The 1,126,915-nt window shown below is 44.5% G+C and overlaps 3 protein-coding genes and 1 long non-coding RNA gene across 6 annotated transcripts; 2 read left to right on the top strand and 2 right to left on the bottom strand.

Annotated features, from left to right (window-relative positions):
• Window positions 1-362,386: 362,386 nt before the first annotated feature.
• On the top strand, window positions 362,387-778,231 carry PLPPR5 (phospholipid phosphatase related 5). Its single transcript, XM_068239767.1, has 6 exons — window positions 362,387-363,510; window positions 533,597-533,729; window positions 552,214-552,464; window positions 670,489-670,665; window positions 670,751-670,870; window positions 777,337-778,231. Exons 1-6 carry the CDS (start codon window positions 363,280-363,282, stop codon window positions 777,367-777,369), a joined length of 945 nt encoding a protein of 314 aa, XP_068095868.1. The 5' UTR covers window positions 362,387-363,279; the 3' UTR covers window positions 777,370-778,231.
• Window positions 777,861-909,446, bottom strand: LOC137521038 (uncharacterized). Its single transcript, XM_068239766.1, has 6 exons — window positions 909,367-909,446; window positions 852,404-852,462; window positions 841,643-842,559; window positions 823,796-823,891; window positions 813,041-813,222; window positions 777,861-778,062 (listed from the first exon to the last, which is right to left on the bottom strand). The coding sequence occupies exons 1-6, from the start codon at window positions 909,408-909,410 to the stop codon at window positions 778,047-778,049; spliced, it is 1,314 nt and encodes a 437-aa protein (XP_068095867.1). The 5' UTR covers window positions 909,411-909,446; the 3' UTR covers window positions 777,861-778,046.
• Window positions 909,447-943,606: 34,160 nt separating this feature from the next.
• On the bottom strand, window positions 943,607-1,110,677 carry SNX7 (sorting nexin 7). 3 transcript variants are annotated; one of them, XM_068239763.1, is made up of 9 exons: window positions 1,110,454-1,110,677; window positions 1,050,553-1,050,735; window positions 1,047,850-1,047,960; window positions 1,041,304-1,041,468; window positions 1,027,910-1,028,108; window positions 1,024,674-1,024,873; window positions 1,009,167-1,009,253; window positions 997,770-997,922; window positions 943,607-944,055 (listed from the first exon to the last, which is right to left on the bottom strand). In XM_068239763.1, exons 1-9 carry the CDS (start codon window positions 1,110,607-1,110,609, stop codon window positions 943,975-943,977), a joined length of 1,335 nt encoding a protein of 444 aa, XP_068095864.1. In that variant the 5' UTR covers window positions 1,110,610-1,110,677; the 3' UTR covers window positions 943,607-943,974. The 3 variants fall into 3 exon arrangements, with proteins under 3 accessions (XP_068095864.1, XP_068095865.1, XP_068095866.1); XM_068239764.1 differs by lacking the exon at window positions 1,110,454-1,110,677 and adding an exon at window positions 1,110,266-1,110,387; XM_068239765.1 differs by lacking the exon at window positions 1,110,454-1,110,677 and adding an exon at window positions 1,110,248-1,110,355.
• Window positions 1,026,052-1,075,511, top strand: LOC137521036 (uncharacterized). The gene is made up of 5 exons (XR_011021998.1): window positions 1,026,052-1,026,156; window positions 1,032,561-1,032,644; window positions 1,040,453-1,040,575; window positions 1,072,698-1,072,845; window positions 1,075,412-1,075,511. It is a non-coding gene; the product is annotated as an uncharacterized lncRNA (long non-coding RNA).
• Window positions 1,110,678-1,126,915: the final 16,238 nt, after the last annotated feature.

The following is a 1,126,915-nucleotide window of genomic DNA, read 5'->3' as shown; positions in this document are numbered from 1 at the left end:
TAATTCTTCCGCATGCATGCGACAATCCGGCACCCAAGTTCTTTCCTCCACACCATAACCTTTCCAGAGGATCAGATACTGCACAGAATTTTGCACTAAGCGAGAGTCCAGAATCTTTTCGATCTCATATTCAGGTTGGTTATCAACGACCACGGGGGGGGGGGAGGAATCCATGTGCACTGCCGGCTTCAACAGAGACACATGGAATGATCTCACAACTCTCATACTGGCTGGGAGATCAATCGCATAAGTGACATTATTGATTTTTCTGGTCACTGGCAATGGTCCTATGAATCTAGGTCCCAGTTTGGGTGACGGTTGCTTCAAGGCCTGTTAGCTCAATTTCAGCGGAGGCAGCTACAAGATGACTTAGCAGAATAATCTGCAACCCAGGTTAAAGTTCTCCCCCAATCCAAGTGAATACCCTCTCTTCCAGCTGGGAGATACAGAACCACAAACACTTAAATTGGTGGAACAGCATCTGAAATCTTTATTTACAGGTCAATCTTATATACACCCTGATGTTAGGGAAAAAAACAGATTAGACCGGAGTGCACATAGAAAATATTTGAAACAATAGCATAGACATGGTACAGACAGCAGAGACAATAGGATTTGTTATTCTGTAAACAACTGGCAGAGGTAGACTTTGTTACATGTGTTAATTTCTCAATAGACCAGGTTTTTTAACAACAATGCATGAATAGGTCTGAGTCTTCAGATCTCTGTCACAGTGGCTTGTATGGTAATATACCAACTGGGTATTGAAATACAGGTTTTGTATTCAGGTGCCTGGAACTTCTAGAGTGTTAATTATTAATGTATCTGTAAAGCACTGTCTGGAGGAATGTGCTGCTGAAGCAATGATGTCATTTTTAAGAAATTGTGATGTGCTGTATATATTTTAATATCGGGGTGATTTAAGCAGCACATTATTACAACCTTTCAACCCAACCTTTGATCCCAACCTTTTCTAAAGGAAAGGGCGGGATCACTTAGATACTATGCACAGCTCTATGTATGTTAGAGATCAATGAGTTAGTGTTGTCATTGGTACACAAATACAATATACAGTTTAAAGGGTTACACAACTACACGATGAATTAACAGTAGTTAGCTTTGCTAGTATATCATCCTAATCTAGCCCTGCATAACTTAATGGAAAACTGAATGTGGTAAACTGTAACAGGTTGCCTAAAGCCACACCTCACCCATAAGGTTAGAACTCCTTAATGCATTTTGGAAAAAAAAAATGATCCTCGAGTGGGTCCAGGAAATGTCAGTTCATTATTGCAGAGTAGAATATTGTTCATTTGAAGGGTGAAGGAGGACGGTGAATTCATCACCACAAGCCCTCATGATGAATGCAGATGTTTTTCTGCCAAGCTCTCACTGTCTCGGGGCAAACAGACAGTGGCGGCTGAGAGCTGGCCGTGTAATCACCGTGGCTACACCCAGTGCCTTTTTGTTAGCAGTTTCATTGTATGGCATTGGGCACCCACAAAAGAAATGGAAACAGATTTATAACAAGGATGTAGCAATTGCAGCCAGGTTGTAGGAGGCAGGGAAGGGCAGACTCAACTTCTCATCCCAGTTGAGAAACCTCACAGTTGCAACAGCAGAGGCGGAGTTCTTCCCAAAGGATGACACAAAAGAAAGGCTTGAAGCAGCCATCACCAACACAGGAGGAGGGCAGGTGCAGGAAGGGCTCATCCTTACAGCAGAGGGTCATCCTTCTAGGGCTGCATCAGTGCAGGAGAATCATATCAGATGATCTCCAAAGTATTCCATAATCAGGTGATATCACAGGCAGGTCTCCAAGTGAACAGGTAATAAAGAACACTTGTGCAGGCAAATTAGTAAAGATGAATCAGACAAGAGTTCAAGGTTTGTCAAACTGCATGAGCCAAGTAATTGATAGCTCAGTCTCAATCAAAGCAGTTATGTAGAGGTCCTCAATGGTAATAAGAAGTTAAACAGCTTAGTGGGTGTGTGCAACCTATTTACCACATGCGTAGCTATGTAACAATATTTTGACAAAGGTTACTCTCTCTATTCAAATTTCTTTTACTAACATCATACTGTCTGTAAATCCTAGTACTATAGAGTTCTGACACTTAAACACATTTCTCTGACCTTGCTTTATACAGCACAGTATCAATACAAACAGACATATGGAGACAATTACAATCAAATCAACCAATAAGTATTTTACATGACATATTTGTCTCCACCCTCTCCAGGCATGTTAGAACACTGATGTGGGCCCGGTTATGAGGCTGTGTGATTCAGCCACTTGCAGGTTTAGTTGGCCCCCCATCTCACCCCGTGCACAGTAGGTGGTACAGGGGGTCAACGTCTGCTGTTCAAAACCCTCCCCAAATGCACAACACCAGGGTTTGTTTCCCACACCCCTCAGATTGTAACCAGAGACAGACCAGAAACCAACAAAGAAATTGCTGTAAAAGCATTTGTTAGAATTTTACACAATTACAAGTGAAAAAATATAAGTATGTCACTTTGCTTAAGGGACTCATCACCATTAATATTATACACGTACCCAAACATTCACACAATTGTTTGCATTATTCTTGGCAATATGAACAGAAAACCTGGCATGAGCATAACTTCTAGTAATTTGAGCAAGATGATTTTGGACACAATCTCTACATTACATTCATATCGGCATGAGTGCAAGCTCAAGTTAAAATGATTACATTTCATTCACAGCAACTTAATTCCTACTGGAAGATTTACAAACCTAATTCACCCATTGACAGCAAAACTGTTGTGTGCTTTGAATTCTCAGGTATATGCAAAAATACCTGACAAAAAAAAAAAAAAAAACCCACATAAAAAAACAAAAAACTTCAGATGGAACATGCCTTTCCGTATGTTAATTTTTTATAACCAACTTTAAATTACAAATTTTAACACATGTTACATCTGGTTCACCCGAAATAAATTGTTTCCTATGCAAAACACTAAATTCAAAACATCACAATGGCCAGCAACTTTGTGCATGGGTCATTCATTATATGAGGTGAAAACCAATTACACATTCAATCTCACCTGCCTTGCCTCAAGACAATTTACAAACCCTCTCCTATAGTAGACAAAGAAAGACAACACATGCACATTTACATAACCACAGTCCGCATACCTTAGACTCCAACAATAATTTAGCTTTTGACTTTTCTGACTGTAGAAAAAAACGATCAATTAAATTAAGAGGTTTATTCCTAACGGTTTATTCCTAACTCTAAAAAAAATATTTGGATACTCTCTGTGCACAGACACATACACAAACAGACAAACAACATATAGCTGGGATCTTCTTTTGTTTCTGTTTCCTGACACTCTCCTCATTGCCCCCAGTCTTTTCAGGGAAGAGGAAAGAGAAAAAACAAAAGCATTAACACAAGTCTCTCCTAATACATTGAGGGAAGGGGTAGAAACCTGCAACAACTCTGAGCAGATGTCCAGAGATGCATATTTAAAGTACAACCTAGCTGAAAAAGTGCAACCAGTCATACACAAGCAATTTAAATCACAGTTCCACAGAAACTACAGTGAGAGGAGATAGACAAACACATTTATAGTAATTAGAAGAAAAGGCTCAGAAACATCTAGTAGCCAGGCCAGAACATTTTGGAGGGACTGATAAAAAAAGTTATCCTGCGGCCGCAATGCCCATTCAAAATGTCCTGGTCCAGAGAGACACCTGCAACTGCTGAGTGTCTCCGAGAAAAAAAAATGAAACTCCTAAATAGAGTTAGTCAGAAATAAGATTCAAAGCAAATTGTGGAACATGATTTTTTCTAAAACTTACAAATCTATATATCCGCATTAAACAGCATCACAGAATATGATACATCATAAATCAAAAATAACCCGTGGGAGTCCCCTTACCTTGAGACTTTCCCATTATGCCAAGCTAAAAAAAAATAGAGTGAGATTAGCTGAGTTTGAAGGTTTATCTAGGGATGGTGACGTCAGTATTAGACTTTACTGGCAAACCTGGTCTCCAGCTTATGTGATTCTTCTATAGTTTCTAATCAGGTTTAAATACACCCGATTTATGGTTTGAATTTTAACTATCCTCTGTGGACAAGTTTATACCTTCAATCTCAGCTTAACCTCACATACAATCTACACAAATCTATACAGTAACATGCAATCTTATATAACTAAAATTCACTTAAGCGACTATACAACAATATACAAGGTTTAGAGAGAATATTCACTTAGACACACAGTACTGCTTTCTTAATTGGGGCATCAGACCCGCTATTTACTTTAGGAATATCAGATTCCTGGGAGAGGCGCTACAGAAGCACTTTCCCTCCGGGTTCTATTAATCCGCTCTGACAGTATAGGGTGGTAATCAAAAAATAGAATTACTCACCCGATACTGTATATGGCGGATCCAACTTCTCGACACCAAACTGTTAGCTCAATTTCAGCGGAGGCAGCTACAAGATGACTTAGCAGAATAATCTGCAACCCAGGTTAAAGTTCTCCCCCAATCCAAGTGAATACCCTCTCTTCCAGCTGGGAGATACAGAACCACAAACACTTAAATTGGTGGAACAGCATCTGAAATCTTTATTTACAGGTCAATCTTATATACACCCTGATGTTAGGGAAAAAAACAGATTAGACCGGAGTGCACATAGAAAATATTTGAAACAATAGCATAGACATGGTACAGACAGCAGAGACAATAGGATTTGTTATTCTGTAAACAACTGGCAGAGGTAGACTTTGTTACATGTGTTAATTTCTCAATAGACCAGGTTTTTTAACAACAATGCATGAATAGGTCTGAGTCTTCAGATCTCTGTCACAGTGGCTTGTATGGTAATATACCAACTGGGTATTGAAATACAGGTTTTGTATTCAGGTGCCTGGAACTTCTAGAGTGTTAATTATTAATGTATCTGTAAAGCACTGTCTGGAGGAATGTGCTGCTGAAGCAATGATGTCATTTTTAAGAAATTGTGATGTGCTGTATATATTTTAATATCGGGGTGATTTAAGCAGCACATTATTACAACCTTTCAAGGCCAAATGCCGAGTGGATACCCATACCATGTCCCCTGGGTAAAACTTACACTTTACAGACCGTCTCTCATCTGCCTGTTTTTTCTGAGGTAGGATGGTCTTAGGCTCAAAACCCCTAGATAGAGCGTCTGCTTTGGAATTTTTACTACCTGGTATATGCGTAACAGGTGACCGTGAGGGACAGAACCCGTCAGAAAAATCCGCACACTGCACTGCCACTCCTCCAACCTGTATCTTGATAGCACAAACATCAACTCTCCCCAAACAATGCCGATGACAATGGGCTGACCATCTCTGTAGTTGACCTGAAGCCCAGTCAATCTGAGGGGAGTGGAGTTGCAACCAGGGCATATCGAGAACAATGGTAGAGGTTACCATTGGCAGAACCAGGAACTGTAATTTCTCTTTATGTAATACCCCCAAAGTACACAACAATAATGGGGTCTGGAAAAGAGGTTGACTACTCAATAACGGAGAGTAATCCACTGCAGTGACCAGAATCTGCTGGTCTAGTGGGAACAAGGGTATCCCCAATTTCTTTACGAAATCATAATCTATGAAGTTCACTGCAGAACCGGAGTCTACAAAGGCTTCTGCGGAACTAGTCCGACCCTCCCATGTAATAGAGCAGGGAAGGAGCAGACGATTATTGTTTAGAGATAAAGACCGCTCGCCTATGGTATTGACTAACCCCAGGTGGCAGCATTCTCCTGGCCCTTTAGCACAATTCTGGGTAACCTGGCCCTTTTCAGTACCATATAGACCTCGTTTTCTTGACCTTCTGCGACTCTTTTTCGCTTGTCTCAACCCTGAATATCCGATTTGCATCAGCTCATCTGGGGGTGACGAAGGTAGAGAAGAGTCGTATGAGAAAGGCCTTACAGCATTCCTACCACGAATCTGTTTCTGGTAACGCAAACCGGGATCTATCTGCATGGCCAAAGAAATTGCCTCGTCTACAGATTTGGGTTCAGGATGTCCTATCATCACATCATGGATTGCATCCGACAATCCTGCCAAAAAACAGTCTAATAAAGCATATGCTCCCCATCTAGCCAAGACAGCCCACTATCTAAATTCAGTGGCGTAAGCCTCAAACAATTTACGACCCTGCCTGAGCATCTTGAGCTTCTTTTCAGCAGTGGAAGCAATATCCGGGTCATTGTATATAATGGCCATGGCCTTAAAAAATTCCTGAACTGATGATAACGCCTCATGCTCTGCAGGTAGGCTATATGCCCATGTCTGGGAATCACCCGATAGCAGGGTCTTTATAAATGTTACCCTTTGAGACTCCGTTCCTGACAAGGTAGGCCTCAACTCAAAATAAGACAGTACCCGATTTCTGAAATTCCTAATTGATTGATCTGAGTCTGTTGGTTCATAATCACCCCGGAAAGATTGTTCACCGCGGTGATCAGGACTTCAACATGACTATGCAGTGCGTCCATCATATTTTTGGTCTGCCGTTCTGTAACGATTGGTGTCAGCACACAGAGAGAATCTGATTATTGGTGATCTGCAGTATCACCAACAATACAGATGTATACCTGATTATTGATGATCTGCAGAATCACCAGTAATAAAAGTATGACTAACCTCTGGACACCTAATAGAGTGTAAGTGTTTGGTGCATCTGTAGGCTATCTCCCGCGGGGAGGGAGACACAGATAACGTCGACCAGAGACCACCTGAGGAGCAGGTGGCCCTTGGCTGTGCAGGAACTATCTCCTAAGAGAGGAGATAGAGATAATCTGGCAGCCAGTGATTCCCTGGTCGACTGGGAATCAGACTGTACTGCAGCCAGAGGACTCCTATGGGATAAAGGCCCCTGGCTGTACTGCAGGAAAGACTCTCTGATGAGCAGGAGGTCCTTGCAGCAAACTGACATTTGGTGGAATAGTGTCATGGGTAGTACAGACAGACTAAACACTCAAGGGATGAGTGACAGCCAGAAGGGTCGTGCAGGCCAGGTCGGCAACACACGAGCAGATAAGGTACAAAGACAGAAGGCTGATTCGGTAACCGGGTACAGGCAAGGTTGGCAACTGGTAGGCAGATAGGCAGAGGTACCAAATCAGATAACAAGAGAAAGGTCGACAGAGCAAATGGTCATAACAGATATAAAGCACAATCCTAGTCTGAGGTGTGAGGTCCTTGGTCTCGACACCCAGGGACTAGTCTAAAGAATAACACAGTATCCTAAGCTTGGGTGTGAGGTCCTTGGTCTCAACACCCTGGAACTGGTCTAAGATATAACACAGCAATGACACAGTACTCCTAAGCTTGGGTGTGAGGTCCTTGGTCTCAACACCCTGGAACTGGTCTAAGGTATAACACAGTAATGACACAGTAATCCTAAACTTGGGTGTGAGGTCCTTGGTCTCAACACCCTGGAACTGGTCTAAGATATAACACAGCAATAACACAGTAATCCTAAGCTTGGGTGTGAGGTCCTTGGTCTCAACACCCCGGAACTGGTCTAAGGTATAACACAGTAATGACACAGTAATCCTAAACTTGGGTGTGAGGTCCTTGGTCTCAACACCCTGGAACTGGTCTAAGATATAACACAGCATATAACAATAGCGTAATTTGGATAAGTGTGAGTTCCCAGGTCCACCTGGTTCTAACACACTGTAGGATCTGACTGAGGTCTGAGTGCTCACACGTAAGTATTCGCAACAGCAGACAACCAGCAACTGACAAGCAAGATCTATATATACTTGCAGTGCTGTGCAGCTCCGCCCGAGCCACTCAGCCAATCCAGAGTCCAGCTGGGATTAGCTGATCGGCCTGATCAGCTGATTCCCGTTCTGCTGGTATAAATGTCCTGCCGCCTGTCGCGCGTAGCTCTCCATCTGTGTGCACTAGAAGGTCCAGACAAACCAGACACATGTTGCTGTGCGGAAACTGCCGGTCTGAATGCGGAGACAGCCGCCCCGCCGCCAGACCGCGCGGCGGCATCTCCGCTATTCATTACAACGTTGTCTTGCCACTAACTCTGTCTCGAGGAAGCTCACAATTTAAACCCCACCGCAGTCATACAGTTGTGGCCAAAATGATTAACCCCCAGTAATTATGGAACATTTTCCTAAACTTCTTCCCAATGTTTGCAGCATTGATGAAATCTGTTATAATCAAACATTCATCTTTCTTCCCACTCTTCTTCTGCTGCTCCTCTCTGTCAAGCTCTTTATTGGCTACCAATAAATCAATCCAGTTCAAACTCTTAACTCTAACTTACAAAGGTCGCACTAATCTGTCTCCTGTGTACATCTCCTAACTAATTCCAGATACCAACCCAATCGCAATCTCAGATCTGCACATGACCATCTATTGTCCTCCTCTAGAATTACCTCCTCACATTTACATATACAAGATTTCGCACGTGCTTCACCCCTCCTCTGGAATCTTCTGCCACAACACATCCCCAACCCTTGATATTTTTAAATATGCCCTTAAAACTCACTTTTTTCTGTCATTAATACAATCTATTTTATGCTGGGCATACACGGCTCATTTTTGCTGTTCAATTCTCCCGTTCAATTGTTTCACCGCTCGATTCTGTAGTCGATTATCTTATCTTCCGCTCGTTTTTCTTATCTTGTTCCATATACAGCTATCACAAATCGAGCGGCGAAACGATCGAGCGGGAGATCGGACATGTCGGAAATTATCTATCGAGCCATCTAAATGGCTCAGAAACGAACCGTGCATTCCCAGCACTAGGAAAGTTCACCTTTTGACCTCTGGCCAAGTTGTACTTCCTACCAGGTAACCTAAAACACACTATCTCTAGGTGTGAATATTGTATACTATGTTACCTCTTGCCCCCCCCCCCCCCCCCCAATCCCTTTAGATTGTAAGCTTGCAAGGGAAGGTTCTCTCACCCTTTTGAAATTGTGTTACTCATTAATAATACAGACAATGGTATACACCAGTGTACAAAGTACAAAGTTGGTATAAAATACAGAATCTGTATAAAATACAGAGTTGGTTATTACCAATTCTGTACTTTGTACCGAGTCTGTATTTTATACCAACTCTGTATTTTGTTCACTGGTGTATACCATTGTCTGTATTATTTTGTGCCCCGTGCGCGTTTCTTAATTTGTAAAGTGCCACAGAATATTGGCACTTTATAAATCAATAATAATAATACAAATAATTGGCTTCCTAACAACTTTCAATCAGCACAAAAAGACTCCAAGGAACAGGGCACCTGAACACATGAGAAGGACTACTGTTACTCACCATGCCAAAGTCAAAATCAGCATGGAGCTCAGAAAAAAAAAGATACTAGAGATTCATGATGATAAGGGGGAGGCTACACTGCCATTTCCCAACGATTTACAGAGTCAAGAACTGCTGTACATTGTATCATTGTCAAATACAAGGAGGCAAATTCTGTAAGAAACAAACCTGGCCGTGGCCGTAATTGCAAGATTTCTAGAACTCTGGAGAAGAGAATAGTCAGAGCTGTCAGCAAGGAGCTCCAGACATCATCAAGTTGATTGCTGCTGACCTGGCATCTTCTAAGAGTTGATATTTCAAGGAACAGAGTTGTGAGGGCTCTTCATTGTGGTGGGCTTCACTGTCTTCGTTCCAGAATAACCCTTTTACTCAAAGAGTAGCACATTCCAGACCAACTGAGGTTTGTCTGTGAACAATTAAAAGGTAAAGGTACGTTTTGGAAGTCGGTGCTTTGGTCTGAAGAGAATAAACTGGAACTGTTTGGGCACATGGATGTTGCTTATGTTTGACAAAGAAAGGGAGAGGTCTTCAACCCTAGGAACACAATTCCCACAGTTAAACATGGTGGAGGGAGCATCATGCTGTTTTGAAGCCTCAGGCAAAGGGAGCCTTTTTGGGTGCATAGCATCATGAAAAAAAAAATGTTGACATTTTGAGGGAGTATATGGAGACATCTGTTCATAGTCTAGGCTTAGGTCGTTGCTGGGTCTTCCAGCAAAACAATGACCCAAAGCATACACCACAAATAGTCCAAGAAGTCCTCAAAGATCCCAAAACCAAGATCCTAGTGTGTCCTGCACAGAGCCCAGACCTCAATCCTATTGAGAATCTGTGCTGGGTGCTCAAAGTGAATGTTTATGCTTGGAAACCATGCAATTTGAGGCAGTGAAAACAGTTTGCAATGGAAGAATGGGCTCAAATCCCTCAGGGGACCTGTACCAACCTAGTAAAGAGAAGAGTGTTGTCTAATTTCATGAGGAGCGGGGGGAGCTAATCATTTTGGCCACCGTATGTCCATCATAATCTAAGGCTAGTTATAGACAGAAATCACTTAACTTACAGTATCTGTATGTTTTTGGGATGTGAGTGGAGTCCAGAATGCATAGAGTAAACCCACTAAAACTTGGGGATAACATACAAACTTCATGTGTATAATGGCCTGATCCTATGCCACATTTCCTCAATCCTCATCACTGCTGGCACCTGTGGACTACACCCCTCTGCACAATTTTGGAGTAGGTGGCATTATTACCAATTCTTTATTTAAATACTGTAATTTGCTTTTTAACTGACTGGTGTTACTTGTCTCCATAATGCTTATATACAGTAAGTGTGTTGGCTGCTTTATAATGAATCTTATGTCTTGGCGCATTTAATGTAAATGTATTTTTTTTTATCAATCATTTTTTTATTGAAATAAGAAACACAAATACAGTAGCGAATTATATAAAACATAGATACTATTAGCGAGCAGGATGAATACAATTATCTTCACAATGAACGCGAGTTATACAGGGGACAGGTTCTCAAGCCATAGTAGCATAGTTCACCCTGTAGATCCAATAGGCTCGCTAATCCATGTATGATGACGAACATGAAATAAGACGTATAATATGGCAGGACTTCCATATTAGGAAGAAACGGACAAAAACAAAGAACACAAACTTATAACCGACCAAATAGTTAGATTACTAACACAAGCCAACAGATACTAAAATATCATAGTGAACACTTCCCAAACCGTCCAAGCTGATCAAAAGGTATTCCATAAACAGAAAATTATGGGGGCTTACGATTACGTGACTGGAAATGTAAATGTATTTTAATATAATTAGGGTAAGTTATTGTTGTTCCCCATTACTGAGCCTTTGAGGAAGCATCCTGGAGCTAAAAGACACATCAGGCAGTTATTATTGCTCCACCTCAGCTGTGAAATATGTGTCATTATTTGATTTTATATGTATTATTTGCATCTCCTGTGTGATACTCAATATCGGAAGCCGGAAAAAAGGGCGCCAGTGGCTAGTGGTTGCCACCATAGTGAAAAAAACTGAAAAAAATAATGTTAATAACATTAGAACATTCAAGTTTTTGAACTTTGTTATTGTTTTAGAAGCTTGCAATGTTATCGTTTTTGTCATATTATTTTGTTTGTATATAAAGATTTTACATTATCAAAGATATTATCGTTATTATTTCTAAAAGGGTGTTTCTGTAGGGGGAGTGGTTAGGGTTAGGCACCACCAGGGGGAGTGGTTAGGGTTAGGCACCACCCAGGGGTGTTTAGGGTTAGGCACCACTCGGGGTTTAGGGCTAGGCACCCCTGGGGGGGGGAGGGGGGTTAGTCTCCACCGCGAGGTGGTTAGGGTTAGGCACCACCAGGGGAGTGGTTAGTTTTAAGCACTACCAGGGGAGGGTTCTGTGTGAGAGTAAGGCTGGGTTAAGCTGTATTGTTAAATTATGTAAAGATTTTAACGTTAATATGTTTTCGTTATCAACTCCCAACTGTTTTAAAATGATAAACCATTAACCAATTTCATTAACAATGTGTAACGATCGGTGAAGCACAGAGAGGTCTGATTACTGGTGACCTGCAGCGTCACGGGGAATACAGACGTATACCAGATTATATGTGATCTGCAGTATCACCGATAATCCAATATACTGGCTAACCTCTGTTCACCTGAGTAGAGTGTAGTGTTTGGTGTAACAGTAACACAAAAATGCCGAGGCCTGGGTGCAGCAAGGAGAACTGCACGGATTCCTTCCGCAGACCTGAGCTCTCCAAGACGGGAGGGGTCAGACTGACAGTAGGAAGGAAAGTCCGAGAGTGACACTCAGGAAGAAGTGGCACTAACAGGACTGGGAACCGCCTCCAATCGTGAGGTCGGTTCTCGAGGTCGGACAAGCCAGGTCGTACACACACGGACAGATAAAGTACAAATACAGTAGGCAAAGGCGGAGTCAAAGTACAGGCAGGGTTCGGCAACGGGGTATCAGATATATCGGGGTACAAAATCAGGAGGCAGAAACAGAGTCTAGGAACGAGCCGAGGTTCGGCAACAGAGTATCAGAAATATCGAGGTACAAGGTCAGAGTTCAGGCGGATAGTCGAGGCAGGCAAAAGTCATAACAAATAATCACAATCAAACTAGTACTTTAGCTATCAAAATCTATCTAAGTGTAGGATTACAGCTCCTGCTGGTCCCGGCACACTTGAGGATCTGACTACGGATCTGGGTGCTCCCACATGTGTGATCGCAACGCCAGACGAAGCAAGAGTGAACAGCCGGCAGTATATATGCACCTAAGCATCCCCTGCACCTCCCAGATTGCTGGACCAATGGGGAGCGGAGTAAAGAGTCAGCTGACCTGCCTGATCAGCTGACTCTCTCCCGGGTGTCATAAGGCCTGCTTGAGTGCGCGCGCGCGCGCGTCACTCTAAACTCTGTGGGACTACGGGTCCCAGCCACCGCAGCCCCGCTCAGCGGTGTCTCTGCTGCGGGGACATGTGCGCGAACCGCCGCGTCCAACGCGGCGGTTTCGCCGCGTTGCCCCACCTGCTGCATGGAGGCAGCCGCCTCATGATGTGAAGAGGCGGCTGCCTCTCCGTGTGATGCGGAAAGAGCCGCCCGCCGCTGGCTCATGGCGGCGGCTCTTCCGCGATTCCTCACAGTACCCCCCCCCCCCCGAGGAGTGGACTCCGGACAGCTCCTTCTAGGCTTCTCTGGATGTGAAGCGTGAAATTCCCTTACTAACTCATCCGCATGCATGCGGTTCCCAGGTACCCATTGCCTCTCCTCAATGCCGTACCCCTTCCAATGTACGAGATACTGTACCGAGTTCTGTACAGTACGTGAGTCTATGATCTTCTCCACCTCATACTCGGGTTGGGCATTGACTAACACCGGAGGAGGAGGAGTGGGACCCACCTGGGCTGCGGGTTTGAGAAGTGATACGTGGAAAGACCTCACTCCACGCATGCTGGCGGGAAGATCCACGGTATACGTGACATCGTTGATCTTCCTAGTAACTGGGAATGGACCCACGAACCTGGGACCAAGTTTGTCAGAGGGTTGTTTCAGGGTCAGGTGACGAGATGACACCCAAACCAAATCTCCTGGTTGAAATCTCCACTCTACCGAGCGTCTCTTATCAGCCTGACCTTTCTGACTCTGAAATGCTTTAACGAGATTATTCTTAATGGTCCACCACCTGTCTCTAAATGACCTTTGCCAGGCCTCCAAAGCTGGGAACGGAGTGGATGCAACTGGCAAAGGAGAGAATTTAGGCAATTTACCTGTCACAATCTGAAATGGACAGAAACCTGAGGAAGAGCTCTTCAAGTTATTGTGGGCAAACTCTGCATAAGGAATATATTTAACCCAATCGCTCTGTGTCTCGGCAACATAGCACCTCAAAAATTGCTCTAAGGATTGGTTGACCCTCTCCGTCTGGCCGTTTGTCTGCGGGTGGTACCCCGAGGAAAATGACAATTTCATGCCCATTAGGTGACAAAATGCCTTCCAAAACTTCGAAACAAACTGGACTCCCCGATCGGATACTATGTTTTCTGGAATGCCATGCAGTCTGAAAACATGGATGATAAATAAATCGGCCAGTTCCTGGGCCGAGGGGAGTCCTTTCAGAGGCACGAAGTGAGCCATCTTACTAAAACGGTCAACCACCACCCAAATAACTGACATGCCCTCAGATCTCGGAAGCTCTCCCACAAAGTCCATGGACAAATGGGTCCATGGCTCACTCGGGGTGGGCAAAGGCTGTAAAGTACCTACAGGTGCCAGGCGGGAGGGCTTGCTTTTTGCGCACACCGCACATTCCCTGACAAACTCCTTACAGTCGGCGGCCAGCGAAGGCCACCATACACATCTGGCCACGAGATCTTGCGTTCTAGACGCTCCCGGATGTCCCGCATTCTTATGGGAATGAACCATCTCCAAGATCTGAAAACGGAGTGGTAACGGAACAAATAACACCCCGTCTGGTTTCCCTTCTGGGATATCCTGCTGAAAAGGACTCAAAGTCTCTTTCCAGTCCTCCCAAGTCTCGGTGGCGGCTAACACCATACTTCGTGGGACAATGGTCTCGGAAACAGAGGGCTGTGCTGTCTCCGGCTCAAAACACCTAGAAAGTGCGTCCGCCTTGGTATTCTTACTACCTGGCGTGTATGTGATCAAAAATGTAAATCTCGAAAAAAATAGCGACCACCGAGCCTGTCTCGGGCTTAACCTTTTAGCCCCCTCGATGTATTCTAGGTTTTTGTGGTCGGTATAAACCGTGATCGTGTGCTCGGCTCCCTCTAGCCAATGACGCCATTCTTCAAAGGCCAATTTGATGGCTAGGAGCTCCCTGTTGCCTATGTCGTAGTTTCTCTCTGCCGGAGAGAACCTTCGAGAAAAATAGGCACACGGGTGTAGTCTACCCTGAAGACCAGAACGCTGGGACAGCACAGCCCCCACCCCGATCTCCGAGGCGTCTACCTCAACAATAAACGGAAAGGAAGTGTCCACATGTCTGAGTATGGGGGCTGAGCAGAACAACCCCTTTAACTTAGAAAAAGCCTGTAAGGCATCGGGAGACCAATGAGTGGTGTCTGCCCCTTTTTTAGTAAGGCTAGTGAGAGGGGCGACAACTGTGGAGTACCCCTTTATAAACCTTCTATAATAATTCGCAAACCCCAAGAACCGTTGCAATGATTTTAACCCCACCGGCTGTGGCCATTCTAGGACCGCGGAAACCTTGGCAGGGTCCATAGACAGACCTGAGGTGGAGATTATATACCCCAAAAAAGCCACCGACGTGACCTCAAAAATACATTTCTCGAGTTTGGCGTATAACCGATTCTGCCTCAGTTTGTCTAACACCATCCTGACATGGGTTCTGTGTTCCGGGAGGTTGTTAGAAAAAATGAGAATGTCGTCAAGATAGACTAGGACGAACTTTCCCAAAACCTCCCGAAAAACCTCATTGATGAGTTCCTGGAAGACGGCCGGGGCATTGCACAAGCCGAAAGGCATCACCCTATACTCGTAGTGCCCATCAGGGGTATTGAAGGCCGTCTTCCATTCATCGCCCCTCCTTATACGCACCAGGTTGTATGCCCCCCGTAAATCCAATTTTGAAAATATCCTAGCCTCAGTGACTTGTGTGAATAAATCGTCTATAAGTGGTAGCGGGTAACGATTCTTCACCGTGATTTTATTGAGGCCACGATAATCAATGCAAGGCCGTAAACCCCCGTCTTTCTTTTTAACAAAAAAGAAGCCTGCCCCAGCGGGTGACCGGGATGGCCTAATAAAGCCCTTTGCTAAGTTCTCACGGATGTACTCCTGCATGGCAAGTTTCTCGGGACCAGATAAATTATATAAATGGCCTCGAGGAGGCATACAACCAGAACGAAGGTCAATGGGACAGTCAAATGGGCGATGCGGGGGTAATTTATCCGCGGCCTTGGGACAAAACACATCGGCATAATCCGAATACTGTTCCGGTATACCCTCCACCTGTACCTTAGTTAAACCCAATGTTAGTCTCCCCAAACACTGCTGGAAACAATGAGGTGACCAGGCTGTCAACTGTCCTGTGGCCCAGTCTATCTGCGGGGAGTGGACTTGCAACCAAGGCATGCCTAGGATTATAGTGGAGGTGGACATGTGTAAAACAAAAAATTGTAACTGCTCCTCGTGCAATACCCCTATGGTGAGCTTCACAACCGGAGTCTGTGACAGAGGACAATTCCGCTGCAAAGGGGAATCGTCAACAGCCGTAACCTGAATGGGGGGTCTCACGGGAGTGAGTAGTAGACCCAACTCCTGAGCAAACTCAAAATTCATAAAGTTAGCCGCTGAGCCGGAGTCAATGAAAGCTTCAGTGGCAACAGACCTATCATCCCATGTGACAGTACAAGGGAGAAGCAATTTTTTCTCTTTAAGGGGTGAAGTTTGTGTGCCTAGGGTGTCACCCCCCACTACTCCTAGGCAGACCCGTTTCCCGCCCTGTTGGGGCAATTTCGCACCCTATGCCCTGCCTCTGCACAGTATAGGCACAGTTGTTCCGTCATTCTCCTCCTCCGCTCCACCTGGGTCAGTTTTGATCGACCAATTTGCATTGGCTCTGGTGGAGGCAAGGCCGGAGAGGACGAGACAGACGGAGTTGCGGTTACTGGGGATGCTACAGCTGGTACAGCGTACGAAGTCACCCTGACCCGGTGACTACTCCTAGCCTGCCTCTGACGGCGTAGCCTGCGATCTACGCGAATGGCTGATGAAATGGCCTCGTCAACTGTCTTGGGCTCGGGTACGGTCAACATAAGATCGGAAACCTCTTCCGACAACCCAGACAAGAAATAGTCCATGAGGGCAAAATTATCAAATCTCGAGGTGACTGACCACCTACGGAACTCTGCCGCATAATCCTCGACTGACCCTCTGCCTTGCCGTAAGAGTTTGATCTTCCGCTCTGAGGATGCCGCAAGATCAGGGTCATCGTAGATTATAGCCATGGCCTTAAAAAAATCCTCTACTGAGGTCAAGGCAGTATCGGTAGCGGGCAGGTTGTATGCCCAAGACTGGGAATCTCCAGTCAATAAAGTTTTAATGAAAATGACCCGTTGGGTCTCAGTCCCCGAGGATCGGGGTCTTAACTCGAAATATGACAACACTCTACTCCTGAAATTCCGGAAGTCAGACTTGTGGCCGGAAAACTTATCAGGGACAGGCATACGTATGTCCTCACTGTGAGGGGATCGCACTGAATCAACTGATGTCTGGAGGGTTCTCACAGAGCCTGTTAAGGCATCAATTAAGGCTTTGTGCTGGCCTAGTGACTGATGAATGCTATCCACCGAAGTGGCAAGCACAGTCAGAGGATCAGTGCGTTCCATCGGTATTTTGGTCTGGCGTTCTGTAACGATCGGTGAAGCACAGAGAGGTCTGATTACCGGTGACCTGCAGCGTCACGGGGAATACAGACGTATACCAGATTATATGTGATCTGCAGTATCACCGATAATCCAATATACTGGCTAACCTCTGTTCACCTGAGTAGAGTGTAGTGTTTGGTGTAACAGTAACACAAAAATGCCGAGGCCTGGGTGCAGCAAGGAGAACTGCACGGATTCCTTCCGCAGACCTGAGCTCTCCAAGACGGGAGGGGTCAGACTGACAGTAGGAAGGAAAGTCCGAGAGTGACACTCAGGAAGAAGTGTCACTAACAGGACTGGGAACCGCCTCCAATCGTGAGGTCGGTTCTCGAGGTCGGACAAGCCAGGTCGTACACACACGGACAGATAAAGTACAAATACAGTAGGCAAAGGCGGAGTCAAAGTACAGGCAGGGTTCGGCAACGGGGTATCAGATATATCGGGGTACAAAATCAGGAGGCAGAAACAGAGTCTAGGAACGAGCCGAGGTTCGGCAACAGAGTATCAGAAATATCGAGGTACAAGGTCAGAGTTCAGGCGGATAGTCGAGGCAGGCAAAAGTCATAACAAATAATCACAATCAAACTAGTACTTTAGCTATCAAAATCTATCTAAGTGTAGGATTACAGCTCCTGCTGGTCCCGGCACACTTGAGGATCTGACTACGGATCTGGGTGCTCCCACATGTGTGATCGCAACGCCAGACGAAGCAAGAGTGAACAGCCGGCAGTATATATGCACCTAAGCATCCCCTGCACCTCCCAGATTGCTGGACCAATGGGGAGCGGAGTAAAGAGTCAGCTGACCTGCCTGATCAGCTGACTCTCTCCCGGGTGTCATAAGGCCTGCTTGAGTGCGCGCGCGCGCGCGTCACTCTAAACTCTGTGGGACTACGGGTCCCAGCCACCGCAGCCCCGCTCAGCGGTGTCTCTGCTGCGGGGACATGTGCGCGAACCGCCGCGTCCAACGCGGCGGTTTCGCCGCGTTGCCCCACCTGCTGCATGGAGGCAGCCGCCTCATGATGTGAAGAGGCGGCTGCCTCTCCGTGTGATGCGGAAAGAGCCGCCCGCCGCTGGCTCATGGCGGCGGCTCTTCCGCGATTCCTCACACAATGTTTATCATTATTGAGATTTCGTTATCCATTGCCGCCAATTTGTTATCCAGCTGGGCCCTTTTTTTTCTTGGCGCCCTTTTTTCATGCATGCCAATAAACTTTTTCCATTTTATGCTTTCACTCTTTATTACTTTTCTTTTTCTTCAGGGCAGCCTTTGGGGTCTAACACTCCTCAATTGTAAGCTAAACAGTTCAATAATTGAAGGGCTCAGATAAGGAATGAATAATGAAGCTCTGACCCCTTCCATGGTCCACAATGACCATGCTTTCTTATTTAGATTCTGACTAAACCCAAATGTGTTAGAGGCATCTTGTGTTAGAAGCTGCAGTGCAGCTTGCTTTCCCTCCTTGCTACAGCTGAGAGAAGAGGTGTGATCATGTGACATAAACAAAGAAGGAAAAGCTATTGATGCCAGATAATTTTTCTGCAATTAATTCAGCAATTAATGGGGTGACTTAAATTCAGGTAATAGTTTAGCAGTGATGAGTGAAAATGCCAATATTTTTTGTAAACTTCAAGATTCAAGCGAAATGGCTTCCAAAACCATTGTGTAATACGTTTATGATCGTTTGCGTTTTTAGCAAATTTATGATAAAGGTGTTATTTTTCATGGCTTTTGCTATTTTTAGCTTTAGAAGGTAATTTGCTCTTAACTCATATATGGTAATTTAGGTGAAAATTCAGTCAATTTTAGTGAAAATATTGGCAAAAAATATCATAGCGAAAATACAATGTATTTTTGCGAATATAATTTCGAAGTCGAATATAGCATTTTCGATGTGAAATTGACTTTGGCAAAAATTCGCAAGCAACACTGCAGATTAGTAAGGGCTTTGAGCATGTATAAATATCTTCACAAGTTCAGGAAACACAGCCAGGGCCGTGCAGAGGGTCCTTAAGTGGGGGGTGCTTAAATTTAAAAAAGGGTCCTTGCAACGCGCTCCTCCCCCCCCCCCCTTTTCTGCACACCCACCTCTCCTCATTTCTGGCTAGGGGGTATTGGTTGTCATGTGGGTGCTGAATGCAGATGCTGGGTGCCATGCGGGTTTTGGGTGTGAGTACCGAGTGTCATGTGGGTTCTGGCTATGGGTGGGTATCGAGTGTCATGTGGGTGTTGATTGCAAGTACTTAGTGTCATGTGAGATCTGGGTGCATGTACTGGATGTCATGTGGGTGCGTAGTGCAGGTACTGGATGTGACATGGGTGTGAATACTGTACCGGGTGCTATGGGTGGCCTTGGGCATCACATTGGTTTTGAATGCAGATACTTTGGGTGTGGGTACAGGTTAAGTGGTTGTTTGGTGCAGCCAATGGGTGACATGCAGAGGCTGTGTGCAGGTGTGAGTACTGGCCTGGGTGCAATGTCAGGCCTGGGTGCAGGTACTTGAGGTCATGTGAGTGTGAGTACTAGGTGTCAGTTATGGGGGGAAGGGGTGGATGTTGGGAGAAGTAGAAGTAAGTGTGGGTGTTGCAGGAAGGGGAAGTCATTGGGGGTGCTGGGGAGGGAGAGGTCAGTTTAGGTGCTTTAGGAGGTCACTGTGGGTGCTGCTGGAGACAGGAAGGGTACTGCTGGGGACAGGAAGGGTGCTGCTGGAGAGAGGGAAAAGTCAATGTAGGTGCTGGAGGAGGGAGGGGTCAGTGTGGGTGCTGGCGGAGGGAGAGGTCACTGTGAATGCTGGGGAGGGAGAGGTCACTGCTGTCAGAGAGACACTATCTTACATGCTCCCACTCAGCTGTAGGGCTGGTTACACTAGGATTCCTGTATGGCACCTCTTTACTCCAAACGGGATATTGGTGGGATTGCTGTGGGTGCAGGTGGTGGGAGGTCACTGTGGTTGCTGCTATGAATGGCATAGTTGCTGCTAGGGGAGGTAGAGGTCAGTGTGGTTGCTGGGCAAGGTAGAGGTCAGTGTGGGTGCTGGGGAAAGGGTAGGTCACTGTGGGTACTGGGGTGAGGGGGGGAAGTAACTGTGGGTTCTGTGGAAGGTAGAGGTCAGTATGAGCGCTGGAGGAAAGGGAGGTCACTGTGAGTGCTTGGGGGAGGCCACTGTGGGTCTTGGGGGAGGTAGAGGTCATTGTGGGTGCAGCTGATGGAATAGCCACACTTCATTTCAAAGTGGCCCAGGGGGGAGGTGGGGCTTATCACAGTTGGGGGTGGGGCTTCTTTTGCATGGCCAGAGGGGCCTCTTTTGAAGATTTTGAAAAGGGGGGGTGCCTGGGTACCCAGAGCACCCCCCCCCCCCCCCCTCTGCACGTGCCTGAACACAGCTATACAAAGGATATTTCAATTAAGAATTTTATTCATAAAGGTTAAACTTATCATTTAAAATAATCAACATGTATGCATTCAGAGTCTGCCCTGTTCAGTTTTGGGTACATGACATGCAAAGAAAATCCTACCTGTTACTCGGCAGTACTTCTTGCTAATCAGAAATGTTTAGAAAATTGTTGGATTATTTTATGCAGCCCAGATTGGCCAGAAGTATTAACCAGTCAACAATGGGATTTTCCTTGCATGTCGCCAAATGTTTATAGGACATTTTGGGAATGCCAATATTGCAGCACATCATGAATCAGGCAAAACAGACACACTTTTTAGTAGACAAGATGCTATTTGAGGACACTTCTTTTGATCTCAAGGACTGTTATTAGTTCAGTAAGGTTAACTTTAAAAGTTGGTAGCTTGGGAACATTTAATTTAAAGAGAATTTGTATTGTTAAAATCGCACAAAAGTAAACATACCAGTGCGTTAGGGGACATCTCCTATTCCCCTCTGTCAAAATTTCGCCGATCCCCGCCACATTAAAAGTAGTCAAAAACAGTTTTTAAAAGTTTGTTTATAAACAAGCAAAATGGCCACCAAAACCGGAAGTAGGATGATGTACAATATGTCCACACACAAAAAATCCATGCATGCACAAGCAGGCTGTATACAGCCTTCCTTTTGCATCTCAAAAGATCATTTGTGTGTTTACCTTCTACCCCCTGCAGCTATCATCCACTGAAGAGTGACAGGCTGATTGTTTCTTCCTGCAGACAGCTCTGCAAGTGTCTGTAATTCCTCAGTATGTGACAGCCCCAACTCCTTTCACAGCCTAACAGAGGACGATTTATACAGCTTGTAAAAGGCAGCTCTCTTCACTCACTGACAAGAGAGCAGAGAGTCTGCCTAATGTAAATAACACACATGGGAGTGTGCATAGAGGGATCAACAACACTGAAGAGTTGGCAACCTTCCAGACACATGGCGACAAATCCGACAGGGGAAAGATAAGTTGATCTATTACAGAGACGGTGATTGTAGAAAGTGCTGCAGTAAGCCAGAGCACATTAGAATAGGTTTAGGAACTTGTGGGATAGTAGAAAAAGGATGACATTTTTGTTACAGAGTCTCTTTAAAGTACATTTCTGCTGTACACTGATGACCCTGATATTGTCTTTTGAGAAATTTTCTTTACAGTTACGGATATCTCAATACTATGCTACTAAACATGTGAAAAATATGTTTCATACCATGGTCTGCAGGCATGTATAATCCTGTAGCAATCATGTACTATATATACATATCTAGTTATAGCAAGCAAATGTCACTTATAACTTCCAGCCTGTGTTACTGAATGAAATATGCCTTGAGAACAATCTGCCTAGACCAGAGGTATCTATACAAGGGACTCTAGGCAATGAATGTATGCATATCAATGCAAATTTCTTACAGTTTCGTCTAATCTTCTACTGCCTAAAGCCTCACCTGATAGTACTATGCAAATCTCGGCTTCTTAGACATTTCCAAATTTAACCTTCACAATCCTCTCAGCTTTATTACCAATAATCCTTTCTTTCTTTCTTTCTTTCTTTCTTTCTTTCTTTCTTTCTTTCTTTCTTTCTTTCTTTCTTTCTTTCTTTCTTTCTTTCTTTCTTTCTTTCCCTCTCTGTCTTGTTTGGGATTTTAGTTAGTGTGGTTTGGTGCCTATGCAGTATAGGTCCATTTTATAAGGGAAGGTTCCAGCAGGGTAATGCATTTCTATGTACACACAAGGTTTTTTTTTTTCGGTGGTTGGGGGATAGGAAGGTCACTGCACCTTTAAATATTCACTTTGTCCCATTCCACACTGCTCCGCTTTTGGAATTTGCATAAGAAGTGTGCATTCAGGCTTTTATGGAAGAAGACACTTGATCAATGCAGTACAAGCAAGACAGTCTGTGCACCACTTCTGTTATTGCATTTATTACCTTGGCAGACAAATTGCATCAGCATCATAACCAAAACATAGCGTAACATGTGAGTAGATCTGACCTTATCCAGAATCGTGTTGGGACACATGAGGAAGGTTGACCAAGGGGAGAGAGGATGGCGCAACAGCAGTTGCACACCGGTGTGGCACTGGTTCACGTGCAGTAATCCCTGGACTACTGCATGTGAACAAGCGCCACACTGCCGCGAAACGGTTGTTGCACCATCCACTCTCCCCCTGATCACCCTCCCTCATCTGTCCCAACACGATTCTGGATAAGGTCAGATCTACTACTTGTACTGCATTGATCTAATGCATTTTTATAACTAGTCAATATAGATAGAGTGATAAGAACAGCCTAAAGGAAGCCACTTCTCCCACTGCCCACCAGAGTGAGAGAAAATAGACAGAAAAGTCTAAAACATGTTAAAGAGACCTGAAAGGGAAAAAAAAGTGCCCCTAGGGAGTACTTATCCCAGGAGGGGAATCCTCTGGATCCTAAAGAGGCTTTCCTTGTCCTCCTGTTTGGCCTTGTTCGAGCGGAGGGATCCTCAAATTTTTGCTGTCAGAACTGTGCAAATGTGCAGTAGCGGCTTTCTACAATGGCTTCGGCGGAAATAACTAAGCCCGGTCAGGTCCGCTCTACTGCACAGTAGAGTGGACCTGATTAAGCTCAGCTAGCTATTTCCAGACTGTGAGCTTGCAAGGACCAAGTATTCAAGAAGGGCATCCTGGCATTTGCATTACCAGTATTGATTTCTTTCAAGGCCAGGAATAACTTTTAATGTTTTGGACTTTCAAAATTAGAAAAGAAATGAAAACCTACATCAGCAGCCAAAGAAGATTATATGATAATGGATAATGTTTCCCACTTAAAATGCTTAGTTTTTATGTAGTGGATTAACATCTGAGGTTTGGAGATACCATTTAAAGTTGACAAATTGCAACCCGATATTGCACCGTATTACCACCACACACCCCATGGAGGACGTCAGTCCAAGATTTACCAGCATATCTGATCAATACATGTGACCTATTTCAGTCCGATATTGGTCAATGGATCGGGCATGCTCTTGACGACGTCAATTTTCATCTAATTCAATGCTAAATATCGAATCAGATGGTCAATGCCGCCAAGTTGAGTTATGTATGGGCACCTTTAGGATTGTCAGCTTCATTATTCTGCTAACAGAACAAATTCTCAATTTTATGTTATGCACCTTTAAAAGAAACCTGAAGATAGTTTTTTTTTGTTCAATAATCTGCTAATTGAGGTATGTGCCTTTAAGACTGCCTTATCTCTGCACTGTGGTTCCTGTCTCCTCTGCCAGTCCCCGAATTCACCGGTTAAAATCATTGACTTAGAAATCGATGGCTAGCAGACAGGAAGAGGCTGTGCTCTTCTGTCTGTTTCTTCTCTTTGCCCTGCGTCTCTCCCCTTTCCCTGGCTCTCCATGGCCCCTCCGTGCGCATTCTTGTCCCTAAGGCTCTGGGTGCCCGGACAGTGCCTGGATGCAGGAGCTGGCAGAGCAGCCTGGAAACGCGGAATGCATGAGAGGAAAACTGAGTATGCTCAGTGCTGGTGTCTTCTTGTGCACAGCTTCAGAGGAAAGTGCCTGAGTTCTGTTCACGCCACAATGCCCCAGAAGTACTGGCCATCTAGCTTGGAGGCTGGGAGCAGGAGTACGTTTTTAAGAAACTGCTAATAGCGGCAAAAATGATATTAATGATGTCAGGGAGAATTGATTACTCAGGTAATGTGTTATATATATATATATATATATATATATATATATATATATATAATTTTAAATATTTCAGGTTTCCTTTAACCTATTGGGGACTGCGTAATGTAAATCCTACGCCACACTTGTGGCTGTTTAAGCCTGTTGCAGCGTAGGATTACGCCACCTGGCGTTTCCGCTCCCAACGCAATCATGCGCACCCGATAGGGGAGATTAAGCTGTTATATGACAGCTGACATCTCCCCTCAGTGATCAGGAGCCATCGCGATTGGCTCCTGATCATGTGATCACTACGATCGCCGGCAGATCATAGTGATCACTATTACAGCAGCAGCGGTAGGAGGGAAAGAAGAGCATCCACTCACCTTCCTGATGATCCCCCATCGATTGGCGCTCCCCTCTGCTCTGGCCAGCATCCCCGCTCACTCTGACATAAGCTGCGACCCGTAACTTAATGGCAGTGTGAGCGAGGATGCCGGCAATAGCAGAGGGGGCTAGAGCTGCTCATTGCTGGAGCCTGGGAGGTGAGTAAAGGCTGTTGCTAATACGGGAGACACCGGGCTACACAGGGAACCCCATGCCCACCTATCAATACTGGGGATCTGGTTCCCTGACTACCCCAAATGAGCCCCCCCCTCCATGTAAAATTGCCTGTACCTTAGGGGTTGGCCAGCCGGTACCCAAAGGGTTAAACAAAAACAGATAACAAGTTTATAGATATATAAATGCCAGCCTTTATTACTACAGAGAAGGGAATTTCAGCAGGGACGTAATGTAATCGTGTTTTACATTTTATAGAATGCATCATGCTGCCTTATTTTTGGTTTGCAATTTTCTGGTTTTGCTTCTTTAGCTTCACTGAAAACTATTTTCAGCCTCTTCTTGGGTTAGATGTGAAAGCTCCGAGGTCTATGGGGAAATCAGGCCTTCCAAAATAGTGTATCTCTTAGCAGATAATGTAATTATCTTGCTATACAAATGCATGCACCATTGCAAGGCTGTACATTCATTATATGAGTAGCTTATATGGAATATTAAAACTGAACCTCTTAAATAAGATGCTTAATAGGTAGAATATGGAACTCAAGTTTCTGGATTAATGGCAGTTACTCTGAAGCAATAAGTAACTATTTTAGCTTGAGTCAACATATTTGATCTCATCCTAAGGGCTCCCAATCCATTCAGTGCAAAAGTTAAATGAGAAAGACTACGCGCTTGTTAAATGCTGTATGGGCAAATTTATGGGCAAATTTATGGGCAAATAAGAGCAAATTCATGGGCAAATTGACCAGGTACAGGGCTTTCCTGTGAAATTAACCTGAGACCAGGGATGCTCGGATGTGCCTCATCCACGAATTCGGCAATCCGCGTGGTTGCAAAAAAAAATCCGCATTCGGCCCCGCCGCATGCGGATTTTCATCCGCGTCCACGCAACCACGCGGATTTTCTGCCGTGAATGGCGTAATCACGCGTGGATTCCCGCCCGGAGGCGGATTTTCTTTTAACGTTAATAACAAAGCCCCCATACATGCTACAATCCCCCAAATTGCATGGATTATCGAGGTGATAAGGGGCAACATAACTTCAACATAAAAAATTCCCAAAATTTTTTTTTTCTAGAGAAAATGGATTTTAAAGTGAAATCAACACTTTAAATGGGGCTATTAATTGGTAATAAGTGGTTTTAAAAAGGGATATACGCGTTAAGCAGTCAAAGAGGTGAAGGCGAGTTCCAATGGCACTTGGCGGCGAAGGTACCGCTGGAGGAGGATGAGTGGCTGACGCCAAAAAGGCCCCAGAGAGGTTTTTGTAATTTTTTTGTTTTGTTTTTTTTGCAGCAATTAGCAATGACATCGCAGCAGAGTTGTCAGTGGACACGGGCAGTGTGAACGCAGAGTGCAGTGGTGGTAGCGACTGAGTCAGGAGAAGGACTATGCGGGCGGTCAGTTCAGCAGCACAGAAAGACCACGGCAACATACTGGTAGTAGTAGTAGCAGCACAGCGTCATAGTGCTGGCCAAAAAATTAAATGCACCCGGTGACCCGGGCAGTGTGAACGCAGACAGAGTACATTGGTGGAAGCGAGTAAGTCAGGAGGAGGAGGACAATGCCGGCGGTCAATTCAGCAGCACAGAAGGACCATGGCAACATACTGGTGGTAGTAGTAGCAGCACAGCGTCATAGTGCTGGCCAAAAAATTAAATGCACCCGGTGACCCGGGCAGTGTGAACGCAGACAGAGTACATTGGTGGAAGCGACTGAGTCAGGAGGAGGAGGACAATGCGGGCGGTCAGTTCAGCAGCAGCAGCACAGAAGGACCATGGCAACATACTGGTGGTAGTAGTAGTAGCACAGTGTCATAGTGCTGGCCAAAAAATTAAATGCACCCGGTGACCCGGGCCGTGATAACGCAGACAGAGTGCATTGGTGGTACCGTGGTAGCGACTGAGTCAGGAGGAGGAGGAGGACAAAGCGGGCGTTCAGTTCAGCAGCAGCAGCAGCAGCACAGAAGGACCATGGCAACATACTGGTGGTAGTAGTAGCAGCACAGCGTCATAGTGCTGGCCAAAAAATTAAATGCACCCGGTGACCCGGGCAGTGATAACGCAGAGTACATTGGTGGAAGCGACTGAGTCAGGAGGAGGAGGAGGACAAAGCGGGCGTTCAGTTCAGCAGCAGCAGCAGCAGCAGCACAGAAGGACCATGGCAACATACTGGTGGTAGTAGTAGCAGCACAGCGTCATAGTGCTGGCCAAAAAATTAAATGCACCCGGTGACCCGGGCAGTGATAACGCAGAGTACATTGGTGGAAGCGACTGAGTCAGGAGGAGGAGGAGGACAAAGCGGGCGTTCAGTTCAGCAGCAGCAGCAGCAGCACGGAAGGACCATGGCAACATACTGGTGGTAGTAGTAGCAGCACAGCGTCATAGTGCTGGCCAAAAAATTAAATGCACCCGGTGACCCGGGCAGTGATAACGCAGACAGAGTGCATTGGTGGTACCGTGGTAGCGACTGAGTCAGGAGGAGGAGGAGGACAAAGCGGGCGTTCAGTTCAGCAGCAGCAGCACAGAAGGACCATGGCAACATACTGGTGGTAGTAGTAGCAGCACAGCGTCATAGTGCTGGCCAAAAAATTAAATGCACCCGGTGACCCGGGCAGTGATAACGCAGACAGAGTACATTGGTGGAAGCGACTGAGTCAGGAGGAGGAGGACAATGCGGGCGGTCAGTTCAGCAGCACAGAAGGACCATGGCAACATACTGGTGGTTGTAGTAGTAGCACAGCATCATAGTGCTGGCCAAAAAATTAAATGCACCCAGTGACCCGGGCAGTGTGAACGCAGAGTGTAGTAGCGACTGAGTCAGGAGGACAAAGCGGGCGGTCAGTTCAGCAGCTCAGAAGGAGGACCATGGCAACTTACTGGTAGTAGTACCATAACAACAAAAAATTAACCAAGGTAGGCACTAGGCAGGTAGTAACTGTCTTTATAAAGGCAGGCATAGTTAACAACAGCACATGCAGCAGCCACTTCATGTCCCCCTGTGTCCGACAATAGGGGCCAGGAACTCACCTTCCACCCAAGCCTGGTTGATTTTCAGGAAGGTGAGTTTGTCCACAGAGGCGTGGGAGAGCCGAGAGCGCTTCTCTGTGACCACGCCACCGGCCGCACTAAAGCATCTCTCTGAGAGGACACTGGAAGGAGGGCAGGATAGGAGTTCCAGGGCGTACTGGGAAAGCTCGCTCCAGATGTCCAGTCTCTTGACCCAGTACTCCAAGGAGTCCACGGGGCTGTCGGTGTCATTGAGCCCGCTGGATGACCCCATATAGTCAGACACCATGGTGGTCAGTCGTTGCTTGTGCTGGTTGGTGGTGGATGCTGTGGCGGGCACCTCTGTTCTGGGCTGCTGCACTGCATACAGGCTCTTGCTTAGGCTCTTCAGGCAGTGCTGGTCGTAATGGAAAAATCTACGCTTACGGATCATTACGCGTAATTTTACGCTATTACGCATTACGCAATTACGGTTACGGCGTAGGAAATTATCTACGGTACATCACTGTAATTACGCGTAAACTTACGCAGTTACGCGTAAGGATACCGTAATGTAGGCGCTTACACTATGATGTTACGCGTAGTGCCGTAATACCCATTAATGCGTATTTTTTTACGCATACGGACGATATGTACGCAATAGCAGTCAATGTGACAGTTATTGCGTACATATCATTCGTATGCGTCAAAACGTACGCTTATACTGAAGGGCGGGAGAAGATACTATCGGTTGCTTAGGATGTTAGTACGTTAGTAATTACGCGTAAAATTACGCGTAAGTGTTCGTAAAATTACGCATACCTAGCAATTACGGTAGACAGTGTAATTACGATACCACTTTACTGCTTACGCGTAAATAATTACGCGTAAGACCGTAATTTACGCATAGCGCTTACGCGTAAATTTATATTGAATTACGATGCGTAATTACGCTCATGCGTAATTTCGGCCCAGCACTGTCTTCAGGTCTCCGGGGCGCCAGTTGCTGCTGCTGCTGCTGGTGCTGGTGGTTGTTGTTGTGCTGCTAGTGGCAATGGCAGGCACCTCTTGCTGGCTTGGCAGAGCAGTTACAGTGGGGGTGGAAGGCTGGGGGAATGCTTCCAGTAGTATGCGCACAAGGGCCTCCTTCAACTCCCTTGTGCGTTGCTCGGTGGTGGATGGCGTCATAAAGTCTCCCAGCTTCCCCTTCAGACGGGGATCAAGCATCAAGGTAATCCAGATGTCCTCCCTTGAACGCATCTGGATCACCCGGGGGTCCCTGCGAAGGCAGCGCAACATGTGCGCAGCCATGGGAAACAAGTGGGCCCTGCCAGCAAGATCTTCCTCGTCCTCGTCATTGTCCCATAACGCATGCCTGTCCTCTTCCTGTGCCATGTCGTTGTCCTCCTCAAACCGCCATCCACGTACAATGCCTGCTGCACTCTGCTCCTCCTCCTCCTCCTCATTCAGGTTAGGGACCTCCAACTCTTCCACTACCTGCTGTGAGCCCTCCTCTGAGCTGGACTGTGCTGCCATCTGCTCCTGTTCTTCCAACTGCCTCAGGGCTTCATCCCCACGCTCAATTAAATTGTCCATTGCCTGCTCCAGTAGACAAACCAAGGGCACCCACTGGCACACAGAGGCCCGCTCCTCACTGACCATCTTGGTTGCCTCCAGGAAGGGACTCAGCACCAGGCATACTTGCTGCATCAGTGTCCACTGAGTGGCAGTAATCATGGGGACTTGCTGGTTGCTGGGGACACTTGGGTCTAGCATGTAGGCCCTAAGAGCCAGCCTGTGCTGACACAGCCGCTCCAACATGGCCAGAGTCGAATTCCAGCGAACTGGCATGTCGATGATCATCCGGTGTTGTGGCCTTCCATACTGCTGCTGTAAGGTGGACAAGAGTGCAGAGGCAGTGGCTGACAGGCGGAAAAAGCGTACCACCGCCCGGGCATCCTGCAGCAGCTCGCTCATCCCCTGGTAGGTGCGCAAGAAGCGCTGCACCACAAGATTGAGCACGTGGGCCAAGCAGGGGATGTGCTGGAGGTTTCCCTGCTGCACTGCTGCCACCAGGTTGGCCCCGTTATCGGCTGCCACATACCCCACTTCCAGGCCTCTGGGGGTCAGCCACCTCCGCTCCTGCTTCCTGAGGGCGGCCAGGACGTTGGTGGCCGTAAGCCTCTCCTTCCCCAGGGTCACCAATTTTAAAAGGGCTTGGCAGTGCCGAGGCTTGGCGCTGCTGCTGCCGAGGCGGGCTTGCTTTCCGGGTGCAGAGGGAGTGTCGTGACAGGACCCTTCTGCATCCCCCCTGATCCCACGTGGTGGCACCACTAGCTGGGCTGATGCGCTCTTGTCCTCCCTCCCTTCCATCAGTGTCACCCAGTGGGCCGTAAAGGACAGGTAGCGACCTGTCCCAAATCTGCTACTCCACGAGTCCATGGTCACGTGGACCCGCTTGCCCACAGAGTAGTCCAGGGAACGGGCCACGTTTTCCACCGCAAACTTGTGGAGTGCTGGGATCGCGCTCCTGCTGAAATAGTGGCGACTGGGGACTTGCCACTCGGGGATGCCAAATTGGAGCAGCGTCCGCATGGCGCTCCCCTCCTGCACCAGGGAGTAGGGAAGCAGCTGTGATGCCATGGCCCGGGCCAGCAAGCCATTTAGTTTGCGGATCCGCCTGTGGCTTGGAGGCAGAGGCTTGGTCAGACCCTGAAAGGTGTCGCTCAGCAGGGTCTGACGACGCTGGGATGCAGGGGAGACAGAGGAGAGAGACGAACACTGGCTGCCAGCCTCAATGTCTGTGTCCTGAGTAGCCGAGGTGGAAGAGCGCTTGCGTGCTACTACTGCTGCTGCTGTGGGGGATTCACGACCCCGAGGAAGGGATGATGCTGCTGCGCTGGTGGGCCTTCTGCTCTCAGGAACCCCTGCCAGCAGTGCCTGCTTCCTCTTAAAGTCCGCATACTCGCGGCAGTGGCGGCTTCTCAGGTGGCCCTGGAGGGATGAGGTACCCATCTTGCTCAGACTTTTCCCACGGCTCAATCTTTTGCTGCATAACCTGCACACCGCATACCTTTTGTCATCAGTACATTCCTCAAAGCAATCCCACACTGGTGACTTTAATTTACTGCGGCCCCCACTAGCAGAGGGTGCAGCGGAACAATGTGTGGTAGTAGTTGCCGGGGGTTGCATGGTGGTGGTGCCGGCTGAAGCAGTGTCCTGTCTACTTCCTCCACGCCCACTGCTGCCGATGCCCCTGCCCCTGCCTGACATATGGCGATATCCTTGCCTAGGCCGAGGTGACTCATCATCCTGCTCTGCCTCTGACCATTCTTCCACGGACTCAGCAGGCTGCACATAGTTAGGGTCCACAACGTCGTCATCATCAGCAGCATCATCATAATCCAGCTCTTCCTCTGACTCCCCCGCCTGCTCTTCTGTCCCTACATCCCCAGACACAGACCCCTCTTCTTCATCACCAGAATTCAACAACGCTTGTGATTGTGGCCCAATCTCAATCTCTGCCACATCAGTCCCCAGTAGGTCCTGAGCTTCTTGCATCAGCAGGTTCCCAGATGCCGGACTGAGGGACAGAACGCTGTCATCCTGGGAGGGTTGCTGACCAGTGGGTGCTGGGGTGGATGTCACAACAAGCGTGGGACGTTGGCTTCTGCTGCTGCTGCTGCTTGGAGTGGTGCTCACAGTAGAGGTCTGGGAGGAAGTCATGATGTCCATGAGTATGTCAGGTTCCATTTGCTCAACCACCACACGGGGACCACGCGTCCGCTGACTCGGCCCAGGCTTTGCTGCCCCCCTTTCTGCTGCATCACGACCACGTACAGCTGGGCGTCCTCTCCCTGGACGTGGAGCAGTCCCAGAAGTGGCTGAGGCAATTGAACTCCCTTTCCTCTCACCCCGCGAAACCCTGCCAGACATGTTGCTAGTAATGAATCACTGGATGCAGTGGGCACAGTACAAGGTCACTGAAGGATGCACCAGGCACAGTACAACGGCACTGAAGGATGCAGTGGGCACAGTACAAGGTCACTGAAGGATGCAGTGGGCACAGCAGTGGGCACTGGATATACAACTAGGTCACTGAAGGATGCAGTGGGCACAGTACAAGGTAACTGAAGGATGCAGTGGGCACAGCAGTGGGCACTGGATATACAACTAGGTCACTGAAGGATGCAGTGGGCACAGTACAAGGTCACTGAAGGATGCAGTGGGCACAGCAGTGGGCACTGGATATACAACTAGGTCACTGAAGGATGCAGTGGGCACAGTACAAGGTCACTGAAGGATGCAGTGGGCACAGCAGTGGGCACTGGATATACAACTAGGTCACTGAAGGATGCAGTGGGCACAGTACAAGGTCACTGAAGGATGCAGTGGGCACAGCAGTGGGCACTGGATATACAACTAGGTCACTGAAGGATGCAGTGGGCACAGTACAAGGTCACTGAAGGATGCAGTGGGCACAGCAGTGGGCACTGGATATACAACTAGGTCACTGAAGGATGCAGTGGGCACAGTACAAGGTCACTGAAGGATGCAGTGGGCACAGCAGTGGGCACTGGATATACAACTAGGTCACTGAAGGATGCAGTGGGCACAGTACAAGGTCACTGAAGGATGCAGTGGGCACAGCAGTGGGCACTGGATATACAACTAGGTCACTGAAGGATGCAGTGGGCACAGTACAAGGTCACTGAAGGATGCAGTGGGCACAGCAGTGGGCACTGGATATACAACTAGGTCACTGAAGGATGCAGTGGGCACACAAGGATGTCACACTGTGTAATGAGATGCTCATATGCCAGCGAGTGAGCAGTGGGCACTGGGCACGGCACAAGGTCACTGACAGAATGAATGAACAGCGCTGGCAGAGAGTGGCGGCGCCGGCGGTGTGACTGGCTGGCTGCCTGCAAATAGTACAAGTGTATAACTGTCACTAGAATATGCAAGTAAACACTGCAGCTGCACTAACCTGCCTGCCTGCACTACACACAGATAATCCCCACTCCCACTACACTGACTACACTGCAGCACTGAACCTGCCTGCACTACACACAGTTAAATAATCACTAGACTCCCACACTCCCACTACACTACACTGACTACAACTAACTACAGCAATCACTCACTGACTAGCTAACTGTGTACAGTATAAGAGCAGTGTTAGCAAAAAAACGCTTTGTTTTTAACACAATAAATGCACTTGCTCAAACAACAATGGCCTGGAGATAATCCTCTCAGCACCACAGTTTAGCAAGGACAGAGCTTTTCCATCATGGCCGCCGCTTTATATTCAGGAGGGGAGGGCATAGCTCCCCTCCTGTGATTGGTTGCTAGGGCCTGGCTGGGGCACTCTGAATGGCCTGCAATGTGTCACTTCCGCATAGTTTGACGCATTTCCGCAAACCACGACTTCAGCACCGGGTTTCACGAGCGTGAATGCGGATTTCTGTCCGCATTCACGCGAAGCCAAAGTCGATTTTCGTGGTTGAAAATCTATTCACGGCTTAGCGTGTCTGAGGCGGAATGCGTCAAAATGGTCGTGAATCCACGCGTAAGCGTGATCACGACCTGGCGGTGAGCACCACTGCCTGAGACCACCTAAGAGCCTCAACCTCACCCCCCCCTCCTTTCTCACACACACACACTGCAAGCCAGTAGAATGGACACATACACCAACGCAGGGTCGGATTATCAACCAGGCACATAAAGCACCTGATTAGGGCCTCATTCAGGGTCCAAGGGCCCCATCAGCATGCAATCCTTCTTGTAGGTTTTTTATTTGTCTGCCGCTGCACTGTTATCGGTTCAGTTTCCAAAAAGGAGCTGACCGTCTTCTGTTGCCAAGGTGAGGAGACACTCTCCAGCTCGAGAGTCAGCGTGGGTCGCATCAGCGTGCTGCTCACTGTGGTTGGCTGACGCTGGCTGCTGACCTCATTCTCACTGGCCCTCTCTCTCTGAACAAGCATGTCCTGAGGCTCAGCGTGACATACGGATGGAGTGGTGCTCCTGTGAAAGCAGCCTCGGACCTCAGCAACTTCCAACAATCAGTCACAGCCAGCCTGACATCTAATGTGCCTGCACATTCCAGGCATTCTTCCTCCTGCGGCTATGGTGTGTGGTTGTCGGGGTAACCACAGCCAGCTTCTTCCCTTGCTGTAAGAATAGACCGGAAGCACTGCTATCTTCCTAGCCGCAGAAAGAAGCCTGGTCTGGTCACGCTGTGGGAGGATGTGTCCCCTCAGTGAGTACACACCATTCACACTATGCTGAGACTTTCCAGGTGACAGACTCTAGACACCCTAGCATGCATTGCAGCTAGCTAGAGCAACCTATACCTTATTTATTTTATGTTTTGATCTTTGCCAGCGTCAGCTAATTCTATGCTATAGTAGCATTTGCACATTTTATTATTATTATTTAGTATTTATATAGCGCCGACATATTACACAGCGCTGTACAGAGAATATTGTCTTGTCACTAACTGTCCCTCAGAGGAGCTCACAATCTAATCCCTACCATTGTTCTATGTCTATGCATATATCGTGTAGTGTATGTATCGCAGTCTAGGGCCAATTTTAAGGGGAAGCCAATTAACCTATCTGTATGTTTTTGGTATGTGGGAGGAAACCGAAGTGCCCGGAGGAAACCCACACAGACATGGGGAGAACATACATACTCCTTGCAGATGTTGACCTGGCTGGGATTCGAACCAGGGACCCAGCGCTGCAAGGCCAGAGCGCTAACCACTATGCCACCGTGCTGGCATTTTAGTCTCTGGTGTGAGTGTATATAATATATATATATATATTGGTGGGGAGCAGGAGGGGTTAAGGGAGAGGGGCCCAAGTTTGCTACTTTGCTTAGGGCCCCATTTGGCCTTAATCAGGCTCTGCACTAACTACAGGCCCAGACCTTGGGTGGCTGCAGGCCGACGGGCATCTAGACATGAAGGTGGGGTTGCTTCATATGAAAGAAGAGTATGAAAATGTGGAGCAACACATGGAAAAGGAAACTGATGCTCAAGGGAGCTGTTCATGAAAGGAAGGGGCTGCTGTACATGGATGAAACACAAAGAAGAGGGGGCTGCACATGGAATGGGAGTGGCACTGTGGCACAAGAAAGGGAAGTGAAAACATACTTGGCCTAGGGGCACAGAAAGCATAAATTCGACCTTGACACCCTTCTTCCTTTTAGCCATAGCCCTGACTTATATAACAGCACAAGGCAATACAGGGCATACCATATTCAGCACAACCGGCTTCCAGACAGGTATAAAAAGAAAATCACCATTTAGTTCAACAAAGTTTTTGATAAGCAATGTCTTAGGATGTTTTAAATATAGCCTGTAAAAGTAGTTATTTGCTTATATAATCCTCAGGTCTGGGTTTACAGCTCAGGACAGGAGCCTATAGGCACAGAAGTTCTGGCACCCTAAATTCCACCCCTCAGCACAGGCCAACCCCCACAAAACATCCCCTTTCTTAGGAAATAGGGATGATCGGAAAGAGCAAATTCCATTACGCCGGAATTTGCGGATTCCGCCAGTGCTGAATTCCGTCGCTATGAAAATTGCGCCTGATTTTTGCGAAATTCAAATGGTAGTCCATACAACCTATTGACTGTTTCCTTAGTCCTTTTTCCTCTTCCTCCCCTCCTCCCGGAGGGGAAGAGGGTATTGCCTTCCAGGGAAGTGTAGGATTTCAAAAGCCAGCTTACATACCTTGGCCGGGAATCAAACCCAGGTCTAGTGCTTGGTAGACAGCTCTCTTCTCCACTATACCACCACCAACACTACATGCTGAAACCAGCCTAGCATGTACCATTATGATATATCCAAGAAAAAAATGAGCTTGCTTAGGGAATTGTAGGATTTCAAAAGCCAACTCACATACATTGGCTAAGAATCGAACCCAGACCTACCACTCTGTAGGCTGCTATCCTAACCATTATACCACCAACAGAACACACTACAATGCTACATGCTGAAGCCAGCCTAGCATGTACCATTGTGATATACCCAAGAAAAAAATGAGCTTGCTTAGGGAATTGAAGGATTTTAAAATCCATCTCCCATACATTGGCTAGGAATCGAACCCAGGCCTACCGCTCTGTAGGCTGCTATCCTAACCATTATACCACCAACAGAACACACTACAATGTTACATGCTGAAGCCAGCCTAGCATGTACCATTGTGATATACCCAAGAAAAAAATGAGCTTGCTTAGGGAATTGAAGGATTTTAAAATCCATCTCCCATACATTGGCTAGGAATCGAACCCAGGCCTACCGCTCTGTAGGCTGCTATCCTAACCATTACACCACCAACACAACACACTACAATGCCACATGCTAAAGCCAGCCTAGCATGTACCATTGTGATATACCCAAGAGAAAAATGAGCTTGCTTAGGGAATTGTAGGATTTAAAAAGCCAGCTTACATACATTGGCTGGGAATAAAACCCAGGTCTAGTGCTCGGTAGGCTGCTATCCTAACCATTAGAAGAATCAGAATCAGAATCAGAATCAGAATCAATTTATTTCGCCAAGTACAACGGAGTTGTACCCGGAATTATTTTTGGCACATACAGGGTCGGTGATGGTACGGTACAGTATCAGACATGCAGTAGATTGAGAGACATACACATGCAGCATAGTATACAAGAGTAGGCATATACAAGGCAGCACGGCATATACAAAGCATATACAAGCATATACAGCATATACAAGCGTATACAAAGCAGCAAAAACTGGAGGGGACTTAATGCTCTGTGAGCGGAGCTGCCTGCCTCCTTGGCGGCGCTCACCAACTCCATAGCAGCTAGGATGCTCCCGTAATGTCCGACAGTACATAGAGAAGGAGAGAACAGAAGGAAGAAAGAGAGAGAGAAGGAATAGAGAGAGAGAGAGAGAGAGAGAGAGAGAGAGAGAGAGAGAGAGGAGGAGAAGAAGGAGAAGAAGAAGGATTATTAGGCTAGAGAGAGGCACAGAGTTCAAAAAGTCCTGCTATCCAGCTGGTAGATGGTGTGGTTGGAGGATCTCATGGCTGCACAAATCTATCCCCCAGCTACAGCTTAGTGGCATTTTGAGCAGGGGGGGACCCGGTGGTGGAGGGCAGGAGGTTCCTTGGGAGACCCCTAAGGATTGCAGTGTCCCCAGTTAGTGTCCCTGCGTGTGCTTGAGTTGGCTGGCTCCCTAACTACCCTGGTAGCGGCGGCGGTGTTTTACCAGATGCGGAGGTCTGGGCCACGTGGGTGGCGGCCTCAGCTGATGCAGCTCCGGAGGTGGCTTGCCGATGGGGTGCCTTCCCTAGTCGTGGCGGTGGCTGGAGGGGGCTGGCTCAGGGCAGCAGTCGTGCAGCGATGAGAGCACGGGCGCTCAAACAGCTGTTCAGCTCTGTGTAAATTATACCACCAACACAACACATTACAATGCTACATGCTTAAAGAGAATCTGTATTGTTAAAATTGCACAAAAGTAAACATACCAGTGCGTTAGGGGACATCTCCTATTACCCTCTGTCACAATTTCGCCGCTCCCCACCGCATTAAAAGTGGTTAAAAACAGTTTTAAAAAGTGTGTTTATAAACAAACAAAATGGCCACCAAAACAGGAAGTAGGGTGATGTACAGTATGTCCACACATAGAAAATACATCCATACACAAGCAGGCTGTATACACCCTTCCTTTTGAATCTCAAGAGATCATTTGTGTGTTTCTTTCCCCCTGCAGTTCTCATGCACTGAAGTTTCAGGCTGCTCTTTTCTTCTTGCAAACAGCTTTGCCCTTGTCTGAATTTCCTCAGTATGTGAAAGCCCAGCCAGCTCAGAGGACGATTTATCCAGCTTGTAAAAGATAAGAGAGCAGAGAGAAGCTGCACTAATCTAAATATCACACAGGCAGTGTGCAGAGAGGGGCCTGAAAGGGGTAGTTCATAGCAGAACCACAACACTGAGGAACTTGGCAGCCTTCCAGACACAGGCCGACAAGTCTGACAGGGGAAAGATACACTGATTTATTACAGAGACTGTGATAGCAGAAAGTGCTGTAGTAAGCCAGAACACATTAGAATAGCTTTTGGAACTTGTAGGATGATAAAAAACAGGATGCAATTTTTGTTACGGAGTCTCTTTAAGCCAGCCTAGCATGTACCATTGTGATATACCCAAGAGAAATATGAGCTTGCTGAGGGAATTGTAGAATTTCAAAAGCCAACTTACATACATTGGCCGGATATCAAACCCTGGTCTAGTGCTCGGTAGGCTGCTATCCTAACCATTATACCACCAACACTACATGCTGAAACTTCTTGGAGCAGACTTTTTTCCTCCCTCCAAAAGACACACATTCATCCCCATAAAAGCATTCAACAGCAACTGTGTGCACAGTCTTTGTGGTACACAGTCTCTGTGGCACAATTGGTTAGCGTGTTTGGCTGTTAACTGTAAGGTTGGTGGTTCAAGCCCACCCAGGCATGGCCTTGCCTTTTGTGTTCAACAGTTGTCCGAAGAGAACCCCAGATAGCCATGTAGATTAATCTCTCTCTCTCTCTCTCTCTCTAGTAGGGATGGTCACCGCTTTCCGCGGAATTGTATTTTTCGCAATTTTGGGGGAGGAAATTGGTCATTCCGTTCCGTTTGGTCAGAACCGTGTGGTACATGCTAGGCTGGCTTCAGCATGTAACATTGTAGTGTGTTGTGTTGGTGGTATAATGGTTAGGATAGCAGCCTACTGAGCACTAGACCTGGGTTCGATTCCTGGCCAATGTATGTAAGCTGGATTTTGAAATCCTACAATTCCCTAAGCAAGCTCATTTTTCTCTTGGGTATATCACAATGGTACATGCTAGGCTGGCTTCAGCATGTAGCATTGTAGTGTGTTGTGTTGGTGGTATAATGGTTAGGATAGCAGCCTACTGAGCACTAGACCTGGGTTCGATTCCTGACCAATGTATGTAAGCTGGGTTTTGAAATCCTACAACTCCATAAGCAAGCTCATTTTTCTCTTGGGTATATCACAATGGTACATGCTAGGCTGGCTTCAACATGTGGCATTGTAGTGTGTTGTGTTGGTGGTATAATGGTTAGGATATCAGCCTACAGAGAATTAGGCCTGGGTTCGATTCCTAGTCAATGTATGTGAGTTGGCTTTTGAAATCCTACAATTCCCTAAGCAAGCTCATTTTCTCTTGGATATATCATAATGGTACATGCTAGGCTGGCTTCAGCATGTAGTGTTGGTGGTGGTATAGTGGTGAAGAGAGCTGTCTACCAAGCACTAGACCTGAGTTTGATTCCCAGCCAAGGTATGTAAGCTGGCTTTTGAAATCCTACAGTTCCCTGGAAGACAAGACCAAGGAGGAGGGAGGAGAAAGGAAGTCTGTCAAGCAGAAATTCTTCTTATAAGGCCGAAATCAGTTTGGTAGGAAAAAATTTGAATTCAGTAAAATTCTGCGGAATTTAATATTTTCCCGCAGAAATTCCGCCAGAGTGATATAGCAATTCCGTTCCGTCACAACGGAACAGAATCATCAGATTCCGACCGGAATCACGGAATTCTTAATTCCGCAGAATCCAGCGACCATTCCTATTAGGAAATAAAAATATGCCAGGTAATGAAGATATTACCAAAGACAAGTAGAGAATGTTAACAATGTGCAGATATTACCAGTGACATGCAGAATTGACTAAATATAGGACAATATTACCAACAACAAGCGGATAGTACAAATCAGGAAATTATACTAATAACACAATAAATGTGATAGTTTCTAATCACAGGCAGTTTATAATAGATTTAAGTGACAAGTAGATTCTAGTGGTAGGAAGGTGGTGGTAGGCTTTTCCCTCTTGAATTACAATGAATCACAAAGCTGAAAGACAGCTCTTACCCCAAGTTGTGGGCAATATTTAGCATAGGAAATTTGTTGCTATGTGCTGAGATGTCACACAGACACACACATTGAATTTAAAGTGAACCTCCGGACTAAAAATGTACGCAGCAGAAATGAAAAGGCTTGGTGTTTCTTTAACAGTTTCACAGCATCAGAACTTTGCTTTTCTTACCAAAGCATAATTTTTAGCTGCATTTTTAGCTAAGCTCCACCCATCAAAAAAACTGCCCGGGCTTTTTTCCCCTGATGCAAAGCATGATGGGATTTCCTATGTTGTTATTCACTTTGCCTAGCAACTGGGAGGGGTGATCAGCACACAGGACAGTTGGAACTGTGTCTCATGCTCCCTGTCACCTCCTTTCAACCAAAAAAGATGGCTGCCATCATGAAATCAAACATTTGCCTGTTCTTTTAAAACAGGGTGGGTAAGATATTATATTACCTATCTATTTTAATTAACTAATAACTCATTAACTAATGTAACTTAATGACAGTATGTTTGTTTAGGCTGAAGTTCCTCTTTAACTAAATGGAGCCACATGTACAATTACAGCAAAACACTGATTGAATCTTTAGTGTGAACAGGCAGCAGGAAATCTATGGAAAAGTCCTGGAGGCAGCATTTCCAGTGCATTTCCAAATCATGCTACTTACTTGGTAATGCACCCGCTGTGCAGGTTTTATAGAACAGCAAGTCGACAGCAGTCAGTGCTACTGTAAACATCTCTACTTGTGCTAGGACAAGTAACTGCTATAGCTGAAGTCTGGTATGAATTAAAGCAGATATCCAGCCTAAGAAAGTAAATAGCTTTAACTATAACTGTAACCGTAATTAACTATTAATTATAACTATAAGTTATAATTGCCACTGGTGTCTCATCACTAGTGATGCTCGTAATGGCCGATTCCAACTACAAGTAACTTTGCCGTCATTTTTCAGTAATTATGTTTCCATTTGAGTCAGAGCAGACTTACTACTTACTTAAAGTGGATCCGAGATGAACTTTTACTCCTTGCATAATTGTGTTCCTTACATATAGTTTATAGGGCATTCCTCAAGCCAAATACTTGTTTTGTTTTGTTTTAATACTATAATTCCCTATAAACTAAACGAGCCACACCCACATCTTCTCCAGAGTGCCTTGGCACTTGCAAGGGATTGTGGGATTTCAGTCTGGGCAGGTGAAAAAGGTGTTACTAGCTATAGATTTCAGAGGCAGAGTTTTCACAATCTGAGAGCTGCAGTGCAGATACAGATCAGTTGCCTGTGTAATGGAGGAGATAAGAGTGGAGTTTTCACAGAATATGCAGATTAGCATGCCTAGATACAGATAAGCTTGCTTGTGTGTGTAATTGTGTAATAGTGACAAGCAGAAAACATGTCTGCTCCCATTGTATCACAGGAAAAAATATTAATACACTGTTGAAGCGGTTTGAAGATAGATTTGCTGTGTAAACTATCTAAACTTTAGATAAGATGTATAGACAAGTCACTTGTTATATTTAGTTTTTCATCTCGGATCCGCTTTAAAAAATAAATAAATATACAGTGGGGTGCGAAAGTTTGGGCAACCTTGTTAATCGTCATGATTTTCCTGTATAAATTGTTGGTTGTTACGATAGAAAATGTCAGTTAAATATATCAAATAGGAGACACACACAGTGATATTTGAGAAGTGAAATGAAGTTTATTGGATTTACAGAAAGTGCGCAATAATTATTTAAAATAAAATTAGGCAGGTGCATAAATTTGTCATTTTATTGATTTCAAAACCTTCAGAACTAATTATTGGATCTCAACTGGCATTTTTTATCGTAACAACCAACGATTTATACAGGAATGAACATGATGATTAATAAGGTTGCCCAAACTTTCGCACCCCACTGTGTGTGTATATATATATATATATATATATATATATATATATATATATATATCCTCGAACATAGGCTGACCTCGTGTATAAGTCAACTCTAATATTTGAGCCCTCTTTAGCTGGAATTTTTTATTGACTCATGTATTAGTCTACTCAGCAAAGTTAATGGCTGCACTTGGGGACCAGGAGGAATTAACAGCTGCACTTGGGGATCAGGAGGGGTTAATTACTGCATTGCATAAAGCATTGTAGCCATTAATCCCTCCTTACCCTTAAGTACAGCTATTATCCATGCCACCTCCATAGTAAGCACTGCAGTCCTGTAACTTTCCCCCTGCCCTTTCTTTGTTAATTGTGGTGGCCAGGATTTTCTTGGCATTTCCTTTATCAAGGAATTGTCACTTACCACTAGATGAATTGGTGCAAATGGGAATGTTGCTAATAGTGCAAATATAACTCAGTGTGCTCAGTGTTGCAGCCATTGTCTGGTAACAATGGCAGTGTCTCATAGGCAATGGATGCCGCTAAAACCTCCTCATATCAGTAAGCTATACAAAGTAGTGATTTTCCAAGCAAAAGGTGATGGAGAGAAGGGGTTATAAAGCACACTGCCCACTAGTGTTGGGCGAACAGTGTTCGCCACTGTTCGGGTTCTGCAGAACATCACCCTGTTCGGGTGATGTTCGAGTTCGGCCGAACACCTGATGGTGTTCGGCCTTTTAAGTTCAGGTTCGCCCCGAACTACTGAATGGCCGCCGAACAGGGCCGAACAGGGCCCTGTTCGCCCGAACATGCCGCAATACGGCCCCCCTATGGGGTCGCAGGCATAAGGGGGGAGCATGCCCCGATCGCGGGGGGGGGTCGGAAATTCCCCCCACCCCCTCCGCTAGCGCTCCCCCCTCTGCCCGCTTCCCCATAAAAAAAGTTTAAGGCACGTTAAATAGTACTTGGTGGCTGGCCTGGCACTGGCAGTGGAGTGAGGAGGAGGAGGAGTCCGAGTAGCAGAGTGACGCGTTGAGGCTGGGCAGCGGGCGGTTCAGCCGTAGTACCCTTGTGGTACTTCCGCCCTTTCTCTGACCTCACGTCCTCTACGTGATGACGCATACGAGGGTACGCATGACGCGTACCCTCGTATGCAGAGGACGTGAGGTCAGAGAAAGGGCGGAAGTACCACAAGGGTACTACCGCTGAACCGCCCGCTGCCCGGCCTCAACGCGTCACTCTGCTACTCGGACTCCTCCTCCTCCCTTATGCCTGTGACCCCATAGGGCCCCCAAAATGGGCATGTTCGGGGGTCCCATTGACTTCCATTGAGTTCGGCGTTCGGGCCGAACATGCCGAACATCTGGCCCATGTTCGGCCCGTTCGGCCCGAACCCGAACATCCAGGTGTTCGCCCAACACTACTGCCCACTGCGGCTCACACTGAACGGGCTGAGAAAGAGGTGGGCCTGCTCAGCTAAGGGTCAGAAATTAAGGTCTGACTTGAGTACAAGTCGAACCCTATTCTTTTATTTAGTGAGTCAGACCTACATTTCTAGACCTATAGTCGAGTATATGCGGTATATATACACACACATACATACATACATACATGTATTTTAAAAAAAAATGTTCAGAGTATGGGAAAAAAATGAAATAGGGTCCCCCTTCCAGAGCCTTTTTAACCCCTTGTCCGCATGCAGGCGAGTCCCCTTCTCCAGGGGAAATGCATATAGGAGTACATTGTACCCTTTGCCCATTTACAGAAACAGTTAAATATAAATAAAATTTTAACTATGAATAAAGTCCTTTAATGTTTTATTTAAAAATGAATACTTACCTTTAATTAATGTCCCCACACCAATATCTTTCAATACATCTATATGTAGTATAGCTGAGAGCTCTGTCCCCGGCGCTACCACTGCCGACTCCCGCTGTCTTCCCCACCTCCCACACCTATTGCACCCACCCATGCTGGCACCTAGAGCACCCACACCCCCTCGGGCTGTTGTCTATGGAATGGACAAGGGCTCTGGGGGAGAGGGGGTGGCTTGTCTTCTCCAGAGCCCCCCCCCCATACCATGGACCATGCGGGCTGGTATAGCTCAGGGTGTGAAGCCCCACACGTCCGGGGCTCCGCATTCTGGCTATGCCAGCCTGCATGGGGACAAGGGGTTAAAGAGGCTTGGGAGGGGGGACCCCTCGTCTTTTTTTTAATTTCCCACACTCTGAACATATATTTTTTATTGGTCCAAAAAATAGGTAAAGTAGCCAGAGATCATTATACAGCCATATTGTAAAGCAATCCCTGGCCGAACGAACGGCCATTGAAATTTCTTTATAAATTAACATTACTTGAAGTACTCTTAAATCGCCAACTCATAATCAAAATTTCAAGTACTCACAAGTCCAATTTTGGCGTTCATAATTTCATCCGATTACGAACGTCCGATTACAAGCTTGTTACATGCCAATTACAAACTCAGTAATTACATAGTCCTTACAAGCACCACTACTTGTGACCCTGAAGTCGTCACCCCCATGAAAAAAAAAACTGTTTTCACTGTATTGAGATAAAGAAAGCAGATAGCGTGTTTTTGTTTTGTTTTTTGTTTTTCGAGGAGGACAGGGCCACACATTGGAAGATGGCTGATATGAGGGCTCAGGACAATTAAGAACAAATGAGAATTATAATACCTTTCTGTTGGTATTAATGACCTATAGGGGATATTTTTATTCAGGGGAATAGGTCAACAACCCAATAAACAAAATAATATGTAGTGAAAGAGGCAGAATCCCCAATATAAAGGGATTAGAAGGTCCCAATTAATACACCAGATGTAGTTCTAATCAACTGAAATCTTTATTGACATAATGGCTACAAAAAGTTCAGTAAAAACATCTAAAACCAAGGCAAGGCCCAGGGATCCTCTTCAACCATTTGGTGTAGCTGGGGTATATATAAAGAGTATAATCGAGAATACACCACATTAACCATGGAACGTGAACACAAGTCTGATCATCAACCAATGTCAGAAAAATTGTGGTGTATGGTCACAGGAAAATTATCAATAAGATCATATCCATCCTATCATCTACTTACAGTATATTACATGATTATAGTATCCATGATCTGATGATAAAGTGCTAGTGCATAATTTATAAGCCAGTATGAAAAATATTTATATTATAATATTTACAATGTATTTATTCTTAAAAACGCAAATACAATCACTGCAGAAAGCAATTTTGTGAGCGTTTTGAGTTTTTTCCTATACCTTCCAATTGAGGCAAAATCGCCTCAAAAATGGTACAGGCACCGCTTTGCTGAGCAGATCGGAAATTAACCGCTCAGATGTGAACTCTCTCAGGAAATCATTGCACAAGCATTTTGGGGGTGATTTTTATAAATCGCCTGTGCTTGATAAAAGGGCAAAAAGCCCTTAGGCCTCATTTACATCTAAAATCATAATCGCAAACGCAAGTGTTTTGCAATTTTGTGCTGCGTTTTTTGTTCCCCCTCCCAGTGCTCCACTGCTCGCTGCGTTTTTGGTAAAAGCGCTTTTCTAAGCGCTTTTCCAGTGTGGATTTTAAATTCACTCCCTGACGCAAGTCAAGAAGTGAACTCTTTGACCTGGAAAAGAATAAATACAATGTATTTTTTTATAAACGCAAACGCAATCGCTGCACAAAGCGATTTTGTGAGCATTTGCGTTTTTCCTAGATCTATAAAAATGGTACAGGCACCGCTTTGCTGAGCGGATCGTAAATGAACAGCTCAGATGTGAACTCTCTCATAGGGAGTCAAAGCACAAGCATTTTTACGGTGATTTTGAAAATCGCCTGGGCTTGAAAAAAGGGCAAAAACGTCCTTAGTGTGAACAAGCCCTTATGGTGGCCACTAATGATCCAATCTTTTTCATCCAATCTTACCATTTCTATGTAATATAAGGGAACTGCCTAAATTACCCATTCAATATATTCACTCAATTTACCCTTCTACTACATAGATTTGGTAAGATTGGATGAAAAAAATTGGATCATTAGTGGCCACCTTTAGAGTTCTTATGCTTAATTGTGGTTAGAATGTCTTAACCACTTGAGGACCCACCCTTTACCCCCCCTTAAGGACCAGCGCTGTTTTAGGTGATCTGTGCTGGGTGGGCTGTGCAGCCCCCAGCACAGATCAGGGTGCAGGCAGAGCGACCAGATCGCCCCCCTTTTTTCCCCACTAGGGGGATGATGTGCTGTGGGGGGTCTGATCGCTCCTGCCTGATGGGTGTTGCGGGGGGGGCACCTCAAAGCCCCCCTCCGCGGCGACATTCTTCCCCTCCCTCTCCTATCTGTCTCCTCTGGGGATCGGGGCTGCACAGGACGCTATCCGTCCTGTGCAGCCAGTGACAGGCTGTCCCCTGTCACATGGCGGCGATCCCCGGCCGCGGATTATTTCCGCTTGTGTTTACATTTAGCCTGCGAGCCACCATCGGCGGCCCGCAGGCTATTCACGGAGCCCCCCGCCGTGAATTGACAGGAAGCAGCCGCTCGCGCGAGCGGCTGCTTCCTGATTAATCAGCCTGCAGTACTGCGTCGCTGGTCCTGCAGCTGCCACTTTGCCGACGCGCGGTATGAGTGCGCGGTCGGCAAGTGGTTAAAGTGTACCTGAGACATACTTATTCGCAGCATTTATACTTACCTGTGCAGTGTGGCTCAACTGGGCCTGAATACCAGGTGTCAGGATCGGTGTCAGCACGCAGAGAGAATCTGATTATTGGCGATCTGCAGTATCACCAAAAATGCAGATATATACCCGATTATTGATAATCTGCAGTATCACCGATAATCCGATATATTGCTAACCTCTGGACACCAGCAAAAGAACACAATAACGACAGTATTATAACGGAAGTGTGGAAATATCCACCACACGGCAATTCCTCAGAGGTGTGGTTACCTCTGAATGGGAACCCCGTGAGTGAGATCCAGGCTGAGTGAGGAATCTCGACCCCCAGCAGTAATCGTCTGCTTGGGGAAGGCGTCTCGGAGAGGCAAGCCTCAGAGATAACCCTCCAGTGGGAGACGTTCCACTGAAGGGAGAAAGGTCAGACAGGCAAGGGTTCGGCAACAGAGATGGCGGCGGCAGTACAGGAGCGGAAGGCAGAGAGTAATCGTTAGACAGGCAGAGGTCGGCAACAAGAATCAGATAGGTAAAGGTACAAGATCAGCAAGAGATAGAGTAGTCAGGGATAGCAATGGTCAAAACACAGATGAATATACAACAATAATCCTGAGCTAAGGTGTGAAATCCTTAGTATCAACACCAGGGAACTGCACTAAGGTCTGAGCGCTAACACAGAGTGTGTATTCACGACAGCAGACAACTTGATACTGACAGGCAAGTTGTATTTGTAGCTAGAGAGCTACTCAGCTCCACCCCAGAGCCCAACCAATCAGGGACTCTCCTGATGTCAGCTGACCGGAGAATCAGCTGACCCTCCTACGTAGGAGGTAAGAGTCCTGTCTCCTTGCGCGTGCGCGTGTGACCCTCTGCCTCAGAACATCCGAGAGGCCAGGCCCCGAGTCCACGCGTGCCCGCGTTCCAAACTCCGCTGGCCGGACTGTGGGACCCGCCGCCGTGTCGCTAGTGGCGGCGGCGCCCGCCCTGCTCTGTGCCGGCGGTTCCGTGAGCTGAACCGAAACCGCCGGCTGGGATGCGGATACGGAGGCCGCCGCCACGCTGCCCTGCAGGGCGGCGGCTCTGCTATTGTTTACACCAGGGAAGATTGTAGAAGAACTAAGTCATCCAGGAGGACAGCGATGGAGCCCACAGAATACATGGGGCTGGAGGAAGCCCCATGTATTCTGTTCTGTGGTATGCCTCAGGTTTCTTTTAAAGGGAACTCCAGATGAGATTGATATGGAAGTTTTCCTTTTAAACAGTGCAAGTTGCTTGGCTGTCCCTCTGATCCTGTTACTCTAGAACTTTTAGCCATACACGTTTTTGATGTTAAGTTAGGAGCCTGTGTACAAGTCTGTGCCATTTAAACAATGGAGCCAGGAATTTTTAAACAAAGGAAAAATTAATAAGTGGAATACTACAAAGAAAAAGACATTTAGTTACGAAAGTATGCGACTTTTATGTAAGCAATGTCCTCTTCAATATCAGGCCTATTTCTGAAGACATATAAGCATTCAACACATTAAAGTTCACTTTAAAATGCATAGAAAATAACAGACAATGTATAGATCATTTAGGTGTGATAAGTACTGATAAAGTTATTGGTGAATGAATGGGAGGAGCACTGAAGTGTGAAAATTGCTCTGGTCCATAAGGGGAAAAGAGCCGTAATGGTCAAGTGGTTAACGTATACTTTTTCAGAGCTCAGTATACTCATTTTACACATTTGCAAAAAACAGACAATGTGGCGATCCCCTCTCCCAAGCCTCTTTAAAGGAAACCGGGCACATAAATATCAGCATCATTTATACTTACCTGGGGCTTCCTCCAGCCCCATGTCAGCCATGGGCTCCATTGCCATCCTCCTGGGTCACTCCATTGTCCCCGGTGAGCTCCAATAATTTAGCCATTCACCATCAGTCCTGCAGTACTGCACATGTGTGGCCCAGCCACGCACACACCCCTATTGCGCTACCATGCACCGCACAGTAGCGCAGGACTGATGGCGATTGGCTAAATTATTGGAGCTCACCAGGGGACAACAGAGCAACCCAGGAGGAGTGCAATAGAACCCATGGTTGACGTGTCTGGAGGTAGCCACAGGTAAGCATAAATGATACTGCTAATTATGTTGCAGGTACACTTTAACCCCTTGTCATGCATGCTGGCTGGTATAGCCAGAATGCAGAGCCCAGACCGCATGGGGCTCCACAGCCTGAGCTATACCAGATTGCATGGTGCATGGTATGGAGGGGATTATCCCCACCTCTTGTGCCCAGGAGGAGAGTGGGGGTAGCTACCCTCACACCTTTTGGTGTTGCCCCTGGGGGAGGGTTCATGGTGGCATCTAGCATGTATGGGGTCCATGACATTAACCAAAGATTTTGGAGCCACTGACTTGCAATTTAAGTTCAAGTAATTCGACTGACCCGAAAATCTTTTCCTGTTCGATTGAATAGCCATCAAATCGAACAATGAGCTTATCGACCAATACTAATCATAATAATGCATACAGGTATTTTCACATGTGCCATTTACACATTTATTGTAAATTTCATTTAATTTTGTTCTGCATTATAAACAGGAATATTTATTCTAACTATAAAAAAAGACTGTGTTTCTCCAAAAGCAATACAACATTATCTTTGTAACGGTGAAAGAAAAGAAAATACTTTGTATAATCAACATATTGTATATGGCATCATGGTTCAAATATAAATAGAACTCTGCTTGAACCTTTTCTTGTAACGAAACAAGGAGCAACTACAGCTGCTAAAAATAAATAACATAATACAATAAATATGTAGCAAGACTGTATAGTTAGCTTGTATGTTCAACAAAACGTTCAACAAAACAAATGTTTTTTTTTAAAACTACTGTATATGTGCATAGATTGTTTTTATTTTTATGCTTACACAGATGAGGCTTTCTTTTACAGCCCTTCACAGAAAAATCTAAACCATCCACTTCAGTTCTGGCCGCCAAAGGTTTGTGCAATTTTGTGCCCTACAGTCACAGTGTTAAAAAGGCATAAGGGCCAGTTCACACAGGCATTAAAAACGGTTAGGGCCTGAGCCCACTAATGCAGTTGTGCACAGTTGTGTCCTCTTTTCAGCAACACATCAATGTTAAAGATGCTGAAAAGAGGACAGAACCGGACACAACTGCGCACAACTGCGACAGTGGGCTAGGGCCCTTAGCGGAACTAAATGGACCAGATCCTAACGGATGTGAACAGATCCTATGTTAACCAATATAACAATGGAAGGTCAGCTATCAGGCAGCAACAAGATGTTTGGGCTTCTCATCAGACAAGCAAGTACACTATAATCAAAAAGGAAAAATTGTGCCTGTTTGTTGTGCCTGCCACCAGCACAGAGCAATTAGCCCCACCATACTCGGGGGTCTTGGGGGGGGATGTGGGGACACTTCACTGGGGATGGGGGTCTGGGTAGTGATGATTATAATCAGCTAATTATGATTATGCAATATTTTGCATACATTTTCCCAATTACACCTATACATAATTACGATTTGTAAATTCAATTGATTTCGTATAGTCATTCGTAATTTTGCGTAAAATTTTGCTTAATTTCATGCCGGCTTTAACTGTAAATAGCAAAGCCCCCATACATGCTATTGACAGAAAAATTGCTACATATTTAACATTATTCATGTTAAGAAGAATAGTGGGTACAAGTCAAAACTTTTTTCCAAAAAGACCTTGTAGTTTTTGAGAAAATCATGCAAATAAAAAATGGTTCTTAAACTCATAAAAATGACCGTTTAGAATATTTGCATTTTTAAAATAGTTTTTCTCAAAAACTACAAGTTCTTTTTGAAAAATTATTTTTTTGACTTGTACCCACTTTTCTCCTTAACAATAGCTTTTATGGGGGCTTGGCTATTAACGTCCAAAGTCGGCACAAAATTACATGAAAACTATGCAACAAATTACGCGGTGATTAAATATTACTAATTGTAACGATTGTGTAATTCTTTCCGTGGTCAGCGCACAGGATGTGCGCTGACACTGCGGAAATCCTCCACAAGCGTATAATCTGAGAGAACCCAGCAATGGTGCTATGCACCTGTAGAGAGGAATTCCTGCCGACATATGGAGCTGTGGAGTGCAGAGGAACAGATCCTCTGCACAGCCACAGATGCCAGTAGGAATTGTACAAGGGGAAGCAATGCAGGGCAAGATAGCAATGAGAAGATAAGGTAAATAACAAACGCTAGCTAAACGCGAACACCGCACTCATTCGCAACAGCGAACACGTTTACGGCGCGGTCTCCGCACGTTAAGCGCAACAGAGACTAGCACACCACCCTGACTAACGAATGAACACAAATGGACAAATAACAGGAACGCTTGCTAAACGGCTGTTTTACTGTAACGATCGGTGTAACACAGAGAGGGTCTGATTACCGGTGATCTGCAGTATCACCGAGAATACAGATATATACCCGATTATTGATGATCTGCAGTATCACCGATAATCAGATATATCTCTAACCTCTGGACACCTGGGTAATAAGAGTGTTTGGTGCAACAGAAATACTTTGAGGACTGCACCTGAGGAGCAGGTGCCCAGCAGTAAGGAGTACTGCACAGTAACACGTTCCTTCCGCAAGCCTGAGACTCTCCCGAGGGAGGGGTCAGGCTAGGAATAGGAAGGACAGAGTGTGAGTGACACCAAGGAAGGGTGTCACCCCCAGGTCTGTGAGCTATCTCTTGACTGAGGAGATAGCTCTTGAGGTCGGACAAGCCGGGTCGGCAACAGACAGACAGATCAGGGACAGAGACAGGAGACAGATGCGGAATCCTAAGACAAGCAGAGATCGGTAACAGAGTATCATATATAGCGAAGTACCTAATCAGAGATCAGAAGAGTAGTCAGGAAAGCAGAAGGTCATAACAAATAATCAACAATGCCTAGTCTTGGGTGTGAGCTCCTTGATCATCAACACCCCGGAACTGGTCTGAGTATAACTAGATGGTAAAGCTAATTCCTAGTCTGAGGTGTGAGGTCCCTGGTAATCAACACCTAGGAACTGGTCTAGATAATAACACAGATAATATACAGTTTTCCCTAGACTGAGGTGTGAGGTCCTTGATCATCAACACCCAGGAACTGGTCTAGATAATAACACAGATAATATCACAGATACTGACAAGGTCTGAGTGCTACCACGTAGTGATCGCAACGCCAGACACCAGAGAAATGACCAGCACCCAGTATATACAGTGGTGTGAAAAACTATTTGCCCCCTTCCTGATTTCTTATTCTTTTGCATGTTTGTCACACTTAAATGTTTCTGCTCATCAAAAACCGTTAACTATTAGTCAAAGATAACATAATTGAACACAAAATTCAGTTTTAAAAGATGTTTTTTATTATTTAGTGGGAAAAAAACCTCAAAACCTACATGGCCCTGTGTGAAAAAGAAATTGCCCCCTGAACCTAATAACTGGTTGGGCCACCCTTAGCAGCAATAACTGCAATCAAGCATTTGCGATAACTTGCAACGAGTCTTTTACAGCGCTCTGGAGGAATTTTGGCCCACTCATCTTTGCAGAATTGTTGTAATTCAGCTTTATTTGAGGGTTTTCTAGCATGAACCGCCTTGTTAAGGTCATGCCACAACATCTCAATAGGATTCAGGTCAGGACTTTGACTACGCCTCTCCAAAGTCTTCATTTTGTTTTTCTACAGCCATTCAGAGGTGAATTTGCTGGTGTGTTTTGGGTCATTGTCCTGCTGCAGCACCCAAGATTGCTTCAGCTTGAGTTGAAGAACAGATGGCCGGACATTCTCCTTCAGGATTTGTTGGCAGACAGTAGAATTCATGGTTCCATCTATCATAGCATGCCTTCCAGGTCCTGAAGCAGCAAACCAACCCCAGACCATCACACTACCACCACCATATTTTACTGTTGGTATGATGTTCTTCTGCTGAAATGCTGTGTTACTTCTACGCCAGATGTAACAGGACACGCACCTTCCAAAAAGTTCAACTTTTGTCTCGTCGATCCACAAGGTATTTTCCCAAAAGTCTTGGCAATCATTGAAATGTTTTTTAAGCAAAATTGAGACGAGCCTTAATGTTCTTTTTGCTTAAAAGTGGTTTGCGCCTTGGATATCTTCCATGCAGGCCGTTTTTGCCCAGTCTCTTTCTTATGGTGGAGTCGTGAACACTGACCTTAATTGAGGCAAGTGAGGCCTGCAGTTCTTTAGATGTTGTCCTGGGGTCTTTTGTGGCCTCTCGGATGAGTTTTCTCTGCGCTCTTGGGGTAATTTTGGTCGGCCGGCCACTCCTGGGAAGGTTCATCACTGTTCCATGTTTTTGCCATTTGCAGATAATGGCTCTCACTGTGGTTTGCTGGAGTCCCAAAGCTTTAGAAATGGCTTTATAATCTTTACCAGACTGATAGATTTCAATTACAGTACTTCTGTTCTCATTTGTTCCTGAATTTCTTTGGATCTTGGCACGAGGTCTAGCTTTTGAGGTGTTTTTGGTCTACTTCTCTGTGGGGGTGACTACAGAAATTGAACTCAGGTGTAATAAACCACCTTTAAGTTATTTTTTAACAAGGGGGGGCAATCAATTTTTCACACAGGGCCATGTAGATTTGGAGTTTTTTTTTCTCACTAAATAATAAAAACCATCATTTAAAACTGCATTTTGTGTTCAATTAGGTTATCTTCGACTAATAGTTAATGTTTTTTGATGAGCAGAAACATTTAAGTGTGACAAACATGCAAAAGAATAAGAAATCAGGAAGGGGGCAAATAGTTTTTCACACCACTGTATACACCAGCGCTCTCCAGCGCCTCCCCTAAGTGCTGGACCAATTAAACCTGATAGAATTGTCAGCTGATCGGCTGGATCAGCTGACACCCTTCTGACTGCCATAAAGGCTCTGCCTCTCAGCGCGCGCGCGTCCTTCTGAACCTGTGTGGACTATCAGTCCCAGCCACACCAGACATGTGTTGTAATGCATCTGTTGGTTTGAATGCGGGGCCAGCCGCACCGCTGTCAGAGCATGCGGCGGTTTCCCCGCGTTCAGCCATACTGCTAGTGGTAAGCCCATGCGTGTAAACCGCTGCGTCGGACGCGGAATCCGCCGCCTTGTTCACTGGGCATGCAACGGTTTCTCCGCGCTCCATCAGGCTAGTGGATGCAGGCCCATGCGCGCAAGCTGCCATGTTGAACGCGGAATCAGCCGCCTTACTCTGAATACTCGTGGCGGCTTTTCCACGTTTTCTCACACTTACCACAGACAACCGCAAGCGTTTGCTCCAGACAGACAGACGAACGGAAAACAGGAATAGGTCAGATAAGATCCACCGCTCTTCCGCCAGAGCGAGTGTGATCCGGGTTCTGGGATAGGACAGGAAGGATCCACTGCTCTTTCCGCCAGAGCAAGTGTGATCCAAGTACAGAAAAAGAGCTTAGCAGGATCCACTGCTCTTTCCGCCAGAGCAAGTGTGATCCAAGTACAGAAACAGAGCTAGCAGGATCCACTGCTCTTTTCCACCAGAGCAAGTGTGATCCAAGTACAGAAACAGAGCTTAGCAGGATCCACTGTTCTTTACGCCAGAGCAAGTGTGATCCAAGTACAGAAACAGAGCTTAGCAGGATCCACTGCTCTTTCCGCCAGAGCAAGTGCGATCCACATGACAAAACAGGCAGAAGGATCTGCCGGCAGATGGAGCTTTGGAACAGACAGAAGGAGTAACCAGTAGCAACCGTCGCTACTGTAAAACTCCAAGACATAGACTAGAGAGATCCACTGCCGCTCACGCTAGGGCAAGTGCGATCCAGGTTCTGGACCAAACAATTCACCATCGCCAACCGCTGGCGACAGTGCAATCGCAAGGACAACAGAAGACAGAACAGGCAATACAATAATACAACCTGACTGTACTAGAGGGATGCCTAATGCAGTCCCCAGGAATACTCTAAGATATCTTTACCAAACAATAGCAAGGCTGACACTCCAGGAGTGTTTTAGCAGTAACAAACCATGATGACCAGCAAAGGATTGTGGAATCACATGGTATTTATGCTGCAAGCCTTCAAGGGAGGCGACTAAGCAATTTGCAAAATCAGTATATGCAAATTCCTCAGCAGCAGAACAGGTCTGAAGCTTGCAAAGCAAAGACAGGTCTATTATCCAGAGACCTGCATCCAACAGACTTAAGGAATGGTCAAACAGCTGTCTGCCTGTGCAGCCAGCTGAGCGGATCATTACACTAATACATGCAAAATTAATTAGGATTTTCACTGCAATGTTGCATTATGATTACGATGCGTAATTGCAATTTTCTATGCCTAATTACGTATAGGCATAATTTCTGCTCATCACTAGCTAGGTGATGCTCCATTGGGGGTGTTGGTCTGGGGGGATGTGGGAACGCTCCACTGGGGATGGCAGTGTGCAGGACGCAAGTGTGAGTGGCGGGTGAGGGAGGGTTTCTTACCCAGGCTTCCTTCTTCCTGTTGCTTCTCACGTTGTGTCAAGTGTTGGAGGAGGAAGCATGGTATTCACGTGACGCGACCTGGAATGCAATTGCAGGAAGACGGAAGCCTGGGTAAGTGAACCCTCCCTCACCTGCCCACTCATTGGAAGACCAGAGTGGCAATGGAGTGAAAACCAATCCGATCAACCGGTGATCAGATCTGTTTTCATGGATCTGTTTGCCAGTGTGAACAAGCCTTACGGATTTGGTGAAGTCAAGACCAGATCCTCTTTACTGGATCCATTTGGCTTGAAAATGTCAGTGTGAAATGGCCCTTAGTCTATCAAAATCAACCTCTAAATACACAAAAGACACAAACAAACATGCTCTTTAATCCTAGATAATTGGAGATAAAAAAAACTCCCAAAGCCTGATTCATTTTACTTAAAAGGAGAAACCCCCTTTCTAACACCATATAGCTCAGTGTTTCCCAACCCTTTCCTCAAGGCCCACCAACAGCTTCAGCTTTGTCACTGATTCCTGGACATTGGTCTCCAGAATCTGCTGATACTGAGTGGAATCCATGCATCCCTCAACTTTGACAAGATTCTCTCTCCCTGCAATGGCCACACAGGCCCACAGCATGATTGAACCACCAACATATTTATCTGTAGGTAGCAGGTGTTTTTCTTGAAATGCTGTGTTGTTTTTCCTCCATGCATAACGCCCCTTTGCTATGCCCAAATAACTCAATTTTAGTTTCATCCACAGCACCTTATTCCAAAATGAAGCTGGCTTGTCCAAATGTGCTTTAGCATACCTCAAGTGGCTCTTTTTGTGATGTGGGCGGAGAAAAGGCTTCCTTTGCATACAGCATCTCCTTGTGTAGTGCGTCAAATGGTTGAATGATGCACAGTGACTCCATCTGCATCAAGATGATGATGTAGGTCTTTGGTGCTGCTCTGTGGATTGACTCTGACTGTTCTCACCATTCGTCACTTCTGTTTATCTGAGATTTTTCTTGGTCTGCCACTTTGACCGTTAACTTGAACTGAGCCTTTGGTCTTCCATTTACTCAATATGTTCCTAACTGTGGAAACAGACAGCTGAAATCTCTGAGAAAACTTTCTGTATCCTTTCCCTAAACCATGATGATAAACAATCTTTGTCTTCATGTCATTTGAGAGTTGTTTTGAGACCCACATGTTGCTACTCTTCAGAGAAAATTAAAAGAAGAGGGAAACTTACAACTGGCCCCCTTAAATACTCTTTCTTGTAATTGGATTCACCTGTGTATGTAGGTCAGAGGTCACTGAGGTTACCAAGCTAATTTGAGTTCCAATAATTAGTTCTAAAGGTTTTGGAATCAATAAAATGATTGCAAATTTATGCAGCTGCCTAATTTCATTTTAACAATTATTGCACACTTTCTGTAAATGCAAAAACTTTATTACACTTCTCAGATCTCACTGTGTGTGTCTCCTATATGATATATTTAACTGACATTTTTTATCGTAACAACCAACGATGTATGCAGGAAAATCATGGCGATTAACAACGTTGCCCAAACTTTCGCATCCCACTGTACATCTGCAGCCAAAGAGATCAGCAGGACTGCCAGGCAACTGGTATCATATAAAAGCAAATAAATATGGCAGCCTCCATATACCTCTCACTTCAGTTGCCCTTTAAGGGCCCTGGATTTAAAGGGGAAAAAAGGTGCTGAGGGGAGTCGCTAATTTACAATTAACCCTCTGCACTCAAATACTCACAACAGGTTAAAACTCTAGTAATCATAAAAACAACTAGATGGCAATTTTGTATTTTTGTGCAAAAAATACTTCTAAAATGTATTGTGTGCAGAAGCATTCTTTACTAAGCCCTACTATGAAAAGTGAAAACATGGAACAATATTTCACCAAAACAAGTTGGTTCCAATTAATCCATTAGAACTAGTGGTGCTCAGCAGAGCTCGAATATTCGAGTAGCTCGAATATTCGAGCTCTTTTTCAGCTATTCGAGCTCGGTATTCGAGCTCCGAATAGCTGGAGCTATTCGAATGGGCTATCCGAGTACACTCGAATAGCCCATTCACTATTCGAGCTATTCGAGCAACCCGGCGCTATTCGAGCTCGGTACCGAGCTCGAATAGCGTCATAGCCCAGATTGATGTCCTTAGAGCCAATCAGAGGGCTCCCAGGCCCTCTGACGGCAGCCAATCACAGAGGGGGACCCTGGCCAGCCCCTACCCTATAAATAGCGGCCGCCATGTTCCGTTTCTCCATGCCTGCCTGAGACTTGTACAGAGAGAGAGTTGCTCCTTTGTGCTTTGGCTTAGCAAGTGCTCTATTGTGATCATTTACCTAGCGTTTTTGCTCACCTACACCTGCCATATACACCTATATTGTTGTTAGTTAGATAGACATTGTATTTTAGTTAGTAGCTTGTGTGTTACATTAGAGACAGGCAGCTGCTGCAAGCTTACAGGTTTAGGCCTCAGGGGGGCCTTGCCTCTGTGGGCAGCTGTCCTCTGTTTATTTCTCTCATCTATACCAGTATTTCTGCTGTCCTTTACTAATAGTATTGTAGTTATACTGTACTAGGAGTAGGACACTCACTGACTGTCACTGTTTATAGGCTACTAGCTAGCTCCTGCGTGTGTGCACTCACTCACTGTCTGTGTGTACACACACTCTATTTCCTTCTGATTACTGATAGATTATTGTTAGTTAGTTGTACTTACTTACTACTTACTCTTACTGTACCCGTAGGGACACTCACTGTCACTGTTCATATAGGCTACTAGCTCCTGCGTGTGCGCACTGCACTCACTGTCTGAGTGTACACACACAACACACACTCTATTTCCTTCTGATCGCTGATTGATTATCGTAATTAGTTAGTTGTACTTACTGTTACTACTTACTCTTACTGTACTAGGAGTCTAGGACACTCAGTCACTGTCCATAGGCTACTAGCTCCTGCGTGCGTGCACTCACTGTCTGAGTGTACACACACCCACACTCCATTTCCTTCTGATCGCTGATTGATTATCGTAATTAGTTAGTTCTACTTACTGTTACTACTTACTCTTACTGTACTAGGAGTCTAGGACACTCAGTCACTGTGTTCATAGGCTACTAGCTCCTGCGTGCGTGCACTCACTGTCTGAGTGTACACACACCCACACTCCATTTCCTTCTGATCGCTGATTGATTATCGTAATTAGTTAGTTGTACTTACTGTTACTACTTACTCTTACTGTACTAGGAGTCTAGGACACTCAGTCACTGTCCATAGGCTACTAGCTCCTGCGTGCGTGCACTCACTATCTGAGTGTACACACACCCACACTCCATTTCCTTCTGATCGCTGATTGATTATCGTAATTAGTTAGTTCTACTTACTGTTACTACTTACTCTTACTGTACTAGGAGTCTAGGACACTCAGTCACTGTGTTCATAGGCTACTAGCTCCTGCGTGCGTGCACTCACTGTCTGAGTGTACACACACCCACACTCCATTTCCTTCTGATCGCTGATTGATTATCGTAATTAGTTAGTTGTACTTACTGTTACTACTTACTCTTACTGTACTAGGAGTCTAGGACACTCAGTCACTGTCCATAGGCTACTAGCTCCTGCGTGCGGTCACTCACTGTCTGAGTGTACACACACCACCCACACTCTATTTCCTTCTGATCGCTGATTGATTATTGTAATTAGTTAGTTCTACTTACTGTTACTACTTACTCTTACTGTACTAGGAGTCTAGGACACTCAGTCACTGTGTTCATAGGCTTCTAGCTCCTGCGTGCGTGCACTCACTGTCTGAGTGTACACACACCCACACTCCATTTCCTTCTGATCGCTGATTGATTATTGTAATTAGTTAGTTCTACTTACTGTTACTACTTACTCTTACTGTACTAGGAGTCTAGGACACTCAGTCACTGTGTTCATAGGCTACTAGCTCCTGCGTGCGTGCACTCACTGTCTGAGTGTACACACACCCACACTCCATTTCCTTCTGATCGCTGATTGATTATTGTAATTAGTTAGTTCTACTTACTGTTACTACTTACTCTTACTGTACTAGGAGTCTAGGACACTCAGTCACTGTGTTCATAGGCTACTAGCTCCTGCGTGCGTGCACTCACTGTCTGAGTGTACACACACCCACACTCCATTTCCTTCTGATCGCTGATTGATTATCGTAATTAGTTAGTTGTACTTACTGTTACTACTTACTCTTACTGTACTAGGAGTCTAGGACACTCAGTCACTGTCCATAGGCTACTAGCTCCTGCGTGCGGTCACTCACTGTCTGAGTGTACACACACCACCCACACTCTATTTCCTTCTGATCGCTGATTGATTATTGTAATTAGTTAGTTCTACTTACTGTTACTACTTACTCTTACTGTACTAGGAGTCTAGGACACTCAGTCACTGTGTTCATAGGCTTCTAGCTCCTGCGTGCGTGCACTCACTGTCTGAGTGTACACACACCCACACTCCATTTCCTTCTGATCGCTGATTGATTATTGTAATTAGTTAGTTCTACTTACTGTTACTACTTACTCTTACTGTACTAGGAGTCTAGGACACTCAGTCACTGTGTTCATAGGCTTCTAGCTCCTGCGTGCGTGCACTCACTGTCTGAGTGTACACACACCCACACTCCATTTCCTTCTGATCGCTGATTGATTATTGTAATTAGTTAGTTCTACTTACTGTTACTACTTACTCTTACTGTACTAGGAGTCTAGGACACTCAGTCACTGTGTTCATAGGCTACTAGCTCCTGCGTGCGTGCACTCACTGTCTGAGTGTACACACACTAAATTTACTTGTGATTACTACTGATTATTGTAACTGCTAGTTGTACTTCCTGACTGTTACTACTTACTTACTGTACTAGGGGACACTCACTCAGTCACCTCACCAACCAACCCACTCCATTAAAGTACCCCACTTTTCACCCGCCCTTTTAAAAAACTTTTGTCTATACGCCCAAAACATTGAAGATGTCTGGAAGTGGCAGCCAGCGCGGTTTGGGCAAGGGGAAGGGCAGCAAGGGAATCAGGAGGAGAGGGAGCAGCATTGTGGTAAGCCGCGGCCGCGGGCGCGCCACCATGCACAGTTCCGCAGCAGCAGCAGCAGCAGCGTCAGTGGCTAACATTCCTCCCATAGCCACTGGCCGTGGACGCCTTGGGCGCCGCCCAGCAGGAGCATCTGCAACTCACGCTGCAGAGACACAGCAGCAGCAGCGTGTAGCACCTGCTCCCATTTTCCTCCAGCCGGGTCGGAAACGTCCCATTGAGGAAAAGCATGCAGACACTGTGGTGCAACTCATGACGGAGGATGAGCAGCCCGCCATCAGCTCTGCATCTGAGGCCTCCACCCTCACCACCACCACCACCACCCCTGTTCGCAGCAGCCGCCCAGCAGGGTCTGGGGAGGAGGCCAGTTCACCGTCACTCGCCGACCTGTCATTCAGCAGTCTTTTGACCCCAGGCATCATGAGTAAATTGTCTGCTGTTGTTGGCGATCTTGAGGAGGAGATGCTGATGGGCACTTTGGGGGATGAGGGATTGGACAGCAAGACTGTGGCGACAGTCAAGCAGCCCATCCATGCATCAGGAGAGGAGTTTGGGGGGTCCTCATCCCAGCAGGACATGTTTCAGGAGGGGGAGGATGTTGATGACCCGGTGACAGACAGAGACTGGGTGCCACCACCTCCAGGGGATGTCGTCCTCAGCAGCTCTGAGGAGGAGGAGGAGGATGCTCTTGTGGGCCTTGCAAGGAGGCGCATCATTGCAAGCATTGGCAGCAGCAGTAGGCAGGTCCCACAGCCTGCTGGTGTCTCAGGCTCAGCAGCAGCAGCAGCAGCATCTGCCAGTACCACCACCAGCCGCACCCAAGCCCCCCAAGCCCCACCCCCAACCACCACAGGGAGACAGGCAGCAGCGCTTCCATGCCGTAGGGGGATGTTTCTGTCTCCAATCTGGCGCTTTTTCACCATGCCCACAGTGTACAGCAAGTACGCCACTTGCAACCACTGTCAGCGGAAGTTGAGCAGAGGTGCAGACCCCTTAAAGTTCTGCACCAGCTCGCTCATCAACCACCTTGCTGCGAAACATTTCCACCAGCATCAGGAGTTCCAGAGGCTGAAGGCATCTGGTGCTGGCAGTGGCACCACACCCATCACTGCACAGCCTTCAGCAGCAGCAGCAACAGCAGCCACCCGCCCTCCTGCTCCTCCAGCAGCACCAGCAGGAGTGCGGAAACGCACTGCTCCTCCCCCCTCTGCAACTCCTGCCGCCGACACTGAGGCCTGTTCTGGCAGCCAGTCCTCAGTGGCCTCCTCCGCTGTGTCTGCTGATTCCCGTGCCAGCAAAAGGCCACGCCAGAGCCTTTTGAGCGAGTCCTTCCAGGGGGTGGTTAGGGCTCTGCCTCCCAGCAGCCATCGCCTGCGGCAGCTGAACGGCTTGCTGGCACGGGCCATGTGCTCCCAACTCCTGCCGTACACGCTCGTGCAGGAGGGGAGTGACATTCGTGCGCTGCTTGCTTGCGCAGCCCCAGACTGGCAGCTCCCCAGCAGACACTTTTTCTCCCGCAAGGCCATTCCTGCACTGCACCGCTTTGTGATGGCCAATGTGGAGCGAGGGCTGGAGCACGCGGTTGGTGAAAGGGTCCACGTCACCATGGACTCCTGGAGCAGCCGCTTCGGGACAGGCCACTACCTGTCCTTCACTGTCCACTGGGTCAGCTTGGTGGAAGGGGGTGAGGATGGGAGAGCAGCAGCGGGCACAGCAGCAGCAGCAACACAGTGGGTGGTGCCACCCCGCAGGGTCAGGGGAACTGCAGCAGGTTCCTCCGATCCTCTGCCATCCTCCGGCACACCTGGCCAAACCCCCCGCCTCAGCAGCAGCGTGAAGGCCCGCCACTGCCAAGCGCTGCTGCACTTGGTCAGCCTTGGGAAGACCAAGCTGACGGCAACCCATGTGTTGGCCAAACTCCAGGAGCAGGAGAGGATTTGGCTGACCCCCAGAGGCCTCAGAGTCGGAGAGGTGGTGGCCGACAATGGGGCCAATCTGGTTGCCGCAATAGACAGGGGAAACCTGACCCACATCCCCTGTCTTGCCCACGTGCTGAACCTGGTGGTGCAGAAGTTCCTGCGCACCTACCAGGGGATGGGCGAACTGCTGGAAACGGCAAGGAATGTTGTGCGTCACTTCCGGCGCTCGGCTGCAGCCTGTGCGAGCCTGGAAGACGTGCAAAAGGAGCTGGATCTGCCACGCCATCGGCTGATCCTTGACGTTCCGACTCGCTGGAACTCCACCCTGGCGATGTTGGAGCGTCTGGTTGAACAGAGGCACGCTGTCAAACAGTACCTTGCCCTGGCCACTGTTTCCGCAGCTCAGAGAAGGGACAAGACCAGCAACATCCCGTCCATCGTCCCCGATGATGACTGGAGGCACATGCAGCAGGTGTGCTTTGTGCTGGCTCCCTTCCTGCAGGCCACAAACATGGTGAGCAGGGACCATGCTATGGTCTGCGAGTGGGTGCCCCTGGTTTCTCTGCTGAACAGGGCCCTCGATGCTTTGCTGGAACAGGGAGCGGCAGCCTTGGACCAGCAGGAGTGGCAACCAGCTGCGCAGTCCACCTCTGAGGGGGAGGAGGAGGAGGACTTGGTGGAGGTCCCTGACCTGGCTGCTGATGAGGGGGATCAGCACAGCGCAGCTGAGTTGGTGCGGGGGTGAAGAGAGGATGAGGCGGCAGAGGAGGAGGATGAGGACAGCACTGACGTCGATGTGCCAGCAGACGTGGCCCGCCTCTTCCCAATGGCAGCGCACATGCTGACGTGCCTGCGCAGGGACCCCAGGGTGATCCAGATGAAGCAGAGGGAGGACATCTGGATCAGCATGATGTTGGACCCACGCCTCAAGGGGAAGTTGAGCCAGTTCCTGCCGCCTGCAGGAGGAGACCCAGCGCAACAAATAAGGAGCTTGCAGCAGGCCCTTGTTGAGCGCTTGGAGGAAGCCTTCCCCCAGCCTTCCACCCCCACTGTCCAGCAGCCAGCACAGAGGCAGCAGCAGGTGCCTGCATCCAGCAGCAGCAAGCGCCCCACAGACCTGCTGTCTCTCAGCCACGAGCTCTACAGGACTGTAGAGGCTCCGGCAGCAGTGACTAGAGAGGAGATGCATGCAGCAGCATCCTCCTCCGGTCACAGCCAGCGCCTGACCCGCATGGTGGCTGACTACATGGGGTCGTACAGCGGGCTTGACAGCGATGCCCCTGTTGATCCCATGGAGTATTGGGTCAAGCGCATGGAGATCTGGAGCGAGCTGGCGCAGTACGCCCTGGAAGTGCTGTCCTGCCCCCCTTCCAGCGTGCTGTCCGAGCGCTGCTTCAGTGCAGCTGGTGGCGTGGTCACCGAGAAACGCTCACGTCTGTCTCACAAGTCTGTGGACAGACTGACGTTTCTCAAGATGAACCAGGCGTGGGTGGAAGGCGAGTTCCTGGCCCCTGTTGTCGGCGAGAGGGGGACATGAACTGGCTGCCGGAACCATCGTTAATGTGCCTTACCACCCTTTACCACCTCCTGGCTCCTGCTCACTAAGCCAGCCTGGTTCACTTTGACTATTACGTCGCCTGCAGCCACACATTTTACACCTACAGTGGGCTGCTGTGTACTGCCCTTCTGCTGTCTGTCTGTGTTTCCCACTGCCAGGGTACACAGAATTACCTTCTTCTGCTGCCACTCTGCCACCAGCTATTACGTCAAACAATAGCTATATTGGTTGTAAAACCAAAAACCAAAAAACCATTAAAAAAAAAAAAAGGTTTAATTTTTCTGAGGTGCCCGGGTTGAAAACTGTGTTGTCCCAGTTGTGTATTGGACACAATGTGGGCTGCACGACCGCTGTCTGGGACCTCCTGTTGTGTTTATTTACAGCCCTGGTATCACCGCTAGGTACCAGGGCTATTATGTCACGCTGCCTACCTGCTGCCACACTCACACTACTCCTCCATACCTCCTCCTGCTGCTGCTGTCTGTCTGTGTTTCCCACTGCCAGGGTACACTACACAGATGATTTACCTTCTGCTGCCACTCTGCCACCAGCTATTACGTCAAACAATAGCTATATTGGTTGCATAACCAAAACCAAACAAACCATTAAAAAAAAAAAAAAGGTTTAATTTTTCTGAGGTGCCCGGGTTGAAAACTGTGTTGTCCCAGTTGTGTATTGGACACAATGTGGGCTGCACGACCGCTGTCTGGGACCTCCTGTTGTGTTTATTTACAGCCCTGGTATCACCGCTAGGTACCAGGGCTATTATGTCACGCTGCCTACCTGCTGCCACACTAACACTACTCCTCCACACCTCCTCCTGCTGCTGCTGCTGCTGTCTGTCTGTGTTTCCCACTGCCAGGGTACACTACACAGATGATTTACCTTCTTCTGCCACTCTGCCACCAGCTATTACGTCAAACAATAGCTGCTCACATTACTCCTCCATTCCTCCTGCTGCTGTTGCTGTCTGTCTGTGTTTCCCACTGCCAGGGTACACAGAATTACCTTCTGCTGCCACTCTGCCACCAGCTATTACGTCAAACAATAGCTATATTGGTTGCAAAACCAAAACCAAACAAACCATTAAAAAAAAAAAAAAAGGTTTAATTTTTCTGAGGTGCCCGGGTTGAAAACTGTGTTGTCCCAGTTGTGTATTGGACACAATGTGGGCTGCACGACCGCTGTCTGGGACCTCCTGTTGTGTTTATTTACAGCCCTGGTATCACCGCTAGGTACCAGGGCTATTATGTCACGCTGCCTACCTGCTGCCACACTCACACTACTCCTCCATACCTCCTCCTGCTGCTGCTGCTGCTGTCTGTCTGTGTTTCCCACTGCCAGGGTACACTACACAGATGATTTACCTTCTGCTGCCACTCTGCCACCAGCTATTACGTCAAACAATAGCTATATTGGTTGCAAAACCAAAACCAAACAAACCATTCAAAAAAAAAAAAAAGGTTTAATTTTTCTGAGGTGCCCGGGTTGAAAACTGTGTTGTCCCAGTTGTGTATTGGACACAATGTGGGCTGCACGACCGCTGTCTGGGACCTCCTGTTGTGTTTATTTACAGCCCTGGTATCACCGCTAGGTACCAGGGCTATTATGTCACGCTGCCTACCTGCTGCCACACTCACACTACTCCTCCACACCTCCTCCTGCTGCTGCTGCTGCTGTCTGTCTGTGTTTCCCACTGCCAGGGTACACTACACAGATGATTTACCTTCTGCTGCCACTCTGCCACCAGCTATTACGTCAAACAATAGCTGCTCACATTACTCCTCCATTCCTCCTGCTGCTGTTGCTGTCTGTCTGTGTTTCCCACTGCCAGGGTACACAGAATTACCTTCTGCTGCCACTCTGCCACCAGCTATTACGTCAAACAATAGCTATATTGGTTGCAAAACCAAAACCAAACAAACCATTAAAAAAAAAAAAAAGGTTTAATTTTTCTGAGGTGCCCGGGTTGAAAACTGTGTTGTCCCAGTTGTGTATTGGACACAATGTGGGCTGCACGACCGCTGTCTGGGACCTCCTGTTGTGTTTATTTACAGCCCTGGTATCACCGCTAGGTACCAGGGCTATTATGTCACGGCGAGCTGCCTGCCTCATTGACTGCCTGCTGCCACACACTCATCCTCCTCCTCCTGCTGCTGAATTTACCTCCTGCTGTCTTTGTGTTTCCACTGCCAGGGAGCACATACAATGGCGCTTCCAACATGCGTGCGCCCACCAGCTATTTGTTACGCTCAAAAATAGCTGCATTTCTGTAAAAAAAAAATTGAAAAGAGAAATACGTGAAGAAGAAGAAGATGATATTGAAAAAGAAGGAGAAGGAGAAGATGAAGATGAAGAAGAAGATGAAGAAGAAGATGAAGGAGATGATGAAGAAGAAGATGAAAAAGAAGAAGAAGATGAAGAAGATGAAGAAGATGAAGAAGAAGAAGATGAAGAAGAAGAAGATGAAGAAGAAGAAGAAGAAGATGAAGAAGATGATGAAGAAGATGAAGAAGAAGAAGAAGAAGAAGAAGAAGAAGAAGAAGAAGAAGAAGAAGATGAAGAAGAAGAAGATGAAGAAGAAGAAGATGAAGAAGAAGAAGAAGAAGATGAAGAAGAAGAAGAAGAAGATGAAGAAGAAGAAGAAGATGAAGAAGAAGAAGATGAAGATGAAGAAGAAGAAGAAGATGAAGATGAAGAAGAAGAAGAAGATGAAGAAGATGAAGAAGAAGATGATGAAGAAGAAGAAGAAGATGATGAAGAAGAAGAAGAAGAAGATGATGAAGAAGAAGAAGAAGATGATGAAGAAGAAGAAGAAGAAGATGATGAAGAAGAAGAAGAAGAAGATGAAGAAGAAGAAGAAGAAGAAAAAGAAGACAATATAGAAGAAGAAGAAGAAGATATAGAAGAAGAAGATCTAGAAGAAGAAGAAGAAAGATAAAGAAGAAGAAGAACAAGTATATACAGTAACACTACTGAACAAAATTAAGGACACAACTTCTCTTTCCACATTTTTTTTTAAAGGAACATCCCCACATAATCACTTGCTGTTGTTACTTGGAAAAAAAGATGTTTCTTGCATCATTCACCCTCAAAACAAGTGTTGGAAGCTATTTAAGGCCAATTCGAATAGTCAGCTCGAATAGTGAGCTCGAATACCGACTCGAATAGTGAGCTCGAAGTCCGAGGTCGAATCGAATAGTAAAAATTATTCGACTCGAATATTCGACTGACCTCGAATAATTTACTATTCGAATTCGACCAAACTCGAATTTTAAAAAGGGGTATTTGAGCATCACTAATTAGAACATATGCTATATCAGAGTTCCCCAACCCTGTCCTCAGGGCCCAACAACAGTACATGTTTTGCTGGAAACTACTAACATTCACAGGTGGAGCAATTCGTGTCTCAGTAGAGCTGATTAATTACCTCTGTGGATTTATACAAAACATGCACTGTTGGTGGGCCTTGAGGACAGGGTTGGGAAACACTGAGCTATAGGGGCTGGATCTTTTAACAAGACAACGACCCTAAACACTACTCAAACCAATCCACTAAGGCATTCATGCAGAGAAACAAGTACCATGTTCTGGAATGGCCTCAGACCTGAATATAACTCAATCTGTGGTGTGAGTTAAAGAGAGCTGAATGAACTAGAGATGTTTTGTAAAGAGGAATGGTCCAAAATACCTTCAACCAGAATCCAGACTCTCATTGGAACCTACAGGTAGCATTTAGAGGCTGACATTTCTGCAGAAGGAGGATCTACTAAATGTTGATCTCATTTCTTTCTTGCTGTGTCCAAATGTATGCACCCGCCTTATTTTGTTTAAACAATTATTTATTGGGCACTTTCTGTAAATCTGAAAAAACGTCATTTCACTTCTCAAATATCACTGTGTGTGTCTCCTATATGATATATTTAACTGACATTTTTATCATAACAACCAACGATTTATACAGGAAAATCATGACGATTAACAACGTTGCCCAAACTTTTGCATCCCACTGTATCTGGATCACACACCTGAAACAAGCATGCAGCCAATATAGTCAGAATTCAGTCAGAAACACCTGATCTGCATGCTTGTTCATGGTCTGTGGCTAAAAGTATTAGAGGCAGACGATATTAGAGGCATGATCAAGACAGCCAGACAGCTGGTATTATTTAAAAGGAAACAAATATGGCAGCATCCATATCACTCTCACTTCAGGTGTCCTTTAAAAGGACTAGCATAGCTTCCATTAATTGTGTGTTTGTTTCAGCATCCATTGTGGTCTGGCTGTAGACTGTAGCTCTCCTGCTCCTATGTCAGCACAACCTATTTATATAATCACATGAGTAGTACAGTTTGTTACTTCCTGGAGCTTTTAGACATACTTATATGCATGCATATGTTCCCTGTAAAGGTAGAAACTTACAGGGCTCACTGTGAATCTCTGGTTCAAAAGAATGAAATGTTTGCTCACTTGCTGACTGGTTTGGGTAGAGTAGAGGGGTACAGTTAAAAAATGGCGCAGGGTCAAAAATGGTCCACCGTTCCGCCGATAAATGTATCATAAAATGCTATTTACCGTTTTAATGTAAATACATTGTTTAAAATGCAGGGGGGGCTAGTATTAGGCAGCGGGGGTCGCGGGGAGAGGCAGCGGGTGTCGCGGGGGAGAGGCAGCAGTATCTTTTCCTTCAAGTTCAAAAGGTGTCCTTGAGCCTTTAATGCTAACCTTAACCACTTGCCCTCCCTTGAGGCAAGTATCTATGCCCCTAAAAACTTTACTTTAGCTCCCTGGGGCATAGATACTTGTCTGTATATATTTACAAGTCTCACGTCATGCAGCAGTGCACAGAATGGGAACAAGTGTTCCCAAAGCCAATTAAAGCGCCTTATGAATGAATGACCCCTGCTGTAACCAGTAACAGTGATCATTCCTTGTAAACAAAACAAACTATCACTTCCTGCTCGATTGCACTAACATTTCTGCTTCCATTTACTATCATTTTACAGTACTTCTATTTATGATCATTTTTACAGAAAATCCTTGTTCTTGCCTAACCTAGCTTCACAGCAAAATTGGCTACTAATCTCACAAGAATCTCAGTAGGTGAGATTAGGATCAATCCACTGACCAAACTTGAAAAATCTACACTATCAAAAAGCTCCTCCAACATTTTATATATTTATTGTGAATGCTGTTAAAATATTTAAAATAACCAAACCTCAGTTTACCTTTATTGTTTTTTAATGTATAGGTGAAAATGAACATTCCCACACTGATGATTAGCATTCCCGCTTCCTATACTGAGTTTAAAAGTATTTTAAGCGATCTGTAAACCTTACTGACTCCAGCAGATTTTCTATTTAATTCCCCCTTTGTGATGGTGGAAACTGGCATACAGAATAATAATAAACAGTAATACCTGTGCATATCTGAATAGATGGCAAAGAGCCAGACACAGTTAAATAAGAGAACATGGACCCAGGACATCTGATCTGCCCATTGTATACCCTGGCCTGCTGTCAGCCAGTTCATACACAATTAGCTGATGGCCAGTAAGACGAGACCTGGTTAACTATTGCACTGTAATTTTGCAATGAAGATAATTTCTCTACAATGCTCTTCTGAGTCCTGTTAAGATCTGGAGTTGTCAAACGTTAATGTAAATTTATTCAACACCATTAAGAAAACTGAAGCTAGTGGAGCTGTCCAAGGTAAGAACTGTCATTTTTCCCTCCTACACTTTATTTTCCTCATTGCCTTGCAATTCTGGGTCTGGAATTACACCCACACGAAAAAAAAAAAAAATGTCTGATGGCTCAAACCATCACAATGAACAGAAAATGTACGGTAAGCCTTCTTCACGGCTGCAGCTCTGGCATGGTTACCTGGTGAAATAGTGTGGTATTTACACTGCATTCGATACAAGGGGGTGCCTTGTGGGATAAACATCTAGGTCACTGTGAAATTTCCCTGCAATGTCAGGTCTTTGTAAGGGAAGATGAGGGTGGCAATTTTCCAGGGAGTCTTTTCACCTTGAGTGGATACAATACACCAGTGTGCAGTATTCATTTGTTACAGGGTCACTCCTAAATATTCTAAACTCTGGTGTGAGCCTTCTTGAATGTTATCTGAAGCTTGAGCTGAAGTTTAAAAGTAACTAAAGATCTGTTCAACCTCCTGTTGATGTCACAATTCCATTTGTAACTTAATGTTGGATGTTGAGTGAACTACAACAACTGAGACATATTCACTAGCTTATGCCAGTTGTGGTTGTCAAAGAAAATGTATATTTTTCCTGTAGCATATATCTTACAGAAAGGGTTTACCTTTATTAGTTATATGCTCTAAAGGAAAACTGTAAGGAAAAACAGGTATCCTGTGATGCATGGATTTCTAAAAACCTACCAATATTTTGTCTCAGACACTCTTGATACATGTCCCCCATTGTTCCAACTGTCCTGTGTCCTGATCACCCCTCCCAGCTGCGCGCGCTAGTCTTCAAATCTAAAATTCAAAATTGCCTCTGACACAGGAGACCTGGGTTCAAATCTTGGCTCCTCCTGTTCAGTAAGCCAGCACCTATTCAGTAGGAGACCTTGGGCAAAACTCCCTAACACTACTACTGCCTATAGAGCGTGTCCTAATGGCTGCAGCTCTGGTGCTTTGAGTCCGCCAGGAGAAAAGCGCAATATAAATGTTCTGAGTTTGTTTTTGCCTGTGTGTTTGATTTATCTGACGAGTCACGGACGCTTAGCAGTAAACGCCGCCAAGCGTCCATGTGAACCGGCCCTTAAGTGTAGGAAAATTAAACCCATGTACAACACCCTCCCTGTGCTTGAGGCATGTGCTGAGGAACTCTAGAGCATGTTATGTCTTTTTTTTTCTTCTATTTTTTTGTATCAATAGCTTGGTGCTATGTGACCTTAGTGTGAGATATCAACTTATTCACATATCGCTCAATTCCCCCCCAGTCTTGTTCCCCTAACATAGAAATTCATCTGAATGTAGCCCTAACACTGACATAGCTTAGCCTAAAACTTGATACGTATGCCTAACCTTAGAGGCAATTTCCATCTTTGCGATGAAAATCACAATAAATTTAGTTCTGTATTTTGTATTTTATAGCAATGTCAAACAGTATATCAGCTAGTTTCCTTATTTTTTGCACTTATAAAACACAAGTGTTCCTGGTATTTTGTCTGTAGCAGATAGGATTGCCTGGTGTGCTGACAGTCAATGGAATCTAGGTGTAAAAAGGAGTAACAATGATTTCTGGTGTATGCAGCTCAGTAGCGTCCCTACCATAGGGCGGCAGGGGGCGCCCTGCACCGGGTGTCGGGCGCCCCAGGGGGTGTCATCAGGCCTCCCACAGAGGCCTGTGCAATGTGCAGGACAGGAGGGGGAAGCAGCACGGAAAGGAGGGGTGGCGGGGAAAGCGGCGGGGAGGGGGGCCGGACCCCCCACCTCCCTCACCTGGGTCCCCTCCTTCTGGCGCTTCCCCCTCCTAAGTGGCAGCAGCGGGCAGCAGCGGGCAAGAGGACTTACTCACCTCCTTCCTGCGTTCCAGGTGATGGCAAATAGCGTCATCGTCACGTGACGCTGGTCTCCGCCTTCTCCACCGCTCACTATGCTTCCTGATTGGCGGAAGCACAGTGAGCAATAGAGAAGTCGGAGACCAGCGTCGCGTGAGAATGACGCTATGCGCCGCTGGTATCGCCAGGAGCAGGTGAGTGAGTCTTCTTCGTCGCTGCTGCCCGCTGCTGCTAATTAGGAGGGGGAAGCGCCAGAAGGAGGGGGACCCAGGTGAGGGAGGTGGGGGGTCCTGCCCCCCTCCCCGCCACCCCTCCTTCCGGGCTTTCCTCACACTGGGGGCAATTATATGAGCTATACTGGGGGCAATTATACGCGCTATTCTGGGGGCAATTATACTAGCTATTCTGGGGGCAACTGTACTGGCTATACTGGGGGCAACTAAACTAGCTATACTGGGGGGCAGCTATACTGGGGGCAGCTATACTAGCCAGTAGCGTCCCTACCATAGGGCGGCAGGGGGCGCCCCGCACCGGGTGTCGGGCGCCCCAGGGGGTGTCATCAGGCCTCCCACAGAGGCCTGTGCAATGTGCAGGACAGGAGGGGGAAGCAGCACGGAAAGGAGGGGTGGCGGGGAAAGCGGCGGGGAGGGGGGCCGGACCCCCCACCTCCCTCACCTGGGTCCCCTCCTTCTGGCGCTTCCCCCTCCTAATTGGCAGCAGCGGGCAGCAGCGGGCAAGAGGACTTACTCACCTCCTTCCTGCGTTCCAGGCGATGGCAAATAGCATCATTGTCACGTGACACTGGTCTCCGCCTTCTCCACCGCTCACTATGCTTCCTGATTGGCGGAAGCACAGTGAGCAATAGAGAAGTCGGAGACCAGCGTCGCGTGAGGATGACGCTATGCGCCGCCAGGTATCGCCAGGAGCAGGTGAGTGAGTCTTCTTCGCCGCTGCTGCCCGCTGCTGCTAATTAGGAGGGGGAAGCGCCAGAAGAAGGGGGACCCAGGTGAGGGAGGTGGGGGGTCCTGCCCCCCTCCCCGCCACCCCTCCTTCCAGGCTTTCCTCACACTGGGGATAATTATACGAGCTATACTGGGGGCAATTATACGAGCTATTCTGGGGGCAATTATACTAGCTATTCTGGGGGCAACTGTACTGGCTATACTGGGGGCAACTAAACTAGCTATACTGGGGGCAACTAAACTAGCTATACTGGGGGGCAGCTATACTGGGGGCAGCTATACTAGCTATACTGGGGGCAACTAAACTAGCTATACTGGGGGCAGCTATACTGGGGCAGCTATACTAGCTACTGTATACTGGGGGCAGCTATACTAGCTATACTGGGGGCAGCTATACTGGGGGCAACTATACTAGCTATACTGGGGGCAGCTATACTAGCTATACTGGGGGCAGCTATACTAGCTATACTGGGGGCAGCTATACTGGGGGCAGCTATACTAGCTATACTGGGGGCAGCTATACTAGCTATACTGGGGGCAGCTATACAGGGGGCAAATATACTAGCTATACAGGGGGCAAATATACTAGCTATACAGGGGGCAAATGTACTAGCTATACTGGGGGCAACTATACTAGCTATACTGGAGGGCAGCTGTACGGGTGCCACTATACTAGCTACACTGGGGGCAGCAACACTACCTACATTGGGGAATGCAGCTATGCTGCCTATCCTGGGGGCAACTATACTAGCTATATTGGGGCAACTATACTACCTTCACTGGGGGCAACTAGCTACCTATACAGGGGGCAACTGCTAGCTACCTATACTGGGGGCAGTGGCAGCACCAGGGGGGGGGGGTGCTTTGGGTGCTGAAGCACCCCTTAAAACTCTCCAAGCACCCACCAGCGTGAACTGACTTTCGGCATATAATAGATGCCGTATCAGTTCACCGCAGCGGCAGAGCAGGGCTATAGTAAAATGTCCGAAGCCCTGCTCTGGAGACTTTGGGAGTTGCTGGCTGCAGAGGATCGTGGGAGCTGCGCACTGGACGGAGGCCGGAACAGGAGCTCTGCTGCAGGTGAGTAAATGTTGTTGTTTTTTTAATTTATATTAGCAGCCAGGGGTAGCGTTTATGTTCTGGCCAGGTCTGCTACACGATTGAAGTGTTTTGTGGACAGGTCCGCCACACGATTGCATGTATTTTCTGGTCAAATCTGCTACATGATTGCATGTATTTTCTGGGCAAATCTGCCGACATGATTGCATGTATTTTCTGGGCAAATCTGCCGACATGATTGCATGTATTTTCTGGGCAAATCTGCCGACATGATTGAACGTATTCTCTGGGCAAATCTGCAGACATGATTGCATGTATTTTCTGGGCAAATCTGCCGACATGATTGCATGTATTTTCTGGGCAAATGTGCTGACATGATTGCATGTATTTTCTGGGCAAATCTGCCGACATGATTGAACGTATTCTCTGGGCAAATCTGCAGACATGATTGCATGTATTTTCTGGGCAAATCTGCCGACATGATTGAACGTATTCTCTGGGCAAATCTGCAGACATGATTGCATGTATTTTCTGGGCAAATCTGCCGACATGATTGAACGTATTCTCTGGGCAAATCTGCACACATTGCGTGTATTTTCTTCAGAAAACCTGCACAATTATGTGAATTTTCTGGGGAAAGGGTCACCAAAACTTGGGTCCACTGTCTTTGCATTGCACTTTTAAAGGGAACCCGAGGTGAGAATAATATTGAGGCTGCCATATTTATCTCCTTTTAAGCAATACCAGTTGCCTGGCTGCCGTGCTGGTCCTCTGCCTCTAATTCTTTCAACCACAGACCCTGAACAAGCATGCTTGTTTCTGGTGTGATTCAGTTCACTACTGCAGCCAAATAGATTAGCAGGGCAACTAGTATTGTTTAAAAGGAAATAAATATGGCAGCCTCCATATCACTCTCACCCGGGTTCACGTCAAATTACAGTTAGCTCCGCCCCCTTCCGGTCATGGCCACGCCCATTTTTTGCCGCGGCGCATGTTATACCGTCACCAATCTTTTGCCCCTTTACTTTTTTTTTGGGGGGGGGGGGGGGGGGGGGTGTCTTATAATACCCAGCACCGGGTGTCAAATGCCCTAGGTACGCCAATTACGCTAATTACTCATGCAGCAGGGTATGATATTACATGCAAGCTTTACTTTCAGCAAAGAAGTAACAATTTGAGCAGTGATGAGCTAAAATGCCAATATTCTTTTTACTTTAATTTTTGCAAAAATAATGTTGAATTCGACTTTCGAGCAAAAATGTAATTGAAAATCATTTTGTAATAAGTTTGTGATTTTTCGCATTTTTTGTGCTAAAAACGCATTTTCGCAGTAAAATAACAATGTTTTGCCTTTTTTGTGAATTTTGGCATCGACCATATTGAGAAGATACAATATATTTTCGTGAATATTTTCTCGAAATCGAAAATAGCATTTTCAATGTGAAAATGGCTTTGGAATAATTTGCAAGCGACACTCAATTAGAGGTTCTCAGCAGTTTTGGAAATGGTTAGCTGGCTGCAAATTGAAAAGGAAAGAACATTTGTAACAGTGTAGTTTCACTTTTAACTAGCCTGAACATAAACATTTCACCTAAACCTAGCATTAGGCTTAACCCAAGCCTTTTCAGTGCTGCTGAGCAGATTATTAGTCTGGAGGTTCACTTTATGGACTGAATTTACAATCAAACAGCCTGGCTTGCAGCAAGGTTGCAATAATAAAAATAAGTCAATTATTTTAAAATATAAACTCTTATTAGTAGAAATGTTATATGGTATGGTTTTTTGGTCTTCTGCTCCTGGATCATTTTTGGCTCTAAACATGTTTGGCTCTATGATCATAATTTCCCTAACTTTCACTTTAACACTTGTAACATTAAAGTGTACCCAACCCTTAGACATATAAAATACTGGTATATATGTGAGACACACTAACAGTGCAGGTATCACTGAAGTCAATGAAAAGTGAAGAGCAGCGAAGTTTCACTGTCATAACATTAAACTTGCTGTTATGTGCAGTGAATATATTACATGTATTTTCAGCATCTGATTGATTATTTGAAATCAGTGTAGTGAACTTTCTTTTCATATTTGTTTCAATAGCCTATCTGCGGTTTTTAGGAAATAACAATTCCATGTTGCACCCATGAGTGGTCCAGTGTTCTGGGATGTCTCAGGATTTTGGCTATCTGCCAGCAGACAGGTCCATGTTATTGCCCACAACTTCCTGTTTCACTAGCTGCTGGCTTGTGCTTAGATTGCCTTGTGCTTTAGCTTCCCACTAGCAGAATGAAGTTCATTTTGGCGACCGGCATCGAGCACTGAGTGCCAAAACTAGGTGACGGGATACTAGGTGGCGTGCTGCGCGCCCTGCGTAACGGTAATTCGGAGTTCTGGCAGTTGCTTTCCCTACGCCGAATTGCCCGGCACCGAAATGACATGCCGCCCTGGCAAAAGGCCCCTTACCATCTCTACAAATATGCAAAAGCTGCGGGCCTTCTATTTAAAGCACACCTGAAGTGAGAGGAATATGGAGATTGCCATATTTATTTCTTCTCAACCAATGCAAATTGCCTGGCTGTCCTATCCTCACCCTCTATTTCTTTTAGCCATAGACCATGAATGAGAATGCCAATTAGATTTTTCTGACTGAAGTTTGAATGAATAACATGCCTGTTTCAGGTGCGTGATTCAGACACTATGGATGCCAAAGAGATCTGAAGGATGGCAGGCAACTGGTGTTGTTTAAAAGGAAAGAAATGTGGCAGCCTCCATATCCTACTCACTTCAGGTGTCCTCTAAAAACAACATCTCCCCTAAGAGATATATACAGGAGTTCCAGGGGCATAACTATGCCCCACCGGGCCCCCCTGCAGAATTTCAGAGCAGCCCCCCCCCGGGGCCCGCTCGGGGCCATTTTGGGGGTCTGGAGGGGTCACAGCATGAGGGGAAAGCTGTGGCCACAGTCGGCGGCTCTCCCCTCTGTGCTCCCCTACAGCTTAAAGAAGTGTACGTGGGCAGCGCGAACCGCGGCGAGCAGCGGAGGGCAGCAAATAGATACATACCTTCCGTGCGCTCCACCAGCCTGCGTTCCTCTCGCTAGCCTCTGACGCGACTTCCGGTATAAAAGGAAGTCGCATCAGAGGCTAGCGAGAGGAATGCAGGCTGGAGCGCATGGACGGTATGTATCTGTTTGCTGCCCGCCACTGTTCACCGCTGCCCACGGACACTTCTTTAAGCTGGAGGGGAGAGCAGAGGGGAGAGCCCCGAGGTGAGGGCGGGGGGGGGAACATCCTCCCTCCCCGCCGACTGTGGCCACGGCTTTCCCCTCATGCTGCGACCCCTCCAGCCCCCAAAACGGCCCCGAGCGGGCTCCAGGGGGGGGGGCCGGGCCCCCCCACAGGAGCAGGGGCTGCAGGCCCTATTGTTACGCCAGTGAGGAGGTCCCCTACATACAAGCAGGTTACGTTTCGGGAGATTGTTTGTAGGTTGAGTTTGTTGGTAAGTAGAGTCCTGTGTTACATACGGTGAAAAGAAGATAACTGATTTTACTTTCAGACAACTCCGATTTTGGCCATATTGTATAAAGTATGATTTTTGGTTGTTTTGAATGTGCTTTTAAAGTGTTTTGAACTACAGTAAAATCTTGGATTGAGAGTAACTTGGTTTAAGAACAGTTTGCAATACAAGCAAAAATCTTTGTGAAATTTTGGCTTGATATACAAGCAACGTCTTGATATACAAACAAACAAAAAGTATACATGCGTCACGTCATCACAACTGAGCCTAAAGTTCTTCTCCCTCTGGCGCTGCAGGTTTGTACTTAATTGTTCTTAATCTTAATGTAGAGACTGTGCAAAGTCACATTTTTATGAAATCCTCAAATGTAAGTTCCTTGTTAAAGCCACACACACTAAAAAAAGGTTGGGTAGAGCCAACAGGTGACAATGGTTCTGTTAGTTATAGTGAAAGTCTTATTTACATTTTTATTTTATACCATTTTACTATAACTGTTTTTGGGTTGTGGAACAAATCAATTGGGTTTCCATTAAGGGCCCATTTCCACTGCAGTCACATGCGTCTGCGAGACGCGCAGTGGCACTTCCTGGTCTGCGGCTATGCTTACGAATCCCATGAACCGTGCCATGCATGGCTATGGGATTCACACAGATTCGGATGGAAATGCCGGCCGAATTGCTAACGCAAGCAATTCGGCCGGCGGTGCCATTGTTCTCTATGGCAGAGTTTCCCAGCGTAATTTGCCTGCGGGGAAACTCTGCGGATTCGGCCCGGTTTCCGCGAAAGTGTAGACGGGCCCTAAGTCTTATGGAGAAAGTCGCCTTATTATAAGAGTGCTTTGGATTACAAGTATGTTACTGGAACGAATTATGTAACGTAACATTTAACAACCAAAATATGTAATATAAAAAAGTATTGTATATTTTGTACATGAAGATAAATTTGTAACTAGAGTCATTTGTAAGTAGGGGACATATAAACTTGGATTTGTGTATTTGCCGCAATTGACCGATTTCAATGAAACTTGGTATACAGCTCCCTTACTACCTGGGATGATATGTTCTGGGGGTCTTTCATCCTCCTTGCACACCTTGGCGAAACCATTAACAGCCAATCAGATTTCGCCCATTCACGTCAATGGAAAAAATTTAAAAAGCTGCCATTCTCACAGTAATAAAGCCAAACATGGCACAGTTGGTCACTTGGTGACCGAGGTGAAAAATTCAGGGAAAGTGGGCAGAGCATAAAACAGCCAATCAAATTTGACCAATTCATCTTCAATAAGAAAATGTAAACTCCAGCCATTCTGTTAATTGCAGTGTTTTCAATTTTGGCTTACGTGGTCACTGGGTGACCAGGATTAATATTTAGGAAAGTGGGTGGAACCTAAAACAACCAATCAAAATGTACCTATTGATTTTCAAGGGGAATATTTAAACTGCTGCAATTCTTATGCTGTTAATGACAGAGGCATAAAACCTGGTACATTCACTCATTGGATGACTTAAGTTCAGATTCACTAAATGGGGTGGAGCCACAAACAGCCAATACACACTTTTAATGACAGGGTTCTTAAATTTCACACAGTTGGTCATTGGTTGCCTGGGATTAATATTCAGGGGAAGTACGTAGAGCCTACAACAGCCAATCAAAAATCAACTATTGATTTTCAAGGGGAATATTTAAACTGTTGCCATTCTGTTAATAGAAGAGGCCTCAAACATGGTCATTAGGTGACTGGGGTTCAAATTCTGAAAAGAGGCAGAGTCTCAAACAGCCAATCACATTTGTTTTATTTTTGTTGGAAAATGTAAATTAGTGTATTAATTAGTGTATTAATTTACATTTAAATCATTGATACAGAGGAACCTGAAAACTTTGTTATTAAGTGTCTGTGTGTTGAGGTTAGAAAAAGTGGGCAGAGGCAACACCAGCCAAATATATACATGAGCAATGCCGGGTCCTCCACAAGTATATATATATCAGGACTAGTGTTGGGCGAACAGTGTTCGCCACTGTTCGGGTTCTGCAGAACATCACCCTGTTCGGGTGATGTTCGAGTTCGGCCGAACACCTGATGGTGTTCGGCCAAACCGTTCGGCCCCATGGCCGAACTAAGAGCGCATGGCCGAACGTTCCCCGAACGTTCGGCTAGCGCTGTGATTGGCCGAACTGTCACGTGGTTCGGGTAAATAAATACCCGAACCACGTCATATCTCCGCCATTTGTCTGTGGGTTTAGCTTTGGGTAGGCAGGCAGGGTAGTTTGCGCTCCAGCCACGCTAGCCAGGGTCCCCCCAGTCATTGTGTGTCGCTGCTGGGAACAGTAGTACACCGCTCGCTCAGCCACACTATATAGCATTGTGTTTACTGCCACTCTGTGTACCTCGCTCAGCCACACTATATAGCATTGTGTTTACTGCCACTCTGTGTCTGCTGGGAACAGTAGTACACTGCTCGCTCAGCCACACTATATAGCATTGTGTTTTCTGCCACTCTGTGTACCTCGCTCAGCAACACTATATAGCATTGTGTTTACTGCCACTCTGTGTCTGCTGGGAACAGTAGTACACTGCTCGCTCAGCCACACTATATAGCATTGAGTTTACTGCCACTCTGTGTACCTCGCTCAGCCACACTATATAGCATTGTGTTTACTGCCACTCTGTGTCTGCTGGGAACAGTAGTACACTGCTCGCTCAGCCACACTATATAGCATTGTGTTTACTGCCACTCTGTGTACCTCGCTCAGCCACACTACATAGCATTGTGTTTACTGCCACTCTGTGTCTGCTGGAAACAGTAGTACACCGCTCGCTCAGCCGCACTATATAGCATTGTGTTTACTGCCACTCTGTGTACCTCGCTCAGCCACACTATATAGCATTGTGTTTACTGCCACTTTGTGTCTGCTGGGAACAGTAGTACACCGCTCGCTCAGCCACACTATATAGCATTGTGTTTACTGCCACTCTGTGTACCTCGCTCAGCCACACTATATGACATTGTGTTTACTGCCACTCTGTGTCTGCTGGGAACAGTAGTACACCGCTCGCTCAGCCACACTATATAGCATTGTGTTTACTGCCACTCTGTGTACCTCGCTCAGCCACACTATATAGCATTGTGTTTACTGCCACTCTGTGTCTGCTGGGAACAGTAGTACACTGCTCGCTCAGCCACACTATATAGCATTGTGTTTACTGCCACTCTGTGTACCTCGCTCAGCCACACTATATAGCATTGTGTTTACTGCCACTTTGTGTCTGCTGGGAACAGTAGTACACCGCTCGCTCAGCCACACTATATAGCATTGTGTTTACTGCCACTCTGTGTACCTCGCTCAGCCACACTATATAGCATTGTGTTTACTGCCACTCTGTGTCTGCTGGGAACAGTAGTACACTGCTCGCTCAGCCACACTATATAGCATTGTGTTTACTGCCACTCTGTGTACCTCGCTCAGCCACACTATATAGCATTGTGTTTACTGCCACTCTGTGTCTGCTGGGAACAGTAGTACACCGCTCGCTCAGCCACACTATATAGCATTGTGTTTACTGCCACTCTGTGTACCTCGCTTAGCCACACTATATAGCATTGTGTTTACTGCCACTTTGTGTCTGCTGGGAACAGTAGTACACCGCTCGCTCAGCCACACTATATAGCATTGTGTTTACTGCCACTCTGTGTCTGCTGGGAACAGTAGTACACTGCTCGCTCAGCCACACTATATAGCATTGTGTTTACTGCCACTCTGTGTACCTCGCTCAGCCACACTATATAGCATTGTGTTTACTGCCAATCTGTGTCTGCTGGGAACAGTAGTACACCGCTCGCTCAGCCACACTATATAGCATTGTGTTTACTGCCACTCTGTGTACCTCGCTCAGCCACACTATATAGCATTGTGTTTACTGCCACTCTGTGTCTGCTGGGAACAGTAGTACACTGCTCGCTCAGCCACACTATATAGCATTGTGTTTACTGCCACTCTGTGTACCTCGCTCAGCCACACTATATAGCATTGTGTTTACTGCCACTCTGTGTCTGCTGGGAACAGTAGTACACCGCTCGCTCAGCCACACTATATAGCATTGTGTTTACTGCCACTCTGTGTACCTCGCTCAGCCACACTATATAGCATTGTGTTTACTGCCACTCTGTGACTGCTGGGAACAGTAATACACCGCTCGCTCAGCCACACTATATAGCATTGTGTTTACTGCCACTCTGTGTACCTCGCTCAGCCACACTATATAGCATTGTGTTTACTGCCACGCTGTGTCTGCTGGGAACAGTAGTACACTGCTCGCTCAGCCACACTATATAGCATTGTGTTTACTGCCACTCTGTGTACCTCGCTCAGCCACACTATATAGCATTGTGTTTACTGCCACTCTGTGTCTGCTGGGAACAGTAGTACACCGCTCGCTCAGCCACACTATACAGCATTGTGTTTACTGCCACTCTGTGTACCTCGCTCAGCCACACTATATAGCATTGTGTTTACTGCCACTCTGTGTCTGCTGGGAACAGTAGTACACTGCTCGCTCAGCCACACTATATAGCATTGTGTTTACTGCCACTCTGTGTACACCGCTCACCCAGCACTATATAGCATTATTGTGTTTACTGCCACTCTGTGTCTGCTGGGAACAGTAGTACACCGCTCACCCGCCACTGTATAGCATTGTGCTTTGTGTCGCTGCTGGGAATAGTGGTACACCGCTCACCCGCCACTGTATAGCATTGTGCTCTGTGTCGGTGCTGGGAATAGTGGTACACCGCTCACCCACCACTGTATAGCATTTCTGTACTGCCACTGTACTGCTGCCAGTCAGCGTGTACTTTAAGGATAAGTGAAATGAGGAAGAAATCCGGTGAAAGAGGGAGGGGCAAGGGAAGAGGTGTTTCCCCTGACGGTTCACGTACAGGCCACAGGGGAGCACCCAAGAAAACCCACTCAATAGCGCCCATGTTGTCCAGGACAACAACCCTCACAAATCCAAAAGAACAGGACCAGATAATTACTTGGATGACCTCTCAAGCGTCCAGCAGTGGGTTAAGCAGCACCAGCACATCACGCACGAGGTCCGAGTCCTCAGCCAGTTACAAGGAGCCAGTGGGCACAAAGCTGACACAACCGGCAGCGACACCACGCACACAACTGCCAGATAACCAGTCCGATGAATTACCTCAGGACACAATTGGGTTTTCGCAGGAGCTATTCCCAGCCCAACAAACTTCCACCTTTGAAAGGTCAATGGAGGAACAGCCAGAAATGTTGTGCCCGGATTCACAACCATTAACTGTGGGAAATGCACCGCGCACTGAAATACAAGGCGAGTCCGAGGACTTTGAAACCCAAATCCCAGAGCAAGTTGGGCAGGAGGGGTTGCAATTGCAGAAGGTCGGCCGAGAAGATCTGGAAGACGACGTTGGAGTGAGCTGCGCAGAGGTTGTTCTGGGGAGCTCTACTCCACGGCGGCGGCCCCCCACAATGACATATGACGAGTTTCAGGAGATGGAACAGGAGGGTATGGACAATGTGGACATAGACCCAGATTTTGTTTGTGAACGAGAACATCGCCGTCGTAGCAGCAGCACAGATGAGTCTGTTGAAGAACCCACTGCTGCACGAGTTTGCCTTGTGCCACAAGGTAGGCGGCGCGCAATTTCAGGCACCACAAGCGTGGAAGTTCAAGTGAGAGGCAAAAGAGGCGCAAACAGAAATCGCCAGCAAGGCAGGTGCTCCAAAGTCTGGGCTTTCTTTGAAGACTGCACTGAGGATGGTACTATGAGGATTTGCAAGGTGTGCAAGACCCGCCTGAGCAGGGGGAAAAGTATTAACAACCTCTCCACCACCAGCATGAGCCGCCACATGCTATCCAAACATCCCACTCTGTGGGCAAATGCAGCAGGATAGGGTACCAGCAACACTGCCTCCCTTGGGGTCACCAGACTCACCACCAGACCCGCCTCAGCAGCAGCAGTAGCCCACCCATTGCGTGGTTCACAACATTCACAAACATCAGACGACGCTGACACTGTCACTTTCCGGAGTAGTGCTCTTGAGGTCTCCCAGTGTTCATCAAACACAACAACCAACAGCCCTTCAGTGTGCAGCCCTACGGTTCAGTTGTCTGTCTCGGAGATGTTTGAGCGCAAGAGGAAATTGCCAGCAAATGACCCCCGGGCCGTGGCAGTAACAGCCAGCATAGCCAAGCTTCTGGCCTGCGAAATGCTGCCATATCGAGTGGTGGAGACAAACAGCTTCAAGGGCATGATGTCAGTGGCCATCCCACGTTACGTGGTTCCCAGCCGCTACCACTTTGCGCGCTCTGCAGTGCCTGAGTTGCATGAGCACGTGGTCAGCAAAATAACCCGAAGCTTAAAGAATGCTGTTGCCTGCAAGTTTCACCTCACCACTGACACCTGGACGAGTGCGTTCGGCCAGGGTCGATACATCTCCCTTACCGCGCACTGGGTGAACCTTGTGGAGCCTGGCAGCGATTCCTCACCTGCTACGGCGTGGGTGTTGCCCACGCCGCAAACAGCTGCACCGCCGTCCCTCCCACTGGATAACAACAGCAGCACCTACCTCTCTGACTCCTTCTCCTCCAACGCATCTCAAAGCTGTACCTCATCCGGAAACGCTAACCCAGCAGCAGTAGGATCGTGGAAGCAGTGCAGCACAGCTGTTGGCATGCGTCAGCAAGCGTTGCTGAAGCTGATCTTCCTTGGGGATAAGCAGCACACAGGGGAGGAAATTTGGAGGGGAATAAAGGAACAGACGGATTTGTGGCTGGCACCGCTGGACCTGAAACCGGGCATGGTTGTGTGTGATAATGGGAGTAATCTCATTCGCGCTTTAAGGTTGGCTAAGCTGACACACATCTCTTGCCTGGCGCACGTGATGAACCTAGTAGTTCAGCGGTTCCTGAGGACATACCCAGGCGTGGCCGATCTTCTGTTGAAGGTGCGACGAGTGGCCAAACATTGTAGAAATTTCAGTACTGCTTCGGGGGCACTCGCCAAGATGCAGGAGCGCTTCAATCTCCCCCACCATCGCTTGCTGTGTGATGTCCCTACGCGCTGGAATTCTACGCTGCACATGCTAGCCCGCTTTTGCGAGCAGAAGAGTGCAGTGGTCCAGTACATGACGGCGCAGTACCGAGGCGCATCCGGACAGCTGCCAAGCTTCTGTGGATCCGATTGGGCCAACATGTTGGACCCCTGCCAAGTCCTCCAAATTTTTGAGCAATCCACGTTGCTTGTGAGCAGTGACAACTCTTCAGTCAGCATTACAATACCACTGCTGTGTTTACTGAAGAGGTCAATGTTGAAAATCAAGGAAACAGCTGTCATGATGCAACTGGGGGAATCTGAAGGAGAAAACGATCAGCGTGACGGTACCAACATCAGGCCATCCGCCTCAGGAAACGCTGGCCCCAGCAGCTATGACGAAGAAGAGGAGGAGGAACAGCTGGAGTTGGAGCAGGAATTTCATGCCACCACTGACGAGGGCCAGAGCGGTGCACGTTGGACTTCCACAATTCAGCGCGAATGGTCAGCAGAAGCAGACCAGGAAGAAGGTGACAACTATGATGCATCACAACAACTATCACAACGCTCACAAGAGGATGATGAGGATTCTGGCAGGACTCTGGCACACATGGCTCAATTCATGCTAGACTGCATTGAACGTGACCCACGCATTGTGCGCATTCTGGACAACACCAATTACTGGGTTTATACCCTTCTGGATCCACGGTACAAACACAATGTTCCAAAACTGCTTGAAGAAAGAGTCAGACAGGTCAAAATGGCAGAATACCAGCAGGCCCTTGTGGAGACTTTAGAGAGGAGATTGACATCCTCCCCCTCCTCTAGCCAGTTGTACGCCGACAGACTGACTTCCGCAAACCCAGGATGACCAGGAGGGCAGCAAACAACACAAGCCGCAGCTAGTGCCCAAAAGGGAATGGTATCGGCAGTGTCCTTGGAGTGGGAACATTTTCTGACACCCATGCAGCAGCAGCCCACAGAACAGCAAGCGTGCAGATCCACCTCCAACACCGATCGCCCGGAGAAGATGGTCAAGGACTACATGTCAGATGGCGTAGCTGTGTCGAACAATCCATCTGCACCCTTCAACTATTGGGTATCGAAGCTAGACACCTGGCACGAACTGGCAATGTACGCAATAGAGGTGCTGGCTTGCCCGGCAGCCAGCGTTATGTCGGAACGCTGTTTCAGTGCTGCCGGAGGCATCGTCACAGATCGGCGTATCCGCCTCTCCACAGAAAATGCAGACCGTCTGACTCAAATTAAAATGAACCAATCCTGGATTGGAAACGACTATGCAACACTCCTAGACCCAAACCAAGTAACAGGAACAATGACCATCTGTGATGGGTTAGCGTTGCCGGTCCCTGTTTATTGAACCTCTCATCTTTATTACATTTATGACTGCATGGCGGCAAAAAGCATTGCTATATCCGCACGCTATTTGTCCTCATGCAAGGCCTGGGATGTTGTGTCTCAAAAAGCGTGGCCTTCTCCTCCTGCGCCTCCTCCTGTTCCATCACGTGTGCTGCTGCTGGGTTAGCGTTTCCAGTCCCTGTTTATTGAACCTCTCATCTTTATTACATTTATGACTGCATGGCGGCAAAAAGCATTGCTATATCCGCACGCTTTTTGTCCTCATGCAAGGCCTGGGTTGCGTCTCAAAAAGCGTGGCCTTCTCCTCCTGCGCCTCCTCCTGTTCCATCACGTGTGCTGCTGCTGCTGGGTTAGCGTTGCCGGTCCCTGTTTATTGAACCTCTCATCTTTATTACATTCATGACTGCATGGCGGCAAAAAGCATTGCTATATCCGCACGCTATTTGTCCTCATGCAAGGCCTGGGTTGCGTCTCAAAAAGCGTGGCCTACTCCTCCTGCGCCTCCTCCTGTTCCATCACGTGTGCTGCTGCTGCTGCTGCTGCTGGGTTAGCGTTGCCGGTCCCTGTTTATTGAACCTCTCATCTTTATTACGTTTATGACTGCATGGCGGCAAAAAGCATTGCTATATCCGCACGCTATTTGTCCTCATGCAAGGCCTGAGATGTTGTGTCTCAAAAAGCGTGGCCTTCTCCTCCTGCGCCTCCTCCTGTTCCATCACGTGTGCTGCTGCTGCTGCTGCTGGCCTGGGTTAGCGTTTCCGGTCCCTGTTTATTGAACCTCTCATCTTTATTACATTTATGACTGCATGGCGGCAAAAAGCATTGCTATATCCGCACGCTTTTTGTCCTCAGGCAAGGCCTGGGTTGCGTCTCAAAAAGCGTGGCCTTCTCCTCCTGCGCCTCCTCCTGTTCCATCACGTGTGCTGCTGCTGGGTTAGCGTTGCCGGTCCCTGTTTATTGAACCTCTCATCTTTATTACATTTATGACTGCATGGCGGCAAAAAGCATTGCTATATCCGCACGCTATTTGTCCTCATGCAAGGCCTGGGATGTTGTGTGGCCTTCTCCTCCTGCGCCTCCTCCTGTTCCATCACGTGTTCTGCTGCTTGTGCTGGGTTAGCGTTACCGGTCCCTTTTCCTGGAACCTCTTCTCTTGTATTACATTTATGACTGCATGGCGACAAAAAGCATGTTACCTGTGCAAAGAAACATGACATTTTCCACATTTAAAAGACAGTTTTTCCTTTGAAACTTTACAATCAATTTTCTCAAAAACTATAAGCTCTTTTTCAAATATTTTTCTTTCCTCTTGTACCCACTCCCAAGGTGCACATACCCTGCAAATTTGGGGTATGCAGCATGTAAGGAAGCTTTACAAAGCACGAAAGTTCGGGTCCCCATTGACTTCCATTATGTTCGGAGTTCGGCGCGAACACCCGAACATTGCGGCGATGTTCGGCGAACGTTCGTGAACCCGAACATCTAGGTGTTCGCCCAACACTAATCAGGACCAGGGCCACACATCTAGATGGCAGAGGGGCACTGCAGGTGACTGGAACATTGCAGAATCATGTCACGGGCACAGGACGGCTGCAGGGGGCTGAAAGAGGCCCCAAGTAAGTTGAACCCTTTTTTTTTACAATTTAGGTTCCCTGTAAGGGGTAAAACCCCAGGAATGCAAGGTGGTTAATCATCCCCAACCTCAACATGACCTTTTTACTGCTTTAAGGGGAATATAAAAAAAAAAGAAAAATCAGTAGACATTTTCTAATGCTAATCTACTATTTCAACTATACAGCTAGCGAGTCAGAGAAGCTCAGTTTTCAGCTCACTGCTGATGGTGATGTCATATTTTATTAAGCTTCTAAGCTAAATAAACCATACAGCATGTTTCAGCCCATACTGAAGCAGGTGCCTGATAATGTAGAGATAGTGCCTGATTTTGGCACAGCAAGTGGCCCTCATGCTTGGTACCTTCGTACTGTAGGGGTACTGACCCATGTGCCTGATGTGTAAAACCGAAGAGAGACAAACAGGGTTATTTTTAAATCTGTGAAAACCGTAGTGAAAGAGAGGAAAAACATGGCAGATCAGGTCTTGCAAAGCAGCAATTAGTCACAGAACACTGCCTGGAGTGAATCATCCCACTCCATCATGAATCTGGAATCCACTCATCCATGGTACCAAGCCAGATACAGCCAGATTTTGCTTGTTTACAAATTATTACTATATATGTATATGCATCATGTTTGCATTAATATATCATGCAAATGAAACATATCTTTCTATTCTACTGTTAAAGGGAAGCCATGGTGAGAGTGATATGGAGGCTGTCATATTTATTTCCTTATTAACAGAGTACCTGATTCAGAGTACCTGATCTGCTGCATGCTTGTTCAGGGTCTATGGCTAAAATTATTAGAGACACAGGATCAGGAGCACTGCCAAGCATCCAAGAGTCTGGTATTTCCATGAACATGCTATGGTGGAGAAGGAGCTGTCCAGCAATAGGCTGTGCAGTTTTACAAGCATACAGTGTGAATTAATTTTCAAGCGTTCAAGTATGAATTAATCTTATGAAATGAATCGTGAGCATAAACATAATAAATAATCTTCACAATCTAGGTAGAGAGCAGTATAGAGAATACCCAACTCATCACAGCTTTCTGCCTACAAAGAGAACTAGCGTATGTACACAGGTTAAATACCAAGGTGGAAATAAACGGATGAGATTGAGGCTGTCCTCTCACTCCTAAAAATGACTTTTTGAGATATCCCACAGTTTTGATTGATTGATTGATTGATTGCCTATGCCCAATGACACAGTCTTTGAAGTATGCCAGAGCTAAAATATATGCATTTTTGGCCTCATTTATTTCCTCCCTGCTCCTTTCTGTGATCCCATTAAAACCAGTAAGAAACCACTCAGCAGCATCTGAGTAGGAGATCTATGGTCTGCTGGGGGAGGTTTTTTAACAGTAGTTAATCATTACATTGAGAAACAATTTATTTTAGATTTGTTTTCCACAATTAATGCTATGTCCAATGACTATGCTCATCCATTTAGAAATATGACACCAGAGGGGAAGCATACATCCTCAGCAGTTTACAAGATATCATAATATGTTTTGGTATCTTTCATACATGATGCCTTTTTGTTTTGTTTAGTATAACTTTTGTGGTGTCTTTAGACGGCTTTCAGCCTTCTGATGTTTTTGGCTAAATAGAGATTGCTACTTGCTAGCATCCATAAATGTAGAGTAAAAAAAATATGGTGCAAGGCATTTATATTAACTGGGACCCTGTGTAAATTGTAAGTATATCCTAATATATTTAGTTTAGCCTATTATGTAAAGCATGTGTTCTGTTCAGGAACATATTCTATTTAATGATTCATTATCTGTGAATTGTAACCTTTAGAGGTTTAAGCAGTTCCTGGCAATTAGTGTGAAGAGTTTTCTTGTTACAGTATTAGTTAAACAGTAGAAGCACTAGTATCTTCTTCTTAGAATGTCTTTAATTCCATTGTTGAGGACCTTTAATAAGAACGGCTATTATATTTTAATTAAAGAAAATCCCAGGTGAGGCTTTCTGGAATGCTGCCAAGAGCCCAGAATCCATTGCTACTTTATTTCTGATCAAGGCTTGTGGTTAAACTACTCATATCCTGGTCAATGAGATGACATGAAATTATTTGCATCTTGTTGACCATCCCTAGTATTCAGTTCTCTTATAGGTTTCTATATGTGTGCATATGTAAAATTGGTTTTGATAGAGCATTTTCATTTAATAATTAAAGTGACCCTGCAGCCAACTGATATACAGGAAACTGGTGGTAAGGTTGCCTACTATGCAGCCTTGCCCACTCTGCAGCACTGCCCTCTGTTGTTAACAGTGCTGTTCTGAGCCCCAACTGATTCCCAAAGTTAGGTGCAAAACTGATGCCAGCATCATTCTCTAGCTTTGCCCCTAACATTCCATGAGGTTAATTCACGAAACCCCGGTAAAATTGCAATGCTCACGCAGCACACAACAATTTTACTGGTGTTTGTGTCAGCAACATAATGTGTGTACAGTGCTATTGCATAGGTAGTGCAACTTATGTTATGTACACAACCTATGCGTTGCTAGTGTACTGCACATTATGGATATAGTAACACGCATTATACTAGCAACACACACGGTATACATAACACAATTTGCACTATGTGTGCAACACATGTTATGTGTAATAGACAGCGGAGAGGCCGCCGCGGCAGTGAGCGGCATGAGCCCAATAGTGCAATATTGTCTGGTAAGCTCAATATATAATGTAATGTCAAAGGTTCTTATACTCACAAAAGTGGGTTACCATCAGGTAACCACTTGACAGGCAGGTGGGGAGTATTAGTACCTGACCCCACTCAGGTATAAAAGTCGCTCTCTGTAGATAGGAAAATGAGGAAAGAACCCCTCCACCAGGGGTGGACTTAATCGTGATGTAATATGTACGAACAGAGGCGCCAAGCAAAGTAAAACAATGTTCTAAAAATGATAAAAAGAGGGAAGTCGAGGTGGACTTACCTCCCTCTGGTAGTGGACATATACTCAAATGCAGAGTAAAAAATATACAATTTATTCACAGCTCCATAAAATCGCAACGCGTTTCACGGTCAACAATCCCGCTTCATCAGGCAGTACAGGAGCATATAAAACTGGTTCAGGTCCATAAAGTGTGTGAGGCACTCACACGCTTTATGGACCTGAACCAGTTTTATATGCTCCTGTACTGCCTGATGAAGCGGGATTGTTGACCGTGAAACGCGTTGCGATTTTATGGAGCTGTGAATAAATTGTATATTTTTTACTCTGCATTTGAGTATATGTCCACTACCAGAGGGAGGTAAGTCCACCTCGACTTCCCTCTTTTTATCATTTTTAGAACATTGTTTTACTCTGCTTGGCGCCTCTATTCGTACATACTACAGCATCTGGGTGGTAGTTGATAGGTTCAGTAAAATGGCTCATTTCGTCCCGTTGAAAGGACTCCCCTCGGCCCAGGAGTTGGCTGATCTCTTCATTCAGCACATTGCATGGCATTCCGGAGAATGTGGTGTCAGATAGGGGAGTCCGGTTTGTGTCTAAATTCTGGAGAGCTTTTTGCCACCACCTCGGTATGGACCTGTCATTTTCATCAGGCTACCACCCACAGACCAACGGACAGACCGAATGGGTTAACCAGTCCCTGGAGCAATTTCTTACGTGTTATGTGGCAGATGCACAGTCAGATTGGGTAAAGTTCCTGCCATTTGCAGAATTTGCACATAATAACCTAAAGAGTTCCTCTTCAGGTTTTTCTCCTTTCCAGGTGGTTTCGGGAAAATCTCCCAAATTTTCTCCAATACCAGTGGCATCTTCTCCTTTTCTGGCTCTAGAGGATTGACAAAGGGCATTAAAGGAGATTTGGGTGCTAGTTAAAAGGAATCTGGGGAAAGCCTTCCAGACTCAGAAAAAACAGGCAGATAAGAGGCGGTCTGTAGAGTGGAGGTTTTCCCCAGGAGACATGGTGTGGGTGTCTATTCGTCATCTGGCCTTAAAGCAACCATCACCTAAGTTAGGACCCAGATTTGTAGGCCCATATGCTGTGTCCAGAAAGATTAATAATGTGACATATGTGATTGATCTCCCAGCTAGCATGAGAGGTGTGAGATCATTTCATGTTTCTTTGCTGAAGCCTGCCGTGCATGTGTATTCCTCTCCTGCCCCCCCTGTGATAATTGATGGCCAACCTGAGTATGAGATTGAGAAGATTTTAGATTCTTGGTTGGTGCAGAATTCTGTACAGTACCTGGTCCATTGGAAGGGGTATGGCCTGGAAGAGAGAACTTGGGTGCCAGATTGCCACATGCATGCTGAGGAGCTAAAAAAAGAGTTTCAGGAGTTACACCGAGAAGCCGTGTAAGAAGTGTCTGGGGTCCACTCCTCAGGGGGGGGGGGGGGTACTGTAATAGATAGCGGAGAGGACGCCGCAGCGGTGAGCAGCATGGCAGCCGTATCCACATCTCAGCCGGCAGCCTCCGCCGCGCAGTTACAATTTGGAGTTTTGCCTGGTCCCTCAGTTGCACATAGACTGAGGGCTACGCGCGCGCGCACCAGGCGACAGGACCTTTATGCAAGTAGAAGGGGAGTCAGCTGATCAGCCGGTCAGCTGACTCCAGTAGTGCTTCGGATTGGCTGAGTGACTGGGGTGGCACTGTGGAGCGCTCTGAGTATATATAGGACCTGCCTGTCAGTTGCTCTTCGTCTGCTGTTGCAAATGCTATGTGTTAGCACTCAGACCTTAGTCAGATCCGAAAGTGTGCTAGAACCAGCAGGAGCTGGGGATCCACACTTAGCCAGATTCTGTTGATAGCTTAAAATTAAATTGTATTATTTGTTATGACCCTCTGCTAGCCTTGACTACTCTTCTGTCTTTTGATTCTGTGCCTATGCCTATCTGATCTTGTTGCCGACTCAGCTTATACCTCACTCTGATTCAGTCTTCTGTCTTAGTACCGTATCTGTCCATGTGTTGCCGATGCTGCTTGTCTGACTCTTCTACCCTCACCAGTGAGCTTAGTTCTGGTGAGGGATTCTCAGTTTAGTAATCACCTGCTCCTCAGGTTGATAGCTGCAGTACAGTCTTAATCACCTGCTCCTCAGGTTGATAGCTGCAGTACAGTCTTAATCACCTGCTCCTCAGGTTGATAGCTGCAGTACAGTCTTAATCACCTGCTCCTCAGGTTGATAGCTGCAGTACAGTCTTAATCACCTGCTCCTCAGGTTGATAGCTGCAGTACAGTCTTAATCACCTGCTCCTCAGGTGACTAGTTACTACGGTTCTGTCCTCATCACCTGCTCCTCAGGTGATCAGAAGCTGCAGTACAGTCTTGATCTCCTGCCCCTCAGGTGATCACCTGCTGCAGTACAGTCTGAATCACCCACTCCATGAGTGATCAGTATACGTTGTCTTACTGTGCATCACCCGCTCCCCGGGTGAACCGATCACTAATTCATCTGTGTCTCCAGCCTGCTGGAGTACTGATTCCAGTGTTCTATAGAGATATCTCCCTCTACCAGCTCCTCTGGGATAGTGGGTATCTCTATCTATATTTACTGTTGCACCAAACACTTATCTTAAACCTGGTTGCCCTGTGTCTTGCTATACTTGCATTATTGATGATTCTGCAGATCACCACATAATCAGGTATAACATCTGTATTATTGGTGATACTGCAGATCACCAATAATCAGAAAATCTGTTCTTGCTGACACTGATCGTTACACTATGTTTCTTGCCTAAATACTGTTAAAATTGTAGTGTTGTCTGTGCATGCAAATTAACTAGGTTTAGTGAATCAAACCCAATGTGACTATGGTGTGATTTCTATATTGCTGCAGAGGCAGACCTATGAGACAGCTGCAGGAATGGGTGTTGGGTAGTGATGGGCTCACGGGTAGAAAAGTATCCGGATCCATGATTCTAATGAGGCTTAATTGCCACAGGTGTGTGCATGGGGAACAGGGGGTTAATTACCCAGATATCCGGGAGCTTCTATGCGTATCAAATGCTCGCACGCGTCCAATGGGACACATTCCATGACTCAATACTGCATGCTTCCTCCTTCCGGCCGAAGGAGGAAGTCCTCTGTCCCTTCTGTGTCCCCCTCTGTCCCCTGTGTGTCTTCCTCTATCCCTTTTTCCTCTTCTGTCAGTTCGGTGTCCTCTTCTGTCCTTTTTGTGTCCTCTTCTATCCCTCCTGTTTACTCTTCTGTCCCTCCTGTGTCCTCTTCTGTCCCTCCTGTGTCCCCCTCTGTCCCCTTGTCCTCTTCCGTCTCCATGTCCTCTTCTATCCCTGCAGTGTCCTTAACCGCTCTTAATACTACCGGCAATCATCCTTCAGTCATACGCTCGGCTGCTGCTCCAAGCAGTGTACACACATTGCAGCTCCATCTTCAGCCTCCAGTCAGGAGATGGGGACGCTGTGACTAGACCCACCAATCAACGCCGCTCTGCTTGTTAACTGGAACTCTGAGGTGGGACCATAGCTCTGTCATCGAGGCCAATCAGCCAATGGTGAATAGCACTTGTGGGGGGGACCTTCACACCAGTCCAAATGGTCCTTTGGACCATAAAACGCACTGACTTCCACCCACACACACTTTTGGTGGAGAAAAAGTGCATCTTATGACCCGAAAAATACGGTACATAATGATGATGTGTCTTAAGAATGTGCTTGAGAAATAAGATGTTGTTGGAGTGGGGAGCAGAGCAATATGTTTCTGTTCAGCAAAACTCATTGTATGCTTGCAAACATGGCAGATGCAGAGAAACAGGGCATAGACAGACACATAATGAGTGAAGCATGGAAAACAAACATGGGGATTGTATCACTATGAGGAGGCATTAGCACTATGTTGTGGCTCTGTGTTGCACCCTCTGATGATGCCATGTGGTTTTCCTCCTTTTTTATATCATTTGTTTGTTATTACTTAGTATTTGTCTAGTATAGTTGTATAGATGCTTACATCTTGAGTGCTATGAGCATCAACAGCAGTCATGGGGTTTGGGCTTGGTATACTTAAGTATAGCAAGCCTCGGTAAAGCATCTTTAAAGTGCCACCAGGGATCCTCATTTGTTTAGTGGTGGGAGGTCTGCATCTGGGGGTCCGACCATGAACCCCCTGTCAGGCATGGACTCACCCCCACCGCTGCCAGCGGCGCAAACGCCGCTCTCGGGGCCGACGTCACCGGGACTCTGAACTTCCGGTCCGCCTCGGCTGCTGCCACCTCCGGTCAGCGTTCCAGTGGCAGGTTGTCTCAGCAGGGCAGGGCAGCACGCTCACGGACGGAGCATCATGCCCTTTATGCCCTGAGAAGGAGGCTCTCATGAGCGGCTTGCTGGGACACTTCCCGCCACTTTTCTGACGTCACCTGGGGGGTGGGGTTGCTGGGTTGACAGCCTGCATTTAAGCAGCAGACTGTCAGTACTCTGTGTCCGCTGTAGCGATCACACCCCTGTGCTAGCTCTCGGATCCACAGTATACCTATATATTGGTTCTGCCAATATATAGGTACTGGAAGACCATACCATTGTGATTTATCTGTGCCTTTGACCTTTTGCCTGTTCTTGACCTCGTTTTCTCTTGATCCTTTTGTACGGCTGCCTATCTGATTTCCTGTTGCCGACCTTGCTAACTCTCTCGTTTAATCTCTTGCCCTTGTGTCTATGTGCCTCGATATCTCTGATACTCTGTTGCCGAACCTTGCTTGTACGACCATTCTCCACCAGCGGGCCCGTGCCGCTGGACGGAAGTTGCGGCGCTCAGTGGGCCCTCGCCACTGAGTAGTGCGCTAATTACTGTTGCACCAATCACCACATTCTTTGTTATTTTTATTACCTGTCTGTGGGTCCCTTTCCACAGCCAGAGAATTGTATCCCAGTTTTGTCGCTGTTGCTGTGCAGTTACTAGCAGAACGTGACAGTACAGCGGACCTAATAAAATGGATGCTCTGGTTCAGCAGGTTAACACTCTGACGACAGTCGTCACTCAATTAAGCCAGACCGTTAAAGATCAACAGGTCCAGCTTAATCGACTAGCAGAGGTTGTGCAAAATCTGCAGGCGCCAGTTATTCCCGCTCCTATATTGCCTGTCGAACCTAAAATGCCGTTACCCAAACTGTTTTCAGGAGAACGTTCTGATTTCCGCAATTTCCGGGATCGATGTCAGTCATATTTTCAGATGCGTCCTACTTCCTCTGGTTCTGAATTACAAAGGGTCACGCTCATAAAGACCCTTCTACAGGGCGATTCCCAGACCTGGGCCTACAGTCTACCCTTGGGTCACGAGGCTCTTACCTCTGTCGAAAAATTTTTCGAAGCCATGGCGGTCGTATATGACGATCCAGATATTTCCGCCACAGCTGAGAGGAAACTGAAAAGACTCAGACAGGGTCAGAACTCAGTGGAGACTTATGCTGCGGAATTTCGCAAATGGTCATTCTCTACCAGGTGGGAGGCACAGTCTCTTCTGGATAGGTTCCTAACCGGGTTGTCTGATTCCGTGTCGGAATTAATGTTAAGTCACCCTAAACCCAGAACCTTGGATGAGGCCATAAGTCTTGCTATTAAGATAGACCGCAGGGTACGCTTTCACAGGTCGGCCAGGCAGCGACCCATCATGCGTTCACAGCCTTCCTCGAGTTTCTCTAATTCCCCTTCCACTGACGAGCCCATGCAGCTGGGTCACTCTAAGTTATCTGAGACAGAAAAATTGAGAAGGAGAAAGGAGGGTCTGTGCCTATATTGCGGGGATAAGGGTCATATCGCGTCCGTTTGTACCAAGAAGGCGGAAAACTTCTCCGCCTAGGGTTAGTCGGGGGTACTATCCTAGGCGAGAATTCTGTACCTCCTAAAGATAAAGTCTTATTTCCCATTTCCATTTCTTGGGACAAACAAGACATTGCACTGCAGGCTTTTGTTGATACGGGCGCTGCAGCCAATTTCATGGATTTTAATTTGGCACTTAAGTTAGGCATACCGGTTGTCCCTTTAGAAAAACGTATTATAGTCACTGCTATCGATGATTCACCATTACAGGATAGTCAACCTGTCTCTCTCACACCTGAGTTAATTTGTACCGTTGGGGTCTTACACTGTGAAAAATTACGATTTTATCTTATTAGAATGCCGTCATGTTCTATTATTCTGGGTCTACCCTGGTTACGTTTGCATTCTCCACATATTGATTGGTCCTCAGGACAGTTGCTGTCTTGGTCATCCTACTGTCAGAAGCACTGTTTATCTAAGTGTCCCCTTCGTTCTGTTGACTTAGCCCCTCAAGGCCTACCTCAGCATTATATCTCTTATGCCGATGTTTTTTGTCCACGGTCTGCTGATTCACTACCACCTCACAGACCTTATGACTGCCCTATCGAGCTCAGACCTGGAACCATGCCCCCCAGGGGTCATCTTTATAATCTCACTGGTCCCGAAAAAGTGGCTATGAGGGAGTACATCCGGGAGAATTTAGATAAGGGGTTCATTCGGCCCTCCAGATCACCAGCTGGGGCAGGATTCTTCTTTGTGAAGAAAAAAGACGGGGGTCTGCGTCCCTGCATCGACTACAGAGCTCTTAATGCCATAACGATTAAAAACCGTTACCCGCTTCCCTTGATTGATGATCTCTTTACTCAGGTCACAGGTGCTCAGATATTTACTAAATTGGATCTCAGGGGAGCCTACAACCTGATCAGGATTAGACAGGGTGACGAATGGAAGACAGCATTCAACACTCAGGATGGGCATTACGAATACCTGGTCATGCCTTTTGGTCTGTGTAATGCCCCCGCTGTCTTCCAAGAGCTAGTTAATGACATTTTCAGGGAGGTAGTGGGGAAATTTGTGGTCGTCTATTTGGACGACATCCTGATCTTTTCTCACAACATCAGAGAACATAGGTCTCAGGTTCAGTATGTTTTACACAAGTTGCGTGAAAATTCATTATATGCCAAGTTGGAAAAATGTTTGTTCGAGGTCACTGAGGTTCCATTTCTCGGCTATATGATCTCCAGATCTGGGTTATCAATGGATAACAGTAAAGTCGCGGCAGTTTTGAACTGGCCTCAACCGGTTGGTCTGAAAGCTTTACAACGGTTTCTGGGTTTTTCTAATTATTACAGAAAATTCATAAAGGGGTATTCTTCTCTGGTGGCTCCTCTTACTGACATGACAAAAAAAGGGGCTAATACTAGCAATTGGTCTCCCGAAGCCATTTCTGCTTTTTTGAGTCTAAAATCAGCCTTCTGTTCTGCTCCTATTCTGCACCATGTCGATTCTTCCAGGCCATTTATCGTGGAGGTAGACGCATCTGAGATTGGTGTGGGAGCAGTCTTGTCACAGTATTCCGGGTCACAGGGGAGACTCCATCCCTGCGCTTTTTTCTCAAAGAAATTTTCTGAGGCGGAGAGGAATTATGATATCGGGAACAGGGAATTATTGGCCGTAAAGTTGGCTTTTGAGGAGTGGCGACACTGGCTGGAGGGGGCGGAGCATGTAATCACGGTTTATACGGATCATAAGAACCTGGAGTATCTGAAGGGGGCTAAGAGATTAAACCCCAGGCAGGCACGGTGGTCCTTGTTCTTTTCTAGGTTTGACTTCATCATCACGTTCAAACCCGGAAGCAAAAATATCAAAGCAGATGCTCTTTCCCGATGCTTTGACATAGAGTCAGTACTGCCCTCCGAACCAGATCCAATTTTATCTGAGAAGGTTGTCTTAGCCAGTATAGACTCTATTGGTGATCTTGCTTCTGTCCTTCTCCCTTACCAACAGGACAGTCCGGCAGGAAAACCTTCCGAGCTCATGTTTGTGCCTTTACAGTTCAGATTACAGATACTACAACTCTTTCATTCCCATAAGCTAGCTGGTCATCCTGGAGTGGCTCGAACCAGAGAATTGTTATCCAGAAGTGTCTGGTGGCCCACTTGGAGGAGTGACACCGAAGACTTTGTGGTCTCTTGTGCAGTGTGCTCACGGAGTAAACCCTCACGAGTATCTCCGGTGGGTACCCTCCAGCCTCTGCACATACCCTCTGAGCCTTGGACTCATGTATCCATGGATTTCGTGGGAGAATTGCCTCCTTCGGATGGTAATACGGTGATTTGGGTCATTGTTGATCGATTCTCTAAGATGGCTCATTTTGTGCCTTTGAGGAAATTTCCCTCCGCTAAAGAACTGGCAGATCTCTTTGTGATCCACGTTCTTCGCCTTCATGGGGTTCCTGAGAACATAGTATCTGACAGAGGAGTGCAGTTCGTCTCAGAATTCTGGAGGGAATTTTGCAAGGTACTAGGGATCACCCTCTCTTTTTCGTCTGGTTTTCATCCCCAGACCAATGGTCAAACAGAGAGGATGAACCAGTCATTGGAACAGTATCTTCGGTGTTATGTGGCAGACAATCAAACAGAATGGGTTCAGTACTTACCATATTCCGAATTTGCCCATAACAATCTTCGGAGTTCTTCCTCAGGGTTTTCACCATTTCAGATCGTCAATGGAAGATCACCAAGGTTTTCTCCACTTCCTGTCAGTGCTTCACCCTTCCCTGCCCTGGAAGTCTGGCAGGAGACGCTAAGATCTCTTTGGAAGGAAGTAAACGCTAATTTGAAAAAGACAGTTTCTCTCCAGAAACGACAGGCTGACCGAAGGCGTTCACCCGAGTGGGAGTTCTCTCCCGGAGATCTTGTCTGGATCTCTACTCGGCATATCGCCTTACGACAGCCATCAGCGAAACTTGGACCTAAATTTATTGGTCCATATTCTATAGCCAAGAAGATCAATAAGGTATCTTATCAGGTGACATTACCTCAGTCTATGCGTGGAGTGAGAACATTTCATGTGTCTTTGCTGAAGCCCGCAGTACATGTGGACTCTTACCCTCCTCCCGTTCTTGTAGACGGTGAACCTGAGTATGAGGTCGAGAGAATTCTGGACTCTCGTTTTGTTCGGAGGTCTCTCCAGTATTTGGTTCATTGGAGAGGATATGGTCCTGAGGAGAGATCCTGGGTACCAGCACATCAATTCCACGCACAGGAGCTCATACAGGAATTTCATGACTCTCATCCCGATAGACCTTCATTGGCGCGTTCGGAGACCACGCCTCAGGGGAGGGGTAATGTCAGGCATGGACTCACCCCCACCGCTGCCAGCGGCGCAAACGCCGCTCTCGGGGCCGACGTCACCGGGACTCTGAACTTCCGGTCCGCCTCGGCTGCTGCCACCTCCGGTCAGCGTTCCAGTGGCAGGTTGTCTCAGCAGGGCAGGGCAGCACGCTCACGGATGGAGCGTCATGCCCTTTATGCCCTGAGAAGGAGGCTCTCATGAGCGGCTTGCTGGGACACTTCCCGCCCCTTTTCTGACGTCACCTGGGGGTCGGGGTTGCTGGGTTGACAGCCTGCATTTAAGCAGCAGACTGTCAGTACTCTGTGTCCGCTGTAGCGATCACACCCCTGTGCTAGCTCTCGGATCCACAGTATACCTATATATTGGTTCTGCCAATATATAGGTACTGGAAGACCATACCATTGTGATTTATCTGTGCCTTTGACCTTTTGCCTGTTCTTGACCTCGTTTTCTCTTGATCCTTTTGTACCGCTGCCTATCTGATTTCCTGTTGCCGACCTTGCTAACTCTCTCGTTTAATCTATTGCCCTTGTGTCTATGTGCCTCGATATCTCTGATACTCTGTTGCCGAACCTTGCTTGTACGACCATTCTCCACCAGCGGGCCCGTGCCGCTGGACGGAAGTTGCGGCGCTCAGTGGGCCCTCGCCACTGAGTAGTGCGCTAATTACTGTTGCACCAATCACCACATTCTTTGTTATTTTTATTACCTGTCTGTGGGTCCCTTTCCACAGCCAGAGAATTGTATCCCAGTTTTGTCGCTGTTGCTGTGCAGTTACTAGCAGAACGTGACAGTACAGCGGACCTAATAAAATGGATGCTCTGGTTCAGCAGGTTAACACTCTGACGACAGTCGTCACTCAATTAAGCCAGACCGTTAAAGATCAACAGGTCCAGCTCAATCGACTAGCAGAGGTTGTGCAAAATCTGCAGGCGCCAGTTATTCCCGCTCCTACATTGCCTGTCGAACCTAAAATGCCGTTACCCAAACTGTTTTCAGGAGAACGTTCTGATTTCCGCAATTTCCGGGATCGATGTCAGTCATATTTTCAGATGCGTCCTACTTCCTCTGGTTCTGAATTACAAAGGGTCACGCTCATAAAGACCCTTCTACAGGGCGATTCGCAGACCTGGGCCTACAGTCTACCCTTGGGTCACGAGGCTCTTACCTCTGTCGAAAATTTTTTCGAAGCCATGGCGGTCGTATATGACGATCCAGATATTTCCGCCACAGCTGAGAGGAAACTGAAAAGACTCAGACAGGGTCAGAACTCAGTGGAGACTTATGCTGCGGAATTTCGCAAATGGTCATTCTCTACCAGGTGGGAGGCACAGTCTCTTCTGGATAGGTTCCTAACCGGGTTGTCTGGGCCCGTGCCGCTGGACGGAAGTTGCGGCGCTCAGTGGGCCCTCGCCACTGAGTAGTGCGCTAATTACTGTTGCACCAATCACCACATTCTTTGTTATTTTTATTACCTGTCTGTGGGTCCCTTTCCACAGCCAGAGAATTGTATCCCAGTTTTGTCGCTGTTGCTGTGCAGTTACTAGCAGAACGTGACACCCCCCAAGCATACGTATCAAGATGTTGGAGTAGTTACTGCCACCCTCTTCAAACAGTGTATGGACATCTTAAACTCTTCCTGAATACATTTCGAAAAGATTGCTTATGGGGTGCAGTGATGGACATGTTTTTTTTTTTTTTTTTTTAAATCTCCTTAGAGACTGTATTCTGCACAATATGTTATTCATCATATGTAGCTCTGTAATGTGTGTGGTGTTTATTACCAAAGCTGATAGTGACAGTACGTGTGTAGGGTGTGAAGCATGCACATGGCTATGGATGATTTCTGTTAACTTTTTAGTTACCAAACAGATCACTGAGCATTGATCTGTGCCATATGGATGGGTCGGGAATAGCAGGCACGGGTGGGTGGGATCTGGCTCAGAGATAACTACTTGTGGATCCGGCATGCCATGTGTCCCTTACATAATCATTTCATGAGTGGGAACACATTTAAACACAATGTACCCATTCAAAGCAGTCTGCTGCCTGCTGATGTCTCCCTCAAGCTGTACTGAAAGACATGCTCCTGGGTGAAATCCATTAACCATTACAGGTATAAAATGTTCTGTATACTGTTGTTCATCATTTCTGTTCTGTTTTTACCAGTAAAGAAAAATGTGTATTATGAATGTTCTGTAAGTAAAATGCCCATCAGTGGCGGAGATAGAGATCATGGGGCCCCAAAACAGATATTTCATGGGGCCTTCAGATGGAGGTGCTGTTAAGCAATGCCACTTGCCTGTACCCTATATGGATATGAGTTAAAGGACAACTGAAGTGAGAGGAATATGGAGGCCAGCATATTTATTTCCTTTTAAGCAATACCAGTTGCCTGGTACAAGTTGTCCTTTAACTGGGCAATATACATTCCCATGCAATCAACATTGTACATAGTTCATGGGTACTGAGACAAAGGCAGAGGGAGGAGAAACACAAGAAAGTTAATGGTGAATACATTAACCACTTAAGCCCAACTGGACAAACATTTTCGTCCAGTTGGGCTGCGCGCACTACGCGTGTGCTCCCTCCACCGGCAGTTAGCCCAGTGATCAATGAAAGGGATTATAGATCCCTTTCATTGATTGCAGCCCCCCGCAGAAAAGGCAACAGCGTCTCATTGTGGCCAAATAGTAAAACTACACACGCATCCATTTTTTTTTATAAATAAATACATGTTTTTACATTTATAATTAGCTGTCTACCTTCCACACCAAAAATTACCCACATACAATTTTTAACACACACAAAAAAAATTACAATTAAAAAAAAACAAAAAAACTACAACATAAAGAGTTACCTAAGGGTCTGAACTTTTTAAATATGCATGTCGAAGGAGTATATTAATATATTTTTTTTAATTATGGGCTTGTAAATAGTGATGGGCGCAAATTGAAAAAATGCACCTTTATTTCCAAATAAAATATCAGCGCCATACATTGTGATAGGGACATAATTTAAATGGTGTGATAAGCGGGACAAATGGGCCAATAAAATACATGGGTTTTAATTATGGTAGCATGTATTAATTTCAAACTATAATGGCCAAAAACTAAGAAATAATGATTTTTTTTCCATTTCTTTCTTAATATTCCTGTTAAAATGGATTTAGAATAAATTAATTCTTAGCAAAATGTATCACCCAAAGAAAGCTTAATTGGTGGCGGAAAAAACAAGATATAGACCAATTCATTGTGATGAGTAGTGATAAAGTTATTGGCAAATGAATGGGAGGTGAAAGTTGCTCAGATGCAAAAAATAAACAACCCTTCGGGCTTAAGTGGTTAAGTACCACCTGTGCCCCCTCTGCTCCAGGGCACCATAGTAGCTGCTATGGCTGCTATGGCTATTGGTATGTCACTGATGCCAAAACACAAAATACTGTATAATAATTTGTAGCTGCTAGTAAAACCATAAATAATAGGGCGGTATGAGAGTGTAGCTGTGGATAGTACTATTGCCTTGCAGTGCTAGATTTCCAGTATCAGATCTTGGGTAGGACACTATCTGCATGGAGGTTGTATGATCTCAATATTTTTGCATGGGTTTTCTTTAGGCATTCTTTAGGCTTTCTGGCAAGCTCCCACACCACAGAACCATCCGGATAAGCTAAGTGTATTACCCTCAAAGTCAGCAGCTCCATTCAGCAGAATGGAGCTGCTGACTTTAGGAAAAAGTCGCCCTGTGTAATACAATGTAACTATGGAAAGATGGATATCATTTTAAAGCTTTCTTTCTCCTCTTTCTGACGACCCCTAAATCTTCGCCCTTTTAGTTATCTCTATTTTCGCGATCGAAATCACAGCCGTGGCTATTTCAATTGCGAAAATAGCGAAAACTAAAAGGCGTAGGGCGGCGGTTTATATATCATTGGAAAGAGGAGAAAGAGAGCTTTAAAATGATATGCATCTTCTCATAGTTTCTGCACTGCTCGGAGTCCCTTTAACCTATTGGGGACCACCCGTAGTAAAACCTACACCACACTTTTGACTGTTCTAGCCTGATGCGGCATTGGATTTATGCCTCCCACCGATGATGCCATCAAGTCCAACCCGGAACTTAGCAGCAGTACGAGTGGGGATGCTGGAGAGCTGTCCACAGCGGCTCATCGCTGGAGCCTGGGAGGTGAATAAAGGCTGCTGGCTACAGGGGGGAAATCTGGCTACAGGGGGGACACACAGCCCAGCAAGCCACACTGGGGATCCGGCTGACCCCCCCCCAAATGCACCCCCACATGTAAAATAGCTTGGTCCTTAAAGGGGGTTAGGCAGCCGGTCCCCAAAGGGTTGATCTGTTATAGGGACATCAGAATTAGAACATGAAAGACTGCGATAGGGATTAGATTTTGAGCAGAGGGACAGTTTGTAACATGACTGTAAAACACTGCAGGAGATGTCAATGCTATATAAATACAAAGTAATAAGTCCCTGTTAACTGGAACTTAGGCAACCGGAAGTCTCAACTTAACGGCATGCCTGAGGTATTATAGGAGTAATGTAGACTGTTTTTTTAATGTAGACACGTACGCAATGCAGCCCGCTGATCCCGAGGTCAGCAAAAACGAAACTAGCTGGTGGATGGGGACTGAAACAGCAGTGAGTGACTACGAGGGCACAGGATGGCTGCATGGGGCTGGTAGAAGCCCCAGGTAAGGGAAACTCATTTTTTTTGCCTGACGATTCCTTTAACCACTTTACCCCTGGCGGTACGAATTTCTCCGTCCCTTTTTCCCCCCTAAAAAACCAGGGACGGAGAAATCCGTACCTTCCGCGCTACCGCCGCTGTCCGCGCTCCCGCCGCTCATGCGCGCGCACCCGCCGCTCGTGCACGCCGCCGCCCACTCGCCCGGAGATCAATGAACGGGAAAATCCATTCCCGTTCGTTGATCTAGCCCCCGCAATGATCTGCTGCTTCTTTCAGAAACAGCGAGATCATTGTGAGTCTCCCAGCCTCCTACTGCTTCCTGTAAGCGTCCTTCCGGACGCTTACAGGTCACATGTAAACAAACACTCTGTGGCCATCTTGTGGCCAAATAGTAAACTACACCCTAAAAGCATTTTACATATACAAACATTACATTTACACAATAAATTAACTCATTACCTCCCACACTCCCCAATTTTTATTTTTTTTTTGTAATTAAAAAAAAAAATACAATAAAAAAAAACTTAAATAGTTACCTTAGGGACTGAACTTTTTAAATATTTATGTCAAGAGGGTATAACACTGTTACTTTATAAACTGCGGGCTTGTAATTAGGGATGGATGCAAAACTGAAAAAAATGCACCTTTATTTCCAAATAAAATATTGTCGCCAAACATTGTGATAGGGACATAATTTAAATGGTTTTATAACCGGGACAAATGGGTTAATACATTTCATGAGTTTTAATTACAGTAGCATGCTTTATTTAAAAACTATAATGGCCGAAAACTGAAAAATAATATTTTTTTCCCACATTTTTTCCTATTTTCCCATTAAAACACATTTAGAATAAAATAATTCTTGGCATAATGTCCCACCTAAAGAAAGCCTAATTGGTGGCGAAAAAAACAAGATATAGTTCATTTCATTGGGATAAGTAGTAATAAAGTTATAGACTAATGAATGGAAGGAACGCTGAAAGGTGAAAATTGCTCTGGTGGTCAGGGGGTAAAACCCCTCAGTGGTGAAGTGGTTAATATTGAGGGTTCTTCTTGCTGCCTAATACTAAGTGGCACCTATGATGGGCAAAGGAAGTGAGGGAGAAGTGATAGCGGGCACAGCCAGCACACTTGCGGTGCAGTTTGGTGGGGGTTTGTAGGTTCATGGAGAACAAAGTCTAAGGTGCCAGGACATCTGTGCCTACAGACTCCTGTGATGTAAATCCGGGCCTGACTGAGATTCTCCACCTTCCACATTTTGCAGCTCCCAGCGGTATCTTGCACTCCTGAACGCCACATGCTGGGAGATATAGTCCAATGATGTGAGTACATCTCCAGGCCAGGAAATGTACTCACGTCAACAGACTACATCTGCCGTAAAGCACTATGGTGGTTGGACACCTCCAGGAACTTGAATCTGCAGCACCTGTTGCTCTACCTGGGGAATATGGCAAATATCATATGGATACTAGGGGCGAGAGGAGCAACACCCCCCTATATGTAAGTAATGAGTATACCCCCATTCATTGGGCAGCACAGTGGCATAGTGGTTAGCATTCTCACTTTGCACGCTGGGTCCCTGGATTTATTACCAGCCAGGTCAACATCTGCAAGGAGTTTGTATGTTCTCCCCGTGTCTGCGTGGGTTTCCTCTGGGCACTCCAGTTTCCCAGGTTCCTCCTACATCCCAAAAACATACCAATAAGTTAATTGCCCCCCCCCCCAAAAATGGCCCTAGACTACGATACATACATTATACGATACATACATAGACATATGACTATGGTATGGATTAGATTGTGAGCTCCTCTGAGGGACAGTTAGTGACGAGCCTATATATATTCTGTAAAGTGCTGCGGGCTGTCGGCGCTATATAAATACTAAATAATAATAATACCCCGCCAATGGCACACTCTATCCATGTGTTGAGATTCACTGCAAAATCCCAAAGTGTAGTTGCAGACAACAATACACAAATGCAGCGTGATTCCATTCATTACAAACGAATGAGCGTGTGTAATGAGCGCAGCCGCGGCGGGCTGCGTTGCCACCGCGGCTGCCTCGGGGCCTCTGTCCGTCCCTCCAGCATCTAAGACGCCGGGGACGGAACTACCTGTTGTCTGTAAGGTCGCTGTCTTGCGGGACCTCGCGCATAGACAGGACCTTTATTCTGGGAGAGAGCTCGTCAGCTGCATAGACAGAACCTTTATTCTGGGAGAGAGCTCGTCAACTGACCGGCTGGTCAGCTGACAGCGGAGGAGACTCACGGCGCCCCAGATTGGCTGCTGCTGGGGGCGTGCCAGTAAGGTCTCCTCTGCTTTTTAAGCCTTCGGGCTTCAGTCTGGCACTGTCTGTTGTCGTGAACGCTTGTGTGTCAGCGCTCAGACCCAAGATTAGGATTCTGTTCCATTGCTGTGTTATACTTTAGACTAGTTCCAGGGGGTTGAGACCAAGGACCTCACCCCCAAGATTAGGATTCTGTATCATTACTGTGTTATACTTTAGACCAGTTCCAGGGTGTCGAGACCAGGGACCTCACACCCAAGATTCGGATTCTGTATCATTGCTGTGTTATACTTTAGACTAGTTCCGGGGGGTTGAGACCAAGGATCTCACCCCCAAGATTAGGATTCTGTATCATTACTGTGTTATACTTTAGACCAGTTCCAGGGTGTCGAGACCAGGGACCTCACACCCAAGATTAGGATTCTGTATCATTGCTGTGTTATACTTTAGACTAGTTCCGGGGGGTTGAGACCAAGGACCTCACCCCCAAGATTAGGATTCTGTGTCATTACTGTGTTATACTTTAGACCAGTTCCAGGGTGTCGAAACCAGGGACCTCACACCAAGGATTAGGATTCTGTATCATTACTGTGTTATATTTTAGTCCAGTTCCAGGGTGTCGAGACCAGGGACCTCACACCCAAGATTAGGATTCTGTATCATTGTTGTGTTATACTTTAGACCAGTTCCAGGGTGTTGAGACCAGGGACCTCACACCCAAGATGAGGATTCTGTGTCATTGCCGTGTTGTGCTTTAGACCGCTTCCGGTGTGTTGATGCCAAGGAGTTCACACCCAGATTAGGATATTGTTTACTGTAGTGATCTCCTGTGTATGACTCTTAGCTATTTCCTCTGACTCTGATCCTGCCTTCTGATCCTGTACTTTCGCCAATCTGCCTACCTGTTGCTGAACCTCTGCCTGCCTGACCATTCTACTCACCTGTGGGCCCTCGCCACTGGTGAGGTATAGCTACACCAGCTCCTCTGGTCTTATAATTCTGCTAGGCTGTATGCAGCCGCAATTACCTGCTCTGTGGGGTATCTGTTATTGTAATATTGTTGTCTCTTGCCTGCATTAGATTCTGAATCACCCGCTCCTCGGAGATTCAGTCTCACCAGTATTGTTCTCCAGCTTGCTGGAGCTTGTACGCTAGTGCACGCTTTGTGTACTGATAGTACCTCACCAGCCCCTCTGGTGAGGTCTTCCCAAACTGAAAGGTTTGACCAAAGCGGTCTAATTCCCTTGTGTCACCTTTCCTGTTTGACTGGAAAGGCCTGGGGTAGCTTCTTGCTGCCAGTTAAGCTAGCTCCTCTGATAGGATTAGTTTGCTATCTGGTGAATATCTGTGATTATCTGTCTGATTGGTTCTTGTCTCTCGCCGGCATCCCTGGCAGAGACTAGCTATACTATCTCCGTATTTTCTGTCCACGTTCTTCCCAGCCCCACTGGGGAGCCTTATGTCTTATCTGTGTTGTTTGTGTCCAGATTGTACCTTACCAACTCCTATGGTAAGGTCCTGTAAAAACTATTAAAGTTACGGTTGCACCAAATACTACATACTCTGCTCTTGACCATGCTATACTGGTATTATTGGTGATTCTGCGGATCACACATAATCGGGTATAGCGTCTGCATCATTGGTGATTCCACAGATCACCAATGATCAGGCATCTGAGTTGTCACCAGGGACCGTCACAGCGTGCAACCGCATTGAGGAGAATAGCAAAGGAACACAGTGTTGTGCATTGTGACGGCCATTGCTCGCAGTGCAGGCTTGCTGGTAAACTGGGCACCACATAGACCACAATGTTAATTTTAGCTATGCTGATGCCCAGGAGATAATTTGGGTGCAGGCAGCACCTGATAATTCTCATAACTAGGCAGTGTGCATATTGGCACATAGAGTTTTTAGGGGTGACAGTGCTGATGCTGGTGATTGCTGCGCAGGGGGTAGGTTGGGCTTAGGCATCATTGGAGGGAGGGTTCAAGTGAGTATAGGGTCAGGTTAGGCAATATTAAAACGTTGGTAAACTTTACCGACCAGCAGCTATCCCCGGCACCCAAATTATTGCAGCATTTTCTTCAAATTACCTTTGTGAAAAAAGACAGATTTCTGATACTGATGCTAATATCTCATGTGTACAACCTTTTGATCTCATTATTAGCGGTACCTGCAATCTTCATGTTATGTCAGCCCTTGAATCAATCTTAATTAACTTGGAATTAGGGGCTACATTAAAGTATTGCACCTGACATCTTAAGGGTGCCCACAAAAGACCCCCCCCCACAACTGGTTAAATTTAATTAAACAATGTGGCCATAACTAAGACCATGCTTCAGATTTTGGCCACATATGGGATTGAGTTTAACACCCCCTACAGAGACCTTTATATTTCTGTCATCTAAAATTATAATAGTGGTATTTTTTTGTGACAATGTGGAAATATAACAAAGGATCGGCGTAAAAAAGAGTAATTATAGCTCTTTAGGTTTTATCTGCATACTACAGTGTAACAATAATGACAGCAACTTGATGCTCATTTGATGCGTGACACCTGTGGTACCGGGTTTGAGTCTGGACACACACTATTGTTGGGCCTTATTATGTGCTCCTTCAAAAAAGTTTCCATGCAGTGGCGTGTTTAAGGGGGAGGTAACTGGTGCCCAGTATCCCCCTCAGGGAGCAGGGCCAATGGTCTGATGGGGGCTACCTCTCCTTTCATTATATGATCGATATGTTAATTTGCAGCAATAGTGGAAACTCCCTGACTATTTTATTGAAACCTAGCGTCTGCCTTGCATGCAGTTAGAACCATTCATTACTCGCCAAAATGCCTCTCATCTATGCCAAACTCACCTACCACTCACCCAAACTCTGCCTCCACTTAACCAAGCACAATCATAAATTCCTCTTGGAACACACCAGATCAGATTTTATTAAAGGAAGTCTTCAGTGGGGAAAAAAGTTGAGATTTACTTAGCTGGTGCTTCTTCCCTCCTCCCACAGTCTATTACATCTCTTGCTGTCCTCACGATCTGCACTGCTGTGCCACTATCCGCCCAACTAATGACCGGGCTGCTGTACATATGGCCGTGCACCTCCACTATCATGCGTCTGTGCCTTGAGCAGTCTGCACATGTGCAATTACAAGCTTTACAAACTGCATGCACAGAATGCTGCCAGCCATGGAAGAACCATCAAGGAGGCATGCATGATCCTGGCAACTCATTCAATGAAAGTGGCACAAAGCAGCAGACCAGGAGGACAGTGAGGTACCTGATGGACCACAGGGTGCTGGAGGAAGCCCCAGACCTGTACACATGTTCAGTGGATGTTGGAATGCGATCCCTCAGGCAGCATTACAGGGCTGAGGCTGAGCAGGCTCATCGCTTGCTTGCAAATGAGTGACATGTTTTGTTCTATTCAGGGATGGCGGTGGATCACTGGCCATGTAGTTGAGAGGGGTCGGGGCTGGATCTGACGCATAGGCCAATTTTCATGTGGTGTATGTATGGAGCTTATGTAAATCTTAAATTAAAGGGATACCTAAAGTGAATTCAATCTTGCCAGTATAACTTACCTGGGGCTTCTTCCAGTCCCCTGAAGTCCTCCTGGTCCCTCGCTGTCATTCTGTACTACACCATTAAGTTGCTGCCTCCTCCGAAAGACTGACTTAGGCAACTGCATATGCAAGACCCTGGAAATGCAACTCCTCAATCACGCTCCCATGGCTTGGAGCATTCTGTTCATGCACAGTAGCAATTTTTACGTACTGCGCAAGAGCAGAATGCTCCAGACCATGGAATTGCAATGGAGGAGGCGTGCATCACCAACCCACGTGTGCAAATTATGGAGGGGCAGAGCGATAGAGCAGTGTTGAATGATAGTGAGGGACCAGAATAACTACAGGGGGCTGGTCACACATGATCAAAGTCGTCTGAGGCCTCCGATAGTAACTGCCTCAGCCAATATTCATGCATGTGTACAGCCACCCCTGACCGTTGCTCCACAAGCGAACTGCCTCCCTGGGCTATCAACTTGGGAGAGCAACAGCCTACTCCCATGTGCATGCCACTCCTAAGCCCACTTTGTGACGTCCTGTACACGCCGCTTCATCATCCCTCTGCCCCCCCACATAGCAAAAAAGCACTTTGTCAGCTACATAGCTTACTTCATGTCTGTCAGTGTTGGCCCATTGATGATGCCCGAGGGATGGAGTCCCAATATTTGATGGGCGACATCAGTCAGTAGTGTGTTGAAGGATAAATGGACAACACTGGATTGTTTTCTTTGTATCTGCAAGATACATAATAAGCTACAAGCAAACATTAATTCCACACTGTAGGCAGGCACCTGTCACTGAAAAAAAATAATTTAAGCCCTCTGGTTTAAGTAGTATAGAAGTATAATGTGCCAGTAAATTTCTATGGTATGACATCACACGAAGAGCTCATAGAAGATATTTTATTTACCACTTTCTGCAAAATGGACGTTTGTAAACAGCCTGTTTGTGCACCATTTCAGTGTTGCTTGCGAATTTTCGCCCAAGTCATTTTGGCATTGAAAATCCCGTTTTCGAATTTGGCGAATTTTCGCGAAAATCTTCGGAAATATTCACGTTTTCGACCAGCAGCAAAAATCAAAGAAACTTTGCTGTATGCGGACGCTTATGCCCTTATGCGGAAAAATGTTCACAATAATCCGCTGTATGCGGACGCTTATGCCCTTATGCAGAAAAATGTCCGCAATAATCCGCTAAATATGTGCATGGGTGAACTAATACATGTGTACATTCCACCTTCCAATGCGGAATTGTATACGTATAGAAGGGCAATAATATTTCTGCGCAATGATCCGTATAGACGCAGTTACTGCACGCGTAGTTGAGTAGTTTCAGACTGTCACTTAACAATATACGATATAAATGACCACTGCTAAATAACTAGAATAAATTAGAAATAAGAAAGACATCAGAAAAAAGTAAAATTTCAAAAAAAAAAAGAGTCCATGCAAAAAGTGTGGTAATTAGGTTAATTTAAAAAAACTAAAAAATACCAAAATTATAACCAAAAACTGAAAATCAAGAAAGCAAGAAACAGTTCATAAAAAAGTTCATAAGAAAGAACTAATCAGTTAATCTGAGCATAATATGTTAAATACATGTGAGAAAATATCAATTACTGTATAAATATGAGCCCCAGATATATATTCATAGTCGGAGTCGGAAATGCCAATTTCCGATTTTGAGGAAATTCCGATTTCCACCAATGCTGATTACCAATTCCACGGATTTCCGATTCCAATTTCTGAGGAGGCTTTTTTGTTGATAATTTTCTGCATTCTCTGATTGGCCAACTACTTCTGAGTACTTCCTAGAGGGGCTGGGGGTGGTAGCATTTTGTGAAGGAATTGATTCGTCCTGCTGTGGAAAATTTATTTTACAGAATTTTCAGGATATTAATAAATCACTATCAACAACATGTTAGCCCTAAAATACCCCATTACTACTCACTTCATGGAAAGGCTGGCCCTGTTACTATATCAACACCACAGGGTGCTCTCACTAGTAAGGCTCTGATGAGCTCTGATAAATCCCAGGAAACTGTCTGGACTTTCTGGTTTACTAGCACAGTCATGCCCTCTCCAAATTGTGCCACTCTCCCTCTAACGTATGCCTACCAATTACACATGCCATGCCCTCTCCTAATCTCCTGCAACACTGAGAGTCTGAGACAAGGCAGATGTCAGGGTATCGTAGGAACAGAAAACAACAGTGCAGCCATTGGGCTTGATTCACAAAAGCATGCTAAGTGTTGGCATGCCAGTGGAAAGCCATTTAGCACGTGCAAACTGGCTTTGCACGCGCTAATGTGTGAGCAAAAGTTTGCATGCGCAAAGTTTCAGTTTTGCACGCAACGCTTCACGTGTAAAATCTGCTGCTTCATATGCTAAGTAGCGCGATAAGCATACTTTGCACGCGAAGCGGCTGAATTTGCACACAAAACGGTGCGCAAAACTTTATGCGCACAAACTTTTTACACGCGTAAAATAGCACACGAACAATAACAGCTTTGCGTGCAAACTACTTAGCACCCTAGTTTGCTTGTGCAAAGCTTTTAGGCGTGCTAACTGTGTTAGCACCCTTTAGTCTGATTCTGATCTGACTATGGTGGCTCACTAGAAATCAGTAGAGCCTTGTTTGTGATAGAAGCCACTGCCGTTGCTGAGATATTAAAGGCTATAAACTATGAAGCCTTTCTACATCTCACTACTTGAGTCATGCATAATAAGCAGCTGAAATGCTGTAATAACAGTAATAATGAATGAAGTATTACTCATGGGTGATTAATGCCTATGACTCATAACACAAACTGAACCAAGAAAAAACTGTTGAATAAGGCAGGCATTATAGGCTCTACAGAGAGTAGAGAGTAACAAACATACTGTATGGCTCTTCCTATATAAATGTATCATAATCAACCCCCCCCCCCCCTTTCCCATATACATATGCTATTATCAATAGAAAGCTAAGTTTGTCTTGGCTAGGTTGACCATAAACCTATGGTACAGTTATCAGATAGTATAGTATTTCTGAAGCTTGAAATTAATCAGGTTCTACACATATACTTTTAAAAGTTATTAAGTAAGATACATTAACCACTAAAGCCCAACTATGTTGAGCATCCTAATGGATTAAGATGAAATGGGGCCCTAAGCAGGGTTGTGGCTTTGGATCATTCTTATCATTCTTTTGGTGATCTGAAGTTTAAAGGAATTATCAGGCAAAAAATAAAAAATCAGCATTACTCAACTGGGGCTTTCTCCAGCCCCTTGCAGCCGACTGTCCCACGCCGACCGCTCCGCTCTCCGCCGCCGTCCCTGGCTCCCCGCACGGTGCAGATGATGACCTCGAGGTCGTCCTTACTGCACCTGCGTGAAGCGCCACTGTCAATCATGGCCACGTTGTCCTTGGCCCATGCAGGCGCAGAACTACTGCGCCTGCGCAGTGCGCGGCAGACAACGTGGCCATGATTGACAGAGGACATCATCTGCACCGTGCGGGGAGCCCGGGACGGCAGCAGAGAGCAGAGCGGACGGTGTGGGAAAGTCAGCTGCAAGAGGCTGGAGAAAGCCCCAGGTGAGTAATGCTGATATTTTATATTTTTGCCTGACGGTTCCTTTAAGGAAGTTTAGAGAAGGTGACAGCTGGGCCCCTTGACTAGGTTCCCTTGTGGGTGGTCCTGTTGAAATCAACAAACATGGGTGTCTTTACTTAATCCCTTACTTAATCCCCTACAGATTCTTCTGCATTATGGCTTTAGGTAAGGCCAGCTTCACACTGCAGATTGGCAGCAGTGGTGTGGTGAGGCCAGGGGGAACCGACAAAAACAGGCCTTCGGGTATTACTGCGTTGGTACGCAGTTATCCCCGCCTGGCATCCGGCCAAGCAGGAAGTAACACTCACCTTCTGTTGGGCAATTGATGGTATTGCTAAAATACGCTTCCGCGCATGTGCAACACTAAAAACTGCAGGGGGGGGGGGGTTAAATACGTGCGTGTTACCATAGACTTGCACAATTTTCGGTCCACCGCAGGAGCTGCGTGGTAACGTAGGTATGTTCGCACGTTAGATAGGGAACTTCCGGTGCAGCGTACCGCAACATGGGGAGTGTGAACTACCCCATAGAATTTCATTAGACTGCGGTGGGGTGAAATAAATTGACCGCACCGCCCCAGTGTGAAAGGGCCTTAAAGGTCCTCTTTACATGGAATCTAACCCCAAAAAAATTCTCCTGAGCAACATATACTGCAATGGTCTCAGCAAATATTTATACTCTCCCCTAGTTATGAGCTTGAATTGCAAAAATGTTTTTTCTAAAGCTCATAGGCTTCAATGCATTGGGCAGAAAAAAAGAGGAGATCCGCAGACTACAGTGGAGTGAAAGATCCGGTAATCTTCGTTAATCGGTAATCCGATAATCCACGGATTTTTTACTCCACTGTAGCCTGCGGATCTCCTCTTTTTCTGCATACTCATGGCTTGGCTGACCTGATCCTGCGCCAGTGGGTATGAGTATTTGGGGGTTTAAGAGCATTTGGACTTTTCTATTGTATTGGGCAAAAATGTGACATTTTTGGCAAAAGCACGGCAAAACGAAAATGGCTATGTTTGCTCATCACTATTTAGAAAACATGTGGCATGCTTACAACAGAGTGCTTTCACACGTACAATACAAATATTTTAATGGATTTCATAAATGTAATTTCATGCAATTTGCAAAAATCACATAAAAATTATGCAACATTAAAATTACTTATGAAAAATTCATGATCATAATTCTGAATATTACATGAAAATTCGCAAAAGCGAAATGATCTGATATGATCGACACTACTCTTTACTTCCTGTTATCAGTGATACAAGCATAACATAGCTCAGCTATGCTGTGAGAACTGTCCACTGCTAAATAAGAAGGTGTAGCTAGGGCACAGGGGAAAGCCATTAACCCCTGCAAAAAAAGGATCATCTGCTGTGTAAAGCAGGGTAGCTAACTGAGCAGATAAACTTGATTTTGGTAATATATATATATATATATATATATATATATATATATATATATATATATATATATATATATATATATATATATATATATATATATATATATATATATTGTAGTGGTGGCTGGATGGTGTAAGTGGTGGCTGGATGGTGTAATGGTTAAGGGCTCTGCCTCTGACGCAGGAGACCAGGGTTCGAATCTCGGCTCTGCCTGTTCAGTAAGCCAGCACCTATTCAGTAGGAGACCTTTGGCAAGTCTCCCTAACACTGCTACTGCCTATAGAGCGCGCCCTAGTGGCTGCAGCTCTGACGCTTTGAGTCCGCCAGGAGAAAAGCGCGATATAAATGTTATTTGTCTTGTCTACATTAAAGTGTACCACAGCAAAATGTAATATTATCGAGTTTAAAAAACATTTTTGTTTGAATTTTTTTAATTGTTTTTCTCAAAAACTAAAAGGTCTTTTTTTCTACTTGTTCCCACTATTCCCCCTAGTTATTTCAGTTTGCGCAGATGTTTTTTTCACAATATGAGCACAAATGTGTTTACTACTGCTGCATTCATCATTTTTCGTAACATGCAAAATGTACAAATGCTGTACGATCATCGCTAGTGATGGGACTTTTTCTCACCATTGCATTGTCATTCTGTTTTTGTATGATGCCCAATGCAAGATGTACCCTAGGCAGTAGCATAACAAAGCACAAATAAAATGTCCATATAAAATCTCATCCATTGACATGGGCGCAAATGCAGGGACCAGATCATCAAATTAATGCAGTGCATCTCCCATACTGAAGGGAGAGGTGTAACGATTGTGGAATCGTCTCCGTGGTCAGCGCACCAGACGTGCGCTGACGTGGCGGATTTCCTCCACAAGCGTATTATTGCGGACACCCAGGCTAGGTGCTATGCACCCGCAGAGGGCAATTCCCACCGGCAGATGGCGCTGTGGAGTGCAGGCGAACACAGCCGCTGCACAGCCACAGATGCCAAATGGGAATTGTACAGATCCGGGACAAGGTACAATCAGGCAGGGCTGGATAGCCCACAGGGAACAGAGCAAAAGGACAGAACCAATGTGTGCCCACCAAATTAGTCGCCACCCAGCGACGGCGAACACACAACGGCGGAAACGAAGTAGGAAACGCAATCGCAAGAATGGCGATTGCCAATAGCGACACAAGACTGAGCAGGACAGAGCACAAGGGTAGCAAAGGCACAGCAAATCATACAAAGAGAAAGATAAAGAAAATAACAAATGCTAGCTGAACGCGAACACCGCACTCATTCGCAACAGTGCACGCGTTCGTGCGCGGTCTCCGCGTGTTACGCACAACAGAGACAAGCACGCCTAACTAACCAAAGACAGACAAACACGAAACAGAGAACGCTTGCTTAACGGTTACCTCACCGAGCCTACAGCAAGCGTTTCGAATCAGACAAGACAGACACACGAAAACAGGGACAAGCGAGAGATAGGATCCACAGCACTAGCGAAAAGTGGCTAGCGCGATCCAGGTACAGAGTAGCAGAACAGAAGGATCCCCAGCGCTAGCGAAAAGTGGCTAGCGCGATCCCAGAAGACAGAACAGAAGGATCCCCAGCGCTAGCGAAAAGTAGCTAGCGCGATCCCAGGAGACAGAGTAGCAGAACAGAAGGATCCCCAGCGCTAGCGAAAAGTGGCTAGCGCGATCCCAGAAGACAGAACAGAAGGATTCCCAGCACTAGCGCTAGGGCGAGTGCGATCCAAACACACGGCAGACAGAACAGATGAGGTAGGCAGAAACAACCGCTGTTTCAACCTACACTCCAGACTCAATCAGAAGGATCCACAGCCGCTAACGCTAGGGCTTGTACGATCCAAACACAAGACAGACGGAACAGGCAAAACAGATAATACAACCTGACTGGACTAGAAGGGGAGCCTAAAGCAACCCCCAGGAATTAACTATACTAGATAGCAATGGCTGACACTCCAGCAGTGTCCATCAGGAACAGACCATGGAAGGGAAATGTCCAGCAAAGCATTCTGGGAGCAGAATGCTTTTATAGTGCTAGTCATCAAAAGAAGGCAGGTAACGGATTTGCATGACTAATGTATGCAAATTCCTCAGCAACACAAGCTGCAGAACTGACAGAAAGTCTCTCTTAAAGAGACCTGCAGAATGCAGACGTGAACAGTGGTCCAAACGCTGCCTGTCTGCACAGGCAGCTGAGCAGATTCTCACAGTACCCCCCCTTCTAGGGTCGAATTCCAGACGACCCTCAAAACCGATATCTCCAAACCATTCTAACAGAAGACTCATGAAGGTCGGGGCAGCCCGACAAGGTCCAATTCCAGAGTCAGTCCACCCGAAACCGACCTCATCGGAAACAGAAGCCACCGAAACATGCCCATCAGTACTACCAGTCTCAGTATAACACCCATCAGGACTGTGAACGCCAGAGAAGAAGCCATCGACACCCTCCAGACAATACCCACCACCTTCCAAGGAGCGTCCGAAAATACCAAACCTGCCACAATACCTGTTCGAAGTGTCCCTTACAACACAAAAGCCACCGTTGATCTTATCCAGGGTACCAAGCAAAATCTCTCCCGGAATCTCCCAGAACCTTTTGAAGCTCCACAGAGATCCCAAGAGGGTAGAACAATCACCAGGCTCACATGGAGAATTACCAAGAACCCCCATGGAACCAATGACAATTCCGGATTCAGAATTACGAGGACACCCATCAAGATCAAGACTTTCAGGGACCACTTCTGGGCATGCAAGCAGGCAGGCCATATCAGAGCATGTCTCCACCGAGGAAGCATCTGAGTACGCTGGTAACCGAGGCACACTTGGGCTTTCTGGGTCACAGAGCACACTGGGGTACACCAGCACAGGAGAAACCTCAGGACATGTCGGGGAACTGCCAACCTCAGAGTCCGGCACGTCAAGACCAAAACCAGTACCGGGCAAAGAATCATCATGAGTGGAGGTCACAGGCACTGGACTTTCAAAAGAAGACTCGGATACAAATTCAGAAATTTCTGTGACAATAATATCATCATTGGCTACACAGGCGTGAAGCTCCATCAGAGCTGAAAAGGTAGCCAGCAAGGCAGCAATGCCTACTGAAGTGGGCAACACCTCAGAAGGACTTGGGGGGCAGGAGACGTCTCCTACAAGTTCTGCACCCTTTGGGAGGAACTCAGAGATCTCCAGGAGGTCAGACAGGACCTCAGGAACATCCTTTTTCAAGTTTCCTAAGAAGGATTCTGAACAATCCATGTTACAGGGCAAGGCTTGAACTTTATTTTGTGAACCAGGCAGATGTCCCAGGGAAGGTTCCACCATAAACTGAGACTGAATTTCATCATCAGGACAGGGATACACAGAAATATCTAGTGAAACTAACTCTGGCTTTCTGAGTTTCGTTTCACTGCAGGGAAATTCCTCCATAGCAGTCAAACCAGACTGCAATTCCAAAATAGCAGAGAAACAGGTAACAATGGTTGCAATACCTAGACGAGCCTCTAGGGACACTGCAGGACATTTTAAACAAGGTAATATTGACTCATCCAGATTACTGGGTGGAGAGTCAGTACTTACTTCAGAATCAGACTCGCAAATGTCAATGCGAGTGGACATAATGTCTTTATTCATGATACAGGGCAGGCTCAGAGACACCTTCTCTGGACATAGCAAAGGTGCTTCAGTATCAGGTTTACAAAACCAAAGTGCTGTCTCACTCTTAGACTCGGCTAACGATGTCGAATCCGAGGAGACAGAACGCAAAATTTGCGAATCCACAATCGCTTTAGGTTGCGAAACCGAACACTCCAAAGACAGGGATTCTGAGGTCTCCAGGCTGGATTGCTGGATCTCAGAAACGCCAGCTGACAATGTATCTTTACAAACGTCACCTGAATGACGTACACGTAATTCATTCAGAATCATTTTCCACATACAAATCAGCGGACTCACAAAGTCAAATTCACACCCCTTTTTTTCTCTTAAGGCGGAAGCATAACTTATACATGCTCTCAAGACAGATTCACTTCTGGCAATGTAGTACTCGCAAAACGACTCTGAATCGTTCTCCAATTCATACACCAACGCTTCGAGCTGTTTTTTCTGGAACGGGGGCTCCCATTCACACCTGACTAGGTCTGAGCATTCATACTGAACAATGTTAGGGGAAGTTGTGACAACAACATGAGGAATCATATTAATTTTACTCTTGAAACTGCATCGTTTGGGAACTTTCCCCATAGCGAGATCATAGATGGAGGATCTTAAAGTAGTACTGAGAGAAGATCTGTTTTTACATGACAAGGGATCCCACAAATCATTGACAAAGCTGACACACTCACGCCGATCACAATCGACAGCAACATCTGAGAAACCGGCATCAGATCGCACAGATTTAACCTCTAAACAAACGGGAGAAACTCCATCAGAATTCACGCAGGTGTCCACAGTCAAGGCACACCCATTCATTTCAGGTCGCACAGTGTCCAAACTCACTTGCTTTACCCCAGAAAGACAGGAATAATCATGTGACAATGGTGTCTCTTTATTGGAAATAATTGGTTGGTGTGTGTGCAATTCGTCCAAAATAGTCTGCCACACATAAATCACCAGATCCACATCACACTCATCACATTCATCAGAATCGATCAAAAGGTACATAGAGTCGAGACAATCATTCAGGTCATCCACGCTCTTTGCGATATAAAAATCGCAAAAGGCTTTCCAATCGAAATCAAACTCTTCCAACAAGGCCCCAATCTCCCATGAGGCAAATGGCGGTTCAAACAACCCAGTATCTAGGTAATCTCCATATGGGTTGGGGTCAGGAATGAGGACAGACTTTTTAACTGCTTTAATGTAGTGTGCGATCCTACCTATAATAGGATCCACATATGCCTTTGCCTCAGGCATTGACATCTGAACAAAATCGAAGGTTCCCTCTGCCCTGGGAATTTTGGTTTGGCTGGACATTCTGTAACGATTGTGGAATCGTCTCCGTGGTCAGCGCACCAGACGTGCGCTGACGTGGCGGATTTCCTCCACAAGCGTATTATTGCGGACACCCAGGCTAGGTGCTATGCACCCGCAGAGGGCAATTCCCACCGGCAGATGGCGCTGTGGAGTGCAGGCGAACACAGCCGCTGCACAGCCACAGATGCCAAATGGGAATTGTACAGATCCGGGACAAGGTACAATCAGGCAGGGCTGGATAGCCCACAGGGAACAGAGCAAAAGGACAGAACCAATGTGTGCCCACCAAATTAGTCGCCACCCAGCGACGGCGAACACACAACGGCGGAAACGAAGTAGGAAACGCAATCGCAAGAATGGCGATTGCCAATAGCGACACAAGACTGAGCAGGACAGAGCACAAGGGTAGCAAAGGCACAGCAAATCATACAAAGAGAAAGATAAAGAAAATAACAAATGCTAGCTGAACGCGAACACCGCACTCATTCGCAACAGTGCACGCGTTCGTGCGCGGTCTCCGCGTGTTACGCACAACAGAGACAAGCACGCCTAACTAACCAAAGACAGACAAACACGAAACAGAGAACGCTTGCTTAACGGTTACCTCACCGAGCCTACAGCAAGCGTTTCGAATCAGACAAGACAGACACACGAAAACAGGGACAAGCGAGAGATAGGATCCACAGCACTAGCGAAAAGTGGCTAGCGCGATCCAGGTACAGAGTAGCAGAACAGAAGGATCCCCAGCGCTAGCGAAAAGTGGCTAGCGCGATCCCAGAAGACAGAACAGAAGGATCCCCAGCGCTAGCGAAAAGTAGCTAGCGCGATCCCAGGAGACAGAGTAGCAGAACAGAAGGATCCCCAGCGCTAGCGAAAAGTGGCTAGCGCGATCCCAGAAGACAGAACAGAAGGATTCCCAGCACTAGCGCTAGGGCGAGTGCGATCCAAACACACGGCAGACAGAACAGATGAGGTAGGCAGAAACAACCGCTGTTTCAACCTACACTCCAGACTCAATCAGAAGGATCCACAGCCGCTAACGCTAGGGCTTGTACGATCCAAACACAAGACAGACGGAACAGGCAAAACAGATAATACAACCTGACTGGACTAGAAGGGGAGCCTAAAGCAACCCCCAGGAATTAACTATACTAGATAGCAATGGCTGACACTCCAGCAGTGTCCATCAGGAACAGACCATGGAAGGGAAATGTCCAGCAAAGCATTCTGGGAGCAGAATGCTTTTATAGTGCTAGTCATCAAAAGAAGGCAGGTAACGGATTTGCATGACTAATGTATGCAAATTCCTCAGCAACACAAGCTGCAGAACTGACAGAAAGTCTCTCTTAAAGAGACCTGCAGAATGCAGACGTGAACAGTGGTCCAAACGCTGCCTGTCTGCACAGGCAGCTGAGCAGATTCTCACAAGAGGCCAAGAAGACCAGACAGAGTCATATGACTACAGCCTTTACTGCTCTGGATCTTTTGCTAAGGTTTTTGGCGCTTTTTAATGTTCACTGCTATAGCTGCTGTACAGGGAGGGGTGTGGGGGTGGTTGTAATGTATTTATAATAAATCCCGGAGATCTGCTTTAAGAAATTAATCCAGAGAATTACCATGCCAGGGCCATTGTGTAGCACACAGTTTTGACATTTCAAAAGCTTTATTAAGCACAATTATACTGCTTTATAGTTGGCATCATGCATTTAGTGATTAAATTGCAGGGAATAGTACGGCAACGTTTAGCTGTTCATAAGCTGCAGGAAAATCTATTGACTGCACGGAGCCTGAAAGAATTCCGTTCATATAAGCTGGTCCACAGAGTACCAGTACAAATATGTGGGTGGCATATAATTGGCAGGATTCTGCTGCTGTAGAGAAAAATGCTTCTATATTAAACATGTAACAACTGTAACTGAATCTTATCTTGCAATTGTCCACATGTAATAAAGTTGCTCCAAATATGATATCCATTAAAGCAATTGGGGTTACTACTCTGATGTTACTTCTAATGTCCACAGACACCTGTCACATTCCTCCTGAGTCATCCAAACTGGGTATATGATGAAAAAATACATAATTAGAGGTTATCTGTCATTTAAAGGGTACCTGAAGTGAGTGACATGTGACATGATGACATAAATGTATACAATCCTAATGCTAATTAAAACTAGGCTATGTTTTTTCTTTCATTCTACTCACTGTAATAGGTATACAGGGCTGTAAATGACCATTTCTCTGCAGATGGACTGCAGTCAAAACAGAATACCCAGATACTCAGATAACAGTACTGCCGAATACCCAGATATCCAGATAACAGTACTGCAGAATACCCATAACAACTAGGAAGTATAAGGGGCTTAAAGCGTAATTGTCAAGCATAAAATCAATTCTTTATTTTTATATGGTAAACAAGTAATAAGGATGCTAACCAGCCAATCCAAAAGTTAAAAATCACTCTTACTTTTTTTTACGGATAAAAGATCATTCCCCAGTTTACCTAGCTCTTATTTGGTACATTGCTGCACAAAGGAATTTGCAGGGCATGCTGGGTTGTCTTTTTTTGCTTCTTTACCTTCCCTTCAGACTTAACTAATGTGGCCTGATTGGCTGAAGCCTCTTTCCCTCCTGTTTTCCCCACCAACACCTCTGTTCCTCTCTGATTGGCCAATATTTCTCATGCTGAGATGCTGCAGAGTCACACAATGACAAAGCACTTTCTATTGCAGAGCTGGGTGGGAGTGTCTGAAGACTGTCTGTGTTTGCATTGGCCACCCCCGTGCCAGAGAAGGGAGGAAATTACATCAGGATTGGCTTCAGACACAGGGATTCCAAAACTGCAAATGCCTGAAATAGTTTTCTATTTATTTACTATATAAAACTCATTGAAATCAAATTGTGGACAGTGCAATACATATGTTATGTTAGAGCAAGTATTTATCTACTTATATATATAATTGTCATGTCTCTTCCTGCTTCGTGGTCATCTGACCACGTAACGCCACCGGCCGTGACGGGCCAATGTGCTCGTCCCCCTTGCCTGCTGGGAGTGGGGGCGTGCTCAGATGGTGGCGTCCATCGCGGCGAGCAGGCGAATCCGTTCCCTGCTGACATGTATACACAGGTGGGCTTCTCATTGTACTATTTGCTCCCCAGGATATACTTGTTGTCTATCAGGTCCACCTTGTATCCTGATACTCCTGATTGGTTGAGATTGTATTCAGCTTAGGATTGGTTAGTTTGAATCTGGGTGGGGGTATATATTGTGTACACTAGTTCAATGCAGTTAGGCTGTCACCAACTTGAGAAAGGGGCTGCGCCCCGAAACGTCGTTTTTGTGATTGCTGTGTACCTATAATAAAAGAGCATGATACTACTGGATGGTGCCGGCTCCACATCTTTATATTCTACTTATATATATGGTTTCTTTTTTCTTTGTTTTGGAAATTAGAATGTTATAGTTTTTTTAAAGATTTTTTATGGTTTTTAGAAAATTGGAATAGTATAGTTTCTGAAATTTGTATCGTTTGTAACGTTTTGAAAATTAGAATGTTATTGTTTATGAAATTTTTTTGTCTTTTGTATTTACAATTTTTTGTTTTTGAAGATTATCGTTTTGAAAATGTTAAGGTTAGGTGTCAGGAACGGAAGTTTTTGGGTTAGGTGTCAGGAAGGGGAGTTCTTCGGGTTAGGCTTCAGGAAGGGGGTTTAGGGTTGGAGTCAGGAAGGGGTGTTTTAAGGTTAGGCATCAGGAAGGAAGGTTTTAGGGTTAGGCATCAGGAAGGGGAGTTCTTAGGGTTAGGTTTCAGGAAGGGGGTTTTAGGGTTAGGTGTCAAGAAGGAAGGTTTTAGGGTTAGGCATTAGGAAGGGGAGTTCTTAGGGTTAGGCTTCAGGAAAGGTGGTTTTAGTGTTAGGTGTCTGGAAGGGGGGTTTTAAGGTTAGGCATTGGAGAGGAGAGGGTTCTGTGTGAGAGTAGGGTTAGGTTTAGTTATAGTAAAATATTGGTAACATTTACCAATGTTTTACTATTGTCATTACCACAGTAAAAAAAAAAATTATTTTCATTTGGCGCCCAATTCACAACAGTATTTATCATTAACAGTTTTAACGGCTTCATCCAGCACCCACTCGCGCCTCTATTTCATGCATGCTTAAATTTCATGTGTGAATGAGAAAACAACATTTGAGAGAGGGGAACAGTTACAAAGTTTGATTGTATATAGCTGGGTGCACACAAGATTACTGTTGCCCAACAGGGATCGGGACACGATACCTCAGGTGACAGTTCATGGCCAAGGATGTACAGATATGTCGCTAGCTGACACGTTCTCTCACTATGGTGCGAAGGGGCAATGTGTGATGCATGATGGAGAGGGAGAGGTAAAGGGGAGAACAACAGTGTCAGGCAGCGTTCAGTCTGGATTATCCAGCAGGCCAGCTCTTTCTGTTGTACGCACTCTAGATTCTTGGCTGAGGCGGTCTTTACAGCGGAATATAACCCAGAATTTCTTCTTTGCTCTAAGAGATTATTTACAGTAAATAATATACTAACACAATGTGTTTTTTTTTTTAGTAAAACAGCATTCAAAGGGTTACATCACAGGGTTGACTTTTTCTTCTGCAGGGGCTGCTGCATCCGAACTGCTTGTAATCTTATCTTGTGTACGAATTTTTTACTTGATACATTTATGTAAACATTCTCTGGCTGGTGCAGGACTTCAGCTGATGAGTGCTGAAGTGAAAAACATGTCAGAAATAACTGTGGCAGCATTCACAACAGAATGACAACAGTTATGAATAAAGTGCACCAGCAGCTTTAAAAATAAATTAACTGAACTTTTGGAAGTTATAATGTCTAAATGAATAATAATACTTGTGCACAAAAGCAAATATGATAATTGTATGGGTTATAAAAAGTAGGAAACACATTTTTGTTGAACATTTTGTCGGAGTTTTAAACCGCTTTAAAGGTGATCATGGATGAGTTAAATCTAGTGTGTATACAAACCCTAAGATGTTAATAAATATTTTAAAAAACTAAGTTAAATGTTTTCACTTTCTGAGGCAAACGAGGGAAGTTTTTTTTTTTTAATCTTTAACACCCAAATAAAACCATTGGACTTTAGAAAAGTCCAATTTAAGGTTAGCACTATAGATGCAGTTATTTGTCTTATCAGTTTATTTGCGCTCCAGGTTTTGTTTAAACTACATGTAAAAATTTAAAGAGTACAATAATTTGCAAATTGCATATTTCTTCTCATAAAGATCAACTATTTCCACCTTAATACCATCTATTTGTCCTTAGCTTAGTGGCCCCCATTATGAGGAAATTCGCTTCAGGTTTGATACTTACTGAAGAAGATGGAAAGCTTTGGACACCATAGAGCCCTCTGTTCTCTATGCTGCGTCATTCCTGTGTCATGCCCACCTGCTTAAACTTTCTCGATTTGTTAGTACTTCAGTGGTCTTCAGGAAGCTTTCAGATGTATTGTATAGAAACATGGTCTTACTTGACACAAGTCTTATTAAAAGCATAAGTACTCAATAACACTATTGATAGCTGACAGTTACGTATAAATACTTTGCATGCACATTGTGAATATACATAAAAGGATTGACTCTTGGGTGCATGCGAAAAAGTAAAAAATCTTTAATATAAGAATCTAAACATTACAAAATAGTTACAATTCGTATTCATGAACCACATACACTTGTTATGTTAATGCCCAAAAAGTATGCCAGACTGACAAACTGGAGAACTGTGAAGGGGCTGCAGTCCCTGACACTTGACTCCTAAAAAGGATGGGGAAGACCCTCAGTCTCATGTCAAGCCACTGGGTTAGTTCAATAAAGATGAGAAGAAGCTGGATGATTTTAAAAACAGAGATGTTCTAGACCACAATAGAGTTTCAAAAGATCCTGTCCCCAAGTACTTCTGAAGATGAGTGCATCCATACTGCACATGCACAAGTCCAAGCTCCTGAATGCACAGTACAAATGCACTCATCTTTGGAAGTCCTCATGGAATGTCAGAACTTCTTAAGACTACCAAAGCACTATTTGGCCTAGGAGTCTGACATACCTCTTCTACAGTATCCGGAGCCTTTTCTTGGGTAAGTATCAATCTTGAAGTGAATCTTAATTCATATAACTTTTTTGGCAGTTTTTAGCAGTGTTTTGGACCTGTACACACTTTGGTCTTTTGCTACCTGAAACAATCATATCTAGTGTGTAAGCAGGTGTTTTTTGGATATACAGAGACCGGTTGCTGGCAACAGTACTTGCAGGAAAGTTACAGACCTCTATTGTTATTTCTTGCTGTGACTTGCTCTTAAAGTGCACCAGAGGTGACATGTGACATAATACACATGTGTAGGTACACTGCCAACCATATTAATCACTAGGCTGTGTTTCTTTTTAGCTTTTCCTCTTCGAAGAGTTAACTTTCAGGTATGCAAGTGACACTTGTTGGATCCTTTTCGGATTATTGCGCAACCCTCACTGATAAGCAATTACAGCCATAAAACACTCTTCAGAGAAGAGTTTCTGACGGCAGGGGCTAATTAAAAAAGTAAATAGTTGACAGGCGCATGCGCGAGTTTCCTAAGATGGCCGCATAGGAAGAGAGCTCCGTCCGCCGCCGCTACTCACCGCTACATTGCTCGCTACTACAGCCACACAAACGAGCGGTTCCGGAGCAGATCACCTCCGCACACACCCCAGCGCCATATGACCGGCAAAGGAGCCCAGAAAAACGTCTCCACAGCGGGCGCAATGGACAGATACCTGCGTCCTCCCCTCAGCCAAGATGGCGCCGACCACGCAGTACAGCCAGACCTATCTTCAGTGGATCAGGCGAGTACAGGGGGAATTACACAGCCCCTCACGGCTGCACTTTTAGAACAGACACTGGAGAAACATTACCACACCCTGCATAACTCTCTGCAGAACATTATCTTAGCTGCAGTACAGGAACTTCGCTCTGACATATCAGGGCTGGGGGAGCGAACACAGGCCTTAGAAGACAAGGTGGAAGCTATAGCCATTAAGCAAGCTGACTTAGCTGAAGAACAACAGCTTATGCAAACCGATATAAAGGCAATGCGCACAGCACAAGAAGATATGGAAACAGGGAAAGGAGGCAGAATGTGCGTATCAAGGGGGTATCCATGTCACTAAAGAACGAGCACATAGAAGCCCATCTTAAGGAACTGTTTCACACAATACTCCCTGACATGACAGAGGAAATGTGGAGGCTTGATAGGGCTCACAGATCCTTAGGGGAGCAGCGACCTGGTTCTCAGAGGCCAAAGGACATTATTGCAAGATTGCATTATTATGAAGCCAAAGAAGCATTACTCAAAGCCCTCAGGAATAAATCCTCTATCTCATTTAAAGGAGACGACATTGCAATATATAATGACTTATCCCTGATAACATTAGCAAAACGCAGGGCTCTCAGACCTGTCACACAACTGCTTAGAGAGGCTGGCATCCTCTATAAGTGGGGCTTCCCGTTCCGGCTGATAGTGAACAAACAAGGCCTAACTTTCTCTCTTTCTGACTTTGATGATGCCCCCCTATTCCTCAAGCAGATGGGCCTTAAGCTTCCTGACAACTCCATCCCCTTGTCTCGTTCATCACCTGTATCCTCCCCACCAAGAAAGGTGCGTCACATATCAGAATGGACCAAAAAACGCTCTATTCGTAGCATCACCTACCCAGACAAACCAGATGACATGGAGGACCAACCGTCTGGGGTATGATCTGGGGCTCACGATACTTTATATCAGCATCAAGATTTCCCTTGGAATTACCTGAACTTTATGTGGGGACACTCAACTACAACCAGTGGACTCACTGTACTCATCTTAGTGGCCGCCCTTTAATTACACACCTACACTATTCTGTTTCTAAACGGAAATTATAAATAATGGCAACATGTACTTTTATCCGGAACTCTCTCTTCATGTTGACAATAAGCCTCTGAAGAAGGCGGCGGATCTTAGTTCTCTTCAATATATTTAGATATCATCACCCATGTGGACTGTTAAGTGGTTAATCTCGGGACTCCTCATGTACCTCAGGGGGCTCTTCCCTCAACTTTTCTGTCTGGCTCGACAGACAGTTAACCTGAGGCGATCCCCACATAGGCAGCAGTTTTATGCTGCCCCTACATTCAACCACCGGCTTACTGGTGGCTTAATATCTCGAAACTTCGAGTATGCTATAGTTTATGAATCGTATGTTTATGTTTTTCTTAGTTTATATCTCTATGTTCTATCTGATTTCTCTAGGTATGATGGGTCTGTCCTCTCTTTATATATGCATAACCAACCAATATTAGATCATGGTTAATTTTATGACTTTAAACACTAAAGGCTTAAACACACCTCAGAAACGATTTTCCCTCTTCAGAGATTTAAAACGATTAAACATCGATCTGGCCTTCTTACAGGAGACTCATTTTTGTAAAAAAGATCAATCTCGACTATATGATAGACTCTTCTCAGAGGTGTGTTTAGCCTCAGGCCCCAAGAAAAAAGCAGGGGTAGCTATAGTCTATAGAAAGACTCTCCCTTTACAAATTTCTAAAACCATCTCTGACCCTAAAGGTCATTACCTGATCATTATAGGTACCCTTTTAAATAGGCCTATCACTCTGGCCAATGTTTATGTTCCTAATCAAGACCAAATCTCGTTCTTAACAGCCTTCCTCAAAAAGCTATCCAAAGTATCCATAGGCACCCTGATAATAGGAGGAGATTTTAATGTGTCATTTTCAGATATTAAAGATAGATACACCCCCCCTAGTAGGGCTAAGAAATCCCCCCATAGCCGCAACTCCCGTAAATTTAGAATCCTTCTAAGAAAACACAGATTATTAGATCTATGGAGAATCTCAAACCCCACCTCCACAGAGTACACTTTTTTCTCCCCTCCTCATGCATCCCACTCCCGCCTTGACTATCTACTGGCTACAGCCTCTACCCTATCTCAATTGAGAGGAGCTGAAATACACCCAATCGCATGGTCAGACCACCAAGCAGTAGTAGCAGAAATTGACATATTTTTCTGCCCACATAAGCCACACTTCTGGAGACTAAACGAAAGCTTGTTACAGGACAAAGACCTCTTATCTAAACTTACAGAAGAACTGCAGTTCTATTTTAATACTAATCAAGGCTCTGTCACATCCTTTGGAACTATTTGGGAGGCTCACAAAGCGTTCATTAGAGGGTTTTTAATCTCAGAAGCCACTAAACGTAAAAAAAGAACGTCATCTAAACTTTTAACTCTTCACTTTAAAACTTAAACATGCGCAAACCGTATATAGAAATGACCCCTCCCAATCGCATTACTTAACTATACAGACCATTAAACATGAAATACAAAAGATCCATTCCATACAGTTAGAGAAAAACCTGAGATGGACCAGACAACTCTTTTTTGAACAGGGCAATAAACCACACACCATCCTCGCACGTAAACTAAACCCAAATTCATCCCAACAACATATATATTCTATTAAAGACCCTCAGGGGACCACACACTACCATCCTCAAAAAATTGCCCAAATCTTTACAAATTTTTACCAACAACTTTATAATCTCCCTCAGACCCTCTCTCCATCCGCACACCTATCTAAGATAGATGAGTTCCTAGACCAACTAACTTTACCGAAATTAACGGAAGACAACATTAAACTACTGAACTCTCCGATAACAGAGGAAGAAATTCTAGAAGTGATTAAACTCTTACCCCACTCCAAAGCTCCTGGACCAGATGGTCTCTCATATTCCTACTATAAGAAACTCAGATTTATCCTCTCTCCCTACCTCACTCTTCTTGCCAACGCCTTAATGAATAACGAACAAGCTCCAAATTCATTTTTAAACTCCTTTATCACAATGATACCCAAAGAAGGAAAGGACCCGCAACTCCCACAAAGTTTTCGCCCAATCTCTCTCCTAAATGCAGATCTCAAAATCATCACAAAAGTCCTAGCCAATCGCTTGAACCCTATTCTAACATCTCTGATTAACAACGACCAGGTAGGCTTCATAATGGGTCGCCAAGCTGGTGATAACACTAGAAAAGCGATCAACCTCATAGAACTGATGAATAGATCTAATCAACCTTCTCTGCTCCTGAGTTTGGACGCAGAGAAGGCTTTTGATAGACTCTCTTGGCCATTTCTGTTTAGAGTCCTCGAACACCAGGGATTTGCGGGCCCTTTCCTATCCATCCTACATTTTCTCTACTCCTCCCCATCCACCTCAGTTAAACTTCCGTTCGCATCTCCAACTCCCATCCCAATTCTTAATGGCACGCGTCAGGGGTGTCCTCTTTCTCCTCTTCTATTTGCCCTTAGTATTGAACCCCTGGCGTGTGCCATTAGACAAAACCCAGACATAGTAGGAATTAAACAAAGATCTCAAGAATACAAAATCTCGCTTTTTGCGGACGACATCCTCCTCACCCTGACCCAGCCCCTCACCTCGCTCCCCATACTACACTCACTATTAAAAGAATTTGAATCCATCTCAGGTTTTAAACTCAACCAAGAAAAGACGGAAGCCCTCCCCATTAAAATCCCGCAAACTCTACTCATTACTCTTCAACAATCTTTTCACTACAATTGGAAAAAAACTTCTATTAAATACTTAGGTATTCACCTAACTCATACCTATTCCACCTTATATAAAGCAAATTTCCCATCCTTAATTCAATCCATATTGCAGGATCTCCACAAATGGACAGCCTATAAAATATCCTGGATAGGACGGATCTACTCTCTCAAGATGAATATACTACCTCGCATATTATATTTATTTGAGACTTTGCCAATCCGAGTACCACCCATACAATTTAAAATACTACAGCGTGCTTTTCTAAAATTTATCTGGAATAACTCTCGTCCCAGAGTCAGTGCCTCAATCTTAATGACATCCCGGGAACAAGGAGGACTGGGACTACCTAACATAAAATTATACTACCAGGCAGCCCATCTCAGACAACTACCAGAATGGTCTGACTTAAAAATACGTACTAAATGGGGTCTCATCGAAGCAATGAGTATATATCCTATTTCTCTGCCAGCTCTGATCTGGCCTCGGACCCCCCCTAGTATCCCCGCGACTCAACTTCTTCCCACCATGAAATTTACCTTGCAAATTTGGAGGTCCGCAGTACAATCAGCTAACCTCAGATCCCAGATCTCTCCATTATACCCCATCCTGGGTAACCCGACTTTCGTCCCCGGGATGTCAGAGGAATTTATGGGCAGGTGGTATAGTCTCAAATACACTAATATTAGTGAGTGGATAGATCTGTCCTCGGGAAAAATCCTTACTAAAGAATCCTTAAGAGATAAGATCTAGTTCACCCCTAAATCCCTCATGGAATACAATCAAATCTATCACCTCTTAAGGACTCTACTGGCAAGAACAAAACCCCCATACACATACACTCCCTTTGAACGCTTATGTGACATCAGAGGACACCAAAAGGGTCTTATTTCCTCAATTTACCTACTACTTCTCGACAAATCTGGCTCCACTAAACCTAATCATGCATATATGACCAAATGGGAACGAGCCTTGAGCCAAACCATAAATCTAGAAGATTGGAGCTCTATATGGGAAAATGCTAAACACACGTCCATGTGTACACACGTAAAGGAGAATATTTACAAAATACTTTTCCGATGGTATAGAACTCCTGACATACTATCTAAAATTTATCCTGAAGTCACTGATAGATGCTGGAGGGGATGCAACCAAATAGGTACTCTAGAACATATCTTTTGGTATTGCGCTAAAGTACAACCCCTATGGGCTAACATCCAAACGATGATTTTGAACATAACAGGAACATTGGTTCCCATGGACCCCATATATATGTTACTGGGCAAACCTATCCCCAAAACTAAAAAAACGTCTATGAGACTAATCACGCACATATTGACAGCCACTAGACTCTCCCTAGCCTCTTGTTGGCGCAACCCATCTGCCCCCAAGATTTCTGAAATTTGTGCGAAAATTAATTGGACCAAACTGATGGAATCTTTAACGGCTGTTCTCAGAGATACAGAACCCAGACACAGTAAAATATGGGATCCATGGGAAACCTATTTCCTGAACTATGACCCCCCTTGAACAAATAGAATATCTTGTCAGCTATAGGCTCACCATCTGCGTTTCAAGAAGGCGACAACATTTCTGATACAATCCTAACCATTCAGAAGAACCTGAGCTATACTTTACTTCTTGGGACCTGTTGCTGTTGCTCTTACTCTTGCTTACTACAGCACACTGGGCTATTTGAGGACAGACCTGATTTATTATTGTTTTTCTTTCTCTATGTTTCATACCTTCTTCTTTTCCTTTATCCAGCAACTCTTCTTATCCCACAGTCCAGTTTTCTCACCTTCACCGTTATAATATAAGTGGTTAATTGAACAGTTTGCCAATAACCTGAAAATAAGATGTTAGCCACACCATATGTTATGCTGTGTAACCTATTATCATATCTGTCGAGATTAGTATATAAGTATACACAGATTGTTCAAATATGGATGCTTTTTCAGATGCTATTGGTATGCAACTTTATTTTCAAAAATCAATAAAATTTGTGTTGAAAAAAAAAAAAAAAAGTAAATAGTTCATGTATTTCAGCTCTGGGACACTAACCACCGTATTTTTCACCATATAAGACGCTCCGGCATATAAGACGCACCCAGATTTAGAGGGCAAAAATCAGGAAAAAAAGAAAAAACTAAACCTAGGTGTGTCTATGATGCAATGGTGTCTTAAGGACTTTTTACCCCCCCCCCCCCTACCCTTTCCAGTTACATTGCATACTATTACACCACATAAGGGGACAGTGTTATGATTGGTTGTTCCCATGTTGCCTGCCTATGCTCCTCTATGTGGTCAGTGTAGTGATTGGCTGTTCCTGTGTCCCCCTGTGCTGTGTCCCCCTGTGCTGTGTCTCCCTGTGCCCCCCTGTTCTGCCTGCCATGTCCCCCTGTTGTGCCTGTGGCCCCCTGTGTCAGTGTCCCCCTATTGTGCCAGTGTCCCCCTGTTGTGCCAGTGTCCCCCTGTGCCTGTGGCCCCCTGTGCCTGCCATGTCCCCCTGTTGTGCCAGTGTCCCCCTATTGTGCCAGTGTCCCCCTGTGCCTGCTATGTCCCCCTGTTGTGCCAGTGTCCCCTGTACCTGTGGCCCCCTGTGCCTGCCATGTCCGCCTGTTGTGCCTGTGCCCCCCTGTTGTGCCAGTGTCCCTTGTGCCTGTGGCCCCCTGTTATGCCAGTTCCCCCTGTGCCTGCCATGTCCCCCTGTTGTGCCAGTGTCCCTGTGGCAGCGTCCCTTGTGCCTGTGGCCCCCTGTTATGCCAGTTCCCCCTGTGCCTGCCATTTCCCCCTGTTGTCCCAGTGTCCCCCTGTTGTGCCCGTGCCCCCCTGTTCCATCCAGTGTCCTCCTTGTGCAGGCAGCGCGAGTACATTTAATACATTACCTGCTCCTGCCGCCGCGCTCCTGGCTCCAATCCTGCTTCGCGATCCTCTTCTTCCATCTACCGCTGCCCGCTGCTGCCCCCGCCGAACATCGCTGGCCGTTCCTAACTGATACGCTATCAGCACACCACGTGCGCCGGGGTCACGCATGCCGCCGAACAACGCTGGCTGGTCCTAATTAGCCGCGCAGGGATACGCTATCAGCACACCATGTGCGCCGGGGTCACGAATACGTGAGCCGGCGCACGCTGATAGCATATCCCTGCGCGGCTAATTAGGACCGGCCAGCGTTGTTCGACGGCATGCTTGACCCCGGCGCACGTGGTGTGCTGATAGCGTATCCCTGGGGCTAGTTAGGAACGGCCAGCGATGTTCGGTGGGCAGCAGTGGGCAGCGGTATCCCAGTGGCTAATTAGGACCGGCCAGCGATGTTCGGCAGGGGCAGCAGCGGGCAGCGGTAGATGGAAGAAGAGGATCGGGAAGCAGTATTGGAGCCAGGAGTGCGGCGGCAGGAGCAGGTAATGTATATACTACTTCCCTGTGCACCTCTGCATCCCGAAATCCGTACCTTCGCCGCATAAGACGCACCCACTTTTCCCCCAACATTTTGGGGAAGAAAAAGTGCGTCTTATACAGCGAAAAATACGGTAGATATATACAAATAAAAAGTCATTTTGTAGTAGTAGGAGGATAAACACAATTATCTCCTCGGTTTATTTTCACTTTGGTCCTTGGGTTCACTTTGAAGCCCCCTCCTGTTTTTCCCTGGATGCTATCAAAACAAAAAGAAAAAAGCAGCATGCACTACCGATTCAAAATCATAAATTGGAATTGCATGTAAAATAAAATTGCGTCAGAATCACAAATCGGAAATGAAATTGCATGTAGTGTGCAAGAGGCCTAAAGGGAATCTGTAAAAAAAAAAAAAAAAAAAAAAAAGCCCCTGGGGGTACTTACCTCGGCAGGGGGAAGCATCCTATATCCTAATGAGGCTTTCCCAATTCTCTTCAGTTTCCAGCGCTAGCAGTCCCTGAAGAATCTGATGACTAGCTTGCCTGTTGCATTTACCATCTGCACAGTAGTGTGGACCTGATCGCCTCGGCTATATCCACCTGCGCCGATTTGGAAAGCTGCTACTGTGTTTGCGCAGGAGCACAGATGGTAAATATTGACATGTGTGCTGTTGAGAGGCAACTGATGCTGGATTGGCAAGGCTTAAAGGGGAACTTCAGCCTAAACAAACATACTGTCATTAAGTTACATTAGTTATGTTAATAAGGATAGATAGGTAATATAATTTTTTACCCACCCTGTTTTAAAAGAACAGGCAAATGTTTGTGATTCATGGGGGCTGCCATCTTTGTCATGGGGGCAGCCATCTTTTTGGTTGAAAGGAGGTGACAAGTAGCAGGAGACACAGTTCCAACTGTCCTGTGTCCTGATAACCCCTCCCAGCTGCACACGCTAGACTTCAAATGTCAAATTCAAAATGTAAAAAAAAAAAAAAATTGCACCAAAACAGCAGAACGAGAGCAACAACATCAGAAATCCCATCATGCTTTGCACAGCATCAGGGGAAAAAAGCCCGGGCAGTTTTCTTCTGTGCAGCTAAAAATGAGGCTTGGATAAGAGAAACAAAGTTCTGATGCTGTGCAACTGTTAAAGAAACACCAGGCCTTTTCAGTGCTGCTGAGTCGATTTTTAGTCCGGAGGTTCACTTAAAGAGGACAGGGTGAAGCCTCATTAAGATCCAGAGGCTTCCCCCTCCCATGGTAAGTACCCTACTGGGACGTTTTCTTTATTACAGATTCCTTTTAAACATCCTACCCCTTTCCCTTTCCATAGGGCTGAACAGGCTGTATCTTTACCAGGATATGTTATGTGACCATTAGCATTTTTGAGGCTAGGCTCTCAGTGGTCAGTTGCATAATGCACCCGTTATAATGCATGATACTAACTGTGAACTGCAATGGAGATTCTTTGTGCAGATGATTTCCCAAAGTGCTGTAGGGCAGAAGGCTGTGTGACATCATGGCCTAGGCAAAGCATCACTCAAAGGGCTTGATTCACTAAACCGTGATAACTCATATCATGGCTGTGCTCGCGTGTTCACGTTTCCGTGTGCAATCGCGTTCCCGTGCGCAATCGCAAATTTTTGCATGCAATCGTTCATGAATGTGCTCAAAAATTTGCGATTGCACACGAAAATTTGGGATTGCGCTAAAACGCTAGCGCGGCCGTGATATGAGTTATCACGGTTTAGTGAATCAAGCCCAAAGGGTGGGATTACATACCAATGTACAGCAATATACTGTATAGATATAATGATTTTTTGATGCTAGAACCAGGATAATTGCACAAAAATGTATATTCTGAATATGCTTTTATGTTCTGCTATGCGTCGTCATGAGTTCTCTTTAACTTTTTCTGTAAAAGTTTGGTGCTGCTCATTGCGGTTTTAATTTTGAGCTTTTTTTTTGCTGGATAATTTACTTATTGGCTGCACAATAAATAATGTGAACACAGTTTCCTTTCTGCATTCATAAATATGTTGTTCTGTTTCTCTGTGCTGCAAATATAAACAGCCGTTGTTCTATAATGGTAGCACCTGGGTGCATTCACAAGTAATACAACACTGGCTTTGCATGTCAAATCCATTTCATGGCACACGTGCAGCCTGCTGTCCCTTTAAGCTGTCGTCGTTGCTCGAGTTGTTGCTATGGTGATGTTGATCTGTAATAGCTGTGTTCTACTTTGTCTGTGTATCACTGCAGATCCTAAAGCCGTCATTGTGAGCCCGAAGAAGTTTCACCACAATCAGTGTCATTATTAATTCTCTGTTTGCCTATCACTGTCTTTCCTTCAGAGGCCAATGTATTTTAGGCAATTTATTTGGAGTCTATGCTGATGTTAATATTTCAGGCAATGGCAGATTTGTGTGTTTTTTCCCCCTTCCAACTGATATCAGCAGGAGCATACAAGATAGATTAATTCTCAATGGTCTTTTGCCACCTGGTGGTGCAGTTGAGGAATAACAAGTAAGGAATTAAAAAGAAAGGAACTATCTTTTTCTTATGATTCATTGCCACAGAACTTATATCATTTATGATACTTAAAGAGGAACTGTTGTAAAAATAATGTAATGAATATTTTTTTTTATTTTTCACAGTTTTCATTTATAAATTATTTAGCCAGTGTTTGCCTATTGTAAAACCTTTCATCACCCGATGGCAGTGCAGGGGTTGCCAGGGGTGTCAGGGCGGGGTGCTGTGGGAGTCCTGGGTGCTGATGAGGGTGGGTGCTATGTGTTTTGATGGTGGAGGCAGAGGAATATATGTATTGTTTGTGCTGATAAAAGTAAAATGTAAAAAAAAAGAAAACAAAAAAACACGATGTGGGTCCCCTCTCTAAAGACTTTGTTAGCCCTTGTCACCCATGAAGCTGGTATAGGAAGAATGCGGAGCCCAGACTGCATGGGGCTCCAGAATCAGAATCATTTTATTTCACCAAATACAGCAGGGCTATATTCGGAATTATTTGTGGTACACATGGCATAGACATAGTACAGGAAGACCAGACGCACAGCATAAACAATTTAGAACTACAGTAATGGTATACAGTGGTGCTCACCACCAGGTCGTGATCACGCTTACGCGTGGATTCACGACCATTTTGACGCATTCCGCCTCGGACACGCTAAGCCGTGAATAGATTTTCAACCACGAAAATCTACTTCGGCTTCGCGTGAATGCGGACAGAAATCCGCATTCACGCTCGTGAAACCCGGTGCTGAAGTCGTGGTTTGCGGAAATGCGTCAAACTATGCGGAAGTGACACATTGCAGGCCAATCAGAGTGCCCCAGCCAGGCCCTAGCAACCAATCACAGGAGGGGAGCTATGCCCTCCCCTCCTGAATATAAAGCGGCGGCCATGATGGAAAAGCTCTGTCCTTGCTAGACTGTGGTGCTGAGAGGATTATCTCCGGGCCATTGTTGTTTGAGCAAGTGCATTTATTGTGTTAAAAACAAAGCGTTTTTTTTGCTAACACTGCTCTTATACTGTACACAGTTAGCTAGTCAGTGAGTGATTGCTGTAGTTAGTTGTTGTAGTCAGTGTAGTGTAGTGGGAGTGTGGGAGTCTAGTGATTATTTAACTGTGTGTAGTGGGAGTGTGGGAGTCTAGTGATTATTTAACTGTGTGTAGTGCTGTGCAGGCAGGTTCAGTGCTGCAGTGTAGTGGGAGTGGGCATTATCTGTGTGTAGAGTGCAGGCAGGCAGGTTAGTGCAGCTGCAGTGTTCACTTGTATATTCCAGTGACAGTTATACACTTGTACTATTTGCAGGCAGCCAGTCACACCGCCGGCGCCGCCACTCTCTGCCAGCGCTGTTCATTCATTCTGTCAGTGACCTTGTGCCGTGCCCAGTAGCCACTGCTCGCTCGCTCGCTGGTATCAGGGATGCTCGGAAAATTCCGCGGAATTATAAATTCCGTGATTCCGGCCGGAATTAGGTTAATTCCGATTGTCAATCGGAATTCCTATACCTCTCAAACGGAATTCCGCGGAAATTTTATAATTCCGACGGAATTTTCCGGAATAGCACAAAAATCTCTCCCTCCTCCTCCCTCCCTCCATCCATATCATGCAGTAGGGAATTGCAGATTTTCAAAACAGCTTATATACCATAGCTGGGATTTGAACCCAGAACCTAGTGTGTAGTATGTATGTGTCTTAACCTCTAGACCATGACCCACACTACATGTTAAAGCTGGCGGTAGCATAAACCATTAAACCATACTTCCATTATGATCAATTCGATAGAAAAAGTAGCATGATTAAGGATTTGTACTTTTTGAAAAGCATGCCTATATACCATAGCTGGGATTTGAACCAAGGACCTAGTGTATAGTAGGTATCTGTCTTAACCTCTAGACCATGACCCACACTACATGCTAAAGCTGGCGGTAGCATAAACCATTAAACCATACTTCCATTATGATCAATTCGATTGAAAAAGTAGCATGATTAGGGATTTGTACTTTTTGAAAAGCATGCCTATATACCATAGCTGGGATTTGAACCAAGGACCTAGTGTATAGTAGGTGTCTGTCTTAACCTCTAGACCATGACCCACACTACATGCTAAAGCTGGCGGTAGCATAAACCATTAAACCATACTTCCATTATGATCAATTCGATAGAAAAAGTAGCATGATTAAGGATTTGTACTTTTTGAAAAGCATGCCTATATACCATAGCTGGGATTTGAACCAAGGACCTAGTGTATAGTAGGTATCTGTCTTAACCTCTAGACCATGACCCACACTACATGCTAAAGCTGGCGGTAGCATAAACCATTAAACCATACTTCCATTATGATCAATTCGATAGAAAAAGTAGCATGATTAAGGATTTGTACTTTTTGAAAAGCATGCCTATATACCATAGCTGGGATTTGAACCAAGGACCTAGTGTATAGTAGGTATCTGTCTTAACCTCTAGACCATGACCCACACTACATGCTAAAGCTGGCGGTAGCATAAACCATTAAACCATACTTCCATTATGATCAATTCGATAGAAAAAGTAGCATGATTAAGGATTTGTACTTTTTGAAAAGCATGCCTATATACCATAGCTGGGATTTGAACCAAGGACCTAGTGTATAGTAGGTATCTGTCTTAACCTCTAGACCATGACCCACAATACATGCTAAAGCTGGCGGTAGCATAAACCATTAAACCATACTTCCATTATGATCAATTCGATAGAAAAAGTAGCATGATTAAGGATTTGTACTTTTTGAAAAGCATGCCTATATACCATAGCTGGGATTTGAACCAAGGACCTAGTGTATAGTAGGTATCTGTCTTAACCTCTAGACCATGACCCACACTACATGCTAAAGCTGGCGGTAGCATAAACCATTAAACCATACTTCCATTATGATCAATTCGATAGAAAAAGTAGCATGATTAAGGATTTGTACTTTTTGAAAAGCATGCCTATATACCATAGCTGGGATTTGAACCCAGGACCTAGTGTGTAGTAGGTATCTGTCTTAACCTCTAGACCATGACCCACACTGCATAGTAGAAGGTACCTGTCTTACCCACTAGTAAGGGAGAGGCTGCAGCCTCAGGGCGCAGTGTAGGAGGGGGTGCACAATTCATTCAGCTGTCATTCCCAATTGTGTTTGAAGCAGAAAGAAATAAGAAAAGGTGATACATGGCAGCGACTGCAAGCCAGATAAGTAGAGATTAAGGTGTTGGGGGTGGGGGGGGGGGGGGGCCTGGGGCACCTCTTAGTGTAATAGCAATCAGTGTGTGACAGCTGGGGTGGGAGGGATGGGGGGGCGCACTTTGCTGTCTCAGCCTTGGGTGCTGAAGGACCTTGTCCCACCTCTGACCACACTACATGCTAAAGCCTGGCCCTGAGTGTGGTTGATGGTCTAGAGCAGTGGTCCTCAAACTAAGGCCCGCAGGCCGAATGTGGCCCCCTAAGGCTTTCTTACCGGCCCCCCACACAGAAAATGTATTGCTTATAAATGCAGTCAGCTACATCTTTAAATATTGGTGGTCCACATATGGAATAGCAGTGCAGCACCCCCCATCCACATGGAAGCCAGAAAGTACAAATCCTTAATCATGCTACTTTTTCTATCGAATTGATCATAATGGAAGTATGGTTTATGCTACCGCCAGCTTTAGCATGTAGTGTGGGTCATGGTCTAGAGGTTAAGACAGATACCTACTATACACAAGGTCCTTGGTTCAAATCCCAGCTATGGTATATAGGCATGCTTTTCAAAAAGTACAAATCCTTAATCATGCTACTTTTTCTATCGAATTGATCATAATGGAAGTATGGTTTATGCTACCGCCAGCTTTAACATGTAGTGTGGGTCATGGTCTAGAGGTTAAGACCCATACCTACTACACACTAGGTTCTGGGTTCAAATCCCAGCTATGGTATATAAGCTGTTTTGAAAATCTGCAATTCCCTGATGGATGGATGGATGGAGGGAGGGAGGGAGGGAGAATTTTTCCGGCGGAATTCCGACTTAAACGGAATTCCGCGGAATTACCCCGGTATACCGTCGGAATGGAACGGTAACGGAATTTCTATATGACGGAATGCGGAATTGTGACGGAAATGGAAATGGGCTATTCCGACCATGCCTGCCTGGTATATGAGCATCTCATTACACAGTGTGACATCCTTGTGTGCCCACTGCATCCTTCTGTGACCTAGTTGTATATCCAGTGGCCTCTGCTGTGCCCACTGCATCCTTCAGTGACCTTGTACTGTGCCCACTGCATCCTTCAGTGACCTTGTACTGTGCCCACTGCATCCTTCAGTGACCTAGTTGTATATCCAGTGCCCACTGCTGTGCCCACTGCATCCTTCAGTGACCTTGTACTGTGGCCACTGCATCCTTCAGTGACCTAGTTGTATATCCAGTGGCCACTGCTGTGCCCACTGCATCCTTCAGTGACCTTGTACTGTGCCCACTGCATACTTCAGTGACCTTGTACTGTGGCCACTGCATCCTTCAGTGACCTAGTTGTATATCCAGTGCCCACTGCTGTGCCCACTGCATCCTTCAGTGACCTTGTACTGTGGCCACTGCATCCTTCAGTGACCTAGTTGTATATCCAGTGGCCACTGCTGTGCCCACTGCATCCTTCAGTGACCTTGTACTGTGCCCACTGCATCCTTCAGTGACCTTGTACTGTGCCCACTGCATCCAGTGATTCATTACTAGCAACATGTCTGGCAGGGTTTCGCGGGGTGAGAGGAAAGGGAGTTCAATTGCCTCAGCCACTTCTGGGACTGCTCCACATCCAGGGAGAGGACGCCCAGCTGTACGTGGTCGTGATGCAGCAGAAAGGGGGGCAGCAAAGCCTGGGCCGAGTCAGCGGACGCCATTGTCCAAATATTTTAAAGTTTCTGGTCCCCGTGTAGTGGTCGAGCAAATGGAACCTGACGTACTCATGGACATCATGACTTCCTCCCAGACCTCTACTGTGAGCACCACTCCAAGCAGCAGCAGCAGCCAACGTCCCACGCTTGTTGTGACATCCACCCCAGCACCCACTGGTCAGCAGCCCTCCCAGGATGACAGCGTTCTGTCCCTCAGTCCGGCTTCTGGGAACCTGCTGATGCAAGAAGCTCAGGACTTACTGGGGACTGATGTGGCAGAGATTGAGATCGGGCCACAATCACAAGCGTTGTTGAGTTCTGATGATGAAGAAGAGGGGTCTGTGTCTGGGGATGTAGAGACAGAAGAGGAGGCAGGGGAGTCAGAGGAAGAGCTGGATTATGAGGATGCTGCTGATGATGACGACGTTGTGGACCCTAACTATGTGCAGCCTGCTGAGTCCGTGGAAGAATGGTCAGAGGCAGAGCAGGATGACGAGTCACCTCGGCCTAGGCAAGGATATCGCCATATGTCAGGCAGGGGCAGGGGCATCGGCAGCAGTGGGCGTGGAGGAAGTAGACAGGACACTGCTTCAGCCGGCACCACCACCATGCAACCCCCGGCAACTACTACCACACATTGTTCCGCTGCACCCTCTGCTAGTGGGGGCCGCAGTAAATTAAAGTCACCAGTGTGGGATTGCTTTGAGGAATGTACTGATGACAAAAGGTATGCTGTGTGCAGGTTATGCAGCAAAAGATTGAGCCGTGGGAAAAGTCTGAGCAAGATGGGTACCTCATCCCTCCAGGGCCACCTGAGAAGCCACCACTGCCGCGAGTATGCGGACTTTAAGAGGAAGCAGGCACTGCTGGCAGGGGTTCCTGAGAGCAGAAGGCCCACCAGCGCAGCAGCATCATCCCTCCCTCAGGGTCGTGAATCCCCCACAGCAGCAGCAGTAGTAGCACGCAAGCGCTCTTCCACCTCGGCTACTCAGGACACAGACATTGAGGCTGGCAGCCAGTGTTCGTCTCTCTCCTCTGTCTCCCCTGCATCCCAGCGTCGTCAGACCCTGCTGAGCGACACCTTTCAGGGTCTGACCAAGCCTCTGCCTCCAAGCCACAGGCGGATCCGCAAACTAAATGGCTTGCTGGCCCGGGCCATGGCATCACAGCTGCTTCCCTACTCCCTGGTGCAGGAGGGGAGCGCCATGCGGACGCTGCTCCAATTTGGCATCCCCGAGTGGCAAGTCCCCAGTCGCCACTATTTCAGCAGGAGCGCGATCCCAGCACTCCACAAGTTTGCGGTGGAAAACGTGGCCCGTTCCCTGGACTACTCTGTGGGCAAGCGGGTCCACGTGACCATGGACTCGTGGAGTAGCAGATTTGGGACAGGTCGCTACCTGTCCTTTACGGCCCACTGGGTGACACTGATGGAAGGGAGGGAGGACAAGAGCGCATCAGCCCAGCTAGTGGTGCCACCATGCGGGATCAGGGGGGATGCAGAAGGGTCCTGTCACGACACTCCCTCAGCACCCGGAAAGCAAGCCCGCCTCGGCAGCAGCAGCGCCAAGCCTCGGCACTGCCAAGCCCTTTTAAAATTGGTGACCCTGGGGAAGGAGAGGCTTACGGCCACCAACGTCCTGGCCGCCCTCAGGAAGCAGGAGCGGAGGTGGCTGACCCCCAGAGGCCTGGAAGTGGGGTATGTGGCAGCCGATAACGGGGCCAACCTGGTGGCAGCAGTGCAGCAGGGAAACCTCCAGCACATCCCCTGCTTGGCCCATGTGCTCAATCTTGTAGTGCAGCACTTCTTGCGCACCTACCAGGGGATGAGCGAGCTGCTGCAGGATGCCCGGACGGTGGTACGCTTTTTCCGCCTGTCAGCCACTGCCTCTGCACTCTTGTCCACCTTACAGCAGCAGTATGGAAGGCCACAACACCGGCTGATCATCGACATGCCAGTTCGCTGGAATTCGACTCTGGCCATGTTGGAGCGGCTGTGTCAGCACAGGCTGGCTCTTAGGGCCTACATGCTAGACCCAAGTGTCCCCAGCAACCAGCAAGTCCCCATGATTACTGCCACTCAGTGGACACTGATGCAGCAAGTATGCCTGGTGCTGAGTCCCTTCCTGGAGGCAACCAAGATGGTCAGTGAGGAGCGGGCCTCTGTGTGCCAGTGGGTGCCCTTGGTTTGTCTACCGGAGCAGGCAATGGACAATTTAATTGAGCGTGGGGATGAAGCCCTGAGGCAGTTGGAAGAACAGGAGCAGATGGCAGCACAGTCCAGCTCAGAGGAGGGCTCACAGCAGGTAGTGGAAGAGTTGGAGGTCCCTAACCTGAATGAGGAGGAGGAGGAGGAGCAGAGTGCAGCAGGCGTTGTACGTGGATGGCGGTTTGAGGAGGACAACGACATGGCACAGGAAGAGGACAGGCATGCGTTATGGGACAATGGCGAGGACGAGGAAGATCTTGCTGGCAGGGCCCACTTGTTTCCCATGGCTGTGCACATGTTGCGCTGCCTTTGCAGGGACCCCCGGGTGATCCAGATGCGTTCAAGGGAGGACATCTGGATTACCTTGATGCTTGATCCCCATCTGAAGGGGAAGCTGGGAGACTTAATGACGCCATCCACCACCGAGCAACGCACAAGGGAGTTGAAGGAGGCCTTTGTGCGCAGACTACTGGAAGCATTCCCCCAGCCTTCCACCCCCACTGTAACTGCTCTGCCAAGCCAGCAAGAGGTGCCTGCCATTGCCACTAGCAGCACAACAACAACCACCAGCAGCAGCAGCAGCAGCAACTGGCGCCCCGGAGACCTGAAGAGCCTAAGCAAGAGCCTGTATGCAGTGCAGCAGCCCAGAACAGAGGTGCCCGCCACAGCATCCACCACCAACCAGCACAAGCAACGACTGACCACCATGGTGTCTGACTATATGGGGTCATCCAGCGGGCTCAATGACACCGACAGCCCCGTGGACCCCTTGGAGTACTGGGTCAAGAGACTGGACATCTGGAGCAAGCTTTCCCAGTACGCCCTGGAACTCCTATCCTGCCCTCCTTCCAGTGTCCTCTCAGAGAGAGGCATTAGTGCGGCCGGTGGCGTGGTCACAGAGAAGCGCTCTCGGCTCTCCCACGCCTCTGTGGACAAACTCACCTTCCTGAAAATCAACCAGGCTTGGGTGGAAGGTGAGTTCCTGGCCCCTATTGTCGGACACAGGGGGACATGAAGTGGCTGCTGCATGTGCTGTTGTTAACTATGCCTGCCTTTATAAAGACATTTACTACCTGCCTAGTGCCTACCTTGGTTAATTTTGTGGTGTTATGGTACTACTACCAGTAAGTTGCCATGGTCCTCCTTCTGAGCTGCTGAACTGACCGCCCGCTTTGTCCTCCTGACTCAGTCGCTACTACACTCTGCGTTCACACTGCCCGGGTCACCGGGTGCATTTAATTTTTTGGCCAGCACTATGACGCTGTGCTACTACTACTGTGCTGCTGCTGCTGAACTGACCGCCCGCTTTGTCCTCCTGACTCAGTCGCTACTACACTCTGCGTTCACACTGCCCGGGTCACTGGGTGCATTTAATTTTTTGGCCAGCACTATGACGCTGTGCTACTACTACTGTGCTGCTGCTGCTGCTGAACTGACCGCCCGCTTTGTCCTCCTGACTCAGTCGCTACTACACTCTGCGTTCACACTGCCCGGGTCGCCGGATGCATTTAATTTTTTGGCCAGCACTATGACGCTGTGCTACTACTACTGTGCTGCTGCTGCTGAACTGACCGCCCGCTTTGTCCTCCTGACTCAGTCGCTACTACACTCTGCGTTCACACTGCCCGGGTCACCGTGTGCATTTAATTTTTTGGCCAGCACTATGACGCTGTGCTACTACTACTGTGCTGCTGCTGAACTGACCGCCCGCTTTGTCCTCCTGACTCAGTCGCTACTACACTCTGCGTTCCCACTGCCCGGGTCACCGGGTGCATTTAATTTTTTGGCCAGCACTATGACGCTGTGCTACTACTACTGTGCTGCTGCTGCTGAACTGACCGCCCGCTTTGTCCTCCTGACTCAGTCGCTACTACACTCTGCGTTCACACTGCCCGGGTCGCCGGGTGCATTTAATTTTTTGGCCAGCACTATGACGCTGTGCTACTACTACTGTGCTGCTGCTGCTGAACTGACCGCCCGCTTTGTCCTCCTGACTCAGTCGCTACTACACTCTGCGTTCACACTGCCCGGGTCACCGTGTGCATTTAATTTTTTGGCCAGCACTATGACGCTGTGCTACTACTACTGTGCTGCTGCTGAACTGACCGCCCGCTTTGTCCTCCTGACTCAGTCGCTACTACACTCTGCGTTCCCACTGCCCGGGTCACCGGGTGCATTTAATTTTTTGGCCAGCACTATGACGCTGTGCTACTACTACTGTGCTGCTGCTGCTGAACTGACCGCCCGCTTTGTCCTCCTGACTCAGTCGCTACTACACTCTGCGTTCACACTGCCCGGGTCGCCGGGTGCATTTAATTTTTTGGCCAGCACTATGACGCTGTGCTACTACTACTGTGCTGCTGCTGCTGAACTGACCGCCCGCTTTGTCCTCCTGACTCAGCCGCTACTACACTCTGCGTTCACACTGCCCGGGTCACCGGGTGCATTTAATTTTTTGGCCAGCACTATGACGCTGTGCTGCTACTACTACCACCAGTATGTTGCCGTGGTCCTTCTGTGCTGCTGAACTGACCGCCCGCATAGTCCTTCTCCTGACTCAGTCGCTACCACCACTGCACTCTGCGTTCACACTGCCTGTGTCCACTGACAACTCTGCTGCGATGTCATTGCTAATTGCTGCAAAAAAAGCAAAAAAAAAAATTACAAAAACCTCTCTGGAGCCTTTTTGCCGTCAGCCACTCATCCTCCTCCAGCGGTACCTTCGCCGCCAAGTGCCATTGGAACTCGCCTTCACCTCTTTGACTGCTTAACGCGTATATCCCTTTTTAAAACCACTTATTGCCAATTAATAGCCCCATTGAAAGTGTTGATTTCACTTTAAAATCCATTTTTTCTAGAAAAAAAAAATTTGGGGGGAATTTTTTATGTTGAAGTTATGTTGCCCCTTATCACCTCGATAATCCATGCTATTTGGGGGACTGTAGCATGTATGGGGGCTTTGTTATTAACGTTAAAAGAAAATCCGCCTCCGGGCGTGAATCCACGCGTGATTACGCCATTCACGGCAGAAAATCCGCGTGGTTGCGTGGACGCGACCGCAAATCCGCATGCGGCGGGGCCGAATGCGGATTTTTTTTTTCAACCACGCGGATTTCCGAATTCGTGGATGAGGCACATCCGAGCATCACTAATGGTATAGGTCTGACCCTTACTAGTAACAGTCCCGAGTCATCAGTTAGTGTTTTCTTCCTGCCGGGCAGGAGCAGTCCAGTAATAATAATAATAATAGTAATAATGATGATGATGGCCCTCATACAGACCCTGGGCAGAGAGAACCAGGGCGGGCAGCGGCGAGAACTGGCTGAACGGCCCCGCTAGGGCATGCCAGGAGGCGGGCCTGACAGAGGGTGGTTGGAGTTCAGCAGCCGAACCGCTTGGGGGAAGAAGGTGTTCTTCCGTCTGGTGGTTTTGCATGGTATGGTCCTGTAGCAGCGGCCCAATGGGAGGAGCTTGAAGTAGCGACTGCCTGGGTGGGAGGTGTCACGGGAGATGACAGTGGCCCTCTTCATTATCCTAGCGGAGTGGAGGAGATCAAGAGGTGGAAGAGGAGACCCGATGATTCTCTCTGCGTCAGTTATGACTCTCTGCAGTGTTTGATTGCGACCTGTAAACAAGAAGAAGAAGTTAAAGGTTTGGATGAAATGCCATACCCTGCTGAAGCAGATCCTGCCTATCTGGAAGGGTAATTGGCTGACATACTGTCAATTTCTGTAACAACATGAACCAGGGTCACATGGTCCATGATATGGTCTGGGAGAGAGGTGTGGCAAAGGCCCCCCTCCCCCCAGGGCCTTTGTCTATACCATTGTCAACATTTCAAATATTTCAACTGAACGTGCCATGTTGCCAACGACTTCACTCTACAGCCACACCATCCTTCCTGCCAATGACAAGGAATGCCAGTAGTCAGAAAGGAATGAAATATGTGTCATTCCAAACAAATGCATTACATTTTTAAAAATTGTATGACATCAAAATGTGAAATATGTCAAATTAACTGGTGTACAACATTGGCATTGAATACACTGTACGAGAGGCACAAACAATTCTACTCTAGAGACACACCATCCTTCCTAACCAATAGAAAAGAACGGCCACTCCTCAGAGAGGCCTGAAATATGTAGTATTGCAAATGTATCTATGACATTTTTAAACATTTTATGTCATTAAAATGTTTACACTCTCGTTTTTGGCTATGGCAAAACTGGCTTCATGGCTTTTGCTGTGTTTTCTTTCTGTTTTATTTTTCTATTAACCTCCTTGCCGTTCTAAAAAATCCGGCAAGGTGGCAGCGCCGCACTTTTTAAATTTTTTTTTTTAAATCATGTAGCGAGCCCAGGGCTCACTACATGATAGCTGCTGAGCGGCGGCATCCCCCCACCCACTCCGATCGCCTTCGTCGATCAGAGTATGCAGGAAATCCCGTTGAGAACGCCATGGCGACCGGGCGGGATGACGTCACCGACGTCATGGACGTCGTGACGTCAGAGGGAATCCCAATCCGCCCCTTAGCGCTGCCTGGCACTGATTGGCCAGGCTGCGCAGGGGTCTGGGGGGGGGGGGGGGGCGGCTCGGCACGGCAGGTAGCGGCGAATCGGCGGTGAGCGGCTGCGATCGCGTACTACACGCAGCTAGCAAAGTGCTAGCTGTGTGTAGGAAAAAACAATTATGCAAATCGGCCCAGCGGGGCCTGAGAAATCCTCCTGCGCAGGTTACCCCGAACTGTGTTCGGGATAACTGGCAAGGAGGTTAATTTCTGTTTATTTGTATTTCCTTTTGATTTCTGCATTGTTTCAGTGAACTGGAAACATTCTAAACCCCCTCGCAGATGGCTGTTGTTCTTCCAGTTATAATGGATATAATGTCATGGACTCTGCAATAAATGGAGGAGGAGGGGTAAGAGGAGAAGAAGAGGCTGGCCTAGATGCAAGCCAAGGCAGTGCCACCAACTCCACTTTACAGTCAAACAGTCTTTCTTTCCCCACCATCACCACCATGTTTACCTAGGGGGCAGTGAAGGTTTTGTACTTTTTCTGACCATGTTTTGAAGACCAAGTTTTTTTCGGTAAGATGGACCTTAGCCCAAACACTGTGTGCCAGAGACTGATTGACCTGCTGCTGCACATGCAGGTACAGGTCCGGGGTACCTGTCTGGGAAAAGTATCTTCCTTGTAGTTACTTTCCACTGTGGTATTGCAATGTGTACATTGCAATACCAGATTCAACCAGCTGGTATGATAGAAGCTGGCAGGCTAGCATTTCTGACAAGGCATTTGTGAGACGTTGGGAAAGGGGGTTACCTGGTGACAATATTTTTTCCCCTCAAACATCTGAGGGATAGGGATGCATTGATTTTTGCAAAATTGAAATTCACGCATTTCCGATCAGAAATAAGCACTTCCGACTGAAAATCAGTAAACCAAAACTGGATTACTGTGGAAATAGCGCATTACTGCAACTTGGTTATTTTAGCCCAATCACAGAACTCATAAGCATTTGACCAATCAAATAATGCTGAGTCAACTCAGAAATATTTGGTCAATCAGAGGATGCAAAAAAATTACTAATAAAAGGACTCCTCAAAACTTGTTAATTTTATCCTAATCACAGAACTCGGAAGCACTGGACCAATCAGAGAATGCAGTGTCAACTTGGAAGTATTTGGCCAACCAGTGAATGAAAAAAATGACCAAAAAAAGACTCCTCATCAATCAGAAACAAAAATACGAAACGGAAATCAGAAATCCGCACAATCGGTAATCAGCATTGGCAGAAATCGGGATTTCCGCGGGATCAGAAATCAGCATTTCCAACCATCCCTACTGACGGATGGACCGTTGACTCAGTGGTACTGGTGATGACCATAAAGCAGGCTGGAAGGAGGAGTGGAGGGCAACTGGGAATGAGGGAGGAGGTGACAAGTGCGCTTTGACATCTCCTATCTTTAAAGCGGAATATAACCCAGCATTTCAACTTTGCTCTAAAACATTATTTACAGCATATTATATGCAACCAGCATTTTTTTTTACTAGACCAGCATTGGAAGGGTTACACACAGAGCTTTAAAGTTCCGTGGAGAGAAATGCAGACGCATCCGAAGTTTAGATAGATGCATTTAAGTAAACACAATGTAACAAGTGAGGAATGTTACACACTCTCTGGCTGTCCTCCAGCTCCTGCACAGTCAGAGAGTGTGTGTCACATTCACCACTTGTTACATTGTGTTTACTTAAATGTATCTATCTAAACTTTGGATGCATCTGCATTTCTCTCCACAGAACTTTAAAGCTCTGTGTGTAACCCTTCCAATGCTGGTCTAGTAAAAAAAAATGCTGGTTGCATATAATATGCTGTAAATAATGTTTTAGAGCAAAGTTGAAATGCTGGGTTATATTCCGCTTTAAGGACTTCCTTCCACAGGGTTTTGTGATGAGACTCCAGGGGCCATATGCAATTCACTTTGAATTGCATATGGCCCCAGGTGTCTTCTCAGCTAAGTTGTTCCTATGTAGGTGCTGGTCTTCGCTAGTGGCTTTTGGACTGTCAGCAGCACACACAGAAGTATTTCCATAGTAATGAGTATTATTGAGCCAGTCTGGGTGAAGTTACCGGGCATAGTGTCTCACTGCCCCCAGGTGATGGCACACGGTGCTGTTTGCCTCCTGTCTCCTGTGACTTCTCCTTGCTTCCTACAAACAAATGCAAAATTGTAATTCAAAATTTTGGGCAATTTCCTAGTATATTTTGCTTGTAACCATAATTTTTCGTAATTATGCATAATTTATAATATCATACTTATCGTTGAAGTCAATACTGTCAACTTAAGCTGTTAAATGCAGAGCCCCCATAAATGCTATCTTCTCCAAATATTTTAAATATGTTAAGGGGAATAGTGGAAACAGGTTAAATTTTTTTTTTCAAAAAGACCTTTTAATACACATTTAGGCCTCTTTCACATCATATATGGGTTGAGCTCTGATCGCACGGCCATCTGTGCTAAATTATGTGAATGAGGCCTTTCACATTTTAAGAATATGGAAAGTGTAGGATGCCCCCTTCCAAAGCCTTTGAACCCCTTGTTGCCCAAGCAAGCTGGTATAGCCAGAATGTGGAGCATGGACCCAATGAGGCTGCAGACCCTGAGCTTTATCAGCCCACATGATTCATGGTATGGGGAGAGGGGGGTTCTAAAAGAGATGTGTGGCAAAGCCTTCCCCTCTCCCCCAGAGCCTTGACCAATAATATCCGTGTACCAAACACTAGAAAATAGGGCAACAATAAATAAATCATTGTCATGGAGATAATGCCTACTAAATCCCACAAAAAAAGATAACCATGACTGTAAACAACACTGCACACCAATCATTGAGTAATAAAATATCAAAATTTATTAAGGACGTATCCAAAAATTATTAAAAACAATCCACACTGCCAATAACGGCTGATAAATAAAGTGCAAATGACAAAGTATAAAGTGACTACAGAGGTCAGTAGTAGAGCATGATTATAAACCATACAACAGCCGCTTGTACTAACAAAAGACCAATCTCCACATAGTAAATAGTCTATGGTCAATTGCAAAATATGTTGCTTCAAACAGCATGTAAATCAATAGTCTTAACTACAAGAGAGCTGCTTACCACTGTTCACCACTGTCACTATTCAGCCCGTCTGGCAGGGGATCGACTCACATGTATCACACCTCCACGGTGCTTCTTCGGAGAAGCACGCTCGCTCACAGGAACTACAAGGAGGACGTGATTTTTTTTTCAGAAAGACCACGGCCTCTGAAAAGAAGCCATTGGTTTTTCTACCGGGGACTTAGTTCGATGAATGGGAACAATGTTCCCATTAATTGATCTCCAGGCTACCAGGGGGGCAGCACGAGAGCACGTGCGATCACGCACTGGAGATCGAGAACGTGCACAGCAGCCTTTTTATACGTAAAAGTCACGTCCAAAAGGTGAAAATAGTTAAGCAAAATAAAAAAATTGAAGCATTATTGAAATGAGCACATTACAATTGTTCTACGGCCGCTGTTTAGAATTCATTCTTAAAAAATCAGATTTTAAACTAAAAATAAAAAATTCTCTACATTATTATTATTATTATTATTATTGTTAATGAAACACACACAAGTACTTTAGTTTAGTTTATTTTCATTTTGTTTTTCTTTAAAGGGCCTTTTTATTCAATTCCTCAATAATATCATTTTTTCTCATGAAAATATTGATATTTATTTCTCTACTTTTTAACTAAAATCCACACAACATAGTAATGAAAATGTGACATTCCACAAAATGTATGTTGCTATTTATTTTCTGAATTATTCGAGCAGCACTAAAATATTTCATATTCTCTGAATCTCATATTTCTTCTTTAGCATGCACAGAAAGATTCTGAATTTTAGGTTTATCGCTCACGATGACTCATTGTTAGAAAATGACTTCACTGAGAGTAGGCTAGATGTGCTTAAAAACTGCTCTGAGCTCTTAGCATTTCAGTAAGTTATTTAGTTAGAGAAGATTTGCCTTGACATGGCCTAGATTTACAAAGAAATCCCTATATGATGCTAAAATAACAGTGCCTCTCACTTTTCAAAGTACTTAGCAAAACTCTAGCAACTAGTCAGATTTCATTATTCCAACAATTAGGCTATGTTCACATTATAAATCGCTAGCACTATTGCAAGCACTGAGCGACTTTTTTTAATCGCCTTTCTAAATGCTTTTGCTGAGCGATTTTTTTTTCACTTCCTGACGTCAGTCGGGAAGTTAACTCTTTCACCTGGAAATGAATAAATACAATGTATTTATTCATCGCTATACAGCCGCCATATTGCGGCTGTATAGCGATTCCTGGCCAAAGCATTGCAACTTTGGATGGGGTTTCCAGGGGGTCCGTACGCACTGCGTCATGAAATTCCAGGGGGTCCGTACGCACTGTGTCATGAAATGTATTGCTCTTTCTTTTGATATATGTAAATTTACACTACCGTAAGATTTGCTACATAATCTGTCATTAACCGCATTTAAATGTATTCTTTTTTCCAATGAAACTTTTAAAATCGATTTTCTCAAAAACTATAAGGTCTTCTCTCCCAGCCATCCCATCAGCACCCACTGTTTTTCCCACCTTCCCCACCAGAACCCTTTGTCCCACCCACCCCACCAGCACCCACCCCACCAGCACCTAGATTCTTTCCCACCCCACCAGCACCCAGAGTCTCTCCCACCCCATCAACACCCAAACGTCTTCCCCACCCCACCAGCACTAATATTCTCTTCCACCCCATCAGCACCAGAATCTTTCCCACCCTACCAGCGCCCAGAGTCTCTCCCACCAACTCCACCAGAATCCAAAGTCTCTCCCACCCACTCCACCAGCACCCAGTCTCTTTCCCCATCCCATCAGCACAGAACCCAGTGTTTCGCCCACCCCATCAGCACCCATTGTTTTTTCCTCTCACCCAAATTATTATAATAAATTATGTGATGAAATGTGTTTGTGGCATGGTGGGAGTTATTCAATATATGAGGTGGGGAGAGGGAATACGTGGTGGATTGTGGAAGGATGGGAGAGAGTACTTTTCGTGATGTCTGACAAGCTTTGCTTTGCCTCTTTAACTGACCTATTGAGAAAAATAGGCAATAACTGCTTAGTCTGATGTTACAAAAGTATTGTGCAGTCCTGCTCATGTATATCTCTGAAATCTATCCAGAAGGGTGTGAGGAATAACGGAGCCGCCGCCGCCGCCGCCGCCGCCGCGCAGGGCAACATGGCGGCGGCCTCCGCTTCCCAGCCGGCGGTTTCCGACTCTCATACGGAGCCGCCGGCGCAAAGCAGGGCGGTCACCGCCGCGGCTGACGGTATGGCGGCGGGTCCCGCAATCCAGCTGGCGAACTTCGGTGCGCGGGCGTGCGCTGACCGGGGACCTGGCCTCTCTGATGTTCAGAGGCAGAGGGTCAGGCGCACGCACGCAAGGCGGCAGGACATTTATCTCTTAAGAAGACTGGTCAGCTGATCCGGCGATCAGCTGACCTCAGCCAGCCAATCACATGCTGACTTCAGTTCCAGCCCCCTGGGCGGGCTGGTGGAACAGGGCTTCTGCATTTAAGCCCACAGATGTCATTTGCTCACTGTCTGCTGTCGTGAATACACTCTGTGTTAGCGCTCAGACCTTAGCTCAGTTTCCCAGGTGTTGTCACCAAGGACATCACACCTTAGATTAGGATTGTATTGTATATTTACCTGTGTTTTGGCTCTGGCTATCCCTGACTACTCTTTACTCTAAACGCTCTTGTACTTCTGCCTATCTGATTCAAGTTGCCGACCCTGCCTGTTTAAACGACTCTGAATCAGCCTTCTGTTTCTGTACTGTTGCCGCCTTCTCTGTTGCCGAACCTTTGCTCGCCTGACCTTTCTCCCTTCAGTGGAATGTCTCCCACTGTAGGGCTATCTCTGAGGCTTGCCTCTCCGAGACGCCTGCCCTAGCAGACGATTACTGCTAGAGGTCGAGATTTCTCTCTTTGCCTGGACTGAGGATCTCACACACGGGGTTCCCATTCAGAGGTAACCACACCTCTGAGGAATCGCCGTGTGGTGGACATTTCCACGATCTTGCGATATTATTGCTATTGCTATTGTTTATTCACTGTGTTAGGTGTCCGGAGGTTAGTCGCACTTGTATTATTGGTGATTCTGCAGATCATCAATAATCAGGCGACATCTGTATTATTGGTGATACTGCAGATCCCCAATAATCAGATTCTCTCTGTGTGCTGACACCCATTCGTTACAAAGGGCAGATGAAGCGGAGCAACATCCTTGTTTAAAGCAGACCTGAACTCTTGCACTGGAGAGAAGGAAACCACAGAGAAATCAACCCTGTGTCCACCCTATGTGTGTTTAGAGAGAACAGGCTGTCTAATTATCCCTTATCTGCAATGAATGAGCCAGTGTAATTTGAGCTGTCAGCTCTCTGCTAAATCTGCCAGTTGTGAGCTAATATGTAAACACAGGAGGTTAACACTTTCTGTGCTCCCAGGATATTAGGAAGTAACCACACTACAGCATCACTGTAGGAACTCTAAGCTGTAACAAGGAAATATTTTTGTTTAAAAGGTCAATATGCTGTTACTTATTTTTTAGAGCAGAGAGGAAGTTCTAAGTTCAGGTCCACTTTAAGAGCATTGCCTGTGTATTTACAAGATTGTCTGCTTATCAAGAGGATTGCAAAGCAGTAAACAATGTTTAGCTATTTAGAAGAAAAGATTAAATGGAACCACCTCTATGTTTTATCAAGGGGATTGCCCGTTTACTAAATGAATTAGCTGCTTATCAAGAGGAATAAAGAGTGATGTTCAGTAAAAACACACTTTCACCCAATTACATTGGCACTCATTTGGGCTCATCACTAGTGATTAGTAATGAACAAACTAGTTGAAACTATTTTATTTACCTTTGAATGTATCATGACCTGGATAAATGAGAACCTGCAACAAACTTCCCTATCTGGCATTCTGGTGATGCAGTCGGCTGTTCCAGGATTAAACCCAAACAGCTGGCTTCCTCCTTGGGCCAACCCTATATCTCCAGTGGCTGTAAATGCATGCACAAGCCTACATTCCTCTGGACAGGTGCACAGCCCCACGCCCATATGATTTCCTTCCGGTGGTGCTGCTGGAGGTGAACTGTTAATTATTAGGTGAGCAACCAACTGGAAGCCTGAGGGCTTGTAGTCCCCCCTGATTGGTTCCTATTCAACAAAGTTCTGCCCCCGTCTAGTGCATCTCATTAGTGAGAGTGTTTTGTTACTTGTGTGCTACTCTGGGGATACAATTCTTTGATTGCCATGTTTATGGCCTTAACTTGACCTTTGACCTTGTATTGATCTTCACCTGAACCGATATCTGCTTGTTTACACTGATCTGCCTTAGTTTAGCTCTTGGATACCGTGAACCTCTGAAACTCATATGCGCCTCTGGTCTGAATTGAACTGTCTGCTGCTTTATGTTTCATACCATGCTATGTTCGGATATCACACTTTTTGACTTGGACTTTGCCTGTGCCCTGTCTAGTGGGGTTCTTGTGGTACTTCTGCCTTCCTTCTCAGTCCCTGTGTTTTGCACATTTAAGGCCTGGGTGTAGCTGAGTGCTGGGGTGACACACTAAGCCATCCCATGACTTAGCAGGAACATGGCACAAAGGGTTGTAGTAGATTAGAACATGTAGATTGGGACACAGGGACTAAAGCAGGCCAGGATATCTTGTAGGCTTACATAACCTTAACAAACATTGTTGGGGAGAGACATTACATTATCTGGGGTTGGTAGCACTGTTCCCCGCTTGAAAAAAAAAAAGGTTGTATGGTTTTTGCTTCATCTCGATGCAGAGGATCCCAGTGCTACATAGCACACAGGTGATTTAACTCTCCAACATTATGCTCCACATGAGAAACAGTAAAAGGAAGGCTTGCCAGTCCTTTAGCTGGCGACTAACGGTCCAATTTCTAGCGAAAAATCGTTTGAGCGATCAGAAATTCTGATCGGAAGTGAAATATTGTAATACATCATTCACTACACCATCAACGAACCAATCTTTGCTTCCTATCTATCTCAACCAACAAGAAAATCCACATTTTGGTTCAACAAAAATTCATTCGGATGACATTTTTTTCAGTCATTCATAATTGATTGTGTCCACCAATGGAGATTATTTACAACCAATCCGATCAGAATTTCTGATCGCTCAAACGATTTTTCACTAGAAATTGGACTGTTAGTGGCCACCTTTACAGTAATCACAGGGTCCTTCAACTGAGCTAGACTTTAGATGTTCACCTCCAGATCTAGTGCCTAACCAAGGTAAAGGCCCACAGGGATGCTTGTTTACAATCTTATACCCTTATGATCTGGGTTGTTAACGGCTGGTGAGGCTCCTTGTTTGTGTTTCCTGAACTGTAAGTACTGGGATATTGTATTGACTGTGCACATTTAGTATGTGTGGATTTTGGCTGCTAACTCTTTGAAGTGAGAATTTGCCGCTAGTGTTTTCTTAGATTTACTACATTACAATAACTATATCACCTGGACGCTCTGCATCAAGATTTATGAGTGCTGGTATAAACTGAACTAAGGCAGCACAAATCCATTGCATAATGTTAGTTTTGTGGGTCTGTGCCTCAACCTGCTGCAACTGCACTCCAGGATAACCGCTGCATTAGGTGAATATAATTTATGGGGTGTTGTGGGATAGTGAGGGGTGATATGAGGATGGGTTTGTGTTAGTCACCAGTAAAGGGTTAGGTTAAAGTTAGCAATTTAATAGTTAATGGTTAGTGTAAAGGATACATTTGGGGATTTAGGAAGGGTTAATGTAAGAATTAAACTGACATGCGCCATTATGAGTTAAACTTAAAGGGCCTCTGTCGCAAAAATCTTAAAATTTAAAATAAATGTAAACATATACAATTAAGAAGTACGTTTCTTCCATAGTAAAATAAGCCATATATTACTTTACATCTATGTTGCTGTCAATTACAGTAGGTAGTAGAAATCTGACAGAACCGACAGGTCTTGGACTAGCCCATCTCCTCATGGGGGGTTCACAGGGTTTTCTTTATTTTCAAAATGCAATTAGTGAATGGTGGTTGCTCCGTCCAACTGCCCAAAAATTGTGCAGTGAGCAGAGGGGCTGGCCAGCATCTTTGTATAAATTAAATCTTTTTCAGGAAGTGTATTTATAAAGAATTAAGGCCATGCTGAGAATCCCCTATGGAGAGATAGACTAACCCAAAACCTGTTGGTAATGTCAGATTTCTACTACCTACTGTAAGTGACAACAACATGGGAAAAAAGTAATTTATGGCTCATTTTACTCAGAAAGAAACATACTTCTTATTTGTTTGTGTTTGAACTTTTAAGAGTTTTGTGACGGTTGTTCTTTAAGCACATGTAGTTCTAACCTTATTAAGACATGATTTGATGTCCATTTCTGTTCACCAGAACAGCTAGAGTAAAAAAAAATAAAAAATTAGCGTTAATCATGTAAATGAGCTTGACTGAATTTAGTCAGATTCTTGAAAAGGAAATAGAAGGCAGCTGAGAATGAGTGAGAAAATAATTCTGATAAAGTTTTAGTTCTAGAAAGTTCAAAGGGTCTTCTATTTGTATTTTCAGAAAGACAATATTGTCATGGCTGCTGTTTAGAACCGAGTCTTAAAATCAAGCACTTAAACTGAACATAAACTATGAGACCTGGTTTTATATTTTATTTTATTTACCTTTGCAATTAATGATCTTGTACGTTTATTTTCACTTCAGATTTGCTATAAGAGTGGGAACAGGTTGGAAGTCAAGTACTATTAAGCATATTTAGAGGATGGGGTTTCTATTGAGAATAGATCAGTGTTGCTTGCGAATTTTGCATCAAAAATGGCGTTTTTTATTCCAAAAAACGTTTTGCAGAAATACATTGTGCTTTTGCAATATGGTGAAAATTCATAAAAACGCAATACATTGATATTTTTACCACAAAAATGTGAAAAATGAAATTCGCAAAAATGCAATGTATGAATGTATGAATTGTTACAAAATTATTTTCGATGGCATTTTCGCTCGAATGACAAATTTAACAGTATTTTTGCGAAAATGAATGCAAAAAGAATAATAGCATTTTTGCTCATCACTGGCATAGATTAAAGGGTAAATTAGTGTTAGGCATGTTTTTATAGTTAATGTTAGGGTATGGGCACATGAGATGCTTGATAAAAATTACACTATTAGCTTTTTTTTTTACTTTCTGTCAACTCTGTGCTGAGCCAGCTCAACAGCATTATCAACAAGAGCTCAGCTGTCATTGTTAAAATTATTTCATTTGCTTTCTCCAACACGCTTGTCCTCATTCCTTGCCCTGTGTCTGCCACACCTGTTCTTGGCACAGGAGGCATCAAATTGGTCTCAGAAGTAGAGATGGCTCGAACCTCTGATTTTCGTGCACCTCGAACGCAAACTTGCAAAAAAGTTCACGAACCGGGGAACATCTCGAACCGCAATGGACTTCAAAGGGCAGGCAAACTTTCAAAACTACAAACACTAATTATAGCCACAAAAGTGATGGAAAAGATGTTTCAAGAGGTCTAACACCTGGAGGGGAGCATGGTGGAGTGGGATACAGGCCAAAAGTCCTGGGGAAAATTACGGATTTGACGCACAGCAGGGTTTTAAGGGCAGAAATCACATTGCATTGCTAAATTGGAGGCCTAAAGTGCTTTAGTACATCTTGTGTGTGTATACATCAATCAGGTAGTGTAATTAGTGTACTGCTTCACACTAACAGACCAAACTCACTGTGTAACGCACTGCAAACAGCTGTTTGTGTAGTGATGGCCATGCTGGACTGGTGCGTACCATGCAGCTAATGGTGGTTTTCAAGCCCATATGGTCGGGCTGAGGTAGCTCAATGACAGAACAACAGTGACTGTCCAGCTGATCGAATTTGACCTGCCCAGAATGAAGCAACAACCTTATTATCTTGGGTCAGGTGTGCCCCCCAACACACTCATATAGCTGGTCATTGCTTCATTGTGATACGCAAGCCCCTTCACCGCAGCAAGGTAACGATCATAAAGGGCAATTGACACTTGTACATGCCTTTTGGTTTGTTGTTGCAGCCGTAGTGCAGGCAAAAAAATGAGGCACCAGAAAAATTATAGCGGCCGCTGCTAGCAGCGGCCTTACAAATTCAGGAATTCACCTGGAGTCCTGGTGGACCCTGTTGGTGGTGGAGGAGAAGGCAGTCAAGCAGCCTGCAGGCGGAGGTGTGTGGGGACCGACTTAGTCTTGGGGCAGGCAGTCACACAGCGTGCAGGCAGAGATGCTGTGCAGGCAGAGATGCTGTGTGTGGGGACTGACTTAGTCTTCGTGCAGGCCTGACTGTGCTTTGCAGACCAGGCATCCGTGGTCAGATGAACCCTTGACCTAACGCTGTGTGCCAGAGATGACACCACTTGCCTTTCAACAACAATTTGGTTATCGCATTTTTTGAGAAATAATTGCGGCCTGGTGTCTTCAACTGCGGTGTGTGGCTTTACTTTTGTGTGCTGCTTTTCCTCAGGTGGTCATCCCATTGCATTTTTTGCTTTTTCATCATGTGCCTTCGTAAGGCAGTTGTCCCTACGCAGGTCTTGGTCTTTCCACGGCTCAATTTTTGGTGGCAGAGAGTACAGATGGCATCGCTCTCATCTGAGGCAGACACACAAAAAAATGTCCACACCGCTGATCCCTGGGATGATGGCACTTTGGTGATGGCTGCCGACTGAGTGTTAGGTGGGGTGCCAGAATAAGAGCAGGAGGAGGAAGATGTGTCCCGCTTCCATGCGGAAGCTGAGGAAGATGAGGTGTTCTGTGTTAAATAGTCAACTATGTCCTGACGATATTGGGGGTTGATGGCATGTGCCTTCTTCTGAACACTGTACTTTGGTCGAGGGCCGCACGAAATCACCACAGCATGACCTCGAACAGACCTGCCGGGTGGCCTGCCTCTGCCTCTGCCTGTTGTTTTGTCCATATTGAGGGGGATGAAGTGAAAGGTATGCACTGACTTGACTAATACAATGTGCAGTCATACAGATGCAGTGAAAGGTATACACTGACTGCTGGTACAATACAATGAGCAGTCACACAGATGCAGTGAAAGGTACTGACTGCTGGTATAATACAATGTGCAGTCACACAGATGCAGTGAAAGGTATACACTGACTGTTGTATAATGATGAGACGAATACACTTCAAATCCTATAATGAGAATCTGTTATGGAGGGCAAGTCTATCATCCATTCAAGTGAAAGGTATGTACTGACTGGTATAATGCAATGTGCATTCACACAGGTGCAGTGAAAAGGTATGTACTTACTGCTGGTATATAAAACAGCGTGCTGTCACACAGATGCAGTGAAAGGTATGCAGTGACTGCTGGTGGTATAATGCAATGTGCAGTCACACAGGTGCAGTGAAAAGGTATGCAGCGACTGGTATATAAAACAGCGTGTGGTCACACAGATGCAGTGAAAGGTATGCAATGACTGCTGGTATAACAATGTGCAGTCACACAGGTGCAGTGAAAAGGTATGCAGTGACTGCTCGTATAACAATGTGCAGTCACAGAGGTGCAGTGAAAATGGATGCACTGACTGCTGGTATAACAATGTGCAATCACACAAGGGCAGTGAAAATGGATGCACTGACTGCTGGTATACGAAACAGCATGTGGTCACACAGATGCAGTGAAAGGTATGCTGTGACCGGTATATAAAACAGCATGCGGTCACACAGATGCAGTGAAAGGTGTGCAGTGACTGGTATATAAAACAGCATGCGGTCACACAGATGCAGTGAAAGGTATGCAATGACTGGTATATAAAACAGGGTGCAGTCAAACAGGTGCAGTGAAAGGTATGCAGTGACTGGTATATGCAGCAGTCACACTAGGCACTGAATGTGCTGGGCCTGACACAGTATAGCAATTAGCAAGGGCCAGCTGTGACAGACAGGGCTGTATATGCAGTGTCAGTGGGCCACACAAAAAAAAAACACATCACAAGAACATTAGCTCTCAAAAGAGCTGTTTTGGGGTGCTTTTCGTCAACAAATATCAGCAAGGAGCAATCTAACAGACCTCCTAACTATCGCTTTCCCTATCTCTCCAATGTCTCTCTCTTCTCTCACTAATACAGAAGCACACAGAGTGAGAAAATGGCTGATGCTGCTGCCTTATATAAGGGCCCAATGATGTAGTATAGGGGGTGGTCACATAAAGTTCGCGTTTCAACGTGAACGCGAACCCGCTTTGTTCGCGTGAACAAGTTAACATGTGAACCATTCGGGTCATCTCTACTCAGCAGTAACCTTAGAAAATAATTCCCCATCCCCTGTGCCATTCCTGCCTCAGCATTGCTACTGTAACCCGCAGTAAATTACATTTACTACATAATTACAGCAATAGATGTTTATAAATCAGGTTTAAAAATAAGGTCCATAAAAAAGTGATTAGCTGTACATTACAAAAAAAGGTACATAACAAAGCAAAGCAAACCCATGTCTCATTTGCTTTGTTCAGTGAGGTTCAAACTACTGGCTGTGAGCTATATTTTTCTGCTAAAGACCCTTTCAGACAACTTGCTATCATAGAACTAAATTGTTTTAGGCTATTTCTGCCACAAAATATTATATGATTGTATTTAGAAAATCCACATGAACTCCCAAAGTGCCCTCTTGTGGATTTTCATTCTGTATATTAAAGCTTGCAGTATGCTTCATTTGGGGGCCATATCTATTGTTCCAGTAAACTGTTTCTCATGTTTCATTTCAGCAAATTTCTCATGGGATCTATGTAAAACAACTGCTTCATTTCACTCATTTCATTTCATTTAATTTTCCTATATGTAAGAAATTGCTGTATTAGAGGAACACTCTTAATATTAAAGGCAATATACTGTATTGCTTATGTGCCAGACATGGGTGATATGAAAGCCCACCCACTTTTCACAAGAGATGGAATCCTCTTCCACACTTCCATGATGAAGCGGGTGGATGCAAGAAACTTTGCGCTCCTCCACCTTCTGTTTGAGAATGACCCACAGATGCTCATTTGTATCAAAGTCTAAATGCAGAAAAGACCAGGACTCATCCATGTGGTTCTTATAGCAAATACATTTTGTAACAGAATATACAGTAAAACACCGTCACAATGTTTCGGGGCCACTTGGGCACTTGAGAAAGGATGGTCTATCTTGAAACACCATCCCAGTGTTTTACCACATGGTCCTTTCTGCAGTTTGTTGGCTCCCAGCTGATCTGTGGAAAGCTTGAAGGCTTGCAGTGGGATATTGATATTGGCAATATTTTTAAGTGCCATATCTTCCATGTTGTCCCATGAAGAGCTATAGTAAAATACTTTTGGTGTGATTCTGTATAAATATATATTCCCCTCCCACACAAACTCCACACACACAGACTTTTAAAGGAAGTACCAAAATATAGAGACACTTTCCAGCTGCCAGAAATCGATGTTTAGATGTTGCAGTTCTCAGCAGGGAATTTGAAAAAGGTTTGGGAATTGCCTGATACTGCCTGATATGTACATCTGTTGATGTTCATTATGATAGCACAAAACCTAATGTTGTACATATTTTCTGGTCAAATGTTAGTGTTTTCTATTTAGAAGATTTCAGGCTTGCCCTTTTTCCAACCATTACGGTGTTCTCAGGAATACAAATAGAAAAAGGGCATCCATTGGCAACGTCACTATGCAAACACATTTACTCTGCAGGAGAATGATGCTGTTATTCAGAATTCTGTGCAGAGAATATCCCAAACCAGCAGAAACATTGTCCTTCCCCATGTTCACACCACGAAATCCGATTTCCCATACAAAAGAGCCCATAATTACAAGAAATCAAGTGCACAAAATAGCAGGTGGGACTCTGACAGCAGACAGGAAAATAACGGCATCTAGGTATGAGCCATTCACCAAATTCACAGCTGCACACCTAAAACACACTATATTTACATTTTCCAGATTTTGCACAGTAGTTTCTTACAATTCCACCATGTGTTTGGCATTTGGTATATTATTGTTATGTCCCTCATTATCAGTTAACAGTGGTGTGTACTTATTTTCAATCATTCAGTATTATTAAAAGCTCCAATCTAGACAGGAGCTCAACAATAGACCCTGCAAGGGATGCAGCCGCGGGTGGGACAGAAGCCGCAGGGTGCCCCATGGGGGAGAAGGAACAGAAAGAAAAAACTTTCTGCTCTCTGCACAGTTGTTCTAACGACTGCATCTGCTCAGCCACTGACAAGGAATCATACAAAGTTTTGCAGACAAAGATTCACCTGAAGTCCCAGGGTCGCGAAAGCGCGCTACTGTTACTGCCAGTTAGCGGGATAAATCTAAGTCCCCGAATCAATGAACGCTGGCATCTATTAGATAGGGTTGTAATGTAGATACAGGCGCTTCTCCAAACTTTCTCTCCTGATGGTAACTCCGCCAGCAGCTTAAAGCGGATCCGAGATGAAAAACTTAATATATAAAGTGACTTGTCTATATATCTTAACTAAAGTTTAGATAGTTTACACAGCAAATCTATCTTCAAACAGCTTCAACAGTATATTAATATTTTTTCCTGTGACACAATGGGAGCAGACATGTTTTCTGCTTGTCACTATTACACAATTACACACACAGGCAAGCTTATCTGTATCTAGGCATGCTAATCTGCATATTCTGTGAAAACTCCACTCTTATCTCCTCCATTACACAGGCAACTGATCTGTATCTGCACTGCAGCTCTCAGATTGTGAAAACTCTGCCTCTGAAATCTATAGCTAGTAACACCTTTTTCACCTGCCCAGACTGAAATCCCACAATCCTTTGCAAGCGCCAAGGCACTCTGGAGAAGCTGTGGGTGTGGTTTGTTTAGTTTATAGGAAATTAGGGTATTAAAACAAAACAAATTTTGGCTTGAGGAATGCCCTATAAACTTTATGTAAGGAACACAATTATGCAAGGAGTAAAAGTTCATCTCGGATCCACTTTAAGCAACCAATTCCATCTATGGTCTGTCACACATGTAGCAGTAATCCTCAACGATTGGCAACCACAGGAAAAAGTTCTGCAATTCACACCACAGTGCTCCACAAAGTATGACAAGTGACCGTCACCAAAAAAATGGACAAACTTCTTGGTGACTTGTACTCTTTTAAAACCACAATTTATTGCTTAAAATAAAAAGGTATACGCAAACTTACATGGCGGGCCCTTATAACAGGGACCCTTGAAGTTAGAAATCGCATATACTTTATTCCATACACATATAGAATTGATGTAGCAGATCTAGTAAATGCCCAATCTGCTCTGGTCACACATTATGAAAATATATCACACCTTATCAAAGTTAACATGCCTTATCAGAGTAGCAGAGCGCTACGAACCAGCAGGGGCTCAGGACAGGACGAGTGCCATTGCCAATTAGCAGGCATAAGTTTGTAGGATTTGCAATGCTACTCTGATAAGGTGTGTTAACTTCGATAACATGTGATAGCTTTTCATAAGGTGTGATAGTTTTTCATAAGGTGTGATAGCTTTTCATAAGGTGTGATATCTTTTTTATAAGGTGTGATATTTGAGTTATCACGGTTTAGTGAAGCAAGCCCATAGAGTTAATGACTCAGCAACTGTATGTTTTTCCTTGTTTGCTGTGCAAGAGTTTAGGTCTATTTTAAATGCGATTAGTTGAAGTCTGCTTAAACTAATAAACACACCATGTAAACATTCAAAGTGCAGGTGGAAAAAGTATGTGAACCCTTGGATTTAATAACTGTTTGAGCCTCCTTTGGGAGCAATAACTTCAACTAAACGTTTCCTGTAGTTGCAGATCAGACGTGCACAACTGTCAGAAGTAATTCTTGACCATTCTTCTTTACAGAACTGTTTCAGTTTAGCAATATTCTTGGGATGTCTCGTGTAAATCGCTTTCTTGAGGTCATGCAACAGCATCTCAATCAGGTTGATGTCAGGACTCTGACTGGGCCACTCCAGAAGGCGTATTTTCTTCTGTTTAAGCCATTCTGTTGTTGATTTACTTCTATGCTTTGGGTCATAATCCTGTTGCAACATCCATTTTCTGCTGAGCTTCAGCTGGTGGACAGATGGCCTTAAGTTCTCCTGCAAAATGTCTTGATAAATTTTGGAATTCATGTTTCCTTCAATGATAGCAATCCGTCCAGGCCCTGATGCAGCAAGCAACCCCAAACCATGATGTTCCCACCACCACTTCACAGCCGAAAACGAAAGCACTACGTGGACGGGAAACGAAAGCACTACGTGGACGGGATTTATGAATGGCAGAACCGTCTGAATAGACGGCTGCGGCCATTCAAAGGGAGACTTAGATCAATGAATGGGATTTGTTTTCCCATTCATTGATCTAGTGGCTAACGATCAACGGTAATGAGTAGCGGTACTGAGCGCGGTAGGGGGCGAGCAGGGGGGTGCGGCAGGAGGGACGTAGTGCCTATGCCCCTGCACAGAGTTGTGGCAGTTTGCAGGGGCGTAGTTACTCGTCCTGGCAGAGGGAAGTGGTTAAACATGCAGCATTTTTTGGGGGACAGAAGTGTCTGTGGTATCCTCCCTTGAACTCCATTCTTGTTTAGTGTTTTATGTATCATAGATTCACTAACATGGATGTTAGCAAATGCCAGAGACTTTTGTAAGTCTTTAGCTGACTGTCACGGACGGTTGCGGGGCCGCAGGCGCGTCCTGGAACCGCCCGTGAAGAAAAAAACGATCGCACTCGATTCCCTGCATCGATTGCGATTCAAATCGATACAATCTGGGTTGAGTGTGTAGGGGCAGCTGAAGTCCTTTTCTTAGCAGAGAGAGAGCACCATCCTAAAGGCTGGATGGCTCTTTTGATATGCTAATGAGCCTGAGCCTAATCTGCCCCGGAGAGTCCCTGGCTTCAAGCTGTGCTGATGGCCCATCCATCAGGTATAAGGTGACAAGCACCATGGCAGAAACAATCTAGTTGGGCTAAAAGCCAGACCCGCTGGCTCCCTCCCAGCAGGGGAGGTGACACCTAGCTGGCTGCCCCAAACTTCAAAGAGCCTTTGCCTGGGAATAACCTGAGTCTCATAGCATATCCATAACTTCCCAGATCTGTCATATTTCTGGGGTTCCTGAGATGGCAGCTTTGCCAAACGTGGGGGAAGTGTAGCATGAGCCCCGGTGCTGGTTCTGAGGAAGTTTCAGAACATTCTGAGGTAAGGACTGCCAGTGAGGCAGTTTGAAAGTGCCCTGATGATGCCACAGGGGTCCCACCCCTCATGTCTGGTATCAGGGCGCTGGGTAAATCGAGACAGACCTGAAAATGTTAATAAATCTGCCCTGACCTGTACGGTTCTGTGAGATAGAGCCCATATATGGGTAGATATGATTTCTAGTCCCCAGGACAAGGGGAGGGCTCATCTCATCTTCTAAGGGGGTGTGTGGCTCCCCGCCCTCACTCCCTCCTACTGAATCAGGGGCATAAGAATGGCAGAGGACCCAAACTCAGGGTCCTCCACCCTGGAACATCTTGAACTCATCAGGTGCCAGCTTGAGGATATGCTGGCATCCACCTGGTCTGAACTCTGATTGAAACCCAGAACTCTGATTTTTCCCACAAAAAGGACATCTTTCCAGGAACTAAGTATTTTTCTCCATTCTTTTATTTTTATACTGGCTATTACTGTCTTAATAATTGTGATTTTAATAATTGTCTGTATATATTAATTATTTATATTGCGTGAATAAACGACTTTCTCCAAGTCATTCACTGTCCGCTACCCTGCTTATCAGCACACACAGAACTGATCCCGGGTCTCTGAAGATACGCTACTGTTTGTTGTTGGCTAGACAGAATACCGTGTGTTTAACCGTTTTATTCGCAGGACTAGTCAGTTAGTGGGCTCCACGGTCCCATGGTAACCGCGGTGGTGGCAGTTTACTCTGAACCAGTGGGTGAAGTTGTAATCACCCGTGTCTCACAGGCTCCCTTCTGAGTTGTCTGCGGCTAATTCTTAACGGTTCCTGCGCATTGACTGCGACCAGAGTTCGCACGATCTGTGCGCTGGCACCGTTTAGAAGGCTAAGTGCGGTCAGCCACTAGGGCTCCTGTGACAGTGTTAGGCAGCGGTTGGGACCTGTGTTGTGCTGAAAGTATCTACGATAGCGCTAGCGCTATCGAGAAACGAACTAATTCGTTGGTGTAGCTGGAAGGCAATATATTTTTTATATATACAGAGAGACTGTGTAGCCAGTACCCCTCTCCAAAAGTTTTATTTTATTTGGCATGGAAATGTCCGGGAACTACAAGAAAATGTGCCTGGCGGACCTGCAAAATCTTTGCCAAGAGAGAGGCATTGATGTCGGCCGCAAGACACAACGGGACCTGGTAACGGAATTGTTTCAATGGGATACCCAGCAACTGCGGGAGCCGGGGGTGTCTGCTGAAGTGGATACCAGCCCATCTGACCCAAGTCAAGGGGAACCAGATACTGAAGATTCTGCGCATACGGAGGTTGAGCATCCTGCGGGCCCTGTTGCAACAGTTACGCCAGAGACTGTCAGTATGGACCCCAATCCCAGAGTTTCTGAAAGTACTCGCCTGGAACCGGCCAGTACTGGACTGTCCGTTTGTACTGATCCGCTAATGCAGCAGGCATTACAAAAGCTGATGGACACTGACCTGGACAAGTACCTGCAGTACATGCGTGAGGAGCGCCAATCTGCAGAAGCGCGGACAGAGCGCCAAATGCGGGAGGAACGGGAGCGGCAAGCTGCTGCTGCTGCTGAACGCCACGCGGAGAGGGATGCCGCTGAGCGGGAACGCCAACGACAACATGAGCTCAACATGGCAAAGGTTCAACAGGCCAGCCGGAGTTCACCGCCCAGCCTCCCTGCTGAAGGAGCTGCACCACCCGTAAGTGCAAAATTTAAATTTGCTAATATTGAAAAAGACACAGACATTGACTTGTTTTTGCGGTCTTTTGAAAAAGCATGCCGTCAGTATCGTCTGTCCCAAGACCAGTGGGCCAGACATCTGACACCTTTGCTGCGCTACAAAGCGATTGATGCCTTCGCAGAATTGCCTGCGGAGAAGGATAATGATTATGCTGCTATAAAAGACGCTATCATTACTAAGTACCAGCTGACGCCAGAAGCCTATCGGAAAAAGTTCAGGGCCTGGCAGAAAAAGTCGTCTGATTCGTACCGAGATGTGGTCAGCAGCTTGCTCACCACACTACGCCAGTGGACTCTAGGCCTCACCAAAGGGTCTTATGGCATCCTGGAGGACTTGATAGTCCTCGAACAATTTCTGAACATTTGCCCTGCTGATGTACGACAGTTTGTGTTAGAACGCAGGCCGGCTTCAGCCACTGTCGCTGCAGACCTTGCTGAGACTTTTGCAACTACCCGGGTGGCTGATACCCGCAGAACGGTCCCATCCAGCTGGAGAGGAGGTCAGCCCAATACCTCGGCAGACTCTCCTGCCCCTGTGAGCCGTCAGCCACAGAGGCCACCCAGCACAGCTGCTGCACCCAGGTCTGCAGCCCCTGGAGAGGTCACCTGTCACTACTGCCACAAGACGGGACACATGAAGTTCACCTGTCCGGAGCGGAGGCAGACCACCCCAGCACCTGGACCTCGCCCGCGGCAGACACCCCCCGCCAGTGTACCCCAACCAGGGGCCGCATCCAACCTGATGTTTGCCAAGGGGGCAGGGAACTCCCCCATCACAAGCAATCACCAGCTGGTTACTGTGAATGACCAGCTTGTCACTGGTTTCCGTGACACCGGAGCAGATGTCACTCTGGTGCGTGCACACCTTGTCCCCGCAGAGGCCATCATTCCTGACCAGTACCTCACCCTCACTGGAGTGGGGGGCACTCTTTCTCACATTCCCCAAGCCCGGGTGTCCATCGACTGGGGGGTGGGGGTCCACGAGAAGGTTGTTGGGATCCTGGACCAACTGCTGGTCCCTGTTTTGCTGGGGACCGACTTGGGCTCGCTGGTGTCGTACTATGAACCTGCACCAAGCCCTGTGGAATGCCAGGACGGAGACGGACTCTCTGCCCACACCCAGGTACTTTGCACCCAGGGGCAAGAACAGGGGGGAGGTGGGTTGAACGTGCCCAGTTCAACGGAACCTGTGTTTGATGTACAAACTGTCTGTGATGAAAATGTTCCTGTTACTGTTCTTAATGCTTGTAACAATGATGTAGGTGATGCCAATATGTACCATTCTGAAGGTATACCCGTGCTAGCGGTAACACGCAGCCATACTGCTCAGAACCTGAGCTCAGATCAGGTGGAGGAGGTTCCGGCCTCCTCCCACTCCTCTGACCACAGGGATGGTACCCTTCAGCCACTAACCTCATATGCCACGGGCCAGCTGGCTGAGAGTGAGAGTGCTGCATTTCTGCAAGCACTCCAGACTGACCCTAGCCTCGAGGCCCTCAGAAAACAGGCTTCTGAGCCCCTCACAGACGAGGCTACGTTCAAGGTATACTGGGAAGGTGGGAAGTTGTACAGTGAGCCTGTACACCCCACCGAAGGTGAAATGGGGATGGGTACCAAGTTGCTTGTGGTACCTAGTGCCTTCCGGGGGCATGTGCTGAAGTCCGCACATGACATTCCCCTGGCCGGGCACTTGGGGATCCACAGGACCCTTGATCGTATCCGGGGACATTTCTACTGGCCTCAAATGCGGATAGATGTGACGAACTACTGCCGCTCATGTACCATTTGCCAAAAGGTAAAAAGGGCTGGGAATCCCCGCAAGGCTCCCTTGTGTCCACTGCCAATCATAGATGAGCCCTTTCACAGAGTGGCAGTCGACATAATTGGACCGTTGCCCACTCCTAGCAGCAGTGGCAAAAGGTACATCCTGACGGTGGTGGATTACGCCACCCGCTATCCTGAGGCCATGGCACTTTCCTCCCTGAGGGCGGACAAGGTAGCCGACGCGCTACTGAACATTTTCTCCCGAGTCAGGTTCCCTGCGGAGATGCTCTCCGATCAGGGAACCCAGTTTATGTCCGGACTCATGGAGGCCCTGTGCAAAAAGATACAGATGACGCACATTGTCTCCAGTCCCTACCACCCGCAGACCAATGGACTGTGTGAAAGGTTCAACGGGTCGCTGAAGCAAATGCTGACCACGTTTGTTGAGTCGCAAGGTGGGGACTGGGAACGATACCTGACTCATCTGTTGTTTGCATACAGGGAGGTGCCGCAGGAATCTACCGGGTTCTCCCCGTTCGAGCTCCTGTATGGTAGGAATGTCCGAGGACCCCTACAATTGATGCGGGAGACGTGGGAGGGCAAGGGGGACCCCACAGATGTCTCTGTGGTTGATTATGTCCTCAAGTTCAGGGACAAGATGGAGTCCCTCACAGAAATGGTAACGGAAAACATGGCCCAGGCTCAGGCCAAACAAAAACTCTGGTATGACCGCACTGCTGGAGAGAGGTCATTTGAAGTAGGTGACAAAGTGTATGCCCTTCTTCCAGTGAGGCAGAACAAGCTGCAAGCGGCCTGGGAGGGACCCTACACTATAGTGCAACGGTTAAACCCTCTGACATACCTGGTGAACATGGGAGGCAGGAAACAGAAAAGCTTTCATGTCAACATGCTGAAGGCCCACCATGACAGGACCAAGTATGTGCTGCCAGTGTGCAGCCGGTTAGAGCAAGGAGAGGCAGACCCCCTGTTAGACCTGCTGGCTGACATACGAGATGTGGACAGCGACCTAAGCGTCAATCCACAACTCTCCTCGTCCCAGCAAGAGCAGTTGCAGGAGGTGCTGGGTCCGTACCAGCACACCTTCTCCTGTGCCCCGGGGCGGACCAGTCTGGCAGTGCATAGGGTAGATACGGGCACCCATCCCCCCATCAGGCAATCCGCTTACCGCGTCTCCCCAGAGGTGCAAGCGGACATGAAGAAAGAGGTGAGGGAGATGCTGGAGCTAGGGGTGGTTCAAAAGTCCTGTAGTGCCTGGGCAGCCCCTGTTGTCCTGGTCCCCAAGAAGGACCAGACAACTCGGTTCTGCGTGGACTACAGGAAGTTGAACGCCATCACCACTACAGACGCCTACCCCATGCCTCGCATCGATGAGTTGTTGGATACGCTGGCGTCCGCCAGGTACCTATCAATCATGGATCTGAGCCGGGGGTACTGGCAGATACCACTTGCACCTGACGCGAGGCAGAAGTCGGCCTTCATCACCCCTTTTGGCCTCTTCGAGGTCACGATGATGCCCTTTGGGATGAAGAACGCTCCTGCCACATTTCAGCGGGCCGTAAACGACCTGCTGGAGGGACTGCAAGGGTTCGCTGTAGCGTACTTGGATGACATTGCGGTGTTCAGCCCCACCTGGGAGGAACACCTCAAACACCTGTCCCAGGTACTAGAGAGGCTGGCCGCAGCCAATCTGACAGTTAAGCCGAGTAAGTGTCAGATTGGTATGACCGAGGTGCAGTACTTAGGTCACCGGGTGGGGGGTAACACCCTGAAACCTGACACGGGAAAGGTTGACGCCATCCTGGCATGGCCTCGGCCTATCACGAAAAAGCAGGTCCTGGCGTTCCTGGGGACCGCCGGCTACTATAGGAAATTTGTTCCAGCCTATAGTACCTTAGCGAAACCCCTGACCGATGCCACTAGCAAGAAACACCCCAAGGTTGTTAGCTGGACCCCCGCTTGCGAGAACGCCTTCCAAGCCTTGAAGCAGGCACTCGCAAGCGCCCCGGTGCTTCAAGCCCCAGACTTCAGTCGTCGGTTTGTTGTGCAAACCGATGCCTCTGACTACGGTCTTGGCGCAGTCCTCAGCCAGGTGGATGGAAAAGGAGATGAACACCCTATCCTCTACCTGAACCGGAAGCTCCTGCCCCGAGAGGTAGCCTACTCCACAACTGAAAAGGAGTGCCTAGCGATCGTGTGGGCCCTACAGAAACTACAATCGTATCTGTACGGCCGCTCCTTCACGATCATTACCGACCATAATCCCCTGAGTTGGCTGAACCGCACTGCTGGGACCAATGGCAAGCTCTTACGTTGGAGCCTGTCATTACAGCAGTATGACTTCACGATTCAACACAAGGCAGGCAGCCGACACCAGAACGCCGACGGGCTATCCTGTTGCAACGGGGAACTAGATCAGATATCGCAGGTTAGCGGCAACGACACACATCTTGCTGATGCATGTCTATCTGCCTTCTCCCCAGGGAGGGCTGTCACCGACGGTTGCGGGGCCGCAGGCGCGTCCTGGAACCGCCCGTGAAGAAAAAAACGATCGCACTCGATTCCCTGCATCGATTGCGCTTCAAATCGATACAATCTGGGTTGAGTGTGTAGGGGCAGCTGAAGTCCTTTTCTTAGCAGAGAGAGAGCACCATCCTAAAGGCTGGATGGCTCTTTTGATATGTTAATGAGCCTGAGCCTAATCTGCCCCGGAGAGTCCCTGGCTTCAAGCTGTGCTGATGGCCCATCCATCAGGTATAAGGTGACAAGCACCATGGCAGAAGCAATCTAGTTGGGCTAAAAGCCAGACCCGCTGGCTCCCTCCCAGCAGGGGAGGTGACACCTAGCTGGCTGCCCCAAACTTCAAAGAGCCTTTGCCTGGGAATAACCTGAGTCTCATAGCATATCCATAACTTCCCAGATCTGTCATATTTCTGGGGTTCCTGAGATGGCAGCTTCGCCAAACGTGGGGGAAGTGTAGCATGAGCCCCGGTGCTGGTTCTGAGGAAGTTTCAGAACATTCTGAGGTAAGGACTGCCAGTGAGGCAGTTTGAAAGTGCCCTGATGATACCACAGGGTCCCACCCCTCATGTCTGGTATCAGGGCGCTGGGTAAATCGAGACAGACCTGAAAATGTTAATAAATCTGCCCTGACCTGTACGGTTCTGTGAGATAGAGCCCATATATGGGTAGATATGATTTCTAGTCCCCAGGACAAGGGGAGGGCTCATCTCAGCTTCTAAGGGGGTGTGTGGCTCCCCGCCCTCACTCCCTCCTACTGAATCAGGGGCATAAGAATGGCAGAGGACCCAAACTCAGGGTCCGCCACCCTGGAACATCTTGAACTCATCAGGTGCCAGCTTGAGGATATGCTGGCATCCACCTGGTCTGAACTCTGAACTCTGATTGAAACCCAGAACTCTGATTTTTCCCACAAAAAGGACATCTTTCCAGGAACTAAGTATTTTTCTCCATTCTTTTATTTTTATACTGGCTATTACTGTCTTAATAATTGTGATTTTAATAATTGTCTGTATATATTAATTATTTATATTGCGTGAATAAACGACTTTCTCCAAGTCATTCACTGTCCGCTACCCTGCTTATCAGCACACACAGAACTGATCCCGGGTCTCTGAAGATACGCTACTGTTTGTTGTTGGCTAGACAGAATACCGTGTGTTTAACCGTTTTATTCGCAGGACTAGTCAGTTAGTGGGCTCCACGGTCCCATGGTAACCGCGGTGGTGGCAGTTTACTCTGAACCAGTGGGTGAAGTTGTAATCACCCGTGTCTCACAGGCTCCCTTCTGAGTTGTCTGCGGCTAATTCTTAACGGTTCCTGCGCATTGACTGCGACCAGAGTTCGCACGATCTGTGCGCTGGCACCGTTTAGAAGGCTAAGTGCGGTCAGCCACTAGGGCTCCTGTGACAGTGTTAGGCAGCGGTTGGGACCTGTGTTGTGCTGAAAGTATCTACGATAGCGCTAGCGCTATCGAGAAACGAACTAATTCGTTGGTGTAGCTGGAAGGCAATATATTTTTTATATATACAGAGAGACTGTGTAGCCAGTACCCCTCTCCAAAAGTTTTATTTTATTTGGCATGGAAATGTCCGGGAACTACAAGAAAATGTGCCTGGCGGACCTGCAAAATCTTTGCCAAGAGAGAGGCATTGATGTCGGCCGCAAGACACAACGGGACCTGGTAACGGAATTGTTTCAATGGGATACCCAGCAACTGCGGGAGCCGGGGGTGTCTGCTGAAGTGGATACCAGCCCATCTGACCCAAGTCAAGGGGAACCAGATACTGAAGATTCTGCGCATACGGAGGTTGAGCATCCTGCGGGCCCTGTTGCAACAGTTACGCCAGAGACTGTCAGTATGGACCCCAATCCCAGAGTTTCTGAAAGTACTCGCCTGGAACCGGCCAGTACTGGACTGTCCGTTTGTACTGATCCGCTAATGCAGCAGGCATTACAAAAGCTGATGGACACTGACCTGGACAAGTACCTGCAGTACATGCGTGAGGAGCGCCAATCTGCAGAAGCGCGGACAGAGCGCCAAATGCGGGAGGAACGGGAGCGGCAAGCTGCTGCTGCTGCTGAACGCCACGCGGAGAGGGATGCCGCTGAGCGGGAACGCCAACGACAACATGAGCTCAACATGGCAAAGGTTCAACAGGCCAGCCGGAGTTCACCGCCCAGCCTCCCTGCTGAAGGAGCTGCACCACCCGTAAGTGCAAAATTTAAATTTGCTAATATTGAAAAAGACACAGACATTGACTTGTTTTTGCGGTCTTTTGAAAAAGCATGCCGTCAGTATCGTCTGTCCCAAGACCAGTGGGCCAGACATCTGACACCTTTGCTGCGCTACAAAGCGCTTGATGCCTTCGCAGAATTGCCTGCGGAGAAGGATAATGATTATGCTGCTATAAAAGACGCTATCATTACTAAGTACCAGCTGACGCCAGAAGCCTATCGGAAAAAGTTCAGGGCCTGGCAGAAAAAGTCGTCTGATTCGTACCGAGATGTGGTCAGCAGCTTGCTCACCACACTACGCCAGTGGACTCTAGGCCTCACCAAAGGGTCTTATGGCATCCTGGAGGACTTGATAGTCCTCGAACAATTTCTGAACATTTGCCCTGCTGATGTACGACAGTTTGTGTTAGAACGCAGGCCGGCTTCAGCCACTGTCGCTGCAGACCTTGCTGAGACTTTTGCAACTACCCGGGTGGCTGATACCCGCAGAACGGTCCCATCCAGCTGGAGAGGAGGTCAGCCCAATACCTCGGCAGACTCTCCTGCCCCTGTGAGCCGTCAGCCACAGAGGCCACCCAGCACAGCTGCTGCACCCAGGTCTGCAGCCCCTGGAGAGGTCACCTGTCACTACTGCCACAAGACGGGACACATGAAGTTCACCTGTCCGGAGCGGAGGCAGACCACCCCAGCACCTGGACCTCGCCCGCGGCAGACACCCCCCGCCAGTGTACCCCAACCAGGGGCCGCATCCAACCTGATGTTTGCCAAGGGGGCAGGGAACTCCCCCATCACAAGCAATCACCAGCTGGTTACTGTGAATGACCAGCTTGTCACTGGTTTCCGTGACACCGGAGCAGATGTCACTCTGGTGCGTGCACACCTTGTCCCCGCAGAGGCCATCATTCCTGACCAGTACCTCACCCTCACTGGAGTGGGGGGCACTCTTTCTCACATTCCCCAAGCCCGGGTGTCCATCGACTGGGGGGTGGGGGTCCACGAGAAGGTTGTTGGGATCCTGGACCAACTGCTGGTCCCTGTTTTGCTGGGGACCGACTTGGGCTCGCTGGTGTCGTACTATGAACCTGCACCAAGCCCTGTGGAATGCCAGGACGGAGACGGACTCTCTGCCCACACCCAGGTACTTTGCACCCAGGGGCAAGAACAGGGGGGAGGTGGGTTGAACGTGCCCAGTTCAACGGAACCTGTGTTTGATGTACAAACTGTCTGTGATGAAAATGTTCCTGTTACTGTTCTTAATGCTTGTAACAATGATGTAGGTGATGCCAATATGTACCATTCTGAAGGTATACCCGTGCTAGCGGTAACACGCAGCCATACTGCTCAGAACCTGAGCTCAGATCAGGTGGAGGAGGTTCCGGCCTCCTCCCACTCCTCTGACCACAGGGATGGTACCCTTCAGCCACTAACCTCATATGCCACGGGCCAGCTGGCTGAGAGTGAGAGTGCTGCATTTCTGCAAGCACTCCAGACTGACCCTAGCCTCGAGGCCCTCAGAAAACAGGCTTCTGAGCCCCTCACAGACGAGGCTACGTTCAAGGTATACTGGGAAGGTGGGAAGTTGTACAGTGAGCCTGTACACCCCACCGAAGGTGAAATGGGGATGGGTACCAAGTTGCTTGTGGTACCTAGTGCCTTCCGGGGGCATGTGCTGAAGTCCGCACATGACATTCCCCTGGCCGGGCACTTGGGGATCCACAGGACCCTTGATCGTATCCGGGGACATTTCTACTGGCCTCAAATGCGGATAGATGTGACGAACTACTGCCGCTCATGTACCATTTGCCAAAAGGTAAAAAGGGCTGGGAATCCCCGCAAGGCTCCCTTGTGTCCACTGCCAATCATAGATGAGCCCTTTCACAGAGTGGCAGTCGACATAATTGGACCGTTGCCCACTCCTAGCAGCAGTGGCAAAAGGTACATCCTGACGGTGGTGGATTACGCCACCCGCTATCCTGAGGCCATGGCACTTTCCTCCCTGAGGGCGGACAAGGTAGCCGACGCGCTACTGAACATTTTCTCCCGAGTCAGGTTCCCTGCGGAGATGCTCTCCGATCAGGGAACCCAGTTTATGTCCGGACTCATGGAGGCCCTGTGCAAAAAGATACAGATGACGCACATTGTCTCCAGTCCCTACCACCCGCAGACCAATGGACTGTGTGAAAGGTTCAACGGGTCGCTGAAGCAAATGCTGACCACGTTTGTTGAGTCGCAAGGTGGGGACTGGGAACGATACCTGACTCATCTGTTGTTTGCATACAGGGAGGTGCCGCAGGAATCTACCGGGTTCTCCCCGTTCGAGCTCCTGTATGGTAGGAATGTCCGAGGACCCCTACAATTGATGCGGGAGACGTGGGAGGGCAAGGGGGACCCCACAGATGTCTCTGTGGTTGATTATGTCCTCAAGTTCAGGGACAAGATGGAGTCCCTCACAGAAATGGTAACGGAAAACATGGCCCAGGCTCAGGCCAAACAAAAACTCTGGTATGACCGCACTGCTGGAGAGAGGTCATTTGAAGTAGGTGACAAAGTGTATGCCCTTCTTCCAGTGAGGCAGAACAAGCTGCAAGCGGCCTGGGAGGGACCCTACACTATAGTGCAACGGTTAAACCCTCTGACATACCTGGTGAACATGGGAGGCAGGAAACAGAAAAGCTTTCATGTCAACATGCTGAAGGCCCACCATGACAGGACCAAGTATGTGCTGCCAGTGTGCAGCCGGTTAGAGCAAGGAGAGGCAGACCCCCTGTTAGACCTGCTGGCTGACATACGAGATGTGGACAGCGACCTAAGCGTCAATCCACAACTCTCCTCGTCCCAGCAAGAGCAGTTGCAGGAGGTGCTGGGTCCGTACCAGCACACCTTCTCCTGTGCCCCGGGGCGGACCAGTCTGGCAGTGCATAGGGTAGATACGGGCACCCATCCCCCCATCAGGCAATCCGCTTACCGCGTCTCCCCAGAGGTGCAAGCGGACATGAAGAAAGAGGTGAGGGAGATGCTGGAGCTAGGGGTGGTTCAAAAGTCCTGTAGTGCCTGGGCAGCCCCTGTTGTCCTGGTCCCCAAGAAGGACCAGACAACTCGGTTCTGCGTGGACTACAGGAAGTTGAACGCCATCACCACTACAGACGCCTACCCCATGCCTCGCATCGATGAGTTGTTGGATACGCTGGCGTCCGCCAGGTACCTATCAATCATGGATCTGAGCCGGGGGTACTGGCAGATACCACTTGCACCTGACGCGAGGCAGAAGTCGGCCTTCATCACCCCTTTTGGCCTCTTCGAGGTCACGATGATGCCCTTTGGGATGAAGAACGCTCCTGCCACGTTTCAGCGGGCCGTAAACGACCTGCTGGAGGGACTGCAAGGGTTCGCTGTAGCGTACTTGGATGACATTGCGGTGTTCAGCCCCACCTGGGAGGAACACCTCAAACACCTGTCCCAGGTACTAGAGAGGCTGGCCGCAGCCAATCTGACAGTTAAGCCGAGTAAGTGTCAGATTGGTATGACCGAGGTGCAGTACTTAGGTCACCGGGTGGGGGGTAACACCCTGAAACCTGACACGGGAAAGGTTGACGCCATCCTGGCATGGCCTCGGCCTATCACGAAAAAGCAGGTCCTGGCGTTCCTGGGGACCGCCGGCTACTATAGGAAATTTGTTCCAGCCTATAGTACCTTAGCGAAACCCCTGACCGATGCCACTAGCAAGAAACACCCCAAGGTTGTTAGCTGGACCCCCGCTTGCGAGAACGCCTTCCAAGCCTTGAAGCAGGCACTCGCAAGCGCCCCGGTGCTTCAAGCCCCAGACTTCAGTCGTCGGTTTGTTGTGCAAACCGATGCCTCTGACTACGGTCTTGGCGCAGTCCTCAGCCAGGTGGATGGAAAAGGAGATGAACACCCTATCCTCTGCCTGAACCGGAAGCTCCTGCCCCGAGAGGTAGCCTACTCCACAACTGAAAAGGAGTGCCTAGCGATCGTGTGGGCCCTACAGAAACTACAATCGTATCTGTACGGCCGCTCCTTCACGATCATTACCGACCATAATCCCCTGAGTTGGCTGAACCGCACTGCTGGGACCAATGGCAAGCTCTTACGTTGGAGCCTGTCATTACAGCAGTATGACTTCACGATTCAACACAAGGCAGGCAGCCGACACCAGAACGCCGACGGGCTATCCTGTTGCAACGGGGAACTAGATCAGATATCGCAGGTTAGCGGCAACGACACACATCTTGCTGATGCATGTCTATCTGCCTTCTCCCCAGGGAGGGCTGTCACCGACGGTTGCGGGGCCGCAGGCGCGTCCTGGAACCGCCCGTGAAGAAAAAAACGATCGCACTCGATTCCCTGCATCGATTGCGCTTCAAATCGATACAATCTGGGTTGAGTGTGTAGGGGCAGCTGAAGTCCTTTTCTTAGCAGAGAGAGAGCACCATCCTAAAGGCTGGATGGCTCTTTTGATATGTTAATGAGCCTGAGCCTAATCTGCCCCGGAGAGTCCCTGGCTTCAAGCTGTGCTGATGGCCCATCCATCAGGTATAAGGTGACAAGCACCATGGCAGAAGCAATCTAGTTGGGCTAAAAGCCAGACCCGCTGGCTCCCTCCCAGCAGGGGAGGTGACACCTAGCTGGCTGCCCCAAACTTCAAAGAGCCTTTGCCTGGGAATAACCTGAGTCTCATAGCATATCCATAACTTCCCAGATCTGTCATATTTCTGGGGTTCCTGAGATGGCAGCTTCGCCAAACGTGGGGGAAGTGTAGCATGAGCCCCGGTGCTGGTTCTGAGGAAGTTTCAGAACATTCTGAGGTAAGGACTGCCAGTGAGGCAGTTTGAAAGTGCCCTGATGATACCACAGGGTCCCACCCCTCATGTCTGGTATCAGGGCGCTGGGTAAATCGAGACAGACCTGAAAATGTTAATAAATCTGCCCTGACCTGTACGGTTCTGTGAGATAGAGCCCATATATGGGTAGATATGATTTCTAGTCCCCAGGACAAGGGGAGGGCTCATCTCAGCTTCTAAGGGGGTGTGTGGCTCCCCGCCCTCACTCCCTCCTACTGAATCAGGGGCATAAGAATGGCAGAGGACCCAAACTCAGGGTCCGCCACCCTGGAACATCTTGAACTCATCAGGTGCCAGCTTGAGGATATGCTGGCATCCACCTGGTCTGAACTCTGAACTCTGATTGAAACCCAGAACTCTGATTTTTCCCACAAAAAGGACATCTTTCCAGGAACTAAGTATTTTTCTCCATTCTTTTATTTTTATACTGGCTATTACTGTCTTAATAATTGTGATTTTAATAATTGTCTGTATATATTAATTATTTATATTGCGTGAATAAACGACTTTCTCCAAGTCATTCACTGTCCGCTACCCTGCTTATCAGCACACACAGAACTGATCCCGGGTCTCTGAAGATACGCTACTGTTTGTTGTTGGCTAGACAGAATACCGTGTGTTTAACCGTTTTATTCGCAGGACTAGTCAGTTAGTGGGCTCCACGGTCCCATGGTAACCGCGGTGGTGGCAGTTTACTCTGAACCAGTGGGTGAAGTTGTAATCACCCGTGTCTCACAGGCTCCCTTCTGAGTTGTCTGCGGCTAATTCTTAACGGTTCCTGCGCATTGACTGCGACCAGAGTTCGCACGATCTGTGCGCTGGCACCGTTTAGAAGGCTAAGTGCGGTCAGCCACTAGGGCTCCTGTGACACTGACACTCTAGGATTCTTCTTCACCTCATTGAGCATTCTGCACTGTTCTCTTGCAGTCATCTTTACAGCCACTCTTAGGAAGAATAGCAGCAGTGCTGAACTTTCTCAGTTTATAGACAATTTGTCTTACTCTGGACTGATGAACTGCAAGGCTTTTGGAGAAACTTTTATAACCCTTTCCAGCTCTATGCGAGTCAACAATACTTAATTGTAGGTCTTCACACACACACACACACACACACACACACACACACACACACACACACACACACACACACACACACACACACACACACACACACACACACACGCACACACACACACACACGCACACGCACACGCACACAAAATAAATGTACTTCTGAACAAAACATATACAAAATTCAGTGCTAATACATACAGTTTCATCATAAAAAAAACTAATAGAAAAAGTTCTGCAAAATAATTCAAAAATGGGAATCGGATTCCCATCTTTGTCCGAAATTGCTGTGACAGCACATATCCTTTTATTGCTCTCATTAGCCCTTTATCAAGCAGGGGGAAACAAGTCATAGGGGTAAACAGCTTATAAATAAAGTCTAAATTTGCACAGAGTGTTCCTGGTCACGGGAGCACAACCACAAGCAGCACGCCAGCCATGTATGGGAGAACAACCACAAGCAGCATGCCAGCCATGCACGGGAGCACAACCACGTGCTGCACAACTGCCATGCACGTCTGTCATGCACAGGAGCACAACCACGAGCAGCACACCTGCCATGCATGGGAGCACAACCACAAGCAGCACACCTGCCATGCACGGGTGCACAACCACAAGCAGCACATTTGCCATGCACGGGAGCAAAACCACAAACAGCACTTCTGCCATGCTCGGGAGCACAACCACGAGCAGCACTTCTGCTAAGCACAGAAGCTGGCGACCTGTTTGGGCCAGTGGCCGCTACAGGGGGGACCCCAGGAGACTGGTTAAAAGAGGTGCTCCAGCGAGGGACACATAGGCTTCTATGGGCTGGAGGAAGACCCAGGTAAGTAAATCTGATTTTATTTTATTTGCCTCATTTATCCTTTAAATACTACAGGCACATTTCAGTGATTCACTCCACAATGTTGAAAACTAGAAAAACATCCTGCGAATCAGCAAAATAAAATGACATAGTGAAATAAAGCAACACACTTCCTTTGTGGCAAAGTAAACACTTTTAGATCGTACTTAATAAAAATAACTGTTTGTTTTTAACAACTACCAAGCTCCTTGTGCCATAAAGAGGTTAATGTCCTCTCTGCCACGAAAACATCAAAGAGCGTTACAATATCGATGTGAACTTTAAAAGTGATGTTGGCATCAGTTGTAGTCTTTCCCTTGTGAACACTTTATACAGATTTAATAGTTCTGCCTGCCTTTTCAGAATTAAGTCTGGATGTCATATTCACTATACACAGCTGTTGTCAGTGCTCATACTGGCATATCCAACAATTTGGATGTTGGAAAAAAAATCAATATATTTCACTTAGGCAGGAATACATTTTGACTGGTGTGTTATACATAAGAGTTTCAACCCCTTTAAAAAATGAAAACACTGATTTTAAATTACGAGCTTTTAAATATTGTTGGACATTATTGGTTAATAATGGTCACATTGGCAAGTGTACAGTAACATGCAAGGTCATTATCCAGCAATATATGTTAATACTAATGCTCAGCAGGTACTTAGAAGAGGCTGGACAAAAATTCAAAGCACACTTGTTGTATATTAAAAAAAAAAACTGTATTTAAAAGTATATGCAGCAGGGATGGATTTACCATAAGGCACTGTAGGCATGTGCCTACAAGCGCCTGATGATGGAAAGGCAACTCACTCCCCTCCCAGAGCACCTCCCTTCTGCCCTATGCAGAGTCCAGAGCAGAGCATAAGTTAGAGGTTACTCGCCCAGCTCTCAACATTTCACTGACAAGAGCTCACTTCAGTTGGGGGCACCACTAGTTACTCAATACTGAGGGTATCTCTAGCTACCTAATACTTGGGGCACCTGTAGCTACCTATGACAGGCAAGGGAGAAGTGACAGTTGGGCCAGCTAGCACACTTGAAAGCAGGGGTGTACCTGGGTAATATAGAGCCTATGGCAAACATTGAAATTGGGCCCCCCTCCCCCCCACCCCATATCAAAACTTCTGTCCCTTTAAGAACAGCATTCTTTCCCATGTACATGTGTTATGGTTTCCTGTGTTGTTTCGCCCGGCATATTGCTGAATTTACTTTTTTGAAAATATCTATCATTATTCCCTCTTTGTCCTCTTTTCTAGCACTGAGCCAAGTGTGCCCTACATACATAAATTGAGTAGCCATGTTCTCCAGATAACCAAATTAATCTGTTCTGAGGTCTGAGTGACAGGGGCAGGCATTGGGGGAGAAGCAGGGGCAAGCATGACAGGGCAGCACAGGAACAGGCATGACATCACAGCATGGGAGCAGGCAAGGGTGCCCATGGATGCTGTGGCACCCATGGCATGAGCTATGCCTGCACCCCTCTAGATAAGCCTCTGCTTTAAAGGAGATCCAAGGTCTGGGACTAATTCAGTTCCAACAATAACGAATATTCAATCCCCTGCTTCATTGGTCCATTGATGGCTCCATTAAGAATACTCCCAGGGAGATTCCAATAGGTTAGATTAAGGATGGTCTATGCCAGGTCTTTCTATACCCTTCTGTAGCTAAATCACAGAAAATCCTTACAAAAAATTTGCCACTTGGGGTTTTCTTTAGGTGTAGTGACCAATTGGATTCCTTAGCATCCTGGCAATGCAAAGCAGCATGGGGAGAAGAAGTTGAAGATACTTGGGAGGAGGGGCTATGGTTTTGGTCTTTTTTGTTTGCTTTTTTTTTTTTTACTAAAAATCCTTTAAAAATAGAAGTCATTTGTGATGCTGAACCCAACACCACAAAATCTATAGAAATTTGAAGAACTCAAATCTTACTGAGAATCACTCAACATGTCGCTTGTGGTTCCCTTATAACACTCATGGAAATTAGCTGAAAATTCTAGTGAAGGTTAAAATCACACATGCATTGGGAGTATTAAAGCGAGACCTGAATAAACCATTAACTTTGCACAATAAGGGAAAGAGGCGCCAAATAAAAATCTTTTGTAAGTTTACAGAGATTTAGTCATTGAGGTAAGATACCTCATTTTTCTTTTTCGTTTTTAAACTGGTTTTAAAAGCTTTTATTCAAATCAGGGCGCCTCTTTCCCTTATTGTACATAGTTATACCCCCGTACATGTTTGTCCGAGGTGTGGTGACAGAACACCTGTTGTTGTACCACGGTTAATGTTTTGTGCATCCTTTTTCATCTAAGAGAGCGACCGCAACCAGGTCCGTCCAGGACCACCCCCGAGTGGAGTCGGGTTTATGGTCTCCACCTGCTTCCTGTGGTCGGTTGCCCCTTGCAACCCTCCTTTGTGAGTAGCCCTTTCAATCAATTGATTTCTCCACACACCTACTATTGACATACTGCACTATCGGGCTCCCTTTTTTGTCTCCTGTATCTTTATTTTCCCATAGGGTGCCAAGACACCCCAACCACGATTAAAACCATTACCTTGTATGCGATGGCAAGGAGGTGGTAGACTTGCATCCACATTTTTCATCTCCTGGAATTGCATTTGCCCACTGTGTGCCAGTTAAGGTCTGCTGAATTACATGGTGTAAAAACCTAAAGAGCTGGCTGTCCTTCAATGCAGATCACAGTATAATATCCCAATGAAATGATGTATGGCAAGTTTTGGTGAAACCAATTCACCTACAAGTAAAGACAATAAAATACATTTTATAGATTATAGAGGTATAGAAAAATAATCTGAATCTGCACTAACAGGTTTTTTAGTAGGCCACCACTACTAAGAGTGAACAATGCCCAAAGTCCACAAAAATTATACATATAAATCAGCGCAGGTCTCATCAGTCATGGGATGACTCAACGTGATAATGTTCCACCATGTAATATCCTCAGTATCCTCAGGTACATCAAACACATGCTTACCATCACCTAATAAAGGAATTTAAGCTTATCAGATAGGGAAGGAGATGGGCAGAACCTTTTAACCTTATCCTGTGTTTTGGCCAACACACATGCACCATTTACTACCAGGGTACCCATTGCTTGGGCCCTGTTAGTGTTTGTTTTTATGCTTCTTTTAAAGGAAATCTGTAATAAGAAAAACCTGCCCCTTGAGAGTACTTACCTCAGGAGAGGGAAGCCTCTGGATCCTAATGAGGGTTCCCCATCCTCTCCACCTTCTAGGATCCAGCGGTGGCAGCCCTGTAACACCACGTGCAGCAATATTTACAGGATGCGCTTCTGCACAGGAGCAGTATCAGCTTTCCAATCGGGCTCAGATGGATATAGCCAAGCCCGATTGGGTCTGTTCTACTGAGCAGAGGCAGGTGTCTCGTGTTTGCGCAGTAGAGCGGACCCGATCAGGCTTGGCTATTTCCACCTGAGCCAATCAGAAAGCTGATACTGCACCTGCGCAGGAGCGCAAATTGTAAGTATTGTCGCATGCTACTGCACCTGCGCACAGCTTGTCGGGGGATTTTCAGGGGAGCCAGCGCTGGTTCCCCAAAGCTCAAGAGGATGGGGGAAGCCTCATTCAGATCCTGTGGCTCCTCCCTGCCCCCCATAGGGGCACTTTTTTTCTTACAGATCCACTTTAAACAATTGTTATACTATAGTTTATTGAATAAAAACAGCCTACACTGAGAGCTGCCTTTTGCTTGTATGCTCATATCCTGAGACTCCGCTTGCTGAATCCGTATTGGAAGATTGGTACATAGCTCAAAGCCTTGGAGGATCGCTCTGGAATTTTTCAAGCTGTATACACAACCTTCTAACGTGGGTAGTTTCTGGCCAGTGAGCCTTAATTCCTTTATTTGATGATGGTGAGAAAGTGTTTGAAATATCTGAAGATATTACACGGTGGAACATTATCACGTTGAGTCACCCATGACTGATGAGTCCTGTGCTTATTTATATGTATCAAATGAGTATTCAATGTACAGTTAAAAATATGTAATAGCTCTATTTCTAATGTATAACAATATACCCAAAGGCAACAGAAACACAAAGCAAAGAAAGTACCAGTGGGCATAAAGCATATGGAAAGTGCAGTCAACTGTACTGTTTTCCATTGTGCACTAAAAAGAACTTATAATTTAATTTGACAGTTACTAAAAATCAATATGCCTCTTAATTTAAAACAGAAGGGTACTGAGGAGGAAAGTGGCCAGCAGCAACTTTCCCAGACCCAAGCTTATCAAGGGAAACCAACAGAATTCAGCAATAAAAAACTAGGTTGACCACATACAGTTTCTACAGAGACCATGGTACAGAAAGAGATTGATTCATGGTTTTTTTAAGCATTCTCTCTCCAGCCTGTTGGGTGACTCAATTATTTAAAGTCAGGTGATATATGGCAGATAAGCAGGCAAATTGTTTTACATCTGAAAGTACATAGTTACATAGTTACATAGTTATTTTGGTTGAAAAAAGACATACGTCCATCGAGTTCAACCAGAAAACAAAGTACAACACCAGCCTGCTCCCTCACATATCCCTGTTGATCCAGAGGAAGGCGAAAAAACCCTTCCAAGGCGTGGTCCAATTAGCCCCAAAAGGGAAAAAAATCCTTCCCGACTCCAGATGGCAATCAGATAAAATCCCTGGATCAACATCATTAAGCATTACCTAGTAAGTGTAGCCATGGATATCTTTCAACACAAGGAAAGCATCGAAGCCCCCTTTAAATGCAGGTATAGAGTTTGCCATAATGACTTCCTGTGGCAATGCATTCCACATATTAATCACTCTTACTGTAAAGAACCCTTTCCTAAATAAATGGCTAAAACGGTTTTCCTCCATGCGCAGATCATGTCCTCTAGTCCTTTGAGAAGGCCTAGGGACAAAAAGCTCATCCACCAAGCTATTATATTGCCCTCTGATGTATTTATACATGTTAATTAGATCCCCTCTAAGGCGTCTTTTCTCTAGGCTAAATAAACCCAGTTTATCTAACCTTTCTTGGTAAGTGAGACCTTCCATCCCACCTATCAATTTTGTTGCTCGTCTCTGCACCTGCTCTAAAACTGCAATATCTTTTTTGATAGTTACATCAATGCAAAAAAAACAATGCAATGCTTGTGTTCTAGCTGGGGTTAACTACCACTATTAGTACAGCAGTGCATATCATTTCTGAGTTTGATGCAACCATTCCAGAGTACAGCAGTGCCAGTGCATATCATTTCTGAATTTGATGCAACCATCCCAGATATTTTTCAGTCATGTAACCCGGATCAGTACACAGGCTATTTCTGCTGCCAGGAAATTGAGTGTTTCCTATCTAGATTGCAGCTCTTACTTCTTAGCACAAAACTGCCCCACCACCTACTTCCCTTGCAGCTCAAAGATTAACTCCTTGTGGTCAGTGCCGCAGCTACAGCAGCTTCTAATCATTAGGAGACCTTGCTGAGCTGCAGTGTTGGCCATACAGGGTTAATCTCTGACCAGAAAAGGGAGGCAGGAAAGAGAATCTGAAGTGCAAATAAAAATAAAAATTATATACTCACCTAAGGAGAGTGAAGGCTCTGGGTCCTATAGAGCCTTCCCAGTCTCCCCATTGTCCTCTGCAGGCTCCCCCGTTAGCAGTCTACGACCCATGTGTCGTAGTCTGCTCTCTTCTGTTTCTGGTCGGCTTCGGGAGTTTTCGGAAGACGGTGCATGCCCTCTTTTGTTCACTCATGCGTGCGCACTACAGAGCTGCCCGTCTTCAGGAGCCCGAGTGCTCCAAAAACTTCTAAAGGCTCCGGCGGCAGAAGATTTGAATCAGGGAACCAGCACTAGAATATGGGGACCTTGAGGGGCCCGGGAAGGCTCTATAGGATCCAGAGCTTTCCCTCTCCTTAGGTGAGTATCTGTTTTTTATTTTTACTACAGATTCTCTTTAAATCACATTGTCGGTATGGGCCTTTAGACTCCTAAAAACACTATGTGTGTAGAGGGGGTGGGGAGTACCAAAAGACCACCAAAGGAAAAAAGCAAAGGAAAAAAGCAAAGGAATGCAATATTGATTGTCCAGGCAAAATGTAGCCCAGCTAATCATCACTTTTCCTCTCCCAGGAACAAACCACAAAAGAAGTCTGGGGGCGGAGCAGTGCTTTTCAGCGCAGGAAGATTTGGGCACAGCCGGCGCCACCATAGACTGTAATAGGAATTACAGCTATAGCGGCGCTCAGTGAGCAACGTCGGCGCCGTCAGAAGACGGAGCTGAAGTTGTTTTTAAAACACAATAATTCGGCCTCCAGCAATAGCTGGAAGCTGAATTTTATAATTCCCCACCATCCATGGCGGCCTGGAGGGAGAATAGTAATTAACACGGCCGGGACTTGTGCAGAAGCAGGATCAGCCATATGCCGGCTGTATCCTGCGCCCAAGTCTCCTGGCGCAGATTTCAAATGTATGCTCTGGGGGAAGTTAGGTGCTGCACATGCAAGTTTTTAGCTGTCACCTGATCTGACCGTAAAAAGCTGGATTGACCAACAGCCATTGAGGGCAGCTTTAGAGTTCAGATTTTAAACAGCATTCAGTTATGTTTTTAAATCCAAACCACTGAACTCATTGTTTAGGCTTAAGTCATACCTTATGCTCTGTTAGCTTAATCCACTCAATCTTCTTCATCAGCAAGCAGTGCCTTTCAGTCATTCAGTCCTATTTTGCAGATTAACTGTTCATGCTCAAATTAATCTCTTGATGATGATCCCATTTTATTGTTGCTTACTGGGATTTTTCCTGCTTTTATACTGCCTTATATTATAATAAAACTCCTTCCATCCCAGAAATGTGTATAAACAATACTTGGGGAATCTATATTCCATGGCCCAAGGCAGTGTCCCCTATGTGACTGTCAGCCTGGCATGTTGCCTGGATCCCAGTCAGGGAAGAGTCATTAGTCTGAATGGATGGCTTATATTGTCAGTGTGATAGCATTCTAGCCACGCTTTATATTCTACAAATCTACTGCCAGTGCCAATGGGAATAACACAGTACATATACTGGATCCTCTTTTTGATATTATAGTATAGTTTATCTGCATATGATACAAAAATGATAGCTAGAAGAGGAATTTAAAGCACCCTTGTTATTAGCGAATTAAGGGATATGCCATTGCCAGCCTCCTTCTAATAGAGGCTTTGATGCAGTGCTGACCCTCTGGCTATGATGCTTACTGAGTCACTTAATAGGAAAAAGTATGCAGATTGTGATTGTTGAAAAAGCGTTAGCAGACCTGACCTGAACCCAGCGGAGTGACGAGTCTCATAGCAGCGGCACTTCTTCAGCTGTGCAAAGCCTTATGAATGCAATGAGTGGTGCACTTATATAGAGGCTGTCATATTGTCTATATGGTAGCAGGAAAAAAAGGCGCTGGCGGCCAGTGGACGAAAAGGGCGCCGCCATAGCCTGAATGCATTTATCATTAATAGGGCGCCCAAGGCAGAGAAAAGGGCGCGGGATTAATATTGTTATCAACATTAAAACATTAAAGTTTTTGAAGTATGTTATAGTTTTAGAAACTTGCAATTTTATAGTTTTTGTCATATTATGTCGTTTGTATGTACACATTTTATGTAATCAAACTTTATCGTTTCTATGTGTATAATGGTGTTTGTGCAAGGAGGGTGGTTAGGGTTAAGCACCACCGGGGGAAGGGGGATGGATAGGGCTAGGCACCCCCAGGAGGTAGTTAGGGTTAGGCAACACCAGGGGGGTGGTTAGAGTTAGGCACCGCCAGGGGGGTCTTAGGGTTAGGCACCACCAGGGGGATGGTGTTTAGGGTTAGGCACCACCAGTTGGGGGGGTTACGGTTAGGCACCACCAGGGGAGGGTTCTGTGTGAGAGTAGGGTTCGATTAAGCTGTATTGTTGAATTATGTAACAATTTTTAAAGTTAATATCTTTTCGTTTTCATCTTCCGTCTGTTTTAAAATGGTATTTATCGTTAACTAATTTCGTTAATAATGTTTATTGTTAGATTTCGTTATCCACCTGCGCCAATTTGTTATCCAGCCGGGCCCTTTTATCCTGGCGCCCTTTTTTCATGCACCCGTCTATATTATTTCTTTGTCAATTATGCTCTCTTTTGATTCATTTCAAATCTACTTGTTTGTAACATGCAAATAAGATGAATTGGGTTATTCCTAGCATCCACTGAAAAAAACATGTGGTGCTCGGGCCGTTTCCTATGCAGCCCCTACTCTATGGAACTTACCTCCACCATGAGTGTGAGAAGTTCCTTCTCTGGATAGCTTTAAGAAAAGGCTAAAAATGCACCTCTGCAGAATGCAGGGTCACAGCGATGTGGGTCCCCAGGGAGAAAAGCGGCATAAAAATAAGAATAATACTGTATTACCGCAGCAATTTTGTACCAATCAAGATTCCATTTTTCCTATTCCCTGTTTTCCAATTTTTTGGGGGGTTATTTTTTGCATTCTCTGATACAAAATAATGACAAATAATATACTCCTCGGAAATTGGAAAATTGGAAATCGAAAAAACTGGAAATGGAAAAAAAGACACCGGAAAAACAGAAGAAATTAAAAAAAAAGGGAAAATATTCAGAATTTCCATGGAATCGGAAGTTGGCATTTCCGACCATCCCTATATAAAAAAAAACTACTTTATTCTCTATAATTATTTAAAATTCCTAGTAAAATTTTGAAAAGAAAAGTATCATACAGCTGAACAGATATCAGACTGTTATCGAGTAACTGGACTGCAAAGGGGGAAAACCTACAAATCATTTTACTTTTATTTCTGGAGTTCATGAGTTTTCATACCTATCTGATGTCATTTTGACATCCATGTGACATCTCACAATAGTTGTGAATAGCAAACCACTCTCAGGTAACAGACAGGAGTCAAACTGATGTCACCGACAACTGTATCTTCTTCCCCATTCTATGTGTGTATACTGTATGTGTAGTGTGTGTGTGTGTGTGTGTGTGTGTGTGTGTGTGTGTATGTGTAGTGTGTGTGTGTGTGTGTGTGTGTGTGTGTGTGTGTGTGTGTGTGTGTGTGTGTGTGTGTGTGTGTGTGTGTGTGTGTGTGTGTGTGTGTGTGTGTGTGTGTGTGTGTGTGTGTGTGTGTGTGTGTGTGTGTGTGTGTGTGTGTGTGTGTGTGTGTGTGTGTGTGTGTGTGTGTGTGTGTGTGTGTGTGTGTGTGTGTGTGCATGTGCAGATGGGAAAGAAAGAAAGAGGGGGGGAGTAAGGAAGGAAGTTAAACAAAACAAAGTAAAATGTACGTGTGGACAACCTGAAAAGGGAATGTATATTTATATAGCTCTGACCTCTTCCATAGCTTTTTACAGAATACATAGTCATGCCACAAACTATCCTTCAGAGGAACTTACAATCCAATCCTACCGTAGTCCCATATGCTTACTTTGTCTCCTGAGTTTTCTCCTAGGCAATATTTGAATACCTCGTCAATAAAATGCCTTTTAAAACATGAGCAAGCAGGAGAATACTTTAAATAATCATTAGTACATTTTCAACTACTTTTTGGTAAATTTTTAGTTGCAAAGAGCTTAAAAGTTATTCTAAAGAAATGATGAAAAATGATCTCCTAGCAGAAAATTCGGGAGAAAAAGTTAATTGCAAATGGGCCCAAGTCTTATGTTCCTGTCACAGACTAAGGGCAATATTTGAGGGAACCAAATAGCTTATCTGAAACCATAATTCACACAAACACGGGAAAACCATACAAACTCCATGGAGATAGTGTCTTGGTACAAATTTGAACCCAGATCCTAGCTGCTATTCACTATGCAGATAGTGTCTTGGCCTAGATTTGAACCAGGGACCCCAGCTGCTATTCATTATGCCACCGTGCTGCCCACACACATCTAGAAAAATAACACAAATCAACTGCAGATGAGAGTAAAAATCTCTGTGGCCACATATTGACTTTACACTTAAAGTGAATTACAAGATGTACTCCTACAGCTTAGAAATACTCCTACAGTTTGGAAATGGTGCCCTCTCCTCTAATATAAGCATAATATATATTTTACCATCTAAAGCAGCAGTGCAGTAGGATGCTACAATTTAATATGACATAAATTTCAGTCTAACATAAAAAAGACAGATTTTCCTGGTACTAAAAGATATCTCTACTTAAAGTCCATTTTAATCTATCATTGCTGAAAACAAGGTAATAGCTTTGATTCACAGTTTGTGGACAGTCTCACTGGACTTGAAACAGTGTGTTTTTGTCATCCTATGTGTCTTTGGGTTATTATGAAGTTTAACAGGGTTATATCGAGTCACAGCGAATGTGAAACTCTGCTGTTGTTATAAGCTCCGTCTTACAGCTGGAATAAGGTTTATGTCTCGGAGTCCAAACAAGGACACTTGCAAAGCAGCTTGTGTGCACCATCTGTGTTAGGGAAGGCACAAAATAAGCCAAGAGAACACATCAAGGGGGGTGTCACCGACTCATTTTATTTGGATTTGCAAAATTCTGAATCGACAGCTTCCCAAGAAAAGACTAAGCTTACTTATGAATGCAGTTTATACATCTTGCAGAGGTGACAGTCTCACACCGTTCATGTGATCTCATACTTGTCGTGAAACCTCATCTTTTGGTTCGCAGGTGGTTCTTCACCTATATAGCACAAAGACTCTGGGGGCTACAGATACCATGCTTCAATTTATATAAGACAGACACACAGGAGTGTGTTTAAAACAAACCTGAACTGGAAAAAAAACTGATGAGATAAACAATTAAACTGAACTGAAAATTAAAAGTCAAAATAAGAATACACAAGTCATACTTACCTCCTGTGTAGTCTACTCCTCAATCTCTTTCTCCTCTCCCGCGTCCTGTTTGTCCACTGTGATCAAGGGAATTCTCTGTCCTCCATTTTGAAAATGGCCATTACCCCATAACAGCTTTCTGGTCAGCACACTGTTAACTGTAACATCGTCCACTTGAGCCATAGGGAAACATGGACATTACCGGGCACATCAGTTGTCCACTCAGCTATAACTGACAGCAACTGATATATAACTGACAGCAACTGATATATTTCAGTTCTGACAAAATGTTGTCAGAACTGGAAGGGATCATTGTTACAAGAAAATGGTGAGCTTCTGAGAGGAACTGATGGCAAGGTGTTCATGTTCATTTGAAGTTACCTCATGTGTTTATTTTAAAAAATTTTACTCAATACAGGTTCCCTTTAAGCACTTAAATACCCGCAGTCTCTGGCCCCTTAAGAACCAGAGACTTTCTGGTACAAAAAAGGGGCTCACCAACGTGTCGCTGTTCACACCACTCTCCTGTCACTGATTGGCTGATTGTGATAGGCTCACAGTGATCACAGGATCCTGACTAGGTCAGGGAGCTCTGCTGTCATAGCAATTACAGGGTGAGTGGGCTGCAGCAGTGGGAAAGCAGCATGATGAGCGGGAGCATGTGGCATGGTAATTAAAATTTGAAAATTGAAATTGAAATTGAAACTTCCGGAAGCGGTTAAAAATGACTTTGTTTGATTAAATCCCACACATATTTTATTTAATTTTGTCCTGTAGCCTCCCTGGTGATAAGGACGAGCCTGACTCGTTGCTACACAACTTTCTACAGGTGGTATTGACGAGCTGGGTTCGTCTACAGCTACGCTGAAAACAGGCCTTGAAAGAGTTATAATGGTGTATGTGCACCACCTACTGGCAGTAGGCCCATATTACAGAATTACCACAAGATTTAAACTTACAGAATTACAGCATATTACATATTCTTATTACATATTATATTACATAATAAATATTACAGCATTACAGAAAATTCAAACGATGGAATCTAATACCATATTGTATATTGTATAGAGAATGACACTTATTGCCACATTGGTCTGAACTCGGCCATGACGGACTATAACAACCACCATCTTCGCCCCCCGCGCATCACAGCAGAGGTGTCATCATCAGCCAAAGGCGACAGTGCACTAACAACACTGTACAGAAGTGTCATCAGTCTTTGCAGACAATGCGTCTTTAACTATGCAGGGGAAGAAACAATGGACGTGTGTAATGGAGAAGTTTCTGGTGGTGGGAGCAGCGAGAACAATGCTATTGTGCTGTGCTCGGCATTGCTAGAAATCTAACACGCCGGATCTTCATGCAATCGTTGTGCGCCTGATGTAGTCACGCAGGTCTGACCATAATGACCACCCCCCATGGCAGTCGTTATGGTGCACCACTCAGAGTTCAGACCAGCGTGTGTGTGGACCTTTAGGGCTGGTTCAGGCGGATGTCTCAATCACTGGCCCAGATTCTCGCCCAAATACTTTTCTGCAAGCGCGCAGAAAACCGTTTGTCGATTTTCAGGGGCGATTCCCAGCGATCGTCATTTTTCTCCCGCAGGGGGACACAGGAATGCGGCGCTAATGGACCCCAGAACGACCAGACCATGCTGCTTCCAGACAGAGGAAATAAATTTTCCATAGACGGTGGTAAATGACATGCAAGTGTGCGTGTGAACTGGCCCTTAGTTGTTGTACCACACAAGGGAGATGTTTTAGGTAAACACTGTACGGTATTTATTTCTGCATTTGTAGATTTATTTCTTCATCCATATTTGAGGAGGATTTTCTATTTGTGATTAAAAAGTTTATTTTAGAAATTTTAATTTGATTTTTTTTTAAACTTTTATTATACTCAAAATGGATACTAGACCCTTGCTTGATGGATTTTAACAAATTGCAAGCAAAATTTTCACGAAAATTAATTGAACCACTATTTTCACAGAAATCCTGCAGAAACTGAACGCTAGGGAGGTTAAACCATGTGTCTTTTTGAGTTTATTGGCTTACGAAGCAACTTTTTAAAAATGTAAAACTTACATGAGTTGGACAATTGTATAAACGTTAGGTTTAAAGGACTACTGTAGGGAGGTAGGGGGAAAAAGAGTTGAACTTACCTGGGGCTTCTAATGGTCTCCTGCAGACATCCTGTGCCTGCGCAACCACTCACCAATGCTCTGGTCTTCACCTCCGGTTCACTTTTTTTTTTAAACTGAACCTCCACATATGGGCTGTTGTGGAAGTCACTTACTTACCAATACACCAAGATTTCAAAAATAATTTAGGAGATGAAAAGAAAAACAACTTATGGCTTTATTCAAAAATGGCACATGTATACATGAGGGAAACCCAGATAAGCCTAGCAAAAGGGTCAAGGCAGTTTAAGGTTTCTGAAACAACTTCCGCTGTGCACCAGTTCTTATACTCCAAATTACGTGGTCATGATGTAATTTACTTGTCCAATAATAATGTGTGTCTCCGAGGGTCTTCTTCTTTCACTCCAAGAGGGTGGAGAATTCCCACAGCCTTGCACCTGGTCTGGACTACAGCACACAATCTCTCCGACATCCTGTTCTCATAGTTATTTTCAAGGCCTTTACTAGTGTGTCTTGAACCATTTTCCGATGGGAGGTTGCAGTGCCAGGCACGCCATATCAGTTTAGAAATTCCTGAGAAGACAAAAAACTCACACAGTACCAGGTCTTGGCTAGAGCATGTCTGTAATGAAAGAATCTAAGACTAACTTTAAAGGGTAACTCTATTCATCTGAATCATCTGTGTTACATTAGCCTTATTAAACATTGGTGTCACCTTATATCTATTAAGTATATCTATATATCTATATATGAAACTTGGATTAACATACAGCTATGACATTAACATACCCCCCTGTTGCACATATATATGTATAAGGTGGCAAAGGGTTCAACTACATAGACTTGAAACGCTTCTTAAATAATGGAAGCTAGCAGTTGCTTTCATCGTAGCCTTGTAGCATTGCAAAATATATATGTTTAACGCCTACTGCTTCTAGTGTACTATCTTATCAGATATCAAACAATCTACACAACTGAGAAGTCAATTTTTGGGAATTTGTGCTTCCCCATAAAGCTGTCCTCCTCCTCACTGTCATTGTATTCCTCATGTTGGAGTGAAAACATGGCTGCATCAGTTTTCTGCTTTATGAAACTGCCCAAGTATTTCCTGGCCAGGGGTATGACACAACAAGCCAAAAAACTGAACATGAGTATCCAGGGTAACAACAGCATATCCCACTCTGTTCACTCCTAAGGCATCTTTGGAGGCAGAGCCATCGACAAAGACGAGTGTACTTCCGGGTATTGGTTCGGACTTCAGGTCTTCTCTGGGCAGAAAGACCTTTTGTGACTCTGTGACACAATCATTCTGGGGCTCAACACCCTCTGCAGCGGGGGTCAGGAGTAAAGTTGCTGGGTTGAATGTGGTACAGCGTTTCACTGTAAGGTGAGGCTGACCCAGCAAAGTGGCAGTGCAATACAAGTGACGGGCAGGAGTAACTAACGTCATTTTATCCTGCAACAAAAGAGCATGCACTGCGTGGGGAACAAGAACCTCTAGTGGATGGTAGAGGACCAGGGTGGCCGTTATGTCAACAGCCATCGCAGCAGCAATAACAGCTTGTACACAAGACGGCAAGGCACATGCAACCTGATCCAAAAGCTTAGAATAAAAACCTAGCGGCCTCTGTTTGTCTCTCCAAGTTTGTGTCATCACAGCTGTCATGCATTTATCTTTGCAATCAACATACAGTTTAAAAACCTTCGTGTAATCAGGGAAGGCTAAAACCAGGGGATCTTGCAGCGCAGACTTACACCTCTCAAATGCCATAGTCAAGTCATCTGTCCAGGTGACTTTGTCAGTCATTGCCATTGGGTCAGTGTGGATGGCATTGAACAAAGGCTTAATCAGTGCTGAGCAATGGATAATCCAGGCCCTGCAGTAGTTAAGGGTCCCAAGGAACGTCATCATGTCTTTCTTTGTCACAGGTTTTGGTATATCTTGGATAGCTCGTATCCGCGTATCCTCAATAGTACGTCCTGCACCTGAAATGAGTTGTCCTAAATATTTAACAGTGGGCTGACAGAACTGTAGTTTTTTTACGTGAGGCCTTGTGGCCCTGTTCTGCTAAGAAACAGAGCAATTGCACTGTGAGTTGCAGACACCTCTTCTCATCTGGAGCACCTATACACAAATCATCGACATAAATGAGGAGTCTGCAATCATCAGGGACAGGGAAAGATTCTAGAGACCTATTTATCTCTTGTGAAAAGATTGCCGGACTTTCACAGTACCCTTGCGGGAGTCTCGAGTACGTGTACCTTTTCCCTTTAAAGGTAAATGCAAACCAAAATCTGCTGTCAGGATGGAGTTTTATCGAAAAAAAAAGTGTTTTTTTCTAAGGCCGGTACGCACCTTTAGCAACTACAATGACCTCCTCTGAATTTTGTATCAGGCCCACGTCAGTGTCAGATTGTGCCCACAGCTTGTCTGGGACACTGGACAACTCATGTCAGGACGCATCTGCAAAGTCAACATTGTCAGCTTCTTCAGGTCGTTTAGTCAGGTGTATCAGCATTCCCGTGGTCTGAAGGTGGCGTGGGCCGTAAATGCCCTCACCACTTCCTTCTTTCCATTTGTTCAATAGAATCCCGGCCGTGTCCCAACGTCCCCACTGCGGTTTGTACAGTGAAGCATGAGGGGCGGAGTTTGGGACAGCAAACAGCTCATCCTGCAGGATGCCGTCTGTCTCAACACTGTCCCAGCCTGGGATTGAAACCTAATACAAAACATAACCTTCTGCATTTTCCCATAGTCCGGTAATCTCTACACAGACTTTTCTCCTCATCGGGTACTTTTGCTCATAGTCCAAATCCCTGCATCCATTTGCTATGTAATGTGTGGTGACGTGTGCCACACATACTACCTCCTGAAATGTATCAGCCGGACCGGCATCCTGCTGCATCCAGTTCAGGAGTGAATTTGGCAGAATAATACCGTACCTATGCACGTCAGGTGCTTCTGCCACAGGAGCACGATGGATCTGCAGTGACTCTGGACCGGGAGCAATAGTCAACTCAAATCACCAATCAAGTCTCTGCCACACAGATTAATTGGGCACCTTGCAGAGATTATGAAACTGCAAAACACAGTTCTGCCTGACTTTTCATCTAAAACCTGCAACGGTTTAGTGGTTGGGGACACTTCAAACCCACCACCGGCATTGTGTGTAACAACTGTACCCAACTTTTCCCACGGGATATTTAAACCAGTCCCAAGGACAGACCTACATGCACCAGTGTCAACCAAAAACTTGATTCTAACACTCGATACAGACAAGAGGATTTCAGGCTTTTTTGTGTCAGCATAATCAATCTCAATCACAATAGTGTCACGGCTCAACTCTTCCCTGCCTAGTCATGCAGACTGGGTTTGTTGCTTGGTTTGATTGGCCGTATTCTCTGGGCAGTCTCGTGCAATGTGATCCCGCTTTTCACAAATGAAACATTCCCCTCTTTCTCGTTTTCCAGCATAGTCACGCACAAATCTACGTGGACGGGGACGGGGACGTGAGACATCTCCGCTGTATGCACCCTCCTCACCCGCGCCCTGGTTGCAGGTGGACAAGGAATAGGAGGCTGCCGCAGCAGGATGTCTCTTCTGTCCCCGATTTTTTTTTTCTATCAGAATTTTCTCCGCACGGCATGCCTGGCATACTCCAAAAACTCTGTCACACTGCATGTACGCCATGTAATCAAATGTTTATGGATTGTCCACTGTAATTCTTCCTTTAAAGCCCTATCAGCTTTGAGCTGTTGTTCCCATGGTGTAGTGCCATCAAGCACTGCAGGTTTCTGCAACCCACTGTATTTTTCAAAAGCATCCATGACCCGTGCTACCAGATCATCCACGCTTTCGTTTGCTTTCTGGGAAATCGTAGAAAGCTTGGTAAAATCTGGGGTGATCTTATAAAATGTTATCATTCGTTGGATCAATGCATCCCACCTGGTGGTTAAGGTTGTGCTATCCCAATCCAACTCCACTGGCGGGTCAGTCGCAAGTCATCCAGGCCCCCATGCACTCCAATTACCCTTCGACATTCACCCATCCAGTTCCACAGACTCTTCTCACAACTCTCTCACATTCAGTGGCAGTCAGCTTAAAACTCCGTCAGTTGTTTAACACATTCAACCACATCCTCTCTCGGGCTTGGTATAGTCTTAATTGCATTCAACATGTCGTCCTCTGTCCAGGGTCTGTAAACATGTATGGTTTGCCCTGCTCCGTTTGGGAGCTCTATCATAGGCATTTGCATTGCGGGTTCAGGGTTGCACTTTTCAGTAGGCATTGAAATGGCCACCGCCGGCTGTCGCAATGTGGTGGAAGATGGATATGGTAACATGGCGGAACCCGGGAGCTGTGACATGGCTGCCATCGGGTGCATAAAGATGGCGCCTGGATTATAGGAAGGAAGTTAAGGGTGTGGAAGCGGTGGGTAAATGTTGGTATATTTCGGCGGGGTCTGAGATGGCTGTTTTTCACTATTTGCACTTACTCTCAGATCTCCCGTTGTCACAGCTAACTGATCAACCTCCTGTTTGATGCCCGAGGCTGAGGGTGCTCTGCCTCGGGTTCCTGAGGTTCTTCGCCCCCGCAACTGTCTATCAGACATTGTCACCTCAGTTTGTCTATTAACAGGTTTGGACTTAGTGGGCTCACTGATGTTTCCTGTACTTGAGGAGCGGGCTGGATGTCCTGACTTATGGTCTGGACCCCGCTAAGGGAATTGGGATCTCTGCCTCAACCTTTGTGCTTCTCCAGCCTCAGCTCCAGGCACATCTCCACTTTCACATTCACTCTCGCTCTCAACATCCTGCGCAGTCACACTGTGACCATATTCACCCTCCAAATCACTCGCTTTCTTCCCAAAATAAAAGAAGCACAGTTCCCTCTTACGCTTGTCAGCTTCATCTCGCCATTCTCTCGCCAATTGCAAACCATATTTATTCTGCAAAATCAATTTCCCTTTACTTCTCTCCTCTATAGCCTTTATCAATGCCCTGCATTGTCTCGGGTGCAAATTGCCCGGGAATTTGAACATCTCATGCCAAACCTCGCATTTCTCCGTCAAGCGGGGGTCTTTACGGTGCATGAGAAGTTCATCATCCGTTGCACGGAGAAGTTGAGCTTTAGTTGCATTCTGCCCCATCCTGTCTGACAACTCTACTTCGGGGTACCTGTGACCTGTTTCCTATGATGTGACTGCTCAGCCGCCGCTGCCCCCCGTGGACCGATACTGTGCTGGGGCCGACTTGCTGAATAGTACACTTCACTGAATGCCGCTGTAACTCGGGCGCGCTTTGCGAGAATTACTACCCAGCCTAGCAAATCAGTGATGATAACCACGGCTATTATCCGGCTTGCACTTGAGCCCTGAATTCAACCCGGCTGTTTTAGCCCTGGATTAGATCCGGCTTGCACTTTCGCCCTGGATTCAACCCGGCTGTTGTAGCCCTGGATTAGATCCGGCTTGCACTTTCGCCCTGGATTACTTTTGCCCTGTGGCTATTGCGTGGTATCCACTGTTTCTCCTCATCCGGTCAATGAGGATCTATTCCACCTCGCAGATACCACGACTGACAATTTGGTAAAATTGCCAGCTTTTTTAAAGATCACAGGTATACCCCGGCTAACTCAATTGTCATGCAGTACTCGAATAAAATCAAATATCTACTTACTTTTTTGATGCAGCTTGATAGCTCTCAGCGTTGACAATCAATTTAATCCGCTCAATCCGTGGCCGGCCACACATTCACACACAAACACACCAAAAAAAGGTAAAGCCCGCCGCTCTTCAAAGCATCTCCTGAAATCCTGGTTCTTGGATTCGAGCTCCGTCCCGTTTGGGTATACCACTCAGAGAATTTGCCCCTTTTTACAGGGAATTTTCACCCTGGAGGACTTATTTTGTTGGGATGACTGGGATTATCACCCCCATATTTCAGAGATGTACCCCAGGCGAAACAGAATCGATTCCGGCTTCGAAGGACCAAAATGTGGAAGTCACTTACTTACTAATACACCAAGATTTCAAAAATAAGTCAGGAGAACAACTTATAGCTTTATTCAAAAATGGCACATGTATACATGAGGGAAACCCAGATAAGCCTAGCAAAAGGGTCAAGGCAGTTTAAGGTTTCTGAAACAACTTCCGCTGTGCACCAGTTCTTATACTCCAAATTACGTGGTCATGATGTAATTTACTTGTCCAATAATAATGTGTGTCTCCGAGGGTCTTCTTCTTTCACTCCGAGAGGGTGGAGAATTCCCACAGCCTTGCACCTGGTCTGGACTACAGCACACAATCTCTCCGACATCCTGTTCTCATAGTTATTTTCAAGGCCTTTACTAGTGTGTCTTGAACCATTTTCCGATGGGAGGTTGCAGTGCCAGGCACGCCATATCAGTTTAGAAATTCCTGAGAAGACAAAAAACTCACACAGTACCAGGTCTTGGCTAGAGCATGTCTGTAATGAAAGAATCTAAGACCAACTTTAAAGGGTAACTCTATTCATCTGAATCATCTGTGTTACATTAGCCTTATTAAACATTGGTGTCACCTTATATCTATTAAGTGCATATATATGAAACTTGGATTAACATACAGCTATGACATTAACACTGTGCACCCATGGACTACATTTCCCGGCATGCATAGCGGCGCACACGTCGGGTAAATAAGATGGTGCATATCATATGGGCCAGGTACATAAGGAGAAGAACCCCACAGGTAAGTATTACTGTCGCCCCTAACACCCAGCCCCCCCCCCCCCCCCCCAGGCACACACTATTACATACCTCCCTTATGGGAAGGTTCGTTTAAAAAAAAGTGACTTGATTTCTTGCTGTTTCCCATAAGTGAAATTGGATCTGGAATGACAGCCTTTTAAAATCAATAGGCTATTTCCTAATCGTGAGCTGGGGGAGAAAATTGTGCCTCCATCAGTTATGCAGATCACACCCAAATCCACATTTTTGTGCATTGGCTCAGCAGGGGGGGTTCAAATGTGAATCCATATTAGCACGAATGGTGCATCTGTTTTAGAGACGGACACGGCACATGAAGCGTGTCATGTGGAAACAGGGCCTATTGCTTTCAGGGAGAAAAAAAATAACACAGCCTAGTTCTATGCAGGAATGGCACTATACATACATCACATCATGTCACATGTCAGTTTAGGTACACTTTAAAATTAGGATTGTACATGGATGAAGGGGTAGCTTTATGTAGAAATAAAGGGGGGCTCTAGATACAGTAGGGTAGTTGCTGAACATAGATTGGGGAAGCTGAGATGCACATATGAAAGCAGCTGCTGTAAAAAGGAATGAAAGTGGCACCAGACAAGTGGCCCAACACTGGGGCTGGATGGGAAAAGGGAATCATTCCAGCTCTGATTATACAGAGGCACCTAGTTGTGTTACATATTTGCTTACAAATGTGTGCAGCGAAAACCTGTTTAATATAAATTAAATAGATTTTAAATGTTAACTTGTTATATTTTAAACTTGGCACATCACCCTTCCCCGCTTGTTATAAATTAACTTATAAATTAACTGCATAGCTACCATTTTGGTAAGGAATATACTGTTGCATCTGCTATGTAGTGATTACATTTAAATACTCTCTACCAATGTAAACTATTTTTTTATCTTTAATTTGTATGCAAATGCATTACTATGCATCCGTATTTTTACAGGTGCAATAATTTAATGTACCACTATAAAAGAGATAAAAGAGACAGGATTCACAAAAGAGACAGGATTCATAATTTTGTTTTTATAAAGAGGTCATGGCTGAAATATTTCCAGAGAAGCATAAAACTCAAAACAAAGCTGTAATAAGAGGAATATGGAAATAAGTAACCTTTCCAAAAATGCTAATTGCCTGGTGGCTATAATAATGTTTTGTTTTAGCAGAGTCTGAGTAAGACACCTGAAACAAGCATACGGCTAGTGAAAATCTGTCTGGAGTCATAAAACCTCATCTGCATGTTTGCTCTGTTTGATTCAGATAGTGCCATGAACTGGTAACTCCATGGCTAAAATGTAAGAAGTTTACAGTAATTACCCTGTCTGCTTGATAGAGCATTATCAACTTGCCAAACTATCCTTTTGGATTAATTAACTGTTTTAAAGTGTAGCCAAGGTGAACCTCGTGTCAAAAGTAAAATACTTACCTAAGAAAAGTAAAAACACCATTCTCTGGTCCACCATTGCTGAGCTTAAACACCCCCGAAGGAATCCAAAAGGCTCTTGTGGGATTCTAAGCTCGTGATTGCTCTCCTCTTCAGCAACACGTGTGGTTGCACTCCGCCTACATTAGCATGGTTGTGCCTGTGCACTAAGCTGGAGACGCTCATGCATCCCGGCCCAACCTGTGCACGAAGAGGAGTGCGGTCATGATGTGAAGGAGGCAGTGGCAGAGGCTTGGAGGGCAACGTGGGAAGTCTCTAGAGGACTTGGAGGCTTCCCACTCCTTGGACATTTGATTTTTCACCCGAGGTTTACCTAGGGTTCTCTTTAAATTTATAGAAGGATCTGGCATGTTAAATGCCACATATCAGATTTATTTGGATACAGGGACATTCAGCTAGTTTTGGCTATGAGTTACAGGATACTTCATTTGAGTGTTGAGTGCTTGGGAGCAGGAGCTTGGCTTGGTCCACAGGCCTCAACTATTAGGTTTGGGTTATAGCGTGCTTAATTTGGGCACAAGTGCACAGCTAATATATAAGCAAGCATAGGCATATTGTATAGTCGGTGCTTGGCTCTTGTATAGTCAATGCCAGCTATCAGGTATTGTGCCAGTGGTTGTCTATTTTATAGCTGAGTATCATGTATAAGTTATCAAGTACAATGAGGCCAGCATTCGAATATTGCATCTTGGGTCTACATTGTGCCGGCACCAGAACCACCAGTTACCTTGGAAGTATCAACTAGGGTCATAGGTTAGGTTTAAGTGTAGGTTTAGGAGAACTCGTCTAAGGGAATAGGGTAGAGGAAGGTAAGTGTTAATAGATAGAGTAAGGAAGTTAGGGTTAGGCATTAAAGGGGGGTTTAAGTTGGGGGTGGAAAAAGTTGTCACAGTATCATCACAAAGTGATTAGTACAAAATTTGTAACAGCATAGCTTCACATTGGCACCCAAATTAAACAATAACTGTATTGTACTATACATACTCATTAACCTCCTTGGCGGTAACCCCGTGTGTGACACGGGGTAAGCCGCCAGAGGGTGCCGTTCAGGCCCTGCTGGGCCGATTTACATAATTTTTTTTTCCAAACACGCAGCTAGCACTTTGCTAGCTGCGTGTTTGGTCTGATCGCCGCCGCTACCCGCCGCGATACAGACCCCCCCGCATACCGCTTGCGCAGCCTGGCCAATCGCCGCCAGGCTGCGCTATGGGGGAGATCAGGATTCCCTGTGACGTCACGACGTCGGCTACGTCGATGACGTCACTCTGTTCATCGCCATGGCGACGGGGGAAGCCCTCAAGGAAATCCCGTTCAGTACGGGATTTCCTTATGGCCAGCGGCGCCAGCGGCGATCGGCGAGTACCGGGGGACGCCGCAGGGAGGGGGGAAGCATGTAGCTAGGGCTAGGCTAGCTACATGCTAAACATTTTTTGAAAAAAAACCTTCCGCGGCCACGCAGCCGCACATATCATACCGCCAGGGAGGTTAAAGATCCCCAGCAGATTTGACTACAGGGATTGCATTGAGCTAGTACTTGATAGTCATCATCCATAAAAATGTAATAACAAATTCACTCAGTATGCACAACACTAATATTTTTTGCAAGGTACTGATTTCTGTCAGTTAAGGCTTATACACACCATGTAATTTTCCTGTCAGATTAATGGATCGATAATTTCCAGCAAGTCCAATTTGCTTCTGATTGAGAAAGGGATCGATTTTGTGCAGTACTGATCTCAAAATGGATCCCTTTCTTTATCAGAAGCAGAGCAGACATGATGGAAATTATGGATCCACCGATCTGACCGGAAAATTGCACGGTGTGTATTAGCCATAAATCTTGCTGCCTGATCGCTTAAATAGCCTGGTCATATAAAGAGTCTTATCTCCTACTGTCAGAGATAAATCAACAATCCTTGCCAGTAGATAGTAGCAGCCTTGTGGCAAACTGATAGATCTCCCAGGAAAAAGGAAGTAAACCAATTAAGACTTTCATTCGCTTTTTTAATGTGTTTATAGAACTTTAAGGCCCAATTAACACTTAACGCAATGTGTTGAGATGCATCACACTTAGTCGCGTTCCATTGCACCCATTTGCCAAAATGGGATGAAACTTAACGCAACTCAATGCAACGCATTAAGGGCCATATCCTCTTTCGAGGTGAAAAGTAGCTTGCAAATGTGAGCTACTTATCACTTTGCCACCGCACAAGGATTACTGGCAAATCCTGTGCCGTGGCCGATTGTTAGGGAGCATTTCTCAGGTGCAACTGGGTAATGGTGAGCAAACTTTTGCGCTCTGATGCTGTCCTTAAAGGGGTTCTTTCGCGAAAAAAGTAGGCAGTTAAAAAATGTGACAGATGACAGGTTTTGGGCCAGTCCATCTTTTTAAGGGGGATTCTCAGGGCTTTCTTTGTTTTCAACAGCATTTCCTGAACAGCAGTTGCAAAATCTAACTGACATAATAGTGTGCAAGTGATTAGGGAGGCCGGCTGGTATCTTGCTATGTTGGCAGTTAAACTGCTGTTCAGGAAATGCTGTTGAAAACAAAGAAAGCCCTGAGAATCCCCCTTAAAAAGATGGACTGGCTCAAAACCTGTCATCTGTCACATTTTTTAACTGCCTACTTTTTTCGCGAAAGAACCCCTTTAAAAACCACAGCACTGCTGCGTCGCTCTCCTAGGAAATGTGCATGCATTTGTCGTGAGAGCCTGCACTCGATGAACATCTGTCGCCCCTCACGAGGCTCTCCATTAGTCCATTGTCTGGATCAATGAGGATTTTAATTGTTTTTTAAAGCATCACTTCCAAGAAGCATGAAAAGTGTAATAGGATAGGGTGTAAAGAACTCTCTGTGCGATAAGTTTGCCCAGGTGAGTCTTTTAACACCCTGCCTAGTGCTAAATGCAATTAACCACTTGAGGACCACAGTGTTAAACCCCCCTAAAGACCAGGCCTTTTTTTGTAAAATAGGCCACTGCAGCTTTAAGGCCAAGGTGCAAGGCCGCACAACACAGCACACAAGTGATCCCCTCCCCCTTTTCTCCCCACCAACAGAGCTCTCTGTTGGTGGGGTCTTATCGCCCCCAGGTTTGTTTGTTTTCTTTTAATAAATATTCATTGTATTTTTTTTTATAAATATATGTTTTGTTTTGTTTTCTAACCCTTCCTCCCTCCCGTGGCCAGCCTATCACAATGATCGGCTGTGATAAGCTTCAGCCTATCACAGCGGATCGCTCCTGTGGGACACAGGGGGACAACTATGTCACACGGCTGTCCCCAGTACAGCGCTGCTGTAGATTGCAGCGCTGTATGGGTAAATAGACGGCAGTTTTGCCGTCTTACAGTCTCCCGAGCGGTGATTGCTGCTTGGAGACTGAAAGCAGAGCTTTGCTCCGCCCACCAAGCAGGAGATGCGCGCGCAACCTGCGCACGATCTCCTGCAAAACAGAGCCCCAGGACTTTATGCCGATTGGCATTAGGCGGTCCTGGGGCTGCTGTCGTGGCCACGCCCATATGTGTGGCGCAGTCGGCTAGTAGTTAAGGCCCTATTTACACTTAGGCCTTAAGTAATTGTCAGACTTGCCAGCATTAAACGCTAGTGAGTCGGATAATCAGGCAATGATAAAATCGCTGGATGTAACCCCTTCACCACACACAAAGCCTTGCTTCCTGCTTGTCGGCGTTTACTTGCCATGTCCCAGTAGCTGGGAATTAATGGCAGTGTGGAGGCGGCTGAGGAACAAACCAGACAGGTCATCGCAGGGCTCTTCAATCTACAAAGAAGACTGGCAGATGAAGATGTTGGGAAGACATTGATGGATTACTACAACAACTAGGATACACATTAGATTAGATTACAATGATTGTGACATTCATTTTGACTAGAAACACAGCATGGGATATAAAACCAAAACTCTTCAAAGCATTTATGTGTTTTTCTTTTAACTGTTTGTGAGAATGGATAAGGGGTGCTCAAGTGGACATCTGGTATTCCCCTTATTATTGAGGGGACTACCAGATCCTGATATATTTTTCCTACCCACATACTATTACCCCCATCTCCTTTGGGGCAAAGCTGGGTAAAATGTCTTTTTATCCCAAACATTGCATTGGTGAGTGACTAGGGTACAGGAGTGTTTTTTAACACCAGTGTTGAATGGCATGTGTCCTGGTATGGAGGGGTTGAGCTTCAATCTACTGTGCGCCTGTTCCTGGCCACAAAGGGTAACTGTCAGGACAATGATTTGGTTAAAATTTTAAAGGAATTACACACATTTTTCTATTTCTATCACTTGTTTTAGTTTTGATTACCATAGTTGTGGCGATTTCCCTTACTATTTTGATGGCAAAGAGAAGTCCACGTGAGAATCTCAGTTTGATACATAAACTCTTCAAATAGATATATAGACAGACAGGCAGACAGACAGACAGACAGACAGACAGACAGACAGACAGCCAGAGATAGATAGATAGATAGATAGATAGATAGATAGATAGATAGATAGATAGATAGATAGAATATGGTGTTTCTGTGCTTCCCACACTTTTACTGAATAAGATCGCCTGGGCTTAGGATGCGAGGCAGGGGCATTGGTAGGATCAGAAAATATCTGGGGCACCCTTGGGCAACAAGGATATAGGCAGAGAGTGGGGAGTGACCATGTTGTTATGTGGGTGGGGCCAACTGTAATGCCACACATGTAATTCAGAAAACACCTCCCCATACATAATGGGCAGAAACCAAAACCCCACACATATGAAATGCAGAAAACATTACCCCACACACAAAATGCAAAAAAGGCTACCCCACACACGTAATGCAAAAAATGCTGCCCCACTCATGATAGGCAGAAACCATAACCCCATACAAATGAAATGCAAAAAATGCTACCCCCACACATGAAATTCAGAAAACACTACATCTCACATGTAATGCAGGTAGAAAAAAACAAAGTCTTGTAAAAGTAATAACTTTTAATGGCTAACTGATAAAGTTAAATTATGTAAGCTTTCTGGGATCTAGTCCCCTTCTTCAGGCATATTTCCAGATGTTAGCTAAAGTAAAACACTGATGCAGGTAAACAGTAAACACGTAGATGGCAGTTGTAATGCAGAAACTGTTACCCCACACAAATGAAATGCACAAAAAGTTCCCCCACACACATGTAATGCAGAAAACATTACCCCGCACATAAGACATGCAGTAAATTTTACCCAACACTCATAAAATGCAGAAAATGTTACTCCACACACATGAGATGCAGAAAATGTTATCCCACATGTGAAATGCAGAAAACACTATCCCACATATGACCCACAGAACACTTTGCCTCTGGCCAAACCATGTCTTTATCTGTCTTTCTCACTGATTCTGAAATTGCCCATACACTATGAGACATTGTTTGGCAGATTCGACCAACGTAACAGAATCTGCCCCAAAATACTGCCTGATCATAATTCTGATAGCTTTCTAGTCAAAATCAACCACATTAACAAACAGGAAAGATTGTTCTTGTCTGGTCAATTGGGGCGGAAACACTGTGGGAAGGGCAGCACTATCAACACTTAGATGATGTGTGCCACCACTGTCCTGATCCGTTCGTTCCTCTCCAGCCACTTTAAACTTGGCCAAGAGTTTTCATAAAAACAAGGGATTCTGGGAAACTGTTTTAACACTACTGAAAAACAATATTTTCTTTATCCTTTTAGCAGTTTAGCTCTCAAGACTTTAGTTATTCTTAGAGTTGTCACGAACCTCTGATTTTAGTTCGCGAACCTCGAACTCGAACACGCGAAAAAAGTTTGCAAACATCCGAATTTTCGAACGCCATAGACTTCAATGGTCAGGCGAACCTTCAAAACTACAAACATTAATTGTGGCCACTAAAGTGATGAAAAAGATGTTTCAAGGGGTCTAAAACCTGTAGGGGGGCATGGCGGAGTGGGATGCACAGTCCTGGGGACAAATCTGGATTTTACGCACAGCAGGGTATAAGGGCATAAATCACATTTTATTGCTAAATTGGAAGCCTAAAGTGCTTTAAAACATCTTGCATGTGTATACCTCAATCAGGGAGTGTAATTAGTGTACTGCTTCACACTGAAAGACTAAACTCACTGTGTAATGCACCGCAAACAGCTGTTTGTGTAGTGACGGCTGTGCTGGACTGGTGCGCACCATGGCAAGAGTGCAGGCGATGGCAGTTTTCAAGCCCATATGGTCGGGCTGAGGTAGCTGAATGACAGAACAACAGTGACTGAGTGTCCAGCTGATCGAATTTGGTCTGTCCACAATGAAGCAACTACCTTATTATCTATCCTCTTGAGTCAGGTGTGCCCCCAACCCCAACACACTCATATAGCCGGCAGTCATTGCTTCATTGTGATACGCAAGCCCCTTCACCGGTCAAGGTAACAATCACAAAGGGGAATTGACACATGTACATGCCTTTTGTTTTTGCAGCCGCAGTGCAGCCAGAAAAATTAGGCAGGCATGTACACGCACCAGAAAGATATTATAGCGGACGCTGCTAGCAGCGGCATTCAAAATTCAGGAATCCACCTGGAGTCCTGGACCCTGTTGGTGGTGGCAGAGAAGGTAGTCACACGGCGTGCAGGCAGAGATGCCATGTGTGGGGACTGACTTAGTCTTCGGGCGTGCAGTAGCCCTCCAGGATCCATGCCTCATTCATTTTGATAAAGGTGAGGTACTGAACACTTTTGTGACCTAGGCAACCTCTCTTCTCACTGACAATGCCTCCTCAAAAAAACCCACCTTCCTCTTCTGACTCTTCTTCCCCAGACGACTCCTCCTCCTCCCCCTCCTCTATGATGCCGCAGATGTTGATGATGCTGCAGGTGATGTTTCCAAAAACTCTTCCTCCTCCTGTTCCCGGTCACGCTCCTCTACAGCTTGATTCACCACTCTACACATGCACGGCACGCTCCAGGAAGAAAGCATATGGGATCAAGTCACTCATGGCGCCTTCACTGCGACTCACCAGGTTTGTCAACTCCTCAAACAGACGCATGAGCCTGCAGGCACTACACATGAGTGTCCAGTACTTCGGCCATAACATCCCCAGCTCCCCAGAGCATGTCCTCCCCGGAGCGGTCTTCCCATTGCCGTTTGTGCTTTTTCACCATGTGCCTTTGTAAGGCAGTTGTCCCTACGCGGGTCTTGGTCTTTCCACGACTCAGTCTTTGATCACAGATAGTACAGAAGGCATTGCTCTCATCTGAGGAAGGCACACACAAAAAACTCCACACCGCTGAGCCCTGGAATGATGGCACTTTGGTGGTAGCGTCGGCAGCTGACCTTGAAGAGCATGTTGGCTGGCTGTCTATAGGGGGTGATACATGCCGCCGGACACTCCCACGAGCTGTTTCGGATGTCGAGCTCCCCCTTCTTCTTTCAGCAACTCGTCTTCTCCTACTACTCTCTGACTCCCCCTCTGAACTGTCCCCCTGGTCATCTTATCTATTAGGATCCCGCGTGGCATCCATGGCAGTATCATCATATCAACATCATAATCATCCTCCAAAGCTTCACTTGTATCAGACACCTCCAAAACTGCACCAAAAACAGGTACTTCATCATCCTCACACATTAGGTCCATACTGGCGCCTAACTCAGACATATGAGGTGGTGGTGTAACATGCTTAGCGCCGTCATCTTGTAACAAGAATGGCTGTGAATCAGTTAATTCCCCACCAAATAACTCCTGCAAAGTGTCAAATGGGCAGGATGTGGTGCTAGTATTAGCAGTGGCGGCGCTACACTGGGGCTTACCCAGGCTTAAGCCCCAGCTGACAAGCTGTAAGCCCCCCCCCCCCAGCAGGGTTGCCAAGCAGCAGGTGGGGTGGCAGTAGAGAGAGAAGAGAGAGCTGTGGGCACAGTGGGGAAGGAAGACGTCTCCCCTCCTTCCCTCACCTTGGGACTCCCCCTCTCTCCCTCGCTCCCACCTCTGAAATTAGTGGCGGGCCAGTGGCAGAAGACTTCCTTTCTTCCAGCGCAGCTGATCTGTGCGCTGCTACTCTGGTCTAGTCTAGACCAGAGTAGTGGCGCACAGATCAATCTCTCTCTCCCGCACAGGGAAGAAAGGAAGTCTTCTGCCTCCGCTGCCAGCTGCTCATTCTGGTGGGGGGAGCGAGAGAGGGGGAGCCCCAAGGTGAGAGAAGAGGGAGAGACGTCCCCCCTTCCCCACCGGCCACCATTGTCCCCACGGCTCCCTACTTCTACCCCTCCTGGGGACATCAATACACCTGGCTATACTGGGGACACGGTAAGTCCTCCTACCTACCTATACTGGGGACTACTATACACCTGGCTACATGAAACACTGTATGTCATTACATGCATTTACAGGTGAAAGGCTGTCTCTCATTATGAGCATTTACTCTTGAAACGCTGTCTCTCATTACGTGCATTTACTGAGGAAACGCTGTCTGTCATTACCTGCATTTACAGGTGAAAGGCTGTCTGTCATTACGTGCATTTACTGGGAAAACGCTGTATCTTATGTGCATTTAGTGGTGAAACGCTGTCTCTCATTACGGGCATTTACTGGTGAAATACCGTCTCTCATTACGTGCATTTACTGGGGAAACGCTGTTTGTTATTACGTGCATTTGCAAGTGAAAGGCTGTCTGTCATTATTACGTGCATTTACTAGGGAAACACTGTCTGTCATTACGTGCATTTACTGGGGAAACTCTGTCATTATGTGCATTTACTGGGGAAACACTGTCGCTCATTACGTGCATTTACTGAGGAAACACTGTCTCTCATTATGTGCATTTACTGCGGAAATGCTGTCTGTCATTACGTGCATTTACTGAGTAAATGCTGTCTCTCATTACGTGCATTTACTAGGGAAATTCTGTCTGTCATTATGTGCATTTACTTCATATTTTTTTTAATGTAACTACATTAGCTGGTACAACTACATTACAGTTAGCCCCGCCCACACGAAGTCATGCCCACGCCCATTTTTGGCCGCAAATTTCCCCCATGAGCCCCGCCAGCCATTGTGCCCCTTTTGAGCCCCCCAAAAATCTGAAGCTGGAGCTGCCGCTGAGTGGTGGCTGCAGAGGAAGATATGTCACGGTTCCGTGCGGAAGCTGAGGAAGATAAGGTGTTCTGTGTTAAATAGTCAAGTACATCCTGGCAATCTTGGGAGTTGATGGCACATGCCTTCTGAACACTGTACTTTGGTCCAGGGCAGGGCTGCACGAAATCACGCCACCTCGACCTCGAACAGACCTGCCGGGTGGCCTGCCTCTGGCTCTGGCTCTGCCTCTGCCTGTTGTTTTGTCCATATTGGGGGGGATTTAGTGAAAGGTATGCACTGACTTGACTAATACAATGTGCGGTTACACAGGTGCAGTGAAAAGGTGACTGCTGGTACAACAATGTGTGGTTACACAGGTGCAGTGAAAAGGTTGCAGTGACTGCTGGTACAACAATATGTGGTTACACAGGTGCAGTGAACGTGTTGCAGTGACTGCTAGTACAACAATGTGCGGTTACACAGGTGCAGTGAAAAGGTAGCAGTGACTGCTGGTACAACAATGTGCAATCACACAGGTGCAGTAAAAGGTATGCAGTGACTGCTGGTATATAATTAGAGATGGCCCGAATCTCCGATTTTAGATTCGCGAACCGGGTTCGCGAACTTCTGCAAAAGTTCGGTTTGCGCAAACTTTCGCAAACCGCAATAGACTTCAAGGGGGAGGCGAACTTTGAAAACTAGAAACACTTATGCTGGCCAGAAAAGTGATGGAAAAGATGTTTCAAGGGGTCTAACATCTGAGTTTTTGGATGGATGAGTGGGAGAGACGCCAAAAGTCCCCCGGGCAAAAATTGGATTTGACGCAAAGCACCGTTTTAAGGTCAGAAATCACATTGCATGCTAAATTGGAGGCCTAAAGTGCATTAAAACATCTTGCATGTGTATACATCAATCAGGGAGTGTAATTAGAGTACTGCTTCACACTGACACACCAAACTCACGAACAGCTGTTTGTGTTGTGACGGCCGTGCTGGACTGGTGCGTACCCTGGCAAGACTGCAGGTGATAGTGGTTTTCAAGCCCATATGGTTGCCGGGCTGAGGTAGCTCAATGACAGAACAACAGTGATTGTCCAGCTGATCGAATTTGGCCTGTCCACAATGAAGCAACGACCTTATTATCTTTGGTGTGCCACCCCTCGAGACACTGATATAGCCGGCGGTTATTGCTTCATTGTGATACGCAAACCCCTTCACCACAGCAAGGTAACGATCACAAAGGGGAATTGACACATGTAAATGCCTTTTGTTTTGTTGTTGCAGCCAGAAAAATTAGGCAGGCATGTACACGCACCAGAAAAATTATTATAGCAGCTGCTAGCATGCCGCTGCTAGCAGCGGCCTTAAAAATTTAGGAATCCGCCTGGAGTCCTGGTGGACCATGTTGGTGGTGGCAGAGAAGGCAGTCAAGTGGCCTGCAGGCAGAGATGCTGTGTGGGGACCGACTTAGTCTTGGGGCAAGCAGTCACACGGTGTGCAGGCAGAGATGCTGTGTGTGGGGACTGACTTAGTCTTCGGGCAGGCCTGAGCATGCTTTGCAGACCAGGCATCCATGGTCAGATGGACCCTTGACCCAACGCTGTGTGCCAGAGATGTCACCACTTGCCTTTCAACATCACGGTACAGTTTAGGTATCACCTTTTTAGAGAAAAAATTGCGGCCTGGTATCTTCCACTGCGGTGTGTGGCTTTGCTTTTGTGTGCTGCTTTTCCTCAGATGGTCATCCCATTGCAGTTTGTGCTTTGTAATCATGTGCCTTCGTAAGGTAGTTGTCCCTACGCAGGTCTTGGTCTTTCCACAGCTCAATTTTCAGTGGCAGAGAGTACAGATGGCATTGCTCTCATCTGAGGCAGACACACGAAAAAAATTCCATACCACTGAGCCCTGGGGTAATGGCACTTTGGTGGTAGCGGCCGACTGAGTGCTAAGTGGGGTGCCAGGATCAGAGCAGGAGGAGGAAGATATGTCACGCTTCTGTGCGGAAGCTGAGAAAGATGAGGTGTTCTGTGTTAAATAGTCAACTACATCCTGACAATCAAATACAAAGCAGCGCTCAAATGCAAAATATCAGGCTCTGTACGCTAGTAGTCACAAAAAGTCCAAAGATATAAACTGTTAACACCCACTCCACGGGCAGATCGCTCTTACAAGATGCGTGCGTATCTTCAAATAATGTAAGGTAAAGTTTCCAGATAGCGCTCATCAATAGTTCATTTCATAAATACATCACAAGGTCCCCCCCCCCCCTTTCATAGAGCAACTCACCAGAGGATGCGGCCCAAGCCGGCCCGATATTGCCTCTGGGGTATATGGCCACCCCACTGCCTCCACCTGGCAACCTCCAGCTGTTCACAGTTGTCTAGAAGTACAAAAAGGGACCTTCCATAGCATAAAAGTGTCTTTTTATTATTAAAAAATATATAGGCTTACACCTTTAAAAATGCCGACCAGTCTGGCAACTCGATGGCAAACATAAAATTACACTGTACAAAACCCTTATGTATTGTTATAGGGTTCGTGGCATGTGGCCAGGCTATTATTGGGTACTGGAGTGTATGCTATACACTACCGCCTCTCACCGTACGTTCAGCATAAAAATAAACGGCACTCCGCTTGAGATTGTTGCAGCACAGGGCACGTCCAGCCGGCGCTGCGTGTGACGTCGTCGCTCCGTAGCTCCACCGTAGCTCTGCCCTACACGTTACGTTGTAAAACAACTCATCAGGGTCCCCTTGGCTACATGTATATCGCATAGCAAAATTAAAACATGAACCCACATGAATAAAAACATCAGTACCTGGCCAGGATATGCGCGCTTTATCTAAGAGGGACCTGATCCAGTCAAACGCAAGGTGTGATCGCCCAGCCGTAGCCTGCTGCTAAAAACACCCAGCAAACTAGGATCAATATGGTCCTCAGCCACCACCTGAACACCAAACACACTGTGATAAATTGCCAAACAACTCCTTATGGATCAAGTGACTTATTGCTGCAGCAGTTGTTAACCATTAGCTTTCTTTGGGCAATGAAGGAGCTACTGCAGGCATGTAGTTCATGGACAGACAGTTGCGGACAGGGGGTCACTGAATAGCACAATCAGGCTTCACAAACTTGTTGTATCTTGCGGTTAAGCAACCAATAATACTTGCACACTTCAGTTGGTGAGCTCCGGCTCACAGGGCCCTGGGTTATAACACTGCATGCTGTCACGCAGGTGCAGTGAACATGAACAGGTATGCATGGTCGGACTGGTATTACAAATGTGCAGCTGTCACACACAGGTGCAGTGAACAGTTATGCAGTGACTGGTATTATATAACACTGCGTGCTGTCACGCAGGTTCAGTGAACATGAACAGGTATGCACGGTCGGACTGGTATTATGAATGTGCAGCTGTTACACACAGGTGCAGTGAAAAGGTAGGCACTGAATGTGCTGGGTCTTGCACGGTATAGCAATTAGCAAGGGCCAGCTGCGATACACAGGGCTGTATAATGCAGTGGCAGTGGCACACACACACACACACACAAAAATAACTTCACAAGAACATTAGCTCTGAAAAGAGCACTTTTTGTGGTGCTTATCAACAACAAATATCAGCTCGGAGCAAGCTACAAGAGCATAACTAAGCTTTCTCTATCTCTGCTGCAGGTTCCTCTCCCTTCTCTCACTACAGCAGCAGACAGAGTGAGATCATGGCCAATGCTGCTGCCTTATATAAGGGGGGGGGGGGGCTCCAGGAGGGAGTGCAGCCTGATTGGCTGTCATGTGTCTGCTGACTGTGATGTGTAGAGGGTCAAAGTTTAGCCCAATGATGTAGTATAGGGGTGGGTCGAACTCGCCATAAAGTTCGCGTTTCGACGTGAACCACCGATGTTCACGCAAATATGTTCGCGGCCGAACCGTTTGGGACAACTCTAGTTATTCTCTGTGAAAAAAAAGTTATTCTTCAAAAAATGCCTGCTCATAAGTGAGCTCATATATTAAATCCATACATAATTGAATAGATGATTTTTAACATGTCAATTTTTTATATTTGCCTTATTATATGTCTAGCAATATTATCAGCTTTGTTTTGAAAACACTCAATTTTGAAACAAATATGTGTTACTTACTGATAATGTGTTTTCCAAATATACAGATAATAATGATACCACAGATTCGAGGGGAGTCAAGAAGGAATGAAACTGTTGCCCAATGCTTCTTTGTGGAGGTGAGTACCTAAATATTCTGGAAACCTTGTGACATGAATAGAGATGGGCCGAACCTTCGATTTTAGGTTCGCGAACCGGGTTCGCGAACTTTCGCGGAGCGTTCGGTTCGCGTTAACGTTCGCGAACCGCAATAGACTTCAATGGGGATGCGAACTTTGAAAAAAAAAATTAATTATGCTGGCCACAAAAGTGATGGAAAAGAGGTTTCAAGGGGTCTAACACCTGGAGGGGGCATGGCGGAGTGGGATACACGCCAAAAGTCCCCAGGAAAAATCTGGATTTGACGCAAAGCAGCGTTTTAAGGGCAGAAATCACATTGAATGCTAAATGACAGGCCTAAAGTGCTTTAAAACATCTTGCATGTGTATACATCAATCAGGTAGTGTAATTAAGGTACTGCTTCACACTGACACACCAAACTCACCGTGTAACGCACCGCAAACAGCTGTTTGTGTAGTGACGGCCGTGCTGGACTGGTGCGCACCATGGCGAGAGTGCAGGTTTTGGTGGCGGGTTCACTGAACAGAACAGGTATACAGTGGCGGGTTCACTGAACAGAACAGGTATGCAGTGGTGGGTTCACAGAACAGGTATACAGTGGCGGGTTCACTGAACAGAACAGGTATACAGTGGCGGGTTCACAGAACAGGTATGCAGTGGCAGGTTCACTGAACACAACAGGTATGCAGTGGCGGGTCCACTGAACAGAACAGGTATGCAGTGGTGGGTTCACAGAACAGGTATGCAGTGGTGGGTTCACAGAACAGGTATGCAGTGGTGGGTTCACAGAACAGGTATGCAGTGGCAGGATCACTGAACAGGTATGCAGTGGTGGGTTCACAGAACAGGTATGCAGTGGTGGGTGGGTTCACAGAACAGGTATGCAGTGGCAGGATCACTGAACAGGTATGCAGTGGTGGGTGGGTTCACAGAACAGGTATGCAGTGGCAGGATCACTGAACAGGTATGCAGTGGTGGGTGGGTTCACAGAACAGGTATGCAGTGGCAGGATCACTGAACAGGTATGCAGTGGTGGGTTCACAGAACAGGTATGCAGTGGTGGGTTCAATGAACAGGTATGCAGTGGTGGGTTCACAGAACAGGTATGCAGTGGTGGGTTCACAGAACAGGTATGCAGCCAGGGACAAGCTAAGCCTAACTAATCTTTCCCTATGAGAGAGTGTGCAGCAGCTCGCCCTACTCTAACTAATGCAGGCACACGAGTGACCGTAATGGTCGCCGCTGTCTGCCTTTTAGTAGGGGGAGGGGGGAGTGGCTCCAGGGGCTAGTGTAGCCTAATTGGCTACACTGGGCCTGCTGACTGTGATGTAGAGGGTCAAAGTTGACCCTCATAGTGCATTGTGGGGCGAACCGAACTTCCGGAAACGTTCGCCTCCCGAAGGCGAACGCGAACCACCGAAGTTCGCCGGGAACCGTTCGCCGGCGAACCGTTCGGCCCATCTCTAGACATGAATACAATACAAATATCATATAATATAAAAATGTGCATAGGACATGCTTTTCATTCAGCATATGCCTATATTGTATTTGTTAAAGTGCACCTGAACTTTTGCACAGGACAGAAGAAAATGCACCCTGTATGTATTTAGAGATTTTAGCCTGTCTTATTCCCCCTCATCTGTGTCTAATCACAAGTGGTTATCCGATCCCTCCCCTGGGTCGCATGACTGCCTATGGCAGAGATGGCAGATAAGCCCATTTGAAAGCACTGGATGTTAACAATATGTCTGCTTCCATGCATCAGGAAGTAGAAACAGTGCAGATTTATTAACGAGAACCCGAGGTGGGATTTAATTATGTTAGTGGGGCACAGAGGCTGGTTGTGCACACTAACACCAGCCTCTGTTGCCCCATGGTGTGCCTCCAGGACCCCCCTGCGCGCCGCTATACCCCCCGCAGTGCTAGCGACACACAGCGTGTCGCCAGCACAATGTTTACCTATGCCTGTCTGTTAGCGCCGCTCCCCCGCCTCCTCCGTATCGGCGCTACCCGCCCGTGTCCCTTCCCTCCCGCTGATTGGAGGGAAGTGACGCGGGCGGGTAGCGCTGACACGGAGGAGGCGGGTGAGCGGCGCTAACAGACAGGCATAGGTAAACATTGTGCTGGCGACACGCTGTGTGTCGCTAGCACTGCGGGGGGTATAACGGCGCGCAGGGGGTTCCTGGAGGCACACCATGGGGCAACAGAGGCTGGTGTTAGTGTGCACAACCAGCCTCTGTGCCCCACTAACATAATTAAATCCCACCTCGGGTTCTCTTTAAAGGATTTGTTTCAGCTGTAACAAAGACATGTTTTTTATTATGCTGTTGCGTATCTTTTAGAGCAGAGACGACGTTCTGAGTTCAGGTCCACTTTAATGGGTCGTAAATGGAAAATGAAGCAGAGGAGTACAGAGAATGCCACTTGCTTTCCCTTATAAACAATGCCAGTTGCCTGGCATGCTGCTTTTTAAGCTTTAGTTGTTCTTGAGTCAGGCACCTGCAGCAAGCAGGCAGCCAGTATGGTCAAACCAGAGCTACAGCTGATCTGCATACTCATTCTGGGCCAGAAATTTAAAATATTTGAGGCAAAGGCCAGGGGCAACCCCAGGATTTTCAGGGGGGGGGGGATTCCAGAAAGGTCTCCCTCAGCCACACACAGTACAGTATAATAATAAGGTAGGACATCATGCTGGGTACACATAATGCAATTTCCCATCTGAATGACAGGATCTAACAATTATTTCCTAAATGTCCGATCTGCTCCTGATAGACAACGTGATCGATCTGGAGCAGTTTGGATACAGATAATAATGAGGACAGCCGACACTGCTAATGAAGGGAAAAGTGAAGCATTTACACAGCAGGGCACAGGGCTGTGCTCATACCTGACTCTTAAGTTCCTCAGAGCTGCTCCATGCTCTGTACACGCTGCTGCTCCATACTCTGTACACACGCTGCTGCTCCATGCTCTGTACACACACTGCTGCTCCATCCAAAGTCAACTGTAGCAGGGAAAGAAAGGGGGCAGTGCTGTGAGCTGCAGGATGCCTGCAGATTTTCTGGTGCCTCAACTTGTGCTTGTCCCCCCGACACTGCACCAGCCCTGGTCTGAGGGGGGATTCTGGGCAGCTGTAATCCCCCCTGCGTTTGCCTATGGAGGTGACTAGCATTGTTTATTAGAGAATAAAGATGGCAACCTCCATATTCCTCTCACGTCAAGTTCCTTTTAAAGCGAACCTGAGCCGAAGCTCATAGACCAATACTCACCTAAGCGGAGTAAAGCCTAATGAGGCTTACCATGGCGTCCTCTGTTTCCCTGCTGCCGCACGCAGACCCACCAGCTGTCTGGTACTGCGATCTTCTGGCTTGAGCATGGCCATGCGAGCACGGCCGCACCTGCGCATCAGCATGAGCTTACTGTGCAGGTGCTGCCGTACTCCCACTGGCACAGTGCTTGTGTTGGAAGGGTGTGGCCCAGATTAGATTACCAACAGGCCCTTGGCAGCAGGGGACTGCAGGATGCCCTGGGAAACCTTACTAGGAAGCAGAGGCTTCCCTCTTCTTAGGTAAGTATGTGATATGGTACCAAAGCTTAGACAGTCGGGTACACTTTAAAGCTGAACTACAGAAAAAGACATTTAAAGTATCATATGTGTTGTCATTTGCCCTGTCTTTTCTTTTTTTTGTTTTTTAATATATAAGTGAATATGGCATGTTTGCTGGAACTTTTTCTGGCTGCAGAAAGTCTGCCTTTTTCTTTTTTTTTTCAAATGTGTTGCAGAGTACACTTTAACGTCACTAATGAAATGATAAAGTGGACCCAAATTAAATAGCAGCCTTTTTTTCAGTGGCATGATGACAAATATAAAATATTTTACATTTATTGGAGGAACCCCTTCCTTCCTTTCAAATTGCCGGAACAGAATCCGGCAAACTGGTGGAGTAGGTGGTGTCTGGCAAAGGAGGAACTGCTAATGGCTGCCCCCAGTATAACCTAGTTATGAAAAGAGAAGGGTGAAAAGCATTCACTGAAATGCTCATAGGTTTGAAGGAGTGTTTATTTTTCTTTGTATGTGTCAGAGTGGTGCAACTAAATATTTTTAATTAAAAAAAAATGTTTGGTTTGGGTCCGCTTTAATGGTTCTAGTAGTATGTGCATTCTTCTTATATATTTCCTTTGATGAAACATCGCCCAGCCTGCCTGCAGGCTGCAGCCTCATCCAGCCTGTTCATCTATCTCTCTATGCTCTGGGGCAGTGACAACAGCTCAGCATTAGGATAGGAAGGCAGATGGAAGGAAAAAGAGGCGACTGCAGGGCTGGTCAGGCAATGCCAGCATTCACATTCAGAATACTTGTGTACAGTTCAGCAGGTGAACCTGCAACTCCATGTTCATGTCAGGATTTGCAAGTTTGTGATCATGAACCCCGAACCCTTGAATGCTAGCTTGTTTGTTTGCCAGTCTGCCAGCAAACCTCAGTGCAAGCAGTTCACCCATCAGTTTCCCCCAGTGAACCACACCAACACTATTAGGAAGAACTTGTGGCACCATAGTGGGATTGCTGAGTACACAGAAAAAAATGAAGTTACTTTATAATAGCAGCACAACAGTATCGTAACAGGCTACTGGCTGACCAATGTAGTGGTGGATTTAGGACTTAGGTTTTCAAAATCTTTTCCTAGCAGTCTTCTTTTGATTGTCAGATAAGTATTGTTTTTTTTTACCATATAATAAACTTTCTATGTAAATTATATCTCTTGCTAGATCTGGGCATTCTGTTATTGTAGTTCTGAATCACGGGAGTCATTTTTGTTAAAGTGGACCTGAACTCATGCACAGGACAGAGGGAAAAATAGAGAAATGCACCCTGTATGTATTTAGAGAGTTTAGCCTGTCTAAATCCCCCTCATCTGTGACTAATCACAACTGTAATTTGATCTCTCAGCGGTATCAGCTGACTGCCTCAGCAGAGCAGCTAATTTTTAAACACATGATGTTAACCTTATGTCTGCTTCCATGAAAGCAGGAAGTAGACACACTGCAGATGTATTGCAAGATTTGTATCAGCTGCAGCAAAGAAAAGATTTTCATTAAAGCCTATTCAGCTATTGCTTTTCTTCTAGACCAGGGATGAAGTTCTGAGTACAGGTCCACTTTATAGGGACAGATTTTTCAACAATTATATACTGTATTTTAAAGAAAAAAGTTCTAGTCATTATTACACGTAGTGACATACACACAATATGCGTAAACTACAAAATTCAGACATGCAACTGTAAGTTATAATCAGATGACCATTCTGAAATAAGGCCTAATACATACAGTGCGTTGGAATGAAGGTACATTTATATATTCTATGTAACTCTACCTTTACCATCCGGCTATTAAAGGCTGTTGACAGGGAAATTATTTATGAGAAAGAACATAACACAATGTTTTTCTGTGTTTTTTTATTTTCTTTCCCTCTTTCATGTAGCGATCAGTCATTTGTACATCCAAGGGCAGTATAAAAGCTTAATATATAAATTTTTATCCCAAGGACTGTACAAAGAAAAAAAGGGCACAAACTACTCATGGAGGCAATTTTGCCATTTGTTTACAAAGAGTAGGAAGACGTCTGGTGAAGTCCAAGGATCCTTTCCAAAAAAACTGAAAAAAACACAGAGCCCCCAGGAGCTCCGTATAGTGTAGTATTGTAGTGTAGTGTAGTACTTGGATATACCTGGTACTGAAAAGTGTGTAGGAGTAGTACTCACAAGTGTAGGTTGCAGAATTAGCAACCACAGTATAAAGGCAAGTGAGGAAGACTCATCCTTACTCAGGTTCTTTGGTCTTCCTCAGATCTGGAAGTTTGTGCTGAGGCCCCTCAGTGTCTGCAGGTCAGCTCCCTTGTGCCGCTGTCCCCCTCAGAAAATATCTGACCCTGCTTGGATGAGGGCTACTGTGCTTGCTTGGTCCCATCCATGCACCTCCATCAGTCCTGCTCCTGTCACCGAAAGAATTCTGCATATAAATGGTGCATTGTTTTGCAAACTGCACTTGAGCAGAATTTTCCTAGGAGCAGAAACGCATTTGACAGAGGTGCGTGGATGGAACCGTGCATGTGTAGTAGCCAACAGCGAACCTAAATTAGAGGGGGACAGCGGCTAAACTCAGGGGACTCCAAAGACACTGAGGGGGGGGGGGGGGGGGGGGAGTATGGGACTCTAGAAGTCCCCGGTAAGTAAAAGTAATTTATTTTGTCCAAGTTCAGGTTTGCTTTAAAGTAAGAGAATGTTTAATTTTAAATCCTCAGTTCAGTTGCAGTCTTTCTTGTAATATAACATTTTTTCTATATGAGTTATGCATTAAAAAAAAAAAAAAAAAAAAAAGGAAAATCCCTGGAGTGTGAATTCACAGCATCTACCCCCCCCCCCCTTCCCCCTCCCAGTGAGTCTGAAGTTACACATAGGCAGCCAGCAGGGAGGAGTGACTTTAGCTGACTCTCTCCCTTTATGCCCATGTAGCTAAAGTGGGAGTGGCTCAAGCAGAAAGGGCCTGAGCCAGCAGCAATCAGCCCATGAGAATCTCTAAGCTGGTGAAGCAAGTGTTTGTGTGGCTGTGGTGTTCATACTTCTGGCCTGTAGATGGCACTGTGATATACTGCTGTTATACTGCAAGATTGCATGAAATCCATCTATGCTGTTCTAGACTTGTTCATTCCTGTTCCTGCCTGTCAGTCTGTGTGCACTGGATACAAAGCAAAGCACCGCTTGATGTACAACTGCTGTAACTTGTAAATAAACCTAGCTCTGGTTTATTCGCCATCAGTGATTACTGAACATAACAGTGGGTTTTGTTTTTCAAAAATGAAATTTTTTTAACAAATCATTTTTTTTATAAAATGTATAATTAACGCGAACTAATGATGAATTAAGTGCAGATAAAAACAATGTCTGAATTGGAGCTCTAAACATACTGGTCAATATCTAGGCCCCTTTCACACCAGGATGTTTACATTGAATTGTGTTACCCATTTTTTTTTTGCAGTGTAACGCTAAAGCAATGAAAGTCTATGGGATTTCATACCTGATATGGAGCTTGATTCACTAAGACAAATAGCACGCCTTATCAGAGTTAACACATCTTATCAGAGTAGCATAGCGAGCGCTACAAACGTATGCCTACTAATTGGCAATGATGAGAGCTTCACTTGTCCTGTCCTGAGCCCCTGCGGGTCCAATCACTTTAAAGGACATTATCCCCGCACTTTGTTTGGCCCAATAGGCTGCCTGTCAAGTCTCCTATTGGGCCAATCAAAGTGCGGAGATAATGTCCTTTAAAGTGATTGGACCTGTAGGGGCTCAGGGCAGGAAGAGTGGAGCTCTAGTCATTGGCAATTAGCAGGCATAAGTTCATTATGCTCGCTATGCTACTCTGATAAGGTGCGTTAGCTCTGATAAGGCCTGTTAACTCTGATAAGGCATGCTATTTGTCTTAGTGAATCAAGCCCATGGTGTGATGAGATGCGCCGGAAGCATTGCATCTGGCGCGAACGCATCAGCACATTATAGGTCAACATCTGTGACAGGCATTGACAGGAAATCATGTTAGTCAGTCAATGGCACAGCAGGTATTTTAAAATGTTTCACATTGCGGTGCACATGTATGGAAGCGTGTTTTTTCAATGAACTTCCTTGCAATTTGTAGTTCCACCACAGGAAGTGAGAGCCTCACTTATAGTGTGGCTTGCTGCCAAAAGTTACTTTACTGCGCATTTCCGTCGGTATGTTCAAAGCCTGTTTTTAGAGTTGCGGTGAGAACAATCATTACAATCATTCAATCACACCACAACTAAAACATAGGCTGCAAATGTGAAACCGGCCTTAGGCCTGGGTTTACATTAGCGTTGTTGTGCGAATTGGTACCGGAACGTATACTGTACAAACGGAACAGATGTGATAGGATCCAATGTTAACCTATGGATACATTCACATGCATCTGTTGGTACGGATACATTCCATACGTTCCGGTCCCCGGATCTAAAAATTGTTGCAGGCCCTAATTTTCCGGACCATTATGCCCAGCAATGGAATGGGGCAATGGAAAACTGAATGTTTCTTCACTCTAGTGAAGAAACGGACCGTTCCACTGGGGACGGGGGGCATGTGCCGACACTAACCTGAGCGACGGGAGGGTGAGGGAGGCTGCAGCAGCCGGGCGGGTGGGTGAGGGAGGGTTTATACATATCTAATCTTCTGTAGCAGCCGGCGGTAGAGGCTTCCGTTTTCTTCCGTGTCATGTGACTACATGCCGTGTCATGTGACTACAGCCTCTAGTGCCGGCTGCTGCAGAAGATTAGGTATGTATTTGTTGGGGAAATTGAGTGAAAACTAATCTGATCAATCATTGATCACATCCCTTTTCACTTTCCATTTTTAATGTGAACCGGTGGTGTGAGGGAGTGTGAAGGTTGGCACTGCAACAGATGATAGAAATCTTGAGTGGGGAGCTGGCAGGACCCACTGTGCTTCAAACAGTATGGTTGCAATTGCGTGCTCTGGTATATGATGTAGTATTGCTGTGTAGGAAAAGGAGAGAGAGGAGAGGAGACCGGTCTCCTCTCCTCACTCTCCTTTTCCTGCACCTTAATGTGAACCGGGCCACGGACAGAGCCATCCGAATCCGGTGAAGCAGAGACTGGATCCGCTCACCAGATCCTTTTTGCTCTAAAACGCTAATGTGAACCGGGCCTTAGGCTTTAATGCTAGGCCTCTATTGATATATGTAATTATGAATTGATTACAGGCTAATGACATGTCTCAGCATGGTTCATTGAAACACTGAACTTTCATTAACCACGTCCATATACAGTGGCTTGCAAAAGTATTTTGTCACATTACTACCACAAACATGAATCAATTTCATTGTTATTCCACGTGACAGACCAATACAAAGTGGTGCACATGTGAGAAGTGGAACGAAAATCATACATTAGTCCAAACATTTTTTACAAATCAATAACTGCAAAGTGGGGTGTGCGTAATTATTCAGCCCCCTCAGTCAATACTTTGTAGAACCACCTTTTGCTGCAATTACAGCTGCCAGTCTTTTAGGGTATGTCTCTACCACTACCAGCTTTGCACATCTAGAGACTGAAATCCTTGCCCATTCTTCTTTGCAAAACAGCTCCAGCTCAGTCAGATTAAATGGACAGCGTTTGTGAACAGCAGTTTTCATATCTTGCCACAGATTCTCGATTGGATTTAGATCTGGACTTTGACTGGCCCATTCTAACACATGGATATGTTTTGTTTTAAACCATTCCATTGTTGCCCTGGCTTTATGTTTAGGGTCATTGTCCTGCTGGAAGTTAAACCTCTGTCCCAGTCTCAAGTCTTTTGCAGACTCCAAGAGGTTTCCAAGATTGCCCTGTATTTGGCTCCACCCATCTTCCCATCAACTCTGACCTGCTTCCCTGTCCCTGCTGAAGAGAAGCACCCCCAGAGCATGATGCTGCCACCACCATATTTGACAGTCGGGATGGTGTGTTCTGAGTGATGTGCTGTGTTAGTTTTCTGCCACACATAGCGTTTTGCATTTTGGCCAAAAAGTTCCATTTTGGTCTCATCCGACCAGAGCACCTTCTTCCACATGTTTGCTGTGTCCTCCACATGGCTTGTGAAAAAGTGCAAACGGGACTTCTTATGCTTTTCTGTTAACAATGGCTTTCTTCTTGCCACTCTTCCATAAAGGCCAACTTTGTGCAGTGAACGACTAATAGTTGTCCTATGGACAGATTCCCCCACCTGAGCTGTAGATCTCTGCAGCTCGTCCAGAGTCACCATGGGCCTCTTGACTGCATTTCTGATCAGCGCTCTCCTTGTTCGGCCTGTGAGTTTAGGTGGACGGCCTTGTCTTAGTAGGTTTACAGTTGTGCCATACTCCTTCCATTTCTGAATGATCGCTTGAACAGTGCTCTGTGGGATATTCAAGGCTTTGGAAATCTTTTTGTAGCCTAAGACTGCTTTAAATTTCTCAATAACTTTATCCCTGACCTGTCTGGTGTGTTCTTTGGACTTCATGGTGTTGTTGCTCCCAAGATTCTCTTAGACAACCTCTGAGGCCCTCACAGAGCAGCTGTATTTGTACTGACATTAGATTACACACAGGTGCACTCTATTTAGTCATTAGCACTCATCAGGCAATGTCTATGAGCAACTGACTGCACTTATACCAAAGGGGGCTGAATAATTACGCACACCCCACTTTGCAGTTATTGATTTGTAAAAAATGTTTGGAATCATGTATGATTTTTGTTCCACTTCTCACGTGTACACCACTTTGTATTGGTCTTTCATGTGAAATTCCAATAAAATTGATTCATTTTTGTGGCAGTAATGTGACAAAATGTGGAAAACTTCAAGGGGGCCGAATACTTTTGCAAGCCACTGTATTTCCAGTATATATTCCTTGTTTGTTACTAACAGATTATTCACTGCTTGCAAGTGCTACTCTGTTGTGAATGTATCATCCGTTCTTGGGCCCTGAGTCCTTCTACAGCTAACAAAGTGCAAGCCTCACTTAATCATGGTAGTTTACATTACTCTCAGTCAATTAAGGGGAAAGGTGTCAAAGGTGCTTCTCCAGGGAAACAAGATAAATCAATCTTGTTCTTTCTGAATCACATCTTTCCCCGTGATGGAGAGTTTCCCAGCTGCGGCAAGTCCTCCATACTCTCTGTCTTTCACTGGTAATTATTCAGGTCTGTCTGCATTAGCTACCAGCAATCATGATTTATTGAGAGGTGCAGCAGCGAGTCCTGGAAATTACTGCAATCAGCTCTAACTTAGACTTAAGTAATTAGTTGCAGCAAAATATTTATTTGAACGCAAGACCAAGGAATAAGTCACAGTTAGCGCCAATAAAATTGGCAGACGTATTCTTAATCTTTATACTCCTGTACGAAATGGAAATTTGAAGTACGGATGTAGACCATTCACATTATAGTTTGGTAGTCTTTATTTTGTTGACTTTGCGTACCTTTACTTACCTGTTTGCTCCAGCTGGAAATTTTGCATACTGATCACATGACTACCAGGAACATCCTGTTACTGAGACAGTCAGTTTGCCTACCAATTATTATACTTTAATCAAACTTTTATCAATTTAAACATAAGGGAAACCCATACGGCATATACTAATTATTTTAGTTCAATAGCTTTTTTTTTTTTTTTTTTTTAATAACATTGCATCATTCTTTCATATTTGTAATTAAAAACCACACTCTGTATTTTAAACTATGAAGCAGAGCAGAGCTAATGACCCTTCAAACTCCTATGCAGTAAAACGTTATCTGAAGCTGCCTCTCACTGTATCTTTGAAGTATAAGTGCATCAGGAAATAGGACTGTTTCTGACCCAAGAGAAGCTCTTTTGTATAGTTAACAACTGAAGTTTCTTAACTCTTCCTGTTCTGGAAATGATACAAGACTTGTTTCTTTGCTACTAATGCTTTATATCTTAGCTGTGCTACACATAGAATGCATTATTTCATAAGTTTATTTTCACTTCAGATTCTCTAAAAGTTGCAACTTTTTGGTGGGGATAATTGGCGGAAGTATCAATATACAATGGCAACCTTGCCTACCGGCTTGTTCACACTAACAGTGATTTTGCTCTTTTTTAAGCACTGGCGATTTTAAAAATCACCTTTAGTGCAATGATGCTCAATGTGAGTGTTCTCACATGGCGATGCTCTTTCTATTGAATCGCAAATGCGGCTCCTGCTCCATTTTCTGAGCATTTGTGGTTTAACCTCCTTGGCGGTAATCCCGAGCTGAGCTCAGGCTATGCCACGCAGGAGGAATGCTCAGGCCCTGCTGGGCCGATTTCCATAATTTTTTGTTGTTGCACGCAGCTAGCGCTTTGCTAGCTGCATGAACTCACCGATCGGCACTGCTCGCCGCCAATTCGCCGCCGCTCGCCGTGTTAGAGGGTCCCCCCCCCCTGAGACCCCTGCGCAGCCTGGCCAATCAGTGCCAGGCAGAGCTGAGGGATGGATCTGGAATCCCTCTGACGTCACAACATGCATGTCGGTGACATCATCGCGCCTGTCGCCATGGCGACGGGGGAAGTCCTAATGGAAATCCCGTTCAGAACGGGATTTCCTGATGGGCCTGATCGCCGGAGGCGATCGGAAGGGGAGGGGGGATGCCGCTGCGCAGCGGCTATCATGTAGCTAGCGCTAGGCTAGCTACATGATTAAAAAAAAAAAACTGCTGCACTGCCTCCCTGGTGGTTTCATTTGACAGCCAGGGAGGTTAATAGAAAGTATAGGAAAATCACAAAGTGCTTGAAAAAGTGATTTGAGTTGCAATTTCCTGAGTGCATTTATGAATAAATACAATGGGCTTGTTTCACTAAACCATGATAACTCAAATATCACACCTTATGAAAGATATCACACCTTATCAAAATTAACACGCCTTATCAGAGTAGCATAGCGAGCGCCACGAACCCGCAGGGGCTCAGGGCAGGATGAGTGCCATTGCCAATTAGCAGGCATAAGTTCATAGCACTCGCTATGCTACTCTAATAAGGCATGTTAACTTTGATAAGGTGTGATATCTTTCATAAGGTGTGATATCGTTCATAAGGTGTGATATTTGAGTTATCACGGTTTAGTGAATCAAGCCCATGGTACTTATTAATTTCCAGATCAAAGAGTTCACTTCCTGAATAGAGATGGCCTGAACGGTTCGCTGGCAAACTTCCGGGGGTTCGCAATCGCGGAGAACAGTGAACTTTACCGGAAGTTCGGTTCGCCCCACATAATGCACCATTAGGGTCAACTTTGACCCTCTACATCATAGTCAGCAGGCACATTGTAGCCAATAAGGCTACACTCACTCCTGGAGCCACTCCCCCCCTTATAAAAGGCAGGCATTGCCAGCCATTTTACTCACTCGTGTGTCTGCAGTAAATAGGGAAGGGACAGCTGCTGCTGCTGCAGACTCTCATAGGGAAAGATTAGTTAGGCTCTTGTAGGTTTCTTAGCTTGCTCCTTGCTGATTCTTATTGCTAAAATAGCACCCCACAACAGATCTTTTGAGAGCTAATCTAAGTACCTGTACAATTACAGTAAAAGGACACAATCTGGGGAGATGGGGATGTTCTGGCCCAACAATTGGACTGATGCAAAATGCATGCAGGCTCATGCGGCCGTTTGAGGAGGTGACCAACCTGGTGAGTCGCAGTGAAGGCACCATCAGCGACTTGTTCCTGTACACTTACTTCCTGGAGCGTGCCGTGCGTAGAGTGGTGGATCAAGCTGTGGAGGAGTGTGAACAGGAACAGTTACGGCAGGAACAGTTGTGGGAGCAATGTTCATCAGAATAAGATATTTCCTCAACACCTGCGGCAGCACAGAGGGGGAGGAGGAGGAAGAGTCGTGTGGGGAAGAGAAGTCAGACTCGGATGATGAGGAAGGTGTTTCTTTGGAGGAGGAGGAGTCGGTGGCAGAAGAACAACTGCAGCAGGCGTCGCAGGGGGCTTGTGCTGCTCGACGTTCCTGTGGTATTGTTCGTGAATGGGGGGAGGAGGAGGACTTACCTGACATCACTGAGGAAGTGCAAGAGGAGATGGATAGTACGTCTGGATCCAACTTTGTGCAGATGGCGTCTTTCATGCTGTCCAGCCTGTTGTGACTGGCTGCCTGCCCCGAGTCTAAGTCGCTCCCCACACAGCATCTCTGCCTGCAGGCCACTTGACTGCCTTCTCTGCTACCACCAACAGGATCCTGGACCAGGGATGCTCATCTGGATCCGGGTACCCGGGTAAACCCGGGTACCCGACCATTTTTACACTATCCGGGTCGGATCCAGATCCAGATACCTGGGCCAATATCTGGATAGCTCTATGCGGGTATCTGGCCGCATAATCCGGATATCCGGATCCGGGTACTGCAACAAGGGAGATGATGTCATTGAGCCAATCAGAGGGCTCCCAGCCAATCAGAGGGCTCCCAGCAGAAGCCCTAGCAACCAATCACAGAGGGGAACTCTGGCCAGCCCTACTTGACCTCATTGAGCCAATCAGAGGCCTCCCAGCCTAAGCCCTGGCACCCAATCACAGAAGGGAACCCTGGCCAGCCCCCCCCCCCCCCCCCCCCCTGTGTAATAAGGAGGGCTGGCATGATGAGACAGATCGTCCTTGCTTGTGTGGCTGGATGGCTGGTCACTGACAGACTTGCTCCAGTGCTGTTGGCTTAGCAAGTGCTACCTGTATACAGTGATAAACCTAAAGCTTTGAGTGCTAAACACCTTCACTACACTATTGTTCTATTGTTTTTTTTAGCTAGCTAGTGTAATTGTTTGATTTCATTCACTCAGTTAGGTCCTGTCTGTGTCTGTGTGTGCTGTGCAGGCCAATAGGACAGTATAGGTTAGGGAACAGGATTACTGTGTTATTGTATTGTATTATATAGTTAGTAAGTACTGCAGTTAGTTGTTAGAGAGAGTAGTGCTGTGTTGGCTTACTACAGATTACTGCAGTGCTGCTGTGCTGAGCATTGTCAGTGTGACAGTTAGACAGATACTGTGCACTGTCTGTCCTCTACTCTGTGGTCTGTCACTCCGTGCTGATTTGATTTAAAGTCCAACCCCGATTTAATTAAAGTAAAGTATAATAATAATAAAAGTACCCCACATCATCTGGTGACATTATCACATATAAGTTGTACTATGTCTGCTGGCACCGGCAGCTGAGGGAGGGGCAGCAAGGGCAAGAGGACAGGGAGCAACATTACAGCCACCCTCAGAAGGTCTACCGTGTCAGTGTCAACCCCAGCGGGCAGCCTACCCTCAGTCACCGAGCTTTTCGCTCTAGGTGCCACAATTGAACTCAGGGCTGTTAGCCGCAAGGAGTTTGAGGAGGATGTTCTGGATTTTGAGGAGGGGATGATGTTGATGATGGGATGAAGGACCGTGACTACCATCCACAATCGGGATGTCAGCTCTGAGGAGAAGGATGCATCGGTGGGTTTGGCACGGAGGATCAGCATTGCAGACAGTGGCCGTGGAATGCGGGACCCACCACATCCTTCTGCCGCTACCACCAGCTGCACCACTCAACCCCCAACCGCCACAGGGAGAAAAGCCGCAGCTCCCCAATCTGGCGGTTTTTCACTCTGCCCTCATTGGACAGCAAGTTTGCCATATGCAATGTGTGCAAACTACAGATGAGCAGAGGTTGTGACCCCTACAAGTATGGCACCTCCAGCTTCATCACCCATCTGGCCAAAAAAACATGTTGTTGAGCATGAGGAGTTCAAGAGGCTGAAGCAAGCTGGCGCTGGTTCCCACCACCACGGTGCCACAGGCCACTGCTGCTGATACCACCACCTATATTCAACCCAAAACACAATTGCAGTGTAATTTTTTGGAGATGTCTGGGCTGAAAACTGTCATGTCCCAGTTGTGCATTTGGACTTTGGACACAATATGGGCTGCACAACCGCTGTCTGAAACCTAGTCCTGATGTTAATTGACAGCTTTTTTTTTTTCTTTTTTTCTTTTATGTGTACCAAATAATAAATTAGTGTTTCCCTTTAAAAAAAACATGATGCTACATACATCATTTACCCTAAAAACCCTTTTTAAAGCTATATATAGGTTGGGTACCCGCGGGTAATTTGATCAGATACCCAAATTCACTCGGGTATCCGCAAGGTCGGATCCGGGTACCCGAATCGGATCCAGATATCTGGGTACCCGGATCCGGATCCGGATCCGGGCGGGTATTAAAAAGTACTATCCGAGCAACCCTGTCCAGGACTCCAGGCGGATTCCTGAATTTTTAAGGCCGCTGCTAGCAGCGCCCGCTATACTAATTTTTCTGGTGCGCGTACATGCCTGCCTAATTTTTCTGCCTGCAGTGCAGCTGCAACAACAAAACAAAAGGCATGTACATGTGTCTGTTCCCCTTCGTGATCATTACCTTGCCGCGGTGAAGGGGCTTGCATATCACAATGAAGCAATGACCGCCGGCTATATGAGTATCTCGGGGGGTGGCACACCAAAGATAATAAGGTCGTTGCTTCATTTTTGACAGGGCCGGATTTAGGCCTAGGCCATGGCCTAGGGCACCACAGGAGCAAGGGCACCAAAGCAGCAGACTAAACTGGTGCAGCATTTGCAAGCTTGAAAATGCTGCAATGCAGGGAGGGATTAATGGAGTAATCTGGCTATCTACACTGAATGGGCAGAAGGGGTGATCAGGCTACCTATACTTAAAGGAAGGGGGGAGCGGTCATCTGGCTACCTATACTGGAGGGAAAGGGGGGGGGTCATTTTGCTACCGATACTGAAGGGGGCGGCTGGTGACATTGGCCTTGGGCGGCAAAGAGTACAAATCTGGCCCTGATTGTGGACAGACCAAATTTGATCAGCTGGACAGTCACTGTTGTTCTATCATTCAGCTACCACAGCCTGGCGACCATATGGGCTGGAAAACTGCTACGGCCTGCACTCTCGCCATGGTGCGCACCAGTCCAGCACGGCCGTCACTACACAAACAGCTGTTTGCGGTGCGTTACACAGTGAGGTTGGTGTGTCAGTGTGAAGCAGTACTCTAATTACACTCCCTGATTGATGTATACACATGCAAGATGTTTTAAAGCACTTTAGGCCTGCAATTTAGCATTCAATGTGATTTCTGCCCTTAAAACGTTGCTTTGCGTCAAATGCAGATTTGTCCCCGGGACTTTTGGCGTGTATCCCACTCCGCCATGCCCCCCTCCAGGTGTTAGACCCCTTGAAACATCTTTTCCATCACTTTTGTGGCCAGCATAAATGTTTCTAGTTTTCAAAGTTAGCCTCCCCATTGAAGTCTATTGCGGTTCGCGAAAGTTCGCGCGAACCGAACTTTCACGGAAGTTCGCGAACCCGGTTCGCAAACTAAAAATCGGAGGTTTGGGCCATCTCTATTCCTGAATAATGTCAGGGAGTGTAAAAAATCATCACTCCACAAAAGCGCTTAGAAAAGCATTTTTCTAAGCAAAAAGCACAGGGAAAATCACTGTTAAAAGCGTTAACAAAATTGCTCAACGCTTGCGAGTGCGCTATCGATTTGTAATGTGAACAAGGCCTACCTGTCCTCCAAAGTGCTTTAGTACGATTGCACTGCTGACAGGTTTGGTGTAACCTTTTCCTTTAAAAGATATCAGTTCACATTAGCTGACATTTAGCTCTATTTAGATGATACAGTGGTGTCATCCATTTTCTTCAGCAGTATGTGTGCGCTGGATTTGCCTGCTGCTAACTGAGACAGAGCAGATGACTTGCTGTCAGAAAAGCTAAATGTTAATAAATATATCTCACGCTGTATAGCAAATGAAGTGTCATACCTGTCACAAGACATAAAAAATCACATAACTCTTTACAAAACCGCACATCTTGCGAGGCAATGATACAACAAGCCTTCGCAAACAAGATACTTTTAAATAATTGGCTGCAAGGTATTCCAGGTTCAAGTGAAACAAACAATTTTCTTTCTCATTAAAACACCTGCATGTGAAATATGACCATAAAATGTCTGTTAGAGAAACATTTTGCAAACTTAGTCATAACTTTTGCATTGTACTTACCTCATTGTATTACTCTCTAGTATATACACTATCCATAGACAATGCTACATCAATGCTTTATCATGATAGAGTGCCATTGCATTGTCTGCATTGTGAAAGAAAAAAAAAAGCTTACTCGCAAAGTGTACATATAATAAAGGCTCCGGTTAAAAAGGGCGCAAGATATAAACAATATTGAAGTTATCGTTTAGTAAATCAATCATTTAGTAAAATGGGTGCCAGGATATGCCATAAAATATTGTTTATAATGTTGATATTCTACTATTTCCCACTGTAACCTCTGGACCAATAAAAGTGATAAAATATTTTTAACCACTTCCCCTCCCCCAGGATGTGTACGTCCCTGCATTTTCCCATATCTTCTTGCAGGGACATAGCTACTGTGTTCCTCTCCGCCGTGCACTCCCGCTCGCCGCCCGCCCCAGCGCTTGTTAACGCCACTGACAGTTAGCTGGGAGATGAATGAATGAAAACACAGTTCCCATTCATTGAACTAAGTCCCCATGTGAATGACCACAGCTGTCTATGAGACGGCACCGTCATTCACAAAAAATGATACGTACACGTCCACGCATTGCTTCCATATGAGACGGCACCGTCATTTACAAAAACGATACTTACACGTCCACGCATGTGTGGGTTTTATTACGGTAGCATGTATTATTTAAAAACTATGATGCCCAAAAACTGAGAAATAATGATTTTTTTCAATTTTTTCTTATTTTTTCTGTTAAAATGCAGTTATAATAAATAATTCGTAGCAAAAAGTACCCCCAAAGAAAGCCTAATTGGTAGTGAAAAAAAATAAAGGTATAGATTGTTTCATTGTGATAAGTAGTAATAAAGTTATAGGCGAGTAAATGGAAGGAGAACTGAGGGGTTAAATTGCTCTGTTTTTTTAAAGGGAACCAGAGACGGCCATAGAGGGAAAATGAAACAAGATTTTATACATACCCGGGGCTTCTTCCAGCCCCATAAGCCTGGATCGCTCCCACGCTGCCGTCCTCAGCTTCCTCTATCGTCGGTACCGGGTCCCGTTACTTCCGGCGGACGCGGCCAAATGTCCGCATGCATAGGGGCTCCCTCCATACCCTTACGCATGCAGCTGCGCAGTATGGCGCCATACGGGTATGGAGGGAGCCCCTGTGATGCGGACAATTGGCCGCGTGCTGCCGCCGACTGGCCGAAACTACGGGACCCGGTACCGGCGGAAACAGGAAGCGGTGGACGGCGGCGTGGGAGCGATCTATGCGTATGGGGCTGGAGGAAGCCCCAGGTATGTATAATAGCTTTACTTACGTCCTCTCTGGTTCTCTTTAAGGGGGAAAACCCTTGGAGGTGAAGTGGTTAATTTACCGATATTGTACAACTTTATTCATATAGTAAAATATATTTAATACTTATCAATATTTTGCTATAATCTAAGCTCTCCCTACTCTCACACAGAACCCTCCCCTGTGGGTGCCTAACCCTAAGACCCCCTACGGGGTGCCTAACCCTAAGACCCCCTACGGGGTGCCTAACCCTAAGACCCCCTTGGGGGTGCCTAACCCTAAGACCTTCCTGGTGGGGCCTAACCTTATGACCCCCCCTGGTAGTGCCTAAACTAAACCACCGCCCGGTAGTGCCTAACCTTAACCCTCCCCTCCGGCTGTGCCTAACCTTAATCCCCTGTTTTGTTTATGTAATATACATGAGTATATGATTGTTTATGGTTTTATTTTACATAGATTAAAAAAAATATATAAATGAGTCAAAACGTAAAAATAAACATATATACATATATATATTTAAGGAAACTTGTTCAAAAACAATAATTTGTAAGCTAAGTGAGAATCCTGAAAGCTGCTCGTTGTGGTGGAAAAAGTTGAAATATAAAAAAAAATTTCTGAGACAGCATAGGGGACAGTTTTAGAAACAATTATACAGGTTTAGAAGTTTTACAGTTAGTTAGAAGTTAGAACAGTTTTTATTATTTGTTAAATAATGGGTTATTGTAATCAATATGGTATGATAAATTTGGTAAGATAACAATCAATATAGTTTATATTTACGCATTGCCCTTTTACAAATGATATAAATATATTTACGCAGCTTCTTATGAGAAGCCTCTGTCTTTCTGAACAAAAAAAAAAAATCACGTCCTCCTTATACTTCCTGTAAGCGAGAGTGCTCGCTTACAGGTTGGAATTTTTAAAGGAGTGTGGCCACCTTGTGGCAAAATAGTAAAACTATATGTACATACATTTTTTTTTCACACAAAACACAATAAATTACATTTAAAATTAACCACTGTTTACCTCCCACACCCAAAAAATACCCAAATAAATTGTTTTACTAAAAAATAAAATAAAATTACAATTTATAAAAAAACCTAAATAGTTACCTAAGGGTCTGAACTTTTTTAATATGCATGTCAAGAGGGTATATTACTAATATGTTTTAAATTATAAGCTTGTAAATAGGGATGGACGCAAAACTGAAAAAATGCACCTTTATTTCCAAATCAAATCTGGCACCATACATTGTTATAGGGACATAATTTAAATGGTGTAATAACCGGGACAAATAAGCAAAAAAAAATGTGTGGCTTTTAATTATGGTACCATGTATTATTTTAAAGCTATAATGTCCGAAACTGAGAAATAATATTTTTTTTCCATTTTTTTTATATTTCTGTTGAAATGCATTTAGAAAAAAATAATTCTTAGCAATATGTACCACTCAAAGAAAGCCTAATTGGTGGCGGAAAAACAAGATATAGATCAATTCATTGTGATAAGTAGTGATAAAGTTATTGGTGAATGAATGGGGGGGTTAAAATTGCTCGGATGCATAAGGTGAAAAACAACTGAAGGCTGAAGTGGTTAATTGGCGGCATTATTATGTTATACCCTTCCTAAGGTTCTTACATAAATCCCTTTCATTTAAAGAAAAAAAAACCTGTTCAGAGAATTTTTATTTTGCAGTTGATTTGTTTTTTTAAAGCATTTCAGACCAATTTTTAAAAGCAGAATTTTGAAAGAGAATATACATTTTGTTCACATCAAAAAAAAAATGGTTTCAGGCAAGAATCTTATTGTCCCACAATGTCCTTGGCACAATGCCATTGCTCAATGCCATGATTTAACAACAACCAGTAAACGAGAACAATTTTTTTAAATTGTCCATCATCCTTGCTCCCCTTTCCACAGAACACTACACAGTGCTCAGCTGTAGTCAAACAGTGTGTCAGCTCTGATGCCCCATAACAACCAAACAATATTCATTAACATCTGTGTTAAAAATAAACAGAGGTCCAGAAGCCCTGTACCCGTGGGTATACCTAGACAAAGGGAAGGAAGTCTGCCTCAGCTTGACTGCACTTAAAGCAATGTGAAGTACCACTAGGGCCCATTTAACCAGGCTGTTTTACTTGTTTTATTTTGCTGCCTGAAAGAGTTAATTTCTAGGCATGAAAGTGACAGCTACCTTGTTGGGAAATAGAGTAAACATCACTTATAAGCTAATTACAGCCATAAAAAATTTCCTGGCAGAATGCAACTTCTTAGGGCAGGGAGATATAAAACTTTGAACTATTTACCTTTTTCTAACTCTAGGATACTTAATAGGCTGCCACTGATTAGAGACAGTAAAACATTTAACCTACTTTGTAAATGTTTAAATATAAAAGAAAACCAAGGGATACTTAAAAAATATTTATTTTTTTTTGGTGTAGGAGGATAAATATAATTGTTTATAATCATAATAATAATCAGTTTATTTTCACCTCGGGTATACGTTAAATAAAACATTTCAAAAATATTTGGGTAGCACTGATATATACGTATAGCAGATTTTTAGCTGAAGTGAACCTCCGGACTAAAAATCGACTCAGCAGCACTGAAAAGGCCTGGTGTTTCTTTAACAGTTTCACAGCATCAGAACTTTTTTTCTCTTATCCAAGCCTTATTTTTATCTGCACAGAAGAAAACTGCCCAAGCTTTTTTCCCCTGATGCTGTGCAAAGCATGATGGGATTTCTGATGTTGTTGCTCTCGTTCTGCTGTTTTGGTGCAAATTTTTTTATTTTTACATTTTGAATTTGACATGTGAAGCCTAGCGTGTGCAGCTGGGAGGGGTTATCAGGACACAGGACAGTTGGAACTGTGTCTCCTGCTCCTTGTCACATCCTTTCAACCAAAAAGATGGCTGCCCCCATGACAAAGATGGCAGCCCCCATGAATCGCAAACATTTGCCTGTTCTTTTAAAACAGGGTGGGTAAAAAAATATATTACCTATCTATTCTAATTAACATAACTAATGTAACTTAAAGAGAACCCGAGGTGTGTTTGAAGAATGTTATCTGTATACAGAGGCTGGATCTGCCTATACAGCCCAGCCTCTGTTGCTATCCCAAACCCCACTAAGGTCCCCCTGCACTCTGCAATCCCTCATAAATCACAGCCATACTGTGAGGCTGTGTTTACATCTGTAGTGTCAGTCTCAGCTGCTCCCCCGCCTCCTGCAGAGCTCTGGTCCCTGCCCCCGTCCCTTCCCTCCAATCAGCAGGGAGGGAAGGGATGCAGGCGGGGACTGGAGTTCTGCAGGAGGCGGGGAGAGCAGCAGACTGACACTATAGAGATAAACACAGCCAGCTCTGACAAGCTGTTTGTCAGCAGCGTGGCTGTGATTTATGAGGGATTGCAGAGTGCAGGGGTACCTTAGGGGGGTTTGGGATAGCAACAGAGGCTGGGCTGTATAGGCAGATCCAGCCTCTGTATGCAGATAATATTCTTCAAACCCACCTCGGGTTCTCTTTAATGACAGTATGTTTGTTTAGGCTGAAGTTCCCCTTTAAGTCAAGTTTCACTGTAATTTCATTGTATATATCAGGTCTATAAAAGCCTTTTTTCAAAATTGCTTTTCCATTTCAGTTTCCAACAAGCTATTATTTTCTAGCTATCTAAAAACTGAAGAGTAATTTAATGTGCAAAGTGCTTTAACATACATAATCTACTGACGTGTTATTTCTTATTGGCTACCAAATTCAACATTGTACAGTCAACATTAGCAATTATTTAGCTCCTATTACTGAAATCACTGTTTAATTAAATTAAGTGATACAGTGGGCTTGATTCACAAAGCCGTGATAACACTTATCACGGTCGCGCTAGCGTTATAGTGCGTAATGTTTTTCTTCGTGCGCAAATGCGAATTTGCTCACAAAACCGCGCCCATGTTTGCACGCTAACTTTTGCGCTCAAATGCTAATTTTCACACAAAAACAGCTGCGATTTCATGCACAAATTTGTGTTTCCGCACGGAAAATGTTACATGCGTTATAGCGTGCGCAAAATGCTAGCGCGATCGTGATAAGCGTTATCACAGCTTTGTGAATCAAGCCCAGTATGTGTCTGCTTCTTTTATTCCCTAGTCATATTGTAGATCTAATGTATAACTTTTATATACCTTATTTTTCAATGATATTGGAAGGGATCTATGAAATTTTTACTTATATTAATAAAGCTCTGTCCCTGAATTTATATTGTTTTTCCTAGAGCTAATATTATTCCTGGCAATGTGTTAGTTGTTATAATTAAATTTTTCAAATGACGTTTTTGTGTGTATTTATTTTTTTTTAATTCAGCATTACCCATAATCTCTAAAGCTGTAATGAATTTGTGATCTGCATCCAAAAATAAAATAAAAAATAAAAGACTTTTCCCTGGTTACTTGTGTAGAAATGTGTTCAGCAATCCGTTCCTCACTACTTAAAAAAGCAGCCTGGAACAACAAACAAAGAAAAAAAAATGGCACACTGAAGTTACAATATGTATGTTCAAAGGGGATCTGGAAGAAAAAATCATATTTACAAAGGTTGACAGAAACTAGAAGGATACAATGAAATAAACAAGCTTTTGTGGTACCCAAATGGAACATGTCATCTTTTACTTGTTTGCCAACTTTACAAGCTCAGGCACAGGGGAAAAATTATCTGAACAAATTGTTCTGAAAGTTATGTTTTGTTGATGTAAAAGGTGGAGTTCATCATGCAGCTTAGAAATACATTAACAACCAAGCAAATAAAAAAGTGATAGGTGATTTATGTTAGACTAGCACCATTTACAGATTCATCCTTTATTGGAGCATCAGTGGCTGCAGCCATAAAAAAAACAATTCAGGATTTTAATTACTGCACTCTGGTATACTGTGTCCAAAGGTGTAACCATAAGACTTGACAATGCCTCTTTACAAATGCACACGATGATGAGTGAGAGCGATTATACATTGTGCAGAAATGGTTTATAGTGTGTGACTGAAAACAGGTGTTTAGCCTGAGTTCATTGCATCATAGGAGGTTCATTTTTAGGACCAGACAAGCTAGGCAGATGTAGCGGTCAGGTCAGCAAAAGACCGAGTGAGAGGGGAACTGCAACAAAGGAAACAGAGACTTCCAGGGGCTGGAAGAAGCCCCAAGTAAGTAACGTTTCATACATTTTTGTGGTCTCATGTATCCTTTAACTAGTTCCTGAATGGAGTACAGTATATCTACACCTCTTGAGACTTCATCTTAGCTTCAGGGGTATAGATATATGTACTCCGTCACAATCACATCACCGCACGCACATTCCAACTTGCATTCCTATTGCTGCCCATTAGGACACTGATTGGTGAATGGGAACAGGTGTTCTCAAAGCCAATCAGTGTGCCTGTAATGAATGAGCACCGGCGTCAGCAAGATGCTGGTGGCCATTCTGAAAGTGAAAGTAAAAACACATACACAACATTTCTTGTGTACTGTTCACAGTACACAGGAATAAAGTGTTGGGACATCTAGTGAACAAATGTAAAATTACACCTACGTTCATTTAAATACATAAATGGGGGGCGTGGCCAAGCAGCAGAGCTGAATGGAAGCCTGATCCTACAGCTCCTGCTGTAATCACCCTGGAAAGCGACCCAAAGCACCCTAAGGAGCCCTTGTTTTTGCATCAGGAGATGGGTGAACAATCAGAGCACGACTGGGACTGGAGACAGGTGAAATCCAGCAGAAGAAACATCACTCCTGTCCCCAGAAAGCTTGCTGACAGATATGGAGAAGAGAGGCAAGATGGCCGCCGTCATCCCCAGCACAGTGAGGCCTCCTACTACACTCCTTTACAGCTGCCACAGAGGAATCGTTTCAACCCTCTACTTACATCATTCCCCAAAGGGAGGCTGACCTATGATGCAGAGGATAGTGAGGAAGAACAAGATCGCCTATCTAAGGTACAGAGAGAACGCAGCCCGCTGAAGCCGCCGGGAGTAAAGTACGCATCGAGCGGCGCTCATGCGGATTTTCATGCGGATTTTCATGCGGACATTCATGCTATTGATGCGTACACTCATGCTGGGAACGCGGATTTTCATGCGGAAAATTCAGGCGTGCATGCGGATCGCAATGCGGAAAATCTTAGCGTACATACCCCTAGCCATGCGGACAGCAATGCGGAAAATAGCTCCCAGTTACAGGTAGAGCATAGGAAACAAATCCTACCACAACCATCTACTAAGAAACCCTCTACAAGCAACTCCTCTGATCCATTGATGTCCTTCCCTGCTACAGATGAGCCAATCTCTCAGAAATTTTTTAAGGACTTCATGCTGTCCTTTAGATCAGTCATGGAGGATAATAATGCAGAAGTAAGAAGAGACATGAGAATGCTGTCTGGCCAGATGTCACAGTTCGCGGGAGAAACAGATATGAGGATCTCTAAGCTAGAGAACTGTATTGCAGAAATGAGAGTAGCCCACAATGATCTTGTTGACGCACACAAAAAGCTTATCAATGAAAATCGGTGGATGAAGGAAAAGATTGTGGACAGTGAGGATAGAAACCGTAGGAACAATGTCAAGATAAGAGGTGTCCCAGAAACAGTTTCTAATGACGACCTAAAAGAGTACGTGAAGGACTTGGTCAAAACCACCTTTCCTACACTGTCCGAAACTGATTTGGTGATTGACAGAGCCCACAGACTACCCAAGCCAAGCCACATTGCCAAGCACCTACCACGGGATGTCATCACCCGCATCCACTTTTTTCACGTTAAAGAATCGTTGCTCTCAGCCACTAGAGGTGGAAAGAAGCTCCCAAAACCTTATCAAGACTTAGCCCTGTATCAGGATCTCTCACAACTTACCTTACAGGCAAGAAGAGGATTCTCCCAAGTCACTACAACACTAAGACATCAGAAGATTGATTATTCCTGGGGCTTCCCAACAAAACTTTTAATCAAAGATGGCGGAGTGACTCATGTTGCTAGGGATCCCAAAGAAGCACTAGGTCTACTAGCTAAATGGGACATCCCTATTTTCACCCCAAGAGACCCAAAGAAAGACAAACCTATCTACCAAGTCTCACTCTCTAAACAGCTTTCATCACCTAGACAAACTCCCAGAAGTAACATCCAACAACCCATGGATACCACCCAACCACCTGTCCAAGATGAGGTAAGGGAAACTGCAGTGGCTCCCTCTGGTTCCTGAGCAGTTGGGTGTCCAGCCACAAACTTGTTTTTTTTCCCCCACACGAGACCTTTCCCCTCAAGGTCATCAGTAATTTGTTCCTTGCAGGAGAACTGTTCTGGACTGTGTCCACATTAATGGTCCTTTGACATCTAGGTCATACCCTAGGTGGACTACCTGTTGGCTCTGCCTACATTCCTTTTTCCTCTTCCCCCTTAAGGGGAAAGTTTCACAGAAACAGCACTTTGTGTGCTATGTGTTCTAGTACTGTTAATATTGTAGCTGTAACTTTTGTTTTTTCAGCAGCATTGAACTTATTGGTTATCTTTGACCCATACGGTCCAGGTTATAGTTTCGATGTTGATATAGTTTTTAAGTATGCCCTAACGTCCAACATTTACTCCGATTCTATCCAGGTTCCTTCTTGCTCCTTTAACAGCTGTTTAAAAGGACGACATCTAATCAAATACACAGGAAATTGTGTAAGTGCATGTCATAACATCCATAAGGTTAACTCATATGATGTAACAAACTCAAAGCAATTTTTACTGCTCTACTATGTCACAGGAAATTAAGATACTTTCCCTAAATGTACGAGGTTTAAATTCTCACAGGAAACGTTATCTGCTACAGAAGTTAGCTAAAGATGACTCAATTGATGTACTATGCATTCAGGAGACCCACTTAAATGAACTAGGTGCCAAAAAATTCAAACTATACCAATATTCACAAATTTACCACTCATCTCTCCCAAAAAAGAAAAAGGCTGGTGTTCTTATTGCGATTAAAGATTCAGTAGGTTTGGTAATGGAGAAAGCTCATACTTTCAAAGATGGCAGATTAGTGGTCATTAATGGTAAAATAAATTCTCAGGACATAACAATTGCAAATATCTATGCACCAAACACACATCAAGTGAGTTATTTGAACAAAAAACTTACAAAAATTAATAATCTAGCAAAAGGCTCCCTGTTTATCACAGGCGACTTAAATGCAGTAGCTGATCTGAATATAGATCGTACATTTAGCCGTAAAAGACCTCCAGCAACAATTCAATCCACCCTTATTAACTCAGAACTCTTTGATGTGTGGAGGTGCCTTCACCCTACAGAAAAACATTACACCTTTTATTCCCCCATACACAAATCCTTTTCTAGGATAGACTACTGTTTGGCAAACAGGTTTTCTCTCCCACAAATTTCTAAAATAGAGATTGGTTCTAGGATCTGGTCTGATCACTCCCCCCTTGTAATCAAACTCCAACTTCAAAATTCTTCCCAACCATACAGAAACTGGAAAATGAATAAATACATCCTTAATTCGGAACATTCATTCCCCCATATTAAATCAGAACTTAAGGACTATTTTAAATTCAACGACAATAAACAGGTCTCTGAAACAACTCTCTGGAATGCCCATAAGGCCTTCATGAGGGGTGTTTTCATTAAGTATAGTGCCATACAAAAAAGGAAATATAAGGAAAAAACAGACCTATTGCTCAAAAAAATCCAATCCCTTGAATTAGAAATCTATGCCAAAAACAAAACAGAGTTAATCCCAAAATTAGAAGAAAATCGTCAAAACTTAGCAGATTGTTTATACCAGCAATATGACAAATGGCAAACGGCTTTAAAAGAGACATGGTACTATGAAAAGAATAAGGCTGGTAAGGCCATGGCGAGGAAGATCAAGGGGAGAAGGATATACCAGCGAATAATAAAAATTAAAAACCCAAGAACTAAAGATATAGTACACCACCCACAGGATATTGTGGATGCTTTGGCTTCCTATTACGAATCCCTCTATAATCTTGAGTCTGACCCTACCACACATGTCCCCTCATCAACTGAAATAGACAAGTACCTAGAATCTGTAAAACTCCCATCACTCACTGACTTCGAACAAAAACAAACTGGAATACCCTTTTGCCAACAGGAAGTCGAATCCGCCATAAGATCCTTAAAAAAGGATAAGGCACCTGGGGTAGATGGTTTTATAAATGACTATTATCAGATCTTTACTGATATCCTTTCAAAACCTCTCACTAATATGTTTAACGAGGTAGCTACCCTAGGCGCCTTTCCCAAAGAAAACCTCTCAGCTATAATCTCTACCATTCCCAAACCTGATAAGGATCCAACTGACCCTGGCAGTTACAGACCTATTTCGCTATTAAATACGGATATTAAAATCTATGCCAGGATCATTGCGAACAGACTTACCCCCCTCATACCACAACTGATCCACCCGGACCAGGTTGGGTTTGTCAAAGGGAGAACAACTAGCGATGGCACCAGAAAGGTTCTTGCTTTACTGCACAAACTCAGACTCTGTCAGACGCCTACTCTCTTTGTCTCACTGGACGCGGAGAAGGCGTTTGACAGAGTCAATTGGTTATATTTATCTAAAACCCTGACCAAATTTGGTCTGACAGGCTTTCTTCATAGAGCCATTTTAGCTCTATATGGACAACCCTCGGCTAGAGTATCCTCGTCTGGTTCAACATCATCATCTTTCAACATAAACAATGGTACTCGCCAGGGCTGCCCTCTATCCCCGTTAATCTTTGTTTTGTCCATCGAACCCTTAGCTCAAAAAATCAGGGATAACCCAGCAATACACGGCATCCCACTTACAAAAACTAAAACCAACACTAAACTAGGCCTGTATGCTGATGACATACTTTTATATCTACAAAACCCCTTAATATCCCTCCCAAATTTAACAACCGAATTAGATCACTTCTCCAAAATATCATACTACAAATTAAATAAAAGTAAAACAGTAATCCTCCCTTGCCATGTGTCTCAAACTAATATAGACAAGTTGAAGAACTCTTGCCAGTATTCTTGGACTAACAAATCTATAAAATACCTAGGTGTCAACATTACCCCCACAATTGCCCAACTTTATAAAGAAAATTATGACCCATGGATAACAAAATTAAAATCTCGTCTAGATGCCCTAGCAAAGTTAGAATTTTCATGGTTAGGTAGATCCAATGCTTTTAAAATGATGATACTCCCACAACTTTTTTAGAAACCTCCCAATTAGAATCCCCCAAAAATTCTTTATTAGCCTTCAGAGAACACTCAATAAATTTATTTTAATGAATAGACACTCTAGATTCTCGAATAAAATTTTATCACTTCCTACTCCCGACTTAGGCCTTGGTATCTCAGATCTTAAAAAAATATTATCAGTCAACAATAATTGAACAGTCCAGAACAGTTTGGATGAGTGACACTACTAAACAATGGCACAATATAGAGGAAGAACAACTGCCTTATGGTTCATATAAATCATTTTTAGAATCCAGACTGGTCTGGAAGGTCCAACCAAATATTAAAAACCCAATATCAGCCAATATGTTAAGAATTTTAAAAGAAACCATGAAAGTTTTTAAGAAAGACCCACTGGCTATTGAGAGCTCTACTCCATTAACCTCACTTAACGCTGTCATAAAAGACATAGAACTAACTTTAGAACACTGGTCCTCATGTGGCATTAGCACTATAGAGGACTTATTGATAGATACTAACATTAGGTCATTTGAAGATCTGACTACAATGTATGGCATACCTATAACTGACAAACCTATATATTTTAAAATTCATAGATTCCTAGCAAGACATCCCCTTACCCCATTAGCTCTTCCACCTAAAATTAAGAAATTAATCTCACCAGAAAAATCAAACCTGAAAGGTATCCCTACCTTATATAAATCAATAATAGAACTAAAAGATGAAATACCCAGATGGCAACTGAGCAAATGGGAAGAACTTCTTCAACTTGATATTGGTCAAGAAGATTGGGAAATGGCATACAAATCATTGAGGAAATCCTCACACTGTATCAGTCACCAAGAAAGTTTTCTCAAGTGTGTATGGCTTTGGTACATGACCCCAGAGAAGGTTGCTAAATTCGATCCTAAATCATCCCCTCTCTGTTGGAGAGGATGCAATCATACAGGTTCCCTTATGCACATATTCTGGAGTTGTCCTAAGCTCCAGAAGATGTGGACAGACGTTGTCGACACTTTTAAACAACTCCCAGTATCCTTCGACACAATCCCCCCTGGCATGGCTCTACTCCACTTAGGCACAATGGACCTGCCCCCTCGGGAACGGCTAATAATGAATCATATCTTTATTACAATCAGAAATCTGATTGCATGTAATTGGAAATCCTCAACTGTTCCTAAAATAGATAATATACTCAGACAAGTAGAATCTAATTTACTAGCTGAAAAATCCTGGGCCATTAAATGTGGCACCCTGCAGCCGTTCCTGAGAAGGGCAAATCTATGGCCTGTCATATATACTAATTCCAAATTATTGGAGTTCTAGATATACGGAGGATAGGTAATAGCAGATTTAGAACAACATATACTTAAGCTTAGAGAATGGAATCCTCTCATTTAGGGAAACTTAGGAAGATCTATTGCACGGTAACCTGTTGGATGTTGTCTTCAATCAACAAATGTGGAGAAAACCTACGGAAAACCCTGGATATATTGGATATATTAGATGTTGTATTCGGCAGATTATTCAGATCAGAATAATCTCAGTTTAGTTTTAGTTTAGTCTAGTTCTAAAATAGTTGAGTTTAATAGATAAGCTCTAAAAGCTTTAATGGGCTTATTAAAGGATAATTCTCAAGTTATGCTTGACTGTCATTACACCCTCTGGCATATATCATGTTAGATGATTTCATGAGGATCTACTCCCTGGAATCTATGTAGGGAGGCTTTGACCCCCATTTTCCAGGTTGAGCGGAACCTTTATTACCACTTGAAACAGTAAACATGATGCAATAAAGCAACAACCATAATAAAAGAGGGCTAAGAGAGGTACTCATATACAACATGGGTCATATGGTTATAAGAGATAGTTTGGGAACATGGATAAAATATCTAGTTGTGGAGCTGGACACCACACCCTTCTGTCCTGATAATCAGAGTCTTAAGATGTCTGGAATCTCTGTAGGGCGGTTTAATCCCCCATTTTCCAGACATCTCGGCTCAACTCACTTGTTAGCTTTTACAAACACCGGGTGTGCAGTTCCACATCTATAATAGAAGGTTAATTCAACACCAGTTTCTGCAATGACGTGACCCATATATTGTGCATCTGACTTACTCATTCAATATCTGGAAAAGGAAATGCTTATGTAATACATAGACTTTTATTCGAATACCTACTATTGCTAGGTACTAGGGAAATTATCAAGCAACCACTGAGGAATTATACCATTTGAATAAAGTTTTTATGCTGTCATTGGTTGCAGATAAGCGACTCACAACTTTGTTTTTGTTTTGTTTTTTAACCCTGATTATAACCTTGATTATAACACCTTGATCAAGCATTGTTGATGGTATGACTTATACTTCCATGCAAACTGTTCTTTTTCTTCATATTGTTATTTTATATGCTGTATACTTATGCATACCTATATATACTCATGTATGTTCAGTTAACAACTCAGCACAAATGTCATTGTTAATATGACTGTAAAAAAAAAAAAAATTTGAAAATCCTTTAATAAAAATTATTGAAACCTAAATACATAAATGAATCCCCCATTAGTTATTAACCCCTTACCATTCCCCCTTCCCATAGTTACCAAAACTTAAAAGAAAAAAAAAAAACATAAATAGTTACCTCAGGGACTAAACTTTTCTAATATGTATGTTATGACGATGTATAACTGCTATTTTTCAAATAAGAGCTTATAATTAGTGACATAGTGTAAAGAAACACAAAGTTCCAAGTAAAATAATGTTGCCATACATTGTACTAGGGACATAAAGTGCTGTAATAACTGGCATGAATGGCCAAATAAAATGTTTATTTTTATCAACAGTAGCAGGTTCTATTTTAAAATTATAATGGCTGAAACTGAAAAATACTTATTATTTAAAATAGGTTCCTATTATTCCCATTAAAATGCACATGGAATAAAATAATTCTTAGCAAAAAGTACGACCCAAAGAAAGCCCAATTTGTGGCGAAAAAAAAAAACACACCAATGTATAGATCTTTTAGGTGTGATGAGTAGTGATAAAGTTATTAGTAAATGAATGGGAGGAACACTGAAATGTGAAAATTGCTCTGGTCCATAAGGGATTAAAAAAAAACGAAGTGGTTAAGGTACAACCTGGTGAAAAGGGTGCCTGGATCTATAACATGCACTACCTATACATTTAAAATCAGTGGTATGTAAAGTGCTTCAAGGTATTATCATATCATGCAAATCCCTCCACTGGCTCCTGATCCGAAGGTGAGTCTTTCCTCACCTTCATCTCTGACCTGGTCAGTAGAAACATACCTGGTCGCCAACTCTGCTCCTTCAACAACCTCCTCCCCGAGTCCCCAAGTATTTTGGACTCCCATGCATGACTACAGGACTTCACTAAAGCTGCCTCTCCATCCTGTTGAAGTCTCTTCCACTGCTGCTCATCAAGCGTGCCCCCTCCTTCAGGACCTTCAAATAGGTCCTAAACACTTGCCTCTTCAAGAAGGCCTATCCCACCTCAGTGATGTCCTAACTTTCCCGAGAACCTCTTAATGTAATCCCCCTACTATCATGTCACCACCCCCTTTCTTTAGATTGTAAGCCCTTGGCAGAGGCCTCTCTACTTGTGTATCCTACCTGATTAGGCATCCTGTTCACAGAACAACGTGAACTTGAATTACTTGGACTACTACTCCAGTATATTATGATCTGGCATTGTGTCTCTTGCTGATTATTACCTGTATTGTGTTGTCTGTCACCCTATTATCAATGTAGCTGTAACCTTACATATTGTCCAGCGCTGTGTAATATTTTGGCACTACATAAATCCAATAAATTATAATAATATACAGTAGACATCCTCTGAAGTGCTTAAGAGAGTCCATAGTTATGTTGATAACTATCCCTCAGAGAAACTTACGATCTAATCTCTACCTTAATCCTACAGCATAGTGTCCTTATTTAAACACAAATTAATAAATTTGCTCAATAAAACAACTAATGCAATTGGTCTCTGATAACACCACAGTTCATGGGTGGTTCGCATCACTATAGATAACATGTTATGTCTTGATTTGCTTGTAAAGAGGATTAGTGTCAGCACTCAATGTCTGTCCATAAGTCAGCAACTTCAGGTTATAATGGGGTTCCCCCCCCCCCATAAATTGCCCCAGCCAAGCCCGGCCCGTCAGCGCCTCTGGGGTATCTGGCCACCCCACAGCCCTTTCTGGCAATATCACCATCCTTATAGCACCTCTGTAATCATAAAGGGGAGTCCTCCATCACGTAAAAATATCAAAGAACGTTATTTAAAATACTCGGTATATACACCTTTAACCTCCCTGGCAGTTAATTTTTTTTTTCCTAATTGAAAAAATCCTTTTTTTTAAATTTTTTTTTTTGTTTCATGTAAAGCTACCAGAGTGGTAGCTACATGAAACACCACTAGAGGGTGCATGTGGCCCTCTAGTCCGATCGTCGCCGGCATCTATAGCAAACAGGGGAACGCGTATATAACGCGTTCCCCTGTTTGGCTTCTCCTGTCGCCATGGCGACGATCGGGATGACGTCATGGACACATACACAACATTTCTTGTGTACTGTTCACAGTACACAGGAATAAAGTGTTGGGACATCTAGTGAACAAATGTAAAATTACACCTACGTTCATTTAAATACATAAATGGGGGGCGTGGCCAAGCAGCAGAGCTGAATGGAAGCCTGATCCTACAGCTCCTGCTGTAATCACCCTGGAAAGCGACCCAAAGCACCCTAAGGAGCCCTTGTTTTTGCATCAGGAGATGGGTGAACAATCAGAGCACGACTGGGACTGGAGACAGGTGAAATCCAGCAAAAGAAACATCACTCCTGTCCCCAGAAAGCTTGCTGACAGATATGGAGAAGAGAGGCAAGATGGCCGCCGTCATCCCCAGCACAGTGAGGCCTCCTACTACACTCCTTTACAGCTGCCACAGAGGAATCGTTTCAACCCTCTACTTACATCATTCCCCAAAGGGAGGCTGACCTATGATGCAGAGGATAGTGAGGAAGAACAAGATCGCCTATCTAAGGTACAGAGAGAACGCAGCCCGCTGAAGCCGCCGGGAGTAAAGTACGCATCGAGCGGCGCTCATGCGGATTTTCATGCGGATTTTCATGCGGACATTCATGCTATTGATGCGTACACTCATGCTGGGAACGCGGATTTTCATGCGGAAAATTCAGGCGTGCATGCGGATCGCAATGCGGAAAATCTTAGCGTACATACCCCTAGCCATGCGGACAGCAATGCGGAAAATAGCTCCCAGTTACAGGTAGAGCATAGGAAACAAATCCTACCACAACCATCTACTAAGAAACCCTCTACAAGCAACTCCTCTGATCCATTGATGTCCTTCCCTGCTACAGATGAGCCAATCTCTCAGAAATTTTTTAAGGACTTCATGCTGTCCTTTAGATCAGTCATGGAGGATAATAATGCAGAAGTAAGAAGAGACATGAGAATGCTGTCTGGCCAGATGTCACAGTTCGCGGGAGAAACAGATATGAGGATCTCTAAGCTAGAGAACTGTATTGCAGAAATGAGAGTAGCCCACAATGATCTTGTTGACGCACACAAAAAGCTTATCAATGAAAATCGGTGGATGAAGGAAAAGATTGTGGACAGTGAGGATAGAAACCGTAGGAACAATGTCAAGATAAGAGGTGTCCCAGAAACAGTTTCTAATGACGACCTAAAAGAGTACGTGAAGGACTTGGTCAAAACCACCTTTCCTACACTGTCCGAAACTGATTTGGTGATTGACAGAGCCCACAGACTACCCAAGCCAAGCCACATTGCCAAGCACCTACCACGGGATGTCATCACCCGCATCCACTTTTTTCACGTTAAAGAATCGTTGCTCTCAGCCACTAGAGGTGGAAAGAAGCTCCCAAAACCTTATCAAGACTTAGCCCTGTATCAGGATCTCTCACAACTTACCTTACAGGCAAGAAGAGGATTCTCCCAAGTCACTACAACACTAAGACATCAGAAGATTGATTATTCCTTGGGCTTCCCAACAAAACTTTTAATCAAAGATGGCGGAGTGACTCATGTTGCTAGGGATCCCAAAGAAGCACTAGGTCTACTAGCTAAATGGGACATCCCTATTTTCACCCCAAGAGACCCAAAGAAAGACAAACCTATCTACCAAGTCTCACTCTCTAAACAGCTTTCATCACCTAGACAAACTCCCAGAAGTAACATCCAACAACCCATGGATACCACCCAACCACCTGTCCAAGATGAGGTAAGGGAAACTGCAGTGGCTCCCTCTGGTTCCTGAGCAGTTGGGTGTCCAGCCACAAACTTGTTTTTTTTCCCCCACACGAGACCTTTCCCCTCAAGGTCATCAGTAATTTGTTCCTTGCAGGAGAACTGTTCTGGACTGTGTCCACATTAATGGTCCTTTGACATCTAGGTCATACCCTAGGTGGACTACCTGTTGGCTCTGCCTACATTCCTTTTTCCTCTTCCCCCTTAAGGGGAAAGTTTCACAGAAACAGCACTTTGTGTGCTATGTGTTCTAGTACTGTTAATATTGTAGCTGTAACTTTTGTTTTTTCAGCAGCATTGAACTTATTGGTTATCTTTGACCCATACGGTCCAGGTTATAGTTTCGATGTTGATATAGTTTTTAAGTATGCCCTAACGTCCAACATTTACTCCGATTCTATCCAGGTTCCTTCTTGCTCCTTTAACAGCTGTTTAAAAGGACGACATCTAATCAAATACACAGGAAATTGTGTAAGTGCATGTCATAACATCCATAAGGTTAACTCATATGATGTAACAAACTCAAAGCAATTTTTACTGCTCTACTATGTCACAGGAAATTAAGATACTTTCCCTAAATGTACGAGGTTTAAATTCTCACAGGAAACGTTATCTGCTACAGAAGTTAGCTAAAGATGACTCAATTGATGTACTATGCATTCAGGAGACCCACTTAAATGAACTAGGTGCCAAAAAATTCAAACTATACCAATATTCACAAATTTACCACTCATCTCTCCCAAAAAAGAAAAAGGCTGGTGTTCTTATTGCGATTAAAGATTCAGTAGGTTTGGTAATGGAGAAAGCTCATACTTTCAAAGATGGCAGATTAGTGGTCATTAATGGTAAAATAAATTCTCAGGACATAACAATTGCAAATATCTATGCACCAAACACACATCAAGTGAGTTATTTGAACAAAAAACTTACAAAAATTAATAATCTAGCAAAAGGCTCCCTGTTTATCACAGGCGACTTAAATGCAGTAGCTGATCTGAATATAGATCGTACATTTAGCCGTAAAAGACCTCCAGCAACAATTCAATCCACCCTTATTAACTCAGAACTCTTTGATGTGTGGAGGTGCCTTCACCCTACAGAAAAACATTACACCTTTTATTCCCCCATACACAAATCCTTTTCTAGGATAGACTACTGTTTGGCAAACAGGTTTTCTCTCCCACAAATTTCTAAAATAGAGATTGGTTCTAGGATCTGGTCTGATCACTCCCCCTTTGTAATCAAACTCCAACTTCAAAATTCTTCCCAACCATACAGAAACTGGAAAATGAATAAATACATCCTTAATTCGGAACATTCATTCCCCCATATTAAATCAGAACTTAAGGACTATTTTAAATTCAACGACAATAAACAGGTCTCTGAAACAACTCTCTGGAATGCCCATAAGGCCTTCATGAGGGGTGTTTTCATTAAGTATAGTGCCATACAAAAAAGGAAATATAAGGAAAAAACAGACCTATTGCTCAAAAAAATCCAATCCCTTGAATTAGAAATCTATGCCAAAAACAAAACAGAGTTAATCCCAAAATTAGAAGAAAATCGTCAAAACTTAGCAGATTGTTTATACCAGCAATATGACAAATGGCAAACGGCTTTAAAAGAGACATGGTACTATGAAAAGAATAAGGCTGGTAAGGCCATGGCGAGGAAGATCAAGGGGAGAAGGATATACCAGCGAATAATAAAAATTAAAAACCCAAGAACTAAAGATATAGTACACCACCCACAGGATATTGTGGATGCTTTGGCTTCCTATTACGAATCCCTCTATAATCTTGAGTCTGACCCTACCACACATGTCCCCTCATCAACTGAAATAGACAAGTACCTAGAATCTGTAAAACTCCCATCACTCACTGACTTCGAACAAAAACAAACTGGAATACCCTTTTGCCAACAGGAAGTCGAATCCGCCATAAGATCCTTAAAAAAGGATAAGGCACCTGGGGTAGATGGTTTTATAAATGACTATTATCAGATCTTTACTGATATCCTTTCAAAACCTCTCACTAATATGTTTAACGAGGTAGCTACCCTAGGCGCCTTTCCCAAAGAAAACCTCTCAGCTATAATCTCTACCATTCCCAAACCTGATAAGGATCCAACTGACCCTGGCAGTTACAGACCTATTTCGCTATTAAATACGGATATTAAAATCTATGCCAGGATCATTGCGAACAGACTTACCCCCCTCATACCACAACTGATCCACCCGGACCAGGTTGGGTTTGTCAAAGGGAGAACAACTAGCGATGGCACCAGAAAGGTTCTTGCTTTACTGCACAAACTCAGACTCTGTCAGACGCCTACTCTCTTTGTCTCACTGGACGCGGAGAAGGCGTTTGACAGAGTCAATTGGTTATATTTATCTAAAACCCTGACCAAATTTGGTCTGACAGGCTTTCTTCATAGAGCCATTTTAGCTCTATATGGACAACCCTCGGCTAGAGTATCCTCGTCTGGTTCAACATCATCATCTTTCAACATAAACAATGGTACTCGCCAGGGCTGCCCTCTATCCCCGTTAATCTTTGTTTTGTCCATCGAACCCTTAGCTCAAAAAATCAGGGATAACCCAGCAATACACGGCATCCCACTTACAAAAACTAAAACCAACACTAAACTAGGCCTGTATGCTGATGACATACTTTTATATCTACAAAACCCCTTAATATCCCTCCCAAATTTAACAACCGAATTAGATCACTTCTCCAAAATATCATACTACAAATTAAATAAAAGTAAAACAGTAATCCTCCCTTGCCATGTGTCTCAAACTAATATAGACAAGTTGAAGAACTCTTGCCAGTATTCTTGGACTAACAAATCTATAAAATACCTAGGTGTCAACATTACCCCCACAATTGCCCAACTTTATAAAGAAAATTATGACCCATGGATAACAAAATTAAAATCTCGTCTAGATGCCCTAGCAAAGTTAGAATTTTCATGGTTAGGTAGATCCAATGCTTTTAAAATGATGATACTCCCACAACTTCTCTACCTTTTTAGAAACCTCCCAATTAGAATCCCCCAAAAATTCTTTATTAGCCTTCAGAGAACACTCAATAAATTTATTTTAATGAATAGACACTCTAGATTCTCGAATAAAATTTTATCACTTCCTACTCCCGACTTAGGCCTTGGTATCTCAGATCTTAAAAAAATATTATCAGTCAACAATAATTGAACAGTCCAGAACAGTTTGGATGAGTGACACTACTAAACAATGGCACAATATAGAGGAAGAACAACTGCCTTATGGTTCATATAAATCATTTTTAGAATCCAGACTGGTCTGGAAGGTCCAACCAAATATTAAAAACCCAATATCAGCCAATATGTTAAGAATTTTAAAAGAAACCATGAAAGTTTTTAAGAAAGACCCACTGGCTATTGAGAGCTCTACTCCATTAACCTCACTTAACGCTGTCATAAAAGACATAGAACTAACTTTAGAACACTGGTCCTCCTCATGTGGCATTAGCACTATAGAGGACTTATTGATAGATACTAACATTAGGTCATTTGAAGATCTGACTACAATGTATGGCATACCTATAACTGACAAACCTATATATTTTAAAATTCATAGATTCCTAGCAAGACATCCCCTTACCCCATTAGCTCTTCCACCTAAAATTAAGAAATTAATCTCACCAGAAAAATCAAACCTGAAAGGTATCCCTACCTTATATAAATCAATAATAGAACTAAAAGATGAAATACCCAGATGGCAACTGAGCAAATGGGAAGAACTTCTTCAACTTGATATTGGTCAAGAAGATTGGGAAATGGCATACAAATCATTGAGGAAATCCACACACTGTATCAGTCACCAAGAAAGTTTTCTCAAGTGTGTATGGCTTTGGTACATGACCCCAGAGAAGGTTGCTAAATTCGATCCTAAATCATCCCCTCTCTGTTGGAGAGGATGCAATCATACAGGTTCCCTTATGCACATATTCTGGAGTTGTCCTAAGCTCCAGAAGATGTGGACAGACGTTGTCGACACTTTTAAACAACTCCCAGTATCCTTCGACACAATCCCCCCTGGCATGGCTCTACTCCACTTAGGCACAATGGACCTGCCCCCTCGGGAACGGCTAATAATGAATCATATCTTTATTACAATCAGAAATCTGATTGCATGTAATTGGAAATCCTCAACTGTTCCTAAAATAGATAATATACTCAGACAAGTAGAATCTAATTTACTAGCTGAAAAATCCTGGGCCATTAAATGTGGCACCCTGCAGCCGTTCCTGAGAAGGGCAAATCTATGGCCTGTCATATATACTAATTCCAAATTATTGGAGTTCTAGATATACGGAGGATAGGTAATAGCAGATTTAGAACAACATATACTTAAGCTTAGAGAATGGAATCCTCTCATTTAGGGAAACTTAGGAAGATCTATTGCACGGTAACCTGTTGGATGTTGTCTTCAATCAACAAATGTGGAGAAAACCTACGGAAAACCCTGGATATATTGGATATATTAGATGTTGTATTCGGCAGATTATTCAGATCAGAATAATCTCAGTTTAGTTTTAGTTTAGTCTAGTTCTAAAATAGTTGAGTTTAATAGATAAGCTCTAAAAGCTTTAATGGGCTTATTAAAGGATAATTCTCAAGTTATGCTTGACTGTCATTACACCCTCTGGCATATATCATGTTAGATGATTTCATGAGGATCTACTCCCTGGAATCTATGTAGGGAGGCTTTGACCCCCATTTTCCAGGTTGAGCGGAACCTTTATTACCACTTGAAACAGTAAACGTGATGCAATAAAGCAACAACCATAATAAAAGAGGGCTAAGAGAGGTACTCATATACAACATGGGTCATATGGTTATAAGAGATAGTTTGGGAACATGGATAAAATATCTAGTTGTGGAGCTGGACACCACACCCTTCTGTCCTGATAATCAGAGTCTTAAGATGTCTGGAATCTCTGTAGGGCGGTTTAATCCCCCATTTTCCAGACATCTCGGCTCAACTCACTTGTTAGCTTTTACAAACACCGGGTGTGCAGTTCCACATCTATAATAGAAGGTTAATTCAACACCAGTTTCTGCAATGACGTGACCCATATATTGTGCATCTGACTTACTCATTCAATATCTGGAAAAGGAAATGCTTATGTAATACATAGACTTTTATTCGAATACCTACTATTGCTAGGTACTAGGGAAATTATCAAGCAACCACTGAGGAATTATACCATTTGAATAAAGTTTTTATGCTGTCATTGGTTGCAGATAAGCGACTCACAACTTTGTTTTTGTTTTGTTTTTTAACCCTGATTATAACCTTGATTATAACACCTTGATCAAGCATTGTTGATGGTATGACTTATACTTCCATGCAAACTGTTCTTTTTCTTCATATTGTTATTTTATATGCTGTATACTTATGCATACCTATATATACTCATGTATGTTCAGTTAACAACTCAGCACAAATGTCATTGTTAATATGACTGTAAAAAAAAAAAAATTGAAAATCCTTTAATAAAAATTATTGAAACCTAAATACATAAATGAATCCCCCATTAGTTATTAACCCCTTACCATTCCCCCTTCCCATAGTTACCAAAACTTAAAAGAAAAAAAAAAAAACATAAATAGTTACCTCAGGGACTAAACTTTTCTAATATGTATGTTATGACGATGTATAACTGCTATTTTTCAAATAAGAGCTTATAATTAGTGACATAGTGTAAAGAAACACAAAGTTCCAAGTAAAATAATGTTGCCATACATTGTACTAGGGACATAAAGTGCTGTAATAACTGGCATGAATGGCCAAATAAAATGTTTATTTTTATCAACAGTAGCAGGTTCTATTTTAAAATTATAATGGCTGAAACTGAAAAATACTTATTATTTAAAATAGGTTCCTATTATTCCCATTAAAATGCACATGGAATAAAATAATTCTTAGCAAAAAGTACGACCCAAAGAAAGCCCAATTTGTGGCGAAAAAAAAAAACACACCAATGTATAGATCTTTTAGGTGTGATGAGTAGTGATAAAGTTATTAGTAAATGAATGGGAGGAACACTGAAATGTGAAAATTGCTCTGGTCCATAAGGGATTAAAAAAAAACGAAGTGGTTAAGGTACAACCTGGTGAAAAGGGTGCCTGGATCTATAACATGCACTACCTATACATTTAAAATCAGTGGTATGTAAAGTGCTTCAAGGTATTATCATATCATGCAAATCCCTCCACTGGCTCCTGATCCGAAGGTGAGTCTTTCCTCACCTTCATCTCTGACCTGGTCAGTAGAAACATACCTGGTCGCCAACTCTGCTCCTTCAACAACCTCCTCCCCGAGTCCCCAAGTATTTTGGACTCCCATGCATGACTACAGGACTTCACTAAAGCTGCCTCTCCATCCTGTTGAAGTCTCTTCCACTGCTGCTCATCAAGCGTGCCCCCTCCTTCAGGACCTTCAAATAGGTCCTAAACACTTGCCTCTTCAAGAAGGCCTATCCCACCTCAGTGATGTCCTAACTTTCCCGAGAACCTCTTAATGTAATCCCCCTACTATCATGTCACCACCCCCTTTCTTTAGATTGTAAGCCCTTGGCAGAGGCCTCTCTACTTGTGTATCCTACCTGATTAGGCATCCTGTTCACAGAACAACGTGAACTTGAATTACTTGGACTACTACTCCAGTATATTATGATCTGGCATTGTGTCTCTTGCTGATTAATACCTGTATTGTGTTGTCTGTCACCCTATTATCAATGTAGCTGTAACCTTACATATTGTCCAGCGCTGTGTAATATTTTGGCACTACATAAATCCAATAAATTATAATAATATACAGTAGACATCCTCTGAAGTGCTTAAGAGAGTCCATAGTTATGTTGATAACTATCCCTCAGAGAAACTTACGATCTAATCTCTACCTTAATCCTACAGCATAGTGTCCTTATTTAAACACAAATTAATAAATTTGCTCAATAAAACAACTAATGCAATTGGTCTCTGATAACACCACAGTTCATGGGTGGTTCGCATCACTATAGATAACATGTTATGTCTTGATTTGCTTGTAAAGAGGATTAGTGTCAGCACTCAATGTCTGTCCATAAGTCAGCAACTTCAGGTTATAATGGGGTTCCCCCCCCCCATAAATTGCCCCAGCCAAGCCCGGCCCGTCAGCGCCTCTGGGGTATCTGGCCACCCCACAGCCCTTTCTGGCAATATCACCATCCTTATAGCACCTCTGTAATCATAAAGGGGAGTCCTCCATCACGTAAAAATATCAAAGAACGTTATTTAAAATACTCGGTATATACACCTTTAACCTCCCTGGCGGTTAATTTTTTTTTTCCTAATTGAAAAAATCCTTTTTTTTTAATTTTTTTTTTGTTTCATGTAAAGCTACCAGAGTGGTAGCTACATGAAACACCACTAGAGGGTGCATGTGGCCCTCTAGTCCGATCGTCGCCGGCATCTATAGCAAACAGGGGAACGCGTATATAACGCGTTCCCCTGTTTGGCTTCTCCTGTCGCCATGGCGACGATCGGGATGACGTCATGGACGTCAGCCGACGTCCTGACGTCAGGCACACCCGATCCAGCCCATAGCGCTGCCTGGAACTCATTGATCCGGGCAGCGCAGGACTCTGGCGGGGGGGGCCCTCTTCAGCCGCTGCGTGCGGCCGATCGCCGCAGAGCGGCGGCGATCAAGCTGTGCGCGCGGCTAGCAAAGTGCTGGCTGTGCGCACAGCAATTTACAGCACACAAATCGCCCCACCAGGGGCTGAGATCTCCCCCTGCGCGGCATAGCCCGAGCTCAGCTCGGGCTTACCGCCAGGGAGGTTAAAAGCAATGTCTTAGCTGCAACATATAAAAAAGTCCATTAGGCAATATAAAGATCACAGAAGTAGCGTGGTTAGGCGTAGGTAGGTAACGGAAAAAAGTGATGCGGAAAACCACCGCTCTCTATTCAACCTAATCTCCCCACCACAGTAGAAAGTGGCGTAATTATGCGTGGGAAGAGGGCAAAAAATCCGGAAAACAGCCGCTCTCTATTCAGCTTAAAGAGAAACTCCAACCAAGAATTGAACTTTATCCCAATCAGTAGCTGATACCCCCTTTTACATGAGAAATATATTGCTTTTCACAAACAGACCATCAGGGGGCGCTGTATGACTGATATTGTGCTGAAACCCCTCCTACAAGAAGCTCTGGGACCACGGTACTTTTGGCAGTTTGTTACAATGTAACAAGGTTCACAGACAAGAATTAGCTGTTTACAGCTGTCTCTAACAGCAAAAACAGCTAGGAGCAACTACATAACCTGCCCACAGTAAAAATGTCACCATGTAATAAATGTCAGAATGTAAATCGGGGAGAGGAAAGATTTTACAATGAGCAAACACTGACTAAATCATTTATATATAATTATTGTAAAAATGAAGCACTTTTTTTATTACATTATTTTCACTGGAGTTCCTCTTTAATCCCCGCAGCCACACATATAATTCCGGTGTGAAACACTAACTGCATCCAGCTAGCTCCACGTGATCAGAACGTCGCTCCGTAGCTCTGCCCTATGCGTTACGTTTCCTTGGCAACTCATCAGGGGCTACGGAGCCTCAGATGCGATGTATATTTATTTACTTGCTGCATGCAGATTAACTTCCCCCTAGCCAATGGGCATGCTCTATAGCCACAACTCGGCTCCAATTGTGATCCTTTTACCAAAGTTCATATTTGAATTCATAATTAAAACATTATATATATAATATAAAACCATAGATATTGTGGGTTTAATCATGTTAGAAACATATCCTGACTGATGCCAGTCAAAAAGTCCTGCACAATTTTCCGTATGGGATCACTTCATACAAAAATATGCAAATAGGATCAATTCGCCAAAATGCTAAGTGAACACTATTTAAAAGGTTATTTTTGTACATAAAATTCTTAACAATGCGTGAATGTACATCTAGAAGGCAATTTAAAGCGACAGTAACCCAGGCAGACCATGAGCTGAATAGTGAGGGACATATTATACCGATGCCCCTCCCTCTACCCCCAAGGGGGCAAATATGGAAAGGAACTCATCTGCTGGGGTCACCATATGCCTCACAATAAGAATACCCATCATAAATATACAAAAGAAGACAATCAATAATCAATAAGTGGTTCATCTAAATCTATACACCCCCCTCTCACCCCACCCCCTACTATTCCCCCCCCCCCCCCCCCCAATAAAAAAAAATCTGAATTAGGACAAATAATTTAGCTGATGTTAATGAAGCAATTAAGATCTATTTTGACATTCAAACCTTTGGGGGTTAATGTTTCCATATTAATTATCCATTGTGTCTCAAGTTTAGGGACAGCCCTTTCTTTGTTGCAGCCCCTCCAACTAGGCACCACATTTTCCACCCCACATATTTTCAGTCCTCTACAACTGGATCTGTGATGGTCTAAGAAATGTTTAGAGTCACTATGTTGTCTAAACCCTTTTCCAATATTATAAATATGTTCCCCCCATCTTTTGTAAAGGGCCCTCGTGATACGACCTAAATACTGCTTAACGCAGTCGCATACATCAAATAAACTGCAAATGTTGTATTGGATGTAATAAAGCCTTTCATCTTGAAGTGTCTGTTATTAGCAAATGATTTAACCACCTTGGTTTTAATTGTATGTCCTTCCCTGCAGGCCCAACAGCTTAAAGGTTGGGGGTTGACACAACTGGGTGCTAGATATTGTTTTAAATTTGGGGCCTTCCTGTACAAAAATTTGGGTATATCTGGTATAGCCTTCCCCAAAATGGGATCCTACTTCAATATACCCCAGTGCCGTTTTACAATGGCTTCAAGTTGTCGGTATTGCTTATTATACTCTGTAAGGAAACCAAAATCCATACCCTGTCCGGATTTTACTTTGTTCTTAAAGTTACTTTCTCGAGCTACCTGTAACGATCGGTGTCAGCACACAGAGAGAATCTGATTGTTGACGATCTGCAGAATCGTCAACAATACAGACGTATACTCGATTATTAGTGATCTGCAGTATCACCAATAATACGAGTATGACTAACCTCTAGACACCTAAAACAGTGATTACAATAATGACAATGAGTAATCATGAGATCATGGAAAAATCCACCACACAGCGATTCCTCAGAGGTGTGGCTACCTCTGAATGGGAACCCTGTGTGTGAGATCCTCTAACAGACTAAAAGAGGAATCTCAGCCACAGGCAGTAACAATCTGCAAGGGCAGACGTCTCAGAGAGGCAAGCCTCAGAGATAGCCCACCAGTGGGAGACATTCCACTGGAGGGAGAAAGGTCAGACAAGCAGAGGTTCGGCAACAGAGAGGCGGCAGCAGTACAGGAACAGAAGGCTGATTCAGAGTTGGTAAACAGGCAGGGTCAGCAACTTGAATCAGATAAGCAGAGGTACAAGATCTATTAGAATAAAGAGTAGTCAGGGATAGCCAGAGTCAAAACACAGATAATAATACAATACAATCCTAAGCTAAGGTGTGACGTCCTTGGTATCAACACCTAGGGACTAGACTAAGGTCTGAGCGTTAACACCAAAGTATTCACGACAGCAGAAAAAGATCAACTGACAGGCAGGGTCTAAATACACTTGGAACACTCCCAGCTCCACCCCATTCATCAACCAATCAGAAGGGCGGCTGGAGGCCGGTCAGCTGACTGCCCTTCTACAAGCATAAAGGTCCTGTCGCCTCTCGCGCGCGCGTGACCCTCAGCCTCTGTTTACTGGAGAGGCCAGGCCCCAGGTCCACACACGAATGCGCACCAAAATCCGTCGGCTGAATCGCGGGACCCGCCACCATGCTGCCGGCCGCGGCGGCGGTGTCCCCACTGCTCCGTGACACCAGCGCCACGCTGGAAAAAGGCTGCGCGGCAGAAACCGCCGGCTGCGATGTGGAGACCGCCGCCATGTTGCCAGCGCGGCGGTCTCCAACTCTTACACTACCCCTGCCACCATCCTCTAGCCCTTTGGGCTAACTTCATCGACTGTTCATGGCAGTCTTCAATGTTAGAACAGTTCCTTCTTATATGAAGGAATTGTCCCTTGGGGGAGGTGACAGCTGGTTATGGGAATGTAACTATTAGAGATGGCCCAAACCTCCGATTTTAGGTTCGCGAACTTTCGTGAACTGCAATAGACTTCAATGGGGAGGCGAACTTTGAAAACTAGAAAAATTTATGCTGGCCACAACAGTGATGGAAAAGCTGTTTCAAGGGGTCTAACACCTTTAGGGGGGGCATGGCGGAGTGGGTTACACTCCAAAAGTCCCGGGAAAAATCTGGATTGGACGCAAAGCAGTGTTTTAAGGGCAGAAATCACATTGAATGCTAAATTGTAGGCCTTAAGTGCTTTAAAATATCTTGTATGTGTATACATCAATCAGGGAGTGTAATTAGAGTACTGCTTCACACTGACACACCAAACTCACTGTGTAACGCACCGCAAACAGCTGTTTGCACAACGATGGCTGTGCTGGACTGGTGCGCACCATGGCGAGCATTTTTGTTGCTTGCTGGTTATTGAAGGGGTGAAAATAAATATCCCCAGAAGCAAACTCCGGGGAAAAAATTAATTGCATATGGGCCATTGTCTTTTTTTCTTTTGAGCTAATAATTGTAACGATTGTGGAATTCTCTCCGTGATCAGCGCACAGGATGTGCGCTGACACTGCGGAAATCCTCCACAAGCGTATAATTTGCGGGAACCCAGCAGAAGGTGCAATGCACCTGCAGAGGGAAATTCCTGTCGGCAGGTGGAGCTGTGGAGTGCAGAGGAACAGCTCCTCTGCCCTACCACACACGCCAGACTGGAATTGTATGAAGGGAAGAAACACAATCGCAAGAGAAGCGATTGAGAGTGAGCACAGAGACAGATTGTGTGTGTGTGCACCAAACTAGTCGCCAACCCGCGACGGTGCACACACCACAGCAGATATGAAGTAGGAACGCGATCGCGAGAGGTGCGATCGCCAGACGTGACACAAGGCTACAGCAAGGCGGAGCACGAGAGTAGCAAAGGCACAGCAAATCATACAATGAGGAGATAAGGAAAATAACAAACGCTAACTGAACGCGAACACCGCACTTATTCGCAACAGTGCACGCGTTCATGCGCGCTCTCCACGTGATAAGCACAATAGAGACAAGCACGCCTAACTAACCACCGACAGACACACATGAAACAGAGGACGCGAGCGCTTGCTTACCGGTTACCTCACCGAGCCTCCAGCAAGCGTTCGTAGCAGACAAGACAGACACATGAAAACAGGGACAAGCGAGAGATAGGATCCACAGCACTAGCGAAAAGAGGCCAGTGTGATCCAGGGAGACAGAGAGAGGAGATAGCTGGTGGCAACCGCTGCTCCAGCTATACTTAGTGTTGGGCGAACAGTGTTCGCCACTGTTCGGGTTCTGCAGAACATCACCCTGTTCGGGTGATGTTCGAGTTCGGCCGAACACCTGACGGTGCTCGGCCAAACCGTTCGGCCATATGGCCGAACTAAGAGCGCATGGCCGAACGTTCCCCGAACGTTCGGCTAGCGCTGTGATTGGCCGAACGGGTCACGTGGTTCGGACCCGAACGCGCTCTGATTGGCCGAACTGTCACGTGGTTCGGGTAAATAAATACCCGAACCACGTCATATCTCCGCCATTTGTCTGTGGGTTTAGCTTTGGGTAGGCAGGCAGGGTAGTTCGCGCTCCAGCCACGCTAGCCAGGGTCCCCCCTGTCATTGTGTCACTGCTGGGAACAGTAGTACACCGCTTGCTCAGCCACACTATATAGCATTCTGTTTACTGCCACTCTGTGTACCTCGCTCAGCCACACTATATAGCATTCTGTTTACTGCCACTCTGTGTCTGCTGGGAATAGTAGTACACCGCTTGCTCAGCCACACTATATAGCATTCTGTTTACTGCCACTCTGTGTACCTCGCTCAGCCACACTATATAGCATTCTGTTTACTGCCACTCTGTGTCTGCTGGGAATAGTGGTACACCGCTCGCTCAGCCACACTATATAGCATTCTGTTCACTGTTCTGTGTCTGCTGGGAATAGTGGTACACCGCTCGCTCAGCCACACTATATAGCATTCTGTTTACTGTTCTGTGTCTGCTGGGAATAGTGGTACACCGCTCGCTCATCCACACTATATAGCATTCTGTTCACTGTTCTGTGTCTGCTGGGAATAGTGGTACACCGCTCGCTCAGCCACACTATATAGCATTCTGTTCACTGTTCTGTGTCTGCTGGGAATAGTGGTACACCGCTCGCTCAGCCACACTATATAGCATTCTGTTCACTGTTCTGTGTCTGCTGGGAATAGTGGTACACCGCTCGCTCAGCCACACTATATAGCATTCTGTTTACTGTTCTGTGTCTGCTGGGAATAGTGGTACACCGCTCGCTCAGCCACACTATATAGCATTCTGTTTACTGTTCTGTGTCTGCTGGGAATAGTGGTACACCGCTCGCTCAGCCACACTATATAGCATTCTGTTTACTGTTCTGTGTCTGCTGGGAACAGTAGTACACCGCTCGCTCAGCCAGAGTATATAGCATTGTGTTTACTGCCACTCTGTGTACACCGCTCAGCCAGACTATATACCATTGTTTACTGACACTCTGTGTACACCGCTCAGCCAGACTATATACCATTGTTTACTGACACTCTGTGTACACCGCTCAGCCAGACTATATACCATTGTTTACTGCCACTCTGATTCTGCTGGGAACAGTAGTACACCGCTCGCTCAGCCAGACTATATACCATTGTTTACTGACACTCTGTGTACACCGCTCAGCCAGACTATATACCATTGTTTACTGCCACTCTGATTCTGCTGGGAACAGTAGTACACCGCTCGCTCAGCCAGACTATATAGCATTGTGTTTACTGCCACTCTGTGTACACCGCTCAGCCACACTATATAGCATTGCGTACTCTGCCAGTCAGTGTGTATATTGCTGGGATCAGTAATACTCCACTCACCGTCAACCACTATATGAGCTCAACATGAGTTCCCCAGAGACCTCCGCTGTGAGCAGCACTCCCAACAACAGCAACAGCCAACGCCCCACGCAAGCTATAACATCCACCCCAGCAGCCAGTGGTCAGCAGCAGCCCTCCCCGGAGGAGAACGTTGTGTCCATCAGTCCGTCGCCAGAGCGATTAATGAGGGCTGCCATTGAGGAGATGATGGGGCCTGATGTGGAGGAGGAGGTCTGGCTCAGGCCAGCATCCCAAGTTAATGTTGAGGACGATGAGGGGTCTGTGTCTGGGGATGTTGGGGTGGCAGAGGTGGTGGGTGGGTCAGACTCAGGAGAAGAGTTGTATGATGAGGATGATGATCGGGACCATCTGTATGTGCCTCAGAGTCCGACCCCGGAAAACATGTTGTATCGTGTGTTTAGGTACTAAAATCTGCGTTCCCTCCCAGTAGTGTTGGGCGAACAGTGTTTGCCACTGTTCGGGTTCTGCAGAACATCACCCTGTTCGGGGTGACTATATAGCAGACTATATAGCATTGTGTTTAATGCCACTCTGTGTACACGGCTCAGCCACACTATATAGCATTGTGTTTACTTCCACTCTGTGTCTGCTGGGAACAGTAGTACACCGCTCACCCGCCACTGTATAGCATTGTGCTCTGTGTCACTGCTGACAATAGTGGTACACCGCTCACCCACCACTGTATAGCATTTCTGTACTGCCATTGTACTGCTGTCAGTCAGCGTGTACTTTAAGGATAAGTGAAATGAGGAAGAAATCCGGTGAAAGAGGGAGGGGCAAGGGAAGAGGTGTTTCCCCTGACGGTTCACGTACAGGCCACAGGGGAGCACCCAAGAAAACCCACTCAATACTGCCCATGTTGTCCAGGACAACAACCCTCACAGATCCAAAAGAACAGGACCAGATAATTACTTGGATGACCTCTCAAGCGTCCAGCAGTGGGTTAAGCAGCACCAGCACATCACGCACGAGGTCCGAGTCCTCAGCCAGTTAAAGTCTGGGCTTTCTTTGAAGACTGCACTGAGGATGTTACCATGGCGATTTGCAAGGTGTGCAAGACCCGCCTGAGCAGGGGGAAAAGTATTAACAACCTCTCCACCACCAGCATGAGCCGCCACATTCTATCCAAACATCCCACTCTGTGGGCAAACGCGGCAGGACAGGGTACCACCAGCAACACTGCCTCCCTTGGGTTCACCAGACTCACCACCAGACCCGCCTCAGCAGCAGCAGTAGCCCAGCCATTGCGTGGTTCACAACATTCACAAACATCAGACGATGCTGACACTGTCACTTTCCGGACTAGTGCTCTTGAGGTCTCCCAGTGTTCATCAAACACAACAACCAACAGCCCTTCGGTGTGCAGCGCTACGGTTGAGTTGTCTGTCTCTGAGATGTTTGAGCACAAGAGGAAATTGCCAGCAAATGACCCCCGGGCCGTGGCAGTAACAGCCAGCCAGCATAGCCAAGCTTCTGGCCTGCGAAATGCTGCCATATCGAGTGGTGGAGACAAACAGCTTCAAGGGCATGATGTCAGTGGCCATCCCACGTTACGTGGTTCCCAGCCGCTACCACTTTGCGCGCTCTGCAGTGCCTGAGTTGCATGAGCACGTGGTCAGCTAAATAACCCGAAGCTTGAAGAATGCCGTTGCCTGCAAGGTTCACCTCACCACTGACACCTGGACGAGTGCGTTCGGCCAGGGTCGATACATCTCCCTTACCGCGCACTGGGTGAACCTTGTGGAGCCTGGCAGCGATTCCTCACCTGCTACGGCGCGGGTGTTGCCCACGCCGCAAACAGCTGGATAACAACAGCAGCACCTACCTCTCTGACTCCTTCTCCTCCAACGCATCTCAAAGCTGTACCTCATCCGGAAATGCTAACCCAGCACCAGCAGCAGTAGGATCGTGGAAGCAGTGCAGCACAGCTGTTGGCATGCGTCAGCAAGCGTTGCTGAAGCTGATCTGCCTTGGGGATAAGCAGCACACAGGGGAGGAAATTTGGAGGGGAATAAAGGAACAGACGGATTTGTGGCTGGCACCGCTGGACCTGAAACCGGGCATGAAGCTAGACACCTGGCACGAACTGGCAATGTACGCAATAGAGGTGCTGGCTTGCCCGGCAGCCAGCGTTATGTCGGAACGCTGTTTCAGTGCTGCCGGAGGCATCATCACAGATCGGCGTATCCGCCTCTCCACAGAAAATGCAGACCGTCTGACTCAAATTAAAATGAATCAATCCTGGATTGGAAACGACTACGCAACACTCCTGGACCCCAACCAAGTAACATGACCGATGAACATCTGGGATGGTTTAGCGTTTCCGGTCCCTGTTTATTGAACCTCTCATCTGTATTACATTTATGACTGCATGGCGGCAAAAAGCATTGCTGCTATATCCGCACGCTTTTTGTCCTCATGCAAGGCCTGGGTTGTTGTGTCTCACAAAGCGTGGCCTTCTCCTCCTGCGCCTCCTCCTGTTCCATCACGTGTGCTGCTGCTGCTGCTGGGTTAGCGTTGCCGCGTGGTCCCTGTTTATTGAACCTCTTATCTTTATTACATTTATGACTACATGGCGGTACAAAGCATGCTATCCGCACGCTTTTTGTCCTCATGCAAGGCCTGGGTTGTTGTGTCTCACAAAGCGTGGCCTTCTCCTCCTGCGCCTCCTCCTGTTCCATCACGTGTGCTGCTGCTGCTGCTGCTGCTGGGTTAGCGTTGCCGCGTGGTCCCTGTTTATTGAACCTCTTATCTTTATTACATTTATGACTACATGGCGGTACAAAGCATGCTATCCGCACGCTTTTTGTCCTCATGCAAGGCCTGGGTTGTTGTGTCTCACAAAGCGTGGCCTTCTCCTCCTGCGCCTCCTCCTGTTCCATCACGTGTGCTGCTGCTGGGTTAGCGTTGCCGCGTGGTCCCTGTTTATTGAACCACTTATCTTTATTACATTTATGACTGCATGGTGGTACAAAGCATGCTATCCGCACACTTCTTGTCCTCATGCAAGGCCTGGGTTGTTGTGTCTCAAAGCGTGGCCTTCTCCTCCTGCGCCACCCTCCTCCTGTTCCATCACGTGTGCTGCTGCTGGATTAGCATTACCGGTCCCTTTTCCTGGAACCTCTTATATGTATTACATTTATGACTGCATGCCGACAAAAAGCATGTTACCTGTGCAAAGAAAACAGACATTTCCCGCATTTAAAAGACAGTTTTCCCTTTGAAACTTTAAAATCGATTTTCTCAAAAACTATAAGCTCTTTTTGCTAAATTTTTTTTTCCTCTTGTACCCACTCCCAAGGTGCACATACCCTGTAAATTTGGGGTATGTAGCATGTAAGGAGGCTTTACAAACCACAAAAGTTCGGGTCCCCATTGACTTCCATTATGTTCGGAGTTCGGGTCGAACACCCGAACATCGCGGCCATGTTCGGCCTGTTCGGCCCGAACCCGAACATCTAGATGTTCGCCCAACACTAGCTATACTCCAAGAACAAAGATCAGCACGACTTCCTGTCAGCCACCGCAGGGACAGGACAATCACAACAGACAAGCAAAACAGATATGCAATCCTAACTGTACTAAGGAAACCTGCCTAAGTGCAGTCCCAGGAATGACTCTAAGCTGAACTTCAAACAATGAGCAAGGCTGACACTCTCCAGAGTGTTTCACAGGAACTAATCCATATGACCAGCGAAGTACTGTGGAATCACATGGTATATATAGGGCAAGCAGGGCCGGATTTACCATTAGGCACTGTAGGCACGTGCCTACAGGCGCCTAGTACTTACATAGGCGGCCCTGCGCATACTTAATGTCATCATGAGTCAGTCACCCATGACAGCGCTGCCGCTGATGTAGCTGACTGCCGCCTGCGGAGCGTCCCGCCCCCCCACCGCTTCTTCACTGCAGGCTCATACATGCATAAGTTATACTTCATGTCATGAGTCACTGACCACGAACAGCGCTGCCGCTGATTTTGGTGACTGCCACCTGCAGAGCGTCAAAGTTTTCAGCGCTGCGGGTGGCCACTTTAATTTGAAGTCCCGCCCCCGTTCCCCGTCACTGCCCGCGACGCTGGCATTGTGGGCAGAGTGCACGGCATGCTGAACTTTATGCAGCCAGATGCTTCCCTACTGATTGGCTGCGTGCCCACTGCCCACTCCCGACCTGAGACTGCAGCAGTGACATCTAACGCAGGAGAGGGACAGACCACGCTGCACTGAAATGACGGATGCCCACTGTCCAGCCCCAGAGATGGAGTCACCGCTAAGGTTGGATCTGGCTACGGAGAGAGAGGGTGGCCGATAAGTGTGTGTGCCTGTGTTGGTTGTATATATGTGTGAACTGTATGCAGTGTGTGTGTGTGTGTTGTACTGTATGTAGTTTGTGTGTGTGTTGCTTGTATGTATGTACTGTATGTAGTGCGTGTGTGTCTGTGTGTGTGTTGCTTGTATGTATGTGTGTACTGTATGTAGTGTGTGTATGTGTTGCTTGTATGTGTGTACTGTATGTAGTGCGTGTGTGTCTGTGTGTTGCTTGTATGTACTGTATGTGTGTACTGTATGTAGTGTGTGTATATCGTGTTTGTGTTGCTTGTAGTGTGTGTGTCTCTTTGTGTTGGTTGAATGCATGTAGTGTATGTGTGTGTTGGTTGAATGTATGTGTGTGTGTGTGTGTGTGTGTGTGTGTGTGTGTGTGTGTGTGTGTGTGTGTGTGTGTGTGTGTGTGTGTGTGTGTGTGTGTGTGTGTGTGTGTGTGTGTGTGTGTGTGTGTGTGTGTGTGTGTGTGTGTTGGTTGGTTGGTTGTATATATGTATGTGTGTTGGTTGTATGTATGTAGTGTATGTGTGTGTTGGTTGTATGTAGTTTATGTGTGTTTTAAAAGAAAATTTAACTCTCGACATATTCTTGATTAAAGTTGGTTGAGGCGGCCGGAGAACATCCGCCTCAGCCAATAAACAAGCGTGTGTAGTGAGGCTCACAACCCACACTGCGCCAGTGATCCGCCCTGTGGTTCACCTCACCCCCAGCAACGGGCAATCCTATTGTCCACGCCGCTCCTCTGGCTACCACCTGATGTGACGCACACGCTGCTCCTCCGTCCCTTCACGTAGAAGTAGAACATGTTGTCAGCTGCACAGCTGACTCGCGTCTGTGCAGGCCAGCCCAGCGATGTCACCCAAGGGGATCGGGTCCCGATCCCCGACGGGCGACACTCATCAAAGGTGTGTATAAATGTGATTTTATTAGCATATGTGTTATTAGAATTAAAACAGGTGGTGTGGCCTGGGGGTGTGGTCTGTGCTGAGGGGCGGAGTTTAGGGCGCCACAGCTTCTGTGCCTATAGGCTCCTGAGCTGTAAATCCGGCCCTGAGGGCAAGCCCACAATGGATGTGGCTAGGCAATTTGCATGATAAACGTATGCAAATTCCTCAGCAGCAGCAAGCTGCAGAACTGACAAAAGGTCTCTCTTAAAGAGACCTGCAGAATGCAGACCTGAACAATGGTCAAAAAGCTGCCTGCCTGCAGCTGAGCAGATCATCACAGTACCCCCCTCCTCTAGGGTCGAATTCCAGACGACCCTCAAAACTGCTATTAGCAAAGGACTCTTGAAGGTCAGGACAGCCCGACAAGGCCCAATTCCAGAGTCAGTCCAGCCGAAACCGACCTCATAGGAAGCAAACGCCACCGAAACATGCCCATCAGTACTACCAGTCTCAGTATAACACCCATCAGGACTGTGAACGCCAGAGAAGAAGCCATCGACACCCTCCAGACAATACCCACCACCTTCCAAGGAGCGTCCGAAAATACCAAACCTGCCACAATACCTGTTCGAAGTGTCCCTTACACCACAAAAGCCACTGTTGATCTTATCCAGGGTACCAAGCAAAATTTCTCCCGGAATCTCCCAGAACCTTTTGAAGCTCCACAGAGATCCCAAGAGGGCAGAACAATCACCAGGCTCACATGGAGAATTATCAAGAACCCCCATGGAACCAATGACAATTCCGGATTCAGAATTACGAGGACACCCATCAAGATCAAGACTTTCAGGGACCACTTCTGGGCATGCAAGCAGGCAGGCCATATCAGAGCATGTCTCCACCGAGGAAGCATCTGAGCATGCTGGTAACCGAGGCACACTTGGGCTTTCTGGGTCACAGAGCCCATTGGGGTACACCAGCACAGGAGAAACCTCGGAACATGTCGGGGAACTGCCAACCTCAGAGTCCGGCACGACAGGACCAAAACCAGTACCGGGCAGAGGATCATCATGAGCAGTGGTCTCAAGCACTGGACTTTCAAGAAAAAACTCATCATTGACTACGCATAACTGAAGCTCCACCAGAGCTGAAAAAGTAGTCTGCAAGGCAGCAATGCCTACTGAAGTGGGCAACACCTCAGAAGGGCTTGGGGGGGGGGGGGACGGAGACGTCTCCTACAAGTTCTGCAACCTTTGGGAGGAACTCGGAGGTCTCCAGAAAATCCGGCAAGACCTCAGGAACATCAGTTTTCACGTTTTCTAAGAAGGATTCTGTACTATCCATGTTACAGGGCAAAACTGGAACTTTATTTTGTGAACAGGGCAGATGTCCCAGGGAAGGTTCCACCATAAACTGAGACTGAATTCCATCATCATGAGCGGAAAGTACCGGAATATTTGCTGGAACACACACTGACTCCCTAACTTTAATCTTGCTGCCCCCAGAATTCTGCGTAGCAGTCAAACTAGCTTGCAACTCCAAAACTGCAGAAAAACAGGTGAGTATAGTGGCAATACCTAGAGAGCCTCTAGGGACACTGCAGGAGACTCTAAACAAGGCCATATTAACTCATCCAGAGTACAGGGTGCAGAATCAGCATTTTCCTCAGAACAAGAAAGGGACTCACAAGTGTCAGTGTGATTGGACATCATATTGTTATTCATGGTACAGGGCAGGCTCTGAGAAGCTTTCTCTGTACCCAGAAAAGATGTTTCAGAGTCAGATTCGCAAAACCGAAGCGCTGTCTCACTCTTAGATTCGGCTAAAAATGTCAAATCTGAGGAGCCAGAACGCAAAACCTGTGAATCAAAAATCGCTTTAGGTTGTGAAACTGACGCTTCCATAGCGCAAACCTCCGCGATCTGTGGGGCAGACTGTAAGGTGTTCAGGACAGAAACACTGGAGCAACTGTCACTAGGCAATGGGCCCTTACAGGTGTGAACAGGGTGAGACAAAGATGCATCTGCAGTAGAAATAGCGACAACATCAGGAAAAGTTTTATTAGACATATTACTTTTACTTTTGATGCTGCAAAATTTAGGAATTTTCCCCATGGCAGAATCACAGATGGAAGATCTTAAAGATCTGTCTCTAAATGATAAGGAGTCCCACACATCCTTGAGAAAACTGGCACACCCATGCCGATCACAATCTGCAGGAACATTAGAGAAACAGGCATCAGATCGCACAGATCCAAACTGCATGCAGTCAGGAGAGAATCCTCCAGGATTCGCACAGGAATCAACCACAGTGGCACACCCACTCATTTCAGATCGCACAATGTCTCGACTCACATGCTTTACCCCAGAAATGCAGGAACAATCATCCGACAACGATGTCTCTTTATTGGAATCAATTGATTGGTGTGTGTGCAACTCATCCAAAATCGTCTGCCACACATACAACACCGGATCCACAAAGCACCTGTCACACTCATCAGAATCTATCAAAGTGCACACGGAATTGAGACAATCATTCAAGACATCTTCGCTTTTTGCGATGTAAAAATCGCAAAAGGCTTTCCAATCAAAATCAAATTCCTCCATCAAGGCCCCAATGTCCCATGAGGCAAATGGAGGTTCAAACAGGCCAGTATCCAGATAATCTCCATATGGGTGGAGTTCAGGAGCCAGAACAGATTTTTTAACTGCTTTAATATGGTGCGCGATCCTACCTATAATAGGATCCACATAAGCTTTGGATTGGGGCAAAAAAACCTGGAGACTGAGCAAAATCATTACACACATCTTTAGGGAGTGTTTTATTCAGATGCTTGCGCTTTTTAATTTTTCCCTTTTTAGCCACTTTGCATGTCTGGTTAAATGCAAGAAACGTATCCAGACAGTTTTCTTGCATCTGTTTAGAAGCACAAGTGGCACGAGAAACATTGAACGGATCATCACACTGAACGGTTTTGCACATTTCAGACTTGACAGAAACAACCTCTCCATTTGTGGTTGCCATGGGCAACAAATCTTTTGACTGACAAGCCAAATCAGCAGATTGGCCTGCAAGCACCAACTCATTAACATATGGAAATGACACAGAAATGCTGCACAACTTAATCTGATCAGCATCATGCACTGCAGGAAAAAACTCATAGAAATAGCTTGGCAGGGGAATTCCAAGCTTACGAGAAAATACATGACTCAGAAATCTGCGAGGGTTATTTCTCAGATTTTTGTGTCTGGCATACTCATCCGCCCACATGAACAGATCACCTTGGAAAAGATTGTAAGCAATCTGACCACTCCAAGTGGAAATATTGGTGGCCTGAAATTCAGGATTAGCCAAGAATCTGAAACATTCTGATATAAACTCATCTCTGGTTTCAGAGTCCAGTATCCTAAACCTCTTAAAGACACAGGAGCCATATTTGACAAAATCGTACAAATCAGAAATTCCCTCTACACTGGGAATTTTGGTTGGGCTGGTCATACTGTAACGATTGTGGAATTCTCTCCGTGATCAGCGCACAGGATGTGCGCTGACACTGCGGAAATCCTCCACAAGCGTATAATTTGCGGGAACCCAGCAGAAGGTGCAATGCACCTGCAGAGGGAAATTCCTGTCGGCAGGTGGAGCTGTGGAGTGCAGAGGAACAGCTCCTCTGCCCTACCACACACGCCAGACAGGAATTGTACGAAGGGAAGAAACGCAATCGCAAGAGAAGAGATTGAGAGTGAGCACAGAGACAGATTGTGTGTGTGTGTGCACCAAACTAGTCGCCAACCCACAACGGTGCACACACCACAGCAGATATGAAGTAGGAACGCGATCGCGAGAGGTGCGATCGCCAGACGTGACACAAGGCTACAGCAAGGCGGAGCACGAGAGTAGCAAAGGCACAGCAAATCATACAATGAGGAGATAAGGAAAATAACAAACGCTAACTGAACGGGAACACCGCACTCATTCGCAACAGTGCACGCGTTCATGCGCGCTCTCTACGTGATAAGCACAATAGAGACAAGCACGCCTAACTAACCACCGACAGACACACATGAAACAGAGGACGCGAGCGCTTGCTTACCGGTTACCTCACCGAGCCTCCAGCAAGCGTTCGTAGCAGACAAGACAGACACACGAAAACAGGGACAAGCGAGAGATAGGATCCAAAGCACTAGCGAAAAGAGGCCAGTGCGATCCAGGGAGACAGAGAGAGGAGATAGCTGGTGGCAACCGCTGCTCCAGCTATACTCCAAGAACAAAGATCAGCACGACTTCCTGTCAGCCACCGCAGGGACAGGACAATCGCAACAGACAAGCAAAACAGATATGCAATCCTAACTGTACTAAGGAAACCTGCCTAAGTGCAGTCCCAGGAATTACTCTAAGCTGAACTTCAAACAATGAGCAAGGCTGACACTCTCCAGAGTGTTTCACAGGAACTAATCCATATGACCAGCGAAGTACTGTGGAATCACATGGTATATATAAGGCAAGCCCACAATGGATGTGGCTAGGCAATTTGCATGATAAACGTATGCAAATTCCTCAGCAGCAGCAAGCTGCAGATCTGACAAAAGGTCTCTCTTAAAGAGACCTGAACAATGGTCAAAAAGCTGCCTGCCTGCACAGGCAGCTGAGCAGATCATCACAATAATTATACAATTTTTCTCAGACACCATTGGCTGTTCTTCAGAAGAGGTAAGCCAACTCCTTTTTAAACTGTTTTTAAGCATTTTATTTCCCCTGGGCACTTCCAGCCACTAGTCCATAATATAAATAACTTTGCAAATTAATTTGTTATTTTCTCACAACAGGCTAGTGCACAAGGTGAGGATGTAGGGACTAAGGGAAATGTGTGTTCATGAGGAAAAATACCCAAGAATTAACTTTTTCCCCTGAGTTTTCTATATAGGTAAAGGTGATATGTTCACAATTTGTCAACAAAACACCTTTTAATTGTAAAATAATGTAATAAAGTACCTTTTCACCAACTTTTTGTTACTTTTTCTATAGCAAAGTGCTGACAAGTTTTTTTTTAAAAACAGAAGATGAAAAATGTTCTACTAGGCGAAAATTTAGGAAAAAATCTGAATTGAATAAGGGTCCAGATCTTCAATGGCTTCAAAAAGTTAATTAATTTTATAAGAAATGTTTTCAGTCAGAGATTAAAAATCACCTACGTAGTCCAGTTTTTTTTTTATTGCTGTAACTCTAGTAAAGTCCTCTTTGACTGTTCATCTTGGGTTGTTGTTTTTTTTGTTTTTGTTTTTGTTTTGTTTTTTGCATTTAGTCAGCTACAACTGCCTGTTCTTGTATGTGTGGCCCATTCCAAAATACAGGAGCAGCTCCATATTTCAGACTTGCTGCTTTCCGTGATAGTTTGAATTCATTCAACATGTTTTATGAGGAAATTTTAATTTCAATACACCAATGAAGGACTCATTTACTGTTATAAATGATCAGAGTGGAGATTTCTCAAGCGATTTCTAGCCTTTGGCATGTTACACTTTGTTTCTCTCTTTGAAATTTCGCTGGCATGTACAGTTTTTTATTCCACTTTGAACCGCTTCTTTCTCCCCCGTGTGCACATCTTCAAAGCAAAGAACATTGGTTAGAGCATCAAATGGTTGTTATTATACACCATGGCACTACAGAAGGTAGTAACACAAAAAAACGAAGGCCAGACAAATCCAAAAATAAGACACATAGCAGATCAGTCAGTTGGTGTTAAATGAGTTCCTCTGTAAAACGGAGTTGGTGTTAAATTATGTTCGTTATAAAATAGATTCAATTTCAACTAGTCATTTACTGTATATTGTATGTATCCTTTATGGGCTACAGATGAATTTTGAAGCTAATTTTGTATATTTGGAGTCTTAGATTAGTATAATTTTTAAACGTCTATTAGAAATATCGTAGGTTTTTTTTTAACAAAATCTGTTTCATAGTAAAAATCGTTATTTGGCGATAAACTTGAACTTTGATTAGCCGGACTTGCTCGCCAAATTCCAATCACAGAGTGGCAAAGGGAAGAATGGCAATAGCAACAGTGGCCAGTAATTCTGAGCAACCAGAGGGTTTGCTTACTTCTAGTTAAAGAGAAACCGTGACCAAGGATTGAACTTCATCCCAATCAGTAGCTGATACTCCCTTTTCCATAAGACATCTTTTCCTTTTCTCAAACAGATCATCGGGGGCTCTGTATGGCTAATCTTATGGTGAAACCCCTCCCACAAATGATGTTAGTGCCTCACAGCACTGAGGTCTTGACATCACACTGTGGGAGCATTGTTGCATTGTGGGAAATAACAGCTGTTTACAGCTGTTTACAACTTCCAAAAAAGCAAGCAGCATCTCATTCCAGTGACATAACCTGCCAGCAGTAAAAATGTCACCATGTGATAAATGTCAGAATGTAAGAGGAATGTAAAGGAAAGATTTTACAATGGGCAAACACTGAAGATTTTACAGAATGTAAAGGAAAGATTTTACAATTGGCAAACACTGACTAAATCATTTATACATAATTTTTGTAAAAATGAAGCACGTTTTTATTACATTATTTTTACTGGAGTTTCTCTTTAACCACTTAAGGACTGCAGTCTTAAAACCCCTTAAGGACCAGGCACTTTTTTCCATTCAGACCACTGCAGCTTTAATGGTTTATTGCTCGGTCATACAACCTACCACCTAAATGAATTTTACCTCATTTTCTTGTCACTAATACAGCTTTCTTTTGGTACTATTTGATTGCTGCTGTGATTTTTAGTTTTTATTATATTTATCAAAAAAAGACATGAATTGTGTCAAAAAAATGATTTTTTTAACTTTCTGTGCTGACATTTTTCAAATAAAGTAAAATTTCTATATACATTTTTTTTCAAATGTATTGTGCTACATGTCATTGATAAAAAGAATGCAACAAGTGTATATTTATATTGGTTTAGGTAAAAGTTATAGCATTTACAAACTATGGTGCAAAAAGTGAATTTTCCCATTTTGAAGCATCTCTAACTTTTCTGAGCACCTGTCATGTTTTATGTGAGGTGCTAGAATTCCAGGATAGTATAAATACCCTCCAAAAGACCCCATTTTGGAAAGAAGACATCCCAAAATATTCACTAAGAGGCACGGTGAGTTCATAGAAGATTTTATTTTTTGTCACAAGTTAGCGGAAAATGACACTTTGTGACAAAAATAAAAATAAGTTTCCATTTCTGCTAACTTGTGACAAAAAAAAAATTAAATCTGCCATGAACTCACCATGCCCCTCTCTGAATACTTTGGGGTGTCTACTTTCCAAAATGGGGTCATTTGTGGGGTGTGTTTACTGTCCTGGCATTTTGGGGGGTGCTAAATTGTAAGCACCCTTGTAAAGCCTAAAGGTGCTCATAGGACTAGCGCACATAGGCTGCAAAAAAGTGTCACACATGTGGTATCGCCGTACTCAGGAGAAGTAGTATAATGTGTTTTGGGGTTTATTTTTACACATACCCATGCTGGGTGGGAAAAATATTTCTGTAAATGACAATTTTTTAATTTTTTTACACACAATTGTCCATTTACAGAAATATTTCTCCCACCCAGCATGGGTATGTGTAAAAATAGACCACAAAACACATTATACTACTTCTCTTGAGTACGGCGATACCACATGTGTGACACTTTTTTGAAGCCTAGGTGCGCTAAGGGGCCCAAAGTCCTATGAGTACCTTTAGGATTTCACAGGTCATTTTGAGGCATTTGGTTTCCAGACTACTACTCACGGTTTAGGGCCCCTAAAATGCCAGGGCAGTTTAGGAACCCCACAAGTTACCCCATTTTAGAAATACAACACCCCAAGGTATTCCGTTAGAAGTATGGTGAGTTCATAGAAGAATTTATTTTTGTCACAAGTTAGCGGAAATTGATTTGTATTGGTTTTTTTTTCACAAAGTGTCATTTTCCACTAACTTGTTACAAAAAATAAAATCTTCTATGAACTCCTCATACACCTACGGAATACCTTGGGGTGTCTTCTTTCTAAAATGGGGTCACTTGTGGGGTTTATATACTGCCCTGGCATTTTAGGGGCTCAAAACCGTGAGGAGTAGTCTGGAAACCAAATGCCTCAAAATGACTGTTCAGGGGTATAAGCATCTGCAAATTTTGATGACAGGTGGTCTATTAGGGAGGCGAATTTTGTGGAACCAGTCATAAGCAGGGTGGCCTCTTAGATGACAGGCTGTTTTGGCACTGAAGTGCAGGAAGCGCAGGATGTTCTCAAATCGTGACCTGGACATGGCAGCATAGAACATGGGCATGTGATGTATTGGGTGCGTAGACCAATAAGACCGCAATACATTCTTTTTGACTAGACCCATGTTAAGGAGAAGGCCCAAAAAATGTTACGTTAGAAAACTTGGAGTGGTTCCACCGAAAAGGCTGGGCATGGTAGCTTCTCGGATTGGCAGTTGCGTATTGAGTGGCATTACGGTTGGTCTCAGCCACAATTAAGTCGTAGAGACCAGCAGTGATTAGAACAATAAAATCCTGTCACTGCGGTGGGGCGGGTGAGGGTTTGGCCAGGTGATCAGAAGCCCGCAGAGGGCAGATTAGGGCCTGATCTGATGGACAGGAGTGCTAGGGGGTGACAGGTGGTGACAGGAGGTGATTGATGGGTGTCTCAGGGGGTGATTAGAGGGGTGAATAGATGCAATCAATGCACTGGGGAGGTGTTCGGAAGGGCGTCTGAGGGGGATCTGAGGGTTTGGCCGAGTGATCAGGAGCCCACATGGGGCAAATTAGGGCCTGATCTGATGGGTAGGTGTGCTAAGGGGTGACAGGTGGTGACAGGAGGTGATTGATGGGTGTCTCAGGGTGTGATTAGAGGGGGGACTAGATGCAAGCAATGCACTGGGGAGGTGAACAGGGGGGTCTGAGGGTGATTTAAGGGTGTGGGTGGGTAATTGGGTATCTGAAAGGGGCAGATTAGAGTCTGATCTGATGGGTAGCAGTGACAGGTGGTGATTGATGGGTGATCAGTGGATGATTAGAGGGGAGAACAGATGTAAATAATGCACAGGGGAGGTGATCAGGGGGGTGTCTGAGGGTGTGAGCGGGTGTTTGGGTGCCCACAAGGGGCAGATTAGGGTCTGATCTGATGGGTAGCAGTGACAGGGGGTGACGGGGTGATTGATAGGTGATCAGGGTGTGATTAGAGGGGAGAATAGATGCAAGCAAGCAATGCACTGGCAAAGTGATCAGGGGGGTCTGAGGGCGATCTGAGGGTGTGGGTGGGTAATTGGGTGCCCGGAGGGGCAGATTAGGGTCTGATCTAATGGGTAGCAGTGACAGGTGGTGACAGGGGGTGATTGATCGGTGATTGATGGGTGATCAGTGAGTGATTAGAGGGGAGAACAGATGTAAATAATGCACTGAGGAGGTGATCAGGGGGGTCTGAGGGTGATCTGAGGGTGTGGGCGGGTAATTGGGTGCCCGCAAGGGGCAGATTAGGGTCTGATCTGATGGGTAGCAGTGACAGGTGGTGACAGGGGATGACTGATGGGTGATCAGTGGGTGATTAGAGGGGTGGACAGATGTAAACAATGCATTTAGGAAGTCATCTAAAGGCAGGTCTGCGGGCGATCTGAGGGTGTGGGCGGGTGAACAGGTGCCCGCAAGGGGCAGGTTAGGGTCTGATCTGATGGGTGGCAGTGACAGGTGGTGACAAGGGGTGATTGATGGGTGATTGACAGGTGATTAACAGGTGATCAGTGGGTGATTACAGGGGAGAATAGATGTATACAGTACACAGGGGGGGGTCTGGGGAGGATCTGAGGGTGTGGGGGGTGATCAGGAGCCCCCAGGGGGCAGTTTAGGACCTAATCTAAAATATAGCGTTGACAGATAGTGACAGGGAGTGATTGATGGGTGATCAGGGGGGGGGGGGGGGTCTGAGGGGTGCTGGGGGCGATCAGGGGGCAGGGGGGGCAGGATCAGTGTGCTTGTGTGCTTACTATATGGGCTGTCACCTCCCCTGTTGGTCCCTCGATCACTGGGACCACTAGGGTAGGAGGCAGCCTGTATAATACACTTTGTATACATTACAAAGTGTATTATTCACTTTGTATGTCGCAGATTGGGGGTTAACAACCCCCCGGCGCTGCTAATTGGCCGGCGGGTTGACGTTACGGGTGGGCGGAGCCTAATGTCAGTGGATGCGCGCGCGATCCCCGGCTGTTCAATCCCCCGGGTGCCGCCGCCGAACGGCGTTACACGGTCCTGGGGGTGCCACTTTGCCGCCGCCGCCGCCTATTGGTAGTGGGCAGTCGGCAAGTGGTTAAATAATAACCTATGCAAAAGGAATCATTAGGGCCTTTACAATAAACTGCGTTAAGCAGAATTACATGAGTTAAGTCTTACCACACAACAAGTAGAGCATAATGCAATACATTACATTATGCTCTACTCATCATAGAGTAAGCTAGATTCACAGTGGTCAACTGCAAAATGCACGAGTTATAATGTGTTATGAGTGTGAACTGCAATGGAGATTGGGCATGGACTTTAATACAAAGCCTGCATGCTTTGAGTTATAATAAAGCAAGAATAATGCAATCAGTGAACAGCCCCATAGCATTGTATGGGCAGTAAGTTGATATGCAGAAATATTCTGCAATGCCAATGAGCACTGTGAACTAGCCATAGACTTTACACACATTATTCTTCTTAAAGGAAACCCGAGGTGAGAGTAATATGGATGCTGCTATATGTATTTTCTTTTAGAAAATACCAGTTGCCCAAAAGTTCTGTTGATCTTCTGGTGTCAGTAGTGTCACAACCCTGAAACAAGCATGCAGCTAATCCAGTCAGATGAGTCAGAGCACCTGATCTGCCGCATGCTTGTTCAGGGTCTGGGACAAATAGCATTAGAGAAACAGGATCAGGGGGACAGCTAGGCAACTTGCATTGTTTAAAAGGAGATAAATATGGCAGTCCCCATATCCCTCTCAGCTCCGGTTCCCTTTAACTCAGTTTATGCATATACCCCATTATTAGAATTCTTGGGTTCTCCAAAAGTATCCTTGAGGAATCAAAGCCAGCAGACAGGTCAACATTCCATTGTTGGGCAATATACATTATTAAGAAGACTCACTGATGCCTTTAGTGATATACCAATATAGTAAGAATATCTTTTTTGATATATTTTTGTTGAGCTGCCATCTGCTTTTAAAGTGAGCTTAAGTTTGGAAAGCCAAAAAAGGAGTCAAAACCACTCCGGTGTCACATGAAAAAGATAATATTTGCATCTTCCGTTACTGTATTTATTAAAGAAAAATCTGATCTGGAGTAGGCATAAAACTGCAGTTGCCTAATCACTTACTGATTAACTTGTTAGTAACCTTTGCAGGGCCGGTTTAAGCCACACGGGGACCCTGGGGCAAAAGTAACTTGGGGCCCCCCTACATCCCCCCCCCCCGTGAAGTCAGCCCCCGAACCAACTGCTGCCCCTCGTGGTCTCGCATAGACTTCTCCCATGGACCCCGCACATTGTGTAGCTCAGCTGCCTTGTAATAACTCACCTGTATCATCTGCTCCATCCTGTGCTTAGCCTTCAGCCCTGCTGCCTGTGTCTCCTCCATCCGGCACATGTTATGTGTAAATAACATGCACAGGGTCATAGAGGGAGGCAGCGTGGGTGAAGAGGGAGTACAGGATGGAGCTGCTGCAGGGACAGGAGAGTTATTACAAGGCAGATGGGTAGGGGTGTAACTAAATCAGGCCCCTCTGCAGAGATTTGTTGGTGGACACCCCCCTTGGACCTGAACAGAGACATACCAGCAGAATCAATCAGTAAAGAAAATAAGAGTGTCGCCCAAGAATGTCCCACAAAGCTACGTATGCCATGTTCCAACAAGCTATCCAGTCAACTATTTAGACATTTAAAAAAAATCACCAGGATTGCACTTTTATTTAGCTTTCCTGTATGACAAGAAGACACAGCCAGCACTAGGGGAAGAGGGAAACAAAGGTGAATGACTGAGGGCAGGTGCACTGCCAACCAAGAGGACTTCTGAGCGTTTTTCAAATCAGCAGTGATTTGGAAAGCATTTGGCTAATGTTACCCTATGACAGTGTTCTCACAGCAGCTTTGTGATTTTTTTCAAAATCACAAACACACTGCATGTAGCATTTTTTTGAGCGATTCATTCAAAAATCTCTCTGAAAATTGTTTCATAAAATCACATTCACAAATTGCTAGCCATTGCTATTGCGATTTTGGCGTGTACTAGCCCAGAGAGAGGAGGAGTGGAGAGAAATTGAGAATAGCCTGAGATGGAGCAGAGAGCTTATCTGTATTGCAGTCCCACATAACACAGAGGCTACTTGCCTGTAATAGGATTCCTGTCCCTGCCGGTCTCTCACACAAGTCAGAAAGCAGCCCTCCTGGAGTCTAGGGACTGTCAAAAACTTTTCAACTTGTATAACACCTTATCCACATATGCAGTCATTATAACAATGGGGCGAGACAAGACAGATGTTTGCCCACGGACCCTCCAGGCAAGCTCTGCATCATGCTGCGTATATTTACCAGCTTGCCTGCCCTCTAATTGCACTTTTATCAGCTAGCTTTGTGTTTCACATTGCCTTACAACAACAAACCTGAATACACCAGACACCAGACCAGCCCTAAATCACTGAATGAAAGGCAGCCTGGGGGGAGATGGCCCCCCTTCCCCCCTGGCCAGTGTGGGTCTGCCTGCCACTGCAGCTGAGCTGAACATGCAGGCATATGGGAACAGTCTGAAAGACCACCTGGGGGGCCCAGCAGAGGTCAGAGGCCCTGGGGCATTTGCCCCTTTTGCCTCTATGGTAGCGCCGACCCTGAACCTTTGTGATAACCAAGTGTGACCATAGTGAAAACTGAAAGCTGTTCAAGGGCTGGGACTACCTAGATGGTAGAACTTGGAGCATTTAGCCACATTAACCACTTGAGGACCGTGGGCTTTACCCCCCTTAAGAACCGGCCACTTTTTTTCCATTCAGACCACTGCAGCTTTCACGGTTTATTGCTCGCTCATACAACCTACCACCTAAATGAATTTTGGCTCCTTTTCTTGTCACTAATAAAGCTTTCTTTTGGTGCTATTTGATTGCTCCTGCGATTTTTACTTTTTATTATATTCATCAAAAAAGACATGAATTTTGGCAAAAAAATGATTTTTTTAACTTTCTGTGCTGACATTTTTCAAATAAAGTAAAATTTCTGTATACATGCAGCGCAAAAAATGTGGACAAACATGTTTTTGATTAAAAAAAAACATTCAGTGTATATTTATTGGTTTGGGTAAAAGTTATAGCGTTTACAAACTATGGTGCAAAAAGTGAATTTTCCCATTTTCAAGCATCTATGACTTTTCTGACCACCTGTCATGTTTCATGAGGGGCTAGAATTCCAGGATAGCATAAATACCCCCCAAATGACCCCATTTTGGAAAGAAGACATCCCAAAGTATTCACTGAGAGGCATAGTGAGTTCATAGAAGATATTATTTTTTGTCACAAGTAAGCGGAAAATGACACTTTGTGACAAAAAAAAAGTTTCCATTTCTTCTAACTTGCAACAAAAAAAAAAAAATGAAATCTGCCACGGACTCATCATGCCCCTCTCTGAATACCTTGAAGTGTCTACTTTCCAAAATGGGGTCATTTGTGGGGTGTGTTTACTGTCCTCGCATTTTGGGGGGTGCTAATTTGTAAGCACCCCTGTAAAGCCTAAAGGTGCTCATTGGACTTTGGGCCCCTAGCGCAGTTAGGCTGCAAAAAAGTGCCACACATGTGGTATTTCCGTACTCGGGAGAAGTAGTATAATGTGTTTTGGGTTGTATTTTTACACATACCGATGCTGGGTGGGAGAAATATCTCTGTAAATGACAATTTTTTAATTTTTTTACACACAATTTGTTTTCTAGACTACTCCTCACGGTTTAGGGCCCCTAAAATGCCAGGGCAGTATAGGAACCCCACAAGTGACCCCATTTTAGAAAGAAGACACCCCAAGGTATTCCGTTAGGTGTATGGCAAGTTCATGGAAGATTTTATTTTTTGTCACAAGTTAGTAAAAAATGACACTTTTTGACAAAAAATAAAATCTTCTATGAACTCGTCATACACCTAACAGAATACATTGGGGTGTATTTTTTTTTAAAATGGGGTCAGTTTGTGGGGTTCCTATACCGCCCTGGCATTTTACGGGCCCAAAACCGTGAGTAGTCTGGAAACCAAATGTCTCAAAATGACTGTTCAGGGGTATAAGCATCTGAAAATTTTGATGACAGGTGGTCTATGAGGGGGCGAATTTTGTGGAACCGGTCATAAGCAGGGTGGCCTTTTAGATGACAGGTTGTATTGGGCCTGATCTGATGGATAGGAGTGCTAGGGGGTGACAGGAAGTGATTGATGGGTGTCTCAGGGGGTGGTTAGAGGGGAAAATAGATGCAATCAATGCACTGGGGAGGTGATCGGAAGGGGGTCTGGGGGGGATCTGAGGGTTTGGCCGAGTGATCAGGAGCCCACACGGGGAAAATTAGGGCCTGATCTGATGGGTAGGTGTGCTAGAGTGTGACAGGAGGTGATTGATGGGTGTCGCAAGGTGTGATTAGAGGGGGGAATAGATGCAAGCAATGCACTGGCGAGGTGATCAGGGCTGGGGTCTGAGGGCGTTCTGAGGGTATGGGCGGGTGATTGAGTGCCCTAGGGGCAGATAGGGGTCTAATCTGATGGGTAGCAGTGACAGGGGGTGATTTATGGGTAATTAGTGGGTGTTTGGAGGAGAGAATAGATGTAAACACTGCACTTGGGAGGTGATCTGATGTCGGATCTGCGGGCGATCTATTGGTGTAGGTGGGTGATCAGATTGCCCGCAAGGGGCAGGTTAGGGGCTGATTGATGGGTGGCAGTGACAGAGGGTGATTGATGAGTGGCAGTGACAGGGGGTGATTGATGGGTGATCAGTGTGTTATTACAGGGAAGGACAGATGTAAATAATGCCCTGGCGAATTGATAAGGGGGGGGGGGGCTGAGGGCAATCTGAGCGTGTAGGCGGGTGATTGGGTGCCCGCAAGATGCAGATTAGGGTCTGATCTGATGGGTAACAGTGACAGGTGGTGATAGGGGGTGATTGATGGGTAATTAGTGGGTGTTTAGAGGAGACAATAAATGTAAACACTGCGCTTGGGTGGTGATCTGATGTCGGATCTGCGGGCGATCTATTGGTGTGGGTGGGTGATCAGATTGCCCGCAAGGGGCAGGTTAGGGGCTGATTGATGGGTGGCAGTGACAGGGGGTGATTGATGGGTGGCAGTGACAGGGGGTGATTAATGGATGATTGACAGGTGATTGACAGGTGACCAGTGGGTTATTACAGGGAAGCACAGATGTAAATATTGCACTGGCGAATTGATAAGGGGGGGGGTTCTGAGGGCAATCTGAGCATGTAGGCGGGTGATTGGGTGCCCGCAAGGGGCAGATTAGGGTCTGATCTGATGGGTAACAGTGACAGGTGGTGATAGGGGGTGATTGATGGGTAATTAGTGGGTGTTTAGGGTAGAGAATAGATGTAAACACTGCACTTGGGAGGTGATCGGACGTCGGATCTGCGGGCGATCTATTGGTGTGGGTGGGTGATCAGATTTCCCGTAAGGGGCAGGTTAGGGGCTGATTGATGGGTGGCAGTGACAGGGGGTGATTGATGGGTGGCAGTGACAGGGGGTGATTGATGGGTGATTGACAGGTGATTGACAGGTGATCAGTGGGTTATTACAGGGAAGAACAGATGTAAATATTGCACTGGCGAATTGATAAGGGGGGGTCTGAGGGCAATCTGAGCGTGTTGGCGGGTGATTGGGTGCCCGCAAGGGGCAGATTAGGGTCTGATCTGATGGGTAACAGTGACAGGTGGTGATAGGGGATGATTGATTGGTGATTGATGGGTGATTGATGGGTAATTAGTGGGTGTTTAGAGGAGAGAATAGATGTAAACACTGCGCTTGGGTGGTGATCTGATGTCGGATCTGCGGGCGATCTATTGGTGTGGGTGGGTGATCAGATTGCCCGCAAGGGGCAGGTTAGGGGCTGATTGATGGGTGGCAGTGACAGGGGGTGATTGATGGGTGATTGACAGGTGATCAGGGGGGATAAATGCATACATTACACAGGGGGGGGGGGGGGGGTCTGGGGAGAATCTGAGGGGTGGGGGGGTGATCAGGAGGGGGCAGGGGGCAGGGGGGGGTAAAAACAAAATAGCGTTGACAGATAGTGACAGGGAGTGATTGATGGGTGATTAGGGGGGTGATTGGGTGCAAACAGGGGTCTGGGGGGTGGGCAGGGGGGGGTCTGAGGGGTGCTGTGGGCGATCTGGGGCAGGGGGGGAGAAATCAGTGTGCTTGGGTGCGACATAGGGTGGCTGCAGCCTGCCCTGGTGGTCCCTCGGACACTGGGACCACCAGGGCAGGAGGCAGCCTGTATAATACACTTTGTAAACATTACAAAGTGTATTATACACTTTGTATGCGGCGATCGTCGGGTTAACATCCCGCCGGCGCTTCCGTATGGCCGGCGGGATGTTGCGGCGGGTGAGCGGAGACAGGCGCCAGCGGAGGATCGCGTCACGGATGACGCGATCGCTCCACCTATGCCCCTACAAGGACCGCCGCCATTTGTCAATACGGCGGTCCTTGCGGGGTCCACTTCCCGGCCGCCATTTGTCAATACGGCGGTCGGGAAGTGGTTAACATTTAAACTGGAGAATCTGTTTACAGAATGGCAGTCTTACATCATCAGAACTCACCTCATCTCCTGGCTAATTGACCTATCCATAAAGGATATTTGATGACATCAGATTTAAAAAACAAAACAAAACATAAATATCTCATCTTGACTGAATTCTCCCACCCATCTGAAATTCATTTGTGATTATGCTGATCAACAGGAAGGAGGTGTTCACTGAGGAACCAACTTCCACTGGTATGTTGAGAACAACCAGTTCAGCCAACATAGGTCTCATACACTCCTGGGGATCATGTTATTGAATGCAATGGTTATGTCAGTTATTGTGGGATTCCACTTTCTTCAAGGCAGTGTTACACTTATTAGCAATATTTGCACCCACAATTTTTTTTTCATTTTTTTATATTTCCGAATGTGCGTTTTCTTACTTCCATTTTTTGTGCCCATTTTGTATGCAATTTTAAGATTGCGAGTTTTGTGCATACCAATGAAGTACCTTTACACCTGTGGCTGTGGGTAAATGAACTTCATTGGGCTGGGAGGATGTGAGGAGTTAGGAGATCTGCGTACTGTGTTGCATGGACATGCTTTCTGATGTGTTGATAATAATTATTGAAGCTTGAATTAATAATAATTATCGACAGCCATTCTAGTAGCTAAGTCCTTTCAGGGGAACATTACAGAGGTCAGAGTTGACCCCAAAGGGAATTATGTAGTCATTAACTGCAAGATTGACGGGACATCACTACTAATAGCATCAATATATGTCCCACCCCCTTTTAACCCAACTCCCGTGAAGGAACTTATGGGTAAAATACACCCCATACTAGACGGACTTCTACTCATATTAGGAGATTTTAATGCAGTAATAAACCCTGAAATGGATAGACTCAGTAAGAGTGGCAGAACATATCCCTCTTTCTTAAATTGGTCGGATACGTATAGCCTGCAGGATATTTGGAGATGGAAGAACCCGGGAGAAAGAGTATTTTCCTGCTTTTCTGACTCATATAAGACAATGTCGAGAATTGATCTATGCTTAGGATCACCAGACATACTCAAATCGATCGAGACCATAAGTTACCTTTCTCACGGCATATCCGATCATTGCCCAATAATCTGCAAACTACATCTCCCGGGTTGTACCACACCAACTATCTGGCGTATGAATCCAACATGGCTGGAAGATGAGAATGTACTGAATGAATGTAGAGATAGCATACACGAGCATTGGAGGACTAATAAGGGCACTGCAGGGACCAAGATATGCTGGGATGCGGGGAAGGCCATGCTGAGGGGCTCATTTCGTGCATCTCTATCCCACACTAGACAAAATGAAAAAGCCTCGCAAGAATATCATGAAAAAAAGATCCAGGCAGCTCAACTGATTCTCATATCAGACCCCACATCCACACATTACGCCAATTGGCAAGTAGCTAGACGGGAGTTAGAACTAACACTATTGAACTCCACCAAACGTAAAAATCTTATACACCTACAAAAAACGTTCGAATTCGGCAACAAATGCAGCAAATTGCTGACATATCTTCTCACCTCTACAACAGAAATTAAAGCTATACCTAAAATAATTACATCTGGCCTGGAATATCATACATCTCAGGAAATACTACATGCATTTTCTGACTTTTATACAGAATTATATTCTGCAAAACTAGGCCCAGTCGAAGCAGAAATTGAAGAATTCTTAAAAGAACTCGATTTACCAAACTTAACTCTCGAAATGCTTGAAGAATTAGACGCACCTATAACTGCTCAAGAAATTTCTACGGCAATAGCGTCCTTTAAACATAATAAAGCCCAAGGCCCAGATGGGATCCCAATAGAATGGTATGATAAGAATAAATCCCTCATGGTTCCCCACTTAACATCCCTATTTAAGCATATATATGATACAGGAACTCTACCTGAATCTATGTATGAGGCTTTAATCACAGTTATCCTCAAACCCAATAAAGAACCCTCCAAATGCGACTCATATCGCCCAATCTCTTTGATAAACACTGACATCAAAATTCTCACGAAAATCCTGGCCAATAGGCTTAATAAATGTATAACCTCTATAATCCATCCAGATCAAACAGGTTTTATACCAGGTCGCTCGACCAGACTAAATATCAGACGTCTCTTCTCAAATCTTTATTATCCCCATAAAAATGCCAATTCAAGAATTATCCTATCATTAGATGCCAATAAGGCATTCGATTCGATAGAATGGCCATATGTAGGTGCAGTTTTGAAACAATTTGGGTTTGGCGAGGTCTTTCAGAGATGGTTCCGGATCCTATACTATAAACCTACAGAATTAATACGAATCTATCCAATTCTTTTAATATTACTAGAGGAACGAGACAGGGATGCCCCCTCTCTCCACTTCTCTTTGCATTAGCAATAGAACCCCTTGCTCAAGCCATTCGTGCCTCCCCGAAGATACAAGGGCTAAAAATCAACCAGATTGAAGAACGCATATCCCTCTATGCGGATGATATGCTAATCTATCTCGCTGATCCGGGCCCATCTCTGGAGACTACTCTCGAAATATTTAACAAATTTCACCACATATCAGGGCTATCTATAAACTGGACCAAATCCTACCTGTTCCCCATGGATATTTTTGACCCGCAACTTATCACCAACACCTCACAACTCCAGATAGTGACAAAGTTCAAATATCTAGGCATATGGATACACCCCCCTGCAGTGTCCTTAATTGAATCCAACATTTTACCACTACTAACTACGATCGAGGCAAAACTTAAAAAATGGTCCTCACTCCCTTTAAATATTTATGGAAGAATCTGTGTGATCAAAGCAGTCATGACACCCAAAATCCTCTACGTCCTGCAAATGTCCCCAATCTGGATCCCACAATCTATATTCAAGCGCATAGACTCTATCATGACAACCTTTATATGGACAGGCTCCTCACCTCGAATTTCCCTATCTAAATTACAACTTCCTATACATTTAGGGGGGCAAGCAGTGCCAATCTTCTTCATATATTTCCTGGCCTCACAACTACTCCCTATCCAGGGTTGGTTAGACAAAGACAGATCGGACTCTAGCATGACAACAGAAGCAGATATAGCGGGATCGTATGAAGCGTTGTGTGCCGCAATATATAGATATACAGTTCCTAATAAAAATGTGGGTACAAGCCTAATATTTAACACCATCAGAATTTATAAGAGAACTAGAAAGCTGTTTGCTGAACCAATTCAATATGTGTCCCTTAGTTCTCCTCTATGGGGTAACAACAACCTACCGGAATTATCTACCATCCCAGATATAGCCTTTTGGTATAAATATGATATCAAATATCTCTCGAAAGTGTACTCGGAAGGGGTTTTTAAAGATTTCGTGACACTCAGATCTGAATTTGGTCTACCTAAACACGCATTATTTCGCTACTTTCAACTAAGACACGCTTTAAAAATCCAACTGGGGCTTGTTAATGTAATACTATCCCCCTCAGAATTGGAGAAACTACTTTTAAACAGAGACAGATCCAAACGGATTTTTACTTTTTATAATTTTATAATGACGCACAACGCTTCATACAAACCATATGCTACCAGAGAGAAATGGCAAACAATCGACCCCACTATAACCCAAGCCCATTGGGAGGAGCATATGGAATCCTATCCCAAAACAGTTATCGCCTCACAAGACAAAATCATAAATACCAAATGGTTCCACCAGGCATATTTATCCCCACTCAGAATGTCAAAAATAAACCCCATGGCAGATAATGGATGTTTTAAGTGTAAATTTATCAATGCTGACTTTATACACTGCACGTGGCCATGCCCAATGGTTAATCAATATTGGAAATCAGTAATGCACTTTATTAGAGACTCCTTAAACTTATCAGTTACCCTTGATTTAAAACTATGTCTACTGGGTATAACAGGAGATATTGCCTGCAACAAATACCAATTGACCCTAATACGTATCCTATTATACTACGCCAGAAAACTAATAATCCTTAATTGGAAACTTACCTCGATGCCCTCCCTATCTAACTGGAAAAAACTCATCAACGATGCCCTACCCCTATATAAACTGACCTACCAATTGCGTAACCAATTTAAAAAATTTGATAAAATATGGGGCAGATGGGTAGAGACGATAAACACTACTATACCTAATCTTGACATCAATGCTTCAATACAAGATCTCCTGCAGGCATGACCACGCTAATACATATATTAAGACATATCAAATGCCAATATATGAGAAAAATGTACCCTCGATTTGTATATAATTCATGTAATGTATCTCTTTACCTAACGGATGTATCTGTGATGACCTGTTGCTGTCCTGATCTGCGTCACTGTAATAACATGTACCTTATAATTAAGATGAATTGACGTTTATGTTGATTATAATTTTCTGTTAATTGTTGAAAATTCAATAAAAATTCTCTTTAAAAAAAAATAAAATAATAATAATTATTGAATACTTGAAGCTGTAATCCCCGAGTATCCTGGTAGAGAAATCCAATTCCCTTTTGTGTCCTTGAAAGAGTAGAAAGGACATTTGTTTGATTGTTGTGTGGAATATCAGCTTCTACACTTCTTGATCAGAACTCCGAACACTGGTCAGCTATGCAGGACTTTCATCTTGTATCTTAGTCATCCATAGACTTCCACAATTAACAAACAGTTCCAATTGTAGCCAGGCAATTCATGGTACAGAATATCGAAGTATTTTAGTTTATTCTGTGCGCATATGTGATTTATGCTTCCGAGAGCCAAGACCAGGTGTGGAGCAGGTGAAAGATGAGGTAGCCATCTTGGGCGCGCTCAATAATATTTGGTCCTTAAGCCCCTGTACAGGCTATCATCAACAAAATTGCTATGTATGTTAGCTTGATGCTGACCATGTCACATCGATGGACGTGAAGTCCGGGGGATGTGTTTCACACAACTATCCCCCTGGGAGACATAAGAGTGACATAAGAGTGATCAGCTGTCATAGGCTGATGCCTATGACAGCTGATCACGGTGATTAGCTGGCGGGCCTTAAAGAAATAAACAAAAAATTATCAAATTTATTAGAAAAGTAAATAAATAAATATTTATAAAAAAATAAATAAATAAACATCCTGGGAGCGATCATAGCCCACCAACAGAGAGCTCTGTTGGTGGGCAGAAAAGGGGGTGGGGATCACTTGTGTGCTGTGTTGTGCGACCCTGCAGCGAGCCCTTAAGGCTGCAGTAGCCTAATTTATAAAATTATGGCCTGGTCTTTAGAGGGGTTTAAGCCCGTGGTCCTTAACCACTTCAGCCTACAGCTTCGAAAATCTTATGCATCCGAGCAATGTTCACCTCCCATTCATTCGCTAATAACTTTATCGCTACTTATCAAAATTAATTGATCTATATCTCGTTTTTTCCGCCACTAATTAGGCTTTCTTTTGGTAGTACATTTTGCTAAGAGCCACTTTACTGTAAATACATTTTAACAGGAAGATTAAGATAGAAATGGAAAAAAATCATTATTTCTCAGTTTTTGGCCATTATAGTTTAAAATGAATACATGCTACAGTAATTAAAACCCATGCATTTTATGTGCCCATTTGTCCCGCTTATTACACCATTTAAATTACGTCCCTATCACCATTTATGGCGCCGATATTTTATTTAGAAATAAAGGTGCATTTTGTCAATTTGTGTCCATCACTATTTACAAGCTTATAATTTTAAAAAATTTAATAAGATACTCTCTTGACATGTATATTTAAAAAGTTCAGACCCTTAGGTCACTATTTATGTAGTTTTTTTTTTTTAATTGTAATTTTTTTTATTTTTTTTTTAATACAAAAATGTATTTGGGTAATTTTAGTTTGGGAGGTAAATAGCCAATTTTAGATGTAATATAATGTATTTTTTTATTCAATATAGGTATGTGGGTGCAGTTTACTATTTGGCCACAAGATGGCCACATTCAAAAAATTCCTAGATGCGAACGATGTCGCATCTAGGAACTAAAATGAAGAGAAGAAGTTTCCTGGGGGCAGAAATACCACGCTCTCTGATGAGAAAGCGTCGGTATTTCTGCCAGGGACTTAGATCGGTGAATGGGAATTATATTCCCATTCACTGATCGGGGGGGCAGCGGGAGGCAGCGGGAGCGCGCACGGGCGCGCGGCCGATCGCACGCACCCCACGGCTACAGCACCACTGCCTATCTGGACGGATATATGCGTCCAGATATGGCGAAGTGGTTAAGTGGTTAAAAAAAAAATTGTGGGAACAAGTCAAACAAGTCAAACATTTCTCAAAAATCTAGTCGTTTTTGAGAAAATCAATTCTAATCTAAACTTTTGTGCAAGACAGAAGGATAACATAGAGAAATGTGCCCTGTATGTATTTAGAGAGTTTAGCCTTTCCAATTCCCGCTTATCTGTGTCTAATTACGGTATTATCATTGTAATTTGATCTGTCACCTGTGTCAGCTCAGGTATCTCCTCTGCCATGGCAGAGCAGCTAAACTGTAAACACAGGATGTTAACAATACGTTTGCTTCCATGGAAGCTGTAACAAAGGTTATTATGCTATTGTGTATCTTTTAGAGCAGAGAGGACGTTCTGAGATCAGGTCCGTTTTAAAAAACATTTTTCCTTTGCATTTTTTTAAAATCCATTTTCTCAAAAGCTACCAGGTCTTTCTAAAAAAAAAATGTTGTCTTGTTCCCACTATATAGCAATTTGACAATAGCATGTATGGGGGTTTTGCTATTAACCGCAAATGTCGGCACAATATTATGTGAAAATTACTCAAAATTGTGAAATTGCGGTTCCTGATTACGTTTACAAACTAAGTTATTAACAATTTTGTTTCTGAAATTTTGCATTACGATTTCACATGGTTATTGGGAATTTCGATGTGCAATTAAGATTATGCGAAATTTGTTCTTGACATTGCTGGTGTGAAAACCTTACACAAAGGTTTTACACAAAGACTTTATTTGTGCAAAACATTTCACCTCGGTTTCCAATGTCTTTTTGTTAGAAGGAAAGCAACTAACTAACAAGGAATCCAAAGAACGAGGTTAAACAAGGAAAGCTGTTTTTTAAAGGGGGGGGAGGGGGGCAAGAGATTGTGGGAATACCTTTGGAAACTAAATCATGCTGTTCACTCTGCAGTGCATTATAGACATCTTTTTTTTGTTTTATAATCTTTAAATCCGATACATTCCCTGGGAGGATCAGAGTATCTTTAAATAATCACAGCATCTCTGAACACATAATTGCTCTAGTTTTTATTTTAAGCCTACACAAATCTTTATCAACTTTTCGGAGGGTAGTTGCCATGGCAGAAACAAAGTTATAAAAACCTCTATCTTATCAACAAGACTACTTGCTTTTGAAAAAGAAATGATGGGATCTTAAAAATGAATACTTCATATTCCAGTGAGTTAAATTATCAGCATTACATAATGCTAGCATAATTTAGAGCCATTAAGCAAACATGCGCTTTTTTTTTTCACATAATTAATTCTATTTCCTTCACTTATTTGATGATAGACTGTGATTTTTGTTTCATTTATTTTTGGAAACAAATAAGATTCACCGTAAAATGGCATGTGTAAGGAGGGATATAAATGTAAACAGATACTACTGTGGAAAGGTGTGGGAATTATGACTTATCTTTAACTTTTATTGACCATTAGCAGCAAGCTTTTTTTTTACTAAAATGTATACTTTTTTGGTACCATTATAAAAGTTATGCTGTGTGCATGGCCGGCCTGTGACCTGAGCGACTGGAGCGGTCGCTCAGGGCGCTGGCTTCCAGGGGGGCGCACGTGCATTCATCTAACTTGTCTGGACTGGCCACGGCCGCATTTCTACCTGGCTGCGGGCTCCGGGTCCGTCTGTGGCTGCCGCGAGTGGTAGCTCCGCCTCCTGGTACCGCAGGGGATGATGGGGGTGAAAACTCCAGGAACCTGCTGCTGCCTCTTGCAAAGTGTGTGTAAGCCGTGCGTGCCAGCAGTGCAGCCTCTCGCTCACAGCAATGTTTTATTGGATGGCTGCTTCTATGGGGGATGCAGGCAGCTCCAGAGCTGCGCAATTCAAATCAGAGACTAGTCACTCCTGACTCCTGAGTCCCGGCCATCTTCTGGCCCCAGCTACACAGCAGACAATCAGAAACGTAAGGTTCCCCAAATGCCTCCTGGTTGGGGAAGTGGGGGGGGGGGGGGGGGAATGGGGGCTTTATACACTAAAGGGGGATCTGCTTATATACACTAAAGGGGGGATCTGCCTATACATACTAAAAAGGGGATCTGCCCGTGTACACTAAGGGGGTGGGGGGACCTGCCCATATACACTAAAAGGGGATCTGACTATATACACTAAAGGGGAGGATCTGCCTATATACACTAAATTGGGATCTGCCTATATACACTGAAGGGGGATCTGCCAATACATACTAAAGGGGGATCTGCCTAGACATACTAAAGGGGGATTTGCCTATATACACTAAAGGGGGATCTGCCTATACATACTAAAGGGGGGGATCTGCCTATATACACTAAAGGGGGGGGGGGGTGTCTGCCTATATACACTAAAGGAGGGGGGATCTGCCTATATACACTAAAGGTGGGAGGGGGGATTTGACTATATACACTGAAGGGGGATCTGCCAATACATACTAAAGGGGGATCTGCCTAGACATACTAAAGGGGGATCTGCCTATATACACTAAAGGGGGATCTGCCTATACATACTAAAGGGGGGGATCTGCCTATATACACTAAAGGGGGGGGGGGGGTCTGCCTATATACACTAAAGGGGGGAGGGGGGATTTGACTATATGCACTGAAGGGGCGTATTAATGATGATCCTCCTGTGCTCAGTTACTTGATTCCTGAGCCTAGCTGCAGTATGAAGCGTAAACAGATCCTAGGGTTCACGTACCATTTCATTTTGAAATTCTATCATTTTTATTCAAATTCCAATTCAGAGTTTTGTTAACTGCTACAATGACTTTAGAGCATGTTTCCATAATCATGTAAGACTTTTTTTGTTGTTGTTACTCTTGCTAAAACAAAAAAAGAGTGGGCCATATGCAATTCACTTTTTTTCCTGAGTTTTTTCCTAGGTGATATTTTCACAACTTGTCATAAAATGCATTTTACAACACTAGCAAGCAAGAAAAAACGATAACTTTGCTAGCACTTTTCCATCAACTTTTAGGTACTTTTTCAATTGTAAAATGCTGAAAAGTTAGTGTATTTTAACCACTTACCGACCGCCCACTACCTATGGGCGTTGGCAAAGTGGCACCCCCAGGACCGCGTAACGCCGGGATGTGAGGGCATCTGCCGGCATTATGCCCCTCCCACCCGTGATGTCAACCCGCCGGCCATTTAGCAGTGACGGCGGGTTGTAAGCACCCCGATCTCCCCCTGCAAAAGTGTATAATTCACTTTGTAATGTATACAAAGTGTAATATACAGCCTGCCTCCTCCCCTGGCGGTCCCAGTGATCGAGGGACCACCAGGGGAGGAGGCAGCTGTGTATGTAAACACACACACACACTGATTCTGTCCCCCTGCCCCCCTGATCACCCACAGCACCCCTCAGACCACCCCCCTAATCACCCATCAATCACCCCCTGTCACTATCTGTCAACGCTATATTTTAGATTAGGTCCTAAACTGCCCCCTGGGGGCTCCTGATCACCCCCCACACCTTCTGATCACCCGGCCACACCCTCACCCGCCCCACCGCAGTGACAGAATTTTTTTTTCTGATCACTGCAAAAAACACTGTACAATAACTGTGGCACTGTAAAGATCAGTTTTGATTTATTTATTTTTTATCAAAACTCAGTGACCACAGCTTTCTACTTCACAAGTACTCCCTTTTGCTAGGTAGGTGCTCTTTTTCCTGGGTACTCTCAGAGGAATACCCCCTAAATTTAGCAGTCCACCATGGCAAAAAAGGGGTATTCCGCTGAAGAGGCCACTGAGATTCTGGTTCAGGGGGGTGAGTGCGATTGGGAAGCCTCATCCGACTAATCATCCGGATCAGAATACGAACCGGTGAACAGCAGTGGCTCTCTGACCAATAGCAATAATGAGGTTGAGTGTTAGGGAGGAGTTATGTATTTTATTTTACAGTATAAATCTGGCTTTGTGCAAATTTGTGTATATGGGATATGTTTCTTTTTAATTTACATATATATATATTGTTTATTTTTTATTTTTCATATTCATTTCTTTATTTTTATTAGTATTATATTTTATTTTATTTTTATATTTTTTTATTTTATATTTCTATTTACCACATGTTTGGAGCATTTATATTGCCTAAATTTTGTGAAAATTGGGTGTAAAAGTTTGTGGGGTTTGCAGCCCATTCATTAAAATCGGGTTTAGTTTTCCCTGTAATTTGCGCGATATTCTAATCAGGGGCGGAGAAGATTAATAAATATAAATCCTTACGTTCCTCGGGTCCCCTTTTTATGATTTCTAACAGCTTAATCGCTTGAAGCGCATCATTGTATACTTTACTCTCCGTGCGCTCCAAGCAGCGGAAGTTTGAGAGTGATGCGGCGGAAATTGCGTTGCACACTCTCTTTTTTGATCTTACCTTCCTTGCAGTCCAAGCGGGACATGATGTCGCGCACTCAGGCTTTGACTGTTGACACACTGATGGCGCCGCGGTTGTATCTATTTAAGTGCCTGGAATTCATTCCACTATTGTCTGCGAGCCCCTGATGATGCTTACGCGAAATCTGGTCGGGCGGACGCATGGTGGATGGGAGAGCGGCACTCCACTAACTTTTTAGATGCGCTGTACAACTGTGGGTCCCTTTCAAAAGGGCCCAGTAGTGAGTATTTTATATGTGCTGTTTTTTAATGAATAAATGGTTGGATTTAAGACGGAGTGCACTTAGATGTTTTTCATTCAATATATATATATATGCTGGAATTGTCTGTATGCTGAGGAAGGAGGCTGGATATATCAGTAGAAGACTGGATTGAGAAACAGAGATCGTGGTGGTATAGATGCATACGCCTCAGACCTTATAATCTGGGTCTTATTAACAGCTGGTAAGCCTGCACTTTAAAGGGTGTTGGTGGAGGAATGCAATTGTGAAGTACCTGTAGCGCTGAAGTCTTACTGTGGATGTTGAGGTCCTGGCTAGAGCCACACGTACCACACCCCATGTCACTGGACTGCAGGTGGCGCAGGATCAGACTCAAGTGCAGCAGAGTGGTGCTAGCGCTAATCCAAGTTTTCTTGGTGAGGCATGCACCAGCAGTGTAACATCTCCTGGACTTAGCACCAGTACTACCGTAGACCCTGGTGAAGTGGCGAGCACCAGCATGGTAGTAGAAACTGGTTCGGTGGCACGCGCATTAAGGTACGAGTCGCAACCACCAGCAAAACGGGCCCGTACTACCTATAGTCTCCCAGAGGTGCTGGCAAATCCCGATTGGAAATCCCCTGGTTCCATCATACCCGTACTGCCCCCTTTCTCCACCCAGTCTAGAGTCCAGGTGGAGACAGATAATCTAGGATTGGCCCTAGACTTTTTTCATCTGTTCTGCACCGTGGATCTCTACGACTTAATTGTGGCTGAGACCAACCGTTATGCCACACAATATGCAACCGCCAATCCGAGAAACTACCATGCCCAGCCTTTTCGGTGGAAACCACTCGTAACATTTTTTGGGCCTTCTCCTTAGCATGGGTCTAGTCAAAAAGAATGTATTGCGGTCTTATTGGTCTACGCACCCAATACATCACATGCCCATGTTCTCTGCTGCCATGTCCAGGTCACGATTTGAGAACATCCTGCGCTTCCTGCACTTCAGTGCCAATACAACCTGTCATCTAAGAGGCCACCCTGCTTATGACCGGTTCCACAAAATTCGGCCCCTCATAGACCACCTGTCATCAAAATTTGCAGATGCTTATACCCCTGAACAGTCATTTTGAGGCATTTGGTTTCCAGACTACTCCTCACGGTTTTGGGCCCCTAAAATGCCAGGGCAGTATAGGAACCCCACAAGTGACCCCATTTTAGAAAGAAGAGACCCCAAGGTATTCCGTTAGGTGTATGATGAGTTCATAGAAATAGTTTGTGTGTACAAACGACCATTCAGCTGATAAGACTAGTTTTGACTGATCCGCCAAGAAGATCCATCAAAACGATCGTTATCAGCTGAATGACCGATTGTACACACGCCCGATTTGACGTCCAAATGACCGGTCCGAACGACCGATCGTTGGTAATAATCAGACATGTGTACGCACCTTTAAAGACCGCTGTTTATTGTGTGTATGGGGATTGAAAAAGGCACGCTTAAAGCTTACTGTTTTTCTTTTAAATTAGCCAATTAACTTACAAGCTCTAGTCTCCAGCAATGCTTAGCTACTAAGATAAGGAATTACACACACAGGCCCATATGCAATTCACGTTTTCTCCAGATTATCACCTAGGAGATAACTTTCATCTTCTCTTTAAAATACATTTTAAGCATATTACAATTGAAAAGGTACCCACAAGTTGGGGGGAAAGTACTAACAAAATTGCGTCTATTTGAAAAGGGATCCTGGAAAAAAGGGCTCCTGGTCTAGCCCATGTATACCAAATTCGGCTACAAAAAGGGTGCCTGGTGTAGCCCCTATGCCAACTTCGGCTACAAAGGGTGCCTGATGTAGCCCATATGCCAACTTCGGCTACAAAGGGCACATGGTGTAGCCAATATATGCCAACTTCGGCTACAAAGGGCGCATGGTGTAGCCCATATATGCCAAATTCCGCTACAAAGTGCACCTGGTGTAGCCGAAAAAGCTAGATTTCGTTTATTTAAAAGGATGCTGTTATAGGCAAAATTTGTTGGACTATAAAGGGCTCTAGATATAGCTAAGAAAAGTGATTATTATGACCTAACTGCTCCCTACTCTCACACAGAACCCTCCTCTGATGGTGCCTAACACTAACCCTCTAGGTGGTGCCTAACCCTAAGACTCCCCAGGTGGTTCCTAACCCTAAGACTCCCCAGGTGGTGCCTAACCCTAAGACTCCCCTGATGGTGCCTAACCCTAAGATCCCCCAGGTGGTGCCTAACCCTAAGACTCACCAGGTGGTGCCTAACCCTAAGACTCCCCTGGTGGTGCCTAACCATAAGACCCCCCAGGTGGTGCTTAACCCTAAGACCCCCCAGGTGGTGCCTAACCCTAAGATCCCCCCCCCCCTGCTTGTGATGCCTAATCCTAACCTCCCCTGCACCCTCAAATAAAAAATCTCGGCTATAAAACGGTGCCCTTTTATAGCAGAATCAAAAACCTTGTAGCCTAAAACCTTGTTGCTGAATAAAAAATATGGGCTACAAAGGGGCGCCCTACTGTAGCCGAAAACCTTGTAGCCGAATAAAAATATGGGCTACAAAGTGGTGCCCTTTTGTTGCCGAAAACCTTGTAGCCGAATAAAAATATGGACTACAAAGGGGTGCCCTTTTGTAGCTAAAAACCTTGTAGCCGAATAAAAATATGGGCTACAAAGGGGTTCCCTACTGTATCCCAAAAAACAAATATGGGCTACAAAAGGGCGCCCGCTTGTAGCCTATATCTAAACTCGGGAACCCTTTTCACCACCTTGTAGCCCATATTTGCAGAAATAACATTGATGTCTATGGAGGAGCCCTTTTCATACAGGCAACTCAGGAGCCCTTTTCAACGGATCCCTCAAAATTATTTTGAGATTTTTTTCTTCTTGCTTGCTGGTGGTTTAAAGAGGAGCTGTTAGGTATAAGGTCTCAGAGAAAATAAACACATATATCAGTAGCTAAAGATTGGCTGTACTTACATTACATATGCATTTCACTGTCCACGTTTGGATTTCACAGAATTTTTATATAGTATATGCAGAGAATGATGCTCCTGACAGCTCATGGCAGGCTCCATGTTTTTCTGCCAAATGTGTCGTCATGTCCTGCCTGCTTCCTGATCACAGAGGAGCTCGTACAGAATAACACAGTGTGCAGTGAATATTAATGAGCCATGTGGCTAGGAACAATAGCGTACTCCTGCAGTGTACTCTGCCCCGAGATTTATCAGTGCTTCGCGCTGGACTGATTAGAAAGCTGCTGTAATGTCTCATTAGCAGCCGAGGGGAGGGCCCCAGAATGCTTTGCAGTTTACTATGCGGCTTGCGTCCTTATGGGTCTATAACAGCCTTTAAGATAAGCACACATCAAAGGTAACTGAGATTTTTATCTTCACTAATGGCTTTCTGGCTTCCTTCTAAACTGTTTAACACAGGAGAATAGAGGTTTAAATTAGCTTCTGCAGCCTGACAGTTACTCTTTAAAGGGACTCTGTAACAAAAATGTCATTGTGTTTTCTACCATCCTACAAGTTCCTAAACCTATTATAATGTGCTTTGGCTTACTGCAGCACTTTATACTATCACCATCTCTGTAATAAATCAGCTTATCTTTCGACTGTCGGACTTGTCATCCTGTGTCTGGAAGGCTGCCAACTCTTCAGTGTGATCTGCTATGCATGCCCCCTCTATGCACACTCCCCTGTGTGTGTGTGTGTTATTTACATTAGCCAGCTTTTCTCTGCTCTCTTATTATTATTTTAAAAGCTGGATAAATCCTCTGTTCACATACTGATGAGTCACATACTGTAGAATTACAGACAACCGGGCAGAGCTGTCTGCAAGAGTAAACAAACAATCAGCTTGTAACTCTTCAGTGAACTGCAGGGGGAAAGAAACACACAAATGATCTCTTGAGATTCAAAAGGAAGGCTGTATACAGCCTGATTGTGTATGGATGTATTTTCTATGTGTGGACATACTGTACATCAACCTACTTCCTGTTTTGGTGGCCATTTTGTTTGTTTACAAACAAACTTTTAAAAACTGTTTTTGACTACTTTTAATGCGGCGGGGAGCGGCGAAATTGTGACAGAGGGTAATAGGAGATGTCCCCTAACACACTGGTATGTTTACTTTTGTGTGATTTTAACAATACAGATTCTCTTTAAAAAGCATTTTATGACAAGGGTCCTTATGAAATTCACTTTTTCTTCCTGAGTTTTCTTATAGGTGATATTTTTACACCTTGCCAAAAATGCCTTTCAAACCACCAGTAAGAAAATACCCAAAATAATTTTGATTGTACTTTTTTAGGCACGTTTTCAATTGTAAAATGCTTAAAAGTTATTTTAAAAGGAATATGAATATTTTCTTCTAGGAGATAACACAGGAGAAAAAGTTAATTTCATATGGGCCAAAGGTGTGAATATATCACCTAGGAGAAAACTCGGGAGAAAAGGGAAATTGCATGTGTGCCGCAGTGTTTCTCTCCCTCCAGCCTCTTTCCCTCCCCTTGCTTGTAGAGTCGTGAGGTACAGGCTAGGGACTGGAATGATTTCTCTGTGATCTGTCCACACAGGAGCAGCTTGCTAGCAAGTAAGGATGCAATCATGCCAGCTAACTAGCCAAATACATTTGTAGGTAACTTTTCTTTAATATTAGCACCATCATTTGGAAAATCTGCTCTTCTCAAAAGCCTCTGAGTTTTGTTTGTGATGTTTACATTTGGTTCAGATCATTGCTGAACTAGCCTCCATTTTATCACCTGAGGTAGGCAAAAAATATCTAAAGCTCTTCATACAGACATTGATTTTGATCACCCAAATGGGCCCCACCAGCCAGCCATCCTGCCCCCTTTGTGCCCCCCAAAAATGTGAAGCTGGAGCTGTCACTACCTGTCCATGTCATGTCATGTCATTCAACTCTTTTCCCATGTATAGAGGCTCACCAAAGGACATCTGAACAGAGAGGGATACGGAGGCTGTCATATTTAATTCATTTTACAAATTGCCTAGTTGTCCTGCTGATCATCCCCCTCTGATAATTTTAGCCATAGACCCTAAACAAGCATGCAGATCAGATGCTTCTAACTGACGTCTGACTGACCAGATTAGCTGCATGCTTATTTCAGGCGTGGTGTGATTCATACACTACTGCAGCCAAACAAATCAGCAAGCCTGCCAGGCAACTGGTATTGCTTAAAAGGAAATAAATAAGGCAGAGTCCATATCCCTCTCATTTCAGGTGTCTTTTAAGGTTTCAGTTCCCCCCTGAAGTAACAGTGCGAGACAGTGTCCAGACCAAATTCCAGCAAACCTTTTTATTTACCGTTAAATCAATTTTAAGGAACATATAATTTTCTTAATACTTTTTTTTTTTTTAAGATATGAGCTTGATATCCTATATAATAAAACCCCTGTGTCCCTGTGTTCATGTGTTTGGGCCTGCACGCATGAGCGGACTTGGGACAACAAGAGGGCAGGTGCAGGGGGCGGGCAGCTGTGTGCACATCAGGGGGTGCGGCAGTTGCAGTGGAGTGACATGGGTAAGGTGGAAGAAGGGGGGTAGGGGGGGTCACGGCCGAGCCCTAGCACCCATTTTGTAATGGACAGGCTTATTTCTAGTCCTATATAATAAAACCCCTGTTTCTGCACCCTCCTGTGTCCATGCGTCCGGTCCTGACAGTTTGCTGTCTGTGAACCTCATTGTGGGAAATAACTTTTTCTAACTGTCAAGCAAGGGATATCTCCCTGTGTGCATGGCCTTCAGACATCAGTGGGGGATAGGCACACGTGGCCATGCACGTGCTGCAGGGGGGTAGCGGCCGTGGCCTTATTTAATGGATGGGCCTTTTTACAACTAAAATATAAGAAGAAGTGATTTTGGATATTCTGCACACCTACAATATGCTTTAACTGCAAATCACCATTATTTAAAAAAGGAAAAGTCCAAAACAGGCTGTCTACATTTGGGTTTGATATGGCTGTGTAAAATTTAAAGCTATAGGCTTGCTATACACCAGCGGTTCTGGATGCTTGCTTGGCTTACCAAGGACGAAAAAGGATAATTTGCATATTCAGTAGTAGTGCATTGTGGGTAACCACAAATGTTCACTTATAGCTGAATTATTGCAGATTTCCTTCTGTTTTAAGAAGGCAAATACACCAAGATTTGAAAAAAGGAAATCCTGTAGTCTAGTCTAAAATGCATAAACATATGTCTGTATGTATAGTGTGTATGGTATCTACTGTATGTATCTGACGCTGAGTAAAGACACTATTACAGTAATTAATATATTGTAACAGATAGGTTCATATTTTTTCCACATCTTGGTTCAGACTTGAGACCTGATAATAACACACAGATGAGCAGTTCTCTGACAACTGATACCTTGACAGATGTTGTTCTGCCTTATGTGTGAATATGACTGACAGCACATCACAGCAGAGCATAGATATGGTGAGAAAAGGCTGAGCCTGTGAGATTTGTCATTTTTAAGTATCAGATTGTACAAGGATCCTAGGGGTTGAGCATAAAGCTACAGTAATATGGTTGTGCGCTAACAGCAGGTTACCGTAAGTTACATCCCTTGGTACTCAAACTGTGAACGTATATTTGCTTACATTACTCGATTACCATGGACACGCTAATAGCGCAACTCGCAGTAACCTGCAGCTGGTAGTAATATTGCATGTGCTGTCTGTGCTCAGCAGTGTTACTGCAGCTTTGTGTATCAACCCGTAATGTGAAATTTAGGGTTATTATGGTGATAATTTATTTGGGAAGACCACCTCCTAATTACGGTTTTTCACCATGTTAGTTTAGATGATTAGTTTCATACCATCACCAGGGCCGGATTTGTACTTTCCATCGCCCAAGGGTGGTTGTTGGATTCTACACACAGATACTTCAGCCTGTGTTTGTGACTTGTGTGTATGTGTGTGTATGTTTTCTCTCAGCTAACAGTTGATTGTATTTCCTGTCAGAGCAGCGGGTCTCTCAGTATTGAAGTAGCAGAGGAGCATTATTTACCTAATAACATGGTCTGTTCCGGTAGCCAAATCCACTGCTACTAACCTGATAACACTGGAATTTAGCAAGGCTATTGAGTTTGGGGTAAAAAAGGATGCACCCACGCATACTGAAATGTTGCGTTTATTGCTATTCCGAATCCTTTACAAAATTGAATCTGTAAAAAAAAAAGTGCCCTTGGTGCTACTTACCTCAGGAGGGGGAAGCCTTTGGATCCTAATGATGCTTTTCTCATCCTCCTCCATCTTTCTGTTTCAGCACTGTCAGCCACAGAAAATCCGCCAACAAGCTTGACGGCGGTGCTTTGCTCCAGGATCATAACAATCCTGTATGAGCCTCGCACAGGTCAGTAGCGGCTTTCCTTCAGGGTCAGGTTGAAGGAAGCCCGATTGGATCCTCTCTACTGTGCAGGCGCGCAGTGTCTTTGCCTGTGTAGTAGAGCGGATCTGATCGGGCTCAGCTATTTATTATGATCTTGAAACCCCGGCGGATTTTCGGCGGCTGACAGAGTTGAAACGGAGGGATGGAGGATGAGGGAAGCCTCATTAGATTCCAGAGGTAAGTACCAAGGTAAGTACCCCTAGGGGCACTTCTTTTTTCTTACAGATTCTCATTAAATTTGTGATAATGTTCCTTTAAAATAAATAAGTTTTCAATCGGGATGATACAATTTATTGGCTAACTTAAAAGACAAAGAATAAGCTTTTGGATAATCAGCCTTTTTATGCCTGGGACATACAATTAGATTTTCTGGCAGATTTACCAACAAATCTCATTGTGTATACCAGGCATTAGACTAAATTCTTTAATTGATTGTTTAACTCATGGCTAAAATGGTACAATACTTTACTGTTACCTTTAAAATGAGCCATCTAAGGTTTAAAGCCAATGGGTACCGCTGTAAAAAAAAAAAGTCAGATACTCACCTAAGGAGAGGGAAGGCTCGGTCCTAATGAGCCTTCCCTCTCCTCTCCCGGTGCCCTCGGTGCTGCGCTGGCTCCCCCGTTCACGTCCGCCGCCGCAGGGACTTCGGAGGTCTTCGGGAGCACTCGGGCTTCCGAAGACGGGCCGCTCCATACTACGTACGCGCGAGTGCGTCATAGAGGGCGCTCGTGCATGCGTAGTATGGAGCGGCCCCGTCCTCGGGAGCCCGAGTGCTCCCGAAGGCTTCTGAAAGCTCCCTTTGGCATGCAGAAGTGGCAGTATTTGACCGAACTGGTCGAATACTGCCATAGGGGATCCTGCGCGGGACTGGGCACCAGGAGAGGAGAGGGAAGGCTCATTAGGACCGAGCCTTCCCTCTCCTTAGGTGAGTATTTGACTTTTTCTTTTTTCAAACAGTAAACATGTGGTGGCTGGATAGTGTAATGGTTAAGGGCTCAGCCTCTGACACAGGAGACCTGGGTTCGATTCTCGGCTCTGCTTGTTCAGTAAGCCAGCACCTATTTCAGTAGGAGACCTTTGGCAAGTCTCCCTAACACTGCTACTGCCTATAGAGCGCGTCCTAGTGGCTGCTGCTCTGGCGCTTTGAGTCCGCCAGGAGAAAAGCGCGATATAAATGTTCTGTGTTTGTTTGTTTGTTTCTGTTTAAGATTTGTCATGCTTCTCCTACGTTATGGAACTCCTTGCCTCAGCAGATCAGGACAGCTCCATCTCTGGACGTGTTTAAATCCAGACTGAAAACCCACCTGTTCAGTTCGGCATTTGCAGAAATATAATTTTTGTTGTTGTGTGAATACTTCATCCTACTACCAATTACTGAATCTCAGATAGCCTAAGCGCTTTGAATCCTATGGGAGAAAGGCTCTATAGAAATGTTATTGTTATTGTTAAGAGTCTGGAGAGGGGGAGAGAAGAAGAAATGGAGGGCTCATGTAATTAACAGCAGGTGACCAGCTATATTGTATGACAGCTAGAGTTGTGTGAATGTGTTTTGTGCAGGAAAATGTCTTGCTGGATCAGGAGTTCCGCTCTCTACCTTGGCACTAATCACTGAAGCTTGCTTGTCCTCGGATCACCAGGGGATATCAGATGCAATGGAGAAAGTTGTGTCATCACACACCAGGAAGTAATGAAGATGCAGGGATGCTCTGGAATTATGGCTGTGTGTATAGAGCAAAACTGGGTGGATTCAGACCAGGAGAGATGATTTACTTCGACATGTGGCCTCTTATCTCTCCTGAGTTCTGCCGCCCTTCTGCTTTTTTACCCTAAGGTAATGTAAACAAACTCATGGCCACCATCTTGTGGCCAAAAAGTAATACTACAACTAAAAGTAAAAAAAAAAATGAAAATTAACACACATTTACATTATAAACCTATTGTTTACCTCCCACCCTCCCAAAACTACCCAAATAAAATGTTTACTATAAAAAAAACAAAAACATTACAATAAAAAAAACATGTAAATATTTACCTAAGGGTCTAAACTTTTTAAATATCAATGTAAAGATGAAATATTTCTATATTTTTTTTATTTTAAACTTGTAAATAGTGATAGATGCAAAACGGAAACCTTTATTTCCAAATAAAATATTGTCGCCATACATTGTGATAGGGACATAATTTTAACGGTGTAATAACCGGGTCATATGGGCAAATACAATACGTGAGTTTTAATTGTGGAGGCATGTATTATTTTAAAACTATAATGGCTGAAAACTGAGAAATAATCAATTTTTTCCGTTTTTTTTTCTTATTCTTCCTGTTAAAATGCATTTACAGTAAAGTGGCTCTTAGCTAAATGTACCCCCCAAAGAAAGCCTAATTGGTAGTGGAAAAAACAAGATATAGATCAGTTCATTGTGATAAGTAGTGATAAAGTTATAGGCTAATGAATGGGAGGTGAACATTTCTCAAGTGAAAATGACGGAACGCGAATGGGTTAATCATGTAGTGCTTCTGAAATTATCACATTTCCACCTATTGCTGTGATATCTGAGTAATCATTTATGTGCTTATTTCATAATCTAAGCATGATGACAGTGCATCTTTTCATGATATCACTCACTGTAACTGTATTTTTAAATGCAGATGGAGAACTTAAGGTGTACATTCAATTCAGACAATTTAGTTGAAAAAACAGTTTAATGATAAGTTTTGGTGTTTTAATTTGGCATTTCAAATTCAGAATACCGCCGTACTGTTCAGCCTCAGGGTTGGAGCTACCGTAGGGGCAAAGGGATATAAAAGAAATGACACAGAGAGCCCAATATAGTGTAGTATGTACTGGTAGATAAATGATGATTAAAGAGTACAAAAGTATACTCACAAACCAGGGTTACCTCATAGGCAACTACTGTATAGGCAGTTCAGGAGATTATTTAGACCTGTCCTCACTCAGGATTAAGAAGTCGCTCTCTGTTGATAGGAAAAGGGGGTATACCCCTCCACCAGGGGTGGATACAATTTACATTGCAAAATAGAGGCAGGGGGGCAATTGCCCCTGAGCCTGTAGTGGCCCCCAAGATGTCTCCCCCGCAATATCTTTGGCAGAGTAGCATCTCACCTGTCGCAGGTGACCAAGGAACATGCCCACTGGGACAGGTGAGTTGTTAGTCTGTTGAAGACATTGCAGGGGCCCTGGGAGCACAGTTAATTTGGGGGTTGAGTGGGGAGGGCGCACAGCCAGCTCAGGAGCCCTGTGGGGAAATTTGGCTGCAAGAAAGGGCCCCTAATGCTGCTCTATAGTTTGTGGGAAGTGGAGATGTCTGTCAGGGTGTCCCATGGTTAATTTTGCCCAGGGCCCTATTGTTACTAGAACCAACACCAATTCAGTACCGAACAAGAAGGCAGGATCAGTTCACTTCGATGTGCTTCACAGGGTGTTCTAAGTGAGCTGGAAGGAGTAAACATTGTACTATCATAATTATTTTAACCACTTTGTCCTCCTTGACGTATAAAAACGTCAAGGAGGACAGGCGCGCTCCCGCGCGCTCCCGCGGCCGATCGCGCGCGTGCACGCGCACTCCCGGCCGCGGAGTCGGTAGCCACGGAATCAATGTATCGGGCTGGGGAGCCCGATCATTGATTCCTCTCCCCCGCTGAAAAAGCGACAGCTTCTCTCGGAAGCTTCGCTCTTTCTGAAGCTGTGTCCCTCTAAGCGTACATTGTACGCTTAGAGTGACGTCATGTAAAAAAAATCGAGATTGCCATCTTGTGGCCAAAAAGTAAAACTACAAGCAAATACCCAAAAACATTACACAACACCAATATTTCCCCAAATAAAACACTTTTATATCCCACCCTCCCAAAAATGCCCACATAAAATGTTTAATAAAAAAAAACAAAAAAAAACATTACTATAAAAAAAAAAAAAAAAATATTTACCTAAGGGTCTAAACTTTTTAAATATCTATGTAAAGATGAAATATTTCTCTTTATTTTTTTTTTATAAGCTTGTAAATAGTGATGTATGCAAAACGGAAAAAATGCTCTTTTATTTCCAAATAAAATATTGTCGCGATACATTGTGATAGGGACATAATTTAAATGGTGAAATAACCGTGACAAATGGGCAATAACAATACGTGGGTTTTAATTATGGAGGCATGTATTATTTTAAAACTATAATGGCCAAAAACTGACAAATAATGAATTTTTTCATTTTTTTTCTTATTCTTCCTGTTAAAATGCATTTACAGTAAATTGGCTCTTAGCAAAATGTACCCCCCAAAGAAAGCCTAATTGGTGGCGGAAAAAACAAGATATAGATCAGTTCATTGTGATTAGTAGTGATAAAGTTATAGGGTAATGAATGGGAGGTGAACATTGCTCGGATGCATAAGCTGAAAACGACTGAGATGTTAAGTGGTTAAAGCATTTTCTTACTTGCTGATGGCTTAAAAGGCATTATTTTGATAAAGTGTAAAAATATTACATTGGAGAAATGTGAATGGAATAAGGGTCATTGGCTTTCTAATTCTACCCTCAAGTCATAACAGATCGTGGTCCATATGCAATTCACCTTTTCACCTGAGTTTTCTCCATTGTGATATATTTACACCTTGTCATAAAATGCCTTTCAAACCCCCAACATGCAAGAAAATACTCAAAATAATTGTAATAGTACTTTTACAACCACTTGGGTATTTTTCCATTGTAAAATGCTTAAAATTTATGTTAAAGGGAATATACTGTAACTCCTAGGAGTTTACACAGGATAAAAAGTGAATTGCATATGGGCCCTTATTGTTTCGTAGAACCTAGTTTGCAAAACAACAACCTCAATAACATATTCGTCTACCGTATATTCCGGCGTATAAGACGACTGGGCGTATAAGACGACCCCCCAACTTTTCCAGTTGAAATATAGAGTTTGGGATATACTCGCCGTATAAGACTACCCCTCTTCAAAACACGCCTCCTCGATCCTCCTGGTCCACCCCTGTATACACCCTCTGCACCTCACATCAAAACTATAGTATTATAAAACATAGAACTGGCATTACTAGGTGCTGCAGTCATCTGGGGGAGGGAAAAGAGATAGGGCTCTGCTTTTTAAGAACTGGCAATGCTTGCTATAATGCCTATAGTACATTGTGCCAGGCAGAGCTCTAAATTACATACCGGGTGCTGCAGTCAGGGGAAAGATCCATTTGAAAAATCCGTGTCAAGTCAAACTTTCTGCAATCTCTGTAGCTTTTTGTGAGCAGCTGCTCGCATGAGTAGCAGAGAAGCTTCCTGGTTCTGGTCACACTGGGTGTCAGGCGCCGGGTGTAATTTTTTGTGCTAGGCAGAGCTTTAAATGATGTATGCAGTATGCAGCCATGGCAGAAAGGTTCGTTTGCAGAATCTTTTTTAATGCAAAGTTTCCTGCAATCCCGGATAACAGCTTGCGAGCAGCCGCTCGCACGGGTCGCAAGGCAGCTTCCTGGTTCGGGGGTCACCTGACTGTGACGTGTGTGCTCACGCTGGAAGAGATTGCCGGAGGTGGAACACACTGAGTAGTGGAGCGCAAACGTCACAGTCAGGTGACCCCCGAACCAGGAAGCTGCCTTGAGACCCGTGCGAGCGGATGCTCGCAAGCTGTTATCCGGGATTGCAGGACACTTTGCATTGAAACAGATTTTGCAAACGGACCTTTCCGCCATGGCTGCATGCCCGGTACATCATTTAAAGCTCAGCCTGGCACAAGAACTTACACCCGGCGCCTGACACCCGGCGTATAAGACGACCCCCGACTTTTCAAAAGATTTTCAGTGGTTAAAAAGTCGTCTTATACGCCGGAATATACGGTACTAGGATGCAGTTTCTGCATAACCATATAAATTGGCATCTCTGGAATATCTGTATACCATCTTGATAGTTGGCAAATGCCAGTCTCAGTAAAACTATAGCAGTCTACTAGTTTAAAATGTTTTCCTATTCATATCAACATTATAAGCATACAGTGTGAGAAAAGAAAAAATGATCTCCAACCTGCTGAATTCAAGCAGCAAAGAATAAAATGTGCACTTTATTGTTAAGCCATTTCAAAATTCTATTAACAGTCAGCATGACAAGTGGGTACAATATAGAAGAAAAGTGGTGGACAGAACAACTCTTACATGAATAAAATGCGCTTTCCACTTCAGTGCCGATTGTTTCCTCTCCTGTCTGGAATCTGTTGCTGGGCATGTCAATTAGGTGTGACCATGTGATACCTTAATACTAAGAACAATACATGCCAGGCTTTATTTCCCAGCTTTCCTTCATTACAGTAAAAAGCATGGAGCAGGTGGGAAACAGGAATCAGATGTTGTGAAATTGTAAAATAAAGTGGATCTGAGTGTACCTGAGATCCTAAACATCCCTGCTGGTGAAGGCATCCATCACATTAAAGAGGGACTGTAGTCAAAATACCATAATGAATAGGATTGATTATGTTTTTACATTATTAATTTATTTAAAAAAATAGTTGCCCATTATAAAATCTTTCCTTGATTTACACTCTGAAATGTATTACCGGTGGCAACCTATGTATTTCTGTCAGATGATCTCTTCAGAATGTTTGTTTACTGAGAGTTCTAAAGCAAGTAGAAAATGTACCTGATCTCTCAAAATTCTCCAGTGGGTGAGTGGGAGAGAGAATTCTTAATAGCTAATCAGCCCAAGATAAACATGATTGTGTGAACAGGGCTACAATCAATTTACAGCCCTACATTGATATAGGAAGTGTTTCCGGTACTAACACCAGGAAAATTACTGTAAAAGTGGGTATCCTGAATAATTGACTGCATTCTACTATATGTTGTTACAGGGCCTCTGTAACTTCTTCCGGACTCTGCTGCTCTGGCTCCTTAACATTGAAGCAAACCTGTAATTAAAAAAAAAAAGTTAAAAACAGAGAGAGCCAGAGGCATCACATGTCCTCCTTGACCCTACCGCTGCTTCTTCCTGGCCACACTTTCATCTGTGTACAAGCGTGGCCATACTATGCAAGGACAACCATGGCCCATGCCTGCACAGAAGTATGAAGGAGGAGAAAGCCATGCATGAGTGGCTTCATCCTACCGCAGACCATAGTTGCACATGCGCAATACAGCCGCACTCATACACAGACAGGGTGCGGCTATGAGATAAGTTGGATATGTTCAGAGGGACCCCGCCTGGGGACAGTGGGCTTGAGTATGATCTGGGAAGCCTATGGATTATCCATAGGCTTCCCTCTACTGAGGTAAGTATCTATTTTAATACGTTTTTCCAATAGAGGTTCACTTTGAATTGGATCAAGCCTTTTTAAAATGTTGGATCACAGTGATAGGCTTACAGCAATCACAGGGTCAAGAGCCAATTAAATTAGCTTCTGACCAGTATATGGAGCTCAGCTGTCATTAGACAGCTGAGTTTAGTAGCGACAGAAGCACGGTAGGGTGGGAGAGCACAGAGTCCGGCTATTGAAATTTACGTCTTGTCAGAGAGGACATGCTATAGATTTCAATAAGCTGCGTTTGGAAGGGGCTAAGGACAATAGGATAGCTTGAAAGGTCAAAAAGAGGGAATTTACACCTGACATTAAAGCAGAATGAAACCCAGCAATTCGTTTTTGCTCTAAAACATTATTTACAGCATATTATATACTACCAACATTTATTTTTACTAGAACAGCATTCAAAGGGTTAAACACAGGACAGAAAAAGCTCAATGCTGGGAAAGCTGGGCGAATCCAAACTAGAGATAATGTTATCTTGTGTTTAATTGTATCACATGAGAAATGCAAACTTCTCTGACACTGCAGAGTCTCCTGAACAAAGACAGACAGTCAGAAAGTATGAATATGAAAGTTATGAATAAAATGCGAAGTCAGCTCTCAAAGCAAAAAGTGTACTTTGGAAACTTGTAATTTCTAAATGAATAATAATACTTATGCACAAATGCAAATATGATAACCGTATGGCATATAAAAAGTAGGAAAACATGTTTTCATTGAATATTATGTCAGGGTTTTATACTGCTTTAAGGTACTTCATCCTAGTAGTCTATGCAACAGTAGTTCTTTGCAAATCATTCTTCAGCTGGTCATTATCCTACAAGGTACACACTTGTCTATACAAGGTCCTGCAGTTAACAGCTCATGTGAAAGCGCAAACCAAACATGAAGTCAAAGGAATAGTCTGTAGGCCTCTGAGACAGGCTTGTTTCAAGTCACAAATCTGGGAAAGGTTTAAGAAACATTTCTACTGCTTTGAAGGTCCCAGTGGCCTCCCTCATCCATAAGTGGAAAAAGTTCAAAACTACTAGGACTCTTCTTAGAGCTGGCCCGCCACCATCTAATCTTAGGGATCAGGGGGCCTTAGTCAGGGAGGTGACCAAGAACCCGATGGTCGAGAGGTCCTCTGTGGAGAGTGGAGAACTTTCCAGAAGGACTACCATATATGCAGCATTCCACCAATCTGGCCTGTATGGTAGAGTGGCCAGACAGAAGTCACTCTTTAGTAAAAGGCACATGGCAGGCAGCCTGGAGTTTCCCAAAAGGCATCTGAAGAATTCTGAGACCATGAGAAACAAAAGTCTCTGGTCTGATGAGACAAAGACTGAGACATCATATTCAAAAAGACATGAGGCGGTAATTGTTGCCAAAGGTGCATTGAGCAAAGGCTGTGAATACTTATTTATGGACATCTGATTTCTCAGTTTTTTCTATTTAATACATTTGCCAAAACCTCAAGCAAACTGTTTTCACGTTGTCATTATGCGGTGTAGTGCGTCGAATTCTGAGGAAAAAAGTGATGCGCTATGAATACTTTTTAGATGCAAAAAAATAATAAATATAAATATATATATATATATATATATATATATATATATATATATATATACACACACACACACAGTTTATATTGCTCAGATTCACTTTAGAGTCACTCTAATAACTTTAAATAGAATGTTCAGCTGAAGAAGCCTCTTTTGACATGGAGAGGCTTGTGCTCCGCTCATTAAGCTATCAGATGCTAGGCTTTGATCTGTGGCCAAAGCTGAGTTTACAGTTTAGTTTTCCAATAGTCAAGACTGCAGATATAATAAACAATCCAAACTAATCTAGATTCAGCCCACACAGTACAATTTCACTCATCACAGATCAAGGGCACATGGAATTTTAAAAGAATCACCTCATCTTTTGTTAATATACCTTGGTGTATATCACAGGGTATCATTTTTACTGCCTCGTAACGACAGTATTTTTAGATTCTCCCAATAATTCTGAACAGTTTTTTTCTGCAGCAGCTCTGGGAAAAATTGCAAGGCAGGATCTGCAGCAGTAATACAGCTTTTATTAGAGCTCAGCTGCAGCTTGTTCCAGGTATTCCATAATTTATCGTTCATCAAACATAAATGATGTTGCCGCCATAGTTGGAAGCGGGATATCGCTGTGTAGGATTCAAGGCTGATTGGTTGCTGTGTATTGCCTTTTTTGGGAAATGAATTATTCAGCTCAGACCTTACTCACAACATTTTTGGCATTTGTTTGCTCTACTTTTTAAATTACCAACAGACCTATTGAGGCTAAGCTGGCATCTGTCAGCCACGATGGACGAACTGGAATAATCGCTTTTTAATTTACAAAGTACATAAAGCACTCATTTTTATTTTATAAAAGTCTGTTCTTGTTAACATCACACACAAAAGTAAACTACTGTAAGGCAGTTTGTAGCATGATGTAACATTTGTAAATCTCTCATCTCAAAAACGGTTAGGATGTACTCATTGCCAATCCTTGAACACTAGGCAGTCTTGCTGGTTGGTAATGGCTTTGGCATTATGTGTTGTAGTGTATTGTTTAGTACTATCCTTGCATGTGGTAGATGATTGTACGTCTGTCTTTTGCTACATATTGAACTTTTTGGCTAATACCACTTAAGGACCAGGGGTGTTTTGCCTGATCTGTGCTGCGTAGACTCTCCAGCCCGCAGCACAGATCAGGATAGAGCCAGGGCGATCCTGGGGGGGTCTGATCGCCACCGGCTTGCTGCGCTTTGCGGGGGGGGCTCTTCAAAGCCCCCCTCCGCAGCGTTTTCGGTGCTCCGTCCCTCTCCCTCCCTCTTCCTCCCCCTGTGAGCGGCGCAGGACGGATATCCATCCTGCACATTGTAGGATAGGCTTCAGCCTATCATATGCCGGCGATCAGAGGCCGGGGATTGCCGATCTGCCTTACGGCGCTGCTGCGCAGCAGCGCCGTATGATGTAAACAGCGGAGATTTCTTCCCCGCGTGTTTACATTTTGCCGGCGAGACGCAATCGGCAGTTCTCCGGCTGTTCACGGAGACACCCTCCGTGAACTGACATGGAAAGGCTGCTCGATCGAGCGGCCGTTTCCATGGTAACCCACTTAAGACCTGCTGATGCCTATGGGCGTTAGCTGGTCGTTATATCATCTGTGTACCTATTAATTGGAATACTCATTCGGTTTCTGCGGAAATGAAATTCCTGCATTTCTGATTGGAAATCGGAAAATGGAAATTGGATTTCAGCAGAAAAACTGCATTACCGCCACTAGATCATTTTAGCCCAATCACAGAACTCGGAAGCATTGGACCAATCAGAGAATGCAGAGTCAACGCAAAAGTTTTTGGACAATTAGAGAATGCAAAAAGAAGACTCCCTGGAAATCAGAAATCTGCAGAATCGGTAATCAGCATTGGCGGAAATTGGAATTTCCGCAAAATCTGAAATCGGCATTTCCAACGATCCCTACCGATTAATTTTACTATTTGATACTACTATATGGGTAATGGCTTTAGCCAGGATTCAAACCCTGATCTTGAACATCAAAGCTGGAATTCCTAGCCAGTACACTATCCAGCCATTACTATAGTACAGAATAAAGTGGTTACATCAGTTAAAGTATTACTGAAGTAAGGCATGGCTGCCCCCCCTTCCCCCATGACCAACTCCAACAACAGAAAGCATCCCATGACAATTCCCAGTTACAGAAAGCTCCTCACAACAGCTATACTGCACAGCTAATCTTTGCCCCAGCAATCAAGCATCACAGCACAATCCCTGTTGTGCAATACATTAGATACATCTCTGTTCTCCTTTCACTTTAAGTAATCAACAGATTTGCCAAATCATCTAGTGACAAGTTTACGTTATACAGGTGCTAGGGCTACTTAAAGGGAACCTGAAGTGAGCGGCATATGGGACATGACATATTTATTTAATTGTATACAATGCCAGTTGCCTGGCTGTCCCGCTGAACATCTGCCACTAATACATTTAGTCATAGACACTGAACAAGCATACAGATTTTTCTGACAGAAATCTGACAATATTAGCTGAATGCTGGTTTCAGGTGTGTGATTCAAACATTACTGCAGACAAAGAGCTCAGTGGGATGGCCAGGCAACTGGTATTGTTTAAAAGGAAATACATATGGCAACATCCATATATCTCTTCCGTCAGCTTCCCTTTAAAGATAATTAATGCTTAAACATCATCCAATTAGCCACAATTCCTATATACTGTAAGCGATCAGTTGACAACACAGGTAACCAGGATTTATAGAAAATATGTTTTCCTTTAAATTCTCATGAACATAATTGGACTTTAGAAATGAAATCATGCAAAGTAAAATTTTGTTCTCTTATATAGAGATGGTCCGAACGGTTCGCCAGCGAACGGTTCCCGGCGAACCTCGGTGGTTCACGTTCGCGGAGAACTGCGAACTTTTCCTGAAGTTCGATTCACCCCCATAGTGCATCATTAGCCACTTAAGCCTTCGGTCGTTTTCACTTTATGCATCCGAGCAATGTTTACCTCCCATTCATTGGCCTATAACTTTATCACTACTTATCACAATGAACTGATCTATATCTTGTTTTTCCACCACCAATTAGGCTTTCTTTGGGTGGTACATTTTGCTAAGAGCTACCTTACTGTAAATGCATTTTAACAGTAAGAATAAGAAAAAAACTGGAAAAAAAAATCATTATTTCTCAGTTTTCGGCCATTATAGTTTTAAAATAATACATCACTCCATAATTAAAACCCACATATTGTATTTGCCCATTTGTCCCAGTTATTTCACTGTTTAAATTATGTCCCTATCACAATGTATGGTGACAATATTTTATTTGGAAATAAAAGAGTATTTCTTCCGTTTTGCATCCATCACTATTTACAAGCTTATTATATATATATATATATATATATATATATATATATATATATATATATATATATATATATATATATACATATATACACATATAAATAAATATTTCATCTTTACATAGATATTTATTAAAGTTGAGACCCTTAGGTAAATATTTATGTTTTTTTTTTTTAATTGTAATGTTTTTTTTTTATTATTAAACACTTTATGTGGGTATTTTTGGGAGGGTGGGATGTAAATAGTATTTGTTTGGGGTAAATATATGTGTATTTTATTTATTTTTTTTACATTTAGATGTAGTTTTACTTTTTGACCTTAAACTTGTTTACATGACGTCACTCTAAGGCCCCGTTCACATCACAAACGCGGATGGCCATGCATGCGGAACGCAACGCATGTGGACGCACGCCATCCGCGTTTGTGTGTGTTGCGTGGCTGATCCCATCACTGAAAAGTGAATGGGACAGCCACGCGTTTTGCAAAAAATGCGTGCAGCATGCGTTCCCGGACCGCACAGGTCCGGAACGCATGCAGCGTGAACATCAGACAGTGCCCTCTATGCACTGTCTGATGTCGTGCGTGTCGGCCTCCTGCACGTGTTTCCAAAACATAGCTGGAAACGCGTGCAGTGTGAACGGGGCCTAAGCGTACAATGTACGCTTAGAGGGCCATAGGAGGCAGAAAAAGAGAGAAGCTGTCGCTTTTTCTGCGGGGGAGTGGAATCAGTGATCGGGCACCATGGCCCGATTCATTGATTCCAGGGCTAACGTTCCACGGCCCAGGAGCGCGCGTGCACACGCGCGATCGGCCGTGGGAGCGCACATGTCCTCCTTGACGTAGAACTACGTCAAGGAGGACAAAGTGGTTAGGGTCAACTTTGACCCTCTACATCACAGTCAGCAGGCACATTGTAGTCAATCAGGCTACGCTCCCTCCTGGAGCCCCAACCCCCCTTATAAAAGGCAGGCAGCATCAGGCATTGGACTCACTAGTGTGCCTGCAGTAATTAGAGAAGGGAGAGCTGCTGTGCAGAGACCTATAGGGAAAGCTTAGTTAGGCTATTGTTGAAGTTGCTTAGTTAGGCTATTGGGAAGATGACCCTTCCCCCACAACTCCAGTATAGGCAGCCAGAATACCCTCCCACCTCCTCAAGTTTAGATAGCATGATGACCCCCCCCTCTAGTTTAAAAAGCCAGATGACCCTCCCACTTTCCCTAATGTTAGCCTGATGACCACCCCTCCCTCCAGTATAGGTAGCCAGGTGACCCTTCCCCCCTTTCCTAGTAAATCCTGCTGCCTACCCGCCCCTTGATCCTGTGGTGCCCTAGACCATGGCCTATGTGGCCTTGGCTTAAATCCTGCCTTGGCCATCTGTACTCTCTGCCACCGTAAATTGAGCCGTAGAAAGAACAAGACCCACGTAGGGACAACTACCTTACGAAGGCACATGATTACAAAGCACAAACTGCAATGGGATGACCCCCTGAGGAAAAGCAGCACACAAAAGCAAAGCCACACACTGCAGTGGAAGATACCAGGCCACAAATTTTTTCTCAAAAAAGGCGATACCTTAACTGTACCATGATGTTGAAAGGCAAGTGGTGCCATCTCTGGCACACAGCATTGGGTCAAGGGTCCATCTGACCACGGATGCCTGGTTTGCAAAGCACGCTCAGGCCTGCCCAAAGACTAAGTCAGTCCCCACACACAGCATCTCTGCCTGCACGCTGTGTGACTGGCTGCCTGCCCCAAGACTAAGTCGCTCCCCACACAGCATCTCTGCCCGCAGGCCGGTTGACTGCTTTCTCTGCCACCACCACCAACAGGGTCCAGGACTCCAGGTGGATTCCTGAATTTTTAAGGCCACTGCTACAGCGGCCGCTATACTAATTTTTCTGGTGCGTGTACATGCCTGCCTAATTTTTCTGGCTGCACTGCAGCTGCAACAACAAAACAAAAGGCATGTACATGTGCCAATTCCCCTTCGTGATCATTACCTTGCCGCTGTGAAGGGGCTTGCGTATCACAATGAAGCAATGACCGACAGCTATATGAGTGGGGGGGGGGCACACCCATGATAATAAGGTTGTTGCTTCATTGTGGACAGACCAAATTTGATCAGCTGGACAGTCACTGTTCTGTCATTCAGCTACCTCAGCCCGGCGACCATATGGGCTGGAAAGCCGCCATCACCTGCACTCTCGTCATGGTGCGCACCAGTCCAGCACAGCCGTCACTACACAAACAGCTGTTTGCGGTGCGTTACACAGTGAGTTTGGTGTGTCAGTGTGAAGCAGTACTCTAATTACACTCCCTGACATTCCTGTAGTCTAGAGCTTGCTGCTGCTATCTTACATTTTTCTCCATGATATTTTTTCAAAGTTTACCTGAGATAAGTAATAAGAAAGAGTGTATACTTTGTACGGCTGCAATCAGCTCCGGTAACTGCCTCAGTCACATCAGTTCGGCTCTTTTACACATGCGCAAATGGCCGTGCGTGTGCAGAAGATCGTGACTGGCGCGACCGTGCCAGATCACCTGGGATGATTGCGGCCAAACGGAGCCACCCTGCAAGACGGCGAGGTACGCAGCGGTGCTCATGGGGCTGGAGGAAGCTGGTAAGTATAACATATTTCTTATTATTTATCTCAGGTTTCCTTTAACAACCTATAGAAGTCATTATCTGTAGTAATGTAAGCTGTGAAAGCTAGGATACAGTAGACTGGCTATGGCAGTTTTTGGCATATTGTACTTATTACAAATGCTTGCTCAACAATAACACACTGATATGGAGTAATTAAAGTACAACTTTAGAATTTTTATTATGGTTCCACTTGAGCAACATAATCAAATAGTTCAACAACTTCTCCATTTATTTTAATAATTCATTAAAAGTTGTCTTGTGTTTCTAAATGCAATCAACTATTAGTACAGCAAATACTCCCATAATGCAAGATATATATCCTCATTTAACAGCGTTATGCTTGAATTCATATCAATAATTCTTCTTAACGACAAGAGCTGGTAGAAGCAAATGAAAGCATCTGTATACCAGTCATAACTTTAAAATCTATTATTATAATAATAAAGAGAATTATGTTTTGTTTTTTTTTTCATCAGCAATTAATTTCTGAATTGCTACTTTGACACAATGACGTTCCAAGATTGTTAATTTATTATCCAGCATTTCCAGGAAACTCTGCTCAAATGGAGAGGAATGTCCCCCGTGACTTCCAGCGTACTGCGTAGCTTTGCTTAATAACTGCATTTGGCAGGTTAAGTATCACAGAAACACCTGAATATCCTGAAAAACTATTTAGAATTTTTTAGCAGGTGCTTATTTTGATACGTCATTCTAACATTAATCTGATTGATGTGCTGGTTTATATATTTTAAAGCCTACCTGAACTGTCTAAAAAAGGCAATTGCATAGACCTTCAGATGCTTCCATGAATTTTCGGCTAAACTATTTGGGAATTTCATTGAAGTCAATGGGGTCAATTTTAAAGGTTAATAGCAAAGCCCCCATACATGCTAAAATCCATTGGGAACATGGGTAAAAAAAAAAAGTCATAAAAACCTTGTGGTTTTCCAGAAAATGGCAGTTTTTGACAAAAAGGACAAATTGTGGTAAAATTACAGAATTGGCAACTAGTTTGGAGGGATCTTATTAGTTATTTCTAAAATATAAATCTGAAATATTTTTTCCTGACTGTAATGCTTAAAGAGAAACCATAACCAAGAAGTGAACTTCATCCCAATCAGTAGCTGGTACCCCCTTTCCCATGATAAATCTATTCCTTTTCTCAAACGGATCATCAGGGAGACTGTATGGCTAATATTGTGGAGAAACCCCTCCCATAGTGTGATGTCAGGACCATGGTCCTGACAGTTTCCTGTTTGTGAACCTCATTACATTGTGGGAAATAGCTGTTTACAGCTGTGTTCAACTGTCAAAAAAGCAAGCAGCATCTCTTTCCACTGAACTCGCCTACCAGCAGTAAAAAATGTCACCATGTGACAAATGTCAGAATGTAAATCAGGGAGAGGAAAGATTTTACAATGGGCAAACACTGACTAAATCATTTATACATAATTATTGTAAAAAGGAAGCACTTTTTTATTATATTATTTTCACTGGAGTTCCTCTTTAAGATGGCCACCAGCACTTGTGAGTCCACTGTCCAGCTTTATTTTCACTAGAGTTCCTCTTTAAGATGGCCACCAGCACTTGTGAGTCCACTGTTCAGCTGACTAGTTAAAATGGACACCAACACGTGAACTCATTGTTTAGAAACCAGTTTTAACTAGTTAAAATTCCACATGGCTGGCAGGAAATACAGCTAGTTCTATTAAAACTTCCTCCCTCTCGCCAATCACAAAGCATGGGAGAGGGTGGGACTCAGGAGGTATATAAGGCTTGTAGTTTTGGTTTGGGTGTCTTCTGCTATGTGATGCCAAGTTGTGAGGACATGAAAAGACCTGTGCTGTTATCTGGGTGCCATAAGGGAGCCTTTTTTTTACCTGGTGGGCATGCAGTTTACAGAAAACAATGGGTGTTGCAACTGACAGTGTGCACTGTAGGACAGTCTCTGGGGAGATGGGTTCTGCTTACCCAGAGCAATGGGTGCTCATATGCAACACCTGCACACTGATGCGCCCTTTTTAGGAGACCATTAAAGTGGTCAGTCACAGTGAAAGCACCATCAGTGACATCATATCTTACATCTTTTTTCTGGAGTGTGCCGTGCAATATGATATTTGGCCGCAAGAGGTACTAGGGGCCATGATGGTGCTTCAACGCGGGGCATATGTGATCTTCTGCACAAGAAAGCTATTAGTTCCCAGAATGCAGAAGAGGTGGTTGATTGGCTTACTCAGCATTCCACCTCTTCATACCAGTAGGAGTAATATAAAGTTTTTGATTAAAAACTTAACCAGTTACACCAGGCCTTCTGCCTGTCTTAGCCACCAGGACAGATATCCTGCATCCCAACTTCAGCACACAGCATTTGTTCCTACTAACATTGGAATATGCCACATTATTTTTTACTTTTGTTGTTGCAGGCACTGTAGCCTGCCCAGGTGTAGGAGACATATTTAACCACTTCCCGACCGCCCACTACACAGGGGCGGCGGGGAAGTGGAGCCCTGCAGGACGGCCTCACCCACAGAGGCGGCGGTCCATTTAAGGGCATGGGCGGAGCGATCGCGTCATCCGTGACGCGATCCTCCGCCGGCGCCTGTCACCGCTCGCTCGCCGCAACATCCCGCCGGCTATACGGAAGCGCCGGCGGGATGTTAACCCCGCGATCGCCGCATACAAAGTGTATAATACACTTTGTAATGTTTACAAAGTGTATTATACAGGCTGCCTCCTGCCCTGGTGGTCCCAGTGTCCGAGGGACCACCAGGGCAGGCTGCAGCCACCCTAGTCTGCACCAAGCACACTGATTTTCTCCCCCCCCCGCCCCAGATCGCCCACAGCACCCATCAGACCCCCCCCCTGCCCACCCCCCAGACCCCTGTTTGCACCCAATCACCCCCCTAATCACCCATCAATCACTCCCTGTCACTATCTGTCAACGCTATTTTTTTTTTATCCCCCCCCCCTGCTCCCTGCCCCCTCCTGATCACCCCCCACCCCTCAGATTCTCCCCAGACCCCCCCCCAGACCACCCCCCCCTGTTTACTGTATGCATCTATCCCCCTGATCACCTGTCAATCACCTGTCAATCACCTGTCAATCACCCGTCAATCACCCATCAATCACCCGTCAATCACCCCCTGTCACTGCCACCCATCAATCAGCCCCTAACCTGCCCCTTGCGGGCAATCTGATCACCCCCCCACACCAATAGATCGCCCACAGATCCGACATCAGATCACCTCCCAAATCCATTGTTTACATCTATTCTCTCCTCTAAACACCCACTAATTACCCATCAATCACCCATCAATCACCCCCTATCACCACTTGTCACTTTTACCTATCAGATCAGACCCTAATCTGCCCCTTGCGGGCACCCAATCACCCGCCCACACGCTCAGATTGCCCTCTGACCCCCCCTTATCAATTCACCAGTGCATTAATTACATCTGTTCTTCCCTGTAATAACCCACTGATCACCTGTCAATCACCTGCCAATCACCTATCACCCATCAATCACCCCCTGTCACTGCCACCCATCAATCAGCCCCTAACCTGCCCCTTGCGGGCAATCTGATCACCCACCCACACCATTAGATCGCCCGCAAACCCGCCGTCAGATTACCTCCCAAATGTATCGTTTACATCTGTTATCTTCTCTAAACACCCACTAATTACCCATCAATCACCCCCTATCACCACCTGTCACTGTTACCTATCAGATCAGACCCTAATCTGCCCCTTGCGGGCACCCAATCACCCGCCCACACGCTCAGATTGCCCTCTGACCCCCCCTTATCAATTCACCAGTGCATTAATTACATCTGTTCTTCCCTGTAATAACCCACTGATCCCCTGTCAATCACCTGCCAATCACCTATCACCCATCAATCACCCCCTGTCACTGCCACCCATCAATCAGCCCCTAACCTGCCCCTTGCGGGCAATCTGATCACCCACCCACACCATTAGATCGCCCGCAAACCCGCCGTCAGATTACCTCCCAAATGTATCGTTTACATCTGTTATCTTCTCTAAACACCCACTAATTACCCATCAATCACCCCCTATCACCACCTGTCACTGTTACCTATCAGATCAGACCCTAATCTGCCCCTTGCGGGCACCCAATCACCCGCCCACACGCTCAGATTGCCCTCAGACCCCCCCCCCCTTATCAATTCGCCAGTGCATTAATTACATCTGTCCTTCCCTGTAATAACCCACTGATCACCTGTCAATCACCTGCCAATCACCTATCACCCATCAATCACCCCCTGTCACTGCCACCCAACAATCAGCCCCTAACCTGCCCCTTGCGGGCAATCTGATCACCCACCCACACCAATAGATCGCCCGCAGATCCGACATCAGATCACCACCCAAGCGCAGTGTTTCCATCTATTCTCTCCTCTAAACACCCACTAATTACCCATCAATCACCCATCAATCACTCCCTATCACCACCTGTCACTGTTACCTATCAGATCAGACCCTAATCTGCCCCTTGCGGGCACCCAATCGACCGCCTACACGCTCAGATTGCCCTCAGACCCCCCCTTATCAATTCGCCAGTGCAATATTTACATCTGTTTTCCCCTGTAATAACCCACTGATTACCTGTCAATCACCTATCAATCACCCATCAATCACCCCCTGTCACTGCCACCCATCAATCACCCCCTGTCACTGCCACCCATCAATCACCCGCTGTCACTGCCACCCATCAATCAGCCCCTAACCTGCCCCTTGCGGGCAAACTGATCACCCACCCACACCAATAGATCGCCCGCAGATCCGACATCAGATCACCACCCAAGCGCAGTGTTTCCATCTATTCTCTACCCTAAACACCCACTAATTACCCATCAATCACCCCCTGTCACTGCTACCTATCAGATTAGACCCCTATCTGCCCCTAGGGCACTCAATCACCCGCCCACACCCTCAGAATGCCCTCAGACCCCAGCCCTGATCACCTCGCCAGTGCATTGCTTGCATCCATTCCCCCCTCTAATCACACCTTGAGACACCCATCAATCACCTCCTGTCACCCCCTAGCACACCTACCCATCAGATCAGGCCCCAATTTGCCCCGTGTGGGCTCCTGATCACTCGGCCAAACCCTCAGACCCCCTTCCGATCACCTCCCCAGTGCATGGATTGCATCTATTTTCCCCTCTAACCACCCCCTGAGACACCCATCAATCACCTCCTGTCACCCCCCTAGCACTCCTATCCATCAGATCAGGCCCAATACAACCTGTCATCTAAAAGCCCACCCTGCTTATGACCGGTTCCACAAAATTCGCCCCCTCATAGACCACCTGTCATCAAAATTTGCAGATGCTTATACCCCTGAACAGTCATTTTGAGACATTTGGTTTCCAGACTACTCACGGTTTTGGGCCTGTAAAATGCCAGGGCGGTATAGGAACCCCACAAGTGACCCCATTTTAGAAAAAAAAGACACCCCAAGGTATTATGTTAGGTGTATGACGAGTTCATAGAAGATTTAATTTTTTGTCAAAAGTTAGCGGAAATTAATTTTTATTAGTTTTTTTTCACAAAGTGTCATTTTTCACTAACTTGTGACAAAAAATAAAATCTTCTATGAACTTGCCATACACCTAACGGAATACCTTGGGGTGTCTTCTTTCTAAAATGGGGTCACTTGTGGGGTTCCTATACTGCCCTGGCATTTTAGGGGCCCTAAACCGCGAGGAGTAGTCTAGAAAACAAATGCTTCAAAATGACCTGTGAATAGGACGTTGGGCCCCTTAGCGCACCTAGGCTGCAAAAAAGTGCCACACATGTGGTACCGCCGTACTCAGGAAAAGTAGTATAATGTGTTTTGGGGTTTATTTTTACACATACCCATGCTGGGTGGGAGAAATTTCTATGTAAATGGACAATTGTGTGTAAAAAAATCAAACAATTGTCATTTACAGAGATATTTCTCCCACTTAGCATGGGTATGTGTAAAAATACACCCCAAAACGCATTATACTACTTCTCCTGAGTACAGCGGTACCACATGTGTGGCACTTTTTTACACCCTAAGTACGCTAAGGGGCCCAAAGTCCAATGAGTACCTTTAGGATTTCACAGGTCATTTTGCGACATTTGGTTTCAAGACTACTCCTCACGGTTTAGGGCCCCTAAAATGCCAGGGCAGTATAGGAACCCCACAAATGACCCCATTCTAGAAAGAAGACACCCAAAGGTATTCCGTACGGAGTATGGTGAGTTCATAGAAGATTTTATTTTTTGTCACAAGTTAGCGGAAAATGACACTTTGTGAAAAAAAACTATTAAAATCAATTTCCGCTAACTTGTGACAAAAAAATAAAAACTTCTATGAACTCACCATACTCCTAACGGAATACCTTGGGGTGTCTTCTTTCTAAAATGGGGTCATTAGTGGGGTTCCTATACTGCCCTGGCATTTTAGGGGCCCTAAACCGTGAGGAGTAGTCTTGAAACAAAAATGACCTGTGAAATCCTAAAGGTACTCATTGGACTTTGGGCCCCTTAGCGTACTTAGGGTGTAAAAAAGTGCCACACATGTGGTACCGCCGTACTCAGGAGAAGTAGTATAATGCGTTTTGGGGTGTATTTTTACACATACCCATGCTAAGTGGGAGAAATATCTCTGTAAATGACAATTGTTTGATTTTTTTACACACAATTGTCCATTTACATAGAAATTTCTCCCACCCAGCATGGGTATGTGTAAAAATACACCCCAAAACACATTGTACTACTTCTCCCGAGTATGGCGATACCACATGTGTGGCACTTTTTTGCACCCTAAGTGCGCTAAAGGGCCCAAAGTCCAATGAGTACCTTTAGGATTTCACAGGTCATTTTGAGAAATTTCGTTTCAAGACTACTCCTCACGGTTTAGGGCCCCTAAAATGCCAGGGCAGTATAGGAACCCCACAAATGACCCCATTTTAGAAAGAAGACACCCCAAGGTATTCCGTTAGGAGTATGGTGAGTTCATAGAAGATTTTATTTTTTGTCAAAAGTTAGCGGAAATTGATTTTAATTGTGTTTTTTCACAAAGTGTCATTTTCCGCTAACTTGTGACAAAAAATAAAATCTTCTATGAACTCGCCATACTACTAACGGAATACCTTTGGGTGTCTTCTTTCTAAAATGGGGTCATTTGTGGGGTTCCTATACTGCCCTGGCATTTTAGGGGCCCTAAACCGTGAGGAGTAGTCTTGAAACGAAATTTCTCAAAATGACCTGTGAAATCCTAAAGGTACTCATTGGACTTTGGGCCCTTTAGCGCAGTTAGGGTGCAAAAAAGTGCCACACATGTGGTATCGCCGTACTCAGGAGAAGTAGTATAATGTGTTTTGTGGTGTATTTTTACACATACCCATGCTGAGTGGGAGAAATATCTCTGTAAATGGACAATTGTGTGTAAAAAAAATTAACAAATTGTCATTTACAGAGATATTTCTCCCACCCAGCATGGGTATGTGTAAAAATACACCTCAAAACACATTATACTACTTCTCCTGAGTACGGCAATACCACATGTGTGGCACTTTTTTGCAGCCTAACTGCGCTAAGGGGTCCAAAGTCCAATGAGCACCTTTAGGCTTTACAGGGGTGCTTACAATTTAGCACCCCCCAAAATGTCAGGACAGTAAACACACCCCACAAATGATCCCATTTTGGAAAGTAGACCCTTCAAGGTATTCAGAGAGGGGCATGGTGAGTCCGTGGCAGATTTCATTTTTTTTTGTCGCAAGTTAGAAGAAATGGAAACTTTTTTTTTTTTTTTTTTTTCCTCACAAAGTGTCATTTTCCGCTTACTTGTGACAAAAAATAATATCTTCTATGAACTCACTATGCCTCTCAGTGAATACTTTGGGATGTCTTCTTTCCAAAATGGGGTCATTTGGGGGGTATTTATACTATCCTGGAATTCTAGCCCCTCATGAAACATGACAGGGGGTCAGAAAAGTCAGAGATGCTTGAAAATGGGAAAATTCACTTTTGGCACCATAGTTTGTAAACGCTATAACTTTTACCCAAACCAATAAATATACACTGAATGGTTTTTTTTTTATCAAAAACATGTTTGTCCACATTTTTCGCGCTGCATGTATACAGAAATTTTACTTTATTTGAAAAATGTCAGCACAGAAAGTTAAAAAAATCATTTTTTTGCCAAAATTCATGTCTTTTTTGATGAATATAATAAAAAGTAAAAATCGCAGGAGCAATCAAATAGCATCAAAAGAAAGCTTTATTAGTGACAAGAAAAGGAGCCAAAATTCATTTAGGTGGTAGGTTGTATGAGCGAGCAATAAACCGTGAAAGCTGCAGTGGTCTGAATGGAAAAAAAGTGGCCGGTCCTTAAGGGGTAGAAAGCCCTAGGTCCTCAAGTGGTTAATAAGGGTTTCCTGGTCTGCACGGACAGATACCACGGCGTGATGTCATGGAAGCGTGACTTGCTTCAGCAGAGAGCCTCCATTCTAATTGTCACTGGCTGTCCCCGCATCCATCTACCTGCCAGCCACCTCCCCCTGCTCTATTCTACCTGCCTCTAGACCTGCTTACCAAGCTGGGGCCAAACAATGCTGCAGAAGTCCTGGTACCCTTCATCACTGCAGCCGGCATCTTGTGCAAGGATTTCTGTCTGACCACCGAACACTGCGGCATGATGGCATAGAGGCGTGAGGACGGCAGAGCAAGAGATGGAGAGAGTGAGAATGCCTGAGAGAAGTGTGCTGTTGCTGGCTCTACTCATTCATTTTTACTGCGTCCTGCACTGTATAAAAACCGGAAGACGCAGTGACTTTTTCTCCCCACTTTTTGAGGATTACATGCAATTTTTCTTTAAATGTAATATATAGATCTGTAATAACGCATATTTCAGGCCTCTCTGAGGACTGCCGTTCTTTTTTGTCAGGCAGGAAGGATGGTGTGGCTATAGAATGAAGTCACTGGCAATGTGAATCGTTCAGTTGAAATATTTGAAATGTTAAAATTTTTGGTCACAAAAAAGTGTCAAAATGTAATACCGTATATAGATTTGTAATGACAAGCATTCTGATCTGCAAAAATGGTTGCAAATAAACATTTTTAGGCAGGTACCCGCAGTGGACATACTAAAGACCTTTATTTGAAAAATCTAAAAACTACTGTATATGTGATTTTTGTGGAGTAAAAGGATGTGACTTTTGCTGGATTGCAAAAGGAGCTATCAAAGTCGGTTGTCTATGGGTAGGGTGTGTGGTTGGTGCCACTCTGTGGTCCACTATGGTGGAGGGATGATCTGGCAATAAGGGAGAAAAGAAAACTAAAGAGTGCTCTCAGGATCAGGGATGTCAGTGGGGTTAAGTGGCCAGCCGGCCGAGGAGGAGTAACCTCTCCTGAATTGGCGGATGGTAAGTCTCTATTGGGTTCCCAAGCATAGCTTTGTCTCTCTTTAAGGCTCCTGTTGTCCTCTTCTGGGGGTCCTCACGAAGCTGGAACCTGATCTAACTGGTTGCATGCAGCTCCTGCACTCTGCAGGTGTGCTGAGGTCCAGTGAGCGGTAGGTGGTGTTAGTGGGACAGTGTGCTGAGCAGTTCCCCCCCCCCCCCCCCGCCCCTCCACTGCAATGTGACTTAGCACTGAGCACTGCAGTTTGCAAGCAGCCGGTAAGAGTAAAGGAATTGTTGTTGAGTGTCAGTGGAAGTAAGACACGGCTAGGACTGTGTTTGCAAAGTGTACTTGCAATGTGTTTCCGGGAGAGTAGACTCCTTTTCATCAGGCTAAATATGTGATTTATGGCATTTATGCATGAAAAAAAGGCTCTGCGTAAAATGTTTGCAGAAAATGTTGCCCTTGACCCACTTCCACCATGCCACTGCCTGGATTTTGGTAATCTTTGTACACCTTTTTTTAAAGAAATTGTGGCTGCAGAGATGCCCTGAAGGTTTTAGAAGTTCACCTCCCATGAAAGTCATTGGAACTCGACGCGAATGATTGTATTGTGAACGTTCATGGCAACATTCGCAAACGCAAAATCATGATGTTCGACCATTCCTACTTGTAAATGGAAAATGGTTTTCCCATCCCTTTGTATAGGTATACTGTTTAACTCATACCTCCTAACTTTTTGAGAAAATAAATCGGGACACTTAAACCACGCCCCAGCCACACCCCTAATCTAGCCCCAACACACCCCTATGACACCCATGCATGGTACAACAAAAGCATTCGATTTTCCCGTTTATTCTACCAAAATGATCGAATAGAATGAGAGTCTAAAAGAATCCTTTTTTCGATCAACAAACGATTATCCCATTTTTTCAATAAAAATCTGATCGGACATGTTGGAAAAATCTTTATATTCGACAGAATAATCCAACACAATTACCTGATCGAACAAAAAAGAAAAAATTGTACCATGTGTGGGCACCATTAATCACACATTACATACAAATTTCATAGGAAAAAGTATGTTTTATAATTCAAACCACACTGGTCATTCATTTCTATCCTGGTTCATTTGCCTCAATATTAATGTATGAAAATAACAAATATATCAATTTATAGAATGTGAATAAAGTTTAGAGTCAATTAAACAAATTTTTCAGTAGAAAAAAATACATATATTTACATAAATTTGTACATCAGTTCTGAAAAGAGGGACAAATGAGGAAGTAAGAGGGACAGAGGGATTTAGTTACCAAAGAGGGACTGTCCCTCCGAAAGCGGGACAGTTGGGAGCTATGTATAACTGCGTCTATAAAATAATGGCTGTAGTGCTAAAGAGTCCAGCATTGATTTTGCTACAGGCCTCATTATTTACAGTGCCTGCCCTGATTACCTGATTGCATTTTAAACTGTTTTTTCAGAAGGGAAGGCTGATTACTGGAGTGAACTGTGTGTAGCATATTAGCATTACCACAATGCATCCTGTAATATATTGTGCTACAAATATCACCTGAAGAATTGTTACTTTTTTCACATCTCTGCTACATTTGCCTAATCCTCATATCTCCTCTGTTTCAATGAATGGTTCTTCTCTGCAATACACATAATATAATTATGCTGTTCCAGAACTCATGTCTAATGGGATTTACGTCTAGTCTCCTTCCACAGCTACTTAGTATTGAGGAAAATGCTCAGATAGTTTGCTTTATATGTTTTAAGATATGAAGTTCTTACAGATCAGTGACGCTTGCTTTAATGTTTCCAGGTGAACAAGGCTACAGCTGATTTATAACCACATAAGCCGCTGCAAATCAATAATGCCAAGATGACAGGACACTGCACTTTTAGGCCCTCTGTACAATAGCTTGAATTGCACTCGATTTCTTGCTCTGTAATTGCAATGCAAGGGCTGTAACGGTAATGTCAAATCGGAGGTATTGCATTCTGGAACAATTTAAAAGGTCAATGCAATTCAAGTAATGAGAGTAGAATTATGCACCATTGACACACATATATAAATACTGTATATTTGTTTTGTTTTCTTCCTGTGAGCAGTTTAAAGTGTACCAGAGATCAAAAGATCTAAAGAATCAATGCTTACCCGGGGCTTCCTTCAGCCCCATATGCACGTGTAAGTCCCTTACCATACTCCCGCGGTCTGCTGTTCAGCCGTGATCAGCCCCGGTAACAGGCTAAGTCGGGTCCAGTCTGGGTCTTCTGTGCATGAGCAACCCTCCCGCGTAAGTGCAGAAGACCCAGACCGGACGTGACTGAGGTGTTACCGGGGCTGATTGCGGCTGAACAGCAGACCGCGGGAAGGCGGTGCAGGACTCACACGCGCTTATGAGGCTGAAGGAAGCACCGGGTAAGTATCGATTCTTTAGATCTTTTTACCTCTGGTTTACTTTAAGGCTCGGTTCAGGCAGGCAACTGCAGGCAATCAGGGAAGTTGTTTACCACCAGATGCTCATATTGAGATGAATGGCGTTCATTTCAAGGCGTTTACCTTAATTTACCGGCAATTGCGCAAATGTCACAGTCAATTGAAATTTTTCAGACCATGCATGTAGCATTTCGCTGTGGTTGCATTTAGCAGTTCTACATGCAACACAAGGATGGTAACCGGTGCCAGGTGCATTTCTGTTCAGTTGCAGAAAAGTGTTTAGCATCGGATAAATGCTGAAGCCCATGTGAACTGGCCCCTAGTCAGAGGCGTATCTAGAGGGGTGCAGGCATGGCTTGTGCCATGGGTGTCACAGCACCATGGGCGCCATGCCTGCTCCTGTGCTGCCATGCCCGCCCCCATGCCTCCCTGTCACTCAGACCTCAGATCAGATTAATTCTGTTATCTAGACAGCATGGCTACTTAACTTATGTATGTAGGGCGCACTTGGCTTAGCGTTAGAAAAGAGGACAGAGGAGGAATAAGAAGAGATATTTTGCATGCATGAAAAAAGGGCGCCGTGACAAAAGGGCCCGGCTGGATAACAAAATGGCGCCGGTGGATAACTAAATATGATAACGATAAACATCGTTGTCAAACTTGGTGAACGATAAATACCTTTCTAATAACAGATGGTAAATAATAACGAAAATATATTAACGTTAAAAATCGTTACCTAATTCAACAATACAGCTTAACCCAACCCTACTCTCACACAGATCTTTTCCCTGGTGGTACCTAAAACTAACCACTCCCCTGGTGGCACCTAACCCTAACCATCCCCCCAGTGGTGCCTAACCCCCACGGTGGCGCCTAAACCTAACCACCCCCTGGTGGTGCCTAAACCTAACCACTCCCCCTGGTGGTGCCTAACCCTAACCACTCCCTCTGAAGAAACACCCTTTTACACATAGAAACGACAATATCTTTGATAACGTAAAATCTGTACATACAAACAAAATAATATGACAAAAACTATAACGTTACAATCTTCTAAAACGATAACATACTTCAAAAACTGTAATGTTCTAATGTTGTTAAAGAGGAGCCCTTAGCCATACTATGCCAGATAAAAAAAACTACATATATACAGTAAGTAGATAAATTTTAGCTCTACTTACATAACCTGTGTATTGCACAGTGTTGATTTCAGTGAACTTTATAAAATAAAAAAGGTAAATGGAGAGAATTCTGTTAGCTGGCAGGGACCATCTTTACTCCCTCCAGCTGAAGCCAATGGTGAGGTAATTTCCTCCCTTACTCCCCCCTTCTTCCCACGTCAATAGCGAGCGTTATGTGACAGGCACCCGCGCATCCATGGAAACCCCCCAGCCCTGCTATCATATCTTTAGGGATTCCCCCTGCATTTATTGTCATTGCTTGCTTGCGACTTGATGCTTTTGCTTGAGCACGCTGAAGAGGTTCCAGAGAAGAGAGGTGTTTGTAGTCCTCCTGTGCAATCTGCATGTCTCTGAAGCTGACTTATGCATGTCAAACCGCTGTAGTGCCAACCATTTGTTTTCCTTTGGTTCTGAGAGTAAAGTGTGGCGTTGGGTGCAACAGTAGATTTGGATAGATCTCACCAGAGGAGCTGGTGAGTACTATCTGTAGAACAGTGCTAGACCTCACCAGAGGAGCTGGTGGGTACTAGCTGTAACAACAGTGCTAGTCCTCACCAGAGGAGCTGGTGGGTACTAGCTGTAGTGCAGACTTCTCCAGAGGAGCTGGAAAGTCTATCAATACAAATAACAGTACCTTTACCAGAGGAGCTGGCAAAGTACAAATAAAGAGGGGACTAAAGAAGTTTAGCTAAACCTTACCAGAGGAGCTGGTAAGGTACTAACAGCACAAATGACTGGAAAGTTTAGCAAGACCTTGTCAGAGGAGCTGGCAAGGTACTAGCAGCACAAGTGACTGAATAGTTTAGCAAGACCTTGCCAGAGGAGCTGGCAAGGTACTAACAGCACAAGTGACTGAATAGTTTAGCAAGACCTTGCCAGAGGAGCCGGCAAGGTACTAACAGTCACTAGAACTATACAAGTGAGTCTGAACCTTACCAGAGGGGCTGGTGGGTTCTAATAGCTAGAGCCCCTCACTAGTGGCAAGGGCCCACTAGTGAGTAGAATAGTCAGACAGGCAGAGTTCGATAACAGGCTGGTAGAGACAGTACTAAAACGGCAGGCAAGAGAATAGTAAATATCAGGCAGAGGTTCTGCAACTAAAGTCAGAAAGGCAGAGGTACAGAATCGTTTTAGCAATAGCAAGGTCAGAGAATAGCCAGAATCATACACAGGTAATCAATACAATAACAATTTTAGTCTGGTGTGAAGTCCTTGGTTTCAACACCTGGATACTAGTCTAAGGTCTGAGCACTAACACGAGTGTATTCGCAACAGCAGACGAGTTGCCAATGACTTACGAAGGCTTAAGAAGCCAGGGAGAGCCCAGCACCACGCCCCCTATCAATCAGCCAATCCGGGCGGCGCGAGTCACACCTGACGTCAGCCGACCGGCAGGTCATCTGACGCGCCTTCTTCCATCATAAAGGTCCTGTCTCTGCGCGCGCCCGCGCGAGACAGAGACCCTATGAGCAAGAGACAATGCCGCTCCCGGCGTGCTGGACGTCGCCGGGACGGACAAGGTCTGCAAACAGGGAACAAAGGCGGCTGCGGGTCTATCTTGCATATCCGCAGCCACCATAGTTTCAGACGTTACAATTACAAAGAATACAGATGTTGTACTTTACTTCTGTAGTGTGTGTGTGTGTGTGTGCGTGCGTGCGTGCGTGCGTGCGTGCGTGTGTGTGTTATGCTGGGAATACACAATGATGTTTTTCAGCAGATTTACTGTCTGATCGATTTTCTGATCATTTTTGCGATTAATTTCCATTCACTTCTATGAGAAATTGAACGATCGAAAATCAGATCGGACATGTGGGAAATTATCTATCAAACCATCTATCTGCCAAAAAATCAAATCAAACCAAAAGATGTGGAAGCTCTGCTGTCACTGAGGTAGAAAAGCGAGCAGGTGCAGCAACAGAACAGCTTCGCAAAGTGCGAGAACAGTGTGAGTGTACGGCAGTGAATAGTTGGAATTTATGTGAAGTCAGAGCTACACGTAGCGTTGAGCCGAAATTTGCATAATTTTGTGTTTCCGTAAATACGGACGCAAATTTTGCAACTAAGTCACAAATTCTTAATTTCATGATTGCTATACAAACAGTAATTCGGAATTCTGTAAGTGAAATTTCCATCACGTAATTTCGCATTTCTGCGCAAATTCGTGTTTTAATGCAAAATTTTATAATTTTTTGTTTCCTTTAGAAACAGTGATTTTAATTACGAAAATGGATGTAATTTCGTTTTTAATAATAATTGTGCAAATTTAAGTAATTACTAAACTCAGAAAGGTCACTCATTGATTGCAATTACTAATTGCAATTACTAATAATGCAAAGGCCCCTGCGCATGCTGCCGCTTTAAATGTATCAGGAGGCTTTACCTGTAGCCACTTCTAAGACAAGTGCTCTTTGCCAAGGTGCACTTAGAGGCCATGCATGCTGAGACACTTGGTTTTGGGCCTTGCAGTTGCAATATCTATTTCACCAAAAATTATTTTGATTACGGCCATTATTGTAATTTCGCGAATTACGCAAAATTTAAGGAAATTGTAATGAGGTAATTACGCTCATCACTAGCCACATGGCCACCAGCAGGATGTAGATTCCAGCTATGCCGGTCCAGAAGCAGCTAAGTTACTTTTGTGTTGTTGTTTTGTTGTTTCACTTGATACATTTTTTCTTTCATACTTTAGGGTAAAGTGTAATTATAGGAATTCTAAATAATTTAGACATCAAGGGAACATGTTCAAATGTTCTCTTGCAGATGTTTTTCAGCAGGAAAGAGAGAAACATCTGCTCTTAGAGTCAGCCTGCTGTGCAGTTAGGTTTCAAATAGTACACAAGGCTGCATGGTAATTCTCACAATACCCAGATAAGCAGTTTATGCCATTGCACGCCTGACTACAAATGTCTGTAACTTTGCATCAGAGTGCTTGCATCTGATTCCTCTCTTAAGATGAGGATTTTTTTTCTTTTTTTTTTTTTTCAACAATACACAGGCTCAGGGGCATTTTAGTCAACCTAGTTTGTTGCTAGTTAGAAAACTCATCTTTAGTCTGGAACTGCTGCATGTTCCAGACTTATTTTAGCTATCTAAAGTCTTAGGTATGGCTCGTACCACCTAAATTCCAAGTCAGGTCAACTCAATGCATGGCACTGCACAGCGCCTGACATGGGCATTGCCATAGGCCATAATGTTAATTACGAGTGTAGCGGCGCAGGGGAAATTTGTCCCAGTAATCACTATAATTTGGGTGCAATAGACCTTATGTGCCCAAAGGTAAAAATTAGGTAATCAGTAAGGGAATATATTTCTTGCATTCCCCTACACTGCCTGGTGCAGGGAGAGCTGTTTCTCAGCTTCTCCCTGCACCCCAATTGCAGTACATTGGGACAATACATATATATAGGGTTCCCTCCTTATAAGTGTCAGTGTTGTATTTGCAAATGCCAACCTACCAAGATGGAACCAAAAAGTGCTGCAGTGCAGGGTCGGACAGGGCCGGCGGAGACTCTGGATTTTCCTCGGTGGGTCTTTTAATTACAGTGATGTCATGTGACATCAGTGGCCCCGGAGGCCCCAAGCACAAGGGCCGGAAAAAGGAGGAGCAGTGGCGGCAGGCGCAGACTGGCTAGAGGGTAAGGGGGAGATTTTCCCTGGGCCGCCTCTCCTGCATGATTCAGGGCCGGAGCTCTAGCGTGTCAGCCAGCTGAGTAATAGATGCCCGCGGCCACTTGAAACTAAGCCCCGCCCCCAGTCTCCCAGCTGTCATGAATGATGCACTGCCCTGGCTGCCACACACAGTGCACAAGCTCCGCAACCCGACTAGGAGCCTTCTTCCTGCACTGCATTGGACGCACACAGAAGAGACCATGCTGAGGAGAGCCTCAGGGCAACTGAGAATAGAGGAGGCTGGTCTGGAGGAAATTTCTATGGAGACCTGGCTCAGCCTGCCTGGGATGATGGAGGGGGGACTTGCACTGGAGGCTGAGAACTGCTGAACAGTGGGGATTTGTGAAAAATTCTCTTCTCTGCCTGCCACCTGCCAGTGTGTGTATGTGATTGATATTGAGATTTGCAGGCTGGCAGGCAGTGCAGAGATGGGGGCTCTTGGTGCCCAGACACCCCCCTATTTTATTTCAATAAAAGTGCACTTTCAGTGTCCCACCCCCATTCATGCTAAGCCCTGCCCCGCTAAGCTTCACCCACCACCAGGAAGTTCCGCCCCTGGACAATTTGGAATGGGCTCCCTTCTCCAGCACCCATATTGACCTTGTCTTTCCCTCCCCCAACAGCACCTCTCCTGTAGTAATGGTACAAACTGTCTCCCTGCGAACTGTTTACCATCTAGATACTCCCGTGGGCACGAGCTGTAATATTAGTGTGCAGGCATCTACAAACTAGCTAAGTCCAAGCGGGCGAGTAGCGGCAGTAGTGCGCAAGCACCGGCGCAGCGGCACACCTCCTTAATCTTGCGTTTGGGAGCGTTCTGCATTTGCACTACGACTACATAGTGCACATGCACAGCGCACTCCCAGCCGCAGGCTTGTAATCAAGGACAAGCACCACCAGGCCAGCGCCTGCGGACTACTGCCGCAACTCGCCTGCCCAGACTGGAAGTAGCTCCAAAAGTTCACACGTCACCCACCTTCTGGGCCTAGGTCAGACCCTCGTGCCGGTGCACTTCTCCTGCAGGTACACCACTCCTGCTCCACTGACATACAAATTCAAAAACGGAGACTGCACACAAAGGGCTTCAGCGACAAGCTGTATTAGTGAGCATGTAGAGGCATGTGCCTCTACACGCTCACTAATACAGCTTGTCGCTGAAGCCCTTTGTGCAGTGCTGGGCCGAAATTACGCATTAGCGTAATTACGCATCGTAATTCACTACAAATGCACCGTAAGCGTTACGTGTAAGGTTACGGTATTACACGTAATTAATTACGCGTAGACCGTAGGTTACGTTATTACGCGTAACAAATTACGCGTAAGACAGTAAACTCCTATTGAAATTACACAGTCTGCCGTAATCGCGTAATATTACGCTCCCGTATAATATAAAAAAGCCGCCGACTTTAAGGGTTAATAGCAAAGCCCCCTTAAGTGCTAAGAGCCCTAAATTTGGAGCATATATTAAGTAGATCAGGAGGAAAAAAATGTTTTCAAAAAGACCTTATAGTTTTTGAGAAAATCGATGTTAAAGTTTCAAAGGAAAAATATATACATTTAAAAACCCGCCGACTTTAACGGTTAATAGCAAAGCCTGCTTAAAATTTAGGAACACCAAATTCCCAGGGTATATTAAGGGGATCAGTGGGAATAAGAGGAAAACATTTTTTTTCAAAAAGACCTTATAGTTTTTGAGAAAATCGATTTTTAAGTTTCAAGGGCAAACATGTCTTTTAAATGCGGAAAATGTCATTTTTTTTTGCACAGGTAACAATAGTGTTTTATTTTCATAGATTCCCCCAAGTGGAAAGAGTTTTACTTACTTCGTTCTGAGTGTGGGAAATATAAAAAAAAAACAACGTGGGGTCCCCCCTCCCAGACCTCTTTAACCCCTTGTCCCCCATGCAGGCTGGGATAGCCAGAATGCAGAGCACCGGCCGCGTGGGGCTCCGCACCCTGACTATACCAGCCCGCATGGTCCATGGATTGGGGGTTCTCGGAAGGGGAGGGGCAGCCAAGCTTTCCCCTCCCCCTCCGAGCCCTTGTCCAATCCAAGGACAAGGGGCTCTTCTCCACCTCCGATGGGCGGTGGAGGTGGAGGCCGCGATTTCCTGGGGGGGGGGGGGGGTTCATGGTAGCATCTGGGAGTCCCCTTTAAAAAGGGGTCCCCCAGATGCCCACCCCCCCTCCCAGGAGAAATGAGTATAGGGGTACTTGTACCCCTTACCCATTTCCTTTAAGAGTTAAAAGTAAATAAACACACAAACACTTAGAAAAAGTATTTTAATTGAACAAAAAACATAACCACGAAAAAAGTCCTTTAATATTCTTAATTAACCATTAATACTTACCTGTCCCTTTAAAAGCCAGTTCCCACGCAATATCCTCGGAAATTGGCTAATCAGTTACAATGTAACAAAGTTGTTACAATGTAACAACTTTGTTACTTTGTAACTCCACCGCACCCGACGTCACTCGCCGCTCACCCGCCGGCCGCGGCATACACTTACGCTAAGTCCCCGCCGGCTCCCGCCGTCCACTCCGCCCACACCTGTCACCCATATACATGCTGGCACCCATGGGTGCCAGCATGTATATAGGTGACATGTGGGAGAGGCGGGGGAGGGCAGCGAGAGCCGGCGGGACTTAGCGTCCTGCACACCCGACAGAGCTCTGAGCTATATAGCTCAGAGCTCTCTAAAGCATCTTTGTATTTGGGCTCCAAGGAGCCCCATTGGTCCTTAGCAGACCAATGGGGTTCCTTCTGATTGAAGGAACCCCATTGGTCTGCTAAGGACCAATGGGGCTCCTTGGAGCTCTGATTGGACAAGGGCTCGGAGGGGGAGGGGAAAGCTTGGCTGCCCCTCCCCTTCCGAGACCCCCCAATCCATGGACCATGCGGGCTGGTATAGTCAGGGTGCGAGCCCCACGCGGCCGGTGCTCCGCATTCTGGCTATCCCAGCCTGCATGGGGGACAAGGGGTTAAAGAGGTCTGGGAGGGGGGACCCCACGTCGTTTTTTTTTATATTTCCCACACTCAGAACGAAGTAAGTAAAACTCTTCCCACTTGGGGGAATCTATGAAAATAAAACACTATTGTTACCTGTGCAAAAAAAACTGACATTTTCCGCATTTAAAAGACATTTTTGCCCTTGAAACTTAAAAATTGATTTTCTCAAAAACTATAAGGTCTTTTTGAAAAAAAAAAATTTCCTCTTATTCCCACTGATCCCTTCAATATACCCTGGGAATTTGGTGTTCCTAAAATTTAAGCAGGCTTTGCTATTAACCGTTAAAATCGACGGGTTTTTAAATATATATATTTTTCCTTTGAAACTTTAACATCGATTTTCTCAAAAACTATAAGGTCTTTTTGAAAAAAATTTTTTTTCCTCTTATTCCTTCTGATCTCCTTAATATATTCTCCAAATTTGAGGCTCTAAGTAATTAAGGGGGCTTTGCTATTAACCCTTAAAGTCGGCGGCTACCTAACATTGATCCATGCGTCAACTTTTCCGCTTGGGAGCATGGCCTTACGCATTAATTGCTAATAGGAAATTACGCGTAAGGCAATAACGTAACAACCTGCATTACGGTATTCTTACGCGTAATTGCGTAAGGGCTATGCGTAATTACAGACATGAACCGTAAATATATATCTACGCCATAAGCGTAATTCCGTAATGCGTAATAGCGTAAAATTACGCGTAATGATCCATAAGCGTAGTTTTTTCCATTACGCCCAGCACTGCCTTTGTGTGCAGTCTCCGTTTTTGAATTTGCCAGACTGGAAGTAGCTAATTTGTAAATGCCTGCACACTACAGCTACAGCTGGCCCATCTGGAAGTAGCTAGAAGGTTTTGTCATCACTACTCTCCTATTCCCAGCAGCACCTTTAGTGACCTCACCCAGTACCCATAACTAGCACCCACGTGACAGCTGCATCCACATTTGTACATGCACTCAACACCCATATGGCACCTAATATCCACCCATAGCCAGCACCCACAGGAGGGGGGAGTGTGGAAGGGTTGGCCTCAGGTGAGGGAGGGGAGGCTGCCCCCCCCTCCCTGCCACTCTGTGCCCGCTGCTCCCCCTTCCAGGAGACAGGGGACACCAGTAGACCTGGCTAACTAAACTGGGGACACCTGTAGACCTGTCTAACTTAACCAGGGACACCTATAGACCTTGCTACCTAATCTGGGGACACCTGTAGATATGGCTAACTAAATTGGGGACACCTATAGACCTGGCTACCTAATCTGGGGACACCTGTAGACCTGGCTAACTAAAATGGCTACTTAATTTATGTATACAGGGCCCATTTGGCTACTAAATTATTATATTTTGATGCATCTGGCTATTTATTGTAAGGCACTTACATTGTAAGGCACTTGGCTACTTTTCTGGTCAGACCCACTCTCTGTGAATAACGCCACTACTTATTTTGTGTATTTTTGGGTCTGCCCATGACCCATCATGACCACACCCATGTTCCAGTGCATGGCTACACCAGTTTTTGTTTTGCTGCGGCGCACCGCATATCGCCACCTCCCTATCATGGACTGACCTCAGAAGAGCTCACAATCTACTCCCTACCATAGTCATAGTCTATTGTCCTATGCAGAATTTCTAGAGTGCATTTGTATGTGAGCCCAAAAGGTGGTGGTGGGAGGGGGGGAAGGGGCGGGCCCCAGGCTGAAACTTTCCTGGTGGGCCCTTAGTATCCCAGTCCGACCCTGCTGCAATGTTTCTGAAAGGCTGCTGCTTGCACAAATTACCCCATTCCTTCTTCACTGACTGGAAGGGAAAATGAGATGTATATTGAGTGGCTATGGGCATTGAATCACCATACTAGTGATGTGGTGGAAGCAATATAGGTGTTTCTGGGATGCAGCATGGGAAGTAGTGTTGGGCGAACACCTAGATGTTCGGGTTCGCGAACGTTCGCCGAACATCGCCGCGATGTTCGGGTGTTCGACCCGAACTCCGAACATAATGGAAGTCAATGAGAACCCGAACTTTCGTGCTTTGTAAAGCTTCCTTACATGCTACATACCCTAAATTTGCAGGGTATGTGCACCTTGGGAGTGGGTACAAGAGGAAAAAAAATTCAGCAAAAAGAGCTTATAGTTTTTGAGAAAATCGATTTTAAAGTTTCAAAGGGAAAACTGTCTTTTAAATGCGGGAAATGTCTGTTTTCTTTGCACAGGTAACATGCTTTTTGTCGGCATGCAGTCATAAATGTAATACATATAAGAGGTTTCAGGAAAAGGGACCGGTAACGCTAACCCAGCAGCAGCACACGTGATGGAACAGGAGGAGGGTGGCGCAGGAGGAGAAGGCCACGCTTTGAGACACAACAACCCAGGCCTTGCATGAGGACAAGAAGCGTGCGGATAGCAATTTGCGTTTTGTCGCCATGCAGTTATAAATTTAATACAGATGAGAGGTTCAATAAACAGGGACCGGAAACGCTAACCCATCACAGATGTTCATTGTTCATGTTACTTGGTTGGGGTCCGGGAGTGTTGCGTAGTCGTTTCCAATCCAGGATTGGTTCATTTTAATTTGAGTCAGACGGTCTGCATTTTCTGTGGAGAGGCGGATACACCGATCTGTGACGATGCCTCCGGCAGCACTAAAACAGCGTTCCGACATAACGCTGGCTGCCGGGCAAGCCAGCACCTCTATTGCGTACATTGCCAGTTTGTGCCAGGTGTCTAGCTTCGATACCCAATAGTTGAAGGGTGCAGATGGATTGTTCAACACAGCTATGCCATCTGACATGTAGTCCTTGACCATCTTCTCCAGGCGATCGGTGTTGGAGGTGGATCTGCACGCTTGCTGTTCTGTGTGCTGCTGCATGGGTGTCAGAAAATTTTCCCACTCCAAGGACACTGCCGATACCATTCCCTTTTGGGCACTAGCTGCGGCTTGTGTTGTTTGCTGCCCTCCTGGTCGTCCTGGGTTTGCGGAAGTCAGTCTGTCGGCGTACAACTGGCTAGGGGAGGGGGAGGATGTCAATCTCCTCTTTAAAGTCTCCACAAGGGCCTGCTGGTATTCTTCCATTTTGACCTGTCGGACTCTTTCTTCAAGCAGTTTTTGAACATTGTGTTTGTACCGTGGATCCAGAAGGATATAAACCCAGTAATTGGTGTTGTCCAGAATGCGCACAATGCGTGGGTCGCGTTCAATGCAGTCCTAGGCCGAAGAGGTCATAGCCTAGGGTCACAAAAACCTGTTTATTTGGGCTATTTCAATGGTAGTGATGGTGACGTACATAAATCTCAGCCATGGCCGTTAGCAACGTCTGAATTTCACGAAATGTCTCATGCAGGTAGAAGACATATTGTTAGACTTGGATTCCAAAGATGGGGTCCCTACATCTCTGCAAACCAGAGTTACAGGGGTCCAAAATTGGTAAAATCCCCCATAGACTTTCATTGCCTCCCTATTTCACTTTCCAAAATCTCACATCTTTTCAAAGGGCAATGGCTCAGCAGTACCAAATTTTCTAGCATTGTAGAGACCCTTAGGGGGAACATGACTGGTGAGTTTCGGGCCCCTAGGCCAAAGGGGTCATAGCCTAGGGTCACAAAAACCTGTTTATTTGGGCTATTTCAATGGTAGTGATGGTGACGTACATAAATCTCAGCTATGGCCGTTAGCAACGTCTGAATTTCACGAAATGTCTCATGCAGGTAGAAGACATATTGTTAGACTTGGATTCCAAAGATGGGGTCCCTACATCTCTGCAAACCAGAGTTACAGGGGTCCAAAATTGGTAAAATCCCCCATAGACTTTCATTGCCTCCCTATTTCACTTTCCAAAATCTCACATCTTTTCAAAGGGCAATGGCTCAGCAGTACCAAATTTTCTAGCATTGTAGGGACCCTTAGGGGGAACATGACTGGTGAGTTTCGGGCCCCTAGGCCGAAGAGGTCATAGCCTAGGGTCACAAAAACCTGTTTATTTGGGCTATTTCAATGGTAGTGATGGTGACGTACATAAATCTCAGCCATGGCCGTTAGCAACGTCTGAATTTCACGAAATGTCTCATGCAGGTAGAAGACATATTGTTAGACTTGGATTCCAAAGATGGGGTCCCTACATCTCTGCAAACCAGAGTTACAGGGGTCCAAAATTGGTAAAATCCCTCATAGACTTTCATTGCCTCCCTATTTCACTTTCCAAAATCTCACATCTTTTCAAAGGGCAATGGCTCAGCAGTACCAAATTTTCTAGCATTGTAGGGACCCTTAGGGGGAACATGACTGGTGAGTTTTGCCACTGCTGAGCCATTGCCCTTTGAAATGGTGTGAGATTTTGGAACGGTAAATAGTAGGCCCAATGAAAGCCTATGGGGGATTTTACCAATTTTGGACCCCTGTAACTCTGGTTTGCAGAGATGCAGGGACCCCATCTTTGGAATCCAAGTCTAACAATATGTCTTCTACCTGCATGAGACATTTCGTGAAATTCAGACGTTGCTAACGGCCATGGCTGAGATTTATGTACGTCACCATCACTACCATTGAAATAGCCCAAATAAACAGGTTTTTGTGACCCTAGGCTATGACCTCTTCGGCCTAGGACTGCATTGAACGCGACCCACGCATTGTGCGCATTCTGGACAACACCAATTACTGGGTTTATACCCTTCTGGATCCACGGTACAAACACAATGTTCCAAAACTGCTTGAAGAAAGAGTCCGACAGGTCAAAATGGAAGAATACCAGCAGGCCCTTGTGGAGACTTTAAAGAGGAGATTGACATCCTCCCCCTCCTCTAGCCAGTTGTTCGCCGACAGACTGACTTCCGCAAACCCAGGACGACCAGGAGGGCAGCAAACAACACAAGCCGCAGCTAGTGCCCAAAAGGGAATGGTATCGGCAGTGTCCTTGGAGTGGGAAAATTTTCTGACACCCATGCAGCAGCACACAGAACAGCAAGCGTGCAGATCCACCTCCAACACCGATCGCCTGGAGAAGATGGTCAAGGACTACATGTCAGATGGCATAGCTGTGTTGAACAATCCATCTGCACCCTTCAACTATTGGGTATCGAAGCTAGACACCCGGCACAAACTGGCAATGTACGCAATAGAGGTGCTGGCTTGCCCGGCAGCCAGCGTTATGTCGGAACGCTGTTTCAGTGCTGCCGGAGGCATCGTCACAGATCGGCGTATCCGCCTCTCCACAGAACATGCAGACCGTCTGACTCAAATTAAAATGAATCAATCCTGGATTGGAAACGACTACGCAACACTCCCGGACCCCAACCAAGTAACATGAACAATGAACATCTGTGATGGGTTAGCGTTTCCGGTCCCTGTTTATTGAACCTCTCATCTGTATTACATTTATGACTGCATGGCGACAAAACGCAAATTGCTATCCGCACACTTCTTGTCTTCATGCAAGGCCTGGGTTGTTGTGTCTCAAAGCGTGGCCTTCTCCTCCTGCGCCACCCTCCTCCTGTTCCATCACGTGTGCTGCTGCTGGGTTAGCGTTACCGGTCCCTTTTCCTGGAACCTCTTATATGTATTACATTTATGACTGCATGCCGACAAAAAGCATGTTACCTGTGCAAAGAAAACAGACATTTCCCGCATTTAAAAGACAGTTTTCCCTTTGAAACTTTAAAATCGATTTTCTCAAAAACTATAAGCTCTTTTTGCTAAATTTTTTTTCCTCTTGTACCCACTCCCAAGGTGCACATACCCTGTAAATTTGGGGTATGTAGCATATAAGGAGGCTTTACAAAGCACGAAAGTTCGGGTCCCCATTGACTTCCATTATGTTTGGAGTTCGGCTCGAACACCCGAACATCGCGGCCATGTTCGGCCCGAACCCGAACATCTAGATGTTCGCCCAACACTACACGTGACCCGTTCGGCCAATCACAGCGCTAGCCGAACGTTCGGATAACGTTCGGCCATGCGCTCTTAGTTTGGCCATATGACCGAACAGTTTGGCCGACCACCATCAGGTGTTCGGCCGAACTCGAACATCACCCGAACAGGGTGATGTTCAGCAGAACCCGAACAGTGGCGAACACTGTTCGCCCAACACTAATGGGAAGGGGGAAGGGGGGTGTTATGGGAGACAAAGGAGACAGGACAGAGCCTATTGGAGTTAAAGTTGATAGGTATGGCTTCATCAGCAAAGGCTTTCAGGATGGATAGTGGATTTCTGACACTCCAAAGTTGCGGACCCTCATAGGTAAGTATGGTGGTTCAGGCAACACAGTGAAAGGGGGAGAGGGGTAGGTAACAGAAAAAAAAACGAATTAGGCTTGAAGTTAAACTTGTACAGTGTTATATTGCCTTCTTATTAGTCAGTCTGCATCATGCGATGTACACAAACGTGATTTAGGATGACCAATGACAGAGCAGAGAATCCTCATCTCTGACATTGCTAGGCAACCTCCGAATTCCCACAGTGAGTTTTTAACGAATGAAATGTTGAAATCTTGCCATGAAGCGTCAAGGAAGTAACTGATAAAGCGTTTGTAAATTAACCCTTTAGTGTATGATTTATCTCTCCAAGAAGCACCTCTCAACACTGTAATATTATAACAGTTTTGGCTGCATTAAAATTCAGTTTCATCATTGGTCTTTTTTTTTTTTTTTTTTCCTTTAAATTTCTATTATGTGTGGTTATTAAATTTAATACGTGTACTAAAGATTTAACGTTGGCACACTAGTCAGTTAAAAGCCTAATCAAAGTAATGCTAACACAACCTTCCTTTATGCACATCTGTCATAGTTGCTGCCTTACTTTCAGAGTAGGCTGAAAAATGAATCGTGGAAGACATCGCAAATAACAAGGCTTTAGAAAGTGTCTTTTAAGTAGATAAATGTCAAAGCATCATTTTCTACTTGATACTTTGGATCTGACAGCACATGTCCTCCCACTTAATATACTGTAATTGTTTAAAGGTTAGTAGCCTAAACTAAAATTCCATTCAGGACAGACACTAGGACTAGGAATGGTAACTGAGATGCAAATTTTTCTAGGATGTTTTATGCTGGGCTGGATATGACTGCGCTCACTTTCACTCTGGCCTCTGTTTGCCTGATTTAATTTGCACTGCAATGTGTCCTCATCCATCTAACTGTATACATCTTGCAGGTCCGAGCCGAGGCAGAGGCGAGAGAGGCTCCAGCCTCAGGCCGCAGTGTAGGAGGGGCGCACAACTCACTAAGCTGTCATTCCCCTACTGTGTTTGAAGCAGAGAGAAATAAGAAAGGGGATACATGGTAGTGGCTGCAAGCCAGACAACTAAAGATTAAGGTGTTGTGGGGTGCCTCTTGGTCTAGTAGCTGGAAGGCTGGAATGGAAGGAAGGGGCACACTTTGGTGTCTCAGCCTTGGCTGCTAGGGAACGTTGTCCCGCCTCTGCCATTTTGTATCTAATTTACTAGTGCGGCATATGTAAAGGGAGAGATCGGGGTTGTGTTTTTCTGACTCCACCCTAATATTTCTGCTATTTTTTATGTAACTGTAAGCAGCTTGGAACTGGACCAATCAAATGAAGCAGCTGAATGAAAAAATCTGGAGGGTAAAATAGGGGTAATCTTATCAACATGATCACGCCTGTATGATTGTGACTTGGAATTCTCTACTTCCATAGACTATAATGGAGAACAGTGGAATGTGAGTCAAGTACACTGTTTGCTAGTTTGCTGCAGACCCCCACTTTGAAAGTAACAACATACATAGGGTAAGAACCCATTCTTGAATGCTTAGTCACCATTTATACAATTGACCTCTGATAAACAAAAATGCTGGTATTCTTTTCGAATTTAATTTAGCAAAAATATTGTAAAATTCAAACTTCGAGCGAAAATGCCATCGAAAATTATTTTGTAAAACTTTTGTCATTTTTATCAGATTTTTTTTGTAATATTTGGAGCTAAAATAAATCTATGTTTGCAAATTTTCATGTTAAAATTAGATTTTTTTGCATTGTTTACAAATGTTTCTATTGGAAAGAAAAATGTGTTTCCTTTAGCCATATTGAGTAAATACAATGTTATTTTATTTATTTATTTATTGTATTTATAAATATATATATATATTTTGCGAATATTTTCTTGAAACAAAAATAGCATTTTCGATGTAAAAAAGACTTTGCCGAAAATTTGCGAGCAACACTGCTATTGACAGAAATATGCATATTGCACAACCACATTAGATGCACTGAATGGGGCAGCACAGTTTTCAGTGTGCTGCACTGCAATGTACGTGGTGGTACAATGACATGTATTGGTGTTTTTTTTCATAAAGCACATACAGTATACACATTGCATACACGCACAATTTAAACATTTGCAATATGTATAGTGTAAATGGGTTTTTACTGACAATCTTCTATGCTATTCCATTTTAGAGATGAGCCGAACTGTTCTGCCGTTGAACAGTTTGCAGCAAACAAGAGGTGTTCGAAATTCGCCTCTAACCCGATTTTTTTTTTATTATTTGCGTGCGCAGCTTTCCCATAGACTTTAATGGAAGGCAAATGGCTGCCGACTTTAGCGGTTAATATCAAAGCCCCCTTACATGCTAGAAACACCACATTTTTGGAGATCCGGGTGTACAGAGATCTTCAATCAATGAAGAAGGTCGCAAGATGGAGGATATTGGCGTGGGACGTTTTCCGAGGATATTGGCATGGGAACTTTTTTTTAAAGGTACAGGTAAGTATTTCTGGTTAACTACTTAAGGACCGCGCTAATTGAAATCTACGCTGTTTTCATAGCTACCTGGCTGCCAGGGTGTAGATTTCAATACACAGACGCCGTGCGTTCTCCCCACTTTCGTCGCTCCTCCCATTGCAACCGATCTTGCCGCTGTCTTCCCATTGCAACTCACTCGCTCTGCTGTCTCTATAATGGCAGAGCCCTGTCTGTGAGCGTGTCAGGAGCTGATTTCATTGGCTGCTGACCCTGTCTATCAACGTAAGCAGTTCCCATTGGCTTACATTGATAGGCAGGGTCAGGAGCCAATAAAAGCAGCTCCTGATCGGCTCACAGGAACTCTGCCGTCATAGAGACAGCAGAGTGGGTGGCTGAGGTTCCCGGCGTGTGGTGTGGATGTCGATTGCGGCGGGTATGTGTGGCAATCCGTCGGTATTTGTCATTATTCCGCCATTTCATGTACCAGCAGTCTCTGGTCCTTAAGGAGGCAGAGAACGCTGGTACTTAAGTGGTTAATTAAGAATAATAAAGGACTTTATTCGTCGTTGCATTTTTATTTCATATAAGCCTTTGTGGAAATGAGTATAGGGGTACTTTGTACCCCTATACTCATTTCTCCTTAAAGAGGGGCAAGCATCAACTATCAGATGCCACCATGAACCCCCCCCCCCCCCCCAGAGAGTCATCGCTTCCACCTCCTCCCGGGGCACTGGTGGTGGGGAAGAGCCTCTTGTCCTTGGATTGAACAAGAGCTCCAGAGGGGAAGGCTTGGCCGCCCCTCCCCATGGAGCCCCCCTATAGCATGGACCATGAGGGCTGGTATAGCTCATGGTGCAAAGTCCCACACTCTGAACACTAAAAAAATAAAAGTTTCAAAAAATAGGCAAAGGCAAAGATCAGCGATCCCTGGCCAAAGCGTTGCGACTTTGGAGGGGTTTCCTAGGGGTCCGTACACACTGTGCACAGACCCCTGGAAAACCCATCATGAAATTCATTGCTCTTTCTTTTGATATATGTAAATTCTCACTACCGTTAGGTTTGCTACATAATCTGTCATTTACCACATTTACAGAGAGTCTAAAGCCAATTAAATTACCTCTTTTTCTTATACAGTTAACTTAAGCATTAAGATCAAAACTGATTCACCGCATTCTGCTGTTTTGCTTCCTGGAAGAGGCAGAGCTTTGTGCAGTAGCTCTGCCTCCAGTCCAGTCAATCTCAGCCGATATACGCCTCTCCCTGCCCTTCTCAGTCTTCTTTCACTGAGAAAGGCGGAGATTGGCTGAGATTGACTGGACTGAAGGCAGAGCTACTGCTCAAAACTCTGCCTCCCCCGGGCAGCAAAATCTACGACCTGAAAAGTCAAGGAATTTTACCCCAAGATTTTGGAGATAAATACCTCATTCTGCCGCAGGTATGCTGCAAATCAGCTTTGATCTTAATGGTTAAAGGGAAGGTTCAGGGACTATCCCAAAAAATAAAAATCCCCATCCAGTTACCTGGGGCTTCCTCCAGCCCGTGGCAGGCAGGAGGTGGTCTCCTGTGGCGCGCCCGACCTGGCCAGGCCGGGGGCCAGGTCGGGCTTCTTGTGCGCTCCAAAATGCGCCTCACGGCGGCGCGCTGACGTCATCGGACGTCCTCCGGGCTGTACTGCGCAGGCTCAGTAGTTTTGAGCCTGCACAGTACAGCCCGGAGGACATTCGATGACATCAGCGCACCGCTGTGAGGCGCATTTTGGAGTGCACAAGAAGCCTGACCTGTCCGCCGGCCTGGCCAGGTCGGGCATGCCACCGAAGACCACCGGGAGCCTGCGGAGCGGCGCCGAGGGCACCTCCTGCCTGCCCCGGGCTGGAGGAAGTCCCAGGTAAGTGGATGGGGATTTTTATTTTTTTTGATAGTCCCTGAACCTTCCCTTTAAGTTTACTGTACAAGAAATAGATCATATAATTGGCTTCAGACTCTCTTTAAATGTATTTTTTTCCCTATGAAATGTTAAAATCGATTTTCTCAAAAACTATAAGGTCTTTTTGAAAATTTCCATTAAAGTTTATGGAGATTTGCAGATTCTCTAGATTTGTGAATTTTTGCAGAGATTCAGATTCGAAATTTGCGAACCCAAAATTTGATATTCTCCCCTTCATTATTCCATTTAAAGCACAACTGAAGTGAGAGGGATATGGAGGCTGCCATATTTATTTCTTTTTAAACAATACCAGTTGTCTGGCAGCCCTGCTGATCTATTTGGCTCCAGTAGTGTCTGGGTAACACCAGAAACAAGCATGCAGGTAATCTTACCAGGTCGGACAATAATGTCAGAAACACCCGTTCTGCATATGCTTGTTCAGGGTCTATGGCTGAAAGAAAGGCAACGCCTTGAGGAAGGGCAACACCCGAAACATGTCGTGTGTATCTTGCACTTTTGTCTGCTCCAATACAGTTGTATGCTGAACCTTTGGTGTGCCGTCTCCGTTCTTGAATTGTATCTATGGCTGAAAGTATTAGAGGCAGAGGATCAGCAGGACAGCCAGGCAACTAGTATTGCTTAAAAGGAAATATATATTGCAGCCTCCATATTCCTCTCCCTTCAGTTGACCTTTAAGTGAATGGAAATGTGGATTACCACTTTAGGGTAATTATGGTAGGCAATCAAACCATTTATTGCCACTTTTGTAAGACTTTCTGTGGTCTCAGGGACTTTGTTTACAAAAATGAATATTTTATTTCAACATAATATAAAGACATATAGAAAAACAGAAAAAACCATGCGTATAACAGATGTGGTAAAAGCATACATTCAGTACATACTGTACGTTCCATATTATTATTACAAACCATAATTTGTATGCATGTAGTGTAATTAATTACATTCCCTATTTGGGTATGATAATTAACCACTTCCGGATACCGGGTGGTTTGGCTGATCTGTGCTGCGGGGGCTCTTCAGCCCGCAGCACAGATCAGAAATCAGGCAGGGCGATCAGACCTCCCCCCTTTTTTCCCCACTAGGGGGATGTCCTGCTGGGGGGGTCTGATCGCCGCCGCGCTGCTGTGCCTAGCGGGGGGGGGGCTCCTCAAAGCCCCCCTCCGCAGCACTAGTCCTCCCTCTGCCTCCTTCCCTCCCTCTCCCTCCCCCTGTGAGCGGCGCAGGACGGAAAGCCGTCCTGCGCCGGATAGGATAGGCTTTAGCCTATCAGATGCCGGCGATCCCCGGCCAATCAGAGGCCGGGGATCGCCAATCTCCTCTACGGCGCTGCTGCTGCGCAGCGCCGTATATATGTAAACACCGGGGAAGATCTTCCCCGCGTGTTTACATTTACCCTGCGAGCTGCGATCGGCGGCTCGCAGGGTGTTCACGGAGACACCCTCCGTGAACTGACATGGAACGGCCGCTCATACGAATCCTGAAGTGGTTTCCATGGAAACCACTTCAGGATTCAGGGGCGTAGTTAAGCGTACGCAGAATCCTGAAGTGGTTAATCAATCTCAAGAGGATGAGGGAAAAGATTTTCTCTGTTACAGTATATCCAAGATTGCGTATTTTAACCAATGTTCACAGAAAACAATGGGGCCAAGCACTTGGGAAACAACTGCAATCACAGCTGATGCTAGAAACTACATGCAGCGTCTCCGAAAATTTGATTGCCCACCAGTGTTGCTTGCGAATTTTCGCCAAAGTCATTTACTCAATAAAAATGCTATTTTCGATTTCGAAAAAAAAAATCAGGAAAATAGCTTGTATGAAAAATTATTTTACTGTGAAAATGAGGAAAACAATATTTTAGTGAAACTTAATGCAAAAAGAATATTAGCATTTTTGCTCATCAGTGTTGCCCACAATGCTTACAATCAAAGGCAGATGCATTGCATTAAACGCTCCAATTCATCCCAGGATGTGGTGGACCTAGGCAGTAAACGATGTTCAGAGACACTGGCAGCTTTTTCCCTCACATGCCTGCCTCGCACAGTATCTGGCAATAACTGCTGCCAGTTAGTTACCAGTGCTATAACATTCATAAGTAACCCACGACAGCCATGTGGGACCAGGGCGGCGCTACCATTAAGGCAAGGGGGGCAATAGCCTTAATTCCCATCTTCACCATTTAAAAAGTGTCATTCAGCTGGCCAGGCTGCCTGGTAACGCGGCCCTTAGCTGGTGCACAGTGGCAGGCAGGGAAAGGAGAAAGGGCCTTCCCCCCCAAGTGCCCCTCCTCGTCTGCCCATATGCAGAGTGATGCGAGTGGAAGCGACTGACTGTACAACTCACCTGTCAGTGCTCTTGGGAACTTCTGCAAGTATTCTCCCCATCACGCAGTTCCGTGTCTGCTCTCTGCTGCCTCCTAGTGGTGCCTCTCATTACTGCGCCACTGGAGGAGTCGGAGAGGAGATACGGAACTGTGTGATGGGGAGAAGACTTGCAGAAGTTCCCAGCAGCGCTGACAGGTGAGTTGAACAGTCACTTCCACTCGCATCACTCTGCGTGGGGGGAGACTGCCTAAAATGGGGGACATCTGGCTATCTATACTAGGGGCAGACTACCTAATATTGGGGGTACAACTGTCAATCTATACGGGGGGGGCTAACTAATCCTGGGGGGCACATCTGGCTATCTGTACTGGGGGAGGCTACCTAATGCCTGAGGCACATCTGGCTATATATAGTGGGGGCTACATAATTCTTGGGGGCAGGGCCGGCCTTAGGTTTCACAGCGCCCTGAGCGAAAACAGATTTTGTTGCCTCCCCCCCCCCATAAGTAGCATAGTTGTCCCCATATAGGTAGCATAGTTGCCCCCAGTGTAGGTAGTACAGTTTCCCCCAGTGTAGTAGCATGGTTGCCCCCAGTGTAGGTAGTTTGCCCCAGTATGCCCCCAGTGTAGGTAGTTTTCTCCCAGCAGTGTAGGTAGTTTGCCCCCAGCAGTGTAGGTAGTTTGCCCTCAGCGTAGGTAGCTTGCCCCCAGCGTAGGTAGCTTGCCCCAGTATGCCCCCAGCGTAGGTAGCTTGCCCCAGCATAGGTAGCTTGCCCCAGTATGCCCCCAGCGTAGGTAGCTTGCCCCAGTATGCCCCCAGCGTAGGTAGCTTGCTCCCAGCGTAGGTAGCTTGCCCCAGTATGCCCCCAGCGTAGGTAGCTTGCCCCAGTGTGCCCCCAGCGTAGGTAGCTTGCCCCAATATGCCTCCAGCGTAGGTAGCTTGCCCCCAGCATAGGTAGCTTGCCCCAGTATGCCCCCAGTGTAGGTAGCTTGCCCCCAGCGTAGGTAGCTTGCCCCAGTATGCCCCCAGTGTAGGTAGATTGCCCCAGCGTAGGTAGCTTGCCCCAGTATGCTCCCCCCCTTTATGTGGCAGAGACCGACTCACCTGACATCCAGCTCCAGCTTCTCTCCCCGCCTCCGCTCCATCTGTAGTTAGAGCAGGCTACAAGAAAATGGCCGCCGTTTGTCTGCATTTGTGGACATCAGCGGCCATTTTCTTGTAGTCCTGCTCTAAATATAGACTGAGAGGACACCGGGAGACAGCGGGCGGCGAGGGGCGGCAAGGGGCGACAGGGCACATGCGCCCTTGAGAGCATGGCGCCCTGAGCGACCGCACAGGTCGCTCATAGCAAAGGCCGGCCCTGCTTGGGAGCACATCTGGCTATATATACTGGGGGGCTATGTAATCCATGGGGCACATCTGGCCATATATGCTGGGGGGGCTGCATAAACCTTGAGGGCACATCTGGCTTTACAGGGGGGGGGGCTATCTAATCCTGGGGAACACATCTGGTTATCTGCACTGGGGGGGCTACCTAACCCTGGGACAACATCCTGCTACCTATACTGGGGGGGGGGGCTACATAACACTGGATATCTATCAGGGGGGGGGGGAATACCTACACCAGCAGAGTGATGGAAGTGGTCAGGGGGGCAGGTGTCAGGAGGGCCCCCAAGTTACTTTTGCCCCGGGGCCCCATTGGAGCTAGAACCGGCTCTGTATGGGACATGTTTGGAGTATAAACTCTCGGGGCCCCAGCTGCCAGTCTCATGCTCTTTATGAAATTTGCCTATATGGCTGGTGAAACGGCAGAAATTAGGAGCAGCCACTTCCTGCAATAGAATTTGAAACATTACTGCACACTATAGGCTTGATTCACTAAACCGTGATAACTCATATCACGGCCATTTTCGCGCACAAAAATCTCGATTGCCCGTGCAAACTCACGATCACGCGCAAACGTTACAATTAGGGTGGCCATCCATCCGGATTTAGGCCGGACAGTCCGGTTTTTGGACTGCTTGTCCTCCGTGCAGCGCAAGGCAAGGAAGGACAGCCACATGTCCTCCTTTTTGGGCTGTGTGGAGGGAGAGAGCGCAGAGAAGAGGGAGCAGTGGGCAAGGTGAGAAAGGGGGGACATCTCCCCCCCCCTTTCCTCACCTTTGGGCTCCCCCTTCCTCGCTCTCCCCTCTAGAACTAAAGTTTTGGGGTGATTAGCAGCGGGCGGGACTTACCTCTGCCTCGCTCCAAGCGCTGCGTAGTGACGTCTGGTTCATGAGTTATTTGAGCCTGTTCTTTCCTGTAAGTGTAATGATCTGACTCATCCACTGAGCCGAATCAGTTCAGTGGATGAGACAAGAACTGCAGCTGCAGTTCCTGTCTCATCCACTGAACTGATTCGGTTCAGTGGATGAGTCGGTTCACAGGAAAGAACAGGCTCAAATGACTCATGAACCGGACATCACTACTGCTTCACCATGGAAGGAGGCAGGTAAGTCCCACCCACTTCCAGCCACCCCAAAACTTTAGTTCTAGAGGGGAGAGCGAGGAAGGGGGAGCCCAAAGGTGAGGAAAGGGGGGGGAGATGTCCGCCCTTTCACACTGGTGTACCTACCGCTCTCCCTTTACTGAGCTCGCCCCTCCTGCCGGGGGACACCTGGCTAACTATTCTGGGGACACCTATAGACCTGGCTACATATACTTAGTACACCCATAGCCCTGGTTAAATATACTAGGGACACCTATATACCTAGCTATATATACTGGGGACACCTGGCTATCTGTACTGGAGACACCTATACACTTGGCTAACTATTCTGGGTGAACCTAAAGACCTGGCTACATATACTGGGGACACCTATAGACCTGCCTAACTATTCTGGGGACACCTAAAAACCTGGCCATCTGTACCGGAGACATCTATAGACCTAGTTAACTACTCTGGGGACACCCAAAGACCTGGCTATCTATTCTGGGGGCATTATACACCTGGCTACCTATTCTGGGGACAACTATACTCATGACTACTTATACTGGGGACACCTATAGACCTGGCTGGGGGTACCTATTTTGGGGTAACTGCTGTCAGATTATCTGTATTTATGGGGAACCGCTGCCATATTATGTATGTTAGGGGCACGGCTGCTGCCAGATTTTGCATATTTTGGGGAACTGCTGCCAGATTGTGTATGTTTGGGGGACCACTGCTGCCAGATTACATGTATTTTGGGTGTTATGTGTATTTTGGGTGATCCGCTGCCAGGTTTTGCGTATTTTGGGGAACTGGTTCCAGATTATGTGTATGTTGGAGGGAACTGCTGCTGCCACATTGTCTATTTTGGGGGAACCACTGCCATATTATTTGTATTTTGGAGGAACTTCTACCAGATTACGCATATTTTTGGTCAAATGCTGTCAGATTACATCTATTTTTGGGGGCTACACTACGGCAGAGCTCAAACTTCCCCGGCAGACAATTTACACCACTGCTAAGGTCATGTATATGTGGCCCCACCCATGACCACGCCCACATTATGCTTGACCACACCCACTTTTGGCACGCTCAGTGTGATGTCCTCCTTTTCAGGGTGTGATGTCCTCCTTTTTGGGGTTCTGCAAGTGGCCACCCTAGTTACAATGCGTGCAACAACGACCGTGATAGAAGTCATCACGGTTTAGTGAATCAAGCACAATCTGCATGCTATTCTCCATGCACATTACTGCACACTATCTGCATGCTAACCTCCTTGCCTGTGCACAGCTGACAGAGTGCATATGCTGCTTATACACTCAGCACTGCACATTGCTTCTGTGCAGCATATCATGGGCCTTCCAAGGGGCTAGTCACACCATGCTCAATGCACAATCAGGACGTGAAACAGATTGCTCTGCTGTCTTGTTGCCTGTCTTTAAAGCTTCTGGAGCTTGAGGCCATTACTTCTTTCCCTGTTGCTCCTAATGATTTTCATGGATAGGCATTGCAGCCATCAGGGCAGAGGCTGCACACAGGGGAGCTGTCAGGCATCTTTGCCAGGAACAGCATGCCGAGTGTTAATTATTGGCTGCTGGTGGAATGTGAAGAGATGAAGGAGGAACAGTAGCCAGGAGCCCACAGGAGAAGGAAGTCACAACAAGTGCAAAATCAAAGTTCAGCTGGCAACGGTGAGTCGTATTTGAACTAATGGAGCAGGTTTAGTAGCTACTGCTTCTCTGTTTAGAGGCTGTAATCCTCTATATTTCAGCAAAGGAGCTTGTGTAGAGAATCTGAATTGTAGAATGTGGAACTACAAAGGCCAGCATGTCCTACTGTGTAAAAAACTGTGGCATGCTTGAAAATGTAGTTCACCTTTACCAAGACATGCATGTAACTAGTTCACCAGTTTATAAGGGTGTATATGGGAGCTATTCGTTGTCCTTCGGCTTTCAGATGGATCAGAAGGCCTGTGCCTGTAAGTACTATGTGCTCCCTTGTGCTTCTAGATATCCTCGGCCTCTAGCCCGTTTCACACGGGTGTTAAACGGTCCGTACATGGAACAGAACGGACACTGGTACAAAAGAAATGGATGCAAACGGATGTTAATCTATGGATTCGTTCACATCCAGCCATTGAAACGGATCTATCAAATGGACTGCAAGTTTCCTCCCTGCAGCAATTTTCCAGACACCGCAGCCTAGCAGACTGGAAATGGAAGATGAAGCCCTGCATTAGGGGCAATGAGAGAACGGAACGTTTCTTCATACTGTGAAGAAAAGGAGTGTTATAAAGGGCAAAACCCACTGGGGTTGGAGGTCGAAGGGGGAATGTAGGGACGCTAACCATGCCTAGAGATGGTTCGAACCTCCGATTTTAGGTTTGCGAACCTCGAACACGAACTTCCGCAAAAGTTCGGGTCTGCATGAACTTCGCGAACTGCAATAGACTTCAATGGGGAGGCGAACTTTGAAAACTACAAACATTTATGCTGACCACAAAAGTGATGGAAAAGATGTTTCAAGGGGTCTAACACCTGGAGTTTTGCATGGCGGAGTGGGATACACGCCAAAAGTCCCGGGGAAAAATCTGGATTTGACACACAGCAGCGTTTTAAGGGCAGAAATCACATTGCAATGCTAAATTGGAGGCATTGTTTGGAGGAGGACTGGTGCGCACCATGGCGAGAGTGCAGGCCATGGCGGTTTTCAAGCCCATATGGTTGCCGGGCTGTGGTAGCTCAATGATAGAACAACAGTGACTGTCCAGCTGATCGAATTTGGTCTGTCCACAATGAAGCAACGACCTTATTATCTTGGGTCAGGTGTGCCCCCCCCCCCCCCCCCGAAACACTCATATAGCTGGTGGTCATTGCTTCATTGTGATACGCAGTAACCGCGGCAAGGTAACGATCACGAAGGGGAACTGACACATCTACATGCCTTTTGTGTTGTTGTTGCAGCCGCAGTGCAGCCAGAAAAATTAGGCAGGCATGTACACGCACCAGAAAAAATATTATTGTTTTTGTTAGCGACCGCTGCTAGCAGCGGCCTTAAAAATTCAGGAATCCACCTGTAGTCCTGGACCCTGTTGGTGGTGGCGGAGAAGGCAGTCAAGCGGCCTGCAGGCAGAGCTGCTGTGTGGGGAGCGACTTAGTCTTGGGGCAGGCAGTCACACTGCGTGCAGGTAGAGATGCTGTGTGTGGGGACTGACTTAGTCTTCGGGCAGGCATGACCGTGCTTTGCAGACCACGTGGTCAGATGGTCCCTTGACCCAACGCTGTGTGCCAGAGATGACACCACTTGCCTTTCAACATCACGGTACAGTTTGGGTATCGCCTTTTTGAGAAATAATTGCATATCTTCCACTGCGGTGTGTGGATTTGCTTTTGTGTGCTGCTTTCCCTCAGGTGGTCATCCCATAGAAGTTTGTGCTTTGTAATCATGTGCCTTTGTAAGGTAGTTGTCCCTATGCGGGTCTATGTCTTTCCACGGCTCAATTTTCAGTGGCAGAGAGTACAGATGGCATTGCTTTCATCTGAGGCAGACACACAAAAAAATGTCCACACCGCCGAGCCCTGGGGTGATGAAACTTTGGTGGTGGCGGCCGACTGAGTGTTAAGTGGGGTGCCAGAATCAGAGCAGGAGGAGGAAGATATGTCACGCTTCCGTGCGGAAGCTGAGAAAGATGGGGTGTTCTGTGTTAAATAGACAACTACCTCCTGACAATATTGGGGGTTGATGGCACGTGCTTTCTTCTGAACACTGTACTTTGGTCGCGGGCCGCACAAAATCACAACAGCGCGACCTCGAACAGACCTACCAGGTGGCCTGCCTCTGCCTTTTGTTTTGTCCATATTGGGGGGATGAAGTGAAAGGTATGCGCTGACTTGACTAATACGTGACCGCACGCAGTGTCACTGCACCTGTTCACGGTACCTGTGTGTGTGCGTGTGACAGGTGCACATTTGTAATACCAATCACTGCATACCCACCTGTTGTTCAGTGCACCTACCTACCTACGTGACCGCACGCAGTGTCACTGCACCTGTTCACGGTACCTGTGTGTGTGACAGGTGCATATTTGTAATACCAATCACTGCATACCCACCTGTTGTTCAGTGCACCTACCTATCTACATGACCGCATGCAGTGTCACTGCACCTGTTCACAGTACCTGTGTGTGTGTGTGTGTGACAGGTGCACATTTGTAATATCAATTACTGCATACCCACCTGTTGTTCAGTGCACCTACCTACGTGACCGCATGCAGTGTCACTGCACCTGTTCACGGTACCTGTGTGTGTGTGTGTGTGTGTGTGTGTGTGTGTGACAGGTGCACATTTCTAATACCAATCACTGCATACCCACCTATTGTTCAGTGCACCTACCTACCTACGTGACCGCACACAGTGTCACTGCACCTGTTCACAGTACCTGTGTGTGACAGGTGCACATTTCTAATACCAATCGCTGCATACCCACCTGTTGTTCAGTGCACTTACCTACATAGTTACATAGTTATTTGGGTTGAAAAAAGACATACGTCAATCGAGTTCAACCAGAGAACAAAGTACAACACCAGCCTGCTCCCTCACATATCCCTGTTGATCCAGAGAAAGGCAAAAAACCCTTACAAGGCATGGTCCAATTAGCCCCAAAAGGGAAAAAATTCCTTCCCGACTCCAGATGGCAATCAGATAAAATTCCTGGATCAACAAATCTCTGGATCAACAATCTACCTACCTACCTACCTACGTGAGCACACGCAGTGTTATATACCACCAGTCACTGCACCTGTTTATGGTACCTGTGTGTGTGACAGCTGCAAATTTATAATACCAGTCATTGCATAATTGTTCACATCACAGTACCTGTGTGACCGCACACTGTGTAATATACCAGTCTGTGCATACCTGTTAACTGCACCTGTGTGACAGCTGCACATTGTATTGTAATATCAGTCACTGCATACCTTTCACTGCACCTGTGTGTGACTGCACATTGTATTAGTCAAGTCAGTGCATACCTTTCACTTCATCCCCCCCCCCCCCCCCGATATGGATAAAACAGGTAGAGGCAGACCCAGAGGCATGCCACCGGGCAGGTCAGTTCGAGGTCGTGCTGACGTGATTTTGTGCGGCCCTGGACTAAAGTACAGTGCTCAGAAGAAGGCACGTCCCATCAACTCCCAAGATTGTCAGGACGTGGTTGACTATTTAACACAGAACACCTCATCTTCCGCGGCCACCAGCGCTGCTACAAGCACCACATCCGCTGCATTTGACACTTCGCAGGAGTTATGAAAAAATCCCCCTTTCTTTCACATCTACTGTTGACTTTGGATGTACTGTTGCAGCAGCTTGTGTACAGAGAACATGGAGAAGCTCTGGGGAACTTGATAGAGCATAGAGCCAGGTATGAGCACGGCCCTGTGCCTCTGCTGTGTGCTACTAAAGAAGGCTTTCAGAAGACTTCTCTTCCTCCTTCATGACAGATTTTGGCTGTCCTCGTTATTATCTGTATTTGCTGAATATGCTTCACAGGCCAGTGGATACAGATAGCAATACTTCCAATCAACCGACTTGTGAGTGATAGGAGAAGAAGCACTGAGGGAGGTCTGGATGGATAAGCCAGCCGAATGCTTCCTGATCTCGGGTTGCTTATGTCATAGCCCTCTTAAAGCCAATTACCTCTATTTCTCACTGAAGTGTGTTTTGTTCTCCCCCTTGTCTTTCTTACTCTCACTCCCTAGTATATCATTTCTCTCCTCTTTACACCCTGCCTTACCTCCATAGTGCAATATGTCTGTCTGTGTTTAATCTAAGCAGGGGCATAGCAATAGGGGGTGCAGAGGTTGCGACTGCATCAGGGCCCTTGGGTCAGAGGGGCCCTCCCTCAACTGCAGTATTAGCTCTCTAGTGGTCCTGTGCTCATAATAATCACTTCTATAGATTCTTTGAATAGTGGTAATCATTAACAAACTGCTTCCCATTACCTTCTTGCACCTCTGACACTGTAGTTGCCATTGGCAGGTTTTGACAAGCCATATCAACTGTTATGTATAGAGTGTTTGGGGGGCCCCAATGTAAAACTTGCATCGGGGCCCATGGCTCCTTAGCTACGCCACTGTATCTAAGTATGGCACTGCAAAATAGATTATTGCGATCATGGTCACTATCTCGCACCTGTTTATGTGTTGACTCCCATTCCTTCTGTCCTGTGCTTCTCTCTCTCTCTCATACTCCGATTTGTTTGTATGTCCACTTGTCTTCCCCATCCCTGTCTCTCACTCTTCCCCTCTACCCTCTCCTTCCCCTTCTCTCCTCTTTCCTACAGACACACTACTCACTCATGTCTCTTTATTATCCACCTTATTGTCTTTATTGTCCCCTTTATTGTCTTTCACCTTCCTCTCTCTACCTTTCCCACACTCTCTTCTATCTCTTTTATCCACTCCCCTTTCTTTGTCTTACCATCTCTATTCCATCTGCAGTCAGTGTTTGCCCATTTTAAATGCTTTCCTGTCCCTGTTTTACATTTATCACATGGCGACATTTTTACTGTTGGCAGGTGATGTTAGTGGAAGTAGCTGCTGCTTGCCTTTTTGGCAGTTGGAAACAGCTGTAAACAGCTATTTCCCACAATGCAACGAGATTCACAGACAGGAAACTGCCAGGACCATGGTCCTCACAGTTTCCTGGGGGAGGGATTTTACCGCAATATCAGCCATACAGAGCCCCCGATGATCCGTTTGTGAAAAGGAATAGATTTCTCATGTAATATAAAAGGGGGTATCAGCTACTGATTGGGATGAAGTTCAAATCTTGGTTACGGTTTCTCTTTAAACGTATTTAGGACCAGGTCAGGGGTACTTTAAGTCCTACCATATTATTATTATGTATTTACAGACTCATGTCATTCCCTGTCCTCAGAGGAGCTCACAATCCAATCCCTTCCATAGTCATACTCCAATGTCCTACCATATTATTACATTGTGTGTGGCTGAAGCCCCTCACCCTTGAAAATCCTGAGTTTTCCCCTGAATAGGGACAGATTCCAAAGAGGAAACTTTGAAATAGGTGAATCATATTAATGCAAAATATTGCAGTGTTGTCATAACTAATGCACTCCATTTTGAAACACCTTCCAGGTTTTTATATCTGTCTGTGGTACTGGTTGCTGTATGCATGAAGTTTGTGAGTGCAAGGGGTTAATATTGATATTCTTTTATAAGAAGATATATATAGATAGATAGATAGATAGATAGATAGATAGATAGATAGATAGATAGATAGATATTTGCTGGACTGTGAGCCTGTGAAGTGCAGAGAGGGAGGTCATATTCTAGGCTGCCAGAGAAGATTTTTTTCTCATCTCAAGGGGGAGGAGTTTGGAAAAAAAGAGGAGGAAGTTATTCACATTGCAGAGATTAAGAAGTGCAGGGTACGCGAGGCTTGCCCTGGTTGCAACGTGTTAACCCATTGCCTGGGGTTCCCACGCTGTGCCTCTGCATCAGCTCACACAGCTGGAGAAATCAGGATGCTTTCTGCAGCAATCTGTGGCTGTCCGGCTTCTTTTCCCTCCGTGACAAATGAATAATATCTTCTTCGTCCAGGGCTAGCTTGCATTATCTCACAAGCATTCTAAAAAAGAAAAACAACTCCCTTTCTATCCATCAAGTCAGTACAAAGGTCCGTTCTGTCTTTCACAGAGGGAGGATCTGGTCCCTTGCGCTGGGATTCTCTGCTTCTCAGCTCCAATCTCTCATGAAAAAAATAGTGGGAAGGAGAGGATGGCTTTGCAATGGGGCAGCCTCACCACTTGAATTTCTTTGCGAAGCACGGCACTGTGGCAAGGAGGATAAGAAACCCATCACCCATTTTTCACCACCTAGGAAGCAGCTGTAGCCATGTGAATCCCGCTTGGAGGTTACAATGGATCAGTGAATTGTCAGGGAAAAAGGGGAACATAATTGTCAGGAGGGCTGGAGCTTTAAGCGTCAGTCACTGAAGGCAACTTACGATGTGTGGGCATCTGAGCTGAATCTGCCAGTGGATCCAGACAACCATTTTAATTAAGTAGATGATCTCGTTTAACAGAAGCCTGTTCCGGGTGCTGGAAAGCGTGAGCCTTTTCTCTGTGCTGGAGAGTCTATTGCTTTGCATAGGATCTTTTCGCATGTCTGCCGGTCCGTTCAGTTGCGATAAACGGAGCCTTTTTTAGCGCAGAGCGATCCCAGCCATACAGTGATTTCGACGTTTCAGCACCGCAAGCATGGACAGCTCCTGAGCTCCGGTTGTGCCTTTGATGTGTGGATGGTTCTTTAAATGAGTTTTCAGTTCTCCCTGACGATCATGCTTTATTTCCAGATGGTGATCATGGCAGGGACTGTGATGCTGGCTTATTACTTCGAATACACGGACACGTTCACTGTGAATGTCCAAGGGTTCTTCTGCTTCGATAGCACTTACACCAAGCCCTATCCGGGACCCGATGAGAGCAGCGACATCCCCCCAGTCCTCCTCCTCTCCCTGGTCACAGGAGTACCTGTGCTGGTGGTAAGCATCCTCTCACTTACATTATAGTTTTGTCAATGAAACAGGAGTTTTATGGCTGGACCTGAGTGAGCCTTGTTGTGGCAGGCAGCAGTATGTCTTCATCAGTAGACAGCCATGCATGTAACTATACTTAATATACACTAACCTGTGCTTGGAACTGCTTGTGTGGCTTATTATTGGGAAGGCAAAAGAGCAGACTGCAGGAATCCAGAACAACCAAACATTAATCATCATCCATCTGACTGCACAGATGAAAGCTGAAAAGTGATTGGTTGCCATGGTTACAGCATCAGTCATCATTGCACCATCTCATTAAATAAGACCAGGTGCATTTATTAAAGGCAAGAAATTATGCCAATAGCCTTATCATGCATAGTGAGGACCATGGTTCCTCTCCTGCTGCTGCTGACCTGATTTCAGTAAACTGTAATTGTAGTTTTCATGCACTCATCAATAAGTACAAATAAGCAGCAAGCTGAAAAATGAGTGGATTTTGTAGCCTCATAGTTGATAGATGGTGATTTAAACTGCTCAACGGTATTTCCATGTTGATAATTGCATTGTGTTATGGCTCTGACTGAGCATTCATTGCACTTTATTTGCATTTGTAAAGAAGCATAAGGGTTTTTTTTTTCCACATAGTGAAATGGATTTAACTGCTTGTTGTAGCTCCCTCTTCCGACAATCTCTCCCCTCCTGATCCCCCCACCTCCTTTCCTTTTTCACTTACTGCCCTCTTTCTGAAGTCACTGTGTACTCTATTATGCCCTGTCTTTAGTACAGAGCTGCTCTGCAGTTCATCACAGTGTCCCGGTTTAGTATCAAGGCTCATTATGTTTTGTGATGAAGATTGCAGTTTGGCTTCTTAACGGCATTCATTATCTTGTTATTGACAGGCTGGGTCTCTGCAGTGGCCACAGGAGCATTGTCTGTTCCTCTGAAAATGCAGCACATGGTGGTGAGGGCAACTTAGGTTCAGGAGAAACTCTAAACTGACCTTCTGCTAGCATATGCTGGACGGCGGGAGGAAAGGCGGCCAATAGAGCTTGCTGGTTTGGTTGTAAATTGACATTAGATGGCCGTTATTCATTCACAAAATGGAGCTCCCTTGTTGTAAATAACTACATCCACTTGTTAGAAGATTATAGGGTTTATGCAGATTTAATCTTCTTACTTTTTAACCTTCAGCTATTTGAGCTTTAACCTGTGCGCTGCCAACAGGGCAAGATCATTTGACAGCTAACTATAATTGAATGTGTTGCGGTTTAACTTCTGTATATATACAGTATATATAGTGCCGTTTCATTATACAGTATATACACATCTCACCTACATAGACTTCCTTTGTTACAGTGATCTATAATATAAGAGGTGGTGGTAACCAAGTGACCGTACAGTATTTATGATTTTTCCTACAATGGTATTGACTGTTTATATTTTTTCTCTATAGCTGGAACATATATATATACCTTTACTGCAGCATGCTGGGGATTGCCTTGACATTATAATTGAATGCTTTCCGAATGCTTATCACATGATTTGATGCAAAGCACTGGGGTTATGTATAAATCATATCCAGGCATAGCAGCCCAGGCACCTCAGGTAACCCACAGACTCTGCAGCAGACCACAGTGGAATCATAGACAGTGATAAGATTAGGTCAGGCACTCTACATCTAGCTTGGCCGGATCACGGCCGCCTGAGCTTATAGGATAGCATAATTTGCTGTAGGCCTCTGGCAAGACAGTGGCTGCTGAGTATCTTATTGATGCTGAACATTTACTATCACTGTGTAAGAGCAATTTGTATTCTTTGACCATGATATATAATATTTCTATCTGATTACTTCTAACAAATACAAAGGGGTGAGAGGCACCCAGGAAGGATAAAATACATTAAAATCCTTAAAAATTAAAATAAGGAGTGGCTTACCTAAAATATAACACAGATAAAGGGTAAAACAAGTTTATTATTACTATGGCAACGCATTTTGTGGGCAAAACCTTACTTCATCAGGCCAAATATCACTGCAGTATGTGAAAATAGCCTTTATTGGGCATCTTAGCGGTAGTCCCTGTTGGGCTTAAGCTATTTTTTGCCCTCTATTGCAACCTCATTTTGTTGTGAGTACCCTCTTTTACTACATTCTTTCCCCCTTCACCTGAAAATATTACGTCTACTGGGCTCCTGTTGTCTCCATGCTTACTTTTTAAGATAAAATATTTATTTCCTATCTATGAAGTCAAACTTCTAACAAAAACATTTAAAGTTGAAGGGAAGGTCAGGGCCAGGGATCAGGGATTAGCATAAGGGATGAGTTTAATGTTTTGAAGAGGTTAATGTTAGGAGTTGCTTAGAGTGCAAAATTAAAAAATGGGTTAATGTTGGGGAGTGCAGAGTTAGGCCTAGAAAGCGGTTAAAGGGGAACTCCTGTGAAAATAATGTAATTAAAAAGTGCTACATTTTTACAATACTTATGTATAATTATGTATAAATGATTTGGTCAGTGTTTCCTCTCCCTGATTTACAAGCAGACATTTATCACATGGTCACATTTTTACTGCTGGCAGGTGATGTCAGTGGAAAGAGATGCTGTTTGCTTTTTTGGCAATTGGAAACAGCTGTTATTTCCCACAATGCAACAAGGCTCCCACAGTGTGATATCAGGACCAAAGAGCTGTGAGGTGCTGACATCACACTGTGGGAGGGGTTTCACCACAAAATCAGCCATACAGAGCCCCCTGATTATCAGTTTGAGAAAAGGAATAGATTTCTCATGGAAAAAGGGGTTATCAGCTACTGATTGGGATTGGTAGTGTGGATCGGGGGTTGGTCCTAGAGCTGTGCAGCCGCTCTCACGCTATGTGGGCTGCGCAGCCGCGGCCAGCTCATACAGCCATGTTTGTGGAGGCAGGAGAGCCCGACCTGGGCCATGGGGTCGGGAGCCGGCCCGGGGGGGCTATTGAGCATCAGGGACCTGGCGGAGCGGCACAGAGGGCGCCTACGGCGTCCTCTGTGCCTTCATATGTGATGCAGGTGAGGTATTTAACTTTTTTTTTTGTTTTGGCCTTGGAAGTCCTTGAAGGTTAGGGTGAAGATTATGGGTAGACATTAAGACAGGGTTAGAATAGGAAGAGGAGTGAAGTGAGGGTTAGGAATAAAGTGGAGGTCATAGTTTGGTGGCAGGTTGAAGGGGGGGAATCGCATTGCAGGTATTGGTAATGATCTGCCAAATGATGACGAGGAGCATCAAAGCATTTCAGGTTAAACACTGAACAGCTGAAAATGGTGCCGGTACTAAAATAAATGTTGTCCAAATCACGTTGGACCCCTTTTGAAAATTACAGAATAAACCTTGAGATGGCTAGGATCTGATGCACTCATTAGTTGGGTCAACGTTAAGTAGTTGCTAGCAACCACATTTCAATTCACCCTATTGAGTTAGAAATCAAATTTGAAGCTATAAATGATATATTGATTCATATATCATATAAATGTGTATAATACAATGGAAACCTTTACAGATGAATTATTGTTTGTGTGATTCGGTGATAATGAAGAGATGCACAAAGCCAAATGCATACCAATGATTGCGTAGTGCTAGGTCATCTCTCTCTTGAGGGACCAGATCATGTGACTCTCATTTTAATGAAATTATTTATCTTGACTTCTACTATGATTGCTCAGTCTGCTCTCACAGAAATTCATCTACCATACATTACATGATAAAAGATTGCCAGGGTTGCTTGGGGCTAAATAATCTTACATATTTTTTCAATTTTTTCACAGAATTATAAATTACTGTATGTAATTGCTTGAAATGGTAGACATGAGACCAAGTGTTTCTATGAGAAGGTATGGAAAGCATGGGCTGATGTATATGAAATTACTGCAGCACATCTGTAGAGTGATTAAACATAGCAACCAATCAGATAAAGCATTTCTTATTCAGTGGTCTAATGTATAGAAATCTGAGTTTGCATAAATAGTTTTAGTATAGGTCTACAGTATATCCATGGATTGAGTTTCTCTACATTTGGGATGTTTATGTGTATATTTATTTTATGTCATAGGTATGGATTTTACATTAAAGCAAACCTTAAAGGGACACTTAAGCCAAATAAAAAAAAAATGAGTTTTACTCACCTGGGGCTTCTACCAGCCCCCTGAAGCTGTCCGGTGCCCACGTAGACTCGCTCCGATGCTCCTGGCCCCGTCGGCAGCCACTTCCGGTTTCAGCGACAGGAGCCGACAGGCCGGGAACATGAGCGATTGTTCACGTTCCTGGCTGTAATAGCGCCCTCTATGCTGTTATATGATATATGCTATAACAGAATAGAGGGCCCTATTACGGCCAGGAACGCGAAGAATCACTCACGTTCCTGGCCTGTCGGCTCCTGTCGCCGAAACCGGAAGTGGCTACCGGCCGGGCCAGGAGCATCGGAGCGAGTGTACGTGGGCACGGGACAGCTTCAGGGGCTGGTAGAAGCCCCAGGTGAGTAAAACTCTTTTTTTTTTATTATTTGGCTTAAGTGACCCTTTAATAAAACCATGTTCAATTCAAGGTGAGGGTGTTTTTCAAAATAAAATCATATTCCACTCCCTAATCTTGAACTATTGAACTTGATATATATTCATAAAATATGTTGTTGTTTTTTAGCCACACAGGAGTTTTTCAGCCTCTAAATAGTTATCAGTGATTGAGCATTACACTAATGAGACTGCAGTTAGATAAATTGTCCTTTAGTGCTCTTATTCTTAATGTTTACTGTAAGAAAAGAGGAAACATGGAACACTGCCTAGTTTTAGATAGAATTAGCTTTGTACATACAGTACATACAGTATGTTAACATATCCTGTCACATATCACTTCAGGTACTATTTACATTCATAATATTGGTTGCAGAGGTTCATCAGTGCCTTCCTCTTCTACCAATGCCCAGGTCCCTTCTTCTTTCTTCCTCTCTCCCCTTCCACTGTAGAAGGGCAGTCACTAAGACATGGAGGGGTAAAAGCAATGCAATCCATTCCTTCTTTGTCTTCTTCTGTAACACCTGATATGCAGAAAACAGATCTGATGGAATAATTTTTGTCCTATACAACTGAAGGAGTCTGAGAGTGAGACTGGCGGTCCTGCTGATCATCTGCCTCTAATACTTTTGATCATAGACCCTGAGCATATATGCAGATCAGATGTTTCTGACTGATGTATGACTAGATTATCTGCATGCTTGTCTCAGGTGTGTGAGTCAGACACTACTGCAGCCAATGAGATCAGCAGGACAGTCAGACAACTGGTATTGCTTAAAAAGGAAGTAAATATGGCAGTCTCCATATCATTTTCACTGCTGGTGTGATTTAATAATATCTTCAGTTGTGAGAAAAGGCTTCCACCCAGCCCATTCAGTCATATTGACTTGAAGTACATCTTGTTTGAGAAACCACACCAGGAACTAAAAAATAGAGTGCACCGGTGTGTAATCTAATGTCAGTACAAAAACAGCTGCTCTGTGACGACCTCAGAGGCTGTCTAAGAGAATATTGGGAGCAACAACATCATGAAGTCCTAAGAACACACCAGACAGGTCAAGGATACATTTATTGAGAAATGTAAAGCAGGCTTAGGCTACAAAAAGATTTCCAAAGCCTTGAACATCCCATGGAGCACTGTTCAAGCAATCATTCAGAAATGGAAGGAGTATGGCACAACTGTAAACCTACCAAGACAAGGCCGTCCACCTAAACTCACAGGCCGAACAAGGAGAGTGCTGATCAGAAATGCAGTCAAGAGGCCCATGGTGACTCTGGACGAGCTGCAGATATCTACAGCTCAGGTGGGGGACTCTGTTCTTAGGACAACTATTAGTCGTGCACTGCACAAAGTTGGCCTTTATGGAAGAGTGGCAAGAAGAAAGCCATTGTTAACAGAAAAGCATAAGAAGTCCCATTTGCAGTTTGCCAGAAGCCATGCGGGGGACACAGCAAACATGTGGAAAGGCTTTGGTCAGATGAGACCAAAATGGAACTTTTTGGCCAAAATGCAAAATGCTACGTGTGGCGGAAAACTAACACTGCACATCACTCTGAACACACCATCCCAACTGGAGCAAAAAAACAGGTTGCGCTGGGCAAGTGTATTCATATACAGCAATAATAATATTTTGGTGATGCAAAATGTGGATAGAATCAGGTAAAGTTTTATTTCCTCATATATAAACATCAACAGTAAATGAAAAAGTTCCTTGTATAAAATCAATTGTTATAGCAATTAGCACCAGCTTATTATTACCTCCAAATTCATATTCATATAAATACTTCACAATGAAAGATCAATCATGCATGACCCTCAGATATACATAGACTGCCCAATGTGGAAGAGTGGGTACCCACACTTTATTGGTTAGCTGCGGGCTAAAGAAATATAATAAGGGGTTCCCATAATAAGCGCCCTTTACCCTTTGAGCGGTTTATACACCATCCCCACTGTCAAATATGGTGGTGGCAGCATCATGCTCTGGGGTTTCTTCTCTTTAGCAGGGACAGGGAAGCTGGTCAGAGTTGATGGGAAGATGGATGGAGCCAAATACAGGGCAATCTTGGAAGAAAACCTCTTGGAGTCTGCAAAAGATTTGATACTGGGGCAGAGGTTCACCTTCCAGCAGGACAACGACCCTAAACATAAAGCCAGGGCAACAATGGAATGGTTTAAAACAAAACATATCTATGTGTTAGAATGGCCCAGTCAAAGCCCAGATCTAAATCCAATTGAGAATCTGTGGCAACTGAAAACTGCTGTTCACAAACACTGTCCATCTAATCTGACTGAGCTGGAGCTTTTTATGCAAAGAAGAATGGGCAAGGATTTCAGTCACTAGATGTGCAAAGCTGGTAGTGGTAGAGATTTACCCTAAAAAACTGGCAGCTGTAATTGCAGCAAAAGGTGGTTCTACAAAGTAAGGACTCAGGGGGCTGAGTAATTACGCACACCCCACTTTGCAGTTATTTTTTTTTTATATGTTTGGAATCTTGCATGATTTTTGTTCTACTTCTCACGTGTGCACCACTTTGTATTGGTCTTTCACGTGGAATTCCAATAAAATTGATTCATGTTGTGGCAGTAATATGACAAAACGTGGAACATTTCAAGGGGGCCGAATACCGTACTTTTGCAAACCACTGTATAATTTAAAGAATGGGAATAAAGTCTAGAGACAATAAAAAATTGTCAGTAGAAAAAGTCATATATTATGTGAATCTGTACATCACTCCTGAAAGAGGGATTTGATTTCCAAAGAGGGACTTTCCCTTCAAAAGAGGGACAGTTGGGTGTTATATTTCCCTGTAGTTAATCAGCAAAGATTCACTTAGAAGATTGATTTTAATATATGTGATAAACAAGTTCTTAGCACTCTAATGTAAGCTTCAAACTACTTGTATTATATGCTTTAGGATGATTATTGCCCTGAGTTTAATGTTTTTTGGAGTCACCTTTTCTTATGGCTTCTGGGATGAATATTGCATGTACCAGCTTTGCATGCTGTTTGGGAGTGATTTTGGCCTATTCTTCCAGACAGATTTGCTTCCGGCTGTTCAGCTTAGTCAGATGATGTTTGCATATCACAGTTTTAAAATTGTGCTACAGATTCTCTCTAGGCTGAGACTGGGCCCTTGAAAAGCCCATCGCACAGCATTCACCTTTTGTTCTTGAGCCACATTACTATTATCCGAGAGCCTGACTTTGACATCTTTATCCTACTGAAGGACTTTACTTTCTCAACAAGTCTTCTTGCTATGTTTTCCTGTATTTTGTGCCATTCATTCATTTTTTATTTTTTTTAAACAAGATTTTTTGCTAATGAAGAGAATATGCAAATCATAAATCTGCCCTGACATACTTTATAGAAGGTACAGGAGGTATAATAGTGTCAGTTTTACGTCACACATATCACATTGTACAAAGTGTTTTAATCATGGGGTTTATCTGACTACAAAAGCCCTTTTCACATCAGGATTGGCTCACTTTTATTCTTTTTCTTAAACTAGGGATTTGCTTCCATATGATTCAGTTTATGTAATACCTTCTATTGTGCTACCCTCCTACACTGGACAGCATTATGTAGAGCTCTGATTAGCTGGTACACACATACTCCAGTGTCGTCTACTGAATTTTATAGCTTGTGCAATATTGTTGCTGGTGGCTTTGAGGCTTTATCCTAAACACTACCTAACTGTCTTGGGCGATCAGAGGAGTGTCTGGAAGTCTGGAGGACCATGGCATATACGGGCCAAACCTCCGGGCAGTGAAACAGGAGAACTGGTAAAGGCTTTCTATGCAGATGAATATTGTTGAAATAAAGCCAAAATTAACAAAACTCAACCACCAATTCTTAACATAAAGTGCACCTGCAGAAGGACAAAACAGATTTGAGTAAATGAAAGGCTATCCACCCACAACCTATGTACTTTCTACCAGCTTTTGTTTTTCAAAGTAGGGCCTGACCTCTTGCACAGGATACAAGGAGAACAGAAAGAAATGCACCCTGTGTGTTTGTAGAGAGAAGAGCCTGTCTCATTCCTCCTCATCTGTAAGTAGTCAGAAGTGTATTTGAGCTCTCAGCTGTGTCAGCACAGAAATTCAGCAGTCTCGGCAGACACAGCTAATATGTGAAACACAGGACGTTAACCCTTCCTCTGCTTCTATGAAAGCAGGAAGTAGACACATTTTAGGTCTATTGCAGGAGTTCTGTAAGCTGTAACAAAGAAATGTTTTTCTGTAAAGGCTATTATGCTGTTGCTTATCTTTTAGAGCAGAGAGGAAGTTCTGAGTTCTGGTCTTTAAAACAAAGCCCCAGCATGTACCAAAGACAGGTTTCTTACTGCTTGAAGATGTGCTGCAGTGAGATATAGAAGAATGCAATACATTATTCAAGATGCCCACTTTTTCACAAATGATTCTGGTTTCTGCATCAGAAACACTTCATATGTCTATATATTTCTGTATAATGGTATGTGATGTGCGTACGAGAGGAATCGGCGCAGGAGACTTGGGCGCAGGATACAGCCGGTATATAGCTAATCCTGCTGCTGCACAAGTTCCCAGCCGTGTAAAATACTATTCCCCCTCCAGGCCGCCATGGATGGTGAGGAATGAAACAATTCGGCTTCCAGCAATTGTTTATTGTGTTTTAAAAGTAACTTCAGCTCTGTCTTCTGACGGCGCCGAAGTTACTCCCTGTGCGCTGCTATAGCCGTAATTCCTTTTACAGCCTATGGTGGCGCCGACTGCGCCCAAGTCTCCAGTGCTGGAATCACTGTGTTCGTGTGATGTTTAGCCTAGGAGACCAGGTGTAGTTTCTGCTCACTGTGGAACACACAACAAACAAACATTCTGCAGTGATGCACCATGCCAGGAGTAAAGATGCTGCCACCTCTGATACGTTTAAGATTGTAATTCAGGGTGAGAAAAGATTCTACATCACAGAAATACGGACTAAATAATTTCTAAAGAAATATTGCAAAAAATAAGCAGTTTTATTTATTACATTATATTCAGTAAAATTACTCTTTAAAGAGACTCTGTAACACATTTTTCAGCCTTAGTTCTTCTATCCTATAAGTTCCTATGCCTGTTCTAATGTGCTCTGGCTTACTGCAGCTTTTCCTAATTGCACTGTCTCTGTAATAAATCTTATCTCCTTTCCTCTGTCGTGTCTGTTGGGCTAAGGCTTGAATGTGTGGAATGTGCAGGGCTGCTTGTGATTGGATAGAAGCGATACACACCCTCTGCAGGCCCCCTGCACACTCTGTATCACTCACACACTCTGTTTATGTGAGCCTATCACAAGCTGGTCTTGTCACTATTGCAAAATCCAGCTGAGCTTTTATGCAAACTGACATGCATCATTTTAATATGTATTTTGGTACATTACAAGAGAAGTGATTTTATAGGAGCTGTTATTTGTTTAAACAAGTGCATTGAGTGGCTCCCCCTAGTGACGGCTTCTGCTGATGACGCGATCAGCAGAAGCTTTCACTAGGAGGAGCCACACAGGGGAGGAAAGGTCCGTGCTTCCCGCTGGAGCCATTGATTAAGTGAGACAAGCTGCTGCTCCTCATGGATATACACGGGCAGATCAGGACGCACGGGGGGGGGGGCAGGAGACACAGGAAGGGGGGAGCACAGGACAAATGAGGGACAATACAGGGAGTCCCTGATGTTGCAGTGGGTCGTATAGGTTAGCCGTCGTAAGTTGGTGACACCTTGTTTTCAGCATATAAGATGCAGGGACTTTTTCTCCCCATTTTTTGGGAGAAAAAGTGCGTCTTATATGTCGAAAAATACAGTAGATTAAGTGAAGTCCCAGAGTGAACGCGGCTGAGGCAACCAGTAATGACAACCTCTGCCGAGAAACCACCATGTGTACAGCAGCCCCCAACTACTCTCAGCCACTCAGGCAGCAATCACCTGGGGGTTCACTTTGAGCGAGCATCCGTCAAGAGCATTGTTCTCCCCACTCACTCGTCACCCGTGTAACATCAAACCTGCACAGCTCAATCAACCCTCCGGTCCCATGCATAGCAACAGAACAAGTCCCTAGCCTGCAGGCTAGCAATCGGTCTGTACAGCCTCAGCCCTGCATTGTCTCCTGAAAGATTCCTATGACTGCCAGGTGATATGCCTCATACGTGTGCACAAGGCTTTAGGTTTGAGTATAACTTACATTTGTATAAGATACTTTACATCTTTACATATCTTTACAAATTGCTGTTATAATGTGTCAAGAGTCCCACCAAGAACCCACAGTCTTGACATTAAAGGATTATGTGGTTGCAGTAGGTGAAGCATATATAATAATTTAATGATTATAACCCACAGACAGATGAGGCAAAGGAAGCTGCAGTTCTAGTATTGAGGTAAAAGCTCAGACACCCTTTATGAATTTTACTTTTCAGGACACCATCTGGAGCAGACTGCTGACCTACTTCAGCACTCATAATAAACTGCCTGTTTACCACTGATACTAGCGTTCTTAACCTATTTCTTCCCAGAGGAAAATTAATCCATGAATCATCTTTGTTTTCCCACTGTTCCATTCATAATTAATGGCAAACTCCTTAATAATTACCTTGATTTGGTCTAAAAATTAAGCATATTTATGTCAACTATAATAACTAATTGGCACTTGTACAAATTTATACTACAGAAGCCTGATTAGACTGTTTAAGGAAAATTGCTTCCTAAAGTCTGGGCTTAGGAAATATGGTCCTCTGGCAAGTGATACTGAGATGCCAGAGTAGGGTCTCCCTTCCCCACTTTCATGTCTAAACATGCATGTGCTCTGTCCACTCCCTCCCTCCTTAGCAGTCATCAGGTACCTGATTTGATACAGCAATTTAGAAACAGTGAGGGAGAAGTCTCTGATCACAATGAACTCTGATGGATTAGGTGATCCAAAGCTTTCATTTATTCTGGGAGAGCGGAGCGGGAGGAGACATGGGGACAATACAGGGAGTCCCCGCCGGGTTGTCGGTTCACATCAGTGGGTGTTTAGAGTCAGGGACTCACTGTATTTGGAATATAAGATGCAGTGCAGATGGTGTCTTCTATTTATGAACAATATGGTACTTTTTGGTACTTTTTTAATTGTAAGATTCTAAAACGTTATTTTGAAGAGAAGATGAATTATCTCTTAGATTCAAAATCAAGATAAAAAGTTGATTGAATAAAGATTCCTAGGAATCCTGCTGCTTGGCCTCATTCAGGGACAGCATTAAGCAATGGTAAAAGGTATTTTAGACCCCTAAAGAGGGACAAGACAGGCTTTAGCTAAAATGGATCCTTAAAGATTGGCTTTGTAGATCACTAAACATTCGTTTTGTGAACCATTTTGCATTTGTTGGTTTTGTGTGCCCCCAAATGGTTGCCTGTGGGAAAACAATTTTAAATGTTATGTTACTCTCTTGGTTTGGTACAGATTGACTAAACTCATTAGACTTTGCTAAATTTTGTATTATGTAACATGTATGCTGTATCCTATCGGTGTATTATAAACTTGTCATGACAGTAGTTTAGTCATCTGTTTTAAATATAGCACACAAAAGAAAAACCCGTACCTATAAAAAAAAACACAACATGGCTATTTTTTGTACTTTAGCTATGCATAACATCTTATTGGCAGGCTACCCTGCTTTTTAGGCTAATATATTTCTAGAATGTGCTAGAACTGCAGCCATTATCTTGTACATTAATGTATGTGCGTTGCTTAGTCACAGTGTAGGTCTTCGCCAGCCGATAATGATAGTGCTTAAAGTGGATGGATCAAGTAGAGTGATTCATTAAAATTAAAACAGCTGTTCCTGTATTAATGCAGTTCCAGCTTAAAACAATGAAGACCTTATGGCTCCTATGCCAAACAGACATAATCTATGAGGTTTTTACTGTCTGATGGATGCCACATACGTTTTCAGAATCTACTAATGATTGCAAAATATTGTATATTTGTTACACAGAGTAACCAAGCAGCTCGGGGTGACCCAAATCACTAGGAATGTATAGGTGGATAAAAGAGACACCGAAAAGCCATCCTACTAATAAGCAATGCTTGGTGAAATTTGCCTTCTTAAAACAGAAGGAAACTTGCAATAATTCAGCTATAAGTGAACATTTGTGGTTATCCACAATGCATCACTACTGAATATGCAAATTATCTCTTTTCACCCCTGTAAGCCAGGGAAGCATCCAGAACCGCTGGTGTATAGCAAGCCTATAGCTCTAAATACAGTGGCGTAGCTAAGGAGCTTTGGGCCCCGATGCAAGTTTTACAATGGGCCCCCCCCCCCCCCCCCCCCAAGTACTCTACACATAACAATTGATACGGTGCACCAAAACCTGCCAATGGCAATGACAGTGTCAGAGGTGCAAGAAGGGAATGGGGAGCAGTTTGTTAATGATTACCACTATTCAAAGTATCTATAGAAGTGATTATTATGAGCACAGGACCAATAGAGAGCTTATACTGTAGTTGAGGGAGGGCCCTTCGGGGCCCCTCTGGCCCAAGGGCCCCAATGCGGTCGCTACCTCTGCACCCCCTATTGCTACGCCCCTGTTTAAATATTACACAGCCACATAAACCCCACATGTAGACAGCCTGTTTCTGACCTTTGGTCCTCATCAGTACATGGCAGGGATTGATATGGCTGTATGGGATAGGGCTTGACTTTTGGTCCTCATCAGTACATGGCAGGGATTGATATGGCTGTATGGGATAGGGCTTGACTTTTGGTCCTCATCAGTACATGGCAGGGATTGATATGGCTGTATGGGATAGGGCTTGGACCATATTTGTTACACAGACGGGTTGATTTGCATTGCATTATGAGATGAGTGACTACTGACTGTGAGTACAACAGAATTCATAAATATGCTAATATATAAATCCTACTGCACTTCTGTGCTATAGAGCTTCCCTAAGGGCAGGCTGTTGCAGTAGGGCATTATCATACCTTATCCAAAAGAAGATATTTGGCAGGCCTCCTCAAATAACATTTGATTTCTCCAGGCAGCGGCACCTGGAGAATAACAAATGTGCAAAAGGTTCTTTCTGGCGGCTTTATAGAGTTAGTCCAGATGTCACTCTATTCGTTTAGCCAATTTTAGGACAGTGCATTATTATATATTTAATGCTATTATTTTCATTATTAAGAAAGAACTCTGGGAAGTCTCTTGCAGCTTAGAATCTGTTTTAATCGTGGTGCTTTTAAAGCGGGATTGTCACCATAAAAATCAAATTTCAACAACAACTGGTCTGAGTGTATTAAGTGAAAAAGTTGCTAATCCTGCATTCAAAACTTTCAAAACGTTTTCTGCTGTTATGGTTTGGAGTTATCACATGCTTAAGGAGCACTGGCCTTTTAGTAATCAGTGCCAAACAGTTGCATGCTGGGGATTCTTTTTATCTATAATATATCTCTCCTTCCATTTATTTCCCTGACTAGCTGAAACCTGATCCCCTGCTCACTTGTGTTTACAAGTAAGGCAGAGGTGACTCAGTGATTGGAGGAGAAAAGAAAAAAAAGTTAAGGGAAGAATGACATCAGCATTTAGCCTCAGCTGTGGGCAAAATACATGGCCCCCACCAGGAACAGAATTCTCTTCATTTACTATATAAAATTCACTGAAATCAAAACATGGACAGCGTAATACATGTGTTATGTAAGTAGAAGGAGGAAGGGAGATATACCGCTGCACCCAAATGGGAGACAGAGCTGGACCCAGGCAGCCCAGGCCAGTAATGAAATTGCAAAAGATGAACTCTGGTCCGCTTCAATTATGTCTCCACAGTTTATTAAGGACTTATCCCAAGACAGAACATACAAAATGCTGACATGTTTCGGACCCGACCTGGTCCTTAATCATAGCCATTAAAGACCAGGTCGGGTCCAAAACATGTCAGCATTTTGTATGTTCTGTCTTGGAATAAGTCCTTAATAAACTGTGGAGACATTGAAGTGGACCAGAGTTCATATTTTGTTATGTAAGTAGCTCAAGTATCTATCTACTTATATATCTGTTTTTTCCCTGGCATCGTATGGCTGATCCTCCTTCTTTAAAGTGGACCTGAACTCTTGCACAGGACACAGGGAAAACACAGAACAATCCACCCTGGGTGTAATTAGAGAGAAGAGCCTGTCTAATTCTCTCTCATCTTAAGGTAATCAAAAGTGTAATTTGAGCTCCCAGCTGTGTCAGCACAGCAATCTCGGGAAACACAGCTAATATGTAAACACAGGAGGTTAACCCTTTCTCTGCTTCCATGAAACTAGGAAATAGATATACTGCAGATTTATTGCAGGAGTTCTATAATCTGTAACAAAAAAAATGTTATTGTTTAAAAGCTATTGTGCTATTGCTTATCTTTAAAGAGGAACTCCAGTGAAAATAATGTAATAAAAAAAGTGCTTCATTTTTACAATCATTATGTATAAATGATTTAATCAGTGTTTGCCCATTTTAAAATATTTTAAATCCCTGATTTACATTCTGACATTTATCACATGGTGACATTTTTACTGTTGGCAGGTGATGTAGCTGCTGCATGCTTTTTGGCAGTTGGAAACAGCTGTAAAAAGCTATTTCCCACATTGCAACAAGGTTCACAGACAGGAAACTGCCAGGAGTGCCAGGGTCCTCAGAGTTTCTTGTGGGATGGGTTTCACCACAATATCAGTCATACAGCTCCCCCTGATGGTCTGTTTGTGAAAAGGACTAGATTTCTCATGGGAAAGGGTGTATCAGCTACTGATTGGGATAAAGTTCAATTCTTGGTCGGAGTTTCTCTTTAAGAACATTGGAGTCAACCAGTGAAAGAACAACTTGAGCAAAACAAGTTAAAAAAAGAGCAAATGTCTATGTCTACTACCTTTGTTTTATATCACAATTACTTTAGTTTTTCATAATAAATCTGCTCCAATGTGTTCTTTAACCTCTCAGGAAAGCATTTTCAAGTTCCCTGGAAGGTTATCAAAACAACTGTAGCCATGTCTTGAGGTGTAGACTAGAGCACCCCTCTGTCTGCTGAGTATTAAAACTTTATAACAATTGTCTGCCAAATCCTGAATAGGACATAAACTGTTTTTTAGTATGGATTTGCTCTGTAATTCCTTTTGCCCAATGCAGTTGATTGCTCTCACCCACTCTATCAGAGTTTTATGTTTAAGCTTCAATAATACTTTTAAACAAATCCCCACCTCCTCATTGAGGAAAGGAATTTTTAAAGAGAACCTGTACTGAGTAAAATTATTTAAAATAAACACATGAGGTAACTTCAAATGAACATTACATAGTTACCTTGCCATCAGTTCCTCTCAGAAACTCACCATTTTCTTCTGACAATTATCCCCTCCAGTTCTGACAACATTTTGTCAAAACTGAAATATATCAGATGCTGTTGGTTATATATCAGTTGCTGTCAGTTACAGCTGAGAGGAGAACTGATGTGTCCATGTTTCCCTATGGCTCAAGTGGGCAATGTTACAGTTTAACAGTGTGCTGACCAGGAAGCTGTTATGGGGTAATGGCAATTTTCAAAATGGAGGACGGAGAATTCCATTGATCACAGTGGACAAACAGGACATGGGACAGGAGAAAGACACTGAGGAGTAGACTACACAGGAGGTAAGTATGACTTGTGTATGTTTATTTTGACTTTTAATTTTCAGTTCAGGTTTTCTTTAAGGGTCGGTTAACACCAGCAAGTGGGATGACGAACCAACAGGAAACAACGCCAAATGCTTTTCTGTCCGGTAGCCACTGCTTGTTTAGCTGATGTCAAAAACTTTTCTGCTACTGAACAGAAAAGCATTTGACTTTTTTTAAAGTATCTCAGGGTTTTATTTTATATTTAAACATTTACAAAATAGGTTGAATGTTTAACGGTCTTAACTCTTTCAGGCAGCATAATAAAAGAAGTAAAACAGCCTGGTTATTAATATGTTTTGTACTGTATATACACATGTTTATCTCATCATATCACATCGCCTAGGGTACACTTTAAGCTTTGCAAGATTGTGTAGTTAGAGATCTCAGTTTTAGAAGTCGGAAAGTGAATTCTCAAAGCATACCACCACTGGAGGCAGGCACGTGCAGAGGGGGGTGCTCTGGGTGCCCAGGTACCCCCCCCCTTTTCAAAATCTTCAAAAAAAGCCCCTCTGGCCATGCAAAATAAGCCCCGCCCCAACTGTGATAAGCCCCGCCTCCCCCTGGGCCACTTTGAAACGAAGTGTGGCTATTCCATCAGCTGCACCCACAATGACCTCTACCTCCCCCAAGACCCACAGTGGCCTCCCCCCAAGCACTCACAGTGACCTCCCTTTCCTCCAGCGCTCATACTGACCTCTACCTTCCACAGAACCCACAGTTACTCCCCCCCCCCCCTCACCCCAGTACCTACAGTGACCTACCCTTTCCCCAGCACCCACACTGACCTCTACCTTCCCCAGCAACCACACTGACCTCTACCTCCCCTAGCAGCAAATTTGCCATTCATAGCAGCAACCACAGTGACCTCCCACCCCCTGCACCCACAGCAATCCCACCAATACTCCAGCTTGGAGTAAAGAGGTGCCATACAGGAATCCTAGTGTAACCAGCTCCACAGCTGAGTGGGAGCAGGTAAGATAGTGTCTCTCTGACAGCAGTGACCTTTCCCTCCCCAGCATTCACAGTGACCTCTCCCCCCCCAGTACCCACACTGACCCCTCCCTCCTCCAGCACCTACATTGACTTTTCCCTCTCTCCAGCAGCACCCTTCCTGTCCCCAGCAGTACCCTTCCTGTCTCCAGCAGCACCCACAGTGACCTCCTCCAGCACCTAAACTGACCTCTCCCTCCCCAGCACCCCCAATGACTTCCCCTTCCTGCAACACCCACGCTGACTTCTACTTCTCCCAACATCCACCCCTTACCCCCATAACTGGCACCTAGTACTCACACTCACATGACCTCAAGTACCTGCACCCAGGCCTGACATTTCACCCAGGCCAGTACTCACACCTGCACACAGCCTCTGCATGGCACCCATTGTCTGCACCAAACAACCACTTAACCAGTACACACACCCAAAGTATCTGCATTCAAAACCAATGGGACGCCCAAGGCCACCCATAGCCAGCACCCGGTACAGTATTCACACCCATGTCACATCCTGTACCTGCACTACGCACCCACATAACATCCAGTACATGCACCCAGATCTCACATGGCACTAAGTACTTGCAATCAACACCCGCATGACACTTGATACCCACCCATAGCCAGAAGCCACATGACACTCGGTACTCACACCCAGAACCCGCATGGCACCCAGCACCTGCATTCAGCACCCACATGACAACGTATACCCCCTAGCCAGAAACAAGGAGGGGTGGGTTTGTGGAAGGGGGAGGGAGGAGCACGTTGCAAGGACCCTTTTTTAAATTTGAGCTCCCCCACTTATGCACCCTCTGCATGGCCCTGACTGGAGGTAGCCAAATAAGGTCCTTATGGAGGCTCACACTTTACATACAGATAAGTTAATTGGCTTTAGAGTATAATGGACATATGACTATGGTAGGGATTAGATTGTGAGCTCCTCTGAGAGATAATAGAGGCTTTCATCACAGGCACTGGCTTAATAATGGAGGATTGGGGGTTGTTAGGGTTATATACTTACCTGTTCTGGTGACATCCATCCAGGCAGGTGCTTGCTCCACCCCCTCAGAGAATGGGCCTTGGCTCTTTTTGGGGGAAGGAGGGCACAACTTGTTTCATACACCTCTTCAAATGCTTTTAACAGTATGAGCTCATTATCTCACAATACAGTTTACAGAATGTTTTCAGTAAGCAATTCAGGCCAAGAATAATTTTACTGGGAAAACTATTTATGACTAGGGTGACATTTTCTAGTGAAATAAGTATTTCCAAGGTGGTTCTTTGTTCAGGGATTCATTTATGTTGGAGATTTCTCATCAGTAAATTTCTGTGACAGCTTCTGTAGCAAGGGATTTGGCAATACAGAGCCCTACATAATATGAATTAAAGCACATCTGAGTTAAACAAGATGTGGCCAAAAAGAGTATATACATATATCTGATATGGAAGCCACACCAGGACTGTGTCCTCCATTTTCCCCCACAAGGCTTCCTTTTTCCACAATCTGTCCCGGACTTGGCTCCAACTTAAAGTGGTTGGCCGCATATTATTTCACTTGTGCATGCACAATTGTCTTTTGAATGCCACTCTGGCTGCGTTACCAGCGGCTTTCTGATCATGGCATCAGCAGTAGGCACCCGGAGAGCGGCCATAATGGTGTCCAAGAGCATTTGCACATTCATTAGTGAAGGAATATTTGGTTCAAAGGTCACGACCATGTGTGGTTCAGGGCCTAGTCGGGGACAAATTGTAGGAAACTGGAGCCTAATGGGAGCAAACAGAGGAGTGCGGTACTGATGTGCATACCATATTGGATGTATGTATAAACTCTTTTAGGCCACTTGCTTTTAACTCAGATATCCTTTAAAGTCATAGTTGATTTTTAGAATCTTATAACCAGCTGTTGATCTGTGTGTATGCATTAACTTTTACAGGGGGAGTCTGTGCCCATCTAGCAGTCCCTTCAAGGAGAGTACCTGTTTTTTCATTCAGTTCATAAACCACTTTGAGAACATTTTTATTTTTATGCTTTCCATTTATAGTTGTCTGTGCTGTTTTTCATGCTTTTAACCATGCATTATGTGTGTCGTCATATGGATTCAAAATATATCCATTTTCTAAAATTACTACTTGTTTAGCTTGTTTAATTTCTTCTATAGAAGAGCTTTTCTTAACATGAGAGACAACGCTAGTCAGAACCCCTTTGATAAAGGGCTTGAATCAGTGACACACTTTTAGTAGATTTGCTGTATACAATTCTTCAAACTGAGATCAACAACTGAATGGGGAATCAAGAAATAAACATTAAGGGTTGAATTGCCGCAGCGTGATGAGTGGAAAATATTCTCAGAAAATGTGCATGCTGATAATATGAAGAATAGCATAAAATGATAGCAATAATAATGATTAAAGATAAAATTAGTTTGTATACAAAAAAATAGTCAAGCTTAAAGAAACTGTTATAGGTATGGGGCTGGCATGTGAAAGCTATTTTATTTTACTAGTCTTTGTCATTTAACCACTTCCGGATTCTCGGAGCGTATATACACGCCCCTGAATCCTGAAGTGTATTCCATGGAAACGGCCGCTCGTACGAGCGGCCGTTCCATGTCAGCTCACGGAGGGTGTCTCCGTGAACACCCTGCGAGCCGATCGGCGGCTCGCAGGGTAAATGTAAACACACGGGGAAGACCTTCCCCGGTGTTTACATGTATACGGCGCTGCTGCGCAGCAGCGCCGTAGAGGAGATCGGTGATCCCCGGCCTCTGATTGGCCGGGGATCACCGGCATCTGATAGGCTAAAGCCTATCCCATCAGGCGCAGGACGGAAATCCGTCCTGCGCCGCTCACAGGGGGAGGGAGAGGGACGGAAGGGGAAGGAGGCCAGGAAGCGCTGCGGAGGGGGGCTTTGAAGAGCCCCCCCCCCCGCAAGCGCAAGCAGCCGGCGGCGATCAGACCCCCCCCCAGCAGGACATCCCCCTAGTGGGGAAAAAAGGGGGGAAGTCTGATCGGCCTGGCTGCTAGCTGATCGGTGCTGCGGGCTGGAGAGCCCACACAGCACCCATCAGCACAAAATAGCGTGGTAGGGAAGTGGTTAAAGGCGAGTGCCCATCTATTGTTTTATTGGAGACATTGTTGACATGAGTACATATTGCAACGCTGCCATGTTGGGCGCCGGGTGTTGCAGCAGTGAATTGACCTGATCACTGTTGACATCCCCCAGACAAAAGAGAAACTCTCTGTCAAAGTCATGTAGGAGAAATAATAAAATCTGATTTGCACCCTGATTTGGTCCTTTTGTATTCATGTTGTGGTGTATCCATTCCAAGTCCAAGATATGTGTTTAACCAAGCTGCATATGTAGATTACAGTGTGTCAGTAACTCTACAGTGTAACTTTTTTAAAACAGGCAAGAGGAGAATTACATTAGTGTCAACCTCCTCTATCTTAATAGTAAGATTGGCCAAAATTGGTCAGTGATAGAAGCTGCAGGTGCATGATTCTACTCTTCCAACTTTGGCAGGAGTTGCTTTAGTAAGTTTATGACCTTGTTGCCAACTTGATCCAGGCACCATCCCAGCCTTAGGGTTAGCGATAGGCAGCACTCTCCATCTAGTGGACTTCTTACCAAGGTTTCGGACATTATATATAGGGTGATTCACTAACCTACAGTACAACTGCTGTTCACAGATAGCACAGGGTAATTTACGGCACTAGAGTAGCATGCATTGTGCAATCAGTGCAACCCATGTTACCTGGCTAATGCTCACATTGGTATAGTAATGTCTGCAGCCCTATTGAAGTCCTGTAATCTCACTCCCATGCATGATTGCAGGACTTCACTAGGGCTGCCCTCGCTCTCTGGAACTCACTCCCACTAGCCATATACCTTCAAATGAGACCTCAAGACTCACATTTTCATGTTCACCTACCCCCTGCATCAGTACCATAATATATTTTGCTTGGCACGCTTTTAACAGACACACCTATTGTCTCTACCCCAACCCTTCGGATTGTAAGCCTCTGGCAGGGCCTTCCCACCTAGTTTTTGCAGCTTGATTATGCATTGTCACTGTCTGACACAGACACCTCTTGTTTTGTTGCTAGCTCTTTGTATGGCCTACCCTGTTTGTTAACCCATTTATCTATTGTGCAGCGCTGCGTAATATGTTGCCGTTTTAAAAATACAATAAATAATACTAATTACATTGTTTGTGTTATGTTAATTACCATAACAATGCAAGTATTATTCATGTGATGTGAGATGTGCTGATTAACGTCCGATACTCTAGTGGTGTAAGTACAGGTAGTCCCTGACTTACGAACGCCCGACATTACGAACGGCATAGATTGTGTGGGAACAAGTAAAAAAAAATTCAAATTGGACTTTTAGTTTTTGAGAAAATTTTGGGGGCTCGTTTCCACTATAGCGAATCTGCATGCGGTGTCCGCATGCAGATTCGCATAGGCAATGCAAGTGGATGGGGCTGTTTCCACTTGTGTGGCTGCAGGCAGGGCCGGGCCGAGGCATAGGCTGGAGAGGCTCCAGCCTCAGGGCGTAGTGTAGGAGGGGGCGCAAAATTCATTCAGCTGTCATTCCTAATTGTGTTTGAAGCAGAAAGAAATAAGAAAAGGGAATACATAGCAGTAACTGCAAGCCAGATAACTAGATATTAAGGTGTTGGGGAGGTTGTGGGCCCTGTGGCACCTCTTAGTCTAATACCAATCAGTGTGTGACGGCTGGGGTGGCAGGGATGGAGGGGTGCACTTTGGTGTCTCAGCCTTGGGTGCTGGAGGACCTTGTCCCGGCTCTGGCTGCAGGAGCGTTTTTTTGTGCGGCAGAAATCTGCACGGCATCGCCGCTAATGCTTTTAATAGGGAAACCGCATGCTGGTTGAGCATGCGGTTTTTGCCGCGAAGTCGCATGCAATTTCGCATAGGTATAATGTTAATGTACACAGGCAGTGACATGGTTAAATTCGCACATACCCTTACCTATCAGGAATCGCATGCGAAATCGCTGCAAAACCGCATGTGGAATCGCACCCGCATGCGATTTCGTCCGCGGTGGAATGCAGGCGATTCCGCACCGCAACAGTGGAAAAGAGCCCTAAAACATTCTAAGAAAAAATGACTTTTAAACTTGTATGAGCATGTACAGGGGGCAGAGGTGACACAGAGGGGGACACTGGAGGCACAGAGGGGCACAGAGGAGGTACAGAGGACAGAGATAGCACAGTGTTCCAACTTAAGAACAGATTCATGTTAAGAATGAACCTTCAGTCTCATTTGTTAACTGGGAACTGTACCAATAAAATTGCTATACGTACCAATAAAATTGCACTATTTACTCATGAAAGGTTTACCATAGGTTATAAATCGACCCCATAGTGCACAACTAAATGTGCCTAAAATGGTATTATGCAGGTATATAACGTTGCATAGAGCCCACTCCTAGCATATGTTTTTATGCTAGGAATGTCCAGAAACCGGCCCCCATTCACATCCATATACTTCCATTAGTTCTCTATTTTTATCAAACTCTTGAGTTGTTAATGGAAAATGTTGCTGCCGAAATCACATTACTGTCCTCCACAGTTTAAATACAGGGCTTTGTGCGGTTCCTAGTTGGCAGATTACCATCTATTCATTTTCATTTTCCATATTGAATAATCAGTTTTTTTCATTTATTATGGCCTGTAAGTAGGTAGATAGCAGATAGCAGAGCTGCAATCCAATAAACTGTTCATTTCTGAACTAATACATTGAAACATCTGAATCAGGCATTTAAAACAGCCCCATAGGAAACTTTTTAAAGCAATTTAGGAAGTGGAGTATGTACAGCCAGAACTAAATTCCTGCAAGGCATCATTAACATTCATTAAATTATTTTCCAGCCATGCTATGCGGTAGAATTTCAAGAGGCCAGAGATAAACGACAGACCCCGGCAAAATGTGAAATGATTTGCTGTAACATAGAATGTATAAATCAGGAATATAGCTCAGTGCTCAGTGCCCATGCAGCCATGCATAATCTGCCTCCATGCATGATAACCTTACGGCATGTCAGCATCATGGCCCCTCCTTCTGCATAACACCCGAGAGCATATTTCATACTATAAACAAGGGCAAAGCTAACCACCAAATTTGTATAGCACTGTAATCCATACATATTGCTACTCTCTCCAACCTAACCTACTGATGACTGGTTTGCACAGCATATTCAAATGAAACTGCCTTTTTAAAGGAGACACGTAGCTTTACAATTAAAGTTAGATACATATTCAGCAGTGCTTTGAAGAGAATCTGTACTGTGTGATTTGCAATGTCCGATTTGTACAATAAAAAACATACCAATCGAGTGACTGTGATCTCCTGGGTCCCTGTTTGCCGATCCTGGCTTTTAATCGCCAGTTTTAGGCATGGTTTACAAACAAAAAACATGGCCGCTAACCAGGAAGCGACGTATGTGTGTATATATAGATAGATAGATAGATAGATAGATAGATAGATAGATAGATAGATAGATAGATAGATAGATAGATAGATACTGTACATACATATATAGGAACTAGAGACTGGGCATTTACTGGACCTACTATACTGATCTTTTATGTGTATGGATTACACTACATGCGAGTTTTATCTTCAAGGGCCCACAATGTAAGTTTTTAGATACCTGTGTGTTTCAAGCAATAAATTGTAACCAACGAGCCTGTCTTTTGGTTTTGTGGTGTGAATTGCAGAGCTGTGATTCTGGGTTGCCAAGCACTGAGGAGGATTATTGCTACATGTATTAAAGACCATAGATGGAATTGGTTGCCTAAGCTGCTGGCAGAGTTACCAGATCAAGAGAGATATCGTTGAAGGAGCGCCTGTATCTACATTACAACAGTACATATTTATATATATACACACACAAACACTAATATGTGTGTGTGTGTGTGTGTGTGTGTGTGTGTGTGTGTATATATATATGTGTGTGTGTGTGTGTGTGTGTGTGTGTGTGTGTGTGTGTGTGTGTGTGTGTGTATATATATATGTGTGTGTGTGTGTGTGTGTGTGTGTGTGTGTGTGTGTGTGTGTGTGTGTGTGTGTGTGTGTGTGTGTGTGTGTGTGTGTGTGTGTATTGAAACACTCAATTCAGCCAATGGAGTAGAGTAGGAAGTAGAGTAGGAAGAGTTAAGAAATGTAATTTGTTATCTAGGCAAAAGTGCTTCTCTGAGCTCTCTGACCCACTTCAATTGACTACAATGCTGTACTGCACTTATACATCAAAGAAACAGTGACAGACAGCTTCAGATAAAGTTTTTACTGCAGGAAGTTCAAAGGGTCATTAGCTCTGCAAACCACACTTTGTATTTTAAACCATAAAACAGAGCAAACTGCAAATATATAGTATGATGCAATGCTATAAAAAACAATTTAACTGAAAATAAAAATATGAGACTCCTTTCTTTGCTATTAATGTTCTATTCTGTATGTGTATTACACATATAATTCGTTGTATCATATTTTTTTTTTTTTCGCTTCAGTGTCACTTTTAAGAGGAACTCCAGTGAAAATAATGTAATAAAAAAGTGCTTCACTTTTACAATAGTTATGTATAAAGGATTTAGAAAGTGTTTGCCCGTTGTAAAATCTTTCCTCTCCCTGATTTACATTCTGACATTTATCACATGGTGACATTTTTACTGCTGGCAAGTGATGTCATTGGAAGGAGATGCTGCTTGCTTTTTTGGCATTTGGAAACAGCTGTAAAAACAGCTATTTCCCACAATGCAATGATTTTCACAGACAGAAAACTGTCAAGACCATGCACTGTGGGAGGGGTTTCACCACAATATCAGCCATACAGAGCCCCCTGATGATCCATTTGATAAAAGGAAAATATTTCTCATGGGAAAGGGGGTGTCAGCTACTGATTGGGATGAAGTTCAATTCTTGGTTACGGTTTCTCTTTAAGTAGAGGGAAGCCTCTGACGAATCCACAGCCACACCTCCACTGCACAGGTTCCCTCTAAATATATCTGACAAGAGCTTGTCAGATATGTTCTTGTGGTCATACTCCTCTCTGTGTATAAGTGCGGCTGTAGTGTAGTTTAGTGTAGAGCACTGTAGTGTAGAGCACAGCTTTGTGCTGCTGCACAGGCATGGCCGTACTTGTTCACCGAGGGGTGTGTGGCCGCAAACAAGAAGAGGGTCCTGGGCTGGCCAGCGGCTGTGGAATTGAGGACAAGAGATGCCTCTGGACTAATCAGAGCCTTCCATCTACTTAGGTATCTAACTTTATTTTTTAGAGCTTAGCTTTAAATAGAAAAAAAAAACTGTTCTATAAATATATAATAATTCTGTGCAAATGTATTTTGCAATTTAATGTTTTTAAAATTATCTTTTTTATTTCCCCCACGTACAGTATTTTTAAAATAGACAGCGAGTTCAGATTTGGAATCTGTACTCTCCCTATAGCAGGGGTAGGGAACCTATGGCTCGGGAGCCAGATATGGATCTTTTGATGGCTACATCTGGCTCACATACAAATCAGTAAGGGGTTGATTCACTAAGCTACACTGCACAAGCAGCACAGCTTAGTGTGGCAGTGCAAGTGAAATTTTCATACTAGGCACGCTACTTCTGTAGCCTGCACTACTAACTTACTCGCGCTACCCCAAAGTCAGCTAGCTAATTGTACACGCTGTTAGTCTGTATTTCTCCTGTCTGGCTCTTGGGGAAATTGCTGATGTTGCTGAAACCCAATAGAAGCTGAAGACTTGTCTGACACTTCCGCTGCCCAGAGGATCAACTGTATACACATCACCATGGCAACAGGGGCGTGAGCCCTCTGCTGCACATGCGCACCGCCCCAGGTTGAAATATATTGTATGGCTCCCACGGAATTACATTTTAAAATATGTGGCGTTTATGACTCTCTCAGCCAAAAAGGTTCCTGACGCCTGCCCTATAGTATAGACTGCCTATCTGTGCAGAGCAGAAGTGTATCTCAAAAGACAGAATGTGATACTGTTAATTTATTTACACCAGTAGTGATTTCTTGAAGGATTTGCTTGTATTCTATTATTAACAGGATTAACAGGAGACATTGGCAGCATTTCCAAATACAGGCTGCAGTTGACCAGCTGCATAGATGTGCAGAGTCTAAGCAAGTTGTGTAATCTGCCCGTGTGTGGCAGCTGATCAACTCGGTTGCAGCCTGTATTTGGAAGCGCTGCCAATATGTCCTGTTGTACAAAAATGTACTGTAAGTCTACTTAAGGCTAGCTGCATCCATGTGTATCAGTTTGCATTCAGTTTATTTAGATTAGGCTTTAGTGCATAGCTTTGCATCTGATTTGTATTCAAGTTGTGTAATTTAAGTCCTTGGGGGGCGCTGCACGCCTCTTTTGGTTTCATTTCAGTTGCAGCCTGACTGAGCGCTGCCAATATTTTCCCCGTTCACCTATTTTATTTGTTCCAGTTATTACAATGTATGGTGCCAATATTTTATTTGGAAATAAAGGTGCATTTTTCAGTTTTGGGACCATCACCAATTACAAGCCTATATTTTCAAAAATAACAGTAATATATCCTTTTCACATACTGTACATATTAAAAAAAGTTCAGTCCCTAAAGTATTTATTTATGTATTTTTTTCGGTAACTATGGGAGAGTGTGGGAGGTAAGGGGTTAATTTTAATAGTATGTGTAGGTCTTGTATTAAATAAAAATGTTTGTAGGTGTAATTTTACTATTTGGCCACAAGATGTCCCCACACATTATCTTCCTGAGCGTATTGTTAGTACACTAACAGGAAGTAACGTGTGTATGTGTTCCTTACGCTATTACAATTACCGTAGGCATCTCAATGATGTCAGCGATCATTGATACCAACACTGTGTTCCCATTCACTGATTGGTGTATTAGCACACCACCATGGGGGGGGGGGGGGGGGCGCAGGCATGCACATTTGTGCCGCCCATAGGAATAAGAAAATGAATATCTACGTCCCTGTAGAGAGCAAGTGCAGGGTGCAGATATACTGCTGCTGACGCAGCTAGTGGTTAAGACCGTATGCACACGGTCCCTTATTAGCTCAGTTGCATCTCCTACAATCTGTAGTCTGCAGAGGTAGTTTATGACCTATGCAAGTCAAGTCCTTTAAGTAAATATGGGAGATGTTATCACAATAACAATAACTGCTAAAAGTGATGAATTATGTATAGAGATAAACACCCACATTGCTTTGACAGATTGCCGGGTATGTAAAATAATTGTCGGCAGATTCCTTTGTCCTGAGTTTGCTCTCAAGTAAACATACATATGCAATAGACAGAAAGAGGTAGGTACGACTTTATCTTTTTCTCTAAACTACAGAAGGGGCTGGGCAGTAAACTACAACTCTCAGCTTATTAATTTGAACAGGAAAGCTGAGGGCTATGAATCACGGAGGTCAATGCTTTACCACCCTTTAGCTCATTAACTGCAGCAGGAAATCTGAGGGTAGCATGAAGTCATTATCAGAGAGCATCTGCAGTTGCTAGGGGATGTGCTGGCATAGCTACTCATAGAGCTAACTAAGTGCCTGTGGCAACACCTCCCCTAACAACTTTCCTGTCACTACAGAGCCACTCCCCAATTATGGCTGAGACTTCAAACAATCCTCACAATATTAGTTAACCACTTCACCTGCAAGGGTTTTTCCCCTTAAAAAACCAGAGCCATTTTCACCTGTCAGCGCGTCTTCCATTCATTCTCCTATAACTTTATTACTATTTATCACAGCAAAACAATCTATATCTTGTTTTTTTGCCACCAATTAGGGTCTCTTTGGGAGGTACTTTTTGCTAAGAATTATTTTATTGTAACATTTTACCAGGAAAAAGAAGAAAAAATGGAAAAAAAATCATTATTTCTCAGTTTTCGGCCATTATAGTTTTAAAATAATACATGCTACCGTAATTAAAATCCACACATTTTATTTGCCTATTTGTCCCGGTTATTGCAACATTAAAAAAATTTTCCTAGTACAATGTATGGTGCCAATTTTTTTATTTGGAAATAAAGGTGCATTTTTTCAGTTTTGCGTCCATCCCTAATTACAAGCCCATAATTTATAAAGTAACAGTAATATACCATCTTGACAAACATATTTTAAAAAAAGTCCCTACGATGACCATTTTAATTGTAAATTTATTTATTTTTTTAACAAAAAAAAAAGAAAAAAAGATGTTGGTAACTATTAGGGAATGTGGAAAGTAAGGGGTTAATTTCTGATGTTAAAAAATGTCTTTTAAAGAAAAAAACGGTGTGTAGATGTAATTTTTCTATTTGGCCACAAGATGTCCTTGCGTATTAACGTCGTATGCCTAGTATTACTACGCAAAAAGGAAGTTATCCGTGAATATGTAAGCACTTTTTTTTTGTGAATGGCGGCGCCGTCTAATAGACGGCTGCATTCATTCACACAAGGACTTAGTTCAATGAATGGGAACTGTGTTCTCCCGGCAGTAACGATCACGGGAGTGCGCACCTTTTTTATGTATGTATATATATATATATATATATATATATATATATATATATATATATATACAGTATATATATATACAGTATATATATATATATTTATTTTTTTTAATCAGTGTAGCCTCCCCACACGTGTCCAATAGATAGTAACTCCTGTATTCAATTCTTATACCCCCCTTTGAAGCCCTCTTCTTCTCAGTCCCACTTACAAGACCTCTCGTGATCCTCTCCCATCATCTGAAACTTTCTCCCTTACCTATTTTCCTATCCCTTAACCCACCTGGCGCTAATCCCGAACTGAGCTCGGTCTCCATTCTAGGAGCTGAAAGCGGTATGCGTGAGCTCAGTTGGGCTGGCTTCTACTGCCGAGCGCTTTGTCTGCCTGGGTTCCACACGCGATCAGCACGCTTCTACTGCCCTGATTGTGATGTCGCCCTTTGTGCCACTCCCTTTTTCAAAATATACCACACATGGGAGGTGTATTAGGTATATATGTACACAGGGCCGGATTTGTACTTTTTACCGCCCAAGGCCAGCTGTCATCAACCGCCCCCCCCCCCTACCCCCCCCCCCCCCCCCAACTACTAATATCCTCACCCACTACCCCTGCCCAACAGAAACATTCTCAAACAATCAAAGCAGGATATAATGCCCACTGGGAGGCTGCGGAAGTGTTTCTCCCACAGGAGCACTAGAGGTAGCGGCACCCTTTAACATAAGTTGCCTATCCAGCAGCATAGATCTCTATGTACCTCAGAGGGAACTTACAGGATCTACTGCAACCAATGACACATGTCAGTAACTGGTGAATGCACCTTACACTCTAGTGCTCTCATGGGAGATGTGGAAATAGTTAGAATGATCCAATGTTGCCTCCCGGGAGCATTCAGTTTTAGTTTGGGAGAATGTACCCTCCCAAAACTGTGTCAGAAAATAAAATTGTGTAATTGATGTGTGCATATGTATGGTATGTGTGTGATGTGTGCATATATATGCAGTATAAGTGTGATATTTGTATATGCATGGAGTATATGTTTGCGATGTGGTTATAAGTATATGTGTGCAATGTGGAGTATGTGTGTATGATGTGTGCATATGTGAGTGAGGGGGAGAGAGAGAGAGAAAGAGAGAGTAAGAAAGAAAGAGAGGGAGGGGGCAGAGGGAGAGAGAGAGAGTGGGGGAGAAAGAGGGGGGCAGAGAAAGAGAGATGGGGCAGAGAGAGAGAGTGGAGAGAAAGAGAGGAAGGGGCAGAGGGAAAGAGAGAGAGTGGGGGAGAAAGATGGGGGTAGAGAAAGAGAGATGGGGCAGAGAGAGAGAGAAAGAGAGGGAGGGGGCAGAGAGAGAGAGAGTGGGGGAGAAAGAGGGTGGCAGAGAAAGAGAGTGGGGAGAAAGAGAGGAAGGGGGCAGAGAAAGAGTGTGGAGAAAGAGAGGGAGGATCAGAGAAATAGAGAGGGGGCAGAGAGAGAGAGAGAGAGAGAGAGAGAGAGGAGAAAGAGAGGGAGAGGGGGGGGCAGAGAGAGGGAAGGGGAGAAAAGAGTCTTACCAAAGCTGTCTCCTTCCTCCACACACTGCCTGGACCATGAGTGTCAGCCCCTGCAGCACAGCAGCTCCAAGACCTTTGACCTCCTCATCTGACCTGGCAGGACGCTAAGAAACTTTAGCTGCCAGAGTCACGGAAGCTGCCCTGTGCTGCCTGGCCTGCAAAAGAGAGATATCCAGCGCAAGCTGAAGCCACAGGGGACCAGAGGCAAAATCCTGTCCTGTGACTTGAATAGGAGGGGAAGCTGGGCATCAGCACCATCACAGGCACAGCAGCTCACAGATTGTGATGGGTAGCACACTCGGTTTCTCCCTGGGCGGAAGCAGAATCAGCAAGTGGCACACATCGGGATGCTGATCTGCACTTTGTGGAAGTTGCGGAACATGTGGAAGTTGCCTGCTGTATGTTCCGCTTCCTGCCTCCAGTGCCCCTCCGAGATTTTTCATCCTCTGCCAGCCGCTGCCACTGTGTGACGAGATGTCACATGCCAGACCTGGATGTCCAGCCTGCCCGCTGCTATCTATACACTTTTAAAGCAGGGCGGCCAGACTCCTTCTCCCTCCCTTCCCCGATCCTGCCCCCGCACGCACCCGCAGAGTAGCAGCAGAAACAGCCACTTTACCTCTCCAGGTTCCAGCGCCAAAGCTTCCTTGCTGCCGCTGGGCGCCTCTCTTTTGCTGGCGATTCCCACCACGAGTGACGCTGACTGGAGAAAGAAGCGCCCAGCGGCACAGGGACAAAGGAAGCTTTGGCGCTGGAGCCTGGAGAGGTAATGTGGCTGTTTCTGCTGCTACTCTGCGGTTGCGTCCGGGGGCAGGATCGGGGAAGGGAGGGAGAGGGGCACTGAGCGAAATGATGTGGCCACTGGCCGCTTACAGGAAGCTGCCCGGGGGTCACAGCAGGCTTGCTCTCTCCACCAGGCAGCCAGCACCAATCCAAGCCCACATAGCGAAGGGGCGGCTGTGGACTCGCAGCGGCTCCTCTCAGGGCTGGTGACCGGTGCAGTCAACCGGTCATCACCCGCCCCTAAAACTCTGGTGGAATCTGGCGCCCTAGGAACGGGCCTTGGAGGCCTTTCCCCAAATCCGGCCCTGTATGTACATACTGCATAATAATCTGCTGCCTTATTTGTACAGTTTCACTATTTTTTCAGTTTATTGATAAATGTAATTATTTCAACTATTTTGTGTTCCAGTTTTTTATTTATATGCAGGATGTTTACCAGGCCTTTATTCTGACATATTTTGGTGAGTTATGACTTAAGAAATGGAGGCCTAAAATTGTTCAAAAAAATGTACCGCTTTTAGACTCATAATTCCAGACAGAAATGCACCGCAAGGGAAGTTAAACCGTTAGGCCAGGGCTCTCTTTCCACTTCTGTCTCTCAATGCTGTGTATTTTGCACACCTATCTTCCACCCCTGTGTAAAAAATCTGTAGTTGATTTGCTCATTGCATCAGCTGTAATCCCCCATTGTCTTGTATTAACTGTTTTATTGTTTATTTTGTATTGTTATACCCTGTATTTTGTTGTACAGTGCCATGGAAGTTGTGTAGCAGCTTCCCCATTCCTTTTTCACTACTCCCATGTGTAAGATCCCTTCTAAAGCCTCGCAGGGCCGTTTCTAGCAACAATGGGGCCCCGTGCAAAAGTAATTTGGGGGGCCCCCTAGCAATGCCTCTTCCCCTGCTGCCCCAAAGCCAACTCCCAGAACCCATCCTACCAGACTTCCAACCACACAAAGTCATTAGATGTCCAGTATATGTCCCTAAAAGCATTGTTAGGGACCTCATTATTTCCCTCCTTCTTTCCCTTACAAATTCAGAGTATACACTAAACCAGGCAGGACACAGGCAGCACCAAACTCTATGATCTGGACTTTTCACCATGGCACCTCTCTTCTTTGTTCCCTGCAGGCATGTATGGGGTCACCATAGCTGGAGGGGAGGAGACACACAGTGGGGTCTTACCTAATCCAGGCAGAACACAGGAGGCAGCACCATGCTCTACACTCTGGACTCCTTCCCACGGCACCTATCTTCCTCATTTCCTGCAGGCATGTATGGGGTCACCATAGATGGAAGGGAGGAGGAAATCACCTTGGGGTCCTACAGGTTCTGGGGCCCTGTGGCAATTGCCCCCTTTGCCTCTATGGAAATGCCGGCCCTGAATCTCCGCTATTGCTAGTCATGCATTGTGGCAGGAGCGTAAATGCGACCAGACACAATTGCAAGTATTTTGGTGGGTAAAACAGGGGGCACAATGAGTATGTGCTTTAATTTTGTGGTTTGCTTCTTGCACAGATTTTCTGTCTAATTCTCTCAGTTAACCTTTTAAAACATTTAGAAGAACCCCATAACATAGGCACATAGTTATGATTTTTTTTCTAGGTGCTTTGCATCTTTGTACAAGAAAATGTGATTAACTCTCTTTTGGAGATTCGCTTTAATAAATATATTTTCCTACTTTCAAAAAGCCTTTGTGAGTCTCCTAATGTAGTCTGTAGTGTGACAAAAGGACATTTTGTACAATTTCTCCAATGTACTGGAAATTCTTCCAAAGTAGTTAAAGCTTGTCCCGGTATTCTGTAGAGCAGGTTACTATGACAATGGAAATGTTTGCTCTGTAAAAAGTATACAATATGTAATGTATTAACCTTCTTTGTTAGGACAAGTTTTTAGTATTCTGAGTTGATGAAAGTTTTATTCAAATTTAAACAGCTAGGAAGTGGAGCAATCAAATGCAGCATTTCTTAGCACTGTGATTTTTGTACTCCTCATGACGTGTCTCCTTCTATAGGTGGTCACATATATGAGTACCAGGGCAAGTCAAATGGGGTGACTCTCTCTGAACTAGGCTACAATTATTGAGTCCAAAACACAATAACATTTTTCTAAAATCAGACTAGTCTATGGCTATCCTGTGGAGTACTGTGTAGAAAAACTGATACAATACTCTACTAGAGGTTTTAAGTTTATTACTAACCCAAAATATGAAAACTGAGGGCCATCTAAGTCTTAAAACCTATTTTCATTTAATCGGTTATGCAAATATTTTCAATCTTTTATTTTAGCCACTTTGGGCCCTGTCCTAATAACTTTTTTGATGATTGAGAGAGAGCACAAAATACAGAGAAGGCTGGCACTGCTGCAGTGGCTTAATTTAATGTAGCAAACGTGAATATTACAAGTTCATAACTTTGTGCAAAGTTGCATATAAAAAGTTAGTACAGATACCAGAGTGAGTGGGGAGGCGCTGTGGATGGTGGTGGGTGCCGGGTACAGGGTGCTTTACGGCCATTTCGCGCACAACTGCTCTCCCACGGAGGCTGTGTGTCCATTGCGTATGGTTTCTGGCTAAATAGCACCAGAAAGTTGGCGTGTGACAGCATGTCGCATACTGACGCCACCCTAATTTCCGCAATACGCATGCGCAGGTCTATGATGTGTGAGCGTCATGACATATGCGTACGTAAGTACGCCTACCGCTACCATTGTACGCATGCCATATTGGTTCATGCGTGTAGCATAATGAAGACGTAAAAGCGTACGAATGGCCGCGATGGAGGGGAAACTCCATCTAGTGGCAAAAAAGGCACAGCAGTCTTGTTCATTTAGGCATCAGGAACAAAGATAAGAATAAAAGAAGGGAAATGGGGGGAGGGTATAGAGCAGTGTGGATCAGGTGTAAGATCAGGAGATTCCTGAAAGACGTGAATAAGTATTTAGTGTTCCATTGTGCATGAATGAATCAATCCATGTGCATCGGGTCATTTTCACGGCCCATATGTAGGGGAGAAAAAAGGGGGGAAAGTTAGGGGAGGAAATGGTGAACTAAAAACGTACTTCCTGGGCGATCTAATCGTGCAGGGGCAAGCAAGTGGGGGATGGTGGGAAGGGGATCAGGCCTGTGGACGGCCCAGCTTATAATAATTAGGGTGCAGCAGTACATATCAACAGAGTATCAATCAGGATTCATACATAATATTATTGTAAACAAGTATAATAAATGACAATAAGGAGTATTTAGGGATCCAAAAAGCATGAAAGTCCCGTGTAGTCGTTGAGTCCTAATGGTCCCATAGCTTTCGATTGTAGGATCAGCAAGACTTGCTAGCACATGTGGGAGAAACACAATAGTGATCCCACTACATTAACATTTGCTGGAATAAAAAGACAAACACTTATATAGCGCTTTTCTCCTGGCGGACTCAAAGCGCCAAGCCAAGCGCGAATAATACATGTTCCCCCTGGATAAAGAGGTGCGGATAGGGAAAAGAGACTGAAAAGAGAAGAAGTCTTGCTGATCCTACAATCGGGAGCTATGGAGCCATTAGGACTCAACGACTACACGGATCTTTCATGCTTTTTGGATCCCTAAGTACTCCTTATTGTCATCTCCTGGGAGAAAACTCAGGAGCCAGGAGAAGAGTTAAATGGATTAGGGCCATTATTTTCTGATTATTTCTCATTATTAATGTTAGGTACCCACTATGAGATTTTCTGGTAGATTTACTGTCAGATCGATTATTTACATCATGTTCAATCTGATTTCCAATAAATTTCCGATCGTTTTCCGATCAATGACCAGTGGAAGTGAACGGAAGACAGTCGGAAAGCGATCAGAAAATGATCAGAAATCGATCGGAAACCAGATCGGACATGTTGGAAATAATCAACGTCTCATAGTGTGTACCAAGCATTAAGTACTAGGCATTATACTTGTTTGTTTATTGTGTGCCCACCTGTGGCCCCCATGCAGTACAGTGGCAGCCATGAGCGTAAAAATAAGGCCTGCAGCCCCTGCTCCCGTGGGGCCTTGGGCCCGCTCAGGGCTGCTTTGGGGGGCTGGAGGGGACGCGGCATGAGGGGAAAGCCATGGCCACACTCGGCGGGCACTGCACCCCCTCCAGCTTAAATTAGTGTCTGGCCAGCGGCGGGCAGCGGGCAGATGCATATATTTCTTGCATTCCGGCAGGAATGTTCCTCTCTCTAGCGTCTGATGTCACTTCCTGTATGAACAGGAAGTAGCGTCAGACACTAGAGCGAGGAGTATCTGCGGTGGAACGCAAGAAAGGTATGTATCTGCCCGCTGCTGCCCAGACACTCATTTAAGCTGGAGGTGAGCGCCTAGGGGAGAGCCCGAGGTGAGGGAGGGGGGGACCGTCCCCCCTCCCAGCCGAGTGTGGCCATGGCTTTCCCCTCATGCTGCGTCCCCTCCAGCCCCCCAAAACGGCCCTGAGCAGGGACTAGGGGGAGAGGGTCTGTCAGAATCTCTGCAGGGGGGGCCCGGTGGCTCCTAGTTACGCCCCTGGTGGCAGCACACATGGAAGCAGTTGGACGCAGACACCTGCGCTTTTATTAGGAAGAATATATCAAATATTTTTACAATGTTTTCACTCCCTTCATTGTAGGAGCATCACACTCCTCACCTATGAGTTTTTTTTCAGATTTAGAATGGGGGTGATCATGTTAATGCTGCTGAAAAAATAGTTATAGGGGTTCTGCAGTCATGTGCCAAGCAGTGCAGAGAAAGAAGAGATTGACCTAACAGGTTCAAGTTAAATTACACAAAAAAAAATACCTTGGGTGACAAACCAAAAATCCTTGGTAAATAAATGGATGACCCTCCTAGGTTTAGCAATAGCACTCTCAACACGAGACAGGTAAAAAGGGTGCTGGACATTTGGGTGCTGCCATAGTTAAGGTGAACTACGGCTATTGTGGCTCTCAAAGGGTGATTTGGGCGCCGGCAGTGCAGTTCAGCCGCCAGCAGCAACAGCTGGCAGCCGAACTGCATCTTTCCGGAGTCCATGGTGGCCTGTGGGTGAATAGAAATCTACTCGGTCTAGAAATTTACAATAGCAGGGTGAGCTGTTTTTCAGCTTCACCCTGCGCCCAGTTTTCCTGGCACCCTTTTTACATATATACCTCTCAAAATGCTAATATAACATTTTGAAACCTTTGTATACAATTACAAAGAAAGAATAGTTCTACATTTACCATTATATTGACACAACTTCCTAGTGGTAACCACATGTATTGATCAGTAAACAATGCAGGTCTAGCTAATGTATTTTATTTCTGAACATAGCATTTCAATACTAAAGACTAGGAACAAAATCATGATTAATTGGAGACACGCTAAGCTGGAATTTTCCAAAGCCCAAGGGTGTTTTTATTGAGTTGCTAATAAAAACACGGCTTCATAAGAATGATTTAATCACAGTTCCAGTGACACAAATCAATACGGGGAAAGACTGAGGTTTATGGAAATATGGCTTACTCATACGGTAATGCAAGGATCATTGGCAGATATGGGGCACATGTGAACATCTATGACTGGGATGACCCACGATTAAGAAGATTTTTTAGGTCAATGACAATCCAGTGATTCATAATAAATGTAATTTTATCAGCTGAGAAGAAATATTGATATTCTGTCCAGTTAGAACTCTATTTCAACAGCATGCAAATGATTGATGGCACTCTATTTTACAAACTCCAGGCATAAGCAATAGAGTGTAGGGATTTTTAAACCAAAATAACCCCATATGAGTAGTGTAGTTTTGTTTATGCCAGAAGATGCCAAATACAACAGTGTGCAGCCTTTATTAGCCATCAGACTAGAGCATGGAAAAATGTAACGTCTGCATGTTCCCTGAGCTACATGACGATATACAGTAAGACAACTTCGTCAACCTACACCAGCCCCCCCCCTTTCCCCCTATCCCTCTACACTTACGCCCCATCTACACCATACAATTTTTGTGCGATTCGATTCAATTCAATTTGATTCATTGATTTGTTTCGATTCAACCCGACATGTCTGATTGGGATTCGATTTGATTCATTTTGCCATTGTTCTGCAATGGCATATGCCACACACACACACACATATATATATATATATATATATATATATATATATATATATATATATATATATATATATTTTTTTTTTTTTTTTATTAAATAAATATGGCAGCCTCCATATCCCTTTTACCTTGGGATACCATTTTATAACATAATATATATATATATATATATATATATATATATATATATATATATATATATATATATATATATATATATATATATATACTGTATATATATATATATATATATATATATATATATATACATATATATATATATATATATATATATATATATATATATATATATATTATATTATAAAATGGTATCCCAAGGTAAAAGGGATATGGAGGCTGCCATATTTATTTAATTTCAAATACAAATAATGTAAGTTGCCTGGCTGTCCCCCTTATCTTATGTCTCTAATACTTTTAGCATAGACCCTAGACCATGAACAAGTCTCTTCCACACAGTCCCCGGTCCCCCTCGTCTTGCTACTGCTAGACCTTAGATCAGCAGCATCCTGCATAGCTGTAGTGCAGGGAGAACATTGGCTCCTGTAACGGCACATATACTGTACAGGAAGTACTTACTTCCTGCATTTGGGCCGTTACCAGGGTCGCACTGATGTGAGGTCTAGTAGTAGCGAGGCGAGGGAGGCCGGGTACCGTGTTGAGGAAGTGGCCGTCAACTCACAATGTAAAGGAGCGGTGGCTTGGGGGGGATAGGCTGGCTACCTACTGGGGCACCTACCTGGCTAACCTATACTGGGAGCAATTATACTGGCTACCTATACTGAGGGCAACTATAGTGGCTACCTATGCTGGGGCAACTATACTGGCTACCTATACCGGGAACACCTATACCTGGCTACCTATACTGGGTATGTATACCTGACTACCTATACTGGAGGCACCTATACCTGGATAACCTATACTGGGACACCTATACCTGGCTTCCTATACAAGGGGCACCTATACCTATACTGAGAGTTTTTTGTTGTTGTTTTTTTTTAGGTCGAACTGCAGCTATAACGTGCGGTGCAAAATGTTGGGTACTGTGTGATCAATCCAAAACAGGATGGGGAAGGGAGGGGGGCATCCTCACAAGTTTGCCTCAGGCAGAAAAAAGTCTGGAAGCGGCCCTAAATATGGCAACCTCCATATCACTCTCAGCTCGGATTCCCTTTAAAGGAACCCTGAGCAGACATTAAGACAGGGTAATGAACTTACCTGGGGCTTCCTGCAGCCCCTCGTAGTTAAAGTCCCTCCGCATCCTCTAGGCTCCCTCTGTTCTGCCCCCAGTGACTCTGTTAAGTGGGGTCTTCAGCCAAAGTCATGGGTCAGTGCACATGTGCCACCCCTCCACGCGCCCATCTCACTCATGCGGCCATCGCCGTAAGCGTTCTGTGCACGTGCAGTTCTTGACAGATGGGCGCGAGGAGAGGTCGCACATGCGTACTGGCACATGACTTTAGCTGAAGTCGACGCTTATTGAAGCCGCTGGTGGCAGAACGGAGGGAACCCGGAAGACACTGAGGGACTTCATCAACTACGAGGGGCTGGAGGAAGCCCCAGGTAAGTTCATTTCCCTGTTTTAATGTCTGCTCAGGGTCCCTTTAAGTCCCAAATCCTGCCTTTCAAGTGTGAAAGAGAGAGAGGTGTGTAAGCAGGGGAGAGGAGCAGTATATATTCAAAACACAAATAGACATGGTCATCACCATTATTACACTGAAGAAGAATTAGGATCCATTCACACTGTAGTGGAATTTATTTCCATACAACATAATGCAGATGTCTAGTGTGATTGATCTTTAATTCAGCATTGTTGTGTCCTCGGGTCCAGGGACATCCTCTGTTGTTACACCACTGATTATGAGGGACAGCTAAGGGCATTAAGTGTTTGATGTGCACTGTAAAAAAGTATAGAAAATGTGCAATCTCCATATACACGTATAATAGTAATAATTCTAATAATAAATGCTAAGGTTGACAGTAAATAGATAAACTGCACACTTTTGTTTTTTGATGACAGAAGGTGCATCTCCCTGCCAACTGTTCCCTTATTGTGTGTGCGTTACATAAGATGGTCAAATACCAGTTTATATGGATTGGATAGTTACTTTTCAATCTTTGTTAAATATATAAGCTAACATCTGTAGAGTGAAAGTATAGAGATGCTGGCACTGCAGTATATCCCTGTGAGGAGGAGGGAGGAGGGGGGGCAGCACTGTCACCACAGCGGGCATGGAGAATGTAAATCCCAGCGTGCCCAGGCAAAAATTGTATCTGTACATGAAAGGAGAGGAAAAGCGCTGGCACTGCTGTCATTACTTTATTTCGAATTCCAAAACAAAATGCAGCTAATGGTTCACATTCATTGTAAAGAAAAAATACACATACCCGGGGTGGAGGTGGATGAGGTGCGATGGGTGCAGTGGGAGAGGAGCCTGACGGCCGTTTCGCGCTATGCGCTTCTACGGAGACTGCAAGGGGGAGGCTGGCATAAACAGACTTAAATATATTAGTTAAGACTAGAGTTGGGCCGAACGGTTCGCCTGCGAACGGTTCCATGCGAACTTCCGTGGTTCGCGTTCGCGTCCCGCAGGCGAACCTTTGCGGAAGTTCGGTTCGCCCCATAATGCACCATAGAGGGTCAACTTTAACCCTCTACATCACAGTCAGCAGGCCCAGTGTAGCCAATTAGGCTACACTAGCCCCTGGAGCCACTCCCCCCCTACTAAAAGGCAGGCAGCGGCGACCATTACGGTCACTCGTGTGCCTGCATTAGTGAGAGTAGGGCGAGCTGCTGCACACTCTCTCTCATAGGGAAAGATTAGTTAGGCTTAGCTTGTCCCTGGCTGCATACCTGTTCTGTGAACCCACCACTGCATACCTGTTCTGTGAACCCACCACTGCATACCTGTTCTGTGAACCCACCACTGCATACCTGTACTGTGAACCCACCACTGCATACCTGTTCAGTGAACCCACCACTGCATACCTGTTCTGTGAACCCACCACTGCATACCTGTTCTGTGAACCCGCCACTGCATACCTGTTCTGTTCAGTGAACCCGCCACTGCATACCTGTTCTGTTCAGTGAACCCGCCACTGTATACCTGTTCTGTTCAGTGAACCCGCCACTGCATACCTGTTCTGTTCAGTGAACCCGCCACTGTATACCTGTTCTGTTCAGTGAACCCGCCACTGCATACCTGTTCTGTTCAGTGAACCCGCCACTGCATACCTGTTCTGTTCAGTGAACCCGCCACTGTATACCTGTTCTGTTCAGTGAACCCGCCACTGCATACCTGTTCTGTTCAGTGAACAGTTTGGTGTGTCAGTGTGAAGCAGTACCTTAATTACACGACCTGATTGATGTATACACATGCAAGATGTTTTAAAGAACTTTAGGCCTGTCATTTAGCATTCAATATGATTTCTGCCCTTAAAACGCTGCTTTGCGTCAAATCCAGATTTTTCCCGGGGACTTTTGGCGTGTATCCCACTCCGCCATGCCCCCCTCCAGGTGTTAGACCCCTTGAAACATCTTTTCCATCACTTTTGTGGCCAGCATAAATTTTTTTTTTCAAAGTTCGCATCCCCATTGAAGTCTATTGCGGTTCGCGAACTTTAACGCGAACCGAACCTTCCGCGGAAGTTCGCGAACCTAAAATCGGAGGTTCGGCCCAACTCTAGTTAAGACGGCGTGCTCCTGCGACTCTGCAGCCAATGAGGAGGCGAATAGTGATGGTAGGGAGACGGTTTCTAGAGCGGCAATACGCTGCACGCCGTCTTAACTAATATATTTAAGTCTGTTTATGCCAGCCTCCCCCTTGCAGTCTCCGTAGAAGCGCATAGCGCGAAACGGCCGTCAGGCTCCTCTCCCACTGCACCCACCGCACCTCATCCACCTCCACCCCGGGTATGTGTATTTTTTCTTTACAATGAATGTGAACCATTAGCTGCATTTTGTTTTGGAATTCGAAATAAAGTAATGACAGCAGTGCCGGCGCTTTTCCTCTCCTTTCATGTTTGTTAAATATATATATATATATATATATATATTTATTAGGGATGGGACGACGAATCCGGCGAATCCACGAATCCCTCGAATATTGGGAAATATTCGAGATTCGTGGATTCGAATCCCGACGCCATATTCCACTTTGCGAATCCGCCGAATCCCGACGCTGCATCGCCGCGCATCCGCCGCTCGCACTCGTCCTCCTCCGACCCCCCCCGCGCCTCCTCCGCCCGCCCGCATACATTGTATCAACTCACCTGTCCAGTGGAGCGCAGAGCGGCAGACCTCTCGCTCACTTCCTGGTTCCCTCTAGTGACGGCTTTTACAATGACGTCATCAGTAAAAGCCAGTCCGGCCACTAGAGGGAACCGAGAAGTAATGACGAGGTCTGCCGCTCTGCGCTCCACTGGACAGGTGAGTTGATACTTATGCAGGGGTGAGCGAGGAGGCACGGGGGACGGAGGAGGCCGTGGGGGTGAGCGGAGGAGGCACGGGGGGGGGGGGGGAGGAGGCACGGGGGGGGGAGCGACACCTACCTACCTACCTACCTACCTACCCCTATACCTACCTAAAGGCCCCCTATACGTACCTACCGGCCACTATACCTACCTACCTACAGACCCCTATACCTACCTAAAGGATACGTACCTACCTACCTACCTACCACTATACCTACCTACCTACATGCCCCTATACCTACCTAAAGGCCCCCTATATGTACCTACCTACCTACCTAAAGGCCCCTTTACCTACCTAAAGGCCCCTATACGTGCCTACCTACCTAAAGGCCCCTATACCTACCTACCTACCTACCTACCTAAAGGCCCCTATACCTACCTAAAGGCCCCCTATACGTGCCTACCTACCTAAAGGCCCCTATACCTACCTACCTACCTACCTAAAGGCCCCTATACCTACCTAGCTACCTAAAGGCCCCTATACCTACCTACCTACATACCTACCTATACTTAAGGCCCTATACCCTGCTACCTATACTGAAGGTCCCTTTAACTACCTACCTACCTACAGGACACTATACCTACCTACCGGCCACTATACCTACCTACCTACAGGCCACTATACCTACCTAAAGGCCCCCTATACGTACCTACCCACCTAAAGGCCCCTATACGTACCTACCTACCTACCTAAAGGCCCCTATACCTACCTACAGGCCTCTATACCTACCTACCTACTTAAAGGCCCCCTATACATGCCTACCTACCTAAAGGCCCCTATACCTACCTACCTAAAGGCCCCTATACCTACCTACCTACATACCTACCTATACTTAAGGCCCTATACCCTGCTACCTACACTGAAGGTCCCTTTAACTACCTACCTACCTACAGGACACTATACCTACCTACCTACTGGCCATTATACCTACCTACCTACAGGCCACTATACCTACCTAAAGGCCCCCTATACGTACCTACCTACCTACCTACCTACCTAAAGGCCCCTATACCTACCTACCTACCTAAAGGCCCCTATACCTACCTACATACCTACCTATACTTAAGGCCCTATACCCTGCTACCTATACTGAAGGTCCCTTTACCTACCTAAAGGCCCCTATACCTACCTACATACCTACCTATAATTAAGGCCTCTATATACCCTGTTACCTATACTGAAGGCCCATATACCCTGCTACCTATACTGAAGGCCCATATACCCTGCTACCTATACTGAAGGCCCCTATACCTTGCTACCTATACTGAAAGCTACCAATATTGAAGGCACCCATACCTAGCTAGCTATACTGAAGGCACCTTTACCTCGCTACCTATACTGCGGGCAACTATACCACGGATCGCACAATTCTTATGTGCAGGATTCGTTAGATTCGGGATTCGAAAGGTTCGAGATATTCGAGAACCTTTTCAGATTCGGATTTGGATTCGAAAAAATTGTGGATTCGTCCCATCCCTAATATATATATATATACACATACACAGTGGCTTGCAAAAGTATTCGGCCACCTTGAAGTTTTTCACATTTTGTTACATTACTGCCACAAACATGCGTCACTTTTATTAATATTCCACATGAAAGACCAATACATAGTGATGTACACGTGAGAAGTAGAACGAAAATCATACATGATTCCAAACATTTTTTACAAATCAATAACTGCAAAGTGGGGTGTGCATAATTATTCAGCCCCCTGAATCAATACTTTGCAGAACCATCTTTTGCTACAATTACAGCTACCAGTCTTTTAGGGTATCTCTCTACCAGCTTTGCACGTAGAGAGATACCTAGAGACTAAAACCCTTGCCCATTCTTCTTTGCAAAACAGCTCCAGCTCAGTCAGATTCGATGGACAGCGTTTGTGAACAGCACTTTTCAGATCTTGCCACCGATTCTCGATTGGATTTGGATCTGGACCTTGACTGGGCTATTCTAACACATGGATATTTTTTGTTTTAAACAATTCCATTGTTGCCCTGGCTTTATGCTTGAGGCACAAGCAATCGCACCAGCGACGTCACCCGACACAGGTCTGGTAACTGTCCGAGAAGCTGATGTCCTGAAACAACTCCGGTGGCTTAACCCCAGGAAGGCCTCAGGCTCGGACGGCGTGTCATCTATCTGCCTGCGAACCTGCGCAACCCAACTTGCTCCTGTCCTCACCCCTCTCTTTAACAAATCACTGGCCGAGGGCAAAGTTCCAACCGGCCTTAAAAAATCCACAATCATTCCGGTTCCCAAGAAGCCAGGGAACTGCGATCTCAACAACTGTAGGCCAGAAGCACTCACCTCAACCATCATGAAGATCCTGGAAAGGCTGGTCCTCCACCACCTGAAGCACTCCAGGGACTCCCTCCTAGACCCACTTCAATTTGCCTACAGGCCAAACAGGTCTATCGAGGACGCCATCAACATCACTCTGGCGCACATTACAGAACACCTTGACAACCCGAACACCTATGCCCGGATCCTTTTCCTTGACTTCAGCTCAGCCTTTAATACAATATGCCCAAACATCCTATACGACAACCTTGGTCATCTTCGCCTCGACCCCCTGCTGTGCTCCTGGATCAAAGACTTCCTCACAGATAGGACACAACGAGTGAGGCTTGGTAACTGCTCGTCACAGGACAGAACCACAAACACGGGAGCCCTGCAGGGGTGTGTACTGTCTCCCATCCTGTTTTCCCTCTACACGAACAGGTGCACCTCTTCCGCGGACTCTGTCAAGGTCATAAAATTTGCGGACGACACCACCATACTTGGGCTCATAGGCAGCGACGGCGAAAACGCATACAGGGAGTAGATCGCACGCATCTGCAGATGGTGCAAAGACAATCAACTGGTACTCAACGCTACAAAAACAGTCGAGCTAATAGTGGACTTCAGAAGGCGCCCTCACCCGCTCCACCCGGTCTCCATTGAAGGCATTGAAGTCTCCAGGGAGTCGAGCGTCCGTTTCCTGGGTGCCACCATCACGAAAGACCTTAGGTGGGCTGAAAACACCTCCTAGGCCCAGAAGAGGGCTCAGCAGAGGCTGTTCTTTCTGAGGCAGCTGAGGAAATTCGGGATGCCACGGGAACTGATGATCACCTTTTACACCGCAACCGTGGAGTCTATCCTCTGCTCCTCTATTGTTGTTTGGTACGCAGGCGCTACTGCGAGCGACTTAAGCTCCAGAGAGTAATCAATGCCACTGAGAGGATCATCGGGTCTTCCCTTCCACCTCTGGATCTCCTACATACCTCCAGACTGTGGTTTAGTTCAAACAGAATACTGAACGACCCTACTCACCCTAGCAGCCGATACTTCGACCGTCTGCCTTTGGGATGTCGCTACAGATCGATCCTCACCAAGACCACCAGACATTTGAACACTTTCTTTCCCCAAGCTGTTCTCCTACTGAACTCGAGCTATCACCCTTGCAAAGCCCCCCTAGCCGTGCACTGACGCTGCACTACTGCCCAACTACGTAATCTGTTTGATGTTTGCAGTCTTTTTTAGCTCCTTCTCCCATCTGTGTTAACTGATCTGTATAAAATCTGTGTCTGTATACCGATCTGTGTGAACTGATCTGTATAAAATCTGTATCTGTATACCCCTGCCGTGTGTACTAAAAAAAATTCCGGGTGCGTCAGTCGATGTACTTGGCGAATAAAGCTGATTCTGGTTGTCCTCCTGGAAGGTGAACCTCCGCCCCAGTCTTAAGTCTTTTGCAGACTCCAAGAAGTTTTCTTCTAAGATTGCCCTGTATTTGGCTCCATCCATCTTCCCATCAACTCTGACCAGCTTCCCTGTCCCTGCTGAAGAGAAGCACCCCCAAAGCATGATGCTGCCACCACCATATTTGACAGTGGGGATGATGTGTTCAGAGTGATATGCAGCTTGGAAGAATGCAAAAAGTAAAAACCGAGAGCCTAATATAGTGCAGTATGTCACAAGGGGAATATGACAAAATGATAACGAGTAATATACTCACAAGTCTTGGTTACCACTAAGGCAACAACTGGATGTGCAGGTGGGGAGAATTATAACCTGACCCCGCTCAGGTATTAAGAAGTCGCTCTTTGTAGATAGGAAAGAATGGGGTTACACCCCTCCACCAAGGGTGGACTAGATCGATAGATAACCAGTAGTAACAGAGGCGCCAAAATAGAATAAAAAGATTAAAATCTGTTTAAAAGGAGGGGGGTTAGTGGTTACCACCCTCAGGTATATAATGACCAGCCAATGAGTCGTTATATAAAGACAATAAAATTTATTACAACATTCTCCAAGTATGCAACGCGTTTCATGGGTCTAGAGCCCGCTTCATCAGGCAATCAGTGTTGGAGATACACACGGCCGAATTGGTCTAGGGATCTAGCGTCTACTGTAAGAGTGATATGCAGCGTTAGTTTTCCGCCACACATAGCGCTTTGCATTTTGGCCAAAAAGTTCCATTTTGGTATCATCTGACCAGTGCAACTTCTTCCACATGTTTGCTGTGTCCCCCAGTGCCCCCACATGGCTTGTGTCAAACTGCAAACGGGACTTCTTATGATTTTCTGTTAACAATGGCTTTCTTCTTGTCACTTTTTCATAAAGGCTAACTTTGTGCAGTGCATGACTAATAGTTGTCCTATGGACAGATTCCGCCACCTGAGCTGTAGATCTCTGCAGCTCGTCCAGAGTCACCATAGGCCTCTTGACTGCATTTCTGATCAGCGCTCTCCTTGTTCGGCCTGTGAGTTTAGGTGGACGGCCTTGTCTTGGTAAGTTTACAGTTGTGCCATACTCCTTCCATTTCTGAATGATCACTTGAACAGTGCTCCGTGGGATGTTCAAGGCTTTGGAAATCTTTTTGCAGCCTAAGCCTGCTTTACATTTCTCAATAACTTTATCCCTGACCTGTCTGGTGTGTTCTTTGGACTTCATGGTGTTGTTGCTCCCAATATTCTCTTAGACAACCTCTGAGGTCGTCACAGAGCAGCTGTATTTGTACTGACATTAGATTACACACAGGTGCACTCTGTTTAGTCATTAGCACTCATCAGGCAATGTCTATGGGCAACTGACTGCACTCAGACCAAAGGGGACTTAATAATTATGCACACTCCACTTTGCAGTTATTGATTTGTAAAAAATGTGTGGAATCATGTATGATTTTCGTTCCACTTCTCAATTGTACGCCACTTTGTATTGGTCTTTCATGTGGAATTCCAATAAAATTGTTTCATGTTTGTGGCAGTAATGTGACAAATGGGGAAAACTTCAAGGGGGCCGAATACTTTTGCAAGCAACTATATATATATATATATATATATATATATATATATATATATATATATATATATATATATATATCTATATATATATATATTTTAATCCTGAAAAAATGTAAATGTTGCAAGTACAAAAAAGATAATGTTGCAAAAGCTCCAAAAATTCTTGATTTACTATTGTGTGGAAGCAATAAGTTGAGTTGATAAAACCTGTCAAATCCATCTCTTGGGGCAAATAGCTTCCTAGTCCTGTGTAAGCAGTCAGTGAGAGAGCATGCATTTATCCTCAAATGAGCTAATTAATTCACTGATGGGAAATTAATTATTTTTAAAGCTAACAGCACTAAAATAAAGCTACAGAAACCTTGTGTCTGAGAGGATGTATGTATAGTCTTGTGTATGGTTGTCTACACCTAGATGCTAATTGGAGAAGAGTGAGCACAGTTTAGCAAGAAGCAAAACTGTACCCACATGTGATTAACCCTTTTGGCTGTATGCAAATTTTTTGCATGCTTTTAGAACCTAAAACCTGGAAAAAAAACATGCTGCTAGGGAATTCTGCAGCAGCCCAGCATTCACTCACCACCCTGGGATCCAGTGCTGCAGTTTTCACTTTGTCCTTCAGGTGTCGCTGTAACCCTATAGTGAGATTGCTGGCTGTCGTCATGATGACAGACGGGGATCTCACCAGGGGGAAGCAAAGCCTTGTAGGAGAGAAAGAAGAATGGCGGGTGACGTCTGAAACCCCTGGGAGGTGAGTTAAAATCCGCTGTGCGCATTGCTCTGCATAGACCTCCCGGCAGCTACCATTCGGCTCAGGATAAGCGCTCCTGGCATGTTTTTCCACCCTGAGCTGAACTCCTGATTACCGCTAGGGAGGTTAAGGAGTGGGCCATGGCAGAGAGGGTTAATTTACCTGTATGACAGCCTCTTGCCGTGGTGCTCCACACTACACTCCATTCCCCCAAAACTTCCTGCTTCATGGCTGTAACTTCCACTTTGAACCAGGAAGTATCGAGAGGATGGAGTGCAGGCTGGAGTGCGGTGGTAAGAGCTGGACTTCCAGGTAAATTAACGCTTTCTGCCCTGGCTCCCTTCTCAGACGTGAGAAGGTACAGTTTTATTTTTCATGAAACTCTGCTCCCTCTTCCCTAATGTTGATCTCTGTTATTTTGTTACAGTGAAAATCCCTAGCCTGGCCTAGCCGATATTTCCTTTAATGTCAGCAGCCATGCAGAATCCAGATTGTCCCTTAATCTACCCTTTCGTATAATCCTGCCTTTAGAAGTATAATTTAGTTAATCGTCATAGTGTTTACAGAGGTTGTAGCATGGAGAAGTCACTTGGAAGAGGCAGTAAAAAGGGAGTACTGAGAGGGGGAAGCCAGTTGATAAAGAAAACAAAGCAAGGTCAGAGCCTTCATTTCATTTTGTGACCCAAGAATTAACATACAAGAGAAATTAATTTGCAAATCTGTTATTGGTTGGTTCCAATCATATGACCACATGTCACCTTTTTTCCCCACTATGCAGTTAAGGCTGCCAACACTGGTCGCTTGCCACCAGATTGACCAACAGATAGATCCCTCTCTGATCGAATCTGATCAGAGAGGGATCTATCAGCTGCCCATACACTGCACACATATTTTGAATCGATTTCAGCATGAAATCGATTCACAAACTGTGGAGCTGCCTCTGCCTGTCTTACCTCACCTAGCCAGCAGCAATACATCACTTGTATTGTGATTGTATTGTGTATTGGACCCAGCGCAAGTCCCCGGGTCCGTGCTGTCTCTTTCTCCGGCTGGCCCTCTTCTACATCTTCTCTTCACTTCCTGCCCGAGTGGAAGTTCAAACAGTAGAGGGTGCTCTACTGTTTGAACTTCAACTTACAATACAATAATACAATACAATAACATTTATAAAGCGCTTTTCTCCCATAGGACTCAAAGCGCAGGAACAGGAAGTGAAGTGAACAGGACAGGAAGTGAAGAGGAGATGGAGAAGCAAGCCAGGTGGAGAAAGGGACAGCACAGACCCGGGGACTCTCGCCGGCGGATAGATGATGTGTTGCTGCATTGGTCGTTGCTGACGTAGTGTAGTGTATGGGTACCTCTGGTATCACAAATAAAGCAGCACACAATAGACAATAGTTTGAGAGTCTCTTAATGGTTGCAGTTCCATAATCAGATAAGATTATTCTCCATGTTCTATCCAACATTATTTGCTCTGTGTAACGATTGGTGTCAGCACATAGAGAGAATCTGATTATTGGTGATCTGCAGTATCACCAACAATACAGATGTATACCTGATTATTGATGATCTGCAGAATCACCAATAATACAAGTATGACTAACCTCTGGCCACCTAATAGAGTGTAAGTGTTTGGTGCAACTGTAGGCTATCTCCCGTGGGGCGGGAGACACAGATAACTTCGACCAGAGACCACTTGAGGAGCAGGTGGCCCTTGACTGTGCAGGAACTATCTCCTAAGAGAGGAGATAGAAATAATCTGGCAGTCAGTGATTCCCTGGTAACCTGATAATCAGACTGTACTGCAGCCAGAAGACTCCTATGGAATAGAGGCCCCTGGTTGTACTGCAGGAAGGACTCTCTGAGGAGCAGGAGGTCCCTGAAGCTAACTGACACGTGATGGAATAGTGTCACGGGTAGTACAGACAGACTGAACACTCAAGGGATGAGTGACAGCCAGAAGGGTCGGGCAGGCCAGGTCGGCAACACACGAGCAGATAAGGTACAAAGACAGAAGGCTGATTCGGTAACCGGGTACAGGCAAGGTTGGCAACTGGTAGGCAGATAGGCAGAGGTACTGAATCAGATAGCAAGAGAGAGGTCGACAGAGCAAATGGTCATAACAGATATAAAGCACAATCCTAGTCTGAGGTGTGAGGTCCTTGGTCTCGACACCCAGGAACTAGTCTAAAGAATAACACAGTATCCTAAGCTTGGATGTGAGGTCCTTGGTCTCAACACCCTGGAACTGGTCTAAGGTATAAAACAGCATATAACAATAGCATAATCTGGCTAAGTGTGAATTCCCAGGTCCACCTGGTTCTAACACACTGTAGTATCTGACTGAGGTCTGAGTGCTCACACGTAAGTATTCGCAACGGCAGACAACCAGCAACTGACAAGCAAGATCTATATATACTTGCAGTGCTGTGCAGCTCTGCCCGAGCCACTCAGCAACTCCAGAGTCCAGCTGGGATCAGCTGATCGGCCTGATCAGCTGATTCCCCTTCTGCTGGTATAAATTAGTGTTGGGCGAACACCTGGATGTTCGGGTTCGGGCCGAACAGGCCGAACATGGGCCAGATGTTCGGCATGTTCGGCCCGAACGCCGAACTCAATGGAAGTCAATGGGACCCCCGAACATGCCCATTTTGGGGGCCCTATGGGGTCACAGGCATAAGGGGGGAGCATGCCCCGATCGCGGTGGGGGGGTCGGAAATTCCACCCACCCCCTCCGCTAGCGCTCCCCCCTCTCCCCGCTTCCCCATAAAAAAAGTTTAAGGCAAGTTAAATAGTACTTGGTGGCTGGCACTGGCAGTGGAGTGAGGAGGAGAAGGAGTCCGAGTAGCAGAGTGACGCGTTGAGGCCGGGCAGCGGGCGGTTCAGCGGTAGTACCCTTGTGGTACTTCCGCCCTTTCTCTGACCTCACGTCCTCTACGTGATGACGCATACGAGGGTACGCGTGACGCGTACCCTCGTATGCAGAGGACGTGAGGTCAGAGAAAGGGCGGAAGTACCACAGGGGTACTACCGCTGAACCGCCCGCTGCCCGGCCTCAACGCGTCACTCTGCTACTCGGACTCCTCCTCCTCCTCACTCCACTGCCAGTGCCAGCCACCAAGTACTATTTAACTTGCCTTAAACTTTTGTATGGGGAATCGGGCAGAGGGGGGAGCGCTAGCGGAGGGGGTGGGGGGAATTTCCGACCCCCCCCCCCCCCCCCCGCGATCGGGGCATGCTCCCTCCTTATGCCTGCGACCCCATAGGGGGGCCGTATTGCGGCATGTTCGGCACGTTTCGGCGGCCATTCAGCAGTTCGGGGCGAACCCGAACTTAAAAGGCCGAACACCATCAGGTGTTCGGCCAAACTCGAACATCACCCGAACAGGGTGATGTTCTGCAGAACCCGAACAGTGGCGAACACTGTTCGCCCAACACTAGTATAAATGTCCTGTCGCCTGGCGCGCGCACATGTAGCTCTCCATCTGTGTGCACTAGAAGGTCCAGACAAACCAGACACATGTTGCTGTGCAGAAACCGTCGGTCTGAACGCGGAGACAGCCGTCCCGCCGCCAGACCGCGCGGCGGCATCTCCGCTATTCATTACACTCTGTTTATGATGCTTCAGAGGTGCACGTTATTCACCAATGTTAATACCTATCACTCTGTGAAAGACACAGAGATACTTACTACAGCCATTCGTTTCAAGATCTATACATATTTAACCTATTAGCAGTTTCAATAGAGTTATCTTGTCTGAGATAAGTGCACTGCTTTTGTCCTCATTCTGAAGAATTTGTTGTTGTGCTGTAAATTCTTGGAATGCTTTGATGTCTCTCTCTGCTATCAGAAAATAAAGAAACTCTGTTATTGTCTCACACTGCCCCCTAGTGATAAGTGGCCATAAATACACATGATAGCAGTGCTAATTAGAAGTAGAGAAGTGTAACAAAGAAGAAATATAAAAATGTGTTAAAATAAATTGGTCTGGAGCACTCGCAAGCATCTAAAAAATTGGCTGGTAAAAAGACAAATATAAAAAGGTTTGGGGTTTGCAGTGAGTAATGACCAAAACCTAATTACTGCAAATTTAGAACATGTTAGGTCAGTTATCTGGAAACTTTGCTCTCCAGCTGTTAATGAACTACAAGTCCCACAATGCATTGCAGGCGTCTGACAGCCACAGTCATGATTCATAAAGGCAACTGCATTGTGGGACTTGTAGTTCCTTAACAGCTGGAGAACCAAGTTTGCAGATCACTGTGATAGGTGAATTATGGGTGATGAGTTTCGAGGTGGCATTTTCTCTGCTAGTGTAGCCTTGTTTTATTGCCCATAAGTTGGAGCAAGTTCCATATGGAAGGACTGATAATGAGAAATCATCCGGCTGCCACCACAGGAGTAAAACACTCTTACTTGCAGGGGATACTGTTCCTTATGCACATGAAGTCTCAGTCTGTGGTCTCTTCTCAATGTCAGTCACAGCTTTGTTCTCACTTATATAATCACATGAATAGACGGGTCACTGCCTCCCACAGAATCAGCACATTCATCTCCTGAAATGAGTATGCTCTCTGCCGCTGTGAACATTGTATTGATCTATGGGTAGTACAAGTCTTGCCAACTTTTAACTGTAGACAGATGAGCAATTGCCCTAGTCCTGCTGACTTAAAATCCTATTTGCACCAGCCCACATGATTAATTTGTTTTTGCTTTGCAGGTGTCTGATCTGTATTTGTTGCTAGTTTAGCATTTTTACCCCAGGAGAATGAGATTACCCGATAATGTGTGCATTCTGTAGCACCGAGGTGTCTATGTAATCATAGTCTCTTGCTGGTGGATGCTTTTAATGCATATTACTATTTTGCGATAAACAGTACTTGGAAAACAATTGACTTAAAGTGGTCTAACACCCAGCATTTCAACTTTGCTTTAAAAGATTGCTTACAGTTTATAAACTATTATGCCAGATTTTTTTTTAGCAGAAATTCACTGAATGGATTAAACATGACATTTTAGTGCTGCATTTAGCTAGAAATGCTCCTCGTGCTTGCTTGTTTAGTTACAAATGTATCTATCTACAATGTAACAAACAAACACTGCTCTGAGAGAACAAAGAGGGCTTCCCCGGCAGGCTTTTCAGAGGTCTATTTGTATTCCAAATAAAGATACATTTTGTAACTACAGATAAGAACGGATGCGGATTCCTAGTTAAATCCAACACTAAAATGTCATGTTTAACCCATTCAGTGAATTTCTGCTTAAAAAAAAATCTGGCATAATAGTTTGTAAGCTGTAAGCAATCTTTTAAAGCAAAGTTGTAATGCTGGGTGTTAAACCGCTTTAATGAGAATAATTGTATCAGTGTGTTTATAGGAGAACGCCATGAAATTTTAGTAGATAGGGCATTAAAAAAATAATAATTTTTGTAATGTATATAATGTAACTTTTTGTTCTTCAAAAATTGTCAGTTGCCATGCTGTTTAAAGCTCTTGTTCAGCCTCTCGTTTTTAATGCATATGATAGTACATTTGCATTAATTAGCAATACACAATGTATGTACTTTTCCAATAAATATAATTAGAATAGCTGATGGCGGCCCGTTGTAGTTCCTCTTCTTCGAGCAAGGTAGGAGTTCACAAATCACCTGATTCCGACCTACCCTCCTCATTCCTTTTGTGGTTTGCAAATATTAACTTTTTTCAGTCTAACTATGTGATCAACCACTTCCTCCAACCCCCCCCCCCCCCCCCACACACACACACTTACTTTTTTCTGGTGTTCTGCGGGGGCATGAGAGATTTCAGGAGTGCTGTTGCCGCAGGGATCTGGAAGGTCTCTGCCTATTAGAGGGTGATCCCGTATCAGCAGGGGGGAAGGGGCAGAGCCACCTTGTGTACTTTAGCTCCGCCCCATTGCACGTGCACCAGCATAATAACGGTATTACCCAGTGCAGCGTGGTATTTAAGAGGACAAAGTGTTGATCCACACAGGGTCACGTCATACTGGACTAGGTCTAGGCCTGGATCTACATCACAGGAGCCTATAGGCACAGATGTCTTGGCACCCTAGACTTTGCCCTCCATAAACCTACAAACCCCCGCTGAACCCCACTACAAGTGTGCTGGCTGTCCCAGCTGTCACTCCTCCCTTACTTCCTTTGTCCGTCATAAGTAGCTACAGGTGCCCCTTAGTATTAGGTAGCCAGAGGTGCCCTCAGTATTAAGTTGCCTCTGATGGAAGGGAGATCTCAACAGTGGAATGCCGAGAGCTGGGCAAGTTATCTTTCATTTACACTCCACTCAGGACTCTGCATAGGGAAGGTGGGCGGGTGGTGCTCAAGGAGCAGAGTGAGACGCCTTTCTATCATCAGGCGTTTGTAGGCACGTGCCTACAGTGCCTTATGGTAAATCCATCCCTGACTAGGTCCATCAACAGTGACCCTAGCAGTAAGGCTGACTGTACCTGTATTATATTTAAATTATGTGGCGCAGCAGCAGAACATGGGGTCTGTGGCGACCTGACACTTTGATCTAAAGGGGCGATGCTGTGCCAAATTTTATCCAGCAACAGAACCTCCTAGCTGCGGCCATCTTTCCTATGTCAGACTATGTCCAACAGTGGGCCTATACTGGAAAAAGGTCAATGTCAGACATAGCCCGAGATAGGATTGGAACGGGTTAACAATCTTCAGCACCATTTCCTCAGTAGTTATCTGAACTCACATGGGTCCATACACAAATGCACTGTACAGTTGCCGTTCGCAGGGAATGCACAGCATATTTACTGTAATTTACATTGACAAGTGCACAATTAGCAGGTCACTCTAATTGTTCAATGCAGAATTCATTGTCAGAGTACAGGAAGTAAAGTTAAAATTGCCATGCGCTCCCTGCACATGCCAACTTTACAATGCTTTTGTAAATATGGACCGCTGTGTGCAGTGCAGGAGCATTGCCAGGATCTCAAAGGATCTGGGGCATTTCTGGACACTAACAGAGGGAGAATTGTGCAGCATGCGTTGCCTGTTTCAGCAGAAAGTGGGCATACTTGTAAAAGATTGTGTGTATGGCCATGTGATGTATATTAACCTTGCAGGTGTGTAATTAGAAACCAATGGCACCCCTGCCCTCTCCCAGGAAATTTTGGACAGTGTTTATATTGTTTCCACAACAATCAATTCTAGAATGTTACAGCATAATTATGCAAGCATATCCCTCAAAGAAAAATGAGGCAACTTGTTCCTCCCAAACAACATCAGTATGGACTGTGTCCCCCAGCTCCCAGACAGCGTAACTGGGTTGCATGTACAGCCAGACAATTAAATTAAGTACAGTTTACCCCTTAAACTCCACAATTATGCACAGTGTCCTACCGGTCTAATTAGGCAAAGAGTCATACTATAAAAAATAATTCAGCAGTATGTTCCCACCTCCCCCCTCAACATCATTAGGCAGGGTGTTCCCTAAAATAATAACAGAAATAGGCAGCAAATAACATAATTAGTCAGTATGTCCTCCCAACCATAATACAATTAGGTACAGTTCTTCTTCCCATAACATAATTAGGCTGCATGTAACCCCCAAATAACATAATTAGGCATAGTGTTCCCTGTCAATATAATTATGTAACATGCACCCCATAATAACATAATTAGGCAGTGTGTCTCACTAGTAGTGGTGCTCAAATACCCCTTTTAAAAATTCGAATTTGGTCGAATTCGAATAGTAAATTATTCGAGGTCAGTCGAATATTCGAGTCGAATATTTTTTACTATTCGATTCGACCTCGGACTTCGAGCTCACTATTCGAGTCGGTATTCGAGCTCACTATTCGAGCTGACTATTCGAATTGGCCCAAAATAGCTTCCAACACTTGTTTTGAGGGTGAATGATGCAAGAAACATCTTTTTTTCCAAGTAACAACAGCAAGTGATTATGTGGGGATGTTCCTTTAAAAAAAAATGTGGAAAGAGAAGTTGTGTCCTTAATTTGGTTCAGTAGTGTAGTGTTACTGTATATACTTCTTCTTCTTCTTCTTTATCTTTCTTAATCTTCTTCTAGATCTTCTTCTTCTTCTTCTTCTTCTTCTTCATCATCTTCTTCTTCTTCTTCATCTTCATCTTCTTCATCTTCTTCTTCATCTTCTTCTTCTTCTTCTTCATCTTCTTCTTCTTCTTCATCTTCTTCATCTTCTTCATCTTCATCTTCTTCATCTTCATCTTCTTCATCTTCATCTTCTTCTTCATCTTCTTCATCTTCTTCATCTTCTTCATCTTCTTCTTCTTCTTCTTCATCTTCTTCTTCTTCTTCTTCATCTTCTTCATCTTCTTCTTCTTCTTCTTCATCTTCTTCATCATCTTCTTCTTCTTCTTCATCTTCATCTTCTTCATCTTCTTCTTCATCTTCTTCATCTTCTTCTTCATCTTCTTCTTCTTCATCTTCTTCTTCTTCATCTTCTTCTTCTTCTTCTTCATCTTCTTCATCATCTTCTTCTTCTTCTTCATCTTCATCTTCTTCATCTTCTTCTTCATCTTCTTCTTCTTCATCTTCTTCTTCTTCTTCATCTTCATCTTCTTCATCTTCATCTTCTTCTTCTTCATCTTCTTCTTCATCTTCTTCTTCATCTTCTCCTTCTCCTTCTTTTTCAATATCGTCTTCTTCTTCTTCTTCACGTATTTCTCTTTTCAAATTTTTTTTTAAAGAAATGCAGCTATTTTTGAGCGTAACAAATAGCTGGTGGGCGCACGCATGTTGGAAGCGCCATTGTATGTGCTCCCTGGCAGTGGAAACACAAAGACAGCAGGAGGTAAATTCAGCAGCAGGAGGAGGAGGATGAGTGTGTGGCAGCAGGCAGTCAATGAGGCAGGCAGCTCGCCGTGACATAATAGCCCTGGTACCTAGCGGTGATACCAGGGCTGTAAATAAACACAACAGGAGGTCCCAGACAGCGGTCGTGCAGCCCACATTGTGTCCAATACACAACTGGGACAACACAGTTTTCAACCCGGGCACCTCAGAAAAATTAAACCTTTTTTTTTTTTTATTGGTTTTTTTTGGTTTTGGTTTTACAACCAATATAGCTATTGTTTTGACGTAATAGCTGGTGGCAGAGTGGCAGCAGAAGGTAATTCTGTGTACCCTGGCAGTGGGAAACACAGACAGACAGCAGCAGCAGGAGGAATGGAGGAGCAGTGTGAGCAGCTATTGTTGTGACGTAATAGCTGGTGGCAGAGTGGCAGCAGACGGTAATTCTGTGTACCCTGGCAGTGGGAAACACAGACAGACAGCAGCAGCAGGAGGAATGGAGGAGCAGTGTGAGTGTGGCAGCAGGTAGGCAGCGTGACATAATAGCCCTGGTACCTAGCGGTGATACCAGGGCTGTAAATAAACACAACAGGAGGTCCCAGACAGCGGTCGTGCAGCCCACATTGTGTCCAATACACAACTGGGACAACACAGTTTTCAACCCGGGCACCTCAGAAAAATTAAACCTTTTTTTTTTTTTATTGGTTTTTTTTGGTTTTGGTTTTACAACCAATATAGCTATTGTTTTGACGTAATAGCTGGTGGCAGAGTGGCAGCAGAAGGTAATTCTGTGTACCCTGGCAGTGGGAAACACAGACAGACAGCAGCAGCAGGAGGAATGGAGGAGCAGTGTGAGCAGCTATTGTTGTGACGTAATAGCTGGTGGCAGAGTGGCAGCAGACGGTAATTCTGTGTACCCTGGCAGTGGGAAACACAGACAGACAGCAGCAGCAGGAGGAATGGAGGAGCAGTGTGAGTGTGGCAGCAGGTAGGCAGCGTGACATAATAGCCCTGGTACCTAGCGGTGATACCAGGGCTGTAAATAAACACAACAGGAGGTCCCAGACAGCGGTCGTGCAGCCCACATTGTGTCCAATACACAACTGGGACAACACAGTTTTCAACCCGGGCACCTCAGAAAAATTAAACCTTTTTTTTTTTTTATTGGTTTTTTTTGGTTTTGGTTTTACAACCAATATAGCTATTGTTTTGACGTAATAGCTGGTGGCAGAGTGGCAGCAGAAGGTAATTCTGTGTACCCTGGCAGTGGGAAACACAGACAGACAGCAGCAGCAGGAGGAATGGAGGAGCAGTGTGAGCAGCTATTGTTGTGACGTAATAGCTGGTGGCAGAGTGGCAGCAGACGGTAATTCTGTGTACCCTGGCAGTGGGAAACACAGACAGACAGCAGCAGCAGGAGGAATGGAGGAGCAGTGTGAGTGTGGCAGCAGGTAGGCAGCGTGACATAATAGCCCTGGTACCTAGCGGTGATACCAGGGCTGTAAATAAACACAACAGGAGGTCCCAGACAGCGGTCGTGCAGCCCACATTGTGTCCAATACACAACTGGGACAACACAGTTTTCAACCCGGGCACCTCAGAAAAATTAAACCTTTTTTTTTTTTTATTGGTTTTTTTTGGTTTTGGTTTTACAACCAATATAGCTATTGTTTTGACGTAATAGCTGGTGGCAGAGTGGCAGCAGAAGGTAATTCTGTGTACCCTGGCAGTGGGAAACACAGACAGACAGCAGAAGGGCAGTACACAGCAGCAGCCCACTGTAGGTGTGAAATGTGTGGCTGCAGGCGACGTAATAGTCAAAGTGAACCAGGCTGGCTTAGTGAGCAGGAGCCAGGAGGTGGTAAAGGGTGGTAAGGCACATTAACGATGGTACTAAGTTCCGGCAGCCAGTTCATGTCCCCCTCTCGCCGACAACAGGGGCCAGGAACTCGCCTTCCACCCACGCCTGGTTCATCTTGAGAAACGTCAGTCTGTCCACAGACTTGTGAGACAGACGTGAGCGTTTCTCGGTGACCACGCCACCAGCTGCACTGAAGCAGCGCTCGGACAGCACGCTGGAAGGGGGGCAGGACAGCACTTCCAGGGCGTACTGCGCCAGCTCGCTCCAGATCTCCATGCGCTTGACCCAATACTCCATGGGATCAACAGGGGCATCGCTGTCAAGCCCGCTGTAGGACCCCATGTAGTCAGCCACCATGCGGGTCAGGCGCTGGCTGTGACCGGAGGAGGATGCTGCTGCATGCATCTCCTCTCTAGTCACTGCTGCCGGAGCCTCTACAGTCCTGTAGAGCTCGTGGCTGAGAGACAGCAGGTCTGTGGGGCGCTTGCTGCTGCTGGATGCAGGCACCTGCTGCTGCCTCTGTGCTGGCTGCTGGACAGTGGGGGTGGAAGGCTGGGGGAAGGCTTCCTCCAAGCGCTCAACAAGGGCCTGCTGCAAGCTCCTTATTTGTTGCGCTGGGTCTCCTCCTGCAGGCGGCAGGAACTGGCTCAACTTCCCCTTGAGGCGTGGGTCCAACATCATGCTGATCCAGATGTCCTCCCTCTGCTTCATCTGGATCACCCTGGGGTCCCTGCGCAGGCACGTCAGCATGTGCGCTGCCATTGGGAAGAGGCGGGCCACGTCTGCTGGCACATCGACGTCAGTGCTGTCCTCCTCATCCTCCTCCTCTGCTGCCTCATCCTCTCTCCACCCCCGCACCAACTCAGCTGCACTGCGCTGATCCCCCTCATCAGCAGCCAGGTCAGGGACCTCCACCAAGTCCTCCTCCTCCTCCCCCTCAGAGGTGGACTGTGCAGCTGCTTGCCGCTCCTGCTGGTCCAAGGCTGCCGCTCCCTGTGCCAGCAAAGCATCGAGTGCCCTGTTCAGCAGAGAAACCAGGGGCACCCACTCGCAGACCATAGCATGGTCCCTGCTCACCATGTTTGTGGCCTGCAGGAAGGGAGCCAGCACTAAGCACACCTGCTGCATGTGCCTCCAGTCATCATCGGGGACGATGGACGGGATGTTGCTGGTCTTGTCCCTTCTCTGAGCTGCGGAAACAGTGGCCAGGGCAAGGTAGTGGTTGACAGCGTGCTTCTGTTCAACCAGACGCTCCAACATCGCCAGGGTGGAGTTCCAGCGAGTCGGAACGTCAATGATCAGCCGATGGCGTGGCAGATCCAGCTCCTTTTGCACGTCTTCCAGGCTCGCACAGGCTGCAGCCGAGCGCCGGAAGTGACGCACAACGTTCCTTGCCGTTTCCAGCAGCTCGTCCATCCCCTGGTAGGTGCGCAGGAACTTCTGCACCACCAGGTTCAGCACGTGGGCAAGACAGGGGATGTGGGTCAGGTTTCCCCTGTCTATGGCAGCAACCAGATTGGCCCCATTGTCGGACACCACCTCTCCGACTCTGAGGCCTCTGGGGGTCAGCCAAATCCGCTCCTGCTCCTGGAGTTTGGCCAACACGTGGGCTGCCGTCAGCTTGGTCTTGCCAAGGCTGACCAAGTGCAGCAGCGCTTGGCAGTGGCGGGCCTTCACACTGCTGCTGAGGCGGGGGGTTTGGCCAGGTGTGGCGGAGGATGGCAGAGGATCGGAGGAACCCGCTGCAGTTCCCCTGACCCTGCGGGGTGGCACCACCCACTGTGTTGCTGCTGCTGCTGTGCCCGCTGCTGCTCTCCCATCCTCACCCCCTTCCACCAAGCTGACCCAGTGGACAGTGAAGGACAGGTAGCGGCCTGTCCCGAAGCGGCTGCTCCAGGAGTCCATGGTGACGTGGACCCTTTCACCAACCGCGTGCTCCAGCCCTCGCTCCACATTGGCCATCACAAAGCGGTGCAGTGCAGGAATGGCCTTGCGGGCGAAGAAGTGTCTGCTGGGGAGCTGCCAGTCTGGGGCTGCACAAGCAAGCAGCGCCCGCATGTCGCTCCCCTCCTGCACGAGCGTGTACGGCAGGAGTTGGGAGCACATGGCCCGTGCCAGCAAGCCGTTCAGCTGCCGCACGCGACGGCTGCTGGGAGGCAGAGCCCTAACCACCCCCTGGAAGGACTCGCTCAAAAGGCTCTGGCGTGCCTTTTTGCTGGCACGGGAATCAGCAGACGGAGCAGAGGAGGCCACTGAGGACTGGCTGCCAGAACAGGCCTCAGTGTCGGCGGCAGGAGTTGCAGAGGGGGGAGGAGCAGGGCGTTTCCGCACTCCTGCTGGTGCTGCTGGAGGAGCAGGAGGGCGGGTGGCTGCTGTTGCTGCTGCTGCTGCTGAAGGCTGTGCAGTGATGGGATTGGTGCCACTGCCAGCACCAGATGCCTTCAGCCTCTGGAACTCCTCATGCTGGTGGAAGTGTTTCGCAGAAAGGTGGTTGATCAGCGAGCTGGTGCTGAACTTCAAGGGGTCTGCACCTCTGCTCAACTTCCGCTGACAGTGGTTGCAAGTGGCGTACTTGCTGTACACTGTGGGCATGGTGAAAAACCGCCAGATTGGTGACAAAAACATCCCCCTACGGCATGGAAGCGCTGCTGCCTGTTTCCCTGTGGTGGTTGGGGGGGGGGGGGGGGTCTTGGGTGCGGCTGGTGGTGGTACTGGCTGATGCTGCTGCTGCTGCTGCTGAGCCTGAGACACCAGCAGGCTGTGGGACGCTGCCAATGCTTGCAATGATGCGCCTCCTTGCAAGGCCCACAACCGCATCCTCCTCCTCCTCCTCAGAGCTGCTGAGGACGACATCCTCTGGATGTGTTGGCACCCAGTCTCTGTCTGTCACCGGGTCATCATCATCATGCCCCTCCTGAAACATGTCCTGCTCTGATGATGACCCCCCAAACTCCTCTGCTGATGCATGGATGGGACGCTTGACTGTCGCCACAGTCTTGCTGTCCAATCCCTCCTCCCCCAAAGTGCCCATCAGCATCTCCTCCTCCAAATCGCCAACAACAGCATTCAATTGACTCATCATGCCTGGGGTCAAAAGAGTGCTGAGTGACAGGTCGGCGACTGACGGTGAACTGGCCTCCTCCCCAGGCCCTGCTGGGCGGCTGCTGCGAACAGGGGTGGTGGTGGTGAGGGTGGAGGCCTCGGATGCAGAGCTGATGGCGGGCTGCTCATCCTCCGTCATGAGTTGCACCACAGTGTCTGCATCCTTTTCCTCAATGGGACGTTTCCGACCCGGCTGGAGGAAAATGGGAGCAGGTGCTACACGCTGCTGCTGCTGTGTCTCTGCAGCGTGAGTTGCAGATGCTCCTCCTGGGCGGCGCCCAAGGCGTCCACGGCCAGTGGCTATGGGAGGAATGTTAGCCACTGACGCTGCTGCTGCTGCTGCGGAACTGTGCATGGTGGCGCGCCCGCGGCCGCGGCTTGCCACAATGCTGCTCCCTCTCTTCCTGATTCCCTTGCTGCCCTTCCCCTTGCCCAAACCGCGCTGGCTGCCACTTCCAGACATCTTCAATGTTTTGGGCGTATAGACAAAAGTTTTGTAAAAGGGCGGGTGAAAAGTGGGGTACTTTAATGGAGTGGGTTGGTTGGTGAGGTGACTGAGTGAGTGTCCCCTAGTACAGTAAGTAAGTATTAACAGTCAGGAAGTACAACTAGCAGTTACAATAATCAGTAGTAGTAATCACAAGTAAATTTAGTGTGTGTACACTCAGACAGTGAGTGCACGCACGCAGGAGCTAGTAGCCTATGGACACAGTGACTGAGTGTCCTAGACTCCTAGTACGGTAAGAGTAAGTAAGTAGTAACAGTAAGTAGAACTAACTAATAACAATAATCAATCAGCGATCAGAAGGAAATGGAGTGTGGGTGGTGTGTGTGTACACTCAGACAGTGAGTGCACGCACGCAGGAGCTAGTAGCCTATGGACACAGTGACTGAGTGTCCTAGACTCCTAGTACAGTAAGAGTAAGTAAGTAGTAACAGTAAGTAGAACTAACTAATAACAATAATCAATCAGCGATCAGAAGGAAATGGAGTGTGGGTGGTGTGTGTACACTCAGACAGTGAGTGCACGCACGCAGGAGCTAGTAGCCTATGGACACAGTGACTGGGTGTCCTAGACTCCTAGTACAGTAAGAGTAAGTAAGTAGTAACAGTAAGTAGTAGAACTAACTAATAACAATAATCAATCAGCGATCAGAAGGAAATGGAGTGTGGGTGGTGTGTGTACACTCAGACAGTGAGTGCACGCACGCAGGAGCTAGTAGCCTATGGACACAGTGACTGAGTGTCCTAGACTCCTAGTACAGTAAGTAGTAACAGTAAGTAGTAGAACTAACTAATAACAATAATCAATCAGCGATCAGAAGGAAATGGAGTGTGGGTGGTGTGTGTACACTCAGACAGTGAGTGCACGCACGCAGGAGCTAGTAGCCTATGGACACAGTGACTGAGTGTCCTAGACTCCTAGTACAGTAAGTAGTAACAGTAAGTAGTAGAACTAACTAATAACAATAATCAATCAGCGATCAGAAGGAAATGGAGTGTGGGTGGTGTGTGTACACTCAGACAGTGAGTGCACGCACGCAGGAGCTAGTAGCCTATGGACACAGTGACTGAGTGTCCTAGACTCCTAGTACAGTAAGAGTAAGTAAGTAGTAACAGTAAGTAGAACTAACTAATAACAATAATCAATCAGCGATCAGAAGGAAATGGAGTGTGGGTGGTGTGTGTACACTCAGACAGTGAGTGCACGCACGCAGGAGCTAGTAGCCTATGGACACAGTGACTGGGTGTCCTAGACTCCTAGTACAGTAAGAGTAAGTAAGTAGTAACAGTAAGTAGTAGAACTAACTAATAACAATAATCAATCAGCGATCAGAAGGAAATGGAGTGTGGGTGGTGTGTGTACACTCAGACAGTGAGTGCACGCACGCAGGAGCTAGTAGCCTATGGACACAGTGACTGAGTGTCCTAGACTCCTAGTACAGTAAGTAGTAACAGTAAGTAGTAGAACTAACTAATAACAATAATCAATCAGCGATCAGAAGGAAATGGAGTGTGGGTGGTGTGTGTACACTCAGACAGTGAGTGCACGCACGCAGGAGCTAGTAGCCTATGGACACAGTGACTGAGTGTCCTAGACTCCTAGTACAGTAAGTAGTAACAGTAAGTAGTAGAACTAACTAATAACAATAATCAATCAGCGATCAGAAGGAAATGGAGTGTGGGTGGTGTGTGTACACTCAGACAGTGAGTGCACGCACGCAGGAGCTAGTAGCCTATGGACACAGTGACTGAGTGTCCTAGACTCCTAGTACAGTAAGAGTAAGTAAGTAGTAACAGTAAGTAGAACTAACTAATAACAATAATCAATCAGCGATCAGAAGGAAATGGAGTGTGGGTGGTGTGTGTACACTCAGACAGTGAGTGCACGCACGCAGGAGCTAGTAGCCTATGGACACAGTGACTGGGTGTCCTAGACTCCTAGTACAGTAAGAGTAAGTAAGTAGTAACAGTAAGTAGTAGAACTAACTAATAACAATAATCAATCAGCGATCAGAAGGAAATGGAGTGTGGGTGGTGTGTGTACACTCAGACAGTGAGTGCACGCACGCAGGAGCTAGTAGCCTATGGACACAGTGACTGAGTGTCCTAGACTCCTAGTACAGTAAGTAGTAACAGTAAGTAGTAGAACTAACTAATAACAATAATCAATCAGCGATCAGAAGGAAATGGAGTGTGGGTGGTGTGTGTACACTCAGACAGTGAGTGCACGCACGCAGGAGCTAGTAGCCTATGGACACAGTGACTGAGTGTCCTAGACTCCTAGTACAGTAAGTAGTAACAGTAAGTAGTAGAACTAACTAATAACAATAATCAATCAGCGATCAGAAGGAAATGGAGTGTGGGTGGTGTGTGTACACTCAGACAGTGAGTGCACGCACGCAGGAGCTAGTAGCCTATGGACACAGTGACTGAGTGTCCTAGACTCCTAGTACAGTAAGAGTAAGTAAGTAGTAACAGTAAGTAGAACTAACTAATAACAATAATCAATCAGCGATCAGAAGGAAATGGAGTGTGGGTGGTGTGTGTACACTCAGACAGTGAGTGCACGCACGCAGGAGCTAGTAGCCTATGGACACAGTGACTGGGTGTCCTAGACTCCTAGTACAGTAAGAGTAAGTAAGTAGTAACAGTAAGTAGTAGAACTAACTAATAACAATAATCAATCAGCGATCAGAAGGAAATGGAGTGTGGGTGGTGTGTGTACACTCAGACAGTGAGTGCACGCACGCAGGAGCTAGTAGCCTATGGACACAGTGACTGAGTGTCCTAGACTCCTAGTACAGTAAGTAGTAACAGTAAGTAGTAGAACTAACTAATAACAATAATCAATCAGCGATCAGAAGGAAATGGAGTGTGGGTGGTGTGTGTACACTCAGACAGTGAGTGCACGCACGCAGGAGCTAGTAGCCTATGGACACAGTGACTGAGTGTCCTAGACTCCTAGTACAGTAAGTAGTAACAGTAAGTAGTAGAACTAACTAATAACAATAATCAATCAGCGATCAGAAGGAAATGGAGTGTGGGTGGTGTGTGTACACTCAGACAGTGAGTGCACGCACGCAGGAGCTAGTAGCCTATGGACACAGTGACTGAGTGTCCTAGACTCCTAGTACAGTAAGAGTAAGTAAGTAGTAACAGTAAGTAGAACTAACTAATAACAATAATCAATCAGCGATCAGAAGGAAATGGAGTGTGGGTGGTGTGTGTACACTCAGACAGTGAGTGCACGCACGCAGGAGCTAGTAGCCTATGGACACAGTGACTGGGTGTCCTAGACTCCTAGTACAGTAAGAGTAAGTAAGTAGTAACAGTAAGTAGTAGAACTAACTAATAACAATAATCAATCAGCGATCAGAAGGAAATGGAGTGTGGGTGGTGTGTGTACACTCAGACAGTGAGTGCACGCACGCAGGAGCTAGTAGCCTATGGACACAGTGACTGAGTGTCCTAGACTCCTAGTACAGTAAGTAGTAACAGTAAGTAGTAGAACTAACTAATAACAATAATCAATCAGCGATCAGAAGGAAATGGAGTGTGGGTGGTGTGTGTACACTCAGACAGTGAGTGCACGCACGCAGGAGCTAGTAGCCTATGGACACAGTGACTGAGTGTCCTAGACTCCTAGTACAGTAAGAGTAAGTAAGTAGTAACAGTAAGTAGAACTAACTAATAACAATAATCAATCAGCGATCAGAAGGAAATGGAGTGTGGGTGGTGTGTGTACACTCAGACAGTGAGTGCACGCACGCAGGAGCTAGTAGCCTATGGACACAGTGACTGGGTGTCCTAGACTCCTAGTACAGTAAGAGTAAGTAAGTAGTAACAGTAAGTAGTAGAACTAACTAATAACAATAATCAATCAGCGATCAGAAGGAAATGGAGTGTGGGTGGTGTGTGTACACTCAGACAGTGAGTGCACGCACGCAGGAGCTAGTAGCCTATGGACACAGTGACTGAGTGTCCTAGACTCCTAGTACAGTAAGTAGTAACAGTAAGTAGTAGAACTAACTAATAACAATAATCAATCAGCGATCAGAAGGAAATGGAGTGTGGGTGGTGTGTGTACACTCAGACAGTGAGTGCACGCACGCAGGAGCTAGTAGCCTATGGACACAGTGACTGAGTGTCCTAGACTCCTAGTACAGTAAGAGTAAGTAAGTAGTAACAGTAAGTAGAACTAACTAATAACAATAATCAATCAGCGATCAGAAGGAAATGGAGTGTGGGTGGTGTGTGTACACTCAGACAGTGAGTGCACGCACGCAGGAGCTAGTAGCCTATGGACACAGTGACTGGGTGTCCTAGACTCCTAGTACAGTAAGAGTAAGTAAGTAGTAACAGTAAGTAGTAGAACTAACTAATAACAATAATCAATCAGCGATCAGAAGGAAATGGAGTGTGGGTGGTGTGTGTACACTCAGACAGTGAGTGCACGCACGCAGGAGCTAGTAGCCTATGGACACAGTGACTGAGTGTCCTAGACTCCTAGTACAGTAAGTAGTAACAGTAAGTAGTAGAACTAACTAATAACAATAATCAATCAGCGATCAGAAGGAAATGGAGTGTGGGTGGTGTGTGTACACTCAGACAGTGAGTGCACGCACGCAGGAGCTAGTAGCCTATGGACACAGTGACTGAGTGTCCTAGACTCCTAGTACAGTAAGAGTAAGTAAGTAGTAACAGTAAGTAGAACTAACTAATAACAATAATCAATCAGCGATCAGAAGGAAATGGAGTGTGGGTGTGTGTACACTCAGACAGTGAGTGCACGCACGCAGGAGCTAGTAGCCTATGAACACAGTGACTGAGTGTCCTAGACTCCTAGTACAGTAAGAGTAAGTAGTAACAGTAAGTAGAACTAACTAATTACAATAATCAATCAGCGATCAGAAGGAAATAGAGTGTGTGTTGTGTGTGTACACTCAGACAGTGAGTGCGCACACGCAGGAGCTAGTAGCCTATATGAACAGTGACAGTGAGTGTCCCTACGGGTACAGTAAGAGTAAGTAGTAAGTAAGTACAACTAACAATAATCAATCAGTAATCAGAAGGAAATAGAGTGTGTGTACACACAGACAGTGAGTGAGTGCACACACGCAGGAGCTAGCTAGTAGCCTATAAACAGTGACAGTCAGTGAGTGTCCTACTCCTAGTACAGTATAACTACAATACTATTAGTAAAGGACAGCAGAAATACTGGTATAGATGATGAGAGAAATAAACAGAGGACAGCTGCCCACAGAGGCAAGGCCCCCCTGAGGCCTAAACCTGTAAGCTTGCAGCAGCTGCCTGTCTCTAATGTAACACACAAGCTACTAACTAAAATACAATGTCTATCTAAATAACAACAATACAGGTGTATATGGCAGGTGTAGGTGAGCAAAAACGCTAGGTAAATGAACACAATAGAGCACTTGCTAAGCCAAAGCACAAAGGAGCAGATCTCTCTCTGTACAAGTCTCAGGCAAGCATGGAAAACCCGAACATGGCGGCCGCTATTTATAGGGTAGGGGCTGGCCAGGGTCCCCCTCTGTGATTGGCTGCCGTCAGAGGGCCTGGGAGCCCTCTGATTGGCTCTAAGCACATCAATCTGGGCTATGACGCTATTCGAGCTCGGTACCGAGCTCGAATAGCGCCGGTTTGCTCGAATAGCTCGAATAGTGAATGGGCTATTCGAGTGTTCTCGAATAGCCCATTCGAATAGCTACAGCTATTCGGAGCTCGAATACCGAGCTCGAATAGCTGAAAAAGAGCTCGAATATTCGAGCTACTCGAATATTCGAGCTCTGCTGAGCACCACTGCTCACTAGACATCATAGTAAAACATGGCCTCTTATAATATAATTAGGCGCAGTGTACCTCCAAACAATATAAATATACCAATTCTTCAAACTCCTTGGCCAGCATCCAGGGGCATAACTAGAATTCACTGAACCCCCCTGCAAAAATTTGGTTGGGGCCCTCTCCGCCCCTCCTCACTTTCTGCACAGGTAAACTGAGAACCAATGTTAATCAATTGGCTAGTGCACACTTGAATGTGTTTTCCCCTGCAGATAAAAGCTGACAGCAGTGAAGCACTGCATGCATTCTACCTATCAATTACATTACCTTCTGTGATTAAACGTGCATGTTTTCACACATACAGACACACATGGTGTGCAGAAAGCACATACAGAAAACTGACAGACGAGTGTGCTTCCAGCCTCAGCTTATTACACTCCGCCCGGCGGATCACTCAGAAGCAGCCGTATCAGTCCGCCGACAGTGCGTACACACGCCGGACTGTCGTTGGCACGCCCACCCAGCGGGAGGTAACGACGGACCCGTCGTTGCCTCCAGTCCGGCGTGTGTACGCACCTTTATCCTTACTTGTCAGTCTTCTAGGACAGGGAAAAGAAACTTCTCCCCCCACTGGCCCCCCTGCAGCTTCTGGGACCCCTGCGGCTGCATTCTGTGCAGAGCCTATTGTTATGCCCCTGCCAACACCTGACTGTTTACTATATCAGAGTTTACTAAAACAAGATTGTACTGTACTTTAAAAGTAATATATTTGGCATCAGCTAATCAATGAGCTTGTTGTGAGCAGATAAAAACAATCTCTCTGTAACTGGCTGCCTGCACAGGACTTGAGAAACATCTGTGGCTGATGCTGGGCTTTAACTAAACTAGTAAGTTAGATAATGTAGCCGGGGGCAACACAACACCAATTCCTTTCTCCGAGCCTGTCATGAGTCATGTCTGAAGAACAAATCCCCTTACTGCCTTTCATGTTCAGAAACCATTTTCAAATGCATCACGTTGTTTAATGTTTTACTTGCCACAGAAAAAAATTAAACGAAGCCACGTCAACTTACATCCCATCTCCCGAAGTAACTTTTTCAGTGGGGATTTTCATATAGGAAAGACCAGACCATCGTTTAACGTCTGGAAATTCATTTGATTTCCCAGCAGAGTTAGACTTTTGCAAGTCTTCTGTGAATGTGTCTCATCCATTACTGATGAAGCCAGTACTTTTGTCTCTTTTCTAGTGAATAGGCTGTTTTGCTGGTGTTTTGGAAGCTGTACAGAATGCTGCAGGGACCGAACACAGCGGATCAGAGGAGTGCTGGCCAACTCGTTTGGGAATTTGGCTCAATCAGATACTGCGGGCTGAAATATATTCAATAAAATCTTTCAGCTCTCACTTAATAAATGCCTTGTCTTGTTCAGATGATGTTCTCCATGCTGATCTAATCAGAAATATTGAAGTTTCCATAGATCCAGAAAGTTTCTCTTTTGTGGAGTAGTTACTAGCTTGCTGGTCAAAATGGAGCTTTGTTTTATGGACAAAACAAGATGTTGGGGTATGAACATGAGATATGCTCACACACACGTAGGTTATTAGCATCATCACACTTATGCCTTTCTGGAATAATTGATGCTTAGATGGATTCAGAAGGGAACACCTATAAATCTATGTGTAGAATTGTCAGAAAGCTTTGTGCAAAGATATTATTGCTGTCCATGACTCTTTCCCAATAAACTAGGGCTTTATATAAAAGGGCACCAAACAGACCTAAAAAATCAAATACTGAACTTACCTGGGCCTTCTATCAGCCCCCCGTAACTCGTGAGGTCCCTCGGCATCCTCTGGGTCCCCTTGGTTCTCCCGCTGGTGGCTCTGTTAGCTGCGTAATCTGGCTGGGAGTCATGCGCAATGGCGCATGTGCATCGCGTCCGCATGCGCAGTTCATTCATTCACCCCAACCATGCACAGAACGCTCACTGCAATGGGCACGTGATTGAGTCGGGCGGACGGGCCAGGCATGTACCTGCATGGCGTTTGTATGTTTTCTTGTGCTTGCATGGGGTTTCCCCAGGTGTGATGGTTTTCTCCCACATCGAAAACCATGCATACAGATAGCATAATGCCAAAATCCCCCCCCCCCCCCCTCAAAACGTAAAAATAAAAAAGAAGAAAGAAATTACATCAGACTACAAGTGGGACATAAGACAAATACTGACTATGGTAGGGATTACCTGTTGTGAGCTTCTCTGAGGGACAGTTGATGACATGATGACTATATCCTCTATAATAAAACCTAAGTGTCCGTGCGCTGTCCCTGTGTAGCGTTGTCCGTGCTGAACCGTTGTGCGCATGTGCGCAGCACGGACAACGCTACACAGGGATAGCGTGGGACCATCGCGCCGAGTGTGCGGCGGGTCAGCGGGCGGCCGGGTCTGCGGAGGGCGGGTGACGTGCGCGCTGGGCGGGCGGCGTGCGTGTGCGAGGGCGGGCGGCGGGTGGGCGCATGCGCTCGCTGTGATACTGCGGCGGAGAGTGGGAGGGGAGTGGAGGGGAGGTGGGAGGTTGGAGGAGAAGAGGTGGGAGGGGAGGAGAGGGGAGGGGAGGAGAGGAAAGGAGAGGGGAGGGGATTCCACACAGCCCTAGAGCCCGTTTTTAAACGGGCTTAGGCCACCTAGTATTCTATAATAAGTGTGCATGGATTTATGAGGCTTAGGTGTATTTGTACAGCTGTGGATGAAGAGTTAACCATTCGCTTGCCAGTGTATCCTCTTTTTATAACATTTGTATGCAGGGTCTTAGTGGGTTCAAGTTATCTAAGAAGGCTTAAGAGAATATATTAAATAAAGTTAAAGTTAGGTACAGTAAGTGCAAACACTCTCTGGTGTTTGATTTCACATACTGTACATATTTCAGTTTCTTAGCTTTCAGTGGTGATCAGCAAAAAAATCTCCAGACCCAGGAAGAAAAGGAAATCGAGCCAAAGGCATTAAGGCAACACATGCCAATGCATTAGCTGGCAGATGGTTAATGAACCAGAAGCTGGAGGCTTTCATCCCCTCAATTTAATTTCCTCCCTGGGTCAGTCAAGATTTGTATGTTAAGAGAAATTCTGGCTCATCGCTACTTTCGGTCAGGTTTATTTTATTTTAATAATAGCCATTTTTCATTTGCCAAAACCTCTTTATATGAATATTGTTCTAGTAAGAACTTGTATAATGACAGTAACTTTGCATTAAATAAGAATTTTTCAAGTAAGGCTACGTTTACACTTTGTGCGCTGCATAACGTCTGCGCTACAATGCAAGCATAACAAAACACACACTTAAATACAAAGCAGTACATTTGTGCACAACTTGCGCTTTGCAAAATTGGGCGGGGGCACAATAGGCTGGTAATTTGGGTACAAGACGCATCTGAGAGCAATAGCTGGTTTCGCTACTTTATAGCGATACTCATAGCAGAATAGGCAGCGTTAGGAGCAGGTGATGGTGGTGGTGTGGGGGGGGGGGAGTTTTCAGCACAGATAGGGGAGGTTAGTATTAGGCATAGGTAGGGAGGAGGTTAGTGTAGGTAGGGGAAGATACATGCTAGATATAGATAGGGAGTAGGTTAGTGTTAGGTGCAGGTAGAGGGGAGGTTGGTGTTAGGGGTGGTTAGTGGGAGATAGGTGTTTGGCGTAGGTAGGGGGGAGGAAAGTGTTAGGTGAAGGTAGGTGGAAAGTATGTGTCAGGCATAGATGCGGAAAAGGTTAGCGTGGAAATATGATACCAAAAGACGACAGTACAAAATCTTCTACACTACCTATTGTATCTAATATGGTTTTTGGTTGAAAATGTGGCCAGTGAAAAAGGGCTATTAAAGGACAAAGGAAGCTAGAGGGATATGGAGGCTGTTGCCTGGCTGTCCTGCTGATCCTCTGACTCTAATTCTTTTACGGCCCGTTTCCACTATCACGAATTTGCATCCGTTTTCCAGCATGCAAATTCGCATAGTTAATACAAGTGGATGGGACTGTTTCAACTTGTCAGGATTCCTTGGTGTTTTTCTGTGCAGAAAAAATCTGCACGGCAGAGCCATCAGAATTCGCATACCGCATACCACCATGCGAATCGCATACAATGTATTCAATAGGGAATTTCGCATGTGGCATTGGTATGTAAAATTTGCATGCGATTTCGCATGGAATCAATGGAAAAGCACACAGGCACTGCCATGGTTAAATTCGCATACATCGCCAGCCATGCGAAATTAGCATCCGCATGCGGATTTTTCCATGGCGATTCCCACCGCACAAGTGGAAACGGGCCCTCAGCCATAGACCCTCAACAAGCATATGCAGATCAGGTGTTTCTGACATTATTGTCAGATCTGACAAGGTTAACTGCATGCTTGTTTCTGGTGACATTCAGACACTACTGCAGCCAAATAGCAGGGCTGCCAGGCAACTGGTATTGTTTAAAAGGAATTAAATGTGGCCTCCTTATTCCGCCGCCCTGGGTGCGCTTGAACCACCAACCTTTCGGTTAACAGCCGAACACGCTAACTGATTGCACCACAGAGACTGTGCACACAGCTGTTGCTAAACGATTTTATGTGGATGCATGTGTGTCTTGTGGAGGGAGGAAAAAAGTCTGCTCCATGAAGTTTAACGCCACTTTAAACAAAACCTGTATTTATCAAATTTTTACATATATCTCTATGATCCTTTCATGATGACAAAGGCCAGAAAGAAGTAGGCAAAGGAGTGCCAATTTTTCCGTACGACTAAGCGGTCTCACTCACTTTTTCCTACAACGAAGTGTCTGCTGTGTGGCAGCAGAGTGGAAGCGTGCTGAGCCCATAACCCAGAGGTCGATAGATCGAATCCATCCTCTGCTAGGTGTACTTTGGTTTTTACACCTTGCTTTACCACATGGGCCAATTGGTGGCCGTAGCCCCGTAAGAGAAAGTGTCATTAGGGCCTTGCTGTAACATAGATAGTAGTGTAACTATTTCAACTAATGTACCCTTCTTAAACTTGAAGGTTATATACAAACGTAAGCAGAGTGGTGCAGCGGAAGTGTGCTGGGCCCATAACTCAGAGGTTGATGGATTGAAACCATCCTCTGCTAGGCATGATTTCATTTTGTCCCTCGCTTTATCGCATGGGCAAAATGGTTTCCATAGCCCTGTAAGAGAAAGTGTAATAAGGGCCCTGCCATAACATAGATATTAGAGTAGCTAAGACTACTCCTGGGCCTTTATTGTAGTTGAAGAGATGGGTGAACTGTGACACCACACTTGAAAAGAAAACCAAAAAACAGCAAACAGAGAAGCTTCCCCATATTGGAGCATTGGATTTGGTAAAGTCTTAAGCCAATGTGTTGTAAGACACAAGTAAGCTTTAGGTTAGCAGGAATGGTTGCATGGCCACCTAGCTTTTCATCCTTCCCACCCTTGCCCTGGAATCTTCCAGACTTCAAATTGCTGTCCTTTGCTGTGTGTGTTACACCAGCATCATCCAGGGGGGCACATGATCTTTCTGAAAGCAGCATCACCATGCGTCCCACTGCTTTCATCTAGCAAATTAGGCAAATAAGCAAGCTCATTTTTCTCTTGGGTATATCACAATGCTAAATGCTAGACTGGCTTCAGCATGTAGCGTTGGTGGTACAGTGGTGAGCATAGCTGCCTTCCAAGCAGTTGACATGGGTTTGATTCCTGGCCAATGTATGTGAGGTTGCTTTTGACAGCCTACAAATCCCTGGAAGACAAGATCCATGAACAGTTAGGGCATCCGAGAGAGAGAGGATTTTCAGCCGGAACGGAAATTGCATTTCCGATACTCTCTAGGACTTGATGCCTTTGAATTGAATTTTCAGTTTAAAACCATCAACGGATACCGGCGGAATTTCACAGGCATTTTCAGAATTCCGCCGGATTGCAAAAGCAATTCCATTCCGACTAAACAGAACGGAATGACCAATTTCCGTGCATAATCGCGGAAAATACAATTCCGCGGAAAGCGATGACCATCCCTACTCAAGAGAAATAACATTTTTAATTCACAACTTTTGAAAACATTGTGTCTTTCAAAGGTTATCATCTCTGGAATCTTTAAAGTGCATCTGAGGCAGAGTAAATAAAAAAAAAATGAGTTACTCACCAAAGAAATGGGAAGCCCCTGTATCTTACAGAGACTTCCTACATCCTCCTGGTTCCCACCATTATCACACACTGATCTCCAAAACATATCTGACAAGAGCTTGTCAGATATGTTATCATGGCTGTGCTCTACTTCATTCACGAGCCCATATGTACTGCACCGGCAAATAAGTAAGTAGTACTGCCCAAGCATGGCTGTATTTGCACGGGGGTTCAGTACGGCCACGCTCATGCAGGAGGAGGAGGGTCCCAGGCGGCGGCAGTGGTCTGGAGGAGGATCAGGGAAGCCTAATTTTCTATATTTTACCTCACCTCAGGTTTTCTTTAAGCACTGATTCTAACCAGTTGATCAAGTTACCTATTTAAATAAACCAGGAGGTGATTAGAAAAGAGAATTTGGATCACATTTCCAGGGACCATAGTGTTATTGTTAAACAAAATACAGTTGTTCTATGTTCCATATCCACTATGTTGTGATGATATACAGTGGTGTAGCTACAAAGCCATGGGCCCTGATGCAAATTGTACACCAGGCCCTCTCTTCCAGCACTGTATATACTGTATAATAATCGCATAATACAGACAACTAAAACTGGCTTTCCAATAACAGCCACTGTGTGAGAGAGGTGTTAGCACAGGACCCACTTGGGCCCCTCTGTACCAATGGCCTTTGTGTGATCACAACCCCTACTGCTCTGTCACTGAAGATAAATAATGCATTTTCTTTTTCTGATTGTTTATTGAAATTTAAATGAATACTTGGTTTTCTATTGATTTTCTTTTAGCATAGGCTATTTGAAATCATGATACTGCCACTTTTATATAAGGTTCTCATAAAATCAGATAAAAAGAAAATATATCAAAAACAAAAAACAGCAATAGGTTTTTCCTGAAAAAAAGCAACTTATCACCGCTAACGCGGCAGGTGGTGTATAAGTCAGTTTAAAGTTGAAGAGAAATCGAGAGCCCAATATGGTGTAGTATGTCAAAATTGATTGGATAAATGAAACAGTGAGATGGTAATACTCACAAACACGGGTTACCACCTAGGTAACCACTCATTAGGCAGGTGAGGAGATTAGACCTGTCCTCACTCAGGATTAAGAAGTCGCTCTCTGTAGATAGGAAGAAAGGGGGTAGATCACCCCTCCACCTGGGGTGGACTCAAATATATTGGTAGGTGAACAGAGGCGCCAGAAGGATAAAAGTACATAAAATTTTTAAAAAATTGCTGGGAGGAAGTGGTGGACTCGCCTCCGTTAAAGCAGACACCAAGGACTGTAAATGTATAGATATACACATTTATGTGTATATAGGTGCTCTGCTTGCTATAACTGAATTGCTGTTGTTTATCCCCTGCTTATTGCCTGAAGAAGTGGGCTGTGCCCGCGAAACGCGTTGCATCTTTGGGGTATTTTCAATAAATGTGTATATCTATACATTTACAGTCCTTGGTGTCTGCTTTAACGGAGGCGAGTCCACCACTTCCTCCCAGCAATTTTTTTTTTAATTTTATGTACTTTTATCCTTCTGGCGCCTCTGTTCACCTACCAATATAAGTCAGTTTAAATTCACTCCATGATGCACATTTATTTTAGCATATTATAAACAAGCAAAAAACAGTATTGGAAAATCAGATGTAATAACTGATATAACTAGAAGGATAGTCTTTAATACATCCTTCAGTTCTCTAAGAAAGAAAAATGCCACTTAAGAAAATGCATTCAATTCAGCTTTGTAATTGGCAAGGATTAATGGAAAACATTATTTTAACTTGTGTACTTGTTTTTATTTTAACTTGTTTTATGTGCATGTAAAACACAGTATTTCCACCAGGGCAGTTTTTGGATACAGGCTGTCTAGGCAACAGCCTAAGATGCCCTCTAGTGTACAAGATGCAATACTGCACCCTCTGTTTTAAAGTGGTCTGAAACGTAGCAATTATTCTTTGCTCTAAAACATTATTTACAGCCTTAAACCAACTACCAGCATTTTTTTTTAGTTGAACAGCATTAAAACAGTTAATACAGCACTTCATTCTGCAGTGGAAGCTTGTTATCTGAACCTTTAGCTTGTGATCCGAGGTGATAACATTGTATCAACAGAGGAATGTAAACAAGGGATAATTAGTTACAGCCAGCAAGCAGACACAGATGAGACATTTATCACTAGATAGCTGCTGTTTTTATATAAAAAATCTATGAATAAAATGCAATGGCAGCTTTCAGAGCAGATAAACTGTACTTTGGGACCTTGTAATTTGTAAACAGACAATATTACTTATGTGCAAAAGCAAATATGGTAACTGAATGGGTAATAAAAAGTAGGTAAACACATTTTTATTGAATGTTATATCAGAGTTTTATCCCGCTTAAATGACATTATGGCTGCCTGCAGTACACAGTGCGGTATACAGTGCACCTGTGATTTCTTGCAGTTTTTCAGTGTCGCCTGTAGTATAAGCCTTGCCTGATGTCCCCACCCACCTTTCACCTTGCTGTAGGGTTCACAGGTTGTTGTGTCTGGGGCATGAAATAGGTCATAAACAACCCTGTGTTCCAGTTCTCTCAACAGAAGCTGCCAAAAGCAGATATGTGCTGCAAAAACACACTTTTTATTAACATAGGAGAATTGACACGCAGGCAGTGGTACTTCTTCATGTCCTGACTTAAAGAGAAACTCCAACCTAGAATTTAACTTTATCCCAATCAGTAGCTGATACCCCCTTTTACATGAGAAATATAATTATTTTCACAAACAGACCATCAGGGGGCACTGTATGACTAATTTTGTGCTGAAACCCCTCCCACAAGAAGCTCTGAGTACTGCGGTACTCTGGGCAAACTGCCACGATGTAACAATGTTCACAGACAGGAATTAGCTGTTTACAGCTGTCTCTAACAGCCAAAACAGCTAGGAGCAGCTACATAACCTGCCCACAGTAAAAATGTCACCATGTAATAAATGTCAGAATGTAAATTGGGGAGAGGAAAGATTTTACAATGAGCAAATACGGACTAAATCATTTATACATAATTATGGTAAAAAATGAAGCACTTTTTTTTACTACATTATTTTCACTGGAGTTCCTCTTTAACATGCACCTTATCTAGAAATCTTTTATAAAGCTTTATGTTGTGCATTCATAGTATTGTATATGTTTGCTTGCGTTACGTTTGCTTGCGTTACATATTTAATATGTACTTGGAAGCAGCGACTGTGTCTTCAAGAAATCGCTGTTGTCAGAAGCTCAGAAAACAGTAATAATCCAGGAAAATAAATCACGATTAAGAACGTAAAAACAAGAAGAGTGATGAGGTGCTCATGAAAGAAATAAACCAAGAAACATGACGACTACACTCAGACGTTTGATGTGAGCTCAGTGTTCCTCTGGGAAAATGCACATAAAATACCCCTGCCTTTCTCTGTGAAAGGGACATGGCAAATTGTACTGCCAAGCTGATCTTTAGATGGATGTGTTGGTATAGCAACAAGTACAGAATGTAATTCCTGATTATAGCCCATATTGAGCAAGTCATCTTGAAACGCTGAGGTGAGAAACCACCCCATGTAAGAAGAATGCGAACTGTAATTTTCAAAGGTCGCTTTGTGAGTTTCTGAAAATAAAAGAGGGGGTCACCACTAATGCTGTCAACAGGAGTGGGGCAGTGCCAATGGGAATATGCCTTTTTCTTAGCTATTTTGTTGACTTCTCCCATTGAAAGTTATTTGTTGGCAGCGATTTAACCTTAAAGTGTTAAAGTATACACAGATGCCACATTCTCTTTACCCTAGACAATAATTTGTGGCTACCCTGGGCCAGAGGTGTATCTGGGTAATATGGTTCTTATGGCAAATAATAAAATTGTGCATATGTTTCTTCCACATTTGAAGTGTCCTGGTAGTAGGTCTTTTTCAGGCCTCTTGCACACTACATGCGATTCCGATTTTTTTATCTAATCCGATAAAAAACATACTGCATGCTGCTAAGATTTTTAATGGGATTCCGAAATCGGACATATAAAGAATCGGAATCACGTGTAGTGTGCAAGAGGCCTAAGTGAGAGGCAGTGGGGGAACACAGGGAGGCACAAGTGGTGGAGCAATGGTGAAGGGGGGCGGCAGGCATTGTGGCATGAGTATGACTATGGTAGGATTAGATTGTGAGCTCCTCTGAGGACAGTTAGTGACATGACTATGTACTCTGTAAAGTGCTGCAGAAGATGTCAGTGCTATATAAATACACAATAATAATATGGTAGGACCTTAGACTATGACAATGGTAGGCACCTGATTGTAGGTTCCGCTGAGGACAGCTAGGGGCATGGCTGTGTACTCTGTAAAGTGCTGCAGAAGTTGGCAGTGCTATATAAATACATAATAGTAGTTAGAATAAGACAATGTTGACATTTTGTAATATTTGTTTTGGGAGAGGGAGGATGAAAGAGAGATGGTAAGACAGAGACAGGAGAGTGGAAGAAAGAGATAGAGAGAGTGGGGGAAAGTGTCAGTGTGTCTTTGGGGAAGAAGAGAGTGGGGGAAAGAGAGAGGAGGTGGAAAGAGTGAGAGACAGGAATGGGGAGACAGAGAGATGCACACACAGGACATAGTAGAGAGAGAGAGGGAATGGGAGGCAACATAGAAACAGGTGAGAGATACCAGGATTGCAATAATCTATTTTGCAGGGCCATACTGAGATAATACTCAGACATATTGCACTGTGGAGGTGAGAAAGTGTATTGTGCTGTGGCTAATCTTTTAGAGCAAATAGGAAGGTCTGAGTTTAGTTCCTCTTTAAAGGGAACCTGTACTGAGTAAAATTATTTAAAATAAACACATGAGGTAACTTCAAATGAACATTACATAGTTACCTTGCCATCAGTTCCTCTCAGAAGCTCACCATTTTCTTCTGACAATGATCCCTTCCAGTTGTGACAGCATTTTATCAGAACTGAAATATATCAGTTGCTGTCAGTTATATATCAGTTGCTGTCAGTTATATATCAGTTGCTGTCAGTTATAGCTGAGTGGACAACTAATGTGCTCATTAATGTCCATGTTTCCCTATGGCTCAAGTGGACTATGTTACAGTTGAACAGTGTGCAGACCAGAAAGCTGTTACGGGGTAATGGCAATTTTCAAAATGGAGGATGAAGAATTCCCTTGATCACAGTGGACAGGACGTGGGAGAGGAGAAAGGGGTTGAGGAGTAGACTAGTACACGGGAGGTAAGTATGACTTGTGTATGCTTATTTTGACTTTTAATTTTCAGTTAAGGTTTTCTTTAACAGTGGCGTAGCTAATGAGCTGTGGGCCCCGATGCAAGTTTTACAATGGGGCCTCCCAGACACTCTATACATAACTAGTGATACGGCACACCAAAACCTGCCAATGGCAACTACAGTGTCAGAGGTGCAAGAAGGGGATGGGGAACAGTTTGTTAATGATTATCACTATTCAAAGCATCTATAGAAGTGATTATTAAGAGCACAGGACCAATAGAGAGCTAATACTGTAGTTGATGGAGGGCCCTTCAGGGCCCCTCTGGCCCAAGGGCCCCGATGCGGTGGCTACCTCTGCACCCCCTATTCCTACGCTCATGCTCTTTAAAGTGAATACGTTAAATTAAAAAAAATGGTTTTTTTGTTTTTTTTTAATTCTGCAGTAAAATCTATACATGTGTAATCAGCATTAGGCAGGTGTCACACTTATCAGCTTTTGCGCGCTATTTCTGCACAGAAAAGCTGATTTCAACTGAGAACTCAGAAGTGAATCAATGGGCTAGTACACTTGAATGCAGATTTTGCACACAGAAAAAAAACTGACATCTTGCACAATTTGTGAGTTTTCTCTATAGATTACATTAGCTGCTGTTAGTGCCTGTTTCCACTACATGCAAATTGGATGCAGAATAAATGCAGAAAAACTGACTCCAATAAAAGCCTATGGGCCTGTTTCCGCTAAATGCGATTTTCCCATAGGCATTCATTGGAGTTTTTCTGCATCCATTCTGCATCCAATCTGCGTGTAGTGGAAACAGGCCCTAAAGTGTTAGAATAGGAAGGGATGCACTGCACAGGGCTCCGCCTGCTTTCTGCAGCCTGAAGGGTTAAGTGCATGGGATGCAAACATGTATCAAACTTTATGGTGCAAGGAATAAAAGAAGAAGTAGAAAGGAAACAAAAGGCAAATAGGCTTTCCTGTTACATATTTATGAGTTGAGATTCAGTTTTAGCATAGACTTCCCATTTAAGTAAAACTACTTATGTACAGATTAGAGAGAATGGAGACATGCTCGAAGTGTCGGAAAATTTATTTCAGAAAAAGTTATGCTAAAGCATTGAACATAATGTAGGAATGTTAATTCTGCAGCGATCATTCTACCATTTTCTCCCCGGAAGTGTAATAAGCATGCCCATAGCCTGACGATTCAAAGGTCGATGGCTTAGCCAGTAAATAGAATTGCTGCATCTGTTGTCGTTTTTTTATTATTATTTCTTTGGAAGTGCATAAGAATGGGTGCTGCAAGTAGTTTTTGATGCACAATTCTAATGCTTTCCCATTCTGATTGTAAATATTTTAAAACAGAAAACATAATCTACTGTTCTACTGATCAACCTAAAACAAGAAAGAAGTCATATATTAACTAAGTATCTATCAAAACCAGTATTGGCAACAAAGGATACATATGCCGTGTGCACTAAGCACAGCAGTGGGTGCAGCCCACACACTAGGATGAAGCACCAGCTCTGTTTGTATTGGTGGGTAGTGCATGTATGGCCTGGGAAGTAGTCCAAGGAACCTGTTACCAGTTCATCATCATTGAGGAATCAGATTAGCAAAAATCCACTTAGCTGACAATTTTTCTTTATGAAAGTCCATAGTACAGTCACCACTTCCCATGTGCTGCAATGTAACACATCTGGGAAGATCTTTGCGGATGGCACACACGATTCCTCAATGAATTGCATTGTATGAATATATAAAGTCAGCGCAGGTCTATAATAATACAGCTTTCGTCATTTTTTGGTATACAGGATCTTCGAACAAAAAGGTAAAGAAGCAAGGCTTACCAGATTCCAACAACCCATATTATAAGGTTGGAAACGAGTTTGATAGATGGTCCGCAGAACTTTCAAATGGTGTCGTTTCACCAGCGATGTTGCACACCACAGATTCCTCCAGAATATAGTAGATATCCTGAGGTCGGAGAGACTCGCCAAAGGGGAGTCCAGTAGGATAGTGACATGAAGAGATGTACGGCACATCTAAGTGTAAACCAGAGTCAGGAGAAGGTCCTCCAGCACCCAAGGCTGAGACACCAAAGTGCGCCCCTCCATCCCTGCCTCCCCAGCCGTCACACACTGATTGCTATTAGACTAAGATGTGCCCCAGGGCCCCCAACACCCCCAGCACCTTAATCTCTAGTTATCTGGCTTGCAGTCACTGTCATGTATCCCCTTTTCTTATTTCTCTCTACTTCAAACACAATAGAGGAATGATAGCTGAGTGAGTTGTGCGCCCCCTCCTACAATGCGCCCTGAGGCTGGAGCCTCTCCAGCCTATGCCTCGGCCCGGCCCTGGTGTAAACCGTCTTTATTACATAACAAGTAAAACAATTTAAAAACAAGGATAAAGGAAATCTCACATACGGGGGCCCATGCACTGGGAACCCCGAAAAAGTAGCGCGCATAAAATGGTCAATAGAAGACCTCAAATAAAATGGTGCCGCCTGTCGCCTTACAGTCGCCTTACAGAATTCCACCATGCAGGACACATGTCAGAAATTGAAGTGTGCCAAAAAGCATTCAGGCACATGTTACAAGTGTGGGGTAAGCCTCCAGTATGCTAAAGAGCAGCAATAGTAATACCAATAGTAATGCCAATATGCAATATTCTACTACTAATTCATATAGTAAAATATCTGTAATATTTACTGATATTTTACTATGACCTAACCTAACCTTATTCTCACACAGAACCCTCCCTCTACGGATGCCTATCCTTAAGACCTCCCCGGTGGTGGTTAACCTTAACCCCCAATGCAGATGCCTAGTATTAAGACCCTTCCCCGCCGGTGCCTAACACTAAAGACCCTCTGAGTCAGAGTACCTGATCTGCTGCATGCTTGTTCAAGGTCTATGGCTAAAACTATTAAAACTATTAGAGACACAGGACCAGATGGACTGCCAGGCAATTTATATTGTTTAAAAGTACATAAATATGGCAGCCTCCATATCCCTCTGGCCTCGGGTTCCCTTTAAGAGTTCCGGGGCACTTTTGGGCACTCCAGCCAAAAATGGGTGTGGTCACGCACTAGAATGTGGGTGTATTCATGGGTGGAGCCAAATTGGCATGAACTTAACAGTGTTCTAAGTAGGTCTTCACAGCAAAATGTTGGATTAAGCCCCCTCTCCATTAATACCAAAAAATGCAACATATCACATAAATAGGCAGTGTCAATTAAACATAAATAGGCAGAGTTACTTGGCTTCTGTGTGTGCTGGTCTGGCTTTCTGCAGGGCAGGCTGGCCTGCTGCCAGATTGTCTGGCAGTCCTCCTATAGCATTCCCTGACCTTCTAGTTGCCCCTTCCCATGCTCCCATGGGCATCCCATTAAGACACCACACCTCCCAGCATGCCCTCACAGAAGAACCACAGTTCCCTGCATGCCCCCATAAAGGCATCACAGCACCCAGTATTCCCACATAGAAGCACCACAGCACCCAGCATTTCCCCTAGTCAAGAAGCACAGCTCCCAGCATGTCCGCCATTGATGTACCACTGCTCCCAAAATGCCCCATAGAGGCTCCACAGCTCTATGGGGGATTGTTGAGAACTGTGGTGGCTTTATAGCGGTATCCTGGGAGCTGGTGACTCAATGGGGGCATGCTGGGAGCTGTGGTGCACCAATGGAGGGCATGCTGGGTGCTGTGATGCCTCTGTGGGGCATGTGAATTGCCATGCTGGGTGCTATGGTGCCATGTCTGGTGCTATGGTGCCTCTATGGGGTATGCTGGGTGTTGTGGTGCCATGCTGGGTGCTATGGTGCTTCTATGGGGCATGTTGGGTGCTGTGGTGACATGCTAAGTGCAGTGTAGTGCCATTATGGGTGCTGTGGTGCCTCTATTGGGTATGCTGGGTGTTGTGGTGCCATGCTGGGTGCAATGGTGCCTCTATGGGGCATGCTGGGTGCTGTGGTGACATGCTAAGTGCAGTGTAGTGCCATGCTGGGTACTGCAGTGCCTCTATAGGGTATGCTGGGTGCTGTGTGGTGTTATGCTGTGTGCTGTGGTGCCTCTATGGGTCATGCTGGGTTCTGTTGTGCCATGCTGGGTACTGTTGTGCCAAGCTGGATGCTGCGGTGTCTCTATAGGGCATGCTGGGTGCTGTGTGGTGTCATGCTGGGTGCTGTGGTGCCCTTTATGGGGCATTCTGGGTGCTGTGTGGTGCCATGTCGAGTGCTGTGGATTCTATGGACCATGCTGGGTGTTGTGGTGACATGCAGGAAGCTGTAGTGGAGCCCTGTGGCCTCCATAGGGAGCATGCATCATTGTGCATGTCATAAATGTTCAGCAGAGTAGCACAGCGGCAGGAACTATGCATCTCCTCCCTCCGCTATCCAAGCTATCCTGTGACGATCAGTGTCAACACACAGAGAGAATCTGATTATTGGTGATCTGCAGTATCACCAAGAATACAGATATATACCCGATTATTAATGATCTGCAGAATCACCAATAATACAAGTATAACTAACCTCTGGACACCTGACAAGTGTAATTGTTTGGTGCGACAGTATATGAGCCAGTGATCCCCCGACTGTTGGGAATAAGACTCTACTGCAGTCAAAGGACTCCTTTGAGATGGAGTCCCTGACTGGATTGCAGAGAGGTCCCTTTCGGAGATAGGGAGTCTCTGCAGCAACTGGACACCCCAGGAGGAGGTATCAGTTAGAGAGGTCGGCCAGGCCGAGTCGGCAACACACGAGCAGATTAGGTACAGAGACAGAAGGCTGATTCAGTAACCAGGGACAGGCAGGGTTGGCAACAAGTAATCAGATAGGCGTAGGTACCGAATCAGAGAGCAGAAGGAAGGTCAGGAGAGCAATAGGTCATAACAGATATCAAACAGATGCCTAGTCTAGAATGTGAGGTCCGTGGTCTCAACACCCAGGGACTGGTCTAAGATATACACAATGATGATACAGTATCCCTAGTCTTGGGTGTGAGGTCCGTGGTCTCAACACCCTGGAACTAGTCTTAAGTATAACACAATAATAACACAGTATTCTGGCTAAGTGTGGATTCCCAGGTCCACCTGGTTCCACCACACTGGAGGATCTGACTAAGGTCTGAGTGCTAACACATAAGCATTTGCAACGGCAGACAACTGGCAACTGACAGGGAGGAAGTATATATAGCAAGGTGCTCCTCAGCACCACCCAGTCCCAGGTAGTGTTGGGCGAACAGTGTTCGCCACTGTTCGGGTTCTGCAGAACATCACCCTGTTCGGGTGATGTTCGCGTTCGGCCGAACACCTGGTGGTGTTCGGCCAAACTGTTCGGGTTCGCCCGAACGGCTCATTGCCTGGCCGAACAGGGCCCCTGTTCGGCACGAACAGGGCCCTGTTCGCCCGAATACTGGCCCCCTATGGGGTCGCAGGCATAAGGGGGGAGCATGCCCCGATCGCGGGGGGGGGGTCGGAAATTCCCCCCACCCCCTTCGCTAGCGCTCCCCCCTCTGCCCGCTTCCCCATTCAAAAGTTAGGAAGTGAAACTGTACCTGTGCGGCCGGTAGTGGGTGACTGGCAGTGGGCGGCACTATGGAGAGACTGAGGAGGAGGAGGAGTCCGGAGAGTGACGCGTTGAGGGAGGCCGGGCAGTGGGCGGATCAGCAGTAGTACGGTACTACTGCTGATCCGCCCACTGCCCGGCCTCCCTCAACGCGTCACTCTCCGGACTCCTCCTCCTCCTCAGTCTCTCCATAGTGCCGCCCACTGCCAGTCACCCACTACCGGCCGCACAGGTACAGTTTCACTTCCTAACTTTTGAATGGGGAAGCGGGCAGAGGGGGGAGCGCTAGCGGAGGGGGTGGGGGGAATTTCCGACCCCCCCCCCCGCGATCGGGGCATGCTCCCCCCTTATGCCTGCGACCCCATAGGGCCCCCAAAAGCGGGATGTTCGGGGAGTTCGGGGTTCGGCCCGAACATGCCGAACATTGCGGCCATGTTCGGCGAACTTTCCCGAACCCGAACATCCAGGTGTTCGCCCAACACTAGTCCCAGGCAGCCAATCACCGGCTGTTCTAGGATCAGCTGATCGTCCAGATCAGCTGATCCTTCTCCTATTGGCATAAAGGGCTTGCCTGTTGGCGTGCGCGCGCGTAGCTCTCCATCTGTGTGCACTACTAGGTTCAGACAAACCAGGCGCATGTTGTTGAGGAGAAACCGCCGGTCTGAACGCGGCACCAGCCGCCTCACTGCCAGACTGCGCGGCGGTGTCTCTGGACTCTGTCACAATCCCTCTCCTTTTGGCATGAAGGGTTTGCCTGTTAGTGCGTGCGCGCGTAGCTCTCCATCTGTGTGCACTACTAGGCTCAGCCAACCCAAGCGCATGTTGCTGCGGAGAAACCGCCGGTCTGAACGCGGCACCAGCCGCCTCGCTGTCAGACCGTGTGGCGGAATCTCCGCACTCCATTATGCATCCTCTGTAGCTGGCGATTTTCCCCTTAGCATCCGAGAATCATATGCTAAGAGCTGTGGTATCTGATTAATTCTCAGACACTAGGAGAAGAAGCCTGGAAGAGAAGATGTCTGCAGAATCTGGAGACCAAGCGGCCAGTCGTGAGTACTGCCGTCTGCTGTCTGACTCTGTCTGGGGACATCTGGGGCAGCGCAGAATTGATTTGGGATATGTGACACCGATCTTTAGGGCTAGAAACGCCCCTGAAGCACTCACTTGCACACTATTTTGGCAGTTAGACCTAGCAACTGCCATCCAGGAAATGCTTTTGAAAACAATGAATCTCCTATGAGGATATGGACTAGTCTAAAACCTGTCAGTACTGTCACATATTAACTGCCTACTTTTTTTCCTGGAGTGGTCCTTTAATAACCACCTTAGCGGTATGGACAAGCTCAGCTCGTCCATTACCGCCAGAGGGTGCCGCTCAGGCCCTGCTGGGCCGATTTTAATGAAATAAAGTGCAGCACACGCAGCCGGCACTTTGCCAGCCGCGTGTGCTGCCTGATTGCCGCCGCTCTGCGGCGATCCGCCGCGAGCAGCGGCGAAAGAGGGTCTCCCCAGCCGCCTGAGCCCTGCGCAGCCGGAACAAATAGTTCCGCCCAGCGCTAAGGGCTGGATCGGAGGCGGCTGACGTCAGGACGTCGGCTGACGTCCATGACGTCACTCCGCTCGTCGCCATGGCGACGAAGTAAGCAAAACACGGAAGGCCGCTCATTGCGGCCTTCCGTGTTACTTTTGGCCGCCGGAGGCGATCAGAAGAACGCCTCCGGAGCGCCCTCTAGTGGGCTTTCATGCAGCCAACTTTCAGTTGGCTGCATGAAATAGTTTTTTTTTTTATTTAAAAAAAACCCTCCCGCAGCCACCCTGGCGATCTTAATAGAATGCCAGGGTGGTTAAAAGGAAGTCAGCAGTGGTTCCTTCTATTTTCCATATAATACATGTGTAAAATCGGTGATTGGAGTAAGATCCAATGTGTTTTTCTTCCCATAGGAAGCATTTAGGAGGGGAATCAGTAACATCCAATTGTGAACACCTGAATGGACTGAGGGGCTTAGCTCAATGAAAAGCAGTTATGTGAATGAGCTCATTACCCATCGGGCTGCATGGAATATAGATTACACTTTGCTGCATTGGATTTTCTGTAACACTGCAACAGCGGCACATTCCATTAGTATGTTAGTACAGCAGTTTGTAAAGATTCAGGTTGCTCCGACCTTGAGAGGAAACAAATTACTGCCAATATTGGCACGCAGGGCTTAAGTAACTGGAGTGGGTATACGTCTCTGAAGGATTACAGTATCCATAAAATAAAATAGGATTTCCACAGAGCTCTCTCAAGAGATCCAGTCCCAATGCTTAATAAATACAAGTCTAAATTCCAAGATACAGCTAACTATCAAACCCTGCCAGCTATAAAAGAGACATAGATGCTTTGCCATGCATATTAATGCAACTGACGCTTCGGCTGGGGCAATATCTCTAATGAAAAGTATTCCTTTGCTAATCCTTGGCATTTTATACAGTTCATTTGTAACAGACAAAACTTGCTGGAATCTATAAGAAGGAAAATACATTCCTTACTGAAAATGTCACGTATGGTTTCCAGTGATTAACCCTTCTCGCCTATCCAGAATTCTGTGAAGGGTCTTATTTATCCAGTTATTCGTATATACAGGGTAAATAGCTTCAGCTAGACTTTATTTCTGTGTTCCAGAAGACATTTCTTCACCCTTACAAGGCAACTTCTAGACAGTACATGTAATCCACTTACTCTGGCCTACGACCGAGCTAAGTGATTATCATTATGCCAGTTGTTAAAGTGCCTGACCGAAGGCGGGACAGATAAAAATGACACACAGCACCGGGGGAATGGAAACGGTGCTGCATTGATTTACATTATATAACGCTATTTAGTGTTATAAGTGTTAAAAAATGGCACATTCAGGGGGCTTTACACCTATAATGTTACATAGCGTTTATAAGTGTTAATAAATGCTGGGGGGGGCTAGTGTTAGGCATCGGGGGTCAGGGGGAGAGGCAGCAGGACACTGGTGTTAGGCAACTGGGCTGGAGGGAGTAGGATTAGGTGGAGGGAGGATTTGAGCATGGACATGCATTACCTTGGCCCGGCCAGCGATCGTGTTTGCTGTAGTCCTGCATCCAGCCAATCAACATGTGGCTTCAGTCCCCGCATTGTGATTGGCTTGCTGCAGGACTCCTGCAAATTAACTAGGAAGTGAAGGAGCAATCGCCAGACGGGACAAGGTAATGTATGCATATTCACACATCCTCCCTAAACCTAATCCTACTCCCTCCACCCCACTGTCTATCACCAGTGTCCTGCTTAACACCAGTGTCACGCTGCCTACTAGCCCTGCATTTTTTAATGGCGCACCGTTCCACTCACTTCAGCCCTTAGTTGTTTTCACTTTATGCATCCGAGCAATGTTCCCCTCCCATTCATTAGCCTATAACTTTATCACTACTTATCACAATGAACTGATCTATATCTTGTTTTTTCTGCCACCAATTAGGCTTTCTTGGGGGGGGGGGGGTACATTTTGCTAAGAGCCACTTTACTGTAAATGCATTTTAAAAGGAAGAATAAGAAAAAAACTGAAAAAAATCATTATTTTGCATTTTTTGGCCATTATAGTTTTAAAATAATACATGCCTCTATAATTAAAACCCACGTATTGTATTTGCCCATTTGTCCCGGTTATTACACCATTTAAATTATGTCCCTATCACAATGTATGGCGACAATATTTTATTTGGAAATGAAAGTGCATTTTACCGTTTTGCATACATCACTATTTACAAGCTTATAATAAAAAAAAAAAAAATAGAAATATTTCATCTTTACATTGATATTTAAAATGTTGAGACCCTTAGGTAAATATTTACGTGGTTTTTTTTATTATTATTATTGTAACATTTTTTTGGTTTTTTTTAATTAAACATTTTATGTGGGTATTTTTGGGAGGGTGGGATGTAAATAGTATTCCGGTGTAGACCATGTGATTAGTGAGGACTGAGTCGCTTGGTCTTCCCAATGTACAAATCTTACATGAAGTTGTATTATTGGTGTTTGAATGGTGTATCCTGAGGATGGCATCTGTCTATGCCTGTGCTGTGTTTAAAGAAGAGTTAAATGTTTGATAAAGCGCCACCCAATGGTAAGGAGTCTTAAAGGGGCACTATGGCGAAAAATTTAAAAATTTAAAATATGTGCAAATATAGACAAATAAGAAGTAAGTTTTTTCCATAGTAAAATGAGGCATAAATTACTTTTCTCCTATGTTGCTGTCACTTACAGTAGGTAGTATAAATCTGACAGAAGTGACAGGTTTTGGACTAGTCCATCTCTTCATCTCTGGGCAAATCGGCCCAGTAGGGCCGGAGTGGTGCACAGCGGCGATCATGGATGAGCTGAGCTCATCCATACCGCTAAGAAGGTTAACTGTATTATGACACTTGAATGCCTATATGCACTTAAAGTGACACTGAAGCGAAAAGAAAATGCCAAAACTTATGATATAATGAATTGTGTGTGTAGTACGAATAATTAATAGAACATTAGTAGCAAGGAAAAGAGTCTCATACTTTTACTTTCAGTAATAAAGATTTTTTTTCTCTAACATTGCATTCTCTAATATTTGCAGTTTACAAATTACACTCTTTATTTTAAATGATGAAACAGAGCACAGCCTAGTTAATGACCCTTTGGACTTCCTGCAATACAACCTTAAACAACCAAGAAACAGTAAGAGACAGGTTGAGATAAGTGCTTTAGAAAACAGCACTCTAGCCGTCCCAAGTTGGGTCAGAGAGCTCAGAGAAGCTCTTTTGCATAGATAACAACAGAAGTTTCTTAACTCTTCCTGTACTGGAAACAATATGAGACATATATGTGCTACTAATGTTCTATTTCTTAGCTGTACCACACATACAAATCATTATCACATACGTTTATTTTCACTTCAGAATCCCTTTAAGGTTGGTTATAAAAGTCTGATCCTGCTGCAGTTTGATTACCAAGTATGAAGTCATATAATGATACCCCAAATGGAAATAAGAAGTAACTCCAATTAAAGGAGTCTTTTTTTCACTATGTTGGAAAATCTCTGTTTTGATGCCGATACGCATGTCTCAGCCCTTCACAAAATATTAATTGTGGTGGGTTACAGATCAGAAGGCTGAGCAAATGTCTCAACAGCTATTGCTATTAGTGAGAAGCACTATGACCGCTCTTAGAGAACACTGCATAAAGTCTGAAACTATCCAGACTCTTTTGTGCTAAGAGAAACTGGTCTTTGCAATACTTATTTTCAATATCTTGTGATGCGCAAAATTAAACTAAAATCAAGCATGAAAATAGATCTTACAAATGATACTAAAATAATGTCCAGCCATGGATATCATGCTGTTCATAAGGAAGAAATTTCACTGCACATTAAGCTTATCTCTCAGGTATGAAGGCACTATTTCTGGCTTATTTTCAAAAGTTTTTGTTGTTTCTCTGCTGATCTGATCCTCTGCCTCACCTACAGAGACACTGACCTAGCCCCAGATCAGTTGTTTGGAGTCCATTCTGTCTTCACTGGTTTCTTCTGTGTGACAGCCAAGTACTGGTAATAGCTTTATTCAAAACAGGATGGCAGTTTTACCCTCCATATTCCTCAGTTTACATGTATTTTAATTATAGGAAAAAACATTCTTATCACTGGTCCCTGTTCCAGTCACATTGCAGAAAAAGGTGGCAAATATGTTTAAATGTGGTTACTTATACAACTTATTATCATTATTATTATTTATTGTTGTTGTTTCTATTGTTGCATAGTTGATCGGTTGTTGTCTGGATTTGGAGTAATTGGAATCAGAGTCTAGAATCCTTTCTAAGAATCAAGAAACGTTTTTAATAAAAGTCTCCTGAGGATAGTGATTTTTTCAGTGCCTGGGACGTTTAAATTATGTCCCTGGTGTTTTGGGATTGCTATGAGGTCTCTTAATATGATTGGCACTTTAATTGTCTTCTTTTGCCAAAGTCAGTATTTGACAATGTTTAAGGTTTTATATTTCATGATCTTCTGAAGAGTTTTTTTTTTCCAATTTACTGTCTCGTAGTATTAGGGCCCGTTCAGATCAGAAATGCGGATGGCCATGCGTGCGGAACGCGTGCGGACCGCAACGCGTACGAACGCATGGCCATCCGCGTTTGTGTGCGTTGCGTGGCTGATCCCATCACTGAAAAGTGAATGGGACAGCCACGCGTTTTTGCAAAATCTGCGTGCAGCATGCGTTCCCGGACCGCACAGGTGTGCAGTCCGGGAACGCATGCAGTGTGAACATCAGACATTGCACTCTATGCAATGTCTGATGTCGTGCGTTTTGGCCACCTGCACGCGTTTCCAAAACGCGGCTGGAAACGCGTGCAGTGTGAACGGGCCCTTACTATTATTTTATTAGTGTGACAGGCTGGTCAAACTGAGTCTCACAGCAAATTGAACTAATTGTCATTAAAGTGAACCTCCAAAAAATCTACTCAGCAGCACTGAAAAGGCTTGGTGTTTCTTTAACAGTTTCACAGCATCAGAACTTTATTTTTCTTATCCAAGTCTCATTTTTGGCTGCACAGAAGCTAAGCATCACCCCATCAAAGAAAACTGCCCGGGCATTTTTCCCCTGATGCTATGCAAAGCATGAGGAAATTTCCTATATTGTTGTTCTTGTTGCCTAGCAACTGGGAGGGGTACTCAGGACACAGGACAGTTGGAACTATGTCTCATGCTCCCTGTCACCTCCTTTTAACCAAAAAGATGGCTGCCCTCATGAAATCAAATATTTGCCTGTTCTTTTAAAACAGGGTGGGTAAGAGATTATATGACCCATCTATTTTAATTAAAATAACTAATGTAACTTAATGACAGTATAGTTGTTTAGGCTGAAGTTCCTCTTTAAATGGCCATAGGTTGTTGACCCCTGATTTGTTTGTCCTTTTAATTCTCTACAATTTCATAGACATGCTAGGCCATCCATACTAATGTAAAACCCATGACCACACAGTAGCATTCCACCAGTAATCAGTGAACAAGTTCTCATGAAACTTGCTCGCCTGGCAGACTGCAGAGAGGTATCGGATTGGCCAGATTAAGAGAAAAGACAAAAATGAAATTTTTTTGTAATTGGGATTTACCCACAAGATAGGCAGTATGAGAGCCAAAAATTCCTCCCATTAAACTGATGGGAAATATCATCTACTTGGAAGGTATTGAAATGATCACTTTCACCCCCCCCCCCCCCCCCCCGAAAAAAAATCTTAAAAATAATGGCACTTTTCAGATCAGATTGAATTAGTGCCATATATATGTTTTGCCCCAATGTGACGGTCATAGTGGGTCTGGCCTGAAAGGATCCAAGAGTCAGTCAGCTAAGGTAGTTTTGAATCAGGATAACAAAAGTATGCTTTCTTAAAACAGAAAGTATGTGTGATAATTCAGGTTGGAGTGAGCTCCGAGATGTCTCCCAGAGCAACACTGCTGAATATGCAAATTTTCCATTGATATCCCTGCAAGCTAGCCAGACCTCCAGATCCGCTGTAATGCAATGATGTGTGAACCTTTTAATGTTACAGAGGCACAATCATCCAACATGCATACGCACTGTATGCATGTTGGATTATTGTGGCTCTGCAACATTAAAAAGCTGACATATCATTGCAATCCAGCAGTTCTGGAGGTGTGTTTAGCTTACAGGGATAACAATAGGTAATTTGCATATATTCAGCAGTGATGCACTGGGAGAGATCTCAAGCTCACTTCAACCTGAATTATCGCAAATACCTTCTGTTTTAAGAAAGCATACTTTTTTTTCCATAGCATTTTAGTAAGAGGGCTTTTTTTTGTCTATTGTAGCCCCTTACACACTCCTAGAAGTTCTGGTTCACCATGAGCTTGCTGGGTTCTCTGTAACTTTGAATCAGGATGTTACCATTTTTCGGCTAACTTAAAAGAAAAAGTGTACGTTTTCAGCTGTTCAGCCTTCTTCAGACTCTGTTTCTATATGCTGACAAAATGTAAAGATCTCAAATAAATTATATATATGAAAAAGGTGTAGAGCGCACATCTTATGTACATTTGACATCAAAGGGTGATACATAGACTGTTTTGCTAACATAAATAAATGTCATTCAGATGCCTTAATTACAATAGAACAACCAAAAGGGGATCTTGAACAGATGTTTGCTAATTTATGACAGATAGATTTACTCAGCCACAACTAATGCTAGGTACACACCATACAATTTTCTGTTAGATTTTCTCTTAGATTTACCTGCCAGATAGCTTCTTTCCATGTTGTAGGTAAATCTAACTGAAGAATCTAACAGAAAATTGCATGGTGTGTACCTAGCATTAGACTTAAAATACTATCCACATCATACTAGCAATTGTGGTTGCACGAGCACGAGTGTGCCTGCAAGCATACCTCCCAACATTTTGAGATGAGAAAGAGGGACACTTAAGCCACACCCCTGCTACACCCCTGAGCATGCCCCCGTCACACCCCTAGTCACGCATACCATAAAGATTTCCTAAGAAAAATATGTGGTTTTATAATTTAAACCACACTGGTCCTTTCTATCCTGGTTCAGTTTCCTTCATATTAACATTTTAAAATTAGTAATATATCAATTTAAAGTATCTCCCCAGTATATGCAGCCAGGTGTATAGGTCTCCCTAGTATAGCCAGGTGTATAGGTCTCCCCAGTATATGTAGCCAGGTGTATAGGTCTCCCCAGTATAGTCAGGTGTATAGGTGTCCCCAGTATATGTAGCAGGTGTACAGGTGTCCCCAGTATATGCAGCCAGGTGTATAGGTGTCCCCAGTATATGTAGCCAGGTGCATATGTCTCCCCAGTATAGCCAGGTGTATAGGTCTCCCCAGTATATGCAGCCAGGTGTATAGGTCTCCCAGTATATGCAGCCAGGTGTATAGGTGTCCCCAGTTTATGTAGCCAGGTGTATGGGTGCCCCCAGTATAGCCAGGTGTATAGGTGTCCCCAGTATATGCAGCCAGGTGTATAGGTCTCCCCAGTATATGTAGCCAGGTGTATAGGTCTCCCCAGTATAGCCAGGTGTATAGGTCTCCCCAGTATATGCAGCCAGGTGTATAGGTCTCCCAGTATATGCAGCCAGGTGTATAGGTGTCCCCAGTTTATGTAGCCAGGTGTATAGGTGCCCCCAGTATAGCCAGGTGTATAGGTGTCCCCAGTATATGCAGCCAGGTGTATAGGTGTCCCCAGTATATGTAGCCAGGTGTATAGGTCTCCCCAGTATAGCCAGGTGTATAGGTCTCCCCAGTATATGCAGCCTAGTGTATAGGTGCCCCCAGTATATGTAGCCAGGTGTATAGGTCTCCCCAGTATAGCCAGGTGTATAGGTCTCCCCAGTATATGCAGCCAGGTATATAGGTGCCCCCAGGAAGGGAGGCAGCCAGTGAAAGGGAGCTGGTGGCAAAGTGGCGGAGAAAGGGGGAAGTCTCCCCCCCCCCCCTTCCCTCACCTTGGGGCTCCCTTTCCTGGCTCTCCCTTCTGGATGTAATGATAGGTGTCAGCAACCAGAGAGAATCTGATCATTGGCGATCTGCAGTATCAGCAATAATACAGATCTATACCTGATTATGGATGATCTGCAGAATCACCAATAATACAGATATAGTACTAACCTCTAGACACCTGAAGCGTGTAAGTGTTTGGTGTAACAGTAGGAATTGAACCACCGGGGTAGCAGGTGGTCCAATAAGTAGAGAAAGACTCTACTGCAGTCAAGGGCTCCAGGAGGTAGAGTCCCCGACTGGATTTGCAGCAGGGCCCCCCTCTGAGGAGCAGGGGACCCCTGCAGGAGGACTGAGCACCCAAAGGTTGGGTGACAGCCAGAAGGGTCGGGAAGGCCGGGTCGGCAACACACAGGCAGATAAAGTACAGAGACAGGAGACAGATTCGGTAGCCAGGGACTGGCAGGGTCGGCAACAGTAGATCAGATGTGCGAAGGTACAGAATCAGAAAACAGAAGAGAAGTCAGGAGAGATACAATTCATAAACAGATATCCAATAATGCCTAGTCTTGAGTGTGAGGTCCGTGGTCTCACACACAGGGACTGGTCTAAGGAATAACACAGATGATATACAATATTCCTAGTCTGGGGTGTGAGGTCCATGGTCTCTACACCCTGGAACTGGTCTAAGGAATAACACAGATGATATACAATATTCCTAGTCTGGGGTGTGAGGTCCGTGGTCTCTACACCCTGGAACTGGTCTAAGGAATAACACAGATGATATACAATATTCCTAGTCTGGGGTGTGAGGTCCGTGGTCTCTACACCCTGGAACTGGTCTAAGGAATAACACAGATGATAAACAATATTCCTAGTCTGGGGTGTGAGGTCCGTGGTCTCTACACCCTGGAACTATGCTAGAGAATAACACAGATAATAATACAGTGAACTGGCTAAGTGTGGATTCCCAGGTCCTCCTGGTTCCACCACACTGAAGGATCTGACTAAGGTCTGAGTGCTAACACAAAGGTATTCGCAACGCCAGACAACCAGCAACTGAACAGCAAGAGATATATATATAGTAAAGCCCTCCACAGCGCCGCCCAGCTCCCATCAACCAATCACCTGCTGAGCTGGGATCAGCTGACCGCCTCGATCAGCTGACCCTTCTCCTATTGGCATAAAGAGCCTGTCTTGCGGCGCGCGCGCGTAGCTCTCCATCTGTGTGCACTACTAGGTCCAGGCAAACCAAAAGCATTTTGCTGCAAGGAAACCGCCGCTCTGTGTGCGGATTTCGCCGCATCACTGCCAGAACGCGCGGCGGTTTCTCCGCAATCCGTCACACCAGATTAATGTGTCTCCTCCGATGGCGCAGCGGCTGACAGCGGGCAGGGAGGACTTACCGCTGTCCTTCCAGCCGGCAGAGGGAGCTGTGATCTGTGCGCCGCTTGTCTGGTCTTGAGTAGACACAGCTCTCTCCAGCGTCTGCGTAACAGCGGTAAGTCCTCCCCGCCCGCTGTCAGCCGCTGCACCACGAATAGTCAGTCCGCCCCTGCATCTGACCCCCTAGCCAGCCGGGACACTGGGGGGTCAGAGCGGGATAGCGGGAGAGCCCTCCCAAATCGGGTCAGTCCCGACGAAAACAGGACGGTTGGGGACTATATGCAAGTAATACAGAGCATCTCCGGTTTACTGTACAGGCATGGCCGTACTTGCACAGGAGTAGTGTGGCTGCGCTTGTGCTTGAAAGGAACATGGCCCTGATCAGATTAATGACAAGCCCCTGGTTATATTCTTTGGAGGGTCGATGCTGGTGACTGGAGACAAGAGGACAGCGAGGGACACCTCAGTAGGGTCCTATGTGATTTTGTACTATAGCTTCGGTTTGGGTGCACTTTAAACCATTTCAAGAAATATCAAAAAAGTTTGATTAAGATTTGCTACATTCATATTAGTTAATAGTCAGATTTTGTTTAAGATATTTGAGATTTGGACATGCTGCAAAATCTTGGGCTGACATGCTCGATCGGGCATGCGGTGGTAACAGCCTGCGATAACCCCGATAACCCCTGTGCGCTTTCCTTCCTAATGTACATGTACCCTCCTTCCCTAGTGCATTAATACCTTACCTGTCCGGAGTCCACTGTTGTGTCCACACTCCTCTTCCAGATTTGTGCCCCATGTGGTTGCAGGCGCATTGCACACGGGTTGCATGTGTGACGTCACACATGTGCCTCTCCTGCAGTACGCTGGCAACCACATAGGGTATAAATGCAGAAGAGGAGTCCAGACACAGAAGTGGATGCTGAACAGGTAAAGCATTAATGCAGGGGCACGGGGGTGGGGGATACATGTACATTAGGGGGGACAGCGGTCAGGGGCGGTGAGGGGATGAGGCGATCATGAGGGGGATTCTCAAAAGATTTCATGCTGAAATTGATTGGGAATCAGCCTGCGATTTATGGCAGCCAACAGATCTCTCTCCAATCAGATTCGATCAGAAAGAGATCTGTCTATTGGTCAATCGGCTGCAATAATCGCTATATGTATGAGTACCTTTAGTAAACAAGGCCTATTTATTTCAGTTAGATTATAGTTGTTTCAGGCTTGTTTTTCCTCATCAGTGTAAGATAAAGAAACAATCGCTTCAGTAGGAAGTCTTGCTGGACAACATGATCTGTCTGAGATTGTGCTAATAAACCTGCCTGCTTTGTGTGTATAAATTTTGCAGTGTTGATTAAAGATGACAAGAAACACATTATTATATTTCACTTCCCTGATCCCTTTCTTGCTGTTCACAGCTGTCCATTGTGACACATAAATGTCATACACAATGCGCTCCCTCCTCCCAGGCCTTCTCCTGGGATGCCATTTAAGGCTGTTTAGGCTCCACACATTATACTCTAGAGTGCTCTTAGCCTACTTTTCCAAACTCACAGAAAAAAACCACACCAGACATAAAATTCTTACAGTTTATGAGCACACTTCCTAGAAACACTGTTTTCATCAGCTAGACATTACTGTAGCTTCACCAAGCAAAAACAAACATACAAAAATACTCAGCTATTTAACGTGTTAGCTTACTCATATTTGGGTATGCTTAAAATGTCCTCAGGTGGGCCCTGAGCAATAATGCAGCATACTTGTATTATTGATTTTACCCCCATTTTATTACCTTCTGTATATATGGTGTACACTTTTGTGCTTTACTTTTATTGATGGTAAACTAATGATGATGATCCTCACACATAAAATCTGACGGAAATGTTGCCATTGCTTCTTAAGTGTTTCCTCTTCATTCTTTGTTGTAAATTCTGTTTCCACTCCTAAGGCCAGATTCACACTACGGCCTGACAATGGGCAATTTCCATAATGGACACCAGAAGACAAACATACATGTTGACGGATCCTATGTTATCTGTAGAATTCTTTCACACGTGTTTTGCTGTTTTGAACATGTCTGGTGCGATAGCGGGAAGGCAAAGCCCTGTCTTGCGTGACTTTTCTGGGCACCGCATGGAACACAGACATGTCATAGATAGCATAGTATCTATAACATGTCCATTGCAACCATTTCTTACCTTGTGTGATCTTAAAACAGGGAGAGCAGGCATGTATTAGGCGCAACAATCAAGTATACCAGCACTCTGTAATTGCAAGAATCACGCTCTTTTATTGAGCCATTATATAATATCCACATAAGTAGTCGACAATTGTTTCGGGGGCCTCGCATCCCCCACATCCACATGCCTTGATAAAGGGGGACCCTGTGAGGCCCCTAATACAATTGTAGGCTACTTCTTGTGGATAGAATGGCTCAATAAAAGAGCGTGATTCTTTGCAATTATGGAGTGCTGGTATACTTGATTGCTGACTTTGCCTGTGACATGGCCTATGCCAAAATATCAAGTACCCGACTTTAAACCAGTGGTGTGCCCACTCACAATCTTCAAATAATGTATTAGGTGCCGTCCTCATGCCCACCGCACCCCCCCTTTCTCCTCTGTCCCCCTCCTTTATACCAAAAACATGCCTGCACCCCCCCCCCCCCTGTTTTCAGTATTTTTTTCGGCTCTGGTATTTTTTAAAGAGCATCTATGTTGTAATTAAGAATAATGTTAATGTAAACCTCTTTTAAAGTTCTACTAGAATCAGTGGGTGCCACGGGCAGTAACTCACCTGCTTGACTGTAAACCAGTATTTTTTTTTTAAAGTAAACCTGTAATGAAAAAATTCCCCTAGGGGATGCTTACCTCAGGAGGGGGAAACCTCTGGATCCTAAAGAAGCTTCTCTCATCCTCCAGTTCAGCCAGTGCTGGAACCCTATATATTCAGAATTACAGAATTATAACAACAAGCCTGTGACGCCCCTTGTACAAGTGCACTAGTGGCTTACGGCTTGGGCTTTGGCAGAAATGGCCAACCCTAATTGGTCCGACCCTGATCAGGCTGAGCTATTTCCACTGGAGCCTGAGTGGTAAATTGCTAGTGCGCCCACGGGAGGCATATCACAGGCTTGTTATGAGTTATCACAGGCTTGATGCTGAGTAACATACATTTAATTGTTTCCAAGCTCCAGCAGTGTGCACTGAACAGGAAAAGCAGCTACGATGTTCGGAAATTCCATGCTAGGGTACTCAAATTATGGGCATTTTTTTCAGTGACACAGCTGAAATCCTCTGTAATCAGCTCATTAATTCACTGGCTATCAGACCAGGCTATACAGACCAGTTTAGCTTAGGTAAACAAAATGAAGATTTTGTGTTAGTTTGAAGCTAATTGTTTTTCTAATAGCTGAGCAACAGGTCAGATTACAGAGCAGTACAGAGCTTCTACACATGTGTGCCGAGATGCACCCTGACAGCAGCGAATACTAGATAATCCAGAATCCTGCTAGCTTGCACCTAAACTGTATTTCTGACTGCTTCTAATATCTGCCTATTTTTCAATTGTAAAATGCTGAAAAGCTATTTTAAAGAGAAGTTGAAAATTATCTCATGGAAGATATCTCAGGAAAAAAGTTAATTGCACATGGGCCCCAGTCTCTAAACTTTCTACTCCTCTCGCACTCTATCTATTCTTCCTTTTCTCTTGATATCTCTCACTCAGTCATAGCCTATTTTATTACCATTATTATCTATTTATATAGCACTGACATCATGTTTCTTTTATGAGGAAACTTATTTTGCTTTATTTTATTTATTTTTTGGTGGGGGAGCATCAGGAGTGAGGGGGCCCAGTAAGTACATTTCTGAAGGTAGCCCTGCTTTAAGTTGACAGATTGTGGTTCTTTGCAGGAAAACAGAACTAGCTTTTATGAAAAATGTTCCATTTTCATGAAATGATGAGCAAAAAAGTTTCTTCCTCACTTTTCCTTCTAATCTCCACCAGCTCTCTCCTCCGTGCTATATCATCCTATAGCAGTGTAGTACCTATTTCTATGCATTTCTGCAGAGAGATGTCATAAAATATCTTATAGTTTAAATTTTCCAACTGAGGGAAAATGTCCATTTCCTGCTGACTGGCTGTATCCACAATTCATAGTCTGTAATGACGGTAAACTATTCAGTTGGAATAAATGGAGGAGGCTGGTAGCAGTGGTGGCAAATAAAACGGAATGCAGATTGCACTTATTTACAATTAGACACATTGGAGAGAAGAATCTGCTGAATCATTTACAGCTGCTTCTGGAATCCTTCTACAGATGTATTAAAAGTGCATGCATTTATCCTGCCCTGTTGACACACACAATATATAAGGCATTCAATTTCCCATTGAGCTACAGTAATATAATAATGTGTCTGAGGAAAGTTTCATTATAGTTCAGGGAGGAAAATTGGCAATGCATAAGCTGTCAGAGCTAAGGTTTGCTGTGGTATCAGTTTCTAAAGAGATTGAAAGGACAAGAACAACTGCAATTTAAAGTCACCTTTAAGTGGATCATTAGTCCTTTATCTGGCACTGTACAGCACGCAACCGTACTACCTCAGCATCACTGGATACAGCTACAAAAGGGGCACTGCACATTAGAATCTGACTATGGACTGAATTGTTATCTTCCCCCAGCCCATGTGACATGTAAGCTTGATTCACCAAACAGTGCTAACTGTTAGCACGCTGTAAAAAGTGCTTTGCGCGAAATTTCGTGTGATAACAGTTTTCGCGCGTGTTAATGCAAATTTTTGCGCGTTAAACGGTCGCGTTCACACGATAAATTTGCATTATCGCGCTAATTCGACCATCCACATGTGAAAAATGTGCGTTAACGTACGAAAATCATTTTTTACGCAAAAATGCAGTAGAACGTGCGAAAACCCGTGCTAACAGCCGTGTTAACAGTTAGCACCGTTTTGTGAATCAAGCCTTATATGTCCTACATGCCAGATAAAGAGATACTTCACAGGGTTACTTTAAAATACAACTTTTGTTTTAGTTCTGGATAATACACAAGTGGATTTGAACTCTTTCAAGTTTGTATTGCTCAGAATACTTATCTTTATTATTAAGCGAATTGAAGAAACTACTCTGTAGGGAAAGCAACAGAGATAAATAGAACCTTAAAATGAAAATATAAATATTGATGTTGTTGTTTTTTTTTGTTTACATTTTTCTTTTAAACTTGTTTGTATCGCTTGCTAACTATTTCTGATTGCATAATGATAAAAGAGAGGTGCAGGCAGACAAAGCTGTCTGATACCAAACTGCTTTATCACATGATTGCCTGGAGATGTTATCACATGATTGCCTGGAGAGGTTATCACATGATTGCCTGGAGAGGTTATCATATGATTGCCTGGAGAGGTTAAGCTGGTTGATAAGGCCCAACAGATAGATTCCTCTCAGATCATTATCTGATCAGAGAGGGATCTATCTGATTGAATCCCTCCATGCACTACACACAGATTTTCAATAGACTTCAGCATGAAATCTATTGAAAATCTGTGCGCACTGCCTGCCGGGTCCCCTGTCATACAGTCAGTGAATCACCTATCAGCCATGCATCTTCTATTCACTGCCGGACTCTTCTTCCTGTCTCTTCTCTCCCGGGGGCCTGTGTCATGTAATAAACCCTAGAGGCCAAATACTACAGGCACTGCAGCATGTACTTTAGTTGACCACTAGAGGCCTTTAGTGTTTGACCTCAAGCATTTGTGACATGACACAGGAGATAGGAGATTAGAAGAAGAGTGGTGGAGAGAAGATGCATAGCTTACAGGTGCGAGTAAGCTTTTGTGCTGCGTCAGTCATCACAAAATCAAACACAGCAAGCGGTGCCCTCCCGACACACAACTGATCAAGAAAAATCTTCCATCTGGGGCTGTCCATCGAAATGATTAATTCTGGCCAAAAATCAATCGAGAATCATTTGCTGCATCGATTTCTGGCAGGTTCATTCAAATGAGTGAATAGGTTGGATATTGATGCCACCTCAAATGCTTCATCACTGGGACACAGAAGTTGGCTCACAAAAACACAGCAGAATTAGAACGGCTATCAGCAACCTGACCCGTGCCCCAGAGGCAACAGGAGAGAGGCAGCAGTGTGGGAAATATATTACCATATTTTGTATACTTAGGGCTCATCCACATCATAATGCGCAGATGGCCATGCGATCAGAACGCAACGCGTACAATCGCTCACCGATATGCACTGCTGATTCCATTCACTAAAGTGAATCGGTCAGCTCTGCACTTGCAGGAAGAACTCATGCAACACTGCACAAGCACATCCTAGCACATTGTACTGCTGCACAGCGTCTATGCCCCTCTGCCGTTCTTGCGTGTCTCACACCACATACGCTTCCACAGCACTGAAGAAAAACATAGAAAAATGCACCCTGTATGTATTTAGAGAGTTTAGCCTGTTTAATTCCCCCCTCATCTGTGACTAATTACAACTGTAATTTGAGCTCCTATCTGTGTCAGCTGGCTGTCTCGGCAAAGCAGCTAATTTGTAAACACAGAATGTTAACCCTTTGTCTGCCTCCATGAAAGCAGGAAGTAGACACTGCAGATTAATTGCAGGATCTTTATCAGCTGTGACAAATATTTTTTTCTTTCAAATGTATTATGCTGTTGCTTATCTTTTAGAGCAGAGAGGAAGTTCTGAGTTCAGATCCACTTTAAAAATCACGCCATGTATAGGTGGGTCATTGTGGAGTTAAAGTGCAAAGCTGCTATTGTATAACACATACAAAAAGTCACAGTCTAGAGAACTTGCACCATGTAACTGCATTTGCTTCCATTCAGAATGTAATCTAATCAGTGCTGGGCCGAAATTACGCATTAGCGTAATTACGCATCGTAATGCACTACAAATGCACCGTAAGCGTTACGTGTAAGGTTACGGTATTACGCGTAATTAATTACGCGTAGACCGTGGGGTTACGTTTCACGCGTAACAACAGTACGTACGTTTTACGCGTAAGACAGTAAACTCCCATTGAAATTACACAGTCTGCCGTAATCGCGTAATATTACGCTCCCGTATAATATAAAAAAGCCGCCGACTTTAAGAGTTAATAGCAAAGCCCCCTTAAGTGCTAAGAGCCTCAAATTTGGAGAATATATTAAGGAGATCAGAAGGAATAAGAGGAAAATTTTTTTTTTTCAAAAAGACCTTATAGTTTTTGAGAAAATCGATGTTAAAGTTTCAAAGGAAAAATATATACATTTAAAAACCCGCCGACTTTAACGGTTAATAGCAAAGCCTGCTTAAAATTTAGGAACACCAAATTCACAGGGTATATTAAGGGGATCAGTGGGAATAAGAGGAAAAATTTTTTTTTCAAAAAGACCTTATAGTTTTTGAGAAAATCGATTTTTAAGTTTCAAGGGCGAAAATGTCTTTTAAATGCGGAAAATGTCAGTTTTTTTTGCACAGGTAACAATAGTGTTTTATTTTCATAGATTCCCCCAAGTGGGAAGAGTTTTACTTACTTCGTTCTGAGTGTGGAAAATATAAAAAAAAAACGACGCGGGGTCCCCCCTCCCAGACCTCTTTAACCCAGTGTCCCCCATGCAGACTGGGATAGCCAGAATGCGGAGCACCGGCCGCGTGGGGCTCCGCACCCTGACTATACCAGCCCGCATGGTCCATGGATTGGGGGGTCTCGGAAGGGGAGGGGCAGCCAAGCTTTCCCCTCCCCCTCCGAGCCCTTGTCCAATCCAAAGACAAGGGGCTCTTCTCCACCTCCGATGGGCGGTGGAGGTGGAGGCCGCGATTTCCTGGGGAGGGGTTCATGGTGGCATCTGGGAGTCCCCTTTAAAAAGGGGTCCCCCAGATGCCCACCCCCCTCCCAGGAGAAATGAGTATAGAGGTACTTGTACCCCTTACCCATTTCCTTTAAGAGTTAAAAGTAAATAAACACACAAACACATAGAAAAAGTATTTTAATTGAACAAAAAACATAACCACGAAAAAAGTCCTTTAATATTCTTAATTAACCATTAATACTTACCTGTCCCTTTAAAAGCCAGTTCCCACGCAATATCCTCGGAAATATACTAATCAGTTACAATGTAACAAAGTTATTACAATGTAACAACTTTGTTACTTTGTAACACCGCCGCACCCGACGTCACTCGCCGCTCACCCGCCGGCCGCCGCATACACGCTAGTCCCCGCCGTCCACTCCGCCCACACCTGTCACCCATGCATGTATATAGGTGACATGTGGGAGAGGCGGGGAGGGCAGCGGAGCCGGCGGGGACTTAGCGTCCCTTCACCCAACAGAGCTCTGAGCTATATTAGCTCAGAGCTCTCGAAAGCATCTTTGTATTTGGGCTCCAAGGAGCCCCATTGGTCCTTAGCAGACTAATGGGGTTCCTTCTGATTTGAAGGAACCCCATTGGTCTGCTAAGGACCAATGGGGCTCCTTGGAGCCCAAATACAAAGATGCTTTCGAGAGCTCTGAGCTAATATAGCTCAGAGCTCTGTCGGGTGAAGGGACGCTAAGTCCCCGCCGGCTCCGCTGCCCTCCCCGCCTCTCCCACATGTCACCTATATACATGCTGGCACCCATAGGTGCCAGCATGTATATGGGTGACAGGTGTGGGCGGAGTGGACGGCGGGAGCCGGCGGGGACTAGCGTGTATGCGGCGGCCGGCGGGTGAGCGGCGAGTGACGTCGGGTGCGGTGGTGTTACAAAGTAACAAAGTTGTTACATTGTAATAACTTTGTTACATTGTAACTGATTAGTATATTTCCGAGGATATTGCGTGGGAACTGGCTTTTAAAGGGACAGGTAAGTATTAATGGTTAATTAAGAATATTAAAGGACTTTTTTCGTGGTTATGTTTTTTGTTCAATTAAAATACTTTTTCTATGTGTTTGTGTGTTTATTTACTTTTAACTCTTAAAGGAAATGGGTAAGGGGTACAAGTACCTCTATACTCATTTCTCCTGGGAGGGGGGTGGGCATCTGGGGGACCCCTTTTTAAAGGGGACTCCCAGATGCCACCATGAACCCCTCCCCAGGAAATCGCGGCCTCCACCTCCACCGCCCATCGGAGGTGGAGAAGAGCCCCTTGTCCTTGGATTGGACAAGGGCTCGGAGGGGGAGGGGAAAGCTTGGCTGCCCCTCCCCTTCCGAGACCCCCCAATCCATGGACCATGCGGGCTGGTATAGTCAGGGTGCGGAGCCCCAAGCGGCCGGTGCTCCGCATTCTGGCTATCCCAGTCTGCATGGGGGACAAGGGGTTAAAGAGGTCTGGGAGGGGGGACCCCACGTCGTTTTTTTTTTATATTTCCCACACTCAGAACGAAGTAAGTAAAACTCTTCCCACTTGGGGGAATCTATGAAAATAAAACACTATTGTTACCTGTGCAAAAAAAACTGACATTTTCCGCATTTAAAAGACATTTTCGCCCTTGAAACTTAAAAATCGATTTTCTCAAAAACTATAAGGTCTTTTTGGAAAAAAAAAATTTCCTCTTATTCCCACTGATCCCCTTAATTTACCCTGTGAATTTGGTGTTCCTAAATTTTAAGCAGGCTTTGCTATTAACCGTTAAAGTCGGCGGGTTTTTAAATGTATATATTTTTCCTTTGAAACTTTAACATCGATTTTCTCAAAAACTATAAGGTCTTTTTGAAAAAAAAAATGTCCCTCTTATTCCCACTGATCCCCTTAATTTACCCTGTGAATTTGGTGTTCCTAAATTTTAAGCAGGCTTTGCTATTAACCGTTAAAGTCGGCGGGTTTTTAAATGTATATATTTTTCCTTTGAAACTTTAACATCGATTTTCTCAAAAACTATAAGGTCTTTTTGAAAAAAAAAATTTCCCTCTTATTCCTTCTGATCTCTTTAATATATTCTCCAAATTTGAGGCTCTTAGCACTTAAGGGGGCTTTGCTATTAACCCTTAAAGTCGGCGGCTACCTAACATTGATCCATGCGTCAACTTTTCGCTTGGCAGCATGACCTTACGCATTAATTGCTAGTAGGATTTTACGCGTAAGCCTATAACGTAATAACCTGAATTACTGTAAGGAAACGCGGAAATGCCACCGTCTCTCAAGGTGAGGCGGCTGTTTCCGCGTCCAGCATGGCGTCACAACGCGGAAAAAACGCTGCATGCCGCATAGGCAGTGCGGCGGAATCCGCATTGGGAACGGCGGAATCTGCATCAGAGGCGACCCCCGCACTAGATACATTGCATGACAGTACTGGTGTGGCTGGGACTGATAGTCCACCAAGATTCAGACTTACACGCGTGCGAGCAGAAAGGCAGAGTTTAAATAGCAGTTAGAAGGGTGTCGGCTGACCAGCTGGGTCAGCTGACAAATTCCACTGCTCTCATTGGACCAGCAATTAGGGAGGTCCTGGAAAGGTCCTAGAGTATATATACTGCTGGTTGTTCACTTGCTCTTTGTCTGGCGTGCGATCACATACGTGGGAGCACCCAGATCCGTAGTCAGACCCTGAAGTGTGCCGGGACCAGCTGGAGCTGTAATCCTACACTTAGCTAGATATTTGATAGCTAAAGTACTAGTTTGATTGTGATTATATGTTATGACTTTTGCCTGCCTCGACTATCCTCCTGAACTCTGACCTTGTACCTCGATATTTCTGATACTCTGTTGCCGAACCTCGGCTCGTTCCAAGACTCTGTTTCTGCCTCCTGATTTTGTACCCCGATATATCTGATACCCCGTTGCCGAACCCTGCCTGTACTTTGACTCCGCCTTTGCCTACTGTATTTGTACTTTATCTGTCCGTGTGTGTACGACCTGGCTTGTCTGACCTCGAGAACCGACCTCACGATTGGAGGCGGTTCCCAGTCCTGTTAGTGACACTTCTTCCTGAGTGTCACTCTCGGACTTTCCTTCCTACTGTCAGTCTGACTCCTCCCGTCTTGGAGAGCTCAGGTCTGCGGAAGGAATACGTGCAGTTCTCCTTGCTGCACTGAGGCCTAGGCCTCCTAGTGTTACTGTTACACCAAAACACTACACTCTACTCAGGCGAACAGAGGTTAGTTTGTATATCGGATTATCGGTGAGACTGCAGATCACTTATAATCTGGTATATATCTGTATTTCCGGCGATACTGCAGATCACCGGTAATCAGATACTCTCTGCGCCCACCGATCGTTACAGAACGCCAGACCCAAAAAATGCAAATGGACGCACATACTGACCGTCTGGGCGCACTTGCCACTTCGGTGGAAAACATCAACCAAGTGCTGGGTAGCCACAAGACTATGATTGATGTCCTGTCAGGCTCTGTGCAAACCCTCCAGATGTCAGTTGATTCAGTGCGATCCTCTCCTAGTACTGACATACGTATGCCTGTACCTGATAAATTTTCCGGCCACAAGTCTGACTTCCGGAATTTCAGGAGTAGAGTGTTATCGTATTTCGAGTTGAGACCCCGATCCTCGGGGACTGAGACCCAACGGGTCACCTTTATTAAAACTTTGCTGTCTGGTGACTCCCAGTCATGGGCATACAACCTGCCTTCTACCGATACTGCTCTGACCTCGGTAGAGGAATTTTTTAAGGCCATGGCCGTAATCTACGACGACCCTGACCTTGCTGCATCCTCTGAGCGGAAGCTCAAACTTTTACGGCAAGGCAGGGGTCCAGTCGAGGATTATGCGGCCGAATTTCGTAGGTGGTCAGTTACGGCCAGGTTTGGCACTTATGCCCTGTTAGATTACTTCCTGTCTGGGTTGTCAGATGAGGTCTCCGACCTAATGTTAAGCCAACCCGAACCCAAAACAGTCGACGAGGCCATCTCATCGGCCATTCGAATCGACCGTAGGCTACGCCATCAGAGACAGACTAGGGGCAGTCATCGGCTTAGGCCGACCTCTTACACAGTGCCTCCCGCTGCACCCCTAGTAACTCCGTCTCCTTCTGTCTCATCATCTCCGGTCTTGCCTCCACCTGAGCCGATGCAGATCGGTCGGTCTAAATTGACCCAAGTGGAGAGAAGACGGAGATTGTCGGAACAACTATGTTTATACTGTGGTGAAGGGGGGCATAGGGTACGAGACTGTCTCATTAAGCCTAATAAGGATAAGCCGGGAAACGCTACCGCCTAGGAGTGATAAGGGGTGACACCCTAGGCGCCCAGCTCGCACCCCTGAAAGAAAGACGATTGCTCCTCCCCTGTACGATTACATGGGGGGACAAATCTGAAGCCACAGAGGCCTTTATTGATTCAGGCTCCGCGGCTAACTTCATGAGTTCCGAATTTGCAGAGAAGTTGGACATTCCTCTCACCCCAGTAAAACCACCTATCCAGGTTACTGCCGTGGACGACTCCCCGTTACAAAGGGACCGTCCGCTGTCCCAGACACCAGAGGTGGAAGTCATTACTGGGGTACTGCATAGGGAGAGTTTACGTTTTTTTGTGTTACATATGACCACCTCCACCATTGTCCTAGGTATGCCTTGGCTGCAGCTTCATTCGCCACAGATCAATTGGGCGACAGGACAATTAACCAGTTGGTCAGACTTCTGTTCCCAACAGTGCCTAGGAAAAGTGGTATTAGGTCAGACCAAGGTACATGTGGAGGGTGTTCCCGAGCAATACTCCGAGTTCTCGGATGTATTCTGTCCCAGGGCTGCTGATAGGTTACCTCCTCATCGCCCTTTCGATTGCCCCATCGATCTCCGTGCCGGTTGTATGCCCCCTAGGGGTCACCTGTATAATTTGTCTGGACCAGAGAAGGTGGCTATGCAGGAGTACATCCGTGACAATCTGGCCAAGGGGTTCATTCGCCCCTCCCGCTCGCCTGCAGGGGCCGGTTTCTTTTTTGTTAAGAAAAAAGACGGAGGTCTTCGACCTTGCATCGATTATCGGGGCCTAAATAAAATCACGGTGAAGAATCGTTATCCGTTGCCATTAATAGACGATTTATTCACGCAGGTCACAGACGCTAAGATCTTTTCAAAATTGGATCTGAGGGGTGCATACAACCTGATCCGCATTAGAGAGGGCGATGAATGGAAGACGGCCTTCAACACACCCGATGGGCATTACGAGTACTTAGTGATGCCCTTCGGGTTGTGCAATGCGCCAGCCGTCTTCCAGGAATTGATTAACGAGGTATTCAGGGAGGTGTTGGGTAGGTTTGTGCTTGTATACCTTGACGATATACTAATTTACTCCAACAACCTCTCCGAGCACAGGGTCCATGTCAGATTTGTGCTAAACAAGTTGAGACAAAATCTGCTGTACGCCAAGTTGGAAAAATGTATTTTTGAAGTTACATCTGTCGCCTTTCTGGGGTACATAATCTCCACCTCGGGCCTGTCTATGGACCCTGCCAAGGTATCCGCTGTTCTGGAGTGGCCTCAGCCGGTGGGGTTAAAGTCGTTGCAACGTTTTCTGGGTTTTGCAAACTATTATAGGAGGTTCATAAAGGGGTACTCCACCGTTATTGCACCTCTCACCAGTCTCACTAGGAAAGGGGCGGATACTACTCACTGGTCGCCTGAGGCCCTACAGGCATTTTCGACCTTGAAGGAGCTGTTCTGCACAGCACCCATACTAAGACACGTAGACACTTCCTTCCCTTTTATTGTTGAGGTAGACGCCTCAGAAGTCGGGGTGGGGGCTGTGCTGTCTCAACGTTCAGGCTTACAGGGTAGATTGCACCCATGTGCCTATTTTTCTCGGAGATTCTCTCCAGCAGAGAGAAACTACGATATAGGCAACAGGGAACTCTTAGCCATTAAACTAGCCTTTGAAGAATGGCGTCATTGGTTAGAAGGAGCGGAGCATACTATCACGGTTTTTACCGACCACAAGAATCTGGAATACATCGAGGGGGCTAAGAGGTTAAGCCCTCGTCAGGCTCGATGGTCCCTGTTTTTTTCAAGGTTCACATTCGTGATTACGTACACCCCGGGCAGTAAGAATACTAAGGCAGATGCGCTATCCAGGTGCTTTGAGCCAGAAACAGCACAGGCCTCCGTCCCTGAGACGATTGTTCCGCGAAAATTGGTGCTGGCTGCAATTGATACTTGGGAAGACTGGAAGGAGACGTTGAGCCCCTTCCAGCAGGACATCCCGGAAGGGAAGCCTGAAGGGGTCATGTTTATTCCCTTGCCCTTTCGTCTTCAGATCCTTGAAATGTTCCACGCACATAAAAATGCTGGACATCCTGGAGTTGCCAGAACACAGGATCTTGTAGCCAGGTGTGCCTGGTGGCCTTCCCTGTCTGTTGATTGCAGGGAATTTGTTAGGGAATGCGCAGTATGTGCTAAGAGTAAACCCTCCCGGCTGGCACCTGTCGGTACCTTACAGCCTTTGCCCGCCCCGAGTGAGCCATGGACCCACTTGTCCATGGATTTCGTGGGTGAGCTCCCCAGGTCTGAAGGCATGTCGGTCATTTGGGTGGTAGTCAACCGCTTCAGCAAGATGGCCCATTTCGTGCCCTTGAAAGGACTCCCCTCGGCTCAGGAATTGGCCGACCTGTTCATCATCCACATTTTCCGGCTGCATGGCATTCCGGAAAACATAGTGTCGGATAGGGGAGTCCAATTCATTTCTAGATTCTGGAGGGCATTTTGCCACCAAATGGGCATGAAGCTGTCTTTCTCGTCCGGCTACCACCCACAGACTAATGGCCAGACTGAAAGGATAAATCAGTCTCTAGAACAATTTTTGAGATGTTATGTTGCGGAGGCACAAGACGACTGGGTCAGATTTTTGCCCTTCGCAGAATTTGCTCAAAATAACTTGAGAAATTCCTCCTCCGGATTTTCGCCTTTTCAGGTGGTAACGGGGAGATCGCCCAAGTTTTCCCCCTTGCCAGTTGCCTCCTCTCCGTTTCCAACCCTGGAAGCCTGGCACAGGGCATTTAAAGTCATCTGGGGGAAGGTGAAGAGTAATCTGGAAAGGGCATTCCAGAGTCAAAAGGGTCAGGCTGACAAAAGACGCTCATTGGAGTGGAAGTTCCAGCCAGGAGACTTGGTCTGGGTGTCCACACGTCACTTAACCCTGAGACAGCCCTCAGATAAACTGGGCCCCAGGTTTGTGGGTCCATTTTCAGTGGCCAAGAAGATCAACAACGTTACGTATTCCGTTGATCTTCCCGCCAGCATGCGTGGGGTAAAGTCCTTCCACGTATCCCTGCTTAAACCAGCAGTCCATGTGGGTCCCACTCCTCCTCCTCCTGTGGTGGTGGACGACCAACCTGAGTACGAGGTAGAAAAGATATTGGATTCACGCATGGTACAGAATTCGGTACAGTACCTCGTACATTGGAAAGGGTACGGCATTGAGGAGAGACAGTGGGTACCGGGTTCACGCATGCATGCAGACGAGTTAAGGAGGGAGTTTCATGCCTTACATCCCGAGAAACCTGGTAGGAGTTGTCCGGAGTCCACTCCTCGGGGAGGGGGTACTGTAAGGAAACGCGGAAATGCCGCCGTCTCTCAAGGTGAGGCGGCTGTTTCCGCGTCCAGCATGGCGTCACAACGCGGAAAAAACGCTGCATGCCGCATAGGCAGTGCGGCGGAATCCGCATTGGGAACGGCGGAATCTGCATCAGAGGCGACCCCCGCACTAGATACATTGCATGACAGTACTGGTGTGGCTGGGACTGATAGTCCACCAAGATTCAGACTTACACGCGCGCGAGCAGAAAGGCAGAGTTTAAATAGCAGTTAGAAGGGTGTCGGCTGACCAGCTGGGTCAGCTGACAAATTCCACTGCTCTCATTGGACCAGCAATTAGGGAGGTCCTGGAAAGGTCCTAGAGTATATATACTGCTGGTTGTTCACTTGCTCTTTGTCTGGCGTGCGATCACATACGTGGGAGCACCCAGATCCGTAGTCAGACCCTGAAGTGTGCCGGGACCAGCTGGAGCTGTAATCCTACACTTAGCTAGATATTTGATAGCTAAAGTACTAGTTTGATTGTGATTATATGTTATGACTTTTGCCTGCCTCGACTATCCTCCTGAACTCTGACCTTGTACCTCGATATTTCTGATACTCTGTTGCCGAACCTCGGCTCGTTCCAAGACTCTGTTTCTGCCTCCTGATTTTGTACCCCAATATATCTGATACCCCGTTGCCGAACCCTGCCTGTACTTTGACTCCGCCTTTGCCTACTGTATTTGTACTTTATCTGTCCGTGTGTGTACGACCTGGCTTGTCTGACCTCGAGAACCGACCTCACGATTGGAGGCGGTTCCCAGTCCTGTTAGTGACACTTCTTCCTGAGTGTCACTCTCGGACTTTCCTTCCTACTGTCAGTCTGACTCCTCCCGTCTTGGAGAGCTCAGGTCTGCGGAAGGAATACGTGCAGTTCTCCTTGCTGCACTGAGGCCTAGGCCTCCTAGTGTTACTGTTACACCAAAACACTACACTCTACTCAGGCGAACAGAGGTTAGTTTGTATATCGGATTATCGGTGAGACTGCAGATCACTTATAATCTGGTATATATCTGTATTTCCGGCGATACTGCAGATCACCGGTAATCAGATACTCTCTGCGCCCACCGATCGTTACAATTACGGTATACTTACGCGTAATTGCGTAAGTGCTATGCGTAATTACAGACATGTACCGAAATTGAATGTCTATGCCGTAAGCGTAATTTCGTAATGCGTAATAGCGTAAAATTACGCGTAATGATCCGTAAGCGTAGCTTTCTCCATTACGACCAGCACTGAATCTAATGCAACGAACAACACCAAGGAGTGTTTGCCATTGTGAAGCAAGCTAAACCCATAGTTGTTGTACTGCTTAAAAACAGATCAACTTGACAATTCATAATAAATTATATTTTTATTAACTAAAGGTTAAAATTCTGTGGAATGTGATTTATTCAACATACCTAAAACATGATGCATAATGCTAGATAAAATACATCGAGAACAAAATAGGCAGCAGGTAAATGTTGCTGACAGGACATCGACATGCGGATGCATACATCAACACAGCATTAGGTATTTGTTATGCATAGATTTGTCAGCAGGCTGACACAAGGGCATTCTGTACATATGTAGCTCAGTAACGTGTAAGTAATTTGACAGAAAATAAGGAAGAAGGGTATACTGTGGAGTCTCAAAAGACCATCCTGTCATGTTTGTGACCAAAACTGAATAAGTACCTGAATAAGTGACACGAAAAAAACATGTCAACGAATCCATTACAAATCAGAATATCATAAGAATTTGTAATTATACAGATCACGAGAACCTTAGTATACCAACTCCAATATATCCCTCCTATCATGGAAATCATGTGCTTTCGTATCCTACATATATTCAATTAACATTTACTAGTACAGTATGTACTCATTGCATGAAAAACATTTTTTTAGTATAAATTTAATATGAATTTAGTAGAAACAAGTAAAAATGGGCTCAACCACTAAACTTCAAATTGAGAGTGTCCTTACTCACCTTCCCCAATCTCCCCCCCCCCCCCCCCACCACCACCACCATTACTCCTACCACCACTCTGGTCCTTCCACCGTTCCTTGGCCAGTGTCTTGCAACCAAACTAATCCCACCACCCCTGGTTCCTCCTGATGGAGCAGTTTGGTCTGTACAGGAAGATAGGCAACCAGTATAACAAGTTACAACTGAAGAAATACATGCAGAGATATACCAAACACCAATAACAATAACATTTCTATAGCGCTTTCTCCCATAGGACTCAAAGCACCACCATCAGGAAATGCAACTTACTTAGAACAGAGAGGAACATAGCATGAATACAGGAAAAAGCAACACCGTAAAGATTATTGCAGCACTTAACATTTTGAAGTGACATTTAGTGGTTGCTTTACTATACTGTAGCTTATGTAATAATGTTGTTACTACCAACACCCCCTCCACCATAGGCATATGAAGTAAACTGTGGTGAGGAAGGTCCAAATTCCACCTCATGAGTCTCCTTTATTTCACCACCCATGTGACATTGCTTACAACAGTGTTTCCACCAGCCAAAGTGACCTCCACTGGCATAATTTAGCCTCAGTGAGGGTAGCAAATTGTTGTAGAATATAATTTGTCATGAGGGTGATACAGCTACTGGCAGTGGAGTAAATTGAGATGAGAGGATGACAAAGCAGTGGTTAGAAAAGACACACAACATTTATATTGTGCTTTTCTCCTGGCAGACTCAAAACGCCAAAGCTGTAGCTACTAGGGCACACTCTATAGGCAGTAGCAGTGTTACGGAGTCTTGCCCAAGGTTTCCTACTGAATAGGTGCTGGCTTACTGAACAGGAGGAGCCGGGATTTGCACCCTGGTCTGCTGTGTCAGAGGCAGCACCCTTAACCAGTGTTCTCCCCAGGCTCTTTTAGCCGTGTGTTCCACCCGGCTAATTTTGGTCAGCACCCAGCTGTCATCGGCTTGCCTCCTTGTCATCCTCCTATGCTGTAAGCAGAGTTGCACTGGCCCTGCATTTCCCCGCTGCACCCCACCTAGCTACTTTTTCATTCCACCCAGCTGGAAATTTTTTGCGGGGAGAACACTGCTTAACCATTACACCATCCAGCCAATGCTTAGTTGTTGGAAGCTGAATAAAGAAGACCCGATGGCTAAAATAAGTAAAGGTACCTATAGCTAGCATGTTCTGTATGCACATGTATCTTATTATCCATCTCCTTGTATCATACTGTACATCTTCTTTACCTAGTTTATTTCTATAGTACAAACTTTTTTTTTTCTTTAAATTAGTTTGGACAGCCGATATGAACAATGTCATGTGGGATATCCTTTTTTGTTTACTTCTCATTCAAATGAACTTGAACTGTAATTAAATTGTCTACACGACTTCCTTTTTGTTAAGTAATTAATTAAGTCCAGGTGGATATATTAAAAAGATATCTAGGAAGAACCATGCAAGACAACTACTTAATCCATTTGATTTCTGTCACTATGACTTACGGTAAATGGGGCCTAAATGAAACATAACAGTAAAAAATGAATCCCAGAGTCCACAGCTGATACCATACGGTGTGTGAAAAAAGATATTACATCAGAGGCATTTTTAACTTTATTTCTAGTTAATAAATGCTTTAAAGTTTTAAAAGATCATTATACATATATGTATATGGAGGTTTATGGAAAGGCCAACATTTTCAAAAGTATGCTAGACAGCTTTAGTTGCATTGCCTTATCACATTTGAATACACAAACAATTCAGGGCAGGGCGCGTCACTAGTGCTATTTGATCGTGGCCCGTGCCACGAATCTGGCCTTAGGGTGCCCCTGATCTATGACTTAGGGTGCCCAACACAAGTGCCCCGAATGTATGGGCACAAGATTTCAGCAAACGCGGCCGCCGTTCACTCGATACGGCGGCCGCATAAATTTCCGGCACCCGACATTACATTTGAAAAATGACAGCATCCACTGCCTTAATCCACCCCCTGCCGCCCCCTGCTCCAATCCAATCAGAAGCGGAGGAGCACCTGGCAGGGGGCGTGGAGTCATATTGAAAGGCCGGGGACTGGAGCCATGGAGTAGCTCCGCCCCCTGCACGGCATGTGACCCAGGCCAGGCAGCACATGGATGGCGTCATATTGGCTGCGCCGTACTCACCCACCAAAGCTTCCGCCCACCGCCAGATCATCAGGCAGAGACCATCAGGCACACCAGCCAGTGCAGCCACAGACTGCTCCATGCAGGCCTCGCTGCCTCACCTAAGCTCGAGCGGAGCCCCCCACAGTGCCTCTTTCAGCCAGCCAGGTCTGGACTGGTGACTGTGCCACTGCGTGCCAGAGTGGCTGACTTAGTCAGTCAGTACACCCCCGGGCCCTCTCCCTGGCCTGCCGATGCCAGATGCCACAGATCACCTCTTGGACACTGTGACTGGTCCTGGACAAGGAAGGAAGCAAGGTGCCACTGCCTGCAGCCAGATGGCACCAACAATTGCAAGTGGTAGGGATTTGGTGGGGGAGGGGGAGGGGAGAGAGTCAATGCAGCCAGAGCCAGCTAGCCACACAGCCAGCAATAGTCACTAGCCAGGTGGGGGTTTGGGGTGGAGGAGGGGAGAGAGTGCAGCCAGAGCCAGCTAGCCACACACAGCCAGCCTCCAGCCAGCCCAGGTCACAGCATCACCGCCAGCCAACCCAGCCACAGCATCGGCCACAGCATCACTGCCAGCTAGGCCACAGCATCACTGCCAGGCCTTTCAGCTCACACATCATCCCCAATCCAGCCAAAAACAGTATTGCCAGGCACAGCAGCCATTAGAGGAGAATTCAGAAGCCAGGTGAGAGGTGTCTACCATATTAAGGGGGCATTCTGCCTATTTATGTGAAATGCTGTCTATTTATGTGCCTCATGAATGCTGAATTTGTCTTGTTGGGGGCCTCATAATTGCTGAATTTGTCTTGTTGGGGGCCTCATGATTTGTTGGGGGCCTCACGATTGCTGAATTTGTCTTGTTGGGGGCATCATGATTTGTTGAGGGCCTCATGATTGCTGAATTTGTCATGTTGGGGGCCTGATGATTGCTGAATTTGTCTTGATAGGGGGCCTCATGATTGCTGAATTTGTCTTGTTGGGGGTCACATGATTGCTAACTGCGAGACTATGGGAAAAGCTGAATCATCATCATATGAGACAATAGCATTAAACCTACTTTTTAAGCTTTTTAAAACAGAAAATGAAACTGGCAGGTTCTAAAAAAATGAATACATTTTTCAGGAGTAGGATGGATGAAATTGTTTATCTTCAGTTTATTTTCAGCTTGGATTTTCCATAATGTTCATGTATGTGTTAAAACGTTTCTACAGTATTTAGTTTAAATTGCTGTTGGCACTTTGCGATAGATAAGTGACTTTTGGGTTGCAGTTTGGGCACTCGGCCTCCAAAAAGTTTGCCACCACTGTTCTAATCTAATGTCCCACCATTGCTAAGTTCATGTAAATTTGTCTCCACCTGTGACCACACCCACATTCTGGTCCATGGCCACACCTATTTTTCGGTGTGGTGCGCTACGCACGCCACGCAGCGTAACCCTCATATTTTTCGGCAAGCTAGCTGCAGTGTGCTGATCTCTGCTGCCTACAGAATGTACAGTATAAGCTGTTCTCTAGTGCCTTCACTGTGTGCTGATCTCCGGTGTGTACAGTATAAGGTGTTACTCTGTGCCTTTACTGATTGTAAACCAGCTGTATTGTATGCTGCTGATCCCTGCTACTTTCAGTATGTACAGTATTAGCTGTAAAGCCTGGTACACACATACAATTTTGATTAGCCAATTTTAGCTCTGTTCATCAAATCAATTGTCTGTTGGCCCACTTACTGCATGGGGGTGGTAAAATTGGTCAGTGATTGACCAATCAAAATTGTATTTGCATATACATCTTTGATCTATGTCTATACTGATTGTAAATTATCTAAATAAAGGACAGGGGGCCCCATCCAGTATTTCGATGGGCAGGCCTGTTATCTGTAGCTTACACCGCTGCTAAGTTCATGTATGTTTGGCCCCACCCATGGCCACACCCACTCACTGCATGACCACGCCCATTATTTTGCCGCGCCGCATATCCCCCTCCCACCTAGTGCCCACAGGTGCCCCCGATCTCCAAGGTCCCTAGGAACGGCCCTGGTTCAGGGTGACCCAAAAGCACTAGGAAAGTAGAGGGGATTAAAGGAGACCGAAAAGCCAGCCTACTAAAAATCAATGATTAATTAGTGTGATTGGCTTCTTAAAACAGAAGGTATTTGCAATAATTCAGCTTTAAAGAGACACTGAAGCGGAAAAAAAAATATGATATAATGATTTGTATGAGTAGTATAGCTCAGAAATAAAACATTAGCAGCAGAGACACAAGTCTAATGTTGTTTCCAGTGCAGGAAGAGTTAAGAGACTCCAGTTGTTATCTATGCAAAGAAGCCATTGAGCTCCACGACTTTTAAAGTCACAGAGCTCTGAGTTCTGAAGGTTGTTATCTGAGCTTTCAGTCAAGGATTTTCTTTTTCTCTGCCAGAGGACAGGTCAATAGTTCACTGGTCTGCTCTGTAAAATCATTTAGAATGCCGAGTAGTGTGTAAATGCACATATTAGAGAATGATGCAGTGTTAGAAAAAAACACTATATAACGGAAAATAAAAATATGAGAATATTTTCTTTGCTACTAATCTTCTAGTAATTATTCGTACTACACAACCAATTCATTTTATCATTTTTTTTTTGCTTCAGTGTCTTTTTAAGTAAACATCTGTGGCACTTCTACTGAATGTGCAAATTATCTCTTTATGCCCCTGAAGCTAGGATTACATCCAGGACTGCTGGTATATAGCAAGCCTATAGCTTTACATTCTACAGAGCCACACCAACACCACGTGCAGACAGCCTGTTTCTGACTTTTGGTCCTCCTAAGTGCATAGCAGGGATTGATATGGCTGTATGAGATAGGGCTTATGTTCATTATCATTTATATGTTGATTATCCTGGTTGCAGCTTCAGAAACACTTCTTAAAGGGAAGGTTCAGGGACTATAAAAATAAAAAATAAAAAATCCAAAACCCCATTACCTGGGGCTTCCTCCAGCCCGTGGCAGGCAGGAGGTGCCCTCCAGCCCGTGGTAGTAGTTCTGAGCCTGCGCAGTACAGCCCGGAGGACGTCCGATGACGCCAGCGCGCACCAGTGAGACGCAGATTGGAGCGCAGAAGAAGCCCGACCGGCCCGCCGGCCTGGCCAGGTCGGGTGCGCCACCGGAGACCACCGGAGCCTGCGGAGCGGCGCCGAGGGCACCTCCTGCCTGCCATGGGCTGGAGGAAGCCCCAGGTAAGTGGATTTGGATTTTTATTTTTTTTTTATAGTCCCTGAACCTTCCCTTTAAATATATATATTGCTGTATATTGATATGTAACGCTTCCCTACCAGTGATGTTTAGTCCAGACTATGATGTCATGCAGCCTTCAGCCCCAGAGCACTCTGCGTGATCAACTGTCTAACACTGTTTCTTGTTTCAAAAAAGAGGACCCAGTTGGGTTAGATAGCTCGGAAAAGCTCTTTTGTATAGATAAAAACTGAAGTTTTTGAATTCTTCCTGTACTGAAAAACAATATGAGACTCTTTTCTTTGCTACTAATGTTCTATTTCTCAGCTGTACTACACACAATTCATTATCACATACTTTTATTTTTGCTTCAGGTGGGCTTTAAGTTATATTCATTAAAGTTCCTCTTTAATGTACTTATATTCACCTTTAGATTTCACACATACATGGTTCTTAAAAGGTCTGGGGTTTGTTCAAGTTCTCCTGCACTACAAGCCCTAAAAAATGTTACATTTTCTAAGGCAATCATTTTTATTGTGACTTTTCATTTTGTATGGCTGCCTGCACCCACTGATAAATTCTTTCTGCCTTTTCTTTGTATGGACTTGAATATAAGCCTTTCTAAAAAGCGGGCCAAGTGAGCTCTCGTATGAAGAACCAAGCTCTGCCATTCTCTGACAGGGAAAACAGAGTAATGTTACTGTAGTCGGCAACCATACACAAATCCTAATGTAACTTCTCCATACTGCTGCCAGAAAAGATATGCTATAGGAAACTGGTAATCTAAGAGAGATTGTAGAAAAATAGAGCACATTAGCAGATGATTTCACCTGTTGTTGTTCAGAGTATACCATTTAGTTTTAACAAACAATCTCATATTCTTTCTCATATCCCATTTCGTCTAAGCACCCTATTTGTTACCCATAATGCTGCTTCTTAAAGGATTAATTATTTCTAAAAGATAGTTTTCTGCCTCCAAAACACGTGATCATCCTATTTCAAGAGGAGCAGGGAAGTGGAGTACATACTGTATAGTGAGGGCATCTGTTGAATTGGGTGCCACTTCTGACTGGAATGAAAATTTCTGACTGAAAGTGAAAATATTGGTAATCTAATATAACCAATATTTTACGATAGACTTACTGAGTCCCCTATTCTAAGACCAACCCTCCCTCCTAATGCCTAACACTAACCCCCACTCTTAATGTCTAACACTAACCCTCCCTCCTAATGCCTAACATGAACCACCTTCCTAAAGCCTAACACTAACCATCCCCCCTAATACCTATCACTAACACCTCTGACTACTGATATAGAAGTCAATCGGCTACTCACAGCCAAACTTCTTTTACGGCTAACCGAACTACTAGCCATTTGGTTATTAATAACCAATTGGCTAGTATTGCCTGAAACTGGTATTTAAAGTACTAGCTGAATGACTAGTGATAGCTAGTAACAGGTTCGGGGGGGGGGGGGGGGAGGAGAGGGGGGTATATATTGGACACTGTGCTTCAAAGAGTTTACAGTAGTCCCAGATGCTATCTTCACACCTTCCCCTGGATAAATAATGGGCAGGTAGAAGGGGAGGGGGGGGGGGGACATGGCAGCTCCTGTAGCTTTTAGAAACCAGGAAAAAAATGGTTCTTTGCTTGGTTCCCTTTAATACCTTTTTGGTTAGGTTTCCAGAGGCAGCAGGGAATCCTGTCCACTAAACCCCCACCCCTAACAATGCTTAAACAAAGGATCCCAATTTGATACTTCTGTTACCATGAGTTGAGGCTTCATGAGGGAAACTAGCAAATGCAAATGATGTATATAATTGTGCAGGACTTTAAGTACTGTATTCTGTTGGCCAGGCTACAAGGAAGATCGATGTTAGGACTCAATCAGGGGCGTAACTATAGAGCCTGAAAATCATGCAGGTGCAGGGGGTCCCGGAAGAAGAGAGGCCTGAGCGGGGGCCCAGGGGAGGAGAAGCTGTGCCGCCTGAGACGGGGCCCAGGGCCCACCACCCACTGCTGCTATCATGCTGCTGTGTGCTGTAGCATGAGGCAGCGGGCACTAGGACCAGTGTGGAGGAGATGTACTTGCTGGACAGGGGGTGGCTCGGACGCTTCGCTTCCTCATCCCTGCCGTTGCTGCAGGGTCTGGTGCCTGCCTGATATGTGTTACGAGTACTGAGAAGGGTGGGGGTGACTTACTACATAATTTATTTATTTATTTATTTTTTGAGGGCTAAGGGTGAGGGGTGCCTGAATTCCATTTTGTGGGGGTTTGCCTGCATAATTTCTGTTGGGGGGGGGGGGGGGGGTTGGAAGGGGAGGGGGGCCCATCCAAAGTTTTGCAGGGGGGCCCAGTGGTTTCAAGTTACGCCCCTGTACTTAATGAACATAAAAACACCATTCGTGGTACACCAACACAGTTGGAATAGCAAACAAAGCAGGGGCGAAAAAACTTTCTGAACCACCACTTGCTAAACACTTTCAGGAAACCGGCCACAATATTAATCAGCTTTGCTGGTGTGTGACCTTTTGAATATTTTATTGTAATGTTAGGCATAGTGGATTTTATTTTCTTTACCATATTTTCTATAAATGTATTGTTTTCAATTGTTGCTGCTCCACTTTAGAAATGGAAGAGTTAATTGCACTCATTTACTATACATGCAGCTGATGCCTGCCCAGAATTATTGGCTCGTATGTTTTACGTATAAGTTTGGACTGTTAGCTCATTGCACTGGGCACTTGAGAAAGGGCGGCCGGTCAGCCCAAAATATTATGTTTCTGTAAGTCCTTCTAGAGATGAATGAAGAATTTTATGGTTGGTCGAACCCTGATCCGTTGTGCAACATTGAACCAGTAAATAGTCTGTAGGCTAAGCCTTGCCTCTATCATGACAAAGTCAGTAATAGTCTTAAGAAAGCAACTAATACAGTGTATACTTTAAAGACTGGCTTTAAACTTTCATGCTAACTTTGAAATCTTTTCAAGATGGCTCATTATGGGTAAATGAGAGCTGTACTTCTGATCTTCTCCATGGAAACCTATTAGTATGCAGTAAAGGGCCTTTTTACAATGTTAGGGAGATATTTATGCACCACTTACCTCTAGGTCCCTAAGCAGTAACTGGGTGGTCATAAAAAGATGGAACTTATTGTGGTATAGAAAACTTGATTTACCTTGGCCAACTGGAACTGCTTCATCACACAACTGCGGTTTTACAAATCTATTAAGAGGCACAGTGGTATAACTGCAAACACTGGTAAGTGTATATTAAAGTGGAACGCTGGTAAAAACGCAAAGTACACCTGAACTAAGAGGGATATGGAGACTGACATTTTTTTCCTTTTAAACAATGCATATTACCTGGATTTCCAGTTGAGCCTTTGTTACTAATACTCTTAACCATAGACCCCGAATAAGCATGCAGATTGAAAGTTCAAAGGAAAAATGTTTTTTTAAACTCGGTACAATAAAATTTTGCATTTACATTTTTTTCCCTTTGAATCTTTTAAATCGATTTTCTGAAAAACTACAGTCTTTTTGAAAAAATGTCCTTTTTGTCTTCCTCTGTTCCCACTATTCCCCATAACATAGCATGTAAGGGGGCTTTTTTTTTTTTAGTAGATTACAATCATCCATAGAGGTAGGAGAGCTGCTGTCTATGGAAATGGGAGCTACACATGGTTAGGAGAAGCTGTTGTACATGTAAGAGGGAGGTGAACAAAAAAGTGTGGAGTGGATGTGCATAGAAATGGTGGAGAAACAGGTGAGGGGATCAACTGTGCTTGGGGACGGGATCGCCAAAAAGATGGGAGCTGTATTTTTCTTCAAAGGAAGAACAAGAATGAATAGAGTGGAGGGGAAGCTGAGTTTGGAGGGGGCATGCATAGGGAGGAGGGGGGCTGCTGAGCTTGGAGGGAGCATGGAAATGGAGAAGGGGGCTATTGAGTTTGGAGTGGGTGGGAGCATGTATGTGAAAAGGTGAGTGATGGTACTTGAAGGGGGTCATGCATTTGGGACACAGAAAGCTCATCTGCTTGGAGGGTGAGTGAGGAAGAGGGGAGCTGCTGTGCTTAGATTGGGAAGAGGTGGCACCAGATATCTTGCATTTAAGGGGGAATTATGGATATGACCTTCTAAATATGCCCCAGACTTAGATAGACTGTTTTGGTAGTGAACAGCCCTGGGTTGGGCACACAGTTTGGATGATTATTGAATGTGCAAAGCATGATCTGATAATCATTACGCTTACTTTGTATATAATTTAGCTGAGCTTAGTAAAGACATGTTCAGTTCTGTTGAGTGGTAGGTGGAAGAGGCGGTACGCTTTACTGTGACGCAACACTATAACAACACAACTGCTGTCAGATCTGCCGTAAACACAAATAATTGCATTGTTTACAGTCATCTTAAAGCTATCCTGCTGCTTCCTTCTGCATATAATACTAATGAATTAAGTTTTGTGCTATATAAGTAATACATACTACATACTGTAGCTGCACTCATTATTTTATTAGCGGCTGCCAATGCCATGATGTTTGTAGATTAGTAAAATATACATCTTGTAATTCAAAGAAGAAGCTGGCACCATCAATATAGTTAGAGCTTTAAATTCTTTATTGCAGCACTGTCACATATATCTACAACGTTTCGGAGCAGTCAACAGCTCCTTTATCAAGTTGTGACAGACTGACAACATATGACACCATTTCATCAGTTTATATATCTGACCTAAGTTTCAACACCCAGTCACAGGCAGTAAATATTTACCCTTATGGGTATATCCCATCAGGTCTGCTCTATCTGGCAGTGCGCCGATAGGGTAAATAGTTACAGCCTATGATTTGCTGTTGAAACTTAGGTGAGGTATATAAACTGATGAAATTGTGTCATATCTTGTCAGTCTGTCACAACTTGATAAAGGAGCTGTTAACTGCTCCGAAACGTCGATATATGTTACAGTACTGCAATAATAAATCTAAAGCTATAACTACATAAATGGTGCCGGCTTCTTCTTGTTGGAGTGGTGGTCTATTTAGCCTGGCACATCACCTTATCTACTGACGGATGGTGTTGTAGCTCCACAAGCATTCTAAAATGTCCATCTTGTAAATTTTAAAAAAGCCTATCCAATATCTTCAATTTTTTTAAGAAAAAGGCCCTCTCCATTCACCCCTCAAAGGGGTTGATTTAGAAAAGAATGTTAATCTTAACTTGTGCAAATAGCACACGTCAAGATTACCAGCATTTATGTATTTACGAAGCGACTTAGGCAAACTACGTAACATGATATATACATGCACCACTTGCGTTGCATGTTACTCAATGCTTGCAGTGTCTGCTGAGCTGATTACCTCATTCTCCTCACAGTGTCAGCAGTCCTGGTTGAAAACCTTTCTCTTCCACTTAAAGCTAAAAAGAGATGTAACTGAGCTCCCTAAATCCATATTGTTCTGCTGTTTCGCCTTCTTACTTTCCATTTTAATGTTTTACACTCCGTTTTTGAAAATTAGAGTAAGCCTCTAGCCATAAATAATCTTTGTCTACAGAAGCCAAAGAGAGTTTAGAGAATGCCGGTGAGTATATTCTGCTATTATAACTCGCTCGCAGGAAGTCAGTGTTTAAAACAGACACACAATTATAGCTATTTCCACACCTTACTATGGCATTTACAGTACATCTTGTAGGATGACCTTAAGCATTTTATTCCCTAGAAAATGTGCACTTTTTTCACTAAACGAAGGAATGGAAATTTAATTTCCTATCTTTTTCTCCTTGTATGGGTGGGGGGATTGCGTCTTTGAGTTTACGTATGTGAGTTCTTGGGCATTGTTTCTTGCAATTTGTAATATGAGCATATTAATAGTTGTTGTGACAACTATTTACTTTTACTATAAAGGTGTTGAACAGCACAGAAAAAAAACACAAAAATGCAGTCTCTCATATTGTAATTAGTAGTTTGTTCAACAGGGCTGGATTTACCTATAGGCAGTTTAGGTGTGTGCCTATAGGCGGGCCATGTATAAAAGGTGGCTCTTTGGGTGCCCCCTCTGCTCCCCCACGCTCCCTCTGCAGAGTGCCAGCGGAGTGGTTACGAGAAGAGACTCACCAGCTTACGACATTCCAGCGATAATCTTCAGCAGCGGCAGCGTGTCCAGCACCGTCTCCATAGCTACAGTGGGTCTCTCTGTGCTGTAGCCATGGAGACGGCGCTGGACGCTGTACCACTGCTGAATGGAGATCATCGCTTGAACAACGGGAGCCGGTGAGTCTCTTCTAGTAACTGCTCCACTAGCATTCTGCAGAGGGAGGGAGGGGAGCAGAAGGGGCACCTATATCTGGCTAACCTATACTGTGGCACCTGTAGCTGGCTAACCTATGCTGTGGCACCTATAGATGGTTAACCTATACTGTGGCACCTATGGCTGGTTTATGCTTTACATCATTATTGGTAAAAACACAAAACTTGGAGGTTTGTTGACACCTGAACAAGTCATACATGTTGTAATGGACAGGGTGCAACATTTCAACATAAAAATGTTGACTGTTTATAGTTGATCTGCCACTAGAGATACCTATCAGCTCAATGAACTAGTGATGATGGGTCATTATGAATCCTTACCAGTCCTATAAAGGCTCTTCTACTGGCCAGTTGCAGAAAAACAAGTTCTTTCAGATCTTGTACTACATCTACATCTACGTCTTGCCATCATTTAAAAAATAGTTTACTTTAACATTTCTAACACCTTTTTAAAGGTAGATTGGTGAAAAGATGCCTGGTACTATTGAAGCTGTAAGTTCCAGTTCTGAGTCCACTCACGTCACTTCTGGAACCTCCACTCGGATTACTCCATTTAGAAAGATGGGGCAGCAAATACTGACATAATTTCACATAAAAAAACCTTACAACTCAAACTGTGTGCTCAATAGCTTCAAGATCATGTTTTGATTGCATAGTGTTTACTGTTTACTACATCAGCAATGATCCTAACACAATTAACTGAATGTCTGCTGTGGACGGGGATTTTCAGTTTCCCAATACATTTCATTGTTCTTTGCAATGTGTCAATAAATGAACTTTTATTATTAACAAAAACAAATGCATTAAGTCAGTTAAGAATAATACCAGAGCATAGATTTCTCTTCTCTATGCAGATCTATAAACATATAGACTTTTCTACTAAAACATTCAAGCGACATCTCTGCAAATGAACGTTATCTTTGGATATCATATCTGATTACCAAGTGTAAGCAAGCTTTGCTTTACATAAACATACATGTCCCAGAAATGTTTTATTAGCATACATTACCACCAATGAGACAAAAATAGCTTTAATCAGAGACATTGCCAAAGGGACAGAGCTGGGCTGATATTTATGAAGCTTGCTCTGGATTTGGGTATGTTGCAGTAAAAATGTATTTTATAATTGTACATATGGTGATCTCTCAAAAATTATACAATATCACTGATGATAGTAAGAAGAAGGGTAATCCATTCTCCAGGATTAAGGCTTCTTGCACACAGGGACGTTACAGGCGCACGTTAGTGCAGCCTGTAACGCTCCCCCAACGCACAGCAATGTAACACAAGTGGGCTGTTCACACTGCCCACGTTGCGTTACATTGTAACGCAGCAAAGTGCTGCATGCTGTGCGTTCTACGCGGCTAAGCCGCGTTAGACTGTTTGCACATGCTCAGTCATGTTGGGGAGGAGGGGAGAGCGGCCGGGCACATGGCTAATTAATATTCACTGCACTCAGTGACGTGCAGTGTTTACTTCCTGGAGCGGCCGCTCTGTGCGGCGATTGACCGGGCGGGACCACGTGATGCCGCATGCGTCCAAGAGTACGCATCACGGCATCACGGACGCCAGAGTGAGCTGCACAACGTGGCTCACTCCGACGTCCACACCAGAGAGCCCAGGCGTTGCGTTAGGGGCACGTTATGTGCCCTATAACGTCCCCTAAACGCAACGTCCTGGTGTGTAACTAGCCTAAAGGATCTAATACTAGTAGTCAGTGGTGGACAGCAGTACAGTACTGGTATGGTACTAGGCTGAAAAAATGTTAATGAAATATTTTTTTTTCTAATATTATTGATGTTCATTTTTTTCTAGTAATTCCCCTGGAACATTAATATGTTTTTGATCAAAGGGAGCACTGGTGAAGTGATTGTCTCTACGCCACAATGAAAATTGTCTCTACGTAAATAAGGATGTTTGATGGTATTGACTGAAGAAAACTCTGTGCTTTTTACTGGATAGAAGGAGGTGCCCCAATAATGCCCCATTAATGATTGCACAAATGGTAAAGGCCTTGTCTCGGGTTAGAGGTTTAAGAGAAGGTTTATTTGATACCAAACAAGGATTTCTCAGAGTCTGTCCTGTTAATGGCAAAGACACTATTTGTGATTGACCTAAAGAAGCGGGTCAGGCAGGCCACGTGAAATGCATAATCTTTGTTTGGTATCAAATTAAACCTTCTCTTAAACCTCCAACCCGAGGTAAAACTGTTCCTTTACTACTATTTGTACAGTCACATATACAACCTGTTTGAATATCTTTGGATGCCTCCTGCCACCAAGTATAGTTTTATTATCCCTAGGAAATTTATCCAGTGGTCCTTTTTTTATTTTTATTTGGAGTTCAACTCACCAGACCAGGAAGAAATCATCATATCTGCATGGAGATAGAATTCTTCACAGGTCTGATATTGTGGATGCCTATAGCAACATACACTTTTAATTAGTGGCTTTTTTCATACGTGTATCTCATTACCTGAAAGTACTACATTATTGGTGCTCCTGGTGCCCTCTGTTTTTCTTTTTTCCCCAGTTCCTGGCGTTCAACAACCACTGGACACTCTGCATTATCTTTGCTTTTTAAGACATATGTAGTTCTATTGGAACATCTGTACGGGTTTATTAGAATTTAGGTGTTCAGTTTATTGATTTAAAGGAACACTATCGATTAACATGTTTTTTTCATTTGAGATAAGAAATGTTTGGGAAGTGCTGCTAAGTACTGGTGTATACATTTGAATGCTTATATCTTTGTTTACTGTTACCTAATTCTATTCACAATTTTCTTACGGCAGTCTGCTCTAATCTGACGGCAGAGTGAGCCATGAGGGGAGGGAGAATTCCCTCACAGTGCATCTACTAACCCTGTGTGCGAGAGAGAAAGCTCTGCCTGTCTCTGACTGAACTCTCTGCAGAGAGTAGAGGAAATGTATCTTATGTGCAACAATTGCGTGTGTGAAACTTGACACCTGACAGGCTTTTAATGTAACTCTGTGTCAATATTACACTGTTCTTAGCATATCAGACTGCAGAGATTCATACCTCTGCAAATGAGATATTCCAAACGTAGCTAAAATGTACACACAATGAATTAAAACTTTTGCCTCTGATATTTAACATGAAAAGTAGGAAAATGTTTGCACAGCTACTTAGACATTATTTTTACATTGTTATTTTAGAACACTTGGTTTGATAATGTTTCTTTAATTAGACCTTTAATTTGGACAAACTGATACAGAAATCATATAAGCAGCTTACAACCCGTTGTGGTGAGATTTTAAGCCCCTAATTGTTTATGAGCAATGTGCAGCTAGTATACATGACCCCATTCCTGTTAAGTGAGTTTCATTTTGAAATCTCAGTATACAGCATGCAAATCAAAGCCACTAGCCACCAATCAGTTAGCTGGCAACTGAATAACTAACACAGCTATTGGTTAACTTCATGGCAATTAGTGATATGATTCGTTATCTGCCACTTTCACTTCCTGTGTGACTGAGATTTGCATGTACTTATCCTACTTTGAATGAATAAAGGAAACTTAAAGAGTTCTCCATGAAGAGATTGACTAAAAGGAATGGTAAACCTAAAAGACTTCCAATGAGATATAATTAGATACAGCATCTGTCTTGTTAAAATAGATCGCAATTAGTCTTACTAGAGATGAGATGGCAGTTTTTACAAAATCAGTTTTGCAGTGTTTTGAACATGAACTAAATCTATCTGACCATTTTCTCATATTTGGCAAATATTTGAGCTGCACAGCACTATGCTCCTTAGGAGGCAGTTGAAATATGTTAGACGAAAAAGCCATAGGCTCTTTGAAGAATAAGAGTTGGTTCACACTGTAAACGATTGTGCTATGTTTGCCAATCTCCTGCGACTGGCAAATCACTACAGCGGCGTCACCCTATAAGGAGTCGAACGGTTCTTGCTGCAGTGTTTCAATGTTCATAAAATCGAAAATGTGCTGCCTGTACCATTTGTACAGTGATTTTTTCTTAAACAAATGTGCAAAAATGCACTTTCCTATACAAATCACTCTGAAATTGCCTTTCAACATTGCAGGCGCTAAGCACTTAGCAAATGCATTTTGTAGTGTGAATAATGATTTACTTTTAAGTTTAATTATGTATAGCAGTCAAATAGACCCCGTGTCTAATATTATAGTGCAGTTTTAAAGCCACAGGGGAAAAAATCAGCTAGTTAACTCTACAAAACCTTTATTTTTTATTTATCCTGTACCAAGGTCAAAAAATGCTTATGGGGCTGTGTTGTCACTGGCATCCTAAAAGACAAAAGAGGTTAAAATTTGTATTGTATTTTTGCAATAGTAAATAACTAAAACTAATTTTTTTCCTATTTGCGAAAAATAATTAGTGGAACAAAATGTTTTCATCTTGTATCACTTTACAACTAATCTTTCAACATATACAGGTTTTGGCTCACTAAGCTTATCATATGAATTATCTCACCTTAGTTAAGCCATACACTGATGAATTGCCACCTAATGTGGAATTCAATTCATACCTCTTCAATTGGAATCTGATCAGTGGGGGATCAATCCGATCACACACAGCACATGAATTTTTAATAGATTTCAGATCAAACCACAGTGTTGCACTGTTCAATGCACTGCAACCGAATGGACCATCAATCAACAAAATTTTCAGATTGCAAATCAATATAATCTGATTGTTAGGAAATGTTGTGCAGAAGATTTTTGGAAGATTCAATCAGAATGATCAATAAGTATATGGCTACCTTTATTTTTCATTCCATCTATAAAGAGAGTTGATGACATAAACAGAGCTAAATAATGAGTTAAGACAGATAAGTAGAGATAAAGCATGGGAAAACAGTAAGTATAGATAATTAATGAAGATACATTTTTTAAAAAGCAATCAATGCAGATAGTATGAGGGCACCTCCAAAGTTTACCACACCATAGTAGGGTTCAAGTATTCACTATACACAAGACCAGTGTCCAGTTTTGAGCCCAGGTCTCTTTAAATCTTGCTCTGCTTAATCTCGCAACAGCACACTTTGCCCAGAGGGCTCAGGCCACATAGGTACAAAAGAGGGTGATTACAAAGGTAATCTTAAAAATGCATACGTGGTGGGTGTCTGATTCGTAATACCCTCACTCGTGCAAACACATATCTAACTCATGTTCAGCCACAAACAGAGTGGAGTGTGGTGGGAGGAGATAGCTACACCCCACTTGATAATATAGGTGGGGGGGATCATCAAAGACCCTCATCCCCCAGAACTCTACACTGCCGTTGGATCACATGTGGTAGCGCACAAATGTGTCATTCTACATGAGCCTTCATTGCTTGCTTTTTTAGATATGTGTTTGCACAAGTGGGGGTATTACGAAAAAAAAGGTATTATTTCTTACAAAACGTTGTTTTTTTTTTTTTTCTACCTATATAAGATTACCTTTGTAATCACCCTCTTTTGTACCTATGTGGCCTGAGCCCTATGGGCAAAGTGTGATATTGATATATTTTTAGTACTGTTCCGATAGTGTAATATATAATCTCGCAATAGGTCACATAAAATATAATCCTGCTTAGATCTGCAGCGCTGGCAAACTCTCATCCATAACAGTGGATCATAGCAGTATCATAGCCTGTATCCTCTTTCACTCCCGCCATTCACGATGATACAGGGAAACACATCAATGGCGATATCCACTTAATTCACTAATCAGCAACTTTCATACGTTAACAACACCAATGTTACTCAAATCCAGGGCTCTCATCCACTTTGGACCCAGGGTTGAGAGCGTTCTTACTATTGTGAACATTCATTGTATAACATTTTACATTTTCTGAATTAGCTTCATAATCCTATTGTAAGTGTAGTGGACGGAGCTCTTCATATAAATCCTGTATACCCCACAGCCACCTGTGTATCCAGACTGCTGGGTCAAGGCAGTTTTACTATTTACTGTGTCAGTCTTTTTGGTCATCATCAGTGTGATCTATGCGAAGGCTGGAAGAGCACCACATCAAATTATAAATAATTTTATACTACTACTGGGACAATTTTTTTCATCTTCTCTTTAAAATAACTTTTCAACACTTTGCAACTGCAAAAAGTACCAAAATTAGGTGAAAAAGTACTATCAAAATGATTTTGAGTATTGTTTGCTTGCTTTGGATTTAAAAGCTATTTTAATGTTATAGTGAAACTGTCGGGCATACAATCAAAAATCAATTCTTTATTTTTATCTGTTAAAAAAGTTAGAAGGATGCTAAGTAGGCAATCCAAAAGTTAAAAATCCCTATTACTTTTCTTGTTGATAAATGATCATTCCCCAGTTTACCTGTTGTTTTTTTGCTTCTTTACTTTCCCCTCAGATTTAACTAATGCAGCCTGATTGTCTGAAGCCTCTTTCCCTCCTTTTTTCCCCCTCCCACACCTCTGTTCCTCTCTGATTGGCCAACATTTCTTATGCTGAGACAATGCACTTTCTATTGCAGAGCTGAGTGAGAGTGCCTGAAGATTGATAGGAGGTTGGGCAATGCATACACAGTCAGGCAGAGGAGAGTACGGGAGGAAATTACATCAGGATTGGCTTTAAGATAGACACAGTTAAAATGGAGAATCCTGAGAAGGATTTTCTCTTTTTTTACTATAGAAAAATCACTAAAATGTGGACAGTGCAATACATGTGTTATGTAAGTAGAGCAAGTATGTATCTACTTATATTGTGGGGTTTTTTTTTTTCTGAGATAGTATGGCTGACAGCTTCTGTTTAATTGACAAGGGTCCATATGCAATTCACTTTTTTACCTGAGCTTTCTAATAGGTGGTATTTTCACACCATATCAATAAAATGCCTTTTAAGCTACCAGCATGTAAGAAGCTACTTTTTGGTACTTTTTGACCAAAGAGTGCTGAAAAGTTATTTTTAAACAGTAAATAAAAAACTTTCTCCTAGGAGAAAACTTAGGAGAAAAAGTGAATTGCATGGCTTATGCATTGATGGTATACTTTAGCACCCACATGTTTTTGTCCTATATCTAAAAAGTAATGTCAAGGAACTTAATTGATGTGATTATGGGTTGAATATGAACTAATACTTCTATTGCTAGAAGGGTTGCAGAAGTATATCTGAGACTTGCTTGTTCACAGAAATAAACATGTTCAGGGCTGACTGTGTGGTGAGATAAATCTAGTTTCTACTTCAGTAACGTCAGGAGGTATTTCTGCTCGATTTTCTGTCTAACGGGGATGACACGATGTATAGGTTATTGCTCATTTAGCAATTTTGTATCAGTCCCCTACAGAATATCTTCAGCTAAAAGAACTGCATGTTGTATTGGATGCTCTTTACGGTTGTCTGCCTGAGATAGATAATAAGTGCCTGATCAGCGTACTGGAAAACATATTCATAAATAAAAAACACAATACTGAGGAGGGGACGAGATCACTTATAGTTATGTAGATGTCATTGTAACAAACCCTAGGGTGCTGGCTTCTGCAAGAAAGGCCTCTTCTTAGCTGGGCTCAGTCATTTTTACAACACGATTGCTTGATAGCAGCTGAGGCTGATACTAAACAGGCTGCTCACTTGCTCAGAGGCAAACATTTCCAGTTAATAATAGAGTAAAACTTTATATGCTCGTATAGTGAAGAATGTTAATTCATTTGGGAAATGTCAGTGTTATTATTAATCTGGCACAGAACTTTACTATCAAAATAAGCAGAGCATTAAGAAAAATGTGTTACTGAATTAACAATTTTTTTTTCAGAATTGGGGATGATTAAGATGAATAATGGTCAATGATATTATTTGACGTTAAAGTCCCATGCTTTCACAATTAATTATAATAACTCCTCCTAACCCTTTGCTCTAGTCACATATGCTAAATTATTGATCAAAAAATCATGAACACATTAATGGCACAGCAATTTTACCAATACTTAGGGTATATTGGTACATAATCAGAATCAGAATCAATTTTATTTTGCCAAGTAAGTTTGCACCTACAAGGAATTTGTCTTGGCAGTTGCTTAACAAACACAAGCAAAAACAATGCAAGGACAGACAGGACAGACAGTGTGTATATTACAAGTCAAGGACATTATGCAAGTATAGTGGCAGTAAGCAATGTGCAAATTGTTCATTTACAGTTCTGTGCTGATTACTTTCAAGTCCTAGCAGCTCTAGCGGGGTTCTGCATTTAGTATGGCTACCGCTTGAGGAAAAAAACTGTTCCTGTGTCTAGAGGTTTTGGTAGCGATTGACTGGAATCTTACTCCTGAAGGCAAGAGCTGGAAGATGGAGTGAGCTGGGTGAGAGGGGTCAGAGGCAACTTTGGTTGCTCTCTTTCTGCACCTGCTAGTGTAAAGATCCTGCAGGGAAGGTAAGCTACAGCCAATTATCCTTTCCGCTGATCGGATGATGCGCTGCAGCCTCACCTTTTCTAATGCTGAGCAGGAGCCGAACCATACAGTCATAGATGATGTTATGGTGGATTCGATGATTGCAGTGTAGAACTGCACCATTAAATTCTGAGGTAGGCCAAACTTTTTCAGCTGCCGTAGATGGTACATCCTCTGTTGCCCTTTCTTGACAATAGTGGCAGTGTTGTTGTCCCATTTTAGGTTGTGTGAGATTGTGGACCCAAGAAACTTGACTTTACCTGGGTTATTGTGGATCCATTTATGGTTAAGGGGAGGTGCTGGGGGGAGATCTTCCCCCCAGCACGCTGTGCAAGTAGCGCAGCAATGAGAGGTATGCTAACTACATGCTCACTACCTTGCTAATGAGAGTTGCGCTATTTGCTGTAACGTGTGTTATGTACCTGGCCTAAGTATTTATAACATTTCCATACATTGCCTGTGAATTCATTTATAAATGGGGATTAGATTATGACATTAAGGGCCCAATCTGCAGTGTTTCCCCATAGGAGAATCAGGTCTACTATTGCTTGCTGTCCAAATCGCACTGCGATGCAATTTGGACAGCATGCTGCAGTTTCCCACAGCACACACTTGAATCCCTATAGGCCTGCATAGCACGGCTAAGCAATTTGGGCTGTGGCTTTGCAACAAAGTGGAAACGGACGTGGCACCTAGTGGATATACGCCCTAAACATACTATCTGTGTGTTTTCTAATGACATAGGATTTTGTACTATAAAACAACCCATGGAAGAACAAGGTGACCTAGACAAAATAATGGCATGGCAAATGAGATTCAGTTTGGATAAATGTAAAGTTAAGCACTCTAGAGCTGTAAACATAAATGCTGAATGTAATTAAGAGGGGTTATATTAGCGGGCTCCGTGACAGAAAAGTATCTACTCTCTGGAGATAATAGATTGAATAACAGTTGTGGCAATGTGCAGCTTCCAGAGCTATTAAGATTGTTGATTGTATTAAGGAAAGATATACAATTTGCCCTTGTACAAACAAAAATCAGGAGACCACAGCCTGAATATGCAATTGTTTTGTACACCTATTCACAAACAGGATATGTTATAAGAAATGTATGGAAAAAGTGCAGAGAAGAAGTAAAATACCAATTTAAAAAGAACAGTGCGCTCCTACCATCAACCAGATAATTAAAATAAATAGTAAAATATGTCAAACTTCACAAAACCTAGCTCTCTTTGTACAAAGGGGGGGGGGGGGTATATGTTTTCTTGGATCGCCACCACCAAAAAGGGTGTGTATGTCCCTTTAAATATTGTTGATATCAAAAGAGTATGGTGCTCACAACACATAGGTACTCTACTGCAAAAGTTCCACTACAGTAACAGTATTATCTCCAGTCCATATCAGATAAGCTTATTCTATCATAACTTGCTCGGCAGATTGCCTCTTCATTAAAAGGTCTCTTAACTTGTGACCACTTGAGGACCAGAGCAATTTTCTCTGCCCATTCATTTCTCATTAACTTGCATAGACGAATATTTACGGCCCTGGAGCATCCTTAAAACCCAAAATACGCTCACCAGATTGTGTAGCCGACCCAATCAGATCAGCAACTGCACTTTTGGCTTTGCCAGCATTCTTAGTTTTCCTTAGCGGTGAAGATTTGTCGCTGAGGAACACGGAGAAGGAAGTAAAATGCACTGAGCATCTTAAAGGCTTGCTGAAATAGCTGTATCTGCCCTTGATAAGCCAACTTTAAGAGGGAATATTAACATTTTCTCACTAAGGTCACCACAATAGACCTGAAGGAACACTTTGAAGGTAAAGGAAGAAAAAGCCCAGTCTTCAGCTGTGGAAAGAGTTCTTCATCGTGAACTGTCTCTATTGGGTACACTGCATAACTTTAAAAAAGAGACTGAATATGTTCTTAAAAGGGCAGAAATATAGAGAGCTGACTGCATTTTCCAGAATAAATAGAATACTGATACAGGGATTTTATCTAATTCCGGTTCTAAAAGATGACTATTGCGAAAAATTTTAAATATATGACAAGTAATGTACATTTCTCCCATAATAAAATTAAACTATACATTACTTTTTACTATGTCATTGTTACTTAGGTAAGTAGAGAAAATCTGTCAGATATGTCATGTTTTGAACTAGTCTATCTCCTCCCGAGGGAGGGATTCTCAGTTATTTATTTTCAACAGCACTTACTGGACTTCAGCTACTCACTCCCACTGCCAAAATAGTAGGCAAATAGCAGGGAGGCTGGCTGACATTTTTGTGTAGATCCTTTCTAGCCAGTGTTTTTGTAAAGAATAAAGTCAATACTGAGTATCGCCCATAAGGAGATGGACCTGTCCAAAATCGTTCAGATCTGTTAGCTTATTACTACTTATTGTAAGTGGCAGCAGCATTGGAATACAATAATATATTGTGCATTTTCTATGTGAGAAATTTACATTTTATATGTATTTGTTTTCAATTTTACAAGTCTTCGAGATAGTGTTCCTTTAAAGGATAAAGTCCCATGATGCATCTCTTTCATCTATATAACAATTAATTTTGAGGCTGCATAATAGGTATTTTTTTTTTTTTTTTTTACCTTGAGGTACTTATGTGCCTTATTTCAGATTAAAGGGACTCCGAGCAGTGCAGAAACTATGGAAAGATGCACATCATTTTAAAGCTCTCTTTCTCCTCTTTCCAATGATATATAAACCGCCACCCTACGCCTTTTAGTTTTCGCTATTTTCGCGATTGAATTTGCCGCGGCAGCGATTTCGATTGCGAAAATAGAGAAAACTAAAAGGCGTAGGGCAATTTAGGTGTCGACACCTAAATCGTTGCCCTACGCCTTTTAGTTTTCTCTATTTTCGCGATCGAAATCGCGGCCGCGGCAATTTCAATCGCAAAAATAGCGAAAACTAAAAGACGTAGGGTGGTGGTTTATATATCATTAGAAAGAGGAGAAAGAGAGCTTTAAAATGATATGCATCTTTTCATAGTTTCTGCACTGCTCGGAGTCCCTTTAAGTGACTAAAGTGACTGTGCAATGATGTAATATGTACATTTTACCTTTTACTGTAAGTTCAAGCATAGCTCCAGCTCATTGATTTCCTAAGCAGCCTATTACTCCTTGTTGGGTGGTTTCATTATCCTACTGTATAGGAAAAATCAAAGGACACCTGAAGTGAAATGAATATAGAGGCTGGCATATTTATTTCCATTTATTTTCATTCCTGAACTTTCTCTCTGCTCTAAAAGATAAGCAACAGCATAATAACCTTTAAAGAAAACAAACATTTATTTGTTACAGCTGATACAACTTCTGCAATACATCTGCAGTGTGTCTACTTCCTGCTTTCATGGAAGCAGACATAAGGTTAACATACTGTTTACAAATTAGCTGCTCTGCCAAGGCAGCCAGCTGGCAAAGCTAAGAGATCAAATGACAGTTGTTATTAGTCACAGATGAGGAGGAATTCGACAGGATAAACTCTCTAAGTTCATACAGGGTGCCTTTCTCTATTTTCCTTCTGTCCTGTGCAAGAGTTCATGTCTACATTAAACATTACAAATTCCCTGTCCTGCTGATCTTCTGCATTCAAAACTTTGAGCCAAAGACGCAGAACAAACATGCAGAACAAACATTGTTCAAAAGGAAACAAATATGGCAGCCTCTATACCCCCTTTAGGTGTCCTTTAAGTACTCTATTCATTTTACTTAATTTTTCCCTTCAGTAACCTGCACTTTGACAACATCTTAGCAAATGTTAATTCACTAAAGGCTGTTACTGCATGGCAAGCTGCAGTTATCGACCAGTGTGGTAAATACCTTGATACATGTCAGTAAATGTCAATTCACAAAGATTAGAGCATTCATTAAACAAAGTGAGATGTTTATCTCCCAGGCTACGGCTGTTGGTAACCAACAATGAGCATTAAATGTTACAGGCAAAAGGAGCCAGCCAATAGAAGGAGCCACCCCATCCTGCTACTTCCTTCATTTGTCCCGAAATATTGTTATGCCGGCAAAGGATGCGGATAGTGGCGCAGCCGGCGCTTCCGCATCAGGCATCACGGCGTCTTCCGCCATGGCGTCTCCGGGCCTCCCACCGGCATCCCACCGGCATCTGGGAAGTCTGGGCTGAGTGGTGGTGTGGGCATGCATCGGGCCGCCGCACTTATTCGTTGAGGAAGCGTGTCAGCTGACCCGGTGGTCAGCTGACAGTTTTCTGCTTCCTGATTGGCTGGGCTTCTGGGCGGCGCTGGTGAGTGCTCCTCAGTATTTTAGGAGCTACCTGTCATTTGCTCCTTGTCTGCTGTTGCAAATGCTTTAGTGTTAGCGCTCAGACCTTTGATAGCTGTAATTTGTAGCATTCAATACCATTGTATTTCTTATTGTGTTTGAACTCTGCCTGTTATTTTGACTATTCTCCTGCTTGCCGATTCTGTACTTTGCTTATCTGATCTGTTGCCGATTTCCAGCCTGAATTCTTTGACTCTGCTCTCTGCCTCTCGGTTTTGTACTCTGCCTATCTGATTGTTGCCAACCCCGGACCGACCCTGACTCTGATATTGCCTCCTGATTTTGTACCTTTGCTCATCTGACCTGTTATTGACCTTGCCTGTTTACCACTACTCTTTTGTCTAACAATTTTGTATTGCCTCTGACCGAACCATTACCAACCTTGCCTGTACGACCAATCTACCAGTGATAGTCCCTACAGTCAAGGGCTATCACGTAGGAGTACTCCTGTATTACTGTGCACCAAAAAACATGTGTGATCACACTCTTATTAAAGTACTGACGTTTGAGCCAGTGCGCTGTACAGATCTTTACAAATACTGCCGGGTGGGACATGTTCCTCTCCCCCAGGCTGCAAAGAAGAGAGAGCAAGCACAGAAAGAGGTTTTCCCTACAGCTCTTTAGACATAACCCTTTAGACTCCTGTTTCAAGATGCAGAGGCGCAACTGGTATAATCATCCAAGCATGGTTGTCTTTTGTTTATTGTAAGTTCATCTAAACTCTGGCTGTTAAAAAAAAGTGTTGAGGAAGACTGATAGATTCAGGGGGACGAGACGGGGGCATGCACATCTAAAGGGATGCCTCTTACTACTATAATGGTGTAACAGCACGGAAGTAGGAGAATATCACTGTAGCAGAACACTGCTTGCTGCCAAGACTTACCCTACAGCTGGCTACACTTCTACTGCTTATCAAACAGATCTTAGTAAATTGAAGCCATGTTTTTTTCTGGAAAATTACAGAACTTCTACCACACCTGTAAAAATCTTTAATTTAGAAAAAAAATCTATAATACCAAATCCGGTATTTTACCGGCTTGATTTTTTTTTTTTTTTTTTACAAACAGCCATTTAGGGATTGAAGCCTATGTATTTTTATAATATTGCAATTATCTTGATAAGTAAGCAGAATTCATCTTAAAAAACAACATATTCACGTTTAATGATAAAATTTACCATCAGACGAGTGGGACCGCGATGGGGAGCTCGTTCGCCCCCTCGTATGCTAATCTTACAATGGGGCTCCTGGAAGTACTTAAACTATCCACACATCATCCGTTTTCTGACAACATTGTACTATATAAGCGGTATATTGACGACCTAATCTTCATCTGGAAAGGCGACGCTTCACGCATTCCACATTTTGTCAGTTACCTCAACTCTAATACAGCAGGACTCCAATTCACACACCATCACCACATTTCCTCCATTGAATTTCTCGATCTCACTTTATACATAGAATCAAATCACATTATGACAAAAACATACTTCAAACCAGTCGATGCCAACAACTACATACATTTCAATAGCTTTCACCACCACCCTTGGATTACTAACACCCCCTACAGTCAATACAGAAGAATACATAGGAACTGCACGGACCAATCACAATTTGACATTCAATCCGAGATCCTTACCAAAAAATTCACAGACCGCCATTACCCCAAAAAACTGATCAAAGATGCAAAATACAGAGCCAAATTCCCAACCCTCCTACCACTACCAAACAACCTACTAATACTACATGCCCACCCAGATTCATCACTCGTTACAATGCCCAACATCTGTCCATCCGCAGTATCCTAAAAAAACGATGGGACATCCTTATGCAAGACCCCTATCTACGACCTATATTACCCACAACACCATCAATTACATATAGGAGAGCACCAAATCTCCGCAATCTCTTAGCGCCAAGAAAACTACGTACACCAAACCAACCAACCACCCTGCAAACACAGGAGCCTGGTTGTTTCCCCTGCAACAAAAACCGTTGCACAGCCTGTCAATTTATCAACACCAGCACATTCTTCGTGTCCTCCAGTACCGGTATTCAATATCCCATAAAAAAACACCTCACCTGCGAATCTAAATTTGTCATCTACCTCATTTCATGCCTCTGTCGACTCCAGTACGTGGGGAGGACTACACAGTTGGCCCGCAGCAGAATCGGACAACACAAAAGAAACATCACTAAAAAATTCCCCCTTCACAGCGTATCACGGCACTTCTGCACTCACCACGCCAACAGCCCACAATTCTTTAACATTACACTAATTGACTCAATTGATGCAAGTTCATCAAACGCATTCGAACAACTTAAAAAATATGAAATGTTATGGATACAAACTATAAGAACCCTCAGCCCTGAGGGTCTCAATGAAGTTCTGGAAAAAAATTACTAAAATACCTCCTATACTGTTTTTCTTTTATCTTGGCCGCTCTCTTTTACTCTTTTTTTATCTTGTTTCATTCCTTTTTTTATGTATTTGAATTTTATTTGTCCCAATAAGTTTTAGTGTAACATTGTCCATTTTTACAACTACACCTCTGGCTTGATCATTATTTTACATATTTTTATGTCAAAAAGTGTAATTTGGTTTGATTGTTATGTGCTTTTTACCCATTGCTACAATTGTCCAGGACTATTAAGTCGATCCATATCTGCTTATTATTGGTATGACCTTTTTCTTTTTTTTTTTTTTTTTTATATTTTTATTATGTTTCTATTAATTTTTATGTTGCTCTTACATGTCTATTTATGCATGTGTCTTAGGACCTGGTCATAACTTTTTGGTCCACTAGATGGCAGCTAAATACTTTTACACATCAATCCCTCTGTCAAATATACTAATTATATTCCCACTGGATCGAATCATTATATTTATTTACTTCTCGAAAAAGACCTTTTCATATTCTTTTTTTTACTTAATTTATTATTTTGCCCATTTACAGCATCCAAACACCACTGGCCTTGGCCGGGGTTTGAACCCTGGTCTCCCATGTCAAGGGCAGTGCCCTTAACCAGTACTCTATTCAGCCAGTACACTATTCATCTGCACATTTGGTCACCATGATACCTGTATCCGCCCCCCAACTACCCAATACACTGAACACAGGTGGCGAGAGCCCATTGGCTACTCACAAGCCCACCCTAACCCCGCCCACCCTTCCCAAAAATCCATCTCACTGAACACAGGTGGCGAGAGCCCATTGGCTGCTCGCACACTCGCCCTAACCCCGCCCACCTTACACCTCCCACACATCCAATTGGCCCTTTTAGCAAGAACCTGTGTATATATAAGGAGTTGAGTGTCCTCACCACTTCACTGAGGCGCTACACCTGCTAATGCCGAAATTCTGGTCAGTTCTTTATATTATTTTATTTGCACACTTTACCCTGTATTTCTGGCCCCCTGTTCTCTTCTCAATGCTCTATTACCCATTACTCTTGCTGACATATACCCTTTTCCATTACCAATACCACTCATTGCAAATCTGTGTAAAAAACACCCCATAACCCATTACTATCGCGAGCACCATAGCCTCTACCCCCTATTGTTTACTTGCACACCTAACTCTTTTATGCTATCTCCACGAAGCAATTTTTCATATGGTATGCTTTATGTTATGCAATATATTGATATGCAAATTTGTAACTGCAGAATTTACTATAGCATAATGTACTGTCTCTTGTCTACAGTTTTGTCCCCACGTTTATTGCCTGATGAAGTGGGCTGGGCCTGCGAAACGCGTTGCACTTTTTTGGGGTACTATTTAATAAATGTGATTGCTACTATTCAGACAGTCTTTCGTGTCTGCTTTATGGAGGTAAGTCCACCACTTCCTCCCAGCAAATTTTAAAGTTTTTATCCGCTTTTATCCTGCTGGCGCCTCTGTTCTCCTACTGCTTGATAAGTGACTAGTAGTCATTCAGATTTGCACTGGGCATGTATTTAATATGCTATGCCCTTTTAATTTTCATTTATTATTTTAATCAGCAGCACTGCATTAAGTTGGAAAGCCAGACGTTTTTTTTTTTTTTTACAATTTGTTAATTAACCTTTAACAACATAGTGTAGTATTTTAATATTCTCATATGTCAGTCATTTCACCTGCATTATAAGAATTATATTTGTTTGCACTTCAGTCTTCTGTAACATTGTTTATAATACAAGCTGTTTATGTGATTTACTTTTTCATGATTAATTAATTTGAATAGGGATTGGATAACTGTGAGTTTTTACATCACTGACTAGTAGCAACACATTAAAGGGCAACTATCAGTAACCAAGTGTTGTAAAGTTACAATGTACAAATAATGTCTAAGTATTATTTAATAGCTGTGTAAGCACTTTTCTACTTTTCACGATAAATATCAGAGCCAAAAGCTCTACTTTACTAAGTGTAACTTGGAAAGATCCGTTAGCAGAGGGGAGTCTGTGTTTTATGTGAAATGTGCAGAGAATGGTTACTCATGCAGCAGATAAAGGATACAAGACAAATAATATTTGTGCTGCTCTTTTCTCCTGGTGGACTCAAAGCGCCAGGGCTGCAGCCACTAGGACGCGCTCTATAGGCAGTAGCAGTGTTCGAAAGTCTTACTCAAGGTCTCCTACTGAATAGATGCTGGCTTACTGAACAGTTTATATATCTTGCATGTGACAGGTCTCACCAGATTAAAAGTACACACAGAGTTAACAGATGTATGGAGAGGTAACCCCCCCCCCCCCCACACACACACACACACACACCAACCCACCACCACCAACTGCTCAACAACACAATGAGTGAATGAAAGATTTTTTAAACGTTTTTATAAAATAAAAGGAAAAGATAAAAAGGGAGAGATTTATTTCGGAACTATATAGGAACACCAAGACAAGCTGTTCCAATCTCAGTTTTAAAAATATGTTTATTAATAGTTGTCCTTTAACTTCTAGAGTTCCAAGAGGAGATGCTAGATCCTAGTGATTCTGGGTCTCCATATGCAATCTGAGTATTCTGTAATAGGTTTGACTTCAGATCTATAAAAAAGTTAGTTTAGGGTGTTGACTTTAGGACAATGATGATCAATAGCAGGGGATTTGAAGTCTGGGTTATTCCAGACACCTTTGTGTTTTTCTTTAATAGGCATGGTGTGTTTGCAGGAATTATATAGCTCAATATGCATGATTTTCATTGTGGCAGGTTTGCTTCTCTGTGCAAGGAAGGGATAGAGTCTGTAGCTACTAACAAGCTATGATGCTGCTATACATGCTAATGTCAATGGCTTCCCAAGGCAGCCCTCTTTCCTAGGTGAATGATAACTTTTTGAAACAACAAAATAATATTATTTCACTTGAAGGCATATTTATAGTTCACTGAAGCTAATTAATAACATTGCCAATTGGAAGACACATTATTAGATTCTCTTGTAATTAAGTAATTCTTATGCACACAAAGTATAAAACGGTTCTCTGCTTTCCCCCCGGAGACAGCAGAAGCTACTCTACATTGTTTGAACAGCTTATTATAGCTCAAAACCATTTATATCTTTGTTTTGCTATTAGTTTTATGATGTGCCTTTGTTTATTGCTTTAGATCATTGATTATATTTTAGTTTCATACCTCTTTACAGTAGGAGAGCTGGATGCACTTTACTGTCTGAACATTGTTACAGAAAGTCCCCTACTTACAAACGGCTCAATGTTGCAATGTTTTAGAGATCCAAACAACGTTTTCTTCCTGTACAAATGATAAAATAATGTTTTTTTTTATTATTTCATATTTGTTATATGTTACAGCTTTTGTATAAACAGTTAGGCCTGGAACTCACTACAAGTTGCAAATCGCTAGCACAATTGCTGGCGTTTCCAAATTAGCATTTTGTAAGTGATTTCATGAGCGTTTTCCGCAATTTTGGTAGCAATTTTTGAAAAAAGTGTAAGCTTTTTTTGCCATTGATTGTTATTGGGATTTGCGATTAGTAATTTAACCACTTCACCACTGAGGGGTTTTACCCCCTGACCACCAGAGCAATTTTCACCTTTCAGCGCTCCTTCCATTCATTCATCTATAACTTTATTATTACTTATCCCAATGAAATGAACTATATCTTGTTTTTTTCGCCACCAATTAGGCTTTCTTTAGGTGGGACATTATGCCAAGAATTATTTTATTCTAAATGTGTTTTAATGGGGAAATAGGAAAAAATGTGGGAAAAAATTATTATTTTTCAGTTTTCGGCCATTATAGTTTTTAAATAAAGCATGCTACTGTAATTAAAACCCATGAAATGTATTAACCCATTTGTCCCGGTTATAAAACCATTTAAATTATGTCCCTATCACAATGTTTGGCGACAATATTTTATTTGGAAATAAAGGTGCATTTTTTTCAGTTTTGCATCCATCCCTAATTACAAGCCCGCAGTTTATAAAGTAACAGTGTTATACCCTCTTGACATAAATATTTAAAAAGTTCAGTCCCTAAGGTAACTATTTATGTTTTTTTTTTATTGTATTTTTTTTTTTTTTCATTACAAAAAAATAAAATAAAAAAAAATTGGGGAGTGTGGGAGGTAATGAGTTAATTTATTGTGTAAATGTAATGTTTGTATATGTAAAATGCTTTTAGGGTGTAGTTTACTATTTGGCCACAAGATGGCCACAGAGTGTTTGTTTACATGCGACCTGTAAGCGTCCGGAAGGACGCTTACAGGAAGCAATAGGAGGCTGGGAGACTCACAATGATCTCGCTGTTTCTGAAAATAGCAGCAGATCATTGCGGGGGCTTAGATCAACGAACGGGAATGGATTTTCCCGTTCATTGATCTCCGGGCGAGCGGGCGGCGGCGTGCACGAGCGGCGGGTGCGCGCGCACGAGCGGCGGGAGCGCGGACAGCGGCGGTAGCGCGGAAGGTACGGATTTCTCCGTCCCTGGTTTTTTAGGAGGGAAAAAAGGGGCGGAGAAATCCGTACGCGTGGGGGTAAAGTGGTTAAAATCTGATTGGTCATTTCCAATTATTATTTTTTTTTACAGTTTGCAGTAATTTAAAATTACAAACAAATCGCTATGTGTAGCGATTCATGAGCAATTTGTCAGCGCTTCAATATTTTACATTGAAGTGCAAGCACTCCCAAAATGCTGCATGTCCTGCGATTGCGATTTTTTTGTTTTATTCATTACGACATTTCAGAAAATTAAAGGACAACTGAAGCAAAAGGGATATGGAGGCAGCCATACTTATTTCCATTTAAGCAATACCAGTTACTTGGCTACCCTGTTGATCTTCTGCCTCCAATACTATTAGCCATAGCCCCTAAATAAGCATGCAGCAGATCAGTTATTTCTGACATTATTTTCAGATCTGACAATCCCTTCCTGCCAGCCAATCAGGGCGATCCTCTCTCATAGGCATCAGCCTATGAGAGGGGATCATGATCAGAGCCTCTACAGTACAACATTGCATTAGATCGCAACGCTGTACAAACAAAATACATAATCGTTTCTTTTTTTTTCAGTCTGCTAGCGGCGATTCAATGCTGGCAGACTGTTGATGGAGCGCGATCCCCGCTAATCTCCGCCCACCACTCTTAACGCCTTTCGGCGTTACCTGGTCCTGGGGCTGCCACATTCACGACGCCTATCAGCGTTATGTGGTCAGGAAGAGGTTAATTATCAGTCCTCAGGCACCCAATGCTGATATTAGTCAGCTACTACATACTGTAGGAAATAATGGTTGTAGACTATCGGCAATGACTAACGGTCGTTTGGGCACCGGGATAAGTGTTAAAAATTAGGATGGGGGGTTAGTTTTAGGAATTTAAATACAAGGGTTGGGTTATGTATTAGGTGAGGAGGTTAGTTTCAGGCACATCAAGGGGGTTAGTATTAGGCATTACCAAGAAGTAATGTACTAAAACAGTCTCTCATACCAGGAAACACAGCCTGGACCACCAGTACACAATCCCTCCGTGGCTCACCACTTCCACACTCAGGTCAAATGTACAGGATGAAGGAAGCACTCAAGTGTAAATAATTCACCACTTAAAGAGACACTGAAGCGAAATAAAAATGATGATATTATGATTTGTATGTGTAGCACAGCTAAGAAATAAAACATTAAGATCAGATACATCAGTGTAATTGTTTCCAGTACAGGAAGAGTTGAGAAACTCCAGTTGTTATCTCTATGCAAACAAGCCATTAAGCTCTCCGACTAAGTTAGTCATGGAGAGGGCTGTTATCTGACTTTTATTATCTCAACTGCTCCTGGACTATTTACTTTTCCTCTGCTAGAGGAGAGGTCATTACTTTACAGACTGCTCTGAAAGACTCATTTTGAATGCTGAGTGTTGTGTAATGTGCACATATTATAGAATAGGTTGCATGCAAGCTGTTAATGGAAACCAACATCCTCCTCTAGTGGTAGACAGGTCATGTGTATGCTCGGTGTGTATTCGACCCCACAAGTGGGGCTTGCACTCTTTTGCAGGTAGGCACTAGTCTGTTTTTAAATAGCGCTGCTCATTTCCTTGCTATGTACTAATGTAATTCGTTTTTGGTCAGCTGCTCCTACTTAGCAGCCATGCTTTTGGTGTATATGCAGAGCTTCTGTTTGGGTTCAAGGTGCGTTTGTAGTTCCTGGGGGGGGCTCAGCGCATCTCTGATGGAGGCCATTCGGAGGCGGCCTGGTGTTGCGCTGTTCCACTTTGTGCGCAATTTTCAATTTTCGATTTTATTTGATCAGCCGCACCCAGGCTATGCATATACATAGGTTAGGATTTAGTTAGTGTTAGGCCCCTCCCATGGAGGATTGACTTCTTCGCAGTGGGAGGGACGAGTACTTAATAGGTTGCATGCAAGCTGTTAATGGAAACCAACATCCTCCTCTAGTGGTAGACAGGTCATGTGTATGCTCGGTGTGTATTCGACCCCACAAGTGGGGCTTGCACTCTTTTGCAGGTAGGCACTAGTCTGTTTTTAAATAGCGCTGCTCATTTCCTTGCTATGTACTAATGTAATTCGTTTTTGGTCAGCTGCTCCTACTTAACAGCCATGCTTTTGGTGTATATGCAGAGCTTCTGTTTGGGTTCAAGGTGCATTTGTAGTTCCTGGGGGGGGCTCAGCGCATCTCTGATGGAGGCCATTCGGAGGCGGCCTGGTGTTGCGCTGATCCACCTTGTGCGCAATTTTCAATTTTCGATTTTATTTGATCAGCCGCACCCAGGCTATGCATATACATAGGTTAGGATTTAGTTAGTGTTAGGCCCCTCCCATGGAGGATTGACTTCTTCGCAGTGGGAGGGACGAGTACTTAATAGGTTGCATGCAAGCTGTTAATGGAAACCAACATCCTCCTCTAGTGGTAGACAGGTCATGTGTATGCTCGGTGTGTATTCGACCCCACAAGTGGGGCTTGCACTCTTTTGCAGGTAGGCACTAGTCTGTTTTTAAGTAGCGCTGCTCATTTCCTTGCTATGTACTAATGTAATTCGGTTTTGGTCAGCTGCTCCTACTTAACAGCCATGCTTTTGGTGTATATGCAGAGCTTCTGTTTGGGTTCAAGGTGCGTTTGTAGTTCCTGGGGGGGGGCTCAGCGCATCTCTGATGGAGGCCATTCGGAGGCGGCCTGGTGTTGCGCTGATCCACCTTGTGCCCAATTTTCAATTTTCGATTTTATTTGATCAGCCGCACCCAGGCTATGCATATACATAGGTTAGGATTTAGTTAGTGTTAGGCCCCTCCCATGGAGGATTGACTTCTTCGCAGTGGGAGGGACGAGTACTTAATAGGTTGCATGCAAGCTGTTAATGGAAACCAACATCCTCCTCTAGTGGTAGACAGGTCATGTGTATGCTCGGTGTGTATTCGACCCCACAAGTGGGGCTTGCACTCTTTTGCAGGTAGGCACTAGTCTGTTTTTAAGTAGCGCTGCTCATTTCCTTGCTATGTACTAATGTAATTCGTTTTTGGTCAGCTGCTCCTACTTAACAGCCATGCTTTTGGTGTATATGCAGAGCTTCTGTTTGGGTTCAAGGTGCGTTTGTAGTTCCTGGGGGGGGGGCTCAGCGCATCTCTGATGGAGGCCATTCGGAGGCGGCCTGGTGTTGCGCTGATCCACCTTGTGCGCAATTTTCAATTTTCGATTTTATTTGATCAGCCGCACCCAGGCTATGCATATACATAGGTTAGGATTTAGTTAGTGTTAGGCCCCTCCCATGGAGGATTGACTTCTTCGCAGTGGGAGGGACGAGTACTTAATAGGTTGCATGCAAGCTGTTAATGGAAACCAACATCCTCCTCTAGTGGTAGACAGGTCATGTGTATGCTCGGTGTGTATTCGACCCCACAAGTGGGGCTTGCACTCTTTTGCAGGTAGGCACTAGTCTGTTTTTAAGTAGCGCTGCTCATTTCCTTGCTATGTACTAATGTAATTCGGTTTTGGTCAGCTGCTCCTACTTAACAGCCATGCTTTTGGTGTATATGCAGAGCTTCTGTTTGGGTTCAAGGTGCGTTTGTAGTTCCTGGGGGGGGCTCAGCGCATCTCTGATGGAGGCCATTCGGAGGCGGCCTGGTGTTGCGCTGATCCACCTTGTGCGCAATTTTCAATTTTATTTGATCAGCCGCACCCAGGCTATGCATATACATAGGTTAGGATTTAGTTAGTGTTAGGCCCCTCCCATGGAGGATTGACTTCTTCGCAGTGGGAGGGACGAGTACTTAATAGGTTGCATGCAAGCTTTTAATGGAAACCAACATCCTCCTCTAGTGGTAGACAGGTCATGTGTATGCTCGGTGTGTATTCGACCCCACAAGTGGGGCTTGCACTCTTTTGCAGGTAGGCACTAGTCTGTTTTTAAGTAGCGCTGCTCATTTCCTTGCTATGTACTAATGTAATTCGTTTTTGGTCAGCTGCTCCTACTTAACAGCCATGCTTTTGGTGTATATGCAGAGCTTCTGTTTGGGTTCAAGGTGCGTTTGTAGTTCCTGGGGGGGGGCTCAGCGCATCTCTGATGGAGGCCATTCGGAGGCGGCCTGGTGTTGCGCTGATCCACCTTGTGCACATATTATAGAATGATGCAATGTTAGAAAAAACACTATATACCTGAAAATAAAAGTATGAGAATATTTTCTTTGCTGCTAATCTTCTAGTAATTATTCATAGTACACAACCAATTCACTGTATCATATTTTTTTTTTTGCTTCAGTGTCTCTTTAAGTGCCTCCTTCATCCTATACATAGTATTAGGTATTAGGTGGGTGGTTCGTTTTAGGCACTAGGAGGAGAGCGTTCAAATGAAAATGGGAGCCGGGTAGCGCACAACCATTACCAATATTTTTTACAAGTGGGACCACCTAGCGCCCAACTCATGCGGTGGTGCTGCAATGCGCACTCTACCTGTTAACCAAGAAATGACCCATAAGCAGTGCTAGCACTACATACTACAATAGACTATACAAAACTGCAACAATAACAAGCAGGGTTTTGCTTTCTGTAGCCTTTCACAGTGGAAAGGTTGAATAATAGTTTTTCATGGAATTGAGCTTTGAAGACAAAAGTTGCTGTACTGTACTTCACTTGCGTTACTGGAAAACAGAACTTTGTATTTTAAGCAGTGTCTTCTAGCACATTACGCTTTGCCATTTGTCTTCTGACATTGTCCTTGATCCACTATGTCAGTAAGTGGTTTTTACTGTGTTGTCTTCAATAAATGTTTCGTAGGTGTGAGTGTGATTGATTATACACTTACATAATGTGATTTCCTCTGTCACCTAAGAGACATTTTATAAGTGTTCTGCCCTCCCCTACTTCTGTCTTGCCTTGTACAGTTAAGAGGATTTTTGTCAGCTTTTGCTGAGGAAAGCAGAACAAATACTGAGTAGGAAATACTGGTTATATTAATTCATTCATTTCTATGCTGCGTACATTAATTCTAATCCAACACTCTAAATGAGTTCACAGCTAAATGCACTTTGCTATTCATTTAATATTTTCTGCCCAAAAAATCTGATATATCAAATATAGAATAATATTAATAGAGGAACTTTGGTTTCTGCCAATATCCTCTTTGTGGTACTCTAAAAATCTTCTGTAACGATTGGTGTAGCAACACAGACGTCTGATTATGTGTGATCTGCAGAATCACCGATAATACAGCCGCTATACCTGATTATGTGGTGATCTGCAGAATCACCAATAATGCAGGTATAGCTAGCAAGGTGATAATGATAGAGAAGAAGAGGAAGAAGAAGAAGAAGAAGATGAAGAAGAAGAAGAAGAAGATATAGAAGAAGATGAAGAAGATGAAGAAGATATAGAAGAAGAAGATGAAGAAGAAGAAGAAGAAGAAGAAGATATAGAATACGAAGATATAGAAGAAGAAGATATAGAAGAAGATGAAGAAGAAGAAGATATAGAAGAAGATGAAGAAGAAGATATAGAAGAAGATGAAGAAGAAGATATAGAAGAAGAAGAGGAAGAAGAAGATATAGAAGAAGAAGATGAAGACAACGTAAATGAAGACTGTTACAACAACCATTTTGGACACACCTTCTCATGCAAACACTTTTCATGAAGTTAATTTACTATTTTTGAGACCTTTTTTATAACTACTACATCACCACATAATCACTTGATGTTTTTCTTCATAAAAAAGGTGGTTTCATGCATCATTGACCTCCAATACAAGTTTTACAAGCTATTTAAGGCCAGCTCGAATATTTTACTCGAATACAGACTCGGATAGTGACATCGGATATCCGAGGTCGAATCGGATATTCGATTACATCGGATATTGAACTTCGAGTTAATTCGGATAGTTTACTATCCGAATTCGACCAAACTCAAATAGGATAATGAGGTATCCGATCAACACTACAGTACAAACTCGACAGGCAAGAGAGTAGTGAGATATCAGGCAGAGTTCAGCAACAGAGTCAGATGGGCAGAAGTATAGAATTGATTAGCAGGAGCAGGGTCAGAGGATAGACAGAGTCATACACAGAATATCAAATATACAATAATACAATAATCATAATCTTGTGTGAAATCCCTGGTTTCCTCCCAGATCAAAGCACATCGGATACTATCTAAGGTCTGAGCGCTAACACATAAGTATTCGCAACAGCAGACAGTTTGCGAGTGAAGACTGAAGGCTTTTGAAGCAGAGGAGACCCCACGCCGCGCCTATCACCAATCAACCAATCCTGAGCGCCGTGAGTCTCCTCTGACGTCAGCTGACCAGCTGACGCGCCTCTTCCCCGCATAAAGGTCCTGTCTCCACACGATCCCGCGCGATACAGCAACCCTATGAGCAATGGACAACCCCGTCCGCGGCGTACTAGACGCCAGAGGAACGGGCAGGGAAGCGAGGCGGCTGCGGAGACACCCTGCGTGCCCGCAGCCGCTGTTTCCATGAATGTTACAGTTCTCCCCCCCCCCCCCCTTCAGGCGTGGACTCCGGACACGGTCCACCAGGTCTGTCAGGATGCAACCTATGAAACTCATCCCTGAGTTTCTCTGCATGCATGCGACAACCCGGCACCCAAGATCTCTCCTCCTGGCCATACCCCCTCCAGTGAACTAGGTACTGTATGGAGTTACGCACCAGCCGAGGAATCCACATGCACAGCGGGCTTCAAGAGGGACACATGAAAAGATTTAACACCTCTCATAGTGGGCGGAAGTGAAACAACATACGTAACATCATTGATCCTTTTGGACACCGGGTATGGGCCTATGAATCTGGGACTCAGTTTAGCAGAGGGCTGCTTTAAAGCTAAATGCCGAGTAGACACCCACACCATATCACCTGATACAAAGGCCCACTCTACAGATTGTCTCTTATCTGCCTGCTTCTTTGGGTCGCAAAGGCTTTCTTAAGATTTCTCTTGACCATACCCCAGATCTCTTTCAATGTTCCTTGACACTCTTCCAGAGCCGGGAAAGGAGATGATGCCACGGGCAGTGGGGAAAATGTAGGTGATCTCCCCGTTACAACCTGAAATGGGGAGAACCCCGAGCAAGCATTCTTCAGATTATTATGGGCAAATTCTGCAAAAGGTAGAAATTTGACCCAATCCACCTGAGCATCTGCCACGTAGCACCTAAGGAACTGTTCCAAGGACTGGTTAATCATTTCGGTCTGCCTATTAGTCTGTGGGTGGTAGTCGGAGGAAAACGATAGATTCATACCCAGATGATGACAACAGGCCCTCCAGAACTTGGAAACAAACTGGACTCCCCTATCTGACACCACATTTTCAGGAATACCATGCAATCTGAAAATGTGGTGGATGAAAAGCTCAGCCAGTTCCTGTGCAGAGGGGAGTCCGTCCAAGGGAACGAAATGGGCCATTTTACTAAACCTTTCGACTACCACCCATATGAACGTTTTCCCATCTGATCTGGGCAGTTCACCCACAAAGTCCATGGACAGGTGAGTTCATGGCTGCTAAGGCACCGGTAGTGACTGTAGTGTACCCACAGGAGGTCATCTTGATGACTTACTCCTGGCACAGACAGAACAGGTTCCAACAAACTCTTTACATTCGGTAACAATAGAGGGCCACCAGACACATCTGTCTAGCAACTCCTGCGTGCGGGCAACCCCTAGGTGACCTGCATTCTTATGGGCATGAAAAACATGTAGAATCTTGAATCTGAACTGGAGTGGCACAAAGAGAACCCCATCTGGTTTCCCTTTGGGAACCTCCTGCTGAAAAGGGCTCAGCACCAATGCCCAATCCCTCCAGGTCTAAATATCAGAGGTGTCAGAGGACTGAGAGGACACCCCCTCTACTTGAATCTCGGTAGCGCCTATATTGACTTTCTCCAAACAATGATGACGACAATAGGAGGACCAACTTAAAGAGACTCTGAAGCGAGAATAAATCTCGCTTCAGAGCTCATAGTTAGCAGGGACACGTGTGCCCCTGCTAAACCGCCGCTATCGCGCCGCTAAACGGGGGTCCCTCACCTCACAAATCCCCTCCGAGCAGCCGGGGATCTCTTCCGTATTGAGGCAGGGCTAACCGCCACAGCCCTGCCCCACGCGCGTCTGTCAGCGCGTATCTCCGCCTCTCCCCCGCCCCTCTCAGTCTTCCTTCACTGAGAGGGGCGGGGGAGAGGCAGCGATGCGCCGCTGATAGACGCGACTAGAGGCAGGGCTGCAGCCGTTAGCCTTGCCTGTAGGAGCAGCAAAATCTACAACCAATTGGGTCATTGATTTTGCGGGGGGGGGGGGGGGGGGTGGGGGTGAAGGGACCCCCGTTTAGCCGCGGGATAGCGGCGTTTTAGCAGGGGCACACGTGCCCCTGCTAACTATGAGCTCTGAAGCGAGAATTATTCTCGCTTCAGTGTCTCTTTAATAATTGTCTGGAACTCCAGTCGATCTGAGGGGAGTGTTTCTTTAGCCACGGCATACCCAGAATTACAGTGAAGGTGGACATTTTGAGAACCAGGAACTGTATTTGTTCTTTATGCAACACTCCTAACTGACATACTAACACAGGAGTCTGAGTGAGTGGTTGTTTCCCCTGCAATGATGAATCGTCCATTGCGGTAACCACTACTTGACGTCCCACAGAAAGGAGAGGAAAACCAAATTTCACGGCAAAATTATAGGCCATTACATTAACTGCGGAACCCGAGTCTATAAAGGCCTGGGTGGAATGAACTCGACCCTCCCAGGCAATAGAACACGGGAGAAGTAAACGATTGCTTTTTAGAGGTAAGACTGGATCGCCTAGGGTAGTACCTCCAGCTACACCTAGGCGATAGAGTTTTCCGCCTTTCTGGGACAATTTGACAGTATATGCCCTTTCTCTGCGCAATAAAGACAGAGTCTCTCAGCACGTCTCCTGTTCTTTTTTGACCTCAGTGAGTTTGGCCTGTCCAATCTGCATTGGCTCATCCAGAGGAGGAGGAGAAGGAACAGGAGGCGAGAAAGTACCAGGAGCAATCCTCCCTGGGACTTTACCCCGAGTCTGCTTTTGATGGCGAACTCGCTGATCAATCTTGATTGCCAAGGATATGGCCTCATCCAAGGACTTAGGCTCAGGGTGACCCAACATTAAATCGGCTACAGCATCAGACAATCCCGTAAAAAACAATCTAGAAGAGCATACTGCCCCCATCTGGCTGACGCCGCCCACCTTCTAAATTCAGCAGCGTAAGTTTCTACAGAGCTATGCCCCTGTCTGAGGGTCTTAAGTTTCCTCTCTGATGTCGTAGCCAAATTGGGATCGTCATATATAACTGCCATCGCTTTGAAAAAATCCTGAACAGAGGCCAAAGCCTCACTACCTTCGGGGAGAATGTAGGCCCAAGACTGGGAATCCCCAGATAATAAGGTCTTTATAAATGGAACCCTTTGACTCTCTGTACCTTAATATACTGGCCGTAACTCAAAATATGATAAGCACCGGTGCTTGAAATTTCGAAAATCAGAGCGAGGCCCCGAGAATCTTTTGGGAGGGGGCATCCTGGGCTCAATGACTGGAGGGGAGCACACTTGTGCATTAGGACCCTTAAGATGGTTAATTGTCTCAGCCAGCTGGTCAATCTGAGTCTGCTGTATTGAAATATGATAACAGAGGCGCCAAGCAGAATAAAATTAGGTAGAGGCGCTCTACCTGGTTCATGACCTGATTTTGCACCCTCCAAATAATCGTTTGCCTGAAGAAGCGGGACTGTTACCCGTGAAACGCGTTGCACTTTTGGAGTTACTAATAAATGTTACTTTAGACTGTAAGTAACCTGTCCATTGTCCGGCCATTTTTTTCAGAAGGGAGGTGAGTCCACCCACTTCCCCCTTTTTAACAATTTTAACTAATTTTATTCTGCTTGGTGCCTCTGTTATCATATTTCAATATCATCTAGTCCACCCTTGGTGGAGGGGTGTATCCCCATTTTCTCCTATCTACAGAGAGCGACTTTTTAACCTGAGCGGGGTCAGGTTACAATTCTCCCCGCCGGCCTTTCCAGTGGTTGCCTTTGTGGCGACCCACCCTTGTGAGTATAATCATCTCATTTATTCACAACAGACCTCTCCATATTAACATACTGCACCATATTGGGCTCTCGGTTTCTCCCCCATGAGTCTGCTGTATGTTAACTGTCTTGATGAGATCGTTAACGGTCGTGGTCAAAAGTTAAACCCGATTGCATAGTGTGCCCATAATATTTTGGTCTGCTGTTCTGTAACGCTTGGTGTAGCAACACAGACGTCTGATTATGTGTGATCTGCAGAATCACCGATAATACAGACGCTATACCTGATTATGTGGTGATCTGCAGAATCACCAATAATGCAAGTATAGCTAGCAAGGTGTATAGAGCTTGGTGCAACAGTAACTGAATAGTTTTGCTAGACCTCACCAGAGGAGCTGGTGGGCACTATTGGTACACAGTAACTGAATAGTTTTGCTAGACCTCACCAGAGGAGCTGGTGGGTACTATTAAAGAACACCTCACCAGTGACAGGGCTCACTGGTGAGTAGAATGGTCAGACAGGCTAGGATCAGCAACAGGCGGGCAGGTACAGTACAAAATCGACAGGCAAGAGAGTAGTGAGATATCAGGCAGAGTTCAGCAACAGAGTCAGATGGGCAGAAGTACAGAATTGATTAGCAAGAGCAGGGTCAGAGGATAGACAGAGTCATACACAGAATATCAAATATACAATAATACAATAATCCTAGTCTTGTGTGAAATCCCTGGTTTACTCCCAGATCAAAGCACACCGGATACTATCTAAGGTCTGAGCGCTAACACATAAGTATTCGCAACAGCAGACAGGTTGGGAGTGAAGACTGAAGGCTTTTGAAGCAGAGGAGACCCCACATCCTCGCCCACCACCAATCAGCCAATCCTGAGCGCCGCGAGTCTCCTCTGACGTCAGCCGGTCAGCTGACGCGCCTCCTCCCCACATAACGGTCCTGTCTCCGCGCGCGCCCGCGCGATACAGCAACCCTATGAGCAATGAACAACCCTGTCCTCGGCGTACTAGATGCCAGAGGAACGGGCGAAGTCCCAGAGCAAGGGAAGCGAGGCGGCTGCAGAGCCGCTGCTTCCGTGGATGTTACAACTTCCCCCTCCTCTTGGAATATTTTCTGCAAATGCCCATTTATTATTGATTCCTCTTAAAGCACTACTATTATGAAAAAAATCTAAAATTTAAAATAAATATGTATAAGAAGTACATTTATCCCAGGGTAAAGAAACCATAAATTACCTTTTTTTCTATGTTGCTGTCACATTAGGCAATAAAAATATGACAGATATGACAGATTTTGGACTAGTCCTTCTTTTTATGGGGTTTTCTCTGTATTTCCTTTAGTCTTTAAAAAAACACTGTATGGAAAGGATCTACAGTATATAAGGATATTGCCCAACCTCCTTACTCGCTTACATACTATTTTGGCAGTTGGACTGAGAAACTGTCATTCAGTAAGTGATTTTGAAAACAAAACCCTAAGAATCCCCCAGGAGGAGAAGGGCAAGTCCTAAACCTGTCCGATATGTCAGATTTTCACTGCCTATTGTAAGTGACAAAAGTGAGAACGCAAGATAGGGGAAATATCATTTATAGTACATTTTACTCTGCAACAAGTGTACATTTTATACATATGTCTCCACGTGTATTTTACATTTTAAAATTTTTTACGATAGTGGTCCTTTAATTACTGATAGCTTGTCATTAAATAAAATTTTATATGGCTAATTCTATTCTATATTCAAAAATAAAACTAAGAAGACAGCTCATGTTCACTGATGAAGGGCAGAGTCCTGCACATTACTGTAGTTTGAGCCCTGTGCCTTAGTGTGAGCAAGAATAACATCTTAATATATGATACCCTTGTGTGAGCAGAAATAACATTACAAACAAGCAACAATAAAAAAATGAATAATCACTTTTGGCTTTATTGAAGTTTAATTAGACAGGCTAGTTTTTTTTCCCTACATCTGGGAAAGTATTATGAAGGATAGCAGCTGTCAGATCCCAAAGTACATCTTAGCTCTAGCTCAGCTGCAGAGTTGTTCTCAAAAAAGTGAAGCTAAATAATTGAACTAATTTCTCTAAAATAAATGTTGGCACCACTGCAGTTTAGTAGTTTTGGCCTTAACATGCTGGCTCTCAGTGTAGGCATCAGGTTATTGTCAAAGGCTAAGAGTCAAGTTTGTATATGGTTTAAAATACCACTATCATAAACATTTATAAGATTGAAAAAACATGTAAACACATACATACATAATGGTCACAATGCACAGCGCTGGCTGCATTAAATTGTGTGGATTCTGACCTGTCACCGGTGGACGTACGTTCCCCCCTCCTCATTTCTGGCTAGGGTGGTATTGGTTGTCACGTGGGTGCTAAATGCAGATGATGGGTGCAATGTGGGTTCTTGGTGCGGGTACAGGGTGTCATGTGGGTTCTGGCTATGGGTGGGTATCGAGTGTCATGCGGGTGTTCATTGCAAGTACTTAGTGCTATGTGAGATCTGGGTGCATGTACTGGATGTCATGTGGGTGTTAAGTGCAGGTACTGGGTGTGACATGGGTGCCATGCCTGTACTGGGTGGGCATTGGGTGTCACGTTGGTTTTAAATGCGGGTACTTTGGGTGCGGGTACTGGTTAAGTGGGTGCTTGGTGCAGATAGTGGGTGCCATGTGGAGGCTGTGTGCAGGTGTGATTACTGGGTGCAATGTCAGGCCTAGGTGCAGGTACTTGGTGTCATGTGAGTACTGGGTGCCAGCTGTGAGGGAAAGGGTGTGGGTGGATGTTGGGATAAGTAGAGGTCAGAGTGGGTGCTGCAGGAAGGGTAAGTCATTAGGGGTGCTGGGGGAGGGAGAGATCACTGGGAGTGCTGGGGAGGGAGAGGTCAGTTTAGGTGCTGGTAGAAGTTAGCAGCCTGTTGATGAGTATGATAAACTTTAAAATGCAACCTGAATGGGGAAATGTCTCTGTGAGTTTGCTGTGGAATCAGAAGCTGCAGCTTTATAATGTTTTTTTTTCTGTGTGATGTTTTTGTCTGCTACTAACAGTATATCACTGAAGGTCAAGACTTGTTCAGTGCTTTCACAACTTCCATTATCACAGGTAGAAGAAACTCTCCTACCAAACATCTCTAGAGTACTTCTGCAGAGAAAGCCCTATAAAGACTGTTATTAGTGTAATTAACGACCTACAAAATTGTATTTGTACTGTTGGAAGCCAGTGTAGGTGGATGTAATGTAATGACCCCATTTCACATGTCAGTGTGCCCTTTTTTGAATGAAATGAACCGCTTAGCAATGATTTTCTAGATCCAATTTGTGCACTACAAATGTGTGCTTAATGGATGCATCACATTAGTGTTACTCTTTTCAGTCATTTTAGCTTGCTGAGTATACATGATCATAGTTACTGTATAGTTCCCATTGCCTTAAAGGTAAACATTGCCCTTTATGGTGTTCTTTAGACTTTTTTTTCAAACTTGTGAGGATGCGCCTCCCAACCAGATTTGGAAATGATTGCCAAGCAGCCAACAATTTGCACCGCATGTTATAGCTGTGGTACAACTCCCCCCAAAAAACATCCTCAGTATAGGTAGGTAGCCAAGTATAGGTGCCCCCTATATATGAACCAAGGTATAGATGCCCCAGTATAGGTTAGCCAGGTAGGTTCCCCCGCTATAGGTTAGCCAGGTAGGTTCCCCGAGTATAGGGTAGCCAGGTAGGTTCCCCCAATATAGATTAGCGAGGTTGGCTCCCCAAGTAGGTTGCCCCAGTATAGGTTAGCCAGGTAGGTTCCTGAAGTATAACCTAGCCAGGTAGGTTCTCACAGTATAGGTTAACCAGGTAGGTTCCACCAGTACAGGTTAGGAGGGTAGGTTACCCCAGTATAGGTTAGGCAGGTTGGTTTATTTTACACACTTGTCCACTGGTTTGTCAGCTTTCATTCTGTTCATTCTCCCATTCCCCCATCTCACCTTCCACTTTTTCTTTCCTTCCTTTTTGTCCCATAGACCATTCTCTTTCAGGGGTGTAACAATAGACCCAGCAAGGGATGCAGCCACAGGGGGGGCCTGTTCTGAGAGACTGACAACTAAGGACAAGGAGAGAAAAGGTTTTTTGTGCTATGCACAATTGTTCTAATGACTGCATCTGCTCAGCCATTGATATGGAATCATACAACATTTTGCAGGCAAAGATTTGTAGTCAGTCCCTATTCAGTGTTCTGCAGGGTTTTGTGTACAGCTCTTTTGTACCCCAGCCTTTCTACCCCTCCCCAAGTGCTGTGTCCTGTAATGATGCTTGAAGAGGCTGGGCACAGATAGAAAAAGCTTTCTATTCTCTGCAGGTTTGAGGTTTGGTGGGAGGGGCCCCATCAAAAGTTTTGCAGGCGGGGGGGGGGGGGGGGGGGGGCGGTAATTTCTAGTTGTTCCCCTGTTCTCTTTTCATTCCTTATCTCATCTTTCCTCTCTCTATTTACTGCTTTCCCTTGTCTGCCCACCCTCTATATCTATATCCCCTCTTCCCTTCTATGTTTCATCTCACTCTATATTTGGTCTCATCTCTTACTTTTTCCACCTCTTCTACCCCTACTACCCACTCCCACCCCTACACTTTCCTTCCTCTATATCCCTTCTTCTTCCCCCAGATGTTTCTTTGGTTGCATGATGCCTGCTTACATTGGATATGGATCCACTGTGGTGATATAAATTCATTGGAACCCACCTCTCTACCTTTTCTTTATAAATGCTGCACTTGCATAAAATGTTTTGTAATACTGTACATTGCAAGTTATTTTAGCAATTTACCATTGAAAGAATGTCTTTCGCTTGTGACTAGCTGTATGTCTCCAAGGAAGCAGTCTATTTACAAAATGTGCATCAGACATGGACAGCTATCATGAGGTATCATGCGTTTCCTGCCATTAAACTGACGTTCTGCTGTGCACCTCTTAAATCAAATAGATAGTGACATAGACAATCTTGGAGTATTGATTTTGACACTGCCCAATTGATTGTTGTAAGGCCGATTGCCTGTTCCTGATTTAATACTATTTGTCAGCATTTGGTCTGGGTACATCGAAATGACTACTTAAAATAGTATTGATTATACCTCGCTCTTAGCCTAAAGCTTGGGCAGGGATGCAACCTAGTGGAACAAGTACTGTGCTACTTATGCCATTACTGACTGATCAAAACATGTATTCAAAATCAGAGACAAAAACTATGCAGAAGGTTTAACATGTATATGAATGCATTATGCTTTGCACGATTAGTCTTTACTCTTTGGACAACTCCTAATCTTTACTCTCTTGACAACACTATTTGGTGTATGTTCCTCTTGGTCAATGTGTATGCGATATAGAAGCTAGTCAATAAAGACATAGTTTGTGGGAAAACTGGGAATATTTTATCACCTGTAACTTGCTAGGAGTCTTCAATGTTCTTCCCAAGGAGCCCCTTCTTTATCCTGAACTTTGATTGCAGCGTGGCTCCTATCTTCCTGATTGCAGTGCTTACTTAAATTTCCCACCATGGCTGATATGACGAGCCACGTCTGGCTGCTGTCTGAGTCTATAAAGAGAAGCGGTGCTGGCAGAAGGAAGTTTGTTTAGCAGAAAAGCTTGGAGAGGTTAAATCTCATCCAGAGACTTTCCGAATAAGCTGACGAGACTGCAAGAAATGAAACAGGAGCTAGCCTGCAATCAATACAAGGAGAAAGTTGCAATCAACAAGATGGGAGCCTGGTTGCAATCTAAGAGAAAGCAGCCAGACTTAATTAATATATAAAACTAACAATCTTTTCATGCATTAACCTGCCTGGCGGTCTGATTCCGAATGTTTTTTGCACTTTTTTTTTTATCTTTCATGTAGCTAGCCTAGCGCTAGCTACATGATTGCCCCCTCTGTGCGGCATCCCTCCCTCCCCTCCGATCGCCGCCGGCGCAATGGCCCATCCGGAAATCCCGTTCTGAATGGAATTTCCTGGAGGGCTTCCCCCGACGCCATGGTGACCCACGTCGTGACGTCATCGACTTCGGCGACGTCGTGACATTACAGGGGGACCCGATACACTCCTCAGCGCTGCCTGGCACTGATTGGCCAGGCAGCGCACGGGGTCTGGGGGGGGGGGCGCTCGTTACGCGACGGATAGCGGCGCATCAAAGGCGAGCGGTGGCGATCGTCTCCAACACGCAGCAAGCATAGTGCTTGCTGCGTGTTTTTTAAAAAAAAAATATTAAAATCGGCCCAGCGGGGCCTGAGCGGCACCCTCCAGCGTCTCTGGACGAGCTCAGCTCATCCAGAACGCTAGGGAGGTTAAGAAGTATCATGAAAGCAACATACTGTACATGAGCTCGGACAAGCTTTGAGAAGTAATAGAGGATAAAGGTTTATTTTTTTAAACACTTCTATACAAAATTGATCAGAAAAAAATCGAAAATCAGATTGGACTAGATGGAAATAATCCATTTGACCTGTCTATTTGACGGGAAATTGCATGGTGTGCATGAGCAGGGCTGCTCATCCGGATTCAGGATATCCGAACTTTTCTCAGATATCCCACCGGATTCGGATTCCAGATACCTGGGCCCAAATCCGGATAACTATCTGCGGATATTTGGCCGCATAACCCAGATATGGATCCGAAATACTGTAACTTAGGTGATGACGTCCAGGAGCCAATCAGAGGGCTCCCAGCAGAAGCCCTAGCAACAAATCACGGAGGGGAACCCTGGCCAGCCCCACCTGACCTCATTGAGCCCTCCCAGCCTAAGCCCTGGCACCCAATCACAGAAAGGAACACTGGCCATCCCCTCTGGATAATAAGGAGGGCTTCCATGATGAGACAGATCGTCCTAGTTTGCAGAATGCTCACTGAGAGACATCCTCCAGTGCTGGTGGTGGCCTAATAAGGGGGCTGTACACAGTTATAAACTTGCTGTTCAGTGATTAACCCCTTCACTACTATCACTACGCTATTGCTAAATCGTTAATTAGATTGATTGATGTCTCATAGTGTGACAGTTAGAGTGTGTGCTCCAGTGCTGCTGGGCCAAGGGCTGTACACACAGTGATAAGCTGTTCAGTGATTAACCCCTTCATTATCACTACACTATTGTTAAATCATTAATTAGCTTGATGTCATTTGTGTGACAGTCAGTGTGTGCTGCATGCAGCTGCTATGTGTCTGTGTGTGTGCTGTGCACAGACCAGGCCAGCTGCTGCCTGCTGGTCAGCTATTAGCCTTAGGTATAGGTTAGGTTAGCGATTAGGTGATAGGATTACTGTGTTATTGTGTAGTTAGTACTGTAGTACAGCAGTCAGTGCTAGTAGTTGTTAGAGTAGTAGTACCACTGTGTTAGCTTTCTACAGAACTGCTGTGCTGTGAGCAGTGCCAGTGTCATAGTTAGTGTGCACTAGTGTCTTCTCCTCTGCTGTCTGACTGTTACTCGGCACTTGCCAAAGTGTCATGTGGCACTTGCCAAGTGTCTCGTGGCACTTGTCACCTGGCACTTGCCATGTGACACGTGCCACGTGCCACCACGTGACACGTGACAAGTGCCACGTGACAAGCGCCACGTGACACTTGGCAAGTGCCACGTGCCAAGTGACACGTGCTAAGTGCCAATTGCCACGTGCCATGTCTGGCATGCTCCTGGCACACGTTACACCTGCTGCTGCTGCATTTCCCTGCTCCTGCTGCCTGTGCAGCTCCCACCGCCAGGCCAGGGTGCCACAGGCCACTAATCTACCACCTATATTTAACCCAAAACACAATCGCTGCGTGATTTTATTGGAGGTGTCTTGGCTGAAAACTGTCATGTCCCAGTTGTGCGGTTGGACTTTGGACACAATGTGGGCTGCACGACCGCTGTCTGGAACCTAGGCCTTATGTTAATTGACAGCCATTTTTTTTGGATGGGTGGGGGATTTTAGGTCCTCACATCATTAATTAGTGTTCCCGTTTACAAAATAATGATGGTACATGCCTCATTTACCCTAAAAACCCTTTTTAAAGCAATTTAAAGGGCACTTCCGGCTTTTCTATCCAGATATCCGATCCGGCCGGATACCCCGGATACTGAGGTCGGATATCCGATTTGGATCTGGATTGGAAAATTTTGAACTTGGATATTGGACCTGGATCGAATATCTGGGTATCCGGATCCAAATTAGTTCCAGATAGTGAAAAGTGGTATCCGAGCAGCACTGTGCACGAGGCATAAAACCAGGCATACAGCAAATGATTTAGGCTTGATCATGTACATGACTGATATCTTCCTGATACTGCTTTTCCCTGGATTATCAGCTTGTGCCATTAGGTATTTATTAAAATTCCAGGACAGATCTGATAAATTATTCATTGGAATGCTGCCACCACCACTAGCTTTGTAGGTCTTGGTGCACTACAAAGCTCTCCATCCTTTAATCACTCCCCACTTACCCTCATGTCCTGTGTTCCTTAGAACAAAGAATGTACATTCCCAATCAACAATTAATCAGTATATCTATTGATAGACAGTTGATGGCATCCATGCATTTATCATGTGAAACATTTGATCTATTTGAAGCAAATAATAGCATTTAGCTACTGTACCTGTAGATCGGAGGTCCAGGATTATGAGAGGTGCCCACAAGCTGTGTTCCCTCTCCAGTCACATGACTAGCACTGTGTCAACCAGTCTTATAGGTAAGGCTGTGAAATGATCTCCATGCAGCAGAGTGTGTAAAATGATAAGCATATCTCTGCTACTTACAATCCCTTATCATCCCTATGGAAACAGATGATTAAATAAAACTTAAAAGCATTTTAAAATTACAGATGTCACAAATGCATTTTCTGATCTCAAGTGATATGTTTTAAAAATACTTGTTTTCATCCATACTTTAAAGTGGTATGACACTCAGCATTTCCTCTGCTCAAGATTATTTACGGCATAAAACCTACTACCAAAAAAAAAATGAAGCAGACCAGCATTGAAACAGTTAAACACAGCACTTTGTTTTTCAGTGGAAAGCTCCTTGCTTCAGTGGGCACTGGGCAGCTTCTGACCACATCCAAAGAGGTGATAACATTACATTTGGTTTACATTCCTGTGTCAGATACATTTAGTAAACATAAGCAAACTGCTGAAACTGAGCTGTACTGAGCTGAGAAGCAGAAAGACCTGAGAAGTTATCACTAGATAGATTTTAATATATAGATACAGCAGCTATGCAATAAAATACAATGTTAGCTTTCAGAGACACTGTTCTTTGGGAATTTTTAATTTGTAGATAGACAATATTACTTGTGCATAAAAACAAATACTGTATGATAACTGTGTGGGTAATAAAAAACAGGAAAACACATTTTTACTGAATGTTATGTCAGATTTTTTTCCCCACTTTATTAAAGGGAACCTAAACTGAGAGAGATATGGATGTTTTTCTTTTAAGCATTACCAGTTGCCTGGCAGTCCTGCTGATCTATTTGCTGCAGTAGTGGCTGAATCCCACACCTGAAACACGCATGCAGCTAATCCAGTCTGACTTCAATCAGAGCTCCTGATCTGCATACTTGTTGAGGGGCTGTGGTTGAAAGTATTAGAGACACAGGATCAGCAGGAGAGTCAGGCAACTGGTATCTTTCCTCTTAAAATAATACATGTCCTTCTCAGTTTAGGTTCCCTTTAAGGCTCCTTTTACACTAGCAGGTAGTTCCTACATTATGTTACCCTATTTTGCCGCAAGGGGACGCAAAAGCAATAAAAGTCTATGGAGACGTTAACACTTATTGCAGTCCCTTGCAGTGCAGCGGAAGTTTCCGAGCTGTTGCTTGCAAGGGCAACAGCGTGTTACTGCAAGCACAATGCTTGGGGTAATGTAAGTCTATGGGCGACACATGTAGTGTAATGGAACGGAGCACGGTGCGTTGGGGGGGGGGGGGGTGGCACCATGCATATGACCCTGTCGTCACACTCAGCACACTTTGTAATTTTTTGTGTTGCGGGGGGGGGGTGGGGGGGCGCATCGCATCCCCACCACAATGCAAAAAATATACTGTATGTAAAACCATCCTAAATGTGCATTGCCAGGGTTATAATGATCAGTGATAAATGAGTCTTTACTTATAGTGCAAAGCAAAATGTAACAGAAAAAAATAATTATGAATATTTTAAACTTGATTTTGACTCGCTTTCAGATTCTTTTTAAAGTTTTTGGGCAATTAAAGTAAACATTTTAGATGTAAAGTGAAGCCATACTACAGTCTGCACCTCAAGCATTTTGCCCAACTAAGACAAATTAGCTTCTATCTCTGTAAAACTTAGCATACCCATCATTGCTTGATGACAAACACCATCCATTAGCCACCTCTGAAAGAGAACATGTGATTTATGATGAGTATGTATGATGATTATAAAGTAGGATACCCGTACACACATTCTGCCTGATCCTTTCTTCCTGTTCATTAGTATAGTGTTATATCCAACCGCCATAGCAGTCACAAAGTACTTGACCCAGAAGTGGTGTCAACTTTCTCTTCATCCCTAGAGTGACACAAGTCCCCTCCCACCTTATGCTTACCAGTCTGTACATTTATACAGCAAGGGAAGGTGTCCAGGGCTTTACACCAATCTTTAAGTGAACATTGTAGGAGTATGACTCTTTTGCGGCAAATTCTGGGTGACTGCCCTGACATTCAAGTTTGCCTGAACACACTAGGAAGAGGCACCCCAAACAGGATAAAAACAGTTAAAATCCACCCAAAAGGTAAGTAAAATACTTATCTCAATGAAGAAACTTGTGTGAGGCAAACAAGTATTTGTTGACACCTAAAATGCAATGCATTTCTCAGGTCCTTGACCACTTCTGCAGGGCAAGTGACATTGGGATGTATGCAGTAAATTACATTAAGCAGAGTTACATGCTTAAAGTCAATGGGACCCCGATTAATTAAAAAAAAAGTCAGCTACTTACCTAAGGAGAGGGAGGGCTCTGGGTCCTAATGAGCCTCCGCTTTCCCTCCCAGTGCCCTCGTAGCAGCGGCAGCTCCTCCATTCAAATCCCCCATCACGGGGGACTTCAGAAGTCTTCGGGAGCCGAGTCCCCCCGAAGACAGGTGGCTCCATACTGCGCAAGCATGAGTACGTGATAGAGGGCACTTGTGTGTGCGGAGTCTGGAGCGGCCCATCTTCAGGAGCATTAGTACTCCTGAAGACTGTCGAAGCCTCCTTTCGGCAGCGGAAATAGCAGTATTTGACCAATTTAGTCAAATACTGCTACGGGGATCCAGCGCTGGAACGGGCACCGGGAGAGGAGAGGGGAGGCTCATTAGGACTCTGAGCCTTCCCTCTCCTTAGGTAAGTATCTGGCTTTTCTTTTAATTAATTGGTTCCCATTGACTTTAAAGCCTTACTGCAAGATGATTAGAGCAGAATGTAATACATTTCATGCAGTGCATTACCCCTATACTCAACATGTGGTAAGGCTTTATGCACGTAATTCTGCTGAATGCAGTTTACTGCATACACCCCATTTTCTTAATTACAAACCTCTGCAGCAGCTTTGAGCAGACGTAAAAAAGCATTATTAATTTTAAAAAAATTGCTTGTTTACCTCACACAAGTTTCTTCATTGAGGTAAGTGTTTTATGTACTTTTCAATAGATTTTATCTGTTTTTATTCTCTCTGGGTGCTTCTTCCCTCCCAGTGTATCCCCCCTACCCCCATTTTTGTATTGGGACTAGGCTCAGAGTTCTTTTAGAACTTGTAACAGTTATTTTTCGAGTGCAGCCCTTCCAGCCGAGATAAGACCATAAGACCTGAGTGAAGATAGACATCTCACATGTCTTACACAATGGTTGCTAGTGCTGTGACCCTTATTTATGAGTACCTCACGTACGTACATACCTCTTGCATTACTTGGGGTTGTTAAATTACTACACTATACAGGGCTCCTGGGATCACAGTGTCTTTTTGTTTTCTAAAAGGGCCTTCGGACTACTCCAGACATCTTCTTTAAGTTTGCCTGAAACTCGAAAGGGGTCAGGGAGAAAAGATTCAAGTGGAATATTGTAAAGGCACCCTGTAACATGAGGCCATTTTTAGTTTAATACTTTCAACATCATTTCAGGTTCATGTTCAGAGATTAGATATTCAATTTAAAAAACCTACCAAACTGAATGAAAATGTATTTTCAAAAAATAGGGCTCTCGGGTGGTGTGTGCAGCTTTCATCTTGAACCATGGCATACAAATTGAGTCAGTTGCACATGTTATGGCATTAACACCATATAAAGTCATATATTTCCTCATATATTTCTTGCAGAGTTAAACTGCTAGAAAAATAAGCATTGTGTCAACAGTGACATGTATAGCGTTGCCAACTTCGAGGTTTCCACCAATTTTTAAAATCTCAATTTGACATAATTCTTAAAAAAAATCTCAACCCAGCATTTCTTCTTTCATTGTGAAGTGAACAGCTGTCACTGTGCTGGCATTAGAACTTGCTGCAAGTAACGGCTCAGAAAATATAGACAATCCAAAAATAGCATGAAAGGTGTTCCTTAGCACAGTTGGATGAGTCTTTCTCTGTGGAGAAGTATGTTTCTTTCAGGTGAGTATTGTACTGTAACAGTTGCTATAATAAACTTTACATTTAAATGGAACTCTAGCAATTCTTACGGCTTTGTGAAAGATAAGACAATTGAGGGTTTGTCAAGATTTTATTGCTTTCTGTCCCCATTGGTAAGCTTTTCCACCTACCCCTGAAATGGGGAAACAGACAGATATAAAAAAAATCCTGGAAATTGCAAAGAAAAAACCCTGATTGTACAAAAAAAATGCTTTCTATATATATTTTATTATTATATTCTTCAGGAAATGTTATGTATCCTCTCTGTCCTGGTAATAACCTGTTGTTTGGAACCAACTCTAAAATAACAATATAAGGGTACAATGTTTAATTTGCATATATTCAGCAGTGATGCTCTGGGAGACATCTCAAGCTCACTCCAACCTGGATTATCGCAAATTCTTTCTGTTTTAGGAAAGCAAACTTTTGTTTTTCTTAACATCTTAGTAAGGGGGCTTTGAGGGCCATTGTAGTCCCTTACACACTCCAATGAGTTCTGGGTCACCATGAGCTTGCTGGTTAGTCTGTGCCAATATAAAGTAAGAGACATTTTAAAAATTTCCCACTCTGTCCAAGACCAAAAAATATGTTATTTATTTATTTTTTTTGGGGGGGATCACTTCTGTTTAATGGAGGTTATTTCTAACGGGAGAAATATGAATGAACCTGTTTACTATAATAGTGACTCCAAGTCCAAATCAAGCATATTTGTCATAAGGAATGACAAGTTAGACCAAACTGTGAAAGGAATCCATGGGAGAATATATGTAGTAAGTTAAGTATGCAGTGAAAGACGTGAATAGTTTATTTCATGCTTATTAATCATGTACTGCTGGAAAATGGGACAAGGAAGAATGATGAAGACACCCTACTTCAGACAATCTGAAAAGGAAGTAGCTTTCTTACTTGGTCTGGGTTTAAATTACTACCAGTCAAGCACTGTTAGTCATCTAGTGCCGGCAAACTGGACAAGGAAAGGAAGATGAAGACACCCTACTTCAGACTGTGTGTTTGCATCAAAATCGGTGTGGCATTTAGGTGTTACATTTACAAATATCTATAGTTTCTACTAGATGAGTCCTTTATACCCCATTAAAGTTATGTCGTTTGTTTATGGGGCAGCACAGTGGCATAATGGCAGTCTCGCTTGCAGCACAGGGTCCCGGTTCAAATCCCAACCTGGACACTATCTGCACTGAGTTTGTATGTTCTACCTGTGTCTGTGTGGGTTTCCTCTGGGCACTCCGGTTTCCTTCAACTTCTCAAAAACATTAAGATACGTTAATTGGCTTCCCCCTAAATTAGCCCTAGACGACGATGCATGCATTGACATTTGACTATGGTGGAGGTTAGATTGTGAGCCCCTCTGAGGGACAGTTAAGTGACAAGACAATGTACTTTGTACAATGCTGTGGAGGATGTTGGCGCATATAATAATAATAGATGGCTTAATATTTTTGACATGGAATAAGCAGCATAGACTGATTGGGTTTACAGTTGATACTCCTGTTGCATTATTGCTGCATTATTTGTTTGTTTTCTTTAGAGCTCTACCTCTGACACAGGAAATCAGGGTTCATATCTCAGCTCTTCCTGTACAGTAAGCCAGCACGTATACAGTACAGTGCGCCCCCTAGTTCTGCAGTTCTGGCATTTTGAGTCCGCAAGGAGAAAAGCCCAATATAAATGTCTTGTCATCTTTAGATGAACTCATTAATTGGTTATTTGTTTATTTATTGCATTAAAGCACCTTATTGAAACATACTTGTCCGTATATGAAATGTTATTGATGTATTTGGGATTTTTTTCATAGCACTCCAGCACTTTTTTAACCCCTTCTACCGCAGATCATGCATTTTTGCACAGTGCCAGTTTTGTGTAGCCTACTACAGATCAGGGGTGTCAAACTAAAATACAAAGTGGGCCGAAATTGAACACTGGGGCCTAGTCGCGGGCCAACCTCAATGTCTACTTGCCACCTTCCTCCCTTATAAAGTTCCCAGGTGTCTAATGGCCCCCATCTAACACCTATACAATTCCCTAGTGTCTAGTGGTCCTCCCACCCTCCATAATACAGTTCCTTGGTGTCTAGAAGCCCCCACCCTGCCCTATACAGTTCCCTGGTGTTCAGTGCTTTCCTCCTACCTCCCCCATAAGGCTTCCCTGGTGTTCTAGGGCTTCACCTCCAGTATAGCTTCCCTGGTGGTCTAGAGTGTGCCAAACATCCTGCAAACACCACTTGGGGGCCACATTTAATGGTTCTGAGGGCCAGATTTGGCCCACGGCCCGAAGTGTGACATTTTTTTGGCTGCATTGTTGCACTGTATTTACATTATTTGCTGACAGATACCAGGGTCGCCATTAGATTTTTGTGAACCCTCCAGCCTAATTTAATTTATACACCTTTGTCCCTTGTGCACAAACTCTGTAATGTACAATTTATCATATCTGTTTTGTACCTTACTTTGGCCCCAACTTTTCCACAGCCCATATGCCCTCATCCCTCCCCTTTCCTTGATTTTATGTGTTTTTATGATTTGGATTTGTTTATGTGCATAATAAATTTATTAGGTGTGTAAATTGGTGCAGCTTATCTGGTTCTTTTTTTCTTTTTCCTCAGAGTACAATTATTTAAATATTTACATATTGGCTATAAGCTTAGATGTTTTTGGTTTTTTTTTTTTAATCAAAAATGGTCGTCTCCAAGAAAAAAACAAAAGTGCCAGACAACCTCCTTTACCACTGTTATGAGAGAGAGAGAGAGAGAGAGAGAGAGAGAGAGAGAGAGAGAGAGAGAGAGAGAGAGAGAGAGAGAGAGAGAGAGAGAGAGAGAGAGAGAGAGAAGAGAGAGAGAGAGAGAGAGAGAGAGACAATGATACAACTGTGTTTTTAATCTGTATTTGCCTTGTGTACCTTGTATGTAAGCTATTTACTTGTACAGTGCACAATGAAAGGTTCTAATACCATATTAATAAAGAATAATAGTAATTGTAAAATGTAGATGTCATTTACTCACTTTCTAAAGCCGTCTTGATTTTTGTGTTTCCTATTTAGATCATCGTTGGAGAAACGGTAGTCTTCTGCCTACAGGTAGCAACGAGGGACTTTGAGAACCAGGAGAAAACTCTTCTAACTGGAGACTGTTGCTATATTAATCCACTAGTTCGGAGAACTGTCAGATTTCTTGGTGAGTTTTTGTTGTTGTTATTTTTATGTTTTAGTGTAGTGTTAAGGCACTGCGCTACTGAGATTTGCTGCCCTTGAATATATTTCAAGTTAGATCATGCACAGTTTTATTTAATATTCTGACATTTGTTTCATGGTCTGTATGTAAATTATGTGCTCTGGGGAAATTCTGAGTGCACATTCTTTGTTCAAATGCAAAATCTGTTCTACAAAAAATAAAATTAATGATTCAATTTAGCAGTAGAGACAAGTGTACTACATATCTTGTTTCCTTGTGGAACTGAGTATACCTGCTGTATGTTGATCTGCAAATTAATAACATAGGTCAATGCATAATGTACAGAAGCTTCTTACCAAAAGGGATTATGTTTGTGTTTGGAAAAAATGCTAAATTCATACAAATAAGTCCAAATATGTTTTTGTTCCATAAAATTGTTAACCATTACCAACTAGCTGGATGGCAAAGGCAGCATCACAAAGGGTGTCACTGTTATTATTATTTAGCATTTATATAGCGCCAACACGGTCCACAGCACTGTACAGAGTATATTGTCTTGTCACTTAACTGCCCTTCAGAGGGGCTCACAATCTAATCCCTACTATAGTCACATGTCTGTATATGTATCGTGTAGTGTGTGTATTGCCGTCAAGAGTCAATTTAGGGGATGTGGGAGGTGGCCAGAGGAAATCCATGCTGACACAGGGAACACACAAACTCCGTGCAGATAGTGCCCTGGCTGGGATTCAAACCAGGGACCAAGTTTTGCAAGGCGAGAGTGTTAACCACTAATCCATTGTTTACCCTGCTGACAAATGAAGTTTGTATACTGACATCTTGGAAAAAAACTCAACAACCTCGGACAACGTATTTTTTGTGGAAAATCACCTGGACTTTCTTAAAGACCGGCAACAACCCTTATATCCCCACCACCTCCAGCCATTGTATTTTGTAGTCTATATGCCAATATACCAATCCAAATGCAAGAAAGGGAGGGTTTGGAGGTGTCCCAGTTGGGTGTACTTCAGGTACCAGATTAGGGCTCAATATCATCCTGTTTAAAAAAAAAAAAACAAGTATGCAATCCTTATGAACAGTTGAAGTTTTTCCTTCTCCCTTGAAATTCACTTTAACAATTTATGAGTTTATGTCAAGTCTAATAATCTAATGGCTTTCATAAATTACATTTTAATTGCATTTTTGATCAATGTCTACTATTATAATTACTGAATGGATTTTCTTACAACCACAATAGGACTAATAGCCATAAATGGCTCTGATTCACAGATAAAGAAAAAAAAGTATAATGCAAACATGATTATTTAGATTGTAGAAAATATTTCTAGTGTACCAAAAACTACTTTAAACAGGACTTATTGTTTTCTAATAGAGGGCGGAAAAGTTCAGGACCTCATCATGTATTGCCAGTTAATTCACTACTTCTTGCCTGTTTTACTTTTGATAAGTCTTATCTATTTATTTCTTAAAGGGACCCTGACCCTGATAAATTGAAAATCTGGACCTGGGGCTTCCTCCGGCTCCCCATAGCCCGTGAGGTCCCCTGGCATCCACTTGGTCCCTTCCCTGGTCCTGCTGGTGGCTCCAGTAATCAGGTGCGCACACTCGACGTGTTCATCACACCAGCCGCAGTTAGTGTCCTGCACATGCACGGCTCACTAAAGACTGAACCGCAAATGCACAGGACGTTTACAGCGACTAGCCAAAGTAGCCGGATTACCGAAGCCGCTAGCAGGACCACAAAAGGGACCAAGAGGATGTCGTGGGGACCTTGCGGGCTACGGGTAAGTCCATATTTTCAATGTATGCCTTTGCTCAAGGTCAGAAAGCAATATTTACACAAGATGTCTACAATATACATATAATACAATATACATAAGCCATGGGGAACAATTCACACAATAAATTCATTAGTACCTAGCCTTAGTACATCTTCCCAAGACCTTCTACATACCAAATTACAGACCCCTCCCTTTCCTTAACCATCCAGGATCAGAGACAGAAGGCCAAGAGACTATTCTCCCCTCCTGCACAGAGAAGTAGTTTACCTTGACGCCAAAGCGATACAGATATATCTAAGATCTTGCTTTATTTTGTGGCACCTGTAATAGATTGGCCAATCAGCCCAAATCCAGGTCAAGACCCAGTCTTTGCTTTTCTTTACCTTGACTCCACCCCTTCAGCGCACCTCACTTACCTTTTGGGATTCTCTGGGATTGGCTGAAAGAAATCTTTTCAGCGGGTTAAATCACAGCTCCCCCCTAAGGTGATGTTAGCAGGAAGTGGAGGCTCTTCTTTAATTTCATGTGCTCAGAGGTTAAATGGTTGCCAAATCAAAGGAAACTGTGGGCCAAATGCAGTCCTTTTCTTAAATGCTTTCTATAAAAAATGGCCCTGAATCATTTTTTTTCTACAGTAAGACTGAGCACACACTTGTTTTTGCAGAAAAGCATTTGTTTTCTGCCATGTACGTTTCTGCTTTTCTCAGCGTTTTGTGTTTTTGGAATTGCATTTTTTTGTATGTGTTTGTGTGTTGCATTTTTTAATAACCTGCCTTTTCAACCATTCAAAAAATACAGTATCATATCTTTTTTTTACAAAAATACAAAACACAACCTTTTTTGCGGCTCCAAAAAATTGCTGTAAACACCAATGTGCTGTGTGATTTTAAAACGTGTACATTGCACATTGCTGAGAGCTGTGATTTGTGGCCTATAGACTTTCATTAACCTCTTGAGGACTGCAGTGTTAAACCTCCCTAAACACCAGGCCTTTTTTTGCTGAAATGGCCACTGCAGCTTTAAGGCCAAGCTGCAGGGCCACACAACACAGCACACGAGTGATTCCCCCCCCCTTTTCCCCCCACTAACAGAGCTCTCTGTTGGTGGGGTCTGATCGCCCCCTTTGTGTTTATTTTTTTTAACAAATATTATTTATTTTTTAATAAAAAATACTGTTTTTTTTATTATTTTCCCCCCTCCCTCGCCCCCCACAACTGGCCAATCATGGCGATCGGCTGTCATAGGCGTCTGCCTATGAGAGCCGATTGCTCTCTTGTCCCCCCGGGCAACAGCCGTGTCACATGGCTGTCCCCAGTACAGCGCTGCTGCTGATCGCAGCACTGTACAATATGTAAAGATAGCAGTTTAAGCCTCTAACAGTCTCCCGAGCGGCAATCGCCGCTCTGAGAATGAAGGCGGGGTGGAGCTCCGCCCCCGAGCAGGAGATGCACGCGCAGCCTGCACCGTGATCTCCAGCAAAACAGAGCCCCAGGACTTAACGCCAATTGGCGTTAGGTGGTCCTGGGGCATGCCCATTGGCGTGGGGCAGTCGGCAGGTAGTTAGAGAGAATCTGAATGAAAATAAACTTATGATATAATGATTTAATGATTTGTATGTGTAGTACAGCTAAGAAATAAAACATTAGTAGCAGAGATATGAGTCTAATATTATTTCCAGTAGAGGAAGAGTTAAGAAACTCCAGTTATCTATGCAAAATAGCCACTGATCTCTACGTATTTTGTTTTTCTGCAGACGAAAGTTCAAAAGGTCATTAGCCTGCTCTGTGAAATCATTTAGAATACTGAGTATAGTGTGTAAACTGCAAATATTAGAGAATAATGCAATGTTATAAAAAAAAACTATATAACTGAAAATAAAAATATGAGAATATTTTCTTTGCTACTAATGTTCTAGTAATTATCCATACTACACAACCAAATTATTATATCTTTTTTTTTTTCTTTGCTTCAGTGTCACTTTAACTATGATTTTGCTAGAATTTTCCGCTGTGAAGTCTCTTCCCTAGCTTGCTGCTCTCTTGCTGGGAGTTTGTTTACACTATAGCAGAAAGCAAGATCAAGAAGTGAGGCAGGCAGTACTATAGACTTCATAGTAAGTTGAGAGTCACAGAGGAATTCCCATTGAACAGAGCTGCAGCTGAGAAAACAAAAGATAAGTGTGGAATCATGTTTATGATGAAATGTGTCCATAGTTTTTGTTTCAGTGGAATTCCTGAGTGAAGTTGTACACTACCTAAGCTCCTTATATTACCCACGAAACTAACCTTTCCCCAGAATGCTCTTAAGAATTCACTAAAGAGTTGGTAATAAAAAATGATTTGTGTGTTCGTTGCACTGTGTACATAGTTACATAGTTATCTGAGCTGGAAAAAAAAGACGTGGTTCCATCAAGTTCAACCTTTGATCCTCGCTATACCTTAATCTAGAAAAAAGAAAAGCCACAAGGCTAAAAATGATCTTTCTGACTGGATCAAGGTATCACCTTCCTACAGCTAATAATTATAGCTCCAGATGCTCATCAAAGTAAAAAGAGCCCCCTTGAACCCCTTTTAAATGGAAATGTGGAATTTGTCATAGCTACTTCCTGTGGTATGATATTTGATATCTTAACCATTTCATTTCTGCCAATCTTCTCTCAGTTCTGAAGCATTTTTCCCTTTTAGTGATGTGACCCTTTCTCTGAATATAGCCCTTAAAGTGACCTGAACTCAGAAATTACTCTCTACTATAAAATATAAGAAACAACATAATAACTTATGTTATGTACACACTGACAATAAATCGTCAGTGTGTATACTTCCTGGTTTCATGGAAGGAGAGAAAGGGTTAACCTCCTGTGTTTATATATTAGCTGTGTCAGCCGAGACAACCACATTTCGGAGCTAAAACAGCTGAGAGCTCAAATTTCACTTGTGATTACTTGCAGATGAGGGGGGATTAGATGGGCTCTTCTCTATAAAGACACACAAGGTGGATTTTACTGTGTTTTCCTTGTGTCATATGCAAGTTCATGTCCGCTTTAAACAGTTTATCTGACACATAAACTGGCGCACCGAAGGGGCTATTCCGGGTGTATGGAACCACCACCCCTGCGGCTGCTGTCAGGTAGATATAGAGTAGATATATCCGCAGAGGCCGGGGAGGCTATCTGATCCTGTTTGCAGTGGCTCTATCACATTTCCCTCTCCTTGCACGCTCTACTTCCTTCCTCCTCCAGCAGGTCTGATTGGCTCTCCGTCCCTCCCCTTGGCATCATGGGAAAATGGAGCTGCATAGAGCCAGACCTGCTGAAGGAGGAAGGGAATAGTGCCTGCACAGAGAGGTAATGTGAAAGAGCCGCTGCCAGCTCTGCACAGGGGGAGGAAGAACGTGCTGGGGTGGTAATTGAGATCGTGTATCATCATTTGTGCCTGCAACTCTGCAATTGTTATCACCCTCTGTGCATTTACACTCTGTGCTTCTTGTGTATTCAATCATGTTGCAGCCTTTCCCTCTCAGTGCAGCCCGGACTCCGCAGGCAGCGTCAGGAATGCCAGGCATGTGTGGGGCTGAGTGCACTGACAGGCTGATCTGCAGTACGGAGCTCACAGTATGTTTGCTTTACAGGAGGCAAGGCAATATGTTTGGAGTGAGACCACTAGGGAGGGGGGAGGGGTGTGTGTGTGTCCACTGGGGGGGGGGGGGGGGATTTGTGTGTATGTGTGTGTGTTTTATGTTGGATGGGGGGCTGTAAAAGCGGAATGATTATGGTCTGACTCTGCAAATAGAATAGTACATATGGCATATACTGTACTTGTAATCTAACTAATAGTTGTACTATTGCACTCTCTCTTTTCTCCCTCTAGGCTAGCTCTCCCACCATTCCTTTCAACTTCTCTATGCCTGCTGTTCTGTCTCACTTTCCCTGCCAACCCCTCTATTGCTTTCTCTATCCACTCTCTTTTTCATGCTTTATCCGCCCTCACTGTCTGTAAACTTATGCCGATGTATTTAAAGTGTACCCAAGCCAGGTATAAAATTATCTTTATCTAAAGAGAGGGAAGCCTCAGGATCCTATTGAGGCTACCTTCAGTGCTCTGATGTCCCTCGTCGCTGACCGCAGCTCTCCAGAAGATTGGCTACAATGGATTGCCACTAATCATGTTAGGGCTGCTTTCCTCCTATTTCATCAGCACAGTAAGCTGGAGCTGCTTTGCTAGGAGCGACAACGTGCGGTGCTACTGCGCATGTGTGTCCGCACTCATAGCAAGAGGAGCGCAGCCACGATGTGGAAGGGGGTCACTTTGATTAAAGGAGGGGACATCGGTGCATGGAGGGAAGCCTCAATACAATCCTGAGGCTTCCCTCTCTTTAAGTAGATATCTCTGTTTAAACCCAAGCTTCAGCTTGTGTTCCCTTTAATAGCACTGTCATCTTCTGAAGCACTTTACAGGGTACAAAGTCCTTTCACTCACTATTAGAGGTGTACCGAACGGTTCGCCGGCGAACGGTTCCAGGCGAACATTGGGGGTTCGCGTTCACTTGCGCCAGGCGAACTTTTCCGGAAGTTCGATTTGCCCCATAATGCACTATGAGGGTCAACTTTGACCCTCTGCATCACAGTCAGCAGGCACATTGTAGCCATTCAGGCTACAGTAAGCCCTGGAGCCCCACCCCCCCTTATATAAGGCAGCCTCCAGCGGCCATTACAGTCACTCGTGTGCCTGCTAGAGAGAGGAAAGGGGCAGCTGCTGCAGACTTTTTCTCTTAGGGACAGATTAGTTAGGTTCTAGGCTGCTTTGCTTGTTCCTGACTGATTAATATTGCTTTTAAAGCACCCAGCAACAGCTCTTTTCAGAGCTCAACCTGTACATTTTTTTTTCTGACACTTTTGTTGCATGCACAGCCTTGCTAATTGATAGTGTGTGTGCCACTGCCAGCAGCCCAGCACATTCAGTGACTGACTGCCTGTGTGTGTGACAGGGAGCTGCACATTGTACTACCCAGTACTGCATATACCCCAGTACCTGTTGTGTTTACTTAACCCACCTCATTACTGCATATACCTAGCTTTGTGTTGAGTGAAACCAGCTCACTGCATCTAACTACCCAGTACCTGTTGTGTTTACTTAACCCACCTCATCACTGCATATACCTAGCGTTGTGTTGAGTGAACCCAGCTCACTGCATCTAAATCTAACTACCTGTTGTGTTGAGTGAGAACCCACCTCACTGCATCTTAAGTACCTTTACTGTATACTGTTCAGTGAACCCAGCTCACTGTATCTAACTACCCAGTACCTGTTGTGTTTACTTAACCCACATCATCACTGCATATACCTAGCGTTGTGTTGAGTGAACCCAGCTCACTGCATCTAACTACCTGTTGTGTTGAGTGTGAACCCACCTGGCCACCTCACTGCATCTAACTACCTGTTGTGTTGAGTGAGAACCCACCTCACTGCATCTTAAGTACCTTTACTGTTGAGTGAACCCAGCTCACTGCATCTAACTACCTGTTGTGTTGAGTGTGAACCCACCTGGCCACCTCACTGCATCTAACTACCTGTTGTGTTGAGTGAGAACCCACCTCACTGCATCTTAAGTACCTTTACTGTTGAGTGAACCCAGCTCACTGCATCTAACTACCTGTTGTGTTGAGTGTGAACCCACCTGGCCACCTCACTGCATCTAACTACCTGTTGTGTTGAGTGAGAACCCACCTCACTGCATCTTAAGTACCTTTACTGTTGAGTGAACCCAGCTCACTGCATCTAACTACCTGTTGTGTTGAGTGTGAACCCACCTGGCCACCTCACTGCATCTAACTACCTGTTGTGTTGAGTGAGAACCCACCTCACTGCATCTTAAGTACCTTTACTGTTGAGTGAACCCAGCTCACTGCATCTAACTACCTGTTGTGTTGAGTGAGAACCCACCTCACTGCATCTTAAGTACCTTTACTGTTGAGTGAATCCAGCTCACTGCATCTAACTACCCAGTACCTGTTGTGTTTACTTAACCCACCTCATCACTGCATATACCTAGCCTTGTGTTGAGTGAACCCAGCTCACTGCATCTAACTACCTGTTGTGTTGAGTGTGAACCCACCTGGCCACCTCACTGCATCTAACTACCTGTTGTGTTGAGTGAGAACCCACCTCACTGCATATAGCTAGCATACCCCTGAGATGGACAAAATGGACAAACCAGGTAGAGGAAGAGGTAGAGGCAGACCCAGAGGAAGGCCACCAGGCACCGGCAGGTCTGTGGCTGTGCGAGGTGGTGTTGCTGTGATTTCATGCGGACCTGCCCCAAAATACAGTGCTCAGAAGAAGGCACGTGCCATCACTTCCCAAAATCGTGAGGAGGTGATTGAGTATTTAACACAGAACACCTCATCTCCCGCAGCCACCAGCGCTACAACAAGCACCACATCCGCTGCATTTGACACTTCGCAGGAGTTATTTGGTGGTGGTGGTGAAATCACTGATTCCCAGCCACTACTGCAACAACAACAAGAAGGCGCAGGTACACCACCTCATACGTCTGAGTTAGGTGGCGATAGTATGGACGTAACGTGTGTGGATGGGGATGATGGTGGACCACCTGAAGTTGGTGCACTTGAGGAGGTGTCTGAGGAAAGCGCAGCTGGCCAGGAGGATTATGATGACGATTATACGGATACCACATATGTTCCCGGTAGAGGAGATGACCAGGGGGACAGTTCAGAGGAGGAGTCAGAGAGGAGTAGGAGGAGACGACTCCATGATAGAAGCAGAGGGAGCTCGTCCTCAGAAACAGCTGGGGGCAGTGTCCGGTGCCATGTATCGCCAACTATGGCCAGACAGCCAACATGCCCTTCAACGTCAGCTGCTGATGCCACCGTAGCGCCATCAGCCCAGGGGGGCTCAGCGGTTTGGAAATTTTTTCACGTGTGTGTCTCAGATCGGAGCAAAGCCATCTGTTGTCTCTGCCAGCAAAAATTGAGCCGTGGAAAGGCCAACTGTCACGTAGGGACAAGTGCTTTACGAAGGCACCTGGAGAGAAGGCACAAACAGCTATGGCAAGAACACCTGAGGAAAAGAAGCACCCCTCAAAAGACAAGCAGCGGAGAACAACCGTGGCAGCCGTCACAGGGGGCTTCTGCTGCTCCACGTTCCCATGGTATTGTTCGTGGCTGGGGGGAGGAAGAATGGATACACTTTTAAACAATTTAAAAATACAACCATCTAAACTTTCAAACAATTTAAAAATACAACCATCTAAACTTTCAAACAATTTAAAAATACAACCATCTAAACTTTCAAACAATTTAAAAATACAACCATCTATCATTTTCAAAAAATTTAAAAAAAGGGCAAAAAAACTTGCCCTCCGTAAAACATTCTTGGAAAATGCTTTCGACTTGGTTTGTCTTCCGCTGGCTCAAGGGTCCATCTGACCACAGATGCCTGGTCTGCAAAGCACGGTCAGGGCAGCTACAGCATGGGTCTCAGCAGGCTCCCACTTCGGGCCGCAATCCAACCTTCATTCCCCGCGGTGACAATGGCAGACTTGCCCTCCATAACGGATTCCCGTTAAAGGATTTAAAGTTAATTCATTTCAAATACACAGCAGGGCCTCGAAAGTCCGCCTCCTGTATTGTTATTTTTGGTCACTACCTCGGGGCGGGCGTGCATGCCTACCTGCTGCCCTCCTTGGATGTGTAGTGGTAGCCGTTTCTCAGGCTCCACACCGGATTCCATCCCTCATTCCCCGGCCATTACCCGGGGTCACAAATGACAGACTTGCCCGCCTCCATATGATTCTCGTGAAAGGAATGTGGTGTCATCTTTGCCCGCCATAACTGGTTCTCGTTAAAGGATTTAAAGTACATTCATTTCAAATACACAGCAGGGCCTCGAAAGTCCGCCTCCTGTATTGTTATTTTTGGTCACTACCTCGGGGCGGGCGGGCGTGCATGCCTGCTCGCTGCCCTCCTTGGATGTGTAGTGGTAGCCGTTGCTCAGGCTCCACACCGGATTCAAACCTCTCATTCCCCAGCCGTTACCCGGGGTCACAATGGCAGACTTGCCCGCCTCCACAGGATTCTCATTGTAGCGGTACTGAACAAGTACACAGCAAGTAGAAAATGTAAATTAAAAACAAAACGTAAGCTTTTTAACAATGCCATGGAAAGTTGAGAAGGAAGTCACACATTACCTGACATCACTGAGTGAGGAAGAGCAATCACGCCATGTTGCGCAGTAGTCCAGCATGGCCGTCACTACACAAACAGCTGTTTGCGGTGCGTTACACAGTGAGTTTGGTGTGTCAGTGTGAAGCAGTACTCTAATTACACTCCCTGTTTGATGTATACACATGCAAGATGTTTGAAAGCACGTTAGGCCTGCAATTTAGCATTCAAAGTGATTTCTGCCCTTAAAACGCTGCTTTGCATCACATCCAGATTTTTCACCGGGACTTTTGGCATGTATCCCACTCCGCCATGCCCCCCTCCAGGTGTTAGACCCCTTGAAACATCTTTTCCATCACTTTTGTGGCCAGCATAATTTTTTCTATTTTTCAATGTTCGCCTCCCCATTGAAGTCTATTGCGGTTCGTGAATTTTTCCGCGAACCGAACCTTCTGCGGAAGTTCACGAACCCGGTTCGCGAACCGAAAATCGGAGGTTCGCGACATCTCTACTCACTATCCTCAGCTTACAATCTAATCCTACAATAGTCATAGTGTAATGTCCTACTATATTATTATTATGTATATTTATATAGCACTGATATCTTCTGCAGCACATTACAGAGTACATAGTCACGTTGCTGACTGTCGTCAGAGGAGCTCACAATCTAATCCTACCATAGTCGTAGTCTAATGTCCTACCTTATTATTATGTATATTTATATAGCACTGACATCTTCTGCAGCACATTACAGAGTACATAGTCACGTTGCTGACTGTCCTCAGAGGAACTCACACTCTCATCCTACCATAGTCATAGTCTAATGTCCTACCATATTATTATGTATATTTATATAGCACTGATATCTTCTGCAGCACATTACAGAGTACATAGTCACGTCGCTGACTGTCCTCAGAGGAGCTCACACTTTTATCCTACCATAGTCATAGTCTAATGTCCTACCTTATTATTAATATGTATTTGAATAGCACTTACACCATCTGCAGCACTTTACAGAATACATAGTCATGTCACTGACTGTCCTCAGAGGAGCTCAGTCTAATCCTACCATAGTCATAGTCTAATGTCCTACCATATTGTTATTGTATATTTCCATAGCACTGATATCTTCTGCAGCACATTACAGAGTACATAGTCATGTCACTGACTGTCCTTAAAGGTGCTCAAAATCTTATCCTATCATAGTCATAGTTAGGCCAGTTTTGTGGCGGGCCAATTAAATTAATATTTTGGGGGCTGTAGGAGGAAAATACAATTGACACAGCATACCATGCGCTATAATAAAACACATGTACAGGCCTCATTTAGATGTGTAAGTTGGGGGGGGGGGGGGCGGCGGCTGGTGATAGCTGGCCTTGGGTGTTAAAAAGTAGAAATCGGCCCTGATCTCTGCTATATGCATAGTATGTAGGATATCCTTTTTATTAGGAGAGGGGGCTTCATATAAAGTTTCCTGTTGATGTCCACTGTCAGTGAATTTCTAACTGCTGCTAAATTCATGAGCATTGGGCCCTGCTCTTAACCCGTCATTACCGCGCCCACTTTCCAGTGCACGGACAAGCCAATTTTTTGCCGCGGCGCACTACGCATGCCGTACGTCAGCTACCCCTGCAGTGGATCTAGCACTTGCATAGCACCCGCAAAAAAAAAAACATCTTGGAAGCCACCCCTGTTTACAATCCACTGTCCTGTCTTATCACTGCGCCTCCTAGCTCACTCACCCTCTGTGCTAGGTTCCAGCCAGGTGGTCTAGATTGCACACATGCGCAGTAGTGAGCGGCTTTCTGAAAGAGACCTTTCGTGGAATCCCCCCCTTCAAAATCCTGGGTTTGCCCCTGACATATAGTCTTAGCATGATTTTTATAAAGGACAGGTAGGACTTACTTTTCATGACAAATAGTTAACCTCATATATGAGACAAAAAATATTATAAAACAATATTTAACACATATTATTATTATTATTATTATTATTTCAATGTAATTAAAGACTATAACGTAATGAATTGTTGTTGCGGTTAGTGTTTTTTTTATTTTATCATGTTATCTATTAATATTTTTATGATTATTTGTTTTTCTGCAGAGGTGTGACTTTTGTTTCCCTGATTTTTCATTTTCAAAGTAACTCAGATGCGGTTGCTTCTCAGTGCTTAAAACTAATGGAGAAGCATGTGATCAGTTTGATCAGCTGATGAGTTAGTAAGGCTCTGATTTGTTGGTCATGATTATGCGTTAAACCAGGAAGAGATCCCAGCAAATCAGAGCCTTACAAATCTATCTGCTCATTAAACTGATTACATGCTTCTCTCTTCTCTTCTCCATGAGTTATCCTTTCTCCCTTAGATTGTAAGCCTTTGGCAGGGTCCTTCCTTCTCTAGGGGTTTACTCATTAAGGTGCACTGCTAAAGCACCGCAGCTTAATGAGAGAAGTGCGAGTTATGCGCATGCTACACGTGGTAGTGCAGCGTAGTGTGCGCTGCTAACTTACGCTTCTTCTAAGTAACGGCCGCTCCTCTGAACCTATCCTGAGCCTCGACTGGTCCAGTGGCTTTAATGGACATAATCCCTGCAATTTGATTGGCCAAATAGGCTGCCTGTCACTTTATGCTGCACTACCTCGCGTAGTCACTTGACCCTGCACTACCTCGCATAGCTTGCGCATAACTTGCGCTCATCTCATTAAGTTGTGCTGCTTTAGAAATGAATCAACCCCCTAGTGTATTCAACATGACTGTGTGCTCCATTCCTATGACCCCCTCATTCTTGTATTACTGGTCCTACACTAACCAACTTAAAATCGCAAAATCATGTATTTTCTACCGTTTGCTTTGTATTACTTTGTCGTACGTTGTAATACCTTGTTACGTTATGTCTGTAATCCTCTGTATCATTGTATGTATTTATTGTGCAGCATTGCAGAATATGTTGGCGCTTTATAAATACAATCAATAATAATAATGAGTTATCCTAAGCATTGCCATCCCTACCTAAAAGTAAAGAAACAAACACATAGCATGATACTGTGAATAAACTTCAGTTCCGCTGCCAACACCATGAAACATGCACACTCTATTGCTTCTTCTAGTGACAAACCCAAATCCACAACTATCCTTAGGTTCTCAAATATTACAGTTGCTCACTCATTTGTAGTGCTGCTGCAAAACAGACAGACAAAATCAACTGATCTCCACCACCACCAGAATCACCATTTAGAGCCTTCGCACCTTTCTCTGCCACATACAACCAATGACCTCCTACCCTTTCCTTTGCTGTCCAGATTATAAAACTACAGCAATCGCATGTGTAATTGCCTGGCATTTGCTTCTGACTTTCAGCCCATGGTAGAGCACCTCTCGTCCATTTGCTTTACTTGCTTCATGCTACCATGCTCAATGTGATAAAGAATCAAAGGCAACATATATGTCTTGGTTCACAAATCTGAGTTTACTGTGTACAAAAGAGTGACAACAGGGTCCCTTTTTCAGAGCTGTGAGTGAAAGCCGTAGAAATCACAGCTTCAGCTTTTTTAAAAATATACTAATTAAATTACAGTTGGCTCTTGTGGCTCCAATAAGGCAGTACTATAGTACGGTTTGTATAAAACAAATTTCAGAATATATGAAGGTGAACCTCTCCTTGGTTCTATTTAATATATGATAATTCTATAGACGATCATCTTTGCTGAAAATGTGAAGTGACATGTTCTCTAGAGTGTATTATATGTAAAAGACTGGCATTGAACATGGTGTTATCCATAACATACTCCGTGTATTATTTAATTCACACTGTATTCTTCATTAATTACATTTTCTACATTTACAGCTCTTATGAGCTCAGATGGCACAGATGAAATATAGTCAGCACAGTACTTAAGAAAAGAGGGCAGATTTTAGCACAGCTAACTTTTATAATAAGTATTATGTTAATTTGTAGAGCCAATTAGCAGATGTTAATTACTTCGAAATCTTAGCATTCTATGAAATGAGAGCCTTATTTACAAGTTCCTAAACATCAATTTAGTACTCATTTTTCCAGCAATTAGCACTATCCTTAATTAATTTGTTTATTAAAACTTGCTAATAATACAGACTACATGATGCATCAAATCAACCCTGTTTGTACCCCATGTTGTTTTTTTAGGCTGCGTAAAGGCATAATTCTTGGTATCTCCATTTAGCAATTTATGGGAATCTCCTGTTGGATAATTATGCAAAAAAATAAGATTGTTAAAATACAGAATGAAGTAGACCATTTGTGTTTTCAAAGTTAAAATGTGTATTAAATGAATGTGTCCATTCATTGTGCACCTAGTTATATATATTTATATACAAGTGATATTTGAAAAATTAGAATATTGGGAAAAAGTCCATTTTTTTCAATAATTCAACCTTAAAAAGTGAAACTAATATATGAAATAGGAACTCTTTGCATCTTTGCATCGATTACAGTAATTATCTGATTAGAATCTTACATTTTGAGCCTAGAATATTGAACATTTTTCACAATATTCTGAAGGACTGAGATTTTGATTTTGGGGTTCTCATAAGCTGTAAGCCATTATCATCAAAATTATAACAAATAAAGGCTTGAAATATCTTGCTTTGCAAGTAATGAGTCTATATCATTCATCAGTTTTAACTTCTAAGTTGAATTACTAAAATAAATGGACTTTCTAATGGATACATTGACTATTCTTATTTTTTGAGTTTCACCTATACAGTATATATCATCTTCCGACCTTTGTTGGCGAGGATGCGGCCTCAAAGGAACGCTAGACCACATATTTTGGTCCTGCACAGTTTTGTCTTCTTTCTGGTCGGAGATCCAAAAACAAATCCATCAAGTCTTATAGTAAGAGAACAGAGGCGCCAGCAGGATAAAAGGTAATAAAAATTTTAAAATTTGCTGGGAGGCAGTAGTGGACTTACCTCCGGAAAGCAGACTCAAAATACTGTCTGAATTAAGCAAATAAATTTATTATTGGTACCCCGAGGTGCCATTCGTGCTACTGACGAGCTACTGTTTGTCCCCTATCTTATTGCCTGATGAAGCGGGCTGTGCCTGCGAAACGCGTTGCATCTTTTGGGGTACCAATAATAAATTTATTTGCTTAATTCAGACAGTATTTTGAGTCTGCTTTCCGGAGGTAAGTCCACCACTGCCTCCCAGCAAATTTTAAAATTTTTATTACCTTTTATCCTGCTGGCGCCTCTGTTCTCTTACGATAATACTGTGTCCACCCCTGGTGAAGGGGTGACCTACCCCTACTTTCCTGATCTACAGAGAGCGACATCTTAATCCTGATTGAGGACAGGTCTAATCTCCTCACCTGCATCTACAGTGGTTGCCTAAGAGGTAACCCACACTTGTGAGTATATTCATCTCACACTTACATTTATCCACGGTTTCCAATACATACTACACTATATTGGGCTCTCGGTGTCTCCTATTTACCATCAAGTCTTGGAGGTGCCTATTCCCCTGGACCCCACTTATATGCTTCTAGGTAGATCTCTCCCCCAGACCCATACATTTGAAAGAATTTTAATCATTCGTATCCTTACTGCCGCAAGGCTATCCATATCCTCTAACTGGAAAAAAATTGCCCCCCCAGAACTCTCAGAAGTTCTTATAAAAATCAAATGGATCAAACTTTTGGAAAAACTAACCGCTACTCTAAGGGATACTGAACTACGCTTTGATAAAATCTGGGGTCCATGGGAAAGCCACTTCTCTAATGACTAGTCTCTCCTGGGTACTCCTATATACTAGGGTCAACCCTAGGACTTATCCTGATCTACCACTTTGGCCACTCATTGCTATGTAAAAAGTACTAGAACCAATCTGATCTTCCTCCCTTTACTAGTTTATTTGACCAAATATAGGGGTTAATGTCTTTTGTTTTTGATTTTAGTTTAAATTGATTATTACCCAATACTCAACTTTATATTTACAGGTGCATAGACTTTGTGAAACTCTGCATTATGTTCTATTAATAGGCCTGATTTTTGCCACCTATCATATTTCGATCTACAATATGGACTTGGACACTGATATACTATCCGTACACTTCCCCTGTACCCCCACTTTTTGACTTTACCTATTGTGTACTACTCTGTACTAAAAGTTGATAATTGGCTATGTACCTGCACTTGTAAACTTTTTCTTTTTATAATCGAAATAAAAAATAGTGTTACAAAAAAAAAAAGAGCTTGTCCACAGCTTGTTAAATTCAGTCTGGTTTCCTGAAAAGTAAATAGAGGCTGAGAAACAATGAGACAAGGCTTCTAATGAGGTTTAAGTTCAAAGGGTCACTACTTCTCTTTCTCTTTCAGCTTAACAAGGCAGAGTGTGGATTCTAAATATCAACTGTGACAGTTTGATGCAATCTTAAAAATTAAACCAGAAGAAAAAATATGAGACTCATTGTCATGTTGTAAATGTCCTATTTATTATCCATACTAGACATAGAATTAATTATAAGTTTATTTTCAATTCAGGTTCACTTTAAACTACAGTTTTTGCTGTCTGTGGATTGTTCTCCAATTGATGAATGCAAAGGTCACAAAAGTTTCCATGCGCAATTAATTAACTTTTATTTTTTTCCTAAATGAATAAGCACAAATATTTTAGCTTATTTGTTAAATTGGTTTCCATTATCTAGTTTAGGACGTTAATGAATATAGACCACATTATACAGAATACATATGGCCTATTTGAAAGACTAACATAAGCAAAATGGAACCTGTCATTTTATGTATGATTTCCTTTCTACATGGAGAATCATAGCAATATGTTGATGTATTTGTTGAACAGTATCAATGTGCATTTTATTTGAGACTTATTTCTTTAATCAAACCTGAACTGAGCTTAAAAAAAAAAGTTTGATACCTATTTAGAGGGAGGTCTCTGTATCCCATGGAGCTTTGCCGGTCATCTCTCTGTTTTCTCTTTCCATCACTGTCCCTTGTTCACCTTTGGGACTCCTTAGAAGAAGGTTTGGGAAGCACTCCCGTCCACGAGTGCTTCTAAGGATGGGCACATCCATACTGTGCACGTATGAACTCAGACTCAATCATGTGCAGTACAGATCTCTCGCTTTTTAAAAGTATTCGGAAACTCAAGTACTTCCAAAGCCTTTCCCAGGAAGGCCCAAGACATATTCAGTCTGCAGGTTGAACATTTTTACTGGGGGACAGCGGGGGAATGAGGACATGAGAAGAGGACCGGGAAAGCTCTATGGGATCTAGAGCCTTTCCTCTAAATAGATATCTCAGTTGTTTTTTAAAAAGCTTGCTTTAGGGTACCGTATATACTTACATATAAGCTGACCTGCATATAAGCCGACCCCCCAAGTGTTACCCCAGAAAGCAGGAAAAAGTAATTGACTCGCAAATAAGCCCACCCCCCACCCCCAGTATAAATAGCCAGATGTGACCCCAATACTAGGCAGCCCCATTCCCCACAGCCATGTGTGCCCAACAATGTTAGGCAGACCCCCTTCCCACATTGTGATCAGAGTATTTAGTAGTGACCTGCTATGCAAAGACAAGCAGGTCCTACAAACTTGTCACAAGAATACATTTGTTACAGTAGACTGAGAACAGCAATGGTGCCTCCCTTGCTATTTAAAACAATAGGGATCGGAATGATTCTCTTCAATGTGATTTCCCCCCCAACTGTGCCCATGCACCCCCTCCCACCCTAGTACCTCTGTGGCTATTTAAAAATGATGTACCCCCGCTATGTCCGTGCCCCTCCCTGCTGGAATGGTACATGCATATAATTGTTTCCTCCCCGAGTCTCTGCCCCCTACCCCCGTGATTTGCAAAGCTTTCTGCTCTTTCTTTTCCAGTCCTGAGCCCCCATAATGGTGTAGAGGGGTGCCGAGTGCCAGCGTCACATGTCCGGAGCCCCGTAGTGCTGTCTGCGGGTAGAGGAGAGCTGAGTATTAGCATCACATGGATTCCCTTCTTCACTGTGTCTCAAGACGCCACTAGATGGATAGATATGAGACACAGTGAGAGTGTCAGAGAAGAAGGGAATCCCCGCACATGCTGATGCTGATACTCAGCTCTGCTCTACCCGCAGACAGCATTACGGGGCTCCGGACATGTGACGCTGGCACTCGGCACCACTCTACACCATTACGGGGGCTCAGGACTGGACAAGTAAGTGCAGAAAGCTCTGAAAATCACAGGAAGGAGATTCGGGGAGGAATCCGCTCCAGTCGGAGAGGAGGCAGATACCGCAGGGGGGAAAACAGTTTTTACATGTACCGCTCCAGCAGAGGGGGCACATACCGGAGCGAGGGGGGTCACTTTAGCATCATGACTCGCATATATGCCAAGACCCCCACTTTTGGGCCACTTTTTGGGGGTCAAAAATTCGGCATATATGCGAGTATATACGGTAATTTTAAATAATTAGATGATGTTTATTTCTTGGACTTCTGTTTTTTTTAGTTTATTTTATCTTGTGTTTTACAGGAATTTATACTTTTGGATTATTTGCTACAGACATATTTGTAAATGCGGGACAAGTTGTGACAGGGAACTTGGCACCACATTTTCTTACAGTTTGCAAACCAAACTACACAGCACTTGGCTGCCACCAGCTTACACAGTTCATCACGGATTCCAACCCTTGCACGGGAAACCCGGATATTGTCATCAAGGCAAGGAGAACATTTCCATCCAAAGACGCAGCTCTCAGTGTATATGGAGCAATGTACCTGGCTGTGAGTACTTATGACGTGTATCACCCATTGATAGAACTGTATTTTATCTTTATGCAATTGAATGTTTGAAATTCATTATTTTATAGGGTTGGTAAGTATTAATAAGGTACATACCATACATTGGCTTTTCTTTGAGTCTTCTGAATAAAAGGGATATCTTTACTACGTCATGCTAAAGGATACAGGACATGAGCTAAAAAAGAAAACTGAAAACATTTGGGGCCCGACTCATTAATGTTCTCATGAGATGGAGCTCTTCTGAAAATAACTTTGGTTCTCAATGGTCATTGTCTGTTGTGTATTCTGTGTAGTTTCTACTGTGTGCTATGCTCTGTTGATCTATTGCTTGTGAAAGAGACCCTGGTGATTCCAGAAATGTGTTATGGTATGGGAAAATAACACATTTTTTTATTAGTTTCAACTTTATTCTCAAGGCATCACTTTTTATCATCACTTTTAATTAAGGTGCTTTTTGGTCTCTTTTGGCCCCTTATACTTTCCTAGTGATTCTGGGTCACCATTAGCTGTCTGGGTACTCTGTGGAAAAGCAGGATCCTCCACAAGGCAATCAAGGCAGGTGCCTGGGGCCTAGTAGGTGTAAGAGGCCCAAAAGCCATTTTAATTGACCACTCTACCACCTCCTATTACCAAAAGGACCATAAAAATGAGTCATAGCTACTACCTTGCCTAGGGCCCCATTTAATATTAATCAATCTTTGCTCTGTAGCACAGGCCCAAGCCCTATTCCATAGAATCGTATTAGCCCATGCCATACACTAATGAGGAGCAAAACTCCAAAACAGACTGTATGCATGTTGAATTACTTTGGCTCTGTAAAATGTATAAGCTATAGGCTTCCTATATACCAGCGGTTCTGGATATGCAGCATGGCTTCCAGGGGCATAAAGAGATGATTTGCATATTCAGGAGTGATGCAACATGGGAAACTACACTTCCTCACTTAAAGCTGAATTATTGGTAATACCTTCTGTTTTAAGAAGGCAAATTCATACTTAGCAATTACATTGAAAATATGTTTTACTGGAATTACAGGATTGATTTTGTGAAGTAATGATCTGAAAATTGATCCCGTTAATGGTCGGGAGCAGTTTAGACATGTACACAAGACACAACTTCCCACCAGATTACCCATTGACCTGACGAGAAATTGCATTGTGTGTACATAGCATAAGGGGGTCCAGCCATACCACCATTATGTTATGCACTGACCTCTATGCTAATGAAGAGGTCAGAGTGTGATCATATGAAGTGACCTGAGATGCCAATAGTAGTGGCTCTCCACAGTCTTCTGTGCCTATTTCAAACATGTCTGGGGCGGGACTGTTACAAGCTTGGCACAACTTTATAAATGCTTTAAGAAGCGTGATGGCAAATTCTCAACATCACCAACCAGAAAGTTCCAATTCAAAATATACATCATAAGATTTTGGTCTCTATTTCCCTTATTGAAATTTAAAATTTTGTTCTGCTCGTTCCTCATGAGTTTAATACTGTCACTGGAAATGCCTTAGTAAATGGCTATACGATGGTGATTCTCGCTCTGTTACTCTCAAGCCCAATAACATTCTGACTATGCAGCTCTTCTGAAAAAAGGCCAAAATGCACCCATGGGGAGCCAGATGCCCAGAGTATGAGTACACTCTGACTATCATTGTGCATCATCTGGGCTGTTCAGCAGCAGGAACAGGCTTCATTATGGATGCTTACCTCTGTAAAGGCTATGGCATGACATTTTACAAGTATCAGTGCTGATAATGTCACTGGAAGAGAAGCCAGAAGTGCCTGTGATGCTGGAGCAAACAGAATTGTAAATACAAGGATGTGGTATATAACAGACACAGCATAATAAAACATATGGTAGTGTATATTTCGACTGAATAGAGCAATAACGAGTCTCATAGGAGACCAATCTGTCACTGTTGTCAATCAGGAAAACACTGGGAGTTAGTAGGTCATACACTTTTGCCATGAAAGTATAGTCCACTGAGTACCTTGTTCCTTTTTACTGCTGACGTTTCATTCTATTCAATAAACATCATTTTGCTAGAAGGGGACAATGGATTTTATCTGAATACCTGCTGGATTCAAATCTTATTAGGCAAGCGTGAACTTACCTTAAAATTACATATAGAAAGTTCTCTTAAAGGGAATCCGAGCCGAAGCTCAGGTCCAAAAGGAGATATTTACCTAAACAGAAAGAAGCCTCAAGATTCCATTGAGGCTTCCCGCCGTGCTCGGATGTCCCCCCTTAGTCCCTTAGTCAGCGTGCCGTGCCCCCCTTCACATCATAGGCCACGCTTCTCTCCTGTTATGAATGCGGCTGTGCATGCACAGTAGCATGAAGGTGCTCGCACACAAGCGGCTCCGGCTTGCTACTCATGGGCGGGTGTTTTCGCACATCTACTGTACATGCATGGACGGGCACGCTTGGGCGGCCACGCTGATGTAAGAGGAGGTAAACAACCCTGATATTGGCAACAATGCCTTGTTGAAAAATCTTCAGAGCCGCAATCAGTGAGGGAGGTCATTAGAGCACTCAACAGGAACCTGAGGCTTCCCTCTCTTTAGTTAAATATCTCATTTTGTACCAGAGCTCCGACTCAGGTACATGTTAAGCCCTGACACCCCCAAAATCCTATAACGTTCTCATTATTACTTATGGCACGCGTGCACACACACACACACACACACACACACACAAACACGCGCACACACACACACACACACACACACACAAACACGCACGCACGCACGCACGCACGCACGCACGCACACACACACACACACACACACACACACTTTATTACATTGTTTACTTTCGATGGTGGTCTGTCTACGTCACTAAGATATATGTTCATTGGTGTATAATGTATATCCTCCACTATAAGTATATAATACATTAAGTTGTGACATGTTAAGGTAAAATATAGGGGTCTACTTATGGATGAGTAAGACCTAAATCTCAGAATTATGGCATCTTATTATTTATCTTTCCCTATGTGAATAGCAGAGCAGCAAAGTGGAGCACATATACCTACACCAGCACTGGGTCCTTACCTCCTCCCCTCCTTTTCACCATGAATCAGCGTCCCTCTTAGACTCCCGATGTCACATGACATGCATTGGAAGCCAAACAGATGCTGATGCATGCTAACTGGCTGCAATGAAGAGGAGAGGCCCCCAGGAGTTTGATGGATTCAAATTTGTTTTAAAGGTTCTTGCTCTCCATATGAATGATTTAATATTTCTATACTTTAGGCAGTATATAATATCATAGCTAGGGCTTTCAGCCCCTCGTGAACAAAGACGCACCAGAATCCTGATAACTGCGCATGGCACAGCTAAACAATTTGAATGTGGCTTCACAACACAGGTGACATGTCCAAATGAGAATGGACACAGCACCCTAGTGGAAATAGGGTCTACTAAAGCGCATTGGAATAATTGGCTTGGAGTGACTTATTAATTGCTCAATAGAAGTTCCTTTTGTGTACAGAGAGGGATAGAAACCAACGGAGAGGGAAGGAGACTTATAGGGAGAGAAACAAACATGCAAGGAGACAAAGTAGAGAGAGAGAGATATGAGCATGTGAAAGTTAGCAGAGAAATGGAAAGGCAGTAAACTACACAGAGATTACTGATGGTGGGGGGAGGAGAGAGCTTCACTGTAGCCAGCCATTAGGAAGAGCAAACAGCAGGACAGAATACTGATGACATGTTCATTCAAACATCCTCACTGTGTCCTTATCTGTCTGCTCTCTCTACGCTGGCAGCCTCACCTCAGTCATGCTGTGACTGTTGGCACTCTGTTCACAACCTCTCTGGAGATAATGCTATGTCCTCGATGATGAGGAGAGGAGGGCTGGAAGGAGGTGGGGAGTGGGCGGAGAGTGGGAGGGAGTAGGGGAGAAGATCTGCCCTTTCCTGTTTCTTTCACAGGCGCTGCTTGGATCTGGAGACATTAGGGGTCAGTGTGGTCCAGGGCAGCAGGAAGCTACAGTGTCACCAGATTGCCCCCTCCCCATAGCCACACCTCTGTATAATATATTTGTAATTTTACCTTTTTATTAGCAAAGCTTATTTTAACGCAATTCTCATTTCTAATGTGGACCTGACCTGAGCTACTCATCACTTTTTATTGATTATTTCCAAAATAACATGCAGCAATACAGCACACCTTGTAACATGTACCCATAAATGAGGCAGCTAAATAGATAGTATAGCGCAGTAATACCAAGATAGTGGCTGGATAGTGTACTGGTTAAATGCTCTGTCTTAAACATGGGCGACTAGGGTTCAAATCCTGGCTAGAGTCAGTACTTTTTCAGTAAGAAGTCCTTCGGGAAAAACTCCCTAACACTGCAGGGTGGCCCCCTGAGTTTGTCCCAGTGACTGCGGTTTTTTAGCGCTTTGAGTCCAACAGGAGAAAAACGCTATACAAATATTAGGATTGTTTTATTATTTATAAGATACAAAAGAGAGACAGCCAAAACTCGACAGCATCAAGTCTGGGACTCCACTGTCTCAAATGGAGTTAGTGATTTGATTACAACAGATGACACCCTCAGCAGAGGGTTCAGGCAGAGTCTTATCCATCATGCAATACTATCAGTGTGAGACGTCTTATCAGTCCCAGCTTCATTCTGCTGCATGTCAGAGCCTTCTTCTCAACATCATTGAGTCAAACTGAGATGACTTGCAGGAAAAGAAACACAAGACTGTAGTGAAACTGTGGCAAAGGATGCCTGGTGTAATCTGGTTTTCAAGCTATTTCAGTAATTACATGCAAGCGTTACATAAAGAATTCCTGCTGTGTTAAAAGCAGAGGGAGGTCAAACCAAATATTGATTTCTTTTTGTCAAAGAAATAAATAGTACCTAGAAGTATGTTTAGCCATTTCTTATATTAATTAAAACTATTCATCACATTATTTTTCAAGCATTTCTGGCTTATAGCGTTTCTTTTTTTTTACTAGGTTAAACTCAGAATCTAGCATGCACAGGGCCGGATTTACCATAGGGCACTGTATAGGCACATGCCTACAGGGGCCTCATGATGGAAAGGCGGATCACTCCCCTTCAATAGTGTCTCCCTCCTCTTCTATGCAGACTCCCGAGTTCTCTATGCAGAGTAAATGAGAGGTTACTCTCCCAGCCCTCGGTATTCCACTGACGAGCTCACTCTTCAGTGGGGGCACCACTAGCTACTTCATACTGAGGGTACCTCTGGCTACATAATGCTAAGGAACGCCTGTAGCTATGACGGGCAAAGGAAGTAAGGTAGAAGTGACAGCTGGGACAGCCCGAACACTTGTGGTGCAGTTCAGTTGAGGTTAGTAGGTTCATGGAGGACGAGGCCTAGGGTGACTGGACATCTGTGTCTATAGGCTCCTGTGATGTAAATCTGGGCCTGCATCTAGCATGTGTACAGATGCCACCAGACCTGCCATGTCAAAACTTTAGCAGTCCCTGACCCCATTCCTCACAGGAAGCCAGACCATTGTACACCTACTGGACATTGTTCCTCTATCCCCCTTCATAGTAACAGAGGAGTCCCTAGCCTGCATGTCCGTACAATGTGAATCCATGAACTGTCACCAGAGGGATCTATCCCAATCCCTTTTTCCCTGTTGGGTGACAGTTCTTGTATGTGTATGTGAGGCTTTATCATAGATAGGATGGAGGAGCACCCACTCCAAATAGGGTGGATATAATAGCGTTTTGTGTGGCTTTACCAGCAACCCAATTACCTCCTGGGCTGTAGTCCAAAATGGTTGGCACCACTGTTAAATATCACATTTTATTGCAAAGCGTACAAAAAAAACTGTATCATCAAAAGCCTGCTGTTTCAGCCTGAGTGCCCTTTTTCAAGTTTGTACAGCCAATGTAGTACAACATGAGGCTCAAAAGCCTCTCATTAAATACATGTTCAACAAATAAACAACCACACTTGGCAGTGTGGGCATCAGCCAATCAGGGAACTCTGAGGATGTATGGAGTTGAAACGGAACTTAAAAAAAAAAAATACCACGCCTATCAGCACTAAATTGCTGAACTTGAGTTAAAATGACTTCCAATCAAGTTAACAGCCCCCCATGACCTTGTCAAGGTCAACTCTCTTGATACCAGAGCTAAAGGAAAAGTCGGCACTACAATGCTGCAAGCATGTCATTGCAGCTCAGTATGTTCAGCAGCGTGCTCTAGGTGTTGTAGTTAGTCAACAGAAAACAATAATTTTATATATCTTAAATAAGACAAAGGACACCTGAAACTGCTGCAGTTTAATCATGCAGTTTATTCATTCTTGTGCATAGGCTGTATGCTAACAACAGTGTCCACAGCCTCAGAAGAAGCGCCAAAAGGCACAAAAGGGCCGCCAAGCTACTTATGCTCACCAAAAGGCAAAAACCTAGACTTAGAGGTCCTGTGCACAGATGCCGGAAGCTGCTAGTAGCTATAGGAAGGCAAGAAGATATTTCTGGAGATTCGGTGAGTATTTTATGGCCGGTTGACCCCCCCAAAACAGTCCCCATTATCCCCTAAGGCAAGCTGGTTAGCTGAGTCTTCTGGTTGCCAAAATTACGGTTAACAGGGACTTCACTGTATTTTGCTCAACGTTTCTAGTTCTTCAGTTCTTCAGGCATACAGAACTTCACAGTAATTTTTTTGCCATCACATTTTTCTCTAATGTATAGAAAGTCAGCAGCATCACTTCTGGTTTGCTTTGTTGGCATTTCTGTCCAATTAGCAGATTCACACAGTGACAGCTAGTGCCAAATTTAATGTTGAATTCTGAAAAGTGCAGAGCATGTGAAAGTGAGAGGCTTGAGTGACAGGCTTCCATATTAGGTGACAGCTATGACTTGAGTCAACCAGAGAAAAAATATTCTTCCCAAGACATACCCATCTGTAGGCACAGAGGTTCACAGAATTATCATGTACAGTCCTTCATTTGTACACGATGCTTGCTTACTACTCGACTCTATAAACACTAATATATGAAAGCAATATTATTCAGAACCCAGTTCCAGGCACATTTCTAAGTAATTGAGGTTGGCAGTGCTGTCAATCGCTTTAATTCAATTTTGGTCACATGCATAAACAAGTTGTGAGCGGTATAAGGTGCAATGCAATAAGAAATAGTGCAAATATCGGTCCAGGTAAGCAAATGTAGGGCGGTGGGTGCAGGGCACTGAAAGCCACTTGCTTACCTGGAAAGGTATGTGCATTAGTTCTTAATTCATTGCACCTTATGCAGCTCATGATTTGCTTATGCATGTGACTAATATTGAATTAAATTGATTGACAGCAGTGCCGACCTCCATTTCCATCTTTTGCTAAATGCTCTGACTTACGAGGTGAAAAATAAAAATAAAGATTAATACCAGTGTGCAATGTTGTTCTATGGAGGACGCTGTCCGCACCCTCCCTTCCATTCCATGCAGTTTCTGTACATGTACGCAGCCCCAGGTCGCATCCCGACCCCACACCAGTGGTCATGCTAGCTTTCCCGCATAAGATGGCCAACAGGATTGCCGCATCTGCACAGTCCGCATAGACGCAAGTGCGGATGCGCAGCTTTAGTGCCTCCTCTAGCCGCATGACATCCCACCTCTTTATAGGTCTATGCACACAAAGACCTATAAAGTCAGGCATATGGGTTCCATTTTTACCGTGACGAGTGGTAGAATAGATTTTGGGGTATTTTTAAGTTGAGGCTGCTGCCATCTAAAAGAAAAGTGACAGATTGAATTAAGGACTGAGAAAAAAATATCATGATGGTTACATTTTTGGAACATTTCAGCCAAAACAGCCAAGTCTGTATATTACTAATGACCCATGATTGAATAGCTTTACATGTCTATTTTAAAAAATGGTTAGACAATTAAGGACATTTCATTATTCATACAGCATAAGGAGAAAAAAAAGTAAACATGTTAAAGATATACCTTTATTTCAAAATAAAATATCTTAAAGAGACTCCGTAACAAAAATTGCATCCTGTTTTTTATCATCCTACAAGTTCAAAAAGCTATTCTAAATGTGTTCTGGCTTACTGCAACACTTTATACTATTACTGTCTCTGTAATAAATCAATGTATCTTTCCCCTGTCAGACTTGTCGGCCTGTGTCTGGAAGGCTGCCAAGTTCTTCAGTGTTGTGGTTCTGCTATGAACTCCCCCTTCCAGGCCCCTCTATGCACACTGCCTGTGTGTTATTTAGGATTAGAGCAGCTTCTCTCTTCTCTCTTATCTTTTACAAGCTGGATAAATCCTTCTCTGAGCTGGCTGGGCTTTCACATACTGAAGAATTAAAGACAAGGGCAAAGCTGTTTGCAGGAAGAAACAAGCAGCCTTAAACTTCAGTGCATGAGAACAGGGGGAAAGAAACACACAAATGATCTCTTGAGATTCAAAAGGAAGGCTGTATACAGCCTGCTTGTGTATGGATGTATTTTCTATGTGTGGACATAGTGTACATCAACCTACTTCCTGTTTTGGTGGCCATTTTGTTTGTTTATAAACAAACTTTTTAAAACTGTTTTTAACCACTTTTAATGCGGCGAGGAGCGGCGAAATTGTGTCAGAGGGTAATAGGAGATGTCCCCTAACGCACTGGTATGTTTACTTTTGTGCGATTTTAACAATACAGATTCTCTTTAACCACTTAAGGACTGCAGTCATAAAACCCCTTAAGGACCAGAGCCTTTTTTTCCATTCAGACCACTGCAGCTTTCACGGTTTATTGCTCAGTCATACAACCTACCACCTAAATGAATTCTACCTCCTTTTCTTGTCACTAATACAGCTTTCTTTCGGTGTTATTTGATTGCTGCTGCGAGTTTTAGTTTTTATTATATTCATCAAAAAAGACATGAATTTTGTCAAAAAAATGACTTTTTTAACTTTCTGTGCTGACATTTTTCAAATAAAGTAAAATTTCCTATACATTTGAGCGCGAAAGTTATTCTGCTACATGTCTTTGATAAAAAAAAACCCATTCAGTGTATATTTATTGGATTGGGTAAAAGTTATAGCGTTTACAAACTATGGTGCCAAAAGTGAATTTTCCCATTTTCAAGCATCTCTGACTTTTCTGCGCACCTGTCAGGTTTCATGAGGGGCTAAAATTCCAGGATAGTACAAATCCCCCCCAAATGACCCCATTTTGGAAAGAAGACATCCCAAAGTATTCAGTGAGAGGCATGGTGAGTTCATAGAAGATTTTATTTTTTGTCACAAGTTAGCGGAAAATGACACTTTGTAACAAAAAAAAACAAAAAAAAAAGTTTCCATTTCTTCTAACTTGCGACAAAAAAAAATGAAATCTGCCACGGACTCACTATGCTACTCTCTGAATACCTTGAAGTGTCTACTTTCCAAAATGGGGTCATTTGTGGGGTGTGTTCACTGTCCTGGCATTTTGGGGGGTGCCTAATTGTAAGCACCCCTGTAAAGCCTAAAGATGCTCATTGGACTTTGGGCCCCTTAGCGCAGTTAGGCTGCAAAAAAGTGCCACACATGTGGTATTGCCGTACTCAGGAGAAGTAGTATAATGTGTTTTGGGGTGTATTTTTACACATACCCATGCTGGGTGGGAGAAATATCTCCGTAAATGACAATTGTTTTCTTTTTTTAACACACAATTGTCAATTTATAGAGATATTTCTCCCACTCAGCATGGGTATGTGGAAAAATACACCCCAAAACACATTATACTACTTCTCCTGAGTACGGCGATACCACATGTGTGGCACTTTTTTGCACCCTAACTGCGCTAAGGGGCCCAAAGTCCAATGAGTACCTTTAGGATTTCACAGGTCATTTTGAGAAATTTCGTTTCAAGACTGCTCCTCACGGTTTAGGGCCCCTAAAATGCCAGGACAGTATAGGAATCCCACAAATTACCCCATTTTAGAAAGAAGACACCCCAAGGTATTCCATTAGGAGGATGGTGAGTTCATAGAAGATTTTTTTTTTTGTCACAAGTTAGCGGAAATTGATTTTAATTGTTTTTTTTCACAAAGTGTCATTTTCTGCTAACTTGTGACAAAAATAAAATCTTCTATGAACTCACCATACTCCTAACGGAATACCTTGGGGTGTCTTCTTTCTAAAATGGGGTCATTTGTGGGGTTCCTATACTGCCCTGGCATTTTAGGGGCCCTAAACCGTGAGGAGTAGTCTTGAAACCAAATGTCGCAAAATGACCTGTGAAATCCTAAAGGTACTCATTGGACTTTGGGCCCCTTAGCGCACTTAGGGTGCAAGAAAGTGCCACACATGTGGTACCGCCGTACTCAGGAGAAGTAGTATAATGTGTTTTGGGGTGTATTTTTACACATACAGATGCTAGGTGGGAGAAATATCTCTGTAAATGACAATTATTTGATTTTTTTTACACACAATTGTCCATTTACAGAGAGATTTCTCCCACCCAGCATGGGTATGTATAAAAATACACCTCAAAACACATTATACTACTTCTTCTGAGTACGGCGATACCACATGTGTGACACTTTTTTGCAACCTAGGTGCGCTAAGGGGCCTAACGTCCTATTCACAGGTCATTTTGAGGCATTTGGATTCTAGACTACTCCTCACGGTTTAGGGCCCCTAAAATGCCAGGGCAGTATAGGAACCCCACAAGTGACCCCATTTTAGAATGAAGACACCCCAAGGTATTCCGTTAGGGGTATGGTGAGTTCATAGAAGATTTTTTTTTTGTCACAAGTTAGCGGAAAATGACACTTTGTGAAAAAAAAAACAATACATATCAATTTCCGCTAACTTGTGACAAAAAATAAAATCTTCTATGAACTCACCATACTCCTAACGGAATACCTTGGGGTGTCTTCTTTCTAGAATGGGGTCATTTGTGGGGTTCCAATACTGCCCTGGCATTTTAGGGGCCCTAAACCGTGAGTAGTCGTCTTGAACCCAAATGTCTCAAAATGACCTGTGAAATCCTAAAGGTACTCATTGGACTTTGGGCCGCTTAGCACAGTTAGGCTGCAAAAAAGTGTCACACATGTGGTATCGCCGTACTCAGAAGAAGTAGTATAATGTGTTTTGTGGTGTATTTTTACATATAACCATGCTGGGTGGGAGAAATATCTCTGTAAATGACACATTTTTGATTTTTTTTACACACAATTGTCCATTTACAGAGAGATTTCTCCCACCCAGCATGGGTATGTGTAAAAATACACCACAAAACACATTATACTACTTCTCCTGAGTATGGCGATACTACATGTGTGACACTTTTTTGCAGCCTAGGTGCGCTAAGGGGCCCAACGTCCTATTCACAGGTCATTTTGAGGCATTTGTTTTCTAGACTACTCCCCACGGTTTAGGGCCCCTAAAATGCCAGGGCAGTATAGGAACCCCACAAGTGACCCCATTTTAGAAAGACGACACCCCAAGGTATTCCGTTAGGGGTATGGTGAGTTCATAGAAGATTTTATTTTTTGTCACAAGTTAGTGAAAAATGACACTTTGTGAAAAAAACAATAAAAATCCAATTTCCGCTAACTTTTGACAAAAAATAAAATCTTCTATGAACTCATCATACACCTAACAGAATACCTTGGGGTGTCTTCTTTCTAAAATGGGGTCACTTGTGGGGTTCCTATACTGCCCTGGCATTTTACGGGCCCAAAACTGTGAGTAGTCTGGAAACCAAATTTCTCAAAATGACTGTTCAGGGGTATAAGCATCTGCAAATTTTGATGACAGGTGGTCTATGAGAGGGCAAATTTTGTGGAAACGGTCATAAGCAGGGTGGCCTCTTAGATGACAGGATGTATTGGGCCTGATCTGATGGATAGGAGTGCTAGGGGGGTGACAGGAGGTGATTGATGGGTGTCTCAGGGGGCGGTTAGAGGGGAGAATAGATGCAATCAATGCACTGGGGAGGTGATCGGAAGGGGGTCTGAGGGGGATCTGAGGGTTTGGCCGAGTGATCAGGAGCCCACACGGGGCAAATTAGGGCCTGATCTGATGGGTAGGTGTGCTAGGGGGTGACAGGAGGTGATTTATGGGTGTCTCAAGGTGTGATTAGAGGGGGGAAATAGATGCAAGCAATGCACTAGCGAGGTGATCAGGGCTGGGGTCTGAGGGCGTTCTGAGGTGTGGGCGGGTGATTGGGTGCCCGCAAGGGGCAGATTAGGGTCTAATCTGATGGGTAACAGTGACAGGTGGTGATAGGGGGTGATTGATGGGTAATTAGTGGGTGTTTAGAAGAGAGAATAGATGTAAACGATGGATTTGGGAGGTGATCTGATGTCGGATCTGCGGGCGATCTATTGGTGTGGGTGGGTGATCAGATTGCCCGCAAGGGGCAGGTTAGGGGCTGATTGATGGGTGGCAGTGACAGGGGGTGATTGATGGGTGGCAGTGACAGGGGGTGATTGACAGGTGATCAGTGGGTTATTACAGGGAAGAACGGATGTAAATAATGCACTGGCGAATCGATAAGGGGGGGGGTTGAGGGCAATCTGAGTGTGTGGGCGGGCGATTGGGTGCCCGCAAGGGTCTAATCTGATGGGTAACAGTGACAGGTGGTGATAGGGGGTGATTGATGGGTGATTGATGGGTAATTAGTGGGTGTTTAGAGGAGAGAATAGATGTAAACGATGGATTTGGGAGGTGATCTGATGTCGGATCTGCGGGCGATCTATTGGTGTGGGTGGGTGATCAGATTGCCCGCAAGGGGCAGGTTAGGGGCTGATTGATGGGTGGCAGTGACAGGGGGTGATTGATGGGTGGCAGTGACAGGGGGTGATTGACAGGTGATCAGTGGGTTATTACAGGGAAGAACGGATGTAAATAATGCACTGGCGAATCGATAAGGGGGGGGGGGTTGAGGGCAATCTGAGTGTGTGGGTGGGCGATTGGGTGCCCGCAAGGGTCTAATCTGATGGGTAACAGTGACAGGTGGTGATAGGGGGTGATTGATGGGTGATTGATGGGTAATTAGTGGGTGTTTAGAGGAGAGAATAGATGTAAACGATGGATTTGGGAGGTGATCTGATGTCGGATCTGCGGGCGATCTATTGGTGTGGGTGGGTGATCAGATTGCCCGCAAGGGGCAGGTTAGGGGCTGATTGATGGGTGGCAGTGACAGGGCGTGATTGATGGGTGGCAGTGACAGGGGGTGATTGACAGGTGATCAGTGGGTTATTACAGGGAAGAACGGATGTAAATAATGCACTGGCGAATCGATAAGGGGGGGGGGGGGGGTTGAGGGCAATCTAAGTGTGTGGGCGGGCGATTGGGTGCCCGCAAGGGTCTAATCTGATGGGTAACAGTGACAGGTGGTGATAGGGGGTGATTGATGGGTGATTGATGGGTAATTAGTGGGTGTTTAGAGGAGAGAATAGATGTAAACGATGGATTTGGGAGGTGATCTGATGTCGGATCTGCGGGCGATCTATTGGTGTGGGTGGGTGATCAGATTGCCCGCAAGGGGCAGGTTAGGGGCTGATTGATGGGTGGCAGTGACAGGGGGTGATTGACGGGTGATTGACAGGTGATTGACAGGTGATTGGCAGGTGATTGACAGTTGATCAGGGGGGGATAGATGCATACAGTACGCAGGGGGGGGGAGGGTCTGGGGGGGGTCTGGGGAGAATCTGAGGGGTGGGGGGTGATCAGGAGGGAGCAGGGGGCAGTTTAGGGACTAAAAAAAAAAATAGCGTTGACAGATAGTGACAGGGAGTGATTGATGGGTGATTAGGGGGGTGATTGTGTGCAAATGGTGGTCTGGGGGGTGGGCAGGGGGGGGTCTGAAGGGTACTGTGGGCGATCAGGGGGCAGGGGGGGGCAGATCAGTGTGTTTGGGTGCAGACTAGGGTGGCTGCAGCCTGCCCTGGTGGTCCCTCGGACACTGGGACCACCAGGGCAGGAGGCAGCCTGTATAATACACTTTGTATACATTACAAAGTGTATTATACACTTTGTAGCGGCGATCGCGGGGTTAACAACCCGCCGGCGCTTCCGATTGGCCGGCGGGTTGACGTCGCGGGTGGGCGGAGCCTATTGCCGGTGGATGCGCGCGCATCCCAGCGCGCGATCCCCGGCCAGAGAGTGCCCCAGGACCTGACGCCAATCTGCGTTACGTGGTCCTGGGGCTGCCACTTTGCCGCCGCCAATATGAAGTAGGCGGTCGGCAAGTGGTTAAAGTGGACCCAAATTAAAAATACAAGATTTCAGGAATAAAATCTATTTTCTAAATCATAATAATACATAGCAGCCTTTTTTCAGCTGCATGATGACAAATATAAAATATTTTACATTTAGTAGAGGAATCCTCCCTTCCTTTCATATTGCCGGGACACAATCCGGCAAAATGCTGGAGTAGGTGGTGTCTGGCAAAGGAGGAATTGCTAATGGCTGCCACCTGTATAACCCTAGTTATGCAAAGAGAAGGGTGAAAAGCATGCACTGAAATGCTCATAGGCTTGAAGGAGTATTTATTTATCTTTGTATGTGTCAGAGTGGTGCAACTAAATATTTTGAATTTAAAAAAATGTTTGGTTTGGGTGCGCTTTAACCATACCGGTGAATAAATAGGTTAATAAAATATGAATTATTTTTCTACAGTGGTGTTGTTTATCAAACTGTTATTGGTGAGAGATAGTTTTTTTTTTACTTTTTTTTAAAATGCATAGTGAATAAAATAATTGCTGAGGAAAAAAGCACCCAAAGAAAGTCTGGTTTGTCGTCCCCCCCCCCCCCCCCCCCCCCCCCGCAAAAAAAAATGTCTACATCATATATAACGATGCATATAAGATTTGAAGGTATTGCTGATTTAATAGAGCATAGCTAAAACGTCAAAACTGCTCTGGTAGTTAATGGGAAATCAGGCCAGAATCTGCAGTGGTTAAAGAGAAAGACTTTAAAGTCTAAAATCAACATTGCATGTATCACATAGTCATAAAACCTATAATGACTTTACCTGTGTTTTTGATGTAGCTCACCTACTGAGCCCTGTCTGTGCAGGCTTCTGGTGCATATCCCTGGCCCCTTGCAGACAAATGCCAGGGCACTAAGTATTTGGAGATACAGAGTGCCATAGAAGGACCTCAGCACTTGTCTGCAAGGTGGAGGGTGATGCACCACAAAACAGCATTTACAGGGCTTGAAGGATGAGTTACCTCAGAAACAACTTTAATGTCGTAAGTTTTTATGATTGACCCGATGATACATGCAATGTTTATTTTACATTTTATAGTCACTTTAGGTTCTCTCTTACCCAGGATCCAACATCCTATCCAAAAGAACCTTCAGTGCTGTGGTATGGTCACAGTCAATCAATCGATCATGATTATTGTTGTATAACATCAATCAGCACACTTTCTTAAAAACGGTCAAAAGATGTTTCTAAAACCTACAAGCCAACCACTGCTGATGTCACACATTGATGACAGCAAGCTGTCGATTTATGCTGTTTAAATGAATCCAGATATTTGCAGCTACAACCACACCTGCACGTGCTGGAGCACAATAGCCCCGCTAGCTATTGGCAGATTGTTTAGTGGCATTTACAGTATGCCATTACGGGACAAACTAGCAACCACATGCATATGTTTGTAGCACAATATTTATGTTTTGTAAGTGTAAAAACAACAATGACGAGTTCTGCTTCAAGTACACACATACCTTAGCACACTGCTCACACTACTAAAGCAGTGCCAACACATTATAGTTATTATAATGTCAGTGTTACAAAACCAATATATGACAATATATGATATTTTCATAAACCTATTAAATGCTCAGAAGGCAACCCTGTAGCTGGAAGTCTTGCACAAGGACTCATTGAATAGGTGACTGGCTCTAGCCAGGACTTAAAGAGAAACTCCAACCAAGAATTGAACTTTATCCTAATCAGTAGCTGATACCCCCTTTTACATGAGAAATAGAATGATTTTCACAAACAGACCATCAGGGGGCGCTGTGTGACTAATTTTGTGCTGAAACCCCTCCCACAAGAGGCTCTGAATACCGCGGTACTCTGGGCAAACTGCCACAATGTAACAATGTTCACAGACAGGAAATGGCTGTTTAAAGCTGTCTGTAACAGCCAGAGCAGCTAGAAACAGCTACATAACTTGCCCACAGTAACAATGTCACCATGTAATACATGTCAGAATGTGAATCTGGGAGAGGAAAGATTTTACAATGAGCAAACACTGACTAAATCATTTATACATAATAATTGTAAAAATGAAGCACTTTTTTTATTAAATTATTTTCACTGGAGTTCCTCTTTAAAGAGGAACTCCAGTGAAATAATATAATTCAAAAAGTGCTTCATTTTTACAATAATTATGTATAAATGATTTAGTCAGTGTTTGCCCATTGTAAAATCTTTTCAATCCCTGATTTACATTCTAGCATTTATTACATGGTGACATTTTTACTGCTGGCAGGTGATGTAGCTGCTGCATACTTTTTGGCAGTTGGAGAAAGCTGTAAACAGCTATTTCCCACAATGCAACAAGGTTCACAGACAGAAAACTGCCAGGAGTACCACGGTCCTCAGAGTTTCTTGTGGGAGGGGTTTCACCACAATATAAGTCATACAGCGCCCCCTGATGGTCTGTTTGTGAAAAGGAATATATTTCTCATGTAAAATGGGGTATTAGCTACTGATTGGGATAAAGTTCAATTCTTGGTTGGAGTTTCTCTTTAAATCCTGGTCTCCTATGTCAAAGGTACCATATTTAACCAATACGCTATCCAGCCACTTATTCATTACTGTCAAAAATCTTATCGCTAAGTGAGATTATACATTTCCTTGTTATACCACTCTCTAAGCAACCTATTTTAGGTTCTATGGGCCACAATTGAAATGGAATTCTTGGAAAGTGATGTTCTCCAAGTAAACACTGAAGACACAAAGCATCGTATTACAAATAAATCTAAGATGCCTTTTAAAGCAGACCTGAACTCAGAACATCCACTCTGCTCTAAAAGATACACAAAAGCATAATAACCTTTAACCACTTTCCAACCACAGGTTTTTCCCCTTAAAAACTAGAGCAATTTTCACATCACACTCCTCCCATTCATTCACCAATAACTTTATTGTTACTTATAACAGCAAAATGATCTATATATTGTTTTATTCTCCACAAATTAGGCTTTCTTTGGGTGGTATTTTTTGCTAAGAATTATTTCATTTATATGTGTTTTAAAGGGAATAAAGAAAAAAATAAATAAAACCCATATGTTTTATTTGCCCATTTGTCCTGGTTATTACACCATTTAAATTGTGTCCCTAGTACAATGTATGGCGATAATGTATATTTTTTTGATAAAACATTTTTTTTATTGAGGACTACAGGATCATATTCAAATATATAGTGCAAACATCACCATATAAAGGATAACAATAATAACATTGGCTGTTAGGTACGATAATAATCACAACTAGTTCTCACACAAAGATATACACTCAATGTCCCAAAGTCACGTTTTTCTCTATAAGTAAGATAACAGATGTAAAAGAAGCTGAAATTTAGATACAAATAGAAAATTCAGTACCAAAACGAAATGAACTGTTAACAAAAAGCCATCATGATATCATATTAAATATAAGCGATAATTTTAATTTTATTTGGGAATAAAGGTGTATTTTTTTCCATTTAGTGGTTTTTATACTATATCAATGATTACAAGTTTTTATTTTCAAAATAATAATAATAATAATAATAATGTACCCTCATGACATACATATTAAAAATTCCCTAAGGTAACTATTTATGAAAGAGGTTGAATATTATTAAAAATGTATGTATTTTTTTATAACAGTGTGTGTGTGGGCGCTAAATTGAATTTCACGTAATAATACACGTTAGTACTGTTTAAGCTCAGTTTTGCAAATGAAAGCCTGGGTCTCGCTGATGCAGGCTCTCATTCATCATCATGTGATCGGGCTTGTGAACAAGCTGTTCCCATTCACCGATCATGGAACAGGTGTATTACGGCAGAAATGAACGGCAGTGCAGCCGCAATCGGGAATGGTGATGTAAACAAACAAGTACTCATATTTACCCCCCTCATGTGCAAGTGAAGTTTCCAGGGGCGTAAATATGCATATCAGCAGTTGGTAACTGGTTAAAGAAAACCATTTGTTACAGCGTATACAAACCCTGCAATACATCTGCAGTGTGTCTACTTCCTGCTTTCATGGAAGCAGACATATTATTTACATCCTGTGTTTACAGTTTAGCAGCTCTGCCATGGCAGAGGAGATTCCTGAGCTGACCTCGCTGAAGACATCAAATTACAGTGTTAGTTAGTCACAGATGAGGTGTAATTAGACAGGCTCTCTAAATACATGTAGGGTGCATTTTCTCTGTTTTCCTTCTGTCCTGTGCAAGAGTTCAGGTCCACTGGATGTTGAATGTTTTTCCTTTGAATGGTTGTTTTTGCAGTCAACATTTTATTACTTGTAAAGACTCTTAATTGAGTTAACAGACCTTAATGTACATTGGATTCCCTTCTGTGAAATGAACATATCTCTGATTTAATAAAGGATATTAATAAAACATGGACACTGACTATATAATGAAGACGTATAGCAGTCTTCTTACAGAGGTTACACCGTTCTCCCTGCGGTGAAAAATCATATACTCAGCAGCAGAGACTTTTGACCTGATTGAGTAAAATGGTCTACACTCTTTGTATATAAATTTTCATTACAGGTTTTTTTGAAACTATTATTATTGACCCCTGTAGCTAGTCCATTAGAAAAATGGGCATCTGCTTACTGATCAATTAATCATATTAACGTGTGTGTAATTAAAGCACTCCTTACAGCAGTGTAGAGACAAGGTATATATCAGTGTGCCCGCATTCTTGTAGCATACAGTCTGTAATTGCATTGATTGATTCATTATCCTGTAAAGTACAATTCTTTTTCTGACACCTCCTAGTATCATTGTTATTAATATACTTTTGTGTTTATATAGCGTTGGCATCTTTTTCAGCAATTAACAGTGTCCATAGTCAGGTCACTATTAGTGATGGTCATGTCTAGTAGAGCTTCTGGAGAAGCATGTAGTTTGTTTGATAAGCTAATAGATTTGCAGAACTCTTATTTGCTGTGATCACATCCTGCTTTAGCACATGACCATGGCTAGCAAATCAGACTTACATATCTATCACCTGACCAAACTGATCACATGCTTCTCTATGAGCTCTCCTAGACATGACCATCACTGATCACTTTTTTCCATGATCAACATCTATGCATCCTTCCTTTGTCTCACATATGTGTACACTGGGAGATTTACATCAGCTTCCTTAGTTCTGTCTCACTGCAGCTCAATCACAGTACTATACAACACCACCAAAGCTAGGAGAGGAAGCTGACTCTTAGTTAACCCACAACAACAAAGATGGCCCTTAGAAGCCAGGACTACAGCAGGAAAAGGGTTGGATCAGACAGCAGGATACATTAAAGGGGTACCTGATATGATGTTCTTCACAATAGGGTGTACTTGGCAATGGCAAACACCAGTTTTCATAAACGGGTGCATGCTAGATAGTGTTGAGAAAAACTGATGTAAAGAACTGGGTCCATTGAGAGTATTTGGCCAGTCGATAATGTTTTTTCCTGATTTCGCAATCGGTCATTGGTCACCCCTCTCCATAGACATTAACAGAGCACTCAGTCAAGATGAATATGATGATATAGGGGCTGTTTATATTAGAAAAAAAGGCAACTACAAAAGTAATGCTGTTTAAATCCATAGGAATAAATGATGTCTAGTTTGATCACCACTTCTTCATATTAACTCATGTAGCAATGACAGATTTTGAGGAAAATACAGCTATATGGATCAGCCTTTCGAGTCAATTACATAAAACATCCAAAGAAGACTGCTTTGCCTTTTTGGCTTGTAAGGCTAGAGCATATTTTAATTTATCTTTTTACTCCTGAACTCTATATAAGAATTATGCTGACTATGAACTAACCAGGGCTGTTCCAATCGCCCAAATTACAGATATGGCTGATTGAACTAGTGAAGTCATTGAAATGCTGGATTTCTGCCGCTTCTGATTGCTGAAGCTGGCAAGAAAGAGAGACTTTCCAGACAGATGCAATTAATTTATGTAGCTAGGCTGAGTATTACTTTATATTGCCTGTCCAGCTCTATCTTCTTCAGTGATATTAAATTATTATTTTTAATTCTGTTAAATAAATGGTATATTAATCTTTAGACTAACTATGTTCTTAGGTCATCAGATTAGCATATTCTAAGATAATATGAATAACACATTTAATATGCAAGTGGATTGATAGAGAACCCTGAAAACTTCATGGCATGCTTGCATTAGTTCCCTTTCCCACTTGTGGGTTGTTGATAAACAACTACAGAACACAGAGTGGTAGATTTCTTCAGCAGCTGCATGTGGACTTAAAGAGACACTGAAGCGGAAAAAAAATTATGATATTATGATTTGTATGTGTAGTACAGCTTAGAAATAAAACATTAAGATCAGATACATCAGTCTAATTGTTTCCAGTACAGGAAGAGTTAAGAAACTCCAGTTGTTATCTCTATGCAAAAAAGCAATTAAGCTCTGCGACTTTCAAAGTCGTGGAGAGGGCTGTTATCTGACTTTTATTATCTCAAGTGTTATTAAACTATTTACTTTTTCTCTGCTAGAGGAGAGGTCATTAGTTCACAGACTGCTCTGAAAGAATCATTTTGAATGCTGAGTGTTGTGTAATCTGCACATATTAGAGCATGATGCAATGTTAGAAAAAAACACTATTTACCTGAAAATAAAAATATGATAATATTTTCTTTGCTGCTGATCTTCTAGTAATTATTCATAGTACACAACCAATTTATTATATCATATTTTTTTTCCGCTTCAGTGTCTCTTTAAGACTTGTCATTGTGTGCTGTGCGAGAGTTCAGTTCTACTTTTAAACAGCAGGGATCTGCAAGTTTCATATCCAAGTGAGTGAGAAGCAACACACGCTTTATGGACCTGAACCAGTTTTTTATGCTCCTGTACTGCCTGATGAAGCGGGACTGTTGACCGAGGAAACGCGTTGCGATTTTATGGAGCTGTGAATAAATTGTATATTTTTTACTTTGCATTTGAGTATATGTCCACTACCAGAGGGAGGTAAGTCCACCTCGACTTCCCTCTTTTTATCATTTTTAGAACAATGTTTTACTCTGCTTGGCACCTCTGTTCTTTCCCCATTTTCCTATCTACAGAGAGCGACTTTTATACCTGAGTGGGGTCAGGTACTAATACTCCCCACCTGCCTGTCAAGTGGTTGCCTGATGGTAACCCACCTTTGTGAGTATAAGAACTTTTGACATTACATTATATATTGAACTTACCAGACAAAATTGCACTATTGGGCTCTTGGTGTCCTCTGTTTTGTTTTTACAACAATAATGTGACATTTCAGTAGAGAAGATGGAATATACAAATCGTAATGAAGGATTTGCATATTCCACCCACTTTCACAAACTGATGCGTTATGATTGTTGCTCCTCATTGTTGTGAAGGTTAGCCTTGCAGATAACATATGTTTGAAGAATGCATCATTGTACTTTCCCATCCCTGTGACAAACATTAAGTGACAAGCAGGGAGATGAGAAAAATTTGAAGAAAATTAGAGCATTAGAATACCTGATCTTCATACTTGTTAAACTGCACGATATCTAGGGATGATCAAAGAGATGCAAATTCTTCTGAGTTTATGCAAATGTTTATGCAAATATATGCAACTTTAAAATGGACCAATCAATTTAAACCTGGGTCCATTTTCAAACTGCATATATTTGCATAAACATTTTTTCATCAATTCGGAAATATTTGCATGCCATTGATCATCCCTAATCATATGTTGAGGTTAATACTTGTTAGACTGCATCATATTTTGAGGTTCATACTTGTGAGACTGCATCATATCTTGAGAAAGCAAGCGATTGTTCACGACAGAGGTGACAAAGTACTTGTCACCTCCGTAAAGTAAAAACAGATACTCTAATGTTTTTTCCTGAGGAAGCTTTTTGTCCTGCGAAACATGTGGCATGTGGAGTTTTATGTGATAAAATTTGTTTTCAAATTCGACCCATTAGCCTCAATTCACTGAAGGCAGTTCGGTAATATCATTTTGGTTGCTGAAATACAGCATTCGATATTACACTTTTTTTTTCCAAATTCACTAAGATTTCCTGCATTAGTAGAAGTTTGGTAATTTTATGAACAAACATGCTTCAATTCACTAAGCCCTGCTCAGTAAGTCTCACCAGCTGTGGAGAAGGTCAGCATTCAGGCAGGAAGCTGTGTGCATGAGTCAGGTTTTCTGTCCAGTGCATCCCTGATATCCCGTTAGATGTGCTGCAGCCACCATGGGGAGCTCTTCTGTATAAGAGTATACAGATATCCCCATCTGGGGGATGCAGAAAAGCCTTATAAAATGTTTCCTTCCTCTGCTTTGCCGGAGTGAAGTCCCACTTTCCATCGTGTCAAACCAAATAAGCAGAAAAGCAGGGCTGTGTGGCTCTTCCTATTGGCTGCCTGTCTCTTCCTGTTGTCTGCCATCTATCAATATGTTACCACATGGAAAGTGTGAGTTAATTGGTCAGAGCTGGAGATAAGTACCAAACACTTTTGCTCGATTTTTCGAATGCTTTACATAGTTACATAGTTATTTTGGTTGAAAGAAGACATACGTCCATCGAGTTCAACCAGTACAAAGTACAACTCCAGCCCGTCCCCCACATACCCCTGTTGATCCAGAGGAAGGCGAAAAACCCCCCACAAGGCATGGTCCAATTAGCCCCAAAAGGGAAAAATTCCTTCCTGACTCCAGATGGCAATCAGATAAAATCCCTGGATCAACATCATTAGGCATAACCTAGTAATTGTAGCCATGGATGTCTTTCAACGCAAGGAAAGCATCTAAGCCCCCTTTAAATGCAGGTATAGAGTTTGCCATAACGACTTCCTGTGGCAATGCATTCCACATCTTAATCACTCTTACTGTAAAGAACCCTTTCCTAAATAGATGGCTAAAACGTTTTTCCTCCATGCGCATCTCATGTCCTCTAGTCCTTTGAGAAGGCCTAGGGACAAAAAGCTCATCCGCCAAGCTATTATATTGCCCTCTGATGTATTTATACATGTTAATTAGATCTCCTCTAAGGCGTCTTTTCTCTAGACTAAATAAACCCAGTTTATCTAACCTTTCTTGGTAAGCGAGACCTTCCATCCCACATATCAATTTTGTAGCTCGTCTCTGCACCTGCTCTAAAACTGCAATATCTTTTTTGTAATGTGGTGCCCAATTGTGTATTGCAATTTCTTGACATTTCTTGAGGTATTTACCTCAGAAGTTGGTAATTTACCTCACTAGTCAGTAATTTTACTTTTCAGTGCAATAATAGGTTTAGTGAATTGGCATTTGGCAAGGTAATCAGTAAAATTTAATGTGGTAATGCTTAGTGAATTGAGGCCAATGTGTCTGACTACCTGGAGGTAAGTTAACACTACCTCCCTTTTAAACTACTTTTTAATGTGTGCTGGTGCCTCTGTTCCATTTTCTATAAGCTTAGAGTACTTATTTTCACTGAGCAAGCTCAGCTCTAAACTCATGCCTGCGCAGTTCAGAATAGGTCTGCAATGCAGGACCAGAGATGAGAAATGGAGCAGGGAGGGGGGGGGGGGGCACAATGACAACAAGCAGTGTCAATGCAGCTGCAGCAGTGAACCAGAGGGTTTGTAACTACAGTAAGGTGGTGGGTGGAGCCAACACCAGCTCAGATATTGTCCCATACTTTAAACCAGATAGGGTGATGCTGTGCCAGACTAGACATGGCAATAGAGGCCCTACTGAAAGTCCAAATGCGCCTAAGTAATATTTATATTACGAAGTGCAAAGGATGAGGCCGACGGTGATCAAATTGTCAGGCTTAGGCATCAATTCATCAAGCATTACCGTATTCAGTAATGCTGAAATCAGCTGACTTTTCTAAACGCGTAGGAAAATGTCAATTCATCAAGGCTGTTACCGCATGACAAGAAGAAATTAATGAGCAGTAAGGTAAATTACCGACTTGTGCGGTAAATACCTCAACAAGTGTCAGTACATGTCAATTCATGAAGGTTACAGCATGCGGTAAAACACAGTAACATGTTAGACCATTACCGGCAGTTCTCCTCTGAAGTACTGTGTGGGACTCACAGAACTCACAGAAGCAAATGGATTACCTATGACTAACTGGAGCAGAGCCAATAGAAACAGCCCCTGTCTCCTGCTAGTCCCACTAATCAGATGGGGATAGGTTGCGCAGGCTTCTTGGGAGGGCCAAGCTCCCCCCCCCCCAGGCAGCAAGCAGAGAGAAAAGAACAAAAGAGGTTTCCCCTGGAGCCCTTCGGCTGTTTAACCATGTAGGTTCCTGTTTGAAGATGCAGAGGAGCTAGTGGGGAAATCACCTAAGCATGGCATGTGTAATGTCTCCTGGAAGTTCATCTAAACTGTGGCAATTAAATAAAATGTTAAGAAGGACTAATAGACTGATTTAGAGCAAGCAGAGGGAGTATAACAAACGTACATCTAAAGGGATGTCGGGATGCCTCTTACTATTATAATGCCATCACTGCACGGAACAGTATGTAACAACAGAGACAAATACACACACTTCTGCTGTTACCATACAGGTTTTTATCAATGGGCTTTGGTAAATTACTGAATTTCTACCACCTGTAAAAATCTTGATGAATTAGAAAAAAGACTAACATATATTGAATGTGGTATTTTACCGACTTGTTTTATTTTATCGAACAGCCTTTGATGAATTGATGCCATAGTAATACATTTTGATCTGAAGAGATCAACATATGAGAGGACATGGTTAAAAGACAGCTTTATGAGAATGTAGGAACCTAAGAAGTATTTTTTATAACGTGAAGTAGCTATGGGTCACAGACACTAGAAGGCCACCACCAGGGGCGTACCTAGAAATCCGCCCCCCCCCCCCCCCTCAGGGACTTTTGGGGGGCAGGAGGGGTCGCAGCATAAGAGGAGAGTGTGGCAGATCGGTGGGGAGGGGGGAAATTCCCCCCCCCCTCACCTCGGGCTCTCCTCTCAGCGCTCCCCCTCCTGCAATCATTGGTGGCAGCGGGCAGCAGCGGCGGCGGCGGCGGCGGCAGGCTGAATACATTACCACCTTCTCGCCGGAACTCTTCAGTTCTCTAAGAGCAACTTCCTGTTTACACAGGAAGTTGCATGAAGCTCTTAGAGAACGGAAGAACTCCGGCGAGAAGGGGGTAATGTATTCAGCCTGCCGCCGCCGCTGCCGCTAATTGCAGGAGGGGGAGCGCTGAGAGGAGAGCCCGAGGTGAGGGAGGGGGGGGGGGAATTTCCCCCCTCCCCACCGATCTGCCACACCCTGCTCTTATGCTGCGATCCCTCCTGCCCCCCAAAAGTCCCTGAGCGGGCCCTAGGGGGGCCCCGGGCCCCCCACAATGGGAGGGGTTGCATCCCCTATAGTTACGCCAGTGGTCACCACTTGCATACAACTCACTTAATAGACAGTACGCACATGAAAATATGTGATGGAACAGTCTGAAGGGCCATGCTTTTAAATCCATTTTTGAAACATTTGTATCCATTAATGTGCAGGATGAAATATGCCCCAGCTGCAGTTTGTCACAGGAATTTTCACATTGCATGATGCCAGATGGGCCAGTGAATTCATCTGCATCTGTAAAATGTTTATAGGCAGGATAAAAATGGAAAAAAAACAGCTTCATAAAGAATGTGGTAAATTGGAGAAAGTCGAAATTAATTGTATGCAGGCAAAATGAAATCTAGACCTAGAAAAAAAAATCTTTCCCACCATTTTAGAATTTATCAAGAGTTTTGTGCTGTGGTAATTACTGTGAAGCAGTGCTAGACAGCATAGAGTTCTATAAGATTCTGCCTTCATTATAACGAGTTCTACATGGGAAATTACCCGCTGAATAGAATTGTCACTTGCATTCCATTTGAGAAACACCATAATGACTTCTTTTAGAGGAAATGTGTCATAAAAATGTAATTTCATAAGTTATAGACTGTAACGTTTTTGGGAACCTTTAACCCTGGAACACGGTGCTATATTTATATAGGAAATATATGCTTCTAGCTGTATTTCTGGCTGCTTTTCCTCAGATGGTATAGGTTTCCCTCCTTTAAAGGGGAACTGAAGAGAGAGGTATATGGAGGCTGCCATGTTTATTTCCTTTTAAGCAATATCAGTTGCCTGGCAGCCCTGCTGATCCTCTGCCTCTAATACTATTAGCCATAGCCCCTGAACAAGCATGCAGCAGATCAGGTGTTTCAGACTTTAAAGAGAACCCGAGGTGGGTTTGAAGAATGTTATCTGCATACAGAGGCTGGTTCTGCCTAAACAGCCCAGCCTCTGTTGCTATCCCAAACCCCCCTGCACTCTGCAATCCCTCATAAAATCACAGCCACGCTGCTGACACGCAGCTTGTCAGAGCAGGCTGTGTTTATCTCTATAGTGTCAGTCTGCTGCTCTCCCCGCCTCCTGCAGAACTCCAGTCCCCGCCTGCGTCCTTTCCCTCCCTGCTGATTGGAGGGAAGGGACAGGGGCAGGGACCGGAGCTATGCAGGAGGCGGGGGAGCAGCTGAGACTGACACTACAGATGTAAACACAGCCCGCACAGCAGGTATGTGATTTATGAGGGATTGCAGAGTGCAGGGGGACCTTAGCGGGGTTTGGGATAGCAACAGAGGCTGGGCTGTATAGGCAGATCCAGCCTCTGTATGCAGATAACATTCTTTAAACACACCTCGGGTTCTCTTTAAAGTCAGATCTGACAAGACTAGCTGCATGCTTGTTTCTGGTGTTATTCAGATACTACTGCAGAGAAATAGACCAGCAGAGCTGCCAGGCAACTGGTATTGATTAAAAGGAAATAAATATGGCAGCCTCCGTATATCTCTTACTTCAGTTCCCCTTTGAAAAAAAAGTATTTTCCACGTTAAATTTTACTTTTTGTTACTTCAATGTAAGAACTCATTAATTATTATAATTTTGAATGTGTGTAATTACCTTGCATAATTTTACTTTCTGTTAAAATGACATAAATTGCCGTAGATGATATATCTAACGACTAACTTCATAGAGAGATACTAGCTACTTTTTGTTCGAGTGCTTTTTGGCAAGTAAAACTTTATCTACCTGTCATTGCTCATTAAACGTATTAAGCTACGTTTGCACTTATTGCGTCGCATCGTGTCACAGTACTCTACCCTGCCGCAGCTCGTTGTGAGGGCAATGTAAGTCTTTGGGGACTTACACACTATAGCAAAGTGGAGCGGTGCGACAGAAGTAGCAACGTCAACCCAAGGCTGCCGCAAACTCTGCAGTGCATTGCTGCATCATTTATTGCCTACCGCATGGATTATGCAGCAATGCATGTTCTTAGCAGCACAGTAAGTGCACAGAGCGATGCGCAGGCGCAGATCAATGAAACGTCAGTGACGTATTTGCTGTCCAGCTATGAGCGAGCTGCCCTCGCAACCGCAGGAGAGCCCAGTGATGAGAAGTGGCCTGGACTTTGTCCTTCCTTCTACTATGATTAAATATATATTTATCAATGTGTACTTGTGATAATGTTTATTATGCTAGGGGGTACTTGGTGAGTACAGGATTTTAAAAGTGGTGCATACCAATAAAATGTTGAGAAACACTGGTGTATAATATGAGAAACTACTTACAAGGATGGGTTACATCCAATACAACCACAGTATAGGGAAAATATCCTGTCCCCACAGAGGCTAAGAAGTAGCTGTTGGAAGATGGACAAAAACCCTTCCACCAGGGTGGAAGAAACAGATGCACCAGTACAGTATAAAATATATTAAAAACTGTTGAGAAAAGGGAGGGGGGGGGGGTCTTGGTAGTGGCCACATGCCCACAAAAACTAAACAGGTTGAAATCAGTTAAAGCATTTGTTTATTTCTTGCTCCAAAAAAATGCTGCAGTGCATTTTGTGGGTCTGCAGCCCACTTCCTCGGGCAAATACAAAAAAGGAGCAGCTTTAAATCCATCAGGACGAATGGGATGGCCCAGACTTCAACCCCTAAACCCAAAATAAGTAGACTCCAAAAACGTTCTATTTAGTATTAGTTTTCTGGATAAAATTACTTATCTTATAACGTTATTTTCAATTTAGGTTTGTTTTAACTATGGGTAATTAAACTGAGTTTAATTCTCACATAGATAGCTTCAATTCATTGATTTCAAATGTTCTGTATTTTTGAAGTACACATGCTTGTAATCAGAATGTATTATGTTGTGTAATTTAGCCCAGCGTTTCCCAAAACTGTTCTAAAGGACTACTAACACTAATGCATGACACTAATTATCCCTCCTGCAAATGTAATTGTGACCTTACCTCCACAACAAGCCTGATTATAAAGACTGAAAACATGTGGGTTGAAGAGTAATCCTTCTGTGTTGTTTGATTAGTGTCACATGCTTTAAAAGAAAGCATGCAATCTTAACAACTGTTTCCTTCAATTTAATTTAGTTTGATATAAACTCTCTAAGGTTCCTTTCACACCAAGGGCTTGATTCACAAAAGCGTGCTAACAGTTAGCACGCTGGTGAAAAGCCCCTTATCACGCCTAAACACAGTTTAGGCGTGATAAGTTTAGGCGTGATAAGTTTAGGCGTGATAACTATAGCACCAACTGGGTTAGCACCGCAGTGTACAGCTGATCAAAAGTTTTGCGCTAGCAAAGTCTGGTGCGCGCGAAACGTCGCATAGAGTTTATTGGCGCTGCTTTGCACGCAGGACTTTGCGCGCAATCTAAACTTATCTAAACTTATCACGCCTAAACTTATCAAGCCTAAACTTATCACGCCTAAACTTATCACGCCTAAACTAAGTTTAGGTGTGATAAGGGGCTTTTCACTAGCTTTGTGCAATGGTTATCACGCCTAAAGTCTTTTAGGCGTGATAACTGGGTTATCATCACTTTGTGAATCGAGCCCTAAGTCTTGTAACACAACGGACAATATCATTGCATTACAATGCAATGCAAAATTATTCCAGTGGGGCTTTCACATTTCGGCTACTTGCACACTAAGATGTTGCGTTAGGTGCCACATTAAGTTCGCATAACGTGCACCTAACGCGACGCCTGGTGCTCTTCGATGTGGACGTCAGAGTGAGCCGCGTTGTGCAGCTCACTCTGGCGTCCATGATGTCGTGATGCGTACTCTTGGACGCATGCAGCATCACGTGGTCCCGCCGGCCAATCGCCGCACAGAGCGGCCGCTCCAGGAAGTAAACACTGCACACAACGTGCAGTGAATATTAATTAGCCATGTGCCCGGTAGAGTTGGGCCGAACCTCCGATTTTAGGTTCGCGAACCTGGTTCGCGAACTTCCGCGGAAGGTTCGGTTCGCGTTAAAGTTCGCGAACCGCAATAGACTTCAATGGGGATGCGAACTTTGAAAAAAAAATAATTATGCTGGCCACAAAAGTGATAGAAAAGATGTTTCAAGGGGTCTAACACCTGGAGGGGGGCATGGCGGAGTGGGATACATGCCAAAAGTCCCCGGGAAAAATCTGGATTTGACGCAAAGCAGCGTTTTAAGGGCAGAAATCACATTGAATGCTAAATGACAGGCCTAAAGTGCTTTAAAACATCTTGCATGTGTATACATCAATCAGGTAGTGTAATTAAGGTACTGCTTCACACTGACACACCAAACTCACCGTGTAACGCACCGCAAATAGCTGTTTGTGTAGTGACGGCCGTGCTGGACTGGTGCCCACCATGGCGAGAGTGCAGGTTTTGGTGGCTTTACAGCCCATATGGTCGCCTGGCTGATGTAGCTGAATGACAGAACAGTGACTGTCCAGCTGATCAAATTTGGTCTGACCACAATGAGGCAACGACCTTATTATCGTGGGTGTGCCCCCCGAGACACTCATCTAGGCGCCGGTCATTGCTTCATTGTGATACGCAAGCCCCTTCACCACGGCAAGGTAATGATCACGAAGGGGAATGGGCGCATGTACATGCCTTTTCTTTTGTTGTTGCAGCTGCCCGCAGTGCAGCCAGAAAAATTAGGCAGTCATGTACACGCACCAGAAAAATTATTACAGCGGCCGCTGCTAGCAGCGGCCTAAAAAATTCAGCAATCCGCCTGGAGTCCCGGACCCTGTTGGTGGTGGCGGAGAAGGTAGTCAAGCGGCCTGCAGGCAGACATGCTGTGTGGAGGGACTGGGAGCGACTTAGTCTTCTTGGGGCAGGCCAGGCAGCCAGTCACACGGCGTGCAGGCAGAGATGCTGTGTGTGCGGGGACTGACTTAGTCTTGGGGCGGGCAGCAGCCCTCCGGGATCCATGCCTCATTCATTTTGATAAAGGTGAGGTACTTAACACTTTTGTGACTTAGGCGACTTCTCTTCTCTGTGACAATGCCTCCAGCTGCGCTGAAGGTCCTTTCTGACAGAACGCTTGCGGCAGGGCAGGAGAGAAGTTGGATGGCAAATTGGGACAGCTCTGGCCACAGGTCAAGCCTGCGCACCCAGTAGTTCAAGGGTTCCTCATCGCTGTTCACAGCAGTGTCTACATCCACACTTAAGGCCAGGTAGTCGGCTACCTGCCGTTCCAGGCGTTGGTGGAGGGTGGATCCGGAAGGGCTACGGCGAGGCGTTGGACTAAAGAACGTCCGCATGTCCGACATCACCATGAGATCGCTGGAGCGTCCTGTCTTTGACTGCGTGGACACGGGAGGAGGATTAGTGGCAGTGGTACCTTGCTGGCGTTGTGCCGTCACATCACCCTTAAAGGCATTGTAAAGCATAGTTGACAGCTGGTTCTGCATGTGCTGCATCCTTTCCACCTTCCGGTGAGTTGGTAACAGGTCCGCCACTTTGTGCCTGTACCGAGGGTCTAGTAGTGTGGCCACCCAGTACAGCTCATTCCCCTTGAGGTTTTTTATACGGGGGTCCCTCAACAGGCAGGACAGCATAAAAGACGACATCTGCACAAAGTCGGATCCAGTACCCTCCATCTCCTCTTGTTCTTCCTCAGTGACGTCAGGTAAGTCAACCTCCTCCCCCCAGCCGCGAACAATACCACGGGAAGGTTGAGCAGCACAAGCCCCTTGCGATGCCTGCTGAGGTTGTTCTCCTGCCGCTGTCCCCTCCTCCTCCTCCTCCTCCTCCCCCAAAGAAACACCTTGCTCATCATCCTCTGAGTCTGACTCGTCTTCTGCACACGACTTCTCTTCTTCCTCCTCCTCCCCCCTCTGTGCTGCCGCAGGTGTTGAGGAAACAGCTGGGTCTGATGAAAATTGGTCCCATGCCTGTTCCTGCCGTAACGGTTCCTGGTCACGCTCATTCACAGCTTCATCCGCCACTCTACGCACAGCACGCTCCAAGAAGTAAGCGTAGGGAATTAAGTCGCTGATGGTGCCCTCACTGCGGCTCACCAGGTTGGTCACCTCCTCAAACGGCCGCATGAGCCTGCATGCATTTTCCATCAGTGTCCAGTTGTCGGGCCAGAACATCCCCATCTTCCCAGACTGTTTCATTCTACTGTAGTTGTAGAGGTAGTGGGTCACGGCTTTCTTCTGTTCTAGCAGGCGGGAGAACATGAGCAGGGTCGAGTTCCAGCGAGTCGGGCTATCGCAAATGAGGCGTCTCACCGGCATGTTGTTTTTGCGCTGAATTTCCGGAAAGCGTGCCATGGCTGTGTAAGACCGCCTCAAATGCCCACAGAACTTCCTGGCCTGCTTCAGGACATTCGCTAAGCCAGGGTACTTTGCCACAAATCTTTGAACCACTAGATTCATGACATGTGCCATGCAGGGTATGTGTGTCAGCTTCCCCATATGCAAAGCGGCAAGCAGATTGCTGCCGTTGTCGCACACCACGTTGCCTATCTCCAGGTGGTGCGGGGTCAGCCACTCATCCACCTGTTTCTTAAGAGCAGCCAGGAGAGCTGCTCCAGTGTGACTCTCCGCTTTGAGACAAGACATGTCTAAGATGGCGTGACAGCGTCGTACCTGGCATGCAGCATAGGCCCTGCGGAGCTGGGGCTGTGTAGCTGGAGAGGAGAACTGCCACTCAGCCAAAGAGGAGGAGGACAGCGAAGAGCATGTAGCAGGAGGAGAGAAGGTGGCAGGAGGCCTGCCTGCAAGCCGTGGAGGTGTCACAATTTGGTCCGCTGCGCCCTGCTTGCCATCGTTCACCACCAGGTTCACCCAATGGGCTGTGTAGGTAATGTAGCGGCCCTGCCCGTGCTTGGCAGACCAGGCATCCGTGGTCAGGTGTACCCTTGACCCAACGCTCTTCGCAAGAGATGACACCACTTGCCTCTCAACTTCACGGTGCAGTTGGGGTATGGCCTTTCTCGAAAAATAAGTGCGGCCTGGCATCTTCCACTGCGGTGTTCCGATGGCCACAAATTTACGGAAGGCCTCAGAGTCCACCAGCCGGTATGGTAACAGCTGCCGAGCTAACAGTTCCGCCACGCCAGCTGTCAGACGCCGGGCAAGGGGGTGACTGGCCGAAATTGGCTTCTTCCGCTCAAACATTTCCTTCACGGACACCTGACTGCTGCTGTGGGCAGAGGAGCAGGAACCGCTCAAGGGCAGAGGCAGAGTGGAGGAGGGTGCCTGTGAAGGTGGAAGGGAGAAAGCGGCAGAAGCAGATAATGCACCTGATGGAGGAGGAAGAGGAGAAGGAGGGTGGCTTTGCTTTTGTGTGCTGCTGCTGCTTTTGCTCAGGTGGCCATCCCATTGCTGTTTGTGTCTTTTCTCCAGGTGCCTTCGTAAGGCACTTGTCCCTACGTGAGTGTTGGCCTTTCCACGGCTCAATTTTTGTTGGCAGAGCGAACAGATGGCTTTGGTCCGATCTGAGGCACACACATTAAAACATTTCCACACCGCTGAGCCACCCTGGGATGTGGGCACTATGGGGACCTCCAGGGCCGGCCCTAGACTTTTTGCCGCCTGAGGCAAGATTCTAAAAAATCGCCCGCCTCCCCCCCCCCCAGCCGTGGGGTAGGGAGTGCCGAGCTGGAGGGGTAGCTGGCAGAAAGGGGGTATTGGGCCTAGCGGCGGGGAGGGGGGTCGGACTCCCCCCTCCCTCGCCTGGGTCCCCCGATCTGCGCTCCTCCTCCAGCGTAAAGTACCAGGCGCAGGCAGCCAGCGTGCATATCATTAAGAGGCAGCGGGCGGGGGAATCACTCACCTCTTCCGCGTTCCATCGTGCGCTCCACTGACGTCACTTCCTGCAAGGCCGTCCACTTACAATACAGTGGGCGGCGTTGCCGGAAGTGACGTCAGTGGAGCACGCGATGGAACGCGGAAGAGGTGAGTGATTCCCCCGCCCGTTGCCTCTTCGTCATATGCACGCTGGCTGCCTTGTACTTTACGCTGGAGGAGGAGCGCAGATCGGGGGACTCAGGCGAGGGAGGGGGGGGTCCGACCCCCCTCCCCGCCGCTAGGCCCAATACCCCCTTTCTGCCAGCTACCCCTCCAGCTCGGCGGGCGGCCCCAGCGTCCATGCTGAGGCAGGTGCCGCCCCCCCAGATTTGCCGCCTGAGGCAAATGTTTCACCCCGCCTCATGAGCGGGCCGGCCCTGGGGACCTCAGCAGCTGATGCTGAAGGGCAAGTTGGCTGGCTGTACATAGGTGGCGATACATGGTGCCGGACTCTGCCACCAGCTGTTTCTGACGAAGAGCTGCCCCAGCTTCTTTCAGCAACTTCTCTCCTCCTACTACTCTCTGACTCCCCCTCTGAACTGTCCCCCTCTTCATCTCCTCTATTGGGAACATACAGAGGATCCCTATTACCGTCATCATCATAGTCATCCTGCCCAGCTTCGCTTGCCTCAGACAAATCCAAACTTGCACCATCAGTAGGTCCTTCATCCTCCTGACACGTTACATCCATAGTGTTGCCGCGTAACTCAGACATATGAGCTGGTGAAAATTCATCTGGCTGTAACAACAATGGCTGTGCATCAGTGATTTCACCACTAAATAATTCTTGCGAAGTGTCAAATGCAGCGGAAGTGGTGCTAGTAGTAGCGCTGGTGGCTGAGCAAGATGAGGTGTTCTGTGTCGCTAAATACTCAACCACGTCCTGACAATCTTGGGAGGTGATGGGACGTGCCTTCTTCTGAGCACTGTACTGTGGGCCAGGTCCACACGAAATTACATTTACACGACCTCGCGCAGACCTGCCGGGTGGCCTTCCTCTGGTTCTAGCACTACCTCTTCCTCTACCTGTTTTGTCCATATCGGGTATGCACGGAGTGGTATATCACACTGCGTGCACTCACGTAGGTAGGTGGGTTGACTTAACTGCACAGGTATGCGCACTGATGCGGTGGGTTCACTGAACAGAACAGGTATACAGTGGCGGGTTCACAGAACAGGTATGCAGTGGCGGGTCCACTGAACAGAACAGGTATGCAGTGGCGGGTTCACTAAACAGAACAGGTATACAGTGGCGGGTTCACTAAACAGAACAGGTATACAGTGGCGGGTTCACAGAACAGGTATACAGTGGCGGGTCCACTGAACAGAACAGGTATGCAGTGGCGGGTTCACTGAACAGGTATACAGTGGCGGGTCCACTGAACAGAACAGGTATGCAGTGGCGGGTTCACTAAACAGAACAGGTATACAGTGGCGGGTTCACTAAACAGAACAGGTATACAGTGGCGGGTTCACTAAACAGAACAGGTATACAGTGGCGGGTTCACAGAACAGGTATACAGTAGTGGGTCCACTGAACAGAACAGGTATGCAGTGGCGGGTTCACTGAACAGGTATACAGTGGCGGGTCCACTGAACAGAACAGGTATGCAGTGGCGGGTTCACTAAACAGAACAGGTATACAGTGGCGGGTTCACTAAACAGAACAGGTATACAGTGGCGGGTTCACAGAACAGGTATGCAGTGGCAGGTTCACTGAACACAACAGGTATGCAGTGGCGGGTTCACTGAACAGGTATACAGTGGCAGGTCCACTGAACAGAACAGGTATGCATTGGCGGGTTCACTAAACAGAACAGGTATACAGTGGCGGGTTCACTAAACAGAACAGGTATACAGTGGCGGGTTCACAGAACAGGTATGCAGTGGCAGGTTCACTGAACACAACAGGTATGCAGTGGCGGGTTCACTGAACAGGTATACATTGGCGGGTCCACTGAACAGAACAGGTATGCAGTGGCGGGTTCACTAAACAGAACAGGTATACAGTGGCGGGTTCACAGAACAGGTATGCAGTGGCAGGTTCACTGAACACAACAGGTATGCAGTGGCGGGTTCACTGAACAGGTATACAGTGGCGGGTCCACTGAACAGAACAGGTATGCAGTGGCGGGTTCACTGAACAGGTATGCAGTGGTGGGTTCACAGAACAGGTATGCAGTGGTGGGTTCACAGCACAGGTATGCAGTGGTGGGTTCAATGAACAGGTATACAGTGGCGGGTCCACTGAACAGAACAGGTATGCAGTGGCAGGTTCACTGAACAGGTATGCAGTGGTGGGTTCACAGCACAGGTATGCAGTGGTGGGTTCACAGCACAGGTATGCAGTGGTGGGTTCACAGCACAGGTATGCAGTGGTGGGTTCACAGAACAGGCATGCAGTGGCGGGTCCACTGAACAGAACAGGTATGCAGTGGCGGGTTCACTAAACAGAACAGGTATACAGTGGCGGGTTCACAGAACAGGTATACAGTGGCGGGTCCACTGAACAGAACAGGTATGCAGTGGCGGGTTCACTGAACAGGTATACAGTGGCGGGTCCACTGAACAGAACAGGTATGCAGTGGCGGGTTCACTAAACAGAACAGGTATACAGTGGCGGGTTCACTAAACAGAACAGGTATACAGTGGCGGGTTCACTAAACAGAACAGGTATACAGTGGCGGGTTCACAGAACAGGTATACAGTGGCGGGTCCACTGAACAGAACAGGTATGCAGTGGCGGGTTCACTGAACAGGTATACAGTGGCGGGTCCACTGAACAGAACAGGTATGCAGTGGCGGGTTCACTAAACAGAACAGGTATACAGTGGCGGGTTCACTAAACAGAACAGGTATACAGTGGCGGGTTCACAGAACAGGTATGCAGTGGCAGGTTCACTGAACACAACAGGTATGCAGTGGCGGGTTCACTGAACAGGTATACAGTGGCAGGTCCACTGAACAGAACAGGTATGCAGTGGCGGGTTCACTAAACAGAACAGGTATACAGTGGCGGGTTCACTAAACAGAACAGGTATACAGTGGCGGGTTCACAGAACAGGTATGCAGTGGCAGGTTCACTGAACACAACAGGTATGCAGTGGCGGGTTCACTGAACAGGTATACAGTGGCGGGTCCACTGAACAGAACAGGTATGCAGTGGCGGGTTCACTAAACAGAACAGGTATACAGTGGCGGGTTCACAGAACAGGTATGCAGTGGCAGGTTCACTGAACACAACAGGTATGCAGTGGCGGGTTCACTGAACAGGTATACAGTGGCGGGTCCACTGAACAGAACAGGTATGCAGTGGCGGGTTCACTGAACAGGTATGCAGTGGTGGGTTCACAGAACAGGTATGCAGTGGTGGGTTCACAGCACAGGTATGCAGTGGTGGGTTCAATGAACAGGTATACAGTGGCGGGTCCACTGAACAGAACAGGTATGCAGTGGCAGGTTCACTGAACAGGTATGCAGTGGTGGGTTCACAGCACAGGTATGCAGTGGTGGGTTCACAGCACAGGTATGCAGTGGTGGGTTCACAGCACAGGTATGCAGTGGTGGGTTCACAGAACAGGTATGCAGCCAGACAGGAACAAGTTAAGCCTAACTAATCTTTCCCTGAGAGACAGTCTGCAGCAGCTCGCCCTACTCTCACTAACGCAGGCGGCACACGAGTGACCGTAATGGCCGCCGCTGCCTGCCTTATATAAGGGGGGGTGGGGCTCCAGGGGCTAGTGTAGCCTAATTGGCTACACTGGGCCTGCTGACTGTGATGTAGAGGGTCAAAGTTGACCCTCCATGTGCATTATGGGGCGGACCGAACTTCCGCAAAGGTTCGCCTGCGGGACGCGAACGCGAACCACGGAAGTTTGCATGGAACCGTTCGCAGGCGAACCGCAACTCTAGTGCCCGGCCGCTCTCCCCTCCTCCCCAACATGATTGAGCATGTGCAAACAGTCTAACGCGGCTTAGCCGCTGTAGCGCTATAGTATGCTGCACTTTCTGAAGAACGTGCAGCGTTACATGTAACGCAACGCGGGCAGTGTGAACAGCCCACTTGTGTTACATTGCTGTGCGTTGGGGGAGCGTTACAGGCTGCACTAACGTGCGCCTGTAACATCCCTGTGTGAAAGCAGCCTAAATGTGGTGCAGTTTATTTCCAAACCTATAACACACAGTGCAGTGCCTAACCCTATCCACAGATATTACATGCAGCAATGTTAATAGCTGCGATTAGCACCTATGGCTGTGCCGTTTTTACCAGAGTGCCTCCAGCCCCCGTTTTACCTGTTTTGGCTGAGCTGTAGTGCCCTTTATCACTGCTCTTGCACCCATTTCACCTGTCTGTAAACAGTCACGGCTTCCCTCACTGTAATGCACACCATGGCTTAATCCTGTTGACAGTGGCGGCTCCAGCTTCACATTTGGGAGGGGGGCACAATGGCTGGCTGGTGGGGCACATTTGGGTGATCAAAATTGATATTTGTTTGGTGAGCTTTAATCCTTATACATCCATTTTACTAAATAAGTATACCTCCTAAATTAAAATGACTGTTTGCTGCTTCCACCAGTTCCCATGCTTTAATTCTTACTTGCTAGCAAGCTGCTCCTGTGTGGACAGATCACAGACAAATCACTCCAGCACCCAGCCTTTATTTCACTACTACAAGCAAGAGGAGGGGGAAGAGGCAGGAGGGAGAGAAACAATGTGTGCGTAATTTCTTATCTTAGTATCTAAGCATTGTTTGAGACTAGAGCTTGTATTTTACAGACAGGAAGTTTTGAATCAGGATTTTTATACTGGAGCCTGGAAAAAGTTAACTGTATGTTACTGAGTGGGGTGGGGCACTCGGGGGGGAGGGGCACAGTTATTCCCAGGGGGGCCAGTGCCCCAGCATGCCCCAGTGTAGCGCCGCCTATGCCTGTTGATACAATAAACAGAGGAATATGCAAGGTTGGTGCAGTTATTGATTTTTCTTTTTGCTGCAACTGAAAGAGAAGAGGTAACTGTGTATGCCTGCAGATGCATTGCTAGGCTGTGTGTAAAGAAAGTATTGGGTGGTGCATTTTGTACCAGTGTATTGCTGTTATTGTACGTTCAGTTTCAGGCTCCAGTGGATTTTCACCCAAATAATACATACTCCTGATCATATAGTCCTGAATCCCAGCATTTTTGATCTGCCAAACCTGGGCTTGTTGTTTTTTTTTAAATTGCTTTAAATTGCTTTATTGTTATCATTATTGTATCTAATTAAATATGTTCATGTTATTTCCCTGGGTACTTAATATGCACATTTTAAGTAGTGACATAATTAGTATGAGCATAATAAATTAGTTGAGTGAATTCATTAGTAAATTAGTGAAAAAACCCTCAGATTTGGCAGTTCAGAACTTCTATACAGGCAACTGTTATTTGGGTGCAGATAAACCACAACTTGATGATCAGAAATATTAAATATATTTTGAATAATCTGCCTTGTTTTAAAAATCATAGCTTGCTGCAGGTAAAGGTCATTTTTAATAGTATTACATCACAGAGTGACTTGTTATTAAATCACATTTTCAATAAAAAGCTTAAAGGATAAGGGAGGCAACAAAAGAAATGGAGTTTTACTCACCTTGGGCTTCCTCCAGCCCCTAGCAGCAGGGCCGAGGCATAGGCTGGAGAGGCTCCAGCCTCAGGGCGCAGTGTAGGAGGGGGCGCAGAATTCATTCAGCTGCCATTCCTAATTGTGTTTGAAGCAGAAAGAAATAAGAAAAGGGGATACATGGCAGTGACTGCAAGCCAGATAACTAGATATTAAGGTATTGGGGAGGCTGTGGGCCCTGTGGCCCTCTTAGTCTAATAGCAATCAGTGTGTGACGGCTGGGGTAGGAGGGATGGAGGGGCGCACTTTGGTGTCTCAGCCTTGGATGCTGGAGGACCTTGTCCCAGCTCTGCCTAGCAGTCATTTGTGTCCCTCCCCGCAGCTCCAGTTTTCTCAGGGGTCCCTCTGGCAGCCTCCAAGGAGCGCCAACCCCCATTGGGTTGGGATCTTCAGCACATGCACAGGCGCATCTGAGCACCTGCGCACGTCCCATCACAGGCCTAGTACTCTCCCAGTGACGTGGGTGCATGCCCACACATGACAGAAGACACCAGCCAATCAGGGCTCCTTTGAGGCCACCAGCGTGACCCCAGAGAAGACCAGAGCTGCGGCGAGGGACACAAATTACTTCTAGGGGCTGGAAGAAGCCCCAGGAAAGTAAAGTGACATTTCTTTTGTTGCCTCACTTATCCTTGAACCAGCTTATAACCGAATAACGCCGATCGGTGGCCGCAAGGTGGGTCCACCAGGACTGCGTAACGCTGATTGGCGTCAAGTCCTGGAGGAGGAGATTGCAGGAGATTGCTGAGTGACAGAGCGGAGCTGCTTGCAGGCTGTTAACTGTTAAAAAGAAAAAAACGTTATGTTTACATTTGTACACTTAACTGTCCCTCCAAGCGGCTTACTATGAAATCCCTCTCATAGGCTGATGCCTATTGATGCCTAGGGCCAATTTATGGGGGAAAGGGCAAAGGGAGGTTGATTATAGTAATTTTTTTTAAAGGGGCTCTTTTTTTTAATTAAGAAAAAAAAACTGATGATAAGAGCCCACCAACAGAAAGCTCTGTTGGTGGGCAGAAAACAGGGGGGAGATTCATTTGGGTGCTAAGTTGTTGGCTCTGGAGCGAGCTGGTAAAGCTGTAGAGCACTGAATTCTAAAACAATCGCCTGGTTACTGGGGGGGATGTAAGCCTGTGGTCCTTAAGTGGTTAAAGTGAACCTGACGGAACAAAAGTGACCCTAAAAGGGTACTTACTTAAGTAAAAGGAGCCTCTAGATAATCCAGAGGCTTCTCCCATCTCCTTCCACCTCTCTGTTGCAGCGCTGGAGCCCCCAAAGCTTGTCGACCAGGGCTTGTCCACGGAGATCAGCCACACTGCGTGGGTGCAGATGGCTCGCATGGGGAGTAGTACAAAGCCAAATTAGCTTGGCTTTTACCACCGAGACCAAGCCGTGGCTCCTTTCTACTGAGCAGGCACCAACTTCTAAAGGTTTCAGAAGTGCAACCACTAACTTCTGAGGGCCTCAGCACTGGATCGGGAGGAGGACGTAGCAAACCTGTGGAGACTCCAGTGGCTTACCTCTACAGAAGTAAGGATCAGACTTTTTCTCTTGGAAATCTCACAGGTTTGCTTTAACTTTCTTTTAAAGCCCTTGATCAGACTCCCATTTTTTGCATGCATATGATAATACATTTACAAGAATTAACAATTCATGGGGCTTGATTCACTAAACCGTGATAACTCAAATATCACACCTTATCAAAGTTAACATGCCTTATCAGAGTAGCATAGCAAGCACTACAAAGTTATCCCTGCTAATTGGCAATGGCACTCGTCCTGCCCTGAGGGTTCGTAGCGATCGCTATGCTACTCTGATGAGGTGTGTTAACTTTGTGTTAACTTTGATAAGGTGTCATATCTTTGATAAGGCGTGATATTTGAGTTATCAAGGTTTAGTGAATCAAGCCCCTGGTGTTTTGTGCCTTGTGTGATTGTACATTTAATAAGGGGGGCAATAGCTTGTCTTTTCCTGTCAGAACGGATCACCTGACCTCCTCCAGGTCATACTGGTGAGGGGTTTTCCATAAAATTGGATCTCTTTATTGAATCATAATTAGTGGGGAATATCCCATCCCATTACTTGTTGGTGAAAAAATGAATATATGCAATATTGAGGCTGGGTGCACACATAACATAGCGTGAAAAGCTGCATTTTATGTCATGTTTTATGTCAATGTTGTGTGTGTTTTTGCTGCGTTTTTACTGCATTTCTGGTACGTTTGCATTAGCGTTTTTTTTGCTGCCGATGCGTTTAAGCGCTTTGCATGCATTTTAATACATTTGTGGTCCGCATATACAAAACGCATATGCATTTTGTATGCGTTTTTCTTTTGCGTTTTATGCAAATCACTAGGAGGACAACAGGAAGCGGAAATACATCATACATTTTTTTTTAGAGAAAAACGCATGGAAAACGCATGAAAAACGCATACCATTGCGTTTCCATTGACTTTTATTATGTTCATTTTTGATGCGTTTATGAGTATTATGCAACAAAACCAGCGTTTTAAAAATGCAGGTTTGAAAACGCATAAAAAACGCATATGCGTTTTTATATGCGTTTTTTTCCTGCGGCCCATAGACTTCCATTAGTGGCAAAAACTCAGCATTTTCCGCAACACTAGCGTTTCTGCTATGTGTGCAGCTATCCTGAATGATATATGACAGCTTAGATACACATCAGTGTGCATGATGTTTTTTCACAGAAGTAAATGTGGTTGATAGAGAAGCACACAATGGTGCACTGCTGTCAGTAGGTCCGCAGTGTGAACTAGCCCATTGATTAACATTGGTTCTCAGTTTTCCTATGCATGAAAACAGACAAGTGTGAATGGTGCCTCATAAAGCCCAAGTCTTTATAATCATGTATTTCCCAACAGAGAAGGATTGCCTAAGTATAAGCTGATTATATCTGCAAAATTAGTCTCTCAAATCTTTAAGTCCCTTTGGTACAAATCATATTTCACTGAGATAAAGACAGTAAACTAAAACCCCAGAATACGTTGGTAGCCATGTTTAATTTACAGTACAGAGAACCTGAAGGGATGTAAAGGGTACCTGAAGTGACATGTCACATGAGATAAACATGCATATGTAGTCCCAAACCTAATTAGAACTAGCCTGTGTTCCTTTTGTCTTTTTTCTGATCGTTTCAGAATTACTCAAGAATCCAGGGCTCTAAATGGTACTGCAGTCTGACTGTAGCACTGATAACTAATTAGGGATGTAAAACACTGTGTGGCTGAGAAAAAAACACTATCAATACAAAAAAACAAGTTCAGTAGTTTAAGATTTGTCTGTATGGGAGCTCAGTTACCCTAAATTACGTGCACAAAGAAAGAGATTAGGTAATCAGTAGGGGAATATGTTTTGTATATTCCCCCAAATTACCTTAGTCTTTCAGCTTCTCCATGTGCCCAAATGAAACGCAGCCATTTCATATGTACTTCCTGTGACCCCGGCCTTCATGGCAGCACTTGTGGGCTGAGGGAGTGCGCTCCTGTGGTGACTTATATAGCAGTGGTCGCTGAGCATGATACTCTATGGCATCATGTGACATGCAGAGATGAGAAGCGCAGAGAAAGCTGTATGGCATGTAGCTGCACAGAGGAGAGGAATAAGGACCTGTCCTGCTACTGCTCTGCTATATAATGGGGGAGGGAGAGAGAAAGAGGCTACAGATGGGGGTCAACATGTAATAATTATATCTGAAAGAAACAGCACAAATGCTGGAAGGGGGAGAGCACTACCTAATGTTGAGATCTGGAGGGAGAGTGCTGCTTAACTTAAAGAGAACCCGAGGTGGCTTTGTATAACGTTAGTGGGGCACAGAGGCTGGTTGGGCACACTAACACCAGCCTCTGTTGCCCCATTGTGTGTGTCAAAGACCCCCCTGCTCGCCGCTATCCTCCCCGCAGTGCTGGCGACACGCAGCGCGTCGCCAGCACAATGTTTACCCTAGCGCTGTCTGTCAGCGCCGCTCCCCCGCCTCCTCCGCATCGCCGCTACCCGCCCTCGTCCCTTCCCTCCAATCAGCGTGAGGGAAGGGACGAGGGCGGGTAGCGGCGATGCGGAGGAGGCGGCGGAGCGGCGCTGACAGACAGCGCTAGGGTAAACATTGTGCTGGCGACACGCTGCGTGTCGCCAGCATTGCGGGGGTATAGCGGCGAGCAGGGGGGTCTTTGACACACACGATGGGGCAACAGAGGCTGGTGTTAGTGTGCCCAACCAGCCTCTGTGCCCCACTAACGTTATACAAAGCCACCTCGGGTTCTCTTTAAGGAGGGCCAAATCCAAAATTTGCTTGGGTGTTAGGGTGCTAGTTGTGCCTCTGTAGACTGTCTTAGAAAATAATATCTTTCTTCCTTCCATTAACTATGGGAAGAGGCATCTTTCGCATGGGAGGCTGAAGGCACTGTCCCATGCACTGTCCGGAAGCCAGTCACATCTGCATGTGGCCAAACTTATACACAACTTGATGTGTGTTTTTCTTCTGCTGGTTAACCCCATCATGTGTGTAACACCGTGACACAGGAAGTTACAAATGCTGAGATTTAGTAGCATTAATTTGCAGATGGAAGTGCTCGGTGATCAGCAGATGGGAGACTGAACTGCCCAACAAGCACTGGCTTAGAGCCCCCTGGATTGCAGTGGTTGTGACCAGGCCTGTGCAAGTGTGGACAATGGGCACTCATTTATCTTCCTGAGTCCAAAAATGCTGCACAAGCACCAATGCAATGCCATTGCGATGTGTCACTGTGCTGCTGCTCTGGCTGGTTTCTCCCACTCATAGCAGTAGCTCACTTGTTGGGTGGCTCCTAGCCTCATCCTTGCCATGTGTCAGTCTGTAGTAAGCTGTGACAGAGCCCATCTTGTGTGTGAAGCAATGTGGACTCATCTCTCTCTCACTCTGTGATTCCCGTATTGTGTGTGGTGGATGGTGTAGTGTGGACTCTGTGCAAAGGCCTCATGAATCACTATTTACTTGGTGGGAAAGGAGACTTGGGGGGCAACAGCTGGCTCTGGGCAATTTCCCAGTTTGCCCCATGGAAATGCCGACTGATAACCCCCTTCTCCCCAGGAAAAGGCACTACATTGGGGGGCTCATCCTAATTGTGCATCAGGTCCATAGCCAGGGCCGGATTTGGACTTCCCAGTGCCCTAGGCCCGGTACCACCAACCGCCCCCCCCCCCCCCACACACACACACACACACACACACACTCAGGGTGCATACACACATCAGACTATAGTCTTTGGAAAATGAAAGATCACAGACCAATCTTACCACCTTCCATGTAGTATGAGAGCCATACCTACACAGTCTATTCTATGGAGCTGAACTCCCCATCAGACAGAAATCTTTGCAAGATGCTGCACACACAGATGCTGTACACATTCAAAAGATCAGTATCTGCAAAAGATCTGTTCCTGCAAAAGATCCGTTCCTGCAAAATGCATTCATAGTCTATGATATCTGCAGATCCTCATACACACCTTGTTTAAAAAACATTAATCTGCAGATCAGATCCACCAGGATGAATCTTCAGATCTGCAGATGATTGTCTGATCTGCAGATGAATGTCTCTGTTAAACAAGGTGTGTATGAGGATCTGCAGATCTCATAGACTATGAATGCAATTTGCAGGAACGGATCTTTTGCAGGAACAGATCTTTTGCAGATACTGATCTTTTGTGTCTGCACAGCATCTGTGTGTGCAGCATCTTGCAAAGATTTCTGTCTGATGGGGAGTTCAGCTCCATAGAAAAGACTGTGTAGGTATGGCTCTCATACTACATGAAGGGTGGTAAGATTGTCATTAACAGAGTCTGACCAGCAATACATTGTTTAGCCCAGCTTGAGTTGTAAAGTGGAAATAATTCTGTTAAAATGGTTACCTTACTGTATCAGAAATTGTGTATACATTGTGATCCATGTTTCTCTCACCCCTGGCAATAAACTGAAGCTTGTATGTTTAGGATATAGCACTGTCTCATCGCACACCACGAAGTAAGGAAAATACACAGAGCTCTGGAATTCTGACTGTGTGCAGCAAAGCAGGGCGCTTCGGAGCAGGAGAAATGATTTATTTTGACATGCAGCCTCTTATCTCTCTCAGGTCCTGCAGCCCTTTTATCCTTCTGATTTTTTTCCGCCCTAGGCCGTGGCCTTTTGACCTTTGCAGAAATCCGGCCCTGTCCATAGCTACAATACTGCAAACAAGCTTCAAGTTCAGGGGTCAGTATGGCCTAAAACAGATTATTCTCCAGAGATCGGGTTATGTAAGCTTTGGCAAAGTAGACAATAAGTACTTGTGTATTAGTGCCGATGTGTGCTGCTTTCTAAGAGTTCTTAAACGGTTGCCTTTTGCTTCTTGCTTTTGGAAACATGGCATGTCTTATTGTCCAGTATTTCAATCTCCTTTTCTTGCATTGTTGTCAGTGGGAATACATTGCAAAACGACAAGCTTAGAGCGAGTCTTTACAACGTGTTTGACATGTGTTCAAATTATTATAGCACAATAACAATGGTTGCACAAACAATTTAAATTCCCTTCCCACTAGCAGTAAGCCTGATCCGGCCTGAGATTTTCAGATCCAACCAACCGTGTGTGCGTGTGTGTGTGTGTGTGTGTGTGTGTGTGTGTGTGTGTGTGTGTGTGTGTGTGTGTGTGTGTGTGTGTGTGTGTGTGTGTGTGTGTGTGTGTGTGTTTGTGTGTGTGTTTGTGTCTGTGTCAGGGCTGGGCCGAGGCGAGAGAGGCTCCAGCCTCAGGGCGCAGTGTAGGAGGCGGCGCACGACTCACTCAGCTATGATTCCTCTATTGTGTTTGAAGCAGAGAGAAATAAGAAAAGGGCAGACATGGCAGTGACTGCAAGCCAGATAACTAGAGATTAAGGGTTTGGGGGCCCTGGGTGCCTCTTATGGTGCCCATACATGGTACAATTTTTTTCATCCAATCTTTCTATTTCTATGTAATATAAGGGAACTGCCTAAATTATCCTTTGAGTAAATTCACTTAATTTACCCTTATACTACATAGAAATGGTAAGATTGAATGAAAAAAATGTACCATGTATGGGCACCATTAGTCTAATCACAACCAATGTGTGACAGCTGGGTGGGAGGGATGGGGGCGCACTTTGGTGTCTCAGTCTTGGGTGCTGGAGCACCTTGTCCTGGCTTTGGTCTGTGTGCATGTTCTGCTATATTATTGTAATGCCTGGGGTTATAAGCAGATAAGCCATGCTGCAGGAGGGATCCTGACAATTATGGTGTCCGGATGAAAATATCATGTGATACATAAAAGTTATAGGGTACTACATAAAAGATATGAGAGTGAGTGAGAACAAGTACTAGCATGAATGACTCAGATTAGATATAGAGAGTAACTTTAAGTGACCCTGAAGAGAGTTTGAAAAAGTTCAAGCCACTCACCTAAGAAGAGGAAAGGCTCTGGATCACATAAAGCCTTCCTGGTCCTTTCTCTGTTTCCTCATTCCTCAAGTTCCCCCTGTGAAATTATTCGACCTGCAGGACAAATACATCTTTGGGCAGCCTTCGGAAGTCTAGTATCACATGCACATGTGCAGTACAGATGCAACTGCCTTCAGAAGCACTTGGGGACGCAAGGAGTCCCAAAGATGCCAATTTTTATTTGGGACAGTGGAGAAACAGGGAGACAAAGAAAGGACAGGCTTTATGGGATTCTTATTATTTAAGTATCCAGTTCTCTTGAAAATCTTTGTCTCCCGAAATCAATCAACTCAAGCCAGGGTTATGTATGAGTGATAACTGTTAAGGACCAATGAATTGAAAGTACTTTTTAAGGATAATGCTTTGCAGATAATCAATTTATCAACCCTAAGGCACCTGAGAAAAATGCTTTCTTGTCACTACATTTAACTAATTTTTTAGTCAGATGTCTATCTATACCTACTCAAGGCTGACAATCAAGTAAATATGAAACCCCAGACCCCCCAGTTTTGGAGCCCTTAGGGGTCATTTCCTACTACATCATTGGCATTGTAGAATAATTCTGCATGTCAACTCATTGCCTATACAAATCTATGGGCCTGTTTACCTCTCGAATTGTAACTGATAAATCATATTATTCTAACTCCCTACATGCAGGCTTTGAAGTAACATCTACGGCTGTCCAAAATCCATTGCAGTTCACATATTACAACTCTTGCATTATGCAACGCGCACAGTGTTAATAAAGCATTAAGAAATAAGTCTGTTGTGTTGTCATAGTAATCACTCATGCTGCTTATGTGCACTGACATAATAACACTAAGACTACATATAACTGCCATTAGGAATCAGGCAGTTTGTTTGTCATTTACAAAATCAATTTCACCATGGTAAATGATTTTTCACTCACTTGCTATAATATCAGGACACATGTTTTCCATAAGATGGAATATACATTGTGCTCTGATTTATTCAAAGATATAGCCAATGGGATTGTTGATTTAGAACAAACACAGTCATTTCTGTCTATAAATAGATGATGTGATGAGTGGAATCTAAGAACTGAAAATAAGGAATAAAGCTCTGTATAGGATTTAAATATGACTGTACTTTGCTCTCAAAATGTAACATTCATCATATCTCCAAAATGCAATAGAGACCACCTAAAAACTTTGGATAAAAATGACACACCCTAAAGACATCACAATTTGCATTTGCACCTCAGTCAAAAGCACCTGGAGTTTCAGGTCTAAAGGAAAGCAAAGGTGAATGTGATAGGCTGCCATTTTTATTTCCTATTTCCATTGCAATGTGACTTTATGAAGGCATCTAATGCAGAAACTGTTGCACTGCAATAGTAATTCTATCCAGCGTATCCCAATGCAGTGCATGCAGTGCGTTACCGCATAACGTGTGAGTTAACAGTGGTGGTAAAGCATACTTTTCATTGACTGTATGTTTTACTGTATGCGACGCAAAGGTCGCATAGTGTGCAACTCTTTCTTTCCATTGTGTTGTTCTTTTTATAGGAAGCACGACGCAGCTCTTACTGTGATCAAAACCTCGTACTTTCAGCCACAAGCCCTGAACAAGCATGCAGATCAGGTACTCTGACTCAAGACTGACTGGATTAGCTGCATGCTTGTTTCAGGGTTGTGACTCAGACACTACTGATGCCAGAAGATCAACAGGGGACTGCCAGTCAACTAGTATTGTTTAAAAGGAAATGAATATGGCAGACTCCATATCACTCTCACCTCGAGTTCACGTTAATAATATTGTGAATCCTCATGCCGGCACGACTATATCATAGAAGTGATAATTGTAACATATCAGCCTGAACTGAGTAAAAATTATTTAAAATAAACACATGAGGTAACTTCAAATGAACATTACATAGTTGCCTTGCCATCAGTTCATCTCAGAAGCTCACCCTTTTCGTCTGACAATGATCCTTTCCAGTTCTGACAACATTTTGTCAGAACTGAAATATATCCGTTGCTGTCAGTTATATATCAGTTGATGTCAGTTATAGCTGAGAGGACAACTGACATGCCAGGTAATGTCCATGTTTCCCTATGGCTCAAGTGGGCAATGTTACAGTTTAACAGTGTGCTGACCAGGAAACTGTTGGCCATTGGAAGCTGTTGGCTGTTGGAAAATGGCCATTTTCAAAATGGAGGACAGAGAATTCCATTGATCATAGTGGACAAACAGGATGCAAGAGAGGAGAAAGAGATTGAGGAGTAGACTACACGGGAGGTAAGTATGGCTTGTGTATGTTTATTCTGACTTTTAATTTTCAGTTCAGGTTTTCTTTAAGAAACCAAAGTCATTGTCACAATCAATTCACACATGTATATAAAGTCTTTAAAACTGCAACATAAGCAAAATATGCCATCAAGGATAATACCAGTATTGATTACTGGAATCTAGCAAGTCATGTAGTTAGCACAAGGTCGGTAAACAGCACAATCCAATGGTCATTAAGATAATGCACATGTAGAAATGCCAAAAAGTTGATGTTGCATATGCAAAATTGCCTTTCACTTCCTACAGTAAATATTGCCTCTAGGATTTCATTTAAATAAGATGTGCATTTTTAGCAGCCAGTAGAGATCAATGACATTTTGTATGCGATTTTATGCAGCCTGAAATTGGCCAATCAAATTCCACCTTGGCGTGATTTGATTGGTCCATTTTAAGCTTCATACATTTGCATACAAAACTTTCATAATCCTGCATCACTCTTTTCACTGTTTGCATCTTGTTGACCATCCCTAGCAGCTAGCAAATGCAACCGTCCTCTCAATGAATGTACATGTGAGAGAGCACAGTATACCAAGCTCTGCCTTTTAATTGGAATTCCAGCCAACACAATGCTTCTGGGAGACAGGGTACTCATGGAGGCTAGCCTCCATTTGGGAAACAGCCAACCTCATCCAAACATGTCTCCCCACACACCCAGTCATCCACCATGGATAATGTTTTCAATAACTTTCCACATGGACTGCTGGAATGTTGTGAGCTATTATGAGCCACTGTTCTATACGGTGGTGTAGCAATAGGGGATGTAGAGGTTGCAACCGCACTGGGACCCCTGGACCAGAGGGACCCACTAGGGGTCACTAGGTCACTAAGCAATCTTCTAAGCTTTTATTTGGTGCTATGCTGGTAATGAACACTATCACAGGCCCCCTAGTGGCCGGACCACTCAGTGCCTTCCAAGGTATTTCAACCCACAGATTGCCCAACCTCTTGGACGCAATCGATGAGCTGAAACAGCTGGAATTTGGCCGCAGACAGGCTAGAGGGGAGCTTGTGAGTTACAGTAACACAAATTTTAATGCTATTTCAGGGTACAAAGCTTTTGCTTTTGGAAACATGGCATGTCTTATTGTTCTGTATTTCAATCTCCTTTTCTTGCATTGTTGTCAGTGGGAATACATTGCAAAACGACAAGCTTAGAGCGAGTCTTTACAACGTGTTTGACATGTGTTCAAATTATGATAGCACAATAACAATGGTTGCACAAACAATTTAAATTCCTTCCCACTAGCTGTAAAAGCCTGATCAGGCCTGATATTTTCAGATCCAACCAACCATAGTGTGTGTGTGTGTGTGTGTGTGTGTGTGTGTGTGTGTGTGTGTGTGTGTGTGTGTGTGTGTGTGTGTGTGTGTGTGTGTGTGTGTGTGTGTGTGTGTGTGTGTGTGTGTGTGTGTGTGTGTGTGTGTGTGTGTCCTAATCTCACTGATTAGGTCTCATTTGTAAAAAAACATGGTCCAATAGACACATTTTATCATTGTTTTTGTAGGCAGTCAGTTTCTGAATGCATGATAAAGCTTGGTTCATATTAAGATTGGTTCATGCTGTGGGCAATGATGTTCCACTGTTATTGGAGGTCCAGAAAAATCATACAGGTTGAGACTTTGGTCCATATGCAATTCACTTTTTCTCCTTAGTTTTCTCCATGTTGATATTTTCACACTGTCAGGTATAGTGGTATTACCTCAGCGGCGGAAAGCAGTGCGACCGCCGCTTCCACATCTGACGTCACCCCAGACATCTCGCGCAGTCTCTGGCAGGACAGGTCTCTCAGTGGCACATCAGCTTAGGTAGGCACGCTCGTGCACGGAGCGGCAGGACCTTTATGGGCTTAGGAGACGGGTCAGCTGATCTGCTGGTCAGCTGACATCAGGCTGCTGGGTCTCGCTGCTGATTGGTCAGGCTGTTCTGGGCGGGTTGTTTGGAATTGCCTGTCTGTATTTAAGCTTGGTGATGTCAGTAGCTCATTGTCTGTTGTTGCAGAAACTTCGCAGTGAAAGCTCTCAGACCTTAGTCAGATCCATGTGTGCTTGAACTGGCAGGACCCCGGGGATTCGCACTAGCTTAGGAATAATATTATTACTGTTATTGATTATTACTGTGTTTGACCTTTTGCCTTTACCTCCGACTACTCTCTGCCTTACGATTCTGTACCTCTGCCAATCTGATCTGTTGCCAACTTCTGCCTGAATACTCACTCCCATTTTGTCTTACGATTCTGTACCTCTGCCTACCGATCTGTTACCGACATTGCTTGTACGACCACTCTCTTATTAGTGATAGCCCCTGTCACTAAGGGCTATCACTCTCTTATGTTCCTGAATATTACTGTACACCCAATCACGTGTGATCACACTTTGAATGAAATACTGACCATTGTGTTGATAGAGCTAGTACTGATCATCAGATACATCACTGATCATTACACACACCTTGTCAACAAAATGCCTTGTAAACCCCCAGCAAGAAAGAAAATACGCAGAATTATGTTGATAGTACTTTTTCTACTACTTACTTATGGTACTTTCTTAATTGTGAAATGCTGAAAAGTTAATTTATCCACTTAATGACAAGCAGACTTATAAAAACATCCTGCTAGAGCCTCTTAACTGCCTCTTATAGGCAGATAAAATGTGTGGGGTTTATGTACAGTAACAGTGTTTATACTAAAACTATAGGGGATGAAATTGGAGAAATAGTGTATTTTTTAAATTTTTTCCTTGTTCTTCCCTTTAAAATGCATAGAAAATAAAGTAATTACTGAAAACAAATATCAACCCCAAAAAGCCTAAAGGTGGCCATACACTGGTCGATTTGCCATCAGATTCGACCAACAGATAGATCCCTCTCTGATCGAATCTAATCAGAGAGGGATCGTATGGCTACCTTTACAGCAAACAGATTGTGAACCGATTTCAGCCTGAAACCGTTCACAATCTGTTGTGGTGGTGGTGCTGCTGCTGCTGCCGCCCCCGCCCGCATACATTACCTGCTCCGCCGGCGGAGCAGGTAATGTATGCGGCTCTATTGCGTTGGTCGTCGGGCACTCGAACGTCGCTAGCGATGCACTCTTTACTCGCGGGCGATCGCCGGTTATTTTCCGCACGGCGCGATCGACGGGATCGGACGAAATGGATCGAAATTCGGCGTGTAGCGTGAACGATTGGCAGCAGATTCGATCCCAGTGATCGAATCTGCTGTCGAAACGGGCGCAAATCGGGCCAGTGTATGGCCAGCTTAATTGGTGGTGAAAAAAACAAGATATATATCATTGGATTAGTGGTGATTAAGCTATTGGCAAGTGAAAGGGATGAGCAATAAAAGGTAAAAAATGCTCTTGTCCATTAGGGTAAAAACTGCCTTGGGGTGAAGTGGTTAAAGAGAAGATGAAAAATAATCAATTAGGAGAAAACTTAAGAGAAAAAGTGAATTGCATATGGGCCCCTGTGTTTTGTCACTACAAGAAACACAATGGACACCGAACAGACATCGGCACATGTCTAAACAGATCCTATACTTAAAGAGAACCTGTAACAAAAAAAGTTCCCCTGGGGGGGGTACTCACCTTGAGAGGGGGAAGCCTCAGGGTCCCAATGAGGCTTGCCCCTCCCCTGTAGCTGCAGGCAGTCCAGCGCTGGCTCCCCCGAAGTGTCCAGGAATCCTCCTTCGACAAGCCTGTCAAGCGCTGATAAGCGCTGATTTGTTTACCTTTCCTGGCTCCAGCGGGGGCGCTGTTGCGACTCTCCGCATGGAGATAGGCGAAAATAGTCCTAGACTTGCGCCTGCGCAGCACCGCGGCCCTACAGCGATTGGCTATTTCTGCCTATCCCCTAGCAGAGAGCCGAGCCTGTGCTGGAGCCAGGAAGATAAATATTTACAGTACATCCCCGCTGTTTCAGGGAGCTTTATCGCCGCTGCCGTGGGACCAAGGAGGACAGGGGAAGCCTCAATAGGATCCGGAGACTCCCCCACCCGAGGTGAGTACCCCCCAGGGGAGGTTTTTTTTATCACAGGTTTTCTTTAAAGAGATTTTGTTAAAAAAACAAAACAGCCCCTGGGGGTACTTACCTTGGGAGGGGGAAGCCTCTGGATTCTAATGAGGCTTCCACCATCCTCTTCAGCCTCCAGCGGCAATGTAAATATTTCCCTTCCATGCTCCTGGGCAGGCACAGTACCGGTTTTCTGATGGGCTCCGGCGGAAATAACCAAGCCCGATCGGGTCTGCACTACTGCACAGGAGTGAGTTACCTGTGCCTGCACAGTAGAGAGGTCCCGACTGGGCTAGCCGTTTTCCGCCAGAGGCTATCGGAAAGCCACTGTTGCACCTGCGCACCAGTGCAGAAGGCAAATATTTCAGCCACTACCTAACCTCTGCCACAGCTGACAACTTTGTTGGCTGATATTTCAGGGGCTGCCAGCACTGGATCCTGGAGGGTGAAGAAGACGAGGGAAGCTTCATTAGGATGCAGAGGCTTCCCACTACCGAGGTAAGTACCTCCGAGGGGCTGTCTATTTTTTATGTTACAGATTCTCTTTCACATAGGTTTCATCAACATGCCCACTGGCAGGGGCGTAGCTACAACTTACTGGGCCCCATAGCAATTTTTTGACCAGGCCCCCCGGCCAAACAAACCCCTCCTTGCCAGTGCCCTTTGATGGTGCTAACAGCCTACTAATAGCCTTCTACTAACGATGCCTATAATGTTGTATGTCTTTTTCTAGCATAATGTGGCTAGAATGTGTGGGCAGCATGGTGCCATAGTGGTTAGCACTCTTGTATTGCAGCACTGGGTCCCGGTTCAAATCCCAGCTAGGGCACTATCTACATGGAGTTTGTTTGTTATCCCCATGTCTGCATGGGTTTACACCAGGCACTCCAGTTTCTTCCACATCCCAAACATGCAGATAACTTAATTGGATTTCCCCTAAAATTGGCCCTAGACTGCGATGGGCATATGACTATGGTAAGATTAGATTTTAAACTTCTTTGAGGGCAGCCAGTGACATGACTATGTAATCTTTAAAGTGCTGCAGGAGATGTCACTGCTATATAAATACATAATAATACTATGGTAGGACATTAGACTATGACTATTGTTGGGATTAGATTGTGAACTCCTCTGAGGACAGTCAGTGACATGACTATGTACTCTGTAATGTGCTGCAGGAGATGTCACTGCTATATAAATACATAATAATACTATGGTAGGACATTAGACTATGACTATTGTAGGGATTAGATTGTGAGCTCCTCTGAGGACAGTCAGTGACATGACTATGTACTCTGTAAAGTGCTGCAGAAGATATCAGTGCTTTATACATGATAAATAATAAATGAGCCTTGCTGACATTCCTTCACAGAATTGAACATGTCAGATAGGCCTCAATTCACTAAGATCATGCTGGAGATAATAAGGCAAGAGAAAACTTACCTCCACACAGTAAGAGAGTTATCTTAACTCTTCAGTCCTTAAAGAGACTCCGTAACAAAAATTGCATCCTGTTTTTTATCATCCTACATGTTCCAAAAGCTATTCTAATGTGTTCTGGCTAACTGCAGCACTTTCTGCTATCACAGTCTCTGTAATAAATCAATGTATCTTTCCCCTGTCAGACTTGTCGGCCTGTGTCTGGAAGGCTGCCAAGTTCTTAAGTGTTGTGGTTCTGCTAATGAACTCCCCCTTCCAGGCCCCTCTCTGCACACTGCCTATGTATTATTTAGATTAGAGCAGCTTCTCTCTTCTCTCTTATATTTTACAAGCTGGATAAATCATCCTCTGAGCTGGCTGGGCTTTCACATACTGAGGAGTTACAGACAAAGGCAAAGCTGTTTGCAGGAAGAAAAGAGCAGCCTGAAACTTCAGTGCATGAGAGATGCAGGGGGAAAGAAACACACAAATGATCTCTTGAGATTCAAAAGGAAGGGTGTATACAGCCTGCTTGTGTATGAATGTATTTTCTATGTGTGGACATACTGTACATCAACCTACTTCCTGTTTTGGTGGCCATTTTGTTTGTTTATAAACAAACTTTTTAAAACTGTTTTTAACCACTTTTAATGCGGCGGGGAGCGGCGAAATTGTGACAGAGGGTAATAGGAAATGTCCCCTAACGCACTGGTATGTTTACTTTTGTGCGATTTTTAATACAGATTCTCTTTAAGTTACCTCCTCTGCAGTTAATTTACCCCTTCTGTAGATAATTTACCTCCTCTGTAGTTAATTTACCTCCTCTGTAGTTATTTTCACACGCGGTTAATGAACAGCCTGTCTTTAACTCTGGAGTTATTTTAAGGATTAAAGAGTTAACTTAAAGACAGAAGAGTTAACTTTAGGTTTGCCTGAGGTAAAATGTTTCCTGAATACTACATGCCTTGTCACCATGGTAACAACTCTAGAAGAGTTATTAAAGACAGGAGATAAGCTTAGTGAATTGAGGCCATAGTCAGAATCAAAACACACACACAAACACACAACTATAGAACCTCTTTGGGCAAGAACATTTGTGGATATTTCAAAAATTGTCCATAAGTCACTGATCTGCATAATACACTAGATATTATTAATATAGTAATGCCATAGCCTTGCAAGTGATACTGCTGAGTGGCTGAAAGGGTTAAGTACCGCATCCCCCATAGGAGTCTGAGACCAGACAGAAGTAGGATAAGAATGCATGAAAAGCTCACCCCTGTCCTGTGCATGCAGAAATTCCTTCCTTATCGGCCCAGACTGCCCGTTGTCTCTGTCAGGTAGTCAGCAGGCTCTCACTCGAGTCACAGTCACACATGCTGCTGTTGTCTGAGTCTCTCTTTGGGCCTGACTCGATGATGGCATGGTGCAGTGGTGGCAGGTGGGCTGGCTGGCGGCAGCTCAGAGGTGCTGTTGGAGCCGACCCATCTCCTATCAGATGCTGCTGGCTGGCTGGCAGATGGATGGATGGCAGCTGAGGCTGGCGTACACGCATTGTAGGCTGCTGCTGGGCCTGAGCTCTGCTGCTCCTCTCCAACGGTTGGTCCTCCATGTGGCTGGCCATGCTGCATGACGTAGCTGCTGCCTCTGTCTCTTTATTGGGCAGCAGAGAAAAAAGGCGATCTCTGATTGGATGGGGTGGACCTGGATTCTCCTGAAGGCAGGATAGTGGGAACAGAGAGGCCTGTGGCACATGCGCATAAGAGAACAATAAGATTTAAGCGTATTTGGACGGACACCGACACCAGAAATACAGGCACTACGGACAGCTGTTTTTTAAGGAAACAAGAGAGAAAGAGAAACCCTCCAATTCTACCAATGAGCACCAGACTACTAATAATGAAATATAAATCTTTATTCTTTCCAAAAACAACATCTGAAATACATAAAATCAATTAAAAAAGGGATCACTAGAAAGTGACCAGCAGGGTCTTCTCCACCAAAATATCTTACAATAACAAATGTAATACCAATACTAAACCTCTGGCACAAGAGTAACATGGGGCCTCTAAAAAGGTGTGTTGAGCACTAAGGCTCAGCTTAAAATGAATCCCTATGCCCAAGGTGAATATAAATTATATATAACGTGTAAAACTGACATGACAGCTGTATACACAGCGGAAAAGTCGTAATAGAAAAGGATTGCAAAGTGAAAGTGTTGATATAAATGTCAGAAGACAAATTCGTAAAGTGCTGAGTGACAATATATAGGGTCCACAAGATGTGAAAAAGAAGGACTTACGTGGTATAAGAGGTGAAATTGTCGAGGTCCAGCGGAGCCAGGGGAAGGAGGAGAGACACCCGGAAAGACAGCCTTAGTATACCACGCGGGCTCAACCCGCTTCAGAAGAGGCTGGAGTGTGACAGGAACATCCGCGTTAAATACCCCAGAGACGCCGGAAGAGCTCGGAGAACAACCGCCGCAGGATGCGGAAATGACGCGGCCGCGTCATCAGTACAGACAGCGTCGGGTAACCATAGAAACCCGACGCTACTGACTGTGCGTATGGGAGCCATTTTTGTGTAGGGCAGCTGCGGGCTGGGGCGCGGGCAAATGAAATGGATTTGGAAGAATTGGGTATAGAAATAGGGAAAGAAAAATATATGACAAAGAGCTGAAGCGTGTAAAAGGACAGGAGAAAGAGGTTATTAAGATTGTATATATAAGTCTAGAAGGTAATTTTCACCATAGAAACTTGGGTACTGATGCCATCTTGAGGCAAAGGACAGAAGTACATAAATAAAGTATATAAATACATGGCACCAGAGAAACATCCTACAGATAATTCTAAATCAACAAATCAATCAACAAATAAATAAATAAATCGCAGAGAGTTGGTCATTTGTCAGGTCACAATCCATCTTCCTTCTGTTATAATGGGATCTCTTTTCTGAAAAGGTGTAGCTCAATGAAACTCGGCCTCTGTAAAAAGATACACAAAAAAAGGGGGAAATATAAGAACAGAGGTATGTTTAACAAAACGTGTCATCCTTTGCTCCACTATACATAATATAGCCCACCTGTGCCTCATGCTGTTGAGAGACCAGAAGGGGATCCAAGTGTACCAAAAATAGAGACTAGAAGAGACAATAACAGCCACAGGAGAAATACTCACAAATCTCCCTTGTAAGATACAGTAGCCAAAGAGAAAGGAAGAGTGAAGGGAGGCCAAATGGAGAGTGACAAGGGAAGACCAAGGATTTGTTTTAACATTTCACACCAGTGTCAGCAAAGTGTATATGTATGAAGGAGTCACAGTGCACACAATATGCTGCATACTGATAGTCACTAAAACGCAGGTATCCTCCCTGCAGTCCGCCATCTCTCTCCAATCCATCTACCAGAAATACTATTATGATCTTCAGTGCAACACCTGCATACAACCTAAATAACTGTAGAGGGAAAAAAGAGCACAAGAAAAGAATGTCAAATATTTATCTTCAATATATACATATATGTACATGTATACTTCTCCCGAACTCAAAAGTTCCCAAACAGAGAAAGGGGAGAGCAAAAAAAGGAGAGCAAAGAAACGAGAGCAAAGAGACCCCCCGAAAGCCTACAAGATTACATGTGAGTTTGTCGTACCCTAATCCATTAATTAGAACCCCAAGACAGAAGGAATCACAGCAATAAAGAGGGAACCATTTCAACAGATGGATGGATAGTGCACCCTAACTAAGGCAGCCTCATGGAGGAGTAGAAGATCGGGACCACCCAGTACCTGACACAGGAAGAGCTCCAGAGGAAAATACTGAAAGAAGTTTAATGCAAAAAACTAATAAAAGAAAAGTCCTCATTGAGCCCCTTAGGTACCTGAGTATCCATCTGAAAGATCCATCTGGCCTCCGCTCTTAAAAGATGTTGGGTGATATCTCCTCCACGTACTGGGAGGGAAATCTTTTGTAGGCCCGTGATCCTCCAGCCTGAGGTACTACTATTATGATGCAACAAAGCATGCATTGCTACTGGTGTGAGTGTTTTTCCCTCTTCAAACTCCTTGGCAGATAAACGGATAGTAGAAAAATGCTTCTGCATTCGTTGCTTGAATGCATTTTTTGTTTGTCCAATATATTTTAAACCACATGGGCACTCTAGGAGGTACACGACACCTGATGATTGACAGTTGATATAATGATGTATTTTGTAGAACCTTGTATGTGAGGTATTCCAAACTTGTTTAGTTGGTTGTATATGCTTACAGATATTGCATTTACCACAGGGGAAACTGCCTTTTATCTTCGGTTGCTGATTTGTTCTTTTGTCATAATGGCTTCTGCAAATAAGATCTCTCAGAGTCGGAGCCCTCTTTGCTGTAATGGAGGCTCTGTCAGTGGTATACTGCTGTATAATCGGATCATTTCTGATAATTGGCCAATGTTGGGACAGGATCATTCTGATGTTATGCCATTGGTTATTATAGGGGGTGCAGAATCTTACCAAGTTCTCATTCTTCTTCTTCCTTGGGTACAATAGGTCCTCCCGTTTAGCGCAGTCAGCTCTGTTTCTAGCTTTTTTAATTACTTTTTTAGGATATCCTCTAGTTCTAAAACGGTGGGTCAGGTGTTTGCACTCTTTTTCATAGTCTTCTTGGTTTGTGCAAATTCTTTTTAATCTTAGAAATTGTCCCGTTGGAATATTGTCTTTGAGGACACCTGTATGGAAGGAGTCATAATGGAGAAGATTATTTACTGCGGTCTCTTTCCTATATAATGCAGTATAATGCAGTATAAATTATATATAATTTATATTCACCTTGGGCATAGGGATTCATTTTAAGCTGAGCCTTAGTGCTCAACACACCTTTTTAGAGGCCCCATGTTACTCTTGTGCCAGAGGTTTAGTATTGGTATTACATTTGTTATTGTAAGATATTTTGGTGGAGAAGACCCTGCTGGTCACTTTCTAGTGACCCCTTTTTTAATTGATTTTATGTATTTCAGATGTTGTTTTTGGAAAGAATAAAGATTTATATTTCATTATTAGTAGTCTGGTGCTCATTGGTAGAATTGGGGGGTTTCTCTTTCTCTCTTGTTTCCTTGGTATAAGTTCCAATGTGCCCCCCCTTTCTTATAGCACATTCTACGTGTTTAAATGAATAACAGTATTACCTACTATATTATTGATGCATGGTGCGGATCCATATTTTTTGTTTAACTAATTTCTAGTGTTGGTTTCTTTGCCTTTTTCAGGATCACAGCACATGCTTTGAAGTTAATAGGATTTGGAGGTTTTTCCCAGGTGTCTGGGTTCTATTTTGGTGTCATTATGGAGGTACTTGACAGAATGGAAAGGGATTGGACAGTCCAGCTTGGTTCAGTATTTGGGGAATCTACACAGATAAAGGAATCTCCCCTCCATCCTGAGTTTAAGAAATTGTGTATAGACATCAAGGATACACATGCGGAATACATTAAGCTATGGTGGAATATACAGAGCTTAGAAAATTATATTAGAGAGGGTATTTATCCCCGAGGTCTAAGAGGGAATTGGATCTAAAAGAAAAAAGCGACTGGGAGGCTGGTTTGGGGAGGTGCTCTGTTATTGTGATTCAAATGTTATTGGACCATGACCATAAATTACTTCCCAAACTGAAGGAACGTATTACTGGTCTCCTGTTGGATTTAGATAAGTTTGATTCTGTTACATTGGTCCAGCCTTTTCTTACGCAATTACAGAAAGATGTAGCTAAGGTAGAACGAGAAACAATGGAGGCAAAGAGAGTTAAGTTACAGAGGGATAGAAGTGATTTTAATCAAAACAAAGCTTATTTTTGGAAACACAAAGGCAATCCAAAGGGGAGACGTTTTAAGAGAAAACCCAGGAAAGGAGATAGACCAAACTCCGGTATGGGGGGAGCAGGAGGTACACCTGTCCAGAATCCACATTCATCAGACACCTCCGATTTTTTTATCAGAAAGCGAGGGAGAAGGGGTGGCAGATCATATAAAAAACAGATTGAGAAATCACGTTCAGGGATTACGACAACCCCCAAACAAATAATAGGCCAAGATTTTGAGGTACAGGATCAAACAATAGGCCAAGTTTTTGAGGTACAGGATCAAACTAATGAAGATTTACAAATTATTAATTTATCCTCAACACCCCTTAATGACACTGAAATAGAACTGTTGAAAAGAGGCCTATCCTTCTCACCTATGAAAGAATTTGATCTGTTCGAATCTGTGAAGGACCTTTATTTATTCTGCAGAAGGCTCACTTTGAAATACACCTATCACAACAAGAGTTCAACAACAACGCAGGCCCAGGAGGCTCTCTTACTACCAGATGCCATTGACAGACAGGTCTTCCAAGATCTCCTAGATTTAGTAAGTGAGAACGATGAAAGTCTGGGAAATCTAAATATTTCACCTTTCAGACCACCATCCTTCTTTATGCCCTCTCTCTCTGTCTGCCCACAGATAAAGGTGTTCTTTGAAATGGTCACCTCAGACCTACGGAGACTGAAGAGAAACACATTTACCAGGGATAATTTGACGCAAGATGAGAGACATGCCTTACAGGTATTACATGATAGAAAAGATGTGGTTATAAAAGAGGCAGATAAGGGGGGAAATGTGGTGGTCTGGCCTAGGGAAATGTATGAACAGGAAGCACTTAAACAACTTAATAATATCGGAAACTGCCCATGAACCCGACTAGTGTCTTCAAAAAGGAATTGGATAGGCTACTGAATCAGGCCAAAATGGATGATTTAATTTCCCTGCGGGAATGGCAGTATTTAAGTGTAAAGAATCCTGTCACTCCAACATTGTACTTTCTTCCGAAGATACACAAAAATAAGAAAGTCCCACCGGGACGGCCGATTGTAGCGGGGATCGGTAGTCTGATAGAACGTTGTTGCTCTTTTATTGATTTCTTCTTACAAGAATTTGTTGTGACTCTTGACTCTTATGTACGTGACTCCTCTGATCTCATTTTAAAGCTTAATAACATCTGTTTGCCTCCAGGTACATCCCTGATAACATGTGACGTTGAGTCACTGTATACAAACATCGACCATGGTGACGCAATCTCCACTATAAAATACTTTCTGAGATCAGCGCCTACAGCAAGAATTCCTTTCAACAATTTCCTATGCCAGCTACTTGAATTTATTCTAAAACACAATTTCTTCCTCTTTGATGGCAAATACTATTTACAAACGCATGGAGTTTCTATGGGTGCAAAATGTGCACCCTCAGTCGCAAACTTATTTCTGGGATGGTGGGAACGGGAAATAGTCTGGTCTTCAAGTCTAACCAACTACAATCAATATATGTTGGGATACTATAGATACATGGACGATATCCTGATCCTATGGAATGGCCCCCCAGGCAGCTCCAAGGACTTTATTGAAATTCTAAACAACAATCAACATAATATCTTTTTGACAGCTACCTTCTCTGAGAAAGAAGTAAATTTCCTGGATCTGAGAGTTTCCCTGACTGATGATGGAGAAATCCATACTGCATTATATAGGAAAGAGACCGCAGTAAATAATCTTCTCCATTATGACTCCTTCCATACAGGTGTCCTCAAAGACAATATTCCAACGGGACAATTTCTAAGATTAAAAAGAATTTGCACAAACCAAGAAGACTATGAAAAAGAGTGCAAACACCTGACCCACCGTTTTAGAACTAGAGGATATCCTAAAAAAGTAATTAAAAAAGCTAGAAACAGAGCTGACTGCGCTAAACGAGAGGACCTATTGTACCCAAGGAAGAAGAAGAATGAGAACTTGGTAAGATTCTGCACCCCCTATAATAACCAATGGCATAACATCAGAATGATCCTGTCCCAACATTGGCCAATTATCAGAAATGATCCGATTATACAGCAGTATACCACTGACAGAGCCTCCATTACAGCAAAGAGGGCTCCGACTCTGAGAGATCTTATTTGCAGAAGCCATTATGACAAAAGAACAAATCAGCAACCGAAGATAAAAGGCAGTTTCCCCTGTGGTAAATGCAATATCTGTAAGCATATACAACCAACTAAACAAGTTTGGAATACCTCACATACAAGGTTCTACAAAATACATCATAATATCAACTGTCAATCATCAGGTGTCGTGTACCTCCTAGAGTGCCCATGTGGTTTAAAATATATTGGACAAACAAAAAATGCATTCAAGCAACGAATGCAGAAGCATTTTTCTACTATCCGTTTATCTGCCAAGGAGTTTGAAGAGGGAAAAACACTCACACCAGTAGCAATGCATGCTTTGTTGCATTATAATAGTAGTACCTCAGGCTGGAGGATCACGGGCCTACAAAAGATTTCCCTCCCAGTACGTGGAGGAGATATCACCCAACATCTTTTAAGAGCGGAGGCCAGATGGATCTTTCAGATGGATACTCAGGTACCTAAGGGGCTCAATGAGGACTTTTCTTTTATTAGTTTTTTGCATTAAACTTCTTTCAGTATTTTCCTCTGGAGCTCTTCCTGTGTCAGGTACTGGGTGGTCCCGATCTTCTACTCCTCCATGAGGCTGCCTTAGTTAGGGTGCACTATCCATCCATCTGTTGAAATGGTTCCCTCTTTATTGCTGTGATTCCTTCTGTCTTGGGGTTCTAATTAATGGATTAGGGTACGACAAACTCACATGTAATCTTGTAGGCTTTCGGGGGGTCTCTTTGCTCTCGTTTCTTTGCTCTCCTTTTTTTGCTCTCCCCTTTCTCTGTTTGGGAACTTTTGAGTTCGGGAGAAGTATACATGTACATATATGTATATATTGAAGATAAATATTTGACATTCTTTTCTTGTGCTCTTTTTTCCCTCTACAGTTATTTAGGTTGTATGCAGGTATTGCACTGAAGATCATAACAGTATTTCTGGTAGATGGATTGGAGAGAGATGGCGGACTGCAGGGAGGATACCTGCGTTTTGGTGACTATCAGTATGCAGCATATTGTGTGCACTGTGACTCCTTCATACATATACACTTTGCTGACACTGGTGTGAAATGTTAAAACAAATCCTTGGTCTTCCCTTGTCACTCTCCATTTGGCCTCCCTTCACTCTTCCTTTCTCTTTGGCTACTGTATCTTACAAGGGAGATTTGTGAGTATTTCTCCTGTGGCTGTTATTGTCTCTTCTAGTCTCTATTTTTGGTACACTTGGATCCCCTTCTGGTCTCTCAACAGCATGAGGCACAGGTGGGCTATATTATGTATAGTGGAGCAAAGGATGACACGTTTTGTTAAACATACCTCTGTTCTTATATTTCCCCCTTTTTTTGTGTATCTTTTTACAGAGGCCGAGTTTCATTGAGCTACACCTTTTCAGAAAAGAGATCCCATTATAACAGAAGGAAGATGGATTGTGACCTGACAAATGACCAACTCTCTGCGATTTATTTATTTATTTGTTGATTGATTTGTTGATTTAGAATTATCTGTAGGATGTTTCTCTGGTGCCATGTATTTATATACTTTATTTATGTACTTCTGTCCTTTGCCTCAAGATGGCATCAGTACCCAAGTTTCTATGGTGAAAATTACCTTCTAGACTTATATATACAATCTTAATAACCTCTTTCTCCTGTCCTTTTACACGCTTCAGCTCTTTGTCATATATTTTTCTTTCCCTATTTCTATACCCAATTCTTCCAAATCCATTTCATCTGCCCGCGCCCCAGCCCGCAGCTGCCCTACACAAAAATGGCTCCCATACGCACAGTCAGTAGCGTCGGGTTTCTATGGTTACCCGACGCTGTCTGTACTGATGACGCGGCCGCGTCATTTCCGCATCCTGCGGCGGTTGTTCTCCGAGCTCTTCCGGCGTCTCTGGGGTATTTAACGCGGAGTATCCTGTCACACTCCAGCCTCTTCTGAAGCGGGTTGAGCCCGCGTGGTATACTAAGGCTGTCTTTCCGGGTGTCTCTCCTCCTTCCCCTGGCTCCGCTGGACCTCGACAATTTCACCTCTTATACCACGTAAGTCCTTCTTTTTCACATCTTGTGGACCCTATCTATTGTCACTCAGCACTTTACGAATTTGTCTTCTGACATTTATATCAACACTTTCACTTTGCAATCCTTTTCTATTACGACTTTTCCGCTGTGTATACAGCTGTCATGTCAGTTTTACACGTTATATATAATTTATATTCACCTTGGGCATAGGGATTCATTTTAAGCTGAGCCTTAGTGCTCAACACACCTTTTTAGAGGCCCCATGTTACTCTTGTGCCAGAGGTTTAGTATTGGTATTACATTTGTTATTGTAAGATATTTTGGTGGAGAAGACCCTGCTGGTCACTTTCTAGTGACCCCTTTTTTAATTGATTTTATGTATTTCAGATGTTGTTTTTGGAAAGAATAAAGATTTATATTTCATTATTAGTAGTCTGGTGCTCATTGGTAGAATTGGGGGGTTTCTCTTTCTCTCTTGTTTCCTTGGTATAAGTTCCAATGTGCCCCCCCCTTTCTTATAGCACATTCTACGTGTTTAAATGAATAACAGTATTACCTACTATATTATTGATGCATGGTGCGGATCCATATTTTTTGTTTAGCTGTTTTTTAAGAGCATTTATACTGACAGTCCGTAAATTTAAGGACGGTTGGCAACACTGATGGGGCCCTCTAGTGGCCTGGGGCCCCATAGCAACTGCTATGCCTGCTATCCCTATTCCTACGCCCCTGCCCATTGACTAGTTGCAGTCCATTCCATAAATCAGACCATTTCACTCTTAGCAGTGGAAGGGGCATTATGTGGAACACCAAAGGTGCCTATGGTCCCATTTGGTGGGTAACTAGAAAAAAATAATGTATTTATTTATTTTTGGATTGTTATGAAAAGCACAAATTGGCAGTTTTGTTACGTGCCAAAGGCGATACCCATCTCTGATTCAGAACATGAAGACAACCCCCCAGTCATGGTTTCATGCTGATGACTGAACCCGGCAGTTGGACAGATGGATCTTGAAATGACTTTTTTCTTCATACGTGAAAGCAAGCCAATACAACAAACGGATGATGGATGGATAGATTAATTAGCAATAATGTACTATTCATTCCAAGCTGATCTGTCATCGGCATAAATGGGGTCCTAATTCGTCAAACATTGAATTAGCATGCACTGCAAGTCTCAGTATTCCACTCCTCATTTATCCTGATAAAGTCTGACAGCAGCCAGATAGGTTATTTACATTTGATGGGTGGCCGTAGCAACAGCTGACAGAATGTGACATTGTCCAGGGAAACATGAGAGATCACCGTGGCAATCTCCTGCACATTTCCAGACGTGCTGGAGCATATCACTCCTCATATTACCCTACTGTCTGCCTTCATTAATGTGAATTATTGTGCAGGTTCTGTTTGCTTATTGCTGCTGGACTTCAACTCTGTTCCAAATAATGATGGATGAGCGAGTGCATATGGGTGAAGCCCTCTGATTTCACCATATGCAAATATGATTATCATGCTTAATATGCTAGCGTTCAGCGAAACGTTGGATAACAATGTTTTCTTTTTTTTTTACCTCGCTTGACAAATAACATTTTTTTCCCCTGCATATTTGAAATGTGGGTGGCTGCTATGGCAACAGCAGGCTCTTCTGGTTGAAAATAAGCCTTTTTTTTAAAAACGCTTTTTTTTCCTCCTCTCTTTCTTGTTGAATTGTGGTTTCCTGAATATTACTGCCGTCATTGTGCTCAGAACATCAAAGATCAAATGTTAGATTATTGCTGTGAACACATTAAGCTATAATGTATTCTGCATTGTGACAAGATGAGCATAAACTCAAGAAACAAACAGACAATTTGTTCCGATGTGTCTTTGTGGAAAATAAAATGCAGGAATGAAAGAGCTCTCTAAACTGGTAAATGCTTGAGGTAGGATTTATTTAGGTAGTGAAGACGATGTAATTAAACAAAAAAGAAAGATCCTAAATGAATGAAAGGATCTGATTACCATATGGAAAAATCAATCGCATGCCTGGCACAATTCTGTAGAGCTGACTCCAAGTGGAAGTGTTTCATTGCTCATTGAACAGTGGTTCTGTGTTTGTATAAAACCAGATGTAAGCACAATAATTTAAGGGCAACTGTAATTAGATGGATATGGAGGCTGCCATATTTATTTCCTTATGGGAAATACCTGTTGCCTGCCTGTCCTGCTGAGCCTCTGCCTCTAATACGTATAGCTATAGGCCCTGAACAAGCATGCTTTCGATCGCTTTTCTGATCAAAGTTCTAATCATTTCTATACAACGATAAAAAAAAATGACTGCAAATCAGACTTGTCAGATATAATCGATTCGGCCGTCAGTCTGGTGGAAAATTGCATCGTCTGTACCAAGCATTAGTGACAAGCAGGTACCTTAGTAAGAGGCAGGTAGATTTTCTAGTGAAAAGGAGATACCCTAGTGACAGGCAGGCTTTAGTGGCAGGCAGCTTGCTGGTAGGCAAACAACAAACAGACAGACAATTAATTGGTAGGTAGATAAGTAACATGTATAAATATTGTAGGCAGATACTAGGGGCTCGATTCACTAAAGTGTGATAACTGCTATCACAGCAGTTAACACGCGAGCTGCCGCCCGCAAAGGTTAGTGCGCAAACAGCGTTACTTCGCGTGATAAGTGAAGGTTTGTGCACGTGATCGCGCGCAAACCTTTGCTTATTACGCGAAGTAACTCTGTTTGTGCGCTAACCTTTGGACGCGGCAGCTTGCATGATAACTGCTGTGTTAGCAGTTATAATAATCCAAACATTTATATAGCGCTTTTCTCCTGTCGGACTCAAAGCGCTCAAGAGCTGCTGCCACTGGGACGCGCTCAGGAGGCCACCCTGCAGTGTTATGGAGTCTTGCCTTGAACTCCTTACTGAATAGTTACTGACCCTAACCAGGATTCAAACCCTGGTCTCCCATGTCAAAGGCAGAGCCCTTAACCAGTACTCTATTCAGCCACTGCTGAATAGTTATCATACTTTAGTGAATCGAGCCCTCTGTATGTCAAAGGCAGATAAGTAAGAAGTAGGTAGTAAGTGTCAAGCAGATGAGTAGTAGGCAAATAAATAGAAAGCAGAACCCCAGCAGGCATTTCCCATTTACCTACAACCACTACTAATAAGTAATGTGCAGACCACAAGCAGCTGACTTGCACGATCGTCTCATTGTCTGCCATTCCCTCTCTCTCTTCAGGCTCCAGGAATACAGTAGATGCTGCATCCTCAGTGATTGGCTAGTTGGGCAAGGGAGACAAGGCAAATAAGGTACAGTGGTCTTGTGGAGACTGGTTTGGCACCAGAGTAATTAGAGTCTAGAATCATCATACAGCTGGAGAATAAGGAGATAATCAGCCATTTCATCTGCCCAGGGCTTGCCTGTTACTTCTGACCAGTTGGCTCAAAATAAAAAAGGCACATGGCCATTAATTAAAAAAAGGAGTGACCTTGGGACAAATGCTTCCTGCTCATCAACCCAGTACACCCATGCAAGTAATTGTTTATTTTGCACACAATAATATTTTAAATAACTATATATTATTTCAGATTATTTAAGTTGATTTCCAATTTTTAATCTAAGTGAGGAGGTTTTGTCAAAGTTGGACCTTTGGCTTCAAAGTACCAAAAACTTATTTCAACTAGCATATACAGTGGTGTGAAAAACTATTTGCCCCCTTCCTGATTTCTTATTCTTTTGCATGTTTGTCACACTTAAATGTTTCTGCTCATCAAAAAACGGTAACTATTAGTCAAAGATAACATAATTGAACACAAAATGCAGTTTTAAATTATGGTTTTTATTATTTAGTGAGAAAAAAAACCTCAAAACCTACATGGCCCTGTGTGAAAAAGAAATTGCCCCCTGAACCTAATAACTGGTTGGGCCACCCTTAGCAGCAATAACTGCAATCAAGCGTTTGCAATAACTTGCAACGAGTCTTTTACAGCGCTCTGGAGGAATTTTGGCCCACTCATCTTTGCAGAATTGTTGTAATTCAGCTTTATTTGAGGGTTTTCTAGCATGAACCGCCTTTTTAAGGTCATGCCACAACATCTCAATAGGATTCAGGTCAGGACTTTGACTAGGCCACTCCAAAGTCTTCATTTTGTTTTTCTTCAGCCATTCAGAGGTTTATTTGCTGGTGTGTTTTGGGTCATTGTCCTGCTGCAGCACCCAAGATCGCTTCAGCTTGAGTTGACAAACAGATGGCCGGACATTCTCCGTCAGGATATTTTGGTAGACAGTAGAATTCATGGTTCCATGTATCACAGCAAGCCTTCCAGGTCCTGAAGCAGCAAAACAACCCCAGACCATCACACTACCACCACCATATTTTACTGTTGGTATGATGTTCTTTTGCTGAAATGCTGTGTTACTTCTACGCCAGATGTAACGGGACACGCACCTTCCAAAAAGTTCAACTTTTGTCTCGTCGGTCCACAAGGTATTTTCCCAAAAGTCTTGGCAATCATTGAGATGTTTTTTAGCAAAATTGAGACGAGCCTTAATGTTCTTTTTGCTTAAAAGTGGTTTGCGCCTTGGATATCTGCCATGCAGGCCGTTTTTGCCCAGTCTCTTTCTTATGGCGGAGTCGTGAACACTGACCTTAATTGAGGCCTGCAGTTCTTTCGATGTTGTCCTGGGGTCTTTTGTGGCCTCTCGGATGAGTTTTCTCTGCGCTCTTGGGGTAATTTTGTTCGGCCGGGCACTCCTGGGAAGGTTCATAACTGTTCCATGTTTTTGCCATTTGTGGATAATGGCTCTCACTGTGGTTCGCTGGAGTCCCAAAGCTTTAGAAATGGCTTTATAACCTTTACCACACTGATAGATCTCAATTACAGTACTTTTGTTCTCATTTGTTCCTGAATTTCTTTGGATCTTGGCATGATGTCCAGCTTTTGAGGTGCTTTTGGTCTACTTTTCTGTGTCAGAAAGCTCCTATTTAAGTTATTTCTTGACTGAAACAGGTGTGGCAGTAATCAGGCCTGGGGGTGACTACAGAAATTGAACTTAGGTGTGATAAACCACAGTTAAGTTATTTTTTAACAAGGGGGGGCAATCACTTTTTCACAAAGGGCTATGTAGATTTGTTGTTTTTTTTCTCACTAAATAATAAAAAACATCATTTAAAACTGCATTTTGTGTTCAATTATGTTATCTTTGACTAATAGTTAATGTTTTTTGATGATCAGAGACATTTAAGTGTGACAAACATGCAAAAGAATATGAAATCAGGAAGGGGGCAAATAGTTTTTCACACCACTGTATGCATTAATAGAATCCTGTACAAGCAAAAACATAGGCACTTCCTGTTTGCTACAATCGTCACAATCTCAACACTTTTTGTCACTTGATCTGAGGTAGAGGAATACGCTCCGCAAAATGCGTTATTTTTTAAGTGTCTGGCCCAGTCGCTTCTTATTAGGGGTATGCTACATAATTTACTTTCTATTGTTGGTCACTATCTACAGTGGGTTGCAAAAGTATTCGGCCCCCTTGACGTTTTCCACATTTTGTCACATTACTGCCACAAACATGCATCAGTTTCATTGGAATTCCACGTGAAAGACCAATACAAAGTGGTGCACACGTGAGAAGTGGATCGAAAATCATACATCATTCCAAACCACCTTTTGCTGCAATTACAGCTACCAGTCTTTTAGGGTATGTCTCTACCAGCTTTGCACATCTAGAGACTGAAATCCGTGCCCATTCTTCTTTGCAAAACAGCTCCAGCTCAGTCAGATTAGATGGACAGCGTTTGTGAACAGCAGTTTTCAGATCTTGCCACAGATTCTCGATTGGATTTAGATTTGGACTTTGAGTGGGCCATTCTAACACATAGATATGTTTTGTTTTAAACCATTCCATTGTTGCCCTGGCTTTATGTTTAGGATCATTGTCCTGCTGGAAGGTGAACCTCCGCCCCAGTCTCAAGTCTTTTGCAGTCTCCAAGAGGTTTTCTTCCAAGTTTGGCCTGTATTTGGCTCCATCCATCTTCCCATCAACTCTGACCAGCTTCCCTGTCTCTGCTGAAGAGATGCACCCCCCGAGCATGATACTGCCACGACCATATTTGACAGTGGGGATGCTGTGTTCAAAGTGATGTGCAGTGTTAGTTTTCCGACACACATAGCGTTTTGCATTTTGGCCAAAAAGTTCCATTTTGGTCTCATCTGACCAGAGCACCTTCTTCCACATGGTTGCTGTGTCCCCCACATGGCTTGTGGCAAACTGCAAACGGGACTTCTTATGCTTTCTGTTAACAATGCCTTTCTTCTTGCCACTCTTCCATAAAGGCCAATTTTGTACAGTGCATGACTAATAGTTGTCCTATGGACAGAGTCTCCCACCTGATCTGTAGATCTCTGCAGCTCGTCCAGAGTCACTATGGGCCTCTTGACTGCATTTCTGATCAGCGCTCTCCTTGTTCGGCCTGTGAGTTTAGGTGGATGGCCTTGTCTGGCCTGTGAGTTTAGGTGGATGGCCTTGTCTTGGTAGGTTTACAGTTGTGCCATACTCCTTCCATTTCTGAATGATCGCTTTAACAGTGCTCAGTGGGATGTTCAAGGCTTTGGAAATCTTTTTGTAGCCTAAGCCTGCTTTAAATTTCTCAATAACTTGATCCCTGACCTGTCTGGTGTGTTCTTTGGACTTCATGGTGTTGTTGCTCCCAATATTCTCTTATACAACCTCTGAGGCAGTCATAGAGGGGCAAACGCAGGATTTTTAAGGGGGGGATTCCTGAAAGGTCCAGAAGCACATATGTCCCCGAGTGCTTCCGAATACAGGTAGCTCCATACTGCCCATGCACAAAAGTGCGCTGGCGTATTACGGAGCTGCCTATCTTTGGAAGTACTCAAGGACACAAGTGTTTCTGAGGGCTTCTGGAAGCAGCAAATTTGAACAGGGGACAGCGCTGGAACAACTCCCTGAGAGAGGAACGGAAGATAGACTTAGTTTGGACAATTTAGTGGAATATGTCACATGTCACATAGCGCAAGCAATACCCATATGATACAGGAATTAATGCATCTGCGGAAGATGGCGGCGCTATATAAATACTAAATAATAATAATTTGCCTCACCAGGATTGCACTTTTATTTAGCTTTCCTGTATGACAAGAAGACACAGCCAGCCAGCACTAGGGGAAGAGGGAAACAAAGGTGAATAAGGGAGGGCTGGTGCACACCAAGAGGGCTTCTGAGCGTTTTTCAAATCAACATTGATTTGAAAAGCGCTTGGCTAATGTTACCCTATGTGGGTGTTCCCACAGCAGCGTTGTGATTTTTTCAAAATCGCAGGTATACCGCATGCAGCATTTTTTTGAGTGATTCATTCAGAAATCGCTCTGAAAATCGCACTCACTAATTGCTAGCGATTGCTATTGTGATTTTGGCGTGCACTAGCCCAGAGAGAAGAGGAGTGGAGAGAAATTGAGAATAGCCTGAGATGGAGCATTATCTGTATTGCAGTCCCACATCACGCAGAGGCTACTTGCCTGTAATAGGACTCCTGTCCCTGCCAGTCACTCACACAAGTCAGAAAGCAGACCTCCTGGAGTCTAGGGACTGTCAAAAAATGTTCACCTTGTTTAACAAGATGCAGTCATTATGACATAGGAGAGAGACAGATTTTTGCCCACGGACCCTCCAGGCAAGCTCTGCATCATGCTGTGTATATATACCAGCTTGCCTGCCCTTTAATTGCAGTTTTATCAGCTAGCCTAGTATTTTGCATTGCCTTACAACAACAAACCTGAATACACCAGACACCAGCCCTAAATCACTGAATGAAAGGGGGCCTGGGGGGAGATTGCCCCCCAGGTGGAGTGGAGAGACTGAGATAGAGCAGATAGCGTATCTGAATTGCAGTCCCACATCACACAGAGGCTACTTGCATGTACTGTGTCTCCTGTCCCTGCCAGCCAAATCCAAAAAAGCTTTATTGGCAGGACCAAATACATTTAGCATTGCCAAAGCAAAAACAAAACATTAACAACATGGTGGGGAGGATTGTGGGAATAGGGGAATGATATAGGTATACCGTCCATAGGGGTGTGGAGGATGTAAGGGATGGTCAGCCTCTCACACAAGCTGCAGGCAGCCCTCCTGGAGTTTAGGGACTGTCAAAAACTTTTCAACCTGTGACATACCTTATGTAGCTGTCTACATGCAGTCTTTACAATAGGGAAAGAGCTGAGTTTTTCCCACAGACCCTGCAGTCAAGCCTATGTATATTTACCAGCTTGTCTACTTCAGCGATTTCAGGGAATTTTTTTTAAAGGTACAGGAGTCCCAGGGGGGTGTTCCATACATCCAGAACCCCCGTCTGGATACGCCAGTGAGAGCAGCTGTATTTGTACTGACATTAAATTACACACAGGTGCACTCTATTTAGTCATTAGCACTCATCAGGCAATGTCTATAGGCAACTGATTGCACTCAGATCAAAGGGGGCCGAATAATTATGCACACACCACTTTGCAGTTATTTATTTGTAAAAAATGTTTGGAATCATGTATGACTTTCGTTCCACTTCTCATGTGTACACCACTTTGTGTTGGTCTTTCATGTGGAATTCCAATAAAATTGATTCATGTTTGTGGCAGTAATATGATAAAATGTGGAAAACTTCAAGGGGGCCGAATACTTTTGCAACCCACTGTATATGTACTTTGGAGAGCCTCCTGAATCCCAGTTTTTTTTTTACAAGAAGTGCAATGTTTTCTGAGGCTCCGTTTCGATACATATCTTGCATTACCCTTACTTAAAATGTACAGTATATGAAGTAGATAGAGTGAGCTGTAAGAACTGCAGATTGCTGTATATGCAATAAAATATAAAGTTATAGAGGTGATAGTCAAGGCAATACTTCCGTGGCAGCAACCTATTAACTGGCAATATAATCTGCCGGTGCTCAGTATTTGATATACAAGGATGTTAGCAGTTTGTCATCAGCTCCATAAACGTACTATTAAATTGAAAGCCTTAAAGATAACGCTTTCATTCCTGCAATACAGAATGCAGAATTTCCTGAAAATAGTGGTGGGGAACATCCACGATAAAGTGGACAGCATTCCCAGACCCCTACCCCAGTGTCTCTTGCAGCACAAATGTCCATATAAAGAGTATGGGTCGGCACCGCTTAAAGTAAGTATAGTTCTTTATTTCATGAAAGAATCAGCAGCAAGTGACAGACTGCTGTTTTGGGCTTCCTAGCCCTTTTGCAAACCGCATTAGCTCCAATGCCTCTTTCAGTGTGTAATGCAGGCTTTCTCAACCAGGGTTCCCTGGAACCCCAGGGTTCCTTGAGGACTCTGCAGGGGTTCCTTGGCATTTTACCCCACCGTGGGGGAAGTATAATAGAGCACACTATAGTAGGTGGTACTGTAACAAGAAGCACTAAATTGGGGGGTTAGGAGACAGTATAATGAGTGGCAGTGTAATAGGAGATAGTGAAATTAGCAGCCTAACCTATTTAAAGACCATGCCTCCTGAAAAATAAATGCAGGGGTTCCTCGAGACCAAAAAATTGTTTGCAGGGGTTCCTTGAGATCCAAAAGTTATTAACAGGGTTCCTCCAAGGTAAAAAGGTTTAGAAAGGCTGATTGTGTGCTATACTTACTTTAAGCGGTGCCTGCCCATTTATTATTTGTCACTTGCATACCTGATGTTTATCTTTTTCAGGCAGAGAAAGAAAAATACAGGAACACAGGCTAGTTATTTGTGTGCTTGGCACTGTACATACACATGTCTATCTCATCATGTCACATGTCACCTCGGTTGTCATTTAATGGGCCAGCAGGCATGCAATCACTGAAGCACCTTTGTTAAGGTTTCATCATATGGGTGTTTATTTTGGCCCCAGCCAAAGGTCCAGCAATAGCTGAAGCAAGTAGTGATGATCATAATCAGCTACTTATGATTACGCTAAATTTCGCATTTTCACAATTACGCCTATACAGTTGTGTTAAAAATGATTTAACCCCCTCTGAAATTGAGTGTTTTGGCCAGTTTGACATTGATTTTGATCATTTCAGTCATCTTGTTTACAATTAAATCAAAGAGGCATTTGTAAGTCAGACAAATATAACATAACATTTATAATGAAATAACCACAAATGTCTTTTCTGTGCTCACATCATTATCAGTTTTATTCAACCCCCAAGTGACATTCATTCTTAGTACAACATCCTTTTCCAGTTATAACCGCTTTTAAACGTGAAGCATAGCTTGACACAAGTGTCTTGCAGCGATCTACGGGTATCTTAACCCATTCTTCATGGGCAAAAGCCTCCAGTTCAGTCACATTCTTAGGCGTGCGCGCTGCAACTGCTTTCTTTAGGTCCCACCAGAGGTTCTCAATCAAATTTAAGTCTGGTGACTGCGATGGCCACTCCAAAATGTTCCAGCCTTTAATCTGCAACAATGCTCTAGTGGACTTGGAGGTATGTTCGGGATCATTGTCCTGTTGAAAGATCCAACGTCTCCCAAGCCTCAGGTTTGTGACGGACTGCATCACATTTTCATACAATATCTCCTGGTACTGAAGAGAATTCATGGTACCTTGCACACGCTGATGCTTCCCTGTACCTGCAGAAGCAAAATAGCCCCAAAGCACGATTGACCCCTCGCCATGCTTCACAGTAGGCAAGGTGTTCTTTTCTTCATAGGCATTGTTCTTCCTCCTCCAAACATAGCGTTGATCCATGGGCCCAAACAGTTCTAAGAACACTATCCCAAAACTTTTGTGGTTTGTCCACATGACTTTTGGCATACTGCAGTCAACTCTTCTTATTCTTTGGAAGGGAGTTCTGGCATGGAGGCCTTCAGTACGCAGTGCGCGCCTTATTGTCTGAGCTGAAACTTGTCTTCAGAATTCGCATCTGACAAATCTTTTTTCAGTTCCTCAGCAGTCACACGGGGACTTTTCTCCACTTTGCACTTCAGGTAGCGCACAGCAGTCAAAGTCAGCATCTTCTTTCTACCATGACCAGGTAGCGTTTCAACAGTGCCCTTTGCCTTGAATTTGCAAATGATGCTTCCTATGGTGTCTCTTGGTATGTTTAACATATTTGCAATCTTCTTATAGCCATTGCCCTTCCTGTGAAGAGAAATCACCTCTTCTCTTGTCTTCCTGGACCATTCTCTTGACTTCACCATTTTTGTAAACACACCAGTAAATGTCTAGAAGGAGCTTAGTATCACAGTCATTTTAAATCTGCCTAATTGGTGCTTATTATGGTTGATTTCTGCTCGTTAACATCCACAGGTGTTTTCAATACCTGATCGAAAACACTTGAATGAACCTCTGTTCTTAAGAGTGGTAGTCTTTAAGGGGTTGAATAATTGTATCAATGAAGAAATCACACACACAAAAAAAACATTTAATACTGTATTACAAAAACAATTGATGTCATTTTAGTTGCATTTGGTTCTTTAAAAAGTCCTTGTAAGATTTAATTCTGAACACAATTACAAATGTACACTAAATTCCCTAAAACCCTTCACAGCAGTGGGGGTTGAATCATTGTGAACACAACTGTATGTAGTAACGATTTGTAAATTCAATTGATTTCATTTAGTCATTCGTAATTTCGCGTAAAATTTTGTGTAATTTTTGCGTACTTTCGTGCCGACTTTGGCAGTGAATGCCAAAGCCCCCATACATGCTATTTACACCAAAATTGCTACATATGTTGAGGAGAATAATGCGTACAAGTCAGTAAAAGACCTTGTAGGTTTTGAGAAAATCGATTTTAAAACTGCAAAGATGGTTTTTAAACTCGATTCTCTCAAAAACTACAAGGTCTTTTTGAAAGACTTGTACTCAGTATTCTGCTTCACATATCTAGCAATTTTGGTAGCCATAGCATGTATGAGAGCTTTGCTATTAATCGCTAAAATCGGTAGAAAATTATGTGAAATTTCGCAAAAATTAAGCAAAAATGTACGTGAAATTATTAAATATTACTATTACATACGAAATGAATTACGGTTTTCTCTGAAATTTCGCATTATGATTACAATGCGTAATGCAAATTTCAAAGCAAAATTTTGCATATGTGAAATTTCGACCCACCACTGGAAGCAGGGGAAATAATGAAAATCCCTGGTCCTTTGATGCAGATGATGATGACATGTGGGTATAGTAGAGAGTAGCAGTTATCCTTAGGCATCAGTTTCGCAGGGTAACTGTAAGGGTTATTGTAGGAGAGATTAAGTCTATAATAATAATAATAATAATAATAATAATAATAATAATAATAATAATAATAAACTGAACATTTGTATAGTGCTTTTCTCCTGTTGGACTCGAAGCACTCAAAAGGCCACCCTGCAGTGTTAGGGAATCTTGCCTGAGGACTCCTTACTGAATAGATACTGACCCTAACCAGTATTTGAACCCTGGTCTCCCGGGTCAAAGGCGGTGCCCTTAACCAGTACACTAGGGTTATGGCTGAGTATTAGACTTTCATAAGGAAAGGGGTTATTAATATAACAACACTAATTTCACAAGGCTCCGTTCTATGACCTCTTCTCTTTTCTCATGGCCTGGGACAATAAATACGCTCTTTTGGATTCCAGTGTCACCTCTACGCTGATGACACTCAAATCTCTCAAGTTCTGACCTCACTACACTAATGGCTCAAGTCCCTGACTGTCTGTTGTTTTTGCATTCATGTCATCCCGTTTCCCAAAACTTAACATGAACAAAACAGAGATTGTGATATTTCCTCCATCTCTCTCTCTCTGCTCCCCCAGCTATAGTTACAATTAATGCAGAAAATACCCCAATAACTTCAACTCCTAAAACTCGTTGTTTGGGGGCAGGCACGTGCACAGGGGGGTGCTCTGGGTGCCCAGGCACCCCCTCTTTAAAACCTTCAAAAAAGGCCCCTCTCCGCCCCCGACCGCGATAAGCCCCGCCCACCCACGGGAAGCTCCGCCCCCGCCTGGGACACTTTCAAGTGAAGCCCAGACAGGAATCTTAGTGTGGCATACTGACCTCTCCCTCCACCTAGGACCTATACTGACCTCTACCTCCCCCAGCACCCATAGTGACCTCTCCCTCCACCTAGTACCCAGTGACCACTCCCTCCCCTAGCACTCACAGTGACCGCTCCCTCCACCTAGGACCCATACTGACTTCTCCCTACCCAGTACCCACAGTGACCTCTCCCTTCCCCACCACCCACAGTGGCCTCTCCCTCCACCTAGCACCCACAGTGACCTCTCTCTTACCCAGCACCCACAGTGACCTCTCCCTCCATCTAGCACTCACAGTGACCTCTCCCTCCACCTAGCACCCACAGTGACCTCTCCCTCCACCTAGCACCCACAGTGACCTCTCCCTCCACCTAGCACCCACAGTGACCTCTCCCTCCACCTAGCACCCACAGTGACCTCTCCCTCCACCTGGGACCCATAGTGACCTCTCCCTCCCCAGCACCCACAGTGACCTCTCCCTCCCCCAGCACCCTCAGTGACCTTTCCCGCCCCCAGCACCCACAGTGACCTCTCCCTCCACCTAGCACCCACAGTGCCCTCTCCCTCCACCTAGCACCCACAGTGACCTCTCCCTCCCCCAGCACCCTCAGTGACCTTTCCCGCCCCCAGCACCCACAGTGACCTCTCCCTCCACCTAGCACCCACAGTGACCTCGCCCTCCACCTAGGACCCATAGTGACCTCTCCCTCCCCCAGCACCCACAGTGACCTTTCCCTCCCCAGCACCCACAGTGATCTCTCCCTCCCCAGCTCTAGCAGTGATCCTGCCTACCCCAGCACCCACACTGACCTATCCCTCCCCCAGCACCCACAGTGATTTTTCCCTCCCCCAGTGGCTACCCTCCTGTCCCCTGCAGCACCCACAGGGACCTCCCATCCCAAAAGCAGCACCTACAGTGACCTCTCCCATTGCCAGCGCCCACAGTGGCTTCTCCCAACACCCAGCATCCACTCCCTCCTCCAGTAACCACACTGACTTCTCCCAGCACCCACAGTGGCCTACCCTTCCCCCAGCACCCACACTGACCTCTACCTCCTTTAGCAGCAACTATGCCATTCATAGCAGCACCCATAGTGACCTCCCACCCCCTGCACCCACAATGACCTCTACCTCCCAAGACCCACAGTGATCTCCCCCAAAGGACCCACAGGGACCTCCCTTTCTGCCAGCACCCATACTGACCTCTACTTTCCACAGCACCCCCAGTTCCTTCTCCTCCCAGCACCCACAGTGACCTACCCTTCCCCATCAACCACACTGACCTCAAATTTGAGCACCACACCCTTGAGGATCCACTGCATGGCCCTGCCCCTTCCTGCAGCACCCACACTGACCTCTACTTTTCCCATCACCCACCCCTTCCCCTCATAGCTGGCGCCCTGTACTCACACTCACATGACGCCAAGTATCTGCACCCAGGCCTAAAATTGCACCCAGTACTCACACCTGCACACAGCTTCCACATGGCACCCACTATCTGCACCAAGTATCCACTTAACCCGTAACCGCACCCAAAGTACCTGCATTCAAAACCCATGTGATGCCTAAAGCCCACCCATAGCCAGCACCCAGTACAGGCATGGCGCCAAGTATTCGCACCCATGTCACACCCGGTACCTGCACCCAGCACCCACATGACATCCAGAACACGCACCCAGATCTTACATGGCACTAAGTTCTTGCAATCAACACCCACATGACACTCAATACCCAACCATAGCCAGAACCCACATGACACTCAGTACTTACACCCAGAACCCACATGGCACCCATCATCTGCATTCAGCAGCATGACAATCAATACCCCCTAGCCAGAAACGAGGAGCGGGGGGCATGCAGGGGAAGGCATTGCCAGGCCCCTTTTTTAAATTTGAGCACCCCCCACTTATGGACCCTCTGCACGGCCCTGTCTGGGGGTAACTCTGGAATCTGAGCTCTCATTTCAACCACATATTAACACATTAACAACCTCCTGCTACTTCCATCTAAAAAAAGATCTCTAGAATTCATCCCTTACTTACAGAAGAGGCTACTAAAATACTTGTGCATGGTTTAGTGTCTTCACCCCACTACCCTCTACATTGTAAGCTCACAAGGGCAGGGACCTCCCCCTTTTGTTTCCTGTTTCTGTGCATTTTACCAAATGAACATCTATCATTATTGGTCATGTTTTTCAAACTACACATCAATTGTATCTATTATGTCTCTGTTTGTCCTGATTGTTCTGTGTGTTGAACTGCTGCTTATGTATCTATCCTCCTCATTGTTGTATATTTTGTACATTGCACATCGCTACGGAAAATGTTGACCCTATATAAATAAAAAAATTGTAATAATAAAATAATAACAAATATGGACAGTTTAGATTTAGGAATAAAGAAGCTGTTAAAGTTATAAACATTAGGAACTGGTGAATGTTAGGGAAAGACGTAAGGGAATGTTTGGAAAAAAAATACAGATAGCATATTTAAAGGGAACCTAAACTGAGAGGGATATGGATGTTTCCTTTTAAACAATACCAGTTGCCTGGCAGTCCTGCTGATCTCTTTGCTGCAGTAGTGGCTGAATAACACACCTGAAACAAGCATGCAGCAATCCAGTCTGACATCAGTCAGAGCACCTGATGCTTGTTCAGGGGCTGTGGCTGAGAGTATTAGAGACACAGGATCAGCAGGAGAGTCAGGAAACTGGTATTATTTTAAAAGGAAAAATACATGTCTTTCTCAGTTTAGGTTCCCTTTAAGAAAATGAAAGCGTGCAATGCATCCCCCACCTTATTAACCCCCTATCCTCAAGTGTATATTGCCCGTATCCTTTAAAGAGGATCTGTACTGATAAAAAATTCCCCTGGGGGGTACTCACCTCAGGAGGGGGAAGCCTCTGGATCCTATCAAGGCTTCCCCTGTCCTCCTGTGTCCCAGTCTGGACACAGCTGATCCCAGTTGGGTCCTCTCTACTGCGCAGACGCAAGCCTCCTGCACAGTAGAGTGGACCCGACTGAGATTGGCTATTTCCGCCTATTTCCGAGCGGAGAGCCGCAACAGCGCCCCTGCTAGAACAGGGAAAGTTAGATATTGCACAGCCTAACAAATTGTTGGCTGTGCATTCCGTAGGCGGCAGTGAGACCGCCGTGGGATGGAGGAGGACGGGGGAAGCCTCGATAGGATCCAGAGGCTTCCCCCTCCCAAGGTGAGTACCATTTTTTTCAATACAGAGTCTCTTTAACTCCTTAAAAAGGTGTAACATAACACAGTGCAAAAGCTTGGGTGCTGGCTCAATTAAAGTGACACTGAAGCGACAAATACATTTATGAAATTATGAATTATATGTGTAGTACGGATAATTCATAGAACATTACTAGCAAAGAAAAGTGTCTCATATTTTTATTTTCAGTTATGTAGCTTTTTTTTTATAACATTGCATCATTCTCTTAACATTTGCAGTTTACAAACTATACTCTGTATTTTAAACTATGAAACAGAGCAGGAAAGCTCAAAAGGATATTAGCTCTGCAGTAAAACCTTAAACAACAAGAAACAGCGAGAGACAGGCTGAGATAGGAGCTTCAGAAAAGAGCATTGCGCCTTGACTAAATTAGTTGGAGAGCTCAGAGGAGCTCTTTTGCATAGATAACAACCAAAGTTTCTTAACTCTTCCTGCTTCCTGTACTGGAAACAATATGAGACTCATATCTGTGCTACTAATGGTCTGTTTCTTAGCTGTACCACACATACAAATCATTATATCATTTTAATTAACTTTCACTTTAGATTCCCTTTAACCAAAGCCAGCTTCTTAAGTAGGTTTCACCGTTGTCAGGCTAGAACAGTGATCTGCAAACTTGGTTCTTCAGCTGTTAAGGAACTACAAGTCCCACAATGCATTGCAGGAGTTTGACAGCCACAGTCATGATTCATAAAGGCAAATGCATCATGGGATTTGTAGTTCCTTAACAGCTAGAGAGCCATGTTTGCAGATCACTGGCTAGAATAAGCTGAAGGTGCCCAGGGGATTTAGCGGCTCTAAATGTCATTTCAGCCGCTACGGTAAGACAAAGGAAGGTATTGGATAGGGTTGGGTATACTTTAGGAGGATACAGTATGTGTTAGAAAGGAGATTTAGCATTAGAGGAATTGGATAAGGTTGGGCAAACAAAGGGGAGAAGCTCTGGAACACTGATGAAAACAGCAGGGCTAAAGAGAGCATAACAATGGTTTTGCTGATACTCTGGTTATCGGAAGCTGGTTCCCAAACTACATGCCCCGAATACAAGCACCAGATGATGTGGTGTGAGACCTTTATTGCAAAGGCTGTGTCATAGGATCATTAATAACTGGTGAACCAAAATCGTGTTTTTATTTCATTAAAATGAACTGTATTTTTTCTTAATTAGGTGGAAATGGATAAAGTGCAGGGATCGAGTCCTGCGTGAACGGGGGGGGGGGGGGGGGGGGGCGACAACGTCCACTCACTTTTTTTGGAGAGTGGACGCCATCCACCCTAGCACCCTGGAGGGGAGCAGCGCAGTGGAGAGGAGCATTGGGCAGAGCAGTGGGGAAGAGCAGACGTTCCCCCCCCCCCCCTTCCCTCACCTTGGGGCTCCTCTCCCTGGCTCTCCCCTCCATAACGATTGCAGTGGTGGCTGGCAGCGATGGCTGGCAGCGGCATCAGTGGGCGGGACTTACCTCCTCCAGTGTTCCGGCGAGTTGACGCTGTGCGTGCCGCTGCTCTGGTCTTCACTAGACTAGCTGCACGAACAGCGTCAACTCGCTGGAACACTGGAGGAGGTAAGTCCCTGGGCACATATACACCTGGCTACATATACTGGGGACACCTATACACCTGGCTATACTGGGGACACCTATACACCTGGCTATACTGGGGGCACCTATACACCTGGCTACATATACTGAGGACACCTATACACCTCGCTACATATACTGCCGACACTTATACACCTAGCTATACTGGGGACACTTGAACACCTGGTTACATATACTGGGGACACCTGGCTATACTGGGGACACCTATAGACCTTGCTACCTATTCTGGGGACATCTATACACTTGGCCACCTATTCTGGGAATATCTATACACCTGACCACCTATTCTAAGGACATCTATACACCTGGCTACCTATTCTGGTGACATCTCTTCATCTGGCCACCTACAGTGGCTTGCAAAAGTATTCGGTCCCCTTTAAGTTTTCCATATTTTGTCACATTACTGCCACAAACATGAATCAATTGTATTGGAATTCCACGTGAAAGACCAATACAAAGTGGTGTACAGGTGAGAAGTGGAACGAAAATCATACATGATTCCAAACATTTTTTACAAATAAATAACTGCTAAGTGGGGTGTGCGTAATTATTCGGCCCCCTGAGTTAATACTTTGTAGAATCACCTTTTGCTGCAATTACAGCTGCCAATCTTTTAGGGTATGTCTCTACCAGCTTTGCACATCTAGAGACTGAAATCTTTGCCCATTCTTCTTTGCAAAACAGCTCCAGCTCAGTCAGATTAGATGGACAGCAGTTTTCAGATCTTGCCACAGATTCTTGATTAGATTTAGATCTGGACTTTGACTGGGCCATTCTAACACATGGATATGTTTTGTTTTAAACCATTCTATTGTTGCCCTGGCTTTATGTTTAGGGTTATTGTCCTGCTGTAAGGTGAACCTCCGCCCCAGTCTCAAGTCTTTTGCAGTCTCCAAGAGGTTTTCTTCCAAGTTTGCTCTGTATTTGGCTCCATCCATCTTCACATCAACTCTGACCAACTTCCCTGTCCCTGCTGAAGAGATGCACCCCTAGAGCATGATGCTGCCACCACCATATTTGACAGTGGGGATGGTGTGTTCTGAGTGATGTGCAGTGTTAGTTTTCCACCGCACATAGCGTTTTGCATTTTGGCCAAAAAGTTCCATTTTGGTCTCATGTGACCAGAGCACCTTCTTCCACATGTTTGCTGTGTCCCCCACATGGCTTGTGGCAAACTGCAAATGGGACTGCTTATGCTTTTCTGTTAACAATTTTTTTCTTCTTGCCACTCTTCCATAAAGGCCAACTTTGTACAGTGCATGACTAATAGTTGTCCTATGGACAGATTCTCCCACCTGAGCTGTAGACTTCTGCACCATGGGCCTCTTGACTGCATTTCTGATCATCGCTTTCCTTGTTCGGCCTGTGAGTTTAGGTGGACGGCCTTGTCTTGGTAGGTTTACAGTTGTGCCATACTCCTTCCATTTCTGAATGATCGCTTGAACAGTGCTTTGGAAATCTTTTTGTAGCCTAAGCCTGCTTTACATTTCTCAATAACTTTATCCCTGACCTGTCTTGTGTGTTCTTTGGACTTTATGGTGTTGTTGCTCCCAATATTCTCTTAGACAACCTCTGAGGCCCTCACAGAGCAGCTGTATTTGTACTGACATTAGATTACACACAGGTGCACTCTATTTAGTCATTAGCAGTCATCAGGCAATGTCTATAGGCAACTGACTGCACTCAGATCAAAGGGGGCCGAATAATTACGCACACCCCACTTTGCAGTTATTGATTTGTAAAAAATGTTTGGAATCATGTATGATTTTCGTTCCACTTCTCATGTGTACACCACTTTGTATTGTTCTTTCATGTGGAATTCCAATCAAATTGATTCATGTTTGTGGCAGTAATGTGACAAAATGTGGAAAACTTCAAGGGGGCCGAATACTTTTGCAAGCCACTGTATTCTGGGGACAACTATACACATGGCTACTTATACTGGGGACACCTATAGACCTGGCTAGCTATACTGGGGGTACCTATTTTGGGGGAACTGCTGTCAGTTCTGTATTTTTGGGGAAATGCTGATGCCAGATTACGTGTATTTTGGGGAACTGCTGCCAGATTGTGTATGTTGAGGGACCACTGCTGCCAGATTACATGTATTTTGGGTGTTACGTGTATTTTGGGTGATCCACTGCCAGGTTTCGAGTATTTTGGGGAACTGCTTCCAGATTATGTGTATGTTGGGGGAACTGCTGCTGCCAGATTGTCTATTTTGGGGGAACCACTGCCATATTATCTGTATTTTGGAGGAACCTCTGCCAGATTATGTGTATTTTTTGTGAAATGCTGTCAGATTAAATCTACTTTTTGGGGATTCACTACGACAGAGCTCAAACGTCCCCTGCCAGTCCTTTTATACCACTGCTAAGGCCATGTATATTTGGCCCCACCCATGACCACGCCCACGCTATGCTTAACCACGCCCATTTTTCCCAGAGGTTTTTAGGGTGAGTCCACTCACTTCTTTTTCCGGGACTAGACCCCTGATAAAGTGTAACAATGTACTCCTCCTTTTAATAGTCCCCCTGGTTGGAGCAGGTTTCTGTGTTTCCCCTTATTAATGGGATTTTCCAGATTCCACCATAAGCCATCTTCAGGACCCACAAGATGAGGGATTGCAATTTGCAAACCAAGTTGTAAAGGATTGCGGAGATGCCGCCTTGCGGTCTGGCGGCGGGGCGGCTGTCTCCGCGTTCAGACCGGCGGTTTCCGCACAGCGGCATGCGTCTGGGGTGTCTGAGCCTTCTAGTGCACACAGATGGAGAGCTACGCGCGCGCGGGGAGGCAGGACCTTTATGCCAAGAGGAGAGGGATCAGCTGATCCCAGCGCAGATTGCCATTGGCTGAGTAGCGCTGCACTATATATAGATCTCGCTGGTCAGTCTCAGGTTGTCTGCCGTTGCGAATACATACATGTTAGCACTCAGACCATAGTCAGATCCCACAGTGTGTTAGAACCAGGTGGACCTGGGAATGCGAGATTATGCTTGTGTTATACTTTAGACCAGTTCCAGGGTGTTGTGACCAAGGACCACACACCCAAGCTTAGGAATACTGTGTTATTGCTGTGTTATACTTTAGACCAATTCCAGGGTGTTGTGACCAAGGACCACACTCAAGCTTAGGAATACTGTGTTATTGCTGTGTTATACTTTAGACCAGTTCCAGGGTGTTGTGATCAAGGACCTCACACCCAAGCTTAGGGATACTGTGTCAGGGCTGTGTTATTCTTTAGACCAGTTCCTGGGTGTTGAGACCACGGACCTCACACTCTAGACTAGGCCTCTGCTTTACATCTGTTATGACCTATTGCTCTCTTGACCTCTCTCCTGCTTTCTGATTCAGTACCTATGCATATCTGACTACCTGTTGCCAAACCCTGCCTGTACCTGGTTACCGAATCAGCCTTCTGTCTCTGTACCTTATATGCTCATGTGTTGCCGACCTGGCCTGGCCGACCCTTCTGGCTGTCACTCATTCCTTGAGTGTTCAGTCTGCCTGTACTACCTGTGACAACGCCCTACTAGGTGTCAGGTAGCTGCAGAGACTCCCTGTTCCTCAGAGGGGCCTCTCTGAAGTCCAGTCAGGGGCTCTATCCCTTAGGAGTCCTTTGGCTGCAGTATAGTCTGATTCCCAGTATTACAGGGAATCACTGGCTCTCAGGTTATCTCCATCCCCTCGGTTAGGAGATAGTCCTCATACAGCCAAGGGCCACCTGCTCCTCAGGTGGTCCATGCTCATTGTTATCTGCGTCTCCCGCCCCTCGGGAGACAGCTTACTGTTGCACCAAAACACTTACACTTTATCAGGAGTCCGGAGGTTAGTTATACTTGTATTATTGGTGATTCTGCAGATCATCAATAATCAGATTCTCTCTGTGTGCTGACACCGATCGTCACACAAGTACCTTGACTTGATAAAACAGGACCAGTGTGTCTATGATGGGAGACAAAGTTGTGACCTTGGCCAGTTTATTTGTAAAATCTTTCCTCTCCCTGATTTATATTCTAAAATTTATCTGTGGTGGCGACATCTATAGTTCTGTAAGATGATCTGTACAGAATGTTTGTTTACTGAGATTAATAATAATACATTGAGAAGAGAACTTCATAAATGGTTGGAGGAGTGTTAAAGGAAAACTCAGTGAGATGTCATTGCATCAGGGATTCAACAAGAATAATATTTGTAATTAAGACCTTTTAATATTTCTTTGTCCTTCCCAAGTTCTCATCTGCAAAAGCTTTATACAAGCTCACCTGTTTTAATGAGTTTGGAGATAACCAGAAAGACAAATCAACCATTCTATTATATTTAAAATCGATTGAGAATGCCTTTTCAACCTGCTTACCTGCTATAGTAGTCCTTTAAAAAGAATTTTATTGATAAGGTGTGAAAAAATCTCCTAGGAGAAAACTGAATACAAAAAGTGAATTGAACATGAACAAGAGCCTATGAGTTTAACCAAAGCCTGCAATTCAAAGCAAATGCGAGGCTTATTGTCAAAAGTGGTTTTGTTGTTGCGAGACAATGTACGCCCACATACAGCTGCTTATATTGTGTGAAACACCTTCGAATCTGACACCAGAGGCCTTGGACAATTCTCCATTTGGCCCTGACCCCACTCCTCCGTTCTGTTTAGTCCTGTTAAAGAAGCCTTAAAGCGGACCTAAACCAAACATTTTTTTAATTCAAAAAATTTTGTTGCACCACTCTGACACATACAAAGATAAATAAACACTCCTTCAAGCCTATGAGCATTTCAGTGCATGCTTTTCACCCTTCGCTTTTCACAACTAGGGTTATACAGGTGGCAGCCATTAGCAATTCCTCCATTGCTGGACACCACCGACTCCACCAGTTTGCCAGATTCTGTCCCGGCAATATGAGAGGATGGGAGGGGTTCCTCCAATAAATGTAAAATATTTTATATTTGTCATCATGCAGCTGAAAAAAGGCTGCTATTTATTATTATAATTTAGAAAATAAAATGTATTCCTGAAATCTTGTATTTTTAATTTGGGTCCACTTTAAGAGATTTCTAAATCCAATGTGGTACATAAGTGGCCTAGAGAGCCATCATTTTTTGCATTTCTGTGAACATAATCAAATGCATTGAAAATTGAAAGGACTATATTAAAGGGAACCTGAAGTGAGAGGGATATGGTGGCTACCATATTATTTTTCTTTCAAGCAATATTAGTTGGCTTGCATTCCTGATCTCTTTGGCTGTAGTAATGTCTGAAATATATACCAGAAACAAGCATGCAGCTAATCCAGTCAGACTTTAGTCAGAGCACCTGATCTGTATGCTTTTTCAGGGTATATGGCTATAAGTATTAGAGGCAGATGATCAGCAGGACAGCCAGGTAACTTGCATTGTGTAAAAGGAGATAAATATGTCAGCCTCTATATCCCTCTCACTTTAGATTCCCTTTAAAGACTATTTTCCTATATATGTTCTGATGTAGTGCTAAGAAAATTTAGAAAGAAAGTGCAAACAATTATTGAATTACACACACGTGCATGCACTCTCACACACTGGTGCAGTTGTAAGAAATGATAGAAAGTACAAAAAACTATTGAATTACACACACGCACACACACACACACGCAGACACACACACACGTACACACACACACACACGTGAACACACACACGTGTACACACACACACACGTACACACACACGTACACACACACACGTACACACACATGCACACGTACAGACACACACACACATACGTGTACACACGTACACGCACACGTACACACACACACACACACACGTGTACACACACACACACATGCACACACATGCGCACACACACACACGTACACACGTACACACACACGTGTACACACATACACACACATGCACACGTACACACACACACACACATACATGTACACACACACACGTACACACACACGCACACACACACACACACACACACACACACACATGTACACACACATGCACACACACATGTGTACACACACACACACACATGTACACACACATGCACACACATACACACACACACACACACACACACACACACACGTACACACACACGTACACACACATGCACACGTACACACACACACACACACACGTACACACAAGTACACACACATGCACACACAGTATCTGAGAGCCCCATCTGCAGTTTCTCCAGTTTCTAGCCTGCATAATCCAGTTAGTCACATATGTAGGCTTCTCGCCTTGAAATAATAGTGCAGACATGACAGATTTATGCTGTTGTTGTGGATTTCATAAACAGCACTGCATATCAGTAGTTACAGCAATTTGTGCAAGGATTACAAGCAGTAACAAAGTAAGAATGAAACTATTTGCTATTATTTTACTCTAGCCACAGCCCACCGCTCATGTGCCACAGTACATGTGTACCATTACCTCTGTCTGTTGCTCACACAACCTTCATGTTATCTACCTTGTTACCGTTTTGCTCCATTATCTCTGTTTGTCCAGTGGCTCTTCCACAGTCTCCTTCCCCTGTAGCCCAGACAGTATATGAGTCACTCTCCACCCCGCAGAAATCATGTCACGTCCCACACGGATGATACGGACAGTTGTACTCTTCTTTGTAGCTGAACTCTCCTCTGTGTATGAGCATGGCTGCACTGTGCAGGTGCTGGTAGGGTTTATGTCTGCGCAGCAGCACAAAGGCATGGGGCAAAACCATGCATACGCGGCTTTGTACTATTGTGCAGGTACAAGCCATACTGGCACTTACACAGTATGTCCAAGCCTGCACACAGAGGGTGGCTGCAAGAACATGTTCTACAAGCTGCTGTTGAAAATGTTCAGAGGGTCCCAGCATTGAATGGGTTGTGTCAAGGAGGACAGGGGAGGAAGCCGCTGCATTATTCAGAGTCTACTCTCTACTGAGGTAAGTATCTAACTTTGGACTTTTTTTTCCTCAAGTATCCTTTAAGACTGCTTTCACAGTGGGACGTTAAAGTCCCACGTTAGAGCAGCCTGTAACGCAGCCCAACTCACAGTAATGAAAAATCAATGTGCTGTTCAGAGTGCCCACGTTGCGTTACATTGTAACCCTACATGTTGAATGAAAGTGCAGCATGCTGTGAGTTATACTGGGCTTTAGCTGCGTTAGACTGCTTGCACATGCTCAGTGACTAGCCTTATAGCTAATTAATATTCACTGCACTGTGGTGACGTAACCTGGACTCATATTGTTGTCCGGATCATGAATGAATCGTTCATTTGATCTGGATCTTTTTTGTGAGTTCAATCATCCGGATCATCACAATGAATGATTCGGTTCACAGTGGATGTCTGTCTGGAAGAAACAAGAACATATAGAATGTACAGTGCAGGGAAAGTCGTGTCCTGTTAGTCATTTCACCCCCAGTTTGCTTCCCTAGTAAAAGGATTCAAATGGTTCGGTTCAAAGATCTGGATCTTTTCAAAGATCCGATTCGAATCATCCGAATCCTTGAAAAGATTCGGATTTCCCATCACTATCCTGGAGAGGCTATTCTATCAGTATAGATAGAACGAAAACAGCGCACCAAGAGCTGCATAACGCGGCTCAATCTGACGTCCAACTTCAACACCACCATGCGTTGCGTTAGGGGCACGTTATGCGACCTTAACGTCCCCTAAAACGCAACGTCTTGGTGTGAAAGAGGCCTAATATATACTGAGTTCCAAGTTTTGTATACATTTTAAGAAGAAGGAACTTGGCAAATGGGATAGGTGGGCAAGAATTTCAAGTTTAGTCTCTCGGCAAATTGGAACGATTTCACTTACCAAACGTTTTCATTCAATTTCCAGCCAATTTTGCATAAAATCACAGTCTCTTTATGGCATTTTCCCACCTTCGACACAGTAATCAGATGTAACTGACCCTTCAGGCTTGGATCCAGCAACGTTACTGTTAAGTGTATCTATATACCTGTAAAGTAACAGCTTGTGTGATCTGCAGGATGATTAACATGCCATCACAAAGCTGTCCATGTTGGTTATTACTAAAGTATGATATCTTGTTGGTACAGCCATATCAGCTACACTAATGAAAGCATAGTATACATTTACAGTACTTTTGTAACCTTATCAAAAGTAAGTCTCCAATACCCCTATGGCATGACCTGCACCAATTGAGCAACATCTGGACAAAAATATTTTGTCTTAATCTGTTTTAACCCAGTCTACAATGATGTCAGCCTATTACTTTCATGACAGAAAGTCTGTGCCGGCATTGGATGTTGACGCACTGCTTGATCATTTTCCAGAGTGATCGATTGACTCTTAGGTGAGCAACTTTAAAAATGAGAAAGGTGGACATTAATGTTAACATTCTGTGCAGAACTAGACTAGTTATGGAGGCCTTCATTAAATAAAACACCTAAAAACAGTTTAACATCAAATGATCATGGCTGCTAAGTAGGGCACTTATCTGCCAATGGCCAATATTTCAAAAGATGTAAGATGAAAATCCTTTATCACTATTAGGACAACACATTTCACAAGAATATTTCCTGCTTCAATATACAGAATATACAATAAAATATATCATATAAACAATATAAAAATTCACATAGTTGTAATATTTGATATCATCGTAGCTGTTTTGCAGCATATTCCACATCTCATAAAAGCCAATTAAGTAATAAAAAATATAAATATAATAAAACAAGAAATTCCAATTAATATCATAAAACTCCTAATACAAATGATAAACTGAATTAAGTTTTGAAGGGTATTTGTAAATAAAAGATGGTAAAATCTAGTTTGTATCTAGTTAGCCATACCAACTATTTAGATTAGTATCCATTGACATTTCTTTTGTAGCCTTATTAACAAGCTCCACTACACCAGTGATTGAATCTGCTTCAATATAGTCTTCCATGTCATCAGCCAATTACCAGTGTCAAAAGAGATCTGTAGCAACATTTGATATTGACGATTGATCTTTTAGTGACGTGGACAGTCGGCTTAAAGGACTTACAAGGCCAACGGAGGAAAAAAGTTAATTACCTGCATCATCGTTTCAGGCATGGAGGACACTGTTAGCGCCCTCCGTGCTGATCCGCTGGGTCCCCCCGCTCATTATACCCCCGGGCCGGCTCCCGACCCCACGACCCGGGTCGGGCTCTCCTGCCTCTCCAAAGGTGGCCAATTCCTCTGGCCGCGACTGCGCAGTCCGCCTGGCCGCAAGTGCAGCTGCGCAGCCCTAGGGCCAACCCCTTCGATCCACGCTACGTAGCGTGGATCGGGGGGTTGGCCCTAGAGCTGCGCAGCCGCACTCGCGACCAGGCGGACTGCGCAGCCGCGGCCAGAGGAAGCGGCCATCTTTGGAGAGGCAGGAGAGCCCGGGCCGTGGAGTCGGGAGCCGGCCCGGGGGGATAATGAGCGGGGGGACCCGGCGGATCGGCACGGAGGGCGCGGATGGCGTCCTCTGTGCCTGAAACGACGATGCAGGTAATTAACTTTTTTTCCTCCGTTGGCCTTGTAAGTCCTTTCAGTAAACAGTTTAAAAAATTTGAAAATATTGTCAGTAATTCTAAAATGCTGTGTAAAGTGCATAATATAACTCAATGAAGTAGAGTGTATTAAAAAAGAAGGATTTTATATTGGCAGGGCCGACGCTACCATAGAGGCAAAGGGGGCAATTCCCCTAGGGCCCCAGAGCCTGTAGGGGCCCCCCATCTTAACTCTTGCTCACCGGGGGCCTCTGCAGAGTTTTTGGAGTAGTGTCTCACCTGTGCTGGTGGGCAGGTGAGACACTATACTGCCAAAGACTCTTCAGGGGCCCCAGGAAGCATAGTTAAGCTGGGAGGGGATTGGGACAGGAGCCGTCTCAGGGGCGCTTTTTGTTTGGGGGGTGTTTGTTGGGGGACCCCAGACTAATTTTGCCCTGGGGCTCCATTGTAACTAGAACCGGCCCTGTAAATTGGATGGGGACTGTGGGCAGTTTCTTGGGCTGCTTACTTTTATGGCTTCTGAAATATAAAGCAAAAATGTCTAAGCACAAGTGTAATAAAGAATGCATTAGTTTATATAGAACTACTTGCAGGTCATACAGTTCTATGAATATTCAATCAATATACTTGTCTAGCATTATTAAGTTTTGCTTCAGAAAATATTTTAGGCCCAATGCACAAAAACTCTTTAGTGCATTTAACACTTATTTTATTTCATTTAAGGATTTTGGTGACTTCACTTTATCTCATGATTCACTGACATTAAACACCCATTAGGTAGGTTTTGCCTTAATTTAGTGTTTAATTAGGCACCTAAATGAATGCATATGCACAAATTCACACATACATGATGTAATTCTGTATTACTGAATGACTCATGACAGCTTTTCAGCTCTCTTACCTGGCTCACTGAGCAGCAAAGACTGAATCATGCAGGAATTCACTGACAATGCACAGCTGAGGTTTACTTTGGTTTGATAAAATCAACCTTTGTTCAGCCTTGACCTGTACTTCTTTTGTTGCATTAAGTAAACAAAGAAAAATGGCATACCGGTCCTCCAGTGAGCCATATTAGGCTTTGTTTATTTATTGAAGTATTTATATATAGTTCAATAATATATTATTACATGTTATGCACTGCTGTTCAGAGTATATTGTCTTGTCACTAACTGTCCCTCAGAGGAGCTCACAATCTACCATAATCCCTACCATAGTCATATCTATGTATGTGTTGTACAGTGCATGTATCATAGTCTAGGGCCAATTTAGGGGGAAGCAAATAACTTATCTGTATGTTTTTGGGATGTGGGAGGAAACCAGAGTGCCCAGAGGAAACCAACACAGACAGGGGGTGAACATACAAACTCCATGCAGATGTTGTCCTGGCTGGGATTCAAACCAGGGATCCAGCGCTGCAAGACGAGAGCACTAACCACTATGCCACCGTGCTGCCTGTGCTGTATTCCCACTAAAGCGGAAAATGGGCCTTTCTGTCCATTTTACCACATTGAAAAACTATAAAGATGATCTGTTTGCACTTGTCAGTCTGCAAAGGAATGACATCATGCGCTAGATGTGCCTGTGAGAATGAGGATGGAAAGGATGGTTGTGCTACAATAATAAGTAGCAACCAGTAGGAGGCACTCTAGTAGCAATGCTCTGCAAGTGTACTATTGGCCAAGGTTTCGGCTCTTCTGACATGGCACCTTGGATAAACACATATCTGTGGGAAACCAACAGAGATGGGTTTTGCTAACTGTTACTACTAGATCTATCCCTTCCATTTCAAAGGTAGTACCACTGCTATCTCTGACATAAAACTGTTAGGCGTCTTACCATTTGTCCCCAGTACAGTGGATTCTTGTGATAAATCCCAGTGGTATTTAGCACTCAATATAGGTTAGCCAGGTATTGGTGCCCTCAGTATAAGTTAGCCAGGGATAGGTGCCCCAAAATAGGTTAGCTAGGTATAGGTGCCCCAGTATAGGTTAGCCAAGCATAGATGTCCCAGTATAGGGATGGGCAAACTTGGCCCTCCAGCTGTTATGGAACTACAAGTCCCACAATGCATTGCAGGAGTTTGACAGCCACAGTCATGACCCATAAAGGCAAATGCATTGTGGGACTTGTAGTTCCGTAACAGCTGGAGGGCCAAGTTTGCCCATGCCTGTGTTAGCCAGATATAGGTGCTCCAATATAGCTTAGTCAGGTATAGGTTAGCCAGGTATAGGTGCCCCCGTATATCTTAGCCAGGTATAGGGGCCCCAGTATAGCTTAGCCAGGTATATGTGCCCCATATAGATTAGCCAGGGATAGGTGCCCCAGTAGAGCTTAGCCAGTTACAGGTGCCCCCAGTATTGCATAGCTGGATATTGCTGTCCCCATCTAGCTTAGCCAGGTATAGGGGCCCCAGTATCGCTTAGCCAGGTAGAGGTGCCTCAGTATAGCTTAGCCAGGCAAAGGTGCCCCCAGTATAGCTTACCGAGGTAGAGGTGCCCCAGTATATCTTAGCCAGCCATAGGTGCCCCCAGTATAGCTGGATATCTAGATATAGGTGCCCCCAGTATAGCTTAGCTAGGTATAGATGCCCCCAGTATAGATTAGCTAGGTATAGGTGCCCCCAGTATAGCTTAGCCATTTATAGGTGCCCCCAGTATAGCCTGGTATAGGTCTCTCCCCCCCCCCCCCCCACAGCTGGAGGGAAGAGCCCAGGGCAGTTTGTAGGCTAAAATGCACCCAGGGTGACGGTGTAAAAAATGCCAGTATAGGCATTATAGTCCAGTATAGGTAGCCAGTATAGTTGTCCCCAGCATAGGTTAGATAGGTAGGTCCCCCCGGTATAGGTTAGTTAGGTAGGTGCCTCCAGTACAGTCAATATAGCCAGTAGCCAGTATAGTCAGTATAGTTGCCACCAGTATAGGCTAGCTAGGTAGGCGTCCCCAGTATAGGTTAGCTAGGTAGGTGCCCGCAGTATAGGATAGAAAGGTAGGTGTCCCCAGTATAGCTTAGATAGGTAGGCACCCTCAGTATCGGTTAGATAGGTAGGTGCCCCCAGTATAGGTTACATAGGAAGGTGCTTGCAATGTAGGTTTGATAGGTAGGTGCCCCCAGTATAGGTTAGATAGGTAGGTGCCCCCAGTATAGGTTAGATAGGTAGCTGCCCCCAGTAAAGGTTAGATAGGTAGGTGCCCCAGTATAGGCTAGATAGGTAGGTGCTTCCAGTATAGGTTAGATAGGTAGGTGCCCCAGTATAAGTTGTATAGGTAGGTGCCCTTAGTATAAGCTAAATAGGTAGGAGCCCCTAGTACAGGTTAGATAGGTAGCTGCCCCCAGTATAGGTTAGATAGGTAGATAGGCACCCGCAATATAGGTTAAATAGGTAGCTCACCCCCGGTATAGGTTAGATAGGTAGGTAGGTGCCCCCCCCCCCCCCATAATGGAAGGGGGAGGGTCAGCTTCGGGGAGGGCGGCCCGACTTCTCCCTGGGGCTGCCCTCCATGCTTCCCCTCTGCTGCAGAATGAGTGCAGCAGGAAGCGCTGTATACAGCATCTCACCTCCCTGCGCTCCAATCGCCAATCACTTGCTGCTGGTCTCCTCCTCTGCATAGACACTTATACACACTCTACTTCCTTTTTAGCAGGAAGTAGATTGTGTATAAATGTCTATGCAGAGGAGGAGACCAGCAGCAAGTGATTGGCGAGTGGAACGCAGGGGGTGAGTTGCTGTATACTTCCTGTTGCACTCACTCTGCAGCAAATGGGGGAGCACGGAGGGCGACCCGGGGAGAGGTCGGGAGCTGCGGCTCCCCCTCCATCACGGCACCCCCTTCCTGAGCGCTCAGGGCAACCACATGGGCTGCATGGCCCTAGAAACTGGCCTGGGGAAGCCATGGCACTCTGGAACTCTGTTGTCTGGCGGGGGGCCCAAGTCCTCCCTCCCTCACTTTTAGTCCCCCCCCTCTGTGCTTCCCCCTCCATTGTGGCAATGCATGGCAGTGAGAGCGGTGAAGTAAAACTTTGGGCTCTATGCAAAGATCATTGCTAAGGAAGTAGTAAGAGTAAGTGGCTGGAGACTGAACATCCTGGCGGCAGTGATCTTTGTATGGAACCCGGAAGGTGAGTCTTTACTTTACCTCTCCTGCTGCCATGCATTAGCTGCTGCTTGTTTCAGGTGTAATTCAGGTACTTCTGCAGCCAAATAAACCAACAGGGCTGCCAGGCAACTGCTATTGTTTAAAAGGGAATAAATATGGCAGCCTCCATCTCCCTCTCATTTAAAAGAGGAAGCGTAATGAAAATAACATAATGCATAAAATTGCTTATTTTTTACAATATTCATTTATAGATTATTTAATCAGTGTTTGTCCATTGTAAAATCTTTCCTCTTCCTGATTTACATTATAAAATGTATCTTTGGTGGTGACATCTTTAGTTCTGCCAGGTGATCTGTGCAGAGTGTTTGTTTACCGAGAGCTCTATGCAGTGGCGTAGCTAAGGAGCTGTGGGCCCCGATGCAAGTTTTACAATGGGGCCCCCAAAGCACTCTATACATAACAATTGATTTGGCGCACCAAATCCTGCCAATGAAAACCACAGTGTCAGAGGTGCAAGAGGGGGATAGGAAACAGTTTGTTAATGATTACCACTATTCAAAGTATCTATAGAAGTGAATATTATGAGCACAGGACCAATAGAGAGCTAATTACTGTAGTTGAGGGAGGGCCCTTTGGGGCCCCTCTGGCCCAAGGGCCCCGATGCGGTCGCTACCTCTGTAACCCTTATTGCTACGCCCCTGGCTCTATGCACAGATGGAGATACTACTTGCTTGGCAGTTGGAAAAAAATGTTTTTTCTGACAATGCATCGAGGTTCACAAACAGCAAGCTGTCAGGACCTTGGTCATGACATCACCCTGTGGGAGGAGTTTTACTACAATGTCAGTCATACAGACACCCCCTGAAGATAGATCTATTCTTGAAAAGGTAAAGATTTCTCATAGGAAAGGGGGTATCGGCTACTGATTGGAATGAAGTTCAATCCTTGGTTAAAGTCTATCTTTAGAGGCAGATGATAATAAGGGCAGCCAGGTAACTAATATAGTTTAAATGGGAAAAATATGGCAGCCTCCATATTCCTCTTAGGTCAGTTGTTCTTTAAAGGCCATCCACATTATAATAGACCTTAGTCTAAAAAGAAGACTTTAAATTGTTATTCTCCTTCCTAATAATCATCTCTGCTGGGTAAGCAATTGCTGTTAAAAAATATCAGTTATTTAAGCAGGTGGGAATAGTGTGTGTGTCAGGCTGACCTGCTACAGCTCCAATGAAAATTAAACTTAGTTCAAAAAACATGTTAGAACTCTTAAATGCATATAAAGAACCCCTGAAGTGGGAGTAATATGAAACATTGCTGGATTTCTTTTCAAAAATGTCGCCCTCCCAGCTATTGTGAGTCTCTGATCAAGGCCATGTATTAGGCTAGGTTCACAGTAGCAAAGCAATATTACAATGCAAAGCAACAAAAAACATGGTAACGTAGATTAACGCTGTATTACCATTGCATAGTAGGTAGGTACAGTAATGCATACAGGCAATGACAAGTATGCTTTCCTGTACCTGGTAATGTGTGCATTTAGAGATAACGCACTGCAGAAGTGCATTACCATAACGTACGCAACAGGTTACAATGCGACGCTAACGTCACACTGTGAATTTCCCATAGCCATATCATTGCACTGCGGTAAGCTGCATTATAAGACTTTATAATGCAGCACCGCAAAGTCCTACTGTGAACCTAGCCTCAAGGTCAGTTATTCTCACTAGAGGTGATCAAGGAAATGCAAAGTTTGTCTGACTTGATGCAAATTGTGTTGCAATTTGTATGCTCAGAACTGCCTCAGTCAAATGCAGTTGCTGCTAACTGAAAGGTTCAGCATGACAGCTGGGAAAGTGGAACCTTTTAAAAAGCAGATCAAGATGGTAGCATTCATATTACTGTCACAGGTTCTCTTTTAAAGCTGTAAATCAAAACAGAATTTAAAGTGAACCTCCGGACTAAAAATCTACTCAGCAGCACTAAAAAGGCTTGGTGTTTCTTTAACAGTTTCACAGCATCAGAACTTTGTTTTTCTTACCGAAGCATTATTTTTAGCTGCATTTTTAGCTAAGCTCCACCCATCAAAGAAAACTGCCTGGGCTTTTTTTTCCCTGATGCTGTGCAAAGCATGATGGGATTTCCTATGTTGTTATTCACATTGCCTAGCAACTGGGAGGGGTGATCAGCACACAGGACAGTTGGAACTGTGTCTCATGCTCCCTGTCACCTCCTTTCAACCAAAAAGATGGCTGCCCTCATGAAATCAAACATTTGTCTGTTCTTTTAAAACAGGGTGGGTAAGAGATTATATTATCTATCTATTTTAATTAACATAACTAATGTAACTTAATGACAATATGTTTGTTTAGGCTGAAGTTCCTCTTTAAGCATGACATTAACTAGTTCTAGACCTTGCTAGTTAAAATCTACACCATTTGGGAACTGTTATCCCTGCCAGGTGTAGATTTCATCTAGTCATGCCACATGGTCTCATCACTCTCACTATTCACTTCAATCTGCTGTCACTGCAGCCTGCTCTGCTGTCATAATGACTCTAAATTGCATTACTCTAAAACCAGAAGCCCGAATGCAATGGTTGCAGAAAAATTTTAAAAGGTACTGAGGTTTCAGATAACTTATTTCCCGGCACTGATCCATGCAGATGAGAGAGATGCAGTCCCAATGGCTTAGGGGAGATAAGGGGGGTATTACTGCACATTGTAAATACAGCTAATTTATCAAAATAATCGTATTTTCATTGCACAAAGGATCTCTTTTCTTAAGGCTTTTCCAAGCTTGAGAACAGCAGTGCTTCTGCAAACCTGACCTGAAATTATTACATACTGTTGGATAGTTGTTGTTTATAGTTGTCGTTTATTACAAACTGTTGAATGTTTGTATGTAAAACTAATTCAGTCAAGTGCATAGAAGTAAAGCACAAATCATAATACTCCATCAATGTATTACAACTCTAGTGTCTGGTTGCCCCTTAAAACATAATGTGACATAGATGGAACTGCATATAAGTGTAACACATATAATATAGATGGTGCAATAAAAATGTGTATACGTATATCACTTGGTCTAACAGATATTAGTAGACTGTGCAAAACTGAGTACAATAGGAGTGCAGGGGGGATCTATTCCATCAGTTCAATGGAAATGCAAAGAAATCTATCATTATGGCTGCATTACTACATCATGCGTCATCCACTTGTGTAGAACTGCAGGGTTTTCTAATGCATTGTTTTCCTGCATTGCAAACATTTTTGCATATATCTTTTGGATTCCATAATTTCTGTCTAGCAACAGCTGTTGGCTTACTGATTAGCATGTTAAAGAGAACCTGAGGTGGGTTTGAAGAATATTATCTGCATACAGAGGCTGGATCTGCCTATACAGCCCAGCCTCTGTCGCTATCCCAAAACCACCTAAGGTCCCCCTGCACTCTGCAATCCCTCATAAATCGCAGCCACGCTGCTGACAAACAGCTTGTCAGAGCTGGCTGTGTTTATCTCTATAGTGTCAGTCTGCTGCTCTCCCCGCCTCCTGCAGAACTCCAGTCCCCGCCTGCATCCCTTCCCTTCCTGCTGATTGGAGGGAAGGGACGGGGGCAGGGACCGGAGCTATGCAGGAGGCGGGGGAGCAGCTGAGACTGACACTACAGATGTAAACACAGCTTCACAGCACGGCTGTGATTTATGAGGGATGGCAGAGTGCAGGGGGACCTTAGTGGGGTTTGGGATAGCAACAGAGGCTGGGCTGTATAGGCAGATCCAGCCTCTGTATGCAGATAACATTCTTTAAACACACCTCGGGTTCTCTTTAAAACATGATATATAGATTTTTTGAATCTTATGAAAAATGCAGTGCGATTTTCCGTACCTAGAAATGCATAGACATTCATTCCTATGTGGCACCATTGGAATACATTGAGCACAAATCACATGCACTCACATGAGTAGTGCGGTAAAATGCAGCATGCTGTCAGGTTTTTTTTCACACACTTGCACAAATGCGGAAAATCACATTACATAGACACTGGCCCATTAAGTTGCATCATTGTGCGTTTTTTTCTCGGTGAGGAAAAATGCACAAATTCGGACTCCGCATGTACTGCTTTAAGGGAAGTTCAAAGTGAATATTTTTACTTATAGATATGGGCTGTGAACTGTAAAGGTTCATGTATAACATATTTCAATCTATGAACACAGGGAATAAACCTTATTTGTAATTATTTTATTGTATTAAAGTAATATTTTCTAGTACTCTACCACTTTGCACGAGCGAACTGTAGGCCTTGGCTTGCTATGGCCTTGCAGTAACAACCAGCAGAAAGAAACTTATAACATTTTTTTCAGAAGGGAAATTTAATTACTTCCTATGGGAAGCAATCTTGCTGTATTAGCAGAACAAGTACCCTTTTACAACCAAGTTTAATTACTTTGCTGGCACAGTACTTGTAGTTCAGCAACTGCATCAGCAATTAAATTATCTACAATAAGATGTTACAAATACAAAATGCTCTCCACAGTTACAATAATCTCTATACTTCTGTTTTTGTATTCTATTAATGGTAAAATTAAAAAGTGATTTGGCAACTTCTTTACAAGCCAACAGCACAGTTCTGAATAGTGCAGCTTCTCACCACAACACCAGTGTGGATGAGCAAGCACATGTTTGCTAGAATTAAAACTGTATTCACGTGGGTGTGAGAGGGAGGCGGGACAGAAAGAGTTAACTTCCCTGTCTCACTACTTGCTGCATGCTTCTCTATACCTGCACTGACACTTCCACTTTCATAGTAAATCCGGTTGTGAAGGCAGAAGTTTTGGGAAGATGGAAAGCAGCACTCAGCACAGCAGCTAATGGCGACCCTGACCCTCCACTCACACATAGACGGGTACAGTTAAGCTTTTTGTGAAAATCATGCACATTCATAGATACCAGTACACTATTTTTAGATAGTATTTCCCAGAATTGTTAAGCCTTGGACATTCATTAGGCAGAACACAGCTAAGGTGGCCGAGATTGGTGATGGGCAAATATTGCCCTTTTCATTTTGCCAATTTGTTTGTGAAAATATCACATTTTCACAGGAAAATATTTGCAAAAATATATTGGCATGAGAAAAACACATTGGCCCATATGCATTTAACTTTTGCACCCAAGTGATCTCATAGGAGATAATCCATGTGCATTTAACCTTTTCACCTAAGTTATCTCATAGGAGATAATTTTCATCTTCTCTAAAAAAAAAAATAACTTTTCAGTATTTTACAATTTAAAAAAGTACCCAAAAGTTGGTGAAAAAGTACTATGAAATTTATTTTAAGTTTTTTTTTTTTTATCATTTATTGAAGAAAATAGAATAATTCCAGAAACTACAGTTAACTCCCACAGAGTAACATACTCTCTCCTTCATTTTTACACAACTTCCAAAACACAGACAAAACAAATCACCCAAAAACCAACCCTGTCCCTTCTCCTCCACCCATTCAGGTTATTTAAATTCATTATCAAATCCTACCCATATCATAACATACTAGAATTTCCAACTAACTGAATATGAACAATAATCATACCTCCTCAGTGACAAAGGACTTCTCCCGTAATCTCCACCAAGTTCTTCTATTCCACCTTATCCTGAAACTCACTCCATTTTTCCCACTTGATATTATATGCCTCCAACTTATCCTGCTGTAAAGCAATCTGGTTCTCCATACTCTTAACAAAATTCACTCTCCTAATCCACTCTTTGAGAGTAGGAGAACTCTGGCATCTCTACTTAACCGGGATTAAACTTTTAGCAGCTGTCAATAATTGCAGAGCAAGCATTTTCTTACATCTACTAATAGAAACTGACGTTCCATGTACAAATCTCTCACAGGGTCCCAATCACCACAGTCCTCACACAATCTTCCAATACATTCCAATATAACCTTCCAAAACTTTGAGATCACCTGACAATCCCACTCCAAATGCATCAAAGTACCTTTTGCACCACATCCTCTCCAACACCTATCACTCACCTCCTGATATATGACAGCCAATTTATCTGGCGTTCTATACCATGTAGTATTTTGAGTGTTTTTTTGCTTGCTGGTGGTTTAACCACTTCACCACTGAGGGGTTTTACCCCCTGACCACCAGAGCAATTTTCACCTTTCAGCGCTCCTTCCATTCATTCGTCTATAACTTTATTATTACTTATCACAATGAAATTAACTATATCTTGTTTTTCTCGCCACCAATTAGGCTTTCTTTAGGTGGGACATTATGCCAAGAATTATTTTATTCTAAATGTGTTTTAATGGGAAAATAGGAAAAAATGTGGGGAAAAATTTTATTTTTCAGTTTTTGGCCTTTATAGTTTTTAAATAATGCATGCTACTGTAATTAAAACCCATGGAATGTATTTGCCCTTTTTGTCCCGGTTATAAAACCGTTTAAATTATATCCCTATCACAATGTTTGGCGCCAATATTTTAATTGGAAATAAAGGTGCATTTTTTTCAGTTTTGCGTCCATCCCTAATTACAAGCCCATAGTTTATAAAGTAACAGTGTTATACCCTCTTGACATAAATATTTAAAAAGTTCAGCCCCTAAGGTAACTATTTATGTATTTTTTTTCATTGTAATTGTTTTTTTTTTTTTTAATTACAAAAAAAAAAAATTGGGGAGTGTGGGAGGTACGGAGTTATTTTTTAGTGTAAAGTTCATTTATTTGTATGTGAAAAATGCTTTAGGGTGTAGTTTTACTATTTGGCCACAAGATGGCAACAGTAACTTTTTGTTCAATGCGACCTGCAAGCGTCCTTCCGGACGCTTGCAGGAAGTACTAGGAGGCTGAGAACGTTTTTTTTTTTCCCACAATGATCGCGCTGCTTATCGGATAAGCAGCGGATCATTGCGGGGCTTAGATCAACGAACGGGAATGGATTTTCCCGTTCATTGATCTACGGGCGAGCAGCCGGCGGTGTGTTTACTAGCGGGAGTGCGCGCTAGAGCGAGCGGGAGCGCGGGCAGCAGCTGGAGCGCGGAAAGTATGCATTTCTCCGTCCCTGGGGGTGAAAGGATGGAAAAAGGGACGGAGAAATGCGTACGCATGGGGGTAAAGTGGTTAAAAGGCATTTTATGACAAGGTGTGAAAATATCACCTAGGAGAAAAAGTTAATTGCATATGGGCCATTGGGCTCAATCCAATTCACTTTTTCTCCTGATTTGTTTTCCAAGGCAATCATTTTAATCTTCTGTTTAAATAATTTTACAGCAATCTGCAATTGAAAAAGTACCAAAAAGTAGGTGAAAAAGTTCTGTCAAAATTATTCTGAGTATTTTCTTGCTTGCTGTTTCTTTCGAAAACATTTTATTGATAAGTTGTGACATATCACCTTTGAGAAAACTTAGGAGAAATAGTGAATTGGATCGGGCCAATTGTCGCCAACTGCATTGAAGTCTATGGGCATGAGAAAACACATTTTTGCCAACTGCATTGAAGTCCATGAGCATGAAAAAACATCTTTTTTCCAAATGCATTGAATTCAATGGACATGAGAAAAAGTATTTTCAGGGAAAATTATTTATTTATTTGAAAATGCAACTTTTGGATGCTAAAATGACCTTGGCAAAAAATGCTATCTCATCGCTATTAGCCATTTTTAGTGAGCTCCCCAAAAACATTAACAGTAGGAAAAAAGTTTGTTTTCTTAATTGTAAAAAAAAACCTGGATGGGTCTGCATGATGGGAAAAAAAAGATAGTCTGGTCTTGAATCAGCGGAAGAAGGCTCCCAGAGTGGACCTGACACTGTTGCCAGCTATGCTTTTATGTTTTTTTATTGCAATATACATTATGTCCTGCTTTTAAGATGCCAGAGCAGATACCATAGGTAGTTTTAATCATAATGAGTCTTTTCAGTTTTGTGAATTTTACAGTTTTGAAATGACAGTTCTGATTGTTATTATGATTTTGTGGTAATTGTGATTCCCTCTAAATTTGCATACTTTTTGAACAAAAGCATTGAAGTCTATGATGCATAACAAGACACATTTTTGCATATGAGAAAATACATTTTTCCATAAATGCATTGAAGTCTACGGAGTATAAGGAATCATTTTTTTGCTTATAAGAAAATGCATTTTTGCAGAAATCTATGGGCATGAGAAAGTTATATTTTCACAGAATTACATGCCACAACTGCTAAATTAAGCATCATAATTATAATTTACATGCAAACTTAATTTTGCAATAGTCTGAAGTTTCGCAATACGATTCTGCATTGTGATTCCGAATTTCACTGCAAAATAACTACTATGTGAAATTTAAGCTCATCTTTGACCCATGAGTAAAAAAGGAAGCTTGTTGATAGTCTATGGATCAATTTACACTTGGCCCTTTTGGAGTATTATGGATCAGTTTACACTTGGACCGTTTGGAGTACTATCAATGTAACAAGTGGACCTCTGTTCTGATGTTGAGCAATGATATGCTGTAAGATGTTGTATATAAGCTGCCGTTCGGCTGCTGAATATTTTCAGCATGTTTATATTTGATGCCCTGATGGGATGTATTGAATTATATGTTTGTCATTCCTCTCATTCTCGGTTCTGTTATGATACAAGTTTGGTGTGAAAACAGTCAATAAAATGTAATTGTTAAAAAAACACAGAAAGCTTGTTGGTCCCCCATGGCTTTGCCTGTATTTTGTGTAGAGATGGCCCTTATAGTTCGCTGGCAAGCAGTAGTCTGCAAACATTGACTGTTCGCATTCGTGGCAAACAGTGAACATTTGGCGTGTTCAATTCGCCTCCTATACATCATCATTGAGCTAAACTTTGACCCCTTTGACCCCTTACCTCACAGTCAGCAGACACATGGCAGTCAATCAGCTAGCACCCCTTTCTGGACCACCGCCCCCCCCCCCCCCCCCCCGTCCTCATCAAAAAGAAGTTGCGGTGGCCATATTGGATTAATTCTCTTCTGACTGTTGTGCTGACCGGTAGTAAGAGCAGGGTCAGACTGGCTGCAAATAGGTAGGGAAATCATTAGCTAGGCCTGTGTCCTTGTTTTTCACTTGCTGTGAAAGCAAACAGCCCTTTTTGAGGGCTAGCATATTGGTCTCCTGTGTTTTTTTTGTGTGTGACACTCCACAGCCCACTGACACCCAGAGCTGTGCACAATGTGATTTCTGCCCCTTAGGGATTCAAATCTGACTTTGCGTCAACTCCGTAATTTTTGGTGGGACTTTTGGCATGGATCCCCCTCTGGCATGCCCCCCTCCAGGTGACCCTTTGAAACCAGTTTCCATCACTTTTGGGGCCAGAAACAGTGTTTGTAAGTTTTAAAATTCGCCCGCCCATTAAGTCTATGGCGGTTTGCCAGATTCGGCTGTTCACGAACATTTTTTGGAAGTTCGCAAACAGAAAGTTCGATGTTCGTGACATCTCTAATTTTGAGATACATAGAACTAATTCTGTTTTTTAATGTCAATTAAAGGCACTGCTTTTTGCAGGCCTGCTGGGGTTTATCCAGAACATTTACCCTTGATTTTTAGATGGTACTTCCTACATGCCCATGGCCCCCCTGTGGCATATATTGTAGAAGAAGTGATACAGCTATATTGCGAGAAGCAGAAGTGAGCTAAGGCAATTGCTCTGTCCTCTTGGACCAAATGAGTCCTTCTCTAGCTGTGTAGTGGCCCCAAACATTAGTAATGAACACTAATTTTGCATAATCATAATTTTGCATCGTAATTTGCAATTACGATGCGGCATTGTATTGTGAAGCCACATATTATTATGGTTTGTTTAGAAACTGAGGTATTGAAGAACATCAAAGGGGCATCCTAATCCCTCTCCCAGGATGTTGCTACTGTACCAAACTTAAAACTAACTTGTTATGATGCTCAGACATAACAAATTACTTTTACAGGTTGATGGACTTTGTCATTAAAAATGTATGCACACTAAGTCAAGTACGTTATTTAATTTAATGTTATTTATTTGTCAGACCAAATTGTTCTGACAGAAAAATGCCCTTTATAACTAGATGGAGCATGTAGTAAAAAAAAATCAAAAAAAAAAAAAAAAAAAAAAAAACCACAGTGGAAAACTTTTTTTTTTTTTACACCAGCAGCAATACTGATGTTGAAGTTAATAAAGTAAAAACTAGACAATTAACACATTTTTGGATGGACTGCATGATTACAATTCTTGGATAACTGGATGGACTGCATGATTACAAGTATTCACACTTAAGCTGGCCATACACTAGGCCGATTCCCGCCAGGTCGACAGCAGATTCGATCACTGGGATCGAATCTGCTGTCACATCGTTCCCGCAACACGCCGAATTTCGATCCATTTCGTCCGATCCCGTCGATCGCTCCATGCGGAAAATTACCGTCGATCGCCCGCGGGTAGGAAGCGCGTCGCTAGCGGCGTTCGAGTACCCGACGACCGATGTAATAGAGCCCGCATACATTACCTGCTCCGCTGGCACGACTGCCCCCGGTCACCGCTGCTCAGTCTCCGTGCTGGTCTGGTCTCCGGGTCCGACATGCTTCACTTCTTCTAGCCCGGCATGAAGTTTAAACAGTAGAGGAAGGAAGAAGAAGTAAAGCATGCCGGACCTGGAGACCAGAGTCACGCTGGCGGAGCAGGTAATGTATGCGGTGGGGGGGGGGGGGGGGGGGGGGGGCGGCAGCACCACCACCACAACAGATTGTGAATGGTTTCAGGCTGAAATCGGTTCACAATCTGTTTGCAGTAAAGGTGGCCATACAATCCCTCTCTGATCAGATTCGATCAGAGAGGGATCTGTCTGTTAGTCGAATCTGATGGCAAATCGACCAGTGTATGGCTACCTTAAGTGGGGTACGTTATCTTTTTTTTCCTTGCAATGGTAATGCTAACTGGAAATGAGACATCAAAGAAATAATAGAGCCTCTGTATAAATTGATAGACATGTGACTGCAAATATAAACACACTAACTGAAGTGTTTTTATGTAATGAATGTTAACACAATACAACAGAGAAAGTGTTAAAGAAAGTAGATTACTTTAAAGGACACCTGAAGTAAGAGGGATGTGAAGGCTGCTACATATATATATATATATATATATATATATATATATATATATATATATATATATATATATATATATATTTAAAATACAAATTGTCTGGTTGTCCCACTGATCATCTGCCTCTAATGCTGGGTACTCACGATATATTTTTCCACTCGATTTTCCACCCAGTCGTTTTTTCCAATCGATTCTCCGCTCTATTATTTTATCTTCCACTCGTTTTTCTTCGTTTTTTTTTCATTCACTTCTATTAGAAATTGAGACAGAAAAAGCCAGAAAAACGAGCGGAAGGAATATTGGACGTGTCGGAAATTATCTATCTAACCCATCTATCGGGGGTAAAAACGTATGGTGTATTCCCAGCATTATACTTTTAGCCATAGACCCTGAACAAACATGCAGATCAGATGTTTCTCTGACTAAAGTCTGACTGGATTAGCCACATGCTTGTTCCAGTGTGTGATTCAGACACTACTGCCAGGCAAATAGTATTGTTTAAAAGAAAATAAATATGGCCGCCTCCATATCACTCTCCCTTCAGGCATCCTCTAGAGGCCAGACCAGTAACATTTTGTTTTAATGAATTCAGCAATGGCACCCTCCATATCACTTTAGGTTTCCTTTAAGATGGTAGAGTTCATACTTGTTTATGTGAAACACATAGTAAGAAGTGGAAAACTTGAACTTGAATGTCCTGCGGCGTGTCGCCGGGATGTTGCGGTGTGACGCTGATTAGCGGCGGTAGTTATAATTCACCCGACGGGAAAATGCAGGCTCCGAACGATTAAATGCTCCCGGGTGCGTCGAGCCGCAACGCACCAAAATACAGCGTTGGGTGTGAAAGGTAAAATGAAAGTCTGTGGACTTTAATTTTACCTTGGTTAATGCAAAGAATTGACTTTGCGTTAAAACGCAGCAAATGAGCTCTAATGTGAAAGAGCCCTGAGCTAAATAGCTGACTTCTTAGATTTCTAGTGGACTCTGGTGGTGAGATTTCTACACCTTAAATCCTTGTCTGCTCACATGTTTTTAAAGAGACTCCGTAACAAAAATGGCATCCTGTTTTTTATCATCCTACAAGTTCCAAAAGCTATTCTAATGTGTTCTGGCTTACTGCAGCACGTTCTACTATCACCATCTCTGTAATAAATCAACTTATCTCTCTCTTGTCAGACTTGTCAGCCTGTGTCTGGAAGGCTGCCAAGTTCTTCAGTGTTGTGGTTCTGTGATGCATCTCCCCCCTCCAGGCCCCTCTCTGCACACTGCTGTGTGTTATTTAGTTTAGTGCAGCTTCTCTCTGCTCTATTATCTTTTACAAGCTGGATAAATCCTCCTCTGAGCTGGCTGGGCTTTCACATACTGAGGAATTACATACAGGCAGAGCTGTCTGCACTCTGCAGGAAGAAACAGCCTGACACTTCAGTGGAAGATAGCTGCAGGGGGAAAGAAACACACAAATGATCTCTTGAGATTCAAAAGGAAGGGTGTATACAGCCTGCTTGTGTATGGATGTATTTTCTATGTGTGGACATACTGTACATCAACCTACTTCCTGTTTTGGTGGCCATTTTGTTTGTTTATAAACAAACTTTTAAAAACTGTTTTTAACCACTTTTAATGCGGCGAGGAGCGGCGAAATTGTGACAGAGGGTAATAGGAGATGTCCCCTAACGCACTGGTATGTTTACTTTTGTGCGATTTTAACAATACAGATTCTCTTTAAGTATTCAAAAGTATCTCATTTTCTCTTTCTACATTACAAAATATAATTGCAAAGGAGGAGATATGTTCCCACTGCAGCAGCAGAAAGGAAACTGAGTCGTGGCAGAGGATGGGGCTGCAAGGAATTTCTATTGTAGGATTTTTATTAAGAGGTAGTTTAGGGTTAGAAATCAGGGATGGGTTTTATTAAGGAGACAATTAGCATTAGCATTGCCAATTAGGGAAACATTGAAACTCCAAACAGCACCACATGGTCAAGAACTGAAAGGAAAGGGATCATGGGTGTGTTGTATATGTCAATCACATTAGGGGATTTCTATTGGCTTTCATGAGGATGTGATTGACAGAACACGCACTGCGCAGCTGCAAAACCCCATACCAAGATGGGAACTTCCACTGACTTATATGAAATTCCAGGTGTGCATTGTTTTGGAAATGAGGTGATTTGTTTAAATTTTCAGAGTAAGCTAGTCGACACTTGGAGTAGATAAAGTCATAGTTGACTTTTCTATATAGCAAGATGTTCACTAAAATAATCAGAATTATGTTTCTCTAGAATGTGTCTTAAGGGAGAACTCTGAATATAGTCTTCTTGCTGAAACAAGACAAGACAAGACAAGACAAATAATATTTATATTGCGCTTTTCTCCTTGCGGACTCAAAGCGCCAGAGCAGAGCAGCAGCCACTAAGGCGCGCTCTATTGGCAGTAGCAGTGTAAGGGAGACTTGCCAAAGGTCTCCTACTGAATTAGTGCTGGCTTACTGAACAGGCAGAGCCGAGATTCGAACCCTGGTCTCCTGTGTCAGAGGCAGAGCCCTTAACCATTACACCATCAGCCAACAGTGGTTCTCTAAAGTTAATGAGGACTTTACATCTTATAAATTTAGCCAAGATGCCTGGGAAAGTCTCATAAAGTAACAGTTATGCATCTAATTACATGTATTTATGTTTGCTAAAGAATGTTTCTCCTCTGTATGTCGGTATATATAAGCTGTGTTTTTCACATTTTGTCAGGAACCAAGTCCGACAAAGTCCGATTAGCCGAAAGCTTACTGTTTATTCATCTCTGAGTTAGCCAATAAATGGTTTCATCCTAATTCAAAACTCCTTGTTTTTACTGATGGCTAACACGGTACAACACTCTACTGCTTTTACTCACACAACCAAACCTACTGCTTTTTACTCACACCTACTCTGACTCTCAGTCACATTGAACCTAAACATATGATTCCATCTACGAACTGAGTCCTCCGGTTGCTTAAAGGATCAGCAGTAGTAGTTGCCATTCTCGGTTGGTCCCAGTGAATGGAATATTTTGCTTTTGAATTGCAGTGCCAAAATTGGGATTTCCGGTTTACACAAAGCAATATGTGCTTACAAAATTTATCAAACTCAATTTTGTGTTTATATACATATAGCATACTGCATTTTTTGTACTATAAGACACACTTTTTCTTCCCCAAAAGCAGGGAAAAAAGTCACTGCGTCTTATAGTTCAAATGCAAGAGGTTCTTGATTTGTGAATGCCTGCCAATATGAACCACCAACCAGCCACAATGTCGAGGACTCCCTGTACTGTGCCCATGTATAGGAGGACACAGGGGGACAAACGGGGACACGAAGGAGCATAGAGGAGGATAGAGGCAGACACATGGGGGACAGAGGAGGGCACAGGTAGACACAAGAGGTACAAGGGTGCATGAGATAGAAAGGGGGCATAATCCACAAGGTGCCCCTTCCCCATGGATGCGCCAGATTTAGTATATATTTTTCCCCTGGTTTTTGTCCTCTAAACTTAGGTGCGTCTTATGGTCAGGAGCAAAAATCAGTAACCCTTTGCACGCTCACATGCAAATGTTCAAACAAATGCATTCACAGATTCACTCATCCAGCCACCACTGTTATCCCTATATCTAAATGTGCCTGGATTTATGTGTTTATTTCTTGTTATGGTCAGGAGCGTCTTATAGTCCAAAAAATGAAAATATGATATATCTATATATATATACCTATAGATAGATAGATAGATAGATAGATAGATAGATAGATAGATAGATATGCATAGACATATATAAGCACTCTTGGGACTATATATAAGCACTTTTGGGACTATCACAGTAGGTCCCAACATGGGCCGCTATAGCAGCAATGCCATAGTGTGCGGGGCGTGTAAGGGTGATTTGAGGTTATTATATCTCCTTCCAAGTTGCTACAACTCGGAGGGGCACTGGTATTTGATGCCGCCAGGGATTTGAGCAGCAGCAGAGTTAGCTGCCTTTTGGCTCACCCTACGCCCAGCTTACCGGTGGCATACACATACGTACACCCAACAAGTTACCCAACAGTAACAGACTCCAGTATTTTCCAATAAAGATTTCAGACAGAAGGAACTCCATGTGTATTGTCTATCTAATGTGTTATATATTTTTAAGCATGTTTTTTTAATCGCATCAGACAGAAAATAATCTATAGAAGCTATTGTCATTCTAATGGTGTACATAATAAAAACAGAAAGGGCACTATTGCGTCTACAAGGCACAGCAGATTATTTTTATGACATGCTATTGCCATGAGTTGATTTGTGCTGAAGTGCTGAAGACAGTTTTTTGATAGAAAAATGCCACATAGTTTTGGTAAATTGAAAATCTTCAGCATTATTATGCAGTACACAGCAATTTCCCTGCTCTTCGCTCAAGGTCACAATCAGCGTTGTCAACAATCCTTCTTCGCGCTGTTTCTCTGTAAATGTATAAAGAAAAAAAGTTGAATGTAAAGAAAACGGCTTTAGTTTGTGTATGTGGTGAGGGGAAAGGGAGGGGGGAAGAGAGACTAAGATTGATAGGTAAATAGAAGGTGAAAAATGTAAAAAAAACAAAATGCCCATTTATTTTAAAGAGGAGCTTGTTGCGGTACTATCTGAAAAAAACAAAAAAAACACATATATAAGTAAATAAATACTTGCTCTACTTACATACAATATGCATTGCACTGTCCACATTTTGATTTTGATGATTTTTCTATAGTAAAAAAAAAAGAGAAAACCCTTCTTTGGATGTCCTATTTTGACTGTGTCTATCTTGAAGCCAATCCTGACATAATTTCCTCCCTTACTCTGTGTATCATTGCCCGCCCTCCTCCCAGTCTTCAGATACCCCCACCCAGCTCTGCAGTAGAAAGTGCATTGTCTCAGCATGAGAAATATTGTCCAATCAGAGAGGAACAGAGGTGTGGCAGGGTAAAATGGGAGGGAAAGAGGCAGAGCCGTGCCGAGGCAGAGGCTGGAAAGGCTACAGCCTCAGGGCGATTGACTGTCAGGGCGCAGATAGGGGTTCCCGAGTTCTCCTCCCTCCCTCTCTTCTTACCCCCTCCTGTCACTTTACCTTCCACCACCCTTCTCCCGACAGAGCATGGAGAGCAGTGGGTGAGCAGCAAGGATTACAGCAGAAACCTAACTCACCTCCTCCTGGATCCAAGTAATACAGGTCTGGTGTATCATTTCTGAGCTCCGGACTTCTATCACTGAGAAGTGAGTAAAGTTGCTGCTGTGATGTTCTCTGCACGCCCCTCTGTACTCTGCAGGGGGCAAGAGGCGATGTAGGAGGCTTGTATACTTCAGTGAACCACAGTATACAAGCGATCAGAGGCAGGCAAGAAACCATAACAAAGTGCTTGTGCCATACACTGAAGTGTTGTTTTTAGTGAGAAGGTCATCTACAGTAAATGTTTACAACACAACTGCTTATGGATTGACACGGGGGTAGCATAGGAATTCCACTGTTCTAATAATCTGCTCAGAGTTTAGCTTAGAGGGGGGAAACTAATATATTATTCTTTATATACTATATATAATAATTATTACTATTTCTGTACATAATGACAGATTTGCTAGGCCTGTGAGGTTCTACTGTGGGGTGCTACCTTATTCTGGGGCAGGTCTGGCTATTACTGGGGGTGTTAGCTGATTCTGGGGGCATGTATAGCTATTGCTGGGGGAAGGGAGGGTTACCTTATCCTGGAGAAGGTCTGTCTATTACAGGGGGTGGAGGGGGAAGGGCATCTTACTCTAAAAGCACACCCTGCTTTTAATGGGGGGGGCATGTCAGGCTATTGGGAGGGGGGGTGAATGCTACATTATTCTGGGGGCATATCTGGCTATTACTTAGGTGAGGGTGGCTACTTTATTCTGGAAGCATGCAGTGTGGGGGCTACCTTATTCTAGGGGCACATCTGGCTATTACTTGGAAAGGGGGGGTAGGCTAGGGCTAAGTGCCTACTAAAACTGTGGGCAAATTTGTTACCTGTACAGGGGGGGGGGGGTCGCAACTTGGAATCTCTGCCTCTAATGCTGGAGAACCTTGCCCCGGCCCTGGAAAGAGGCTTCAGACAATCAGGCTGCATAGTTTATGTCTGAGGGTAAAGTAAAAAAGAAAGAAGAAAACCCAACATGCCCTGCAACTTCCTTTGTGTGTCAGATATACCAAATAAGAACCAGGAAAACTGGGGAATGATGTTCTATGGAGAAGAAAAGTAAGAGTGATTTTTTTTTAACTTTTGGATTGCTTGGTTAGCATCCTTATTACTTGTTTACCAGATAAAAATAAAGAATTGATTTTTTATTTAATATGCCTGACAGTCACACTTTAAACCTAGAACATTTAAACAATGATTTTGAACAAAAACGTATTTGTATTTCATGTAATTTTTATTTATATATATATTTATTTATATATAAAGAATTACACATGCATGCAGTCCCCGACTTACGAACGACCCACCAATACAAATGTGGGAACAAGTAAAAACAGTTTTTTCCAAAAAGACCTTGGAGTTTTTGGGAAAAACTATTTATAAAAGTTTAAAAGAAAAAAATGCCTTTAAACTTTGTAAAATTACATTTTGCTGCGTTACACTATAGTATATAGCGAGTTCTGAAAATTATCACATTAAAATCATCACTAGGACAAAAGGAGGCACAAAGGGGATCAGGGAGGCAGAGCTGCTACAGAGGGACACGGTAGAGGTATAGGTGGCACAGATGGGGACACTGAGGGAGCAGGGGGACAGAGGTAACACAATGAGGGGGGACGAGGTGACACAGAGGAGGACGCTGGAGGAAGTACAGGGGACAGAGATGGCACGGTGTTCTGTCTTAAAGGGAAGGTCCAAGCTAAATTAAAAAGAAATCTACTTACTCGAGGCTTCCTCCAGCCCCTGGCAGCTGTCCTGTGCTCTCGCCGCAGCTCTGCTCCCAGCCGGTGGCCCGGGGTCCCCTCCGTTGCAGATGCCGACCTCACAAGGTCGGCATCCACTGCATCTGCGCAAGCACCGCTTGGGGTCGTGCTGACGTGGTCTGGAGTGTTCTCAATCAGCCTTTGTGCTGTTGTAGGCGGCTGAGTGAGCTTTTGACCTTTATAAATAAATGTGAATATCTAAAAAACTATAAAAGATAGAAAGATGATTTTTTTGCAGCACAAATGAGCACATGCACAGCACTACCCATCCATACCAGTCTCATGTCTGTAGGTTGTTGTATGGGGGCTTGGTGATGGTATTGTTTTGCAAATAATAATTGCTTTTATCTTCAAAATGAAAGCAGCACAAATCTTAATTTTTGCAGCACAAATAGGTACAAATGCAGCACTAACCAAACATGATGGACTTTTTATCAGATTCGCACAGCCATCCATTTGTTTCCTAGTAATTACAAAAGTCATGTAATTGAATTGGGTTTTCAATGAACGTTCAGACTGTATAATGGCTTTGCAGCACTACAATCACGGGATCAGTTTCTAACTATGACACTTCCTGCATGGAGTTTGTATGATGATCCTCCTGTGTTTGTGTGAATTTCATCTTGGCACTTTATAAATAATTAATAATAAGTATTATGATTATGTTTTTATTGCTTCTACATAAAGGATTTTCTGGTTTAATTAGGTGCTTTTAAACACCTAGTTAGAATACTACATATTTTTTATATGTATATTTTTTTTGTAAATGAATGCCCAGAACTTTGGCGCATATGTTATGGGAGTGCCCTGTGGTGGGACAGTTCTGGGGGGAGGTGGAGATATAATGAATTTTTTCCATTTTTCTCTTAATATTCCTGTTAAAATGCATTTAGAAAAAAATAATTCTTAGCAAAATGTACCACCCAAAGAAAGCCTAATTGGTAGCAGAAAAAGCAAGATATAGATCAATTAATTGTGATAATTAGTGATAAAGTTATTGGCAAATGAATGGGAGGTGAAAATTGCTCTGATGCATAAAGTGAAAAATACCCGCGGGCTGAAATAGTTAATGAAGGTGCATGCATATTACTGCAGTTATTTAGCATTTAATTTACTACCCATTCATCCATCCATTCTTTGGCCCAGTATGATCCAGATGAGGGTTGCACGTTTTAACTACCTAATATTAATCTAGGCCAAGGCCCTTGTAAATCCCGGGCTTAATGTAATTTTATTCAACAGTGGATAACCTAATTTCCACATTTTGTTACAATTTAATTCTGGCAGGAGATATTTGCAGTATCTCTGTATGCTGATAAGCACGAGTGCGGCACAGAGAAAAGCCATTAAGGTAGAGAATGCAAATATACTTATTTTATCAAGATTGTAACTTTTTTTCGATTTATACTCCTTTATGGGATCAAAACATATTTTCTTTGGGAACTTTGGCACTATGTAGTACTTAGTTTTTTTATTGTTTTTATTTTTTTTAATCGTGTGTCTTGAATATTTTGCCCTTCTTAGATACTCCTTACTGCATTCTACTAGTTTTTAAATGGTGTATTGAAATGTATTTAGATAATAAACAGATAGAACACAACTGCAGTATGCTGCCAAACTCTTAAAGGACAGCTAAAGTGAGAAGAATATGAAAGCTGCTATATTTATTTCCTTTTAAACAATGCCAGTTGCCTGGTAGCCTTGCTGATCTGTTTGGCTGCAGTTGTGTCTAAATAATGCCAGAAACAAGCAAGTAGCTAATCTGTAAGATCTGACATTAATGTCAGAAACACTTGATCTGCTGCATGCTCGTTCAGGGTCTATGGCTAAAAGTATTAGAGGCAGGGGATCAGCAGAATAGCCAGGCAACTGGTATTGCTTAAATTATATAAATATGTTTACCTACTTACTTACTTACTTACTTACTTACTTACTTACTTAATCCTGTGTCTCCCACTGGGGCAAAGGGCTTCAACAAATGTATGCCACCGTCTGTCCTGGGCAATTTTTTTAGTCCATGATGTCCCTGCCTTCTTTTATTTCTTCATCCACTCTTCTTCTCCAAGTTGTCTTTGGTCTTCCTCTTTTTCTGCTGCCTTGAGGGTTCCATTTAAGGCTTCTTTCTCAATTGATTTGTCCTTGCGAAGAGTATGACCAATGCATCACCACTTTCTGTATAAATATAGCAGTCTCTAACATCTACATATCTGAGACTTGAGGTCTGTGCACCAGTGAGCATAAATGGGCACATGCAGTTGCCAGCTAACAGTCATTCTGAATGAAGCATTGCTGTTGCACGCTCATGGAGTTTACATAGTAAATCAGGCCTATGATCTTGTCTAGGTTGTTTCTTTGCAATTTTTTATGTAGGTGTTCTACAACATTCACATTATCAGGTCATACGAGGGAACAGGGGAGGTCTTTAGCTGTCAGTAGAGATAAATAATGTTATGCAGAATGGGAAAAGTCAGTTCATCTGCAATGCAGGTTTGGCTCTGGCTTTAAACTTGTTAATTCAAATGTCAGGAGCCAGATGAAGGTTCAGAGTTAATGCCAAGTTGAGTTACAGATAAGTTTTTGTAGTTGGATTGCAGTGAAAATTAGTAGAGAGTTAAGATCTAAATCTTATGCTAGGCACACACAATGAGATTTTCTTACAGATTTGCTGCCAGGTTGATTATTTCCAACATGTTTGATCTGATTTCCGATCAATTTTCTATAAAAGGGAATGGAAAATGGATCAGAAATCAGATCGTACATGTTGGAAATAATCAATCTGGCAGTAAATCTTCCAGAAAATCTCATCATGTGTACCTAGCATTAGAGACATAAAGCTTGATTCACAAAACTTATCTCATGAATTATCTCACCTTACTTTTTTTACTTTGACTATTCGAAACGATTTATCATGAGAAAAACAGCTAAAGCTACCCATACACTATGTCGATTTCTCGTAGATATACAGCATATTCGATCACTGTGATAATGCAAATGTTCACCGATCGATCGATTTTCATCCAAAATTGAGTGATGCAGTCAATCTGCCCCAGCAGAAAATTTTGCACAATCGCTGACGGGCTGGGAGCGCATTAGTGGCAATGGATTTGGCGACGACCAACGGCATAACGGCAGCAATACATTGCCTATCCACCAGCATGAGTCCCTGGTCCATGCTGACACTTTCTCCAGCTGGCCAGTCTATAAATTACTTCCTGCTTCTACTCTACTCTGTTTGTACTTCCATTCGTCACAGGATGGGACAGGAAATAATGAGGGGACAGGCCAGCCGGATAAAGTGTCAACATGGACCGGGACTTACGCCGGCTGATAGGTAATGTATTGCTGCAGGCCGGGGGGAGCACATGGGCGGCAAGCAGGCGGTAGCTCCTCAGGTTGTGAATCGATTTTAAGCTGAAATTGATTCAAAATCTGTGTGCAGTGTTTGGCAGCCAATAGATCCCTCTGCGATCAGATTCGATCAGAGAGGGATCTATCTGTTGGTCAATCTGGTAGCAATCGACACTGCAATTTTACTGACACTGTGCACTGCAATTTTACCAGAGCTACGTGAATCAGGCCCCTGAAGAGTTAAATCATGAGTTTAGACAGATAAGGCGAGATTACTCATGAAATAACTTTTGTGAATCAACCCCATTCTGTGAAATCTACAGAAAATGTTTAAACCTCTGAAGCTGGACCTGCCATCAAGTTCTACCAACCTTACTGCAAAGTTCTCTGTACCACCACAATAGGAGCCAAGTGTGAGGTTCTAATTGCTGTAGGCTTTTTTCTTTGCATTGTTGGTAGAGTGCTAGCTAGGGTGTCTTATGAACTCCTAGTGAATTTAATTAGGGGGACAGTCAAGAACAAGCAGCTCCCACGTCTCTTGTAGCAGTGACACTGACAGTCAGTATTAGAGACTGTTGAGTTTCAATTTCATAATAAACAATGTCTGTATTCTGAAGATGCTCTTACAGTTAGACAGTAGTTGCCTATGGAGAATAGTTTTTATTCTGTAAAGATCTAATAGTAAAGACTTTATTCCTTGTTCTTCTACGGAAACAAACAATTACATGTTTGCACTTTACAGCTCTGGAAATGATTACATGCAACATACAGCTGTATAGCCATGACCCCTGGCTTCCCAAGGGGGGAAATCCAACAGAACTATCCCCCCCCCTTTCCCTTTTCCGACCAACAATTCCAACTCCTTGATGTCACAGTAGAAGAGACATGCACCACAGAGAAGCTTTAAAGAAAACCAGGAATGCATGTGGTTTTGCATATTAATATATCATGCTATTATTGTCTTAGACTATTTTATGCTCTAATGATTTTATTTCTCTTCCTGCAGATGTACATAACGAGCACGGTAAAAACCAAAGGGACACGACTCGCCAAACCTGTCCTGTGCCTGGGCTTGATGTGTTTGGCATTTCTCACTGGAATAAACAGGGTGGCAGAATATCGCAATCACTGGTCAGACGTCATAGCTGGTTTCCTCATCGGAATATCAATAGCCATCTTTTTGGTATGTTGGCTAATGTATGTACTCACATGACCACGCTGTGTCTTCATTTAAAACAAAGCCTTTGATGACTCCTCGTGTATTCCAGGTTGTTTGCGTGGTAAACAATTTTAAGGGAAGACAAACAGAACAAGAAAAATCTCCAATCGACAACCTGGCACAGATGCCAATGATTAGCATCCCACGGGTAGAAAGTCCCTTAGAAAAGGTAATCTGCTTTTTCCTGCATTTCATTATGACTGAAGCCTCCTTGTATCTAGATAAGCATGAATTGTCTGCCAAACTGTTTCTGTGTTTGCAAGGCAGTAAATTTACATCCAATACAGTATTAAGCATATGAATGTAGATGGCAGTCGCAAGGCTTCTTCTTCTTCTTTTCATTTTATTGTGTAATAAACCATTAAGAATCTGTAATCTACCAATCAGAATTTTTCTGACGGGTGACGTGGCGACAGTCAGCTGCATAATCGCTGTTTGCATTATGTTGTAGAAAGGTCAAGTTTGTCAACAATTAACTTTTGGTCACTGGTAGAGACTGGTATCTACAGCTATCAGGAAAGCTGTTAGGTGGCTTGACTTAAATTAAAACCAAAACAAACCAAAACAAATTAAAACCATTGTGGTAAGCCAAACCATCAAGTCGGATGCAATGCCCCTGCTGCAATGCAAAAAATTACAAACCTATGACCCTTCAACAGTATCATATGCATAGTGCTGCCCCCTGCTCAGTAATGTACTGCCTGCTGTGCCAGAAGTACGTCACTGGGATTCCCGTTGGTCCACACATGTGACGCACCACGCTCCATCATTTACATCTAGTGCGTCGCCCAAAGACTTCTATTACCCCAAGCGGTAATGTGCTGTTGCCCTTGTGTCGGATCGGATTCTTCCGGCATACCACAATAGACCGCAATAAGTGTAAAATTGCTTCCCTTTGCGGTGAAATAGGGTAATGCTATGCAGGTTTACCCTGCAAGTGTAAAAGGGGCCTTCGGACTGGTCCTCATTTCTGCTATAAGAGTATGGTAAGTACGGTGTAGCATGAGTATAGTCTTAAAGTATGGGTGAGTTTGAGCTAATGTTAATGAACGGTTTAAATTAGCAATTTTAAATGCTAATGCTAGTGTTAAAGTTGGTTAAGGGTTAAAAAAAAAAGCCAGGAATGTGCTTAAGAACAGATTTGACCTAGCCTAGCCTAGCAAGATAAGCAATGTTTAATGAGGGAGTGATGTCAACTAGAAGATTAGCTTTTACAGTTGTACTCTGCACAGGGGCGCCTTTACCGGCTGGCACTACAAGCGGGTGCCTGAGGCGGCATGAAGAGAGGGGGGCGCGCTGCTGCGGGGGGTTAGACTGCGTGCGTGCGGCTGATCGCCGCTATTAAAATCACCTGCAGCTGCGCTTGTCGGCGAATGTGGTTTTTTTACACCACGTGGTGCTCTGCCTCTTCTATGCAGGCCCCCCCGCCGGCCCAGCCAATAGACTTGGTGGAAAGTCCCGCCCACTCCACCTCCTCCAAATCGCCTTGCCGGGCTTGCCCGCCCACCGCCCCTCTCCCTAGCAGCAGCTGCAGTTTGTTGTCTGCGTGGTGCGGCGCCACCTCTAACTCCGCCCCCTGCCTGAAGGCAGTGTGACTCTACTGGCCGGTGCCGCATGCCTGAGGCTGAGGCTGGGGACAGGGAGATTGCACTATTGTGTGTCTGTGACCCCTGCTGAGCCCCCCCCCCATTGGCCGGCCTTGCATGTGTTCCGCGCTCTATCACCCCCCCCCCCCCGGACCCGCCCCAAACAAGTGGCTGCATTAGGAGTGCAATGCTGCTGAGGCAGCCTAGTAAGGTAAGCCCATACTAGGCTAAAGTTGTGAACATTGCTTGCTGGATTAATAAAAAAAAGTGGACCTGTCCTGAACTCTTACACAGGACAGAAGGGAAACGTGGAGCAATGCACCCTGTATGTATTTAGATTTAGCCTGTTTAATTCCCCCTCATTTGTTACTAATTGCAAGTTTTAATTTGATCCTCCCCTGTGTCACCTGACTGCCATGCCACGGCATATAAGCTCATTAGAAAGCACAGGATGTTAACAATATCAATATGTATGCTTCCATGAAAGCAGGAAGTAGAAAAAGTGATTATTTATTTTAAGATTTGTATCAGCTGTAACAAAGAAATGTTTTTTTTCAAAGTGTACCAGAGACGAGCAGCGTCTTTGGTACAATACTTACCGTAGGCTTTCTTAAACACCGTTCGGGTTGCTCGTCCCTTGCCATTTCCCTGAGTGACTCCGAGTTGCGCTCAGTCACACATGTGCGGCCCGTCCAGGTGCGCTCCTGTCCCTGGGAGCGATCGGTGCTTGCGCAGTACAAGTACAGGGACGGGAGCGCGCCTTGCCGAGCCACACATGCTTGATGGAGTGCAGCCAGGCTTTTGGGGACAATGGCAGGTGACAGGAGTCACCCAGGGAGATGGCGAGGGACGAGCACCCCTAACGGGGCTTAAGGATTTCCCAGGTAAGTATGGAACTTGAGATGCTTCTCATCTCAGGTTCAATGTAAAAGTTATTATGCTGTTGCTTATCTTTAAGAGCAGAGAGGACATTCTGAGTTCAGGTCAGCTTTAAAGTGTACCAGAGATCACGGTTTATAAAGTTGTTTTTTTTCACTTACCCGGGGCTTCCTCCACCCCCATAAGCACGGTTTTTCTCTCGCCATCCTCTCACAGTCCTCCGTTTTAGCGATAATCAGCTAGGGTATTTGGCTCAGTGATGTCAGCCGGGGTCTTCTGCGCATGCACAGAAGGTCAGCGCTGATTACCGCTGAACAGAGGGCAATGGGAGAATGACGAGGGATTCATCCATGCTTATGGGGCTGGAGGAAGCCCCAGGTAAGTAAAAAATGTTGTAATTCGTGATCTCTGGGTCACTTTAATGCTATTGTAAACAAACAGTCCTATGATGTGTGATGCTGGGAATACACAATAAGATTTTTCAGATTTACTTTCCGATCGATTTCCATTCACTTCTATGAGAAATTGATCAGAAAAACAATTGAAAATCAGAATCGGAAATGTTGGAAATGATCTATCGAACCATCTATCTGCCAAAAAAATCTCATGGTGTATTCCCAGCATTACGGTTTGCCTTCATAGTAGCAGATAAGGGGAAATTATCTGGGGATGGGGAAGAGTGAGTTGTCACAAGTTCAGGGGTAAGACGGGTCAGTTAACCGTGGGTAGGGGTAAGCTGTGTCTGGGGGCTATGAACTGTCACTGGGGGAGTAGTGAGCTGTCACTAGAAGTGGTCCAATGTTCCCTGTCGCTGCGCAGGCAGGGGTCGCACTTGTCCTCAATTATGAGTGCAGCCATGCAGTAGCCACACAAGTACGGCCACACATGCGCAGTAGCATGAACCCCACAGCTCTGGCTTACTGCGCATGCACGGGCGTGCTCATGTGGCTACTGTGCAGCCATACTGAAGGAAGAGGAGGTGCGCTACCCTGATATGATTAGCATTAATGCCTTTTTAGGGGACATCAGAGCACTGAGAGAAGCCTCATTAGGTTCCTGAGACATCCCTTCACTCTGTAATTATAGAAGGGGCAGAACAGGGGTGTAGTGGTTAGCCCTCTTGCTTTGCAGCACTGGGTCCCTGGTTCGATCCTAGCAAGGGCACTATCTGCAAGGAACTTGTATGTTCTCCCCATGTCTGCGTGGGTTTCCTCCGGGCACTTCAGTTTCTTCCCACATCACAAAAACATACAGAGTAACAAGTTAATTGGCTTCCCCTAAAATTGGGCGTAGACCAGGAATGGGCAAACTTGGCCCTCCAGCTGTTGAGGAACTACAAGTCCCACAATGCATTGCAGGAGTCTGACAGCCACAGTCATGACTCATAAAGGCAAATGCATTGTGGGATTTGTAGTTCCTTAACAGCTGGAGAGCCAAGTTTGCCCATGCCTGGCCTAGACTATGATACACGATACTTTGGGCTGAGACACACCAGAAAAGCTCCCCAAACGCTAGAGGTTTCAAAAGATCTTCCCAGTGTAATGCTATGTTTTTTTTTTACAAAACCTCATTGCTCCAGTGTACATAGACACATAGGATAACATTAGCAGGAGGTTTCAAAAACTCAAAACGCTCAAAAAAACTCCTCTGGTGTGCACCAGACCATACATAGACATATGACTAGATTATGAGCCCCTAAGGGACAGTTATGTGACAAGACAATATACTCTGTACAGCACTGCATAATATGTCGGTGCTATATAAATACTAAGTTATAATAATAATATATACTGTAGCAGTGACATTGACTGCAGCACTTTACAGAGTACATAGTCATGTCACTGACTGCCCTTAGCGGAGCTCACAATCTAATCCTACCATAGTCATAATGTAATGTCCTACCATATTTTAGCAGCACTGTACAGAGATGTCACTGACTGTCCTTAGAGAAGCAGAGTCTAATGACAATCATCGTCACAGTGTGATGTTTTCACTCTAGTCTTGTTATGTAAAAAAGCATATGTGTATCACCATCTGCATTTGATCTGTGGTGGACATGATACATGAAATAGTTTTATATGTGGAATTATGTCTTGCCTTGTTCTGTGGGGGACGTGTTATGTGCATTTGATCTGATATCTGCATTTGATCTATGGGGGACCTGGTATGTGCATTTGATCTGATATCTGCATTTGATCCATGGGGGAGGTGTTATATGCATTTGATCTGGGGGAGGGGGACGTGTTTGTAGAAATCAAATATTTAGTCTCTGTGTGTGACTACCTGACAGCCTTAGTGCGGATCCTTATTACCTTCGGAAAGTATACAGCCAATAGCAGACTTTTCACAGAACTTGAACTCCAGAGCAAATTAAGAGAGTCTTTATTGTATCCAACCGGGGATACTCGGTACAATCTTGGTTACAAACTTATATTGAGAAACATGCGAAGCAAAGCAAACATCAGCAGGTAATAATACGGATATTGAGCAAAGCTGATTAACCACTTCCCGACCGCCGTATATACAATTGGCGGCCGGGAAGTGGACGCCGCAAGGACCGCCGTATTGACAATTGGCGGCGGTCCTTGTATGGGTATGGGCAGAGCGATCGCGTCATCCGTGACGCGATCCTCCGCCTCCGCCTGGCGCCGCTCACCCGCCGCAACATCCCGCCGGCCATACGGAAGCGCCGGCGGGATGTTAACCCGACGATCGCCGCATACAAAGTGTATAATACACTTTGTAATGTTTACAAAGTGTATTATACAGGCTGCCTCCTGCCCTGGTGGTCCCAATGTCCGAGGGACCACCAGGGCAGGCTGCAGCCACCCTAGTCTGCACCAAGCACACTGATTTCCCCCCCCCCTGCCCCAGATCGCCCACAGCACCCATCAGACCCCCCCTGCCCACCCCCCAGACCCCTGTTTGCACCCAATCACCCCCCTAATCACCCATCAATCACTCCCTGTCACTATCTGTCAACGCTATATTTTTTTTATCCCCCCCTGCCCCCCGCTCCCTCCTGATTAGTGTTGGGCGAACAGTGTTCGCCACTGTTCGGGTTCTGCAGAACATCACCCTGTTCGGGTGATGTTCGAGTTCGGCCGAACACCTGACGGTGCTCGGCCAAACCGTTCGGCCATATGGCCGAACTAAGAGCGCATGGCCGAACGTTCCCCGAACGTTCGGCTAGCGCTGTGATTGGCCGAACGGGTCACGTGGTTCGGACCCGAACGCGCTCTGATTGGCCGAACTGTCACGTGGTTCGGGTAAATAAATACCCGAACCACGTCATATCTCCGCCATTTGTCTGTGGGTTTAGCTTTGGGTAGGCAGGCAGGGTAGTTCGCGCTCCAGCCACGCTAGCCAGGGTCCCCCCCAGTCATTGTGTGTCGCTGCTGGGAATAGTAGTACACCGCTCGCTCAGCATTCTGTTTACTGCCACTCTGTGTACCTCGCTCAGCCACACTATATAGCATTCTGTTTACTGCCACTCTGTGTCTGCTGGGAATAGTAGTACACCGCTTGCACAGCCACACTATATAGCATTCTGTTTACTGCCACTCTGTGTACCTCGCTCAGCCACACTATATAGCATTCTGTTTACTGCCACTCTGTGTCTGCTGGGAATAGTGGTACACCGCTCGCTCAGCCACACTATATAGCATTCTGTTCACTGTTCTGTGTCTGCTTGGAATAGTGGTACACCGCTCGTTCAGCCACACTATATAGCATTCTGTGTACTGTTCTGTGTCTGCTGGGAACAGTAGTACACCGCTCGTTCAGCCACACTATATAGCATTCTGTGTACTGTTCTGTGTCTGCTGGGAACAGTAGTACACCGCTCGCTCAGCCACACTATATAGCATTCTGTTCACTGTTCTGTGTCTGCTGGGAATAGTGGTACACCGCTCGCTCAGCCACACTATATAGCATTCTGTTCACTGTTCTGTGTCTGCTGGGAATAGTGGTACACCGCTCGCTCAGCCACACTATATAGCATTCTGTTTACTGTTCTGTGTCTGCTGGGAATAGTGGTACACCGCTCGCTCATCCACACTATATAGCATTCTGTTCACTGTTCTGTGTCTGCTGGGAATAGTGGTACACCGCTCGCTCAGCCACACTATATAGCATTCTGTTCACTGTTCTGTGTCTGCTGGGAATAGTGGTACACCGCTCGCTCAGCCACACTATATAGCATTCTGTTTACTGTTCTGTGTCTGCTGGGAATAGTGGTACACCGCTCGCTCAGCCACACTATATAGCATTCTGTTCACTGTTCTGTGTCTGCTGGGAATAGTGGTACACCGCTCGCTCAGCCACACTATATAGCATTCTGTTTACTGTTCTGTGTCTGCTGGGAACAGTAGTACACCGCTCGCTCAGCCAGAGTATATAGCATTGTGTTTACTGCCACTCTGTGTACACCGCTCAGCCAGACTATATACCATTGTTTACTGACACTCTGTGTACACCACTCAGCCACACTATATACCATTGTTTACTGACACTCTGTGTACACCGCTCAGCCAGACTATATACCATTGTTTACTGCCACTCTGATTCTGCTGGGAACAGTAGTACACCGCTCGCTCAGCCAGACTATATACCATTGTTTACTGACACTCTGTGTACACCGCTCAGCCAGACTATATACCATTGTTTACTGACACTCTGTGTACACCACTCAGCCACACTATATACCATTGTTTACTGACACTCTGTGTACACCGCTCAGCCAGACTATATACCATTGTTTACTGCCACTCTGATTCTGCTGGGAACAGTAGTACACCGCTCGCTCAGCCAGACTATATACCATTGTTTACTGACACTATATAGCAGACTATATAGCATTGTGTGTACACCGCTCAGCCAGACTATATACCATTGTTTACTGACACTCTGTGTACACCGCTCAGCCAGACTATATACCATTGTTTACTGCCACTCTGATTCTGCTGGGAACAGTAGTACACCGCTCGCTCAGCCAGACTATATACCATTGTTTACTGACACTCTGTGTACACCGCTCAGCCAGACTATATACCATTGTTTACTGACACTATATAGCAGACTATATAGCATTGTGTGTACACCGCTCAGCCAGACTATATACCATTGTTTACTGACACTCTGTGTACACCGCTCAGCCAGACTATATACCATTGTTTACTGCCACTCTGATTCTGCTGGGAACAGTAGTACACCGCTCGCTCAGCCAGACTATATACCATTGTTTACTGACACTCTATGTACACCGCTCAGCCAGACTATATACCATTGTTTACTGCCACTCTGATTCTGCTGGGAACAGTAGTACACCGCTCGCTCAGCCAGACTATATACCATTGTTTACTGACACTCTATGTACACCGCTCAGCCAGACTATATACCATTGTTTACTGCCACTCTGATTCTGCTGGGAACAGTAGTACACCGCTCGCTCAGCCAGACTATATAGCATTGTGTTTACTGCCACTCTGTGTACACCGCTCAGCCACACTATATAGCATTGCGTACTCTGCCAGTCAGTGTGTATATTGCTGGGATCAGTAATACTCCACTCACCGTCAACCACTATATGAGCTCAACATGAGTTCCCCAGAGACCTCCGCTGTGAGCAGCACTCCCAACAACAGCAACAGCCAACGCCCCACGCAAGCTATAACATCCACCCCAGCAGCCAGTGGTCAGCAGCAGCCCTCCCCGGAGGAGAACGTTGTGTCCATCAGTCCGTCGCCAGAGCGATTAATGAGGGCTGCCATTGAGGAGATGATGGGGCCTGATGTGGAGGAGGAGGTCTGGCTCAGGCCAGCATCCCAAGTTAATGTTGAGGACGATGAGGGGTCTGTGTCTGGGGATGTTGGGGTGGCAGAGGTGGTGGGTGGGTCAGACTCAGGAGAAGAGTTGTATGATGAGGATGATGATCGGGACCATCTGTATGTGCCTCAGAGTCCGACCCCGGAAAACATGTTGTATCGTGTGTTTAGGTACTAAAATCTGCGTTCCCTCCCAGTAGTGTTGGGCGAACAGTGTTTGCCACTGTTCGGGTTCTGCAGAACATCACCCTGTTCGGGGTGACTATATAGCAGACTATATAGCATTGTGTTTAATGCCACTCTGTGTACACGGCTCAGCCACACTATATAGCATTGTGTTTACTTCCACTCTGTGTCTGCTGGGAACAGTAGTACACCGCTCACCCGCCACTGTATAGCATTGTGCTCTGTGTCACTGCTGACAATAGTGGTACACCGCTCACCCACCACTGTATAGCATTTCTGTACTGCCACTGTACTGCTGCCAGTCAGCGTGTACTTTAAGGATAAGTGAAATGAGGAAGAAATCCGGTGAAAGAGGGAGGGGCAAGGGAAGAGGTGTTTCCCCTGACGGTTCACGTACAGGCCACAGGGGAGCACCCAAGAAAACCCACTCAATACTGCCCATGTTGTCCAGGACAACAACCCTCACAGATCCAAAAGAACAGGACCAGATAATTACTTGGATGACCTCTCAAGCGTCCAGCAGTGGGTTAAGCAGCACCAGCACATCACGCACGAGGTCCGAGTCCTCAGCCAGTTAAAGTCTGGGCTTTCTTTGAAGACTGCACTGAGGATGTTACCATGGCGATTTGCAAGGTGTGCAAGACCCGCCTGAGCAGGGGGAAAAGTATTAACAACCTCTCCACCACCAGCATGAGCCGCCACATTCTATCCAAACATCCCACTCTGTGGGCAAACGCGGCAGGACAGGGTACCACCAGCAACACTGCCTCCCTTGGGTTCACCAGACTCACCACCAGACCCGCCTCAGCAGCAGCAGTAGCCCAGCCATTGCGTGGTTCACAACATTCACAAACATCAGACGATGCTGACACTGTCACTTTCCGGACTAGTGCTCTTGAGGTCTCCCAGTGTTCATCAAACACAACAACCAACAGCCCTTCGGTGTGCAGCGCTACGGTTGAGTTGTCTGTTTCTGAGATGTTTGAGCACAAGAGGAAATTGCCAGCAAATGACCCCCGGGCCGTGGCAGTAACAGCCAGCCAGCATAGCCAAGCTTCTGGCCTGCGAAATGCTGCCATATCGAGTGGTGGAGACAAACAGCTTCAAGGGCATGATGTCAGTGGCCATCCCACGTTACGTGGTTCCCAGCCGCTACCACTTTGCGCGCTCTGCAGTGCCTGAGTTGCATGAGCACGTGGTCAGCTAAATAACCCGAAGCTTGAAGAATGCCGTTGCCTGCAAGGTTCACCTCACCACTGACACCTGGACGAGTGCGTTCGGCCAGGGTCGATACATCTCCCTTACCGCGCACTGGGTGAACCTTGTGGAGCCTGGCAGCGATTCCTCACCTGCTACGGCGCGGGTGTTGCCCACGCCGCAAACAGCTGGATAACAACAGCAGCACCTACCTCTCTGACTCCTTCTCCTCCAACGCATCTCAAAGCTGTACCTCATCCGGAAATGCTAACCCAGCACCAGCAGCAGTAGGATCGTGGAAGCAGTGCAGCACAGCTGTTGGCATGCGTCAGCAAGCGTTGCTGAAGCTGATCTGCCTTGGGGATAAGCAGCACACAGGGGAGGAAATTTGGAGGGGAATAAAGGAACAGACGGATTTGTGGCTGGCACCGCTGGACCTGAAACCGGGCATGAAGCTAGACACCTGGCACGAACTGGCAATGTACGCAATAGAGGTGCTGGCTTGCCCGGCAGCCAGCGTTATGTCGGAACGCTGTTTCAGTGCTGCCGGAGGCATCATCACAGATCGGCGTATCCGCCTCTCCACAGAAAATGCAGACCGTCTGACTCAAATTAAAATGAATCAATCCTGGATTGGAAACGACTACGCAACACTCCTGGACCCCAACCAAGTAACATGACCGATGAACATCTGGGATGGTTTAGCGTTTCCGGTCCCTGTTTATTGAACCTCTCATCTGTATTACATTTATGACTGCATGGCGGCAAAAAGCATTGCTGCTATATCCGCACGCTTTTTGTCCTCATGCAAGGCCTGGGTTGTTGTGTCTCACAAAGCGTGGCCTTCTCCTCCTGCGCCTCCTCCTGTTCCATCACGTGTGCTGCTGCTGCTGCTGGGTTACCGTTGCCGCGTGGTCCCTGTTTATTGAACCTCTTATCTTTATTACATTTATGACTACATGGCGGTACAAAGCATGCTATCCGCACGCTTTTTGTCCTCATGCAAGGCCTGGGTTGTTGTGTCTCACAAAGCGTGGCCTTCTCCTCCTGCGCCTCCTCCTGTTCCATCACGTGTGCTGCTGCTGCTGCTGGGTTACCGTTGCCGCGTGGTCCCTGTTTATTGAACCTCTTATCTTTATTACATTTATGACTACATGGCGGTACAAAGCATGCTATCCGCACGCTTTTTGTCCTCATGCAAGGCCTGGGTTGTTGTGTCTCACAAAGCGTGGCCTTCTCCTCCTGCGCCTCCTCCTGTTCCATCACGTGTGCTGCTGCTGCTGCTGCTGGGTTACCGTTGCCGCGTGGTCCCTGTTTATTGAACCTCTTATCTTTATTACATTTATGACTACATGGCGGTACAAAGCATGCTATCCGCACGCTTTTTGTCCTCATGCAAGGCCTGGGTTGTTGTGTCTCACAAAGCGTGGCCTTCTCCTCCTGCGCCTCCTCCTGTTCCATCACGTGTGCTGCTGCTGCTGCTGCTGCTGCTGGGTTACCGTTGCCGCGTGGTCCCTGTTTATTGAACCTCTTATCTTTATTACATTTATGACTACATGGCGGTACAAAGCATGCTATCCGCACGCTTTTTGTCCTCATGCAAGGCCTGGGTTGTTGTGTCTCACAAAGCGTGGCCTTCTCCTCCTGCGCCTCCTCCTGTTCCATCACGTGTGCTGCTGCTGCTGCTGCTGCTGGGTTAGCGTTGCCGCGTGGTCCCTGTTTATTGAACCTCTTATCTTTATTACATTTATGACTACATGGCGGTACAAAGCATGCTATCCGCACGCTTTTTGTCCTCATGCAAGGCCTGGGTTGTTGTGTCTCACAAAGCGTGGCCTTCTCCTCCTGCGCCTCCTCCTGTTCCATCACGTGTGCTGCTGCTGGGTTAGCGTTGCCGCGTGGTCCCTGTTTATTGAACCACTTATCTTTATTACATTTATGACTGCATGGTGGTACAAAGCATGCTATCCGCACGCTTCTTGTCCTCATGCAAGGCCTGGGTTGTTGTGTCTCAAAGCGTGGCCTTCTCCTCCTGCGCCACCCTCCTCCTGTTCCATCACGTGTGCTGCTGCTGGGTTAGCATTACCGGTCCCTTTTCCTGGAACCTCTTATATGTATTACATTTATGACTGCATGCCGACAAAAAGCATGTTACCTGTGCAAAGAAAACAGACATTTCCCGCATTTAAAAGACAGTTTTCCCTTTGAAACTTTAAAATCGATTTTCTCAAAAACTATAAGCTCTTTTTGCTAAATTTTTTTTTCCTCTTGTACCCACTCCCAAGGTGCACATACCCTGTAAATTTGGGGTATGTAGCATATAAGGAGGCTTTACAAAGCACAAAAGTTCGGGTCCCCATTGACTTCCATTATGTTCGGAGTTCGGGTCGAACACCCGAACATCGCGGCCATGTTCGGCCTGTTCGGCCCGAACCCGAACATCTAGATGTTCGCCCAACACTACTCCTGATCACCCCCCCACCCCTCAGATTCTCCCCAGACCCCCCCCCCATGTACTGTATGCATCTATCCCCCCTGATCACCTGTCAATCACCTGTCCATCACCTGTCAATCACCCGTCAATCACCCGTCAATCACCCCCTGTCACTGCCACCCATCAATCAGCCCCTAACCTGCCCCTTGCGGGCAATCTGATCACCCCCCACACCAATAGATCGCCCGCAGATCCGACATCAGATCACCTCCCAAATCCATTGTTTACATCTATTCTCTCCTCTAAACACCCACTAATTACCCATCAATCACCCTTCAATCACCCCCTATCACCACCTGTCACTTTTACCTATCAGATCAGACCCTAATCTGCCCCTTGCAGGCACCCAATCACCCGCCCACACGCTCAGATTGCCCCCTGACCCCCCCTTATCAATTCACCAGTGCATTAATTACATCTGTTCTTCCCTGTAATAACCCACTGATCACCTGTCAATCACCTGCCTATCACCCATCAATCACCCCCTGTCACCCCCTGTCACTGCCACCCATCAATCAGCCCTCAACCTGCCCCTTGCGGGCAATCTGATCACCCACCCACACCATTAGATCGCCCGCAAACCCGCCGTCAGATTACCTCCCAAATGTATTGTTTACATCTGTTATCTTCTCTAAACACCCACTAATTACCCATCAATCACCCATCAATCACCCCCTATTACCAACCGTCACTGTTACCTATCAGATCAGACCCTTAACTGCCCCTTGCGGGCACCCAATCACCCGCCCACACGCTCAGATTGCCCTCAGACCCCCCCCCCCTTCTAAATTCGCCAGTGCATTAATTACATCTGGCCTTCCCTGTAATAACCCACTGATCACCTGTCAATCACCTGCCAATCACCTATCACCCATCAATCACCCCCGTCACTGCCACCCAACAATCAGCCCCTAACCTGCCCCTTGCGGGCAAACTGATCACCCACCCACACCAATAGATCGCCCGCAGATCCGACATCAGATCACCACCCAAGCGCAGTGTTTCCATCTATTCTCTCCTCTAAACACCCACTAATTACCCATCAATCACCCATCAATCACCCCCTATCACCACCTGTCACTGTTACCCATCAGATCAGACCCTAATCTGCCCCTTGCGGGCACCCAATCGCCCGCCTACACGCTCAGATTGCCCTCAGACCCCCCCTTATCAATTCGCCAGTGCAATATTTACATCTGTTCTCCCCTGTAATAACCCACTGATTACCTGTCAATCACCTATCAATCACCCATCAATCACCCCCTGTCACTGCCACCCATCAATCACCCCCTGTCACTGCCGCCCATCAATCACCCGCTGTCACTGCCACCCATCAATCAGCCCCTAACCTGCCCCTTGCGGGCAATCTGATCACCCACCCACACCAATAGATCGCCCGCAGATCCGACGTCCGATCACCTCCCAAGTGCAGTGTTTACATCTGTTCTCTACCCTAAACACCCACTAATTACCCATCAATCACCCCCTGTCACTGCTACCTATCAGATTAGACCCCGAACTGCCCCTAGGGCACTCAATCACCCGCCCACACCCTCAGAATGCCCTCAGACCCCAGCCCTGATCACCTCGCCAGTGCATTGCTTGCATCTATTCCCCCCTCTAATCACACCTTGAGACACCCATCAATCACCTCCTGTCACCCCCTAGCACACCTACCCATCAGATCAGGCCCCAATTTGCCCCGTGTGGGCTCCTGATCACTCGGCCAAACCCTCAGATCCCCCTCAGACCCCCTTCCGATCACCTCCCCAGTGCATTGATTGCATCTATTTTCCCCTCTAACCACCCCCTGAGACACCCATCAATCACCTCCTGTCACCCCCCTAGCACTCCTATCCATCAGATCAGGCCCAATACAACCTGTCATCTAAAAGGCCACCCTGCTTATGACCGGTTCCACAAAATTCGCCCCCTCATAGACCACCTGTCATCAAAATTTGCAGATGCTTATACCCCTGAACAGTCATTTTGAGACATTTGGTTTCCAGACTACTCACGGTTTTGGGCCTGTAAAATGCCAGGGCGGTATAGGAACCCCACAAGTGACCCCATTTTAGAAAAAAAAGACACCCCAAGGTATTCTGTTAGGTGTATGACGAGTTCATAGAAGATTTTATTTTTTGTCAAAAGTTAGCGGAAATTGATTTTTATTGGTTTTTTTTCACAAAGTGTCATTTTTCACTAACTTGTGACAAAAAATAAAATCTTCTATGAACTCGCCATACACCTAACGGAATACCTTGGGGTGTCTTCTTTCTAAAATGGGGTCACTTGTGGGGTTCCTATACTGCCCTTGCATTTTAGGGGCCCTAAACCGCGAGGAGTAGTCTAGAAAACAAATGCCTCAAAATGACCTGTGAATAGGACGTTGGGCCCCTTAGCGCACCTAGGCTGCAAAAAAGTGTCACACATGTGGTACCGCCGTACTCAGGAAAAGTAGTATAATGTGTTTTGGGGTGTATTTTTACACATACCCATGCTGGGTGGGAGAAATTTCTATGTAAATGGACAATTGTGTGTAAAAAAAATCAAACAATTGTCATTTACAGAGATATTTCTCCCACTTAGCATGGGTATGTGTAAAAATACACCCCAAAACGCATTATACTACTTCTCCTGAGTACGGCGGTACCATATGTGTGGCACTTTTTTTACACCCTAAGTACGCTAAGGGGCCTAAAGTCCAATGGATTTCGCAGGTCATTTTGCGACATTTGGTTTCAAGACTACTCCTCACGGTTTAGGGCCCCTAAAATGCCAGGGCAGTATAGGAACCCCACAAATGACCCCATTCTAGAAAGAAGACACCCAAAGGTATTCCGTACGGAGTATGGTGAGTTCATAGAAGATTTTATTTTTTGTCACAAGTTAGCGGAAAATGACACTTTGTGAAAAAAAACAATTAAAATCAATTTCCGCTAACTTGTGACAAAAAAATTAAAATTTCTATGAACTCACCATACTCCTAACGGAATACCTTGGGGTGTCTTCTTTCTAAAATGGGGTCATTAGTGGGGTTCCTATACTGCCCTGGCATTTTAGGGGCCCTAAACCGTGAGGAGTAGTCTTGAAACAAAAATGACCTGTGAAATCCTAAAGGTACTCATTGGACTTTGGGCCCCTTAGTGCAGTTAGGGTGCAAAAAAGTGCCACACATGTGGTATCGCCGTACTCGGGAGAAGTAGTATAATGTGTTTTGGGGTGTATTTTTACACATACCCATGCTGGGTGGGAGAAATACTTCTGTAAATGACAATCTTTTGATTTTTTTTTACACACAATTGTCCATTTACAGAGGTATTTCTCCCCCCCTAGCATGGGTATGTGTAAAAATACACCCCAAAACACATTGTACTACTTCTCCCGAGTATGGCGATACCACATGTGTGGCACTTTTTTGCACCCTAACTGCGCTAAAGGGCCCAAAGTCCAATGAGTACCTTTAGGATTTCACAGGTCATTTTGAGAAATTTTGTTTCAAGACTACTCCTCACGGTTTAGGGCCCCTAAAATGCCAGGGCAGTATAGGAACCCCACAAATGACCCCATTTTAGAAAGAAGACACCCCAAGGTATTCCGTTAGTAGTATGGCGAGTTCATAGAAGATTTTATTTTTTGTCACAAGTTAGCGGAAATTGATTTTAATTGTGTTTTTTCACAAAGTGTCATTTTCCGCTAACTTTTGACAAAAAATAAAACTCCGCATCCATGTCACAAACGTATCACTTCCATACTTGCATGTTCATGGAAGAGTGAAACTTGCCGTTAAAGGGAATGCTGGAAACAGATACCTTTTACTGGACTTCTCATATGGCATGTCTGAGCCTAGAAACTTTCCATACTATAAACTTTTCTCTAAAATATTGACTTATAAGATAAGATGTCTAACACTAACTTACAAATCTTCTAACCATATTGCATAATCTCAAACACAAAATCACTAGTGTAATCAAGCATAATTATAATACCCCTCCTAATGATCAGTGGGTGCTTATCTTAACAAATTGAAACAAAAACGTGGGCTGATTTTATGACCTGGACTCCCATGGAGTATTATCTCTCAAGATGGGCACCCCCTGTGGAGCTTTGCTCTTAACACTTTGAGGAATAACATAGTTAAACCTCGACACTAGATCCATCTGGGATTTTTGCTCACACAGTAAGTCCCCCCCCTTGTGAGATTCACTTTGTCTGACCACTTATATCCATAAATGTGTCTATAGACTTCATGTTAAAAAGCAAAAGTAAACTTTTTCTTGCGGCCCCCAGGAATCTTGGTCTGCCCTCCGGTAAAAGTTGTCACTCTTCTTGTATCATAATACCAGTAATAGTAATGTGAATAGTAGTAATAATAATAATCATAATAGTAACGATAATAGTCATCATAGTAATGATAATAGTCATCATAGTAATGATCATAGTCAGAATAGGAGTGATAATAGTCAGAATAGGAATGATAATAGTCCCAGATGGTACATCCTGGAAAAAAGAAAGCATTAGCACTTTGGGTTACGTTTTGCCCAATCAGTCTTTCAGTCTTTCTCTCGTTCTCGGAAATCCTGCTCCTCTCCATGTCCGGATTGACATCTGGAAACTTTCGTTTGTAAGGATGAAATCTCGCTAGCCATCTCAGTTGCCATCTATTCATCTTCCTTGCAAACATGTTGTCCGATCACCTGAAATCGACATAGGAACATATCATTCCTTATTATTGGTTGTGCCTGACCCTTCTGGAGTCGGGCCTTTCCGTTTATACACTTTACATTGATCGATATGCACAATGATTGGTTTCTGTGGAGTTCTTTTGAACTTTTTCTTGCTTTTTGGTGGATTGAATGACAAATCCCTCTCCACTACCAAAGTGGTGTCACTTACTTTCTTTATGATTTTGTAAGGACCTTCAAAATTTGCTTCCCACGGACCTGTCTTTCTGAAAGTTTTCACCATCACCCACCCCCCTTGGACATACTTTTCAGATGCGCTATCTGCAGTATGTACAGGCTCTGGGCGACACATGTTTGTGGCTGCAAACTGCAAAGTCCTTTGCAATTGTGCTTGCAAAGCTTTTAACCATTTTTCATGACTAATGGCCTGTTTTTGCACCTCTGAAATAAAAGGTTCGTTTGGGAAGACAAGATGCATTTTCCTCCCTGTCATTAGTTCATGTGGTGACACTTTTGTGGCCGCTGCAGGTGTGGCTCGATACGCCATCATTACAGCTGGAAGGTGGGTAACACAGTCTTTCCCATAGGTCAGAATCATCCTTTTTAAGCCTGTCTTAAGAGTACGGTTCATACGTTCCACTATCCCAGAGGTCTGGGGTCTGTACGGTATGTGGAACTTTTGGTCTATCCCTAAAAGGGCACAAAGTGTTTTCATCACCTGACCAACAAAACTTGGGCCTTGATCTGACTCAATACAGTTGGGCAACCCCCACCTACTGAAAACATGTTCCCATAAGGCTTTAGCTGTACACAGGGCTGTGGCAGACTTGAGAGGTATGACCTCCACGTATTTTGTGAAAATGTCGACTATTACCAACGCAAATCGCAATCCCCCCTAGCTACAGGGAGTGGGCCTATGAAACCAATCTGTAGGGTCTCCCAGGGACCTCCCGCCACAGGAACCCTCTGTAAAGCCGTTTTTTCCCCTTTTGGCTTGGGATTGATCTGGGCACATATGAGACATCCTTGTACACACTCCTCACATGTCCGTTTAAGGGTAGGGCTGTAGTATTTGTTTTTCATAACTTCTACTAGCCGTGCTATCCCTATGTGTCCCAAAAGATCGTGGTTGAATCTCACTAATTCCTTCTCTAAATGTTGTGGCATATATGGCACTATCCCTTCTGGCCTTTGTTTACACAGAACACCATTGATCACAACCAGCTCTGTCGGAAGTTTGGTCTGTCCCACAATCTGAACAATGTTTTGATCTTTCCTTTGTTCTTGGAGGAAACAGGGTGCCGGTTCCGGAACCTGCTGCTTCATCTTGGAAAGTTCGCTGATTGAAGGCATTTCCTCTGAATAGAGAAAATCTCCCTCCACCGCTGCCTTTTTTGCCAGTGTGTCTACCTTTGCATTTGCCAAGAGAATGTCATCATTCCCTGGAGGAAGGTGTGCTTTCACTTTAACTAAAGACACCCGTTCAGGGCTCCGCATGCCAGTCTGAAAGAGTTGCATGAGGATCTCTGAATGCTGAATGGGTTTGCCTGTCGCATCCACCATTCCTCTTTTGGCCCAAATGGGAAGGTCGTCACACAGGGAACGTACCACATATGCACTGTCCCTGTAAATGGTAATTCTCACCTCTGTGTTTTGGATTACCCATTGGACGGCTTCCAATTCGGCTCTCTGTGCCGAAAAACCTGGTGGGAGCTGGAAAAGGTATGTTTGATCAGTCTGTGGGATAAAAACTGCAAAACCTGTCCAGTATTGACCTTCTTGCCAATACCTGGCCCTATCCACACAAATTTTTACCGCTCCTTCAACGTGGAGACGGCCGTACGGACTGGTCATTTCCTTTTCCACCTCCTGGACACAATCATGTTCTGTTCCCTCATACTGCATCAGTTGAGGAAGCACATATTTTGCACTGTGTACTATGGTAATGTTCTTCTCACTAAGAGGGACAATCCACGGTGTCAACCTCTGTGCTGATACCCCCCTGACCTGCCCTTGCAAAATCATTCTCAGGGGTGTATGTGGTGTCTGCACCTCGATGGGAGAAAAGCCTACAATGTGCTCTGTAGCAATTATTGCCCAATGTAGAGCTACCACTTGTTTTACACATTCTGGCATCCCCTTTTCCACAGGTGACAAGACTCTGGAGAAATAACCTAGGATTCTAGGCCCATCTGGATGTTTTTGCAACAGCACGGCCGAGATGGCCTGTTCTGAAGCAAACACCTGTATGGCAAATGGCAAGTCTCGGTGCACTGTGCACAGAGCTGGCGCTTGTGCCAAAGCTTGTTTCAGCCCTTCCCATGATGTCTGACACTAGTCAGTCCATGGGAGGCTTTTGGATGCTTCTTCCTGATCTCTCAGAAGTTCATATAAGGTTTTCGCTTTTTCTGCAAACCCCTCTATGAATTCTCTGCTGAAATTGACCAATCCCAGGAATTTCCTGAGCCCTGTCACTGTTGTGGGTCTTGGGAGTGCCAGAACTGCTGCCACCCTCTTTTGTATCGGTTTCCTGCCCGTCCCAGAGATTTGAACTCCCAGATACGTTACCTCATCCTTCAGGATCTGTACTTTCCCTGGATTCAGCTTTAGGCCTGAATCCTGGAGAGCTTGAAAAACCATGTCCAGTATCTCTTTATGCTGATCTACAGTAACACTTTGGACAAAAAGATCATCAACATAAAAGAGCAATGCATCTCCCAGGTTCAGGGGTTCTAACACATGTGCCAGCGCCTGATGAAAAAGAGAGGGGCTGCTGTGCAATTCCATAAGCAAAACCATGAAGGTATATTGCTGACCCCGGAAGGAGAAGGCAAACCTGTACTGGGAATCTTTATGCAATGGTATGCTGAAAAAACCTTGACATATATCCAAGCAACTGAACACACAGCATTTTGCATCAACTCTGGCTAAAATGTCTGGCATTGAAGCCACAATTGTAGTCACAGGCGGAGTTACCTTGTTCACCGCCCTCAAATCCACACATAGTCTCAATTGATTTGTTTCTCGTTTCAAGATTGGCCAAATCGGGCTATTGGATACCGAATTGCATGGCCTGATAATCTGTTTGTCTAGGAACTCTTGAATGATTTTACTCACTGGTTCCTCAGATTCTGGGGGAAGGCGGTACTGCCGAATGGATGGGGGGTCTGGACCATAAATCCTGACCACCACATTCATCCTCCCAATATCTGTTTTGCTCTTTGCCCATAACTTTGGATATTTTTCCAAATACGGGCGAAGGTTTGGATCAAATTGTTCAGCCCAGCCTTCCTCCAGATCCTCTCTTGACACCTTGAAAACATCTTGCCAACCCTCTTGATTGACACATTTGATGCTCTGATCAGGTATCCCAGTACTCCACACGACCTGATTTGGCATATCAATCAGCCACCCCTGTTTTTGGATTGCATCCGACCCCAGAAGTGTCCCCTTGATGTCCGTTTTCCACAGGGGCACAACCATAGTGAATCCGCCCAGTTTTACCCATGCTTGCGGAATCAATCTGGCTTTGCTTTGGTATCCATTGAAACTAATCAGATTAGTAGTTTCTGTGGAACCCTTCTCTTTTAATGGCAGACCGGTGGTTGATACTGATGCACCTGTGTCTAACAAAATTTTTTCCTCAAACCCCTCCACTGCCCCTTTAGGATAAGGCCGTCCATCCCGCCCTATTACAATGGGTGCAACGAAGGACAAAGCAGTGGGGGGCGTACACCGTCAATCAGAGGCTGTGTCTGCATCCTCACTGCTTTGCTCGTTAAGGTACATTGCAGCTATCAGCTTCATGGCCTCAGTGTATGGAGACTTCCTTCTCTGTCCTACCTCTAAAACCAGAGGCTCTTTTCCTTGCTCTCTTGTCTGATAAGAGCTAGAGGATTCAGGAGAATTCTCCACTTTCTGTCCTTTGACAAAGTTACGTTTTGATTTAATTGGCTGCACAAACCCATTCTCCTTTGCTGCAGCTTGATCATCTGCGTCTCCTTTCTCTGCTTTGCTCGGGCACTCCCTAGCTAGGTGTCCTTTATTATGACATCTGTAGCATTCTATACCAGCCTTGTGTGCCTGGAATGGAGGCAGATCCCCCTCAGCCCCCCCCCTCCTCCTCTCCGAGTGGAGGAAGGTTGCTGAGCTTTCACTTTCTGTTTGTCTTTGGTAGCTTGGCCCCCCTGGTGGCCATTGCATGGATCTTCTTCTTTTCCATGCTTGGGCCTCCATCGTACAATTGGGCAGTTCTGAGAACTTTCACTGCCCCTGCCATTGTACCGGATTGTGCGGCTAAGCTCACCAAAGTACGATCCAAATGTTTCAAACATCGCAAAAATTCTATAACCATTAACTCTTCCTCTCCTGGAGACATCTGCTTGTTCTCCTGGTGGGTAACCATCCGCCAGGCTTTTTCAAAAACTGCTGAGGCCTCCTCCAGGCGGTCGTCCTTTGAGAACCTGAAGGATTCAAGAGCACTTGGACCTACAAGTGGAGCCCCTGTGACTGCTTCCACAAGCAGCTTTGTTCGCTCACTTTCATTGGGATACAAACCACTTGGATACCGTGCTCTGTTCAGACCACTGTATTCCAGCTGAGTCCCTACATTGTATGGTACCCAGAGAGACATTGCAAGGCATGCCTGCTCATCCCCCCATTTGTAGCGTTTAGCCCACACTTCAAAAATCTGAGAATTTTGAAATGCACTCAAATTGGGGTTATATGGTATTATGGTTTTAACCATCTTCCCCAAACGTTCTGCATTGATGGGGGAATACAGGGGTGCCATTGGGTGCCCCCAGGGTGCCGGAGGTCGCACTGGAAACTCTGGATTCTGCACTGGAGGAGCTTATTAGGAGCTCTAGGGATCCCGGATGGCTGCCCAGGTGGTGGTAAACTTTGGGCAGACCGAGGTGTATCAGGTGTTGTGGGGACCCCGGGTGTTTGGAAATTAATTGCAGACTCATCACCACCAAAGTATCCTGTTAAACTTTGTGGAGTGAGGTCCGGGAGTGGGATTCCCCCCCCCTTGGGGCAGGCATTCCCGCATCTTCCTCCTCTGCTCCCCTACCTTGCTGCCCCCCACGGCTCCCCCCCTTGCTATCTCTTGAGATCGCGGTGGGACTGTGTGGATGCAGGCCCATTTCTGCCTCCTCACTGTATGAAACCTCATCTTCCTCGCCTTCATCTGCCCCCCAGAGCTGTTCCTCCTGCTCTTCCTGTATTCCCATAAGGGACCCCTCCTCTTCTTCCTTAATGGGGACTCCTCCTGTCGCTGTGCCTTCCAGTGCATTTCTAAACTGCTGAATCTGCCTTTTGAAATCCAGACATCGATCGCACCCCTCTGCTACCCCTATGTCCGGAATTTCTCTGCAGTTGTACACAGCTTCTCTCACAAATGCATCAAAAGTTTGGACTGCGTTTGCCAGCAATCTAACTTTCTCCACATATCGAGCCCCGAGCGAAGTACAACTCTCACCCCACTCCATTGTTTCCCATTCTTCCACGAGCTGAGAACACAGGCGATCCCATGTTCGCTCAATGTTTTCATTCCTGCGTAATGAAAACACCACGGAACTCTTATTGCCTAAGAAATGCAAGGCCTCCATATTTTGTCAACACCTCGTACTAAACAAGCAGATAACACCGGAGAGAGAAGAGAAAAAAAAACACAATTTTACAATATAAACTGTCACTTCGCTGCTGCTGCACAGCGTTTCTTCACTGCAGTTTAACCCTTGTCTCTTCAACTAGACTTTACACGTTAACACTGAGGTAACAAACTTATACGTTTATACTGCGATTGTCATACTCACACCTCCTAGGTGTAGATACGGTCACCAGGCATCTCAGTACATCTCGGTCAGCTACCCAACGATGCTCCCACGAGTTGCCTCGTCTCTTAACGGATTCCTCCTCTCTGGGGTCTGCTGGCCCAGTGCCAGGAGTGCTCTACGAAATCCTTTAGCAGAGACTGTTTGTACGGAACAGTCTTAGACACAATCCAACTTTTGGCGCTGTTCGAACTTTCCCTCTGCGGTGCAGGGTTGCGCACTTATCTCTTCTTGATACGAGACAATTCTGCTTTCCCAGGCTAGTCACCGGTTCTCTCTGTTTACTGTAGAACACGGGTTAAATCGGCACCACTGTAGAAATCAAATATTTAGTCTCTGTGTGTGACTTGACTACCTGACAGCCTTAGTGCGGGTCCTTATCACCTTCGGAAAGTATACAGCCGATAGCAGACTTTTCACAGAACTTGAACTCCAGAGCAAATTAAGAGAGTCTTTATTGTATCCAACCGGGATACTCGGTACAATCTTGGTTACAAACTTATATTGAGAAACATACGAAGCAAAGCAAACATCAGCAGGTAATAATACGGATATTGAGCAAAGCTGATTAATATGAGCGCGCTAACCCCAGACCTATAAGGATCTACCTTATAAATGGAAAAACCTCCAGACCCACAAGTGTTAACTAACCACACGCCCCCGAAGGTGGGATATGGGCGGGCTCCAGATGTCACCCCTATTAAACGCTTGCTATTGGCCTATAGAACTCTGTGATTGACATCCGTCTAGTGCGCAAGCGCGAAGCCGATGCCCTGTACCCTAAATACTCAGAAGCTGGTGTTTAGAAACACCAGGCATTGTTTGGCATTGTTTGGCCCTGGGCATCCCAGGCTCAGACAGCTAGTCTGCACGTCCCATAGATAATGCTGCGTTCTGACCTTTTACTATTCCCTGTAATGTTCTTTTTCTTCTATTCCACTCTCTGCCTGGCCTTCTAGAATCTGTATAGAAAGAGAACTCTGCACATAATCTTTGACTGAAACACAGGTCACTTTGGCTATAATAAGGGCCATACCTTGCAAGACCCTCTAAGAATCTTACAGTGTTATGTGCATTTGATCTGATATCTGCATTTGATTTGTGGGGGACATCTTATGTGCTTTTGATCTGTGTGTGTGTGGGGGGGGAATAAGGGTTGGCGCGGGGGAGGGGGTGTTTCATGCGGCTAAAGACGGGGGGGGGGGGCACAGGTTTTCTCGCCTGGAGTGACAAGATGGCTAGAGGCGCCCCTGACTCTGCAGGGAATGGACAGCACGCTGGTAACTTAGCTGCTGATGAGCTTCCCACTCCTAAAAATCAGTCTTATCAATGTAAAGATTAGATTTAATCATCCAATTAAACTATCTGACATTGCTTATCTAGCACAAATCATTGATTACAGTGACTGAAAAACACTTAATTTGCAGTAGTGCCCCTTTAAGGTGTATTTGAAAGCATTAGGATCTTTGTCATTTTTTCCCCAGGAGATAATTTTTTATCATGCCGAAAAAAGGACTTTTCATTATTTAACAAATTAAAAAGTACTTAAAAGTAGAAAAGGATGTAATATCACACTTTTGGGGGGTTTAAAAGGTACTATATTGACAATTTGTGATTACATCTACTGTGAGAAAACTTAAAAGATAATTGAATAGGGACATAGGTTGTCAGAACTCATGCTCTAGGGATGTACAGTAAATTTGGCCCTGGATAACAGTATTGTTTCTGAAGATATGATTCAAACAATCTGTTTCTCTGCTTATTTTGCTGACTCACTCAAATAGGTGAGTTGGCCAACTAGCTAAAGTATTTAGCATATGTACAGTTAAAAAGTTTTTAAAGATATATATTACCAATGTTATCCCTGTTGGATGCTTGATCCAATGACACATCATGGAGTTTCCCTTCAGGGCTAGTGCAAGTAGAGATGAGCGTAATGACCTAATTACGATTTCGCGAAATTTCGCGTAATTAGTGTAATTACGATTATGGCCGTAAGTACATAATCGTAATGAAGAAGAATTTAGCGAAATTTCGCGTAAGCGTAATTTTCGCGTAATTTTCGCATTACAGTGGGTATTACGAAATTAATGCGTATGGTCATGCTCCCAAGCGGAAAAGTTGACGCATGGATCAATGTTAGGTAGCCGCCGACTTTAAGAGTTAATAGCAAAGCCCCCTTAAATGCTAAGAGCCTCAAATTTGGAGAATATATTAAGGAGATCAAAAGGAATAAGAGGAAAAAATTTTTTTTCAAAAAGACCTTATAGTTTTTCAGAAAATCGATGTTAAAGTTTCAAAGGAAAAATGTATACATTTAAAAACCCGCCGACTTTAACGGTTAATAGCAAAGCCTGCTTAAAGTTTAGGAACACCAAATTCCCAGGGTATATTAAGGGGATCAGTGGGAATAAGAGGAAAACATTTTTTTTCAAAAAGACCTTATAGTTTTTGAGAAAATGGATTTTTAAGTTTCAAGGGGGAAAATGTCTTTTAAATGCGGAAAATGTCAGTTTTTTTTGCACAGGTAACAATAGTTTATTATTTTCATAGATTCCCCCAAGTGGGAAGAGTTTTACTTACTTCGTTCTGAGTGTGGGAAATATAAAAAAAACGACGTGGGGTCCCCCCTCCCAGACCTCTTTAACCCCTTGTCCCCCATGCAGGCTGGGATAGCCAGAATGCGGAGCACCGGCCGCGTGGGGCTCCGCACCCTGACTATACCAGCCCGCATGATCCATGGATTGGGGGGTCTTGGAAGGGGAGGGGCAGCCAAGCTTTCCCCTCCCCCTCCGAGCCCTTGTCCAATCCAAGGACAAGGGGCTCTTCTCCACCTCCGATGGGCGGTGGAGGTGGAGGCCGCGATTTCCTGAGGGGGGGTTCATGGTGGCATCTGGGAGTCCCCTTTAAAAAGGGGTCCCCCAGATGCCCACCCCCCCCTCCCAGGAGAAATGAGTATAGAGGTACTTGTACCCCTTACCCATTTCCTTTAAGAGTTAAAAGTAAATAAACACACAAACACATAGAAAAAGTATTTTAATTGAACAAAAAAACATAACCACGAAAAAAGTCCTTTAATATTCTTAATTAACCATTAATACTTACCTGTCCCTTTAAATAAATGATCCCTCGCAATAGCCTCGGAAATGTTCTATCAGTTACAATGTAACAAAGTTATTACAATGTAACAACTTTGTTACATTGTAACTACGCCGCACCCAACGCCACTCGCCGCTCAGCCGCCGCATACGCGTCCTGCACGGACCCGACAGAGCTCTGAGCTATATAGCTCAGTGCTCTCTAAGCATCTTTGTATTTGGGCTCCAAGGAGCCCCATTGGTCCTTAGCAGACCAATGGGGTTCCTTCTGATTTGAAGGAACCCCATTGGTCTGCTAAGGACCAATGGGCTCCTTGGAGCCCAAATACAAAGATGCTTAGAGAGCTCTGAGCTATATAGCTCAGAGCTCTGTCGGGTCCGTGCAGGACGCTAAGTCCCCGCCGGCTCCCGCTGCCCTCCCCGCCTCTCCCACATGTCACCCACATGTCACCCACATGTGGGTGACATGTGGGTGACAGATGTGGGCGGGGTGGACAGCGGGAGCCGGCGGGGACTTAGCGTCCTGCAAGGACGCGTAAGTGTATGCGGCGGCTGAGTGGCGAGTGAAGTCGGGTGCGGCTTAGTTACAATGTAACAAAGTTGTTACATTGTAATAACTTTGTTACATTGTAACTGATAGAACATTTCCGGGGCTATTGCGAGGGATCATTTATTTAAAGGGACAGGTAAGTATTAATGGTTAATTAAGAATATTAAAGGACTTTTTTCGTGGTTATGTTTTTTGTTCAATTAAAATACTTTTTCTATGTGTTTGTGTGTTTATTTACTTTTAACTCTTAAAGGAAATGGGTAAGGGGTACAAGTACCTCTATACTCATTTCTCCTGGGAGGGGGGGTGGGCATCTGGGGGACCCCTTTTTAAAGGGGACTCCCAGATGCCACCATGAAACCCCCCCCCCCCCCCAGGAAATCGCGGCCTCCACCTCCACCGCCCATCGGAGGTGGAGAAGAGCCCCTTGTCCTTGGATTGGACAAGGGCTCGGAGGGGGAGGGGAAAGCTTGGCTGCCCCTCCCCTTCCGAGACCCCCCAATCCATGGACCATGCGGGCTGGTATAGTCAGGGTGCGGAGCCCCACGCGGCCGGTGCTCCGCATTCTGGCTATCCCAGCCTGCATGGGGGACAAGGGGTTAAAGAGGTCTGGGAGGGGGGACCCCACGTCATTTTTTTTTAATATTTCCCACACTCAGAACGAAGTAAGTAAAACTCTTCCCACTTGGGGGAATCTATGAAAATAATAAACTATTGTTACCTGTGCAAAAAAAACTGACATTTTCCGCATTTAAAAGACATTTTCCCCCTTGAAACTTAAAAATCGATTTTCTCAAAAACTATAAGGTCTTTTTGAAAAAAAATGTTTTCCTCTTATTCCCACTGATCCCCTTAATATACCCTGGGGATTTGGTGTTCCTAAACTTTAAGCAGGCTTTGCTATTAACCGTTAAAGTCGGCGGGTTTTTAAATGTATACATTTTTCCTTTGAAACTTTAACATCGATTTTCTGAAAAACTATAAGGTCTTTTTGAAAAAAAAATTTTTCCTCTTATTCCTTTTGATCTCCTTAATATATTCTCCAAATTTAAGGCTCTTAGCATTTAAGGGGGCTTTGCTATTAACCCTTAAAGCCGGCGGCTTTTTTATACGGGAGCGTTACGGTTTAATGCGAAATTACGGTATGAACGAAACGCGAAATTACGTGTTGAAAATTACGCTTACGGTATTTTCAATTACGATTTTAATGGCAATTACGGTACCGTAATTTCGCATCGTAATACCAAATTTCGCATGCGTAATTATTGTAATGCGAAATTTCGAAAATTTCAGCTCAACTCTAAGTGCATATGAGTTGACAACTCTTCTCCAAGAACTACAAATGATACAAGCATATGGAGGATGCATAGCATACACTTCAACAACGCCAAGTGTGAAGTGCTGGAAAAATAAGCAGAGCTCACAAATATTGACTGGTTTAAGTGAAAATTTAAACAACACCTTGTTTTAAAGGTTATCCTGCTGTTTATGGGTATTGAGTTATTTTACATTGTCTTTGTAACAATTTTCAATGTACCGTAATTTAAATTAAGTCTCAAACAAAATCATTAATTCTATAAGTTCATTTTAATGGTCTTTATGAAATAAGGGGGTTTGGATGTGTTAAAGAAATGAATGACCAAGTGTGCTAAATGTGCACATAGTTAGTTTTTTTATGTAATTATTTGTGGATTTTTCTGGCTTCATTTTAACTTATCATTCACTAACGATACCAAGACATAAAAAAAAGTTTAGAGTTAATTAACATTTAATTATGCACATATATGAACACATGTGAAAATAGTACATAAATCAACTCTTGTCTTGCATGGCTGACTTAAAGACTATTATAAGACCTGCAAACAGCAGGTGTTCAGTGATGGCACACAGCACAGCTGTGCTATTGTTATGTAAAACAGACTTCTTCCAACAGCTTGGAGCTAAAGCCCATGCTAGACAGCCCCTGGCTGATACAGTCATCCTGCAGGCCAAAAAGCTGGCCTCTCAGATCACTAAACTATGACTGAGGAACAAGCCCATTATCTTCTTACTTACCTATGTCACAGTATGCCACTCACATGTGTGCCACCCATCGCCCCTCCTCCTCCTCTCCATTTAGGAGTTGATGATGATTGGCTACAGCTGAACAGCATGCCTGCACATAGCTCAAGTGCTTATTCCCCGAACTGTTGGCCTTCATAAGGATTAATCAATGATCATTAAGGGTGGCAGTAATTACTAATTACTTTTTTTCTATGAGGCTTGAGAAAATTACTGAAAAAAATGTAACGCATCCTCCTCAAAGACTTCAATGCCTATCAGCAAAGGGGGTGTAACTCTGAAACAGATTCGTGACAGAGTGTCCCCTAGCTTCACTTCACTGTGTCAGCTTGTCCCTGGCTCTTCAATTACAGTATTTATAGACTTAGTTGAGGCATATGGTGAGGCGCAGCTGAATCTAATGGCCCATACTCACGGGCTACAATTGTCGCCGCAACATGCGTGAGTATGCGGCGTTGCACGGGCGCGCACCCCGAACTGTCGCCCGTCGCTGATGTCGCCAGGCGATTGGCGTGGTCAATCGCCTGGTGACAATCGCCGCCGCAACTCCACCGCAACTGTCGCTAGTCCGCGTGAGTACGCAGACTAGCGACAGCAACATAATTGCAAATAGACGGCGCTTCCGGCGGGGGGAGGGACAACAGCGACAGCTTCCGCCGCATCAGTAGCCCGGTCCCTCCGCCGTGTGTATGCGGAGGGACCTGGCGACGAACTGTCGCCGGCATGTCGCGCACACGCTCCCGTGTGCTAGCGACATGCCAAAAAGTTGCCCGTGAGTATGGGCCATAACCCAGGAGACTTCTGAAAACATTAGTTGGTGCAGGGTACTTAGTTAAGAATTTTAAGTGATTGGATAGAACCTTAAACCCTTCTCCTGTTATCAGTCATCACCTCATACACTGGTATTTCCCCAAGGAGTCCTTCTGCCCAGCAACAGTGCTCTTTAGAATAGCAGTGACGGCTATGCCACCCCTCCATTTCAGGGGCCATGACTCTCCGCTGTGAGGATGTAGCTTTTGAAGGTGAACCTCCTGTTTCATGAATGTGGCCTCTATGCTCGCTGGCTTGAGATTGGAAAGGGGAGGGGCTGGATCCATTTAGCACAATGGAAAGCTTATCGTGCCTTACAGGATTGTTCTTCCGCCTGCAGTACATAATGAGTATTGCATAATGAGTCGCAAAGCACAAGCTCACATTTGAGGAAAAGCTCATGTTGGTATAGTGGGCCAGATTTATCAACTGTGTCTGAGACAAAATATTAGGAGGTTTTTAGAAATCAGTGCAGAACTGTCTCCGACATCCTAAGAAATCACTAGCTAGTGCAGATTCCTTCTTAAACTGTAAGGAATAGAAGGAGCTAGGAAGGTCTCTCAGACAGTGCAGTGTGCGAGGGGGATTGCTGTTGCTGAGGTAACCAACACACCTACTGTCAGCAAGCTCTGAGTGAGGAGGGAGGAGCCCTCCACAAATCACATCTAGCCTGCACTATCTGAAGAACTGGTAATGAGCACTTCTTAATCTGCAACAGTTAAGGAATGGATTTGCACTTTTCTTAACTGTAGTGTAGCTCTAGAAATCCACGCTAAACTGCTGCTATTACATAGGCTTTGGGAAGTTTCTTACTATCATGCAGAACTGTTCTTCTGCTGGTTAGAACAGTTTTAGAAGAAAAAACTGTCGGTAATGCTTTGATAAATCTCCCCCAAATCAAGTCTGAATGCAGCCTTCAATAGTATGCAGTAACTTCCTAAGGGCTCTTTCACATCAGAGCTTGCGTTGGAGAACACTCAAAACATACGTTTTGTTGTATGCGGTTTAATGCGTTTTGATATGCGTTGCACTGCAGTGAGTGTGCGTTTTCAATGCGTTACAGCACATAGAAAAACGCTGGTAATTTTTTTTTCTTTTAGTTTTCAACTTTCTACATTATTCCTCTGTTGCATTCTGGGACTGATTGCCTGGGACTGATTGCCTGCGTTAACGGATTAAAAACGCGCACAGTGTGCGTTTTACATTGACTAACATTGTAACGCATAAAGCCAGCGTCGGCCGAAAAACTGCGCCTGGGTGCAGTGTAACGCAACGCACAAAAAGGCTGCGTTATATGTGAAAGCTAAAATGAAAGTCTATGGACTTTCATTTCACCTTGGGTAACGCAAACTTTACCCTTTGCGTTGAAACACAGAAAATCTGCCCTAATGTGAAAGAGCCCTAAGTAACTTGGATAATTTACAAGCTGGCTTTTTCCAAAGGCTGGAATAAGCATTTTATTGATAAGTGAAAAATGTTTAACTTTCTGACAAAAGTACTGTTAGACTTACTTTGGTGGCAAGCAACCCTTTTCAAACCATTTCTAGCTGTGATATTTAGGTGGCAAAACAGCACTGATATGTACAGAAGTAGAAATGAGACTACAGTTAGCTGTGTCACATTTAAATAAATTGCTATGTTTTTGTTGTAGGATCTAAAGACTAAAAACGGTGGTTACCCATCAGTAATCTTGTTCATATAATATAATATTGTTATCATTGCCAGACAAAATATAATTAATTGAATGCACAGCTATTGGCTTGGTGCCCTTAGGCCTTGAAGAATAAAGAATAGAAAAAAATAAAATATACATACTGTGAACATTTAAAAAAAAAAAAAAAAACTTCTTTAGAATGATATTAAGATATATGTCACAATATGTACTAACACTCCAAAATAAATATGTAGATGTAAAGGCTGCATTCAAGCAAAAATACTAAAAAATGGACATTAAATACCCTAAGACCGAGTAAAAAATAAACAGAAATTCACAAAAAAGAATAACTGTTTCAAAAGAGGTATTTTCTAAAAATAAATAAATAAAAATAAATAGTGTTATATGCCACATACTCAAATTTTGTTTATGTTTAAAAAATGCATTTAGAGGTATTAAAGTCTTGATCTTTGCAGATTATACAAAATCATTATAAATGTGGAGATAATAGGCATCTGAACATTACATTTCTGGAAATTCTATTCTGGAAATGATTCTAGATGACATAAAAAAACAGAAATTTAAAACTTTCTCCACCCTTTCCTTACCCAGAGACTTAGCCTACCAAATTCTCATACTCATAAATAAAGTTGATCAACTTTGGGGGCCAGGTGTCCATTTCTTCTGAGTAGAATGTGTTCTCAACACCCATTTAAAATACCCCCTGCATTCCAGATGGCACATTAATCCCAGTTTCACCCTATTTTTTTTCTATACTTTTTGATAGAATAATACTTTAAAGTAGTTCTGTTAGACAAAAAAAATATGTGATGGAATTAATACAAAGCAGACACCTTAAAGTGGTTAGGTATTGGCTCACAGCTCCTCTGGAAGCATACAGGCTTACTACCTTCACACTATTGGCTTCTATCATAAATGAGGCTCAACTGAGCGCTGGTGAGTCAGAATCCAAATACTAACCCTTACCCCAATATTGCCTAGGCTCAGTATTGGTACAGAGGCCATGCTCTGATGTCATCTGGGGGCCAGTCAGTGGTGGGACAATGGTGCGTAGAGGTGTGACAGTTTCAGGGATGGGTATGGTTCGGGTCACACTGGAGCCTTAAATGGTTCAACCCATGGAACAAACCCCAACAGATGAACAGGCATGTTGACTGATCCTATGTCAAACATAGGATCAATTTAGACGTGTGCTGACAAGTTCACTATGCCCAGTGTCCATTGTGTCTGTTGCAATTATGGAGCACAAAGTACCATCCTGCTCAATTTTCAATGACCTGTTCGATGCAACAGACACAATGTATACACTCGGAACAAGGGTTTGTGCCATGGATAGTGGCAGTACATCTACTGTCACCACATGAATCCATCATAGCAGGGGCGTAACTAGAGGGGAACAGCCCCTGCTATCAGCCCCAACTACTAACATTCCTGTTCTCTGTTACAGCGGACTATACCTAAAGAGGAACTCCAGCCTAAACAAACATACTGTCATTAAGTTACATTAGTTATGTTAATTAATATAGATAGGTAATATAATTTCTTACCCACCCTGTTTTAAAAGAACAGGCAAATGTTTAATTTCATGCGGGCAGCCATCTTTTTGGTTGAAAGGAGGTGACAGGGAGCATGAGAATCACTTCCGACTGTTCTGTGTGCTGATCACCCCTCCCAGTTGCTAGGCAACATGAATAACAACATAGGAAATCCCATCATGCTTTGCACAGCATCGGGGAAAAACCGCCTGGAGGAGGTGACAGAGAGCATGAGAATCACTTCTGACTGTTCTGTGTGCTGATCACCCCTCCCAGTTGCTAGGCAACATGAATAACAACATAGGAAATCCCATCATGCTTTGCACAGCATCAGGGAAAAAACGCCTGGCACTTTTCTTTGATGGGTGGAGCTTAGCTAAAAATGCAGCTAAAAATGATGCTTTGGTAAGAAAAACAAAGTTCTGATACTGTGAAACTATTAAAGAAACACCAAGCCTTTTCAGTTCTGCTGAGTAGATTTTAAGTCCGGAGGTTCACTTTAAGATCAGGTGTTTTTGTGACTACACTCGTCATGGAAGATCATGATGGCTACACTTGTTTTCTGACCCTTGTGAGATGGGCATCAAGGCCATGAAGATAAGGGAAGGGGTGTAAACACTAGGGGGCTCATCAATGTGTTTCCTGGGAGGCCCCATAAATTGTAGTTAAGCCACTGCATCATAGTGTGGACCGACCCTGCCTTGGTGAGAACAGTCTTTCCTGCTGAGGGGGCAAGGTTGTATAGTATATATTATCGCCAGCTGTTCGCTGTCATTCAACCTACCAAAGATTTGTATTTGTTTGTTTTGTTTTTTCACTTTTATTTTTTGTATGCAGTTATAATGTCTTGCAAAGTGCACGGGAAACAGTATACTAAAAGTGCTTGCACTAATATTAACTTTTGCTCTCTTTTTTTGGGATTTTCTAGGACAACATGTTTACTTAACGACTTCTCCTGCATATGCAGATTACTATTCATTTAAATCAGCAGCGCACTCTGCTACCACCCCAAACAACTTTCATCAGCATCATTCATTCCTCTCTGTTAAGTTCTTATTTAAAGTTCTTCATCAAACATATAATCCAAAGCAATTAATTCCTGTGTGGGGAATGACAGACATTTCGGTAGATGCAGATAAAAATATGCAAGCGGTTATCTCTCGAGGAAACTGGTACTGGTAATGAATTTTAAAAGGGGCTTCATTAAGACTGGGAAAAAGGCTATCTCAGTCTTTCTATATTTATACAACACTTGCTTAAATTAACACTGAATAAACCCACAGTTATAATGCACCGCTCTTACTTCTCTTCCTACCCTTAAATTTTACTACACTTCCAGCACCCATTACAAAAGCAAATCGTTAAAGGTCAATTAAACTCTAAATTGAACAAGGCACATTTTAATAGCAATCAGGATGAAAAGTCAATATAAACAGTGTAGAGAAGCAAACTAATGGAAAAAAATACCCTTTAAATGAGCCAAACCTGCGTGTTGGTGCCTTGTAGCTTGCATCCTGCCCTCTGTAAGTTCAGCTTATGGGTGGGCCAATCAGCAGGGACCACGCAACTCTCAAAGAAGAAGTCAAGACTATATTTCCCATCATTATAGAAAAACACATAAACCTGAAGGTTATGGCCAAGCGTAGAGACATAGGCATGCAAATAATTACCAAGTTTGCTGCAGTATAGAAATCCTAGTATACATAGATAAGTGTGCAGCCATAGGCAAGCACAGCCACAAAACAGTTTTCTTATTTTTCTAAGATTAAAATGTTTCAGCATTTTGCAATTGAAAACGTACAAATGTTAGTTTGAATGAAATGGTCATTATGGCAGATTTGTGAAGGCTTCTAGGTTAGTGGATTTAACAATATTAGAATATTAAAGCTGGTTGAAAATTGAAGGCAATGTGTTGCAACATCGATACGAAAAAGTTTGCAACATATGCTATAAGTTATAAAACATAGGCAAATATGGTATCTTAAAGAGTACCTATTTTGTAATAACAGACAGAGGCACTTGGCTTTGATTTAAACCTGCGTTTTTTTTATATGCTCCACCTTATTGCCTGAGGAAGCAAGGTCAATCCTGTGGAACGCATTGTGTACTGAACCTGGAGTATGTAAATAAAATTATTTTGTTGAAACATCAATAATATCTTGTGTCTACTTGGAGGAGGTAAGTCCACCGCTGCCTCCTCTATTTTTAAACTTTTTAGCTACTTTTATCCTTCTGGCGCCTCTGTTTACATTAACATTATTTTACAATTTATTTAAAACTTTTAATGCAAAGCTCTATCTCAGAGCTTCAAGGTGGGTGTCAGTGCTTCGACTCACCCGTTAGCCTGTAAATCATTAGAAATCTCAAGCTTGGCCCCTTCCATCAAAAAGGCGGTTGTGTCCATTTTTATCCACAGTGTTCCAAAGCTCTTTGGCCACAGAGCTTCAGAAAACTTTAGAGGAAAAAAAACAGCGGTTTTGCTTTTGGGCAGTGAGTCGGTGAGTTACTGCAGCTGACATCTGCTGATCCTTGAAGGTCTTACATAGAACTGTATATTACACGTTTTAGGTACTCTTTAAGTTTACTGATAAGCATAATAGTCAACTGATTTCTTGTATTGTTTTTAGGAGTATGAAGGTCCTTTCTGAAAACATAACACAAATGTCTATGTTTTATGTACAGATTAGCAATGTGCAAAGCAACAATAAAGTTTGTATCAAGTAACTATAGTAACAAACATAAACATCATGAAAGACTGACAATAGCACAATACAATTAATGAATAATAAAGTAGGAACATAAAAAAATTGTTACTTGCCTACATTATTTTATACAGTAACATTTGATGGAAAAATAACCATTGTCATTGATGTCATGAACAATTAATTTTAATTAAAAAAAATTGCGAAAAGATCTTAAACAACAAAGAAAAGAACAGCTGCTCAAAATGCAGCAATAAATGGTTGATGTAACACCAAGAACATCTAATGTTAACCACTTTACGACCGCCTAACGCCGATTTGCAACCACAAAGTGGCTCCCCCAGGACCGCCTAACACACAAAGGCATCAAGTCCTGGAGGAGTAGATTAGCGGGGATTGCGTGTGCGGAGGCGCGCATCCCCATTTGAGTGCCAGAGCTCTACTAAAAAAAAAAAAAAAAACAGCCATTTGTTTTGATTGTACAATGCTGCAATCTACCGCAGTGCTGCACTGGGGAAAGCCCTGTCACTTGGCTGTCCACTGGAGAAGCTCCGAACGCGATCCCCTCTCATAGGCTGATGCCTATTAGAGAGGATCACTCTGATTGGCCATCAGGGGAGGGAGGGAGGAGACAGGGCAAAAGAAAAAATACACAATTTTAATAAAAATAAAATAACAAATAAATTAATAAAAAAAAAATCCTGCAGCAGCGATCCGAGCCCACCAACAGAAAGCTCTGTTGGTGGGTAGAAGTGGGGGGGCAGACTTTGTCTGCTAAGTTGTATTGCTGTGCAGCACACTGTTAAAGCTGCAGTGTGCAGATTTGTAAAAAATAGCCTGGTCACTGGGGAAGGGAAGGATGTAAGCCTGTGGTCCTTAAGTGGTTAAACAAAAAGATTAAATAGAAAATAAAATGCTCTGAGCACATAATCCTATAATGAGAGATGAAGAACCCATTGCATTGCAATATCACTAGATATCCTTTTTTTCCCCAGAAGGATATACATGGATCAGCTGCAAATTTTATTTTGTATCAGATCTACCTGATTCACAAATCGTTCCCTGAACAACCAACCCAGGTGCCAAGCTGTTCAACAGAGAGGGAATTTTAAACACCTGCAAAGGTCAACAAGCTGGCCAGTAGAGATGACCCAAACGGTTCGCCGGTGAATGGTTCCCAGCGAACTTCCGGGGTTCGCGATCGCGGAGAACCGCAAACTTTTCCGGAAGTTCGGTTCGCCCCCATAGTGCATCATGAGGGTCAACTTTGACCCTCTACATCACAGTCAGCAGGCACATTGTAGCCAATCAGGCTACACTCCCTCCTGGAGCCCCACCCCCCCCTAAGGCAGGCAGCGTCAGGCATTGGACTCACTCGTGTGCCTGCAGTAATTAGAGAAGGGAGAGCTGCTGTGCAGAGACTTATAGGGAAAGCTTAGTTAGGCTCTTGTAGGCTTGTTAGCTTGCTCCTTGGTGATTCTTATTGCTAAAAAAAAGCACCCCTCAACAGCTCTTTTGAGAGCTAATCTTGTTCTTGTGATCTTTTTTTTGTGTGTGTGTGTGTCCCATAGACACTTGTGTTGCATAGACAGCCTTGGTAATTCCTACTGTGTGTGCTACTGCCAGGCCCAGCACATTCAGTGACTACCTGTGTGTGTGACAGGTGCACATTGTAATACCCCCACCACTGCATATACCTACTACCTGTTGTTTACTTCAGTGCACCCACCTACCTAGGTGAGCACACACAGTGTCACTGTGCCTGTCCGGTACCTGGCTGTGTGTGACAGGCGCACATTGTAATACCCATCACTGCATATACCCAGTGGCGTACCTAGGTCATTTGACACCCGGTGCTGGGTATTATACGACCCCCCCCCCTCCCTCCAAAGTAAAGGGGCAAAAAATGGGTGGCGCTACAACATACAAATGGGCGTGGCCATGACCCCGGGTGAGAGTGATATGGAGGCTGCCATATTTATTTCCTTTTAAACAATACTAGTTGCCCTGCTGATCTATTTGGCTGCAGTAGCGAACTGAATCACACCAGAAACAAGCATGCTTGTTCAGGGTCTATGGTTGAAAGAATTAGAGGCAGAGGACCAGCACGGCAGCCAGGCAACTGATATTGCTTAAAAGGAGATAAATATGGCAGCCTCAGTATTATTCTCACCTCGGGTTCCCTTTAAAAGTGCAACGCAAAGACAGTGGACCCAAGTTTTGGTGACCCTTTCCCCAGAAAATTCACATACTTGTGCAGGTTTTCTCAAGAAAATAAACGTAATGTGTGCAGATTTGCCCAGAGAATACGTTCAATCATGTCAGCAGATTTGCCTAGAAAATACATGGAATCATGTCGGCAGATTTGCCCAGAAAATACATGCAATCATGTCGGCAGATTTGCCCAGAAAATACATGCAATCATGTCGGCAGATTTGCCCAGAAAAGACATGCAATCATGTCGGCAGATTTGCCCAGAAAATACATGCAATCATGTCGGCAGATTTGCCCAGAAAATACATGGAATCATGTTGGCAGATTTGCCCAGAAAATACATGCAATCATGTCGGCAGATTTGCCCAGAAAATACATGCAATCATGTCGGCAGATTTGCCCAGAAAATGCATGCAATCATGTAGCAGATTTGACCAGAAAATACATGCAAACGTGTGGCAGACCAGTACAGAAAGCACTTCAATCGTGTAGCAGACCTGGCCAGGACATAAACGCTACACCTGGCTGCTAATATAAATTAAAAAAAAAAAACATTTACTCACCTGCAGCAGAGCTCCTGTTCCAGCCTCCGTCCGGTGCACAGCTCCCACGATCCTCTGCAGCCAGCAACTGAAACTCCCAAAGTCTCCAGAGAAGGGCTTCAGACATTTTACTATAGCCCTGCTCTGCCGCTATTAGATGCCGAAAGTCAGTTCACGCTGGGGGGTGCTGGGAGAATTTTAGGGGGTGCTTCAGCACCCAAAGCACCCCTCCCCCCGGTGCCGCCATTGCCCCCAGTAGTGGCGTGGTGCCCAGTAGTAGTGTTGCTGCCCCCAGTGTAGCTAGTATAGTGGCCCCCGTACAGCTGCCCTCCAGTATAGGTAGTATAGTGGCCCACAGTTTAGATAGTATAGTTGCCCCCAGTGTAGCCTCCATTGTAGCTGGTATGGTGCCCCCCCCCCCCCAGTATAGGTAATATGGTGGCCCCCATAGTTGCCCCCAGTATAGCTAGTATAGTGACCCCCAGGCCCAGTGTAGCTAGTATAGTGGCCCCCCGTTTAGCTGCCCCCAGTATAGTGGCCCCAGTATAGCTAGTATAGTGGCCCCAAGTTTAGGTAGTATAGTGGCCCCCAGTTTAGGTAGTATAGTTTCCTCCAGTTTAGGTAGTATAGTGGCCCCCAGTTTAGGTAGTATAGTGGCCCCCCGTTTAGCTGCCCCCAGTATAGTGGCCCCCAGTTTAGGTAGTATAGTGGCCCCCAGTTTAGCTGCCCCCAGTATAGTGGCCCCCAGTTTAGGTAGTATAGTGGCCCCCAGTTTAGCTGCCCCCAGTATAGTGGCCCCAGTTTAGGTAGTATAGTGGCCCCCAGTTTAGCTGCCCCCAGTATAGTGGCCCCCAGCTTAGGTAGTATAGTACCCCCCCATGTGTAGCTAGAAGGAGGGGTGACAGCAGGGACCCCCCTCCCTCACCTGGGTCCCCTCCTTCTGCCTCTTCCCCCCCCCTAAAATGTGGGCAGCGGGCAGCAAACAGGGCGAGCAGGCAGGCGCGGAGAATACTCACGTTACTTCCGCGTATCAGCCTGGAACATGCGTCGCCGTCACGTGCCTCTACTGCGCCTCCAATGATTGGAGGCGCAGAAGAGGCATGTGACGGTGACGCAGCATTCTAGGCTGATACGCGGAAGTAACGTGAGTATTCTCTGCGCTCGCCTGCTCGCTGACCACTGCCCCCGGCCCGCTGCCCGCATTTTGAGGGGGGAGAAGAGAGGCAGAAGGAGGGGACCCAGGTGAGGGAGGGGGGGGGATATGTCCCCCCTCCTCACCGCTATCCCTGCTGTCACCCCTCCTGCTAGCGCTGCTCTTCCCCTCCTGAGTTAAGCATCTATGGGGGGTCGTGGCGACACCCCCTGGCTGTCTGGCACCCGGTGCGCCACGCCCCCTGCGCCCTGTGGTAGAAACGCCACTGCATATACCTACCTGTTGTTCACAGTGCACCCACCTACCTATGTGAGCGCACGCAGTGTCACTGTGCCTTTCCGGTACCTGTCTGTGTGTGACAGGTGCACATTGTAATACCCATCACTGCATATACCTACTACCTGTTGTTCACTTCAGTGCACCCACCTACCTACGTGAGCGCACACAGTGTCACTGTGCCTGTCCGGTACCTGTCTTTTTGTGACAGGTGCACATTGTAATACCCATCACTGCATATACCTACCTGTTGTTCACAGTGCACCCACCTACCTACGTGAGCGCACACAGTGTGATATACCACTTCGTGCATACCTGTTAACTGCACCTGTGTGACTGCACATTGTATTAGTCAAGTCAGTGCATACCTTTCACTTCATCCCCCCCCTCCCCCCCCCCCCCCCCGATATAGACAAAATGGACAAAAAATGGAGCTACGTCATACGCGCGTAGAGCGCCGCGACGAAAAATGGGTGTGGTCATGAACCAGAATGTGGGTGTGTTCATGGGTGGAGACAAGTTTACATGAACTAAGCAATGGTGGGACATTAGATTAGGACAGTGGTGGCGAACCTTTTGGAGGTCGAGTGTCCAAACTGCAAAGTCACTTTACTATCACAAAGTGCCAACAGCAATTTAAACTAAATACAAACGTTTTAACTCATACATGAACATTATGGAAAATTAAGTTGAAAATAAACTGTGAAGATAAACAATTTTATCCATCGTACTCCTGAAAAAAATTATTCATTTTTTTTAGAACCTCCCAGTTTCATTTTCTGTTTTAAAAAGCGGAAAAAGTAGGTTTAATGCTATTGTCTCATATGATGATGATTCAGCTTTTTCCATAGTCTCGCAGTTAGCAATCATGTGACCCCCAACAAGACAAATTCAGCAATCATGAGCCCCCCCCCCCCATCAAGACAAATTCAGCAATCATGAGGCCCCCAACATGACCAACTCAGCAATCATGAGGCCCCCAACAAGACAAATTCAGCAATCATGAGGCCCCCAACAAGACAAATTCAGCAATCATGAGGCCCTCAACAAGACAAATTCAGCAATCTTGAGGCCCCCAACAAATCATGAGGCCCCCAACAAGACAAAGTCAGTAACCATGAGGCCCGCAACAAGACAAATTCAGCAGTCATGAGGCACATAAATAGACAGCTTTTCACATAAATAGGCAGAATGCCCCCTTAATATGTAGACACCTCTCACCTGGCAGCAGTTCCCCAAAATACACTCAATCTGACAGCAGTGGTTCCCCAAAAATAGGTAGCCCCAGGTCTATAGGTGTCCCCAGAATAGGTGGCCAGCGGTATAGATGTCCCCAGAACTGGTAGCCAGGAGTAGAGATGTCCCCAGAACAAGTAGCCAGGGGTATATGTGCCCAGTATATGTAGGCAGGGGTATATGTGCCCAGTATATGTAGGCAGGGGTATATGTCCCCAGTATATGTAGGCAGGGGTATATGTCCCAGTATATGTAGCCAGGGGGATATGTCCCAGTGTATGTAGGCAGGGGGTATATGTCCCAGTATATGTAGGCAGGGGGCATATGTCCCAGTATATGTAGCCAGGGGGATATGTCCCAGTATATGTAGGCAGGGGTATATGTCCCCAGAAAAAGTAGCCAGGGGGATATGTCCCAGTATATGTAGGCAGGGGTATATGTCCCCAGAAAAAGTAGCCAGGGGTATATGTCCCAGTATATGTAGGCAGGGGTATATATCCCCAGAAAAAGTAGCCAGGGGTATATGTCCCAGTATATGTAGGCAGGGGGTATATGTCCCAGTATATGTAGCCAGAGGGATATGTCCCAGTATATGTAGGCAGGGGTATATGTCCCCAGAAAAGTAGCCAGGGGTATATGTCCCAGTAAATGTAGGCAGGGGTATATGTCCCAGTATATGTAGGCAGGGGTATATGTCCCAGTATATGTAGGCAGGGGGTATATGTCCCAGTATATGTAGGCAGGGGGTATATGTCCCAGTATATGTAGCCAGGGGGATATGTCCCAGTATATGTAGGCAGGGGTATATGTCCCCAGAAAAAGTAGCCAGGGGTATATGTCCCAGTATATGTAGGCAGGGGTATATGTCCCAGTATATGTAGGCAGGGGTATATGTCCCAGTATATGTAGGCAGGGGGTATATGTCCCAGTATATGTAGCCAGGGGGATATGTCCCAGTATATGTAGGCAGGGGTATATGTCCCAGTATATGTAGGCAGGGGTATATGTCCCAGTATATGTAGGCAGGGGTATATGTCCCAGTATATGTAGGCAGATGGATATGTCCCAGTATATGTAGGCAGGGGTATATGTCCCAGTATATGTAGGCAGGGGTATATGTCCCAGTATATGTAGGCAGGGGTATATGTCCCAGTATATGTAGGCAGGGGGAAATGTCCCCAGAAAAAGTGGCCATGTGTGCAGGAGGAGGGGAGCAGCGCAGAGAAGAGGGAGAGCTATAGGCACTCACCTTAGGGGGCTCTCCCTCCCTCTCTCGCTCTCCCCTCCGGAGTCCGGAATGAAGTGTGCAGCGGCTGGCAGCGGGCGGAACTTACCTCCTCTCGTCGCACGTGCCGGATGGATTAGCCGCTACTCTGGTCTGATCCAGACCAGAGTGCGGCACCAGAACTTCCGGCGCAGGAGCGAGACGAGGTAAGTTCCGCCCGCTGCCAGCCGCTGCACACTTCATTCCGGAGGGGACAGCGAGGGAGAGAGAGCCCCCTAAGGTGAGGGAAGGGGGGGGAGACGTCTGCCCTTCCCCACTGTGCCCATAGCTCTCTCTCTTCTCTGCGCTGTTCCCCTCCTGCTGGCTGCACGGGCAAGCAGCCGGGGGGGGCAGCGGGCGGCCAGGCTCGGGCAGATGCCCGGTTTTGCCGTATGTGCGGACGCCCATGTGGACAAAACAGGTAGAGGGAGAGGTAGAGGCAGACCCAGAGGAAGGCCACCCGGCAGGTCTGTGCGAGGTCATGCTGATGATTTCGTGCGGCCCTGGACCAAAGTTCAGTGCTCAGAAGAAGGCAAGTCCTATTAACTCCCAATATTGTCAGGACGTGGTTGACTATTTAACACAGAACACCTCATCTTCCGCAGCCACCAGCGCTACTACAAGCACCACATCCGCTGCATTTGACACTTCGCAGGAGTTATTTGGTGGGGAAATCACTGATGCACAGCCTTTATTGTTACAACCAGATGAAGGCGCTAAGCATGTTACACCACCTCATATGTCTGAGTTAGGCAACACTATGGACGTAATGTGTGAGCAGGAGGATGATGAAGTACCTGCTGTTGGTACAGTTTTGGAGGTGTCTGAGGCAAGCAAAGCTGGGCGGGATGATTATGATGATGACGATGATACGGATGCCACGTATGTTCCCAATAGAGGAGATGAACAGGGGGACAGTTCAGAGGGGGAGTCAGAGAGGAGTAGGAGGAGACGAGTTCCTGAAAGAAGCAGGGGGAGCTCGTCATCAGAAACAGCTGGTGGCCATGTCCAGCTCCATGTATCGTCACCTATGAACAGCCAGCCAACATGCCCTTCAACAGCAGCTGCTGAAGCCACCATAGTGCCATCACTCCATGGGGGCTCAGCAGTATGAAAGTTTTTAAATGTGTCTGCCTCCGATCAGAGCAATGCCATCTATTCTCTCTGCTTCGAAAAATTGATCCGTGGAAAGGCCAACACCCACGTAGGTACAACTGCCTTACGAAGACACATGGAGAAAAGGCACAAACTGAAATGGGAAGAGCACCAGAGGAAAAGCAGCACACAAAAGAAAAGCCACCCTCCTTCTCCTCTTCCTCCTTCAGGTGCAGCATCTTCAGACGCTTTCTCCCTTGCACCTTCACAGCCACTCTCCTCCACTCCGCCTCTGACCTTGAGCGGTTCCTGCTCCTCAGCCCACAGTAGCCAGGTGTCTGTGAAGCAAATCTTTGAGTGGAAGAAACCAATTTCTGCCAGTCACCCCCTTGCCCGGCATCTGACAGCTGGCTTGGCGGAACTGCAAGCTCGCCAGCTGTTACCATACCAGCTGGTGAACTGAGGCCTTCCGTAAATTTGTGGCCATTGGGACACCGCAGTGGAAGATACCAGGCCACAATTATTTCTCTAAAAAGGCGATACCCAAACTGTACCGTGAAGTTGAGAGGCAAGTGGTGTAATCTCTGGCACACAGCGTCGGGTCAAGGGTCCACCTGACCATGGATGCCTGGTCTGCCAAGCACGGTCAGGGCAGGTACAGTACTTACACAGCCCATTGGGTCAACCTGGTGACCGATGGCAAGCAGGGAGTACGTGGCTGTGCAGCGGACCAACTTGTGACACCTCCACGGCTTGCAGGCAGGCCTCCTGCCACCTCCTCTCCTCCTGCTACATCCTCTTTGCAGTCATCCTCCTCCTTCTCCTTGGCTGAGTGGCAGTTCAACTCCACTGGTGCAGCGATCTCCTCTCCAGCTACACAGCCCCAGCTCCCCAGGGCCTATGCTGCATGCCAGGTACGACGGTGTCACGTCATCTTAGACATGTCTTGCCTCAAAGCGGAGAGTCACACTGGAGCAGCTCTCCTGGCTGCTCTTAACAAACAGGTGGATCAGTGGCTGACCCCGCACCAGCTGGAGATCGGCAAAGTGGTGTGTGACCCTGCGTGGCACATGTGCTGAATCTAGCCATTCAAAGATTTGTGTCAAAGTACCCAGGCTTAAAGGATGTCCTGAAGCAGGCCAGGAATTTGTGTGGGCATTTCAGGCGGTCTTACACGGCCATGGCACGCTTTGCCGATATTCAGCGGAGAAACAAGTTGCCGGTGAGACGCCTGATTTGCGATAGCCCGACTCGCTGGAATTTGACCCTCCTTATGTTCTCTCGCCTGCTAGAACAGGAGACAGCTGTCACCCAGTACCTCTACAACTACAGTAGAAGGACACAGTTTGGGGAGATGGGGATGTTCTGGCCCAAAAACTGGACACTGATGCGAAATGCATGCAGGCTCATGCGGCCATTTGAGGAAGTGACCAACCTGGCGAGTCACAGTGAAGGCACCATCAGCGACTTGATCCCGTACGCTTACTTCCTGGAGAGTGGTGGATCAAGCTGTGGAGGAACGTGAACAGGAACAGTTATGGGAGGAATTGTTGTGGGATCAATTCTAATAAGAACCAGATGTTTCCTCAACACCTGCGGCAGCACAGAGGGGGGAGGAGGAAGAGGAGGAAGAGTCGTGTGGGGAAGAGGAGTCAGACTCGGATGATGAGGAAGATGTTTCTTTGGAGGAGGAGGAGGTGGCGGCTAAAGAAGAACCACAGCAGGTGTCGCAGGGGGCTTGTGCTGCTCAACGATCCCATGGTATAGTTCGTGGCTGGGGGAAGGAGGAGGACTTACCTGACGTCACTGAGGAAGAGCAAGAGGAGATGGATAGTACGTCTGCATCCAACTTTGTGCAGATGGCGTCTTTCATGCTGTCCAGCCTGTTGAAGGACCCCCGTATCAAAAAACTCAATGGGAATGAGCTGTACTGGGTGGCCACGCTACTAGACCCTCGGTATAGGCATAAAGTGGCAGACATGTTACCAACTCACCTGAGGGCAAAAAAGGATGCAGCACTTGCAGAGCAAGCTGGCAACTATGCTTTATAATGTGTTTAACGGTGATGTCACAGCACAACGCAATAAAGGTACCACTGCCAGTAATCCTTCTCCCATGTCCACGCAGGCAAGGACAGGACGCTCCAGCGATCTCATGGGGATGTCGGACATGCGGACACGCTTTAGTCCAATGCCTTGCCTTAGTCCTTCCAGATCCACCCTCCACCAACACCTGGACCAGCAGGTAGCCGACTACCTGGCCTTAAGTGTGTATGTAGCGATGAACCCTTGGACTACTGGGTGCGCAGGCTTGACCTGTGGCCAGAGCTGTCCCAATTTGCCATCCAACTTCTGTCTTGCCCTGCCTCAAGCATCCTGTCAGAAAGGACCTTCAGCACAGCTGGAGGCTTTGTCACTGAGAAGAGAAGTCGCCTAAGTCACAAAAGTGTTCAGTACCTTACCTTTATCAAAACGAGTGAGGCATGGATCCCGGAGGGCTACTGCCCGCCCCAAGTCAGTCCCCACACATAGCATCTCTGCCTGCATGCCGTGAGACTGCCTGCCCCAAGACTAAGTCGCTCCACACACAGTATCTCTGCCTGCAAGCAGATTGACTGCTTTCTCCGCCACCACCAACAGGGTCCAGGACTCCAGGTGGATTCCTGAATTTTTAAGGCCACTGCTAGCAGCGGCCGCTATGATAATTTTTCTGGTGTGTGTACACGCCTGCCTAATTTTTCTGGCTGCACTGCGGCTGCAACAACAAAACAAAAGGCATGTACATGTGTCAATTCCCCTTCGTGATCGTTACCTTGCCGTGGTGAAGGGGCTTGCGTATCACAATGAAGCAATGACTGCCAGCTATATGAGTGTCTCGGGGGGTGGCACACCAAAGATAATAAGGTCGTTGCTTCATTGTGGACAGACCAAATTCGATCAGCTGGACAGTCACTGTTGTTCTGCCATTGAGCTACCTCAGCCTGGCGACCATATGGGCTTGAAAACCGCTATCGCCTGCACTCTCGCCATGGTGCGCATCAGTCCAGCACAGCCGTCACAACACAAACAGCTGTTTGGGGTGCGTTCCACGGTGAGTTTGGTGTGTCAGTGTGAAGCAGTACTCTAATTACACTCCTTGATTGATGTATACACATGCAAGATGTTTTAAAGCACTTTAGGCCTGCAATTTAGCATTCAATGTGATTTCTGCCCTTAAAACACTGCTTTGTGTCAAATCCACATTTTTCCCCGGGACGTTTGGCATCTATCCCACTCATCCATGCAAAAACTCAGATGTTAGACCCCTTGAAACATCTTTTCCATCACTTTTGTGGGCAGTATAAGTGTTTCTAGTTTTCAAAGTTCGCCTCCCCATTGAAGTCTATTGCGGTTCGCGGAAATTCGCGCAAACCAAACTTGTGCGGAAGTTCGTGAATCGAAAATCGGAGGTTTCGTGCCATCTCTACTGGCCAGCTATGCATAATATGTTAGCGCTTTATAAATAAAGTTTGATAATAATGAGGCTCACTGCCCCATATTCCGATCCTGATACACAAAAAAAAAAGCAACCTCTTGTCAATTTAAAGTGACTTTTGTTCAATTTCTACAGACAATTAGCGTACTTTGAAAAGGAAATAAAGAGGACAGCCTATATATTCTTCCCACTTTAAGTTTCCTTTCAAATAATGACAGGTTTTCTCTAGCTATTAGTCCTACTCTATTTTAACAAGTCGAGCACAATATAATTGCTATGTTTGTACCTTAACAGCTTAGTCTCCCTTTACGTGTAACCCCATAGAATTACTTCTTCCTTATATACTAATTACTGTAGGATTTCTCCATTTCTTAATTTTTACTGATTGTGCTGTGTGTTTATATATTCTTTACCTTCAATGTTTCCTAGTTTACACAGTAACCACTTCATTCTATCTGTACGATGATAGTTGTCCAGATAGAAGCTGTTAAAATCTAACTGGATGCGTATTCATGTCCAGTGTTACTGCGGCGGGTGTGCATGCAAGCTGCACCAGCCACTTGTTCATGGTGGCATTCACCTGGTATCAATTGGTAAAGGGAAACAAGTGTTCCCCGAACCAACCACAGTGCCTGGAATGAATTGACATGTCCCCATTCAGGGGCCATGTGCATTCATAAATAATGGAAGTTAAAAAAAAGTGTATAGTGTTTCTAGCACCCTCTAGTGGCAAAAAAATTACAGTCACAAAACATTTTTAATAAAAAAAATGTATAAAATGAATCCTCCAAAGCCCCACCCATGAAACAAAAAAAAAACACAGTTTACATTTTTATAAAATAGTTGCCTTAAGGCCTCAGCTTTTTTAATATGTATGTCATTAGGGTATATTACTGTTATTCTAGTAAAAAGGGCTTGTGATTATTGTCCAGATACAAAAAAAAAAAACAAAAAAAAAACGAAAACAGAAAACAGAAAAAAATACACCTTTATTTCCAAATAATATATTGTTGCCATACTTTGTACTAGGAACATTATTTAAATGTTGTTATAACAGGGACAAATGGGTCAATACAAATGGGTGGGTTTTATTTAAAGTATCATTGTTTATTTTAAAACAATATATGTTTTAGTGTATTTTTCCTTTTTTTTCTTGTTTTTCCCTATAAAATGCATAGAAATTAAAGTAATTACTGAAAAAAGTATTGCCCACAAAAAGCTTCATTTGTGGCTAAATAAACAAGATCTAGAGAAGCAGTGATGCAGTTATGGCCAAATGAATGGGAGGAGCGCTGACAGGGGAAAATGGCTCTTGGCGGTAAAAGTGAAATGGTCTGTGGGATCAAGTAGTTAAAGAGTAAGTGTACTTTAAAAAAATGGATTTTTGTGGTACGATTAGCATGATGAAGATCAAGCTAGCTTTGTGTACCCCTGCGATTAGCCATTAAATCTCAGTAAATGTTGCTACTTGGTTTAAAGGTGTGTTTCTTGATATCATATTTAGCAAAGCTGGAAATGTTCCAGAATTACACAGAGCAACATTCTGGCATTTAGCAGCACCCCAAGAGCTCAATTATTTATTGGAGTCCAACCTTAAAAATGCTTTGTTGTCTGGAGTCGTGTACAAATTAACATGATTAATATGCAAAGAGAAAATCTGCTTTTTATTTTGAATTTAAGGCAGTAAAGCTAAGATTCTGTGTGATTTTTTTTTCTTCTCCTCCATATGAAGTCCAAATTACACATGCATTCACCAGGTGTTTCAAGCTTCGAGTCAATACATACAATTTCTCCATGGCAACCGCTGAGCGGGGAGCCCAGCATTTTCTGATGCTTTACAATTCACAAAACAACGGCTGCAACCGGGCTACTTAACCTGTCCTATTAGTGCTTCCATAATGATTCCCTGATGTCCTTATCCGGTATTATTTGGGCTTTATATTGCTCTAGCAGCAGTCTACCGAAATTTCATTGAGCCAGGAGCTAAAAAGAATGTAAATAATAAACAAACTAGATGAAAATGAAACAGGATGTACCTAAAAATGATCAATGTAAACCCATCTTGAAAACATATAGAGTTTGACATTACCAGTGTTATTTACGTGGCTATAATGGCCTGGCGAGACTACTTTCTGGTGTCTATTGCAGAACCTGAGGTAGCACAGAAGCGAGATACTTACAATTCTCCAGAGGCTTAACTTGTCCTCCTCTCCCCTACTGCTGCAGCCCGGGACCCTCCTGAAAATTGCAACCACACTCCTCTTCTTGCACAAGTGCGGCTGTGCTGCACCCACACTATACTCATGCAAGCACAATGCAGCTGTGCTCGTACGTGAATAGGCGCGTGGTTGCAATCAGCAATCCGACAAGCTCTTGTTGGATTTCCTTTGGGGAACCATGCATGGTTATGGTAGGGCCCAGGAGGATGTCGGAAGTCTCTGTAGGTTGCAGAGATTTCTCTCTTCTTATTTATGTTAGATATGTACATCTCTTTTTTTCCCTAATCTGCCTTGAGTATACTTTGGGCTATGTTCACAGTGGCTACGTTCCCTCTGACAGCAGGAACTAAATGCAATGGATCAGGAAAGCGGCGTAGTATGTTATCCACACATTGCATCGCATACAGTGAATCATACAGTCAATTAAAAATATGCTTCACTGTCATTGGTAACGTGCGTTGTAATGCACTGCATACAGTGCAACGCATCCAGCGCACTGTGAACATCACATAGGTGGTGCACTGTGGCAAACCGCTTTACAAAGTGGCCCGTTATTATGCAATGCACACAAGTGCGCATTGCGAAATCGGAATTCACCAGCTGATTCCTGGCCACTGCTATGGATCTTTGTGCTCCTGATCATGATGGCTGCAGTGATCGCCAGTAAATAGCAGACCTTCTGATAGCTTAACAATCCTTAAGATCAGGTAATGAAGAAGCTTATGGGCAGATAAAGAAAAGCTCTTCAAATGAGCACCTACACAGATCTACACAAACATCTGTGCTTGAGATGGGGTTTTAAAGAAGAACATTAACCCAGGATTGAACTTCATAAAAATCAGTAGCTGTTAGGCCTCTTGCACACTGCACGCGATTCCGATTCAGATTCCGCTTTTTAATCAGCTTTTACATCCGATTCAGATTCCGATTTGCAGTTTGCTCCCTGCACACTGCAGATCTGAATCTGAATCGGATGTAAAAACTGATTAAAAAGCGGAATCTGAATCGGAATCGCGTGCAGTGTGCAAGAGGCCTTACCCCTTTTCCCACAAGGAATCTTTACCTTTTCTGAATTAGACCATGGGGGGGGGGGGGGGGACGACGACTGTGTGGCTGATATTGTGGTGTAACTTCTCCCAAAGTACGATGTCAGAGCCATGACCATGACAATTTCCTGTCTGAAAGCCCTGCTGCATTGTGGGAAATAATGTCTGTCTTCAACTGCCAAGCAAGCAGTATCTCCCTCTGTGCACATACTGTAAATGTATAACAACCTTTTAGCCTATGGCATTGATATTGGGTGTGTTAACAGTTAATGGCAGTGGGTTCTGACTGTTTTTTATTTTTTTCATCTCTGCTAGTAGTAAAAATTATTGCCCTCCGGTTCACTTTGGATCAAACAACATGAACAAATTACACAAGATTCTCACTTTGCAATGTATTGGTATAATATGCATGCATCTACGGCAAAAATATAGAAGGCAATATACAGGTGCACAATTCATGCAATATTTGATTTTAAACCAAAGGTCCCTTTAACCACTTCACCTCCCCAGCCTGAATATCTGTGTCCCTGCTTTACCTTGCAGGGACATAGATACTCCTCCCTTGCTGCTGCACACTCCCACTCCTAAATGGGAACACAGTCCCTGATCAAAGTCCCTGTGTGAATGACCATGGCCGTCAATAAGACAGCGTTGTCATTCACAAAAAACGATACTTACATGTCCACGCATTACTTCCTGTTTGCGTAGTAATACTATGCATAGGAAAGTTATGCGCGAGGACATCTTGTGGCCAAATAGTAAAATTACATCTACAAACAGTGTTTTTCATGAAAATACTTTTTTGACATTTAAAATTAAACCCTTACCTCTCACACTCCCCAATAGTTACCCCCAAAAAATTGTTGTAAAAAAAAACACAATTAAACAAAATACAATTAAATTGTAAACAAAAAATATTTACCTTTTTAATATGTATGTCAAGAAGGTATATTACTGTTACTTTTTAAATTATGGGCTTGTAATTAGTGATGGGTGCAAAACTGAAAAAAAAATGCACCCTTATTTCCAAATATAATATTGGCGACATACATAGTACTAAGGAAAAATGTTAAATGTTGCAATAAACGGGACAAATGGGCAAATAAAATGTGCGGGTTTTAACTACGGTAGTATGTATTATTTTAAAACTATAATGGCCAAAAACAAAAATAAAGAATTTTTTTCCATTCTTTCTTATTTTTCCTGTTGAAACACAGTTGGAATAAAATAATTCTTAGCAAAAAGTATCCCATAAAGAAAGCCTAATTGGTGGTAAAAAAACCCCCAAGATATAGAGTGTTTCATTGTGATAAGCAGGGGCATTGCTAGCACCAAAGATCAGTGGCATGTGCCATGGATATATTCTGGGTTGCCCCAGATGTCCCCGAGGCAGAGTCAGGCAGCAAGTGGTAGTACTCACCTCTGGCCACTGTGGTACCTCAATGGTGGCATGCTGGGAGCTGTGGTTCATCAATGGGGTGCATGCTGGGTGCTGTGGTGCCTCTATGGGGGCTGTGGTGCTCTTACGGGGGCAAGCAGGGAGCTGTGTTTCTTCTATGGGAGCCTACTCGGAGTTGTGGTGCCTCAATGAGAGGCCTGTTGGAGACCGCTGAGCATAAATCCTATGCCGCATCAGGCTTATGCTGGGTACACACTATGAGATTTTTTGGCCGATCACGTCAGGAGCGAAAATGGCAGGTGTCGTGTCCGCACTTGTGGCTGCCTAATGCTGGGTACACACTATGAGATTTTATGGCCGATTTACTGTCAGATCGATTATTTCAAACATGTCCGATTTGCTTTCCGATCGATTTCCGAGCATTTTATGATCGATTTTCATTAACTATAATAGGAAATCAATCGAAAAATGCTCGGAAATTGATAAAAAAGCAAATCTGACATGTTGGAAATAATCGATCTGACAGTAAATCGACCATAAAATCTCATAGTGTGTACCCAGCATTAGGCAGCCACAAGTGCGGCCCCGACACCTGCCATTTTCGCTCCTGATGTGATCATGCGCACCGAGAGGGGTGTCATATGACAGCTGACATCTTCCCCAATTGATCAGGAGCCATTGCAATTGGCTCCTGATCACGTAATCACTACGATCGCCAGTGGATCGTAGTGATCACTATCAGAGCATCGTCGGTAGAAGGGGAAAAAGAGGATCCACTCACCTTTCTGATGTTCCTCCGGCGATCATCGCTCCCCTCCGCTCTGGCCGGCATCTCTGCTCTCTCTAAAGTGTCGGGTACCGGCTTGATGACATCATCAAACCGCGACCAGGAACTTAATGGCAATGCGAGCAAGGATGCCGGCCAGAGCGGACGGGGCTAGAGCTGCTCATCACTGGAGTCTGGGAGGCGAGTAAAGGCTGCTGGCAATACGGGGGACACATGGCCACACTAGGGACAGCTAGCCCTAACAGAGATCTGGCTGCCTGACCCCCCCAAATGCACCCCCCACATGTAAAATGACCTGGTCATTAAGGGGGGTTAGGCGGCCAGTCCCCAAAGGGATAAACAAGGATTGAAGACCAAAATCATAAGGACTACTAGCACAGTGATCTTAAGTTCCCGAATGGCAGAAGCAGGCTTATGTGTGCTAAAAAATTTATAGGTGACAGTTCATAATGTTCCCAGCGTTCCATGTGCAGAAAAATCAAAGAACTGCAGTTCCCAATATGAGGAGAGACATCTGCTGGTGGACGGCAGAAGTCCATTCAAAGTCTAGAAATGCTGCCAGCAGCAGAAACTCAATGGCATAATTCATGACATTCAGTTAACGGCATAAAACCCACTTGATTTATAAAATAGTTTATTAAAATCTTTTTCAATAATCCACATCCTTTTTCCAGTACTCTTCACATCTTTTCTTCATTTGTGTTATTTTTTCATACGTCATATTTTAGTGTATCTACTCACTTCACTCCCACTTAAAAGGATTAAGATTAAGACTATATATGTACATTACAGGGATAGCCGTGGTCCCCTTTCTTGTTTGAGTGCTGGAGGTGTGGACTTTCCTCAGGACACTGCAGTGTCTGTTTACTTTATACTGGAAGGGGTAAAGCTGTGTATTTTTCTGTTTGCATTGGGATAGATTTCTTACTGATGCTTCCCATTGACCCATTCATGTAGACCATCAAAAATCCAAGGCAGTAAAGTCAAGTGGCACCCGTCAGGAAATTTTGAAAAGAAAGGAATGTTAGAAACTAGACACTGATTATGTGGCTGGGTTTTGACAAATTATGTTACAAACTAGGTATGTTTTACATCATTAACCTCTTGAGGAACACAGATTTCTTCCCCCGTAGTGACCAGGCTACTTTTTTACAATTCAGCACTGCGCAGCTTTAGTGTTTTTTTTGCTCGGCCATGCAACTTACCACCAAAATGAATTTTACCTCCTTTTCTTGCCACTAATGGAGGATTTTTTGGGGGGGTCTCTGATTGCTGCTGCGTTTTATTTTTAATTAATTTTCAAACCTTTTTTATTTTATAAAAAAAACCTTTTTTCCCCCTCTCCCTCCCACCTAAATTGGCCATAGACTGCCCTCCGTACACTGAATTCCCCTCTCATAGGCTAATGCAATGAGAGGGATTATATTGTGTGAGCCAATCAGAGGGATAGCTAAGTGACAGGGCTGTCCCGTGTATAGCGCTGCACTAGATTGCAGCACCCTACAACTGTTTATATGTCTTTTTTATTACATTGCAACCAGCCAGCTCTGATCGCGGCCGGCAGGCTGCTAACAGATGCCAGCTGTGTTTACTAGCAGGGAACGGGCATGCATGCACATGCTCGTTCCCTGCTAATATCTGCCCACCGCTCTTGACGCCAATCAGCATTAGGCGGTCCTGGGGGAACCACTCTGCAACCACCCATCGGTGTTAGGCGGTTGCAAAGGAGTTAAACAATTTAGGATCGGTCCAAACTGGAGCCAGATTACCAGCCAGGGTGGGCCGAGCACGATCTGCACTGGTTGAAGTCCTTGCAGAGCTGATGTGTTTCCACCACAGCCATAGGCTTCTATGGGAAACAATCCAATTATCTACATATATCTTGCAGGAGTTGCATTATTGGAGCCGTCCTTGTCTTTGATTTACCAAAGGTATTATAAAGATAAGGTCAGGAGAAGCGTTAACTCAAAGGAATACCTAAGTGCATCAGGAGCTACATATGGCAAAGTGCAAGAGACACTATAAGTACTCTAGGTACTTAAATCAGGAACAAAATTGTAAAGCCCCAGATTCCTGTTTCAATTAAAAAGTGTAATAATCATGAAACTCAAAAACATTAACGTTAATTAAAGTATATTTTCATTATCGTTTCAAAAAGAAGTATCAGCTCAGCTTTACAAGTGCAGGTATTTTAACAGACCCACCTGCTGCTTTAGAGCTACGTAATGGGTTGCAATAAATGTGTGGCAGAAAGCAAGAATGAAAAGGATGCACAGGAAAAGGACAGCCCTCTCCATGTGTATAGGTTAGTGCCATAAACCTAGTGGCATCAAGATTCAGAAATGTTTTACTTCTTAATTTTTTGACAGATAAAAAAAATAAAAAAAAGTAATGCCCTATATACAGTACTAAACTATATACTGTTGCCATGGATTTAAAGAGAACCCGAGGTGGGTTTCTGCAATCAATATTAGGACACAGAGGCACATTCTGCATACTATCACCAGCCTCTGTGTCCTTATAGTGTGCCTCCAGCCACCCCCTGTGCTCAGCTGTCCCCGTTATAAAAACCGCCATGCTAGCGACACATGGATTGTTGCTAGGAGGCTGCTTACATTCAGGTTGCCACTCAGCGCCGCTCCCCCGCCTGCATCTCTTCCCTCCCCACCTCTGTGAGCTTCCTCCAATCGGCTTACAGAGGCGGGGATGGAAGGGACGCAGGCGGGGAGCCGCGCTATACAGGAGGCAGGGGAGCGGCGGTGAGTGGCAGCCTGAATGTAAACAGGTGACCAGCGACAATCTGTGTGTCGCTAGCTTGGCGGTTTTTATAAGGGGGGACAGCAGAGCACGGGGAGCGCCTGGAGGCAGAGTAAAAGGACACAGAGGCTGGTGATAGTATGTAGAATGTGCCTCTGTGTCCTAATATTGATTGCAGAAACCCACCTTGGGTTCTCTTTAAGCAAGCTTTTAATGTTTGTTGTTTTGTTTTGTTTATACTGTTAGTAGAAATTTTAAGCAGCTGCAGATTTAAAGCAAACCTGAGCCAGAACTTTTTAATAAAGAAAATAAAAAAATACTATTACCTTATTCGGGGGATGGGGTCAGGGAAGGGGGGGGGCTAGCCGGTTCAAGTAGCTTCAATTACCGCCGCTCCCGTGGCCAGAAATCCTGTACTTTCAGTTTCAGTGAACCCTGGGATTACAACGCTGCAGGTCTGGCTCTGTGTGTCTCGTCAGAGCACAGAGGGGGGGGAGAGGCGGGAAATGGGCGGAGGTGGCTCAGAGCTGAGCCACTGAGAGCAGGGAATGTTCCTAATGCCAGAGGGAATGTTTTTGCAGTGCAGTGCCTCTACTGCAAGAGGGGCTCCACACTGAGATGCCAACAAGCTGCTTGCCTGTGTTTTCTGGGGGTGACAGTGTGGCGCACAGGGGGCAGAGAGCGGCGCGGTGGGGGCACAAAGGCATGTCATAGACCAGGGAACATGCCTATGTATACCATCTGACCCTCCTGCACCGCCTTGGGTACACTTTAAGTTAAAAGCTAATTTTTAATGAGGCACCCTATTACTCCTCTTATTACTCTAAATCTTAGGGTCCCTCTGATTGACTTGATCTGTAGGATTGTTAATTGTATCTACTCAGTGCAGTTTTCTGGCTCCGTTGTTACCTGCAATTTATTTTGCTACTCTGTCACATTAGTATACAGAATATGACCTTTAGAGTATGAGAGTTAGATTTGATTTATTTGGCGTCTCAACTTATTGGTTGTGGTGTGCTGATTGGTGGGTAGGTGCTCCATATCCCTTGGGATTATAAATAGTGTGAAGTGGGGTTAGACTCACAAAATTAGGTTACCAATAGTAATGACTCAGAAGATTTTAGGAGATGTAGCCTCTTCCCTAGTCTGGAATGAAAGTGTGAGGTTGCTGTTCAAAGTATGGAGGTAGTAAAGAAGCTCTACTAACCCTACATTCGGGTGTAACATATAATATTAGCTGCAAGGCACTAAAAACACTCTCTAGGTGCTATTAATTAGTTGATTTAAAAAATAAAAAGGTAGGTAAGTGGAACTTACCATACTTTCAAAAAGACATAAAACAATGGCTTTAGAAGTGTTATTTAATGCTCAGACAATGTGTTTCATGGTGTTCACCAGGTCTGTGCTAAATTAAATATGTGAAATGGCTCTGATGAGGCACTATCACAACCATTTTACATATTTAATTTGCCAAGGACCTGAGGAAGTGGCAAGCGCCAGAAAACACATTTTGAAAATGTTGAATACATTTTCTAAATCCATTGTTTTTGTCTTTCTGGAGGTACCTGCTATATCCCTAAATATTTTTATATTTATCACTTATTGATAGTAACTTGTTTTTGGGTGGCCCATAACTAGTATTGCTTGTTAACCTCCTTGGTGGTAATGAAGAGCTCAGCTCTTCCATTACCGCCGGAGTGCGCCGCGCCGTTTTTGACATTTTTTTTTAAAACACGCAGCAAGCACGTTGCTTGCTGCATGTTTACACCGCTCGCCGCCGCTCTACGCCAATGCGCCGCTACCCGCCGCGTTATAGGGCCCCCCGAGACCCCGTGCACAGCCTGGCCAATCAGTGCCAGGCAGCGCTGAGGGGTGGATCAGGACTCCCGATGACGTCACGACGTCGATGACGTCATCATGATCATCGCCATGGCGACGGGGGAAGCCCTACAGGAAATCCCATTCAGAACGGGATTTCCTTATGGGAAGACGTGTCAGTGGCGATCGGAAGGGTGGGAAGGACGCTGCAGGGAGGGAGGAATAATGTAGTTAGCGCTAGGCTAGCTACATGATTTTAAAAAAAACACACAAAAAATAGTGCTGCACCGCCACCCTGGCGCATTTAATTGAACGCCAGAGTGGTTAAATCCTAGTAAAGATGTCCTTCACTACTTCCATCCTTTGGAGACCGACTGGAGGTTCCTCTCCTTTGGTGCCTTTGTGACTGAAAGAATCTCTTACAGAAGACTTATTTTAGTTTATCTCACTTCCTCCTAAAATCCAGGTGATAGCAGGAAATGGCAACTGAATAAAAGGGCTATAGTTCAAGTCATGTGGTCAGAAGCTGAAATAGCTGTCAACTGAAAAATAGTTCTTACTATGAAAGTCTAACCTTTCCTGATAGCAACTGGGGTTTACATCAGGGAAATCTCCAGTCATTGAAGGAAATACATAATAACTAGTGGTGCTCAAATACCCCTTTTTAAAATTCGAGTTTGGTCGAATTCGAATAGTAAATTATTCGAGGTCAGTCGAATATTCGAGTCGAATAATTTTTACTATTTGATTCGACCTCGGACTTCGAGCTCACTATTCGAGTCGGTATTCGAGCTCATTATTCGAGCTGACTATTCGAATTGGCCTTAAATAGCTTCCAACACTTGTTTTGAGGGTGAATGATGCAAGAAACATCTTTTTTTCCAAGTAACAACAGCAAGTGATTATGTGGGGATGTTCCTTTAAAAAAAAAAAGGTGAAAAGAGAAGTTGTGTCCAGAATTTTGTTCAGTACTGTATATACTTCTTCTTCTTCTTCTTCTTCTTTATCTTCTATATTCTTCTTCTTCTATATCTTCTTCTTCTATATCTTCTTCTTCTATATCTTCTTCTATATCTTCTTCTTCTTCTATATTGTCTTCTTCTTCTTCTTCTTCATCTTCTTCTTCTTCATCTTCTTCATCATCATCTTCTTCATCTTCTTCATCATCATCTTCTTCTTCTTCTTCTTCTTCATCTTCTTCTTCTTCATCTTCTTCATCTTCTTCTTCTTCATCTTCTTCTGCATCTTCTTCATCTTCTTCATCTTCTTCTTCTTCATCTTCTTCATCTTCTTCTTCATCTTCTTCATCTTCTTCTTCTTCTTCATCATCATCTTCTTCTTCTTCTCCTTCTTCTTCTTCTTCTTCATCTTGTTCTTCTTCATCTTCTTCATCTTCTTCTTCATTTTCTTCTTCTTCATCTTCTTCTTCTTCTCCTTCTTCTTCTTCATCTTCTTCTTCTTCATCTTCTTCATCTTCTTCTATATCGTCTTCTTCTTCACTTATTTCTCTTTTCAATTTTTTTTTTTTACAGAAATGCAGCTATTTTTGAGCGTAACAAATAGCTGGTGGCGCACGCATGTTGGAAGCGCCATTGTATGTGCTCCCTGGCAGTGGAAACACACAGACAGCAGGAGGTAAATTCAGCAGCAGGAGGAGGAGGATGAGTGTGTGGCAGCAGGCAGTCAATGAGGCAGGCAGCGTGACATAATAGCCCTGGTACCTAGCGGTGATACCAGGGCTGTAAATAAACACAACAGGAGGTCCCAGACAGCGGTCGTGCAGCCCACATCGTGTCCAATACACAACTGGGACAACACAGTTTTCAACCCGGGCACCTCAGAAAAATTAAACCTTTTTTTTTTTTTAATGGTTTTTTGGTTTTGTTTGTACAACCAATTACACAGATATATAGCTATTGTTTGACGTAATAGCTGGTGACAGAGTGGCAGCAGAATGTAATTCTGTGTACCCTGGCAGTGGGAAACACAGACCGACAGCAGCAGCAGCAGGAGGAATGGAGGAGTAGTGTGAGTGTGGCAGCAGGCAGGCAGCGTGACATAATAGCCCTGGTACCTAGCGGTGATACCAGGGCTGTAAATAAACACAACAGGAGGTCCCAGACAGCGGTTGTGCAGCCCACATCGTGTCCAATACACAACTGGGACAACACAGTTTTCAACCCGGGCACCTCAGAAAAATTAAACCTTTTTTTTTTTTTTAATGGTTTTTTGGTTTTGTTTGTACAACCAATTACACAGATATATAGCTATTGTTTGACGTAATAGCTGGTGGCAGAGTAGCAGCAGAATGTAATTCTGTGTACCCTGGCAGTGGGAAACACAGACCGACAGCAGCAGCAGCAGGAGGAATGGAGGAGTAATGTGAGCAGCTATTGTTTGACGTAATAGCTGGTGGCAGTGTGGCAGCAGAAGGTAATTCTGTGTACCCTGGCAGTGGGAAACACAGACAGACAGCAGCAGCAGGAGGAATGGAGGAGTAGTGTGAGTGTGGCAGCAGGCAGGCAGCGTGACATAATAGCCCTGGTACCTAGCGGTGATACCAGGGCTGTAAATAAACACAACAGGAGGTCCCAGACAGCGGTTGTGCAGCCCACATCGTGTCCAATACACAACTGGGACAACACAGTTTTCAACCCGGGCACCTCAGAAAAATTAAACCTTTTTTTTTTTTTTAATGGTTTTTTGGTTTTGTTTGTACAACCAATTACACAGATATATAGCTATTGTTTGACGTAATAGCTGGTGGCAGAGTGGCAGCAGAATGTAATTCTGTGTACCCTGGCAGTGGGAAACACAGACCGACAGCAGCAGCAGCAGGAGGAATGGAGGAGTAATGTGAGCAGCTATTGTTTGACGTAATAGCTGGTGGCAGTGTGGCAGCAGAAGGTAATTCTGTGTACCCTGGCAGTGGGAAACACAGACAGACAGCAGCAGCAGGAGGAATGGAGGAGTAGTGTGAGTGTGGCAGCAGGCAGGCAGCGTGACATAATAGCCCTGGTACCGAGCGGTGATACCAGGGCTGTAAATAAACACAACAGGAGGTCCCAGACAGCGGTCGTGCAGCCCACATCGTGTCCAATACACAACTGGGACAACACAGTTTTCAACCCGGGCACCTCAGAAAAATTAAACCTTTTTTTTTTTTAATGGTTTTTTGGTTTTGTTTGTACAACCAATTACACAGATATATAGCTATTGTTTGACGTAATAGCTGGTGGCAGAGTGGCAGCAGAATGTAATTCTGTGTACCCTGGCAGTGGAAAACACAGACAGACAGCAGAAGGGCAGTACACAGCAGCCCACTGTAGGTGTAAAATGTGTGGCTGCAGGCGACGTAATAGTCAAACTGAACCAGGCTGGCTTAGTGAGCAGGAGCCAGGAGGTGGTAAAGGGTGGTAAGGCACATTAACGATGGTTCTTAGCCAGTTCATGTCCCCCTCTCGCCGACAACAGGGGCCAGGAACTCGCCTTCCACGCACGCCTGGTTCATCTTGAGAAACGTCAGTCTGTCCACAGACTTGTGAGACAGACGTGAGCGTTTCTCGGTGACCACGCCACCAGCTGCACTGAAGCAGCGCTCGGACAGCACGCTGGAAGGGGGGCAGGACAGCACTTCCAGGGCGTACTGCGCCAGCTCGCTCCAGATCTCCAGGCGCTTGACCCAATACTCCATGGGATCAACAGGGGCATCGCTGTCAAGCCCGCTGTAGGACCCCATGTAGTCAGCCACCATGCGGGTCAGGCGCTGGCTGTGACCGGAGGAGGATGCTGCTGCATCATGCACCTCCTCTCTAGTCACTGCTGCCGGAGCCTCTACAGTCCTGTAGAGCTCGTGGCTGAGAGACAGCAGGTCTGTGGGGCGCTTGCTGCTGGATGCAGGCACCTGCTGCTGCCTCTGTGCTGGCTGCTGGACAGTGGGGGTGGAAGGCTGGGGGAAGGCTTCCTCCAAGCGCTCAACAAGGGCCTGCTGCAAGCTCCTTATTTGTTGCGCTGGGTCTCCTCCTGCAGGCGGCAGGAACTGGCTCAACTTCCCCTTGAGGCGTGGGTCCAACATCATGCTGATCCAGATGTCCTCCCTCTGCTTCATCTGGATCACCCTGGGGTCCTTGCGCAGGCACGCCAGCATGTGCGCTGCCATTGGGAAGAGGCGGGCCACGTGTGCTGGCACATCGACGGCAGTGCTGTCCTCCTCATCCTCCTCCTCTGCCGCCTCATCCTCTCTCCACCCCCGCACCAACTCAGCTGCGCTGTGCTGATCCCCCTCATCAGCAGCAAGGTCAGGGACCTCCACCAAGTCCTCCTCCTCCTCCCCCTCAGAGGTGGACTGTGCAGCTGCTTGCCGCTCCTGCTGGTCCAAGGCTGCCGCTCCCTGTTCCAGCAAAGCATCGAGGGCCCTGTTCAGCAGACAAACCAGGGGCACCCACTCGCACACCATAGCATGGTCCCTGCTCACCATGTTAGTGGCCTGCAGAAAGGGAGCCAGCACTAAGCACACCTGCTGCATGTGCCTCCAGTCATCATCGGGGACGATGGACGGGATGTTGCTGGTCTTGTCCCTTCTCTGAGCGGCGGAAACAGTGGCCAGGGCAAGGTACTGGTTGACAGCGTGCTTCTGTTCAACCAGACGCTCCAACATTGCCAGGGTGGAGTTCCAGCGAGTCGGAACGTCAAGGATCAGCCGATGGCGTGGCAGCTCCAGCTCCTTTTGCACGTCTTCCAGGCTCGCACAGGCTGCAGCCGAGCGCCGGAAGTGACGCACAACGTTCCTTGCCGTTTCCAGCAGTTCGCCCATCCCCTGGTAGGTGCGCAAGAACTTTTGCACCACCAGGTTCAGCACGTGGGCAAGACAGGGGATGTGGGTCAGGTTTCCCCTGTCTATTGCGGCAACCAGATTGGCCCCATTGTCGGCCACCACCTCTCCGACTCTGAGGCCTCTGGGGGTCAGCCAAATCCTCTCCTGCTCCTGGAGTTTGGCCAACACATGGGTTGCCGTCAGCTTGGTCTTCCCAAGGCTGACCAAGTGCAGCAGCGCTTGGCAGTGGCGGGCCTTCACGCTGCTGCTGAGGCGGGGGGTTTGGCCAGGTGTGCCGGAGGATGGCAGAGGATCGGAGGAACCTGCTGCAGTTCCCCTGACCCTGCGGGGGGCACCACCCACTGTGTTGCTGCTGCTGTGCCCGCTGCTGCTCTCCCATCCTCACCCCCTTCCACCAAGCTGACCCAGTGGACAGTGAAAGACAGGTAGCGGCCTGTCCCGAAGCGGCTGCTCCAGGAGTCCATGGTGACGTGGACCCTTTCACCAACCGCGTGCTCCAGCCCTCGCTCCACATTGGCCATCACAAAGCGGTGCAGTGCAGGAATGGCCTTGCGGGCGAAGAAGTGTCTGCTGGGGAGCTGCCAGTCTGGGGCTGCACAAGCAAGCAGCGCACGCATGTCGCTCCCCTCCTGCACAAGCGTGTACGGCAGGAGTTGGGAGCACATGGCCCGTGCCAGCAAGCCGTTCAGCTGCCGCACGCGACGGCTGCTGGGAGGCAGAGCCCTAACCACCCCCTGGAAGGACTCGCTCAAAAGGCTCTGGCGTGGCCTTTTGCTGGCACGGGAATCAGCAGACACAGCAGAGGAGGCCACTGAGGACTGGCTGCCAGAACAGGCCTCAGTGTCGGCAGCAGGAGTTGCAGAGGGGGGAGGAGCAGTGCGTTTCCGCACTCCTGCTGGTGCTGCTGGAGGAGCAGGAGGGCGGGTGGCTGCTGTTGCGGCTGCTGCTGCTGCTGAAGGCTGTGCAGTGATGGGTGTGGTGCCACTGCCAGCACCAGATGCCTTCAGCCTCTGGAACTCCTCATGCTGGTGGAAATGTTTCGCAGCAAGGTGGTTGATGAGTGAGCTGGTGCTGAACTTTAAGGGGTCTGCACCTCTGCTCAACTTCCGCTGACAGTGGTTGCAAGTATCGTACTTGCTGTACACTGTGGGCATGGTGAAAAAACGCCAGATTGGTGACAAAAACGACCCCCTACGGCATGGAACCGCTGCTGCCTGTCTCCCTGTGGTGGTTGGGGGGGGGGCTTGGGTGCGGCTGGTGGTGGTACTGGCAGATGCTGCTGCTGCTGCTGAGCCTGAGACACCAGCAGGCTGTGGGACCTGCCTACTGCTGCCAATGCTTGCAATGATGCGCCTCCTTGCAAGGCCCACAAGCGCATCCTCCTCCTCCTCCTCAGAGCTGCTGAGGACGACATCCCCTGGAGGTGGTGGCACCCAGTCTCTGTCTGTCACCGTGTCATCATCAGCCTCCCCCTCCTGAAACATGTCCTGCTGGGATGATGACCCCCCAAACTCCTCTCCTGATGCATGGATGGGCTGCTTAACTGTCGCCACAGTCTTGCTGTCCAATCCCTCATCCCCCAAAGTGCCCATCAGCATCTCCTCCTCCAAATCGCCAACAACAGCAGACAATTGACGCATCATGCCTGGGCTCAAAAGAGTGCTGAGTGACAGGTCGGCGACTGACGGTGAACTGGCCTCCTCCCCAGGCCCTGCTGGGCGGCTGCTGCGAACAGGGGTGGTGGTGGTGGTGGTGAGGGTGGAGGCCTCGGATGCAGAGCTGATGGCGGGCTGCTCATCCTCCGTCATCAGTTGCACCACAGTGTCTGCATCCTTTTCCTCAATGGGACGTTTCCGACCCGGCTGGAGGAAAAAGCGGAGCAGGTGCTACACGCTGCTGCTGCAGCTGTGTCTCTGCAGCGTGAGTTGCAGATGCTCCTGCTGGGCGGCGCCCAAGGCGTCCACGGCCAGTGGCTATGGGAGGAATGTTAGCCACTGACGCTGCTGCTGCTGCTGCGGAACTGTGCATGGTGGCGCGGCCGCGCCCGCGGCTTGCCACAATGCTGCTCCCTCTCCTCCTGATTCCCTTGCTGCCCTTCCCCTTGCCCAAACCGCGCTGGCTGCCACTTCCAGACATCTTCGATGTTTTGGGCGTAAACACAAAAGTTTTTGAAAAGGGCGGGTGAAAAGTGGGGTACTTTAATGGAGTGGGTTGGTGGGTGAGGTGACTGAGTGAGTGTCCCGACTCCCTAGTACAGTAAGTAAGTAGTAACAGTCAGGAAGTACAACTAGCAGTTACAATAATCAGTAGTAATTACAAGGAAATAGAGTGTGTGTACACTACAGACAGTGAGTGTACGCACGCGCAAACACGCGCAGGAGCTGGCCTGTGAACAGAGAGTGAGTGAGTGTCCCTAGTACAGCAAGTAAGTAGTAACAGTCAGGAAGTACAACTAGAAGTTACAATAATCAGTAGTAATCACAAGGAAATAGAGTGTGTGTACACTACAGACAGTGAGTGCACGCACGCGCACACACGTGCAGGAGCTAGCCTATGAACAGTGACTGAGTGAGTGTCCCTACTACAGTAAGTAAGTAGTAACTGTCAGGAAGTAGAATTTACAATAATCAATCAGTAATCAGAAGGAAATAGAGTGTGTGTACAGTACACAGACAGTGAGTGCACACACACACGCAGGAGCTAGTAGCCTATGAACAGTGACAGTGAGTGTCCTAGTACAGTTACAGTATATAACTATTCAGAAGGAAATAGAGTGTGTGTACACAGACAGTGAGTGCAAGCACACGCAGGAGCTAGCCTATGAACAGTGACAGTCAGTGAGTGTCCTAGTACAGTTACAGTATATAACTATTCAGAAGGAAATAGAGTGTGTGTACACAGACAGTGAGTGCAAGCACACGCAGGAGCTAGCCTTTGAACAGTGACAGTCAGTGAGTGTCCTAGTACAGTTACAGTATATAACTATTCAGAAGGAAATAGAGTGTGTGTACAGTACACAGACAGTGAGTGCACACACACACGCAGGAGCTAGTAGCCTATGAACAGTGACAGTGAGTGTCCTAGTACAGTTACAGTATATAACTATTCAGAAGGAAATAGAGTGTGTGTACACAGACAGTGAGTGCAAGCACACGCAGGAGCTAGCCTATGAACAGTGACAGTCAGTGAGTGTCCTAGTACAGTTACGGTATATAACTATTAAGAAGGAAATAGAGTGTGTGTACAGTACACAGACAGTGAGTGCACACACACACGCAGGAGCTAGTAGCCTATGAACAGTGACAGTGAGTGTCCTAGTACAGTTACAGTATATAACTATTCAGAAGGAAATAGAGTGTGTGTACACAGACAGTGAGTGCAAGCACACGCAGGAGCTAGCCTATGAACAGTGACAGTCAGTGAGTGTCCTAGTACAGTTACAGTATATAACTATTCAGAAGGAAATAGAGTGTGTGTACACAGACAGTGAGTGCAAGCACACGCAGGAGCTAGCCTTTGAACAGTGACAGTCAGTGAGTGTCCTAGTACAGTTACAGTATATAACTATTCAGAAGGAAATAGAGTGTGTGTACAGTACACAGACAGTGAGTGCACACACACACGCAGGAGCTAGTAGCCTATGAACAGTGACAGTGAGTGTCCTAGTACAGTTACAGTATATAACTATTCAGAAGGAAATAGAGTGTGTGTACACAGACAGTGAGTGCAAGCACACGCAGGAGCTAGCCTATGAACAGTGACAGTCAGTGAGTGTCCTAGTACAGTTACGGTATATAACTATTAAGAAGGAAATAGAGTGTGTGTACAGTACACAGACAGTGAGTGCACACACACACGCAGGAGCTAGTAGCCTATGAACAGTGACAGTGAGTGTCCTAGTACAGTTACAGTATATAACTATTCAGAAGGAAATAGAGTGTGTGTACACAGACAGTGAGTGCAAGCACACGCAGGAGCTAGCCTATGAACAGTGACAGTCAGTGAGTGTCCTAGTACAGTTACAGTATATAACTATTCAGAAGGAAATAGAGTGTGTGTACACAGACAGTGAGTGCAAGCACACGCAGGAGCTAGCCTATGAACAGTGACAGTCAGTGAGTGTCCTAGTACAGTTACAGTATATAACTATTCAGAAGGAAATAGAGTGTGTGTACAGTACACAGACAGTGAGTGCACACACACACGCAGGAGCTAGTAGCCTATGAACAGTGACAGTGAGTGTCCTAGTACAGTTACAGTATATAACTATTCAGAAGGAAATAGAGTGTGTGTACACAGACAGTGAGTGCAAGCACACGCAGGAGCTAGCCTATGAACAGTGACAGTCAGTGAGTGTCCTAGTACAGTTACAGTATATAACTATTCAGAAGGAAATAGAGTGTGTGTACAGTACACAGACAGTGAGTGCACACACACACGCAGGAGCTAGTAGCCTATGAACAGTGACAGTGAGTGTCCTAGTACAGTTACAGTATATAACTATTCAGAAGGAAATAGAGTGTGTGTACACAGACAGTGAGTGCAAGCACACACAGGAGCTAGCCTATGAACAGTGACAGTCAGTGAGTGTCCTAGTACAGTTACAGTATATAACTATTCAGAAGGAAATAGAGTGTGTGTACACAGACAGTGAGTGCAAGCACACGCAGGAGCTAGCCTATGAACAGTGACAGTCAGTGAGTGTCCTAGTACAGTTACAGTATATAACTACAATACAAAATACAATCACTAAGTAGTAAAGGACAGCAGAAATACTGTCTAATACTATCTAATACTGTCTAAATACTAATGAGAAATAAACTAACAGAGGACAGGAGGACAGCTGCCCACACAGGCAAGGCCCTGAGGCCTAAAGCTGTAAGCCTGCAGCAGCTGTCTGAGTCTCTCTCTATGTAACACAAAAGCTACTAACTAAAATACAATGTCTATCTAACTAACAACAATATAGGTGTGTATAGGAGGTATATGTGAGCAAAAACGCTAGGTAAATGACCACAATAGAGCTCTTGCTAAGCCAAAGCACAAAGGAGCAACTCTCTCTCTATGCAAGTCTCAGGCAAGGACGGAGAAACGGAACATGGCGGCCGCTATTTATAGGGTAGGGGCTGGCCAGGGTCCCCCTCTGTGATTGGCTGCCGTCAGAGGGCCTGGGAGCCCTCTGATTGGCTCTAAGGACATCAATCTGGGCTATGACGCTATTCGAGCTCTGTATTCGAGCTCGAATAGCGCCGTTTGCTCGAATAGCTCGAATAGTGAATGGGCTATTCGCGTTTACTCGAATAGCCCATTCGAATAGCTGCAGCTATTCGGAGCTCGAATACCGAGCTTGAATAGCTGGAAAAGAGCTCGAATATTCGAGCTACTCGAATATTCGAGCTCTGCTGAGCACCACTGATAATAACAACAGGACAAAATGGGAATTCCTTTATTGTCTATTATAAATTCATGGTCAGCTATATTTATCCTTCAACCTTTTGTGACTGACCCAACTTGAGCCATAATCTTGTACAGCGTTCTCCCCAGGATTTTTATCCAGCCGAATGGCATGAAACAGTAGCCGGGTGGGGCATGATGGGGAATGCAGGGCAGCCGCAACTCTACTTACAGCATAGGAGAAGGATGAGTAGACAAGCCGATCACAGCCGGGTGCTCACCAAAATTAGCCGGGTGGAACACCCAGCTAAATGAGCCAGAGGAGAACACTGCAAGTGAGGGAACACTGTTCCCTCACCTGCCACAGGGAACCAGCCCATCATGGAACCCAACTTGCCCTCCTAGAGGTGCCACACCACCGGCCGGTAAGAACCCTGCTCTGACCACCAGTGTGCTGCCTGCACTCACACTGTACTGCAACTGCTGCCCTTAACTGATCTGCCCACGCATATACTGTTATATTGCCATGCCTGCTTGGGTCTGCCACTGCTACTCTTCTAACCGCTGTCTCTGCCTGACTGGGAATGCTGGTCTCAGGTACTGCCAATGTGGCTTCTGACACCACCTGACCTGCCTACCTGCCTGACCACTGCTGCATTCCCTTCTACACCCACCGATCTGTATTGTTGTATTGCTTCTAATCTCTGTATGGCACTGGTTTAACTCTGTTTTGATCTGATCTGATCTGTACTGACCTGATTGCCTCCGTGGCCATCTGTGCAATGCCGTGCCCCTCCACCCCCCGCTGGCGCCCCACTCCTACCAGCGGCCACGCCACTACGCGCACAATGTACCCCAGGGAGCAACTTCTCTGGTGGGAACAACGCAGCCCACCTTTCCTGAAGCCAAGCTCCTGCCAAACCTGGTCCAGAACTACATCCAGCAAGTCCTGGAGTCTGCTCCTTGGCCCAGAGCAGGATGGCATCGTAGAGGCTGCCGAGCTGGGGCTCGCGTGAGACTCAAGAGGAGGGGCCTGAGGTCAGCCATCCCCTCGGTCCTCCTGGCAAATGTCCGCTCTCTCCCTAACAAACTGGATGAACTACGTCTCCTTTGCGGCAGGTGGGAACTGGGGAAGAACACCCCAGTACTCTGCTTCACGGAGACTTGGCTGCATGAGAACATCCCAGAGAACGCCCTACTCCTTCCAGGCTTCAGCCTCATACGAGGGGACCGTGACCCTGCCCTCTCTGGGAAAAAAAGAGGCGATGGCATCTGCTTCTATGTCAGCTCCTCATGGTGCCCCACCCCACCGGTACTCGACAGGAGGTGCTCCCCGGACCTAGAACTTCTAATCGTGAACTGCAGGCCAGCATACTCACCACGGGAGTTCTCCTCCTATGTCCTTGTCGGAGTGTACATACCCCCCGACGCTGACGTCAAAACCGCCCTAAGCACCCTTAGCGACATCATATCGCAGTGGGAAACATCCCTCCCAGACTCACTGTTCATCGTTATGGGCGACTTTAACAGAGCGAATCTCTGACAAGAGCTGCCACGCTACCATCAGCATGTCGCCTGCCCCACCAGAGGCCCGAACACACTCGATCATTGCTACACGCCACTGAAGGACGCCTACAAGGCTACCTCCGGAGCAGCGCTTGGCTCCTCTGACCACTGCGTTGTTCATCTCATCCCCACCTACAGGAGGCTCCTGGAATCTACAAAACCGGTTGTGAAGTCCTCCAAGGTATGGTCAAGCGAGGCTAAGCTCAACCTTCAAGCCTGTTTTGACTGTACGGACTGGGAAGCCCTGGCAGCCCCTGACCTGGACGAGTGGGCGGATAACGTCACCTCATATATCAGCTTCTGTGAGGCCTCCTGCGTCCCAACCAAATCCTTCAAGGTCTACCCAAACAACAAACCGTGGTTCTCCAACAAGCTACGGCTATTGCGCAAGCGCAAAGAGGCGGCGCACAAGGATGGCAACCAGGAGGACTTCAGGAAGGCAAGGAACGCTCTGAAACGAGAGCTGAGAGCCGCAAAAAAGGAGTTCGCTGAAAAGTTGAAGCAGAACCTGCGCTTGAACGACTCACGAGCCGTGTGGCTAGGGCTCAAGGCCGCCACCAACTACAAGCCCCCACCGCAACACGCTTCACCCAGCTCTGAGTTAGCTGAAGAACTAAGCAGATTTTACTGCAGGTTCGAGAGACAGGCTGAGCCCGGGGGACACCCAACACCTCCGACCCTCCCCCCAGTCCACGCAAATAGTGACACAAGTAGCGAAGACCCACTCCCTCTGGAGGTGGGCGAGGCAGATGTCCGGGGCCTCCTGTCCAAGCTAAAGGCCAGGAAAGCCTCGGGCCCCGACGGTGTGTCTCCAGCCTGCCTCAAGACCTGTTCATGGCAACTTGCTCCCATCCTTTCCGCAATCTTCAGTAAGTCACTGGCAGAGGGCAGAGTCCCTGCGTGCTACAAGAGGTCCACCATCGTACCCGTGCCAAAGAAACAAGGCATCACGGACCTCAACCACTTCAGGCCTGTGGCCCTGACGTCTGTCATCATGAAGTCACTAGAGAGAGTGGTCTTATCCATCATCAAGCTATCCACCCTGCCCCTTCTGGACCCTCTCCAGTTTGCCTACAGGGCAAATAGCAGTGCTGGGCCGAAATTACGCATTAGCGTAATTACGCATCATAATTCACTACAAATGCACCGTAAGCGTTACGTGTAAGGTTACGGTATTACGCGAAATTAATTACGCGTAGACCGTAGGTTACGTTATTACGCGTAACAAATTACGCGTAAGACAGTAAACTCCCATTGAAATTACACAGTCTGCCGTAATCGCGTAATATTACGCTCCTGTATAATATAAAAAGCCGCCGACTTTAAGGGTTAATAGCAAAGCCCCCTTAAGTGCTAAGAGCCTCAAATTTGGAGAATATATTAAGGAGATCAGAAGGAATAAGAGGAAATTTTTTTTTTTCAAAAAGACCTTATAGTTTTTGAAAAAATCGATGTTAAAGTTTCAAAGGAAAAATATATACATTTAAAAACCCGCCGACTTTAACGGTTAATAGCAAAGCCTGCTTAAAATTTAGGAACACCAAATTCACAGGGTATATTAAGGGGATCAGTGGGAATAAGAGGAAAAAATTTTTTTTCAAAAAGACCTTATAGTTTTTGAGAAAATCGATTTTTAAGTTTCAAGGGCAAAAATGTCTTTTAAATGCGGAAAATGTCCGGTTTTTTTGCACAGGTAACAATAGTGTTTTATTTTCATAGATTCCCCCAAGTGGGAAGAGTTTTACTTACTTCGTTCTGAGTGTGGGAAATATTAAAAAAAAACGACGTGGGGTCCCCCCTCCCAGACCTCTTTAACCCCTTGTCCCCCATGCAGACTGGGATAGCCAGAATGCGGAGCACCGGCCGCGTGGGGCTCCGCACCCTGACTATACCAGCCCGCATGGTCCATGGATTGGGGGGTCTCGGAAGGGGAGGGGCAGCCAAGCTTTCCCCTCCCCCTCTGAGCCCTTGTCCAATCCAAGGACAAGGGGCTCTTCTCCACCTCCGATGGGCGGTGGAGGTGGAGGCCGCGATTTCCTGGGGGGGGGGGTTCATGGTGGCATCTGGGAGTCCCCTTTAAAAAGGGGTCCCCCAGATGCCCACCCCCCCTCCCAGGAGAAATGAGTATAGAGGTACTTGTACCCCTTACCCATTTCCTTTAAGAGTTAAAAGTAAATAAACACACAAACACATAGAAAAAGTATTTTAATTGAACAAAAAACATAACCACGAAAAAAGTCCTTTAATATTCTTAATTAACCATTAATACTTACTTGTCCCTTTAAAAGCCAGTTCCCACGCAATATCCTCGGAAATATACTAATCAGTTACAATGTAACAAAGTTGTTACAATGTAACAACTTTGTTACTTTGTAACTCCACCGCACCCGACGTCACTCGCCGCTCACCCGCCAGCCGCCGCATACACGCTAAGTCCCCACCGGCTCCCGCCGTCCACTCCGCCCACACCTGTCACCCATATACATGCTGGCACCCATGGGTGCCACCATGTATATAGGTGACATGTGGGAGAGGCGGGGAGGGCAGCGAGAGCCGGCGGGACTTAGCGTCCTTCACCCGACAGAGCTCTGAGCTATATAGCTCAGAGCTTTCTAAAGCATCTTTGTATTTGGGCTCCAAGGAGCCCCATTGGTCCTCAGCAGACCAATGAGGTTCCTTTAAATCAGAAGGAACCCCATTGGTCTGCTAAGGACCAATGGGGCTCCTTGGAGCCCAAATACAAAGATGCTTTAGAGAGCTCTGAGCTATATAGCTCAGAGCTCTGTCGGGTGAAGGACGCTAAGTCCCGCCGGCTCTCGCTGCCCTCCCTGCCTCTCCCACATGTCACCTATATACATGCTGGCACCCATGGGTGCCAGCATGTATATGGGTGACAGGTGTGGGCGGAGTGGACGGCGGGAGCCGGTGGGGACTTAGCGTGTATGCGGCTGCCGGCGGGTGAGCGGCGAGTGACGTCGGGTGCGGTGGAGTTACAAAGTAACAAAGTTGTTACATTGTAACAACTTTGTTACATTGTAACTGATTAGTATATTTCCGAGGATATTGCGTGGGAACTGGCTTTTAAAGGGACAAGTAAGTATTAATGGTTAATTAAGAATATTAAAGGACTTTTTTCGTGGTTATGTTTTTTGTTCAATTAAAATACTTTTTCTATGTGTTTGTGTGTTTATTTAATTTAACTCTTAAAGGAAATGGGTAAGGGGTACAAGTACCTCTATACTCATTTCTCCTGGGAGGGGGGGTGGGCATCTGGGGGACCCCTTTTTAAAGGGGACTCCCAGATGCCACCATGAACCCCCCCCCCCCCCCCCCAGGAAATCGTGGCCTCCACCTCCACCGCCCATCGGAGGTGGAGAAGAGCCCCTTGTCCTTGGATTGGACAAGGGCTCAGAGGGGGAGGGGAAAGCTTGGCTGCCCCTCCCCTTCCGAGACCCCCCAATCCATGGACCATGCGGGCTGGTATAGTCAGGGTGCGGAGCCCCACGCGGCCGGTGCTCCGCATTCTGGCTATCCCAGTCTGCATGGGGGACAAGGGGTTAAAGAGGTCTGGGAGGGGGGACCCCACGTCGTTTTTTTTTAATATTTCCCACACTCAGAACGAAGTAAGTAAAACTCTTCCCACTTGGGGGAATCTATGAAAATAAAACACTATTGTTACCTGTGCAAAAAAACCGGACATTTTCCGCATTTAAAAGACATTTTTGCCCTTGAAACTTAAAAATCGATTTTCTCAAAAACTATAAGGTCTTTTTGAAAAAAAATTTTTTCCTCTTATTCCCACTGATCCCCTTAATATACCCTGTGAATTTGGTGTTCCTAAATTTTAAGCAGGCTTTGCTATTAACCGTTAAAGTCAGCGGGTTTTTAAATGTATATATTTTTCCTTTGAAACTTTAGCATCGATTTTCTCAAAAACTACAAAAAAAATTTTCCTCTTATTCCTTCTGATCTCCTTAATATATTCTCCAAATTTGAGGCTCTTAGCAATTAAGGGGGCTTTGCTATTAACCCTTAAAGTCGGCGGCTACCTAACATTGATCCATGCGTCAACTTTTCCGCCGGGCAGCATGACCGCATTAATTGCTAGTAGGAATTTACGCGTAAGCCAATAACGTAACAACCTGAATTACGGTATTCTTCCGCGTAATTGCGTAAGGGCTATGCGTAATTACAGACATGTACCGTAAATGAATGTCTACGCCGTAAGCGTAATTCCGTAATGCGTAATAGCGTAAAATTACGCGTAATGATCCGTAAGCGTAGTTTTTTCCATTACGCCCAGCACTGGCAAATAGGTCTACTGATGACGCCTTAAACATCTGCCTGGAATACATCCTTAACCACCTCGACAGACCAGATGCGTATGCCAGAGTACTGCTACTAGACTTCAGCTCGGCTTTTAACACCATATGCCCACACATCCTTCAGAATGTCCTGGCCACACTTGGGGTCCACTCCACCTTACGCTCATGGATCACGGATTTTCTTACTGGGAGATCCCAAGTTGTCAGACTGGGGGACATCTGCTCCAGGGAAATGACAACCAACACAGGGGCACCCCAGGGCTGCGTCCTGTCCCCACTGCTGTTCTCCCTCTACACAAACAACTGTAGATCCACAGCGGACTCTGTCAAAGTCATAAAATTTGCCGACGACACTACCATTGTTGGTCTCGTCACCAAAGACAATATCCAGGAGTATCAGCAGTAGGTGGAGAGAATATGACACTGGTGCATAGAGAACAGTCTGGTGCTCAACAAAGCCAAAACTGTCGAGCTAATAATTGACTTTAGGAAATCCGCTCCCACTCCACCTCTCATCTACATCGACAGCGCCGAGGTGGCCAGAGTGCCCTGTGCTCGCCTTCTGGGCACCACCATCTCCAGAGATCTCAGTTGGAAGGCCAACATTACGGCAACCCAGCGGAAGGCCCAGCAGAGGCTGTTCTTCCTCCGCCAACTGCGGAAGTTCGGCATGGCGCAGGAGATTCTAACTTGCTTCTACTCCTCCACCATCGAATCGATCCTCTGCTCCTCCATCTTGGTTTGGTATGCGGGAGCCACTGCCAGTGACAGACACAAACTACAGAGGATCATCAAGTCGGCGGAGAGGATCATTGGGAGACCTCTGCCTCCACTTGACCTCCTGTACAACACAAGACTGGGTGCCAGGGCGCTGAAGATTGCAAGTGACCCCTCGCACCCAGGCCACGGGTTCTTCTCCCCACTACCATTGGGCCGGAGACTTCGGGCCATCCCCACTAAGACCACCAGACACAAGAACTCCTTCTTCCCTGCAGCCGTCAGCCTCCTGAACTCCCGTAACATTCTCCCACCCTCTATCTGTGCCTTACCACCTGCACAGTAGCGGTCTGTAATAAATACGCTTTTCGAAGCAACCTGCTATCACCCCTAACTAATTGGACTTTGTCCCTGCACCCTGGTTAGAATCCAGCAGTGTCCTGGAATAATGCTTACGTCTGCTGAATGTTTATTTGTGTACATACATTTTCTTCTTTCTTGAGTGCAATATTCCTGAGTACGATGTTTTTACTGTCTGTCCTTTTGTATTGCACTGTATCTGTGATGCTCTCCTTTGCCTATGTACCTTTCAGAGCTATGTATTGTGCCAACCCCAATTCCGGGCATGACCCAGTCATGCTTGGCGAAATAAAACTATTCTGATTCTGATTCTGATTCTCTTCTGCTGTATTTAGCAGAGTTGCAAGACAGGAAGAATGACAACTGGCTAACGTTAAATGCAAGACAAAGTTTTGCCTGGCATCAGAACAATTGCACTTCCAATACTCACCACTGGGGGTAGGGTGAATTGATCTACACTCAGACCATGAGTACAAATTGTGTGCATTGGTAAATGGGGGACATGAAGTTCAGAAATCAAATCTTTACTTTTCCAAAATGCTGTTGAGTTTTAGCACTTGAGGAAACATCCTCAGTCTAAATTCAGTAGGACGGTTATCACAATAGGTATCTTAAAGTATATATTTCTTTTCATACTGAAGGAAAAAAGGATGTGAAGACATTAAAAAGAAGCTTGAGAACAAAGATTCAATTTCAGAGAAAAGTATTGGTTTGCAATCTTCTAAAGTTCTCCCCTTTAATCAAGCAATTGTCTGCAATGTTCTGCTATCTAAACACTCAAGGCCAATTTCAGCTGTACATCGTCTCCAATGGCAGCAAACTTTTCCCATACTTACACAGGTTAAAACAGAAGTTTAAAAAAAGTAATTTATTTCCCATGAAAATACCATGGCCATCTCTGGAAACAAAGATTAATCAGAAATCTTTAGCAGAAAATAATTTGAAAGGGAGTTTAGGTGCCAAAGGTTAATAATGGTTTATAGGGAAAAAATAGCTAAAAAATCCCTGCTCCCCTCTGCATAGCTATATTAGGCAGCAGAGCGGTTTATGCCATCAGAAGACACCCTGGCACGCATTATCTAACTGGAGATAATGCATGCAGGGCTATTAACAGGTTAAATGACATTTGTAATTGACAAGTTTTGAGAGTTTACCTGAGGTGACGTGACATGATGAGATAGACATGTGTATTGTTGTTGTTCCGTCGCTTTTCAGTTTCATCCGACTCTGCAACCCCATGGACCACAGCACATCAGGCCCCTCTATCCTGTATTGCCTTTCAATTCTTGTCCAAGCTCAAGTTTTTGCATCCATGATACTATATAGCCATCTCATGACAAGGCAAGGCACAGAACATTTATGTTGCACTTTTTTCTTGGTGGACTCAAATCGCTTCTGGGCTTTAGCCACTTGGGGTGCATGCCACAGGTGACCAGGATCATTAGGGAGCCTAGCCCAAAGACTCTTTATTGTTCTATGTACTGGCTTGTGCCAGGATTCAAACTATGGTCAAAGGCTCAAATCGCACACCAATGGCAATAGCCTTACCAGTAGGGATGGTCGGAATGCCAAATTCCGATTCCACGGTAAATCCGCATTCCGCCATTGCCAATTACCGATTCTGCTTTCCGCTACCAATTTCCGCATTCCAATGCGGAATTTCCGCCAGAAATCGCGGAAATTCCGCCCAACTTTAACATCGATTTTCTCAAAAACTATAAGGTATTTTTGAAAACTTTTTTTGCATCTTGTTCAGAAGATTCTGTTTAATAAACCCTGAAAATTTGGTGTATCTAGGACCTACGGGGGCTTTTCTATTAGCCGCTAAAGTTGGCAGATTTTTACTGTAATGTAAAATGCAGAAAATAGGCAAAGCCCCCTTAAGTCCTAGAAACACCAAATTTTCAGGGTTTATTAAAATGAATCTTGTGAACAAGATGTAAAAAAGTTTTCAAAAAGACCTTTTAGTGTTTGAGAAAATCGATGTTAAATTCGGGTGGAATTTCCGCGATTTCCGGCGGAAATCCGCCTACGGCACTTGCATTACCGATTCCTGCATTCCGATGCGGAAATGCAATTTCCGATCGGAATTTCGGAAATTGCATTTCCACGGAATCCGAATGAGCATCCCTACTTACCAGCACCTATCCAGCTAACCCTGATTCTCTACCTTTGCCTTCTCCTTTTTCCCTCAGTATTTCCCAGCATCAGGGTCTTCTCCAATGAGTCCTGCCATCTCTTTGTGTGTCCAAAGTATTTCAGCTTCAACTTCAGCTTTGCTCCCTCCAGTGAATTGTCAATGTTAATTTCGGTGTAAGGGAATCTCAAAATTCTTCTCCAGCACCACAATTTAAAAGTGTTGATTCTTCCGCCCTCAGCATGTGTATGTGCAGTGCCATATTTATAATTAGGCGGTGTTTCTTTTTTTAATTTTTCTGCCAGTGACACAGATAGTTAGACCCCTGTGAGATTAGAGCGTAACCATCACTGATAAAGAACTACAGCCATAAAACACTTTACTAGCAGAGAAGAGCTTCTGAGAGCAGGGGATAGATAAAAAAGGGTGAAATGTCATGTATTTTAGCACTGGAACACTTAATACACTGCCATTGTGTAGAGGGAATAAAATATTCATTCTACTTTATACCCATTTAAGCAAAATAAAATCATAGGATATCTTAAAATATCAATTTTAGGAGTAGGAGGATAGATACAGTTCTTTATCTCATAAGTTTATTTTCAACTCGGGTTCATTTTAACAAAACCTAAAAGCCTTGATACAAAACATGTCCTTGCCCAAAGATATACACATCTCTGAGACCAGACGCTTGGCTTATGTGATGTTTGTCATAGCCGAAATGTCATTTACTACTTATTTAAATCAGTTTTGTTTTTCCTTTAAGGGTATTCACCATGTTTACAAGTGCACTCATTGCTCGTGTCTGAATTTATGTTACAGCACATTGTTTTTGAATTATGTCTCAATTTTCTACCAGAGAATACATCTCCGTTACAGCGCTGATTAATGACGCCTCTTACTTTGTTAATGGAGGATAAGAGCCACATAAGCAACTGTTGTTGAAGAATAACCACTGAGCTGTACGTTGTAAAACCGCAAGCCCAAGGGAACAGTAGATGAGATTTAATAAAGGTACTGCTGGTTTCCATGCGGTCTACCGTATCTTATCACAATACGATTCTAAAGAGTTTCTTGTGCAAACTGAGCATCAGCACTTAGCAAAATTACACAAGAAAAACATATGTGAAAATCAATCAGCACAATAATAATGCACATATTGCATCTCTCCTAATAATGCTCAAACATTGAAGACCATATTAGGGGAACAGTTGGGAAAGAACATTAGTTGGAGGTGAGTCTTGTTTACTTAGTAATGAAATGCAAAGTGCTGTCACTAAGTGCTCCTTGATGCACAAAACTGTCCTCCGGAGTATTCCTGTCATATCTTTCCTCCCCTTCATCAATATAACATCTTTCAGCACGCCACACTCAAGCGATAAAAATAAGAGTGGGGGGGGGGGGGGGGGGCAATATTGGTGTTTCACTATGTGCGAACAACTTACTTGGAGTACTTCCCTTTCTATATATATTTTTTTGAGAAGTAATGTTATAGGCAAGCTGCCTCCTGGCCTTCCAACCTGCATGGTACATTAAAGGACCAGTATCACAAAAAAAAAAATGGTAAATTGAAGGTAAGGCACAGTTGTCTTTCAGTTTTCTGTGGGCGTTTTCCTGCATGCGTTTTCTGCACACCAAGTCTGTTTGTATGCAGAAAATGCATGTGGTTTTTTTCACAGCAACAAAAATATGTGCAGAATTATGCTGCAGCATGTCAGCTTGTTTTTCTGTGCACAAAAAATGCATAAGTGTGAACAAGCCCATTGATTAGCATGAGTTCTCGTTTTTTCTGTGCAGAAAAAAAAAAGTCAGGTATGTCCCTTCCTTAAATACATGCATATAAAATGTACTGTACATTTTTCCCTGAGTAAAATGCACCATTTTGCACCACCTATGCCGCTGTCTCCTATAGTAGTCAGTAAACATCTGACAGGTTGTGTCCTTTATTGTTTAGAAAAGCACTCTATGGAAATGATTTGTATAAGGATGTCAGCCAGCCTAAACACTATTCTGGCATTTGGACTTAGCAATTGCTGTTCAGTAAATGAAAATAAAAAAAAAAATAAAAAAAAACCTGAGACATCCCCCATGAGGGGATGGACTAGTCAGAAAACCTGTCAGATTTGTATTGCCTATTTTAAGTGACAACATAGGACAGCATTATAGTGCATACTTTGGGACAAATGAACATTTTATACATATACATACACATGCATTTTAAATTCCATCTTAAATTTTAAATGTACAGTGCCTAGCACAACTAGGCTGTGTCCCTTTTTTTCTTTCTCTGCCTGAAAGAGTTAAACACCAGGTATGTAAATGGCAGTTCCTGTCTGAGTCAGGACAGGATCAGACTATAGCATAACCCTCACTGATAGGAAATTACAACTATGAAACACTTTCCTAGAAGAAAATGGCTTCTGAGAGCAGGAAAGAGATAAAAAAGATTACAAGTTCATAGATTTTAGCTCTGGCAAAAAAAACCTCTTGAGCAAAAACAATAAAACAGTAAAAACTTAAAAAGTAGATTTAAATATAAAATAAAACTGTGGAATATCTCCTAAAAAGTCATTTTTAGGAGAAGGAGGATAAATACAATTGTTTATTTCATTAGTTTATTTTCACCTTGGCTGTCCTTCAACTTGATGTCGACCGTGCCATGCCAACGGGCATGGCTGCGACGGCAGCCCCAGGACAGCCTAACGGCAATTGGCATAAAGTCCTGGGGCGAGGATTTGCAGGAGATTGCGCACATCGGTGCGCGCGCATCTCCGCTTGGATGACTGAGCTCCACTCCGCCATCAGCCTCCCAGTGGCGATCGCCGCTAGGAGAATGTTAGACCGCGAAACCGTCAAAGTATGGGATGGGGCTACATGTTTTATTTTTAATAATAAAAATACAAATATTAATATGTTTATTTGGTATTTCTGGGAAGTTCTATAAACATTTTTCAAGTTTACAAATGCAGCATCACCAGCTTATTGCTGGTAATTACATCAGTCATTGCTTGGGGCATAAAGCTTCGTAATGATGGTTGGGAATCACTTGGTGACTTCACAGTGCTCACTTAGAAACCTGGGACCATTTTTTTTATTTGTTTACTTTCCGAGGGACATTGCTTTCTAGCACAGCTATAATAAATCAGACTCACTGTTTTACCATTATGGAAATTGTATTTGTTTTCACAAGCTGAGTGGAGGATGGAGGAGAAACTGAGTAGTGGTTCTAACAATGACGATAATGAAAAAATGAGGCAGTCAGTCTCATAAAGGCCCATCCACATGCTAGGGACCCTGAACAGATACTAAAAATGGAATTGAACTTACCTGGGGCCTCCTCCAGCCCCCTGTTGCCCGCAAGGTCCCTCTCAGTTCCCTCCTTTCTCCCGCTGGTGGCTCCGGTAGAGCACGACTCTCGGCCAGCATCGCATGCATGGCCCTTGCATGCGCCTGGGTCAATCACGCTCCAGTTGCCACGAGCACTCTGCGCAAGCGCAGTTCATTCTTTGAAAACGGTGCATGGGTAGAACACTCATGGCTGAAGTTGCCAGCAAGGGAATGGAGGGGACCCAGAGGACACCAAGGGACCTTGTGGGCTTCAGGGGCTGGACAAAGTCCCTGGTAAGTTCATATTCCATTTTTAGTCTCTGCCTAGGGTCCCTTTAAAATTGCCTCTGACGATAATCTAGCAAGCATACAGCAGTCCCTACACCTGACCACCACTGGACCAGTAATCCACCAGGCAGATCAACTCGGTTGAGTGACGTCCGATAGCTCTGTTCTCACAGCTCGCCCAACCTGCTGCGTGAAATCAAATTTGTGCCACTTCATCGGCCTCCATCTCCCCCCGCCCCCCTTCCTGCATATTGCATCTGAAAACGTCATCAATCTGACTACGCATGTCTACGGCTTCAGCCCAGCGATGTCACCCAAGGGATCGGGTCCCAATCATTGTTGGTTGATATTAATCTAGTGTGTATGGGCCTTTAGTATATCTAGGTGAGCCACTAGTAACAAAGATCATAAGGGGTCTAGGAATTAAGCCAATGCAGTGTAAGAAGTGGAAACAGAAAAGTATTGGCGAGATGAGCAAACAAATAGACATTGTCAAGTTAGTTGTGGTCAGTGCAACCAATCCTACAAGGTTTTTTGAACTTATTTATTTTATGAATGCCCAACTTTTGTTTAGCTCTCTTGCACTGGAGACTTTTGATGTCTGTGAAGAAGGAATGCAGTGGGAGCTTATTCATCGAGAAGTATGAGTAGAACACTTATGATACATTGTGATCATTGGATAGTAAAATTATATTTCTTTGAAAATGAAATGGCTGCAAATGGATGCTATTGAGAACACTTTGTAAAAGAACCAATTACACCATTCAGAAAACACTAAGCAAAATGCTTTCAGTGACATTGCTTCAGTCTAATCTTCAGAAATAGTTATTTACAATTTATTCTCATCACCATTGGGAATGGAAGCAATTCCTTTCTTTTTCTTTTTAACATAAAGAGATCATAAGAAAAACAGTAATCTCACCATTTACATTATTATGCATTCTCATTCACAAAGTGTTTACTAGCATAACTTTTTTGCTTCAATCATGAGATGAGAATAGCAATTCACCATTTATTTTTTTCAAAAAAGTTGTGTATATCAAAATTAGAACGCTAAACCAATTGTTTATTACTAAAGCTGTAAAACTTCTTTGACAAGATGAGATGCAGGTGCTTTTCTCCTGGTGGACGCAAAGCCCCAGAGCTGCAGCCACTAGGACACGCTCTGTAGGCAGTAGCAGTGTTAGGGAGTAATGCCCAATGTCTCCTTACTGAATAGGTGCTGGCTTACTGAACAAGAAGAGGCGAGATATGATGTCGAAATATGGTCTCCTGTGTCAGAGGCAGAACCCTTAACCAGTACACTATCCAGCCACTGTATGAGGGGTTGGGGTAACCACTAGTAGGGCTGGTTAAAGGGGCAAACTGTAAAATTTAAAATATGTGCAAACATATACAAGGAAGAAGTACATTTTTTCCAGAGTAAATTGAGCCATAAATGACTTTTTCCCTATGTTGCTGTCACTTACAGTAGGTAGTAGAAATCTGACAGAAGTGACAGGTTTTGGGCTAGTCCATCTCTTTATAGGGGATTCTTAGGGAATTTATTTATTTTCAAAAGCAATTGGCGAATTGCAGTTGCTCTGTCCAACTGCCAAAAAACTGTGTAGCGAGCAGGGAAGCTGGCCAGAAGCATTGTTTAAATCCTTTTTCAGTAATATCTTTATAAAGAATAAAAGCCTTGCTGAGAATCCCCTATAAAGAGATGGACTAGTCCAAAACCTGTCACTTCTGTCAGATTTCTACTGCCTACTGTAAGTGACAGCAACATAGGAGAAAAGTAATTTATGGCTCATTTTACTCTGAAAAAAATGTACATTTGTATATGTTTGCACATATTTTAAATTTTACAGTTTTTTGCTGTAGTGCCCCTTTAAGACAGATGCTTGGGGGTAGTAAACGCAATGTTTCCGACAGGTGATGAAAGCAGCTTTTTAAGGCATCAGATTCCATTAATATGGGCGTTACCCATCATTCGCATAAACACCGCAGTAGATCCCATCGTCTCATCTCATCCTGGACGCTACCTGAATTCCTGCGGGGGTCAAAATGCTATGACTGAATGATAGGAAGCGCCTCTGAATATTGAAAAATGCTTTTCTGCTACAGTGGTTTTAATGATTTAGCTAATCGGGGTACATTTTAAGTCAGGCAACCCAGTCATACATATCTTTCATGAGAGAAATCTATTAGAAGCTAAATAATGTGTGTTGCATGTAATAACTATATTACAGCCAAATCCTGAAATTGGCCACTTTAGGATCTGGCAGGCCAATGCGCAAAATGACTGACTAATGCGGACAATGCAAGTAGCATTTACTTCTTTCGGACTTTGGTCAGCCAGAAGAAATGCTTTTGTGCAGTGCAGCTGCGAATGAGAAAACAGCATTTGCATTTCCTGGCTCCTCCCATTGCCCCCTGTGTCCTCTCACATTTGTCTGCAGGCTGGAAATATACAGGGCAGCCCGTCCCTGCTCTCTCCCCTGCCCTGCTGTGTGTGTGTGGTGTCTCCATCTTTCACTGCAGCCTGTGTTATGGCAGCGAATACCATACACACTAGCTGCCATAATAGCCAGAGACACCACATGCACACACAGCAGGAAGAGAGAACAGGCATGCTGAAAGGGGCTTTCCTGTACATTTCCTGCAGAGTGCAAGGGGCAGGGAGAGGAGGCGGGGAATACATGCCTTTCCCCCTGGTCTTAGCCAGCCAGCTCTTGTCATTTCCCATTCTGGACATCCAAAGTCCAAAAACATGAGTGGAACACACTTTGCTTTGCATATTCACCGCAGTAGCCGGCCACATCGCTGAGTTGATAGAAAAGATGTTTATTTTGGACTGCATATGAATCTAGTTTAAATTAATTTATTACCTATACATTCAGGCCAAAATAGATTTTTAAATAATTGAATTTATTTCAGAAAATCTTTTTTTTTTGTCTTGACTCAAGTAGCAGAAATATTTAAACCCAATGTAATACATGTGTGTGATGTAGGCCACGCAGGGTCACAGTGAAGAAATCTATGATGAAGAAACTGAGAATTCGAATTCCTTCAAGTCTCGATTTGAAAGACTCCTGGCTTGGATATCAGGAAATAACCGCTTCGAACACCTACATAGAATAAGGCAATAATTGTATGTGCGCAATTGCGCACCTGTGTGTTGGAGTGCTGTGTGATGGTTTGCCGTGATAACCTTTTGCGCTGGCCTTTTGTCATGTATGTGACATCTCTTCTAGAAATGTTACATGAATTGTGCTTTCTGAAGTTTGCTTCCTTTACATTTTCAGCCTTTTTTTGGGGGGGGGATATTCTTACTGAGAACAAGTTAGTAGGGTATTATAAAATTTTGGGCTCTTTACACCTTCTTATATAAAAACAACCCCACGGGTTCGATTTGTGCTACTGTAAGTTTACAGAGAAATCCATCATTCACACCCACCTCATTATGATTCAAATCTCATCGTAAGCGTTTCGGGGCCATAAGCAATTCACTTTTCTTCTAAGTTTATTCCTAATTTTTTCATCTTCTGCTTAAAATAACTTTTCCACACTCTGCAATTGAAAAAGTACCAAAAAGTAGGTGAAAAAGTATTTCCTTGCTTGTAGCTTCAAAAGCTTTTTATTGATAAGGTGTGAAATTATCACCTAGGAGAAAACTTAGGAGAACAAGTGAATTGAATAAGTGCCTTAGAGCTTGATTCACAAAGCCGTGCTAACTGTTTAGCACGGGTGTGCTAAACAGTTTGCACGCGAAGTGCCATTCGCGGACATTTGCGCACGTAAAGTGCAATTTGCAAAAGTCCGCGATCGCGCGAATCGCGGCACTTTGCGCGTGCAAAAGTCCGTGAACGGCACTTCACGTGCTAACTGTTTAGCACACCCGTGCTAAACAATGGAAGAAAAAGTTCCGCTACACCAAAGGCTGGGTGAGAAGTTGTTTCTCCATTTATTGATAACATCAGTGGATACAAAAATATGTTAAAAGGGCTCACGCGTATCGGAGCTCATGGCTCCTTAATCATAGCTTCTCACCCAGCCTTTGGTGTAGCGGAACTTTTTCTTCCATTGTTTGCTGAGCTTCCTGGTTCCTGACTCCCTCAGGCTTCTTGCATGTGGATGCTGCGGGTCCTCTCCTGTTTGCCTACCCGTGCTAAACAGTTAGCACGGCTTTGTGAATCAAGCCCTTAGTGTGGATAAGGCTGTTATGCAGCCAGCCACAACTCTGCCTGTCGATGTACTGATTTCCGTCATGCCAGACTCAATGATACCTCAAGGTAAAAAAGAAAAAAGAGTGAACCACTTAAGATTGGAACATTAATAGAAAAAATAGACCATTATTGAGTTTGTATCTGTGATAGTGTTGGGCGAACACCTAGATGTTCGGGCCGAACAGGCCGAACATGGCCGCGATGTTCGGGTGTTCGAGCCGAACTCCGAACATAATGGAAGTCAATGGGGACCCGAACTTTTGTGCTTTGTAAAGCCTCCTTACATGCTACATACCCCAAATTTACAGGGTATGTGCACCTTGGGAGTGGGTACAAGAGGAAAAAAAATTAGCAAAAAGAGCTTATAGTTTTTGAGAAAATCAATTTTAAAGTTTCAAAGGGAAAACTGTCTTTTAAATGCGGGAAATGTCTGTTTTCTTTGCACAGGTAACATGCTTTTTGTCGGCATGCAGTCATAAATGTAATACATATAAGAGGTTCCAGGAAAAGGGACCGGTAACGCTAACCCAGCAGCAGCACACGTGATGGAACAGGAGGAGGGTGGCGCAGGAGGAGAAGGCCACGCTTTGAGACACAACAACCCAGGCCTTGCATGAGGACAAGAAGCGTGCGGATAGCAATTTGCGTTTTGTCGCCATGCAGTCATAAATGTAATACAGATGAGAGGTTCAATAAACAGGGACCGGAAACGCTAACCCATCATAGATGTTCATTGTTCATGTTACTTGGTTGGGGTCCGGGAGTGTTGCGTAGTCGTTTCCAATCCAGGATTGATTCATTTTAATTTGAGTCAGACGGTCTGCATTTTCTGTGGAGAGGCGGATACGCCGATCTGTGACGATGCCTCCGGCAGCACTAAAACAGCGTTCCGACATAACGCTGGCTGCCGGGCAAGCCAGCACCTCTATTGCGTACATTGCTAGTTTGTGCCAGGTGTCTAGCTTCGATACCCAATAGTTGAAGGGTGCAAATGGATTGTTCAACACAGCTATGCCATCTGACATGTAGTCCTTGACCATCTTCTCCAGGCGATCGGTGTTGGAGGTGGATCTGCACGCTTGCTGTTCTGTGTGCTGCTGCATGGGTGTCAGAAAATTTTCCCACTCCAAGGACACTGCCGATACCATTCCCTTTTGGGCACTAGCTGCGGCTTGTGTTGTTTGCTGCCCTCCTGGTCGTCCTGGGTTTGCAGAAGTCAGTCTGTCGGCGTACAACTGGCTAGAGGAGGGGGAGGATGTCAATCTCCTCTTTAAAGTCTCCACAAGGGCCTGCTGGTATTCTTCCATTTTGACCTGTCGGACTCTTTCTTCAAGCAGTTTTGGAACATTGTGTTTGTACCGTGGATCCAGAAGGGTATAAACCCAGTAATTGGTGTTGTCCAGAATGCGCACAATGCCTGGGTCGCGTTCAATGCAGTCCTAGGCCGAAGAGGTCATAGCCTAGGGTCACAAAAACCTGTTTATTTGGGCTATTTCAATGGTAGTGATGGTGACGTACATAAATCTCAGCCATGGCCGTTAGCAACGTCTGAATTTCACGAAATGTCTCATGCAGGTAGAAGACATATTGTTAGACCTGGATTCCAAAGATGGGGTCCCTACATCTCTGCAAACCAGAGTTACAGGGGTCCAAAATTGGTAAAATCCCCCATAGACTTTCATTGCCTCCCTATTTCACTTTCCAAAATCTCACATCTTTTCAAAGGGCAATGGCTCAGCAGTACCAAATTTTCTAGCATTGTAGGGACCCTTAGGGGGAACATGACTGGTGAGTTTCGGGCCCCTAGGCCAAAGAGGTCATAGCCTAGGGTCACAAAAACCTGTTTATTTGGGCTATTTCAATGGTAGTGATGGTGACGTACATAAATCTCAGCTATGGCCGTTAGCAACGTCTGAATTTCACGAAATGTCTCATGCAGGTAGAAGACATATTGTTAGACTTGGATTCCAAAGATGGGGTCCCTACATCTCTGCAAACTAGAGTTACAGGGGTCCAAAATTGGTAAAATCCCCCATAGACTTTCATTGCCTCCCTATTTCACTTTCCAAAATCTCACATCTTTTCAAAGGGCAATGGCTCAGCAGTACCAAATGTTCTAGCATTGTAGGGACCCTTAGGGGGAACATGACTGGTGAGTTTCGGGCCCCTAGGCCAAAGAGGTCATAGCCTAGGGTCACAAAAACCTGTTTATTTGGGCTATTTCAATGGTAGTGATGGTGACGTACATAAATCTCAGCTATGGCCGTTAGCAACGTCTGAATTTCACGAAATGTCTCATGCAGGTAGAAGACATATTGTTAGACTTGGATTCCAAAGATGGGGTCCCTACATCTCTGCAAACCAGAGTTACAGGGGTCCAAAATTGGTAAAATCCCCCATAGGCTTTCATTGGGCCTACTATTTACCGTTCCAAAATCTCACACCATTTCAAAGGGCAATGGCTCAGCAGTGGCAAAACTCACCAGTCATGTTCCCCCTAAGGGTCCCTACAATGCTAGAAAATTTGGTACTGCTGAGCCATTGCCCTTTGAAAAGATGTGAGATTTTGGAAAGTGAAATAGGGAGGCAATGAAAGTCTATGGGGGATTTTACCAATTTTGGACCCCTGTAACTCTGGTTTGCAGAGATGTAGGGACCCCATCTTTGGAATCCAAGTCTAACAATATGTCTTCTACCTGCATGAGACATTTCGTGAAATTCAGACGTTGCTAACGGCCATAGCTGAGATTTATGTACGTCACCATCACTACCATTGAAATAGCCCAAATAAACAGGTTTTTGTGACCCTAGGCTATGACCTCTTTGGCCTAGGGGCCCGAAACTCACCAGTCATGTTCCCCCTAAGGGTTCCTACAATGCTAGAAAATTTGGTACTGCTGAGCCATTGCCCTTTGAAAAGATGTGAGATTTTGGAAAGTGAAATAGGGAGGCAATGAAAGTCTATGGGGGATTTTACCAATTTTGGACCCCTGTAACTCTGGTTTGCAGAGATGTAGGGACCCCATCTTTGGAATCCAAGTCTAACAATATGTCTTCTACCTGCATGAGACATTTCGTGAAATTCAGACGTTGCTAACGGCCATAGCTGAGATTTATGTACGTCACCATCACTACCATTGAAATAGCCCAAATAAACAGGTTTTTGTGACCCTAGGCTATGATCTCTTCGGCCTAGGGGCCCGAAACTCACCAGTCATGTTCCCCCTAAGGGTCCCTACAATGCTAGAAAATTTGGTACTGCTGAGCCATTGTCCTTTGAAAAGATGTGAGATTTTGGAAAGTGAAATAGGGAGGCAATGAAAGTCTATGGGGGATTTTACCAACTTTGGACCCCTGTAACTCTGGTTTGCAGAGATGTAGGGACCCCATCTTTGGAATCCAAGTCTAACAATATGTCTTCTACCTGCATGAGACATTTCGTGAAATTCAGACGTTGCTAACGGCCATAGCTGAGATTTATGTACGTCACCATCACTACCATTGAAATAGCCCAAATAAACAGGTTTTTGTGACCCTAGGCTATGACCTCTTTGGCCTAGGGGCCCGAAACTCACCAGTCATGTTCCCCCTAAGGGTCCCTACAATGCTAGAACATTTGGTACTGCTGAGCCATTGCCCTTTGAAAAGATGTGAGATTTTGGAAAGTGAAATAGGGAGGCAATGAAAGTCTATGGGGGATTTTACCAATTTTGGACCCCTGTAACTCTGGTTTGCAGAGATGTAGGGACCCCATCTTTGGAATCCAAGTCTAACAATATGTATTCTACCTGCATGAGACATTTCGTGAAATTCAGACGTTGCTAACGGCCATGGCTGAGATTTATGTACCATTGAAATAACCCAAATAAACAGGTTTTTGTGACCCTAGGCTATGACCTCTTTGGCCTAGGGGCCCGAAACTCACCAGTCATGTTCCCCCTTAAGGGTCCCTACAATGCTAGAAAATTTGCCACTGCTGATCAATTGCCCTTTGAAAAGATGTGAGATTTTGGAACTGTAAATAGGAGGCCCAATGAAAGCCTATGGGGGATTTTACCAATTTTGGACCCCTGTAACTCTGGTTTGCAGAGATGTAGGGACCCCATCTTTGGAATCCAAGTCTAACAATATGTCTTCTACCTGCATGAGACATTTCGTGAAATTCAGACGTTGCTAATGGCCATGGCTGAGATTTATGTACGTCACCATCACTACCATTGAAATAGCCCAAATAAACAGGTTTTTGTGACCCTAGGCTATGACCTCTTCGGCCTAGGACTGCATTGAACGCGACCCACGCATTGTGCGCATTCTGGACAACACCAATTACTGGGTTTATACCCTTCTGGATCCACGGTACAAACACAATGTTCCAAAACTGCTTGAAGAAAGAGTCCGACAGGTCAAAATGGAAGAATACCAGCAGGCCCTTGTGGAGACTTTAAAGAGGAGATTGACATCCTCCCCCTCCTCTAGCCAGTTGTTCGCCGACAGACTGACTTCCGCAAACCCAGGACGACCAGGAGGGCAGCAAACAACACAAGCCGCAGCTAGTGCCCAAAAGGGAATGGTATCGGCAGTGTCCTTGGAGTGGGAAAATTTTCTGACACCCATGCAGCAGCACACAGAACAGCAAGCGTGCAGATCCACCTCCAACACCGATCGCCTGGAGAAGATGGTCAAGGACTACTTGTCAGATGGCATAGCTGTGTTGAACAATCCATCTGCACCCTTCAACTATTGGGTATCGAAGCTAGACACCTGGCACAAACTGGCAATGTACGCAATAGAGGTGCTGGCTTGCCCGGCAGCCAGCGTTATGTCGGAACGCTGTTTCAGTGCTGCCGGAGGCATTGTCACAGATCGGCGTATCCGCCTCTCCACAAAAAATGCAGACCGTCTGACTCAAATTAAAATGAATCAATCCTGGATTGGAAACGACTACGCAACACTTCCGGACCCCAACCAAGTAACATGAACAATGAACATCTGTGATGGGTTAGCGTTTCCGGTCCCTGTTTATTGAACCTCTCATCTGTATTACATTTATGACTGCATGGCGACAAAACGCAAATTGCTATCCGCACGCTTCTTGTCCTCATGCAAGGCCTGGGTTGTTGTGTCTCAAAGCGTGGCCTTCTCCTCCTGCGCCACCCTCCTCCTGTTCCATCACGTGTGCTGCTGCTGGGTTAGCGTTACCGGTCCCTTTTCCTGGAACCTCTTATATGTATTACATTTATGACTGCATGCCGACAAAAAGCATGTTACCTGTGCAAAGAAAACAGACATTTCCCGCATTTAAAAGACAGTTTTCCCTTTGAAACTTTAAAATCGATTTTCTCAAAAACTATAAGCTCTTTTTGCTAATTTTTTTCCTCTTGTACCCACTCCCAAGGTGCATATACCCTGTAAATTTGGGGTATGTAGCATATAAGGAGGCTTTACAAAGCACGAAAGTTCGGGTCCCCATTGACTTCCATTATGTTCGGAGTTCGGCTCGAACACCCGAACATCGCGGCCATGTTCGGCCCGAACCCGAACATCTAGATGTTCGCCCAACACTACACGTGACCCATTCGGCCAATCACAGCGCTAGCCGAACGTTCAGGTAACGTTCGGCCATGCGCTCTTAGTTCGGCCATATGGCCGAACAGTTTGGCCGAACACCATCAGGTGTTCGGCCGAACCCGAACATCACCCGAACAGGGTGATGTTCTGCAGAACCTGAACAGTGGCGAACACTGTTCGCCCAACACTAATCTGTGACACAAAAATGCAGTGTACTATAAAATCTTAAAACCATAAAAGTAGTGGAGTGCCTCCCTGTTAAACACATACATTTTGTGTCACAGGTACGGACTATATAAATATGTATTTCTGAATTCCATGTTCCCATTTTGAGCATCTGTATTTTAATCTTTTCTCCTTCTGTTTTCCATTTTGAGCATCTATTTGTTTTACATCCCTACAACCCCCCCCCCCCCCCACCTGCCAGACTCCCCAGGGGGTCATCCCTCAACTGCTCCTGAGTCCCCAGGGTCCCTGTACAATGTGTGGCTGCATTGTAATAACTCACCTGTACTGGTGCGCTGCTCCAACAGTAGTCCATCTTCATTCCTGCTTCCTGCCTTTTCTCCATGACCTGGTGCAGGTTATTTACAAAGTAACATGTGCAACATGGAGAAGAGGCAGGCAGCGCATGGATGGAGGAGCACACCAGGACAGGTGAGTTATTACAATGCAGGCACACATCATGCAGGGGCCACAGAGAGAAGTCAAAGTGAGACAACTCAGGGTAAAGGCCAGCTTGGGGGTCCTGGGGGCTGACTTGGGGATGGGGCCCCTCCTTAAACTGACCCTGGAACTCTCAGCACTACATAATACGTTGGTACTATTGTTAATAAAAGATATTGATAGGAACCTGTGTACCAATTCACAATGCAAGCTGAACAGTTCTGATATTTCTGAAGTATCAATAAAGTAGAAAAATAAGAAGTGACTGACTGGCAAAGTTTAGGCCACAGTGCACACAGGATTGATAGAACGTCTATGCACTAGTAATCCATTACAGTTGAACAGTATGTATGAAGTTACCATCAATCCTGATATAATCATAATAACTTAGGAATTTACTTAACCTGCATCTCACCAAACAAGATTTAGTCTCATTGTACTCTCAGTTCTGTCAGAACACAGAGCAAAATCCTCATATAGCCCATGGGGGCAGATGCGTTGCCCCCATAGGCTATATGAGGGAACAGCCCTGGTTTATCAGGGACTGCACAGAAGTGCGGTCTGCTTACTATAACAGATCCCATGCATGGATCCCTATAATATAGGAGCCGTTCACTGTCAATTTACCCATGAGGGGAGAATGAACATAAAATGTACATTCTTCGCTCAAGTGGGAACACAGCCTAACACTGGCAGTTCTGCCTCCCTGGCTTATCTATTCCAACCTCTTTAGACAAGGTATGAGTTCAGGTCTCAAGAAATAACATGCACTAAGAGGTCTATGCTTCGCTAGCCAGGGATGGTTGTGGAGCCCTATTTGTTTGAAATTGCAAACTTTTTTCCAGCATTCTGGGAAGGGGAGGGCATATTATTGAGCGCATTTGTAAGGACTGTTATCTTTTGAAGCTGCCAAGGGATAACTAGTGTTGGTATAGAGAACGAAGCTGCAAAAGAAAGACTTTTTTGTGATTTACAGTACCATTGTGTTCTAATCTTATAGCATCTACTGCTTTATATCAGGCATGCAATGTACAGTATTGTATCAGCAGTCGATCAGCTTAAAATGAATGGCTTATAAACTCTATAATTGAAACATTAATACAGCTGGCTATCTTATAATTCCCTTTTTTGTGATGATTATTATTTTTTCAGCACAGTACTCAATTTTATTTATCTTTTTAGTTCAGACTATATTATTAGAGAATTCAGCAATTTTTGCAGGTGATGCCATTGCTGATTGAGGAGTTCTCAGTGTTCAGTAAATAAGTTAAAGACGGCATACAAGGAAAGAACAGCTTGCCACTGTGTCTACAAATCTGCAGCCAACTCGCATTATCACAGCTAGATTTGTAGCATTGTGATTTGCAGCTTGGCTTTATATCAGTAAGCACCGCTGCTTTTTATTTTCAACCGACTTTATGCCCTCGCGATACATTTTAAGGTGATCTACTGCTGGTGCGCTATATTGTGTGCTTGATTTAAAGAGAGCATGTATTAGATACTTGGAGATTAGAAAGTTGCGATGTTGTATATCAAAGAGAGCATTCCGCTGCAGTTTCATTCTCTAGATCGACGACATAAACAACTGACCAAGACATTTCAATAGAGAATAGCAACAGTCTCTACTTCTTCACAACAGACTTGTCTTCTGAGGACAGGCTGTATTTGTGGTCTTCACTGGTCTGCACACAAGGGCTTCCTTATTGCATGATTATGTTTGCAGTGATTGTGAATGTAAATAATTGTAACCACACACACCAACACACACACACGTCTAGTAGGGTTAGCCAGTTTCATACAGCTTTAAGATCTTCAAGAAGTCCCTCAAAACTCACCTTTTCACTATGGCCTACCCCCCCCCCCCCCACACACACACACACTCACACACTAGTGCTATAAACCCGCAGCTAAACTCTGGTCCCCTACCTTTCGTGTCCCGGCTCTCCCATTGGTTTGAAACCTTTGGGCAGGAACCTCTTCCTTATGTCTCCTAACTGTTCATGCACCTCCATTACTGTGCACCCATTCTGTGGATCTGAGTGAACTCTTGAGTGAACTCGACTTGCCTAATCTCCAGGCTCCCATCCAGTGGCTGACTAAGCATTACCTTGTACTCATACTGTGCTGTGTGATCTGGTTTGCATGTATTCCTGTATTGTCTTATTGCTGTATGTCACCCCTAAATATTGTCTTTAACCTTAACTAATGTCCACTGCTTCGTAATGTGTTGACGCTTTATAAATACAATAAATAAATAAATTGATGTAGACTAGAGGATGGAGGCACCCAAAAATATGTATTTCTCAAAGTAAAAGAGGATAAAATGAAGTATATGAGATATTCAATCTTCCAGATGAACAAACCCAGAAAAGATCTGATAAGGTTTATTTCAGCACAATTTAAAAAAGACAACACATTTCATGGGTCTCTTCCCACTTCCTCAGGCAAAGCAATAAAAGAGGAAAAGATGGGCACAGCAGCATAAAAACCCTGGACTGGAGCACGCTGCAGGGAAGCCCAAGCGTGGTCATATCCATCCCTGCTGCATTCTGGTGCTGGTATACTGTGTTTCTACTTATTCACTTCCTCAGGCAGGTCAATAAAGTGTGCTAGGAGATTCAGTTTATGGCGTGGGCACCAAATATATATATAGTGGGGTGTGCGTAATTATTCAGCTCCCTTTGGTCTGAGTGCAGTCAGTTGCCCATAGACATTGCCTGATGAGTGCTAATGACTAAATAGAGTGCACCTGTGTGTAATCTAATGTCAGTACAAATACAGCTGCTCTGTGATGGCCTCAGAGGTTGTCTAAGAGAATATTGGGAGCAACAACACCATGAAGTCCAAAGAACACACCAGACAGGTCAGGGATAAAGTTATTGAGAAATTTAAAGCAGGCTTAGGCTACAAAAAGATTTCCAAAGCCTTGAAAATACAACGGAGCACTGTTTAAGCGATCATTCAGAAATGAAAGGAGTATGGCACAACTGTAAACCTACCAAGACAAGGCCGTCCACCTAAACTCACAGGCCGAACAAGGAGAGCGCTGATCAGAAATGCAGTCAAGAGGCCCATGGTGACTCTGGACAAGCTGCAGAGATCTACAGCTCAGGTTGGGGAATCTGTCCATAGGACAACTATTAGTTGTGCACTGCGCAAAGTTGGCTCCTATGGAAGAGTGACAAGAAGAAAGCCATTGTTAACAGAAAAGCATAAGAAGTCACGTTTGCAATTTGCCACAAGCCATGTGGGGGACACAGCAAACATGTGGAAGAAGGTGCTCTGGTCGGATGAGACCAAAATAGAACTTTTTGGCCAAATGAAAAATGCTATGTGTGGCAGAAAACTAACACTGCACATCACTCTGAACACCCCATCCCCACTGTCAAGTATGGTGGTGGCAGCATCATGCTCTGGGGTTGCTTCTCTTCAGCAGGACAGGGAAGCTGGTCAAAGTTGATGGGAAGATGGATGGAGCCAAATACAGGGCAATCTTGGAAGAAAACCTCTTGAAGTCTGCAAAAGACTTGAGACTGGGGCGGAGGTTCACCTTCCAGCAGGACAACGACCCTAAAGATAAAGCCAGGGCAACAATGGAATGGAACAATGGAATGGTTTAAAACAAAACATATCCATGTGTTAGAATGGCCCAGTCAAAGTCCAGATCTAAATCCAATCGAGAATCTGTGGCAAGATCTAAAAACTGCTGTTCACAAACGCTGTCCATCTAATCTGAATGAGCTGGAGCTGTTTTGCAAAGAAGAATGGGCAAGTATTTCAGTATCTAGATGTGCAAAGCTGGTAGAGACATACCCTAAAAGACTGGCAGCTGTAATTGCAGCAAAAGGTGGTTCTACAAAGTATTGACTCAGGGGGCTGAATAATTACGCACACCCCACTTTGCAGTTATTGATTTGAAAAAAATGTTTGAAATAATGTATGGTTTTCGTTCCACTTCTCACGTGTACACCACTTTTTATTGGTCTTTCACGTGGAATTCCAATAAAATTGATTCATGTTTGTGGCAGAAATGTGACAAAATGTGGAAAACTTTAAGGGAGCCGAATACTTTTGCAAGCCACTGTATACAGTACATATACAGGATCTTCTCAAAAAATTAGCCTGTCGTGATAAAGTTCATTATTTTCTGTAATGTACTGAAAAACATTAGACGTTCATATATTTTAGATTCAAATACACACAACTGAAGTAGTTCAAGCCTTTTATTGTTTTAATATTGATGATTTTGGCATACAGCATATGAAAACCCAAAATTCCTATCTCAAAAAATTAGCATATTTCATCCGACCAATAAAAGAAAAGTGTTTTTAAAACAAAAAAAAAGTCAACCTTCAAATAATTATGTTCAGTTATGCACTCAATACTTGGTCGGGAATCCTTTTGCAGAAATGACTGCTTCAATGCGGCGTGGCATGGAGTCAATCAGCCTGTGGCACTGCTCAGATGTTATGGAGGCCCAGGATAGTGGCCTTAAGCTCATCCAGAGTGTTGGGTCTTGCGTCTCTCAACTTTCTCTTCACACTATCTCACAGATTCTCTATGGGGTTCAGGTCAGGAGAGTTGGCAGCTCAATTGAGCACAGTAATACCATGGTCAGTAAACCATTTACCAGTGGTTTTGGCACTGTGAGCAGGTGCCAGGTCGTGCTGAAAAATTAAATCTTCATCTCCATAAAGCTTTTCAGCAGATGGAAGCATGAAGTGCTCCAAAATCTCCTGATAGCTAGCTGCATTGACCCTGCCCTTGATAAAACACAGTGGACCAACACCAGCAGCTGACATGGCACCCCAGACCATCACTGACTGTGGGTACTTGACACTGGACTTCAGGCATTTTGGCATTTCCCTCTCCCCAGTCTTCCTCCAGACTCTGGCACATTGATTTCCGAATGACATGTAAAAGTTGCTTTCTTCCGAAAAAAGTACTTTGGACCACTGAGCAACAGTCCAGTGCTGCTTCTCTGTAGCCCAGGTCAGACGCTTCTGCCGCTGTTTCTGGTTCAAAAGTGGGTTCATGCTTCCGTCTGCTGAAAAGCTTTATGGAGATGAAGAGTTCATTTTTTCAGCACGACACTTCATCAGAATGGTTTTAAGGCATACCTGAACCGATACAAAAAAGATAATTGTTACTTAACTTGGACTTCTTCCAGCCCCTGTAGTCTTTGAGGCCCCTTAGTGTCTTCTGTTGTGCCTCTGTTGCTCATATTAAAAGCTCTGGCCCAGCTCTGTCACAGCTATGGTGCATTCATTTTTCCATGTGTGCCTCCTCGGTTGTGCTGGCCTGATGGGGAGTGCTCTGCACATGCACAGTTTGCAAATAATTAGTACCATACGTTATAGCTGCAACGCAGCCTGGTAACTGGTCAGAGCTTTTAACAAGGGGTGACAGCGGCATGATGGAGGGGACCCAAAAGACACTGAGGGGCCTCAAAGACTACGGGGTGCTGGAAGAAGCCCCAGGTAAGTAAAATCAACTTTTTTGTACCAGTTCATAATTTAAATGGGTACTCTGTATCAATACCATTCCACCATCTACACTTACAGAATTACAAACCTATACATTGCAATGTTGAGTTGAAAGCAATCTACCATACTTGGCTGAGTTGATCTGCCTGGTGGATTGCTGGCTGGGTGGCGGTTGCTGGTCAAGGTCACTGTACACGTACTGGATTATCAGCTGAGGCGGTCGCTATATTTTAGTCAGTTTAGTCAATCATATTTTTTCAGTTTCACACAATCAAAATGTATATAAAGAAAAGCTTTGCATTAATATAGACTTGTTCTTCAAGCCTTGGTCCTTGTATGAAAATGGAAGTAATGATTTTGTCGAGCTGTACAGTACAGGTCTCCAACAAGGATTTTAATGATTATTATGCAAAGCAAGAACCTCTTTTAACCTTGCTTGTGTTGTGTCATACTCTGGCAGTCTGGAAAAGCTTATGGACCTTTTTCTGGATAAAAAGACTGTAATCTTATATAAACTAGCGGAGTATGTAATCTGCCCTAATTTAATAGCGATAATCAATACAGTATTTCAAGCTCTCTCTAACTTCAACGGTTAATTCTATTACTACAATGGTTTATTACCTAAATGTACAATTGAAGAAAGTGAAACATTTCAGATAGAGGTTGGTGAAAATAAGATATAAACATTTTCCCATCCAGGTTCACAAATCCTAAACAATCTATGCATGGGGCACCTAGGTTAAACCAGTCATGTAGTAGGTCACTTAATCCCTGTGTGGTAGTAAGGCTGTTTAGCAGGGTTGTCCTCAAGGGCTGAGGTCCTCAAATATTTTTGGCAAACTAGCTCAAATTAATTGATGGGACTTAATCAGGAAAGGTGTGGTCCATCAAGTAGAACACATTGCTCCATTTCTCAGTCCATCCTAAACACTGGCATGGATCTGGCTCTCAAGGACTGGAGTTTGACAGCTGTGTGTGTACTAAGCCATGACAAGTCACCATAGTTGGATACGTTTTCAACCAGAATCCATCTGTGGATTCAACTATTATCTCACCCCATTTCCCTTCCCCCATGTGACATATGCTTGGCATCAGTACAGATGCATAGATCAAGCATTTATGTCAGCAGAGAACTGGGACTAGAACACAGATGTTGAACTCCAGTCCTTGAGGGTCATATTCATACCAGTGTTTAAAGGATACCCGAGGTGACATGTGCCATGATGAGATAGACATGTGTTGCCTTTTTCTTTCTCTGCCTGAAAGAGTAAAATATCAGGTATGTAAGTGGCTAACTCAGTTCTGACTTAGACAGGAAGTGACTACAGTGTGATCCACACTGATAAGAAATTCCAACTATAAAACACTTTCCTAGCAGAAATTGAGTTCTAAGACCAGGAAAGAGATAAAAAGGGTCAATGTGAGAGATCGCGGAAAAGCCGCTGCATGTGCTACTGAGCAGGCGGCTGATTCTGCGTCCAGTGCGGCGGTTTGCATGCGGAAGCGTTTGTCTGGTAGCAGGGCAAAACGCGGAAAGGCCGCCGCATGCAGCAACGGTAGGGCGGCTGCTTCTGCATCCGGCGCGGCGGTTTGCACACGGCGGCGTGTCTGGACTGGCTGAGTCTGTTGGTGCCCCTGGATGGGGAACTACGCACGCGAGCCAGAAGTCAGGACCTTTGTACCAACAGAAGATGGGTCAGCTGATCAAGACGATCAGCTGATTCCTGCTGGACTCCTGATTGGCTGAGTGGCTCGGGCAGGGCGGCAGAGTCCAGCAACTGTATATACAGCTTGCTTGCCAGTTGCTGGTTGTCTGCCGTTGCGAACACTTACGTGGAAGCATTCAGACCTTAGTCAGATCCAACAGTGTGTTAGAACCAGGAGGACCTGGGAATTCACACTTAGCCAGATTGTTTGAATTGTATTTTGTTTATGCTTAAGCTAGTTCCAGGGTGTAGAGACCAAGGACCTCACACCTAGTTTAGGGAATTGTATTATCATTTGTGTTATACTCCAGACTAGTTCCAGGGTGCTAAGACCACGGACCTTGCAGCCAAGACTAGGGAACTGTATTGTCATTTGTGTTATACTCAAGACTAGTTCCAGGATGTTAAGACCACGGACATTGCATCCAAGACTAGGGAACTGTATTATCATTTGTGTTATACTCCAGACTAGTTCCAGGGTGTTGAGACTACGGACCTCACACCAAGACTAGGCAATGTTTGATATCTGTTACTACCTTGGGAGGTATCTCTCTTCCTAAAGAGATAGTCTCCAGACCTGCTAGTGAAATCCACTCTTCAGGTGTCACTCCCGCAGGGGTCCCCTACTCCACAGAGTGGACACTGCTCCTTATCAGTCAGGGACTCCCTTTCCAGGTGTCCTTGGCTGCAGTAGAGTCTTCTCTACTTATTGGATCACCTGCTACCCCAGTGGTCCAAAGGTTACTGTTGCACCAAAACACTTACACACTCAGGTGTCTAGAGGTTAGACATATTTGATTATTGGCAATTCTGCAGATCACCAATAATCAGGTATATCTGTATTCTTGGGGATACTGCAGATCGCCAAGAATCAGATTCTCTCTCTGGTTGCTGACACCTATCGTTACAGTCAATAGTTCATATATTTTAGCTCTGACATACTTCAATGAATGTGTCATTGAGCAAAAACAATAAAACAGTTAAAACTTAAAAAGTAGATTAAAACATAAAATAGAACTGTGGAATATCTTAAAAAGTCATTTTTAGGAGAAGGAAGATAGATACAATTGTTAATTTAATTCGTTTATTTTCGCCTTGGGTGTCCTTTAATATACACAGAAAAATGAAGAAAGGTGTTCTACTTGATGAACAACACCTTTCCTGATTCAGTCCCATGCGTTAATTCGAGCTATGTCAAAAATGTGTTAGGAACTCTGCCCTAGAGGACTGGAGTTTGACGTACCGGGCTTAGTAGAAACCTGTTTGTAACAGTCTTATTGCCAGATAGGGGGCAGTGATTCACTACAGGGTCACTTTAAGAGCCCTTACTTTAAAGCATTTTACTTATTGTTCACCTAAGCCTTGGTTATATGTGATCGTTAATCATAATAGACTTTCATTTGCAAAAACTGATTATCTTGAACATTTGAAAAATATCCATTTAAACAACCTTGCCAATGAAATCAACACCCGATGTGTTATATAAGAAGAGAACTGTGAAGTGATAATTTATATTTCCAAGACAAGCAAATAACCTCGATTTCTCACAGTGAACTGTTCTTGAAATCTGAGATGTTTTTTGCTAGTCTATTCAAAAAATAATGTAATTTATATTCATTATTGTGCATGCTTAAAGATTAATGATTCAGAAACTGAAATGTATATTTTTTTCTGATGTTATTTACGCCTTTTTCCTCAACATTACTGGAAGACAGAGCTGATGTAATGACTGGTGGTCTATAACTTACAGTTGCAGCTCTGCATCATGGGACAAGTCAAAACCCTAGAAGCCATTAGTCATGTACATTGACACACCCTCACGTTGAACACAGGCAATCCTGGTACAAGCACATTTCTGACTACAGTCATGTTATACAGTAGCATAGCTGCAGCCACCACGTCCTGGTAGAGAATCCCAAAGGTCAGTACAATAGAGCAATGACTAGGGAGTCAACAAATCACATGCTATTATGGCTATCTCGTAGATAAATCAGCCTGCATTCAACCAGGGGCGTAACTAGGCCCCACTGGGCCCCCCTGCAGAATTTCAGAGCACCCCCCCCCCCCGGGGCCCGCTCGTGGCCGTTTCGTGGGGGCTGGAGGGGTGGCAGCATGAGGGGAAAGCCTTTGCCACAGTCGGCGGGGAGAGGGGAAGTTTCCCCCCTCTCCCTCACCTTGGGGCTCTCCCCTCTGTGCTCCCCTCCAGCTAGATATAGTGTGGGCAGCGGGCAGCGGCGACTGACGTCACTTCCGGAAGTGACGTCACTTCCGGAAGTGACGTCAGCCGCTAGAGCGAGGAGTCTGCGGTGGATCGCACCGAAGAAGGTATGTATCTGCCCGCCACTGCCCACTGCCCACACTATATCTAGCTGGAGGGGAGCGCAGAGGGGAGAGCCCCGAGGTGAGGGAGAGGGAAGGAACTTCCCCTCTCGCCGCCGACTGTGGCCAAGACTTTCCCCTCATGCTGCCACCCCTCCAGCCCCCACAAAACGGCCCAGAGCGGGCCCCAGGGGGTAGCATGGGCTGCAGGGCCTATTGTTACGCCACTGCATTCAACAATAAAAGATCAATTTCACAGTTTTAGCTTTTACCAAATTTACACCACAGCAAAGGGAATGTGGCACATTTATTTGGGGACAGCTCTCCTTCTTAAAGCTTTCAGTATCTGAAGCCAAAAATAAAATCAGTTTTTATAGGCTCTGGATACCATAGAGTCTTCTTGGTCCTCACTCCTTCCTGTCATTTCTGCACCATCCCTGGTGGAAGCTATTCGACCTGCTAGGTCATTAAGCTCTTCAGCACTTCTTATGCAGCTTTCAGAGGTATTTGTGTTCCCAAAAACTTCTGTACTGCATGTGCACTATGGATGTGCTCCGGATGTATTTGAGGACACGAGTACTACCAAAGGCTACATGAGCAGTGCCAAAGACCTAGAAGAAGGGATATCTTCCACCAGGGATGGCATGGGAAAGATGGGATGGAGAGAAGACCAGGAACTCTATGGTATTCCAGAGCCTTCCCTCTACATGGTATGTATAAAATTATTATTTTTTTATTTTAGGCTTCAGATCTGCATACATGTTAGTACGCCATCGGCGAGTTGGACGCTGGGAGAGCCAAATGATGGCTCTCCCTACTGTCGCTAATCCCACCCAACCACACCCCCGGTGGCATTAAATACTATTTCCCCTCCCAGACCATCGGAGCCTCAAATTGTTCTTACGTGTTCCACGCAGCATAACATTGCTGCTATGGAGTGACTGGTTTCAGTGCCTGGTGGGAAGCGCGGTCCGCCGAAACCACCTGCTTCATCAGATTTGCCTTAAAGAGGAACTGTCGCGAAAATCTTAAAATTTAAAATAAGAAGTACAAATAAGAAGTGCATTTCTCCCAGAGTAAAATGAGCCATTAATTTCTTCTCTCCTATGTTGCCGTCACTTACAGTAGGTAGTAGAAATTTCGTATTACCAACAGGTTTTGGGCTAGTCCATCTCTTCATGGGGGATTCTCAGCATGGCCTTTATTCTTTATAAAGACAGTCCCTAAAAATGATTAATACAAAGATGCTGGCCAGCCTCCCTGCTCACTGCACACTATTTTGGCAGTTGGATAGCGCAACTTTCATTCACTAAGTGCTTTTAAAAATAAAAAAAACCCAGAGAACTCCCCCTATGAGAAGATGGGCTATTCCAAGATCTGTCGGTAGTTCTACTACTACTTACGGTAAGTAACAGCAACATAGGAGAAAAGTAATTTATGGGTCATTTTACTCACGACAGTTCCTCTTTAAGGATGTGAGTTGCAATTGACAACATATGAGCAAAACTGACATTTGTTATGCTTATGAAACTAATGAAAGTTTAATATGAATATTTTATAAGATATAATTTCAACTTGCACAAGATTATAATGCATAAGGCCAGTTTTACACTCGTTGTGTGCAATGTGGTGTGATGCCTGAGAAAGGCGGACATTACTAACAAAAGCAGGTACTGCGTTTCACTTCCTTTTTTGTCGATGAAAGAGTATAACGGTGCTTATCACATCCAATTTTGCTTACTATACCCCCTGTGTTATGATAGGGTGGTGATCTAATCACATTGCCTACAGTTTTCCTGTCAGATTTATAGGTCGATCGATAATTTCCAACATGTCCAATCTGCTCCTGATCGAGTAAAGGGATCGATTTTCAGATCAGTACTGCAAAAAAAGCAATCCCTTACTCGATTGTGAGCAGTTTGGGCATACTGATGAATATGAATATCGACCCGTCAATCTGATGGGAAAATTTCATTATGTGTTCCAGACATTAGAGAAGCATAAATCATAGTGATTGGCTTCTGCTGACGCCCCTATGATCATTCAAAAAACAGTAAAAGGAACACACATTGTCAACAGGACCAATCATTTAATCCTCTGCATATACACATACAATCTTTGTCAACCGATGATCATTTTGGGGTTGTGCAAAGTCCCCCTTTGTGAAGTTATTGTAGATCATTCAGGCCAATACAGGTATAATAAAATCGGAAAGCATTTTAGCACAATACCTGGGGAAAATTGAAAAAAAAAACCCACTTTTGTACATATTAATAGCTGCACATTTACACCAGCCAATACAAGTTTCAGCATAACGGGCTCTTTAAAAGACAAAAGAGCCTGTAGTTTTCTATTTTCTAAATAAGCAGAATATGAAGGTCAGCCAAAGGACGCAAGCACAAAAACAAAGAATACTTGTCATTTTAAATCGTTTTATATTTCTTTATCAGCTGCTACACAATTTAATGAAGTCGAATGGAGCCGTGGTAGTCAGGAGCGTACGTTAATACATTTTGTCAGCTTTCAACTGCCATTTTCATAGAAATAGTCTGAATGCTCCACTCCGGAGTCGGTATGTTGTGCAAAGCCAATTAATCATAGAAAGAAGTACAACATGAACATTGTATGCATGTCTGAAGCTGGAGTATATTAGCTGGCTGCCACATTAGCCACTCTTCCGTTCTTCCTTATAAAAAAACAAAACAAAACACAGTTCTTTTATCATGTAAATCCAAAAACATTTTTTTTTAGAATGCTGAAAGGTACAAAGTAGATCTAGTGCTATATTGCTTAACTGACTGTCTCCCCCATAATACTCCGGGCTGTATATTGTATTTGCTGGCCATGTAATTAACGAGCTAGCTGATTTATTACTTGAATTGCTCTTAACTGACATAATACAGAGAGGGAGATACCAGGATGACGGGGCCACCTGTATGCATGCACATCATTTCATATAAATGGAGGAGTGCTTAGTGATCAATGAGGCATTAACATTAAAATATCATTAACCATTAGATAAAAAGACATTAACGTTTGCCTTGAGATAAATCCGTTATTTTCCTCCTGATATCATAAATATTACTTTCAAATAGTTAAAGGGTCTGTCCTTTTAACTCAATAGCAGCTTCCGTAAAGCACTGCTTTTGACCTCAGTCGGCAGAACTCCTTGTGCTGTAAATTCATGGAATGCTTTGATGTCTCTCTGCTAGCAGAATATATAAAAACTGAAACTAGACATTCTCTGTTATTGTCTCACACTGCCCCTAGTGACAAGTGACCATAAATACACATTACGACAGTACTAATTAGAATCAAGGACATGCAACAAGTAAGAGATAAAAAATGTGCTAAAATAAATTGGCCTGAGCACTTGCAAGCCTTTCAATAAATTGGCTGCTAAAGGGTTAAAACAATGTTTTTGTTTCGGATTTAGTGGCCTGCTGGTGTTTTAAATCATCCTTAGGGCCAATTTCCATTGTCTTGCATGTGGTTTAAATAGGATTACGGACATGCATTTTTAATGAAAATTTGTTTAAACGCATTCGTTCTTATGAACATTTTGAATGTGAATTTTCACACCTCATTTGTAATCTTCATAGCAACATGACATCATTGTGACTACGAGAAACAGGAAAAAGCAAGTTAGATGGAAAACTTTGTAAAACACATGCATTGCTTCACATTGAAAATATGAATATTCACATGCGGGTCCATTGACTTGTGTTACGTGTGAAACGCATACGGAACAATACGTGGTGTGAAAAACTGCAGCAGGATGTTAAATTTTTTCCCTGAACAGAACTGCACAAAAAAAACAACAACACAATGGGCTTGATTCACTAAGTCAAATAGCATGCCTTATCAGAGCCAACACGCCGTATTAGAGTAGCATAGGGAGCACTACAAACTTATGCCTGCTAATTGGTAATGACGAAAGCTCCACTCATCCTGCCCTGAGCCCCTGTGGGTCCAATCACTTTAAAGGGCATTATCCCCGCACTTTGATTGGCCCAATAGGCTGCCTGTCACTTGACAGGAAACTTGACAGGCAGCCTATTGGGCGAATCAAAGTGCTGGGATAATGTCCGGGTCCAATCTACTTTAGGAGAAATTTTAAGATTCTGTGCCTTGGATACAAATATATGCACAAGACCTGCCCTACCTACATCTCAGAGCTCGTTCACAGGATCATACCTGCTCGCTCCCTCTGATCATCGAATGACCTTTGACTGACACCGCATGCATTTCTCACTCCCACGGGTGCCTGTTGAACTTCTCAAGAGCTGCACTCACCCTATGGAACCCCCTTCATCCACCCATCAGACTAACATCTCATTCTAACCCTTCAAATAAGCCCTCGAAATGTACCTCTTCAAGATGGCCTACATACACCTTAACTTCCTCTGCTGAACTCTTATTCTCAGCCCTACCTAGTGTTCCCCCCATCTTAGATTGTAAGCCTCTGGTAGCTTCCTTCCTTCCATAGTGTATCCCACCTGATCATGAGTGTTCCACTTTGGGCACCTCTTCCATGGACCACCTTGGACTTGACTTGCTGGATCTCTGTAACCAGCTCCCTAATCACATGACCATCTATCCTGTTCTCGGTTTGCCTTGCATAACCTTGTGCTATGTTATGTCTGCCAACCCTTGTTACCTTTGTATGTATCCCTATGTATTGTCCATAATGTGTTGGCGTTTTATAAATACAATTAATAATAATAATGTATTACAGCATTCCAGGTGGCTGGGGTTATTTTATTTCCCACATCCAGCTGAGTCACCTTCCTCCTCTCTTCATAGCGTGCCTGTGTGAGGGAGGGGTGACACAAGTTCTCTTACCTGAGGCAGCAAATAGGTCAGAATTGTCCTTACTCTAAAATACATCTAATGAAGAATGCAGACATGTCATAGTTCTTGCATGTTTCATACCCTGACAGGTGACAATGTTAAACATGTGAACAGGTCAGGTGCCTTTAAAAGGAAATTCAATTTTTTTAGAAAAATCCCAGTGAATTCAATTTTGTTCTATGCATTGTAAATATTATTTTCGCTTGCTCACTTGTTTTTATGTTCATATAAAATCTTACCATTTTACAGTGTTCCTAGCAGATATGGACTGCATGATAGTTATGTCAACATTTTCTACCAGTCAATAAATGAATGCAAGTGTGTAAAAAATAAGTAGCAAATGGTCTTGTTCTCTGCAGCCTGTGCAGCAAGGTGAGCTTTTATGGACAATGTGTACTCCAGCATTGCGATTGACGCGGTTGTAAAGAAGTGTGCTATGAGCTTTAAAGAGAAACCGTGACCAAGGATTGAACTTCATCTCAATCAGTAGCTGATACCCCCTTTTACATTAGAAATCGATTCCTTTCCACAAACGGATCATCAGGGGGCTCTGTATGGCTGATATTGTGGCGAAACCCCTCCCACAAGAAACTCTGAGGACCATGGTCCTGGCAGTTTCCTGTCTGTGAACCTTGTTGCATTGTGGGAAATAGCTGTTTACAGCTGTTTGAAACTGCAAAAAAAAGCAAGCAGCAGCTACATCACCTGCCAGCAGTAAAAATGTCACCATGTGATAAATGTCAGAATGTAAATCAGGGATTTCAAAGATTTTACAATGGGCAAACACTAACTAAATCATTTATACATAATTGTAAAAATTAAGCACTTTTTTATTACATTATTTTCACTGGAGTTCCGCTTTAAGTCAGTTCTGGAAATTTTTAGCTAGTAGCAAATTTAAATGGAAAGATAACTCATAATCAGAATCAGCTTTATTCACCAAGATTTAGTCGCCATACCCGGAATTATTTGTGGTACACATGGTGATGGCACAGTGCAAATAAAAACATATATACATGGCGATGACATAGTTCCAAATAAAACATATACATACAACAAAATATAACAAAGCAATATGTAATGTAGTGAGAAGCATGATAATAATATATGGTATAGGTGAAAGTAATGCGTATTATGGTGATTTTAAAACGAAAGTAGAAAGTAGTAAACATTTTCTATGGGTTTCCTACTTCTTTTCTCTTCATGCAACGAGGAAAGGAAGCAGAGAATACATGAGAGTAAAAAAATTATAGTCTATATTCTATTTGATGCCCTAAAATGTAATTTGCATGATCTCATCTCATCAGTTTTCTGAAAAGGTATGTATAGAATGCATTCTTTACTTCTTCCCTCTTCTTCCCCTTTCCATCTCCCCCCGTTCTTTGGGCTCTGTAAGCCAGCTAAGAAGACTTACTGCAGAACAACACATGGGGGTAGAGAAAGTTGAAACTTCTCTTTTAAAACTGAGGGCTCATTTCCACTAGCGCGGAAACCGGGCCGAATCCGAAGAGTTTCCCCGCAGATGAATTGCGCTGGCAAACTCTGCCATAGGACACAATGGCTCTCCCGCCGAATCGCTTACCTTAGCGATTAGGCCGGCATTGCCATTAATTTCCGTGCGGGAGGCTGCGAATCCCATAGCTGTGTATGGCACTGCTTATGGGATTCGTCAGCGTTCCCGCAGACCAGGAAGTGCCACCTCGCGTCTCGCAGCCGCGCGCAGCACTAGTGGAAACGGGCTCTTAAAGTTGCAATAACAGCAACTTGTGTTAGGCCTCTTTCAACCTGGAGGCTGAAGGCAGTGAATTCAGTACCTGTGAGCTGCTCCTATCCACCAGTCATGCTTTTGATACAGCTTATCACAAGCAGTGGACAGATGGCCCCTATTGAGTCACCACTAAGTGTGGCTGCAATCATGCATGCTTGGATGTAACATACTCAGCCATGGCTGACATGAGTGGTGTTACAAATGCTGCCATTCAGCTTGTGCATGTTATTTGTAGCTGCAATTTACATAGCGGGTGGACCCAGTGTCCACTATTTATTGGGCGCCTTAGGCACACAAATTTCCCTTATCCCCATATTTGTATTGAGTCCTATAGCAGTGCCCAAACTTCTGCCCGATATTTTTAATTTTTTTGCGACGGGTTGGGGACAGTTAAGGTTAGCATTAGGAAGGTGAGGTTTTTAAGTTTAGGTGTCAGGAAGGGGAGTTATTCCTGGTCTGGATACATTAAAGATAGTATGTAAGGCCTATGTTTTCTTATTATTTTTCTATTCAGATAGCCTTTAAATTGACAGTTCTAATTACCATGAGTACTACACATACAATTAATTATGTCATGAGTTTATTTTTAGCTCTGGCTTTAACCTCCTACTTCATCATTGAGAAAAAAGCAGCAGTGTTGATCGTATTTTCTTACAAAATCCATTGAAGAGGAACTGCATTCTAATTGAATTTTGTTTGGTGTCTCTAGAACCACATCACCGCCTTTGCGGAAGTCACATGATGTTGACACAGATGCCTTCTCTCTGCACTGGACCTCCTCCCTCTTCACAGTCCACTCATCCCAGCCGAGGCATATTTGAAAAGGAATGGGAAGTACAAGCTACAGTAAATGGTCTATTTAATGATTTTTACAGTTTCAACAATTTTGTCCGCATCTGAAGGTTGTTTTGTATTTATAACTTGTTTTTTCCTTACTTTTTTCAGAAAAAAACAAACATTGACAGTGTGTTAGAAATGTGCACTAGTCGGTATGTCCGATTTTTCCATGATTCTTGATCCTTAGATCTTTCTAATGACCCATGTACAGTTCCTTACCTTAGGTCACATGCACCGCTCTGGACTTTCTAACACTTAAGAAAAAAGTTTGTTTAAGCTAATACATTATGACCTATCTCCCATTTTAAATTCAGTATGTAAAAAAAAAAGACAAAAAAATTAAATAAGAAACTTATTTATGTTTTGTGCTAAATACTGTTTGCACATGGTATTTTGCTATATATTTCACTCTATGATTTATACTTTATGTTATTTCAAGACTGGTGCTTATGTTTTGAAGGGAAAATGCAAATTTTTACTGTAATAATTAATGTATCATAATTAAAAATTTATTTATTTGGACTCTTGTCTGGTGTGGATCAAAGGAAAGTTGTGAGGTTTTTTGTTTGAGGTTGTCTTGGTTTAGACTGCAACGAATCTGTGAGAAAAAAAAGAAATATAAGAAAACTTACTAAATAGGATAGTAAAATCAACGTGTCTAAATACTCAAGATAATGTCAAAATATCCAGTTTAGACAAAATAAAAAAGTATAGTACATATATTTACAATATACATGTATTAAATCAGTCACATATTGTTCCCAAATCAATAGGTGTCCATACACACATTACAATTTTTTTTTCAATTTGATGAAACGAATCCAAATTTTCGATTGATTGAAAGTACTGAGAAAGTTGTTGAAGGTATGACACACGTGTTCGAGATTGCCACAATGTCTTAAGGGATACGTCCAGGCAACCTGAAAAATAAAAATCCACTTACCTGGGGCTTCCTCCATCCCCTGGCAGCCGTCCTGTGTTCTCGCTGCAGCTCCAGTGGCTTCCAGTCTCCTCCGCTGCAGAAGACGACCTCGCCAGGTCGGCATCCGGGCCGGCTTCTTCTGTGCTCCACTGCGTGGATCACGAGGTCTGCCTGACAACACCGGGACTGTACTGTGCAAGCGCATAACTACTGCGTCTGGGCAGTACAGAGCTAATGACGTCGTCCAGACCACGTGACCTGTGCGGTGGAGTGCAGAAGAAGCCGACCCACAACTGAAAGCCGACTTGGCCAGGTCGGCTTCTGCAGTGGAGGAGACTGGGAGCCACCGGAGCTGCGGTGAGGGCACAGGACGGCTGCCAGGGGCTGGAGGAAGCCCCAGGTAAGTGAATTTTTATTTTTCAGGTTGCCTGGATGTATCCTTTAAGAAAAAGATCATAAAAGGGGAAAAAGTTGATCGGATTGAAAAACTTTTCTCTAAATATTATATATTTAAATGTTTTGATTTTTAATATGGATACTTTTTTAATACCGATTTTCTTTAATTTTCAATCCCAGTACATCTATCAATGTCTCATGCCATCATCATTCTCTGTTTAGCATTACAATAACCAATGAACATTTTTCCTGCAACCGCCTATCGATTTCTGTCTCTTGTTTTAAATAAATAAGTACAATACAGTTATATTTTGTTATTAAATCTACCTAACAATCACTTTTCCATATATATTTTTTCACATTACTTACCATACAATTTCCATCTTTTTTAATATACATATACACAAATTCTTTATTAATTCTATGTTTTTTTGTTGTTGTTTATACAAACAATATATTATTTTATATTTAGGTTGAATACAATTTAACAATCGATCACACACTAGAATTCTATGTAAAGTTGGTTTGAATTTTCCAACATGTCCAATCTCACAAAAATTCAAGAAAAATAGGAAATGTGATCATTGAATGAAAGAAAAAGAAAAAAATACCTTTAAGCCTTTCTGTACAAACAATTGTTCATCCAATTGTGGTAAAATTGAATAGAAAATTTGTAATGAATGTCCACTTTTAGGCATTAATGATTTTACTTTTCTAAATAATAATAATAATAATCTAAACATTTATATAGCGCTTTTCTCCTGTTGGACTCAAAGCGCTCAAGAGCTGCTGCCACTGGGACGCGCTTAGGAGGCCACCCTGCAGTGTTAGGAAGTCTTGCCTTGAACTCCTTACTGAATAGGTACTTGACCTAGCCAGGATTCAAACCCTGGTCTCCCATGTCAAAGGCAGAGCCCTTAACCAGTACTCTATTCAGCCACTATAATAGACATGAGGAGGAAATCCTGTCCTGAATTCTCTTTTTTCCTAATACTTCCTCATAGCAGTCAGCACATCTGTGATCTGCACATTGGTCTGATCAGTGCTCACTAAATATCATGTCAAAGAAAGCTTTTATAAAAGAACAAAATATTAGCATTGGTGTACAATAAACACGGTATACAAAGTCTTGTGGAGAAAGTGCGTGTGAAAAGGCATCCACAGCATTCCTATACATCTTCAGAGGAGAAAAATCATCATTTTCATTGCATTATTGATCAGGCTTAGGAATGGTTGAAATTTGAAAACAAATTCTAAATGAATTCCAAATTTCACAGAATTCAAGTTTTAAGTGCATTGTGAGATCACAAAATTGTAAGTTATTGCAAATATATTTTTTCACTAACCATAAGATGAATTACTGTAAATATGTTTACAATAGATTACTATTTTGCTTAGAATGTTATTTTTTTGAAAATAATTTTCACATTTATATCAGACATTTTAGGCTATTAATGTGAAAAATGTTTGTGCATCAAAAGAACATCATTTTGCGTAATGTTCAGAATTTACTTTCAACCTGAAATGGCGAAACTCTGATGCAAAAGTCAGAATTCGGAATTCTGTGAAATCTGTGCACTCACCTCTAACCCGAGCGTAATGTTGGACTTATTTTATACAGTTATAAGTATAAATATCCTTTAAACTGCAGATTTTGAATATCAAAGGGATACTTTTTTTTAAAGCAAACTGATAATGAATAGAACATTAGTAGCAAAGAAAGGAGTCTCATATTTTTATTTTCAAGTAAATAGTTTTTTATAACATTGCATCATACTGTCACAGTAATAGTTTTAAAACCTCACTCTATCTTTTAAGCTATAAAACAAAGCAGAAATAATGACCCTTTGAACTGCCCTGTACTAAACCCTTATTTCAAGCTGCCTTTCACAGTTTCTTGGCTGTGCTTCAGAAAACCACACTGTATTGGACCGAGTGGGTTTAATGGCTCAGAGAAGCTCTTTTGCATAGATAACTGATTTTGTTTTACTCTAATTGTACTGTAAAATAATATGAGGCGTTTTTCTTTGCTACTAATGACATTTCTTAGCCGTACTACACATACAATACATTATCTCATAAGTTTATAATCGCTTCTGGTTTGCTTTAAGGTAGATGCACTGAAAAAGAAGTGAAGTGAGGTTACTTCAAACAAGTGATGTGTAAGGAATTATGAATACATATACACTATATTCCCTCATATGACTGGATAGTGGGCATTAGCACATCTTCAGGTTATTGCTAAAAACATACAGAGTTCATCGTGTTCTTTAGTAATTCATCCACCAATGTACCCAAACAACACATTATTATTATTGTTGTACATTTTGACAGCATTCTACATGGAACATCAAACAATTCATGCCACTGCCCATGCTTCCAAAGAGCTTACAATCTAATGCCCCTCTCAAATTCTAAGGACTTGCTTTTTGTTGTTCTTGGGAAGAAGCCATTTGACAACCAGTATGTTTTTGAGACATAGGAGGACACCAGTGCACTTGGAAGAAGTCAACACAAATACACCATGGAGATGGTGTGCCAGCTGGAATTCAGGCCCGGGACTTAAGTTTCACAAGGAAAGAGTGCAAAGTATTTAGTGACCATGTAGAAACTGTAGAAGGTTTATTTAAAAGTAAAAAAGTGACTTTAATGACTAACTGTCAACTTTAATTTCCTTCTTTTTTTTTTACATTTTTCACTGTTTACAAATTAAAAGACTGATAGTTTTTATTATCTTTATAATGTTTGTGTTAAAAGTTTTCTTGTATATATAACATACATGATGTTGCCATTTTGCATACTTACTAATGCATTATAAAGAAAAAAGACACATAGAGCCCAATTGTAGTATGTATTGTATAGGGTAATTGAAAACAAGTAAACAATAATACTCACAAACCAGGGTCACCGCATAGGCAACCACTGTAAATGTAGGTGGGAAGATTAAGACCTGTCCCCACTTAGAATTAAAATGTCGTTCTCTGTAGATCAGAAAAAAAGGGTATATCACCCCTCCACCAGGGGTGGACACAGGTATCGCAAAAGGAGAACAGAGGTGCCAACAGGATAAAAATATGCTAAAATCTTTCAAATTGCTGGGGAGGCAGTGGTGGACTTACCTCCCTGAAGCAGACATGAAACTGTCAATTTTCAAAAAATTAAATGTATTCACATACTCCAAAATACAAAGCAGCGCGTTTCGCAGGTATATTCCTGCTTCCTCCGGGAGGAGTATACAACAGTGCAGTCTCAGGATAACACTAGGCGCCTCTGTGTAGACAGAGGCGCCTAACGTTATCCTGAGATTATACTGTTGTATACTCCTCCCTGTTATTGACTGAGGAAGCAGGAATGTACCTGCGAAACTCGTAGACAGAGGCGCCTAGCGTTATCCCAGTCAGGGGATCCTCCCTCATCTACATTCAGTGACGTTCTCTCCCTTCTGTGGGATAGATACACCCCACTTCTTCACACTATAGAAGTGGAGGGGGATAAGCCAGGACCCCCACTTTCTTTAGAGGGCTGAGACCCTTATTCAAGGGAATTCACAAAGGACTACCCACGATAGTGGTGTCCGTTTTTTTATCAATGTTGTTGTTTTAATAATAAAGTTTATTATCTTTTTATATGTACCTATAGGGCTTGTCTTTGAGACTAGAGTGTTTGATTCTTATTCCCTGGTATGCCTCCTTTTCGGTTAGTGTTTGTTAATTAGTACACTTAAGCTTGGTACACACATCCAGTCTTGATTGGCCAATTTTACAACTTTGATGTAGTATGAGGGTTTACCTACACAATCTGTACATAGAATTCAAAGTATTTTGGCCCTCATACTACACGGAGGTGGTAACATCGGTCAGTCTATGTAGCAAAGGGAAATGGTGCACAGGACTAGTGACTCATCCTGGCTGAGTTCTGCTTTCCCACTGAATAAGAATTCCAGTACATCCAGTAAGATACAGTGGTAGCAAACTTACAGATACAAAATGCTTATTCAAAAAAAACACTTTTAAAAAGGAAGACAGGCAGAAAAATCCACATCGGGAGGAGAGGAGTACAGACAGTGCAGAGGTTGACTGCTGCTTCAGCTAAATAGATGCAGCACTTCATCAGGACCAAAAAATTGGTACATTTGGTCAGTGATTTGCCAAAATTGGATGTGTGTATGCAGCTTTACTTCAAGGCATTAGACTTAGCAATAGCGCTTGCTTGTCAGTCTCCAGGGTATATATCTCAAACAAAAGAAAATGTTCTTAAGTTATTTTTACTGAAAGATACTCTGACTATGTACTTATTATTATATGCTTAGGTTACATTGCTCAAGTTTACTTTAGAACCTTTTTAAATATAGTTTCATAGACATGTTTTCAAGAGGAAAGAACAGCTGCTTTTGCTTGTAGGAAACCTTTACATTAATACTGTGCATAACATTACATGAGCTCCATTGGCCAAGCTGTTGAAATTGCTAAGGTATAAACTATATATGCTGTCAATTCCACACGAAGCAAAAGAATACAAAAAAGCCAAAGAAACATATTATACTACAGATAACAGTGTAAAAAACAAGTTACAATGTGTGTTGATTTCTGCTTGCACAATTTGTTTGGATCTTTCTTTGCTGCTTATACACGGTTAAATTAATTCTACATGGACAAAATGATCCCCTAAAGTTGGCTTAAACTCCCAAAACTAAAGCTTTTTCTACCCCTCTGCCAAAGTACTGTGTCGTCATAGTAACAGCTGATGCATTACTGCTATCTGAACCAAATGTGGGGCTTTTGAATGCCCAGTATTCAGGCGCATAAAAGTCAAACAGGTTATTCCCGATAGATGTGTCATTTCGGCAGAGGAGGTGGGGGAGCACAGGGAGGAGGCTGGGCAGAGAGGTAGACAGTTTCTTCTGGCCGGTAATGTTTAAATTTGCCGATTATAAGAGCAGTACAAGCTTGTAGAGTTGGCATTTACATTTTAGTTTAGCAGGAGAGAGGATTATATTTTAGAACAGAAGAAAAATCAGCAATACAAGTACTGTTCATTGCATTATTGATCAGCACCTCATTTTAAATTATGTCGGCACACTTAAGTTGAAGGACATTAACACTTTCAATAAGAAAGAAAGTTATAAACAATCACAGACCTGAGACAGGAGGAAAGGGGTACCCCACCCAAAAAAAAGTTTACAGTCCAAGATTTGGGTGAACAAGTGATGCAATAAACGGAGGAGATAGCAGTAGCTTTTAAGTTAAAGTTGGGTGGCAACTGCAAGTTGCTGTTTAATACATGATTAATACCGATAAGACAATAGTTATGCAGTTTTGACCAGATTTGGAACGTATATTTGAAAAAGTCGCAAGCTAATTTAGGCGCAACGTTAAATAACAATATTATTAGCAATATTGGTAAATAATTTAAGCGCAATATAAAATAACAAAAACGATAACAAAAACAGTAAATAACGATTTAATTGCGGTATTACATTATTGGTAAATTTACTGATAATGTTGAACCTTATTATAACCTAAACTCTACCCTACTCACACAGAACCCTCCACTGGTGGTGCTTAACACTAAGACCCCCTGGTGGTGCTTAACCCTAAGACCCCCTGGTGATGCCTAATCCTAAAACCCCCCTGTTGGTGCCTAATCCTAACACCCCCCTGTTGGTGCCTAACCTTAAGACCCCCCTGGTGGTGTCTAACCTTAGCACCCCACGATCCTCGCTAACAATAATATGATAAATTTTAATTTAATTGCAGCCGTCCGCTAAATAGCGTAACGGCTTTCTATATTATGATAACAATTGTGCCCATATATAGCAATAAATAACAATTTCGCCCACATATACCGATAAATAACAATTGTGCTAATCCTACCTAATGATATTCAAATATCCCTGCATCCTGTCCCTGTGACAGTGCTTTTGCGTTACTGCACATGTCCTGCACTGACAGCCTTTGGGTCAGGACGCAGGACAGGCCGGTGTAATATCAGATAGTGCCGTCCGGAAGCAGCCTTCCTCATTGAGTATCAGGCATGCTTAGTGGGGACATCAATATTATTTGTCTGAAATATCTCAGTTTCTGCACCTCCTACACTCCCCAAATTTTCAGGGTAGGTAGGGGACCCTCCGATCTACCTCTGCTTCAAATTGCAGCCCCCCCCCCCCCCGAGCCCGGCTGCTTCCTGTGATTGATTACAGCAAACTTATCTTGGGAATCAGCGTGGCTCAGGGGCTGCAATTTGGCACAGTGGGAGTTTGGGGGGTCCCCTCCCTACCCTGAAAATTTGGGGAGTGTAGGTGGTGTGGCTGCGGAGATATTTGGGACGTTTAGAGCAGCGCAGGAATTAAAAGGGACACAGGATCCTACTGCGCATGCGGGGTGGCACAACGTGCAGGGCGGCACTATCTGTCATTACACCAGCCAGGCGGGTGTGCGTACGCACGCGTCGGGCCAGTGCACGCGCGGTGGTGAAAGACCTAAAGCCCGCTTTTAAATGGGCTTAGGTCACTAGTATATCTATAAATACCAATTGTGCCCACATATATCGATAAATAACAATTGCTCCCACATATATCGATAAATAACAATTGCTCCCACATATATCGATAAATAACAATTTTTTATCCGCAACTTTTTCAACTGCTTCTGATTTTGAGGGTGAAGCATGACAACATATTTGGCCCTTATTCAGTTCACTTTTTCTCCTAAGATTTTCCTAAGTGATATACTGTATTTCTTATTTATTAATAAAATGGCGTCAATTCACCAGAGGTTACCAACCTATTTATCTCTTGGGAGGTAATTTACCTCCTGTGATATCTCCAAATAGCAATTCTCCAGAAGTATAGGGGAAAATATCGACAGAGAGAAATGCAAGAGATAAATGTGAGATAAGTATGAGATAAATAAGTGATAGTTAGTAGTTAGTTTTTCTCCAAATCACAATTCACCAGGGAAGAAAGGGGGTGTGGCCATTTGTTATTTTTTCATCTCTTTATCCCCTGAATGAACCTGGAGATATCGTGGTTTTCACACAGCAGCTGCTGCTGTGGAAGATGGAGCCTTTTGAGCTTACTCTGTTAGGCCTGGTGCACACCAAAACCCGCTAGCAGATCTGCAAAATGCTAGCAGATTTTGAAACGGTTTTTCTTATTTTTCTGTATTGTTTCAGTTAGCATTTTGTGGTTTTGTGAAGCGTTTTTGGTGTAGTAGATTTCATGTATTGTTACAGTAAAGCTGTTACTGAACAGCTACTGTAACAAAAACCGCCTGGCAAACCGCTCTAAAGTGCCATTTTTCAGAACGGTTTGCGTTTTTCCTATACTTAACATTGAGGCAGAAACGCCTCCGCAATCCAAAATCTGCAGCAGCCCGGGAGTATGCGTTTCTGCAAAACACCTCCCGCTCTGGTGTGCACCAGCCCATTTAAATACATTGCCCAAGCGTATCTGCAGCCGCAAGCGGATCACAAAACGCAGCCGAACCGCTCTGGTGTGCACTAGGCCTTAGAGCTTGCTTCTATTATGAGGAGACAAAGGCGCAGGAGGAGGGTCTGTTTAATCGCCCCTCGTATTTTCGTGAGAGAACAGTTCTTGATAATTTTACTGAGACAGAGGTGGTGAAGAAGTTCAGACTCACTCGTGATATGATTTATGATATGATCCGGCAGTAAAAGGTGGGAATACTCTGGTTACGTAGTGGTAAAACTCCGCCTCCTACCCACAATGCTTCACTTTCAAGCTTACAGAGAGGAAAAGTATCCCATGTAAATCATTAATACTGATTACCTAACTCTCTGCTTTCTCACACTTTCCTCATGCATATCTCTCCATTATCCCCTGCTATCGAACACTTTTCTCTCTGTCCTCTCACACTGGTGAATTGACTCCAGAGTGTTAAAATACCTCATGAGATAAACTTTCTACCTTTTTTCTCTTAGTAAATCCTCTCTGGTGAATTGACGCCAATGTCTTTTAATCCACCAGCAAGCAAGAAAATACTCAAAATAATGTCGTTAGTACTTTTTAACCTACTTTTTGTTTATTTTCAATGGCAGAGTGCTGAAAGCTGTTTTATACAGAAGATGACAATTTACCTCCTACAAGGAAACTTAGGAAATAAAGTTAATTGAATAAGGCCCAATGAGGAAAGTTAGCAGCCATTGAGAAGGTGTTTGGGATGTATTTATGGGTGACGCAAGATATATAGGTAGAACATGATTTAAATTTAAGATATAATGGGTCTGTTGAGAGGCCTGTGTGTAAACATGTGGTCATGGATTTACTATTTGCCAGCCACTGCTATTGCCTGATATGCCCCAGGAGATGACTGCAGTGATTGCCAGATACTTTTGCTTTATAACCATGTATTTTATATGGAACATACTTCTTTACACAGCGCTGCAGTCTGTAATCATTTTAGCAAAGTGAAAAATTTCAAGGCTTAATTTTACTGTTATAATTAACATGTCTTCTGTCATTTCCTGCCATTTTTCTTCTTTTAAAAAGTATTTCATCATTATTATTTTTTAAATTATACTTCTTTTTTTAAAAAAAGGAAAGAATGTTTGTGATTTTTTTTTTAAATAAAGATATTTGTTGTAAATCTTTTATTGTTAAGTCATTTCTTACAGTGCATACGTGGAAGAGAATGATAAGTAAAGAATTATTAAATATTAAAGGGAGCTTGAAGTGAGAGGTATATGGGGGCTGCCGTATTTATATCCTTTAAAACAATACCAGTTGCTTAGCAGCCCTGCTGATCTGGTTGGCTGCAGTAGTGTCTGAAAAAACACCAGAAACAAAAATGCAGCTAAGCTTGTCAGATTTGACAATAATGTCAGAAACCCCTGCCCTGATCTGCTTCATGCTTGTTCAGGGTCTATGGCTATAAGTATTAGAGGCAAATGATTAGCAGGACAGCCAGGCAACTGGTATTGTGTAAAAGGAGATAAATATGACAGCCTCCATATCCCTCTCACTCCAGTTGCACTACAGAGCCATAAATAAGTTGGAAATGTGAAAGTCGTAATTAGGGGCACTGCACAAGGGCACACATACGCAAGAATTAGCTTTCAGGGATCATAAAGGATTCTAGATCCTTATTTTTTTTTGCACTGTAAAGTATTACAATCACTGGTAATATGCAAGTGTGCAAGTACTCTGTAAGGGCCAGTGCACACCAAAAACCTCTAGCAGATTTACAAAATGCTAGAGGTTTTTGAAGCAAATTTTTAGAGTGATTCTAGGCATGTATAGAGAGCTTTTCTAAACATGCCTAGTGTTTTTTGGAGTGGTTTTTTTTGTAACAGATTTCATATATTGTTACAGTAAAGCTGTTACTAAACAGCTTCTGTAACAAAAACACTTGGAAAACCGCTCTGATCTAGCGGTTTTCAGAGTGGTTTTCCACTTTCCTATACATTGAGGCAGAAAGGCCTCAGAAATCTAAAAAATGCTGCAGCCCCCGAGTTTGCGTTTGTGGACAAAACAAACCGCTCTGGTGTGCACCAGCCCATTGAAATACATTACCCAAGCGGTTTTCCAACCGTTAGCCTTTTTAAAAACGCTCACGAACCGCTCTGGTGTGCACCAGCCCTAACATTACTGTGCAAAAACTCCAATTCTTTTCATTTGAAAGAGAAAGAGATAATTGATGCGCTTTTCTGGGAAGCCTAATTATTGTCCATATATTTTTATTCATTCTTAATTTCTATGCCACCATTGGAATTTGAGGACCCCTGCACATTGCTGTGGTCCAGTCCTATTCCCTAACAAATTCTGAATCTGGTGGGAAGGCTACATTTCAGTGCTGGGGAGTGATGAGTGGTGAGTGCTGAGCAAAGCGCTGATTACTTGAATTAACTGTCGTCAGTTGTCTTATATTGCTGTTTATTTAACATCTAAAATCCCATCTATATGGTACAATTTTCCATCAGATCAAGCAGTGATTTAATAAGAAATTGCATCGTGTTCGTGTGTAGATGTCTAATTTGTTTCCAATCGCTTTTGCATTGCTAAGTACCCAAAATCAATGGGAATCCGATCGGACTGGTTGGAAATTATCTACTAGATCTGTCGATCTGACTGAAAATTGTACCGTGTAGATGGGACTTAAGACAGATATCAGCAGGTATCATTTTTTAAACGCATATTTTTCCAAGCTGTTTTTGCAAACTTAAGTTGCAGCTGTGATCAATCAGGGGGGAGGGGTTAGCTATAGCAGGTGTTATTTAGTCAGTTTCAGGTAGTAAAACTATAAAGTGCATGGTAACCAATGGACTAGAGTTCATTCTGATCGACAAAGGCTATGACGATGGACTAGAGTTCATTCTGATCGAGAAAGGCTATGACGTGGGCATAACGGAGACATGGATAAGTGAAAGCCATGATTGGACAACAAATTTAGAGGGATACAATGTGCTTAGGAATAATAGAGTAAGGAGAAAAAGTGGAGGAGTTTGTCTCTTTGTAAAAAGTTATTTTGCAGCTACTATGAACAATGAACTGGATGAAGATGTAGAGTCCGTTTGGGAAAATATTCACAGTGGCAATAACTTTTGCCAATTGCTTATTGGTGTGTGCTACAGGCCACCACATATTCATGATACTGCAGAATTGAAAAATCTGCAAGTAAAAGTGATGTCATAGTTTTCGGTAACTTCAACTATCCAGACATTGATTGGGATATTGAAGCTACACACTCTGGTAAAAGAGGCAGATTTCTGGCAACACTACAGGACAGTTTTTTGACTCAAATGGTAACTGAACCAACTAGAGGGAATGCACTACTGGATTTGGTCATTTCAAATAGATCAGATAATGTATCAAATGTGCAGGTCAAATAACACTTGGGGAATAGTGATCACAACATAATAACGTTTGATGTGGTGGGAGATAGATTGTGGAGATGTGGACCATCTAACACTATGAATTTTAGAAAAGCAAAGATCAGCCAACTCAGGCATGTACCAAATTCGGTGGACTGGGATAACATACTACAAGGGAAGGACACTGAAGGGAAACTGCAAACTTTTCTAATTATCTTCAGTGAACATTGTAGTCAAAATATTCTAAATGGAAACAAAACGTCTAGAAATAAAAACAAGGCCTGTGTGGATGAATAGAAAAATTAGAAAGATAGGTGAATTGTATCAGACTCCTATAGGAAGAAGTAGGGAACTCAATGGTGGACGACCAAAGTAATCTGAAATATGGAATTTATTTCTGAGCATCACATTAGGGGAAAGACATTGCAGTTTTAGAGCAAAAATTAATTAGAGAGATGGAAGATCTCACCAGTAAAGGTTGGATAAATTGGGCTTATTTAGTCTGAAGAAAAGACGCCTTAGAGAAGATTTAATTAACATGTAAAAATACTTCAGAGGGCAATATAAAAGCTTGGCAGATATGCTTTTTGCCCCCAGGCTTGTGCAAGGGACTAGAGGACATGATCTGCGCATGGAGAAAAAACATTTTAGCCATTTATTTAGGAAAGGGTTCTTTATAGTAAGAGTGATTAAAATGTAAAATGAAGTTATGGAAAATAACTAGTTATGGAAAATTCTGTATCTGCATTTAGATGCTTTCTTTGCGATGAAAGATATCCAACGTTATAATTACCAGGTAATTTCCGGCGGTGTTGATCCAGGGATTTTATTTGATTGCCATTTGGAGTTGGGAAGTATATTTTTCTTCCCTTTTGGGGCTAATTGGATGATACCTTGTAAGGGTTTTTCGCCTTCCTCTGGATCAGCAGCGATATGTGATGGTGCAGGCTATTGTTGCACCATGCCTGGTTGAACTCAAAGAACATATGTCTTTTTTCAACCTAAATAATTATGTAGCTATGTAAATATTCCTAAACCGATAGGAAACCAGTGAAAAGGTTAGCCTATGAGGCCACAGATGTGGAATGATGATGGTGAGAATAAACGGGTATTTACCATGGTATTCGTGACAGGAAGTAGAGGTGAAAATCTAATCAACAGAGAAACAGAGTGGATTGTTAAAATAGTCAAGCTGAGAAAGTACATGACCCATTCCAATAGGTAAACAACATATGCCTGAACTTCCCACACCATTCCTGATTAAAATCACCCAGCTATTAATCAAACCATTCACCAGCCCCTGACTAAGCTTAGGTGATTGTAATCAGGAATGGTGTGGGATGTTTAGGAGCATTGTGTACCTAGTGGAATGCGTCATCTGTGAGGGCATACAGCGACCTTAATGTGTATCTTCTAATCAAAAGGTATTTCAGTAAGAATATTACTTAAAGCAAGGCTTAACCTTTGCAAAGTACACTTTTTACGCTCCTATATTCTTGTTTGGTACAAAGAACAATTTTCTAGTATAGTTATGTAATTGTAAGTCTTTTGTAAACCTTAACCGGACTGACATAGTTGGAATCTACTTCTGGACGGTGGCTGTGCAGCTCTGACAGGAAATAGATTCCAACTATTCGCCGCGCACTCACGCTGTCCTCGCCATTTGCGCTGCGGTTCTGTCGCTGCACCCACTTGCTCTGCTGTCTCAGTGACAGCAGAACTTCTGCTTCTGCTGCTTCTTTGTAGTGGGCAGCACGGTGGCGTAGTGGTTAGCTCTCTCGCCTTGCAGCGCTGAGTCCCTGGTTCGAATCCCGGCCAGGGTACTATCTGCAAAGAGTTTGTATGTTCTCTCCGTGTCTGCGTGGGTTTCCTCCGGGCACTCCGGTTTCCTCCCACATTCCAAAAACATACGGATAAGTTAATTGGCTCCCACTAAAATTGGCCTTAGACTACAGTACTTCCACTACATAAAAATAGACATATGGCAATGGTAGGGATTAGATTGTGAGCTCCTTTGAGGGACAGTTAGTGACAAGATATATATATATATATATATACACTGTACAGCGCTGTGTAATATGTCAGCGCTATATAAATACTAAATAATAATAATTTCTATTAAGAGCCAGTTCCATTGGCTCCTGGCCCCGTGATTACTGTGAGTCAATCATAGTAATCACAGGGCAGAACAGGGAACGGACAACTCTGGTCCTTCAAGGGCTCGAGCCATCCGGTCCCGAAAGACGTGCAGCAAATTCACTCTATCGTGCGGACTATTTATTTATTGATTTGGGTTTTGTTCTATTTTTCCTACATATTTTGGACTTAATAGATTTTAGAAGTATTTAGACACTTATAAATATGCCGTTTACAATAAAATATTTTATTCCTGTACTAGCAAAAGCTGACATGTAATACAATTTTCACACTGGGGAGGTGCACTGCGCCCTCTGGAAAAAAACAGTATGGTAATGCAACAGCCAGGAAAGTCACATCGCATGTTATGTCTGCAGTGCAACACATACAGTAAAGTGAAGCATACAGAACATAGGAGTAGGAGGTATACAACATATGCTTTACTGCTACTGTTAACATGCACAATAAGAACTAGAAACAAGCTACTATTTGCTATAAATAGTTACTGAAAAGGATGATGGGCTGTTTCACTTTGTCTCTTTGCTCAGAAGCTTATCAGCTACTTGATGCATTGCCACATAGTCTTCCTGATTACCTTTTAATTACTAATTGCAGGTGGTAATTGTGAGCTGTTTAATAGGTCACTTTTTGAAGAATTCGGCATGGTTGTGAACAGAGAAAATAATGCACTTCTGTCCGCTTTTAAGCAACGTGTATCAACCGGTAACATTGATGTGCTGATAAAAAGTGGACAGAAGCGCACTAAGGGCTTGTTTCCACTTCCACGCATTATTACGGGGGCTTGTGATCCCATTCATTACACTGGATGGGATTGTGGGCGCAATCGCCCCAAAATGCAGGCAACCGTGCCTTGTGATTCAAAAGTGAATCGCAATCTCGTTTCCATAAGCATGCATGGAAGCATGCTATATGGAAACCAGGCCTAAGGGCTCATTTCCATATGTGGGCTTTCAGCTGTGCATGTGGAAACACGATCGCAGGGACATCAGAGAGTGCATAGCCTGCACTCTCTGTTGTTTCCACTCACGTGCTGCTATTCACAGCTGAACCACAGTGCATGGTTGCTTGCATTATGGGGCATTTAGGCCTGCAATCCCATTCAGTATAATGAATTGGATCGCAAGCTCCTCCCCCGGGAGTGAAGTGCATCGGCTCTGCATTACTTCAGGAGAAATGAGCCCTATGTGTGAATAAGGTCTAGGGGTGTTTTACACTATATGCGATTTGCTGCATTTTGTGATCCCTTTACAATCGTTTGTGAATTGCAAAACACATGTACATCTGCAAGATAATAAAAATCATAGCAACCTTCTTACACTACATCGATCTGATTGCTATCCCGTTTTGCCTGATCAGAAAAATCAGTTCTGCAGCATTTTTTGAGTGTTTGTGCTTGTATTCCTAGAATCCAGTGAAAATCACACAATGCAATCGCAGACAAATTGCAGAAAATCCCATTGCAATTTGCAGTATAAAACAGCCATTAGAGTTTTCTGAATGAATTTTACATAGTACACCTATTGCAAAAACAATTCTCAGCTGTATTTTATGCTGGAGGGTCTTGTGATTTTTACACAAATGACATTACTTTGGAACATATGTAAGTGGGATAATGGTATGTGCAATAAAGAGTAGGCAAACACAATTTTATTGAGTGTTATGTCAGTCCTAATTCTGCTTTATCCTCCCTGGCGGTATGATTAGTTTCGGATTTTAGGATTTTATTTCCGGATTTCAGCACGTTTCAGACTCTAAAATCAGGAAAAAAAATCATGCTGCCAGAAAGCCAGCACAGCTTTAGCACTCATTCACCTCCCTGGGCTCTAGCGCTGAAATTTTCCTTTTGCTCTCCGGGTGACCCTGTAACTCTGTAGTGAGATCACTAACAGCGATCTCACCAGAGTGATTCAGAGCCTTGTAGGACAGCAAGGAGAATGGTTACTGACTTTTGGATACCCCCGGAGGTGAGTAAAAATGCCTGCTGTGCACTATACTCTGCATTGAGCTCCCAGTGGCTAGCCTGAGCATAGCTCGTGCTTACCGCCAGGGAGGTTAAGTTAAGAAATTCTTACTGCTAGAAAACTTTCTAGTTAAACTAATGGGTTAAGCTAAAAAAAAAGGAAACATTTACTGGTCAAAGTTCATATTTTAATATTTAACCACTTCACCACTGAGGGGTTTTACCCCCTGACCACCAGAGCAATTTTCACCTTTCAGCGCTCCTTCCATTCATTCGTCTATAACTTTATCATTACTTATCGCAATGAAATGAACTATATCTTGTTTTTTCCGCCACCAATTAGGCTTTCTTTAGGTGGGACATTATGCCAAGAATTATTTTTTTCTAAATGTGTTTTAATGGGAAAATAGGAAAAATGTGGGGGAAAAAAAAATTATTTTTCAGTTTTCGGCCATTATAGTTTTTAAATAATGCATGCTACTGTAATTAAAACCCATGAAATTTATGTGCCCTTTTGTCCCGGTTATAAAACCGTTTAAATTATGTCCCTATCACAATGTTTGGCGCCAATATTTCATTTGGAAATAAAGGTGCATTTTTTTCAGTTTTGCGTCCATCCCTAATTACAAGCCCATAGTTTATAAAGTAACAGTGTTATACCCTCTTGACTTAAATATTTAAAAAGTTCAGTCCCTAAGGTAACTAATTATGTATTTTTTTTAATTGTAAATTTTTGAATTTTTTTTTAATTACAAAAAAAAAAAAAATGGGGAGTGTGGGAGGTAATGAGTTAATTTTTTGTGTAAAAGTCATTTATTTGTATGTGAAAAATGTGTAGGGTGTAGTTTACTATTTGGCCACAAGATGGCCACAGTAACTTTTTGCTTTATTGCGACCTCCAAGCCTCCTTCCGGAAGCTTGGAGGAAGAATAAGGAGGCTGGACACGTGAGTTTCTTCTCACAATGATCGCGCTGCCCATAGGAGAGCAGCGGGTCATTGTGGGGCTTAGATCAACGAACGGGAATGGATTTTCCCGTTCATTGATCTCCGGGCGAGCGGGCGGCGGCGTGTTTACTAGCGGCGGGCGGCGTGTTTACGAGCGGGAGCGCGGACAGCGTCGGGAACGCGGAAAGTACGTGTTTCTCCGTCCCTGGTTTTTAAAGGATGGAAAAAGGGGCGGAGAAATACGTACGCGCGGGGGTAAAGTGGTTAAAGGATATCTGAAGGATAGGGTGGCTGACATATTTATTTCCTTTTTAACAATTCCAGTTGCCTTGCAATCCTGCTATAGTAGTATCTGGATCACACACTTGAAACAAGCATGCAGCTAATCCAGTCAGACTTCAGTCAGAAACACCTGATATTCATGCTTGTTCAGGGTCTAGGGCTAAAAGTATTAGAGGCAGATGATCAGCAGGACAGCCGGCATTGTTTCAAAGGATGTCAGCCTCCATATTCCATTCACATCAGGTGTACTTTAATTAAAAACATATTTATTTACCAATTTAATTTGGTACTAAGGATAATAAATGAAACAGGTTGTTGAAAAAGAAAAAACAATAATAATAACACACTTTAAAACAAACACACAATTGCTTTGGTATTTTCAAGAGGACGCCTTTAAATAAAACAAGTGTATGAAGATGAACATTGACCTTTACTAACAGATGAAAATCATAATTAAACCTATACATATGGATTTTTTTTTTCATTTAGAATGTATCGCATATATCTGAGATATTTTTCACTATCTCTACAATGGATAAGACATATGGGTATAGCAGCTGTTTTTCTGATAAAGCATAATTAGCTCATGTTTACGCTGAATATGAATTTTGATGATTACCTATTACTATTTATATTAATTTGTAAGTAGGTAAAATGTCATAAAACCATCATAGGATGCTCTGTCTGCATACACATAGCTTTAGGGGCCATTAATAATATGTCTTTCCAGATGACAGCCTCCTGTACTACACATAGCGTCAGAGATTGCTACTGTATTTATATCTATGCTGCGTACCCGATTAAAAACAGGATCGCAACGCAGTCACATGGTGGCATCATGTGTTTATTTATTTATGTATTTTTATAGCGCTGACATATTACGCAGCGCTGTAGAGAGCATATTGTCTAGTTATTAACTGTCCCTCAGAGGGGCTCACAATCTAGTCCCTACCATAGTTATATGTGTATGTATGTATTATGTAGTATCATAGTCTAGGGACAATTTAGGGGAAAGCCAATTAACTTATCTGTATGTTTTTGGGATGTGGGATGAAACTGGAGTGGGTGGAGGAAACCCATGCACACATGGGGAGAACATACAAACTCCTTACAGATGTTGACCTGGCTGGGATTCAAACTGAGGACCCAGCGTTGCAAGGCGAGAGCATTAACCACTACGCCACTGTGCTGTTATGTACTCCATTGTGATGCACACACTGAAGCATACAGTTAATGGACAGCTGTAGTGAGAGGTATAAGGAGGCTGCCATATTTATTTCCTTCTAAACAATACTAGTTGCCTGGAAGCCCTACTGACCCCTTTGGTTGCAGTAGTGTCTGAATCACACCAAAAACAAGCATGTGGCTAATCAAAAATGTCAGAAACACCTGATCTGCTGCATGCTTGTTCGGGGTCTATGGCTAAAAGTATTAGAGACAGAGGATCAGTAGGACTGCCAGGCAACTGGTAGAGCTTAAAAGGAAATAAATATAGCAGCCTCCATATACCTGTCACCTCAGTTGTCCTTTAAATGACCATTATCTCATTGCCAACAAATTGTAAAACGTATATGTGTGCAGGGATGCTCAAATCCGATCCGGGAGATATCCGGATAGTTGCTATTCGGATATCTCCCAGTAAAGCTGTGCGGGGGAGTCAATCTTACCAGAATGACGTCTTCTTCGGCCCGTACGCGTTGCCTCCCACGATGCGCTCCAAGCGCCGCATGCGCCGGTCACGTAACTACAAACATTTCCTCCTTCCGGGTTGAAGGAGGAAGTGTTTGTAGTCACGTGACCGGGCGCTTGGAGCGCATCGTGGGAGGCGACGCGTACGGACCGAAGAAAACGTCATTCTGGTAAGATTGACCCCCCCCCCGCACAGATTTACTGGGAGATATCCGGATAGCAACTATCCGGATGTCTCCCGGATCGGATTTGAGCATCCCTGTATGTGTACACATACTTGTAAGTATATTTCTCCCATATTAAAATGCACAATCAATTTCTTCTCTCCTATGTCCCTATCACTTACTGTAGACAGTAAAAATCTGATAAGTTTTGGACTAGTACATGTCTTCATGGGGAATTCTCAGGGTTGTTTTATTTTTTAAAGGACTTAGGCCAGAAACCCACTAGGAGTGATTTTCTGAGTGCTTTGTGATTTGAAAACTCTTGCTAATGTAATGCTATGGGTGTGATCCCACTTGAGCGATTTGATTTTATACAAATCCCCCATAGCATTGCATTAGCAAGAGTTTTTTCCAAATCGCTAGTGATTAGAAATCACTCCTAGTGGGTTTCTGGCCTTACTGAACGCTAGTTGCTTAGTCCAACTGCCGAAATAGTGTGCAAATGAGTAGGCAGGCTTTCTCGGCAAGTTTGTATAGCTCCTTTCCAGGCATTGCTTTTGTAAAGAATAAAAGAGATACTGAGAATTCCCCATGAAGAGATTAACTAGTCCTTAACCTGTCAGATCTGCAAGATTTCTACTGCCTACTGTAAGCATTTCACTCTGGGAGAAATTGCATCTTATAAGTATGTGTATTTAGTATTTTACATGTTCACATTTTTTTACAATAGTGGACCTTAAGGGCCCTTTTCCACTACGGCGTTTGCGATGGCTGAATCGCAAAACCGCAAACCGCTAGTGATTTTACAAATCGCTACAGTTTGCTTTTAACATAGGAATCGCGGTAGGTCATTTCCACTACCGCGATTCGTTTTTGACCTGATCGCGATCGCGCGGCGGAGCGATTATTGCCGCGATTTTGCTATGCAGTGCTTAGCATAGCAAAATCGCGGCCGCAAACGTCGGGAAATCGCCGGTCATTTTTTACATTTTGCGATTCAGCAATCGCTAGCGTTCAGCGCGAACGCTAGCGACTGCTAATGGAAAAGGGCCCTTAAAGAGACACTGAAGCGAAAAAAAAAATATGATATAATGAATTGGTTGTGTAGTACGGATATTTACTAGAACATATTCTCATATTTTTATTTTCAGTTATATAGTGTTTTTTTTATAACATTGCATCATTCTCTAATATTTGCAGTTTACACACTACATTCTAAATGATTTTACAGAGCAGGCCAGTGAACTATCGACCTGTTCTCTGCAGAGGAAAAAAAAGATACAATGACTGACAGTTGAGATAACAAGCTTCAGCAGACAGAGCTCTCTCTCATAGATAACAGCTGGAGTTTGTTAACTCTTCCTATACTGGAAACAATATTAGACTTATGTCTCTACTTCTAATGTTGTATTTCTTAGCTGTACTACACATCATTACATCTTACTTTTTTCCGCTTCAGTGGCTCTTTAAAGGATATCTTAGCACATACATAAATGTAAGAATGGGGGGAGCAGGCATGTGTAGTGGGCTCTCCTCATGCCCACCGGCGCTGCCCCGTTCTCCTCCATCCCCTTATGTTACCGCTTACCGATCCCCCAAACTTACTTCCTGTAGTTGTGACGTAGTGCACATGCGCAGAGAGCTTCCAGCCATGGGCGCTCAATCAAGGATGCCCGTTGCTGGGCAGTAATTGCCACAGTCAGCCATGACCACCCAGACCAGGAAGTAAGTTTGGAGGACCGGTACGCGGTAACAGAAGGTGACAGTGGAGAATGGAGGGAGCTGTGGGCATGAGTAGAGTCCCACTACATATGTCTGCTCCCCTGTTCTTCAATTTCTTTATGCGCTAAGCAGGGGCGTAACAATAGACCCTGCGAGGGATGCATCCACAGGGGGGCCTCGAAGCTACACGGGGCCCTGTGGGGAGAAGTTTCTTTTTCCTGTCCTGAGAAACTGACACTAAGGGCACAGAGAGAAAAAAAAAACTTTCTTCTCTCTGTACAATTGTTCTAATCACTGCATCTACTCAGCCGCCATTGATAAGGAATCATACAAACATTTGTTGGCAGTCGCTATTCAGTGGGCAGCAGGATCTTGTGTGCAATGCCCTGTCCCCAGCCTCCCCATCCCCTCCCCAAGTGCTCTGTACTGTAATGATGCTGGAGAAGTCTGCAGAGCTAATTGTGCTCCATCAGAAATGGACAGAGTGAGTGTAATAAGGCTGGGAGAAAACTGGTCTGTCGGTTTTCTGTGTGCGTTTTCTGCACACCATGTGTATCTGTATGCAAGTGAAATCATACACGTTTAATCACAGAACCTAATGTAATTGATAGAGACAATGCATGCAGTGCATCATCATTGTTGTCATTTTTTATCTGCATGGGGAAAACACATTCAAGTTTGCACTAGCCAATTGAATTACATTGGTTCTCAGTTTATCCATGCAGAAAGCGGGGGAGGGGGCCCCATCCAAAGTTTCGCAGGGGGGCCCAGTGATTTCTAGTTATGCCCCTGGCTAAGGAATCCTTTAATGATAAGTATGCTTCACAGCAATTGTAAATGAGGACATTGTCTGGCATGGCACAGACTGTATGGTATTCAGGCGGATTCCAATGCACAGCACTGCTAACGTGCCAATGTAAATTTACCATTACAGTATAATTGCATGGCATTTACTATGTGATTATATTAGTCCAATGCAACGCATGTGGCCTCACACATGCACTACGTACTATGCGCGGCAGCCACGTGGGACAAAAAGAACAATTGTGAATGAATATTCTGTCCTGTTAAAGGGATACTGTAGGGGGGATCGGGGGAAAATGAGTTGAAGTTACCCGTGGCTTCTAATGGTCCCCCGCAGACATCCTGCGCCCGCGCAGCCACTCACCGATGCTCCGGCCCCGCCTCCGGTTCACTTCTGGAATTTCAGACTTTAAAGTCTGAAAACCACTGCGCCTGCGTTGTCGTGTCCTCACTCCCGCTGATGTCACCAGGAGTGTACTGTGCAGACCCAGTATGGTCTGTACATGCGCAATACGCTTCTGGTGACATCAGCGGGAGCGAGGACACGACAACGCAGGCGCAGTGGTTTTCAGACTTTAAAGTCTGAAATTCCAGAAGTGAATCGGAGGCAGGGCCAGAGCATCGGTGAGTGGCTGCGCGGGCGCAGGATGTCTGCGGGGGAACATAAGAAGCCCCGGGTATAGGTTCAGCTCATTTTCCCCCGACCCCCTACAGTATCCCTTTAAGTCAGAGAGACAATGTGGGGTTGATTCCTCATGAAACATTACTTACCTCCACTCGAGTCCTCTATTCCATTTCTCTGCTGGCTACCTCACCCGACCTTCTGCCCTGGCTGTGTCTACCTACCTTACAACTCTACTCGACACATCACCAATCTGAGAGATGCTACCAGAAAGGGGAAGGGTCCAGAATGACTAAGCAGCTTTCCTCCATATAGCTGGACTCGCCTCTCGTCTCATAGCCACAGTCCCAGAATTAATAAGGATTCAAGTCCTACAGCTGAACCCTATCACAAAGTAAGTGCCAAGCAGCCCTAAAACTCAGGTGAGGGCCATCTATTTACTGGGCACTTTCCTCTGTGTACAGTCACCTTACACATTGGGTTCACACCTGTCCATTTGTTTTCTCAGCCACAGAGTGGCAGGGAAGGAGTTAGAGAGTGTGGACTCCTACACCTATACTTGGGAAGTGTGATAACCTAGACAGGAGAAGTTGTTCAATCAAAGCAAATGTACTGAGTATGGAAAATTAGAACATCTCCAAAACACAAAATTTACACTCTCTGGGGCATGTTCATTTATGAGAAGTAAAATCGCCAACATAGGCAGCACAAGGCAATTTTACTATTACTTAGAACAAATTTAGTTACATAGCACAAATGTTACAATTAGTGAGTTACCTAACTAACACCAGGGCCGGATTTAGGCCAAGGCCGCCTAGGCCATGGCCTAGGGCACCACAGCAGCAGGCTAAACTAGTGCAGCATTACCATGGTACTCTGCTGCCAGCCGCCTGTGCAGCAGCCACCTTGCTCTCTGTACACGTTTGCATTGTGGCTGGTGGCTATGGACTTGGGCAGCATTGGAGATGGAAAGGAAAGGGAAGCTTCTGCACTGGAGACAAGCAGAGAAATGAGTGACACAGAGGGCGGCTGCGGTGTGAAGGCGAGCTGGCTACCTATACTGAAAGGGTGGTGGAAAAAGGAGGAGTTAAGGGAGTCATCTGGCTACCTATACTGGAGGGAAAGGGGGGAGGGGGTCATCCAGCTACCTATACTAGAGGGAAGGGGAGAGGGGTCATCTGGCTACTTATACTGGGGGGAGTGTCATTTAGCTACCTATACTAGAGGGAAGGGGGGAGGGGTCATCTGGCTACCTATACTGGAGGGAAGGGGAATGGGTCATCTCGCTACTTATACTTAAGGAGGGTGGCTGGTGACCGTGGCCTTGGGCGGTAAAGAGTACAAATCCGGCCCTAATTAACACACATTATGGTACTTGAGTACATAATGGAGGTTGCGCTAATTGTGCATAAATTTCCTGCTCATGGAAATTTTACATCTATTTAGAGGATAATCCCCTTTAATACTAATATTAAATTTGTCCTTCTACAATTATGTGAAACATAAGTTACTAAGAATATTATCTCTATATTACAGTCATCATTAATAAATCAAGGTTGAATTTCAAATGTAAGATGGCCAAATGCTGTAACAAATAAAGATTTCTTGCAAATGACAAACGAACAGATAGTGGCCAAACATTGTGAATGAATGTTTGCAAACCATTTGTGAAAATTTCCACAAAACAGTGGTGTTACTACAATTAATGGGGCCCCAAGGCAAAATTTTGATGCCCCTTCCTTGTTCACACACCTTACATCGCTTCCCCTTGGTGACCCTCACAGCCTTCGGACCTCTCTTAAGGGTCATAAAACAAGTGTGGCCATCATGATTTTCACACCCGTAGTAAGTGCAGCCACAAGAACACCTGATAGTGATCAGAAGCAAAGTCCCCTGTATCGGAGGAAGGTAAGATTAGTAGTTGGGGCTCCCCACAGCTCTGGGCCCCTCTGCAGGGGCTGCTCCCCTATAGTTATGAAGGGGCTGCTCCCCTACAGTTATGTCCCCGCCCCAGATGTTCACAAACCAAACGTTCTTTTAAAAATGTGCAAAAACTGTCTAAAAACACAGACAGTGGCATGGCGGAGGGGGATCAATAACAAACCAAAAAATACATATTTAGCCTGCACACATAGGCTTTTTGTAATGTAAAAACATTTTTAAAAAAATCACTGCTTGCACAGTGTGAGCCTAACACTGCAGTACAAATTCAACAGTGATGTGCAATGATTTGTGTCTGGTGAGGTGACACATCATTTTTAAAGTACAGTGCCTCACAAAATATGCAGCTGAGCTAGCACAGTGTGGGGTTGGGCCTAAGGCCTGGTCCACACTGGGTCCGGAAACGTATCCGTGGCTCTGTTTTTCAGCCCTGAATAAAAAATGGAGCCGCAGATACTAATGTTAAAAATAGCAGCCGTCTTCACCCAAGAAAAAAACGGATCCGCCTGCATTTGCAGGGACGCGTTTTCAAAACCTGAGCGGAAGGTCCAGATCTGCTGCATTTTCATGCAACGGATCTGGACCCTAATACATGGAGCAGTAATGGCAGACAATGGGAAAATGGATTTCCCTCTACACAGGCAAATTTTGACACAGAAATGGATCCGTTTCTGTGTCACAGCCCCGGGGGAAGGGAGGGATAGAGGGCCGCCATGCTGGAGGGTGATAGCAGGCAGGACGGGGGTGGCACACCTCCCCCTTCCCTCACCTGGGTCCCCCATCCCTGCTACCTCTCCATCTAGTTTCAATCATTTAAAAAAGGTTTAAAATCAATATAATGTAGCAGGCGGCGAGCGGGGAACTTACTTCTTTGCGTCCCACCGCTGCCGCGTCACTCCCTGTAATGCTGTCCTCTGATGTTCATTGGACGGCATTACAGGAAGTGACGCATGAGCGGTGGAGCGTAAGGAAGTAAGTTCCTCGCTCACCGCCTGCTACATTATATTGATTTTAGATGATTTTTAAATGATTGAAACTAGCTGGTGGGGGGGGGGGAGTGGGGAAGGGAGGACGCAGGTAAGGGAGGGGGGATCGACCCTCCACCCCACCTCTGCCCCCGCTGTCCCCTTCCTGCCTGCTCTCCACTTCAATGGCTGGCAACGTTTCTACGGACTGGAAATGTCCCTGCAAAAATACCCATTTCTCTCAAAACGGAGAGAGAAAAAATTGTTTACAAAAACGGAACTGTTTTAAATGGATCCGTTATGCAGGGGACAAGTGTGGACCTAGCCTAACACTGAACTACAAAGATGGTATTGTTATGTAAATCCTTTGTGTGACAATGTCAGGTGGCAGTACATTTTATAGTACAGTGCAGTCTCTCAATCACTTTATTGTAGCACAGTGAGGGGCTGTAACAGTGACACAGCCACACAACACACTATACTACACGGGTGGTATACTATACACTAGCTACAGCCCACACCACCAGGAAACTACAGCAGGATCAGTCCCCAAAAGGACTTTTGACGTCCCTAGTTGGTGAACTTCAAGGAGCAGAAGACCTATGGAAGCAGCTACATAGCACTGGATAATACAAAACTGCTATCTATGTGTTCCTCAAGCAGCAGCACAGCTCTCCCTACACTAACTCCAGGGAGGCTGTAAAATGGCTGCTAGGCTCATTGCTTTTATGAAGAGGGGCCTATGGTAAAAATGCTTAATTGACTGTCCTGTCTCACCTGCCATAAGGATGAAGAATCAAAAAATAGCTCCATTTTAAAGGATAACCGAGGTGACATGTGACATGATGAGATAGACATGTGTATGTACAGTGCCTAGCACACAAATGACCAGGCTGTGTTCCTTTCTTTCTCTGCCTGAAAAAGTAAAACATCAGGGCCCATATGCAATTCTGTTTTTCACCTGAGTTTTCCCCTAGGTGATATTTTCACAACTTGTAATAACATGTATTTTAAACCACCAACAAGCAAGAAAATGCTCAAAATAATTTGGATAGCACCTTTACACACAATTTTAGCACTTTTTCAATGGCTAAGTGCTAGAAAATTATTTTAAATGCAAGATCAGTTCAATTCAATTCACTTTATTGTCATTGTGTAACACAACGAAATTACTTTTCATGACAACCCCACGGTGCATATAGGAAACATAGTGATAGTAACAAGGAAGAGAAGAAATTATACAAGTATGCCAGGTATTACAGATGTTTAAACAATTTGTACACAGTGTTAATTATTTCAGAGAGGATTCAGAGTTCATCAACTTTATGGCGGATGGGAAAAAGCTGTCTTTCAGTCTGTTTGTGTGTGTGCGGATTGATCTAAAACGTTTTGGCAAAAGGGGGCTAAGGGACACGGGAGAGGGACAGACAATCAATTTTATAACCACTTTCCACCTGGTATTTTTAACCCAACCGCCACAATTGTGAACAATTAATAGGTCGTGACCTGGTTGTCGTGAAAAAAGGGGTAATAATTTATTTATTGTTTGTGACCCGTCAAGGCATAAAATGGTGTACAAGACACAATTAAAACCAACAGCGCTGTTGTACACACCTGCATCGGGGCGCCCACCAGACTCACCACATAGTATGCCAACACACACACACGAACCACCTAAGAGCGCACACACAGGACCGTTATCATATTCTCCTCCGGGTAAAGTCACGATAAACTCAAGGGTAGCAAGTTGATGTCAGCACCATGCATTACATGAAGTCCCGCAGCATGCAGGGAGGCTTTTAGAGAAAGCAAAGCAGTCATATGAGCAAGCACATGCAAGGCAGTCCCGCCCCCTAGACTGCAAGTGGGGCCTTATTGCATACTCACGACTCCATAGTCCGCAAAGGGTCCCAGAGATGACAGTCCGTCCTGATATGTGCGCACAACAGGGGCCCCCGTGTAGTCCGCGCACTAGGTCTCCTCTCCTCAGGTAAGCTCCCAGTAATTAAGGTTCCGGTCCTCAGTCCAAACACCAAACTCACACTGCCGGCTGCTTTAGCCATTCAAATTCCCGGGCACAGGAGCACCACTGCCCCTGTACATCCACCGTCAGATGAAGTGTGGATCCGGTTTTCAGCCCCGCATCCGGCTTGTGGATTGAGCGTGTAGGCGGGCCTGTTTACCCTTAGCATCTATCCATGTCACGATCCATACTCTGGGGACCACGGAGAGGGACTCGTGGCTAGTCCGATGGGCGGCAGGACGCAGCTAGGCCGACTAGTTTCGACCGGTACTTCCGGTCTTCATCGGGGCGTGGCTTGCTTGCGGGGGGCTGAGAATAAGTATCCCTCTAGTTCCTCCCGCCGCACGCTAGTTGGTATGGGTGTTGCTAACACATATGTCCGGGCTGGAAACCCCAACCCGACTTCCTGTTCCGCAGCAGCATTGCATCAGAGGGCACATTAACGTAGCTTGTAGGGGTAAGCAGTGATCGGGACAATCCCCAATAGTCAGCACTATGCGCCTACTGTAAGTATCCCCTCTAGGGGCAGAGGATGCACAAAATCCTTTGCAACATCATTTGTATTTATCCTGTATGTTTTTTAGTTTTTAATACTAGGAACCAGAGGAAAGAGGAGGAGAGAGATTTTTGGGAAGGTCTAAAACGTTTACCTGATGGAAGGATCTCAAACAGGGCATTTCCAGGGTGAGTGTTGTCCTTAATAATGTTTTTGGCCCTTCTCACGCTGCGAGTATTATACAAAAGTTCCAGTGATGGTAGTTCAGTGCCAATAATGGCTTCTGCTGTTTTAACAACTCGCTGCAGGGCTTCTCTAGTAGCCTTCGTGCAGCTGTTGTACCAGGCGGTCATGCAATTGGTCAGAACGCTTTCTATAGTGCATCTGTAGAAATTAACCAGCAGCTTCTGTGGGAGGTTAGCGCTCCTTAGTTTTCTCAGAAAGTAGAGGCGTTGTTGTGCTTTGCCAGTTAGAGCTAAAGCATTGTCAGCCCAGGACAGGTTCTCTGCGATGGTTACTCCCAAAATTTGAAGCTGGAAACTCTTTCCACAGCCTCTGCATTGATCATTAGCGGTAGGTGAGTGGTCTTTTTGGTGATCTCCTAGGAGAAAACTCAGGAGAAAAAGTAATTGCATATGGGCCCAGGTATGCAAGTGACAGTTTCTGTCTGGGTCGGGACCAGGTCGGGCTGGGTCAGACTGTAGCATAACCCTCACTGATAAGTAATTACAGCCATAAAACACTTTCCTGTCCGTAAATGGCTTCTGAGAGCAGGAAAAAGATAAAAATGGTCAATAATTCATAGTTTTCATTCTTCAATGAAAGCAATGTATTGGTCAGAAGAAAGAAAATTGTGAGGTGTCTGCATCAATAAATCGTACAGTACATTGGTTTATTAAAATATATCAAAAATATCACTTTATTAATCTCCAAAAACACATGTATTACTTAAAAATATCAAGACCCCATATGGAACATCCATCCCACCACAAACCGGACCAACTCATACACCAACATATACACCTCTAACTGATCATCTAGTGTGATCTAGGGCCCATTAGTACTGGGCAGGAAGTCCCATAAGCAAAAATACGCCATAAAAAATGTGTTGACAACAGTGGGCATATGATGGACACAGAAGGAAGGCAAGCCAGCAAGAGTTAATGCAGCAGTAGCGTGGATCGAGCCGCACTAATGTGTATGCGGACTGCGCAGCCGCGGCCAGCTCCGGCGGCCCTCTTATGAGAGGAAGGGGAGCCCCACCCCATCTGTGGGGTCGGGAGCGGCACGGGGGGCAATCAGACTGCGGGGACCCGGCGGAACTGCACGGAGGACGCGGACAGCGTCCTCCGTGCATTTGAAAGTGTTTAAGGTACTTGTCTTTTTTTTTTATATTTGGGCTCGTAAGTCCTTTAAAGCAGAAGGCAGCAGGAGTTAATGCAGCAATTAAAGCAGGAATACACAATCTCAATGATCCAAACTCTGAATGAAGCAAAGCACAGTAGCCTTAGGGGTTCATGCAGTAGTTCCACAAAGTGCAGCAAACAACATAGGTCAGTGCCTGGATGCAACACAGGCACCGACAATACTGTACCAGAACCTCGTAGTGCCGTAACTCAGGGAAACACTCCTGGGTGGTGCATTGCTGGTGTGCAGGTAAGTCCGCTCCCAAGTGGGTTAGTGTGACTCTGTGCCTGTCTGGGCCCCGCACTCTGTGAGTTAGCAGGAAAGCCCCATATCACATATGGGCAGCTGTGCAGGTAGTGGGAGGAGTTTCCTGATGGTAGCAGCGTGCGCCTCAGGACGAGGGGTAGCACTGTGGCAGCTGATGATGTCACGCTGGAGGGACGCTTGGCAAGGAGTCCCCGATGGCAAGGCTGGCGTGCAGCATCCAGTGGGGGAGATGGTGGCAGGGCACGAGCCAAATAGGGTCAGAATCAAGGCACGCCGGGGGGACCCGGCATGTTTTGCCAGCAACTTCCGGCGTTTTCAAGTGGTCTAGAGTTGAAAGGTTGCTATCCTGACCTATAAGCACGCACACCAGCCAATCACACCGTGCCTGCGTGCCAGCCCAGCCTCAGATCTGTGTAAGCCGATAGAGACATGGATAAACTGGATAAACCTGGCCTGGAAATCTACCAAGCGATCAATCAGAATAAAAATTAACACCATGAGTGACTGACACGTTGGAGGGTGGATGGGTCAGGTAGACAGCACCCTACTATTAGAAATAACAAAACAAAAAAAAATAACCATTAATAATACTGTTGTTAATCAAAAAGCTGATTGGCTTCAATGTGGAGCAAAATTATCGCTGCAACACTGTATGGGGGGGAAGGGGAGGCTAAACAGCCGGGAAACATAACTATGGAAAGCATCCCCAAACTCCCAAATTTCTGGGATTAATGTTGTATTATCTATTTAGCTCCATAACACTATATTGCAGGGAATGACTCCACACTACAATGAAAGTTTCATTGAGCAGAGACAATGAAACAGTAAAAAATGTAAAACTAGATTTAAATATAAAATAAAACTGTGGAATATCGTTAAAAAAGTCATTTTTAGGAGACTGAGGATAGATACAATTATTTTTCTCATCAGTTTATTTTCACCTCGGATGTCCTTTAAAATATAAGGTAAAAAATTCATGTTAAATGCGAACAGCGAATGATCTTTGTTCAAGCACAAACTTTCTGCCGGTAAACATATTTGCATATCACTACCAACAGAGCATGGAACTTGAAATTGAAATGAGGATGTGCAATTGGATAGGAAATACTCTACTGAAACAAGATGGAGTCATAGAAAAAAACAGTTCTAGAATGGAACTTAAAAACTACCATATATACTCGAGTATAAGCCGAGTTTTTGGGACCAAAAAAGTGGCTCAAAAGTGGGGGTCTCGGCTTATACTCACGTCACAACCAAGAAGAATAAACCTCCGAGTGCCTCTACCATATGTGCAGATCAGTGCAATAACATCTGTGTCCCCGGATTGACCTCTCCACCATAAATGTGTGGTATTATAATGTGTGGGATTATGATGTGGATTTCTGTATCCACCCCTACAAGAGCATTTGGTTTTGGCTGCCCCCGCCAGAGCAGAGCGGTGTGCGCATTTGTTTTTAGATGCCTGCACCTTCCAGAGCAGAGTAGTGTGCACATTTGGCTTTGAATGTTTGCTGCCCCCGCTTCAGCAGAGCAGTGAGTGCCCCCCTTCCCCGCCTGAGTGAGCCGCATGTGTTTGGGCTTCTCCCGCTGTCATATGCAGGGCGATACAAACTGTTTGCTCACCAGTCCGCTCCGCCTCCAGCTTTAGTTTGGCCGTCTCATTTCTATTACCCCTGCTAGCGGTGCCTCGTAATAAGTACAGTTCTGCAAGGAAGTCATAGAGATGGGACCCGTCACAGGCAAGCTAAGGCTGCTGGCGTCGTGTACCGGTGAGTGAACGCAGTGTATCGCCCTGCATATGTCGTCGGGAGGAACCCAAATACATACACACGGCTCTCCTCTGGCAGGGGAAGGCAGCCAAAAATAAACGCACACACTGCTTGGCTCTGGTGATGTGCAGGGCCACCAAAACACATGCACATATGGCTCCTGTTAGGGTTGGTGGTCCTGTTGGGGTGGGTGACACAGAAATTCAGGCCATAATTATATATATGTATCTCACTGGACAGAGGGATCACTGGACAGATGTCACACCCCTGGTTACACAGTAATGCAGTCTGCCCAGCATGAGCTCACACACAGTGCTGGCAGGCACATGCTTTCCACGTGCCCTCTGCTTGCCTGTAATTTGCCTGCAGGGGGACTGAATTGTCATGTCTAACTGCTTAATTGCTATCCTTAACACTTGAGTGGGACTGTAGAAGCTAAGTACTGCAAAAAAAGTGTTTTGTGGAAGTATGTAGTAGCCTAAAACTACCACTTTTACTGTCCTTCCATTTCAACATGACTGAGAAATGTATTGGTTAAATCCTTAGCTAATTGCCCTAGTAAAGCTGGTTCTTGAGAAAAACAAAAAAGACACAGGGAGACCGGGAGCCCGATCTGGTGTATTATCAAAGGGACACCAGGATATATATATCAAAACAGAGATATACTCACAAAATTGGGTTGCTAATCACAAGCAACCACCTTTCTCGCATGTGAGGAAGTACCGTCCTCACTCGGCCTTGCTTCTGATAGTAGGTTAGGTCGCAGCTCCAAGTAAAAAGTTGGTCACTTGGATACCTTCCAAGTGTACACTCCCCTATACAGGGGTGGCAAAGACTTAGGAAAAATAGGAGGCGCCCGTAGACATATATCAGTAGTAGGTAGTACGATTGTATGATAATAGGAAGGAAGGTTTCCTTGTTCCTACCTTATAGTAGTGAATCTCACACGTAAGGTAGTAGTAAATACTTCTTAATTTTATTGAGGCACAAATGACAACGCGTTTCTCGGCTACAGCCGCTTCATCAGGTCTGTGGGTGTGCCTTAGAAATAGTGTCGCTATCTTGGGCGCCAAGCTTGGCTACTACCTACTACTACTACTGATATATGTCTACGGGCGCCTCCTATTTTTCCTATGCCCTAGTAAAGGCACACTGTGTCAGCAGTTCAAGTAACTAGAAATGTTAGCACAGGTTAGTTACATTTATTAAGGTTCTCCTGACTGGCTGTGCAGTGGGGAATATTTATACTTGTTGCATTTCCTACCCCCCGCTTATACTCGGGTAAGTCATTTTTTCCTGTTTTAAATGGTAAAAGTTGGGGGGTCGGCTTATACTCGGGGCGGCTTATACTCAAGTATATACGGTATACTGTTTATGTATGCATAAAGCACCAATAAAGAGAAACTTTCATGCAAAAACTTCATCCCAAAGAGTAGACGATACCACCTTTCCCACAAGAAGTCTTTACCTTTCCTTGAATAGATCATCAGGGATGTCTGTGGGGCTGATATTGAGGTGAAACCCCTCCCACGGTGTGATGTCATTGCAATGGCCATGACAGTTTCCAGTCTGTGAAGCTCATTGCATTTTTGGAGAAAACAGCTATGGGTCCTACATAACCAGCAATTAGTACTGTGACATTAATTATGACATTGGGCTCTATTCACAAAACTTCTCCCACATGACTTATTTATAACCCAATTAATAAAAATAAACTTTCAGAACATTTTCAAGCAAAATAATCACTCACAGTAAGTTGTTCCTGATTAACTTCAATTTAATATTACTTTTCTTACACTAATTATATTATATTTTTGCTCTTTGGGAGCTTAAAATGTAACACAGATTAGGTAAAAACAGAGGAAAACAGGTGAAAAAGCTTTGTAAATCATGCCTATTGTGATATATTTTATTACAAGTTAAAAATTTATTTTCTAAAAAAAAAAACGTTCTTGGCTTATACAGTACTTGATGAAACATTAATGTACCAGAGAGTATGCTTTCTCTTACCATTCTTTAGGCAGTACATAAAGTGATATTTCTAATTAAACAGTATTTGATGAACAAGTTAAAAACCTATTTTGGGAATTCAATTAATTCATCTTTTCAACCTTGATGGTATATTTAAATGTCTAATTGCAGTTCTCGAGGCCTGAGATTGTTAAACAATGCCCAATTATTTGTTTAATTAAATACTTGCAGATGAGAACGTAATAGCATTTAAGAAGCTCATCTATAAGGGGACATAACTATATAGAGTGTCACTGCAATGCAGATCATTTCTTGTGACATCATAGTCTTTTGTTAGTAGATCTATGCTTGTTAAGCAGTGGCCAAAACACAGGGATTGAGAGGCATTCTTGTAGGTGGTTCAGAGGCCCTAAAGTGAAATAAAATTATTAAAACCAGTTTACAAATGGAGGGGTAAAGGTAAACTTTACTCCTCTTATTAACTCAATGATAAAGTTAAGCACTGTAATTTTATTGATCCAAATGAACAAAACTCTCATAGATTGCAACTCACTTCTCTGGACTTGGCTCCCGCTTAAACAGAGAGCAAAATCTCAAATGACTCTCCAAAAATTAAGACTCATGGGTAATATAGCACTAGTAAAGTGGGCTAAGCCCAGTATTAATAAATTGCTCCATCTTCATTATACATAAGATAGAAATTGAAGTAGTCTGTAGGAGTTTATTGGGGATGAGAATATCATGGAGAGTCACATGTCATTGTTCAGCATATAAAACCATGTTTATTCCAACATTTAAAACATGTAGACAACACACGCACGCACGCACGCACACACACACACACACAGTATTGGAACACTAGGTTCCAAATGAATGATAACTTGCCACATATTATATAGACCAGTGATGGCTAACCTTGACACTCCAGCTGTGGTGGAACTACAAGTCCCATGAGGCATTGCAATACTCTGACAACTCTAAGCATAACTCGGGAAGGCAGAGGCATGATGGGATTTGTAGTTTTGTCACAGCTGAAGTGCCAAGGTTAGCCATCACTGATATAGACCATAAAGTGTTAGTAGACTATACAATACAATAATACAATAACATTTGTAAAGATAACAAAGATAACAAACAATTTTGATTAGATACACATCATTATCTAAACGATTTAGAGTTATTTACACTTCATATAATCATCAGGTATAATACCATATCATGTTATAAAAAATCAATATATCAAGGCCGAGCACTTGGCTCGACATGTTTCGTGAAGAACGCTTCACTTCTTCAGGAGTTGTTTAGCTCTTAAAAAACAATTATATTATTGTGTCCACTTCGGGAGTTCCAAGCAAGAACCCAAAGTTCCAATACATACACAGTCTCTTAAGTATTTGTATAATAAACCATCCACCTCAGATATTGACTTAAACTGATATGGAATGTAGATCAAAATTGTATACTTAGAGTGATGAAATCCCAATCTTCTCCCCTATAACTGGGAGTACCTCTATGTAGAAATATTTCCAAATGGAACTCCAGTGTATAAGGGAACGAAAGGAGCAATGAAAGCAAGCATTAGATCCCAGTCTGTGCTGAGAACTCCTGTAATCTGTGTAACCTGCATGTTAACAGTTGCACTGAAGCATACTTTTTATGTGCTGTATGCTTCACTATATACATGACATTGCTTTTCTACTTTTTTTTTTACAGTTTAGGCAACGCAACACCCCAGTGTGAAAGTAGCTCCAGTGGTCACTTTAAAGCGGACCCAAACCATTTTTTTTATTCAAAAATATTTAGTACCACTCTGACACATACAAAGATAAATAAACACCCCTTCAAACCTATGAGCATTTCACTGCATGCTTTTTACCCTTCTCTTTTCATAACTAGGGTTATACAGGTGGCAGCCATTAGCAATTTCTCCCTTGCCGGAAACCTCCTACTCCACCAGTCTGCCAGATTCTGTCCTGGCAATATGAAAGGAAGGTAGGGGGTTCCTCCAATAAATGTAAAATATTTTATATTTGTCATCATGCAGCTGAAAAAAGGCTGCTATTTATTATTAAATTTAGAAAATAGATTTTATTTCTGAAATCTTGTATTTTTACGTTTGGTCCACTTTAAGTTTAACCTATTTCTAGCTGCACATATAATTCAAAGCTCAATGTTGTTCTTCTCCTCAGAAATCTTTAGTAAAAGGCATACACACATATAAATATAACTTACTCAGAGCATACCTGTTTGCTTGTCCAAGCATCAGCCTGATTTGATTCTGTTTTAGCCCAGTTGTCCTAAGAGCCCCAAGCATTAGTCCCAATGTGACCTGGTTTCCCATAGACAGAAAATCCTTATTTGTGTCAGATATACTTCTGCCGTGACTCTGCGAGGAGCTGATGTACCTTGATGCTGACTGATTTCTCTAGAGAATAACAAAATGAAACGTTTAATTTGCTACAAAGTGTTTGCACAGTGCAGATGTGGGAAATGAGAAAATGATGCACTAAACGCAGGTAGAGGATAAAAGGCATTTCCAGTTAGGAAGCTTTTTTATGTACTTTGTGATATGGAAATGAAGCTGTGACCATTTCACGGGAAACAAAGTAAATAACCCAAATATAGCCTATTAGCGTAGAGGAATATATATTTTACATATGATGACTATCACTGTGTTATTCTCTGTGTGAAAAGTGCTTCTTTAATTAAACGTAGCTGTGTGTGGCTCCCTCCTCCTCTCTGAGGTAGCAGTTCCTGCCTTGCATTACACTGTATGATGAGGTAATTTGTCTGATGACCTCTGTGTCAGCTTTTGTAAACACATTTAAAAGCAAATATTTGAAATCATTGCAAAAATATGTTTTATTCAGCAGTATAAACTCCTGCAAAGTACATTGCACTGCTAGGTCTTGTAACAGTTGCTTTTTCCAAAGACAAGATAGGGGGCAATTAAAGCTGAATCCCAGTCTGGTACACCAAATATTTAAATATTTTCCCCAATTCCTTAAGGTAGCCATACATCTCTTGACTTGGTGGCCGATCCATCAACCGATTCGATACATATTATCAAAACGGAGGAAAATCGGTGCCGCCACACGCATGCCCGATCAACAATGTGACCAGTTTCGGTCGGATTTTGTTGAATGTATCGATCAGATGCTTCAGGATGTCGGGTCGTCATGGTTGATGGGGAGTACGGCAGTAATGGCGAGCGATATCGAAATGAGTGACGAACGCAACAACACCCCCATCGCTGTTCCCTCCAGTGTATAAATGTGCACCCATGTGTGCATTTATACATTACCTGTCCAATGTCGCCCATCTATGTTCTGAATCCTGGTGCTTCATTAGCGATATACACACACCGCTGGCGTATAGCACATGGACATGTGTGACATCACACATGTGCCACGTGCTAAACGTCGGCAGCATGTATAGTGCTAATGGAGACGAATAGGCACCACGCGAGGGGGGGGGGGCGACATAGGACAGGTAATGTATAAATGCACACATGGGGGCACATTTATATGCTAGGGTGGCAGTGGTGAGGTGGCCAACGTGGTGTATTTGGCCAATTCCTGAGAAACATAATGCTGAAATCGGGTATCAGCCTGTATATGGGAAGCTGACAGATCTCTCTCTAATCAGATGTGATCAGAGAGAGATTTATCTCTTGGTCGAATCTGTCCATCATCTCTAGATGTATGAGCACCTTTAGTGACCATGGTGATATTCTACTTGCCTTGTCCAAAAGCAATGACATCTGTGCATTAGATACAATTCCTCACTAGCTGACATTTCAGTTAGTGTTGGTAGCAGCCATTATGCATTGTTACCTCATATTCTGTTAAGAGAAAACTACAAACGTGTAAAAAAACAATCTGTGGGTTACAATCAGTGTAACTGTCAGTCAAAAGTTTCCTCCTTTGATTATTTAGTAAACAGAAGCCTACCTGCTCCTCTGTGTATATTAAAATCTTTTTGATTCTTAACCTTTTCAAGACAAGCTGAGTGTAGCACAATTCTTCTTGCTTGGTACAATCATGTTATAAAGCACCAGGGGAAAGTGAAAGAAACCTAGTTAAAGGGACATCGAGCAGTGCAGAAACTATGGAAAGATGCATATCATTTTAAAGCTCTATTTCTCCTCGTTCCAATGATATATAAACCACCACCCTACGCCTTTTACTTTTCGTTATTTTCGCGATCGAAATTGCTGTGACCACGACTTCGATCGCGAAAATAGAGAAAACTAAAAGGTGTAGGGCGACGATTTAGGTGTCGCCAGAAAGAGGAGAAAGAGAGCTTTAAAATGATATCCATCTTTCCATAGTTACATTGAATTACACAGGGCGACTTTTTCTGCTGAATGGAGCTGCTGACTTTGAGAAAAAATCGCCCTGTGTAATACAATATAACTATGCAAAGATGGATATCATTTTAAAGCTCTCTTTCTCCTCTTTCTGACGACACCTAAATCGTCACCCTATGCCTTTTAGTTTTCTCTATTTTCGCGATCGAAGTCGCGGCCGCGGCAATTTTGATCGCGAAAATAGCGAAAACTAAAAGGCGTAGGGCGGTGGTTTATATATCATTGCAAAGAGGAGAAAGAGAGATTTAAAATGATATGAATCTTTCCATAGTTTCTGCACTGCTCGGAGTCCCTTTAATAATTTTAGGAACCTCTTTTAAGTACCTGCTGTACTTAGAAGTCATAATGGGGCGAATTTTATTGGAGCAGAGGAGAAATTCTGTCTGTACTGTAAATAATGGTCCAAAAATGTGGCATTCTGAAGATTCATAAGGCACAGGGTGTAACACCTTACAGGACATTCACTGTATCAAATTACCATGAGGAAAAACAAAAAATCAGTTACTGCAGAGCAGGAGTTTTTCAAGGTGCTGAAAAAATGGGATGCAGGTGCCCATCCATGTTAAACCAGTTTCCCTGGCTGGCATAAGGGGCTGGTGATGAGCTGGGAAAGACATGGCAAGTATTTGAGTTCTCCTAGTTTGGTTTACTAGCTCACTATATTGGGAGGTGTCTTTCAGGGGCTGGAAATTTTTACCCACACATACACAAAACACCTTGTCCACTGCCCATGAGCATGGGAGCTCTTTGAACAAGTCCTTTGTCCTTTGGGATGCCTGTTGTTTGTTTGGTGTTGACAACTTGAGATGTTACTAATCATTCTGATGATGAAGCAACCCCATTCTTGCCAGTGAGTACATGTGTCTTCTGGGGCTCCCTCCTTCTTCTTCAACATCCTGCTTTCATAGTTGTGTCATCTTGCTTAAAGATCAATGCTCTCCTGGCTACTGTTCTTGCTTGAAGTCTTTGGCCAGCTTGAAAGAAGAACCTTGCTCGGAGCATGGCAACCTTCCATTTTCTGAATTGATTGCAGTGTCCAAAATCTTCTTTCTTCAAACTCTCAACTGATGTAAACCCACCAGCCACACACATACTGCATTTATGCATGCAACAGGGTTAAAGCAAATCTGAAGCAAAAATAAACTTATGAGATAATGAATTGTACGTGTAGTATGAGTAATAAATAGATCATTAGCAGCAAAGAAATTATTCTAATATTTTTAGTTTCAGTTATATAGCTTTATTTATAACACTGTATCATACTGGCACATTTTCAGCTGTGACAGTATCATACAGTCATACTGTCACACTCTGTCTTTTAAGCTGTATAACAGAGCAGAGCTAATGAGTCTTTGAACTTTCCTGCAGTAAAACCTTATCACAAGCTGTCTCTCACTGTTCCTTGGCTGTTTAAGCTCCTTACAAAAAGGGACTGCGTTTGACCAAGATGGTCAACTAGCTCAGAGAAGTTCTTTTGCATAGATAACAATTCAAGTTTTTTAACTCTTCCTGTAGTGGAAAACAATGAGACTTTTTTTTACTACTAATGTTCTATTTATTATCTTTGTTACTCATACTATTCCTTATCTCATAAGTTTATTTTTGCTTTAGATTTGCTTTAAGTCAGTGATGACACTCAGTTCAAATACCTCGACGGGTCCGTCGGCACCTTCCGCCAGGCGGATCGCTCAGAACCAGCCTTATCAGTCCGCCGACAGACTGTACACACGCTGTACTGTCTGCTGAAAACCCGCCCAGCGGAAGGTGCCGATGGACCCGTCGTTGGCTTTCGTCAGATGTGTGTACGAGCCTTTAAAGTTAAGGTAAAAAATAAGTAGGCTTGTTGAATCAGCCCTAATGTGAGAATCATTTAGCTAAATCTTCATGTTTGGAAGCATTCAAGCACTGAACTCTGCTTCATTCTTGCAGAGGCACAGAGGTACGTGTTTCAAGCGTAAAGGTGGCCATACACTTATAGATTTGCAGCAGATTCTACCATCAGATAGATTCCCATCAGATGCCTGTCAGATCGAATCTGACAGGAATGTATCTGATGAGTGCCACACACTAGGAACAGATTTCCAATAGATGTCAGAATGAAATCTATTGATAATCGATCAAAATGCATTATGGCACCATTCAATCCAATACAACTCTATTAGCCATCGATCTACTGCCAGCAGCCGATCGACATAGATTTTCCATCTGGACCGATTAAGTAAAACAATCGAAATCGGCCAAAAATCGATTGATCGACCAATCGATCATGCTTTCTGCTGCATCGATTTCTAGCTGATTCGATCAGAGCAGTCAAATCTGCCGTCAATCGATGGCTGAAATCGACCAGTGTATAGGCCCCTTTAGTTTAATAGGAATAGAACCACAGCTACACTGCTGATCAGGTGTGTAAGTTGTGTATCAGTGAAAAAAAAACACAAGGTGGCAGATATCTCTTGTAAACAAGCAAGGGTTAGCAGTTTACCTAACAATTACTATGATAACCCTCTCAGCTGGCTGATACTTAGATTACTGTCTATGTGCGGAGTGAGGATGAGAGGTTCATTGTCATGACTTCATTGAAAGAAATGACTACAAGGGTCGACAATCTGAATGGGAGAAGAATACAATGGCAACTGATCAAAATCTCCTTTGTGGCCCAATTGACTTAAAAGAGCATTGATCACATGATGAGATAATGTTACTATTTTTTTTGCAAAGAGATTAGATGCAAATATCATGCATGTTTTGTTTTGGTCTTTTGCTTAAAATGTAAACAAACACTTTGCATTGTAAGATTTCTTTACAAATAGCTCCAGCATCATCCCCTGAAGAATGGTGGCCACAATTATTACATGTAATTTCACAGACATTACAGAATACATTTAGCTGGGTTTCATAAAACTATGCTGCAGATGGATATATTTGTATCACGTATTTCTGTTGTGCCCTACAGTGCATGCAGTATAGTGAGCCAGACACAACATCCTATGGATGGTCATGCCACAGTTAGCAGTGATCTAAAAATGTCTGCTTGTGGTTTTGCATATGTGATTCTGTGCATGCTGAGATGCTTTCATGAATATTTTACATTACTTGTTGAATATTAATCATTCATTCATAGAACTGAAAAATTATTTCATGCATTTAAATGTATTTAAATGAAATGTTATACATTAAAACAGCTCAGAGTCTCTATCACTAAGAGTATTTTTTGCTAACTGCTGCCAAGACCTGTAAATTCTTATATGGCCATTTCATTTAGAACTCATAGGTGCATCCTAGAAATAAGATTAAGTGCAAATACATTAGTATTAGGTTAGTATGTGAATTTGAATCAACTCATATATGCATAACATTTGTTTAAAGGACTGGAATGCAAGACATCATTTAAAAAAAAACTACATTACAGTCAAGCTAAAACATTGATTCAGTTTAAAGGAACACTATCAATAACCAAGTGTTCTAAAATTACACTGTTTAAATAATGACTAAGTAACTGTGTAAGTATTTTCCAACTTTTCACGTTAAATATCAGAGGCAAAAGCTGTAATTCGTTGTGTGTAGATTTTAGCTGCATTGGAACAAATCATTAGCGAAGGGGAGTCTGTGCTTCGTGAGAAATGGGACACCGCCAGTGCTGGTCTCTGCATATCTCAGAAAACTTAGAAAGTACAAAACCTTTAGTATGAAAACCCTGCCTTGGTATCAGGTTTCACACACAATTACAAAAGTTTATTTATGCTGTACATAACAGATACATTTCCTCTGCTCTCAGTGCATTATTCTTCTCAGACAACTCATTCAGAGAGACAAGCAGCTACAGTTTAAAGGACCAGTATCGCAAAAATTGCAAAAATGTAAATACATATAAAAACATTCAAATACGAAGTACATTTATGCCAGAGTAGCCATACATTTCTTTTCTCCTATGTTGCTGTCACTTGCAGTAGATAGTAAAAGTCTGACAGAACCGACAGGTTTTGGACTAGCCCATCTCCTCATGGGTAATTCTCAGGGTTTTATTTCTTTTCCAAAACACTTAGTGAATGACAGTTGCACCATCCAACTGCCAAAAAAGTGCAGCGGGAAGGGAGGCTGGCCAGCATTTTTGTATAAATGTTTTTCAGTGACTGTCTTTATAAAGAATAAAGGCCATGCTGAGAATCCCCAGTGAAGAGATGGACTAGTCAAAACCTGACAGGTCTGTTAGATTTCTACTACCTACTGTAAGCAACAGGAACATATAACAAACAAAGTAATGTATGCCTCATTTTACTCTGGAAGAAACCTACTTCTTATTTGTTTGTTTACATGTATTTTTTTTTTAATTTTTCGCGATAATGGCCCCTTAAACTAGTGAGATCTGTCATCTGCTAAATATATAATGCACATGCAGGGTTAACAGATGTAGGGTGAGGGATTCACCCCTCCTCTCATGATTCACTGGTCCTCACCATCCTCCTCCATCAGAGAATTGTGAAAGAAATTGGATAACATTAAAGACAACCCGAGGTGTGTTTAAAGAATGTTATCTGCATACAGAGGCTGGATCTGCCTATACAGCCCAGCCTCTGTTGCTATCCCAAACCCCACTAAGGTCCCCCTGCACTCTGCAATCCCTCATAAATCACAGCCGTGCTGTGAGGCTGTGTTTACATCTGTAGTGTCAGTCTCAGCTGCTCCCCCGCCTCCTGCATAGCTCCGGTCCCTGCCCCCGTCCCTTCCCTCCAATCAGCGGGGAGGGAAGGGATGCAGGCGGGGACTGGAGTTCTGCAGGAGGCGGGGAGAGCAGCAGACTGACACTATAGAGATAAACACAGCCAGCTCTGACAAGCTGTTTGTCAGCAGCACGGCTGTGATTTATGAGGGATTGCAGAGTGCAGAGGGACCTTAGGGGGGTTTGGGATAGCAACAGAGGCTGGGCTGTATAGGCAGATCCAGCCTCTGTATGCAGATAATATTCTTCAAACCCACCTCGGGTTCTCTTTAAAGGAAGAGATAAGCAGGGAAAGATATCCAGCAGTACTTAGTTAGTATAGAATACTTAGACAAGCTATTCCCATCCCAGTTTAAAAAACATGTTAATTGATAGTGTTCTTCTAAGTACACTGTGCTTGAGACAATCAATCAAATAAGACAGGAGAAAGGAAACAAAATATGCCAAATACTAGATTATCACTGGTCAAGGTGTAGACTAAAGAGCTAAACAGTATTTTGGCTAAGGATGGGCAAATTTGTCCAAACCAGCTTTGTCATTTTTTTCTAGTAATTTTTCACCATTTTGCTAATTTTTATTGTTTAAACCTATGGTCAGGGTTAATTACAAAGCCTAGATATGTAATATTGATACCTTATAGTTACAAAAAAATATATTTTAAAAGTTAGAGGGGATAATACATTTTTAAACTATAGCTTTTTTTGAAAAAAATATTATTTTGCTACATGTTCCTTGAGTTTCCCTGGATTCTAAATTTAGAGCCAATGTAATGTAAGGGGTCAAATGCAAAACAAATGGCAAATTTAGGCTGCAATTTAGCAACATTTTCAAAATGTGAAAATTAAGCAGATTTTCTGCGAAATTAAGGTAGAGAATTTTGCCTGCTAACCCAGACCCATAATTTTATTCTAATTTTATCTGCAGTGGACTCATGCCAAAGAGACTTCTTTTTAGTGACTGGTAAATGTTTCAGATAATAGGTTGAGGTGTGCACGGCTGGCTAACAAATCTTGTGAATTCTTTCTGTTCTTTGCATTTTGCTACTATGAACATAAAGATTTCAACTTTGAAAGCACAACCAGCTATTGCAAACGACCGTAGATTGTGCCAGCCTGGACTTTTCTTCTAAATTAGCTAATAAATGGCATGATCCTGATTCAAAACGTCTTGCTTTTTATGTGCATTACCAAAGCTATGTGTGCATTATTAAGACTGCATATAGTCATACTCAAAGTGGTTAAGCGTTGCAGTCACTTAGGGTGTGCTCAATAAGCTGACCTGCAGGGTAAGGGAATCTTGTCCGAGGACTCCTTACTGAATAGGCAACTGGCTTCAGCCAGGATTTAAACCCTGGTTGCCTGTGTCAATGGTGGTGTCTTTAACCATTACACCATCTAGCCACATAATAATGAGCAACTCCACATTATGTAGCAAACAAGTTTTATAATAACACAGACTCTTCTTTATTTTGTTGAAGGAAGTGACAGCTTCACTTTAAGAACAGCAATCGTGAGTGTGTAAAATACAAGGTTATGGTCCAAAAGTGCTGAACTATGTATTCAGATTTGCGAGCAACTGTTTAAGGTTTGTTGTTAATCATCACAGCATTGTTTGAACACCATGGTGATAGGTAACTAGGAGAAATATGAAAGGAGCCCCTGCCGACTTCCTTTTGAAAACGCTATTTGCCTGGCTGTAGTGGTCGTCTTTCAATAGTTACTGAATCACTGATCAGAGCCCGCAAGCAGATTAAGTGTTCTCTGCTTGTTGCAGGTGTGTGACTCAGAAACTGCTTTGGCTGAAATTTCAACACGACAGCCAATTGCTTTTTTTCATATATTTTTTAAACAAAATAATGGTAGCTCAAACAAAGAGAAAAAAAAAAGGAAATTACATATAATGAATACATAATAGCAATAAATCAAGCTAACTCTTCTCCATCCCTATGCCCAAACCTCCTAATATATGCCTAGCTCTAACCGTCCTGATAAACTCCTAACCAGTACTCACTTTTCTCATCTTTGTCTGTGACTTTGGTTCCATCTCTTACATCCAGTCCAATGCCCTTCTGCTGTAATATTCTCAAGCATCCGAACATTCACGTCAAATTAATAAGACTTGAGTGCCAGGTGCCCAAACCACTGCTCTACAGCTGAAGTAGTTAGATTAACCAAGTTCCGGCCCGGTACCCATACCAATGGTACTGAAACTGTGTACATGCGCATTGACAAAAGGGCACCAGATATTGCCGCTAGTAGAATATCGGTAAAATTACAGATATTTTACAATCAGAATTAGTAGAAGAATTACTACTAATTCTGGTAGTAAAATATTGGTAATGTTTACCAATACTTTACTATTACCTAGCCTAACCTAGTCTCACACAGAACCCTCCTTCTACCGATGCCTAACCCTTAACGGTCCCTCTACTGATGCCTAACCATTAACACCCCCCTCCCCAAGTGGTGCTTAACCCTTAAAATGCTCCCAGTGGTGCATGACCTTTAACTCCTTCTGGTAATGCCTAACCCTTAAACAGCCCCCCCTCCCCTGGTGGTCCCTGATCCTTAACCCCTTCATTAGTGCCCAACCCTTAACCGCCCTTGCTCGAAAGCTGCAATTAGTGGCAATAGGTGGAAATTTTGGCACCCAGAGGCACCTGATAAAATAGCAGGTGCTTTGCTTATTGCTGCTAATCGAGGCTTTGATCATTGCCACGAATGATGGCTCCCTTTTTTCCACAGCGCATCGGGCACCCTTTTTACCTGACTTCTCGAAACAACTTACTGTACATCATTAGCTATCACTGTTCAACACTACTATACCCAAAACAATTTTTTTCTCTGAAATACGGATAGAGGGTCAGATTTAGCGAAACAAGCACAAGGAAAACTGGAGCAGAATTGGTGCAAATATTGAGCAGATGTCCAGATCAAGGACTTAGATTGGTTGGCCTGAGCAACAGCTCCACTTCTACACTTATAGCTAAAGATTTGCTCCCCTTCTTCTTGCACTAGTTTTAATAAATGTGCCCCATAGTGAAGAAGGGGCAGAATCTATCTCACGTTGTTATTGCTCACTGTGTCATTCTAACATTTCTCCATACACCTTATTAGATTATTGGGTATAGGATTGCTTTATGAATATGGAATACAACAAAAGCTAGTAACATCTACAGCTGTGCTGCAAGAAGTCTAGGATGGATATTCTTCACCATATCTCAGGGGTGTGAAACTCAAATACAAAGTGGGCCGAAATTGAGCTCTGGGACCAAGTCGTGGGCCAAACTCAATGTCTAGTGGCCACCTCCCTCCCGTATAAAGTTACCTGGTGTCTAATAGTCCCCTCCTTCTCCTATACAGTTCCCTGGTGTCTAGTGGCCCTCCTCCCTCCCATATACAGTTCCCTGGTGTTTTGTGCTCCTCCCTCCCTCATCTGTATAGTTCCCTGGTGTTTAGTGGTTTTCCCTCCCTCCCCGATAAAATTCTCTGATGTTTAGTTGTCCTCTCTCCCTCCACTATACGGTTTTCTAGTTTCTAGTGTCCCCCTCCTCTATACAGTTCCCTGGTGTATAGTAGTCCCCTCCCTCTCCAGTACAGTTCCCTGGTATCTAGTGCTTTACCCCTCCCCATATGGCTTTCCTGGTGATCAAGGCTTTACCTCCAATATAGCTTCTAGAGGTCTAGAGTAGGCCAAACATAATGCAAAGTGGGGAAACCAGCTGAGGACCAAATCTGATGGCTCAAAGGGCCAGATTTGGCCCACGTGCCGGAGTTTGACACGTATGCCGTATATTCTACAACCCATTACACTCCCACTGCCTTATAAGTTAATAAGATACTTATACAGGTAAAATAAGAAGTTGATTTTTGTATCAGGTTATAATATTACATATACATTTTATCATACCTTACCACTCCTGATATGGCCAATTGAAGAACTGGCACTGTAGTGATGCTGCGTTTTCACAGGATATTGATGAAATGCAGGAAATCCCCAAACTTCCTGCAAACATAATCAGACCAATGTGAGACCAAGAAATTATTTTGCTCTTCATTAACATACAGGCCCATACGCAATTCCCTTTTCACCTGATTTTTCTCCTAGGAGATATTTTTTCATCTTCAATTTAAAATAACTTTTCAGTACTTTGCAGTGGAAAAAGTACCAAAAAGTAGGTGAAAAGTACAATTAAAATTTTTTTGATTATTTGTTTGCGTGCTGGTGGTTTTAAAGGCATATTATTGACAATTTTGAAAATATCACCTGGGTGAAAAGTCAGGAGAAAAAGTGAATTGCATATGGGTCACAGTATCTATGTAAATGACTCATAAAAAGCCATGCATAAATATTTGTTATTGATTTCCCACTACTGGGTCATTTAGAAAATAAGGGGCCCAATCCAATTCAGTTTTTCTCCTAAGGAGATGATTTGTCATCTTTTGTTTAATTTACGTATGAACCTTTCAGCACTCTGCAATTTAAAAAATACCAAAAAGTAGGTGAAAAGGTACTGTCAAAAATTATTCAGAATATTTTCTTGCTTGCTGGTGGCTTAGAAGGCATTTTATTGATAAGGTGTGAAAGTCCACCTAGGAATAAAACATGGGAGAAAAAAATGAAAGGATCGGGCCCAATGGCCATTATTTAATTCACTTTTTTCTTTATTATTTATTTATGCTAATTATAAATTCAGTGGGACGTGAAAGTTTGGCCAACCTTGTTAATCATCATGATTTTCCTGTATAAATCGTTGGTTGTTACGATAAAAAATGTCAGTTAAATATATCATATAGGAGACACACACAGTGATATTTGAGAAGTGAAATGAAGTTCATTGGATTTACAGAAAGTGTGCAATAATTATTTAAACATAATTAGGCAGGTGCATAAATTTGGGCACCACAAAAAAGAAATGAAATCAATATTTAGTAGATTCTCCTTTTGCAGAAATTACAGCCTCTAAACGCTTCCTGTAGGTTCCAATGAGAGTCTGGATTCTGGTTGAAGGTATTTTGGACCATTCCTCTTTACAAAACATCTTTAGTTCATTCAGGTTTTATAGCTTCTGAGCATGGACAGCTCTCTCTAACTCACACAACAGATTTTCAATTATATTCAGGTCTGGGGACTGAGTTGGCCATTTCAGAACGTGGTACTTGTTCCTCTGCATGAATGCCTTAGTGGATTTTGAGCAGTGTTTAGAGTCATTGTCTTGTTGAAAGATCCAGCCCTGACCCAGCTTCAGCTTTGTCACTGATTCCTGGAAATTTGTCTCCAGAATCTGCTGATACTGAGTGGAATCCATGCGTCCCTCAATTTTGACAAGATTCCCAGTCCCTGCACTGGCCACACAGCCCACAGCATGATGGAACCACCACCATATTTTACTGTAGGTAGCAGGTGTTTTTCTTGGAATATCGTGTTATTTTTACTCCATGCATAACATTTTAGTTTCATCAGTCCACAGCACCTTATTCCAAAATAAAACTGGCTTGTCCAAATGTGCTTTAGCACACCTCAAGCGGCTCTGTTTGTGCTGTGGGCGGAGAAACGGCGTCCTCTGCATACAGCATCTCCTTGTGCAAAGTGTGCTGAATGGTTGAACAATGTACAGTGACTCCATCTGCAGCAAGATGATGTTGTGGGTCTTTGATGCTGGGTTGTGGGTTGACTCTGACTGTTCTCATCACTTGTCGCTTTTGTCTATTCAAAATTTTTCTTGGTCTGCCACTTTGAGCCTTAACTTGAACTGAGCCTGTGGTCTTCCATTTCCTCAATACGTTCCTAACTGTGGAAACAGCCAGCTGAAATCTCTAAGACAGCTTTCTCTATCCTTCCCCTAAACCATGATGGTGAACAATCTTTGTCGTCAGGTCTCTTGAGAGTTGTTTTCAGATCCCCATGTTCCTACTATTCAGGGAAAAATAAAAGAGGAGGGAAACTTACAATTGACCCCCTTAAATACTCTTTCTCATCATTGTATTCACCTGTGAATGTAGGTCAGGGGTCATTGAGCTTACCAAGCCAATTTGAGTTCCAATAATTAGTTCTAAAGGTTTTGGAATCAATAAAATGACAACAGTGCCCACTTTTATGCACCTGCCTAATTGTATTTAAACAATTATTGCACACTTTCTGTAAATACAATAAACTAAATTTCACTTCTCAAATATCACTGTGTGTGTCTCCTGTAATGAATAGTGACATGTCAGTGTAATGAATAGCAGAGATGCCGCCGCGCGGTTTGGCATTCAGACCGGCGGTTTCCGCACAGCAGCATGTGTCTGGTTTATCTGGGCCTTCTAGTGCACACAGATGGAGAGCTACGCGCGTGTGCGTCCGAAGACAGGACCTTTATGCCAGAAGGAGAGGTATCAGCTGATCAGGATGATCAGCTGATCCCAGCGGAACTCCTGATTGGCTGAGTGGCTGGGGGCGGCGCTGCGGAGCGCTGTAGTATATATAGATCTTGCTTGTCAGTTGCTGGTTGTCTGCCGTTGCGAATACTTACGTGTGAGCACTCAGACCTCAGTCAGATCCTACAGTGTGTTAGAACCAGTTGGAACTGGAAATTCACACTTAGCCAGATTCCGCTCTTGTCATTTACTTTGTTATTACTGTGTTATACTTTAGACCAGTTCCAGGGTGTTGAGACCAAGGACCTCACACCCAAGCATAGGATTACTGTGTCATTACTGTGTTATACTTTAGACCAGTTCCAGGGTGTTGAGACCAAGGACCTCACACCCAAGCTTAGGATACTGTGTTATTCTATAGACTAGTTGCCAGGTGTCGAGACCAAGGACCTCACACCTCAGACTAGCATTGTGCTTGATATCTGTTATGACCGTTGGCTCTGTTGACCACTCTCTTGCTTTCTGATTCGGTACCTCTGCCTATCTGTCTACCAGTTGCCAACCTTGCCTGTACCTGGCTACAGAATCAGCCTTCTGTCTCTGTACCTTATCTGCTCGTGTGTTGCCAACCTGGCCTGTCTGACCCTTCTGACTGTCACTCATTCCTCGAGTGATCAGTCTGTCTGTACTACCCGTGACACTAATCCACCAGGTGTCAGTTAGCTGCAAGGACCTCCTGCTCCTCAGAGAGTCCTTCCTGCAGATCAGCCAGTGGCCTCTACTCCATAGGAGTACACTGGCTGCAGTACAGTCTGATTCCCAATCCATCTGGGAATCCTTGGTTGCAGTACAGTCTGATTTCCAGGCCATCAGGGAATCACTGGCTGCAAGATTATCTCCTCCTCTCAAAGAGATAGAGTCCCTGCACAGCCAGAGGCCGCCTGCCCCTCAGGTGGTCACTGGCTGCAGTAATATCTGTGTCTCTCGCTCCACGGGAGATAGCCTTACAGTTGCACCAAGCACTTACACTTCTTTAGGTGTCCAGAGGTTAGTCATACTTGTATTATTGGTAATTCTGCAGATCATCCATAATCAGGTATACATCTGTATTGTTGATGATTCTGCAGATCATCAATGATCAGATACTCTGTGTGCTGACACCAATCGTTACAGAACGGCAGACCCAAAAAACAAAATGGACGCACTCAACAGCCGTATTGATGGACTAACCACCTCGGTGGAGAATTTCATCAGGGTGTTGGATGGCCAACAGACCCAGATCACCGCTTTGTCTGGGTCCATACAAGTCCTACAAACGGCTGTGAATGCAGTGCGATCTCCTCCTGTTACAGACTTGCGCATGTCTGTACCCGAAAGGTTTTCTGGGCATAGATCTGACTTTCAGAACTTTAGAAATCGAGTATTGTCTTATTTTGAGTTAAGACCTAATTTATCGGGAACTGAGGCACAGAGAATTACTTTTATAAAGACCCTTCTGTCAGGGGACTCACAAACATGGGCATATAGCCTTCAGGCAGGGCATGGGGCTTTGTCATCAGTTGAGGAATTGTTTAAGGCTATGGCCATAATTTATGATGATCTGGATATTGCCTCTACCGCTGAGCGGAAGCTTAAGACTTTGCGTCTGGGTAAAGATCCGGTAGAAGTTTATGCAGCTGAATTCAGGAAGTGGGCTGTGTCAGCTAGGTGGGGGACATTTGCATTGTTAGACTGCTTTTTGTCAGGTTTATCAGATGCAGTCTCTAATTTGATGTTGGGACATCCTGAACCGAAATCTATTGATGAGGCAATCTCTTTAGCAGTACAGGTTGATTGCCGTTTACGCTAACAAAAACAAACCCGGGGTAAGAATACTGTAAGATATGTCTCCTACGCCTCTCCTCCACCTGTGTCGCCTCCGCCAGAGCCAATGCAAATTGGACATTCTAGATTGACTCAGGTGGAAAAGAATCGCAGGAAAACAGAACAGCTGAGCTCTGTGTGTACTGTGCAGAGGAGGGTCATAAGGTACAGAATTGTCCTAAAACGTCAGGAAACGCTGCCGCCTAGGTGTAGTCAGAGGTAATACCCTAGGCGCGCAGTCATTACCTCTAAACAGTAATCGTCTGCTCCTTCCCTGCTCTATCACATGGGAGGGTCAGACTGTTCCCACTGAAGCCTTTTTAGACTCTGGTTCAGAGGCTAACTTTATAGACTACGAGTTTGCAAAGAAATTGTGGATTCCCTTACTCCGGTTAGACCAACAGCTTTTGGTCACTGCTGTAGATGACTCTCCTCTGCAAAGTAGATAACCCCTTTCTCAAACCCCGGAGCTGATATGTAATGTTGGGGTACTACACAGAGAGAGTTTACAGTTTCTGGTCCTGCGTATGACAACCTCCACCATTATTTTTGGCATGCCATGGTTACATCTTCACTCCCCTCAGATTGACTGGGCTTCAGGTCAGCTAACAAGCTGGTCTACCCATTGTCATCATCACTGTTTAGCGAAAGTAACCGTAGGGAACACCAAGATTCAGGTTAAAGGTGTGCCAACTCAGTACGCAGAATTTGCTGATGTATCCTGTCCTAAATCGGCAGATAAACGTCCCCCTCACCGTACCATCGACTTAAGATCTGGTTGTATGCCTCCAAGGGGTCACCTCTATAATCTATCTGGGCCTGAGAAAGTGGCAATGCAGGAATACATCAAAGAAAACTTGGCCAATGGTTTCATCCGTCCCTCTCGTTCACCAGCAGGGGCAGGATTCTTTTTTGTAAAAAAAAAAAAAGATGGAGGCCTTCGTCCCTGCATTGATTATCGAGGTTCGAACAAGATTACAGTGAAAAATCGTTATCCATTGCCCTTGATGGATGATTTGTTCACTCAGGTAACCAACGCCAAGATTTTCTCTAAACTAGATTTAAGAGGCGCATACAACCTGGTTCATATTAGAGATGGTGACGAATGGAAGACGGCCTTCAATACACCCGACGGGCACTACGAGTATCTGGTGATGCCCTTCGGGTTGTGTAACGCTCCGGCCGTCTTCCAGGAGTTGATAAATGAGGTATTCAGGGAGGTGTTGGGGAAGTTCATCTTAGTATATCTGGACGACATACTGATCTTCTCTTCCAGTCTGTTGGAACATCGAAGACATGTCAAGTTTGTGTTAATGAAATTAAGACAGAATTCAATTGGAAAAATGCCTCTTCGAGGTAACCTCCGTTGCTTTCCTGGGGTACATTATCTCTACATCTGGCCTTTCCATGGATCCAGGAAAAGTTTTTTGCTGTTTTGGAGTGGCCTCAGCCTGTGGGATTGAAGGCACTCCAAAGATTTTTGGGCTTTGCCAACTACTACAGGAGATTCATAAATGGATACTCCTCAGTGGTCTCACCTCTCACCAGTCTCACCAAGAAGGGAGCTGATACTTACCACTGGTCAGCAGAGGCACATTCTGCTTTCTCTACACTGAAAAAATTGTTCTGTTCTGCACCCATTCTAAGACATGTAGATGCCACCTTCCCCTTTATTGTGGAGGTCGATGCCTCAGAGGTTGGGTTGGGGGCTGTATTGTCTCAACGCTCTGGTTTGCAGGGCAAACTTCACCTGTGCGCTTACTTTTCTCGTAGGTTTTCACCCGCAGAGAAAAACTACGATATTGGCAATCGGGAGCTTTTAGCTATTAAATTAGCTTTTGAAGAATGGCTACATTGGCTAGAAGGGGCAGAGCATACTATCACAGTTTATACAGATCACAAAAACCTGGAGTACATAGAGGGCGCCAAGAGACTTAGCCCTCGTCAGGCCCGGTGGTCTTTGTTCTTTTCAAGATTCAGATTTGTTATAACATATACCCCAGGTAGTAAAAACATCAAGGCTGACGCTTTGTCCAGGTGTTTCAAGCCCGAGACAGTACAACCCTCAGCCCCTGAGACCATTCTACCTCAGATGGTAGTCCTGGCAGCTACCGAGACTTGAAAAGATTGGACAGTCACTCTGAGTCCCTACCAACAGGATGTTCCAGAGGGGAAGCCCGAGGGGTGATGTTTGTACCACTACCTTTTCGTCTGCAACTCTTAAATCTGTTTAATTCCCATAAGAATGCAGGTCATCCTGGGGCCACCAGAACTCAGGATTTGCTGGCCAGATGCGCTTGGTGGCCTACATTAGCAATAGATTGTAAGGAGTTTGTGAGGGAATGTGCAGTATGTGCTAGGAGTAAACCTTCTCGCCAGGCACCTGTGGGTACGTTACAAACTTTACCAGTGCCAAGTCAACCATGGACTCATCTGTCCATGGATTTTGTAGGAGAACTACCCAGGTCTGAGGGCAAGACAGTCATTTGGGTGGTAGTGGATAGATTCAGTAAGATGGCTCATTTTGTTCCATTAAAAGGACTCCCCTCGGCCCAGGAGTTGGCTGATCTCTTCATCCAGCACGTTTTCCAGCTGCATGGCATTCCGGAAAATGTAGTGTCAGATCGGGGAGTCCAATTTGTGTCAAAGTTTTGAAAAGCGTTTTGCCACCAGCTGGATATGGATCTTGCATTTTCATCAGGCTACCACCCACAGACCAATGGCCAGACCGATAGAGTTAACCAGTCCCTGAAGCAATTTCTCAGATGTTATGTCGCAGATGCTCAGTACGATTGGGTAAAATTTTTGCCATTTGCGGAATTTGCGCACAACAATCTGAAGAGTTCCTCTTCAGGATTTTCCTCATTCCAGGTAGTTCCGGGAAGATCACCCAAGTTTGCCCCATTACCCGTGGCGTCTACACCATTCCCAGCCTTGGTGGATTGGCAGAGAGCTTTGAGGGAGATTTGGGGAATGATTAAGAGGAACTTGGGGAAAGCTTTCCAGACCCAGAAGAAGCAGGCTGATAAAAGGCAGTCTGTAGAATGGAGGTTTTCTTCGGAAGACATGGTATGGGTATCCACTCGGCATTTGGCCTTGAAGCATCCATCACCCAAACTGGGTCCTAGATTCATAGGACCATTTTCAGTGACCAGAAAGATTAATAATGTCACTTATGCGATTGATCTCCCAGCCAGCATGAGAGGTGTGAGATCATTCCATGTGTCTCTGTTGAAGCCGGCAGTGCACGTGGATTCCTCCCCCCACCCCCCCCGTGATGGTTGATGATCAACCTGAATATGAGATTGAAAAGATTCTGGACTTTTGCTTAGTGCAAAATTCTGTGCAGTATCTGGTCCAGTGGAAGGGATATGGTGTGGAGGAAAGAACTTGGGTGCCAGATGGTCGCATGCATGCGGAAGAATTAAAGAAAGAATTTCATGACTCACATCCTGGGAAGCCGGGTGGGAAGTGTCTGGAGTCCACTCCTCAGGGGGGGGGTACTGTAATGAATAGCGGAGATGCCACCACGCGGTCTGGCGGCGGGGCGGCTGTCTCCGCGTTCAAACCGGCGGTTTCCGCACAGCAGCATGTGTCTGGTTTATCTGGGCCTTCTAATGCACACAGATGGAGAGCTACGCGCGTGCGCGCCAGAAGGACGATCAGCTGATCCCAGCGGAACTCCTGAGTGGCTGGGGGCGGCGCTGCAGAGCGCTGTAGTATATATAGATCTTGCTTGTCAGTTGCTGGTTGTCTGCCGTTGCGAATACTTACGTGTGAGCACTCAGACCTCAGTCAGATCCTACAGTGTGTTAGAACCAGTTGGAACTGGGAATTCACACTTAGCCAGATTCCGCTCTTGTCATTTACTTTGTTATTACTGTGTTATACTTTAGACCAGTTCCAGGGTGTTGAGACCAAGGACCTCACACCCAAGCATAGGATTACTGTGTTATTACTGTGTTATACTTTAGACCAGTTCCAGGGTGTTGAGACCAAGGACCTCACACCCAAGCATAGGATTAATGTGTCATTACTGTGTTATACTTTAGACCAGTTCCAGGGTGTTGAGACCAAGGACCTCACACCCAAGCTTAGGTTACTGTGTTATTCTATAAACTAGGTCCCGGGTGTCGAGACCAAGGACCTCACACCTCAGACTAGCATTGTGCTTGATATCTGTTATGACCTTTGGCTCTGTTGACCTCTCTCTTGCTTTCTGATTCAGTACCTCTGCCTATCTGTCTACCAGTTGCCAACCTTGCCTGTACCCGGTTACCGAATCAGCCTTCTGTCTCTGTACCTTATCTGCTCGTGTGTTGCTGACCTGGCCTGTCTGACCCTTCTGACTGTCACTTATTCCTCAAGTGATCAGTCTGTCTGTACTACCCGTTACACTAATCCATCAGGTGTCAGTTAGCTGCAAGGACCTCCTGCTCCTCAGAGAGTCCTTCCTGCAGTTCAGCCAGTGGCCTCTACTCCATAGGAGTCCACTGGCTGCAGTACAGTCTGATTCCCAATCCATCTGGGAATCCTTGGTTGCAGTACAGTCTGATTTCCAGCCCATCAGGGAATCACTGGCTGCAAGATTATCTCCTCCTCTCAAGGAGATAGTCCCTGCACAGCCAAAGGCTGCCTGCCCCTCAGGTGGTCACTGGCTGCAATAATATCTGTGTCTCTCGCTCCATGGGCGATAGCCTTACAGTTGCACCAAGCACTTACACTTCTTTAGGTGTCCAGAGGTTAGTCATACTTGTATTATTGGTGATTCTGCAGATCATCCATAATCAGGTATACATCTGTATTGTTGATGATTCTGCAGATCATCAATGATCAGGTACTCTCTGTGTGCTGACACCAATCGTTACAGTCAGCTGCGGTGGATAGCAGTACCACCGCAACTGCTTCTTGTTCTCTGCCTGTCAGTCTCCCTGCGCCTCGGGCGTCTAGCACACCGAGGACGGGTGTGGGGAGTAATCGCATGTCGGCTGCGGTGGACGGTGGGTCCACCGCGGTCATTGCTGGGTCCCTGCCTGCTGATTTTTCCGCGTCCCAGGCACCTGGTACGCCGAGGACGCGTGTCTCGGCTGTGCTCAGGGGTACATTAGCGCGTGCGCGCGCTCACCATCAGGATCTTTATGCCAGTTGGAGGCTTGTCAGCTGACCGGCTGGTCGGCTGACGTCAGAGGGCACGCTCGCCGCTCCTGATTGGCCGAAGTTGGTGGGCGTGCCTTGGGGTCTCCTCCGCTTCTTAAGCCTCTCGGCTTCACTTGCAAGTTGTCTGCTGTCATGAATACTTCATGTTAGCGCTCAGACCTTAGTCAGTTCCCTAGTGTGTTAGAACCAGCAGGAGCTTGGAATTCACACTAAAGTTAGAATCGACTTGATTGCTTAAAATTGTTAAATACTGTTATTATCTGTGTATGACTCTGACTAGTTCTGACCAATCTTACTCTCAGTGATTCTGTACCTTTGCCTATCTGATCCTGTTGCCAGACCTAGCCTGATTACTGTTCTGTCTCTGTCTCCTAATTTTGTACCTCTGCCCATCTGACCTTGTCTGTCTGTCGATTCTGCACCTGACCTGCTGTCTGTCTGTTGCCGATCCGATCTGTCTGACCATTCTACTCTCACCAGGGACCCCCTGTCTCTGGTGAGAGGTACAGTACGGGTAGTGCCCACCAGCTCCTCTGGTGAGGTAGTGCAAATACTGCCAGTACTACTGTTACACCAATCACTACACTTAGTGCATTAAAGTGTGATTAGGTTACATCACTTCTTAGTGGTATATTAGCATTGCTTAGCTAACACATCAGTATCTATATATCTGTATTATTGGTGATTCTGCAGATCATCATATAATCAGGTATATATCTGTATTATAGGTGATACTGCAGATCACCTGATAATCAGAAACTTTGTTCTTGCTAACACCAATCGTTACATCTCCTATATTATATATTTAACTGACATTTTTTATCTTAACAACCAACGATTTATACAGGAAAATCATGATGATTAACAAGGTTGCCCAAACTTTTACATCCCACTGTAAATGTCCATTTTGAGTGGCCAGAACTCAAATATGTAGTCTGGTTGATTTGGGTTTGCTCCAAATCTCTCTTGCCAGATGGCATGTTTATTTAAGATAGCAGCAATGTCAAATATCAGGTAAAAGAGGAAGCTGAATCTTGTTAAGTAGCCTGCTGGAACTTGTTGGCCCCAGGAACTGAAAGTCCAGCATTTATTTTCAGAAAGTGCCCACGGCAATCCACATGCACTTTTCTACTGGATACATTTCTGGATAGAGGAGCTCTGAGCAAGAAATGTCTCATTCTCCTACATAGATCATTTATGGAAAAGCACATATTCAATCTATTAGGCTGATTGATTTTTACTTTTCTGATTGGCTGAATGATCAAAATACAATAGATGCAAAAGCGAAACATGATTATATAACCATGACCAGCCAATAGAAAAAGAGAGAGGACTTACAAGAAAAATGAAAAAAATGTATATTCACGTGTGATGTGTGTGATGCAAAACTTTTCTTAAATATTGAAATTTTATACAGAAATTGCTGAAAAAATTACTACGACCCCCACTTTCTTTGATTGAACGTTTATTGTTAACAGGGTTAACTGCAGTTTTCACTGGATTATTTATCCTGAAGCACCATATAACCAATCCTTGCTTGCTTTCTGCAATGTCACCTGTTCTGAGAGGTGTAATTCTAATCTAGGGCGAGAGGCAGACAGTGGTGGATGCAGCATGAGCACCTCCCAGTATTTCTAATGTTATGATAGTGAAGCTGAAGCTGAGCTAAAATGTTGTTTCTGTTGTTGTCAGAATATAATTAACATTTTAAGTCCTAAAACTGAGGATGTGGGGTACATCACTGCTAAGTCAGCGAGGCATGGGAAAGAGCTGTCAATACGGTCCTCAGCATGGTTATGGATAGTAATGATCATAATGTCCACATTTTGCTTATGTGAAATTTTGTGTAAAATTCTGCAATTCAAATTTACTGTATATTTTGGCATAGAAGACGCTCCAGAATATAAGAAGCACCTAGGTTTAGAGGGCAAAAACCCGGGGAACAAAAAAAGAAACCTGGTGCATCCATGGTCCAGGAGTATCTTCTAGATGTTCTCCCCCAATTATTGTGTCCTCTTGTGTCCCCATGTGTCCTTCTCCTGTGTCCCCCGTTTGTGTTCTTCTGTCCCCTGTGTGCCCTTATGTCCCCCGTGTGTCCTACTCTGCTACTCGTTTATCCTCCATTCTCCCCCATTTGTCCTTCGCCCCCATCCCCCATACTCCTCTGCCTCCCCTTTATATAAATCAGATCAGCAGCTTGGTTTTCCTAATCAATGGCTCCAGCGGCGATCACAGACCTTTCCTCTGCTTTACTGTGCCTCTAGTGCCAGTTTCTGCTGATGATGGGATTAGCAAAAGCCAGCACTAAAGACCCAGTGAAGGAGAGGAGAGGTCTGTGATAACTGCTGGAGCTTTTGATTAGGTGAGCCAAGCTGCCGATTCTGATAGTTATACATGGAGGCAGAGGAGGACACATGGGAGGAAATGGAGGACAAATGGAGGACAATGCAAGAAGTCCCCAAATCACAACGGGTTGGCAGTTCGTATCGGTGGATGTTCATAAGTCGGAGACTCCCTGTATTTGGCATATAAGATGCAGGGACTCTTCCTCCCCATTTTTGGGGGAGTAAAAGTGTGTCTTGTATGCCAAAAATAGGATACACTTAATTATGATTTTTAAAATTGAATTAATTTCACATAATCCATTTGTACATTTTCACATGTTATGCGAAATTACAGACGCGGCAGTCATGAGATTTTTTTTTGCATACTTTGTGAGCCTTTTGTGCAAATTGCTTCCTTCAGATGGGCAGCGAAAGTCTACCACTGTTCATATGCAAAGCCGGATTTAAAATGTTTGTGCCCCTAAGCCAAATATGTTTTGGCTTCCTCTCTTGTGCAGCAACACCCCTCCCATTCCATGTGCAGCCCCCTCTTCAATGTGTACCATCCTTGTACAGTAGCCCCTTTATTTCTTGAACAGCTCTCTTGAGCATTAGTTTCCCTTTTTCATATGTTCCTCTCCATTTTTCCCCTCCTTTTTTATATGTAAGCAACCCTTCTTTCATGTCCAGGTGTCCTCTTGGGCTGTAGCTGCCCATGGCCTGGGCCTTGGTGGCCTTTCTAGAAAGCAAAACATGATAATGTTCCTGACAGCTCCACTTACCTACCCAACCCTCTGATACTAGCAATAGTTAACAGGATAGGGAGTCAAAATTATTAAGCTGCTTGTCATGCTGACTGCACAGAATTTTCTTATTGTCATCTTTAAAGAGAATCTGTATTGTTAAAATCGCACAAAAGTAAACATACCAGTGCATTAGGGGACATCTCCTATTATCCTCTGTCACAATTTCACCGCTCCTCGCTGCATTAAAAGTTGTTAAAAACCGTTTTAAAAAGTTTGTTTATAAACAAACAAAATGGCCACCAAAACAGGAAGTAGATTGATGTACAGTATGTCCACACATAGAAAATACATCCATACACAAGCAGGCTGTATACAGCCATCCTTTTGAATCTCAAGAGATCATTTGTGTGTTTCTTTCCCCCTGCAGCTATCTTCCACTGAAGTGTCAGGCTATTTCTTCCTGCAGAGTGCAGACAGCTGTGCCTGTATGTAATTCCTCAGTATGTGAAAGCCCAGCCAGCTCAGAGGAGGATTTATCCAGCTTGTAAAAGATAATAGAACAGAGAGAAGCTGCACTAATCTAAATATCACACAGGCAGTGTGCAGAGAGGGGCCTGGATGGGGGAGTTCATAGCAGAACCACAACACTGAAGAACTTGGCAGCCTTCCAGACACAGGCCTGACAAGTCTGACAAGAGAAAGATAAGTTGATTTATTACAGAGATGGTGATAGTAGAACGTGCTGCAGTAAGCCAGAACACATTAGAATAGCTTTTGGAACTTGTAGGATGATAAAAAACAGGATGCAATTTTTGTTACGGAGTCTCTTTAAAGAAACACTGAAGCGAAAAAAAATTATGATATTATGATTTGTATGTGTAGTACAGCTAAGAAATAAAACATTAAGATCAGATACATCAGTCTAATTGTTTCCAGTACAGGAAGAGTTGAGAAACTCCAGTTGTTATCTCTATGCAAACAAGCCATTAAGCTCTCCAACTAAGTTAGTCGTGGAGAGGGCTGTTATCTGACTTTTATTATCTCAACTGTAAGTGAACTGTTTACTTTTTCTCTGCTAGAGGAGAGGTCATTACTTCACAGACTGCTCTGAAAGAATCATTTTGAATGCTGAGTGTTGTGTAATCTGCACATATTATAGAATAATGCAATGTTAGAAAAAACACTATATACCTGAAAATAAAAGTATGAGAATATTTTCTTTGCTGCTAATCTTCTAGTAATTATTCATAGTACACAACCAATTCATTATATGATATTTTTTTTTTTCGCTTCAGTGTCTCTTTAATAACTCTTTTTTCATCATCATCAACCTTGCCACTGACACGCTATACACTAATTTTCTGAAAAAAAAATAGTAAAGAGACTGATTTTATTATGTTAAAGGGTATTTTCTATATATTTTTTCATTTCTCATGAAGTTCATGGGGATAGAAACATAAATGTCTTTTTTAGCATTAAAAAAAATTGCTAAATAAAAAGCTATTTTGTGACAAATCATTTTGGTCATCTTCACATATATCAATACTTATCTGTCCCACAAAGCAAGCAGAATCTAAAGTGCTATACAGGTAGTCCTCGGGATACGAACACCAGACATACGAAGGACCCGCCGATACGAACGGCCCAATCCCGTCTCGATGATGTCATTTCTGCATGGGGGAAGTTTGAAAAAATGACTTCAAACTTCTCCTGAGTGCCGGTGCATGTCCCCGCAGCAGCACCAGCAGTGTTGGACTCACCTCCGAACCGAGTCCAACGCTGTCTGTTGTCCACTCTCTGCCTCCTGCTCCCAATAGCCGTGTACAGCACTGGTAGGTGCAGCATCCATTCGCTTCCTGTATGTCATGTGACATACAGGAAGCGGTGCAATGCTGCATCTAGCAGTGCTGTACACGGCTATTGGAAGGCGGAGAGCGGAGGACAGACAGCGTTGGACTCAGGCTGGAAGGTGAGTCCATAGGGAGAGCGAGGGGAAAGAGGCACTGGGGGGTACAAACGGAGGCACAGGGGGGTACAAACAGAGGCACAGGGGGATACGGAGGCACATATGGTACAAAATAGCACAGGAGGGTACAGAAGCACAGATGGTACAAAATGGCATGGGGGGTACAGAGGCACAGATGGTACAAAATGGCACAGTGGGGGTACAGAGGCACAGATGGTACAAAATGGCACAGTGGGGTACAGAGGCACAGATGGTACAAAATGGCACAGGGGGGTACAGAAGCACAGATGGTACAAAATGGCACAGGGGGTACAGAGGCACAGATGGTACAAAATGGCACAGTGGGGGTACAGAGGCACAGATGGTACAAAATGGCACAGTGGGGTACAAAGGCACAGATGGTACAAAATGGCACAAGGGGGGTACAGAAGCACAGATGGTACAAAATGGCACAGGAGGGTACAAATGGAGGCACAGGGGGTGGGTACAGAGGCACAGAGGGTACAAATGGACTCACAGGGGAACAAACAGAGGGGGTTCAAACAGAGGTGGAGACACAGAGGTGCACAGAGGGGGGACAAACGAGCACAGAGGGAGAACAAAGGCACCGAAGGGGACAATCAGGCACAGGTAAAGACAGAGAGGCTATGTGGGGACACTCTAGCCAAATGGTGGCACATAGGAGGCAAAGGGGACAGAGATAGCACAGCGTTCCGACTTAAGAACGGATTTAGGTTAAGAACGAACCTACAGTCCCTATCTCGTTCGTTAACCGAGGACTACCTGTATTCAAGACTTTTTTGAGGCTGCACTATTTGAACATGTCCCTGTCATACAATCTAGAATGAAATTAAAGATCAGGCACAACAAAAAACACCACCGGGATGCATATCCTTCATCCGCATGTCTTCTGGCATTTAGAATGGGAACCGGTCTGAACATGAAATGGCTTACCAAGTGTTAATTTGCTATTTTACATCTTTCCATTAAAATGTAAAAGACGAGTGTATCTTACCGAGAACAAATATAAAACTAATTAACCTCTAAAAGCAACAGGATTTAGCTTTTGTCATTAGTAGTCAGGATTCAAAACTGATTCTGTAAATCATTATTTTACACTCACTGAAATGGATCACCGTTTGCATAAAGAAAACCAGAGTTAAGAAGAATGTGCTATGTGTCATTGTTGACTTACTTTTGAATAAAGCGATTTACAATAAAATGATTTTTGCCTTCAAGCAAAAAGTAAATTAATATTATAATTCATGGGACCAAGGGCCTTTGCTTCTTGATTGACTACACACACAAATAAATAAATGTCTATTTATAAAAAAAAATAAAAAATAACATCATTCTGTCTCCACAGTGATACCACCATTGATGCCAGGGCCAGATGTGTATTTTATACCAGAAGGGTCTTTTATACTTTATATATTTTATATTTTTTAATATGCCAAGTATTAATACTCCTCCGCATAGTGCCCTGAAAAAGGGTCTTTTACATATATATGCTTATATGTATAGTTTTTGATACCATTTTCTTTTGGTTATATTGTTGAACTGGAAGTGTAATAAATGGTTGCCATGGCAACCGTCAAGTTCACACTACCAATTTCCTGTTACCATCAGTTATTTAAATCCTTGGGCCTGATTCACAAAGCGGTGCCAACACTTTGCACGCCTGTGAAAAGCCCTTTATCTGAAGGAATTCGCGCGAACTCCCGTGCGCAAAGTTTTGCGCGCGTAGCGCACCGCGCGAAGTGCCCATTAAGCCCTATGGGACTTTGCGCACGCGCGTACGCGCGGAAACTTCGCGCGAGTTAGAGCACAAAGCGGTGATAAGTTTGCTGGTGCAAAGGTTATCACGCCTAAAGTCTTTTAGGCGTGATAACTGAGTTATCACCGCTTTGTGAATCGAGCCCCTTGTGTGCATGGCAGTAACTCGCTTGACAAAGGCGTGGATATGTCAAAACGCGTTGCAAAGTTACTGCACATATCGACCAAAGGAGAGGCGCCCACAGTCCACCACCATCCAGGACCACCCCCACTGCTGGCAACAAAGGAGGAACAGGTTGCCATCCAGGGTCATTGGTTTGGGTTTCCCCAAGATATGCTTATTTTCTTCACTTTCGAGTAAGTGTTTTTAATTATTGCATGATTTTCATTAACAGTTTACACTATGGAACGCTCCTCCTTGTACTTTTTTCTTGTTGCCACAGTTATACCCTTCAGCCGGGGTAGAGGAGCTGCTAGTTTCTGTATTAAAGGATAACCAAAGCTGTGTTTGACTAGCGCAAGATTGCACATCATATTTTATACCGCCATTGATGCCAGGGCCAGATCTGTATTTTTCAGCACCTAAGGGTCACCAACCGCACCCCACCCAACAACAACCTGTCCAACATCCTGACAAGCGATTACTTGTTTGAATGGTCTCCACTCCATTGTTCTGCTCTGCCCCCCATTTGACAAAGAAGCAGTGCATGCTCTGTCCACTTGTGCACCCTGTAATTTTGCACTCCATCCCATACGTGCACAGCAGCCAAAAGCACTCTGGGCATGCATCATTCAGAAGTGGTGCTTGTGTATAAGCAGTACTTGCCAAGTATGCATACCCAAAACGCGCCCTGCCTTGGCAGCTGTGGACATCCGGGCAGGGGTACAAAATGACAAGGAATGCGAGTGGATAGAGCATGCACTGCTTCTTTGACCTCTGTGTGACTGGCTGCAGTCGGAGCCACAAATGGTGGAGGAGGCAGCACAATATAGAGAAGTGCATCCAAAACACAGAACAGGTAAGTAGAGGTATCCCATAATGTACACGTTGGCATCCATAAAGTGTCAGCTCGGATGCCCTTTAAACATAGTGACAATTTCAGGAGATAGCTGATGCAGCAGAGGATACTGTGACTATAATTTAACCATGCTCACAGGAAGTGGCAGAGGCAGAGAACTCTAGAATTAAGGCTGCTGACAATGTGTTTAGAATAAAGAAAGGTGGCTGCAGACCAGGAGAGATGATTTACTTTAACGTGTAGCCTCTTATCTATCCTACCACCCCTGTGTTTTTACCACCCAAGACCCTGGCCTTTACGGGCATTCCCAGAAATCCGGCCATGACTTATGTACTGTGGTCTCTTACTAGCTGCATTACAAGACCTTACATGAGGAGGGACATTGTATATAAAACAATATACATTGGTCCAATTACTGACTTATAAATATATTGAAACAGGGTATATAATATATATATCTTACTACAAACATCAATCAATCATAAAGCAATACACACAACACTGCCATTTAAAGCCACAAGAAAACAAAGACTTTTGGTGACTCACCTGTGGGTGTCTGGCATTTTCTTTTCCAGGTGATGGAGGAGATATCCTCACAAGACCTGTTTTGTCATCACATGTCCCAACTCTGGATATCTCCTGAGTGTTTTGGCTCCAGGCAAACTTTTCACCATCTATCTTACCAGACCTACTCTTTGAAATGACTTGACTGGCAGGAAAAGAACCCTGATATTGGCCTAAGTGAAACCTTTGAGATTGTCCTTCCAAGGTTTTGCCCTTACTAGCGGCACTCTTCAGCAATGCAGCATTGCCACCACATGTGATGAGCTTGGAAGGCTGAACTGTGCTTCGATTTGAAAGCTGTAGGATGCAAGTCTGGATGTGACCATGAAAAGAAGATTTTTCCAGGTTTTCAGAAGGACCAGAAAATGATTTCCATACCGTTTGGCCTCTTAGTTTAGCTATAGCATCTTTGTAGTTTTCAATTGTGTCATTCTGAAATCTTAATCCCATTTCACTGATAATCATTCTATTATTGAGAGAATGCAGAATGGAACCTTGTTCAGTTTTAGCAACACTGTCATCATATTGATCTTCACACACATTTATATTTCCTTCATAGCTGGTTGTTCGATCCAAGCTCTGTCTATTTGTTATGGCATCTGTAATGCGTATAAGTCTTTTTACCCTGCTTCCATTCTCATTCCCATTTATAAAGTCCTTGTTTGCTGTACAATATTTAATAACAGAAGGTCCAGAGGAATCAGAGAATATTTTAGGCGTGTCTTCTGCTTTTGCCAGTGGATGAATATCTAGTATGTTAGGGCAGGAGAAAGAATTGGAATCTGTTTTGCACTGGATTTCTGATGCTCTGTGGTATACATCGGGTGATATCACAAGGCTGTCTCTTTCCAGATACTTGCATTTCCTTGTACAGGAAACCAAATTCAAGTCTTCATCTTCTTCATAAACCCATGCACAGAATAAATAAGCAGTTAGATAGAGATTACAAAATGAAAACTATAATCATTAACTAGAGGTAGCATAAAATAAAGCTGCTTCAACTGGACAATATTTATGTGGGATCAAAGGAAAATACACTCCATAGTGTAGCATTTTCAAGTCAAGGGAGGTCTATAGAAAAATGTGTGTATTTATACTCACAAGCGTGGATCACCAAGTAGACAACAACCAGTGGCGTAGCTAAGGAGCTGTGGGCCCCGATGCAAGTTTTACATGGGGCCCCCCCAAGCACTCTATACATAACAATGGATACGGCACACCAAAACCTGCCAATGGCAACTACAGTGTCTGAGGTGCAAGAAAAGGATGGGGAACAGTGTGTTATTGATTACCACTATTCAATGTATCTATAGAAATGATTATTATGAGCACAGGACCAATAGAAAGCTAATACTGCAGTTGATGGGAGGGCCCTTCGGAGCCCCTCTGGCCCAAGGGCCCCGATGCGGTCGCTACCGCTGCAACCCCTATTGCTACGCCCCTGACAACAACTTTTGTGGGCGGCAGGGGAACTTAAACCCTTCCCATCAGGGGTATAAGATGTTGCTTTCTGTAAGCAGGAAAGGAGAAAGGGGGGTAGGACCCTCCACCATTGGTGGACTTTTCATGTAGTACACAAGAGAAACAGAGGCACCAAGAGGATAATGTATATATATATATATATATATATATATATATATATATATATATATATATATATATATATATATGTATGTATGTATCTGTTTATATATAATGTTTATATATATTACAATTCTAAAAATGGGAGGAAACACTTACCTCCCTAATGAAGAGTCAGCATGATGCTGTTATCAAAAAACGTTTATTATGTACTCCAATGACCGTTTTTGATGACAGTATCACGCTGACTTTTCAATGGGGAGGTGTTTCTTCCCCTTGTTTTTATCATTTTAAAGAGGAGTTGTCAGCCATACTATCTCAGAAAAACAAACACATATATAAGTAGATAAATACTTGCTCTACTTACATAACATATGTAATACACTGTCCACGTTTTGATTTTAGTGATTTTTCTATAGTAGAAAAAGAGAAAATGCTTCTTAAAATTCTCCATTTTAACTGTTACTATCTTGAAGCGAATCCTGATGTAATTTCCTCCCTTACTCTCCTCTGCCTGATTGTGTATGCAATGCCCGCCCTCCTCCCAGTCTTCAGGCACTCCCACCCAGCTCTGCAATAGAAAGTGCATTGTCTCAGCAAATTTGGACTTACCTGGGACTTCCTCCAGCCCCCTGTAGCCTGTGAGGTCCTTTGGTGTCCTCTGGGTCCCCTCCTTGGTCCCACCGTCAGCTCCAAAAACCTGGCGACTTCAGCTAAAGTTGCACATGCTCGGCCGTCTAGGCACCCAGTGTGTCATCGCGCCCAACACCATAAGGGTAGCAGTTCAGTCTTTCGAGTACCGTGCATGCGCAGGACCCTTACAGCAATAAGTGTGATGATGTGCCGGGCGCCTGGACGGGCCACACATGCGCAACTTCAGCTGAAGTCGCCAAACTTTATGGACCTGCCAGCGGGACCATGGAGGTCACCCAGAGGAGACCGAAAAACCTTGCGGGCTACGGGGGGGGGGGGGGGGGGCAGTGGGTAGGGGAATCTGGGAGGATGCCCCAGGTATGCCCAAATTTGCTTCTTGTGACTTTGCTTGGGGTCATTTTAAAAGAGAGCTGTACAGAGAGGTGTATGGAGGCTTCCATATGTATTTCCATTTAAGCTATACCAGTTACCTGGCTATCCTGCTGATCCTCTGTCTCTAATACTTTCAGCCATAGACCCTGAACAAGCATGCAGCAGATCAGGTTTTTCTGACAATTTTGACAGATATGACAAGATTAGCTGCATGCTTGTTTCTGGTGTGATTCAGACACTACTTCAGCCAAATAGATCAGCAGGGCTGCCAGGCAACTGGTATTGCTTAAAAGGAAATAAATATGTCAACCTCCATATACCTCTCACTACAGTTCTCCTTTAAGGCATTTTTAATTTGATCAGGTCCCCGCTGCACAGGTGCTTGTTATTTGGTTGTACTTCGGTGTACTAATCAGTGCTTTAGACTTCATTTTGGTGATGGTCAGCCTCCCTTATGAGCACTGGTGGATGCCTAATGGCTGTCTATATACTTTATAAAGAAGAATAGTTTGCGCTTAGATTTTTTGAAACAATAAAGTCCAACTATTACTAGTTATAACAAAACATGATTTGTCTTTATTTGGTGATAAGAAACCCTGTTTAAATTGTTTTATATTTTTTTATTTATGTTATGTATGTATTGCAAACTGCTGTGCATCTTTCCTCCATGCAGTAGGATTTTATTGAGAGGTAAACATCTAATTTCTGAAATGATTATCAACTTAAAATCCTTTTTTTTTTCTAGATAAAATATTCACCCTACCCTCATTACAAAATCAAAATTGACTGACATTGCTTTTTACATTTGAAAATAAATGTTAAAATATAATGACTTTTAACATAATGCTTGTAAAATTGTTGTTAATGTGCCCTATCCTTGAACAAACTCACAAATTCCCTTTCTTTCTTTCGTTCCTTTAGTTTTTTGCATTTAGCATGAAAAGGGTAATTAAACTTCAAAGTGAAGTTAATGCTTTGTCTTTAATAAAGATTCAAATTAAAAGACTGACTTCTGCAACAGAATGGTAGGATAAATTATGATAAAATTCCCCAGAGGCAGAAATAATTTATTAAAACAAAAACACATTAAAACAGTGTTACTCTCAATTAGAAGTGTGAAAAAAAGAGCATGGCAGTTTTTAAATTATTGCTTTTCCACTAAATAGATTAGATTTTAACCAGGTACTTTATAATGGGGATACCAAAAGTGTTGTACAATATGTATCAGTTAGAAATGGAAAGTATTGATGAGCAAAAATGTCAATATTCTAATTGCATTCATTTTCGCTAAAAAACTGTGATATTGTTATTTGGAGCGAAAATGCCTGTAAAAATAAGTTTTTGGAGGGGCTTTTTGCATTTTTCATACTTTTACGCAAATTTTTGCAGTAAAATATTGTTTTTGCAGTAACATTTTTTGTGGTAAAATATTGGTTTCTGGGTATTCACGTTTTTTGCTATAAATTATCAAAATTTCATCCAAATTTGCTCAAAATCGAATATAGCATTTCTGATGCAAAAATTACTTTGGTGAAAATTCACAAGCACCACTGATGGAAAGCCATATCTTATTCTTGTAATTGTTTCGGGTAAAACGGGCATATGGTCCTAGACAACACTCGGAGGCCCGTATGCAATTAACTTTTTCTCCTAGGAGAACATTTTTCATCTTCTGTTAGAATTACTTTTCAGCACTTTGCAATTCAAGAAGTACCAAAAAGTAGGCGGGAAAGTACTATCAAAACCATTTTAAGTATTTTCTTATTTTCTGATGATTTGAAGGGCATTTTATTGATAAGTTTAAAAATATCACTTAGGATAAAACTCAGGAGAAAAAGTTAACTGCATATGGGCTAATGGCCCTTATTTAATTCACTTTTATCCTAAGTATTCTCTGACTTGAAACTGAATCCATCAAGCCCAGTAGCAGCTTGTTCATAAATCAGTAGAGAGGATCAATGAGAAGCTAGTAACTCTGAGTTACATGCAAGTTTCCACAAAATTTGCTTGCAAAAATTATTAGCGTCTTTTTAGACCATGTCATGGCCAACCTGACATTTGGGGTCACATGGGTGTATATCTGTGTGTGTGCCCCAGAAGCCGTGCTCCCTTTATGTACTTGTGCACAGCACACTTACATGACAGACAATACATGAGCTCCGAATGCTGGTGTGGTCTTTTGTATGTATGCATGGGGACAATTTGTGAATGCCCATGTGCAGATCACTATCTCACATTTCTTGATTCCTTGTCTGTAGTATATTGCTGCTGTATTCTCTGCAACTTAAACTGAACTAGAACCTTTGTTTTTGAGCACCCAGTTTACACTTTTGTTCCAGCTGCACTTTGCTGGTTCTACTCGTTCTCTGCTCACCCTGACCTTGACCAGTTGATTGATTATGTCTGTCTACTGCCAAATGCCAATCCTGACCTCAGACTTCAGCTATTCTAAGATGTAGGTGCATCTATATCCTGTCCTGATCTTGGCATGTCTTCTGAACTCATACCTTTTAGGTTGTGGCTGTCTGTATCCAGTTTCTGTTCTCTCGATATCTAGTGGGGCAATCCCAGGGGTTGTGACCTGTTGTATATCTGCAGCAAAGCAGTCTGCCATCCACTAGAAGTAATGACCAATCCTCCATTACAGAGGGCTCTTGTGAAAAGACCACTGCCACTCTGAGAGAGCCTTCGAGTATCACTAGCTGTAGGGTCAATGAGTTCCACTATCTGACTGTGACAGACCAACTCTATTGATCAACTTTCAGATATTTAATCAGCAATTACTAGACTCTATATTTTATGTCAGTGTAAATATGCATGGATATGCAGATCCAAATTCTCTGTATCAAAAATGTAGCCTGCAGGTTTACTTTTTCAGTGTGTGATGTGTGATTTGCGTTCAATGCAAGTTAATGGCAAGTCTAAAAAATTGCAGAAAAATTGCGTTATGTGTGAAAAATTGCATGTGCTTTTGAAATTAAATACATACATTTTCAAGTAATTGAACTTCATTGGTATGCATGGGGAAAAAATCACGATATGAACATTTGCATACAAATGCGCACAAAAAAAGTGAACAAAAAAAGAATCAGCAAATGTAGATTTGTACATGTACGAAATTGCATGCAGAAAACATGGGGTAAGTGTGATTGCTGCCTAAGGTTAACACAGGACAGGTTTAAAAACAGATAAGCTGACGCTTCTAAACAATACAGATCTGTTATTCATGAATTGCTGAACATGAACCTGAGCAGAGTCCTGTTTCCCAAGATAACTTTACAAAATGTTTGATCACATTTTAAATAGTTTGCCTGAAAATGTCAACATACATAACAGCTTGAATAAATATGCATAAAAGTTATCACCAATTATGGAACTCTGCAGATTTTTAAGACTTAAGCCTGGTACAACCTTTAAATTGTGATTGGCTAATGAATGTATGAATGCCAACAGATATTGAATACTATGAACAGATTGTGTAGGTAAACCTTCACACTACATGGAGGTGGAAAAAGTGGTCATTGATTGGCCACTCATAATTGAAAGCTTAAAGCTAGGTTCACAATGCACATTGCATTCCCTGTAAAAGCAGGAATGCAATGCAATGGAATGGGAGAGTCGCGCCACAAGTTATCAACATGTTGCGTCTTATACTGGGAAGCGTACACCTAATGAAGTGTATGCTTCACTGCCACTGTTAACACACGCATTTTGCAGTAATGCACCTAAAGCTGCATGTTGGCATGCCGCATGCTGTTAAACTGCACCTCCTGCATTGTGAATGTTGCATAGGCATTGCAATGTTCTGCTTTGCAATCCAACCCTTACATTGCACTGCAACATACCACTGTAAACGTAGCCTAACAAACCAGAAGTTCTCTGAAGTCCCTTTCTGTTTTCAGTATAGCAAGAATTAAAAAAACTTGAGTGGTTATCTATGAAAAAGCGCTTGTTGTCAGCTTGTGGAATTCAGTCCAGTTTCCTGAAAAGTAAATAGAGGCTTAAACAGTTGAGAAACTGTGAGAAAAGACTTCTAATAAGCTTTCAGCTTAAAAAGGAAGAGTGTGGTTTCTAGTTTCAAAGGCTTTTATTGACAAGACACAAAACATTTATATTGCACTTTTCTGTTGGTAGACTCAAAGCGCCAGAGCAAACAGCTACTAGGGCACGATCAGAAGGCAGAAGCAGTGAAATGGAGTCTTGCCTAAGGTCTCCTTACTGAATACTGAACAGAAAGAGTCGAGATTCAAATCCTGGTCTCCTGTGGAGAGTCATTGAAGGACTACCATCAACAGTATACATAATAGATATCAACTGTATGATTTATCAATAACTATTCTTTAGTGTAAAGTAACCAGTATAATATTACACTTGGTTGCATGTAACTGTAACACAAGTACAATAAATACAATAAATCTTGTGAAGAGAATTCTGTATTACTAAACAAGACCTTAACAAGACCTTCACTACATTTAAGTGAAAATAAAAACCTTATATCTCATAAGACTTTTACTTTCAGTGCACTTTAAGGCTACCACCATTAAATTACAGAAATTAGTACTATTTTAGTCTATTTATTGGTCTAACCAGCATCATGGATTGGTCAGTGCCAGTTATACAATAGTGCTCAACTGTTCATTCAGCACCACCTAGGGGAAGCTTAGGGGGGAGGACATTCTGAGTGCAAAAGCCCCTTCAAATCATTTCTGAAGAGGTTAGAAATGGCTTCTGTTCTGACATAAAGTATAGTTTACATTGAGTAAAATACTTATTTTTACAAAATGATTTTTCACTTTGAAATTGATTTTCGTGGAAATCTACTGCTCATCGCTAGTCACATTTATACCTTACATTTCATGTAAAATGACTTTACCGGCTTTATAACTCAATTGTTTTGTATTTTTATAAACATAAACATGGTAGTAATTCTTTAGACAGCTCTGCTTCCGAGAGAGCCACCAGAAGAAAGGACCAGTTGTTTTCCTTGGCTCCCGCCTGGTGTTTGGATAATATTCATGGCAACATAATTCTTGGCACTGATGATCATGGACACTGAACGTGTTAGAAGTCAAGTGGCTTGTACAATGAAATGCAATTACAGAATTCATTACCGTTGCCTAGTAATGCATTAGCATTTACCTCCTTCTACATGCTTTCTCTACTTTATTTTTTTTTGCTAACCGACTCAGTGTTATCCAGCAAATATATTGATTTTCTTTTCTATTTAAGCTACTATCCTTATTGTTCTTATCTCTCTACAGCTCCTCCAGGGTTCCCCATAATTATTACTGAATTACCACCTCCTCTCATCCTTCCTACATAGGCTTATAGGTGTTCAGTGTTTTTTTCAATTTAGTTTTCTTGCTGCTAACAGCAGGGATCTTATCAGGTTCTATTAATCATCTATATGTTAATCCAATTATTTGAAAGCAGTTGGTAAGCTGTTTTTTGTGATTGATGGGGTTGGTAATGTGCGTTTAGCTACTTAGAGTACTAAAGCACACCAGCAATGTATGAAGTCCGTGTTCCACAAAATATTTTGTAATGATTAACAGTTTTCATGTGGATGAGTAAAATTCTCATACCCCATAGACAAGGCCAGATTTATACCTTGTGTGCCCCAAGACCAAGTGTGTTGTGTCTTCCCTTCCCTGTGCAGCAGCGCCCCTCCCATTCTATGTGTTGCCCCCTCTTCCATATGTAACATCCATTTACAGCAGCCCCTTTCTTTCATGAACAGCACCCTTGAGCTTCCCTTTTCCATGTGTTGCTCCCCATATTTAGCCTCCTCTTTCATATGTTGCAACCTGTTCATGTTTAGGCTGCAGCCGCCCAAGGCCTGGGCCTTAGTGGCCTTCCCAGAAATCTGGCCCCACACAAAGAACCTTTTTTACAGCAATATGCAAGTGTTTACTAGCCTAAGGCCTGGAACCCACTACAAGTCGAAATCGCTTTTGCAATTGCTAGCTTTTTTGAATTAGCGTTTTGTAATTCTTTTCCTGAGCATTTACCGGCAATTTTGGTAGCGATTTTAAAAAGTGTAAGCTTTTTGCCAGCGATTGCGATTTGCAATTAGCGATTTTAATTCTGACTGGTCCTTTCAAATTATTATCATTTTTTTACATTTTTCAGTAGTTTAAAATCACACACAAATCGCTATGTGTACAATTCATAAGTGATTTGCCAGCTCTTATATACTTTATATTGGAGCACAAACGCTCCAAAAATGCTGCATGTTCTGCGATTTTGCTAACAAGTGCTTATTTCCACTACAAGTGACTGCATGTGATTTTGCCTACTGAACAATCACTTTAGAATGGACAGCAATGCAAATTGACAGGTTAGTTTTCATTAAATGCAAATTTTGATGCTAAAACATACTGGCATCCCGCTGCATTCATCTGCGTGACGCACATGAATAAACAAACACAGAACATTTATATCGCGCTTTTCTCCTGGCGGACTCAAAGCGCCAGAGCTGCAGCCACTAGGACGCGCTCTATAGGCAGTAGCATTGTTAGGGAGTCTTGCCCAAGGTCTCCTACTGAATAGGTGCTGGCTTACTGAACAGGCAGGGCTGAAATTTGAACCCTGGTCTCCTGTGTGAGAGGCAGAGCCCTTAACCATTACACTATCCAGCCACCACTTACACTATACAGCCAGGCAGCCACCACTGGATGAAGAAAATGAGTGCAGAAAATACATTAAAAAAACTTGAAAATGTAAGAAGACACATGCGTGAAAAAAGAACACATTTAGCACACACAAAGCAAGGCTGCATGGGTATGCATGGGTACGGGAAGCAAGGGTGGAGTCACACAGGGAGTTTGTGACTGGATGCAACACAGTAGGTGTTGGGTGGGGTCCAGGAGAGGGTTCAGGAGAGGAAACATGGAGTATAAGGTTAGATGAGTGTTGGCTGGGTAAGTAAGGCTCAAGGAAAGTCAAAGACGTGAGGGTTGGGTGGGGGTGAGGAGAGGTGATGTTATGGGCGGTTTGGAGTTAGGTGAACTGATCTTGGTGGTATGAGGATGGGTGAATGCCTGCCCCTCGGGGGTTCTGTTGCTGGATAAAATAAGGCACAGCATCAGCTCGTTTAGTCTGAATCTTTGACCCCCAACCAGCCACCCACTCCACCAAATAATATAAATATTACATGTGCACATTTGGGATCATTGCCAGGGGCACCATTGCTAGATTTAGGCCAGCATGGCATCACTCTACGTGGATTAAAGTTTCAGACTAAGGGCTTGATTCACAAAAGAGTGCCAACTGATGGCACGGACGTTTTCGCTCGAATTTTCGCATTGTGTGCGATCGCGAATTTCCGCACACAAACGATATTGGTTTTGTGTGAAAGTTCGCGATCGCGCGAAACACGAAAATTCGCACAAAAACAGCTGTGCTATCAGCTAGCACTCTTTTGTGAATTAAGCCCTTAGGCTACGTTTCCACTATAGTGTGACATTTGCGCCTGCAAAAAATCGTATAAGATTTTTCTTATTAGTGAAGATTCGCATGCACATTTTTTACGCGTTTTATGCAAATTTTCGTACGTGAAAATTCGCATGAGTTAAATATAACATAATCTGCCTAGTAACAGCTTAGTCATGACTGCTGACAACTTCCTGTAACCATGGATCTAATGTGAATTTTCGGGCAAGTAACGCGAAAAATCGCATTGCCTATACAAAGCATTATACGCGAATCGTACGTGATGTCCAAAAAAATGATACAGGACCTCAGATTTTTTCACGTGTATGAACGCTAACGAAAATTCGCATTGAATGGAAACAGCCCCATTCACTACCATTTGTTGCAAAATCAATGCAAATTTTCTGAGAGAAAAATCTGACACAAAACGCACAAGTGAAAACCTAGCCTGAGTCTGCACCCTGTAATACTGTCATGCTGGTGCTCTTGCAAAGGTGGAATCCTACAAAGCAAGAGCTGGTCCTGTCGCCTCTCCCTGATGCCAGTTTGCCTTGTCACTCTTGCGCGAGAAAGTAGAGACCCTCTGGATCTCCACTGCAGCAGCATTTTTGCGATCACCCACAAATTTCACAAAATGTATAATCATGTCTCACACAATCCAATACAAAACAAAAATCCACTTTAATAACAATAAAAACCTACCGTCATTCTGTGGAGCAGGAACATCCCATCCCTGACACACAAACTCTTCCTTTTCACATCTAGAAAATATATATGAGATGTAAATAGCTTTGTTTTCAAGGTTTTTTCTTTTCTTTTCTAGAAATAAAATATGAAAAGGTGAAAAACACAAAATAACTAATTTCTTTCACTGAAAAATGAATCAACAAGTAAGCAAGGGAGCTAATCTCCTTCATTGCCAGAGATGGTCAGTGAGATGCAAATTATTTCCACTTGCATCAATATTCATGTAAATTATATGCAGCTTAACATGGACAGGAAGTTATTATGATTGGTCTAATATAAAGCTGCACACAATTTACATGACATTTCAATGCAAGTGTAAATCATTTGCATCACATTGACCATCTCTGCTAATTACTCAAAAAGTATTAAGGAGGGCTGTTAGCAGGCACTGGTAGGTATCTAAATATCTGTGGTAAGTAACTTTTACCTTTTAAACTCACATGTACCTTATAATCAAGTCATCTAATTTTGGCACACCGCTGCACTGATCATTTAGGCGCCACCATAGGCCGTAATGAGAATTACAGCTATAGCAGTGCTCATCAGACAGGGTAGGGTCAGTCAATATCTATACGAAAAATGTTTTTCCAAGGCCTATATGACTATTTATAAATGTACAGTAACCACTTTACCCCCTGCGGTACGAATTTCTCCGTCCCTTTTCCCCCCCCTAAAAAACCAAGGGAAGGAGAAATCCGTACCTTCCGCGCTACCGCCGCTGTCCGCGCTCCTGCCGCTCGTGTGCGCACTCCCGCCCCACGTGCACGCCGCCGCCCGCTCGCCCGGAGATCAATGAACGGGAAAATCCATTCCCGTTCGTTGATCTAAGCCCCCACAATGATCCGCTGCTTCTATTAGAAACAGCGCGATCATTGTGATTTTCCCAGCCTTGTACTGCTTCCTGTAAGCGTCCTTCCGGACGCTTACAGGTCACATGTAAACAAACTCCCTGTAAATAGTAAAACTACACCCTAAAGCATTTTACATATACAAATACATTAGTTTTCCACAATAAATTAACTCATTACCTCCCACACTACACAAATTTTTTTTTTTTGTAATAAAAAAAAAAAATATACAATAAAAAAAAACATAAATAGTTACCTTAGGGACTGAACTTTTTAAATATTTCTGTCAAGAGGGTATAACACTGTTACTTTATAAACTACGGGCTTGTAATTAGGGATGGATGCAAAACTGAAAAAAATGCACCTTTATTTCCAAATAAAATATTGGCGCCAAACATTGTGATAGGGACATAATTTAAACGGTTTTATAACAGGGACAAATGGGCAAATACATTTCATGGGTTTTAACTACAGTAGCATGCATTATTTAAAAAAAACTATAGTGGCCGAAAACTGAAAAATAATAATTTTTTCCCACATTTTTTTCCTATTTTTCCATTAAAACACATTTAGAATAAAATAATTCTTGGCATAAAGTCCCACCTAAAGAAAGCCTAATTGGTGGCGAAAAAAACAAGATATAGTTAATTTCATTGTGATAAGTAATAATAAAGTTATAGACGAATGAATGGAAGGGGCGCTGAAAGGTGAAAATTGCTCTGGTGTTCAAGGGGTAAAACCCCTCAGTGGTGAAGTGGTTAATGGGGAAAAGGACAACATAGGTAAACATATTTATCTAAAATATCTCAAAATGAAATAATTTCTCACAAATATAAAACTGTATCAAACCATAAAAAGAGGCCTCAAGGCAAACTGTAGACAATCACACAGCATGGGAACAAAATAGCACCTGACATGGTTATGCAAACAGCAGCAATATGAAATGACTGGCCAGTCATAAATAGGGATCCGATTTTTCTTATAGCTAGAGCTCAAATTAGGAAAAAAATGAGGTAATTTGGCTGCCAGCAATAGCCGATGCCCGGATAACATGTTCCACCAAGCTGTGATAACTTAAAGAGGGAATAACAGTAACACCACCCAGGAGTTTGGCTGCAGCCAGGGCCGGGCCGAGGCATAGGCTGGAGAGGCTCCAGCCTCAGGGCGCAGTGTAGGAGGGGCGCAGAATTCATTCAGCTGTCATTCCTAATTGTGTTTGAGGCAGAAAAAAATATACGAAAAGGGGATACATGGCAGTGACTGCAAGTCAGATAACATATTAAGGTGTTGGGGAGGTTGTGGGCCCTGTGGTGCCTCTTAGTCTAACAGCAATCAGTGAGTGATGGCTGGGGTGGCAGGATTGGAGGGGCGCACTTTGGGGTCTCAGCCTTGGGTGCTGGAGGACCTTGTCCCAGCTCTGGCTGCAGCAGGTTGAACCATCTTTCGTGCAGAATTTTGACTGTGGCCATTTTAATTGTATCCAGTTGTAAAGGATACTGCAGTGAAAGCGTGACTCTCACTGATAAGTAATGAGAGGTTGGTAAAACTCTGTGTGGCTGAGAAAAACACATCTGAGTGCAAGGTTTAGATAACATGTTCAAAGGAACTGTTGTCATGTGCCCAAGGCAGTTAAATGTTTGAAAGTAGATTTTAAACCTTTAGGCCAATTTTTTGGCACTGCAGTGGGGATGTGATGCTCCTGCCATAACTCACCCAAAAAAAAATAAACATATGACCCTGTGGCAGAGTGGGCCAAAAGGGTCATATACATAGCGCAGCCCCCCACTCAGTGATGCACTCCCTGTCGGTCCATGCATGTGCACAACGATGTGCTGCATTCCGTTGCATTGCCCATAGACTTCCATTATCCCAAGCACTGTGTGCTAAGCACAGTGCTTGCAGTAACGTGCTGTTGCCTTTGTGTTGGCATGGATACTTCTGGCGCACTGCAATGGACTGCAATTAGTGTGAAAGTCCCCGTAGAATTTAAATGCTTTTGCAACTTCTTGAGGAAAAATAGGGTAACACAATGCAAGGTTAGCCTGCAAGAGTAAAAGGGGCCTTAAGAAAGAAAAAAAGACTATGGTATTCTAGTCTTACCTAAAGGATAACTGTAACCTCCTAAAACAAAAAAGTTATATACTCACCAAAGAGGAGGGAAGGTTCTGGATGCCTTAGAGCCTTCCCGGCCCTTTCTGCATCCCATCATTCCACTTCTGGGCCCATTCAAAACTCCCTCCAGCTGGATCATTGGGTCTCCTTGGAAGTACTCGGGTCTTTGAGTACTTCTGTAGACAACTGCCTCAGTTTTAGGCATGTGCAGTATGGAGCCACTCCTCTCCGGAAGTACTCAGAGACACAAATAATTCTGTTGACAAAGTCAAAGGCTGGAACAGGAGAGCCTGTCAAAAGAACAAAGGGATGCAGAGAACGGGAAGGGTTTAAGGGATCCAGAACCTTCCCTTCTCTTAGGTAAGTATTTATATATACATATGTTTAGGTGGTTACAGTTGCCTTTTAAGATTAGCACTATAGAGATATACAGTTGCATATCTTATCAGTATATTTTCACGTCGTGTCTGCTTTTGATTAATTTGGTTCAGGTTTGCTGGATTGCTTATGGACGTTGGAGATATCATTAAATCAGCCCACAAGTATCTTCTCCTCTCCTTCAGCCTATACTCCATCAGCAAATTGATTTTTACAGAGGAAATCTACAGAGATGGATAGGAAAGGAAAAGTATGCCCTAGCACCGGATCGTGCCGCCTCCACAAAAGTGTTGGGTTACGGTGTGCAGCAGAGGAGTTTTGTTTGCTTTATCTTCAGCAGTTCCTTCTTGCTTATATCATTGCGACCATTGTATAAACAACAATACGCCGCTGTCATTTGCCTAAGCAGAATCATAAAAAAATAAAGAGCCTTGAGTCATCTTCCCTTTTCAATGTAACACAATAACACTCAATGGGGTTTATTCTCATTCTTCCCTTGATTAAACGTATCTAACAGAAACAGCTTCCAAATAAGCAACACATCTGCTGCTAACTCTTGTAAATATATATCAACAAAATAACATCAAGGGTATTAGTCACCAAATCAAGCAATTACACTCATGGCACTAAGAATTTAGGTAAGTTTACCGAGAAACAAATCTGTGGATGTTTACTGGGAAAAACAAACCTGACGGCAAACATGATGTGAAAAGAAAGGTATATGATAAATAATTGGATTTGAAGAAGTAATCCTGAATTATTATTATTTAGTATTTATATAGCGCCGACATCTTCGCAGCGCTGTTCAGAGTATATATAGTCTTGTCACTAACTGTCCCTCAAAGGAGCTCACAATATAGTGCCATATGACCATAGTCATATGTCTATGTATTATGCAGGAGAACAGAGGAACCAAAAGGACAAAAGGAAGCTAAATGAGCTTAAAAACCAAATTCTTGGTAAATAGAGGAGGTAGTGGTGGACTTTCCTCCTCCAAGTAGACACACAACGACTGTAGTAAAGACAGTCAATATATTTTATTTATGAACTCCAAATACTGTATGCAACGCGTTTTGCAGGTTTGATCCCACTTCATCAGGCAATAACAATGGAGCAATTATGGTATAATGATTTGGTATAATGATTTGGTTGTGTAGTACGGATAATTAATAGAACATTAGTAGCAAAGAAAATAGTCTCATATTTTTTATAACATTGCATCATTCTCTAATATTTGCAGTTTACACACTACTCAGCATTCTTAATGATTTCACAGAGCAGGCTATTGACCTTTTGAACATTCCTCTGTAAAAAAAGCAAAATATGGTCACAGACATTTGAGATAATAACCTTCAGAAGACAGAGCTCTCTGCGACTTTGAAAGTCGGAGAGTTCAGAGAAGCTCTTTTACATAGATAACAACTGGAGTTTCTTAACTTTTCCTGTACTGGAAACTATATTAGACTCATATCTATGTTTTGTAACAACAATGTGGTTATGAGTGCTCCTCTGTCTGGGAAAAAAAGGGAACTAATCAGAGTTAAATTGAGCACAAATGATTCGCCACACAATGGGGGGTAACCTCCCTGAAATAGTATATGTATAGATCTGTGTAGCGCTTAACATAAAAGTTCACACAAAATCATAGAATAGTAGTCCAGGTCGGTGATATACAGTCCTAGGATAAACAACCAATGCACAAACAATCCACACAGGGTACTCTCACCGACTCAGGTGGCTGATTATGTTACAGATCAGCAAAAAAGGCACATTAGAAAGATCTTTGACCACTTGCATCCATTTGTATCTGGAATCCGGTCGTTTGGACGTCTGAATAAGACTGGTTTTGACTGATCCGCTTGGTGGATTGGTCAAATCCAGTCTCATCAGCTGAATGACTGTTTGTACACACACCCGATTTGACGTCCAAACGACCAATCGTTCAGACATCCAAACAACCGGTCGTTTGAAAAAATCTGACGTGTGTACGCACCTTTACGTCCTCAACTGCAGAGATAAAACACTGTTTATTAACCCCTGCAATGGAGAAAATAAAAACGAAATACAGGCAAGTACTAGGTAGGATTGGCACTGTATTTGTATGTTTATCTCATTATGCCACATGTCACTTCAGGATGCCTTTAAAGGATACCTTAGTCCTCATGAAAATATACAAATGTGGGGAGCAGGCATGTGTAGTGGGCTCTCCTCTTGCCCCCCCTCCCCCGGTCTCCTCCAACCCTCTCCGTTATGATGCACCAACCCTCCGAAGCTACTTCCTGGAAGGGAGGGTCGGCGAAGACTGTGCAGGCACTTCCTGGCGACACGCGCTCTTTGATCGTGCGCCCATGGCCAGGAGCGTTCTGTGCAAGCACACTACATGACAACTGTATAGTGCGCATGTGCAGAGCAATCCCGGCTGCTGGGCAGCTCCTGCGCAGACTTTGCCGATCCTCCCATTCAGGAAGTAGCTTTGGAGGGTAGGTGCATCATAACGGAGGGGAAAGGAGAAGAATGGGGAGCGGTGGGCATGAGGAGAGCCCACTACACATGCATGCTCCCCCTTTTTGAATTTTCATGAGGACTAAGATATCATTTAACTACTTGCCGTCCACTTCACACCGTTGGGCGTGGCTGCGGCGGCAGCCCCAGGATGGCCTAATGCCGATTGGCGTAAAATCTTGGGGCAGAGATATGCAGGAGATTGTGCGCGCTGATTTGTCTCCGCTTGGATGATGAAGCTCCACTCTGTCATCAGTCTCTCAGCGGTGATCACCGCCATCTATTTACACAGTACAGCGCTGTGATCTAAGGCAGCGTTGTACTGGGGACAGAAATGTGACACGGCTGTCCCCCTGGGAGGCAGGAGAGCAATCAGCTCTCATTGGCTGAAGCCTATGACAGCCGAGGGGAGGGAGGGGATGGAGAGAGTGGGAAATAATAAAATAATACAAAAAAATAAGAAATGTATTATAAAAAGAAACAGTAAAATATTTGTAAAATAATAAACAAACATTGGGGGAGCGATCACAGCCCACCAACAGAGAGCTCTGTTGGTGGGCAGAAAAGGGGGGGGGATCACTTGTGTGCTGAGTTGTACGGCCCTGCAGCGAGGCCTTAAAGCTGCATTGGCCTATATTGTAAAAAATAGCCTGGTCACTATGGGGTTTAAGCAGAAGCTGGAATCGCTGACCACAAATGTGGCCCATGTTGCACTGCCACTGTTTGAGCCCCAGACTCATCTCAGACCCCATACATCTGTCCCCCTGTGATGCCCTGACAGTGGCCCTGTACACTGCTCTTACTAGGAAGTAGCGTAGCTTCTGAGACCCCTGGTGCTCGAGCAGGCTCTTTTGTGAACACCTTTGTATGTACATCCCGCACTCAAGTGTACTGCGCATGAAAGAACAACGGACAGTACAATCATGTGGTGAACAGATGCAGAGATGTGTCCACAAAAGAGCCTGTTCGAGTGCCAGGGGCCTCAGAAGCTATACTGCTAGTAATAGCTAGGTAGAATAACTTCAGCAGTGGCATGAGGGACCTCTAGAACATAGAAACATACCTACCACATCTTGAATCTTTGAAGGGGGGAAAACGCAATTAAAAAACGGTTGTTTCATTTGTTGTCCACCACAAGTGAATGAGCTAATCTGCATCTCCGTCGCTGACTATCACAAGCGATGGAATGCCCACTGAATATAGATGATTTTTGTGACAGATCTATAAAGCAGAAAACCGAGAGCCAAATATAGTGTAGTATGTATTGGAAAAAGGAAGTAATAATGAATCGTAAATATTATACTTACAAACCAGGGTTACCATTGTAGAGGCAGGTGGGGAGTTTAGGCCTGTCCTCACTCAGGACTAAGATGTCGCTCTCTGCGGATAGAGGAAAAAAGGGTGTAGCACCCCTCCACCTGGGGTGGATATCTTAATTTGTAGAGATGTACAGAGGCGCCAAAAGGATAAAAATTGCTATGTTTAAAAAGTTCGGGAGGCGGTGGTGGACCAACCAACCCAAAACAGACACGATGCTGTCGATTAAAGTAGTATCAATTTATTCACATACTCCTAGAAACAATTGGCATCGCGTTTCACGGGCACAATCCCGCTTCCTCAGGCAATAAAACAACAGAAGTATCACACAGCCAGGGGTCCAATACAGGCTTGGCCACCACTGCCTCCCAAACGTTTTAAACATTTGTGACAGATCTGCTTATTTTATTTTTATTTTATGACTTTTACCGCATACCTGTTTTATTGTTCCTATTAATTAAAAATGAGCTAAAACGCCTTTTCAAAATTGCGTCTGCATGGCTCCTGCCATATATTTCTCATATTCAGAATTCCTTTAGTACTGGGTAACATAAAGCATTTTTACCAGGTAACCATAGCTCCCAACTGCCCCTCTTTTGGAGGGACAATCCCTCTTTGGGAACTAAATACCTTTGTCCCTTTCCGCGTTTGTCCCTCTTTCAGGACTGTGTGTAACTGGCCCTAAACTTTATACCCATCATTTGAATTGATATATCTCTTATTTTCAAACGTTAAAACAAAGGAAAACTTTTGATTATAGAAAGTATCAGTGTGGTTCAAATGATAAACCACATCTTTTGCTGTGGAATTCCCTGTGAAATGCGTGACAAGGTGTGTGTGTGTGGGGGGGGGGTGGGGATTTAGAGGTATAGCAGGGGTGTGTCTGAAAGAGTCCTTTCTTATCTCAACATGCTGGGAGGTATGAGGTGATACTGACTGCTGTTGTGTACATTTCACTAGGAAAAGGTTTTTTGCTTTGATAGAATTTTTGCAAATCTCCAGTAGTGTTTTGCTAGCACTTGCTAGGATTTTGGTGTGCAGGCAACATTGTCACTGCTTTCAAATGAGGCCTGGATCATTAGTTATCACCTCCAATATGCCTGTGGCTGATTCTTCTGCAGTGCATGTCAGTCACTGCGGTACTATGGCGTGGACAGATCTGTGTGAGAACAATGCATATTTTTATTGCAGCATTTTTATCACTCCACAGTTCTAGAACTAACTGACAGTATGAAAGAGTCCATAAAGATAAACCAGAAGCAACCATAAATAACCTCTTAGATGTTTTATATGCAACTTCCATAATTAGAAATCACTGGGCTCCCCTGCAAAACTTTGGATGGGGCCCCCCTACTGTCCACGGCCCACCTCCTGCGCTACACACCCTCCAGGCAAAAAAAACGGCCCTGGATGGGCCCCCAACCAGGCTTCACGTTCCATGGGCCCCCCTGCGCATGTATCCCTTACAGGCGCTATTGTTACGCTCCTGGCAGCTTCTAATAAGTGGCTGCATTTTATAATTCCAAAAACAGTCCTCACAGCTACATAAAGAGATTTCCAGGTAATGATTGTGTAGGAATGCTACCTCTGTCATCAACACAGGCACAATGCTCCAGATCAGCGCAGTGACAGGTAAGCCAGAACGCGGTCACAGGTTACTGAGAGCCAGAATTGGATTTTCACTAGACCACTTGGTTGAGCTGGAGGCTCAGTTTAGGAAATGAATACTGCAGGCACCTACTAAGACTTGCATGCAAAAGATCTATATGGTGAATTGATTTTTTTATGAGTCTACAGGTTTGTTTAGATGAAATGATGAATATAAATCAAATTACAAATTTAATAGCGATACAATGAATCATACTTACTTTTTAGCCCTTCATGTATCAGTATTTACAGAGGGCTTGGCCACATTATACAAAAAAACTGTGCACACACTAGATTAAAGTCAACTGAGGTGGCCGATAATGACTGCTTCTGGTGATAATCTAGCATGAGTACAGCAGCACCTGACACTTTAGCCAGTGATCAGCCTGGCAGATCAACTCAGCTGAGAGCTGGAAGAAAACATTGGCTGACAGATGGTTGAGGTCCCTGCACACATACCCCCGACCAAAATTTTGGCCAGGCCATCCTGCACTAGCTTACAACTGGCACCCCACCCATCCAAAGCGAAGCATCGGCATACTTGTTGGCAACAGAGCTAGCTCTTCATGCCTCTCTTCACCTTCTCCATGCAGTGTAACTCCTTGCAGTTCCCTGAAGCACATCACATGACATGCCAACAGGTCCTTGACATGCACCACTGAACTTGTTTATACCAATGCACATTGAAATTGAATAAAGCAACTTTGCAGCTTAAGTAGTGCCGGGTACATTCTCCTTACTTGATCAGAGGATGTATGCCGCTTCCACTGCCACGCTCTGCATATCACAAAATCAACCCCCAGCCCAGTCTCACAATGGCTGGGGTCATGGGCATTATTGTTATCCCACTACTAGCTAACAATAGGGAAATTCTCATCCCTTGTAAAGCACACTCCCAATGTTAAACTACCTAAGGAGGTAAGCACAGAGGTATGTTCATGCTAGATCCACATAACTTTGTGCATTGTCTGTTCCTCTCCTCATTCTCCCCCGGTCACCATAATCACTCCTAACAAATTTCACTTTTGGCTAAAGTTAAATTTTCTTCTCTGCTCCATTCACTCTTCTTAAAGCAAACCTGTGATTTTAAAATGGTAAAAAGGCAGATACTTACCTCAGTAGAGGGAAGCCTCTGCATTCTCTGGTGGTTTGGTTTCTCTGATCATCCTGCAGCCCACCGCTGGTCACCTGAACTCTCGTCTTCTTCACAACTGCACTCCAGTCTGTGAATGAGGGTGGCTGCACTGCTGTGTGCTACTGTGCAGGCACAACATTCTTGCACCTGCGCATTGTGGCTGTGCTCGTTCATAGACGGGAATGTGGTTGCTCAAACCTATTCAACAAGCCCTTGTCAAATAGGTTCAGAGGGTCCCAGGGCTGGAACGGCAAGCTCAAGGGGGATGAGAGAAGCCTCTGCATTGTTCAGAGGCTTCCTTCTATTGAGGTAAGTATCTAACTTTTTGCTTTTTAAAAGTCACAGGTACACTTTAATAGGAGGTAATGGGAGGGTGATAGGAGGGAACATTGATTGCAACAAGCCTGCCTCTTCCTGTCTGAAGATTCGACTATAGCCAAAAGTCACATTTTTCAAGGAGTGATTATGGGGACCAGGAGGGACGAGGAGAGGAACAGACAACACACAGAGGTATGTGACTCCAATATGAATCAACTTCTGTGCTAAGTATGGGTAGCTTTGCTTGTTGTCAGGTATCCTTTATGGGCAAGGAGCTCTTCTCCACCTTCATGCGTCCAATGAAAGAGGTGAGGTGATAGTATGAATGTGCCTTTTGATCACCTCCCTTAATTAGTAGATAATCTGGTCCTGAAATTAACTGGAATATGAGCTGCAGCATTTGTTGGCTGAGCTCCGAGCTGTATGCAGTTGGCATGCAAACCAAGAATAACTGCAACTCTTTGACCATCTTTAGTCATTAGGACAGGAAATACAAAGGGTTAATTAACCAGTTCTTATTTAAAGCAACTGGTCTAAGTGAATTAAGTGATAAAGATGCTAATCCTGCATTCAAAACATTCAAAACTTTTTCTGCTGTTATGATTTGGAGTTATCACATATTTAAAGCGGAGTATAACCCTGCATTTCAACTTTGCTCTAAAACATTATTTACAGTATATTATATGCAACCAGCATTTTTTTTTTACTAGACCAGCATTGGAAGGGTTACACAGGGCTTTAAAGTTCCTGGAGATTTCTGCAGACGCATCCGAAGCTGCCATAGATACATTTTGTTTACATAAATGTATCTAAGTGTTGAATGTGACTCATCTCTCTGACTGAGAAGGAGCTGGAGGACAGCCAAAAAGTGTGTAACATTTCTCAATAGATACATTTAACTAAATAGAATGTAACAATCTGAACTTCTGCATATCTCTCCACGGAACTTGAAACCTCTGTGTTTAACCCTTCCAATGCTGGTCTAGTAAAAAAAAATGCTTTTTGCATATAATATGCTGTAAATAATGTTTTAGAGCAAAGTTGAAATGCAGGGTTATATTCCGCTAAGGAGCACTGGCCCTTTAGTAGTCAGTGCCAAACAGTTGCATGCTGGGGGTTCTTTTTATCTATAATATATTCTTCCTCTTCCCTTTATTTCCCTGGCAGCTGCTTATCTGAAACCTGATCCCCTACTCACTTGTCTTTACAAGCAAGGCTGAGGTGACTCAGCGATTGGAGGCGAAAATAAAAAAGAAAAGGGCAGAAATGACATCACTAGTTAGCCTAAACTGTGGGCAAAAGACATGGCCCCCACCAGGAACAGAATTCTTTTTATTTACTTTATAACATTAACTGAAATCAAAACGTGGACAGTACAATACATGTGTTATGTAAGTAGATCAAGTATTTATCTACTTATATATGTGTTTCTTTCCCTGGCATAGTATGGCTAATTCTACTGCTTTAAAGAGACTCCGTAACAAAAATTGCATCCTGTTTTTTATCATCCTACAAGTTCCAAAAGCTATTCTAATGTGTTCTGGCTTACTGCAGCAGGTTCTACTATCACCATCTCTGTAATAAATCAACTTATCTCTCTCTTGTCAGACTTGTCAGCCTGTGTCTGGAAAGCTGCCAAATTATTGAGTGTTGTGGTTCTGTGATGCATCTCCCCCCTCCAGGCCCCTCTCTGCACATTGCCTGTGTATTATTTAGATTAAGGCAGCTTCTCTCTTCTCTCTTATCTTTTACAAGCTGGATAAATCCTCCTCTGAGCTGGCTGGGCTTTCACACACTAAGGAATTACATACAGGCAGAGCTGTCTGCACTCTGCAGGAAGAAACAGCCTGACACTTCAGTGGAAGATAGCTGCAGGGGGAAAGAAACACACAAATGATCTCTTGAGATTCAAAAGGAAGGGTGTATACAGCCTGCTTGTGTATGAATGTATTTTCTATGTGTGGACATACTGTACATCAACCTACTTCCTGTTTTGGTGGCCATTTTGTTTGTTTATAAACAAGCTTTTTAAAACTGTTTTTAACCACTTTTAATGCGGCGAGAAGCGGCAAAATTGTGACAGAGGGTAATAGGAGATGTCCCCTAACGCACTGGTATGTTTACTTTTGCGCGATTTTAACAATACAGATTCTCTTTAAAAGAAAAGAAAGAAATAAGCAGTCAGCACTGGCAACTATGAATATATTCACAACAGGTTGACCATAAATGTCCACGAGTTTCTCAGTGTGCTTCGGAAAGTGTTTCGTACTGCCAGGACTAAATAAATACAGGAAACAAGTTATAAATAAATGCCATTTTCCTTGCCAGCGCTGAGTATTTATTGCCACAAAGATATCAGATGTTGTTAAAATATAAATCAACCTTATCCCATATAAAATCAGAGTATTCCAGCTATATCATTTAATAGCATTGCAGGAGAAGAAGAAACCATTTTGTTATACACATTTAAAAAAAAAAGTAAAAACATTACTTTGTTAAATATTTCCTGCTTGATCAAAAAATTGACTTTATTTTATGTATATATGGTCTGTGACTTATTTCTTCGATTTTGCTCACATTCAAAAATCGTAAAGAGGCAACATATTCCATGGCGCTATATTGGTATGTATCCCTACTCTCCCAGTGATGTTTAACTGAAGCTGTTAGTGTTAGGCACTAGAAGATGGGAAGATTAGTGTTAGGCACTAGAAGTGGTAGGTTAGTGTTAGGAATTAGGAAGGGGGTTAAAGAGAACCTGAGGTGTGTTTGTCAAATCTTAATAGGAAACAGAGGCATGTTCTGTATACAATAACCTGCCTCTGTGTCCTTCTATTGTGCCTCCTAGCTAGCTGGCCTGCTATTTACCTGCGCTTGTCACTCATCGCCGATCCCCTGCCTCCTGTATTGCACGGCTCCCCCACCTGTGTCCCTTCCCTCCCTGCCTCCATAAGCTTCCTCCAATCGGAAGCTAAGCCACCACCCAGGAATCTTAGCTTCCGATTCGAGGAAGCTTACGGAGGCGTGGAGGGACGGGACACAGGTGAGGGAGCTGTGCAATACAGGAGGGGGGGGAGCGGCAATGAGTGACAAGCACAGGTAAATAGCATGCTAGCGACAAGCAGATTGTTGCTGGCCTGGCAATTTTTTTAATGGGGGGGGGGGGGGCAGCAGAGCCGGGGGGGAAAGGGCCTGGAAGCACAATAGAAGGACACAGAGGCAAGTCCTTGTCACAGAACCTGACTCTGTGTCCTATTAAGATTTGACAAACACACTTTAGGTTCTCTATAATGCTAGGCACTAAGAGGGGAGGTTAGGTTAGCCATTAGAAGCAGGTTAGTGTTAGGCAGTATACTGGTGGTGGTGTAATTAGACAAGGAAAGGTTAGTGTGAGATTAGGAGACAGTTAGTATAATGTATGATATAGGACAATTTGTCAAACAGAAAAATTATAGGAATGTAGGTTACTTTGACAATGAAGCTATTTTGCTGGAGCACCTCCATAGCTTCCCCACAGTAGCAGGTGTCACAAGGCTATTGTTATGCGAAGGCCAGCAGACACATTGCCATAGCAAAACCCTAATGTTACACCTTCTTGCTTGGCTTTTGGCAGTGAAAGAGATAAGCTTGTGTTCTGGAACAAAAGCCAAGTTATTAATAGAAGTACAGTGCATCTGGAAAAAAGAATTCAAACCATTGAACAGTTGGAAAAGGGCATAACAATTGCCCCTGCAAAGGACGCAGATACGGGGGGGGGGGGGGGGGCTGAGGGGGAATTTGCAGCACTGGGGAAGGGGGAGCAGCGGGCACACACAGCAGCAGGGAGTGGCGGGAGTCGAGCTCCCTGTTTCAGCGCTTCCCCCTCTAGCAATGACAGCAGTGGGCAGGGAACACAGACTCACCTCTTCCACGTTCAATGCAACGGAGATCCGCTGTTCTCTGCAGAGCCTCACTCTACTTTCTGAGCTAATCAGGAAGTAGAGTGAAGCACTGCAGAGAAGACCGGACAGGGCGTGGAACACAGAATAGGTGTGTCTGCAATCCCTGCCCACTGCCCTTCCAAAGTTTTGCAGGGGAGGGGGAGGTACAAAAATTCCATGTAATTCATTAACAACCACATTAAAATGTTTTCAATAGAAAGACAGAAGTACAGTGCATCAATGTTTATAGCCTCATTTACACACAATTCAGTATGACTATGCTAACACTATACCTTTTTGCATAAAACATTTCAGAGATTCCTGATGTGATTGATCTAGAGATCTATATGGCAGCATCTTTTACCCCTGGCATTACTTGTATGCATTCCGTTTCCTTGTTGTTCCTAGGTGTGGTGTCACTTTAATCATCAATAAATTGTATTTCTGGTGGAAAAAGTCTGTTGAGCAAACATTTTGTATAACAACCCGTTCATGCTGATAAAATGGAGCTGGTTTGAGTTCTATTACTGAGCACAGTTGGATTAGGCCCTCCAAGCTAACATAAACAGAAAAATGGCTCTCCAACTGTTGCTGATTAGAGAAATGCTTGGCGTAGTGTCTGCCGTGTTGCTACGCAGCAGGCAGAATCAGAAGATCCATTTTTTCCTCTAAAGTAGAAAACCAACTAAAAGTTTAATCATTTTTGCTTATGTAAAAGAACTGCTAAATGGAATACCTGCTATTTATTTCCCTTCCATTAGAAATATACTATTTGTTAGGATGATATGCAGATTGATTTAGCTTCAGATGTGTCTAAACTCACACTCGGAACAAGCATGTGGGCAGAATACTTGATCTACATATTTGTTCTGGGTGAGTAGTGGCTCAGAAAGTACTGAAGGCGGAGACAGGCAATATTGCAGCAGAATGTCAGCAGTGACACAGCTATACAGCCATTGGCCCAGTGAGGAGCAGTGTTGCTTGCAAATTTTCATCAAAATGTTTTTGATCCAAAATGCTATTTTCAATATTCCAGAAAATATTCCTGAAAAAAATGTTCCTTTTTTGCAATATGGTCAAAGAAAAAAAATGGTTCTTTCAGATGTAAAAAAATCATAAAAAACACACAAAATTTTTAATTTTTACCACAAAAATTCACCAAAATGAAAAGAAAAATAGTTTTATTATGAAATGATTCTTGATGACATTTACGCTGGAAATTCAAATTTGACATCATTTTTGCAAAAATTAATGCCCCCCCCCCCCAAAAAAAAATAAAAATAAAAAATTCAAAGTTCACACTGCCTCCCTTCGTCATCACTGTTTATATAGCAACAGCATAATACAGACCAACTATAACTGCTTTTCCAAGAAAGTATAACGTTTTTGTAAAGTGGCTACACACCCCTCATAACAATTATAAGAAGGGTTTGTAATGCAGGTTCCTTGCTTGGTAATTATTCGTATCCTTTACAGACTTATTTCTAATAAAGAAAAATGTCTACATAAGTTATAATTTTTAATGGTGCCAACAAAACTAATTAATGTAGGTTGAAAACTTCATATTCACAAGTTTGGCAGGAGGGTGGAGAGAAGTAAGGAAGTGGAAAGGGGGGAGGGGGTTAAGGGGCAAAGGCTGTCTTGCCTAGGGCAACAAATTTTCCATAAATATCTTTGTGCCAATAACAGCCACTGTGTGCGGTAGGTGGAGCAGGAGAGGAAAAGGAATGGTTTGCTAATGATTACTACTATTCAACGCGCATATAGCAGAGGTGATCAGTATTGGCACAGCATCACTAAAGAGATAATGCAGCAACTAGGGTATCAGTAAAATGACAGATGTTCTACTACTTAATCCTTACAGTAAAATACTTACCGATATTTTACTATGACCTAACCTAACCCTACTCTCACACAGAGGCCTCTCTCTACCAATGCCTAACCCTAAGACTTACCTGTGGTGCCTAACCTTAAATCCTAACCTTAAACCACCCCCAGTAGTGCCTAGTTTTAAACCCCCCTCCCCCCAATGGTGCCTAATCTTAGCCCCCCTGATGGTAACTAACACTTCAACCCCCCATGGTGGTGCCTAACCTGAACTCCCCCCCCCCCCCCCCCCCCGGTTGTGCCTAACCTTAGTAAATCCTAACCTTATCCCCCCCAGTATTGCTTAATCTTAACCCCTCCCCTTGATGGAGCCTAACCTTAGCCCCCCTGGTGGTGTCTAACCTTAGCCCCCCGACTGGTGCCTAACCCTATGATGCCCGCTGGCGTCCTGTTGAAAAGGGTACCCAATATAGCTATTTGTAGCTGCAGTTTGCATTTTATTGGGTGCCCTTGTCAACAGCACACAAATCACACCCTTCACAACTGTTCTGCAATTTGGGCTCTTCAGGTTAAGGGCCCCTGGTATGATCACAACCTCTGCGTCCGTTGTAGCTCCACCACCGGATGAGATCACCATCCATAGTCCTCTTACTTAATGTTTTTATTCCACAAAGATACATGGATGCACAAAATATCAGAGCTAAAGCAATACACTTGGAGAAAAGAAGGCCAGTGTTTTCCTAACGCATCTATTGAATAAGCCAAGGACAGACCTAGTACTCTGACAGCACAAAGCAATGCGTCCGGCAATACAGAACATTCTCCACTAAAGTGTTATATTCCATGTTATGTAATAACCCTGAATGTGTTCGGCTGCTAATTCATGTATAGAGTCCTATGTTTTACATGCATCAACCCTTTAACGCTAATAAATACATCCCATTCTATTGCTTTTCTCTCTTGTGATGACGTTAACAAAGACTTACCAGCAGGGTGGTTGAATATAGGTAATATATCAGAATAACCCAGTTATTCTAAGTCTGCTGTGGATTCTCTGGGGTATTATTGCTGCAGGAAGCAGCGCACGGTTGTGAAATGTAGATATCAATTCAGCTGTAAATGCCTGCTGGAATTACACCACCTATATAGGTAGATAAGATTCCAGCCCACAAGTCACATCTCCTCCTGCAATCCCGGCACTTGGCACTACCATTTAAGATGATTTTCTAACTAAAGCGCACCAACTGCTGTGATAAAGAGAGACTTCCACATTCCCATGGCAACCAAAGCCATTCCAGTATAATAACAGCAGCCCCCAGTTGCACTATATGTCTCCATAAATACTGTTAAATCAATTAGGAGACAGAATAGGGGGGAACTATTTTTCTGTACATACTATTGCTTACAGGCTGGAATATTAATTCATTATATTGGATTATATACAATACATGCACACAGACATCTGTGATTATTTGAAGAGACTCTGAAGTAAGTGGAAAATAGAGATTGTGAATGTGACTCCATTTATAGATGTAAATTACCTGACTGTCGTTCTGATGTTTTGGCTTTGGGCAGATCTATATTGTGGCGTCAGTTAAAGGACACCTGAAGTGAGAGGGATATGGAGGTTGCCATATTTTATTTGCTTTTAACCACCTGGGCTCTATGCCCCCCCCCAACCCCTCAGACCCCTTGCGCAGCCTGGCCAATCACCGCCAGGCTGCGCTATGGGGTGGATCGGGACTCCCTGTGACGTCACGACGTCGATGACGTCATTCAGTTTGTCGCCATGGCGACGGGGGAAGCCCTGCAGGAAATCCCTTTCGGAACAGGATTTCCTGATAGGTATTCACGCCGGCGGCCATCGGAAAGGTGGGAGGGAGAGAGCAGGGAGGGGGGAATCCTGTAGCTAGCGATAGGCTAGCTACATGAAAAACAAAATTACCATATTTTTCGGACCATAAGACGCACTTTTTCTACCCCAAAAGTGGGGTGGGGGGGGGGGAAAGTACCTGCGTCTTATGGTCCGAATGTAACAATTGAGACCACCCCCAGGTGCCCACACATACACAGCAGCTGAACCCCTGCATCCACCGCACTAGCGCATAACTTACTATTCCTCTATACATGAACATGATCCCTTTCAGATGCTTGCTGGTCAATAACCTGAGACGCTGTCAATAAGGGCTGCTGCAGGGGCCAGACATGCTAACTCCCAACGTCCACCGCATCATCATCAGATGCCCGGCCTGCCGTCTAATTACGTGGGGACGCAGTCAATCATGGCTGCTGCACCGGCCAAACAAGCTAACCCCACGCCGCCCATCACACCAGCACTCGCTGTTCCTACTGTGTAATCCATTCAGACTCCCGCTGGTCAATCAGGCGGGGGCCGATGGTCTTGAGGGCGGGACAAGGCTCTGCCATACTAGCCAATCACTGCACTCGCTGATCTCAGAGCGAGTGCAGTGATTGGCTAGTATGGCAGAGCCTTGTCCCGCCCTCAAGACCATCGGCCCTCGCCTGATTGGCCAGCGGGAATCTGAATGGATTACACAGTAGTGATGGGCATTCCGGCTCTTTTCAGAGAATCGGCTCTTTTGAATCGGCTCCTGTTAAAGAGCCGGCTCTTACGGCTCTGAATCGGCTCTTCGTTTAATATCACTTGTATGCTTATATTTTAGCCTAATTAAGCAATTATGAATGGTTTGTTTGTGTATAAGCTATTTCTTATTCATACATTAAGCATTTTTAAGCATTTGTTCCTTACAAAAAATACAGTTACTGTATTTTAACTTTTTTTTTTTTTAACATATTTTATTTTTCACATTCTGGTGAATAAGTTACCCAAAACAGGGGCACAGTTTAATAAGATAACAGACAGTACAGGAAAATAACCCTTTACAACCCCCCTCATCCCTCCCCCTTCAACAGTGCACGGCCAGTCAGAGGCAATGCATTCACTTGCTTTTGTTATGCCGGTGGGTGTGGTTAGCAGCGCAGACAAGGGAGTGATGTAGCGCTTGTCAGCGCCCGCTTTTGCTCCTCATTCGCTGCCTGTGTCGGGGGAATGATTGATTCGGGACTCGGGAGGGATACATAGCGCGCCGCTCGCTCTAGCCGCTGGGTGGCGACGCACTGGTGAGTGACTCAGGCATCGGCTCTTTTTAAACTGAGCATTGGCTCTAGTCGTTCGCAGCAAAGAGCCGGCTCTTAGAGCCGGGTCGTTCGCGAACGACCCATCACTATTACACAGTAGGAACAGCGAGTGCTGGTGTGATGGACAGCGTGGAGTCCGCGTATTTGGCCTGTGCAGCGGATATGATTGACTGCGTCCCCACATAATTAGACGGCCGGTCGGGCATCTGATAGGAATATATGAAGATAAGAGACGAAGCAGATGCGTAAAGTGATGCGGTGGACGTCGGGAGTTAGCGTGTCTGGCCACTGCAGCGTCCCTAATTGACAGCGTCCCAGGTTACTGACCAGCGGGCATCTGAATGAAACATATGGAGGCAGAGGCCAGGCAGAAAACTGATGCGGTGGAGGGCAGGGGTTAGCGTGTCTGGCTGCTGCAACGGCCATGATTGACAGCGCCATCATGTGATTGGCCGGCAGGCATCTGAATGGGACATATGGAAGAAGAGTAGATGATGCGCTGGACAGCAAACCTGGACAGAGAGAGGGGGACACAGGACTAACAAAGGAAGGACATGGGGGACACAGAATGGACATAGGTGGAAACAGAAAGCACTGAGGAGGACACAGAGGGACACAAAAGGTAAAAGGGGGACCCAGAAGGTACAAGGGAGACAAACATTTTGGGGAATTGGAGGAACAGGTTCATAGGACGCCCCTTTGCCATGGACGCACCAGGATAAGTATGTATTATTTTTTCCTGATTTTTGTCCTCTAAACCTAGGTGCGTCTTATGGTCCGGAGCGTCTTATGGTCCGAAAAATACAGTAGGTAAAGAAAACCCTTCCGCGGCCGTGCGCCGCATGGAGTCAAAACGCTAGGGAGGTCAATACTATTTGCCTGGCTGTCTTGCTGATCTTTCAAGCATCAGTAGTGCCTGAATCACACATCTGAAACAAACAGTCAGCTAATTCAATCAAAAATAAGTAAAACATCTAATCTGCATGCTTGTTTAACGGGTTCTATGGATGGGTTAAAAAAACAAAAAACTACACTTACCTGGCGCTTCTATCCGCCTCCTGCAGCTGTCATGTCCCGCACCGTCCTCCTCCGATCCTCTGCTCCCCGCCACCCCCCGTCCTAGTCTAATATCCGACTTACTAGACGAATAGCGCACTCCCACACGCGTCATCGGGAGCTTACTGCACAGGTACTGTACGAAGGTTTCTTGTACTGCGCCTGCACAGAAAGCTCCCAATGACGCACGAGATCAAACGCGCGCACGGCCACGCAGCTGCAGTCTAGTAAGATGCATAATTAGACCGGGATCGGCGGCGGGGAATGGAGCATCGGAGGAGGACGGCGTGGGACATGACAACTGCAGGAGGCTGATAGAAGCCCCAGGTAAGTGTCGTTTTTTGTTTTTTTAACCCCTCCACAGAACCCCTTAAAGGTCTATGGCTAAAAGTCTAAAGCCGCATCTACACGCGTAGATGCGGCCGTGATGTTCCTTATCAATCGAGCCGCTGATGCGGCTCAATTGATAAGATCCGACAGGACGGATCTCCCCACCGCCGATTCCCTGCTCGCTCCCCGCAAGGCAGGGAATCGAGCGGAAGATAAGCGGCGCGGGGACAAGCGGGAATCGAGCGGGTATTGATCCCGACGCACACGCGCGGCGAGCGGGGACGCGGCGGGGACACTGAAGAGGCGATCCGGCGGCTAATCTAGCTGCCGCATCACCGCCTCATCTACACGTGTAGATGAGGCTTAATGCATAGTACACACCATGCAATTTCCCGTCAGATAGATGGATCACTTAATTTACAACAGGTCTGATCTAATTTTTGATCATTTTTCTGATCGATTTTCCGATCACTTGTATACAAAATCGATCAGAAATCAGATCAGACCTGTCAAAAATTATCTAGTTGACCGTTCTGTTGAGAAATTGCATGGTGTGTAACAGGCATTAGAGGCAGAGGGATTAGCAGGCCAGCCAGGCAATTTGCATTTTCAAAAGGAAATAAATATGGCAGCCTCCATTTTCCTCTCAATTCAGGTTTCTTTTAAAGAGTGACGCCAGTGAAAATAAAGTAATGAAAAAAGTGCTTAATTTTTACAAAAATTATGTATAAATAATTTAGTCAGTGTTTGCCCATTGTAAAAGCTTTCCTCTCCCTGATTTACATTCTGAAATGTATCACATAGTGACATCTTTACTGCTGGTAGGTGATATTTGTGGAAGAAGATGCTGGTTGCTTGGCAGTTGGAAACAGCTGTTATTTTCCACAATGCAAGATGGCTACCACAGTGTGATGTCAGGATCTAGGTGCTGACATCACACTGTGGCAACAGTTTCACCACAGTATCAGCCATACAGAGCCCACTGATGGTCCGTGAAAAAAGGGAAAGATTTCTCATGGGAAAGGGGGTGTCAGCTACTGATTGGGATGAAGTTCAATCCTTGGTTACAGTTGCTCTTTAATTCACATTTTAGCTAAAACAAAAACAAAACATGTTTACCCTCCTGTTGTTAATCAAAGAGAGTGTATGATGTTCTATCAGCCTCACACTGGTCCACTGGATCCAAGGCTGTGCAGTCAGTACAAAAAATCATCTGACTGCATCTCGGACTCCTCAATTTATAAAACCACCAACTCCAACTCCAGGTACCCCAAATTGCTCTGACTCCGACTCCACAGCCCTTGTAGAACTATGGAGTGGGTACAAAAAACATCTGAATCCAACTCCTCAGTTTATGAAACCACTGACTCAGACTCTAGGTACCCAGAAACTGCTCCAACTCCAGCTCCTTGACTCCAACTCTGACTCCACAGCCCTGACTGGATCACAAGAAGTTCCCAACATCATGTGCCTTAGACATCTCTTGTGAAAAAAGCCTTACCTTTGTTATATCAGATCAGAATGTAGGTTGTTTAAAGTGAATAATGTAGCAGTCATGCAATTAGAATAATGTACAGCACCTGCAGCAAAAATGTATTGTATTGAATCCAGGACTCATAGCTCACAACTGTCCCTCTTTTGGAGGGACAGTCCCTCTTTGGGAACCCTGTCCCTCTTTCTTCCTAATTTGTCCCTCTTTCAGGACTGAGGTACAGATCTATGTAATATATGTATTGAAAAAAGGTGTTTAATTGACTCTAAACTTTATTCCCATCCTTTAAAGAGACACTGTAACAAAAAGTTCCCCTGGGGGGTAATCACCTCGGAAGGGGGAAGCCTCAGGGTCCCAATGAGGTTTCCAACGCTGGTCTCTGTTGCACTGGGGTCTCGCTGCAGCCCTCCGAACAGCTGCCCAACAGATTCGTTAGCTTGTTCAATATTTACCTTTCCAGGCTCCAGCGGGGGTGCTGTTGCGACTTTCGGCTCCGAAGTAGACAGAAATACCCGATCTCAGTCGGGTCCGCTCTACTGCACAGGCACTGGAGACTTGCGCCTGCGCAGCAGAGCAGACCCGACGGCGATCAGGTATTTCCACCTATTTCGGAGCCGAGAGCCGCCAGAGCGCCTGCGCAGGAGCCAGGAAGGTAAATATTTACATTGCCGCTGTTCGGAGGGCTGCAGCGAGACCCCCGAGGGACGGAGGACGGCGTAGGAAGCCTCATTGGGACCCTGAGGCTTCCCCCTCCCGAGGTGAGTACCCCCCAGGGGAACTTTTTGATGTTACAGGTTTTCTTTGAATTGATATATTTCTTATTTTCAAATGTTAATATGTAGGGAAATGAGCCACGGTAGAAAGGTATAAACGGTATAAAACAATATATTTTTCTTATGAAATCTTTATGATATGCGTGACTAGGGGTGTTCCATGGGTGTGGTTGGGGGTTTGGCAGGGGCGTGGCTTAAGTATCCCACTATATTGTCTCAAAAAGTTGGAAGGTATGACAGGACTGTCTATATCTATATTAAAAAAAAAGTTTATACTGCTATTACTTGCCTTTAAAAATCCTTACTATGAACTGATATTGTGCAGGTAAAGCTTGCAAACTTTGCCACCTGTTAACAGACATCAGTGTCGGAATGGGGGGTGGAAAAGCTGAGCAAATCCACTTGCTGGCAGTATTCATGTGTTGCTGCTCACAGTGATCACTTGCTACAGGTTTCTATTGGGAGTGATAACACATGAATTCTGCTGCTTGGCCAGCAGGTGGATTTCCTCAGCTGTTCCACCTCCCAGTCCGAGATTGACAGGTTCATTAAAAAAATCCAGCCTAGTTTCACAGGATAGCGCAAGCTCTCCACCAGGGGCGGACTGACAACTCATGGGGCCCCCGGGCAATAGGAGAATATGGGGCCCCCATACCAGTGTTTCCCACCTTTCACGTTATATTTTTACAGACTAAGATATAATAATTTATTGACAACAGTACAATATAAATATGTTATATTGTACACTGACAAAACCCCCCGCGCCAAAAAATGGGTGTGGTCACGCAACAGAATGTGGGCGTGGTCATGGGTGGGGCAAAATATACATGACCTTAGCAGTGGTGTAAAAGGTCTGCCGGGGAAGTTTGAACTCTGCCATAGTGTTTCCCCCCAAAATACATGTAATCTGACAGCATTTCACCAAAAATCCATGCAATTTGGCAGAGGTTCCTCCAAAATACAGATAATATGGCAGTCGTTCCCCCAAAATAGACGTTATCTGGCAGCAGCGGTTCCCCCAAATACACATAATTTGGCAGCGGATCACCAAAAATACATGTAGCAGCAGTGGTTCCCCCAAAATACACAGAATCTGGAAGCAGCAGTTCCCCCATTATACACAATCTGGCAGCGGTTCCCCAAAAATACACATAATCTGGCAGCTGTTTCTCAAAGTACACTTAATCTGGCAGCAGCAGTTTCCCAAAAATAGTTAATCTGGCAGCAGTTCCCCCAAAATAGGTGCCCCCAGTATAGGTAACCAGGTCAAAAGGTATCCCCAGTGGAAGTATCCAGGTCTATAGGTTTTCCCAGTGCAGGTATCCAGGTCTATAGGTGTCCCCAGTATAAGTAGCCTAATCTACAGGTGTCCCCAGAATAGATAACCAGGTCTATAGATGTCCCCATTTAAGATAGCCAGGTCTATAGATGTCCCCAGTTAAGATAGCCAGGTCTATAAGTTTCCCCAGTATAGGTAGCCAGGTCTACAGGTGTCTCCAGAATAGGTAGCCAGGCCTATAGGTGTCCCCAGTACAGATAGCCAGGTCTATAGGTGTCTCCTGTATAGATAGCCAGGTCTTTAGGTGTCCCCAGTATATGTAGCCAGGTGTATAGGTGTCCCCAGTATAGCCAGGTCTATAGGTGTCCCCAGTATAGCCAGGTCTTTAGGTGTCCCCAGTATATACAGTCAGGTCTATAGGTGCCCCCAGTATATACAGCCAGGTCTATAGGTGCCCCCAGTATATGTAGCTAGGTCTATAAGAGCCCCCAGTATATGTAGTCAGGTGTATAAGTGCCCCCAGTATATGCAGCCAGGTGTATAGGTGCCCCAGTATATGCAGCCAGGTGTATAGGTCTCCCCAGTATATGCAGCCAGGTGTATAGGTGCCCCCAGTATATGCAGCCAGGTATATAGGTTCCCCCAGTATATGCAGCCAGGTATATAGGTGCCCCCAGTATATGCAGCCAGGTGTATAGGTGCCCCCAGTATATGTAGCCAGGTGTATAGGTCTCCCCAGTATATGCAGCCAGGTGTATAGGTGCCCCCAGTATATGCAGCCAGGTGTATAGGTGACCCCAGTATATGTAGCTAGGTCTATAAGTGCCCCCAGTATATGTAGTCAGGTGTATAGGTCTCCCCAGTATATGCAGCCAGGTGTATAGGTGCCCCCAGTATATGCAGCCAGGTGTATAGGTCTCCCCAGTATAGGCAGGTGTATAGGTCTCCCCAGTATATGCAGCCAGGTATATAGGTGCCCCCAGTATAGCCAGGTATATAGGTGCCCCCAGTATATGCAGCCAGGTGTATAGGTGCCCCCAGTATATGTAGCCAGGTGTATAGGTCTCCCCAGTATATGCAGTCAGGTATATAGGTGCCCCCAGTATAGCCAGGTATATAGGTCTCCCCAGTATATGCAACCAGGTGTATAGGTGCCCCCAGTATATGTAGCCAGGTGTATAGGTCTCCCCAGTATATGCAGCCAGGTGTATAGGTGCCCCCAGTATATGCAGCCAGGTGTATAGGTGCCCCCAGTATATGTAGCTAGGTCTATAAGTGCCCCCAGTATATGTAGTCAGGTGTATAGGTCTCCCCAGTATATGCAGCCAGGTGTATAGGTGCCCCCAGTATATGCAGCCAGGTGTATAGGTCTCCCCAGTATAGCCAGGTGTATAGGTCTCCCCAGTATATGCAGCCAGGTATATAGGTGCCCCCAGTATAGCCAGGTATATAGGTGCCCCCAGTATATGCAGCCAGGTGTATAGGTGCCCCCAGTATATGTAGCCAGGTGTATAGGTCTCCCCAGTATATGCAGTCAGGTATATAGGTGCCCCCAGTATAGCCAGGTATATAGGTCTCCCCAGTATATGCAACCAGGTGTATAGGTGCCCCCAGTATATGTAGCCAGGTGTATAGGTCTCCCCAGTATATGCAGCCAGGTGTATAGGTGCCCCCAGTATATGCAGCCAGGTGCATAGGTGCCCCCAGTATATGTAGCTAGGTCTATAAGTGCCCCCAGTATATGTAGTCAGGTGTATAGGTGCCCCCAGTATATGCAGCCAGGTGTATAGGTGCCCCCAGTATAGCCAGGTCTGTAAGTGCCCCCAGTATATGCAGCCAGGCTTGTAGTGTCTTCAGGAGGGGAGACAGCCAGTGAAGGAGGGCGATTTGCATAGCAGCGGAGAAGGGGGGAAGTTTCTCCCCCCCCCCCTCTCTCACCTTGGGCCCCCCCTTCCTGGCTCTCCCCTCCGTAATCTGCAAAGTGCAAACAGCTGGAAGCGGCTGACAGCGGGCGGAAACTTACCGCTGTTCAGCCACCGGAGGGAGCGCTGATCTGTGAGCCGCTAGTCTGGGCTTCTCAAGCCCACACTAGCTGCACACAGATCAGCGATCCCTCCAATGGCTGAACAGCGGTAAATCTCCACCCGCTGTCAGCCGCTTCCAGCTGTTTACTTTGCACTTTGCAGATTACGGAGGGGAGAGCCAGGAAGGGGGGCCCCAAGGTGAGAGAAGGGGGGGGAAACTTCCCCCCTTCTCCGCTGCTATGCCCATCGCCCTCCTTCACTGGCTGTCTCCCCTCTAGTGTTGGGCGAACAGTGTTCGCCACTGTTCGGGTTCTGCAGAACATCACCCTGTTCGGGTGATGTTCGAGTTCGGCCGAACACCTCATGGTGTTCGGCCTTTTAAGTTCGGGTTCGCCCCGAACTTCTGTATGCCCCCGAACAGGGCCGAACAGGGCCCCTGTTCGGGCGAACAGGGCCCTGTTCGGCCGAACAGGCCGCAATACGGCCCCCCTATGGGGTCGCAGGCATAAGGGGGGAGCATGCCCCGATCGCGGGGGGGGGTCGGAAATTCCCCCCACCCCCTCCGCTAGCGCTCCCCCCTCTGCCCGCTTCCCCATTCAAAAGTTTCAAGAAGTACCTGTATAGCGGATGGCCTGGCAGTGGGCGGCACTGTGGAGTGAGGAGGAGGAGGAGTCCGGAGAGTGACGAGTTGAGGGAGGCCGGGCAGCGGGCGTGAGGTCAGAGAAAGGGCGGAAGTTCCGCCCTTTCGCTGACCTCACGCCCGCTGCCCGGCCTCCCTCAACTCGTCACTCTCCGGACTCCTCCTCCTCCTCACTCCACAGTGCCGCCCACTGCCAGGCCATCCGCTATACAGGTACTTCTTGAAACTTTTGAATGGGGAAGCGGGCAGAGGGGGGAGCGCTAGCGGAGGGGGTGGGGGGAATTTCCGACCCCCCCCGCGATCGGGGCATGCTCCCCCCTTATGCCTGCGACCCCATAGGGCCCCCAAAATAGGGATGTTCGGGAAGTTCGGGGTTCGGCCCGAACATGCCGAACATCTCGGCCATGTTCGGCGAACTTTCCCGAACCCGAACATCCAGGTGTTCGCCCATCACTACTCCCCTCCTGCTCAGGGTTCTCTTGCGGGTGGCGGGCCCCCCCTGACCACGGGCCCTCGGTCCGTGCCCGAGTGCCCTAATGGTCAGTCCGCCCCTGGTCCGCCCCTGCTCTCCACTGATCTCCAACCATTATAAACCACAAAGTATTATAGGCAGAGAGTCAGCACACCAACCAGACAAGCAGCATTTTTTACAACAAGGTCAGCAATGGCAGCTTTAGTTTTCTCATAGTATAGGTCTCCTTTGATTAGGTTTCAAGTCACAGCTGCAGCAAGCTTGCAGTCAGTGAAGTCAGAATACTAATAATTAGCATAATATGTACATACTCGTCTTGGTCACTGATTTTCAGTATTTCAGGTGACTCTGTAGTGAGGTTCACCACATCAGCAGCATAGGCTGCTGCCAGAGGCTTAAGAAACACGTACAGTGAAACCATGGATTGCAAGTAACTTGGTTTAAAAGCGCTTTGCAAGACATGCAAAACATGTTATGAAATTCTGGCTTGATGAGCAAGCAATGTCTTGATATACTGTACAAGCACAGAACACATACACGTCACGTCATCACAACTGAGTCTATGGTTCTCCCTTTGACGCTGCAGGTTTGTATTTAATCTGAGTGTAGGGACTGTACAGTACAATGTCACATTTCCATGAAATTCTCAGAAGTAGGCAAACACAACTGTCATTGGATAAGTTCCTTGTTAATTTTAAAGCCACACAATTAAAAAGTTTGGGGTGAGCCAACAGATAGCAATGATTCTGTTAGTTATAGTGAAAGTCTTTTTAACATTCTTTCTTTAAACAGTACTTCGCTTTCAATTTTTGTATAAATATTTTTGGATTGTGCAATGAATTATTCATTGATCCTCATGGGGAAATTCACTTCGATATAAGAGTGCTTTGGATTACAAGCATGTCTCCAGAACGAATTATGCTCACAAACTAAGGTTCCACTGTACCTACCTAAGGAGAGGGAAAGCCTCTGGATCCTCCAGCTGATTAGGTCGCCCTCCTCTTCTGGCACGTGTGCGTACCTGCTGCAGCCTGCACAGTAGCACGGAGCCGCTTGTGCACAAGGCCGTACTCGTGCAGGCACAGTATGGTCACGCTTGTGCTTGTAGGAGAGTGTGGCCATGATTTGATTACCGACAAGCCCTTGTCAGTAACTTTGGCAGGTCCACAATCGTCGACGGGGGACCAGAGGATATCAAGGGAAACACCATCAGGATCCAGAGGCTTCCTTCCTCTTAGGTAAGTTTGTGAGCTTCGTCTCGGGTGCACTTTAAGATTAGGGGTTACAGAGGTTGCAAGTTGCAACTGCACCTGAGGGCCACTGGACCAGAGGGGACCACTAGGGGTCAACTTCAACTGCTGTGTCATCTCTTCATTCATGCTATGCTGGTAACGATGATCACCTCTGGATAAGCTATAGTATATTTTTCACCTTTTCTCTGCTGTTTCCTCTCTTCTTAATGGCTGCTATTTACCAACAGCTCCAGGCTGGAGGTAAAATATCAACCTATTTTACTGCATGCTGTATTCTTTGTAAATTGGCAAATATGAGGTGTTTATCTCACAAGTCGGTAACTTACCATTCAGTAATTCTTAGTGAATTGAAGCAGGTAAGAGAATGGTTGGGGTCAGAGGGGCATGGGATGGGGAGGTGAGGCGAGTCATGTACCAAATAAGTAATAGGCATCTCTGTGCTTCCACAAAGTCCATTCAAGTTCAACGATTGGATGTGATAAAATCGTATACAGAATTGTTCTAATTTTTGGATGTCACAAGGGGTGGGTGAGGTTTCAGCAGATCCCATTTACAAAGAACATCTGTATCTAGGAAAGTTACCCAGTCAATTAACATGGTCCTTACCCAAGTTCACAATTCCACGCTCCTAACATTTAGGACAGTTCCAGTATCGTTAAACCTTCTTTGGAGCACTGCAGTTAATAAAACGAACAACATACTAATTATAAAATACAGACTACTACACTCTCCTTAGAGTCTATTTTAGTCCTCTAAACAATATGGTAAATCCAGCACCAGTACTAATTTTATGGCCTGATCAAGCATCTGATTTGATAATTTGATTGTATCGGATGAAAAACGGTGCCGCAACATGTCTGCCCGATCTGGCTGAAATTGGTTTTAAGGCATAGATTGGACATGGTGGAAAGATCTAGTCGAAAGAGCTCAATTGGGTGCACGGCCGTGTTCTATATAATTATGCCAACGAAAGCATCGGACCCCAGGCCACTGTCCTCCCAAGTGTAAAACCTTCCCCTTTGGTGCCTGTGCAGTGTAAACTATCACTTTTCTCACCAATGTGACTGCCAGCCTCATCCATCATCACCCCTGTGAGGCACCCTGCACGTGTGTGTGACATCAAAAACACGCCACGTGATACATACACCACGTGGTGCTGCTTGGGGTGACAGCAAAGGAGGCTGAGAGTGGCAGCAGCAAGACAGGTGAGATTTTTATACTGCATTGGCACCAGGAGGGAAGATGACACATTTACACTTGGGGGCAGGCAAGCAGCAAAGGTGGCATCGCTAGACCGATTCCTGAAAAATTTCTATTGGGAATCGGCCTGCGGTGTATGGGCAAGCAACAGATCTCTCTCCGATCAGATTCCATCAGAGAGAGATCTGTCTCTTGGTCGATCTGCCCATACATCCCTAGATGTATGGTCACCGTAATACTGTCACACTTTGAATATTGACTGTGAAGCACTGCAAAGTGTGTCCTGTTTGTGAACACAGTGGCAGATCCCCAACAGGTACGGAACTCACCGGATGTCTGCAGAGGTGGGCAAATCCCTGAAAACAACAGGTTTCTTATGCAGGCTACCAGGGCCGTTTCTTGGGCAGTGCGGGCAGGGCAACCGCCGTGGGCACAGACCGGCAAGTAGAAAAAGGGGGCATAGGCAGAAGGACATAACTGCTGGGAGCTGGTGGTGTGCAGTGCACCCAAATGCAAGAAGAAAGAAGATTACCAGCGCGATCACCTTCCTTGATTCCTCCTAGGCTACCTGCGTCAGATGTCAAGTCATCATCACGTCACCACCACTGGTGACACCTGATGTCCTGTAGCGGTACTGCAGGCTGTCAGTGTGCAGCGCCCATAGAGGAGTCGGCTTTCCAGCACTCTCTTCGCCTGTGTGTTTTCCTGGTCCCTGCTTCCTCCCGGATGAGCGGCTGGTCACTAGTAAGTAGGGAGATCTACCTGTGACCTGTGGCTGTATGACTGTCCCTAAAAAATAAGGGTTCTCGAGTCCACGGGGGTGGGGGCACAATTTTACACCCTCGCCCTGGGTGCAATTTAGCCTAGAAACTGCCCTGCAGGCTACTGTGAGTACGTTGTCAATAGCTTGTACACATTGCTAAGTGCAACCTTTGAAACAGTAAGTTTCTCTCCACTCTCTATTTGCTACTCTCTAGCTGTCTCTCAGTAACCATTCTGAAGCAATTTGTTGTGGTCACAATAGCCTACATAATGCTGGGCATACACGGCGTAGAGGGAGCCATCAGGCTCGATTGATAATATCCGACGTGTCCGATCACCGTAGGGATCGATTCCTCGCTCGGTACCCGCGGGCGGACAATAGCTGCGAATCAAGCGGAAGATAAGACACAAGATAGCCGGCGGGGACGAGCGGAAATCTATGCGGGCGCACGCGCAGACGAGCGGGGACGCTAATCGGCCGCCGGATCGACACGTGTATGCTCAGCATAAGAAGCAGTGTTGCCGACCGTCAGTAGATTTACTGACAGTCAGTAAAAAAGTCAACAAATTTGGTCTGGCAGTAAAGTCTGTAATAAACTTTGTGGTGTTAATAAAAAAAACCTCTCTCTTCCCCAGTAGGTTACAGCACTTACTGTTTATCAGCTCATGTATCACTCTGGAATGTACACTGCACTAGCTAAAGGTGGCCATACATCTGTGGACTTGGCGGCCGATCGGCCACCAGATTAGATAATTATTATCGATATTATAAAAATCGGTGCCACCTAGAGCATGCACAATCGACAGACCAATTTTGGGATCGAAATTGGTCACATGTATCAACCGGAAATGCTGGAAAATCTCAGGTTGACATGCTGGATAGGGTGTGCAGTGGTAAGGGCTGCAATAATTGCGAAAAACAACGTGACAGAGACCCCCTTTTCCATCCCTCAAATGTAGATGTACCAAATCCATCCCCCCGATGCCATGCATTACTTTATCTGTCTGGTGTCCACCGCTGTCTTTGCATTCTTCTTCCTCATTCACACCCCATGTGGTTGCTGGTGTATTGCATGTGGGGCACATGTGTGATATCTTTAATATAATTTCAGTAATATTAGATGTCAGTAGAAAAATGTTCTGCCCATAAATTTTTTGAGATTTGTCAATAAAAACTTTTTTTCCGAGGTTGGCAACACTGATAAGAAACCTTTTTTTTTTTTTAACAGGGATTTTCATAACCTGTCTTCATATTTAAAATCAGTTACAAAGCAACAATACCGAACAAAGTGTTTGAAAGTCCCCGCTATAGCAGATCATCCTGCTCTACAGAAAGGAGCCAAACAAATATTTGATTACTTGTTCGGTTTCATGTACTATGCTAGGCGTCAATTATCAGTGGCATGTACTATTGAATTTCCAAAGCTTTCTGTAACGGTACCTATTAGCCAGTCCTTACAGAATGATGAGGTTGCACGACTCATTTAACCGGCATGTAAAGTAATCCCAGGCTTTAGTAACTGTTGTGAGGCTGTAGTAACTGTGTGCTGTTTATAAACCACCAGGCAGCACTGAATGGTAACTTGTGTGCATAAATAATTTACCCTACATGTCTGTACATGTCAGACCAAATGAGAGCTACATCAGCTTAAAATAACTGCTTGCATATCCAAGTAGAAGATCCTGAGTGTCGCCAGTGGCAGGACTAGTTTTAGGGCAAGTCAGTGAATATATTTTCTCTTATACATAGCTGAAGTTCTAGGTGACAAAATTCCCTCAGAGCGATTCAATAAATTGCATACTGTGAACTAATGTAAGGCTGCATTCTGTGCCCACCATTCCAATGCTTGTTCCATCTGAAAGCTTCTGGCAAGAGCTTGTCAGATATGATCTTGTGGCTGCACTCTTGTCCAGTGCTGTGCTTGCTTTTTGCTGCCTGAGGCAAACTTAACAGCATCCTACAATTTGCACCACACTTTATAGCTTCTGTGTGAACAAAAAAACACACCCTCAGTATAGATAGGTAGGTAGCCAGGTATAGGTGCACCCTGTATAGGAAGCCAGGTATAGGTGCCTCAGTACAGGTAGCCAAGTAGAGGTGTCTCCAGTATAGGAAACCTATAGGTGCCCCCAATATCGATAGCCAAGTTTAGGTGCCCCAGTATAAGAAGCCAGGTATAGTTACCTCCAGTATAGTTAGCCAAGTATAGAAAGTAAGTTTAGTTGTCCTCAGTAGGTTAGCCAGATTTAGGTGCCCCCGGTACAAATAGCCAGGTATAGTTGCCCCCAGTATAGATAGCCAAGTATAGGAGCCCCCAGTATAGGTAGCCAGGTATAGGTCATCCCAGTATAGGTTATCCAGGTATAGTTGCCACAGTATAGGTTAGCCAGTTATAGTTGTCACCAGTATAGGTTAGCCAGGTATAGGTGCCCCCACTATAGGTAGACAGGCATAGTTGCCCTTGTATAGGTTAGCCAGGGATAGGTGCCGCCAGTATAGTTTAGCCAGGTATGGTGCCCCCAGTATAGTTAGCCAGGCATAGCTTCCCCCAGTATAGGTTAGCCAGGTATTGTTGCCCCCAGTATAGGTAGCCAGGTATAATTGCCCCAGTATAGATTAGTCAGGTATAGGTATTCCCCATATAGGTAGCCAGGCATAGTTGCCCCCAGTATAGGTAGCCAAGTAAAGTTGCCCCAGTATATGTCAGCCAGGTATAGCCTGCCTCCAGTATAGGTAGCCAGACATAGTTGCCCCAGTATAGGTAGCCAGGTATAGGTGTTCCCAGTATAGGTAGCCAGGTAAAGTTGCCCCAGTATATGTCAGCCGGGTATAGCCTGCCTCCAGTATGGGTAGCCAGACATAGTTGCCCAAGTATAGGTAGCCAGGTGGTATAGGTGTCCCCAGTATAGGTAGCCAGGTATAGGTGTCCCCAGTATAGGTTAGCCAGGTATAGTTGCCCTATCGGGTTATCTTTAAGGGAATGCAGAGATGATTTGCATATACAGGAAACCACAGTTGACCACTTACAGCTGAATTATCGCAAAGACCTTCAGTTTTAAGAAATAAAAATTACATTCAATGTGAATACTGTGAACGAAGCCTACAACTCTTTAAATACATGCAAAAGTCACAAAATACATAGCATTTGATTTAACAGGCTACAAATGTATTGTAGCTTTATTTAACAAAAGACAAAACTGACATGATTACAGCCAGTACTAGCTTCACAGGTGTTGCTTGGATTTACCAGTCACGCCTAACAATATCACGAATGTAAATTGATTTGTCTCTATGACATGAATCCACATTAATAGTAAATTATTACCAGAGAGAGAAATCTTCCACCTATGTGTGAAGCAAAGACTTACTGGTATACTTTCCTGACTTCGCCTTAGGCATGTTTTCCTTAACAGTTTCAAGAGTTAATAACAGGTCTATGAATATCTGACATTGTATTTACATACATTATGTAACTATCTACAAGCTATTGACTTTCAGCTGTTCCTGCAGAGTGCAGAGATGGCTAAAAAACTGACAAGAGAATTGCCCACAGGATATATAGCTAATGTGTCTAAGAATGTAAATATATAACCTATTGTCTTTAGGGATGGCAGAACACGTTCACCAACGAACGGTTCCCGATGTGCACTACTCACGGGCTCGCTAGTAGCTCGAATGATGTGGGCTATTCGCGCCCACCCTATACTTCCAGTAGTGCCATTTTATGACCCTTCACCCTGAAGTCAGGTGGGACAAGACAGCCAATCAGACATGATCACCACCCACATAAGTGCTATTTTTTTTCAGAGATCATAGTCACTGGCTGCAAATAACAATTTTTAGGCAATCAGACGCTCCTCTGCCATGCCACTTGGCTGGTTTCTGCATACATTGTACACCTTGCAAAAGCGTTCGGGAACACAAAATCGCAATGTTTTGAATGTGTTCATTCTACCTGATTATATCTCCTATACAGTACACATATACAGAATATGTATATGTACATTTAAATTGGTTTTCAACTAATAATACAACAGCTCCTAAGATCTAAGTAACATGGGACCATATGTACAAAAGTTTAGTACAATGCGCAATTAGCGCAATCCGTGTTACATAGTGGACATGCTAACTGCCCAATATGCACTACATTGTCAGTGTAACTAACAGTACAATTGCTGTGTACTCCTTGAGCACCTTGACTTTACCAAACATTTGTGTATATGCCCCATGGAGACAAGCCATAGGTAAACTAATTGCACCGCTGTTGGCATTGCTGTTTCATTGGTTCTATACCTTAAAAAATTCTGTGCACTCCTAATTGTGGTTTGAACAGCAGGATGACTATATCCAAACAGCACCAGCCCCACCCAAAGACCAATTCTTTAAACCAGCAGCTTTTGGCTATGTGAAGCTAGTATGCTACCATCTCTGTAAAAATCAATTGTAAGGTCATGTCTAGTGTTATGGCCCATACTCACGGGCTACAATTGTCGTCGCAACACGCGGCGCGCGAGTGTTGCGGCGACAGGTCGCCCGTGAGTATGCGCCGTTGCACGGGCGTGCACCCCGAACTGTCGCCCGTCGCTGATGTCGCCAGGCGATTGAACTGTTTAATCGCCTGGCGACAGTCGCCGCCGCAACTGTCGCTAGTCCGCGTCAGTACGCGGACTAGCGACAGCAACCTCCATTGAAGTATACGGAGCTTCCGGCGGGGGGAGGAGGAACGTCAGCGACAGCTTCCGTCGCGCCGCTGGTCCCTCTTCCGCGTGTGTAAGCGGAGGGACCTGGCGAGGAGCTGTCGCCGGCCTGTCACCCACACGCTCACGTGTGCTGGCGACAGGCCCTAAAAGTTGCCTGTGAGTATGGACCATAAGGGATACAGTTTTAGTCACCACACTACAGGAAGGTCAATAAAGTTTTAGAACAGGTTAAAAGAAGACAACTTAATTGAACAAAGGCATGGAAGGTCTAACTTAAAGAGAATCTGTATTGTTAAAATAGCACAAAAGTAAACATACCAGTGCGTTAGGGGACATCTCCTATTACCCTCTGTCACAATTTCGCCGCTCCTCGCCGCATTAACAGTGGTTAAAAACAGTTTTAATAAGTTTGTTTATAAACAAACAAAATGGCCACCAAAACAGGAAGTAGGTTGATGTACAGTATGTCCTCACATAGAAAATACATCCATACACAAGCAGGCTGTATACACCCTTCCTTTTGAATCTCAAGAGATCATTTGTGTGTTTCTTTCCCCCTGCATCTCTCATGCACTGAAGTTTCAGGCTGCTCTTTTCTTCCTGCAAACAGCTTTGCCCTTGTCTGAATTTCCTCAGTATGTGAAAGCCCAGCCAGCTCAGAGGACGATTTATCCAGCTTGTAAAAGATAAGAGAGAAGAGAGAAGCTGCCCTAATCTAAATAATACACAGGCAGTGTGCATAGAGGGGCCTGGAAGGGGGAGTTCATAGCAGAACCACAACACTGAAGAACTTGGCAGCCTTCCAGACACAGGCCGACAAGTCTGACAGGGGAAAGATACATTGATTTATTACAGAGACTGTGATAGTATAAAGTGCTGCAGTAAGCCAGAACACATTAGAATAGCTTTTGGAACTTGTAGGATGATAAAAAACAGGATGCAATTTTTGTTACGGAGTCTCTTTAAAGAGACACTGAAGCGAAAAAAAATATATGATATAATGAATTGGTTGTGTACTATGAATAATTACTAGAAGATTAGCAGCAAAGAAAATATTCTCATATTTTTATTTTCAGGTATATAGTGTTTTTTCTAACATTGCATCACTCTATAATATGTGCAGATTACACAACACTCAGCATTCAAAATGAGTCTTTCAGAGCAGTCTGTGAAGTAATGACATCTCCTCTAGCAGAGGAAAAGTAAACAGTTCAATTACAGTTGAGATAATAAAAGTCAGATAACATCCCTCTCCACGACTAAGTTAGTCGGAGAGCTTAATAGCTTTTTTGCATAGAGATAACAACTGGAGTTTTTCAACTCTTCCTGTACTGGAAACAATTAGACTGATGTATCTGATCTTAATGTTTTTTTTCTTAGCTGTACTACACATACAAATCATAATATCATAATTTTTTATTTCGCTTCAGTGTCTCTTTAACAAGAAAGGCTAAACAAACTGGGCTTAATTAGCTTGGAAATTAAATGACTTAGAGGTGACCTAATGAGTTAACATTTGGGATGGTGAGAAAATTTCAGCTCAGCGGAAATCAGTATGCAGAATTTTGGAATTCCGCGTAAGTGTCGCATTCCCGAAACTCAGAAATTTTAGCCCAATCACAGAACTCAGAAGCATTGGACCAATCAGAGAATGTAGAATTTTTTCATGGAAACTGGATTTCCACAGAAATTTTAGGCCAATCAGAGAATGCAGCATTTTCGATAGAAATCGGATTACCACAGAAATGTTAGGCCAATCAGAAGACTTCAGAAGTATTAATATAATCAGAGAATGCACAAGTTTATTGTGGTTGCCAACTGTAAATCTGGTTTCTGGATAATAGCGTACATCTGCAAAAATTAGCGGATTCTGTATTTTTTGTTTTTACAATTATTTAACGTTATTGACAAAAAAATATTAATTTAACAGTATGTAGAAATCAGAAATTCAGATTTCTGAAAAATTCTGTGGAATTAAAAATACAGTTTTCGAAATATGGAAATTTAATCAGAATTGGAAATGAGCATTTCTGACCTATTTGCAAGAACATCCAAAGGCAATAGGAATGCATGGCGAAGGAACTTTTTGTTTTTAGATCTGTACAAAGGGCCAGAGGACATGAACTGCACATTTAAAAAGGGAGGAAATCTCCAACTATCCCCAATCCTGATAGTAGAATATTGGTAATTATACTAATAACCTGCTTTCCCTCCATTGGCCAAATTACCCTGCATAACACAGACGGGCTGATCTTCACCATGTTGCTGCAGATGATGGAACAGTGATCCGGAGCAGAGGAGCTGTATTATCTGCTGCAAGTGAAGCCAAAATCGTGCACAACAGCTGGGTCTGCAGGGCTGTAGAACAGCGGCAGGCCAAGAGAGAAGCCAATGCTGAAACTGTGTGCCTGGCACACGCTGCTGCAGCCAGAACCAAGAAGCTGCTGGTAAGAGAAGCTGTTGTTGTCATAGGCAAACGCAGGGGGGGATTACAGCTGTCCAGAATCCTCCCTCAGACCAGGGCCAGGGCAGTATCTATGGACAGGCAGGAGGTGAGACACCAGAATATCTGCAGGCATCCTGCAGCTCACAGCACTGCCCCCTTTCTTTTCCTACTACAGTTGACTTTGTATGTAGTGGCAGCATGTGTACAGAGCATGGAGCAGCAGTGTGTGTGTACAGAGCATGGAGCAACTCTGGGGAGTAAGGTATGAGCACAGCCCTGTGCCTTGCTGGGTGAAGGCTTCACTTTCCCCTTCATTACGAATGTCAGCTGTCCTCATTATTATCTGTATTCAAACTGCTCTTGATCGATCCCATTGTCGGCCGGTCAGGAAATTGCATTATGTGTACCCAGCATGCTGTCCTACCATATTATTATACTGTATTGTGCGTGGATGAAGGAGACCATTCAGAAATCCCCCCCTTGATAATCCTGGGTTTGCCCCTGGTTGTGGCACCAAAATGGTCCCCTAGGCTACTGTTGATTGAATCCACTGCTGCGACGCCTAAATTGACACAGCCACAGCCGGTAATTATTTTGTGGGCTATGGTGGCGCCCAAGATAACAGGCACACTGCACGCCCATTTTCTCTATTTCACATTCTAACACCTTCTCACAGAAAGTAGTTATGGTTTGGATGCTTTTCCGACTTTGAGGGACAATCACAGTTTTCCTTGTGTGGGAATGGAAATAACTTGATCCAGTCAAGAGAAATGTGTTGCCCTTGTGGCCTTAATTTCCTCCAGACTGAGGTGCAAGACTGAGGGGATTGGGTATTTAGGCACACAAAAAAAATTGCTAGGGCCCACACTAATGCCTGGAGGGAGTTTAGATTAGGTACCCTTTACCTATACAAATCGCTTATATCACTCTAACGGATCAGTTAATTCTCATCTGCTTGCAAAGTCTTGACCTGCATGATTTTTCTGGATAAGCGGATGCATTTCCCATAGAAGCCAACGCACGTGCTTCGGACCCCAAACATACCTCAACGTACCACCAGTGCAGATGTTGCACTGTCCACCCTCTAGGTGGCTGCTTGCTACAGTGCCAGCACCACTACTACCATTATCATATTGGAAGTTCTTAGTATCCGTGTACGTTCTTTCACACTTGGCTGCTTGCTACAGTGCCAGCACCACTACTACCATTATCATATTGGAAGTTCTTAGTATCTGTGTACGTTCTTTCACACTTGGCTGCTTGCTACAGTGCCAGCACCACTACTACCATTATCATATTGGAAGTTCTTAGTATCCGTGTACGTTCTTTAACACTTGGCTGCTTGCTACAGTGCCAGCACCACTACTACCATTATCATATTGGAAGTTCTTAGTATCAGTGTACGTTCTTTCACGCTTGGCTGCTTGTTACAGTTCCAGCACCACTACTACCATTATCATATTGGAAGTTCTTAGTATCCGTGTACGTTCTTTCACACTTGGCTGCTTGCTACAGTACCAGCACCACTACTACCATTATCATGTTGGAAGTTCTTAGTGTCTGTGTACGTTCTTTCACACTCGGCTGCTTGCTACAGTACCAGCACCACTACTACCATTATCATGTTGGAAGTTCTTAGTATCCGTGTACGTTCTTTCACACTTGGCTGCTTGCTACAGTACCAGCACCACTACTACCATTATAATGTTGGAAGTTCTTAGTATCCGTGTACGTTCTTTCACACTTGGCTGCTTGCTACAGTACCAGCACCACTACTACCATTATCATATTGGAAGTTCTTAGTATCCATGTACGTTCTTTCACACTCGGCTGCTTGCTGCAGTACCAGCACCACTACTACCATTATCATATTGGAAGTTCTTAGTATCCGTGTATGTTCTTTCACACTCGGCTGCTTGCTACAGTGCCAGCACCACTACTACCATTATCATGTTGGAAGTTCTTAGTGTCCGTGTACGTTCTTTCACACTCGGCTGCTTGCTACAGTGCCAGCACCACTACTACCATTATCATGTTGGAAGTTCTTAGTATCCGTGTATGTTCTTTCACACTCGGCTGCTTGCTACAGTACCAGCACCACTACTACCATTATCATATTGGAAGTTCTTAGTATCCGTGTATGTTCTTTCACACTTGGCTGCTTGCTACAGTGCCAGCACCACTACTACCATTATCATGTTGGAAGTTCTTAGTGTCCGTGTACGTTCTTTCACACTCGGCTGCTTGCTACAGTGCCAGCACCACTACTACCATTATCATATATTGGAAGTCCTTAGTATCCGTGTACGTTCTTTCACACATTAGCAACTACTAACATTGCCAGCAAGCAGCTCTGTTTGTGTGTTCTGATCCCCTCTAGCCACATGTGAACACAGGCTGATTAGATTTGTTCTTCACTTGTAACTACCAGGTGTCAGACATCTCTTAGTAATCTCCCTCCCACACACAAGATGATAATGTACCAGGTTCTTTTTAATCTATTTTAATAGCAATCTAAAGGTGGAAAGAAAAACACGACTGTCTGCACTAAAAATCAAACCTGAGGCAATTTAAAGCCCTTTTAACCAGACACTAGCAATTTACAAACCATTTTACCAAATGCACTTGTTAGCAGAGACATCTATATTTTTAAATCAGAACTTCAGGAATTGTTACTTTGACTCTTTCCTTTTATAGTACAGTAGTAGATAATGATTCCATCTTGGAAGTGGACCTGGACTCTTGCACAGGAAAGAAGGAAAACTTAGAGAAAGCTCCCTCTATGTATTTAGAGAGTTTAGCCTGCCTAATGCCACCTCATCTCTGACTAATTACAGATAAAGTCACAAGTTGACCTCATCACAAGTTGTAATTTGATCTCTCAGCTGTGTCAGCTGGCTGCTACGGCAGAGCAGCTGATTTGTAAACACTAGGGATGCTCATTTGGATTCCGCAGAATTGACATTTCTGCATTTCCGATTGGAAATTGGTAATCATAGTACAGTAAACGGGAATTCTGGCGGAATCCCGTCAGAAAACCGAGATACCAATAGTTGGTATTTTAAGTCAATCACAGCATTTGGAATGAATACGCCAATCAGAGAATCAGATAGTACATTTGGAGTCTCGTCATTATTCTGTAGGAAAACTGGACTATTATTACAACATGGCAATACCGATTCCGATCGGATTTCCGTTCATTTTCCGATTTCGTTCAGAATACTGCACTGCAGCATACCAAATAGATATTAACGTGACACCGAAGTGAAAAAAAACAAAAAACGTATGATATAATGATTTGTATGTGCAGTACTGATAATTAGTAGAACACCAGAAGCAAAGAAAATAGTTTCATATTTTTATTTTCAGATATATAGGGTTATTTTTGGACATTGGATCATTCTCTAATATTTGCAATTTACAAACTACACACTGTATTTTAAACTATAAAACAAGCAGAGCTAATGACTCTTTGAACTTCCCTGCAGTAAAAAGCTTATATAATTCTGTCTCTGACTGTTTCTTTGATGTATAAGTGCTCCAGAAAACAGCGACCCAAGTTGGGTCGGAGAGCTCAGATAGGGTCTTTTACATAGATAACAACGGAAGTTTCTTAATTCTTCCTGCACTGTAAACAATATTAGACTCATATCTGTGTTACTAATGTTCTACTATCTATTACTATCGACATCATCTTCTTCTGCATTTCTCAGTGTATGGGTGTGTAGGGTGAGATTGGTTCCTTTTAAAGCAAGTCTAAAGAGATTGTAAAAATAAAAAACAGATACTCACCTGAGGAGAGGTAAGGCTCTGGGTCCTATAGACTCTAGAGCATTCCCGTTCTCCACACGGTGTCCTCACTCCCCTCCAGGCTCCTACGTTTGAATCTCTCGCCGCAGGAGACTTCAGAAGTCTTCAGAAGCACTCAAGCTCCCAAAGATCTGCGGCTCTGTACTGCGCATGCACGAGTGCGTGAGAGAGGGCACTCTTATGTGCGCAGTACAGAGCGGCCCATATTCGGAAGCCCAAGTGCTTCCGAAGACTGCTAAAGCCAGCCCAACCTGTAAGAGAGCAGTCTACGGTGGAGCCTGCGGGGGACCGGGAGTAAACGGGAAGTCTCTATTTGAAACAGAGCCTTCCCTCTCCTTAGGTGAATATCTGTTTTTTATTTTAAAAATCGCTTCAGACTCCCTTTGATGCACTTTTTTTTTTCAAGGCCCACCAACACTGCATGTTTTGTATAAATATACAGAGGTAGTTAAATAGCTTTGCTGCAACATTAATTACTCCACCTATGATTTTGTGTGGTTTCCTGTAAAACACGTACTGTTGGTGGGCTTTGAGGAGAGGGTTTAAGAACTCTGTTTTAAAGGTCAACTGAAGTGAGATGAATATGGAGGCTGCCATATTTATTTTTTGTCAAACAAAATCAGTTGCCAGTGTGTGGTGTGGTAAATGGCCACTTCATGGTCAGTTTAGTAAAGCAGCACAAGCTCTATTTCACACCTTCCATCATAACCCAAGGGCTGGTTTTAGCTGAAATGGGACCCTGAGCAATAATGAACTTGGGCCTCCAACAACTTTACCCCCATTTATTTAGTGGTACTAGGTGGGCTCAGGGTTTATGCCAAGGCCACCTAGGCCATGGCCTAGGGCACCACAGGAACAAGGGTACCAAAGCAGCAGGCTAAACTTGTGCAGCATTTGCAAGCTTGCAAATGCTGCAATGCAGGAAGATCAGGTGAGTCTGACCGCGGTACTCTGCTGCTAGCCGCCTGTGTAGCAGCCACCTTGCTCTCTATGCACGTTTGCATTGTGGCTGGCAACTATGGACTTGGGCAGCATTGGAGACGGAAAGGAAGAGGAAGTTTCTACACTGGAGATGAGCTGATGGCTGCTGTAGTATGAAGGTGAACTGGCTACTTATACTGAAAGTGGTGGGAGGGGGGATTAAAGGAGTCATTGGGCTACCTTTACTGGAGGGAAAGGGGGAGGGGACATCCGGTTACCTATACTGGAGGGAAGGGGGGAGGGGTCATCTTGCTACCTATACTGAAGGGGGGCGGCTGTTGACAGTGGCCTTAGGCGGTAAAGAGTACAAATCCGGCCCTGGGTGGGCTGTGTCTCACATCTCCTAGATAGCAGTAGTAGACGGCATTTATGCCCCATATGATGGTGTAAGGTAGCTTTTGTTGTCACACTAATAGTGATGCTGGGGGACAGGGGTGAGGGAGGGGGAATTTTAGCGCCTTACTGTCTCTGGGGCCAGGGCATTTGCCCAGTATGGCCCAACTGAAGTGCAGACCCTGCATAAGCCATTCCAGTAGGTACACCGTGGCTGGTAAACAAACCCTTCACAGAAGTTTGATTTAATTCTAAAGAGGAATCAAGTCAGAAACAGCACAATGTGTACCTGTTGATGGAAGATATGCTGTCTCATCTTCTGCAGGGATTTTACTGCAAACATGTATCTGGTATAAGTGTATCTCCCCCATATAACAAGCGCACAATCTGCCCACAATGACAATCTTTCAAATTACCTTAAAGGACCATTATGGCAAAACATTTAAAATTAAACATACAAACACATTCAACTAAGAAGTACATTTCTCCCAGAGTAAAAAGAGCTATAAATTACTTTCCTCCTATGTTGCTGCAACTTACAGCAGGTAGTACAAATCTGACAGAACTGACACGTTTTGGACTAGCCCATCTCCTCCTGGGGGATTCTTAAGGTTTTCTTTCTTTATTTATAAATGCACTTAGTGAATGGCAGTTGCTCAGTCCAACTGCCAAAATAGTGTGCAAACAGGTCGGGGGCAGCAGGCCTCTTTGTATAGATCCCTTCCAGGGATTGTTTTTGTAAAAAAAAATAAACAAAATACTAAAAATCCCCCACGAGGAGATTGACTAGTCCAACACCTTTCATTTTTGTCAGATTTCTACTATCCACTGTAAGTGACAGCATAATAGGAACATAATTAACTTATGACCCATTTAACACTGAAAGACACATACTTCTTATTTGTATGTGTTTACATGCATTTTACATTTTACTATTTTTCGCAATAGTGGTCTTTTAAGCATTATTTAAATAATGTCGCTCAGAAACAAAAATACCACTTACATATTACGGAATGTGTGAACACTGTAAATGAATACCACGGAAGAAATGTAATGCTAGCATTAAATGACAGATCGATTAACACAATAACAATAGTCTTTAATGAAGGCTGCTCTAAATGTCTAATTTTTGTGACACAATTCATATGATGAATATCAATGAATGTTTGGGAAATGGATCAGTTAAAAAAATACCACAATTGTTAAGATATACTACAAGGAAGTACAGTATATTGACAGGGCAGCAGAAAAACAATTTTAGAACAATACACAATTAACATAAGAAGGAACATGAACTAGTCAACATGCCCTAAAGCACGACGTAGAAGTTGTAATACATGAATAAACTGATTTACATCAAACAAAGAGAGACATCAAATGATTATTACTAAAGAACGGCTGCCTTAACTGATATGGAACTATTAAGGTGCCAATCAATGAAACAATTTTTAGTGAACTATCAGGAGTATAACTAAACTGTGCCATGCCCGCCCCTGCAGAGATCTGTTGGCTGCACGCCCCGCCCCCGAGGTTACGTGGGGCCCAGGAGCTGGGAGGGCCCACTTCTGTAGATACGAGAGTAGAGCAACTGCGGAGTGTTACTGTAACGATTGTGGAACTTTCCCCGTGATCAGCGTACAACGCGTGCGCTGACACGGCGGAAATCCTCCACAAGCGTATAATTTGCAGGAACCCAGCAAAAGGTGCTACGCACCCGTAGAGGGAAAATTCCTGTCGGCAGATGGCGCTGGGGAGTGCAGAGGAACCAATCCTCTGTACCTCCACAAATGCCAGACAGGAATTGTACGAAACGCAGAACGCAATCGCAAGAGAGGCGATTGCGAATGAGAATGAGCAAAGGGACAGGTTGTATGTGTGTGTGCCAATCCAGTCGCCACCCCGCAACCGCATACACACAACAGCAGATATGAAATAGGAACGCGATCGCGAGAGGTGCGATCGCCAGACGAGACACAAGGCAGATCAGAACAGAATACGAGGTTAGCAAAGGCACAGCAAATAATACAATGAGGAGATACGGAAAATAACAAATGCTAGCTAACCGCGAACACCGCACTCATTCGCAACAGTGCACGCGGTTATGCGCGGTCTCCACGTGATAAGCACAATAGAGACAAGCACGCCTAACTAACCATTAACAGACAAACATGAAACAGAGGACGCGAGCGCTTGCTTAACGGTTACCTCACCGAGCCTCCAGCAAGCGTAGCAGACAGACACACGAAAACAGGGACAAGCGAGAGATAGGATCCATAGCACTAGCGAAAAGTGGCTAGCGCGATCCAAGTACAGAGTAGCAGAACAGAAGGATCCCCAGCGCTAGCGAAAAGTGGCTAGCGCGATCCCAGAAGACAGAACAGAAGGATCCCCAGCGCTAGCGAAAAGTAGCTAGTGCGATCCCAGGAGACAGAACAGAAGGATCCCCAGCGCTAGCAAAAAGTAGCTAGTGCGATCCCAGGAGACAGAACAGAAGAGATAGCTGGTAGCAACCGCTGCACCAGCTATACTCCAAGAACAGAGATCAGAACCATTTCCTGTCAACCACCATAGGGACAGGACAATGGCAAACAGGCAAGACAAGACAGAACAGGCAATACAGATAATACAATCCTAACAGCACTAGGGGAAATCTGCCTAGCGCAGATTTAGGAATTACTCTAAGCTGATGTTGAAACAGAGAGCAAGGCTGACACCCCACCAGGAGTGTTACATAGGACGAAATCCTTATGAACAGCGAAGCATTGTGGGAAAGACATAGTACTTATAGTACACGCCTCCAATGAATGTGGCCAGGCAATTTGCATGACAACGTATGCAAATTCCTCTGCAAGCACAAGCTGCAAAACTGACAGAAGCTCTTCTTTCCAGAGTCCTGCAGCATGCAAATCAAAACAATGGTCAAAAGGCTGGCTGCCTGCACAGGCAGCTGAGCAAATCATCACAGTTACAAACTTCCAGCAGTGGGACAGGTCCTCACTATGTAGCTTCCAACCTTGCATGTGATGTGACAAGAATGAACACTGCATGGTGATTGGCTGTATGGTGCTTGTATACTGTAAAGTCAAAAGGACCTACTTGCCGCCAGAAAGAAGTAATATCTAATGCTTTGCTGCTGCTCTGCATTACGTTCAGGAGCCCCCCAGCTCCCCCCTCAACACACACACACAATTGTTACACCCCTCTGAACAACTGTATTTTTGATCAGATTTTTCAGATTGTATTGTACGAAGAGGGTGGCCCCAATTGACACTGGATGATCGTATTATCCATTGTTTCCTTAAAGGACTTACGAGGCCAAGTCCATAAAAAAAAATAAAAAAAAGTTAGCTACCTTGCTCAGCTTGTAAGGCACGGAGGACGCCATCCGCGCCCTCCGTGCCGTTCCGCCTGGTCCCCGCCGCTGCACAGCCCCCCGAACGGTCCCCGACCGCGCGGCCCGGGTCGGGCTCCCCAGCCTGTACCAAGATGGCCGGCGGAGCTGGCCGCGGCTGCGCAGTCCGCATAGCCGCGAGTGCGGCTGCGCAGCTCTAAGGCCAACCCCCCGATCCACGCTACTGTTGCGTGGATCGGGGGGTTGGCCTTAGAGCTGCGCAGCCGCACTGGCGGCTATGCGGACTGCGCAGCCGCGGCCAGCTCCGCCGGCCATCTTGGTAAGGGCTGGGGAGCCCGACCCGGGCCGCGCGGTCGGGGACCATTCGGGGGGCTGTGCAGCGGCGGGGACCAGGCGGAACGGCACGGAGGGCGCGGACGGCGTCCTCCGTGCCTTACAAGCTGAGCAAGGTAGCTAACTTTTTTTTATTTTTTTTGATGGACTTGGCCTCGTAAGTCCTTTAAAGAAATAGTTGGTTAATGTGGAAGATTTTTCCATAGATATGATTGTAACTGGTTTAGTTACGATCGCAGGTTGGATTATTTAATGCTCTGCATTGATTAAATACAATGAGCACCTTCAAGAACATTGTGACCAGAGGTTGTAAAGATGGAACAGCCTCAACGTTGCCAAATAGCAAGAACAACCTAATTACCTAGAGACAAAGGCCATATGCAATTAACTTTTTCTCCTGACTTTTCTCTTAGGAGATAATTTTTCATCATCCATTTAGAATAATTTTTCAGCACTTTGCAATTGAAAGAGTATTAAAAAGAAGATGAAATGGTATTATGAAAAGTAAAGTATATTGGGTATGTTCTCGCTTGCTGCTTGTTTAAAAGGCATTTTATTGAGAAGGTGTGAAAATATCACCTAGGAGAAAACTCGGGAGAAAAAAATGAATTGCATGTGGGCCAAAATGTTGTAGGGTAAACAAAAAATCTGGAGTGGCATTTTTAAAATCTGTTCCATTTCGAAACTGGGCAAGCAGAGATCAGAGTCAGAAAATATATTTCGATAAACTTCTAAAAGTTTCAATTTCAGGATATTATGAGAACAATTCTAATAATAACAGGTTGCTGAATTTTAGCTTATCCTCATAGAGAATACTGTAATACAAGATATGATCGGTTTGATGCACAAATGTTAGGTCATTGTCTCACCTTGGTCATCATGCAAAAAGGTCCAGTAAAGCTTCGACAACCCGTGCATAAACTATTGCTGATTACTGCATGTTTTTAACTATGTAAGTATAATTAAATTGTACACAATTGCATGGATGCACCTCAAATGTTACCACTTACTTAGACCAACAGCAGTGGTTGCAGGTACCTTGCAGTGGTGGGCAACAAAAGTCACGTGCAAAGCACCATGTCCACTACTGGTGAGCATGGAGTTCATTGGATAACCCTTGGTGCAGTGGGGGGACTGAAGAAGATGTTTGAGGTACTATCCAATTGCCAGCGTAGATGGACCTTGGATCCTTGATGGATCCAGGTGCTGACTGGTCGACTCCCTGGTGCTGATATTATCACACAGTTGAGCTCTGGAACTTCCTCTTCTTTCTGTGGAGTACTATCCAATTGCCCCAACCTTGGATCTATCAGCACATCCAACTAAGTTACACCTGTTGTACAGTTGTCTTCCTGACAGACTTTTGCTCAGCTTGCAGAGTGATGCAACTGGCTATGTTAAACACATAGGGAGATTCAAATCCAAGGAGAAAGGGTTCTGAAGGAGATCCTTGAAGACTTCTAGCAACTTGAAACAAGTACTACCATAAACTGTGGGCCATATGCAATTCACTTTTTCTAATGAGTTTTCTCCTAGGAGATAATTTTTCAACTTCTTCTTAAAGTAACTTTTCAGCATTTTGTAATTTGAATAAGTACCAAAAAGTAAATTAAAAAGTACTATCAATTTTTTTGTACTATTTTCTTGCTTGCTGGTAGTTTAAAGGGCATTTTATGGCAAGTTGTAAAAATATCACCTAAGAGAAAACTCAGGTGAAGGAGGAGGTTTTGCTGCCACCATTGCCAAGCACTTTTCCCCACAGCTGACAGCCAAAGTAGCTAGTAAACAGAGTCATGGGGGACCACAAACTTCTGATATTTATATTTGCTTGATGGCAGTTGTGAAAGAAGAAGGAGGGGGGGGGGGGGGGGGGTAATCATGCTAGAAAAGTCCTGGAGGGCTGTTTTTTTATTTTCTTAGCAAATAAAATAAACAAACCAATCTGGCATAAACATATGTTTTTTTTTTGTTTTTTTTTTTAAAAAAGCACAACTCAACTGTGTGTTGTCAGTGAATACTTTCTTGACACAAAACTTAAATAATCCCTGATTTGAACTACAGTGTCCCCTTTTACTTACCTGGGGCTTCTTCCAGCCCCCATAGACTTATCCTTGATCCGCTGTTCAGCCTGGTAAAGTGTACAACTTAGCAAAGTCACACACTACTGCGCATGTGCTGGCCTAGCTGCGTACCTCCTTGATCACACTCCTGTGGTCAGGTTTTAACATTTTGCGCTTAAAAAGTACTCCCAGAAATGGGAGCACAATCAAGGAGGTGCGCAATTACGTGCAGCTTAGCTAAGTCGTGCACTTTACTGTGCCAAACAGCGGACCAAGGATGAGGATCGGGAGGACAGTGAGGGACATGTGGTCGAATGTTTGTACAACCACATTTCACCACATTCATGTACAACTTTTTGAATTGTTATTGTCAGTGAATCATAAATAGAGTCATTAAAATTGAAAATTAATACTGTGTAGACAAAATAATACCAATGGTTTAGTGCATAAGCCTCTTGTTTGTTTTTCACCTTATTTAGATAATAACTTATCAGTACATAGCAAGCAAAAAGTCAGTAATGCCACAGCTTATTCATAGCACTGTTTTAACTATGAGGTATTGAATAAGCGGTTCGGCATAGTCTATAGCGCTCTTGCCTTGTTGCGGTGGGTATGTGGTTTGAATCTGGGCCAGGAAACTGTCTTCATTGAGGATGTATGGGTTTCCTCCATGCACTTTCCTCACACATTCCAAGCACATATGGATACTGTAAGTGAAATAGCTTTCCCTAAATAGGCCATAAAGTGTACCTGAGATGGTACACGGTGCGTGATTTATACTTGCTTACCTTAGGCTTCCTCCAGTCCCATGTGGATCATGGGCTCCCTTCCCCATCCTCCACAGCTGATAAACTTTAATATTTTAGCCAGTCGCTGCCAGTCCAGACTCTTCCGTGCATGCACAGAATGCTACCGGCTACGGGAGCACAGCGGACCGTGCATGTGCAGAAGAGCCTTGATTGGACAAACTATTGGGGCTCTCTACGGGACAATGGAGCGGCCGGGGAGAACGGCGATGTCATGATATAGCAGCTAGTTATGATGTTGGGATAATACAGGAACATATTCTATCATTTTTCTATCTGCTGTGTATTATGTCAGCCAAGGCGGATTTGAAGGTATTGGCAGCTAGCTTAATGGACTGTGAATGTGATTGTGTGTCTGGGTCAATAGACCGACATTAGCATACAATTCCTCTGGACAGCCAGGTAATTAGGTTCCCTTTTGCCTGGCATCCTGCAAATGTGGGGCATTGCTTTGATCTTTTGTATTAATGTAGACGGCTGCCTAATGGTCAAAACAATATCCGACTGACCGGAACCGCGTTCTCCCGCAAACAACGGTTAGACCTTCAAGTTGGTAACGTTTTGATCCCCATTTTATTTTTATGCAAATATCCTTGTGTGTATCTTTGTAACTTTTATCCTTGCAACTTTTATTTTGTAACTTCTACTGTTTTTTGTAAATCTTTTGTATATATTGTTTTCTGCATTGTCCCACTGTAATGATCTGTGTCAGCACGCAGAGAAAATCTGATTATTGGTGATCTGCAGTATCACCAAGAATACAGATATATACCTGATTATTGATGATCTGCAGAATCACCGATAATACAGATATATTTCTATCCTCTGGACACCTATATAGTGTGAGTGTTTGGTGCAACAGTAATAACTTTTAAGTGAGGACCACCCGAGGAGCAGGTGGTCCTTGGCAGTATGAGAAATACCTCCCTTTGGAAGTGCAGAGATCTTGCAGCAGCCTGAGACATCCAAGGGGGCAGAGTCCCAGGCTGAGTAGCAAGAAGACCTGGTGACTAGTGACCCCTGGAAGATGGGCGTCACCAGCAGGTCTGGAGAATAACACAAATGATAATACAGTTCCCTAGTCTTGGATGCGAGGTCCGTGGTCTCAGCACCCTGGAACTAGTCTGGAGTATAACACAAATGATAATACAGTAATAATAACAGAAGTAATCTGGCTCCGTGTGAATTCCCAGGTCCTCCCGGTTCTAACACACTGTTGGATCTGACTAAGGTCTGAGTGCTTCCACATAAGTGTTCGCAATGGCAGACAACCAGCAATTGACAAGCAAGCTGTATATATAGTTGCAGGACTCTGCCGCCCCGCCCGAGCCACTCAGCCAATCAGAAGTCCAGCAGGAATCAGCTGATCGTCCTGATCAGGTGATCCATCTCCTGCTGGCATAAAGGTCCTGACTTCTGGCTCGCGCGCGTAGTTCTCCATCCAGGTGCACTAACAGACCCAGCTACACCAGACGCACGCTGCTGCATGCAAACCGCCACATTGGACGCGGAAACAGCCGCCTTGCTGCCAGTACACGCGGCGGCTTTTCCGCGCTTTCTCACACCCACTTTTTTTCCCTGGAATATTAAATCGTTATTTAATATGTTTGACTTCTGCTGTACTAAACTAACACTCATAGCCTAGAAGAGACTGAAGTGTAACTGTGTATAAGTCCATGCCTGATTTTACGTTTGAGCAACCCTACCATATGTAATTGCATTGTGTGTATGGGTACTGTTCCACTCGACAGCAGAGTGGCTAACAGTATCGTTTGGAACGACTGTTAGTGGTTTTGCTGCACCACAGTGTAACTTGCATTACAAGTCAGTGCCTGATTGTGCCATGTGACTGTACAACTGTACTGTGTGTGTGTGCATGGCGTTCCTGTATTCGGCCGAAAGAGCAAAGTTGACCCGAATACGAAAACGCAGATTGCGCACGGAGCACTCGACAGCCGAGTGGACGTGTCTAGCAACAGCTAGTGGTGGCAGTGAGAAGTGTTCTGAGGGGTCCCAGCCTCGTTTTAGCTTGACTAAGGCTCCCCTCTCGATCTGGTCAAACCCGCAGTCGGGAACCGTATACGCAGGCGTGCCGCGGGCCGGTTCCTGACATAATTGGCTGGCAGTGGTGGGAACGTTTAGTACATTAGTACGCAGTTTAGCTCACTATTCTGAGTACTAAAGGCTAGGAAGCTTGCTAGAAGCGACTAGGCTACAGAAGTCTACTCAGTGCAGAATCTATATACTTTTTTTCTCAAAGATACACACTTGGTATTTTGCTTCCCCTCCCCCGTTTTCTTTTTATTTTGCAACACGATGGCTCAGAAAGCATCCAGCTATGCAAGGCAGAGCAAAGAGATACTACTCAACCTGTGTGAGCACAAAGGCATCGAGACGGCGAGCGGCCAGAATAAGGAGCAGTTAGTTCGTGCCCTCGAGGAGTATGAGGCAGAGCAAGCCCGTGCTCCAACGCCAGCGGATGCAGCTCACGACACGCCAGAGGAGGAATCGCTCCTGCCGCAGGATGCGAGTGGAGAGGATGTCCTGGATGATTCACCGAACACGGAGATGACATCTCTGGAAGCTAATCTACAGCTACTGAACTCGGCTGATCCTGAACTGCGCCTAAAGCTGATCTTACTGCACCGAAAGGCAGAGAAGGAACAAGATGCACAGAGACTCCAGGCCGAGAGGGAAAGTGCTAAACGGCGACACCAGCTGGAGCTGTCTAAACTTCAGCAGCAAAACCAGGCTGCTGGACCCGCAGAACGCGAAGGTGAGCGAATACACATAATCTCCCTGGATAAGTTCCCCGCTATGGACAAAGAGTCTGACATAGACACTTTCCTACAGGGGTTTGAAAGGACTTGTCGTCAGTATGGGGTGCCCCATGAGCAGTGGGCAAGATACCTCACACCAGGGCTGAGAGGCAAGGCCCTGGAGGCGTGTGTGACTCTCCCCCAGGAGGAAGAAACAGACTTTGAGGCAATTAAGAAAGCCATCATTGCGCGATACCACCTCATGCCAGAGGTGTATCGCAAACATTTCAGGACAGTGCAGCGATGTCCTAAAGACAGCTACTTGGATCATGCTTGCAACCTGCGCACTGCCTTCCAGCAGTGGTTAGCAGGACTGTCAGTCAAAACCTTGGATGCCCTGCAGGAGCTGATGATAAAAGACCAGTTCCTACACACCTGTCCTGTTGAGGTCCAGCTGTTTGTGCTGTATCGAGAACCAAAGACAGTGGATGAGGCTGCGGAAATGGCCGATTCCTACACCGCCCATAGAGCACCCAAGTCCCGGAGGACTGCTACATCCAGCTGGAGGGGAGAACAGATTGCTAAACCTGTTTCACCCAGCACCCAGAGGAGGCAAGCAGCGCTGTCTCCTGGATTCAAGCAACCAACCACTGACACTCGGAAATTCTTTGTATGTGACAAAGTAGGTCATATCAGCACGACTTGCCCAGAGAGGAAGAGGGAGGCCCCAAAATCCAGTGAGGCCTCAAACCCCAGTGAAGTCCCAACTGCTTTGTGTGCTACCAGAAATGCCACTGGCTAAGCAGAGAATCTGCAGCTAGTCATGGTTGGGGGTACAGTTGCCACTGGGCTGAGAGACACTGGAGCAGAAGTGACTCTCATACATCTCCAGCTTGTGAACCCAGAGCAGTACATACCTGGGAAAATTATTGCTGTCAGAGGGGTTTGGGGTGTCAACCCAGCCATACCCACCGCCTTGGTCCACCTGGATTGGGGGCCGGCAGCGGAATGAAGGAAGTTGGGGTAACTGACAAAATCCCCACCAACTTTTGCTGGGTACTGACCTGGGTCGGTTAGTAGCCTGGTATGAGCCTAATCCAACCCCTGTGGAGCCAGCTTCCCCAGCAGAAGTTCAGGACTCTGGCAAGGTACTGTTTGATAACTCTGTGCAAGTGGGAGGTGCTGGTGGGCCTCCCGAGGCTACAGACTGTATACTAGGAGCCAGCCCTAGTGATTCTCCAGTGCCTAGGTCTGGAGTGGGACATGTTGATACAGAGAATGCAGAAACTGATTATGTGATTTATGACGCACGGACTATCGAGGCAATCGATGCAGGAACTGTTGATGCTACTTGTGAAGGGCTGAGTAGCACTGTGTATAATGCTGCAGATAATGTTGATGTGGAATGTGATGTCCTAAATGTCAATATGTGTAAGGCGGATAATGTTGATATCATATGTGTTGTGCTACATAATGATATAAAAGGTAGAAAACCGAGAGTCCAAGGTAACCACTGAAAAGGCAGGTGGGGAGACCAAGCCTGTCCCCACTTAGGATTAAGATGTCGCTCTCTGTGGATAGAGGAGAAAAAGAGGGTGTACCACCCTTCCACCAAGTGTGGATTATTGATGTGTAGAGCTGTACAGAGGCGCCAGTAGGATAAAAGTCACTAAAACGTTTAAAACGTTCGGGATGCGGTGGTGGACCAGCCAACCCAAAACAGACACAGGTACTGTCGATTCAAGTAATAAATAATTTATTTATATACTCCAAAGACAAATTGCAACTTGTCTTTGGAGTATATAAATAAATTATTTATTACTTGAATCGACAGTACCTGTGTCTGTTTTGGGTTGGCTGGTCCACCACCGCATCCCGAACGTTTTAAACGTTTTAGTGACTTTTATCCTACTGGCGCCTCTGTACAGCTCTACACACGCTACATAATGATGCTTGTCCTGTGGACACTCCGTCGGCTGCAGGAGTAACCAGCAGTGGTCGCTGGGCTGCAGCAGGTGGACTGCCCACCGAAGGGGCAGACGGCACCAGGCCAGATCTTTTCCCTTCAGATGTTGTTGAGATCAAATGTAGGAGCAATGATATGTGTGATGCAGACACTCCTTCTACTGCAGTGGTAACCAGCAGCGGTAGCGGGTCTACAGCAGAGGGACTGTCTACTGAAGGGACAAATGTTGCTGGGTCAGCAACATTCACTTCTGAACCTGACCCTGAGGGCCCAGGAACCTCTCCGTCTGCAGCCTTCCTGGCATGTGTGACAGTGTGACAGGCAGCACTGAGTTCTCTAGGGCTGTTCGATTTGACAGCAGCCTGGAAGAGCTCTGGGGTCTGGCCAGTAGGTCACCAGCTGGGGGGGGGGGCAGGATGAGAGGGTTCTGGGAAGTTAGTCCCTCGGAGCTGTCCGAGGTGGAGGAGGCAGACCGGCAGATAATCGTTCCCCAAAGGGACCGAGAGATAGCCCCTGCCACTATAGAGAAAGTGCGTGTAGCGACGGTTGGAGTCCTTCCCCAGCTGCAGCACTGTCTCTATGGTTACGAGCTCACGGTCGTCCCTGACCCTCATTCCCCTGGTTGGTTACGTCAGGTTGCCAGGGGCAACGACACATTGCAGCAACCTGACCTAGCTTTCCAGACGTGTAGCTTGGAGCTAACTGACAGGGGAGGAACCCTCCTGAGGATGCTAAGGGGTTACCCAACCAGGCCAGGCCGTCAGTGTAGGCTTTGGCAGGACGATTCGTTAGAATCATCTGCCAGCGACATCTGGAAGAGGGGACGTGTCATGATACAGCAGCTAGTTATGATGTTGGGATAATACAGGAACATATTCTATCATTTTTCTATCTGCTGTGTATTAGGTCAGCCAGTCTGGCTTTGAAGGTATTGGCAGCTAGCTTAATGGACTGTGAATGTGATTGTGTGTCTGGGTCAATAGACCGACATTAGCATACAATTCCTCTGGACAGCCAGGTAATTAGGTTCTCTTTTGTCTGGTATCCTGCAAATGTGGGGCATTGCTTTGATCTTTTATATTAATGTAGATGGCTGCCTGTTGGTCAAAACAATATCTGACTAAGTGAGTCTGCCAAGTTCAAAGTGGACAGGAATGTTTGACATTTACATATAACAGGCCTGCTGGAATGTTGAGGAAGCCTTAATCAATTGTCACCTGGCGTGGGGGAAGTCCTTTTTGATCTGAAAATTGAGACAGGAAAGCTTTGAAGTTGCATATCACAGGAAAGGATATGACGCACGTTATGTAGGAAATTGGATTATTCCTGGATATGGACATGTGAGTGGCCTCAGGCCATCCAGCAGACTATATAACCCCAGCCTGGTACAGTCAAAAATTGTAGTTCCAGGAGATAGCAACAATGCTAGAACTTTCCCGGCTACTGGCCGGAACCGCGTTCTCCCGCAAACAACGTTTAGACCTTCAAGTTGGTAACGTTTTGATCCCCATTTTATTTTTATGCAAATATCTTTGTGTGTTTCTTTGTAACTTTTATCCTTGCAACTTTTATTTTGTAACTTTTACTGTTTTTTGTAAATCTTTTGTATATATTGTTTACTGCATTGTTCCACTTTTTTTCCTGGAATATTAAATCGTTATTTAATAAGTTTGACTTCTGCTGTACTAGACTAACATTCATAGCCTAGAAGAGACTGAAGTGTAACTGTGTATAAGTCCATGCCTGATTTTACGTTTGAGCAACCCTACCGTATGAGATTGTAATTGCATTGTGTGTATGGGTACTGTTGCGCTCGACAGCAGAGTGGCTAACAGTATCGTTCGGAACGACTGTTAGTGGTTTTGCTGCACCACAGTGTAACTTGCATTACAAGTCAGTGCCTGATTGTGCCGTGTGACTGTACAACTGTACTGTGTGTGTGCGTGGCGTTCCCGTATTCGGCCGAAAGCGCAAAGCTGACCCGAATACGAAAATGCGGATTGCACGCGGAGCTCTCGACAACTGAGTGGACATGTCTAGCAACAGCTAGTGGTGGCAGTGAGAAGTGTTCTGAGGGGTCCCAGCCTTGTTTTAGCTTGACAAAGGCAGCTTCCCCTCTCGATCTGGTCAAACCCGCAGTCGGGAACCGTATACGCAGGCGTGCCGCGGGCCGGTTCCTGACAGGCGAAGGGGGCCCACTGTCCACATGGAGCTGGAGGAAGCCCCAGGTAAGGATAAATCAGGAACAGTGTACTGTCTCAGGTTGCCTTCAAGGACATATGAATATGCTAGGAATTAGACTGTGAGCCCCTTTGAGAGGCAGCTCGTGACATGACAAGTGACTACATAATGTGTAAAGCGCTGTGGAGGATGTCAGCACTACATACATACTAAATAAATTAAAAAACAATCATGCCTTTTGTCTTGTCTGTTTCTCACCTCATTCCTATAACAGTAATCAGTTCTTAGTAAAGCAAAAAAGTCACTCTAAATAGGTCACTTTGGCAAATTATTTATGAAACTTGTTTTATTAACTACGCATTATTATTCTTTTTATTTATATAGCACCAACATCTTCTGTAGCGCAGTACATAATACAAAACAGACAATAGTAGGGAGAATAGATCCATGAACAGGTTCAGCACACTGTGCAATCTGGGCATCAAGCATCACAAGTACAAATAGACAGTATACAACTGATATGTAGTCTAAAACATCAGCAATACTGGCACATGTTCATTTGATAAAATACGACATAAACAGGAAACAGTAGGGGAAGGTCTCTGCCCTTGCGCACCTACAATCTAGAGATATTGAATAAATATGATACTTTATAGATAAGGTGAGAAAAGGATAAGGAGAGATAACACATGTGAAAAGCTTAGTGCACCAGGGCTGACGTATTAATAAATGAGCACATTGACGTGTACCTGCTTGCTGCCTGTTTGCCAGTCCTCCTCTGGGTTTTCAGCATATTTGCTCCGTATTCCTGTGACAAGTGTGTGACTTCTTCACCTTCCTGTGATAAGTGAGGCCTGCTGCAGGAAGCTGAGATACAGTTTCTGCCTTTATGCTCAGGTGACACTCAGGCTGGTAGCTAAGCAGTTATGATGAAAGCTACCTCTGAACTAAAGGCAGCATTGTGCAGAATGTAAACAAAGGCTGATTATGGAGATCCTTCAATGCATTGACTCTGCTGTTTACAGACTCATGTTTCCTTGTACAGTCACGGTGCATTTTCAAGTTAATCCTATAGATAAATGCTTCTTAAAGGACAGGTCTGAGTAAAAAAAAAAAAACACGTGATCTACTTACCTGGGGCTTCCTCCAGCCCCTGGAAGCCAATCTGTCCAGGAGCTGCGGCCCTCTCTGTAGCAGATGCCGACTTTGCCAGATCAGCACTTTCTGTGCCTGCGCGAGTGCTCCAGGCCATACGAGTGTGACCGTGAGCGACAGGGCTGCACACTTGGCAGGCACAGAAGACGCCAACATGGCGAGGTCGACATTTGCAACGGAGGAGACCCCGGGACACCGGAGCTGTGGTGAGGGACAGTTTGGCTGCCAGTGGCTGGAGGAAGCCCCAGGTAAGTAGATCTCGTTTTATTTTATTTTTTAAACTCGGATGTGTCCTTTAAAGTGTTTCATTTTTTAGTGAATAATGGACTTCCAACCCAGCAAACAATAAATTTCAATAAAACTTTAGCAGAAATGCAATATAATACAATGGCAGCTTTCAGAGGAGGTAAATCGTACTTTGGAAACATGCCAATATTACTTCTGCACAAAAGCAAATATGGTAACTGAATGGGTAATAAAAAGTAGGAAAATACTATTTTATTGATTATGATCATTATGGTAGATAGCCCTTCCCCTTGCAACCTCCCTTGCAAAAATTCCCTGAAGGAAAATTCAGGACTCAAATGTAGTAATTATAAGCTGTTTGTTTTCTTTTTTCTTTTTTTTATGGTCTTTTGCTTTTATAATCTATGATTAGGAATTTTAACTCACAACTTTGAATACATTTTTGATAACACATGGGGAAAAAATATAGGAAAATTTAGTCTGAAAAAAAGAAGCTTAATATACTGTAATCTTGCCATGATTCTATATCATGACATATCAGGTGATCACCTCTTTTTTCTTTTGTATGCAGTTCAAATTATTTTCCTCCTTGTGGTGGTGGTGTGTGTGTGTGGGGGGGATGTAGGTGGCTCCCCCGGTGGTGGCAGTGCTTTGGGGGATGCCTGTACCACCGTCCCATCATCTTGCATACTCTTGCAGCAGGTTGCAATTTGCTGCAAGGTAGGTCCTTTGGGGGGGGGGCTACATACACGGTCCGCCTTAGGGCGGTGGCCAAGGGGATGGGTTGTCTGCAATTCTCTGCCTCTCTCCCTGGGGTGCGATCACCGTCCTCTTGAGTTGTGTTAGTTCTTGGGGTGCTGTCAGCGCTGTTCCCCATTTTTGAGGGGCATGGGAGGCCTACATGCTGCGCCCCTGTTGAGATGCAAAGCATTTTCCATGGGCCAACTCCTGAAGGACATAGGCCTCAATTCACTAAGAGCATGCTGGAGATAATAAGGCAAGAGAAACTTACCACCAAACAGTGAGAGAGTTATCTTATCTCTTCATTCCTTAAAGGGAACTTGAACTGAGTAAAATTATTTAAAATAAACACGTGATATAGTTGCAAATGCATATTGCACACTTACCTCACCATCCGTTTCTCTCAGAAGCTCACCATTTTCTTCTTATAGTGATCCCTTCCAGTTCTGACAATATTTTGTCAGAACTGAAATACACCACTTGCTGTCAGTTATATATCAGCTACTGTCAGTTACAACTGAATGTGCAAGGTAACGTCCATCTTTCCTTATGGTTCAAGTGGGTGATATTACAGTTTAACAGTGTGCTGACCAGGAAGCTGTTATAGGGTAATGGCCATTTTCAATATGGAGGACGGAGAATTCCATTAATCACAGTGGACAAACAGGACGCAGGAGAGGAGAAAGAGATTGATGAGGGAACTACACGGGAGGCAGGTATGACGTGTGTATGTATATTTTAACTTTTAATTTTCAGTTCAGGTTCTCTTTAAGTCCCCTTCTCTGTAGTTAAGTTACCTCCTCTGCAGTTAAGTTACCTCTGTAGTTATTTTCACATGCAGTTAATTAACAGCCTGTCTTTAACTTTAGAAGGAGTTTAGAAGGAGTTCTGGAGTTATTTTAAGGATTGAAGAGTTAACTTAAAATCAGAAGCGTTAACTTTAGGTTTGCCTGAGGTAAAATGTTTCCTTAAGGCTACTTTCCCACCAAGACGTTGCGTTTTAGGGGACGTTATGGTCGCATAACGTGCCCCTAACACAACGCATGGTGGTGTTGAAGTTGGACGTCAGATTGAGCTGCGTTATGCACAGGGCCGAGCCTGGGCGGGTGCTGCGGGTGCAAGGCACCCAGGCGCCTGCCTCTGAGAGGCGCCGCCCGGCCCCGCTCTCCCCCTGTGGCCGCCGCCGCCGCCGCTTCAAGCTCCCTCCCTCTAGCCGCCGCGTCAGACCTCGATCAGGCGGGCGGGCGCTAGGACCTAGCACGCCGCACTGATATGCGGAAGTGACATCACTTCCGCATATAGAGCGGGTGCGTCCGGCGCCCTTTTCCTGGTCGGGTCGCCCGCTGATTGAGGTCTGACTAAGGGCTGCTGAAAGGTGAGGGGGGAGCGGAGGAGGGAGCGGCGGCGGCGGGGCGCGCTCATGTCACTCACTAGCTATCCTGGGCACAGATACCACCTGGCTACCTATCCTGGGCGCACATACTCCCTGGCTACCTATCCTGGGCACAGATACCACCTGGCTACCTATCCTGGGCGCACATACCCCCTGGCTACCTATCCTGGGCACAGATACCACCTGGCTACCTATCCTGGGCACAGATACCACCTGGCTACCTATCCTGGGCACAGATACCACCTGGCTACCTATCCTGGGCACAGATACCACCTGGCTACCTATCCTGGGCACAGATACCACCTGGCTACCTATCCTAGGCGCAGATACCACCTGGCTACCTATCCTGGGCGCAGATACCACCTGGCTACCTATCCTGGGCGCAGATACCACCTGGCTACCTATCCTGGGCGCACATACCCCCTGGCTACCTATCCTGGGCGCACATACCCCCTGGCTACCTATCCTGGGCGCACATACCCCCTGGCTACCTATCCTGGGCGCACATACCCCCTGGCTACCTATCCTGGGCGCACATACCCCCTGGCTACCTATCCTGGGCGCACATACCCCCAGGCTACCTATCCTGGGCACAGATACCCCCTGGCTACCTATCCTGGGCGCACATACCCCCTGGCTACCTATCCTGGGCACAGATACCACCTGGCTACCTATCCTGGGCACAGATACCACCTGGCTACCTATCCTAGGCGCACATACCCCCTGGCTACCTATCCTGGGCGCAGATACCACCTGGCTACCTATCCTGGGCGCAGATACCACCTGGCTACCTATCCTGGGCGCACATACCCCCTGGCTACCTATCCTGGGCGCACATACCCCCTGGCTACCTATCCTGGGCACAGATACCACCTGGCTACCTATCCTGGGCGCACATACCCCCTGGCTACCTATCCTGGGCGCACATACCCCCTGGCTACCTATCCTGGGCGCACATACCCCCTGGCTACCTATCCTGGGCGCACATACCCTCTGGCTACCTATCCTGGGCGCACATACCCCCTGGCTACCTATCCTGGGCGCACATACCCCCTGGCTACCTATCCTGGGCACATATACCCCCTGGCTACCTATCCTGGGCGCGTATACCCCCGGCTACCTATCCTGGGCGCATATACCGCCTGGCTACCTATCCTGGGCGCATATACCCCCTGGCTACCTATCCTGGGGACATATATCCCTGGCTATATATTCTGGGGACACTGTCTGTTTGTCATTATGTGCATTTACTGGTGAAAATCTCTCTTATGTGCATTTGCTGGTGAAAAGCTGTCTTCTTATGTGCATTTGCTGGTGAAAAGCTGTCTTCTTATGTGCATTTGCTGGTGAAAAGCTGTCTTCTTATGTGCATTTGCTGGTGAAAAGCTGTCTTCTTATGTGCATTTGCTGGTGAAAAGCTGTCTTCTTATGTGCATTTGCTGGTGAAAAGCTGTCTTATTATGTGCATTTGCTGGTGAAAAGCGGTCTCTTGTTATGTGCATTTGCTGGTGAAAAGCGGTCTCTTGTTATGTGCATTTGCTGGTGAAAAGCGGTCTCTTGTTATGTGCATTTGCTGGTGAAAAGCGGTCTCTTGTTATGTGCATTTGCTGGTGAAAAGCGGTCTCTTGTTATGTGCATTTGCTGGTGAAAAGCGGTCTCTTGTTATGTGCATTTGCTGGTGAAAAGCGGTCTCTTATGTGCATTTACATGGGGAAAAGCTGTCTCTTATGTGCATTTACATGGGGAAAAGCTGTCTCTTATGTGCATTTACATGGGGAAAAGCTGTCTCTTGTTATGTGCATTTACATGGGGAAAAGCTGTCTCTTATGTGCATTTAGTGGGGAAATTTTGTCAGTAAAAAATCTTTTGTCAGTAAATTTTTAGGTATTTGTCAGTAAAAAAATAACGTGAAAGGTTGGCAACACTGGCAGGCTGCGCGGCGCAACGGGAAAGATACAGGCAGCCCACCTCACGCTTGGGCTTGGCGGGGGGAGGAGCCTACGACAGCGAGAGTAGGGTGGCCGCAGGCAGCCATAAATACGCAGTGTGTGACTGCGTCGCACTCGCAGAGCCTCTCAGCCAGAGACTAGCAGACTCGCAGGAAGCCAAAGCCAGCCAGGAGCAAGCCCATGGAAGAGGGGTAGGAATGGGGTATCACATGCATGCGGAAAGAGGTGGAAGGTGTGGGTGTGATTAGGCAGGACACTGGTGTGGTTATGTGGTTGGGCGCGGTAAATTTAACCACTCCCATAGGCGCCAGAGAAAATCTTGCACCCAGGTGCCAGGCACCCCAGGCTCGCCCCTGGTTATGCAGCTCTCAAAGCAGCCGCTCCAGGTTAGTGATAGGAAGTCCGGATCTTTTTAAGGATTCGGATCATTTGAATCGGATCATTGAAAAGATCCGGATCTTTGAACCGAATCATTTGAATAATTTTACTAGGGAAGCAGACTGGGTGAAATGACTAGCAGGACAGGACTTTCCCTGCACTGTACATTCTGTATGTTCCTGTTTCTTCCAGACAGACATCCACTATGAACCAAATCTTTCATTGTGATGATCCGGATGATTTGACTCACAAAAAAGATCCGGATCAAATGAACAATTCGTTCATGATCCGGACAACACTACAGTTCCACCACGAGTCACCACAGTGCAGTGAATATTAATTAGCCATGTGGCTGGCCGCGGAGGAGGAGGGGAGACCTCCTCCTCCAACAATACTGAGCATGTGCAAACAGTCTAAAGTGGCTTAGCCCAGTATAACGTACAGCATGCAGCACTTTGTTTAAACGTGCTGCGTTACAATGTAACGCAACGTGTGCACTGTGAACAGCACATTGATTTTACAGTGCTGTGAGTTAGGCTGCGTTACTGGCTGCTGTAACGTGGGACTTTAACGTCCCACTGTGAAACCAGTCTACTACATGCCTCATCACTATGGTGATAACTATAGAAACGTTATTAAAGACAGGAGATAAGCTTAGTGAATTGAGGCCATTGCGGTGTGTTTGTTTAGAACCTGCACATTCTGGCAAATTTATGCAATATGCATTTGTTGTGCCATTTTAATTAGTCAATAGACAATTGGCAACCATTATATATTTCAGGTAATACTTGGTCTGAGCACACACCTGTTTTTTTTACTTTTGTATGTAGTTCATGACATGTTTGCGGATCATTTGGGCATCATTGGGGCACTAAGTGGCCGTGTGTAGGCAGCACCGCCCATTTATCTAATAGCGCCACGCGCTGCCTGCACATGCCAATAATACTGACAGTATGTGAATCAGGCCCATTGTCTAGGGTTGTAAAGAGAGTATCAAGCTAATGCTTTGTTTAAAAGAAAGATTAGCATTCATTGCTTGCCTGGTAAATCTATATTATATCTGTAATTCAATGTATTTCTTTATTTCCATTTACCTTCAAATGACTAATATGGTTCTGCAAGAAAATATCATAGATGTGTGTCACAATTAACCTATGCAAACCATACAGTTTAACGGAGCTGCCAGCATACAATAATCAAATAAATGATGTGCTTTATAAACAGCCAGGGGAAAGTCTGAACAGTTTGTTGTAAATGCCAAAGCGTGTGGAGGAGCCCAGAGCTATATCTCTGCTTAAAGGATACCACAACTGAAATGTGACATAATGAGATAGACATGTGTATGTACAGTGCCTAGCACACAGATAACTATGCTGTGTTCCTTTTTTTCTTTCTCTGCCTGAAAGAGTTAAATATCAGGTATGTAAGTGGCTGACTCAGTCCTGACTCAGACAGGAAGTGACTACAGTGTGACCCTCACTGATAAGAAATTCCAACTATAAAACACTTTCCTAGCAGAAAATGGCTTCTGAGAGCAAGAAAGAGGTAAAAAAGCGGAATTTCTTATCAGTGAGGGTCACACTGTAGTCACTTCCTGTCTGAGTCAGGACTTAGTCAGCCACTTACATACCTGATATTTAACGCTTTCAGGCAGAGAAAGAAAAAAAGGAACACAGCATAGTTATCTGTGTGCTAGGCACTGTACATACACATGTCTATCTCATTATGTCACATTTCAGTTGTGGTATCCTTTAAAGAGAATCTCCATGTTAAAGTACCGAAAAGTGGCACAAATGAGAGGTTAGCTGAGCATACAAACTTCATTCCATATTCCCTTATGCCTCCGGATGACCTTTACATCAGGAGCAGCAGTCAACTCACATATCCTACTAATAGTGCCAACTGCAGAAATACACCTGTGCCTTCATCCCAGTTCTGTGTGAACTTGGCATGTAAACCTGCATCAAAATGTATCCCCCACTACCACTAATGCCCCCATAAGCTACTTTGATTTAAATTCCCTATCCTACCTTAAAGTGAAAGTAAACTGATGAGATAAACAATTATATTTATCCTCCTACTCCTAAAAATGAAATTTTTTTTAGGTATCCCAGGGCTTTCTTTTATATTTAAATGTTTACGAAGTAGGTTGAATGTTTCACTGTCTCTAATCATTGGCAGCCTATTAAGTGGCCCAGAGTTAGAAAAAGGTCAACAGTTCATGTATATTATCTCTTCCTGCCCTCAGAAGTTGTTTCTACCAGGAATACTTTTATGGCTGTAATTAGCTTATCACTGATGTATACTATATTCCCGACAAGACAGAAACTGTCAATTCCATGCCTACAAATTAAAGGTGGTCTTACACTTATAGATTTACATCAGATTCGACCATCAGATAGATTTCTGACAGATGGCTGTCAATCGAACCTGACAGGAATCTATCTGATGTGTGCCACACACTAGGAACAGATTTCCAGTAGATTTCAGAATGAAATCTTTTAGAAATCTATTGAAAATCTATCTAAATGCATTATTGGACCATTAGATCCAATGCAACTCTATGGGCCATCGATCTGCTGCCAGCAGCAGATCTACCTAGATCTTCCATCCTGTAAGATAGATCAAATCGATCAAAATCGGCCGCAAATCGATCGATCGATCGATCAGCCAATTGATTTCCAATCGATTGATTAAATCGATCAATCGAAGTCTGATATTGACCAGTGTATGGGCCCCTTAACTCTTTCAGGTAGCAAAATAAAACAGCCTGGTTATTAATATGTTTTGTACTCTCATGTCACATATCGCTTCGGGTACACTTTAATATGTACCTTACCGGTCAGGAGCATGATCCTTAAAGCAAACTTGACTTGAGGAAAAGCTACCTAAGGTAAGCACAGAGCTTTGTTCATCAGGTATATCGGTGCGCACTAGCACCCTATGCTGTAATATATAGAATGCACTACAGTACTTACACTACATAATATAGACATATGGCAATGGTAGGGATTAGATTGTGAGCTCATTTGAGGGACAGTTAGTGAAAAGACAATATATATATATATACACTGTACAGCGCTGCGTAATATGTCGGCGCTATATAAATACTAAATAATAATAATAATAATAATGCAGTTACTTCTAACAGACTGGGTGCACTCCCTGCTATAACAGCTATTCAATCAGTTCAATTTCAGTTTAAGCGACACTCAATTTCACTATAGGTGATAGTTGCTTGACAAGGTAGCCTCCACCACACCCAATTAAACGTCACTCACCAGATGATTAGACCACCAAGGTCTAGCAACGCTTTGGGGATAAAACCAGGTCACCTCTGGCCATATACGACAAATCCAGGCTTAGTCCAATCCAGGCTTCTTTACAATTATTGTAGCAGTGATCACTCCAGATCCTCTTCAATGCCAACGCGCTCACATCACCAGAATCGAACTGTGCCTGTGCAGTAGTACTGTTTGCACGACCACGCATGCAAAGCAGATGAACCTTCAGAGGCTGGCAGTGGGACCAAGGAGAAGACCAGAGCTTGACATGGGACAACAAATGACTTCTACAGGCTGAAAAAAGCCCCAGGTAAGTAAAGCTACATTTATTTTGTTCACCTCAGAAATCCTTTAAAGGACTTACGAGGCCAAATATCGAAATTTTGGTCATTACCTGTTTGATATTAGAATCCATAGGTGATTTCCTCTGCTCCCTCTGTCCCATTCCGCCTCCAATGCATTTTTTACATAGCCCCCAGGCTGCGACCCGACCCCACAGCACAGGTCGTCTCGTATGCCACAATCAAGATGGCCGCCGCCAAGATCCGCGCCTGCGCAGTACGCATGGCGGAGAGTGCGGCTGCGCAGCTCTCCGCCCTCGCCCAGCCGCGTACTCGATGTCAGCGTCCTCCTAGCGTGGCAGCGGGCGCGCTCATGGCGAGGGCGGAGAGCTGCGCAGCCGCACTCTCCGCCATGCGTACTGCGCAGGCGCGGATCTTGGCGGCGGCCATCTTGATTGTGGCATACGAGACGACTCGTGCTGTGGGGTCGGGTCGCAGCCTGGGGGCTATGTAAAAAATGCATTGGAGGCGGAATGGGACAGAGGGAGCAGAGGAAATCACCTATGGATTCTAATATCAAACAGGTAATGACCAAATTTTCGATATTTGGCCTCGTAAGTCCTTTAAGCAGAATGAATGGGACGAGTAAGAGGAGAGAATGGCAGGGTGATATGGGGGAAGTGGGAACATTGCAGCAAGAAGACTGGCCCTTCTAGTTAGTGTTGGGCGAACATCTAGATGTTCGGGTTCGGGCCGAACAGGCCGAACATGGCCGCGATGTTCGGGTGTTCGACCCGAACTCCGAACATAATGGAAGTCAATGGGGACCCGAACTTTTGTGGTTTGTAAAGCCTCCTTACATGCTACATACCCCAAATTTACAGGGTATGTGCACCTTGGGAGTGGGTACAAGAGGAAAAAAAAATTTAGCAAAAAGAGCTTATAGTTTTTGAGAAAATCGATTTTAAAGTTTCAAAGGGAAAACTGTCTTTTAAATGCGGGAAATGTCTGTTTTCTTTGCACAGGTAACATGCTTTTTGTCGGCATGCAGTCATAAATGTAATACATATAAGAGGTTCCAGGAAAAGGGACCGGTAATGCTAACCCAGCAGCAGCACACGTGATGGAACAGGAGGAGGGTGGCGCAGGAGGAGAAGGCCACGCTTTGAGACACAACAACCCAGGCCTTGCATGAGGACAAGAAGCGTGCGGATAGCATGCTTTGTACCACCATGCAGTCATAAATGTAATAAAGATAAGTGGTTCAATAAACAGGGACCACGCGGCAACGCTAACCCAGCAGCAGCACACGTGATGGAACAGGAGGAGGCGCAGGAGGAGAAGGCCACGCTTTGTGAGACACAACAACCCAGGCCTTGCATGAGGACAAAAAGCGTGCGGATAGCATGCTTTGTACCGCCATGTAGTCATAAATGTAATAAAGATAAGAGGTTCAATAAACAGGGACCACGCGGCAACGCTAACCCAGCAGCAGCAGCAGCAGCAGCACACGTGATGGAACAGGAGGAGGCGCAGGAGGAGAAGGCCACGCTTTGTGAGACACAACAACCCAGGCCTTGCATGAGGACAAAAAGCGTGCGGATAGCATGCTTTGTACCGCCATGTAGTCATAAATGTAATAAAGATAAGAGGTTCAATAAACAGGGACCACGCGGCAACGGTAACCCAGCAGCAGCAGCAGCAGCACACGTGATGGAACAGGAGGAGGCGCAGGAGGAGAAGGCCACGCTTTGTGAGACACAACAACCCAGGCCTTGCATGAGGACAAAAAGCGTGCGGATAGCATGCTTTGTACCGCCATGTAGTCATAAATGTAATAAAGATAAGAGGTTCCATAAACAGGGACCGGCAACGGTAACCCAGCAGCAGCAGCAGCAGCAGCAGCAGCAGCAGCACACGTGATGGAACAGGAGGAGGCGCAGGAGGAGAAGGCCACGCTTTGTGAGACACAACAACCCAGGCCTTGCATGAGGACAAAAAGCGTGCGGATATAGCAGCAATGCTTTTTGCCGCCATGCAGTCATAAATGTAATACAGATGAGAGGTTCAATAAACAGGGACCGGAAACGCTAAACCATCCCAGATGTTCATCGGTCATGTTACTTGGTTGGGGTCCAGGAGTGTTGCGTAGTCGTTTCCAATCCAGGATTGATTCATTTTAATTTGAGTCAGACGGTCTGCATTTTCTGTGGAGAGGCGGATACGCCGATCTGTGATGATGCCTCCGGCAGCACTGAAACAGCGTTCCGACATAACGCTGGCTGCCGGGCAAGCCAGCACCTCTATTGCGTACATTGCCAGTTCGTGCCAGGTGTCTAGCTTCATGCCCGGTTTCAGGTCCAGCGGTGCCAGCCACAAATCCGTCTGTTCCTTTATTCCCCTCCAAATTTCCTCCCCTGTGTGCTGCTTATCCCCAAGGCAGATCAGCTTCAGCAACGCTTGCTGACGCATGCCAACAGCTGTGCTGCACTGCTTCCACGATCCTACTGCTGCTGGTGCTGGGTTAGCATTTCCGGATGAGGTACAGCTTTGAGATGCGTTGGAGGAGAAGGAGTCAGAGAGGTAGGTGCTGCTGTTGTTATCCAGCTGTTTGCGGCGTGGGCAACACCCGCGCCGTAGCAGGTGAGGAATCGCTGCCAGGCTCCACAAGGTTCACCCAGTGCGCGGTAAGGGAGATGTATCGACCCTGGCCGAACGAACTCGTCCAGGTGTCAGTGGTGAGGTGAACCTTGCAGGCAACGGCATTCTTCAAGCTTCGGGTTATTTAGCTGACCACGTGCTCATGCAACTCAGGCACTGCAGAGCGCGCAAAGTGGTAGCGGCTGGGAACAGCGTAACGTGGGATGGCCACTGACATCATGCCCTTGAAGCTGTTTGTCTCCACCACTCGATATGGCAGCATTTCGCAGGCCAGAAGCTTGGCTATGCTGGCTGGCTGTTACTGCCACGGCCCGGGGGTCATTTGCTGGCAATTTCCTCTTGTGCTCAAACATCTCAGAGACAGACAACTCAACCGTAGCGCTGCACACCGAAGGGCTGTTGGTTGTTGTGTTTGATGAACACTGGGAGACCTCAAGAGCACTAGTCCGGAAAGTGACAGTGTCAGCATCGTCTGATGTTTGTGAATGTTGTGAACCACGCAATGGCTGGGCTACTGCTGCTGCTGAGGCGGGTCTGGTGGTGAGTCTGGTGAACCCAAGGGAGGCAGTGTTGCTGGTGGTACCCTGTCCTGCCGCGTTTGCCCACAGAGTGGGATGTTTGGATAGAATGTGGCGGCTCATGCTGGTGGTGGAGAGGTTGTTAATACTTTTCCCCCTGCTCAGGCGGGTCTTGCACACCTTGCAAATCGCCATGGTAACATCCTCAGTGCAGTCTTCAAAGAAAGCCCAGACTTTAACTGGCTGAGGACTCGGACCTCGTGCGTGATGTGCTGGTGCTGCTTAACCCACTGCTGGACGCTTGAGAGGTCATCCAAGTAATTATCTGGTCCTGTTCTTTTGGATCTGTGAGGGTTGTTGTCCTGGACAACATGGGCAGTATTGAGTGGGTTTTCTTGGGTGCTCCCCTGTGGCCTGTACGTGAACCGTCAGGGGAAACACCTCTTCCCTTGCCCCTCCCTCTTTCAACGGATTTCTTCCTCATTTCACTTATCCTTAAAGTACACGCTGACTGGCAGCAGTACAGTGGCAGTACAGAAATGCTATACAGTGGTGGGTGAGCGGTGTACCACTATTGTCAGCAGTGACACAGAGCACAATGCTATACAGTGGCGGGTGAGCGGTGTACTACTGTTCCCAGCAGACACAGAGTGGAAGTAAACACAATGCTATATAGTGTGGCTGAGCCGTGTACACAGAGTGGCATTAAACACAATGCTATATAGTCTGCTATATAGTCACCCCGAACAGGGTGATGTTCTGCAGAACCCGAACAGTGGCAAACACTGTTCGCCCAACACTACTGGGAGGGAACGCAGATTTTAGTACCTAAACACACGATACAACATGTTTTCCGGGGTCGGACTCTGAGGCACATACAGATGGTCCCGATCATCATCCTCATCATACAACTCTTCTCCTGAGTCTGACCCACCCACCACCTCTGCCACCCCAACATCCCCAGACACAGACCCCTCATCGTCCTCAACATTAACTTGGGATGCTGGCCTGAGCCAGACCTCCTCCTCCACATCAGGCCCCATCATCTCCTCAATGGCAGCCCTCATTAATCGCTCTGGCGACGGACTGATGGACACAACGTTCTCCTCCGGGGAGGGCTGCTGCTGACCACTGGCTGCTGGGGTGGATGTTATAGCTTGCGTGGGGCGTTGGCTGTTGCTGTTGTTGGGAGTGCTGCTCACAGCGGAGGTCTCTGGGGAACTCATGTTGAGCTCATATAGTGGTTGACGGTGAGTGGAGTATTACTGATCCCAGCAATATACACACTGACTGGCAGAGTACGCAATGCTATATAGTGTGGCTGAGCGGTGTACACAGAGTGGCAGTAAACACAATGCTATATAGTCTGGCTGAGCGAGCGGTGTACTACTGTTCCCAGCAGAATCAGAGTGGCAGTAAACAATGGTATATAGTCTGGCTGAGCGGTGTACACAGAGTGTCAGTAAACAATGGTATATAGTCTGGCTGAGCGAGCGGTGTACTACTGTTCCCAGCAGAATCAGAGTGGCAGTAAACAATGGTATATAGTCTGGCTGAGCGGTGTACACAGAGTGTCAGTAAACAATGGTATATAGTCTGGCTGAGCGGTGTACACACAATGCTATATAGTCTGCTATATAGTGTCAGTAAACAATGGTATATAGTCTGGCTGAGCGAGCGGTGTACTACTGTTCCCAGCAGAATCAGAGTGGCAGTAAACAATGGTATATAGTCTGGCTGAGCGGTGTACACAGAGTGTCAGTAAACAATGGTATATAGTCTGGCTGAGCGAGCGGTGTACTACTGTTCCCAGCAGAATCAGAGTGGCAGTAAACAATGGTATATAGTCTGGCTGAGCGGTGTACACAGAGTGTCAGTAAACAATGGTATATAGTCTGGCTGAGCGGTGTACACACAATGCTATATAGTCTGCTATATAGTGTCAGTAAACAATGGTATATAGTCTGGCTGAGCGAGCGGTGTACTACTGTTCCCAGCAGAATCAGAGTGGCAGTAAACAATGGTATATAGTCTGGCTGAGCGGTGTACACAGAGTTTCAGTAAACAATGGTATATAGTCTGGCTGAGCGGTGTACACAGAGTGTCAGTAAACAATGGTATATAGTCTGGCTGAGCGGTGTACACAGAGTGGCAGTAAACACAATGCTATATAGTCTGGCTGAGCGAGCGGTGTACTACTGTTCCCAGCAGAATCAGAGTGGCAGTAAACAATGGTATATAGTCTGGCTGAGCGGTGTACACAGAGTGTCAGTAAACAATGGTATATAGTCTGGCTGAGCGGTGTACACAGAGTGTCAGTAAACAATGGTATATAGTCTGGCTGAGCGGTGTACACAGAGTGGCAGTAAACACAATGCTATATACTCTGGCTGAGCGAGCGGTGTACTACTGTTCCCAGCAGACACAGAACAGTGAACAGAATGCTATATAGTGTGGCTGAGCGAGCGGTGTACCACTATTCCCAGCAGACACAGAACAGTGAACAGAATGCTATATAGTGTGGCTGAGCGGGCGGTGTACCACTATTCCCAGCAGACACAGAACAGTGAACAGAATGCTATATAGTGTGGATGAGCGAGCGGTGTACCACTATTCCCAGCAGACACAGAACAGTAAACAGAATGCTATATAGTGTGGCTGAGCGAGCGGTGTACCACTATTCCCAGCAGACACAGAACAGTGAACAGAATGCTATATAGTGTGGCTGAGCGAGCGGTGTACCACTATTCCCAGCAGACACAGAACAGTGCACAGAATGCTATATAGTGTGGCTGAGCGAGCGGTGTACCACTATTCCCAGCAGACACAGAACAGTAAACAGAATGCTATATAGTGTGGCTGAGCGAGCGGTGTACCACTATTCCCAGCAGACACAGAACAGTAAACAGAATGCTATATAGTGTGGCTGAGCGAGCGGTGTACCACTATTCCAAGCAGACACAGAACAGTGAACAGAATGCTATATAGTGTGGCTGAGCGAGCGGTGTACCACTATTCCCAGCAGACACAGAGTGGCAGTAAACAGAATGCTATATAGTGTGGCTGAGCGAGGTACACAGAGTGGCAGTAAACAGAATGCTATATAGTGTGGCTGAGCAAGCGGTGTACTACTATTCCCAGCAGACACAGAGTGGCAGTAAACAGAATGCTATATAGTGTGGCTGAGCGAGGTACACAGAGTGGCAGTAAACAGAATGCTATATAGTGTGGCTGAGCAAGCGGTGTACTACTGTTCCCAGCAGTGACACAATGACAGGGGGGACCCTGGCTAGCGTGGCTGGAGCGCGAACTACCCTGCCTGCCTACCCAAAGCTAAACCCACAGACAAATGGCGGAGATATGACGTGGTTCGGGTATTTATTTACCCGAACCACGTGACCGTTCGGCCAATCAGAGCGCGTTCGGGTCCGAACCACGTGACCCGTTCGGCCAATCACAGCGCTAGCCGAACGTTCGGGGAACGTTCGGCCATGCGCTCTTAGTTCGGCCATATGGCCGAACGGTTTGGCCGAGCACCGTCAGGTGTTCGGCCGAACTCGAACATCACCCGAACAGGGTGATGTTCTGCAGAACCCGAACAGTGGCGAACACTGTTCGCCCAACACTACTTCTAGTCAGTAAACTTGATTTTAGCCAGAAGTCAAATGATAATGCGGTCCAAGAGAAAGGGGTTGAGGAACATAAAATACATAGAGGGATAAGGATCTAGAATGAACATGCCTCTGTGCTCCTCTGTGCTCCGCCCGGCGGATCGCTCCGAAACAGACTGTACACACGCTGTACTGTCTGCTGAAAACCCGCCCAGCGGGAGGTGATGACGGACCCGTCGTTGCCTTTCATCAGACGTGTGTACGAGCCTTTAGTATCTTTGCCTTGAGTCAGGTATCCTTTAACCCCCCTTCATCTATACCGAACTCTCCAAATATTTCTATGCAACCCTAACTATTTCTACTGTAGCCCTAACAGGGAGTATCATACTAATCTTCCTCAATCCTAATGTAACTGGACATGAGTGCCATGCCGAGATGAGATCTTGCAGTGGAAAGAACTAGGAATTTCAGAGAATAACACAGTGTGAATTCCTACATACCACTATGAATCAAAATGATACCACCATATTCATATACATGATCCAAACAACCAGGAAGGGACTATGAAGAATATGTTGGAATGTCCATATAGCTTCCTGGTGAATAAGCTAGATGAGCAAAGCAGGTTACACTTTAGTCCTGGAGATTTATTGTTTTATTACTATACGAAAAAAAACCCAATTCTCAAAAGAATCGTTCGTGCAGCGTGCACACCGCAACCGCCATACTAAGTCACCGCCCACACTTAGTGTTGCTCTCCACGAATACGTAGCCATTCGTAATCAAAATTTAATTTAGATCATGCTGTCCACGGCCAATGGGGGGTTAACTTATCTATGCCGCCTATAGCTGATGTGTTCCACTCGCGGGCCACGTAACTCCACTACTTCCTCCTTCAAACTAAATTAAAGTGAGGCTGAAATGAACAAGTAGCACAAATGGAAATCTACATTACCCACCACAAATGGTAAAGGTAAATAGTGATATTCTTAAAGTGGTATGAAACCCAGCATTTCTTCTTTGCACTAAAAGATTATGTACAGCATATAATATACTAACACATTTTTTTTTTAGTAGAACAGCATTCAAAGGGTTGAATCACAGGACTTACTTTTTCTCCTGCAGGGAGATCCCCATGGAAGTGGTGATAACCTTATCTTTTTTTACTTAATTGTAGCAAGTGAAGAATGTAAACACTTCTCTGACTGCAGAAACTTCTGCTAATGTGTCCTGAACTGAAACACTGCTCAGAAATCATTACTGGGTACATTACAATATAAATACACCAGTTATGAATAAAATGCAAGGGCAGCTTTCAGAGTAAATAAACTGAACTTTGGGAACTTATAATTTCTAAATGAATAATAATACTTGTACACAAAATCAAATATGATAACCGCATGGCATATAAAAAGTAGGAAAACAAAGTTTTATTGAATATTATGTCAGGGTTTTATACCGCTTTAAAGTGGGATCACACATCATCATTTTAGTGTTTCGTGTTCATTGTTTACTGTGTTTAATGGTTTTAGAGGGAAACAAATATATATTGAGTGTAATCCCACTTTAAGAAAATAATGGGTGCACCTGCTTAGTGCCCAAACGCACCAAGTGTGGATGATGGTACCAAGATCCAGTCCAAAACAATCTACCATTCCTAATATCACTCTATTACTAGGAATGCCTCTTTGAGACTCACTGCACAGAAGTACTGGGTGATTTGGACATATTTGAATTGGTCAGAAGTTTCATTCAAGCAGTAAAGTAAGAGGGCCTTGTGATTAGTGAGTTGAGGTAAAATGCAAGCAACTAGGTCAGCATTGCGGCATAATGGATAGCAGTTTCATCTTTGCAGCACTGGGTTCCCGGGTCCTACTATCTGTGCACCATTATCTGTGTCTCACTATGTGCATGGGAGTTTGTATGTTCTTCCTGTGTTGGCTTCGGGTTCCTCCAGGCACAGCTGTTTCCTCCCACATCCTAAAAACATACAGATAAGTCAATTGGCTTCTGCCTAAAATTGGCCAAAGACTACTATGAACATATATTACTATGGTAGGGATTAGATTGTCAGCCCCTCTGGGAAACAGTTAAGTGACAAGACTATATACTCTGTACTGTGGAAGATGTTGGGCTATATAAATACTAAGTAATAATAATAATATTTGTCCTCTTGTTGTATGAATACGTGGTACTTACAAGGGTCAAGAGGGCAGCAAGCATCAAGATGCCTATCCCCCCCCCCCCCCCCCCACACACACACACACCACTTACATTTTACCTTTCTGTTTACCAAGCAGAATTAAACTCTGGCATAACATTCATTAAAATGTGTTTTCTTATTTTTATTACTGATAAAAGTACAGTGTATCTGCTCTGAAATCTGCCATTGCATATACAGTATATATATATATATATATATATATATATATATTAGCTGATGGTGCCTATATATATATATATATATATATATATATATATATATATATATATATATATATATATATATATATATATATATTAGCTGATGGCCCGGGCCCCGTTTTCTGGATTTGAACCCCAGTCACCCAATGACCAACTGTACCAGGTTTGAGGCTTATGCCATTAACAGTGCAAGAATGGCAGCAATTAAATATTCCCCTTGAAAATCAATAGGTGAATTTTAATTGGCTTTTGTAGGCTCCACCCACTTTTCTGAATATTAATTCCAGTCTCCCAGTGACCAACTGTGCAAAGCTTGAGAACCCTACCATTAACAGTGTAAGAATGGCTGCAGTTTACATTTTCCCAGTGAAATTTGTATTTGTCTCCACCCACTTTTTGGTTTTGGGGATGAAAAGGATCCTATATGTTATTCCAGTTAATGTACTATGTGTGTGCCAAATTTCATTGAAATCCGTTCAGCCATTGTTACGTGATTGAGTAAGAAACATCCAAACTTTCGCATTTATTAGTGAGATATTGTAATGTTTCCGGTGAGACTTTGTCTTCTGTGTACACTTTCTGCTTGTGTTCAGCTGAAGCACTGCTAGGAATGTTTACTAATAGTGGCTGATAAGGTAACAAACAATATAATGTAATATTTTCCTCAACTTTTGATTTGGATATAAGCTACCAACTGAAGATGAAAGTGCTGTGTTTAACTATTGGACTGCAGTTCTGCTACCAATTTTATTTTTCTGGCAGTAGGTTTTATGCTGTAAAGAATCTTTTAGAGCAAAGAAGAAATGCTGAGTTTCATACTTTAAAAAAAAGCCAGAAAAAAAAAACAAAAACAGAACTGTATCACATTGTCCAATTTTGTGCAGTATGGGAAAATTCTTCATTAACCTAAATGTAAACAATGTGGCTATCACCATCTAGTATATGGTGCGCAAAGCTATAATCCACATGAGAGACGATGCACTTATCTTTTGTTTGGACTAACTTATCATGTGTTATTAATATGGGATTACAACAGTTTTATCTTGTTTACTAAGAAAGATAGCTGTGTTCAATCCATAATATTTGCACATACAAAACTTCAGCAAATATTTATACTTAGCATTGTAAATCACTAATTTAAGCAACACCAATAACAGGCCGTAACATGTGTAGAAAGAAAGCAAAACAGTCTATATTGGCAATCATTTAAAATACAAATTTCCAAATTCAATAAAACACAAAAGGAAAAAAAGGCAAATGCAAGTCTAATGCCTGTAGAGATATTTGTCAGATGCGTTGAGATACTTAGTGTTGGCATTTAAATGCCACATTTGATAACATCAACCAGAGACATGAAGGATGGAGCTTACTTAAGAGCTTTACAGAATTCTTTGATTTACACATCCAATAATGCAGAGAGGTGAGAGAGATTAGAACTAATAAACGTTGTGTTATTCCCAGCTACTGCTGTGGACAAATGCAGTGTTGAGGAACGGCATTATTAGGCTGTTGCCTGGAAAAGAAGAGAGCAAAAACTCAATATAAAGTAATCATATTTTCCTAAAGGCTGCAAGGTCGATTTATTATTATAAGCATCTGCAATCAAAATAACTTTTCTATTATGTAGGAGCATATAAAATGCAGCAGACATGATGGAGTAAATGTGGCTGTAATAGGGGTTCAAAGTTACGCTGTGTATACAAGAACCACTGAGCCACACAGTTATTTTTTTTTTTTTCAACAAACAAACATCACTATCCGTCTTACAGCTATGACTGTGTGTACTCAAAGGCCCAGTGCTCCCACAGGTGGCTTCATTTTTATTCACTCAGAAATACTGGTCAAGTGGCCTAAAGCCTGATTCACCAGACTAGTGTACACAGTTAAAGTGGAACTTAAAACTTAACAACAACAACAACAAATAACATTTGTAAAGCGCTTTTCTCCCGTGGGACTCAAAGCGCATAAGCATGGCTCCGACCATCGTGGTACAGAGGAAGAATTTTATAAATCTGGAAATGCCAGGCTAAACAGGTGGCTTTTCAGTCTGGATTTGAATAGCTCCAGGGATGGTGCTGTCTTTACTGGGTGTGGTAGGGAGTTCCAAAGAGTAGGGGCAGCATGACAGAAGGCTCTGTCTCCAGATTTTTTGAGGTGCACTCTGGGAGTGACCAAGTTTATAGAACTTGCTGATCTGAGGTTGTGAGAGGTGTGGTGCAGCTTCAGCAAGTCCTTCATGTATCCAGGGCCCAGATTGTGCAGGGATTTGAATGTCAGCAGTCCAATCTTGAAGAGTATTCTCCATTCTACTGGTAGCCAGTGCAGTGAGCGAAGGATCGGTGTAATGTGACAGTGGCGAGGCTGGTTTGTTAGCAATCTGGCAGCAGCATTCTGCACTAATTGCAGGCGACGCAGGTCCTTTTTGGGGAGGCCAGCATAAAGGGCATTGCAGTAGTCCAGCCGTGATGTGATGAAGGCGTGGACTAGGGTTTGAAGATCCTCTGTGGGAATCAGATGTTTAATCTTTGCAATGTTCTTCAGATGAAAGAAGGAAGATTTAACTACAGATGAAATTTGGTTTCTGAAACTCAATTCCCCATCGATTAGTACGCCAAGGCTGCGCACAAGGTTGGAGCTGTTTATGTCTGAATTCCCAATCCTGATTGGTGTTGCTTTAGGATAGAGCTGTTTTGATGGCGAGCACTGGCTTTGGACAAACAGGACCTCAGTTTTGTCAGCATTCAGTTTCAACCAGTTATCATTCATCCATGCCTGAAGCTCAGCTAAGCAAGAGTTTATTTTTGGGGTAGGGTCTGTTCCACCAGGTTTGAAGGACAGGTATAGCTGTGTGTCATCGGCGTAGCAGTGGTACGTCAGGCCATGTCGTTGGATAAGTGTACCGATTGGCAACATGTAGATTGCAAACAGCAGAGGGGATAGGATTGATCCTTGTGGCACTCCGAATTGTAGAGGTGCAGGTTTGGACATTATAGGTCCTAGGGATACTCTCTGTGTTCTGTCAGTCAGGAATGATCTGAACCACTGGAGGACTGATCCACTGATGCCACAGTACTCCTGCAGTCTGTTAAGCAGGATTTTATGGTCAACTGTATCAAAAGCAGCTGAGAGATCCAACAGGATTAGGATGGAGCATTCCCCTCTGTCCCTTGCCATGAGCAGATCGTTGCAGACTTGGATGACTTACTCTCTGCTCTACATTTACTACAGGCATGATAAGCTTTAGGGCCCTTACACACTGGGGCGGTGCGGTGAATTTACTGCAGCCCACCGCAGCCTAATGTTCATCTATGGGGTATTTCATACTACCCACGTTACGGTACTCTGCGCCAAAAGTGCCCTATCTAACGCGCACACATACCTACCTTACCACGTGGCTCCTGCGGCGATCTGTGTTGGACCGTAAGTCATGTAAGTCTATGGTAACAACCGTGTATTTAATAAACCCACCGCAGTTTTTTTGCGTCACGCGAGCGCGGAATCGTATTTTAGCAATACATTTCCGCATACATCATTGACTGCCAAACAGGAAGTGAGCGTTAGTTCCAGGTTTGGCTGGATGCCAGACGGCATTACTGCGTATGAACGAGTGCGGTAATCCCCGAAGGCCTGTTTTTGGAGGTGCAGCCCCTGGGGAAAAAAACCCCCCTCTTCACTACACTCATCTTTAAAGGATACATCCGAGGAGCATAAAAATAAATCCACTTACATGGGGCTTCCTCCAGCCCCTGGCAGATGTCCTGTGCGCTCGCTGCAGCTCCACTCGCCACTGGTGGCCCAGAGTCACCTTCGGTACCAGAGGCCTACTTGCATTCCAGCGCACGTCTCACGTAGTCGCACTAACATACGGTAACCATACGTCCTGCTTTATCCGGGACGCGTCCCGCCTTCGGGGGGCGCTGTCCCAGGCTGCATGAGGTCCCGGGAAACGCCCCGCTTTTAGCAGCAGGACGACCCGGCCTCGGGACTCTGGCCACCGTACTGAATGAACTAGCCGCAGCGTCTCATAGACGCTGTGCTAGTTCATTCTCCGCAGCTCTGCTCCAGCAGCCTGCATTGTCCTCCTCCGGCAGGCACAGGCAGAGCAGGGCTACTGGAAGATGGTGTCCGGAGGCGAAGCCCTGTACTGGAGACTATTTGTGTCTCCAGCACAGGGCTCCGCCCCTGGACGCCATCTTGCCGTAGCCCTGCTCTGCCTGAGTGCCTGTGAGCCCGGGGAGCTGCACACACACCAGAGGCCGGCTGCGTGAGGGGACTTGGCAGGTAAGTAAATGCTTTTTTTCCCCATGTGAAATGGGCCCACATTGCGTTTATTTTGTGCTGACATGTTTGTCCCCATTGGCGTTTACTTTGTGCTGATATGCTGCCCGCATTGCGTTTATTTTGTGCTGATATGTTGCCTGCAATGCGTTTATTTTGTGCTGAAAAGTTGCCCCCATTGCGTTTATTTTGTACTGACATGTTTGCCCCCATTGCGTTTATTTTGTACTGACATGTTTGCCCCCACTGTGTTTAGTTTGTGCTGAAATGTTGCCCGCAATGCATTTATTTTGTGCTGACATGTTTGCCCCCATTGCGTTTATTTTGTGCTGACATGTTTGCCCCCATTGCGTTTATTTTGTGCTGACATGTTGCCCGCAATGCGTTTATTTTGTACTAACATGTTTGCCCCCATTGCGTTTAGTTTGTGCAGAAATGTTGCCCGCAATGCGTTCATTTTGTGCTGACATGTTGCCCGCAATGCGTTTATTTTGTGCTGACATGTTGCCCGCAATGCGTTTATTTTGTACTGACATGTGTGCCCCCATTGCGTTTATTTTGTGCTGACATGTTGCCCGCAATGCGTTTATTTTGTGCTGACATGTTGCCCGCAATGCGTTTATTTTGTGCTGACATGTTGCCCGCAATGAGTTTATTTTGTGCTGACATGTTGCCCGCAATGCATTTATTTTGTGCTGACATGTTGCCCGCAATGCGTTTATTTTGTGCTGAAATGTTGCCCGCAATGCATTTATTTTGTGCTGACATGTTGCCCACAATGCATTTATTTTGTGCTGACATGTTGTCCGCAGTGTATTTATTTTGTGCTGACATGTTGCCTGCAATGCGTTTATTTTGTGCTGACATGTTTGCCCCCATTGCGTTTATTTTGTACTGACATGTGTGCCCCATTGCGTTTATTTTGTGCTCACATGTTGCCCGTAATGCGTTTATTTTGTGCTGACATGTCGCCCGCAATGCGTTTATTTTGTGCTGACATGTTGCCCGCAATGCGTTTATTTTGTGCTGACATGTTGCCCGCAATGCTTTTATTTTGTGCTGGCATGTTGCCCGCAATGCGTTTATTTTGTGCTGAAATGTTGCCCGCAATGCGTTTATTTTGTGCTCAAATGTTGCCCGCAATGCGTTTTTTGTGCTGACATGTTGCCCGCAATGCGTTTATTTTGTGCTGACATGTTGCCCGCAAGACGTTTATTTTGTGCTGACATGTTGCCCATTGTGTTTATTTTGTGGTGCCCGGGGTAACTGTTGCTGCATTTATTATTTAATGGTCATAGTTGGCTATGTTTGCTGCTTTGGAGTTACGGTATACTATTAAATAGCATCACACAGCTTCTGCACACCCATGATGCGAATCCTCGTTTGACCACATCATGGCGTAAACACTGCTTTCTTATGCCTCGCTGTTACATCATTACGTTAGCTCCGCCCATAGAATGTCATGGCCATGCCCATTTTTCGGCGCGACGTTTTTCGCCCCGGTGCAGCCCCCCCTTTTCGCCCCCCCCTTAACCCCCGCTACCCTGTCCCAGGTTGAGCCTACAAAAATCTGGTCACTGTAACTAACATCATCCGGACTGTACTATGCAGGCACAGTAGCTTTGTGCCTACTGCGCATTACAGTCCGGGTGACGTCAGTGCGACTCAGTGAGCCGCATGCTGAAGTGCAGAAGCGACCTGGAGGTCGGCTTCTCCACCGGAGAGGACTGGGAGCCACTGGAGCTGCAATGAGAGCACAGGACGGCTGCCAGGAGCCCCAGGTAGGTGGATTTTTTATTTTTATACTCCTCGGACCTTCCCTTTAACTTAGTTTTGCATTACTGTGACCACAGAAAAGGTTAAAGGATACCAGAGCTGAAAGGAGTAGGAGAAACGGGTGTAGCAGGCATGTATGGGGAGCTGTCCTGATGGCCACCGCTCTCCGTTCTCCTCTGTCCCCCTCCTTAGATACTTAAATAATCGTAATCGGGACTTCATGTGCAGAGTGTTTCCGGCCGCAGTCACGCGCTGTAGGACGCCTGTAGCCGGGCCAGCGCCTGCACACTGATGTCTGACTTCAGCAACTTCACTGATGCCCGACTTCGACTTTAGGTACGTAAGGAGGGGGACAGAGGAGAACAGGGGGAGCAGTGGCCGTCACCACAGTTCCCCATACATGCCTGCTCCTCCCATTTCTCCTACTCCATTCAGCTCTGGTAACCTTTAAGGCTCATTGTTTACTGAGGAGCAGGGAGCTGTGGCAGAGCTCACAGTTCTGACTCACAGCTGCTGCTAAGATCTAATTGGTCTGGCTAACCAAACAACACACAGCACAGAATTTTTTTCAGAAACTATATGTGGAATAAAATATATTCATCATGCTCTGTGTTAAGGACAGATGCGAGGAAAATTATATGTATAAAAAAAAAAAGATCTACTTACCTGGGGCTTCCTCCAGCCCCTGGCAGCAGATCTGTCCCTCACCGCAGCTGCAGTGTCCCCTCTGTTGCAGCCCTGGTGAGGTCGGCATCTTCTGCGCCTCCGCACGGCCGCGCCACTCTTGATCGTGCTTATGTGGCCTGGAGGATTCTGAGACCTGTCCTTTAAGGTGGCCATACATCAAGCGATTTATTGACCAAGAGACAGATCTCTCTCTGATTGAAAAGAGATTTGTTAACCACCATAAACAGCAGGCCAATTCCTGATCCGTTTCAGCATGAAATCTTGTCCAATACTGCTCTCTGGATGATGTCAAATACTACTCTCTGCCACGGCAGGAGGCTTCAGAAGCCTTCGGCTGCTCTACTGCGCCTGCGCTAGCGCACACTCACTCATACGCAGTACAGAGCCATCCGTTTTCTGGAGCACTTGGGCACCTGAAGACATTTCCGACGCCCCCCGCAGCGGAGAATTCAAACGGGGGTGACATCGCTGGAATCAGGGACCGGGAGAGGTGCGGAAAGGCGCTATAGGACCCAGAGTCTTGCCTCTCAGAGAAGTATCTGCTTTTTTTCCCCCTGGCTCCTATTAGCTTTAAAAGCTATAGAAAGATTAGTGAGGGTCACAGACCAGAATACAGTCCTGATTAATAGTTTTCTGAGAATAAATTGCAAGATATTAAAAAAGCGATTACAAATCATAGCAGGTTATCTGATTCCAGCCTGGCCACTGTGAAAGCTGTACAGGCCCTTTTTTCTGCTGACTGGTCTTACACTTCAAAGTGCTCTTCTGACCTTAGTTTTTGTTTTGCACCCTTCATCATCTTTACACAAATTGACTTTTATTTTTAATGGAGATTTCGATTCATTTATTTCTTTAGGTGTTCATGAACCGAACCGCCAACTGTCTTAAACCATATGTAATAAACACACTTGTCAGCACCCAACAGCAATGTAGAACACAGAACAAAGTGCTGACCATAATGAAGAAATAGTCACCAAGAGAACATTAGAGGAGGGAAAATTGATGGAAATACTCCAAAGCAATTTATCTCCTGTCAAGTGTTTCTCCTGACAACTAAGTGGCCACAGATTAAAAGTTTTACAGCCTTCTCTAACAAATAAGGAATTGTTTAAAGGAGGTTTAATGTAGTCAATGCATCAAGGATGAATTATAAGCTGTGGAATTTCATACTGAAACATTTATTACAGGGCAACAAAAATGAATGATTGTTTTCATTGTGAATGTAAGGTCCCTTTCACACTTAAAAGCGCAAACCTGTAGCACTTAGTGCAATAAAATCATTGTACACTTCCGCGATTCAGAGCGATCGCGATCAGCGCTTTAAACACTGTACCGCGATTGCTTCAGAATTGAGGCAAAATGTTGCAGGCAATACGTTTTGCGATTGCCGCTAATTGCAAAACGCTCGCGATTGGTGCCAGTAGCGGCAGTGAGATCACTGCCATAGGTTAGAATAGCACTAGCGCTTTAAAAAGCGCTAGCGCTTTGGCGATTAGCAGGATTTTCCCGCTAATCGCCCTAGTATGAATTGGCCCTTACATTTAACTAAGGAAGTCCATGGATATCACACACAGAGTTTTGGCCAAGTTGGGCTAGTTACTATTGTTGGTGCCATCATAGTAAAATCCTATATCCAGTGTCTGCTAGGTTTCCTCAGGGCACTCTGGTTTCCCCCCACAATACATACATAGATATACAACCAAGGTAGGGATTAGATTGTGAGCCCCTCTGAGGGACAGTTAACCTCCTTAGCGGTAACCCCGTTCTGGACACGGGGTAAGCCGCCGGAGGGTGCCGCTCAGACCCAGCTGGGCCGATTTGCATCATTTTTTTTTCTAAACACGCAGCTAGCACTTTGCTAGCTGCGTGTTTGGTCCGATCGCTGCCGCCCGCCGCCGATGTGCCGCGATACAGGCGCCCCCCCCCCCCCCCGCACACCCCTTGCACAGCCTGGCCAATCGCCGCCAGGCTGCGCTATGGGGTGGTTCGGGACTCCCTGTGACGTCACAACGTCCATGACATCACTCCGTTCGTCGCCATGGTGACGGGTAAACCGTCAAGGAAATCCCGTTCAGAACGGGATTTCCTTATGGGCAAGCGGTGCCGGCGGCGATCGGACATTACAAGGGGACACCACAGGGAGGGGGGAGGGGGGGAAGCATGTAGCTAGCGCAAGGCTAGCTACATGCTTAAAAAAAAAAAAAAACGGTGGAAAAAACCCTCCCACGGCCGCGCAGCTGCGGGAATCATACCGCCAGGGAGGTTAAGTGATAAGACGATATACTCTGTACAGCGCTGCAGAAGATGTCGGCGCTATATAAATACTAAATAATAATAATAACCAGTTAAAGTTTCAAAAAAGAATCAAGGGGATTGATTTATATACTATATGGATTGATTTATATACAATATGTGGAGTTTAAAGGGAACCAGAAGTGAGAGGTATATGAAGGCTGCCATATTTATTTCCTTTTAAACAATACCAGTTGCCTGGTAGTCCTGCTGATCATTCTGGCATGAGCAGTTTCTGAATCACACACATGCAACAAGAATGCAGCTAATCTTGTCAGATTGTTGTCAGAAACATCTGATCTGCATGCTTGTTCAGGGTCCATGGCTATATGTATTACAGGCAGAAGATCGGTAGGATCAAGTTCCTTTTGAGGCCGGTTTTGCATCTATTTTTTGCATTGCAGTCGAATGCCATGTTCCTGAAGCATCCCACAACGCAAAAAATGACAAACATATGACCATGTGGCAGAGTGCACAGACAGGGTCATATGCCTAGCGCCATGCAGGAAGTACATCACTGAGACTTCCTTTGGTCTGTGCATGCGCTACGCTCTGCGGTCAATCAATTATGCTACATGCGTCGCCCATGTACTTACATTACCCCAAGCACCGTACCTTAAGGGCGGTGCTTGCGGTAACATGCTGTTGCCCTTGCGTCAGATCAGATACTTCTCACACACTGCAAGGGACGGCAATACATGTCAAAGTCTCCATAGACTTTCATTTCTTTTGCGGCCCCTTGTGGCAAAATTGGGACAAAACATTAAGCTTGCACAGTGGCTGTAAAGGTAGGCAGGCAACAGATCTCCGGTCAGAGAGAAATCTGTTTCTTGGTCAATCTGCCCATACATGGTCTGATGTATGGGCACTTTTAGTGTGAAAGAAGGGATTAGGAGACGGGTTTGACACAATCATTAGGTTAAAACTAGTATAATATCGCTAATAGACAATTACAGATATTGATATTATCCGCAGCTTGCGCCAAATTCATTAGCATATACATTAAAATGTACGCAAATTATATGCTCACAGCACACATATGAAGTTAACACTTTGAACAGAGTTCTGTTTTTATTCTCATTGATATGTCTGGTGGTAGCAGACAAGCTTTTGTTCTTTATTATTCTCAAAGCTGTCTGCAAAGCCTGAGAACACATTAGTCCCTGTTCTTATTCTGCTCCTTCTAAATTCTTTCAGTCTTTTTCCTTATACATTATTAAGCCCCAGCTACCAGATTATGTCTCAGCAAGGATTTGAAATGGAATATATCTCCCCCCAAAGCTTAGTGAAATGCCAAGGTGATACAGGTTAGCCTGAAATCGTTTTGATCAATAATTAATCCACCGGTATGCACAAAATCATTTTGCAAGGCTCAAAGCAGGCCATTGGGCAATTAAAGGTATGGTAATGATTAGAGTAGAGCAGATAATTCTCCTAAACCTTACCTATATGACAAATGCTATACCTGCTTAGCTTAGCCAGTGCCTGGAATGCAGTATGCAAATAGTTAAATGCCCATTTATTTTTTTAAAGCACTTAAAGAGACTCTGTACCAAAAATTACAACGTTTTTTCTACCATCCTACAAGTTCCTAAAGCTGTTCTAATGTGCTCTGCCTTACAGCAGCACTTTCTCCTATAACTGTCTCTGTAATAAATCAATGTATCTTTCCCCTGTCAGACTTGTCGGCCTGTGTCTGGAAGGCTGCCAACTCTTCTGTGCTGGTCTGTTTATGCACACCCCTCCAGACCCCTCTCTGCACACTCCAGAGTGTGTGTTATTTACATTAAGCCAGCAGGTCTCTGCTATCTTATCAGTGATAGAAGAGAGCGGGATAAAAACCCTCCTCTGTTAGGCTGTAAGGAAAGTAGCTGGCTGACACATACTGAGGAATTACAAACACAGGCACAGGCAGAGCTGTCTGCAGGAAGCCTGTCACTTCAGTGCATGAGAGAAGCAGGGGACAGAAGGTAAACACACAAATGATCTTTTGAGATTCAAAGGGAAAGCTGTATACAGCCTGCTTGTGTATGGATGTATTTTCTATGTGTGGACATATTGTACATCAATCTACTTCCTGTTTTTGTGGCCCTTTTGTTTGTTTATAAACAAACTTTGTAAAACTGTTTTTGACTACTTTTAATGCGGCGAGGAGCGTCGAAATTGTGACAGAGGGTAATAGGAGGTGTCCCTAACACACTGGTATGTTTACTTTTGTGCGATTTTAACAATACAGATTCTCTGGACAGCGGCGTTAAACCCCCATTTTTTTTTTACAAAGCGGCCACTGCAGCTTTAAGGGCTCGCTGCAGAGCCGCACAACTCAGCACACACATAACCCCTCCCCCCCTTACTCCCCACCACCCGCTTTCTGCTGGTGGGGTCTGATCGCTCCCCTAATGCTTATTGTTTTTATATAAATATTTATTGTATTATTTTGTTAATAAATTCTACCTTGTTTTGTTATTTTAATATCCTTCCCCCCACCAGCCAATCAGCGTGATGGGCTGTCATAGGCTTCTGCACGGCTGTCCCCAGTACAGCGCTGCTTCAGATCGCAGCGCTGTACAGGGTTATTAGACGTCGATCGCCACTGGGAGTCTGAAGGCGGAGCTCCGTCATCCATGCGCACCCATCGGCGCGCGCAATTACCTGCAAACCCCATTCCCAGCCATTCACGTCAATCGGCGTGGAGTGGTCCTGTGCCTGCCGCACGGCGTGGAGCAGTCGGCAAGAGGTTAATATTACAAAGCACCTTGCTTAACTAGTTAACCACTAAGGAGTTTTTCTCCTTATGGACCAGAGCAATTTTCACATTTCAGCGCTTCTCCCATTCATTTGCCAATAACTTTATCACTACTTATCACACAGAAATGATCTATATCTTATTTTTCCCCAACAATTAGGCTTTCTTTGGGTGGTACATATAGCTAAGAATTATTTTATTCTAAATGCATTTTAATGGGAATAATAAGAAAAATGGAAAAAAAAATCATTAGTTTTTGGCCATAATAGTTTTAAAATAAAACACGGTCCTGTGGAAAACGCCACACATTTTATTTGCCCCTTTGTCCCGGTTATTATAACGGTTAAATTATGCCCCTTGTACAATGTATGGCAACAATATTTTATTTGGAAATAAAGGTATTTTTTTTTTCTTTTTGCTTCCATCACGAATTACAAGTCCTTACTTAAAAAAAGTAACAGTAATATACACTCATATTAAAAAAAATGAGTCTCTAAGATAACTATTTATGTATTTTTTATGATATATATATATATATATATATATACACACACACGTTTTATTTTGCTAGCTATGGGAGAGTGGGGGAGGTAATGTGTTAAATTAAATGAGTAATGTATGTATTTTTATTGAATTTAATGTATTGGGGCAATTTAATCGTTGGGCACTAGATGTACCCCCCCGGTTTATTCTTCCTGTGTACATCTAGTGACAAACACACTAACCTGGATGTGAAACTAACGTCCAAAAAACATAAATGGTTAAAGTGAATCTGAAGGGAAAATAAACTTATGAGATAATTAATTGTACTGTATGTGTAGTACGGATAATAAATAGAGCATTAGTAGAAAAGAAAAAAAGCCTCATTTTTATTTTCAGTTATATAGCTTTATTTATAACATTGCATCATACTGTTACAGTTGCAGTTTGAAATCCACACTCTGACCCATATGCAATTACCGGTTTTCCTAAGTAATATTTTCAAACCTGTCAACAGAATGCCTTTTAACCACTTTACCACCACCAGTGCGTATATCTACACTCCTTTTAACACCCTTTGCCCACCAGGAGCGTAGATATACGCTCCTCCCGCCGCTGTCCGCGCTCATGCACGCCGCTGGCCGCTAGCCCGGAGATCAATGAATGGGAAAAAACGTTCCCGTTTGTTGATCTCAGCCCCCCAGCAATGATCGGCTGCTTCTATGAGAAGTAGTGCGATCATTGTGAAAAAAAAAGTTTCCCAGCCTCATTGAACTTCCTGTAAGCGTACTTCCTACGCTTACAGGACGCATTTACTAAAAATGACTGTGGCCATCTTGTGGCCAAATAGTAAAACTACATCCAAAACATGTTTCATATACAAATACATACTTTTGCACTATAAATTAAGGCTGCTTTCACAGTGGGACGTTACAGGCGCACATTAAAGCACCTGTAACACAGCCCAACTCACAGTAATGAAAAATCAATGGGCTGTTCACAGTGCCCACGTTGCGTTACAGTGTAACGCTGGACGTTCAAATAAAGTGCAGCATACTGTGAGTTATAGGTGGTTTTAGCTGCGTTAGACTGTTTGCACATGCTCAGTAAGGGGAGAGTCCGCTATTGTTCCTAGCCACATGGCTGATTAATATTCACTGCACTGTAGTGTTGTCCAGATCATGAACAATTCGGATCTTTGATCCGGTTTTTTTTTGTGAGCCGAATCATCCGTATCATCACAATGAAGGATTCGGTTCACAGTGGATGTCTGGCAGAAACAGGAACTGCAGCTTCTGTGCACAAGCACAATCTTACTGCTGCATCTCTCCCTTCCCCATTAGCACCCTCAATGTGCCTTCATTCACCTGCACCTCTCACTCTGCTGCACCCCTGCTTCCCTAGTAAAACGATTCAAAGATTTGGCTCAAAGATCCGGATCTTTTCAATGATCCGATTCGAATCATTTGAATCATTGAAAAGATCTGGACTTCCCAGTATAGAAAGCATAATGCGGCTCAATCTGACTTTCAACTTCAACACCACCATGCGTTGCGTTAGGGGCACGTTATGCGACCTTAACGTCCCCTAAACCACAACGTCTTGGTGTGAAAGAGGCCTAAAACCTTACCTCTCCGTTTCTTGGATGTTTAAGCTCTTCAGAAATGGGAGGAATATCTCAAATTCTTACTATACTGGAAAACAGCAAGGGACTTCACATAATTTCTTAGTAGGGCTAGTATAATATGTAAATATGTTTATCTCATCATGTCATGTCGCTTCAGATTCACTTTAAATGACAATAATAATCCTATTATTACATTCTAATGGTGATCCACCAATAAGTCTTGCCTACCTGTAATAGCTTTTTGCCTTGTTATATAATTGTAGACTTTTCTAACTTTTTATGCTAGAAGCACCTGATAAGTCTACTTGGTACACTGCTTAAAGTGAACCCTAACTAAACAAAAGAAAACGAGTTTCACTTACCTGGGGCTTTGACTTGCCCTCTGCAGCCGTCCTGTGCCCGTGGCGTGTCAATCCGATCCTCCAGTCCCCCTTCCGCTGCTTAGTTTCGTTTCTGCCCACTGATCAATCGGCGGGCCACTTGAGAGGCCCTGACTGCGTCCATCCTCGTATGCGTTCATGTCGGCGAGCGCGTCCTGCACAGGCACAGTAAGAGGTTGCCTCTTACTGCGCAGGACACGCTCACCAATGTGAATGCGTATGAGTTTGCGCACGGCCAGGGCTGTGCAGGTGCAGTGGCCCACTAAATGATCAGCCGGCAGCAACAAAGCCGCGGAAGGGGGCCTGGAGGATTGGTTTGGTACATCGCGGGCACAGGACGGCTGCAGAGGGCTGGTCAAAGCCCCAGGTAAGTGAAACTCTTTTTCTTTTGTTCAGTTAAGGTTCATTTTAAGTTTAGCATTTCTTTCAGACACTACACCCATTACTAACTGCTACACATTTGTACAATACCACCTTACTGCTCATATTTTTGTAAGTAGATTAGAGTACAGTTTAAGAAATCCTTTAGCTTTTTTTTTCGATGTATTCTTGACAGTATCTTTGATAGTTTGTTTCATTGCCATCTGTTATCAGAAGCGATCAGACAGCAGATATGACAGCTTCATTTAGCTGGCATGGAGCCTAAAGCAGGCCATAAACATCAGTTCTCCCGTATCGATCATTTCGATAGTACTGATGAGAAATCGGTGCAGCATTTGGCCTGCTCAACTGATTGATTTCTGAGCAAAATAGCTTGATTGGTCCAGGAAGAAAATTTCAGTTGATCGGTGGCGGATCGGGAGCGAACTGCAAGCTGCGTTCCATTCAGCGACCGATAGGAAGGTACTCTCACCTGTCCGGTCTTTACTTCGCCCCAGCGTCTATTTCACTTCCTGTCCCTGGGCAACAGTGTGACGTAATGCAGAGGATAGGCCCTAGGGGCCTCTAGTGGTCACAGAGCCCCTAGTGTCTGTCCCCTGCACTACACTACACAGGCTCCTGGGGACAGGAAGTGAAGAGAAGCATCCAATGGATAGAAAAGAAGCAGGGACTGGGACAAGCAGAGACCAGGACCACAGAGGACATCCCCCAGGTGAGAACAATGGGGGGGGGGGGGTTGGACTGGGATCCTGGCAGGCACACAGGCTGGAATCGTTTGACGATCTGTGTGCAGTATATGCAGACAACTGATCAGATAATTCCTCTCCCTGATCAGATAATGATTAGATAGGGATATATCTGCTGGCCACATCTGCTGTTACCTGCCAGCTTGTAAAGGTGCGTACATACGCGCTACCGCCGGCAACAATGGGTCCGCCGGACCCTCCCGCTTAAGTTTTCACGCAACATGCCACCGGATCATGGAGAACAGGTGTCGGCAGATGGAGATAAAATGACACAGTGTAAAGGATGGAGCGCGCAGGTCAAACAGGTGAATTTGTTTAATTGCCATGAATATTGTGAAGTTAAATGGGGCCACGGGGGAGCACTAGCAATTTGGGGGTAGACCGGAGGGGGGGGGGGGGCTGGAGGAAGCGGAGCAAGGGGGATTGTCAGCCAGCTCTGGGGCTCCGATGCTGTGGGCTGTCACTCTACTGCCACACCCCATGATCTTCTGGATGGAAATTGATGAAAATGACTATTGGGAAGCCATGCTGAGGCACCACTCTCTCTGTCTGGTACCACCTCACTGTTCTACAGAGAATGTAATCTGAGGATTGAAACTGTTACGTGTGCCCACTTGTTACAGGTTCTCTTTAAAGAAGCAAAAGGTAAAAATGCTGCTACCGGAAGGTGATATTTTCCCTGACCTGCAAAACTTGCACGAAATCTGTAGTTGTGCTTTAAATATATTCATTAGCCATGGGGATTCTGTGTGTACTCGCGAGCCATCTGTAGTAGTTTGAAGCGAGCTCGAGGTCGCACTGACATTGTCTTTTTCCATGAACATCATACCTGAAAAATTTGTATTCATCTCCCATCGATCAGGAACTTGTTGTGCAATATTATTCTTCGCCAGCATCGTCCGTCTTCCCTTTCTCTCTGCACAGAGCGAGCTCTGCATTCCACAGTCAGGTCACATAATTTACAAGACTTTTATTAACACTTTAATTAAAAGGTTTAAGCTTACATAATATTTAAAACAATTATTAGGTACAAAAGGATTTGAGAATGCACAGGCGTGGCTTACACATCTTCCCCCCAAATGTCTCTCGTGTATATAAAACATTGCCCGAAGTCTTGGCAGCTGGATACCTGATCGGTGATTGACACGGCGCATTTTGGTGCCTGGAAGACTGCGACTGCATTGCCTTTGGCAGTGCTTTGTGTTTATAATACAGAACTGGTTTCGAGTCTGTTTCCAGTTGGTCCTTGCATAAATAAGGTCACTTCTTTGGTCAGTTGCACGCTGAGGGATTAATGAGGTGTTCAGTGGCGTTTCATGGTACTTAGGACCCATCCTCTTGGCATGCGTCAGTGTGCACGTCACATGTCTGAGATGAAAGGAAGGACTCCCAGGTGGCAAGGCACTGCAAGAGAGAGAGAGACAGATGTCTGAGAAATTACATTTATGCACAGAATTGATGAGAAGTTAAAGTAGTACATTCTAGAGGCAGAATACAAAAGCTAGGCTGTTATTCATTTAATCTCCAGGTGAAAGGCAAGTCTGATGACACGAAGAGTTCAAACTTTCTACACTCAGATGTCAGAGTGTCAGTACAGCGTACACGCACATTTTAGACTTTTTGGGGTCAAAATGCCTGTTCAAAATCGTCCCTGGACGCCCACAGGGCCCCCAAGCCAGCTTATTGGCTCCCCCTTAACTTTATCGTCTCCAGGGCCCCTGCAGAGTTTGCAGCAGCGTAGTGACTCACCTATCCCAGCCGTCATGCTCTTCCATTCTTTGCATTCTAGTCTAAGAATAACCCTCCAACCAATAAGCCTAACACACTTCTCCCACTTATATACCTAAATATTTATTATTATTTAGTATTTATACCTAAGAATAAATGAAACATCCCAGCCATGCTTCCCAATCAGTCACTAATGCTTGCTGATCATTTGTGCCGCTTGTCAAACTCAAATATCCCAGTGCCACTTACCAATTGCTTGCCAAACACTTAATGATACACGCGCCAAACTAAAACACCCCAGACCTGTTTGTGGATCACTGTGCGGTGCTTGCCAAACACTTGTGCTGCTAACCGCCACTTTCCGATACTTGCATCAAAGTTTAACACCCTGCCACTCAATAGCCACAAAATTATACTGCGGTCTGTGGGACTGCCAGACGTGACGGTAGCTGTCAAGAAGAAATTAAATCTCTCATGTTCTCTCATTATATATATATATTTTTTATAAATGTGGCTTACACTCAAGAATAAGATTTCAAAAGTGTAAGAAAAAAAAATCATGCACAGATTGAAGGCCTTTATAAATAAGCCAGGGTGGGTACAGCTGGCATACCAGGTTCCCTGAAGGGCAGCAAGTACACCGCTGGGATTCCCATCAGTCCGCACATGAGCACAGCGAAGCACTGCGGTCCCATCAACATTCCTGCTTCGCCCAGCTCCAATGACTTCCACCTCATAAGCGATATGGTAACGCACTGCTGAATTTGCAGAGGCTTGGCGGCGATTAGAAAACTTCCCAGTGCAAGGCGGTGTGCTATGCCCCACTGCCTTGCCATTGCACTACCCTGCGGTAAATCAGGGTAATGCAATGCATACTTTCAATGCAGGTGTAAAAGGGGCCTCAAGGAAACCTGTGAAAAAAAGTGCCTCAAACAGGAAGGAATCCTCCTTGGCTGGGTGATTCCAGCTTGGTCCCCACTGCAAAACCGTTGACAAGGGCTTGTCTATGATTTGAACTCCGCAGTACCATAGGCCCAATCGCTCGGATTTTCCACCAAACTCGAGCTGATCCATGCTATTGCATAGGTGTAGGTGTAGACCCTACTCCAAAAATAAATTCTTGCTTAGCTGAGCTACAGGCATGGATGAATGATAACTGGTTGAAAGTGAATGCTGACAAAACTGAGGTCCTTTTTGTCCAAAGCCAGCGCTCACCATCAAAACAGCTCTATCCTAAGGCCCCTTTTACACTTAATCAGTTGCTCTCAGTTATAACTGAAAGAAAACTGATTTTCAAAGTAATGCCCATGTTTTCCTATGGCCTCTTTTACACTTAACGCGTTTTAACTGAATTCTTCTTCCCAATGCACTGCTATTGAAAAAACGCGTACCAACGCGCACTAACCCGTACTAACGCATACCAACTGATTAAGTGTAAAAGGGCCCTAAAGCAACACCAATCAGGATTGGGAATTCAGACATAAACAGCTCCAACCTTGTGCGCAGCCTTGGCGTACTAATCGATGGAGAACTGAGTTTCAGAAACCAAATTTCATCTGTAGTTAAATCTTCCTACTTTCATCTGAAGAACATTGCAAAGATTAAACATCTGATTCCCCCAAAGGATCTTCCAACCCTAGTTCACGCCTTCATCACATCACGGCTGGACTACTGCAATGCCCTTTATGCTGGCCTCCCCAAAAAGGACCTGCGTCGCCTGCATTTAGTGCAGAATGCTGCTGCCAGATTGCTAACAAACCAGCCTCGCCACTGTCACATTACACCGATCCTTCGCTCACTGCACTGGCTGCCAGTAGAATGGAGAATACTCTTCAAGATTGGACTGCTGACATTCAAATCCCTACACAATCTGGGCCCTGGATACCTGAAGGACTTGCTGAAGCTGCACCACACCTCTCACAACCTCAGATCAGCTAGTTCTATAAACTTGGTTACTCCCAGAGTGCACCTCAGTGCAGACGTGCTTCAGGGGGTCTCAGCACTGGAACAGCATGAGGGAGGATGGGGGAAGCCTCTAGAGGAGCCAGAGGCTTCTCCCTCCCAAGTTAAGTATCTGTTTCCTGCGTTTAATAGACAGACAGGTTTACTTTAGCTGCTTAACAACAAAGCCGATGGGCGTGACCACAGCGGCAGCCCCAGGGCCGCCTAACGCCAACTGGCGTCAAGTCCTGGGGCGGGGATTTGCAGGAGATCGCGCACGCGCCGAAACTTCGCGACTGTTAGACGGCAAAAACACTGTACAGCGCTGCGATCTAAGGCAGAAGCCTATGACAGCCGATCGCGCTCATTGGCTGGCAGGGGGAGGGAGGGCGGGGAGGGTGGGAAAAAAAAAGTAGTAATATTTATTTAAAAATAAAACAAAAACAAATTTATAAAAATTAAACATCCTGGGAGCGATCACAGCCCACCAACAGAAATCTCTGTTGGTGGGCAGAAAAGGGGGGAATCACCGGTGTGCTGAGTTGTATGGCCCTGCTTAAAGCTGTAAAAAATAGCATGGTTACTAGGGGGGTGTAAGCCTACGGTCCTCAAGACGTTAAATGCTTGTGTTTTACCTAAATGGAAAAGCCTAAAACCTTTGACTGGATTGACTGAAACAATAAATAGATAATTTATAAAGCATGCAAGCTCTTTAGTGGCTGTTTTAAAGCCAGTCATTCAAGATGATGACATTCCAGTCTATCCATGTGTGTCAGCGTTCGAGTTCTGCTGATGTTAATTTCTAATGATACCAAAATGACTTGTAAGATTATCGTTTATTACAAAAAACTAACATATTATGCAGCTTTGTAAAATAAATGAGTAAGGGGCGTAGATGACAAACGTAAGGCAATCACAAGAACATGACATAGGAGGGGAGGAGGACGCTACCCATAAGGCGTATCACCTTGTACATACAGTATTACGCCGACAGCTGCTCACTAGGAAATCAGCACGAAACTCTGGGAGTGTATTACAGGAGGTTGCCTTTGATTTGGGGATGTTTTTTTCTGTGCAAATTACTTACACATCCAGCAAAGCCCTTGAGTTTTTTTCTCTTACTTTGATTTCTCAGCAGACTACAGTGACTGCTTTGAAAACATCAGTGATGGATTTGCAACTGCAATTTAGATAGAAACATCCTGACCTGAATGAAGTGGTCAAGAGCTCCTCTTATTTCAGTGCTGCAATGAGTGATGTGGAGGGGATTTCTGAATCATGCCGCCCAGTCATAGTAAATCTATGTTGTTCTGTACCAGGATAGAGTGCCATGTCTGGTACATAAATCTCTTCTTTCTATTCTAGCTCTAACATAACCACATAACCTTTGTATCAGTGGCAATCTGAACAATGTCTTCTAGTCCAGTGGTTCCCAACCTTTTCCGGCCCGGGGAACACTGTTTGACCAAATTTTCCTCCGGGGAACGGCGGGGGGGGGGGGGGGGGAATGCGGCCCCCGGTTGTTTGCGCGACCTAGTGGACAGTGCCGTGTGCAGCAGGCTATGGGGGCGGGGGGGAAGGGCTGGGGTGCGGCTGCATAGCTAGCATAGTTGCCCCAGTGTAGGGAGTTTAGTTGCCTCAGTGTAGCTAGTATAGTGCCCCAGTATAGCCAGAATAGTGCCCCAGTATAGCTAGTATAGTGCCCCAGTATAGCTAGTATAGTGCCCCAGTATAGCAAGTATAGTGCCCCAGTATAGCCAGTATAGTGCCCCAGTATAGCCCCCCAGTATAGCTAGTATAGTGCCCCAGTATAGCCCCCCAGTATAGCTAGTATAGTGCCCCAGTATAGTGCCCCAGTATAGTGAGTATAGTGCCCCAGTATAGTGCCCCAGTATAGTGCCCCAGTATAGCTAGTATAGTACCCCAGTATAGCCAGTATAGTGCCCCAGTATAGCCAGAATAGTGCCCCAGTATAGCTAGTATAGTGCCCCAGTATAGTGCCCCAGTATAGTGAGTATAGTGCCCCAGTATAGTGCCCCAGTATAGTGCCCCAGTATAGCTAGTATAGTACCCCAGTATAGCCAGTATAGCCCCCCAGTATAGCTAGTATAGTGCCCCAGTATAGTGCCCCAGTATAGTGAGTATAGTGCCCCAGTATAGTGCCCCAGTATAGCCAGTATAGTGCCCCAGTATAGCTAGTATAGTACCCCAGTATAGCCAGTATAGTGCCCCAGTATAGCAAGAATAGTGCCCCAGTATAGTGCCCCAGTATAGCTAGTATAGTGCCCCAGAATAGTGCCCCAGTATAGCCAGTATAGTGCCCCAGTATAGCCAGTATACTGCCCCGGTATAGTGCCCCCCGCCCGTCCACGCCGCTGTTATTACCTTAACAGCTGCCACTCTCCCCTCTCTGGCGCGTGTATATTCAAGCAGCGTATCTCCGGCTGCTCTGTGGGATGCGGAAGGAAGCAGGGCAGCGGCTTCCTGTAACGGCGATATGTATCGCCGTTACTATGGTAACCGAGCCCTGCCTCCTGCGCATCAAATACAGAGCAGCCGGGAGATACGCTGCTAGAATAAATACATGCGCTGGAGAGGGGAGAGCGGCCGCTGCTAAGGTAATAACAGCGGCGGCCGCGGGGACGGGCGAGTGGGGGACAAGAGGATGGCACACCAGGCAACGTTCCGCGGCACACTAGTGTGCCGCGGAACACTGGTTGAAAAGCGCTGTTCTAGTCGATTGAATGTGCTTATTTAATCAATTGAAAATGAATTGCTTTAAAGAAAATCTGTATGAAAAAAATTCCCCTGGGGGTACTCGCTTCGGGAGGGGAAAGCCTCTGGATCCTATTGAGGCTTCCCCGTCCTCCTGTGTCCCACCGTGGTCTTGCTATGCCGCTCCGAGCAACTGCCATGTAAATATTTACCTTTCCAGCTCCAGTGCAGGCACAATAGCGGCTGATAAGAAATTCCAACTATAAAACACTTTCCTAGCAGAAAATGGCTTCTGAGAGCAAGAAAGGGGGTAAAAAGGGGAATTTCTAATCAGTGAGGGTCACACTGTAGTCACTTCCTGTCTGAGTCAGGACTGAGTCAGCCGCTTACATACCTGATATTTAACTCTTTCAGGCAGAGAAAGAAAAAAAGGAACACAGCATAGTTATTTGTGTGCTAGGCACTGTACATGCATCATGTCACATGTCAGTTCGGGTATCCTTTAATATTAAAATGTAAGATATATCAGCGCAACCAGTCAATAAATATCCAAGTAATATCCTTTAATATTGCACAGCCTGACAAATTGTCAGCTGTCCCTTCCAAGGGGCAGAAAGAGACCACTGTGAGACGGAGGAGGATGGGAATAGCTGCATTAGGGTCCAGAGGCTTCCCCCCAGGGGCCCTTTTAATCAGATAAAAAACCAACTATAACAAGTAACTTGTCTATATATATATATATATATATATATATATATATATATATATATATATATATATATAATCTAAAGTTTACACAGCATAACTGGATGCATACAGCTTCAAAAGTTTATGATTATTTATTCCTGTGATACATTGAGGGCAGCCATGTTCTGTTTGTCACACTTTCACAGTCTGAGGGCTGGAGATGCTATCAGCTTGCCTGTGTGTAAATTCAGTCTCCTCTCCTCCGGCTCTGAAATCAATGGCTAGTAACCCCCTCCTCCTGCCCAGACTGAGCTCCCATAAGCCCTTGCTACAGTGCCAAGGCACAAAAGGAGCTGTGGGCGAGGCTTATTTAGTTTATAGGGAATTAGAGTATTAAAACAAAACAAAGAAAGTATTTGGCTTGAAGAATGCCCTATAAACTATATGAAAGGAACACAATTATGCAAGGAGTAAAAGGTTATCTCTGATCCACTTTAAAGCGTATCTATTCCTCTTTGTTCTTTGACAAAAGCGAACAAGGCTATAAGGAAGCAACCAAGTTGTGGTAGGCTGCCACGATACTACAGGACAGAGATATAATTTTACTAAAGGTGGCCACTAATGATACAATTTGCTGAACAATCTTTTTGAACGATTCTTCATATGAATGATCGGAAATGTTCATTTGGGACCACTAATAGACATAACTCTCTCAACCAATCCAATCAGATTAATGAAATGGATTCGAAAATTGGATCGATTTAATTAATCTGATTGGACTGGTTAGGATATTTTGTTCCATTAGTGGTCCCAAATGATCATTTCCGATCGTTCATACAAAGAATCGTTCACAAACGATCATTCAGCAAATTGCATCGTTCGTGGCCACCTTTACAATGATCAGGATAGTAAAAGCTATGGACTTACTAATAGTAACATACTGTATTGCTGTGAACATTGAACTATATATAAGGCCATATGTAGAAAAATTTATGCTTTTGAATTGTGGGTGTAGAGAAAGCTTTTGAGAGTTCTCTGGACTGCTGGAAGATCTCATCAATCAATACTAGAAGGTTTGATACTATTATTAAAACTCAGATACATGGGTTACATAATGAGAGGACTGGATTCTTTTGATGGCTGGGCTCTTGCTAGCACAAGGTACAGGCAGTGGAGAGGCATCTATCACACTAGGTCACATCTGTGTGACATGGTGCAGTTCCATGCTGCTGGGTAACTGCAAACTCTACCACATGTTAACATGTAACACAAAAGGTTACAAATGCTACTATTCTGCTGCATTAAATTGAACCTGGAAAGGCTCTCCGTGGCCAGCAGATGGGCGACTAAACTGCTCAAAATGCAAACAGTTTGGCCTCTTGTGTAAAAGGGATGTTATGATTTGTTTTTAAGGAAGGCAGTAATTAGAGACATTGGAAGGGAGCCTTTTATACAGTCCCCATGGCGGAGGCAGCTATATTAATGACCAGCTGTCTTTTATACCCAAGAGGTGGGCTTTTATAATTAGTAATAGTGACAATTGAAAATAGCAATTTTTTTATTGCCATCATGTTCACATTTTCTCGATGAGAATGTTCACAAACGTATGGCATGAGAACATTTTTGCCATACTCACCTAAAGTCAAGGGGCATGAGAGAACAAATTTCACCAAATACATTGACGTTGATGGTTGCCAGAAAACATATTTAAGGAAAGACTTTTTTTTTTTTTTTTTTGCAATAATCCATTAGATTGAACATTTCAACTCAGGTTAAAGCACCTACTGTAGGTATATGCTTTGCAGCATGGTTAGATGTGGGAGATTTGGAGCATGATATGGAAATCAGGTGTATGTAATGACAGTTGCATTGCCTCAGGTGTCTGCTCCACAGTACATGACAACGTATAACGTTCTCAGAGCTTTTATAAAAGGCATCCAGATTACTGATTGATTGTCATTCAAGCCCTCTTCATTTTTTTTTTTTCACACATAGGCTATATGTAACATTTGTAACAGGCATTTTTTAATTTCTTTCTGCCTTTGCATGATTCTCCTCTATGCTGCATCCTTCTGGCTCCTTCCATTTTTTCAAATTGTGCTGGTTGTCATGGTGATTCATCCTTTTATGTGTACGGTAATGACTGCCGACATAAGTATAGAAGTAACAGCGCCACCAGTGAATGCATTTCAAGTGACTTTTGTTCCACCAGTATAGCCGCTACCTGGCAGAATACAATTCACCTCACTGTTGTCACTGGTTGTGCTGTCACACAAGGAGCCCAAAAATTATTATACACACACATAAACACAGCATGGCCTGAACTTCCTAACAAATAAAAAAATCCGAAACTGTGCTTACAAAAGTATGTCTAGATTTATCATTTTTGCACACTGTGAAAACAGAGCAAGCCCTTAAATACAGAACTATAAATATACGTTAGAAATGTTTTCACATTACTGTACACATTTAGTAATGACAAAAAATATGCTTCTAAATTTTGAAAGTGGACCTGAAATCTTGCAGAGGACAGAAGGAAAACAGAGAGAAATGTACCCTGTATGTATTTAGAGAGTTTAGCCTAATTTCCACCTCATCTGTGACTAATCACAACTGTAACTTGATCTTTCAGTGTGTCAGCTAGCTGCCTTGGCAGCACAGCTAATAGGTAAGCACAGGATGTTAACACTATGGGGTTGCTTCACTAAAGCTATCGCACAAAAGCAGCATGGGTTAATGATACCGAGTACACGTTACGGGTGATCCTGTCAGTGTACCGTGCGCTCATCACTTACATGCGATCCTTGTATGTGCCACGGAAGCGATTGTAGCGCGCTTAACACACGGAGTTTGGTGTAATGCAACTCTATGGGTGACGCACTTAGTGTAAAAGGCAGAGCACGGTACGCATGCACAGACCGACAGGAATCCCAGTGACTTGCCTCCAACCCATCAAGGAGTACGTCACTGAATGGGGGTGAACCCATAACGGTCAACTCTGCCGCGAGGTCACTGACATTTTTTACGATGCGGCAATAGTATCACACCGCAAAAAATAAATCTGACAGATTTTTCCACTTGATCGAATAATTTGAATATACTTCTGATTTTCCACAAATGTAAAAGTATAAAAAAAAAAAAAAAAAAATATGATCAGATGTGTTAAAATTGTTTTATTTAAAGGGACTCCGAGCAGTGCAGAAACTATGGAAAGATGCATATCATTTTAAAGCTCTGTTTCTCCTCTTTCCAATGATATATAAACCGCCGCCCTACGCCTTTTAGTTTTCGCTATTTTCGCGATTGAAATTGCCGCGGCCGCGATTTCAATCGCAAAAATAAAGAAAACTAAAAGGCGTAGAGCGACGATTTAGGTGTCGCCAGAAAGAGGAGAAAGAGAGCTTTAAAATGATATCCATCTTCCCATAGTTACATTGTATTACACAGGCCGACTTTTTCTGCTGAATGGAGCTGCTGACACTGGGAAAAGTGTCGTCCTGTGTAATACAAGTAACTATGGAAAGATGGATATCATTTTAAAGCTCTCTTTCTCCTCTTTCTGGCGACACCTAAATCGTCGCTCTACGCCTTTTAGTTTTCTTTATTTTTGCGATTGAAATCGCGGCCGTGGCAATTTCAATCGCGAAAATAGCGAAAACTAAAAGGCGTAGGGCGGCGGTTTATATATCATTGGAAAGAGGAGAAAGAGAGCTTTAAAATGATATGCATCTTTCCATACTTTCTGCACTGCTCGGAGTCCCTTTAAAAAAATGAACCACTGTAGAATCAATCGTTTTTTCTCAATCGAAAAAATATGTTCAATTTCCTGAAAAAAATTGTTTTGATGGGTAAAACTAGAAAATTGACAGATTTGATTGCATCGTACATGGCCACCTTAAAGAAGCATTTAAGTCATGCTAAAAAAAAAATGAGTTCCCTCGCGTTCCCAGCCAAAATATGGCCACAATAGCAGACCTAATTGAGGTACTTAAAGATTATGAGTGGAAGTCAGATTACGCGTGGTTAACATGCGACGTATCTGCTCTATATACTAATATATCACATAGTTTCGGAGTAGAAGCCTCAAAATATTATCTAGAATCGGACCAGGAGATGCCCCAGAAACAAAAGAATTTTTTACTTCAATGTGTGGAATTCATATTAACGCATAATTATTTTTCATTCATGGAAAAGATCTACCAACAGGTGGGTGGAACAGCCATGGGGAGTAGCTTTGCACCAAGTTATGCAAATCTGGCAATGGGTTTATTGGAGACTATTTACATACATAACAACAATCCTTTTTCTGATCACATTGTACTGTATAGACGTTATATTGACGATCTAGTATTTATCTGGCAAGGTGACACATCCCTAATACCGTCATTCCTACAATACCTCAACTCCAACAGAGCCAAACTCACATTTACTTCACAGTATAGCGACACCTCAATTGAATTTTTAGATTTAGTCTTGTTTCACAAACAAGGGGAAATCAAAACAAAAACACATTTCAAAAAAGTCGATTCTAATGGCTATATCCACTTTAATAGCTTCCATCATAAGCCCTGGACAATAAACACTCCATATAACCAGTTCAGACGAATCTATAAAAACTGTACTGACACCAGGGATTATGACGTACAATCAAGAACGTTAGTAAAAAAGTTCAAAGAACGCAGATACCCAAAAAAACTTATACATAATGCGAGACAAAAAGCCAAACGTCTCCATACCTTTCCTACTGTCCAAGAGACCACAACACCCACATCAAAACCGACTAATTCAGACACCACCCTAAGGTTCATTACAAAATTCAATGCACAACATACATCCATTAAGAACATTCTCGCAAAGAGGTGGGAAATTTTACAACAAGATCCATATTTATGCGGAAATATACCAACCAAACCAGTTTTAACATATAGGAGAGCGCCCAACCTCCGAAACCTACTGGCCCCAAGTAAGTTAAGAATAGACCACACAGTGGAAGCTCTTCCCACAGGCTCCCATGCATGCCATAAGAGACGGTGTCTGGCATGCAATTTTATAGTCATCACAGATCAAGTTTTAGCTCACCACAATCAAATTACCTACCCCATCAAAAAACACATTGATTGTGATTCAAGATTTGTCATCTATGTGGCGGCCTGTCCCTGTGGAACACAATATGTGGGACGCACGAGCCAACATCTACGGGAAAGGATAGGCCAACACAAACGTAATATCACAAGGGGGTTTTCCAAACACAGCCTATCGAGGCATTTTGACCAGGTCCACAATAGAGATGTGACGCAAGTCTCCTTCACAGCATTGGAGGCCATTAACCCCACACTATCGAATGCATTCCAAATCCTCAAAAATAGGGAAACTTTTTGGATCCAAACCTTAAAAACCCTGGTCCCTATGGGTTTAAACGAACTCCTTGAAAAAACCTATTGAGGGTATCACTGCGATATATGTATCTTTAAAAACATATATAACCCATGTCAGGATACACGCAAACACGGATATCAAGTTCCAGGTAGAATATGTATATATTATACCCAATCTAGAAGTCGCTATTTTTAATCTTTATTTTTTTATTATTATTATTTTTTATTATTATTATTATTATTTTTAATTTTAATTTTAGTTTTAAGTTTTAAACTCGAAAGAATACTTTATGTTCTACCACACTATATCTAAAATGGTGGGCGGGCATTTCTGCCATCATCATAAGGACACCACATTAACCTGCTTTTAACTCTTCTAACCCCCCTACGACTGTATGCACCTTTGGCCAAAATAAAGATGGCGCCTGAACAACCAGTGCCCACACATGTCGTACTTCCACTGTGGGACACTGGCATACAATACACAATATATACCAGAAACAAAGATGGCGCTTGGGCAGTCATTGCCCTTACATGACGTATCTCCCCCTCGTGGATACGGATTAGAGGGCTGGGAGATACGTAACACGGCTTTTGCCGCCGCGCGATAACCACGCCCCCTACAAGTCCCTTCCGCGCACAGTTCGCAGACGGAGGGTATTTGAACAGCTGATGTGGCATCAAGTCCTTTGCAGAGACGCTACACCAGCTCACACTACTGCGTGGGTAAGTCAATGGTTTTCATCTTTACCTACTAATATGACAGCCTATATCAAGGCGCTGACTATTACACACAGCCTGCACTAATGCTCTGGGCAAATCTCCCACAGCCATACAACCCTGTGAACTTAATGCTCACACAAATTCCTTGTGAAAACAAACACTCTATGCAGGGTTTCGAGCCCGTTACTGATTGTGGCTAATTGCTAAGGTGCATTATCAGCACTATCACTTTCAATCTTCTGTCACAATACCATTGATAATCATATGAATACACAATAGGTGATTCATATGAACCTAAATGTATGCACATGTGTATATGCATGACAAATTATACCGCTGAGGATAACAACCAGGGGGAGATTATATTTTATATATATTATATACTTTTTATGAAGAACCACAAAGAGTGGATATGAAATTTATAAAAATTCATCATTACAACCTATGTTTCATGATGGTTATTGGGAATAAGTGATGACAACTGTCAGTTCAACCTTTTTATGCTCACCTGGTATATTCGATTTTTATCTATTTGATTATGTTGTCCATACATTTCTTATGCCTGTCCTTATATTAGATGGATTTATTATATTATATGTATTATATGTTTGTATTACAGTTACTCCTGTTGCATTTTTGCCTGAGGAAGCGGGCTTGAGACCCGAGAAACGCGTTGCAATTGTTTTCTTTGGAGTATTTTACTAAATTAGATTAAAAAGTTTTTTGCACATACACAGCGGTTGTGTTTTTTTGTTGGAGAGGCGAGTCCACCCTCGCCACCAACATTTTATTTGGTTTTAATTGGCTACTAATTTTATTCTGTTGGCGCCTCTGTTTTTCTCTTATACATTGAAATCCACCTGGTGGATGGGTGATCATACCCTTTCTTTTTCTACGGAGAGCGACTTCTTTTTAGCCTGAGTGGGGACAGGTCGAATTTCCCCATACGCACTGAGAGTGGTTGCCTGATGCCGGCAACCCACACTTGTGAGTATAATCTTTACTATTACCAATACGTCAATGGTCTATCAGTAATACACTAGTGGGGGCTCTCGGTTGTCTTTTTGTCTTTTTCTTCAAAATATGGCCACAATAGCGGCATAGGGGGCGATATTTTGGCTGGGAACGCAAAGAATCACTCGCGTTCCCATGCCTGTCGGGTCCTGACGGCAAAACCGGAAGTGGTCGCCGGCGGGGACGGGAAGAACAGAGAGACACGGCGAGGGCACCGATCGGCTGCAGGGGGCTGAGGGAAGCCCCAGGTGAGTAAAACTCATTCTTTTTGGCATGACTTAAGGTTCACTTTAACAGACAAAGTATTAAAAACGTAGGTAAATACTATGAGTACTTCCTGAGGCTTAACAGGTATTTTACTGATAAGGGCCCTTTTTCATTAAGTTTTTCTCATGAGTTTTCTTCTAGGAGATAATTTTTTATCTTCTCTTTAAAATAACATTTCAGTACTTTGCAATTAAAAAAGCACCACATAGTAAGTGAAAAAGTACAGTACTGTAATATCAAAATTATTTTGCGTATTTTCTTGCTTTTGGTTTAACTACCTAACGACCGCGTCACACCGATAGGCGTAAACATGGCGGCTCCCCCAGGACCGCGTACCGCCAATTGGCGCTAAGTCCTGGGGGTGTGGTTTGCAGGGGATCGCGCGCGCCGATGCGTGCACATCCCCGCTTGAATGGCAGAGCTCCGTCACCAGTCTCCCAGCGACGATCTAACTATGTGCCGTCTATTTACATTGTACAGCGCTGCTATCTACAGCCAACACGACTGTCCCCTGGGGAGGCACAAGAGCGATCGGCTGTCATAGGCTGATGCCCATGATAGTCGATCGCTGTCATTGGCTGGCAGGGGGAGGGAAGGTGGGAAAATAAATAAAAACATAAAAATAAAAAAAACTAAACAAAAACAAATATGTAAAAAAATAAAAAATAAACAATGTGTTTAGGAGGGATAGAACAGGGAAAAAAGGTGGAGGGGTTTGTCTCTTTGTTAAGAATTCTTTTACAGCGGTCCTCAACGATGAGATGGAGGAAGATTGCGAAGATGTGGAGTCCGTTTGGGTAAATATTCATGGTGGAAATAAAAGTTGCCAATTGCTTATTGGGGTATGCAACAGACCACCTCTTATTAATGAAGCTGCAGAACTGCGATTACTACAGCAGATTGAAAAAGCTGCAAGTAAAAACGAGGTCATAATTATGGGCGACTTCAACTTTCCAGACATTGACTGGGGTATTGAGGCTACCCATTCTGGTAAAAGCAGCAGATTTCTGGCAGCACTACAGGACAATTACTTGACTCAAATGGTAACGGAACCAACTAGGGGGAATGCGTTACTGGATCTGATCATTTCTAATAGACCAGATAATGTATCAAATGTGCAGGTTCAAGAACATTTGGGAAATAGTGATCACAACATGATAACGTTTGATCTGGTGACTGATAGGCCACGGGGCAGCGGGACCACTAAAACTATGAATTTTAGAAAAGCAAAGTTCAATCAAAATTAGGCAGGCACTAAGTTTGGTGAACTGGGATAATGTACTACAAGGGGACGACACTGAAGGGAAATGGCAAGCTTTTAAACGTATTCTCAATCAATATTGTAGTATGTATATCCCATATGGAAACAAAATGTCTAGGAATAAAAAAAGGCCTCTATGGATGAATAGAAAGGTTAGGGATAAAATGAAGAGGAAAAAGAATGCCTATAAGGTCCTAAAACAGGAGGGGACTGAGGCTGCACTAAGCAATTATAAGGAGTGCAATAAAAATTGTAAAAAAGAAATTAGGCTGGCAAATATCGAAGCTGAAAATCAAATCGCTAGGGATATCAAATCTAACCCAAAAAAGTTTTACAAGTACATCAACTCTAAAAAAAGAAAGGTTGACTGTATAGGAATCCTAAAGGATGAGGGTGGGAACTCAATGGTGGATGACCAAGGTAAGGCAGAGTTATTAAATGCTTTCTTTGCTTCTGTCTTCACAAAGGAAACAGCACTGTTGCAAATTACAGAGGCAGAAGAGTCTCAATCTTCTAACTGTAATATTAAATACTTAACGCAGGAAGAAGTAAAGGCAAGACTAAATAAATTAAAAATAGACAAGGCACCTGGCCCGGATGGCATGCATCCTCGGGTCCTAAGAGAATTAAGTTCAGTTATAGCTAAGCCCCTTTATCTTATCTTTTGTGACTCTGTTGCAACTAGCAGAGTCCCAGTGGATTGGCGTACAGCCCACGTTTTCCCATTATTTAAGAAGGGCAAAAAATCTGATCCAGGAAATTATAGACCTGTAAGCTTAACATCAGTTGTATGCAAACTATTTGAGGGGTTACTAAGAGATACTATACATGACTTCATAGTAGAAAATAATCTTATTTCTCAGCATCAACATGGGTTTACTAAAGACAGGTCCTGTTTGACTAACATGCTCAGCTTTTATGAGGTAGTGAATGCTAATATGGATATTGGGAATGCTGTGGATGTGATATACTTGGACTTTGCAAAGGCCTTCGACACTGTTCCCCACAGAAGTCTGGTGCAAAAGTTGAGGATGCAAGGACTGGGGAAGAGTTTGTGTGCATGGATAGGGAACTGGCTAATGGACAGAAAACAAAGAGTTGTGGTCAATGGATCGTACTCAAAATGGGAGACTGTTAGCAGTAGGGTCCCACAGGGGTCTGTACTGGGTCCAGTGCTCTTCAATTTATTTATTAATGACCTAGTAGATGCAGTAGTGAGCAATGTTGCTATTTTTGCAGATGATACAAAATTGTGCAGAATCATCAACTCTCAGGAAGATAGTGTCCTATTGCAACAGGATCTGGATAGGATGGCTATATGGGCACATACATGGCAGATGAAATTCAATGTTGACAAATGTAAAGTCATGCATTTTGGTCGTACCAATGGTCTAGCACCATACAAAATAAATGGGATACAGTTGGGAACATCAAACTTGGAGAAGGACTTAGGAGTACTCATCGACAACAAGTTAAATAATCGTACTCAATGCCAAGCCGCTGCAGCTAAAGCGAACAAAATTTTGGGATGCATTAAAAGGGAAATAAAAACTCGAGATGCTAGCATAATATTGCCCCTGTTTAACTCTCTAGTAAGGCCACATCTGGAATATGGAATTCAGTTCTGGGCACCACATTACAAAAAAGATATTGCAGTTTTAGAGCAGGTGCAGAGACGAGCTACAAAATTGATACGTGGGATGGAAGGTCTCGCTTACCAAGAAAGGTTAGATAAACTGGGTTTATTTAGTCTAGAGAAAAGACGCCTTAGAGGAGATCTAATTAACATGTATAAATACATTAGAGGGCAATATAATAGCTTGGCGGATGAGCTTTTTGTCCCTAGGCCTTCAAGGACTAGAGGACATGAGCTGCGCAGGGAGGAAAAACGTTTTAGCCATTTATTTAGGAAAGGGTTCTTTACAGTAAGAGTGGTTAAGATGTGGAATGCATTGCCACAGGAAGTCGTTATGGCAAACTCTATACCTGCATTTAAAGGGGGCTTAGATGCTTTCCTTGCGTTGAAAGACATCCATGGCTACAATTACTAGGTTATGCCTAATGATGTTGATCCAGGGATTTTATCTGATTGCCATCTGGAGTCAGGAAGGAATTTTTCCCATTTGGGGCTAATTGGACCATGCCTGGTGGGGTTTTTTTCGCCTTCCTCTGGATCAACAGGGGTATGTGGGGGACGGGCTGGAGTTGTACTTTGTACTGGTTGAACTCGATGGACGTATGTCTTTTTTCAACCAAAATAACTATGTAACTATGTAATAGCAGCAGCGAGCAGTGCTCACCAACAGAAAGCTCTGTTGGTGGGCAGAAAAAGCGGGGGGGGGGGGGGATGGGGGGGTTTGGGGAATCACTTGTGTGCTGAGTTGTACTACCCTGCAGCAAGCCCTTAAAGCTGCAGTTGTAAAAAAATAGCCTGGTCACTAGGGGGGTGTAAGCCTACAGTCTCCAAGTGGTTAAAAGACATTTTATTGACAAGCAAAGGGCCCATATGCAGTAAACTTTTTCTCCTGAGGTATCTCCTAGGAGATCATTTTCATATTATCTTTAAAATAAATTTTAAGGATTAAAAACGTTGGTAAAAAAGTACTATGAAAATTATTTTGAGTATTTTCTTGCTTGCTGGTGGTTTAAAAAGCATTTTATAACACAGCGTGAACATATCACCAAGGAGAAAACTCAGGAGAAAAAGTGAATTGCACATAGGCCAAAGTGTCAAACATCTCCTGTGAGAAAACTCAAGAGAAAAGGTAATTGAATAGGGACTTTTATTTCTAATCTTCACCATTTGTCTTTCAATAGAAACAAATACATTTCTCTGTAGGAACAAGGAAACCTCTTTCAAAAAAGAAAAAAAGGTACCTGGTCAAAGCTACTATAATCTTTCTTTGAGTTTGCCCTGACAGATAAATACACACAGTGGACATGCTCTATGCCAGTACATAGGCTATTAATGTACAGCAATACTCTTTGCCCAGAGGACGAAACATATTTGCAGAACAATATATATAAGGATAGAGAAAACAGCAGAAACAATTAGTGTAAAGTATGGCTATATGAATAAATGGATTACATACAGAGCCACCTGGTGGTATACATATAAAATTACATAAAACAGGTGCTGTTTTACAAAGTTCCTGTGCCGAATCCCATAGAATTGTCAACAGTTCACAGTATGGATAGAACTAAGTGAAAACAGAGGTACTGAAGCAGGCCTACACTAACTGCAATGGAGGCAACCTCCTCTTTTACTCTCACTGCAAGGAAAAAAGGGGGACACTGAGAGCCCAATATAGTGTAGTATGTAAAGTAAATGGGTAAATGAGAAGTAAGTAAACGATATACTCACAAACCAGGGTTACCAATATAGGCAACCACTGTAAAGGCAGATTAAGATGTCGCTCTCTGTAGATTAGAAGAAAAAGGGGATACGACCCCTCCACCAGGGGTGGATAATGGTATTGTAAAAGAGAACAGAGGCACCAACAGGATAAAAAGTAATAAAAACTGAGAGGCGCTTATCGTGACCTTGTGACTACACTGTTGTATAAGAGCACTTGAGAAAGGGCCTCCTCCCGAAACGTTGTGCTATCTTGTGTGCTGTATTACCGCTATGGATTAATAAATATCCCTTTGTATACTACAACTTGGAGGGTTGAGTCCTATGTGGAATCTGCTACTATTGGACTAATGTCGTGAGGTTTGATGGGCCTCTCACCACACTGGACTCCCTGTGTGATATAGACATCCTCTGTGGCTGGCAGGTTTCACACTATATTGCCCTTCTGTCCTGCACATGCCCTAGCCTGCTCTGATTGTCTGCAGCGCTGGGTCTATTTGCCCCACACATGCCCCGCCCAGTGATGATTGCCTGCGGGGCTGGGTCTATTTGCACAACACATGCCCCGCCCAGTGATGATTGCCTGCGGTGCTGGGTCTATTTGCCCCACACATGCCCCGCCCAGTGATGATTGCCGGCAGCGCTGGGTCCATTTGCCCCACACATGCCCCGCCCAGCCATGATTAGCTATGGTGCTGATTGGATGGTGGGTGCAACTGTATGGCCAGAGACGTCCAGGGAGATGGTGTGCACGCTAATGCCCCATGCAGCGTAGCCTGCGCCACCGGTTAGTACAGCAATAACATCCCTTCTGGCTCTATGTCCTGTCCGCATTATCCAATGCTAAAATAAAACCATTTCTTTGAATTATACTTAAAAATACAAGACCAGTTTTTTTTCTGTCCATCACTTCTGGGCAAAGCTGTACTGAGGGACCAGCAGTGGATGCTCCAGCTGTAGGTGCATTTGTGCCAACAGTAACCACCTTACTGTAGGTTTTCTCTCCTGCAACTTCATACCAAGGATCAACCACTAACCATCCATCTGCTGAAACCTGGCAGCTTCCTTATGCCTAGTACACACCATACAATTTTCTGTAACATTTTCTGTTAGATTTACCTGCCAGATAGATAATTTCCAACATGTTGGAAATTATCTATCTAACCATCTATCTGCCTAGCAATTAAGCATTGTTCTACTCAGCAGGAGATAACCAGAAGACAATGCACCAGAGATAATGACCAGTCTCTACCAGTACTTTACAGAACATAATCTAATTACAGAAAATTTTACAGAAAATCTAATGCTGGGCATACACGGGTAGATTATGCGCTGGAATCGAGCCAGCGGCTCGATTCCGGCGCGTCTCCGCTTACGCCTGGATCGATTCCCGCTCGTCCCCGCGGGCGCTTCTTATCTGCCGCTTGTTTTCTTCCATTGTCCCGGAATCGATCCGGCGCGGTGATCAGACACGTCGGAAATTATCAAACGAGCCATCAGCGGCTCGATTGATAACAAAAAATTATCCGTGTATGCTCAGCATAACAGAAAATTGTATGGTGTGTACTATGCATAACACTTTCAGAGGCTGCCAATCAGCAGTGGTCCCCGTTACATTGTAGATAAACCCCAACTGAGCTGCTGAGCTGGGAGTATAGAATAGACGTCGGTCCAGTAGCAACTCCACCCTCTGCCTCCTCTTCCACCTAAGGAGCAGCAGCAGCTCCATGAAAGTAGCACTTGGGAAATGTAAGTGTTCCAGTGGGGAAAGGAGCGAGACAGCGAAAACGGCACAGGGGAATTTGGGTGCACCATGCGCCGCCATAGGCCGTAATGTGATTTACGACTATAGTGGCGCTTAGTCAGACTTTAAAACAGAGTAACTCAGCCATCAGCAATAGCTGGCAGGCGAATTACATCTTTCCCCCTGAGTCCTCCCCAAGAATAGTAATAAATGTTGCCGGGGCTTTTGCAGAAGCTGGGTGAGACTTTTTTTCATGTGTAGGTACAGTGTTTGCAGGTTGATATAGTGCCTGTGGGTGAGAACACTGTATGTGGGTGAGTACAGTTGTGTGTGTGGGCAGTGGGTGTGGCTGCGTACAATGTGGGGGTTTCATTGTGTACCTGCATATGTATGTGACTGCACATGCGCATTGTGTATGTATATTGCCTGTGGGCAAATTGTCTATATTAATTTAGTTTGTGTGCACTGTATGTCAGCAACATGTGTCTTAGAGGTAGATGCACAAAAGTGTAATAAAATTGCTGTGCCCAGACAATATTACCGTTAATACCAGCAGCATTTTACTATAAATTACGGTATTTGGTATTGGCGAGGAATTTTAGAACTTGCCGGAAACTGAAAAAACAAGGCAATTGACAGCTTTTGTAGCAACAACTACTTCCTGTAGGAGTGCTCAAATTTCCCTGCACCGTTTTGCGCTGTCTCGCTCTGGACCTGTGTCCTTTAGTGCTGAGCTACAGCCTCTGCTGAAAAAAACGACTTCCTACTTCCTGTTTCTGGACGAGCTAATTCTGAACTGATGCACTACCCAGAGAATTGAATGTGTGCATTAAACACCAAGTAAACACCTGACACAACTGGCTAAGCAAATTTGGCCTAATTGGCTATTCATGAGGCAATGCTCACGCAAATATGCATTCGCTTTCGCATGCCAACTTATGCAGGGTCAAAAACCAATGTCGCAAAGCGGTCGCCCTGCGGGAATTAGTTCATGCTGCAATAGCACTATCCAGGAGCGCCACGGGGAGGCTTCCCAATGCCCTAATTCTGAACTGCCATACCTACTGAAGGTAACAGCTTACATAGGCACTTCCTAGGCAGCAAAGCCTTTTCAGTTCATTCAGTCTGTTCCCTGAATTCTTGCCTTGTTTGACCTGTAGTGATCTCTGGCTCTGGTGGCTGATCTGGCTAGACCTCAGCATCTTCCACAGTGCTTTACAGAATCTTGTCAGTTATTCTCCTTCAAATGAGCTCACAACCTAAAGGTAGCCACTAAGGATACAATTTCCTGAACGATCATTTACGAGTGATTCTTCGTATGAATGATTGGAAATTATAGTGTGGGACCACTAATGGACAAAAATCACCTAACCAATCCTATCAGATGAATGACATTGATCCGAATTTCAGAATGATTTCATTAATCTGATCGGATTGGTTCAAAGTTTTTTGTCCATTAGTGGTCCCAAACTATAATTTCGATTGTTCATACGAAGAATTGTTCGTAAACGATCGTTCAGGAAATTAAATCGTTCGTGGCCACCTTAATCCCCATCACAGTTATACAGTATGTCCATAACAGCCTAAGACAAATTTTGAGGAAAGACAAGTTAACTAATCTGTATGTTTTTGGGATGTGGTAGAACATGAAAATGTCCCGAGAAAACCTAACACAGTCATGGAGAGAACACACACACTGCATTCACATAGTGTTTCGGCTCAGACTTGAACCAGGGACCCAGTGTAGGAATGCATAGTGCTGTCCAATTTGACACCACACAGCCTGGAGTTAATTAAATATCAAAATGTAACTAATAACTGCAACAACTCATTTAGTAAATGCACACATATATTAAACTCAGCCTGCATGGCCAGATAAGGTTGATTCTCTGGAGGGGGTGAGGGAAGGGGGAGGTCTATGCTTTTATTAATCCTTTATTACACACTGCATATTACAGTTTGCCCTCTGGCTTTCCAAATCAGGCCCACTGGGAAACTGTAAACAAACTTTAATAAAAGTTGCAGGCATTATTAAATAAATCACAAGTAAAACTGTGCTCATGGGAAGTCCATGGGAGCAGCTAAGGAGGCCAAGCTTAGTAAGAGAATGGGATAAGTGCATAGAGTACAAACAAGACTTGGGTATAATGAGGCATAAGGAGCCAAAATAACTACAAATTCAAGAGGGGTGAGGTATCCACAGACGGAAATACACCAAGACATGGGAAAAAGAGATGGAAATCAAATATACTGGGGTGAGCGAGAGGGAGAAAAAGGAATATTATATATATAGGCTACGTGTCTCAACCTTCGAGCAAGAAGAAGAAGTATCGCCCTGCCCCCAGGGCCAGTCCAAGCAGAAGAAGGGGCCGGTCCAAGCAAGAAGAAGAAGCAGCGCCCTGCCCCCAGCGGCGGTCCTAGACTTGCCGCCGAGCTGGAGGGTGTCTGCCGAGCTGGAGGGGGTAGCGGGGTATTGGGCACAGCGGCGGGGAGGGGGGGTCGGAACCCCCCCTCCCTCACCTGGGTCCCCCAATCTGCGCTCCCCCTCTAGCTTAAAGTGGATCCGAGATGAACTTTTACTCATTGCATAATTGTGTTCCTTTCCTATTGTTTATAGGGCATTCCTCAAGCCAAATACTTTTTTGTTTTAATACTCTAATTCCCTGTAAACTAAACACGCCACGTCCACAGGTTTTCAGAGAGCCAAGGCACTTTCAGACAGTAGCAAGGGCCCATGGGAGCTCAGTCTGGGCAGGAGGAGGGGGAGGTATTACTAGCCAGAGATTTCAGAGGCAGAGGAGAGGAGGGAGTAGGAGGGGGGATTCGTTTTTTTTTCTCAAGATGCAGATAAGCCTGCCTCTGTGTAATGTTTACAAACAACATGACTGCTGTCATTGTATCACAGGAAGAAGTAATCATATTCTATTAAAGCTGTTTGCAGCTAGATTTGCTGTGTAAACTATCTAAACTTTAGATAAGATATATAGACAAGTTACTTGTTATAGTTAGTTTTTCATCTCAGATCTGCTTTAAAGAGTAACTGTCAGGCTGCAGAAGCTATTCTGGGGCCCTCCCCTCGGCTGCTAATGAGACTACAGGATCGAGTTTCAACAGCTTGTAATCAGTCCAGCGCATAGCACTGATAAATCTCCGGGCAGAGTACACTGCAGGAGTCTGCTATTGTTCCTAGCCACATGGCTAATTAATATTCACTGCACACTGTGTTATTCAGTAAGAGCTTTTCTGTGATCAGGAAGCAGGTAGGACATGACGACACATTTGGCTTCATAGGAGACAGACAATCATGGAACCTGCCATGAGCTGTCAGGAGCATCAATCTCTGCATATACTATATAAAAATTCTGTGAAATCCAAACGTGGACAGTGAAATGCATATGTAATGTAAGTACAGCCAATCTTTAGCTACTGATATATGTGTTTATTTTCTCTGAGACCTTATACCTAACAGCTCCTCTTTAAGTTGAGCAGCAGCAGCCGCTATTACTAAGAGGCAGTAGGCAGGGATGACTCACCTCTTCCACGTTCCAGCGTGCGTTCCACTGTCATCACTTCCTGCAATGCCGTCCACTTACAATACAGTGGGCGGCATTGCAGGAAGTGACGACAGTGGAACGCACGCTGGAACGCGGAAGAGGTGAGTCATCCCCGCCCGCTGCCTCTTACTAATAGCGGCGTCTGCTGCTGAGCTTAAGCTGGAGAGGGAGTGCAAATGGGGGACCCAGGTGAGGGAGGGAGGGTCCGACCCCCCTCCACGCTGCAAACTTAAGCTGGAGAGGGAGTGCACATGGGGGACCCAGGTGAGGGAGGGGGTCCGACCCCCCTCCCCGCCGCAAACTTAAGCTGGAGGGGGAGTGCACATGGGGGACCCAGGTGAGGGGGGGTTCTGACCCCCCTCCCCGCCGCAAACTTAGGCTGGAGGGGGAGCACACATGGGGGACCCAGGTGAGGGGGGGGGGGTTCCGCCGCTGTGCCCAATACCCCCTTCCTGCCCGCTACCCCCTTATGCGGCGTATGCTACGCCGTGGGTTGGTTAGTGGGATATAATGAGGTAGAGGTTAAAAATATGAAGCAGAGAGTACAGAACTGGGATAAAGTGTGTCAGAAAAAAAGAGAGGGATAAAGTAGTAAGTGCTGCAACGAAAATGGTAAAAATAGGTAAAGTGAACCATGAGGTACAGAAAGAATTGACGTATAACAAGGTATGAGGCTATAGCACAAAGCAGGTAATCTAGGCGCTGGTGGCAGTGTGGTAAAATAGGTGCCGCATAGACTGCAATGTTAATCGTGGCTATAGCATTGCCGAAAGTGTTATATGAAAGCCAGAAATGCCTGCTAAATAGTGTTAATAGGCAGCACAGGAGGCAGTATTTTGTATCAAAAAGCTTAGATATCAGCAGAAAAAAAAAATAGTGTAACGTTTAATGATAAATATTGGTGAATATTATGGTTGGGATTTGGCTAGTGTCAGGCATCGTTAGAGGAAGGGCTCGTGTGAGAAGAAAGATAGGTCAGGTGATGGCAAAATACTGGAAAAATAACTGATATTCTACTATCGGAATAAGCCACTGCCCAATAGTAGAATATTGGCAATTTTACAGATATCCTACTAGCAGCTTTCCCTGGTGCCCAAATTGCCACAACACCCTTTTTCCATGTATGCCCCAGAGGGATGAGATACAGAGCGGGCAAAGTATATGAGGTCTGAGGTATGAAGAAAACTGGGGTATAATGAGCTACGATGTACCACAAGGCTTGAGCAGTATATCATTATTAATTTCACCACTCATGTCAACAAATGTCCAAAAACATTAAATGGCGGCATGGTCGCACAGTAACTAGCACTCTCTTCCTAACCCCCCAGGTCTAAATACCATTCGGGACACATCTGCATGAAGTTTGTACACTCACTTCATGTTTGCATAGTTTTCCTTTGAGCCTTCCAGTTTCTTTGCATATCCCCAAATCTTACAGATAAGTTCCTCCACCCCCCCCCCCCCCCAACCTTTTTCCGTGTTTGGTCCGGGAGGCTAAAGGAACCTGTTCCTCCCCCTCCCCCCCCTTGTGCAGTGCAAGCCCCTCACCTAGTCCATGCCGTACCAGGTCTCCACTGCCTCCGGCACTGTGTTGACATCATCCTTTGGTGCCTGATGCATGCAATGTCATCATCAGCTGCAGGAGGGCAGTACAGAGCAGACAGATGCCCAGAGAACCAGATACAGCATAAAGTATGTAAATATAATAACGCTCCCTGCACTTATTCTGCACCTGGGGGAGGGGGAGGGGAGGAGGAAGCAGGTTAACATAGAACATCTCATACAGGCCTGAAGGTGTGGTGAAACTCTTGCATATGACTTCAGTGTATAGGAGGGAAAGTAAAGTCAGTCAGTGTGTAATATAATCAACACATCTTCAGTATTTCAGAGGTTTGTTTTTCATTATGTAGCATTCCCTTATAAACACGGCAGTTTCATGTGACAGCAGGCCTTTTATCTTATTTTGCTACATATAATGACATTGCCTGAGTGTGGAAACCTCCTAGGTGTGAGAAATTTGCCTGGAGCGGTTTGCATGTAATGCTTTACAGCAAAAAGAAGTGCTTGGCCTGCACTGCTTATATTAGTTGAGAACTTCCTATTGTGACATGCATTTAAAGGAATAGCTTCATAAAGGGACTGCCCATACATACATTGTTTTGTCTAGTTGCTTGTGTCCAATCACTTTGATCGAATATGCTACTGTAATCTTTTGCTCAAACATCCAGTCAACTGACTTTCAATCAAATTGAGGCAATGGAGCAGACAAGTATTAGGCAGCACCCAACCATCCAAGAGTGACGTGCTATGGTCATTGTCCTTATGTCCCCAGGAACAGCAGCAAGGATGTGAAGAGAAAGGACCCAGCACAGTCTTCAGTAATTCAAACATCAGATAAGATACAGCAAGTAGGGAAAGTAGCGACAACATTTCGAGAGGAGCTCCTCTCTTTATCAAGTCAACATGCCCTCTGCTTGATAAAGAGAGCAGCTGCTCTCGAAATGTCGTCGATATTTGCCCTACGTGCTGTATCTTATCGGATGCTTTAAATAAAAGAGCTTGAACTACTGAAGACGGTGCTGGGTCCCTTCTCTTCTCGTCAAATTTGGGCAGTCATGTTGAAAAATCTCTGTGTGATGGGGCAGGGCAGGAGTGGTGGGGATCCATGGTCTTAAGTGTTGTAATGCTCCAAGCAGTATGTTTGTGGTTTGATCAATGTTTCATAGTTTTCTGCTGAAATCTACTGAATGGAGTTTGACGTGTAGGGCAGGAATCGATCAGTATCTGTTTTAATTCCAGTTAGAAAGGGATTGATCAGATTGGCATATTAGGCCATAATAGATCCGTGTATAACTAGCTTAGAGCCCTCGTTGCCCTCAGAATGTGCTTTAAAGAGACTCTGTAACATCAGAAACATCCCCTGGGAGGTACTCACCTCGGGTGGGGGATGCCTTGGGATCCTAATGAGGCTTCCCACGCCGTCCTCTGTCCCACGGGGGTCTCGCTGCAGCCCTCCGAACAGCCGGCGACAGACCCGACTGTAAATTCAATATTTACCTTTGCTGGCTCCAGCGGGGGCGCTGTGGCTGCTTTCGGCTCTGAAGTAGACGGAAATACCCGATCTCAGTCAGGTCCGCTCTACTGCGCAGGCGCCGGAAACTTGCGACTGCGCAGTAGAGCAGACCCATCAGCGATCAGGTATTTCCGCCTACTTCGGAGCCGACAGCCGTCAGAGCGCATGCACAGGAGCCGGGAAGGTAAATATTGACGTCATCTTGCACGGAGGGCTGCAGCAAGACCCCTGAGGGACGGAGGACGGCGTGGGAAGCCTCATTAGGATCCGGAGGCTTCCCCCACACGAGGTGAGTACCCCCCAGGGGACGTTTTGACGTTACAGATCCTCTTTAATTGCCCAATTTGGGAACTTACATCGGCAGAGGGAAGCCTCTGGATCCGTCAGAGACTTCCCCTGTCGCTAGAGGGGGCTTGGTTTAGTAGGTACCTCTCATTTTTCCCATTTGAGTCTTCTCTATTCAACCACTGCCCACCCACGTGTCTTTTGCCTGCTGCAATATACTCAACCTCCATTCACCATTATTGAGCCCAATTGCTCTCTGCCACTGTTATTCGCCCTCACTGTGGATTACTCCATAAGCCTTATTTTTAAGTTCTTATAACATTTCAAAGTACTGAGTATAAAGTACAGACTTATGATGACTCACCTTTGAAATGTAAACAATATCAGTGACAAGCTTCTTTTTTTAACAAGAGACAAGTCAGTAATGTACATAGCCTGCTTTATTGATCGGGAATTCATTTTAAGCTATTTTAAGCACACTTAAGTGTAAGTACATGAATGCTGTAAAGTTCCAGGCATGAGAGAAATGCTAGTTTCCTACCAATTCATTTCCTGGCAAATCATCAACAAATGCTACATCAGGTGTAGTGACTTTTCGCTGACCTTTCTGATCAGCACAGCAGTCAACAAACTGATCTTTTCGGGCTGGCATTAGACTGTGAGCACCGTTCAGGGAAAGGGCTGCTTTTTCATTTGCAATTGCAAAATCATGCTGCAATGCAATTGTGTTGTGAAATGTTGGGAATGGAGCGAGATCGCTCCACTAAACATGCATCCTGACAATTGCTATCTGCGAAAAATTGAAATGTGCCAATGGAAAAATGAGCGGATCACAGCAAGTGGAAAAAGAGCCCAAGCACTCCTTAAAGAGGAGCGGTCAGCCATACTATCTCAGAAAAAAAACACACATATATAATTTAGATGAATACTTGCTCTACTTACATAACATATGTATTGCCATGTCCACATTTTGATTTTAGTGATTTTTCTATAGTAAAAAAAGAGAAAATCCTTCTTATGATTTTCCATTTTGTCTATTTCTATCTTGAAGTTAATCCTGACATTTCCTCCCTTACTCTGTCTGTTTGCATTGGCCGCCTTCCGACACTCCCACCCAGCTCTGCAATAGAAAGTGCATTGAGAAATATTGGCCAATCAGAGAGGAACAGAGGTGTGGGAGGGGAAAACAGGAGGGACATAGTCTTTAGCCAATCAGGCTGTATTAGTTAAGTCTGAGGGGAAAGTAAAGAAGAAAAAAAGAAAAAGCAGCATGCCCTGCAACTACCTTTGTGTGGCAGATGTACCAAATAAGAGCCAGGGAAACTGGGGAATGATATTTTATGGAGAAGAAAAAGAAGAGTGATTTTTAACTTTTGGATTGCCTGGTTAGCATCCTTATTACTTGTTTACCAGAGAAAAATAAATAATTGATTTTTGATTTTATGCCCCACAGTTACTCTTTAAATCAAATCTGAAGTGAAAATTTACTTCAGGTTTAATATATACCTATGTAGAGGGTAGTGATGGTCATGTATAGAACTCATGGAGAAGCATTTGTTTGATGAGCTAAAAGATTTGCAAACCTCTAAATAACTGTGGTCACATCCTGCTTTAGCACATGATCATGACTAGCAAATCAGAGATTTACCTATCTATCACCTGACCAAACAGATCACGTGCCTCGCCATGAGTTCTCCTAGACATGACCATCACTAGTAGATTGAAGGCTCCGGATACCACAGAGCCTTCCCGATCCTCTGTCTGTCCCTTTGTTTCTGTGGTGCTCCCAATTAAAGTTACTTGTTCTTCTAGGTCTTCGACACCCGTTATGCAGCATTTGGACATACTCCCATCCCCAAGTAGTTCTGAGGATAAGAACATATGTACTGCACTACCCATACAAGCCCAGACACGCGTGCAGGGCTATGGAGTCGGAGTCGAGGAGTCGGAGCAATTTCGAGTGCCTGGTGTCTGAGTCGTTGGTTTCAATAAACTGAGGAGTCGGGAGCCGGATGATTTTTGAACCAAATCCATAGCCTTTGTAAAAATTAGACTAAGGAGTCAGAGCAATTTTGGGTACCTGGAATCGGTGGTTTCATAAACTGAGGAGTCAGAGTCAGATGATTTTTTTTACCGATTCCACAGCCCTGCATGCGGGTGCACATTACGGTTGCGCTCGTCTTTGGAACTACTTTGGGACGTGAGAAGTTCTGAAGGCTGCTGGAGGAGGACTGAAGAGCTATTCGACTTCCCATTTTAGACTTCACATACCCTTTATTGTGTCAGAACTGTCAGTCATTTATACACAATAGATCTGTAAGTAGGTGTACACCCTTCATACTTGTTTTCTGACAAGTTTTTATAAATTTCTAAATAAGAACACAGCTATTTCAGCTTATCATGATGTACTTTGCTTCAGGCAACTGAGGGCATGAGCTCCATCTTTGTACAAAGTCTCATTTTAGAGAGGCAAACATATCTGGCCATCACTATCTCAAACAAGCTCTCAAAACTATTTTTTTTGCCAGCCACGTTCTGAAAAAATCATTTTCTGTACTTAGAACGGGTAATTGCAGTAAATAGTACTTTGGATACACACTTTCGAGATGTACTTCTTGTACAGAAGTGACACAGATAGCTATAAACAACTGTAAAATCTGATTTCTAAACAAACTACCGTATATTGGGTACATACCGTATATACCAAATAATAAAGATTTTGAGATAGAAAAAATGGCTTCTTATTTTAAGATTTAGTTTATATTTACTTAAAATAACAAATGTAGCAAATTCAAGACATATACCATACATAACTAAATACTGGTGACTGAAGCTATATTGCTCAGAAAGAACTAAAAGTGGAGTTGCTGAACGGGATGGCTACATATCACAGTTCCTACCAGAAACAACTAAATTACTAACCTTAAATTACTAACCTAAGAAGGTAATGCCTAGTACACACCATACAATTTACTGTAAGATTTTCTGTAAGATTTACCTGCCAGATAGATAATTTCCAACATGTTGGAAATGATCCATCTAACCATCTGTCTGCCTAGCAATTAAGCATTGTTCTACTCAGCAGGATATAACCAGAAGACAATGCACCAGAGATAATGACCAATCTCTCCCACTACTATACAGAAAATAATCTAATTACAGAAAATCTTACAGAAAATTGTATGGTGTGTACTATGCATAAGGTACTCTGAAAGATGTTAAAATGTACATATAGTACAAACAAGTTACAGAGCCAAGAATAAAATGGGACACTCCCCCCCCCAGTCCTAATTAAAAACAAAAAACCATCCTGTGAGCTTGACTCTAACCAATGAAACTTAAAATGGGAGCTGTCCCTTTCTTTCTTTCTTCCTTTCCTTTTTCCTTTTCCCTTTCCACAGGTCAACATCAAAGAACTGAGTGACTATTAATAGTTAAGTGGGAGAAGCCCCACGGATATATTCTTGCTACTTTGCCATCAAAGTGAACATGTTTACTATTAATGATAATTCTGTCGGACAGTTAACCTGTTAGTTCACTTGAACTTGTTGAATTGCTGTAAAAATTTTTCTTTTTTAAATTTGATGATTGGATGTCATATTATTGGCTATGTATGTCTTAACCTGCAATAAACATCCTTTTGAAAGTAAAATGTACATATAACCCTTAGGTGCTTGTCTCTTGCTAGTAGTTGGCAATAATATTATATCTTTGTAAAGTTTGGAGCTCGCTATATTGCAGGCCCATGAGAAAGAAGACGAGCTGTGTGTAGCTCTCAGAGAGGCGAGTTACTTCTGCCCTCTCTCACCACATATACTGAGGGGGGGGGGGGGGTTAGGAGGGAGGAACTTCTCTGGCTACTTGAGGTGCTCATTGGCTATCTATACTGGAGGGCTCTCTGGCTTCTATGCTGGGAGACTCCCTGGCTACCTATACTGAAGGGTTCTCTGGCTACCAATACTGGAGGGCTCCCTGGCTACCTATACTGGAGGAGGGGGATTGGGTTTCTAGCAACCTACACTAGAGGCACCCTTTTAACTACCTAATACTGGGGGAACCCCCAGTATAAGTAGCTGAGGAGCCTCCAATATTAGGCAGCCAAGATGGTGCCCCCAGTATAGGTAGCCAGAAACCCCCTCCTCCAGTATAGGTAGCCAGAGAGCCCCACCCCACCTCACTTTCATGTGCAACGTAGCTTCATGAGAGCTACTGAGAGGCACCCTGAGAGCTATTAAGCCTAGACCAGTGATGGCTAACCTTGGCACTCCAGCTGTGGTGGAACTACAAGTCCCATGAGGCATTGCAATAATCTGACATCTCTAAGCATAACTCAGGGAGGCAGAGGCATGATGGGATTTGTAGTTTTGTCACAGCTGGAGTGCCAAGGTTATCTATCACTGGCCTAGACCATGCCACATTTCATACCATCACAGAATGTAGTGTCAACAGTCCTAAGCTGCTATGAAACCCAGGATATAGTTAATGTTTAAACTGCAGAACTAGAGTATCTCTGCACAAATCAGGAAGTTACTTTACAGGCATCCCAGTGCCAACTGTAATGATCCATTCACTATACAAGAAGGCAGGGTAAATGACGCGATGCAGTTTAAGTAAATATTAATCCCTCCCAATTACCACTTATTTTTATCAAATCAGTCCAGTGCCCTATATGGTCAGTTTCAGGGGACAAACAGATTTACCCGGTATATACCGGTAGCTATGCTTTTGGCACTGGGGAGGTTACAGTGCCCTCAGTATGTAAAAGGGCCATAGTGCTCCTCCTATAGTGTGCTCTCTACAGTTAAAAGTCCACCACAATTAAAAGTATCAGCTACATGCATAGCATCTTAAATAAAATATTTTTACGCTGGTGGTGATGACTGTAATAACTGTGTTTTAAGTCTCAGTCTCAATGGGACAATACGCTTCAAATGTAGCTATTATTTCACAGATAATTGGAGATTTTAGCAACAGTAAAAGCACCGGATGCCACCTTGACACCATATGAATAAGCAAGCAAAAGAAATGGATGGTTGATCAATGTGAAAGCGAAAAACATATCCCATTCTGAGCATATTTCCAGGAATATTCTTGGTAATAGGAAAAAAGAAAACCTTTATGTTTGACTTTTCTGTAGTTTTTCCATTCCAAAGCCTAACTGCAAAAGACAAACACACGTTACACAGCCAACCCCCTGCCAGCCGGCAAGGACAACCTGTTCTAAGATCATCATATTAAAACAAAACAAAAAGATACAAGTTGTTTTCCCAAATGTGTGTGAGTGCTGCATGCCACAACTTGGCAACCTCTCTGCCATCCATTCCTAGCCTAACCTATAACTGTGCCAACAGCGTTACATTTACTAAGCATTATCCTATATCACTGTGGTCTTTTTGACACCCAAATTTTGGGTGTAAAGTGTGTGTGTGTGTCTCAATCTTCGTCCAACATACTTGTGTGTGTGTGGGCCAATCTGCGTCCAACATACTGTATTTGAGGAATCCAGGAAAAATCCCGCTGCACCAGATAGTGGGATATAATCAAAAGACCTTTATTAATAATCCATCATCAAAGCAGCATACAAAAGCTCACGCGTATCGGAGCAACGGCTCCTTAATCATAGCTTCATAGCCGTTGCTCCGATACGCGTGAGCTTTTGTATGCTACTTTGATGATGGATTATGGATGATGAATAGAGTACTAGTTAAGGGCTCTGCCTTTGACATGGGAGACCAGGGTTCGAATCCTAGCTAGGTCAAGTACCAATTCAGTAAGGAGTTCAAGGCAAGACTCCCCAACACTGCAGGGTGGCCTCTTGAGCGCGTCCCAGTGGCTGCAGCTCTTGAGCGCTTTGAGTCCGACAGGAGAAAAGCGCTATATAAATGTTCAGATTATTATTATTATATTAATAAAGGTCTTTTGATTATATCCCACCATCTGGTGCAGCGGGATTTTTCCTGGATTCCTGAAGTTTGGCTTCTATTTCCCGGCTCCCATATGTGTTAAAACGTGAGTGTAGCAGCCTTTCCACTAGATACTGTATTTGACATGTTTGGAGGCCGCTGTATGCAGATTGCGCTTCTGAACTGGCCACTGGAGCTTAAGGCTCACTGTGGTCACATGACAGTGAGCCTGGAGCTCTAGTGGTCAGTTCAGAAGCTGCACGTGACACTAGAGGAAGCAAGCTTGAGCAGGGACAGGTAGCTATACAGTACATGCTGAAGAACATTCTGCAACTCGAGGGGGTGAGGGCGGCACGTGTGTGTGTGTGTATGTGGGGGCTAAGAGTTAGCGTATAAGTGAGGAGCTTTTCTGCGGGTATATACAGAAGTTTTCGCACACGTTATGTAGCATTATAATGGCATTGTTGTGGGTCAAGGTCAGTGTGTAGTACTTGGATAGAATGCTTGTAGTGGGATAACACATTGTTTGTCATAGGACTCCTGCACACTGACTGAGAACGCTCCCTATATGGCGGCTACATACATGGCATTGGTGCAGAAGTCACACGACGGACACCTTCCACCACAATATTCCAGCCATGTAGTATACATTTGGTGCAGTGTGCAGGCTATTACATCACTAGAATTGGGAAAGGGTGTGGCTAGCACAGGAAGGATGTGACAGTGGAAGGTGGAGGTGTAGCATGGGCTGAAGCGTATGGCTGTGCTTCTAAACCAGGAAGTCCAGCCAAATATTGGGAGTCACCAGAGGTAGCAAGGCTGTATAGATTTAAATCGTTCCACCACTTTTACAGTCATGCAGGCCTCTTCGCTTTAAAGAAAACCTGTAACAACAAAAAGTTCCCCTGGGGGGTACTCACCACAGTAGGGAGAAGCCTCTGGATCGTATCGGGGCTTCCCCCGTCCTCCTGTGTCCTGCCGTGGTCTCACTGTGCCCCTCCGAACTGCGGTGATGTAAATATTTACTTTCCTGGCTCCAGCGCAGGCGCAGTACCAGCTCTCCGCTCAGAGATAGGCGGAAATAGCCGATCGCTGCCGGGCTGCTCTACTGCGCAGGCAAAAGTCTACTGCGCTTGCGTGGTAGAGCGGACCCGACAGAGATCGGCTATTTCCGCCTATCTCTGTGCCGAGTGCCTCAAAAGCGCCCCTGCTGGAACCAGGGAATGGAAAATAAATGTAGCTTGTCAGGCTTGTAAGGGGGAGCATTGCGGGTCGCTTCAGGGGAGCCAGCGCTGGATTGCCTGCAGCTACAGGGGAGGGAGAAGCCTCATTGGGACCCTGAGGCTTTCCCCTACTGAGGTGAGTACCCCCAGGAGAACTTTTTTGTTACAGGTTCTCTTTAAAGCAGACCTGAACTCGGAACTTCCTCCCTGCTTTAAAAGATAAGCAACAGCATAATAACCTTTAAAGAAAAACCTTTCTTTGTTACAGCTGATAAAAATTCTGCAATGAACCTGCAGTGTGTCTACTTCCTGCTTTCAAAGAAGCAGACTTAGGGTTAACATCCTGTGTTTACAAGTTAGCTGCTCTGCTGAGGCAGCCAGCATACACAGCTGAGAGATCAAACTACACTGGTGATTAGCCACAGATGATGGGGAAATAGACTGACTAAACTCTCTAAATATATACAGGGTGCATTTCTCTGGTTTTCTTTTGTCCTGTGCAAGAGTTCAGGTCCACTTTAACATGTAAGGAACCGCATGTTAAGGACTCAACACAGGAAACACAATCTGACAGTTGCTTGAGGAGTTTATTACCAGTGAAGGATGTGCAAGGTCAAATTTAATAGGCATAGGATGAGGTTGATTAGATATGTTAGGAAAACAACGGACTGAAATTTTTACAATGCATCTGCAGTTGTTGGGCCAAAGTTTGGAACTCTCGTCTGTGTCACATCAGAACACAACAACAAAGACTGCTCAAAAGTTAGTGAATTAGAGTTTGTGCTCGGAGAAGCAAGTATCTTTTATGGTTTAGGAAAGCTCATTCAATTCTAGTGATAGGGGTGTCTTGATACAGCATAAAATAACAAACAGGCTATGCTCCTGACTTTGTGGCAAAAGCCTGTAGATGCTTAGATAGCATCAGCATGACAATGCCCCTGTGCACAATGCAAGTTTCATAAAAAATGGGCAGCAGGAGGAATGTCAGTGCACAGGACTGTACCTGAATGTACAGGGATAATCCAAGTGGAAGCGCACATCCAAAATCAGGCAATCTTTATTCCATAGGATTCAAAATACAGGCTACAGTACCACATTGAAAGGGAGAGAATTACAGGCAGAGAAGGGGGTCATTTCTGCCTGTACCTCGGGGGTCGGTGATCCTTCAGAGCCTGCCAGTGGGACCTGGGAAAAGACTGGAGCTGCGGCGAGGGACACACGTGACTTCTGGCGGCAGAGAGAAGCCCCAGGTAAGTAAAGATAGATTTATTTTGTCGCCTCTCTTGTCCTTTAAATATTTGGCATGCTGGAGTTTTAAGCAACAACTGGCAACTCGTGCCTGCGCAGCAGAGCAGACCCGATCGGGCTCGGCTATTTTGGCCTGAGCTGATTGGAAAGATAATACTGCGCCTGCTCAAGTGCGCAGATTGTAAATATTGCTGTTTGCTACTGCGCCTGCACACAGCTTGTCGGAAGATTTTAGATGGAGCCAGTGCTGGATCCCTCAAGAGGATGGAGGAAGCCTCATTATGATCCTCAGACATCCCCATCCCAAGGTACAGTAAGTGCCGAAAAGAGGCACTTTTTCCTTACAGATCCACTTTAAGGGCCCATTCACACTAGAAACGCTTTTCTGAGCGCTTTGTGATTAATTAGCGCTTTTTAAAAATCGCTCCCATTCACTTTCATTAAAATCATGGTAAAAATCGCAGCAGTTTTAACCACTTCCCAACTGAGGGGTTTTACCCCTTGACCACCAGAGCAATTTTCACCTTTCAGCGCTCCTTCCATTCATTCGTCTATAACTTTATTATTACTCATCACAATGAAATGAACTATATCTTGTTTTTTTCGCCACCAATTAGGTTTTCTTTAGGTGGGACATTATGACAAGAATTATTTTATTCTAAATGTGTTTTAATGGGAAAATAGGAAAAAATGTGGGAAAAAATGTATTATTTTTCAGTTTTCGGCCTTTATAGTTTTTAAATAATGCATGCTACTGTAATTAAAACCCATGAAATGTATTTGCCCATTTGTCCCGGTTATAAAACCGTTTAAATTATGTCCCTATCACAATGTTTGGCGCCAATATTTTATTTGGATATAAAGGTGCATTTTTTTCAGTTTTGCGTCCATCCCTAATTACAAGCCCATAATTTATAAAGTAACAGTGTTATACCCTCTTGATATAAATATTTAAAAAGTTCAGTCCCTAAGGTAACTATTTATGTATTTTTTTTAATTGTAATTTTTTTTTTAATTACAAAAATAAATAAATTGGGGAGTGTGGGAGGTAAGGAGTTAATTTTTTTCTGTAAAACTAATTTATTTGTATGTGAACAATGCTTTAGGGTGTAGTTTTACTATTTGGCCACAAGATGGCAACAGTAACTTTTTGTTTAAAGGACTTACGAGCCCAAACCAGTAAAAAAATATCTTTACCTGTATGACGTTGTAAGGCACGGAGGACGCCATCCATGCCCTACGTGCAGCTCCGCCGGGTCCCCGCTGCCTTTGCGGAGCAGTGCTTTTCAGCGCTGCTAGATTTGGGCGCAGCCGGCGCCTCCATAGACTTCAATAGGAATCACTCCTATTGAAGCGCTCAGTGAGTAACGTCGGCTCCTTCAGAAGACGGAGCCGAGGTTGCTTAAAAACATAATAATTCGGCCTCCAGCAATCGCTGTAAGCCGAATTATTTCATTCCCCCACTATCCATGGCGGCCTGGAGGGGGAATAGTAATTAAATCGGCCCGGACTTGTGCAGAAGCAGGGTCAGCTATATACCGCTGTATCCTGCGCCCAAGTCTACCGGCGCCGATTTCAAATGCACTCCGCTGCCTTTGCTGTGGGGCGGGCTCTTCCTCCTCAAATATGGCCGCCAGAGGAGGCCGCAGCTGCGCAATCTGCACCGCCGCGAGTGCGGCTGCGCAGATCTAGGGCCTTCCTCCCCGATCCACGCTATGTAGTGTGGATCGGGGAGGGAGGCCCTAGAGCTGCGCAGCAGCACTCGCGGCAGTGCGGACTGCGCAGCCGCGGCCTCCTCCGGCAGCCATATTTGAGGAGGAAGGAGAGCCCGACCCGGGCTGTGGGGTCGGGGTCCGGCCGGGGGGGAGCAAAGGCAGCGGGGACCCGGCGGAGCTGCACGGAGGGTGCGGATGGCGTCCTCCGTGCCTTACAACGTCATACAGGCAAAGACATTTTTTTACTGGTTTGGGCTCGTAAGTCCTTTAATGCGAAGTACTAGGAGGCTGTGAAAGTTTTTTTTTTTCCACAATGATCGCGCTGCTTATCGGAGAAGCAGCGGATCATTGCGGGGCTTAGATCAACGAACGGGAATGGATTTTCCAGTTCATTGGTCTCCGGGCGAGCGGCCGGTGGCGTGTTTACGAGCGGGAGTGCGCGCTAGAGCGATCGGGAGCGTGGGCAGCGGCGGGAGCGCGGAAAGTACGGATTTCTCCGTCCCTGGTGGTGAAAGGATGGAAAAAGGGACGGAGAAATTCGTACGCGTGGGGGTAAAGTGGATAAGATCACGTATGTGAAAATCGCAGCGATTTTTACGAAAGTGAATGGGATCGATTTTAAAAAAGTGCTAATCAATCAAGTGCTTCTAGTGTGAATGGTCCCTTAAAAGACAGAGTGTAGTTTTGAATCTGCAACATTACAAAAAAAAGCTAGAACTGTAAATAAAAATGAGACTTTTCTTTGCTACTAATGTTCTATTCATTATTCATACTACAAATAGTTAATTATATATCATACTTTTTTTCGCTTCAGGTTTAGCGTTCTTTATGGAAATTATTAATTTTTTCAAGTTTAAATATTATTCAGTTCAACCTGATTTACTTGATTTTAATATATCTTAGAACCACAGCTAAACATTAGAACTTCCATAGTAAAAAAGCGGCCAGTAACCTTTGTCTAAGTTTATGCTTCGTAATCCTGGCAAACGTTAGCAAATCCAGTTTGTTAATTCTATTAGGATTGCAGATACTTCTTATACTGTTAATTAAGCTGGGCCATTTCATTTTGACACATAACTCAAATCTGAAGGTTTAACAGGAGCAAAACTCTGCAGGAAATATTCCAGATTATAACAAGGATCCTAATTATTCTGTGGACCACTCTGACTTTAACATCTTAATTAATATTTGGACAGCGGCTCCATTGGAAAAAAAAAATCCCAAAGGCTGAGAACTGTTTAGTTATTTTGTACAGCAATTTAAATTTGATTCTCATTATTATACAGTGGTAGCTAGATTTCTGCAGATCACAGCTGTGATTAAATTAGCAAAAATGTTGCTCGCATCTGCTCATAGCCTAAAATAAGCCGCATTATTAATACCCTTTTCTGTCAATATTAATGCAAAGGAAAATGTTTTGAATATGTGTCTGTGTATATCTATATATACTGTGTTTCTCCAAAAATAAGACACTGTCTTATATACATTTCTCCACCAAAAGAGATGCTGGGGCTTATTTCCGGGGATGGCTTATATTTTAAGGTGTATAGAAAAATCGGCCGCTATGTTAGTGTATGGAGAGGTGTGCAGTCTCTTACCCCACCTTCCTTGTGGCTGCTTCCCCCGCCGTTCATCTGTAAACGATTCCAGTATCCTAGGAGGGTCGGAGCACTTTCACCAGGTTGCTGCACACGCCTTGTATGCTGGTTGGCTCCGTTGTGACCATGCCGGGTCGCATCAGAACGTCCACAATGACCATGACGAGAGGGAAGCGCGGTCACAAAGGAGCTGACCCAGCATACAGCGCATTTGCGGTGACCAGATCAAAGGGTGCCGACCATCCTAGGATAGTGGAGCTGTTTACAGGCGAACGGAGGGGGAAGCAGCCACAAGGGAGGCGTGGTAAGAGACTGCACACTCACTTATACACTAGCATAGCGTCTGATTTTCTATATATCTAGGGCTTATGTTATTTTCTTGGGGGGGAAACACGGTGTGTGTGTGTGTGTGTGTGCATATATATATATATACACACACACACACACACACACACACACACACACACACACACACACACACACACACACACATACTTAGCAGTAGGACAAGTAGGCTCACAGGATCTAACGGTACAAAGATCAGTGGGTTTTATTTCACAGCAAGCATGGAGCAGCAAAAATAATTGGTACATGCTCTTACTTTGCAGGGAGCCCGAGGTGATAATACATTAGTAGATCAAATAACATTCTATTTTCAATGGTTAGGGTGCATACACATATCCAATTTATATTGGATGTGCGTATGCACCCTACCACATTTCACCTGGAGACCTACTTAGATTACCATGCTGCATTCATGATGAAAACCAAGATGTGGTGAGGAGAACCACCCATTATCTGATGACCGGAAACTCCACACCACTCTGCTTTTGGCCAGATCCAGAAGCCACTAAACTAAAGCTTAACCACAGCCAATCAATCAGCTAAGCCAGTGATCTGCAAACTTGGCTTTCCAGCTGATAAGGAACTACAAGTCCCACAATGCATTGCAGTAGTCTGACAGCCACAGTCATGATTCAGAAAGGCAAATGCATTGTGGGACGTGTAGTTCCTTAATCTCTCTGACGGTAAGCCCGACCTACGCTCGGGCTAGCCGCCGGAGAGGATCACGGGGCCCCCGGAGGATTTTTTAAATAAAATTTGCATACGATGGTTAACCTATTTTGGTTCCTGGACGTAGTTTCTACGTCCAGGAACCATGCGCGCTACCGCGCGCCCCCGCGGCCGATCGTGCGCGTGCACGCGCACTCCCGGCCGCGGATTCGGTAGCCAAGGAATCAATGTATCGGGCTATGGAGCCCGATCACTGATTCCTCTCCCCCGCTGAAAAAGCGACAGCTTCTCTCGGAAGCTGAGCTTTTTCTGGCCGTCTCCTTCCCGATGCGTCACTCTAAGCGCGTGCTACGCTTAGAGTGACGTCATGTAAACAAACTCATGGCCGCCATCTTGTGGCCAAAAAGTAATACTACACCTGAAAAAAAAAATAAATAAAAATAATTAACACACATTTACATTATAAATCTATTGTTTACCTCCCACCCTCCCAAAAGTACCCAAATAAAATGTTTAGTATAAAAAAAAAAAAAAACACATTACAATAAAAAAAAAAAAAAACATGTAAATATTTACCTAAGGGTCTAAACTTTTTAAATATCAATGTAAAGATGAAATATTTCTATATTTTTTTTACTTTAAACTTGTAAATAGTGATAGATGCAAAATGGAAAAAATGCACCTTTATTTCCAAATAAAATATTGTCGCCATACATTGTGATAGGGACATAATTTTAACGGTGTAATAACCGGGACATATGGACAAATACAATACGCGAGTTTTAATTATGGAGGCATGTATTATTTTAAAACTATAATGGCTGAAAACTGAGAAATAATGAATTTTTCCATTTTTTTCTTATTCTTCCTGTTAAAATGCATTTACAGTAAAGTGGCCCTTAGCAAAATGTACCCCCCAAAGAAAGCCTAATTGGTGGCGGAAAAAACAAGATATAGATCAGTGCATTGTGATAAGTAGTGATAAAGTTATAGGCTAATGAATGGGAGGTGAACATTTCTCACGTGAAAACGACGGAACCTGAATGGGTTAAGCTAGCAGTTCGCTAGCTAACCATGCCCCCCAAGTCCCTCCGCGCTCTCCCGATCGCCGCCGTTATAAGTACCCCCCAGGGATCCCGACATGGCGCAGCCTCTCAAGCAGCTCCAGGCTTCGCTATGGGGAGGATCGGGATTGCGCATGACGTCATGTCCAAGTTAAGCTGATTGGTGAAGCTGCGGCTCTTGCGGGATCGCGGAGGGGTAAATACTGCTGGTAGCGATCGGGGGGGGGGGGGGGGGGGGGCTGATCAGAGAGGTGCGGCGGGGCTTGGGGCCCATGCCCATAAAAAACATTCTATTTTAAAAAATCGTCCCACGGACGCAGCCTCTGAAACTGCGTACCGCCAGGGTGGTTAAAAGCTGGAGAGCCAAGTTTGCAGATCACTGAGCTAAGCCAAACATAACATGCAGAACTGCTTTAAAATGCTCTGTTCCTGGATGTAATATACTTCCCATCAACCACAACCAAAGCAGTCTGGTGTGATGAAATGTACCCTTGAGAGGGCATCTGCACTGCCAGTTTCTCCATGTTATGCTCTTCAATGCAACAGAAGATCTGTAATGCCAAGAACCATTGTGTTACCCTGGAGCATTTTTTTTTCTTAACACTGTAAAAAAAAAAAAAAAAAAAAAAAAGCTACTAAACAGAAACTGGAAGAACATATAGAAAATAGAGATAATACATAACACCAGTGCAAAGTGGCTGCAGGACCCAAGAACAGAACACAGCAATCACCATCAGGCCTCTTGCACACTGCACGCGATTCAGATTCAGATTCCGCTTTTTAATCAGTTTTTACCTCCGTTTCAGATTCAGATTTGCAGTGTGCAAGGAGCAAACTGCAAATCTGAATCTGAATCGGAAGTAAAAACAGATTAAAAAGCGGAATCTGAATCTGAATCGCGTGCAGTGTGCAAGAGGCCTCACTGAAGAAGACATCCAGCAGTGGGTAAAAAGCACAAAGAGCTGGATAGCAACTAGGCCAGGTAGGATCCACACTGTTGGCTTAAGAAACTAAAAGGCAGCGTACAAAAGCGTGGCAGCACAGACAATTCAGATTCTAGCAGCAGGCAGCCCTCGGAATGGCTAACCCAAAGAAAACGAGAGCTTGTCATTACATCCAAACATTTAAATACGAAACAGCATCATCCAACCACTGGGCAAATAACATGCAGCCACCAAGCTGCAGAACCGCATGGACTAGTTCATAGCTCAGAAGAGCATTAGGAACAACACTAAAAAACCAGTTGCTCATGAACAGGGCAGACCAAAAATATAAAGGTCTAAACAGACTAAATGGAGTATAACCAGTATCAACTACTCAAGACAGATAGACAATACAAGACACAGAACATTTATATTGTGCTTTTCTCCTGGCAGACTCAAAGTGCCTTAGGGCTGCAGCCACTTAAGGTGCACTCCATGGTCGACCAGGCTCATAAGGGAGCCTTACCCAAACACTCCGTACTGAGCTGGGATACAAACCCTGGTCAAGGGCTCAAATCCTACACCAAAGGCAACAGCCTACCTGTATGCTATCTAGCGGACTTAGCCAGATAGCACAAGTGGTTAGTAAGTGAGGCATACATGAACCTGAAGCACTGTTGTTCCACATAGCTTCAGTTCCACCTGTCAGATAATCACAATGACAGGATAGGAATACAAGTTAAGGAGCTGAACTACCATCGGCCACCTCCTGCAAATGTATGACACCAATGTGTATGCAAAGAGAAAATAAGGCACTGGATTGCGGATTCACCTCACACAGTGGGCACACTGGGATGTCATTTGAACTGGACACAATAGGAGCACCCGGGCGGATATACAGTATGTACACCATTAGCAATATCCACAATATATATCCTTCTGTATGGCCTGCATATGTTCTCTCCAGTCTCTTTTTGTGGGGTGATGCACCTGGCTGACTTTGACGACCCGGCTGTCACAATGCAGTAGACCATTCAGTCGGCAGTCAGAGGTTATCTGAGTCAGTAGGGACACAGCACAGGGAACCCAACAACACTTGGGGAAGGGGAGGAGGTTGGTGGTGCGGAGAATGGGCTACAATAACGATGCAATGTAATGTTGGGACATACTTTAACCAGAAACTTGAGAACAAAGTATGAAAAGGCTTGAGATTACTTATTTAGCTTACCTATACAGTTTTGAGTGTTCAATGTCAGATTTATGAGAAATGCGATATAAAACAAAGAAAGCAGTATTTCTGCAGGTTTCCATTTTTTACGATTTCTCTGTGATGCCAAAAGTGACATCACTTTGGTCCTTTTCTTCAACCCAGCTTAGTGTTATTTTTCCCTGTTTACTGCCACTGTCCCTTCCATAGCGAACATAGACAACAGGCTGGGGGATTTAATTACATTCTGGTCATAGTGTCCTTATCTTATCCAAAATTGGAAGCTTGCTGTTATTTGCATGATGAGATAAGCTTGTTACTGTAGGTAAGAAAGAAAACTTCCCACAATCCCAATGGCACTGCTTAGTTCCAGCAGTTAAAGTGAACCTCCGGACTAAAAATCGACTCAGCAACACTGAAAAGGCTTTGTGTTTCTTTAACAGTTTTACAGCATCAGAACTTTGTTTCTCTTATACAAGCCTCATTTTTAGCTGCACTGAAGAAAACTGCCCGGGCTTTCTTCCCCTGATGCTGTGCAAAGCATGATGGGATTTCTGATTTTGTTCTCGTTCTGCTGTTTTGGTGCACTTTTTTTTTTCCTAACATTTTGAATTTGACATTTGAAGCCTAGTGTGTGCAGCTGGGAGGGGTAATCAGGACACAGGATAGTTGGAACTGTGTCTCCTGCTCCTTGTCACCTCCTTTCAACCAAAAAGATGTCTGCCCCCATGACAAAGATGGCAGCCCCCATGAATCACAAACATTTGCCTGTTCTTTTAAAACAGGGTGGGTAAGAGATTATATTACCTATCTATTCTAATTAACATAACTAATGTAACTTGATGACAGTATGTTTGTTTAGGCTGAAATTCCCCTTTAAGCAAAGGCAACCAGATAAAAAGAAAAAAAAAACGGTGGATATATAGGGACCAATATTTTTTTTTTTTTAAAGGTATAGGTATATTTTTGGGGCACTATTTTTTTGCAATTTTATAAATTACAACATCCTTTAAATTGGGCACCGTCCATTAACACCTTTTTTACTTTTTTAACCTTTTAAATATTTTATCCATGTTGTATACCTCCCAGAACCATTGTGCTTTCTGTAATAAATCATACTGATCCAAATATTTCCAACTTATCCAGAAGTGCTTTTGTCCCAAGACTCACAGTATGCTGACTGTTAAAGTTGACAAGCTGAGCAGTTTATCAATAGTTATTCTACTGGCCAAATATCAAAGACTTCATTAGAGCAAGACACGTTCTAAAATATAGCCTAGTTGATGCAGTAATAGAGTCCATAAGTGTCAGAATATTTAATGTCTCGCTTGTGCAGTCAGTACACAGGTCAACTAATTACAAGAAGTAAGCTCATTCTACTTCTGTGTATGAATGACTAATGTGCCACATACTGTAGCTACTTTCCTCAGGCTTATTTCAGGGTCACTTTAAAGCAAACCTAACTAAAAACTTTTCTTCATGTGATCTAATCTCTGCCACATTCTACATACCTAGACAACATTGGTTTACTTATGCACAGGTAACTTAAGGCCCGTAGCAGATAGAGAAATGACCAACACATCAGCATAAGAAACGACCAGGGTGCAAACACAATCCTATGGCTTCACATACAGCGTGAATCCGCCAAAGCAAAACTTCCAAATAGCTTGAAGAAAGGAGAAATGGCGGGCACCTGGGGGTGGAGGGGGGAGCGCTCTCCATTGGGGGCCTCCTCTGGTTAACCATCTGTTGCCAATAAATGCTTTTATGGTACACGAGCATCGGTGCCCACCATCTCTCCTTTTTTCAATCTTAAGGCCCATACCCACTACACAATTTGTACTACAATTTTTATGATAGCCGTTGATTTTTTGAGCGACAAACGATCATTTCCGTAATCTCGCAACATGGAAACAGGCACACGGTTGGCAACGGTTGGCAACATGCAGCAATAACGATCGTCATGACGGATCGGATCTTTAAGATCCCAGACGACTCCCGCGCAAAGTACCGTGATTGTTTGTTTACTTGGAGAATCCCCAATAAATAATATTGTTGTTTATTGACGGCTCATTGGCTGGTCTTTACCTGAGGGAGGTGAGCCCACCTACATCCCTCCTTTTAAACGGTTTTTAATTATTTTATTCTTGCTGGTGCCTCTGTTGTGTTCGATTATTCCAGTGATTGTTTGAACTCTTGTTCGTGCCAGTCATGTGCAGTCACGTATTCCCGCAGGTAGGAGGATGGATTGGGGAACCTCGTTCATCGGGAGTTACGCCGATCCATAGTCGGGGGAGTATTCAGCTTTACTTTGCTGATCAGACCTGCAGAATGGATTGTTTCTGTGTCATTGGGCTGCCATCTTGCCCCATACATAAGTGGAAAATATCATCATCTGAATCTGACTCTCTTTATATGACTCTCAACAGTTAGCTTCTGTTAGATAACTCAGGAAAGGGGCAGTACCAGGAGCTAACAGGTGTTCTCCGCTGAGCTGCAGTTGAAGTTATAGGAAGTGAGGATGCAGTGTCCATGCTGGTTCTCTATCACACTCTTCCCGAACAGGTTCTCCTTCACTTCATCAGGTGTTTAAAGTGACACTTCAGTCTGGGAAAAAAAAAAAGTTTTACTTACCTGGAGCTTCTACCAGCCCCCTGCAGCCATCCTGTGCCCTCACAGTCTCGATCGGATCCTCCTATCCCCCGCCGCTAATTACTTTCCGACAGGCCTGGCCACTTTCCCGACAGGCCTGGCCACGCGTCTGCTTCTACGCGCTCCTGTCCGCAATAGTGCCCTCTATCCTGGCTATTGCGGACAGGAACGCAAAGAAGCAGACACGTGGCCAGGCCTGTCGGGCCTGTCCCTGAAAATGAAAGTAGCTGGCGGCAGAGGACAGGAGGATCAGATCGAGACTGCTAGGGCACAGGATGGCTACAGTGGGCACGTAGAAGGCCCAGGTGAGTAAAACTCATTTTTTTTCAGACTTAAAGGGAACCTAAACTCAGAGGGATATGGAAGTTTCCATTTAAACAATACCAGTTGCCTGGCATCCTGCTGATCCCAGTGGCTGCATTAGTGGCTGAATAACACACGTGAAACAAGCATGCAGCTAATCCAGTCTGACTTCAGTCAGAGCACCTGATCTGCATGTTTGTTCAGGGGCTGTGGCTGAAAGTATTAGACACATGATCAGCAGGAGAGTCAGGCAACTGGTATTATATTAAAAGGAAAAAAACATGTTGTTCTCAGTTTAGATTCCCTTTAAGAACCCCTTTAATGGCAGACAATAGGTGCAGTACTGAAATAAACTTTTATGAAGGGGAGGCTTACCTGTTTCAGAATTACTGCCCAGCCCACTTATTTCACCAGGATAGCTGCCCAGTGGGCTCAGTGATCCTCCACCCCAGCTAAGCCATGATGTCACTTCTAACCAAACTACTTGTGCAGGAGCAATCTTTGGCGGGGGAGCAGCAAAGATGGCACCAATACAGTAGGGACATTGTGGCTTCCTGTGACAGTGTATTCTGATGAAGCATACCCATCACAAGCATTTTCACTTGGGAGTCCATTAGTAAATGGACTCTGTATGTAAATGTATTTATTTAATAATTTAGCCTGTGTGGTGGTTTTATTAAATAGAACTGTGAAAGAATATATACGGTACTTAAAGTGAACCTTAATTGATGAAAGAAAAGAAAAGGGAGTGTAAACAGTGTTTCTCAACATTTTATTGGTATGAACCCCTTTTAAAACCCTGTGCTCACCAAGTACCCCCTAGCATAGTACCCATTATCACAAGTACCCCTTGACAAATATATATTTAATCATAGTACATTATAGTTGGTTCTAAACGAATTCCAAGCATGTACTATTTCTTTTGAATTAGCTAAAATACTAATTTGATGGTGTTTTAAATAAGATTTATCATTTTCTAAAGCTATAAATTTGTTATTCTTGGTTAAGTATATCAAGCCCGAGTACCACCTGGAACCATCAGAAGTACCCCCTGGGGTACGTGTACCACACGTTGAGAACCTAGGTAATAGAGGATGCGCGAGGCCATCAACTAGCCAGCCAGTCGCCTGCGGGGGACCGGAGGATCGGTTTGTCCCGACGCAGGCGCAGGATGTCTGCAGTGGGCTGTTAGAAGCCCTAGGTAAGTTTAACTTTTTTTTTCATCAGTTAAGGTTCACTTTAATGTAGCATATCGGCTACAGTGTACCTCATTACATGCGATGATGCAGACCTTATGGGTTTGGTAAAAGCCTATAAGCTTCCATATTTAATTGGTGGTGGGCCTAGTGTATGTCATCATTATTTTGAGTAAAGTGGTTGCAAGGGTCGTATAAATATACTGTAATTATTGGTCAATCTAAAGACTGAACTTCAGTAGCATGTCAACCTTGTTTCACTGAGCACTGACTAAACTATGGTGCACACTTGAAGCAGCGAAATAAACAAGAGCGTATACACCAATTTAAACTCGGTTCTGTATATCACTGCTCACATATAATGTCAGTCTGGACAAAGTCAGAAATATGTAAATAATAAAGGGCCACTATCACGAAAAATTGTAAAATGTAAAATACGTACACATGTAATGTAAAATTACTGTATCTCAGAGTTACATGCAATGTAGATAATGTTTTCCTATGTAGGAGGAGATGGAGCGCACAATGGTGCATTACCCAAGGTAAACTTTATTCGCATAAGAATTTTGGTACTCACAAGATATAGATAAAATCAACGCTTATCAGCGGTAGAGCCACCACTTAACCTTGCAGACGATTCAGCAGCAACGAGCTGTGGCCAGCAGCGCGATCTCCGGTGGAGTTTGGAGCGCCGTCTCGCTGTAGGTCTGGGCAGGGCTGAGGATCAGTGTGCGTATGGCGTCATGACGCATTTCGGCGCTCTGCGCCTTCGTCAGATGACGTCCATACGCACCACACACTGTTTATGGGAGTCCTCTGAGCCGTTCTCATGGCTACAGAGCGCTCCCAATGAAAAAACGGTCAATAACTTTATTAAAAAATACAAAAGAACGCCAAATAGAAGTATATAGGCTGGTGGGGCTTAATAAAAGGGGAATCCTGGTGTAAAAAACTCGGTGCCGGTGCACAGAGCACTGCCGCTAAATCCAGCTGTAACCTTATAAAGTGCCTGAATAAACATTATTGTTCCAATCAATAAATACGTACAAAACTGAATAACAATTAATAGGTGCTTGAGAAAAAAATGTTAAAAGACATGCTCAAATTAGTTTTAAACGATAATAAATATATGATACAATATAAAAAATAAAAAAATAATAAAAATTCAAAAAATAATAAAAAATTGTATATAAAAAAATAGAGCCAGTATAGTGGTGCCGGATTTTTTAAATAAAGTTATTGACCGTTTTTTCATTGGGAGCGCTCTGTAGCCATGACAACGGCTCAGAGGACTCCCATAAACAGTGTGTGGTGCGTATGGACGTCATCTGACGAAGGCGCAGAGCGCCGAACGCGTCATGACGCCATACGCACACTGATCCTCTGCCCCGCCCAGACCTACAGCGAGACGGCGCTCCAAACTCCACCGGAGATCGCGCTGCTGGCCACAGCTCGTTGCTGCTGAATCGTCTGCAAGGTTAAGCGGAGGCTCTACCGCTGATAAGCGTTGATTTTATCTTCATCTTGTGAGTACCAAAATTCTTATGCGAATAAAGTTTACCTTGGGTAATGCACCATTGTGCGCTCCATCTCCTCCTTTTTAGAATTGTCTTTTGCCCTGATTTGTGGAGCTGCACATTGCATTGAACTAAGGATTAAGGAAGATCTATACGAGAGTATTTGTCTGCAGTCTAAGAAAAAGGAGCGCAAGGACATCTTGTTTTTTCTTCTGTGAATGTTTTCCTATGTACCTGTTTTCCTATGTACCTGTCACTAACAGTAAGTACTACAAATCTGACAGGACAGGTTTTGAAAAAAAACAAAACAAAACACTAAAAATGTAAGAACTCAGTGGTGAGAGCAGTTCTGGACGATCCCCCAGGTAGTGAAATCATTTTCAGGAGGGTCGAGGGGAGGTGTTTGTGCTGCTCCTGCCCCCTCAAGGTGAAGCTTGCAGAGCGTGGGCCCAGACAGTGCGGTGCGAGCACCTGGGACCATGCCTATTTTGCACATCTCTGTGTTTGCAGGACAGGATTTGGACTAGTCCATTGGCCCGTGGGGAATTCTCAAGTGTTTGTTTATTTATTTAAAGGAATACTGTAGAGGGGTCGGGGGAAAATGAGTTGAACTTACCTGTGGCTTGTAATGGTCCCCCGCAGACATCCTGTGCCCGCGCAGCCACTCACCGATGCTCCGGCCCCGCCTCCGGTTCACTTCTGTAATTTCTGACTTTAAAGTCAGAAAACCCCTGCGCCTGCGTTGCCGTGTCCTCGTTCCCGCTGATGTCACCAGGAGTGTATAGCACAAGCCCAGTATGGTCTGTGCCTGCGCAGTACGCTCCTGGTGACATCAGGGGAAGTGAGGACACGGCAACCCAGGCGCAGGCGTTTTCTGACTTTAAAGTCAGAAATTACAGAAGTGAACCGAAGGCGGGGCCGGAGCATCGGTGAGCGGCTGCGCGGGCACAGGATGCCTGCAGGGGACCATTAGAAGCCCCGGGTAAGTTCAACTCATTTTCCCCCGACCCCCCTACAGTATCCCTTTAAGTACCTACTGAACTTCAGTTGCTGAACACAACTGACAAAATAGTGTGCAAATGAGTAGGGATGCCATCTCTGTATAGGTCTTTTCAAGGAAGTGCTTTTCTAAAGAAAAGCGCAAATGCTAAGAATGCCCCATGAGGTGATGGACTAGTCCAAAATCTAGCAGATCACATTTTTTATTACCTACTGACAGAGACATTGAGGGGAGGGGGAAGGAATTTATAGTACATTATACTCTGAGAAAAATGTACATTATTCTATATGTATGTATTTTAGGTTTTACAATTTTTTTTGTCCCCAGTTATGCCAAGTGTCCTCTGTGTGGCCTCCTGTGTACCCCGTTATGCCTCTTGTGTTCCCTTCTGTAGCCTGCTCTGCCCCCTCCTTATGCCTCCTGTGGCCCTTGTGTAGTTTGCTCTGTCTCCAATCCCCCCCCGATATGCCTGTAGCCTGCTCTGCCCCCGTTATGTCTCTTGTGCCCCTCGTGTAGCCTGTACTGCCCCCCCATTATGCCTAGTGTCCCCCATGTAGCCTGCTCTGCCCCCCCGTTATGCGTCCTGCGTACCCGTGTAGCCTGCTCTGACTTTGATATGCCTTCTTTGTCCCCTGTAAAGCCTGCTCATCCCCCGTTATACCTCGTGTCCCCCATATAGCCTGCTCTGCCCCCCCCCTTTATGCCTCCTGTGTCCCCATATAGCCTGCTCTGCCCCCCCCCCCTTATGCCTCCTGTGTCGCCCGTGTAGCCTAATCAGCCCCTGTGTAACCTGCTCTGCCCCCATTATGCCTCCAGTGTCTCCTCTTGTAACCTGCTCATTCCCCCCGTGTGTGCGGATGAGAAGTGGCAGTGCGACTCACCTCAAAAACAGCTCCAGCAGGAAACACAGACCTCTCGTCCCCTGTCTGGCTCCCCCTAGTGACAGCTTTTGCGGATTGCATCATCTGTGTTTATTTATTTACTGTATTTATAAAGTGCCAACATTTTACACAGCACTGAAAATTAGTTAAGGTATATTTAAGGGTGACATACAGCAATATGACAATACAGGAATACATGAAAACCAGATCATGCAGCACAGTATGAGTACAAGGTAATGCTTAGTCAGTCATTGGATGGGAGCATGGAGATTAGGCAAGTCGAGTTCACTCAAGAGTTCAGATCCATAGGATGGGTGTACGGTAATGGAGGTGCATGAACAGGTAGGAGACATAAGGAGGAGGACCCTGCCCGAAGGTTTACAATCTAGAGGGAGAGGTAGGGACACAAAAGGTAGGGGACCAGAGTTCAGCTGCAGGTTTAGAGCACTAGAGAGGGGGGGGGTGAAAAGATGAGTTTGAAGGGCCTTCTTGAAGATGTTGAAGGAGGGGGAAACCCTGATGGGGGGAGGTAGGATGTTCCCCACGGGAGCCGTTGATAATGTGAGTCAGACTGGTGCTTCTCATATGCACACACGAGGCAGAGCAGGCTACACAGGGGAGCAGGAGACATGCGGGGGGCACAGTACAGGGGGTCGCCCACTTACGGCAGCTCGTATAAGTTGGGGATTCCCTGCATTTGGCATATAAGATGCAGGGACTTTTTCTCCGCATTTTCTGTTAAGAAAAAGTGTGTCTTATACAGCAACAAATATATTACATTACAAGTAATTGATGGAATATGTAATTTCATGGTATAAATACTGAATAATTTCTAGTGAATGGTTTTTATGTTGTGCTAATAAACAATAAGTTAAAAGGACACGGCTAGTTTCACACTATTATATATAAGACTAAACAATCTATTTAAAATAGGCACAGTTAAAATGAATGTTGAGAACACTGAAGGCACACACAGAGACAGAGGATTTACGCATTACAATTTGAAGAACATTACTTGGTTTACGACAGCAAAGACGTTGTGCAACTTTCAAAACAGGACAGAACAGGAAAAAATCAATCTCTCAGTTTAAGACGAACAGCAAACATTCCCTTATTACAATAAAATTGATGAATTCTCTGTTCACTGCAAATTAACTGTAATGATCGCTCATAGAGCTAAAGACTTATGCAAATACAGATGGTATAATTAGCTTTAACAATCTCTCCTACAGCTACAGAGAAGTTGAAGTGTGCTAATCAGCAGTAGATGAATGTCGGGTTTAAAGTGTAACTCCACTCACACAAATGATAGAGTGCATCTGTCATGGTGTCCTGTAGCTTAACCATTTCAGCCGCACGGGTGTGAGTCTCACGTCCGCGGCTGCTACAGCCGCAGGGACGCCAGACTGCGCGCGCGATCGTGTGGCGGAAGCCTGCGTTTGCGATGGTCCCGGAGACGGGGGGGGGGGGGGGGATTGGTGGCAGGAGTCCCCTGAGCCAATCTGTGCTTGTACAGAGAGTATGATCACTGTTTTTGTTCATAAACAGTGATCATTCTCAGATGTAGGAGCGATTGTGCCGCCGTGCTCCCTCTCGCGTTCCCATTCATTCATTTCCCCCCAGGTCCCCATGATCGCCAGCATCAATGAGATGCCTGCATCACATCCGAAGTAGTGCATTACTTCCCATTTGCATACTTATAGTGTGCTAATAGAAAATAATGTGCGAGGACATATTGTGGCCAAAAAGTAAAATTACAAATACATACATTAGGGACTGAATTTTTTTTTAATATGTATGTCAAGAGGGTATATTACTGTTAAATTATGGGCTTGTAAATAGTGATGGATGTAAAACTGAGAAAATGCACCTTTATTTCCAAATAAAATATTGTCACCATACAGTACATTGTACTAGGGATATAATTTAAACGTTGCAATAACCGGGACAAATGGGCAAATAAAATGTGTGGATTTTATCAAAATAGAACGTTTTATTCTAAAACTATAAGGGCCGAAAACTGAGGAATAATGCAATTTTTCTCTTATTATTCCCATTAAAATGCATTTAGTAGGATGTATTGGTAAATTCCTTCTTGTATGGTCCCCCTGGATAGATAGTCCCCTTACAGTAATCGATCACGGAGGTTTGAACTTTATTCATACATCTATACATTCCTATTGATAATACGCACCAACTGCCATTATTTATAACCACACCTACTAACATTGCAATAGGCTAAAAGGTCATTTTTTTTATCAATATAAATATTCACAGAGGGAGATACTCATTGCTTGACAGTTGAAAACAGATGTTATTTCTCACAATGCAACAAGCTTTACAGACAGCAAACTGTCGGGACCATGGTCCTGACATCACACTGTGGGACAGGTTTCACCACAATATCAGCCATAGAGACCCCCTGTTGATCTATTCGAGAAAAGGTAAAGATTTCTCGTGGAAAAGGCGATATCAGTTACTGTTGGGATGAAGTTCAATCCTTGGTTACAGGTTCTCTTTATTATTTCATGTAACTGTACTTTTGCAATTGTCTAATACTGCACTATGCGAATTTATGAAATTGCCAGATGTGAAACATATATTTTACAAGACTAGGTCAATTCTGTTTAGCCTCTCCCTTTTACCACTTCCATTCACCCGCTGAGCCAATTAGCTGTGTGTAATGTCAGACAAATAGAAAACAAGGGAGGTATGCTTGCTGCAGTTAAGCAATGTACAATCCTTTCATTATCCTGTGAAGCAAGCCACAGACAATTTGAAGGAATAATAAACATTCTTATTAATTTGCTATTTGCATCTGGTGCCTTTATAAAAAGGTATGAATTGTCCACTGGCAATAGTTTATAAATGATGCACTATGTAGAATTCTGAAAAAAAAACCTATGCATTAAACGACTGTAAATGTTACAAATTTGAGATGGGTCCTGGAAGTGGTGATAGCTACTACAATTAATTAACTAAAAGCAGATATAGTCCCTTACCACCATCACTACTGTAGCCAAACATCTTCTTGGGGTGTGGCAGAAGCTCAGGCCTGTTTATAAAAACACTAATATAGTTGAGATGTACAGTGATTCTCTTTCTCCTGTTGCTGGATCTACACTGTCTTGTTGTTGCAGTGTTACATTTCTTTCCTTTTGGAGGGAGGTGGTCAATGGCTCTTCCTGGGGGTGGCAACATTGAGTGAGCCTTCTGCACCTTTCCCTGCTCCCCACGGGTGCGTTGCATGGGAGGTGCCCTGAGCTTTGACAGGCTTGGGGCGCTTCCTGCAGTCCTCCCCAGCTGAACTAATTTTGCAGATTTGAATACTGAACAGATGAACGCAATGCGTTACAAGGTAGGTACCTATCCTTTGGGAAGACGGCGTGGACGTCTCCCCTGGCGGTGGCCATGCTCAAGGGTGCCGTCAGCATCTTCCATCCCCTAGAAGTCATTTGGGTCTCTCAACGCAGCCGGTCCTCCCTGGTGTCCAGCTGGGTACCTGTAAGTATCGCCGTTCCATTGGCAGGTTGACGCATGCGCAGGCCCACGTCATCAAGCGCATGACGTTCCCACATCATCGGATGCGTGACATTCACAATCGGGTGATCACATGCACCCACCCAGATGCTAAGCTGTATGACCGAGAAATAAACCGTTAAATTTGTGAAGTGGCAAATTGTAAAAAATGGCCTGGCCGCTAGGGGGTATAAACCTCTGTGGTTCCTCAAGTGGTTCAAGCTCGTTACATATTATTAACTAGATTTTAAAATGTAGGCCAAAATGCAAGGTTTTACCAGAAGATGGAGAATATAATTTTGAAGCTTAGAAACAGGTGTGCAAAAGAAAAAACAAAAAGACAAAAACACACACAAAAAAAAAAAAAAAAAAAAAAAAAAGCATACTGTTCTGTATTGTGCCTATTTGACAAAACTGCAAATAATGGGATTACCTCTTCGTAATAGTTGATCCTGTGATCTGCCATATCTATGAATGAACTTCTCAGGTCAGATCTCATGTTTCTTGTCCATCGCTCCCAGTCGGCTTTCAGAGCATTGTTGGCACATTCAACTTTATCTTCGAGTTTTCCAATATCTTCTTTAAGCTGTAATTATATGTTTGTGTTTAAAATCCAGAAACAGTATCTACCTCATCTCCTAAAATGAATGAATGAATGTGCAAGAAGCCACTAACCAATGGATGAAAATATGACTGATAATATTAGACTAGCTTTCTTCAAGTCCTATCAAGACGTCAGGCTAAAGAACTGAAGATTAAGTATAACCAAATGACTGTGGATAATGCTGTGTTATATTCGTATTTGGGTACTAGTAACACTGGCACATAAGCTGGTGCATGGAAACGTTTTACCTCTAACCAGAAACCAGTATTCTATTGCCACTGGTAGCTGTATACTGCAACTATTACTGAGGCTGGGTTTACATAGGACGTGAAAAAGTAGCATTTTAGTTTTTTTTATTGCATTTTTACTGCTTTTTTGTGCATTTTTCTTTTGAGTTTTTTACGCAGATGCGTTTTTCATGCGTTTTAATGCGTTTGCGGTTCGCTAATGCAGAACGCATATGCGTTTTGTATGAATTTTTGTTTACATTTATGGAAATCACTAGGAAGACAACAGGAAGCGGAAACGCATCAGAAATCTTAATTTTTTTTATTGAAAATGCATTAAAAAACGCAATGCATATGCGTTACCATAGACTCATTATGTGCGTTTTGGCAGCCATCCTGCATAATATGCAACACTCCCAGCGCTTGCGAAACACATACTGTAAAAATGCATTGAAACGCAGCTTCTTCTGCGTCCCATAGACTAACATTGCTGCATAAAACGCAGCGTTTTCCGCTACGCTTGTGTTTCTGCTATGTGTGCACCCAGCCTGAAACAAGTGATGTCCACCTATTTAGTGCACCTGGGGAGTGTGAGAGGGTACGTTAGCCTCCAGGTACCCACTTTTACAATGTTCTTTGTTCCAACCTAAAATAAAATGCTACAGTATCTGTGTTCTCCGCCCATGTCCACCATACTGCACATGCGTGGGTCTGTGTGCCACCACCCACTCTACAGCTGCCTGATGGATACCCTTTAGTGCTACACCCAACTTAGTGTGAAGCACCAGTAGGGGGCACTGGAGGAAGTGCTGCCCACCCATGGGTGCTGTCTGTACTATCTATATTTGTATACCAAGTACCCCCCATGCCATCTCTGCCACCACCTTCCCCACCCTGTGTCACTGCTGGACACCCATGGGTGCGGTCTGTCTTATAAGCGTACACTGTGTACCCTCCAATACCAGAGCCTGTGTGCCCCCACTGCCATTGCTTGGACTCCATATTCTGTGTGCCCCTCATGCCAGGCCATGCCTGTCACCAGCCACCGTGTGTCACCATCATTGCTGGCCACCCCCATGGGTCCTATGTGTGTGTATGTATGTATGTATGTATGTATGTATGTATGTATGTATGTACAGTATGTATGTATGTATGCATGTATGTAGTGCTGTTCTAACGCCTGCTATTGAAACAACCTAATGTCAAGTATTTGTATATTGATGTGTATTGGTATGTAGTCCTACCCTACCAGTGATTTCACAGTCTAGGCTGTTTAGATATGTGGAATTCTCCTCACAGAGCATTCCCAGATATTATTTTTACTGGCTTTGAAACTCTTAGTACAAAAAAAAAAAACATTCCTCAGTGATGCACCTGACAAGCACAAAAGATGTTGCAAACTGTGATACATTTCAAAATGTAAATCAAGGTGGGGGAAGGGTGAGGAAAGATTTTACAATAGGCAAACACTGTCTACATAATTTGTAAAGTAGTATTGTAAAAAATAAGCAATTTTATTCATTGGATTATATTCAGTACAGTTCCTCTAACATTACTCTAGCACTAACCCTCATTATTTTGCACGTAATTCTGGCTCCTGACACTAACCAAAATCATACAATGTGATTAAAATTACAATAAGCGAATCATTGGACAAAAATCACAGCTCCAGTGGACAAACTCCCATAGCCTATCAGATGTATACTTGAGTTTCAATGGTTAGTTCCCATTATTTTCAATAAACATTGTGAAAGCAAAACCTCCTATAGCCTATTCTTGATGACTGGCTCAGTTTAGCTGCTTCAATAAAAGATAAACCAAACCTTTATTTCCAACGCACAGCCTGGATCCACTGGGGACAATTCATCAAGACAGGTGCAAAGATAACTAATACAAAACCCGGAGCAGTTCGCCAAAGCAACAAATCATAATCATTGTTTTATTCACTGACTGAAATTGGATTGGATGCTCTGGGCATCATTCCCAGTTTCCCCTACACCTATCTTCATAAATCAATCCAACTTTATATAACAAAATATGTTAACATTTTGTGTTTGGCAACCTCCCTTCCCAAAATGTCTGTTCTAAAAAACTCAAAGGGATCATAGTGTAAACTGCAAAACCTTGTATTATAAAGCTTTTAGCAATTTACAAAATAATGAGCCCTTTGTGTTCCTTGAGGACTTGTGGCTCAGTGGAACAATTACAGAGCATTCTGGGAGACCAGCTATTATTTTCACTGGCTTCAGAACTCTCAGTATACAAGCTTATTCCATAGTAACAAGGTAGCTATTCTTATCCTTACCGCAAGTGTAAGCTTTGAACCCAATTGTTAATACTGGCTTGCACTTAATTTGGCCACATCCTTTTGCACCTTTCTTTTCCCCTATTTACATCACGTCTTTGTAGGAGGAGCACAGCTACATTGTTAGAATGTCTATGGAAGCCATGTTGGCCAGGCTTCAAGCTGTAGCTCTCCTATCCTTATGCCAATACAATTTTAAATTTCAATTGTGTAAAAGAGAGTTTGTAGCTCGTTGAATAGCTGGCTGAATGCATATGTGTGTGTCCCCTTTATTTAAAGGTTAAAATCCCTAGATGCTCTCAGTCTAAAATTGTTGTATGCATGAATTGTCTGCTGGTATGGCTGTGTGAGTGGACCAGTCCTAAAAAGATTACCTTGACAATTCCAGTGGGTAAGCTTGAATTCAAGAATGCTGCAGCATTTTTGGAGAATTAAAATCCTCCACTTTGTTTGGCAGTATATGGTTTGGCAGTTATTGCTGTGTGTTGTGTTTTAGCAAGAGCAAGGGTTAACCAGTTCTCCGTTAGGCGATAGTATATTTATGCCTTTTGAGACTTGATCTTAGCTCCTGGGGCGTACATATACTTATTCCACTGCGATCCCCAACCATGCGTGTCACCGCCGTAGTGGTGGCTGTTTATCAGTGGCAGCTATTGCTGCCTTGGTGGCTGATAACCAACAGACAAACAAAGGGGGAGGCAAAGTGGCGACACAATGTGGTCCCTGCAGGTCGCATGGGTTTAGCAACTGTAGAGAGCTTTGCGGACCACCAGAAAAAGCTTGGTAGGTCGCATATGACCCCCGGGGTGGACATCCCTGACCTAAAGGAATGTAAAAGGGCAGAAACAAGGAAGAAATAGGAAATTGATAGGAGGGAACATCAGCACAAGCCTGCCTCTTCCTGTGTGTAAACTTTACTGTGCACAAAAACAGAATTATTCAAATAGTGATTACGGGAACCAGGGGGAATGAGGAGATGAACAGACAATGCACAGAGGTATATGAATCCAGCATGAACATTTCTCTGTGCTTACCTTAGGTAGCTTTGCCTGGGGTCAGGTATCCTTTAAAACATTGTTTGCAGAACTTAGATAAGCAGCAAGTTATAAAAAATATCAACTTTTATTTTTACACTCCATTAAAAAAATAAATACACATTCAAACAAAAACGTGAAGATAAAAGTGGAACAGAATGAAAAATACAGCTCCATTACATGAAAAGACTACCTAAACATAGAGAACAAACTCACAGCAGAGAATGACAAGCTGGCAACATTTCAAAAATGTCTGCTATTATCAAGCCTGCTCCTTGTTGACACTCTGTGCCAAACTAGAAAGTACATGAGGCTCTTGTGACCCAAAGAAATGTTTCCGAGCATGTGATGCAGATAATAATAGGTTTGCCAAGCTTTGAACAGAACTGAGCAGGAAAAATGTACATGTGCATGGAATAAATATTGCATGTTTTATACACCTCCTTAATTAAAGTGCGGAGCTAGTCTACTTTAGGGGACCCACCGCAAATCCCCATAGATAATTTCAGCTGGGTTGCAAAACGGAACAAATGTCTTCCGTTTGCTTGTTTAAACCTCCACAAGCCTTATAGCCTCTGGTAGCTAAGCATGCCCTCTAACAAATTTTGCGGGTTTCCGTCAAAAAAAAAGTTGTAACTGACTGTACAGGAGCCGCCGAACGGCCGCAATTTCGGGTCCGTCAGCCATCTTGGTTCTGCTCTGCAGGTCGTTTCTTCCTCCTCATTGGAGGGATTGTTCGGTGGGGGCGTGCCAGCTTCTGTCAGCAGCTAACAAACCCTCCAATGAGGAGGAAGAAAGGACCTGCACAGCAGAACGAAGATGGCCGACGGAACCGAGATTAAGGCCGTTCGGCGGCTCCTACACAGCCCATTTCAACTCTATTTTGACTGAAAACCTCACAATTCGTTACAGGATATGCTTACCTATCCATGGGTATAAGGCTTGTGGGGGTTTAAACAAGGTGAAAGCGGACATTTGTTCCGTTTCTGCAGCTCAGCTGAAAGTGTCTATGGGGATTTGCGGTGGGTCCCCTAAAGTAGACTAGCTCCTAAAGTGCAACTCTGGCAACATTTTTTTTTTTAGGTTTTGATTGAGGTAGGGAAAGTTTAAACAAACACTTGTTAGTGCACAATGGCATAGTGGCTAGCACGCTTGCTGTGCAGCGCTGGGTATCCAGTCCCAGCCAGGGCACTATCTGCATGGAATTTGTATGCTCTCCCCGTGTCTGTGTGGATGTCCTCCAGGCCCTTCAGTTTCCTCTCACATCCCAAAAACATACAGGTAAGTTAATGACCCCTCCTATAAATTGGCCCAAGACTACGATAAATACACTACATGATATATATATTGACATATGACTATGGTAGGGATTAGATTGTGAGCATCTGGAAATCCCCCCCCCCCCCCCCATAAATACTGCACCTGTTGGTCCACTTTAAGGCCAGAATCCCACTGGGAGCGCTTTGTAAGCGTGAGTGATTTGAAAAAGCTCTTGGTAATGCAATGCTATAGGGGATTTTTATAAAATCACATCACTCAAGTGGGATCACTCCCATAGCATTACATTAGCTAGAGCTTTTCAAATCACAAAGCGCTCAGAAAAGCTCTCCTAGTGGGTTTCTAGCCTAATGAAGCAAGTTATTTGTCACATAGCTCAGTAGGAGTCTAATTGACACCAACGCCAAATATCGATAATCAAGCTCCCAGCCGGTGAGTTGAGTGCCCGATGCGGGAGTAGTAACCTATACTATATAAACGTTTATAGTAGAGTAGTCAATCGGTTACAAATAGCGGGTGCTGCTGCAGGAGGAGGTTAGGTTTAGGCATAAGAAGCGGGCATTAGTTTTATGCTTAGGTGGGGGAATTAGTTTTAAGCACCAGTAGAGGAGATTACTGTATTTAGGGCATTAGGGGTGTGTGTGTGTGTGTGTGTGTGTGTGTGTGTGTGTGTGTGTGTGTGTGTGTGTGGGGGGGGGGGGACCTTTTAGGCACTAGGAGGGGGAGGGGAAATAGTTTTAGGCATTAGGTGGCGGGGGGTGGGGGGGTGTCTATAGGAAAATATAATTGAAATGACCAATATTTTTACTATCAGCAATTCCTGTGTGGCTGGATGGTGTAATGGTTAAGAGCTCTGCCTCTGACGCAGGAGACCGGGGTTCGAATCTCGGCTCTGCCTGTTCAGTAAGCCAGCACCTATTCAGTAGGAGACCTTAGGCAAGTCTCCCAAACACTGCTACTGCCTATAGAGCGCGTCCTAGTGGATGCAGCTCTGACGCTTTGAGTCCACCAGGAGAAAAGCGCGATATAAATGTTATTTGTCTTGTCTTGTCTGTGTGTCCAACCCATGCAGTGGCAGCGCTGTAGGTACACCCACTTTAATATTGTCTTTGTCCATGTTTTGGAGATTTCATGTCACTTCCTGCCCTAGTGAGAATTATCTCAGAGACACTGGGGCAGACTTATCAACACGAGAGCAAGGAAAACTGAGGAAACCTGGTACAAACCTTGAAAAACGTTGCTCAGAACAACCAAACAGAATCCTTGACCTGGGTATATGCTCCACTTTTGCACCAGTTTTGCACTGTTTGCACCAATTTTCACTGAATTAGTTTTGATAGATCCACGGTGGCGTAGTGGTTAGCGCTCTCGCATTGCAGCGCTGGGTCCCCGGTTCGAATCCCAGCCAGGTCAACATCTGCAAGGAGTTTGTATGTTCTGCTAGTGTCTGCGTGGGTTTCCTCCGGGCACTCCGGTTTAGGGTTGTCGCGGTATACCGGTATGACGATATACCGCGGTTTTAATGTCCATGGTAATCATACCATGAAGATTATCGAAATACCGGTTTCTTAATGGTTTCGCCGCCTTCCGCATCATCCCCGCCACCGCACCGCTATTGCCCAGCTCTCTGTCTCCCTTCATTAGAAAAGCAAGCTTCCAAAGCTTGCCGATTGGTGCCTGATGGTAACGCGCAAGATAGGAAGTGATGCCGCGGCTGGAGCGCATATGCAGAGAGCTCCTGTCCGTAGTTGGAACGCACACACAGAAAGCTCGCGGCCAGAGGCGCGTCTGAGCGGCAAATAGTGCCTAGGGGACATCGCCAGCAGGGAGATCCGTTCCAATCATGTTAGCAGCTAAAGCATGAGGACGGAGCTCACATTACAGCCCTGCAGAGCTTCCTGCTGTAAGGATGAGCATTTCCAGCCACAGATTATGCAGGTTCAGGATAATTGAAATGAGAATGGCAGAGCTGTGGAGTCGGAGTCGAGGAGTCGGAGTTTGGGCAATTTTGGACACCCGGAGTTGGAGTCGTGGTTTCATAAACTGAGGAGTCGGAATCTGGTGATTTTTGTACAAAATCCACAGCCCTGTTAAATATTAGACTAAGGAGTTGGAGTCGGGGCCATTTTGGTTGCCCGGAGTCTGAGTTGGAGTCGTGGTTTCATAAACTGAGGAGTTGGAGTCGGAAGATTTTTGTACCGACTCCACAGCCCTGGAGAATTGTGTAATACCGTATACCGTGATATTTTTTTTTTGACGGTTATCATACCGTGGATTTTCATACCGTTGCAACCCTACTCCGGTTTACTCCCACATCCCAAAAACATACAGATAAGTTGGCTTCCCAGTAAAATTGGCCCCAGACTATGATACATGCACTGCATGATATAGACATATGACTATGGTAGGGAGTAGATTGCGACCCCTGAGGGACAGTTAGGGACAAGACTATATATATATATATATATATATATATATATATATATATATATATATATATATATATATATATATATATATATATATATAATCTGTACAGCGCTGCGTAATATCTCGGCGCTATATAAATACTTAAATAAATAAATAAAATAGATCCCCCTCAAATGGTTGTTTTTAATTTCATGGGATAACTTTCCTGCAAGAATACATTTTTTCTGGGGACATGTGTGACTTCTGTTTTCTATGAAAAGAGGACTTATTACTTTGTGTTGAGTTCCTGGGACAGGAGAAAATAAAAAGAGATCTCCCAATTGGGATACAGACAGGACTAAAAGCCTGATGGCGTTTCTACACCTGACTCTGTGCAATCTAAAACTTAAAAATGTTCTTCTGGAGCTCTGCTTTAAGCTTAATGCAGTCATGTATAATAACAACAACATAAAATACACATAAAAAATGTCAGTAGACTTCTGGAGAAGAACAATCTAAAAATACTACAGATTGTTTTTCTGCATATGCATTTGGCAGAAAATAAAACCTTACATGTTCTGCTGGCATCTACAATTGTTTTCTAATTGGGCAGATTGAATGATCATGATTAGATGTACCGACTTGTACTCTCTACACAGTTTGAAAAGAAATACTGTTTGAAAAGAAATACTAAAACTTTAAGACAACAGTTCCAAATATTTAACACACACCTCACAGGCTCTCATTACATTGCACATTAAGCAGTGTGTACAACTACCCTGTAACAAATATAACTCTCCAGAGGGGCTAGAATGAGAAAGCAAGCATGTGTTGCTATAAAAAGTGCTGTAAATAAATGAAATACAGATGACTACATTTAAAACTCTAGAATATAATATGAAATAATCCTACGTAATATAAGTCCATGGGCTGCGTCTGTGTCGGGCGAGGAGTGCACGTGTGGAGCCGCCGGCAGCCGCACAAGCACATTTTGGTGACCGTTGGCGTGCACGCAGATGCACGCGGATATGCTCGGGCACTCCTGATTTTATTGCCTGAAGAAGCGGGCTGCGACCCACAAAACGCATTGCAACTATGGAGTACTTATTAAAAAATTTTTGATGATAATATCTTACTGACTATTCAATGGGGAGGATTTTTATCTTTATAATATACATATCGTATGTTTTGTCATTTTAGCGCCTCTGTTCCTACCGCGTACAACTGTCTATGCAGACATTCAGCAACTGGTCTGCGCAATTCTGTCACCATAACTTATCTGTATGGTTTCTGGATGTAGGAGGAAACCAGAGTGTGCGGAGGAAAACCACTCAAACATGAGAACATACAAACTCCATCCATAGCCCACACTGGAATGGCACAAGACAAGAGTGCTATCCTTCTAAAATGAAGTATAAGTGTTGAGTTAGCATCTCCATCTGTAGAATTTGCTTAGACACATTTTCAAAAGACACACATTATGGATGAATGCTTATTTGAAGCTTCTTGTATGAATAAAGGTGAGTTTGATGTTTTTTGATCCTTTCCTGCCAAGTCTTCAGCTGCCCTGTGCGAGTAGTTAGCTTTAATCTAGGTTTGTTACTGGGCTCCTTTCTGTGTGTAATTCTTTCTTTTACTGGTTCATTAATTAGCTGCAGTACTGGCTCTCCAGATGTTGTCCACAGGCTTTACCCAGCATCCATCACTGCTTGACACAGACGTTCTTCTAATTGACCAGCAGGTGATGTTTGGAAGAATTATACAAGCTGAGATAACAACCTAACATAAGATGTGAAGCATCACAAAAATGTGTTTCTGGGTCTTTTTTATTTTTGATTCTCACCGCAAGGGAACATACGCACCACAAAGCAACGTGTGAATAACTCCTAAAGAAACAAAGCTGCCACCACTCATTATTAATAAGCTTACAGTATTATCTGCACTGACATTCTGCAGCTGAACAGATATTATATTCTCCCAGGGAAGAAATTGCTTCTATGTTATTATTTGCTTAAATGTCCTGATTATACAAAGCAAATGCTTACAAACATCTCATGTCCTTCCCACAGCAATTCCCTCCTTGGACTTAAAATAAATGAAGAAGTGAATGAAACCTATACTTCAAATGACCTTTATGCATATACAGTATAGTTATCTCTCTGCCCAGCGGGTGGCGCTCTATCCTTATAGTGAGATTGCCATCTGTTGTCATGTCGACAGACGGCAATCTCACTAGAGGGATCGAGAGCCTCCGAGGACCGGAAGAATAATGGCTGCCAGCGTCTGGATGCCCGGGAGGAGAGTTGCAAATGTTGCCATGCTGTGTCTCCATACCTCTTGGGGGCTACCCCAAGTCAGGATCGGGGTTACCTCTCTGAGCTGTGGATTTCCAGCCCGAGCCTGACTTGGGGTTACTGTGAAGGAGGTTAAATATCCGTAAAATATTTGTGCACTCTGTTAGCACGTATTGTGAAATTTGTATGACCCGCTTTACCTAACGCAGCTCGTACTACCCTGGCAATGTATGTGTTGCCTAGGTAACCTTCGCAACACATGTTACTGGTTGGAAGTACCAGTGAAGTTGCCGTACACTTCCTGCGCATCGCAATTTCACAGCCGTTTAGTGAATACATTTCTTTACCTCCAATGCTAGGTACACACCATTCAATTTTGGGGCATATTGACAGGTCAAAAAATATTAATTTCAACATATACGATTAACTACCGATTGATGAGGGAATTTTGTGCAGCAGTGATCGGAAAATCGATCCCATCATCGATCGGGAGCTGACTGGAAATGTCGGAAGTAATCATTTCGACCTGCCGATCTGCCATGAATGTCAGTGAGACGGAAAGAATTCTGAGTGCATGCAGGATTATGTGAATTTTGTATGCCAATGTGTGCAGCTTGAAAATGGATCAATCAAGTTTCACCAAGGAGATTGGTCAATTTGCAAACTGCATACATTTGCATACAAAATTTACATAATCCTGCATGAACTCTAAACTATTTGCATCTGTTTTACATTCTTAACCTCCCTGGCGGTACGCAGTTTCGGTGGTTGCGTCCGCGGGAGTAATTTTTTTGAATAAAACTTGTTGTAAACCTTGTAGCTAGCACTAGGCTAGCTATCTGTTTCCCCCAAGTCCCCCCCGAACCTCTCTGATCCCCCCGATCGCTGGAGCTTATATTTATCCAGCCGCGATCCCGGGGTCCGGGGGGGGGGGGGGGGGGGACGGGTGTGTGTGTGTGGTACGTATGACGGCGGCGATCGGGGGGATCGGAGCAGAGCGGAGGGACTTGGGGTACACAGGTAGCTAGCCTAGTGCTAGCTACAAGGTTTACAACAAGTTTTATTCAAAAAATTCCTTCTCGGGCCATGTAATCCTCTGCAGTGGCTACCCCGAGTGTAGGTCGGGGTTACCGCCAGGGATCACAAGTGGCGATAACTTTACTACTGGCAAAGTGAAACACTTGGCTTGCTATTAAAGAGGAACTCTAGTGAAAATAATGTAATTTAAAAAAGTGCTTCATTTTTACAATAATTATGTATAAATGATTTAGTCAGTGTTTGCCCATTGTACATTTTTTTTCCTCTCCCTGGCTTACATTCTGACATTTATCACATGGTGACATTTTTACTGCTGGCAGGTGAGGTCAGTGGAAGGAGATGCTGCTTGCTTTTTTCCCCAGTTGGAAACTGCTTTAAACAGCTGTTATTTCCCACAATCCAACAAGGCTCTCACAGTGTGACGTCAGAACCATGATCTGACATCACACTGTGGGAGGGGCTTCACCACAATATCAGCCATAAAGAGCCCCCTGATCATCAGTTTGCGAAAAGGAATAGATTTCTCATGTAAAAGGGGGTATCAGCTACTGATTGGGATGCAGTTCAATTCTTGGTTACGGTTTCCCTTTAAGTTCAGCAATTTATAATGTCTTAGAATGGGTAAGGAGGGAAGTACTCACAATCTCTCTGTCTGCCTTCTTATTGACCAGAGCATCAACTTTGGCATCCAGTTCAGCTTGGATTTGATCTCTTCTTCTCAGGACTCCCTAATATTTAAAAGTAGAAAAAAAGTAAGCAGCTTTAAACATAAAAAAAAAAAAAATTATACATACAGTACATAGTATGTAGACCCAGACTGGACCCGACTGAGCCTGTTACCGGAGCTGATTGATACCGGCAGACCGTGGGAGGACAACTAGGGACTCACATGTGCTTATGGGGCTGGAGTAATCCCTGGTTAAGTATTGATTTTTCATGTCATCAGCTCTGATTTACTTTAAAATGAAGTATTGCTAATATTTGGCTAGGAATAACAAGAATTCTGATTTTTCTTTTAATGTATATCATAGATTCTATGGAATGTAAACAATTGTGATTGGGGGAGATGAAACTTCATTTGGAGATCTGCAAATTATTTAAGTTCAGCACCCTTAAAAAATATCATTCAAATAAGATATTTTAACTTTATAACAGGGCAAAAGGCTTAGGTGAGGAGGAATCAAGTTGAGGACTGAGAGTGGGATAACTGGGGTAACAAAGAGTCCGCATTGTTAGGGGGATCTTTAACAAAAGGTTACCGTGTTAAAAGCACAGATTTGATTATTAGGTAATTGGAGACAGGAACCTTTAAGACGCTGCAAAAGAAAGATTTGATACTTGCCTCCGTTCAGCCATAATCAGCCCCGGTAACAGGCTAAGTCGCGTCAGTCGGGGTCTTCTGCGATTGCGCGGACCTACACTCCTTCTAGTTTTTAAGGAAGTATCATAACTTTATAAGGGACTCTAACTTTTTTCCCCTTCCAAACAAAGTAGGAAATACATTTTTTTTAGGTCAAATATGATTTACGTAGAGGAATGTGAGCCGTTCTAAAAGTGTACACATTTTTCGGCAAAATGAACATTTTAAAGGCCGAGATCAGTGCAAAACATTAATAGCCACTGTTTTGCTTGTTTTATTTTGCTGCCTGAAAGAGTTCATTTTTAGGCATAGAAGTGTCAGCTTCTGTCTTGTGGGTACCTTGTTGGGAAAATAGTAAACATTACTGATAAGCAAATTACAGCTAGTTTTCCTGGCAGAAACAATAGTTAATGTATTTTCATTTAGGGACACCTAATAGGCTGCCACTGAGCAAAGACAACAAAATATTCAATCTGCTTTGTAAATGTGTAAATCTATATATACAGGGGTCTCAAACTCGCGGCCCTCGATACAATATTTTGTGGCCCTCGCCGGCAAAAGCTTCCTTATAGTTTGCTTCAGTGCTCCCAAGCAATCCGCCGCATCCCCGCCGCTGAACGAGGGCTGCAGAGCCCCCAAATCGCCCGGGGGGCAATCCGCTGGCATTTCCTGGAAGGGGCAGAGCTTTCAGCTTCAGCTCTGCCCCTCCTGACGTCAATCGCCGCACGGATCGCCGCCTCTCTCTATGTGAAGGAAGAGTGAGAGGGGCGGGCAGAGGCGGCGATGCGCCGCGATTGTGAAATTCCTTATGCGGCCCAGCCTCATCCTGACTTTGCGTCCTGCGGCCCCCAGGTAAATGGAGTTTGAGACCCCTGATATATACTGTATAATAGGCTATGTGCCTCAACCTTCAAGCAAGAAGAAGTAGTGCCCTGCCCCCAGGGCCGGTCCAAACAAGAAGAAGTAGCGCCTTGCCCCCAGGGGCGGTCCTACACTTGCCGCCGAGCTGGAGGGGGTAGTGGGCAGGAAGGTGTTATTGGGCACAACGGCGTGGAGGGGGGGGGGGGTGGGGTCGGACCCCACCACCCCCACCTGGGTCCCCCATCTGTGCTCCCCCTCTAGCTTAAGTTCAGCAGCAGCCACCGCTATTCGTAAGAGGCAGCGGGGGGGGGGGGGGGGGGGGGGAATGACTCACCACTTCCGCGTTCCAGCGTGCGTTTCACTGTCGTCACTTCCTGCAATGCACTTACAATACAGAGGCAGCATTGCAGGAAGTGGAACACACGATGGAACGTGGAAGAGGTGAGTCATCCCCGCCCGCTGCCTCTTACTAATAGCATCGGCAGCTGCTGCTGAGCTTAAGCTAGACGGCGAGCGCAGATGGGGAACCAGGTGCCGCTGTGCACAATACCCCCTTCCTACCCGCTACCCTCTTATGTGGCGTATGCTACGCCGTGGGTCTGCTAGTATAAAATAAAACCATGGAATATCTAAAAAAAAAAAAAATAATAATTTTCAGGAGTAGAAAGATAAATACAATTGTTTATCTCGTCAGTTTATTTCCCCCCCGGGTTCACTGTAAAGGAATTCTGTAAAGAAACACTGTAGTGGGGTTAAAAATAGATGAAAATAAATATCTGCATCATGAGCAACTTCTAAAATTTCCCTTACCACTTGATCCCTGGAATAAGGCTCCAATGGGCCTCATTCCTGGCACAGGCCTGCTACACAAAACTCTGGCTTGTCAAGCAATCCAGAGATTGGAATATGAAGACAAGGGTGGGACCAGAAGGTGGGAGCAACACAGACCACATTTTTGGGGTCTATTGGGATCTTGTCTAGGGGAGTGAGTGATAAGGCTGTATGTTAGGCAGCCTCGTTCTTGCTTTACCTCCTTTAAACCCACTAGAAGGATTACTTAAATATAAATACCGTCCGGAGTCTTTGTCAAGAACACTCAAGTGCCCAATTATAGCACGAAAAGCGTACTGCAGCTGAAAAGAAAAGTCTCTTAGCACAGATAAGATTCACAACCACTGAATAGCAAAGCCTGCAATGCGTCCCATATTGTCCAGCATTGAAGTGTTGCAATGGTATTCAGCATGTTAACAATAAGACAGGACATTTCTTATTATTCAGTGTAATCTTTGGCAGTATTTCACTGATTATACATTTTGTTCATCAACCCAACTAAGGATAGCAAACACTAATACACTATCTCATAATGCGGCAAGCCAAAGGTGATAACAAACGAGCTGCAGATTTCTCGTTATTCATATTTCCAAGGTATTGCCAGTGAAGAGGAAATCTCTGGACCTCATGTGTTTTCTTTTCTATATTCATTCATACTGACACTAGAGTGAATTCACACCCTCATAGACAGTATAAAAAGGATACATCTTTGTCTCCTTTTCTGATCACCACCTGTGATGTCATTGGCAAAGTTTATATGGGGAGACAACTAGGAAAGTAAAATACCAGATTTTGGAGCATAAGTCACAATTCACCAAATCGCTAATCAAAGGAACAGTCCCCAGATGCTTTAAGAGGTCGACCATCATACCTGTCCCTAAGAAGCAGGGAGCCTCTGAGCTGAACAACTTTAAGCCGGTAGCCCTTACGTCCATCATAATGAAAACTCTGGAGCGAGCAGTTCTTTCCAACCTCAAGATCTCCACCCTGCCCTTTCTAGACTTATAGGGCAAACAGGTCCACTGACGATGCAATAAACATCTGCCTGGAGTTCATCTATGACCATCCGGACAGACCAGACACGTACGCCAGAATACTACTCCTGGACTTTAGCTTGGCGTTTAACACGATCTGTCCGCGCATCCTACAAGAAGAACTAGCCACACTTGGTGTGCACCCAAGCCTGCGCCTCTGGATCACAGACTTTCTCACCAACAGGACCCAATCTGTCAGGCTGGGTGAGATCCACTCACAAATTATGACCACGAACACAGGGGCCCCTCAGGGCTGTGTCTGGTCTCCACTGCTGTTTTCCCTCTACACAAACAATTGCAGATCCAAGGCAGATTCGGTCAAGGTCATTACGTTCGCTGACGACACCACCATTGTTGGTCTCGTCACCAAGGACAACATCCAGGAGTACTGTCAGCAGGTGGAGAGAATCTCTCACTGGTGCAAGGAGTACAAGCTAGTGCTCAACACCGCAAAAACTGTCGAGCTAATCGTTGGCTTCAGGAAATCCGCTCCCACCCCACCTCCAATTCACATTGATGGTACGGAAGTGGCCAGAATGCCTTGCGCCCGTCTCCTGGGCACTACCATCTCCAGTGATCTCAGCTGGAGGCCCAACATCACCGCCACCCAAAGGAAAGCCCAAAAGAGACTCTACCTCCTTCGTCAGCTGAGGAAGTTAGTCATGGCCCCAGAGATCTTTACCAGCTTCTACTCTGCCACCATTGAATCGATTCTCTGCTCTTCCATCCTGGTCTGGTACTCCGGCACCACCGCCAGCGACAGGCTCACACTTCAGAGGGTCATCAGGGCAGCGGAGAGGTCATTGGAAGACCTCTCCCTGCACTTGACCTCCTACACAAGAGAAGGCTAAGAGTGAGGGCGCTGAGGATCGCTAATGTTCCCTCTCACCCGGGCCACCGCCAATTCTGTCAGCTCTCACTGGGATGGAGGCTTCGGGCCTTCTCCACAAGGACTGCCAGACACAGTAAATCTTTCTTCCCCTCGGCCGTCAGCCTCCTTAATTCCCTTCACATACTCCCATCAGCAAAAAAAACTAATTGCTGACTGGCCATTCTATGACTTTTGGAACTGTTACGGGTAATGTGAACCGCTGGCCTAGTATGTAACGCAAATGTATTACAATAATGTAGATGTAACTTGTCCTCTGTGTATAGTGTTAAGTGTCAACTTTTCTGTTCTTGCTGTTCTATACTACCTATCGTTGTTCTTCCTGAGCTATTATGTACTGTGCCAAATCCAATTCCGGGCATGACCCAGTCATGCTTGGCGAAATAAAGAATTCCCGATTCCTGATTAAAAAGTAAAAACATGGACTTCTCCTTTGAAGATCACTTGAATTGCCTCTGGAGCGCGATCATTGAAATCTTAGCCCTGTTTGGGACCGGTTATCCATGCCAGGGACCCCTGCTCTATGGTATTAATGTTTGTATGCATTAAATTACGTTGTTATGCATTTGTCCTTTTAAGTTGAGCCCCCTCCCTTGATCTGTGGTTTGGGGCTATTTACCTATTAGGAGTTTGTGTGTGCGATTATCTTTTGGTTATGACTAAAGGCCCTTTTCCACTACCTGCGTTTTTGCCAAAAATGCAAAACGCATGTGTTTGCTGTTTCTTAAGCGCAGTATGTTTAAAATAAGAATCTTGGGTGGCCTTTTCCACTGCTGCGTTCCGATTCAAAAAAAAACGCAAACGCATGTCTATGCGATTATGATGCATTTTGCATTTTAAGGTAAAGTATAGGAACGCATGAAAAATGCATAGAAATGAGTTTTGCGTTTTGTATTGATTTAACCACTAGTATCCATTTTCAAAAATCAAGACAACACTTGCCAATCAGAAAAACGAAAACGCATAAAAAAGCACATCAAAATTGGTCCAAAACGCAAATGTGTGCACTTGCGTTTTGCAGTGGAAAACCAAAATTAGCTTACCTGGTAATGCTGTTTTTAATAACCCTCCAGGACAGGTGCTACATATGAGATGATATGCAATAAGCAGCACTAACCTTAGGGAGGGATTACAGCTTGAAGAACTTTCCTTCCAAAAGTTTGTTCTTCCGCTGATAGCAGATCCAGCCTGTAGTGTCTAATGAAGGTATTCGCCGTCTTCCAGGTTGCCGCTTTGCAGATGTCGGTTGTCGTAGCTCCAGCTCTGTAAGCCCAGGAAGTTGCAACTGACCTAGTTGAGTGTGCTGTTATTTCTTTTGGACAGGGAACTCCTTTAAGTCTATATGCTTCATTAATGCAGGCTTTAATCCATCTTGCTATAGAGGCTTTAGACATGCTCTTCCCTTTTGTTGCACCCGAAAAATTAACAAATAATGTTGTAGATTTCCTAAATTCCTTTACTCTATCCAAATAAAATAATAAACATCTTCTGACATCTAACTTATGCCATCTAATCTCTCTAGGATCAGTGGCATTTTTACAAAAGGATGGCAAAACGATTTCCTGTATCCTATTGGATAGGGTAGCGACCTTTGGCAAGAACTCACTTGCCGTCTTCAGGACTACTCTATCATGAAAAATGGAGCAAAATGGTTCAACCGAACTTAGAGCTTCCAGCTCGCTTATCCTCCTTGCTGAGGTAATAGCTACTAAAAAAATGGTCTTCATTGTTAAGAATCGTAATGGAATTTCGTTCAATGGTTCAAAATCATCACTCATCAAACTGTTTAAAACTAAAGTCAAATCCCAACTTGGATATGAATGTTTCATTACCGGCCGGGACCGTTCTACCGATTTCAAAAATCTGATAACTAAGGGTTCCAAGGCTAACCGCCTATTAAGAAAAACTGAAAGGGCTGCAACCTGCACTTTCAATGTACTCAATGCCATTTTCTTGTCAATTCCATCTTGCAAGAATTCTAGTACTGTAGCCAGTCTATTTGATTTCAGGCCTGATTCCTTTTTCCATTTACAAAAGGTCTTCCAATATTTTAGGTAGATTGCTCTTGTAACACTCTTCCTACTGTTTAATATCGTCTTTGTCACTCTGTCCGATAGCCCCCTTCTCTTTAGGATTTGCCCCTCAGAAACCACGCTGTCAGCTGAAGATTGGGAATCTGAATCCATTCGCCTTCTTTTCTGAGAAGGTTGTGTCTGTCTCTCAACTGGATCGGTTTGTCCACTAACATCGATTTTAACATGGGGAACCAGAGTCGTTTTGGCCAATTGGGTGCAATCAGTATCAGATACATTGCAGTTGATCTCAGCTTCTGCATTACTATTGATAATAGAGGGATTGGAGGGAATGCATAGGCGATCTGAAAGTCCCATGTCTGTGCCAACGCATCTACCCCCAAAGCTCCTCTTGGGTCTAATGAGAAAAATTGGTTGCAGTGTGTGTTCTCCCAATTGGCGAACAGATCTATCTGCGGATGGCCCCATCTTTGTGTCAATTCCTTGAATATATTTGGATTTAAACTTAGTTCTGAATTGGACAATTTTTCTCTGCTCAACAGATCCGCCATGGTATTTAGGGATCCCTTGAGGTGCACTGCTGAAATTGACTGAAGATTTTGCTCTCCCCAATCTAATATCTCCAGCACTAGTCTCAACAGCCGTTCTGACCTTGTTCCACCCTGCTTGTTCAGATACATGACAACTGTCATGTTGTCTGACCGGATCTGAATATGGTGGCCCCTTATCCTGTCTGTCGCTTGAATTAACGCTACCTTTACCGCCAGTAATTCTCGATAATTTGAAGACTGAACTATCACCTCCCTTGGCCAAGTCCCCTGTAAATAAATGCCTTCTATGTGAGCCCCCCAACCTGTGAGGCTGGCATCTGTTGTCAGGACCTTTGTTACTGGACACCTCCACAAGCGACCCTGTATTAGATTGGGCTCCTGAACCCACCAATCCAAAGATTGCTTTATATTTTCTGGTATGCATAGGGTCTGATCTAGGACTGACTGATCTCCTTTCCAATTCTACAGCAGCCATAGCTGTAGCGGTCTTATATGTTTTAGTGCCCAATATACTGCCGGGGCTGTGGAGGTTAAAAACCCCAACAGTCTCATGACTTGTCTGGTTGTCGTGGTTGCTTCGTTCTGACACTGCCGCACCACTGTCTGGAGCTTTAATGTCTTGTCCCCAGGAAGGAACAATCTCTGGGTCACCGAGTTTACCGTGAATCCCAGAAATTGAATTTCTTGTGTTGGAACCAGGAATGATTTTTGAAAATTTACTAAACACCCTGTCTGTTCCAAAAGTTGTATCATCATATTCTTGTGCCTCTCTAGATCCTGTATACTGTCGGCTACTACCAATAAATCGTCTAGATAAGGGATTATAAGAATTCCTTTCAGATGTAGAGCTCCCACAATCTCTGCCATCACCTTTGTGAAAATTCTGGGAGCTGAAGAGATTCCGAACGGAAGACAGCAGAATTGAAAATGTTCTGGACCTGAAACTGTCATTACACTGAAACGAAGGAAAGCTTGAGACTCTTTCCTTATTGGGATATGCCAGTAAGCATCTGTTAGATCTATATTGATCATAAAACAATCTGGGGACAGAAGGTTTCGCATTGTAAATACAGTTTCCATTCGAAATCTCTCGTACCTTATATAAGGATTCAGGGGTTTGAGGTTCAATATCAGCCGATACTTCGCCGTGGGTTTCTTTACTAGGAATATTCTTGAATAAAATCCCTGTTTCTCCTGAGCAGGTGGAACTCTGCATACTACATCTCGTGCTAGCATGTCCTTTACTATTTCTTGCATGGCCTCCTTTTCCTCTGGAACTTTTGGGGGTGAAGTCACTATAAATCGTTTGGGAGGATTTCTTGAAAATTGAATCTTGTATCCATTCTCTATTAGGTCTAAAATGAACTTGTTTCTTGTCATTTCTTTCCAACCTAATAGGAACTTCTTTAACCTTCCCCCCACCTTGTTGGCGTCATGGTTTACTCTTTCTTTCCGTTGATGTAAACAACGGACTTCTTTTGGTGAATCCCCTATTACCTGTCCAGGGTTTACGTTTCTGCTGTTCTCTCCCCTGCGTCTGCCTCTTCCGAAAAAAAGGTTTCTTTTTTGTTTCAAACTTCCTCTTTTTCGGAAAAGTTGCTTTTTTACTAGCTGTACGCTCTAACACTTCCTGGAGCTGTGGGCCGAACAGTAAATCACCTGAAAAGGGAAGAGCACAAGCTCTAGATTTTGATGCTTGACTGCCATCCCATGTTTTTATCCATAAATTTCTGCGAGCACTATTTATCAGTGCGGTAGATTTAGCTGTAATCCTTAGAGATTCTGAAGCTGCATCAATGACGTAGTCATTACCTCCCTCTACTACCTCAACAGCTTCTAAAATATCTTTTTTAGGGGCATCCTCATTAATCAATTTTTTTATTCTTTCCAACCATACTGACATTGTGCGAGATACACAGGTAGTTGCAGCGGCTGGTTTAAAGTTGGTCGCAGTAGCTGACCATGCTTTTTTGAGAGAAAACTCAATCTTTTTATCCCCCGGATCCTTAAGCCGACCTTAATCCTCAAAAGCCAACTCGTTATCTTTATCTACTTGGCTAAAGGCGGCATCAAGTTTGGGGCATGACTCCCATAATTTAGCGTCCTCCTCTGAGAAAGGAAACCGCCTTTTAAAACCTCTTGAGATAAATAATCTTTTATCCGGGTCCTTCCATTGTAACATAATCAAATTCTTCATTGCACTATGAAATGGAAAACAGAGTTGCTCTGAGGGTTCCATACCCGTGTATAACTTATCATGTAAAGACTTTTCAGATGTCTTCTTTTGAGGAATGTCAAGAGTTGAATAAATTGCCTTAAGTAACTCTTCTGTTTCCTCAGAAGCAAACTTAAATTTGGATGATTTAAAAGCGTCTTCCGCTTCCTCCTGTTCTGACAGTTCTTCTGAGGACCTGGAGTCCAGGTCACCCGTTTCCTGGTGACTATCCTGCTCCTCTTCAGAAGAATAAATTATTCTAGGTGACTTTCCTAAAGCCTTTCTAGGTTTGACTGAGTGATCCGACTGTTGTCCTTGTGCTGAGGTAGTCGGTAGACTTTCTCTGAAGGCCTTAAAGGTCTCCACCATCTCTTGACGCATAGTGAACATGAAGTCTTTACATGAAGCAGTATTATCCTCATTAATAATGCTTGATATACACTTTTGACAGGAAGCTTTTGGCCAGTGCAGTTGTAAGGGTTTATTACACAATATGCAACTCCTGGGCCTATCAGAGCTATCAGACTCCATAGCTCCCTAAAAACATACAAATAACATAATCAATATGTCATAATGATACTCTTTTCATACCAATTAATATGCAAACAGGTATTGGTAATCTTAAGCAAACTAGGTATAGTATGATTCCACCTATTAGTGAAATACTATTAAACTATACACTTTTTTTTTTTTTTTTTCAGGAATCATTGCAAAAACGCATAGACCCTGTGTAAAACAAAATTGTTACTTAAAGAAATTGCTGTTAATAATAGTGACAAACTTTCGTATCCACCATAAAATCAGCTTTGCTCAGAATGCCATATATAATAAATTATAGCGCAAACCAACGAGATAATCATGCTATAGGATATGCAGACCTCGTTGATACCATGTGGCCTACGTCAATCATCATAAAACATTAGACTGTAGCCACTATTATGTATTCAGACCTCACTGATCAGACTGCGGCCTTAGTGAATTACTACATCACCACCATTCAGCAGACCTCCTGGATCAGTATGCGGCCAAAACAGATTTCAGACGTTCGCAGATCAGACGGGCGACTGTCCTCCGACACTGCCCCACTTACCTGATCTGCCGTCTTCTGCTTTGCGTCCATCTCCTTCACCATCTCCAACGCGTGTGAAGGTTTGAACGCCGCGGCATCTAATCAGGCGCTCGAACCGGAACTGGAAATGACGTCACCGGACGTGACGTCATACTCAGGGCGGAAGTACTGTACGGAGAGCGCCAATGCCCTAGCCTCCGCTTGGACCTGCTGCCCCGCACTCCGCTTCCTCCAAGAGACCACCATTACGCCTCCGCTTGGTACTGTCCCTTCCGTCGCGCGTATGGCCTCCACCTTAGCTGCCTCCAATGCCGCTCCTCTGGATACCGCTGCACCTGCTGGTTTTCGCCAAAGGAATCCACCAGCCTGTGGATAAAGGTAACCTCCAGAACCCCACCAGGATAAGGCTACCCAAACTAGTTCTCCATGGCCTCAGCACTGCCTGGCTGCTGACCACTCCACTAGCTAGAGAGCTAGGTGTTCCCCGGAACAGGAAACACAAAGAACTGGCAGGTAGAGGCTAGAGGTGGAAGTTATAGAGGGCTAGTTTGATGTGTTTCCTGTTGGGGGCGGGCCCATATCTCATATGTAGCACCTGTCCTGGAGGGTTATTTGAAAAAAAGACCCTAAGGGCTGATCCTATGCCTGTAACGTGAGCATTTCCTGTGTGATGCCGCAATAAAGTTTACATTTTAGGCTATAGGCTTTGAAACAGAGATATATATACTTCAGACACTGTCTTGTATTGACCTGAGGAAGCGGGCAGGTCCCCTGAAACGAGTTGTCTTTTAATTGGCGTCTAACAATAAAAATCTTAATCTCTTGGCACGAGGTCAGACTGTTCCTATTACTTACCTCCACTCATTACATATTGTATCACAAGTGGGGTGCCTCCTCCCATCTTGCATTTTGGGCTATTAATGCATTTCGGATGTTTTGTGGACTTCTTGCTACTTGTGTTGTAGAAGATGACAGAGGTATATATAGACGACGTCTTCCTCGTCTGGAGGGGACCACGAAACAATTTGGTGACATTTTTGGAGGATTTAAATCTCAACTCCAGAAATTTAAGGGTAACATACAGTATAGAAAATGATAAGTTGTCCTTTTTGGACGGGATGATAATGAAAAGAAGAGGTAGACTTGAGACAACCATTTTCAGGAAAGAGACAGCAGGAAACACATATCTTCATGCCTCAAGCTTTCACCCAAGGAGTCAGAAATGGGGTATACCTTATGGTCAGCTCGTGAGAATACGTCGGAATTGTTCGGAAGAGGAAGAATTCGGGATAGAAGTAGAGAAAATGTGTGAACGTTTCAAAAAACGCGGGTATCCTGAACAGGTACTAAACGATGCCAGAGAGCGGGTCGGTACAATCGATCGTGACGGCGTTCTGAGAAAGAAAAACAAAACTAAGAATTTAGGGCAGGGGAAGGTGAGATTCATAACTACATATGGGTCTCACTGGCCCCAGCTCAGGAAGGTGTTGGAAAAACACTGGAATATCCTGAGTTTGGATCCTGATCTTTCCAAAATCGTAGGCCCTTACCCGCTTATGACCCCAAGAAGGGCCCCAAATCTTAAAGACGCTTTGGTGAGGGCTGAGGTGCATTCCAAAAACATAGACCCAAACTGGGGGAGAGGGTTTTTGGGCCCCATTCCAGTTGGGATGTTCCCATGTGGGTCTTGTAAGTACCGTATATACTCGCATACAAGCCGAATTTTTGACCCCCAAAATGGGGGTCAAAAGTTGGGGGGTCGGCTTGTATGCGAGTCTTCCCTGGTGGTCTAGTGGTGGGTGGGTGGGTGGGTGGTGCGTGGTCCGCGCCCCGCTCCCCCCTCCCCGCTCCCCCCCGGCCGCCGCTGCTGCTAATACCTGTTTAGGCAGCGGCCGCTTCCTAATCCGCGTTCCTCTTCTTAAGTGTCTTCTCAGAGTATCACAGCAGCGCCGGGCGCGCTGCTGCTGTGACGATGCAGGGGGCAGGAAAGAGCGGTTCCCTTGGCAACGGCGATACAGATCGCCGCTATAGGGAGCCGCGCTCTTTCCTGCACTCTACATCGTCACAGCAGCAGCGCCAGGCGCGCTGCTGTGATACTCTGAGAAGAAACTTAAGAAGAGGAACGCGGATTAGGAAGCGGCCGCTTCCTAAACAGGTAATAGCAGCAGCGGGGAGCGGGGAGCGGGGGGGCGGAGCACTACCTACCTATGCTGGGCACTAAACTGGGCACTATACTGGCTAAACTGGGCACTATACTGGCTAAACTGGGCACTATACTAGCTAAACTGGGCACTATACTAGCTAAACTGGGCACTATACTGGCTAAACTGGGCACTATACTGGCTAAACTGGGCACTATACTAGCTAAACTGGGCACTATACTGGCTAAACTGGGCACTTTACTAGCTAAACTGGGCACTATACTGGCTAAACTGGGCACTTTACTAGCTAAACTGGGCACTATACTAGCTAAACTGGGCACTATACTAGCTAAACTGGGCACTATACTGGCTAAACTGGGCACTATACTGGCTAAACTGGGCACTATACTAGCTAAACTGGGCACTATACTGGCTAAACTTGGCACTATACTAACTAAACTGGGCACTATACTGGCTGAACTTGGCACTATACTAACTAAACTGGGCACTTTACTAGCCATACTGGGGCACTATACTAGCTAAACTGGGCACTATACTAGCTAAACTGAGGCACTACCTACCCATACTGGGCGCTATACTGGCTATACTGGGCACTATACTGGCAATACTGGGCACTTTACTAGCTATACTGGACACTACCTACCTATACTGGGCACTATACTAGCTATACTGGGACACACTGGGGGGCTGCACCAATCCAGCATTTCCTACCCCCGGCTTATATGGGGGTCAATCATTTTTCCCTGTTTTTTCAGGGAAAAGTTGGGGGGTCGGCTTATATGCGGGTCGGCTTATATGCGAGTATATACGGTATTGCAAATTAGTGGATAAAACAAATGAGTTTGAAAATTCGAAAGGCAATAAAAAATATGACATCAGGAGCTTTGTGAAATGTAACTCTGAGGGTGTGATATATATGATTACTTGCCCTTGCGGACTGAAGTATATAGGGAAAACAAAGAGAAAGATTAAAGAAAGAATTGGGGAACATGTAGGAAACATTGCTGCTGCGGATGAAAAAAGCCCGTTGGGTACACATTTCGCGGTATTTCATGATAGCAATCCAGATTGTTTGAGGTACAAATGTATTATTAAACCAAAAAGGAGCACACGGGGAGGAGACTTTGAAAAATTACTATACCAGATAGAGAATAGATGGATTTACACTTTGGGAACTTTAATCCCACGAGGACTCAATTCTGAGTTGAATTTGGTCCATTTCTTGAAAGAATATGGGTAAAATTAGTAGTTTTTGTTGTTAGGAGTGTATGTATTCATCTCCCCCTCTATGAATAGGTGGGATTTGATTAGGTGTGACTATTGCTGAGAACTAATCTGGATTGCAGGGATGCTGCGAAATGTATCAATATTGGTGCTGAGGATGCTTGAATTAAGAACTAGGAAATAGGTGTCATGGATGTTGTGCAGATTGGTTGTATGTATCCCTGGAATAGGCGTGATGAGAAGATCCCTATGGAAGATGTAGATGAAAATGCATGAAGCTGCCTGCAGAAGTGCAGGCCGCTTGGAGGCTAATGGTGGCAAATGGGACAGAAAACGGGGAAAAGGGATAGATATGAGTATAAAAATGAATTACATATTTAACAACTAAAACATTTATAATCACCATGAAGAAAATAAAAACAACAAAGTGGCACCGGATTATTAAACTTTATACAGCACGAACTCTGAGACTCTATTGTTTCTATGACATGTAGCCACGTTCCTGGATAGTACTATCTATAACATCAGAAGATGGATCTGTGGAGCAAAGTCACATTAAGGATATAGAGCGCAGAATCAGAAATGACTCAGAGGAAGGCGTGGAAGGAAGACAGTTTTTGTTTTAAATAGAAGAGGGTGTTCCCGTTATGACCCAGTCACAGCGTCATCACACTGACGAAGCTCACGTTGGTGGGCGTAACGCGTATGTGGGCGTGGCCAATACGCTGGTGATGGAGGGCTGCTCCAGGCGTCTGCACGAAGGGGATGCATGACGGGGTACAAGCCGGCTAAACATCATACACACACAGGTACCTGTATACTGCGGGACGCCGCAGTCAGAAGCCTTGACGACCATCAACTGAGGCAGCGAGAAGGTAATACCTTTATGCTGAGGGAAACACTAGAGGCCATACAGCCGTGTGGAGAGCCAGAGGGCTTATGATGGTATGGTGTGTCGAGGGAAGCCTATGATTAACTCCATAAGGAAGCGTTGAAAGATATGTGATTTGCAGAGGTTGGGCGCAGTTGCTGAAGACATACTCTGAACTGTGACAAAGTGCTGCATGAGGAATCATTACATTGTATATTCCGGAGTGAATACAGATAGGCGGACGTGCCTTGGCGGAACTGTTGTCATGCAATTACCTCCATTTGTTTAGCCAGTAGGGATTGGAAAATTCTATGGTTGATGAATGAAGGTTGGATGTGTATGGTGTGACCAGGAGCGCTCCTGTTAGTCCAGCGTTGGGATGGGAGTTTTAAGGGGTGGGGGTCTGAGGGAAAGTATTGTTGTGTATAATCACCTTTGATATAATAAAGATTTATATAGTAAGTGAGTGGCGGTCCATTAGTGCATATGATGATAAGAGGTATATAAATACACAATACTAATAGGGCTTGATTCACTAAACCATGTTAACTCATATCACGGCCGCGCTAGCGTTTTCGTGCGCAATCACGAATTTTCACGCGCAATCGCTAATTTTTGCACAAGAAAATGCGTGTGAAAACGTTAGCGTGGCCGTGATATGGGTTATCATGGTTTAGTGAATCAAGCCCATAGTGTGGCCAGTTTGACTGCATATAGCCATACAGCTCTGTTTGTTAAATATGCCCAACCATGCCGAATACATTATAATTGAGCAAAATGTGACAATCCAATATAAGGATAATATACAAACATGGTTAGCTAGATATATAGGCCACTGCTTATGTGCTTATTAATGAATCTGGGAATGATAATTTATGATGACAAGTCATGCAGTAGCTACAAGCATTAGAAAAACTGGGCAACTCTGAGAGCAGAAGTGGTTTTAAGACCTTTATGGTACAGACCTAAGCTGACAATCATGTTACCACCATTGATTTAACGTAATCCCCTGTGCAACATGAAATGCTCATAATATAGCAGTACTTACAGACAGAGTTTCACTGTATAGGACATATTCATGAATAATTGGAATCAGATCACTTGAGAGCTTAGCATTCAAGGCTTCTGTGATCTTACAGCACTTGTCTATGCAATTTGCAACTCCTCTCAGGGGGTCTACCAGCTCCTCTTCAGATGCAGACCACAGAGTGTGAATAGGACCGTATTCTTTCAACTCTTCATAATAATCTGCATGAAAACACAACAGGAGAGGAAGCAAGGAAGAGTGACTGAGCTGAAAATATTCAAGAAAACAAAGACCAAACTATTTTTAACGTTATACATAACCTATTATATTCAGTACTAGGAATGATTTCTTATACAAAATAATAAAATCTGAGGGCAGTTGTGCCCTCTGCGCCTGTGTCAGTCTGTTCGCTTAGTGCAGGTGCGGCATGCAGGTCCTGGGGTTGCCGTGGATACTGATTGGCTGCCCAGGCAGATAGGTGGGGCAGTCTAAGGAGAGCAGACTATGTGCGTGGGGGGGGGGGGGGGGGGGGGGGTTAGCAGACAACTAAGCGGCCGTGAGTTCTAGCACCCATTGTTGTAATGGGCTTACTGTTTAGTACATTTATAATCCAGTAGATATATATATATGAATATATAATGGTTACCACGGGAGGCAAGCAAATTAACTTTTCAAACGCAGGCAGCCCCGAGGTTGTGGGCAGAACTTAAAAAAAAACAAGTTTTCTTAAAACAATGTGGACATTTTGAATGCACAGCTGTTGATGAATTTAAACAAAACATCAACATATAATTGGAGCATTTACTTGCTATCATTGTGATACTCTAGAGCAGTGGTCCTCAAACTAAGGCCCGCTGGCCGAATGTGGCCCCCTGAGGCTTTTTTACCGCCCCCTGAGGCTTTTTTACAGCCCCCCCCCCCCCCCCCCAACTGACAAAATGTATAACTAATAGATACAGACTGCTGCATCTTTAAATATTGGCAGCCCACATATAGAATAGCAGTGCTGTTAACACCCTTTCACATGAAAGCCAGAAAGAAGTCATTCACTGGCTTCCAATCATTCACTGTTGTCCAAGTGGATGGCATGTTGTCACCTGGGTATGCTTCTTAGTCTGGCCTGCAAAGACTTCTTCGGATTGTACTGCAGGCTTTTGCAGGACATTTGGTGACATTATGGCTCACATATGACTTGCTATGTTAGGATCACAATACCTGCACTTGCTGTGTTGGTGACATAATAATTGCACTTGCTGAGTTGGGGGCATACTATCTGCACATGTTAAAATGGTCTGGTTAAATGGGAGACATTAGAGATGCACATGTTAATAGAATCTGTCTACAATACCTAGGTACAATGTAATGTTTTTCTACATTATTTTATGTATACGCCAGCCCCCAGCAGTCTGAAGTATGCCCGGCCCTTGAACGAAAAAGTTTGGAAACCCCTTGTCTAGAGTCTAGATGGAAGGAAGTGGACAATTAGCCTAAGAAACACATTGCTGTAAGTTAATACATTTTTCTTGACCATGGAGTAATTACTACTTGTCTTCAATTTAAATCAAGTTCTTTGTTTAGTTTTTCTACACACAAAGAAAAAAGAAACATCCAGCACATAGCTAGCAATGAGACTGAAGGATCTATAGATCGGACAGTACTGAAGTCTTGTGATACATTAAAGTCACAGGAGCGGTGGTCAAGATAAACAAAATAGAAAACAAAAAACGTCTAGCCCATTGGCAATTCAAGTTCTCATCCCATGGAGAAGCCCCTGGTTATACCAGATAGCATCCATACAACAGAAAAAAAGGTGTGTGTTATTCCAGATAGCCACAGATTGAATGGATGAGTTTGAGAAGACAGGGGGCGTCATAAGCCTTCTACCCGACCTCCACTCTGTGAACGCGGCCGCCTAGCCAGATGAGGAATGGCCACCAACACAACAAAGAATATCGGCATCAGATAACAAAACTAAATAAAATAACAACTAAACATAACAACAAAGTAGCATATAGACAGCTAATAGCCACAAAACAATGCACATAGGCTTTATAGTATTACGCTGTCACGTGTGCAATGGTGGCGGAGCTACAGCTTGGTTTGTATGATAATAGAAGAAAGGATGGTCCGCACTGGTCCAAACGAGACTACTTTATGCTTGACATATACAGAAATCGATATTCATCACACAGCTGTCATGTTTTGGACTCACTAGTCCTTAATCATAGCTGGTTAACAATGGCATTTAAATATAAAGGTCTGAGGAAGGGGTGCCACCCACCAACAAGCCCACAAGGGGGTGGAGACAGAGCATTTTATCAAAAAAATGTAGGGATGGTCTGAAAGATTATAAAACATCACTATGATTTCTGGCAACCCCACAATCCAGACACTTTTTACACAATGCAAACACAATTGTATAAAAATACATACAGTAGGTAAGACAATACAGTGTAAAAACGTTTTTACACTGTATCGTCTTACCTATGTATTTATACGATTGTGTTGTATTGTGTAAGAAGTGTCTGGATTGCGTGGTTGCCAGCAATCATAGTGATGTTTTATAATCTTTTGCACCCTCCCTTCACTTTTTTGATAGAATGTTCTGTCAGTGGGCGGCACCCCAACCTCAGACCTATATAGGCATTTTAAATGTCACTGTTAACCAGCTATGATTAAGGACTAGAGGGTCCGGAATATGCCAGCTGTGTGATGTATTTGGTTTCTGGATATGTCCAGCAATAAAGTAGTCTCGTTCGGATCAGTGTGGCCCATCCATTCTTCTGTTGTTGTTGTCAAGGTTTTGCAAACCCGGTCGAGCACGTTTTAGGGACTGTGTGGGGTGAAGCGGTATCCACGCATTTTTTGTACATGGTTTGTATGGTGATGCTATGTGTTGGGGGCGAGGCATAGACCTGCATTTTCATGCAATGGAAGTCTCTGCTGCAGGAAGTGTTCGCTGAAGGGGCTCTTAAACAGGTACTATAATAATAATTTTCTTGATATCACCTAATATGGTAGTTAATACACACAAAATAAAAATTCTGCTACTGAATGTGTACACAGAACTCAGAATATGTTTTGCCTGGGGTTGTCTTTTATTCCTAACAGTGTGGCAGAGATGTTTTGATGAAGACCTTTAGAAAGATCAAACAGTCCACACACTGTGGGTATAACAGTTTGACTGGAGATCAGCAGAGTCACCATCACACATAAAAAAAGACATAAGCATTCAGAAATCAATCAGCGCTGAATACCTTTCTCTTCTTTATAAATCCTTTGTGATACTTTATCTAACACATTTATTTTCTGGCTGAAAGCGTCCACATATTCCCCTAACTCCGTAAATTCATCCGGGCGATTCTTAACTCCCCTCACAGAAGATGCCACAGCCTTGAGCGTCTGGCCCATTCTGCTGAGGAGTCCAGGACCTTGCTTCTTGTGAGACGTCAGCTCCTAAAAAAAGAAGACCAATTTAGCGGTGTTGTTTCCTGGCTACAAAGCCTTTAATCATACCGTAGGCTTGAGGACAAGACTTCGAAAGAAAATATACTCTGCAGATACACTGAAAAACACAACAAAGTTGCATAAAACTAGTGAAAGTAGATTAGTTCTCCAAAAGGTCAGCACCAGCAAAACTCATACTTTAGTTATAAGTAGAATATGGAGGTCGAGTTACTCACTAGCTTCTTGCTTCTCTATTGCACAGTCTAGGCCAATAAAAGAGATTTAAAAGAAATCTGTACTGGGAGACACAGAGGCTGTCTTCAATGACCTACTTTTAAAATAGCTACTTGTCTGGCTGCCATGCTTATTTTTTTGTTGGCTTAACTACTTGAGTCTCTGATTTGGAACAACCACACAGGCAGTAAAGTCACACCAGATTTAAAATATCTCGTTGCGCATACTTGTTCTAGGCCAGTGATACAGGAAGTACAAACAGCCAGGCAAGCAGCGCCTTCAAAGACAATCAGTCTCCATGTTTCTCTTGGTTCTTGGCTTCCCTTTACATTTTAGTCTGATGGACTTTTTATAAACTCTGATATTATCAGGCAGTTAATTAATGGGTAACAATATGAATGCCCCCTCGTTCAGCTAGACGTTTATATTTAGCACAAAAGAAATAATGTAAATATAAAGGTGCCCATACATCAGATGATGTATGGGCAGATCAACCAAGAGACAGATCTCTCACTGATCGAAGAGATATCTGTTGCCTGCCCATACACCATAGGCCGATCCCTGATCGATTTCAGCATGAAATATCTTGGGAATCAGCCTTGTGACACCTAGACACCTTCTGGCTTGAAGGAGGAAGTGCACCATAGCAAGGCTTGCAACGCGACCAATCGGTCGCTTCCCTTGCAAGCCCTTTGAAAAGCAGGGCGGCCGAGCGGCATTAGGGGTAATTAACCCCGCCGCATCTAGCCGCTCAGCTGCGGCAATTAAAGCTTATTTGAATCACGAGTAACCACAGTGGTTACTCGTGATTTACTCGTGGTGAGCATCCCTAGTGACACCGCATCCTCCACCCCCCCGGCGTTGTCCTCCCTAATGTAAAATGTGTCCCCCTCCTGTGCCTATACTTTATTTGTGCGTGTCTGATGCAGGCTCAGCCATCATACATGCGCTACACGTGAATACAGGATTATAAGTGGGTGCATGTGACCTTAGGAGTTTCTCCACTGTTGCCCACTGTTCCAGTAGTGGGACTTTCTGAACATATTCAGATCCCACCGCTGCCCAGGACACTTTTCTTCTTTGTGACTTTGCTCCAGTCTGAGTACAAGCCAACTGTTCGGGGTATGCGCGAGTAAGCTCCGCACATGCCCAGTAGCATGGAGCGGCTGCCATATTAGGCTATTAACTGATTGAATTGCCAGGCGGCCACCCCTTCTCTCCTGCCACCCTAGGCCTGGACCTATGTGGCTTTACCACAAATCTGGCCAAAGCTGTAATGATGGATTTATGCACATTAACACAAGTAAAAGTTTACCCTTGTAAATGTTTATGTCCATAGTCTTATTACACAAAGGGTAGTAATCATATAACAAAATAACAAGCGAGTTAAAGGGATACTGTAGGGGGGTCGGGGGAAAATGAGCTGAACTTACCCGGGGCTTCTAATGGTCCCCCGCAGACATCCTTTGCCCGCGCAGCCACTCATCGATGCTCCGGCCCCGCCTCCGGTTCACTTCTGGAATTTCAGACTTTAAAGTCTGAAATCCACTGCGCCTGCGTTGCCGTGTCCTCGCTCCCGCTGATGTCACCAGGAGCGTACTGCGAAGGCACAGACCATACTGTGCCTGCGCAGTACGCTCCTGGTGACATCAGCGGGAGCGAGGACACAGCGACGCAGGCGCAGTGGATTTCAGACTTTAAAGAGAAGAAAAAGAGAAGCTCATGGACTCAAATCGATCCGAAACCATTTTTCCTTTGCATTTTTAATTTTAATTTTTTTTTTTTTAAACGACAAAGTATTTTCGAAAAATGGATTTGCCTTGTTCCCCCTTCCCCTTAAAGGGGTTCTGTGGGAAGGGGGGGGGGGTGTCTGAGGATAAAAACCGCCACTTACCTGGGGCTTCTATCAGCCCCCTGTAGCAGTAATGTCCCACGCCGTCCTCCTCCGATCCTCCGTTCCCCGCCGCCGGCCCCAGTCTAGCGTGGCACGCCGCCCAGCTGCACGGTCGTGGCCTGCTTGCTCCCGCCCGCGTCATCGGAAGCTTACTGTGCAGGCACAGTACAAGGAAACTTCGTACTGCGCCTGCACAGTAAGCTTCTGAGGACGCGAACGACAGCACGCATTATTCGGCTATGACAGACGAATAATTGCCCAGTGCCGGCGGCGGGGACCGGCGGATCGGAGGAGGGCGGTGTGGGACATTACTGCTACGGGGGGCAGATAGAAGCCCCAGGTAAGTGGCGGTTTTTAGCCTCAGGTTCCCCCCACAGAGCCCTTTTAACATACGTAGCAATTTTGGTGATAATAACATGTATGAGGGCTTTGCCATTAAGTGGAACTGAACTCTTGCACATGAATAAAGAAGTACATAGATAAATGGACCCTGTATGTATTTAGAGAGTTTAGCCTGTTTAATTACCCCTCATTTGTGTCTAATCACGAGTTGTAATGTGATCTCTCCCTGTGTCACACGACTGCCTATGGCAGAGATGGTAGATATGGCCATTTGAAAGCACAGGCCATTTGAAAGCACAGGAGGTTAACAATATGTCTGCTTCCATGAATCAGGAAGTAGAAAAAGTGCAATTTTATTTTAGGATTTGTATCAGGTGTAACAAAGAAATGTTTTGCGTTTAAAGGTCATTCTGTTGATGCATATCTTTTAGAACAGAGAGGATGTTCTGAGTTCAGGTCCGCTTTAAAGAGACTCCGTAACAAAAATTGCATCCTGTTTTTTATCATCCTACAAGTTCCAAAAGCTATTCTAATGTGTTCTGGCTTACTGCAGCACTTTGTACTATCACAGTCTCTGTAATAAATCAATGTATCTTTCCCTTGTCAGACTTGTCAGCCTGTGTCTGGAAGGCTGCCAAGTTCTTCAGTGTTGTGGTTCTGCTATGCACTCCCCCCTCAGGGGGGAAAGAAACACACAAATGATCTCTTGAGATTCAAAAGGAATGCTGTATACAGCCTGCTTGTGTATGGATGTATTTTCTATGTGTGGACATACTGTACATCAACCTACTTCCTGTTTTGGTGGCCATTTTGTTTGTTTATAAACAAACCTTTTAAAACTGTTTTTAACCACTTTTAATGCGGCGGGGAGCGGCGAAATTGTGACAGAGGGGAATAGGAGATGTCCCCTAACGCACTGGTATGTTTACTTTTGTGCGATTTTAACAATACAGATTCTCTTTAAGCATTACATTTGGCAAAAAATTACAGAAAAATTACCGGTATGTGAGATTTCAAAATTATGGTTCCTGATTACATTTACAATAAAATAAATTACAATTATACCTCAAATTTTGCATTACAATTTGGCATCATAATTGCAAATTACGATGCAAAGTTATTATTATGCAAAATCTGTCCTCATTACTAGTGCGGATCGCCTAAATATGACCTTTTCTTTCAATCTGAATGAGCTTATCACAAATATGATCATTTGCTAGAAAATTGTGCTGTTAAAGGAAAGTTCAAAAGGTCATTACTGCTGCTTTGTTTTATAGCTTGAGGCCTCTTTTCCACGGGCAGTTGATATCTGCTTGCTGCTGCCTGGTTACTGCTCACTGCTGCCTGGTTACTGCTCACTGCTGCCTGGTAAGGGCTGGTTCCACTTGGTGCTTTTTCAGTGCTTTGCTGATCGCCGGCGATCAACAAAGCGCTGCTACTAATGTATCCCTATGGATACATTCACACTGTGGCGTCTGCGATTTAGATCAATTGCAAATGCGCGGCATGCATAGTCTTTGGGGCGATTGCGCTGTAATTCTCGTTCTATTGACAGGAATTACAAGTGCAAATCGCGCTGAAATTGCAAGATTTTGTCGCCGAATTGCGATAGCGGACCCATACGCAATGGCTGGGAAGCGGCAGGCAAGCACCCAATGTGAACCGGCCCTAAGTGCTTGCTGAGCACACAGTTCCACTACCCGTGGAAATAAGCTCTAAAAGACAGAGTGTGGTTTTAAAACTGCAGCTGTGACATTATGATCCAATTTTATATATGTATAATAGGAGGGCTTTTTGGTTCCTTTTATCCCCCTATACATTCCTAGTAGTTTGGGTCACCCTAAGCTGCTTCGTTACTCTGTTATATATGTATAAAAAAGCTATATAACTGAAAATAAAAATGAGACTTTTCTTTGCTACCAATGTTCTATTCATTATCTGTACAATACATACACTACCGTAATTATATAATAAGTTTATTTTCACTTTAGGCTTGCTTAAACAAATGGAGAACTTCTAATGCGTGGCCTATCAGGCAGCACAGAACAGCAGCAGAGGCTACCAGAATTCAAAAGGTAAATTACCTCTCTTATAGTCAGTCACGTATTAAAAAATGCATTTTTACAAACGTATACAACATCAATGTGACGGTTCAAAAAGCAGCTATAATCATATTCCAACACAGGTAGACCACAGCTCGGGCTCTCAGAGCGAGGAGAATGACATTTTATCGACAATTGCACTAAATCATTATAATTATCTTTTCCAAAGCAATTTTTGTGGTCTCACAATTTGCTTGAAAGGATTGTTAAAAGATTTAAAATGATAGAAGAATCCCCTTGTGCAGAAATAAAACACAGCCTATTAAAGGGATAAAGATTAACCATTTAGTGGCATCCTAACGCATTAATACGTCATGCTTTACCCTATTAACGGCAACATGACGTATTAATAAGTCGCGCGTTCCCGCCGCTGCTACCGCCGTGTGCGCGCCGCTACGGCTGTCGTTTCCGTCAGGATCCCATGGTGAGGGATTGGGGAAGAGGACCAAACGGTCCTCTACCCAATCGCAGTGCCTGGAGTGAATGGACGTGACCGCGAACAGCGGCTACGTCCATTCACAAAAGCAGGAAATGTAACAATTAAATAAAGTGTAAAAAAAAAAGTGAACACTTACTATAACGAGTGTTCACTAGCGCCATCTTGTGGCCAAAAAGTATATGACACGTACAAAATACATACATTTACAAGTACATACACATGAGTAATAAAATTAATAAAATTCCACTTCCAACACTCCCCCTCCAAAAGAAAACACTTGTAAAAAAAAAAAACCAGCTTAAAATAAATAAAATAAATACTTGCCTTAGGGACTCAGCTTTTTTTTTTTTCACAATTAAGCTTTATTGAATGCAAACTTAAGTGACATTTGCAGGTTGACAAGCAATAACATAGTTAAGTCGGTACAGATTTATAAGCTTTATACACTATAGAACAATAGCAGATAACAGATGCTTAAGAACAACTGGACAAGAATCATAAAAAGTGTACATATTATCACATTTCTATCTTTAAAAGAAAGAACAACAGATTAGGTGTGTTGGAGAAGGTGAATATCTTAAAGAGATGTATTATAGTGTTTTTTCTTCTTTGTTAGGAGATTGCTAAGGTATTCAAGTAGAGAGCGCAATTATAGTTTAAGTGGTGTCTTGTCCAGGGGAATCAGTAGGGGTCCTTAAATACATATAATATGGATAGTGCTCGGGGTTAGGTATATTACTCACTTTAAAGCAATATTTTGGGGTACCAGGGACTAATAGAGGAGTATCAATGGACAGAGGGCTGGGTATTTGCCAGATTTTGAAGGGGGGTGGGGTGGGGAGGGGAGAATGGGGAGGGGTGTGTGTGTGTGTGTGTGTGGGGGGGGGGGGGAGGGAGCTTCACATCATAGGGTGTTGTGTTGGATAGGAAGGAGAATCCAATGGGGCATAACAATTTTTACAACGTAGCTTTGTACTCAGGTGTGTTTTTGAAGTCGTGCCAGTGAGCCCATGTTTTGGTGTATTGATCAGGTCTGTCATGTGCTGCAGAAATGATCTCCTCCATTTCTGCAATCCTATTTATCCTAGACCACCATTGTGCTATTGAAGGAATTTTGTCGGATTTCCACAGGCAAGGGATTAAGGCTCTAGCCGCATTTATGAGGTGTAGGAGAATACCTTTTTTATAGTTTTTGGCTGAGATTGGAACCAAATGGAGTAGGTAGACTTCAGGGGATTACTTGACAGGGATGGAGGAGATCTTTTGGGTCCAAGTATGGATCTCCTTCCAGTATTTCTGTATTTTCGGACAGGACCAGAAGATGTGTAGCAGGTCCCCGCCCACCGCTCCACACCTCCAGCACAGATCTTTGTTAAGGATACCCATGTGATGTAATTTTTCGGGAGTGTTGTACCAATGGGAAATTAGCTTGTAACCTAGTTCCTGCGTATTGACATTGGAAGAGCCTTTGAGGTTATTTGTTAAGATCTGAGTCCATTGGTCGTCAGTAAAGGAGCTGCCTAGCTTTTGTTCCCATTTTCTTTGGGCGGGAAATTTTACAGGTAAGTTCAGGTTTAACAAAGTTTTGTACATCCATGATATCACATGCCTGTGGGGGGTCGTTGCGAGAGTCAATGTTTCAAAGTTGGTGAGGGGCCTGTCAATTTTGTATTTCCTGGCTAAAGAAGAGACAAAACTTTGGAGTTGTAGAAAGGACCATGATGAGATATTTTTCCCATTGGACAGGGCTTCAACCTGATTTTTTGGTTTGCACGAGCCCCTACTGGACACATCCTTCAAGCGTATGATGGCAGGATCGGTGTGTGTGAGGAAGTTCGGGTCTAGTCCTGGAGTAAATTGGGGATTATTCAGTATTGGGGTAAGCGGTCCTGGGGAGGATGATAGTGAACCTTTAATTGTGAAATAGCGAAAGGTTTGAATCGTGGACAAGATTAGGGGATGAGAAAGGGTTGATTTAGGGATATCTTTATTTAAAATCCAGGGTAATCCTGGTAGTGGGATATTAGAGAAGGCTTGCTCTATTTGTATCCATCGCTTGGTGGAGTTTGGGAAACACCATTCCGGTATTCTGCTAAGGATGGCTGCCTGGTGATATTTATAGAGTAGTGGGTAGTTAAGTCCGCCTTCTAATTTGTCAAAAGCTAGCAAAGTGTGTTTAATGCGGGCAGGTTTCTTTCCCCATATAAAACTGTTGATAGCTGACTGTATTTTAGTGAATGACTGTTGAGGAATAGAGATGGGAACTGTTTGACTGATGTACAGGATCCTAGGTAGGACATTCATTTTAATGGATGCTAATCTCCCAAACCAGGATAGGCATGGGTGTAAGTGCCATCTGTCCAGGTCTGCCTGAATTTTTTTGAAGAGAGGAGCATAGTTTAAATCGAATAATCTAGAGAGATTAATTGGAATCTGTATTCCTAGGTATCTGATTGAGGCCTTGGCCCATTGGAAGGGGAATAATGGTTTTATGGTTGTCAGAGTCACTGGCTTTAGGGATATGTTCATTGCATAGGATTTGGAAAGGTTAACCTTGTAATTGGTCAAAGATCCAAAGTATTTTAATTTTTCTAGTAGGGCTGGGACAGAGGTGGATGGCTCAGTTAGAAAAAATAAGAGGTCATCAGCAAAGGCAGATACTTTATGTTCTGCATCTTTCACGGACACACCCTTTATGGATTGATCAGATCGTATCCAGTTAAGCAAGGGTTCTAGAACCATTATAAAGATTAGTGGGGACAGGGGACATCCCTGTCTCGTGCCATTAGACAGATCAAAGGGGGCTGAGAGTAGGCTGTTTACTTTAATTTTAGCAGATGGATTTGAATATAAAAGTGAGATCCAGTTTGTCATCTGTGGGCCTAGATCCATGTGGGTAAGAGAGGCCCGGATGAAATCCCAGGACACCCTATCAAAGGCTTTTTCGGCATCGGTGGAGAGAAAAATTCCCTCCACCGAATGCCGAGTCATCCAGGTATGGATTCCAAGTGCTCTCATGGTTCCGACTTTGGCCTCCCTATCCAACATGAATCCTACTTGATCAGGGTGTATTCTGGAAGAGAGTAAGGGTAAAATTCGTGTGGCTATAATTTTGGCAAACAGTTTTATATCCGTATTCAGAAGAGAAATGGGTCTGTAGCCCGAACAGGACTGTGGGTCCTTGTCTGGTTTATGTATCACTGTTATGTGTGCTTCAAGTAATTGTTTAGAAGGAGTAGTGTCTGCTGTCACTTCATTGAATGCAGAAATAAAATGTGGAGTTAAAATCTCTGCGTATACTTTGTAGAATTGTGCTGTAAAGCCATCAGGCCCGGGGCTTTTGTTAGCTTTTAGTGTTTTAATTGCTTCTAGAATTTCGTCTTTGGATATCGGGGAGTTTAGATTAGATTTCTCTTCAAGGTTTAATTTGTTCAGACCGTATTTGGCCAAGAATTGAGAGATAGCTTGTGACCTGGAGAGAGGTGCATGTGAATCACTGGAGGGGGTGGGGAGATTATACAAACTATGATAGAAGTTTTTGAATTCCTCAGCAATCTCTCTGGAAGTTATTTTTTTCTCTTGTTTGGAATTGATTAGGGATTTAACCTGCATGCTAGCAGTTTTTTCCCGTAAAGCTCGAGCTAGAAGGGCCCCTGGTTTATTAGCATGTTCATAGAATATTCCCCGTGATAGTAGGAATTTCCTCTTAGTTTGGTATGAGAGAAGTTTTTGGAGTTGCTTGCGAAGGGAGCTGATTTCATCTAGAAGAGGAGCAAGTAGAGATGCTTTATGCTTTGACTCCAGTATTTTAATTTTGGAGTGTAGTAAATCAATGTGGCCTTGTTTTTCTCTCTTGATTCTAGCTCCTATACGAATCAGTTGGCCTCTTATGTATGGCTTATGCGCCTCCCATACTAAAAGGGCTGACTGATCCGGGGATTTGTTTAGGTGGAAATATTCCATAATGTGGTGTTTTATTTCCTTTAAATGGGTCTCTTCTGAAAGTATAAAAGGGTTTAATCTCCAGCAAAAGGATTTGGGTATGGTAAATGGTGGCTTTAAGAGAAGTGAGACTGGCGCATGATCAGCTAGATTTAAAATGCCTATGTTAGCTTTGAGTACCAATGCCGCGTCTCTCTGCTGGACAAAAAGGTAGTCTATGCGAGAATATCGTTTATGGAGACCTGAGTAGAAGGAGAAATCTTTATCATCTGGATGGAGGAGACGCCAGGCATCTACTAAAGATAGCCTATCTAGTTGATCCCTTATTTTTTTGATATCTCTGAATTTGATGGAAGAAGTGCCATTGGATGTGTCCAGTAGGGGGTTTAAGGGGAGATTAAGATCACCCCCTAGGAATAGAGACCCTTGGTAAAAAGAAAGGAGAGAATCGGTTACTTTTCTAAAAAAGCTAACCTGTCCCGTATTTGGAGTGTAGATGTTGGCCAGGGTAATATCTCGGTCCTGTATTTTCCCATGTACAAATAGGTATCTCCCTTCTGGATCTTCCAGTTTAGAGATCAGTTGAAAGTTTACAGATCTATGGATCAATATGGAAACTCCTTTTGTCTTGTCTAATGGAGAAGGGGCATGAAAATATAGTGGGTAATGTTTGTCGTAGAATTTGGGGATTGCTTTTTTGCAAAAGTGGGTTTCTTGGAAGAAAGCGAAAGTAACGCCCTCTTTCCGAATATAATTCAGAAAGTTAGATCTCTTTTGTGGAATATTTAATCCATTAGTATTATAAGAGAGGAGTTTCCATTGTTGAGTCCTTTCATTAGTTTGAGGAGGCATTATTAAGCTTTGTATCACTAGCACAAGTAAAAGGCGTATAGGTAGCCAAAGATCAAGCATTATGTATAATCAGTAGAAGGTAGAAGTCAAAGGGGATGGGGGAGGGTGGTGGGGGAGTGGAAAAGGAGTGGGTGAGGGCAGGTAATAGGGAGGGGGAGAAGGAGGGAGAGGTGGGGAGAGAGAGAAAGCCCTGGTAGCACCCTTATCTAAAGAGTAACGTTAAAGGAGAGAACAGAAAAATAAATTCGGTAAAACAGTGAGAAATATTAATTAGGATAAACTCACGTGGGTAAGTCGAGGTTTCTCAAAGGAGAAAGCTCGAATACTCACTATACTAAGGTGAGAGGTTGTCAGAGAACTGGTCTCTGGAGTGGAGGTAGGCTAGATCACCTCCGAGAGACTGGGAACTCGAGTTGCCAAAAAGAAACAACAAGAATGGCTAACCAAGAGATGAACCAGACATGATAAAAGCAAACAAACAGTTGGCTGTGGGAAGTGTGTCCACAGTCACTGTATTTCCAACCACTAAGTACTAACCATAACAGAGAGACAATGAATTGCCTTTCAGTGAACCTTAATTGCGAATTGGTGAACTTGGGGGGGGGGGAGGGAGACTTGGGGGGGGGGGAGGGAGACCTGGGGGGGGGGAGGGGATAGAAGAAGGGGGGAGTAAGAAGGGGGGGGAAGGGGGGGAGGAGAGGGGTGTGAGAGAAGGGAGGAGAGGGAAAGAGGGGGGGGGAGGGATAGGGGGGAGGGGATAGGGAGGGGGGGGGGGAAGAAGGGGAAGGGAGTTGGTAGGGGGGGGGAAAGGATGAGGGGAGGATTGGGAGGAATGGGGGGTTCACCTATTCTGGATAGACTGTAATCAACATATATAAAGGTAACACATAAATTTCAGTAACTGCAACAAGCATGCATGTGTATATTGACTCTTTGGTGTGAAGAACCACAGGTATGGTAAGTAAGTAGCATAAACAGCCTCAACAATATAAGAGGACCAGCAACTATGTTGAAGTAGCAATCTGTAGTTGCTGGATAATCAACAATGTAAGGTTATCAGGTAGAAGGAATTTATATGGTGTATCAAGAGAAGGTTCAGTCTTCCTCTAGTGTGGCACATCCCAGATCTGCAGCAATATCCATAGTGACAGCTTTAGCGGGGGTCTTGTTGCCCTGTCTAGATTTTTTGGAAGAAGGAGGTCTGGAGCGCGTATCTGGGGTCTCAAAGCTAGAGAAGGCATCTGTCCCTTGTGTTTTGAATTCAGCATACCACAGCGGTAGATCCGGTACAGTTATATTCAGAGTGGCGCAGAAATCATCCAAGTCCGCAGGTGTGCGGAGGAAAGTGGTGTTGCCGCTGTCTGTTACAGACAGTGCGAAGGGGAAGCGCCAGCGGTATTTGTAGTTCTTTTCCACCAGTAGTTGCAAAAGTGGCTTTAGTGCCTTTCTTTGTTGCAGGGTTAATGGGGAGAGATCTTGGTAAAGGGCTATGTGGGAGTCATTAAAAAGTATATCATCCTGTGAGCGAGCGGCTTTCATTATGTCCTCTTTCAGTTGGAAAGATGAGAGGCAGCATATAATGTCTCGAGGAGGATCTGAGTCATTCCCGGGAGGTTTAAGAGCTCGGTGGGCTCTCACAAAATCTATAGGCTGGTCTTTGGGCCTAGAAAGTAGCTCATTAACCTTCTTGGCGGTAACCCCGAACGTAGTTCGGGGGTAAGCCGCCGGAGGGTGCCGCTCAGGCCCTGCTGGGCCGATTTGTTTAATTTTTTTTTTGCTGGACGCAGCTAGCACTTTGCTAGCTGCGCCAGCACCCCGATCGCCGCCGCCGCGCGCCCGATCGCCGCTATACGGTGCGGCGCGCGCCCCCCCCTTCCCCCCAGACCCCGTGCGCTGCCTTGCCAATCAGTGCCAGGCAGCGCCGAGGGGTGGCCCGGGACTCCCAATGACGACCCGACGTCAGTGACGTCGGTGACGTCATCCCGCCCGTCGCCATGGCGACGGGGGAAGCCCTCCAGGAAATCCCGTTCTTTGAACGGGATTTCCTGATCGGAGATCGCCGAAGGCGATCGAAGAGGGCGGGGGGATGCCGCTGAGCAGCGGCTATCATGTAGCGAGCCCTGGGCTCGCTACATGATATAGAAAAAAAAAATTAAAAAAAAACTGCCGCGCTGCCTCCTGGCGTATTTTTTTATACCGCCAGGAGGGTTAAAGACAGACGTTAAGGCCGGGGAGATCTGGTCAGCAGGTATTGACTCTGGAATTCCCCGTACCCTGATATTGTTGCGTCGTCCTCTGTTATCAAGATCTTCCAAGTGTCTTTGGTGGGCAATTAGCCTAGTGTTGTGCATCTGGGAGGCTCTGGATAATGATTTAATCCTAGTGTCTCTTTTTGCCCCTGTCTTTTCAATAGTGGATATGCGTTCCGCAATGGCGGCCATATCTTCACGAACTTCCGCAATAGCATTAGTAAATGTTGATTTAATGTCCTCTGCAAAGTCCCTTAGGTGAGAGTACGTGACTGTGTCTCTCCTTTTGGGTGTTTTAGGGTACTCACGGTCAGAGGATTCCCTGGATGTGAGGGAGCCATCGGGCGAAGGACTGCGTGGTGCCGCCATCTTGGAAGCAGAGGCTGGGGCCTTGCGGGCAGATTGAGAGCGGAACAACTCCGGTAAGCTTCTCCCAGATTGCGGACGGGTGTTGTTGCTGGTCCTGGAGGAGTTTTGGCCTCGGGTCCTGCGGTCCATAGTGGTTAGGAGCGAGTGGTTGGGACGGAGCAGGAAGAGATAGCGGTGTCTGGTTCAGGAGCTCTACACTCAAGCGGCCATCTCTCTTGAGCGTCAAGCCACGCCCCGACTCAGCTTTTTTTAATCTATATTTTATGGGGGAAAATTAATTTTAATTTATTACATTGGGGCTTGTAATTATGGCCAGAACAAAAAAAAACAGAACAGAAAAATAACACCTATATTTCAAAATAATATACTGTCGCCATACATTGTGATAGGGACATAATTTAAATGGTTTAATAATCGGGACAACTGGGCAAATGCAATGTGTTTGTTTTATCCACAGGAGAATGTTTAATTTTAAAACTATAATGGCTGAAAACTGAGAAATAATGATTTTTTTTCTATTTTTTTGTTTTTTTCTCATTAAAATGCATTTAGAATAAAAAAATTCTTAGCAAAATGTACTACCCACAGAAAGCCTAATTGGTGGTGAAAAAAACGAGGTATAGATCATTTTCTTGTGATAAGTAGTAATAAAGTTATTAGGGAATAAAAGGGAGGAGCACTGACAAGTGAAAATTGCTCTGGTCCGTTAGAGTAAAAACCCTTGGGGGTGAACTGGTTAACATGAGAAAAAAAAAGTTAGGAAACTATTAAAGATTCTTACCCATGCCTGAGCCGTGAGGAAAATCTTGAAGTCGTCATTAAAAGTTAATGTTGGATGATCAGCTATTCTGTTCAAAAATTTATGTAATGCTTTCCTTCGCGTCTCAATGAAATCATCGTTAAATCGTTCCACCATTCCTTTGACTATAAATTTTTCTGGCAGAGGCTAGTGGAGAAAAAAAATGCAATAAATATATTTTTACCGTTTAGAAACGCTCTCCAAAAGCCAGCTTTTCTGTACATCAAATAGACCACGCTGATTGAAATCTACGCCCTGTTTTGAAGGCTATCTGGCTGCCAGGGCATAGGTTTCAATACACCGACGCCGCACGTTCTCACTGCTTTCGCCACTCCCGGCGATCTCGGCGTTGTCTCCCCGCCGCAACTCACTCTCTCTGCCGTCTCTATAATGACAGAGCCCTGTGAGCAGGTCAGGAGCAGATTTCATTGGCTCCTGACCCTGTCTATCAACGTAAGCAGCTCCCATTGGCTTACATTGATAGGCAGGGTCAAGAGCCAATGAAAGCGGCTCCTTACCAGCTCACAGGAACTCTGCCCTCATAGAGACAGCAGAGTGGGTGGCCCAGGTTCCCAACATGCGGCGGTGACGGTGATTGCAGCAGGTATGTGCGACGATTCATCGTTATTCGCCGGTGTTCCGCCGTTTCTGGTTTCGACCGACCTCTGGCCCTTAAGAGGGCAGAGACTGCTGGTACTTAAGTGGTTAAATATGCAGGAGGGAATTCCAGCCAGGACTCTTTATAGTGATTAATATATTTCCATACTAAATAAACTTGCGTAAAGTATGCAACAGCTCAGACTTAGCAGATCATTGACAATGACTATTTACTATCACTCTTTGGGCCATATCCAAGTCACTTTTTCTCCTAAGTTGTCTCCTAGGGGATATTTTCACATCATGAATAAAACTAGTTAAAAGGTCAGCCTGTTGAAAAACAGACTCTAGTCCTCGGCCCTGACTCCCCCCCCCGCTGTGTACAGTTGCCACCCTCCTCGCCCCGTGCATGCAAGCCAGGCACAACATACTGACACAGGAAGACGCATCGGCAGGACTATTATTATATAGGATGCTATGTAAGCCACCGGCAATCAAGAAAGTACCCAGAATCATTTGACAATACCGATTCACCTACCTTTTCATATTTTTTTCAATTACAGATTACAAGTTATTTTAAATAGAACATGAAAATGTTTCTTTAAGAGAAAACTTAGGAGAAAAAGCTAACCGGATCAGGCCCTTTGTATTTAACAGCCATCTCGGTTTATATAACCGGTGTAATTTTAAAGCAACCCTGAAACAATAACAATCGTGTAAAAAAAAAAAAATCAAATTAGACACTAAGCAGAGGGAAACTTCTGGATGGTCCAGAGGCTTCCCGTGTCCTCAACCCCACTATCGCTGGCTGGGTCTTTCTCTTTGTTTGCAGCCATGCTCTCCTCCATGCATGAGTGTGGCCATACCGTGCATGCGCAAGTACAGCCATGCCTGGGCAGTAGCATGAAGCCGATCATGGATGAGCAGGTGTGGCCATACTTGTGCATGCGCAGTCTGGTTGCGCTCGTACATGGAGGGGAGCGCGCCCACAAGTACATATCCAATGCTCTGTTATTTTAATACATTGCCTGCCCACCCACAACTGTGTATGGCTGAAAAAAACCTAATAGAGACTGCCTACTCCTCTGACTGGCATCAGTGGGCTTGATTCACTAACCGGCACTCAGCCGGTCAGTGTGCCCTAAGTGTTGGCACCATGGCGTTAGGTGGTTTGCGCCTACACAGTTGAAACAAACCCGCTCACTGCGCGCGCAGCGCGGGTAATCGTGCGCATCGCTGGCCCTTAAAAGTCGCACCCGATGTGACGAAAATGACGCATTGGGTGCCCGTTAAGCAGCGCTATGATGCGCCACTTCGGGGGGCAGCCGATGCGTTATTTTCGTCACATCGGGTGCGACTTTTAAGAGCCAGTGGGTGCAACGTTATCGTCGCACCGCGCACTAATATTGGCGCACCCGCGCAGTGCACGGGGCCACGCGCAAAGTAGGTTTGCGGACACTAGCGGCCAAAAAGGGCTTTTCACACCGGCGCTAACACTTAGCGCCGGTTAGTGAATCAAGCCCAGTGAATAGATTTCTAGCCTTGAATGTAACACAGTAGTTTCCTCCGGGGGACTCCGGTCTCTACCCACATCCCAAAGACATACAGATAGGTTAATTGGTTTCTCACAAAAATTGGCCCTTGACTACAATCAATGATGGACTATGGTAAGTAACTGTCCTCTAAGGGACAAGTTCTTTTCTGTATAAAGAGCTGTGGAAGATGTTGGCACTATATAAATACTAAATAGGGTGCTGTCCTACAACCTGTCTTTCTCTAGTGTAACTGATTGCTTGTGTGGTAGAGCACATGTTGGCCAATTGGTGCAACGCATTTCACATTTGAGGATTATATACTAGCAGGCACCACAGGATCCCCTCACATTAGTACGGTATAATCTCGTTATAGTAAATATTGGGGTATAGTGAACTAAATGCCCAGTAACGCCTGGTAAAGTAAACCCTGATATAATAGAATGTCTTCTCTATAACACCTGTTTTTTGTCCCCTGCAGTACTTTTGTATCTGGCTATAGTAGAAAGTGGGCGGGTGCATGTGTCATACATCAGTCGGAGACCCATGAGCTGTGGTCAGTGGACAAGCTGGCAGTCACTTATAGGCTGCCCGCTATCTACATACTACTCTGGACCTAGTAAACCACTTTTCCTGGTCCCTTCTGCGATGCTTCATTACATTTTCTGGTTCTTCTTATTTCACTTTACTATTTTCCGGAGACCTTATCCCAGATTCAACTCTGCACATATACTACACAGTGAGTAGGTTTGGTTATTTTAACTTGCACTGTGGGAAAAAAAGCTAAATGTTTCTATGTTTCTGGCTGGGCTCCTGATGTGATCATTCCTCAGTCTCTCTGCAGCACTGATGACTGTTGGAAAATTTCATCAGAATAAGCTGCAGGCACACCCTCAAAGTCATTGCCTGACAACGGCTCAGCAATGTAAAAAGCTGGCTCCCCAGCCACCTTACCCCTCAATAAATCCTTACTGAAAAAGCAAAAATACTGAACACAGCTCACTCCCACAATTCAGGACTGCAGCATGAGGATGCCAAGATCAATCAGGAAGATACAGTTTTAATAGGAGGCGGAATGCACTCATTAATTATAATCAAGTAGTAGTAGTAGAATAAATCCTTGGAATAAATAAGTGGAAGCTAGATTCTCTCCAGCATCATAACTGGAAGCTCATACACTATTCATTTTTTTTTAATAGTTTATATACATTAGATTTAATTAAGACACTTAATCTAAATCAAATTTCTATTAACAACTAGGGCACTCTTGATTAAAATGTTTTTATCTATTGAGGAGAGGCTGTACTTTTCCCAAATAATAGAAGTGGGGAGTGGAGGAGGAGCCAGGTGTAAGTGCAGTGCATAGTGGACAGCCATATGGCTTTGTACTGCACTGAATGGTACAAAGCAAGCGGTGGCAGAGGTGTGATCATGTCACGGTCCTGTTGATCTCAACACCACTGATTGGTGCAGGAGACCCTAGGGCATGGAGTCTAAGTGGGCACAGGTCTTCACCAGCGCACCGCAAGGGATGATGGGCCGTCACCCCTGATGGGCGATGGACTACTTTGCTGCTTGGTGTCCACCAGGTCACAATCCCACCAGTGATGAGAAGAACAGGAGCGGTGAACCTTGCAATAAGGGGAGAAGTGCGGACTGGAAAGACAGGACAGGATAATGCCTGGCGTGCCGGGACAGACTGAGGGACGACTGGGTTAATATGACAGGAAAGGCTGATGACAGGACTGACTGGTGGCAGGACTGACTGACCGGGCATGGGGTGATTGGAGTCACAAAAGGTGTGGGACATGCTGCGGCTGCTCAAGAGACAAAATAGCACTGAGCGCAGTTTGGTCAGGGCTTAAATACCCCGTCCTTTGAGCCACTGCTGTAGCCCCTTCCCCCGCCTCAGCTATCATTACTTTTGGGAAGTAATTATGTTCGGGAAGACCTTTGCTGGACCCTGGGAATGGAGAGTATACCATCAATAAAGAATCAGTTTTCTGCTGAAAGCTGAACAAATATCAAAAAGGTATAATGTAGCACACTAGGCAAATATTCAATATCAGGGAGAGATCAATTGTTTACTAATACCTATACACAGCGCATATAGATGTCCAACCACATAGGTCAGTAATGCAGCTTAGTGACAGCACAGTGGCGTAATGGAGAGCACTCTCGCCTTGCAGCACTGGTTATATTATCCTTCTATTCAGACAATAACGGGGCAGGCAGAGACTGAATATTGCTGAGATGACTGCAGTCTTTAGCAATGACAGTTCTTGGTGCAGGAAGTAAACAGTGCTTGGGCTACTAATCTGGTACGTTGAGGCCCATTTTACACTTGCACTGAAAACCTGCGTTGCATTACCCTTTTTACCACAAGAGGCCGCACAAGCAATGCAAGTCAATGGAGCCTTGCACACTTAATGCAGTGCGATGCAGTGTGCTGGAAGCTGCCGTTATGACGCAAGGGCTGCTGCGCATTACCGCATGCACTTTGCTTTATGCACGGCACAGGCTGTAAAGCAAGTCCATGGGTGACGCAGGTAAACGACAAAGTGCGGTGCGCATGTGCGGTCCAATCGCCGAGAAACCCAGTGACATACTTCCTGTCCAGCAGGGAGTACATCGCTGAGTGTGTGTGGGGGGTGGGGTGAGGGATTGGGGGCGTGCAGTGGCAGGAGCATCCTGCAACATTACACCACAAAAAATAAATGTAAAACCGTCCTGAAAGTGATTTGACATAAGCTGATCAGGGAACTTCTACACAGACAGTAAGAAAGGCTTTAAAGGACTTACGAGCCCAAATAATAAAAAAAAAAAGGTCTGTACCTGTATGCCGTTTGAAGGCACGGAGGACGCCATCCGCGCCCTCCGTGCAGCTCCGCCGGGTCCCCGCCGCTTGTCCTCCCCCCGGCCGGACCCCGACCTCCCCAGCCGGGTCGGGCTCTCCTGCCTCCTCAAATATGGCCGCCGGAGGAGGCCGCGGCTGCGCAGTCTGCACCAACGCGAGTGCGGCTGCGCAGCTCTAGGGCCTTCCTCCCCGATCCACGCTACTCAAACGGCATACAGGTAGAGACCTTTTTTTTAGGATTTGGGCTCGTAAGTCCTTTAAATGAATGTCTACAAAAGTGTAGGAAAACATCTGTGCCTAGATTAGGGCATTAAATCTGTATAAATAGCTGCACAGCTTGCTCAAATATTGGGTTTATTAGTGCTATAAAGTCAGGCATCAGTTATTTGATCTCAGTAACTTCTCAATCTCTTAATTTAGAGACTCAGTCCTCTTATGAATTTCCGGACCTATGAAAGCATCTGGACAAACTTCTAACAACCACCCCAACCCATTGGGGTGAGATTTATTTATTATATTTTATTATTATATTATTACATCATTTTACATTTATATAGCACCAACATCTTCTGTAGTGCTGTAGATAGTACAAAAAATAATGGGGAGCTTAGATACATGAGAAGTACAAAACTCTTACAATCAGGACACCCAGCAATACAAGTACAAATATATACATAGTTGATGTGTGGCTTGAGACATCACCAATACTGGTACATGTTTATTTCATAAAATACAGCAGAATAAAAAAACACTAGGAGAAGGTCCCTGCCCTTGAAAGCTTACACTCTTGAAGGTAGTGGGTTGGAGACATTAGGGAAGGAGAAACAGCGGTTAGCGGATAAGACATTGAGCCTCCAATGCTAGCTATAGCAAATTATGGCCTTGTCTGTACAGGTGTGTTTTGAGGGTACGTTTGAAGGTTTCCAGGCCCAGAGCATGATGGACAAGCTATAAGAGAGAGTGTTCCAAAGGAGAGGTGACGGCCGTGAGAAGCTCCTGGATGCAAGAGTGGGAGGAGGTGGCCAAACCAGAGGACAAGAGAGTCGTGTGGGAGTAGCAAAGGGTCTGGGAGGGATGGTATCTGTCAGAGCAGGATTATCTACCAGGCAACTTAGGCAGGTGATTGGGGCCTAGTGGACGTCAAGGGACTCACATGCCACCTTCTTTGACCTCGTTACACTTCAGCTTACCAAAAGGACCACAAGGGGGTCCCAAATCTACTACCTTGCCTTGGGCCCCATTACATCTGAATCCATCTCTGATATCCGGTGATTAATAAGGAAATGTATGGGAGTAGCAACTTATGTAGTGCTCTGTTTGATAGGGTGAGGAGTTTAAACCGGTTAGTTTGGGTAATAGGTAGACTTGTCCTGGGCCAAGCACAGAACAATTTCAAATAGTTGGTGAGACATGGAACTCCGCATATTTTAACCAGTACTAAAATCACCCATCCCAATCCAACCACTTTACTTGCATTCATTCTAAGTGACTTTGACCAGTATACAATGTTTATAACATAAATATATATAAATTGGAACTTACAGGAATGATTAATGTTGGATGAGCATCTTCAAGTCTGCTTTTCAACCAAATAAAATCTTGATAACGCCTCCTGACTTCAAACTCGCTTGAATCAAATTCACCGCGTGTTGTCTGAAAATGAAACATTACTTCATTTAGTTACCGCTCAACAAAATGAATATTCAGTGATCAGGGAGCAATATTTATCACATGGAGCAAATTATCGTAGTTCGGGAAGTATAAAACCGCATCACATTCAAGCATTGCTTTACAAAATGGAGAAATAACAGTGGGAAAAGCTGTATGGAGAGAAGCTTCTATTCTTTCAGGCAAGAGTCTATTGTACCCCATCCACTAAGGATATGCAATTATATAAAGAGTAACTATCACTTTTCAAGAACATGGACAGTGTAATAGACTTTGGGGTGATGTTCTGATGCTAATTGCAGATTCACCAATTGAAATAGTCCACAAGCATGTGCAAGCATGAGCTGTATTGGCATATGGGATATTCACTTTGGGGTTTGCTTTCACCGTATGCATTTTATGAAGTTTGGAAAATGCCCACATTTCTCATTTTGCATGGGAATGAGTCTACCTGTACAAGACCATCACAGTGTTCTAACCTCACAATTATTATTTAGTATTCATACATCGCTGACATCTTCTGCGGTGGGTTACATAGGATGTAGTTTTTTCACTAACTGTCCCTCAGTGGAGTTTACAATCTAATCCCTAGCATAGTCACATGTCTGTATCGTGTAGATTGTGTGTGTATATCATAGTCTAGGGCCAATCTTAGGAGGAAGCCAATTAACTTATCTGGAGGTTTTTGGGATGTGGGAGAAAACTGGAATGCCCGGAGGAAACCCATGCAGACACGGGGAGAACAAAGATAGTGTGCCCTGGCTGGGATTGGAACCAGAGAACCATTGCTGCAAGGCGAGATTGCTATCCACTACACCACCGTGCTGCTATAACTGTAGTGAGCAATGCCAGTTGCCTGGCAGCACTGCTGATCTATTTGCCTGCAGTAGTGTGAATCACACTAGAAACAAGCAGCTAATCTTGTCAGATCTGACAAAAATGGCAGAAACACCTGATCTGCTGCATGCTTGTTCAGGGTCTAGGGCTAAAAGTATTAGAGGCAAAGGTTCAGCTGGACAGCCAGGCAACTGGTATTGCTTAAAAGGAAATAAATATGGCAGCCTCCATATACCTCTCCTTTAATAGAAACAGAATCACAAGTACAATATTAAGTGCTCCTAAAAGCAAATGCAATACTAATAGGATCAACGTTGTGTGTATAAGATGCATTGTTTTTATACCGCAAATGCAATTTGTAGTAGAAACAAGTGACTCCCATATGACACTACAGAGCTTTACACCGCAGATTATGGCTACAGCGATCACTAGATAGAGTTACTTTTTAATCCTAATAATAATCCTAATATTTGTATAGCACTTTTCACAGCAGTTTCTATCGTCGTACAAATAGTGCAATCGCCCGGGGTGCTGGATTGAGCAGTAGGGGGGGCAGCGCAGGCCTAGCGTAGTTACAACTCACCTTCCGCGATCCCCCATAGCCTCTTTCCTCTTCCTGTTCCTGGCGTTTGTCGCGTTGGTAACAGCGCCCCCTGTGATGACACACGGGGTTACATCATCACGCTTACCAACATGACAGATGCCAGGAACAGGAAGAAGAAAGAGGCTAGGGGCGATTGCGAATGGTGAGTAGTAACTACGCTATGCCCCGCCCCCCCGCCACTGTGCCTTTGCTGAAGGCACCTACCTATCTAACCGATACTCGGGGCACCTACCTATCTAACCTGCACTGGGGAAAACTATACTGGCTATCTATATTGGAGGCACCTACCTAGCAAACCTATACTGGGGGGGAGGGGGCTATACCTGGCTAACTATACTGGGTGCAGCTAGACACCTGGCTTACCTATACTGCGGGCACCTATACCTGGCTCACTCCATGGGGAGGGGGGGGGGGGATTTCACACCCTTGTCCAGGGGTGCAATTTAGCCTAGAAACTGCCCTGGCGCTTTTCTTCTGTTGGACTCAAAACGCTCAAGAGCTGTAGCCAATAGGGGCGCACTCAAGGGGCCACCCTGCAGTGTTAGGAAGTCTTGCCTATGGACCTCGTACTGAATAGGTACTGACCCTAACCAGTATTTGAACCCTGATCTCCCATGTCAAAGGCAGAGCCCTTAACCAGTAAGCTACCAAGCCACTAACCATGTTCTTGTCAAGGAAAATACATATCAAACCTCCTTATCCTCTCTTGTAAGTGGAGGAGAGAGAGAGAGAGAGAGAGAGAGAGAGAGAGAGAGAGAGAGAGAGAGAGAGAGAGAGAGAGAGAGAGAGAGAGAGAGAGAGAGAGAGAGAAAGAGAGAGTGTGTGTGTGTGTGTGTGTGAGACTCTCTAAGCGACTGCAAAAAGACTGATTCAGCACCAGATTATTAACTCATGCAGTGCAAAAAAAAAAGGAAAAGAGAGACACAGGCAAGATACAAGTAGACTCTGGGTTCTGTATACACAGATTTGCCTCATCATGTTACATGTCACTTCAGGTATGTTTTAACCAGTGTCAGAGTCATGCTGATTGAAAAATGAGGACCCCAACATGCTGTGGGCTCCGTTGAGAAGAAATAATCATCTCACACATTAAACTGATGAATTAAACAAATGACAATACAATAATGTCCCCTGACCTTTGTGGCAATCCTGTAAGTAATGAAAGTCTCAATGGCTGTGACGTGACATTCTGGTTCATCAACAGTAATGAAAAGATCCTTGACATCAGGTTCATCTTCAAACTTAATCTGATTGATCATCGATGAAGGCGATGCAAGCATCAAGGGACTGAATGAGCTCCCATCGTTCAGAGTCACATCCTGCGGAGAAAACACATGTGCATCAGATTATATAGAAGTCAAATAGCTCTTACTTCTATTAAAAGAGGAAGTAGGGGAGGACTCCTGGTGGTTACCAAGGTTCTGAAATGAAAGGGACCAGGAGCCCAATGATGTAGTATCGTTAAGAAAATGGATAAGAGTAGCATAGTACAATATACTCACAAGGGTGGGTTGCACTCCTACAACAACCACCGACAGAGCTTACAGGAAATTTACTATTCCCGTTCGGTATTCCAGATCCGCTAGGCAGGTGCAGGTTGGTCGCCCCCCTTGGATGATTGGACACGTAGTGTACAATACAGTACCCCAAAGGGTTATCTATAACTGGGAAAAACTTGTAGGAGGCAACCAAAAAGTATCTTAACTTTAGATCATAGAGTATCGGAATAATTACCTCTAATTACCTCTATCACTGTACAAACCATATAGGTAGGTAGAAATAATTTTAATACTGCACAAAAATACATCTTTTTGTGCCACGTTAAAATTATTTCTACCTTTATGGTAATTTTTCCCAGTTTTTTTTTAAAGGACCACTATTTCAAAAATCATAACATTTACCGTAAAATACATGTAAATATATACAAAAAATGAAGTACATTTCTTCCAGAGTAAAATGAGCCATGAATTACTTTTCTCCTACTTTGCTGTCACTTACAGCAGGTAGTAGATATCTCATATTACTGACAGGTTTTGGGCTAGTCCATCTCTCCACAGGGGATTCTCAGTATGGCGTTTATTCTTCATAAAGACACTCCTTAAAACAGATTTATAAAAAGATGCTGGCCAGCCTCTGTGCTCGCTGCACACTTTTTTTTTTAGCAGTTGGACGGAGCAACTGCTTTTCGCTAAGTGCTTTTGAAATTAAACAAAACCATGAGAATCCCCCATGAGAAGATGGGCTAGTGCAAAACCTGTCGGTTCTGTCAGATTTCTACTACCTGCTGTAAGTGACAGCAACATAGGAGAAAAGTAATGTATGGCTCATTTTACTCTGGAAGAAATGTGTTTCTTATTTGTAAGTGTTTAAATGCATTTAAAATTTTACAATTTTCACGATAGTGGTCCTTTAAACATGGCTGTGGAGTTGGTAAAAAAATCATCCGACTCCACAGTTTATGAAACCACCGACTCCGACTCCAGGTACAGGTACATCAAATTGCTCTGAGTCCGCAGCCCTTTCAGGGCTATGGAGCGAGTTCAAAAATCATCCGACTCCACAGTTTATAAAACCACCGACTACAAGTACCCAAAAACTGCCCCGACTCCACAGCCCTGCTATTAAAGGACCACTATTATGAACATTTTTAAAACTTAAAATATAGGTGTATTAGTTGGGCTTGTTGTCAATTAGTTAAATGCACTATACATTTCTATTTTCCTATGTAGCTGTCACTTACAGTAGCTAATAAAAATATGATTGATCTGACAGAATTTGGACTAGCCAATCTCCTCATGGGGGAGTCTCAGTTTTTTTTTTTATTCTTTTCAAATACCCTTCCTGGAAAGGATCATTATAAAGGGAATGGAAAGCCAAGTCTCTCCTGTGCACACTATTCAGGCAGTTGGAGTGTGCCACTGCAAAGTAGGAAGCGATTTCGAAAATAATGGAATTCCTTAGAATGCCCACGAGGAGATGGATTAGTCCACAATGTGTCAGATCTGTCACATTTATGCTGTGTATTTTAAGAGACAGGAACATAAAAAAAAGTAATTTATAGTGCATTTTACTCTGGGACCAATATACAATTAATATACATATATTTAAAATGTTACATCTTTTTTGCGACAGTGGTCTTTTAACTTTCGTAGCTAATAATAAACGGGAAAAAAAGGCTGAATTATATTACGACGTCCATCCTACAAACAACACTTTCTTGTTATACTTTGCAGCTAGTCTGTGACAGATTGCTATAACAGATTCATTATCACTGGTTTGCATACTTTCAGATTTTGTGAACTATAAATATTCAGCAAAACAAGCTTCAAAATATATCCATTGTCTTTTAAACTCCCCATTTCGTCCCAAGTCAAATTTCGGTAATAGATCTTGCAAAAAAATCTTAAATGCAGTTTGGAACAATGATTGGACTTTTCTTTTCAAACAACATGGATAAAAAAAGGAGGTTGGGGAGGGGATTTTTCCAGGCATAATTTTTTTGTTTTATGATCGCAATAAACACACAACTTGCACATTGTTTTGTTTAGTGTATTAAATAGCTACTGAAAATTCCAAATATACAGTACCTGAAGAAAACATGCTAAAATTTAGGACAGGTCCCACAATTGGAAACATTCAATTTTTTCTTTCTTAACCTTTCTACAAATCTCATAAACAATATACAGTAGTAACAGAGTCTCGGTTATCCGGCACCGATAGGGACCGGTTGATGCCAGATTGGGTGCTTTCTGGTTGACTGAGACTTCATGTTAAAGTGTAGCAGAGACAATTAAATATACACGTTTGATACATACCTGGGGCTTCCTCCAGCCCCATCCGCATGGATCGCTCCCCACGGTCCTGCAACTTCAGCCAGTCGCAGCCAGTCTGAGCATGCGTAGTGTGCTCCTTCAGGGCACAGGCGCAGAATGCTCCCAGCCGCTGGAGAGAGACTGAGAAGGGCACTGTGCATAATTAGACTGTCCAAAGTTACGGGACCAATTACCGAAGAGGGAGAAGACGGTGGACAGCGGTGTGGAAGCGATCCATGCGGATGGGGCTGGAGGAAGCCCCAGGTATGTATAAAACTTGTACATTTAATCGTCTCTGGTTTCCTTCAAATATACAGTGCTGCCCATAATTATTCATATCCCTGGCAAATTTTGACCTAAAGTTATTTTATTGTACCAGCAAGTAATTTTTTGACAGGAAATGACATGGGTGTCTCCCAAAAGATAATAAGACGATGTACAAAAGGCATTATTGTGTTTTTATTTGCATTTGAGGAAAAAAAAAAAAAAAAAAAGAGTCCAGTCCAAAATTATTCATACCCTTCACAAACTGTCACAGTCTGTGGGAAAATTCAAAGTTCTATACCATCCCAAATAGTCCAAGCTATTCTAAAGCATCCTAATTACCCTGTAAATTGGGAACAGCTGTTTTAATCAATTCAACAGGCAAAAAACAGCAGCTCTCTGCAGTTGGTTTGTGGACAGTCGTGGCTAAGACAAAGGAGCTCAGTGAGGACCTGTGGCTGCGCATTGTGGCTGCTCACAAGTCAGGAAAGGGCTACAAGGCCATTTTGTCAATGTTTTCAAGTTCCAGTGGCTACAGTGCAAAGTATTATTGAAAAATACAAGATATTATGCACTATGGGAAATCTCATAAGATGTGGTCGGAAGCCAAAAATGACCCCTGTGCTGGCCAGGAGGATAGTGAGAGAGGTGTAAAAGAATCCAAGGATCTCCACTAAGGCCATCCTGGTAAATCTGGGCTCTGCCGGTGGCAATGTCTCAAGGAAGACAATCCAATGGACACTGCACACTGCTAGGTTCCACAGATGCAGGCTAAGGAGGACACCACTTATCCAGATAAGACATTTAAAAGTCCGGTTGGCCATTGCAAATGCTCATCTGGACAAAGAAGAAGACTTTTGGTCTTCTTTGTTATGGTCAGATGAAACACTAATTGAATTGTTTGGTCACAAAGATGTTTTCTTCATTAGGTGTAAAAAAGGAGAAGCCTTCAACCCAAAGAACACTGTCAAACATGGTAGTGGGAACCTAATGGTTTGGGGGGAAGGGGGGGGGGGGGTGTTCATCCATGGACCAGGGAACCTAATCACAGTAAAGGGCACCATAAAAAGAGCAATACATAAGGATTCTGAACGACAACATCAGGTAGTCTGCAGAGAAACTTGGCCTTGGGCACCACTGGACATTTCAGCATGACAATGACCCAAAATACATAGCAAAAGTGGTGAAGAAATGGTTAGCAGACAACAACATTAACGTATAAGAGTAGCCCAACCAGAGTCCTGACTTGAATCCAATTGAGAATCTGTAGATGTAGCTAAAGATCAGGATGATGGCAAGAAGACCCTCCAACCTGAAAGATTTGGAGCTCATTGCTAAAGATGAATGGGCAAAAATACTTGTGGAGAAATGCACAAAGCTGGTCTGCAATTATAGAAAGCGTATGAATGTTGTAATAGCCAATAAAGGCTTTCCTATTGATTATTGAGAAGGGTACGAATAATTTTGGACTGGACATTTTTGCTCAAATGTAAAAAGCAGAGAAATTGTTTTTTTTTTCCCACTATAATGCCGCTTGTACATCGTCTTATTATCTTTTGGGAGACACTAATGTCATTTCCCGTCACAAAATTACTTGCTGGTTGAATAAAAGCAGCTTTAAGTCAAAATTTGTGGTATGAATAATTATGGTCAGCACTGTAGGCCTCGCTAATACAGAACTATACCTCATGCTATATACCTACCATGTACTCTGTATTAAATGTTACAATACAGTAATTGAAAGTATATTAACCAAGGGGGAGCTGTGGAACCCAGTGTTTAAACACAGCAGAGCCCACAAACAGCCTAAGAAGTTGGCTTCACCACTGAGTACTGCTGGCAATTTGTGCTGGTTGGTTGAGACTGCTGGTTAGTGGAGATCCTGATAACCAAGACTCTACTGTACTTCTAGCCAGATGGTAAAATGTGCTATTCCATACAAAGCCCAGAAACATCAAGTACATGGTAGTTCTATAGGTATAGTTAATATTGAGCAGAAAACTACTAAAATGTCACAAATGTTAGGTCATTCAAAATACAAATCTACATTAGTCCAGCAAAATATTTTTTTGTTTTGTAGATACAATTGCTCATTTTAAATTGAAAAAAAAATGATCAATTTTGTCAAATCCTTCAGGGAAACATTTACAAAGAATTACTATTATGTTTAAAACAGCACTTCTATAAAAAGGAGTGAGAAGTATATGGAGGCTGCCATCTTTATTTCCTTTCAAAAAATGCATATTACCTGGCTGTCCTGCTGATCCCCTGCCTCTGATCATTTTAGCCATAGACCCTGAACAAGCATGCAGATCTGACTGAAGTCTGACTGGATTAGCCACATGCTTTTTTTTCAGATGTGAGACTCAGACACTACTGCAGCCAAAGAGATCAGCAGGATGCCAGACAACTGGTATGGTTTACAAGACAAACATGGCAGCCTTCAGGAGGGGAAGTAACCCAGATTTACTCACTTTGGGCTGGTACAACGTTTTGGATGGCAACCTGCCTGCAGGCATTGTTATCCAGCCGATTTTGAAGACCACCAAAAATCTATAGATATTCTTTCTTGCCCAGGCTTTTATAACCTTGTTTTATATACCGAATGTCTATGGACCATCGTCTAAGAACAGTTCAAACCAGCCCAACGTGAATGTCAAGGGTGTATCCAATATATTGTGTGCGAGTAACATCTATTAACACCTCTTGTCTGAAAATGGCATGAAATGCTTGTCAGTACACAGGGAGAGATATGAACAGATAAGCACAACAAATCTCAAAACAAATCAAGCTGGGTTTCAGCTTGTTGAAACTTGCATGCCAACCTTTGCAAGGCATATAATTAGCTGCCATTGTGTGAAGGCTACTAGACACATACAAAGGCTCTCAGGCTAGCAGGCATGATGTGATGATGTCCTTTAAAGGACAACTGTAGTGAGATGTATATGTAGACTGCCATATTTGTTTCTTTTTAAACAATACTAGTTGCCTGGCAGCCTTGCTGATCTACTTGGCTGCAGTAGTGTCAAAATCACACCAGAAACAAGAATGCAGCTAATCTCGTCAGAGCGGACAATAATGTCAGAAACACCTGATCAGTTGCATGCTTGTTCAGGGTCTATGGCTAAAAGTATTAGAGGGTAAGCAGGATAGCCAGGCAACTCGCATTGTTTAAAGGACAACTGAAGCAAGAGGGATATGGAGGCTGCCATATTTATTTCCTTTTAAACAATACCAGTTGCCCGGCTGTCCTGTGAATCTATTTGGCTGCAGTAGTGTCTGACGAACACCATAAACAAGCATGCAGTGAATCTTGTTAGATCTGACAATATCATCAGAAACACCAGATCTGCATATACAGTACATATTACGGGTCTATGGTTAAAAGTATTAGAGGCAAAGGATCAGCAGGATAGCCAGGCAACTTGTATTGCTTAAAGGGACTCCGAGCAGTGCAGAAACTATGGAAAGATGCATATCATTTTAAAGAGACTCCGTAACAAAAATTGCATCCTGTTTTTTATCATCCTACAAGTTCCAAAAGCTATTCTAATGTGTTCTGGCTTACTGCAGCACGTTCTACTATCACCATCTCTGTAATAAATCAACTTATCTCTCTCTTGTCAGACTTGTCAGCCTGTGTGTGGAAGGCTGCCAAGTTCTTCAGTGTTGTGGTTCTGTGATGCATCTCCCCCTCCAGGCCCCTCTCTGCACACTGCCTGTGTGTTATTTAGATTATGGCAGGTTCTCTCTGCTCTATTATCTTTTACAAGCTGGATAAATCCTGCTCTGAGCTGGCTGGGCTTTTACATACTGAGGAATTACATACAGGAAGAGCTGTCTGCACTCTGCAGGAAGAAAAAGCCTGACACTTCAGTGGAAGATAGCTGCAGGGGGAAAGAAACACGCAAATGATCTCTTGAGATTAAAAAGGAAGGCTGTATACAGCCTGCTTGTGTATGGATGTATTTTCTATGTGTGGACATACTGTACATCAACCTACTTCCTGTTTTGGTGGCCATTTTGTTTGTTTATAAACAAACTTTTTAAAACTGTTTTTAACCACTTTTAATGTAGCGAGGAGCGGCGAAATTGTGACAGAGGGTAATAGGAGATGTCCCCTAACGCACTGGTATGTTTACTTTTGTGCAATTTTAACAATACAGATTCTCTTTAAAGCTCTCTTTCTCCACTTTCCAATGATATATAAAACGCCTCCCTACGCCTTTTAGTTTTCGCTATTTTCGCGATTGAAATTGCCGCGGCCGTGATTTCAATCGCAAAAATAGAGAAACCTAAAAGGCGTAGGGCGACGATTTAGGTGTTGCCAGAAAGAGAAAGAGAGCTTTAAAATGATATCCATCTTTCCATAGTTACTTGTATTACACAGGACGACACTTTCCCCAGTGTCAGCAGCTCCATTCAGCAGAATGAAGCTGCTGACTTTAGGAAAAAGTCGCCCTGTGTAATACAATGTAACTATGGAAAGATGGATATCATTTTAAAGCTCTCTTTCTCCTCTTTCTGATGACACCTAAATCGTCGCCCTACGCCTTTTAGTTTTCTCTATTTTTGTGATTGAAATCGCGGCCGCTGCAATTTCAATCGCGAAAATAGCAAAAACTAAAAGGCGTAGGGCGGCGTTTTATATATCATTGGAAAGAGGAGAAAGAGAGCTTTAAAATGATATGCATCTTCCCATAGTTTCTGCACTGCTCGGAGTCCCTTTAAAAGGGAACCAGAGAGGAATGAAGTGTGAAAAATGGAAAAAGCTTTTATACATACCTGGGGCTTCTTCCAGCCCCATAAGCCTGGATCGCTCCCACGCCGCCATCCTCCGCTTCCTCTATCGCCGGTACCGGGTCCCGTCACTTCCGGCGGACGGGGCCAATTGTCCGCATCACAGGGGCTCCCTCCATACCCTTACGCATGTGCCTGCGCAGTATGGTGCCGCACACGTACGTGTATGGAGGGAGCCCCTGTGATGCGGAGAATTGGCCACGTCCGCCGGCCGACTGGCGGTAATGACGGGACCCGGTACCGGCGGATCCAGGCAGCGGAGGACGGCGGCGTGGGAGCGATCCGTGCGTATGGGGCTGGAGGAAGCCCTAGGTATGTATAAAAGCTTTTCTTTATCCTCTCTGCTTCAGCTGCCATATCCCTCTCACTTCAGTTTTCCTTCAAATAAGAGTCTTGCTTCTCTGCTTTAAAGTTGTAAGACAAAATAAATCACGGTCACAACAAAACAAGGACAAAACAAGGATAGCACAGGTAGGGGGGAGTTGGTAACACAATATTCTATCACTGAATCAAAAAGTTCATCTGTCTCCTCCATGGAAACAAAACTGAAATAAATTCTAGGTCATATCAATATTCGTTTGCTCAAAAATAATCTGCTTTAATTAGAAGTCTAATGAGGAGTTTGTTTTTAAGTTTGCTGCTAGCCTTCCCCTTCCATATGTCTGAAAAATTCTCGCCTGGGTAAATTATTAAACATATTTCCAGTCAAAATCCTTATACAGAGCTGCGAAAAAAAAGTTTCCCATTTTCCAAGTAGCAGAAGGCTTCTCCGACTTTATGAAATATGGAGCGCAGGCTGTCATGCTCATTACTGTCTCATTTACTCACCCTGCAGTCACTGGATGAGTCCTGCGAAAAGTGATGTACAGCTTTGTCTAAAGGGCTTGTCTTTTCTTATATGGTTACTGTCACAGAGAGGTGTCACTGAAGCCTACAATGTCTGCAGCTTGTGTACAAGTCTTACAAGGACTCGTGCTAGAGTAGGACAGTATAAATGACAGGAGAGTTACACCATGTAAACAGAGCACAGAGTACACAGAGTGTTAGGAGGTCCTAATATAAAGATAGGTACACACATGCAAACCCTTTCACTTGCCACCCCTAAAGCCCCATCTACACCATGGGACATTGCAGCAATCCGGCGGCTCGATTAGCCGCCGGATCGCCTCTTCCGCGTGCCCGCCGCGTCCCCGCTCGCACGCCGCATTTGATTCCCCGCTCGTGCCCGTTCGTCCCCGCCGGCGCCGCTTATCTCCCGCACGATTCCCTGCCATTGTCCCCTCGCGGGGATCGAGCAGGGAATCGGCGGTGCGGAGATCCGTCCTGTCGGATCTTATCAATCGAGCCGCATCAGCGCCTCGATTGATAAGGAGCATCGCGGCCGCATCTACTCGTGTAGATGCGGCTTTATGGTCTGTGAGCCCATCTTACAAGGGTCATACAAAGAAGAAAAAAAAAAAAAGTGTGGCCATCATGATCTTCACACCCTTAACAAGTGTAGCTACAAAATCCCCTGGTCTGCAGTATCGTCCCCTGTATCAGAGGAAGGGAATTTTAGTAGTTGGGGCCCCCCACTACTCTTGGGCCCTCTGCAATCCCAGGGGCTGTTCCCCTCTAGTTAAGCTCCTGCACATGTGATTACTGTCTCCTGGCAGGAATCAATCCTGTGGGCAACAGTTCAGGTCCCAGTGCTGTGCAGAGTCTCGCTAGCCTACAGGCTAGTGCCCCCTTCTGTTACTATGGAAGGGGGACAGAGGGATGATGAGTGAGACACGAGGGAGAGAGACCAGCATGGTTCAGCCAATATGATCTGGCAGACTGCTGATGCATCAGGTGTTGCCATACACAAGATTCCCAGCAAACGTGGCGGCCGCTTTGGCCAAGGTTATTCTAGTGTGTATACAAACCTTTAGACTAAGGCCGTATTCACCACAATACCGGATGAAAAACTGATCAATGGGAATCCTCTCTGAGCAACAGGTGGGATTTTCATTGGACCACTACTGAACGAATGGGAATCCTCTCTGAGGAGGGACGATTCCCATTGGCCTATTGAAAACCAATTATAGCCTGATGCTTCTGATGAAGCTCTGGGATCAGTATACTGTCATTTATTCTGTGCGGGAACCGATTTGATGGTGGGAGCAGCAGAGGCCCCGAATGGATGGCAGCAGGTGAGAAGCATAGTGAGAATGAACACGGTTTGTTCTCATAGGCTATCACTGATTTCATCGGCCTCAGTCTCCATCCACCTCATCCAGCCGTTCCTGAAAGGTAATATGGGATCCAGCTCACCAAAATGGACCAAACTGATCTGTTTCAAATGAACTAATATGAACAGATCTCATTGCTTTGCATAGGATATAGGATTGGGTTTCCTTCCACTGAACGGAACATTTTTACTGTCAGTGTGAATATGGCCCAAGGGTTCTCTCATACGGCATCAGTAGCAAATAATTACGTGTGTCAACTTGGCCGAGCAACGGCCAATAGCTTTATTGTCCCTGCTTGCCCGCCATCACCCTCCACATCGGCACTCTGCCTCCCCACATAGCAATGCGTTGCTGACCAGCAGATCAACTAGCATCTGCTCAGTCTAAGCCATGTGATGTAGCCCGGGGATCGGGTCCCAATTCCCATCAGGTGACATCAATCTAGCATGTGTTTATGCCTTTAGCCATAGACCCTGAGCAAGCATGCAAATCAGATGTCTCTGACTGAAGTCTGAGTGGATTAGCCACATGCTTGTTTCAAGTGTGTGATTCAGACATTACTGATGCCAGAAAATCAGCAGGACTACTAGGGAACTGGTATTGTTCATAAGGAAATTAATATGGCAGCCCCTTTATGCTTCTCACTTCAGGTTCCCTTTAAAGTGCACCTTCAGCCGCAAAAGTACAGCAACCATATTGCTTCCCATGAGGTGAGGGTGAAATGAAATAGCTTATTGGAAATTATCACAAAATGCTGCAATATTGATGTGCAAACGGCTGTACAAGAGTCCTTTCCCTCCTGCCTGACCCAGATTTTTTGTGTGTCATTAGGGATGGTCAATGAGATGGAAATGATTCTGAGTTTATGAACTCAGACCAGTTAAAGGGGCACTACAGTGAAAAACTGTAAAATTTAAAATATGTGCAAACATATACAAATAAAAAGTACATTTTTCCAGAGTAAAATGAGCCATAAATTACTTGTCTCCTATGTTGCTGTCACTTACAGTAGATAGTAGAAATCTGACAGAAGTGACAGGTTTTGGACTAGTCCATCTCTTCACAGGGGATTCCCAGCAAGGCTTTTATGCTTTATAAAGATATTCCCTTAATAGGTTTAAACAATGATGTTCGTCAGCTTCCGTGCTCCCTACACAGTTTTTTGACAGTTGGAAAGAGCAACTGCCATTCACTAAGTGCTTTTGAAAATAAATATATCCCTGAGAATTCCCTATAAAGAGATGGACTAGTCCAAAACCTGTCACTTCTGTTAGATTTCTACTACCTACTGTAAGTGACAGCAACATAGGGGAAAAGTAATTTAGGGCTCATTTTACTCTGGAAAAAATGTACTTCTTATTTGTATATGTTTGCACATACTTTAAATTTTACAGTTTTTCGCTGTAGTGCCCCTTTAAATGCAGCCACTTCTGACATTTGATTGGTCTGTTTTAAAGCTGTGTACATTTATTGTATATACTCGACTATAAGTCTAGAAATGTAGGTTTGACTCACTAAAAAGTATAGGGCTGACTTATACACGAGTCAAGAGCAACTCTGAGCACCATGATTAATGTGTGTAAGGGTGCGTTTCCACTAGTGCGGTGGGAAATCGCCGCAGATTCTCCGTGGACGAATTTGCATGCAGGAGCGAAATCGCATGCGGTTGTATGCGAATTTTACCGCAAATTCGCATACGATTTCGCATGGATGACGCTGTGTGCGAATTTAACCATGTCAGTGCCTGTGTGCTTTTTCATTGATTCCATGCGAAATCGTATGCGAATTCGCATGAAAATTTGCATGAAAATTCGCATGAAAAAACACCATGCGAATTCCCTATTAAATACATTGTATGCGAATCGCATGCGTGTGTGCGGTGTCCGAATTCGGATGGCTCTGCTGAGCAGATTTTTCCTGCACAAGAAAACGCTCAGTTTTCCTGACAAGTGGACACAGGCTCATTCACTTTTATTGGTTATGCGAATTTGCATGCGAATTTGCGTTAGTGGAAACGCACCCTTAGTGACATCCCCATTTGCAGCAATTTAGCCAGTGGTAAGTGACACTTTCTTGATAAAGGAAATGCCAAGAAAACACAGATTCAAAAGTCCTGGCTACAACAATTAACAGGACAGGGGGAGGGGGGGGGGGGTGGTACTGGGCTGCAAAAGGGGATTAAATAATTGCTGCACTTGGGGTCCTGAAGGAGTTATTGGCTGCACTTTAGGAACTACAGAGGTTAATGGCTATAATAGTTTATGCAGTGCAGTCATTAACCCCTCCTGGTTCCCAAGTGCAGCTATTCATTCTTCCTGGTCCCCAAGTGCAGCCATTAACTTTGCTGGGTAGACTTATACTTGAGTCAATAAAAATTCCAGATTAAGAGGGTCAGATATTGGAGTCTACCTATAAACGAGACTGACTTCTATTCGAGGATATACGCTACATAAATATTAGAAAACATCTGCATGAGCTCTGAATTATTTGCATCTCATTGAACATCCCTATTTACCATTGCCTCTTTTTAAACCAAGTCACAGAAATTCTATGCATTATTTCTAGAATAAACAATTCTCTTCATCCACCCATGTCCAATAAACAATCTATACAGTTAAGCTGTAAATAAGGCTGAGTTTACATTGGCACAAAAACTTCCATTTACGCAAAATATTCCATTCACATTAGTCTGTTAGTAACAGATCCATTCATTTTGTTCTGACAAACTGAGCTCAGGTTTGGGTCCTGCACGATAATTCTGGATCAGCAGCATGAAGCCGATGTCAACAGGTATACCAAGCAGGGGGCAACAGGGAGCGACACACAGGAGGAAAACTCATGCTCAAATGCAACAAACTGGTCCATTTGAAACTAAAAATGGATCCGTTTTTACAAGATCTGTTTTTGATCCATGCAGTGTGAACCCAGACTTAAAGGGAACCTGAAGCGAGTACATTTTTTTCAAATAAACACATGACGTAGCTCCAAATGAATATTACATACTAACCTCACCGTCAGCTCCTCTCAGAAGCTCACCGATTTCCACTTACAGTGATCCCTTCCAGTTCTGACAATATTTTGTCAGAACTGAAATATACCAGTTGCTGTCAGTTATATATCAGCAACTGTGAGTTACAACTGAATGAGCAAGGTAATGTTCATGTTTCCTTAAGGCTCAAGTGGGTGATAGTTTAACAGTGTGTTGACCAGGAAGCTGTTATGGGGTATTGGCCATTTTTAAAGTGGAGGACGAAGAATTCCATTGTTGACAGTGGAGAAACAGGATGCAGGAGACACAGGAGGTAAGTATGACCTGTGTATGATTATTTTGACTTTTTATTTTCAGTTCAGGTTCTCTTTAAAGAGAATCTGTATTGTTAAAATCGCTCAAAAGTAAATATACCAGTGCGTTAGGGGACATCTCCTATTACCCTCTGTCACAATTTAACCGCTCCTCGCCGCATTAAAAGTGGTTAAAAACAGTTTTAAAAAGTTTGTTTGTAAACAAACAAAATGGCCACCAAAACAGGAAGTAGGTTGATGTACAGCATGTCCACACATAGAAAATACATCCATACACAAGCAGGCTGTATACAGCATTCCTTTTGAATCTCAAGAGATCATTTGTGTGTTTCTTTCCCCCATGCACTGAAGTTTCAGGCTGCTCTTTTCTTCCTGCAAACAGCTTTGCCCTTGTCTGTAATTCTTCAGTATGTGAAAGCCCAGCCAGCTCAGAGGACGATTTATCCAGCTTGTGAAAGATAAGAGAGAAGAGAGAAGCTGCCCTAATCTAAATAACACACAGGCAGTGTGCATAGAGGGGCCTGGAAAGGGGAGTTCATCACAGAACCACAACACTGAAGAACTTGGCAGCCTTCCAGACACAGGCTGACAAGTCTGACAAGAGAGAGATAAGTTGATTTATTACAGAGACAGTGATAGTATAAAGTGCTGCAGTTAGCCAGAACACATTAGAATAGCTTTTGGAACTTGTAGGATGATAAAAAACAGGATGCAATTTTTGTTACGGAGTCTCTTTAAGGCTTTGTAGCAAGCTGAACAGAACAGGAGATTGTTCATAACACCCCCAGATTTCCTGAGGTTTAGGCCTCTTCCAGACCTACAACAAAGGCAGTGAATTCACCACCTGTCAGCTGCTCTTGTGCACCGGTCAGGCCCTTGCTAGTGCTTTGTTTCAGCTGTCGACAGATGGCCCCCATAGAGTCGCATCACAGTGTGGCCATGGTCAGATGTGACCAGTCGCGGTTTTCTGACACGAAGTAACACCGCCACGTGTCAATCTCTGACATGCGTGGTGTTACAACCGCTCCCAATCAGCTGCATTTAAATTGCACTCAAATGGCGCTCATGGGCAGCAGATGGGACCCTGAACTGCACGACAAGCGCGTGATTTAGCTGTCCATCTGACAGATGCCTTATGCTGGGCATATGGGTCAATGCGCCCTTATCAATCGAGCTGCTGATGGCTCAATAACCTGCCGGATCGATTCCCTGCTCGATCCCTGCGGGCGGACAATAGCGGGGAATCGAGCGGAAGATAAGGAAGCGCCCGCGGGGATGAGCGGGAATCGATCCGGACGTCGGCGGGAGTCGATCGACTCGTGTATTCCCAGCATTACACAGACCACAGAATGGTCATTTTTAATGACAAAGAACATACTTCTTGTACTTTATCTTGTATCTGAGAAAATGTCTAACAATCCAAATGCCCGTGCTTACTATGCCATTGGCTGCTTGTTACAGGACCACTCATGGCATTATATAACTATATATACAGGGCCTGTATATAACCACATTAAACTGACAGCCCTGGAGTTTTCTGCTACTAATTACAGCTTCTCCCTCTCCATATTTTTAGATAAAAAGGTCTTTGCACTTTTGTACAGCCATCAGAATGCTAAACTGTGTGCTGCTATGGTTACTGCTATGAAATCTTTAAGCAATGTATCTCAAACTGAATGTATAGAGCGTTCTAATTAAAGCATCAGATAGGCTCCTAGCAGAGCCTGTTACACGCTGATCTGTGGCATAACAGAGCGCTCCTATCAATCACTGTCATATGAGTCATCATATCATGCTTAGACATACAGCGGTGTCTTGTTCTGCCTATCTCCGGTATTAACCTATGCTCAAATGAACAGAGAGAGGCTAGTCTCCAGAGTTTCATTTGTTTAATGCTAATTTAAGAAATACAGAGAAAACCTAGTTTATTATCATTTTTCTTTCCTCATCCTCACAGAGCACACTGAGGGGGAGTGGAGAATACAGGAACTAAACTCGGTCCACAAATGGGCTGATACCTGAAGAACCGAGAATGCCATCATTACAGATGCATGATCTCATTACCTTTCTGTCAGAACAGGCATACAGAGATCCTGCATCTGTAATGATGGCATTATTGTAAATACTTTCTTGTTCCTTATTCAGAAAGTACAATAATTCAGCTTTAAGTAACGTAGACCTGAATTCAGAACTTCCTCTTTGCTCTAGTCTAAAAGATAGGCAACAGCATAATAACCTTTACAGCAAAACGTGTTGCTCATACAAATCCTGCAATAAATCTGCAGTGTGTCAACTTCTTGCTTTTATGGAAGTAGACATAGGGCTAACATCTTGCGTTTACAAATTAGCTGCGGCCAAGGCAGCCAGCTGATACAGCTGAGAGATCTAATTACAGTGGTGATTAGTCACAGATGACGGGGAACTAGACAGACTAAACTTTCTAAATACATACAGGTTGGATTCATTTATGTTTTGCTTGTTTGCTGTGCATAAGTTCAGGCCCATCCCTGTGCAGACAGGGATGTACTTGCACAATAATATAAAAAAAATAATAATAATAATATATATACACATATACAGTGGGTTGCAAAAGTATTCGGCCCCTTGAAGTTTTCCACATTTTGTTACAATACCGCCACAAACATGAATCAATTTTATTGAAATTCCACGTGACAGACCAATACAAAGTGGTGTACACGTGAGAAGTGGAACAAAAATCATACATTATTCCAAACATTTTTTACAAATAACTGCAAAGTGGGGTGTGCGTAATTATTCAGCCCCCGAGTCAATACTTTGTAGAACCACCTTTTGCTGCAATTACAGCTGCCAGTCTTTTAGGGTACGGTATGTCTCTGCCAGCTTTGCACATCTAGAGACTGAAATCCTTGCCCATTCTTCTTTGCAAAACAGCTCCAGCTCAGTCAGATTAGATGGTGGACAGCGTTTATGAACAGCAGTTTTCAGATCTTGCCACAGATTCTCGATTGGATTTGGATCTGGACTTTGGCTGGGCCATTCTAACACATGGATATGTTTTGTTTTAAACCATTCCATTGTTGCCCTGGCTTTATCTTTAGGGTCGTTGTCCTGCTGGAAGGTGAACCCCCAGTCTCAAGTCTTTTGCAGACTCCAAGAGGTTTTCTTCCAAGTTTGCCCTGTATTTGGCTCCATCCATCTTCCCATCAACTCTGATCAGCTTCCCTGTCCCTGCTGAAGAGATGCACCCCCCAAGCATGATGCTGCCACCACCATATTTGACAGTGGGGATGGTGTGTTCAGAGTGATGTGCAGCGTTAGTTTTCCGCCACACATAGCGTTTTGCATTTTGGCCAAAAAGTTCCATTTTGGTCTCATCCGACCAGAGCACCTTCTTCCACATGGTTGCTGTGTCCCCCACATGGCTTGTGGCAAACTGCAAACGGGACTTCTTATGCTTCCTGTTAACAATGCCTTTCTTCTTGCCACTCTTCCATAAAGGCCAACTTTGTACAGTGCATGACTAATAGTTGTCCTATGGACAGAGTCTCCCACCTGAGCTGTAGATCTCTGCTGCTCGTCCAGAGTCACCATGGGCCTCTTGACTGCATTTCTGATCAGCGCTCTCCTTGTTCGGCCTGTGAGCTTAGGTGGATGGCCTTGTCTTGGTAGGTTTACAGTTGTGCTATACTCCTTACATTTCTGAATGATCGATTGAACAGTGCTCCATGGGATGTTCAACGCTTTGGAAATCTTTTTGTAGCCTTAGCCTGCTTTAAATTTCTCAATAACTTGATCCCTGACCTGTCTTGTATGTTCTTTGGACTTCACGGTGTTGTTGCTCCCAATAAGCTATGATTAATAAGAGCCAGTCCACACTAGGTCCGGAAACGTATCCGTGGCTGCGTTTTTTAAACCTGATGAAAAACTGAGTCCCGGATACTAATGCTGAAAATAGCAGCCAGCCTCACCCAAGTAAAAAACTGATCCGTCTGCGTTTGCGGGGATCCGTTTTCAAAACCTGAACGGAAGGTCCGGATCTGCTGCATTTTCACGCAACGGATCAGGACCACGGATACACGCAGGGGTAGTGAAAGCAATGAGAAAACGCATCTTCAGCTCCACAGGCAAAAAATGGATGTTAAAACGGATAGCCTGAGCTTTATGATTGGCCCAAAAAAATCCTCCCACTCCTTCCTAATGATGGAGACATTTTCTGTCAGGGAAAAACCTGAACAGAAACTGATGCAAAACTGATGCACTTTCATCAGTTTGCAGTACGGTGGGTACTTCCCCTGATCCGGACTGCAGTGTCCGTCCTGCAACTGTGTCTAGTGTGGACCAGCTCCTTGCAACTCTGATGTTGGATTACAAATAAAGGTCTTCTTTGATTATATCCCTCCATTTGGTGCAGCGGGATTTTTTTGGATTTACTGGACATTTTGGCTTGAATTTCCCTGCTCCCATATGTGTCATATACGTGAGTGTAGCAGCCTGTTCACTAACTATTCTCTTAGACAACCTCTGAGGCCCTCACAGAGCAGCTGTATTTGTACTGACATTAGATTACACGCAGGTGCACTCTATTTAGTCATTAGCACTCATCAGGCAATGTCTATAGGCAACTTACTGCACTCAGATCAAAGGGGGCCGAATAATTATGCACACACTACTTTGCAGTTATTTATTTGTAAAAAAAAAAATGTTTGGAATGATGTATGATTTTCGTTCCACTTCTCACATGTACACCACTTTGTGTTGGTCTTTCATGTGGAATTCCAATAACATTGATTCATGTTTGTGGCAGTAATATGACAAAATGTGGAAAACTTCAAGGGGGCCGAATACTTTTGCAACCCACTGTATATACATGTGATATAATGCCAGTATTGGCGCTGCCCATTCCTTTGAATGGGCAGCGTTTGAACGACGAGCGCCGTGGATTACCGGCCAGAAACATCCATGTGAACCAGTCCTAAAAATAACTTGGATCCAGTAAGCCCTGCTGCAGGTAGGTTCCAAAAACTGGCCGTGATGACAGGTGCGGCCCATTTCTAACATTAATGAAATAAAATCGAGCACTGCAGGCCAGAAGTAACCATCTTTGAATATTACTCATACACCTGCTTCCTAACATGCTGTAATAATATTTCCAATCACTGACATAAACAAGTCATAACAAATGTAGAACATAATAATGGAAAAAAAGGACTTTAAAGGTCAGAAGAGACTGTCTCCATGTCTCAGATAATATATAGACACAAACAGAGGCACCAAAAGGATAAAACAGACTAAAATTCTTAAAAACTTGTACATAAAGAGGAGGTAGTGGTGGACTTACCCCCTCCAAGCAGACACACAGAACTGTTGATTTGAACAGTCACAGAAAATGTTATTTGCACACTCCCAGTTATTGTGCAACACATTTCACAGGTGTGACCCTGCTTCATCATGCAGTAACAAAGGAGCATATAACTGTAGGGTCAGAGACAATAGGCTACGTGAGATTTACATAGTGTTGTTTTGATCAGGGCTGTGGAGTCGGAGTCGTGGAGTTGGGGCAATTTTGGGTGCCTGGAGTCGGAGTCTGGAAAAAATGCACTGACTCCTAATGAATTTAAACTGTAATTAAAATTGAAAATATGATAAAATGTTCTATTTCTCAGATAATAGTCATCATAAATAATTTATACATACAGTAATAGCTGTGCTTAGTCCACAAAAATGAAATAAACCAATCAAAATTAGTTACTTGTGCTGCTTCAATAAAGCAGCCCCCATATTTTTAAAGTCAGATATACACATCTGATTGTGACTGTATATATGATGTGCACACAGGAATCTCTTATATATACTAAATAACATCTATGCTGTAAGTATAAAGCCTGATGTGTAGCTGTGTCACTAATAGAGATGGTCAATGAGATGGAAATAATTCTGTGTTGATTCTGATTTATGCAAATGTACGCACTCTCTTTGCTCATGAAATCAAATAATTTGATATGTTGTTAAAATTTGGTTTGGTGACTATGAATTAAATGGTACCTGAGAAGGATGAAAAGTAAAGTATTATACATACCTGGGGCTTCTTCCAGCCCCCTTCAGGATAAATCAATCCCTCGCTGTCCTCCACCTGGATCTTCTGCTATGAGTCCCGGTAATTCAGCCAGTCAGCGCAGTCTGGCTGCGTGCTGCTTCCACAGCCAGGAGCGTTCTGCACCTGCTCAATAGTGCTGCGCAGGTGTAGTACGCGCCCAGCAGCGGAGTCTGTGTGCATGCGCACTACGCCAGACTGCCTCAAGTACCTGGACTCATAGCAGAAGATCCAGGTGGCGGAGGAGGACAGCGAGGGACTGATTAGCCTGAAGGGGGCTGGAGGAAGCCCCAGGTATGTATAAAACTTTACTTTCATTTGTCTCAGGTTTACTTTGTTACACAGTAGTACTATACTCTACATATGCACTCTCCACAGAGCTGCAGGGAATCCACTGAGAATGTTGTGCACATTGAACACAGAGGCGTTGTCCATCACCCATAAACCTGGTTCAGATTGTGCATGAAGAATGTGTAATAGAGGAAGAATCTCCTTATTCCCCTGCAGAGTATCTGCACATCACTCTTACATGTACCCACAGTTACATTGCCTAGGGCCTGATAGATGTTCTTTGTTCTGGTCTGTACCTTTTACAAGTACTCTTACCAAGGACTAGTTTTAGTCTATGACTAAAGGAAATAAATAAGGCAGTCTCCATATCCTACTCACTTCAGTTGTCCTTTAAAATTCCTAAGCGTTGACAGTTAAGAGACGAATTTCATGTTACATACTTGCAATCAACAATATTGTAATATGCAAATTAGAGGAGTTGGAGTCGGAGGAATCCTAAACTGAGGAGTCGGAGTCGGTGGATTTTTGTACCGACTCCACAGCCCTGGTTTTGATACATTGAATTCCTATAAATCCATATACTGGTAAAAGTAATAATCAAAATTAAAATGATTAATATTCTGATTATTACTTTTATATGGATTTATATGATCTGTGTGTCTGCTTTGAGGGGGCAAGTCTGCCACTACCTCATCTTTATATACAAGTTTTTAGGAATTTTAGTCTGATTTAGCCTTTTGGCGCCTTTGTTTGCGTCTATAATATCTGAGTCCACCCTTGGTGGAGATGTGTAACCCCTTTTTCCCTGATCTACAGAGAGTGACTTCTTAATCCTGAGTGGGGACAGGTCTAATCCCCCCATCTGAATTTAAAGTGGTTATCTTTGTGTTGACCCTGGTTTGTGAGTATAATTTACTTGCTTTTCATATTCATCCTTTGCCAGTACTTACTACACTATACTGGCTCTCGGTGTCCTATTTTTGTATGTTTCCATGTCTCGCACACATCTTTGGTTCTACACGTGTGGTAATCATATTGCTAACCACAGACGTACAAGATGGATTTTGCTACGTACAGACAACACAATCATAAAAATAGGGACTTGAAATAAGAACCTGTATTTCCAACAAGAATTGCAAACCCCTGGGCTGCCCATTCGTGACTTGTTACAGAGAAGATGCTAATCAAAACCAGGATCTGTACAGGCCAGGAGAGGCAGGCGTCATTTCTTGTCATATATGTGAAGGATCTTTCAGGTAGGGTAGTTACGGAAAAAAAAGATTGCTAACAAGACATTTCCAAGCACTCAGTAGGACTCAATTCCGCTGTGCCACAATGCCTACTTACAACCGCACACGGTATATGTAGATAAGAGAAGGACAGGCCCAAGTGTTAACATAAACTTATAATAATCATCTCATTAGGAAATACATATTATGCAGTTTACTTGTGTGTTTAGGCTTTACATCAATATAGAAATTGGTAGTTAAAAAAGGGTAACATTATAGGAGGCAGCATTTCACTTACAGATTCTGAGTTATAATATAGCAGAATGCAATTAAAGTGATGCTGCAGCGGAAAAAAAAACTATGATCTAATGAATGGGTTGTATAGTACTGAAAACTGATAGAACATTAGTAGCAAAGAAAATAATCTCATTTTTATTTTCAGTTATATAGTTTTTTTTTTTTTATAACATTGCATCATTCCCTAATATTTGCAATTTACACACTACACTCAGCTGACATGTATTGCCACCTGTGTCAGTTGATCTCTGTCAGCTGACACTTAAACAGGATTAATGCCTGCATGTGATTGGCTGTTGTGTGCATGTAGCCGGCCACTGATTGGATGCTGTCAGTATTTAAACCTTGCTGTGACAGTTGCATGTTGCCTGTGATAGCTCTAGCTTGCTGGTTGCTCTGTATACCTGCTCTTGTTATATTGGATTATCTGGATTTCGACCTCTGCTTGTTTACTGGACCTCCCTTGTCTGCTGCCTGAACCGACCTATTGCCTGGATTATCGTTACGACTGTTTGCTGCCTGGTTTCACCTCGGATACGTTCTTTGACCTATCTTCTGCCTAGCCCTCCTGTACTGCGATATCTCGGTTTACCCGTGTATGACCCTGGACTGTTGCTGGACTTTGATACTCTGTGTTCTTGTTTAGGCCTGGAAGTTTATTTGCTCACCCTGCATTCAGCTCCAATACCTTGCACACTAAAGGCCTGGGTGTAACTGAAGTCGGGTAGGTATTGTCTCTCACCTCTTGTTGAAGTGGGGACGCGCCACATAGGGTGAAGCGTGTGGAGGTAGATTGGGGCATTGGAGCTGATTCGTGAGTGGATATTCCTACAAACCTGACACCAATAATGACCACCTAGGGAGAGGATCCTGTGGGAATCTATTGTGTGTACAGTGGCCACCTAATTTCATTTAAATATCCAGCATGTGAATCTTTAGCAGCCCTCAATCACATTTTTCTCAGTGGTCACCCATCTCCCTCTCCCCTTCCCCCGCCAGAATCCGCTCGGTCGTGCTTTGCTCGTCAGCCATCCTTCCGTCCATAGTGCCAATTGCTCTAGCCTGTGGACTTGTGACAAGAATTCACCCACAAACTATCATCCAAGGAACCCAGCCCCAATCTCTGCCGGAATGACAAAAGTTGAAGGTGCGTACATAGCTTTAGAATTGCTTTCAATTGGCCTAATTTTAAACTGCACACAGATCGTATTGAATTTGCATGCAGACTTAACAGATCTAGGCTGCAGTTGTTTCACTGTATATAAGAACTTTTAATTAATTTGTACTTTTTGAAGTATAAAATAAAGTGATAATATCTTAACTTTTACCTAGGTCGAATAGGCATACATCAGCATAAAATAGCAGCACACTAGAGATGGTTTCTCAGCAGAGATTAAAAAATGTGTGAACTGTGCTTTTAGATACAGTAAATACCACCAGAATAAAAGTTCAACCTCCAATTAGGTCAACTCTCCTGATATTTATTTTAAGACATGGATCTTACAGAAAACATTCTCCATTACAAAATATCTCTGCAGAGACGCCATCGATTTTGCTTTATTATAACGTAAAGCCTAAGTAGCTCAAATCCTGTTTCAGTTTTATAGTGGGGAAGTTAGGAGAATTGTCGGTTTGATATTGCTGTCTTCGTCAACATTGATAAAATAAAAAGCGTACCTCCAATGAGTGGAACAGGATGTAAAATTTCTGCAACAGTCAATTTTTAAACTTTATTGGCTCAGTTACATATACGCAAATGTAAACTGACCGAGTATAAGCCAAACCGCCAACTTATACCTAAAAAAAAAAAACTGGGGGAAAAAAAATGATTGACTCGAGTATAAGCTATACAGCAACCCATCCATCACATTATGAACATGGCATAGGTGGTGCAATGTGGCAAGGCGTATTGCAAAGCGGTTGTTATGCCGCAATGACAGATTGTGAGCGTAGCCTAACTAATTACTGTAACTTGCCCCCCCCCCCCCCCCCCTCCCACCACAATCTACAGTAGGTAATTAAGCTAAGTGGTGATGGCTGTGTCCCTCTGTCTCCCCTCCCCCCCCCCCCCCCTCCCTGGCATAAACAGAGTGCAGAGTGGTTCCTTTGCTTACAGTCTGGCATACCTATGAAACTGCCGCTGGGAGATTTGGGCGCAGGGTAAAACCGTTAAAAGGCTTACTCTGCTCCTGCACAAGTCCCGGTAGCGTTAATTACTATTCCCCCTCCAGGCCACCATAAATGGTGGGAGAAAGACGTAATTCGGCTTCCAGCTATTGCTGGCGGCCCATTAACAGTGTTTTTAGAGTAATTTGTGCTCTGCCTTTTGACTCACTCACTGAGCGCTGCCATAGCCGTAAATCCTATTACGGCCTATGGTGGCGCCGGCTGAGCCCAAATCTCCTGCGGCGCCTCGTGTCACGAGCATTCCTCTGTAGCTTGGTAGCTGCACGCTTTCTTTACTATGATCCCTGCAGTGCCGCTTGTGATGACAGGAGCCACTAGAGGGCATCATAGCGAGGAGAGAGTGTGCACATGAAAACAAGCTATTGCATGCATAGAGTCTCACCAAACGGTCGCCGTAAGCCTGGGGAGAACAACTCACCCATTGCTGTATTGCAGCTAGCTCTGTGAGAGGACCCTTTTCCACTTGAAGGAAGTTTTAAGCAAAAATGATAGTGCCCAGTTACTTACCTGGGGCTTCTTTCACCCCCCCCCAGAAGTCTTCCAGGTCCCTTGCCCAGTCATTCTGCACTACTCTGTTCCTCTACTGTCCCCCTCCATACACTGCATGCGCATTTCCTCCATCGCCCTCCTGCAGTTGGCAGTGATCTGCGCTTGCACAGTCGGTAAAAAAATGCTACTGAACAGAATGCTTCTGGCCACGGATGCGTGAATAAGATGGCACGCAACCTGTGTCACCATAGGCAGTGACTGTCGCCCAGCTTACGGAGTGGGACGTCAGGGTACAGTGCAGCGCAAAATGACAGCAAGTGACCACGAAGACTTCGGGGTAGGAAGAAGACCCAGGTAAGTAACTGGTCACTAAACTTTTAGCTCAACATTCCCTTTAAATAGGAACCACCACCCCCTCCAAAAAAAAGAAAAGAAAAAGAAGAAGCTTTGACCATATTACACGCACAACATTATATACAGAAAATACAATATGACCTAGCTACTGCTCCACTATTGTTTACAATTTTTGATAAAAGTGAAAGGGAAATGGAGGATGCCATATTTATTTCCTTTTACACAATACTGGTTGCCTAGCATCCTCTTGACATTTCTGGCATCAGTTGAGTTTGAATCACTATTACATTTAAATATTATTTCCTTCAATCACGGTCATGAAACAAATCAAGCTACATTCACCTGAAAGCTTAGCTAACCCAGCATGCCCAGCTTATTTATCATGAGAGCCACTGTATGCTATGGAGGTTAAAGCATGCTGGGGCTTGTAGTACTGCCATGGAGATTGCCATTACATGGTTTAGAAGAAGCTGATAAGGATATTGCTCCCACATAAGAAACCGTTCAGATTGGAAAAAGCTGAGTATTGTAAGCACACGAAGTGCAACAACAACCCCTGCTGGTGTTTATGTGTACAGACAGTCCATTACAACCCACAGAAATAAAACTGGACCTTTTACAATTGAATGACATAAAGAAAGTGGCAAGGAAAAGAAAAATGATTTGATATCTGGTCATTGCAGGGATATCCTCTGTCTGGGGGTGGACTAGATGAAAGGGCAAAGCTCCAGGCATGCACACTCCTAGCTGAATGTGTGAGAATAAAAAGTGCTGGGTAATGTACTGAAGCTCTATAAACGTGCATAAATCTACAATGTACATTTTTATTTATTTATTCAAGTATATAGCACTGACATATTACACAGTGCTGTACAAAGTATATTGTCTTGCTACCCAGAGGGGCTCACAATCCCTACCATAATAATATGTCTATGTATGTATCGTGTAGTGCATGTATAATAGTCTAGGGCCAAGTTAGTGGGGATGCCAATTAACTTATCTGTATGTTTTTGGGATGTGGGAGGAAACCAGAATGTCCGGGGGAAACCCATGCAGACACAGATACAACATACAAACTCCTTGCAGATGTTGACCTGGTTGGTATGCTTACTGCTAAATGCTTACTAGTGTAGTCTAGTTTGCACCACAGAAAACATTTATCGACTGTTAACAAATCTGGCTTTACTGCTCTGCAGAGGGGATCCCATAAATGTGGACCTTAACCTTCCTGGCGGTAAGCCCAGGCTATGCCGCGCAGGAAGATATCTCAGCCCCTGGCGGGGCGATTTGGGCCATTTAAAGTGCTGTACGCGCAGCTAGCATTTTGCTAGCCGCGCGTACAGCTTGATCGCTGCCGCTCTGCGGCGATCGCCCGCACGCAGCGGCAGAAGAGGGCCCCCCCCCGCCAGAGCCCTGCGCTGCCCAGACCAATGAGTTCCGGGCAGGCGTCCGACGTCAGGACGTCGGCTGACGTCCATGGCGTCATTCCGATCGTCGCCATGGCAACAGGAGAAGCCAAACAGGGGAGCGTGTTATATACACGTTCCCCTGTTTGCTATTGATGCCGGCGACGATCGCACTAGAGGGACACATGCGCCCTCTAGTGGTGTTTCATGTAGCTACCACTCTGGTAGCTTTACATGAAACAAAAAAAAAAAATTAAAAACAAAAAAAAAAGGATTTTTGCCTATTTGGCAAAGAAAATTAACCGCCAGGGAGGTTAATGGCTCTGTCCGCAGGTTCCCAATTTAACAGTGACCCCCTGTCCCATGTGACAGGGGTCCTTGTCTTTATTCCAATTGACAATGCTCCTACTCCTTCCTGTTGTACTCAGGCTGTGGGTGAGGCACTCAGAAGAGGGGAGCTATGGAGCGAAGCAGGTAACTTGGCGCACAGCACTCAGCGCCAAAGCTGGGTGCTGTCATAGCACTAGTGCTATGGTGAGCGCCCCGCACAAGAGTAATTTGGGGATCTGGACATCGCCAAACCTCGAATTACATCTCCCTCCGAATTGCTATAACTTAGAGGGGGAATAATATTTAACACCTTCGGGAAGTTTAGCGGCAGCAGGGAGAGCGTCATGCGGCTTGCCCTGCACCCAACTAACCGGCGGCTGGACAAGACGTACGCCTGTGGAGGCCCCCTGAAAGGATGTAAGTAGTGGGGAGTAACAATAAGGATGCTCAGATGCAGTACTGATGGTTTAATCTGAAAAGGTAGGAAAGCCCCACCCTTTTTCTCCTTAAAGAAAACCTGTAACGAGCAAAAGTTCCCTTGGGGGGGTACTCACCTCGGGTGGGGGAAGGGGAAGCCTCCGGATCATATCGAGGCTTCCCCCGTCCTCCTGTGTCCCATGGTGGCAAGCGAAAAAAGCTCCCGGAACAGCAGGGATATAAATATTTACCTTCTCGGCTCCAGCGCAGGCGCAGTATCGGCTCTCCGCTCGGAGATAGGCGGAAATAGCCAATCGATGTTGGGCCGCTCTACTGCACAGGCGCAAGTCTCCTGTGCCTGCTCAGTAGAGCGGACCCCACAGAGATCGGCTATTTCCGCCTAATTCCATGCTGAGAGCAGCAACAGCGCCCCCGCTGGAGCCAGGGAAGGTAAATAAAGGTAGCTAGTCAGGCTTGTCGAGCCTGGATTGTCAGAGACTTCGGGGGAGCCAGCGCTGGATTGCTTGTAGGTACAGGGGAGGGGGAAGCCTCATTGGGACCCTAAGGCTTCCCCCTCCCGAGGTGAGTACCCCCCAGGGAAACTTTTTTTGTTACAGAGTCTCTACATCTGACGCATTTTAAAAGGACCCATTTTGCAAGCTCCGTTCAGTGCAGGAAGCGGATCCTATTGTTAAATAAAGGATCCGATTCCACTTGTTGAAAAAAATTAGAACATTTTTCCGCAGGACTGTGGCGTTGGAGTCAAGGAGTGGGAGCAATTTTGGGTATCTGAAGCTGGAGTTTTTGGTTTCAATAAACCAAGGAGACGGGTGTCGGATGATTTTTGTACCAACTCCACAGCCCTAATAAGTAGACAAAGGAGTCAAAGTAATTTTGGGTACCTGGAGTCGGTGGTTTCATAAACTGGGGAGTCGGATGATCTTCATACTGACTCCACAGCTGGTGTAATAAACGGAACGCAGAGTCCGAACTTGCAGCATTTTTCCGGAATGGCTGGGTGCATGAACGCAATCCTATGAGAACGGACAGTGTCCATTCTCACAAGGCTGGTCGTCGCGTCCACTTTGATACCCACATATCCCCCAGTTCTGCTGTTGCGGACTCCTCTGCTTGGTCCCAGGAAACAGATTGCTGCCAGGCAGATGCATGGGGATCCACATTGGGTTACAAAAGACTGTGGGGACTTGCTCATCCAGTAGCCTGTTGCACCGCTACAGAGAATGGTGACCCTATATAGACTTAAAGGATACCCGAGGTGACATGTGACATGATGAGATAGACATGTATGTACAGTGCCTAGCACACAAACAACTATGCTGTGTTCCTTTTTTTCCTTTCTCTGTATGAAAGAGTTAAACATCAGGTATGTACCGTAACTGGCAGTTCCTGTCTGAGCCAGGACTGGGTCAGAATACAGTGTGACCCTCACTGGTAAGAAATTACAACTTTAAAACACTTTCCAAGCAGAAAATGGCTTCTGAGAGCAGGAAAGAGATAAAAAGGGTCAATAGTTCATAGATTTTAGCTCTGGCATACTTCAATGAGCAAAAACAATAAAACAGTAAAAACGTAAAAAGTAGATTTAAATATAAAATAAGACTGTGGAATATTATTATTATTTAGTATTTATATAGCGCCGACATATTACGCAGCACTGTACAATGTATATATATTTATATATCTTGTCACTATCTGTCCCTCAAAGGAGCTCACAATCTAATCCCTACCATTGCCATATGTCTATATTATATAGTGTAAGTACTGTGGTCTAGGGCCAATTTTTAGGGGGAGCCAATTAACTTATCCGTATGTTTTTGGAATGTGGGAGGAAACCGGAGTGCCCGGAGAAAACCCACGCAGACACGGAGAGAACATACAAACTATTTGCAGATAGTGCCCTGGCTGGGATTCGAACCGGGGATCCAGCGCTGCAAGGCGAGAGAGCTAACCTCTACGCCACCGTGCTGCCCATATATCTTTAAAAGCCATTTTTAGGAGAAGCAGGATAGATACATTTCTTTATTTCACTAGTTTATTTTCACCTCTGGTGTCCTTTCAGGCTTGTAGTAAATTCAGTGTGCTTCTGGGATTTGTAGCTCATGTGTTAAAATCGTTGGCAACTTCTTTGTTAATTTGTTGTTCTTTAACTTGAAGAACTGAGGGTAATAGGGGCTTGCTCTTCTTAAAGAGACACTGAAGCGAAAAAAAAAATGATGATATTATGATTTGTATGTGTAGTACAGCTAAGAAAAAAAACATTAAGATCAGATACATCAGTCTAATTGTTTCCAGTAGAGGAAGAGTTGAGAAACTCCAGTTGTTATCTCTATGCAAAAAAGCTATTAAGCTCTCCGACTAACTTAGTCGTGGAGAGGGCTGTTATCTGACTTTTATTATCTCAATTGTAATTGAACTGTTTACTTTTCCTCTGCTAGAGGAGAGTTCATTACTTCACAGACTGCTCTGAAAAGGTGCGTACACACGCCGGACTGGAGGCAACGACGGGTCCCTCGTTACCTCCCACTGGGGGGCGTGCCAACGACAGTCTGGCGTGTGTACGCACTGTTGGCGGACTGATACGGCTGCTTCTGAGCGATCCGCCCGGCGGATCGCTCAGAAGCAGCCGTATCAGTCCGCCGACAGTGCGTACACACGCCAGACTGTCGTTGGCACGCCCCCCAGTGGGAGGTAACGACGGAGCCGTCGTTGCCTCCAGTCCGGCGTGTGTACGCACCTTTAGACTCATTTTGAATGCTGAGTGTTGTGTAATCTGCACATATTATAGAGTGATGCAATGCAAGAAAAAACACTATTTACCTGAAAATAAAAATATGAGAATATTTTCTTTGCTGCTAATCTTCTAGTAATTATTCATAGTACACAACCAATTCATTATATCATATATTTTTTTTCGCTTCAGTGTCTCTTTAAATCCATATGTACCATATTTTGTCCTGAAAATCACAAGGACGATTAACATCCTAAGGACCTAAATAAAAAGCATACATTTATTTTGTAACCAGGAATGCACACATCCCAGCTGGTTTCTTATGGATGGCACCTGCAGAGCCCTGTCATCCTTTATACTTCACATCTGCAACATGCCCATCGCCACCAGAATACAATGTTCTGGAACTTGCAAGCTACATCTTTTTACACACCAGTTATTTTTTTGTCATTAAATTAAAGACTTGTTGAAACATTTATACAGCCAGCTGGTGAAAGAGGCAGAGAGAATATGTCAGCACAGTACAAATTAAGGTGTCAAAAGATAGTCCAGGGATTCCGCAGTGAATCTGGACTTAAAGGGGCACAGCTATGAAACACGGTCCCGCTAAGAAACAGCATTCTTACACCGTATATTCCATTATATTATATTATTAGTCTAAGTGCATGTGTTGTGCTGAATAGATGTTTATGAAAATGCACTGATTTTACTTTTAGCTCACAAGAGAAGGGGACACTGTCCGGGTCATTCAGTTGGTAAAGATAATTTATTTTAATTTATTTTGTGTATGTGACTTCCTGTGCGGTAGGAGTCTTTTTGTACTCCCTACAAAGTTTTCTGGCATGCAGTTGATTCAAAAGATCTTTTTTTTAACCTTGGAAGGCAGGTGAGAGGTGGGTACCACACAGCATATCATAGCGCATATCACACCATTACTTAGGATGATCACTCTGTCAGCATGTTAGGTGCAATTTTCAAGTTTATCAATGCTCCACAGCAGACACAAAATATGCTGGTGCATAGTGAATAGTACAGAACCTAAAGCAAAAAATAAATAAATAAATAAAAAAAAAAGTTTAATTTACCTGGGGTTTTTTTACCAGCCCCTGCAGCCGTCCTGTGTCCTAGTCGTCACTTTGCGATGTACCTGTCACCCGCAGCGCCCCTCTTTCTTCTGGATGCTTTGCCCCGGTCAACAAGCCTCCTGATCCCTCTATCATGAATGGGACTCTGGACATGCAAAGTATGGAAAAGCTCTATTGTGCATGTGCAGTATGCTCCCATCGCCGTGCACAGATTTGGCCAGGGCTGTGGAGTTGGTACAGAAATCCTCCAACTCCTCAGTTTATGAAACCACTGACTCCAGGTACTCAAAATTGTTCCGACTCCTCGACTCCGACTCCTTAGTCTAATTTTTACAAAGGCTATGGATTTGGTTCAAAACTCATCCGACTCCGACATTTATTGAAACCACCGACTCCAGGTACCCAAAACTGCACCGACTCCTCCACCCTGACTCCACAGCCCTAGATTTGTCCGAGAAGTGCATTGGCTATCTAGTCGCTTCATCACCCAGCTGAAAGAGGTGCGTTGCAGGGGACTGGAGAATCACTCGGTGACTTTGCGGGCACAGAGCAGCTGCAGAGGGCTGGTAGAAGCACCAGGTAAGTTAAACTGATTTTTTTAGCTTGCTTTAGGGTTCCCTTTAAATGTTTATCCAATGTGACAGTATATAGAGGCGTAGCTTTAAGTTACTGCAGCTGAGGGCAGTCATGAAGAAACAACATGCAACATCTGGTTAGCAAAAAAACATGAAATGTATGGCAAGGCAGCAACTGCCCCCAGTGATAATATAATAAAGGCAATTATAGTATACTAGTGACCTTAGCCCGTTTAAAAACAGGGTACGTCCGTCACCGCCACCTTCCAGCGCATGTGCACACCGGCCATGCGCGCACATCCGCTCGCCCCCTGGCTGTACTGCTCCCTGTCCAAAGAGTGACCCTGCGGCATCAGCCTATGTCAGCCGATCGCTCCTGTGCCTCCCAGGGGGACAGCTTTGACACACGGCTGTCACCAGTACAGCGCTGCTGTAGATCGCACCGCTGTACAATGTAAATAGACGGTGGTTTCGCCCTCTAACAGTCTCCCAGCGGCGATCGCTCCTCGGAGACTGTTAGACGGCGAAACTGCTGTCTAGCGCATCGGCGCACGCGATCTCCTGAAAAACCCAACCCCAGAACTTCACGCCAATTGGCGTGGAGCGGTTGGAGAGAAGTTTTAAAGGAATACCTAAGCCAACTAAAAAAAAAAATAAAAAAAAATAATATGTTTCACTTACCTCTGGCTTCTACCAGCCCCCGTGCCTGCGCCGGTCCGAACCGATCCACCATTCCCTTGCTGCAGCTTAGTTTCGTTTCTGCCAACTGGGAGTCGGCGGGCAACTGAGCCTGCGCAGCCCTGGCCGCACGTATTCTTGTTAGGGTTCCCGTCTGCAATAGCATCCTGCGCCGGACTATATTTATACATGTCCAATGTACAGCGGATGATACGTTCTTGCATGTATTTGCAGCTTAATAAGGCAACCTTTAGGTAATGTATACATGTGAATGCAACCAAGATAATTCCTGTTTAGCTCAGCACTGCAAGTGTATTGTAAACTCCAATTGGTATGCTTACTTTGCTTAGCCTTGGGGGCGGCAGAAGGTGGCTGTAATGAATTTGCCGTGGGTGTTAAGGGAATGATTTTTCATTTCACACCCATTTTCCTGAACTGATGCACAATTCGTTTTGCTTCTGTCTGATGTGGAAAAGAAAACTGTAGGTTCCTTAAGAGAGTGGCACTATACTACAGGTCACTGGGACTAGTTACACTTCTGCATGCAAACCTATTGATGCTAGCGTGGCAATGCCCTCTGTGCAAGTACCCAACCCACAGCGTCATGCCAGACAGCTGTGCCAAGACTCCAGAAGAAATATGGGCATCATCTGATCCTTCCATGCCCGATGGAAGACCGCTGCAACACTATGATATCTTTATCTACGTAAATTCAGCAGCTACAACAATTTCACTGAACAAAGTAAAGATTTACAATGTGCAAAACAAACATTTAGGGCAGAGAACATTCTTTATGGAGCAGCTGAGCATTTGCTTATCATAGCCAAATAAGTACACTGTTTTAGTGGGAATTGATTTTGGTTAACTATGTGCCAGCCTGAATGCAAAATGACCAATATCCTCATTTAGGCTGTTGTTCCAGAAGTGGATGAAAGCATTAAAACGCTGCCAGAGAAAAATTAAGCTGTCTCCACTAGCATAACAAACATTGCTGTTTGTACATCCAGGCGAGTCAATCATTTCCTAGTCTGAGCACTGCAAATTCAGTCTAACAGCAATATGCTTGTGCAATAAACTGTGCATAACCTGTAACAATATTGTTTTCCATTCTTGTACTGTTTAAGGATCCGAGATGAACTTTTACTCATTGCGTAACTGTGTTCCTTTCCTATTGTTTATTGGGCATTCCTCAAGCCAAATACTTTTTTGTTTTTGTTTTAATGCTCTAATTCCCTATAAACTAAATAAGCCACTCCCACAGGTTTTCAGAGAGCCAAGGCACTTTCATACAGTAGCAAGGGCTCATGGGAGCTCAGTCTGGGCAGGAGGTATTACTAGCCAGAGATTTCAGAGGCAGAGGGGAGGAGGGAGGATTAGTTTTCTTTGCTCAAGATGCAGATAAGCCTGCCTCTGTGTAATGTTTACAAACAACATGGCTGCTGTCATTGTATCACAGGAAGAAATATTCTTATTCTATTAATGCTGTTTGCAGCTAGATTTGCTGTGTAAACTATCTAAACTTTAGATAAGTTATATAGACAAGTTACTTGTTATAGTTCGTTTTTCATCTCGGATCCGCTTTAATAGCAAACGAAGGGCCCTTATACACTGGAAATCAAAATCAGTATCACAAACAAGCTGCACTGCCATTCAACATTTTCACCATAAAACCAAGAGCTTTTAGCTGCAACTCGCAAAGGGTATTGAAAAACCTAACGCAGGCCAATCACACAGAATATGCAGCATGCAGTGTTTTAGCGACTGGCAAAAAAACGAAAGACAGGTGTGGAAAAAAAGAAGACAAATAACATTTATATTGCGCTTTTCTCCTGGCTGACACAAAAGCGCATGAGCTGCAGCCACTAGGGTGCGCTCAGTAGCCAGTAGCAGTGTTAGGGAGTTTGGCCCAATTACTCCTTACTGAATAGGTGTTGGCTTACTGAACTGAGCCGACATTCGAACCCCGGTCTCTTGTGCCAGAGGCAGAGCCCTTAACCATTACCGCAATTAACATGTTAATCGTATTACCCTCGCGTTCTGCAGTTTGCAGCGATATGAAAATGCAATCACAAACATGGCCAGTAGAAAAGGGTCCTTAATGTTCAGGCCATGATGCATATCAGAGAAAACACACAATCTGTAAACACCAAGAGCCTATAGTGTAGTATGTAAATGTGATGCAGTGATCTCCCCAGAAATTTTTTCCACCCGGGTGGCATGAAAAAGTAGCCGAGTGGCATTAAAACGTAGCCGAGTGGGGTGAGATGAGAGAATACAGGGCCGCGCTTCTCTGCACAATTCTGCTTACAGCAGAGGAGGAGGTGAGTCGAAGACAGCCGGGTGCTCACCAAAACTAGCCGGGTGAAGCACCTGGATAAAAAGAGCCTGGGGAGAACATTGTGATGAGAAATAAAGTAGTGAAGTAGATCTAAGGCCTGAGACACAGTGTGAGCGCTTTTCTGATCATCAGCGCTGATTTTTTAAAGAATCGCAGCGATTTTACCGCGATTTTAATGCAAGTCAATGGGAGTAGGTTTTTTTGTTTAAACCGCTCAGAAAGCGCTGATGGTCAGAGAAAAGCGCTCACAGTGTATCTCAGGCATTATACTTAGAAGTACAACAAAAGCAACCACTGAATTAGCCGATGAGAAGAGTAAACTCGACCCCACTTGGGTTAAAAAGTCGCTCTCTAGAGGGATGGGTCACAACCCTCCACCAAGTGTGGCTACAAAACTCACTGGTACAAGAACAGAGGAGCCAACAGGGGATAACACAACTTAAAATACTGAAATGAGAGGTTGCGGTGGTCTTACCTCTCTGGGTCTTACCTCTCTGGGAAATGATGCCGGTAATTTTGATAATTACCTTTTTTGAGTGTTGACAATGTAACACTCAAAAAAGGTAATTATCAAAAAAAAAAAAAAAAAAAAAAAAAAGTTCAATTCTTACAGCATGTTTCAGCGCATTTCACAGGACTCAGCCCACTTCATCAGGCAAAACTGGGAGCACAGAAAAGTACACCTGGCGCCAGGTATACTACTGAGATATACTCATTTGTGCTCCCAACTTTGCCTGATGAAGCAGGATGAGATGAGGTTGGCGGACACACAGCCCTAGGAGGGGCTACAATATAATTTACAATAAAGAAGCCACGGCAGATTACTGATGATTATTGCAGAAGAGCAGATGCTTATAACTGATGATTATAGGAGAAGAGGACCCGATGAATATGTGATATTAACTGGAGTTTGTTTTAAAGATAATGGGAACTTGTAAAAACAAAAAAACAGATACTTACCTAAGGAGAGGGAAGGCTCTTAGTTCTATAGAGTCTCCCCGCTCCTCTCTCGGTCCCCTCCTTGCAGCGCTGGGTACCACGTTTGAGTACCCTGCTGGAGGAGGCTTCTGAAGTCTTTGGGAGTCGAGTGCTCCCCAAGACGGACGGCTCTGTACTGCGCCTGCGTGAGTGCGCGAGAGAGTGTGCTCATGCAGGCGCAGTACGAAGCTGCCCATCTTGGGGAGCACTCGGGCTCCTGAAAACTTCTGAAGTCTCCTTCGGTGGTGCAAAGCCGTATTTGACCAATTTGGTCGCATACTGCTACCGGTGGAGCCAGCACTGGAACAAGGGATCCGTAAGAAGAGTGGGGAGGCTCTATAGGACCCAGAGCCTTCCCTCTCCCAAGGTAAGTATCTGTTTGAATTTTTTTTTTTTTTTTACAGGTTGCCAATTACTTTAAGTATGGCAAAAAAAGAACCATTTCTATAAGCACCTTTAGTTCTAATTTCAAAACTGGACTCCAGCTCCACCTTCTGGTGAAATATAGAATTTCATTTGCTGTACTAACAGCATTTTACTAGGATTCTTTCTAAAGAATGTTTACAAAGGTGAAGAGTATTTCCATTGCTTATATGTACTGTAACAAGAAGAACTGTGGCCAAATCCTATAAAAGGGATATGTATCTTATATCATTGCACATTGCTTTACAAGACAAGGCTGAAAATTGCAGCAGGCAAAACTTGTCTTATGTACTCATAATCAGTATAATAATTAAAAAAAACAAACAAAGCCTGTAGTAAGCGTGCCAGATTAATAAAATAGCAATTGCACATACTGCAATCTACATTGAAGAGACATTTCACTTTAGCTATAATGTTATTAAAAATGTATGTGCATTTACATTTACAGCCAGCTAACAATTTGCAAAACAATGAGTAAGCTTGAATTTCCCTTTTCCACAAACATGGCAATGATACTTAAACTGTAGGGAAAATAGTTTAATGCATACAATTGCTGATTTGTTACAATACTGCATTCATTTATAGATTTATTTTTTTAGTCAGTGATTGCACATTGTAAAATATTTCCTCTCCCATATTTACATTCTGAAATGTATCACAGGTGGAAACAGCTTTAATCCTGCCAGGTGATGTCAATAGAATAATTGTTACTGAGAGTTCTATGCATAGAGGGAGATATCCCTTGCTTGGCAGTGGGAAAAGGCAGTTATTTCCCACAATGCAATGAGGTTCACATGCAGCAAACTGTCAGGACCAAAGCGCTCTTCTCCCAGGGAACTCAAAGGGCATAGAGATGTCTCAGATCAATGCATTTTTGCAGGCTGGACTGCGTTACAGAGGAAATAGTCAGGTGTTGATAAAAGCCAGACTAAACAGGTGGCTTTTCTGTTTGGGATTCAGAAATGCAGATGTCCTGATTGGGTGTGGCAAGGAGTTCTAAAGTGTAGGGGCAGCATGACAGAAGTTTCTGTCTCCAAAGGTTTTGAGGTGGACTATGGGGGTGACCAAGTTATTAGATCCTTTTAATCTAAGATTGGGGAGGGTAATGCAGTTGCAACAAATCCTTCAGGTATCCAAAGCCCAGATTGTGCAGGGATTTGAATGTCAGTAAGCCAATTGCCTCGGCATATTATACCATACTATAGAGCCTTCCAGGTCCTTAGTCCATTCCAGAGGTTTTGCCCACCCCCAGTTGCAGTTATGCAACCAGTTGGGTCTCCGTTTTCCCTTGGGAACCTTCAGAAGTAGCCGCAACTCCAAGTGCTTCCAATGACGATCCATACTGCATATGGGCAAGGGATTAGATTGTGCACTCCTAATGACATAGCAATGTGCTCTGCAGAAGATGCCAACGCTATATAGATGCATACAAATATTTTATGAGTTAAGTCTCTGTAACCATCTGCAGCCTTGAACTTCAGTCAATCAAGTTTGCTTGGAATTGTCCATTATGGTCTATTCGTCTGCAGACAGTGGAGTTCATAAAACAAAAGTGCTCTAGCCAAGCCGAGCTGTTTAATAGCATACACTTCAGTCTCAAAAAGGGGTTGCTAAGCACGTTATGAGCACATGTTATGAGCACCTGAGAATGATACATCCTTATAAGTCACATAAGTAAAACTATACGGATTGTTTTCCCCCTTTAATCTACTTAGCAATGTATAGAGCAAAGCAGAATAAAAGCTCACACAGAAGTACTGGAAAGATGTGCTGGTAAAGTGTTTCTGCAGCACTAAAAGCATTCAGCTATTAGTAAGTGGGTCAGTGAGGTCACTGGGAGACATGCAGATAACAGCAGCCCAGAAATATTTTACAGATGGTTATGACATCTCAAGAGCACACAGGAGAAGATAGCACTGTAAATAATGGAATGCCAATTTGAGGCTTTTAGAAAAACCTAAAAAAAAAAAATAAAAAAAAAAAAAAAAAAAGGCAGACAGCTACACTTTTGGAATTTTTTCTACATTTTTTCAGGGCTGTGGAGTTGGATTTGTAGTTGGAGTCGAGGAGTCGGACCAAATTTTGGGTACCTGGAGTCGGAGTTGGAGGTTTCACAAACTAGGGAGTCTGAGTCGGATAATTTTTGTACAAAATCCACTGCTCTGGTAAGTATTAGACTAAGGAGTCAGTCGAGGAGTCAGTCGAGGAGTCGGAGTCAAAGCAATTTTGGGTACCTGGATTTGGAGTTGGTGGTTTCATAAATTGAGGAGTAGGAGTCAGATGATTTTTGTACCAACTCCACAGCCCTGCATTTTTTACTAAGGCTATGTCCACACTACGCCAGATGAAAACAGGATACGCTGTGCCCTATCGCCTTCTGAGATGTTCACACCCACCACCGTTGTGCATCCAGTTCGACGCTGATGCCAACCAGGTCCTCCACCGCTGCTAGGCTCTGGGACAAGCATGGTATATAGTTCAGAGCCTCAACAGAAGCATAGGGTTCCCATTGGATTGCAAAACATCAATGGGAATCCTCTTCGGCACCAGAAATAATTCTCACTGGTTCATGGTGGACCAATGAGAATACTCCCTGGTGCTAGAGAGGATTTTCATTGGTATTTTGCAATGGGAACCCTATGCTTCTGCCAGGGCTCGGAGCTATATACGCTTGTTCCCAAGCCCAACAGCAGTAGAGGACCACAATAGCGGGGGAAGACACATAAGACAAGTGAGTACATCTGGAACAGAGGGGGAAAACGGCCTGGTGAGCACGTTCTCATAGGTTTGCATGTATTCTGTGAACATAAACAGCATAGTGTCTGTCGGGAATGTGTGTTGCGCTCCCCCTCCTGTTCCCCTCTGTTTGAAAGTGTGAACAGTTATATAACTGCCCCTTTAGCAAGCTTGCAATCTTCAAAGAAACCAAAGAGAGGAAACCCAAACAAAGACAGAAAGCACATACAAACTTTATGAAGATAGATGGGGTTTCCGGTTAAGATTCAAAGACTCTAGCCACTGTACCACTATCAGCAGATACTAAGGTTAGGCACAACTAAAGGGTATTTAGGGTTAGGCAGCAGTAGGGGGGTCCTAAGGTTAGACACCACTGCAAGGTATTTAGGGTTAGGCAGCGGAAGGGGAAGTCCTATAGTTAAGCACCAATAGGGGGTGTTTAGGGTTAGCCAGTGGTAAGGGGGATCGGTTAGTGATAGGCATCAAACAGGAGGACTCTGTGAGAATATGCTTAGGTCATACTAAAATATCAGTGAAGATTAACAATATTGTACTATCCTAATTAACTAGTAGAATATTGTTAATACCGGCACCTTTTTTACATGTATGTGGTTACTGTGCTAAGATGAAGCAAATTTAGCAATAGTCAGGAATCAATATGCACACCATGGCTTGATTTTAAACAAGCCGAAAATCACTCAGCTCTTACACAATAACTGTAATGATAAACTACAGTTATCCAAAAGGCCCCTCAGTCTCATGAATGCCCACCAGGGGCCAAGAGATCCGAAAAGCAAGGACTAAGTTTGTTCAGGTCCAGTGCTCCAGCCTGTCACTAGGTGGTTGCTGTTAAGCTGAAAGCAGGCAGAATCTCTATTCATTTCAATAGAGAGCCATTCTTCCTTATACCTGATATACTGTATGCTCAGCAGCCAAGGCAGAGAACAATAACATAGGGAACAATTCTTCAAACTCCTGGTTTCCTTGGACCACTATTCATATAGGACCTGCAAGTTCAGGCAGGGTGGGTGCAGGTTCAAGGGAATGGGGAAAGAGGGAGGGGCATATTAGAGAACTAGTCTTTTTCAAGCACTACAGCCTAGGCTGGGCCTTGGCCTAGTTTTCTATTGGTTACTCCCTCTGGCAGCAGCTCTACAGGATTGCATGGTCCTCACGTCAGCCTCCAGTTCATCATTCTGGCAATATCTAGGCTGCCCTAGTCGCTGCATTAAATGACTTCATAGTAGAAAATAATCTTATTTCTCAGCATCAACATGGGTTTACTAAAGACAGGTCCTGTTTGACTAACATGCTCAGCTTTTATGAGGTAGTGAATGCTAATATGGATATTGGGAATGCTGTAGATGTGATATACTTGGACTTTGCAAAGGCCTTCGACACTGTTCCCCACAGAAGTCTGTTGCAAAAGTTGAGGATGCAAGGACTGGGGAAAAGTTTGTGTGCATGGATAGGGAACTGGCTAATGGACAGAAAACAAAGAGTTGTGGTCAATGGCACTGGCGAACTGAGGGGGCTATTCCGGGTGTCTGGAACCTCCCCCCTGCACTGAGCTGTGTATTCAGCCAGGGAAGCCCGCATAATATAAACAGCCTCATTCTCCCTCCCTTCTAACTTCTGGTGCCTCCCTCCAGCTAATAGAATGAGAGAGGCAGCCCAGCTTCCCTCACAAGAAGATGCAGCCTGCAGTGAGAGAATGTTGATTATGGAGTCCTGGACTCTCCACAGCACAGAAGTGTCAGACATGATGAAATTAGAGTGCAGGCAAGCTGGTAAATATGCACAGCATGATGCAGAGCTTGCCTGGACTCAGGGTCTGTGGGCAAACATCTGCCTGGTCTCTCCCCATTGTTATAATGACTGCATGTGTGGGTAAGGTGTTTAACAAGCTGAAACGTTTTTGACAGTCCCTTGACTCCAGGAGGGCTTCTTTCTGACTTGTGTGAGAGACTGACAGGGACAGGAGTCCGATTACAGGCAAGTAGCCTGTGTGATGTGGGACTGCAATACAGATAAGTTCTCTGCTCCATCTCAGGCTATTCTCAATTTCTCCACTCCTCTCTCTGGGCTAGTGCACGCCAAAATGACAATAGCAATTGCTAGCAATTTGTGAGTGTGATTTTGTGAAGTGATTTTCAGAGCGATTTTTGAATGAATTGCTCAAAAACATGCTACATGCAGTATACCTGCGATTTTGAAAAAATCACAACGCTGCTGTGGGAACACCCACATAGGGTAACATTAGCCAAGCGCTTTTCAAATCACTGTTGATTTGAAAAACGCACAGAAGCACTCTTGGTGTGCACCAGCCTCCTTCATTCACCTTTGTTTCCCTCTTCCCCTAGAGCTGGCTGTGTGTTCTTGTCATACAGGAAAGCTAAATAAAAGTGCAATCCTGGTGAGGCAAAATATTATTATTTAGTATTTATATAGCGCCGCCATCTTCTGCAGATGCATATATCCCTGCATCATATGGGTATCGCTTGCGCTATGTGACACTATGTAGCATATTCCACTGAGTTGTCCAAACTAAGTCTATCTCCTGTTCCTCTCTTGGGGAGTTGTTCCAGCGCTGTACCCCGTTCACATTTGCTGCTACCAGAAGCCCTCAGAAACACTCGTGTCCTTGAGTACTTCCAAAGATAGGCAGCTCCGTAATACGCCAGCACACTTTTGTGCATGGGCAGTATGGAGCCACCTGTGTTCGGAAGCACTCGGGGACATACGTGCTTCTGGACCTTTCAGGAACCCCCCCCCCCCCTTAAAAATCCTGCGTTTGCCCCTGAATGGATCGTACTCAAAATGGGAGACTGTTAGCAGTGGGGTCCCACAGGGGTCTGTACTGGGTCCAGTGCTCTTCAATTTATTTATTAATGACCTAGTAGATGCAGTAGTGAGCAATGTTGCTATTTTTGCAGATGATACAAAATTGTGCAGAATCATCAACTCTCAGGAAGATAGTGTCATATTGCAACAGGATCTGGATAGGATGGCTATATGGGCACATACATGGCAGATGAAGTTCAATGTTGACAAATGTAAAGTCATGCATTTTGGTCGTACCAATGGTCTAGCACCATACAAAATAAATGGGATACAGTTGGGGACATCAAACTTGGAGAAGGACTTAGGAGTACTCATCGACAACAAGTTAAATAATCGTACAATGCCAAGCCGCTGCAGCTAAAGCAAACAAAATTTTGGGATGCATTAAAAGGGAAATAAAAATTCGAGATGCTAGTATAATATTGCCCCTGTTTAACTCTCTAGTAAGGCCACATCTGGAATATGGAATTCAGTTCTGGGCACCACATTACAAAAAAGATATTGCAGTTTTAGAGCAGGTGCAGAGACGAGCTACAAAATTGATACGTGGGATGGAAGGTCTCACTTATCAAGAAAGGTTAGATAAACTGGGTTTATTAAAGGTGCGTACACACATGCGACTATAGTCGTTTGTAACGATCGTTCCCCGATCTTTACCAACGACGATCGTTACAAAAAACGAACCAACGACTATTAAGGCAAACGACGAACGAGGCAAATCGCTACAAAACAAAGTTCTGTCTTGGCGGATTTTTACCACCGACGATCGTTAGCAAAAGTGGTACATCGTTGGAAACGATCGTTCGTACCAGGCTGGACATGCGCATTTCTCTTTTTCTCCAAGGAACTTTACAATTTTATGCGCAGGCGCATTAAGTGCTTTTACGTGGTGTAACGTTCGTTCTAACGATGTGATCGTTACACACTTTTTACAACTAACTTTACTTCGGTCGTTCTTTCGTCAATTAAAAGATCGTTCGTCGTTGACAACGAACGATCGTTGTCGCATGTGTGTACGTAGCATTAGTCTAGAGAAAAGACGCCTTAGAGGGGATCTAATTAACATGTATAAATACATCAGAGGGCAATATAATAGCTTGGCGGATGAGCTTTTTGTCCCTAGGCCTTTTCAAAGGACTAGAGGACATGATCTGCGCATGGAGGAAAAACGTTTTAGCCATTTATTTAGGAAAGGGTTCTTTACAGTAAGAGTGATTAAGATGTGGAATGCATTGCCACAGGAAGTTGTTATGGCAAACTCTATACCAGCATTTAAAGGGGGCTTAGATGCTTCCCTTGCGTTGAAAGACATCCATGGCTACAATTACTAGGTTATGCCTAATGATGTTGATCCAGGGATTTTATCTGATTGCCATCTGGAGTCAGGAAGGAATTTTTCCCTTTTGGGGCTAATTGAACCATGCCTTGTGGGTTTTTTTTCGCCTTCCTCTGGATCAACAGGGGTATGTGGGGGACGGGCTGGAGTTGTACTTTGTACTGGTTGAACTCGATGGACGTATGTCTTTTTTCAACCATAATAACTATGTAACTATGTAATGAAGCAAGTGCAGCTAGAACTGAATGGCATGTAAGTGGACGCAGACACACAAGCAAGATGGGGGAAGCTGGGCAGAAAGCTTTGCTGGGGAGGATGTCGGTTTCTATTTATACCAGCATTAAAAGACTCAGCTGGTATAAATACACCATGCAGCTGCAGTGTTGCCTGTAAACAAGCACCATGCCAGCTGGTGACAGAGCCAGTTGTACCTGCAGGTGAGGACAGGTGGGAGAGAAGGCCCTCAGAGCAGCCATTATAGGGGTGTCAAAAGTTCCAGTGTATTCTGCAGTGTGGATTTAAAGCTTGCACTACTGAGTTCTTATACAGCTTGTAGAACTGAAGTAAATATACCCCCTGCAGTTAGGACTGGAACATCTTATAATTAGAAAACCATCTTGAGCAGCAAGCTGTGATTCATGCTTGCAGACACTCTTAATGTGCCACCGGTTTGTAAAATCAATGTGCTTTTTTCTTTACTCACTCAATGCACGGCACTCCAGGCAAGACTGAAAATCCCTCCCTTTCCTGTCACATCAGCAGCAAGAGCAAACTTTGGAGCAGTGTAAATCTGAGATTCCAGTACAAAGTACAGAATGACTGAAGTCTATAAGATATCCTGACAACAGAGCCCAGCCCACTGGCTGCAGGCCTAGAGGATCCCCAACCACAAAAGACACCAGACAAAGGCTATCTATAGCCTGCATGAAACTGAACTCCCAGGGAGTGGAAAAAAAAGACAATAAAACGCAGGAAAGTAAGAACATATCCAAAGCTGCCAGGAGTATTTTGATTTCAGCTGCACAAAGTGTCATTGCTAAAATAGATTTCACAGCTCAGTCTTCACAGAGGAAGCAGCCAAAATGACAAAAATAATAGCCTTGATTTTAAAGTTCCCCTGGGCAAGAGGACAAATCTCAAACTAGCTCAAGCTAGACATTGTCATTCAATTTTCAACACAACTCTGGGCAAAAAGACTACAGCGTCTCTCTGCTGTCTGTCAGAGAAAAAAAACATCCTTTCCAGTTCATTTTTATATACTCTTTTTGTTGTTTTGTTTTTTACTAGGATTTTGGTCGGTAAAAAATAAACTTTCTTCTGAACATACGGGATGGTTATAACATACATAAAACCAGAGCTTCCTCCCCCATGTGACCATACTCTGGAGTTTGCATTGGTACGGCGAGGGCCAGGTTGCACTGTGTATGGCATGCGTCTTGTGAGACGTGATGCCGATACAGCTGTGATTTGAGACGCAACTGATTCCCTCTAGCCGTGCCAAGCACAGCCATAGTGATGTGCTTTTCTGTTTCTTGATTGCCGTCCAATTGTTTTTATTTCCCGCATGCAAATCCGATCGCAGCCTATTGCTTTCAAAAGGCTTTGTTTCCCTGTAAGAATGTGCATGCGGGGAAATGCATCTAATCACTCATAGTGGAAACAGGCCCCAACTACTAAAGGTGGCTCCCAGGACGAGTAACTATGTCCCTGCAAATTCCCTCTTCCCCTCGCAGGGACGTAGCTACTACGTCCCTTGCCGCCGCTCACTCCCGCTCCCCCCCCTCCCCCCCCAAGCGCTCCCGGAGATTAATGGATGGGAACTGCGGGATAATGTCCTTTAAAGTGATTGGACCCGCAGGGGCTCAGGGCAGGACAAGTGGAGCTCTCATTTCCAATTAGCAGGCATAAGTTTGTAGCGCTCGCTATGCTACTCTGATAAGGCACCTTAATTCGGATAAGGCGCCATAGCTCGGATGAGGCCCCTTAGCTCGGATGAGGCCCCTTAGCTCGGATGAGGCCCCTTAGCTCGGATGAGGCCCCTTAGCTCGGATGAGGCCCCTTAGCTCGGATGAGGCACCTTGGGCTTAAGCTCGTCATGTGTAAACAAGCATCCCCTCAGACCAGTGTGCCTCTATCCTCCTCCGTGCTGTGACCAGCAGTGCGGCAGTCCATTTAGATGGGACCGGGGTTGAGGTGGTAGGCAGAGCCTGGGATCAACCAGCCAAAAGCATTGTTACGTGTTTTGGCATCACCACGTCTGTTAACACGTTGGGCTTGATTCAGTAAACCGTGATAACTCATATCACAGCCACGCAAGCGTTTTTGCGCGCAATCGCGAATTTTGGCATGCAATCGCGAAAGACTGCACATGAAAATTTGCGACTGCGTGCGGAAACACTAAAACACTAGCGTGGCCTTGATATTAGAGTTGGGCCGAACCTCCGATTTTAGGTTCGCGAACCGGGTTCGCGAACTTCCGCGGAAGGTTCGGTTCGCGTTAAAGTTCGCGAACCGCAATAGACTTCAATGGGGATGCGAACTTTGAAAAAAAAAAATAATTATGCTGGCCACAAAAGTGATGGAAAAGATGTTTCAAGGGGTCTAACACCTGGAGGGGGGCATGGCGGAGTGGGATACACGCCAAAAGTCCCCGGGAAAAATCTGGATTTGACGAAAAGCAGCGTTTTAAGGGCAGAAATCACATTGAATGCTAAATGACAGGCCTAAAGTGCTTTAAAACATCTTGCATGTGTATACATCAATCAGGTAGTGTAATTAAGGTACTGCTTCACACTGACACACCAAACTCCACTGAACAGAACAGGTATGCAGTGGCGGGTTCACTAAACAGGTATACAGTGGCGGGTCCACTGAACAGAACAGGTATGCAGTGGCGGGTTCACTGAACAGGTATGCAGTGGCGGGTTCACAGAACAGGTATGCAGTGGCAGCAGGATCACTGAACAGGTATGCAGTGGTGGGTGGGTTCACAGAACAGGTATGCAGTGGTGGGTTCACAGAACAGGTATGCAGTGGCAGGATCACTGAACAGGTATGCAGTGGTGGTGGGTGGGTTCACAGAACAAGTATGCAGTGGCAGGATCACTGAACAGGTATGCAGTGGTGGGTGGGTTCACAGAACAGGTATGCAGTGGCAGCAGGATCACTGAACAGGTATGCAGTGGTGGGTGGGTTCACAGAACAGGTATGCAGTGGTGGGTTCACAGAACAGGTATGCAGTGGCAGGATCACTGAACAGGTATGCAGTGGTGGTGGGTGGGTTCACAGAACAAGTATGCAGTGGCAGGATCACTGAACAGGTATGCAGTGGTGGGTGGGTTCACAGAACAGGTATGCAGTGGTGGGTGGGTTCACAGAACAGGTATGCAGTGGTGGGTTCACTGAACAGGTATGTAGTGGCAGGATCACTGAACAGGTATGCAGTGGCAGGATCACTGAACAGGTATGCAGTGGTGGTGGGTGGGTTCACAGAACAAGTATGCAGTGGCAGGATCACTGAACAGGTATGCAGTGGTGGGTGGGTTCACAGAACAGGTATGCAGTGGTGGGTGGGTTCACAGAACAGGTATGCAGTGGTGGGTTCACAGAACAGGTATGCAGTGGCAGGATCACTGAACAGGTATGCAGTGGTGGTGGGTGGGTTCACAGAACAAGTATGCAGTGGCAGGATCACTGAACAGGTATGCAGTGGTGGGTGGGTTCACAGAACAGGTATGCAGTGGCAGCAGGATCACTGAACAGGTATGCAGTGGTGGGTGGGTTCACAGAACAGGTATGCAGTGGCAGGATCACTGAACAGGTATGCAGTGGTGGTGGGTGGGTTCACAGAACAGGTATGCAGTGGCAGGATCACTGAACAGGTATGCAGTGGCAGGATCACAGTACAGGTATGCAGTGGGCTGAGGGCTCACTGAACAGAACAGGTATGCAGCCAGGAAGAAGTTAGGCCTAACTAATCTTTCCCTATATGAGAGACTGCAGCAGCTCGCCCTACTCTCACTAATGCAGGCACACGAGTGGCCGTAATGGCCGCCGCTGCCTGCCTTATATAAGGGGGGTGGGGCTCCAGGGGCTAGTGTAGCCTAATTGGCTACACTGGGCCTGCTGACTGTGATGTAGAGGGTCAAAGTTGACCCTCAGGTGCATTATGGGGCGAACCGAACTTCTTCCGCAAAACGTTCGCGTGCGGTACCCGCACGCGAACCACCTAAGTTCGCGCGAACCACGTTCGCCGGCGAACCGTTCGGCCCAACTCTACTTGATATGAGTTTTTACGGTTTAGTGAATCAAGCCCGATGTTTGATAAGCCTTTACCATCCATTTTCTTATAAGCGAGTTTCTTTTAATCACAAATTATGATTAGTTAGGAAATTTTGTCCACTAGTGTATTAAAACGTCAATTTCCGAACGTTCAGATGAATAACTATTCATAAATGATAGTTCAGTAAATTGCATCGTTAGTGGTCACCTTTACATTACCCATTTATATCATGCTAAAGAATAAGGAAGAAATGTCAGGTAATTTGTGGTTGAACTTTAAAAGTTATAAAAAAAAAAAAAAAAAAAAAAAAAAAAAAAAAATCACCTATCATCACTGGCCACTAATGTCATGTAACCTATAGAGGTTTTCATTCACCCTGTTGGATTTTGTACTTTTGTACCTATGGGCTAGAACACAAAATACCAGACACACTACAGCTCTGCACACACTAGGGGTAATTTATGAACCAAAATACAAACTTGCTTATCTTGTGTAGATCAAAGTACCTCAAAAATATTTTAGTGTTTTCCTTTGGTTTTGCACCTTTTCCATCTGCAGTTCTGGAGATTATTGGTAGGCTGGTGTATTCACACCATCCAGGTCTGGCCTACTGATTTGGTCAAGCCTGGGAATCAGTACCTCTTTATTTATTAGAGTATTGAGCCTTACCTTAGCACCCTATTGGCGATATACCAAGTTGCATTTAGGGGCCTTTTCCCCGTAGGGAATACATATCTATATAATCTCCCCCGAGTATCTATCCAGTATTTTGTAAGGCTTAGAAGGAACCTGAAGCGAGAGCTATATGGAGGCTGTCATATTAATTTCCTTTAAACAATACAAATTGCATGACAGTCCTGATGATCTCATTGACTTCAGTAGTGTCTGAATCACACACCTTAAACAAGCATGCAGCTAATCTGGTCAGATTACTTGCCAGAAACATATGCATGCAGCATACCAGGTGTTTCTGACATTATTGTCAGATCTGACAAGATTAGCTGCATGTTTCTGGTGAGAGTCATACTCTACTGTAGCCAAATAGATCACCAGGGTTGCCAGGCAACTGGTATTGTTTAAAATGAAATAGATATTGCAGCCTTCATATTATTCTCACTTCAGTTGTCCTTAAAGGGCATATCTAACCAATGTCAGTGATCAGGATAAGCTACTGTTTTTAAAGGGGTTCTGTAGGTGAGGGCTGAGGATAAAAACTGCCACTTACCTGGGGCATCTATCAGCCCCCTGTAGCAGTAATGTCCCACGCCGTCCTCCTCCGATCCGCCGTGATAGTGCGGCACGCCGCCCAACCTGCTTGCTTGCCCCCGCCATCGGAAGCTTACTGCGCAGGCGCAGTACAAGAAAAATTCGTACTGCGCCTGCACAGTAAGTTTCCGATGACGTGAACGGCAGCGCGCATTATTCGGCTATGTCAGACAAATAATTGCCCGGTGCCGGCGGCGGATCGGAGGACGGCGTGGGACATTACTGCTACATGGAGCAGATAGAAGCCCCAGGTAAGTGGCGTTTTTTATCCTCAGCCCCCTGCCTACAGAACCCCTTTAAGATCGATGTGGACAAATCTATGTTTCCTATAGCTTTGTACTGCATCAAATAGTACAAAGCTAGCAGTGGAAGCCATTTAATTGACATTCCATTAGATGTCTGAAGTTTGCCGGAATATCACAAGGTACATGGCAGTACTCGGGTAAACTATCAACAACAGTCAGATATTGATTGTTTACCTGATCTAAAGCCCACCTGTTAAGGTACACTAGGTATACTTCCTGGTGATATACAGCAGATTCGATCACTGTAATCGAATCTGCTGTGAAATCGTTAACACAAACCAGACAGAAAATTTCCCTTGATCGCCGGCGGGTCGGGAGTGCATCTCTAGCAGTGCTTGATTCAGTGACGACAGACGAAGCATAGCGGCAGCAATAATATCACCTGTCCACCGGCTCGAGTCCCCCTGTTCCGTGCTATCACTCCTTCATGTCCTCTTCACTTCCTATCCCATCCTGTGACAAGCCGAAGTTCAAACAGTAGAACGCCCTCTACTGTTTGAACTTCGGCTTGCCACAGGACAGAACAGGAAGTGAAGAGGACATGGAGGAAGCCAGAAAAAGCGACAGCAGGACCCGGGAACTCGCACCGGCGGACCGGTGAGATTTGTGCTGCTGGCCGCGGGAGTTCAAATGGGGGGAGACCTGGGGGCGGCAAGGCAGGTGACGGCAGCTCCACAGGTTTTGAACTGATTTCATGCTGAAATTATCTGTTGGTCGATCTGGTGGCTATCAACCGGTGTATGGCTACCTTTAGTGTATGGTGAGCTTAAACAGAAGGAGGCTGCTTTCCTTTTTAACAAAGAACACTACCTGGCTGTTCTGCTGATCCTCTGCCTTTAAGGCCCCGTTTCTACTAGCCACCCCGTGTCATACGAGACGCGCGGCGGCATTTCCTCTCCTGCGAGTACGACGCCGAATCCTGGAAGTCGTGGCATGCACGGCTATGGGAATCACTGTCACTTGCACGAACACTGACTGCAATGTCTGTCGAATCGATATGGCAAGCAGTTCGGATAGTGGCACTATTATTTCCTATGGTAGTTTCCCCGCGCGATTTGCCTGCATTTTGCTCTCCCATCATACACACACACCAGACTAGACTCGACTCGACTCTACTCTACTCTACTCTAATCAAAATTTAAATTAAATTATATAGCGCTGCCCACAGCACAGGGGGGGGGGGGGGGGGGATAGGCGGAAATGTTGGCTTAAGATTCAAGCACGTTATTGTGTAACTACAACAAAATTACTTTTCATGACAGCCCCACGGTGCATATAGGGAACATAATGTTAGTAACTTACCCGTGCTGCCACCTGTAGCTGATGCATTCCACGCAACACCACTACTTCCTCCTTCCCGGTTTAAAGGAGGAAATAGTGGAGTTACATGGACCGCAAGGGAAACGCATCGTCTATAGGTGGCATAGGCAAATTAACCCCTGTCTGCCTCGGGCAGCACTATCTAATTTAAATTTCACTTACGAGTAGCTACGTACTCGTAGCGAACATCACTACTAAACACCATCTTGCATGCTGGATCATCTAGCCTAAAGTTATTGCTCTTTCCATTGTTTCAACCCCAAAATTGGTTGAATCGTCGATTGGGTACTGTGACGCCGGGCGACGCCCAGTCGTCCGAGGATTCGCGGCCGAGTGTCCGATCGCAACCGTGATCGGAAAACTGACATTCTTTATTTTTAAAATAGAAGTTTTTCCTTCCTGCCTTCCCCCCCCCCCCTTTTGCCATGAGGGCTGAATGGGCCTGCGTTAGCATATGGCTAAAGCAACCTGGTTTAGCAAGAAATCCTGTTAAGGCTCCCGGAAAAGCTCTGGTGACACTAATGTGCTAATTGGGCAGAGCTGAAATACCAACAGAGTCTATTCAACAGGGGAAGCTAGCACAGCATGAGGTCTATTGACACCTACATTCCTCCCAGTCTTGACGGCACCGACTAAACTGAGTATGGAATGCATGGTGTTGATAACTTTGTCACATTTTGCAAATACCATCCATGGGAGGAATATGAAAATTACATAATTTTGTTTCCCTAATTCTGTAGAATATGGTGATACTAGACATAGCCAGGTAACCCGAGCAGGGGCTGAGATATGAATAATGGGGTCCCCGTGCGCCCCAAATATTGCAAGTTTGATGTCCTATGAACGTGTATTCTCAGCCCAATCTGAATATGAAATCGGTTTGCATGTGCGACAAAACCCCGGCGGGGTATGAAATTGGACATATTTTGTGGATGGCTGGAAGTTCCTCCCCTGAGAACTCACTGCCTGACACGCCCCTGGGCTGAGCTTGAGACTCCGCCCAGAAATCTCAGTGCTCAAAACTGATTGCATGAGGACCCCCAGCCAATTCCCCCACTTTCCATCATACCGAAAAGACTGCCACTGCTTGGGGAAATAGCAGTGGCCATCTTGCAGGCGGAGCAACGGCCATGTGGTTCGGCCATATTGCGAACTAACTGCAACAAAGGAACTTTGTCTTTTCCCGAACGGACTTTCCACAGAATCATAAGTATTCGTTCTTTTTATCCCTTTTTCTTTTATGTACTGTGTTATCACTGTCTCTCATCGTTTAATTGTTCACGATTGTCTGTATATATTAATTATTTATATTGTAACAAATAAAGGCTTTTTAAAAGGTCTTTACCTCTCAGTAAAACCTTCTATTCAGTATACACAGACGAGACCTAAACTTCCGAAGGGACGCTACTGTTTTGATAGATAGATAGGAATTGCACAGTTTTAACCGGTTGTTTGTTTCACAGGTCTATAGCCAGTTAGCAGTTATCTCTGGGCTGATAGAAAACAGAGATGGTGGCAAATCTACCCCTGGGTTGGAGTAAAAGTGTATTTTCGTAACCTCACAGGCTCCCTACTGCGTCGTGACGCTCAAACTCCGCCAATTCTACGCAGATTGCGTCCATAGCTCTCAATCTGTGTGCTAGAATCGGATCGGACGGTTTTGCGTGTTCACGGCCAGTGGGGCTCTTGTGACAGTGGTCGGCAGCGTTTGGGATCTGTGTGTGCTGATAGTATCTCAGGTAGGGCTATCGAATTAGCCCTATCGAGAAACGAACTAATTCGTTGGTAGTGACTGAGTGCAATATATTTTTCATATATACAGAGAGACTGTGTAACCAGTACCCCTCCCCTAAGTTTTCTTTTATTTGGCATGGAAATGTCCGGGAATTACAAGGTCATGGTCCTATCCGACCTGCAGAGTCTGTGCGAGGCGAGAGGCATGGACATCCGCGGCAAGAAACAGCAGGACCTGATAACGGACTTGTACCGATGGGATAGCCAGAATCTGCGGACGCTGGAGGTGTCCACTGTGGAGGACACCGGCTCATCTAACGCAAGTCGAGGGGAACCAGAGACTGAAGATCCTGTGCGTACCGAGGTTGAGCAACCCGCGGGCAATGCGGCAACAGATACGCAGGAGGCTGTCAGTGTGATCCCCGACCCCAGAACCCCTGAAAGTACTCGCCTGGAACCGGCCAGTACTGGACTGTCCAGTTATGTTGATCCAGTAATGCAGCAGGCATTGCAAAAGCTGATGGAAACTGATGTGGACAAGTACCTGCAGTACATGGCGGAGCAAAAGCGAGAGGAACGCCAATCTGCAGAGGCGCGGGAGAGACGACAGCATGAGCTGAACATGGCGAAAGTGCAGCAAGCCAGCCGGAGTTCAACGCCCAGCCTCCCTGCTGAAGGGACTGCCGCTCCAGTAAGTGCAAAATTTAAATTTGCTATTATCGAAAAAGACACTGACATTGACTTGTTTTTGAGGTCTTTCGAAAAGGCCTGCCGTCAGTATCGTCTGTCCCAAGACCAGTGGGCCAGACATCTGACACCCTTGCTGCGCTACAAAGCGCTTGATGCTTTCTCAGAGCTGCCTGTGGAAAAGGACAATGATTATACCGCTATAAAGGAGGCTATAATCACTAAGTACCAGCTGACGCCAGAAGCCTACCGGAAAAGGTTCAGGTCCTGGCAGAAAAAATCTACTGATTCTTATCAAGATGTGGTCAGCAGTCTGCTCACCACACTCCGCCAGTGGACGCTAGGCCTCACTAAAGGGTCTTACGGTGTCCTGGAGGACTTAATCGTCCTGGAGCAGTTTCTGAACATTTGCCCGGCTGATGTACGCCAGTTTGTGCTGGAGCGCCGACCGGCGTCAGCGACGGTCGCTGCAGACCTCGCTGAGACCTTTGCAACGACCAGGGTGCCGGAGACCCGCAGGACTGCCCCATCTAGCTGGAGAGGAGGTCAGTCCCACAATTTTGCAGACTCTCCTACCTCTGTGAGCCGTGCGCCCCAGAGGCCCTCCAGCGCAGCTGCTGCGTCCAGGCCTGCAGTAACAGAGGGCATCACCTGTCACTTTTGCCGCAAGCCCGGACACATGAAGTTTAACTGCCCGGAGCGGAGGCAGACCGCGCCAGCTCCTGCACCACCTACACCTCGCCCACGGCAACTGCCGCCAGCCAGCGCACCCCAGCCGGGAGCACCCAACAACGTCATGTTCGCAGGTGGGAGAGGGATCCACTCCGCTACGAGCAACCACCAGCTGGTTACAGTGAACGACCAGCTTGTTACCGGTTTCCGCGACACTGGAGCGGATGTCACCCTGGTGCGTGCGCACCTGGTCCCGACGGAAAATATCCTCCCTGACAAATACCTTACCCTCACTGGAGTGGGGGGCACTCTTTCTCGCATTCCCCAGGCTCGGGTGTCCATCGATTGGGGGGTGGGGGTTCAAGAGAAGGTTGTTGGGGTCCTGGACCAACTGCCGGTCCCAGTTTTGTTGGGGACCGACCTGGGCAAGCTTGTGTCCTATTATGAACCTGCCCCAAGCCCCTCAGACTGCCAGGAAGGAGACGGACTCTCCGCCCACACTAAGGTACTTTGCACCAAGGGGCAAGAACAGGGGGGAGGTGGGTTGAATGTGCCCAGTCCAGGGGTACCGAGTCCAATAGTACCTGTGTCACAGGTACCTGTGTTTGATATACCGATTGTTTGTGATGAAAATGTTGTTGTACCTGTCACTGTAATTCATGCATGCAGCCAGGATGTGAGTAATGCCAGTATGTGCCAGTCTGAAGGTGTACCTGTACTGGCAGTAACACGCAGCCGCGCTGCTCAGAACCTGGGCTCAGAGCAGGTGGAAGAGGTTCCGGCCTCCTCCCCCTCCTCTGACCACAGGGATGGTAGCCTTCAGCCACTAACTGCATATGCCACGGGCCAGCTGGCTGAGAGCGAGAGTGCTGCATTTGTGCAAGCACTCCAGACTGACCCTAGCCTCGAGGCACTCAGAAGGCAGGCTTCGGAGCCCCTCACGAATGAAGATACCTTCAAGGTATATTGGGAAGGTGGTAAGCTGTACAGCGAGCCTGTACAGCCCACCGAAGGTGAAACAAGTGTGGGTACCAAGTTGCTTGTGGTACCCAGTGCCTTCCGGGGGCATGTGCTGAAGTCCGCACATGACATTCCCCTGGCAGGGCACTTGGGAATCCACAAGACACTCGACCGTATCCAGGGTCATTTCTACTGGCCCAGGATGCGGATCGATGTGACCAACTATTGCCGCTCATGTACTGTTTGCCAAAAGGTAAAACGGGCTGGGAACCCCCGCAAGGCTCCCTTGTGTCCACTGCCAATCATAGGTGAGCCCTTTCACAGAGTGGCAGTCGACATAATTGGACCATTGCCCACTCCCAGCAGCAGTGGCAAAAGGTACATCCTGACGGTGGTGGATTACGCCACCCGCTATCCTGAGGCCATGGCGCTTTCCTCCCTGAGGGCGGACAAGGTAGCAGACGCGCTACTTAACATTTTCTCCCGAGTCGGGTTCCCTGCGGAGATGCTCTCCGATCAGGGATCCCAGTTTATGTCCGAACTCATGGAGGCCCTGTGCAAAAAGATACACATGACGCACATTGTCTCCAGTCCCTACCACCCGCAGACCAATGGACTGTGTGAACGGTTCAACGGGACGCTGAAGCAAATGCTGACCACGTTTGTTGAGTCGCAAGGTGGGGACTGGGAACGATACCTGCCTCATCTGTTGTTTGCGTACAGGGAGGTGCCGCAGGAGTCAACCGGGTTTTCCCCGTTTGAACTCCTGTATGGGAGGAATGTCCGAGGACCCTTACAATTGATGCGGGAGACATGGGAGGGCAAGGGCGACCCCACTGATGTCTCCGTGGTCGATTACGTCCTCAAGTTCAGGGACAAAATGGAGTCCCTGTCCGCAGTAGTGACCAACAACCTGGCCCAGGCTCAGGCCAAACAAAAAGCATGGTACGACCGCACTGCTGGAGAGCGGTCATTTGATGTGGGTGACAAGGTATATGCCCTTCTTCCCGTGAGGCAGAACAAGCTGCAAGCAGCCTGGGAGGGGCCTTTTACTGTAGTGCAGCGGTTAAACCCTCTGACGTATCTAGTGAACATGGGGGGCAGGAAGCAGAAGAGCTTTCATGTAAACATGCTGAAGGCCCACCATGACAGGACCCAGTATGCGCTGCCAGTGTGCAGCCGGTTAGAGCAGGGAGAGGCAGACCCCCTGTTAGACCTGCTGGCTGACGTACGAGATGTGGACGGCGACCTAAACGTCAATCCACAGCTCGCCTCAGCCCAGCAAGAGCAGTTACAGAAGGTGCTGGGCCAGTACCAGCACACCTTCTCCGGTATCCCGGGGCGGACCAGTATGGCGGTGCATGGGGTAGATACAGGTACCCATCCCCCCATCAGGCAATCCGCTTACCGTGTCTCTCCCGAGGTACAGGCGGACATGCAGAAGGAGGTGAGGGAGATGCTGGAGTTAGGGGTGGTTCAAAAGTCCAGTAGTGCCTGGGCAGCCCCTGTTGTCCTGGTCCCCAAGAAGGACCAGACAACTCGGTTCTGCGTAGACTACAGGAAACTGAACGCCATCACCACTACAGACGCCTACCCCATGCCTCGCATTGATGAGCTGCTAGATACACTGGCATCAGCCAGGTACCTATCAATCATGGATCTGAGCCGGGGGTATTGGCAGATACCACTTGCACCTGACGCGAGGCAAAAGTCGGCCTTCATCACCCCTTTCGGCCTCTTCGAGTTCACGATGATGCCCTTTGGGATGAAGAACGCCCCCGCCACGTTTCAGCGGGCCGTGAACGACCTGCTAGAGGGAATGCAAGGGTTCGCTGTAGCGTATCTGGATGACATTGCGGTGTTCAGCCCCACCTGGGAAGAACACCTCAAACACCTGTCCCAGGTACTAGAGAGGCTGGCCATGGCCAATCTGACGGTTAAACCGAGTAAGTGTCAGATTGGCATGACCGAGGTGCAGTACTTAGGTCACCGGGTGGGGGGTAACACCCTGAAACCTGACACGGGAAAGGTGGACGCCATCCTGGCATGGCCTCGACCTATCACGAAAAAGCAGGTCCAGGCGTTCCTGGGGACCGCCGGCTACTATAGGAAATTTGTTCCCGCCTATAGTACACTGGCGAAGCCCCTGACCGATGCCACTAGCAAGAAGCACCCCAAGGTTGTTAGCTGGACCCCCGCTTGCGAGAATGCCTTCCAGGCCTTGAAGCAGGCCCTCGCAAGCGCCCCTGTGCTTCAGGCCCCAGACTTCAGTCGTCGGTTTGTGGTGCAAACCGATGCCTCTGACTACGGTCTCGGCGCAGTCCTCAGCCAGGTGGATGGAAAGGGGGATGAACACCCTATCCTCTACCTGAGCCGGAAGCTCCTGCCCCGAGAGGTAGCCTACTCCACAACTGAAAAGGAGTGCCTGGCGATCGTGTGGGCCCTACAGAAACTGCAGTCGTATCTGTACGGCCGCTCCTTCACGATCGTCACTGATCACAATCCCCTGAGTTGGCTAAACCGTACTGCTGGAACCAACGGCAAGCTCCTACGGTGGAGCCTGTCATTGCAGCAGTACGACTTTACGATCCAACACAAAGCAGGCAGCCGACACCAAAACGCTGATGGGCTGTCGCGGTGTCAGGGGGAACCCGACCCAACAGCGCCAATAGCTGCTACGGAAGGCGTCCTGTTGACACCTCCCTGAGCAGAGCTCGGGAAGGGGGAGGTGTGACGCCGGGCGACGCCCAGTCGTCCGAGGATTCGCGGCCGAGTGTCCGATCGCAACCGTGATCGGAAAACTGACATTCTTTATTTTTAAAATAGAAGTTTTTCCTTCCTGCCTTCCCCCCCCCCCTTTTGCCATGAGGGCTGAATGGGCCTGCGTTAGCATATGGCTAAAGCAACCTGGTTTAGCAAGAAATCCTGTTAAGGCTCCCGGAAAAGCTCTGGTGACACTAATGTGCTAATTGGGCAGAGCTGAAATACCAACAGAGTCTATTCAACAGGGGAAGCTAGCACAGCATGAGGTCTATTGACACCTACATTCCTCCCAGTCTTGACGGCACCGACTAAACTGAGTATGGAATGCATGGTGTTGATAACTTTGTCACATTTTGCAAATACCATCCATGGGAGGAATATGAAAATTACATAATTTTGTTTCCCTAATTCTGTAGAATATGGTGATACTAGACATAGCCAGGTAACCCGAGCAGGGGCTGAGATATGAATAATGGGGTCCCCGTGCGCCCCAAATATTGCAAGTTTGATGTCCTATGAACGTGTATTCTCAGCCCAATCTGAATATGAAATCGGTTTGCATGTGCGACAAAACCCCGGCGGGGTATGAAATTGGACATATTTTGTGGATGGCTGGAAGTTCCTCCCCTGAGAACTCACTGCCTGACACGCCCCTGGGCTGAGCTTGAGACTCCGCCCAGAAATCTCAGTGCTCAAAACTGATTGCATGAGGACCCCCAGCCAATTCCCCCACTTTCCATCATACCGAAAAGACTGCCACTGCTTGGGGAAATAGCAGTGGCCATCTTGCAGGCGGAGCAACGGCCATGTGGTTCGGCCATATTGCGAACTAACTGCAACAAAGGAACTTTGTCTTTTCCCGAACGGACTTTCCACAGAATCATAAGTATTCGTTCTTTTTATCCCTTTTTCTTTTATGTACTGTGTTATCACTGTCTCTCATCGTTTAATTGTTCACGATTGTCTGTATATATTAATTATTTATATTGTAACAAATAAAGGCTTTTTAAAAGGTCTTTACCTCTCAGTAAAACCTTCTATTCAGTATACACAGACGAGACCTAAACTTCCGAAGGGACGCTACTGTTTTGATAGATAGATAGGAATTGCACAGTTTTAACCGGTTGTTTGTTTCACAGGTCTATAGCCAGTTAGCAGTTATCTCTGGGCTGATAGAAAACAGAGATGGTGGCAAATCTACCCCTGGGTTGGAGTAAAAGTGTATTTTCGTAACCTCACAGGCTCCCTACTGCGTCGTGACGCTCAAACTCCGCCAATTCTACGCAGATTGCGTCCATAGCTCTCAATCTGTGTGCTAGAATCGGATCGGACGGTTTTGCGTGTTCACGGCCAGTGGGGCTCTTGTGACAGGTACGCTTTTGGCAGCCCCAATTTTCATCCAATTCGAATAACAATTATCAAATTGGATGGTCGATCGGCTGCTAAATCAGATGTATGGGCAACTTGTTTTTTTTTTTTTTTTTTGCTCTATAAGGCCTCTTTCACACGGGCAGTTGATAGGCAGTGAAATGCCTCTCAAACTCTCACAACACTGCTCACTGCTGCCTGGTAACTGCTCACTGCTGCCTGGTAACTGCTCACTGCTGCCTGGTAACTGCTTGCTGAGCACACAGTTCAACTGCCAGTAGAAAAGAGCCCTCAGAACTAGAATTAGCAGGAACTGAACCAGCTAATCAGATTCAAAAAGTTAATGATTACAATATGAAAAGGCTAATGATTAATTACCCGACAGCTGCCAATAAATAAATCATTAGCTTTCCTAATCCGATTAGCCCTGCACAAAGATCCAGTTCAGTGCCTGCTAATTCCAGTAAAGAAAAAAAAAGTCAAACTTTATATCAAACCTCTATCTACTTTTTTTGGAGATTTAAAAGCTAATTTTTACTACCTGATACACCGCCCCTTAACCTCACCTTCCATGTAACTGTATACGGGCTCTTTTACATTACATGCAATTTCAATGCGATTTTAGGCTTCTAGTAGGCCTAGTGCATAAAAAAAACAAGGATGGTTAATGAGTTGTAAATAGATCCATCTTGCATGTACATTTCATGCTATTTTGTATGAAATTAGACAGGAAGTCCAATTCCAAAGTGCATTTTGTTTGCATTAAAAGGAATACTTAAGGTTTAAAATAAAATGATATTAACTTACCTTGGGCTTCTTCCAGCACCCTGGACACGTCCTGTGCTCACAACATCCTCCTGGTCGCCTCTGGCCAGCAGCGGCCACCCCCACAAAGCTGGCTGGTCGCCGACAGTTGGTGGCTACTGCGCATGCGCGACCTCGAGCCGTGCACACCTTGGCTGCGCTCCTGTGGCCGGGAGCATTCTGTGCATGCGCAGTAGGCAGAAATTGCTAATGCCCAGAACGCTCCTGGCCGTGGGAGTGCGATCAAGATGCGCATAACTTGGGGTCGCACATGCTCAGTAGCTGCCAACTTTTTCAGGGGTTGCTGCTGCTGGCTGGAGGAAACTAGGAGGACAAAGTGGGCACAGGACGAGTCCAGGGGGCTGGAAAAAGCCCCAGTTCCGTTTAAATCATTTTTAGCCTTAAAGTGGACCTGAACTCAGAACGCCTCTCTGCTATAAAAGATACACAACAGCATAATAACTTAAAAAAAAACAAAAAAAAAACATGTATTTGTTAAATCCTAAAATACATTTGCAGAGTTTCTACTTCCTGATTCATTGAAGCAGACATTGGGCTCTATTCATAAAACTTTCCCGCAAGTTTTCCGCTCAAAACAGCGGACTTTCCCGGCCATTTATCCAAGTGGGGATTCATAAAAGCTGTTCCCGCATGAAAATCTACAATCCCCCAGCAGAGCGAGAAATTTCCGCCTTCTCCAGTGTTTTTCTAGATTTATCTAGAAAAAAGTAACAAAATGGCCATTCATAAAGATTAGAGGAAGCGGTATGTGGACGGGAAATACCGCTTCCTCTGATTTTGCGGATTACATACAAGTGAATGGGACAGACCTCCCAGAGAGAGCAGTGCACGGAGGGACTCTGCCGGCTGAAGTGTTTCCGCATGCCTTCCGACAGCTTACCGCCAGCCTTCAGCGGGAGATCTCCGCTCTTGCATCGCAGCTGGCAAGATTTTTATGAATTACCACCCAGAAGTCTAAAATACCGCTGCGGTATTTTCCCTCCAGGAGTTTTTTCGCCAAACATTTTTTATGAATAGAGCCCATATTGTTTACAGCCTGTGCTTTCAAATGGGCTTATCTGCTCATCAGCCATAGGCAGTCATGTGACACAGGGGATGATCAAATTACAACTTGTGATTAGACACAAATGAATAAGACAGGCTAAACTCCCTAAATACATACAGGGTGCATTTCTCTATGTTGCCCTTCTGTCCTGTGCAAGAGTTCAGGTCCACTTGAAGTATTCCTTTAAATCTGGAAACAAGTTAAAATTATTATCTCTAGTGCCTACACAACACTATTGCAGGAGTTGAGTAAATCAAAGACACTTTGAAAAGCCGTCACCCAAACTGTCCATAAACGTTCCCCAGAGTGACTGCCTACGATATAATTAGATATTCATTAGAAAAGGTCTCTCTGATCACTTTCAAAAAGAAAAAAAATGTTCCAATATAGCTGTTACCCGCTAGGCTGCACATACTCGACTTCTCCACAGCCCAGAGGAGAGTCCCCGTACCATGCATACATCATACGCCCGCGGTACCCCGTGCAGCAGCGCCCCGGAGCCGCCTGGCACAGCTGGAATGCCAGCACCCCCCCTCCAGCTGCCACACAGGAGTCGGGAAAGTTTGCTGTAGTCACTAGTCAGAGCCCCGCCCCTCGCTGTACCTTGCTGAACACCTCCAGGTCGTCGTCCTCGTCAAATCGCAGCGCGTCAGGGGAGAGCGGCAGGGCGGAGAGCAGGGAGCTGTGCTCGGCTGTCATGTAGCCCGGGGAGGCGGAGAGGAGCGCTGCTGAGCTGCCGTTATCACACTCTGGCTCCATCACGGCTGTCCGTCCCGGCTGGAGAGACAGAACTGAGCGGGGAGGGATGGAAGTGATGTCAGGCCTGGGCAGGAGGGGGCGGGCTGTGGCTTCTCTAGTATACTGTACAGGGATGGGGATGACACAGGAGGAGCCTCTCTACTGTATGCTGTACAGGGACTGGGATGACACTACTGTGTGCTGCGCTGTGTGTACAGGGATGGGGATGACACAGGAGGAGTCTCTACTGTATGCTGTACAGGGATGGGGATGACACAGGAGGAGCCTCTCTACTGTATGCTGTACAGGGACTGGGATGACACTACTGTGTGCTGCGCTGTGTGTACAGGGATGGGGATGACACAGGAGGAGTCTCTACGCTGTACAGGGATGGGGATGACACAGGAGGAGTCTCTACTGTATGCTGTACAGGGATGGGGATGACACAGGAGGAGCCTCTCTACTGTATGCTGTACAGGGACTGGGATGACACTACTGTGTGCTGCGCTGTGTGTACAGGGATGGGGATGACACAGGAGGAGTCTCTATGCTGTACAGGGATGGGGATGACACAGGAGGAGTCTCTACTGTATGCTGTACAGGGATGGGGATGACACAGGAGGAGCCTCTCTACTGTATGCTGTACAGGGACTGGGATGACACTACTGTGTGCTGCGCTGTGTGTACAGGGATGGGGATGACACAGGAGGAGTCTCTACGCTGTACAGGGATGGGGATGACACAGGAGGAGCCTCTCTACTGTATGCTGTACAGGGACTGGGATGACACTACTGTGTGCTGCGCTGTGTGTACAGGGATGGGGATGACACAGGAGGAGTCTCTACGCTGTACAGGGATGGGGATGACACAGGAGGAGCCTCTCTACTGTATGCTGTACAGGGACTGGGATGACACTACTGTGTGCTGCGCTGTGTGTACAGGGATGGGGATGACACAGGAGGAGCCTCTCTACTGTATGCTGTACAGGGACTGGGATGACACTACTGTGTGCTGCGCTGTGTGTACAGGGATGGGGATGACACAGGAGGAGTCTCTACGCTGTACAGGGATGGGGATGACACAGGAGGAGCCTCTCTACTGTATGCTGTACAGGGACTGGGATGACACTACTGTGTGCTGCGCTGTGTGTACAGGGATGGGGATGACACAGGAGGAGTCTCTACGCTGTACAGGGATGGGGATGACACAGGAGGAGCCTCTCTACTGTATGCTGTACAGGGACTGGGATGACACTACTGTGTGCTGCGCTGTGTGTACAGGGATGGGGATGACACAGGAGGAGCCTCTCTACTGTATGCTGTACAGGGACTGGGATGACACTACTGTGTGCTGCGCTGTGTGTACAGGGATGGGGATGACACAGGAGGAGTCTCTACGCTGTACAGGGATGGGGATGACACAGGAGGAGCCTCTCTACTGTATGCTGTAAAGGGACTGGGATGACACAGGAAGAGCCTCACTACTGTGGGCTGCGCTGTGTGTACAGGGATGGGGATGACACAGGAGGAGTCTCTACTGTATGCTGTACAGGGACTGGGATGACACAGGAAGAGCCTCACTACTGTGTGTGCTGTGTGTACAGGGATGGTGATGACACAGGAGGATCCTCTCTACTGTATGCTGTACAGGGACTGGGATGACTCAGGAGGAGCCTTACTAATGTGTGTTGTGTGTACAGGGATGGGGATGACATAGGAGGAGCCTCACTACTGTATGCTGTGCTGGGTGTACAGGGGTGGGGTGACACAGGAGGAGCCTCTACTGTATGCTGTGCTGGGTGTACAGGGATGGGGATGAAACAGAAGGAGCCTCATTACTGTATGCTCTGCTGGGTGTACAGGGATGGAGATGACACCATAGGTGCCTCACTACTGTATGCTGTGCTATGTGTACAGGGATGGGGATGACACAGGAGGAGTCTCTATGCTGTACAGGGATGGGGATGACACAGGAGGAGTCTCTACTGTATGCTGTACAGGGATGGGGATGACACAGGAGGAGCCTCTCTACTGTATGCTGTACAGGGACTGGGATGACACTACTGTGTGCTGCGCTGTGTGTACAGGGATGGGGATGACACAGGAGGAGTCTCTACGCTGTACAGGGATGGGGATGACACAGGAGGAGTCTCTACTGTATGCTGTACAGGGATGGGGATGACACAGGAGGAGCCTCTCTACTGTATGCTGTACAGGGACTGGGATGACACTACTGTGTGCTGCGCTGTGTGTACAGGGATGGGGATGACACAGGAGGAGTCTCTACGCTGTACAGGGATGGGGATGACACAGGAGGAGTCTCTACTGTATGCTGTACAGGGATGGGGATGACACAGGAGGAGCCTCTCTACTGTATGCTGTACAGGGACTGGGATGACACTACTGTGTGCTGCGCTGTGTGTACAGGGATGGGGATGACACAGGAGGAGTCTCTACGCTGTACAGGGATGGGGATGACACAGGAGGAGCCTCTCTACTGTATGCTGTACAGGGACTGGGATGACACTACTGTGTGCTGCGCTGTGTGTACAGGGATGGGGATGACACAGGAGGAGCCTCTCTACTGTATGCTGTACAGGGACTGGGATGACACTACTGTGTGCTGCGCTGTGTGTACAGGGATGGGGATGACACAGGAGGAGTCTCTACGCTGTACAGGGATGGGGATGACACAGGAGGAGCCTCTCTACTGTATGCTGTAAAGGGACTGGGATGACACAGGAAGAGCCTCACTACTGTGGGCTGCGCTGTGTGTACAGGGATGGGGATGACACAGGAGGAGTCTCTACTGTATGCTGTACAGGGACTGGGATGACACAGGAAGAGCCTCACTACTGTGTGTGCTGTGTGTACAGGGATGGTGATGACACAGGAGGATCCTCTCTACTGTATGCTGTACAGGGACTGGGATGACTCAGGAGGAGCCTCACTAATGTGTGTTGTGTGTACAGGGATGGGGATGACATAGGAGGAGCCTCACTACTGTATGCTGAGCTGGGTGTACAGGGATGGGGATGAAACAGAAGGAGCCTCATTACTGTATGCTCTGCTGGGTGTACAGGGATGGAGATGACACCATAGGCGCCTCACTACTGTATGCTGTGCTATGTGTACAGGGATGGGGATGACACAGGAGGAGCCTCATTACTGTATGCTCTGCTGGGTGTACAGGGATGGAGATGACACCATAGGCGCCTCACTACTGTATGCTGTGCTATGTGTACAGGGATGGGGATGACACAGGAGGAGCCACACTACTGTATGCTGTGCTGCGTGTACAGGGATGGGGATGACACCGGAGGAGCCTCACTACTGTATGCTGCGCTGTGTACAGGGATGGGGATGACACAGGAGGAGCCTCTCTACCGTATGCAGTTCGGGGATGGGGATGGCACAGGGGAAACCTCTCTACTATGTGCTGGGTGTACAGGGATGGGGATGACACAGGATAAGCCCCACTACTGTGTGCTGTGTTGTGAGTACATGGATGAAGATTACACAGGAGGTGCCTCACTACTGTATGCTGTGCTGTGTGTACAGGGATGGGGATGACACAGGAGGAGCCTCTCTCTACTGTATGCTGTACTGGGTGTACAGGGATGGGGATGACACAGGAGGAGCCTCTCTCTACTGTATGCTGTGCTGGGTGTACAGGGATGGGGTTGACACAGGAGGAGCCTCTCCACTGTATGCTGTGCTCGGTGGACAGGGATGGGGATGACACAGGAGGGGCCTCACTACTGTATGCTGTGTTGTGTGTACAGGGATGAGGATGACACAGGAGGAGCCACACTACTGTATGCTGTGCTGGGTGTACAGGGATGGGGATGACTCAGGAGGAGCTTCACTACTGTATGCTGTGCTGGGTGTACAGGGATGTGGCTGAAACAGGAGGCGCCTCTCTACTTTACACTGTGCTTGGTGTACAGGGATGGGGATGACACAGGAGGAGCATCTACTGTGTGCTGTGCTGTGTGTACAGGGATAGGGATAACACAGAAGGAGCTACTCTTCTGTATGCTATGTTGTGTGTACAGGGATGGGGATGACACAGGAGGATCCACATTACTGTATGCTGTGCTGGTGTACAGGGATGGGGATGACACTGGAGGAGCCTCACTACTGTATCCAGTGTTATCTGTCTTCATCGGCCAGTCCTGAGCATTGTGTGCAGTCACGACTGGGCTAGTGAAACGCGTAGTGCACAGGTGCAGTATGTGCCAGATGATAGACGTAAAAGTGCCGACCCGCCAGTGGGTCCCCGATCATTACAAAAGGCCAGCGGGACACTGGGGCGAGGGACAAACAGCTTCTAGGGGCTGGAAGAAGCCCCAGGTGAATAAACATAGATATTTTTCGTCGTCTCAGAAGTCCTTTAAACATTTTTATGTAAGGCAAATTGGCGCTAGTATGGTTGAGGTGACCCACTGAAACGCCTCATAGGGAAACTTGCTCAGGGCAGAGCCTTGGAAGGCGCCTGCATTTCCCCGAGCACCCCTCCCTTTCATTGCCATAATATGCAGAGTACTCAGAGCGGAGCATGCTGTGTTGCACTCTTCAGTGTGTTGCACTTGCCTCTAGTAGGGTTCTCATTACGTGCCCTGCCACAGGGCGTCATAGAGAGGAGACGGGTAATATGGCAATCTATACTGAGGAGGGGTATACCTAATAGTGGGGGCTCATATGGCTACATATACTGGGGGGGGGGGTGCTAAATGGGGATTATCTGGCCATCTAAACTATGGAAGAGGGGCTACCTACTACTGGGGGAACATCAGGCTAACTATCCTGGTGAGGTGGAGGCTAACTATCCTGGTGAGGTAGGGGCTACCTAATGGGGCTCATCTGGCCATCTAAACTATGGAAGATAGGCTACTCAATACTGGGGGCACATTTGGCTATATAAATTGTGGAGGACGGGCTACATAATTCTGGGGTCATATTTGCTATGTATGCTGAGGAGGGGAGGCTAACTAATACTGGAGGCTCATCTGTCTACCTATACTGGGGAGGTGAGGGGCTACCTAATGGGGCTCATCTGGTTATGTAGACTATGGAAGAGGGGCTACCTAATACTGAAGGCTTATCTGGCTACCTATACTGGGGGGGGGGGGGGGACCTAATGGGGCTCATCTGGCTATGCAAACTGTGAAAAAGGGGCTACCCAATACTGGGGTCATATCTGCTACCTATACTGAAGAGGGGACTACCTTGGGGGTCTGTTCCTACCTAATTTGTGCATAATTTTTTAGCACAGAAATTTGCATAACAATGAATTCCGATGTGCCTGTTTCCATTAGATGCAAAATTATTTTCCAGAAAAAATAAATTGGAATCTCTGCCTCTAGTGCTGAAAAACCTGGTCCTGGCCCTGCTGCCATTGCTTCCTTTTTCTACTGGAAAAGTCTGTTAATTCCCAACACATTTAGCCGAGGACTCAATCATGGAAGGTGACAGGCTGAACGGCTGTGCCCACAAAGGGCTCTATTCACAAAACTTCTCAAACATGACTTTTTTTATCACCTAATTGATAAAAATAACCTTTCAGCACATTTACAAGCAAAACAATCACTCAAAGTAAGTTGTTCCTAATTAAATTCATTTCAATATTACTTTTCTTACCTTAATTATATAATAATTTTGGTCTTTGGGAACTAACCTCCTTAGCGGTATGCCTGACACTGTATTGGGCATACCGCTTCCTGGCCCCAGGAGTCCCCCATATTAAATTAATGTGATCCAACGGCTGAAACCCCTTTAGCTAGCACTAGGCTAGCTAGTACAAGTAGACCCCCCCGATTGCCGCCGATCCCCCCCGTTAATACATTACCCCCCCCCTGGATCCAGCGATCGCGCAGCCTCCCTGCACAGCTTCGGTCTCTATGGGGAGGGTCGGGTTTGCGCATGACGTCGGCGACGTCATGTGCCATCCTCCCCATAGACGGGAGCTGTGCGGGTGAGGCTGCGCCGATCGCTGGGGGAGGGGGGGGGGGGGCAGTAATGTATTAAAGAGAATCTGTATTCACAAAATGAAGTATAAACAAACATCCCTGCCTGTTTGGGGTCAATGGAGATCGGGGGGTGCTGGGCATTTATACTAGCTAGCCTAGTGCTAGCTATAGGGGTTTCAGCCATTGGATCTCTGGGGGGCACAAATTGGCAAAACCTCCTGAGCGGCGTAACGCTCAGGAGCTTAAAAAGTAACATAGATAAGATGAAAACGGGTGAAAAAGCTTTGTGAATCATGCCCAATGTGCTTGAGTAGTCTGAGCAATATATGCTGGGCTTTATTGTGGCCTGGAACCAGGTGGAAAGGAAGTAAAACGTGACTTGCCACAACCAGATGCTGCAGCTGGGCCAGCATATTTTCAGGCCACTTTTACATTACATAACGCATGCGCAACCCGATTTCCTACATGCGTTATGACCTATGGGGTGACGTCTGGAAGTTGAGGCGTGATGCTGACGCTAGCTCTAATTTACCTGATGTGGAAACGCCACGGCTGGACCATATAAAGCTCCCAGGTACATTACAACGTAATGCTCTGGAACACTTTGGGCTCTATTCATAAAACATTTGCGGTAAAAAAAATCTTGGAGTGAAAACACTGCATCGGTATTTTACACTTTTGTGTGCTAATTCATAAAAATGTTTACACTTGCGATAATAGGTCGGGGAATTCCCGCACTAAGGGCCCGTTCACACTGCACGCGTTTCCAGCCGCGTTTTGGAAACGCGTGCAGGTGGCCAACACGCACGACATCAGACATTGCATAGAGTGCAATGTCTGATGTTCACACTGCATGCGTTCCGGACCTGTGCGGTCCGGGAACGCATGCTGCACGCAGATTTTGCTAAAACGCATGGCTGTCCCATTCACTTTTCAGTGATGGGATCAGCCACGCAACGCACACAAACGCGGATGGCGTACGTTCGTACGCGTTGCGTTTCCGCATGCGTTCCGCACCCATGGCCATCCGCATTTGTGATCTGAACGGGCCCTAAACTGGTGGTGCTGCTGAGTTGTTACATTTGCTGGCTGAGTTGTTACATTTGCTGGCTGAGTTGATACATTTTCTCCTGCAGAGACAGCGTTAGTATAAAGGAGCCTCCCCAGCATCCCTTTACATGTGCATTTTTCTGCCTCTCCTCCTGAATCAGTGCTGAATTTGTCTATTAGTCTTCCTAAACAATCTATTTAATTGCTGCAGCTTAGAAGAAGTTCCAGAAATGTTACACATGCAGGCTTTCTGATGTGAAATTTATTTGAAAACAGGTACCCAAGGGGTTAAAAAAACACAGCCTTGGTATTCCGGGATGCCTTGTCTGCTCTCCTCTCACTGCAGCTGCCTGGGAGGTCAGTCTCTCCATTAGCTTGCCTGTTATAGCTGGCTTATCGCCTTATCTAAACAGCAGGATTTCTCCTCTCACATTCTGCCTGCTCTAATCTTTATGAATTAACCTTCAGTGACATGGGTTGTGATAATCTTGCACAAGGCAGTAATTTCCCGCACTGCTAAGGAATGTCAGGGAATGTCAGAGTTTCATGCGGAAACAGCCTTTATGAATGCCCACTTTGCTAAATGGTCGGGAAAGTCAGCTGTTTTGAGCGGTAAACTGGCGGAAAAGTTTTATGAATTTGTCTAATGTGAAAGGTAACATGAAAGTAAATAGACTTTCATGTGACCCCCCTTATCGCATCCAAGGTGCGTTACGTCAAAAAGGACAGATCAGCTCCTAGTGTGAAAGAGCAAAACGGACAGATCAGCTCCTAGTGTGAAAGAGCCCTCGGTCAGAACTGGAGCATATCCATCACCAGCTAAGCTCTATGTGCAGCATGCAAGAGCACTGCTTCCCCTGACTGCCGGAACTCGGCCCCACCAATATAACATGGGCATAATGCAATGCGCACTCTGCACGTTATATTTTTCATAGTATGAAGAATTGCTATGTCAAATGTTAGTTATCACATACATTATCCAGAAACACACTGTAGAAAATGTGGTTTGTTACCTTGCAGAGATGTGAGCATGCTCACACAATTATATAGGCCAGGCTTTCTCAACCAGCGTTTCCTGTAACCCCAGGGTTCCTTGAGTACTTTGCAGGGGTTCCTTCGCATTTATACCCCACCGTGGGGGTTGGGGGAAGTATGATAGAGAGCACACTATAATAGGGGGTACTGTAAAACGAAGCATTACATTCAGGATAATAATAAGCACAATTAATAAAAAGTACTAGAATAAGGAGGCGTTATCATGGGCACTGTAATGTGGGTAGTGACAAACCGCTAAACCAGCTTTTTAAGACCATGGCACCTGCAAAATAAAGGAAATTCCAAGTGCAAAGTATATTGCGCTCCCACAAGTATTAGCACGCTCCAGGAGAATCAGTCAGGTGTTAAACACACGGTGCCACTCTTGATATTTTGGAGTGTAGTAGATCTAGGTGAAGATAGAGCGCTCCATAGTGTATTAACTTCAAAAATGCTCTATTCATAGTACTATAAGATATACTCACAGGATTAAAATGAAATGATCGCGTATAGAGAAGAGTAGCCCGAAACAGCACCCACGCATCTCTCTAGATCTCCCCCTGAGGCCAGCAGCGTGGTGTCCGATGTCTAGGACTGGTAGCTTGCAGGAGGGTTGGTGGTCCTACTCAGAACGTGCCTCCAGCATTATTACGCATTTTGGCGCTTCGCGTCTTCGTTACATATGTGGAAGGTGCGGAGTGCTGAAACGCATAATGATGCTGGAGGCAGGTTCTGAGTAGAGATGTGCCCACCTTCCTGTGAGCTACGAGTTCTGGACATCAGACACCGCGCTGCTGGCCACAGGCGGAGATCTAGAGAGACGCATAGGTGCTGTATCGGGCCACTCTTCTCTATATGCGATTATTTGATTTTAATCTTGTGAGTATATCTTGTACTACTACGAATAAAGCCTTTGTGACGTTAATACAATAGGGAGCACTTTGTTTTCACCGAAATCTACCACCTGCAAAATACATTTTGGAGAATTTTTTTAATCGCATCAAAAATCGGAATTGCACGTAGTGGATTATTTTACACCAACTGTGTTCTGATCCGATAAATGGATCAGATGCAATTTTCCAAATGCAAAGTATACCTTAGCACCATAGCAATCGCAGCAGCTATTTTACACCAGTACGTTTTGATCCTAATCATGCAAAAAATGCAAACACTTCCCCTACTGCAAATAGGATCGCTGGAAAGACCTGGTCCCTGGTTCTGAGTGGGACAAAAGCTCTTCAGCCGACCAACCCATATGGGCTAATCGGCATGAATCTCAGGTGAGATTATTCCACGGTTAGCTAACCAGTTTTCTCAAATTGTCTATTGAGTGCGCTCTCCCCCTCCTTTTCCCCCCTTGTCCTTTACAGATATCTTCACCACCCAGAGTGGCTTTTAAAGGAGCAGCACCAAATAACATACTGTGTCTATACTTTACATCGGTATTGCCAAGATCGCTCCCTCTGTCGAGTACAGAGGTCAAACAACCCTTTCTTCCTCAATGCACATATCAGGAGGTCAAGAGACTGAGCAGAGACACAGTTTAAAACTTGGGCCTCTTTCATATTATCAGCTAAAGGTGGTGAATTCACTGCCTGTCAGCTGCTCTTGTGCACCAGCCGGGCGCTTATTAGTGCCCAATACCAGCGGATGACAGGCAACCCCCCATGGAGTCACATCTGAGCACAGATGTGCTCCGACGGGATATGTTTCAGTTCTCTGCTGCATAGTAACACCACTGTGTCTGAAGTGCTGACACGTGGTGTTACAAACACTGCATTTTAATTGCACCTGAATGGTGTTCGTGGGCAGCAGACAGGATGCTGAACTATCCAACAAGAGTGCGCAGTCCAGTCTAGTCTGTAAGAGGCTTTAAAGAGAATCCAAAGTGGTTCGTGGGGGGCAGATAGGACACAGAGGCATGTTCTCTGCCTCATGACATGCCTCTGTGTCCCCCCACCGCTGTTTTCTGCTCCCCCAACGCTGCGCTATAGCCCCCTGAAATTGGCAACATTGTTTGTCACCATCTCAGAGGTAAACACGCAAGAGGGATTCCCTGTTCAAAACGCCTTCCAGGGGCATAACTACAGGGTTTCCAGAGCTGCCATTAGGCATCTTTCTCTCCCTGGCCGCTCCCCCGCCTTCCTGCACGCTGTTAATGAGAAACTGTCTCTCATTCCAGCGTCGTGACCCAGAGGTCACAAAAGTGAATGTGGGGCACAGCGTTTTTGACAGCTACCTGATCTGTGCAGCCCCCCGGATCAGGTAGCCTACTTTTTTTTTTAATTTTATGAGCCCACCTCGGGCTCTCTTTAAAGAGACCTTGACTCACCTCATAGATAGCCACAGCACAACAACTCAAAAAACAAGATTGTTGGTTTCACTAATCACGATTGTTGGATTCACAAATTGCCAGTGGCAAGACCAATCTCACAGAGAGGCCCCTCGTTATATCTTTATAAGGGAATGAAGATACAGCCTTCTTATTCATATATTCCTCTCAGGCTTCATTTCCAGTTCACTACTAAGGGGTTTTTCCCCTTATGGACCAGAGCAATTTTCACATTTCAGCGCTCTTCCCTTTCATTCGGCAAATAACTTTATCACTAATTATCACACAGAAATGATCTATATCTTATTTTTCCCCACCAATTTGGCTTTCTTTGGGTGGTACACTTTGCTAAGAATTATTTTATTCTAAATGCATTTTACTGTGAATAATAAGAAAACAATGGAAAAAAATTCATTATTTCTCAGTTTTCGGCCATTATAGTTTTAAAATAAAACGTGCTACTGTGGATAAAACCCACGCATTTTATTTGGCCATTTGTCTCGGTTATTACAACGTTTAAATTATGTCCCTACTAGTACAATGCATGGCAACAATATGTTATTTGGAAATAACAGTGTATTTTTTTTTGTTTTGCGTCTGTCACAAATTACAAGCCTTTACTTGCAAAAATAATATTAATATTCCCTCATGACATACATATTAAAAAAGTTCCCTAAGAGTCCCTAAGGTAACCCTGTAATTTTTTTTAATACAAATGTTTTATTTTGGGAAGTAAAGGGGAATGGGGAAGGTAAGGGGTTAATTTTAATGGGAGATTTTTGTATTTTTATGTAATGTGTTGGGGTGTAATTTACTATTTGGCCACTAGATGTCCCTCCTAGTTTATTCCTCCTGTGCACTGAACAGTACACAGAGAAAGTAACGCATTTATATTTTACTTTTGTTTGATCAATGACCACAACATCTCATTGATGACGGTGATGATTGATCATAGGCACTTAGATTGGTGAATGGGAACTGTGTTCCCATTCATTGATCTGTCTACTAATGGGTGGGGACGAAAATGTGCGCACAACGGCGATGCGGCAAAGTGCGTATATCTACTCCCCTGGAATGGGAACAGTCCTTCCGCAGGGCGTAGATATACCGTCATAAATTCTATAAGTGGTTAAAGCAGCAATTCACATTTTGACATGTAGAGTATGTATTTTGCAGGAGAGTAAGGGCCCTATCTCACTGTGTCTGTTGTGTTGCATTACAATAGACATTATCAACGCAGTGTGATGCAATGATATTCCTATGGGACATTCACATTGATGTGGTGTGGCGGGTTCCAACCCAGTAACGCAAATGTTTACAGTGGCAGAGAAGCATATTTTAATTTGAAGTGTATGCTTTAATGTAAAGTCATACTGCAGGTTTAATACTTAGTGCAAGTTTTTGACATGGTTGCATTTTAATGGTATCACAATGCAACCTGCACAGTGTGAAAGGGCCCTAACGGTATCTCCCACAACCATATGGGGCTAAGGATACACAGGAACTCATGCAAATGCAGCCACTTGTCATATTTTCCACCACCTCCTCCCAAATATGCAGGGTTTTCAGTGGAATGTGTAGTACGGACGAGAACCTCCTTCCCATGTCTGCTAACAGCTTCCCCGTACTTGCCTCAGGACTCCACTGCTTTTGCCTCTCGATGTCGTTGTAGTCATGTGATACACTCAGTGGAGAACTGAAGAGGGGCAGGGGGCTAAAGGCTGTGTTTGGGACTAGTGTTGTGAGCAGGAAGGTGGGAGAAAATAAATGTTCAGCTGCCAACTACGCATATAGAGTGGGCCATTAATGGGGAATATGCTTGCCTGTTTTGTTTTGTTTTTGTTTTTTTAGGACATGCACATTTGATTAAATTATTTATGGTTACATGCTGCTGCTTGTGGTTATGTGGGGGTGAATGCTGACACTTGTTATTTGGAAGGTAAATGCTTCTGCATTATGTTATTTAGAAAGATGATGTACATACTGCAATTTTGTCATTTGAGGGGCATGTGCTGCTGCATGATGTTTGGGAGTGCATGCTGCCTCGTTATGTCAACTGGAAAAAAATTAGCATTTAGTAATCTTGCCAAATGCCAATTCACTAAACTAAGTAAAATGACCGACTAGTGAGGTGAATTACCGACTTTTGTGGTAAATACCGCAAGAGATGTCAAGAAATTGCAATTCAAAAAGATTAAAGCATTTGGTAAAATTCAGTATTTATCACTAGATCTGACCAGCTGGTAACTTACAACTTCCATACGGTAGCATTGACAGATGTAGCAGATGGCCAATAGGGAGAGCCAGACAACCAATAGGAAGAGCCACACAGCCCTGCTTTTTGCCCCATTTGATCCGATACTCTGGAAAGCAAGACTTCAGAAAGACAGGGCAGGAGAAGGAGACATTTAAAAAAGGCTTTTCTGTATTCCTTTAGGGCTCTTTCACACTAGAGGCTGCGGTAGAAAAGGCTGAAAGTCAGCCTTTTGCTTAACGCCAATACATAGCGTTTTCAAAGCGTTTTCAAAGCGTTTTGAAAGAGTTTTACAGCCCATATGAAAACGTCCTTTTTTTTTTTTCTTCTATAAAAATAAGTGAACAAGATGGCTGTAAAACGCTTTGAAAACGCTGAAGTTGGCGTTTTCCATTGACTATCATTAAAACGCCAACAGCCAACTTCGGCTGTAAACAGCCCTGAAAAAGCTCCTGGGAGCGTTGAAACGCAACGCTCCAAAACGCCAAGTTAGATGTGAAAGGTAAAATGAAAGTCTATGGACTTTCTTTTACCTAGCAAAACGCCAACTTCGGCCGTGGCGTTAAAACGCCGAAAAATCCCTCTGGTGTGAAAGGGCCCTTACAGTAGCAAGAAAAAGTATGTGAACCCTTTGGAATTATATGGATTTCTGCACAAATTGGTCATACAATGTGATCTGATCTTCATCTAAGGCACAACAATAGACAATCACAGTCTGCTTAAACTAATACTACACAAATAATTAAATGTTTCCATGTTTTTATTGAACACACCATGTAAACATTCACAGCGCAGGTGGAAAAAGTATGTGATCCCCTAGACTAATGACATCTCCAAGAACTATTTGGAGTGAGGTGACAGCCAACTGGAGTCCAACCAATTGGATGAGATTGGAGGTGTCGGTTACAGCTGCCCTGCTCTATAAAAAAACACACCCCAGTTTTGGGTTTGCTTTTCCCAAGAAGCTTTGCCTGATGTGAATGATGCCTCGCACAAAAGAGCTCTCAGCAAACAATTTGTGCAGAAATCCATATCATTCCAAAGGGTTCACATACTTTTTCTTGCTACTGTAGAAACGTATCTGTATCCTGATACACAGAATAACTCACTTGTGCCTGCATGCACATCAAAAGGGATGCAATGCACAGAAAAAACCTTGCACACAACTTATGGGAAGACCCACAGCTTTCTACCTCACCAGCTCCACAGCTGGTAAGACTTACTGAGCAGGGCATACGATATTTTACCTACCTAAATTATTTTACCAAACTGCTCTTAGTGAATTGAGGCCATTGTGTTTTTTGGTTGTACATGTTTTTTCATGATGGTATTTGGCACTGCCTTATTATGTTATTTGTGGAAAATAGTACAACATTTTATTTTGTCACAAATGGCATTTTGATTGAGGCTGGATTCACAATGATCAGTTGCATAACGCAAGCGTTACAATGTCTGTGAACTGCAGTGGAGACTAGACAAAGACGTTAATACAAAGCCTGCCTGCAGGGAGTTAGAATAACACGATCAGTTACAACGCATTACTGTGAACAGGCCGAAAGAATTTTATGGGCAGTGAGTTGACATGCAGAAATATTTTGTACGACAACTTACTGAACTAGGCCTGATACTATGGGCCGTGCGCAGGCAGCACATGGCAATTTTATCAGTCCTAAAGCTAAGGAAGCGCTGCCCTCTATCAGCACATGCGCGTTTCTATGGTAATTCATGGCGCCATAGCAACGGGTGCATTACCTGGATAACATGCGGGCAGCTATTGAAGTTACGAGTTGTGCTCCCCTGGTGGTAGGACTGATAAAATTATTTTACTCTGCTTACGAATGGCAAAATAAGTGGCCTTTCATGCGTCAAGTGCCTTTTTTATATTTTTTGGGAAGGGGCCCAGTGGTTTCTAGTTACCCCCGTTGGTCAATCCACTGTCAGTTGTTTGGTGAATACTAAAAAAAATATTCAGCTGCTGTTTTTGTGAACTGGCTCTAAAACTTATGAATAACTGACCCAGAATAAATTCAAATATTATGGTAACTTTCCTGATTGCAGGCATGGAGTTCAGAAACTACTCACACCAAATACCATAATCAATATGGCAGTTAGACATAAAAGCCACAGTCTGTACTTCTGTCATTTCAGGTTTATGTTGTATTTACATTTTAATGCAGATATAATCTTTGATAAACATTAAACCATACAATTTACACCAAAATTTGCGTTGACTGGGATTTTAGAGCTACCTATGAACCATTTACTCTTGCAGGCATTCTGTTACTGTAAACTGGTATATAAGCTGAACCCCCTGACATTAAGCACACTATTAGCAGGATAATTAGCCTATTGTGTAGGAAACATTCAGGCATTTAGCATCTGGGTAGCTTGTACTGCCAGTTGTTTTATGTGCTAGGATCAAAATTAGGAGAAGCGTTGTCTGTGCTTCCTGCAGTTAAGTCAGTGGTGGGCTTTAATTATATGGTTGTTTATGTGCTGTTCGCAATGTTTGGAGGATAGGATAGTGCAGGAAAGTGCAGCGGTCTCTTCCAGGGTTGCTGTCTTCTTATTGTTGCTTTTCGACGTTGAAAACTCTGAAGTTGTAGGTTCTGGAATAGCTCTGGATGTAATAAATGCTGCTTATAAGTCATTAAGAGGGACAGGTCATGTCAGGCTCTGTCTTAAAGAGAATCTGTATTGTTAAAATCGCTCAAAAGTAAACATACCAGTGCGTTAGGGGACATCTCCTATTACCCTCTGTCACAATTTCGCCGCTCCTCGCCGCATTAAAAGTGGTTAAAAACAGTTTTACAAAGTTTGTTTGTAAACAAACAAAATGGCCACCAAAACAGGAAGTAGGTTGATGTACAGTATGTCCACACATAGAAAATACATCCATACATAAGCAGGCTGTATACAGCATTCCTTTTGAATCTCAAGAGATCATTTGTGTGTTTCTTTCCCCCATGCACTGAAGTTTCAGGCTGCTCTTTTCTTCCTGCAAACAGCTTTGCCCTTGTTTGTAATTCCTCAGTATGTGAAAGCCCAGCCAGCTCAGAGGACGATTTATCCAGCTGATTAGAGCAGCTTCTCTCTTATCTAAATAACACACAGGCAGTGTGCATAGAGGGGCCAGAAAGGGTGAGTTCATAGCAGAACCACAACACTGAAGAACTTGGCAGCCTTCCAGACACAGGCCGACAAGTCTGACAGGGGAAAGATACATTGATTTATTACAGAGACTGTCATAGTAGAAAGTGCTGCAGTTAGCCAGAACACATTAGAATAGCTTTTGGAACATGTAGGATGATAAAAAACAGGATGCAATTTTTGTTACGGAGTCTCTTTAAAGGACTTCCAAGCGAAGAAAAAATCTTACTTGAGGCTTTTCCAGCCCCTAGAAGTGCTTTGGATCCCTCATCGCAGCTCCGGCGCTCCCTGGTATCCCGCTGGTCTCCTGCAAGGATCGCCGATCCATCGGCAGGTCGGCGCTTCTGCGCATACGCAATAGTACTGCGCATGTGCAGTACGCATCTGATGACCTGGGCGTGTTCACATGTGGATGCTCCCACGTGCATGTGCAGAAGCGCCGACCCATTCATGGGTCAGAGATACTTACATTGGGGGGTGGGGATTATAGAGAGGGGTGTAACAATAGACCCTGCAAGAGATGCTGCTGCAGGGG

The sequence above is a fragment of the Hyperolius riggenbachi genome, chromosome 6 (genome assembly GCF_040937935.1).
Source record: "Hyperolius riggenbachi isolate aHypRig1 chromosome 6, aHypRig1.pri, whole genome shotgun sequence".
NCBI lineage: Eukaryota > Metazoa > Chordata > Amphibia > Anura > Hyperoliidae > Hyperolius > Hyperolius riggenbachi.
Note: the sequence above shows the minus strand (reverse complement) of the source record. Positions and strands in the feature narration are given on the sequence as shown.

Bases quoted from the DNA above. Each gene is read 5' to 3' on its own strand.
- LOC137521038 (XM_068239766.1), bottom strand. From the start codon at position 909,410: ATGCTGAAAACCCAGAGGAGGACTGGCAAACAGGCAGCAAGCAG. The intron at 842,560-852,403 runs GTAGGTTTTTAT...GGGTTTATGAAG, and splicing joins TCCTGCTCCACAGAATGACG to AAGATGAAGACTTGAATTTG. The intron at 813,223-823,795 runs GTATGATAAAAT...GTTATTCTCTAG, and splicing joins GCCATATCAGGAGTGGTAAG to AGAAATCAGTCAGCATCAAG.
- SNX7 (XM_068239763.1), bottom strand. From the start codon at position 1,110,609: ATGGAGCCAGAGTGTGATAACGGCAGCTCAGCAGCGCTCCTCTCCGCC. The intron at 1,050,736-1,110,453 runs GTACAGCGAGGG...TTTTCTCCGCAG, and splicing joins ACCTGGAGGTGTTCAGCAAG to GATGTGACTCTGAACGATGG. The intron at 997,923-1,009,166 runs GTGAGTACTTCC...ATATAATTACAG, and splicing joins AGAAGGCAGACAGAGAGATT to CTTAAAGAAGATATTGGAAA.
- PLPPR5 (XM_068239767.1), top strand. From the start codon at position 363,280: ATGAGTTTTCAGTTCTCCCTGACGATCATGCTTTATTTCCAGATGGTG. The intron at 533,730-552,213 runs GTGAGTTTTTGT...TGTGTTTTACAG, and splicing joins GAGAACTGTCAGATTTCTTG to GAATTTATACTTTTGGATTA. The intron at 670,871-777,336 runs GTAATCTGCTTT...TGGTGTCTCTAG, and splicing joins TAGAAAGTCCCTTAGAAAAG to AACCACATCACCGCCTTTGC.